The sequence below is a fragment of the Mastigoproctus giganteus genome, chromosome 3, assembly GCF_048544385.1.
Source record: "Mastigoproctus giganteus isolate SK-2022 chromosome 3, ASM4854438v1, whole genome shotgun sequence".
In the NCBI taxonomy this organism is placed as follows: Eukaryota; Metazoa; Arthropoda; class Arachnida; order Uropygi; family Thelyphonidae; genus Mastigoproctus; species Mastigoproctus giganteus.
In genome coordinates, this window is record NC_143577.1 from 108,447,538 (window position 1) to 109,381,801 (window position 934,264).

The window sequence follows — 934,264 nt, forward strand, 5'->3', positions numbered from 1 at the left end:
GCTACCCCACGCAAATCTTCATTAGAACAGCACAAAAATCAACAAAATCAATAAAAAAGATTATATAATAAACACATTGAATAAAATCAATAAAGTACATCCATCATGGGCTCGTCACCACGTGATAACCTGCCATGCACTTTGTTGACATTCTCATTAAACTCATAAATGCCATCAACTCCCTCCCAGTGACTGCAACGACTGGAGAAGATAAGGTATCCCAGTTCCTTCTTAAAAGTCTGAGCCCTTTTATCATACATGTCCTTCATTAAATATATAATGAAGGACATGTAAGAAAAAATAATGGCTTTCTAAAGAAACTACTTTCCCGATCAGTGGAGTGTATATCGAGTCGCACCAGCTATAATAGTCAATGTACCAAATTACATTAACCATTTTAGTCCAATTACCAAAGCCTACTACTCAAACTCACTGAGAAAGTTTTACTCCCAATCTTAACCACCGAAATGCTACCACCAAAAGAAACCGTCTTTCTTTTAACAAATTTTAGTGTTCCAAGAAAATTCTCAGCTCGCAGTTTTCTATCTGGATGTTCGAGCAGCTATTGACACAGTCAATATCTCTAGCCTCCTCCACCTCTATGAGAAATACTATCTAATCAAAGGCAACGTACTTCTTTCCTTAAGATATCTTCTGTCCAATAGAATCCTTCACCTTAAAGTCGGTAAGTCCACGTTCATTTACAAAGTAACCGCTGGAGTCCCACACGGTAGTATACTTTCCATCTTGTTCTTCACAGCCACCTCATCCCATTCATCGCCAATAGATTAGGCAAACTGTGCTATGGAGATGATATAAAAATTTTAACAGAAGTCCACCTAACTAACAAATCGATTTAAAACACCTTCATCTCGTTCAATATTTGGAAACTAGTGTTCTTCAGAATTCTGGACTGAATACTTCAGACACCGTTAGGTCCCCAACCAAAAACTGGTTACAACGTTGAACTTAAGTGCTTAAAAAGGTACGCTGACGCAAGATCTTTTTAGTTGAAATTTAGTGGATTTGAAGATATCGCAAAGTCAGTTTTATAGTAGCTGTGATGTCCGATTTTCACGGAAAAATTAGGATACGGGTAGAAATTGGATAATCGAGATTCAATTTTAGGTTCATTCATATCTCGAGAAATCTAATAGGATTTTTATTGGTTGAGAAGTTATTGATTTAAACCATTTTACTTAGTCACCAATAAGTAAACACGGAACGCTATTTCAGTAAAGATACTATTTGTGCATCCAAAGTCATGTGAGGCTACAAGTGTCAATTGTTTGGTGAACAAGTTTAATTCTTCGCATGTAAGAGATAATATTTGTCGGCTCTACTTCAAAAACGCTCACATGATAAAAGAACGAATTCTGGTTTAATATTCACTTTTGTGAATATTAAAAACCAGAATGAATCGGTAGGAGTTAGTTTGAGTTAAAATATTTACAAAGAATATTTATTTTCTTACCAGTTACGCTTGTTATTGTCTTAAATGAAATCATGGACAATCTGATGTTTAATGTATTGCGAAGGGAAAAACACTACATGTACTAAATGAATTGAGTGGAAGTGTAAATCATTGCATTCAGCAAGTTCTTAAAATTGTTGAAAAAGCAAGGAAATGAATTGAAAATTAGGAATTTCAATTCATAATTTTAGGATTTTGTTTGATGCAGACTTAAATTAGTGACATTGACAGTTTTTGTTGGTTATGTGGTGGTGGTTGTTCGAAATGGTAGTAGTCTGAGTTGAACCTTTATGTTTATAGAAATGCACCACTTATGTATAATAAACCTTGAACTCCAGAAATTTTGTTCTGGGGCTGACTCCCTGTAACCAGCTACACTATCTACTTTTATTTTCTCTTCTCTTCCTATTTTTGAAAACATACCCTAGGGCCAAGGGCAGCCTGTTCATTGACATAACAAGCACGATTACTGATGTTACATTTCGTAGACATATCCTTTTCACTTTCTGTTTCACCTTGTTTACATCTTGGTCCAACCCAGGTTGGGCTGCCAGAAACGAGATTCCTTACCTTAGTACACGGTGAGTTTGCCCGGCTTCCAGGGACAGAAACTCTCGTTTCCGTCCCCGTCTGGCCCTGGGCTAAGAGGCCAACACGAAACTTATACCACGATACATTTCCACTACTACACAGACTGGCTTCTACTATGTGCGGTTTGTCCATTGGGACCGAACAATCTTGAAAATAAAGATATTGTAAATAAATATCCCCAAAGTAACTAAATTTACACATGGTTCAAACAGATGTTGTTGTTTATATTCCGGCACGACCACCAGGTCAGTGGAATTAACAATAAATCATCGATACAAATGTTAATCGTATTTAGCAGTCACGGGCTTGAACCCCGGTCCCCTCAAAGAGCGCGTGCTACTGAGGCTCAAGCTCCTGACCACTCGGCTACGTCAGATGTTCTTTCCTCGGATCATTGATGGGATTAACCCAGACCTTTCCACACGGTGTAGAAAGATAGCAATTATACCCACAGTGCTACACGCGAAGGTGTTAAAAGAAAAAGAAATGAATGGAATGGAACTTTTTGATAATTGCACTAATCTTTTTTTTTTTTTTTTCTTACAATTTCAACAAATGGAAAAACAGACTACTTAGGCAGCTGATGAACTCTCTAAGATTTTACCGAAATGAAATATCAAATTTAAAATTAGAAAAATTAAAATACTGCGATCATGAATGTATCAGCACTTGGACTTTTCATAATTATTTTGATGAATTTGTGCGTCTACAGAAAAGGCGGTGATTTACGAGTACGGTATAACTCCAGTATGCGGTAAAATGATCGGCTGCTATACACGTAGGATGGGGCGTCCGCCCGCAACGCAGCTGTCTCCGAAATGTTCTCTCAGTTAATTAATTTATTAACTTTAGAGTAACTGCAATGGCAATCTATATGTGACCTAAATTACAGCAACCTAATAAAAATCATCAAAGGTATATGACATATATATCCAGCAGAAGTACAGTTCTGAACCAAGTGACTTTCTACCCCACTTTTCGGTCCGCAGCCCACCCACGTGACTTCTGCTCAGTTTCCTCAACTGATATATTACATACTCACTTTAAGGATACGTTTCGGTTTATTACAATGGCCTCAGAGCGTTTTTTTCTATTTATCCTCTCCGACCTGCTCCTCACCAGAACCTTATTACTCTAACCCAAATATACAGAAGATAAATTTTTTGAATACCAACACGCAATGTGACATTAACTAGGCTATTAACAGGATTGATCAAAAAGTTTGTATATTGGAAGTGAAAGACTATTTGCGACCTACTTGAAATTAATGATAAAAAAATAAAATAAATAAAGGCTTGTTTTCGTCCTATGTACAATCATTCACAAAGTGAATGATTTCACATTTCAAATTAGTATTAGTAGTAGTCATGTGGTGCAATGCCTTAGGCTTTTGCTTTTACCAGCCAAAAAATCGAGTGAGTATTCAAATGACACATTTATGATGACGGCCATCATAACAGAAGAACCGTTCTAGTTGAACACAGTCTTGATGGAAGAGGGCATTGCATCAAGATTGTGATGATAAGTTGAGTCAGGTGCAGTTTTGAATACCCGCAACTCTTTCAGAATTCAGAAAAAGGACAATATGATGTTGCCCACGAAAAATAAAAAATCTTCTCAGTTTAATATTACAAAGATCTTCTATTCTGTTCTTAGCCCAACATGACCTCGATTATCCCAAGTGAACGATAGCGAGAACTGTCTCGGATCACATAAACCTCGAATAACAGAAGTATAATTTTTCCACCATTTAAATATGGCTTGGGATTCATCCATTACTGAACAGTATTTATTATTATCACTAGAAGACGAAATGCACAAGAAAAGTTTTTAAACAAAATTAAACAGTAGGCACTATATTAATAAAATAATAATATTACTCTTTATGGCATTTAATAAAAGTGTTAAAAGCAAACTTCTAAATACACGCTGGTTGATAAGTACACTTTTTAAAAGCTGAGCTTAGATTGTCATTCCATGTTACGACGTTTGTAATTGGTGGTATCCAAATATCAGACCAGGCTCGGTTAACACAAAAACCCTTGGTTAATAAAAGCCGAGATAATCATCGAGATTTTATTCTATTATCCTTACTTAGCTTGGACATGTCCTCCCTATTTCGTATTGAGAAAGAGAAAAGATATCACCAGCGTTTTTTAAATCCTTTTAAATTCGTATAAAACCTCAGTGAACGTCTTGTTTTTAAAAGGTTTCAAAACGAATGTGACATTGAGTCTGATGGTACAATACAGTATTTCATACACAATACTATACTATACTGAACATTCGACCTCACCAGAACAAAATTTAGACCGTTATTTGGCAATATTGTTTTATAAACTTTAATTCATAATAGGATAGTTAAATTTACACAATTGTCACAGGCCAATCACTCTAATTGCGCGAAAATGGCTTCCTACAGTAATGTGGGTATAAAAATTCAGCGGAGGATGCAAGGTTTCCGACTCCCCCCCCCCCTCCTTAAGTCAGGTAGGGAAGATTAACTTTATAGTATTATTTTAAGGCCTGACGAAGCGGAATGGTCATGCGCGACAGTACAGAAGCACATGCGCTTGAACCCGCATGGCTGCGTTGTATTCATTGTCAAAATGGAAAATTGTAAACTCCTGTAAAGAGTGGCCGTGTAGGAGTATAAAGAGAACATTTACTGTTTAAGTATTTAATATAATTTAAAATTAAATATAATATTAAAATTTAATTTAAACAAATATTTTAATAATTACTATGTAATAAAATATGCAAGAGATTTATAAATTAACATTTATTAGAGCAACTGCTATTTGTTCAACGATTTAATGAATATTAATTTACACTATCCTACTAAAAGTCATTGGACACCATTCTAATTGCACGAAACTCTTTGTAATATGCAAGTATTTTGCCTATGAAGAACTGCAAATATTTGGACGAAAACGTTATCTGTGTTTAGTCCACTATTCACTACAAACATGACTCTAAAAGATGAGCACACAAAACGAGCTAGCAGAGCTGAAGAGGGGAATGATAATTGAATGTATAGCGCGTGGAGAAAATTAAGAAATGGGCCGAAGACAGACGGTAGGTAGGCATACCGTCGGTCTTCGGCCCATTTCTTCATTTTACGAAGGTAGACATAAATACTGAGTGACAGGAGCCGATGAGCCTTGCGCTGCTTACCTCATTTGCCGATTGTTAGCACCCAGAATAGGAGATTTAATTGAAGGTCAAAACTTAATGACTCCATCCCAATTTGGCTTCAAGAAGGGAAAATCCTGTGAAGACGCCTTGGTCTCTTAGTGAACCATATATCAACTTCCAGGGCTAAATATGAATTGGCCATATTCATTGACTTCGAGGGAGCTTTCGATTCCCTCTGGTGGGAGAGCGCTCTCAATTGTCTTATCAAAGCCAAGTGCCCTCAGCAACTGTTCCAAGTTATTAGAAGCTACTTCCAAAATAGACTCATCCAAGTAAACTCGAAACAGCAGTCTCTCTCAAGGACCATCTCAAGTGGATGCCCCCATAGATCAGTTCTGGGACCCTGTGGGGGGGGGGGTGGATAAATGTTATTTTTGTGGGGGATAGAATTCTTTATTATTATATGTTATTATTTCTGTTATCAAGAAATCTCGTTAATCTCTCAGACCCACCTCTTAACTTTGTATTTCCCCGTTTATTTTCCCCCTCCCACATTAACACCTGACTTGTATACTGCACAGAAGATCACGGATTCTGGGGGAATAGTAGTTCGTGTATGTCTCCTCTGGACTGGCTGAGTATTCAGAATGACTCATACTACACTTGATAAACATATACAATATTGTTTATTCACAGTATATACATTAAAAGAATATATCTTACATCATCAATTGGGGATTATGTTAATAGCATTATATGTGTGCTAAGATGTAATGATAATCACAATTCATATATCTTCATGTCTTTCTGCCTTTTCTTCTTCTGGTTAAGTTTACATCTTATAACATCCTCTTGTCTTCTAACAATTTAAACTTCCCAACTGGGATTACAGCAGTGAGCAAAACTCATATAGGTATATGTGTATTTTCCCAGATTTATAAATCCCTGCTATAATCTTTATTTAATTATCCCTTCCAAAATAATTACATGTGCATAGAACATAATCTCAACTTAAACACACTAGTCTCGAGTACATACCTCTAAACCTTCCTTGCTGAATAAACTTATCTTTGTGATGAAGTACATATATCTATATCTTATGAACTTTTTCCTTCCTTTTTTTTTGCTAAACAATACCAAATCTACTATCAACTAAATAAAGACATTTCCTAAAGTCCTTTCCCTCAATTCAAGCTGAAAACTATTATCTGGTACTTACATAACACTTAGGGTATCACGCTTTACACAACCTTTTTCTCACTCAGGGGCGGCCATCATCGTCAATATAGGGCATCATCAGACTCCTACTGGAATTAGTCATTGGCAAAGGAACTGCTGCTCATCTACAGGAACTCACTCTTTCTCCATAAATGGGTTGCTCTGGCCCGCTTTGGGCGTCTGATCAGCTCGACGATACTGGGGTGCATAATAAAATTATCAAGACTCTCCTTACTGCTCTATCGAGAAGCCAGACTGTATAACTCTTCCTTATCTTTCTATACTGAGACTTTTCGATCCTTATCACTCAGCTCCAGCATATGTGTTTCCATCTTTCATTGGGCATCTCCTTCCTATTTCTACGTTGCGGCCGACCTCTCCCAGAACTTGCCTAACGAATTGTCTTTGCGACAAACTGCTTCAATTTCCACTACCACATTCCAGCGATTCTCCCGGCACTTCTCGGGATTTCTTTCCGGCCGCACATCACTCAGGCACACCCACAGGAACTCGTTATCTTCCAACTTTGACAGTTAGTTAACGTTAACTCGTTAACTAACTGTCAAAAAACTGGCACTCTTCTGTTGCATTTCCTTTTGTTTCAGCCACCCCTTCTATTCTGATCCAATCGCAGTTAGTTCTTCATCATCTCTATATTCTCATTTGCTCTCTCCCACTTCCTCCGTTTTCTTGGCCCTTCCCTTTCCTGGGGAAACATCCGAGTTCTGGAAATTTCTAGAAGCCTTCGATAAACTTTCGGAAGTCTAGAAATTTCTAGATATTTCTTTGTGATCATTCCGAATCACTTACCGCTATTAATCCACTCTGTTTTTTTCTCTACCGCTCCTTGAAATCAGTAAGTGCTCAAGGAGTCGGTTAGTTTTATCTAGCGGCTAGCCATTACCTTACGGTGTATGCCGCATCCAGGGTTCCCTCCACCCTCTTAATCTTTAAAATTCTTCCTCTCCACAAGGGGGAGTCGGTTCCCTTGTTCTTTTCTTCCAAAGAGCTGCTCACTTTCTGTTTATAGCGACTTGAACTGGCCTTACGGTGCTCCCATTGTACTTTTGTGCACTGTCCAGCTACCCCCTGTTGTTACGCTAATCCTCCCCTACTTAACTGTATGGTACAGAGCGATCGCAATCTAAGCTGAAAATCATCCTATGTAAATAATATTATTTAATATATACATATATTTTCTTGTTATGTTATAATATTTATTTCCCTAGGATAAGTGTAAGAATTGGGCTCTTACAACCCCTCGTCTAGAACATAGTTTTGGACAGCTGGCTCATTCAAAAACCTGACAATATCTCTGCCTTCGCCTACGCCGATGATTTCGTTCTAATTCCAGGTCGATCGCGTCGTCAACTAGAACAATCAGCCAATATATTAGCCAATCAGTCTTTCTGAGCTAATCAAGCGGTCTAGTATAAATAAATTACGAATATCTGCCATAAAAACAAAACTGATGGTTTTTAAGGGCAAGTTAGATTATAGAAGGCCTCCTAATATAAAGATAGACGGTAAGCAAATCCCTTTTGATCTGAATTAAAACACCTTGGGGTAATTTTAGATGACAGGTTAACCTTCTCCTCTCAGATTAATCACATCGCCTCAAAGATTAAGAAGTTCACTGCAGCAATTATCCACATTTCCAAATCGGACTGGGGACTAAATCGGAAGACTCTCTTACTATATTATACAGCAGTATTCGTACCAATAACATGCTTCGGGAGTCTGGTTCCATAGAGCCGTTAATGTAAAACTCCATTCCAAGCTCATCTCCATTCAACGGATTATGCTGCTTGCCATGCTTCGGGCATCTCATGCAACCTAACTGGGAATATCAAAGACGAGAAACGGAGAAGTTGGAATAAACTTATCAATGTGTGGCAATCACGATGGGATTCCAGTACTACTGGTCAAGTCACCCGCTCTTTTGTTCCTGCAGTTACCATCCCTCTCAACAAGAACGTCCGCAAATGGTTTTCTCCCATCCTAACAACATCATATTTACTTACTAGGCACGGCTCCATCAACTCCAAATTATTTCAATTTAGCTTGTTTGACACCAATCTCTGCGTGTGTGGTGCTGAGGAAACCTGGACGCACATTCTGTATCGCTGCAGCCTGTACCACGATGACCGATCTACACTACAAGCTGCTGTCAGCAACTTTTCTGAGGGAAATGAAGTGGCACTGACTGAATATTCTCAATCGTTCTCAGCTCTACAACAATTCTCTTCTGCTGCTTTCACCAAAAGAAAGCAACTCTTCTCGAGTCTATCATCATCTTAACAACAAGGAATCAAACTAACACCTGCAATGTCTATCGATATCTCTAAAAACTGATATCAACTGCCATTTTTTTTTAGCTGGTACCCCAGTTTGGGTAGCTGTGGTTACGGGAATAGCTAGCACCCACTGGTATAGCACTACCGCCAATGGGTGTGGTTTCGTCCTTCCTAGGACAGAAAAGACTGTTGTATTGTGGTTCCTGTGCCACAATTTATACTTCTGATTAGTTGCGAGATGTGATTTGCTGTGTGGACATGTTATATGTTCATTTCACTTGTGACATTGTAATGAACATCACTCTGGCTATGTATATCATTGTATATAATATAATATTATAAATCAACAGGGATTACCTTTGTTTTAGATATAGGAAGCTTCTTTTCCAACTCACTAATAATTCTTGTGGATGGCGATATCTATTTTGTAAAGCAGGTGGGACATCTTCCCCACTGTCAGAACCATAGTTTTTTAATCCATTGCAGACCGTACAGTCTCAACAATGAGCGCTCATGGCTGCTGTCTACAAACACCATACTTCTGGCAGCATGGAAACCATTACTTGGATTGGCATAAAATTAGATTTTGAGGTCTAAACTGTTTAATAAATATAGACCGATTATTTCTTTCGGTCATATAACTGGACTTTAGGGTTTGATTTAGGGTTCTAATAAAATTGGATATGTGGGGGGGGGGGATTATTCTCTACATTCCTTAAGTCGGACTAGAACTTTTCGGGCGTCGTGTTCACAGGAACGGAGATATTCACAATTAATTCGAAACTTTTGTCTTATGTTGTAGTGTTTGTTCTTCACGCATGCGTATAAGTGACCAATCGTCGGACAATAGGAATGGCCTACGGGTATTGATTGAAGTTTCATGTAGTGTAAATATTCAGCTTTAATGAAACAAAAATTATAAATATTCAACTACATGAAACTTCAATCAATATCAGTAGGCCATTCCTATTGTCCGACGATTGGTCACTTATACGCATGCGTGAAGAACAAACACTACAACATAAGACAAAAGTTTCGAATTAATTGTGAATATCTCCGTTCCTGTGAACACGACGCCCGAAAAGTTCTAGTCCGACTTAAGGAATGTAGAGAATAATCCCCCCCCCCCCCCACATATCCAATTTTATTAGAACCCTAAATCAAACCCTAAAGTCCAGTTATATGACCGAAAGAAATAATCGGTCTATATTTATTAAACAGTTTAGACCTCAAAATCTAATTTTATGCCAATCCAAGTAATGGTTTCCATGCTGCCAGAAGTATGGTGTTTGTAGACAGCAGCCATGAGCGCTCATTGTTGAGACTGTACGGTCTGCAATGGATTAAAAAACTATGGTTCTGACAGTGGGGAAGATGTCCCACCTGCTTTACAAAATAGATATCGCCATCCACAAGAATTATTAGTGAGTTGGACTAGGAGAGTTGGAAAAGAAGCTTCCTATATCTAAAATAAAGGTAAATCCCTGTTGATTTATAATGTAATAGAATATAGGAATTATTGAGCATTTAATAGCTCTCAATTATCAAATTTATAATATAATATGTATGTATGTATATAGCGGATTTGTCAGTTTCTGGCTAGGGGCCACTTGTTATTTTTGTTAATAAAGTAAGGTAAAAGATATTAAAGTAAAAGTACCTCATCTTGCCATCAAACCCTATACAGAGAATCTGAGTCTGGAACAGCCACCAGAAAACCTGTGTTTCCACGATACGTAGAGAGCAGTGTACCATGGATTTTCACAAATAACTGCAGCCAACATGCAATGGATTGAAAAAATTGCACTCCATCCGCTGGCAGAACGGTGCCAGTGGACGGTCTGCATTTTTATTTTAAAATACACACCGTTGGACACAGAATGTCTGGAGAAAGCTGACTATCTAAGGTGTGTTGGCCTCCGTGATTTCCACTTGTCACTCGTTTGGAGAGGTCTGGGTTAGATTCCCGTATTCATGATACACTTATGTCTGTAGAAGTGTGTGTATATACGTATATGAGTATACACTTATACGTACAGTATATAAAACTTATATACGTATGTTTGGGAGCCGTTAATATAATAATAATAAATATTATCTGAGTGCATTATCCCAGCTTCACAGTTTAGTGGAGGAGGAGGAGAAAGCGCTATGATCTAAGGGGATGATATTCGTGCTATGGACTAAACCCATTGATTGTAAAGTGTAGAACCACAAATGCTAGTTCCTACGTTGTGTATCCTACGATGTGAAAATTTTATGGAAGTTGCTATTACACGCTCCAAGTCACGAAGCAAGGATTGTGGCTGTGTTTGCTTGAAAGAAGTAAAATTACAGTGGCAAGCAGAGAGCTCAGATCTCGTTGAACATATTTCAAATAAACTGAAACGCAGAATTACGGAATAGCTAAGACAGCCCTTTTCATCATGAAGGTGATGAATGCTTTAAAAGGATGAGTGAAACACAATACCACTAGCTTTCTACCAGAAATTAGTAGAAATTCTTCCACGGCGCACCGACGCAGTCATAACGGTTAAAGATGAGCTAATATATTATTAATTTTTATGAATGAACATATGATTTGTTCATAAGTACTTTATATAAAAGTTATCAATGAGGAATTTTGGTAGAACAGTATACATGTCTTTAGCAGATTTATTAAGTGATGAAAATTGTACCGTACTCTACTTTTTGTAAATCTCTGGTCTACACCTGGTCTGGAAAATCTCAGAGATTTTCCAGAGATAGACCAGAGGTTTAGAGATGTACAAAAAACCATTCCATTATCCTTGCCTCTTGAAGGTGCTGAGATATGTTATACCAAAGCCTCCAATGAATCCATATGGTAACGCAGTGCATGCACAAATACAAAAGCGAATGCTGAAGATATAAGGCATGACCATGGCTAAATAGTCATGATTTTAGTAGAGTTATGCACACTGTGTAACCATCCTCTGCTTTCTTGCGACTACCGCGGTGACTAATGGCTATTCTTCTATACCATGTAGAAAAGGTTCCGATTGCTTCCAGTCTCGAAGGTAGGATTTTTCTTATCATGTGAGCTAGGGTTAACTTAAGTATAGCTATTTTTACACTTGGGTTACCTTTATGCACTTATAAACCCTTTCATGTATTATTCGCACCTTCTTTATATCCTTATTTCTATCTTTATTACTTCGATGCGATGTTATCAGCCGGCTGGGGCTTAGCCATCCTGGCATTTTATTGACTTTATTCAGTGTCCAAATTAGTATGTGTCTTGGAGAGGTTGTTACATGTTCTGTGCTCGGAAAACTAGGTGTGTCATCCCATAAAACAGGCAAACAGACCAGATCAGAGGATATAAATAATTTACTGTCAAATACACTTACGCCTCATTGTCTTGGTGCAAATATTAAACACCAACAAACAAAACTCTCCTGGAAACTCCTCTGAATCCATGTAACCACCTCAGAGTATAAACAAAAAATTATTTCACTTTTATTTCGAGAAAGTTTACAATATGTTTATTAAAAACACAGTTGATGCCACACAGGTCATTCTGTCATTTGACTGGTTAAAAAAGACATTTTGAAGGGATAATGGAGCAATCCTTTTTGAGTGCAAATTACTTAATAATTGCTTATTAGTAGTAGTATCAATAACAAAATAATGCAAAAAACCCTTCCCACATCAGCACTGGCATCACCTCACAGGTGACTAGTCTCCAGACGCTGTAATTTTCAGAACTGAAGCCTTTCTTGCTGACAGGACCCCTTTGTTCCTCTTCTCTGTACTTGCTCCAGCAGCTCTACATCCCTCCTAAAATGAGGCCTCCAGACCTGCATGCAGTACTGAAGATGCGGCTTATCTATTATCTTATAGAATGGGATAATCATCTCCTTATCCCTGCTAGCAAAATTCCTGTATATCATTGACAAAACCCCATGAGCTGCACTGCTCAGAGAACGTCATATCTGATTGCACAATTACCCCCAGGTCTTTTTTATTTTCTACTACCGTCAGTGTAGTACCACACAGTTGATAAGTTACCTCGGAATTACTGCTAAACCATGTGCAGTACCTTGCATTTGTTCATTACTGATATTTTAAAATTACAGTGTTATTCAGGTGCCCTTGAAGCTAGTTTTATATTATGGATAAATTATTACTGTTTATAAAACTATTTCTCGTTTAAAATACTTCTTAACAAAAAACAGATTTTTATTTTATTCTAACAGTTCGCTCCCTTCCACCCAAGGAGAACAAGCTTCACAGTTAGGGAAATGACATTTTGGGTGGCAATGCAAACTAATTAGTCTTTGTGTACCAAGAACTAATTAGTCTTTGGTACACAATAGTAAAATGAAGCTGAAGGAATTCACGAAGCGTATGAACTGAACAGCTGCTAGTATGTAACATATTAGTTTTAAATTGTCCATCCAGAAACGCATTTCAACTGAATACAAATCGTTAGAGGAAAGGTAAAATTGAAGTTACATAACTCAAAAAAAAAAGTATCTTATTTTGTTTCCTGATGTTTAAAATAAACTTGACCAAAGTACAGTGAACTCTGTGCTGTGCTTTGCTATTCTCCCACAATTTAAACAGATTATTTATTTAATGAATTTCTGTTATTGTTTTATAATGCGCATTCAGCATTTTGTTCAGATAAAAATTTAAAATCCCGTTTCAGAATTGTGCATTCCTTTAAGAAGTAAACTGACTTAAGTGAAAACTGAGCTGTTCTGTGTTCGAGATGTTGGAACTCATTCAGGTCTGTTTGCATCACCTACATATTATGATTCGCTGAATTTATTTAGCTTAGCGTAGCGAAACTGTGCTTAGGCGTGACGCTTGATTTATTCCAACTCGTGTCAAAATGAACAACGTGTTTGTGACCATTCTAACGGAGCTCGCAATGAAAAACAGTTACAGAAATTCACTGCAGCGCGTTTATTCCCACAGAATGACATGACATTAACCTCCAACCCTTGTATATTAAAGCACAACAGGAATGAAAATTATCAACGGAAAAGACATTTTTCGTTTATTCCAAATGTGCCATCCTTTCCTGACATTCTTCAATTGGCTTCGCTTCGTGTTGTGCTTAACTTTGAATCTTTGGCCTCTTATTACTCTTCCTGATGTAGTGAAAGATAATTGCACTATGCCTATAACAATTGGTCACAATTGCATATCAGAAGGAAATATAATATTTTATATAACGTATATTGGCGTAAAATGAAAAAACCAAGGAATATGAGAAAAATTGTTCTTTGATCTACCAAAGTGTTCATAACTTGCGCGGGACAGTGACCTCTAAAAACTTTCCACATTGGTTTCTTCTGAAGAAATATCCTATGGATTTTATTTTGAGCTCTTTTCATCGCTCACTGCTATTTCTTAGACTATCATCGCCGTGCTTTCACCAGCAGTTAATACTACCTTACGGATGTACAAGTGTGGAAGTCTGTGAATTGTCGGTAAAGAATGAAATCAATCTCCGAAGAGGTAAACAACCTCCGAGAGTGTGTTCCATGATAATAGCGGCTGACGTCGAAAGAATTTTCACCAAGTTAATGATTTTCCTTGTCTCCTGCTGGGTATAGGCAGGGTTTTACAGGAACGCAAAGCTTTGTAGTTGGCGGTACGCGAAATAAGTGTTCCCCGGGTGGAATATCGCATTCTCACTTTCACGCGTCGTGTAGCATTTCATACTAACAGCCGTGCTTCTGCCATCATCCCTCTAGGATGCGCCACATTGAAAATATGTACACAACGGTTAGATGGCATCAAACTGAATAAAAATTTATTCAAATAATAATAATAATATTGACCGGGATAATCAAATTAAATGAGATGTATGCAATATATTGATTGCAAAAGAAAAACGCGTGACAGTTACAAAAAGAGAATTGCACATCACAGGCTGATTTGCATCATCTTTTCCAGCCGGTTCATATATTTTAAACCTCAATGCCTCCGATAGTTTCATTATCATATATCTGCCATGAACTGTGGCCCAAGGTTCTTGTGGTAATAAACTGATTTTAATAATAATAATTAATAACTGTAGGACAGGAACTACAACAGTAGCGTTGGACAAAATTTATTCAAAATAAAACTTATTCTGCTAAGAAAAGTAAATTATTCACTTCTCTTATTGAAATAAATTTCTAATTCGTGACTTACGAATACGGTTTTATTTGCGGTGTTATTCAAAGTAATCGTTTACTGAGCATGACGATTTCAAATTAAAAAGAAAAAAAAACATTTGCGAATTAAAATTACCACATGGTTCTAAACTATCAGTCTATCACCTGATTCATCGGCATCTACCTTGAAATTCACAATGCTAGAAAGGTAAAAGTTGAGTTAAGATATTGAACCAATAGGGAGGGATATATTTTCTAATTATCGCCATAAATGCCTAGGTGATTAAATAGTTTAATGGTTGAAGTCGAAACATACGTACTCGGTCATCTATATGCGATTTCCACCAGACAGTTAATGCTAGCCACAATCCTAAGAAGGCCATTGTATCAGCGCTACTCTAACTGCCTAGGCTGTCTACTTTCTTGAAAGATAAGATGCAGCGATGAAAGAGTGGAACTGGGCAGGAATAAGGACCACTAGAAATATTCTCACCACGTTTGAGAAGAAAGAAAGGAAAGCCTTGTCCTCCAGTATATTGATTTTTCCGCATGTCTCTCGTTTTGAAAGGCCAGGATTTGATTCCCAGCGATGACTGGATTTCTAAAGTCCTGTTCAATCGGAGCTGAAGTTTGCCTACCTCAGGGGAAGGAAATAGTTTCCCTCAATGAATTTTAGCCCGGATGGCATGGAAATCAGCCCGTGAACACAACTGTACAGAAAATACATAATGGCACAATCTGGCCTAAAACCCAAGAAAAAATGCCTTACAAGACATAAGGTCTGGTAAGGCTTTTCATCGGTAACTATTAAAAATCCTTGAAAGCCAACTACCGAGCTAGAAAATACCACCCACCGAACAGAACAACCGAACAAAAATTTAAATTCACCTGTTTCATCTGCATAATTGGGGCTGTAGTTTGTCTATCTCAGGAGGAGGAGGACGAAATAGAGTTCCTTCCCCCCACCCCACCCCCACCCCAATGAATTTTGGCCCGGGCAGCATGGAAATCAGCCCATGAACACACAATTTTACAGAAAAATACAGAATGGCACAATCTGGCCTAATGCCGTGAAAATCACAATGGTTGAAAACACAAGCTTCACTGCTGTCTACAAAACACTAGGACAGCTTTTTCTCGATGCGCGTCATGCATCGAGAAAGCTTTTTCTCGATGCAGCCACAATCTCTTATTCTTCCAACCACAGTCCCCATATCTTTTTCCATACACTAATGGGCAACTATCCAAATTTCATTGCAGCTTTCGTTCAAGCCTTCCCTAGAGAACTAAATGTGTGAAATATAATGCAAACATTCAGTGGAAACTGGATGTTTTGTTATATTCGCACAAAACAAAACATCCAGTTTTGTTTTTTGTCATATTCCCACATTTAGTTTTAGGTACTGTGAAAGGAATAGGCACAATATTGCGCTAATTCCTGTCACCGTACCTGAGTTCAGATTGTACAATAAAAACATCTATTTTTTGCAACCCTCGAAACTTCGGAATATATGTACCTGCTTGCAAGATGATCAGATGTACTCTGAACACAGCGTGGAGCATTTACAACCATATAGTTAGCTAGAAGTTGGTACCTTCTTCACACAGAACAGGAAGACACCACATGTAATTTCCTTTTCACTGATACTAAGGCCATCATCTACAGTTTTGTTTATTTTACTTGACAAGCACAGAACAAACATGGACGATTACATATATCACTTGACGACTCACGACAAATGACATGTAATCTGTTCAAGAAACTGTATAGCATTAGTAGAGACATATGATGCAAGAAAGCAAACTTATGCAGCTTCAGCCAAATAAAAAAAAAAAAAAAAACACGTCTACTTCACCCTTCCGTTGGTTCGAAATACCTGTCCAGCTGAGCCTTAAATTTATTTAGGCTATCAACTTCCACGACAAGGGATGGAAGTCTGTTCCACCAACCAACCACCCGCTGGCTAAAGGCAAATTTCCACACATCTATCCTACATCTGTCTTTCCTCAATTTGAATTTATGCCCTCTCAGGTGATTATTCTGAGCAAGAGGAAGAATCCCATCAGCATTGAGCATGCTCAAACCATTCAAGGCTTTGTACACCTCTATCAGATCACCTCGCTGGTGCCTAGTCTCCAGACACTGTAATTTGCAAAACGTAAGCCTTTCTTCGTAAGAGTACCCCTTTGTTCCATTCACTAATCTTGTTGCCCTTCTCTGTACTCGTTCCAGCAGCTCTACATCCTTCTTGAAATGAGGCCTCCAGACCTGTATACAGTACTCAAGGTGTGGACTGATCATTGCCTTATACAAGGGAATAATCACCTTGTCCCTGCTAGCAAAATTCCTGTATATCATTGACAAGACACCATGAGCTACTCTTGCAGCCCGTCTGCACTGCTCAGAGAACTTCATATCTGCCTGCACAATTACCCCCAGGTTCTTTTCATTCTCTACCACTGTCAGTGTAGTACCACACAGTTGATATGTTGCTCTGAGGTTGCTGTTTCCCATATGTAGTACTTTACATTTGTCAATGTTAAACTTCATTTGCCACCTCTCAGCTCATCCTTTCCAGATCCTGATGCAGCAGCATAGTGTCAGTAGTGTCCTAGACAACCCTGCCAACCTTTGTATCGTCTGCAAACTTGGACATTAAGCTTGATATACCATCATCAATATCATTTATAAATACAGAAAACAATAATGGACCCAACACTGAACCCTGAGGGACGTCACTAATAACATTAGTCCACGATTAGCAGTGTCCATTGATTACCACTCTCTGTCCTCTCTCCCTCAACCACCCCTTTATCCATAGCAGCAATTTCCCTCCAATGCCACACTGCTCCAATTTGTGCAGCAGTCTTCCATGTGCAACAGTATCAAAAGCCTTTCTAAGATCCAAATATATAATATCAAAGTTATTCCCTGCATCCAGTTCTTTTGTGACTGCATCACAGTATCCAATCAAATTGGTCAGGCAAGACTTCCCCTTAACAAAACCATGCTGTGTCCGAGCTATTACTGAAGTTTTGTCTAAATGATCCTGCAGTGCTTCTTTAACCAGTGCCTCCATTAATTTTCCTGGAACAGAAGTTAAACTCACAGGTCTATAATTGCTTGTGTCGGCCTTTGATCCTCCTTTGTGAATTGGGGTCACATTTGCACATCTCCAGTCTGTGGGTACCTCCCCTGAGTCCAAGGAAGCTCTCATAATTATGGCTAAAGGGTTGCTTACTTCCTTTGCTGCCTCCTTTAATATAACTGGATAGATCCCATCCACCCCAGGTGCCTTTCTTGTGTTTATCTTCAACAATTTCTCCTCCACTTTACTCTCAGTTATTACAAGATTCTCTAGCTCACTGCCAGAGATGAATACACCTCTGGCATTCCCCTCGCTGAATAACTCCTCATGTGTGAATGTCGATGCAAAATATTCATTTAGTTTGTTAGCTACCTGAGCAGGATCATCAACAGTTGAACCATCGATATCAAGTGGACCAATCTGATTCATCCCCTTCCTTCTAGAATTTATATAAGTAAAGAACCCTTTGCTGTTTTTCTTTGCATCCTTTGCCAAAGATTTCTCATAATCTGCCTTTGCCTGCCTAACCTCCTTTGTGACTTGGTTACAGACCAGCTTGTATTTATCATAGGCTTCCATGTCATCCATTAATTTAAATGTATCCCATGCATTTTTCTTCTCTGCCACATATCTCATTAGTTCATCTGACATCCTTGAACAGTATTTCTTATTTGGTATGTAAAGCCTAGTAGCTTCCAAGATAAGTTCTTTGAATGCTTCCCATTTTGAATTTGCTGTTGGTAACATCATCAGTTGGCCCCACTGTATAGAATTTAAATACTGTCTCAGACCATCGTAGTCGCCTTTACGAAAGCAATAACCCTTCCCTCTACCCCTGATTGTAGTTACCTCTTTGAGTAAATCTCACTTCAGCTCACTGCCACCTAGTGGTTCCTCTATCTGCAGATTCTTAATGCATGAAGAATCACTACTGATAATCAGATCAAGAGTATTCCTCCCTCTAGTTGCCTCCCGAACATGCTGATGTAGAAAACAATCATCCAATAAATCCACAAAAGCCTTGCTAGTGTGTGAGTGACCAGCCCCCAAATTCCAGTTAATATCTGTGAAATTAAAATCCCCCATTATAAGACTCTCTGATGTACTGGCCACGTTGTACTCCCCAAATTCCAGTTCTGCATTCCTTATATCTGTGTGCATTCCTTATATCTGCATTCCTTATTCCTTATATCTACCACACTCCTAGCATTGGTGTACACGCAAATATACATGCTCCTGTTTCTATTCTTAGCTACTCTAACACAACCCATGTGTTTACTTGTACCGCAATGACTCCCAGCAGTCTCTGAAATATCCTACATCTTGTTTTTCAGGCTTCTGCTCATTCCAATAGAAGCAGTGCAAGAATCTCTTTCACCTCTGCAAGCGGCTACTGTTAATCTATTAGTCTTTGTATCCCCCCCAAGCTATCAGTTTTCCGACCCACCTAACACTGCCTCGATAGCATCAGCAAACATTCTTGCACTCTTTCTATTTAAGTGTATCCCACCCCTGTAGAAGCAGTCTCTCCTGTTAACAAGTACAGACCAGGCCGAAAAAAATTCTACCCCTTGAGCATTGCACAATCTTTCCAGGGCCGAATTGATCGACAAGGCTCTCATCATATACTCCCTCCTATCGTGTCTTGGCAGAATTGCAGACACTTTCAAATTCAACCCTAATTCACAGCTTTTTTTTAAACAGTGACCTGTACTTGTTAAGTAATTCTGCCGGTCTCCTACTCTTTATATCATCAGTGCCAACGAGTACAACTATATCACCTTTTGTGCCCTTAAAAGATGATATCCGCTCTACAACGTCATCAACCTTTGCCCCTGGTCCTGTTCCACCTATCCTTTTTAAAAAAATGTTCCCCATTTCCCTGACAAAAGAGTCACCAACAACTACTAGTTCCTGTGGGACCAGCGCATTCCGCCTTGGGGGTTGCCGCTGTGTTGCGTGATGAACAAGTGCAAGCTCTGGCGTTGATGTGGGTAGCTGAGAGCTTTAGGGCCCCTCAATTTAGTTCCTTCCAGGGCATCCATCCTATCCTTCTGCTCTCATATAGGCCCATAACAACGCTGAGTTGTTGCCCGATTTCATTACACTCCTTGCATCGCGCACACACAAAGACATCCCCCATGGCAATATCATGTCCCGTCCTGATTGTCCACAAACATCATGCAAGCAGCGCATTTTAAAAGGCTGTGATTCAGAGGGCAACTGTTCCCCTCAGTTCTCCTCTGAGCCACAGCACTCCCATTAGCTTGAGCCTTCCGCTTTGCTGCTCTGAGTCATGATTTCGATTTACTTTCAATAAAATTTTAATTTCAGATCAAAGTTATAAGCCTAAACTTGTATCCCAACACAGTTGTAACGGTATATATATTTCTCAGTATTAATTATCTACGAGTTCCCTTTATATAACTTCCGTATCAAGTTATGTATTAATTAATTGTTACGTTTGTAATCTAAGTCGTTATATATGTTTAGTTAAAAGTACAATTTAATTGACAACGAAGTTTAACAGATTTTACTGATTAATTGAAAATATTATACTATACTATACTAACGCAATCTAGTTCGGAATATTACGTATCGTATAACAAAGGCGCAAGTTACGAACGGTAAATCTACGGACACTTAAGTATTAATTAACTTGAAAATCTCGCTGTCTCAATTCAGAATAAATGAACGATCCTGGCTAGGTCTATAAGCTACTTATAGAAAATTATTTGATGTAAAAAACAAATATTCAATAAAGCGGCTAAATATGGCTAAAAAACGTCTCGTTCAGCGGAGCTGCAATTTGTAACACGTGGATTTGATACCCTTACCGATATTTTTATGCAATTCCAAGGCCGAGTAAAGAATAAATACGCCAGATTAATCAGAAAATCACAAAATAATGCTATACTACTAAATTTAAATCAAAAGTTTTAGAAAAACAATAATTTCAAATCAATAAATAAGAAAAATCCACTTAGCGGCTTTGAACACGTTTGGCACCCACTGGCCTCGTCAGCGGCTATATTCAAATTAAAATTATTATTTCAACGGCACTGGAGCTTCCATTGCTTTGAATTGATTTACTGTAAAAGCTTGTATATTCTTACCTTGAATTGCTTTTGTAATGGTATACACACTACCAAAAGCACGCAACGCTACTATGATTGCGGGGAATTTTTGATTCTGTGCTTTAAGAAAAAAAAAAAAAAACACTAAAAATATTAGATACCAATATAATTGTTTCTGTAAACGCCTGTTCTTAAGTCTGTTTCGCCAGTTTGTTACACGAAAAACTCAGATTTTCGGGAGTTAAAACCATGCAACTTTTGCTGCAAACCGAACTAAGCCACTTTTTTGAAAAAAGCCATAAGAGTTCCTTTCATCTACACGATATTCGTACCCAGGCATTTTCTACGGTGCTGAAAATCGGAAAACCTAACCACTGTGCTAAATGCGATGTCGCAGAAAATTGCATTTTACTACGAAATACGCAAATACACTAGTGGGCAAAACTTAATCACTAACGCTATTTCTAAAGGTTGCAACCACAAAATCTTTACTTAAGGTATTCTTTACTGATGAGAATAGATTCAGTCTCAGCAGCGATTCTAGACGTCAGCTAATCTGGCGAGAGGTTGGCACACGGTATCACTCCACAAACATCACTGAAAGGGCGGTCGAGGTGTTCTCGTCTAGGGAGGCGTTATCTTAGTTGGACGTACACAACTCCAGATATTGGAAGGCGGTACTGTAACCGGTGCACGCTACTGTACTGAGCTAATCCTTCCCCATGTGCGTCTTTTCCGAGGTGCCATTGGCCCCGAGATCGTGTTTATGGACGATAACGCCACACCCCATCACACTGCAGCTATTGATATGCTTTTGGAAAGTGAGGATATTGTTTGTATGGATTTACCTGCCCGTTCCATCGGTCTAAATCCCATCGAACACATATGGGACGCTCTGGGGACACGCCAGCGGCACGTCCACACCCACCAGAAAATGTTCGCCAGCTGAAGATGGCGCCGACAGAGGAATGGACGATGTTACCGCAAGGACTTATCAACAACATTGTCCTAAGTATGGACAGGCGGTGCAAAGCCTGCATCGACATTAGAGGTGGCCATATCTCCTACTGAGGACCACCTCTTCCCTTTGTTCCATCTTTGGCAGTGATGCATCTGTATCATGGCAGCCAGTGCTATGTTGCCATTTTTGAATAAAGTCCCTCTGTACCGTTTTGTTTCCCTTGTTGTGTTGGTGTTGTTTCCTTCATAAATTCTGTACCTCACGAGGTTCCTTTGGTATGCTTTTCCCAATCCAGGCCACTCCTATGAGAAGCTACAGGTGAAAACCTCACTGGTCCTTAAATATTGCACAACAGTGTATTTCTGCTCATAAAAGTAATCAAGTGCTAGCCGGGAGTTCATATCAGATGTATACACCGAATGATCAGCACACGAAAAGTGCTAACAGAGTTTCAGAAGAAGAATGACAGTTGGATGTCATGTGGAAAAAATGCCTGTGCCTACTGTCCGACCAGAGGCAGCACGCCTTGTGAAGGCTGATTACCTTCTAAGATCCCTACCTTACAAGTCTAAAAAAATAATAAATTTTTGTATTTTGAAATTTATTATATTTTTAACAGACAGGGTTAGGCAAATTGCCAATGTTTCCAAAGTTGTTTGTTTGAAATAGAGCGCGAATTACCTGTCAATGGGGGGGAAAGGAGTTCGGACTAAAACAGAACAATAGAAGTGTCACTTGGAGACTGTTCTGTTCTGTTTACTTGAAAATATAACGGACGCAGCACACAGGTTTGGCCGTCAAGATAAGTTGGGAAGGAAAAAAGGCACCATCCCCAAATTGCTCCTTAAAATTGTAAGTGCATGAAACAAGAAAATGCGTAGTACGGTAAAGATGAAGGGAAAATAAGAGTTAAGATTCGATCGTGGAGGGAAAACGCCCTACCAGACGCGGTCTGTACTTCAGGGGAGAAAATCAGCCGTGACTCTAGAGTAATGGAAGATACCTGAAGTTTCGGTAGATACAATGTGATGCGGTTGTAAACTGACGTTGCCACGCCGTTGAAAACTGAAGGGCGGCTAGAGCGTAGAAAAAAGGATTAAAAGAGTGTGGCCATTAAGTAAACTAACTTATGGAGGCAGCTCCTTAAACAATATGGGGATTTCTGCGGAAGGATGGCTTGTCCATACAGAAAGTTTCGTAGACAAAGAGGAGAGACCTTAGCGAATAAGAATAAAGATGAAGAAAGAGAAATTAATGGTGATTGGTCAAGGAAAGGAGGAAGAGGAATGAACAAAAAGGAAAAACACGGAGGGGGAGAGAAAGAGAGAGAGATTTCTGGAAGGTGAGAGAGATTTTGGGAAGTGTGAGACAAATTTTTGGAGGACGGAATTTTTGGAAATGGGAGTGAGAACAGGGCCGACACAGTTCAGTGGGTATTAGTAAAAGTAAAGTGAGAGGAAAGGTTAAGAAAGAAAATGTTATGAAAAGTGAAGATAGTTGCTAGAAAGTCTAAATGAATGGCCAGAGCAGTGTCCCAGAAGCAAAACCCTTGTATTGTGGAGAAAACCAGCAAAGAACGCAATCCAGAGATGTACGCCTAGTGGACCAGTAAGCCGGACCAAGGAAGACGACCGCTTGAAAGAAATCACCAGGAGCCAGGAATCCTATCAAGGCAGTGGAAAGAAGAGTAAAAAGAAAGGCAGAGAAAGTAAGTCCTGGAATTTTGATTATGTTTACTGATAGGCAATGAATAGGACTGATAAAGATAGAGCTGAATACTTTATTTTAAAAAAAGGGGAACAGTGGGGGGGGGAGAGAGAGAGAGAGAGAGAGAGAGAGAGAGAGAGAGAGAGAGAGAGAGAATTATAATTTCGTCCAGCAAGACGACCACAGAACACACGCAATTTACAGACAAAGATACGGCGCAATTATAGCCTAAGTGGCTGATGCGCCTAAAACCTACTATACAACCGAAGATACAAGTGCAGTAAAACCTGTCAAATAATTTTATATAATTGAACTTTCTTATAAGCTATTACAGTACCTAAACATTTATTCAAATAATAATTAATTTAAGGAATTTAACCTTCTACCTTTCTACAGGAGACCTCGAATTTTATAGTGCATAAAGAATTGACAATAGCCACGTTAACAGTAGTTTGATATCAGTTTTTTATTTATTATTTATTTACAGAACGGTCAAACCCTACCAGTGAGTACCAGAACTGTTTGGATACGTGCAGAAATATCTGAAATTCAAAGCAAAGAACATCATGGTAAACATATCGTGTATATTTGGTCAATATAAACATGTTACCTTACAAACGAAGTATTGGATACTATCACGTTTTGAAAAATACGGTTTTAATGAGCAAATTAATAAATTATAGGGTGACCTTTGGCCTCGATAACAGCATCATTCCATCATGTAATTCTTTTGATCGGTTCCCTTCAATAGGCAGCAGGATTCTGTATATATTCCTCTTCAGTGAAGCCACCGTTTCTGCTAGAAAAGAAAGCATTTTGTACTCGCCCTGATTCATTCCATTTCATCCTAAATGCTTTCGATTGGATTCCAGTCTAGACTCTGAGCCGGTCAGGCGAGTTGTCGACTTCGTTCACTCAAAACAAGTTTTTACACGGTTCGCTGTAAGGGATGGAACATGGAACATTTCCACTGAACTGCCAGAGTGTTGATACCATGGAATCGACCAACATATCGGCATACTACCAGGTCGAGATTGGTAAGAGAAAGAGCCCCTCCTCCGTACTTCATTATGAGCACAGGACACTGCGGTGTAAATAGTGTTTCCAGGGCATCCTCCACACAAACACTACTATATAACGGGACTCGTCGCTCCACAGGACAAGTTTCCAATGTTTCCTGGTCCAAGAACAATGGGCACCGCTGCAAACGATGTCTAGTGATCATTGGTGTGATGTGGGGCATATGAGCAGCAGCTCGGCCATAAAACACCCATATTGTGCAAGGGGACTCATGGGTATTCGTGAACGTATTTACGAACACTCCTATAAACACCTGTGGCTTTAGTATAATATTTATTTTTAAAGCACTATCACACTTCGTTTTCGCACTTTCTTCAGTCGATTGCTTTCCCTAATTTCTTTTTGGCCAACTTTAATTTGAGCACATTTATATCGTCCTCATTCTCCCGCTTTATTTAGGGGCCAGAATTTATTTGCAGAGTAGATTATTAGTGTAAATTAGTGTAAATCATATTGATATGCACGTAATGTAGTTGTGACAAGCCACAATAGCGAGGAACGTATTTTGACAATAGTGCACAAATTATGAGCAATTTTGAACTAAGCAAACAAAAAATATATTCAATTTAAAATCTAGTAATTATAATGTAAAACAGTGATATCGACAATATAAAAGTTTGAAAAGGTATTTTGACAGTCCGCCACTTGTCTAAGAGTTCTCCTGAAGGGGTCGTTATCCACCAAGAAATCAAGCTGTATAGAATTCACTTCCCACATTGTGTAATTCTATTTACATCCAATATACAATTGTAGTAGAGGAAGTGGTTATAAAGTCCTTTCTCACTTTTAAAAATTAAACTCGAGAAGCTGCAGTAGTTTATTTGCATTGAAGTCAATATATGTGAAAGTTTTTTAAACAATATTTGGTTTAGACAGAAGAAAAGAAGAAGATAGACTTGGAGAAGACCAGGGAATGTTGACAGATACCAAATCGACTATATTTTAGTCAACAAAAGGTACAGGAATGCTGTGAAGAATTCACATAGTTATCCGGGTGCAGATGCCGACTCTGACTACAATTTGGTATCGATGAAAATTAAGATTACACTCAAGAGAATAAGGGGCTCAAGAAAAAGAAGGAACTGGAATTTGAATGTACTGAAGACTGCACTATCTGGAGATGTCAGAGAGGCAATTGACAAGGAGATTGTGGAGGGGAGGAAATAGAAGAAGTAGAGAAGAGATGGAAAGGTTTAAAAAGGTTGTAGTAGGAGTAGCAGAAAGCAAATTGGGTACAATAGATTAGAAAAGGATAAGAAAACCATGGATCACAGAAGAAATGATATATAAAAATGGAGAAGAGGAGAAAATGGAAGATTATGGTACTGCTCAGAAGAGGCAAGGATGAAGTTTAAATAATGAACTTACAAGTGCAACACATAAAGCAAGAGAAAAATAGTGGGAAGAATAGTGCAGAGAACTAGAGGAAATGGCAAGAAGAGGAAGAAGTGATCTAATGTATAAAAAAGTCAAGAGCTTAACGAACAAGAAGAATAAGACTAGTGGAAATAAGACAAGAACGGAAAAATTCTATATGACAAAGAACATATAAGGAGAAGATAGAAGGAATATATAGAAGAGCTATATGATAAAACAAATAAACCAAAAGTCTGGCCTATGACAGCAGAAGATGAAGAAGACACCTTCGGACCGAAATTATTAAGAAATTATTTGAAAAGGCAGTGTCTTCGTTAAAAAGGGGAAAGGCAGCTGGACTGGATGATATATCAGCAGACATTATAAAAGGACTTGGAGAATAGGCAAAGAAAGAATTGTTCAGGATTTCGGGGGAATCTATGAATGTGGAAGCGTGCCCGAAGACTTTCTAAAATCCATAATTATCCCATTAGAATATTCTCTCAAAACGCATTAAAGCAAAAACGAAGGAGTGCGAATTCATAGATCAATTCGAGTTGAGAGAAGGATGTGGGACCAAAGAGGTAGTAGAAATATTAAGAACACTAGCAGAAAGAAGCATGGAAATAGGAAAAGATCTGGCAATCTGTTTTGTTGATCTCGAAAAGGCCTTTGACAGAGTGAATTGGGTTAAGCTGATGGAAGTACTAGGAAAGGTTGGCCTAAATAAAAGAGATATAAAACTAATTTGGGAATTTTACGTGGAACAGACAGCTGTGGTTCGGATTTATGGAGAGGATTCAGAAGAAGTAGACATTGGTAGGGGTGTAAGGAAAGGATGTTCCATTTCCCCCCTTACTATTTAATATACAAGGTGATTCACTACCAGTGCGACAAACTTGCAGGAGGTGTAGGGGGCACAAAGAAGAATCGGAATCTCGTAGCATTGCAGGGTCCGAAATGCCTTCGTCATGCGGTAGAGGATGTTGAACGGTAGGTCGCGTGAACAGCGATCCCGCTGGAAGTCAGCATTTGCGAACCGTTTCTGTTGAAGAAACCAAGTAGCAAAAGTCCTCCGGAGTGGATAATCCGCAGGCTCCAATGATTGGACGCGTTGCAGATGGAATGAATTCATTTGGTTTGTTGACAGTATCCTCCATACAGTGGATTGGGAAATACCCAATCGTTGGCCCATCGCTCGAGTACTCGTACTCGGATTGCCTTCTGCGAGACGTAGGACATTCTTCTCATTGTCTGCCGTCCTCGTCGTTCGCTCTCGATTCATGGTACCTCTCGTGAAACAACCAGTCTCACGTAACCTTCTGTGCACACGTGCGAAAATCGTATGATGAGGAGCACGCCTGTGCGGGAAACGTTCCTGGTACAAGCGCAGAGCGGCGCGCCCGTTACAGTCCGCAACTCCATACGCGAGGTGCATGTTGACCAGTTCAACGTTTGAATACTCGTCCATCCTACTACCTCGGGAACCGGTTCGCAAATGCTGACTTCCAGCGGGATCGCTGTTCACGCGACCTCCCGTTCAACGTCCTCTACCGCATGACGAAGGCATTTCGGACCCTGCAATGCTATGTGATTCCGATTGGTCTTTGTGCCCCCTACACCTCCTGCAAGTTTGTCGCACTGGTAGTGAATCACCCTGTATATGTAAAAGCATTGATGAAAGAGTACAAAGAAGAGCAGAAAGGAGGTCTAAAAGTAGGAGGGGAGAAGATAAAGACAATAAGATTTGCTGACGATAAGGTTTTGATTGCTAATAATGAGGAAGAATTACAGAGTTCCTTGGATATCTTGAACAGCAAAGTAAAGACGTACTATATGAAGACTAACAGCAAGAGAACAAAGATAATGTTAATTTCAAAGTGACTAGGAAGAAGAATTAATGTAATATTAGATGGAATAAGAATAAAACAGTTGGACAAATACAGATACTTGGGAAGCATAATGACGGAAAATGGGAAAAGCCTGGAGGAAATAAAAACAAGAATTGCAATGGGCAAAGAGGCATTTAGTAATAGAAAAGAACTATTGAGAAGAAGTTTCAAGAAGGAATTAAGAAAGCTGATGGTGAAAACATTAATATGGACTATTGCATTTCATGGCCCAGAGACATGGACACCGGGAAGAGAAGAGATCAGATGGCTAGAAGTTTTCAATATGTGGGTGTGGAGATGAATGGAAAGGGTGAAATGGGTGGACAGAACAAATAATGAGGAAGTAGGAGAGGAGAGAATGTTAGTAAACGAACTAAGAAGAAATTTATAGGGCATGTTTTGAGAAGAGAAACTATGCTGGGGAAAGCGATAGAGGGGAAGATGTGTGGGAAGAGAGCTGTTGGGAGAAGAAAAATTGGAATGATGGATTGGATGGGATTGTTGTTTGTTTGTTATTTGGGTTTTAGGAGCATTAGCAACTAAGGCCATATTGCTCCGTGAATATGCGGTGGTCATTCCCAGACCTTTCCGCATCCTCCGTATTTGGTGGTGACGGGCTCGAACCCCGGTCTAATCAAGAAGCGTGTGCTACGCACTGCTGCTCCTTCCCACCTGGCTACGGAGGCGCCTGGATTGGATGGGAAGAGGAAATTATGAAGGAATTAAAAGGAAAACACAAGATAGAGAAAAATGGCGTCAATGGAACCCTGAACCTGCCTGTGGCCAAATTAATCACGCACAGTGTGATTAATTTAATAAAATAACACAGAGGTGAAATTTTCGCCAGTTTTTACTGACGATTCCATGTGCCCACCATCATTTTATAATAATCAATCAAAACGGAGCCTTATATTGTTCACAGCTGCCCTCAAAATTTCTCATGGAATATTATTACCTCCCGACGGATTGCATCCTTCAAATCATAAAGAGGAATTGTCGTTGTACTTCATCAGTTCTTTTGAATCACTTCTTGTAATGCTGACGAACAACCGCTTCTACGCGTATAAGTTAGGTAGCCTTCTTCGAAACGCCTTACAATATTCATTATGGTACTGCTCAAATAAGGAAGCCTTGAGACTTTATGTCTTTGATACGTGCTGAGGGCTACAATTATTTTTAGTGAACCTTTTAAAACGAATTTGACTTTGTTACTTAAGTTGGGGCTACAGCGTCAAGCATTTTTTTTTTTATCTTGACGACAAAGACCAGACGAGCTAACACTCGAAGTCGTCGATACCAGAGCTGTTCCTTTTTTTATAATAAAGGTAAAACCTAATTTGTTTACTGTAACAAATAAATGGCTTATCCCCTGGTGGTAAAATTTCGAATTAACTTTCATTATTCAAAAAAAAAAAAAAAAAAAAAAAAAAAAAAAACTTCCACGTATATTGATAAAAATGCAAAAATTGTTTTTCTAGTTATCAATTTTTGAAAGTGGAAAAGGACTTTATAACTACCTACGTATTATTATATAAGTATAGCATAGTATAGCTTAAGTCCCTGACTTCCTGCCGTGACAGTTATCTCATTTACAACTCATGGCTCATTTAATGAAGATTACTTAGTAGTACTTTGAAGGATTAAAAAGTAGTTCAAAGACAGATAAAAACATACTGAACAGAAAGGCAATATCGTACATGCGCTACGTTTACACAGTTTCTTTCTATCATCCATGATTACTTGAAGATTTCCGGACGAAACCATGATCAGATGGCCAGAAGTCTCCGATGCCAAAGTGAAATGCATTAAAGCTGACAAATGCTGGGAAATCCCCCTAGGTGTTAATAAGCTTGCAGAGAAACTATAATTCGATATATTTCCTTCTGTTATAACAATAGTTAAACTTGTAGAACTATAGCACATGAATTCATAATCTTTTGTACGGTACGTGATAATGTTCCTGCAATAACAATATTCGATCATCTTTGAAACATTTCGATGTCTTCTGCTAGTATGGAGAAATGAAAATTGTGGATAGTTGATACACAATCTAGAATGGCTATTACCGGTGAGGAGTCCCTATGAGTAGCACAGTGGAGGTAATTATGCTCTCATACTGGGTGGAAAAAGCGTGAGCTTGAATCCTGTTAATATGGGCATTTTTCATAACGTGGCTGAGTTAGTCGGTTTTGGGCGAGGGTTTCATAGTTTTTCATCCAGTAAACAAGCAAATCAACCACAGAACACACGCCATTCACAGATAATATACATAGACGCCTCATAATCTTAGTTGTTTTAGTGCTTAACACACAAACACAGCAGTGATGAGTAGGGTATAACTTTCCGTCCTAATGTGAATTGCCTTCTAGTAAAATCTGTCCTTACATGTTCTTAGTTGACGATATTGTAAACATGTCATGTTTATGGTCTTTGACATTATCGGTTCTGGGAATAGAAATTCTTTCAAGATTGTATTTACTCACATACCGGTAAATGCCTTTTAAGCGTATCAGCCATAGATAACGAACGAACAATACTTTTTTAAACTGAATCAGACGGTGTTTGATGCTTGAATTTATCCAATATGTTGTTATGATTATTCAGACTATTTTAAGTCTAATTACGATAAATAAAATGAAATATCCGTCTACTGATTTTGATTGTGGCCTCGCCTCTGTACAGCCTCCTGGCTAGAGGGCGAAGGAGAACATGCTATAATGAAAAGTATAAAAACAAGGACAAAAAAAATACGAAGACTTCCACAATACCGCATCATAAAAGATTTGTATATATACGCCAATTTTCTTTACTCGTTCACAATGACGTAGTTAGTTTTGTGTGCCTTGTGGTGTCAAGTTTTTATACGAGTGTTATCTGGCAGCTATTATGGCAGCTTATTGAGTAGAGCCAGGTGATGAATACGTACAAGCACGTATTCGGCACCTGGAATTCTATTTAAATAAGGTGCATGTCAATGTACTAAAACTGTAATAATGACGAACGAGATAACACGCTACGCTTTTCTACTCACAAATCTGCATTGTTTTCGAACAACGGATTCTGTCTAATATATCCTTACGGCAGCTTTAATGTGACAGACTATTTTTTTTATATGTATAGATAGCTCAAAATGAATAAAAATAAAGCAGGATGACATGTTTCACTAATCACTAGCTGACGAACTGCTTCTATGTTGCATGTGTGAAATGTTTTCCTGGTACTCCCTTGGGTTGGACGGTTAGCTAATTATTATAAGCGCACAATGAACTCCAGCCCTGAGCATTTCTGTTTGAGAAGGAAAATGCCAAATGTTTGGATTCCTTGATTTCCAAAGAATGTAACGTTAATAGATATATTGTCAGAATAGAGTATATCTGTATTCTTATAGTTTTATATACAGGACTTATGATTTTACCAGTAAAATTCTAAAAATAATTCCATCCTCTCTCTCTCTCCTCCTGTCTCCTTTTTCGTGGCAGACTAAACAAAAAAGTTGCGCTACACCTTCGTTCTTTTAACGATAATTAGTTTCACGAAGCAAATGCTATCTGGATAATGATTATTTTTTTAAATTTTATACTATAATATCCTTTAACGTGCTAAGGCAGTAAGAAACGAAGTCAAGAAAGTCATTGGAAAGAATGTATAAATTCATTTCGATTTGGGATCTTTAAGAATAACAGCAATCTATCCTCATGAATAGTGTCTACCTCCAACTCACCATAATATTACATTTTTGAGAAAAAGAACGAAATAGCTATGAATATGACCCTAGAACAATAAAACATATTCGGTGGCTTCGTCGACTCTAAAATAACAGATCAAAAGTAACAACAGCAATTTTTTCTAGAGTAGAGAATTATCTGACCAGCTGACAGGAGCTCGAAATGATCGAATCCTTCCCTACGTCCCAAAGAAAGAAATAAGCAAATTAGGGACACTAATCTCCTAAAAACAACGGGACACTTGTCTCATTACTCCTTCGAATTCATAACCCACTTTTGGGAATAAAAAAAACTATCTTTCTTCTAGCTTATCAAACTTGTATTTGCTATGCCTATATATATATATATATATATATATATATATATATATATATATATATATATTCACTAACCAAAAGTATTAGACATCTTTTGCAATTGGCGTCAACAGATAATTAAGCATACGGTATGCAAATGTAAGTTGTCACATGGTATGAGCACAAGTTTCTTAGTTTCAGCTAAATATTGTACGCTTTCTGGGGCTTCCTAATCCATCTATTCATGGCGAAGGTCGGTAACCATCTCGATTTTCAAAACGGTGTTATTGTTGGAGCACATTTAGCAGGAGGCAAAAATGAGAAAAACAAAGGAAGTCACCCATGTGTTGAAAAGCAAACATCTCAAAAGAGCACAATGACCGAAAGACGAAAGCAGAATTAGCTCTAAAAGGAAGAGACATATAGAAAGTCGGTACTCAAAGAAACCTAAAGAAAATTGTGCGGCAGAATACGAGGCTCAGTATACAGAAAATGACTGAAAAATTCAATTTTGGCAAAGAAACACAATTTCCAACCTAACTCTGCAGCTTTTCGTAGTCGTGTGTCAACAAGAAAGTCACTTCTTTCTATAAAAAATCGAAAGTGTCAACGGCGAAGGTGCCGCTAATGCCAAGACCGGACTGTGGAACGGTAGAAAAAGACCATGTCGTCTGACGAATCTCAATTTACACTTTTTGCATCAATAGCAGGGTGAAAAATGTGGTGTGGACCTCATAAAGCCATGTATGCAGACTGTTTCGTGTCCACCATTCAAGTGGCTGGAGTGGAGGTATGTTGTGTTGGCAGGGATTGGGTCCGGTCATATCGTTAGAAGGTCGTGTTATCTACAATGAATACCTTTCTGTTGTATCAATCAACTTCAAATTGCAACGCTTCATTTTTACGTGGATTGTGATGGATTGTTTCAAGGCGACAATGCAGCTATCCGCAGTGCAAAAATTATATCTGAACGGTTCGAGGAACACTCCCAAGATTTCCAACATTTACCCTGGCCACCTAACTCTCCAGACCTGAATCCAATTGAGAATTCCTGGAATATATTGCAGAGGGCAGTTCAGCTACGCAGTTCTCTACCGATCACAATACAGCAGCTGACAAATATACTGATGGACAAATGGTCAAATCTGGAGCTATACTCCCGCAGACCCCTGTTGGAATTCATGCCACAACGTGTAGAGTGGTAATTCAGGAAAAAGGTGGTCCTATTAGATAGTGAATAAAGATTTTTAACTTTTTTTGGCCAGTGAATGCGTATATACAAGACAGTGTCATCACAGTTTGATAGACACTGGTTTTGCAGGTTTACGTTTCGAAGAGGACATCAAGTTGCAATGCTTTCTTCGATGTTCACAATTTCAAACATCACAGTTTCAGTAAAAGTTGTCACAACGACTCGAAAAATTTTCTGAATTAAAAAGCTCGATAATGTTGTTCAGAATGCATAATCTTTGCCAACTTACAGCTATTTCATAAGCTGAAAAGACAAATTTAGAAAAAGAATAAAATTAGGTATACACAAAGAAGCAGTATGACAAAAGTGCGTCATATATGAAAAAGAAGAAAGCAAAATACCTGAGAAAAGCAAAAAGGAGAATTCGACTGTCAATACTTCCTCTTCTGAGGAAAGTTACACCGGACGAAGGAAGATCGTAGCATTTGATAACCCCCTTAAAACAACAAGCGTCTGACGCCCGTTTTTGGTTTTCTGTCTCTGATGTGGTGACGATTCCTTGGATGAGGAGGGGAGGAAGGGGAGCTAATAAACAGGTCACTCTGTGTGCATTCATCTGTGCAGTTGGAGGCACACAAAATTCCTTGCTCATTCCTCCCCGTTCTATGTTAGATAATCTGCCTCAGGCTGCCCAGATGATAATCGCATAACTATTATGAAAACTTGCACATGTATCGTATCTGCTTTCATGGATGGGTTTCTTCTCTCGAACTCCTCTAGTGTATCCAGACCCCCCGAAGGCGTAAACATTTTCACTTTTGAGGGTCATCACATTGTTGATGAAGATGTTACGAAAGCAAAACCGCAAGCCTGTTTTAACAGATCAATATTCATTACTATTGGCATTCTAATTTCCCACTGAAAGCGCCCTTGCGGTTAGTACGTTGTTTATGATAGTTATCCTTCGATCCTGGATGGAAAAGGCCTGGGTTCTAATTGGGATGACACGGAAAGACTTTTTATGGCCTTTTAAATATTGTGGCCGAGTTAGTTGAGCCCTGCGTAAAGTTTACGTGGTTCATTCAGCAAAACGGGCAAATCGACCAGACGGCTCAACGCAATTTATGCTCATTATTTAAATAGGGTGTAACGGCCTTATTCTGAACAACCATCCAATCCAGAGAAATCTTCACGAAAGGAACGATTTCTTTAAGAAACACCAAATGTGTTTTTCTAATTTTCGCCGCTCATTGCAAGCACTGGATTGAAAACACTTCTGCCATAATATTGCAACATTTGAGCATGCCCGGCGTGTGTTCCACTTCAACCGGAGTCTCTGCCTTATATCTCTAAAACTCCTCAGAAAGAGTATTTATCTACACAATTCGTTTCGCTTGCTATTCATAATTGCTGAGTGCATTTCAATGGAGTTCTCCATATCTCACTGGCGCCGTTCTATTGTCTGGTTTTACTCATCACGGTACGAAAGTTACGGTTAATTTGGTTTAGATCGTCGCGTGGATTTCATTATCTCCGACACTTCCGGGAGCACCTGTTTGAAAAGGGTATTGTACAAGACTGTGCGAGGCAGAACTTGGAACTTGTCTTCATAACACTGACAGCTACCAATGGTAACGTTATACTGTAATTGCATGAGCGAGCATTAAAAAATGACGCTTTAGAGTTATTCTCAGCCGGTATACGATCCGGATCCGATGAATTGAAAAACTCAAAATACTTGCAGAGCCCGAGAAATTGCATACGCAATAAATATAAAAGAACAGTTAACTATTCAATTAACCACTCATTGTATTCTAATTCATTGAATTCGAAACACAATATGCGTCTCCCCCACTCGACTCCTGATCAGCCACTCCTGCAATCGCATAAAGTTCAGTCTTGTAAATGTAAATCCATCCCTCTGGTCAAGCGTACCTCGTAATTCGAATACAGTTTCTGGATCGATGTGATGCTCATGAGTGAGGTGGCTAAACTACGATTGCTGGTCCAGACTGACCAATAGAAACCTGAAAAACAACAATCATCAGACGTGTTCGATCTTCAATTAACTAAAATCAATTTTTTTTTATTTAGTTATGTTATACTGTAATCTACTACTTAGATTTTCACGAAATTTATCTCTCTAAATAACCACGCTTAAACCACGTGGGTTTTTTAAAAGTTAGTTAGTTTATTTATCCTTATTTGCTAAATGTACTATACAGTTAGGTACCGTTTTGGGAACCCTGCCGGAACCCATCATCAGACCGTACTTCTCCGTACTAGAGGACAGAGAAACAAATTATAACAATTGATTATTAATGTGTTAATACTAACATCCAGTTATCTATTACTAGTAAGTTTTATACAAACTATGTACAAGATTCAAACAAAAAAGCAAAACTGACCACAGAACACACGCCATTTACAGACATAAGATATACAGAGCAATATGGCTGATGCTTCAAAATCCCAACAACAACAAAAGCTGAAGCAGACGATACAAAACAAAAATGAAGAATGTCTGTAGTAACTATCAAACAGTCTCAAGAAAATTACAGCCTTCAGTATTAAAACAGAATTATACAACTATACAGATTAAAACTACAGCGAAGTCAGTGGCTGCCAAAGCAATGTAAATATATCCGATATAATATTGAATACTGGAGACCATTAGGCAGAGGGTTTTCACTCAAAGCATAATTCCATGATTTTTATTAGCATTAAACATGACTCACATTGTCCTCGTGGATAGCAGAGGGATTATAATCACCATCCTCCCACACCGGATCGAAAAGACCGGAGTTCGAATCTTGTCGATGACGTGAGGAATTTTTATGGGCTTTTTTCATAAACATGGCTGAGTAAGTCGGTCTCAGGCGAGGGGATAGAATACACTCTATTACCCACACAATACACTGACGCTTCATAATCTTAGTTGCGTTGGTGCTTAATATGTACACACTTAACGATAGTATCATAATTATACAGGGTGGTCATAAAGTCCTGCACCATTTTTAAATTTTAATAACTAAAGTTATACAAATGATAGAACCATTTAGAAAAAATATATGAAAGTTCGAGTCTTAAAGTTATTTATGTAATGATTACATCCATGTAAATCTGATTTTTCTTTTGTTCTATTTATATTTTATCAATCTCTTTTATTTGCAGATTAACTACTCCTTGTATTCTAATTCATTGAATTCTAAACACAATATGCGTCTCCCCCACTCGACACCTGGTCAGCCACTCCTGCAATTGAATGACCCCAAATGCCGACAATTGAAGAAAAAGTTAACTGCGCGCTTTGGCTTGCAGAGTTTAAATCAATAACAGCTCTGAGAAGAAAGTTCACTACTCATTATAAAAAAGATGCACCCCCATAAAGAGTCGATAAGTAGGTAAATATGAAAACGCGATCTGGGAGACCCTGAATCAGTCAACAATGACAGCGGCCATGTTGAAATGTGATAATTACAAACTGCATTAAGAATTAAACTTTTAAGTCTCGAACTTTCATATAATTTTTACTAAATAGTTCCATTATTTGTATATCTTTAGTCATTAAAATTTAATGACCACTCTGTATATTGAACTTGTTTTAAAAGACGATTGTCGCCATAACCTTGCACTGGATTTTATGGCAGAACACTATCGGAGCCATTTTCAAAAATTTAGATCGGCGTCCCTGACGTGCTGCTGATTTTGTCGGTTGATTAACTGCAGAGGAAACCATGGCCATGAGAAGTTGTATATTGTGCCTGGTAATCGCATGTATTCTATAGCCGGTTTTTTTGTGTACGGGGAACAAAAACCTGCGTTTTCTAGGAAGAAAAATTAAAACTTTCGCTCAAGGCTGAGTAATTCCGCCACGATACGAAAGTTGCTCTCGTCGAGAGGGGAATTCGAGCTCAAGCATTAGGTCAAAGCAATGACAGGGAAACGATTATTCGAATGTTTTCTTTTTTTTTTTTTTTTTTTTTTTTGATATTTTCGATTTTGAATCAAAAATGTATATGAACATGGTTCTGAATTCCAAACTTAAACTCAAGAGAAAATACCATGATTTTTCGTAAATGAACGATTTGTAACAAACCGATACAAATGAAATAATCAAAAAAAAAAAAATTAGTGTGGGTGTGTGTCAGGAAAATATCAAGTATATTACAGACTCCCTACGCGCACTGAGTAATGAGAACAATCAAAATTATCGAATTATATTTGGCTGTTTTTGAAACAGCCCAATGAATAGGTGATTAAAAGTACGGTACGCATGTTATTAAACACCCTGTAATCCTCTCTCAGCTATGGACTGAGGTCTTAGCTGGTATACTCTGCGTTGTGCCCTTGGCAACCCTTTTAGATATTCCATGGGTGGGGCCAGTCTTTTTTTTTTTTTATTTGATTTATTCGTTTAATTTTATTTTTATTTTGTTTTTATTTTGGAGAGGGGTGGGCAGTATAGCAAATAAAACAACCGATAATATCTTTACAAATATAGTGCCGAATTTGCCATTATTAACTATCCCGTCCTTCCAAGCTCTATATATTGATTGCGCATTTTATTTCCATATTTTCTTTTACATTCGAATCCAGAAACATCGCTTTGTCAGCTTGCGAATTTCATTGTAAATTTGCTTTATTAGGTTTTTATTTTTACACAGTACAGAAAGAAAGAAAGAAAGAAAGAAAAAAAAAAAAAAAAGAACCCAGTACTTCGATTTTAGGCGCTTTCACCATGTCCGTCCGTGCGCAAGTAATAATCCCACTCCCAGAGGACAGATTTTCATAATTTTTTTTTTATTTTATTTCAACATTTTAAAAATAATTGTCGAAATTTAATTTCAGTAATTATTATTTCTTTTTTCCATACAATGTGAATGCAAAAAAAAAAAAAAAAAAAAAAAAATGCATAGGCCAAATGTAGTTTTAATTGCAGCATTATTTAGCTTTAGAAAGTACGTAGCATCCGTGTATTGCAAGACTCGTGAACGTAGTATGTGGAGAGACAGAGAGACTTAAAACAAAAGTTAAAAAATTTAAACAAGTTAGTTAATATATGCAGTGCGTTACATTTCAGGCACGTTAGCAAATAATAATAATTAATGATTTATCGAGGAAAACATTATCAAAAAGTAAAGACTTTTGTGCGTGAACCAAGTGCATTTCCTTTTGCGGGTCTATCATATTACTCGTTCATTCCTTCAATCAACGCGTGGCAACAAACACAATATCCAGCACATGGACAGCATATGTCATATGTATAAAAAAAAAAAAAAAAAAAAGAAAGAATAATTTCCGGAGATTTCTATTAATCCGATTTTAATTACATTTGGGAAGCCTCGAAAAATCTTTCTGGAAGAACCAAATATAAAATTTCATGAAAATTCATTCGTTTGGAGTGGAGTTATTACATGCGGACGGACCGACGACACGAATAGTTGAAAAAGAGCCAAACATACAATTTTATTAAAATCCATTCAATAGGGGTACACTTATTTCATGCAGACGGACGGATAGATAGATAAACGAAAGGACATGATAAAGACAAATATCCACTTTACGCATATATGCTAACGTGCCTAATAAAGATTTATTATTATTTTTATATTCGAATTGAAAAAATAAATTTTACTAAGATTCTCGGTGATCGTCTTTCGAGAAAGGTCTCAAAATATGCTCGGAATTCGACAAGCTTGGAAAAAAGACTATTCTTCCCCCACCAGTTTAACGAATTTGTGTCTCGACAAAAGGAACAGATATTTAAATAAGGTTCTACTTCAACAAGGCAGATGCGCAACAGTTGGTAGACTTTAAACTTCGGATGATGTACATAGGTGGATATTTATTTATTTACTATATTTGAAGTAACAACTTCACCCTGCACCGCAGTATATGCTAGTGGGGTAGATAAAATAAGTACAGACCTGAATAGTAAGTATACATCAGGTTGAAATGTATACAAGCATTAAGTACAATATATATAAAAAAATTAAATGTAATACAATACATTATACAATAAATAGAAAAATGACAACTGCTAGGGCTTTGGCACACGAAGCTGCTGGAGCCCATCAACTGGTAAGTTTACTGAAAAATGGCAGATCTGTAGGACTTATTGGCGCACAGCTGCTCTATATCTATGCCAGGCGGTGCACAAGATTCACCACATTGGATGGGGACATCCGTTATAGGCTTCCGAGCTGGTCACAGTTGGAGCGCAATAGCATCACCTCAGTTTCGTGTGCTATCCTTTGCCTACGAGGCAGAGAAATAATTTCCAACAGGTTTGATGCATCTATTCTGGATGTAAGCAGTTACCAGGGTGATGATATTGGTCCTTATTATGATTAATTTCCAGGGGATCCAGTCAAAGGTGGTGTATAAGATGCTTCTTGAGAAAGGTTTTCCGAGTGTCCTGTTTAGCCATCTTAGGATCCAGTATTCTATGCTAAGCAAGCTCTTGAGTCTGGTAGACGATGCAGAGGACCAAACGACAGATGCACAGAGTGCAACAGAGGAGACACATCTCAGGACACATTGAGTTATGAGGCTGGGATGGTAAATACAAGTAAGTTCTTGCTTTCCTCTTTAAATGGCTGCAAGGATCTTTCTCTTGGTGTTTGCAAAATTCCACGAGGTGAGTTGTTGATCCCAAGTGAATCATAAATCTGTGTGACGCTTGACTGTTCACAGGGAGATCATCTAGAAGAACCATGATATTATTTTTTTTTTTCTCTTTGTTTGAAAACGTGATCCGGGCGGACTTGCTGAGATTAAATTCTAAGCTACAAGGTCCGAAATCTGGCGTGTTGCAGCCTGGGAAATATGTACAGTGTCTTGGCTCTCTTGTGAGGAGGTGAACATCTTGAGATCGTCTGCATACGAAATGAAGTTCTTGTGCAGCGACATGAAGCGATCGAGCTGCTGCGAAAAGGAATACAGACAGAACACCACCCCGCCTTTGTTTATGGTTTATTTGAAGCTATTGTTATTATTTGGCTATTTTGTTGTAACTGGATCACTGATATGTACGCTTTCGATAACGGCTCAATAACAGCTAAGTAGCTATGGCTCTGCCCCAGTGACTCCTGTCATTGGATTTTTCATGACTCGAATCAGTTATTCAGCTAGATGACTCGAGTCACTCACTCAAGAGCTATCACTAATAGCTCTTATGTACAGCTCTAAGCTGTACATGGACTTTCTAGTAACTAACCGACAGGAGGATGTATTGCAAATTATGGAGTGGCTACCCCCAGTCGTCTGACTTAAGTCATAGTTTTTATGGAACCATCAAGATACGTGAAATCTATCCATCTCCATAAAATTTATGGAAAACCATAATTTTAAAATTTTTCGCCCAGTCTCGGGTTCTAACAAACAGAACCCGAGACTGGGGGAAAAAAATCAGACATTTCAAGAAAAAAAAATCATGCAACCCTCGCCTAAGTCCAACTAACTCAGCCACGTTGTCAAAAAGGCCCATAAAAAATTCCTCGCGTGATTGATGGGACTCGAAACGAGGTTTTTTCCACTTGGTGTGAGAGGAGGTGATGTCATCCACTGTAATACCCACGAGGGTCCTGTCTGGGAGATTCACTTTATACATTCGTCTGATACACAGAAAGCAGGAAGCAGTAGAATAGTTCTATTTATACCTGAGCACGACCATAAGATCAGAGGAGATTACAATTAATCATTTCGACAATGAATACAATCAGTGATTATCTGTATGGAGTACAGCAGCTATTGTTCAACGTCGCCACTTTCATATCAATTATAAGACGACTCGATTAAAAAATTAATTATTCATGGAGTTGTCAAACTGCTGTAGATCAATATTGAAAACCTCTGTTTGTAATTCCATGTTAAGAACGCCTTCGCGAAGACCATTAAATATCAAAACTTCGACCGAAGTTTATTGCCGAATTCTTCAGAAGACTAGTTACACTTCAATGGAAATGAGGCAGCGTTCTGTTCTGCTGGAACAGGGTTCTGTCAATAACGCCTTATTCATCCAATTCACGCATAGCATCCGGAATATCTTGCTCCAATTACTATAACACGTAGTGTCAAGTAATTCAACTTCTTATTAAAAAAAATATATAAAAATAAAATATATATACAGATCGATCAAATATCGTGGTATAAAGCCTCTCAATCAATTATTTTATCATCATGAAGAGAAATTTCAAAGTAAACATTGGTTCATATTCCCAAATAAAAGCTGTGACCGTTAAAATTGGCACGACGTAGCAATATGGCCTCAGTCACTGATGCTCCTTAAACCCTACAATAACTGTGCAACGAAGGTAGAAATCAGCTTCATCTATCCACGGCTTATTAATTAAAAAATAAATAAACAAAATTAATTTTCTGTTTATATTCCGGGGACGAATACAATGTTAGAGGAGGTCACAAGATAGAGAAATACAAGAACATTGTCGTATTTAGTAATCATGTGAGCTTGATCACGGTACTTCTGTACACTCGCGCTAACCACTGGACTACGTTGGTCAAGTCAGTCTGTATTTTCATCTAATCTTGGTGAAAGTGTGAGCAAAATCATCTTACTCATACGATCATTTGGAGTAATTAACTGAACAGATTTGACCGTGTACGGATGTATCCCTAACGTTTGACTCATTACCTTTAGAATCATCCTTTGTGACATATTCACGCTTCCAGCGACACCCTATCACTATAAATAGCAAACTTAATGTCGAAGCCAGACTCGAAAGGCACTAGAACGCTGTTCTGGTTCGCCACAAGCATTGGTAGTTCGTGTAAACATACTTGATGATTAAAAAGGGGGTTTACTAACGACAGTTCAGTTTCGTAAAATATTCCACTTCGACCGGTTGAAGCAATTCCTTAAATATTTTTGCATATTTTCTTAAGTGTCTCATCAGAAGTTGTTGATTTACCGATTCCAGAAGAATCAAGCACAGCCTTTATTTATTTATTTTTTCATGAAGACAACAAGTGTTTCATTTACCATGGAACAGAACTCCTCCCTCCCTCCCTCTCTCTCATTTTATATATATATATATATATAAAAAGGTTAAAGACAGCACGTTCTTCAATTGCTCGAGTTATTTCGGACGAACTAAAGGACACAATTTTCGTCCAAACTATCACCTAAATTTCTTTTTTTATAAGTGCCTAAGTAAATTTTCATTTCACAGATTGTTGCAAGACGATTAGCTGATATTAAACTAAAAAAATTCGTTTCATCGTGAGAAATTTTCGGCAATATCATGAAAAACTCGGCAGCATCATCAACTCCCACTTCATGCCATCCATTGCGAGACAAACTCATCGCAGCAGCTCCCATCTTGAAATCAATTCTGAAACCACCTAACTAGAGTTCTGTTTAACATCTCGTGTGAAAATAACTAATTATAGCGCAGACCAGGGCCGGAGAACCTATGGTGTACGTTCAACAGGTGGCAAGCAAGAAAATTTTCTTGGCACGCGGCGTACACTGCTGTTCCAATTTTTTTACGTAGCGGTTAATATAAAGAAACTTGGGTCAGCAGTGCACGGACACGCAACAAATTTTCTTCATAAATCTGTCAGCAATGTTGGCACGCGTCCTCAAAAAAGGTTCCTGGCTCTGGCATAGACGAAATTCTACTTCAAAATAATGATTATTTTTAAGGTTCAATTTAAGTTTCTCCCCACGTAGGACAGACGATTTAACTAGTTTCTTATAGTCTATTTTTTCCCTCTTTCTCTCAAAGGAAACTACGCAAAAGTCTGTCTGATGAGGTTTTCTTTCACTTCTTTTTTCTTTTTTTTTCTCCTTCATTAATTTTGCAGCCTCGGTTTGTTTGGCTTTTCAGATGGAGCGCTGAGAAAATCAAATAATCCCTACTCGCGATTTGCCTGGAGCAGTATGCAGTATGGGCTACGTGATTTCAGCGGGTGGGTAGGTCTCAACTTATAGTCGCCAGACGAGTATCTAGCGGCACACCCGCCCAACTACGTGAGCAGTATCGTACATTACTTCCTGAATTATAAATTCTTAGCGAAAAATTTAGTTAAGCTTATTTGATGATGTTTCCGTTATCGAATTCCATTAACTGCGCGATAAAAAAGTCAACACATCTCAATTTATTTTCACTGAAAAGCATTTTGCAATTAAATTTCACTCCGATTAGTTAAATTTAACGACACGAACTGTGTTCTAAATATAAGAGTGAGGTCATTGAACACATGCATTTAAAAAAAGTGGCTCCGCATATAACGCTGATATTTGCTCTTTCTTTCTTTCTCCTTCGATGGGAGTTTTCAATATATTAGACGCATAAAAAAGGAAGAAAAAAAAGTTTGAACTCAAATTTTTCATGTTTTGACGTTTAATATATAGCTTTCGCTTTGATGCAATGTGTTATTTTCGTCCTGTTTCTCTTTTTTTTTTTTTTATCTGTCTATCGCAAACAAGACTGCGTGGAAATATTATTTTTTCATGGGTAGTTTCTATAGCATATTAACCTTGGCAGTTGCGCTCACACAGCTGCCTACACAGACAAATGGAGAAAGTTTTTCGAAGCATCTTATAAAACGTGACGTAGCTATCAGCCTAAGGAAAGGATCAGATATTTCAAAACTAGACAGTTCAGCTACCGTACGTTAAAAAACCAGAGTCCTCGAATTTCCTCGAAAATATGTTATGTACTTTAAAGCTAGCGTTCCAAGTTATTAGCATACATCCTCCTTTTTAAAGAGAGCATAACCAACACACATTTCTGTACCTTAGCACGAACATCGCTTATTTCACTCCAAACAAACAAAAAAATAATAAAAAAAAAAAAAAAACTTTGGAGAAAGAGTTGATCATGAAAGTAAAAACTTTTGCTGTAAATTAGTACTAACCAGTTCTTACGATTCATTTTGCAAATCAGCTGCAGCCGTTAGACTTTCGTGTACTACGTGGAAAAACATGAATGTCTTTATGAACAGGTTTATTTAGGAGGTAAAAGTTAAAGGCACATTTACTTTCCAAGCTTATCCCTTATATTCTTCTCGAAGAAATTTACGTCGGTTATATATTTTTTATAAGAAATTATCGTTACATTTTCGAGATAATACCTGATAATTGACTACAAATTTACCAGAATACACAATTAATAAAAATAAATATACAATATATAAACACACAAATGAATTAAACTTAAGAATGCGGTACTCTATAAAATTATTTAACTTAGCTTATTGATATGAGGCGTTAATGCTATTGCTGTGTTACGTCATTGTACACACATGAAATGCTATACTGTATTATATATAATTTAGACCAATCCATATTATGGAGTGCAATCGGATATTATGCAAGTTCAGACGAATTTGCATAATATCAGTTGTTATTATTATTATTAGCCGTATGGCAATGAAGCCTGAGGCTTATTCTGCACCACCCAAAAAAAGTTCCCGACTTACCCTGAGAGACATGTAGACATGTATAGTATCTTACTTATGTAGGACGGCACCTGAACGAAAGTTCAACTCCGTCTTTGTACACTGTGATGGTTACAGAAAGCACTGTAACAGGCCAGAAATGTGTGTAACGTTATGTTCGTGCAGTGTATGTGTTGTTTAGTTGTTTCTGGCCGTTTTGTCACCAGGCAGGCGATCACCTGGAAAGCTTGCCCAGTGTCCGTCTACACCACGGGAAGGTAGGCCACAACTGCGCAAGAACCATGGCCAACCTCAACAGTCACGTACTGAATGTCCAAAGAGGGTTTGGAGCCATTCAAAAGAACCCCGCGCCAGCAAGCCGGCAACAGCGCACGCACACACACACACACACACACACACACACACTCCCAGGAGACAGGACAGCAGAAGACGAAGAAATAAGGATGAGAATAGCATAAAGTAAAAAAAAAAAAAAAAAGAAGAAAAAAAAAATAATAATAAAATTAAAATAAATAATAATAATAAAAAAAAAAAAAAAATCTTTATCCATTTCTTGCCCACATCTGTATGCAGTGCTGCCAAAGTGGCCCTGAGAGACAGAGAGAGAGAAAAAAAAAATCAGAAGTAGGAAGGAATCACCAAGAAAGAGAAGAATGATAATATCCAGCTCAGGACCCTGGGTGCGCCAAGACAATATTCACCAGATGTGAGCCCCTGGGGTTAATAAATGATTTGAACTGAGGAAGGGAGAAAACCACTATCTGCAGCGTTCCCACACGGCTATCATAACCGTTAACTGAATGCAGCCTCTTTGGTCCCAACTAACAATACGTATGCCGTTTAGTAGCATACATGCACTGTAGGGATTTGCCTTAGGCAAATGTATGGACCGAATTTTCCTGAGGCAGTTCGAACTGATACCAGTTCGAACGCTCACGAAATTGCTATCAGTTTCATCAGACTCCCAAGTACTAGTTTGTCATACCTAAGAGAATGTCGATGACAAGTCTCAAAGACCAAATATATTTTTATATATTATATAGAAATTTATATAATATATATTCAGGGAAATATATAATATATAAGTCAGGGAAACGGGGAATATTTTTTGTAATAAAGATAGGTGGAGGAGAACCAGGGTATGTCTGCCGGGAGCAACTATTGATGATGTCACCAACAGACTGTCAGATTTTAAAGGGGGTAAAGAAAATATTATTATTCATGTGGGGACAAACGATATTAAACGTACACGATCTGACGATTTGTTGGAAAAATACAGGACCATGCTGAGGAAATGTCGCGAGCTAGGCCATAATGTCTATGTGTCTGCAATTCTGCCCAGACACGATAGGAGGGATTATATGTTAAGAGCCTTGTGGATTAACTCAAGACTTGAAGGAATCTGCAAGGCTTTAGGGGGTAAATTTCTATCAGCATGGCCCACACTTGTAGGTAGAAGGAATTTGTTTTGTAGAGACGGGATACACTTAAACAAAGGTGGTGCAAAAGTTTTTGCCAGTATTATTGAGGATACCTTAAAGGTTCGGGGAAACTGCTAGTTAGGGGGGATGTGGGTAATACTGACACGCGTTTATCTGATAATATTGGTCAAAGTAACTCTTGCACATACCTCAAGAGTTCTTATCTGTTACCCCAACTGGACGTATTATCTAGATGTTCTGGGGGCACAAACGTTTCACGTGGGCGGGTAGCTAATGCCAGGGAAGAGAGCCTAAAAAACTTCAAGGGTTGTGTTAGGGTTGTTAAATATACAAGAACAGTAAATCTTAATTGTTTATACAGTAACGTTAGAAGTGTCGTCAATAAAATGAGCGAATTCGAACTGCTGGTTAAAACAAGTAACGCGGACATAATAGGGCTTACAGAGACGTGGTGCCACCCGGAAATTGGGGATGATGAGTTTCAGTACGGCTTGTATAATGTATTTAGGAAGGATAGGTTAGATAGAAGGGGTGGTGGGGTAATGCTTCTTATCAGAAGCAGCCTGAGTGCGACGATAGCTTTCCCGGATTCAGACGTCTCACATGCTAGTATAGAGTCTGTATGGTGTGAGATAGTTGGAAACAAAGGTATAATGCGAGTAGGAGTAATCTACAGACCAGGTGATTGTGAAGATTATGACAAAAGCCTCTACATGCAAATGGAATGGGCAAGTAAGCGTCAATGCCTTATTATGGGTGATTTCAATCTGCCTCTAATTGATTGGAGTAAATGGGAAGGAAACTCGACATGGGGAACAAAATTTTTAAATCAACTAGATGACTGTTATTTGTATCAACATGTCAGGGAAAATACTAGAGAAAAGAATATCCTAGACCTCATCATCACACATGAATCAGATGACATAACAGGGCTGACAGTAGAGGAACCAGTAGCAGGAAGTGATCACGGAGTTCTACGGTGGATGATGACGAGAGAGGTAGCAGAAGTAAAAGGCAAAGGAATGGGTTTTAATTTCAGAAAAGGAAATTACGATGCCTTAAGGTACTACATGGCCTCTATTAACTGGGTAGATATCGCGCAGAGAATGAATACAATTGAACTGTGGTACGCTTTTAAAACATTAATCACAGATGCCTTGAATGCGTATATACCATTAAAAAAATACTCCACGAGGAGGGTTCCAAGTTGGATGACTAGTGAAGTTGCCGCATTACTTGAGCAGAAAAAGGTGGCATGGAAAGGTTACAGAACAATAAAAAGTACTGAAGCCTATAACAGCTACAAGGTGATGTGTAATAGAGCCACAGAAAAGGTTCGACAGGCAAAGGCAGTTTATGAGAAATCACTAGCAAACAGAGCAAAGAGGGGGGATAAAGAATTCTTCACATATATAAATGCCAAGAAGAGCAGGACAAACCAGATCGGACCTTTATGTAAGGGAAAGGGGATAGTAATAAATACACCAGCTGCCGTTGCAGATGAACTCAACAGTTATTTTGCATCGATATTTACAAATGAAAAGCCTTTTGTGGCAAAGGGAAATTGTGGGAGCGAAGTTAAAAAATATGTAATTAATGATATTGAAATTTCGCAAGATTATTTAATGAAAAAACTTTCGAGCCTACAGACCAGTAAGGCTCCTGGAGTTGATGGAATATACCCTATAATCTTAAGAGAGGCAGCAAGCGAATGCATTGAACCATTGAGGCTAATTATGCGAGCATCATTAGACTCTGGGGAGATTCCCTTGGATTGGAAAAGTGCAAATGTATCTCCCATACATAAGGGTGGCTCTAAAAGTGAAGTTGGAAATTATCGACCTGTCAGTCTGACTTCAGTAGTAGGGAAAATCATGGAGGCAATGATCAAGGGTGGAATTCAGGATCATTTGGATCGAATTGAAATTCTCAAGGATACTCAGCATGGTTTCGTAAAGGGAAAATCATGTTTAACAAATCTGGTTCGCTATTTCGAAAGGGTCACTCACGAGCTGGATTTAGGGAATAATTTCGACATTGTTTATTTAGATTTCAGCAAAGCTTTTGACTCAGTCCCACATGAGCGGTTGCTTTATAAGCTGGAACAGGTTGGAATCACTGGGAAAATCCTTAGATGGATAGAAGGATGGCTTCAGGGCAGGAGGCAGAGGGTTGTGATAAATGGCTATTCCTCAGATTGGGTTGATGTAAGAAGTGGGGTTCCCCAAGGATCAGTATTAGGACCACTGTTGTTTTTAATTTTCATAAACGACATTGATGAAGGGATAGAGGGCGTGATGTCTAAATTTGCAGATGATGTTAAAATTGGGAGAGTAGTTAATGATCACTGTCAAGCTGAGCTTCTTCAGAGAGACCTAGATAGACTTCAGGAATGGTCAGAAAAATGGCAGCTGTGCTTTAATCCAACAAAGTGTAAGGTATTACACCTGGGAAACAGTAATCCCAAAAAAACTTATTCACTTGGTGGAGTTCAACTAAAGCCAGTACTGGAGGAAAGGGACTTGGGTGTTACGATACGGTCAGACATGAAATTCTCTGAGCATTGTAAACAGGTTGCAAGGAAGGCCCATGGTGTCCTATCGATGATCTATCGAACTTTTGCAAGTAGAGATAGGGACGTGATAATCCCATTATATAAGGCTTATGTTAGACCACACTTGGAATACTGTGTTCAAGTATGGAGACCGCACCTGAAGAAAGACATCGAGCTTCTTGAAAGGGTGCAAAGAAGGGTAACTCGCCTGGTGAGATCGGCAAAAGGGCGTCCTTATGAAGAAAGACTTCGAATATGTGGGTTGCAGAATTTGGAAACTAGACACCTTAGAGGAGATTTGATTGAGGTGTTTAAGGCTCTGAGAGGCATCAGTAAAATGAATGAGGACAAAATTTTCAAGATTATAAATGATGCTAGAACTAGGGGACATAAATTCAAGTTACGGGGGGAAATGTTTAGATTGGATTGCAGGAAGTTCTATTTTAGCCAGCGAGTTATAAATTACTGGAATAAGTTGCCTTCATGGGTGGTAGAGGCCGACAGTTTGGGGAAATTCAAAGGTCATCTGGATAGTACTTTTGGGTAAGGGAAGCACATAGGATGATAGGTTTAATTTCGTTTTTATTTTATTTTTTTTTATTTATTAATTATTATTATTTAGTTATTTATTTATTATTATTTTTTTTTTTTTTTGTTTTTATCATTGTTTTGTTCGGATTTTTTTTTTTTTTTTTTTTTTTTTTTTTTGGCTGGTGCAGCATAAGCCATAGGCTTTCTTGCACCATGCGGCCGTTACTAATACTAATACTAATACTAATATAAATGTTTCATTAAGGTCGATTTCATAAGCCCCGGTGCTCTTCTCCGCCACGGGTACATTGGCATAAGAAATCAACTTCATTGAAAAATTTGGACTCTTCTGTTTTTCCAAGAAGTCCATGCGATCACTAGCTAACCTCGTTCCACCTTTAAGGAAGTTTTACAGCATCAGCAAAAACTTCCTCCTCTGTTGCACGCAAAAATTCTATATTATAGCATAGCTATGGCAAGATTTCTATCTTTGTTATATAGCATAGGTAATAACAATAGCTTCATGAAAAGACATTGATCTCTCAAAGTGTAAGGCTACCATGACGAGCTGCCACATGTTGCAGTACTAATAAGTAATACTATTTTTTATGAAACCCCAAACATCTGAGGTATTAGAACATATACCTCTTAGTACGGTGCATGAGCTAAAGGTCGAGAAGAAAAAAGATATTTGCTGACAAGATTTGAATTTCTGTAGACTGTTCTTCTGGCGCTATAACCCAAGGTGGGTCTTAGCCTTCTCAACGATGTTCTTGGTGCATCATGTTGATGGAAGGCTCAGAATTTTGCGAAAACAACATGAATCCCTGGACCCGTCACGTCTGACGACTACTGTGCAAGGTGGTAAGGGCAGTGTTATGGTGTGGGGAATGTTTTCTTGGCACACGTTGGGTCCATTGATACCCATAGATTCACGCCTGAATGCCACATCGCACCTAAACATCGTTGCTGACCAAGTGCATCCGTTCATGTTGACAGTTTATCCTTAGTCAGATTGTTACTTCCAGCAGGATAACGCGCCGGTGCACAAAGCCCGAATCACTATGGAATGGTTCCAGGAACATGACTGACTTTTCTTTGCTGCAGTGACCGGCTCAGTCTCGGATCTCAATCCTATTGAACATCTTTGGGATGAGCTGGAAAGGGCTGTTCGCTGCAGGCCTACACCTCCATCGAATCTCAAGGAACTGCTTGACACACTTTTGTCTGCATGGTACTCCATTCCTGCACAACGTTTTCAGCATCTTGTTCAATCCATGCGTAGACGAATTCATGCTGTTTTGAAGGCTTAACACGCTACTAGGTAGTTGTACCTAGTAAAGTGGCCGCATAGTGTATATTTCGCTTTCACATCTGCTGTCTGCTATAACTGATCAGCTTCAGGACCGGATAGCCTCCTTGCAGCAGCAGCAGCATGACTCACCTTGCAACACCAGGACTCAGCTAGCTTTCTTGCCAAGACCCGGTTTGAAACGCAATAGCGACAGGAAATGATGCCTGTAAACAGGCAAGACTGGCTTTCTGAGATGCCACACATCCAATTGAGAACTGATTTCGGTGACAGCTCACAACCTGAAATTTTCAATCTCGAGACTAAAACTTTCAAATCTTCACGCATAAGCCCAGTTGAACACTCAAACCACTAAAGCACAATTAGATGAACTCGCAAACTCAGGTTGCATCCTGATTCTGTAAAGAGAATACAAAAAAATCAAAATGGTACTACTCGACATAGTTGCTCTCCCTCAGCCTCAGACGAGGGAACATACTTTTTTCCTACTCGAATCTCAGATTTTTCGTTCAACAAACAGGCAGATCAAAGAGAGAATACACGCCATATAGAAAAAAAAAAAAAAAAATATATATATATATATATATATATATATATATATATATATATATATATATATATACACACACACACACACACTGGAATGTCGTAACCATAGTTGCAATGCCGTTTAACACACATACACAACTCCGCATATTCAATAAAATCGAGCTTGGGAAGACGAGAGACTCAATTATTACTAATATTCTCCATTTCCAAAATCTAACTGCTTAACTAAATTTTCACTCAGCCTCTACTGTCGCCCCTGCTCCTCCCTGAAAGAATGCTTCCACTTCGTTCTAACATCAAGCATCCGATACACTAACCTCCAGTCAGTCTGGTCCTCTTAAGGAGACCAATGAGTTTCTCTGCTCCATGTCATGACTGCGGACGAGGCCAGGCGTTAATCCCACCAGTTGCTTAGCAATGAAATTGCTGCTACCAACCAACAAAATAAAAAGACGGGTAAAAGAAAATCCTGTTGGAAAAAAGAATTAAAAGTGCCCCTAGTGGAGATAAAGGGTTAAATTGCCCCTGTTGGAGATCTAATATCACCACAATCGGCACCATTGCAGGCGAGTTTAATGCAAGATTCCCTCAATCATCTGAAAATTTTAAAGTTGTTTTTCATCGTACAGGCGCTATCAGGCAGAGCTTCAACCATACAGAAGGTGTGGAGGTCCCCTTTCTCTACCGGATCTGATATGTTCATCTTCAGCACATATTCTCGGCTGAAAACAGCCGCGCTTTTAGAAAAACGTTTTAGTATTAGTAGTGTCAAATGAGGCACGAAAGCAAGCTTATACAGCATTAGCCGAAAAAACTTCCCATATCACCTATCAACTACTCCGCTGGCTAAGACTTGCCGAATTGGATGTAATAGGACTAGTTTTAACATGGTTTCTGGATTATTTTAAAAATAGAAAAAGTGTAATTTGTTATCATGATGTTTAATCTTAAAACATTAAAATACAGAGGGATGTTCCACAGGGTTCTTCTCTTGGCCCTTTACTATTTAGTATATTTCTTAATGATATATATATATATATATATATGTTTACAGAAAGTCAAGTTTAGTATTCTTGCTTACGCTGATGACATGAAATTGTACAAAGAAATTAACCAGTCTATGGACTGCAAGGAGCTACAAAAAGATATTCAATAGACTTACTACTGGATAAAAGGACATGGATAACTGTGAATAATGATAAATGTCATACCATTACTGATTAGTATTAGTGCAAGAAACCCTATGGCTTATGCTGCACCAGCCAAAAAAAAAAAAACCGAATAAAACATTGATAAAAAAAATAAATAAAATAATAATAATTAATAAAATAAAAGAAAATCAAACCTATCATCCTATGCGCTTCCTTGACCCGAAGGTACTATCCAGATGACCTTTGAAATTCCCCAAACTGTCAGCCTCTACCACCTATGTAGGCAACTTATTCCAGTAATATATAACTCGCTGGCTGAAATAAAACTTCCTGCAGTCCAATCTAAACATTTCCCCCCGTAACTTCAATTTATGTCCCCTAGTTCTAGCATCATTTATAATCTTGAAAATTTCGTCCTCATTCATTTTACTGATGCCTCTCAGGGCCTTAAACACCTCAATCAAATCTCCTCTAAGGTGTCGAGTTTCCAAACTCTGCAACCCACATATTCAAAGTCTTTCTTCATAAGGAGGCCCTTTTGTCGATCTCACCAGGCGAGTTACCCATCTTTGCACCCTTTCAAGAAGCTTGATGTCTTTCTTTAGGTGCGGTCTCCATACTTGAACACAGTATTCCAAGTGTGGTCTAATAAAAGCCTTATATAATGGGATTATCACGACCCTATCTCTACTTGCAAAAGTTCGGTAGATCATCGATAGGACACCATGGGCCTTCCTTGCAACCTGTTTACAATGCTCAGAGAATTTCATGTCTGACCGTATCGTAACACCCAAGTCCCTTTCCTCCAGTACTGGGTTTAGTTGAACTCCACCAAGTGAATAAGTTATTTTGGGATTACTGTTTCCCAGGTGATAAATAAAATAATAATTAATAAAAGAAAAGGAAATTAAATCGATGTCGTTTATGAAAATTAAAAACAACAATGGTCCTAATACTGATTCTTGGGGAACCCCACTTCTTGCATCAACCCAATCTGAGGAATAGCCATTTATCACAATCCTCTGCCTCCTGCCCTGAAGCCATCCATCTAAGGATTTTCCCAGTGATTCCAATCTGTTCCAGCTTATAAAGCAACCGCTCATGTGGGACTGAGTCAAAAGCTTTGCTAAAATCTAAATAAACAATGTCGAAATTATTCCCTAAATCCAGCTCGTGAGTGACCCTTTCGAAATAGCATTAGCATTAGTAGAGGCATATGATGCAAGAAAGCAAGCTTATTCAGCATCAGCCAAAAAAAAAAAAAAAAAACCCTCTCCCATTTCACCCCTCCGTTCGTTCGAAATACCTGTCCAGTTGAGCTTTAAATTTGTTTAGGCTATCAACTTCAACAACAAGTGATGGAAGTCGGTTCCACCAACCAACCACCCGCTGGCCAAAGGCAAATTTCCGCACATCTATCCGACATCCGTCCTTCCTCAATTTAAATTTATGCCCTCTGAGGTGATTATTCTGAGAAAGATGAAGAATCCCATTGGCATTGAGCATGCTCAGTAGCGAACCAGATTTGTTAAACATGATTTTCCCTTTACAAAACCATGCTGAGTATCCTTGAGAATTTCAATTCGATCCAAATGATCCTGAATTCCACCCTTGATCATTGCCTCCATGATTTTCCCTACTACTGAAGTCAGACTGACAGGTCGATAATTGCCAACTTCACTTTTAGAGCTACCCTTATGTATGGGAAATACATTGACACTTTTCCAATCCAAGGGAATCTCCCCAGAGTCTAGTGATGCTCGCATAATTAGCCTCAATAGTTCAATGCACTCGCTTGCCGCCTCTCTTAAGATTATAGGGTATATTCCATCAACTGCAGGAGCCTTACTGGCCTGTAGGCTCGAAAGGTTTTTCATTAAATAATCTTGCGAAATTTCAATATCATTAATTACATATTTTTTAACTTCGTTCCCACAATTTCCCATTGCCACAAAAGGCTTTTCATTTGTAAATATCGATGCAAAATAACTGTTGAGTTCATCTGCAACGGAAAGGTCCGATCTGGTTTGTCCTGCTCTTCTTGGCATTTATATATGTGAAGAATTCTTTATCCCCCCTCTTTGCTCTGTTTGCTAGTGATTTCTCATAAACTGCCTTTGCCTGTCGAACCTTTTCTGTGGCTCTATTACAGATCATCTTGTAGCTGTTATATGCTTCCCATAAACAATTAGTCATCTGTTACAAATACACTTTAGAATCCGTGCGTATTAAAATAATACATGAAATTATGAAATTTTTGAATTTAGGGATATTAAGAACAAGTAATGGCTCTTATACATACTTCTCATATTATAAAAATAACTGTCATAGCATATAAAATACTTTATTTAATCAAAAGTGCTTCTTTTGATTTTGTTGTCTTGATTTCCTAAATTTGGCTTATACTTCCTTGGTTCGACCAATTCTGGAGCATACAACGCAAGTGTGGACCCCTTTTGGAAAAAACAATATTAATATGTTGGAAGGATGCAAAAATCTCTCATCAAGTTTTTAGTTTATAAGTCAGATTTAGACTTTTATTTGCATAAGTATAAAGATTGGTGTAAAATTTTCAACCTTTCCACCTTAAAAGATAGCAGGAATATGTTTGATATATCCTACTACACTCGATACGTCAAGGCAAAATTGGTGGATAACTTTAATTGTCCACCTAGGCCTTTGAGGGAACATAACTAATATCATATTACTAAATTTAGAACAAAACGTTTGAAATTTTAATTTTTCAACAGAACAATAGCATTTTTAAATGAAAATAAAATTGATATCTTTATTAGCAAAAACAGTATTAAAAATGAATATTATAATCTGTTTTTATAGTTCATAATTAACGTATTTTCATCGATTAGGTTTTAGGAATTATTTAATGACTAAAAAAATACATTTATCATATTGATAATGAAGTAAACTTATCTTTGTTTTTTAATGTTTTTCCAATGTATTATATCATTCTTTTTAATTTATTATACTACCTTATTATTTATGGTATCTGTGTGTAATATTTTTTCTACTAAATAGTAGACGTTTTTGCATTTATTCTATAAATATTAAATTTACTGAAGATTATGTTTTCCATCTATATGTAATAATTGTATAGCAAACTGTAAATCACAAATATAAAGCTTTAGGCTGTTATTGTGATTAAAAAAAAAAGACAAAGTTCCCTCATCTATCTTGCAACCATCCTTCCTCAATTTGAATTTATCCCTCCCCCTCACCATATGTATAGTCTTTGCCAACAGACAGGATGTCATCAGCATATAAATTCCTCAACCCATTTCTGGCTTTAAACGTCTCAATTAGCTCTCGGAGAACTGCAGCCTTTCTTGGTAAGAGCATCATTTTTCTCCATCACGAATGCACCGATTCTAACAGATTCAGATATTTTTGAAAAAAGTGGATGTATGTATGCAGCACTCCAAATGTGGCCTAACCATTGCCGTATACAAAGAGATAATCACCTCCTTATCGCTGCTAGCAAAAATTCCTGTATCTCATTGAAAAAAACCCTACAGCTGTCCCTCTGCACTGCTTAGAGAACTTCATGACTGCACAATTACCCCCAAGTCTTTTTTAATGCCCCACCAGGCTGAGTTCAGTACCACGCAGTTGGTACATTAATCTGCCCCCGGTATTACTGCTTATCATATGCAATACCTTCCTTGCCTTGCATTTGTTAGTGTTAAACTTCAATCGCCACTTCTCAGCCCAGTTGCCTAACTTTTCTAGATTATGTGGTGGTAGCATAACCTGATTACTCTAATTAACCACCCTTCCACCTTTGTGTTATCTACAAACTTAGACATTAAAACCGATATGCTTTCCTCAATATCGTTAATAAATACAGAAAACAATGGGCCCAGCACTGAAACCTGGGGAACTCCACTAAAAAGACAGCGCCGCTAACCTGTGCCCCATAATATAAAGGGAATATGACGATAAAGATCACTCTCAATGATCGCACCGACTTGTTAGTATGAGCGATTATTTAACGAATTGTAGTTCTCTAAAAAAAATCCTTGAAACATCTTTGTCCTCGTTGTAAGTTTCTCAATAAAAATGAAGTCCGCACTTCATTTTTATTGAGCGATAATGCCGCAGGACCTCACGAAAGATGAAATGCATTCCTTACAACACCATCCCTCTCAACAACTACATGAGTTCCGGGATGCTCTTATTCAGCAGTGACGGTACTCTTTTATAAACATTACTTGATATTCTTACCCTGAAAATGAAGTCAAAAGGATAGAACATTATGATGCTTACTGTTTAACAGCTTGTATAAGTTAATATGTATATATGATAATACGTTAGCAATGGATAATACTGTAACTTTGCTGAATTGATATGTGTTGAAAGAATATGCGAACTTCCTCCTAAAAAACAATTTCTGTCCAGGGACGAAAACCATATATTAAACTGATAAATAAATGATCAAAAGCCTGAAAAAACATTATTTGGTTGCGCATTTACACATAGATCTAGGAAAAGTTATGGACATTGAGAGAAAGAGAGAGAGGACAGGACACGCATAATAGGTATTATTAAAACTAATGATACCTAACGAGGGTGTAACCAGTTTCTTAAAGGAACGAAAGAGATATACTATTGTCTGCCCACTCAACCCCCCCCCCCCCCACAACTCTAGAGATCAGATTGATCTCGCTAGTAGAGAAACAACTGAGGCTGTTAGAAAATTTTGTAGATAAGCTCGAACTCTTTCTTCCCTTCTGTTCGTCAGCCCGAGTCATATAAATTCTTTTTACCTGGAAATACGCTTGCTAATTTAAAACTGAGACTTACAGACGGTCAAGAAGTAACTCGTTTTGTAACTTTCTTTTATAAATATTTTCATTTTATTACTGATGATTTTTATCCAACATTTCATAAAGTGGGGTAATGATAAAACGTGAATATATTAAGGCAACATTAAGTGCGTACAAGGCAGGGATAAGTCAGGGTCGGTGTGACGAGAATAAATAAAGAATGACAGTATCGTTAGTGACAAAAAACACTTCAAGCCCTTACTAGTTCATGTTGCTTTTTTCCAAAAAGTCTATCTCTTGCTCTATACAGAGTGTATCATAACATATGGGATTCCTTTCAGGAATGGATTTAGGACCTAAAAACAATTTTAAAAAGTTCATAAAAACATAGGTCTGATTTCATTTTTGTGTTCCAGCAACTATCTGCTTACGTTTACAGGAAATGCTCAAAATGACCACAGTGAGCATGAATAAGTCTGCAAATGCCTGATCGTAGAAGTCCTCCTACGCTCAAAAGTAACAGGTGTCTGTCCGATTTGGTGGCAGATTTGTTCCACAAGTTGGCGAAGCATTTCAAGGTTATCAATTGGTGCGGAATAAACAATGACTTTCAAGTGGACCCACAAGTAAATATCGAATGGATTCAAGTCCGCGGAGCGTGCCTAATGGAAACTTTTCCCGCAATACAAATTTAAGTCCTTCATTAAGTGCGGGCGAGCAGCGGCTCCGTAAGCCACAGGAAGCAGAGGTTAGTCAAAATCAACAGATTAATGAAGAGATTATCTGCTGTAAATATCTGCTCATTGAATCTTATGAACTCCACGAAAATCGGAAGTCTGTAGTGGTCACATCAGTTACAAAATGGAAGAATTCGCCAAAAAATTGCCCAATTGTGTGAACTTTCTAACACTAGTGTGGCTCTTATTAAGTTATATTTAAAACAGTTTATTAAACTAAAACTGTTAACCGATAACGAGGCTTTAAAACATAATCTGTAAATACTGACTTCATCTTAAACACCAAATTCTATAAATATCAATCAGTGTATACCCTTCTACCACCTGGCTGTCCAAGGGGCATCGGTTCATCACTGATAAATAATAAATATAAGTAACTGATTATGTAGCAATAATAATAAATAATAATAATTATTATTATTAAAATTATAACATAATGTCCGAAAATTATCTTATATTTGTAAAGTCCTCTTGGCCTCTAATGGCTGTAGGGCATAAATTATAAGCAATAAAGTGAATTATTATTATTACTATTAAATGGCTGTTATGTCCGATTAATATTATTGGTAGAGGAACTGTCTCACTATCCTAAAGGTGTTCGCGATTGCCGTTTCTGGAGTTCCATGTAAGTGTTTTCTGCGAGGCTTATTGCTTCTAGGTTCTTGGGTACGTTCTTGGCACCATGCCGGTGGTTGACACGTTGATTGGGATGGACACTACTTGTTCCATATGCCACATTTATTTCATTTCCTGTCTAAAATCTGTGTACTTTCTGATCTTTTCCTCGTAGGTTTTCTGGAGGTTGCTGGTTTTGAGCACAACTGTGTCGATCATGTAGGTAGCCATTTCCTTCTTGTCGATGAGGGATCTCATCTCTATTGTGTGGGATCGTTTAGTTCGGTTTAATGGCGAGATGCCAATATAGTTTCTGAGTAGGGATCTCTAGTTAGGGCTGGGATTCGTACTTGTAATACAGTTACAGGTAATAAACTGACTTTAATAATAATAAATACCATAGCGTAACTTACAGATACGACCAGGTAGCCAGGATAATACATCAGAAGTTAGCCCAAAAATACCAGTTCATCAAAGAAAGTGTACCTTATTACAAGTAACAGGCAGCACTAGAGAACCTGAACTACAACTAGAAAACCTTGACTACATAATAACGGACAAGACTATCCCAGACATAATCAACAACAAGAAAAAGGCTACTTACCTGGTCGACATAGTGGTGTCTAACAACAGCAACATCCAGAAAACTTATGTGGAAAAGATCAGGAGGTACACAGGCATAAGAGAGGAAGTCAAAGAAATATAGCATATGCGGCAAGTAATTACCATCTCGATCACCATGTCAACCACCAGTGGTACCAAAGAGCCTCCGTAAGAACCTGGCAGCAATAGACCTCCCAGAGAACACTTACATGGAACTCCAGGAAGCCGCGATCCTGAACATCTGTACGATAGTCAGTTCCCCGACCAACAGTAATAATAACCATAATAACAGTAACAGGACAAGCAATCATTCCACTCAATGGTACAAGCACCCGATTTAACCCTTTCTTCTTTATGGGATTTTTTTCTGCTCTGTTTTTTTTTTTTTTTTTTTTTTTTTTTTTTTTCCAGCGCTTCTGCTGCTCGGCCATGATGCTCTGCCTCTCCAAGTGGTCTGATATCTTCTTGGTTATTCAGCTGTGGTCAAGATCTTGTATATTGTTAGGTTGTTGTTGTTATTATTTGGCTTTTAGGAGCATTAGCAACTAAGGCCATATTGCTCCGGGGATATCCGGTGGTCATTCCCTGACCTTTCCGCGATATCGTCAGGAGACAAGTGATCGGCATGTACTGACAGGGTCGCCTTCGCTGACGACCTTGTCCTGATTGTAAAGGCCAACACCCAGGTTGTTTTAGAACAGCATGCCAATATAGCATGAAATATCTATGTACTCTTATAATATTCGACAAGCTAACTTTCTATCCAAATCTGGTGAACTTGGCTAGGTTAGGAACTATACTGGCATGATTGCTATAATCAACGACTGAGGTTTAAAAAGGAAGACATTCGCACTATAGAGTCATATTAGACGGCACATAATGGCCTTTAGCTGCCGTTGCGCCGTAAAACCAACAACAATAACCACATTAGACAAGAATAAAAGAAAGAACGTTAGAATCCATACAGAAAATTACACTCCTAACCATCACGATGGCATGCTGCACTGTCAGTACACCTGTTCTGCAGGTCCTGGCAGAGTCTCTCCCATTGGACATAGAAATAATGAAAACGAGGTCTCAACTACAGACTTAATAAATGAATCCCAGCTAACATCTTAGAGATTAAAATGGATATTGAGGCTAACATTAAACAACAAAGGAAAATAATATCAACCGCACTACCAGAAATGGCAGAGTAGATGGTCAGAGACATCTGAATAAGAAGTCACTAAGAGGTTCCTGCTTCAGGTAACCCTAGTTTTCCCCAACCTCTGTCCCGCTGTTTTCTCCAGATTCTACACTACACTCTTGCTAAGAGGCCATTGTCCCCAGGGGCTCACATCTGGTGAGTATGGGCTTGGCATACCCAGGGTCCTGAGCTGGATATCATCATTCTTCTCTTTCTTGGAGGCGCCTCCGTAGCCAGGTGGGCAGGAGCAGTAGTGCGTAGCACACGCTTCTGGATTAGACAGGGGTTCGAGCCTGTCATCACTAAATACGGAGGATGCAGAAAGGTCAGGGAATGACCACCGCATATCCCGGAGCAATATGGCCTTAGTTGCTAATGCTCTTAAAAACCAAATAACAATCTCTTTCTTGGTGATTTCCTTCTATTAATAATAATAATAATAATAATAATAACTAGGGGGCTTCGCCCCCTGTTCGCTGTGCTCGCTTCTTTTGATAAAATAAAATAAAATACTTACAGAAGCTTTCGACTCCGTGTGTGTCTCTTCCTCAACTCTGAATACATAACTACGTTACTATATCTATATAATATCGATGTACAAACACCATAGACAACTCTTAAAGAAAAATTACGATTGTAGTGTGAAATGCATCATTTCATCTGTATCTCATATTGTGTTCATCCTTCACACAATGAGTTACTAAGTATTGCACTACCTCGAATAAGTGACGCTTCACCAATATAGAAGACTCGATGGGCACCACCACAACCCAGACGACACCGTTTCAAATCTAGTTGGCTTTTCATCGTTGGGCGCTTTTCACACTACGATCGTAGTTTTTTTTAAAGAGTTGTCTATAGTGTATCTACACCGATATTATATAGATATAGAATCTGAAAGCCTTAAAATATTATGCCTTCTTGTATTTAGTTTATTTAAATAAATACGTTACATAAGGAAATCAAGAAGAAAACCTCTTGGTCATGTTAGATAAACATAGCGAGTGACCACGCTTAAAATGAACTTTGTTTTAGCACAATAGAACACAAGCTTCTGTTACGTATTATCACGTAACCAGCAACTCTCTTCTCCCATTTGCTGAATAAATTAGGAGGAAAATTATTTTAATGTACAGAAAGAGATGCAAAGTTTGTGCCAGATGGGGTCCTCACTAAGGATCCTAAATGTACCTGTGTAGATGACGAGGATTGGGCTCATGTCTTATATCAGCCCCAAATACCATCACCATAGATGTAGACGTCTGTCAAAAATCGGACCTTTAAACTGCAGAGATGAGCAATTACTTATCTCTGATGAAACTCCTTAAATGGCCTTCTCTGAGTTTGCTCAATTTTTTTTTAGACCAGGAGAAGCAATCATGCTATGACTACCCAAAATGTGACACCCCCGCCTACTTAGACAAGTGGTACCCGACCGTGATTCTAATTTTAACAGACATACCCAAATAAGACTGGCCTGTTAGGATGTGTTTCCTACCTAGTGAGAAAGGATATGTAAAAATTCATGTAGACAACAGATTTTGTGTACTTTTGATCAAAAATATATCTTTTTATATGTCCTTATAATTATTTCATGTAAATTAATAATGATTGATGCGTGTATTAATAATTAACACATGTGCAAATGTATGTACGTGTATTGATTATTAGTGTATGAGTATAGTATTAATTAGTGTATGAGAAAACTAGGTATAACTGTGATAAAGTGTATGCTCTTGGGATCGTGTGTGTGTGTGTGGCAATGGTTGAGCAAATGTGTTTGCATGTGTACGCAGGTATACACTAGCGTATGTGTCTGAGTGAGAAATGAATCCACTAATCCTGAAAAAAAAATGTGCTGTCCCGTTCAGGGTACTGTACAGAGTATGATAATGTACAAATTTTGTGCGTGTTAAATTTTGTAATCTGAATATATTTTTTTAAAAAGAAATAAATAAAATATTAGCCATTTTTGTAGGTTAAGTGAGCGAAAGCTGTTACTTCGGCAAACTTTGCAGACTGAGTGAATTTGTGGTTAGTATAAAAAGTGACTATCTTAGTAGTTGTCTTTTTTAGGTGGCACCTGCGTCCGGTCCCTACATGACGATGAATACAAGAAGTGAGAGTTGTGCTTTTTGTTGTCTCCCCAAATACAAAATAAATATTTAGACGCCCCTAAATACAAAAAAAAAAAAAAAAATTCACTTCTTTATATGTAAGTATGGCAGATGTACAGATGGGCTGAGCACATGTAGAGTGTATAATGTGCTAGCAGGCACCCCAAATAAATCGGATTGCACTTGGGAAACCATTCAGGAAACCACCTGTTATGCTGACACTGCCTCTTTTCTCCTTTCAGGCATAACGCGGGATCTGCTGATGCTGACACCAGCTTCAGTTAGTCTGGTCGATGTGGGATTTCATACAGAGAAGCACTGAGCATTCTCCTCCACATAGGGCGCTCTCGTCCTATGGCTTTACTTCCCCCACAATCCCTATTTCCCTTCCCAAACTTTTTTCCTGGTGGATACTACCATTACAGACCTTTTTCTGCTTCTGACATCCCCCCCGTGGAGGGTACCCACTCTCCATAGAGGGTATTCCTCTATCTATTCACTTCCCATTTCAAAAAAAAAACCAAACTATTTTTAGGCCACCCGAATAATTAAATTTATCTGCTGTGCTGTGTGTCTTATGCTACGGTCGATTTGTCAGTTTTGCTGGACGAAAATCCCCAGTTTCTGGGGGGGGGGGACCTTGCTATCTACGCCTGAGACCAATTAACTCAGTCATGGAGTGAAAAAAGCCAATAAAGTTCCTCGCGTCATCGTGGGATTCGAACGCGGGCCTTTTCCACCCTGTGTGGGGAAGACTGTTACAATACCACTGCTACCCGCGCAGACATTACCCTCGTTCTATATTTCAAATAAAATGTTCCTGTTTTCTGGACACCTCCCTGCAAGTTCAGACACAGTCCCAGGTTAGCCCCGCCAGAGACTTTATATATTCCCTACTACGCCTGGTCTGCCTCCACGGAGCGAAGGATAGCAACGTGAGGTTCCATTAGGGGCCCTGTGGCTAAATTGCCCTAGGAAGAACAGACCAACACAACCCAATACTATCTCTGGTCTTCACAGAGATTGTACTGCAACACAGAGTATATAAACAGGAGTCTGGTGAGCTCCGGCGCCGCTTGACAAGCAAAGCTAAACACTATCGGCCTGTACTTTGCCAAGGTTGCGGTGTCTTTGTCTTTATACTTATCCTTCAGATAAATAATTCCTTGAGTCAGAGATGCTAAGATTGAGTCAGGGTGCCTTATCATCTGTCTTGATGAACTTCTCCACTATTTACCAATGCTTCTTTTGAAGAAATATTAAGCACTTTTCCTGGTGCAAATACAGTATATTGGTTTCAACTGACTCCAACGCAAAATCTCAACTTTTGTTTAGCGAACGTAACGACGCTAGAGGTTCTCTGTTTGCAGAATTTATATTGACTAACCATTGGAATGTGCATAATCTTCCCAACATGCCAACAACCTTTTGGAACGTTCGCGGACGGTCTAAAATAGACCTCACCCTTTTCTCTCCATGCTTATCGCAGAATGTAAAAAACTGAACTGTCTGCCCGGATGTATGCAATAGCGATCACCGTGCTATCACGTTTGATTTAGTATTAAATGTTAGGGATGGAGGTTCATCAGGTCACCTTCAGGATTTAAACCGCTGCTCTATCAGAACCACGAACTAGACCAAATTTAAGCAAGTCTTGCAACAAGAATTTTCAGATGATAAAATTGCACAATTTAACAGCTTATCTGCAGTAGAATATGCTTACTTTGTGCAAAACTCTTTACAGAGCTTTGACTGAATCCACTAAAAGAAAAGTTAGGAGACCTGGCTCCACCCCATGGTGGAATCCCCAGTTATCTGTTTTGAGAAGACGAGTTATAGATGCAAGGAAGAATTTCCTGAGGCACAGATACTTAACAGAAACAGACGTTAGGCGACTAAAAGAAGTTTATTGGCAATTAATTAAGGAATATTTCAAAGCTATTGCGGAAGCCAAAAGATCCTCATGGCAGAAACTAGTGTCCCATACAGGTAATTCTGATCCATGGAGATTAATATACAAAATTTGTCGTGACAAACTTGTAATTCCTGAGATATGTAGTTCTGTTTACTCTAACCGCTACTGATTGGCTCTCAACGGTTGAAGCTATTATAGAGAGACATTTCCCTGATGATCACCCAGAGCAAGACACAACCAAACAAGCTCAGATAAGGTTCGTTAACGGATCTTACAAGGGATCAAATGACACGGAACTATTTAGTCTAGATGAACTGGCACTTGCAATTTCTAAAATCAATCTGTCAAAATGTCCTGGAATGGACTTAGCTGAAAATGCGGCAATCAAAAGATTTCACCAACATTTTCCACATATATTGTTGAATGTATTCAACAAATGTCTATTAGAGGGGACTTTTCCAAATTTTTGGACGATTGCGATAGTAAAGATGCTCAGAAAGCCCGGAAAATTGACAACGGATCCCAAGGCATATCCCTTCGCCCTATATCCCTTCTAGGAAATCTTGGAAAACTTTGAGAGATTATTAGCGCCTAGGATGCAAAAGGTTTTGGCTACAAGTAATATGATTTCTAATTCATAATTCGCCTTTAAGAATGGCTCCTCCACTGAAGATGCCATCAGATGTTGTTTGTTTGTTGTTTGGCTTTTAGGAGCATTAGCAACTAAGGCCATATTGCTCCGGGAATATGCGGTGGTCATTCCCTGACCTTTCCGCATCCTCCGTATTTGGTGGTGACGGGCTTGAACCCCGGTCTAATAAAGAAGCGTGTGCTACGCACTGCTGCTCCTTCCCACCTGGCTACGGAGGCGCCGGTTGTTTGTCCTTATATTGACAACTCGTCTTTAGGGGCCCTGTGGAAATAGCTGAAAGAACATAAATAAGTAATTACAATAAACATATGAAACTATTAACTGCAGAAAATTTTACTTTTATGCCTTATGGGTAAACATACAATGAAATAAGTACTTTTCTCCAAAATAACAGCATGTTATTTATGGTTCACATAATAACAAAAATTCTCTGAAAGAAGTGATTTTTTTTTTCATTACCTTGGCAGCTGTATAACCAGAAAACACAACAAAGAGCACACTGATATTTCGTTGGCTCGACTCTTCCTCTGATGATTGCTACATATCGTCGTGGCATTTCCTGGATAAGGTTCTGAATACATCCCTGAGAAATCCCATGGTACCAAACACAGATTAATATCTCCTGCATCTCTATAAATGTTTTGTTTTCTTGTGCATTACTGAAACACTCATTTTGTTCCAACAGTTTTCAATTGGATTGAGGACTATTGTGCGAATTGATTTATCTTTCAACCATTTTTGCACTTGTGGATAGTAAAGACAGCGAAATAAATTACATTTATTAAGTAGTATCTACGATTTTGCACTACAACATGGAGCAGAGTCTTGAAAAATGCAGTTGGAAACATCCCCATAGTAATCTCTAATTGTGGAAGTTTTGTCTCAAGAATGTCCTTGCACACCTCAGCATTCACTGTACCCTTCACAAATTCAAGATTACCAGCTCCTCAATGTGAAACACAGCCTCATTCATTCCAGATACAGAAGGTTTCACTGTGGCGATTATACAGTCAGGATGAAATTCTCTTCGTCTAACAGTCTGCTGGCTGTCCGAACCAAGCGTTGAATTTTGATTCGTCAGAGAAAAATCACACATTTCCACTGATCGTCAGACCAACTAGTATGATCTTTTGTCCACTTTAGACGCTGGGCTTTCATAGTTTGCGTCAAAAGGAGCTTTTTTCTTGAGCCACCTGCTACTAATCTCGACGAGAAAAGGAGTCTACGTCTGCAGTAGTATTTGCCTTTACCCTGCATCCTTTTCCCATGCTGTTTTGTGATCTGTCGGTGAGAATCTTGTTTCGGACAAACAGAAGGACCAAAAATCTGTCCTGTGTTGCAAAAGATATTCATGGACGGCTGCTTCCTTCCTTCCTTTCTGTTTAGACTGCCAGTTTCCGAGAATTTTCGTAATAAATGTGCCACTGTTAGCCGATTATAATGAATCATTTTAGCTATTTCACGAGTAGAATGTCTCTCTGCATTCAATGCAGCAGCACTTTTTCTACGTGACATTAAGTATGAAACTTAGTCATTGCATTAGCGCAGAAAACTGAGCTCATAGCATATCCACTATATTTATACTGAATGGTTACATATGGCACGTGACATCATCTAAGAGAGCTTTTTAGAGATGAATGATGCAATAGGGAATGCTATTACAAAACACATATGATATATGCCAAAATTCGGTGAATTCTGCAAGTGGTGCAATTTTTTTGAGCACCACTGTATATTAATATAAAATCCATAACGTACACCACAGGTCCCAACGCATAGCTCACGAAATACAGATGGCTCACGGCTCTATAGTGAGTGGTTCTGAGAAACATCGAGCATTTCTTGACTGCTTAAGTTTTCTATAAAGTTATTATATTATTAAATTTCTTTTAAACAGGGAGGAGAAAAGAGTGGAGGGTGAAAGTCAGGAAAGTGCACAGTATTGTGTAATACCCAAGGCTGCGCACCTTTCTCAGTAGCAGTTTCTCGTAATTTGTCAATTGAGTAGCAGTTTTGAGAAATAACAGACATTTAACCTTTTAAAGTTCAAATATAATATATTTTTAAATAGTGTTTTCAAATTTACCTCTGCAGTCCTGCAGCAAAGTTAAAATATGTTATGATAACATGAATCAATATTAAAAAAAGATTCTTCACAGTGAATATTCTCTGGTAATGTTTTTTTTCATAATCCACCTATGTAGCTTGCTAAATAATTTGAATTTTAAACGATGTGGCTCACAGTCAACAAAAAAGGCTGCGGATTCCTGACATATACGGACCTTCAAAAATATATTGATGGTCACGAGATCGACTGTGGGAACGACACAAGGAAAAATACGTGAAGATATTTAATATATTTCTCTTAGTAATACCATTGTTCTGCTGTTTGCACTCTAGTGCAGCCCGCGAGCCCCCGCAGAATCGATTTTTCGGCATTCTAGCCCCCGCAGAACATTTCGTGTGGCTTACGAGCACGTCTGAGTTTAATACCCCTGATGTAGGGTATTATAGTTTCGTTGTAATAGCATGAACAGATTAATTGCTAATATGGCATCGTACGCTGACTCCCCGCTAGAAGCCCTTAAACGCAATGCCTGGACCCTTCAATTATACTGAAGGGTAGAGGCGTTGCGAAATGCCCGAAAGTCGAACAATATACGTACATATTTTAATGGGCTTTTCTGGAAGGATTCTGTCATACAATTTCAGACGAATATTGATAATTCGTAGAAAAGGAGTGAACTGGAGGACTGGTGGGAGATAGTGCTACTGAAATACTTCCCAAACATAGGGAGATATTATCACACCAGCTTGCATGCATCTAGAGGTGGTAAAAAGGCACATCAATTCAGGTAACCACCGGATTTGACGTTGGTTAGCAAACTCCTACATTTGGCCTTCACCTTCAAAGCGCTAGGATTTTCAGAATGACACACTAGAATGGCTTTCACCTAAGAAGATCTGCTTCACAAATACTATTTCGCGGCTACCACACAAACACCATACAGCGAAGTTTTTATAAACCGAGGGGATAATGAAAAAAAGCAATAGCAACATGTTTGAGTTGCTATTGCTTCAAGGCCACATGACTGCTAAATACAGTTAATGATTGTATTCTTGTCAAAATTGCAAAGTCCTCTGATCTGTGGTCGTGCTAAAGTATGAACCAAACATTATTTATTTAAATAGGTCTTAAGTGCAGTATAGGCATTTTTAATCCCTGTTAGCGAAGTCCTGAAATAACTCCTATTTATTTCTCCTACGATTTACTGAAGCAGCTTGCTTTTCTACAGTTTCTTTCTCCTCACACAATTGTCACCTCCGTACTCAGCCGCTTTTTCCACTGCATCGATACTAAGTTCTACGCAGAGCATCTTTCAATCTGTTGCAATTTGCTGGAGTTAAATCAAGTAAAAATTCCATCCTAAAGCGCTCTTGTCAAGTAGAAATTATATTCAAAACGCCAAAAAATTTCTATCCGAAAGTCAAAAACCAACCGGACTTCAACAATATCAAAAAATTTGGTTATGAGCCGGCAAGGTTCATGTCCCGAATCAAGGGATTTGATCCTTGTCCCGCCTCCCCTTTTTGGAGGTTCGATAGTACTTACAGAGAGAAAGAATGAATTCTAAAAGCGATAACACGTATTATAAGGCGCAGTATAAAAAAAAAACAAATACTAACGTTATTCAAAGAGCAGCTAATTTATCAAACTGTTTTATAAATTTTTCGCTTCTGGTATTGAAAAATTTTAAATCGGAACGCTTAAGAGCCCATCTACAGTGTCTTCTGTATAACGTTGAATGATTGCAAATTTCGGGGGAAGTTTATGCACAGAAACAGTATCAAGTGCTTCATTGCTTACTATTCATGAATTACATTTAAAGCTACAAACTTTTACGGTGCTTCGTTCGGTAATTAAAATGAAATACGAAGTTTCAAATGCATTGAAGAAAGCACCGCAGCTATCCAAATTGTAAAATCAGCCAACCTTACCGAAAACTAAAAACCCACGTACGTAGAAAACTTTCACAGAGCTTGGAGAGACATCCCGGCCTCACTTTCTATGTCCTACCACCCTCGTTCTAGTTATGACAACAATTTGAGAAAGAGAATAAACAAACACTAGGTTACCGACTATTTCATTCTGGACGAGACAATCAGACTAGTCATTCGTCTATCAAATAATAATCGCTAGAAGGTACTTAAAAATGATTTAGTCACCTTATTTCTTAGCAAGACTGCACGCCAAATTCCAGCGTTTTAGTTAGCTTCCAGAGGGATGTTAAAGGAGTCTCTTCATGTGTGAAATCACAAATATACAGGGAATTGTGAAAGCGAATATAATATAATCACTTATACTTTTGCCGGTAGTCCGTGCAGTAGAGCGATCCTCCAGACATACGCCAAACGCCTGGCTGCCTTCAGATTCTAGCTTGTCAAATGGACAGTTTAATTGCTCTAGGGAGTACTTTTATATTGGTTAATTGTCTGCCTAGTCTTTCTCGGAGCTTCACAGGAAGCCTAGTGAGCAAGTGAACGCACTCTTCTCGCCACAAATTGCATATTTGCATCCCACCACTTGTCACAGCAGACCCGGTGTTTTTACTTCAACGTCGAAGGAAATTGCAAATATTTTCAGTTCAGGCGGAAAGAAATAATAATGCTCCCACGTGTTGAATGCAACACTAAAGTGTAATCATCCGAAGTGGATGTCCTGGACACTAACAGATATCAACAGTGGTTAATTTCCAGAGAAATGCATTCATTTTGTGCAATACGTAATTTATACAATTGCATAGCACATTCGACCAATGAAACAACTTCGCAAGCGCAATATTAACGAACAGAGGAAAAGCAACCCCAATATGAAAAAAATTAGCAAATCATTATCGATTACGTATAATCTAAGCTTTGCTTCTCATCGAATTTCACTGTGTGTGTTCGCGCGTATTTAGAATTCATTAATTCAATATTTGGTTAATATTTCATCAAAGAAAAATCATAACAGGGTGCGATCATCACATTAAATAATGAAGTAATACAACAAACTCAGCGTTAGATTTTGAACCAAACTGGTCATTCGCCACGCAAGCAAATCAAATGACAAGAAATCCGACTAAAACAGTATTTAGAAAACGATTCGCAGCCCCACTCGATAATTCTAAACTGACCGAAGCATTCCTTATTAACAACACTAGCAGTGCCTCAATTAAAAGTTGCCTAGTTTTGATTTCAATTTTTTAACCTACAGCAAATAAAGTAGAAAGGATACGGATCCGCATGATAAAATACTTTCTGGGACAGAATGGAATACAGCAATCAGAATACAGACATCGGATAATATGCACTAAAAACAGGCAAAATATCCTGATCTAAAATAATCCATGATTCCATTTTTATAGCAAAACTGAACTGTTACGTTACAAAGAATATATTCTTATCCTGCATCACTGATAGCCCGGAAACACCGTTGACACGTTTCCACTCTGATTAATTGTAATAACGTGATGTTTTCAATGACTGTAGCTACATTTGAGTTCAATGTCGGAAAGGTTTATAGAATTAACATTAATAAAATATACAATTCTGCTAGTAATAATCGTGTTATATACATTTATATGCACTAATTATTAAAATGGCCAAAATATGCATTTGAATATGTACATGCTTATAATCAGATCTCCGATTTCCATGTAGTGATGTGGATTGGTTCACTCATTCTTTTCTTCATGTTGCTACACGTAATCTACAAGATCTACTCGTGATGCAATGGGTCAAACAGGACTGTTCTTTCCTCTTTATGTATGATACCAACTATTGATCTCTAAGCATCCCCTTGCGATGCAATAATTTACATGCAATTAACGGACTTATGAACTATGTTCTGTACATATCAGAACATGAACACTCGTCTTATCTATTTCTTTTTGGGTATTATCAGTATAGAAATAGCGGACCCCTGGTCTGGCTCCACGTGTGGAAATTTAACCAACTAGTGGCAGTAAATTACGTAAATCACGTATTGCGTAAATTATTTGTACAGTATTTTATAAAGGTGGTGGGATTTCCAGGAAAGCTGGCTGGGACCGGAAAGTTTATTAAATAAAAAAATAAAAAAACCGTAACTCCAATGATCAGTATCACTGCCACCAGCACAGACCTAAGACCATTACGTTTAAATCCTGTTGGCTGTAAAAACGGATGGAAGGACAAGACAGTTGTTATAAATGTTTATAGATGTAAATAAATTTAGTTATTTGTGCTTATTATTTATCGAATTATCCTGCTCTACTTCTCTAAAATCAGGAAATTAAAATCCAGCACCTCCTAATTCCCGAGGGCACCGGATTTTAAAGAGTTTACGGTATTAGTTTTAATATTTGAATTTGCCTTCTGACCACTTGCTATTTAATGCGAGGCCAGTTAGTCCTGAAACAGGCTGTCAATAGTTGTCTCTTGTTTTGTACAAATGACCAATTAAGCTTTTGACAAGGCATCTGTATGAATATCAGGGCAACTCGTTGCAAAGACAAGTTTGTGCTGCTATGATAGTTACGACCACTGCGCTATCTATTCGATTTAAATCCTGTTGATTACAGAAACAGTTTAAATTACAAGACAGTCCTGCAAGAATCTTATAAAGACAAAAAGATCACCCTTTTTTTTTGCATGGATTCTTAAAGACAATTGTGATCGTTGATACAAGTGCCGGATTGCTTTCTTAATACTTCCAGTTTGCAAAATGTTGATTTTTTTTCTTTTGTTTTTTGTAAAATGTGCCAGATTTTCAACAGTGTATTGTATTCAATTAATCTGCAGTCATTCTTTGAAGGACTCGGTTTTAGCACGTGTTAAATTAAGAGTCCCTGTTAGAGAAACTTGAAACGTAACCACATTTGAAATGAACTACAGAATTCATTAGAGAAAGAATAGCCCACTGTATTTAATGCTTCATTAGCAATTCATCATAAATTAGATCTTTTCGTAGCCTTTCTTAGTTATTTAAATTATATATAAATATTTAATTTAGTTCGGAATTAAGTTACTTTTAATTATTTTTATTTACTGTCACTTTATCGTTGGATTTTACACATATCTATATTAGATTTTTCGAATTGAAGATATTTTAATATGTAAAATATTGCCATACATTTAAATGATATAACTAATCACCGAATTGTTATGCAGAGTAGAATTTTGAAAAGTCTACTCTTTGACTGTTCATTAAATGAAGGCATTTAATATTAACTGATTTATTAAAAAATTGTTATATATATATATATATATATAGTATATTATTTATTTTTAATTATGTGAATGATGCATCCTGTAAATGTGTATATACCTGTAAAATGTTAAAGAAAGAATAAACACAATTTATCTGTTTATTACTGAATAAAGTACTGAATTTATCTACGGCTGGATTTGTTCATGCAGATCAAGTTACAATACTTGCATGTTTATTAACTACATATATAGAAGCCATTTTGACAAGCACAACCATTAAATTTTCATTTGAATATTTCAGATAACATAAACGCCTTACAACCAGTGGAACTTATGTGATAAGTTAAATAACTCTGGAGCTCATAATTTAGAGGGCCCGTTACAACTCCCGATTCGAGTTCTATTGTTCTACTGAAAGATAAAAACCATATCTTTTGGTTGCTGTTATTTGGTTTTTAGGAGCATTAGCAACTAAGGCCATATTGCTCCGGGGATATGCGGTGGTCATTCCCTGGCCTTTCCGCATCCTCCGTATTTGGTGGTGACGGGCTCGAACCCCGGTCTAATCAAGAAGCGTGTGCTATGCACTGCTGCTCCTGTCCACCTGGCTACGGAGGCGCCTTATCTTTTGGTGTAAGATATGAATGGTGCAAGCGGTTGCTAACGCAGATTCATAAAATATCAAATTATGAGTTATATAAAGAGTGAGAGAAGAAAAGTATCAAATTATTGTTTCTAGTGCCATTATTTGAAAAAAAAATTCTGAGTTTCTTCTTTAGTGGCCCATTCAAAGGATATTTTATTTTGGGCTTGAAGTCCACCGTGACAGCATGGTGGTTTTGGGTTCGAGTGCCATCACAGACTGAAAAAATTTCTAAAGGCCTCTTTAATCGGGGCTGTAGTTGGCCGATCTCAGGCAGATGGAATAGAGTTCCCCAGTGAGCTATTCCGGGTTATTCAGCCTGCATAATGTGCAAATAGACTTGTGAACACAGCAATTGATTATGATCTGGATGCTGCTGCTGCTCTCAAAAACCTGGATAGCACTGCTCTACTGGCCCGGACAGTATACCATACCAGTAATCTTTTTGAAGAAGACACTTACCACATGTAATGAAGTAAAATTGCCATTAGACAATTTTACTACATTCTCCTCTCCTTTCTCCGCACTCTCCTTTTATATTCATCGTTTTCACATTTTGGTGATCCATATGAACTACTCACTGTCCCTCTTTTCAAAAATTACTCTGCATGTATTAGGCGTGACCAGAATTTTTTTGTGGAAAAAAAGGAGAAAGGAGAGCATAAATTTGAGATTTGAATTATTATCTTTAAGTTCGTAGGGGAAGTGATACTTACATTATCAGTTAATGTCTGTCAGAAAGTCTAATAAAGGGGATATTTTTGCAAGGACCTCCAATTCTCTTCCGATACCTATGCATGCAGTTAAGGATCGTCCTATATAGTTGACAACCACTCGACTTTGTCGCGTATCAACTGCAGACATATTTATTCTGAACTGATGCTACTGGCAATCCTGAGTTGCTATTAGGAATATTTGCGTTTTGTTTGTTGTTTGGTTTTTAGGAGCATTAGCAACTAAGGCCATATTGCTCCGGGATATGCGGTGGTCATTCCCTGACCTTTCCGCATCCTCCGTATTTGGTGGTGACGGGCTCAAACCCCGGTCTAATCAAGAAGCGTGTGCTACGCACTACTGCTCCTTCCCACCTAGCTACGGAGTCACCATTTGCGTTTTATGTGAATGTCTCACTAGTACTTGCATGATCTCGAGAATCACTGCAGCTTAAAAAAAAGGTACCATATACCTCCTACACCCGAAAGTTTCACACTCCAGTAAGCATTAAATGTACTTCTGTTTGCTCATGCGACAAACACCTTCACAAACCACACTCTTTTCAGGTTACAATGCCGGTCTCCTTTAACGCAAGGCACAAGACTCGAGAAACCACCTTGAGTAAATATTAGTGGACGATTTAAGTCTGTGAGAGACGCATTCAGACTTATATTCAAGTAGACAGAAACAAAAGGTCATTTAGGGTTCAAATACTTCCTTTGTGGACATGAATTTCAAATGTAGAAATAACTTGTTAACTAAGTTTAAAGTTGTCTTGTAATATTACATATCATACGCCTGACTGTATATTTGCTTTTAGGCGCGTTAGCATATACATGTATGCTATTTCTTCACCATGTCTATCTGTCAGTTCATCCGACCGCATGTAATAATCGACTCCCACTGCAGGAATAAAGAAAAAATTCAATTCATTTAAGAAAAAAATGTAACGCACTGCGTACATCATCAACTTGTTTTCGTGTTATTAGTATACATGCGAGGAAATTAATTTCGCTGTTAAAAATGAACGTATCCGATTTTTCATTGCAGATGTAAGTAAATATTTAAGAAACCATTCTGCTACTTGCTCTAGTGAGGTAGATTACATTGAATTATTCACTTTGATTTCGCTGAAAACATGGAGTTTAAAATTATTTAAAATGTGACACATCTCTGCTTGGCTTTAAATTAACTCTATGGCGATAGCATTCTGCACACGCTACTGAATAACTACTCGCATTCGCAGAATTGTTTCGTCGAAACTTCATGTGGAGCAACAAATAGTATAAAATATCCCCGTTTTGCAGTAACGGTATCGGGGATCTCTCAATTTGTTGGGAAAATCGCATGTTACTTTTTCCTTTTGTGTAGGAACTAGAGGATGCCACCACTCGGTATGTACTGATGCCATCCCCAATAGTTATTTTATTTATTCTTAAAATATAACTATTGAAAATGGCATCAGTATATTTAAGAATTAATTATACTGAAATATAAGAATCAATTCAGCTTGAAACTTAATCGTTTCTTTTTCAATGGAAAATTATATTTAGCAGACTTGTTGTTTTAGCAACAGTAATGTTTCATTGAAACAGATTTTACACGTTATAGATGCCGAGACAGCGATCTTTCTTACTTCAAAAACACAGTTATGCCAAAAAATCTTTAGTAATCCTCACATATGGCAATCAGGTCGCTCGACAGCACTTTATTTATATGTTTCAGAAAGGGGTGATGCATGTTCAATTCTAGGAACACAAAAAAGGGAATTGCTGCGAAACCATTTAGCTAAAATCTATGCTGTTTGCATATAATTTATAAAACTCAGCGATATAATCCGATTCTATATTATGTGGCCGGTAATTGTAATCATGCCCATTAATTTTACGTTAAATTACACCTTTTATGTCTATATATTTGTGCGTGCCCGACTTCCCTCCAGCTGTTTCTGAGGATTGCGTCATCTAAATGACACGGCTGGCGTCCATTTTCAATCAAAATCATAGGATTATCATCTTCGGTGACTTCAACCGTCCATTTCTGATCACAAATAAACTCCCAGACAATGTCCTTGAACATGTCTGAGATGGGCGTTAACCGTACTGATACTTCTCCCTCCCATAACGATGCAATATATGTTCTCCAATTGTCAAGTGGAAGAAACAATAATCATATCTAACGACTTCCTCCGGTCGGCTTACGATCCTATCATTGCAAAATACCACTGCTAGCACTTAAGGGTGGACATTCGCCAGCTCAAGATGCAAACATTTTAAGTGACAAACTATAAACACATCAACAAAGTCATTACCCTATTTCAACCAGATCCATTGAACATCCTGACTGAGCTGGACATCAGTGATTATCCATCTATCTTGATAGCCTCCTTACTATCAAGATAGATAGCTCGATGTACACGAATGATGCGAGTATGTTACATTTCAAGTGAAAATTTCGTTTCCAATAGACATCCTTGAAACGAAGAGCTTAAGATTTCTACATCAACGCCAGTAATATATTTTAATTTCTGAAGAATAGCTAATTAAAATAATAAATCGCTACCTGACAAATCTACCTTGGGAACTGACGCCATACTCTGTCCATGCCTCAAAACCACCTATCTTACCCATTTCTATAACAAAGTAATCTAACAGATGTCATCAAGCTGGTTGACTTCAGAACTTTGCCAATAGGGAAAAAAAAAACCAATGTCTGCGGACTTCGAGCCAATATCACTTGTTTCTCTCTTCTCAACTGCTTCGAAAACGGCATCTGCAATGATATCACGCTCTCAATCTTACTCATAGGCCTTAGCACACCCACTACGTCATGTCCAACAGATCTACAGTTACCAGCATTCAGTCCCAGAAATAATTCATGCCTGGAATGCAACTGGCTCCCAAGTAGCCAAGTCGCGTGAGTGTAGTAAGGCACATGAATTAGCATTAGCATTAGTAGTGGAAAATGATGCAATAAACATGCTTATATAGAATCAGCCAAAAAAAAAAAAAAAAAAAACGATATTTTACTTATTCATTCCCTCCAATGATATGTCTAGTTCTTCCTTGAATTTATTTATTCTATCAACTTCCTTTTTCTTTCTATCAACAGATGGAAGTTTGTTCCAGCAATCGACCTCCAGCTGGCTGATGGCAAACTTCCGCACATCTATTCTGCAACCATCCTTCCTCAATTTGAATTTGTGCCCTCTCAGTATGCAGTCCGAGCAAGAGGAAACATCCCATCAGCATTAAGTTTACTCAATTCATTGAAGGCCGTGGTGCAAAATCGCATGACTCCAAAAACAAGGTTACGATTGCATTTATAGTCAAAAGTAATTCCTGAAAATTTCGTTTCCAATAGACATCCTTGAAACGAAGAGCTTAAGATTCCTAAATTAAAAAAATTTTTTTTTAAATGAAGTTCTTCACACTATATTTTTAGACTTTAAATCTGCATTTAACTCCATACAAATTGCACTGCGTCTTGCCTTACTCGAAAGGTTCTGTGGGTTATCGGGCAATTTACATTTGCTCCTCAAAAATCTATTATCTAGGACATCACTTCACGACTAATAATTACAATCTGTAAAATGATCAAAGTAGGACTCTCTCTCTCTCTCTCAGCACTACTCTTTGTAATAATATTCTTTCTACTAATGGGTCAAGTTCCTATTATATGCTGATGATATCAGTTTATACTCCGGGACAACCACACGGTAAGAGGAGTTCACAAGAAGAGAGAATACAAGAAACGCCACCGTATTTAGCAATCACAGACTTGAACTCCGGTCGCTCAAAGCACGTGTACTTATGCACCCTTGTGTCTGACCACTCGGCTACCTGTAAGGTTTATGTGAGTGATCCGCAGAGCAGACAAATTATATCAGATATTTTGAATAGTTCTCCACAAATATGGTAAATTGTTTGTCCTCTCAATAAATCCTGTTAAATTAAGATATCTTATCTGTATCCGAAGTTGGGCGGTTTCTGCCAATGAAATATCATTCCTTAGCAGGAAAAGTATTGACTCCCACAAATAGTATTAAATTCCTAGGAGTAACCTCTGGATGCGGATCAGATCTGACCTGCAAATGAAACGTCTAATCTCAATACTCAAAGTCTTAAGAGCGCTCTAGGATATAAAGATAGATTCCTGCAAAGATCATAAAGAGTCCCTTCCCTCCAGCATTCTCAGGAAATTATGGACGAATTCTGGATACTAAAGTGGACTAATGGTTGGGTTTCACGAGCCCAACAACACTTCCAAGACTGTAAACTCTACAGAGCCTACATGCTGAAAATAAAGGCATTCCTACAACTACTCTACTTGTCCAAACATGAACACGTTTCGAACACGGTGGGGTGGAGGCTGCTAGGAAGACACCTGCACCCTTTCCCTGTCCTGAAAGCTCTAAAGTTACACAGCTCCAATAGACCTTTCCCAAAATGTGATTCCTGACACTTTCAACTCGCTGAACTTCGACCCGGGTCTACGGTCGATTGATAATTCCATTGTGATGACATTTTGGACTCTCTTTCTAAGGAAAAAAGATGGCTGCCAATCCTGATGATTTTTTTTCATTTGTTATTTTTATTTTACTTATTTATTTTATTATCATTACTTTGTTAATGTAATTGGTCGCCTTCCCACTATAATATTGGATAGTGTCATAAGTAGTTTATCTTTGTATTTCCATTTTGTTGATTTATATACGCTATTCATATACAGTATGCATATATTATAAAATTCCCCTGGACACGTGTGTTCGGAATCATTAATGTATCCGATTTAGGTTAATAAATAATCGTATTATTATTATAAGACAAGTTTACTTTCTTTGTACACAGCTCTGTTGTTTTGACTTTTCCAATATACTGTATATTTAATATGCTTGGACAGTTTGAAATGAGCCTCGTGTTCGCAAATTTCATTCAAACGGTATTAAAACCATTTGTATTTGAGGTTTTTTTTTATTTCATTTTGAGAAAATGAAAACTGTAGTGATAACTAACAGCTTATCATAGAAATTATACAAATTATGGAAAAAATTGTTGATGGTAGGAAACTGGTTCGACGGAGCAGAATACAAGGAGAATATGTTAAACCATGAGAAATTAGAGGTCAGCAACTATTACTTTTTCCATGGAAAAAACTGTTCAGGCGATCCCAATCAATCTACGGCAAGTCCGCCGTGTATTTTTTGAGGATATCGTACAGATAAAGGCCAGTCTGAAGTGGCGTATATCTTCTCACCTAAACGAATCGTAGCAAATAACCAGTCGTCCATATATACCCTTGCCTCGAGGGGTATCAGCTGCACCCATCTAATAGAGTTAATTTCTGATAGTATTTCCCAACTCAAACCTATAGTTTAAGGAATATATTCATTAACATCATTTCAAGATACTAAGAGTCTTCTGAGGAATCAAACTGGACTCTGCAAAGTCTATAACAAACAAATCATCAGAAAGTACAGTGTCATACTTCAGTTCTGTAAGACGATTTGCATCAGAAATCAGTCTACTGCACTGCAGAGCACTCTTAAGAAATTGAGTTTTGAGGCCAGTTAATAACTGGTCTCAGAACTAGCTAAGAGTTAGCCTGGCATACATTACTTCCAACACTGATCAGTGTGTAGAACTACACACCTGAACTACACTACTCGCAATTCTCCAGATTCGTTTCACATAACTTCCTCACTTGTTGATATTCTCAATGAAATCCTAACTAACATAGAAATCAGGGTTCACAGAATAAGACCTCTTACAGCACTGTCCTAAAAAGAAGATCTTCCCCCAGTAAGGAGTATTCTTCTTTTCTCTTCACTGCCGCTCTCGATCCATCCTCCTTAGTTTCTATCACAATTAGTGCTGGAGTCATTTCTTTATTCTCCACATTCTGCTTCTTCCTTCACTCGTCATATCCAAATATCTTCTTTAGTCTACCTCTCTTTCTCTTCTCCATGATTTAATATCTTCAATCTGGTTTCCGATGTTTCCATCTCTATTCATTATATGACCATTCTATCTTAATCTATTTTTCCTTAATTTATCTTGAATGGGTGTTTTCCCCCTCTCATATTCATTCCTGATCTGATCTTTTGTTCTACACATCAATCCCAACATTTTCATTTCTGTAGAATGAGAATGCTGAGATGGATGCAGTATCATACAGCTCCTCACTCTCATACACCATCACCGGTAACATTATTGTTTTGTACTGTCCCTTTCTGTCCCACCGGCGTTTTCTTGTCACACTACACTCCAACCACTTCCCTCCACTTCGCCCAAACGAGCTGCTATTCTGGCCTGGATGTGTCCCCCCCCCTTTGACCCACTTGGTCTTCCTGCTCATCCAGTTTTTCTTCGTCTTACTCCACTACACCCCTCTTAAACATTCCGCGTACTCTGTTTTGGCCGCATTTAGCTTAAGGGACTCCTTTCCAAGCTCGTCTTCCATTCATGCATTCTTCGTCTTAATTCCTCTTTACTCCTGTCCGCCATGACTATACCATCTATAAATACCATTGATCATAGTGTTCCATGGTACATAGCATCATTTCTCTTTCCTCACCTAATACAGTAAACTGCCAATTATCCGGCGGTGTGGATGGGAAATAAATTTCCAAGGTAATAAAAAAATGAAAGAAAAACTCATAAATATGAGTAAAGCTTAATTTATATACAAGAATATTGTATTCATATTTATAAAAGAATACTGCAACGTGAGAAGAGTTGACATCAAATTTAATACGAACGTATAATTTTTCAGAAAAGGAAAAGTTTGCTTTTTCTCTTGATTTATCTTCCTGAGGATGGTATCATAAATTTCAAAGCATCATCTTGCGAGCAAGAGCGGCGTCTCTTTTGTTCCATGTGGTCAACTTTAATGAGTAAATACTCATTAAAGCTGGCGTTTTAGCACATTTCTAATGCTTATTGGTGAGCTGAAATTTTGTTTAATAGAAAGAATAACATAACCCATTTCCTTTTTAACATGATGGACACACAAACGAATACAAATTTAAAAACACTCCGAGAAAACTATTAAAATTAACCGTACATTAACCGTAAAGGAACATTACAAAATGTAAACAAACACCTGTAAAGGATTCCATGAATTTTTTTATTATCCGATGTAGTCTGATTTAGGCTTCCATGGGTTACAGAAACCCCGGTTAATCCGCAATCCGGATAATCGAGAGACTACTCTTCCAAAATTTCGATGGTAAAGATTTGGTTCCGACCCTAGGTGTTGTCCTGAGATATCGAAGTACCAGGATTCTTCTACGGGTATTCTGAACAATTGTTTTGGTGCCATCATATATCCATTACCACGAGAAACTCAACATTGTGGGGGGAGGGGAACTCTTTTTGGCTTAATTAATACCAAGACGGACACAGGAACCGGCTGAAAACTCTTGGACCTGGAGTTAGGTAATTTTTAAGTATATTTATTTTAATGGAATCATTAAAATAAATATACTCAGCTCTCCTCTCTTCTGCTTCCAAATCCATTTTGTTTCATGACAGCTTGCCACTAGGTAGTTTGTCCCAAGAGGCGCTCAAAAACAGCAAGAAAATTGCAAAAAAGATATACTAGCTTAGATTTATGTTGTACTCCTGGAAACTCTCCCCCACTACCGGCGGTGCCTCCGGTTTCAAATTGACCTTCTGTCATATCGGATGTCTACCCGTGCCCGGTCCTGGGATAGGAGGGTGGAACAACTCTCGAAACCCTTCACGGAAAAACCTGAGTTTGTCAAACCCTAAATTCTAAATCAAGTCAACCCTCCCTCTTCTGGTAGTATTTCCCTGGAATGAGTCTCCTGGTTCCCATAATAATTTATGGCAACCCTGGCAAGCGGGAGTGAGAAATCGTTAGGCAAATACGCACGTTCAAATGTTTGTGTTGTTTGTGTGCGCGGGGCCTTGCTTGGGCAAGTCCCCGCAAATGGCTGCTTGTCCAACCTTAGCCTGAAACAAAGTGTGTGCCGTCTATATTCAGAGTGCTATGAAAAATAGAAAAAAAAATGTTGAATGAATGAAAATGTCTAATCGATGGTTTCATATTTTAATTAATTGTGCGCTCCGAATATATGTCCATAAAAAAAATATTTCCTTGCAGGTTAAGATGTGTAATTGTAGAATGAATGAATTGGCCATGTGTATAAACTTTGCGATAACTAAGTAAATGGATCCAATTTTGAAATCAGTTGCCTAGCACCCGAAGATTTAAGAGGAATGCAGGTCTTATTGAAATTTTAACAAAGTATCACAAAAAATGGCGGAAATCCATATTCTATTTTTTGCGTTTTCTTTTTCTTTTGTAATGGTCAAGAGCCTTGTTCTGTCTTCCCTGACAGCAATACCTTGATGAAAACGTTTACCGTGTTCATCACCAATAAAACATTGGTGATGAACGCGGTTATTCGGGAGAAAAGTCTAAATATAAATGGAAGAAATATATTTCAGAAACATACCGCAACTGATATATTGGTAGACTTGTAACAAATTCTCATTCGAGATTGTTATAGTTGGTTGCTCTGTTGTTACCAAAAATTGCGCACACACATTCTTGAAGATTTAGAACTATTTCAAAGTGGTCACCTTTCAATAACTTTGATCTGCACAATGAAGAAATACACTTGTATCAATTTTGGCATCAGTAATAAGTGGAAACTTTAGTTTTAAATATTGAAAGCCATCTCCATTTCAGTTTCTACCAAATCCTTCATTAGTTTTAAATGTTGCTTTATTAATTATATTTATATTAAGAGAGTTATAATACTGAAAGCCGTCTTAATTCCCTAGTTTCTTCAAAATCCTTTATGTGAAGCGACAGTATATGCTTGTTTGATTAACAAGTAGCTTATACGAAGTGGGGGTAAAAAAAGATTTGTATTCACTCAGAAGTAGTTTTGACAGAAAGATGATTTTTTTTGTTTGATACCTTGAAATCTCTATAGCAACCACACACATTTTGGTTTCGATCTGACAACTAATTTTTTTCTTTGTAGCGCTGAATGAGGTGAAGTGTCAAAATGGATAAAGTGGAATACAGATCAGTGATTAGGTTTCTCTTTCTACAAGGAAAAATGCTCAAAAGAATACAGTAAGAAATCGTCGCTGTTTATGGAGAAGACTGCCCATATGAAAACATTGTTGCACATTGGTATAAACAGTTCAAATGTAGATCCTCAGCGAATGATGAAGAAATCCCAGGACCCCCGGCAACTGCTGTAACAGAAGACACCGTTACAAACATTGAGGCATTATCGTCAAAGTAGCTGCAGAGTTCCAAATTAGTGTATGGTCTGTGGAGAACATCATCCATCAACAGTTGCATATGAGTAAAGTGTCTGCTAGATGGGTTCACAGACTTGTGAACCCTTACCAGAAGGAAAGGGCACAATTTGCACGTGAAACGTTGTCGATGTGCCAGGAAAAGTAAAAGGAGGTTTTTCACATCTAGTTACCATGGATGAAACTTGGATCTTTCACTACGATCTCCAAACTAAACAATTTGTCAAACCAATGGAAGCATGCAAAATCACCCCCCGCAAAAAGGCAAAGGTGCAACCAATGGTGGCAAGGTGATGCTGTCAGTTTTTTGGGATCAGCATGGTACAATACTAAGTTACCTTCAGAAGGGGTGTACTGTGACGGCAAAGTATTATTCCAAACTCCTCATAAAGCTACATAAAAAAAAAGACGGAGAAAACTGTCAAAAGGTGTGCGCCTGCTCCACGATAATGCCCGATTTCTTGTCCTGCACATTCCTCGCATGCTGCAATGAAGTATACCCACGAATGCAGGTTTAATATATTGCCGCATCCTGCTTATTTCCCCGACCTTGCATCCTCGGATTTCTTCCTCTTTCCTGCACGGAAGTCCTTTCTTCGTGGAAAACGCTTTTCTGCTGATGGTAAGGTGATTTCTGATGCCGAGTCGTAGTTTGAAAAGCAGTCAAAGGACGTCTACAAAACTGGCCGCCTGCGAAAGTATATTGAAAGCTGGCAAAAATCTGTAATTTTATCTGATGACTGTTTAAAATATAATACATGGTGTTTGTTTCAACCTTCTATCACAACTGCTTCTGGATGAATACAAATTTCTCTTTTTGTGTGTGTCATCTCTTCTAATGACCAGGTCTTTAGGGAAACAGGAACAGGCAGTTCGTCACTGTGATAGTTTTGTGATCAGTGTGATAACTGACAGGAGGTGGGCTCCCTCCATGTGAGAACAGTCAATGGCAGTGATACTTTATTTTTTTAACCAGCCTCGAACACGCGAAATACAATTAGTGCTGTATATATGACGAGCCGATTTCTTGTCCTGATCACTTAATGTACAGTCAAAATAAAGTTTATATGCTTCTTTAACAGGGGCGTTACGGACTGTCTATGAGAGTTAATTGTGCAATCACTGCAAACGTAACAAAAGCCATCTGATGAATTAACCCATTGACATGATATTTTAAAAGTAAATTCAACTGTAACTGACACTAAAAATTACAAAAAGAGCACATTATAACTCCGATTGAATGATATATATATATGACCCGATTGATGTGCAATGAGCAATTCGGAGCAGAATAGCCTAGAAACTTGCAGGAAACTGATCACGTCAAGCAAAATCTTTTTGATCAGCAATCCAACTGATATGAACAAATAGGTCAAAATCTAAGTGTGATAAAAGTTAAAATGCGTTAAGTTCTTCCGTGGGATGCACATTCGAAATGAGCATTAAAAATACAACAAGTCTACCAACTGTCTATTGAAAAAATTTTCACTGCTTTTCAATGTGATTTATCGAACATTTTCTGATAGAAATCAAGAGACCATAATCCCACTGTATAAGGCAATAATAAGTCTAACCTTGGAAAACCGCATCCAAGTATGGAGAGACCAAACCTTAAAAAAAGACATTGAGATTCTTGAAAGGGTCCAAAGATGGATAACCCCGCTTAACAAGATCAGCAAAAGGGCACCCATATGAAGAAAAACTTAGAATATGTGGACTACAGATCTTGGTAGCCAGGCATCTTAGAATGGACCTGACTGAGACGCATAAGGCTGAGAGGGGACAGTAAAATGAATGTAGGTGAAATACGGCTATAAATTATACGAACTATATAAGTTCTAGTATAATTTATAACCGATATTAATAGAACATAACTAGGCTATAGGAAGTTTTCTTTTAGCCAGCAAGCTGTTAATTACCGGAATAAGTCACTTCCGTCGGTAGCTTAAGTTGATGGTTGACGGTGAGGAAATTCAAAGGTCAGCTGGATAAGAAGGAAAACACGTGCGCAGTTTATTTTTATTTTATTTCTGGTTGGTGCACAAAAACCTGCCTTCCTTGCACCATATGACTAATACTAACACAAATACTAATCCGTAAAGAATATAGATTGCTTAAAAGTGCCTGATCAGACTTAATTTGTGAATAATGATTATCTTTTACGTTCTCTCATATTTTATTCTTCAGTTATCTATTCGAAAGGAGGAAAGCAAAGAGAGAAACAAAGTCGAAAATGAACCAGCTTAAAAAGACAAACAATAATGGTAGGTCATGGTCAAAGAGAAAATCGGGTCAACGGAAAAACTGCTAGAATGACAAGGGACTTTTCCACTACATGAAATGTATCGGAATAAATAAAGGCACATCGGTTTTAAAATCGTTGAGCGCTTATAAAATTTGCAGACTTTTGGCTCTATAATTATTTTCTGAAATTCAGCTCTCCCACTAACAGCTTGGCACTACCTGTTTTCTTTTGTTTAAACGTATACAGTGAGGAATTTAAATTATAGCTTTGTCTTAGAGTCCTTGGTCTTTTTTATTAAATAAACGTGTTGCGGGTTAATGAAAAATAGTCTGCGTACAAAAGTCATGAAATAAGAGATATATAAGGATAAAAAGTGGCCTACTCCAGAGAATATACAGAACAATGTAATTGTCATAATTGTAAGCATTATACTGAAAACTTGAATATTACTTATTCTCTCCGTAGATTGGCATGAAGAGAATTAACCAAGGAAATAATTTATCGCCCCATCACCCTATCAAAAGGACTGTAAAATTTTATCTAAAGTTCATTATGTTATTGAAGTTTCCTTGTTAAAGCCGAGTTGCTGAAGAAAAGGTGTAGGTAGGTTGATTAAAATGCCCACTTAATTATGAGAGCGATCATTATTAAAGGTGAAAGTGTCCGGGCACTCTCCTTCAGTCAGCTTCGGTCTTTCTACCACAGTTCATCCTATCAGATTTTGATTTCCATACTTGGTGAATGGATATATTAAATAAATCAGCCGTTTAATTCGTCAGCCACCAACTCTTACTGTCTTGAAACCTTACATCCGATTAATTATTGCCAGGAAATATTTTATCAAAGTCACAACAAAGGCGATATTAGGAAGTATGTTACTCATGAAAAGTCTGAATACACTCATGTTGTTGCTGATGATATTTATGAAGTTTTCGACTGTGTTTGATATAAAGATCTTTCAAACAAGCTGCCATCTTATGATCTACCTGTTTACAGTCCCTTAGAGGGAGCTCATTGAATGATGATGCATACACGGGAGGTATCAGAAGAAGACAGGCTGTAACGGATACATGTAAGTCTACCTTATTAAGGTTCCACAGCACTTCACCATAAAAAAACAGAACAGTGCAAGCAATCGCAAAGTTTCTGATATGGGCACTATAACTTTGATTATGGGGATTCTATCCAAAGAGGTCGGTCAAGTTAATTAAACGATTTCTAACTTAACAGCTTAACTCTGACAGATGTTCTGGTTAAAAAACACGCATGCAGAAACAAATCTGCATGCTTTTTCTACAAACATTTCCATGGGCACTGTTCTTCTGAATTGGCATCTGTAATTCCATCTCTTTCTTCCAAATAAGTAGACAAATGCCTCAACCAGTCCACATAAAAAGTCACAGAACTAAGTATTCGTCTCTCTCCCATCAACCCTACTTCTGTTCTTCACAACAACCTTCTTTTTTCCTAAAAACTGTAATCTATGAAGCCCAACAAGTATTTTCTTTCTTCTCAGCCTTCACTAAAATACATTTTATTATCTTGATGTTAATAATCACCATAAAAATGTGAAACGATGTACATGATGGTGAACTCATTATTCATTGTTCTTGGGTGTGATGTCACCTTCCTGAAAGGGTTTTTCTGCTAATCGCTACTAGCCTTAACGTCTTTTATAAGATATTATTTTATCTTATCTTTTCGTAGCTAAGTTGTGTGTTAAGTGCCAAAGAAACTAAGGCTATGAGGCGACAGTAGCCGTATCTGTAAATTGCGCGTGCGTGTGTGTGTGGTTGATTTGTCTGTTTGCTGGACGGAAAACACAACTAACCATCTGGAATGTAAAACCGTGCAACCGTCGGCAGGGCTGCGAAAAAAAAAAGAAAAGAAAAGCCCATAAAACTTCCTGCCATTGATGGCATTCAAACTCACACCTTTTCCACTCGTTGTGGGAGGACGAATCGCACAGTCCCATGTGCATTATTTGTAAGTTTCCTTTCCGAAATGCAACTTCGGAAGGTAGTAATTACGGCGAGAACTGTAACCGGACAGTGGTCATAGTTCAGGGCTACAGTTCGTTTACAAACAATCGCTCCTTAACCAACAGTCATGAATAAAAACATTTTTGCACTGAGAGTTATAAACAACAGGTATTGTAATCGTATTTAAATAGTTTTACTGCATTTCATGAGACTCTGGTTAAAGTGCACAATTTTTGTCGTCATACTAGCTTTCGCGTGTGTCCCCCCCCCTCCCACGCCGCTTCCCTGACATAGCGCAGTGTATCTCCAAAATTATTTCGCAAATTTAATATGGTACGACTTTAAGAGACGAGCAGCGAGTTCAAAATGACTACAGAACAGCGATGCATCGCGCTGCTTAATTTATAACCACTGAGCAGAAGGAAGGCAGCTGGTCAACAAAGGGGCCCGTCAACTGAGCTTCTCGAGATTAATAAACTACAAAGCGTTATAACTTTCCTGTTTTAGTAAAAAAAAAAAAAAATGCAAATGGTTTTTGTTAACCTTTCTAGGATCAACCATCTTTCGTCTCTTAATGACTTTCTTTTTAATTAATTAGCCAACAGATGTTGAAGACTGTCTATTATTAGGGTGAAACAACGCAAGGATCTGTGGCTCTCTCTCTCTCTCACCACTAGTTTCATCCCCCGCACTCCTTTCGTCCTCATTATAATACACAGTTCGTGCCAAAATACGGAACAGGAGCTAATTAGTCACATCATTTACTGCAGTTAATGCTTGCTAAAATAAACAGAGAACGACACGTAGAGCACTGCAAACACTGCTCAAAGCTCATCATTATTTCTTTATTTGTACATTTTGTCAGAGCTGTCGTCGTCCGTGATCTAGGTGCACGAATGGCAGGCTGCTGTGTTTTCCATGCCATGTCAGCTGTACTGGCCTACTTTTTAAGTTTAAGTTTCTTGTCCTTGTCCTTTCAGTCGCTGACAAATTTTACTTGGGCTTTCTTTCCCCTCTCCTGCTTTTCTTTCTTTTCCTCCCGTTTATATACTGCAATCTTCAAAGAGTGCTTTTTTAATACTGTATTTTATTATTAATTGTGTATTTAAATACATATTTACTTATTTCTTTATTATAATATAAAAAACATTATAATTATACTTTATCATTTTTATGACACTTTTATCCTGTATTAAGTATTTTTGTTCGCCTATGGAATAAAATCCATTCAATATTACCGAATTTAGAACAAATCATCTGAATATTTTTAACAGGACTGCTGCTTTTTCTTAATGAAAACAAGCTTCACTTTAAACCAATATTAAAAGTGAATTTGATAACTTGTTTTAAGATTTATAATGACTAATATCTTTTTATGTGCTATTTAAACGAATGAGAATATTATATATCTTAATGATAAAAGAAAGTCTTATGCTTTTTTTTAATATTTTTTTTCTGTCATCTTTTATTATATTATTTTTTAATTATACAGCTATATTCTTTCATTCGTTGCATTTTTACTTTACTGTATAATCTTTTAAAAATTTTATTTGATGTTTCTTTATTGGGAATATTCATTGTTTAAATAATATGCGTATATATATATATATATATATATATATATATATATATATATATATATATATATATATATATTTAAGTATTATAACCTAAATACAGTAATGTCGTGTCTACAGTAATGTCGACAAAATGCGTGAATTCGAACTCGTGGTTAGTAACAACTAACCTAAATGCCTTAGTGTTCTGTAGAAGCATTAGTAGATCTGGTACATATTTCTTACTTTTCCATTACTATTTCATAATAAATCAAATATACAGGGTGTTTCAAGAGTGATGATCAGTAATTTAAAGGTGAACTGTACAGACTACAATATGCAAAAAAAGCCTAGTAAACATGGGTCCTTAAGTGAATTGTTTTCGAGATATTGCACATTTTTAGTTGAGATCCACCACTGACTTGTTTGTTTAGGTTAGGTTATGCTCATTCTCTCCCTTCCCCTCTCCCAATGCTCTGAGACGTAGCAGGCATACTAGTACTTGTCAAAGACCAGTCAACATGGAAAGAGGTTACAGCAAGAAGGCGTATGTGGACATGCATTTCACGTATGGTAAAGCCAACGGCAGTGCACTCGAGGCTGCACGTTTGTACCAAGAAGCATTTCCCCGCCGAAAACAACCCAACAGGCGCACATTCATCAGGGTGCATCAACGCCTTAGAGAACATGGGCGCTTCGCACAGGGAGTACGAGCAGGTAGGCCCAGAAGCATAACAAAATCAGGAATTTCGACAAGGAGGGTTGCTCTGCAAGAGCGTGTACTGAGTCATAGCAATGTGTGTGTGTGTGTGTGTGTGTGTGGCGAATTTTACATTGCCAATTACTGTACCCCTACCATATCCAGCGTGTACAAGGTCTCAGCAATATAGACTAACCTCACAGAGTGAACTTCTTCCAGTGGATGCAACAAACCTCAATTTTTAAACAACATTTTGTTCACTGGCGAAGCTGGGTTTACTCGTGATGGTATTTTTAATTTTCATAACTGTCACGCTTGGTCTGATGCAAATCCTAATGCAATTCACGAGTCACGACATCAGCAACGTTAGCTGAATGTCTGGGCAGGACTACTAGGAGACCGTCTAATTGGACCACACTTTCTGCAAAACAGGCTAACAGGAGAGCTGTACCTTCAATTCCTGCAGAATGTTCTTTCAGATCTCCTTGATGATGATGTTCCACTTCAGCAACGCCAGAACATGTAGTTTATGCATGATGGTGCACCGGCACGTTTTCTCAAGTTGTGACTCGATATCTAACTAGAAAGTATGGTCAACGGTGGATAGGTAGAGGTGGTCCTGTAATGTGGCCTCCCAGATCACCAGACTTAAAGCTTATGGATTTTTGTATCTTGGGTCAAGTAAAAAGCTTGGTGTATACTTTTGGCATTAACACAGTTAAAGAATTGCAGCGTCGGGTTGAAGGAGCCTTTCAGCAAATCAGAAATGACCCAGGAATGTCTGAGAGGGTTTGCAACTCAATGCAGAGAAGACTACAAAGCTACGTATGGATGCAAGGACAGCATTTTGAACACCTTTTGTAATATGTAACATTTGTAAAATCCTATGGTGTTGAAACCAAAAATTAAAAATGTATTATCTTATGTTTAATAAAACCACCCTTAGCAAAGGATTCACAGCTTTTTTGCTAAACTAGTGCTCCCATAGTCAGTGGTGGATCTTAAGAAAAAATGTGCATTATCTCGAAAACGGTTCATTTTCGGCCCGATATTCACTGGGACTTTTTTGCTTATTTTAGTTTGTATTTTTCACCTTTAAATTATTGACCATCATTTTTGAAACACCCTATGTGTGTGTGTATATATATATATATATATATATAAATAATTTATTTATAACAATTTTACGAATAATGCAACAGTATATATTATTAATAATTAATGGTTTATACCATGGACACTGCCAAAATTTAAGCAGAAAGAAACCAAAGACCATAATGGATACATAAGTTTGTAGGGGGGGAGAGGGAGGGAGGGGGGGAGAGAGAGAGAGAGAGAGAGGAAATGGAATAGGTAAAGGGTCTATTAGACTTGTACAGTTTCTCTAATTTTAATCTTGTTAATATTTATTGAACTTGCTGTTTGATAAAAACAATAAGCTGTAACCCCTTCTGGCCTCCCCTGCCATCCACGGCATGCATGTTCAAATATTCTGACTACGTCTGATATTCAATGTCTTAATTATGCCAACGCAACCAATGCTGGAATCCCAAGCCCATCATGACAGCGGACGTACTCCGAGCCTTTCTCATTAACAAATGTTCAACTGAATCATCTAACAGTTTATTCGTAGGAGGACGGGCAAGTTCATTGCACTAACTTGTAGTTAAGCTCCGAATATGTGTCAGTTTGTCACCGAAGCGTGTTCAAAATTCACTCTGTATTTTTTTTTTCTTTCGCTTGACACCATTATACTCACTTGCTTTTACAAGAATTTTTTATTGAAATTTTATGATATTCTTCGTGACATCTGCTTCAAATAAAAGTAAAAGTGATACTTAATATGTACATGGCCATGCCTGGGCGGTTGTTCACGTTGTTTGAAAGAACATCGGTGGTCATAAAACATCATTTTAAAAATTATTTAGGCTGCGTCCAATTATTCTACGTCCCAAAATAATAATGAATATAACTCGAATAAACTCGTTCTTCCTTAAGGAATATATATATATATATATATATATATATATATATATATATATATATATATATATATATATATATATATTATACTGTTTTTAAGCTATTCGAGTTATATTAGCCAAAAAACGTAAAAAACCCAAGTTTTCTCAAACTCACATTCGACCATGATGTGTGTGGACCATGTAGAGAGACCCATCGTTGCACAGGACCTGTTTTCACTGTGTCATGATCCAAAAACATGGGACTTGTGAGCAGGATCAGCACAGTCATAAACAACCAATCAGGGAAATGGGAGAGTACTATACAATCCTCACCCTTGACCAGTTAACTCAGCGTGTCGAGATAAAAAAAAAAAAAAAAAAAAAAAAACATAAAAGTTCCTCCAGTCTAGAGAGGAATCAAAAACAAGACTTTTCTAAGCGATATGAAATATCAGTGACGTACCCATTGTGTCATACCAATGTCACTTTAAGCGACAGTTAGGTACAGGAGAGCGTCACTTCATGTGGTTACCTCATAAAGTGACACGACTACAAAGACTGCTTTCTCATGAGCCTTTTCACATACTCATAAGAAAGCAGATGCCATAGTAGCCCTCAGATTTCATTTCATATTCATTTCGACTAGATGTCACTACGGATCATGAAGGATAAATCATAACGTTAGCAGGCACTTATTATCGGAATAGCTAATTATGTCATTTGCGCTTTTAGGTGACATACGATGTGCAAGAATGACTTGTGAGCACTATAAACATTAGGTACTAGTAAAACCGCTTGCGATTAACCTGATTTTCATCGCTTTTTTTATTGTACAAGTCATATTCAGTAGTCTTAGTCTCTCTCTCTCTATATATATATATATATATATATATATATATAGAGAGAGAGAGAGAGAGACCTCCCGTTCAACGTCCTCTACCGCATGACGAAGTCATTTCGGACCCTACAATGCTATGTGATTCCGATTCGTCTTTGTGCCCCCTACACCTCCTGCAAGTTTGTCGCACTGGTAGTGAATCACCCTGTATATATTTGTATATCAGAAACTACAAGTAACAAAATCATTTCATTCTTTAATTATTCATTACTGCTGTTGTTTTCTAAATTTACACAGAGCTAAATAAGACTAAGGGTCTGTATATCGTATCGACAGGTAAATGCCGTAGTAGTCGGCATTACAGGTATAAAAGATGCCTATCGCGTGTACGAATCCTTGTAGAACCAAAAAAAAAAAAAAAATCCCGATATTCTTGCAATTTTTTATCGTGTAAACTTCTTTGTCTTTGGCTGTTTCGGAGTACAAACAGGAAGTAACCCTATTCCACACAAGGCTCAGCTTGTAGACAAATTCCTTCCAAATGAGAATATTTTTCGGATGGACTAGTCAACCGGATCTCCGGACACGAATACAACTGAGCATGTTTAAAATGCTTCAAAGAGACAAGCTGGTGCACGTCGACTTTCTCCCAGCACTAAGATCAGCTCTTGCAGAGGAGTGAGATTTATTACTTTAACGGTAAATCCTGATTGACGAGAACTCATCATGCGATGTTTTAGAAAATCATAATTATCATTCATGAAAATAGAAGAATGTTTTTTACAAGTTTAATCTCATTATTAACTACTGATTTCCAAAAAAATAACAGGAAGAAACAGGAAAAGGTCGAATATGGACAAAATATTAGTTCTAAATTTCGATTTTTTAGATGTACTTTAAGGAATATACAAGAATGTTTTGTTTCTTAATATAAATTTGTTTCTCAATGACATCCATTATAATGGATTATAATATATATATTGTAATGGATTATAACTCATTATTACTGTACTCCTATAAGAAAACTGTCGAATTATATAATTGAAAAATATATACTTTCTTTAGAACACTCAATGTACATTAAAACATGAATATGTAAAATATGTAGTAATAATATGGTTGGGAAATGATCCATATCCCCAACTGGTCTTAACATAGGATTCGGTAAAAATCCGCTCCTGAAACGTCACTCGCTAATAGTATTTGTCAATATAGTGCAAGAAAGACCTAGGTTTTTGCTAAACTGGAAAAAAAAAAAAAACACATGAAGTAGATAAGAAAGGAAAATAGAAATTATATGTTTCCCTCCTCACACAGATAATTATCTAGCTGACCTTTGAATTTATTCTAACTGTCAGCCCCAACTTCCTGCAAGGGCAGCTTATTTCAGCAAACAACTCGCTGGCTAAAATAAAACTTCTTACAATCTAATCTAATCCTCAAGCCCTGTAATTTCAATTCATGATCCCTAGTTCTAGAATTCTTTATAAAAGTGAGAATCCCACCTTCATTCATTTTGCCAATCCCGCTCAGAGCCTTGTAAACCTCAATCAGACCACCTCTGAGGTGACCTGACTGAAGCTCTGTAGCCCACATACTCGGAGTCTTTCCTCGTACGGTCATCCTTTTTCCGATCTCACCATTCGAGTTGCCATCTTTGGACCCTTTCAAGAAGCTCAATGTCTTTTATCAGATGAAGTCTCCATACTTGAACACAGTATTCTAAATGGTCTTACAATTGTCTTATACAGTGGGATTATGACCTCCCTATCTCTACAGGATAACGTTCGATGAATAATCGATAAGACACCATGGACTTTTCTCGCTGTCTGTTTACACTGTTCAAAAAAACTTCATATCTGCCTGTATAGTAACTCCCAGATCCCTTTCTTCCTCCACTGTTTTTAATTCAATCCCACCAAGTGTATAATTTATTTGGGGGGTTGCTATTTCTCACATTGATTGAGCTTGTATTTGGGATATAAGTTCCAATGAAACCTATTTTGCTTCCCATTCCACGTGGTAAAAAACGTCCTGAATTATATATATATATTACTTATATAAAATGTATATAATTTATCTCAATCTAGTAAGAAATAGGGCTTCTTCCGTACACTAATTCAAAATAATACTGCTTGTTGCCCTGCATACTATTTGGTGCCATATCCGGGTTTTAATTGCATCTCCAATTTTCCACAGCATGCAACATCACCATGAACCTAATAAACCGGCACGCTGCTGCTAACTAGCAGTCATGGGGTGTCCTAGTTCAGTGATCTTGTAAGACATAACACCAAGTGGGACTCTAACCCTATCTATATTTCTACTTTTTTTTTCTTTTACCTTTGACCTCTAGTAAAATACATTCCCCCCCCCCGTACATAGAGTATCTAACATGAATAACCTCAGCGTACTTGAATTCTTACAAGTTGACAACACAAGTTGTAAAATTTCATACTGCAAAGCAGGCCTAATAAATCAATAGCTTCTCATGGTGAATGAGAGTGCTAAGGTACGGTTTTGATTATTACAAACATCCATGATTTCTCTTTTCTGAAAAAAAAAAATAAATAAAAAAATAATAATCCCAGATTCTGAGTATAACATGAAGGTCCTTACTGATTAAAAGTTATGTCCATTAGCATATGGAGGAAGTATCCGAACTTTTTTTTTCTGTAGCACATTACACTATAATCATTGCCCTTGCTGATGAACGACATTTTCTTAGTCTATTAACCAGCAGTAATTATTAAAACCCTGAACAGGATTTGAGAACTGAAGCACAAGTTGTGCGATGATACATTGAAGCTCTTGACACATTTAAGTAGTTTAGTATTTAAAAAAATAAAATAAAACTCAAGTGGTGGAGCTTTCGAATAGATCAGAATGATTACACTCTCTTTTGGTTTAAATGCTGCAAATTGTACACATAGAAAATGTAATAATTACTCAGTCAGTACTTTTATCTGAACAATTTAAACAAAATTGATTTAATCATTTTCGTTTTGAATTTTCTCTCCAATCCCGTTAGTTCCTGTGGCGTATTTTATGTAGAGCGTGATGTTGCAATTTGTTTTCGCCTGCTGGTTACACGCACTGTCGAATTTTTAAAACTTCTTTTATATTATATTATGTTCTACATTCCAACTTCGAATAATTGATTAACCATTAAATGTCTTGACTTATGATTATCTTGCCTAGCAAGTTATCTATCAATGGGAGCTACAAAACTGCCTCAGAAAAAATAACATCGAAAGATTCTATGTGTGGTATATTGCATTTAAGTAAGGCATCTAATACAGGTAAATTGTTTGCAATAATCCTACTGTAAGATAAGATATTAATTATGGGTTTGAGTAACTGTTCCAGGGCCTTACCTGGTTTATGTGCATAGCTGTTTTTACAAGAAGTAATAAATCTGAAGCCCATCGGTTTCTTATGAAACTTGAGTATGAAATATACGTAAGCAAATTTGTAATTATTAATATTAAACTTTAATTTCTTATTGAAGGCCATTAACTTTTTTTATTATAGTACTGCTATTATTGGTTATGGAGCTGTAATTTCACTTGAATTAAGTTCAAGTGAAACTTACAGATCTCATTTTCTAAGACAGAATCAAAATCTGGCACTTATCTACCTAAATACAGGCCCTCGTGTGTAGCACAGTTGCTATAAACACCGTCCTCCCAACACTGGGCGGAAAAGAGCCGAGTTCGAATCCTATCAATGACGCGAGGAATTTTTATGGACCTTTTTTCACAACATAGCCGAGTTAGTCGGTCTCAAGCGAGGGTAACATGGTTTTTCTGCCAGAAACGCGGGTTTTTCGTCTAGCAAACAGAAATTCGATCACAGAACACACGCAATTTACAGAGAAAAACGGCCTGAGTTATTGATGCGCCTAAAATCCTACTACAATTATCCAATCTGAATATAGACAACGCTGCCCTACTAAAGAATATATGTAGTTTTGCCTCTGATTACTGCCTTCTAACCACCAAATTTTGCTCTTCAATTAAGAGGAGTAAGAAGCATAAAAACAAAACTATCAACCACAAAACCAGTCTTCTCCACAAACTTTGTCCAGAAAGAGGAAATCCTTAAGACGCTTTAATCAATATAGAAAGGCATCGATAAACTGCCTTCATCTCAGGTAATTGACTGCCTCACTGATCACTTCTAAAACACTACCCGAGTAGAGGTGGCAAGAAAGATAAAAATATGTGAATAGACCAGGCCCTGTCTCTCCCCAACCAAATGAAAACCATACTTCAGAGACAGGCAAAATGGCGAAGGACACGAACCCAAAATCCTATGCCTCATTCAAAAAGCGCAGAACATTTGAACAGGATTAAAAGACAAGCCCAATCTATAAGAAATTTGCAAGATCAAAGAGAATTTCTACCAACTCGGGAAAACATTTCCACATGACTTGTAAGACCACATGACTTGAAAATTGGAACCCGTTCCTGAAGAAGTCATCCACCTCTAGCCAAGAATTATCTGCAATCATCGGAGGCTTACGAAACAAGCGCACAACTGGTCTAGACAAATTCTTCCCTTTTCATTATTAAGATATATAATCCTTACCTGCTGAACTTGTATCGCATATACACATATATTCAACAAAATCACGGACTACCACTCTCACTGAGGTCTGGAAAACGAACCACAGTAAACCAATTTGTTGAGAATTCAGTCATCAAGAAATGAAATAATCAATGCTTTAGACATCGTCTATCCTATCTTCACTTAGTTATAGAAAACAGTTCAACTACAAAAAATCTTTTAGAGACAAATCTGCAGAATCCAAACTGCCATAAATAGGAAAAGCCAAATGGAAGTCCTATTTCCGGGTATCAACCTCTCTGCCATTACTCGGAGTCTCACAGTCGCATTACAAGAAATTTACACCACTGTACAGAAACTTTTAACAGAGAATCATGCAAATGTAAAGAATGAAAATGTTAAAGTTAGTTAAACATTAAATCGAGGAGTTCTGCAACGAGTAGTAATCTCTGCTATTCGATCAGCCCTTGATCCTTTCTTCTCAAACTGCCATAACATTCATACCTGCACAGATAACCTAAAAATGCTTTTTCCATCAAGTCCTAGTGCTGAGATGCATAAAGTTGACCTACAAATCACACAGCAGGTAACTGATCTTTTTCAACTTCCTTCGATTGGGCTTAAATTAAACACCCTGAAAACAGCCCAGATCTCCTTCCCCAGAAATATATTATCACCCTAATCCACATGGCCAGCCCATCCAGAAAATGAAACATCACAACGACCTGGAAGTTATCTGGAACGACAAGCTGTAGTTCGCAATGCATTTCACCACATAAGGAAGAAACTTTACCCGCCATCTTGCACTCCAGACAACAATTGATTGAACCACACGATGTTAAACTAGTGAATCAATTACGTTCTTTGGTGTGTTTTCCCGGTCGCCTTATACGCTTCTGGTTACTTAGATGGTTAAATAAGATCAACCTTCGATTTCCTCTTCATTGCATCACGACGAATTCTATACACGAATATGGACTAGTTCTATTGCCATTAGAATAAATATGCATATCCTGGCCAAGTTACTGACATCTAGCCAGTACTATCTGGAATCATCTCGAGTTTACGAAGTCAGCAACTTCCCGTGGATTAGCAAACAGGGCCACTACGACCCAATCTCTTTGAAAAGTCTAAACAGAAATTTCTCTCAAATACAACTGAGATCCTAAACCGATTTCAAAATTGACTATGACAAATCAAATGAAGTCTGTAGAACTGTTTGTTTGTTATTTGGTTTTTAGGAGCATTAGCAACTAAGGCCATATTGCTCCGGGATATGCGGTGGTCATTTCCTGACCTTTCCGCATCTTCCGTATTTGGTGGTGACGGGCTCGAACCCCGGTCTAATCAAGAAGCGTGTGCTATGCACTGCTGCTCCTTCCCACCTGGCTACGGAGGCGCCCACTCTGTAGAACTGCTATCTTGAAACATACACCTCAGTTATAACAGTACTAATTCCAACATACCCTCATGGGTAGCACAGTTGATAGAATCGCCGTTCTCCCCACTCCGGGTGGAAGAAGACCAAGTTCGAGTCCCGTCGATGACGTGAGGAATTTTAATGGGCCTTTTTCGCAACGTGGCTCAGTTAGTCAGTCTCAGGCCAGGTCAGCATGGTTTTCGCTTGCGGAAACTCGGGTTTTTCGTCCAGCAAAACAGAAAATCGAGCGCAGAACATACGCAATTTACAGACAGACGTTATACACTGAGTGGACAAATTATGGGATACCAAACAAGTAAGGGGTAGATCCAACTTTCGCCCAGATAGGGCAGTCACGCGGCGAGGCATTGAGTCCACTAGTTCACAATTCCACAGGTATTTCCATCCATGCTTGCTGCGCCGCTATCCATAATTCTGTCGCATTCCTGGTTGGAGGATCCAAAGCTCGAACGGACCTTTTCACAGCATCCCAAAGATGCTCCACAGAGTTCATGTCCAGTGAACGGGGAGGCCGTTCCATGGTGTTAAAATATGCAGAATGTTCTTCGAACCATGTTCTAGTCACCACGGCTCTGTGGGGTTGCACATTGTTCTGCTGGAAAAGCCCATTGCCCTGTGGGTGCACGATGACCATGAAGGGATGCAGCTGGGCTGCAAGGATGGACATGTAACCTGGACCGTTCACAGATGTGTCTAGACGTACCAGAGGTCCCAACGTGTGCCAATTGAACACGCCCAAGACCATTACCAACAATCCACCTGCCTGAACAGTTCCTTGTTGACATGACGGGTGTACAGCTTCGTGCGATTTCCGCCAGATACGCACCCTCCCGCCCGCTCGAAATAACTTTTTTTTTTTTTTATTTGGTAGTTGTTGGCGCATCGGCTTCTGTGGCCATAATGCACCTCCCAAGGTTTTTGCAGTACTGTGATCCAAGCCCGAGGCTGGATTCGAACCCGCGACCTTTGGGTTGCTAGGTAGGCACTTTACCCACCCAGCTAGCCCGGACGGCTCAAAATAACTGGAAGCGTAACTAATCGGACTAGTAGACCCGTCTCTAATCATTCAAGGTCCAGTGTCAATGTTCTTTCGCCCAGTTGAGGGGTAGAGTCCTGTGTCTTGGTGTTAGCAATGGGACTCGGGTGGGTCGGCGGCTCCAATAACCTATTTTGGCTAATGATCGCCTGATAGTCTCGGTGGAGACATTTTTGGGACCTTGCTCGTTGAAGTTGGCGGTGATTTGTGCCACTGTGTCTCTTTGGTAGCCTGAAACAATGCGAGACAAAGGTCGACGACCATGGACAGCGATGTCCACGATGAGATGTTATTCCGGAAATGGCGTATTCCCGACCCACTCTTGACTGTCGAACAGGGACAGTGCAATTTCTGTACCACTTCCGCGATAGAGTAACCCATGCGTCGGGCACCAACTATCATCCCTCTTTCAAAGTCGGTTAACTCTCAATACCTTTGGAAGCAAAAGGTATAATGAGAGTGGGAGTTATCTACAGGCCAAGTGATTGTGAAGATTATGATTAGAGCCTCTACGTGAAAATAAAATGGCAAGTAGGCGTGAATGTCTTATTATAGGTAATTTTAATTTGCCTCTAATTGACTGGAGGCAAATGTGAAGGAAACTCCAATTGGGGGAAAATTTTTAAATCAAATAGATGATTGTTACTTGTATGAACATGTCAGGGAAAGTACTAGGGAAAAGAACATTACAGACCTCGTCATCACCCATGAACCAGATGACATAATAGGTCTGCCAGTACAGCAACCAGAAGCAGGAAGTGATCACGGAGTTCTACGGTGGACGATGAAGAGAGAGGTAGCAGAAGTTAAAGGAATGGGTTATAACTTCAGGAAAGGAAATTATGCTGGCTTAAGGTATAGATATCTCAGAGAGAGCGAATGCAATTAAATTATAGTATACCTTTAAAATATTAATCACAAAAGCCTTAAATGCATATATACCATTAAAAAAAAAATACTCCACAAGGAGGATTCCAAGTTGGATGAATAATGAAGTTGCCAGATTACTTGAACAGAAAAAGACGGCATCGAAAAGATACAGAGCAATAAAAAGTATTGAAGCCTATAACAACTACAAATTGATTTGTAATAGTACCACAGAAAAGGTAAGGCTGGTAAAAGCAGATTATGAGAAATCGCTGGCAAAGAGAGCAAACCGTGGGGATAACGACTTCTTCACATATATAATTGCAAAGAAGAGAACGACAAACCAGATAGTACCCTTATGTAATGGGCGTGGAAAAGTATTAGATACCCCAGCTGAAGTTTCAGATGAACTCAACAGTTACTTTGCATCGATATTTATAGAAGAAAAACCCTTTGCGTCAATGAGAAAGTTGAAAAAAGTATAATTACTTGTGTTGAAATTTCACATGTTTATTTAATGACAAAACTTTCGAGCCTACAGGCGAATAAGGCTCTTGGGGGTTGATGGCATATAATCCAATAACCTGAAGAGAGGCGGCAAGTGAGTGCATTGAGCCACTGAGTCTGATTATGAGAGTATCACTGGAGTCGGAAGTGATTCCGTTGGATTGGAAAAGTGCCAATGTATCTCCAATACATAACGGCAGTTCTAAGAGTGAAGTGGGATATTCCCGGCCGGTTAGTCTAATTTCAGTAGTAGGGAAAATCATGGAGACAATGATCAAGGCTGGAATTCAGGATAACTTAAATAGAAATGAAATTCTGAAGAAGTCTGAGCATGGTCTTGTAAAAGGAAAATCATGTTTAACAAATATGGTTAGCTATTTTGACAAGGTCACTGAAGAGCTGGATTTAGGGAATAATTTCGACATTGTTTATTTGGATTTCAGCAAAGCATTTGACTCAGTCACACATGAGCGGTTACTTTTTAAGGTTGGAATCACAGGGAAAATCCTTAGTGGATAGCTGGATGGCTTCAAGGTAAGAAGCAGAGGGTTATGATAAGAGTTTATTCCTCAGATTGGGTTGATGTAAGAAGTGAGGTTCCCAAGGATCACTATTAGGACAACTCTTGTTTTTGATTTTCATAAACGACATCAATGAAGGGATAGAGGAAGTAATGTTTAAATTTGCAGATGATGTAAAGATCACTAGAGTAGTTAATGATCACTGCCAAGCAGAGCCTCTTCAGAGTGACCTAGATAGACTTCAGGGATGGTCAGAAAAATGGCAGCTATGCTTTAATCCAGCAAAGTGTAAAGTATTACACCTGGGGAACAGTAACCCCAAAATAACTTATGCACTTGGTGGAGTTGAACTAAAGCCGGTAGTGGAGGAAAGGAACTTGGGTGTTACGATACGGTCAGACATGAAGTTCTCCGAACATTACAGACAGGTTGCAAGGAAGGCCCATGGTGTCCTATCGATGATCTATCGAACAATTTCTAGTATAATCCCATTATATAAAACTATTGTTTGGCCACACTTGGAATATTGTGTTCAGGTATGACCGCACCTAAAGAAAGACACTGTACTTCTTGAAAGGGTCCAAAGACGGGTAACTCGCCTGGTGAGATCGGCAAAAGGGCGTCCATATGAGGAAAGACTTCAAATGTGTGGGTTTCAGAGCTTGGAAAGTAGACACCTTAGAGGAGACTCGATTGAGGTGTTTAAGGCTCTGATAGGTATAAGCAAAATGAATAAGGACGAAATTTTGACGGTTATAAATGATTCTAGGGTAGGGAGCATAATTTCAAGTTACGGGGAAGATGTTTAGACTGGATTGCAGGAAGTTCTATTTTAGCCAGCGAGTTATAAATTACTGGAATACGTTACTACATGACAGTCTGGTCAAGTTCAAAGGTCAGCTGGATAATTACTTACGGGAGGAGGGAAACGTATAGATTGTCAATTTCCTTTTCTCTTATTATTATTTTTTTAATTTTCTTATTATTATTATTTTAATTTTTTTTTCTTGGCACTAGCCAAAAAAAAAAAAGAAAAATTTTAAAAGAAAATAAATTAAAAGAAAAAACTATAAGAAACGACGTTTATCCATACTGACATCGAATTACCGTCTACGTGAATGCAGTGTACCTATATGCCTGCCAAGTAGTAGGGTCGTCCACTAGCGAGAGGGGTCACAGCGTCGCATTGCCCAGCAACCAGGTATCCCGTAAATTCTGTCCTTTCAGTGTACACGGAGCAATACGGCCTTAGTCGCTGATGCTCCTAAAAACTCCACTACAACTCCAACCAATATAAGATGACGTAGAGTTTTCATTCACCTGCTAATTTAATTTACAAACGAACTCTTGTATCTATGTTGATTATAGCAGACTTGCCACATCACATTCAGGCGCCTCCGTAGCCAGGTGGGAAGGAGCAGCAGTGCGTAGCACACGCTTCTTGATTAGACCGGGGTTCGAGCCCGTCGCCACCAAATACGGAGGATGCGGAAAGGTCAGGGAATGACCACCGCATATCGCCGAGCAATATGGCCTTAGTTGCTAATGCTCCTAAAAACAAAATAATAAACATCACATTCATTTTCATGCAGAATCATAGTTATTCTCTTAAAAGCTACGTCAGCATGCTGTGTTACAGTTCACCATTTCCCTCTCCAATGTACTGTGCTGTCAAAGGAGAGAATCTTGTATTTTTGGGCTGTTTGCAAATGAACATGAAGCTTGCAGTATTCAAACATGAATAATAATAAAATAACATTCAATGTCTCGTAAAATGAATGATTTTTATACGTTGAAAATACTGTGAATAATAACAGTGACACTGTCTAGGAAATATATAAAACAGAAAGAAATTGGGGACTGAAAATTAACGGAACATAATGCATAAATTTTCCATCCGCTTTGTTTTATAGTCGAGTTAGCCTGTTTCCCTTCTGCCCTTATACGATACCCTCGGTGAAATATTTAGAAACTTCCGTATTTTTGAGGTTGTACTGTATTCTCTTAAAAGCTACGTTAGCTCCGCCATGGACGGTCCCAAGCCCGGCTGCGAAAGGAGGAGGGTGGTCATCCTGCCGAAATGACCAGAACCGGGAAACCGGGGAAACTAGGCAAGAAACAGCATGAAATTCGGAGGATCGTAAAGTGTGCGAGAACATCACAGAGCAAGTCCGAAACCCTGCGGCACCTACAGCAGCATACTGGTTGCGTGGCCAACCGCCTCCCCCAGCTGCCAGCTAAGGACCAAGAAGAAGAAGAGCTACGTCAGCATGTTATGTTATAATTCACCATTTCTCTCATTTACCATCAACCACGAAAATTCCGTACTGTCTGATGGATTTTTAAGTCTTTACAGGTATGAGCATTTCACTCTATTGCAAGCTTCGTTTAGTATCAGCTCAATAATGGTAATAAAGGACTGACAAACTGCTAGTCTGAAGTGACTTTCGATAGTTTGAAACAGATGCATTGCTTCAGTACAAGTTACTGCCAGTAAAATCACGTCTCCATTTCACGCTTTTCTGATTGTTAAATGTATCTAATGTCTTCCCCGAAACAAGCTAATTGCCCTACAGGGTAAATTATCAGAAACGCCAGTTGCACTCTGCTCGTACTTTAGACCACTATAACTAAATCAGCTTCAGATATAATCAAAGTAGTTTGGGCGCTCAAAAAGACACACGCAGACTGAGAAACAGAACTCAGAGCTAAATCAGTACTGGCAAATGATGCAAGAAAGCAAGCTCATACATCATCAGCCAAAAAAAAGAAAAAAAAAACTTCGTATTTCACCTATCTATTACCTCCAATGGTTTGTTTAGTTTTTCCTTCAATTTATTTAAACTATCCACTTCCACAACAAAAGATGGAAGTTTGTTCAGGCAACCACTCGCTGGCCAAAAGGCAAACCTTCCCTTATGTGTCTCCCCATTCATTATGTGAGTGAATGTCCAAATGTGTGAAATGGCTGGGGCTGAGCCCTTGTGGTCTTGGCAATGGACACACGCTGGAGTGAGTAGTATGAATGAAACGTGTGCATAGCAGTCTATGCTTTGCTTGGATTCTCCATCGCATTCACGTTAAGGACGCGACTGAGGGCTCATATCTATGTGCATGTGAGAAACAACGAGTAAAAATATTTGACTGTAAATGGGTATATATGTGTCTGAGTGTATGTAGTAACGTGAGTGAATGTATGCAAGATGATCCCAATACGTGAATGTCTGAAGTACTGGGTGAATCCAATTGTGGGAAGTGCCCAATTAACCCCTCCCCCCAAAAAAGTGCATGTGTCGTCCTATTCAGAATACCGTACTGAGTGAAATTAGTGTGTGAGAATGATCAGTACAAGAGATTGTCTAATAGGTGTTACTGTCTAAATTGTAACTTGAATTTGTATATTTAAAAAATATGTTTCTCATTCTACAGATTAAGTCGTATAAATTAGTATAAATGTTAGGTCACCTATGTAACCTATGCAGTGACTGAGTGAATATTTGTGATCTATTATTATATTTGTGATAATAGAAAAAAAAAGTGACTGTCCAAGTAGTTGTTCATACATAGATGTCACCTGCGTCCTGTTTCTATGTGACGCTGAATGTAAGAAGCAAATGTGTAAGTGCAAGTTGCGTTATGTGCTGTTCTCCAGTCTGCCCCTAAATACATAAAAAACGTGTACTTGTGTAAGTATGACAGTTGTGCAGTTGGGCTGAGTACATCATGTAGAGTGTGTAGTTCTACCGGCTCCTCTCCGAATTAGACTGCAGTGATGGCAACCTACTAGGAAACCCCTCCTGCTATGCTGAGGTCGTGCCTCCCCTCCTCTGGGGCATGGGGTAAGATCTGCTGCAGCTGGCCTTGCAGGTGTGGGATTTCAAACGGAGAAGTGCTGTCCGTTTACAGTGCGATCTCCTCTCCCACATAGGATACTCCGGCCCTATGGCTTCACCCTCCCTTCATTACCTATTTCTCTTCCCTACCTCTTACCCAAACACCTCATCTGGTGTTTGGGTAAGAGGTAGGGTAGAAGCAATTCAAAAATCACTTTCACCTCTGGGGCGAAATCACTGGTGTGAATCATTTCACCTTTTTAACAAATGTCTAGCCCTAAGGAGTAGACATGTGTTACTTCAAAGCGACTAAGACCATGAGGTGTCAGTATATTGTGTACAAGTATCTGCAAGCCCTGAGTTTGCGCCAGAGCTGTTGTTATTGTTGTTATTTGGTTTTTAGGAGCATTAGCAACTAAGGCCATATTGCTCCGGAATATGCGGTGGTCATTCCTTGACCTTTCCACATCCTCCGTATTTGGTGGTGACGGGCTCGAACCACGGTCTAATCAAGAAGCGTGTGCTACGCACTGCTGCTCCTTCCCACCTGGCTACGGAGGCGCCTTGCGCCAGAGCATTGCGATTAACATGATTCAATCGTGAACGAAAGAGGAACGTTCAAATGTTGCAAATAGAGGACTTCTGAAATAACATCTAAATAAGCATTTCAGCTTGTCCTTATCTGTTAATTTTTTCAGCTTCCTTATAATTATCCCTCTACAAAATAATTGTATTATTCCCCATATGCTATCCTATTATCCCCCATATGCTATCCTATTAACTTGATACTTCTCCTCCAAGAAACATTGGTACACTTAACCCGATGAGGGGTACCCGTATGCCTAACTCTTGCATGTAAGACATTCACATCTGTATCTTTGACATCAAGATACATTCATGTAGACAATATCAAATTAAGATATACGTAAAAATATTTTTTCTTTTTATTTACAAGAACATCGCCGTATTTAGAAGACGTGAGCTTGAACCACAACCAATTCAAATGCTTGTACTCCTATACCTCAGGTTTGACCACTAAAGCATCAGCGATCAGCAACAAGATATTTCTCCGGTAAGCAGGATTCAGGTCCCAAAAATCAGAATCAGTTGTGAAAAAGTTAATTAGATCGAAAATAGCATTGTTGAAGTATTGTTTGCACTTTTTCAGTTTGTGAAACGGCGACGAACGTAAAGGACTAGCACTTAGCCGATTTTGTGGAATTCTTCATGCTAAAAGATTGAAGGAACAGAGTATCTTCTCTACCAGAAATGATGCTCGATCTCCTCCACAACAGAAATCACCCATACGTTGATGAGATCAATCAAGTCTAGATTTCGTAACATAACTATTCTTGAAGAACCGTCATTAAAACTGATCTTAAGATTGAGGGCTTTGGAGTCTAGTATTCAGCACAGGTCTGTTAGACCTGTGCTGGGAGCTAAATATTGATTAGCATTCCATGGCTTACACTGAATAAAATAAATGAAAGCACTCAATCTTGTGGTTATAATTTTGTGGTTATAAACGACAGACTCACGTCGAAATCAACAGGACAATAAAATAAACTTACTTTATAGTTATTATAATGGAAAATATTATTAAAAAGTCCAGAGTAAATACACTGTGCTTCCACTTTATTAGGCATACCTACCTAGTAGCGTGTTAAGCCTTCTTTAGCCTTCAAAACAGTTTCAATTCGTCTAGGCATGGATTGAACAAGATGCTGAAAACGTGCAGCAATGGAGTACCATGCAGACATGAGTGTCACGCAGTTCTTTGAGATTCAACGGTGTAGGCTTGCAGCGAACAACCCTTTCCAGCTAATCCCAAAGATGTTCATAGGATTGAGATCCGCGGACTGAGCGGGCCACCGCAGCAAAGAAAAGTCATTATCATGTTCCTGGAACCATTCCATAGTGATTCGGGCTTTGTGCACCGGCGCATTACCCTGCTGGAAGTAACCATCTGACTGAGGATAAACTGTCAACATGAACGGATGCACTTGGTCAGCAACGATGTGGCATTCAGACGTGAATTTATGGGTATCAATGGACCCAACTTGTGCCAAGAAAACATTCTCCACACCATAACACTGCCTCCACCACCTTGCACAGTAGTTGTCAGACATGACTGGTCCATGGATTCATGTTGTTTTCGCCAAATTCTGAGCCTTCTGTCAACGTAATGCACCAGGAACTTCGACTCGTCAGACCAAGCAACTGTTTTCCAATCCTCGATAGTCCAGTGCTGGTGTTCATGTGCCCACAGAAGGCGTGCTCTCTTGTTCTTCATTAATAACAAAGGTACGCGATGTGGCCATCGGCTGTTGTAGCCCATTTGCGACAAAGTGCGACTAGTGATCCGTTCCGATATTTTGTTCTGTGCACCAAAGTTGCATTCTGGCGTGATGTGCGACACTGCGGCCCGTCAGTTTGCTTGCACAATTCTAGCCATCCTCCTCTGACCTCTCTCATCAACAAGCGATTTTCTTCCACAGGAGTGCCGTTGAGAGGATGTTTTCTGTTTGTTGCACCATTCTCGATACACCCTTGAAACTGTGGTGCGTAAAATGTTCAGGACAACTGCCGTTTCAGAGATGATTTGTCCAGCACGTCTAGCACCTACTACCATTCCACGTTCGAAGTCCGTTAGATCACTCCTTTTCTCCATTCTTCCTACGGTTTGTACGCTTAACTGATACTAGAAAGGTTGTTCTGCTGCATTTATATCCACAACTGTGATCATGTGACTTGCACAATTCTAGTTGTGGGACAAACCATTGTGCACAGCAGGGGTGAACTTAATAAAGTGACAGCACAGTGTATAATATACTACAAAGAACATTAGCTGTAATATCAAATATCATTATAAAATACTTTAATTTGTACACCTTTACAAATAGTTATCAAACCTTTTGTCACTTAAGGATTCTCTTTTTATCTCGAAAACATTTCTGCGGACTTCCAAGCTTAACAAAATTGTTGCTATACTTAATTTTTTTTCAATTTTTAAATAATTATAAGAAATTTCGGACATTATTAGCCGACCCCTTCAAATATCACCACGCACACACCGCACCACAGTTTGAGAAATGTTGATCTGTACCATTAAGTCTCCACATGTTGGTTACTAGCAACCAGATGGCACTTTCATGTTGCTCAAGGGACTGAATGGTTAGACATAGACGTTTACGTTTTGCGGTCTTTAATGTGAAATAATCAACCAGCCTTTATTAACATCTTCAAATCAGAATACATTCAATAAATACCAGATATTAATTTTACCGTCAGTCCACCGAAAAGGATACTCTTTGCATTCCGAACAGTAACATAACCGATCCACAAGCTCAAGGCAAAGTCCACGTATCTGTGACACAAAGAAAACTCGAATTCTCACAATATGGAAACACTTAACTTACCATAAGGTAACGGTTGGCCCTATTTATCTTCAAAAGTTCGAAGATAAATAGGGCCAATAGCACCTGGAACACTGAAAGTGACTGACTCCAAACTATCACCATCCAGACAGCCAACGATATCCAAGGTTTTTCGCCCTCTCCTAATCGAACGGAAGGTATCTACCAGTATTGCACTTCAGAACTCAATAATGAACTTAATCCCCTCTAGATGGACACTCTTGCAATTAGAAGTTCGGTGTATCAGTTAGATGACTATGTTCATTAAGAAATTCTATATGATTGGGTTTATAACTAAATAACTTTAATGTAAGAAATTACGGGAGGTCATTTTCAATTTCTTTTTGAAAATCATTATCAAAATGATTCTGACCGTCACAGTATGTACTTCTAATGTAAGGCTGCACCTGGCTGCACCTTTCAACTCCGCCATGTGATCTCTGTGATGCTTCAAAACTATTAAAAACAGACCACCGTGTGAATTTGTGCAGCATAATCTTGGTGATACTGTAGTGTTGTTTGACTTCGCCGCCGGGAAGCAGCGATCACCACTGCTTCTCAGCGCCCACCTCTAACCACGCGGAGGTAGGCCAACTTCAACTATCTCTGACAGTCCAATAAGAGAACAAAATCCCGCACTCTCTGGAGGCAGTGCTGTACCAGTGGATGCCATCAAATCCCACGGTCAAGACTGCCCAGGCCTTGACCACCAGCGGGGAAAAAAGTGCCAGAGTGGAACAGCACTTTCGTTCCAAAAGAATTAAATACAAACCTTACTGTAAAGGGCAAAATAGATAAAAAGCAGTAAGTATTTAATGGCATAGCGCAAATTGCAAGAACAATAATATACAAATAAATAAATCACATTTTCATAAACATTATATACAATAGAATTCGATTTAAAAGCATTACTTAAATGGAGAGATCTTCCAAGGCGAAGGCAACAAGTGATCAGTTCTAACAATAAACTGGTCCATATAGATAGGCACAAATAAACATGATATTCACAGAAATGAAAATGGACCTGTAGTACTGGAGTCCATGGTTTAAGATAATAATAACACAGCACATCCAGTAGAGACAATAACTAGATTTTTAATAACTAAGTAAGTTAAGACTAATTCGTAGCTTTCAGGATAAACGAACCCCTTCTTCAGCAAGTGAATAAACGCATACAGAATACTAACAAAATACAGACGTTAGAGACAGAATAAAATAAATACTAAATGAATTGGGCATACTCAGATGCGCACATGGTCACGAGATTGTGAAAACATTCATTCACTAGATCGGTGTTCACTGTTGGTGCACAGACGTGTATGGGACAGTTGCCAGCGTTTGTCAGTTTCAAAACTGTTGATTCAAAGATGGGGTAAAAGCCTTGTACCCTTGCAGCGATTTAAGGCTTTTGGACAGCTCGATATATTTAATGATTCTAGCCAAAGGCGGTGACGGTAGTGCCGGGATTGTTCGATCACCTCACAATCGCGTCTGGGGTTAAGGTCATGATGGGTTGACCAAAAATGTTCCGCGATTGCGGAGTGATCAGTTTCATCTTTCTTCATTCATTCCAGGCTCGAGAGAATAGAGCGTGCGCAGTGCTGTATAGATGGCAAAGGACATGGGCAACTCCTTATCACTGTTTATCCAATTCACTTTGGAGTTAGAAGTGAATAGGTCCCTTCCATTCCTGGATGTTCTAGTGAAGCGAGTGGGACCACGCCTGGAAACCTCGGTGTATCGTAAGCCAATATGTTGCGGGCAGTTTACTAACTACAAATTAGCCCATGTCCCGTCTAAACAGCACTGCGCGCGCTCTATTCTCTCGAGCCTGGAGCCATTCCAGATCAAAGGAAGCTAGGCGCACCGAGATTTCCAGATAAAAGCTGACCTAGTCAATTGTGGGTTCCCAATCCATGTATTAGACAGATGCTGCTACAAGCACAAGAACTTGCGACTCATCCGAGGCTGTCGTCCCCACGTGACAGTATGCCTGCTGCCTACATTCCTTACTATCCGGGCACGTTGAACCAGATTTCTGAGATCCTACGCGAATATCGCGTGAAATGCGTACAACTAGCTCCCTGGTAGAAGTTAGTTGTACGTATTTCATGTTATCTGGTCTCGACCGTAAAAACTCTCTTCGCCCTCTCTTACATATTAGGTATGTTCGGGGTCTGACGGCACCTGGGATTTCTCCCATCTCCGCGTATGTTCTCTGTATCGGACAAGCCAGAGATTTAAAAGTGTGTGGGATATGTACTGTGTAATTTGTTGTGCCCATTGTTCATCCGGCCTGTTAGCCGCCGGGCCCCTAGTGAGACCCGACGTTACCAATACCCGCCACAGGGAGGCCGGCCAGGTGTTACCAATATTTGTACTCTGGCTGGTCTTGGGATTTCAGTGGCTAGGACCAAAAAAATAAAATAAAATAAAATAAAAAATAATTATAATAAATAAATAAATCGAGGTTGATATTAGTGATACTTAGCAAGTTAGTATTAATAGTATGCGACGTGGGGCTGTGCGGTGAAAGTGAGTTTTAAAAACCAAATAGGTTCGGGCAAGAATTTTGATGTTCTCTTTTGATTTTGAAATGTAGGGCTAAACGCTGTGCAAGACAAAAGTTTGGGGGAAGGATGAAGACTGGGGGGAAGAAGTTGGAAATAAGGGGCCGACAGAGTAGATAGCCACTGCAGGTAGTGAGGCATGCCCGTACCCCACCAGAGTGAGAAAATTGGGGAGGCAAGGAGAGGCAAGCCTCTCCTCCCCAGGAGCTTGGAAAGAAAGATCCGCTCAAGAGAGTGCGGATTTGGGTCGCCAATAGGCTGTTCCGGCGGAAGAGTGCCACCATATGTCGTCTCCATCAGTTTGCAGGCCCTAAAAAGCTGGCCGTTGAGTCTCATCTAGGTGGGACACTAATAGGGGGTTAAATCTGGATGTCATCCTTCCAGACTGCATGTGGTCTGGGTTCTATTTTCTGGTCATTATCTTGGGGTCATAATCAAGTCTACTGGCTGTCATTATGGGGTTTTATCCCTTCCGTGATGTTTGATAGTCCTCACACTACCTTTTGTCATTATGTAGTGGGTCTATGCTGCAAGGTCTGGAGGCCGTGTCCCTTTGTTCTGATGTCACAACTATTTAAAAAAAGTGGTTTTTTTTTTTTTTTCGCTTCCATTGGCGGTAATAATGACTCTTGTGGTTAGACAATATATTGTCACTTGTCTTTTCCCAGTTCATTTTGTACTCAGTCCAAGGTCTGTATAGTCGGCTCCTCTGTGTCATCTCGCTGCTATTTGCAGGTTTGTTTTGTCTCATTCCTTTAAGGTCTTCTGTATATGGCGGTTAGTGTTTGGCGCCTGGTAAATAATCCCTGGGCAAAATCAGTTAAGGCTAAATATTCCTCTTGTGTATCTAGTAGATGTGACTCAAGATCCCTCGGTAGATAGTGAACTCTAGTTATTAGTCTGCATCTAAGGTCTTCGTATTGGGCACACTCAAATATAATGTGCACCCAGCTTTCTTGTTCTCCGCAAGTACAACGCGGATCCTCCACTATTCCCAATGCTGTAAGCTTTGCATTGAAAGCCCCGTGACCCGTAAGGAGGTAGGTCGTGTAAAGTCCGGGTTGCAGCCAGGTTGGAAGAATGGGGTAAACTCTGTCTACGTCCGGGATGAACTTTTTGGTGATATTCCCTTTTGTTGTGTTTGTCCAGCGGTATTGCCAGGTTTCTTTTAGGTATTTCTGCAGCCTGTTCTTTTCAACCTTGTGGGTTGCACTGTTATCCACTGTGTAGTCTAGGTGGGTGCAAGGCATTCCTTTGTTTATATAATAGGCTATTCCAGTACGTATGATGTCCAGGTCAAGGGCTCCGGCCAAGACCTGTAGGGCAACAGTGCTAGTGGTGCTGCAGGCTCTGGTAATGGTTAACAGGATAGTTCTATGGTTTGAGTCGATTATGCGTCTATTTACGGCGGTTGATGCCTTGTGATACCAAACTGCAGAGGCGTATGTTATAACTGGTAGGAATGTCGTTTTATAATAAGGTATAAGGTATGTTAGTGTCTAACGGCTCCTGGGATTTCTCCCATCTCCGCGGGTGTACATTGTATCGGGGCCAGAGATTTGAAGTGTGTGGGGGTCATGTGCTGTGTATTGTGTTGTGCCCTTTGTTCCTCCGGTCTATTAGCCGCCGAGCCCCTAGTGGGACCCGACGTTACCACACCATGCCACGGGGAGGCTGACCGGGTGTACCACTGTAGCTAGAGTACTCTGGCGGGTCCTGCCACCTACTTTCCTGGGATTTCAGTGGCTAGGACCAGATTTAAGAATGAGATGATCGCTGTTTCTTGAGCAACGGTTGTAATTTTAACAGAGCGTAGGGTTGTTCGCTGATAACTTGTTCTAGGGCCAAATAGGTCGGGCAGTAATTTTGATGTTTTTAGATTTAGACCTGTGGGGGCATGAGTGTGTGTGTATATAAAAATATATATACACACACACCCACACACAAATATATATATATATATATATATATAAACTAAAAAAAAAAAAAAAAAAAAAAAACGTTGTGCAAGAGAAAAGTAAGGGAGGAAGGCAAAAAGACTGGAGGGTAGGAAACAGAAGAAAGGGGCCAATAGAGAAGATGGCCCCTGATGACAGTGTGGCATGCCCAACGCCTCACCAGAGAGAAGAGTGGGGTGGCGGGTGGACGAAAACCACCTCCCCACAAAAAAAAAAAATAAATAAAAATAAAAAATAATAATAATAAATAAAAAAAAAAAAATCATTCTGTAAGAGAAAAATAGGGGGGGGGGGGGGGAGTAAAGAACGGATGGCAGGAAACAGAAGAAAGCCGGAAAAAAAAAAAAAAAAAAAAAAATGAGAGAGAGATATACCCCGCAAGTTCAGGGTAGGTACAGCTAGCACGGCCAGTCAGTTGCAGCCGACAACTTGCTGGAAATCCAGCAGTGTGAGTGCTGCTATGGTGGATGGGTCATGTTCAGTAAGGTCTAGTTCAGGTGCCGTCATTGGGACTCCATTTGGTGAGTCTTTGTCGCATCCAGACTGAAGGCTGGTCCAGTAGTCCATCAGAACGAACAGTGGGGGTGGTCAAAACCGGGAGTCCAAGATTAATGGTCAAGTCCAGGGATCGATGCTAGGCCTCTTCTTGATGAGATGTGTCACGTCTGGTCGAGAAAAGTTTGTCCAGGAATCAATGATGAGGAATTTGTCAAAGTATGTGTGGACCCTGTCTTTGATTGCACTGCTGGTCAAGTCTTGTGCAAGTTGGTCCAAGGCATTAGCATTCATGGCTCAATGATGAATAGCAACAATTGGCAGTCATGGTTGTTATGACCTATTGATTCGGATACTAAGGTGGTGGTAGTGCTTTCTGCCTGGTAAATAAGTCCATTGCAAATTGAGTCAGAGCTCGGTAAGTTTCTTCATTCTGTAGGGTGAGGTGTTCTTGATTTTGGTAGTTGAAGCGTAGTTTTGTTATTAGGATCCTCCTGAAGTCCTCGTAGATTTCACAGCTGTGGGCAAGGTGCTCCCACGTCTGATCCTCTCCACAGTGGCAGCGGGGTGAGTCTGAAATTCTGAAGTCATGTAGTTTTTTCTGGAAGGAGCCATGTCCAGTGAGGAGGTAGGTAGCATAGAGTCCTGGTGAAAACCAGACAGGTGTGAGGGGGTAGAAGGCCCTGACATCAGGGAGGAATCTTTTGGTGACAGCGCCTTTAGTTGATGTCTGCCATCTTTCTTGCCAGGTGTCTGTTAGATGTTCATTAAGTCTCATCTTTTCAGCGTTTCTATTATTTGCTGGGTCAGTGGTGAAACCTGCACAAGTAACTGCTCTTCCTTTGGCTATTTGGTAGAGCAACCCATGACGAACAATCTCCAGGTCCAGTGGAAGAGATCCAGTGAGGACCTGTAGCGCATGGGTGCTGACAGTGCGACAAGCACGCGAGGACAGAAGGAGAAGAGAGCGCTGGATAGTTCCTAGGCGCGATCTGTTTACTACGGTATTGGCCTTCTTGTACCAGACTCCAGAAGCATAGGTGATAACCGGGATGAAAACTGCCTTATAGAAGAGTGACAGCGTTCTCTTCTTTAAGCCCCAGTCCTTCCGGGCAACTCTTGAGACTTGGGCAGCATACTTCCTGATCTTAATCCTGAGTTGGTCTAGATGAGGAGTGAAGGAAAGGTTTTTGTCTAAGATCAAACCTAGATATTTAAGCTCTGTTTTTAGTTTTACTGTAACACCATTGACCTTGATTTGGGGTGGTCTTCTCAAATCAAGGGTGCCTTTTAGTAGGATCGAATTGGTTTTCTCTGGGGAGATCTTTAGGTTGTTATGCTCTGCCCAAGCTTGAAGGGTGGAGATGGCCTGGTTGGCAGTTGCTTCTAGTTGGGTTCTGTTATTGGCAGAAAAGAGCATGACCAGGTCATCTGCATAGGCCTGGGTTTGTACATTGTTGAGTTTGGTGTTCAGGAAATCATCCAGCACCAGATTCCAGAGGAGAGGCCCCAGGACAGATTCCTGAGGGCATCCCCTGAAGACTGGTCTGGAGACACTGCAGTGGGGAGCAGACACGACAACTCGCCGGTCCTGGAGATAGGTCTTGATGCATCTATATAAGTTTTCTGGGACATGCGCTCTTCGGAGTCTGCCCAGGACGCTGGGCCACCAGAGGGAATCGAAGGCACCAGCAAAGTCAAAGGAGATTAGTAGAAAGTATTTGGAGTTGCAGTTGGTAGCAGCTTCAATGATTTTTTCCAGTGCATCAATCATGGAGCGTCCTTTCCGGAAACCGTACTGCTTAGGTGAGGAGAGACCAGCGTCATTGTAGTGGGCTTCTATTCTATGGGAGATCATCCTTTCGAGAAGTTTGCTGAAGACTGGCAGCAGTGCAATGGGCCGGTAAGATTGTGGCAGATCATGTGGTTTGGTTGCATTCTTCAATATAAGTCTAAGGATTGCAGTCCTCCATTGTGTGGGGAAGAATCCTTGGTGGAGACAGTGGTTTAACAGGTTGAGTATTGTAGTGGGAATAAGTTCAATGGCCTTCTGGACGATTTCTGGAGTCGTTTTATAATAGTGGAATAGTATACCACGTAATTTGCCGTGATTGCTGCAGTTTCCATATAGAGGGGAGAGCTCAAGACACCTTCAGGATCGCCTTGCAGAGCATGACAGATCGATTCGCCTAGCGCCCTATACGATTCAATTGCATTCTTAGATATATTCACAGTGTCTCCCGGAAATATTAAAATCCACCTGTCTAGCACCTCAAGTTTCCAATGTAGATCTTCCTGAGGTAGGGGCATAATGGTTAATGACAGCAATGACGCTACTGGCAACAAGAGCTAGAGATTTTTAAATCTGTCTTGTGGTATCTGGTAACACATGATCAGTGTAATCACATTTTCTTGATTTTCTTGACGCCCCAGCACCTGCAAGGTCCTGTAAGATCTCGTGACAGATGCCGCAGATCGGAGTTGCTGTTGCAACGCAAACCACAGATGCTCGATGGGATCGATGTCTGGGGAATTTGGAGCCAGGGTACGTATATTTGATGACGATGCACTGTTTGTATTAGATGACGAGGTACTGTGCATATTAGATGACGCTTAACGTGCACGTCATCTATGAGGTGAGTCTGATGACTCACCCGATAGATGACGATGTACTGTATAGATTACAACAACCACCATAGTAGTTTCTTAAGAGTTATCTATATATTAGCATCATTGTATTAACATCATTGTAGATAACATCATATCTACATATAATGCTTACAATGATGCTAATATAATAACCTCACGGTTATTATGTTGCACCGATATTATATAGACAGTAAAGATACAATAATGTGTCCGCCACAGTGTGCTTTATATTGCCCTTGCACAGCCAGGGGCAATAAGTGGCATGGACATGCATAAGTTGTTTGAGACAGAAAGTCAACTGTTTCGACTTCTCAGTATTGATGTGAAGGCCGAAACCGGAGAGGAAGGCCTCGCGGTTCTGAATTTTCTGTAGGATTATGGCGTATATTAGATGACGATGCACTGTTTACACTAGATATATTTGTCACATATTAGTCACATCAGCATTCTGCATCAGACCTAAATGTACTTACGAAAGTAATGGACCGATTGTTAAGTTCTATAATACAAGGCCTAGAAGAAGTAAAATGACCCTTGACCATCACGGTATGGATTCAAGAATGGTTGAAATTCTGAAGACGTGTTAGGTAAAGCAATAGATAAGATTAATTCCTCAGGAAGTAAATAGGCGATCAGCCTGTTTATTGGTTTCCAGGATTTCTTTGACAATCCATTACATAGCTCCACATACGAGATTCAAGATGAAGCCTTAAGGGCACCTCTTGTAACTTCTGTCTTTATCTTTTTTATATGCTGCTGTTTGAGACTGATCCATCTAATCTGCTGTATGACTGTTTTTATCCCTGTTAAGTATGCATTAACAGGGATAAAAATCCACAGTAGCCCATTATACGAGAATCATCATGTAAAGAACTCCCAACAGATTTATTAATATTCGAGAATTGTTTTGTAGATGGATCAGTCTCAAACAGCAGCATATAAAAAAGATAAACACAGAAGTTACAAGAGGTACCCTTAAGGCTTCATCTTGAATCTCGTATGTGGAGCTATGTAATAAACGATCTTTTAGATATACATATTAATATACGTGTAAAGTATATTAAAAAAAGCAAAGAAAACATAAAGTTAAAAAGAATAATCCGAATAACTGGAGAATAAAAATTCATAAATCTAATCTGCTGTATGATATGTTTTTATCCCTGTTAAGTATGCATTAACAGGGATAAAAATCGCGAAATAAAATAAAAAGGTAGAAAATGTAGTGATTGCACACTACTCTTGATATCAACTTCAAAGATTTTCTTTGTTAGTCGTAACATGAGCATGTAGACCTGTGTTTATACTCGGAAAATTACATAAGGTTAGAGGAATTCGCAACACAGAGAGAATAAAAGAAGATTGCCATATTTTAGCAGTGAATGCGGCTTGAACCACGGTAACTCAAGATGTGTGCACTTCTACATCCTCATGGTTTATCATTCGGCTACGGATGAGGGAGAGAGAGAAAGATAGAGAGAATGCCTGCAACAAGGCTACCAATCCCTCGATCCACTATGTCCTCTTGAACACCTTTTGTGCATCTCTCTGGTAGACATGCTTGCTACCGGATGAAAATCCCTAGTTTGAAGAATAAAAATTCCTTTAGCTCGAAATCGACTAATTTAGTATTATCTGTAAAGCCTTCTATCAGTTCCTGCAATCGCTGATGGGAATAGAGTGCTCCACTGCAACCTGGAAACGGACGAATCTAGACGCAGGCTACAGTGATGAATTTAATACTATGAAGGAAACTCTGCTAATCAAATATTTAAATCGATTTAATAATGTGCTTTCAGAACTTTTGATAACGAAACCAAAGCTAGGAGTTACAATAATGAAATGACTAAACGTCAATCTCAATAAATGATTCTTCTATTTGGAGAGAGAATTTCTCTAATTTATTATCACATTTCTGTTACCATCTGTATTGTACGAAGTAAACTGAATCTGAAAAATTAACTGAATCGCTTTGGATTTCAAAATTGTGGCGTACCTCGGTCGAAAACCGATTAGTTACCTGTTCACCAGAGTAGAATTAGATTAGAATTATATAGGCTACAGATTAGTTCGTATTTTCATATTCATTTTTTTCCTTTTATTTGCAGTTAAATGCCATTAATGTTATTACAGTGGCACTCGTGAAAATGTTTTCTTTCTGACGTTAGCAGAACACCATTCCTCTCTGCTCAAGTAAGAGAACAGATTCACTAAAGCATGCAAATAACGTTTCAATTTTCACAGTTTTCTAACTAAAGCATTCATTTGAATAATTTCCAGCGGTTAACCTTTTCATCTGTGCACTGACCTCCAAGACAGGTCAACGATGCTAAGAAATCCCCGTCCAGCAGGCGAAATGATATATCGCAAATGGTACTAAGACCAAGACTGACTAATGAGTGTTTCTCGGCACAGAGTGTACTAATAAATATTTACGCCACGAGGTGGGGGAGAACCACGCCGTGAACTGGAATGTTCCGCAACGAATACCATTCCTACAGGGTTACTGACTCGAAATATTAGGCGAATCACTCATCCGTGAGCGCTGCTGGAAGCTTTTAAGGATACAGCACCCAACGCATTTAACGCTGGCGCGAGTCAGATCGGAACTGTCATGGTACCTGAACTTCAAATATGAGCAATTTCCACAAGCATGTCTGTTTTTACTTCTAAATTTTATTAGTTATCAATCTCTGGAAGATTAAGACCAATTTTTTCATCTCTCGCTGTATAGTTACTCACTTTCTAAATCACCATGCATTTCTCCGAGAAAATTGCAGTTAAATTACTGCTAAATAGTACGGAAAACGAGATTATACCGGTATCTCAAAAAGCATTCATATTACCAGCCTTAAAATGGATTAACACGTTAAATATTTTAATTTTCTGAGTAACTGTTCCATTCTTGGCATGTAACATTATGCTTACTTCACCTCTCAGTAGATTACCCGTGTCAGGTCCGCACAAGGAATTTAACAAACGCCTTGTAGAAAAGCAATTTGTTTTTTAACAATGCGTTTAATACTAAAAGGTGAGAGATATATATATATGTTATAAATAAATATATATATATATTAAAATAAATAAGAAAAAATAGTAGAAAAGCTAACATCAGTGGCAGCAGAAAAGCACAATCCACTACATGTTGCTTATAATAAGCTAAAATAAAATATTTGCCAGCAACATGGCAAATCTGTAGAGTAAATAAGAACTCAACCGAATAAAATAACAAAAGTAACAATAACAGAAAAATATAGGGAGGAAGATAAAGAAGAAGAGAGTAGTGTTAAAGCAACGTTCCTAAAATAATTTAGAAAATTAAGCCAATTAAAAGAAATTTAGCGGCACTGCCTAGTAAGCACCCGTTTCCGAATTATGTGAAATCTCACTAAGGTTCTTATTTATTTTAATATTTTTTTCTTATTTATAATGTATATATTTTGATTACTTTTTATCTCTCTATTTAATTTTGGATTTTATATATATAAAAAAAAAACAATCGGTTCCCGTTCATTGAAACCAAGATATTAATTTCTGGCAATAAAAGTAATTCATTTTTAGCTTCATTTCTGATTTTATCAATCGGTTGTATAATTGTTACGTTATTTTATTTTATTTTTTTATATCAAGAGGGCTTGCCGCGTGTTGGTCATCTCTGGGCTACAATATTACGAAAAATTAAGTAAGGTTAGAAAATATAACTCGTTTAATTATAAGATACTTCATTCAAATTCAATAGTAATTTTCGCAATATTAAAAGCCAGATTTATTTGATTTCCACACCTTGAAACAACATAGACATCGGTGCACTCGTTTACAGAGCATGTATGAAAATGAGGTGGTCAAATCGCTGACCTCCTCACTGGTGGTCTCTAGCTGATACTAGTGCATAACTGACTATGTTATTATTGTATGAAATCAATGGTACTATAACTGCGGTGAAACGTACAACTGACAAGACTCCTCCCTGAGGAATACCTGCTGTGATTTTTCGAGAGAGGGTGATGTTATTGACTCGTATAACGTGTGTTCTTTCCTGGAGCAAGGCACCTAGGAACCAAAGCATGTCTCCACGTATATTGTAGGAATGCTGTAATAGATGAAGTAAAGCTTGAATGGAAATTGCATCAAAAGCAAAATGGATATCGAGGTAAGTAATGACCAATTCTTCATGGGCTCGAAAGATGGACGACTGGTTGCTGCTAAGTTTGTGATGTTTGATATGGCAGGAATTGCATAATGAATATTGGCTGGCTTCTGTGGGAGAATCAAATTTGTTAAAGTTGGCAAATTTTAAGGCCTTTTCCGTCAGAAGGATGACCGTAGACGATTTGTGATGGCATTACGAAGGCAGTGGTTTGGTTAGAAAACCAGGTAATATGTTCGAGCTATAGCCCAAACTATATGGCCATAGCTTCAGGCGAGTTACCAAATAATAATAATTCAGGGGCGTTACGAAACACAGTATTAAAACGAGCAAATTGCAATTAATTTTATGAGCGAAACCAAAAGCATTTCGTTTCTGCACATCCGCCATATTGCCTATTCATTCCTCCCATCAGCACACAGAAATACAAGCATAATATCCAGTGCTTTAGCAACAATATACGGTATATGAATAGCTATGTTATATGTATGAAAAAAAGAAATAAAAAAAATTTCGGATATCTTTTATCCGATTTTCATGAAATTTGAATTTGGGAAAACTCGACAAATCGTTCTAAAAGAACGAAATGCAAAATTTCATAAAAAGTCATGTTATTACATGCACATGGACAGACAACAAACAATAATTCGGAAACAGATTTCTGTTTTTCCGAATTCAATTAAGCCTAAGCTACAATTTTATAAAAATGTATTCACTGAGAGTCGAGTTATTAAACACAGGCGAACGGACAGAAGCACAAAGAAATAATAATTGCCGCATTTCTATTTATCCACTTTTAATAGAATTCAGAATGTATGGTTAAATCTTTCTAAAAGAACCAAATATAAATTTTTATGGAAATCCATCCATTCGGTGAAGAGTTAATACATGCAGAAGGCCATGGTGGAGATAATAATCGCTTCACCTAAAAATTGCTGGGTAAACCATTACGTTTAAAATTCAAGTAGAGTTTTGTCTCTATTACATTTAAAATTTCGGAAACCCGGTATTCCGGGTTTCCGAAATTTTAAATGTAATAGAGATAGAGATAATAGATTTAAAATTTCGGAAACCCGGTATTCCGGGTTTCCGAAATTTTAAATGGAACATGGTAACAAAATATGTTAAACCGGGACGTCCGATCACCTTACCTTTGATACTAATGCGTTATATACCAGGAATGGAAATCTAATTTCAGGAAAGATGTCGTCGACCTGCTGGAAAGGTACGAAGGTGGGAAACAAGACTAGTTATGGACTACAAGACTACTTATGGACCCGTACAGGAAACGACTCCAGTTCTATATACTGCAAAGTTTGAAACAATGTGCCTGAGGATCTGATGATTTTGGCCATAAAATGGTTTAATAAACTTAACACATAATTTCTCTATCTAGAACATAGGTTCGAATTAAGGAAAGATAATTGTGGACTGGATGCAAAGAAATCTGCATAGCCAAACAGTAACCAATTATTGGTTATTCTTGACTTTTAAAAAGATATTGGCAACTCAGGCAGAAACCTGGTATTCCATTTCTTAGTTCAACTAAGTACTAAACAATATGAGTACTAAAACGGTAAATTTAGCCTAAGACTAAATTTATCCTTTTAGTACTTGGTCTTCAGTGGGAACAAACCTCCCATGATAGAAAATCGAACGTAACGCAATAAAATATGCTAATTTTATTTAATGCGATGTTGGTTGTGAAAAGATATATTTAACACAGCGTACGAACTGGTTGTACAATTATTAAACTTGACTAGACGTTTCGATATAATATAGTTTTGTAATTTATGCTGTATCTTTAAAACTGAATTATTAATTAATAAAAACTGTTTCGTAGTAACTGGCACTGATGTATAGTATAATTATTAAATCTTGACTAGGTGTATATTTTGATATAATTTGATTCTGCAAGTTATGCATCTCTGAAATTGCATTATTAATTGGTTAAAAGGGATATTTTGAGTTCGGCAAAGTTAATAGTTAAATATTATGGTTCTACTTTTATAGCTTTGATAGAGTTTTGTCTCTATTAACTAAACTAATAATAAAGCACCTCATCTGCCCATTCGCTCTAATAATTCTTCCTTAAATTTATTCAAACTCCCCATTTCCACAACACCAGTCAATAGTTGGTCTCAATAATCAATTACTCTCCGGCTGAGGGCAAATTTTTGCATATATCGTGCGACCACCAGTTTTCATTTTATGCCATTTGAGGGTGTTGTCCGAAAAAGAGTAGGAATATCACGCATAGTCAACCCATGCATACGGGATGAGTTTAGGGACGTACAACTTTTGCTCGCTCCGACTATAACTGGTCACTAAAGCTAATTACATTTCGTATTCAATGAATCAGAAAATAAAACCAAAATTTGTTCAAAACTTACGGAGCTGAAGAGATGAGGCAAAGAAGAGATAATAAAAGAGTAACCACTATTCATTGTGCAAACTAGAAACACAAGCATAATAAAAAATTTAAAACACACACTACGGAAACCACGATTAAATGCATGCAGTATAATGCAAAAAAAATACCGTAGCGCCATCATCACCTCTAACGTGATTCAATTTTAGAGTTACAACAAACCAAATGTCAAAAAAACATTCAAATTTTATCTGCATTAACAATTTTTGTACATACTGGTAATGGATTAAAAAAAAAAAGCTATTTTTACAATAACATAAGGTTTCTGGGGTAGGGGTAGTTCAACACACTAACTGAATTAAAATCAAAATTCGTAGGTGTTTTCTGCAATCTCGACTTTCATTTTTCCTAAGCCGAGTATTGATGTCTTAACACCGAGTACTCGGCACGGAAATTTAGGTTTATGTTCAATTTACAGACAAATACCATTACCCACGGTTTTGCCTAAATTGTTAAGTTATAGTATTTTAAAATGCACAGCATGCATCACGTAAATCATTATTATTATTTCTCCCTGATCGGGGTTCCACCTCGTGACGGGTATTGCTACCAAGTACACAGGGTGGTTGTTGCTATGTCTGGTGTTACTGTTGGTCGAGGAACTAACTATCCTACAGGTGTTCAGGATTGCGACTTTCTTGAGTTCATTGTAGGTGTTCTCTGGAAGACCTATTGCTGCTAGGCTGCTATGTAGGGTCTTTGGCACCATGCTGGTGGTTGACACGATGATCGGGATGGTCGTTACTTGTTGCATATGCCACATCTCTTTCATCTCCTTCTTCCTAAGCCGAGTATTCAAGTCTAAGTACCGAGTATGAAGTTCGTGTACTTCCTGATTTTTTCCTTATGGGTTTTCTGCAGGTTGCCAATGTTGGGTACCGCTATCTCCGTAGCCGCGTGGTCAGGAGCGGGAGTGCAGTAGCACACGCTCTTTGAGCAGACCGGGGTACAAGCCCCTGACTGCTGAATACGGTCGATCTGCCAACCCGCACTGGACCAGCGTGGCAGATTATGGTCCATTTCCCTCAGCATGAATTGTTGAGGAGGCTTCCATCCTGCAGTGGGTTGATAATGGCTGCACTTTACTTTTTTTTTTTTTTTTTTTTATGTCAATCAGATAGATAGCCTTTTCCTTCTTGTCCACAAGGGTTATGTCCGGTCTGTTCTGCGGGATTGTCCTATCCGTTATTATAGCGCAGTCCCAATATAGCTTGTGGGTTGGGGTCTCTAGTACTGCCTGGGGTTCGTACTTCTAGTACGGTTCACTTTCTTCGATCAACTGGTATTTCCTTGCTAGCTTTTGATGTATTATCCTGGCTACCTGGTCGTGTATATCAGTGTACTCAGTCTGGGTGATCACCTTGCATTCCGCGGTGATGTGTTGGATCGTTTCTGAGGCCAGGTGGCATCGTCCGCATGTGTCATCGAACACTTCGGGCTCCTTGGCGATGTATTTTCTATAGTTCCTGGTGTTGATTACCTGGTCTTGGATGGCGAGCATGAACCCTTCAGTCTCGGGGAAGAGCGACCCGCTCCTGAGCCATGCATTGGAAGCAATTTTATCTATGTGATCTTGATGGAGATCATTGCAGTGTCTGCCATTGAATGTCTTCTCTGCCCATCTTTCTAGCTTCGTTGATACCTCCTGGTTGTGGGGGACTCCTCCTTAGGTTGAGTGGGCTATGCCGCTTGTCTATCTTCCTTATGGCCTGCTGGAGTGCTGTTGTGTGTTTCTGGAAGTAATCCTTCAGATTAACTATCGCTGTCTTGTGTTGCTAAATGCAGTCTATCAGGCCCCTTCCTTCTTCTTCCCGGGAAATTGTCAGTCTGTCCACGGCAGATTTCGGGTGGTGTTGGCGGCTCTTAGTCATCATTGTCCTTGTCTTTCTCGTGATACCTCCAGCTCGGTGTAAGTCCAATCTATGACCTCGAAGGAGTATGTTAGCACTGGAACTGCATAGGTGTTTATGGCTTTAACTGTGTTACCTCCGTTCAGCTTTGCTTTCACCAGGCTTCTGAGTCTGTGGTGGTATTTTTCGGTCAGGCAATCCTTAATTTCCTTCTGCTGAGCCTGCATCATCCCTACGTATTTGTAGGCCTCTCCCTCTGCCATGGCTTCGATCTCTTTACCAGTCTGCAGCTAGTAGTTTCAGTTGACTAATTTTCCCTGGTGCAATCCGTGGGTCTTGCATTCGTCTAGACCAAATTCCATCCTGATATCATTGCTGAATTCTTCGGTGATCTGGAGTAGTTGCTGGAGGTGCTTCTCGGGTCCCGCGTAGAGCTTGATGTCATCCATGTACATCAGGTGGGTGAGGGTGTACAGGTTCTTCCTTCCTTCCTTCTTTGCGGTTATATCCGTACTTGCTACTGTTGAACATGGTGGACAGTGGGTTAAGTGCTACACGGCGCCTCCATAGCCAGATGGGCAGGAGCAGCAGTGCGTGCACACGCTTCTTGATTAGACCGGGGTTCGAGCCCGTAACCACCAAATACGGAGGATGCGGAAAGATCAGGGAATCACCACCGTATATCCCTGGAGCGATATAGACTTAGTTGCTAATGCTCCTAAAAACCAAATAATAAAAAAACAAAAAGTGCTAAACAGAACCACAATGGGCTCAGGGCATCTCCTTGAAAGATTCCTCTCCCGATGAGGATTGGCCTGGTTATGATGTTTTCGACCTTAACTCGTAGGCGTAGATAGCAAGGTTTTTTTTCTTGAGAAAACTGGAGGTTTTCGTCCAGCAAACAGACAAATCGACCATAGAACACAAGCAATTAACAGACATTAGTCACAACATGGCATATGAATTTAATTATTCGGGTGGCCTAAATATAATAGGGTTTTTATTTTTGTTTTCGACCTTAATGGTGGTGTTCCACTTCGCCATCGTTTCTCATAGGAAGTTTGTCACTATCGAATTGACTTTGTATTTGATTGAGATGTTCAGCGCCTCTATTAGCCAGCTATGAGGCATGGCGCTTCTTGTAGGCTTTCTCCATCCTTTGCTCAGCCGCTTGCATCCTTTCTCCTGTTCGGCCATTATGTTCTGGCTCTTCAAGTGGTCTGATATCTTCCTGGTTATGCAGCTGGTCAGAATCTTGTACATTGTATATTTTGCCGGGTTTCTTTTATCTGTCTTTAGGCTTCACATATGCGATTCCCTGAGTGAGAAACTTTGAGATTTTTACTCCTATTTCCCCCTTTGGTACTAGGTCAATTGGCCTAACTTTACTCTTAATTCTTCTATCTTCTGCTGAAGTCTTCTTTCCCAAGCTGGTGGTGCCTTCTGTTTTCGGTTCTTCTGCTGCTTCTCTTCCATTAATCCTCGTGGCTACTACCGCAGCACAATACACGGCTGTGTGGATGGCCTCTAGTGTTGCATCATTGCTGTCGAGGTAATTCGGTATTATATGACGATTGAGGTGGTCTCTGACTCTCCACAAGGTTTTATTCGGCCTCTGCTCCGGTATCACGTGAGTCTTTGTGGGGTTCATGCCTTCGAATTCACTCGTCCTGGATATCATGACCTCGTCTTTTTCCACTTCAGTTGCTGTTTGTTGTATTTCTTCTTGCTCTTCCTCCTCTGGTTCGTTGGTGGTATGTTCTTCTTCCTCTGGTTCCATATTCTTTATAATTTTAGTTAATCGTTCACATCCTGCTTGATTTTTTTCCAAGATTGCAGCAGCTATCAGGTTCTTCATGACGATGGTCCTACTCTGGTCCGCTATTTGCTGTTCTTTGACCTGAATATCTGGGAATCGTTCCAGCCACTTGGTATGTAATCTCGCCCTGTAAGTTGTCATATCGGTCTCCAGCTTCGTTATTTCGTAGTATGCTTGCATGATGTATGTATTTGTTTCGATGCTCCACTTCATGCGTTGGCGTTTTCTTCCTTCCTGAGTAGTCACAGCATTAGCACATTAATTGAAGAAATCAATTTTTGATAAAGGACAAGATTTTAAGGTGGAATCTGAAATAAAGGATTTCGTTCCTAAAAAAAATAATTTCACTTACAGACACAATCTGAGCAAACATTAGGACCAGAAGATTTAAATCACGAAATATCCCCCTATTTCGTGTTCTTGCAAGTCAACTACACGATTTTGCGAATGGCCATGTGTGTGTGTGTGTGTGTGTGTGAGAGAGAGAGAGAGAGAGAGAGAGAGAGAGAGGCTCTGTTGGAGAAACCATTCACGAAGTTAAAATCAAAGATGTCTGGAGGACTGCTAATTTTTACCGTTTACTTTGAAAGGTTATTTGTGTGAAAATGATCAATAGTGCTGGGTGTGTAGTTAGGATTGTCTAGTATTCTTGTTCATAAACGAAAAATCTGAGTGAAGTCATTAGTAATTGCAAAAACCTCAACATCTGACCAGCTGGGTTCGTGTAACAAGAAAACAGGAGACTGAAGCTAGCCGCATTAAAATTTCCAAGGAAAATTACCTCACTGTTAAGGAAGTAAGAATGGCGAGTCTAATTTTTCAAAGAAACAAAGTCAATGAGTTCCGAGAGATTAGTGGAGCTAGGAAAAACAGAAGCAATACATGAATTTTACAGAATGAGAGAATTTAAGCCAGAGGTGGGTAAACGGAAGTGGTCAATTGCTTTTTAGTAAATTCCATCATAGTAATCTATGATGGCATTTACTAAAAATTATGTATGCTGAGTGAAATCTCTTCTGTTTGGTATCATGTCAGAATACTTTATTTACTCCTCTATTAATTAATGTAAAAGGGTTTCGCCTCTTGTATATTGTATTCCTTCCATTGATGTCGTTCCTGAGTATAAATATTGTTTTTTTATCAGATTTAATTTGGAATAAATTAGTGTGTATGTATGTGCCCTTTGAAACATTATAACTCACTGTATCTTTGCCTTTTTCTGTTCCATCTTGGTAGAAATGTATTTTTATTTTGTAAGTTTTTTCACATACTATTAGTAAAATTTTGCTTGCTTCCCATTATCTTTTGATGCTGAATTTCTGTTCCAAGTACACCTCTTTACACCTTGATTACTCACTGCTGTAAGAAAACCTTCGTTTATTTTTTAATCCTTTCAGTGGCCTTATTAACCTTTGCTGTTCCTGATATTACTGTAATTTTTGAGTTCAGTATTTTTTTCTTTGTTTCCATTCCTTTATTGCATTTTTCCGTCGTATTTTTGAACTTGTATAAATCGTGTTTGGTTGCGATTCCATTTTCTTCTTTTCCATCAATGCTGTACATTTACTAAATGAGATAAGCAAATGAGTTTCTCCACTCTAGTAAAATGAGCACGAAAACGCTGCAAAAATTCTGGGTCTACGTATTTATCGGTTCTCCCATAAATTTGTTCATTTTATTTAATTTGTTTGGAAATTTGTTTTTGCAGATTTTTTCGCAACAAATCATACGGTAGTTCGGCGCAGTATCTATAATGACTTTGGTACTTCTGGCCATCGATCAGTGTTTGTTTGTGTGTGTGTGTGTGTGTGTGTGCGCGCTCGCCCGCGTGTGTGAAGACATCACTTGCGGTATTTAGGGCATTAACAGATTGAACGCGTGTATCTTCTGCACTTATTTGCTTACAGTACCTAAATTAGAGTATATAGTTAACCCGTTATCTCTATTTACAGGAATACCATCTGTGACCGGACAAGCAAGGATTTTCACCACAAATAATGAGGAGCAGAAAAGATTTTAGTGAGCGGGAAAAAGGAGTGATAGCGTTTTGCAGGTCTAAGGGACATCCTGTGAAATAAGTAGCTTAATTTGATGGCATTTCAGTAAGAACAATAATAAAATTTTTTAAAGAATGACGTGATTCGAAATCTACTAGAAATCAGAGACAGAAATGTAGTCCAAAGTTCACAATGAGCGGCTAAGTGAATGCTAACGAATATTGCATCTAGTAAAGGAAAAAGCATTTCAAACAACACAATAAATAAAGTAACAGTTAATCAAGGGCTCAGCCGATTTTGAGAGAATACTGCCAAGAGAATTACGTAACATGACTATCTGGAGAAGGATCCCCTGAAGAAGACCAATGTTATCAGTTGCACATAAAAAAAAGCCGCACTAATATGGTCTAAAAGAATTAAAATTGGCCTGTTGATGATTGGAAAGTTGTGACGAGGGTCTGACGAATCGAAATTTTGTCTCTACTCTAATGAATTCACAGGAGAAGCAATGAGGCATTTCATCATCCAGACTATTTACAAGGTATCGTACAAGCTGGTGACGGGTTAGTGATGTTTTATGGGTGTTTCAACTAGTATGAACTGGGTCCACTACTTGAACCAACCAAGAGGAATCAGGCTTGCCATACAAATATTCCCGATGGCCAGTTTGTGTCTTCCTGAATATTTGAGGAAAACATATCATTTTGATAATACTATACTCCAGGATAATAAATGTCCACTTTACTGGACTTCTATGGTCTTAAACTGGCAGGAGGATAATGAGGGCATTAAAGAGCATTTAAATTGACCAACTATTTCACCAGATCTAAATGTGATCAAAATTCTGCAGCTACAATTATAAGGCGTCAATATATTGTTTGTATATTGGGCATATTCGGGTTTTCTCCCGAAAATTCGGTATTTCCGGGAGAAAACCTGTGCAATTCTCGTGAGAGACCGACTAACTTCGTCACTTAAGGGAAAAAAAGCCTGTAAATGCTCTTTCTGTCCCAACAAGAATCACACCTAAGCTTTTTCCACACATTGTGGAAGTAAAGCAATCATACTGACTTTGCTGCGAGGCCAACACTATCATCCCATAATTTAACTTCAATAGGAACAAAGTATCTTCATGGACATTAAAAGATGAACGCAGCATCTTACCCGAAGTAGGAAGTTCCGTAGCAGGACAGCGAGTATACCATTCGTCTTCTTTTTGACTCAGCGACAACATGCATGGCGACTTGCATTACTACCACAAGGAATCATACTTACTATTTCTTTTATTTATTGTATTAAGTGATTCTTGCCAAAATTTGCCAAAATCGGTCTTCAAGCTACAGATAATTTGTATAATTACAGTGTGCTCCCTTCCCTGTTTTTTCCTAATTGCAGGGTGGGAAGACTCTCTAAAACGACACATTAAAGCAACCAAAATACAAAAAAAAAAAATAATAATAAATAATAATAATAATGAAATATCAGTTGTTTTGGCAATAGCCATCGCCTTCAATATTATTTCCAACATTTTGGAAAAATTACATGCTTCGGAACCTGGCGCTGGAGATTCTCTATTTACTTTAACGTTATGCAAGTTATTATTGCAATGATTATGCAATGATTCCATCACTGTCGAAAGTGATGGAATCAGATAGCACATGGGCTAAACGTTAAATGTCTGATTCGCTTTACGCACTTCTTCATGTGAAGTCAATTTTTGACTTCTTTTTCTTGTACAGCAGAATTAGAAGGCATTGTTTGGATGCTCAAACCACAGTGACAATTATCTATACATCCTCCCTAGACACGATGATGGCCTTGTATGATATACTCTTGTAGCACTTACAGATGTTACACTTTTTAAACTGTTCTTGATTTTTTCCGTATTATAAATGGTACCCGCAGTCGCTTTTTAATTATTCGTTTCACTCACAAAGTCAACAGCATGCTCTCTCTCTTTTCTGAACCTCCAAACACCTTAATTTAAACTTCTAAATAAATTGATTTTCTTTTTATTTTGACTTGGCAATCGCATTTAAATTTTGACATTTTGACATTTGACTTTTTCGCATTTAAATTTTTCCAACATTTGTCTCAAAATCTGTTTCATACGCCTTCAAAAAAACAGGTGTTCGTTTATAAAATTTTTTTAAGATCGAAAGTGATAATGGAGAAAAATGTTAAGAACCGGATGTTTTTGCAATACATGTAGGAAAACACATTTGCCGATTACTAATACTGAGAACGACAACTCTCGTGGGCGTCTGTTACATGGCTAGAATTCTTACGCACACATGACATAGTAATGCAATTTTCCTTGGCGGAGTTGAAGCTGACCTCTCTTCTGACAGAGCACCTGAGTGACCTAAATTTCAAAAACTAAGTAGAAGTATAACTTTGCCATTAGCAGTTTGCTTTACTCTCGCTGTGTAGTGAACTACTACCAATCTCATTGCAAGGAATCTATTCAAAAGTGAATAAGACAAATGAGAAAGTAAGGAATATGTCTGATCTTATATGATGAAATCACCCAAATCTGTGTTTATTTCAAACTTGATTCAGCCAAGGTGAGCTCTCAGATATGGGAGAATTTCAGAATTAACTAAAGCATAGAAAAATAAAGAATGATTACCATAAATCGCTGTAACCAGACATGAGACAAAGAAAATTTCTGTTGGACTGAAAATAACTTATTTCTGTAGATTGTGTAATTAAAAACAAAACAAAAACTTGGCATATATGTACGGTGACCTCTTTCGGAACCTAAATTCGAAACGTGAAGCACAACAAAGGATTTTTTTTTCCCTTTGATTTGTGAATTGTTTAGTATGAAAACTCCTAAAAATATATAAAAATTAAATCAAAAATTTAGAATTGTATAAAGAATCGCTTTTATTGAAAAGAATAAAACAACGTTAAAAATACAATTTTTTTACGAAAAATAATACTACAGTCAATACATCTACGTTTTAAGTCCATGCGCCATTAAACCTCAATACAAACAAACAAACAATCTACGTTTTAATATTCGTCATTTATCTACTGACAAAGCTGATGGTGAGTTTTTCCATTCATCTTCGTTTAATGAATTGAGCTTGAGTAAAACAAAGCGAGTCTCAGTAACTGGTTTGAATTATCGAGAGAAATTTTACAGTTTTAATGGTCATGGCTAATTTTGCCGATCCCCAAAAATTTTAACAAACTGAAAATGTCTTTTTCATTGCAATGTTCGAACTCCGCTAAAAAGAGGACGAATTCGCATATTTTCTTTAGTTTGGAATATTAATGTTTTCACGACGGAAATCTTTTAAGTACATTCAACCATTTCTGACCTGTAGATACACTGTCCTTTTCCCATTCAGCTAGCAAGCTCTCGTTTTTGCATGAATAAAAGGCAGAGATCTGGCTCAAAAGATCATCGCACGACCAAGTGCGAAGAGCACTTTGGAAAGATTAAGTGACTTAAAACGCGAAAAAATAGATGCAGACCAATAAAAGAAAGGGGGCATTAAAGAATTCAAAATATATCTCGAGCCAAAGAATAATAATAATAAACCACTTGAGTATGGTAAAAGAAAGAGAATAAGCGGTATATTTTACTATGGCAGTGAAGAAAGAAAATAAGAGATTTTATGTTTACACTGAACAAGCTTTTTCTGTTCAACTTGGAGGATACTGCACTACATGTTACCGTACGAAAACAGGGAAAGAGCTATGTAACAGCAAAAAGTTTTGTCAGTGCTGCCATCTATGTATAAAACATAGAACCAATATCATATTACTTTTTTTTTATCTAAATATTATCATAAAAAATATGGAAAATATTTGGAAGGGGAAATATGTAGTCTCAACAACATTGAACAGTCTTCTTCCCCCCCCCCACCCGGAAATTCGGGTTTTTCATATAAAAAATATAAAATACAACTTACACGCAGGTAAGGTTATAGGAAGAATAATTGTTGCCTTGTAACCAGATTTTTTCATGATAGACTAGTGCAAGGCTTTCCAAAATGTGGGGCACGCCCGCCCCAGGTGCACTTGGTTGCTTTTGGGGGCACGCGTTGTTTTTATAAAGCAGGTTTTTTGTTTTTTTTTAAATATGGACAAACCATGTCTCTTACAGGGAATATCGGAACGGACATATGCACAAGTACCACCTTTGAGGCGAAAGGAAGTGGTGGAACCCATGTTTAGTCTCCAGAGCTAAGTTCGGGTCACCCCTTCCGCATCTCTTCCATCATGCAGAATGACTGATGACTTTTGAGATTATGATGGACATCATGGCGATATCCAATCTTCCTTACCTTCCAAACCATCCCAATAATCCAGGTAAGAAACGTATTTAATTTCATTATTTAATATTAACTGCATTAATTTATAAAAGTGTATATACTTTTTTTGGGACGGTACGGCGTATACCGGCACCTTTATTAACAGTGACGTGTGACATTTGGATGCAGTGCACTCCGAAATTTGTAATATTCTGTAAATTTTTTTCACATGTTTACCTACTATTCAAATAAGCTTAAAATTATTTAACTAAATTTGCATTTTTCACTGTCTAGTGTTAAGATATTTTCTATATAAAATTGTATAACCATTTTCCTAAATCTAAATTACTCAGTCGGACCACTGCTTAACGAAGTCCTTTTATAGCGAATCGTTTTGAATTCCCCTTGAAAGTTACATTTAAAATACTTTCCATTGAGCGAAGAAAATTTTCATATAGCGAACGGATTAGGAGAGAATTAACAGGCAATTTAGGCAATTAGTGCCGCTGCGCAAACTAAGGGAGCTAAGTTGCAAAATTACCATTCTGCAACTTAGTGGTACCTGGCAAAACCTATCAGACCACCTGTCCCACATACGGAGGAGTCGCGCTAGTCAAGAGTGAGCAGATCAAGGTGTATTCCCAATGGGCTCTGGCCCACCTTCTACAGCAGTGGTGTCCAACCTTTTCCCGTACAGGGGCCATATTCAAAAAAATTCAAAGTTAGATTTCTTTAGTGTGTTACATTTTCATTATCTTGTTGCATGTAAAAGTAAAATTGAAAATATTCGAAAATTTTATTAAGTACAATACACAATGACATTTACTGAACAAAACATTTAATGAGATTTTTTTTTGATAATTAACAAAATTTAAAATGCTGTTTTAGTTCGCCTTCCTCGTGGGTTGGACACCTTTGTGAATCAACTGTTCGAGAATTAGAAAAAAGATTTTCTTTTATCCCGACAAATAATCATCTGTTGTTTCATGGAAATGCGTTATCCACAGTTTTCTGTAAATTTTCCCTATCTCTGTTTACATGGTCACAGTACCTGAATATCCGAATGACACTGACATTTCGGACAGTTTCAAAAAAAGAAAAGAAAAAATTCAAATTTAAGAACTAATGACAATACCGATGACGAGAGAAGGAAAACGAGGACAACGAACGCATTAAACCCTCTAAACATGAATTGTTGGCAATTGGTGAAAATGAAGTTAGAAATTGTCAATTAGGTTACAGTTAAATGAAAGAGATACAATTCATGGGTTTCGGTAATACCTAATTGAAAAGATGGTTTCGGAAGAATTGAAGCATTTGATGGACGCTATGAGTACGATACCAGTTTCATCGAGTGAATGTGAACGAGGATTTTCACAAATGAATCTGATCACCCGCTTCGATCCAGCAAAATATGTCGATTCGTGGCTGCTTCGGAAACGTCATTCAGCAAGAGACCCACAAAGAGGAAGAAAAGAAGTCGGCACAAGGTGTCCGTCTGTCAGCATTGTTTCTCTGGAATCACTCAACCTATTGAGTGAAATTTTGCATAGGTTTGTACATGATGTGAGCCAACATAACGCCATATTGATCGTTGTTGATAAAAATTTGTTTGATAAATGGGGAGGTAAATGTGTGTGGGGGGAAATGTTTTCGACAACCTATAGCTTATTATACACCGTTGGAAAGAGTTCAATGAGTAGGTTTAAAATATAATCTTAAAATATTTTTTAAATTAAAAATGGCGGCGCCAGACAGGAAAATGTGAGTAATTTTCGTGTCTTCCCCTCTGTTTCCGTCGCTAATGGAGCTAAAAATTTAAAAATCACATTAGCTATGCGTTATTCGATGCTTATCAAGGGAAAACTATTCCGATTGAAATCTATCGTTTACTTTTTGTGTTAAAATTTAAAATACAATATTTTATTGCACTTCGATAGCGCGCTTCTTTGTACTAAGTAACTCTCCTTTTTGTGACAAAAAGGTTGCTAAATAGTTAGTTAATAATTCTATAAAGGTCATTTATAAATTTTGCGACGAGAAGTATTTTTAACAATTTTCAAAGCTGGAGTTGTCCCGACAAGGAGGTTCTCAGAGAGCCAGTTTTGAGGCGGCGGTCGTGAGAAGGCGCCTGCGCGGAGTCTTGCACGAACCTCGCCTGCTAGTCGCCCCCCCCCCCCCCCCGAAGACTCTAATCGCTTCACCAGGAAGAAGTCGGAGTCGCTTCTCCCACCCTTATCATTCGCAACAACTGGAAAGACTCAAATAGACAACGTTTTCGTTAGTTCCCCATTTTTAGGCCAAGCCGGGGCACTAGAAACTTTTTTCAGTTACCATAAAGCTCTCTAATTGAGATACTACACTAATGACCATTCGTGACTACGGAGCCTTCATCCTGAGTGCCCGGCACTCAGTAGTTGACCGATTTATTTATTTATTTTACTCACATTTTCCTTATTGTTTTATATACTTGAATAATAAATTTATGCTTAATAAACTGCGTTAATATACTAAATTTGTTGTTCTTATTCCAAAAACATTACTACTAAAGTAACAATATCAAGAAAAAAAAATTTTAGAGTACTTTTCATATCCTTTTAATTTTCAATTTTTTCTGTTAGAAAGAATGAATACCGGCACCTATTTTTTTGCAAAAAAAGCACTGCTTAAAGGTAAAGTTCATGTTAAACCTGTTTATTTGCACTTGTTCTAAAAAATTAAGGGGACGCAGGAAATGTAGGAAATATTTCTACATTTCCTATATTTCCTCGACATTAAATCGGCTTATGACAGAATACACCTCCCAGCTCTGTTTACCATTCTGAAATATTACTTCGACCTGTCAGAAACCTTACTTCATTTGAAGTCTATTTTACTTCCTAGACACCTGTATGTGACCCACAATAACTTTCAGGTAACTGAAATTGACGTCTCAAGAGGCATTCCGCAAGGAAGCGTACTGTCAGCTATCCTGTTTGCAGCATTTTTGGAGCCTTTCCTAGCTCAGAATCCTAACTTTGTCTCTTACGTCGACGATCTGAAGTTCTACGTGAGTTTAGATCATAATCATCAGATTCATGATATCAACCAACAAGCTTCTAGTCAGATATTGAGCTTGGAAAGTTATCTTGCCACAACTGGGCTGCATCTGAGCTCTTCCAAATCAGCGCAACTGACAACAACCAAGAAGAAAGTCAAAAATGATATCCAAATCTTTGTTAGTGGGGAGCCAGTGCAAAAAGTACATTAACACAGGGATAGCAACCAACATTAGCCTCATGCCAACCTGTCTCAATAACTCCCCTTAAATGCATCTACCAAAATGTACGCAGTATCAGCAATAAACTACACCCCCTACAAACCATCATGTTACTAGCTGAATATCAGTTCATCTGCTTGACTGAAACCTGGTTATCTCACGGAAGGCAACTGGATGTCATAGGTCAGCCTCTTGATTACCTCAGCCTCCATAATTCCAGGGATAGCAGACGCGGTGGAGGTGTTGCATTACTGTACTCATCCAGTTTCAAGCAATCCAGATTTCAGGTGACCAAATCAGATAAATTCGAAGCCCTATGTGCCACATTAAGAAAGAATGCCATACAACTCCAAATTTGTCTTGTATAATTATCCCCTGACCACACAGAAGATTCACGAAGTGAACTGATAGCATGGATAGCAGCCAACCTAGCCCCCAATATCCCCACCTTCATTATAGGCGATTTCAACATGCCTACGCCTAGACATGATGAGGCCACTGAGGATCTCATATCAGCCATTGGCACATTTGGCTTATTTCACCACACCACACCTCCTACCAGGGGAAACCCAGATGCTGGATCTATTATTCCACAATCTCCCACACCTTGGTCTGACCACTGAACACCACAGCTTCCCCTCTGATCGCTCTGCCATCACGTTTGAGTTCAGCGTCGCTGTAAACTCAAACGCTGGTGAAACTCTCAGAAACGAGAAGATTACCAAAACAGTATTCTCCATCAAATACTTAAACCCAGAGATCATCCTTGCACGTCTCGCAGAAATAAACTGGAAGGATCGACAGCAAGAATCAACAGACATTGCTATATCTAACCTGGCTAACCAGCTACTTGAAATTGCCTCCCAAGGAACTTCCAAACAGTTAAAACTCTCTGATAGATCCAATACATGGTTTAATACCGAAGTCAGAGTAGAATTCAAGAGGAAACAAAAAGCATTCAGAATATGGAAAAAGTACCATAACTCAGCTGACTACCAGATGTACAAGAAAGAGCGGGCAACTTTCCTCAAATGTAAACGAAATGCAATCCGGCAGCTGGTACTCAATAGAATAAACCGCTCCAAACGTATTACATCCAAATGCAACAAAGATTTCCATATCGATGAGAAGGTATTTCAGGAATGGGTATCTTTGACTTTCAACGAGATGCCATTAGACCCAAAAACCCCAAACCTAAGTGATTTCGTCATGCACTCCAGACAGCCCCTTTCAACTATAACGCTAACAAAACAACACCTTATAAATACCGTCAATAGACTTCCTAATAAATCTACAATTGGTCCTGACGGCTTCCCTCTATTCATGGTTAAAGTGTGTAGTGCCTTCATTGTGGAGCCCCTTCTTGTAATCTTTAATCGCATATTGAAGTCCGGATCAATCCCGACAATGTGGAATCACTACAGGGTACAACCCACACCCAAAAGAAGAAACCCAAAGGAACCTAAGGACTTGAGACTGATCTCAGTGGGTTGCTCTCTATTAAAAGTGTTTAAGAAAGCTATCTTATCAGCACTGATCGACCAATGCTTCTCTCATAGACCCAAACATCTGCATACTGTGATCCCCAAAAGATCTACATATACAAACCTACTGGATACCCTATTTAAAATTCAAACTGCTCTCAACAGTAAATCTCAGCTGGACGTCATATTCCTTAACATTTCATCTGCTTATGATAAGATCTCAATTCCCGCTCTCACCTACATTCTAGAAAAGTACTTTGGCATTACCAAAAAAACCTGCTAAAAACCATCACCCTCATCCTTACACCAAGACAACTCATCATCCGCTATAAATCCTTCCAACAGGAGTGTATTATAACGAGAGGAGTACCACAGGGAGGTGTCCTATCTTGTGTACTGTTCGCCGCTGCCCTTGAACCCTTCCTCGCAAGGTACACTGATTTCTCATCATATGCAGATGACCTCAAATTATATATAAAATCAAAAGACCCTGAACAAACCCACCTGATAAATCAGTGAGTCACCGTCCTGATCAACAACCTTGTAACCTATCTACTGCAGATAGGTCTGGAGCTAAACATATCTAAATCAGCCCAAATCACATTTACAAAAAAGAGAATAAAAAATTACATCACAACAGAGTGCAGATAAGGAAAGTGAAGTCTCACACCGACCTCGGCTTAATTTGGGACGAGGGCTTCACTTTTCAGAACCATTTCTCGACTATGAGAACTAAGACTTTCTCGGCGATGTGGGCAATTCGACAAGAGCTGATGGGGTTACTCCACGTCGATGTAGTCGGAGGATACGTCCATCGGTGCCTATAACCTATCGCACTTTATGCATCACCAATCTGGTCTTCTGCCCCGACGTCGTATATAAATAGATTTCTCGCAGTCGAGTACAGTACTGGGAAATGCGGTGGATGAACAGGGTCACGGGCAATGCATTCACCATCTCCAGGGCTGTTTTATATACCAACTTAAATATCACTCCCTGGAGAGTTCACATTGCATCCAGGAATATTCTTCTTCTGTCTCAGATGCTTACCGGTGTGATTGACGCCCCCAATCTTCGAGGACTTATCTCTACTCCAGGTGCTGGACGCAGTAATGACAATCCCTACTTACCATTGCATTCTGCACTATCCAACCTGTGCTGTCTGAAGATCTTCTTTCCGAACAACGCAGTCCCCCTTTTCAATTCATTGGCAATAGATCCTGTGAAATACTGTGAAGGCAAGCAGTACAGTGTGAAGAGCCTCTCAGAAGCGCACAGCTTACTTCAACTATAATATTGTCAATGAGTGAATTTTGTAAACAATATTGTAAATATTATAAATAATTGTAATCGTGCATTTTTGTATCCTTGTATTGTAAATACTGTAAATAATTGTAATTTTTGCTTTTTGTACACCCTTCTTATATTGTATATAATTGCAATTCTTGCATTTTGTACACCCTTCTAGCCGGTTTGCTGTGTACAAGAAAGCAAACACTTGATATTTTTAATAAACGGATTTAATAATAATAATAATAATAATAAGTACCCTCTTATACTGACCTTGGCCTCACCTGGGATGTTGGGCTCACCTTTCAGACTCACTTTGTCGGGATGAGGCAGAAGACGTACGCGGCTCTTTGGGCCGTGCTTCAGGACCTCGTTGGTGTTCATTAGCCAGCGTTTCTTATTCGGCACATCCTGAGGTGTATTATGCAAATCTCTCTCTATGCATCAGAAATTTGGTCATCCGCCCCTGCGTCATACCTTCACATGTAATATATATGAAGACCTCCGTGGCCTGCTGTTTACCAAACTACGCTCCATCCTTAGAAATCAGGAGGACATAGTGCTGCAGGAAGAAGAAAACTATAAGGCTTTCACGCTTTTCGCTCAAAATCTCTTCGCGAGGCAAAGAGTACTTCCACCACCCTGAAACAAACTTCTGACTTTGGACCACCGATGGATAGAAAGAACATAACTGGCCATTGACGACCAGCTGAGTGACTACAGGACTTGAACACAAGTGGTGGGGACAACCTACAGCAACTGAAAGACAACTGAGTCCTAACTGGATGCGACCAAACATTGGGACCTAGATGTAGTTGGGCCTGTCACGTGCAGGTACCACATCCTGGCCTCTGCCGAGACTTAAGTCCACCACCAGGAGAGTCAAAGTGAACGACTTAGATTGCAGCCTTGCTGCCAACTAGCCAAATGACGACCCAGATCCGACACCTTTCTGGGCCTGCTTTATTTATCCCTTTTTTTTTTTCCGGCGGGGGGGGACACTCCTGTCTCCTCCTCTCCCTGCAAAACCCACTTTCCCTCTGGTGTGGCATGGGCATGCCCACTGAACATTTGGGGGCCACCTTCTCTATCGATCCCTTTCTTCTTTTTCTACCCTCCAGCCTTCCTTCTCCCCACCAAAATCTGTCTACCTTCACAGCGCACAGCCCCACATGTCAAAATTGTAACTACACCAAAATTGCTTGCCCGACTCTTTTCGGCCAAAAATAAAACTCATCCAGCGTATAATCCATTCTCGCTCTTAAGGCAAATCTCTATGACCAAACAAAGCACCAACAGCGATTAAAGCATTTTTTTTTTTTTTTTTTTATAGGTCCTAGCCATTGAAATCTGAGGAAAGTAGGTGGCAGGATCTGCCAGAGTACTGATTCCCTACTGGTAACACCTGGCTAGCCTCCACGTGGCGCGGTATGGGCAACGTCGGGTCCCATCAGGGGCCCGATGGCCAATAAGCCAAATGAACAAGGGGCACAAAAGACTACACTATACACGATCCACACACTTTAAATCTCTGGCTTGACAGGGTACTGGCACTCGATACAGAGAACACCGCGGAGATGGGAGAAATCCCAGGAGCCACAAGACCCTCAACATACCAAATACCTTCACAAGTATCTCAGTTAAGAGTACTGGTTGCTTAGATGGATGAACAGGGTGGTAGGCCACCCCCTAACTATCTCCAGATCGATCCTACAACCAAATCTGGGCATCGCTTCCTCGAGACATATCATCATGACAAAAAATGTCCTCATGCTTGCACCGCTTCTAACCGGGCGAATTGCTGCTCCATCTGTATCCACATTAATCTCTGGCCCGAGGAGGGCAAGAGGGGAGCACCCCGATTCCTGCCTCCCACTGCGTCTTACGTTGTCAAGCATTGATTCCCTGAGGCACATGTTTCCAGCCAATTGTTCTTCGGATCTTCAATAAATTTAGGATCCACCCTGATAGGTTCTGTGAAGACAAGCCCTACAGGAAGGAAATCCTCAAGCATTGCTACCAGATAATGAATCTATGATATTCACCTGCTCCTGGACACGACGGACTTTTTTTTTTTTTTTTTTAAACTTGCCCATTTTTATTTGACAAAGACTTTTTGTCTTTATGCAATTATATATTTTGTATATTACTGAATTTTTTGTATATTATTGTGTATATTATTGTATATTTAATCCTGTAAATGTCTTGGATAGAGCCCGCATGTACTCTTTATTATACATGCGTTCCTCGCACCTTAGTCTGCAAATATTCACACCCTTCTGGCACAGAGCCGTGCCGGGTTGACCCAAGGTTTCTTGGGAAATAAACTTATTTTAATAATAATAATTTTAAGAGGGGGTACAAGACATAAAAGGTTGAAAACCTCTATTTGGTCTAGTGGTTTTGTTACTCCTTTTTGGAGGTTCAATTCGAATCCGCTGGTGATCGGAAGAATTTATAAAAGCTTTTCCTCAATCCGGGTTCAGTTAAGCAATCTCAAGCTGTAAAAGTAGAATTTCCCTATTCCTAATTTTTCAACTAGCACAACGTGCATATCAGGACGTAAACAGTTTTCTACAGACTTAATACACGACTGCGCAACTATTTTTATTTATTTATTAAAAACAACTGTCATATTAAGGCCACCCGAAAAATACCTAATCTAATAGTGGGCATTATGTCTATGAATTGTGTGTGTGTTTTTTGGTCGGTTTTTCTGTTTTTCTGGATTAAATCAAGCCTTTTTATGCGGAGAATGATGATTATACTACTGTACTACCGCGAAGACATAAACAGCGCAATATAGCCTAATTTGCTGACACGCCTAAAACCAACTCATAACCTTAGTTACTTTTGGGCTAGTGGCGAAATTACCCATCCCCCCTTAAATATGTAGTAGAGGAGTCCTGTTCTTGCAATTTCGAGATCAAGTGGAAGTACTGCTAATCTTGAAATTGCAAGATTGCTGTACATGTGGAGAGATCTAAACCTGGGAACACCTCATGTACGACTGTCCGCAATACGAGGATCTCAGGGGCATCCTAATCACGAGTATAAGATACTTCCCCAAAGGGCAAGAGTTTCACCTACCGGATTCAGAGGAGGAATACAGATCCCTAACCAACTTCGCTCAAGAAGGAGAACAGGAGAACGCTAAATGCAATACACCAGGAGTGAAAGACGACCAGCCAGATAACAAATCAAAACATTCTTTCGGACACACCCCGGAATGATAATTATGTGGAAGATACTAGCTGTCTTGCCTAGGAATAGTGACGGTGCACTTTCTACAGTGATACGAAACCAACACTAGAACCAAGAAACCCTGCCTATGTACCAACAAATATGACACCTAAGTCAAACCGACAAATGTACTAACCGAAGATAGGGAACCAAAGACAAAGACATTCAACCTGGACGGGACACTGTCGCACGAAAGACTGTACTACCGCACATGATCTTATATGACTACACTACGACTGCTGCAGCCTCACTGCCATGTAACCAATGGCGATCTGTACCTGCTCCCTTGCCTGGTACCTTTTTTTCCTCTGCCCGGCAGGGGGGAGGGGGAGGAGGAGATGGTCTACCTGTCTCCTCCCTCACTTTCCAGCATTCTGCTGACCGTGCTGATACGTTATGTCACGGGTTATATCATAAACATAGAGATTAGGCTTAGCGTGTTGGCTACTTGCTACTGCTTAAACTCTGATAGCAAATGCTCATTAACACCTGTTATTGAGGCTGTTGATATTAGCGATCACTACCAAAAGGCTACAGCCCAATTCTCGGTTCCTGTTTATCATAGAGACTTGTTTCAACCATCATTTTGCTACTATTTAGGAGAATTCTAACGGCGACCCGATTATCTGGAAAAAAACGGTTTTCCGTTTTTCGAAAATCATGTCCACTGCAGACTAATGCCAGGAATAATTTCCTGACGAATGCCAGGAAATTACTCCTGAAACTATCCAAATTGTAGGCCTATGGGGTGATACTCAGGCCTCCAGGCCTACTCCAGCCTCCAAGAAGCGTAATAAGAAATCATTTATCATAGGACCACCCAGATGTTGAACCAAATGACCTCGTTTTCCCGAAATTCCAAAAAAATGTCAGAGTGGAAAATTCTACCAAATGGGTAGTGGAGCTTTCTCCCGCAGCCTGGAGAACAATAAGTCAACAAAATAGAGTGTTCATAAATTGTGGCAGTCACCGCTTCAAGGAGCATGTGGCTGTCCCCAAATGCTACAAGTGTTGTCGTTTTGGACACGCGACACACACGTGTACCCAAGCTCAATCCACATGTGGACACTGTACTGAGAGAGGCCACTCATACACTAAAAAAGAAGACCCACCCACTTGCGCAAACTGCAAATCAATGAAAATGCAGGCAGATCATTCCATCCGAGACAATAAATGCCCTGTCTACACAAAAGCTAAGAGCTTTTGTGTAATAACCCCAGGGGCTCACATCTGGTGAGTATGGGCTTGGCACACCCAGTGTCCTGAGCTGGATATCATCATTCTTCATTTTCATGGTGATTCCCTTCTACTTTTGACTCTCCCTCAGGGTAACTTGGGAATTTTTTTTTCCAGGTGCAGCATAAGCCTCAGGCTTCCTTGCACCATATGGCTATTAATAATAATAATTTCCGAAATCAGAAATGGAAACCAGATCCCAAAGTGAACGAAAGGAACTACAAGACCGACCTTCCCAGTAAGGAGAAAATGATGATGAAGAGACACCATTGGATCCCACTCTGCCTGAGGGTCCCGTTTTAGAGCAGGTTCTCTACCTGAGAACTGCACTAGAAACTTTAATGAAGACAATCAACAGCAGAGTCAGTACAGCTCTGCGCGCAGACATAGTTTCCCTATGGACGAAGTTGGAAACCATTTTACTTGCAACGCACCTCGAACGCGAGAAGGTAGTGGCTAAACTCGAGGCATATCTTGACGGTAGGGATAATCAAATGCAACAGCGCGCCCCTACTTTTGCAGACGCGCTGAGGATTCCCCTAAATGCTGAACAAACAACTGAATCAGGAAACTCAACCAAAAGGAAAACTCTTTTACAAAAACCACATCTGGTAATTGTTAGACCTACTTCCACAGAAGATGTTAACACAAGTGAGGAAGTAAAAAATATAGTGGTCGCAAATTTAGCAGAAGACCTGAAAATGGCAAAAATTAAATCTGTGCGTAAGACACGTAATATTGGTGTCATCATCGAAACTGAGACGAAAGAAGAAACTAACAAAATCATTAGTAACCCCAAAATACAAACACTTGGCCTACAGGCTGCACCCCCGAAAAGAAAGGGGCCCAGCATAATAATTTATGACACCGAAAAGGACATAACCCCAGCAACACTCCAGGATGAACTATACAGAAGAAACCTCCAGCAGAACCACCCCTACGTTGAACCAAATGACCTCGTTTACCCGAAATTCCAAAAAAAATGCCAGAGTGGGAAATTCTACCAACTGGGTAGTGGAGCTTTCTCCCGCAGCCTGGAGAACAATAAGTCAACAAAATAGTGTTCATAAATTGGGGCAGTCACCGCTTCAAGGAGAATGTGGCTGTCCCAAAATGCTACAAGTGTTGTCGTTTTGGACACACGACACACACACACACGTGTACCTAAGCTCAACCCACATGTGGACACTGTGCTGAGAGAGGCCACGACTTTAACTCGTCACTAAAAAAGAAGACCCACCCACTTGCGGAAACTGCAAATCAATGAAAATGCAGGCAGATCATTCCATCCGAGACAATAAATGCCCTGTCTACACAAAAGCTAAGAGCACATGCCAACTAAGGCTCGATTATGGGAACTTACATTAAACCGTTTAATACTACCTTAAACCTTATAAAATTTGCACAAATTAATGCCCAACGAGGTAAAGCAGTTGCAGCGCAGTTGAGGAAAAAGGCAGATCAGGAGAACCTCGATATCCTCTTTCTTCAAGAGCCATACTCGCATAGTAAGGCAGTCAGAGGGTATCCGTTGACTTATAAGATCGTTCAAGTGGACGGGGAGACCCCATTCTGGTCAGAAACTCTGATCTCACTGTTACCAAAATACCACATCACTGCCTTCCTTGGGCAGCCTGTGCCCATGTCATTACCATTTTTGGGTAATTCTACGCAGTTTCTCTCTACTCTCGGCTGGGGGTGGATATCCTCCTGATTATTAGATACTTACAAAGCATCTCTCTGGAATTCCCAAATGCGAAAATCATTGTGGCCGCCGACGTAAACTGCACATCGCCAGCGTGGTTCAGTGAAACTCAAGATAGACGAGGCACAAACAACGGACAAAGACTGGAAGAATATCTCTCGAACAGTTCTTTCTCAATTCTCAACCAACCAAATAACCTACCGACCTTCTCTAGTACAATGCGGGAAGCCACAATTGATATCACCATGGCCACAAGATCCACTGCACGACACCTTTCATCCTGGACAGTTAGAGAAAGCTGGACCACTTCGGACCACCGTGTAATAACTTTCCAACTGCACCGATCAGTAAGCCAACAACCAATTATAAGGCAAACTCTACATAGATTTGCAATTGACAAGGCAAACTGGCAGCAATTTAAGGATTCACTGATCATGGCCACCCACTCTCTCAGCACATTTGGACTGGACGCGGACCAGGACCAAAAGGAAATTGTAAGCCTAGTCACTGAAAGCTCAATTAACTCTATTAAAAAGAAGAAACCTTCTCTTGGAGCCGTACCTTGGTGGTGCCCAGAGCTCCAAGAACTGCGACGGGAGGTTTACACCCGATGGAAAAATTTTCAACGCGCAAGACGGAAATGGCCGGAAGCGGAAGTAGAGTATCTCAAGCAGCACTACCGAACGGTAAGAAACGAATACACAGCCCTGATTAAACAAAGGAAGAAACGCTCCTGGGAGCACCTAGTCTCCACAGTTGGAAATTCTGCTCCATGGGGATTGGTCTACAGAGTAATCACAAACAAACTCCCAAGGGGAGAAGTCATCCCAGCCACCAAGACGCCACAAGGCACGTATACAAAGACATGGTCCGAATCTATAAATAACATCCTTAATGCCATGTTCCATCAACACACACCACCAAGCACCCCCAGAGCAAATACTACTATGTGAGGAAAACAGCACATACACCACAGCCCAAGTGGAAGACAGATTCACCAAGGAAGAACTGGACACCGCTGCAGCAAAAATAAAAAACAAGAAATCTCCAGGAGAAGATATGCTGGAGCCCGAGATCGGAAAGAAGGCTGTTGAAACCATCCCAAATGAGATCTTAAACCTCTTCAACCATTGCCTTGAAGCAGGCTATTTCCCAGCAGTATGGAGATCTGCAAAATTAAGGCTTATTCTCAAGAATTCGACAAAACCACAAGACCTTCCGGAGTCATACCGACCGATCGCTCTTCTGTCCATACTAAGCAAATTCCTAGAACATCTTCTAAGCAATAGAATAGAAATTCATTACTCCAAGGCTGGCCTACACTCTGAAAACCAATACGGCTTTAGAAGGGGATGCTCCACGGTGGACGCCTTAGAGAATATCGTCAAAGCGGCTACCACTACCAGCCATAAATACTTCCTTGTCATTTCAGTGGATTTTGCCGGGGTTTGACTCCCTCTGGTGGCCAAGCGTCCTCGGCAGACTCCGGAGAGCAAAACTACCAGCTAATTTGTACAATTGTATAAAAACCTATCTCTCAAACAGAACAGTACTGTTCGGTCACACGACCAGTCTATAGAGGATGCCCACAAGGCTCAGTGCTTGGCCCACTTCCCTGGAATGTTGTGCTCGACAGTTTTCTAAACCTCAACCTTAGTGATGTGAGGTCACTGGCCTACGCAGATGACCTGATCCTGATGCTGGCGGCAGATTCAAGAACTCAACTAGAAATCTCTGCAAACCGTGCTATAAATATCCTACAAGACTGGGCCACCCAAAACCACTTAAAGATATCTCCAACAAAAACCTGTTCCATCCTACTTAAAGGTTCTCTCAATATCAGAAGGCCTCCCCAGATAAAGATTCAGGAAACAATAATTAAGCTTTCCACCGAACTTAAATATCTTGGTATTCTGCTGGATAAAAATCTGTCATTCACACCCCATCTTACTTACCTCCGAAGCAAAATCAAAAAATACTCCGCACTAATAGCTACAGTCACTCATCGCGACTGGGGGCTTAAGAAGAGAACCATAGTCCTTTTCTATAAGGCAGTCTTCTTACCAGCAATAACATAAGCATCAGGAGTCTGGTTCCACAAGGCGGTAACAGCAGTAAACAAAAGGAAGCTAGAGACCATTCAACGTTCAGTCCTACTGACAATCTCGAGAGCCTGCTGTACTGTAAGCACACACGCCCTCCACGTCCTCTTGGGCGCTCTCCCCCTGGACCTGGAGATCATCCGCTGTGGGTTGCTTTATCAACTATCCAAAGGCAGAGCAATCACCTGCCTAGACTGCACAACGGATCCGGCGAACGATCGTAAACTCGGGAAAAAACGCCTTCTCACCCACCTACAGCAGGCCTGGCAAACCCGCTGAACGACTTCGACAAAAGGGGAAGTCACTCGAAGATTCATATCGGGTAATCAACTAGTGTTTCCCAAAAGCCCAAACTGGTTTTCATAGGGACTGCTGACATCTTACCTACTCATGGGACACGGCGCAATAAGAGCAAAACTCTCCAGTTTCGGTTTGAGTGACACCCGTCTCTGCCACTGTGGACAGCCAGAGATGTGAGAGCACCTCATGCACCACTGCCAACTATACGAAGACCTCCGCTGCCTCTTAACAACCAGAATACGTTTCTCGCCAATAAACCAAGAACAATATCTCCTGGAGAGCGAGGACAATTATAAAATCTGTCAACCAAACAAAAACCTAACAGCTACAATCTGAAGAACAACTAATTATTAACTTAACCTGGATCTGACCACTGGCTTAAACTGGAGTCATTATCTGAACTTGACCATTGACATGGACGGGACAACATGTCTTGGAAATGGCGTACGAAGACCTGACAAAGACATAGTGCAGTTTGTTGCCGAAACATCATTAGGCGATCTGAACAGGGTACCCTCATCTGGTTCACTTTCCTTCCCTTCCCTTGGCAGGGGGGTGGTTACTCTGTACCCTCCCCCCTGCCATCCCCTATCTTCATCTTATGAGACATAGGCCTGCCCCACCGACTTTTGGGGTTATCTTCACTATTGACCCCATATTTCTGTCTTTCACCCCACAGTCTTCAGTCTCCCTTCCCTCTCTAGCTATCTTGCGACTAGCGTTTGACCCCTGTCAAAACTACACAACACCACATTAAAAAAAAAAAAGAAAAAAAAAGGGAAAATTAACTCTACCCCGCATAACTTATATCTCTTTCGGCCTGACCCAATTTCTAGCTTTTCTCCCCCCCCCCCTTTTTTTTTAGGTCATAGCCATTGAAATCTCAGGAAATTAGGTGGCAGGACCTGCCAGAGTAAATAGTAAATCTCTAAAATACTGGTGTACCTGGTCTGCCTCCACGCGGTATAGTGTGGGCAACGGTGGGTCTCATTTGAGACCCAATGGCTAAAAGACCAGATGAACAACGGTACAAAACATTACACACCACAGTATCCATACACTTTTAAACCTCTGGCCTCTACAGTGTTCTGTATCACACCACAATGTATACGACACTGAGATGGGGGAACCCCTGGTGCCGTTAGACCCTAAACACACTATACACTTTCCACCCCATATACTTCGCCTGGTGAGGCATGGGCATGCCTTACTGACCACTTGGGGTTGCCTTCCCTATCGACCCCATACTTCAGTCTCTCCCCCATACTCTGACTAATACGACAGCGTACACCCCACGCAAATAAACAAAATTAAAGATTTCTAAATTGAAATCTGAACCACATTAACCTCTCCTGGCTTTTTCTAAACTTAAGTGTACCACGTTTTTTTTTTTAGGTCCTAGCCACCGAAATCTCAGGAAATTAGGTGGCAGGACCTGCCAGAGTATATATAAGCTAGTGAGCTCCTGATGTGCCTCCACTGAGCGTAAGTGGGGCAACGTTGTGCCCCCAATAGGAGTCCAGCGGCTAAAAGACCAGAACAACAGTACACGACACTAAACGATCCAAGACCCACACACTTTTAAATGTCTGGTATTTACAGCGTACTGTAACACACCACAACGTAAATTATGCGGAGATGGGGAAAACCCCTGGTGCCGCTTGACCCTAAACGCACTTACACGTACCACTAGATTTAGAAGATGTGAAAGCAGGACTGCTCTACCTGCACTCAGAGTGTGGCCGAAAATCATCAGGACTTCAGAATCAACCCAGCAAGCAGTTAAAAAACGGAAAAAGCCCGCCTACAGACCTACCTTTTTCGGGAGTGACAGCAAAGATGGACAGAGACCACACAAGGCGAAATCATCTCGTAAATTCTTTTTCAGAACTGAACAAACTGTACCCAAAGCAACCGAGCTAGTACTTCCCGGGCTTGCACCTGACAGCGTTACTCACAGGACATGGACCCTTCAACAAGAAACTGTTCGGCTTTGGCTTCACCGATGACCCAAATTACACGTGCTGGGAGGTCAAACACTGGAACCACCTGCTTTACGACTCCCCACAATACGAAGATCTCAGATGCACCCTCATGATGAAAATCCATTACCTCCCCAAAGGACTTGAACATCACGTCATTTTCACGGAAGAGGAGTACCGACCGCTTTCCCAGTACGCACAGGACCTCTTCACATGAAGAAAGGTGTTAATTGCCATACATCGAAACTGATAGTACAGTATCATAAACAAATCGCATAAGAACCACAGGGACAACTTTCAGAAAAGAAACGGGAACAACAAGAAAGGAAAGAGATGAAAGGAGAATGAAGCGAAAAGAAGAAAAAAAAAGGGGGGAAAGGATAAAGAAAAGGAGAAGGAAGGGAAAAAAAAAAGGACGGGGCTGCCCCATGAAATACCAACCTGAATTAAATGGACTGGAATAGAGAGAACCAACCGCAGCCTAGCTACCAAAAGCCTTACGGCGGCCTGAAGAGGGCACCCTAGCTACCTTCACCTTTAAACCCTACTTCCCAAGGGTATCGATTCTCTCGTCCCCCATCATCATATTTCTACTCTGGTGATGCATGGGCATGCCCCACTGAAACTTGGGGCTGTCTTCTCCCCCAAGTCTTCAGCCTCCCCTTCTCTATCTGCATGCTAGCAAAGTCCCACACACCTACAAAATTTTTAAACACATCCAAAATATCTTTGCCCATGTTCCAGTCAATCGACATCAACCCCCCCACGATTGATGCTGGTATGTGCATGTATATATGTATATGTATGTATATATATGTGTTTATATACATTCTGCTGCCTCTTTATTAGGTACACCCCTGCTGTGCACACAAATGGTTTGTCCCACAACTTTCAAGTCGCATGACCACAGTTGTGGATATAAATGCAGCAGAACAACATTTCTAGTATCAGTTAAGCATACCATAGCAAGAATGGGGGAAAAGAGTGATCTAACGGACTTCGAATGTGGCATGGTAATAGGTGCATGATGTGCTGGACAAAGCATCTCTGAAACGGCAGTTCTCCTGAACTTTTCACGCACCACAGTTTCAAGAGTGTATTGAGAATGATGCAACGAACAGAAAACATCCTCTCAACGGCACTGCTGTGAAAGAAAATCGCTTGTTGATGAGTAAGGTCAGAGGAGGATGGCTATAATTGTGCAAGCAAACAGAGGGGCCACAATGTCACATCACGTCAGAATATAACCTTGGTGTGGCTGAACAAAATATCGCAATGGACCACTAGTCACACTTTGTCGCGAATGGGCTACATCAGCCGACGGCCACATCGCGTACTGTTGTTATCACTGAAGAACATGAGGGCACGCCTCCGGTGGGCTCAGCAACACCAGCACTGGACTATCGAGGATTGAAAAACAGTTGCTTGGTCTGACGAGTCGAAGTTCCTGGTGCATCACGTTGATGGAAGGCTCAGAATTTGGCGAAAACAACATGAATCCATGGACCCGTCATGTCTGATGACTACTGTGCAAGGTGGTGAGGGCAGTGTTATGGTGTGGGGAATGTTTTCTTGGCACACGTTGGGTCCATTGATAGCCACAGATTCACGTCTGAATGCCACATTGTTGCTGACCAAGTGCATCCGTTCAGGATAATGTGCAGGTGCAAAATGCCCGAATCACTATGGAATGGTTCCAGGAACAAGACAATGATTTTTCTTTGCTGCAGTGACCCGCTCAGTCCGCGGATCTCAATCCTATTGAATATTGTGATGAGCTGGAAAGGGCTGTTCGCAGCAGGTCTACATCTCCATCAAATCTCAAGGAACTGCATGACACACTCATGTTTGCATGGTACCCCATTCCTGCACATTTTCAGCATCTTGTTCAATCCATGCCTAGACGAATTCATGCAGTTTTGAAGGCTAAAGGAAGCTCAACAAGCTACTAGGTAGGTGTGCCTAATAAAGTGGCAGCACAGTGTATATATAATACAATATAATTTTTTTTAGGTCCTAGCCACTAAAATCTCAGGAAATTAGATCGCAGGACCTGTCAGGGTGAAACTAAAACTACTGCGTCTGCCTCCACAGGGCAAAGGTGGGGCAACATTTGGCCTTAGCTGAGGTCCAAGGGCTAAACGACCAGATGAACAAAGGTACATTCCCAGCGAATTGGTACACCCACAATGAAAGCTACACAGAGATAGGTGAAACCCCTGGTGCCGTCTGACACTAAATATACCTTACACCTTACCACTAGGCCCACTATCGCAAATTAGATGACCAATGAGTCAAGAAACCTTACCACTGCTTTTGCAGGGGGTTTTCTGTTTTCAGATAAGGGCTGTTCGCTGCAGGTCTACACCTCCATCAAATCTCAAGGCACTGCATGACACACTCATGTTTGCATGGTACCCCATTATATCATATATAATTTATATTGTATTTCAAATTTATATTGCAACCCCAGGGGCTCACATCTGGTGAGTATGGGCTTTGCACACCCAGGGTCCTGAGCTGGATATTATCATTCTTCGCTTTCTCGGTGAGTCTCTTCTGACTCTCTCGTAAGTCGGGAATTTTTTTTTCACTGGTGCAGCATAAGCCTCAGGCTTCTTTGCACCAACTGGCTAATAATAATAATAATAATTGCACAAAGAATTGAAAAATTGGAATTTAATTGGAAAAGTGAAGCGCATCCGCAAGAGAGACACCATCCACAGCAAACAGGCAAAAAAATCGGAGAATAGGAGAGCACTTGGACACATTGAAGCAGAACCTCCTTGCACTCAGCAAGAGACTACACTGATACAAAGAGAGCTCCCAGAGGAAAATAAACAATCGAAACTTCAATGAGGACCAAAGAGACTTAACTACAGGAATCTCGGAGAAGATGGGAAAGAAGAAAACGGACCACCCGAGAAGACAACGATTCAGGAGTTCTGGGGAAACATATGGAGCAGGGAACTAAGACATAACAGCCAAGCCGCCTGGTTAGAACTAGAACGCCAGAAAACCAAGGATGTATAAGAAATGAGAGAGTGAGAGATTCGGGAAGAAGAAGTAAAACAGGCGAACAAGAACTCCCACAGCTGGCGAACTGTAGGAATAGATAATTTCCACAACTACTGGTACAAGAAGCTCACTTGCATGCACACAAGCACCTGGTACAGAAGTTCACCCTAATGATAAGGCATGCAGAGACAACCCCCGAAGTTTCTCAGTCAAGGAATCACATATCTGAAGCCTAAAGACGAAGATACAAGAAACCCGGCGAAATATAGGCCAATCACCTGCCTCCCAAAAATGTACAAGATCCTGACCAGCTGCATTACCAGAAAGATATCAGACCACTTAGAGAGCCAGAACGTAATGGCCGAACAGCAGAAAGGATGCAAGCAGCTGAGCAAAGGATGCAAGGAGCATTAACCATAGATGCTGCAGTAATGGAGAAAGCCTACAAGCTCCGCAACATGTACACAGCCTACATCGATTACTGCAAGGCCTTCGACTCCGGGCCTCATAGCTGGCTAATAGAGGCACTCAATATCTACAAAGTCAATCCGATAGTGACACACTTCTTAGGAGAAATGATGGCAGACTGGTAAAGAGATCGAAGCCATGGCAGTGGGAGAGGTCTACAAATACTTGGGGATGATACAAGCTCAGCAGTTACAGTACAAGGAAATTAAGGCTTGCCTGACTGACAAATACCAACAGAGACTCAGAAGCCTGCCGAAAGCAAATCTGAATGGAGGGATCAGTTAAAGCCATAAACACCTATGCAGTACCAGTGCGAACATACTCCTTCGGGGTTATAAATTTGACTAACAGCGAGCTGGAGGTTATCATGAGAAACACAAGGACAATAATAACCAAGAGCCGCCAATGCCACCCGAAATCTGCAGTGACTGAAAATTCCCAGAAAGAAAGAGGAAGGGGCATGAGAGATCTCATCGAGCAACAGAATACAGCGATAGTTAACCAGAAGGATTACTTCCAGAAACACACCACAGCACTCCAGCAGGCCATAAAGAAGATAGACAAGCAGTATACCCGACTCAACCTAAGCGAGGATTCCCCCCCCCAACCAGGAGGTACAAACAAAGCTAGAAAGATGGGCAGAGAAGACACGCCATGGCAGACACGGCAATGATCTCCATCAAGATCACATAGATAAAATTTCTTCCAATGCATGGCTCACGAGGGTGACGCTCTTTCCCGAGACTGAAGGATTCATCCTCGCCATCCAAGACTAGGTAATCAACACCAGGATCTATAGAAGATACATCGCCAAGGAGCCAGGAGTGTTCGATGACACATGCCGACGATGCTACCTGGCCTCAGAAACGATCCGACACATCACCGTAGGGTGCAAGGTGATCACCCAGACTGAGTACACTCATAGACATGACCAGGTAGCCAGGATAATATATCAGAAGCTAGCAAGGAAATACCAGTTGATCGAAGAAAGTGTACTACAAGTACAAACCCCAGGCAGTACTAGAGCCCCCAACCTACAAGCTGTACTGGGACCGCGCCATAATAACAGATAGGACAATCCTGCACAACAGACCACCAGACATAACTCTTGTGGACAAGAAGGAAAAGGCTACCTATCTGATTGACAGAGTGGTACCCAACACTGGCAAACTGCAGAAAACCCATGGGGAAAAAAATCAGGAAGTACACGAACCTAAGAAAGGAGATCAAAGATATATGTCTGTATGTATGCCTTATGTCTGTGAGTCTGGTGTATGCAATGCCTCTTAAAGTGTGTTTGTGCATGTGTGGGAGAAGTATGGAAGAGTAACAGCTTTTAATTGTCCTAGGATAGGAAACTGTGTAAACTTAACCAGAAAGAAAGAAAGAAAAAAAAAAAAAAAAAAAAAAAGGTGTGTGATGTCTATATTCAGAGTGCTGTGATGAATGGCTGTGAGTGTTGTGTGACTGGATGAGTGAATGATAATGTCCACATTGTTTGAATGTGCACTCTGAATATGTGTTTATAAAAAAAAATCTAACTCCAGGTTAAGGCATAATTGTGGTATCTTGTGTGTAAACTTTGCAATGACCAAATTAGTGTCTGTGAAAGAATGTGTGTTATATTGTTTTGCATATTCAGGGTGGTGGAATCCAATCTGTGCCAGCTTGTTTGTTTGTTATTTGGTTTTTAGGAGCATTAGCAACTAAGGCCAAATTGCTCCGGGAATATGCGGTGGTCATTCCCTGACCCGTTTCCGCATCCACCAAATACGGAGGATGCAGAAACAGGCTCGAACCCCAGTCTAATCAAGAAGTGTGTGCTACGCACTGCTGCTCCTTCCCACCTAGCTACGGAGGTGCCCATGCCAGCTGATAAGTGAAAGTGACCAAGTGAGTGAGTGAAAGCTGCAACCTGAATACACTTGAATTTAAAAATAATAAAAACTGTGTTGTGTGTGTGTGACAGAGTGGAGTGTATGTGCTGTGTTCTTTGACAGGTGCTTCCTCTGCAACTTGACTGCAATGGGGTAACCTACCCAAAAAACTTGCCCTGCCCTTGCTGATGACATACTGTTTCCTTTCTCTTAGGCAGCATAATGTGGCAGCCTTCTGACCAAAAATATTTACTCGGGGCATCCTGGCCCTGTGACTTTTAACTCTCCCATCATGAAACTGTGGGCATTGCTCATTCCCCCCTTCCACTTCCCATTCCTAACTTTGCCTGGTGTGCTCTACCACCCTAAATACTTTCCACCACTCTTAGCAGTCCCCCTTCCATAAAGGTATAGTGGGGTTGCCTCTATAGAGGTGCTCCTCTGTCTCCATTTTTCTTATTTCCCAGAGGGCATTTTTTATCATCCACCTTCTTGCCTTCACCTGTCCTCCAACCTGAAACTCCTATGCTTCCTTCGAACAAATCGAAACAACGCCTAGACAAATCCCAGGATTTGCCCAGCTAGAGACCTTATAACCCCACTTCCTGTCCCACCTCCACATGGTTGTAGATGTTAATTAAGGAACTACAGTGTTCCATCGGACCCTAGGCTAAGTGGCCATATGAACAACTGACCAACATACCTAACACTACACAATGCAGGCCACACAATTACATACACTATCTGGCCTTTACAGAGTTTGTATTGCATCTCGATGTAAACAATAAGCAGTTGGGAGAGACCACCAATGCAACTTGACCTTGCAACAATATAAAGACCATGTGGATATTGATCTTGCTATTTCTATGTTGTATGGGGTAGCCAGCTGGTCCACTATGCTGCATCGCTTCTGCATTATGAGATGAAGCATATGACATTCACCATAGGCATTTGACATGTGACTTTGGCTGGTTGTTCAACTGCTGTTGACCTAGTCATGGTAGACTAGTTGCACCACAGAATGGCAGAACTTAACCATGTTGGCTGCTCTCAAGATACTGGCACCTGCATATCTTGCCCCAGCAATCATTCCACATTCGAAGTTCGGAAGATCTCAATGCCGACCGATTCTTCCTTGCAAACACTCAAAAACTGATCACTTCGTGTGCAAACTACAATAGTATATTAGCCGCTCCTACTTAACTTTGAGGGTGTTGTATATGCAAAGCCAGCTCAGTATATGTGGTATTATTACTGATTGGTGTTCTTATTTCTAACACATTCTCAGACCAGTTGAGTCACCTTGGATGTGGAATGTCTTGTTCCTGCCAAAACAGACCCACTTTAATACAGACACAGACATTTTAATGTGTCCTTTTCATATTTTCCTGCAATTTTGTAAATGTCTGGCCATTTCCTTGGTCCAGACACTTTTAAGGGCAATTGACACGTGTTTTTGTAAGTCTATGGGATTTGCAGGGTAGGCAAGTGAAGGTCAAGTTCATTTCAGTAATATGATGGCCATGGATTACTCACTGAGATGGCACAACCCTAGGAGCTGACATCTGGTTAGTATGGGCTTGACACACCCAGGGTCCTAAGCTGAATATCATCATTCTTCTCTTTTTTGGTGATTCCCTTCTACTTTTGACACTCTCTCTCTCTCTCTCTCTCTCTCTCTCTCTCTCTCTCTCTCAGGGTAACTCAGAAATAGCTGGTGCAGCATAAGCCTCAGGCTTCCTTGCATGATATGGCTAATAATAATGATAATAATAAAAATAACACACAACTCCACCAGACCATAAGGAAGATAGACAAGCGGTATACACCACTCAAATTAAGCGAGGAGTCCCCTTCCAACCAGGAGGCACAAACAAAGCTAAAAAGATGGGCAGAGAAGACACTCCATGGCAGACGCTACAATGATCTCCATCAAGATCACATAGATAAAAACTGTTTCCAATGCATGGCTCACGAGTGGGACACTCTTCCTCGTAAGGTCAGGAGAGTATGGCAGCCAAGAAATGAGACTTCCATGATCAATCCAGTGATTCTAGTAATGATCATTTAAGAATGTTCTTACTTGTTACCCAAAATGTGGAGGTGCTCCTATGTGCTGAAACTACACATTGGCATGTACACTTAAAGGAATATCTTCCATAAGTGTTGACAACATCCTCTGCAAAAACTGTATATAATGATTAGAATTTAGGGGGGGGGGGGACAAGGAACTGTTAGTTTGTTTGTTATTTGGTTTTTAGGAGCATTAGCAACTAAGGCCATATTGCTCTGGGGATATATAGTGGTCATTCCCTGACCTTTCCACATCCTCCGTATTTGGTGGTCATGGGCTCGAACCCCGGTCTAATCAAGAAGCGTGTGCTACGCACTGCTGCTCCTGCCCACCTGGCTATGGAGGCACCGGGGACAAGGAATTCGTGATGAATAAAGTTACCTCCTACAATGCCAGCCACATATTGACACATTTCCAGCCTCACTTGGAAACAGGACTGCTGAATGGTATGAGGATTTTCCACTAACCAACATATGAAGATTGTGCATGTCGAATATCCCATCTTGTGTAAACGTTGCCTCGTCAATCCAGAGGATATTGAAAAGAAAGTCAGGGCCATTGTTGATACGATTAAGTATTCACAAAATTGCTTAGATGCAAGTGAATCTACTGTTTGCATTGCCTGAATTCTCTGTGTATGATATGCATACAGCCTGTGTTCACACATCATCATCATCAGCCATTTTCAATCCACTGCAGGATGAAGGTCTCTCCAGCAACTTTCCAGTTCCTTCTGTTTTGTGCAATTGCCATCCATTTTCTACCCACAAACTCATGAATTTCATCTGTCCATCTCCGTTGTTGTCTTCCAGGTTTTCTTCTAATTCTTCTTGGGTACCAGTCTGTTATTTTCTTAGTCCATCTGTCATCATGTCTTTGAGCTATGTGTCCTGCCCAGACCATTTTAGTTCTTTAGTTTTGATAAGAATGTCCTTTTCTTGAGTTTTCTGCCTAATCCATGTGTTTCTCTTGTTATCTAACAGTCTGATTCCCAAAATTTAATTTGTTCCATTGTTCGCTGTGTAGTTCTCAGCTTCTCTTCCATTCTTTTCGTGAGTGCCCAAGTTTCACTTCAATAAGTCATGGTGGGAAGTATATATTGGTTCATTATTTTATGTTTCAGACAAATTGGGATATTGCTCCTTAGTATGTGACTATATTTCCTGAATGCTATCCATCCAAAATTTATTCTTCTCTTGACTTCCAGCCATTTATCATTATTACAGCTAATGACTTGTCCCAGATAAGTATATGACTCCACCTTTTCAATTATTGCTCCTTCAATCATTATATCCCTTTCTGTGGCATACTTGTTCATCATTACTTTTGTTTTAGCCATATTCAACTTTAGTCCAAAATCCTTTCTAACCCTGCATAACTGATTAAGGTTTTCCTCTAATTCTTTGGGATCGTGGTTTATGACCACAATGTCATCTGCAAATTGTAAATGGTTTAGGTACTCTAATCATTTGGCATATACTGTGTGAACACAGTATGTGCCAAACGAAGGTTTTGGGATGACCCGTTCTTGCAGCAACTCTTTGTGTGCTGGTAGAGGGATCTAATGTCACAATATCTGGCACCTCTTCTTCTGTTTGTGTAGAATATGATTGAGGTTAGCCCCATTCCCTCAAATTACGGTAGACATTAACAAATAAACCAATTAGGGTGTCTGTTGGAAAACAATGCTGGTATTTGTTGGCTGCAGCTCTAACATTTCCTTCACATACACCATATACAAAGTGAATTGTCTGCATATTCTGCTAATTAATGCTCTTCTATTCACCACACATAAAGTTACAGTACCACAGCAACAATCCATTTGTTGCAACCTTACATTTTCATCATGCAATTTATAAAAAAATACAGTACAATGATTTATATAACAATTTGCACAAAAATCTAATTTTCATACATTACTTCATAATGTTTGCAAAATGCTTGAAGCAGAATTGATATTACTAATTTCTTTACTACTCTAACTCAAAACCTGCTACTCTTACTTCAAACTGAGTGTAGATTTTCCTTGTATTTTAATGTACCATTCCCTCAATAAATATCAATGTTGATTTCAAGGACACCCCCGTATAAACATTAATTCTTGTAGTACTGTACATATAAATATGAAGTTAGCAGGCATGTTAGGATCTTCACAACCTCACTCCATCCCTGATTACTTCTAAAATGATATCTTAAAAGAATTCTCACGTATCACGTAACTTGTGTTGCCCCAAGGAGGATCAAAGGGCGACACAAGTAATTATAGACCTACTAGTTTAACTTCTGTTCCAGGAAAATTAATGGAAGCACTGGTTAAAGAAGCACTGCAGGATCATATAAACAAGACTTCAGTTATAGCTCAGACACATGGTTTTGTTAAGGGAAAGTCTTGCCTGACCAATTTTATTGGATACTATGGTGTGGTCACAAAGGAACTGGATGCAGGGAATAACTTTGATATCATATAATTGGATCTTAGAAAGACTTTTGATACTGTTGCACATGGAAGACTATTGAACAAATTGGAGCAGTGTGTGGCATTGGAGTCAAATGGCTGCTATGGATAAAGCGATGGTTGAGTGGGAGAAGACAGAGAGTGGTCAATGGACAATGCTCATCGTGGACTAATGTTATTAGTGGAGTCCCTCAGGGTTCAGTGTTAGGGCTATTGTTGTTTTCTGTATTTATAAATGATATTGATGATGGTATATCAAGCTTAATGTCCAAGTTGGCAGATGATACGAAGTTGGCAAGGTTGTTAAGGACACTAATGACAGTACGCTGCTGCAGCAGGATCTAGAAAAGTTAAGCAGATGGGCTGAGAGGTGACAAATGAAGTTTAATATTGACAAATGTAAAGTACTACGTATGGGAAGCAGTAACCCCCAGAGTGACCTATCAACTCTGTGGTACTACACTGACAGTGGTAGAGAACGAAAAGGACTTGGGAGTAATTGTGTAGGCAGATATGAAGTTTTCTGAGCAGTGCAGATGGTCTGCAAGAGTAGATCATAGTGTCTTTTCAATGATATACAGGAATTTTCTAGCTAATTATCCCCTTGTATAAGGCAATTGTCAGGCCACACCTTGAGTACTGTATACAGGTCTGGAGGCATCACTTTAAGAAGGATGTAGAGCTGCTGGAACAAGTACAGAGAAGGGTAACAAGATTACTGAATGGGACAGAGTTGCTCTTACGAAGAAAGGCTTAAGTTTTGCAAATTACAGTGTCTGGAGACTAGGCACCTGCGAGGTGATCTGATTAAGGTGTATAAAGCCTTGAATGGTTTAAAAATGCTCAATGCTGATGGAATTCTTCCTCTTACTCAGAATAATCACCTGAGAGGGCATAAATTCAAATTGAGGAAAGACAGAGGTAGAATAGATGTGTGGAAGTTTGCCTTTAGCCAGCGGGTAGTTGGTTGGTGGAACAGACTTCCATCCTTTGTTGTGGAAGTTGATAGCCTAAATAAATTTAAGGCTGAGCTGGACAGGTATTTGGAACGAGTGGAGGGGTGAAATGGGAGCAGTTTTTTTTTGGCTGATGCATAAGCTTGCTTTCTTGCAGCATATGCCTCTACTTTTTGTTTTGTTATTTGGTTTTTAGGAACATTAGAAACTAAGGTCATATTGCTCCAGGGATATGCGGTGGTCATTCCCTGACCTTTCCGCATCCTCCGTATTTGGTGGGCACAGGCTCGAACCACGGTCTAATCAAGAAGCATGTGCTATGCACTACTGTTTCTGCCTATGCCTCTTACTAATGCTAATACTAATGTATCTGTTATGTTCTGTTAGTTTATAATATTTGTATCAAAATTATATCCCTGAAAATTGCATTATAACTGTTTACTTAAATTGTTTTAGGGACTTAAAATAATGAAGTATGCTAACAAGTTTGAGTTCTAATATCACATTAATGCTGATATTTATAATATCAGCATTAATGTGATATTAATGTGAAGCATTAATATTAATAAGAAATATTAATATATCAGCATTAATGTGAAGATTAACACAGTTATTTATAAACGTAAAAAAAAAATAATGACAAAAAATAATGTTTTGAAAACAAGAGACTAGTGCTAAATTTAATGGGTACTTAGATTTTACTTTTTAATAAGGTATGTGAAGTTTATTTGATATTTTTCGTAAATGTTAATCATCTGTAAAACAAGCATGTTATTGCATTTTTTATTAAAAGGTCCAACTTAATAGATAAAAGATTTTTCTTTAAATTTTTTAATTTATAATTACACACTTTAATAAATATATATATGCTACTGCACTATTTGCATTACACTATACATAGTGTAATTTATCTTACACGTGGTTCTTTCTACAGTACAATATACAACAATTAGATTACTGCAAACTATCGAAGTGTTGGATAACTTCGGAATGAAGCAGCATCAGCAAGGGGGGCATTCATTTCTTGCCACTCATATATCCTCTGTTGCCTAAAAGAAAAAAACTGGCAGTAAATCTACATATCTGAATATAATTTTTCTTTACAAATATTAGTACAGAAACAAAGTCCATGAATTATACAAAGAAAAATTTATGTAAATAATTTAGTTACAATAATTAAAGAGGGGAGTGATTTCGTATGTTAGTGTTTTCATTTTTAAATCAATATCAACTTATAAAAATAATTTACTATTCTATTAAAGTTTAAAAGCAATAATCTGTGTTATTAATACGAAGTGTGATTGAAGAACTTGTGATTAATGCTGTCACACACACCAGATTGGAAATAAATAATACATTATGTCCGGAATGCATAAAACCGATTTAATTCTGCATGACATGCCTTTTACCCCATCCTCATATGTGCACAGACATGGTTTTCTGTTTTAGTTGATTTTACAGTGTGATAAACAAATGAAAAATTGAGCAATGTGTCTACATTAAATTTTACTGTAAAGTTGGGAAATCAGCCATAGAAATTATTTGTTTCTATAACTGATTTCATTTTCCAAAGTTCTCATATTTGTTCAATCCCTCTATAAATTTAGATAAGCTTCCTGCCTCTGCAAAAGTGGATGGAAGATGGTGAAAGTACATTCCAAAAGTCAATTACTCTTTGGGTAAAGGGTAATTTTGAGAATTCTGATATAATCCCTCAGGGTCTCTCTTCTTAGTCCTATATATATATATTTTTTTTTTTTTTTTTTTTTTTTTTAATCATTATTATTACTCAATTGTAAATTCCTCTGTGTTGGATGCTGTTGAGGTTATTTTGCATTGTCTATACCAGAGCTCTTTTTTTTTGGTCACAGATCTCTTTCTTTCAGTTAGAAATTATGGACTCTGCACTACTGTAAAGCTGGTGCTTTGTCCACCAACTTGTTATCATAGTCTAAGGTGATTTGTATGTGGTTATTGTTAACAGAGTAGCTGCAACTTTCAATATGGGTATATTTGTTTATAAAAAAAAATGGCTCAGATGTCAGGTTTTCATTTTTTCTGGTAAATTGGTCCTGGTATGTTTTTACAGCTGAAAATATAAAAAATTCTGCAGTGGCATCTTCACAAGAAAAAGAGGTGCTGGTAAAAGTAATTTTTTTTTGGTGTACAGAGGTGGTAGAATTATTGTTCCCCCTCACTTCTGTGTTGTACGGAAGTCAGCATGTTAATTCTGTGTCAGAATTTTCATAGTTTGAATAACAAGACTAATAATTAGATTTAATTAGATCCTCAAAGGGTCTAATGTTGGAAATTTGAATGTGGAGCTTTGTTTGGAATCTTAGTTAAAGGCCAGCATGATACTGCTACTGGCAGCATCACTTAGTATAGCTCCCTGCTCAGACTCAGTGTGGTGCTCACATTCTGATATAATTTCTCCTTCACCATATCACTGTTGCTAACATCCGTGATGTCAGCATCATCCCCAACCAGACTTATGTAACTGAAAATATTGTGTCACTCATATTCTCAAGTTGCCTTGAAAAACTGGGGGTTTTTTGGGTTTTTTTTTCAGAATATCAGAATATGTTCTTATACAAATAGTAATGCAGTTTAAATCAGTAATCCTTGCATAATCTTACAAGGGGCTCTTCATAAACACATAATGCAAGGAAGGAAGGAAAATCAGATAAAAAGTTATGAAACCATATGCATGATGGGGCACATGAAAGTTATGAACCTTTTCATTTCATAAAAATACGTAAATAATGCAATAAGTTGAGGTATTTCATTACACAATAATGGGAAGAAGAGATGAAGCTGTTAATAAGGGTGTTCAAAAAAAAATTACAGAACATGGATGCACAACAAGTAATCAACACAATAATTACAATCGTTGTTATTCCATACAATGATGAATGGACTAGTTCCTCCTGTTCACATCCACAGAAAATATCCACTGGCAGCCATGTTACAGACTGACAAAACTGATGTTACAAAGCAAAAGTGCACACTGCATTGTGCACAAAAGAAAAATTGTGTGCTATTAGCATTAGCATTAGTAGATACATATGATGCAAGAAAGCAAGCTTAAGCAGCATCAGCCAAAAAAAACGCTCCCATTTCACCCCTCCATTTGTTCCAAATACCTGTCCAGCTCAGCCTTAAATTTATTTAGGCTATCAACTTCCACAACAAAGGATGGAAGTCTGTTCCACCAACCAACTACCTGCTGGCTAAAGGAAAACTTCCACACATCTATCCTACATCTGTCTTTCCTCAATTTGAATTTATGCCCTCTCATGTGATTATTCTGAGCAAGAGAAAGAATCCCATCAGCTTTGAGCATGCACAAACCATTCACAGTTTTATACACCTCAATCAGATCACCTCACAGGTGCCTAGTCTCCAGACACTGTAATTTGCAAAACTTAAGCTTTTCTTCGTAAGAGCCACCCTTTGTTCCATTCACTAATCTTGTTGCCCTTCTCTGTACTCGCTCCAACATCTCTACATCTTTCTTAAAATGAGGCTTCCAGACCTGTATACAGTACTCAAGGTGTGGTCTGACCATTGCCTTATACACGGTGATAATCACCTCCTTATCTCTGCTAGAAAAATTCCTGTATATCATTGACAAGACACCATGAGCTACTCTTGCAGATCATCTGCACTGCTCAGAAAACTTCATATCTACCTGCACAATTACCCCCAGGTCCTTTTCGTTCTCTAATACTGTCAGTGTAGGGTCACAGAGTTGATACGTTACTCTGGAGTTACTGCTTCCCATAGGTAATACTTTACATTTGTCAATGTTAAACTTCATTTGCCACCTCTCAGCCCATCTGCTCAACTTTTCTATATCCTGTTGCAGCAGCGTACTGTCATTAGTGTCCTTAACAACCCTGCCAACCTTTGTATCGTCTGCAAACTTGGACATTAAGCTTGATATACCATCATCAATATCATTTATAAATACAGAAAACAACAATGGACCCAACACTGAACCCTGAGGGACTCCACTAATAACATAAGTCCACAATGAGCAGTGTCCATTGATTACCACTCTCTGTCTTTTCCCAACCCAACCATCCCTTTATCCATAGCAGCAATTTGCCTCCAGTGGAACACTGCTCCGATTTGTTCAGTAGTCTTCCATGTGCAACAGTATCAAAAGTATTTCTAAGATCCAAATATATGATATCAAAGTTATTAATAACACTAGTTTACAAATTTAAGTTTGTTCACTGGGGTTTGAATTTCAATAGGTCCTACTGCTGAAATATGTTGCTGTGATTTCAAATATGACAGATTTTTTTTCTATCACATCCAGATACATCACAATTTAAGAAATAAAAAAGTATTGTTTTTTATGAACGTATATAACTTTATTGTATTTAGTAATGACAAATTGATAGGATTACATTTTCATATATCAAAAAATACGTAAATACTAACAAGTATTGATCAAAATTCTGAAACTTTCATTAATCAGACCTTCGTCTCTTTGTTTGAAAAGAACATTTAATCATTTTTCTTTTACGTACAATGCCAGGTTTCTCTCTTTTTTAAACACCAGCAGTAGTTGACCATCATGCTTGTATTTCCCCTGGTACCTCTGCTCCATTTCCTTTATGTCCTGATGGAATCTCTCCCCTTGTTCTTCCCTCATCTGTGCAACATTTTCAGGGAAAAAATCAAGATGGGCATGAAAAAAGTGAATTTTGATGCTCATACTGCAACCTAAATTGCAAAGCTTTTCAAGCATATTTTGAACAATTTTCTCATAATCCTGTGATTTATGATTTCCTAGAAAGTTTTCCATTACACATTTAAAAGCAATCCAGGCTTCCCTTTCAACGTCAGTCACAGTAGTTTCAAACTGACCATCTAAAACCAATTTTCTAATTTGGGGTCCAGTGAAGATACCCTCCTTAAGCCTTGCGTCAGATAAACCGGAAAATGTACTGCAAAGGTACATAAAGCAGTTGCCATCCTTATTCAATGCTTTAACAAATTGCTTCATTATATCTAACTTGATATGCAGTGGAGGTAAAAGTATTTTATCTGGCTTCACCAAACTTTCGTGCACAATATTTTCTGACCCCGGTGTAAGATTGTGCCTCCAAGGCCATTGCTTCTTTGTCCAATGCAGCGCTTTAGCTCTGCTATCCCATTCACAAATAAAGCATGGCATTATTTGTGAATTTCATATTTGTGGAGGAGTCTATAATTATTTGTGGAAGAGTCTATAAATAGTTTCCATTCACTAGGAACATATGATGTTCCTAAGGCACTTATTAAACCAGTGATATCACTGCAATATACGAGAGGACCTTCTTGTGAAAAATACTGTATAAACTCCCTTTCACAGTTTCTGTACCAGGAAAATGATTTACCTGGAGCAAGTAAGTTCTTCGCTTGAAGCCTGGATCCCAGAATTTCAGCAGCATACTTTGGAAGACCTAAGTCCCTTACTAAATTGTTCAGTTTGACTTGCATGAATTGCTATGGCATTAAAATATTTTCTGGTTGATGACATTCCTCTTCACTAACCTCTTTAGCTTCTGCTTCAGTGGAAGAAGATGTGGACTCCAAAGTTTCTGGTGAAGGTTTTACAGGCAGATCAAGTTCATACAGAACCAGTCTTATGGCTAATGGTAGATCTGGATATTTGATGTCCTTTTTATTTTTTGAATTGTAACCTTTAACGTCACATACACAAAAGTAACATTCGGCATGGCTTACTGGCTCATGTCACACCATAGGAATAGCAAATGGCAAGCACACCTTTTTTCCTTGACTCCATTTTCTAAGATGTTCGACACATGTATGGCATACTTTATGCAGCGCCCACGATTTATCCTGATCGCCTAGTTTTATGTCAAAGTATGCATAATATGATTTTTTTTTACAAAATCAGTAATATTTTGCCTCTGCTTTACAGGAACAGAACAACCACATATGTAACAAAATATGTCGGGGCTGTTTATACACTTTCTGGTTGTCATACTAAAAGAAAACTAACACACACACACAATGAGAGCTCACAGCGGTTTTTACAGGAGTACTGTGACCGCATAAGGGATGTGCCACTTATATAGGTTCTGTGGTTGAGTGGACTGTACAAACAAGTGAATGCATGCTCAGACAAGTTTAACCCATAACTACCCGTACTCAGAAAATAAAATTCTGGGAACCACAGATGGGCCAGAAGAGTGGGGTGGGGGGCTGTCTACCTTCCTAGGTCAAGGTCGGCTACCTTGCAGTGTGTGTAGTTACGGATTAAACATGCACAATCTGTTGTATTTGAGGCAAATATTTGATACTGATTACAAATATAGGGTATAAAACTTGTAAACCATTGCAGAAACTATAGTTATGTACACATTTGCATATAATACCTAGGTAATATTTTGTTAATGAATTGTGAAAAATCTTTACCTGATAGAAACAAACGGACTTCGGTTTAGTAATCAGTAAACATGCATAAATAACTGCCACATACTTTTACTCAAATCCCAGATACCCTGTAAACCAGTGTAATTAAATCTTTTTTTACAAAAGATAACCTTACAGAAACACTGTGAGATATGTATTTGGATTTTGTAACAAAATTACAAGTCTAGGCAGCCTCAATATAAACTGTCAAAAGCATATCAGAGAAATATGTATATATTCTATACTGAGCTAAAAAGTAAAAAAAAAAAAGTTCACATAACAAAATGAAAACCCAGTTTTTGGAATCCACATTATTAAAATGTCTTCTCCAATATGTAAATGATCTGGCAACATATTTTCAAGGAAAAGTATATACTAACACCCAAGTAATGAAATTAGAAAAAATGCAATGAAACTGAAAACAAAATTGAATAGTAAAAGAAAAAAAAACTGCGTGTGTACTCTGTACGCATGAAAGATATGTAATGTGAAAACATCTTTGATGAAAATGAGAACAGTTTTAAAATCGAACAGCTAGAACTGAAGTTATGAATGATGTAACATTTTATGCACACGCCTGCTACTTACTCTACTGAATCAATGTTTGGAAGTGGTTAGCAAAATCTAAGACATGCATATAAACAATATGGAATTCTGGGCCAAGTGATCAATGTGCCTGTTTCAGTCAACACAATGGTCCATCACTTGCCAAGAGAGATTGACTGAAACAGGCACATTGATCACTTGGCCAAGAATGCTGCATTGTCCGTATGTGTGTCTCAGGCACAATGGAAATTATTTGTGCATATAAAACGCAAGAAAATACACAAGTCCAGCTATTTGGTTGGGTTAGTAAGAAAGCATGTGGTTAAAGCACAGCTTCAATATTTGGTTGACATACACCTCTCTACCAATTGTATCAAATCACAATAGATCAGTCATTCTTTGATGAAAATCACATGGAAATTAATTTGCCTAAAGTTAACATAAGTGAAGTGGCTCCAATTGAGGAAAGTCTCATCACCCAACAGCAAACATTATTATGGAGCGACGATAAATATCTTAAAATCACCCCAAGAGAAACTAATATACCACAGAGCTTACCGTTTGACAACCACACAGAGAAAGTGTCCTTTCCAGCATTCATCTTGGACAATTCAGAATGTTCAGAGAGAATTTATGTGTGACTCCATTCATGATGGCAACAAGTGAGCTCAGACGATCTGACCGATGTGGTATTATTCCATATTATCTCCTTTACATAGCAATGAAGATAATGAAATTAAGAACAATAGACTCTTTGAAAGTGGCTTTCAAATTTATAGGTAAAGACACAAAACTGACCTGTGCATGAGTTCAATCCAAAGAATACATTAACAGCTGTATAGAAAAAATTTGGCCTTCCTAATATTCCAAAAGGAGAACCAAAAGAACAATTACAACCTTGACCTACTATTGGGCTCAACGTAAGTACAATATAATCACTGTAATTAGACAACTCAGTAAACCTACAATGTTCTTGACTCTAAGTGCCAATGAAATCGGTTGGCCGCACTTGCTTCAGCTATTGTACAAGCTACAGAATAAGGGGTGCAATATTAGTGTGGATGTTGCAAGTGACATTGACTGCATGCAGAAGGTGATGCTAGTGAAAGAAGATGCTGTAACTTGTGTGATATACTTCAAGAAGATTGTGGATGTAATTATGAACATATTGCATTCTAAACATTATAGTCCATTTGGTCAGTTTTACACTGTCAACTTTTTCAAGTGCATAGAATTTCAACATCATGGTAGTCCACATGCACACATTTTGCTATTGCCCAATAGCACTTTCAAAGATCCTATGGGCGAGAACAAAGAAGAAGCCATCACAATGATCAACAAGTTAGTGTCTTTCTCCACTAGCAAAGCTTCAGGGAGCTTCAAACTCACGAACATACATTCACGTGTTACAAGAAAATAATGCCAGTTAAATGACAGATGTGTCAATTTGAAGCACCATTCATGCCTTGTTGCAAGAATGGTGCTTCAAATCGACAAAATCATGTCGATGTGGTTTTGTGACATGGAAATGACATGTCACAAAATTGTCATTTCCGGTTTCTCAATCAAATCAACAAACCAGAAGTGACGTCAAAGGGATGTCATTCCATGCAAAATCGTGATTTTCGGTTTGTGGATCAAATCACCAAACCAGAAAATTAAATTACGTCATTTCCCTCATTGACACCTTTCATCCCCCTGGAATTCACTATTCTGTAATGATTTTGCAACAATTAATTTTCATGTTGTAAAATAGTAATTTCTGATGAGTCTATCAAATTGAAAAACTGGAAGTGACGTCAAATGACATCATTTCTGTGTTGCAAAATCGTGACAAATTGGTTTTAATTCAATCCGAAATTTAGTAGGCACTAAAGTTGTTTTCACATCAAAAAAAAAAAAAAAGTTTAACAATTATGAATAACTTCTATTAGTATTACAAACTAGACATTTAATGGTTGCAGCAGTGATCATAAAATTATTATTATTATTATTATTAGCAATATGGTGAAAGGAAGCCTGCAGCTTATGTCGCACCAGCCAAAAAAAAAATTTCTGAATTACCCTGAGAGAGAGAGAGAGAGAGAGAGAGAGAGAGAGAGAGAGAGAGAGAGAGAGAGAGAGAGAGAGAGAGAGAAAGAACAAGAGTCACAAGAAGAAGGGAATCATCAAGAAAGAGAAGAATGATGATATCCAGCTCAGGACCCTGGGTGTGCCAAGCCCCCATACTCACCAGATGTGAGCCACTGGGATTGATGTATGCATATATATTTATTTGTGTATGTATGAAATTCGCAAATGTTCCACCAGGTAAACTTATAAAAGCTGGAATAAGAACTACTACTACAAGAAAATCAGTTATATCATATCTTTGTAGGAGTTCAATGAAGAACCCAATAATGGCCAACTTTAATGTAATCACACTATAATTATTACAGAATATCTAAGAACATACTTTTTCTATGCCAAAAAAAAAAAAAAAGTGAATGATATACTGATGGAAAGATCAAACAGTGAAAGTTCATTACCCCCACTTGTATATGTGAACTTATTTTAAATAAAATGAACAGCATAAAGACACTATTCTTTGCCAATTCTGAACTTATCATCCTTTTTCCAAAAGAACAAGAGTTGTTTCAGAAATCTGATATCTGAAATGGTTCCATGTGGAATTAGCATTAGCATTAGTAGAGGCATATGATGCAAGAAAGCAAGCTTATGCAGCATCAGCCAAAAAAAAAACCGCTCCCATTTCACCCCTCCATTCGTTCCAAGTACCTGTCCAGCTCAGCCTTTGACTTTACTGTTGCTATGATAAGTGGGCAATATGCATTGCTACAGAGTGATTAGTATTGCTAGGTGAAGCAATGGGTGATCCTATGGAAATGCAGAGATGCAGCTATTTTCAGCAACACCTTTGTAAGCTGTTTACAAGGAAAGCAGTGTTAGAGGAGGAGGCATGCCCTTGTATGAAGTATACCAAAATGAAAGTGAAAGTCGGCTTATTATTATTTTTTTTTTATGATAAAATTACTTCAATTCCAAGAGCATTAATGATGCAGACTGAAAGGTTAAAAAAAAAAAAAAAAAAAAAAAGAACAGAATAGAATATTTAATTGCAATATAAGATATATGCAATTAATCCATCATGACACTGTGGTGCCAGGGATTTACAAATACAGTTAATAAAAGAACTATTTTGAATAATAAAACTAACACTGATATATGGGTATTGATATCACTCGTCCATGGGTTAATATAACTGGATAGATTTCATCAGCTCCTACTGGGCATTCACTTTTAACTATGATGATTTCTCTTCCAGTTCATTTTAGATTTCAAAAATCATTAAATTCTCAATTAGTATTAGTTAGGTATTGATATCATCAGTTTAAATTTTCTTCACAGATATGTAAAGATTGAAACTATTTACATTTTAATTTAATTCTGTACTAGAAAAAAATAGTAGAATACATTAAGTAACCAAGTTATATGTATTCTGTAATGGTTCCATGTGAAATTTTAATGAAACCAAAAATCTGAAATATAAATCAAAGTCTCATATTAAAAAATATCAATGAATACTGAAAAATTAAAAACTACTCACTCTGCAGGACTCAAAATTGATGCCTGGCCACTAAAGAAAAAAAAAAACTTTTGTTATATAATTTAAGATAATACTGAAAACAAAAATCATTTACACACACACACACACACACACACACACACACACACACACACACACACACACACACACACACACACACACACACACACACACAGACAGACAGACAAACAGACAGACAGACACACCACTTTGAAGTTTATGAAAAAGGAACAAAATAAATATATGAATAGTCTACCTTCAATTATCAACAAGCTGTCATATATTCAGTCACTTTCAAATAAACAAAAAGAATGTGCTTCTAATTATTTAAAACTGCAGAGTTGTTGTTGATTTAGCTTGTGTAAAACAGTTAATAAAGAAACTAGTTGTAATACTTAGACTGATGCAATGTTAAAGAAAAAAATCAGCCTCTGGAGACACCTTGTTTTTGTTATTAGGTATGTGTCTGTTATAACAGACAAATACCTTTGTACGATAAGTGTCTGTCATCCTCCCACCAATGTAAGTTACAATTAAGTCTAACATAAAGGTGACGGTAATCACAGTGAACTGATGTGGGATTTACTTAAAGATATAACTATCATCAAAGGTAAAGGGAATGGTTTTTTGCTTTCATAAAGGTGACTACAGTGGACTCAGACAGTTTTTAAATTCTGTACAGTGGGATCAACTGACAATGTTAAAAACAGCGAATTCTAAATGGGAAGTCTTCAAGGAATTAATTTTGGAAGCTACAAGACTTTTCATACCAACTAAGATATGCTGTTCAAAATTTAGACCTAAATGGATGTCAGATGAACTAATGAGGGTTGTGGCAGAGAAGAAAAATGCATATAAATTATCAGGTAACCCAGAAGCCTATGGTAGATATACACTAGTCTGTAATCAAGTCACAAAGGAGGTTAGGCAAGCGAAGGCTGATTACGAGAAATCCTTGGCAAAGGATACAAAGAAAAACAACAGTTTACATAAGTAAAGACTTCTTTACTTATGTAAACTAAAAGGAAGGGGATGAATCTGATTGATGATCTTGATGTTGGTGGTTCGACTGTTGATGATCCTGCTCAGATAGCTGACAAACTGAATGAATATTTTGCATCTACATTCACACATGAGAAATTCAGTAAGGAAGGGGAGGACAGACATTTACTAAATTCTAACAGGCAGCTAAATGATTTTGTAATAATGGAGAGTAAGCTGGAGGAGAAAGTGTTGAAGTTAAACATAAAAAAGCACCTGGGACAGATGGAATCTATCCAGTTATATAGAAGGAGGTCTATAATTATTTGAGTCACCCTTAGTCATAATTATGAGCGCATCTTTATATTCAGAGGAGGTCCCTATGGACTGGAGATGTGCAAATGTATCTCCAATTCACAAAGGGGATGCAAGGATGACTCAAATAATTATAGACCTGTTAGTTTAACTTCTGTACCTGGGAAAAAATGGAGTCACTGGTTAAAGAGGTGATGCAGGATTACTTAGACAAGACTGCAGTAACAATTCAGACACAGCATGGGTCTGTTAAGGGAAAGTATTGTCTGACCAATTTGATTGGATACTATGATGTGGTCACACAGGAAATGGATGCAAAAAATAATTTTGATATCATATACAGTACTTGGATTTCAGGAGAGCTTTTGATACTGTTGCACATGGCCAACTGCTGTACAAACTGGAGCGGTATGGCATTAAGGGCAAGTTGCTGCAATGGATAAAGGGATGGTTGAGTGGGAGACGGCAGAGAGTGGAAATAAATGGACACTGCTCTACATGGCCTAATGTTATTAGTGGAGTCCCCCAGGGTTCAATGCTGGGCCCATTGCTATTTTCTGTATTTATCAATGGTATCGATGAAGGTGTATCAGGCTTAATGTCCAAGTTTGCAGAGGATACAAAGGTTGGTAGGGTTGGTAATGACAATATGCTACTGCAACAGGATCTAGAAAGTTAAGTAGATGGGCGGAGAAGTGGCAACTGAAGTTTAAAATTGACAAATGCAAAGTACTGCATATGGGTAACCGTAACCCAAGAGAAAAGTACCAACTGTGTGATACTAAACTTAGGAAGGTGGAAAATGAAAAAGACCTGGGGGGTAATTGTGCAATCAGATATGAAGTTCTCTGAGCAGTGCAGATGGACTGCTAAAGCAGGTCATGGAGTTTTGTCAATGATATATAAGAATTTTTCTAGCAGAGACAAGGAGGTGATTATCCCTTTGTACAAGGCAATGGTCAGGCCACACCTTGAGTACTGCTTACAGGTCTGAAGGCCTCATTGGTGAGAGGAACAAGGAGTGCTCATACCAAGAGAGGCTTAAGTTCTGCAAGTTGCAGCAGCTGATTGAGGTGTGTAAGACCTTGAATAGTTTGAGCAAGTTGAGTGCCAATGGGATACTTCCACTTGCTCAGATTAAGAACCTGAATGGGCATAGATTCAAATTGAGGAAAGAGAGTTGTTAAACAGATGTGCGGAAGTTTGCCTTTAGCCAGCAGTTAGTTTATTGCTGGAACAAACTTCCATCTATTGTTGTGGAAGTTGAAAGCTTAAATAAATCTATGGCTGAACTGGACAAACATTTGGAGTGACCAGATGGGTGAAATGGGCAGGGTTTTTTTATTATTTCTTTTATTTTTTTGGCTGATGCTGTGTAAGCTTTCTTTCTTACATTATATGCCTTAACTAATTCTAATGCTAATAACATAACCTAACCTGTTTATATTTATGTTCATATTTATATTCACTTATATTTATGCATATGTATATTTATATATATTTACCTTTTGTAGTTCATAAGTTTAGTGATGAAGGATGCACCACTAAATTAACTACCGGCAGGAGGATAATAGACAAGTACCCTTTTTACTAAACAACTAATATGACAAAAATGAAAAAAAAAAAAAAAAACACCTTTTTTGTGAGTAATGAGGCCCAAATATAAGCATGTCCGTTCTGGCTATGACACGTGTACCAAGTATCTAATGCCACAACTAGTTTGAACATTTATGTTTACATTTCTGATATTCATTTCTTCTGCTTATCTGAGTGTGTAAAGTTACATGGTGCAACATAATCATAGCAATTCATGAAAAAGAACAGAAAAAACTTTTAAACGAACATCTACTGGATGAAAACTGTTTCAGTGATGACATTTTTTTAGTAGTTGTTCATCAGAAAAATATTCTGTTAATACTAATTTAGAGTCATGAAGTGTCTCCTAAAAATTGAAAGAAAACAAATCTGTTATTAGTTCAACTGATATTTGTGCCATTACTTACAGTTCACTTCTGATGATGTTTCATTTCAAACTACAACATTTTCATCTTTACTGTGCTTGCAATTATATCAAAGTTTTATAGCTGCTTGTGTTTGTCCTGAGAATAGGACAACTCAGACAATGAATCAACTAGCATTACTTGGGTGCCAATTAGTGGTGCTCATGTAAAATCATTTCACAGTAACAGACTACAATGCAAGACAGTCCTTATATGAAGGGTATATAAATAAAACCCCATACAGCTTTTTTAAGCTATTTGTAACTGATGAGATAACAAATATTTAATTGTTGTTAAAACAATCTGATATGTATCTCAGTCATTGAGTTCCCATAATTTTTCTCAATGTTCCAAACGCCTGGAATGGTTCCATGAAGGGTTTTGTAAAGTCGTAGTACCTGCATGTACCTGTGAACCTTACAATAAAGATCTTGCTTTGTATAAATCATGTCTGCACAAGTGTGTTAGTTGTCTGATGGCACCAGGGGTTTTCCCCATCTCCACATCACATGTCAAATGATACAGAACCACTTGAAATTGAATGTTTACATAGGTGAAATGATCTACCTACTTAAACCAGCAACCCAAATGAAAAAACCGAGGGAAAGATTTTTATACGTATATATCTCAGGGGAAAAACAAATATACTAACAATAAAAATTCCATTCAAAAGAAGATTATTCTTCAAGCAATATATAAAAGTCAAATTTGGTATGAAGTTATTTAATTTGTGCAGCAATAGTTTCTATTGGAATGAGGAGCAGCCTGGAAAGCAAGTTGCTGGGGATTTCCAGGACTGCTGGCAGTCATAGTGGAACATATGGGCTGTGTTAGGGTAACTAAGAGTAGAAACAGGTGCATGCATACTTGCATGTACATCAATGCTAGAAGTATAGTTAATAAATCTGATGAGTTTGAGGTGCTAGTCAAGGCATCAAACGGTGCAAGTCAAGGGGGATATTGTTGAGATATCAGAGATGTGGTGTCACACATAGATATAAGCAGTGCAGAATTGGAGTTTGGGGGGTACAATGTGTACAGAAAGAATAGATAGGACAGGAAGGAAGGAGGGGTTATGCTGTTACTTAAGAAACACATAAAATCTAAGGAAGTGCATCCAATTGACATTGGTGGACAATGCAGTGCTGAATCAGTTTGGTGTGACATAAGCACTGGGAAAGGGAAAATCAGAGTAGGTGTGTGTTATAGGCCTAATGAATTTGATGAGGATAATGAGCAATTGTGCAAAGAAATAGAGTTGACCAGTAAATCTGAATGTATTATAACAGGGGATTTTAACTTTCCAGATACTGACTGGAACTTGATTATGAATTTTTTCGATGACTGTTTTCTACAACAGCATGTTCGAGAGAAAACCAGAGGGAGTAATACTCTTAATCTGATTATCGGCAGTGATTCATGCATTATGAATTTGCAGATAATGGAACCATTGGGAGACAGTGATCACAGTGTACTGATGTGGAATTTACTTAAAGATGTAACTACCATCAAGGGTAAAGTGAAGGGCTTTTTTAAAGGTGACTACAGTGGTCTCAGACAGTTTTTAAATTCTGTACAGTGGGATCAACTGATGTTGTTACCAATGGTGAAATCTAAATGGGAAGTCTTCAGAGACTTAATCTTTGAGGCTACTAGGCTTTTCATACCAACTAAGAAATACTGTTCATGGTAGCCAGGTGAGGAGCCGCAGTGCGCAGCATACGCTTCTTGATTAGACCGGGGTTCAAGCCCGTCACCACCAAAAACGGAGGATGCGGAAAGGTCAGGGAATAAACACCGCATATTCCCGGAGCAATATGGCCTTAGTTGCTAATGCTCCTAAAAACCAAATAACAACAACTGTTCATGGTTTAGGCCTAATTGGATGTCAGATGAATTAATGAGAGTCATGGCAGAGAAGAAAAATGCATGGGGTGCATACAAATTATCAAGTGACACAGAAGCTTATGGCAGATATAAGCTAGCCTGTAATCAAGTCACAAAAGAGGTTAGGCAGGTGAAGGAAGATTACGATAAATCCTTGGCAAAGGATGCAAAGAGTTCTTTACTTATGTAAACTCTAGAAGGAAAGGGATGAATCAGATTGGTCCACTTAACATGGATGGTTTGACTATTCATAATCATTTTTTTTTTTTTTTTATGAAAACCCCAAACACAAAAGGTATCAAAACCTATAGTACTTAGTACCGTGCATGGGTTGAAGGAGAAGTATGGGGGGAGGAGGATGCCGGAAACTTTGCTCTAGAGACTAAACATGGGTTTCACCACTTCAAGCCTCCAATAAGCAAAGTGGTGGTATTTCACCAGTTGATGAAAGTCATCTACCACCTGCAATCATGATCAGGTAGCTGATAAACTGAAGGGGTATTTTGCATCTCCATTCACACTCATATGAGGGGATTTACAAGAAGTGGAATGCTAGAAGCTTATCATACTCTATCAGGGAGCTAAGTGATTTTGTAATAACTGAGAGCAAAGTGGAGGAGAAATTGTTGAAGTTAAATATAAGGAAGGCACCTGGGGTGGATGGGATCTATCCAGTTATATTAAAGGAGGCAGCAAAGGAAGTAAGCAAACCCTTAGCCATAATTATGAGAGTTTCTTTACACTCATGGAAGGTCCCCATGAACTGGAGGTGTGCAAATGTATCCCAATTCACAAAGGGGGTTCAAAAGGTGACACAAGTAACTATAGACCTTTTAGTTTAATTTGTGTTCTGGGGAAAATAATGGAATCACTGGTTAAAGAGGTGACACAGGATCATCTAGAAGACTGCAGTAGTAGTTAAGACACAGCATGGGTTTGTTAAAGGGAGGTCTTATCTGACCAATTTGATTGGATACTATGATGAAGTCACAAAGGAACTGGATACAAAAAATTATTTTAATATCATATACTTGGATTTCAGGAAAGCTTTTGATACTGTTGTACATGGAAGATTGCTGTACAAATTGGACTGATATGGCATTAAGGGAAAATTGCTACAATGGATAAAGGGATGGTTGAGTGAGAGATGACAGAGAGTGGTAATCAATGGACACTGCTCTTCGTGAACTAATTTTATTAGTGGAGTCCCCAGGGTTTGGTGCTGGGCCCATTGTTGTTTTGTGTATTCATCAACGATATTGATGACAGTAAATCAAGCGTAATGTCCAAGTTTGCAGATGATACAAAAGTTGGCAGAGTTGTTAATGACAGTAAAGACAGTATGTTACTGCAAATGGATCTAGGTAAGTTGGGAAAATGAACTGAGAAGTGGCAACTGAAATTTAACATTGACAAATGCAAAGTACTATATATGGGTAGCAGTAACCCAAGTGAAACATACCAACTGTGTAGTTCTACACTCTCAGGGAAGTGGACAGTGAGAAACACCTAGGGGTAACTGTGCAGTCAGATGTGAAGTTCGCTGAGCAATGCAGACTGGCTTGCCAGAGCAGGTCATGGAGTCTTGTCAATGATATATAGGAATTTTGCTAGCAGGGACAAGGAGTTGTTTATCCCATTGTACAAGGCAATAAGTCAGGCCACACCTTGAATATTGTATACAGGACTGGAGGCCTCATTTTAGGAAGGACATAGAGTTGCTAGAGCAAGTACAAAGAAGGTCAACAAGATTGATGAGGGGGAACAAAGGCGTGCTCTTACCAAGCTAGGCTTAAGTTCTGCAAACTGCAGTGCCTGAAGACTAGGCACATGTGAGGTGATCTGATTGAGTGTATAAGGCCTTGAATGGATTGAACAGAAGCTCAATACTGATGAGGATTTTTCTTCTTGCTCAGATTAAGAACCTGAGGAGGCATAGATTCAAACTGAGGAAAGACAGTTGTAGAATAGATGTGCAGAAATTTGACTTTAGCCCAAGGGTAGTTGATTGCTGGAACAGACTTCCGTCTCTTGTTGTGGAAGTTGATAGCTTAAATAAATTTAAGGTTGAGCTGGATAAGCATTTGGAGTGAAATGGGAAGGGTTTTTTTTTTTTTTGGCTGATGCTGCATAAGCTTGCTTTCTTGAATCATTAGCATTAGCATTAGTAGACGCATATGATGCAAACAAGCAAGCTTATGCAGGATCAGTCAAAAAAAAAAAAAAAAAAAAATCACTCCCATTTCACCCCTCCATTCGTTCGAAATACCTGTCCAGCTGAGCCTTAAATTTATTTAGGCTATCAACTTCCACAACAAGAGATGGAAATCTGCTCCACCAATCAACCACCCGCTGGCTAAAGGCAAATTTCCGTACATCTATTCTACATCTGTCTTTCCTCAATTTGAATTTATGCCCTCTCAGGTGATTATTCTGAGCAAGAGGAAGAATCCCATCGACATAGAGCATACTCAAACCATTCAAGGCTTTATACACCTCTATCAGATCACCTTGCCGGTGCCCAGTCTCCAGACACCAAAATTTGCAAAACTTAAGCCTTTTTTCGTAAGAGCAACCCTTTGTTCCATTCACTAATCTTGTTGCCCTTCTCTGTACTCATTCCAACAGCTCTACATCCTTCTTGAAATGAGGCATCCAGACCTGTATACAGTACTCAAGGTGTGACCTGACCATTGCCTTATACAAGGGAATAATCACCTCCGTATCCCTGCTAGAAACATTCCTGTATACCATTGACAAGACACCATGAGCTACTCATGCAGCATATCTGCACTGATCAGAAAACTTCATATCTGCCTGCACAATTATTCCCAGGTTCTTTTCATTCTCTACCACTGTCAGTGTAGAACCACAGAGTGAATATGTTGCTCTGGGATTGCTGTTTCCCATATATAGTACTTTTCATTTGTCAATGTTAAACTTCATTTGCCACCTCTCAGCCCATCTGCTCAACCTTTCCCGATCCTGTTGCAGCAGCACAGCACCAGTAGTGCCCTTAACAACCCTGCCAACCTTTGTATCATCTGCAAACTTGGACATTAAGCTTGATATACCATCATCAATATCATTTATAAATACAGAAAACAACAATGGACCCAATGCTGAACCCTGAGGGACTCCACTAATAACATTAGTCCACCACGAGCAATGTCCATTGAGTACCACTCTTTGTCTTCTCCCCCTGAACCATCCCTTTATCCATAGCAGCAATTTGCCTCCAATGCCATACTGCTCCAATTTGTGCAGCAGTCTTCCATGTGCAACAATATCAAAAGCCTTTCTAAGATCCAAATATATAATATCAAAGTTATTCCCTGCATCCAGTTCTTTTTGACTGCATCATAGTATCCAATCAAATTGGTCAGGCAAGACTTTCCCTTAACAAAACCATGCTGTTTCCGAGCTATAACTGAAGTCTTGTGTAGATGATCTTGCAGTGCTTCTTTAACCAGTGCCTCCAATAATTTTCCTGGAACAGAAGTTAAATTCACAGGTCTATAATTACTTGTGTCAGCCTTTGATCCTCCTTTGTGAATTGGGGTCACATTTGCACATCTCCAGTCTATGGGTACCTCCCCTGAGTCTAAAGAAGCTCTCATAATTATGTCTAAGGGTTTGCTTACTTCCTTTGCTGCCTCCTTTAATATAACTGGATAGACCCCATCCACCCCGGCTGCCATTTTTTATGTTTATCTTCAACAATTTCTCCTCCACTTTTCTCTCAGTTATTACAAAATTATCTAGCTCACTGCCAGAGTTTACTTCACCTCTAGCATTCCCTTTCCTGAATAACTCCTCATGTGTGAATGTAGATGCAAAATACTCATTTAGTTTGTTACCCACCTGAGCAGGATCCTCAACTGTTGAATCATCAATATCCAGTGGATTGGTTGGTTATTTGATGTTTAATGGAGCATCAGCATCAAGGCTATCATGCGCCAATATCCAGTGGACCAATCTAGTAGTTCCCAAGATAAGTTCTTTGAATGGGTCCCATTTTGAATTTGCTGTTGGTAACATCGTCAGTTGGTCCCACTGTATAGAATTTAAATACTGTCTCAGACCATCGTAGTCACCACTACGAACGCAAAAACCCTTCCCTTTACTCCTGATGGTAGTTACCTCTTTGAGTAAATCCCACTTCAGCACATTGTGATTATTGCCACCTAGTGGTTCCTTTATCTGCAGATTCTTAATGCATGAAGAATCATTACTGATAATCAGATCAAGAGTATTACTTCCTTTAGTTGCCTCCCGAACATGCTGATGTAGAAAACAATCATCCAATAAATCCACAAAAGCCTTGCTAGTATGTGAGTGACCAACCCACAAATTCCAGTCAATATCTGAGAAATTGAAATCCCCCATTATAAGATTCTCTAATTTACTGGCCCACTCTATTTCCCTGCACAGTTTCTTATTATACTCATCAGAGTCATTAGGCCTATAGCACATTTCTACTCTCAATTTTAATCTCCCAATGCTTATGTCACACCAAACTGACTTGACACTGCACTGCCCAGCGATGTCGACTGGCTTCACTTCCTTGGATTTTATGTGTTTCTTAACTAATAGCATAACCCCTCCTCCCTTCCTATCCTGTCTATCCTTTCTGTACACATTGTACTCCCCAAATTCCAGTTCTGCATTCCTTATAGCTGTGTGACACCACGTCTCTGATATCCCAACAATATCTGCCTTTGATGTTTTGAGCAATACCTCAAATTCATCAAATTTATTTACCAAACTCCTAGCATTGGCGTACACACAAGTATACATGCACCTGTTCCTATTCTTAGCTACCCCCAACACAACCCATGTGTTTACTTGTACCGTAATGACTCCCAGCAGTCTCTGAAATACCCTGCATCTTGTTTTCCAGGCTGCTGCTCATTTCAATAGAAACAGTGCAAGAATAACTTTCACCTCTGCCAGTGGCTACTGTTAATCTATTAGTCCTTGTGTCCCCCCCCCCAAGCTAGCAGTTTTCCGATCCACCTAACACTGCCTCCATAGCATCAGCAAATATTCTTGTACCCTTTCTATTTAAGTGTATCCCATCCCTGTAGAAGCAATCTCTGCTGTTAACAAGTACAGACCAGGATGAAAAAAATTCTACCCCTTGAGCCTTGGCACAATCTTTCCATGGCCGAATTGATCGACAAGGCTGTGATCATATACTCCCTCCTATCGTGTCTGGGCAGAATTGCAGACACTTTCAAATTCATCCACAATTCACGGCTTTATTCAACAGTGACCTGTACTTGTTAAGTAATTCTGCTGGTCAACCTTTGCCCCTGGCAGACATACCCTGGTCCTGTTCCACCTATCCTTTTTACATACCATGTTCCCTGTTTCCCTGACAATAGAGTCACCAACAACTACTAGTTACTGTGGGACCAGCGCATTCTGCCTTGGGAATCGTATGCTTCTGCTTTTGCTAATGCTAATATAAGTATGAATTTAGTAGCTATTGTGGAAATGATAGTGATCCTAAAAAAGTGTGCCTTCAAAGGACGTATTATCCTTAATGCATTCATTAATGGAAGATGGGAGGGGTGAACCTTATTTACAGATAATTATTATACCAGTAGATTATACTAGCTTTTAGAAATTAGCAATTTGGGTTGCTATTGGGATCAGCAGTTGTAAACGCTTAGATCACTTATAAGACTTTGACCATGAGTAACTGGTCAATAATGGAATTTCAGGAAAAGCTATTCTCAGAATTATTAGCTTTTGGATGAAAAAAAATCAGGAACACGTGACAAACCTGAGATATGAAAAAATACATCAACTAAAGAAAGTATTGTCTAGAAATAAAAGATGCCATGCTTGTGTATTATGAGTAATATTAAAAGGTATTTGGTTAAGCAAATACACAAAGCAAAGTCATAAGTTGAAAAAAAACTTGATTTTTTAAAATGAAATCAGACATTTTTCAAATGCATTAAGAAGTGATAAAACAGTATGCTTAGTCTGCCTGAGAAACATCATCTAAACCTTACAATCTTTCAACTTCTACAGTGTCTTACATATGTGATCTTTAGTAAAACACAAATAATTGAAGAGGAAGTTTATTCTGTGGAGGAGAGGTCTGCTGTAAACTGCTAAAAAATGTATAATAAATTTGAATTACCACCTTAGTATATGATGCAATATGCATCACATTTCTGAACCGGTGACATAATGAGTATGCAACCAGTAAGTCCAATTTACTTTTGCATGTATTGAGGAAGTGTTACAGCAAAAGTTGTTTTCATTTGAATCATGCTCATATTGCATTCTAACACAAAATTAATAAATTAAAATAAATTTGGTACTACTGTTTTTTACCTGCTAATCCCCAACCTGATACACCCCCTGTGATCCATCTATTCTTTCTTGAAAGTCACTTTTGTATACTGTGCTATATTTTAATATTATATTGACTATATGATGCAAGGAAGTGGACTTTTTCTGCATTGACAAAAAAATAAAGGAAAGAGGAAATATTCTATCACTATATCTTCCCATTGTCAGAGTAGCTATCCAAGTCAACTTTGAACTTCACCAAACTCTCCCCTTGATTACTGTGGCAGGCAATTCATTCTAGGGATCTACAACATGATGCCCAAAAGTAAACTTTATGAGATCATTTAAAATAATTCAGTTTACACACACAGTGTACACTGAGTGCACAGAAATCATGGGATACCTACCTAGTAATAGACAGGCCCACCTTTTGCCCAGATAAGGGCAGTCACATGGCGAGGCATTAAGACCACTAGTTCACAAAAGTGTTTCACAAGTATTTCCATCCATGCTTGCTGTACTGATGGCCATAATTACATTGAATTCCTGGGTGGAGGATCCAAAGCTCAAACGGACCTTTCCACAGCATCCCAAAGATGCTCCACAGGGTTCATGTCCAGTGAATGGGGAAGCCATTCCATGGTGGTAAAATCTGTTGAATGCTCTTCAAACCAGGTTCTAGTCACCATGGCTCTGTGGAGAGGTGTGTTGTCCTGCTGGAAGAGTCCATTGTCCTGTGGGTATACAATGATCATGAAGGGATGCAGATGGTCTGCAAGGATGGACACGTAGCCTGGACCATTCAGAGATGCGTCTAGACGTATCTTTAGACGTATAACCAGAGGTCCCAATGTGTGCTAGTTGAATACACCCTACACCATTACCGACCATCCACTTGCCTGAAAAGGTCCTTGTTGACATGACGGGTGTATAGCTTTGTGCAAATTCCACCAGATATGCACCCTCCCGTCTGCTTGAAATAACTGAAAATGGGACTCATCGGACCAGAAGACCTGTCTCCAATCATCCAAGGTCCAGTGCCAATGTTCTTTTGCCCATTTGAGGCATAGAGCCCTGTGTTGTGGTGTTAGCAATGGGACTCTGGTGGGTCAGCAGCTCCCATAACCTATTGTGGCTAATGATGTCTAATGGTCTTGGTGCAGATGTTCCTGGCACTTCCCTCGTTGAAGTCAGCAGTTATTTGTGCTGCCACTGTCACTCTCCGGTAGGCTGAAACAATGCGACACAGTTGTTAATGACCACATTCATCCACCACCTTTCTCCGCCCACAGCACTGTCCATGATGAGATGATATTCCAGAAATGGCATATTCCCGATACACTCTTGATACTGTTGAACAGGGATAGTGCAATTTCTGTACACCTCCACTATAGAGTGACCCGTGTCGATGATAGTGGGTGTTGGGCACCCTCTATCATTCCTCTTTCATAGTCGGTTAACTCACGATGTTTATCCACACTGACATCAAGTTACCGTCTATGTGAATGCAGTGTCCCTATACACCTGCCAAGCAATGGGTTCGTCCCCTAGTGAGAGGGGTGACAGCGTCATGTTGTCCAGGAACCAGGTATCCCATGAATTCTGTCCTTTCAGTGTAAAGTGGATGGTTTTAAAAGAGCGAATGAGTTTAGAATGTGTTATTATTAATTGTATTGGAAAATGATGCAAGAAGCAAGTTTATACGGGATCAGTTAAAAAACAAAAAAAAAAACATCTCCTACATCACCTCCATTCCCTCTAATAATTTTTCTAGTTCTTCCTTAAATTTTTCAAACTACAACTTCCACAAGACCAGATGAAAGTTTATTCCAAAAATCAACTATCATCTGGCTGAAAGCAAATTTCTGCACATATATTCTGCAACCAACCTTCCTCAAAATAAAGTTATGCCCCTTATGTGTGTTGTCTGAGCAAGAGCATGGATGCCATGAAAATTTAGATTACTCAATCCATTCAAAGTCTTAAGTATTTCATTCAGCTTTCCTCCCAGGTGCTTAGTTTCCGGATGCTGCAATGCTGCAATTTCCAGAATTGAAGACTTTCTTGGTAAGAGAGTACCCTTTTCTTCCCCTCACTAATCTTGTTGCTTGTTTCTGTACCTGTCCCAATTTGGTATTGGTTTTTCAAATGAGAGAGCCTTTTAGTAGAAATAAGGTTGAATTGGAAGTAAAACAAATAAAGAGTGAGTTTTATAGAGATCTGAAGAAATTCTAATAAATCAACTTTAATTTTTTATGAAATTTTTAATTTTGAACGTGCTTTATCAACAGGATCAGATCTGGCCCTAATCTCATTCAAATTGATAAACTAATTTTATTAAATAAATACTGTACACATATCTAACAATGAAACTGATACACAGAAAACTTTTAAAAGTAACTGTCTAAATTTTTAAAATAAGCAAAACTCCGACTAGGATAATTCTAAGCCTGTTGGTATACAGAGGGCATATATAATATCTAGAATAAAATTTCAGTTAATAATTTATTCACTTCACATGCAATAATCTTAAGTAATATTTAATACAAAGAGTGATGCAGCTTACCCATTGTCAGTCACACAAATATTATGAACTGTAAAAAAATAAATAAAAATAAATTATCCTGTTATATCTTAGTTCATATATGCTCATATGAACAATGTTCATATATGAATTTATAATGAATAATCATAGCAGAACATTAACTTCAAGCCTACTTTAGAATGGATTATCAGCTCTATGATATGAAGGATTCTTACATTTTACAAAATACAGTAACTCTTGATTTCACAGACTTCAATTTAACATGAAAAAAAATTTGACTAGTGCTAGAGTACATTCTGAGTGTGCTTATAGCATGGAAAAAACTAGGAACTCATGAGTCATAGCAGCCACAAGCAAGCAACTCAATCTGTTTATGGATATGTTCTCTATTATGCCTCACTTACAGTGTATCATCATGGCCCCTAAGAAAACTGGTAAAAAGAGAAAGTATGTGCATCTAAAGCATTGCACAGAAATTATAGCTGTTGAAGAAGTTACATTCATGTGTGTGTGTGTGTGTGTGGGCGGGCGTGTGTGTGTGTGTGTGTGCGTGCGGGCGGGCGTGTGTGTTTTCCACATCTGTGAGGAATATGGCATGAGAAAAAAACAACAAACTGTGTCAGATGTAAAAAAAAGAAGGCAAAGATTGAGGAGTTTAAGCAGTCTGACTCTGAAGATTCACCACTATCTCAACTTTAGCTTTTTTAGCTATGACTCTGGATAAAGTTTTGCCAGGCACTGCTATACAGTAATGGTAAATTATCTTCTTCTGTGAACTATGCATCAACCAATAGAGTCATGTGCAAAGAATCGGGAATCATGGAGTCAAGAAGAAAATTTTAGATAAAAGTTTGTTTTTTATTGTTTAATTTTATTTCAGTGTTTCTAATGCATACATATACAAATAACTAATTAAACTGCCAATCATGTGGAATACATATCATGTGCGGTAACAGATACCCCTTCCTATTACTTCATAAAATTGAAGGTCCGTATTGTATTTACCCAAAACTAATGAAGAAATAACAACATTTTATTTAGAAATAAAATGAAAGACATAAGAAATAACAGCACACATCTCTTTGTTCATAGTTTTGATAAAAAATATACTTAATAATGTACAATGCAGATTGCCATATGTGATAATATGGTGATTTTGTCACCTGTCACTCATTTAGCATTTGCATTGGCAGAGGCATTTGATGCAAGAAAGCAAGCTTATGCAGCATCAGCCAAAAAAAAAAAAAAAAAAACCACTTCCACTTCACCTCTCTGTTCGTTCAAAATACCTGTCCAGCTGAGCCTTAAACTTATTTAGGCTATCAACTTCCACGACAAGGGTTGTTATTGTTATTTGGAGCATTAGCAACTAAGGCCATATTGCTCCGGGATATGCGGTGGTCATTCCCTGACCTTTCCGCATCCTCCGTATTTGGTGGTGACGGGCTCGAACCCCGGTCTAATCAAGTAGCATGTGCTACGCACTGCTGCTCCTTCCCACCTGGCTACGGAGGTGCCCACGACAAGGGATGGAAGTCTGTTCCACCAACCAACCACCCGCTGGCTAAAGGCAAATTTCTGCACGTCTATGCTACATCTGTCTTTCCTCAATTTGAATTTATGCCCTCTCAGGTGATTATTCTGAGCAAGAGGAAGAATCCCATCAGCATTGAGCATGCTCAAACCATTCAAGGCTTTATACACCTTTATCAGATCACCTCACTGGTGCCTAGTCTTCAGACACTGTAATTTGCAAAACTTAAGCCTTTCTTCGTAAGAGAACCCCTTTGTTCCATTCACTAATCTTGTTGCCCTTCTCTGTACTCGTTCCAGCAGCTCTACATCCTTCTTGAAATGAGGCCTCCAGACCTGTATACAGTACTCTTGGTGTGGCCTGACCATTGCCTTATACAAGGGAATAATTACCTCCTTATCCCTGCTAGAAAAATTCCTATATATCATTGACAATACGCCATGAGCTACTCTTGCAGCCCGTCTGCACTGCTCAGAGAACTTCATATCTGCCTGCACAACCACCCCCAGGTCCCTTTCATTCTCTACCACTGTCAGTGTAGTACCACAGAGTTGATACGTTGCTCTGGGGTTGCTGTTTCCTATGTGTAGTACTTTACATTTGTCAATGTTAAACTTAATTTGCCACCTCTCAGCCCATCTGCTCAACCTTTCCAAATCCTGTTGCAGCAGCATAGTGTCAGTAGTGTCCTTGACAACCCTGCCTACCTTTGTATCGTCTGCAAACTTCGACATTAAGCTTGATATACCATCATCAATATCATTTATGAAAACAGAAAACAATAATGGACCCAACACTGAGCCCTGAGGGACTCTACTAATAACATTAGTCCACGATGAGCAGTGTCCATTGATTACCACTCTCTGTCTTCTCCCACTCAACCACCCCTTTATCCACAGCAGCAATTTGCCTCCAATGTCACACTGCTCCAATTTTTGCAGCAGTCTTCCATGTGCAACAGTATCAAAAGCCTTTCTAAGATCCAAGTATATAATATAAAAGTTATTCCCTGCATCCAGTTCCTTTGTGACTGCATCATAATATCCAGTCAAATTGGTCAGGCAAGACTTCCCCTTAACAAAACCATGCTGTGTCTGAGCTATAACTGAAGTCTTGTCTAAATGATCCTGCAGTGCTTCTTTAACTAGTGCGTGCCTCCATTAATTTTCCTGGAACAGAAGTTAAACTCACAGGTCTATAATTACTTGTGTCAGCCTTTGATCCTCCTTTGTGAATTGGAGTCACATTTGCACATCTCCAGTCTGTGGGTACCTCCCCTGAGTCCAGGGAAGCTCTCATAATTATGGCTAAGGGATTGCTTACTTCCTTTGCCACCTCCTTTAATATAACTGAATAGATTCTTTCCATCCCAGGTGCCTTTCTTGTGTTTATCTTCAACAATTTCTCCTCCACTTTACTCTCAGTTATTACAAGATTCTCTAGCTTACTGCTAGAGTTGAATACACCTCTGGCTTTCCCCTCGCTAAATAACTCCTCATGTGTGAATGTCAATGCAAAATATTCATTTAGTTTGTTAGCTACCTGAGCAGGATCATCAACAGTTGACCCATCGATATCAAGTGGACCAATCTGATTCATCCCCTTCTTTCTAGAGTTTACATAAGTAAAGAACTCTTTGCTGTTTTTCTTTGCATCCCTTGCCAAAGATTTCTCGTAATCTGCCTTCGCCTGCCTAACCTCCTTTGTAACTTGGTTACAGATCAACTTGTATCTATCATAGGCTTCTGTGTCATGTGTTAATTTGTATGTATCCCATGCATGTTTATTCTCTGCCATATGCCTCATCAGTTCATCTGACATCCATTTAGGCCTAAACCTTGAACAATATTTCTTAGTTGGTATGTAAAGCCTAGTAGCTTCCAAGATAAGTTCTTTGAATGCTTCCCATTTTGAGTTTGCTGTTGGTAACATCATAAGTTGGTCCCACTGTATAGAATTTAAATACTGTCTCAGTCCATCGTAGTCGCCTTTACAAAAGCAATAACCCTTCCCTTTACCCCTAATGGTAGTTACCTCTTTGAGTAAATCCCACTTCCGCACACTGTGATCACTGCCACCTAGTGGTTCATTTATCTGCAGATTCTTAATGCATGAAGAATCACTGCTGATAATCAAATCAAGAGTATTCCTCCCTCTAGTTGCTTCCCGAACATGCTGCTGTAGAAAACAGTCATCCAATATATCCACAAAAGCCTTGCTAGTGTGTGAGTGACCAGCCCCCAAATTCCAGTCAATATCTGGGAAATTAAAATCTCCCATTACAAGACTCTCTGATTTACTGGCCCACTCTATTTCCCTGTACAGTTTCTTATTATACTCATCAGAGTCATTAGGCCTATAGCACACTCCTACTCTCAATTTTGATCTCCTAATGCTTATGTCACACCAAACTGACTCGACACTGCACTATCCAGCGATGTCCACTGGCTTCACTTCCTTGGATTTTATGTATTTCTTAACTAATAGCATAACCCCTCCTCCCTTCCTATCCAGTCTATCCTTTCTGTAGACGTTGTACTCCCCAAATTCCAGTTCTGCATTCCTTATATCTGTGTGACACCACGTCTCTGATATCCCAACAATATCTGCCTTTAATGTTTTTAATAAAAAATATACTTAATAATGTACAATGCAGATTGCCATATGTGACAATATGGTGATTTTGTCACCAGTCACTCATTTAGAGAGGTATATTGGTTTAAATCTCATCAGTGAATGAAGAATTCTTTAGGTCTCCTCAATCAGTGCTGAAAATTGGCTAATTTCAAGAAGAGAAGCAAATTGAAGGCTTGTGATAACATTTCAGCCATAATTGTCATGTTTACCAAAACTGTTGTATAAAGGTTGCAAATGCTTATTTTGGAGGGCACCTGTCAAATGTTCATTTTGGAAAGCACCTGTCAAATATTACTTAGCTTTGCCTTAACTATTAATAAATATCTTTTGTTTATATTTCTATTTGTGATGTTAGTCATTAATGTAACTGTGGAAAAAAAGGTTAGAAATGTGAAATTCTTAGGTGATGCACTTTCTTTGAACACCAGTGTAATTTGTCTGCTGAGGTTATTATCAGACTCACAGTTGTGGCACAAATCCAACTTCAAAATAACTATATCAGTTGTATCAACATACAATTTTTTTGTACACTTTCTAATGATACACTGCCATTTATATCCTGTGTTTTACAATTTTATAAAATTTGAATACATAATCAATTTTTTTTCTATCTTTGACTAATAACATATTGGTAGTAGAAATGCTATATCAAGAATGAGATATTATTCAGCTGATTCACCTTTAAAGAGGCTATAAACATTGCCAAATTTGGCAACATTCTCTCTCTCTCTCTCTCTCTCTCTCTCTCTCTCTCTCTCTCTGTCGGAGTGGGTGAATTCTGAACCTGAATTTGAACAATAGTATCTCTACCCCATCTATTTACAATAAAATAGATGCTTTTAAGTTTCAAATGGCCCGATCTAATCATTAACCTTTCAAAAACAGTTCAAGCCAATGTAATTCTTTCAAATATCTCAGGTTTGTTTCTCTTTGTAATAAAAGTGCAGTTTATATCTCCAACATAAAATCTTTCCACAATAAACTAGAATCCAACTAATTCAAATTCAATATATGAATTATTATTTGAACAAACTGATAAATATTATTAGTCATAAAAAGCTTTTCCTCATACCTATAAGCTTTAATCAGTTACTGAATTAGATTGGGCTAGGTATATATAGAGACACCAGACCAAAAAATTAGTCACTTATAGTATTTCGAGCATATACCAGATTGAACACTAGTATCTTTATGCTTTTTTTTTTTCTCTAAGAGCACTGACATAACATTATTTATGGGTACACCAGCTATGTCTAAAAAAGAAGCAAGGATTTCCACCATGAAAGATGGGGATGAAGAAAGGATACCAATGAGTAGCAAAAAAGGAGTTATAGCACTTTACAGGACTAAAGGACATCCTGCTAAACAAGTAGCTGGATTTGCTTATGTTTCAGAAAGGACAGTAATAAGAGTTTTTAAGGAATGGAATGAGTCAAAATTAACCAGGAATCAGTGGCACAATTCTGGTCAGATGTCTGTGCTACGTCTTCATGATCAGCAACAAATATTGTGTCTAGTAAACAAAAAATGATTTCAAACAAGACAAGAACTGCTATAAACAGTTAACTAAGAACTTCATCAGCTGGTTTCTGAAAGGATACTGTGTAGAGAATTGCATTACATGGTTATGTGGAGTAGGATCTCCTGAAAAAGACCAATGATGTTAATAGCTGCACATAAAAAAATCCATATGCTAATATTGGCTTAAAATGCAAAAAAATGGACTGTTGGTGATTGGAAAGCTGTTAAGTGATCTGACAAATACAAATTTTGATGCTATTCTAATGATGTAAGATAATGAGTTAACAGGAGAAACAATGAGGCATTTAGTATTAGTACAGTCATATAGTACTAGGTAGCCACAGGCTTTTGCTATACTGGCCAAAAAAAAAAGTAGATAAGAAAATATAAATCATGAACTTCCCCATCCTCATGTAGGTAACTATTGACCTTTGAATTTTTTCAAACTGTCAGCTTCAACTACCTGTGTAGACAATCTGTTCCAGTAATCAACAACTCATTAGCTAAAAGAAAATTTCATCCAGACTGTGTGAGGTGTCAGTGATGCTTTGGGCGATGTTTTAACTATTATGAACTGGGTCCCCTACTAGAAATACCAACCAGAATAAACAAAGCTATACAAATAGTCTGAATGATCAGTTTGTGCCTTTTAATGAACGTCTGAGGGGGCATTCATGATCTCAATATCCAGTTCATGGGTCTCTATTGTTCAAAACTGGCATAAGGAACATGGGGGGGGGGATTATAGGGCATTTACATATGAAATCCTACAGAGAACATATGGGTATCTTGAATGGAAGTGAACAAACAACAACGGCATTCATGGATTCTGAATGGATCACAAATTTAACTGCTCTCAGAATTGCCTATTATTGGCATAAAATATTTAAGGGATCTACCTGAATCCCTGTGAGAATTCATGTAGTGATTCATGCTAAAGAAGAGGCTGCATATTATTAACTGAAAAATTACACGACTGATTTTTAGTACATCCAATCTCTTGGTAGTGACATTTACCATTCAGGAATATGATTTAAATAGTCTGTTTACTCAATATCTCACATGATAATTAAAAATTGGTATTATAAAAATGCTATCATTTTTATCCCTTTCACCTGCTTTTAAGAAGCATTTATTCCTCAAAGAACCCTATACTTTTTCCGCGGCCTGTATAACTAAAGTAGCGTCACTCCATCGGAATTAGTTGTGTTTCATTTTCGTTTTCGCATGTACAACAAGGACCGTCCCAGGGGATGCTGTCGTTGAAACATTATACCTCCGTTAAGTGTCCAGTCAATTAGTGACATCAGGTCCTTCTCCCAATAGCAGTAGGCAGGCAGCTAACACATAATAGCCCCAAGAATGACAAGGGGGAGAGCGCGACTTTTGTCAGAGAAAGGTGAGTAAGCAGAACAAGAGACTTGATTTCTTACGCAATCAAATCTGATAAACACAACGTCATTTCAAAATTCCATACGTAAAATTTTGATTGTCATTTCAAGATTCCATACGTAAAAGTGTATCAATTTATGTTTGATGACGGCGATTCTAAAAGAAAAACTGCCCTACACAAATATTAAATTTCCCTTCTACATATAACATATCATTTTTGGTGTCAAATCCCAAAAGTTGACAGTTCCCAAGTATAATTTTTGCCCCACATGATTAACCCGTGAAATCAGAACAGGTCATGGGAAACTTAGGAAGGGGGATGCAGAGGTATATATTCGAAAAGGGGATAGGAAATGAGGCTTCTTTGGGTAGATTTTGGAGCATTCATTAGCATTAGTAGAGGCATATGATGCAAGAAAGCAAGCTTATGCAGCATTAGCCAGAAAAAAAAAAAAAAATTCCACTTCACCCCTCCGTTCGTTCGAAATACCTGTCCAGCTGAGCCTTAAATTTATTTAGGCTATCAACTTCCACAACAAAGGATGGAAGTCTGTTCCACCAACAAACTACACGCTGGCTAAAGACAAATTTCCAGACATCTATCCTACATCTGTCTTTCCTCAATTTGAATTTATGCCCTCTCAGGTGATTATTCTGAGCAAGAGGCAGAATCCCATCAGCATTGAGCATGCTCAAACCATTCAAGGCTTTATACACCTCTATCAGATCACCTTGCCGGTGCGTAGTCTCCAGACACTGTAATTTGCAAAACTTAAGCCTTTCTTCATAAGAGCAACCCTTTGTTCCATTCTGTTGCCCTTCTCTGTACTCGTTCCAGCAGCTCTACATCCTTCTTAAAATGAGGACTCCAGACCTGTATACAGTACTCAAGGTGTGACCTGACCATTGCCTTATAAAAGGGAATAATCACCTCCTTATCGCTGTTAGAAAAACTCCTTTATATCATTGATAAGACACCATGAGCTACTCTTGCAGCCCATCTGCACTGCTCAGAGAACTTCATATCTGCCTGCACAATTACCCCAAGGTCCTTTTCATTCTCTACCACTGTCAGTGTAGTAGCACACAGTTGATACGTTGCTCTGGGGTTGCTGTTTCCCATATGTAGTACTTTACATTTGTCAATGTTAAACTTCATTTGCCACCTCTCAGCCCATCTGCTCAACCTTTCCAGATCCTGTTTCAGCAGCATAGCATCAGTAGTGTCCTTAACAACCCTGCCAACTTTTGTATCGTCTGCAAACTTGGACATTAAGCTTGATATACCATCATCAATATTATTTATAAATACAGAAAACAATAATGGACCCAACACTAAACCCTGAGGGACTCCACTAATAACATTAGTCCACGATGAGCAGTGTCCATTGATTACCACTCTCTGTCTTCTCCCCCTCAACCACCCCTTTATCCACAGCAGCAATTTGCCTCCAATGCCACACTGCTCCAATTTGTGCAGCAGTCTTCCATGTGCAACAGTATCAAAAGCCTTTCTAATATCCAAGTATATAATATCAAAGTTATTCCCTGCATCCAGTTCTTTTGTGACTGCATCATAGTATCCAATCAAATTGGTCAGGCAATTGTTTATCTACTGACACATTCTGTCAATTGTTTATCTACTTTTAGTAATTAGAATTTAACAGGTAATGAGATTTAATGACCTAGTTGTCAAAAATACTAATTATAACTGTTAAGTTGACATATAACCTTATTCTAGCAGTAGAACAGTTGTATGATACGATGATATTCACAATGACTCCAGCCATTGTGAATACTAGAACAGTTGTATGGTATGACTGACTCCAGCCATTGTGAATACTCGAGAGACTAATGGTGGAAGTGCCAACACGAAGAACACTGTAAAATTTTAATACTAGTAGCAGCAAGATTATACCTGCTATTCAGTTAGTTTCCAAGCAATCAATTGCCAATTATGCCAATTATTGCCAATGCTCTCAGTTATTACAAAATCAGTTAGCTCCCTGTTAGAGTTTGATAAACATCAGGCATTCCCCTCATTGAATAACTCCTCATGTGTGAATGTAGATGCAAAATAATTATTCAGTTTATCAGCTACTATATAATTACAGATCATTGACATAACTGCTGAATGTACTAATACTAACAGCCAGCAGGAGAATTCTTATACATATATATTATTATATCGTTTTATCATATGTAAAAATTTAAAAGCATTTAACTTTATTATTATTTAGCACTCAAATATTATTATTATTATTTGAGAGCCATGCATTGAAAGCAATGTTATCAATGTGATCTTGATGGAGGTCATTATAGTGTTTGCCATGAAGTTCTGCTTCAATGTGTCTAAGTATTCTCCTATTCTCTGATTTCTGGTCTCGTTTGCTATGGATGCTGTCTCTCTTGATAATGCTCTTCACCTTTCCAATCGATTTCTTACTTCTATTACTCTGTTTGTACTGGGTCAACTGACCTATCTTGACTCTTAATTATTCTGTCTTCTGCTGCTGGTCTGTCATTCCTTTTCCATTAATCCTAGTGGCTGCTATGGCTGTGTGGATAGCCTCCAGTGTTGCACCATTGTTGTCAAGGTAAGGTGGTATTATTTGCCAATGGAGGTGGTCTGTTATTCTCCACAGGATTTTATTTGGCCTCTGCTTAGGTATCATGTGGGTTCTTGTGGGGTCCATTCCTTCGAATTCTGTTAGGGCCTTTTTCCACTTGTCTTCTATTCTGGATATCATGACTTCGTCTCTTTCCACTTCAGCCACTCTGGGTTGTATTTCTTGCTCTTCCTCCTCTGGTTCCATATTGACCATATTCTTTGTTCTTTGTAGTTGATCGCTCACATACAGCTTGATTTTTCCACGATAGCAGGAGCTATTAGGTTCTTGGTGACGATGGTCCTTCTTTGGTCCGCTAATCGCTGTTCGGTGACCTGAATATCCGGGAATCATTCTAATCACTTGGTATGTAGTCGCGATCTGTACGTTGTCATATTGGTCTCTAGCCTGATTATTTTATAATATGCTCACCTGATGTACATATTCATTCCGATGCTCCACTTGATGTGTTGGCATCTTCTTCCTTCCTGGATGGTCACTAGCGCAGTTGCGCAAGAAGCACTTCCAGTTGGTGGGTCTGGATGGTCTTGCCCTTCTCTTGTGGTAGCCATACGGGGGACAGCACCACTTCCTCCACTGTCTTGCTCGGGAGACAGTCTCCAACTTTTCGAACTGACTCCTCTGCCTAAGGCCTGAATGCGAGTGACTTTATCCTGCGCCACATTCTATGCAGTATGATCAATATTTCTCTGCGACATACATCATCCATCTATGGAGGTGGACTTGTTTAGCTTCAGCTTATGTCCAGTGTTTTTTTAGTTCTCACGAGTGACACCCGATGGCACCACTATCTGCCTCAGCCATAACTCTGACCTTGAGGAAGGTAAGTCCAATGGAGCAACTTTTGCAAGGCGCCTCCATAGCCAGGTGGGAAGGAGCAGCAGTGCGTAGCACACGCTTCTCGATTAGACCGGGGTTCGAGCCTGTCACCACCAAATACGGAGGATGCGGAAAGGTCAGGGAATGACCACCGCATATCCCAGAGCAATATGGCCTTAGTTGCTAATGCTCCTAAAACCAAATAACAACAACAACAGCAACTTTTATGATGGATTTTTTTTTATTATTATTATATTGGTCTCCCAGTGTAATAAGGCTGTGTTCGCTTCCACCAAGGCGGGATTCGGGACCATCAGGCTGGTAGTCCAGTGTCTTAACCACTGGGCCATCATGCCCCCCCTTTATTATTATTATTGCTCTGATATTATTTCTCCCTGATTGGGGGTTCCACCTCATGAAGCGTATTGCTACCAAGTACACAGGGTGGTTGTTGTTATGTCTGGTGTTAATGTTGGTCGAGGAACTCTGACTATCCTGCAGGTGTTCAGGATTGCGACTTTCTGGAGTTATTATTATTATTAGTGGTAGCAGTAGGCAAACGATGAAAGGGTGAAGCATATACAGCATCAGCCAAAAAAAAAAAAAAAACCCTACCCCACCTCATTTGTCCATCTCCTCTAATAACATGTCTTCTAATTCTTCCTTAGATTTATTAGAACTATCCACTTCACAATACTAGATAGTAGTCAATTCCAGCAATCAGTTACTTTCTGGATGAAAGCATTTTGCACATCAATCCTGCAGCCATCCTCTTTCAATTTATGTCACCTTGTGTATGTGTGTTGTCTGAGAAAGGGTAAGAATGCCATCTTCCTTTATTGGAGGGAATGGATAGGTGAAATGGGAAGGGGTTTTTTTTTTTTTTTGGCTGATGTATAAAATAAGCATGCTTTCTTGCATCAGATCCACCTAATAATCCTAATGATAATGCTAATTAAGTATAGACAATTCATTTAAAGCCTTAACCACTTCAGATCTCCTCACAAATGCCCAGTAGTTTCCAAGCAGTGTAATTTTCAAAACCAAAGTCTTTTGTTCAGAAAGTACCCCTGAGAGTTCTTGACGAATCTGGTTGCTCTTCTCTGCACCAATTCCAAGAGATCCGTATCATTTTTAAAATCAAGCTCCAAGACCTGTATGCAGTACCCAAGATGTGACATAACTATTGCCTTATACATTTGGATAATCACTCCTTGTTTGTCCCTACTGACAAAGTTTTTGTGTATTATTGAAAGAAACCCATGAGCTGTTCCAGCAATCTGTATGTACTTCTCAGACTTCAATTCAGACTGTACAATTATCCCTAGGTTTATTTCATTCTTCACAACCTTGATTGTGGTACCACCCAATCGATATGTTATTCTGAGAATACTGTGGACTATATGCAGCAATTGAAGTTTAACAATGTTAAACTCAGCTGCAACTTCTCAGCACAACTGACTAATTTATCTAGGCTTTGCAGGAATCGTTGATTTCTGTCATCAAAGACAGATATTGTTGAGATCTCAGAGATCACACAGATATAATGAATACATAATTGGAATTTCGGGAGTACAATATGTACAGAAAGGATAGACAGGATAGAAAGGGAAAAAGGGTTATGCTGTTAGTTAAGAAACACATAAAATCTAAGGCAGTTCATCCAGTTGACATTGGTGAGTAGTGCAATGTTGAGTCAGTTTAATGGAATAAGCACTGGGAAAGCAAAAATACAGGTAGGAGTATGTTATAGGACAAATGACTCTGATGAGTACAATAAAAAACTATACAGAAAAATAGAGTGGGCCAGTAAATCCGAATGTCTTGTAATGCAGGAATTTAACTTCCCAGATATTGATTGGAACATGTGGGTTAGTCACTCGCATACTAGCAAGACTTTTGTGGATTTAATGGATGATTGTTTTCTACAGCAGCAGCATGTTCAAAAGGCAACCACAGGGTGTAATACTCTTGATATGATTGCTCTTAGAACTATCCACTAAACATTAAGAAGTTACAGATAAAGGAACCACTAGGTGGCAGTAATCACAGCATACTGATGTGAGATTTACTTAAAGATGAAACTACCATCAGGGGTAAAGGGAAAGGTTTTTGTATTCATAAAGATGACTACAGTGGTCTCAGAGATTTTTTAAATTCTATACAGTGGGACCAACTGATGATGCTGCGAACAGCAAATAAAAATGGGAAGCCTTCAAGGAATTAATCTTGGAAGCTACTAGGATTTTCAAACCAGCTAAGAAATACTGTTTAAGGTTTAGATCCAAATGGATGTCAAATGAACTAATGAGGCTCATGGCAGAGAATAAAAATGCATGGGATGCATATAAATTATCAGGAAATACAGAAGCCTATGGTAGATATAATCTGGTCTGTAATCAAGTCACAAAGGAGGGTAGACAAATGAATGAAGATTACGAAAAATCTTGGGCAAAGGATGCAAAGAAAAACAACAAAGACTTCTTCACTTATATAAATTCTAGGAGATAAGGGATGAATCAGACTGGTCCAACCTGATGTCAGTGGTTTGACTGTTGATGACCCTGCTCAGATAGCTGACAAACTGAATGAGTATATTGCATCTACATTCACACATGAGGAATTTTGTAGTGAAGTGGAGAACAGAATGATTTTGTAATAACTGAAAGCAAAGTGGAACAGAAATTGTTGAAGTTAAACATAAGAAAGGCACCTGGAGAGGATGGGATCTATCCAGTTATATTAAAGGCAGCAGCAAAGGAAGTAAGCAAACTCTAAGATATAATTATGAGAGCATTTTTGGACTCATGGGAGGTCCCCACAGACTGGAGATATGCAAATGTATCTCCAACTCACAAAGGGGGGGGGATCAAATGTTATTTGTTGTTATTTGGTTTTTTAGGAGCATTAGCAACTAAGGCCATATTGCTCCGGGGATATGCAGTGGTCATTCCCTAACCTTTCTGCATCCTCCGTATTTGGTGGTCACGCCCTCAAACCCCGGTCTTATCAAGAAGCATGTGCTACGCGCTGCTGCTCCTGCCCACCTGGCTACGGAGGTGCCAATAGCTTAATTTAATCACACCTATTAAACAAGTTTTATCAGCAGACATGTCTATCAGACAGGGGGAACAAAGCATAACAAGAGTAAATACAGACTTGTTAATTTAACTTCAGTTCCAGGGAAAATAATGGAGTCAATAGTTAAAGAAGCACTGCAGGATCATCTAGATGAGACTGTAGTAATAATTCAGACATAGCATGGGTTTTGTTAAGGGGAAGTCTTCTCTGACCAATCTGATTTGATACTATGACCTAGTCGCAAAGGAACTGGATACAAAAAATTATTTTGATACCATATACCTGGATTTCAGGAAAGCTTTTGATACTGTTACACATGGAATACTACTGTACAAGTTGTAGCAGTATGGCATTAAGGGTAAGCTGCTACAATGGATAACATGATGGTTGAGTGGGAGAAGACAGAGGGTGGTAATCAATGGTCGCTGCTCTTCGTGGACTAATGTTATTAGTGGTGTCCCCCAGGTTTCTGTGTTGGGCCCATTGTTGCTTTGTACATTTATCAATGAAACTGATGAAGGCATAACAGGCTAAATCAAAGTTTCCAGATGGCACAAAGGTTGGTTTTGAAGGGTTGGCAGGGTTGTTAATAATTAGCATTAGTAAAGGGACATGATGTAAGAAAGCAAGCTTATATAGCATCAGCCAAAAATGTAGTAGTAATAGTAATATTAGTAATGACAGTAAGCTATTGCCACAGGATCTACAAAAGTTGGGCAGATGGGCTGACAAGTGGCAAATGAAGTTTAATAGTGACAAATGCAAAGTATTGCATATGGATAGCATTAACCGCCAGATAACTGTACTATGTGGCACTACACTCAGGGTAGTGGAGAATGAATAAGACCTGGGGCTAATTGTACAGTCAGATATGAAGTTTTCTGAACAGTGCAGATAGGCTGCCAGATCAGGTCATGGGGTCTTGTCAATGATATACAGGAATTTTGCTAGCAGGGATAAAGAGGTGATTATCTCCTTTTTTAATTCAAAGGTCAAGCCACACCTTGAGTACTGCATACATGTCTGAAAGCCTAATTTTAGGAAGGATGTAGAGTTGCTAGAACAAGTAGAGAGAGAGAGAAGGGCAACAAGACTGGTAAGGGGGAACAAAGGGATGCTCTTATGAAGAAAGGCTTAGGTTCTGCAAATTGCAGCATCTGAAGACTAGACACCTGCTAAGTCATCAGATTGAGGTGTATATACGGCCTTGAATGGTTTGAGCAAGCTCAATGCTGATGGGATTCTTCCTCTTGCTCAGATTACAAACCTGAGGGGACATAAACTCAAAATGAGGAGAGACAATTGTAGAATAGATGTGCAGAAATTTGCCTTTAGCCAGTTGATTGCTGCAACAAACTTCCATTTGTCTTTGTGGAAGTTGATAACTTAAACATTTCCGAAACGGGAAAGGTTTTTTTAATTTTGCCTGATGCTGTCTGTATAAGCTTGCTTTTTTTGCATCATATGCCTCTGCTAATTAACAATCGCCCTATGAATCTTTGTATTATCTGCAAAATTAGACAAGAAGCTTGATATGTCGTTATTAATATCATTGATAAATACTGTAAACAGTAAGGGCAAAGCACCGAACTCTAAGAGACTCCATTAATGGCATTAGTCCAAGAAGAGCAGTGCCCATTTATAACTACCCTCTGTCTTCTACCACTCAACCAACTCTTTATCCATAGCAGTAACTTGCCCATAATGCCACACTGCTCTGATTTGTACTGCAGTCTTTCATGTGGAAAAGTGTTAAAAACTTTATTGAAATCTATGATGTCAACATTATTGTGTGCATCCCTTACCATTCCCTTACTCTGTAGCCAAGTGGTCAAGAGCAGGAGTGCAGTAGCACATGCTCTTTAAGTAGCCCCTGACAGGCAAATATGGTCAATCTGCCAACCCACACTGGAGCAGCGTGGTAGATTATGGTCCATTTCCTTCAACATGAAATGTTGAAGAAGCTTCCATCCTGTGTTGGATTGATAATGGCTGCAGTTTACTTTTTTTTTAACCTTTGCTATTGCATTATAGCAGCTCATTAGATTGATCAGACAGGATCCTTGTCTCTGCTTCTACAGACCCATACCTGTGATTTTCATATAATTCCAGGACTATTAAGATGCTCCTGCAATACTTAGCATTAGCATTAGTAGGGGCATATGATGCAAGAAAGCAAGCTTATATAGCATCAGACAAAAAAAAAAAAAAAAAAGACACCGTTCCCATTTCACTCATTCTACCCATCCGTTCACTCCAAATGTTCCTAGTTCTGCCTTGAACTTATTCAAGTTGCTGACCTCCACTACAACAGATAGAAGTTTGTTCCAACCATCAACCACCTGTTGGCTAAAGGCAAATTTCCGCACACCTATTCTACAATTATCTTTGCTCAATTTGAATTTATGCTCCCTCAGGTGAATAATCTAAGCAAGAGGAATAATCCCATTAGCATTGAGCTTTCTCAATCCAATCAAAGCCTTACACACCTCAATTAGATCACCTCGCAGGTGCCTAGCCTTCAGAAGCTGTAATATGCAGAACTTAAGCCTTTTTTGGTAACACAAACCCTTTCTTCCACTAACCAATCTCATTGCCTTTCTCTGTACTTGTTCCAGCAGCTCTACATATTTCCTAAAACAAAGCCTCCAGACCTGTATACTGTACTCAAGATATATACTGATACAAGGGGACAATCACCCCTTATGCCTGCTAGCAAAATTCCTGTATATCATTGACAAGAGACCATGAGCTACTCTTGCAGCCTTTTTTGCACTGCCCACAAAAACTTCATATCTGACTAGATAATTACCCCCAGGTTATTTTTATTCTCCACTACCCTGACTATAGTACCACCCAATTGATACGTTACTCTGGGGTTACTGCTCTCATATGCAGTACTTTACATTTGTCAGTGTTAAACTTCAGTTGTCACCTCTCAGCCTATCTTCTCAACTTTTCCAGATCCTGTTGCTATACTATCATTACTGTCATTAACAACCCTGTCAACCTTTGTGTCATCTGCATACTTAAACATTAAGCCTGATATACCTTCATCGATAAACACCAAAAACAACAATGGGTCCAACACTGAACCCTGCTCGGGCACCTCCGTAGCCAGGTGGGAAGGAGCAGCAGTGCGTAGCACACACTTCTTGATTAGACTGGGGTTCGAGCCCGTCACCACCAAATACAGAGGATGCGGAAAGGTCAGGGAATGACCACCGCATATCATGGAGCAATATGGCCTTAGTTGCTAATGCTCCTGAACCAAATAACAACAACAACAACTGAACCCTGGGGCACTCCACTAATAACATTAGCCCATGAAAAGCAGTGTCCATTGATAACCACTCTCTGTCTTCTCCCATTCAACCATCCTTTTATCCATTGTAGCAACTTGCCCTTAATGCCATACTGCACCAATTTCTACAGTAGTCTTCCATATGCCACAGTATCAAAAGCTTTCCTAAAATTCAAGTATATGATACCAACATTATTCTTTGCATCCAATTCCTTTGTGACCACATCATAGTATCCAATCAAATTTGTCAGACAAGACTTCCCCTTAACAAACCCATGCTGTGTCTGAACTATAACTGCAGTCTTGTCTAGATGATCCTGCATAGCTTCCTCAACCAGTGACTCCATTATTTTCCCTGGAACAGAAGTTAAACTAACAGGTCTGTAATTGCCTGTGTCACCCTTTGATCCTCCTTTTTGTAAACTGGGGACACATTTCACATCTTCAGACCATGGGGATCTCCCCTGAGCCCAAGGAAGCATTCTTAATTACGATTCAGGATTTGCTTACTTCCTTTAATATAACTGGATAGATCCCATCCACCCCAGGTGCCTTCCTTATATACTTCAACAATTTCTCCTCCACTTTGCTCTCAGTTATTACAAAATCACTTAAATTCATTTTCGAGTTTGATAGACTTTTGGCATTCCTTTCCTTATTAAATCCTCATCTGTGAAAGTAGATGCAAATTACTCATTTGGTTTATCAGCTACATGAGCATGATCATCAATAGTCAAACCATCTATGTTAAGTGGACCAATCTGATTCATCCCTTTCCTTTTAGAGTTTACATAAGAAAAGAACTCTTTGCTGTTTTTCTTTGCATCCTTTGCCAAAGATTTCTCATAATCTGCCTTTGCCTGCCTAACCTCCTTTGTGACTTGATTACAGACTAATTTAACCACTTTTACTTCTTTAACCAGTGACTCCATTATTTTTCCTGGAACATAAGTCAGGCTTTAAATTTACAAGTCTAAAATTGTGCACAATGCCCTTTAATCCCCATTCTGAATAGGACATATTCACACACACATACACACCTCCAATCTGTAGGAAACTTCCCTGAATCCAAGGATACTCAGTGTGGCATTGGAGGCAAATTGTTGCTATGGATAAATGGATGACTGAGTGGGAGATGACAGAGTGGCAATCAATGGACACTGCTCATCATGGACTAATGTTATTAGTGGAGTCCTTCAGGGTTCAGTGTTGGGTCCATTGTTGTTTTCTGTATTTATAAATGATATTGATGATGGTATATCAAGCTTAATGTCCAAGTTTGCAGATGATACGAAGGTTGGCAGGGTTGTTAAGGACACTAATGACAATACGCTGCTGCAACAGGATCTAGAAAAGTTGAGAAGATGGGATGAGAGGTGGCAAATGAAGTTTAACAATGGCAAATGTAAAGAACTATATATGGGAAACAGCAATCCCAGAGCAACATATCCACTCTGTGGTACTACACTGACAGTGGTAGAGAATGAAAAGGACTTGGGAATAATTGTGCAGGCAGATATGAAGTTTTCTGATCAGTGCAGATGGGCTGCACGAGTAGCTCATGGTGTCTTGTCAATGATATACAGGAATTTTTCTAGCAGGGATAAGGAGGTGATATCCCCTTGTATAAGGCAATGGTCAGGCCACACCTTGAGTACTGTATACAGGTCTGGAGGCCTCATTTTAAGTAGAGCTGCTGGAATGAGTACAGAAAAGGGTAACAAGATTAGTGAATGGAACAAAGGGTTGCTCTTATGAAGAAAGGCTTAAGTTTTTGCAAATTACAGTGTCTGGAGACTAGGCACCTGTGAGGTGATCTGATTGAGGTGTATAAAGCCTTGAATGGTTTGAGCATGCTCAATGCTGATGGCATTCTTCCTCTTGCTCAGAATAATCACCTGAGTATGCATAAATTCAAACTGAGATAAGACAGTTGTAGGATAGATGTGCAGACGTTTGCCTTTAGTCAGCGGGTAGTTGGTTGGTGGAACAGACTTCCATCTTTTGTTGTGGAAGTTGATAACCTAAATAAATTTAAGGCTGAGCTGGACAGGTATTTGGAACGAATGGAGGGGTGAAATGGGAGGGGTTTTTGTTCTGTTTTTTTTTTTTTTTTTTGGCTGATGCTGCATAACCTTGCTTTCTTGCATCGTATGCCTCTACTAATGCTAATGCTAACTGGATAAATTATATCAGCACCAGGCACTAAATAAATATTTTGAATCTACATTAATGCACAAGGAAGTTTTTAGTCATGGGAACAGAAGTACTCTATCAACTGTGGGTTATAACTGAAAACAAAAAAAAATTGTTTTCTGAGAAAAAAACAAAATCAGGTATTTATCTTATTTACTTTTAGCTTCAGCAATTTCTCTACCACTTTCTCCTTAGAAAACAAAATTCTTTTTTTCTTCAATTATAACTGCAACTGCCAGTTATAAATTGGTGATTTTCTGGTTTTTCCCATTCCTAAAAGCTTCACCTGTGAATGCAGATGGAAAATATTTCTTTAGTTTGTCAACAACCTAAAGGATCAATAGTAATGCCACTGATATCTAGTGGACCAACGTTGTCCATCCCTTTCCTTCTAGTGTCTTTGCTACTTTTCTTTGTATTCTTATCCAAAGATGTCTCATAATCTGCCTTAGCTTGCCTAACCCCTAAGTGATCTGACTGCAGACTATTTTGTACTTGCTGTAGAATTCCATGTCCCCTGCTAATTTATAACCATTCCATACAGTTTTGTTTATTTTTGTCTAGTCTCATCAGTTCATCTGACATCCATTTATGTCTAAACCATGAACATTATCTCTTTGTTGGTATATAAAGTTTCTATGTTACTTCCCCAAATGCTTCCCATTTAGAATTGATGGTTGGTTGTTTGGTTTTTAGGAGCATTAGCAACTAAGGCCATATTGCTCTGGGAATATGCAGCGGTCATTCCCTGACCTTTCTGCATCCTCTGTATTTGGTGGTGACGGGCTCGAACCCCGGTCTAATCAAGAAGTGTGTGCTACGCACAGCTGCTCCTTCCCACCTGGCTACAGAGGCGCCCCTTTACAATTAGCAGTTGATAACATCATCAGTTGTTCCCACTGAGAGGAACTTAAAACTGTCTAAGACCAATGTAGTCACCTTTACAAAAGTAAAATCACTTCCCTTCACTATTGAAAGTAGCTACATCTTTAAGTATATTGTATATTATGATCACTGCCATTCCTCTATATGGATATTCTTAATGTAAGATGAGTCACTGCTGATAATCAGATCAAGAGTACTTCTTTCTCCTGTTGCCTCTCTAACATTGCAGCAGAAAACAGTCATCTAATAAATCCATAAAATTTCTGCTACTGAGTGACCAATCCACAAGTTCCAGTCAATATCTGGAAAGTAAAATTATAATTGTTTGTTATTTTTAGGAGCATTAGCAACTAAGGCCATATTGCTCCGGGGATATGCGATGGTCATTCCCTGACCTTTCTGCATCCTCTGTATTTGGTGGTCACGGGCTCGAACCCCGGTCTAATTAAGAAGTGTGTGCTACGCACTGCTGCTCCTGCCCACCCACCTGGTAAAATTATAATTAATCAAAATTATATCCCCCATCATAAGATATTCTGACCTGCTGAGCAACTGTACCTTTCTATATAGTTAATAATTGTAGTAATCACAATCATTTTCCTATAGCAGACTACTTTCTATTCATACAATTATTTTCTGTTTTAACAGTGCTTATGTCATGCCAGACTAGCTTGTGTTTAACTTTATGTTTCCAATATCCCTACTATATCTGCATTTGTTGACTTAACCAATACTTCAAATTCATCAATTTTTTTACAATACTCCTAACATTAGTGTACAAACAAGTATTCATGTACCTGTTTTTGCTTTTAGTAACTCTAACAAAACCATGTATTTGCTCATTACATGATGCTCCCAGCAGGACTTGTAATCTCTAACACCTGGCTTTTCATGTTGCTGTATGTCACAACAGAAGCATTTCCAGAATCATTTTCACCTCTGCCTGTGGCTGCTGTTAACATATTAATCTGTGTATCGCCCATCCAAGCTAACAGTTTTCTTACACAATTAACACTACCTTTACAGCATCAGAAAATATTCTTACACTCCTTCTATTTAAGTTCTCATTCCTTTAAAAACAGTCTTTCCTGTTATCAAGCACAGACCACACTGAGAAAAATTTTATCCAGTGAACCTTGCACAATCTCTCCAGGATCAAATTGAATGATAAGGCTCTTATCATGTATTCCCTCCTATTATGTCTTGGCAGAAATACAGACACTTTCAAATTTGTTCCTAACAACCATCAACTTTAGCCGCTGGTAGACATACCCTGGTTCTATTCCACCTACCCTTTTTACACAATATATTTCCTGTTTCCCTGAGAACAGAATCATCAACAACTGCTACCTCCTATGGGAACAGAGATATCTGCTGCTGTGGATGTCACTGTATTGTCAGTTGCTGGAACATGGGCTTTAGCTCTGTGCTGGGCCTGCTTCTGAAAAGAGTTATGGGGCAGCATTATTAAAACACAGTGTTTGAGAGTTGCTAAAAATTTTAATAACATTAATTATACTGTAGGTGAAATTAAAAAAAAAAAACCATCAAAAACTAACACATAATAATGTACCTATATGGTTTGTAAAATTCCACGGTACCACTGTGTCATCAGTGTCATCACTGTCTGATGACACTGTTTCACTTAACTCCTTCAGCACCTTACACATCTCAATCAGATCCTCTCATAGATGTCTAGTTGTCAAACTTTGCAATCCACATATTCTAAGCTGTTCTTCATATATGATTTATTTTCTCTCATCATTAATTTGGTTGCTTTTCTTTTACCCCTCTCCAAAACTTATGTTTTTTTAAGTGAGATCTCCAGACCTGAATACAGTGCTCCAAATGTGGTCTAATCATCATCTCTCATAGAGAGATAATAAACAACATCCTTCTCTCCACCAGTAAAGGTCCTGTAAATCAAGACCCCATGTGCCTTCCTAGCTGCCTGTTTATACTTTGTATCATTTTGATTGAATTGCAATACCTAAGTCTTTTTTTACTTAATTCTGTTAATATTGATCTGACCTAAATTTAAATTTACTTATCATTAATACTAATTTCAAGGCGAGGGAAAATTACTACAATAATCTAACACTGCATGTGTTTGGCAGTCTCTAATTGGTAATCACATACATTATGATCCTCTTTGTTTAAATTATGTTGGGCCAACAGTCCATTTATACCAGGCTGCATCAAAATTAATTCCTACCTTATGTTAAAAAATTATACTTCGAATATTTCTGCAACAAATAAAAGTATTTCTTAATTCAACATCAAGTCTATCTAATCTGCATGTTTTCTGACAATGTGCTATTGTTAATAATCTGAATTTAAAAACTGTTATTGTATCACAGACATAATAAAGTAATATTATATTTAATTTGTCACAGAACTGTTTCAGAATAAATATACTTACAATATGAAGTTGTTCTAAGTTTCTTCTTATACCTGGAAAAATCAAACAAGTATGTCTTACCCAAAGTCAAAGCTAATTTTAGTTTAATTTTTTTTATTAAATTTTGAAATTAGTTGCATGACCAGAACTTGAGGCTGAATTTTATTATGTGAATCATATAGCTGTTATGCTAACAAATTAAGTACAGGCACTCCCCGACTTACATAATACTCGACTTATGGAAATTTGACTCTATGTAAGTTTTTGCCGGCCGGTGCAAACTTAAAAAAAAAAAAAACGGTGTATTTTGCATCCAGTAGGAATAAATGGAGGTATCGTGAAAATAACATAATGTGAACCCAATAACACATTGTTTTTTTTGGTAACTTGTTCCAAGACCTCGGAAGGTCTCTCTGGAGAGTTAATTCATTTTTATAACAGAAATTGCACTACACTTTAATCGTTATCATATGGTCTGTTATAAGAATCAATTTTGAATGCCTTTGTGATATTTTTCTAAAACACATTTCTGGAGGTCACTACCATAAAACAATAAAAATAATTTGCACTTTCCGGTTTAGTGGGCTTTTCTGTTAGCGCAATCTATTATAAATAGGTAATAAATTTGATCTTATTGCATTTGCAATAATACCAATAACTGGAATTCTGTGGGGTTTTACATTACAGTATTATGATGAAATGAGTTCCCCTTCACTGAAATCTTATAAAAAACATAAATACATTTTCAAAATCTCCTCTTCATTCCTATTTACTTATTACAATGGTGAAGGAAATGGGACCAACAGAAAGCACAAGTGCTGGCAGTGCTAAAATGAAACAAAATTGTTTTATGAAGATGATTAATTAAGAAGTATGAAGCAGGACAAAGTTTTCCATCTACTGCATGGAATTAGGTCTCGCTGCTTCAACAGTGAATGCTATTTTAAGGGACAGTGCACGTATAAAAGAACATGTTAAAGGATCAGTGCATTTAAGATCAACAGTGATCACAAAACAGCATTCAGGTGCTATATCGAAGGCGGATGGAAAATCAGATTCATGGCCATTCAAGCAAAAGCAAGAAGTATTTATGAAGATATTAAGGATAAGTATGGCGAATCCCAAGCCAAGTTCGTGGCAAGCAACAGGTGGTTTAATAGGTTCAAGCATCGCACTGGTTTCCAAAACATTAAAGTATGTGGTGAAGTAGCCAGTGTTGATCTGCAGATGCAGAGAAATTTTGTGATGTGTTGGAAAAACTCCTTCTAAATCTCCACCTCCTACAACTTCCACAGCAGCATGCTTATCAGCTGGAGAGTTAATTCTGGCAGCGATGCTCAAAAGGTAAAACTTGCTGACATTATGCCTGTCTCCTCTCTCTTTTTGTAATTTTTCCTGCACAAGATAAAAAAACATTGAATAAATAATTCTATTTCCATGTTCATCGAACATTTCTTTTCTGCTTCAATCAAATTCAGGGCACGCATAGTTGCGAGTGCTGTATAAACATTTAGGGAAATTCTGACTTACGTAAAATTCAACCGCAGAACGTAACCCTTGTGTAAGTCAGGGAGTGGCTGTAATGATAAACTGTTTAAATAAATTAGTAATTCATAACGTAGGAATTTAATAACCTAGCAACCACAGGACCATAGTACTGGATTTCCAAATATTCTAGATTACTGAGCATATATCTAAAATTACTTACTTTTTCGAGTATGATATTTATTTTATAGTTAAAAAATATATAAAACTGTAAAGTACAGAAAAAAATTAATACAATTTAAAAAACAAGTTTTGCTAATATGTCAAAAAAAATAAAAGATTACAAATTACAGGATCACTCCCTGAATTATGAATATAAAAAAATTCCATAAGGTGCACAGTATAATGCTTTCATAAGCAAACAATCTTTGAAAATTTTTTTTCCTTGTAAAATATAAATGTATAACAGTTACATACTTTACAAATACAACAATAAAATTGTGTTATGTAAGCCTAATGCCCCATGTAAGAACATCAGATTAAGATGCTCTTTGAATTCCCATTACTAACTATCAGTAAATAATTTAGTTCACAAATAGCAAAGGAAGGTTATAATCCTACATTCTCGCAAACTTCTCTATGTCATAATTAGAAAATACAAACAAATTTTAATTCTAAATCTACTGTATGTATTGTAATTCACTGTGTTCATTTTAAGTTTCAAGTATGATAAGAATTTTCATTATTCTGAAGTGAAACCTTCATCTGCATGTCAGAATTTAAGGTAAAAAAAAAAAACACACACACACACACACACACACACACACACACACACACACACACACACACACACACACACACACACACACACACACACACACACACAATGCACACACATGAGATGCAATAAAAAAGTTCAAGGTTTAACCTCATATCTCAAAATTGCAGTGCCATTGCAAGTTGTAAAAACATATTCAGCGACTCATCTAGACATAATAACATTAGTGTATGTTAAATGTGTTTTGTAGAATTTTAAAATAAGTCATTTTACTGAGCAGCGAATCTGATCAAATTTTGTTTCAAATTAGGAAACAATGCAACAGATTCCCATGAAAGCTTAAAAACTGCTTTCAGGAAGGGTGCTACAAGTTGTTCAAAGATTCCTTGGGTGGTTTACAAAATTTAAAAAGGGTTTCTTGTCTGTTGAAGACAGTTCTTGCTGTGGTCACCCTTCAACTTCAAACACCAATGATTCAATTGCTTGTTCGCAATCTGATCAGGAGTGATCGACACTTAAAATCAGCAAAGATGATACTGATAATGATATTTTTTATGGGACATGTCAGTCAATTTTAACACAAGATTTGAGAATACAATAAAATACATTTCATTTCAGCAAAGTTTGTGCCTCATTTATGATCACAGAGATTAGTGAGTTCTCACAAGTCAGGATCATCAACATGCTGGTGCTGATCCACACTTAATTCTTCCATGATTACTGATGATAAATTGTGGTTGTATGGTTATGATTCAGAAACAAAGGCCCAGTCATCTCAATGAAGATGCTGTTTTCTCTTCAAATAAAAGCAAGACAATCTTGATCAAATGTGAAGTTCATGCTTACTGTATTTTTTAACTCACAGGGCACTGTTCATTTGCCCACATAGACAAATAGTGAACCACAAATACTATAAAAAAGTTCTATGGATTTGGAGAAAAGGCCTTATGCATTGGGGATCATAACAGTAAAAATTACTATTTGCAATGACTAACTCAATTTTATTAAAATAAATATATAGAAATAGGTTACAATAGAAATAGAAATAAATATATAGAAATAGGTTACAATAGAAATAGAAATAAATATATAGAAATAGGTTACAATAGAAATAGAAATAAATATATAGAAATAGGTTACAAAAAAAATCAGGTGTAGTATAATCCTATGAGTTCCTCAGGGTTCAGTGTTGGGTCCGTTGTTGTTTTCGGTGTTTATGAATGATATTGATGATGGGATATCAAGTTTAATGTCCAAGTTTGCAGATGATACAAAGGTTGGCAGGGTTGTTAAGGACACCACTGACGCTATGCTGCTGCAATAGGATCTGGAAAGGTTGAACAGATGGGCTGAGAGGTGGCAAATGAAGTTTAACATTGACAAATGTAAAGTACTACACATAGGAAACAGCAACCCCAGAGCAACGTATCAACTCTGCAGTACTACACTGACAGTGGTGGAGAATGAAAAGGACCTGGGGGTAATTGTGCAGGCAGATATGAAGTTCTCTGAGCAGTGCAGACGAGCTGCAAGAGTAGCTCATGGTGTCTTGTCAATGATATACAGGAATTTTTCTAGTAGGGATAAGGAGGTGATTATTCTCTTGTATAAGGCAATGGTTAGGCCATATCTTGAGTACTGTATACAAGTCTGGAGGCCTCATTTCAAGAAGGATGTAGAGCTGCTGGAACGGGTACAGAGAAGGGCAACAAGATTAGTGAATGGAACAAAGGGTTGCTCTTACGAAGAAAGGCTTAAGTTTTGCAAATTACAGAGTCTGGAGACTAGGCACCGGCGAGGTGATCTGATAGAGGTGTATAAGGCTTTGAATGGTTTGAGCATGCTCAATGCCAATGGTATTCTTCATCTTGCTCAGAATAATCAGCTCAGAGGGCATAAATTCAAATTGAGGAAGGACGGATGTCAGACAGATGTGCGGAAATTTGCCTTTGGCCAGCGGGTGGTTGGTTGGTGGAACCGACTTCCATCACTTGTTGTTGAAGTTGATAGCCTAAACAAATTTAAGGTTGAACTGGACAGGTATTTCGAGTGAATGGAGGGGTGAAACGGGAGGGGTGTGTTTTTTTTTTTTTTTTTTTGGCTGATGCTGAATAAGCTTGCTTTCTTGCATCATATGCCTCTACTAATGCTAATGCTATAATAGAGGGGCTTTAGCTTAAAATTACCCTGAGTTACTGCCAAGCAGAAGAATCAGCCTGTCTTTTGCAAGCTTGAATCCTGAGACAATCTTTTCTTCCTTTGTAAGGTAAGTTCTGATTGGTAATTTCTTCCAGAACAACTCAGTTTCATCCATAGTAAAAACATGACAACAATAGCCCCCCCCCATAGCTCCCATCTCCAATCAATTTAGTTAATTCAATAGGATAGACACTTTGAGAATGTATTGGTGTTTGCTCTTATAGCCTCACCAGTTAATTTAAGATTGTCCAAACCTGTTCCTTTTTTTAAATCTATAAAACCAGCCATGATTTGTCCTAAATGGATGCTCATTACTGGAACTTTCACCTATGTTGTTGTTGTTGTTGTTGTTAGGTTTGTTGGTGCATCAGCAACTGTGGCTATAATGCACTGATTTCTGACTAGTATATCTTTGTTGTTGATGCTGATTCTGATAAAAATTTAAACAAGGTGATATTTATCAATCAATTTTAGGAATATAAAAACGGCATCCATATCTTGACGATCTTGTAGAACATTACGTAGTGTTAATTGATTAAAATTTTTGAAAAGTAAGGAGAAGGAACTTTCACCTATAATTTCTTTCAAAATCATCATACAGCCCTTTAGCTGTGCTTTAATTAAGGCCTCACTAATACTAATAAGAACAATAGCATTAACATTAGTAGAGGCATATGATGCAAGAAAGAAAGCTTATGCAGCATTAGCCAAAAAAAAAAAAAAAAAACCCTCCCATTTCACCCCCTCCATTCATTCCAAATGCCTGTCCAGCTCAGCCTTAAATTTATTTAGGCTATCAACTTCCACAACAAAAGATGGAAGTCTGTTCCACTAAACAACTATCCACTGGCTAAAGGCAAATTTCTGCACATCTATTCTATAACTATCTTTTTTCAATTTGAATTTATGTCCTCTCAGGCAATTAATCTGGGCAAGAGGAAGAATCCCATCTGTATTGAGCTGGCTCAAACCATTCAAAGCCTTATACACCTCAATCAGATCACCTCACTCAATCAGATCAGGCCTAGTCTTCAGACACTGTAATTTGCAGAACTTAAGCCTTTCTTTATAAGATCAATCCTCTGTTCCATTCACTAATCTAGCAACCCTCTGTTCCATTCACTAATCTTGTTGCCCTTCTCTGTACTTGTTCCAGCAGCTCTATATACTTCCTAAAATGAGGCCTCCATACCTGTATACAGTACTCAAGATGTGGCCTGACCATTGCCTTATACAAGGAGATAATCACCTCCATATCCCTGCTAGAAAAATTCCTGTACATCATTGACAAGACACCATGAGCTACTCTTGCAAACTGTTTGCGCTGATCAGAAAACTTCATATCTGACTGCACAATTAACCCCAGATCCTTTTCATTCTCTACCACCTGAGTGTAGTACCACACAGTTGATACATTTCTCTGGGGTTACTGCTATCCATATGCAGTACAGGTGTACTTCACTTTAAGGTGCTTTGCTTTGGAGTGCTTTACTAATATGGAGCTTTTCAATTATATTCTTGTTTATTATTTTAGGCACTCGCCTTGCTCTTAAGGGGGTTTTCGGCAGTGATGCACACACCAGCTGACTCTGAGCTTAATTGGGCAAGTCAACTGGCACCATTTTGTTACCAGCGTTCAGTCTGTTTACAGTATCTGTGCACTTCGTGTCTCAGTGTCGTATTCTGGCAATTTTCAAAATTTTTCAAAATTTTACTTGCGTTATTGTTATTATTGTAATTATTAATTACAGTACAATGGCCCCTAAGTGTAGTGCTAGTGAAACAAAAAGTTGCAAGCCTCTTTAAAGCAAAAGCTAGAAATGATTAAGCATAGTGGGAAAGGCATGTCAAATGCTGAGATAAGCTGTAAGCTAGGTTTGGCACTCCAAACAGTTAGCACAGTAGTGAACTCAGAGAAGAAATTCTTGAAAAGAAATTAAAAGTGCTACTCCAGTGAATATGAAAGTGATAAGAATATGCAACATCCTTATTGCCAATACAGAGAAAGTTTTAGTGGTCTGGATAGAAGATCAAACCAGCCACAACGTTCCTTTAAGCCAAGGCCTAATCCAGAACCAGGCCCTAACTCTCTTCACTTTTATGAAGGCTGAGAGAGAGGCAAGGCAGCTGCAGAAGACAGGTTTGAAGGTAGTAGAGGTTGGTTCATGAGGTTTAAGGAAAGAAGCCATCTCCACAATATAAAAGTGCAAGGTGAAGCAGCCAGTGCTAATGTACAAGATGCAAAAAGCTATCCAGATGAGCTAGTTAAGGTAATTGATGAAGGTAGCTACACTAAGCAGCAGATTTTCAACGTCAACGAAACAGCCCTATATTGGAAGAAGATGGCATCTAGGACTTTCATAGCTAGAGAGGATAAGTCAATGCCTGGCTTCAAAACTGCAAAGGATAGGCTGACTCTCTTGTTAGGGTCTAATGCAGCTGGTGACTGCAAGTTGAAGCCAATGCTCATCTACTAGGGCCCTAGGGCCCTCAAGACTTATGCTAAAGCTAGTCTGCCTGTGTATTTTAAATCAAACAACAAAGCCTGGATGACAGCAGATCTGTTTAATATGTGGTTTACTGAATATTTTAAGCTCACTGTCGAGGCCTACTGCTAGTAAAAAAAATTCCTTTCAAGATATTACTGATTAGTGACAATGCACCTGGTCACTCAAGAGCTCTGAGGGAGATGTTTGAGAAGATTAATGATGTTTTCCTGCCTGCTAACACAACATCTATTCTGTAGCCCATGGATCAAGGAGTAATTGCTGCTTTCAAGTCCTATTATTTAAGAAGGACGTTTGTTAAGGCTATATAGCTGCCTTAGATAGTGATACCTTTGATGGAAAATAAATTGAAAGCCTTCTGGAAAGAACTTACCATTCTAAATGCCATTAAGAACATTTGTGATTCATGGGAAGAGGTCAAAATATCAACATTAAAAGGAGTTTGGAAGGAGTTGATAACCACCCACATGGATGACTTTGGAGGGTTCAAGACTTCAGTGGAGGAAGTGACTGCTAATGTGGTGGAAATGGCAAGAGAACTGGAAGTGGAGCCTGAATATGTGGCTGAATTGCTGGAATCTCATGATCAGCCTTTAACGGATAAGGACTTGCTTTTGGCAGATGAGCAAAGTAGGTTACTTCTTAAGATGGAATCTACTCCTGATGAAGATCCAGTGAGCATTGCTGAAATGACAACAAAGAATTTAGAACACTACGTTGGCTTACTTGATACAGCAGTGGCAGGCTTTGAGAGGACTGACACCAAAATTTGCCCCAGGAGCTCACATTTGGTGAGTATGGGCCTGGCACACCCAGGATCCTGAGCTGGATATCACCCTTCTTATCTTTCTTGGTGATTCCTTTCTCTCTCTCTCTCTCTCTCTCTCTCTCTCTCTCTCTCTCAGGTTAACTCAGAAATTTTTTTTTTGGCCAGTGCAGCATAAGCTTCAGGCTTCCTTGTGCCATGAATTCTCTGTTTATACTCTAAGACGACCACATGGTCAGGAGTTCACAAGACTGAAAGAATACAAGAAAAATCCTTTGAGAGCATCCTCCCTGCTCTTCAAGCTCTCATAAAGGCTCATAACAATGCTCAGTTGGCACCTAATACCCCTCATTCTTTACACGGAGCACACACAAAGTCATCCCCTTTGGCAATGTCATATCCCATTCGTGATGTCCACAAACATCATACAAGCAGTACATTTTATACATATTTCGTTAAGGATACTGAATCCATACGTTATGTACTAAGTGATAAAACTAAGTTAATAAAACATGTATGCATTGCTGTAAATTACACTTTATAAGCCTCTTCTAATATTGATTAAAAAACTACATAGAAACCTCCAATTATCTCCTATTCCAATTCTAAAACAATGGCGGCAAAATTCAAACATTCTTACCGAATGCAACACAATAACTGCAGACTGCAGAAGCCGACTGTGGTTTTTAAGAAATTACAATTAAAAGTGGAGAACAAATGCACCAAATTAATCAAATAATTAAAAATAAATACCATATGGCTAATAATAATAATAATAATAATAATAATTATTATTATTATTATTTTAAGTAAGTGTCACAGCCACCTCAAACTTCAACAGCAAGTAGCCCTACCATTCAACAACCATCAACATCAAGGCAAGACTCTCCACTAGCAAAGAGAATAAGATTCGTTGCTAGCTCAGATGATGAAGCTCCACTATCTCCTTCAGCCTTCCTTCCATAATTACTTCTAAAATGTTCATTTGTCAGTCACCATAAGCAAAGGACAAAAATATTTTAAAATAGCAATACAGTACTGTAGCATTTTTTTTTTATTTATTATTTTTACTTTTGCATCATTTTTTTAGGCCTAGCACTGTTGCACACTTAATAAATGATAGTGTAAATATGTTTTTAGGCTTTTATATGCACTGGAAAGTGAAAAAAAGGCTGTAATTCACTTTAAGCCAATATTCGCTTTACAGTGGTGGTCTGGAACCTAACCCGCCATATTAGCGCAGTATTCCTGTAGTTTACATTTGTCAATGTTAAACTTCAGTTGCCACCTCTCAGCCCATCTTGTCAACTTTTCTAGATCCTGTGGCAGTAGCGTACATGTTTCTAACACTGATCAACTATCCACACCTTTCCTCTTCAGCAATCACTATGCTTAGGAATATTTATGGCTGTTTCAAATTACCAACATTTTTCACTAACTCTAGAATTTTCTCCTTGTTTCACAAGTGTACTAATACAGGTGACCCCCGCCAAGCATGAGGGGTTACATTCCGACCAACGGCCATGCACGGCAATTCCACATTCAGCGGGATAGTGTTGTTGTGGAAAAACAGGAGTTAGGTCCTGAAACTTTTTATATAGGAAATTAAAACCATAATCTGTGCTACAAATGATACAATTTATTTTTAAAAGAAATTAACAATTTCACTTTATAATTTAAAATGTATTCCAACTAAAGACATCATAAAATATAAGTATGCAATATTTTTCTATGCTCATTTTTGCTGGAATGACGGTTTCAAAAATGAACGGCAAGATTGACTTCCTCCATAATTTCTCATCTCTCGTTCCATTGATCCAATTGAGTGGCAGTGAGTTCATGCACCTAACTTAAATGTAAAGGGCCCCTATGTTAAAAGAGAACACAATGAAAGAAAACTAAACCCCCCAAAAATCAAAACTAAAGTATGGAAACAACAAAAATGTAATCGGGTATACACTTCCATTATGGAATTGAAATGAATTCCTACCCAAATTTAAAATAAAACTGCATGTTGATAAAAGTAAAACAATGAAATAAAACTTTTAATTGTTGACCATGACTTACAAACACGTGTGAAGAAATGTTCAATGGATGAAACTGCTAACAGAAGGTGAAGACGCTTTTGAAGTTGAAGTTGGCTTACTTACAAAATCTGTAATTTTTGTCTGTAGCTATTTTGTCATGATCTTTCTCATGTCAACATAAGAAACCATAATATCGTCAATGCCTCTCTTAATTTTTGTACTTCTATGAAAGTCGGGATCTTCCTGCATAATCTTTTCCTTCAGGAACTCAGCTGCTTTTAGAAGCTCTGATTATACCATTTGTTAGTTCAGGTTTCTTCTGCTCTTTATTTCCTTCTTCTTCTTTATGCTCCCTCAGGTGAATAATCTAAGCAAGAGGAATAATCCCATTAGCATTGAGCTTTTAGAACATTTCATTTCCTGATGGAAATGAATATGTTCTAAAATTTCTTCCAGCCCTATATCACTAAATTCCACACCTACAATAACGTTTGAAAGTTTAATAATTTACTCAACTTCTGTCTGAATAATATTGAGGTCTTGTGAGTTGCTTCCTGTTTCGGGGAATAGCTTCTTCCAATAGTTCTTCAAAGTTGACTTCTTAATTTTAGTCCATGACTGTTCGATTATTTCAATACCTGTTAGTATTGTGAATTCAGCCTAAAATTGTCACATGTTTTTATGTGGAAATTTTTCAATTTTATCAATGATTTGCCAATCTTCTCTTTGGATAATAAGATTTAAAAGTCGAAATGATCTCTTGGTCCAGGGGCTGTAAAATTGATGTTATGCTCAGAGTTAAAAACACAAGTTTTACATTTGGATTGCAATTGAGAAGTGACACTGGGTGACTTGGAGCATTGTCTAAGATAAGGAGCATCTTGAATGATAAATTCTTATTTTTCAGATATCCTTCAACTTCAAGAATGAAACGATGCTTGGTGAGTTACTAAACAGTGAGCCAGTCAACTATGCTTTTCTATTTGATTGCCAGTAAATGGGAAGAAAAGATTTATTTTTGGCTTTCAAAGCCCTTGGGTTTTCTGAATGATACACTAATAAAGGCTTGCATTTATAATCACCAGAAGTGTTACTACAAAATAGGAGCATGATTCTGTCCTTTGACACTTTGAATGCAACTTGTACGTCCTGTCAGGCATTTTTTTCCAATAGAGTCCAGTTTCATCACAATTAAAAATCTGATCTGCCATGTAATCTCCCTCTTCTATTACATTTTTCAATTCCATTAAAAAATTTTCCACTGCCTGTACATCAGCAGAAGCGATCTTACCAACAACTTTAATATTGTGCAGATATGATCATTTTTTAAATCTATCAAACCATCCCTTGGATTCACTGAAACTTGATTCACCATTTGCACTAGCAGCATGAGACTCTATGTGATGATAAATACGTTGGGCTTTGCAACTGATCATATTAGAACTGGGAGGCACATTTTCTTTCCTTTGGTCTTCAATCCAAACATTCAATAACTGTTCCATATTTTCAATAAGCATATCACATCGACTAACAAAAGTGGATTTTGCACTTGAGAGTTTGTTGCCAACCCAAAGCTTGCTTCAATTTTGTCCTCACACTTCTTAATTATTCATATCGATGATTCATTGCACTCATTCTTTAGCTAAAGACGCATACATTCTTCCTTGCTCTATTTCCCCCAAAATAATAATTTTTTCATGCAATGACAGGATTTTTCTGGATTTTTCATCCTGGAATCATTTTCGGATGTACAGGCACACTTTGAAGCCATTAACTATTGAAATAAAATATAAATTCTATAAATTCACTTGAAGTCACTTTTCACTCAACTCGGAAACTCACACCGACATTGTCACTAGCAAAGACTCAAGCCAACTAAGGGGGTCATTGAAGTATTACATCACACTGTTTCTGAGGACGGCTGAGTTTAAAGATACATAATGAAAAATATATTGTAATAAAAAAGTAGGTACACTGTAGAGAGGCTAAATTTTGACAGATCATAAAACTGAAAAGTGCTACAAAATTGCAGTTTCTGATAACAAAGTCGCTTAGAATGAAATTGATGACACTATTAATTCAATCATGCTAAAAGCGTGATTGAATTAATCATGCTAAAAGCAACTACATACTTTGTAATAAGGTAGCACAGTTGAGTCAGATACACCATGCTACTGCAAACCTTGGGCCACATATGGCATGATCCATGTCACATGGACTTTACCGCATAAGTGCGAATCCACGCACGGTAAAGCTGCGCTCAGCTGGGGTCACCTGTAGTTGAACAAGACATCCCGAAAAGTCATGCATTTTTAGCATGGCCTTCACTTTTCATAACACATTTTAAAATTTCTAATTAAGTTTGTAACTGTGAGTCATGTGTTTTTTATTTGATCCACTTGCAATTATCACAATCACTTTTCCTTTTGGATGCCACAGAAAAGGTTATACAATCTTTATTACTAGAATAGTGGGTTTTTATTCCAGCAAAATTACCATAAATTACTAATAATTTACCAATGCAATATAATAATACTTCATCATGGCCTTAGGTTTGCTTTGGTATAAATAATAAACAACAACAGGCACTTCACTATAGCCAAAGAATATAAATTTATACTGTAGTTCATCATATACATATTGGTTATGTACAAATGATGAATTACAACATAATAATAATTATGTATATCCATTGTTTTAAACATTGATTTTGATTTTCAAGCAACAAATTGTTTCCAATCCTTTAATGAATAGCATATGTGCAGCTTCTTATCCACGAAAACATTGTTAATGAAGTAAGTAGAGGATTTTAATGTACTAAGCTCCCATGTAGTGTCACTTCCCATGCAGTGAATTATATATATTTTATCAGTAATGTTGATCTGATGATTCTGTTTTGTAGACCAGTATACAGGCATACCTCGGTTAACGTTACCTCTGATAACGAAGCCTCGATATAACGAAGTCCGCAATTTCAAGCCCCATTTAACATAAAAAAATATTCCAATTTAACGCCAACGCCTGACAATCATCTGATTGGTGACTGACGGTGATTCGTTACGTATTCCCGAGTGCTCCCGAGCTGCGGGCGTGTCTGTTATAACAGTTTTGCACGTCAATAGCTTAATTTAGTTGTTGTTTACATGATTGACGTTGTTTCAGTGTGGCGCATTGCAATAATTGACGTAGGTTCTTTGTAGCATTACATAACGTAGATTTTGTAAATTTTATTGGAAATATTTTTGTTTTAGTTAATTAAAATGTCAGAATCAAAGAAAAGAAAAGCAATTTCTTTGGAAACTAAACTAAATATCGTACGACGTGTTGAAAGCGGCGAAAGAAAATCCGATGTGGCACATTCTTTAGGATTAGCGCAATCAACTTTAACAACCATACTAAGTCAATCAGAAAAAATAAAACAGTCTGCTCAGAATTGTACAGATGTTACAGTGGCAAAATTAACTCGCTTAAGGAATCCAATTTTAGAAAAAATGGAGAAAATGTTAAGTTTGTGGATAGATGATATGTCACAACGTCATATGCCTTTAAGTCAAATGGTGATTCAAGAAAAAGCATTATTTTTGTTTAATCACCTGAAATCTAAACAAACTGAAGAAATTACGGAAACCTTTGGGGCTTCTCGTGGTTGGTTCGAGAAATTTAAAAAACGGGCCAGGATTCATAGTGTAAAATTAACAGGAGAAGCTGCAAGTGCAGATGTTGAAGCTGCAAATAAGTTTCCAGAAAAACTAAAGGAAATAATTGAACGTGAAAATTTTCCACCAAATTTGATGTTCAATGTTGACGAAAGCGGTTTGTTCTGGAAACGGCTACCAACAAAAAGCTTCATTTCTATTGAAGAAAAATCAGCTGCTGGGTTCAAAGCAGCAAAAGACTGTTTAACGTTACTCTTTGGATCAAATGCCTCTGGCGATTATAAATTAAAATTGTTATTAGTTTACCATTCAGAAAATCTGAGGGCGTTAAAAGGTAACATAAAAATGAATTTACCTGTAATATGGAAAGCAAATAGAAAAGCGTGGGTTACCAAGGAGTTATTTACTGATTGGTTTGTTAACCACTTTTGTCCTGGAGTAAAACGGTATTGTCAAAAAAACAACTTTGAAGAAAAAGCTCTTTTGTTGTTAGACAATGCTCCGGGACATCCTACTGATCTTAACACGTTGGACACATGCATTCCTGTCAAAGTTGTGTTTCTTCCAGCAAACACAACTTCCCTGATTCAACCATTGGATCAGGGAGTAATAGCATCATTTAAAGCTTATTATCTGCGTCGAACTTTAAGCAATTTAACTGAACTAGAGGATAAAGAGGAAATGTACGACTCAAAGTATGACTCAAACCAGAGCAGCAAAGCAAAGGGCTCAAGCCAATGGGAATGCTGTGGCCCAGGGGAGAACTGAGGGGGGCAGTTGTCCTCTGAATCACAGCCTTGTAAGATGCACTATTTGCTTGATGTTTGCGGAGCAGTCAAGTATGGGACATGATACTGCCATGGGGGATGTCTTTGTGTGTGTGCGATGCAAGGAGTGTAAGGAGATAAGGCGACAACTCAGCGTTGTTATGGGCCTATATGAGAGCTTGAAGGATAGGGTGGATGCCCTCGAAGGATTACAAGTGAGGGGCCCATCAAGCTCTCAGCTGCCCACACCAATGCCAGAGCTTGCACTTGGTCATCGCGGAACACAGCGGCAACCCCTAAGGCAGAATGCGCTGGTCCCAAAGGAACTAGTAGTTGTTGGTGACTCTATTGTCAGGGAAACGGGAAACATGCTTTGTAAAAAGGATAGGTGGAATAGGACCAGGGTATGTCTGCCAGGGGCAAAAGTTGATGACGTTGTAGAGCGGATATCATCTTTTAAGGGCACAAAAGGTGATATAGTTGTACACGTTGGCACTAATGACATTAAGAGTAGAAGACCGGCGGAATTACTTGACAAGTACAGGTCACTGATGAAAAAAAGCCGTGAATTAGGGTTGAAATTGAAAGTGTCTGTAATTCTGCCCAGACACGATAGGAGGGAGTATATGATGAGAGCCCTGTCAATCAATTCGGCCCTGGAAAGATTGTGCAGGGCTCAAGGGGTAGAATTTTTTTCAGCCTGGTCTGTACTTGTTAACAGGAGAGACTGCTTCTACAGGGATGGGATACACTTAAATAGAAAGGGTGCAAGAATGTTTGCTGATGCTATCGAGGCAATGTTAGGTGGGTCGGAAAACTGCTAGATTGGGGGGATACAAGGACTAATAGATTAACAGTAGCCACTGGCAGAGGTGAAAGTGATTCTTGCACTGCTTCTATTGGAATGAGCCGCAGCCTGGAAAATAAGATGCAGGATATTTCAGAGACTGCTGGGAATCATTGGGGTACAAGTAAACACATGGGTTGTGTTAGGGTAGCTAAGAAAAAGAACAGGTGCATGTATACTTGTGTGTACACCAATGCTAGGAGTTTAGTAAATAAATTTGATGAATTTGAGGTATTGCTCAAAACATCAAAGGCAGATATTGTGGGGATTTCAGAGACGTGGTGTCACACAGATATAAGAAATGCAGAACTGGAATTTGGGGAGTACAATGTCTACAGAAAGGATAGACAGGATAGGAAGGGAGGAGGGGTTATGCTATTAGTTAAAAAACACATAAAATCCAAGGAAGTGAAGCCAGTCGACATCGCTGGACAGTGCAGTGTCGAGTCAGTTTGGTGTGACATAAGCATTGGGAGATCAAAATTGAGAGTAGGAGTGTGCTATAGGCCTAATGACTCTGATGAGTATAATAAGAAACTGTTCGGAGAAATAGAGTGGGCCAGTAAATCAGAGAGTCTTATAATGGGGGATTTTAATTTCCCAGATATTGACTGGAATTTGGGGGCTGGTCACTCACACAGTAGCAAGGCTTTTGTGGATTTATTGGATGATTGTTTTCTACATCAGCATGTTCGGGAGGCAACTAGAGGGAGTAATACTCTTGATTTGATTATCAGTAGTGATTCTTCATGCATTAAGAATCTGCAGATAAATGAACCACTTGGTGGCAGTGATCACAGTGTGCTGAAGTGGGAGTTACTCAAAGAGGTAACTACCATTAGGGGTAAAGGGAAGGGGTATTGCTTTCGTAAAGGCGACTACAATGGACTGAGACAGTATTTAAATTCTATACAGTGGGATCAACTGATGATATTGCCAACAGCAAATTCAAAATGGGAAGCATTCAAAGAACTTATCGTGGAAGCTACTAGGCTTTACATACCAACTAAGAAATATTGTTCAAGGTTTAGGCCTAAATGGTTGTCAGATGAACTAATGAGGCATATGGCAGAGAAGAAAAATGCATGGGATACATACAAATTAACACGTGACACGGACGCCTATGATAGATACAAGTTGATCTGTAACCAAGTTACAAAGGAGGTTAGGCAGGCGAAGGCAGATTACGAGAGATCCTTGGCAAGGGATGCGAAGAAAAACAGCAAAGAGTTCTTTACTTATGTAAACTCTAGAAGGAAGGGGATGAATCAGATTGGTCCACTTGAGATCGATGGGTCAACTGTTGATGACCCTGCTCGGGTAGCTAACAAACTAAATGAATATTTTGCATCGACATTCACACATGAGGAGTTATTCAGCGAGGGGAATGCCAGAGGTGTATTCAACTCTAGCAGTAAGCTAGAGAATCTTGTAATAACTGAGAGCAAAGTGGAGGAGAAATTGTTGAAGATAAACACAAGAAAGGCACCTGGGGTGGATGGGATCTATCCAGTTATATTAAAGGAGGCAGCAAAGGAGGTAAGCAAACCCTTAGCCATAATTATGAGAGCTTCCTTGGACTCAGGGGAGGTACCCATTGACTGGAGATGTGCAAATGTGACCCCAATTCACAAAGGGGGATCAAAGGCTGACACAAGTAATTATAGACCTGTGAGTTTAACTTCTGTTCCCGGAAAATTAATGGAGGCACTGGTGAAAGAAGCACTGCAGGATCATCTAGACAAGACTTCAGTTATAGCTAGGACACAGCATGGTTTTGTTAAGGGGAAGTCTTGCCTGACCAATTTGATTGGATACTATGATGCAGTCACAAAAGAACTGGATGCAGGGAATAACTTTGATATTATATACTTGGATCTTAGAAAGGCTTTTGATACTGTTGCACATGGAAGACTGCTGCACAAATTGGAGCAGTGTGGCATTGGAGGCAAGTTGCTGCTATGGATAAAGGGGTGGTTGAGGGGGAGAAGACAGAGAGTGGTAATCAATGGACACTGCTCATCGTGGACTAATGTTATTAGTGGAGTCCCTCAGGGTTCAGTATTGGGGCCTTTATTGTTTTCTGTATTTATAAATGATATTGATGATGGTATATCAGGCTTAATGTCCAAGTTTGCAGACGATACGAAGGTTGGCAGGGTTGTCAAGGACACTACTGACACTATGCTGCTGCAACAGGATTTGGAAAGGTTGAGCAGATGGGCTTCGAGGTGGCAAATGAAGTTTAACATTGACAAATGTAAAGTACTACATATGGGAAACAGCAACCCCAGAGCAACGTATCAACTCTGTGGTACTACACTGACAGTGGTAGAGAATGAAAGGGACCTGGGGGTGGTGGTGCAGGCAGATATGAAGTTCTCTGAGCAGTGCAGACGAGCTGCAAAAGTAGCTCATGGTGTATTGTCAATGATATATAGGAATTTTTCTAGCAGGGATAAGGAGGTGATTATTCCCTTGTATAAGGCAATGGTCAGGCCACACCTAGAGTACTGTATACAGGCCTGGAGGCCTCATTTCAGGAAGGATGTAGAGCTGCTGGAACGAGTACAGAGAAGGGCAACTAGATTGGTGAATGGGACAAAGGGGTTCTCTTACGAAGAAAGGCTTAAGTTTTGCAAATTACAGTGTCTGGAAACTAGGCACCAGCGGGGTGATCTGATAGAGGTGTACAAAGCCTTGAATGGTTTGAGCATGCTCAATGCTGATGGGATTCTTCCTCTAGCTCAGAAAAATCACCTGAGAGGGCATAAATTCAAATTGAGGAAAGACAGATGTAGGATAGATGTGCGGAAATTTGCCTTTAGCCAGCGGGTGGTTGGTGGGTGGAACAGACTTCCATCCCTTGTCGTGGAAGTTGATAGCCTAAATAAGTTTAAGGCTCAGCTGGACAGGTATTTCGAACGAACAGAGGGGTGAAGTGGAAGTGGTTATTTTTATTTATTTATGTTACTTTTTTTTTTTTTTTTTTGGCTGATGCTGCATAAGCTTGCTTTCTTGCATCAAATGCCTCTACTAATGCTAATGCTAAATGCTAATGACAGTTAAAACTTTTTGGAAAAACTACACCATTAAAAACGCAATTGAAAACATTGATAGTTCTTGGAAAGAAGTCACTAAGAAATGCTTAAATGGAGTTTGGCGCAAAATATGGCCAGAAGTTGTACTAGAAGAAGAAAATAACATCCAAGAAATTAGAAATGAAGTTATCCAGATGGCTCAATCAATAGGTTTCGAAAATGTTGATGAAGAGGATGTTAGAAATTTATTGAATGCAGAAGATGATTGTTTTTCAGTGGAAGATTTAGAAAACCTTGTTAGCAACGAAGACAAAGATAATGAAGGCGAAGTTAAAGAAGTTCCTGCCAAAAAAGTGTTAACAACCAAAGATTTAAAAAGGTGCTTAAATGACATTGAAAACGTTTTAAATTTTTTTAATGAAAATGATCCTGATTTAGGAAGAAGTGTTATAGTTAAGCGATCAGTGTTAAATGCAATAACTCCGTATAGGCAATTGTTAAATGAAAGAGAAAAAAAAGCATAAACAATCAACTTTAACCTCATATTTTAAAATGAGATTTCACTTTGTATGTAAGTTGACTGTTTATTTAATAAAACTTTTCTTTGTTGGAAAAAAAGCTTTTCATTTTCTTTACGTAGGAACGTATCCCTATTCTGGCCATAGTATTTTTACCTCTGAAAACGAAGTTTCGCTTAACGAAGTAATTTCGTGGAACGCATCCTATTCGTTAATCGAGGTATGCCTGTAATCTATAGTGGGGGTGGTTAGTTAGGTTAAAATATTTAGCCGATTTTGGCATGCACCCTTTTAAGGGTGCATGCCAAAATCGGCTAAATCTTTTAAAACACTACCCTCATGAGCCTAGAACACAAAATTGGCTAAATATTTTAAGAAATTACCCATAATAATTTGCATTTCAGAACACAAAATGTATAATGCTTTATTATCCTATTTAATCAAAGCAAATCTTTCACTCCAAGAGGGGGCATAAATTCAAATTAAGAAAAGACAGATGTAGAATAGATGTGCGGAAATTTGCCTTTAGCCAGCGGGTGGTTAATTGCTGGAACAAACTTCCATCTGTCGTTGTGGAAGTTGATAGCTTGAATAAATTTAAGGAGGAACTGGACAGGCATTTGGAGGGAATGGTGTGATTTTTTTTTTTTTTTTGGCTGATGCTGCATAAGCTCATACATTTGCTTTCTTGCATCACATGCCACTACTATTACTACTACTATTTGTGGGAATTAATGAAGAATAATCTCCAATCTCCATGCCACATACAAACCGTAATTGACAATGAAGGAGGTTAGGCTAAATACTTAATGTGGATAATATATCTCACATAACTTTACCAATAACTTATGTTCTGAATAAATGTGTGAAATATATGAATTTTTTTCTTAATTTCATTTCACAATTTTGTCAGTACATCTCACCACTCTGACTTCAAACAAATACTGCATGAAGTTTGAAATTTTTTTTGGGACGTTCTGAATTCTGCATGCTCAAAAAATTTGTATTCGTGCCATGGGTTTGCCACCCCTGACCTATAGTCTTTTGTTTTGTAAGGACATTCTCTGTGGCTTATTTTTAGATATTGCATAAAAACTCATTTTTCCACCACTCCAATAGAGCAGCACAGCAGTTAGAGTAAAGACTTTTACTGATACATTGAATATATTTATAGCCTCTAATGCCTATATAATACATTTCTATATAGGTGGAGGGTGACAAATAATGCCCACAGAGTTTTTTAATGTTTGTCATGACCTTCATATTGCTTGTAAGGTATCTTGTGGCTGATGACAGTGCTGGTTCTTTTTGGCTTGGTCACAGAAACTTGTGGGAATACAGTAAATGCTTGAGTGTCCAATTATCCTGATGTTTCTTAACACTAGCGGCCACATGACAGGAAACACTGTTATACAATCATGAAATGTAATTCCGGGGGCATACCTAGGGTATGTGCTGCCCCCTTTAAAATTTTCTTCATATATGTATGTAAGTTTCAGGTTTTCAGGTGCCCCTTGATTGGTGCCCAGGTGCAGTGCACCCCTTGCATCCTCAGGACAGCCTGCCCCTGCATATACTTCTTTTCATGAAAATTATGCCTGTTTTCCTGTTATACCATTTTTGCTCTTGTTGATACTCTGGAATGACCACCAGATCAGAGTAGTTTACAATAAATCACAAATATAATAGTTAATTGTATTTGGAAGTCATATGGAATGGACCACAGTCCATAAAAAAACCCGTGCTATTGCACTCTTGTTCTTGAACAATTGGCTACATCATTTGCATCTACATTCAGGGAAGAAGGAAGAAATTTTACTTATTCATCAATGGTGATTTAATCAGAATGTATCTTGCCATGGCAGTCAGCATTAGCAGTCTGATATGGCACTGCATCATACATTTTCTGCAAATGCACACACACACACACAAATTAAGTGCTGCCATTTTTTTACAGATCTTGTATACAGTTTTTGATATAAATTCTAAATTGAAATTTTGAAGAAAAATCAATTTCACTGAAAAAAGAGTAAGTACCTTGAGTATAGACAGCATACAGCTACTGCTACAGCAAAGGCCAGAATGGCAATGAAAGCTGCCACTACTAATACAAAAATCTCACTCCACGTCATTCTATAAGGATCTTTGCCAGGAACACAATTCTGAAAGAAAATATATATTAAAAAAACAAATGTATTAAAACAGTGGTTCTCTGGGTGCAGGGGGGGTCTGCAAAAGACACTCTGCGGATTCCTAGACCACAAATTATTTATAAAAAATGAGTTTTGGCAAAATTAAATATATATGAAATTAATTATTAAAATCTTTAATCTTCCAAGTGCTTAAACAAAAATAAAATCAATCCAGAGAAAATTATATTTACATAAGCATGTCATTTTACGACACCTATAATTTTATGACATATCATAAAATGATAGAAAAAATTGTTTAATTTCTGAGATATTTAGAACAGATTCTAGCTTGTATTATATACATATTTGTTACTCCGAGTTGATTTGAAATAGTGAAACACCAAGGTAAGTTATGATGATGATGATGATGATGATGATGGAGTGTACTCCTTGCCTTACCAGAAAAAAATATATTTGCTGTTTTCTTTTCTATTACTGTAGTAATACTACTCCATGCAATTATGGAAAAAAAAGTTTTATGCTTTTTGAAATGCCAACCCCAGGGGCTCACATCTGGTGAGTATGGGCTTGGCACACCCAGGGTCCTGAGTTGGGCGGGATATCATCATTCTTCTCTTTTTTTGGTTTTTTGGTGATTCTCTCTCTCTCTCTCTCTCTCTCTCTCTCTCTCTCTCTCTCGGTACTCAATTTATTTATTTTTTGGCTGGTGCAGAATAAGCCTCAGGTTTCCTTGCACTATATGTTGCCTTGTTGTTGATCACAACACTTCAGAAAAAAGTTTCTTGATCATTTTCTTCTCTAATACTATATTAATATTATTCTATACCATTACAGAAAAAAAGGCTTTTTTTTTTTTTCCAAACTGTACAAATATTGGTTTGTTTATTTAGAGTAGTACAGTAAACCCCAGCTATTCACAGTATCTGTATTTGCGGTTTCGCATATTTATGGTCGCTGATTTAAACCTAAAAAAAAATGTGAATTTTAAAGCACCATGAATATTTTCTGCCATAAAAAAAAAACATGGGCATGGCTAAAATCATCTTGCCCAGTCCACAGAGTACTACTCTGTGGACTGGTCTAAACAGTGCTCAGTGGATGGGGGGGGGGGGGGTGAAATATCGTGAATCTTTCCCGCTAATCCTCATTCAGTATGTGTAATGCAGTTGTAATGGAAGGTTTCGTAGCTTGCTTTTAATTGATAAGTTTACAAAAGTGAAAAATCTACCGTTTTGCAGTGTGTTGATGTAAACAGACTTTTCGAGCATGCTAACGGTTAAACAAAAGTGATTTTATTGTGGACAAGTTCTTTTCTAACCCTACAAAAATATAGCTATGAATAACAAGAGAAGTGTGAAAAGATCAAAGAAGGTGATGACATTAGCGAGTAAAATCGAGTTATTAGACAAAATTTCTAATGATGAAAGTGTCTCATCAGTGGCAAAACATTATAAAATCAATGAGTCAACAGTACGATCAATCAAGAAATCGGAAGAAAAAATCCACTGTAGTGTCCGCGAAAATGCACTAATTGCTTCAAAAATTTGCTCTGTAACTTGTTATGTTAAATTTAAAAAAATGCAAAAGGCTTTAAATCTGTGGATAGCAGACCAAACTCAAAATAAAATCCCGTTAAGTTCACTCATCATTCGTGAAAAGGCAAAACACCTTTATCAACACTTTAGCAAAACTGGTGATAGCACTGGCAGGATAAGCAAAGGTAAAGATAACTTAACTAGCAAAGGGTGGTTTGAAAGATATAAAAATCGATATGGCCTTCATAACATGAAACTTGTAGGCCAGTCTGCATCAGCGGATTTCGTGGCTGCAGAAAGCTTCCCGACTGAACTAAAAAAATTAATTATGGGCAAAGGATATGTTCCCGAACAGGTGTTCAATGCAGACGAAACTGGGTTGCTTTGGAAGAGAAGGCCAGCCAGAACATACTTAACACAAAATGAAAAATCTGCTCCTGGATTCAAAGCTTCCAAAGATAGGTTTACTCTTTTGTTTTGTGAAAATGCTAGTGGACACATGATCAAACCGATGCTTGTGTATAAATCGCAGAATCCACGTGCTTTGAACGAAAAGAATAAAGGTCATCTCTAGTTTATTGGAAATCAAATAAAAAAGCCTGGATAACAACTACAGTTTTTAAAGAGTGGTTTAATGATAGCTTTGTGCGAGAGGTGGAAAGTTACTTAGCTTCAAAATCTTTGCCTTTCAAAGTTTTGCTTCTTATTGATAACGCGCCAGGATGTCCAAGCAGTCTGGAATTTGACCACTCAAACGTTGAAATTGTGTTTTTGCCACTCAATACTACATCACTTTTACAACCACTAGACGAAGGTGTGATTTCTGCGTTTAAGTCCTACTATGTTAGAACTTTTACTGGCTTAATTGAAAAAAAATGGAAAGGGAGTCAGACTTAACTGTAAGTCAAAGTTGGAAAAATTATAACATTACAGATTTCCTGATCAACATCAAGGCATCAGTTGATGAGATAAGTGCATCTACAATTAACGCGTGTTGCCGAAAATTGTGGCCAGAAGTGGTTGTTGCTAAAACAATCCCTAATATCAATGAATTTTGAAGATTTTGATTTTGAAGCTAAGTAACTTTCCACCTCTCGCACAAAGCTATCATTAACCCCAGGGGCTCACATCTGGTGAGTATGGGTTTGGCACACCCAGGGTCCTGAGCTGGATATTATCGTTCTTCTCTTTCTTGGTGATTCCCTTCTACTTCTCTCTCTCTCTCTCTCTCTCTCTCTCTCTCTCTCTCTCTCTCTCTCTCTCTCTCTCTCTCTCTCTCTCTCTGTCTTTGTCTTAAAGTAACTCGGGAATTTTTTTTTGGCTGGTGCAGCATAAGCCTCAGGCTTCCTTGCACCATATAACTAATAATAATAATAACTGGTTGCCAATATTGTAGAAATCGCACAGGGAATAGAAGGCGGGGGCTTTGAAAACATCGATGCAACAGGCATTCAGGAACTTATTGAGAGTCATGCAGATGAACTTACAATAGAAGAGTTGGATGAATTAGTAACAAGGTCAAATGAAAACCAAAATGATCCTGAGGAGGAAGATCTCAACGTTGTTAGACCAGAATTAAATAGCAAATCATTAAAGGAAAGGAACCCTTGTTCTAGGTTTTACTGAACGAGACCTAGAACAATTACTCTTGCCTTATGGGGAAATTAAAAAGAAGCTCAATAAAAAAATGAAGAAACAAACTTTGATTACGAGTTATTTTTCATCTAGCAACCCATGTTCTTGATATGTTTTTGAAAGGTTTGTTTAAAATTTCTAATAAAATTTTTAAATTTAAAGAGTTTAAAATTTTTAATATTAAATATTTCATTTAATATTAAATTGTTTCTTATTTTCATTTCGATGTCTTATGCTTGTATTTCACTATGTACTGTCTATGTTTGTCTACGCACATAGTCATATTATGTAGGTAAATACATATAATACATACAGACAAAATTTTAGACTAGTTTTTGTTATATATTTCATACTTTGGAATGGAACCCTTTTATTACTATGGGTGCCATAACTCAGTATTCGTGGCATTTCTCAGGAACATAACACCCCCCCCCCTGCACGCGAATAACGGCGATTTACTATACAATACTGAGGTAACTAATTGCTTCACAATCATTTTACTTCAGTGCTGATCATAGCACTCTTACAGCATGACGGATTCACAAAGTGAATTATATTCTTGATATAGATTAAATAAGAACCACATAATGTATATTATGCTTGCACCTTTACTTATCATGTTATTTCCCCCAAAGACTTGCATGAGCACCAGCTTCCTTATGGTTTGTAGTGCAAGTGTAGATTTTTGCTGAATTGTTCTTATAGTTAATTCTAATTGTTTTTGTAATTTTTTTTGGTTATAGGATTATTGTTCAGTTAATAATTCTACTAATTATTTACTAATTATTATGAGAATTAGAACAAGAGAGAAATACTAGTGAAATGTTTGATGTTTACCAATGCTTATATGTTAATTAAAAATATATATATTTCCAGAGAAATTCTCATGAGGTACATGTGTTGACTGAAATAAAAACATTTTCTAACACACTGTCAAGGGTGCCATAGTTTCTTTTTTAAAAATATTCATTCACAAGTGAAGAAAAAAAAAATGTTTCTTATCTTTTATGAAAAAGCTGCTTTTACTGAAAAAAACATGGTGTGCACAAATATTTTTTTCCCATAATAGCACAAATTATTTAGGCTCTTATCACATTATACAATTAAATTTACAAGAATAAAGTTAATAGTATGAACATTAAAATACACTAAAAATTTACTGGGGTGACCAAAATTCGTGGAATGCAGTCCACTGATCATATCATAGAGAATCTTATTTATCTATGGAAATAACTTGCAAGTTACCTTTGTTGTCTTATTTTTATTAGTATTAAAAGTATTATTAATTTCAGTGATAATATACAAATACTTGAAAGTTTACACAATTTGCTTATCAAATAATAAAGCTTAAACATTAGCATTTGTAAATGATGCAAGAAAGCAAACATATATAGCACCAGCCAAAAAAAAAAAAAGACACCTCCCATTTCATCTATTCATTCACTCCAATAGTTTGTCTAGTTCTTCCTTGAATTTATTTAAGCTATCAACTTCCACAACAGTGGAAGTTTGTTCCAACAATCAATGGCATTTCAGATGGCTAAAGACAAACATCTGCACATATATTCTGCAACTGTCCTTCCTCAATTTGAATTTGTGCCCCCTCAGGTGTGTGGTCTGAGCAAGGAGAAAAATCCAATCAGCATTGAGCTTTCTCAGTCAATTCAAAGCTTTAAACACCCGATCAGATCACCTCGTAGGTGACTAGTCTCAAGATGCTACAATTTTCAGAACTGAAGTCTTTCTTTGTAATCTCAATGCCCTTCTCTGTATTCATTCCAGCAGCTGCACATCCTTCCTAAAATGAGTCCTCCAGACCTGTATGCAATACTCAAGATGTGGTCTGACCATTGTCTTATACAAAGGAAAAATCACCTCCTTATCGCTGCTAGCAAAATTCCTGTATATCATTGACAAAATCCCATGAGCTATCCTGGCAGCATGTCTGCATTGTTCAGATGATTTCATGTCTGACTACACAATAACCCAGGTCTTTTTCATATTGCTCCGGGATATGCGGTGGTCATTCCCTGACCTTTCCGCATCCGTATTTGGTGGTGACAGGCGCGAACCCCGGTCTAATCAAGAAGCGTGTGTTATGCACTGCTGCTCCTTCCCACCTGGCTACAGAGGCGCCATTAATGCTCTCTAGAGTTTGTTATTGTCAGAATAAATTACCATATATATATATATGATACATAGTGTAATTATTTATCAACCAATTTGACTTTTTCATGGCACATTAATGCAATAGCCACAATTATTTTGGCTGATGCTGTATAAGCCTGCTTTCTTGCATGATTTTCCACTACTAATACTAAGTTTATATATATGATACATGCTGTTTAAAATATAATAAATTATATTTTACATCATTTAAAGTGTTAATAAAATAGATACCTCTATTCCTATGATACTGTAATTCTGAAACAAATTCTGCATATTGGGATATCTTTTTTGATCTAGTATTTGTAAAACTCTCTTGGGCTCAATAATGACATCATTCTCCAATAGTTGGAAACAAGAACTGGTGCTGGTAAAGTATAATATATAAAATTAACAAAGAGATGATTGGATATTATTATTGAAATTCAGTTGTGAAAAATTATAATTTTTTCATATTATTCATTATTTGTTTAATGGATATTGATCAATATATTAACTTTAAAATAATGCCATTTAGTCATAGTCTACAATGAATACACTGCTTTTGTATACTGAACAGAATACATTTCTTCTCTTTAGGGAATTAAAAACAATTCAAACATATTCTGCTGCACGACCACATGCATACGTACAGTACATACAGCCCCTGGCCTTTTGGCTGTGAAGGGAAAGTTGCAATACTTAACCTTATAACTAGTTACAATAAAATGTTGCAATAAAGATTCTCTCTACACATGCACATAGAGATTGTTTTTGACTGTGACCTGAGCCTTTTCTTGCAAATTACTTTATGCATATCATTAAGAAGCAAGTTGTTGTAATATCGGGAGTACAGCATATAAACCTGATGAATGTGAATTATGGGTGAAGTCATTATATGCAGATGTTATTAGATGAAACAGATATAATGTCTCTCTGATACTGAAACTGCAGAATTTGAATATGATGATTATAATTGAGTACAGAAGGAATGGTGGGGGGGGGGAGTTATGCTTTTGGTTAGGAAGCACACAGAATCTAAGGCAGCTCACCGTGTTGATGTCAGTGGCCAGTGTAATGTTGAGTCAGTTTAGTGTGACACAAACACTAGGAAAACAAAAATGAGAGTAGAGGTATGTTGCAGACCAAATGACTGCAATGAGTATAATAAACAACTAAACAGACAAATAGAGTCAGTCAGCAAATCAAAATTCCATATCATGGAAGATTGGTGCTCATGGGAAAGCTCACTCAGTTGTAAAACATTTCTTCATTTGCTAGATGACTGCTTTTACACCAAGATGTTACAGTAAGAGAAAGCAATATTCTTGATCTGGTTATCAGCTGTGATTCACCATGTGTTAAGAATCTTAAACTAAAAGAACCATTAGGTGGCAGTGATCACTGTGTATTGATGTGGATTCATTCAAAGAGATAAATACTGTCAAGGGTAACAGGAGGGATATTGTTTTTGCAGAAGCAATTATAAGACATCTTTTAAAGTATTTTCAATTGGATCAACTGATGTAGTTATAAAAAGCCACGTGTGTACCCTGTATGCACGAAATATATTTTATTTTATGTGAAAACATCTTTGACAAAAATCAAAACCGTTTAAATTTTTAAATCGAACAGCTAGAACCAAAGATATGAACGATGTAACGTTTTATGCTCACGCCCGCTACTTACTCTACCGAATCAACATTAGTGACTGAATTAGCATCATTAGTGTCATTTAAGAAGTGATGTCATTTGTGTCATTTCCATCTCACATGTTTGTTACCAATCGGTTTTAGTTCAGTCCAAAAAATTTAGTTAGTAGGTGCCTTCAATGTAAATGCCAAATGGAAAGTGTTTAGCAGGGTAATCATAGAAGCTGTCAAGAATTTTATAACACTTAAGAGATATTGTTCAAGGCCAATGTGAGTCAGAATCTGATGAGCTTAGTAGCAGAGAAGAGAAATGCATGGGATGATCATAAATTATCCAGAGATACAGAATCCTACAGTAAGTACAAAATAGTCTGTAATAAATTTTAGAGATGGGGTTAGCAGATGATTATCTAATAATGATTTTGGAGTTAAATGATCTTGTAACAGTTTAACAAAAGGTGGAGAAGAAATTGCTGCAGCTAAAAGTAAACAAAGCACTGGGGATGATGGATCCTATCCACTTTTATTAAAAGAAGCAGCAAAAGCAGTTAGGAAAAGCTTTAGCCATACTGAGGAAAGTATCTTTAAATTCAGTGGATGCAGTGGATTACTATAGACCTGTAAGTGTGAACTCTGTGCCAATGAAAATAATAGAGTCAATAATTAAAAACATAAAGCAAGATAATCCAGATAAGATTGGAGCCAAAAGACCATCACAGCCATGATTTGCTAAAGGGAGATCATGCCTTAGCATTAGCATTAGTATAGGCATTTGATGCAAGAAAGCAAGCTTATGCAGCATCAGCCAAAAAAAAAAAAAAAAACCCACTTCCACTTCACCCCTCTGTTCGTTCAAAATACCTGTCCAGCTGAGCCTTAAACTTATTTAGGCTATCAACCTCCACCACAAGGGATGGAAGTCTGTTCCACCAACCAACCACCCGCTGGCTAAAGGCAAATTTCCGCACGTCTATCCTACATCTGTCTTTCCTCAATTTGAATTTATGCCCTCTCAGGTGATTTTTCTGAGCTAGAGGAAGAATCCCATCAGCATTGAGCATGCTTAAACCATTCAAGGCTTTATACACCTCTATCAGATCACCTCACAGGTGCCTAGTCTCCAGACACTGTAATTTGCAAAACTTAAGCCTTTCTTCGTAAGAGCACCCCTTTGTTCCATTCACTAATCTTGTTGCCCTTCTCTGTACTCGTTCCAGCAGCTCTACATCCTTCTTGCAATGAGGCCTCCAGACCTGTATACAGTACTCTAGGCGTGGCCTGACAATCGCCTTATACAATGGAATAATCACCTCCTTATCCCTGCTGGAAAAATTCCTGTATATCATTGACAATACTCCATGAGCTACTCTTGCAGCCCGTCTGCACTGCTCAGAGAACTTCATATTTGCCTGCACAACCACCCCCAAGTCCCTTTCATTCTCTACCACTGTCAGTGTAGTACCACAGAGTTGATACGTTGCTCTGGGGTTGCTGTTTCCCATGTGTAGTACTTTACATTTGTCAATGTTAAACTTCATCTGCTCAACCTTTCCAGATCCTGTTGCAGCAGCATAGTGTCAGTAGTGTCCTTGACAACCCTGCCAACCTTTGTATCGTCTGCAAACTTGGACATTAAGCCCGATATACCATCATCAATATCATTTATAAATACAGAAAACAATAATGGACCCAACACTGAGCCCTGAGGGACTCCACTGATAACATCAGTCCACGATGAGCAGTGTCCATTGATTACCACTCTCTGTCTTCTCCCCCTCAACCACCCCTTTATCCATAGCAGCAATTTGCCTCCAATGTCACACTGCTCCAATTTGTGTAGCAGTCTTCCATGTGCAACAGTATCAAAAGCCTTTCTAAGATCCAAGTATATAATATCAAAGTTATTCCCTGCATCCAGTTCTTTTGTGACTGCATCATAGTATCCAATCAAGTTGGTCAGGCAAGACTTCCCCTTAACAAAACCATGCTGTGTCTGAGCTATAACTGAAGTCTTGTCTAAATGATCCTGCAGTGCTTATCAATCTAATTAGCTGCTATGAGGTTATCACAAAGTAACTGGATACAAAGGAATAACTCTTACATAAAATACTTAAGTTTCAGTAAAGCCTTTGATACTGTATCACAAATGACTGTTGACTATTGTACAAACTGGAGTAATGTGCCATTATGGGACAAGTTACTGTAATGGATAAAAGCATGGTTAAGTAGTAAGAGACAAATTGTGGTTATAAATGGTCACTGTTCTTCACGGATTAATGTAATCAGTAGAGTACCACAGGGCTTAGTGTCAGGGCTCCTTAGTGTTTTTAATCTTGATTAATAATATTCATGTAGGAATTTCAAGTTTAATGTTTAAGTTTGCTGATGATTGCTGGTTGGCAGGGCAGTTTATAACAACAATCAGGATATGCTACATTAAAAATATCTAGATAAACTAGATATGATAACTAAGGATTAAGATCGATAAATGCAAAATACTGCATTTGGATTTGTTTGTTTGTTATTTGGTTTTTAGGAGCATTAGCAACTAAGGCCATATTGCTCCGGGAATATACGGTGGTCATTCCCTGACCTTTCCGCATCACCACCAAAATGTATTTGGTGGTTTGAGCCCGTCACCACCAAAATGTATTTGGTGGTGACGGGCTCAAACCCCGGTCTAATTAAGAAGCGTGTGCTACGCACTGCTGCTCCTTCCCACCTGGCTATGGAGGTGCCCCTGCATTTGGACAGTAATTATGAAATAATATATCATTTAGGTAGCACCAAACTTAAGGTAGGTGATAAACAAAAAGACTCATGGGTAACTGTATAGTTTAACACGAAGATCTTTGAGCAGTACCAAGAAGCCATACCTTCCAATTGTGGTCTATACAAAAATGAAATGTGCCAGACCACAAATTTGATACCTGCACTTTCAATCCATCAACTGAGAGCTCAAGTGGAACAGCCCTGGAATGAAATATTGCATAATGATGCTCAATACCTCTTATGACTTAATGCACATTAAGTCAGACCTTGCATTCAAACATATGGGGATCACAGCCAATATTAATTTTCGACAATGTAAACATTTTTCACTGATATCTCACACAAAACTTGTTGTAAAATAATTTTAAGATTTAATCATTTATTCCTATAATCATTCTTAACATTATCATCAACTTTTGTCATCATAAATTTAACATCATTTATCACCATCAACTTAATGTCTAAGTTTGCAGATGATACAAAGGTCGGCAGGGTTGTTAATGAAACTAAAGACAATATGCTACTGCAACAGGATCTAGAAAAGTTGAGCAGATGGGCTGAGAGGTGGCAACTGAAGTTTAACATTGGCAAATATAAAGTACTGCATATGGGAAGCAGTAACTCCAGAGTAACGTATCAACTGTGTGGTACTACACTGACAGTGGTAGGGACCTGGAGGTAATTGTGCAGTCAGATATGAAGTTTTCTGAGCAGTTAGACAGTCTGCAAGAGTAGCTCATGGTGTCTTGTCAATGATATACAGGAATTTTTCTAGCAGGGATAAGGAGGTGATTATCCCCTTGTATAAGACAATAGTCAGGCCACACCTTGAGTGCTATATACAGGTCTGGAGGCTTCATTTTAAGAAGGATGTATAGCTGCTGGAATGAGTACAGAGAAGAGTAACAAGATTAGTGAATGGAACAGAGGATTGATCTTATGAAGAAAGGCTTAAGTTTTTCAAATTACAGTGTCTAGAGACTAGGCACCTGTGAGGTGATCTGATTGAGGTGTATAAGGCTTTGAATGGTTTGAACATGCTCAATGCTGATGGGCTTCTTCCTTTTGCTCAGAATAATCACCTGAGAGGGCATAAATTCAAATTGAGGAAAGACAGTTGTAGGATGTGCAGAAGTTTGCCATTAGCCAGCGAGTGGATGGGTGAAATGAGAAGGGTTTATTTTATGGCTGATGCTGCATAAGCTTGCTTTCTTGCATTGTATGCCTTTACTAATGCTAACTCAATATTATCATTGACATTGCATTGCTCTTTCATAGTGTTCTAGTTTCTGTTTCTTTTGGAAACAGAAACCAAAACATACATTAGAGAATTTGCTTTAAAATTTAATAATATATAGTATTCTGCTCATTGAAGAAATTGCCTTTAATCACAGAGGAACTGCCTGATCATTAAAAAACACTTGGCACTTGGAGATGAGGTCAGGATAAATAGCATCAAGCATAAGTATTTATTCATATCCATTCAAAGTTATTATTTTTCTAATAATAACATAGGGCTGTAATGGTTTTAATTGTCTTAAATATTTTATGGGTTTTACAGCAATTCCTGCATGGAAATTTTGAAAATGGTATTAACTTTTCATCAATCATCTACATGTTTTCACAAAATGTCACGAGTCACTGTCATTGAAGTTGTATCACATTTCATTGCACTTTGAAAACACCACCTTGGCTTTCTCGCTGCAAATTATAAGTGGTGGTGGCAGTGGAGGGAGAGTATGGAGGTGCAGCATGAACTCGGGAATGTCATTGGCTGAGACTCTCAGACAGTGAAGCAATGCTTTGAATCATTATAGAATTCATGAGAAATATACTGCTATGTATATAAGTGGCTGACAGACTGCATGGATTGTTCAATTTCGGTATGGTATTTGTTCTTGCATATATATTGACATATATTTTCAGTATTTTTTATTCATGACTATAGCAAAAAGTTGCAGAAACAGTACTGATATTTTCAAATGTTTTCTGTTATATCTGTAGTAAATTTTCTTGAAAGAAACAATGGCAAAATTACAGAATTCACAGTATAAAAAGCTGAACAGCTTTGTACACTAGAGCAGTGGTAATTTGCAACTGGTCTTGCAAGTGGAAGTGATAATATAGCAGTTATGGCATGTAGTAAAGATATCATGGGGTTTTAAAAGGGCACGATTGTGGAAGCTCATGGCGTTGGGTGCTTCCACATTCAAAATGGTACCTCTTGTCAGTTGCTCATGGCCCACTATAATTAAGGAATACAAAAAATGGGTCAAACTACCTCCCACTGACAGAACTGTAAAGGATTATGCAAGGTGGATGTTCGTGGTGAGCTGTCAGATGAGTCCAAATACCTGGTGCAACACTCTGACAGATGCCTTAGCGTGTGGGTGCAAGCAACTAATGAGTCCATGAACCCATTGTGCATTCCCACTATCCAGGCAGATGGCAGTGGTTGATTAATACGGGGTATGCTTTGCTGGAAAGAAATTGGACCCATTGTGCATATGGACCAACATTTCACAGGTCAATCAGCAGCTCTTACAAGCAATCTGCACCCTGCCATGTTGCATATTTGCCTGGACAGAAATGAGATCTTCCAAGATAATAAACATGCCATGTTGTTGGACACTGCTCTTCATGGACTAATGTTATTAGTGAAGTCTCACAGGGTTTGGTGTTGAGCCCACTGTTGTTTTGTATATTTATCAATAATATATGTTGTTGTTGTTATTTTGGTTTTTAGGAGCATTAGCAACTAAGGCCATATTGTTCTGGGGATATGCGATGGTTACTGCCTGACCTTTCCGCATCCTCCGTATTTGGTGGGCATGGGCTTCAATAATATATAGATGAAGGTATATCAGGCTTAGTGTCGAAGTGTGCAGATGATACAAAGGTTGGTAGGGTTATTAATGACAGTAATGTCAGTGTGCTACTGCAACAGGATCTAGAAAATTTGGGTAGATGGACTGAGAAGTGGCAACTGAAGTTTAACATTGAAAAATGCAAAATACTGCATATGGGTAGAAGTAACCCCAGAGAAACATACCAACTGTGTGGTATTACACTTAGGGTGATAGAAAATGAAACAGACCTGGGAGCGATTGTGCAGTCAGATAAGAAGTTTTCTGAGCAATGCAGACAGGATGCCAGACAGGTCATGGTGTATTATCAATGATATACAGGAATTTTGGTAGCAGGAAAAAGGAGGTGATTATCCCTTTTGTATAAGGCAATGGTCAGGCCTCGCCTTGAGTACTGCATTCAGATCTAGAGGCCTCATTTTAGGAAGGATGTAGAGTTGCTCGAGTGTGTACAGAGAAGGGCAACAAGATTGGTGAGGGGAACGATGGGGTCCTCTTACCAAGAAAGACTTAAGTTCTGCAAATTGCAGTGGCTAGAGACTAGGCACCTGTGAGGTGATCTGAGGGTGTATAAGGCCTTGAATGGGTTTAGCATGCTGAATTCTGATTTCTGATGGGATTCTTCCTCTTGCTCAGATTACAAACCTAGGGGGGCATAAATTCAAATTGAGGAAAAACAATTGTAGAATAGATGTGTGGAAATTTGCTTTTAGCCAGCAGGTGCTTAATTGCTGGAACAAATTTCTATCTGTCGTTGTGGAAGTTGATAGCTTAAATAAATTCAAGGAGGAACTGGACAAACTTTCAGAGGGAATGGTTGTGTGAAATTGTTTTTTTTTTTTTTTTTTGGCTGATGCTACATAAGTTCATATGCTTGCTTTCTTGAATCACATGCCTCTATTACTACTACTGCTGTAGAAAGCCTTGCAAGAAGAATGTGTGTAGATATCTTCAGACATCTAATGGAGTCAATGCCTAAGCAAATAGTTATTGTTATCTGTGCAAATGGTGGCCCAACATGGTATTAGGTAGGTGATCAATTAGTGTATATACACAATAAAATAACACAATGTTTAGAGAATAAAATTGATATTTTATTTACATAAAATGAATATCCAAATAGATGTGAAAACCATGATAAGGAATTTCTTTTCAAATAATTAAAATGAAATTTATTTTCTCATATAGATGTTAAAAGTTAGAAAAAAAAATTAATTCTTACCTTTCAAAATCTAAACTGCCATCTTGTCTAGCATAAAACTGTGTGTCATAAATATTTAATGATACAGGCTGTGCAAGGGTTATCTGTAAATCTCTACAAATAAAATTAAAAATTATGCTAATGAAAGAGCTTGTACTTTTGCTAGGCATATTATTTTACATATTTAAAACTGATACTGTTAATAAGGCTGAGTTATTACCCTTTCATGTGATAACTTCTTCAAGGTACAGCTTCAAGAAATGATTGAATATTACTTGCTTATTATAATTATATCCATGAACATTTCAATAATGATATCACTGCATTATCAATGCAAACTAGTAATCAGATGCTGACAAAAAGTTTACATGCAAAATGACTTTATATTTATCAGACATCATACATCTTACAAAATATTTCAAGCATAAAGGTTTAAACTGAATTTTTTAAGCTTAACCAACTTGCTTCTCCTTTTATGTAGACTTATTCAAGTTATTTTTAATTTTTGTACCGAGAAATTAAATGCGTAATAAAAAAAACAAAAAACAAAACAAAAAAAAAAAAACGGAAACCAATATAGCAATATATTAATCAGTATATATTAAAGGGAAGCACAATAACCTAATAGAATAAAATGAAAATCCCAGGAGTAACATGACAGTTTGTACTGGTGCTAAGTGTGTAGGGTGGTTGTTATTATTACTATTGGTAAAGGAACTCTGCAACTATGATACATGTTCAGGATTGCAACTTTCTGTTGTTCCTTGTAGGTGTTCCTCTGGCAGTATTGCTGCTAGGCTCTTAGGTAGGGGCTTTGAGTTTATGCCGGTGGATGACATGGTGATCAGAATGGTCACTGATTGTACCATAGGCCACATCTCTCTGACCTCCTGTTTTATGAACTTCCTGATCTTTTCCTCATAGGCTTTCTGAACATTACCCGTACTGGGCACTGCAATATCAATAAGATAGGTAGCCTTTTCCTTCTTTTTCCTTCTCGTAGACAAGGGTTATGCCCGGTCTGTTGTGCAGATCATCTTGTTTGTTATTATGACTCGGTTCCAGTACAACTTGTGGATCGGAGTGGCTCAAGTACAACCTCAGGTTTGCACTTGTAATACGATACATTTTATTTGATCAACTGGTATTTCCTTGATGTATTATCCTGGCGACCTGGTCATGTTGATGAGTGTGCTCCATCTGGGTGACCACCCTGCATCCTGCAGTGATGTGCTGGATCGTTTCCGGGGTCAGGTGGATCATTAACATGTGTCATCTATCATTTTGGGTTGTTCCTCAGTGGTGTAGTTTCTATAGTTCCTGGTGTTGATTACTTGGTCTTGGATGGCTAGCATGACTCCTTCAGTTTCAGAGAACAGTGTCCTGCCCATGCATTTGAAGCCATTTTATATATGCATTTTTTGTGGAAGTCAGTGTAGTGTCTGTCATGGAGTGCCTTCTTTGCTGATCTTTCCATCTTCATTTCCTCTGTCTGTGTGGGAGAGGGTCTTGGGGTATGCTACTTGTCTATCTTTCTTATGGTCTGGAATAGGAGCATTGTATCTTTCTGGAAGTGATCCTTCAGTTTCTCAATTGCTTTCTTCTGTTTCTTGATGAAGCCTATCAAGCCCCTTCCTCCTTTCTGAGCTATGGTCAGTCTCCATGGAAGACCAGCTGTTGGTGTTCACTTTCTTGTCTTTTTCATGATCTCCTCCAGCTTGGTATTAATTAGTCCATTCTGTGATCCCAAAAAAGTACATTAGCACTAGGACTGTATAGGTGTTTATGGCTTTAACTGTGTTCCCTCCATTCAGCCTTTCTTTAAGTAGGCTTCTGAGTATCTGATGGTATTTTTCATTCAGACAGGCCTTAATCTCCTTGTGCTCTAAGTGCTGTATCATTCCCATGTATTTGTAGATCTCTCCCCACCGTACCATGCTTCAATCTCATTCCTTTACCTGTCTGCAGCTGGCAGCTTCAGTAGACTTATTTTCCCTGATGCAATCCAAGGGTCTAGCCCAAATTCCATCATGATGTCATTATTGAATTGTTTAGTGAACCAGAGTAGCTGTTGGCGTTGCTTCTCAGTTGTCGCATAGAGCATGATGTCATTCATGTATATCAAGTGGAAGAGAGTGTACAGGTTTCTCATACCTTCTTTGAAATTATATCCATACTTGCTGTTGTTGAGCATGGTGGATAGTGGGTTGAGTGCTAACAAAACCACAGTGGGCTCAGAGCATCCCCCAGAAAGATTCCTCTCCCGATGGGGATTCGTTTGGTTGTAATGTTCTCAACCTTGATGGTGGTACACCATTTCATCATGGATGCTTCTAGGAAGTGAATCACTATCAGGCTAATTTTGTAAATCTTTGGTGTCTCTGCTAGCCAATTGCGAGGCAAAGAGTCAAAGGCCATTTCGTAGTTGATGTAGGCTGTGTGCAGGTTGCATCACTTCTTGGAGGCTTGATCTATAACTATGGAATCAGTGGTTAATTGCTCTTTGCATCCCTTATACTACTCGGCCATGAGGTTCTAGCTTTTCAAGTGGTGACTTATCATCTGCATGAACTGCTAGGTGCTTGTATGTGCAAGTGTTCCTCTTGTTCCAGTAGTTGTGGATGTTATCTATTCTGGGGTTTTCCAGTTGTGGGACTTTCTGATCACCTGTTGTATTTCTTCCTCATGAATGCATTCTGCCATCTCTTGAATAGCCTTTGTTTTCTTCCATTCCAGTTCTATCCAGGGGGACTCAGCTCTTATATCTTACTTCACTGCTCCATATTTTGTCCAGAACTCCTCAATCATCTTCTGATCGGGTGGTCTGCTACCTTCTTTCCCCTCTTGTCCAATACTCCTGCAGAAGTCTCTTTTCTTTTCATTGAAGATTCAGTTGTTTGTTTTCCTCTGCATGCTCTCGTTGTATCAGCATAGTCTCTTGCTGAGTGGGAGGAGGTTCTGATTAAGTGTGTTTAAGTATTCTCCTATTCTCTGAATTTTGGTCTCATGTTTGCTGTCGATGTTGTCTTTCTTGAGGATGCTCTTCACTTTCCAACCAACTTCTTACTCCTATTATCCCATTGGTACTGGGTCAATTGGTACATTTTAACTTTCAGTTCTACTTTCTACTGAAGCCTTCTTTCCCAAGCTGGCAATTCCTTGTTTTTCCTTTCTTCTGCTGCTGGTCTTTCATATCTCTTCTTCTGATCCAGGTGACTGCTACAGCAGCAAAGTGGATGGCCTGCAGCATTGCTCCATTCTTTTCAAGGTTTTACTTACCAATTTAGGTAGTCTGCAACTTGTCACAGGATCCTATTGGGTCACTGCTTCAGTATGGCATGGGGTTTTGTGCAATTCATTCTCTCGAATTCTGTTAAAGCGTTCTTCCACTCAGCTTTTATTCTGGATATCATGACCTTGTCTGTTTCCACTTCAGCTGTTCTGGGTTGTATTTCTTCTTGCTCTTCCTCCTCTGCTTCAATGTTGTCCGTATTCATTGTAGTTGGTTGCTCACAGTGGTGAGCTGTGAATATTTTAACAATAGGCTCGCAGTTTTTCCGACTTTCTACCTAGTAATTTTGATTGGTCACGGAAGTGACGTCATCAGCAGCTTCCACTAGATGCGCTTCCCACGCTCGCACTACTAGTAATGTGATTTGAGCGCGTGACGCATTTTTCGTAACCGGTATGATATCTCGAGTCAGGGGTTGATTTAGTGGGGTGGACAGATGCGGCTTATTACCCACCTTAACCATGCGTATAAGTGAATGTGTAAAACGTTTCTAGGTCTATCAAAAAAAAAAAAAGATAAAGAAAACTTAAAAACCTGGTTGTCATGCCTCGCCTTACAATGATAACTGAATACGATAGTGTCTGGAGTTCTAACTTTTTAGAATTGTTGAATAGTATGACATCACAATCATGCTTCCTGAAGTTATTACTGCAGTAAGTATGATTACAACAATACAAATATTTGTAATCACTTTCTTTTTTTTTTTTCGTCTTGCATTTTCGTTACATTCCATTGTTAGGTTCCCCTAACAGCTGCGTATATCGCTTCAAATACACGATCAGGTACATCAATCGGTGCTGTTTTATAGAGATATTTAGATACATTGCACTTGCAAGTATACATCTCTTACTATAGTTATCATAAATCCATTGTATCTTGTCTTCCAGAAATTATGAAAATCTGTGAATGATCAATAAAATAATTACAATAAAAAAAGCTCTTTTTTATTTTGTAATCAATATATACAAATCAAAATTCCTAAAAGAAATGCGAAGGATATTTCGCATAAACCATCTACCGTGCGTGCTCGGCACACGTGCAACTTTTTTACTGGTCTTTTTTTTTTTTTTTAACTAGGGAAATATAATGGATACATTTTTTTCGTGTTAAAATTTTAATAATGCGAATAAAAATTAACATGAAATATTTCCTGCATCACAAATAACATAAAAACTGTCACAAAACATTGCACAATATAAAAACAAATATTACATAAAAAACAAACTTTCTAGAAAAAATACACACAAAAATCACATATTTCATGAAAAAAAATTATTTCACAAATATTCAAGAAAAATTTATTCTAAAAATTGCCAATTTACTTCTTTATTAATAGTTGTTGTCGATCTTCTGCTTTGTTCAATAGCTGAGGGATGATTAGACGTAATGATCCGGATCAAATTGAAGCAATGGTTTTCCATTTAGATTTATGGTCATCATAATCTGCAATGCGTTAATTTGTCACAATATTATTCATTACACTGAAAGCTCAGTCAGCTTCAGCACTGCTAATCGCAATGGTTTCAAAGGGATTTCTGGCTTTCTTAATTGAAAATGGAACTTCACTCGATTTTAAAGATAAACTACCTTCGACAAAATCTCTAAAATCATTAATTTTTATTTCATATTTTATCAGAAAACTTAAATTTCTTATTCGGTTTTCACAGTCTTGTAACCGAGACGAAAGTTTTTTTCACACATATACTACCACGATTTCGGATAGTATATGTATAAAATTTCTTTCAACGTTATCGTAATTTTCTTTATTTTTTAATTTAAAATCACCCTGTTGCATTAATAACTTATCCTTTAAGGATAAAATAATGCATTCAATAACTTGGAACGAGGTAATTTTTTTTTTTTTTTAACTTTCGATTTTGATTCCTTCAAATTCTTTCAACTTCAACATGCTCTCAACTTTAGCTTCATAATTTCCTTCAGAAATTTTCAAATTAGCAATTGCATTGACAGTTCGAATGATTAATTTATCTGCTTTTACCATAGTGATTCTATAAAGCTTCTGAAAGGTAAGAGAGCTCCTGCAGGATACCGATCATTAGTGCTAAATGGTTAAGAAATTCCAGATTAAAAGTCGGATTAATAATCCAGAATACTTAACTTCTGATTCAAAATGTTTGCACAAAGCGGATAATTCCTCCAACCTGCAATCGCCGTCCACGAGCTACATTGCAGCCTGAACATAGGACCGATCTTTACAGTTTCCACATCAAGTTCTTTAGCAATCATCCATAACTCGCGCTAGTTTTTTGGAGATTGGTAATACAGTTTTTTGTTTTTTTAATTATTGCCTGTATGCCATTATATTTTAGAACATTTTCTACACAGTGAAAGGCTTGACAAAGTCTCAATATCTGCCAACATTTCATCTTCGTAAAGTTTATATAATATCTTAGTTGCCTCAACCACCCCCCCTCTAGTTGCTACTGTCACTTCTTTGAATACTATGCAAAAAGTAGGAATCACACGGATATTCATCTACTGTGACCATGTAAACATAGACGGAGAAATTTAGTGGAAGGCATGGATCATTCACTTCTCTGAAAAACATATGCCCGTTTGTCGGAGTAAAGGGGAACCACAACAGAGGTTGACCAGAGGCTATTATCAATGTCGGGAATGTTTTTAATCCTCTGACTGGCTATGGAAAGCAGAGGCTATTATCAATGTCGGGAATGTTTTTAATCCTCTGACTGGCTATGGAAAGCATATTGAATAGTGCGACTTCTCGGAATGTGACTGCATAAGTTTTATGGACACCACTAACATTGCGAAATGGTAATCCTTTTCACCCTTAATTCGCACTTTCTAATTACCTAAATTGCCTAAAGGCCAGAGGTGAGAACAATGCATACAAAGTTCTCTCTCCTAATCCGTTCATTACATGGAAATTTTCTTCGTTCAACGGAAACTATTGTTGTTATTTGGTTTTTAGGAGCATTAGCAACTAAGGCCATATTGCTCCGGGATATGCAGTGGTCATTCCCTGACCTTTCCGCATCCTCTGTATTTGGTGGTGATGGGCTCGAATCCCGGTCTAATCAAGAAGCATGTGCTACGCACTGCTGCTCCTTCTCACCTGGCTACGGAGGCATCAGAAACTATTTTAAATGTAATTACCAAGGGGGAACAAAAAAAAATTCGCTCTAAAGAAGTTCGTTAAACAGAGATCCGACTGTAATTAAATAAAAAATGAAGCAATTTTAAAATACATAGCCAATTGATTGTGACAGTAAAATGCTGGGAATGGGGCCCCGCTCGCCCCACCATAGTTTCGGCTCTGGATACTCAATAATTGCATTCAGGATTTCATTTGTAAAATAAATGATCGTTTCAACAATGGGCTTGTAAATTTTCAAAAAAAAATAACAATGGGCTCTCGCGAGTCCACTACAGCTCACCACTGGTTGCTCACATCCTGCTTGATTTTTTCCAAGGCTGAGAATCCAAGGGTTATCAGAATCTTTGTGACAATGATCCTTCTCTGGTCTACTTATTAATAATTATTATTAGTAGTATTAGTATAGCCATATAGTGCAAGGTAGCAACCATAGGCTGACCTGATCAAAAAAAGAAAAAGGTAGATAAGAAAATACAAATCATGCACTTACATCCTCCACAGGCAGTAAAACTGTCAGTTTGACTGCCTGTAAGGGTAACTTATTCCAATAGTCAACACCTCATCAGTTAAAAGAAAACTTCCTACAATCTAGTCTAAACCTCTTCCTCTATTAATTTGAATTTATGGCACAGTGTTCTGGAATTCATTATAACATTTAAAATTCTACCTTCATTCATTTAACTAAACCTTCTCAGAGCCTTATAAATGTCAATCAGGTCCTCCTCTAAGGTGTCTCACACTGCAAATCTCTGTAGCCCACATAATCGGAGTCGTTCCTCATATGGTCGCCCTACTTCCGATCTCACCATGTGAGTTGCCCACCTTTGGACCCTTTCAAGAAGCTCGGTCTTTTTTTCAGATGAGGTCTCTATACACGGACACAGTATTCCAAATTCAGTCTTACAATTGCCTTATACAGTGGGATTATGAACTTCCTAACTCTATGAATGTGTTTTCAAGGTTTAGGCCCAAATGGATGTCAGATGAACTAATGAGACATATGGCAGAGAAGAAAAATGCACGGGATACACATAAATTAATGGATGACAAATGAAGCTTATGACAAATATAAGCTGGTCTGTAACCAAGTCACAAAAGAGATTAAGCAGGCAAAAGCAGATTTTGAGAAATCTTTGGCAAAGGATGCAAAGAAAAACAACAAAGAGTTCTTTACCTATGTAAACTCTAGAAGGAAAGGGATGAATCAGATTGGTCCACTGGATATTGATGGTTAAACTGTTGATGATCCTGCTCAGGTAGCTAACAAACTAAATGAGTACTTTGCATCTACATTCACACATAAGGAGTTATTCAGGGAGGGGAATGCCAGAGGCGAGTTAAACTCAAGCATTGAGCTAGATGATTTTGTAATAACTGAGAGGAAAGTGGAGGAGATATTGTTGAAGATAAACATAAAAAAAGGCATCCAGGATGGATGGGATCTATCCAGTTATATTAAAGGAAGCAGTAAAGGAAGTAAGCAAACCCTTGGCCATAATTACGAGAGCTTCTTTGGACTCAGGGGTAGGTACCCATGAACTGGAGATGTGCAAATGTGACCCCAATTCACAAAGGAGGATCAAAGGGGGACACAAGTAATTATAGACCTATGAGTTTAACTTCTGTTCCAGGAAAATTAATGGAGGCACTGGTTAAAGAAGCACTGCAGGATAATCTACACAAGACTTCAATTATAGCTCGGACACAGCATGGTTTTGTTAAGGGAAAGTCTTGCCTGACTAATTTGATTGGATACTATGATCTGGTCACAAAGGAACTGGATGCAGGGAATAACTTTGATATCATATATTTGGATCTTAGAAAGGCTTTTGATACTGTTGCACATGGAAGACTGCTGAACAAATTGGAGCAGTGTGGCATTGGAGGCAAATTGCTGCTATGGTTAAAGGGATGGTTGAGTGGCAGAAGACAGAGAGTGGTAATCAATGGACACTTCTCATCAAGGACTAATGTTATTAGTAAGTCCCCCAGGGTTCAGTATTGGGTCCATTGCTGTTTTTTGTATTTATAAATGATATTGATGATGATATATAAGCTTAATGTCCAAGTATGCAGATGATACGAAAGTTGGCAAGGTTGTTAAGGACACTACTGACAGTACGCTGCTCCAACAGGATCTAGAAAAGTTGAACAGACAGGCTGAGAGGTAGCAAATGAAGTTTAACATTGAAAAATGTAAAGTTCTACATATGGGAAGCAGTAACCCCAGAGTAATGTATCAACTCTGTGGTACTACACTGACAGTGGTAGAGAACAAAAAGGACCTGGGGGTAATTGTGCAGGCAGATATGAAGTTTTCTGAGCAGTGTAGATGGTCTGCAAGAGTAGCTCATGAAATCTTGTCAATGATATACAGGAATTTTTCTAGCAGGGATAAGGAGGTGATTATCCCCTTGTATAAGCCAATGGTCAGATCACACCTTGAGTACTGTATACACGTCATTTTAAGAAGGATGTAGAAATGTTGGAATGAGTACAGAGAAGGGCAACAAGATTAGTGAACGGAACAAAGGGTTGCGAAGAAAGGCTTAAGTTTTGCAAATTACTGTGTCTGGAGACTAGGCACCTGTGAGGTGACTTGATTGAGGTGTATAAAGCCTGGAATGGTTTGAGCATGCTCAATGCTGATGGGCTTCTTCCTTTTGCTCAGAATAATCACCTGAGAGGGCATAAATTCAAATTGAGGAAAGATAGATATAGGATAGATGTGTGGAAGTTTGCCTTTAGCCAGCGGGTAGTTGGTTGTGGAACAGACTTTCATCCTTTGTTGTGGAAGTTGATAGCCTAAATAAATTTAAGGCTCAGCTGGACAGGTATTTTGAACAAATGGGAGTGTTTTTTTTTTTTTTTTTTTGGCTGATGCTGCATAAGCTTTCTTTCTTGCATCATATGCCTGTACTAATGCTAATCCGTTAATTGGGCAGATTGCAGAGGGAGGACAGATACTTTTGAATTATTGAATAACTTTAAAGCAAAAATCACAGACACCATGAATGCACTACCATTAAGAAAACATTGCAGGAAGAAGTTGCTGAGATGGATGAATACAGAGCTTGCCAGTCTAATAGAGCAGAAAAATATAGCATTGGAAAGTTATAGAGCGATAAAAAGTATTGAAGTCTACGACAGTTACAAGTTGATCTGTAACAGTATCACCGTCTCATCCGATTAGGATTAATTCTGTTATGCACCACTGCTATGTTTCTAATTGATTTGACTTTCTATACCAGTACTGACTCAACCACCAGACAAGACCATTTACCTAACAGTGACTCTCACTGGATGTGACTGCTAAGGTGTGGGATTATGGATCCAATGTTCTGCTGGATGAGAACCACATGTTTTCTCCGCCTTGCAGAGTGGGATTGATCCCCTCTTAGGAATGGATTTAATGCCACTGTCCAATCTCCTTCTAACATTTCCTTCAGACTTCCTGGTGGATGCTTCTTTCTCACATCCCCTGCTGTTTTGTCCTTATTGCCCTCCATTACCCTCGTCCACACTATTACCTTACTATTTTTCTTGGGGTCTTTCTGGAAAGGCCCAGTAGAAGCCTAGACAGCACTCTTTCATGCCTCCATGTGGCTAAGGTTGGGAATCAGGTGCCAACTGACCGACCTGGTATTTGTGGCCCTCCTTGCCATGAAATTCCAAGCCAGCCTACAACACTACAGTGATACAATACATTACATGCTTCACCCCTACACTACTTCTACATGGCTGGTGCATGACTTATGCCAGAACAGAGATTTCACTGGCAAATGGGGGGAACCCTAGATCCTGCAATTAAAACACTAAGACACATTTGACATTTGTAACACACATTTGACATTTGTAACAGTACCAGAAATAAGGTTAGGGAGGTGAAGACTGGGTATGAAAAAGCACTGGCTAAGAAAGCAAAGAATGGGGACAAGGAATATTTGAAATATATGAATACAAAGAAGAAAAAACGAATCAGATAGGACTCTTGTGTTCTGGATATGGGAAAGTCTTAGATAACTTAGCTAATGTTGCTGATGAATTAAATAGGTACTTTGCATCAGTCTTTACACATTAAAGACCCTCATGCTGAAGAGAGACTGTGAAAGTGAGTTTGAGTCATATGAAATTAGTGATTTTGAAATTACCGATCACTGTTTATTAGAACTACTTTTGAACATAAAAGCAAGTCAGGCTCCTAGAGTTGATGGTATATACCAGTAATTTTAAGGAGGATGGCCAGAGAGTGTATTGAGCCAATGAGATCAATTATGAGGACCTCATTGGAGTCAGGAGAGATTCCTTTGAATTGGAGAAGTGCCAATATATCAACAATACATAAAGGTGTGTTTCTAACAATGAAGTTGGTAACTACAGACGGGTTAATCTGACTTCAGTGGTAGGGAAAAGTCTTAGAAGTTGCGATTAAGAGTGAAATACTCTTAAGGCTCCTAGTTTCTTAAAAAAGAAATGGCTAAGGAAAAATTATGTTTAACTACCCTAGTAAGCTATTTTCTCACAGTTACTCATGAAGTGGATGTTGGGAACAATTTAGACATAGTTCATTTTGATTTTAGCAAAGCATTTGACATAGTCCCTCATGAGAAGTTACTGTATAATCTGGAACATGTTGGCAGTGGCACGTTATCCTATAGGCAGAAAAGACTAGGGCCCTAATCAATGGGAGCCCCAAAATCCCTGTTTCAAAAATCCATTGCTGTTTTTTACTAATATTTTTTAAGTGGTTTTTATTGGAAACTGAACTTTCTACCTGCCAAGGTCAGTGAACTTTACTTGAAGATTAATTTGAAATTACGTTTTTTTCAAAAATGATTTTACTGATTTTGATGAAATGTTATATTTAGTTCTTCCTTAAATAGCTGAGTTAGTTGAAAAAATAAAATCTGCCTTGTATGTAATTTGTATTGAGAATGATATTACAAACATAATTAAGTATAATGAACTGACAATACAATTTCTCAGCACAAAAAGCATGAAAAGTCCAAATAAAGTAGAGTAAAAATACTTATTAGATTAAGTGTATGTATTATTTCTGAATTATTCTTCTGAATTAGATATTGTTCTTATGTTATATAATTTGTTTGTTTTGTTGTCACAATAAAATGAAATTGAAAATGTTCTTCATTAGTTTTTTCTTTAGATGGGGCCCCCAAATTCCATTTTGCCTTGTTCCCCCATTAAGGTATAATGTGCCACTGCATGTTGGGATTTCTGGAAAGATTCTATGATGGATTGCAGGGTGGGTGCAGGGCAGAATGCAGAGGGTTGTGATTAATGGATATTCTTCAAATTAGTGTAACATCAGAAGTGGAGTTCCCCAAATAGTCTGTTTTGGACCACTGTCATTTCTGATTATTATTATTATTATTATTATTAGCTACGTGGTGAAAGGAAACCTGAGGCTTATGCTGCACCAGTCAAAAAAAAAAAAAAAAAAAAAAATCCCGAGTTATCCTGAGAGAGAGAGAGAGAAGTAGAAGGGAATCACCAAGAAAGAGAAGAATGGTGATATCCAGCTCAGGACCCTGGGTGTGCAAGCCCATGGGACTATAAAGAACATTGATGTAGGGATAAAGGATGTGATATCAATATTTACAGATGACATAAAGATTGGGAGCATCATTAATGAACAGGTCCCAAGAAGTGTCCCTTCAGGATAATTTGAACAAGCTTCAAGAATGGCAAGAAAAGTGGCATCTATGTTTTAATGTAGTAAAATGCAAGGTCTTATACTTGAAGAATGTCAACCCCAAAATACATTATACACATAGTATGATATATAGGGTTCAATTAAAAACTGTAGGGAAGAGAGGTATCTGGGAGTTATGATACGGAGAGACATGAAGTTTTCAGAGCAGTGTAAATAGGTGACCAATAAAGTAAAGCCCATGGCATGCTAGCATTAGTAGTGGCAAATTAGTAGTGCAAATCAGTAGTGCAAGAGAGCAAGCTTATACAGCATCAGCTAAAAAAAAAAAAAAATCACACAACTATTCCCTCTAAAAGTTTGTCCAGTTCCTCCTTGAATTTATTTAAGCCACCAACTTCCACTATAAAAGCCACCAACTTCCCATAATATAGCATCTCTTGTTAATGTTATATTTAGGAAGTTTTGTTTTCTTCATTTTCACAAATGAAAATGAAGAAACCTCATTTTCAATGAGTTTTCAATGAAGAAAACTCTTGTTTTCTTCATTTTCAGTTGTGAATTATTGCCATTCATCTACATTATTCAACTCATGAAAGATTGTATTTATAGTGTCTGGTTTGCCTATAAGTAAACAATCATCTATGTACCTTCCATAAAATTTAAGAAATGGGGAAGATTACTTGGAAATGATGAGGTTTTCTATTTCCAGGAGTTAAAATTTGGAGAGATGTCTGTTTATGGAACTGCCCATTGGTACCCCAAATACCTGTTAGTAAAAATAATTCCTTCATGGGTGAAATAATTGGCAGATAACAGTACATTTAGTAAGTTTGTTATATCAGAAATTTCTAATTTTGTTCTGTTTTTTAGTGTGGGGTCATTGCGTAACATGTCCTGAGAAGCCTTCACTGCTTTTTGAGGGTGTACGTAATAGTAATAGAGGCATGTGATGCAAGAAAGCAAGCATATGAGCTTATGTAGCATCAGCCAAAAAAAAAAAAAAATTCACACAACCATTCCCTCTAAAAGTTTGTCCAGTTCCTCCTTGAATTTATTTAAGCAATCAACTTCCACAATGACAGAGGGAAGTTTGTTCCAGCAATTAACCACCCGCTGGCTAAAGGCAAATTTCCGCACATCTATTCTATAGCTGTCTTTCCTCAATTTGAATTTATGCCCCCTTAGGTTTGTAATCTGAGCAAACGGAAGAATCCCATCAGAATTCTGCATGCTCAACCCATTCAAGGCCTTATACACCTCAATCTGATCACCTTGCAGGTGCCTAGTCTCCAGCTGCTGCAATTTGCAGACCTTAAGCCTCTCTTGGTAAAAGGACCCCTTCGTTCCCCTCACCAATCTTGTTATCCTTCTCTGTACATGCTCAAGCAAATCTAAATCCTTCCTAAAATGAGGACTCCAGACCTGTACGCAGTACTCAAGCCGTGGCCTGACCATTGCATTGCTGTATACAAAGGGGTCATCAACTCCTTTTTCCCTACTATCAAAATTCCTGTATATCATTGACAAAACCCCATGACCTTCTCTGGCAGCCTGTCTGAATTGCTCAGAAAACTTCATATCTGACTGTGCAATTACTCCCAGATCTTTTTTGTTTTCTACCACCCTAATTGTAGTACCACACAGTTGGTACGTTACTCTGGGGTTACTTCTACCCATATACAGTACTTTGCATTTGTCAATGTTAAACTTCAGTTGCCACTTCTCAGACCATCTGCCCAAATTTTCCAGATCCTGTTGCAGTAGCACACTGCCATTACTGTCATTAACAACCCTGCCAACCTTTGTATCAGCTGCAAACTTCGACACTAAGCCTGATATACCTTCATCAATATGTCTGTATATAGTGATTTTATATCAAGGGAATATAACATGAAATCAGGTTCTAATTTTATATTTTTGACTGACGAAAATAGGTGTTCCGTGTTTTTTACGCGACATTTGGAATAATTCATTACAGGATTTAGTAATTCAACCACAAATTTTGACAAGATTCCTTTGATGTATTTTTGAAACTTACTATAGGCCTTAGTGGTTTGTGTAACTTAATTACACCAAATATGTAGGGCGAGCGTGTTGTATGGGCTAAGAAGTCCGGTGCATTGCTTGCAATCATTTCTTTGGAATGTAAACTTTTTATTTTGATCTGATGGTAGTAAACTTTGGAGTGTAAACATTTTTGATTTTTGATCTGATGGTGGGGATAGGATTTTTTCCTAGTTTCTGCTATATATTTGTATCTGCTCTTTATAGTTTCTGATATATATATATATATATATATATTTGTAGGAGGTTTGCCAGTTTGTTGTCATAATCGGATTTGTTTATTAATACTATTGAGTTGCCTTTATCAGCCTTTTGAATAATGATGTTTTTATTTGTGGCTAATTTTTTGTTGCACTGAAATTCCTCTTTTGAAAGGTTAGGAGTAAGATTTCCTTTTTTATTTGCTTAATTATTTTTTTCTTTTGCTGTGACTATGTAAACCTGTTTGGACTTTTATTACATATTCATTGTATAGGGTATTTTTTGGGGTCACACTGAAATTGACGGCTTTATGGAGGAGATTGTGTTCGTCTTTTGTTAAGTTATAGTTGGAAAGATTGGTTAAGAATTCACTGTTTGCGAAATCTGTTTGGTGCATACCCACGGATTGTGGTTTCTGTAATTTTAAAAGGAAGATCCATTTTTTTCTCGTGTCAGGCTGTAATTATTATTGCAATATGAAATTTGATTCTATCCTGTAAGCGGAGGAAGAAGGCAATTCCATAGCTCATTGTTCACAAGTGATTTTAGTCAATTTTGACTTTGTGAAAAAACCTTCTGGTGCAGAAGGTTTTTCTTTGCTAGGGTCCTTTGTTTTAGTGCACGTTTTACTATGGATATGGCTCTTTTGACCTCTTCTAAAATTTCTACAGTTTGCATGTATTTTTATTTACATGAATTTTGGAATAATTTGTAAACGTATGCATTTTTCTAAGAAATCTATGTGCATTTTTTTTTTGGAAATACCTTATTGAGGTTACTTCATATAGGTTGAAATGTTCACATAATGGGGGTTGTACACCTTTGAAACAGAACAGTGGATTATTCACTGGTGCATTTGTCCGGCACATTTTAGCTGCTATGAAACATCAAATAGCTAGATTTAGAGACATGACATAGTGTAAAAAATTATGGAAATCCTAAAGTCTTGAAACTTTATTAGACATCTTGGACAGGCAACTTGTGTAGTCGAGACCCGCTAATTTTTGTAAAGTCGAACAAATGCTAACTTATTGTGATTTTATCTTGTAGAGGATCTGTATTTGCATTTTGAATTTAGAATAAAACTAAATAGGATATTGTAGGCTATTAAGAAGTATTTTTGGAATATTCAATATTTAGAAATTTTATATTTTAAGTCAGAAATTCTCTCACCTGAGATTCATTGAGGAATGGCTGCATCCAGGTAAGATGTAATTAGAATAGTATTGAAATAAACCTAGTAAGAGGACAAATAAATAAAAGCAAGCTTTGATCCTAAATCCATGCATGGGGAAATAATTAGAAGTATAAAGGGAGATGAATTCCTTTAGCTTGATGGGGGCTTTTCGTTTATACCATCTTCAAAGGGGAACGAACACTTGTATTTATAGCCTGGCACATTGCATTGCTGTATTTCAAAAGTGTGTTGGGGTGGGGGGATTTGAGTAGGCGAAAGGAAGATAAGTAGGATAGAAGGAAAATTCCTGCCCCCTCGTATTACACTAATAGTTTAGGAATTTGATGTTCTCAACCTTGATGGTGGTCCTCCATTTTGCCATGGTTGCTTCTAGGAAGTGTGTCAGTGTTGGGGTGACTTTATAGATCTTTAGTGTCTGTATCAGTCAGCTTTTTGGGGAATGTTGTCGAAAGCCTTGCAGTAGTCGATGTAGACTATGTACAGGTTGCAGTGCTTCTTGTAGGCATGCTCCATAATTGCAACATCAGTGGTCAGTTGCTCCTTGCACCTTCTGCTCATCTGCTTACATGCCTTCTCCTGCTCGGCCATGATGTTTCTCTCCTAGTGGTCTGATATCTTTTTATTTATGCAGCTGGTCAAATCTTGTGCATTGTTGGGATACAGATGATTGGTCTGTACTTTGCCTGGTTTGTGGTGTCTTTAGTCTTCAGGTAGCTGATTCCTCGAGTCAGAGGCTCTGGGATTGTGTCAGGCTGCATTATTATCTGGGTAAACAGCTTCGCTAGTGCCTGTGTGTGTGTGCAGTTGAACTTCTTGTATCTGTAGTTGTGGATGATATCTTTGATCTCATCTACAGCTACAGTGGTAAGTAACAGTGGCTGTGTGGATGGTATCTATTGTTACTTTGTTGTCGTTTAGATAATCTGGTATTATTTGCTTATTGAGGTGATCGCCGCATGGTCTGTTGTGGTAGCCGCATGGTCTGTGACTTACCACGGGATTCTGTTGTGTCTCTGCTTTGGTATGGTGTGAGTCTTTGCGGGGTTCATTCCCTCAAATTCTTCTTCCATTGTGGATATTACGATCTCATCTGTTTCCACTTCAGATGTTCCAAGTAGTAGTTCTTGTACTTGCTGTTACTTCTCCAGTTCTGGTTCCATTGTGTTCGTATTCATGTTCTTTGTAGTTGGTCACTCACATCCTGCCTGATTTTTTCTAAGATTACACGAGTGTCAGATTCTTTTTGGCGATGGTCCGTTTCTGGTCCACTATTCACTGTTCAGTCGGGAATTATTCCAACTGCTTGGTGTGTAGTTTCATCCCAAAATCATCATGTCCGTTTCTAGCTTCGTTACTTTGAAGTAATGAAGCTAGAAACAGACATGACAAGTGTTGGCTTTTTCTTCTCTCCTGGGTGGTCACTATCACAGTTGCACAGGAAGCACTTCCAGTTGGTTGGGTTGGAGGGTCTTGCTCTTGGGTTGTGGTAGCCGCATGGAAGACAGCACTACTCGCTCCATTGTCATCTGCAGGGCGATTCTCTCCAACTTTTCAAAATAAATCCTCTGCCTAAGGCCTGAATGTGAGCGACTTTTTATCCTGAGCCACATTTGAACAATATGTTCAGTATTTCTACCTCTCATTTTTATCCAGCTATGGAGGGGAACCGGTTTAGCTTTGACATCCAATGGTGGGCAGTAGTTATGGGAGCGACACCACACTTTTGGCACCACCCCTTTCCTCAGCTGCCACTTTTACCTTGGGGAGGTGGGTCTGATGAAGCAACTTTCCCCTTCGGTGGGATTCGAACCTGGGTTCAGAATATTGGTGGTCCAGCGTCATAACCAATGGGCTAATTGTAAAAAAAAAAACCTATTATTATTATAATGGTTCTGAGTGCTATACGATGTTGTTAATTGGTTTAATCTATTTGGCCATCTGGTTTTTAAGCATCATTTATGTAGGCTCTTCTGCTTAGACAACCATTGTATTTGTGTTTACTTGACCCTAATGTAGAAACCTATGAGCCTATACAGAAATCTACTGTAGGTAGTCAAAGAGAGCAGACCATTTTTAGTGGCTCAGGAAAGGGGAAAAACATAAGTAGACATAATTTTTGTTTAAAATTTGTTTTAATTTTTTCAATAGAAGTGTGTTTGGTGTACAGTTTAATTTCTGTAATACAGTAGAACTTTGATTGTCTGTCACCCTATTTACCATCAGTCTCTGTTAATCCTCACTTAACACACTATTCTGTAATGCATTGTGATATTGGGAGCATGTGTCACTCAGTCTTTGTTTACAACTCTAATTTGCAAAACTCTTAGGAAGAAAGGCTTAAGTTTTGCAAATTACAGTGTCTGGAGACTAGGCAACGGCAAGGAGATCTGATAGAGGTGTATAAAGCCTTGAATGGTTTGAGCATGCTCAATGCAGATGGGATTCTTCCTCTTGTTCAGAATAATCACATGAGAGGGCATAAATTCAAATTGAGGAAAGACAGATGTGCGGAAATTTGCCTTTAGCCAACGGGTAGTTGGTTGGTGGAACTGACTTCCATCCCTCGTTGTGGAAGTTGATAGCCTAAATAAATTTAAGGCTCAGCTGGACAGGTATTTCGAACAAACGGAGGGGTGAAATGGGAGTGGTTTTTTTTTTTTTTTTGCTGATGCTGCATAAACTTGCTTTCTCGAATCATATGCCTCTACTAATGCTAATGCCAAACTCACTGTATACAGTTGTACTTTAACCTCTTGTTTCATATTTTAATAATTTTTATTTAGTAAACCCATTGAAATGACAGAGAAACGTAAAAGAATAGTGTTGGGATTATCACAAAAAATTTAAATAATCATCTAAGAAAAGGTGAAAGTGCTACAAGTATAGCATCAGTTTATGGAATAGGAAGAACAACAGTAGTAAATGATATAAAGTATGATGCAGACAAAATTGAAAGCCACATGTTAAAAATGAAAACCACTGACAGTAATGTTAAAAGTCGTAAAACAGTGAAGCTTGCTAAAAATGAATAACTGGATACTGCAATGTTTCAATGATTTGTTCACAAATGTAGCCAAGGAATTCCATTGTCGGGACCTATAATAATCAAAAGAACCATTGGAATCAATAAAAACTAGGCGGAGATCCTTCATCGAAATCAAGTTAGTGCAGCTTCTTGCAAACAGGCAAAAATTAATTTTCTGTTGGATACCTGGGCATTCTGGAATCAAGGAAAATGAACAAGCGGATTTTACTGCCAAGAATGCCAGTCATATAACATCAGACATGCAGATACCTTACACAGATTTAAAACACATTATACATAGCACTGTTAGAAAAAAATGGCTATCAATTTGGCAGGGACAAAAAAGCAATAAGCTCTTTCAGATTAAAAACAATCGCAAGCAGTGACTATCAAGCCTAAGAGGCAATAGAAAGGAAGAAGTAGTACTTGCCAGATTACAAATAAGACATACTCACCTAACTCATTGTTATTTACTCACTCACGATGACCCTCCACTATGCAACAACTGTCAAACTCAACTCACAGTAAACCACTTTATCATTGAATGCATCTTATATTTGAGAGAATGACAAACAGCTTTCTCTTCACATCTATATTCCTTTAATAAACTTACCTTACAGCAGATTCTCAGTGACTGACAAGATATTAATGATGTTTTTACCTTCCTCAGAATGATAAACAAATATCATCTGATCTGAATCCTTTTATTTAATATAACAATCATGTACCAAATAAGATTGTAATAGGTGCATTATGGCCTTAGTAGCCCTTGCACCAATAAATCCAACAAACAACAACAACCTTCATTCAAGGCTAGCATTGGATGGTTGAACAAATTTCAGTTTCACCATAGTATTCGACAGATGTTGATCCAGGGTGAGAAGCTAAGTGCAGATAGCGCAACAATTTCTGTTTATCGTGAAAAAACTACAGAACAAAATAGCTGATCAAAGTTTGATTAAAGACTACATATACAACTGCAATGAGAATAGCCTACATATACAACTGCAATGAGACTAGCCAAAAGACACTGGGCCCAGTGACTGAACTGGGATATAAGATGCACCAGACTTCTTAGCCCATACAACACACTCCCCTACATATTCGGTGTCATTAAGTTACACAAACCCGACAAATCATTAAGGCCTATAGTAAGTTTCAAAAATACATCAACAGCAAACTTGACAAAATTGGTGGTTGACTTACTAAATCCTGTAATGAATTATTCCAAATGTCGCATAAAAAACACAGAACACCTATTTTCGTCAGTCAAAAATATAAAATTAGAACCCGATTTCAAATTATATTTCCTCGATATAAAATCACTATATACAAACGTATTGATGAAGGTATATCAGACTTAGTGTCGAAGTTTGCAGATGATACAAAGGTTGGCAGGGTTGCAGTAGCAGACTTCCCTATGGCAGTCTGCTACTGCAACACGACCTAGAAAATTTGGGCAGATGGGCTGAGAAGTGGCAACTGAAGTTTAACATTGACAAATGCAAAGTACTGCATATGAGTAACATACCAACTGTGTGGTACTACACTTAGGGTGGTAGAAAATGAAAAAGACCTGGGAGTAATTGTGCAGTCAGATATGAAGTTTTCTGAGCAATGCAGACAGGCTGCCAGAGCAGGTCATAGGGGTTTGTCAATGATATACAGGAATTTTGCTAGCAGGGAAAAGGAGGTGATTCTCCCTCTGTATCAGGCAATGGTCAGGCCACGCCTTGAGTACTGTGTATAGGTCTAGAGGCCTCATTTTAGGAAGGATTTAGATTTGCTTGAGTGTGTACAGAGAAGGGTAACAAGATTGGTGAGGGGAACGAAGGGGTCCTCTTACCAAGAGAGGCTTAAGGTCCACAAATTGCAGCAGCTGGAGACTAGGCACCTGTAAGGTGATCTGATTGAGGTGTATAAGGCCTTGAATAGGTTGAGCATGCTGAATTCTGATGGGATTCTTCTGCTTGCTCGGATTACGAACCTAAGGGGGCATAAATTCAAATTGAGGAAAGACAGCTATAGAATAGATGTGTGGAAATCTGCCTTTAGTCAGTAAAGCCAGTAAATTTGACAATAAATTCAAGGAGGAACTGGGCAAACTTTTAGAGGGAATGGTTGTGTGAATTTTTTTTTTTTTTTTTGGCTGATGCTACAAAAGCTCATATGCTTGCTTTCTTGCATCACATGCCTCTATTACTATTACGTACACCCTCAAAAAGCAGTGAAGGCTTCTCAGGATATGTTACGCAATGACCCCACACTGAAAAACAGAACAAAATTAGAAATTTCTGATGTAACAAACTTACTAAATGTACTGTTGTCTGCCAATCATTTCACCCATAAAGGAATTTTTTTACTAACAAGTATTTGGGGTACCAACAGGCAGTTCCATAAATAGACATCTCTCCAAATTTTAACTCCTGGAAATAGAAAACCTCATCATTTCCAAGTACTCTTCCCCATCCCTTAAATTTTATGGAGGGTACATAGATGATTGTCTACTTATAGGTAAACCAGACACTATAAATATAATCTTTCATGAGTTGAATAATGTAGATGAATGGCAACAATTCACAACTGAAAATGAAGAAAACAAGAGCATAAACTTCCTAAATATAACATTAACAAGGGATGCTACCAAAATCAACACTAAAATACATCACCCTACAAATAAGGGAAATTATTTGCATTTTGACAGCTACAGCCCCCTTTCTCACAAAAATCAATTCTAATAATCCCAGTTCAACAATGCTTTCAGGTATTCATCTATAGAAGATGATCACAAACAGGAAATCGAATCACTTAAGGACAGATTCTCCAACCATGGTTACCCGAAATGGCTCATAAACAGTGCCTTAAATACTGCCGAAAGAAACAGTAAAGAAAATCCAAAATGAGAAGTGATAAAAGAACAACAATGGGTAGGCCTCCCGTATATTGAAACTTTCCAACAGCCTTTGAAAGAAAATTTCAAAGACTCTGGCATAAACCTAACCTTCAGCAGCTCCAAGAAACCATGGGCATACCTTAAAAATTCAACTATTAATAAAAAACAATAGATTTTAAACAACAAAGAAATGTAGTTTATGTAATTCCTTTCACACCAAACTATGATTGCATATATATAGGCAGCACAAGAACATTGTTACATACGAGAATCTAAAGCATAAAAGCAGCCTCAAATAAAAAAGAAAAAAAAAAAGCCATACAGAAAAAACTAGTTCTGTACTGATAGCTCACTACTTAGACACAGGACATCACACATCTTTTGAAATCACCATAATAATAAACAAACAAGACATAAAATTTAAGTTAGAAACCAGTGAGACTCTGGCAATAAGATCAACAAACAAATCAATAAACATACATAGATGAATATTAATTTCTGAGGAATGGGACCTAAAACAAATATCCTATAAGTTCAAATTTAATAACAAAACATAACACCCCCCCCCCATACAGGAACTCTACTAACAGGGATGAGTAGCTTCAAACAGGCCTATGGGGCTGGGAAATTCCATACTGCAATAATTAAAGACAAACACCAGCCAAGGAATTAAAAATTTTTACTAAAAAAAAAATAAAATATACAGAAATAAAATATAATGAAATACTGTGATACACTGTCAGAAGACTAAAATATTATGATAAATTACGGTAAAATAAACTACTATAAAACATTAAAAATATAGTTAAAAATATCAAAGCAATAAAATTATCTAAAATAAACTGGATTAAAGGCGATAAAACCTGAAGTTTTTGGAGAGTGCTGTCTCCTTCTTCAACAGTATACTGTTTCACTACTATTCTTTCACTACTATTCTAATTACATCTTATCCGGAAGCAGCCATTCCTGAATAAATCTCGGATAAGAAAATTTCTGACTTAAAATATAATATTTCTAAAATTTAATATTCCAAAAATACTTCTTAATAGCCTACATTATTCTGTTTGATTTTATTCTAAATTCAAAATGAGAACACAGATCCTCTACAAGAGAAAATCACAATAAGTTAGCATTTGTCCGACTTTAAGAAAATTAGCGGGTCCTCTAGACTACACAAGTTGTCTGTCCAACATGGTTGAGAACATTATGACCAAACTGATTCCCATCAGAAGCAGAATCTTCCAGGGAGATGCCCTGAACCCACTATGGTTGTGTCTACCACTGACCAACAGCACTGACAACATGATGCAATTTGGCCCAGACAAATGCAAGACCCATGGATTGCATCAAGGATATACAGTCAGACAAAACTACCAACTGAAGACCAGTGAAGAGATTGAAGCCATGACAAAGGGAGAGACATACAGCAGAACCCCGTTAATCCAGACTTTAAAGGACCACACTCAGTCTGGATTAGAGAAAATCCGGATTAACCAGAAGCTATCTTTAACGTACCAGTTTTTATTTAAAGTTACTAAATGACAAAATTTTAACTAAATTGGTTTTTATATTAAATTAATAAATCAATATTTTAAAGTAAAAATTATAAAAAGTAAAAGAACATGGTAAGTAAACAAAATACTGTTTTAAAGTTTTAAGGAAGAACATTATATTACACAAAATTAAACGCAAAAAAAAAAATATTACAACACAAAACAAACTATTTTATCTATCTTTATTGCATTCAGTGACTAGTTACATGGATGCCTGATGCAATGCACATAACAGCGACAATGCTAGGGGTTTAACATAACAACATTTTCAAGAAGTTTACTTGAAATAGTCCTTAATGTTTTTTTTGCTTTAATTTTGAAACTCACTTTCAAAATTAAAGCATGTACGTGTGGGCAATGCTAGATGCAGCTGTCAACTGAATAGGCCAGCACTCGAGATAACCCTACGATTGTCTCCAACCATACCACATGGTCCGGTCAGATTTCTGGAGGTCACAACCAAAAAGCAATTAGCAGTCCCCTGTTTATTAGGCTTTTCTGTTGGTGCAATCTATTATAAACAGATAGCAAACACGATCTTATTGAATTTGCAATAATACCGACAGCTGGAATTCTGTGGGTTTTTACATTATTATGGTGAAATGTGTTTCCCCTTCCATGAAATCATCAATCATATCAAAAACATAAATAAATTTTCAGAATGTTCTCGTCATTCGAATTTTTTAAGTTTCGTAGTTAGTTAGTTAGTTATTTGGTTTTTAGGAGCATTAGCAACTAAGGCCATATTGCTCCGATAAGTTTCGTAACTTGTTACTCTGTTCTCACCTACATGTATTGTGTTAGTTGCAATTTTTGCATGCGGTGTTCTTTGTTATTGTTTTAAATTTTAAACCCCCTCCCAAATGTCAGTGAACAGAAATATATATTTTTTCGATAGAATTTTTTCCCGACTGAAAATCCACCTCAGATTCACAGTGTCCTACTGTACAAATATCTCGGGATGATGCAAGTCAACAAGTTAGAACATGAGATCAAGGTCTGCCTGACTGAGAAATACCATCATATACTGAGAATCCCGCTAAAATCAAAGCTGAATGGTGGAACATGGTCACAGCCATAAATACTTATGCAGTCCCAGTACTAATGTACTCCTACAGGATCATAGATTGGACCAGCACCAAGCCAGAGGAGATTTTGAGACTGACCAGGATAATGATGACCAAGAGCCACCACCACCACCATCTGAAGTCAGCCATCGAGAGACTGACCATAGTGCAGAAAGAAAGAGGAAAGGGATTGACTGACCTCATTATGCAAGAGAAGAAGGCAATTAAGAACCTGCCCAATTACTTCCAGGAAGACACAGCACCGATCTACCAAGCTATACGAAAGACAGACAAACGGCACACAACACTCAACCTCAACAAGGTTACCCCAGTCATAGATAGACAGAAGAAATGAAGAGAGAAAGATGGGCAGAGAAGACACTGCATGACAGACACTACAATGACTTCAATTGGGACTACATAGATAAGGTGGTTTCAATGCTTAGCACAAAAATGGAGGATCTTTCCCGAGACCAAAGCATTCATGATCACCATCCAAGATGAGGTAATGAACATCAGGAACTACAGGAATCGCCAAGGACCCTAGAGTAAACACGTGAAACAAACCAGCATATTACCACAGGATGTACGGTCATACCCTATATGGAATACAGTCACAATCAGGTCACCAGGATAATACATCAGAAGCTATCACAAAAATATCAGCTGATCAAAGAAAGCTTACCATATTACAAGTGTGAACCTCAGGCCATACTAGAGACCTCTACTTGCAGACTATATGGGAACTGTGTCATCATAACAGACAAGACAATCCTACACAACAGACCAGACATAACACTTGTCAACCAGAAAGATATGGCTACCTACCTGATCGACATAGTTTGTTATTGGATTTCTTCTCTTGAAACAGTTGTGCACGGGTGCAGGGATGCGGTTCTTGATGCGTGATCGGGTGTGGTCCCCTGAAGAAGTACCAGATCATGTGTCAATATTTGTTTTTGCTAACATCGGACTTGGTTGCATGTTTGCTCTGCCCTCATTTGAATTGTAGCCAAATTTGTCAACCCTTGTCTGATGCTGGCCACCATTGCTTTTGTTTTTTGTCAATTTTATTTGTTTGTTTATCATTTTTACTTTGCAGGTCATTCCTCTCTAATTGGCTTTGCAATTCAGCCTATAATTTTACTAATTCATCATAACTTGTAGAATGTTCACATTCTTTTTCCCTTTTGGCACCTGCATTTTCTCATGTTTCTGCTGTCCTTTTTCTTATAGCTTTTGCCATCTTGTGTAACTTTCATATCTATTAAAACATATATATATATATATATATATATATATATTTATGCATCCTTTGCTGCTGCTGCTTTGCATGCTTTGGTGCATCTGTCATATCTAATTTATTTTATTTTTATCTTTACACTACTACTCCAGGTTTTAACCAATCATGGATGTGAAAGTGAAAGTGAAAGTTACCTCTTCATCATATTAAGAGGTTACATTTAATATTCACTCACACTCACACACACACACGCACGCACGCACGCACGCACGCACGCACGCACGCACGCACGCACGCACAGGGTGTCCGTAAATTATGTTTCCGATTTTGATAATTTTTTTGTTCAGAATTGCTTCAATCTATGAAACACATGCCAGCTGAAAGATTAATAAGTTTTATTAAAATTGGCACTCGACTGCCAGTTTTGCATTCTACCTTCTACGTAGTGCTATATTTGCCAGAATGGCAACTGGGCAGGAGAGAGTGTTCTGTGTGTTAACCTTTCATGAATCCTGATCTGATGCCGATGGATTTCTTTTTATAGGGTTATGTGTGAAGGACAATGTGTACATCCCTCCACTACCGACAACTGCAGGACCTGAAGGCACGGATCATAGAGGCCTTTAGTAAAATTGATCACAAAATGATGCACAGCATGTGGCAGGAGATTGAATATTGCTAAGATATTGTTCGAGTTACTCATGGTGCCCACATTGAACTTTACCAATGAATTTATGTACCTTCATAAAATTTGTTGAATTGATCTTTCATCTGATATGTGTTTTTTGAGTGTAGCTTGAAGTAGTTCTGAATAGGAAAATGTCAAAGTCGGAGACATCATTTACGGACACCCTGTATGTATATGTAAATATATACACCTGTGTGTGTGTGTGTGTGTGTGTGTGTGTGTGTGTGTGTGTGTGTGTGTGTGTGTGTGTGCGGTTATAAAATAATTTTTCCTATTCAGGAGACCCTAGTGTCAAAACGGTTAGAGGTAGTGCTGTGAAAATTGGTGGGTATGTTATTTAGGGTATAGGGAAGCAATTTGTAGACGAAAAAAAATTAGTTCGAATTTCCGCCACCAGGGGGAAATGGCGCAGCACATATATAAAAGTTGTCATTTACTTAAAGATATGCTGCTTACGCAAATGATATCCTGTTAGATAAAAGCGGAAAGTCCAACACCACCATCAATAACCATTATGGCTCTTACAAAAAAGGAATGTGCTTTCAGTAAAAATATTCTACCAGAATAAAAGTAACGCTAATGCAGCACTACGTGAATATCTGAAACTTAAAGATTTGCATAAAGGATCTTTGACATCAGTGGGGCTTTGAAAACTAATAAAGAAATTTGAATTGACCGGGGAGTTAGGTGTAATTCTGGGCAGGGGACAACCATGCATCGGAATGGAGGTAGTGGATGAAGTGGCGGTTGCAATGGCCTCGAGGTCAGAATGCGAAACACTACCAGTCAGTAGTGCCAGAGGTGTGTCGAGAGACTTGAACCTTCCTTGGTCTACTGTACGTAAAGTGCTTTAGCACCTCCGTATCCAGGTGGGCAGGAGCAGCAGTGCATAGCACACGCTTCTTGATTCGAGCCCGTGACCACCAAATACGGAGGATGTAGAAAGGTCAGGGAATGACTACCGCATAGACCCGGAGCAATATGGCCTTAGTTGCTAATGCTCCTAAAAACCAAATAACAAACAAACATAAAGTGCTTTAAATTATTTTATGCTGGTTCCCCTAAAAAATTCACATAATGCAAGAACATTCATGCATTAAGAATTTGCAGATAAAGGAACCGTTGGGTGACAGTGATCACAATGTACTGATATGGGAATTACTTAAAGATGTAACTACCATCAAGGCTAAAGGGAAGAGATTTTGCTTTCGTAAAGGTGACTACACGGGTCTCAGTCAGATTTTAAATTCTGTACAGTAGGATCAACTGATGTTACCAACATTGAATTCTAAATGGGAAGCCTTCAGGGACTTTAACCCCAGGGGCTCACATCTGGTGGGTATGGGCTTGGCACACCCAGGATCCTGTGCTGGATATCATCATTCTTCTCTTTCTTGGTGATTCCTTTTTAATTTTCTCTCTCTCTCTCTCTCTCTCTCACAGGGTAGCTTAGATTTTTTTTTTTTTTTTTTTTTTTGCCTGGTGCAGCATAAGCCTCAGGCTTCCTTGCACCATTAGGCTAATAATAATAATAATAATAATAATAATAATAATAGTGATGTCCAACACCAGCAACTTCCAGAAATGATGAAGCAGTACTCAGATATAAGACAGAAAGTCAAAGATATGTGGTATCTGGAACAAGGCTCTTCCCTGAGACCAACCCGATCATCATGTCAACCAGCAGCATGGTGCCAAAGAGCCTCCATAAAAATCTAGCAAAAATAAGCTTCCAGAGAACACTTATGTGAAACCTCAGAAATTTACTATTCTGAACAACTGTAGGAAAGTTCCTCGACCAACAGTAAGAAATAATAATAGTAACTAGACACAAACAACCACCCCCATGCGCTTGGTACCATTACCCATCATGGGGCAGAAAAAATCCCACAAAAGGAGAAAACGTTTTTTTATAATAATAACCAAGTGAGCGATGCACAGGACGAGCAACCTTCAGAAAACATACAAAGAAAATATCAAGAAGTACTCAATCCTAAGACAGGAAGTCAAAGATATGTCGTATATGGAAAAAGTAATGGCCATCCTGATCATCATGTCAACCAATGGCATTGTAAAAAAAGAGCTTCCATAAGAACCTAGCAACAAATTGGGTACGAGATTACTACCACGTTGGTCAAGATTTTTGCAGCTCTGGTGAACACTAAGTTTTCATTTATATTTAGTCATTTTATTGATTTAATTGTTATACTAAATTATTTTATATAAGCAGCTTTATAGTTCTAGTCAAGCTCCGTGGTTTATTTCGAATTTAGATAGCGATTTTGAAAGTAAATACTTAGTATACATAGATCTTACGTTCATAACTTGCTGCCATTGTATACAATACAGAATACCGTAAGGTTTAATGTAAAACTAGATAGCGAAATATGTAGCACTGTATTAGAAATCTGTTAAATTAGTATAATATTATCAATAAAATTTATTAATCTTATTAAATTTCATTGTTAATTAAATTATACTTAAACGGAATCATGACCCAGACTATTTCTCTATTTCAAAAGCAGCATTCACAGAATACCCAGACTGCTGTGGCTTGCCGAAGAACCGAAGGGGACGATTCTCCCACGCATCACAATCTAAAAAAATGCATGGAATGTGAAATGTTTGCAGACCTGTCTAGAACAGGACATGATCTACACAAGATGGATGTCTTTGAGTGTGCTAGGTGCAGAGACTGAAGAAATTAGGCCCCAACTCAGTTTTTCTGATGGGCGTCTATGAGATTTTGAGGTGTAGGGTAAATGCCCTCGAAGAAATTAATGAGGGGCTCATCAAGCTCTCAGCTGCCCACCTGAATGCCAGAGCTCACTCCTGTGCATCAAGCAACACAGCAGCAATCTCCAAGGCAGAATGTACTGGTACCACAGACAATAGTTAATTTCGGTGACTCTATTGTCAGGGAGACGGGGAATATATTATGCAAAAAAGGATAGGTGGAATAGGACCAGGGTATGTCTGCCAGAGACAAAAGTTAATGATATTGTAAAGCAGATATCATCTTTTAAGGGCACAAAAGGTGATATTGTTGTACATGTTGGCACAAATTACCTTAAGAGTAACAGATCTGCATTTTTACTTAAGAAATGAGACGGGCTGCAAGAGTAGCTCATGGAGTATTGTCAATGATATACAGGAATTTTTCCAGCAGGGATAAGGAGGTGATTATTCCATTGTATAAGGCGATGGTCAGGCCACACCTAGAGTACTGTATACAGGTCTGGAGGCCTCATTTCAAGAAGGATGTAGAGCTGCTGGAACGAGTACAGAGAAGGGCAACAAGATTAGTGAATGGAACAAAGGGGTGCTCTTACGAAGAAAGGCTTAAGTTTTGCAAATTACAGTGTCTGGAGACTAGGCACCAGCGAGGTGATCTGATAGAGGTGTATAAAGCCTTGAATGGTTTAAGCATGCTCAATGCTCATGGGATTCTTCCTCTAGCTCAGAATAATCACCTGAGAGGGCATAAATTCAAATTGAGGAAAGACAGATGTAGGATAGACGTGCGGAAATTTGCCTTTAGCCAGCGGGTGGTTGGTTGGTGGAACAGACTTCCATCCCTTGTGGTGGAGGTTGATAGCCTAAATAAGTTTAAGGCTCAGCTGGACAGGTATTTTGAACGAACAGAGGGGTGAAGTGGAAGTGGTTTTTTTTTTTTTTTTTTGGCTGATGCTGCATAAGCTTGCTTTCTTGCATCAAATGCCTCTACTAATGCTAATGCTAAATACAGGTCAATGCTGAAAAAAAGTCACGAGTTAGGGTTAAAGTTGAAAGTGTCTGCAATTTTGCCCAGACACAACAGGAGGGAATATATGATGAAAGCCTTGTCGATCAATTCGCCCCTGGAGAGACTGTGCAAGGCTCACGAGGTAGAATTTTTTTCAGCCTGGTCAGTGCTTGCTAACAGAAGAGACTGCTTCTACAGGGATGGGATACACTTAAATAGAAAGTGTGCAAGAACATTTGCTGAGGCTATCGAAGCAAGATTATGCGGGTCAGAAAACCGCTAGTTTGGGTGGATTCATAGACTAAAAGATTAACGGTAGCTGCAGGCAGAAGCGAAAGTCATTCTTGCACTGCTTCTATTGTAATGAGCAGCAGCATAGAGAGCAAGTTGCTGAGAATTTCAAGAGCTGCTGGGAGTCATCATGGAAGAAGTAAATACATGGGCTGTGTTAGGATAACTAAGAGTAAGAACAAGTGCATGTATACTTGATGTATACATGCTTGATTGCTTGATGTTTGTAGAGCAATCGGGTACGGGACATGATACTGCCAAGGGGGATGTCTTTGTGTGTGCGCGATGCAAGGAGTGTATCGATATCAGGCAACAACTCGGCGTTCTTGTGGGCCTATATGAGAGCTTGAAGGACAGGGTGGATGCCCTCGAAGAAACTAAATTGAGGGGCCCATCAAGCTCTCAGCTGCCCACATCAACGCCAGAGCTTGCACTTGGGCATCGCGTGACACAGAGACAACCCCTAAGGCAGAATGCGCTGGTCCCGAAGGAACTAGTAGTTGTTGGTGACTCTATTGTCAGGGAAACGGGGAACATGCTTTGTAAAAAAGATAGGTGGAACAGGACCAGGGTATGTCTGCCAGGGGCAAAGGTTGATGACGTTGTAGAGCGAATATCATCTTTTAAGGGCACAAAAGGTGATATAGTTGTACACGTTGGCACTAATAATATTAAGAGTAGGAGACCGGCAAAATTACTTAACAAGTACAGGTCACTGTTGAACAAAAGCCGAGAATTAGGGTTGAATTTGAAAGTGTCTGCAATTCTGCCCAGACACGATAGGAGGGAGTATATGATGAGAGCCTTGTCGATCAATTCGGCCCTGGAAAGATTGTGCAAGGCTCAAGGGGTAGAATTTTTTTCAGCCTGGACTGTACTTGTTAACAGGAGAGATTGGTTCTACAGGGATGGGATACACTTAAATAGAAAGGGTGCAAGAATATTTGCTGATGCTATCGAGGCAGTGTTAGGTGGGTCGGAAAACTGCTAGCTTGGGGGGAGACAAAGACCAATAGATTGACAGTAGCCACTGGCAGAGGTGAAAGAGATTCTTGCACTGCTTCTATTAGAATGAGCAGAAGCCTGAAAAACAAGATGCATGGTATTTCAGAGACTGCTGGGAGCCATTGCGGTACAAGTAAACACATGGGTTGTGTTAGGGTAGCTAAGAATAGAAACAGGTGCAGGTATACTTGCGTGTACACCAATGCTAGGAGTTTAGTAAATAAATTTGATGAATTTGAGGTATTGCTCAAAACATCGAAGGCAGATATTGTTGGGATATCAGAGACGTGGTGTCACACAGATATAAGGGATGCAGAACTGCAATTTGGGGAGTACAACGTCTACAGAAAGGATAGACAGGATAGGAAGGGAGGAGGGGTTATGCTATTAGTTAAGAAACACATAAAAACCAAGGAAGTGAAGCCAGTCGACATCGCTGGACAGTGCAGTGTGGAGTCAGTTTGGTGTGACATAAACATTGGGAGATCAAAATTGAGAGGTGGAGTGTGCTATAGGCCAAATGACTCTGATGAGTATAATAAGGAACTGTACAGGGAAATAGAGTGGGCCAGTAAATCAGAGTGTCTTATAATGGGAGATTTTAATTTCCCAGATATTGACTGGAATTTGGGGGCTGGTTACTCACACACTAGCAGGACTTTTGTGGATTTATTGGATGATAGTTTTCTACATCAGCATGTTCGGGAGGCAACTAGAGGGAGTAATACTTTTGATTTGATTATCAGCAGTGATTCTTCATGCATTAAGAATCTGCAGATAAATGAACCACTAGGTGGCAGTGATCACAGTGTGCTGAAGTGGGATTTACTCAAAGAGGTAACTACCATTAGGGGTAAAGGGAAGGGTTATTGCTTCCGTAAAGGCGACTACGATGGACTGAGACAGTATTTAAATTCTATACAGTGGGACCAACTGATGATGTTACCAACAGCAAATTCAAAATGGGAAGCATTCAAAGAACTTATCTTGGAAGCTACTAGGCTTTACATACCAACTAAGAAATATTGTTCAAGGTTTAGGCCAAAATGGATGTCAGATGAACTAATGAGGCATATGGCAGAGAAGAAAAATGCATGGGATACATACAAATTAACACATGACACAGAAGCCTATGATAGATACAAGTTGATATGCAACCAAGTTAGAAAGGAGGTTAGGCAGGCGAAGGCAGATTACGAGAAATCCTTGGCAAGGGATGCAAAGAAAAACAGCAAAGAGTTCTTTACTTATGTAAACTCTAGAAGGAAGGGGATGAATCAGATTGGTCCACTTGATATTGATGGGTCAAGTGTTGATGATCCTGCTCAGGTAGCTAACAAACTAAATGAATATTTTGCATCGACATTCACACATGAGGAGTTATTCAGCGAGGGGAATGCCAGAGGTGTATTCAACTCTAGCAGTAAGCTACAGAATCTTGAAATAACTGGGAGTAAAGTGGAGGAGAAACTGTTGAAGATAAACACAAGAAAGGCACCCGGAGTGGATGGGATCTATCCAGTTATATTAAAGGAGGCAGCAAAGGAAGTAAGCAAACCCTTAGCCATAATTATGAGAGCTTCCTTGGATTCAGGGGAGGTACCCATAGACTGGAAATGTGCAAATGTGACCCCAATTCACAAAGGAGGATCAAAGGCTGACACAAGTAATTATAGACCTGTGAGCTTAACTTCTGTTCCAGGAAAATTAATGGAGGCACTGGTTAAAGAAGCACTGCAGGATCATTTAGACAAGACTTCAGTTATAGCTCAGACACAGCATGGTTTTGTTAAGGGGAAGTCTTGCCTGACCAACTTGATTGGGTACTATGATGCAGTCACAAAAGAACTGGATGCAGGGAATTACTTTGATATTATATACTTGGATCTTAGAAAGGCTTTTGATACTGTTGCACATGGAAGAGTGCTACACAAATTGGAGCAGTGTGACATTGGAGGCAAATTGCTGCTATGGATAAAGGGGTGGTTGAGGGGGAGAAGACAGAGAGTGGTAATCAATGGACACTGCTCATCGTGGACTGATGTTATTAGTGGAGTCCCTCAGGGCTCAGTGTTGGGTCCATTATTGTTTTCTGTATTTATAAATGATATTGATGATGGTATATCGGGCTTAATGTCCAAGTTTGCAGACGATACAAAGGTTGGCAGGGTTGTCAAGGACACTACTGACACTATGCTGCTGCAACAGGATCTGGAAAGGTTGAGCAGATGGGCTGAGAGGTGGCAAATGAAGTTTAACATTGACAAATGTAAAGTACTACACATGGGAAACAGCAACCCCAGAGCAACGTATCAACTCTGTGGTACTACACTGACAGTGGTAGAGAATGAAAGGGACTTGGGGGTGGTTGTGCAGGCAGATATGAAGTTCTCTGAGCAGTGCAGACGGGCTGCAAGAGTAGCTCATGGAGTATTGTCAATGATATACAGGAATTTTTCCAGCAGGGATAAGGAGGTGATTATTCCATTGTATAAGGCGATTGTCAGGCCACACCTAGAGTACTGTATACAGGTCTGGAGGCCTCATTGCAAGAAGGATGTAGAGCTGCTGGAACGAGTACAGAGAAGGGCAACAAGATTAGTGAATGGAACAAAGGGGTGCTCTTACGAAGAAAGGCTTAAGTTTTGCAAATTACAGTGTCTGGAGACTAGGCACCAGCGAGGTGATCTGATAGAGGTGTATAAAGCCTTGAATGGTTTAAGCATGCTCAATGCTGATGGGATTCTTCCTCTAGCTCAGAAAAATCACCTGAGAGGGCATAAATTCAAATTGAGGAAAGACAGATGTAGGATAGACGTGCGGAAATTTGCCTTTAGCCAGCGGGTGGTTGGTTGGTGGAACAGACTTCCATCCCTTGTGGTGGAGGTTGATAGCCTAAATAAGTTTAAGGCTCAGCTGGACAGGTATTTTGAACGAACAGAGGGGTGAAGTGGAAGTGGTTTTTTTTTTTTTTTTTTTTTGGCTGATGCTGCATAAGCTTGCTTTCTTGCATCAAATGCCTCTACTAATGCTAATGCTAATGCTAATGCTAGAAGTATAGTAAATAAAATTGATGAATTTGACGTGCTGATCAAGACCTCAAAGGCAAATATTGTTGGGAGATCAGAGACATGGTGTCACAGATATAAGCAGTGCAGAATTGGAATTTTGGGAGTACAATGTGTACAGAAAGGACAGACAGGGTAAGAAGGAAGGAGGGGTTATGCTGTTGGTTAAGAAACAAAATCTAAGGAAGTTCATCCAGTTGACACGGGTGGACAGTGCAATGTTGAGTCTGTTTGGTGTGACATAAACACTGGGAAATGGAAAATGAGAGTAGGACTATGTTATAGGTCTAATGAAACTGATGAGTACAATGAACAGTTGTTACGGGTGTTAATAGATCCCACCTTTCACTTTTGAATAAATTAAACCTCTATTAATGGATAAAACCAATGTTAGCCTGGTTTCCTTTATTGCTGATGTCTATATTATTAGGCAAGCACTTGTATTTTAATTCATAAACTGTTAATTTCATCGACAAGGACGAAACCAGTAGAATCAAGCAAATATTATTCAAAATTAGAGTTAAAATATTAAAAACCTTAAGAAAAGCCCACCCACTCGTAACTAGCATAGAAGAGGCCATGTAAATGTACATGCCACATAAGCCTAGGCTAGCATGCACAGTACAACGGTAGACTTCCGTTGTGAGGTCAGAAAAGGGTCAAGAAAGACTATCTTCGCTCATAAACATGCAAGGGCTCCACGAGTATGGGATGACACCAGAACGGGGGTAGAGCGGGGAAAAATCATTTCCCATGTGTGCAGCAAATTCTTTGCGCTCTCTCTAAGTGTTTTTGGTATTGAGTAACATTCTCGCTTGACCAAAAATGGTCAAAAGCAGTACATGTGACCGCGGAGCCACCTTGGTAGCCATACAAAAGTCGTGACATACCCAGGGTTCGATGGTCGTGAAAATTTCTAAAAGATGAGGCAATGGATTCCTTATCCATCATGTGATGTTCAGACCATCTGGGATCAGACCCTGGACTTAGAGCATCCAATAAGAGGGAGTAGTCAAATTAAAAAAAGAGCTGCTTCTGATTTAAAAGAGAGGAGGAAAGGAGAGAGAGAGAGAGCAGAGTGGTAGAATTTGTTGCAATAGTCGTGATTATTGGTTGTTGTGCAAGTAGGTAACAAGTGCTAGTCAGTAAGGTGCCAGTGTCATCGGCTTTCCAGAGAAGCAAGAGAGAAAGATGAGGAAAATGCCCAAGCGGAGGAGTCAGCTCAGAGAACCAAGGGAGAAGACAGAAAAGGGTAAGCTGAAATGTTTTATCATATGTGTATGAGGATAGATCTTTAAGTGGAATAGCAGAATGACCTAGTTTTAAAAGATGATTCCTTTCCATGTCTTTCTATGATATGCATGAGATGTATTATATATCTCGCGATACAGTAGTTTAGTGTCATGAATATTAACTGGTTAACACAAAAGTTTGATAATCCAATGTACTTAAATATTATTTTTTATTTTATTTTATTTATTTTTTTGGTAGTTATTGACGCATCGGCTTCTGTGGCCATAGTGCACCTCCCAAGGTTTTTTGCAGTACTTTGATCCAAGCCCAAGGCGGGATTCGAACCCGCAACCTTTGGGTTGCCAGGCAGGCGCTTTACCCACCCAGCTAGCCCGGTCTACCCTAAATATTAAACAAAGGAACAAATGGAGAGAAAGATGTTGATATCTAGTTGATATTTAGCAAGGGCGATGGCCACATATATATACATGTATAAGAATTTTATATATTACTATGTTAACGGCATGACCCTTTGTAAAAGGGGTATAACCCTCATAAAGGAATCATTGTAACTCTATACTGATATAATTGATGTCTTAATCTAAGAAGAAAGATAATAAGGGAATAAGAGTGATGTATACATGTATATTTTTTTTATATATCCAATAAATGCTTGTTATGTTAAAATTTTGCCTCATTGCTAAGCTCCAAGTCACACCAGTAATCGCCTGAGTTGATTAAGTTCATAATGATAATGGTTATTGCCTATTGACGAACTTAATTTCATTAAGTTCCTCCTTAGTTACACAACACATAAAGGTCAAAACTGCGGCATAAGGGGGAAGTAAGTTACTCTTCTCTCTCTCTTATGTTGAGGGTATACGAGACCTTGTCCTAATCAAAACTACGGGATGGACACATTATGCCGAATCTGCACTGAGGGTATAAAATGACTGGGAGTTTCCCATTTTCCTAAAGTGCGGAGGTGTAATGCAAGTGCCACACCTAAAAAAAAAGGGGGGGAAACAGACCAGTTACCTAAAATGTATTCAAAAAAAGGTGTAGCAAATAGCCATAAATATAACTAAGCTCCATCTATTAGGTTTTCCCCCTACATCTGATGCAGAGACAAAAACAACCTTATTACCTCTTCTCCTCCTCACTACACCACCCCCTACATATGATGGCATGACAAAATTTCTTCCCACCCCCCACAGTTGTGCAGAGAAATAGAATGGGCCAGTAAAACAGAATGTATTGTAATGGGGATTTTAACTTTCCAGATATTGACTGGAACTTGTCAGTTGGTCACTTGCACGCTAGCAAGACTTTTGTGGATTTATTGGAGGATTGTTTTCTATAGCAACATGTTCAAAGGGCAACCAGAAGGAGTAATACCCTTGATCTGATTATCAGCAGTGATTATTCATGCATTAAGAATTTGCAGATAAAGGATCCACTAGGTGACAGTGATCACAGTGTACTGATGTGGGATTTACTTAAAGATGTATCTACCATCAAGGGTAAAGGGAAGGGTTTTTGTTTTCATAAAGGTTTGAGACAGTTTTTAAATTCTATAGAGTGGGATCAACTGATGATGTTGCCAATTGTGACTTCTAAATGCCTCCAAGATTAAGTCCTTCAGGGACTTAATCTTGGAGGCTACTAGGCTTTTAATACCAACTAAGAAATACTGTTCAATGTTCAGGCCTAAATGGATGTTGGATGAATTAATGAGACTTGTGGCAGAGAAAGAAAATGCATGGGATGTATATAAATTATCACGCGATACAGAAGCTAATACAGATATAAGCTAGTCTGTAATCAAGTCACAAAGGAGGTTAGGCAGGTGAATCAGATTATGAGAAATTTTTGGCAAAGGATCCAAAGAGTTCTTTACTTATGTAAACTCTAGAATGAAGGGGATGAATCAGATTGGTCCACTTAACATAGATGGTTGAACAATTGATGATCCTGCTCAAGTAGCTGATAAACTGAATGAGTATTTTGCATCTACATTCACACATAGAGGAGTTATTCAAGGAGGGGAATGCCAGAATTTTATCTCTCTAATAGGGAGCTAAGTGATTTTGTGATAACTGAGAGCAAAGTGGAGGAGAAATTGTTGAAGTTAAACATAAAAAAAGGCACCTGGGCAGATGGAATCTATCCAGTTATAATGAAGGAGGCAGCAAGGGAAGTAAGCAAATCCTTAGCCATAATAATTAGATGAGCATCCTTAGAGTCAGGGGAGGTCCCCATGGACTGGAGATTTGCAAATATATCCCCAATTCACAAAGGGGGTTCAAATAATTATAGACATTTCAGTTTGACTTCTGATCTGGGGAAAATAATGGAGTCACTGGTTAAAGAGGTGATACAGGATCACATAGACAAGAAAGCAGCAATAGTTCAGACACAGCATGGGTTTGTTAAGGAGAAGTCTTGTCTGACCAATTTGATTGGATACTACAATGTGGTCACAAAGGCACTGGATGCAAAAAATAATTCTGATATCATACACTTGGATTTCAGAAAAGTTTTTGATACTGTTGCACATGGAAGACTGTTCTACAAATTGGAGTGGTATGGCATTAAGGGCAAGTTACTGCAATGGATAAAGGGATGGCTGAGTGGGAGATGGCAGAGAGTAGTAATAAATTGACACTGCTCTACGTGGACTAATGTTATTAGCAGAGTCCCCCAGGTTTCAGTGCTGGGCTCATTGAGTGACACTAAAAACAGCATGCTACTGCAACAGGATCTAGAAAAGTTAGGCAAAGAATGGCAAGTGAAATTTAACATTGACAAATGCAAAGTACAGCATATAGGTAGCAGTAACCCAAGAGAAACATACCGACTGTGTGGTATTACACTCAGGGAAGTGGAGAATGGAAAAGACCTGGGGTGAATTGTGCAGTCAGATATGAAGTTCTCTGAGCAGTTCAGATGGGCTGCCAGAGCAGGTCATGGAGTTTATCAATGATATACAGGAATTTTGCTAGCAGAGACAAGGAAGTGATTATCCCTTTGTATAAGGCAATGGTAGGCTACACCTTGAGTACTGTATACAGGTCTGGACACCTCAATTTAGGAAGGATGTAGAGTTGCTAGAATGAGTACAAAGAAGGGCAACAAGATTGGTGAGAAGAACAATGGGGTGTGCTTATGAAGAAAGGCGTAAGTTCTGCAAGTTGCAGCATCTGGAGATTAGGCACCTGCGAGGAGGTCTGATTGAGGTGTATAAGGCCTTGAATGGTTGCCGGGATACTTCCACTTGCTCAGACTAAGAACCTGAGGGGGCATAGATTCAAATTGACGACAGACAGCTGTAGAATAGATGTGCAGAAGTTTTCCTTTTAGCCAACGGGTAGTTGATTGCTGGAACAGACTTCCATCTGTTTTTGTAAAAAATTGATAGCTTAAATAAATTTAAGGCTGAACTTGACAAACATTTGGATTACCTTAACCAGACATGACAATGCAGTCACAAGGGAGGCCCAGTGCATATTTCCTGTGAAGAGTATGAGGAGGTTAAGTGCAATTTCAGCTTTCTGATGGGCTTATATGAGGGCTTGAAGAACAGGGTTGATACCCTTGATATTATAAAACAGAGGGACCATTCAAGCACTCAGCTCAATGCTAGAACCCACACCTGAGTAACATACAAAATGATATCCTCAACAGCAGAGATGTCTGGTTCCACAGGAGGTAACAATTGTTGGTGACTCTATTGTCAGAAAAATTTTATTTTTTTATAGAAACCCCAAACATGAACAGTATATTGGTTCCAACCTATAGTACTTGGTACTGTGTGTGGGTTGAAGGTTCAGAAGATGAAAAAAAAAAATACTTGTTGACATCTATCTATGTTCAACTTAATATGGCAGATCGCTGCCTTGTTGTTCCCATTTTCCAAAGTCGCTAGATGTGGCCATCTTCAGCTTTCAAATTTCTCTTTCTCACAGCTGGTAGTGCATCTTCCTTCCATGTTTTTCTAGGGTGTCCTCGCCTTCTCTTCCCTTGTGGTATCCACTCATATGTAATTTTAGGCCATCTCACTTCATTCATGCACAGCAGATGTCCAAACCATCTCAACTTCCTATTTTCTATCCGTTCTATAATATCTTCACCTGCGTGCATACGTCTTCTTATTTCCTCATTCGTTATCCTTGCTAGCCTAGAAACCCTAGCACTCCGATGTAGGTAGTCCATCTCTAGGGTGCTAAGCTTCTTTTTTGTCACCCTCCTTCAGTGTCTACACTTCACATCCATAGCAAAGTACTGATTCCACTAACAACTGTCCAATATGTTTTTTAGTTCTACGGGAGATACTTCTGTCCCACCATATACAGTTTAGGGCACTAAGAACCTTCCTACTTTGATGAATTCTTGTGTAAACTTCCTCTTTCCCCAATCCTTCCATAGTTAATGTACATCCAAGATATTTGAAAAAGTCAACAGGTTTTAGATGTATAGACTGTGCAACTTTCAATTCATTAGGATGTTCTGATGTACTTATGTATTCTGTCTTTGTAAAATTGATATTGGGGCCCCATTGGTCATATGTAAGATGCAATTTTCTCAACAAATATTCTAATCATAAGCTTCTTGTGCAATGATAACCTGATCATCAGCAAAATTTAGACTCCAAAGATATCTGTCCCTGATTGGTACTTCCATTTCATAATAGCTTCTTTTCCATTCTTGTAAAGCACATTCCAAGAAAACATTAAACAATAAAGGTGATAGGCTCCATCCCTGTCTCAGCCCCTTTGTTGGATAGATTGGGTTAGATAAAGTATTCCCAACTTTAATATATGCCACGTTGTTATCATACAATTCTCTAATCATTTCCACAAGCTCTGGATCAACTGACATATTTTTAAGGGCTTTCCATAATTCCTTTCTTGGAACGGAATCATAAGCCTTTTCTAAATCAATGAAGGCAAAGAAGATATCTTTATTCTTTGCTTTTCTTTTCTCCACCAGCTGTTGTAGAACAAACAGATTGTCCACACAAGAGCGACCTGACCTAAATTCACTTTGTTCTTCACTTATCTTATCCCTTACCTCCTCTTGTAATTTTAACTGAAGCGCTTTAAATTATAGTTTCAGCATAGTGCAATTAACACTTAAGCCTCTATAGTTCCCCGGTTCCAGCTTATTTCCTTTTTTTATATATGGATGAAATATAATTTACTTTCCATTCATTTGGAGTCTTCCTTAGCTGTATACATCTGTTAATCAGCTGTGCTATCAGATCAAAAAGACTTGGTGATCCATATTTAATTAGTTCCATTGCTATGTTCCCAGAGCCTGGAGATTTTTTGTTCTTCATTAATTTTGCACAGTCAAGAACATGATGTTTTGTAATTACTATCTCCCTATTATCTACAGGTGGAGGGGTAATTATACTCTGATACTGTGCAATAACTTGTGCAATAACATGTTATTGTGCAATAACATGCTGATGGGACCTTCGTGCGATCACCATCCGAACGCCTGCAACGGTGGAGTGAATTCTTCAAAGCTTTGTATAATCACGACCCACCTCAGGGACCGCCAGCAACAGCACTCTCGATCGACCCCCCCTGAGGTCTCCATGGTCGATGTTGAGCCTACAGTAGAAGAAGTGAAAGCAGCCATACAATCCCTGAAGAATGGCAGGGCACCAGGAGTGGACCAAGTCACCACAGAAGCGATCAAAGCCGGGGGAGATGTACTGCTTCGCCGACTACACTCACTCCTCAAAACCATCTGGTGCACTGAACAAATTCCGTTAACATGGAGGAAAGCTATTATCGTACCGATCCACAAGAAAGGTGATAACCGGGACTGCAAGAACTACCGTGGCATCAGCCTCCTTTCCATCATCGGAAAGGTCTTTATGAAGATCATCCAGTCAAGACTGCAAAAACATCGCGAGCAAACCAGTCGAGAAGAACAGTCAGGATTTAGACCCGGGCGAGGATGCTGTGATCAAATCTTTGCCATTCGTCAGCTGATGGAGGAGAGGATCCGGTGTGGACAGCGAACTGTGATTGTTTTCATTGACTTTAAGTCTGCTTTCGACTGTGTCCACCGGCCTGCCTTATGGAAACTACTAGAGGTTGAACATGTACCTCGAAAAGTCATCACACTCCTCCAAACTGCATACAACGGTTTAACCAGCCAGGTGCGCATCCAGAATGATTTATCTGAGGAATTTACCATACAAACTGGAGTCCGCCAAGGGGATGTAGCCTCCCCGTTGCTTTTCAACATCGTGGTCGACGCCATTATGAGGCAAGCATTCAGAAACAGACAGGGCATACAATATGACAAGGATCACTATGTGACTGACCTGATGTTTGCTGATGATAGTGCTATCCTTGCCGGTAACGACGCTGAAGCCACGGACATCCTCTACGACATTGCCCGCATTGCCCGGCCATACGGTTTGAAGATCAATGCTGGTAAGACAAAGGCCCTGACAACAGATGGGTCGCAAGCCACCATCTATCTCGAAGGCGTCCAGATCGAGCAAGTGCAGGACTTTAAATACCTTGGGTCGCTGGTCCAGGAGAAGAAAGTTGCATCCACCATGGAAATCCACAGCAGAATTGGACAGGCGGCCACTGCGTTCGCCTCGCTCAAATGGTGTCTGTGGAAGAGGACCAACATTTCCACAAAGACTAAAATCCGACTCTTCCGGACTTTGATCCTGCCCATTCTTCTTTACGGATCGGAAACATGGATTTGTCTCAAGTTAGATTTGAACAAACTTGAGGTATTCCAAATGCGATGCCTGCGGCAGATCTTGGGCATCTCTCTTCGCGACCGCATCACTAATGATACCATCCGCGCCAGATGCCAACAGCAACCAACCATTGCCGACCAAATCCAGAAGCGAAGGCTCAGATGGTTTGGCCACGTATGTAGAATGGGCACGAACAGAATACCATCCACACTCCTTTGGAGACAACGACCCACCCAATGGAGCATCCAACGGACCGCGCCTAGGAAAACGTGGGCCAAGCAAGTGGAAGATGACTTGAAGAGCCGACGTCTCGACCTTAACCAGGCCAGGACTGAAGCCATGGATCGTAAGGTATGGAAGAACATCACAGAGCAAGTCCGAAACCCTGCGGCACCTACAGCAGCATACTGGTTGCGTGGCCAACCGCCTCCCCCAGCTGCCAGCTAAGGACCAAAGAAGAAGAAGAAGAAGAATAACTTGTTTAGGAGGTTATTATAATGATTGTCCCATGTTGGCATATCTATAAAGTTCTTATTCGATCAAGATTCATTTGTTTTCAGTGCTCTCAAGCTTCGCCAGGCTTCGGATGACTGTGTTCCTCCTAATGAGCTATCAATTTCTTGGCATCTTTTCACCCATGCTGCATTCTTGGATTCGGCAATTTTTCCTTTTAACTGCTCTATTGCACCTTTTGTATTCTTCTCTATTTTCCTGATTTTTATTCATTAACCATTTGTTATAGGCTCTTTTCTTTTCTTTCACCAAACTTGCTACCTCCTCATTCCACCAATACTGTTGCTTATATTTGTGATCATTAGGCCTAGTGCTTCATTAGCTGTTTGTTTGTTTGTTATTTGGTTTTTAGGAGCATTAGCAACTAAGGCCATATTGCTCCGGGATATGCGGTGGTCATTCACTGACCTTTCCGCATCCTCCGTATTTGGTGGTGACGGGCTCGAACACCGGTCTAATCAAGAAGCGTGTACTACGCACTGCTGCTCCTTCCCACCTGGCTATGGAGACGCCGCTTCGTTAGCAGTCTCATTGACATTACGCTTGAAGTTTTGAATGTTCTAACCTATGGTACTCAATGCTGTGTGAGGGATTGAAGGTTCAGAAGATGACAGAAAATACTTGACATTAGATTTGAATTTTTGTAGATTGTAATTTTCAGGAAATACATGTGAAGGGAGATTGTTCTAGAAAACAAAGTTCAAGTAATAAATGAAGAAGAAGAAAAGTTGGGTCTGTGAGTTTAAAGTTGGAAAGTTGGAGGGGGGGGGGTGGTATTACAGAAGCCAATTCAGAAGAACGTTGGCACTGTTCAGAAGAACAGTGCCAATAGAAGAATCTACAAAAAAGGCATGCAGCAGAAACACAGTCATTTTTTTGTATGTTATGGATGATCTGATTCACTTTGTTCCATTCATGAAAATAATCACTCTTACTTTAGTGACTCATCACCTTTTTTTTTCCTTTTGTATTTGAATTAATAAAAAGTAACTGTCATCTCACTTTTTCATAACCACAAAAAACCAAGTACTAATAACGAATGATTTAACAGACAATATGTATGGCACTGGTGACACAGAGCACTTTAAATGAAAAATAAATAATAACACTTTCTATATGTATACAATAGCAGATTTTTTATTTTCGAATAGGTGCCTGACAAACAGAGCAGAGCCTTTACATTTTGCTGCCTAAGGTGAAATACAAATGTAGTAAACCCTACATTGTATTATTTATAAGTAAACATGAAATACTCAACAGCATTCACACCTGAAGTGCCGAGGAAGTCAGCTCATTGTCTCAACTCAACGGTTTGAAAACCCTGCTGATACCAAAAAATATTCACAAATAAAAAAACATAGAAAATAAGTCAATCCTCAGGTAAACTGCATGTTTCCAACATCTTTTAAAAACAATAATTATGAGAATTAATCTAAAAAAATTTAGAAAAACTACAAGCCGGGCACTAAAAAAAGGGCACAAATCACAGAAAACATGGAAGACTCTAATACTAAAACAAAACCATATAGCATATCACATCTCTTTGATAAAGATGGGCTCAATTAGAGCCATCCAATATCAGCTTGAAAGTTCACATTAATAAATTTTGGTAGGTCTGAATTTGTAAAACATACACAATCTTGAATGAAATCTGGAGTCAATTTTTTTATAAGAGTATAAAAAACACTTTTTTTCTGGAAACCTTGAAATATTTGTTATTATTACAGTGAGTATTATTAATAGTAATAAGGAGCATTTTTATATTATTATATTACATATTATTATAATTATATTATATATTGTCACTTATTATATTTCTTATATAATACCATTAGTGATGCAAAGTTCAAGAAATTTTGACATTGGTAATTACAAAACTGCAGCAATTTATTATTGATAATTACTTTCCTTTTACTTGCACCTTTCAAAATGAAATATAAAACAGTGATATAGTTACTTTTTAAATTGTGGTATTAGATCCCTGACTTCAGTAGGTCTTTTATAAAAAATAAATTTCAACAGATCTCTATCGTGAAGAATATAGACCTATAAAAAAAAAAAAATATATATATATACACACACACACACACACACACACACACACACACACACACACACACACACACACACACACACACACACACACACACACACACACACACACACTAAGAGAAGTAAATAAGCCAAACTAAATTGATGATAATAACTGTTATCAGACATCCTATGTATACAAGGGGTGATCAAGTTGCTCTACCCCTCAGGTAGAAATAATAGGATGACAACAATGAAATTAATTTTGGACACAGCCTCCTGAAACACTAATACACTTTTCCCAATGTTGTTCCAAAGTTTAAATTTTTGCCAAAATAATACTTATGGGTGGCTATCCACGGTATAACAACAGAATGATCTACAAATTTCCTACCCCAAAGGTATTTCTTCTAATTTTGCAGGAGACAAAAGTCCCTGACAGTCAAATATATTGAACAGATTTGACTGTCAGGCCATATCTATTCACTAGGTCAAAGTGCTGTTGACTGCTGTCAAGTGGCAGTTAATTTTTTCTCTAGAGTGCATTTGCTCTATACTTTTTACAGCCTCAATAAGCCAGTGAAAAATTCTTAAAGCTTGTCTTGGAAATGAATGTGTGTTAAAATCCCTCTCTAAAACCAGATGGGAGGCATATGCAATGGCAACAGCAGAAATTTTTAAGTGTTTCTTTAAGATAGTGGAAATTTGAGTGTTTAGCTGAAGACCAGTCGCAATAGGGAGACACTAGATGAGAAGCAGACGATATTGCAAATAAGATGCAAGAGGTAGAATCTGTTTTCACGTTGAATGTGGTATGAGATTTTGCAAAAGTTTCATAGAGCAAGTAAAGTTCTGCCAAGGTTGGTTGGTTTATTTAGAGATTTCTTAGGTTCATTGGCAACTATGGCCATAGTGCGCCTTCTGCAAAGTGAAGATGTGAACTTAAAGATGTGCTGATCTGATGATGTGCTGATCTGTATGGGTCATTAGCTGACCAACTAGGCTGTTTAAGAGATGACTTTGAAAGATTTGAAGCACTTGTAAAGGAAATACTACCAGATGTTGATTACAAGGCCATTCAAACTCTCAAACATATCAGAAATAAGGTACCCAATGACGGAGATGCTCCAGAAGTGAATCTGAATGCCAGAGATGAATTTCATATCACCACCTTTTACCCAATTATTGACAAACTAGAAACTGAGATGAGAAGAAGAGGAGAGGTATATAAATAAATAGCAGACAGATTTTCCTTTCTAAGTGATGTGCCAAATAATGTCACTTCATTTGATGAAACTGAAAGGTACTCCCACTGCTCTCAAAAACTAATTGATGTTTACCCAGAAGACTTGGACAATAATCTTTCTGCTGAGCTTTAGCAGTTTCATGCATATGTGCACCATGATTTCAGTGCAACAAAAAGTGTAAAAACCAGATTCAGTCATGCTAAACTTTATAAAATAATTGTAGAAGACAAAATTGATTGTGCATTTCCGAATGTAGATATTGTCTTGCGTATTTTTGTAATATTAATGGTTACAAATTGCATGGCTGAGCATTCATTTTCTCAACTCAAGCACATTAACAATCCCAAGAGAACAGCTATGTGACAAGACAGATTGGATGCCTTGCTCTGCTAGGTATAGAAGCAGATTTGTTATGCCAAATTGGTTTTGAGAACTTGATCAAAGACTTTGCAATTTAAAAAATCTAGAAGAAAATATTTTAAAAAGTAAATAAATATAAACATATAGGTAAATCTTTGCTTATATTTTTCACTGCTATTTAGTGCTTTTGTTAAATAAATAAAAATTTAAAAAACCACAAGTTTTTATTTAATATAGTTGTGGGATCTTGCCTGGAAGAAAACTGAAAAAGGGTTATAAATTTTCAAACACTTATTTCACGTTCAGCACTTATCGAGTCTTAATGCCTTGTAAGTTAAGCAATGGAAAAGCTAAGGGCGAGGGAGCACCACTGTTGGGCTGTGCTTATGGCATCACTTGACCTTAACCCAGTACTGATATCAGGGATAGAGCAGCTTGATCATCCCTCATATATAAACAGTATATTGTTTAAATTCAAATTGTTCCAATTCACTGAAGCTATTTTTTTTTTTTTTTTTTTTTTTTTTTTTTATGAGAACCCCAAACACGAGAGGTATTATAACCTATAGTACTTAGTACCGTGCTTGGGTTGGAGACTGAGAAGACGAAAGAAGATATTTGTTGACATTGGACTTGAACTTCTGTAGATTGTAATTTTCAGGAAATACGTATGAAGGAAGGTTGTTCCAGAAAACGGCAGTTGAATGAATAAATGAGGAAGATGAAAAGTTGGTTCTGTGGGTTTGAAGTTGGACAGTAAATGGATGTTGGCTGGTGGCGGCACGTGTTCGGACTGTTTTGAAAGAGAGAGCGGGAATTATAGAAGCCAATTCAGAAGAACAGTGCCCATGGAAGTATCTGTAGAAGAGGCATGCAGCAGAAACAGTGCATCTATGAGACAGCGAGTGGAGAGACTCTGTTAGAGATGAATCATTAATTAACCTAACTGCCCTCTTCTGAATGGAATCAAGAAGCCTGAGAGAGGTTTTGGGGGCACCACCCCAGATGTGGGAACAATATTCCATGGCAGGGCGGATTTGCGATTTATACAGAGTGAGCAGCTGATTGGGAGAAAAGTAACGCCGAGAGCGAAAGAGAAAACCAAGTTTTTTAGATGCAGAGGAAGCAATATTTGTAATGTGCTTGTGCCAAGAGAGATTAGAAGTCAGGGTAATCCCCAAAAGAGATATATCATTTTGCCTAGAAATCGGAGTGTCACTAAAGATAAGCACAGGAGCAGAAGAATCCTTTTTGCGAGATATAAGACAAGATTGAGTTTTAGAAGGGTTGAAATCAACTAAGTTGTCTTTGCCCCACTGGAGAATTACCTGAAGATCGGCATTTAAGGAATTGGCAGCAGATTTTCGAGAACTTGAAGTTGATTGAGCTGGACAAGGTTTCTCAAAATGGAAAGTTGAATGCAATGTGCTATCATCGGCAAAACTATGGATAGGATTTCCAGTCAATGAAAGAAGGTCATTGATATACAAGAGGAAAAGAGTGGGGGAAAGAACTGAACCTTGGGGGACACCGGCATTAGTGGAGAAGTTAGAAGACAGAGAGCCATCTACCATCACCCTCAGTGAGCGATCAGAGAGAAAACTGGATAACCAATTACTAAAAACAGTTGGCAAACCATAAGATAGAAGCTTGTTTAGAAGACCTTTATGCCAAACACGATCAAAAGCCTTTGAGATGTCAAGAGCAACTACTTGTGTTTCACCGAACCTTTCCATTGAATTAGTCCATAAATGGGTAACATAAGCCAGAATATCACCAGTGGATCGACACTGACGGAATCCATACTGGCGATCGTTGATCAGATGGAAGGTTTCTAGGTAGTTTAAGAGTTGGCGGTTAATTGGTTTCTCCATTACTTTAGAAAGAGTAGAAGTAATTGCAATGGGACGATAATTGGATGGGAGGGATTTGTCACCCTTTTTAGGAACTGGCTGGATATGAGCAAATTTCCAGGCAGAAGGAAAAACACCTTTGGAATAAGAAAGTGAAAAAAGGCGGCAAAGAATAGGAGTAAGTTCAGGAGCACAGGTTTTGAGAACAAGTGGAGAAATACCATCAGGACCTGGAGCTTTCTTAGCATCAAGATTCATCAAAATCCTTCTGACGGAAGACCACAGGAGGCATTGAATGGAGGGTGTTAGGAATGGTGGGAGGTGTTTTACCAAGATCATTAGTACATGAGCTCAAGGAAAAATGGGATGCTAGCAGGTCAGCTTTATCCTTGGCTGAAGTGACAACAGAACCATCTGGTTTGGACAGAGGTGGGAGCAGAGATGGGCAAAAGTTGCGGCCAATAGCTTTGGCAAGAGACCAGAATGCTCGGCTACCATTAGGGCAAGAAGCAAGTTTTCTACTCTTAGCCTGTTCAAACTCTAGTTTGGACTGATTAATAACTGCTTTACAATTGTTGCGAGCTTTGGTGTAGGCAGAAAATGAAACTGAAGAATTAGAAACAAGCCAATTACGATATGCAATGTTCTTCTCTTGGACAGCCTTAGCACATTTATTGGAAAACCAAGGTTTAGATAAAGGACGAGATTTTAAAGTGGAGTATGGGATAAAGGATTCCATTCCTGCAAGAATAATTTCACTGACATGATCTGAGCAAATGTTGACATCAGAAGTTTTGAAACAGTAATCAGACCAAGGAAAAGAAGAAAAGAAGTCTCGCAGGTCATCCTATTTTGCATTCTTGTAATGCCAAACAATACGAGGTTGGGAATAGCCATGAGATAAAGGTTCCATTGGAGAAGAGGCAATCACCAAGTTGTGATCTGAAGTGCCTAAAGGACCTCTCACTTCAACCTTGTACTTAGAAGGGTTGTTTGTGAGAAAAAGATCAAGCGTATTGGCTGTATGATTAGGATTGTCCGGTATTCTTGTAGGTAAATGAACAATCTGTGCTAGGTCATTAGTAATTGCAAAAGCCTCAGCATCTCGACCTGCTGGGTCGGTGTGACTAGAAAACGGAAGCCAGCTGGAGTTGTGAACGTTAAAATCACCAAGGAAAATTACCTCACTGTTAGGAAAGTTGGACTGGAGAAAGTCAAGTTGCAAAGAGAGGAAGTCAAAGAGCTCCAAGTGATTAGTGGAGTTGGGAGAACGGTAGAGACAACAGATGAATTTTACACAATGAGGTAGAGAGATTTTAAGCCAGAGAAGATCAAAGAGAGGCGATTCCAAATTGCCAAGTCTTTGACAGGGAATATCAGAACGGACATATGCACAAGTACCACCTTTGAGGCGAAAGGAATCATACAGCAAATAATTTGGACATCTGAGATGAGCAGTAGTTGAATCAACTGATAACTGAGATTCAGTCAGAAAAAGTACATGGGGTTTGGAAGACTGCAAGTGGAAATGGACATCGTTGAGATTAGAATTGAGACCACGTATATTTGTGAAATGAATTAGGAAGTCCTTGGGAGGTTTAGATCTTTTCGCAGATAAGCTTGCTCTATTATTTTGACAATTCATGGTGTATTCAATAGTAAGAAAAAGTGGGTGGGACATGCTGTATGAAGTAATGAAATTTTTGGATATGGTGTACATGTGGTAAGAATATACCCAGATCCTTGACATAACGTGGCCTCGACAATGCTCCCCGCATACACACTACTCGGACTCCCTCCAGTCACTATCTGGCAGAGTAGAGGTAGCAAGATTATACACTAGCTGATCCGGAAGCTTCCTAGAGAGTTGCCAATAGGTTCAGTCCGGTGTACTAACTAGCGGCCGGCCTGCGAACACCGTTTTAGAGCTGTACCCTCAAAATGTAAGGAATATTGGATCTCGCCACGACATTCATCATAACCTCAAAAATCATCAATCATACTGCATGATGGAAGAGATAGGGAAGGGTTGGCCGGAACTTAGCTCTAGAGACTAAACATGGGTTCCACCACTTCAAGCCTCCAATAAGCAAAGTGGTGGTATTTCACCGGTTGATGAGAGTCATCTACCACCTAGTACTGCCTGGTAACATAGAGGGGCGGCGTTCCTCCATGTGGTGTGGGCGCCACACCTCGACCCCTGCTTACGTTGGTTCACACCTGGGTGGTCACCCACCATGTACTTATGCATGAAGGTTATACCCAGGATTACTAACAGTCCCACCATCGTGAAGGTGCAAGCAGAGGATTTGGCTGTCATAGACCGTCCGGACTTCGCCGAAATTGGGTCCACTTTGACTTGAGTGTCACCCGAATATCAGTTCCATCAGCGTTTTAGACTCCCAGGTAGCAAGAACAGCTTGTCTGGCATATCTGAGAGAATGTCTGTGACAACCTCAAGGACCCTGACAACCTCAAGGACCATGTGATTCGTTATGGGATTGAATTTGTTCCAACTGACATCAGTCATGTTTCTGCATGATTGGTATTATAGAGAAGTGATAGAACACTCAATATGCCAGATTCCCCCTCCCCCCACCACTTTCACCTCTCTCAAATCACTGCAACTACTACAATCCCATTTAATACTGGCTATTATCTGCTTGACTTAAATGAATTAAAATTTTGCAATATGGCTTTATGGTAATAGTAGACAAGAAATTTTTTCTCTCTAAATAACTACTATTATACAGGTGCGTTTTTGTTTATTATTTTTATTTTTAAATTTAGTTTATTTAGCCTTATAGACTAAAGGTACTATAAAATTAGGTAACATGTCAGGAACCCCTTGCCAGAATACATCATCAGACCATACTTGGCTTTACTAAAGGTAAGAAAAACAAATTGTTACTATTAATTATGCATTACTACAAACATCCAACTATCTATAATTTATAAATTTTATACACATATAGGCAAAAGTAAATAAGAATCCAGCTTACCTATTAACAGCTTATTTTATACCTATGTTAGGCCTGGGTCTGAAATTTTACATCTTATTGATTGGCCAATGGTAGGTTGCCAGGTTTGAAGTACAAGAAGCATTGGGCTCCGGTTATCCTGGAGCCAAATGCTTCTTGTACTTCAAATGTACCTCACGGTTGATTTTTCAAAATGGTTAGCTAAGCCTTGCTCCCAAAAACTTCCTAGGTTGTAGTTATACCAGTGGCAGTGGGGAGGTGAAGGGTTGGCTGTGTTCTTGTCTAGATCTTTCTTTTCTTTTTTTGAGGTCTTCTTCTTCTTCCTCTACTGTCTCTTTATGGATGTTGAAATATTGTTGATCAAATTCTATACTTAGTTTTCTGTTTATAGAGTTGTGCCAAATATTTTTATAAATAATAATTCTTTAAATTTTCATAAATGTACTATATTTTTAAATTACTTTAAATGTACTATTGATTGTCAAATGTCTCTGCAGCAAATGTTTGGAAGACAGTGTCTGTTGTTGTTATCTGGTTTTAAGGAGCATTAGCAACTAAGGCCATATTGCTCAGGAGATATGTGGTGGTCATTCCCTGACCTTTCTGCATCCTCTGTATTTGGTGGTCATGGGCTCGAACCCCGGTTTAATCAAGAAGCGTGTGCTACACACTGCTGCTCCTGCCCACCTGGCTACGGAGGTGCCAGCAGTGTCTGATTTGCTTGGTATTAGTATTAGTATGAATAGAGGCAAATGATGCAAATAAACAAACATATATAGCATCAGCTAAAAAAAAAAAAAATCCCATTTCACCTATCCATCCCCTCCATTAGTTTGTCTAGTTCTTCCTTCAATTTATTCAAACTACCCACTCCAACAATGGATGGAAGCTTGTTCCAGCAATCAACTGGATGGAAGCTTGTTCCAGCAATCAACCCATTAGCTGAAGGCAAACTTCCATGCATCTATCCTGCAAATATCCTTTCTCAATTTTAATTTATGCCCCCTCATGTGCATAGTCTGAGCAAGAAGAGGGATTCCACGAGTATCAAGCTTATTTCATCCATTCAAAGCCTTAAGCATCTCAATCATATATAGTTGCAGGTGCCTAGATTCAAGATGATTCAATTTGAAGAACCGAAGCCCTTCTGGTAAGTGCACAGTTTTATTCCTCTCATTAATCTTGCTGCTCTTCTCTGTACCTATTCCAACAGAGCCACATCCTTCCTAAAATGAAGCTTGTAGACCTGTACGCAGTACTCAAGATAAGGCCGAATGCTTTATACATTAGAATAATTATCTCCTTATTCCTTCAGGAAGAATTTCTGCATATCATTGACGAAACCCAATAAGCTGTTCCTGGCATAAATCTGCAGTGCTCGGGGAACTTCATATCAGACTGCACAATTACTCTCATGTTCTTTTCATTTTTCACTACCCTGAGTGTAGTACCACATAGCTGATACATTATTCTGGGATTACTGCTACCCACCCACATAGTGGTGAGTAGCAGTAGAAGCAGTTTCATTGACACATGAAAGGTGTCAATTTTAAACTTCAATTGCCATTTCTCAGTCCATCGGCCTAATTTTCTTGATCTTGTTGCAGCAATATATCCTGATTACTGTCATTAAACACCTATGACCATCGTCAATTTCATTAATAAATACAGAAATCAATGGCCAGAAATCAACATTGTTGTGAGTGGAGTCCCACAGGGACTCCACTAACAACATTGGTCCACGAAGAGCAGTGCCCATTGATAATAACCAGTCCTTTTTTTGTAAAAAAATAGGTCCCAGTACTGATTCTTTGCTATCAGGAAAAATTGAAAGGATATAAAAAGCATTCAAAACATTTTTTTTTCCTGATATTGTTACTTTAGTAGTAATGTTTTTAGAATAAGAACAACAAATTAAGTATATTAACACAGTTTATTAAGAATAAATTTATTATTCAAGTCTATAAAAAAAATAAGTAAAATGTGAGTAAAATAAGTAAAAAATAATTTCATAATAAAGTTTTTGTAGAATATTCCAAATTTTTATTAAGTTCTCATCTGAAACCCTATGCCAGGGGTCGGCAACCTTTTTGAGTGAAGAGCCATTTTTGATCTAATTAAAAAAAAGAGAGAGAGAATCTGAAGAGCCACACCTCAGTTCAAGCTGGGAGGAGGGGGGGTTGGGGCGAGAGTTTTTTGAGAAATGGAATAGAATGGGAAGGTGTTTATTAAAAAAATATATATTTTGAAATATTATTTATTAATACTGAAAAAATGTAACAAACATTCAATTAGGTACAAATTAATATGACTTTTGCTGATGAACTTCCTGAGCGAGTCTCTCAACATCATTCGTGCATGTCGTAATTAAACATGCTGAGCTTCAAATATACTCGCATTGTTCAGACAACGGTTTCTTGATTTATTTTTAATATAGTTCATATTCAAAAATATTTGCTCGCAGAAATATGTCGAACCAAAAACTGAGAGAAGTCCAAACGCAAATATTTTCAAATTTATATATGGATTCGGCAAGCTACTCCATGCATCGAACACAATTTGGTCTGCATTTTAAACTCATCTATCACCGTCCATTTGTGTAGAATTGCAAGGGCAGCCTTTTGCCTCTCCAAATCCTCAATTTCAGTTTTAAAGCATTTAGTCTTGCACTCCACATGTCCTTGATTTTTAAGTCCTCTTAACTCCATTTCAAATTGTGCTTCATGTGAGCTGTAAAGTTAAAGAGCCGCAGTTACATGTTAAAAGAGCTGCTGCATGCAACTCGAGCCGCAGGCTGTCAACCCCTGTCCTATGCTGACTTCTTTTCTTCCTCTTTGTGTGTCATTGCTGAATGATGTTTCCGAAGCAGCCACAAATCAACATATTTTGCTGGATAGAAGCGGGTCAGTGGTGGGCCTACAATTTTAAGAAACAGTAGTGAAGAAACTATTTTTGTCATCAACGAAGCACTGGTTGGGCTGGCGATCAGATTCATTTGTGAAAATCCTCGTTCACATTCACTCGATGAAATTGGTATCATACTCAAAGCGTCATCAAATACTTCAATTCTTCCGAAACCTTCTTATCAATTAGGTATCCACGAATTGCATCTCTTTCATTTAACTGTAACCTAATTGACAATTTTTTAACTTCATTTTCACCAAATGCCAACAATTCATGTTTAGAAGGATTACCTTTGTTGTCCTCATTTTCCTTCTCTCGTCATCATTATTGTCATAGTTCTTAAATTTGAATTTTTTTCTTTTCTTTTTTTTGAAACTGTCCAAAATGACGGTGTCATTCGGATATTCAGGTACTGTGACCATATAAACAGAGATAGGGAAAATTTATGGAAAATGTGGATAATGCACTTCCATGAAACAACAGATGATTATTTGTCGGGGTAAAAGAAAATCTCTTTTCTAATTCTCAAACAGTTGATTCACAGTTGATTCACAAAGATGTCCAACCTACGGCCCACGAGGAAGGTGAACTAAAACAGCATTTCAAATTTTGTTAATTATCAAAAAAAATTTCTCATTAAATGTTTTGTTCAGTAAATGTAATTGTGTATTGTACTTAATAAAATTTTTGAATATTTTCAATTTTACTTTTACATGCAACAAGATATAGAAAATGTAACACACTAAAGAAATCTAACTTTGAATTTTTTTTGAATATGGCCCCTGTACGGGAAAAGGTTGGACACTACTGCGGTAGAAGGTGGGCCAGAGCCCATTGGGAATACACCTTGATCTGCTCACTCTTGACTAGTGCTAGCGTGACTCCTCTGTATGTGGTGCAGGTGGTCTGATAGGTTTTACCAGGTACCATTAAGTTGTAGAATGCTTTAGCTCTCTTAATTTGTGCAGCAGCACTAACTGCCTAAATTGCCTGAAGGCCAGAAACGCGAACAGTGCATACCAAGTTAATTCTCTCCTAATCCATTCACTATATGAAAATTTTCTTCGCTCAACGGAAACTGTTTGTTATTTGGTTTTTAGGAGCATTAGCAACTAAGGCCATATTGCTCTGGGGATATGCGGTGGTCATTCCCTAACCTTTCCACATCCTCCGTATTTGGTGGTCACAGGCGCGAACCCCGATCTAATCAAGAAGCGTGTGCTACGCACTGCTGCTCCTGCCCACCTGGCTACGGAGGCGGCCTTAACGGAAACTATTTTAAATGTAACTTCCAAGGGGAATTCAAAATAATTCACTATAAAAGGACTTCGTTAAACAGAGGTCCAACTGAGTAATTTAGAATTATAAAAATGGTTATACAGTTTTATATAGAAAATAACTTAACAATAGACAGTAAAAAACTCAAATTTAGTTAAATAATTTTAAGCTTATTTGAATAGTAGGTAAACATGTGAAAAAAAATTGACGGCATATTACAAATTTCGAAGGGCATTGCATCCAAATGTCACACATCTCTAGTAAAGGTGCCGGTACACCATACTGTTGAGTACCATCCCAAAAAAAGCACTGATAATAATACTCCAATTTTTTTTGTCACTGCGTTATAGTATGCAATCAAATTGGTCAGAAAAGATCTCCCCTTAACAAACTTATGCTGTGACTGAAGTATAACTGCCATCTGTCTAGATGGTCCTGCATTACTTCTTTAACCAGTGACACCATTATTTTCCCTGGAACAGAAGTTAGGCTAACAGGTCTGTAATTATTCATGTCACCCTTTGATACCATTTGTGAATAGGGGATTACAAATTTAAGAAAAGGAGAGAAACTTATTCTTAAAACAATAGGGAAATTAACAAAATTGAAACAGCTTACCTTAATATGTGCCAATGCTGAAGTTTTGCTAGTTAGAGAACTCTTTGCTTCAATGACAATGTGAAAATATCCATTAACATAACTTCCAAAAGCATGATTACTGGTAAGGACTCCAGATTTAGAATCAATTACAAATGCATCAGTTGAATACAGTACTTCATTAGTGGATGGCTGTAATATATATTAACACTTGAATATTTCAAATTTGGTCTAATGAACAGAAGACATTCAATCAGTAATGCTAATGGCCCATGTACAAGGGTTGTTGAATAAAGATCATAAGGGTTGTTGATCATAATTTCTTTTCCACACCTTAATAAGCATACCTTAATTAATAATCCACATGTTGATGGTCCTTTTCAAAATAGTCCCCATTTGATGAAATGCACTTACTCCAATGTTTCTGCCATTCTTCAAATATATGGGGGAAGCCATTTTTCGACATGTTTGAGAATCGCCTCCGATGTCTTTACAACGTCTTCTGACAAGTGAAAATGTTTTCCTCGCAGCTCCTTCTTTAACTTTGTAAATAAAAAAAAATTGCAGGGTGTGCAAGGTCAACTGTGTACAGATGTGGTCATTTATGATGAATGTGATGCTGAAAAGTGTGCAGTACCATTCAGTAGTAAGATCCTGTAACACTCGTATAATGTGCCACAATGTGCTGGTAAACCATTCTTTGAACATCAAAAAAAGAGATGACCATAACATTTCCTGCAGTAGCCACAATGTCTGCTTTTTTTTGTGTGTGTTGGCAATGACATAGCCTTCTAAGCACAGCTTTGTTGCTTCTCTCTGGGTTGAAATGATGAAGCCATATCTCATCCGCTGTTATTACTTTGTGCAGAACCTCATCATCTTCAGTAACCATCTGTTGCTTAGGTGCGAGTAGTCTTTGTTTGGTTTTTTGTTTTTAGGAGCATTAGCAACTAAGGCCATATTGCTCCGGGGATATGCAGTGCTCATTCCCTGACCTTTCCGCATCCTCCGTATTTGGTGGTCATGGGCTTGAACCCCAGTCTAATCAAGAAGCATGTGCTTCTTGATTAGACTGCTGCTCCTGCCCACCTGGCTATGGAGACGCCAGTAGTCTTGGAACCCAACATGCACAAACACATGTCATGTGCAAATGGTCATGGAGAATAGCATGCATATCACCTACTTATATTCTCAACATCTTTGCCAGTTGCCTTACTATTGTACAATGATCTTCTCTCACAATTACAGAAGCAGTGTTTATGGTTTCTATGGTGACAGCAGTGGTTGGAGCTCCAGGACCACAGATTTTGTTTGATTTAATCATGTCCATGTCCATCTTTAAACATTTTAAACCACCTGAAAGCTGGGCTATATGGAAGCATAGATGCACTATAAGCCTCTTTTAATATATCATATGTTTCAGCTGATGTTCCTTTGAGTGAAAACAAAATTGGAGAGCAGCACACTGTCTCTTGCTTGTCACACCCATTGTTATGTAGGTGAAACTGAACAGGCATAACTGACTGACCACCAAGGTCACACCATGCACATAAGTCAGCTGTGCAGTTGCTATGTGATGCAGCTTGGTTTGGTCTAAATTTCATAGCTCAGCTAGAAATAGCTAACAGTATGGTTGTTCATGAAAAATTATGATCATTCTTTATTGAATAGCCCTTGTATATAAATTATTTTTATTATTATTGTTCAAATTCTGGTTATGATAACTCCAGTATAAAGAAATTTTATCCTAAAATAGTGCTAGATTTGTAATATAAATACAAAACTTGCAAACCATATACACTGACTTTTTATACATTTTGTAAAACATTATGAAAACATTACAGAAGTGGCCAAACATTATGACTACTTCTGTCTCCACAAATGGATGCATTCCACAGAACCTAAGAGAAACATCACAAGTAGTGCCTGTCAATTCATCAGTATGAAGCTAGTGCAGGAAGGAAAGAGAAGGACCTGATGGAGTTTGAATGGGGAATGATTTGTGATGCTAGAAAGGTGAGGGGCCAACATCTCAGCAAATGCAGGTATTGGCTGTTCAAGGGTCACTGTAGCGGAGGTGTAGCAAGAATGGGCCAAAGAGGGACACATAACCACCCAATGTGTCACTAGTTTACAGTCAAAGTGTACTGCAATTGGCACATACTGTCCAGGACAACAGATGGCTCATGATCCCCCAATTAATAGCAAACTATAACCAGAGCACACAGAGAAATGTTTCTGAACACACCATTCAATGGACACTCTTGCGGATAGGCCTACAAAGTAGGTGATTGCCTATACTGATTGACTGCCATCGACACCTCCAACTGCACAGGACATAGCAGCACTGTTCCTGGACATTGGATGACTGGAAAAATCATCTGGTCTGATAAATCAAGATTCTACCTCCAACATGCCAATGGATAGGTACATATTCGATGGCAAGCAGGTGAACAGCTGCAACCAGACTGCATGGTTGGATGAAAACAGGCTGGCAGTAATGGTAGCATGGTTTTTTTTTTGGGGGGGGGGGGCTCATGGTTACTGGGTCCCCCTCATCCCCATTGAACACACACACACACACACACACACTGCCAGATCCTACCTTGGCATTGTTTCAGACCAAGTTTTGCCCTATGTGATGATTACATTTGCAGATGGCACTGAACTCTTTTAACAAGACAATATCTGGTGTTGCAAGGCCTGCATTGTGCAGAAATGGTTCAAAGATCAAGTACAAGCATTTCATATCCTCCCCTGGCTGCCAAACTCCCTTTCCACTGCATCATCCCATCAAAGATTTGTAGGATGCAGTGGAAAGCAGAAAATATTAGTATTTAGTATTACATGTAGTATAATTAATTTTAAAAAAAAATGATCATAAATAAAATAAAATAAAATAAAATACCTGTATTACATTATATTACATACCTGTATTACATTACATTATAAAATACCTGTATTACATTACATTACTTTAAGGTACCTTTCCGGTTGAGCTTTGAATTTTCCCCAAGCTCAGTCTCAACCATACATGGAGACAACTTATTCCAGTAATTAACAACTTGCTGGCTACAAGAAAACTTTCTATAATCCAGTCTAAACCTCCTCCCTTGTAATTTGAATTTATGGCTCTAGTTTTGGAATCATTTATAACAGTAAAAATTTTATCCCCATTCATTTTACTTTCTTCTTTCTAAGTCTTATATACTTCAATCACATCTTCTCTAAGGTGCCTACTTATCAAGCTCTGTAGCCCACATATTTAAAGTCATTCCTCATATGGACACCTTTTTTGCTGATCTCACCAGGTACATTGTTCATCTTTGGACCCACTCAAATAGCTCAATGTCTTTTCTTCGATGCAATCTCCCTACTTGACTACATTATTCCAAATGCAATCTTACAATTGCCTTATACAGTTGGATTATGAGCTCTCTACCTCTACAAGATATGTTCATTAAATCACTGATAGGACACCATGAACCTTACTTGCCACCTATCTACACTGATCAGATAACTTCATGTCTCACCATATCATAAATTCTAGGGTTGCTGTTCCCCAAGTGCAAGACCTTGCATTCTATTTCATTAAAACATAGCTACTATATTTACATCTTAGTTGAAAAGTAAATGTTACCTTTTAGCTATGAATTCCAGACTTTTACTTTTCAGTCATTATTAACAGCTACTACTACTTTTCTGACCATCCTGAAGAAGCACTGCTTGATATTCATCATAACTACTCTGCCAATCTTGACGTCATCTGTAATTTTAACAGAAGAGATAGAGATACATTCTGTATCTCTTTGTCAATATCATTTAAGACAATCAAGAACCATAGTGCTCCCAGTACTAGTCCTTGAGTACTCTGCTTCTAAGATTAGATTAGGCCATTCTGAAGAGTAACCATTAATCACAACCCTCTGCCTCCTACCCAGCAGCCACCCTGCAATCCATATAAGGATTTTCCCTGTGAATCTAACATGCTCCCGCTTATACAGTAACCTCTCAAGTAAGACTGAGTCAAATACTTTGCTGAAATCAAAGTAAATAATGTCAAAATAATTTCCTATATTGAGCTCATGCCTGACTCTGTCAAAATAGCTAACCGGGAACATTGGTTAAACATGATTTTCTCTGTACAAAATCATGCTGCATTTCTTTAAGCATTCCATTTCTGCTTAAACAATCCTACACTAGACCTTGATCACTGCTTCATAATCTTCACTATCACTAAAGTCAGATTGACCAATCAGAAGTTACCCACTTCACTCTTAGAACTGCCTTTATGTACTTGCAATAGTTATATATTGGCACTTCTCCAATCCAAGGAATTTCTCCTGAATCCAGTAATATCCTTATAATTAGCCTTAATGGTTAAATGCACTCTCTTGCTCCCTACCTCAAAATTACTGGGTATATGCCATCTCACTGTTAGGTTCTAAAGCTTTTCTAATAAGTAATCTTCTAAAATTTCAGTATTGATAATCTCATGTTTCCCAGCTTCACTCACACAGTTTCTCCTTGCCATGAAGGGTCTTTTGTTTGTAAAATCAATGCAAAATACCTGTTCAATCCATCCACAACATCAGCTGGGTTAGATAAGACTTTCCTACATCCACAAGGGTTCACTATAATTTGTTCTTTTCTTTTTTGGATTCATAAATGGGGAAAACTCTTTGTCACCATTCTTTGTCCTCTTAGCCAGTGATTTCTCATAATCTGCCTTTGCTAGCCTAACCTTTTTTCTGTAGTACTGTTATGATCAACTTGTAGTTGTTGTAAGTTTCAGTACTTTTCATCACTCTGTAACTTTCCCATGCTATACTTTTCTGCTCTATTAAACTGGCTAGATCATTATTCAACCATCTTCGCATCCTCTTCATGGTATTTTTTTCTTAATAGTATATATGCATTCATGGCATCTGTGTATAACATAATTTAAATGTATTTGGTCCTGTGTGCTACCTCCCCATTTGATAGAGGACATACAGCACCATAATACTGCTGCTACCTGTACTTAAGGGGACATATTCAGCATGCCATAATTTTCAGAATGTTGATAAATAACAATATTCCAAAATTCTGAACATTCTAAAAATTCATAAATAATGGCTGAAAAGTAAAAAGTCTGGAATTCATAGCTAAAAGGTAACATTTACTTTTCAACTAAGATGTAAATCAGAACAAAACTCTAATTTTATCAAAAATTTATTTTACATACATAAAATAACCTCAACACAAAAGAGAAAAGAAAGAAAAATGTGTACAAAGCTATAAAAAAAAAAAAAAAAAAAAAAATTAATTTCTGATGCTAATAGCCCAGAGTTCGATCAGTATGCTGGCAGAATCAAGCATTTCATTTCATGAATCTTCACTTTTACAACACTTGTATATAAAATCCTCAATAATGACTACCTATATACAATAATACATTTGATGCTGTGCCATAATGCTCATATGTATTACAGCATAGCACTTGAAGTACTGTTCAATGTTTACATGTGTCAAATGCAGAAAACATGTTAATCTGTTGTACTCACCTTTCCTGAAATTAAAATGCCTTTTGTTTGGCTTGAACGACTGATTGATACCTCACTCCACATCATCTGACTTATAATTCCATGATTACCCCTTAGACAATGACAGGGCCTAGAATGTTCTCACTCCTAGTATTTTCCCTAACATACTGTTACAAATAACAATCATGTATTTGATTTAAAAAAATTTGTTTCCTGTGGTGAGTTTCCCCCACACTTGCTCCAATCAATTAAATGAAAATTGAAATTACCCATAAGATATTCAGAGATATTCATCAAATCTTCAAATCTCTTGGCCTGTGGATTACCACCACTCCAATTATACCTTTGCACACAACTAACTCACACCACATTGATTCCATACTAGCGTGTGTAACTTCTGTATCTATGAAAGTGTTTACTGTACTCGGGCATTGATTTTGATATGAATTATGAATCCATCATCCCCCACTTAGTCCTATACTTCCTGTACTAGACTATGGAATATAACAGACTCAGAGGTTAACAGCAGAGGCAAGAGTGATTCTTGAACTGTTTCTACCGGGAAAAACAGCAACATGAAAAGAGAGCTATCAGAGATTAGAAGGACAGCTGGGGTTCCTCAAGGGACAAGCAAACATATGCTTTCTTGTACACTAATGCTAGGAGCATAGTAAACAACTGATGAATTGGAAGCACTGATTAAGGTATCAAATGCGGACAAAATAAGGATATCAGAAGCATAATGCCACTTAGACATAAGCAATTTGCGGGATTTCAATATGGTAAGTACAATGTGTACAGGAGAGACAGGCAGGACAGAAGGAGGGAAACAGTAAAACCATTGGTTAAGACTGTGCACTTGAATGATGTGGGTGGCAAGTGCAATGTTGAGTCAGCCTGGAGTTAGCACTGGGAAAACTAAAATGAGAGCAGGAGTATGCTATAGACCATAAGACTGTGAAGAGTATAATGAACACACACACACCTACACAGAATGGAATAGTAAATCAGAAAATAACCTCAGAGGCTCACATCTGATGATTATGGGCCTGGCACACCCAGGGTCCTGAGCTGGATATTATCATTCTTCTCTTTTTTGGTGATTCCCTCCTACTTCTCTCTCTCTCTCTCTCTCTCTCTCTCTCTCTCTCTCTCTCTCTCTCTCTCTCTCTCTCTCTCAGGGTACTCAAATTTTTTGGCTGGTGCAGCATAAGCCTCAGGCTTCCTTGCACCATAATAATAATAATAAGGGCCTCACATCTGGTGAGTATGGGCTTGGCACACCCAGGGTCCTCAGCTGGATATCATCATTCTTCCCTTTCTTGGTGATTCCTGTCTACTTTCTCTCTCTCTCTCTCTCTCTCTCTCTCTCTCTCTCTCTCTCTCTCTCTCTCTCTCTCTCTCTCTCAGGGTAATATGGAAATTTTTTTGGCTCGTGCAGCATAAGCCCCAGGCTTCCTTGCACTATATGGCTAATAATAATAGTATACAAAAATTCTGAAAACAACAATCGGCCCAGCACTGAACCCTGGGTGTACTCCACTAATAACATTAGTCCTTGAACAGCAGGATCCATCGATAACCACTCTCTGTCTTCTTACGCTTAACCATCCCTTTCTTCACAGAGCAGTAACTTGCCCTTAAGGCCACATTGCTCCAGTTTGTACAGCAGTCTTTTATGTGCAAGACTATCAAAAGCCTTCCTGAAATCCAAGTATATGATATCAAAATTATTTTTTGCAAACAGTTCCCTGGTCACTGTATCATAGTAACCTACCAGATTGGTTAACCAAGGCCACCGTTAACAATCCATGCTGTGACAGCAGTATAATTGCATTCTATTCAGATGGTTCTGCATTACTTCATTAGTATCCAATCAAATTGGTCAGACAAGACTTCCCCTTAACAAACCCATGCTGTGTCTGAACTATAACTGCAGTCTTGTCTAGATGATCCTGCAGTACTTCTTTAACCAGTGACTTCATTATTTTCCCTGGAACAGATGTTAAACTAACAGGTCTGTAATTACTCATGTCTCCATCTGATTCCCCTTTATGAATTGGGGATGTTAGCATTAGCATTACTTAGTTCGGGCATATGATGCAAGAAAGCAAGCTTAAAGAGAATCAGCCAAAAAAAAAAAAAAAAAAAAACCTTCCCATTTTACCCATCTGGTCACTCCAACTGTTTGTCTAGTTCAGCCTTAAATTTAATTAAGCTATCAACTTCCACAACAACAGATGATAGTCTGTTCCAGCAATCAACTACCCAACGCTAAAGGCAAATTTGGACACATCTATTCTACAACTGTCTTTGCTCAAGTTGAATCTGTGCCCCCTCAGGTTCTTAATCTCAGCAAGTGGAAGTATCCCATCAGCATTGAGCCTGATCAAACTATTCAAGACCTTGTAAACCTCAATCAGATCACCTCACAGGTATCTAGTCTCCAGATGCTGCAACTTACAGAATTTAAGCCTCTGTTGGTAAGAGAACCCCTTTGTTCCTCTCACCAATCTTGCTGCCTTTCTTGGTACTCATTCAAGCAACTCAATGTCCTTCCTAAAATGAGGCCTCCAGACCAATACGCAGTACTCAAGGTGTGGTCTACCATTGCCTTATACAAAGGGATAATCACCTCCTTGTCTCTGCTAGCAAAATTCCTATATATCATTGACAAAACTCCATGACCTGCAGCCTGTCTACACTACTCAGAGAACTTCATATCTGACTGCACAATTACCTCCAGTTATTTTTCATTCTCCACCTCATTGAGTGTAGCAGCACACAGTCGGTACGTTTCTCTGGGGTTACTGCTACCCATATGCAGTACTTTGCATTTGTCAATGTTAAACTTCAGTTGCCACTTTTCAGCCCTTCTACCTAACTTTCTAGATTTTATTGCAGTAGCATACTGCTTTACTGTCATTAACAACGCCGCCAACCTTTGTATCATTTGCAAACTTGGACATTAAGCCTGATATATCTTCATCGATATCATTGATAAATACACAAAACAACAATGGGCCCGCACTGAACCCTGGGAGAACTCCACTAATAAAATCAGTCCACGTAGAGCAGCGTCCATGATTATCACTGTCTTCTCCCACTCAACCACCCTTTTATCCACTGTAGCAACTTATCCTTAATATCATACTTCTCCAATTTGTACAGCAGTGTTCCGTGTGCAACAGAATCAAAATCTTTCCTGAAATCCAAGTATATGATATCAAAATTCCTCAAAATTATTTTTTGCATCCAGTTCCTTTGTGGCCACATCGTTGTATCCAATAAAACTGGTCAGACAAGACTTGCCCTTAATAAACCCATGATGTTTCTGAACTATTACTGCAGTCTTGTCCTGCATCACTTCTTTAACCAGTAACTCCATTATTTTTCCAGGAACAGAAGTTAAACTAACAGGTCAATAATTATTAGTGTCACCCTTTGAACACCCTTTGTAAATTGGGGATACATTTACACATCACCAGTCCATGGGGACCTCCCCTGAATCTAAGGAGTTTCTTACTTCCCTCACTGCCTGCTTCAATATAACTGGATAGATTCTATCTGCTCCAGATGCCTTTTTTTATGTCTAAATTAAACAATTTCTCCTCCACTTTGGTCTCCATTATTACAAAATCATTTAGCTCCCTGTTAGAGTTTAGTAAACTTCTGTCCTTCGTTTCCTTACAGAATACCTCATGTGTGAATTTAATGCAAAATACTCATTCAGTTTGTCAGCGATCTGAGTGGGATCATCGACAGTTGAACCACCAACATAAGTGGACCTATCTGGTTCATCCCCTTCCTTCTACAGTTTATATAAGTAAGGAAGTGTTTGTTGTTTTTCTTTGCATCCTTTGCCAAGGATTTCTCTTCATCAGCCTTCACTTGCCTAACCCCCTTTGTGACTTGATCACAGACTAATTTATATTTGCCTATGGCAGATATAATGCCTATATGCATCCCACACATTTTTCTTCTCTGCCATGAGCCTCATTAGTTCATCCATTTAGGCCTAAATCTTGAACAGTATTTCTTAGTTGGCTTGAAAAGCCTAGTAGCTTCCCAGATTAATTCGCTGAATTAATTCAGAATTCACTGTTTTTAACATTATCACTCGATCCCACTGTATTAAATTCAAAAACTGCCTGGGCCCACTGTATGTCACCTTCACAAAAACAAAAACCCTTCCCTTTACATTGATTACTTGATGGTAGTTATATCTTTAAGTAAAATCCTACACAGCAGACTGATCACTGTCACCTAGTGGTTCCTTTATCTGCAAAATCCTAATGCACGAGTCATTACTGCTAATAATCAGTCAGATCAAGAGTATTACCCCGTCTGATTGCCCCTTGAAAATGTTGCTGTAGTAAACAATTCTCCAATAAATCCACAAAAGTCTTGCTAGTCTTGCGAGATTCAGTCAATATCTGGAAAGCTAAAATCCCCCCCCCCCATTACAAGCCATTCCGATTTACGGGCCCACTCTATTTCTCTGCGCAATTGTTTGTTGTACTCTTCAGAGTCATTAGGCCTATAACACACTCCTACTCTCATTTACCCTTTACCAGCGTTTATGTCACACTAAACTGACTCAACATTACATTGTCCTCTCATGTCAACTGGATGCACTTCCTTAGATTTTACATGTTTCTTAACTAACACCATAACCTCTCCTCCTTTCCTACCCTGTCTATCCTTTTTGTACACATTGTACTCCTCAAATTCCAATTTTGCACTGCTTATATCTGTGTGACACCATGTCTCTGATATCCCAACAATATCTGCCTTAGATGCCTTGATCAGAACTTCAAATTCATCAATTTTATTTACTATACCTTTAGCATTAGTGTACATGCAAATATACATCACTTGTTCTTACTCTTAGTTACCCTAACACGGCCCATGTATTTACTTGCATGATGTCTCCCAGCAGCTCTTGAAATCCCCAGCAACTTGCTCTCTGGGCTGCTGCTCATTACAATAGAAGCAGGCAAGAATCACTTTCACCTCTGCTTGCGGCTACTGTTAATCTTTTAGTCTGTCAATCCCCTCAAGTTACTGTTAAACTATTAGTCTTTGTATCCCCCCAAACTAGCAGTTTTCCGACCCACCTAACACTGCCTCGATAGCATCAGCAAATATTCTTGCATCCTTTCAATTTAAGTGTATTCCATCCCTGTAGAAGCAGTCTCTCCTGTCAGCAAACACAGACCATGCTGAAAAAAATTCTACCCCATGAGCCTTGCACAATCTCTCCAGGGCCGAATGATTGACAAGGCCCTCATCATATACTCCCTCCTATTGTGTCTGGGCAGAATTGCAGACACTTTCAAATTCAACTCTAGCTTGCGACTGTTTTTCAACATTGACCTGTGCTTGTTAATTAAATATGGAAAATATGGATTCATGGACTGGAGATGTTTACACATCTCCAGTCCATGAATCCAAGGATGCTCTCATAATTATTGCTAATGGTTTGTTTATCTCCTTTGCTGCCTCCCTTAATATAATTGGACAGATCTCATCCACTCTAGGTTCTTTTCTTATGTTTGACTTCAACAATTTCTCTTCCACTTTCCTTTCAGTTATCACAAAGTCATATAGCTCCCCGTTGGAGTTTGATAAACCTCTGACATATCCTCCCCTAAAGAATTCCTCATTTGTGAATGTAGATGCAAAAACCTATTCAATTTGTCAGCAACCTGAGAAGGGTCATCATCTGTTAACCATTAATATCAAGTGGCCCTACATTCATCTTAGACAGTTTTTAAATGCCATTTATTGGGACCAACTGATGATATTGCCAACTGCAAATTCTAAATGCAAAGTATTCAGAGAATTAACAGAAGCTATTAAGCTTTTTATATCAACAGAGAAATATTTTAAATGTCTAGACTTAAATATATGTGAGATGAACTGATGAGACTAGTGGCAGAGAATAAAAATGCATGGGATGCTTATAAATTAGCAGGGGATATGGTATCCTAGAGTAAGCAGAAACTAGTCTGCAGTCCGTTCACTTGGTGATGGGGATCAGATGAGCTAATGGAGGTTATGAAAATTCCTTGGCTAGGGATGCATTGAAAGGTAGCAAAGAATCCTTTCCATATGTTAACACTAGAAGGAAAGGGACAAACAACATTGGCTGACTAGATCTGAAAAGCATAACTATTGATCCTATTCAGGCTGTTGACAAACTAAATAAATATTTTGCACCTACATTCACACATGAAGTTTTTAGGAATGGGAACAGCTTGTTGTTATTTGGTTTTTAGGAGCATTAGCAACTAAGGCTATAATTGCTCCGGGATATGCGGTGGTCATTTCCTGACCTTTCCGCATCCTCCGTATTTGGTGGTGACGGGCTCGAACCCCAGTCTAATCAAGAAGCGTGTGCTACGCACTGCTGCTCCTTCCCACCTGGCTACGGAGGCGGCAATGGGAACAGCAGAAGCACACGAAGTTATAACTGGGAGCTAAATAATATTGTTATTGAGAAGTGGAAGAAAAATTGATGAAGCTAAAAGTCTCCAGAATGGAGTCTTTTTTGATTAACTTGACTCTGAGTTAATTATTAGTTGGTTGATAAGTCTCTGTAGAAACAACCTGGAAGCTCAAGTGATGGATAACTCTCTTGGTAATCCACATTAGCTCCTTTTTTGGTTGTGAAAGATTAACTTTTCCATCCAGATTACTGGCCCAGCCACAGGAAGGAAGGCAGGAACAGCACCCCTTGGTGGCCAAGCGTAAAAGTTAATATGGTTAATTGAACTAATTTAAATAAAAGATGGTATTTTCCTTTTTTGTGGGCTCTCCTTTTAGTACTTTTAAGAAAGCAGAGCTACTTAAAAGAAAGATTTATAACTGGCAGAGAAACAAGGAAACTACGAGTTGCACTAGAAAACAAATCAAGTGATTAATGTATCAATAAATTCACAGTGATTACTTGGTACCTAAGCCAAAAAAAAAAAAAAAAAAAGGGAATGATGCCAATACACAATACAGTAATAAAATTAATGCTGATGGAACTGATATTTGGCTGACATTCAAGTCAAGGGGACCCAATTTTGGCAAAGTCCGGACGTTCTGTAACAGCCAAATTCTCTGCTTGCACCTTCACGATGGTGGGACTTTAGTAACCCTGGGTATAACCTCCATGCATATGCACACTATGGGTGACCACCCAGATGTGAACCAACATAAGCAGGGATTGGGGTTTGGTGCCCACACCACATGGAGGAATGCCACCCCTCTGTGTTACCAGGCAATACTAGGTGGTAGATGACTCTCATCAACCGGTGAAATACCACCACTTTGCTTATTGGAGGTTTGAAGTGGTGGAACCCATGTTTAGGCTCCACAGCTAGGTTCCAGTCAACCCTTCCCCATCTCTTCCATCATGCAGTATGACTGTTGACTTTTGAGGCTATGGTGAACATCATGGTGAAATTCAATCTTCCTTACATTTCAAAGGTACAGTTCTAAAACAGTATTCGCAGGCCAGCCACTAGTTAGTACACCGGACTGAACCTATTGGTAACTCTTTAGGAGGCTTCCGGATCAGCTAGTGTATAATCTTGCTACCTCTACACTGCCAGATAGTGACTGGAGGGGCATTGTCGAGGCCACGTTATGTCAAGGATCTGGGTATATTCTTACCATGTGTATGCCATATCCAAAAATTTCATTACTTCATACAGCATGTCCCCCCCTACTTTTTCTTACAATTGAATACACCATGAATTGGCAAACTAATACAGTAAACTTATATGCAAAAAGATCTAAACCTCCAAAAAAATTCCTAGTTCATTTCACAAATATACATGGTCTCAATTCTAATCTCAATGATGTCCATTTTCACTTGCAGTCTGCCAAACCCCATGTACTTTTTTTTTGACAGAATCTCAGTTATCGGTTGATTCGACCACTGCTCATCTCAGTTGCCCAAATTATTCGCTGTATGATTCCTTTCACCTTAAAGGTGGTACTTGTGCATATGTCCGATCCGATATTCCCTGTCAGAGATTTGGTAATTTGGAATCTCCTCGTTTCGAACTTCTCTGGCTTAAAATCTCTCTACCTCATTGTGTCAAATTCATCTGTTGTCTCTACCGTTCTCCCAACTCCACTAATCACTTGAATCTCTTTGACTTCCTCTCTTTGTAACTTGACTTTCTCCAGTCCAACTTTCCTAACAGTGAGGTAATTTTTCTTGGTGATTTTAATGTTCACAACTCCAGCTGGCTTCCATTTTCTAGTCACACCGAACCAGCTAGTTGAGATTCTGAGGCTTCTGCAATTACTAATGACCTTGCACAGATTGTTCATTTACCTACAAGAATCCCAGACAATCTTAACTATGCAGTCAATACGCTTGATCTTTGTCTCACAAACAACCCTTCTAAGTACACGGTCGAAGTGAGTGGTCCTTTAGGCACCTCAGATCACAACTTGGTGATTGTCTCTTCTCCAATAGAACCTTTATCTCATGGCTATTCCCAACCTCGTGTTGTTTGGCATTACAAGAATGCAAAATGGGATCATCTGCGAGATTTCTTTTCTTATTTACCTTGGTCAGATTACTGTTTCAAAACTTCTGATGTCAAATGCTTAGATCATGTCAGTGAAATTATTCTTATAGGAATGCAATCCTTTATTCCACACTCCACTTTAAAATCTCGTCCTTTATCTAAACCTTGGTTTTCCAATAGTGCTAAGGCTATTCAAGAGAAGAACATTGCATATCGTAATTGGCTTGTTTACAAATCTTCAGATTCATTTTCTGTTTACACCAAAGCTTGCAACAATTGTAAAGCGGTTATTAATCAGTCCAAACTAGATTTTGAAGAGGCTAAGAGTAGAAAACTTGCTTCTTGCCCTAATGGTAGCCGAGCATTCTGGTCTCTTACCAAAGCTATTGGCCACAACTTTTGCCCATCTCTGTTCCCACCTCTGTCAAAACCAGATGGTTCTGTTGTCACTTCAGTCGAGGATAAAGCTAACCTGTTAGCATCCCATGTTTCTTCCAACTACTGTATCAATTATTGGTAAAACACCTCCCACCATACCCAACATCTTCAATTCAATGCCTCCTTTGGTCTTCCATCAAAAGGATGTCAGAAGGATTTTGACAAATCTTGATGCAAAGAAAGTTCCAGGTCCTGATGGTATTTCTCCACTTGTTCTCAAAACCTGTGCTCCTGAACTTACTTGTGTTCTTTGCCGCCTTTTTTCACTTTCTTATTCCAAAGGTGTTTTTCCTTCTGCTTGGAAATTTGCTCATATCCAGCCAGTTCCTAAAAAGGGTGACAAATCTCTCCCATCCAATTATCATCCTATTGCAATTACTTCTACTCTTTGTAAAGTAATGGAGAAATCAATTAACTGCCAACTCTTAATTATAATCAATGATCACCAGTATGGATTCCATCAGTGTCGATCCACTGGTTAAATTCTGGCTTATGTTATCCATTTATGGAAAGAAAAGTTTGGAGAAACACAAGCAGTTGCTCTTGACATCTCAAAAGCTTTCCATCGTGTTTGGCATAAAGTTCTCCTAAACAAGCTTCCATCTAATGGTTTGCCAACTGTTTTTTGTAATTAGTTATCCAGTTTTCTCTCTGATCGCTCACTGAGGGTGATGGTAGATGGCACTCTGTCTTCTAACTTTTCCATTAATGCCCTTCTTCCATTGACAGGAAATCCTATCCATAGTTTTGCTGATGATAGCACATTGCATTCCACTTTCCATTTTGAGAAAACTTGCCCTGCTTAATCCACTTCTACTTCTCGAATATCCCCTACCAATTCCTTAAATGCCGATCTCCAGGTAATTCTCCAGTGGGGCAAAGACAACTTAGTTGATTTCAATCCTTCTAAAACTCAGTCTTGTCTTATATCTTGTAAAAGAATTCTTCTGCTCCTATGCTTATCTTTGGTGACACATTGCAAATCTGCCCTACCATGGAATATTGTTCCCACATATGGGGCGGTGCCCCCCAAAACCTTTCTCAGTCTTCTAGATTCCATTCAGGAGAGGGCAGTTAAGTTAATTAATGACTCCTCCCTAACAGAGTCTCTCTTGCTGTCTCATAGATGTACTGTTTCTGCTGCAAGCCTTTTCTACAGATACTTCCATGGAGACTGTTCTTCTGAATTGGCTTGTATAATTCCCGCTCCCTCTTTCAAAACAGTCCGACCACGTGCCACCACCAGCCAGCATCCATTTACTGTCCAACTTCAAACTCACAGAGCCAACTTTTCATCTTCCTCGTTTATTCATTCAACTGAAGTTTTCTGGAACAACCTTCCTTCGTATGTATTTCCTGAAAATTACAGTCTACAGAAGTTCAAGTCTAATGTCAACAAATATCTTCTTTCTCTTCTCTACCTCCAACCCAAGCATGGTACTAAGTACGATAGGTTCTAATACCTCTCATGTTTGGGGTTTTCATAAAAAAAAAAAAAAAAAAACATCTTAGAAATGCTATATAATATGCTTGTTAGTAAAAGTGTTAATAACATACATATCATTAAAAATTAATGCTATAAATATAGTACAAGTTTTTTTCTTAAATATAAAATAAAGGTAAACAGAGAAAATATGTTATTAAAATCTTTATTTAACTTTAGTAAAGGTCTGTTTGCCTCTCACAGTACAAGGTACCACCCATGGTTTTAAAAATAACATGATCTGACATTGAACATACCCCAAGGTTGACTGACTATAGTTCAAGTGTATTAAGCTAAGGACTCTTTTATTTGACACTCCCAATTTTTTAAACAAATATTTATTTATTTATTTATTTATATTATTTAATATTTAATTAAAATAATTACAATATTTAGATGTTATTTTCTAAAAATAAAATTAAAATAATATTCCATACCCTGAAAAATGTAATATTTTTGACATTATATATTATTGGACCAGATGAAGAATCAGGATCAGATGCTTGAAGAGTTAGCAATTCGGCATTTAATTCTGTGTTGGTCCTTACACCTAGACAAAAAAAATTATAAACAGTTAATTCAATTTCTCTACATGAAGTGAATAATGCAGACATTTAAAATTGACCATAAATATAATACACTTTGGCTGTGAAACCTGAAATTAATCATTCTTGAAACTCATCTCATAAATTAATTTTATATGAGTTTTTGTTGCAGAGTAACAATCCTTAAAAATTAATCTAAATTAAATTAAAAATTCTTATTCCTAAAATGAAAATATTTCAATAATAACATTCAACTGCAAAGATAAATTACATTATTATGTTAGAGTCAGTTTATTATGTGGTAGTTCTCGTGCTGACTAAATTGAATTATCAGCATTGTCACTGCCAGTGTCGTAACTAGAAAAAGTGGGTCCCAATGCAAAGTTTAGTGTGCACATCCCCCAAAAATATCTGCTTTGATAAAAATAAAAAATCCTTAAAAATTGCCCTGGAAGCAGCAGCTATGCTAATTCCATTTCACCTGTATTCAATGCAGTTTCGCTTGTGATGTGCAGCTAGCTAACAACAACAAACATGTTTCATGTGAAAGAAATTATTGTTCGTATACATAGTAAATGTTATCATAAATATAACTAAAAAACTTTTATTCAATTAAATTTTTTTTCTGTTTCAGGTAGGAGGGCAGTAGACCCCGTTTTTGGTCGTGGGCCCCAATGCACCGCATTGGAATAGTTACACCACTGGTCACTCCCCACTATTCTTGAATGGGATCTAACAAATGGATATTTCTGAGCAATTTTTGGACATGGGTTAATTAGAATGCAAATTCCCTGTATGTTACAGCATGGCTCTATATCTTTCATAAAGAGAGCACTGACTTATTAGAAATTGCAATTGCTAGAATTGGTTCAAAGAGAGTTTTGTTGAAATCTATTTTTGTTCTATTGTTGAAAGGAGCTGCAATAGTGCAGATCTTTTAAACATTTTTTGTCATTAACTTTTTTGTCATTAATTTGGAGTTAGCATTAGAATTAGACACAAAGTGCAAGGAAGCCATCTACCTTATATAGGCAGATAGCTTCCTTGGAATGGATGGATTCACTCTACCTTCCAAAATTAAAAAATAAAATAATAATAAAAACTAAAAAATAAATTAAAATAATAATAATTAATACATTTAAATATAACAATAAATAAATTTAAATAAAATAATAAATAAAAACAAACAACAAAATAATAATAAAAATAAAGACATATATATATAAATAATAAAAATAAAAAAATTAAAAACAAACTCTTTTCTCAATGGTAGTGCTCTTGATCTCACCAAGTGGGTTGCCTATCTTTGGACCCTTTCAAGAAGCTCAGTGTCTTTTCTTTTTTAGGTGAAGCAAGGAAGCAACTTGGACACAATATTCCAAATGCAGTCTAACAAATGCCTTATACAGTAGGATTATAACCTTGCTATCATTACAAGCAATTCTTTGATAAATCAGTTATATAGGGTGCCATGGGTTTTCTTTGCTACATTAACTGCTCAGAGAACTTCACATCTAACCATATCATAACTCCCAAACCTCTTTCTTCCTCTACTGTTTTTAATTCAACACCACCAAATGTATAAGTATTTTATGGCTGCTATTCCTCAAGTATAAGACCATACATTAAAACACAGCTGCCACCTTCTGACCATCCTAGAAGTCTATCCAAGTTGCCCTGAAGGAACATTGCATGGTTCTAATCATTAACCACTCTCCCAATCTTTACATCATCTGCAAATTTTCACATCATCCCCACCATCCCTTTGACAATGTCATTTATGAAAATGATAAACAGTGGTCCCAGGCAGATCACACTGATAATTGGTGGACTCCACTTCCAATCCAACACTTAATCACATCTCCTGCCTCCTGCTATATCTTTTTTGTTATTAATTACAAGATAGTATTAAATAGTACAAGTGTAGTATTAGATAGTACATATAGTACATGCATAACTGCCAAAAATTGAATTTCAAAGAGTTGGAGAAGAGATAAGCAGGAAAATAAGGTTATTTGGGCCAAAACAGGAAAAAAAAGAACGTTTTCATAAAAAATTCAGGAGTGCTTCCCAAAAAACTGGAGGAAAACAGGTCTTTGAGAACAAGCAGGAGTTTTTTTTAAGTCAATACGGAACTATAAATTAAATTTCATGGCAAAATACACATTTCATATTAAAATACAGCAAGTGACTTGTTTACCAGTATAGTATGCTGCTTTTAATTAGCTTACTTAACATTTTTCTGCCTGTGAATTTCTGTTTGGATACCAGTTGATATCCAATACTGATTTAGAGCTGATTTGGAGATGTGAAAATTTGCAGATAATAGGAGTTAGCATTAGCATTAGTAGAGGCATACGATGCAATAAAGCAAGCTTATGCAGCATCAGCCAAAAAGAACCCCCTTCCCATCTCACCTCTCCATTCATTCCAAATGCCTGTCCAGCTCAGCCTTAAATTTATTTAGGCTATCAACTTCCACAACAAAAGATGGAAGTCTGTTCCACCAATAAATCACCCGCTGCCTAAAGGCAAACTTCTGTTTTAATGATTAATGAGTGAATGATCAAACTTCTGAGTTAATGATTAATGAATGAATAATAAGAGTGAGAGAGAGATTGGGAGAGTGGTAAATGATTAGCACCATGATTAACTTCAGGACAACTTGGATAGACTTCTAAGATGGTCAGAAATGCATACGCACATACATAAATACACATGTGCATAGGTAAATGTGTATGCGATGCATACATAAATTCATGTATGCATGTGCATACTGAAATTAATATGCGCATGCACACGTAAATACATATGTGCTAGTGCATAAATATGTGTATATGTGCACATGCATACATAAATTCACATGCACAAGTAACTGCATTTACATATCTGGTATATTCATGTGCATATGCTTAAATATATATGCCAGACAAGGCCTTGTGGCACACCTGCTTGTATTTGCGTATGAGCACATTTCTATTTGCTTGTATTTGGTTATGCATATGTAAAAGAATATATCTGTATGAGTACATTTGTATATGCTTGTATTTGCATATGTGCACACACATACTTAAATGTATATGTGTATGTGAATATGTAAATGTATATGTGAATGCACATTCCTAAAACACATGTGCACGTGCATACATAAATAGATATGCATACATGCATACATAAATGCATTGAACGTGCATACGTAAATGCATATGTGAGAGTGCATACTAAATGCACATGCATACTCAAATACATATGCCAGACAAGACCTTGTGGCACTCCTGCTTGAATTTGTGTATGCACAGATGCATACTTAATGCATATACACACGCGCGTTCATAAATGTATTACGTAAATCCACACGCCTTCGTAAATGTATTATGTAAATGCATGCACATTTGTAAATGTATTAAGTAAATGCATGCACATTTGTAAATGTATTAAGTAAATGCACATGCATTTGTAAATGTATTACATAAATGAATGCACATTTGTAAATGTATTAAGTAAATGTACACGCATTCATAAATGTATTATGTAAATGCATGCACATTTGTAAATGTATTATGTAAGTGCACACGCATTTGTAAATGTTTTACGTATGCACACACGTATATATAAATTCATATATGTAAATGCATACTAAATGCACAGGCATTAGCATTAGTAGGGCATATGATGCAAGAAAGCAAGCTTATATAGCATCAGCCAAAAAAAAAATCACCCTTCCCATTTCACACATTCATTCACTCCAAATGTTTGTCTAGTCCTGCCTTGAACTTATTTAAGTTGCTGACCTCTACGACAGATGGAAGTTTGTTCCAACTATCAACCACCCACTAGCTGAAGGCAAATTTCTGCACATCTATTCTACAATTGTCTTTCCTCAATTTGAATTTATGCCCCCTCAGGTGAGTAATCAGAGCATGAGGAAGAATCCAATTAGCATCCCATCCTTTACCGCCTCCTTTAATATAACTGAATAGATCCCATCCACCCCAAGTGCCTTTCTTATGTTTAACTTCAACAATTTCTCCTCCACTTTGCTCTCAGTTATTTCAAAATCATTAAGTACCCTGTTACAGTTTGATAAACTTCTGGCATTATCCTCCCTTAATAACTCCTCATGTGTGAATTTAGATGCAAAATACTTATTTGCTGGTCAGCTATCAGAGCGGGATTATCAACAGTCGAACCAACAACATCAAGTGGACCAATCTGATTCATCCACTTCCTTCTAGAGTTTACATAAGTAAAGTACTTGCTGTTTTTCTTTACATCCTTTGCCACTGATTTCTGGTAATCTGCCTTTGCTTGCCTAACCTTCTTTGTGACTTCTTTGATTACAGACTAGGTTATATCTACCATAGGCTTCTGTGTCGCCTGATAATTTATATGCATCCCATGTATTTTTCTTTTCTGCCACAAGCCGCATTAATTCATCTGATATCCATTTAGGCCTAAACCTTGAACAGTATTTCTTAGTTGGTATGAAAAGATTAGTACCCTTCAAGATTAATTTCCTGAAGGCCTCCTATTTAGAATTCACCGTTGGTAACATTAGTTGATCCCACTGTATAGAATTTAAAAACTCTCTGAGACCACTGTAGTCACCTTTACGAAAACAAAAACTCTTCCCCCTACTCCTGATGGTAGTTACATTTTTAAATCAATCCCACATCAGTACACTGTGACAACTGCCACCTAGTGGTTCCTTTATCTGCAGATTCTTAATGCATGAAGAATCACTGCTGATAATCAGATCAAGAGTATTACTCTCTCTGGTTGCCTCTCGGACATGTTGAAGAAAACAGTCATCCAATAAATCCACAAAATCTTGCTAGTGTGAGAGTGACTGACCCACAAGTTCCAGTTAATATCTGGGAAGTAAAAATCCACCATTATAACACAATCTGATTTACTGGCCCACTCTACTTCGCTGCACAATTGTTCATTATACTTATCAGATTCATTAGGCCTATAACACACACCTACTCTCATTTTTCCTTTCCCAGTGCTTTTGTCACACCACACTGACTCAACATTACATTGTCCACCAATGTCAATTGGATGCATTTCCTAAGATTTTATGCTGTGTTTCTTAACTAACAGTATAACCCCTCCTCCCTTCCTGTCCTGACTATCCTTTCTGTACACATTGTATTCCCCAAATTCCAATTCTGAAATTCTTATATCCATGTGCATATTATTCTGCACTGCTTATATCTGTATGGGTATGCGAACACGCATACGTAAATGTATTTAAGTATGCATATGTGCGCATACTTAAATACATATGCCAGAGAATATTGCGCACAAGCATATGTAAATGTATATGTGCAAACACATTTTTTAAAATTTATTAATAAGAAGATACACAACAGGTAACCATTAATAGTGTATCTGTGAACAGAACAATGAACAGAGTTGATAAAAATAATAAGGAATCCAACAATAAGATAAGGGGGCCAGGGTCCAGTCAACCCCACTAGCTGACTCAGTGCAGAAATCATGAATGGAAGCCAATTCACAACAATTCATGTTAGGATATCTCAAAGAGACATCTCCAGAACAGACAGAAAAAGACCACAGAGGCAGAGGGTACCAAGGAAGATCCCCAGGCAAAATAGCCTCTGTATATATTCTATCAGAGTGTATACACCATAGCACCCATAACAAGCTTGAAACTGTAAAAGAACTATTACTGTCACATAATTTTGATGTGCTCTGCATAACAGAAACCTGGTTTGACTGAAATAAAGAGGATTTTCAATATGCAGCGTCGGCTGACTATAACATGATTCTCTGCTCCCGACAGGACAAAAGGGGAGGTGGAGTAGGACTCTTCTATAAAACACCACACATACTTTTTACTAAGAATTACAAAAGCCATTCCACTAAGTTCGAAGGGCTAATTGCATCATGCCAATTTAAATCTGCTCGCATTGATAATGCAGTTATATACAACCCCCCAGGACCCGATGTTAAAACCATCAATAAGATAACTAATTGGCTCATTCATGGGTTTCATCACTTGGCAAGGCATGTTTTCTGTGGAGACTTCAACTTTTCCCTTCAACTTGTTCATCTTCAGTCCAGAACACTAAATAACCTTCACCCATTATGAATCTATCTAATTAATAATCTCCCAACCAGGGGTGACCACCACCTTGATCTTGTGCTGCCATCAACTTGATTCTACAGCAGAAATAGCCTTTCAATCTGATCACATGCCAATTTTAATTAACTTATATTTTCCAACTGCAAACTGCAATGTCTCGACTCAGGTCCACACCATGGTAATAATGAGCCGAAAATTACTTAACATTAGTAAATGTCTAGAAGCAGCCACTGCAATTCCTTGAAATGCACTTTAGCAATGTGATAATCAACTTGCCTTAGATCTTTTAACTTGCTGGCTTGTCACAATTTCTAATTATGCAGCTTCAAAGAAAATAAGGATCTCTGAACATACGAGGGGATGGTGGACTCCTGAGCTGAGCAACAGCTGGGGCGGAGTGAGAGTGTACACATTGGGACCCGAAAAATGGTGAACTATGCCTGGGCAGGGCGAAGCCAGAGAAAACTCTGGCAGAGGTCCACAGCAGTTCTCATGCGCAAATCATTCGTCAGATCCAGGTATAGGGACAAAAGACTAATCAAACCATCTAGTAGCTGGTTCCTACCAAAGTTTCCCTTAGGAAAGCTAGTGCTCAAGGGAAACAGTCTCATCCAGTAAAGCGAATGATTAGAGGCCTTGGAGCCAAAACAACCTCAACCAATTCTCAAACTTAAAATGGGTGAGAAGTCCAGTTTGCTTAACTCGAAGCCCATATGAAAGGATGTGAGTGCTCAGAGAGCCACTTTTGGTAAGCAGAACTGGCACTGTGGGATGAACCAAAAGACAGGTAATGGCACCCGATGAGAAAACCAGAAACTCTACAAACAATGGAAAATGACAGAACTAATTCCGGACTGAATTGTGTATTCCAAAGGACGAGCAAGCTTCAACAGCCTCAGGTCTCAAGCCATAAAACATCACATTGAAATCACACTTCGTAAGGGCAGTCCATCATACCAACAGAAATACTGTGAACTCCCTCCACAGTTTGAATCTGAAGTCTAGATTTGTTATTTGGTTTTTTTTAGGAGCATTAGCAACTAAGGCCATATTGCTCCGGTGCGGTGGTCATTCCCTGACCTTTCCGCATGCTCCGTATTTGGTGGTGACGGGCTCGAACCCCGGTCTAATCAAGAAGCGTGTGCTACGCACTGCCGCTCCTTCCCACCTGGCTACGGAGGCGCCCTGAAGTCTAGATGGACTTTATTGCACAAGTTCAGTGAAGTCACCATGAGCCCAGTGATATTCCCATGTCTGATAATGATGATGTAACCAGAGATGCACTTGAAACTATTGTATTAACAAAACAAAACCTTTAATCTATGATTAATAAGTTGGCTACAACTAGTACAGCAGGAATAGACAAAGTACCACAATTTCGGTTTATCATTAAATGTTTGAGCCCGTATCTAAGTGATCCCCACCTAGTAATTTTTAATACCACATTAAAAGGAGAATTTTTCTCTCCAATATGGAATATGGATTCTGTTTGGCCACTCTAAAAACCTTCCCAGCTAACTGAAGCCAAGCATTTTAGACCCATCTCTCGTTCCAGTTCTTGACTAATAAATTAATAGTAGCCACTGGAAGAGGTGAAAGTGATTCTTGCACAACTTCTATTGAAATGCAATTGAGCAGCAGCCTGGAAAGCAAGGCAATGGGAATTTCCAGGACTGCTGAGAGTCATAGTGGAACAAGTAAATACATGGGCTGTGTTAGGGTAACTAAGAGTAGAAACAGGTGCATGTATACCTGTTTACTTAGCATTTACACCAATGCTAAGAGTATAGTTAATAAATCCGATGAGCTTGACGTGCTAATCAAGACATCAAAGGCAGATATTGTTGGGATATCAGAGACATGGTGTCACACAGATATAAGCAGTGCAGAATTGGAATTTGGGGAGAACAATGTGTACAGAAAGGATAGACAGGACAGACAGGAAGGGAGGAGGGGTTATGATGTTGGTTAAGAAACATAAAATCTAAGGAAGTGCATCCAATTGATGTTGGTGGACAGTGCAATGTTGAGTCTGTTTGGTGTGACATAAGCACTGGGAAAGGTAAAATGAGAGTAGGTGTGTGTTATAGGCCTAATGAATCTGATAAGTATAATGAGAAATAGAGTGGGCCAGTAAATCAGTGTCTTATAATGGGGGATTTTAATTCCTAGACAATGATTGGAATTTGTGGGTTGGTCACACACACACTAGCAAGGCTTTTATGGATTTATTGGAAGATTTTTCTTTTTTACGGCAACAGCATGTTCGGGAGGCAACTAGAGGGAGTAATATTCTTGATCTGATTATTAGTAGTGATTCTTCATACATTAAGAATCTGCAGATAAAGGAACCATTAGGTGGCTGTGATCACAGTGTACTGAAGGGGAATTGACTCAAAGAGGCAACTACCATCAGGAGTAAAGGGATAGGTTTTTTCCTTTTGTAAAGGTAACTATGGTGGTCTCAGACAGTATTTAAATTCTATACGGTGGGACCAACTGATAATGTTACCAACTGAATTCAAAATAGGAAGCATTCAAAGAAATTATCTTGGAAACTACTAGGCTTTTCATACCAACTAAGAAATATTGTTGAAGATTTAGGCCTAAATGGATGTCAGATAAACTAATTAGACATGTAGCAGAGAAGAAAAATGCATGGGATACATATAAATTAACAGGTGACACGAAAGCCTATGATAGATATAAGCTGGTCTGTAACCAAATCACAAAGGAGGTTAGGCAGACAAATGCAGATTACGAGAAATTTTTTGGCAAAGGATGCAAAGAAAAACATCAAAGGGTTCTTTACCTATGTAAACTCTAGAAGGAAAGGGATGAATCAGATTGGTCCACTGGATATTGTTAGTTCAACTGTTGATGATCCTGCTCAGGTGGCTAACAAACTAAATAAGTATTTTGCATCTACATTCACACATGAGGAGTTATGCAGGGAGGGGAATGCCAGAGGTGAATTTAACTCTGGCAGAAAGCTAGATAATCTTGTAATAACTGAGAGTAAAGGGCAGGAGAAATTGTTGAAGAAAAACATAAGAAAGGCAACTGGGGTGGATGGAATCTAACCAGTTATATTAAAGGCAGCAGCAAAGGAAGTAAGCAAATCCACAGCCACAATTATAAGAGCTTCCTTGGACTTAAGAGAGGTACCCTGGACTGGAAATGTGCAAATGTGACCCCAATTCACAAAGGAGGATCAAAGGGAGACACATAATTACAGATCTGTTAGTTAACTTCTGTTCCAGGGAAACTAATGGAGGCACTGGTCAAAGAAGCACTGCAGGATCATCTAGACAAGACTTCAGTTATAGCTCGGACACAGCATGGTTTTGTTAAGGGGAAGTCTTGTCTGAACAATTTGATTGGATACTATGATGCAGTCACAAAAGAACTGGATGCAGGGAATAACTTTGATATTATATACTTGGATCTCAGAAAGGCTTTTGATACTGTTGCACATGGAAGACTGCTGCACAAATTGGAGCAGCATGGCATTGGAGGCAAATTGCTGCTATGGATAAAGGGGTGGTTGAGGAGGAGAAGACAGAGAGTGGTAATCAATAGACACTGCTCATCTTGGACTAATGTTATTAGTGGAGTCCCTCAGGGTTCAGTGTTGGGTCCATTATTGTTTTCTGTATTTATAAATGATATTGATGATGGTATATCAAGCTTAATGTCCAAGTTTGCAGACGATACAAAGGTTGGCAGGGTTGACTACTGACACTATGCTGCTGCAACAGGATCTGGAAAGGTTGAGCAAATGGGCTGAGAGGTGGCAAATGAACTTTAACATTGACAAATGTAAAGTACTACATATGGGAAACAGCAACCCCAGAGCAACGTATAAACTCGGTGGTACTACACTGACAGTGGTAGAGAATGAAAAGCACCTGGGGGTAATTGTGCAGGCAGATATGAAGTTCTCTGAGCAGTGCAGATGGGCTGCAAGGGTAGCTCATGGTGTCTTATCAATGATATACAGGAATTTTTCTAGCAGGGATAAGGAGGTGATTACTCCCTTGTATAAGGCAATGGTCAGACCACACCTTGAGTGAGTACTGTATACAGGTCTGTAGGCCTCATTTCAAGAAGGATGTAGAGCCGCTGGAACGAGTACAGAGAAGGGCAACAAGATTAGTGAATGGAACAAAGGCGTACTCTTACAAAGAAAGGCTTAAGTTTTGGAAATTACAGTGTCTGGAGACTAGGCACCAGCGAGGTGATCTGATAGAGGTGTATAAAGCCTTGAATGGTTTGAGCATGCTCAATGCTGATCGGATTCTTCCTCTTGCTCAGAATAATCACCTGAGAGGGCATAAATTCAAATTGAGGAAAGACAGATGTAGAATAGATGTGCAGAAATTTGCCTTTAGCCAGTGGGTAGTTGGTTGGTGGAACAGACTTCGATCCCTTGTCGTGGAAGTTGATAGCCTAAATAAATTTAAGGCTGAGCTGGACAGGTATTTGAAATGAATGGAGGGGTGAAGTGGAATGTATTAAATGGATATTTATATATACGCAAGCACATGAGCTTTTAGACCATAGGTAAGATTGTATGCGCATATGAATTAAGTATATGAATAAGTATGAATTTACATATGTATATAAATTCATACGTAAACTCATATGCAGACACAGACGCACATGCACATCTGTGAATACACATATCAGTAATAGTAATAGAGGCATGTGATGCAAGAAAGCAAGTGTATGAGCTTATGTACCATCAGCCAAAAAAAAATAAAAATAATATTTCACACAACCATTCTCTCTAAATGTTTGTTTAGTTCCTCCTTCAATTTATTTAAGCTATCAACTTCCACAATATTGTTGTTGTTGTTGAGTTTAACTACACATAGGCTGCTAGGGCCATATTGTGTCTTTCTAATGGTGAATATGAAATATTAGCTTAATTGTGATAACTATATTTTATGATATATTCCTATACGATTTAGGAAAGGAAATAGTTCTTTTTCATTAGAATCATCTCCCAGAATCTGTAATAAATTTATTGATGACTGTGTATTAGCTATTGTGGTTAAACGGATATTTTGAAAGTGGGGACAGTCCACTAACAAATGGCGAATGGTCAGTTGTACCTGACATGATGTACATTGGGGAGCGCTGTCATTAGTTAATAGATACAGGTGAATGAGGTGAGTATGTCCAATTCTTAGCCTTCTGAAAATTATTTCATCTCGCCTGTTTTTTCGGAAGCTGGAGAGCCACAGCTTTGGTTCCGGTTTTATTTGGTAGAGTTTATTTCCTGGATAACCTTTCCAAATTAATGACCAGCTGTTATAACATGCTTTACAGATAATGTGTTTGTAATCTGTATGTGGAACTTGAAAAGTCTGCGAAATAGTGGTTTCTGGTTGTTTGGCTGCATGATCTGCTCTTTCATTGCCAGCTATTCCAGAATGTCCTGGGATCCAGCAGAATGCCACAGTTTGGTTCAATTCCTTACAGGCAAGTAACTTAGAATGAATCTGTTTTATTACAGGGTGTGAGGAGTTGGTATTAGTATTTATGGCAGAGACAGCACTGAGTGGGTTAGTGTATATTAAAGCAGATGGAATTAGATGTTCAATAATGTGATCCAGAGCTAAGTTTATATCATAGAGCTCAGCAGTGAAGATACTGCATTCTATTGGCAATGAGACAGAAGTGCTAAATGATGGGAAGATTGCAGCAGCACCTACTTGGGTCTCGGTTTTTGATCCATCTGTATAGATTTCACATGCGTTTGAATTAGAAAGAGTGTAAGTTGCATGTAACTGTGCCATATTGGAAGGAGACAGCGTGTCCCTACTGTTGAAAGTAGTCATCATATATTGCACAGATATTTTTCCAGGGTGGATCTGGTGGTGTTTTGTCCTGAAATATATTGCTGATTTCTATATTCCATGATTGAGCCAGTTCCTTAAATCTAAGTGGAGCAGGTCAGTTTTCATTAGGTTTACTGATGTAAAATGACTACCATTCAGTATTGTAGAGACATCTCCAACAAGGATGAGAGGGCAGACTACGGATTTTTGCAGCATACATCAGAAGTAATGTTTTTCTGCAAAGATGTAAAGGAGGTTCATGAGCTTCGATGTAAAGGCTCTGAACCGGGGAGATTCTGAATGTGTCTAGAGCGACTCTCAAAGCACAGTGCTGGATGGTGTTTAGTCGTTCTAAAGTACTTTTCCTAGTGAATCATATACTGGAGAGCCATAGTCCAAGCGAGACCTGATGAGAGCTCTATAAAGATGGATGAGGGTATGATGATCAGCGCCCCATGACATGAATGACACACACCGGGGGATGTTTAATTTCTTCAAGCAGATGATTCGAAGATAGGCCACGTGCTTGAAAGTTCAGTTTCCTGTCTAGTTTCAGGCCAAGGAAATGGACAGTATGAGCAAGAGGAACTGGCACGTTATTTATCTTTAGCTCTGGATCAGGATGAGGTGACCGAAGTTTGCAGAAATGAGTAGCAGTGGTGGTTTTCTGTTTAGCGAGATGATATCCATTTCGTAAGGTCCAAGATTGAATTCTCATTAAAGCAATTTGTAGCTGTCTTTCAATAGTATTCATGCTTTGCAATTGGCAGGATATGGTGAGATCATCAGCATACACTTATACTTCAATCATTTATGGAAGTTCTTCCAAATTATTGTTGATCCTAATCGCAAATAGGGTTGGACTCAATATGGAACCCTGTGGGACACCCTCTTCTTGAATGTGAGATGTTGACAGCATGTTTTTATATCGGACCTGAAATGTATGCAATTTTAAAAGGTTCGGAATTATTAAAGGGAGATGTCCTCTCAGTTCCAACTGATGCATATCTTTAATAATACCATGACGCCATGTGGTGTCAAATGCTTTATGAATATCCAGGTTGACCATCACTAGATGTTGCCTTCTTACAAAGGCATTTTTACAAGTACATCTAGGGTGGACCTGTTTTTACGGAAGCCATATTGGTGATCAGAAAGGAGATTTTCGGAGTCTAGAATCCAGGTGAGCCTCTTATGTATCATCCTTTCAAAGATTTTGCCCAAACAATGATATTGGTCTGTAATTCTCAACTAGAGAAGGATCTTTGCCTGGTTTTGGAATAACACAAATATAGGAATGACGCCATGACAGAGGATACGTATTTTCTGAGAAGATCCAGTTATAAAACAGTAATAGTATGCTGAGATCGGCTTCATAGAGATGCTTCAGCATACTGCAGTGAATGCCATCTGGTCCTGCTGCACTGTTCAGAGATTTTCTCAAAGATTCCCTCAGTTCAGATAGAGTAAACAGCTGGTTATACGGAAGTGAAAGTCTATTTGTGAAATTAAACTTATGACGTTCTGAATCAGTTTTACTGCATTGAAAGGAGATCACATAAGAGGAACAGGCAGAAATGTTATAAAAAGATTCGGCTAAAGCATTTGCAATGTCAGTAGGAGAGGATAAATCCTGCCCATTGCCATGTATTATCGAGATTGCAGCAGTAGAAATTTCCCATTGAGAGCTTGAATTTTTTTTCCAAATGATTTGAGTGTCAGTATTTTTGTTAATAGCTGAGGCGAATTTAATCCAGGAAACACATTTTGCTGTCCTCCTAATTTGTCTTGCTTTGGCTCTGAGTTTTTTGTACATAATTAGGTTGGTGGTAGTTGGAAATTTGTGAAACTGGTTCCAGGCACAGTTTTTTTCTCGTTTCACTTTGGGGCATTCTTCATTCCACTACTGATTTTGGTGTACATGCTTGAGCTGATCAGATTTTGAAATGTAAATTTCTGCTGCAGATAATATATGACTTGTAATGTGATCAGTTACGTCATCAATATGTTTTTGTTGTACATATAGTTTGTCAAGTAGGACACAAGTTGAATAGTTTTTCCAGTCTGCTTTATGAAAGTTCCAAGAAGTACGGCCTTTAGGACATGACACTGTCTGTGTTTGAATTGAACTGATGATAGGAAAATGGTCACTGTGGAATGGATCATTTAGCACTAACCATTCCATGCTTGGAAAAAGAGATGCTGAACATATGGATAAGTCTATGGCTGATGTAGCACCTGTAGGTAGTTGGATATGAGTTGGAGAGCCAGAATTTAACAGAGTCAGGTTATGGGTATCCAGGAATATTTCTATTAATTGGCCTCTCCTATCCATGGTGGAAGATCCCCACAATGGATGGTAACCGTTGAAATCGCCGAGTAAACAGACTGCAGGTGGCAGTTGTGTGATAAGGTTGTCAATAATTCGACCCCAGGTGGCAAAGGAAATATTTGGTTCAATGGAGACATCTGTTTGGGTTGCAGCGGAGCGGCTATTTTTGGTGACCGATGCATATTATCGGCTAGGCATAGTTAGCATTATTTGCTTTCTTGCTTCAGGGTATGTGACTTTATGCTCCACTTTATACTTCTGGATTTTTTTTCCTGTTTTCCAAAGGTCACACGCTTTAGAAAATGCAGGATGGCTTCCTTTACAGTTTGGGCAAGCATGAATGGAAGCTGTATAGTCTCCTTGGAGCCGCAAATAGGGCACACAGGATCGTCTCGGCATGCTGTCTGAAATTGGCCATACTTCTGGCACTTAAAGCAGCGAATGGGATTCAGGATGTAAGGTCGAATCTTGGAGTTTAAGTAACCTGCTTTTACAGAAGATGGGAGATTTGGAGTACTGAATGTCAAAATAATGGACCAGGTTGGTAATAGGTTGCCATCTTTTTTTTGTCATAATTCTCCGTGCATGAGTCACTTTTTGTTCGCTAAGCTCTTGAATGATCTCTTCCTCAGACACATTTAGTAAGTCCCATTTGCTGATAACGCCTTTAGATTCGCTAAGCTCTTGAATGATCTCTTCCTCAGACACATTTAGTAAGTCCCATTTGCTGATAACGCCTTTAGAGGTGTTCGGAGTGTTATGGGCTGTTACTGACACAGGAATATTGTTAAAAGTTGTTAATTTTAACAATTTTTCAGAGTGACTTGGCTTAGAAGGTCTCCAGATTGGAGACGGTTAACCATTTTGGGAGATCCAACAACCGATTCTAAACATTCCTGTATTAGAAAAGGTGATAGCTTGCCAACAGGTTGTGTGGATAGGGAATGCATTATGAGAAATGCTGGTATGTCTGTAGTTTGTTTTTCTGTCCATAGTCTCTTCAGACAATTCAAGTCATGCTCTGAATCAGAGTTCACAGGTCTGGAGCCCGTGGGCTCTAGTAATGGATATGCATCACAATCCATCACTGCTAATTTTAGCCCTGGAAGAGGGAATTCTTTCTCCCAAGTTACCGACCCCGCCACGTAGAGGCAGGAGCGGTGCAAACCAGTGACCAAGCGATCAGCAGAAGAGGAGAGCAGTACATTGCTAGCGATAGCAGTAACATTGCAAGTGGGGTTAGCAGTAACACTGCTAGCAGTGAAGCAGTGACGTTGCGAGCAATGGAGGGATTATTAAAGCACTAGTACTCGCCCTAGGAAAATTGCTAGAAAATCGCACTAGAAAGATTGCTTGGGAACTATTGCTTGGCACTCGGAGCCAACTTCCACAATGACAGATGGAAGTTTGTTCCAGCAATTAACCACCAGCTAGCTAAAGGCAAATTTTGGCCTATCTATTCTACAACTGTCTTTCCTCAATTTGAATATATGCCCCCTTAGGTGTGCAATCTGAGTAAGTGGAAGAATCCCATCAGAATTCAGTGTGCTCAACTCATTCAAGGATTTATACAACTCAATCAGATCACCTCACAGGCGCCTAGTCTCCAGCCACTGCAATTTGCAGAACTTAAGCTGCTCTTGGTAAGAGAATTTTTTCATTTCCCTCACCAATCTTGTTGCCCTTCTCTGTACACACTCGAGAAATTCTACATCCCCCCTAAAATGAGGCCTCCAGACCTGTATGCAGTACTCAAGGTGTGGCCTGACCATTGCCTTATACAAAGGGATAATCACCTCCTTTTACCTGCTAGCAAAATTCCTGTATATCATTGACAAAACCCCATGACCCGCTCTTGCAGCCTGTCTGCATTGCTCAGAAAACTTCATATCTGACTGCACAATTACTCCCAGGTCTTTTTCATTTTCTACCACTCTAAGTGTAGTACCACACAGTTGGCACATTCCTCTGGGGTTACTTCTACCCATATGTAGTACTTTGCATTTGTCAGTGTTAAACTTCAGTTGCCACTTCTCAGCCCAAATTTTCTAGATCCTGTTGCAGTAGCACACTGCCATTACTGTCATTAACAACCGTGCCAACCTTTGTATCATCTGCAAACTTTGATACTAAACCTGATATACCTTCATCAATATCATTGATAAATATACAAAACAAGAGTGGGCCCAACACAAAACCCTGAGCAACTCCACTAATAACATTAGTCCACAAAGAACAGCGTCCATTGATTACCACACTCTGTCTTCTCCCACTCAACCACCCTTTTATGCCTTGTAGCAACATACCCTTAATACCATTCTGCTCCAATTTGTACAGTAGTCTTCCATGCCCAACAGTGTCAAAAGCTTTCCTGAAATCCAAGTATATGATATCAAAATTATTTTTTGAATCCAGTTCCTTTGTAACCACATCATAGTATCCAATCAAATTTGTCAGACAAGACTTTCCATTAACAAACCCATGCTGTGTCTGAATTATTGCTGCAGTCTTGTCTAGATGATCCTGGAATGCATCTTTAACCAGTAACTCCATTATTTTACTCAGAACAGAAGTTAAACTAACTGGTCTCTAATTACTCACACCACCCTTTGTGAGTGGGGGTACATTTACACATTTTCATTCCGGAAGCACCTCCCCTGGGTCCAAGGATGCTCTCATAATTATAGCTAAGGGTTTGCTTAGTTCCTTTGCCACCTCCTTTAATATAACTGGATAGATCCCATCCACCCCAGGTGCCTTTCTTATGTTTAACTTCAACAATTTCTTCTCCACTTTGCTCTCAGTTATTACAAAATCATTAAGCACCCTGTTACAATTTGATAAATTTTGGAATTTTCCTTCCTTAACTCCTCATGTGTGAATGTAGATGCAAAATACTCATTCAGTTTGTTTGCTATCTGTGCAGCATTATCAACAGTTGAATTATTGATATCAAGTGGACCAATCTGATTTGTCCCCTTCCTTTTAGAGTTTATATAAGTAAAGAAATCCTTGCTGTTTTTCTTAGCATCCTTTGCCAAATATTTCTCGTAATCTGCCTTCACTTGCCTACTCCTTTGTGACTTGATTACAGACTAGCTTATATGCGCAAACGTATTGGTAAATTTGCATGTGCACATGCATAATTAAATGCATATGCTCACCTGCACATATTTAAATACATATGCCAGATAGGACACTTGCTTTCATTTGCATATGTGCACGTGCATATGTGAATGAAATGCACACATGCATATTTAAATGCATATGAGCATGCATATACGAAAATGCACAATCTACAAGTAATAGGGATAAATTGGAAGGTTAGTGCACACCAGATATACAGTGAAAATATGAAATAAATATGTAATCTTACTAAATAACAACCCTCCATGTTACACATAGCCATGAAGACCCATAAATGGTTTAATTGGTATAATTAATATGGGGGTTGCACCAAATATGCATCCTATAGAACAGGAGTGGCCAACTTCATTTGTGATGCGATCTACTTTTTTCCTTCAAAATGTGCCATGATCTAGCATCTCAAAAATTTCATTGCACAAGGTGCACAAATCGAGGGATGACTGTATATTTAAAATTCGTCATGATCGACCAAAATTAAATCCGCGATCAACTCGTTGGCCAACCCTGCTATAGAAGATGCAATTTGGTGCATCCTATAGAGGTTGTTATCCTAGAGGGGTAACAATCTCTATCCTAGAGGGATAACAACCTCTATAGGAAACTAAAATGACATCTGTTCGGAAAGAAATTTGTGAGTGATAAACATGCCATCACGACAGTGGTGGAGCTGCAAATATTTTCCAACAGATATACATGCACTTACATAGAAAATGAATAATATATATATGCTTATATTCCATACTCTATTGATAAAGTATAGTAGATTTTGTATACCTTACATTAAAGTCACTGCTTGTATATCACAATAATTGACTTTTAAATATCTATTCTAGGAGTTTTTAATTAATTGAAACATTACCAATGACATAATTAGAGTTGACAAATATAGGTGGATTATCATCTATATCTTCCAATATCACATTTACTTGGAGTTCAGACAAGTCATTGGGATCATAAGATTTTACAAGCCCTATTAATGGCACAGAAGGTTTACTAACTTTCAGAGTAAGTGTATACTTCTCTTTTTCTTCCCGATCTACTCGCTTCAGAATAATCAGTTCACCTTCATTTTTTTCTGTCCGCCTGATGCCAAATAATCCCTCTTCATTTCCAGCTGAAAGAAAAGATCTTTCAAATAACATAAATACTGGAGGATGGATGTTTAATATAGACAAAAAATTTATGCACACAGTTAAATTAATTAAAATGAATGTGTAGGGGATTGATGAAAACTTCATTACATATATCGAGTAATTTTATCATTAATTAATCTGACTGCCCCCCAGAAGTGAGAACAGTATTCTAATGTGTAACTAAAAGTAAGAGTAGTCTTCAAGAATAGTCTTTTCTGACTATTCTTGAAGCTTGTTCAAGTGATCCTGAAGGAGCGCTGCTTGGTACTGATCATTAACTACTCTACCAATCTTTACATTGTCTGTCTGCAAATTTTTACAGAAAGCCTACTATCTCTTCATTGATATTGTTTATGAAAATCAGAACAGTGGACCAATCCTCGGGACCCAAATCTGAAAAATATCCATTAATCACAACCCTCTGCCTTCTGTACTGCAGCCAGCTGGCAATCCATTTCAGAATCTTTCCAGTAATTCCAACATGTTCCAGCTTATACAGTAACCTTTTCTGAAAGACTGATTCAAATGCCTTGCTAAAATCCAAATAAACTAAGCCAAAATTGTTCTCACATTCAGCTCATGAGTAACTGTGCCAAAATACCTTACTAAGTTACAAAATACCTTTTTTCTTTTCTTTTTTTTTATTTTTTAGGAGCATTAGCAACTAAGGCCATATTGATAAGGGATATGCGGTGGTCATTCCCTGACCTTTCTGCATCCTTCATATTTGGGGGTCACAGGCTCGAACTCCAGTCTAATCAAGAAGCATGTGCTACACACTGCTGCTCCTGCCCACCTGGCTACAAAAGTGCCATAAAATACCTTACTAAGTTAACTAACTTCCTAGTTAAACATGATTTACCCTTAATAAAACCATGTTGTGTGCTATTCAAAATGACATATCTATCTAAATGTCCCTGGAATGCACACTTAATCCTTGCTTCCAAGGTTCTCCCTACAACTGAAGTCAGACTAACCAGTTTGTAATTACCAACTTCACTCTTAGAAGTGCCTTTATGTACTGGCAATATGGTGACACTTCTCCCATCCAAAGAACCTCTCTCAAGTCCAAATATGCCTCATAAGTAACTTCAATGGTTAAATACACTCCCTGGTGGCCTCCCTCAAAATTACTGGGTATATGCCATCAACTTCAGGAGCATTACTTGCCTTTATGCTTGAAAGTTTTTCTAATAAACAGCTATCTGTAATTTTAAAATTACTAAGCCTCATTCACAAAACCTCTTCAGTAAAGACTCATGCAAAGTACCTGTTCAATTCATCTGCCACATGAGTTAGGTTGTCTGAGACTTTTCCACACCCAATGCACAATGGTCCGATCTAATTCACTTTTCTCTTCCTTGTATTCACATACAAGAATTATACCTTGCTCCCATTCTTTGTTCTCTTAGCCAATGCTTTCTCATAGATAGCCTTGGCCTCTCTAGCCTTATCTGTGGCACTATTACAAATTAACTTGTAGCTGTTGTACACTTCAGTACTTTTTGTCACTCTCTAACTATCCCATGCTATATTTTTCTGCTAGATTAGACCGACCAGCTTTACAATCATCCTCCTTGTGCAATATTTTCTTAATGGTATGTATTCATGGCTTCAGTGATTCCTCTTCTGAAATTAAAATCCATGCCTTTACCTTTAACTACTGCAACATCTTTCAACCGATGACAGCATGATCACTACCTGCAAATGGTTCCTGTATTTTAAACCCTGCCCCATAATTTCATCTGATTTGTGAGTAATGAAGAGATCAAGAATATTCTCACCCCTAGTATTATCTCTGACATGTTGGTAATAATAATAATCATCTAGTTTATTAAGAAAATTTTTTCTCGAAGGTGAGTTCCCTCTTCCCCCAAACTTATTCCAATCAATCTGCGGTATATTGAAGTCATCCATAATAAGGCATTCACACTTGCTTGCCCATTCCATCTTCTGCTCGTCATACCCTTCACAATCTTCTGGTGTGTATATTATCATTTGTTTCGAAGTAATTCACACCACACAGATTCAATGTCAGTAGACCTAACTTCAGGCAGCAAAAGCTCTTTTCACACTCAGGCTGCTTTTGATAAGAAGCATGACACCATCACCCCTTCTATCTTCCCTACCTTTCCTAAATACATTACACATACCATAATGGAACTCATCAACCCCAATTTGTACACACAGTTGAGACTAAGTATTCTTCTATAGTTAACTATCCTAACACACCCCTTGAAGTTATTTAGGCTTGTTTCTCTATCTTTCTCATCCCTTTCTGAAACATTGCTACTCTCAGAACATCTTAAATAGAAGGGGAGCAAGACTGCTGATGCTATCAAAGCAGTGTTAGATGGGTCAGAAAACTGCTAGCTTGGGGGATTCACAGACTAAAAGATTAAGAGTATCCACAGGCAGAGGTAAACGTGATTCTTGCACTGCTTCTATTAGAATGGAGGGCAGGGTGCTGCAGTTTTCAGGAACTGCTGGGAGTCATCATGAAACATAAATACATGGGCTGTGTTAGGGTAGCTAAGAACAAGAGCAGGTACATGTATACTTGCATGTACACCAATGCCAGGAGTATAGTAAATAAATTTGATGAATTTGAGGTACTAGTCAAGACATCAAAGGCAAATATTGTTGGGATATCAGAGACATGGTGTCACACAGATATAAGCAGTGAAGAATTGGAATTTGAGGAGTACAATGTGTACAGAAAGGATAGCCAGGATAGTAAAAGAGAGGAGAAGTTATGCTGTTAGTTAAGAAACACATAAAATCTAAGGACATGCATCCAGTTGACATAGATGGTCAGTGCAATGTTGAGTCAGTTTGGTGTTACATAATCAGTGGAAAAGCAAAAATGAGAGTAGGAGTGTGTTATAGGCCTAATGACTCTGATGAGTACAATGAGCAGTTGTGCAGAGTGGGCCAGTAAATCAGATTATCTTATAATGGGGGATTTTAACTTCCCAGTTATTGACAGGACCATATGGATTGGTCACTCGCACATTAGCAAGACTTTTGTGGATTTATTGGATGACTGTTTTCTCATTAGAGAGGCAACAAGAGAGAGCAATGCTCTTGATCTGGTTATCAGCAGTGATGATGCATGCATTAGAAATTTGCAGATAAAGGAACCACTAGGTGACAGTGATCACGGTGTACTGATGTGGGATTTACTTAAAGATGCAACTACCAACCATCAATGGTAAAGGGAAGGGTTTTTGCTTTCTAATTGGTGACTACAGTGGTCTCAGACAGTTTTTAAATTCTATACAGTGGGACCAACTGATGATGTTACCAACAGCAAATTCTAAATGGGAAGCAGCATTCAAGGAATTGATCATGGAAGCTACTAGGCATTTCATACTGGTTAAGAAGTACTATTCAAGGTTTAGGCCTAAATGGATACCAGATGAACTAATGAGACTTGTTGCAGAGATGAAAAATGCATGGGATTCATATAAATTATCAGGTGACACAGAAGCCTAAGGTAGATATAAGCTAGTCTGGAATCAATTCACAAAGAAGGTTGTTGTTGTTGTTGTTGTGATGGGGGTTTAATGGCGCACAAGCTGCTGGGTCACAAAGAAGGTTAGGCAAGTGAAGGCAGATTATGAGAAATCTGTGGCAAAGGATACAAAGAAAAAAGGAAGTACTTCTTTACTTATATAACTCTAGAAGGAACGGGTGAATCAGAATGGTCCACTTTATGTTGGTGATTCAACTGTTGATGATCCCATTCAGACAGCTTACCAACTAAATGAGTATTTGTTAATTCACACATATGAGGAGTTATTAAGGGAGGAGAATGCCAGACATTTATCAAACTGTAACAGGGTGCTTAATGATTTTGTAATGATTGAAAGCAAAGTGGAGGAGAAATTGTTGATGTCAAACATAAGAAAGGCACCTGTGCAGATGAGATCTATCCAGTTATATTAAAGGAGGTAGCAAAGGAAGTAAGCAAACCCTTAGCCATAATTATGCGAGCATCCTTGAACTCAGGGAAAGTCCCCATAGACCGGAGATGTGCAAATGTATCCCAATTCACAAAGGAGTATCTAAAGGTGACCTCATAATTTCAGACCAGTTAGTTCAACTTCTATTCTGAGGAAAATAATAGAGTAGTAATAGTAATAGTAATCATGGAATGTGATGCAAGAAAGCAAGCGTATGAGCTTATGTAGAATCAGCCAAAAAAAAAAAAAATTAACACAACCATTCCCTCTAAAAATTAACCACCCGCTGGATAAAGGCAAATTTCCGCACATCTATTCTACAGCTGTCTTTCCTTAATTTGAATTTATGCCCCCTTAGGTTCGTAATCTGAACAAGTGGAAGAATTCCATCAGAATTCAGCGTGCTCAACTCATTCAAGGCCTTATACATCTCGCAGGTACCTAGTCTCCAGCCGTTACAATTTGCAGAACTTAAGCCTCTCTTGGTAAGAGGATCCCTTCATTCTCCTCACCAATCTTGTTGCCCTTCTCTGTACATGCTCAAGCAAACCTACATCCTTCCTAAAATGAGGCCTCCAGACCTGTATGCAGTACTCAAGGCATGGCCTGACCATTGTCTTATACAAAGGAACAATAACCTCCTTTTCCCTGCTAGCAAAATTCCTGTATATCATTGACAAAACCCCATGACCTGCTCTGGCAGCCTGTCTGCATTGCTCAGAAAACTTCATAACTGACTGCACAATTACTCCCAGGTCTTTTTCATTTTCTACCACCCTAAGTGTAGTGCCACAGGATGTGGTACTACACTTAGGCCACTGGTTAAAGAAGCATCATAGGATTATCTACACAAGACTGCAGTAATAATTCAGATACAGAATGGGTTTGTTAAGGGAAATCCTTGTCTGACAAATTTTATTGTATACATTGATGTCATTACAAAGGAACTGGATGCAATAAATAATTTTGATATCATATACTTGGATTTCAGGAAAGCTTTTGACACTGTTGTGCATGGAAGACTACTGTACAAATTGGAGCAGAATGGTATTAAGAGCAAGTTGCTACAATGAATAAAATGACGGTTGAGTGGGTGTTATAATTCAACTAATAACATTGTGGAGTTATCCACTAATAACTCCCCAATGTTATTAGTGGAGTCCATCAAGGTTTGGTGTTGGGCCCACTGTTGTTTTGTATATTTATCAGTGATATTGATGAAGATATATCAGGCTTAATGTCTAAGTTTGCAAATGATGCAAAGGATAGCAGGTTTGTTAATGACAGTAATGGGAGTGTGGTACTGCAAGAGGATCTAGAAAAGTTGGGCAGAGGGCTGAGAAGTGGCAACTGAAGTTTATCATTGACAAATGCAAAGTACTGCATATGGGTAGAAGTAACCCCAGAGAAATGTACCAACTGTGTGGTACTAAACTTAGGATGGTAGAAAATGAATGAGCTTGGAGTAATTGTGCACTCAGATATTAAATTTTCTGAGCAGTGCAGACAGGCTGCCAGAGCAGGTCATGGAGTTTTTTGAATGATATATAGGAATTTTGCTAACAGAGACAAGGTGATTATCCCTTTGTATAAGGCAATGGTCAGGCCACACCTTCAGTACTGCATTTTAGGTCTGGAGGCCTCATTTTAGGAAGGATGCCGAGTTGCTTGGGCAAGTACAGTACGAATGGTGAGGGGAACGAATGAGTCCTCTTACCGAGAAAGGCTTAAGTTCTGCAAATTGCAGCATCTGGAGACTAGCTACCTGCATTTGATTGAGGCGTATAAGGCCTTGAATGGGTTGAGCAGCCTCAATTCTGATGGGATTCTTCCTCTTTCTCTGATTACGAACCCGAGGGGGCATAAATTCAAATTGAAGAAAGAAAGTTGTAGAATAGATGTGTGGAAATTAATTTTAGCCAGCGAGTAATTGATTGCTGGAACAAACTTCCATCTGTCAAGGAAGTTGATAGTTTAAATAAATTAAAGTAGGAACTAGACAAATGTTTAGAGGAAATGGATGTGTGAAATAGTGGGGATTTTTTTTTTTTTTTTTTTTTGGCTGATGCTACTTAAGCTTGCTTTCTTGCATTAACATGCTTTTGCTACTACTTCTACTACTACTACCTTGCCAACATTGGGTGTTGTGGCAACAAGCAGGAATGCTTGAGGTGAGTGCAAGCATTACATTGACTCATATCATCAGATAAATGCAGCTCTATGTAATATAGAGCTGCATTTATCCCTAGCTAATTTCACTGACCTCTTAAAGTATCCTCAATGATATGGGCAAAGATCTTTACATTACCTTTGTTGAAATGAATACCACCTCTACAAAATAGATTCTTCTACCAACAAGTGGGAACCCTACTGATAAAAATTTCTCCCTAGAGTCCTGCAGATTCCCTCAAATCTTCAGTCAATCTCAAGACTTTCAACATAGAATCCTGCCTATTATCTGTACAGAATCGCAGACATGTACGCATTAATGAACTAACTCATGGCATTTTTTCAGCATGGTCCTATATTTATCCAACAAATACTGAGATCATGTCCTATATTTATCCAACAAATACTGAGATCATGTCCTATATTTATCCAACAAATAGTCAGGTCATGTTTGTTTAATATTGTTAGTCCCCTACACAAATAATAATGCTCTCTTTGCCTCCATTAAAATCTGATAATCTGTTGGTAACATTATCAATTGTTGCTCCTGGAAAACATGCCCTGGTTCTGGTTCACCTAACTTTATTACAAAAAATATTACCAATTTTCCTGACAACAGAGTCTCCCAGTAAAATTATATCACCTTCAACCGTGACTATTCTTATCTGGGATCCAAATTGGGGGTGCATCACTTGACAGGTCACAAGGTAGTTGAGTCCCTGATGAGCTCCCAGTTACATTTTTTTCTAGGGCAAGCACTCATTTCTTCAGTAACTGAATTTTTTCTCATAATGTACCAAGTTCTAATTTGAGATTTGTACACTCCTTACATCAGGTGCAAAAAAAAGAATCATCAGTTCAGCAAGGTTTGTCCAGAAGACCAATTAGGGTTTGTCTGGTGTAAAAGATGCCATAGCTGTAATAAGTTATCATAACTTATAGATCATCACAAAATAAAGAATAGTTGCTTATTTACTCCCATTAGTTGTCATCAGGATTTTTCAAATTTTTTGGACACTAATAAAAAAAAAAAACTAAATTAAGTTATACATATAGGCATTATGGCATTTGCCACTTTGCTTACTTGCTCTATTTTTTTATGATTTCTACTTATTCCTTCATTTATTTTTGAAAATTTGTTTGCATTTTCTCATAATGTACTTGTACCTTGCCATAATAATCAATACACTAACTTTAGAGTCACCCAGTCTTTGCACCACCACAATATGTTATGCTAAACTCTTATATATATATGTGTATGTATAAATTAAACATACAGAAGCAAGCACATAAATTGTATCACTATAAATGTTTGCAAAGCAAGTATTAGACTTGAATAATTGCCCCCCAAAGCCAAAGTTGAATACAGTATTAACTGACACCAAAAATGATTAAATATGTTATTACACTGATAACAGAAATTATAAGGCCAACTATTTAGATATATTTATTTAAAAACGTCAGAGACATACACTGCAGACCACATGATCACTTCTTCGTTATGACTGATTAAATAAAAAGGGAGGGGGGAATATTGGTAACCATAATGTTGTAACATAAGCCAGCAGGTCTTTAATAAAATGTTAGTATTTTTGTTGGTTTGGTCCACTCCTGAGCTGTAATTACCAACTTGCACCTTTCTAGTATGGAGAGTAACAGATCTTTGACGTAATTGTTGCCTAGTTTCTTGTGGTGTCATCTTACTTAATAGCTTCTTTATATAAATTTTCACTCCCATAATGGATCTCCCCATAATGGACTATTTACTTGCTACAGTAAGCATCAGATATGGGAGTCTCACATAAAGGTCTGTGCCTAAGAAAAAACAGTTAGAGCATTTGGAACAAATTAATCATCAGCATACTGGAAACTCCATGAAATGATTGAGTAACATACATTGTCTGTGATGTGACAAATTTTCCATGATAGTATAGTGGTTTTGCCTCTTGTTACTCATTTAGAATGAATAACAAGAGGCAAATGGGTTCAAATCCCATTCAAATGCCCACAGGAATTCTAAGAGACCTCTTTAGTCAAGGCTGTAATTAGCCAATACCAGATGGAGGTAATAGGGTTCTCCCTGTGACTTATTCCAACTTTTTCAGCTCACACAACACAACAATGAGTTGTTATTTATATCTCTACATAGTACAGATATCAATAAAAACAAAAATGTAGCAAGAGTCAGAGTAATGTAATGCTGGAAAATACAGTTCTGTTTCCTGAAAACAATCTCTGACACAAGCAGAAGAGTCCCCTGTACAGTACTGTTTACAAAGTGTATTCTGACAACTCCTTCACTTGCTATATATCCCCAAGCCACCCAGCTCAATAGAAACTTAAAGGAATTGTTTTTTGGAGTTTCCATTGAGTAAGACAGATTTTTCAAGAAAGGAGTCAATGTGGTCAGGGTGATAAGCTATACTTAGTCAATGTACTCATCAGAGAAGAATACAGATTCCCACTCAAATATTCAATTAGCATGTTCTTTATCCCAAGTTAGTTTGCATTTCCCCATGGAGTTGGTCAATAAGGGTTTCTGATGATCAGTATGCTTTTATGAAAAGACTCTTTTTTTGTACACTTCTTTCAGGCCATTATACCAGTATGTTCTTCCTACATGGCTTTTAGGTATGTAGAGCTTACATATTTTAAAACTTTGTCCTATGATGGAATAGTAATCCACTTAAAGATTTTCTGGTTACAGATTTTCTTTTGACATCCCAGTCCCATGTTTCTTTTCATAAATTCTTGACACAGAAGAATGATTACTGCAGGGATAAAAATTTAAATGAAGGCAAGGAAGTGGGGGGGGGCTGCAGGGACTAAAAAAAATTAAAATGAGGTCATAACTGCCATAATCTAGAAATGGAGAGGGTTATGACTACACATTGGTCTCTGCAGCTCAAGAGACCAATAGCTCAGAGGTGATTTATGAAGTCATTCTGAGTGAAAAATGCTTTATTGGCATGGGGCCTGATTCTTAATGATTAGTGAGCTATAGAAAATATAGCTCACTAACCATTAAGAAATATAGCTGGACCTCAAGAGGTTTGGTAACAGAATAAAATATTTTACTGGGAAAAAAAATTACATTATATTGTATAGTACATAAATTACACTACATTGTACAGTGTAGTGTAGCACAAAGATTATCTTACATTATATAGTTCATAAATTGCAGTATATTGTACAGTGCAGCACAAAATAATATATTACATTAAAAGTATTCCAAACATTTTTTAGTTATTCAAACAATTTTTAGTCATTGGAAAGCTAAAGTAAAAAACTATCAGCAACAGGCCACACAAAAAGAACTGCTCCATTAAAAATCAATGCCAACAGACTAAAATGCAATGAAAATAAGCTTAATAAACTTTAAAACAAATCTAGAAAATAAAATTACTGGTCAAGCAGAGGAACATGAATTCAACAATGTTAACAACACTTGGAAATACATAAAAGTGCTATCCTGGAATTGGCAAAGAGTCTCAGGAATTATAAACTAAGGATAAACAGATAAGGAATGGTATGATGGGGAATGTGCACAAAAGGTGGAGGAAAGAAGATCCAACCGATTAGAATAGCAATGGTATCGCAATCATGTGAGGTGTGAAAAATACAAACAATGTTGCAAAGAAACTAAGGTACTCCTTAGAAAGAAAAAAAAAAAATTATGGGAAAACCAAATTGTAAACATGGAAAACAACCACAAATACAAAAATAGAAGGCACTTGTATAAGGGAATAAACCAGGGCAAGAATGGTAACCAACCAACATACATTCTTGTTGAAGACAAGAACCAAAACCTTCTAACATCCATAGAACAAAAATTCTTAAGAGATGGAAGGAATATTTAAGCAAACTTTTAACAGGAGAGACTGCTTCTACAGGGATGGGATACATTTAAATAGAAAGGGTGCAAGAATGTTTGCCGATGCTATTGAGGCAGTGTTAGGTGGGTCGGAAAACTGCTAGATTGGGGGGATACAAGGACTAATAGATTAACAGTAGCCACTGGCAGAGGTGAAAGTGATTCTTGCACTGCTTCTATTGGAATGAGCAGCAGCCTGGAAAATAAGATGCAGGATATTTCAGAGACTGCTGGGAATCATTGGGGCACAAGTAAACACATGGATTGTGTTAGAGTAACTAAGAAAAAGAACAGGCGCATGTATACTTGCGTGTACACCAATGATAGGAGTTTAGTAAATAAATTTGATGAATTTGAGGTATTGCTCAAAACATCAAATGTAGATATTGTTGGGATTTCAGAGACGTGGTGTCACACAGATATAAGGAATGCAGAACTGGAATTTGGGGAGTACAATGTCTACAGAAAGGATAGACAGGATAGGAAGGGTGGAGGGGGTTATGCTATTAGTTAAGAAATACATAAAATCCAAGGAAGTGAAGCCACTCGACATCGCTGGACAGTGCAGTGTCGAGTCAGTTTGGTGTGACATAAACATTGGGAGATCAAAATTGAGAGCAGGAGTGTGCTATAGGCCTAATGACTCTGATGAGTATAATAAGAAACTGTACAGGGAAATAGAGTGGGCCAGTAAATCAGAGAGTCTTATAATGGGGGATTTTAATTTCCCAGATATTGACTGGAATTTGGGGGCTGGTCACTCACACACTAGCAAGGCTTTTGTAGATTTATTGGATGATTGTTTTCTACATCAGCATGTTCGGGAGGCAACTAGAGGGAGTAATACTCTTGATTTGATTATCAGCAGTGATTCTTCATGCATTAGGAATCTGCAGATAAAGGAACCACTAGGTGGCAGTGATCACAGTGTGCTGAAGTGGGATTTACTCAAAGAGGTAACTACCATTAGGGGTAAAGGGAAGGGTTATTGCTTTCGTAAAGGCGACTACGACGGACTGAGACAGTATTTAAATTCTATACAGTGGGACCAACTGATGATGTTACCAACAACAAATTCAAAATTGGAAGCATTCAAAGAACTTATCTTGGAAGCTACTAGGCTTTACATACCAACCAAGACATATTGTTCAAGGTTTAGGCCTAAATGGATGTCAGATGAACTAATGAGACATATGGCAGAGAAGAAAAAATGCATAGGATACATACAAATTAACATGTGACATAGAAGCCTATGATAGATACAAGTTGATCTGTAACCAAGTTACAAAGGAGATTAGGCAGGCAAAGGCAGATTACGAGAAGTCTTTGGCAAGGGATGCAAAGAAAAACAGCAAAGAGTTCTTTACTTATGTAAAGTCTAGAAAAGGGGATGAATCAGATTGGTCCACTTGATATCGATGGTTCAACTGTTGATGATACTGCTCATGTAGTTAACAAACTAAATGAATATTTTGCATCGATATTCACATGAGGAGTTATTCAGGGAGGGGAATGCCAGAGGTGTATTTAACTCTGGCAGTAAGCTAGATAATCTTGTAATAACTGAGAGTAAAGTGGAGGAGAAATTGTTGAAGATAAACACAAGAAAGGCACCTGGGATGAAAAGAATCTATTCAGTTATATTAAAGGAGGTGGCAAAGGAAGTAAGCAATCCCTTAGCCATAATTATTGCACATCTCCAGTCCATGGGTACCTCCCATGAGTCCCTGGACTCATGGGAGGTACCCATGGACTGGAGATGTGCAAATGTGATCCCAATCCACAAAAGAGGATCAAAGGGAGACACAGATAATTACAGATCTGTTAGTTTAACTTCTGTTCCAGGGAAATGAATGAAGGCACTGGTTAAAGAAGCATTGCAGGATCATCTAGACAAGACTTCAGTTATAGCTCGGACACAGCATGGTTTTGTTAAGGGGAAGTCTTGCCTGACCAATTTGATTGGATACTATGATGCAGCCAAAAAGAACTGGATGCAGGGAATAACTTTGATATTATATACTTGGATCTTAGAAAGGCTTTTGATACTGTTGCACATGGAAGACTGCTGCACAAATTGGAGCAGTGTGGCATTGGAGGCAAATTGCTGCTATGGATAAAGGGGTGGTTGAGGGGGAGAAGACAGAGAGTGGTAATCAATGGACACTGCTCATCATGGACGAATGTTATTAGTGGAGTCCCTCAGGGTTCAGTATTTGGTCCATTATTGTTTTCTGTATTTATAAATGATATTGATGATGGTATATCGGGCTTAATGTCCAAGTTTGCTGACGATACGAAGGTTGGCAAAGTTGTCAAGGACACTACTGACACTCTGCTGCTGAAACAGGATTTGGAAAGGTTGAGCATATGGGCTGAGAGGTGGCAAATGAAGTTTAACATTGACAAATGTAAAGTACTACATATGGGAAACAGCAACCCCAGAGCAACGTATCAACTCTGTGGTACTGCACTGACAGTGGTAGAGAATGAAAGGGACCTGGGGGTGGTTGTGCAGGCAGATATGAAGTTCTCTGAGCAGTGCAGATGGGCTGCAAGAGTAGCTCATGTTGTATTGTCAATGATATATAGGAATTTTTCTAGCAGGGATAAGGAGGTGATTATTCCCGTGTATAAGGCAATGGTCAGGCCACACCTAGAATACTGTATACAGGTCTGGAGGCCTCATTTCAAGAAGGATGTAGAGCTGCTTGAACGAGTACAGAGAAGGGCAGCAAGAATAGTGAATGGAACAAAGGGGTGCTCTTACGAAGAAAGGCTTAAGTTTTGCAAATTACAGTGTCTGGAGACTAGGCACCGGCGTGGTGATCTGATAGAGATGTATAAAGCCTTGAATGGTTTGAGCATGCTCAATGCTGATGGGATTCTTCCTCTTGCTCAGAATAATCACCTGAGAGGGCATAAATTCAAATTGAGAAAAGACAGATGTAGGATAGACGTGCGGAAATTTGCCTTTAGCCCGTGTGTGGTTGGTTGGTGGAACAGACTTCCATCCCTTGTCATGGAAGTTGATAGCCTAAATAAGTTTAAGGCTCAGCTGGACAGGTATTTTGAACGAACAGAGGGGTGAAGTGGAAGTGGTTATTTTTTATTTATTTATTTTATTTTTTGGCTGATGCTGCATAAGCTTGCTTTCTTGCATCAAATGCCTCTACTAATGCTAAACATCTGAATGTAAAAATGGAAGAAGAAGACAATTAAAGAGAGGAAATCTAACAGCAGGGCCAGAAATAGAGGAACCCACACTAGAAGTAGTAAAATCCAGTATCCTCAAACTGAAAAATCACAAAGCACTGGGAAATGATAATATAGCTACTGAACTTATCAAGGTAGGAGGTGAAAACCTGCATAAAGCTATTCACAACCTAGTACAAATCTGGAGAAAGAACAATTAACTGATCATTGGAAATAAAGCATAACATGTCCCATTCACAAGGAAAGATCTAGAGCTGATTGTAATAACTATACAGGGATTTCTCTTTTAAATACTACATACAAAATTCTATCAAACATCATACTACAGAGGCTAACTTACTATGCAAAGAATGCAACCAGGGACTACAACTACCAACAGGATTAAAACAGGGTAATAACTTTCACCCCCAATCTTTAATTTGGCTTTGGAAAAAATGATAAGAAAAGTGGAGGAGATACAGAAAGGAGTACACTTGAATGGACTACACCAGGCCTTTGCATATGTAGATGACATATGCCTGGTCAGCGGTGATATACAGGGCCTCATCTCTAATTTAATAGTGCTAGAAAAATAAGCTAATCTCATCACCCTAAAAATAAACAAAACGAGTAGAAATTCAAAATCAACTTTAAAAGAATAATAATAATACGAAACAGAAGAAATAATAATAATAATAATGACCCTAACCTCAACAATGGAAATCAAACAGTAGAAAAACTGTCACACTTTAAGTACATGGGAAGCATTCTGAATGATTGTAATAATATTACAGAAGAAATTAATTCTAGGATTCAGAGTGGAAATATGTGCTTATATGCAGTTTAAAAAATCCTAACTTCAAACAAGTATCTAGGAATCTGAAAATAAAGATATACAAAACAATAATACTACTACTGTAACCAATGGAAGTGAAACCTGGCCATTTCATACAATCAGAGAACAGATTACAATCATTCGAAAACAAAATTCTAAGAAATATTTCAGACCAAAATGAGATAAAATCACCAGATAATGGAGAAAGCTACATAACACTGAGCTAAAGGAGAAATACAGAAGTGAAATTATAATTCAAATCATAAAGGAAAGAATATTAAGATGGGCTGGACATGCTATCCATATTGATGATAGAAGATACATCCATCAAATCCTCACAGAAATCCCAACTGGGAAAGGGAAAGTTGAGAGACCACCTCTGGAGATGGGAGGATGGTATAAAGAAAGATATTAGTAGTTTTGGAAGGAGAGGTGAACTGGAAAGAACTTGCACATAATAGAGAATTCTGGAATTTCGTTGTAAAGGTAGTCAAAGGACCCTTTTGGCTCAAGCACCATGGAGTAAATAAGTAAGTAAAAATATTCCATTTTAATGCATTTTACAGTATACTGAAAAAATTAGCAAATGATTGAATTATACAGTTTATGTAGTTTAACCTAAAGAAATTTTTCAAGATGTTTGCTATCGGCTTGAATACACAGCCCAGCCTGTTTGACAAGGGAATCTGTAACCTTATGAAGAACTACAACATTATTAATGTGTCTTGTAGTACCAAAAATTCACTAAAATAGTTCATGCTTTATGTCTGCCTTGCATTCATACACAGGATTTTCATATGATACTATATAACTATAACCATAATTTTATGATAATCTAGGGGATTAGATGTCACTAATACTGTATGACCAATTCAATGTATGACCACAGCCATGGAAGCATTCATTCAATCAGATATTGTGATATTTCTACTGATATGCATTGATATTTGATATTTATTACTTAAAGTGGTCCCAGCCAACTAATGGCAACCCCACTGTCAGTTACACATAATATGCAGGTGTACCCTGTCTTTCTGCCAAGATATCTGCAATCATGTTTGCAGAAGAACATTTCAGAGGAATGTTCATTTTGCAAAAATCTGCCACAAATGTTCCATGCCAGATTGCAAGAAGCTCAGTACAAGTAGGTGATTGAGAGCAGAACACCGCACCACATATTTACAGAAAATACAAATTTGGTTGTCATTTATAGGCTCACAAGAATCTACAAAACAAATGTTTTTTACAGAGTCTTATGATCTGGTAAATGACAGTTTCTAGTATTGTTGACTGTTGCACATAAAATGTAGATGTAGGTAGAGCTGGTGTACTCTTCTAGTGTCCCTCAGACAGAGGAAGCAAGGACACTTAGTATTAGCACCTTGCAACTCAAAATCAAGGAATGCCTCATATTTTCAGTTTTCCTTCATATGCATTAAATGAGCTAAATATTAACAAGGAATGCCTCATATTTTCAGTCTTCTTTCATATGCATTAAATGAGCTAGCCAACTTGACATAAATTTATTCCTGTTGTAAAGCAAAATAGCCTTCACTCTTCTCAATTAGCTGGTGATGAAATGACACTAACTCTTCAAGATTGTGTTCAATGTGAACTTTTTTAAAGTGACCATTCAGTGAATCTGAGTAACATTGCAAAGAATCAGCAACTACATATTAAACATGCACAAGTGAGATTTCTTTTTCTGTAGGCAGGCATCTTTTGTTTAAGATTCAGTAAATTCCATTCGTTTAGATGAGATGTCAAGAGGTTTGCAGTGGATTTGGTGAGACCTAAGTCTCTAACTAAGTCATCTAATTCTCTCTAATTAGGGAAAATGAAATCTGATTAAGTATACCTCAGCAAAATTACAATTACAATCACTGTCCTGTCCACCTCTAAAGTCTCTTCTAAAGAAGTGGACTAGGAATTGGTAAATCTTCAGTGTCTATATGTGGACAATTGACGATGTTCCCTAACATTTCTTTGATCTTTTGCCTTCTTATGCAGTACACTAAAATGCCCACTATACAAAAGTAGCTATAGTTAGTAAGCTCTCTCCAAATTTTAGTAACCTCAAATTGCATTGACTTGAGTAACCGCTACACAGCCATCCTTCTAATGTTAATTGGTAGCTACTACAACAGAAGTGACGTGCCTGTGACTTGTTTAGATTACCTACACACATTTTGAAATATGCTTCACATGACCATCAAAACTTAGTGGCATCTAAAACCTTGTGCTTCATCTGCTTTGAAATGTAATAAAAATCTGAAACTAAACAAAAGTGATATAATTAATATGCATCTAAAAGTATTCATGCAATGTATGTAGAAATTATGAAATGTCAAAATGTGTGATTTCCTGCAAATGTTATGACTGTAAAGGAAACTAAATACCCCAACTGTACTCAGTACACCTACATTATCAAAGAAACATCTGACTGCTGAAGTTATATTTTGAGTGAAATGAAAACTACTGAAAATGAGGTAAAATATTATTTTCTTATCAATAAAGAAAAAAATAAAAAAGTCATTAAAAGACACTTACAAATAATATAATAATCAATAATTCCATTGCTTCCAGTGTCATTATCTACAGCTTTTACTTTTCCAAACACCATACCAATAGAGGACTCTTCCTTTAAATGTACATCAACCGGATGGGAATTCTAAAAAGAATTATATATAATATAATAAATCAAGACATAAAGTGAAGGAAAGTAAAGTTTTGCAAAGTAAAGTAAAGTAGAATACTAGAAGAGATTAATACTCAAACTAATAATTAACCATTACATCAACCTGTAATATAGGAATCATGGATATATGTATGAAGAATTAGATGATTAAAGTATGCAAATCACCATGAGAGGCATAAAAAGAGAAATAAAGAATTAAATTATGTAAAGTGTCATGTGAGGCAAAAAGAGTGAAATAAACTCAATGTGAGTTGAGAGTACAAATAGCACCTGATTGAGCCAAGCAAACAACAGATGCTTATAGAAGTAAAAAACTAGGCTAGTCAGTTAAATAAAGGAGAAAATGCAAGTGCACCATGAGCTGAAATTATGTTTTTAGCCCTACAAAAAAAAAAAAAAAAAATGCAATTATATACACATAAATTTAATATACAATTATTAAAAACTGAATACACTGAATCTTATGTTATCAAGGGATAACACCATTAAATATATCTAAATAATAATTAGCTGAATTATCTGTTGTTGATTGTTACCTACCAGTTATAGCTAGCCCTAAAGAAAAGTCACATGGCCAAAGTGTAAATAGTGAATAGGTAATAGATTACAACAATGGTCAGGTCACACCTTGAATACTTCATACAGGTCTGCAGGCCTCATTTTAGGAAGGATGTACAGCTGCTGGAACGAGTACAGGGAAGGGCACCCAGACTGGTGAATGGAACAGACGGTTACTGTTACCAAGAAGGGCTTAAGTTCTGCAAATTGCAGCATCTGGAGACAGCAGCAGTGCGTAGCACACGCTTCTTGATTAAGTCGGGGTTCGAGCCCGTCACCACCAAATACGGAAGATGCGGAAAGGTCAGGGAATGACCTCCGCATATCCCGGAGCAATATGGCCTTAGTCACTAATGCTCCTAAAAACCAAATAACAACAACAGCATCTGGAGACTAGGCACCTGCAAGGTGATCTGATTGTGTAATAAGGCCTTGAATGGTTTGGGCAAGCTCAATGCTGATGGGATCCTTCCTCTTGCACAGATTACTCACCTGAGGGGATATAAATTCAAATTGAGGAAAGACAATTGTAGAATAGATGTGCAGAAATTTGCCTTTAACCAGCAGGTGGTTAATAGTATAGTTAGAACAAACTTTCATCTGCTGTAGTGGAGAAGGTCGACAACTTAAATAAGGTCAAGGCAGAACTAGACAAGCATTTGGAGTGAAAGGATGGGTGAAATAGGAAGGGTTTTTTTTTTTTTTTTTTTTTTTGGCTGATGCTGTATAAGCTTGCATCATATGCCTCTACTAATGCTAATTTCAAATACTTTTTTGTGCAAATCTTGTGAAAGCTTTATAATTATTTTCTTCTATTATAAATAAATGTTCTTGTCCCCTGGGTAGGAGGCCAATTTCTGCTATTAACTGGGCTCCTGGTACATTATAAATTATACATTCATAGAGAATGTGTGCCCAGTCTTCACTTTCACCACAGGTACAATTTGGGTCATCGGTCAGCCCTAAGGAAGTTCATTTAGCCTTTAGGGAGCCATGACCTGTCAATATAAATGTTGTAAAGTCCAGGGGCATATCACTTTGGTGGCTGTGGACTAACCATTTCCACATGTGAGAGAAAGCTTTTGGTAACCAGACCTCTGGTTTCCTACTCCCTATTTGTTTGCCATAGCTCACACAGCTTTGTGGCTATTCTGTTTCTTTCAGCCTTGATGGTGTTGGCTGTGTCAAGGGCTATCCCCAGAAATTTATTGGTATGCCCTTTTTAAGTCTGTAATATAAGCCTCTTTTGGCTACTTCCAAATAAAGTGAGAGAGCACCAGCAACACCTGCAGTGCTAGTGTGCTCACAGTGCAACATGCTCTGGTGATAGTGAGAAGTATTATTCTCTGAATTGTGTCTAATTTGTTCCTGTTCCTGACAATGGCCGTGCAGGTAAACCATGCACTGGCTCCATAGGTGATTACAGGCAAGAACACTGCTTGGTATATGATTTCCAGGGTTCTTCTTTTGAGCCCCAATCAGACTGACTGATCCTGGAAATTGTGCCTGCTTAGTTTCTCACTTTTTTTTTGCCAAGTATGCGAAATGGGGATAGAAAGTTAATTTTGAGCCAAAAACAACCCAGAGGTATTTTAGCTCTAATACCATTTTTACGGTTTTTCCATTAATGTTGAGGGATCTCCTTAGGTTTTCTTTCAAAAGTATGGATTTAGTTTTTTCAAGTGATATCCTGAGCATGTGCATTTGTGCCCATTCCTGCAGTTGCATGAGGGCAGCATTTTATCTTTGCTCTACAACCACTCTTGCATTTCCTTTTATAAGGAGAATCAAATCGTCCATAAAGGCTAGGCTTTCCACCAGGCTCAAATCCAAGGCCAGAAATTCATCTAGCACAATTGTCCAGAAAAAATGATCTCTATGATATCAAATAGCAAAATGTTTGGGTTTTTCCCTTTTGGTTTCATGGTGTTAATCCAAGTTTTAAAACTTCAGGATTAGTTTCCACCTTTTTAAGGTCTTCCTTGTTTGCTATTTCCATCAGCACACCATTATCCCTTACTTTTCTCATGCTGTTAATTTTTATATCCTTTAGGTGTGGCTTTAATTGTGTTATTACAGTTTCTTTAACTACTTTACTTTAACTATAATCTGAGGCAAGCCAGACTTTTAAAATAACTATGTTTGTGTCCTTATTCCAGTTGTGTATCCAGAGTAGGGTCAGCAGGTACATTGTATCCCCTGAAGCCGAAATCTGGTATTGTGGTGCTTTTTAGCATTAGGCAATTGGCACCTTTTTTTGTTAATGTACCTGCTGACAAAAAATCCTGGCTATGCTACTGGTATTCCTTGGTATTTTCTTTGATTTATAAACCTGTTTTGGTTGGTTAGTCTCTATTTTGTTTGCCCTTGCTACTTGGGCATAACTTAATGTCTTCATCTCCTTATAATTATTTTTTTCCTTTGTCACTGTCCCCACTTTGGATTTTAATACCCTATTTTCTGTATTCAACTCTATGACTCTCTGCTCCAAGACTGTCCAGCAATCAACAATCTGAAGTCTTATTACAGATGTTATTCTGTTAGTCTGCTTGTGGAATTCTTCTAGATAGAGTTTTATTGGATCTTCAATTCATTTATCACTTCAAACCTTTTTTTCTCCTATTTATTTTATTCTCAGTCTGTTCAGTCAATTTTTTCCTTTACTTTCTCTATTTTCGATTCGGTTTCTACCTTTTTTTGGCCCTTTTCATACTAAGGGAGCCTGGGGGACATGTTTCAAGGTTTCCATTATTTGGTTTGTCATTATAATTGGGGTTCCTTTCCCTTAAAATTTTTATTTCTGATTCAGGGATATCCTCTGTGTCTGGGTTGTGATTTCCGGGTTTTTCCACTTTTTCATCAAGATTTTGGTCTTTTCCTGTCATTTTATCAATTTTATATTGTTCCTTATGTTGTGGGGAGTAAAATAACATGTCTATTTCTAATCTACACCTATTAAAATCTAGAAATGAGACTTTACAGTTTTTGCAGGGCTTAGAACAAAGAAAACCATCTTCGATTCAAAAAATAAGTTAAAACTATTGTTAGAATTGAGTTCCCATCCAAAATTAGCTCAGCTTGAATAGTTTTACCTCTAATATACGAGGGGGTATCAAAAAGTTCATACCCTTACCTAGAAATAATAGCCCTAGAAAGGTGAAACTTCACAGGAATTTTAATCCTTTTTCTATGTACTCTTCATGTATAGTAACATATTTCCCCCATCTATGGATCAGTTGTTTAATGCCTTGATCATAGAAGTCTACACTTTTTGCCTGAAACCACGTATCCACTTCATTGATGACTTCCTGAGAAGAATCAAAGAGACATCCACGTTTCTTAATTTCTTGAAACAAGAAGTCTGACGGTGCTAGGTCAGGAGAATAGGGTGCTGCAGTAATTCAAAGCTGGTGATGGCAATGGCCGTGTGAGCCGGTGCATTATCTGACAGAAGGCAGACACCTTTGGTTAACATTCCACACCTTTTCACCTCCAAAGCATTGTGTAACTTTTTCAAAAGTTTCCAGAGTATTCTCTGGTAAGTGTGGAGCCATGAGGTAGGTAATCAAGATAACCCCTTTTCTGTCCCAAAGCATGGACAACATCACCTTCTTTGCAGATGGAGTGGTCTTTGCCCTTTTTGGGAAATGGGGAGGAGGTGTGCTTCCACTGCGTTGACATGTCTTTAGTCTCTGGATTCGTCATTTGTCACCAACCAATCAAAAAAACAGCATGTGTACCCTGTACACACAAAAGATATTTTATGTGTAAACATCTTTTACGAAAATCAGAAACATTTTAAAATTGAATAGATAGAACCGAAATCATGAATGACAATGTTTTATGCTCACACTCACTACTTACTCTACCGAATTAGTATACGTATGATATAATGTTTTATGCACACACCTGCTGCTTACTCTACCAAATCAATGTTTGAAAGAGGTTAGGCCAATAGTCTAATTACCCATTTGATTGTAGCCATTTGTTGAATAGTATGACTGCAACAATACAAGTATTTGTATTGTTACAATCCACATTTTCATTATGTTCCAATATTAGGTGCCTAGACATTTTCACATCAATAATTTTCTGAGCAGTGAAAGGGACAATTCCAAACTCAACTTACTACTGGGCTCAACATAAGCGCGATCTATTCGCTATGATTAGACAGCTCGGTAAACCTACAATGTTCTCGACTCTGAGTGCCAATGAAATCGGTTGGCCTCACTTGCTTCAGCTATTGTACAAGTTACAGAATAAGGGGTGTGATATTAGTGAGGATGATGCGAGTGACTGGACTTCATGCAGAAAGCGACGCTAGTGAACGAAGATGCTGTAACTTGTGCGATATACTTCAAAGAGATTGTGGATGTAATTATAAACATATTGCAGTCAAAATGTTAGAGCCTGTTAGGTCAATTTTATGTGTTCAACTTTTTCAAGTGCATAGAATATCAACATCGTGGTAGTCCACACATGCATATTTTGCTGTAGCTGAATAATGCTCCCAAAGATCCTCTGGGTGAGAACAAAGAAGACTCGACAAGTTAGTATCTGTCTCCACTAGTGAGGCTTCGGGGAGCATCAAGCTTCAAATTCACAAATATACATTCACATATTACAAGAAAATAACACCAGATAAATGTCAGACATGTCGATTTAAAAGACCATTCATGACTTGTTGCTCAACTACTATATTAGTACCCATGCTTAAGACAGATGGACACAAAGTAAAATACACCACTCACAAGAAGATGTGGCAAAATCTAGAGGATAATGATTATGCCAACACTGATGCCTTCTTCAGAGTGATGTAAACTCCTGTGACTATTACTCTGATGTGCTCAGAGCTGGCATAAATTGGGCAAAGGTATTTCACAAACATCAACCGAGTGAGAAGTGGCACAATCCGTTCAACCCATTCGTCTGTAACATTTTGAAATCAAACACTGACATCCAATTCATTACAGAGGAATACTCTTGCGCTGCATACATCATTGAGTACATGAATAAGACAAACTGAGGGATCAGAATTTGCAGCAACAGATCATTACGATCATGAATGAGCACTCAGAGTTCGACATTGTTGAAATCATGAGAAAACTATCCATTGACATGCTCAACAGCATTGAGATCACAAGTCAAGAAGCCAACAGGTACTTGCTAAGTCAGCCCATGTCGGAGAGCTTCATGGTGGTAGTTCACAATCCCACTGTTTGGCTGATCGAGGGACAGAGAGTGAGGAAGTCTAATGAAGAGATGAAAAAAGAGAACCTTCCAGAGGATTTGTGTGACATATGGAAAGAGAATTGGTTTGACAAATAAGGGTAGAGACCACACCATTTGGACCACATTACTCTGTCATACTTTGTTGCAAATTACACATGCAGTGCTAATGAGATCTGCAAGAAACAAGATTATCCATGCATAATATGCTATCAAAACTATGGCTTGACTCAGGATCTCAATGAGTACAAGCATGAGATAGTAACGATGCACATTCCATTTTGCAATGAGGAAACAGAGATACCGTCAGAGATAACATACGTCAAGGTCTATGATGACAATGAAGAGCTCATATTAGAACAGCGTAAATTGCATGAATCAGACTTGGACATTCGCAAAATGATTGAAATATGTAAGATGATATATCAAAGATAACGATGATGGTGACCCTGGCGAAGCATGTGATAAATGACCTGCATAGCCTTGTAATGCAACTGTGAGAGGACCCCTTTCATAACTTTTACAATCATCCAAACAGCGAGATGAATGAGGATCAAAAGCTCACCACATTCAACCGACTCAGCACAATTGCAAAGAAACACAAAAACCTGATGACCAACAAGGACTTCTGCAACTTAATGAGAATAGCCAATGACAAGCAAAAGATTCTAATTATTGGTTCCTGAACAAATTAACTCAACAACCCTGCACATTTATGAAAACATTTCAAAATCTGCTTTAGAATTTGTTTTCGAGTCTAGAATGCAGGAACACCTTATACTCCACAGCTACACACCTAGCAAATCCCAATGTGGTTGTGAAATGTGCTCATAACTGTGCAGGATTGTGAATTAACTTATGTAGGATTGTTTAGTGATAAATTAAACAAACTTCCAAATGGTTTTACTACACTGCTATATGAAGAGATAGTTTAGTTAAAAAGGTTATCTATTGGATTTAATTTTTTTAAAATATAATTCTCACAAAAAACTTATTTAATAATGACTTACTTTTGGTCTGTTAAACTGAGGTTCACTATCATCAACATCCAAGACTAAAATCCTCAGCACACGATGTGCTTCTTGTGGTGGAAGGCCAAAATCATGAGCAACAATTATCAACTGAAACAAAAAAAGAAATTTAAGATCTGAAGAGGCAAAATAAAAATGTCACTACACTATTATGTAACAGGAACTGATCATTCTATGATTATCTAAAATATCTGAAACAATTTATTCATCATCATCATCAGCCATTTTCAATCCACTGCAGGATGAAGGCCTCTCCAGCAACTTTTCAGTTTCTTCTGTTTTGTGCAATGGCCATCCATTTACTACCCACAAACTCGTGGATTTCAACTGTCCATCTCCGTTGTTGCCTTCCAACATGCATTGAACAAAATGAAGCATTGTATCATTTTTAGCTCCTCTTGGGTACCAGGTATTTTTTAGTTCCTTTTGGGTACCATTCTGTTATTTTCTTAGTCCATCTGTCATCATGTCTTCAAGCTATATGTCCTGTCCAAGTCCATTTCAGTTCTTTAGTTTTGATAAAAAAGTCTTTTATTTGTGTTTGCTGCCTAATCCATGTGTTTCTCTTCTTATCTAACAATCTGATTCCTAATATAATTCATTCCATTCTTCGTTGTGTAGTTTTCACCTTCTCTTCCATTCTTTTGATGAGTGCCCAAGTTTCACTTCCATAAGTCATGGTGGGGAGTATACATTGGTTCATTATTTTACAGATTGGGATATTGCTCATCAGTATGTGACTATATTTCCTGAATGCTATCCATCCGAATGTTCTTCTCTTGATTTCCAGCCATTTATCATTATTACAGCTAATGACTAGTCTCAGATAAGTATGAATGTTTTCAATTACTGCTCCTTCAATCATTATATCCCTTTCTTTGGCATACTTGTTCATCATTACTTTTATTTTAGCCATATTCATCTTTAGTCCAAAATTAGCATTGGCATTAGCAAGGGCACATGATGCAAGAAAGCATCAGCCAAAAAAACACATCCCCCCTTCCTTCTCATTTCACCCATCCACTTGCTCCAAAATGTTTGTCTAGTTCTGCCTTCAATCTGTTTAAGCTATCAACTTCTAAAATGACAGATGGAAGTTTGTTCCAGCAATAAACCACCCACTGGTTAAAGGCAAACTTCAGCACATCTATCCTACAACTGTCTTTCCTCAATTTGAAATTATGCCCTCTCAGGCAATCATTCTGAGCAAGAGGAAGAATCCCATCAGCACTGAGCATGCTCAAACCATTCAAGGCTTTATACACCTCAATCAAGTCACCTCGCAGGTGCCTAGTCTCCAGACACAGTAATTTGCAAAACTTAAGCCTTTCTTCGTAAGAGCAACCCTTTGTTCCATTCACTAATCTTGTTGCCCTTCTCTGTACTCATTCCAACATTTCTACATCCTTCTTAAAATGAGGCCTCCAGACCTGTATACAGTATTCAAGGTGTGGCCTGACCATTGCCTTATACAAGGGGATAATCACCTCCTTATCCCTGCTAGAAAAATTCCTGTATATCATTGACAAGATACCATGAGCTACTCTTGCGGACCGTCTGCACTGCTCAGAAAACTTCATATGTGCCTGCACAATTATTCCCAGGTCCTTTTCAGTCTCTACCACTGACACTGTAGTACCGCACAGTTGATAAGTTACTCTGGGGTTACTGCTTCCTACATGCAGTACTTTACATTTGTCAATGTTAAACTTCAGTTGCCACCTCTCAGCCCATCTACTCAACTTTTCTAGATCCTGTTGCAGCAGCGTACTGTCATTAGTGTCATTAACAATCCTGTCGATGTTGAATCACACTGTAATAACATTTGTGAGAAAACAGAGCAGAGTAGACAAGAACACAGCTATGACTGATGAAAAAAAAATTTCTGTTTATACTCTGGCATGACAACCAAGTCAGTAGCATTTACAATAAATTGTCAATACAAATATTTATGGTATTTAGTAGTCAGGGACTTGAACCCCGGTCCACTCAAGGAATGCCTGCTATGGACTCTTGCTCCTGATCACTCGGCTACATCAGGCCTAAAACATGGGGGTGAAAATAAATGGATTTAAACTGAGAAAGGAGAAACCGCTGTATGAAGCGTTCCCACATGGCTATCATAACCATAATTATACTCATGGTATTAAAAACTATAGTAAATTACTTATTAAATAAAATAAGAGAAAGTTATGAAAAGAGCAAAAGAAAGGAGCAAAAGACATTTTATTAACATCAATATTATCAGATGAACTATTATTTCATCAGTGAAATTATATTATTATTATTATTATTATTATTACCAGCCATATGGTGCAAGGAAGCCAGAGGCTTATGCTGCACCAGCCAAAAAAAAAAAAAAATTCCCCGAGTTACCCTGAGAGAGAGAGAGAGAGAGAGAGAGAGAGAGAGAGAGAGAGAGAGAGAGAGAGAGAGAGAGAGAGAGAAGAGAGAGAGAGAGAGAGAGAGAGAGAGTCAACAGTAGAAGGGAATCACCAAGAAAGAGAAGAATGATGATATCCAGCTCAGGACCCTAGGTGTGCCAAGCTTATAACTCATCAGATGTGAGCCCCTGGAGTTAATATCTTTGTTGTCACCTCTGGTGTTAATAATTTTAAATTGCTGGGTGAATGGTTTTTTTAAAGATGACCTGATTTTGGTATGAACTGCATGAAAAAAATTTTATTTTAGTTAAGATATACTGTGCATCTGCACTTGCTCTAAGGATGTATGATGTGCATCATTGTATGATCATGTGGCAGTGTAATTTTTTATATTTTGGCCAATCAAAAATAATTAGCATTATTTAAAAATAGGGTTATTATTACACTAACTATTTTTATGCTTAAATGCAATTGCATGTTAATCTTATTGACTTCAAAGATGGTCAGAGAAGTGTGGCAGTTATGTTTTAATGCTGCCAAAAATGTAAAGTTTATACTGTGGCAATAGCAACCCACAAATAAATTATACAATTGGTGGGGTTGAATTAAAAACAGTGAAGGAGGAAAGGGATCTGGGAGTTAAAATATTGGCAGATCTGAAGTGTTCTGAACAGTGCAAAGCAAACAGGTAACCAGGACAGCCCATGCTGTCCTACTGATGATTTATCAAACGTTATCCCATAGAGATAGGGAGGTTGTAATCTCACTGTATAAGGCAATTGTAAGACCACATTTGGAATACAACATTCGAGTATGGAGACCTCATCTGAAAAAAGACTGAGCTTCTTGAAAGGATCCAATGATGGGCAACTCGAATGGTGGGATTGGCAGAAGGATGACCATATGAGGAAAGACTCCAATTATATAGGCTACAGAACTCAGAAACCAGGCACCTGAGAGGTTCCTGATTGAGGTTTATAAGGCTCTGAGAGGAATTGGTAAAATGAATAAAGGTGGAATTCCAGGACTAGAGGTCATAAATTCAAATTATGGGGGTTGAGGGTTAGATTAGATTGTAGGAAGTTTTCTTTTAGCCAGCAAGTTGTTGATTGTTGGAACAAAGTTGCTTTCACAGGTAGTTAAGGCTGACAGTTTGGATAAATTCAAAGATCAACTTGTGTGAGTAGGAGAGCATATAATTTGTATTTTCTTATCTACTTTTTTTGCCTGTGGCTTCCTTGCACTATACGGCAAATACTATTACTATATACATAAGGAATTTTGCTAATAGGGATAAGGCAATAGTCAGTCTGCACCTTGAGTAGTGCATACAGGTCTGGAGGCCTCATTTTAGGAAGGATGTACAGCTGCTGGAACGAATACAGAGAACGGCAATGAGACTGGTTAGGGGAAACAAAGGGAATGCTCTTACAAATAAAGGCTTAAGTTCTGCTAATTCCAGAGTCTAGAGATTAGGCACCTGTGAGGTGATCTGATTGAGGTGTATAAGGCTTTGAATAGTTTGGGCAAGCTCAATGCTGATGGGATTCTTCCTCTTGCCCAGATTACGCACTTAAAGGGACATAAATTCAAAGCGAGCAAAGGCTGTTGCAGAACAGATGTGTGGAAATTGGCTTTAGCCAGAAAGTGGTTGATTGCTGGAGCAAACTTCCAACTGTTATTGTGGAAGTTGATAGCTTAAATAAACTTAAGGAAGAACTAGACAAACTTTTGGAAGGAATGGATAGGTGATATAGGAAGACTCTGTTTTTTTTTTTTTTTTTTGACTGATGCTTGCTTTATTGCATCATATGCCACTACTTTTTATAACTCCTTCGAATTTTAATTGTGATCATCATGTAATCCATCAATCTAATGCAATTTAATCTAATCGAATCACTGAAATTCTAACAAACACTTTAACGAAGTACATAATTCTTCACTGTGCTACAAATTACAGTAATTATCTAATGAATTTATGTATTTTTTCCACTTTTAAAGTTATTAACTATTCTGAATAACACTGATTAATACAATAAATTGATTAGAATTTACTTCTTACAGTATAGTTTTCCTTCTTCTCTCGGTCAAGCAATTTTTTTGTAGTAATTACTCCTGTTGCAGCATCTATGGAAAATTCAAATTCTACATCTTCTAAATTCTGATCATCTAAGAATTTATAAGCAACTTTCCCATTTGCTGTATTAGGATTATCAGGATCAAATGCTACAACCTGAAACACTGGGGTACCAACTGTTGCATTCTAGAAAGGAAAAATAAATAGTGAAAACAGAGTTATAATTAAGATTTTTAGAAATAAAGAATCTTTATCTATTTTGAAATATGTTGTACAATGGAGGTTGATTATGCAGTAGAAAACCCATCAAATTAAATAAATTTTATTTATTTAATTTGATCGGTTTCTACTACGTAATCAGACTCCAAAACTAGCTGAAGGGATAATGCAGTGTTTCTGCCACCTCTCTATCCCCACAGCTTAACCGTTCAATATTAGCATTAGCATTAGTAGAGGCATTTGATGCAAGAAAGCAAGCTTATGCAGCATCAGCCAAAAAAAAAAAAAAAACCACTTCCACTTCACCCCTCTGTTCATTCAAAATACCTGCCCAGCTGAGCCTTAAACTTATTTAGGCTATCAACTTCCACGACAAGGGATGGAAGTCTGTTCCACCAACCAACCACCCGCTGGCTAAAGGCAAATTTCCGCACATCTATCCTACATCTGTCTTTCCTCAATTTGAATTTATGCCCTCTCAGGTGATTATTCTGAGCAAGAGGAAGAATCCCATCAGCATTGAACATGCTCAAACCATTCAAGGCTTTATACACCTCTATCAGATCACCTCGCTGGTGTTTAGTCTCCAGACACTGTAATTTGCAAAACTTAAGCCTTTCTTCGTAAGAGCACCCCTTTGTTCCATTCACTAATCTTGTTGCCCTTCTCTGTACTCGTTCCAGCAGCTCTACACCCTTCTTGAAATGAGGCCTCCAGACCTGTATACAGTACTCTAGGTGTGGCCTGACCATTGCCTTATACAAGGGAATAATCACCTCCTTTAGCATTAGCATTAGCATTAGTAGAGGCATACGATGCAAGAAAGCAAGCTTATTCAGCATCAGCCAAAAAAAAAAAAAAAAAAAAAAAAAAACCCACTCCCATTTCACCCCTCCGTTCGTTCGAAATACCTGTCCAGTTGAGCTTTAAATTTGTTTAGGCTATCAACTTCAACAACAAGTGATGGAAGTCGGTTCCACCAACCAACCACCCGCTGGCCAAAGGCAAATTTCCGCACATCTATCCGACATCCGTCCTTCCTCAATTTGAATTTATGCCCTCTGAGGTGATTATTCTGAGAAAGATGAAGAATCCCATTGGCATTGAGCATGCTCAAACCATTCAAGGCCTTATACACCTCTATCAGATCACCTCGCCGGTGCCTAGTCTCCAGACTCTGTAATTTGCAAAACTTAAGCCTTTCTTCGTAAGAGCAACCCTTTGTTCCATTTACTAATCTTGTTGCCCTTCTCTGTACCCGTTCCAGCAGCTCTACATCCTTCTTGAAATGAGGCCTCCAGACCTGTATACAGTACTCAAGATGTGGCCTAACCATTGCCTTATACAAGGGAATAATCACCTCCTTATCCCTGCTAGAAAAATTCCTGTATATCATTGACAAGACACCATGAGCTACTCTTGCAGCTCGTCTGCACTGCTCAGAGAACTTCATATCTCCCTGCACAATTACCCCCAGGTCCTTTTCATTCTCCACCACTGTCAGTGCAGTACCGCAGAGTTGATACGTTGCTCTGGGGTTACTGTTTCCCATATGTAGTACTTTACATTTGTCAATGTTAAACTTCATTTGCCACCTCTCAGCCCATCTGTTCAACCTTTCCAGATCCTGTTGCAGCAGCATAGCGTCAGTAGTGTCCTTGACAACCCTGCCTACCTTGGTATCGTCTGCAAAAATTCGACATTAAGCTTGATATACCATCATCAATATCATTTATGAATACAGAAAACAATAATGGACCCAACACTGAGCCCTGAGGGACTCCACTAATGACATTAGTCCATGACGAGCAGTGTCCATTGATTACCACTCTCTGTCTTCTCCCCCTCAGCCACCCCTTTATCCACAGCAGCAATTTGCCTCCAATACCACACTGCTCCAATTTGTGCAGCAGTCTTCCATGTGCAACAGTATCAAAAGCCTTTCTAAGATCCAAGTATATAATATCAAAGTTATTCCCTGCATCCAGTTCCTTTGTGACTGCATCATAGTATCCAATCAAATTGGTCAGGCTTGACTTCCCCTTAACAAAACCATGCTGTGTCCGAGCTATAGCTGAAGTCTTGTCTAAATGATCCTGCAGTGCTTCTTTAACTAGTGCCTCCATTAATTTTCCTGGAACAGAAGTTAAACTCACAGGTCTATAATTACTTGTGTCAGCCTTTGATCCTCCTTTGTGAATTGGGGTGACATTTGCACATCTCCAGTCTGTGGGTACCTCCCCTGAGTCCAAGGAAGCTCTCATAATTATGGCTAAGGGTTTGCTTACTTCCTTTGCTGCCTCCTTTAATATAACTGGATAGATCCCATCCACCCCGGGTGCCTTTCTTGTGTTTATCTTCAACAATTTCTCCTCCACTGTACTCTCAGTTATTACAAGATTCTCTAGCTTACTGCTAGAGTTGAATACACCTCTAGCTTTCCCCTGGATAAATAACTCCTCATGTGTGAATGTCGATGCAAAATATTCATTTAGTTTGTTAGCTACATGAGCAGGATCATCAACAGTTGACCCATCGATATCAAGTGGACCAATCTGATTCAACCCCTTCCTTCTAGAGTTTACATAAGTAAAGAACTCTTTGCTGTTTTTCTTTGCATCCCTTGCCAAAGATTTCTCGTAATCTGCCTTCGCCTGCCTAACCTCCTTTGTAACTTGGTTACAGATCAACTTGTATCTATCATAGGCTTCTGTGTCATGTGTTAATTTGTATGTATCCCATGCATGTTTCTTCTCTGCAATATGCCTCATCAGTTCATCTGACATCCATTTAGGCCTAAACCTTGAACAATATTTCTTAGTTGGTATGTAAAGCCTAGTAGCTTCCAAGATAAGTTCTTTGAATGCTTCCCATTTTGCATTTGCTGTTGGTAACATCATGAGTTGGTCTCACTGTATAGAATTTAAATACTGTCTCAGACCATCGTAGTCGCCTTTATGAAAGCAATAACCCTTCCCTTTACCCCTAATGGTAGTTACCTCTTTGAGTAAATCCCACTTCAGCACACTGTGATCACTGCCACCTAGTGGTTCATTTATCTGCAGATCCTTAATGCATGAAGAATCACTGCTGATAATCAAATCAAGAGTATTCCTCCCTCTAGTTGCCTCCCGAACATGCTGATGTAGAAAACAATCATCCAATAAATCCACAAAAGCCTTCCTAGTGTGTGAGTGACCAGCCCCCAAATTCCAGTCAATATCTGGGAAATTAAAATCTCCCATTATACGACTCTCTGATTTACTGGTCCACTCTATTTCCCTGTACAGTTTCTTATTATACTCATCAGAGTCATTAGGCCTATAGCACACTCCTACTCTCAATTTTGATCTCCCAATGCTTATGTTACACCAAACTGACTCGACACTGCACTGTCCAGCGAAGTCCACTGGCTTCACTTCCTTGGATTTTATGTATTTCTTAACTAATAGCATAACCCCTCCTCCCTTCCTATCCAGTCTATCCTTTCTGTAGACGTTGTACTCCCCAAATTCCAGTTCTGCATTCCTTATATCTGTGCGACACCACGTCTCTGATATCCCAACAATATCTGCCTTTGATGTTTTGAGCAATACTTCAAAATATAACTAGGGCAACCTAAAAGTAAATAAATTTATTCATAATCAAATAAAACTCTTCATATTTTAAACAAAAGATTTTTTCGGTTTGCTAATTTAAACATGTAAGCATAGGATTAACTTAAGTTATATATAACAATGTTCAAAGCAAGTAGTTTATGGGTCCTTGATGACTCAACTATAAATTCCTTTACTTTAGAAAATTTTTTAGGTTTTTTTGTATTAACCATGTTCTTAATTGATCTCCAAAAAAATAAAAAAAATAAAATAAAATAAAAACATTTAGATTGAACATGGCAACTGTTCAAAACTGGGGAGCACTTTTTTCAAAATCTTTCTCATTAGCATAATGAGACAAATGAAACACTTGCATTAAGATATTTTTGTTCTCATTTTGTGACATCAAAGCAGTGTAACCAAACAAGATTATCCTGATGATGTGAAATCACATTCTGATCCAGACATACATTAAAAATTTTAGGACTTAAAGACTCCTCATGCAACGTTTAACTCTTTCTCCTACCATGCCAATAAATTCCACTCAATTCCTACTGTGGTCTTTTTTTTTTTTATTATTTTATTATTATTAGCCATATGGTGCAAGGAAGCATGAGGCTTATGCTGCACCAGCCAAAAAAAATTCCCAAGTTACCCTGAGAGAGAGAGAGAGAGAGAGAGAGAGAGAGAGAGAGAGAGAAGCAGAAAGGAATCACCAAGAAAGAGAAGAATGATGATATCCAGCTCAGGACCCTGGGTGTGCCAAGCCCATACTCACCAGATGTGAGCCCCTGGGGGTATCTGAAAGAAGTATGTTAAAGAAGTATGTTAAAATAATTCTGAACAATCTTGATAACAAGATTTCCTTGCCCCTTCAACTTAAAAGTTGCTTCATTAACCAAACAACAAACAAGAGCATTAATGATAAACAAATTCCAATCTATGATTGGAATCACCTCTTTAACTCTCTAGATATGCTCTGAGAAATATGGACCAAAAAAAGAAAACTTTAGAAGTTTAAACATTTGTTAGAATTAATGCCAGTATTAATTTTAGTATCCCTCAAAGTGATATTTATTTAAACATTGGATTTCTAGACAAGAACACATATATCTATTAAAGATTACCCTGATTTCTAATCTCTCTTCAACATAAACACATTACAAATATTGCTTTCTCTGTATCAAAAAAAAGTGGAATTTCTTTTCCACTCTTGATGTTACTTTCCTTCTTCATAACTATTCACTGTGTACAAAGGCGCCTCCGTAGCCAGGTGGGAAGGAGCAGTAGCAGTAGTGCGTTGTAAACGCTTCTTGATTAGACCGGGGTTCGAGCCCGTCACCACCAAATAGGGAAGATGCGGAAAGGTCAGGGAATGACCACCGCATATCCCGGAGCAATATGGCCTTAGTTGCTAATGCTCCTAAAAAACCAAATAACAATAACAACTGTGTACAAACCTCAAATCTGCCCTAGCATGTACCATTATTCCTACATTTGGATAGAGCCCTTAAAACCACTCTCAGTATTCTGAACTTTATTCAAAAGAGGGTATTCAGGATATAAAATAAGATTAATTAATGATCCATATTTAAGATTCTCTTCAGTCACTGTATCATAGACATTCAGTTTCTGCTGCATGCCTTTGCCTTTTCTATTAGCTAATTCCATGTGCACTATTCTTCTGAATTGGCATTGTAATCCTGCCACTCTCTTCCAAACCAACACAAACATGTGTCTGCAACTAGTCAGACTACATTCATTGTCCAACTCCAAACTCGCAGAACCAACCCACTTTTCCTCTTTCTCATTTATCCCTTTGACTTCTGTTCTCTGGAACAACCTTTTATTCACATGTATTTTATTTTATTCCTCAAAATAAAAATATTCTGGTTTAATATCAACAAGTATTATAGTATGTTATAGTAGTATAGAACCAAAAGACTAAGTATTATAGGTTCTAATGCATTTTGTATTTGGGGTTTTAATAAAAAAATTGATGTAGCTGGTTAAACTTGGATTTATAAAGATGCTTGATTCTTAAGTGATAATTGGCTGGTGTTCCACTGATAACTGCAACAAGTGCAGGAGACTCAATTAGTTTGGTATTGAGTTTGACAGAGTGTAATATTTCCCTCCTTTATCTCAAAAGTGTAAGGATTTAATTTTTAGGTTATCATACATCTGAGTAAAGATATCCCATCTTACAAATAAACCACAAGGGTCCAATCCTCAAGGGCTAAAATTGTTTTTAATGATGCATGTATTGCTCCAAATTTAAATTTAAAAATTATCATTTTAAAGTAACAGGAACTTACTGCTTATACCAATTTATGTTTATTTTGCCTATAGAAGTAGATATTCATGGGTTGCAAAATCCAGAATAACTCATAGGAGTAAATTCTTTACCCTCTGCCTGAGATTGGTAAACTATAACCCCAATCCTGATTGAAGAGAACTTTAAAAATTTCTCCAATCACTGACAGGAATCCAGACTTCTCCAAATGATTAGTAGGTATGTGTTATTCTGACTAGACTGCCATAGAGGAGGCACTGCTCCAGACCTAATTTGGACTCTATAAGTAATGGGATATATGCATTTCTGAACATGTTTTCTGATAATTGATTTGTTCTGGATAGAGAAAATTTCCTGCTTGATGACCGATCTAGCATTTTTAGATTTTCTGGGAAAGAAGCATGTAGTGATTGTTAAAGAAGACTGTCAAAGACTGTTAAAAGAGATTGTAATATACTTCCAATATTTTTGTGAGGTTGCATATTTGAGATTGGGATGCCCTAGATACTTATGACAATCTGAATAGGGTTATTTTGTTAGGAATAAGTGATTTCAGCTGATTTATTGACAGTTGGATTAAGTGAATGCAGACAGGTGACTATCTCAAGATTTTTAAGTTCATATGACTTAAAAATCTTGCTTTAAAATGCTGTTGGATTAATCTTGAAATAATCACTCAGTACTTCAGCATTTATTTTAGGTTTAAAGTGTCAAATACTAACTTCACTATGTCAATATAAAACATCATATTGAGCCTTTTCTTGGAATGCCAATTGGATTTTCATTAGCATGTGAAATTAGTAATAAAAGACCTTCCTTTTGGGCAAAAAAATGTTGTTAGAAGGACTACTGTTATTACTACTGAAGATGGACCTTCTCAATTATCTTAAGAATTACTGACATGCAACATAACAACCTGTACTTGAGGTTCAAGATAACTGAAAATACAGGTTGAATGACTGTTGAATAACTATTGAATAATACTTTAACAAAGCAATCTCAACAACTTTTATGGACTTGAAACAAGAGTGAGCCCATGCCCAATTAAACAGGGTGTAAGCAGTACCACATAAGCATCTAGGTGCACATGCTAAGCCATTGTTCATGAATTGGCTTATACACATGGGCACAGGCCACGTATATAAGGCATCTTTGTTCAGAAACAAACTTGGAAGGCTAATACATTAATATGAGGACCACACAATTCTAGATGTCATGGGTTTGGCAGAATGGCTGACATCTGTAAACTTCAGTTTATAGGAAGCCCATGTACCTGGGCACCCCCATAAACTATGACCTGGTACATACCAAGTTGTTGCCTAATTATCATAATCAGCAAAGTCCAACTCCTCAAAGTCCCATATTAAAACCCCAGTTTTGCTCATTATACAAAGTGGGTTGCTTTAGGTACCTAGATTATGGAATGGAGAAGTCATGTAGAAGGCATGGCAATCATGTATTCAAATACAGATGAGCTATTCACATTATGATTTTTGCTTCCTTCACCCTCACCGGACATTACTGGTGTAAGCAGCACAATCACTTTAATCCTCACTATATTGAGATGGTTGATTGTGCTCATGATTTTCTGTATCATCCTGTTTTGAATTCTTACACATTCTTACTTCTGGTCCTAATATAAGTCAAAATTGAGGAACACTCACACATTCTATCATGGAGGCCACAGTGTTATAGTATGATGACTTCTGGCACTCTATTCATTCTGTGCACAGTGATTGTGGATTATCATTTCCAGTCTGACTGATCTTTCTTTTTTTCCTTCCTCTCCCCATACCCACTTCCCTCTTCCTTTTTAACTGAACAAAAAGTAACTATTGTGGCCTGTATGTGTTTCTGCAGACTTTGTAAAATGCCAAATGGAATTACGAAAAATAAGTTGATAAAGAAGCATTTAGCTTTGAAAGCTATTCTATATTTTATTTTAGTGGTTTTATAGCAATTAATATTGTTTTAATATTCATAAAAATGGGCCTTTAAATATGTGCAGATGATAGATACAAATGCTGATATCCTGTGGCTTGCATTCAGATAAAGTTAAATGCAGACCACAGGATATCAGCATTTGTATCTATCATCTGCACATATTTGAAGGCCCATTTTTCCACTTTGCAAGGCAAAAAAAACTTAGGGAAATTCTTTCTCTAAACAGATTTCTAGTCACATATCTTTACTAGGTATGATCCTGACTTCTAACCTTAGTTGATCCCCCAACTTCTAACCTTAGTTGATCCCAACTTCTAACCTTAATTGATCCCAACTTCTAACTTTACCTGGCATAAGCATATAATTTTGTACAAATCACAAATCCATACTCCATCCTATCATTGGATATTGTTCCCACATCTGACTTTTCTCTTTTTCTGTCCTCATTGCAAGAATCATCAAAAAAAAAAAAAAAATTCTCTTCCAGTTGTTTCCTTCAATACAAACTTTTACAGTTGAGTATAACTCCCTGATCTACATATTGTATGAGAGTGTACTAATGGAAGTTAAGAAAGGGCACTTGACATTGCCATTATCACTTGATAAAATTTCAACAGAAGGATTCACAAGTACATTATCTAACAACAGCAATGCCCTAATGTTTTAATTTGAATTTAATTTTTCTTTTGAAATTGTTTTGCTTCTTTTACAAAGTGCTTATAAAAACCACTGCAAAAAAAAAAAAAAGTTCAGAGCTGGGTTTTTTTTTTTATTTATTTATTTTTTTAATTCTAATTTATAAAAAAATGCTCTACTTAAATAAAATATATAACAAAAAAAGGAGGCAATCAACATTATAGAGGAGATGGATTAATGAAGTTTTACTGCATTATTAAGTCACAATGATGAAATATATACAAATACTCTCTACCTCATGAATATAGGCAACTTCTCCAGCAGAAGGACGGATAAACTGTGGAACACCATCATTAGTTGAAACATCCCCAACCACAACTAGTAATTCACCATCAGTATAAAGGGGAGGATTACCTTGGTCTGTTGCTCTAATAATGACACTGTAAGGTTCTGTTCGGCCTTTTCCTGATAAGGCTCTAATTACTGTTATAACACCTGTCTGAGTGTCAACAGCAAAGAATCCTGCAAATTAAAACAAAAGTCATATACATGTATATGTTTAGAAATTTTTTTGACAAAGGTAAAAAAAGAAAAAAACAGAAACTTTATCTGCAACTTTCCATAAGTTTCATACTGGAAAGTTATTTAACCCTCCAATTAATCTATGTGATGTAATTGCAAATAAGTATGAATGTTTTTTTCTTCAGCTAAAATTTCTCCAATCAGCTATGAACTTTGAACTCATTGCTTCTTGATGAAGTAAACTTGAAAGGAAAGTAGCAATTTTAATTTTGCTTATTTTTGTAAAGCATTTTTTTCATATTCTCTCTATGTTTGCATGATAGGCAACATATGGCAACCATCAGCATCATGTCAGCTCTTTCACAATTCCAGAACTAGGGCTATAAATTCAAATTACTGGGAAAGACATTTAGACTGGATTGCAGGAAGTTTTTCTTTTAAATGGCAAGTTGGTAATTACTAGAAGTTACTATCATGGATGGTTAAGGATGAAAGCTTAGGGAAATTCAAAGGTCAGCTGGACCTATATTCTAACTGTAGATACATATATGAGGAGAAAGTGAAATAGGTAGTTTATTTTATTTTATTATTTTTCTTTTAATTTAAGTTTTTTTTTTTTTTTTTGGCTGCAGCAAAGGCTTTCCTGGCACCACATTGTTAATATTAATACTTTCATCTAAAATTTGCTTTTCAGCCATAAATTACAAGACACAGAATGATAAATATTCTGATAAAACAACTTTTTTTTGCGTAAAGTATAAGAACACACTTGAAAGTCTTCTAAATAAGCTTCCATTCTTATGGTTTGCCAATTGTATTTTTTTTTTTTTTTTTTTTTTTGTAATTGGGTATCTAGTTTCTCTCTGACTGCTCACTGAGGATGATGGGATGGCTCTCTGTCTTCTAACTTCTCCACTAATACATGCTTGTGTTCCCAAAGATTCAGTTCTTTCTCTGGCTCTCTTCTCTTGTATATTAATGACCTTCTTCTATTGACTCGAAATCTTAAACACAATTTTGCTGATGGTAGTAAATCGCATTCCACCTTCCAACTTCTCCTTCTTAAAACTCAGTCCTGTCTATTTCTCACAAAAAGGATTCTTCTGCTCCTATACTTATCTTCAATGACACTCAGATTTCTATACAAGATCACATATCTCTATTAGGGATTACCCTAACTTCTAATTTCTCTCTCTCTCTCTCTCTCTCTCTCTCTCTCACTGCTTGATATGTTCTAAAAAAACTGGATTTTCTCTTTCATTCTCAGCATTACTTTTCTTCTAAACAGCTACTTGCTCTGTACAAATCTCAAATCCTTCCTGCCATGGAATACTGTTCCCACATCTGGGGTACTGCCCCCGATAACTTCTCTCAGATTTCTAGATTCCATTCAAAAGAGAGCAAATAAATTATATAATGGACTGGGTGTGAGAGTACATGTGAACAGGCGAAGTTTATACAGCTCCAGCAAATAGGGAAGTTTTTGCTTTTTTATTGACTTAAATTGGCATATTAATTTATTTTTTAGAGTTGCTTTATATTCCTAGTAACAATACTTTAGTTTAAATTGAATTTAGATAGAGATTTTGTAGGTTATTACTTAGTATCAGTAAGGGTATCAAATCCACATGTGGACAGGTTTTGCAGCTCCTGTGAACGAAAAGTTTTTAATTAAACTTAGCTGCTTTATTGACTTAATTGTTGGATTAAATTATTTTCTACAAGTAGCTTATAGACCTAGTCAAGCTCCATGGTTTATTTTGAATTTAGATAGTGCGATTTGGAAAGTAAATAATACCTCGTGTCCGTAGATTAACCATTCGTAACTTGCCACCATTGTTATACGATATGTGTGCACCGAACTAGATAGAATAAGGTCTAATGGAAAATTAGATAGCGAAAGGTTTAACGGAAAACTAGATAGCGAGTATAGTTGTATCAATTAATCAGTAAAATTTATTAATCTTATTAAATTTCATTGTCAATTGAATTGTACTTTTTTAACTAAATAAATATAGCAACCTAGTTATTACAAACATAACATCATAAATTAATACATATAAGTTGACAGGGGATAATAAAGTCATATAACATAACTTGGAGATAATATTTGATACCGAAATACATATATATATATATATATATATATATATATAGTGTTATAACTGCATTGGAATATAGGTTTAGGGTTATATTTTGTATTGGAATTTTATTGAACTTGAATAGAAATCATGACTCAGACCAGAGCAGCAAAGCAAAAGGCTCAAATTAGTAGAAGTGCTGTGGCTCACAGTAGAACTGAGGTGGACGGTTGTCCTCTGAATCACAGTCTATTGAAATGCACTGCTTGTTTGATGTTTGGGGAGCAATCAGTTACGGGACATGATATTGCCAAGGGGAATGTCTTTGTGTGTGCGCGATGTAAGGAGTGCGAGGAAATCAGACGACAACTCAGCATTGTTATGGGCTTATATGAGAGCTTGAAGGACAGGGTGGATGCCCTTGAAGAATTTAAATTGAGGGGCCCATCAAGCTCTCAGCTGCCCACATCAATGCCAGAGCTTGCACTGGAACATCACGCAACACAGCGGCAACCCCCAAGGCAGAATGCGCTGGTCCCAAAGGAACTAGTTGTTGTAGATGACTCTATTGTCAGGGAAACAGGGGAACATATTGTGCAAAAAGGATAGATGGAACAGGACCAGGGTATGTCTGCCAGGGGCAAAGGTTGATGACGTTGTAGGGCAGATATCATCCTTTAAGGGCACAAAGGGTGATATTGTTGTACACGTTGGCACTAATGATATTAAGAGTAGGAGACCAGCAGAATTACTTAACATACAAGACGATACTGAAAAAAAGCCATTAGTTCGGATTGAATTTCAAAGTATCTGCATTTTTGGCAAGACACGATAGGAGGGAGTATATGATGAAAGCCTTGTCAATCAATTCGGCACTGGAGAGATTGTGCAAGGCTCAAGGGGTAGAATTTTATTTAGCCTGGTCTGTGCGTGTTAACAGGAGACACTGCTTCTACAGGGATGGAATATACTTAAATAGAAAGGGTGCAAGAATATTTGCTGATGCTATCGAGGCAGAGTTAGGTGTACTCATATATATCATATATACGCTAGCTTGGGGGGATACATGGACTAATAGATTAACAGTAGCCGCTGGCAGAAATAAAAGTGATTCTTGCACAACTTCTATTGAAATGCAATTAAGCAGCAGCCTGGAAAGCAAGGCAATGGGAATTTCCAGGACTGCTGAGAGTCACAGTGGAACAAGTAAATACATGGGATGTGTTAGGGTAACTAAGAGTAGAAACAGGTGCATGTATACTTGCATGTAAACCAATGCTAGGAGTATAGTTAATAAATTCGATGAGCTTGAAGTGCTAGTCAAGACATCAAAGGCAGATATTGTTGGAATATCGGAGGCATGGTGTCGCACAGACATAAGCAGTGCAGAACTGGAATTTGGGGAGTACAATGTGTACAGAAAGATTAACAGGGCAGGAAGAGAGGAGACGTTATGCTGTTAGTTAAGAAACATAAAATATAAGGAAGTGCATCCAATTGATGTTGGTGGACAATGCAATGTTGAGTCTGTTTGGTGTGACATAAGCACAGGGAAATGAAAAAAGGCGTCTGTAGCCGAGTGGGCAGGAGCAGGAGTGCAGTAGCACACGCTCTGAGTAGACCGGGGGTTCAAGCCCCTGACTGCTGAATACGGTCGATCTGCCAACCCACACTGGACCAGCGTGGCAGATTATGGTCCATTTCCCTCAGCATGAATTGATGAGGAGGCTTCCATCCTGCAGTGGGTTGATAATGGCTGCACTTTACTTTACTTTAACTTTATAGGCCTAATGAATCTGATGAGTATAATGAGCAATTGTGCAGAGAAATACAGTGGGCCAGTAAATTAGAGTGTCTTATAATGGGGGATTTTGATTTCCCGAATACTGACTGGAATTTGTGGGTTGGTCACTCACACACTAGCAAGGCATTTGTGGATTTACTGGATGATTGTTTTCTACAGCAGCATGTTCAGGAGGCAACTAGTGGGAGTAATAGTATTGATCTGATTATCAGTAGTGATTCTTCATGCATCAAGAATCTGCAGATAAAGGAACCACTAGGTGGCGGTGATCACAGTGGCCTGAAGTGGGATTTACTCAAGGAGGTAACTACTTCGAAAAGGTGACTATGGTGGTCTGAGACAGTATTTAAATTCTATACGGTGGAATCAACTGATGATGTTACCAACAGAAAATTCAAAATGGGAAGCATTCAAAGAATTAATCTTGGAAGCTACTAGGCTTTTCATACCAACTAAGAAATATTGTTCAAGATTTAAGCCTAAATGGATGTCAGATGAACTAATTAGACATGTGACAGAGAAGAAAAATGCATGGGATACATATAAATTAACATGTGACATAGAAGCCTATGATAGATATAAGCTGGTCTGTAACCAAGTTACAAAGGAGGTTAGGCAGGTGAAGGTAGATTACAAGAAATCTTTGACAAAGGATGCAAAGAAAAACAGCAAAGAGTTCTTTACTTATGTAAAGAACTCTTTGCTGTAAAGAATCTTTGACAAAGGATGCAAAGAAAAACAGCAAAGAGTTCTTTACTTATGTAAACTCTAGAAGGAGGGGATGAATCAGATTGGTCCACTTGATATCGATGGTTCAACTGTTGATGATCCTGCTCATGTAGCTAACAAACTAAATTAATATTTTGCATCGATATTCACATGAGGAGTTATTCAGGGAGGGGAATGCCAGAGGTGTATTTAACTCTGGCAGTAAGCTAGATAATCTTGTAATAACTGAGAGTAAAGTGGAGGAGAAATTGTTGAAGATAAACACAAGAAAGGCACCTGGGATGGAAACAATCTATCCAGTTATATTAAAGGAGGTTGCAAAGGAAGTAAGCAATCCCTTAGCCATAATTATGAGAGCTTCCCTGGACTCAGGGGAGGTACCCATGGACTGGAGATGTGCAAATGTGACCCCCAATCCACAAAGGAAGATAAAAGGGAGACACAGATAATTACAGACCTGTTAGTTTAACTTCTGTTAAAGGGAAATTAATGGAGGCACCGGTTAAAGAAGCATTGCAGGATCATCTAGACAAGACTTCAGTTATAGCTCGGACACAGCATGGGTTTGTTAAGGGGAAGTCTTCTCTGACTAATTTGACTGGATACTATGATGCAGTCACAAAGGAACTGGATGCAATGAATAACTTTTATATCGTATATTTGGATCTTAATAAAGACTTTGATACTGTTACACGTGGAAGACTGCTGCACAAACCGGAGCAGTGTGGCATTGGAGGCAAATTGCTGCTATGGATAAAGGGATGGTTGATTGGGAGAAGACAGAGAGTGGTAATCAATGGACACTGCTCTTCGTGGACTAATGTTATTAGTGGAGTCCTTCAGGGTTCAGTGTTGGGTCCATTGTCGTTTTCTGTATTTATAATGATATTGATGATGGTATATCAGGCTTAATGTCCAAGTTTGCAGATGATACGAAGGTTGGCAGGGTTGTTAATGGCAGTAATGACAGTACACTGCTGCAACAGGATCTAGAAAAGTTGAGCAGATGGGCTGAGAATGATGGGCTGAGAATGAAGGGCCAAATGAAGTTTAACCTTGACAAATGTAAAGTACTGTATATGAGAAACAGTAATCCCAGAGTAAAGTATCAACTCTGTGGTACCACACTGACAGTGGTAGAGAATGAAAAGGAGCTGGGGGTAATTGTGCAGGCAGATATGAAGTTTTCTGAGCATTGCAGATGGTCTGCAAGTGTAGCTCTTGGTGTCTTGTCAATGATATACAGAATTTTTTCTAGCAGGGATAAGGAGGTGATTATCCCCTTGTATAAGGCAATGGTCAGGCCCCACCTTGAGTACTGTATACAGGTCTGGAGGCCTCATTTTAAGAAGGATGTAGAGCTTTTGGAATGAGTACAGAGAAGGACAAGATTAGTGAATGGAACAAAGGGTTGCTCTTACGAAGAATGGCTTAAATTTTGCAAAAAAAAGTCTGGAGACTAGGCACCTGCGAGGTGATCTGATCGAGGTGTATAAAGCCTTGAATGGTTTGAGCACGCTCAATCCTGATGGGATTTTTCCTCTTGTTCAGAATAATCACCTGAGAGGGCATAAATTGAAATTGAGGAAACACAGATGTAGGATAGATATGTGGAAGTTTGACTTTAGCCAGTGGGTTCTTGGTTGGTGGAACAGACTTCTATCCTTTGTTGTTGAAGTTGATAGCCTAAATAAATTGAAGGCTGAGCTGGACAGGTACTTGGAAGAACGGAGGGGTGAAATGGGAGCATTTTTGTTTTGGCTGATGCTGCATAAGCTTGCTTTCTTGCATCATATGCCTCTACTAATGCTAATGCATGCCATGCTATGATGGATGGGATCAAGCGAATGAAGTGCACTGGTTTTTGGAGAGCTATATAATGATTCTCCATAATTATAGCAAGGTAAGATGGTCTGTTCCACACTTATGATTCCTAAGAGCCATATGAATTTATATAGTGGATATACACTATGAATCTATACTAATATATATGGATAACTGTTAAGTCCTAAACCTTAATGAAGGTGTTAATGACCACAAAAATGGATACACATTGTTTTTTGATAGCAAACTTGAATTCCATTAGCTTTCACCTACAAACTGATCTTAGTTAATGTCCAGCTTGTAATTCTCTCTCTCTCTCTCTCTCTCTCTCTCTCTCTCTCTTTCTCTCTCTCTCTCTCCGAAGTATGTTTTTTAAGTAACATGAAATGCTAAGGCCATCTGCAAACAGCACATGTCAAATGATTTCATAGAACCATTGCAAAAAAATTATTTTTTATTTCCCTGGATAACTTTGAAAATCCAGACTTATTGACTAGAATTAAGTCCACAGTCAGAATTTATGAGAACTTTTTAATTTAACTGCTGAGTTTATTAATACATCAGGTTAAAAAGGTAAAAATTGCTATTAGTGATAAATCTAGAATGTTACATTTGACACTAATAATGAAATTTTAAACTAGAGAAATATTGTGAAATTAGATTTGCCTGATAAGCTTTTTTTTTTTTTTTCTTTTGAATTAGCTGTCAATAATAATAAAAATTAATATTATATATTTCTTAATACAAAAAGGCTGGGAAAGAGGATAACGTTTCATTTATTCTCAACAGACTTCTTTTTTGGTTCCAGCTAAAAACACTATAAATTTATAAAATTAACCAAAAACTAATAATAACCTATTAAAAGAGAGTACTTACTGACTGGCTGAAATTCAACATCTTCAACAATCATATAATGAACTTCTCCATTTCTTCCTTCATCTCTATCTGTAGCTTTTACAGTAATTACACTGAAATCTGTTGGAACATTCTCAGGAATAACAGCAGTATATAAAGACTGAATGAATTCGGGTGCATTATCATTTTCATCGAGAATTTTTATTGCAACCTGTAATAGAAATTTAATGCTCACGAATTATGACAAAAATAAATAATAATAATATAACTTCAGTTTATTCAAAAATTTTGTGTGATTCAGAGTTGATCATTTAATTATTTTATATTTATATATATAGTTTGTGCAGAGAAAAAGTATACACCACATGTATAACTCTTTGATCCCACAATTTTTCAGGAGTAACTAAGCTGAACTATCTTTATTGTTTAAAATTATAGTTACAAAAATGTAACTTTTGATTTAAAATTTAATAGTGTAGTTAAAATTTGTAATTCTCTCATTAAGTTAGTAAATTTGTTTGTTACTTGGCCTTTGTAATTGCTTAAGAAACCACAGTTAACTTCTGTCACTATTGTATTATATCAATAAGAACATTCAAATTCTGCTGCCATTTTTATAGTATTAATATAGGCATTACTTAGAGGTTTTCTATGAAGTTCTGAAGCAGTTTGATCAGTTTCAAAAGAGGCCAATAAACTATAATGTGAAGCAATATAATCATGTAATAAATAATGTACTCTAAAAGAGCATAATTTGCACTGCCATTAAAAAGCAAGATTAGCATAGCATTATTCTTTTTGATCTCTTAGTTTTGGGTGTTGTTTTTAAATTTCAAGCACCCAGCTGCCTGACCCAATTCTTAGGCCAATGCTCCAGCATCAGACAACACAGAGACATCCTTCTCAGCAAAGACCCTTGGTCCCACAGATAGTAGCTACAGTTGGTGACTCGATTGTTAGGGAAGATGGAAATATATTGTGAAAAAGGCAGGTGGAATAGGACCAGGGTGTGTCTGCCAGGTGCTGAAGTACACATTAAAGACCAGCTATCACCTTTTAAGGACACAAACAGTGATGTTGTTGTTGTATATGTTGGCACTAATGATTTTAAGAGTAAGAGATCTGAGAATTTAATTAACAAGTACAGGGCAATGTTGAGAAAGAGTCATAGTTAGGACTGAAATGGAAAGTGTTTGCAATCCTGTCCAGACATGATGACAGCCTTGTTAATCAATTCAGCACTGGAAAGAATGTGCAAGGATCACAGGGTAGAATTTTAACTCATCATGGTCTGTGATTATTATCACGAGAGACTATTTCTACAGTGATGGGATACACTTAAACAGGAGTGCAAAAATATTTGCTGATGCCACAGAGGCAGCATTAGGTGTACTTTAAAAATGCTAGATTGGGCAAATATTGACTAATAGATTCACAGCCATATGCATAAGTGAAAGTGATCCTTGCACTGCTTCTATCAGAACATGCAGCAGCCTAGACAGCAAGGTGTTGGAGATTTCAAGATCTGTTGGATATCCTCAAAGAACAAAAAAATATATGAGCTGTGTTAGGATTATAAGAGTAAAAACCGTTGCATGTATACATGTATGTACATTAATACTAGGAGCATAGTAGATGAATTTGAAGTAGTGATAAAAATATCAAATGTGGACATTGGGAGATATCAATGCCATGTTATCACTCATATATTATATAAGGGGTTCAGAATTTGAATATGGGGAATAAAATGTGTAAAGAAAGAATATGCATGACATAAGGGATAAGGCATTATGCTCTTAGTTATTAAGCACATAAAATCTAAGACATCCACATCCAGTGAATGTGGGTGGCCAGTGCAATATTAAGTCAGTTTGGTGTTACATAAACACTGGGAAAATAAAAATAAGAGTAGGAGTGTGTTATAAGCCAAATGATTATGATGAATATAGAAAACAATGGTAAGACATATTGGGCCAGTAAATCATAATTTCTTATAATGGGGGACTTTAACTTTCCACTTTAACTTTGAGGGTTGTCCGCTCACATGGCAACACGATTTTTGGATTTATTAGACTGTTTCCTACACCAGGCATGTCAGAGAGGCAAGAGAAAGCAATACAATACTCTTGATCTGATTAGCAACAGTGACCCTTCATGCATTAAGAATCTGAAGATAAAAACCCACTAGGTGGTAGTGATCACAATGATTTTGTGTGGAATTTACTTAAAGATGTAACTACTGTCAAAGACAAAGGAAACATCTTTTGCTTTGATAAAGATTATTACAGGGATCTCACACAACTTTTAAATTATATCAGTGGGACCAACTGATGAAATTACCAACCAACAACAAATTCTAAATGGGAAACATTTCAGGATGTTATTGTAGAAGCTACAAGACTTTTTATACCAACTAAGAAATACGGTTTAATGCACAGACCAAAACTGGTGTGAGATGAACTGATGAGACTCACGACAGTGAAAAAATATATGGAATGCATATAAATTACCAGGTGATACAGATGGCTATAGTAGATATAAACTAGCCTGCAATCAAGTACAAATAAGATTAGGCAAGCTAAGGCAGTTCATGAAAAGTCTTTAGCAAAGAAGGCAAAGAAAAACAGCAGAGACTTCTTCTTAATAAACACTAGAAGGAAGGTGTTGAATTACACTGGTCCACTTAATCTCAATGATTTAACTGTTGATGAACCTGCTCCTAGATTGCAGACAAACTGAATGGGTATATTCCATCTATGCTCACAAATGAGGATTTTTTTAGGGATGAGAATGCCAGAGGTGAGTCAAATTCTGGTGGGAAGCTCAATGATTTTGTGATAATTGAAAGGAAAGTGGAGGAGAAACTGTTAAAGCCAAACATAAAAAAGGCACCTGGTGGATGAGATCAACCCATTTATATTAAATTAGACAGCAAAAGAGGTAAGCAAGCCTTTAGCCATGATTATTAGTGCATCCTTGGATTCAGGAAAGTCCCTATGGACTCGAGTTGAGTAAATGTATCCGCAATTCACAAAGGGAGATCAAAAGATGATGTGAGTAATTACACACCTATTAAATTGACTTCTGCTCCAAGGAAAATAATAGATTCATTGGTTAAAGAAGTAATACAGGATCGCCCAGACAGGAATGCACTTATACTTTAGTCATGTCATGGATTTGTTAAGGGATGATCTTGTCTGACCAATCTGATTGGATACTGTGACACAGTAACAAAGGAACTGGAGGCAAAAAATAATTATGGCATCATATACTTAGATTTCAGGAAACCTTTGATACTGTTCCACATAAAAGCTGCTATACAAATTGGATCAGTATGGCATTAAGGGAAAGTTGTTGCTATAGATACAGGGATGGTTGAGTGGGAGTAGACAGAGGGTAGTTATCATTGGGCACTGCTCTTCTTGAACTTATGATCTTCTTGGACCTTGGGGAGACCCCCAGGGTTTAGTGCTGGGCCCATTGTTGTTTTCTATATTTATTAATGATATTGATGAAGGCATATAATGTCTAAGTTTGTAGATGATACCAAGGTTGGCAGGGTAGTTAATCACAGTAATCAGGGTTTGCTACTGCAACAAGAGCTAGACAAATTTGGCAGATGGGTTCAAGAGTGGTAACAGAAGTTTAATATTAATAAATGCAAGGTACTTCATATCGGGAACAGTAATCTCAGATTAACCATACAAGAGTGTGGTATCACACTCAGAACAATAGAAAATGTAAAAGACATGCGGATAATTGTGCTGTCAGATATGACTTTCTCTGAGCAATGCAAACAAGCTGCCAGGGCAGCTCATATGGTTTTTTGTCAATGATATACATGAACTTTGCTATAGGTATAAAGAGACAATTATCCCATTGATTGAGGCAATGGTTGGTCCACATCGAGTACCCCATATAGCTTTGGAAGCCTCATTGTATGATGAGCATGAATCTGATAAAATGGGTGCAGAGAAGAGCAACAAGATTGATGTGTAGGGAACAAAAGGGTACTCTTACCAGAAAAGGCTTCAGTTTTGCAAATTGCTGACTGGTCCTTGAGGGTGTTGCAGCCATTCTTGCAGATATGCCTGCTACGTGGAAGTCTAAAATGCTGACGGAACTGATATTCAGGTGACACTCAAGTCAAGTGGACCTAATTTCGGTGAAGTCTGGTTGGTTTGTGCCAGCCAAATCCTCTGCTTGCTTCCCCATAATGGTGGGACTGTTAGTACCCCTGGGTATAACCCCCCCCCCATGTACAAGACCTGAAATACGGCACCTAGCACCTGTAGGTGACCACCCAGGTGAGAACCAATGTAAGCAGGGGTCAAGGTGTGGCACCCACACCACACAGAAGAATGCTGCCCCCCTCCCTCTGTATTACCAGGCAATGCTACAGGGAAGATGACTCTCATCAACTGATGCAATACCACTACTTTGCTTATTGGAGGCTTGAAGTGGTGGAATCCATGTTTAGTCTCCAGGGCAAAGCTCTGGTAAACCCTCCCCCATCTCTTCTGTCATGCAGTATGATTGATGTCTGTTGAGGTTATAATGGACATCATGGCAAGATCCAATCTTCCTTACATTTCGAGAGTACATCTCTAAAAAGGTGTTTGCAGGCTGAGCACTAGTCAGTACACCGGACCAAACCTATTGGGACACCTCTGTAGCCAAGTGGGCAGGAGCAGCAGTGCGTAGCACATGCTTCTCCCAAATTCGAGCCCATGACCATCAAATACAGAGGATGCGGAAAGGTCGGGGAATGACCACCGCATATCCCCAGAACAATATGGCCTTAGTTGCTAATGCTCCTAAAAACCAGATAACAAAAAACAACAACAAACTTACTGGTAACTCTCTAGGAGGCTTCCAGATCAGCTAGTGCAGTGCTTCTCAACCTTTTATCATTCTTGAACCACTTCAGGAATTCTTTACTTACCGTGAACCACTCGGTAGAGTTTCTTTACATCTATGAAAAAACTAATAAAACCAATGTAAGCAGGGGTCAGGGTGTGGCACCCACACCACACAGAGAAATGCCGCCCCTCTGTATTACCAGGCAATACTACGTGGTAGATGACTCTCATCAACTGGTGCAGTACCACCACTTTTCTTATTGGAGGCTTGAAGTGGTGGAATCCATGTTTAGTCTCTAGAGCAAAGCTCCGGTAAACCCTCCCCCATCTCTTCCACCATCATGCAGTATGATTGATGTCTGTTGAGATTATAATGGACATCATGGCAAGATCCAATCTTCCTTACATTTCGAGAGTACAGCTCTAAAAAGTTGTTCGCAGGCTGAGCTACTTTGGTCTAGTGTACTAGTTAGTACACTAGACCAAACATATTGGTAACTCTCCAGGAGGCTTCCAGATCAGCTAGTGCAGTGCTTCTCAGCCTTTTATCATTCTTAAACCATGTCAGGAATTCTTTACTTACCGTGAACCACTGGGTAGGGTTTCTTTCCGTCTATGAAAAAACTAGTAATCGGTTGATATTTCAAAAATCCTGTTTTTAGCCACTTATCCGCATTGTTCAATATACTATACTATATTTAATATCAGCTCTATACTCTATACTGAGATTAGAGCTGATATTAAATTCATAAAATAAATAATTCCAATCTCAAACAAAATATCACTTATTAATTAAATATAATTAAAAATATATTAAAAAACCCACCCGACATATACAATCAAATAATCACTACAAATTGTAAACAGTTATTCTAGCACACTAGTTTTGTGAAAACATAAAAAATACTTTAAGAATACACAAAAACAAATCCAATACATATTACATGCTCAGAAGCTGATGATCGACTGTGACAGATGAAAGCTTGTGGCCTCACCAACAGTGCACTGGTGACACACAATGGAAGATGACATTGACATTTTCAGCTATATTGTAAGCCTTACATTCCAATTAGGAGGTATCCCATACATTGTAAGGGATACCTCTTGATTTGTGACAACAAATCAAGAGGTATCCCTTAAAGAAAACAGTTGATTGCCAATTTAAAATTTATTTGTGATTGTATTTTATACTTACAATAATATTTACCTTCCGACAGACCACCAACAACCAACTCATGGACCACAGGTTGAGAAACACTGAGCTAGTGTATAATCGCTGCCATTATTCTGCCCAATAGCAACTGGAGGGAGTCCAAATGTATGTGAGGGGCATTGTCAAGACCACATTATGTCATGGATCTGGGTATATTCTTACCACATGTATGCCATATCCAAAAATTTCATTACTTCATACAGCATGCCCCCCCACCCTTTCTTACTACTGAATACATGAATTGTCAAACTAATAGAGCAAACTAATCAGCAAAAATAAGACCTAAACCTCCCAAAAACTTCCCCATTCATTACAAATATACCTGATCTCAGTTCAAATCTCAATGATGTCAATTTCCAATTACATTCTGCCAAATCGCATATACTTTTTCTGATAGAATCTCAGTTATTGGTTGATTCAACCACTGCTCATCTCAGTTGTCCAAATTATTTGTTGTATGATTCCTATAGCTTGTGCATATGTCTGTTCTGATATTCCCTGTCAGAGACTTAGTAACTTTGAATCTCCCCTTTTCGATCTTCTCTGGCTTAAAATCTCTCTACCCTCTGTCAAATTCACCTGTTGCCTCTATCATTCTCCCAACTCCACTAATCACTAGGAACTCTTTGACTTCCCCTCTTTGAAACTTGACTTTCTGCAGTCCAACTTTCCTAACAGTGAGGTAATTTTATTTGAGGTTTTTTAATGTTCACAACTCCAGCTGGCTTCCATTTTCTAGTCTTACAGACCCAGCTAGTCAAGATGCTGAGGCTTTTGCAATTACTAATGACCTCGTACAGATTGCTCATTTACCTACCAGAATACCAGACAACAATTCTAACTAGACAGCCAATAAGCTTTATCTTTTTCTCACAAACAACCCTATTAAGCACACACACACACACACACACACACACACACACACACACACACACACACACACACACACACACACACACACACACACACACACACACACACACACACACACACACACACACAGGTGAGTGGTCCTGTAGGCACCTCAGATCACAACATGGTGATTTTCTCCAATGGAGCCTTTCTCTCAAGGTCATTTCCAACCTCGTGTTGTTTGGCATTACAAAAATGCAAAATGGAATGATCTGCGTGATTTCTTTTCTTCTTTTCCTTGTTCAGATTACTATTTCAAAACTTATGATGTCATTTGCTCTGATTGTGTCAGTGAAATTATTCTTATAGGGATGGAATGCTTTATTCCACACTCCACCTTAAAATTTCATCCTTTAAATGTGCTAAGGCTGTCAAGAGAAGAATGTCACATATTGTAGTTGGCTCATATCCAATTTCTGACTACACCAAAGTTTACAACAATTGTAAAGCAGTTATTAATCAGTCCAAACTAGATATCGAACAAGCTAACAGTAGAAAACTTGCTTCATGTCTAAATGGTAGCCAAGCATTCTGGTCTCTTACCAAAGCTGTTGGCCTCAACTTTTTCCCATCTCTGTTCCCACTGCTGTCTAAACCAGATGGTTCTATTGCCGCTTCAGTCAAGGATAAAGCTGACCTGCAAGCATCTTATTTTTCTTCTGACTCGTGTATTAATGATCTTAGTAAACCACCTCCCACCATTCCATTCAGTGCCTCCTGTGGTCTTTAGTCAAAAGGATGGGAGAAGGATTTTGAACAATCTAGATGCTAAGAAAGCTCCTGATTCTGTTGGTATTTAGCATTAGTTGAGGCATATGATGCAAGAAAGCATCATATGCCTTCAGCTAAAAAAAAACCAAACATATATAGCATCAGATAAAAAAAACCAAACAAACTAAAACCTTCCCATTTCACCCATCTGGGCACTCCAAATGTTTGTCTACTTCAGCCTTAAATTTATTTAAGCTATCAACTTCCACAAAAACAGATAGAAATCCATTCCAGCAATCAATTACTAGAGGCAACCTTCTGCACATCTATTCTACAACTGTCTTTCTTCAATTTGAATCTATGCTGCCTCAGGTTCTTAATCTAAGCAAGTGGAAGTATCCCATCACCATTAAGCTTGCTCAAACTATTTAAAGCCTTATACACCTCAATCAGATCACCTCGCAGGTGCCTAGTCTCCAGATGCTGCAACTTGCAGAACTTAAGCCTCTCTTGGTAAGAGCACCCCTTTGTTCTTCTCACCAATCTTGTTGTCCTTCTCTGTACTTGTTCTAGCAACTCTACGTCCTTCCTAAAATGAGGCCTCCAGACCTTACGCAGTACTCAAGGTGTGGCCGGACCATTGCCTTGCACAAAGAGATAATCACCTTCTTGTCTCTGGTCACAAAATTCCTATATATCATTGACAAAACTCCATGACCTGCTCTGGCAGCCCATCTGCACTGCTCAGAGAACTTCATATCTGACAGCACAATTACCCCACAGATCATTCTTATTCTGCACCTCCCTGAGTGTAGTACCACAGAGTTGGTACATTTCTTTTGGGTTACCGCTACCCATATGCAGTACTTTGCATTTCTCAATGTTAAACTTCACTTGCCACTTCTCAGCCCATCTGCCTAACTTTTCTAGATCCTGTTGCAGTAGCATAATGTCTTTACTGTCACTAATAACCCTGCCAACCTTTGTAACATCTGCAAACTTGGACATTAAGCCTGATATACCTTCATCGATATCATTGATAAATACACAAAACAACAATAAGCCCAGTACTGAACCCTGGGGGACATCACTAATAACATTAATCCACGTAGAGCAGTGTCCATTTTTTACCACTCTCTGCCTTCTCCCACTCAACCACCCTTTTATCCATTGTAGCAACTTGCCCTTCATGCCACACTGCTCCAATTTGTACAGCAGTTTTCCATGGTCAACAGTATCAAAAGCTTTCCTGAAATCCAAATATATGAAATCAAAATAATTTTTTTCATCCAGTTCCCTTGTGACCTCATCGTAGTATCAAATCAAATTGGTCAGACAAGACTTCCACTTAACAAACCCATGCTATGTCTGAACTATTATAGCAGTCTTGTCTTGGTCATCCTGCATCAATTCTTTAACCAGTGACTCCATTATTTTCCCTGCAACAGAAGGGAAACTAACAGGTCTGTAATTTAAGACTCCTCCTTTGAATCCACTTTGTGAATTAGGGATACATTTGCATGTCTCCAGTCCATGGGGACCTCCCCAGAATCTAAGGATGCTCTCATAATAATGATTAGGGTTTGCAAACTTCCCTCGCTGCCTCCGTCAATATAACTGGAAAGATTCCATCTGACCCAGGTTCCGTTTTTATGTTTAACTTCAACAATTTCTCCTCCCCTTTGCTCTCCGTTACCACAAAATCGTTTAGCTCTTTGTCAGCGTTCAATAAACTTCTGTCCTCCCCTTCCTTACAGAATTCTCATTTGGGCATGTAGATGCAAAATACTCATTCAGTTTGTCAGCTATCTGAGCAGGATCATCAATAGTCGAACCACAACATCCAATTAACAAATTTAATTCGTCCCCTTCCTTCTAGAGGTTACTTAACCGAAGAAGACTGTTGTTTTTCTTTGCATCTTTTCCCAAAAATTTCTCGTAATCAGCCTTTGTTTGCCTAACTTCCTTTATGACTTTATTACAGACTACCTTATATCTACCATAGGCTTCTGTGTCACCTGATAATTTATATGCATCCCATGTGTTTTAATTCTCTGCCACAATCCTCATTAGTTCATCTGACATCCATTTAGGTCTAAATCTTGAAGAGAATTTCTCAGTTTGTATGAAAAGCCTAGTAGCTTCCACGATTAACTTAAATTCTTCCAATTTAGAATTTGCTGTGGGTAACATCATCAGTTGGTCCCACTGTATGGAATTAGCATTAGCATTAGTAGAGGCATTTGATGCAAGAAAGCAAGCTTATGCAGCATCAGCCAAAAAAATTAAAGTAAAATAAATAAATAAAAAATAACCACTTCCACTTCACCCCTCTGTTCGTTCGAAATACCTGTCCAGCCGAGCCTTAAACTTATTTAGGCTATCAACTTCCACGACAAGGGATGGAAGTCTGTTCCACCTACCAACCACCTACTGGCTAAAGGCAAATTTCCGCACATCTATCCTACATCTGTCTTTCCTCAATTTGAATTTATGCCCTCTCAGGTGATTATTCTGAGCAAGAGGAAGAATCCCATCAGCATTGAGCATGCTCAAACCATTCAAGGCTTTGTACACCTCTATCAGATCACCTTGCTGCTGCCTAGTCTCCAGACACTGTAATTCGCAAAACTTAAGCCTTTCTTTGTAAGAGCACCCCTTTGTTCCATTCACTATTCTTGTTGCCCTTCTCTGTACTCATTCCAGCAGCTCTACATCCTTCTTGAAATGAAGTCTCCAGGCCTGTATACAGTACTCTAGGTGTGGCCTGACCATTGCCTTATACAAGGGAATAATCACCTCCTTATCCCTGCTAGAAAAAATTCCTATATACAAATTGTATCATTGAGAATACACCATGAGCTACTCTTGCAGCCCATCTGCACTGCTCAGAGAACTTCATATCTGCCTGCACAACCACCCCCAGGTCCCTTTCATTCTCTACCACTGTCAGTGTAGTACCACAGAGTTGATACATTGCTCTGGGGTTGCTGTTTCCCATATGTAGTACTTTACATTTGTCAATGTTAAACTTCATTTGCCACCTCTCAGCCCATCTGCTCAACCTTTCCAGATCCTGTTGCAGCAGCATAGTGTCAGTAGTGTCCTTGACAACCCTGCCAACCTTCGTATCGTCTGCAAAACTTGGACATTAAGCTTGATATACCATCATCAATATCATTTATAAATACAGAAAACAATAAAGGACCCAATACTGAACCCTGAGGGACTCCACTAATAACATTAGTCCACGATGAGCAGTGTCCATTGATTACCACTCTCTGTCTTCTCCCCCTCAACCACCCCTTTATCCATAGCAGCAATTTGCCTCCAATGCCACACTGCTCCAATTTGTGCAGCAGTCTTTCATGTGCAACAGTATCAAAAGCCTTTCTAAGATCCAAGTATATAATATTCCCTGCATCCAGTTCTTTTGTGACTGCATCATAGTATCCAATCAAATTGGTCAGGCAAGACTTTCCCTTAACAAAACCATGCTGTGTCTGAGCTATAACTGAAGTCTTGTCTAGATGATCCTGCAGTGCTTCTTTAACCAGTGCCTCCATTAATTTTCTGGGAACAGAAGTTAAACTCACAGGTCTATAATTACTTGTGTCAGCCTTTGATCCTCCTTTGTGAATTGGGGTCACATTTGCACATCTCCAGTCCATGGGTTTGCACATCTCCAGCACATCTCCCCTGAGTCCAAGGAAGCTCTCATAATTATGGCTAAGGGTTTGCTTACTTCCATTGCTGCCTCCTTTAATATAACTGGATAGATTCCATCCACCCCAGGTGCCTTTCTTGTGTTTGTCTTCAACAATTTCTCCTCCACTTTACTCTCAGTTATTACAAGATTATCTAGCTTACTGCCAGAGTTGAATACACGTCTGGCATTCCCCTCGCTGAATAACTCCTCATGTGTGAATGTCGATGCAAAATATTCATTTAGTTTGTTAGCTACCTGAGCAGGATCATCAACAGTTGACCCATCGATATCAAGTGGACCAATCTGATCCATCCCCTTCCTTCTAGAGTTTACATAAGTAAAGAACTCTTTGCTGTTTTTCTTCACATCCTTTGTCACGGATTTCTCGTAATCTGCCTTCGCCTGCCTAACCTCCTTTGTAACTTGGTTACAGATCAACTTATATCTATCATAGGCTTCTGTGTCACGTGTTAATTTGTATGTAACCCATGCATTTTTCTTCTCTTCCATATGCCTCATTAGTTCATCTGACATCCATTTAGGCCTAAACCTTGAACAATATTTAAAAAATTTAAAAACTGTAGTCACCTTTATGAAAGCAAAAACCCTTCCCTTTACATCTGATGGTAGTTACATCTTTAAGTAAATCCCACATCAGGAGACTGTGATCACTGTCACCTAGTGGTTCCTTTATCTGCAAATTTCTAATGCATGAGTCCATCACTGCTAGTAATCAGATGAAGAGTATTATCCCCTCTGATTGCCCCTTGAAAATGTTGCTGTAGAAAACAATCCTCGAATAAATCCATAAAATTCTTGCTAGTGTGCGAGTGACCAACCAAAACGTTCTAGTCAATATCTGAAAAGTTAAAATCTTACAAGACATTCTGATTTACTTGCCCACTCTATTTCTCTGCATAATTTTTTGTTGTATTCATCAGAGTCATTAAGGCAATAACACACTCCTCCTCTCATTTTCCCTTTCTAAGTGCTTGTGTCATGCCAAACTGACTCAACATTGCACTGTACACCCATGTCAACTGGATGCACTTCCTTAGATTTTAGGTGTTTCTTAACTAACAGCATAACCCCTCCTCCTTTCCTACCCTGCTGTCCTTTTTGTACACATTGTACTCCCAAAATTCCAATTCTGCACTGCTTATATCTGTGTGACACCACGTCTCTGATATCTCATTAATATCTGCCTTAGATGTCTTCATCATCATTTCAAATTCATCAAATTTATTTACTATACTTCTAGTGGTGTATATGCAAGTATACATGCACCTGTTCTTACTCTTAGTTACTCTGACACAGCCCAATGTATTTACTTGTTCCATGATGACTCCTAGCAGCTCTTGAAATCCCCAGCAACCTGCTCTCTAGGTTGCTGCTCATTACAATAGAAGCAATGCAAGAATCACTTTCACCTCTGCCTGTGGCTGGTATTAATCCTTTAGTCTGTGAATTCCCCAAGCTAGCAGTTTTCCGACCCACCTAACACTGCCTCGATAGCATCAGCAACTATTCTTGCACCCTGTCTATTTACATGTATCCCGTCCCTGTAGAAGCAGTCTCTCCTGTTGGCAAGTACAGACCACACTGAAAAATATTCTACCCCACGAGCCTTGCACAATCTCTCCAGGGCTGAATTGATTGACAAGGTTCTCATCATATACTCCCTCCTATCGTGTCTGGGCAGAATTGTAGACACTTTCAAATTTAACCCTAACTTGTGACTTTTTTTCCCACATTGAGACCTGTACTTTCTAAGTAAATCTGCAGATCTCTTTCTCTCACTTGTTTTCAAAACCTGTGTTCCTGAACTTACTCCTGTTCTGTGTCGCCTTTTTTCACTTTCTTATTCCAAAGGCATTTTTCCTTCTGCTTGGAAATTTGCTCATATCCAGCCAGTTCCTAAAAGTGGTGACAAATCCCTCCCATCCAATTATCGTTCCATCCCAATCACCTCTACTGTTTCCAAAGTAATGGAGAATTCAATTAACCCCCAAATCTTAAACTATCTAGAAACTTTCCATCTGATCAATGATTTCCAGTACGGATTCCATCAATGTTGATCCACTGGTGATATTCTGGCTTATGTTACCCATTTTATGGACAAATTTAATGGAAAAGTTCAGTGAAACACAATCAGTTGCTCTTGATATCTCAAAGGCTTTTGATCGTGTTTGGCATAAAGGTCTTCTAAATAAGCTTCCATCTTATGGTTTGCCAACTGTTTTTTTGCTAACTGCGTATTCAGTTTCTTCTCTGACCACTCACTGCCGGAAATGGTTGATGACGCCATGTCTTTGAACTTTTACACTAATGCTGGTGTTCCCCATGGTTTAGTTCTTTCACCCACTCTTTTCCTCTATATTAATGATCTTCTTCCATTGACCGTAAATCCTACCTATAGTTTTGCTGATGATAACACATTGCAATCCACCTTCCAGTTCTAGAAACCTTGCCCTGCTCAAACAGCTTCAACTTCTTTAATATCCACTACCAAATCATTAAATGCTGTATATTAATGAGATCTATTATATTAATGACCTTCTTCCATTGATATACATTTCTTCCATGATAGTACATTGCATTCCACCTTCCAGTTTAAGAAACCTTGCCCTGCACAAACAGCTTCAACTTCTTGAATATCCATTAAGAAATCCTTATATGCTGATCTCCAGGTAATTCTGCAGTGGGGCAATGATAACTTAGTTGATTTCAATCCTTCTAAAACTCAGTCCTGTCTTATATCTTGCAAAAAGTATTCTCTTCTCCTATGCTTACCTTTGATGATAATCTGATTTCTAGACACAATCGTATATCTCTATTTGGAATTACCCTGACTTCTAATCTCTGTTTCCATAAGCACATTACAAATATTGCTTCCTCTGCATCTAAAAAACTGGGTTTTCTCTTTCGCTCTCATTGTTACTTTTCTTCCAAACAGCTATTTACTCTGTACAAACCTCAAATCTGGCCTACCACGGAATATTGTTCCCACATCTGGGGTGGTGCCCCCCAAAACCTCTCTCAGGCTTCTAGATTCCATTCAAAAGAGGGCAGTTAGATTAATTAATGTCATCGCTAATAGAGTCTCTCCTCTCTGTCTCATAGATGTTCTGTTTCTGCTGAATGCCTTTTCTATAGATACTTCGTTCCTTATAGATACACTGTTCTTCTGAATTGGCTTTTATAATCCCCGCTCTCTCTTCCAAAGTGGCCCGAACTCATGCCGCAACCAGTTGACACCCTTTTACTGTCCATCTTGAAACTCACAAAACCAACTTTTCTTCTTCTTCCTCATTTATTCCTCCAACTTCCATTTTCTGGAACAACCTTCCATCTTACAAATATCCTGAAAATAATGATTCACAGAAGTTCAAGTCTAATGTCAACAAGTATCTTCTTTCATCTTCTCACTCTCCAACCCATGCAGAGTACTAAGTACTATAGGTTTTATTATCTCTCGAGTTTGCAGCTTTCATTAAAAAAAAAAAAAAGGAAAAAAAAGGCACCTGCAAGGATATCCGATTGAAGTGATTAAGGCCTTAAATGGATTGAGTATGGTGAATGCTTCTGGAATTCTTCTTGCTCAGACTACACACATGAGAGGGCATAAATTCTAATTGAGCAAGGATGATTGCAGGTCAGATGTGCACAAATCTGCCTACAGCCAGACAGTGGTTGATTGTTGAAACAACTTACCACCTAGTGTTGTAGATCTCGGTAGTTGAGAAGCATTAGCATTAGTAGTGGCATATGATGCAAAAAAGCAAGCTTATACAGGATCAGACAAAAAAAGGGGGTGAAGGGGGAACCCACTTTCCATTTGCTCCAACCGTCTGTAAAGTTCTTCCTTGAATTTATTTAAGCTATCAACTTCCACAGTCACAGATGGAAGTTTGTTTCAACAATCAACCACTCGATGGCTAAATGCAAATTTCCACACATCTATTAGCATTAGTAGAAGCATATGATGCAAGAAAGAACACTTATACAGCATCATCAAAAAAAAAAAAAAAAAAAAAAACCCCACCCTTCCCATTTCACCCATCCATTTGCTCCAAAAGTTTGTCTAGTTCTTCCTTGAATTTATTTAAGCTATCAACTTCCACAATGACAGATGGAAGTTGTTCCAGCAATCAACCACCCCTATTCTGAAACTCTCTTCTCTCAATTAGAATTTATGCCCTCTCAAGTGTATAATCTGAGCAAGAGGAAGAATCCCATCAGCACTGAGCATGCTCAAACCATTTAAAACCTTAAATACCTCAATCAGATCATCTTGCAAGTGCCTCATCTCCAGATGTTGCAATTTGCAGAACTTAAGCCTTTCTTGGTGACAGCACCCCTCTGTTCCCCCTCTCAATTTAGTTGCCCTTCTCTGCCCATTCCAGCAGCTCTACATACTTCCTAAAATGAGGCTTCCAGACTTGTATGCAGTACCCTATGTGTTGCCTAACCATTGCCTTATACAAAAGGAAAATCACCTCCATATTCCTGCTAGCAAATTTCCTGTATATCATTCACAAGACCCTATGAGCTACTCTGGCAGCCTGTTTGCACTGCTCTGAAAATTTCATATCTGATGGCACAATTACCCCCAGATCTTTTTCATTCTCCACTACCCTGAGTGTAGTACCACACAGCCGATACGTTACATTGGGGTTACCGTTATCCATATTCAATACTTTGCATTTGTCAATGTTAAACTTCAGTGGCCACCTCACAGCCCATCTGCCTAACTTTACTAGATCCTATCCCAGCCACATAGCATCATCACTGTCATTAAAAACTCTGCAAACCTTTTTATCATCTGCAAACTTGGACATTAAACCTGTTATACCTTCATCAATATCACTGATAATTACAGAAAAGAACAATGGTTCCAACATCAAAACCTGGAGGACTCCACTATATTAGTCCACTTTGAGCAGTGTCCATTGATCACCACTCTCTGTCTTCTCTCACTCAATCATACCTTTATCCATAACAACAACCTGCTCTTAATGCCATACTGTTCCAATTTGTACAGAAGTCTTTTATGTGAAACAGTATCAAAACCTTGGATTTCAGGAAAACTTGTCTAGATGATCCTGCAATGCTTCTTTAACCAGTAACTCCATTAGTTTCCCTGGAACCGAAGCTAAACTAACAGGCCTGTAATTACTCGTGTTAGCCTTTGATTGCTCTTTGTGTGGCCGACCGGGCTAGCCGAGTGGGTAAAGTACCTGCCCGGCAACCCAAAGGTCGCGGGTTCGATTCCCGCCTCGGGCTTGGATCAAAGTACAGTAATACCCCGACTTACGCGAACTCGGAGTTACGCGGTTCTTGATTTTTTCGTTTGGCAACGCTGCCGCCCACTATCTTCAAGGTCGTTTTTCATATGTTATTGATATACGGTGCGACGGCGGAGAATGAGAGCGAAAGATGAACAAAATTCAACTTTGCTGCTTTTATGTTTTTTATATCAGTGAAGGGGAAACACATTTCACCATAATAATGTAAAAACTAACACAATTCCAGCTATCGGTATAATCGCAAATGCAATTAGATCGAGTTTACTACCAGTTTATAACAGATTTCACTAGCAGAAACGCAACTGGATTTTTATTGTTTTATGGTAGTAACCCCTAGAAATGTGAGGTGTTAATAGTGTATCTCTGCCTTTATGGTGTTGTTTATTCAGTTGCTACATGCGCGCAGCTTTGTTTATGCGTATCAAGCGTGCCTCCTCGTTTTGTAATTGTGCTTTATTCCCTAAAAATGAGTAAAATACTTAATTAAAAGGTGTGAAAAGGAAGCGTCCTGGTGAAGACACTGCAGATTCAGAGAGAAAAAGAAAAGCAATTATCGATAAACAGAGGCGGACTGGGTCAAAAATTCTTACCCGGGAAAATTTATAGTGGCCTCATACTATGGTTTATGGCCAAAATCACACCGGCCCACCAGGGTTTCCCCGGTAAGGCTTATGGCCAGTCCGCCTCTGTCGATAGAGAAAAAATATGAAATTGTGAAACGCTTTGAGCGAAATGAAAGACCATGTGATATTGCACGTGCTACAGGCCTAAATGAAGCAACGGCGAAAAGCACATGACAATTGCAAACTTGACAGGTTGAAAATTGAAAAGGGCTCACTTGTAAAGGGCTTAAAAATTTTAGAAAACAGACTCCAACGAAGAACGCGTTATAACTACAAAGCAAGGAATAAAAAAATTATTAGCTTGCTACGACGAAATTCTGCATGAAAAAAAGAAGGCGCTATGTCATCAGACGAATTTGTTAGATTTTATGAAGCCATCGACATCGAAATAACTTTTTTACGTAAGTCATTTGTTTTTTTAATACATATTTTGTATTAATATGTATAAAGAACTGCAATTTTATTAATATTTTTTTTCTAAACTAGTGTTTTTGTTAGTCCTTGGTCCCAATTAAGCAAAATTTATATGTATTTATATGCAAAGTTGTAACCCGACTTACGCGAATTCGACTTACGCGATTTTCGTCGGACCCACCTATCGCGTAACTTCGGGGTATTACTGTACTGCAAAAACCTTGGGAGGTGCAATATGGCCACAGAAGCCGATGCGCCAACAACTACCAAATCAAAAATCAAATTGCTCTTTGTGAATTGGGGATACATTTAATTTGCCTAGTTCTTCCTTGAAATTATTCAAACTATCCACTTCCGCAATAAGATGAATATTTGTTCCAATGATTAACCACAAGGTAGTTGAAGGAAAATTTTCTACAAATCTATCCTGTTCAACCAACCTTCCTCAATTTGAATTTATGCCCCCACATGAGGAGACATAAATTCAAATTGAGGAAGGATGCATAGTCTGAGCAAAAGGAAGAATGGCATCAGCAATGAGCTTGCTAATCCTTTCAAAGCATTAAATATGGACTTTTTTTTTATAGACTTAATTAATAAGTATAGGTCAATGATGGTAATAAGTCCAAAAGAGTTGGGATTAAATTTAAAAGTGTCTGCAAATCTGCCTAGACACAATAGGACACAGTATATCTGCACCTTGTCAATCAATTTGGCCCTGAAGAGACTGTGCAAGGCTTGCAGAATTTTTCTATGCATTGTCTCTACTTGATAACAGGAGAGACTGTTTTTACAGAGATGAGATACACTTAAGTAGAATGGGTGCAAGGATATTTGCTGAAGCTCTTGGAGCAGTATTAGGTGGATTGGAAAACTTCTAACTTGGTAGGATACATAGACTAACAAATTAAATAGAGCTGCAGGCAGCGGTGAAAGTGATTATTATCACACTGCTTCTATTTGAACATGCAGCAACCAAGAAAGCAGGGTGTTAGGGATTTCAAGTGCTGCTGTAGGTCATTATGGAACAAGAAAATATGTGGGCTGTGTTAGGGTTTGTTTGTTTGTTATTTGGTTTTTAGGAACATTAGCAACTAAGGCCATATTGCTCCGTGAATATGCGGTGGTCATTCCTGACCTTTCCGCATCCTCCATATTTGGTGGTGATGGGCTCGAACCTCGGTCTAATCAAGAAGCGTGTGCTACGCTCTGCTGCTCCTTCCCACCTGGCTGCGGAGGCGCCTGTGTTAGGGTAAGCAAGAGTGAGAACAGGTGCATGTATACTTGCATGTACACTAATTCTAGGAGCACAGTAAATAAATTTTATGAATTTGAAGTACTGATTAAGTCATCAAATGCACATTAATTTTGTAGGGATATCAGAGACAGTATCATTCAGATATAAGGGATGCAGAATTTGAATGTGGACAGTACAATGTGTACAGAGACAGGATGGGAGGCGGGGGGGGGGAGGATCATGCTATTAATTAAGACGCATTTTAAATTTGAAGCAGTCATCAAGTCTTCTTGGGTGGCTAGAGCAGTGTTGAGTCAGTTTGGTGTGACATAAACACTGGGAAAACAAAAATGAAAGTAGGAGTGTGTTACAGGGCTAATGATGGTGATGAGTATAACAGACAAATAAATAATTATACAAAGAAATAGAGTGGGCTAATATAGAAACTACAGAAATGACAATAAATACAAAAATATATACAGGAACAATACATATAAGATATACAGAAACTTTGCTAGCTGGGATAAGGAGGTGATTATCCCTTTGTATAAAGCCATGGTTAGGTCACATCTTGAGTACTGTACACAAGCCTGGAGTACTCACCTTTGGAAGGATGGAAATCTGCTGGAACAGGTGTAGAGAAGGGAAACCAGACTGGTGAAGCAAACAAAAGGGTGCACTTAGAAAGGCTTCAGTTCTGCAAATAGCAGTAACTTGAGACAAGGCACCGCTCAGGAGATTTGATTGAGTTGTTTAAAGCCTTGAATGGATTGAGTAAGCTGAATATTAATGGCATTTTTCCACTTGCTGAGACTACATACATGAGGGAGCATAAATTCAAGTTGAGGAAGGTTGGTTGCAGACTAGATGTGCAAATGGGGGATTTTGCTTCAGCCAGCAGGTGGTTGATTGTTGGAACAGGCTTCCATCCATTATTATGGAAGTGGATGGGTTGGATAAATTCAAGGAAGAACTATACAAATTCTTGGAGGGTACAGATGAGTGAACTGTGTAGGTTTTTTTTTTTTTTTTTTTTTGCTGATGCTATATAAGCTTGCTTTCTTGGATCATTTGCCATTACTACTACTAAATCAGAATGTCTTATAATGGGGGATTTTAACTTTCAGATATTGAACTGGAATTTGGGGGTGTTGGTCACTCGCACGTTAGCAAGACTTTTGTGGATTTATTGAATCACTATTTTCTACAACAGCATGTAAGAGAGGCAGTAAGAGGAAGCAATGCTATTGATCTGATTATCAGCAGTGATTTTTCCTGCATTAAGAATCTGCAGGTAAAAGACCCACTGGATGTCGGTGATCACAGTATACTGATGTGGGATTTAATTAAAGACATAGCTACTGTGCAAGGGGCGCCTCCGTAGCCAGGTGGGAAGGAGCAGCAGTGCATAGCACACGCTTCTTGATTAGACTGGGGTTCGAGCCCTTCACCACCAAATACGGAGGATGCAGAAAGGTCAAGGAATGACCACCGCATATTCCTGGAGCAATATGGCCTTAGTTGCTAATGCTCCTAAAAACCAAATAACAAACAAACAAACAAACTGTGCAAGGTAAAGGCTTTTTCTTTCATAAGGGATCTAAGACAGTTTTTAAATTCTGTGATCTAAGATAGTGATCTAAGACAGTTTGTAAATTCTGTGCAGTGGGACCAACTGTTGATATTACCAACAGCAAATTCTAAATGGGAAGCATTCAGGAAAGTAATTCTAGATGTTCAGGGTTTTCATACCAACTAAGAGATGCTGTTCAAGGCTTACATCATCGGTTCATCTGACATCCATTTATGGAAGTCAGATGAACTGAGAATTGCAGCAGAGGGGAAAAAAATGCATGGAATAAAATTTTTCAAGTGATATAGAAGCCCTATGGTAGATATAAACTAGTCCCAGGAGCTCACATCTGGTAAGTATGGGCTTGACACACCCAGGGTGTGCCACAGATATCATCTTTCTTGGTGATTCTCCCCCCTCTCTCTCTCTCTCAGGGAAACTCAGAATTTTTTTTTTTTTACTGGTGCAGCAAAAGCCGCAGGCTTCCTTGCACCATATGGCTAATAATGATAATAATGATGATAGTCTGTAATCAAGTCACAAAGGAGGTGGTTAGGCAAGCTAGGGCAGATTACAAGAAATCTGAAAAAGAATGGAAAGAAAAGCAACAAAAAATTCTTCACCTATATTAATAGTAGGAGAACAAGATTGAATCACATTGGTCCTTGACACTGATGATTTTACTGCTGATGATCATGCTCAAGTTGCAAGTAACTTGAATAGACAATTTGCATCTACATTCACACATGAAGGAAAGGGATGCCAGAAGTTTACCAAACTCTAACAGGGAGCCAAGTTATTTTGTTATGATTGAGAGGAAAGAGGAATAGAAATTGTTGAAGCTAAACATGAAAAAAGTTTCTAGTTTGAAGATTTTAAATTGCATATAGAATTAAAAAAGCAAACCCACGATATATTGTCATTAAAAAAATAACAGAACAGCTTCAAGGAATATGATAATGCATACAGTAGACTAGTGCTGACTTCCTCTTAATATACCACCTAACGGTGGTCTCCTTATAATAATGCAGAAAACCCAGATACACCATTATGACCTAGAGAGAATGAACAAAGCAACAGATGTGGAGGCCTCCAAAACTTCTCCATTACGAAAAAAAGCAAAGCGATGCCATTTGATGTTATGGTCACAACTTTCTATACCATTACTAGAAGGGTAACCAGTAATGTCATAACAAATATTACATATTACGTTTATGCTTAAAGCCCCTCCAGAAACATAGCTGCTGGAAGCATCCTGATTTCAAAAGGTTGAATAGTCCACCTCAATTTAAAACAAAGAATCGATTTACTCTGTTTGTTATTTGGTTTTCAGGAGCATTAGCAACTAAGGCCATATTGCTCCGAGATATGTGGTGGTCATTCCCTGACCTTTCCGCATCCTCTGTATTTGGTGGTGACGGGCTCAAACCCCAGTCTAATCAAGAAGCATGTGCTACACACTGCTGCTCCTTCCCACCTGGCTATGGAGGCGCCTTCAATTTACTCTGGTTTTTAGAGAGCAGCAACAATATTTGAATAGGTGCATCACTCAAACAGTGGACTACTCTCAAAAAGAATAAACATTAAGGAAAATAATTAAAAAGTCATGATTATAATTTTTTGAGCAGCCATTGTAAATTTAAGTACTAATAATATTCCTAGTGTTAGTAATTCATCAAAAATTCAAGAAAATTTTAAATTATAAATATTTTTACTTACATATATATGTTAGCATTAGCATTAGTAGAGGCATATGATGCAAGGAAGCAAGTTTGTATAGATCAGCCAAAAAAAATATATATATATAAAATAAAACCCTTCCCATTTCACCCATCCATTCACTCCAAAAGTTTGTCTAGTTCAGCATTGAATTTATTTAAGCTGTCAACTTCCACAACAGATGGAAGTTTGTTCCAGCAAACAACCACCCACTGACTAAAAGCAAATTTCTGCACATCTATTCTACAACTACCTTTCCTCAATTTGAATTTATGACCCCTCAGGTGTGGAGTCTAAGGTCTCTTGCATTCTTCACTACCCTGAGTGTAGTACCACACAGTTGGTATGTTACTCTGGGGTTACTGCTACCCATATGCAGTACTTTGCATTTGTGAATGTTAAACTTCAGTTGCCACCTTAGCCCATCTGCTCAACTTTTCTAGATCCTGTTGCAGTAGTATACTGTCCTTACTGTTGCAGTAGTATACTGTCCTTACTATCAACCTTCGTATTGTCTGCAAACTTGGACATTAAGCCAGATATACCTTTATCAATATCATTGATAAATACATAAAATAGCAATGTGCCCAACACAGACCCCTGAGAGACACCACTAATAACATTAGTCCATGCAGAGCAGTGTCCATTTGTTACCATTCTCTGTCTTCTCCCACTCAACCAGCCTTCTATCCATTGTAGCAACTTGCTCTTAATGCCATACTGCTCCTTGTACTCCCTGTCTTCCATGTGCAACAATATCAAAAGCTTTTCTACAATCCAAGTATATTTTTATATCCAGTTCCTTTGTGACCACATTGTAGTATCCAATCAAATTGATCAGACAAACTTCCCCCTTAACAAACCCATGCTGTGTCTGAACTATAACTGCAGTCTTGTCTAGATGATCCTGCAGTGCTTTTTTAACCAATGACTCCATTATTTTCCCTGGAACAAAAGTTACACTAACAGGCCTGTAATTAATTGTGTCACCTTTTGATCCCCCTTTGTGAATTGGGGATACATTTGCACATCTCCAGTCTGTGGGACCTCTCCTGAGTGCAAGGATGCCCTCATAATCATGATTAAAGGCCTGCTTAATTCCTGTGCTGCCTCCTTTAATATAACTGGATAAATCCCATCCACCCAGGTGCCTTTCTTATGTTTAACTTTAACAATTTGCCACCTCCGTAGCCAGGTGGGAAGGAGCAGCAGTGCGTAGCACACGCTTCTTGATTAGACCGGGGTTCGAGCCTGTCACCACCAAATACAGAGGATGCAGAAAGGTCAAGGGAATGACCACCGCATATTCCCGGAGCAATATGGCCTTAGTTGCTAATGCTCCTAAAAACCAAATAACAAACAAACAAACTTTAACAATTTCTCCTCCACTTTGCTCTCAGTTATAACAAAATCCTTTAGCTCCCTGTTACAGTTTGATAAACTTCTGGCATTCTCCTTCCTTAATCACTCCTCATGTGTGAATGTAGATGCAATATACTAATTCTGTTTGTTAACTACCTCAGCAGGATCATCAACAATCAAACCATCAATATCAAGTGGATCAATCTGATTCATCCCCTTCCTTCTAGGTTCACATGAGTAAATAAGTCTTTACTGCTTTTCTTTGTATCCTTTGCCAAAGATTTCCCATAATCTGCCTTTGCTTGTCTAACCACCTTTGTGAAGTGATGACAGACTCTCTTATATCTACCATAAGCATCTGTGTCTGAGAATATGTTATATTCATATTAAACTCTTCAATCAGTTCTTAACTTTAATCACTGAAGGTAAAATAAGTAAGTATATAAAATATACCAACTCACCAAAACAGAAGTTTTACGCTGGCTTACTGATCCTTCAGGGCTATCAGTGGCAGAAACTTGTAAATGATATATTGCTTGCCTTTCTCTATTTAATACTGCTCCTTCTCGTACCTGAATTGTTCCCTTTAGAAATAAATTTTAGTAAGAATAATTAAAGAAATTTAAAAATATAAATAACAGAACTAAAATTACTGAGAAAATAAAAATGAGTTTATTTAATCACAAAATAAATAAAAACAAAAGAGAAATGACAAACAAAAATAAATTACATATATATATATATATATATGACTGGAGGGAAGAAAGAGAGAGAGAGACAGAGGTTTACATATTACAGAAAAATAAAGTTATCTGCTGACAAACACCCCATGCAGCATATATGGAGGTGGTTCAAATATGAATGAGAATTTTTATTAATGGCTTATTAAGAAACAGAGATGCAAACAGTTTTTATGATACTGTTGGGTGAGCAGCAGCCATTAACTTATCATGGTAGGCATGGCAGTATTTTTTTACTCAGTACTTGGCATCATGTCTGAAAGGGGAGTGTCAAGTTCTGTTGCAAAGCACACTATTTTAAAGTTTTTTTAATGAAACAGTAAGTTCACAGCAAATTTGTATCATAATTAACAAGAGTATAGAGATGAATGTTAAGTCTTATCTTTACCATCGCACAGCTTTTTTTGTTTTTTTTCTAATCACAAGTAGTGAAAAGTCTTCAGTTTGTTTGTTTGTTATTTGGTTTTTAGGAGCATTAGCAACTAAGGCCATATTGCTCCGGGGATATGCGGTGATCATTCCCTGACCTTTTCGCATCCTCTGTATTTGGTGAGCACGGGCTTGAACCTCGGTCTAATCAAGAAGCGTGTGCTACGCACTGCTGCTCCTACCCACCTGGCTATGGAGGCACCCAAAATTCTTCAGTGAAATTATATGAAATTTACACCATATTAAACTGCCTTGAATTTGAAAGAAATGTTTTGAAAAGTACACACAAAAGAAGATATTCATGTCTCTTCTATGGCTGAAACTTCTACAATTTCTGAAATAATATATAATAATCTAAAATAAAATAAAAATTTTATATGGACTGCAGATTCTCTATGGAAGACCAATGGAATGTTATTACATTCTCAATAGACCCTCCATATGGAATAACATTCCCTTATCCCTTATATGGTATAACATTTCCTCCCCCTAATTAATGGCAAAATAAATAGTAATTGAAACTTGCTCTTAAAATTATGCATATAAATGCCAAGACTACAGTATATACACTAGAGAAGGGGAATCCCAGTCTTTTTTCACTCAAGTCACACTTGAAGTTAAAAAAACACATATTCGTGGCACATCTATATAGTGACTGCCATTAAACTCATTTGAGTTTTTCCTAATCTCATGGCACACTTAAAAAGAGCTTTTTCTCTAGAGCATATTCCAAAGATCATAAATGTCCATGAAACAATTTTGTCTCCTGAGCAGCCATAACCAGATGAAGTGTTACTATTAGTGGTAGTGGCAATGACGCAAGAAAACAAGCTTATGCAGCATCTGCTAAAAAAAAACTGCATACAGGTTTGGATAACTCATTTTAGGATGGAGATAGATCTGTTGGAAAGGATGTAGAGAAGAGCAATGAGAATAGTTTGGGGGGGAACAATATTTTTACCAGGGAAGATTGGAGTTACACTATTATAAAGTTCTCTTAATGAAACAATAAATTCACCGCAAACTTTTATCATAATTAACAAGAGTTTCTATAAAAAATTAAGTTGTTTCCAGAAACCTTGTTTCTGGAAACAAGGCAACTACACGGCAACCTAATTAAAGTGTATAAGGCTTTAAAAGGGTTACGTAAACTAAATGCTTATGGTATCTTTACTCATTATCAGATGAAACATAAAAGGGGACATAAATTTAAATTAGAAAAGAATAGTTGCAGCTTTTTGCATTCAGCCAGGAGTGGGGCGTCCCGAGGGTGCAAGGGGTGCACTGCACCCGGGCGCCAAAGTTCAAGGGGCACCCGAAAACCTAAAACTTACATACATACATGAAAAAACATTTAAAGGGGAGGCACCAGATTTCAATTGGCACCCGGGTGCCACATATTCTAGGAATGCCCCTGCATTCATTCAGCCAAAGGGTAGTCGTCGAATAATCTTACACCTGGTGTTGTACAGGTTAAGTAAATTTAAGGAATTTTTAGATAAATTATTGGAAGAGATGGAGAAATAATTATTTTTTTTTCCCCTTGACTAGCGCTGCATAAACTTTGCTTTCTTGCATCATATTATTAATACTAATACCAAAATTAACTTAAACATAAATATACACACTTATTTAGCCTCATAAGATGTTTGGCATGAGGTGAAGGTAAGCTTTTAGTTTATATCTTTATTTCAGAATTCATGGAAAAAGAAATTTTTATTTATTAAAAGGAATATACAGGATAAGAATTGTTGTTAAAAAGGAGGAAGTAACACGATCTCAGCACAGTTTATTTTATGGATAAAGACATTGGAAAATTTTTTAGTACTTAATGAACTGTTTATTAGGTGACAGAAAAATTCTTCCACATTCTAATAGTAAAATTAGCTAATAATATTTAGACTGAGGATAGTTTTTTTTTTTTTTTGTTGTTGTACCTGTCAACAATAGGAAAATTATGGGGAGGGGGGGTGTTCTGCATCAAAGTAGAGTTCAAATGTTAGGCGCCTCTGCAGCCAGGTCGGAAGAAGCAACAGTGCGTAGCACACACTTCTTGATTAGACCGGGGTTCGAGCCCGTCACCACCAAATACAGAGGATGCGGAAAGGTCAAGGAAATGACCACCGCATATTCCCGGAGCAATATGGCCTTAGTTGCTAATGCTCCTAAAAACCAAACAACAACAACAGTTCAAATGTTGTTGTATAAAGATTGTTTGGTACTTTTACCTTCTTTAATCTGAGAAAAAAATTATTTAAAGCTGTAATAAACTAAATAACATAGTAAACTCTAGAAGAGGGTTTACTCTGTTATTTAGTTTACAGGAGATACATTCATCAACAAGTGCCATGAATATTAAGCAGAAAGCCAAGCAAAACGTTCATGATTAATAAGCTTTAAGATGTAATATGAGAAATCTTATAGAAAGCACAAGTGATCAATAAGATTTAACATATATTATAGGTAAATAACCAAACTTATTAAAACAAATGTAAGTTTAAGCACTATGAATATGGTTTATATGAAGAATAAATAAATAGTAAAATCCAAAAAAAAAACATAAGACATACAACTCACTGATCAATATCATCATCAGTTAAATTTTCTTATTTTTTTTTTATTGGTAATAAAGATAATAGGAATGGCAGTGATACAAGAGGATGGATGGATGGATGGGACAGAGGGAGAGATCCCAGATCTTTTGGAGAATGTGACACACAAGAGTCTGCAAAGCAAGGATGTACAGTTGCGATGTTCTTAGAAAAACTCATTATGAATGTTTGCTTCATCATCCATTGAAAATCCCTGTAGGTCTCCTTGTATAGGGCCATAAGAGTCTCTAACACTCTTTTAAATTTTGTACTACACTCTATCACAGAATCCAATTCAAACACTTTGACAGAAAGAGCTTTAGGCATGTCCAGCAGAGTCTTAAGCGACCATGAGACAAATGAAAAGTATTGCATATAGATAGCAGTAACCCCAGAGTAACATACCAACTGTATGATACTACTCAGGGTAGTGGAGAATGAAAAAGATCTGGGGATAACTGTGCAGTCATATATAAAGTTCTCTGAGCAGTGCAGACAGGCTGCCAGGACAGTTCATGAGGTTTTGTCAATGATACACAGGAATTTTGCTAGCAGGGATAAGGAGGTGATTATCCCTTTATATAAGGCAATGGTCAGGCCACACCTTGAGTACTGTATACAGGTCTGGAGGTCTCATTTTGGAAGGATGTAGAGCTGCTGGAATGGGCACAGAGAAGGGCAATGAGATTGGCAAGGGAGAACAAAGGGGTGCTCTTACCAAGAAAGGCTTAAGTTCTGCAAACTGTAACATCTGGAGAAAAGGCACTTGCAAGGTAATCTGATTGAGGTGTTTAAGGCTTTAAATGGTTTGGGCAAGCTCAATGCTAATTGGATTCTTCCTCTTGCTCAGATTATGCACTTGAGAGGGCATAAATTCAAATTGAGGGAACACAGTTTCAGAATAGGGGGTGGTTGATTGCTGGAACAAACTTCCATCTTTCATTGTGGGAGTTGATAGCTTAAATAAATTCAATGAAGAGCTAGACAAACTTTTGGAGCAAATGGATGGGTAAAATGGGATTTTTTTTTTTTTTGCTGATGCTCTTTAAGCTTGCTTTTTTGCATCATATGGCACTGCTAATGCTAAATGACAATATCACTGTCTTCTTCCTCACTGCTTTCATCTCACTTCCTTCTACTGACAAAATGCCTTTCAGCTTTTTCACTACATTGTACAACAGCGTCCTCCAGCATCCATTCCAAGTCAATGGTATCATTTATGTAGAGATCTTTTATATTTGTTACACACTCTGTGTTAACAAAGTTAAATCTGGTTGAGAATTTTCACAAATAGGCAGCAGGTGAAATGTAACTTAAATGATGTGAGACAGTGAATGTTAAATTCGAGAATAGTAATAGTAATAATAGTAACAGTAATCGTGGCATGTGATGCAAGAAAGCAAGCATAGGAGCTTATGTAGCATCAGCCAAAAAAAAAAAAAAAAAACAATTTCACACAACCATTCCCTCTAAACGTTTGTCCAGTTCTTCCTTGAATACATTTAAGCTATCAACTTCCACAATAACAGATGGAAGTTTGTTCCAGCAATTAACTACCCGCTGGCAAAAGGCAAATTTCCATACATCTATTCTACAACTGTCTTTCCTCGATTTGAATTTATGTCCTCTCAGGTTCGTAATCTGAGAAAGCAGAAGAAGAAGAAGAAGAATCCCATCAGAATTCAGCATGCTTGCCCCATTCAAGGCCTTATGCACCTCAATCACATCACCTCACAGGTGCCTGGTCTCCAGGCACTGCAATTTCAGAACTTATGCCTTTCTCAGTAAGAGGACCCCCCCCCCTTTGTTCCCATTACCAATTTTGTTGCCCTGCTCTGCACACACTCAAGCAACTCTACATCCTTCCTAAAATGAGGCCTCCAGACCTGTATACAGTACTCAAGGCATGGCCTGACCATTGCCTTATACAGAGAGACAATCACCTCCTTTTCCCTGCTAGCAAAATTCCTGTATATCATTGACAAAACCCCATGACCTGCTCTGGCAGCCTGTCTGCATTGCTCAGAAAACTTCATATCTGACTGCCCAATTACTCCCAGGTCTTTTTCATTTTCTACCACCCTAAGTGTAGTACCACACAGTTGGTATGTTTCTCCAGGGTTACTTCTACCCATATGCAGTACTTTGCATTTTTCAATGTTAAACTTCAGTTGCCACTTCTCAGCCCATGTTCCCAAATTTTCTAGATCTTGTTGCAGTAGCACACTGCCATTACTGTCATTAACAACCCTGCCAACCTTTGTATCATCTGCAAACTTTGACACTAAGCCTGATATACCTTCATCTATATCATTAATAAATATACAAAACAACAGTGGACCCAACACCAAACCCTGTGGGACTCCACTAATAACATTATAGCAGGCCCCTGTTATAACGCAGTTCGCTTTACGCTGATTCGTTATAACGCTGTTCTTATATTATAACCCATATCTGACTATAATGGTGTCACAGATCACTGTAACGCTCTTTTACAGATTGTATCTTTTGATATTTAATGAAATCGTTTCATTTGATGAAGTCGATAGCTTGAAAATGAATATCAAAACAGCATTAAAACATTTCCCACACTGACTTGAGAAATTTTCCCATGTTCAGTGATATTTTCATGCTAATTTAATTGCAGTACAGTGATTTGTTACGTAGTTCTGAGATCAACATTTTAAAAAATGATCAAGTATGTTGCTTGTAATATTTGCATTATATGCATTTATCCGAAGTCTAGTCATCAGTCAGTACAGTATTAGACATAGTGCGTAACGGACAGTTCACTTGAATATTGCATCATAATTAATGCAACCAATGCAGTTACATTTTCGAAGAGTTAATAATGGTGGAAAAGAATTAAAAAGCAACACCGTCTGGGTGCAGTACGAAGACTATAAATGTAAGAAAAAGTCTTAATTTGTAAATTAAATTAGACGTTTTGAAGCAAATCGATTCTGGTCATAGAAAAGCCGATGCGTGCCATAATTTAGGACATGCAAGTTTAACTGTAAGAACAATTATAAAAAAAAATAAAGAATTAATTTTAGCAGTGGGAAAGACAGCTGTTCCACTGCAAGCAACTAGGGCTAGGTCGGCTATTAGGATTGAAATGGAAAGACTAACTAATTTTATTGAAGATAATATCCAATGCAGAATTCAGTTAAGTTAAATATTATTAAAAAAAAAAAAAAGAGAGAGAGAGAGAGATTAGCTAATACGATGATCTGAAGAAAACTCACCTAAAAAAAAAAAAAAAAAAAAAAAAAGTGGAACCATTTAAAACTAGTAAGGGCTGGTTGAATAGATTTAAAATCCAGGGAGAAGCTGCAAGTGCAGATTAAGGAGCCGAAACTTTCAAAAAAGAACTTGTTAAAATTATTGAAGAGCGATATTATGTGTCATACTTCTCAACAAGTTTTTAACATAGATGAAGCAGGACTTTTGTGGAAATGAATACCTAAGAGAAGTTTCATATTGAAAGAAGGAAAAAAACATGCCAGGTTTCAGTGGCGAAGGAGTGGTTGACTTTATTGTTGGGTGGTAACGCTGCAGGGGATTTAAAATTAATACCCCTTTTAGTTTATTTGGAAGAGCGCCAAAGTTCAACCCAAAATCGACACATTTTTCTTGATTAAATTCATCAATTAAATGAAATCAATTTAGATAAATTAAATTCATAATTTTAATTGGAATTTTAAGTTTAATTTTGATACGTAAGTAGCTACCACATAATTATATACGTATGTAATGCAGAATATTTTATATGTACAAATATTTGAATATTAAATATTTTGACCGACATTTGTGCATCTTTTCACTACCGTTTATTATTGATTAGGAAATATCCTATGGTGCCGACCGCAACTCACAAATACATATGTTACCTTATGGGAATGTGGCGCTCGCTTAGCACGGGTTCACTTAGCACTCTGTTTTTCTGGAACGAATTATCAGCGTTAAGTGGGGGTCACCTGTAGTCCACAAAGAGCAGCACCCATTAATTACCACCCTCTGTCTTCTCCCACTCAACCATCCTTTTATCCATTGTAGCAACTTAACTTTAATACCCTTAGCCTTAATATCAAGAGTTTACAGTAATTTCCTTTCTCTTGCAGATAACATGTTGTATCTTTTAATTAAATCTCTTATTCTGTTATTTTTTTTTTTATATGCTGTTGTAAATCAATTATTTGTGAGATCTTTATGTGTGAAGAGAAGAGCCAGCTTGTGGGGTGAGAAATGACCTTGACCAGAAAATTGAGGAGAGGGCATGTAAAAATAAATAAAAATATATAAAAATTATTAAATCTGCACATCATTTTACATTTTCTCCATATATTAAATGGATTTCTATAAGATATGGATACCAGATGAACCGAGGGGGAAACTATATAAATCATATTAAATTCGATCATATTTTCCAAGAATACTCCCCTTGATCATTTTCTCTACTTAGTTCATACTCAGTACACAGATTCACCAGCAATACAGAAAAAACTACAGGGAGGAATTCTTCCAAATGTGTCTTAAAGGCATGGCAAAAATTCAAATATGCCCCAGGCCAAAAAATATCTGTAGCTATTGCTGGTGAAGAGAAAACCAACAAGATAATCTTTTTTTTACATCTGGAATACATAGAGATATATATTATCATGTACTACACTCATCAATATGGCAAGGGAGCAAAGGTTCTTTGATATATTTGATTATACTCATCCATGTGTAGATACCGTAGAGATGTATAAAATCTAATTCATTAATCAGAAATTGTAATGGATTATTAATAGGTTGATTTTTGAAAATATATCATTATAATGTATATTATGTATATATGTATATTAACAGGAGAGATTGCTTCTACAGGGATGGGACACACTTAAATAGAAAGGGTGCAAGAATGTTTGCCGATGCTATTGAGGCAGTGTTAGGTGGGTCAGAAAACTGCTAGATTGGGGGGATACAAGGACTAATAGATTAACAGTAGCCACTGGCAGAGGTGGAAGTGATTCTTGCACTGCTTCTATTGAAATGAGCAGAAGCCTGAAAAACAGGATGCAGGATATTTCAGAGACTGCTGGGAGTCATTGCGGTACAAGTAAACACATGGGTTGTGTTAGAGTAGCCAAGAATAGAAACAGGTGCATGTATACCTGTGTGTACACCAATGCTAGGAGTTTGGTAAATAAATTTGATGAATTTGAGGTATTGCTCAAAACATCAAAGGCAGATATTGTTGGGATATCAGAGATGTGGTGTCACACAGATATAAGGAATGCTGAACTGGAATTTGGGGAATACAATGTGTATAGAAAGGATAGACGGGGGAGGAGGGGTTATGCTATTAGTTAAGAAACACATAAAATCCAAGGAAGTGAAGCCAGTCGACATCGATGGACAGGGCAGTGTCGAGTCAGTTTGGTGTGACATAAGCATAGGGAAATCAAAATTGAGAGTAGGAGTGTGCTATAGGCCTAATGACTCTGATGAGTATAATAAGATATTGTACAGGGAAATAGAGTGAGCCAGTAAATCAGAGAGTCTTATAATGGGGGATTTTAATTTCCCAGATATTGACTAGAATTTGCGGTTTGGTCACTCGCACACTAGCAAGGCTTTTGTGGTTTTATTGGATGATTGTTTTCTACATCAGCATGTTCGTGAGGCAACAAGAGGGAGCAATACTCTTGATCTGATTATCAGTAGTGATTCTTCATGCATTAAGAATCTGCAGATAAATGAACCACTAGGTGGCAGTGATCACAGTGTGTTGAAGTGGGATTTACTCAAGGAGATAACTACCATCAGAGGTAAAGGGAAGGGTTTATGTTTTCGTAAAGGCGACTATGATGGTCTGAGACAGTATTTAAATTCTATACAGTGGGACCAACTGATGACGTTACCAACAGCAAACTCAAAATGGGAAGCATTCAATGAACTTATCTCGGAGGCTACCAGGCTTTACATACCAACTAAGACATATTGTTCAAGGTTTAGGCCTAAATGGTTGTCAGATGAACTAATGAGACATGTGACAGAGAAGAAAAATGCATGGGATACATACAAATTAATGGGTGACATGGAAGCCTATGATAGATATAAGTTGGTCTGTAACCAAGTCACAAAGGAGATTAGGCGGCAAAGGCAGACTATGAAAAATCCTTGGCAAAGGATGCAAAGAAAAACAGAAAAGTGTTCTTTACCTATTTAAACTCAAGAAGGAAAGGGATGAATCAGATTGGTCCATTGGATATTGATAGTTCAACAGTTGAGGATCCTGCTCAGGTGGCTAACAACCTAAACGAGTATTTTGCATCTACATTCACGCATGAGGAGTTATTCAGGAAGGAGAATGATGTAGGTAAAGTAAACATTGGCAGTGAGCTGGATGATTTTGTAATAACTGAGAGGAAAGTGGAGGAGAGATTGTTGAGGATAAACATAAAAAAGGCACCTGGGGTGGATGGGATCTATCCAGTTATATTAAAGGAGGCAGCAAAGGAAGTAAGCAAACCCCTAGCCATAATTATGAGAGCTTCTTTGGACTCAGGGGAGGTACCCATAGACTGGAGATGTGCAAATGTAACCCCAATTCACAAAGGAGGATTAAAGGCTGACACAAGTAATTATAGACCTGTTAGTTTAACTTCTGTTCCAGGTAAATTAATGGAGGCACTGGTTAAAGAAGCACTGCAGGATCATCTAGACAAGAATTCAGTTATAGCTCAGACGCAGCATGGTTTTGTTAAGGGTAGGTCTTGCCTGACCAATTTGATTGGATACTATGATGTAGTCACAAAAGAACTGGATGCAGGGAATAACTTTGATATTATATATTTGGATCTTAGAAAGGCTATTGATACTGTTGCACATGGAAGACTGCTGCACAAATTGGAGCAGTGTGGCATTGGAGGCAAATTGCTGCTATGGATAAGGGGATGGTTGAGTGGCAGAAGACAGAGTGGTAATCAATGGACACTGCTCAACGTGGACTAATGTTATTAGTGGAGTTCCTCAGGGTTCAGTGTTGGGTCCGTTGTTTTTTTCGGTGTTTATGAATGATATTGATGATGGGATATCAAGTTTAATGTCCAAGTTTGCAGATGATACAAAGGTTGGCAGGGTTGTTAAGGACACCACTGATGCTATGCTGCTGCAACAGGATCTGGAAAGGTTGAACAGATGGGCTGAGAGGTGGCAAATGAAGTTTAACATTGACAAATGTAAAGTACTACATATGGGAAACAGTAACCCCAGAGCAACGTATCAACTCTGCGGTACTACACTGACAGTGGTGGAGAATGAAAAGGACCTGGGGGTAATTGTGCAGGCAGATATGAAGTTCTCTGAGCAGTGCAAGAGTAGCTCATGGTGTCTTGTCAATGATATACAGGAATTTTTCTAGCAGGTATAAGGAGGTGATTATTCCCTTGTATAAGGCAATGGTTAGGCCACATCTTGAGTACTGTATACAGGTCTGGAGGCCTCATTTCAAGAAGGATGTAGAGCTGCTTGAACGGGTACAGAGAAGGGCAACAAGATTAGTGAATGAACAAAGGGTTGCTCATACGAAGAAAGGCTTAAATTTTGCAAATCTGGAGACTAGGCACCGGCGAGGTGATCTGATAGAGGTGTATAAGGCTTTGAATGGTTTGAGCATGCTCAATGCCAATGGGATTCTTCATCTTGCTCAGAATAATCAGCTCAGAGGGCATAAATTCAAATTGGGGAAGGACGGATGTCGGATAGATGTGCGGAAATTTGTGGTTAGTTGGTGGAACCGATTTCCATCACTTGTTGAAGTTGATAGCCTAAACAAATTTAAGGCTCAACTGGACAGGTATTTTGAGCGAACGGAGGGGTGAAATGGGAGTGGTGTGTTTTTTTGGCTGATGCTGAATAAGCTTGCTTTCTTGCATCATATGCCTCTACTAATGCTAATGCCATAAAGTGACTTCAGTGTGTATTCAACCAAATAAAATAATTTTAAGCATAAATATCCATTGGTTGCACTTTTAAGAGTCCAAATTTAGTGCATAAAAATTCAAAGTTACAATTAAAAAAAAAATAAAAAAAAGAAAGCATTATCATTATGAACATGATCATGATATTTTAGCATTAAAGTATCAGTATAATAAATGCCCAGGGAATGGAGACAGGGCAGAATCAAAATAAAACACATACAAAGCATGCACTAAAAGCTACCAATTTTGCCTACCTGATAAGGTTCCCACAGGTCAACTGACATGAAAAAATTTGATATGACTTCAAACACGCTATGAAATCTGGAATTCTGAAATTGTACTAAAAAAATCACTACTATGTTTTAAATTTCTCAGTAATCTACTTACAGATTTTTCATCTATAGAAAAGACATCACTTCCATCCCCAGACACAGAATATGTTATAATGCCATAACCATCATAAGTGTCTCTATCAGAGGCAAGAACAGTAAGTAATGTTTGAGGAAATACAGCTGACTCCGAAATGCTAGTGACATAAGACTACATGAGGAAAAAATATAAAAGAGATTAATATATTTTACTTAATCATCTATTGAAAAATGAAAGTCATAAATAAAAGTAAAAGAGATAAAAATATATTATAAACTTGAAGGATGAAGAATGATAAAAAGTCATTTTCACTATGTTAATTTAATGGAAGCTTATTATCAGAAAATTATGCAATAATTTAAGCATGTCCGATGGAGACAATGTGGAAATATAAGAAACTTGCCAATGAATAACTGAACTAAGTTATACTAATAATAAAGCAGATAATTTCTGTTTTACTTTGGCAGTAATGATTAAATAAAATGAACACTTGTTAAGTTGAGGCCAGTTCTCCAGTTTGTGCGTTTAATATATAATTCTTAAAAATGTATTCGAAATAATTCTTAAAAGTGTATTAACATATTGTGCACATCATATAAGTAGTCATTTCTTAATATGTATGTATTAATAAATTAATTGTTTTAAAATGTTAGAAAATTTAAGCAGAAATATCCATTGGTTGCACTTTTAAGAGGTCCAAATTTAGTGCATAAAAATTCAAAGTTACAATTCAAAAAAAAAAAAAGAAATCATATTTATTTCCCATCTTTTACTATATTTCTGAATGTTGAACTACAGTATTTTTCATTGTTGAAAAGGTCTATTTCTTTATAACAAAATTTCTGTTTAACAAATTTTTTAAAGCAAACAATCCAATTTTTTATATAGAGGTCCAACTGTATATATCCATTAAAGTCTGTGTTAGTATGGATTCTGCCACTCATCCCCATTTGGAACAGTCTGGTCTCAATTTCCAATACTGACCACCCACTTCAAATGGGCTTTTAACTTGTAGGGTTGGGTAAACTGGTCTCAGAGTAGTGCAGGTATTTCTTAATTTTTGCTCATGAAAATAGGTAAACATTTTCAATGCATACACACATAAAATAAATATTATATTTAATCAAATTGTTCTGAGGGAGCCTGTAGTTAAGAGCTCCCCTTGGAAATTTATAAGTTAGGCAACATGATTTACCTTTCTAACTGCAAATGATACTTGCTGATAAGATGAGATACATTTCTTTTTAGTATTAGCAATGGCCATATGGTGCAAAGAAGCCTAAGGCTTTTGCTGCACCAGCCAAAAATAAATAAATAAAAAAATAAAAATAATAATAAAATAAAATAAAATAAATAATAATAAGAGAAAAGGAAACAGACAAAACTTTGCATTTCCCTCTTCCCATAGGTAACTATCCAGCTGACCTTTGAATTTTCCCAAACTGTCAGCCTCTACCAACCATGTAGGTAACTTATTCTAGTAATTTATAACTCGCTAGCTGACATAAAACTTCCTGCAATCCAGTCTAAACATCTCTTCTAGTAACTTGAATTTATGGCCCACAGTTCTAGAATCACTTATAATCATGAAAATGTTATCCTCATTCATTTTACTATTGCCTCTCAGAGCCTTAAACACCTCAATCAAGTTGCCTCTAAGGTGCCTAGTTTCTAAGCTATGCAACCCACATATTCGAAGTCTTTCCTCATAAGGATGTCCTTTTGCTGATCTCACCAGGCAAGTTACCCATCTTTGGACCCTTTCAAGAAGCTCCATGTCTTTTTTTAAGTGCAGACTCCACACTTGAACACAGTATTCAAAGTGTGATCTACCAATAGCCTTATATAATGGGATTATGATGTAATTATCTCTACTAGCAAATATTCGACAAATCATCGATAGAACACCATGGGCCTTCCTTGCAACCTGTCTACAATGCTTGGAGAACTTCATATCTGATTGTATCATCACTCCCAAGTCCCTTTCTTCCACTACAGACTTTAGTTCAACTCCACCAAGTGTATAAGTTATTTTAGAGTTACTATTCCCCAGGTGTAAGACCTTGCACTTTGCTGGATTAAAGCATAGCTGCCACTTTTCTGACCATCCCTGAAGTCTATCTAGGTCACTCTGAAGAAACTCTGCTTGGCAGTAATCAATAACTACTCTACCAATCTTTACATCATCTGCAAATTTAAACATCATGCCCTGTATCTCTACATCAATGTCATTTAAGAAAATCAAAAACAACAGTGGTCTCAATACTGATCCTTGGGGAATCCCACTTCTTACATTAACCCAATCTGAAGAATATCCATTTATCACAACCCTCTGCCTCCTGCCCCAGGAGGCAGAGGGTTGTTATCCTGCTATCCATCTAAGGATAGGATTTTCTATCCTTAGATGGATAGCAAATCCTGCTATCCATCTAAGGATAGGATTTCCTCTATGATTTCAACCTGTTCCAGCTTATAAAGTAACCGCTCATGTGGGACTGAGTCAAATGCATTGCTGAAATCGAAATAAACATTGTTGAAATTATTCCTTCCTAAGTCCAGCTCATGAGTGACCCTGTCAAAATAACCAGATTTGATAAACATGATTTTCCCTTTACAAAACCATGCTGTGTATCCTTCAGAATTCCATTTCTATCCAATTGATCCTGAATTCCAACCTTGATCATGGGCTCCATGATTTTCCTTACTACTGAAGTTAGACTGACTGGTCAGTAATTTCCCACTATGCTCTTATAACTGCCCTTATGTACTGGAGATATATTAGCACTTTTCCAATCCAACGGAATCTCTCCTGGGTCTAGTGATGCTCTCATAATTAGCCTCAATAGTTCAATGCACTCACTTGCCACCTCCCTTAAAATTATAGGGTAAAAGGTAAAAAAAAGGTAAACTGCAGTCATTATCAATCCACTACAGGATGGGAGCCTCCTCAACAATCCATGTTGAGGGAATATGCCATAAACGCCAGGAGACTTACTCGCCTGTAGGCTTGAAAGTTTTTTCATTAAATAATCACGTGAAATTTCAGTATCATTAATTACATATTTTTCAACTTCACTCCCATAATTTCTCATTGACATAAAATGTTTTTCTTCTGTAAATATCAATGCAAAGTTACTGCTGAGTTCGTCTACAACATCAGCTGGGGCATCTAATACTATCCCATCTCCATTACATAAGGGTCCAATCTGATTCATCCTTCTCTTCTTTGCATTTATATATGTGAGGAATTCCTTATCCCCACTCTTCACTCTCTTTGCCAGCGATTTCTCATAAGCTCCTTTGCCAGCCTAACCTTTTCTGTGGCATTATTACAGATCAATTTGTAGCTATTATAGGCTTCAGTACTTTTTATTGCTCTGTAACTTTGCATGCAGTGTTTTTCTGCTTAAGTAATCTGGAAACTTCATTATTTATGCAACTTGGAATCCTTCTCATGGAGTATTTTCATAATGGTGTATATGCATTAAAGGCTTCTATAATTAATGTTTTAAATTGTATTCACTCTCTGTGAGATATCTATCCAATTAATAGAGGCCAAGGTACCTCCGTAGCCAGGTGGGCAGGAGCAGTGCATAGCACACGCTTCTTGATTAGACCGGGGTTTGAGCCATTGACAACCAAATACGGAGGATGCGGAAAGGTCAAGGAATGACCACCACATATTCCCGGAGCAATATGGCCTTAGTTGCTAATGCTCCTAAAAACCAAATAACAACAACAATAGAAGCCATGCAGCACCATAATCTGTTGTAATTTCCTTTCCTAAAATTATAACCCATTCCTTTAACTACTGCTACCTCTCTCTCTCTCTCTCTCTCTCTCTCTCTCTCTCTCTCTCTCTCTCTCTCTCTCTCTCTCTCTCTCTCTCTCTCTCTCTTCATCGTCCACTGTAGAACTCTGTGATCACTTTCTGCTACTGGTTCCTGTACTGTTAGCTGTATTATGTCAACTGGTTCATGCATGATCAGGTCTAAAATATTCTTTTCCCTAGTATTTTCCCTGGCGTGTTGATACAAATAACAATCATCTAGTTGATTTAAAAATTTTGTCCTCCATTTGCTCCAATCAATTAAAGGCAAATTAAAATCACCCATAATAAGACATTCATGCTTACTTGCCCATTCCATTTGCACGTAGAGGCTCTCATCATAATCTTCACAATCACCTGGCTTGTAGATTACACCCACTGTCATTATACCATTGCTTCCAACTATGTCACACCATACAGATTCTATACTATCATACAGATTGTATACTAGAAACCAAGAGAAATTACAAGTCAAGATAATCCCCAACAGAGATATATGATTTTGTCTAGAAATCATTTAAGATAACAGCAGTAGAAGAAACCTTTTAGAGATGTATAAGACAGGACTGAGTTTTAGAAGAACTGAAATCAACTAAGTTATCTTTGCCCCTCTGGAGAATTAACTTTGTAAGATGATAGATGTTACATACACATTTGTTTGTTTCATTATTTTCCATATATACTACAAAAAAATAACAAGGAGAAAATATCTTACATCTTGAGTAAATACTGGACTGTTATCATTTATGTCCTGAACACTGATGGCTACAGTTGCTTCACTAGTACGTGAAGTATCTCCAAGTATTATGGCACGTACTTTAAAAATAACCTGCTTTAATGGTAATTCTTCAAAATCGAGGCGCCGATTAAGGGTGATCACACCTAAAAGACAATGACAGAGCTGAATCAAAGAGAAACAACAGTACTGGATCATTAATACAAAATATTTATTGCACAAGCTTATTTTCATCCTCACACAAACACACAAAAACAAAAAAAAAAAAAAAACTCATTGATCTGACTTGAAAGAATGCTAAAATAGGCTACACTTTTCTGAAAACTTCATAATATGTAGCAGAAACAAAACTATTATTTTCTCCTTGGTCACCCTAGGAGAGATTATCTTCCCTGCTATTCTTCTACCTGCATTGCCACATTAGCTTTAATTCAATTGCTGCTGATTCCCTTATATGTCTAAACAACTCAATGTGCACTCTTGCAACTTCTGTACAATCGAGGCCATCTTCAAACTTCAACTAACATAATCATTATGTATTCAACCTTTTCTTTATTGCAAAACAATTTTCCTTCCTTCCAAGTAAGGAAAATCATTTTGCAATTTTTTTTTTTCGTTAAATTAATTTTTTACCTAATTTTTAATTGTGTTCTTCTGATATTTAATTATTGTTAATTATTTCTTACTGTAATACAAGATTTTCGATTTTTTAATTGTTTTAGTTTTAATTTCTGGAGAGTATCAGAGTAAGCACTTCCTAATTCATTTTACAAATATACGTGGTCTCAATTCTAATCTCAACGATGTCCATTTCCACTTGCAGTCTGCCAAACCCCCATATAATTTTTCTGACAGAATCTCAGTTATCGGTTGATTCAACTACTGCTCATCTCAGATGCCCAAATTATTCGCTGTATGATTCCTTTCGCCTCAAAGGTGGTACTTGTGCATATGTCCGTTCTGATATTCCCTGTCAGAGACTTGGCAATTTGGAATCTCCTCTCTTTGATCTTCTCTGGCTTAAAATCTCTCTAACTCATTGTGTCAAATTCATCTGTTGTCTCTACTGCTCTCCCAACTCCACTAATCACTTGGAGTTCTTTGACTTCCTCTCTTTGCAACTTGACTTTCTCCAGTCCAACTTTCCTAACAGTGAGGTAATTTTCCTTGGTGATTTTAATGTTCACAATTCCAGCTGGCTTCCGTTTTCTAGTCACACCAATCCAGCAGGTCGAGATGCTGAGGCTTTTGCAATTACTAATGACCTAGCACAGATTGTTCATTTACCTACAAGAATACCGCACAATCCTAATCATACAGCCAATACGCTTGATCTTTTTCTCACAAACAACCCTTCTAAGTACACGGTCGAAGTGAGAGGTCCTTTAGGCACTTCAGATCACAACTTGGTGATTGTCTCTTCTCCAATGGAACCTTTATCTCATGGCTATTCCCAACCTCGTGTTGTTTGGCATTACAAGAATGCAAAATGGGATGACCTGCGAGACTTCTTTTCTTCTTTTCCTTGGTCGGATTACTGTTTCAAAACTTCTGATGTCAACGTTTGCTCAGATCATGTCAGTGAAATTATTCTTGCAGGAATGGAATCCTTTATCCCACACTCCACTTTAAAATCTTGTCCTTTATCTAAACCTTGGTTTTCCAATAAATGTGCTAAGGCTGTTCAAGAGAAGAATGTTGCATATCGTAATTGGCTTGTTTCTAATTCTTCAGTTTCATTTTCCGCCTATACCAAAGCTCACAACAATTGCAAAGCAGTTATTAATCAGTCCAAACTGGAGTTTGAACAGGCTAAGAGTAGAAAACTTGCTTCTTGCCCTAATGGTAGCCGAGCATTCTGGTCTCTTGCCAAAGCTATTGGCCACAAATTTTTCCCATCTCTGCTCCCACCTCTGTCCAAACCAGATGGTTCTGTTGTCACTTCAGCCAAGGATAAAGCTGATCTGCTAGCATCCCATTTTTCTTCCAGCTCATGTATTAATGATCTTGGTAAAACACCTCCCACCATTCCCAACACGCTCCATTCAGTGCCTCCTGTGGTCTTCCGTCAAAAGGATATCAGAAGGATTTTGATGAATCTTGATGCTAAGAAAGCTCCAGGTCCCGATGGTATTTCTCCACTCATTCTCAAAACCTGTGCTCCTGAACTTACTCCTATTCTTTGCCGCCTTTTTTCACTTTCTTATTCCAAAGGTGTTTTTCCTTCTGCTTGGAAATTTGCTCATATCCAGCCAGTTCCTAAAAAGGGTAAGAAATCCCTCCCATCCCATTATCATCCCATTGCAATTACTTCTACTCTTTCTAAAGTAATGGAGAAATCAATTAACTGCCAACTCTTAAACTACCTAGAAACCTTCTGTCTGATCAACGATCGCCAGTATGGATTCCATCAGTGTCGATCCACTGGTGATATTCTGGCTTAACGTTACCCATTTATGGACTAATTCAATGGAAAAGTTTGGTGAAACATAAGTAGTTGCTCTTGACATATCAAAGGCTTTTGATCATGTTTGGCATAAAGGTCTTCTAAACAAGCTTCCATCTTATGGTTTGCCAACTGTTTTTAGTAATTGGTTATCCAGTTTTCTCTCTGATCGCTCACTGAGGGTGATGGTAGATGGCTCTCTGTCTTCTAACTTCTCCATTAATGCCGGTGTCCCCCAAGGTTCAGTTCTTTCCCCCACTCTTTTCCTTTTCTATATTAATGACCTTCTTCCATTGATTGGAAATCCTATCCATAGTTTTGCCGATGATAGCACATTGCATTCAACTTTCCATTTTGAGAAACCTTGTCCTGCTCAATCAGCTTCAACCTCTCGAAAATCTGCTACCAATTCCTTAAATGCCAATCTTCAGGTAATTCTCCAGTGGGGCAAAGACAACTTAGTTGATTTCAACCCTTCTAAAACTCAGTCTTGTCTTATATCTCGCAAAAAGGATTCTTCTGCTCCTATGCTTATCTTTAGTGACACTCCGATTTCTAAGCAAAATGATATATCTCTTTTGGGGATTACCCTAACTTCTAATCTCTCTCTTGGCACAAGCACATTACAAATATTGCTTCCTCTGCATCTAAAAAACTTGGTTTTTCTCTTTCGCTCTCGGCGTTACTTTTCTTCCAAACAGCTGCTCACTCTGTATAAATCGCAAATCCGCCCTGCCATGGAATATTATTCCCACATCTGGGGTGGTGCCCCCAAAACCTCTCTCAGGCTTCTTGATTCCATTCAGAAGAGGGCAGTTAGGTTAATTAATGATTCATCTCTAACAGAGTCTCTCCACTTGCTTTCTCATAGATGTACTGTTTCTGCTGCATGCCTCTTCTACAGATACTTCCATGGGCACTGTTCTTCTGAGTTGGCTTCTATAATTCCCGCTCTCTCTTTCAAAACAGTCCGAACACGTGCCACCACCAGCCAATATCCATTTACTGTCCAACTTCAAACCCACAGAACCAACTTTTCATCTTCCTCATTTATTCATTCAACTGCCGTTTTCTGGAACAACCTTCCTTCATATGTATTTCCTGAAAATTACAATCTACAGAAGTTCAAGTCCAATGTCAACAAATATCTTCTTTCATCTTCTCAACCTCCAACCCAAGCATGGTACTAAGTACTATAGGTTCTAATACCTCTCGTGTTTGGGGTTCACATAAAAAAAAAAAAAAAAAAAATCATACGGAAGTGTTCTACGTATCATACTGAGGTAAACTTCTCTTATTCTTTTACAAATTACTTTAGAAATTTGAATGCAACGGGACAATAATTGAATGGTGACAGTGTTGAATCCAGAGTGTTTGCATTGGGGGGGTGTAAACTTCAGGGGTACTGCACTTGGGGGGGTACATGTAGTATATGTGTATATTTTTATTATTATTTAATATTTACAACATATGTATATGTTACAAACAAATCTGTATATTTATGAATGTCATAATAAAAGAATATGAGAAAACAAAAATAGGAAAAAAAAGGAAATATTTATTATTTAACATCTAAATACTAATAGTCAGTTCACAAAAACCACATTACTGACAATAATCACAGTTTAATAATATGAAAATCACTGATTAAAATTCCAAAAAAAAAATCATACAAATTATAATCAAACATGCAAGTATTATAATAATGTTATTCTTCTTTACTTATTCTTTTGTAACAACCACTCCATTTATTAATTTTTCCCAAATGAGTTTTTTGATAATTCATTCGGGCCTAATCTTATCTTCATGATATCTTGCAATAATAAAGCACAGATACATACACTGTGCTGCCACTTTATTAGGTATACCTACATAGAAGCATGTTAAGCCTTCTTTAGCCTAGGCATGGACTGAACAAGATGCTGAAAACGTTGTGCAGGAATGGAGTATCATGTAGACATGAGTGTGTCACACAGTTCCTTGAGATTTGATGGAGGTGTAGGCCTGCAGCAAACAGCCGTTTCCAGCTCATCCCAAAGATGTTCAATAGGATTGAGATCCATGGACTGAGCGGGCCACTGCAGCAAAGAAAAGTCATTGTCATGTTCCTTGAACCATTCCATAGTGATTCAGGCTTTTGTGCACTGGCGCATTATCCTGCTGGAAGTAACCATCTGATTGAGGATAAACTGTCAACATGAACGGATGCACTTGGTCAGCAATCCCTTAGTCGTAATTATGAGTGGGATTCAGGGAAGGTGCCTATGGACTAAAGAAGTGCAAATGTATATCCTCAAATCACAAAATGGATGAAAGGGTTACACGGTAGTTATAGATTTCTTAGCTGGAATTCAGTTGCATTGAAGAAGGAATGCAAAACCATCTAGATAGGTAGCCGTTATACTGCAGGTGCAATGTGGATTTGTTAAGGAGCAATCTTTTCTGACCAATCTGATTTGATACTGATGCATTTGCAAAGGAATTAGATGCAAAAAAAATAACTGACATCATATACTTGAATTTCAGAAAAGCTTTTGATACATTTGCACATAAAGGACTGCTATACAGATCGACAGTGTAACATTAATGGCAAGTTGCTGCTATAGATAAAGGGATGGCTGAGTGGGAGAAGACAGAATGTAGTTATCGATGGGTGGTGCTCTTCTCAGACAAATGTTATTAAGGGAGTCCCCCCCCCAGATTCAGTGATAGGCCCATTGTTGTTTTCTGTATTTATTAATGCTATTGCTGAAGAATATTTGGCTCCATGTCTAAGTTTGCACATTATACAATGGCTGGCAGGGTGTTTTATGACAATAATCAAGATAAGCTACAACAAGATCTAGAAAAATTAAGCAGATGGGCTGAGAACTAGCAATTGAAGAAGTATCTGATTAGTAGCAACTGAAGAAGTATCTGAGAAGTAGTAATATAAGTATTATCTGAGCAGTAGCGATTTAAGAAGTGTCTGAGGAGTACAACAACATTAATGGGGAACAATACGGTACTCTTTACAGAACTAAGAAATCCTTTAGTTCTGTAAACTGCAGCATCAGAAGACCCTACACTTGTGAGGATTTCTCAATGTGAATGGATTGAATAAGCTCAATGCAGATGGCTACCTCCCTTTTTCTCAAACTGCACATCTCAGGGGACATAAATTCAATTTGAGGAAGGATGGCTGAAGACAGATGTGCAGAAACTTGCTCAGTCAGCAAGTAGTAGTTCATTATTGAAACAAACTTTCTTCTATTGTTGTAGAAGTGGGGTAGTTTGAATAATTTCAAGGAAGAACTTCACAAACAATCAGAGGGTATGGACAGATTATATAGGAAGTGTTCTTTTTTTAATAGTTTCTTTCTTTTTGGCTGATGCTGAACTTGCTTTCTTGCATCATTTGTCACTTCTAATACTAATATATATATAGAAACAGAAGGGGAAACAGTTCCATCTGTTCAGTATTGTTGATGATTTCACAATCAACAAATTTGAATCAATTATTGTAGATTACATCAGATTAACCTGCACATAATCAATTATTGAATTAACTGATTATTAATCATTCAATTGTGAAAATCCTGCTGTGAAAATCATTTGATTATGCCCATCACTAGTTATGAATCAATCTGACGAAATTTTCTATGCAGTGTAATTAGGCAGCTAGGATAATATATGGTGTTCTGTCTATGATTTATAGGAACTTTTGGTGACAAATAGAAGGACATCATTACCCCTCTTTATAAGGTCATGGATACACTGCAAATGGAATATTATATTCAAGTTTGGGGAATACCTTAAAAAAAGACATAAAACTTCTTTGTGTAAATTTAAATTTTGACAAAATTTGGAGAAGAGTAATTTGGTTATAAGCACAGCCCACAATTTTCTTCAGCATGCAGAATTTTTATTTCACTGTGGAAAATATCCAACTTTATCGCTTTTATAAGAAAATTCACAATTGTTAAAAGTAATCTTTGGCCAAAATAATGGTTTCATATTAATATTTTTCTTATAATTTAAAGTCAGGTTGGAATTTATTTCACTCAAATGATGACTAAACACCAAGTTCACTTTAAGTCTGATTGATGAGATGACTCACAAAAGTGTTAGATGTTGTTAGCCTCACATACATTTTGAATTAACTTAACTGCAGACGAGAAAATGACATAGTTTTTGTTGTAGACTAGCACAACTTATATCAATTGTATAATTTTTAAGCTTTAAGTTTAACAAACTGTATATAAATTAAATAATCCATTCAACTAAATAAATCATCCATTAAAAGAAAAATTAACAAATGCAATAAGACATCTATAAACATTTATCCAGTTTAACACGTGGCAGAATTTGGAGTGGATAAGTTTTACGTTGATGATGGAATGTTCTAGTGCAAAATCTGCATGGTGTAGTAGACCATTTGAACAGTAAAAACATCCAGAATGTTTATCAAGGCAGAAAGCAAAGGGTGTGGGTAAAGAAGATCTGAGCACCAGACTAAGACAGCAAGTTCCCAATGACAGCAAATGGCTACCGCTAATGAAAAGAATAAACTTGTCATAGATTTTGTTCAGGCATTTATGGCAGCTAACATACTATTGGAAAAGGCTGATAATCCAAAATTACAATAATTTTTAGAAAACACATGTAAAGGAGAAGGAAATATACCTAAAGCAAATACATTACAAAAATGTTATGTACTGCAAGTGTTTGAAATTCAGCAGTCAAATATTGTAGCTAGTTTTCAGAGTAAAAAAATCATAGTAGATGAAATATCGGATGTGCCTGGTCGATATGTGGTCAATACAACCCCAGGGGTTCGCATCTGGTGAGTATGGGCTTGGCATACCCAGTGTCCTGAGCTGGATATCATCATTCTTCTCTTTCTTGGTGACTCCTTTCTACTTCTCTCTCTCTCTCTCTCTCTCTCTCTCTGGGTAACTCAGAAAATTTTTTTGGCTGGCACAGCATAAGCCTCAGGCTTCCTTGTACCATATGGCTAATAATAATAATAATAGAAATATCCTTATGCAATGTCTTAATGGGCATGATATGATTCCAGAGCACTTTTAGTTACCACTGAATTTCTTAAATAAGTTAATAATGCTACAATTTCGCAGCTTGGAATTGTTAATATGCAACTTAGAAAACTCTCTCAGCTGTTATCTTCTGACAGCATGATATATATTGATTGTGGAGCTTGAATTTTTGGCTGTTCACGGTGAACATTTAAAGAGTACACTTACTGCTTTTGAGGCACACAACCTCTTAGCATCTGATACATACAAAGTTGCGGATTATTTGTCATGGCTCAGGGCTTGAGGTTTTCCTTTTGCAATAGAAAACTGTGAAAAAGCTATGAACTCAGCAGCCACCAAATTAGCTGAAGGTGCAAAACAACCAGCCATGGGAGTTTGTTTTCAAAACTGTGCGCATATTTGATCCTCACCAATTACATTTACTTTCAAAATCATTCAATGAGCCTGCAACTTTGCAGCCACCATTAGCATCTAGATCTGACGAGTGGCAGATATATTTAGATATCGTTGACTGAGAAGAAATGCGCGAAAATTTAACTAATTGATCTATAAGCACATAATTGGTATATTTTCTTATCTACTTTATACTTTTTTTTTTTTTTTTTTTTTTTTTTTTTTTTGGGCCAGAGGCTGCCTTGCACTATATGGCTAATACTAATCTCACTAAAGTTTAAGGAAAAACTGAACAAGTACCTTGTGGGAATGGAAACAGTATGAACATTCTGTTTTGCTTGTTTGTTTGTTTTTTTTTAAAGGTCTAAAGGTTTGCTTCCTTGAATCATTCAGCCTTACTAATACTAATATGTTGGTTACAGAGCTTGCCAACCTGGCATCTTTGAGGGGGACTTCACTGAGCTCTATAAGGTTCTGAGAGAGGATGGTAAAATTAATAAAAATGGAATTTTTACTGTTATAAATGATCCAGAACTAAAGGCTAGTAATTCAAATTATGAGGAAAGAGATACAGACTGGATTGTAAGATGTTTTCTTTTAGATAGTATACAATAAAACCTTGTTAATTCAAAGTTTAAAATAATCCAAAATGTGGCAGTTTTGATTTAAACATGTTTGAAGTATCTGTTCAAGTACAGAATACGTTGACATTAATCAATAGAAATGTTTTGTCAGATATCCTGTTAACACTGCAGAATTTTCGTAATTCTCATTTAACATATTAATAATCATCTTTTAGTTTTGCTGTGGTAGTGGGACATGTTAATTTAATCAATATGAGAAAGATAACAATTGTGCTGTAGAGAAATTCAATAAATTTCTTGCATGTGATAACAAGATTGCTAAGTTTAATTTTTTCTGTCATTACTATTACACATTTCAATGTATAGAATCTAAAATAAGCATTATGTTGTTTAGCAGAGAATGCTAAACAAGAAATGCCCACTTCTGAATACAACTTAAAAATATGCTTAATTAAAATTACAAAATTTTACCTTCACTATGTAGAATTAATTTTTTTTTTCTTTTTTTTTGTGCATAAATAAGTCACTATTTACAGAAAAGATTAACCATGGAAGTGCTGGAAAAGAATATAATACATGCTATTGTATACTAATAATACTAAAATAAGTAATGAATAACCAAAAAAAATTAAGCAAGCATTAAATAGTTGTAATGTCCTAAACAGACATTACAACTGTTCAATTTGAATGTAGTGGTATGTGATAAAATATTTGCTAAAATTTGAATATGTGATGCCACTGAACACTATGGCGAGTTTGATTACTGCTAAGAACAATAATGGATCCAGTACTTTCATTGTTATGCCAAAATGTCCATCAGGTTTGTAGCTTACAGTTTTGATTTTGCTATTTCTGACACTTTAACAGAAAATAAAATATTGTTTTCAGCATACTGAGTGAGTTCAGCAATTTTCAGTCAAAAAAAAAAATCTTGTATGAAGAAAAATTAATTAATTTAAAATTCAACAAGTGTGTTCAAAAAAGATGGAGGGGAAAAAAAAAAAAAGATTTTATCATACAGTGTCTGTTATTTTTTGTTTCTTTCCCTTTCAGTGATGATTTAAAAACATTATTCTGAAAATAGAAGTGATTCTAATCACTTATTTTTGCAAAATGACTAATTTGAAATAAAAAAAAAAATAAATAAATATGATTACCCAATAAATTCTTCTTTTTTTTTATTGTTGAAGTGGTTTTCACTTTCCCTTTAATTTTGGTTATTTTATTTATTTGTTATTAGTTTTTTTTTAATTCTGGGTTTAAGCTCTTGGACTGCTTATCAAGTTTCATGGCCATGATAACAATGCAATTATATCGACAACTGAAAAGCTCAACTGATTTTTTGGATGAAAATCACCTCTGGTCAGGTTCATGCACAGCTTAAAAATTTTACCGAAGGCCTAAGGGGGATATTCTACATAAAGTAACAAAAGTTAAAAACTGTGTCCTATTTTACTGTTAAAATTTTTAGACTCTTAATTGTAATCATTTTGCTGTTGTTGACAAGCACAGTGCTGTAAAAATTCACCATCAAAATGGCTATAATACATGCAGAAGAACTGGAGCTTTTATTGGAGAACAAAAGCTCCAACAGCAAGAATGAAGCACACCCAACTTTTGCATGGGAATGCAAAAGCTGGGTGTGCTTGGAAATATTTTAATAACAGCCCTGCACAGAGGAAAAAAAGTAGATATGCTCTCCTGTCACTTGTTAAAAAAACTTAACACATCACTTTTCTCTGAGATGCAACCTTTTTTTGGAGCCTATGTTGGCAGAAAAAAAAAGTCTGTAACAGTGCAGAAAGGAACTAGTTCTGATGCAGAAATTTTTACAATACACCTTAGCAGTACACTACCAAGGATTAGTGAGGGAAACACATCCACAGCATATACAGCGGGAGAAATAATTTTATTTGATTTTGATGGTACAAAAACATCAAGGGTTTAAACTAATATGCTAGGAAGAATTTGAATTTAGAGGAAAATTAATATTTTGGTAACCTTTAAAAAGGTTACCTCATCAAAAAATTGTGTGTGTGTGTGTGTGTGTGTGTGTGTGTGTGTGTGTGTGTGTGTGTGTGTGTGTGTGTGTGTGTGTGTGTGTGTGTGTATATCCAATATGTTAAATTAAATAAAATAAAACATAAGCCAGTGGTATGGCAAAAACTGTAGAGCGAAAATTAGCATAAAAATAACCCAAATAAACAATTGAACGAAAAAAAGAATAGATATAAATAGTAGCCCGTAAACCCTTATATAATTTTGAACTTTTAATCCAATTAAAACTATACAAAATTTAGACTAATGCCAATTATTTATTAATTTAGCGGTACCCCCCAGAGGTACCAGTTCCGAAAGACGTGAAATATCACCAAAAGAGGGTTAAAGGAACTACCAGACGATAACAAAATCAAAATAAATTAAAATAAAATAGATAAATAAATTAAAATAAATAAATAAAACTTATTTCATTATAATTTAATTTTATTTAATATAATTCAATGATAGTATATATTTCGGCTTCATATGGAGGAATTGCAAGATGCTGCCTCTAATGAATGCTTAATTATTTATTTTATTATAATTTAACTTTTGTCAACATTTAATATAATTCAACAGTAATGGGTCGATATGCTAATTTAGCAACACCTGCGCCGCCATCTATTTTCTTTTTTTTCTATATAAGCTGATTCAGCTTACAGTATGTCAGTGGTGTGGCTCTGCTCTAGAGTGCTGTCTGTTCTATATTTTATTTCTCGCTGCATAAGGACCACCGCCGTGCAAATCCTCTGCATTGGTGGATCGATCGGAGGAGGGAGGGTGAATTGGTACTTCAATCTTTTCACCATGGCGACGATTTGTATAGCGATTGAAATGCAGCGATTCCATGACCATTATTGGCCTCGTGGTCCTCTGTCGATATGGGGCATGATGGTCATTCTATTTTATTTTAATTTATTTTGATTTTGTTATCGTCTGGTAGTTCCTTTAACCCTCTTTTGGCGATATTTCACGTCTTTCGGAACTGGTACCTCTGGGGGGTACCGCTAAATTAATAAATAATTGGCATTAGTCTAAATTTTGTATAGGTTTTAATTGGATTAAAAGTTCAAAATTATATAAGGGTTTACGGGCTACTATTTATATCTATTCTTTTTTTCGTTCGATTGTTTATTTGGGTTATTTTTATGCTAATTTTCGCTCTACAGTTTTTGCCATACTACTGGCTTATGTTTTATTTTATTTAATTTAACATATTGGATGTATTTCAGCTTCATATGGAGGAATTGCATGTCGCTGCCTCTAATGAATGCTTAACTATTTATTTACTTATTTCATTATAATTTAATTTTATTTAATATAATTCAATGATAGTGTATATATATATATATATATATATATATATAAAATATTGAAGATAATAATAGAAAATAATAGAAAAGTTAAATCAATCAAATAATACCATTCAAGGATTTAAGAAAACGCAAAGTATTTAAAAAAAAAAAAAAATATGCTATAAAGGTTGATTTAACCTATTGGGATACTCTAATACATTTATGCATCTTTAATAATTATGTATATGACGAAACATCGTTATACTTGCAAGTGAATGGCATCCCTATGGGAAGTCCAGCATCAAGCATAATCGCAAACCTTTATCTATATTATACAGAAAGAGCATTCCAAGATAACCTACTTATATTCAGATACATAGATGATCTATGTGTGTTTAATTGTCCACATTTTATCCAGGATTACAGTAAATTATATCCAGAAGAACTTGTATTAGGAAAAACTAATAGTTCTGATACTATAGCAAATTATCTGGATCTTCATATAGAAATATTCCATAATAATATAGACGTAAATGTATATAATAAAAGAGAGACATTTAATTTCAATGTAGTCGGCCTTACAAACTGGAGATCTAATATATCAAAATCAGTGCATGCTAATATCATTTTATCCCAATGTCTGAGGATTGCTTATATTTGGAATAATAAATAAAAAACTGTTCAGCAAACATAATAGCATTGTACAAGTTGATTAATAATAATTTCCTCATCACTTACCTGAAATACCACTTCAGGAAAGCGATAAGCATAATTAATTTCAAAAATTTGTTTTCTGAACCCACTTGTTCAATATAATTGTCATATTTAGTGCCATGTATATATGTACATAGGATACACTTTGCTTTCTTGGTGTCTTACGGAGTAGAAAACTTGTACCCACTGCTTGCAAATTACAGTGTATCATTTTTTTTTTTTTTACATAATTAAATTCATTTAAGTTTACTTAAGTTCACGCTGAGGTAACATGCAAATTCAGCTCAGGGTCCTACTATAGGAACGGGTTTGCGATCCCAGGCATACCTGAGCCACAACTTATAACTTGTATTGTCTTTAAGCTATCCTACACTCTTTATTTTTATTTCTCCGAAATTATTAGGGCAATCCGAGGATGTAGGAAAAACTATTTCTTATCTATACCACTATTTTTCGCCTTTATGGAGTTCAGGTTCTATTATTCCTACTCCTTTGGTTTTTCTTCTTACTATCTGCATGTTTCTCTTTGCGTTAACTTAAATTTGATTGGTTAATTAATTAATTATTTATTTTTATTTATTTTTACCATATCCATCACATAAGGGGCATCACATATTATTTTGACAACTATTATCGTTACTACATTATGTCCTGGATAAGGTAGATATGCAGTATGTATCATATATTTAATCTTATTTCAATCATTAAATTACATTCTCTATCAGGTCAATGATGATTACTATATGCTTACATTTATAATTTATTTATAATTTACTTATATTTTCTTACTTTTGATTCTAAAATTTCTTAACCATTTTTAATTACTATATTTGGTTTAGATTTAAATTACTTAGCATATATTGATCATTACAGAAACAGAGAACTTCTTGTCGTTTTTTGACTTCAAGTCTGGGTGGTTGGCCCCAGTTGAAGTCATCTGGATTGTGGGTAAAAAGCGATTTTTTTTTTTTTTTTTTCAATCCTTTGCATTTTCTTAAATCCCTGAATGGTATTATTTGATTGATTTACCTTTTCTATTATTTTCTATTATTATCTTCAATATTTTATACACATTATGGTAGTAATGCATGATTGCTCTGCAACTGCATTGACCCATAAATATTAGTTACAGTCTTTATAATTATTAACTTTCTTTTTTATTACTGATATATATATAGTATGTAGAAAGTGTGAAGAAGATTTTTGTTTAATCCTATTGAATCGATGGTATACACCAGAAGTGGATTTGATGAAATGGATAAGAAATGTAGCGATGAATGGTAGGATGAGGTGATCAGGTAAGATGCAGCAATAAGCCTCAGGCTTCCTTGCACCATATGGCTAATGATAATAATAATATGAAAAAGAGTAAGTTCTGTAAGTAAGTAAGTAATGGTAAGTTCCTTTCTTCGTGCCTATTCCTACATTCCGATATCATTACTTCAGTTTTTCAATTCTTTTTACTTGCTTCTGTAAGGTCATCCATGATCTGTATGCCCTACATAATATAATTACATTAATTGGCACAATTTATTATACCTTATTCTTGCTGCAAAATTTCAAAATTTCAAAATTTGTTCTTCACATGTGACTAAAAGCACACAGAACACATCAGAAACAAAAGCCTGATGTGTTCTGCACCATACAGAACACATCAGAAACAAAAGCAAGAACATTGCAGTCTTTCTCATAATTTCGGTTTTTTTTTTTTTTTTTTTTTTTGATTTGGTAGTTGTTGGCGCATCGGCTTCTGTGGCCATATTGCACCTCCCAAGGTTTTTGCAGTACTTTGATCCAAGCCCGAGGCGGGAATCGAACCCGCGACCTTTGGGTTACCGGGCAGGTACTTTACCCACTCGGCTAGCCCGGTCGGCCATAATTTCGGTGGATGGCCTCTGATGAAGACACTGAAATTGTGAAAAACACAGCAATGTAGTCTTATTTTGGTCGCCTTTTCATTTCTTATTTTAATTTCTTGCTATCTGTCTGTCGCTCTCTTTTTCATATCTTACCTGGTCACCTCATCCTACCATATATTGCTACATTCCTTATCCATTTCATTGAATTCACTTCTGGTGTATACCGTAGATTGAATAGGATTAAACAAAAATCTTCTTCACACTTTCTACATACTATATATATATATATATATATATATATATATACATATACACACATACATACACACATTATGGCTGTAGGGAACTTTTTGCTAATGCAGTGTCCCTGATCCATAATCAACTTTATCTTCCTTTTTGTACTGTTACTCTTCACCCTCTACGATTACTTCTTAATACTATTATTACATATATATATATATATATATAGATGAAATTAGAAAGAATTAATAGAAAATACAAAAAAAGATGGAGAAGTGTTTAACACAAGGTGCTGAGCCTCATAGAAGAAAAGTAAGAAAAAGAAAATAATGAGAAATATAAAGAAAAAGAATATTAAGAACCTACAAAAAAAAAATTATAAAATTAAAGGCTGAATCAACGAGCCAATTAAACATAGATAAGCTGAAAGGGAAAGAAGAAATATATGATTAATTAATACAAAAAAATAGTGAGCATCAAACTGAGGGTGGGAGGATGGTAAATAAGGAGAAACAAAAAAAAAAAAGTTGATGCAAACTAAACAAAGTTGGTACATTTCATCAGGGGACTACACCTGATCATGTACCAAACCACTGTGTTTCTATGCAAACTTATGTTAATGGAGGAAAGATTAAAAATAATAGAGAAAAAAAAATATTGAAATAAAATAAAAAATAAAAAAATAATAAAAAAAAAGGAGGAGGGAGAAAAAGATAGAACCTCCAAAAACATAAGTAAGGTAGTCCCAATGCAGTATATGTATTTAAATTAAACAAATTAAATTAAACAAATTAAAGTATAAATTAATTTTAAAAAAATAATAATAAAAATAATAATAATAATAAATTACTTGATTTCACGTACATAACTTGAGAATATATAATGTAATGTAAAGGAGGAGGGAAACGAAAAAGTATTGAAAATAAGAGAGGTGAAAATTCTGAATCACCCAAAAGACGAAAAATAGAGCTCAGTGTATAAAAATGTTTTGAAAAAAGAGATGAAAAACTGAATTTGGAGATCATAAAGTATTAAGTGTGACAAGCAGTGGTATAGAAATGGGAAATAATACAGGGCAAGGGAAGGAAAAAGGTAATAAAGATAAATGAGGTGAAAATAGCAAGAATGTCCGAATCACTCTCATTTTACACTAATAGTTCAATGGACGGAAGAAAGAACAATAGAAAGTAGCAAGATAAAAAGAAAAGAGAAAAGCGTTTAAAGGATACTAGGCAAGCTAGGTGCATAAATACCCAACCTCTTAGAGAGGGCCTTGGCTGAGAGAGTGTTAGTTGAAGTAGAAACTAATACCACTAGCCTGTGCTATATTTTAAAATGCCAGAAAATACAGAATGCTGAAAAAATATATATATAAGGTAAAAATGACGAATAATAGAGAACGATTAAATACCTGTTATTTGTTAAGTTATGCTACATCAAGGTAGGCAAAAATGTATTACTAAGAAAGAAAATATTTCATAAAGATAGGTAAGTTGTTGTTGTTGTGTTATTTTGGTTTTTAGGAGCATTAGCAACTAAGGTCAATATTGCTCCGGGGATATGTGGTGGTCATTCCCCGACCTTTCTGCATCCTCCGTATTTGGTGATCATGAGCTTAAACCCTGGTCTAATCAAGAAGCGTGTGCTAGGCACTGCTGCTCCTGCCCACCTGGCTACGGAGGTGCCAGATAGGTAGGTATAAATGGAATATAAACAGAAGAAGAGCTATGACAACTGTGGAGTTGCACACTAGAAAGCTGAGTAAAAAAACACTAGTGCCCTCTATAGCTATTAAAATAGAACTGAGTGAGTTGTACTATCGAAAATAAATAAAAATGAATGTGAAACTAATAATGTGTATATTAAGACTGACTGGAGAAAAAATTCTGAAGAAATGTGAACGAGCAACATGCCATAGACAATAACAAGAAAATAAAATACCATTACGATTGTAAATGATTATTAATAGTAATAAGGAAAATAAACTTAGAGAGTGAAAAGCATAAATATCATTCAGAGAGAAGTCATTTAATGCATTCACTTTCAAAGTAGTGGAAATACCACCATTAAAAGACACATCTGTACAACTATACAAGTATCAGGTTAGCACTAACCAAAATGATACATAATAAATCCAAATTTCTGTTTGATGAATGACAACATATTTTTTATAATATAATTGATAAAGTTAACTGGAATATCATCATTGAATAATTTAGTACAAAGGTCATTTAAGGCTTTAGCAAAAAGTGTTTTATTGCTGCTTAAATTTGCAAGACAATAATCTGATATTTTTATGAACTTTAATAGAAATATTAGAATTCTAATTAGTTAGATAAATAATGTTAAAATTAAATTTACTTCTTTTGTCAAATAATTCCAGATTATGATGAAGAGGGGGACTGAAGACTATAAAAATGATATTTAGTAAAGTTTACCGTAATAAGCCTCCGTAGCTGAGTGGTCAGGAGCGGGAGTGCAGTAACACAAGCTCTTTGAGTAGACCGGGATTCAAGCCCCTGACTGCTAAATACGGTCGATCTGCCAACCCGCACTGGACCAGCGTGGCAGATTATGGTCCATTTCCCTCAGCATGAATTGTTGAGGAGGCTTCCATCCTGCAGTGGGTTGATAATGGCTCTAGTTTACCTTTTTTTTTTTTGACCGTAATAAGTCAAAGAGTGCAACATTAATGTTATTGTACAATGGACAATTGGGCATTATACATGCATGAAATTATATAAGTTAATTTGATTATTAATTTGATTATATGGTATCTATCTGTAGGGAATTAGGTATATAATGACCAAACTAACAAGTCAGTAAAAGAAACTAGCTTTAGGCTGGATGGCCTATATTCTAAAGGTGAAAGCTAATAATAGAATGTAAAGAAAAATAGAATTTAGAATAGTGAATATAACATTCTTCCACTTGGTCATCAGTCTACTACTTCATCAGGGACTTTGAGCAGACCAATAGCCAGACTAAAAGAATGTCTCATACATACCCATTTCTGTTGCCACCATACCAGTTTTGCCTGAGTTTAACTCTTAGGTAATTGTAGAGAAAATAAATGCAAACTGGTAATATGTATTAAGTTTAAATTTTGTAAAATTATTGTCAGAATCAGCAAACTGAATAGGTGACACAAAGCCCAATGGGTATGTATCAGCTTAAATGTGAATAGGTCCCTACCTCCTGCTTGTTCTGTGGGGGTCAGACTGAAAAAGAGATTGTATTCCCGCCTTCAGGTTGTTTTATGTGAGCTAACTAAATTGTAGTGCACAGCCATGCCCTTCATGAACTGTGGCGCGATGGTGAAATTGCTATAGGCAATATGCCCTATGTCAATGCAAATGTTCTGATGATGTGTTAATGCAAATAAAAGAAGTTTGTTAATGAAAAAGTATGTTAATGAAAAAAATAATAAATAAATAAAAAAAAGAAAAATGCTATCCTCTGGACAAAGGCTGGTTTTTTATTTATTTATTATTTTTTTTCATTAACATACATTTTCATTAACAAACTTCTTTTTCTGCTGACCAGGGTTTGGCCATTGTCCAGGAGTTGTTTAGCGCATGTGATGGCCAATTGTACAGGAATTGAAATAAAGAGTGATACGATGTCAAACAATGCCATAACCTGATCCTCCGAAATGGTTAGACTGGAAATTAGGTTAATGTTATTTGGTTTTTAGGAGCATTAGCAACTAAGGCCATATTGCTCCAGGATATGTGGTGGTCATTCCCTGACCTTTCCGTGTCCTCCGTATTTGGTGGTCATGGGCTCCAACCCCGGTCTAATCAAGAAGCATGTGCTACGCACTGCTGCTCCTTCACACCTGACTACGGAGGCGCCTGGAAATTAGGTTAAGGAACTCCCTGCTTGGAGATCATGTGAACAGTCTTGCCTATGAGGGATGAAAGTAGATTTTCAACGAATTTTGATAACTCATATGTCGGGGAACCACAACAGGAGACGATGGGTCGTAAAGGGACCCCCTTGTTGCAGACCTTCGATAAGCTGTAGAATTGTGGAATCTGGCATCCAGAGGTATGTAGACATCAGTGCATGGATTCAGGGATTTGGCTAATTTAGACAAACCATAGACTACGCTGTTAACCTTGGCCTCCCAAGGCTCTCAGTCCTAGTTGCCTCTCAAACATGCTGCTGTAGAAAACAATCATCCAATAAATCCACAAAAGTCTTGCTAGGCTAGTGTGTGTGTAACCAACCCACAAGTTCCAGTTTATATCTGGGAAGTTAAAATCCCCCTTATAGGACAACCTGATTTAATGGCCCACTATTTCTCTGTAGAGTTGTTTGTTGTATTCATCAGAGTTATTAGGCCTATAACACACTCCTACTCTCAACTTTGCTTTCCCAGAGCTTACATCACACCAAATTGACTCAACAATGCACTGTCCACCCATGTCAACTGGATGTACTTCCTTACATTTTATGTGTTGCTTAACTAATAGAATCACCCCCTCCTTTTCGATCCTGTCTATATGTTTTGTACCCAACTACCAATTCTGCATTTCTTATCTCACTGTGACACCACATCTCTGATATCGCAATGATATCCGCCTTTGGATGTCTTCACCAGAACCTCGAATTCATCAAATTTATTTACTATACTCCTAGCATTGGTGTACATGCAAGTATACATAAACCTATTCTTAACTCTTAGTTACCGTAACACAACCCATGTATTTACTTATTGCTTGATGACTCCCAGCAGTCCTTGAAATCCTCAGCACTTCACTTTCCAGGCTACTGCTCATTCCAATAGAAGCAGTGCAAGAATCACTTTCACCTCTGCCTATGGCTACTGTTAATCTATTATTCCCTGGCTCTCCTCAATCTAGCAGTTTTTCAACCCACCTAACATTGCTTCGATAGCATCAGCAAATATTCTGGCACTCTTTCTATTTAAGTGTATCCCATCCCTGTAGAAGCAATCTCTCCTGCTAACAATCACAGACCATGCTGAAAAAAATTCTACCAAATGAGCCTTGCACAATCTCTCTATGGAAGAATTGATTGACAAGGTTCTTATCATAGACTCTCTCCTATTATATCCAGGCAGAATTGCAGACACTTTCAAATTTAACCCTAACTCGTGACGTTTTTCCAACATTGACCTGTACTTGTTAAGTAAGTCTGTAGATCTCCTATTCTTAATGTTATTAGTGTCAATGTGAATGTGTATAACAATATCACCCTTTGTGCCCTTAAAAGTTGATATATGCTCAACAGTGTCATCAACTTTTGCCCTTGGCAGACATACCCTGGTCCTATTCCACCTATCCTTTTTGCACAATATATCTCCCAACTCCCTGACAACAGCGTCACCAACAATAACTAGCTCCTGTGGGACCAGTGCATTCTGCCCTGAAGACTGCCACTGTTGCCTGATGCATAAGAATGAGCTCTGGCACTGAGTTGGGCAGCTGAGAGCTTGATGGGTCTCCCATTTTAATTCCTTCGAGGGCACTTAGCCTACTCTTCAAGCTCTCACAGACACCCATCAGAACGCTAAGTTGCCGCCTAATTTCTTCACACTCTCTGCACCTAGCACACACAAAGACATTATCCTTGGCTAGATCATGTCCTTTTTTCAAAAAGGTATGCAAACATTTCACAAGTTGCACATTTTTTTAGGCTGTGATGCATTGGAGAACTGCCCCTTTGGTTCTCCCCCAAGCCACAGCACTGCTGCTACTTTGTGCACGTTGCTTTGCCACTCTAGTCTGGGGCATGATTTTCATTTAATTACGATGTAATTAATTAACAATGAAAATTAATAAGGTTAATAAATTGACACTTAGATGATTTATAGAGCTTCTTAATGTACCATTATGTAATCGACTTAATAAATTTAATTGATTAATTGACTATACTATACTTGACTGACTATACAATACTACACTCAGCTAATTCAGTGATATGCATTCTGCTATATAATTTTACATTATACCTAAGCTATCAAGTTTGAGATATATGCTATCAAGATACGCTATACTGTAACAATAACAATGTTAAATTAGTTATATCCTTAGCTAAATACAAAAGATGTATGCCTAAAAAGTGCCATTTGCAAGCAATGGCCTAAGTGTTAAACAAACAGAAGATAGCATATCTAAGTTTATAGTTGAGCTTTATTCATTAAGAATAGCAGACTAAAAACTTTGGCAACAGCAAAGCATAAAAAACTCTGAAGAAATTAAAGTATAGTGCAATTATTAATAATGTTCTTGGACCATATTCCATATTGGAAAAAAATGACTTAAAAAATAGCAAGTTTAAGGTATTTCTTGAGCAACATGATGTGCAGGCACACTGTGTTGTCTGAAGATAATGAAGCACTCAAAAACTATGTTGGTATTATTATTATTATAATAAAATTCGGAAATAAATATAATTATATTTATTTCCAATTTGCTATCCAAATGTTCCCAAATTTTGAATGTTGTGCAGGAACTACATCTAGTATGAACTTGTTGCTACATGCATCCTTTGTGAATCAGCATGCCATGTGATGTTGTGCTGGACAGAGTCTCATTGAATATTTATGTGCAGTTCTTTGGCAGTGTGTTTTGCATAGTTTGTGACTGTTGTGATGGCTGATGTGAGAAAATAACATGCTTGCATCAAGTTTTGTTTCCTTCTTAACGATACAGCAGCAGCAGAAACCCATAAGAAGCTGAAACAAGCTTTTGATGACAATGCTTTAGGCCAGACGCAGACCTACTACTGGTTTAACCATTTTAAAAATGGTCGAATGTCAGCTGATGACAACAATCGCTCTGGGTGTCCATCGTCGAGAACTTTTGCAATATTTTTGGAAAATATCGCAAAAGTTCGGGCGGCAATCCATGAAGACCATCCACGACATTTGTGGCATTATATAGGACTATTGTACAGCGAGATGAACACGAGAAGGATTGTGGCCAAGTTCGGCCACAGTTACTGAGTGAAGACCAAAAGCAGCATTGCATGGAAATTAGCAGAGATCCTCAATAACAGGCCAGGAGTGATCAAAACTTCCTTTCTATGGTTGTCACTGGCGACGAGAGTTGGGTATATCAGTATGACCCAGAAACCAAGCAACAATCATCCCAGCGGAAGATCCCATCTTCACCCTAACCGAAGAAAGCCCAATGTGAAGTCCATGCTGATCTTTTTTTTGGACTTTGACGGGATTATCCATAAGGAATTCATCCCTCCTGGTCAGACCATCAACTTTGTGTTCTACTGTGAAGTCCTGAGGTGGTTAAGGGAAGCTGTGAGGAGGAAATATCCAGAGAAGTGGCACACAAAGAACTGGGTCCTTCATGACGACAATGCACCGGCACACACATCTCTCACTGTGGCACAGTTTTTGGCATCCAACAACATGACAATCGTCCCCCATCCCTTTATTCGCCAGACTTGGCCCCCTGCCACTCATTGCTCTTCCCAAAAATGAAAATCAAGCTGAAGGGTTGAATATTTGACAATGTAGAGGATATCCAAACTGAATCACAAGCAGTGCTGAACATTATGATGAAGGACTTTCGGGACACATTCAAATCATGGGAGAAGCAATGGGATCAGTGTTTATGCACTCAGGGAGACTTCTTGAAAGGTTACGGTGGTGAATAAGACCCATGGTGAGTCTACTTTATAAATACATTTCAGGAACTTTTAGGTAGCATCTCATATATATACATAAGAGGGTAAAACATTTCTTGGTATTTCCTTACCACTTCTTCAGTGACAACTGTCTTTGCAATATCACCATCTCAAAGATCCCTTTGATCACAAGAACTTGTTTGTTTGAAGATAATAACACATTCTAAACCTATGTTGGTAATATGTTTATTTATGGATTAGAAATATGTACATGGGGGGGGGGGGGGTCAAAAATTTTGTTGTAATTTCTTACCACTTCTTCAGTGACAGCAGTCTTTGCAACATCACCATCACAAAACATCACTTTGGTTACAAGGTCTTGTGATGGTAATACTGAAAAGACAGCTGTCACTGGAAAAGTGGTAAGAAAATACCACAAAAAACTTGATTTACTTTAAAATCAAAGTAAAGTAAGTTTACTTTAATTATTGACAAAAGTAGGGATATTATTGTTAGTAAATTATTAGGAATTGTTATAAGATATTATTCTGAGATAAAGAGGAAGATTATTGTAACTTATTTAGACTTAATAGAACTGTATGAATGCAATGGTGAAGCAATATGCAGTGCAATAAAAGAATGTTTAAAGAAACATTGCATCAATGTGCAAAATCTAATTGCACTAAGAACAGACAATGCCTCAATTATGATAGGTATAAACAATGGGATATACACACGTTAAAAAAGAATTCCACATCTAATACTTATTACATGTGTTTTCATTCTCTTCAACTTGTGTCACATGCTGCAGCAGATACAGAACTAGGGTGGGGAAAGGGGGGCGCCAACCACAGGTGCAGCATTTTAAGGGTGCATTCGACCAGTTATATTTTAAAATTGCTTCATTTTTGATTTAATTACAGTTGGACCTGTGTTTAATGAACTTCCTTATAGTGAATTTTTTTGACTTTCTTTTATTACATTTAAAATAGTTTTTGTAGAACGAAGAAAATTTCCATATAATAAACGGATCACGAGAGACTTAACTTTGTATGCTTTGTTTCCACCTCTGACCTTTAGGCAATTTAAGCAATTAGAAAGTGAAAATTAAGAATTAAAGGGTTTACTGCTCCACAATGTAAGAGGAACATAAAACGTATGCAGCCACCTATCCCACATAACTAGTCAATTGCTTTCTATAGCCAGTCAAAAGATTAAGATGTATTCCCGACAAGGATAACTTCTGGTCAACTTGTGTTCTTTGTTAAAAATAAAAATAAAACTTTTATTAAAATAAATAGTGAATTATCTTTATATGCTACTTATGATTCCAGAATTTTTGTAATTTTGTGAGAGTGAAAAAAATTATAAATTTGGGATTTATCACTAATGGAAAAAAATATCAGGGAGGAACAGTGTTTTACAAATTTTAAAAATTAACAGATAAAATCCAATTACAAATTTCAAAAATAACAGAGAAACTCCAATTACAAATTTCTATAAAGTATGGCTTGTTTTGTGATGTCACACCTCTGAGCTTTTTGGTTTGTCCTCCAGTGCTAATCAGTTGGCTTGTTCTCCAGTGCTAGCCAGTTGGTGAGTTGGCAGTTGTATTTTGCTTGAATTGCACAAAACTCAAGTGTGAGTAGTTGCAGATTAAAAGAAACAAAAGTGTAATTCAAATTTTGTTATTCAGTTGTTTCATCTCCACATTAAAAAAAGTAAGTTTTAATAAATTGTTATTATCAACCTTTCTTTTATGTATTTTAATTTCCTTTAGTTGAACTGTAACCAAATGTTTTATTTTTATAGGATCTCCTTGTTAAATTTTTTGAGTAAAGAGTTCCCTTTGTTAATTTTTTGAGTAAAGAGTTCCCTTTGTTAATTTTTTGAGCAAACATTCTCCTTGTTAAAATACTTTTTTATACTACAAAAATGCAGATTGTGAGCAAACTCCTATTTAAAATAATGTATTATCAAGTTTGTCTTTTTTTTTTTTTTTAATTTCAATTTGTGCATATGCTGAATGAAACATTTTTTTTAAATGCTGTTCTTTAAAAATTGTTAAAATTGTTTCATTCTAGTCTACATGTGTACAATAAATGATGTTATTTATTTGGCTGTGCTCCAAATTTAATTAAAATAAAAAAATCTTTAAAAATTTTAAATTTATAAATTATAAGTAAGAATAAGATGTCTAAACAACCAAGTGAAGCAAAATTTTGAAAGAAGTTGAGGGAGGAGGAAGAAGCAAAGAAATTGTCAAATAATTTTCAAAATTGGTTTGCGCCATTGGAGATCACTGACCACAACAAAGAAAACCCTGTTAGCTGCTATTCAGTCATTCAGTCAAAAAAGCTGAAGAAAATTGTAGCAAAACAGTGGTTATAACAATAATAATTCTGAAAATGACCAGAAAACTGAGTCAAAGTATGAGTCCCCTCAGATTTTAAAAAATTAAAATAATAATAATAATCACATCATGCTGAACTTATATAATCCTGCATCTTGGCCATCAAATATTTTTGATAAAATAAGATGCTTTTTAATAGAAAATGGAACGGACAAGGCAAAGATAAGGATTTTCATTATTCTTTATCCAAGGACGAAAGTCGATTTTCTATTGAGTGGTTTGAAAAAGAAAAAAAACTTGATAATGATGAATTTTAGACAGAAATTGGCAGATTTACTCTAAAGAAACTAAATCTTTGTATTGATTTCCATGCATTTTATTTGGAACTAATAAAAATACTGGCAATGTGTTTAGTCAATTCACAAAAAGCCTTTTCCTCTTGGAAACATTTATATCGATGTACTCCAAATCACAAAAATTTGTTAAAAAACCATGAACAACTGAATCTGCACTAAAATGGAAATCAATAGAAAAGAGTCTAAAAAATTCTGGACTTATTGATGATGTTCTACAAATAGCAATTTTAACATCATCATCATCAGTAATTCAGTCTTGTAACTGGTCAGCTCCTCTGATGAGCTGTCACCATCTTTTTCTCTCCTGTGCCATTTGTTTTAGTTCCTCAAAGTTTTGAAGTCCTGCTTCATCCAGCAATGTCCCAACAAACGTTCTTTTTTTGGTCTATCCCAGGGCATTTTCCTTCCACAGTCCCCTCCACTGCATCCAGAAGTGTCGAATCACGTGGCCCACCCATTTTAGCCTAGTTGATCTTATTCTACCTAAAATTTTCCTTTTAACATAGAAAGAAATATGGAGAAGAATTTTAAAAATTATTCTGGATGCAATATTATTTTATGAAAAAAAATATAGTTTTGTATTAAAAATAAGTTTCTTTTTCTTTTATATTTTTGTTTTGTTATATTCATTGTATTATTTAAATTATTTTATTAATAAATATATGCAAATTGTAGACCATTGCAATACTAATTTTTATAAATTCATAAATATTGCAGAGGCATAGCTAGCAGGGTGCAGAGGAAGGCAATTTCTCCTGGGTGCCGAGTTCAGGGGTGCAAACTGAAGGAATTATCTATCACATTCACATTATACCGTCACACTCAGGAGAACCAGAAAGACATGTTGTTGTTCCCGGGTGTCGAAAACCCTAGCTACGTTACTGAAAGATTGACTACCTGCATATAATGGGGACATACTCATAACACTTTTGCCCCAGGCATAGGATTGCCTAGTTCCAGCTCTGTGCTGCAGCTGAGTGTTTGCCAAAGAATTTGGATTTTAAGATAAAAAAAAAAACATATAGTTGGTCCTCCATTCGTCAGTTTGTCAGGCTAAATATAGTGAACGTTTTGCTGCAATAAATGAAGGAAATCAGCTTTTGAAGTTTGTACAAGTGAAAACAGCAAGCCGGATGTCAACTGAATCTGCAGTAAAAAGATTACAGCAGTGGATTGAGTTAATATAGCAAGGCAGAAGGAAGGTGTTATACAACCAAAATTCTTTATTCAATGTTTTCGCACCAGAAAAACTATTCTTTTAATATTTTTAAAGCACAGCCTTGGTGAAGTGCAAAGAGTAAACAAGAAATTTGAGGCAGAAATGCAAGACCCTACTGAGTTATTGAATAATCTACTGCATCTTGTTAATTCACTCAGTTGAATCATTCTTATACCAGGAAAAAAGCTTAATGAAAGTGATTCACAGCTCAAGATTATATATATCCTAAGCCCTTGAGGTTATCACAGACATTCTCTCAGATATGGCAGACAAGCTGTACTTGCTACCTGGGAGTCTAAAATGCTGATGGAACTGATATTTGGGTGACATTCAAGTCAAGTGGACCCAATTTCGGCGAAGTCTGGACGGGCTGTCACAGACCGTCCAGACTTCGGCGTAGTCTGGACGGTCTGTGACAGCCAAATCCTCTGCTTGCACCTTCACGATGGTGGGTCTGTTAGTAATCCTGGGTATAACCTCCATGCACAAGCACTGTGGGTGACCACCCAGGTGTGACCCAACAAAAGCAGGGGTCGAGGTGTGGCATCCACACCACATGGAGGAATGCCACCCCTCTGTGTTACCAGGCAATACTAGGTGGTAGATGACTCTCATCAACCGGTGCAATACCACCACTTTGCTTACTGAAGGCTTGAAGTGGTGGAAGCATTGTTTAGTCTCCAGAGCTAAGTTCTGGTCAACCCTTCCCCATCTCTTCCATCATGCAGTATGACTGATGAATTTTGAGGTTATGATGAACATCAAGGCGAGATCCAATCTTCCTTACATTTCAGGGGTACAGCTCTAAAACGGTGTTTGCAGGTCGGCTGCTAGTTAGTACACTGGACCAAACCTATTGGTAACTGTTTAGGAGGCTTCCAGATCAACTAGTGTATAATCTTGCTACTTCTACTCTGCCAGATAGCGACTGGAAGGAGTCTGAGTAGTGTGTATGCGGGAGGCATTGTCGAGGCCACGTTATGTCAAGGATCTGGGTATATTCTTATCATATGTACGGCATATCCCACCCCCACTTTTTCTTACTCTTGAATACACCATGAAGTGTCAAACTAACAGGATAAGTTTATTTGTGAAAAGATCTAAACATCCCAAACACTTCCTGGTTCTTTTCAGAAGGATTTTGACAAATGTCAATGTCAGAAGGATTTTGACAAATCTTGATGATAAGAAAGCTCCAGGTCCTGATGGTATTTCTCCACTTGTTCTCAAAAACCTATGCTCCTGAACTTACTAATGTTCCTTGCCGCCTTTTTTCACTTTCTTATTCCAAAGGCGTTTTTCCTTCTGCTTGGAAATTTGCTTATATCCAGCCAGTTCCTAAAAAGGATGACAAATCCCTCCCATCCAATTAACATCCCATCCCAATCACTTCTACTGTTTCCAAAGTAATGGAGAATTCAATTAACCCCCAAATTTTAAACTATCTAGAAACCTTCCATCTGATCAATGATTTCCAGAATGGATTCCATCAATGTTAATCCACTGGTGATATTCTGGCTTATGTTACCCATTTTGTGGACAAATTCAATGGAAAAGTTCGGTGAAACACAAGCAGTTGCTCTTGACATCTCATAGGCTTTCGATCGTGTTTGCCATAAAGCACTTCTAAACAAGCTTCCATCTTTTGGTTTTCCAACTGTTTTTTTGTAATTGGTTATCCAGTTTTCTCTCTGATCGCTCACTGAGGGTGATGGTAGATGGCTTTCTGTCTTCTAACTTCTCCACTAATGCCGGTGTCCCCCAAAGTTCAGTTCTTTCCCCCAACTCTTTTCCTCTTGTATATTAATGACCTTCTTCCATTGACTGGAAATCCTATCCACAGTTTTGCTGATGATAGTACATTGCATTCTACTTTCCATTTTGAGAAACCTTGCCCTGCTCAATCAGCTTCAACTTCTCGAATAACTGCTACCAATTCCTTAAATGCCGATCTCCAGGTAATTCTCCAGTGGGGAAAAGACAAAGACCGCCGTAGCCTAGTGGTCAGGTGCGTGGGTGCATAAGTACACATACCTTGAATGACCAGGGTTCAAGCCCGTGACTACTGAATACGGTGCTGTTTCTTGTATTCTGTGTATCTTGTAAACTCCTCTGACCATTCGGTCGTCCCGGAGTATAAACAGAAAATTTATTTCTTTATTTAACTTAGTAGATTTCAATCCTTCTAAAACTTAGTCTTGTCTTATATCTCGCAAAAAGGATTCTTCTGCTCCTATGCTTAACTTTGATGACAATCCGATTTCTAGGCAAGTTGATATATCTCTTTTGGGAATTACCCTAACTTCTAATCCCTTTTGGCACAAGCATATCACAAATATTGCTTTCTCTGCATCTAAAAAACTTGGTTTTCGCTTTTGCTCACGGCGTTACTTTTCTTCCAAACAGCTGTTCACTCTGTACAAATTGCAAATCCACCCTAGCATGGAATATTGTTCCCACATCTGGGGTGGTGCCCCCAAAACCTCTTTCGGGCTTCTAGATTCCATTCAGAAGAGGCAGTTAGGTTAATTAATGACTCCTCTCTAACTGAGTCTCTCTACTCGCTGTCTCATAGATGTACTGTTTCTGCTGCATGCCTTTTCTACCGATACTTCCATGGGCACTGTTCTTCTGAATTGGCTTCTATTATTCCCTCTCTCTCTTTCAAAAACAGTCCAAACACGTGCCACCACCAGCCAACATCCATTTACTGTCCAACTTCAAACTCACAGAATCAACTTTTCATCTTCCTCCTTTATTCATTAAACTGCTGTTTTCTGGAACAACCTTCCTTCATACGTATTTCCTGAAAATTACAGTCTACAGAAGTTCAAGTCTAATGTCAACAAATATCTTCTTTCATCTTCTCAACCTCCAACCCAAGCACAGTACCAAGTACTATGAGAGATATTAGAACTTGGTACGAGTTCTAATATCTCTCATGTTTGGGGTTTCCATAAAAAAAAAAAAATCAGCCATATATTGGTTATGAATTTGAAAAACATTTATCAGAAAGCAAATTTTCTGCACTTGAAGAGTATACTTTATCAGAGTATACTGCATAAATTTTGTTGTTGAGCTTAAAAAGCAAATAAGGAAGCATCTTCCAAATAATTTCTGTGTGCTCCAATCAATAAAATATTTTAGTGGAGATGAATGCCCAAAATAAATAAAACCAGACATTTTAGAACTTGCACAAATGTTTATAAAGGATAATGAAAGCCTGACTTGCACTGACTTCTAAGAAAAATCTTCATAATGTATAGTGGACTCGAGTTTCAGACACAATTTCCCTTTGAACTGAAATTGCATCTTATAGAGATGCCACTGGAGAAAATCCTTTTCAAGATCTATCACAATTAGCAATAACAGCTTTAATTTTACCTCATTAAAATGCTGACATACAGAGTGAGTTTTTTGCCATAAAAGTCTAAACTGTGTAACTGCTTAAACACCAAATAATTGCCCTCTTCTGAATTGAAATTTGTTCACTGAACATGTAGAGAGAATCTGCAGATGAAATGTCATGAAAAAATGATAGGTTAGGAACTTTTTGCCTTGAAATAATGCTCCAAGAAAATGCTTTTTTAATAAAATAATTTCTGTAATGAGATAAAAACTTTATTATATTATAATAACATTTATGTAATAAATTTCAGAAATTTATTACATAAATGTTCACTATTTAAAATATAATCACTATTTAAGTTGCAGGTTTATCCTGATTCGGTAATTTTCATTCCTGTGATCACGACAGTCGGTCGAAAAGCATTGTCAGCTTCAGGAAGGAAAATCGTTTTGAATATTTTCGTTAGATTCTTTTAATTGCGTTAATTTGAATTTTAATTGTTTTGAATTGATTTTGAATTGTGTTAAATTGATTATTTAATTATTTATATTTTACTTTAATTATTTAATTATTTATATTTTACTTTAATGTACCGGTAAGTTGTCGATTTTTTCGTTTTTTCCGTTCTAATTTCTGGAGGGTATCATACGGAAGTGTTCCACGTACTATATTGAGGTAAACTCCTCTTATTAATTTACTAATATTATTATCAACGTAGAACATATTGAGTATTACAGCTCTGATTCATACTATGTAATAAATTTCTTATATGTAGCTATTTTACTTTTTAATTATTTCAAATATATTTCACTGATCTTTTTGCAGATATCTAAATAGTTTTGGTGCTTTTTAGTGCTTTTTTGATGTGAATCTAGTGCCACATGAAAAGTTTTAGTTGGAAACTCTGATTGTGAATGCCCTCAAGGAGAGGTTAATTTTGTTTTGATTGTTTTCTCTTTAGCACATTCATTGTCATTTTCCCTCAAATTGAGCATATATATATTAACAATGCAGGAAATCATACATTGTATTATTAGTGATTGGTGCTTTCCTTCCTTCCTTCAGTGGTATAAACAAAATGGATTACATGTGTAACCATAATGTGAATTACAGTTACATGAATTCTCCACAGTTCTGCACATGCATTATAGCTCCATTCACTTTCATTATAACGATGTTTGCCAGTAGCTGGTTTTGGCAGTCTTTTCAAATTAGACAAGCTATTCACAAGTTATGGGACCAATTCATATTTTGGATTTTATTGTAGATGTATTTCAAATAATTGATAGTAAGATGCATTTAAAAACCTATATCATTAGTCTGGGAATGGTAGTGGCTTTGAAATCTAAGTAGTCATAGCCCTCGTTTTGCGCTGGTCCGATTTGCGCCGATTTGCAATAGCACTGATCACTGACCACAATGGCATTTTTATTTTTATTTATTTATTTTGGAATTTTTTTTTTTTTTTTTTTGCAATTTTTTTATAAATTGAAAGTTTAAAATTGTCAGACAAAATTTATCGGCATCATACTGTGCTATGTATCATGCACTCTTCATGTGATTTAAGACAATCTGAGCCAATCAGCAATTAGCGCATCCGTATAAGAGAAGAAAGATTCCCGCCCTCAAAGTAGCCACTTGTGGATGCGGGTGGTAAAGGTCAATGCAGTGAAGCATTCAGTTGGTTTTTCTTTACGCTATTTACACGTGTTGGAAATTTATTACACTAACATTTTTTTATAATTGTGCTATTAATAAATTAAATATAATAATAGTGATAGTCATGTGCAGTTTTTGCCATCATGTTATAAAGTTTTTAATTTAACAGAATAAAGAGGTGCCATGTCTGATAAAAATAGTTCATTGAATCCTAGTGCAATATTTGGAGGATGGAATCTGGTGAAAATCGCCGTAATGTGTGTGGGGCTATGAATATGCCTCCATCGACTATTACTACAACTATGAAGAATGCTAATAAAATAAAACAATCGATGAAAGTGGTAGGTAAAATTTTTTGTGCCGGAACCTAACCCTGTGATTTCCGATTGACTCCATTACACAAAGGGTTCCATTTGCGCTGATTCCATTTGTGCCAGTTCCCCCAGGAACCTAACGCCGACATAAATCGAGGGCTACCTGTACATCATATTTTGAATAATATAATATTGAATTAACTAAGATGTGCTGTAATTAGCAGAATAAATTATTCTGGGTAGTTGAGCCTGACAGCTTGGAGAAATTCAGAGGTTAGCTGAATAAGTCTGGTTTTCTCTTCACATGGGTAAGGAGGGAAACACATATTGTTTATTCTATTAATTTTTTATTTTAATTATTAAATTTATTTTTTTTAATTATTATTTTTATTTTCAGTATTTCATTATTATTTTTATTTTATTTCTTGGTCAGTGCAGCAAAAGCCCACAGCCTCCTTGCACTATATGAGTGCAAAGAACCTCCTAGCACTATTACTAATAGCAATACAAAAATTTGGAATTATTTTTGCTTTATTAAATTTCAATAATATGCCTAATATGGCTCATAGAAACTCTAACTGTAATTACTCACCAGAAATTTATCTATCAGATGCCCTTATTTTGGATTTCACTTTATTCAGGAGAATTCATTATGTGCTCTGATATATATTATGTGCTCTATGACTTCAACTAAAAATTAACATAAAGGATATAAAATACATTATTATTATATAAAAAAAGTTGACCTAAGTCAGCACACTGCCAAGAATTAGCTTTACCCATACAATGAAACATGGCACAAACCAAAATTAAATTACCGCACACACTTTTCTCATCCTGGCCTAGTGGGTCAATACATATACCTAACATTGTGATGTTCATTACTATTCTAGATGACTGAGGTAGATTGGATCTGTCTATTCCAGATATATGCTATAGACATGAGGTCTTCATCTTGCAGCTCACAAAGCTGCAAGATGGAGACTTCTGATCTATAAGATCTGTCTTAATACAAGTATAACATTAGCAATAATAGAAGAAATTAAGGGAAAAAAACACATTTTTTTATTAATTCTCTGCATAAATGACATACCTGAGACTGGACTGACAGAGACATAATTGTCTGGATCTGATCCAAATATTTTTTCAAACTGCGTAACAGCTTTATGAGTAAGGGGATCTCTTGCTGATAAAGTAAGCAATGTAGAACCAATTAATGCTTCTTCAGGAATTGTTATCTCAATTTTTGGATTTGAAGGTGTCCAAGGAGGAGCAAAAACTGGATTTATTTCATTATGTGCTCTGATATAGACTGTGACTTCAACTAAAAATTAACATAAAGGATATAAAATAACATTATTATTATATAAAAAAGTCAGCATAATGCCAAGTAAGATTTATAAATTTATTTCAATAAAGCCAAATTTTCAAAATAGTTGATTACCAAATTAGTTTATTTCATATTTAAAAATTAACTCAGTTCCTGACTGAGACTTTTCAAATGATATATGATTTATCTTTGTAAGTGCAAAATTCGGGGCCAGTATCATGAACAAACATTTTCAAGAGCAGTAACATTTAATAGATTATGAAAATTGTAATGGGGGGAATCAATCTACTAAATTAACAGGGCAATGAACTGGTTCCACTTTGTAACTAAAATGGCATGTTCTAAATTTAGAAGTTTACAACAATTCAAGCATTTATTTGATTTTTTTTCCTGATCAGTCTTCTAAATGTAAAGAATGCGCCATATAAATAGTTTTTCTTTTTTTAAATTTTGTAGAGTGTCACAAGAAATTTTCAGAGTACTCTTTAACTGTATGTTTTTCCAGTTATTCCATTATCATTTTATCATTATTATCATCAAATATTTCAACATTTTTTTTGAATATTCAAAAACCAATACAAAAATAACAGAACATTACATACAAAAAGAAACCTGATACAGAAGAGATAATACAGCCTTTATAAAATCAAAATATTCACAAGAACTGCCTTATTTTATTTCAGTAGACTCTATATCAAAATATAAACCAAAACATAACAGTTAAAAATGCAGGGAAAAGAAGAGGAGATCACACTTTAGCATTACCATTAGCAGAGACATATGATGCAAGAAAGTAAGCTTATACAGCATCAGTCAAAAAAAACCCCTTCCCATTTCACCCATCCATTTGCTCCAAATGTTTGTCTAGTTCTGCCTTGAATATATTTAAGCTGTCAAATTCTACAATGACAGATGGAAGTTAGTTCGAGTAATCAACCACCCACTGGCTAAAGGCAAATTTTGGCACATCTATTCTACAACTGTCTTTCCTCAATTTGAACTTATGTCCCCCTCAGGTGATTAATCTGGGCAAAAGGAAAAAGCTTATACATATAGCTTATACATACAGAGCAAAATTAGCTTATACATATAGAGCAAAAGGAAAAAGAGACAGGAAGACCAAAGAAAAGATGGGCAGACCTCTTTGAGATCGGAACAGGTGGATCGCCTAATCTATGAAGGAAGATAAGTATTAGTAAAATAATAAGAGGAGTTTACCTCAATATAGTGCATAGAACACTTCCATATGATACCCTCCAGAAATTAAAACGGAAAAAACAAAAAAACGACAACTTACCGGTACATTAGAGTAAAATATAAATAATTAAATAATCAATTTAACACAATTCAAATCAATTTAAAACAATTAAAAATCAAATTAACGCAATTAAAAGAATGTAACGAAAATATTCAAAACGATTTTCCTTCCTGAAGCTGACAACGCTTTTCCACCGTATGTCGTGATCACAGGAATGAAAATTACCGAATTAGGTTAAACTTGATACTTAAATAGAGAATATTTGTCTTCGCGAATGCGCGTAAAGGTCTAATTATTTATATTTTACTCTAATGTACCGGTAAGTTGTCGATTTTTTCGTTTTTTCCGTTTTAATTTCTGGAGGGTATCATACGGAAGTGTTCTACGCACTATATTGAGGTAAACTCCTCTTATTATTTTACTAATATTATTATCAACGTAGAACATATTGAGTAGTACAGCTCTGATTCATACTATCGAAGGAAGATAAGATAAGAGGAACAACCCCAGGGGCTCACAACTGGTGAGTATGGGCTTGGCACACCCAAGGTTCTGAGCTGGATATCATCATTCTTCTCTTTCTTGGTGATTCATTTCTACTTCTCTCTCTCTCTCTTTCTCTCTCTCTCTCTCTCTCTCTCTCGGGGTAACTCGGAACTTTTTTTTTTTGGCTGGTGCAGCATAGGCCTCAAGCTTCCTTGCACTATATGGCTAATAATAATAATAATACAGATTGGTCATAGATTGGATTAACACCGAGCTAGAAGATATCATGTGAAAGACAAGGACAATGATGACCAAGAGTCGCCAACACCACCCGAAGTCAGCAGTGGAGAGAATAACAATACCTCGGGAAGAGGGAGGAAGGGGCCTGATAGACCTGATAGGACAACAGAAAACAGCCATAGTTAACCTGAAGGATTACTTAGAGAGCAACACAGCACCACTCCACCAGGCCATAAAGAAGACAGATAAGTGGTATACCCCACTCAACCTAAGTGAGGAAACCTCTCCCGCCCAAACAGTACAAGAAACGAAGTTAGAAAGATGGACAAAGAAGACACTCCATGGCAGACATTACATTGACCTCCATCAAGATCACATCGACACCACTGCTTCCAGTGCATGGCTCACAAGTGGGACACTCTTCCCCGAGACTGAAGGATTCATGCTGGCCATCCAAGACCAGGTAATCAACACCAGAAACTATAGAAAATACATTGCAAAGGAGCCTGGAATGTCAGATGACACATGTCGACGATGCCACATGTCGACGATGCCACCTGGCCTCGGAAAGGATCCAACAAATCACCACAGGGTGCAAGGTGATCGCCCAGACTGAGTACTCTCATAAACACGACCAGGTAGCTAGGATAATACATCAGAAGCTAGCGAGGAAATACCAGTTGACCAAAGAAAGTGTACCATACTACAAGTATGAACCCCAGGCAGTACTAGAGACCGGAACCCACAAGCTGTACTGGGATCGTGCCATAATAATAGATAAGACCATCCCACACAACAGACTGGACATAACCCTTGTGGACAAGATGAAAGGCTACCTACCTAATTGACATAACGTTGCCGAACACTAGCAATGTCCAGAAAATCCGTGAGGAAAAAATTAGGAAGTACACAAACCTGAGACATGAGATTAAGGAGATGTGGCATATGCAAGAAGTATCAATCATCCCAATCATCGTGTCAACCACTGGTATGGTACCAAAGACTCTACATAGCAGCAATAGGCCTCCCAGAGAACTACAAGGAACTCCAGAAAGTCACAATCCTGAACACCTGTCGGACAGTCAGAAATTTCCTCGACCGATAATACCAAATAACACCAGACATTACAACCACCCTGTGTACTTCGTAGAAGTACCCATCACGGAGTGGAACCCCCAATCAGGGAGAAATAATATAAGAGCAACAACAATGATAATAATAATCCTATCAGCATTGAGCTTGCTCAAACCATTCAAGGCCTTATATACCTCAATTAGATCACCTCGCAGGTACCTAGTCTCCAAATTCTGTAATTTGCAGAACTTAAACCTATCTCGGTAACAGCAGCCCTTTATTTTGCTCGTTGCCCTTCTCGGTACTCATTCTAGTAGCTCAACATCTTTCCTAAAATAAAGCCTCCAGACCTGTATGCAGAACTTAAGGTGTGGCCTTATACAAGGGGATAATCACCTCCTTATCCCTGCTAGCAAAATTCCTATATATATTATTGACAAGACCCCATGAGCTACTATTGCAGCCTGTCTGCACTGCTCAGAAAACTTCATAAATGACAGCACAATTATCCCCAGATCTTTTACATTCTCCACTACCCTGAGTGTAGTACCAAACAGTTGATATGTTACTCTGGGGTTAGTGCTACCTATATGCAGTACTTTGCATTGCATTTGTCAATGTTATTCAGTTGCCACCTCTCAGCCCATCTGCTCAAGTTTTCTAGATCCTGTTACAGTAGTGTACTGTACTTACTGTCATTAACAACCCTACCAACCTTTATGTCGTCTGCAAACTTGGACATTAAGCCTGATATAGTTTCATCAATATCATTGATAAATACAGAAAACAACAATGGGCCCAACACAGACCCCTGGGGAACTCCACTAATATTAGTCCATGAAGAGCAGTATCCTGATTACCACACTCTGTCTTCTCCCACTTAACCATCCTTTTATCCATTGTACAAACTTGCCTCTAATGCCATTTGCTCCAACTTGTACAGAGCGTTCCATGTGCAACAGTATCAAAAGCTTTCCTAAAATTCAAAAATAGCCACTCCCTGACTTATATAAGGTTTGCGTTCTGTAGAACTCTACGTAAGTCAGAATTTCCCTAAATGCTTATGCAGCACTCGCAAATTTGATTGAAGCAAAAAAGAAATGTTCGATGAACATATAAATAGAATTATTTATTCAATATTATTATCTCATGTGCAGGAAAAATTACAAAAGTGTACAAAATTATAAAATTACAAGAGAGAGGAGACAGGCATAACATCAGCAAGTTTTAACTTTCGAGCATCATTGCCAGAATTAACTCTCCAGCTGATAAGAACGCCGCTGCAGAAGTTGAGGGCTGTGGAGATTTAGAAGCAGTTTTTTTCCAACACATCACAAAATTTCTCTGCACCTGCAGACTCAGAATTGGCGACTTCACAGCATACTTTAATGTTTTGGAAACCAGTGCGATGCTTGAACCTATAATACCAACAGTTGCTAGCCATGAACTTGGCTTGGGGTTCACTGTACTTATTCTTAATATCTTCATAAATACTTGATGTTTTTGCTTGAATTGCCATTGGCCTCAGGGGCACTTGCTTCTGAATCAGATTTTCCATCCGTATTAATAATAGCTTTCCATCTTTGTTATAGCACCTGAACACTGTTTTGTGATCACTGTTGATCTTAAATGTATTGATCCTTTATAACATTTTCTTTTTATACGTGCACTGTCCCTTAAAATAGTATTCACTGTTGAAGCGATGAGACCTAATTCTGTGCAATAGATGACAGATTTTGTACTTCTTAATTAATCATCTTCATTTCTAAATCCATTTTGTGTCATTTCCTAGCACTGCCAGCACTTGCAATTTTCGTTGGTCCCTTTCCCTTCACCATTGTAATAAGTAAATAGGAATGAAGAGAAGATTCTGAAAATTTATGCATGTTTTTTATATGATTGCAGATTTCAGTGAAGGGGACTCATTTCACCATAATAGCGTAACATAAAAACCTACAGAATTCCAGTTATTGGTATTATCACAAATACAATAAGATCGAATTTACTAAACATTTATGCGCTAACAGAAAAGCCCAATAAACCGGAAAGTGCAAATTGCTTTTATTGTTTTACAGTAGTGACCTCCAGAAATGTGTTTTAGAAAAATATCACAAAGGCTTTTAAAATTGATTCTTATAACAGAACATATGACCGCGATGAAAGTGTAGTGCAATTTTAATTATAAAAATGACCTTTTAGAGAGATAAATAGCTTAGTTATATAGCGAAAATTTCAATTTCCAAGGTCTTGGAACGAATTACCAAAAAAAACAGTTATTAGGTTCACATTATGATATTTTCACGATACCTCCATTTATTCCTAATTGATGCAAAATATGTTTCCATGATTTTTTTAAGTTTGCACTGGCCAGCAAAAACTTACATAAAGTCAAATTTCCATAAGTCGAGTATTACGTAAGCCAGGGAGTGGCTGTATATGATATTAAAATTATTTTTTTGCATCCAGTTTTTTGTGACCACACCATAGTATCCAATAAAATTGGTCACACAAGACTTCCCCTTAACAAACCCATGCTGTCCCTGAGTCCATGGATGCCCTCATAATCATGGCTAAGGGCCTGCCAAACTAGAATAAATGCATAGAATGAAACAATTACAATGAAAAAAAAATATATATCCCACTCATTCCCACAAAACTAACTTTTCTAGATCCCTATATTTCAGGAAATTACACTAGACTTTGCTGCCTCCTTTCTCCATGATCAATACTTTTTAATACTGTAAGGTCACTGACCAATTCTACAAGCTCAATTAGAAAATGTACTCACATTATAACGATAACCAACGTTTCAAGTTTCTGTCCACTTAGTGGTATAATGAAGAAACTGCAAGATCCTGCTATCTGATCCAAAAACTATACAGGGTAAACTGTCTAAAGCATCAGTAATTTGAAAACAAACCAAACCAAAAGGTCACTTTCAGCATATAACTCTTTGGGTGCAGATGTAACAAAACTATTGGGATGAGTAGTACAGATGGATATCAGCTCTGACCAATTCTCTTGCCAATAATAACTTGGCAAGAGAACTGAAGGCTCAATTACCATTTAAATCAGAGGAAAGTTTCCTACTCTTGGACTTTTCAAAATAGAGCTTTCATTTATTAATAACTTGTTTATAGCTTTTGGAAGCTTTAATGTGCCAGAAAATTAAGTCAGTGATTTGAATGGGGTCAAACACTTCACCTGTAGTGTCGAATGGCACTATAAGTGTTGTGCTGTAATAACATATAAGCATTCAAAAACACATGAGCAGTGTGCCATTATGCACGTAGATGATCATTCTTAAATGGTAAATAAACAAGTGCTGAAAGTAAAAGCATGCAAAATTAACAACTCTTCGATTCTATCAGCACATTGACTGAAGCCTGGGCTATTAGCAGCATCAATTTAATTTTGTTTATAGTGCTGTATACAGTTTTCTTTATTTTTTTGCTTGTGTTGAGTATATGATAGTTTATGTATATGAAATAAAATTTTGAGGTTTGTTCTGATCTGCAGCTCAACCCAAAGTGTTCACTTTTAACTATGAATTCTAAATTTTTAGTTTTCAACCATATTTACAAATTTTTTAATGTTGAGGATTTTAGAATGCTGTTGTTCCTCAACATTCTGAAAATTACAGCACACTGAATGCACTTTTTCAAATTTAGGCAGCAGTGAGTGTTTAAGGTGTTATGAGAAATATGTGTATGGATGACAGCAAAAGAGATATTTTCAACACCTATTGTGACTTTATATCTTTTCTGTGGAAGGTTTTTAAAGTATGTTTCTCATTTTTCCAAAATGAGAAACGTACAAAAAACCAGTCTGGATTTCCTGACTTTTGAATTACACTATATTTAATGTTTTCTGAATGTATGTCAGTTAAAATTCATGAATTATTCTTAAATTTAAAAAAAAAAAAAAAAATTTACCAACAGACTTCTGTTGTCCTCCAGCAGCAGCATCTACAGCATTCAAATCTATAGCTTGAACAGTGAAAATAATAACCGAAGCAGCATTATAATCCAACAAATTGTTGACAGTCACATTGCCAGTAGTTCCATCAATCCTAAATGCCACCTTAATTAGAGCATCAATAATAAAACAGATTATATACAAAAACTTATAAAACATTACTAAACTACTACTGCTAACAACAACAACACAATAAAATACAATACAAATACAGTATAATTTTATTCAACTCCTTATCAACAAACTTTAATTTACATAACCAAAAATATGTCTAATAAAGAAGTGGGATACTATTTCAATGCTGGTATTGAAAGTTTGAGAAAATAATGCTACACTACATAATGTTTTTCATTAGCATTAGCAGAGGCATTTGATGCAAGAAAGCAACCTTATGCAGCATCAGCCAAAAAAAAAAAATAAAGTAAAATAAATAAATAAAAAATAACCACTTTCACTTTACCCCTCTGTTCGTTCGAAATACCTGTCCAGCTGAGCCTTAAACTTATTTAGGCTATCAACTTCCATGACAAGGGATGGAAGTCTGTTCCACCTACCAACCACCCGCTGGCTAAAGGCAAATTTCCGCACATCTATCCTACATCTGTCTTTCCTCAATTTGAACTTATGCCCTCTCAGGTGATTATTCTGAGCAAGAGGAAGAATCCCATCAGCATTGAGCATGCTCAAACCATTCAAGGCTTTGTACACCTCTATCGGATCACCTCACTGGTGCCTAGTCTCCAGACACTGTAATTCGCAAAACTTAAGCCTTTCTTCGTAAGAGCACCCCTTTGTTCCATTCACTAATCTTGTTGCTCTTCTCTGTACTCATTCCAGCAGCTCTACATCCTTCTTGAAATGAGGCCTCCAGGCTTGTATACAGTACTCTAGGTGTGGCCTTACCATTGCCTTATACAAGGGAATAATCACCTCCTTATCCCTGCTAGAAAAATTCCTATATATCATTGACAATACACCATGAGGTACTCTTGCAGCCCGTCTGCACTGCTCAGAGAACTTCATATCTGCCTGCACAACCACCCCCAGGTCCCTTTCATTCTCTACAACTGTCAGTGTAGTACCACAGAGTTGATACGTTGCTCTGGAGTTGCTGTTTCCCATATGTAGTACTTTACATTTGTCAATGTTAAACTTCATTTGCCACCTCTCAGCCCATCTGCTTAACCTTTCCAGATCCTGTTGCAGCAGCATAGTGTCAGTAGTGTCCTTGACAACCCTGCCAACCTTCGTATCGTCTGCAAACTTGGACATTAAGCTTGATATACCATCATCAATATCATTTATAAATACAGAGAACAATAAAGGACCCAATACTGAACCCTGAGGGACTCCACTAATAACATTAGTCCACGATGAGCAGTGTCCATTGATTACCACTCTCTGTCTTCTCCCCCTCAACCACCCCTTTATCCATAGCAGCAATTTGCCTCCAATGCCACACTACTCCAATTTGTGCAGCAGTCTTCCATGTGCAACAGTATCAAAAGCCTTTCTAAGATCCAAGTATATAATATCAAGTTATTCCCTGCATCCAGTTCTTTTGTGACTGCATCATAGTATCCAATCAAATTGGTCAGGCAAGACTTCCCCTTAACAAAACCATGCTGTGTCCGAGCTAGAGCTGAAGTCTTGTCTAGATGATCCTGCAGTGCTTCTTTAACCAGTGCCTCCATTAATTTTCCGGGAACAGAAGTTAAACTCACAGGTCTATAATTACTTGTGTCAGCCTTTGATCCTCCCTTGTGAATTGGAGTCACATTTGCACATCTCCAGTCAATGGGTACCTCTCCTAAGTCCAAGGAAGCTCTCATAATTATGGCTAAGGGTTTGCTTACTTCCTTTGCTGTTTCCTTTAATATAACTGAATAGATCCCATCCACCCCAGGTGCCTTTCTTGTGTTTATCTTCAACAATTTCTCCTCCACTTTACTCTCAGTTATTACAAGATTCTCTAGCTTACTGCTAGAGTTGAATACACCTCTGGCATCCCCCTCGCTGAATAACTCCTCATGTGTGAATGTCGATGCAAAATATTCATTTAGTTTGTTAGCTACCTGAGCAGGGTCATCAACAGTTGACCCATCGATATCAAGTGGACCAATCTGATTCATCCCCTTCCTTCTAGAGTTTACATAAGTAAAGAACTCTTTGCTCCTTTTCTTCGCATCCCTTGCCAAGGATCTCTCGTAATCTGCCTTCGCCTGCCTAACCTCCTTTGTAACTTGGTTACAGATCAACTTGTATCTATCATAGGCTTCTGTGTCATGTGTTAATTTGTATGTATCCCATGCATTTTTCTTCTCTGCCATATGCCTCATTAGTTCATCTGACATCCATTTAGGCCTAAACCTTGAACAATATTTCTTAGTTGGTATGTAGAGCCTAGTAGCTTCCAAGATAAGTTCTTTGAATGCTTCCCATTTTGAATTTGCTGTTGGTAACATCATCAGTTGATCCCACTGTATAGAATTTAAATATTGTCTCAGTCCATCGTAGTCGCCTTTACGAAAGCAATACCCCTTCCCTTTACCCCTAATGGTAGTTACCTCTTTTAGTAAATCCCACTTCCGCACACTGTGATCACTGCCACCTAGTGGTTCATTTATCTGCAGATTCTTAATGCATGAAGAATCACTACTGATAATCAAATCAAGAGTATTACTCCCTCTAGTTGCCTTCCGAACATGCTGATGTAGAAAACAATCATCCAATAAATCCACAAAAGCCTTGCTAGTGTGTGAGTGACCAGCCCCCAAATTCCAGTCAATATCTGGGAAATTAAAATCCCCCATTATAAGACTCTCTGATTTACTGGCCCACTCTATTTCTCTGTACAGTTTCTTATTATACTCATCAGAGTCATTAGGCCTATAGCACACTCCTACTCTCAATTTTGATCTCCCAATGCTTATGTCACACCAAACTGACTCGACACTGCACTGTCCAGTGATGTCGACTGGCTTCACTTCCTTGGATTTTATGTGTTTCTTAACTAATAGCATAACTCCTCCTCCCTTCCTATCCTGTCTATCCTTTCTTTAGACATTGTACTCCCCAAATTCCAGTTCTGCATTCCTTATATCTAGGTGACACCACGTCTCTGAAATCCCAACAATATCTGCCTTTGATGTTTTGAGCAATAACTCAAATTCATCAAATTTATTTACTAAACTCCTAGCATTGGTTTACATGCAAGTATACATGCATCCGCTCTTCCTCTTAGCCACCCTAACACAACCCATGTGTTTACTTGTGGCCCCATGATTCCCAGCAGTCTCTGTAATATCCTGCATCTTATTTTCCAGGCTGCTGCTCATTCCAATAGAAGCAGTGCAAGAATCACTTTCTCCTCTGCCAGTGGCTACTGTTAATCTATTAATCCTTGTATCCACCCCAATCTAGCAGTTTTCCGACCCACCTAACACTGCCTCAATAGCATCAGCAAACATTCTTGCACCCTTTTTATTTAAGTGTATCCCATCCCTGTAGAAGCAGTCTCTCCTGTTAACAAGTACAGACCAGGCGGAAAAAAATTCTACCCCTTGAGCCCTGCACAATCTTTCCAGGGCCGAATTGATCGATAGGGCTCTCATCATATACTTCCTCCTATAGTGTCTGGACAGAATTGCAGACACTTTCAAATTCAACCCTAATTCACAGCTTTTTTTCATCAGTGACCTGTACTTGTTAAGTAATTCCGCCGGTCTCCTACTCTTAATATCATTAATGCCAACGTGTACAACTATATCACCTTTTGTGCCCTTAAAAGATGATATCCGCTCTACAACGTCATCAACCTTTGCCCCTGGCAGCCATACCCTGGTCCTGTTCCACATATCCCTTTTACAAAGCATGTTTCCCATTTCCCTGATAATAGAGTCACCAACAACTACTAGTTCCTTTGGGACCAGCGCATTCTGCAGGTCATCGCGCAACACAGTGGCAACCCCTTGGGGGTTGCCGCTGTGTTGCGCGATGACCAAGTGCAAGCTGGCATTGGTGTGGGCAGCTGAGAGCTTGATGGGCCCCTCTCTTGTAATCCTTCGAGTGCATCCACCCTGTCCTTCAAGCTCTCATATAGGCCCATAACAACGCTGAGTTGTCGCCTGATTTCCTTACACTCCTTGCATCGTGCACATACAAAGACATCCCCCATGGCAGTATCATGTCCCATACCTGACTGCTCCGCAAACATCAAGCAAATAGTGCATCTTAAAAGGCTGTGATGCAGAGGGCAACTGCCCCCCTCAGTTCTCCCCTGAGCCACAGCATTCCCATTAGCTTGAGCCTTTTGCTTTGCTGCTCTGGTTTGAGTCATGATTTCGATTTACTTTCAATAAAATTTCAATTTCAGTATAAAATTAAATCCTAAACTTGTATCCCAACACAGTTATAACGCTATATTTATGTTTCAGTAACGAGTATTATCTACGAAATATTGATGTTTCAGTAACGAGTGTTATCTACGAAATATTTATGTTTCAGTAACGAGTGTTATCTACGAAATATTTATGTTTCAGTAACGAGTGTTATCTACGAAATATTTGTTTCAGTAAGAAGTGTTATCTACGAAATCCCTTTATATAACTTCCGTATCGTTATGTATTAATTATTTATTTTTACTAATTATTTATGTTACGTAACCTAAGTTAAAAGTATAACTTAGTATAGTTAACTATACATAACCTATGTATAGTTAACTATACTTTTAACTATACATAACCTATGTATAGTTAAAAGTACAATTTAATTGCCAATGAAGTTCGACAAGATTAATAGATTTTACTGATTAATTTTCCCGTAACAATGGCGGCTCTTTACGAACGGTAAACACGTGGATTTGATACCCTTTCCGATACTAAGTAATACCTAAAATATCTCTATCTAAGTTACTTTAAACTTAAGTACCATAAATAGGAATATAAAGCTACTCTAGAAAATAAGTTAATTTGTCAATTTAAACTAATAAAGCAGAAAATAAATCAGAAAAAACTTCTCTGTTCCAAGAGCGGCAGAAAGGCACGTCCGCACCGGCAACCCTACTGCCTGGGACCATACTGTCCCTTCTGTAACTGTCATTAGAGCTTAGGTACGGGCTCTTTATCTCTTGGTGCCTCCATAGCCAGGTGGGCAGGAGCAGCAGTGCGTAGCACACACTTCTTGATTAGACTGGGGTTCGAGCCCATGACCACCAAATACGGAGGATGTGGAAAGGTCAGGGAATGACCACCGCATATCCCCAGAGCAATATGGCCTTAGTTGCTAATGCTCCTAAAAACCAAATAACATAACAGCTCTTTATCTCATGGATAATTTAATGTAGTTGTTTCTAAAGAGCCTAATCCCAAGTGACTGTCACTGGAAGGACAACATGGTCTCTAGGCAGTTCTAACAAAAACACAATGCAGTACAGCATTATTTTTTTCAAAAATCCATCTGCTGTTTAGAATGACAACCCCCCCCCCCACCACTCACATTCAAACTTAAAAAAAATATATTTGGAGATATTACAGAGGATGATTCCCTCTCACATAATATCAAAAGACCATCATATAAAAACAGCATTCATTATTTTGATTCATTATTCATTTTGCCTCATGATAAAAAAAATAAAATAAAAGCCCCAACAGCAATGTTTAAATACTATTTCTACATAAGAACATTCCAATTTTTGGTTATTAAGTCTATATTTTTAATTTTCCTTGTCATCTTAATTTTAGGATTGGCCAGGCTTTTTTCTCACTTTAAATTTAATATTAGCATATTATTAATAACACTGAAAGTACATTGTATTTATTTAATGGCTTGGGAAAAATCAAATTAAGCAGTTTTTACTACTCTCAGTTCACAAAATTTTTCTGCATCTTTTAAAGTTAAAATATTTTAATAGTTTTTAACAATTAGCTGATATTGAACTGTCAATATGGGAATGATTTGAATAAAAATAATAATTTCCAGACAGGTTATGTACAGTCCAAATATTACATACTGCTTTTCTAAATGCAAATTTTAAGATCCTCACCAATAAGTTATTTATTGGTGAGGATCTTAAAAGCATATTCAAATAAGATATATTTTCTTTGAATCACACATTACTCTTTTCTTCAGTGTGCAAATGTTTTTCATGGTCCCTGAGCAGTACATATGTTTCAAGGTCAGTATGTTTCATATTAACCACTGATTAATGTACAAATTGTTTTGAAATTTTCCAGTACATGCTACCATCTCTTGTTTGTGTTTCCAACTAATAGTAGATACAGTTTTAATATATGACTGCATGAAAACAGATTTTAAAAGTGGAGAAGGTCATGCCTGACAGCTTCTGTTGCCTGATTTTTTATTTAAAAAATCTGAAATTTTTGAGTTCTGATCCACAAGATGATGAAAAGTAATACATAAATAGACATAGAAGATAGCATTACATCGGAAGAGAAGTGAGTAGTTTTTTTCCAAATTTCATCTAATCGTTTTTGAATTTTTTGCAAAGTTTTTACAATTTTTTAAAATTCTGATTTGATTTTTGACAATGTTTGTTTGTTATCTGGTTTTAAGGAGCATTAGCAACTATGGCCCTATTGCTCCGGGGATATGCAGTGGCCATTCCCTGACCTTTCTGCATCCTCTGTATTTGGTGGTCATGGGCTCGAACCCCGGTCTAATCAAGAAGCATGTGCTACACGCTGCTGCTCCTGCCCACCTAGCTACGGAGGTGCTATTTTGACAATGATTTCATGCTGAAAACCAAGTCAAAATAAGGAAAAATCAAACTTTACAATCATTCATATAAGCTTTCATTTTTAATAAATTTTAAAGTTTCATGAAGAAACTCACTCAACAGAGCCCACTTGCTAACAGAAAACACATTGCTTGAGGTCCAGACATTTTCATGATCTCACTCTACAAAGGGTTATGGGCATAATCAAAAACAAAGTCAGCCAATGCCTGATATATTACAATTTCTTATGGTTTAATGTATTGGTTGTAATGCAAAACAAACATAATAAAATCTTACTTTCTTTATCAAAGAAAAATGTCAGCTCCACAACTAAAAGCATGGTCTATCCAAAGGCACAAACATAAATGTTTAAGTACTAATACTAAATAAGTACATTCCAATTTTATTTAGTTTATATTTTATTCAGTTTAATAAAGGCTATTTACTCTATATTTACAATTTTTCATATCTTCACCAAGTTTCATAACTTTAGTTTTTGTTAATATTCATGACAAACTGTCTACAACCTTTATCTCAATTTTTTCATATTCTCAAAGATCTTGTGTTATGTTTAATTACAGATTTAGCTAATTAGTTGGTCAATTTATGATTTTATAGAACATCAGCAGCTTATACCATAATGTGCCACTGGTTAATTATAATTAAGCCTGGAAGTAGTATCCTTCCAGTAGTTAAATAAAACATATGGTAAAGCTGAACAGCTTGTAAAAACACCCAACATTTTGCCTTCATCTGCTAAATCATGTCTGAGTACAGACGTATTTGCTCAGACAGTATGAATAGACACACTGTCTGTACATGTTCAGATAGTATGTACTCAGACATAAGTGTGCTGGTTTTAAATACTGTTATATGATGGTTTCAAATACTGTTATCATTTTGTATTAAAACCTGGGTCAATAAGGTCATCTCCTTTTAATAGGTAAGAATGCATAATAAAACTATTCCAAAAAAACTATTCAAAGTACGTATCAAAGTTTTAAGTATGGATGATAACAGTGTTATTTTTTAAAGTTTTAAATGTACTCAATGAGTCTATCTACACTGCTCAACAAATTTATCAGAACAAAATGTTTTTCATGAATATTTTATAGTCAACAGTGCAAGCCAATATTTGATATTATAGGCATCCTGGCATGCAAATTCTGAGTATCCAATAGAAATTGATCTACTCACCTTACAGAGCTGCACATTATGCAATTTATTCATCCCTATAAAAACACGAGTTGTGACTACATCACTTCATTCCTGTTTTTTGGTTTTCTCAATGGGATAGCCATGTCTCCAGTACTCAGGATGGCAAGTCATCATCATTTAGATGATTCTTTAAGATGGCGGGCCATTTGATGACTTGAAGCTAGGCAGTCACTGGCAGAGGTGGCACATTGGCTTAATACATCAAGGAGTGTTGTCTCAGCACTATGGAAGCAGTTTCAGGAAGCAGGAACCATTACAAGAAGTGCTGACCAAGGTTGCCCAACAGCTATGTCAACCAGAAAAGACCATTATCTGTCTCTAACAGCAAGATGGAACCCTACAATATCCTGCCACCAACTGTCCCTTGAGGTTACTACAGCCACAGGTGAAAACATTTCCAACTAGATGTTAAGAAGGCTCAATTCAAGTGGACTCTGCATAAGGAAGTCAGTCATTTGTATCTCATTAACCCCAAACCACCACAGAGCTCACTGAAACTGGTACCACGAACATGTTACTTGGAGCTCTGACAAATGGGGTACAGTTGTGTTCTCTGATGAGTCTGTTTTACACTACAAACAGATTCTAGATGTTATTTCATCTGGATACAATGAGGAATGAGGTACCATCCCTCCAATGTCAGGGAAAGGGACCCTTACTGTGGAGGTGGTATTCTCATGTGGGGCAAAATATTGATTAACGGCTGCACCACTCTTCATGTTTTTGCTAGGGGGTACCAAGCTGTGCAGAGGTACCAATAACAGATCCTCCAACACTGTATGACGTTTTAGGGGTGCAGTTGGCCCAGATTTTCTTTTCATGAATGACAACGCCACTGCACACAGAGCTCAAGTAGTGGAAAAATATCTTGAAACTGAAGATATCCAATGACTGTTGTGCCCAGCACAATCACAAGACTTAAATCTGATTAAACATGTGTGAAATGCCCTTGAGTGTCACAATGCATGCCATCAGCCAGCTCTTGGGTCACTTGGTGAGCTAAAGTCTGCGCTGGTGGAAGAATGGGATTTGTTGCCACATAATCTTATAGACCCCCTTATATCGAGCATGGTTCGCCGCTTTGCTGTGCAAAGCGGTGAACCATCAATCATTTTTTTTCAGTGAAACTATATGCTGTGCACATATGATATATGGTTGCATGGGGATCATGCGACCATATTTTTGAGCATCTTGTTGTTGTTGTTATGGAGGTTTAATGGCACATAAGCTGCTACGGCTATAATGTGCCTAAGAGCATCTTGTATTGACCTCTGTAATGTGACATTTTTTGGTAATTCTTATATAACCCCTATAAATGTCCCTTATACCTGTCCAAAGTTTCTCACTGTCTCCTCATTTCATCATCATTCTATGGTACACCACGATACCAAATTTTGTTCCACTTCAATGCAACTACACGAGTCACACCACATTTTCTGTGTGTTCAGTTAATTTTGTTGAGCAGTGTAGATGATTCACTTTTTATACTGAATAGTCTCAATTTGCTTTAATGCAATCTTCTGGTGTTAATATATAGCATTCTGTTGGAATCCAAAGTGCCACTAATGTACTGAGGAAAACTGCCACTGAGCCTACTATGAAGTCCATCTTTGATCCATCTGTATATATTAAAAATAATCTGAGTAATGATGTTGATGAAATTTGTGCAGTTATTGATATATAATGGGGGCTGCCTTTTTTTCAGTGTACAAATGAAAAATCATAAAAAGCTATACTCAGTAAGTGATTTTTTTTTGGTTGAACTGCTAATCTATTTTTTATTAAGTTTACCTCTATCATAAAGTCTGTAGGACAAATAACACTATCTGTTCACTCCTTTTCATATGTTGTATACGTGTTCCTATCTAGGTGTAAATACAACTGGTCAGGTTGGGTGGTTTGGTGTGGGGTGGAGTTTAGCTGCAGAGTACAGTGCTAACTGCTTACAGCAAATGTTTTAAGATGACTCATTTGCTTCAATAAATAGACTATGCAGGGATATACATCTATATGTATATCCCTATATAGTGTACTGTGTCAACTACCTTAGTATGCTTTTTCTTGCTGAGTCTTACACAGAAACACCATAGTGTAACACTGTTCATATAAGAGCTCTGTCTCTTTGTTCATATAAGAGCTCTGTCTCTTTGTTCATATAAGAGCACTGTCTGTTTATTATCAAGAGTGACACTTAGGAACTTTTAAGCTTGAGTTAACTAAAATTAAATGACCAGTTTATTTAATTTTAATTCAGGATCTGGGTGAGGGGTTCCTTTTATAGCAGAAATGGATACACACAGCTTTTTTCTGTAGAGAAGTTGTATCCATTATTCAAATTCCATCATTCGGTCAACAGCATTCTGCAATTGTCATTCCATTGCGTGCATATTACAAGAATGATATAAGATACAAAAATCGTCTATGTATTAAACTATGTATTAAAGCATTTGTTATAAATCTGTTAGTTGCACTTGTTTGTTTATCTATTATTTCTCCAAATTGCAAAAAAGAACAGAATTCAACACCAACCCTTTAGAAAAAGGTTTTAGAGAATGAAGATCAGACACAAACCTGAAAATTTTGGGCAAACAAGAAGTTTTTTTATGACATTTGGGAAATTCTCTGAAACCTATAATCAGCACAGATCTTCTTAAGATCATTTCCTATCGGTATCATATACCTTTTCTATATTGAAAAATAATAATACCATATATTCAGATTGTATAAAAGAGCCTCAGACTTCTGTTTCTATTCAAATTAAATGGTCTAATGTAAACCTGTTTTCCCTGAAATTGCACTGTGTATTTGCTAAAGGGCTGTATTTTTCTAAACAGCGCAATTAGCCTTCTTTAAGTATTTAGTTAACACAGTTAGTTAGCTGGTCTGTACTTGTTAACAGGAGAGATTGCTTCTACAGGGATGGGATACGCTTAAATAGAAAGGATGCAAGAATATTTGCTGATGCTATCTAGGCAGTGTTAGGTGGGTCGGAAAACTGCTAGCTTGGAGGGATACAAGGACTAATAGATTAACAGTAGCCACTGGCAGAGGTGAAAGTGATTCTTGCACTGCTTCTATTGGAATGAGCAGCAGACTGGAAAACAAGATGTAGGATATTTCAGAGACTGCTGGGAGTCGTTGCGGTAGAAGTAAACACGTGGGTTGTGTTAAGTTAGCTAAGAATAGGAACAGGTGCATGTATACTTGCGTGTACACCAATGCTAGGAGATTGGTAAATAAATTTGATGAATTTGAGGTATTGCTCAAAACATCAAAAGGCAGATATTGTTGGGATATCAGAGACATGGTGTCACACAGATATAAGGAAGGCAGAACTAGAATTTGGGGAGTACAATTTACAGTATACAGATAGGATAGGAAGGGAGGAGGGGTTATGCTATTAGTTAAGAAACACACAAAATCCAAGTAAGTGAAGCCAGTCAACATCGCTGGACAGCGCAGTGTCGAGTCAGTTTGGTGTGACATAAGCATTGGGAGATCAAAATTGAGAGTAGGAGTGTGCTATAGGCATAATGACTCTGATGAGTATAATAAGAAACTGTACAGGGAAATAGAGTGGGCCAGTAAATTAGAGAGTCTTATAATGGGGGATTTTAATTTGACTGGAATTTGTGGGTTGGTCACTCACACACTAGCAAGGCTTTTGTGGATTTATTGGATGATTATTTTCTACATCAGCATGTTTGGGAGGCAACTAGAGGGAATAATACTCTTGATCTGATTATCAGTAGTGATTCTTCATGCATTAAGAACCTGCAGATAAAGGAACCACTAGGTGGCAGTGATCACAGTGTGCTGAAGTGAGATTTACTCAAAGAGGTAACTACCATCAGGGGTAAAGGGAAGGGTTTTTGCTTTCGCAAAGGCAACTACGATGGTCTGAGACAGTATTTAAATTCTATACAGTGGGACCAACTGATGGTGTTACCAACAGCAAATTCAAAATGGGAAGTATTCAAAGAATTTATCTTGGAAGCTACTAGGCTCTACATACCAACTAAGAAATAGTGTTCAAGGTTTAGGCCTAAATGGATGTCAGATGAACTAATGAGACATATTGCAGAGAAAAAAAATGCATGGGATACATATAAATTAATGAGTGACATGAAAGCCTATGATTGATATAAGCTGGTCTGTAACCAAGTCACAAAGGAGATTAGGCAGGCAAAGGCAGATTATGAGAAATCTTTGGCAAAGGATGCAAAGAAAAACAGAAAAGAGTTAGAGTTCTTTACCTAAGGAAACTCTAGAAGGAAAGGGATGAATCAGATTGGTCCACTGGATATTGATGGTTCAACAGTTGAGGATTCTGCTCAGGTGGCTAACAAATTAAATGATTATTTTGCATCTACATTCACACATGAGGAGTTATTCAGGAAGGGGAATGCCAGAGGTGAAGTAAACTCTGGCAGTGAGCTAGATGATTTTGTTTATAACTGAGAAGAAAGTGGAGGAGAAATTGATGAGGATAAACATAAAAAAAGGAAATGGGGTGAATGGGATCTATCCAGTTATATTAAAGGAGGCAGCAAACCCTTAGCCATAATTATGAGAGCTTCTTTGGACTTAGGGGAGGTACCCATAGACTGGAGATGTGCAAATATGACCCCAATTCACAAAGGAGAATCAAAGGCTGACATAAGTAATTATAAACCTGTGAGTTTAACTTCTGTTCCAGGAAAATTAATGAAGGCACTGGACTATGTATATATTTAAAGTGCTTTTACATCATAATACACAGGCATTTCTGAATAAACAGAAAATTTTTAAGGCGGCATCGTTTTAGGTTATATCTCATATTGTGAATACCTTCACAACGAGTTGCCATGATATTGCACTACTTCGAATAAGTAACGCTTCACCTAAGGAGAAGACTAATGTTACTTATTCTCAGATAGGTACCACCACCCAGCCGGCACCATTTCAGGGCTATTTGGCCCTTCTTTGGTGAGTGGGTAGGTACCCAAGTGATGCAATGATGGCAAAAACAGTTATGAAGTATAACTCCACAATATGAGAGATGCCTGATGGTGTATGATGTATTTAGACTAAGGCGCATTTAGGGCTGGAGCCTCAAGCTGCGAACAAATTTGGACTATGTATATATAAAGTGCTTTAGCATCATAATACACAGCCATTTCTGAATAAACAGAAAATGTTTAGCACTAGAAAAGCCCTAAATGCACCTTAGTCTAAATACACCATCAGGCATCTCTCATATTGTGGAGTTATACTTCATAACTGTTTTTGCCATCCTTGCATCATTTGGGTACCTACCCACTCACCGAAGAAGGGCCAAATAGCCCTGAAACTGTGCCATCTGGGTGGTGGTGGTACCTATCTGAGAATAAGTAAAATTAGTCTTCTCCTTAGGTGAAGCGTTACTTATTCGAAGTAGTGCAATATCATGGAAACTCGTTGTGAAGGTATTCACAATATGAGAAATAACCTAAAACGATGCCACCTTAAAAATTTTCAGTTTATTCAGAAATGGCTGTGTATTATGATGCTAAAGCACTTTATATATACATAGTCCAAATCTGTTCGCAGCTTGAGGCTCTAGCCCTAAATGCACCTTAGTCTGAAGGCACTGGTTAAAGTAGCACTGCAGGATCATCTAGACAAGACTTCAGTTATAGCTTGGACACAGCATGGTTTTGTTAAGGGAAAGTCTTGCCTGACCAATTTGATTGGATACTATGATGCAGTCACAAAAGAACTGGATGCAGGGAATAACTTTGATATTATATATTTGGATCTTAGAAAGGCTTTTGATACTGTTGCACATGGAAGACTGCTGCACAAATTGGAGCAGTGTGGCATTGGAGGTAAACTGCTGCTATGGATAAAGGGATGGTTGAGGGGGAGAAGACAGAGAGTGGTATTCAATGGACACTGCTCATCCTGGACTAATATTATTGGTGGAGTCCCTCAGGGTTCAGTGTTGGGTCCATTATTGTTTTCTGTATTTATAAATGATATTGATGATGGTATATCAAGCTTAATGTCCAAGTTTGCAGACAATACAAAGGTTGGCAGGGTTGTTAAAGACACTAATAACAGTATGCTGCTGCTGCTGCAACAGGATCTGGAAAGGTTGCGCAGATGGGCTGAGAGGTGACAAATGAACATTGACAAATGTAAAGTACTACATATGGGAAACAGCAACCGCAGAGCAATGTATCAACTCTGTGGTACTACACTGACAGCGGTAGAGAATGAAAAGGACCTGGAGGTAATTGTGCAGGCAGATATGAAGTTCTCTGAGCAGTGCAGACGGGCTGCAAGAGTAGCTCATGGTGTCTTATCAATGATATACAGGAATTTTTCTAGCAGGGATGAGGAGGTGATTATTCCCTTATATAAGGCAATGATCAGGCCACACCTTGAGTACTGTATACAGATCTGGAGGCCTTTATTTCAAGAAGGATGTTGGGCTGCTGGAACGAGTACAGAGAAGAGCAACAAGATTAGTGAATGGAACAAAGGGTTGCTCTTACGAAGAAAGGCTTAAGTTTTGCAAATTACAGTGTCTGGAGACTAGGTACCGGGGAGGTGATCTGATAGAGGTGTATAAAGCCTTGAATGGTTTGAGCATGCTCAATGCCAATGGGATTCTTCCTCTTGCTCAGAATAATCATTTGAGAGGGCATAAATTCAAATTGAGGAAAGACACATGTAGGATAGATGTGTGGAAATTTGCATTTAGTCAGCAGGTAGTTGGTTGGTGGAACAGACTTCCATCCCTTGTTGTGGAAGTTGATAGCCTAAATAAATTTAAGGCTCAGCTAGATAGGTATTTCGAACGAACGGAGGGGTGAAATGGGAGTGTTTTTTTTTTTTGGTTTTTTTTGGCTGATGCTGCATAAGCTTGCTTTCTTGCATCATATGCTAATGCTAACTAATTAGGGCAACTAGTCTAGATTTACTTGGGATTATAGAATCTTTTACTTTTAGAAATGCTAAGATTATTGCTTAATGCAACAAATCTGGAAATATTTCTATGTATATTCAATTATATTTTTATTGTATAAATTATATTCAATTAATTATATTCAATTAAAGGTTCAGGGAAACTGCTAGTTAGGGGAGATGTGGGTAATATTGACACGCGTTTATCTGATAATATTGGTCAATGTAACTCTTGCACATACCTTAAGAGTTCTTATCTGTTACCCCAACTGGACGTATTATCTAGATGTTCTGGGGGCAAAGACGTTTCACGTGAGCGGGTAGCTAATATCAGGGAAGAGAGCCTAAAAAACTTCAAGGGTTGTGTTAGGGTTGTTAATTATACAAGAACAGTAAATCTTAATTGTTTATACAGTAACGTTAGAAGTGTCGTCAATAAAATGAGCGAATTCGAACTGCTTGTTAAAACAAGTAACGCGGACATAATAGGGCTTACAGAGACGTGGTGCCACCCGGAAATTGGGGATGATGAGTTTCAGTACGGCTTGTATAATGTATTTAGGAAGGATAGGTTAGATAGAAGGGGTGGTGGGGTAATGCTTCTTATCAGAAGCAGCCTGAGTGCGACGATAGCTTTCCCTGATTCAGACATTTCACATGCTAGTATAGAGTCTGTATGGTATGAGATAGTTGGAAACAAAGGTATAATGCGAGTAGGAGTAATCTACAGACCAGGTGATTGTGACGATTATGACAAAAGCCTCTACATGCAAATGGAATGGGCAAGTAAGCGTCAATGTCTTATTATGGGTGATTTCAATTTTCCTCTAATTGATTGGAGTAAATGGGAAGGAAACTCGACATGGGGAACAAAATTTTTAAATCAACTAGATGATTGTTATTTGTATCAACATGTCAGGGAAAGTACTAGAGAAAAGAATATCCTAGACCTCATCATCACACATGAATCAGATGACATAACAGGGCTGACAGTAGAGGAACCAGTAGCAGGAAGTGATCACGGAGTTCTACGGTGGATGATGACGAGAGAGGTAGCAGAAGTAAAAGGCAAAGGAATGGGTTTTAATTTCAGAAAAGGAAATTACGATGCCTTAAGGTACTACATGGCCTCTATTAACTGGGTAGATATCGCGCAGAGAATGAATACAATTGAACTGTGGTACGCTTTTAAAACATTAATCACAGATGCCTTGAATGCGTATATACCATTAAAAAAATACTCCACGAGGAGGGTTCCAAGTTGGATGAATAGTGAAGTTGCCGCATTACTTGAGCATAAAAAGGTGGCATGGAAAGGTTACAGAGCAATAAAAAGTACTGAAGCCTATAACAGCTACAAGGTGATGTGTAATAGAGCCACAGAAAAGGTTCGACAGGCAAAGGCAGTTTATGAGAAATCACTAGCAAACAGAGCAAAGAGGGGGGGACAAAGAATTCTTCACATATATAAATGCCAAGAAGAGCAGGACAAACCAGATCGGACCTTTACGTAAGGGAAAGGGGATAGTAATAAATACACCAGCTGCCGTTGCAGATGAACTCAACAGTTATTTTGCATCGATATTTACAAATGAAAAGCCTTTTGTGGCAAAGGGAAATTGTGGGAGCGAAGTTAAAAAATATGTAATTAATGATATTGAAATTTCGCAAGATTATTTAATGAAAAAACTTTCGAGCCTACAGACCAGTAAAGCTCCTGGAGTTGATGGGATATACCCTATAATCTTAAGAGAGGCGGCAAGCGAGTGCATTGAACCACTGAGGCTAATTATGCGAGCATCATTAGACTCTGGGGAGATTCCCTTGGATTGGAAAAGTGCAAATGTATCTCCCATACATAAGGGTGGCTCTAAAAGTGAAGTTGGAAATTATCGACCTGTCAGTCTGACTTCAGTAGTAGGGAAAATCATGGAGGCAATGATCAAGGGTGGAATTCTGGATCATTTGGATCGAATTGAAATTCTCAAGGATACTCAGCATGGTTTCGTAAAGGGAAAATCATGTTTAACAAATCTGGTTCGCTATTTCGAAAGGGTCACTCACGAGCTGGATTTAGGGAATAATTTCGACATTGTTTATTTAGATTTCAGCAAAGCTTTTGACTCAGTCCCACATGAGCGGTTGCTTTATAAGCTGGAACAGGTTGGAATCACTGGGAAAATCCTTAGATGGATAGAAGGATGGCTTCAGGGCAAGAGGCAGAGGGTTGTGATAAATGGCTATTCCTCAGATTGGGTTGATGTAAGAAGTGGGGTTCCCCAAGGATCAGTATTAGGACCACTGTTGTTTTTAATTTTCATAAACGACATTGATGAAGGGATAGAAGGCGTGATGTCTAAATTTGCAGATGATGTTAAAATTGGTAGAGTAGTTAATGATCACTGTCAAGCTGAGCTTCTTCAGAGAGACCTAGATAGACTTCAGGAATGGTCAGAAAAATGGCAGTTGTGCTTTAATCCAACAAAGTGTAAGGTATTACACCTGGGAAACAGTAATCCCAAAAAAATGTATTCACTTGGTGGAGTTCAACTAAACCCAGTACTGGAGGAAAGGGACTTGGGTGTTACGATACGGTCAGACATGAAGTTCTCTGAGCATTGTAAACAGGTTGCAAGGAAGGCCCATGGTGTCCTATCGATGATCTATCGAACTTTTGCAAGTAGAGATAGGGACGTGATAATCCCATTATATAAGGCTTATGTTAGACCACACTTGGAATACTGTGTTCAAGTATGGAGACCGCACCTGAAGAAAGACATCGAGCTTCTTGAAAGGGTGCAAAGAAGGGTAACTCGCCTGGTGAGATCGGCAAAAGGGCGTCCTTATGAAGAAAGACTTCGAATGTGGGTTGCAGAGTTTGGAAACTAGACACCTTAGAGGAGATTTGATTAGCATTAGTAGAGGCATTTGATGCAAGAAAGCAAGCTTATGCAGCATCAGCCAAAAAAAAAAAAAAAAAAAAAAAACCACTTCCACTTCACCCCTCTGTTCGTTCAAAATACCTGTCCAGCTGAGCCTTAAACTTATTTAGGCTATCAACCTCCACCACAAGGGATGGAAGTCTGTTCCACCAACCAACCACCCGCTGGCTAAAGGCAAATTTCCGCACGTCTATCCTACATCTGTCTTTCCTCAATTTGAATTTATGCCCTCTCAGGTGATTATTCTGAGCAAGAGGAAGAATCCCATCAGCATTGAGCATGCTTAAACCATTCAAGGCTTTATACACCTCTATCAGATCACCTCGCTGGTGCCTAGTCTCCAGACACTGTAATTTGCAAAACTTAAGCCTTTCTTCGTAAGAGCACCCCTTTGTTCCATTCACTAATCTTGTTGCCCTTCTCTGTACTCGTTCCAGCAGCTCTACATCCTTCTTGAAATGAGGCCTCCAGACCTGTATACAGTACTCTAGGTGTGGCCTGACCATCGCCTTATACAATGGAATAATCACCTCCTTATCCCTGCTGGAAAAATTCCTGTATATCATTAACAATACTCCATGAGCTACTCTTGCAGCCCGTCTGCACTGCTCAGAGAACTTCATATCTGCCTGCACAACCACCCCCAAGTCCCTTTCATTCTCTACCACTGTCAGCGTTGTACCATAGAGTTGATACGTTGCTCTGGGGTTGCTGTTTCCCATGTGTAGTACTTCACATTTGTCAATGTTAAACTTCATTTGCCACCTCTCAGCCCATCTGCTCAACCTTTCCAGATCCTGTTGCAGAAGCATAGTGTCAGTAGTGTCCTTGACAACCCTGCCAACCTTTGTATCGTCTGCAAACTTGGACATTAATCCCGATATACCATCATCAATATCATTTATAAATACAGAAAACAATAATGGACCCAACACTGAGCCCTGAGGGACTCCACTAATAACATCAGTCCACGATGAGCAGTGTCCATTGATTACCACTCTCTGTCTTCTCCCCCTCAACCACCCCTTTATCCATAGCAGCAATTTGCCTCCAATGTCACACTGCTCCAATTTGTGTAGCAGCCTTCCATGTGCAACAGTATCAAAAGCCTTTCTAAGATCCAAGTATATAATATCAAAGTTATTCCCTGCATCCAGTTCTTTTGTGACTGCATCATAGTATCCAATCAAGTTGGTCAGGCAAGACTTCCCCCTTAACAAAACCATGCTGTGTCTGAGCTATAACTGAAGTCTTGTCTAAATGATCCTGCAGTGCGTCTTTAACCAGTGCCTCCATTAATTTTCCTGGAACAGACGTCAAGCTCACAGGTCTATAATTACTTGTGTCAGCCTTTGATCCTCCTTTGTGAATTGGGGTCACATTTGCACATTTCCAGTCTATGGGTACCTCCCCTGAGTCCAAGGAAGCTCTCATAATTATGGCTAAGGGTTTGCTTACTTCCTTTGCTGCCTCCTTTAATATAACTGGATAGATCCCATCCACCCCGGGTGCCTTTCTTGTGTTTATCTTCAACAGTTTCTCCTCCACTTTACTCCCAGTTATTTCAAGATTCTGTAACTTACTGCTAGAGTTGAATACACCTCTGGCATTCCCCTCGCTGAATAACTCCTCATGTGTGAATGTCGATGCAAAATATTCATTTAGTTTGTTAGCCACCTGAGCAGGATCATCAACACTTGACCCATCAATATCAAGTGGACCAATCTGATTCATCCCTTTCCTTCTAGAGTTTACATAAGTAAAGAACTCTTTGCTGTTTTTCTTTGCATCCCTTGCCAAGGATTTCTCGTAATCTGCCTTCGCCTGCCTAACCTCCTTTGTAACTTGGTTGCATATCAACTTGTATCTATCATAGGCTTCTGTGTCATGTGTTAATTTGTAAGTATCCCATGCATTTTTCTTCTCTGCCATATGCCTCATTAGTTCATCTGACATCCATTTTGGCCTAAACCTTGAACAATATTTCTTAGTTGGTATGTAAAGCCTAGTAGCTTCCAAGATAAGTTCTTTGAATGCTTCCCATTTTGAATTTGCTGTTGGTAACATCATCAGTTGGTCCCACTGTATAGAATTTAAATACAGTCTCAGTCCATCGTAGTCGCCTTTACGGAAGCAATAACCCTTCCCTTTACCCCTAATGGTAGTTACCTCTTTGAGTAAATCCCACTTCAGCACACTGTGATCACTGCCACCTAGTGGTTCATTTATCTGCAGATTCTTAATGCATGAAGAATCACTGCTGATAATCAAATCAAGAGTATTACTCCCTCTAGTTGCCTCCCGAACATGCTGATGTAGAAAACAATCATCCAATAAATCCACAAAAGCCCTGCTAGTGTGTGAGTATCCAGCCCCCAAATTCCAGTCAATATCTGGGAAATTAAAATCTCCCATTATAAGACACTCTGATTTACTGGCCCACTCTATTTCCCTGTACAGTTCCTTATTATACTCATCAGAGTCATTAGGCCTATAGCACACTCCTACTCTCAATTTTGATCTCCCAATGTTTATGTCACACCAAACTGACTCCACACTGCACTGTCCAGCGATGTCGACTGGCTTCACTTCCTTGGTTTTTATGTGTTTCTTATCTAATAGCATAACCCCTCCCCCCTTCCTATCCTGTCTATCCTTTCTGTAGACGTTGTACTCCCCAAATTGCAGTTCCGCATCCCTTATATCAGTGTGACACCACGTCTCTGATATCCCAACAATATCTGCCTTCGATGTTTTGAGCAATACCTCAAATTCATCAAATTTATTTACTAAACTCCTAGCATTGGTGTACACGCAAGTATACCTGCACCTGTTTCTATTCTTAGCTACCCTAACACAACCCATGTGTTTACTTGTACCACAATGGCTCCCAGCAGTCTCTGAAATACCATGCATCTTGTTTTTCAGGCTTCTGCTCATTCTAATAGAAGCAGTGCAAGAATCTCTTTCACCTCTGCCAGTGGCTACTGTCAATCTATTGGTCTTTGTCTCCCCCCAAGCTAGCAGTTTTCCGACCCACCTAACACTGCCTCGATAGCATCAGCAAATATTCTTGCACCCTTTCTATTTAAGTGTATCCCATCCTTGTAGAAGCAATTTCTCCTGTTAACAAGTAAAAAATTATTGATTTTCGCAAGAATTGAACTCTCATTCTTAACCTTCACGTGAAAAATACTGAAATTCTTGCATTTTACCGATTGAGCTACTTACTGCCTAAAGTTCTTAGTTGGTATGTAAATTGATTGAGGTGTTTAAGGCTCTGAGAGGCATCAGTAAAATGAATGAGGACAAAATTTTCAAGATTATAAATGATGCTAGAACTAGGGGACATAAATTCAAGTTACGGGGGGAAATGTTTAGATTGGACTGCAGGAAGTTTTATTTTAGCCAGCGAGTTATAAATTACTGGAATAAGTTGCCTTCATGGGTGGTAGAGGCCGACAGTTTGGGGAAATTCAAAGGTCATCTGGATAGTACTTTCGGGTAAGGGAAGCGCATAGGATGATAGGTTTAATTTCCTTTTTATTTATTTTTTATTTTATTATTATTTTTTTATTTATTAATTATTATTATTTAGTTATTTATTTTTTTGTTTTTATCATTGTTTTGTTCGGATTTTTTTTTTTTTTTTTTTTTGGCTGGTGCAGCATAAGCCATAGGCTTTCTTGCACCATGCGGCCGTTACTAATACTAATACTAAATATAGTAGCAAGAGATGATCCACTGTACTTAAGAGTTGTTTTATCATGCATAGTGGACGTTACCAGGTCCAACTGCACTCTCCATAACTGCCACAGCTTGATAAAATTAAATTTTAGTTATCACGTCGTTATATGATTCTGTTCCAGGTGATATAAAATTAATCTGTGATCTACCATGTTGTTCTTCAAATCTCAAAAAGGTCAGATTATATTCTATGTTGGCTAAGATACTGGCAATGGTTTGCCTAATGTATTTGGTTCTGCTATTAGATTGACTTTAAAATTTGAAAGTGGAGATGAGTAATTTAAATATCTGCCAGGATTTTATTCCATAATATTTTCAAAGTGGTTGAATTGATAATGGTAGTGGTAAAAGTTGCCCAAGATCTTTTTGCCATATATATCTGGCTTTTGCCCAAGCTTTCTTGAATAAGATTATATTTTCTTTAGTTGGATACCTACAAAATCTTTTCCCAAGCTTTATTCGGTGCTTTCCTTGCTTCCATGCAGTTCAGTAGCCTATCACTTTTGGATGAGGCAGGAAACATACAGAAGTCTGTAGGATTGTATTCTTTGCTACTTATAATCATTCTGTAATGTGTATTAAGGTTTCCTGTATTGGTTTTTGAGAGATCATACTGCAATTGAAAAAGGGCTAATTCCTTATAGTGCTCCCAGTTTTCACAAGCTGTTTTCCGCCATGGAATACTGCTTGAGTCACATGTTGTACCAGTAGATAAAGCAGTAATGACTGAGCACTGATTACAGTCAGTTCTGCTATAACGCGATATATGTGTTCCTAAAAATCTTCGCGTTATGGCATTTCACGCATTAGAAACAACAGGTCTTATGGGAAAAATAGGGATAGGGGTAGAGCACTTACAGAAAAACATGTTCAGTGTGGTTAAGTAAAACACTAAAAAAAAAAAGTTAGAAACCCAATAAAATTGCTAACACAGGTTTAAACATCTTAAATTTATAATAAATAAATAAATATTACAGTAATACAGCACTGTAATATATAAATACTAATTGATATTTCTGTTCACTGACTTTTTTTTTTGGATTGTAAAATTTAAAACAGTAAAAAAGATAAGCAGTTAACAACGAACACGGCACACACAAATTGCATATGTGAGATATGCCGTAACAATATCGCGCATTAAAAATAGGAATGAAGAGAAACTTCTGAAAATTTATTTATGTTTTTTATATGATTGAAGATTTCATGGAAGAGGAAACACATTTCACCATAATACAGTAAAATCCCACAGAATTCCAGCTATCGGTATTATTGCAAATGCAATAAAATCAAGTTTACTACCCATTTATAATTACATTGCACTAACAGAAAAGCCCAATAAACTGGGACTATAAATTGTTTTTATTGTTTTATGGTAGTAACCTCCAGAAATATACTCCTCTGCTCAAGCTATCATGCCTCCCAAAATTTCTGTTCGAACTGAAAAATGTGAGCTCCTGAAAACATAAGTCGGCCTACAATATCTTGTGAATATAGCAAATTACAACAGTGTGTCTCCGACCAATACAACTACAGTAAATTGGATATATAGCTCTTATACATTTGACATTTTTTAAGCTTCGTAAACTTGTATGTATTGCTACACAGGATGCTATGTTGAGCTTGGTGCCAGGTTTTCACCTGATGATTGTTACTCGCAAATGAAATCGCGCATGAGCCAATGCAAAACTCGTGTTATACCAGAATTGATCCCTAATATATCAGTTGTGTTGGAGCAAATTCGCATTGCCAAAATGCACGTTATAGCAGAACTGACTGAACTGCCATAAGGGGTTTCCTGAACTTCCCAGGCAGATGTTACATAAAGAGAAAGTGAGCATAAGGAAAAATTGAATGCTGAAACAGTTCAATAATAAATTCTCCTTATTAGCTCTCGGTCGTGAGTTACTACAATGCTGAGAGGCAACAGCTCCAGACAAGCCAGTGGTTACCGGTTTGTCCAGAGGCATTCTGGACAATGTGACAGAACAGCGTGGACAAAGTGACAGACCAGCATGGCCGTGTAGAGATGTACCATCCATACTGTACAGAAAATATGCTGACAATGCTGAGCTGCCCAGTGACAACTAATGCAACAGCTATAGGGGCTTACAGTAAAGCATAAAGACACATATGTTTAGAATAGAATACAGTTAATAGGAAAGACAAAATTATTGACACATGTAGCTACAATTAAATACATATAACTGGCGTGACTTGGCTATAACTAAATTCTCAAGATTAACTAGTGCATGAGAACTGCAGTTCAAGAATACGTAAAGACCAGAGTTACCTGATGAGTGGAAAGTATGTGCTCCCCTAGACATCTAGACTGTAAAGTCAAGATGAAAGGAGAGGAATGATGTAACACTGTGGTTATATTTAGTTCGGTGGAGATTCATTAGTATGAATTTAGCCGGTTGTGATAGGAGAGCTTTTTTTAATGGCTATTAAGACTGGGTCTATATTCAAATCATTCAGAAAGAACAGAGTGTTGAATGGGAAGTGCCTTTCAATTAAACAGAGTCAGATTAGTAAAGGGGCTAGTGTTGGTTTTGTTTGGATCTTGCTGCTTTCCTGGAGATTCTCCAAGCTATGACTTCCCAAATTTCTGGGCAGTCAATGTCCACGTTATACATTTTTGTAAAGAAAGAAAGGTCGTTGTACCAGATTGAAAGTGAAAAGTCAGAGTAGTTTAGTCAGTCAATATATTGTCAATAAGAAAGTCTTTCTAAGAAACCAGCATTCAAGGGAAGAGATCTTTTTGAAATTTACGTTGGCCACGTGGCCCAGACAGGGGAAGCATATAGTCCATAGTGTGCATAGTGTTAGGGTCAGGCGTCACCTGTGGTTTCCCACATCTGCGCCATATGTACACTGTGAAGAAATACAGTACTACCGTAGATGCCAGAAAAGTGTTGTGTGTTGAATACATAGTTTTGTGTTGGGTTCTGTTGTGTGTCCTGGCATTTGGCCGCAGGGCCCCTGGTGGAACCCTACATTGCCCGCACACACCACTAGGAGGTAGCCAGGCTGCCCATAATTCTCTGGCTAGTCTCCGTCAGGGTCGCCTCAGCTTCCTGAGCGGAGACCAAGTTAAAAAAGAAATAAATAAAAAAAAAAAAAAATACCAATACAAATAATAAAAAAAATAATAATAATAAAAATAAATAAAAAAATAATAATAAAAATAAAAAAAATAAAATAATAAAATATAATAAATAAATAAATTAATTAAAAAAAAGTGATTAGATAGAGCGAGGTAGTACAGGGTGTACAGAAGAAGAGGGGGGAATGAAAGTAAGAGTAAGGGGATATAGGCAAAGGCATCCCCAACCAATCAATGGACACTCAGTCAATCAGGCAAAGGCGAAGAAAGGGGAAGGAATGGGGTCGAAAGTGACTGTACAAGGGAGCACAGATAGGATCGCCATTTGGCACCTCTGTCATTGACATCGGGTGGTGTCCAATCCAGGGGTTTAATTCAATCCAATGGTAGCTTTCAAACTCCAATCATCGGATAGTTGTCTGTTTGATGGTGTGACGGTCAAGTTCATGACTGTCTAGTCTGGATGAAAGTCCATCATGGTCTCAAACCGTCTGTTGTCTTCCTTGGGACCGTTGTGGTGCTGGTACAGGAAAGTAGATAAGGATTTCCTTCGGCTGAAGAGCTCTTGTGCGAAACACGTAAAAACTGTATATTGCACCCCACCAACAAGCAGGTGTGTTTCTTGGTCTTTGGGTATGTAGGTCAAGGAAGTGATGAAGGTGCAGCGGAGATCCTCATACAGGGGGCAGTCGTACATAAGGTGCAACCAGCTCTCAGATCAACTCCCATCGGTGATTCCCAGGGCTGTCAGTTTGCCTTTTAATGATCCATGGCCAGTTAACAGGTATGCAGCATAAAGGTCAGGTGAACACCAGGGTGGGAAGCCTGGGGAACACCCTGTTAATGTAAGGGAAGAACTTTCTAGTGATTTCACCTTTGTTGGAAGTAGTCCATCTCGCTTGCCACGCTTGCTGCAGATGCATGAGGAGACGCTTCTTTTCTGCTGTTCTATCATTTATGGGATCCGTTGCGAAGTCAAGGATGGTCTTGGAATTTGCTTTGGAGAGGTGGAAGAGTAGTCCACAGCGGACCACTTCCAGGTGCAGTGGCATGGTGCCTGCCAGGATTTGCAGAGCATGGGTACTGACAGTGCAGCAGGCACGGGTAGTAGCGAGCAGGATGTTTCTTTGCAGAGAGTCGAGGATTCTTCTACCACTAACAGTGATTGCTTTCAGGTACCAGATGCCTGCTGCGTACATTATAATCGGGGTAAATATCACTTTATAGAATAAGGACAGAGTGTGCCTAATGAGTCCCCAGTCCTGTCTGGAGACCCTGGTGACAAGGGCAGTGTAATTGCATATCTTTCTTCTTGGGTATTTAAGATGTGGCTGGAAATTTAGTTTGCTGTCAAGGATAACTCCTAGATACTTAAGTTGAGTGGAGAATTTTATGGTCCTGTTGTCTATTTTTATCTGTGGCGGTCTGACTTCATTGAGACTTCCTTTGAGAAGAATAGAATCTGTTTTGGTGGCAGAGATGGTGAGGTTATGGTGTTTAGCCCAGTCCTGTAGCTTTTGTAGTGCATTATTCGACAAAGTCTCCAGTCATGCCCTAGAATCGCCAGTAGCGGTGAAAATAAGATCATTTGGGGAAGCACAGAGAATTTTTGGCTTGATGATTTTGGAGAAGAATTGCATTATAATAGGGGGAGAGCGTAAATGTTGAAGGTTTTGTTTTGCCAGCCAAATGGCCCTTGTGAGTTTTTTGACAGGTAGTTTAGACGAGTATCGAAGTTGAATTTTGGGTCAGAGACAATTCCCAGATCCTTATGGTGGGTTATGATAGGAATTGTTTGCACATTCGGCAAGGCAATTTTTGGAAAGATGCTCTTTTTAAGTGAGATTTGGAGGTGACTGGATTTTGAAGGGTTGAGTGCAAGGTCAAAAGATTTGAGGTACAAATCTTTCGATCTCGGAGAGTGTTACAGATAAGCTCTTCAGTGCAGTTAGCCGATTGACTTGTGTCTGAGGTGGCAATGATTTTAACATCATCCGCATAAGACATTACATGCTTATGTCTAAGTAGGAACAGTTGGAGGATTGCAGAAAACATTATTGATGATAGTGTCCCATCCTGGGGATTCCAGATGAGCATATGGCACAATAGGATTTGTTTTTGAAGTTTGCTGTTAGGACCCTTTCTTTGAGGAGGTTGGCAAAGAGATTTAATAGATTACCACTGAAGAGGTAAAACTGTTTGTTGAAATTCAGGAGAGAATGTGTGCTGATGTCTGTGTAAATTATGTCAATTTGATTTTTAGAATCAAAAGCCTTCAGAATTATTCGATTTGTTGTGAGAATGTTGGTCGATGCGGACCTTCCAATAATTCCGCAGCAAATCTGGCTATGATGTATTGGGAAGAGTTGCTTCCTCACTGTTAGCAGCATATATCTTTCTAGTAGTTGATAGTATCACACATCTCTGTGATAGGAAGTACTCACTGTACTTCCTATCACAGAGATGTTCTATTTCTGCTGCATGGTTTCCTGCAGTTATTTCCATATATACTGGTCTCCTCAACTGGCATCAGGAATTCTTTCTCCTCCCCCTCCACAACTAGTCTGAACATGTGACTTCAATTTCCCTTCAATATTCAAAACTTAGAGAACTTTTCCTCTGCCTCATTTATCCCTTCTGTTTCTGTCCTTTGGAACAACCTTCATTCATGCTGATTTACTGAAAAATATAATCTACAGTCAAGTCCACTGTCAACAAGTATATTTTGCCTTCTCAAATTTCAAGCCACAAACAAAATACTAGTGCACTACCATAGCTTGAAGTTTATTAACTCCAAATTTATATGAAGTTTAATCAATTACTCCTTTTGGCATCTATCATGCTGTGAAAATTTATCATCACTGGGTTGTTAGGCCAATAATAGATCATTAACAATAGCCAGTTACCCACCAATGTGGGGACAATCCCTGAAAAAATTATGACTAATGGCACCTATACAAAAAACAGCATTATAATTCCATTTATGAGAAAGGCTATTTATTTTTAGTGTAAGATAACAAGAACTTCTGGTAACTTTTTTTTCACAATATAAGATGTTTGATGCTTTTGTAGTCAGCCTAGTTAGCTTTATTGGCTAAGTACAGAAACAATGCTCCAGCAACATTTGTACTCATGTAGAATGGTGAGAATATAGCTTAATACAGGTTATTCAGTACAGCTTATAAACAGAAAAAGTAGCTAAATATACCAACCATAGTACTATTTCTAGATAACCATGAAGAAAAAACAATGATTTTTCAGGACATTCTATAAAAAGGGAAAATATCTAAACATATCACCTTATAGTTGTATGGTGTGATTGAAGTCACGATGGCACCTGTTTTATCTCTAGCAGTAATGGGCTCTACAATAGAATAACGAATTTTGGCATCAACATCTGGATCAGTAGCTTCAATGTGGATCACATCTTCTCCGATTTTCATTTCTAAAATTATAAAGGACAAATATTGGAGCTGATTTCATTCTCTATTATTATTTGTTATTTTGACAGGATTTTTCACAAACAAACAAATGTTGTCCAGTAAGAGAGGAAGGTATGAGTTTGACTAAATATACTGGTAATTTTTCTACTCAATGAGAAAAGAAACAAACTGGCACTAAAATGTCGCCAAACTACAAGTGACATTAGTTCAACTGAATAATACAAACCCACACTGTTTTAGCTTCTGGTCAATTATATCTTCTGGTCAGTTAACAGGAGAGATTGCTTCTACAGGGATGGGATACACTTAAATAGAAAGGGTGCAAGAATATTTGCTGATGCTATCGAGGCAGTGTTAGGTGGGTCGGAAAACTGCTAGCTTGGGGGGGAGACAAAGACCAATAGATTGACAGTAGCCACTGGCAGAGGTGAAAGAGATTCTTGCACTGCTTCTATTAGAATGAGCAGAAGCCTGAAAAACAAGATGCATGGTATGTCAGAGACTGCTGGGAGCCATTGCGGTACAAGTAAACACATGGGTTGTGTTAGGGTAGCTAAGAATAGAAACAGGTGCAGGTATACTTGCGTGTAAACCAATGCTAGGAGTTTAGTGAATAAATTTGATGAATTTGAGGTATTGCTCAAAACATCGAAGGCAGATATTGTTGGGATATCAGAGACGTGGTGTCACACTGATATAAGGGATGCAGAACTGCAATTTGGGGAGTACAACGTCTACAGAAAGGATAGACAGGATAGGAAGGGGGGAGGGGTTATGCTATTAGTTAAAAAACACATAAAAACCAAGGAAGTGAAGCCAGTCGACATCGCTGGACAGTGCAGTGTGGAGTCAGTTTGGTGTGACATAAACATTGGGAGATCAAAATTGAGAGTAGGAGTGTGCTATAGGCCTAATGACTCTGATGAGTATAATAAGGAACTGTACAGGGAAATAGAGTGGGCCAGTAAATCAGAGTGTCTTATAATGGGAGATTTTAATTTCCCAGATATTGACTGGAATTTGGGGGCTGGTTACTCACACACTAGCAGGGCTTTTGTGGATTTATTGGATGATTGCTTTCTACATCAGCATGTTCGGGAGGCAACTAGAGGGAGTAATACTCTTGATTTGATTATCAGCAGTGATTCTTCATGCATTAAGAATCTGCAGATAAATGAACCACTAGGTGGCAGTGATCACAGTGTGCTGAAGTGGGATTTACTCGAAGAGGTAACTACCATTAGGGGTAAAGGGAAGGGTTATTGTTTCCGAAAAGGCGACTACGATGGACTGAGACAGTATTTAAATTCTATACAGTGGGACCAACTGATGATGTTACCAACAGCAAATTCAAAATGGGAAGCATTCAAAGAACTTATCTTGGAAGCTACTAGGCTTTTCATACCAACTAAGAAATATTGTTCAAGGTTTAGGCCAAAATGGATGTGAGATGAACTAATGAGGCAGAGAAGAAAAATGCATGGGATACATACAAATTAACACATGACACAGAAGCCTATGATAGATACAAGTTGATATGCAACCAAGTTACAAAGGAGGTTAGGCAGGCGAAGGCAGATTACGAGAAATCCTTGGCAAGGGATGCAAAGAAAAACAGCAAAGAGTACTTTACTTATGTAAACTCTAGAAGGAAGGGGATGAATCAGATTGGTCCACTTGATATTGATGGGTCAAGTGTTGATGATCCTGCTCAGGTAGCTAACAAACTAAATGAATATTTTGCATCGACATTCACACATGAGGAGTTATTCAGCGAGGGGAATGCCAGAGGTGTATTCAACTCTAGCAGTAAGCTACAGAATCTTGAAATAACTGGGAGTAAAGTGGAGGAGAAACTGTTGAAGATAAACACAAGAAAGGCACCCGGGGTGGATGTGATCTATCCAGTTATATTAAAGGAGGCAGCAAAGGAAGTAAGCAAACCCTTAGCCATAATTATGAGAGCTTCCTTGGACTCAGGGGAGGTACCCATAGACTGGAAATGTGCAGATGTGACCCCAATTCACAAAGGAAGATCAAAGGCTGACACAAGTAATTATAGACCTGTGAGCTTAACTTCTGTTCCAGGAAAATTAATGGAGGCACTGGTTAAAGAAGCACTGCAGGATCATTTAGACAAGACTTCAGTTATAGCTCAGACACAGCATGGTTTTGTTAAGGGGAAGTCTTGCCTGACCAACTTGATTGGATACTATGATGCAGTCACAAAAGAACTGGATGCAGGGAATAACTTTGATATTATATACTTGGATCTTAGAAAGGCTTTTGATACTGTTGCACATGGAAGGCTGCTACACAAATTGGAGCAGTGTGACATTGGAGGCAAATTGCTGCTATGGATAAAGGGGTAGTTGAGGGGGAGAAGACAGAGAGTGGTAATCAATGGACACTGCTCATCGTGGACTGATGTTATTAGTGGAATCCCTCAGGGCTCAGTGTTGGGTCCATTATTGTTTTCTGTATTTATAAATGATATTGATGATGGTATATCGGGCTTAAAGTCCAAGTTTGCAGACGATACAAAGGTTGGCAGGGTTGTCAAGGACACTACTGACACTATGCTGCTGCAACAGGATCTGGAAAGGTTGAGCAGATGGGCTGAGAGGTGGCAAATGAAGTTTAACATTGACAAATGTAAAGTACTACACATGGGAAACAGCAACCCCAGAGCAACGTATCAACTCTGTGGTACTACACTGACAGTGGTAGAGAATGAAAGGGACTTGGGGGTGGTTGTGCAGGCAGACATGAAGTTCTCTGAGCAGTGCAGACGGGCTGCAAGAGTAGCTCATGGAGTATTGTCAATGATATACAGGAATTTTTCCAGCAGGGATAAGGAGGTGATTATTCCATTGTATAAGGCGATGGTCAGGCCACACCTAGAGTACTGTATACAGGTCTGGAGGCCTCATTTCAAGAAGGATGTAGAGCTGCTGGAACGAGTACAGAGAAGGGCAACAAGATTAGTGAATGGAACAAAGGGGTGCTCTTACGAAGAAAGGCTTAAGTTTTGCAAATTACAGTGTCTGGAGACTAGGCACCAGCAAGGTGATCTGATAGAGGTGTATAAAGCCTTGAATGGTTTAAGCATGCTCAATGCTGATGGATTTCTTCCTCTAGCTCAGAAAAATCACCTGAGAGGGCATAAATTCAAATTGAGGAAAGACAGATGTAGGATAGACGTGCGGAAATTTGCCTTTGGCCAGCGGGTGGTTGGTTGGTGGCACAGACTTCCATCCCTTGTGGTGGAGGTTGATAGCCTAAATAAGTTTAAGGCTCAGCTGGACAGGTATTTTCAACGAACAGAGGGGTGAAGTGGAAGTGGGGTTTTTTTTTTTTTTTTTTGGCTGATGCTGCATAAGCTTGCTTTCTTGCATCAAATGCCTCTACTAATGCTAATGCGGCCTTTAGTAATTTGTGTGCTGAGTCAAAAATGACATTCATTTTTTCCCATACAATGCATATTTTTTGAAAAAAAAAAATTTTTTTAAACTGTTCTTGAATAAAATAAGAAAAATAATCTTGCATTTTTATTACTACAAAGTTGGCAACCACTATTTACCAACTGTGTGACTGCAAACAGCAACATTTACAGAAGTGTTCTAAGAACGTGTCTGGAACTCTGCAGTTGAGAGTGTCTGCAATTCTGCCCAGACACGATAGGAGGGAGTATATGATGAGAGCCTTGTCGATCAATTCGGCCCTGGAAAGAGTGCGCAAGGCTCAAGGGCTAGAATTTTTTTTTAACCTGGTCTGTACTTGTTAACAGGAGAGACTGCTTCTACAGGGATGGGATACACTTAAATAGAAATGGTGCAAGAATATTTGCTGATGCTATCGAGGCAGTGTTAAGTGGGTCAGAAAACTGCTAGCTTGGGGAGAATGAGCAGCAGCCTGGAAAACAAGATACAGGGTATTTCAGAGACTGCTAAAAGTCATTGCAGTACAAGTAAACACATGTGTTGTGTTAGGGTAGCTAAGAATAGGAACAGGTGCAGGTATACTTGCATGTTCACCAAAGCTAGGAGTTTGGTAAATAAATTTGATGAATTTGAGGTATTGCTCAGAACATCAAAGTGTCAGAGTGGGCCAGTAAATCAGAGCATCTTATAATGGGAGATTTTAATATCCCAGATATTGACAGGAATTTGTGGGTTGGTCACTCACACACTAGCAAGGCTTTTGTGGATTTATTGAATGATTATTTTCTACATCAGCATGTTCGGGAGGCAACTAGATGGAGTAATACTCTTGATCTGATTATCAGTAGTGATTCTTCATGCATTAAGAACCTGCAGATAAAGGAACCACTAGGTGGCAGTGATCACAGTGTACTGAAGTGGGATTTACTCAAAGAGGTAACTACCATCAGGGGTAGAGGGAAGGGTTTTTGCTCCGTAAAGGTGACTACGGTGGTCTCAGACATTATTTAAATTCTGTACAGTGGGACCAACTGATGATGTTACCAACAGCAAATTCAAAATGGGATGCATTCAAAGAATTTATCTTGGAAGCTACTAGGCTCTACATACCAACAAAGAAATATTGTTCAAGGTTTAGGCCTAAATGGATGTCAGATGAACTAATGAGACATATGGCAGAGAAGAAAAATACATGGGATACATATAAATTAATGGGTGAAATGGAAGCCTATGATAGATATAAGCTGGTCTGTAACCAAGTCACAAAGGAGATTAGGCAGGCAAAGGCAGATTATGAGAAATCCTTGGCAAAGGATGCAAAGAAAAACAACAAAGAGTTCTTTACCTATGTAAACTCTAGAAGGAAAGGGATGAATCAGATTGGTCAACTGGATATTGATGGTTCAACAGTTGAGGATCCTGCTCAGGTGGCTAACAAACTAAATGAGTATTTTGCATCGACATTCCCTCATGAGAAGTTATTCAGGGAGGGGAATGTCAGAGGTGAGTTAAACTCTGGCAGTGAGCTGGATGATTTTGTAATAACTGAGAGGAAAGTGGAGGAGAAATTGTTGAAGATAAACATAAAAAAGGCGCCCGGGATCTATACAGTTATATTAAAGGAATCAGTAAAGGAAGTTTTGTTTGTTATTTGGTTTTTAGGAGCATTAGCAACTAAGGCCATATTGCTCCGGGATATGCGGTGGTCATTCCCTGACCTTTCCGCATCCTCCGTATTTGGTGGTGATGGGCTCGAACCCCGGTCTAATCAAGAAGCGTGTGCTACGCACTGCTGCTCCTTCTCACCTGGCTACGGAGGCGCCTAGTAGTAAAGGAAGTAAGCAAACCCTTTATGAGAGCTTCTTTGGACTCACGGGAGATACCCATGGACTGGAGATGTGAAAATGTGACCCAAATTCACAAAGGGGGATCAAAGGGCAACACAAGTAATTATAGACCTGTTAGTTTAGATTCTGTTCCAGGAAAATTAATGGAGGCACTGGTTAAAGAAGCACTGCAGGATCATCTAGACAAGACTTCAGTTATAGCTCGGACACAGCATGGTTTTGTTATGGGAAAGTCTTGCCTGACCAATTTGATTTGATACTATGATGTGGTCACAAAGGAACTGAATTGCAGGGAATAACCTTGATATCATATATTTGAATCTTAGAAAGGCTTTTGATACTGTTGCACATGGAAGACTGCTGCACAAATTGGAGCAGTGTGGCATTGGAGGCAAATTGCTGCTATGGATAAAGTTGGATGGTTGAGTGGGAGAAGACAGAGAGTGGTAATCAATGGACACTGCTCATCGTGGACTAATGTTATTAGTGGAGTCCTTCAACGTTCAGTATTGGGTCCATTGTTGTTTTCTGTATTTATAAATGATATTGATGATGGTATGTCAAGCTTAATGTCCAAGTCTGCAGACGATATGAAGGTTGGCAGGGTTGTTAAGGACACTAATGACAGTATGCTGCTGCAGCAGGATCTAGAAAAGTTGAGCAGATGGGCTGAGAGGTGGCAAATGAAGTTTAACATTGACAAATGCAAAGTACTACATACGAGAATCAGTAATCCCAGAGTAACGTATCAACTCTGTGGTACCACACTGACAGTGGTAAAGAATGAAAAGGACCTGTGGATAATTGTGCAGGCAGATATGAAGTTTTCTGAGCAGTACAGATGGTTTGCAAGTGTAGCTCTTGGTGTCTTGTCAATGATATACAGAAATTTTTCTAGCAGGGATAAGGAGGTGATTATTCCCTTGTATAAGGCAATGGTCAGGCCACACCTTGAGTACTGTATACAGGTCATTTTAAGAAGGATGTGGAGCTGTTGGAACGAGTACAGAGAAGGGCAACAAGATTAGTGAATGGAACAAAGGGTTGCTCTTACGAAGAAAGGCTTAAATTTTGCAAATTACAGTGTCTGGAGACTAGGAACCTGCGAGGTGATCTGATTAATCTGTATAAAGCCTTGAATGGCTTGAGTATGCTCAGTGCTGATGGAATTCTTCCTCTTGCTCAGAATAATCATTTGAGAGGGCATAAATTCAAATTGAGGAAAGACAGATGTGGGATAGATGTGCAGATGTTTGCCTTTAGCCAGTGGGTGGTTGTTTTGGTGGAACAAACTTCCATCCTTTGTTGTGGAAGTTGATAGCCTAAATAAATTTAAGGCTGAGCTGGAGGTACTTGGAATGAATGGCGCCTCTGTAGCCAGGTGTGAAGGAGCAGCAGTGCATAGCACATGCTTCTTGATTAGACCGGGGTTCGAGCCCATCACCACCAAATACGAAGGATGTGAAAAGGTCATGGAATGACCACCGCATATCCTGGAGCAATATGGCCTTAGTTGCTAATGCTCCTAAAAACCAAATAACAAACAAACAACTTGGAACAAATGGAGGGGTGAAATGGGGGCGTGTTTTTTTTTTTTTTTTTTTTTTTTTTTGGCTGATGCTGCATAAGCTTGCTTTCTTGAATCATATGCCTCTACTAATGCTAATGCATGACAAGAGATCACGTTAGTATATAAATGAAAGAGGTTGCTTATGCATGGATATGGCACTTCCATCATTTCTACTACCCAGGTAGTATGAAATAAATGATTTTAAAAGTATTACAGAATAATGATAGTAGAAAGAGCATATAATATTGTGAGAGGTAAGAAACTGAAAAACAATAATGTAAGAGGATTCAGCAAATCCCCAGACCTTGGGAGGGTGAAATAAGGAACATAAAAGAAGGAGTGCTCTTATACATGACACTTTAAATAACCTTAGACAAATGATTTTGCACTCTCCAAACTAATCTCTACAGAAACATGAATTCAAAAGGGGATATCACTTAGTTCATCCTATATCACTGTATGAAATTAACTAAAACTTTTTCCATACCAAATGCACAGCATGCATTGGCTTCAATTTCAGGTTAACATTAAAAGATTACAGTACTATCACTGATTTAAAAGTTTACTTCACTGTGAATGTATTGAAAATTTTAATAAAATTTATTTCACTAGTGAAGTGTGCTTTCACCTTAGCAGCTATATCAACAGTCAAAATTGGAAAATATGGAATACAAAATCTCCAAATTTTTTGCAAAACCCCTGTAAGTGTCCAAAATATTGGCATTTGGCATGGCATATCTCGAAGAAGGATTGGGCCCATATTTTTTGCATTGCTAGAGGAAAATGAACAAGATATCTGGTTCCAGCAGGCTGGACGAAAACTGCCATACCACACTCACCCACTGAAATATTGCAAGACTTTTTTGAGAATTAAATCATATCATAATGACTTTGGCCACCAAGGTCTCCTGATTTAACATCCCAAGCTTCTTTTTATGGAGTTATTAAAGTAGAAAGCTTACATGAGCAATATAAAAGCAATTAGCTGCTCAAAGCAAGCATTGAAAATACAGTCAGGAATGTACTGACTGCTCAGTACATTCCTGACTGTTCATTCCTCAGTACATTCACACTGCTTGCAACGTGATCAAAAGAGTGAATTTATGTATTACTAACAATTGTGGAAAATTGCCAGTATTATTTATAAACTATTATTTGCTAATTATTCTGATAATGAGTCATTTCCTTTGATTGTTTTAGGGCTTACTTTGAAAATAAACACCCTGACCTGTCTCAGCACAGGTCAGGGACAATTTTATCATGAATGTTGGTGTTTAGGTTTTAGTGGATCCATTCATGAACCTGGTCAATCCATGTTCAATGTTATGAAAATGTTAAGTCTCTCACATGCTCAGCTAGAATGGAGTGTAATGGTTGTCTCACAAAAGGAATTTAATTTGGATACATAAAGATCATAGTAGTAGCACCTGTAAACATACAACTTTTGCAGGCAAATGTTGCATGCTGTAGAACCTAATATCTTGGATGATGTATTCATGATTCTTCAAGTAGATGTTGTTGTTGATACAAGTTAAGTAACTTTGTCATGGATATTTGGTACGGGGAGGGATATATTCTATCATCCATGCTGTCTAGGTATAGATCAGGTGTTTTGCCATGGATGTTGATAACAATGTTTTTGTAGGTACTCTCATGAACATGTTAGATTTAAATGTTATAATTAATATATATATATATAGCATGTTAAATAGCCCATCACTTTGGCCAGGGGTTAACAATAAAATATGGGTAAGTCCTATATTTAAGAATAAAAGGAGACATATGCAATGAAATCTGCATAAATTAAATTAGGAGTTAAAATACAGTACAAATTAATATATAAAAGATAGAGGTTACAGTACAATTATCAAAGTAGACAGATGTGGATGCTTATAGGAGAACACTAAGATGTGCCTGAATTAATCAGGCTTAGATGACCTCTCCAGTCAAGCAAAGACTGCTGCACAAATTGGAGCAGTGTGGCATTGGAGGCAAATTGCTGCTATGGATAAGGGGATGGTTGAGTGGCAGAAGACAGAGAGTGGTAATCAATGGACACTGCTCAACGTGGACTAATGTTATTAGTGGAGTTCCTCAGGGTTCAGTGTTGGGTCCGTTGTTGTTTTCGGTGTTTATGAATGATATTGATGATGGGATATCAAGTTTAATGTCTAAGTTTGCAGATGATACAAAGGTTGGCAGGGTCGTTAAGGACACTACTGACGCTATGCTGCTGCAACAGGATCTGGAAAGGTTGAACAGATGGGCTGAGAGGTGGCAAATGAAGTTTAACATTGACAAATGTAAAGTACTACATATGGGTAACAGTAACCCCAGAGCAATGTATCAACTCTGCGGTACTACACTGACAGTGGTGGAGAATGAAAAGGACCTGGGGGTAATTGTGCAGGCAGATATGAAGTTCTCTGAGCAGTGCAGACGAGCTGCAAGAGTAGCTCATGGTGTCTTGTCAATGATATACAGGAATTTTTCTAGCAGGGATAAGGAGGTGATTATTCCCTTGTATAAGGCAATGGTTAGGCCACATCTTGAGTACTGTATACAGGTCTGGAGGCCTCATTTCAAGAAGGATGTAGAGCTGCTGGAACGGGTACAGAGAAGGGCAACAAGATTAGTAAATGGAACAAAGGGTTGCTCTTACGAAGAAAGGCTTAAGTTTTGCAAATTACAGAGTCTGGAGACTAGGCACCGGCGAGGTGATCTGATAGAGGTGTATAAGGCTTTGAATGGTTTGAGCATGCTCAATGCCAATGGGATTCTTCATCTTTCTCAGAATAATCACCTCAGAGGGCATAAATTCAAATTGAGGAAGGATGGATGTCGGATAGATGTGCGGAAATTTGCCTTTGGCCAGCGGGTGGTTGGTTGGTGGAACCGACTTCCATCACTTGTTGTTGAAGTTGATAGCCTAAACAAATTTAAAGCTCAACTGGACAGGTATTTCGAACGAACGGAGGGGTGAAATGGGAGAGGGTTTTTTTTTTTTTTGGCTGATGCTGAATAAGCTTGCTTTCTTGCATCATATGCCTCTACTAATGCTAATGCTAATGCTAAAAAAGTCAGTCATCCAAGGACCACTATTATGCAGTTCTTGGACCAGACTGCTTGAAGAAATGGTACTTCCTAAGAGATTGACAGAGTATATAACTTATTAAGTGGCAGCAGAAGGCATGCTTTCACTGCCACCTAATAAGTTATACACTGGCCTCGTTTTGGCTGACAGTCACAAAGTATTTTTCACCTGTATAAATAATCCTAGGCAAACTTCTTCAGATTGACATCTAGATCCTGGACACAAAAAAAGCATCTGCTGTGAGAGGAATTGGTCAGATAGGTGAAGACATGCAGGAAGAGGGTACAGCTATGGAGTTGACCAAAGATGAGACAATTCTCCAAGTAGAGCTATCCCAGAAGGATGAAGAGGAGATGAGGTCAGCCAGAAGTTTAATTATTATAAGGTTTTGTCTCTGTTCAATAAGCCATGGGTGACTTGGAATATTGATAATGTAGCCATGGCTGAACTGGGGCATTACTTGAACCTTGTAGAAAGCCCATTTGAGGAGCTAATACTCAGGGCATATATTGGTTTGATGATGGAGGAGGCTGCCAACACTCGTATTTCTGCTACAGACAATAGCAGGGGGGTACACAATGGTCTGAATGTACCTGGCCATAATGGATCTATTAATTACATGCTACAAGTGCTGTTTACACAGAAAACTAAATTGGGCAGCTCCTGTGAGCAGTACATCTACATCAGTGGTTCCCAACCGGTAGTTTGCAAACCCCCAGGGGTTTGCAAAAGTGTTCCAGGGAATTCACACTAAAAATTCTGTAATGGACTCTGCTTAGATTTACAGAGGTATATTTTTGTAAACTACAAAATAGTTTAATATTAATTTATGAAGTTCAGTTCAAAATTTATATTTAGTTGTAGTTTGGATCACCCACCCTTATATAGCAAGCATGTGCAACAGGACATTAGTGGGGGAATTGGGTGCAAACGTGCAGATATGTATTGCATCGTTCAGCCGTGGTAAAAGGGCTATAAAAATTATAACTAATAATAAAATAAAATTAAATATAGAGTAAAGAATTGTCAACGAAAGAACCCACATCTCCCACAATTCCTCATAATTAGTTTACTATCATACAGTATATTGTGTTAAATAAATATGTTTTCTGTACTAAATTTTTTTTTCATTCTCAAACACCATTGTTATGTATAGTTATACTTCATAATAATTTTATATTATTACACAATATCGCTTATAAAAACGTAGTACTGGAAATATTTTATAATAAAAATTCAGAACAATTATACAATTTCAGAGAATATAGTCTTAGTGGTTCACAATAAAAATATTATGTTGAAAGGGGTTCATGAGTGAAAAAAGGTTGGGAACTGCTGGACTACATGATCACTAAAAAAGGTTTTGGATCAAATGCAACCCCTAGATCAATGTGAATTTGAACAAGTGGGATGGAGGCTCCTTCCAAGACAGGCTGGATGATTGTTGGGTGCTGTTTTAGGGAGACCATCATGATTTCTGACTTCTGTGCATTGATGCAGAGGTGCCAAAGTTCTTGAAGTAGGCAGATATTAATAACAGGGAAGCATTGAGCATGTGCATAACTTGCTGGGGGTCTTGATTACTGTCTTTCAATGAATTTTTAAGTCATCAGCATATATAAGGTATCTAAGATGTCATGCATAAATAGTGGTGCAATGAGGGTCATGAAAAGGAGACCAGATAACACAACACCTTGTGGAACTCCAACCAAAATCACTTTAAAATACTGGCATCTGTGCATATGCCACAAAGTAAGAACAATACCAAAGCCAAGTGTCATCGCAATCTGGTATTAATTCTAAAGCAACTTGAGTAGAGAAGGAATGTTCACAACATTGAATGTAGAATCAATGTTGAGGTAAGTGGCTGCCAGTTCTTCTCTGTTTTCAAATGCTGTGAGTATTTTGTTAAAGGTGGCCAGAATGATGGTTACTGTTGATCTACCTGGGAGTGCATAATGAATTTGGGGAGGATTATCTGGTAGTATTTGTCTGGTGAGGATAGGCAGCAGTATTTTTTCGAGCAACTTCAGCAGGATTAATGAGTTAGAGATTGGCCTGCATTATGGTGGTAGCCCCTGCATGCTGCAAAACCTTACAACAATTTCTTGAACAGTGTAGTCATGCTGCTGACAGAATACTTCTACATGCCAAACAGAATATCAGGTCAATCAAAGTATACAGTTTACAGCAGAGAAGGAAATCAATGAGAACTCCTCTTCCTTAATATTCTGGTAGAAAGGAATAATATCCATTTCAACATGACAGTACAGAAAGAGAGCATGTATAGACCAGTATGCTGATAACAGCTTAGCATGCCCAGTATAGCAGAAGGCAACTATAACCAGAACCAAAATAAATCAGGCACATTCTCACTGCAATGATGTACAGAGACATGAAGAATTCAACAGCATCATATAATACCACCAGATATAATATCCAAAAGGGAATCACAGAACAAACATTTTGCCTCACAACCAAGGCCAACACAGCCTGCCCACATGATCCCATCACCACAGTAGTCATTTAACTCTACCCAAGCATATATGAGCATACTGCAAGGATCTGTTACAGTAATAATACATGTAATGTACATAACATTAAATTTTTTTCTGGTCTCCACTGGTCCCAGCAACATTGGTGATACATGCACCAAACTATAACACTGTCTTAAAGAGTGATATCACAGTCCGAGAAGCAAACTTTCATAAATCTGGTAAAATTGCACATATATGATTAGCCAGGTACATCATCCATATTAAAGGGGAGATTATTAGAAGAAATGATCATTTCTATCAACTTTTGTTCATTTCCCAAACTGGTATAAACTTTGTCATACATAGCCATTACACAAAAAATGATCATGTATCCAATTTTCAAAAATATTATCACCAAATATGAAATATGCTAGTGGAAATTTAACTAACCCATACAGAATCGTCAGTCTACGGTGAATCAGAATATTCAGACACCACATTTTGCATCAAACTACAAATTCACTAGCACTTCAAGATAACAACAACAACAACAATAGCTTTTGTTTATGTTTAAAGCAGAAATTCCACAATACAGCACAGAAAGGGGAACTATAATAGACAAAACAGCACAGAAAGGGAACTATAGGAAATTTTGGAATTGGTGAAAGAAATGAAAGAGGCGAAAGACTTGTGTAATTTGCAGAATCTCGAGGATTGTCAGTAAGGAACAATTTTTTTTCAAGAAAAGGGTGAACAGAAATTGGACATGGAAGAGTCCAAATGGATTAACTACTAATTAAATCGACTTCATCCTCACTAACAGAAGATCAGAATTAGCATTAGTAGAGGAATATGATGCAAGAAAGCAAGCTTATGCAGCATCAGCCAAAAAAAAAAAAAAAAAAAAAATCCCCCCCCTCCCATTTCATCCCTCCATTCGTTCCAAATGCCTGTCCAGCTCAGCCTTAAATTTATTTAGGCTATTAGCTTCCACAACAAAAGATGGAAGCCTGTTCCACCAATCAACTACCCACTGGCTAAAGGCAAATTTCTGCACATCTATTCTACAACTATCTTTCCTCAATTTGAAACTGTGCCCCCTCAGGTTCTTAGTCTGAGCAAGACAAAGAATTGGATCAGCTGATTCAGCTTGCTCAACCCATTCAAGGCCTTATACACCTCAATCAGATCACCTCGCAAGTGCCTACTTTCCAGGCACTGCAATTTGCAGAACTTAAGCCTTTCTTGGTAAGAGCACCCCCCCCTCTGTTCCCCTCGTCAATCTTGTTGCCCTTCTTTGTACTCGTTCTGCAACTCTACATCCTTCCTAAAATGAAGCCTCCAGACCTGTACACAGTACTCTAGGTGTGGCCTGACCACTAAAGCATTACTGCCTTGTATAACAGGATAATCACCTCCCTGTCCCTACTAACAAATTCTTATATATCATTGACAAGACTCCATGACCTGCCCTGGAAGCCCATCTGCACTGCTCAGCGAACTTCATATTTGACTGCACAATTACTCCCTAGGTCTTTTTCACTCATTTAAGGAACTGATAGTGGATATTTGAGAAGTTGAAGCTGTTTGTGCAGGGGCAAAAATCCACAATTTTTTCTCCTGCAAAATCTGAAATTTTTCAAATGCCTCAATCAGGTCATCACCCTACAGATAGGTGCCTCCATAGCCAGGTGGGAAGGAGCAGCAGTGCGTAGCACACGCTTTTTGATTAGACCGGGGTTTGAGCCCGTCACCACCAAAAACGAAGGATGCGGAAAGGTCAAGGGAATGACCACCACATATTCCCGGAGCAATATGGCCTTAGTTGCTAATGCTCCTAAAAACCAAACAACAAACAAAACCCTACAGATACTTGGTTTTAAAAATTGTAGCATATAAAACTCATGTCTCTCTCTTGATAAGAAGACTCATTTGTGCCCCTAGCAAATCACATCACTTTTCTCTGTACCCTTTTCAACAAAATCACATCTCTAAGCCTGTAAGCAATGTTCAAGATGTAGTCTAATCACTGCTTTACAAATGCCACATTTCTCCAATTTAAACAACAATTCATGTGGGACTGTATCAAAAGTTTTGCTAAAATTCAAGTACATAATGAAACAATAACAGTTCCATTATGTACTTAAATTTCAGAAGAACAATTCCAGAGTAATGTTTCCCATTGATTTTACTCTGGAAAATGCAAGATTTTGCATTTTAATTTATTAAATGGTATTAAACCTAAGCCACAGCATACTTGAATGTAAAATTTGAAATACTTATGTCAATATCATTAACAAACAGTAAAAGGAAACATCTGTTCATGAAGAGAAATGGCCAATCATAATTACTCCCATCTCAATCCACTTAACCAATCCTTTATTCATAATATCCTGTAGGCGCATTATAGCCATAGTAGCTTATGCGCCATTAAACGCCCATAACAACAACAACATAATATCCTGCCTTTAATACCACATTGATCCAATTTATACAGCAATCATTCCTGTGCAGCTTTATCAAATGTTTTGCTAAAATCAAAGTAAATGATGCCAACGTTATTCCTTCTATTCAATTCTTTACTGACAGCATCACAGTGGCTAAGTAGATTAGTCAGACATGATCTACTCTTACCAGAGAGCATACTCTGATCCCCCTTATAATTCCATATCTAAAATTATTCCTTCATAATTCCTTGTACTGCATCCTTAACTAAGGACTCTATAATCTTCCCTGACAGAAATACAACTCTCAGGGACTCTTACTTCCAAAGTTTTTAAAAAACCACAAACACAAATATTGCTTTTAATTCCTATTATTCCCAGAATGTTAAAAGCTGGCATTATAAAAAATATAATCCTCAACTGCAGGCAGTCCACAGCTGCTGAAGGATGAACTTTTCATGATAAAACAAATCACCACTTTATACCCCAAATTTCATTAACAAGATAATCAAGAAAACAGTTGAATATGCTATCTCTTATACCAGAGTGATGTGAAAAGTTATTAAGGGTATTCTGAAAACAAGTAATAACCACTAACTAATGCCAGAGAAAACAAGTAATAACATGTCTGGATTCTAAAAAACACATACTAAGTCACCAACCAGTGTGGAGAAATGAATGAAAGAACATAGCAAGGCACCCAGCTAGAAAACACAGGGTGGAAGGGCTAGTAAACACTTCATTGAACAGCATCAGTGAAAATCATTAGTTTATAATTCAAAACCTCACCATCTAGACAGGGCATACCAGCAGATGGGTAGTGGCTATAAAGAGGCAATTATCATTCAGAAAACAAGATAAATATACAAAATGAATTATTTAAGGGAGAACTAAAAATAATGCATGTTTCTTGAAAGTTAGGACAATGGATAGACTTGTGAAGTTTAAATACTAGTAATCACAATTTCTTAAACAGCTTTACTATACATTATAACATTTTAAGCAGCTAATATGATGAACAACCATTTAATATATAAAAATTACACTTTGCATTTATAATACACTTTTTGTATTTATAATACAAAAGTTTATTGAAAACAGTTAAAAATATGGATGGAGTTTGGATTCAATATCAATATTAAAACAAAATATAATTACTTCACATCATTTTTCTTTTATTTTGAAAGAAAAATGATAACAGGATAAAGCTGTTAAAATTTAACTTATTTTGGAACACATACTTTCCAAAATATATTTCACATATGATTCTTGCAGGAAGACAGGTGGCTTATTATTCACATCTTCTACACTAACTGTGACTGTAGTTGTGGCAGTTTTCTGAATAGGATTTCCAGTATCTACAGCATGAACCTTAAAATTTAAAACATTGACAAATTAGATTTTTTATGTGCATCCGTATATAAATGTGGAATATGAAATTACAAAGATAAGCATTATTACTTCTGCTGAAATGCTAAATCATTATAAATTTCTACAGAAATGTTAAATCATTATAAATTTCTACAGAAATGTTAAATCATTATAAATCTATATATTTGCTTAAAAGAAATCTATATACTGACTCAAAATTTTAATTTTTCATTTTATGAACTGTGGACCAAATATTATCATTCTACTAACAATGGATACAGAGTTCTGAGTGATGGATACAGAGTTCATTCCTCTTTGTTTAATTTCAAAGAATATAATAAAGACCAAGTGAAGAAATCTCAACTGTGTGATGTCTCTGAATACCTGTTTGAAAAGCAAACCTACAGAAAGTGCATGTCAACATCAACAAACAGGATTTTGTTCTAGTGCATTCAACTCTTGTTAGATGATGTGCTGAATTTATATGTGGCATAAAAAGGTGCTTGCTGGTCCAATAGTATAACTATATTTGTTTGGGAGAAAACCACCAAAATAACCAACAGTCAGCTGAATGAGCAAATAACTGTTTGACAGATTTCTGAAAATTTTGGCATTTTGTACATAGTAATATTAATTGACCTTCAAAGATGAAAAAGGCAATGATCAAATGAAATGAAAAAAGATTCCAGCTGATAAGTTTACTTCTTAAAATTAACTCAGTGTTCCAGTTAACTTCCCAAAAAGGTTTTCCAAAATGTAAAGATTATTCATTGCTGATTTTAAGGTCAAGCATATTTGTAATTAATTATACTGCATTTTTTTTCCCTCGCCTTTTTCCCATTATATATATATGGGGTCAGCGTTTTTTTTTATTGTTTTGGCATGAAATTTTTATGGCCGGATGCCCTTCCTGACGCCAACCCTCACACTTTATATGGGCTGGGGATATGCAGTGGTCATTCCCTGACTTTCAGCATCCTCCGTATTTGGTGGTCATGGGCTCGAACCCCAGTCTAATCAAGAAGCGTGTGCTATGCACTACTGCTCCTGCCCACCTGGCTATGGAGGCACCAATTAATTATACTGCATACAAATTGGTTGGTTTTTTTTTTTTAGGAGCATTAGCAACTAAGGCCATATTGCTCCGGGAATATGCAGTGGTCTTTCCCTGACCTTTCCGCATTCTCTGTATTTGGTGGTGATGGGCTCAAACTCTGGTCTAATCAAGAAGCGTGTGCTACGCACTGCTGCTCCTTCCACCTGGCTATGGAGGCACCCACTGCAATAAAATGACAAAATAATGAGCAATACAGTGTAACAATATTAGTACGATGATCTGATAAAATCATTTAGCTTTTTAAGTAGAATAAGGAAGAATTTTATTTATTGAGATCCCATTTCATCAAGAACTGTAAGGCACTCGCATAACAGTCAAGGAGCATGGCATTTCACTAAATTCTAAACAGGAAAAATGGCTGAGTTAATTATCTGTGTTGTGCAAACCACTATCAATATTTTTTTTTATGAAACCCCCAAACACAAGAAGTATTAGAACTCAAAATACTTAGTACCGTGCATGGGCTAAAGGTTGAGAAGATGAAAGAAGATACTTGTTAATATTAGACTTGAATTTCTGTAGATTGCAATCTTCAGGAAATATGTATGAAGGAACATTGTTCCAGAAAATCAAAGTTGAATGAATAAATGAAGAAGAAGAAAAGTTGGCTCTGTGAGTTTGAAGTTCGACAGTAAAAAGAATTTTGACTGGTTAATTAGCCTAACTGCTCTCTTTTGAATGGAATCCAGAAGCATAAGGGAGATTTGGGGGGACCGTCCCAGATGTGGGAACAATGTAGGATGGATTTGCAATTTGTACAGAATGAACAGCTATTTGGAAGAACAGTAATGCTGAGGGTGAAAGAGAAACCCAGTTTTTTTGATGCAGAGGAAGCAATATTTGTAATATGCTTATGCCAAGAGATATTAGAAGTCAGGGTAATCCTCCAATAGGGAAAAAACAACGACAAATGAAACAAAAGAATAAATAAATAAACCACACCCACCACGCCGCTGCCAAGGTCACAGCTGTCAGAAAGGTGCAAATGCCAAGGATTGCAGAGACATTACCTCTGAAAGCACTTAGGCATTTAATGCCTATGAAAAGCAAAGGTGGTTAAATTAAATCATGCCAACTACCATCCTTTTAACAAAATTTCTCCACTCACTCCAAAAAAATATACCTATATGTTAAAAATCAGTTTTCTCAGGGGAAAAGAAAATCCAGTGAGAGAAATTAAATATTAAGAAATAAAATATTAAGAAATAAAATGTCCTCGAGTAGGGTTGTACTTTCAAGGGCCACAAACCATTGTAATACCCATGATTCCCCTCCCAAAAAAACAACTTTTGCCCCATTGAGAACTCCTGTAATAGGGAAATAAACAATATAATGCACAAAAATAAGGTACTTAACCAATAAAGGCAGAAACCAAAAAAAATCAGGATAGAAGTTGTGTCAATAGTAAACAATTGTCATTGATCTGTACTGTCAACCTAGACAAAAAATATTTCATTAAAGTACATTTTATATTGATAAACAATCATTTTAAGTAAAAAAAAAAAAAAAAAAGCTTTGTTTTTCAACTGTATACAAACATTTTGAACATCCTGTAAAAGATAATAAAGAAGTCTGAGTATCTGAGCAATTATATCATAAATGCCTGGGGGGGGGGGGGGAAAGCAACATTAGGGAATGGAGTCAAGAGTTTATTCTCCATCAGTATAATATCTTGCAAAGAGACCACTGCTACATAGCACGTTGGGAACCCAAATATTTGAAAAGTTAAATAAATTGAATAAATTTATCAATTTATAAATTGATATGCTTACAAAAGTGAAAAAATCTACCGTTTTGCAGTGTGTTAGTGAAATCAGACTTTTTTGAGTGTGTTAACGGAAGAAAGTGACTTTATTACGGACAAGTTCTTTCTAACCCATACAAAAATATGGCTACGAATAACACGGGAAATGTGAAAAGATCAAAGAAGGTGATGACATAAGCAAATAAAATTGAGTTATTAGATAAGATTTCTAATGGTGAAAGTGTCTCCTCAGTGGCAAAACATTATAAAATCAATGAGTCAACGGTACGATCAATTAAGAAATCGAAAGAAAAAATCCGCCGTAGTGTCCGTCAAAACGCACTAATTGCTTCAAAAATTTGCTCTGTAACTCGTGATGTTAAATTAGAAAAAATGGAAAAAGCTTTAAATATGTGGATAGAAGACCGAACTCAAAATAAAATTCCGTTAAGTTCACTCATCATTCGTGAAAAGGCAAAACTCCTTAAAACTACTTTAGCGAAACTGGCGATAGCACTGGCGGGATAAGTTTTTTAGCTAGCAAAGGCGCTGGTTTGAAAGATTTGTTTGAAATTTCTAATAAATATTACATTTAATATTAAATTGTTTCTTATTTTCATTTCGATGCCTTATGCTTGCATTTCACTATGTACATAGTCATTTATGAAGGTACACATAATACATACATAGACAAAATTTTAGACTAGTTTTTCTTATATATTTCATACTTTGGAACGGAACCCCTTTATTACTTTAATACAGTAAACCCCCCGCTATTCGCGGGGGTTTACTGTCTGTTCATTCTATTATCATGATAAATTTAATAAAAATCTATAACTACCAGCTTGTCTTTTGTTTGGTGCTGATTTTTTCAAAACATTTTCATAAAGAAAAATATATCTTAAGAATTCACAGCTCTTAAATATTCCAATAATATCTATGTATTACCCAGTATAATCATTTACTTAATGAGCATATAATAATTTTAATAAACACGTAATACTTACAATAATGTTATATTCAGTTCCATAAACATCTCTGTCTAAATTTGCACCTGTTGCAATACTTATCACACCTGACTTCTCATCTAAAGCAAAATTATCTTTTGCCCCACCTTCAATAAAATAACGAATACTGGAGTCTGGACCATCAGGATCAGATGCTGTCAGTTTTAAAACACTGGAGCCTGATAAATAATAATTTGATAACGATTAATGACTCTGAATCTAAACACAAATTCTCATATATCAAATACAAATTTGGTGTCAGAAAGAAAGCTTGTTTTTTAACCCTAGGGGCTCACATTTTAACCCACTGGGTTTGGCACACCCAGGGTCCTGAGCTGGATATCATCATTCTTCTCTTTCTTGGTGATGCCCTTCTACCTCTCTCTCTCTCTCTCTCTCTCTCTCTCTCTCTCTCTCTCTCTCTCTCTCTCTCACAGGGTAACTCAGAAAAATTTTTTTTGGCTGGTGCAGCATAAGCCTCCGGCTTCCTTGCACCATATGGCTAATATTAATAAAATTAATTTAAAAATGATTCTTAATGATCTACAAATAGCATGGAAAAATACTCTGCATATAAATATACATGTGGGTAAATGAATTAACTTTCCGGGTGACCATACTGTAGTAGTTTGGATTATATCAAGTTTGTCACTAAGCTTTAATGTTGTTCTTCTTTTCTTCTCTGTATGAGGTTTATTAACTTTAAGAGCCATAGTGGGGGGTTTTTAATTTAAAATAAATGTAAAACAGCAGTATAATCCATGATATCAGTACAGAATTCACTTTCAAATTGGTGAACTTAAATGAATACAGAAATCACGTGACTTGCTGTTTTCTTTTTTTCAGTACTGTAAGACATCTGTGCTATATGTAAACATCCGATATGAATGTGCCATTAGCTCAAATGTTCCGTTATTTGGGGTGCAATTATTTCAGCAGTCTACTGTATATTACGAATGCTAAAATGCTTGAATAACTATTCCTTCCTTCTCAAGGATTACATTTGCTAATTAATACATTGATCTCATATTGTGGAGGTTTGTTTGTTTGTTTGTTTGGGTTTTTTGGCGCATCAGCAACAACGGCTATAATGCGCCAAGACTAGGTAATATTTAAAAAAATTTTAAACTCTCGGTGACCTAATTAGTAAGGCCACCGTGTCCAGATATATAATAACAAAGATATAAGAAATAAATCAATAGAGACGTAACAATAACATGAATTAAATACAATTAAAAACTTTTATTGATTTAAAATAGCTAAAAACAGCAGACACGTTGTCATTGTCGGATAAAATCTGACTGAGTGTATAAGGCTCAGTCAGATGATTAAAAGCGGTAAAACGGGTGCTGCTAAAATCTGGACAGTCAATTAAAAGGTGTCTGATCGTTAAAATTGTGCCACAGGACACACACATAGGAGGGTCATCAGCCCTCAATATTGTGGAGGCATTTCATCTCAAGTTGCCTCAGTATTGCACTATTGTAAATAAAAAGCACTACTCAAAGGCACTCCACACACTTCCACTCAGAAAGTATGTGGTGAATCAACAGTCGATCTTAGTATGATTTCACACTGGTCTCAAAGGAGCAGTGCAATAAAAAAAACACTGCTCCAATGGAGAAGTTATTGTTATTTATTTTTGAGTGTATGCCATTACCATACCTGGATTCCAATGTGGTGTGCACTAAATAGCACACCTAGTTTGCTCATTGCTTGTACAGAATGAGGCTATAAACTACTTGCACAGTAATGTTTTATAGCTCGTACAGTATGAGGCTTCTGCCCTAAATTTACTTAGGTTCAAGGATTAGGCTAAATCTTCTGTTTGGCCAGGAATCTTCTTTCCATCTGCTCAGAGGTTGACTGCTAGTTCACCACTGGTTGGATTTTATTAATTATTGGAGCAATCTTCGCACTTTCTTTTTTGACGTTAAAAACGTTTTTACTGGCATTATTTGGAAAAAAGCATTACGTTACCAAAGGCGGATTTAACGGCGGGCACACCGGGCGCGCACCCTGGGCCCCGACTTCTGAAGGGCCCACGCAAAACCCCAACAAATTAGTTGAACATATTAGTTCAAAACTTTGTGATTATTATTATGCCATTAATTATATTATACATATATTATATTCAAATTTTATTGGAAATAAAACGTTAATAGTACATAACATTTTTTATTTATTTAAAAAATGGTTAACATGTATTTTTATTTTCCCTGTCTCTCTCTCTCTCTTTTTTTAAGGGGCCCAATATTTTCTTCTGCGCCCGGGGCCTCAACCGACCTTAATCTGCTCCTGTACGTTACCTAGAACTCGTTACAAAACCCGATGCTCATGAGTTGTACTTGTTGCTGCACTGACGCAACAAGTACAACGCATGCGCCCAAGAAAACTCAATTGTACGCAACAAGTGCAATGACACAAATACAATTGAGCAGTGATGTGCTATGTTATATCAGCATAATCAGTGGTGGATTTCCGCGCAGGCGCATGAGGCGCGCACCTGAGGCCTTTTAAATCGAGGGGCCTCTAATCTCGGGTCTCAAAAAAAAAAATAATAAAATTGTTTCATTTTAAATTTTTACACTCATCTTTATTACCGTTACTGAATAAAACTATAATTTAATATGAGAAGTTAGTAAACTCTTATGCGAATATCCCCACATATATGAAATATCTATGCGAACTAAGTGAATCTAAAGTAGAATACATATTATCATTAATGCTAGATTTTATGTATTAATGTTAGATTTGGGAGGGATGGTAGTTGTGTCATTTTTCATTTAAACATTAGTTAAAATATGTATGAAAGAGTTGCGCAACCAAAAATGATTAAAATCGCAACACCAAATCTAGAGTGCGTGCTATAATAAAAACATGTGCATAGAAAGCACACTGTAGTGGTACCGAAAATATTTAGAGGGGAGGCCTCAAAATTGAATTTCATCTGGGGCCTCTCAAGTGCTAAATCCGCCACTGAGCATAATGATTAATATGTGAGTGACTGTGCCAAAATCTACAGCCCAGCGTTCAAAGGAATATCATGAAATAAAGAAAGGGAAGTTGGACAGAAATGTGAATCCAAATGTTAATGTAAATACGATAGTTCATCAGTGGACTGGGAGTTCTCAAACTGCACCAAAAAAAAACTCTAGCTGAAATAATGAAGGAATATCACGAACGGAAGAAGAGGAAATTAGATATTCAAACTATTCCAAATAATAATGAAATTCAACCACAGAGTTCTACAATGCCTGATACTTATCAGGAATCTAAAACTCCAGCAGAATGAATGAAGGAATATCGTGCACAAAAAAAAAGCGAAATAGAAATGGCTAATAATGAGATTCCTGATTACATCCCTATAGTGTCTACATGAGCTGACAGTAAGTTTGAAAAAAGAATGTACAAAAACTCATTTGGATTTAGTTGTAATGTTTGTGATCGTTTACGGTTTCAATTAGATTTGAAACCATTTCCAACAACTTCATATGAATTACTTCAAAATGAATTTCATTTACAAGAAATGAGTACTTTCATGACTTGTAATACATGTCATACTTCGAAAAAAGAGGGACGGATACCAACTATGGCCACGTCAAATGGATTTATATATCCAACATATCCTACTCATTTGCCTCCACTGGATGTTGTAATTGAGTGTTTGATATTATTATTATTATTATTATTATTAGCCATAAGGTGCAAGAAAGCCTGAGGCTTATGCTGCACCAACCAAAAAAAAAAAAAAAAAAAAAATTTTGAATTACCCAGAGAGAGAGAGAGAGAGAGAGAGAGAGAGAGAGAGAGAGAAAACACAAGAGTCAGAAGTAGAAGGGAATCACCAAGAAAGAGAAGAATGATGATATCCAGCTCAGGACCCTGGGTGTGCCAAGCCCATACTCACCAGATGTGAGCCCCTGGGCATAAAAGTGAGTGACGAGTTCTTGGAGACAAATGATGATAGTGAACAGGAACATTCAGATGAAATTGTGGAACCTGTCAACAATGATGATGAACTATTGTTAATTCAACAACAAACGTTATTATGGTCCGAAGATAAATTTTATGAATGGCACAGGGTCAAAAATCATCTCCAACAAGTTTCATATACATGCAGAAGAACTTTCTTTTCCAGCTATATATTTGGAACATGCATGAAAATTTAAAAATGGATTGAAAATTACTCCCTTTATGATGGCATCGAGTGAAATTCGTAGATCTGATCGTCGTGGAGTAACTTCCCAACATTTGATATATATGGCAATGAAAATTATGCGAATGCATACCACAGAAAATTTGCAAATTGCATTTAAATCAGTAGAAATAACAGCTGACATTATTCGTTCTATATTGAAATTGAAAGAATTTATAAACAAATCATTAGAGATTGCTCCAGAATTATGAAATTCACTACAATTTCATGAATTAATGAACAATAATTAATGAATTATTGCAAGTGAAGCTATATAATTAAAATTGTTTCATACGCAGAATGTCATGATTGTAAATAGAAAGTGTTTGTATATATGTAATAAAAATGTATGTAAATAAAAAAAATAGTTCCGTTGTCCAGAACAAAAACAGTTGGTTATTGACAATTCTCGCTGGACCAAGCATTGAGCAATCCTTCCTTTCCAGTGTTGGACGATAGTGAGTGCTCCCACCTCGTGGTATCTAGGTTCAAGATACCACGAGAGGTTCAAGATACAAGGGTTTCAAGAGGTTCAAGATACAAGGTATCTAGCTGTTCAAGACTGCGCCTGAAATAAACTCACTAGTTTATTTCAAAAGTTTTTGAAATAAACTAGTGAGGCTAGTTTATTTCAGGCCTCCTTTATAGCAACTGTCTGAAAGTGTTCTGCTTCGCCTTCGGTAGGGTATTTTATTTTATTTTATTAATTACAAGATACACAACAGGTAACCATTAACATTGTATCTGAGATCAGAACAATAAACATAATAACCATAATATGAAATCCAACAGGAAGATAAACATTAATTGTTTGCGTGTGTGCATGTCCATTTTCGTCTGTGCATGCGCATGTCTATTTTGGTATGCGCGTGAGCATGTCTATTTTGGTATGCGCGTGCGCATGTCTATTTTCGTATGCGCGTGCGCATGTTTATTTTCGTATGCGCGTGCGCATGTTTATTTTCGTATGCGCGTGCGCATGTTTATTTTCGTATGCGCGTGCGCATGTTTATTTTCTTATGCGCGTGCGCATACGAAAATGCATGTCTATCTTCGTATGTGCATGCGCATATTTATCTTCGTATGCGCATGCACATATTTATCTTCGTATGCGCATGCGCATATTTATCTTCGTATGCGCGTGCGCCTATTTCTTTCCATATGTGCCTGCGCATGTCTATTTTCGTATGCGCGTGCGCATGTTATTTTTGTGTGCACGTGCGCGTGCGGATGTTATTTTCGTGTGCGCATGTTATTTTTGTGTGCACGTGCGCGTGCGCATGTTATTTTTGTGTGCGCGTGCGCATACGAAAATAACATGCGCACGCGCACATTTTTTATGCTATTCTTCATCCCAATTCTGTTAGTAGACACTGTCAGGAAACTCCTACAGAAACTCACCTTGGCCCCCACTCGTGGGGTGAGGTTGTCGCCGGGCCGTCCCCTCATGTATCCAAAGGAAACACAACGAAGGAAAAGCGCCAAACGGCAAGGATGGTACCTGAGACATGAAGAAACAAGAGATCGAGAAGATCATATATAACTGGGACAGCCCCAACTACTTGGCTCAAGACTAGTGGCAACGTAGCACACATCGACCAACAACCCACTCGCAAAAGCCTATTCATCTCACGATTGGCTCCACACACAACCTCTGAGCAAGTTAAAAATGGCATAAGTGATAATTTGAATATATCCGTTGATGTATACCAACTACCCACAAAATGGCCTTCTTATTCATCTTTCAGATTAGATTGCAACAGTACCCAATATAAAATCCTGTGTCAGCCATCCACTTGGCCTCAAGGGCTCCTCATCAGGCCCTACTTTCAACCTTCGCCCCCCACCAGACTTCAGAGGCACAGCCAATCAAGCCACGATCACATTCAGGGTCCGGTAAACCCCACTAGCTGACTCACTACCGAAATCATGAATGGAAGCCAATTCACAATAATTCCTGTTAAGATATCTGAAAGAAACACCTTAAAAAAAGAGAGAAAAAGACCGCAGAGGGTACTAAGGCATATCCCCAGACATAATAGCATCTCTATATTCTATCAGAATGCCCGTAGCATCCGTAACAAGCTTGAAACTCTAGAAGAACTTCTACTTTTGCACAAGTTTGATGTGCTCTGCTTAACAGAAACCTGGCTTGGCCGAAATGAGGAGCATTTTCCATATGCAGTGTCGGCTGGATATAATGTGATTCTCTGCTCCCGACAAGACAAAAGGGGAGGTGGAGTGGGACTCTTCTACAAAACACCGCACATACTTGTTACTAAGAATTATAAAAGTCAGTCCACTAAGTTCGAAGGGCTAATTGTGTCATGCGAATTTAAATCTGCTTGCATTGATTTTGCAGTTACATACACCCCTCCAGGACCCGATGCTGAAACCGTCGACGAGATAACTAATTGGCTCATTCATGGGCTCCATCACTCAGCAAGGCATGTTATCTGTGGAGACTTTAACTTTTCCCCTCAACTTGTTCATCTTCAGTCCAGATTGCTAAATAACCTTCACCCATTAGGAATCCATCTGATTAATAATCTCCAGACCAGAGGTGATCACCATCTTGATCTTGTGCTATCATCGGGCAATTGTGAACTTGATTCTACAACAGAAATAGCTTTTCAATCTGATCACATGCCAATTTTAATTAACTTATATTTTCCGACTCCAAATTACAACGTCTCGACTCAGGTCCACACCAAGATAATAACGAGCCCAAAATTACTCAACATTACTAAATGTCTAGAAGCAGCCACTGCAATTCCTTGGAATGCACTTGAGCAATGTGATAATCAACTTGCCTTAGACCTTTTAACTCGCTGGCTCATCACAATTTCTAATTATGCAGCCTCAAAGAAAATAAGGATCTCTGAACGTACGAGAGGATGGTGGACTCCTGAGCTGAGCAACAGTTTTAAGCTTAAACAGGAACTGTACAAACAGTGGAAAATGACAGGACTAGCTCTGGACCGAATTGTGTACTCCAAAGGACAAGCAAGCTTCAACCGCCTCAAGTCTCAAGCCATAAAACATCACATTGAAACCACACTTCATAAGGGCTGTCCATCATACCGACAGAAATACTGTGAACTCCCTCCACAGTTTGATCCTGAAAGGTGGATGGACTTTATTGCACGAGTTCAGCAAAACCAACATGAGCCCAGTGATATTCCCATGTCTGATGATGATGTGCCCAGAGATGCACTTGAAACCATTCAATTAACAAGACAAGACCTTTTATCTGCGATTAATAAGTTGCCTGCAACTGGTACAGCGGGAATCGACAAAGTACCACAATTTATCATTAAATGTTTGAGCCCATTTCTAAGTGATCCCCTCCTAATAATTTTCAATAGCATATTAAAAGGAGAATTTTTCCCTCCAATATGGAATTTATATTCTGTTAGGCCACTCCCAAAAGTTTCCCAGCCAACTGAAGCCAGGCACTTTAGACCCATCTCTCGTTCCTCGTGTCTATTGAAATTACTTGAAAAAACAGTACTGAAAACACTTACCACGCACATTCTCCCGCACAGGCCCCAGCAAATTCATTATTCGTTGCAAAACAGATCAACAGTTAGTAACCTGATTATGACTACTAATGCAATCCTTGGATCATTTGAGGAGAAAGAAGAAATGGCAATCACATATCTTTATTTACAAGCTGCGTTCGATAGTGTTCACATCCCAGCCTTGCTCAAACTCCTTCGAAATTACTATCACATCACAGGCCCAGTATTGAAGTTTCTGACATCCCTTCTTCAGAATAGAATCATCCAAATGTACATAGGAAAACAAAGGTATACTAGACAAATACATGCAGGCGTTCCACAAGGAGGAGTCCTGTCCGGAATTCTTTTCACTGCTATCATCTACCCACTAATACACTATAGAACAGATATGATATCATATGCAGATGATTTAAAGATCTTCACAAAAATAAATTTGACCGATGAAGCCAAAAACACCACAGTAACCATCAACAAGACCTTATCAGAAGTACAGCAGTACCTCAAGAATTTTGACCTGCAAGTGAACCCTGAGAAATCTGCCATCATGGTATTCTCTCTTAAACCCATACCAACCATAATTCAGCCTGCGATTGACGGAGTCCCGATCCCCTGCGTGGAAAAGCAAAGAGATCTGGGTGTAATCTTCGACAGAAAATTACGATTCCATCACCATATAGAAGAACTCTGTGCTAAATTCAACAAGAAACGGTGGGTTGCCAAGTAGCACTTGCTACACATTCACAACAGAAACCTGATAAAAATGTATATCAGGATGATGATTTTTGGAAGTGTACTGTATGGAGTAGAGTTGTGGGGCTCAACTGCAGACACCACAATTAAACCATTAAAAGCTGCTGAATACTGGCTCCTGAAGTGGGCAACCTGGAAGTGTCATCTCCCACCACAGCAGCGCACAACACCGATGGCCAATGCGCTGAATTTAACCAGGTTTTCAGCATTAATGCACGAGAGAAGACTCATCTTCACCGTAAAAATGATTGCCGGGAGAGTCTCAGCACCCAACGTTTGGGACACCGTGTGCTGGCGGATTCCCCAACCAGGTCTCCGCTCCACTCCCAAGCTTCTTGCTCTTCCTTCGAGACTACATTTGAAAGATCGGTTCCTCCCTTATCAGAAGCTCCACCTGGTTCAATCCCTGGATGCTGACTTATTTAAAATCATAGATGATAAAAAGTATAGACGGATTATCCTAGATCTGCACGTGGTCTCCAGAACTACCAACTGATCTCAGATCGTTATGGCGGGGCAAGAGACTCTCAGAAAACTGGACTTGAGGAAAAGCTTTTGTTATCACAATTTGTTATTTTTGTTATTTTGTATTAGTTTTCCTTTCAAGTCAATGTTATCTGCTATGAGTACTTTTTTTTTTTTTTTATTATATAATTTGCTTATAATTAATCTTTACAATTCCTTTATTATCTCTGCCGTTTGTTAACCCCTGGCATGGTGCCGTGAAGGGTATTGTATGGTCGTGGTACCTATGTGTACCGGTGAACTGTACAATAAAGATCTTATTTATTTATTTATATATATCATACTAATAGCATAAAAAACATGAAAATAAACATGTGCATACAAAAATACATATGCATTTTTCTATGAATAGACATGTGTGCGCATGCGCATATGCATTTCTGCCATATTTATTTTCGTATGCGCGTGCCTATTTTCGAATTCACGTGTGCATACAAAAATAAATATGCGCACGCGCATACGAAAAGACATGCGCACGCGCATACGGAAATAAACATGCGCAAGCGCATGCGAAAATAGACATGCGCGTGCGCGTGTCTATTTCCATATGCGTGTGCGCACGTCTATTTTTGTATGCGCGTGCGCATGTTATTTTCGTGTGCGCATGTCTATTTTCGAATGCGCGTGCGCACGTGCATATTTTTATGCTATTCATACTAATAGCATAAAAAACATGAAAATAAACATGTGCAGACAAAAATACATATGCATTTTTGTATGGATAGACATGCGTGCGCACGTGCATTTTCGGAAATGCATATGCACATGCGCATATGTATTTCCGTATGCATGTGCGCATGTATATTTTCGTATGCGCGTGCACATGTTATTTTCGTGTGCGCGTGCCCATGTTATTTTCGAATGCGCGTGCGCATACGAAAATAACATGGACAGTGTACTGTCCTCGATATAGTGAAACACACGCGGAGATGGGAGAAATCCCAGGTGCCGTCTGGCACACCTTACCTTACCCTTCTCTGACCTTGTCCAGCTCTACATCCTTCCTAAAATGAAGTCTCCAGACCTGTATGCAGTACTCAAGGTATGGCCTGACCATTGCCTTATACAAAGGGATAATCACCTCCTTATCCCTGGTAGCAAAGTATTGACAAGATCCCATAAGCTGCTCTGGCAGCCTGTCTGTTTTCAGCAAGTCTTTTTCATTCTCCATCACCCTGAGTATAGTACTGCACAATTGTTATGCTACTCTCAGGTTACTGCTACCCATATACAGTACTTTGCATTTGTTGATGTTAAACTTTAGTTGCCACTTCTCAGCCCATCTGCCCAACTTTATTAGATCTCGTTGCATCATCATTACTGTCATTTGCAACCCTGCAAACCTTTGTATCATCTGCAAACTTGTATATTAGGCCTGTTATTAGCATTAGCATTATGTTAATAACAGGGCATAAGATAACAGGGCAGCTGAGGCATATGATGCAAGAAAGAAAGCTGATACAGCATCAGCCAAAAAAAAAAAAAAAAACCTCCCCATTTCACCCATCCAGTCAGTCCAAATGTTTGTCTAGTTTAGCTTTAAATTTATTTAAGCTATTAACTTCCAAAACAACAGATGTTTTCTGTAAGTCTGTTCCAGCAATCAACTACCCACTTGCTAAGGGCAAACTTCCACACATCTATTCTACAACTGTTTTTCCTCAATTTGAATTGATGCCCCCTCAGATTCTTAATCTGAGCAAGCAGAAGTATACTATTAGCATTGAGCCCGTTCAAAACCATTCAAGGCCTTATACACCTCAATCAGATCACCTTGCAGGTGCTGAGTCTCCAAGATGCTGTAACTTGCAGAATTTAACCCTTTCTTCATAAGCACACCAATTTGTTCCTCTCACCAATCTTGTTGCCCTTCTCTGTATTTGTTCAAGCAACTCAACATCTTTCCTCAAGGGATAATCACCTCCTTGTCTCTGCTAGCAAAATTCTTATATATCATTGACAAACTCCATGACCTGCTCTGGTAGCTCATCTGCACTGCTCAGAGAACTTCATATCTGACTGCACAATTACCCCCAGGTCTTTCTCATTCTCCACCTCCCTGAGTTTAGTACCACACAGTTGGTATGTTTCTCTTGGGTTACTGCTACCCATATGAAGTACTTTGCATTTGTCATTGTTAAACTTCAATTGCCACTTCTCAGCCCATCTGCCTAACTTCTCTAGATCCTGATTTTACTGTCATTAACAACTTTGTCAACCTTTGACAAACTTGGACATAAAACCTGATATACTTTCATTGATATCATTGATAAATACACAAAACGACAATGGGCCCAGCACCGAACCCTGGGGGACTCCACTAATAACATTAGTTCATGTAGAGCAGAGTCCATTTATTACCACTCTCTGCCATCTCCCACTCAACCTTCCTTTATCCATTTCAGCAACTTTCCCTTAATGCTATACCAATCTGTACTATACCAATCCAATCTGTACAGCATGTACAAATTGGAGTGATATAGCACTCCAAATTGCACTTCCATGTGCAACAGTATCAAAAGCTTTCCTGAAATCCAAGTATATTATATCAAAATTATTTTTTGCATCCAGTTCCTTTGTGACCACATCCAATCAAAATACAACCAGTATCCAATAAAATTGGTCAGACAAGACTTCCCCTTAAACTCTTGTGGAAATTGATGTAGGCCATGTACAGGTTGCGGTGTTTCTTTTAGGCTTGATCTATAACTGTGACATTGATGGTTAATGAGAAAAGATACAAGCAGATGAGAAAAGGATGTGCCTTGTAACCTTTGCTCATCCACTTGAATCCTTTCTGCTGTTACAGGCCATGGGTTGTACATGATCCACGCTGCCACTGTGGCACTGCTGGATCTTGGTACCATATAATGTATGACTGTCCTGACTATGAGGACTTGAGATCTATTTTGATTACAAAGATTACTAATTTGCCAAAGAACTAAGAAAATATAATAATTCATACCCATGACAACTATAAATACTTCACCACTTTTGTACAGGACATCTTCAACAGATAAAGATCATTAAGGAGCCTATTAGATCACCAAGACCAATAACTTGAGACAGATTCTGGGCACTCCTCCCCAGTAGCATCAACTGCCAACCTTATCGAATTTCAACTGAACTGAGATTTACTTCTTGCATCCAAGTTCCATTGGGCTGATATCTGCAGGCTGATTGATTGATCTGCAGGCAGATCACTGCCCGATTGATTGATATCCAGGCAGATCAATCAATCGGGCAGTGATACTACCTGATTTTAACTTTGAAACCACGGGACCTGACTATCCCTTCACAAGAAAGAAGAAATGGATTGACACACCTAAAACCAGTATCTAGGTTGAGATTCAACAATTCTGATTATGACCAATTGATTTGGACTTCGGAAACATCAACACCTGGGCAACTCCCTTCAAGGGAAATTCTCAACTCAATCATGACAGACCATTGGCTTCTATGATCTATACTGGGTTCTCTTACCCAGTGTAATTTTACCCCTAATCCCTGGACCACACTCACCTGATGGATTCATTTCCATTGTTGCTTTGAGGATGCCTCTATCTACATCTCCAAAACCTCTGTTAGTATAACTAATAAAAGCCATAATGAAAATCCATACCAACTGAGTTAACAATCGACAACATCTCTTACTTGTCACACAACTTCTAAATCATCAGAAAACTAGATTGCCACAATGATTACGGCCAACAATGTCCCAGAAAAGCCAATGCACTAAACCAGCTCTACTACATAATGAGAAAACAAGTGACGACAAACCCTGGATGGGACTCTGTCCCAAGTATATCACAACACATCTGGATCTTGAATATGAGACAACAAAAAAGAACAACAACCATGGATGGTTCTGCCTCCCATGAAACACAATCCACCGAATTGTCACCATAACTAGAAGAAACAAGGAAGTGACCAGAAATCCCGGATGGGACCTGATCCCACACAAGACTCTACACCCAGATATTGGAGGCACCAGCAGCTTAGCTGCCACATTGGCAAGCAAACTGGGCACTCTTGCCTTGTTTTTTTTACTCCCCTCCTCGGCTGGGGGGGAGGAGATGGATCCTATCTCCTCCCTCCTGCCACCCCCACCTGATGAGGCATGGGCCTGCCTCACTGATTTTCTGGGGTTGTCTTCCTTATCGTCCCCATACCTCTGTCTTCCCCCCCCCAGAAATATGTAATGACAGGGATATTACAAATTGTAATGACAGGCAATTTGTAATATCAGGGATATCACTAGCACAAAGCGGATTTGGTGGAAATGGCATCAGAGGTAAAACCAAATCAATTCAGAGGATAATAGCACAGATGAAAATTCTAAACTTCCAAATTTTACACTAAAAAGCTTACGGGAAGGCATAAAGTTACCCAAGCAGTTAGAATCTTATTTTTTGAATGCAGATTCTTGAATGAAAGGAGCACAAAATTCAAAAGGGAGCTTCAAAATGGTTAGTTCCATACAATGAAATTCACAAAGATTTATCAAGCAAAAGCAAACAAAACCAGATTATTGATTTTTTAAAGAGAGCAGAAGATACACAAAATCTACAATGGTGTATTTTTGTTTGTTTTGTTAACATTTTGTTAATGAAATAGTGTATTTTTGTTAGCTTTTGGAATGTAATCCCCCTTTTTGTACTTTTTCTGAGTCCCGTATAACACGGTTTCGCACAACACAACATTTTATAGGAACCTAACTACCGTGTTATACAAGGGTTACCTGTATTTCATTCATTCACTTTCAGTACAAAAATCCTGTCTTTATAACTAGAAAAAAATATGTAATTCAGATTAATTACATCATAAGAATTTGTTTTTGTATAAATATATGTTCTTCTTATTTTAATAAAGTGCATCAAAATGTAGAAATGTACTAGTTCTTTGTTGAACACTTTGGCAACATTCACAGAACATTATGAATAGGTGGTCACAATGGCTCTGAAACTAGGGGATGGTGTCTACCCACAACAACAACATGTTGTTGTTATTTGGTTTTTAGGAGCATTAGCAACTAAGGCCATATTGCTTCGGGGATATGCGGTGGTCATTTCCTGACTTTTCTGCATCCTCCATATTTGGTGGTTACGGGCTCGAACCCCGGTCTAATCAAGAAGCATGTACTGCGCACTGCTGCTCCTGCCCACCTGGCTATGGAGGCACCTCCAGCCCTGTATGTTGCTATATAAACGACACATATATAATGCATAATTACCAGTAAAAAAAATAACAGTTTATGCAAACAGTTTAATCTTTTTTGCATATTTTATTTAAAAAATGCATAATTATAAATAAAAAAACTACATAGTTATGGTAACAATTTAATTTTTTTTGTGCATTATTTTATTTCTAGAATAGTACAAACATTTCACATTCTTAATTAATCCAGAATTTTACTATTATAATGCAGATTTCTTGTAATTAATGACAACCTGATAACTATGAATATTATATTCATAATATAACTCACCTTCTTTGGCATTTTCTTTTACAATGGCATGAAAAGGTTCATTAACAAATATTGGTGCACCATCATTTTCTTTCTGAAAGAAAGATAAAATATTAAACTCTCAGTAGTCCAACAAAGGGTATAAGAGAGGGGAAAAAAAAACCCTCTGTACCATCCAATTACTATTGTCTTTTATGACTCATTACCAAGAATAGATATTTATCTATCATTACTAGTAGTATTTTCTATTATGAAATTTATTTTGAAATTAATAGAATTAATGCTATACTTGACACTTGTGCTGCTATAAAAGAGATATTTAATCCAAAAATAATTATATACTACTAATTATAAAAATTAAATTTTTTCATTTTTCAAGCCTGAGTGATATAGTTACAGCAGAATACTTGACCTCAGTCTTCAATGAAAAGAAAACAATCCCCAGGATCAAAAATCCAGGGCAGTACAGTATGAATTTTATTTTATTTTGGCTACTGTTTTTGAAATATCCTCCCCTGCAATCTTATAGTACTAAAAAATAGAGGCTTGCAAAATTAAAAAAAAATAAATGTTCTGTTTATACTCTGGTATGACCACATAAGGTCAGAGCAATTCACAAGATAGAAAGAGTACAAAGTAGAGCCATGCACACATGCTTGAAAAATGGTCACTCAAATGCACACTTCTGTACTCTCATGCTTAACCACTTGGATACAGCAGCCTATTACAGCTTCCTTGAGATCATCATCATCATCACTTAAAAATATAATAAATATCATATTTAATATTAACATTAAATTATAAATATAATTCAATATTAACATTGGAGGAAAGTAACAATTTATAGGTAATGTTATTAGTGGTATCTCTTGGAGTTCAGTGCTGATCCCTTTGTTGATATATCAGGTTTTATATCAAAGTTTGCAGATGATTCAAAGATTGGCAGGAAGGTAAATGCCAGAATCTGGGTATGAGGCTGCAACAAGACCTAGAAAAATTAGCCAGATGGCAGAATTGGCAATTGAGGTTTAACTCTTAAAAATGCAAGGTACTGGGAAGTAATATTCTCAGAATAATATACTATTTTGGTGGTACTGCACTTGAATTAGAAGAGAAATAAAAAGAACTGGGAGCATTGTACAGTTCAACATAAAACCCTCTGAGTGCAGTAAAGAGACTACTATGACAGCTTATGGTGTTCTGCTAACATCACCCTCTATGTGTATATTGAATTACCCTCATAAGTAAAAGTTCTTAAGATTGTATTTCCAACAGCAACCATGACACTTGAATGAATTACATACTTAATTAGTTTCAGAATGGCCCAATACTGATAAAAACTAGGGGTTTAGCTGAATCCCTACTAATAAGAATTCATGAAGTGATTTGTGCTAAAGCAGGGGTTGCACATTATTAACTGAAACCTTACACAAGTAACTTATATTTTTGTCTGGGGTGCTCATTACAGCAAAACTCTCAAAAGTAAACACCACTAGGTAAGAAAAAAGTATCTACTATGTGGGGATGTCCACTTAGCAGGGGTCAATGTGGCCAGTTTCAATAATTCAGAAAAATGAAAATCACTGTAACTGTTTGCTTACACACAGTTTTTTTTTTTTAATTGGTCATCATCTTTGTGTTTCAGTTAATTAAATTTTAGTATATACTAAATTAACTTTAAGTAAACACAACTTTTTAGTAAAAATGAATATAAATTGCTTTCTTTACGGTATTTCATTTTGGCAATTTTATTTTCATTATGGATAACTGAATTAGTTACTAGTTTTAATCCATATTTAGTTTTTTTTTGCTTACATAGAATAGAATTCTTTTAATGTAATAGGATACAAACCCCCTATCCTCTTTAAAAGTGATATGCTGAATCAGGGATATCGCACTAGGATATTGGGCTAGTTGTTACATTTTGGGGATTTTTTTTTTTTTTTTTTTATGAAAACCTCAAACAGAAGAGGTATTAGAACCTATAGTACTTAGTACAGTGCATAGGTTGGAGTTTGAGAAGGTGAAAGAAGATATTTGTTGACATTAGACTTGAACTTCTTTAGATTGTAATTTTCAGGAAATATGTACGAAGGATGGTTGTTCCAGAAAAAGGAAGTTGAATGAATAAATGAGGAAGAAGAAAAGTTGGTTCTGTGAGTTTGAAGTTGGACAGTAAAAGGATATTGACAGGTTGCCATGGCACATGTTTGGACTGCTTTGGAAGAGAGAGCGGGAATTATAGAAGCCAATTTAGAAGAACAGTGCCCATAGAAGTATCTATAGAAAAGGTATGCAGCAGAAACAGAATATCTATCAGACAGAAAGTGGAGAAACTCTGTTAGAGATGAATCATTAATTAACCTAACTGCCCTCTTTTGAATGGAATCTAGAAGCCTGAGAGAGGTTTTGGGGGCACCACCCCAGACGTCGAAACAATATTCCATAGTTCAGAGGATTTGCGATTTGTACAGAGTGAACAGCTGTTTGGAAAAAAAGTAAAGCTGAGAGCAAAAGAGAAAACTCAGTTTTTTAGATAAAGAGGAAGCAATATTTGTAATGTGCTTATGCCAATAGAGATTAGAAGTCAGGGTAATCCCCAATAGGCGCCTCTGTAGCCAGGTGAGAAGGAGCAGCAGTGCGTAGCACACGCTTCTTGATTAGACCGGGGTTTGAGCCTGTCACCACCAAATACGGAGGATACGGAAAGGTCAGGGAATGACCACCACATATCCCGGAGCAATATGGCCTTAGTTGCTAATGCTCCTAAAAAAAAAACCAAATAACAAACAATAACAATCCCCAATAGAGAAATATCATCTTGCCTAGAATCAGAGTGTCATCGAAGATAAACATAGGAGCAGAAGAATCCTTTTTGCAAAATTTAAGACAGGACTGAGTTTTAGAAGAATTGAAATCAACTAAGTTATCTTAGCCTCTCTGGAGAACAGCATTTAAGGAACTGGTAATGGATAATCGAGAAATTGAAGCTGTCCAAGCAAGACAAGTTTTCTCAAACTAGAAGGTGGAATACAATGGGTTATCATCATCAAAACTATGGATATGGTTTTCCGTCAATGGATGAAGATCATTAATATACAAGAGAATAAGAGTGGGAGAAAGAACTGAACCGTGGGGAACACCAGCATTAGTGGAATAGTTCGAAGACAGAGGGTCATCAACCATTACCTGCAGCTAGCGGTCAGAGAGAAAACTGCATTACTCAATTTCAAAAAACAGTTGGCAAATCATAAGATGGAATGTTATTTAGAAGACCTTTATGCCAACATGATCAAGAGGCTTTGAAATGTCAAGAGCATCTGCTTGAGTTTCACCAAACTTTTCCATTGAATTTTACCACAGGTGGGTAACATAAGCCAGAATATCACCAGTGCATCGACACTGACAGAATCCATACTGGCAATCGTTGATCAGATGGAAGGTTTATATAGATAGTTTAAGAATTGGCAGTTAATTGATTTTACCATTACTTTAGAAAGAGTAGAAGTAATTGCAAAGGGAAAATAATCAGACCGAAGGTATTTGTCACCCTTCTTATATAAGCTGGATATAAACAAATTTCTAAGCAGAAGGAAAAACACTTCTGGAATAAGAAAGTGAAAATGCAGAACAGGAGTAAGTTCAGGAGTACAGTCTTTGAGAACAAGTGGAGAAATACCATTAGGACAAGGAGCATTCTTAGCCTCAAGATTTTTCAAAATCCTTCTGATATCCTTTTCACGGAAGACCACAGGACGCATTGAATGGAGCATGCTGGGAATGATGGGAGGTGGTTTACCAAGATCATTAATACATGAGTTGGGAAAAAAATATGATGCTTGCAGGTCAGCTGAAGCTTTGGCTGAAGTGGAAATAGAACCATCTGGTTTGGACAGAGGTGGGAACAGAGATGGGCAAAACTTCACCAAATAGCTTTAGCAACAGACCAGAATCCCCGGCTACTGCTTGGACAAGAAGCAAGTTTTCCACTCTTAGCCTGTTTGAAAGTTAGTTCGGACTGATTAATAACTGCTTTACAACTGTTGCAAGCTTTTGTGTAGGCAGAAAATGAAACTGACTATTTGGAAACAAGCCAATTATGATATGCAACATTCTTCTCTTTAACAGCCTTAGCACATTTATTGGAAAACCAATCTTGTCCATTATCTAAACCTTGGTTTAGATAATGGATGAGATTTTAAGGTGGAGTGTGGAATAAAGGATTCCATCCCTACAAGAAACATTTAACTGACACAATCTGAGCAAACATTGGCATCAGAAATTTTGAAACAGTAAACTGACCAAGCAAAAGAAGAAAAGAAGGTCACACAGATCATCACATTTTCATTCTTGTGATGCCAAACAACATGATGACACTGTTGCTGTTGTTGTTCGGTTTAACGACACAAGGGCTACCAAGGCCAAATTGTGTCTGTTCATTGTTAATTCACACAAAGCATATCGTTAGAGAGATTAAATTATATGCTTCTGTACAAGCCAATATGTTTTAGATATAATAAAAGTTCTTCAATATTTGCTTCATTTCCTAAGAAATGAGATAAATCAGGTGATATATTCAATGTGGCGAGTGACTGAAAAGTGTTTGACCAGATGGTTGAATGTAAGGTACAATCAACCAGAAAATGACAGGCAGTAAGTTGCGTCTGACAGGATGAGCACTGTGGTTGATTTTCTCCCAATAACAGAATGAGATGAGTATTATGAGTGTGTCCAATTCTGAGTCTTGCCAGTACTACTTCCTCTCGTCTGTTTCGTCGGAAGCCAGACAGCCACAGCTTTGGATCTTCTTTTATCTGGTAAAGTTTATTGTTGGTGTCACTTTCCCAATCTGTGACGATTTATCGTAGCATGCTTTGCATATGACAGACTTATAGTCAGAGTAAGGAACCTGAGGATGTTGCGGGAGAACGGCTCGAGGATGTTTAGTGGCAAAGCCAGCACTTTCATTTCCTGAAATGCCTGAATGGCCAGGGATCTAGCAAAAACTGATTGACTGATTGGACATACTGAAAGAAAATAGCTGGGAATGAATCTGTTTCAATGTAGGATGAGAAGAGGAGAAATTCTTCCTTATGGCAGAGAGAGCACTCAGGGAGTCTGTGTAAATTATAACAATAATCTTACTAAGCACTAACTTAATGGCATACAATTCAGCTGTGAAGATGCTGCAAGTTAGCGGTAGTGTGGATGAAATTGTACATAAAGGAAAAACTGCCGCAGCACCTACCACACTGTCATTGGAACCATCTGTATAAATTTTACAGGCATGGCTGTTCATAGTAGCATGAGCTGAATGTAACTGTCTGATATTGCAGGGAGGTATAATATTTTTCCCCAACTGGAGTAAGTGTATATCTTGAGAGACAGACACATATGTCCAAAGTGGAACAGGTGCGGTTGTGTTGGAAAATTTCATTTAATTTTACATTCCAACTGTGAACAAGCTCTTTGATCCTGAACAAGGCAGGTCTATTTTCATTTGGCTTGCTCTCATAGAAGGCTTCCCAACGAGTATTATAAAGATATTCGCAACTTTGGTGCGATGGTAGACTCCAGATCGTAGCAGCATAGTGAAGCAGTAGTGTTTTTCTATGCAGGTGTAATGGGGGATCATGCACTTCAATATAAAGACTTTGGATCGGAGAAGTCCTGAAAGCTCCTAGCGCAGTCCTCAGAGCACTGTGATGGATCACATTTAGCCATTTTAAAGTAGTGTTCCGGGCAGAGTCATACACTGGACAACATAATCTAGCCATGAAGGAATTAAACTTCTATAAAGATGCAGTAAATTATATCGATCAGCTTCCCATGACATCGACGAGACCGATCGAAGTATATTCAAATGCTTCATACAAGAAGTTCTCAAATAAGTGATATGGGCTTGGAAATTTAGTTTGCTGTCTAATATTAGTCCAAGAAATTTAACAGTATTAACAAGAGGGATAGGAGTATTGTTTATTTGTAGTTCAGGTTCGGGATGGAGAGCTTGCTTCTTGCAAATATGAGTGACAGTGCATTTCTTTTCTGAGAGTCTATAACCATTCCATGAAGTCCAGGATTCTATTTTGGTTATGGCAAGTTGTAGCTGCCGTTCAATGGTATTCATACTTTGAGATTGACATGAAATGGTAAGATAGTCTGCATACATATAAGTTTGAACAGTTTTTGGGATATCTCGTGTCATGCTGCTAACTTGGATTGAAAATAGTGTTGGACTAAGTATTGATCCCTGCGGGACTCCCTCTTCCTGAATGTGAGATATAGAGAGTACATTTTTTATATCGGACCTGAAAAGAATGCAATTGCAAGAAATTTTGAATTATTTCCGGCAAATGGCCCCGAAGCCCCATATGGTAAAGTTCCCTAATAATACCATGATGCCATGTAGTATCAAATGCCTTTTCAAGATCTAAATTGATCATGTCTAGATGTTGTTTCATGACAAAGGCATTGCAGGTATGAGATTTGGCTTTGATAAGCACGTCCAGTGTTGAGCTATTCTTCCGAAAGCCATACTGTTGTTCTGGAAGGAGATCCTCTGACTCTACGATGTAAGTGAGTCTAGCATGAACCATCCTTTTGATAATTTTTCCCATGCAGCTCGTAAGAGATATTGGCCTGTAATTATCAACACAGAAAGGATCTTTTCCTGGTTTTGGTAAGGTAATAACGAATGAATGGCGCCAGAAAGAAGGAAAGGCATTTTCAGAGAAGGTCCGATTTTAAAAAATTAATAGGGATCTCAAGTCTTCTTCAAGTAAATTCTTTAGCATAACATAATGAACACCATCTGGACCTGTTGCACTACTGGAAGATCTGTTTAATGATTCTTGAAGTTCTATTAATGTAAAGGGTTGGTTGTATGGGAATGAGCGGTGCGTGAAGAAGTTGATTTTGGGAGGGCGCTGACTCGCTTTAAAGAAGATTACAGCTGTGAGCTGCAGGCTCCAAAAAAACGATAAGTGTTTGCCTTTTTATTTAAATAATTGTTATTTTATATTGTACTTAATACGTAGTCTTATAGTTATAGTTACGGTGGTTATTTTTATTTTAATTTAGATAAACAGTTTTTGTAGATATACGTAATACTTAATATACGTAAAACCATTACTTCGTTCGAATCTTGCAGCCATTGTTTTTGTATATAGTGGTAGGGAATTCAAATTTTTAATTGAGGTAGTTAGGTAGCTCTAACGTATGATTTATACAGTAATATGCTTCACTGTTTCTATTAGATAGCATAGTATTGATATTTAATTTATTGATTTTATTAATTTAAAGTATCATGCCCCAAACTAGACCAGCAAAGCAACGGGCACAAAGTGGCAGGAGTGCTGTGACTAGGAGGGGAGAATTGAGGGGGGCGATTCTCCAACGCATCAGAGCCTAAAAAAATGTGCGACTTGCGAAATGTTTGCCGAACTCTCTGGAACGGAACATGATATTGCCATGGGGGATGTCTTTGTGTGTGCGCGATGTAAGGAGTGTAAGGAAATCAGGCAACAACTCAGCGTTGTTATGGGGCTATATGAGAGTTTGAAGGACAGGGTGGATGCCCTCGAAAGATCTAAATTGAGGGGCCCATCAAGCTCTCAGCTGCCCACATCAACACCAGAGCTTGCACTTGGTCATCACGCATCACAGCGGCAACCCCCAAAGCAGAATGCGCTGGTCCCACAGGAACTAGTAGTTGTTGGTGACTCTATTGTCAGGGAAACAGGAAACATGCTTTGTAAAAAGGATAGGTGGAACAGGACCAGGGTATGTCTGCCAGGGGCAAAGGTTGATGACGTTGTAGAGCGGATATCATCTTTTAAGGGCGCAAAAGGTGATAGAAACTTTAGAATCTTTAATTGCAGCAATGATAGACATACAATTAGTCCCGTCACGGCATGGTGGTGCCAGGGGTTACTTTAGAACAACATCTGCCAAATCAACCACAAAGAAAGGTTCTTCCTGTTCTTCCTGATATAGTTGTACACATTGGCACTAATGATATTAGGAGTAGGAGACCGGCAGAATTACTTAACAAGTACAGGTCACTGTTGAACAAAAGACGAGAATTAGGGCTGAATTTGAAAGTGTCTGCAATTCTGCCCAGACACGATAGAAGGGAGTATATGATGAGAGCCTTGTCAATCAATTCGGCCCTGGAAAGAATGTGCAAGGCTCAAAGGGTAGAATTTTTTTCAGCCTGGACTGTACTTGTTAACAGGAGAGACTGCTTCTATAGGGATGGGATACACTTAAATAGAAAGTGTGCAAGATTATTTGCTGATGCTATCGAGGCAGTGTTAGGTGGGTCGGAAAACTGATAGCTTGGGGGGATACAAGGACTAATAGTTTAACAGTAGCCATAGGCAGAGGTGAAGGTGATTCTTGCACAACTTCTATTAGAATAAGTAGCGACCTGGAGCATGGGGGTGTTGGGGGTTTCAGGGACAGATGGCAGTCATCCTGAAATAGGTGGGTATATGGGATGTGTTAGGGTAACTAGGAGTAGGAGCATGTATGCTAGCATGTATACCAATGCTAGAAGTATAGTAAATGAATTTGATGAATTTGAAGTGTTGGTCAAGACATCAAAGGCAGATATTGTTGAACTGGATGTTGATGAATGGTTGATAAATGCTGAACTGGAATTTGGGGAGTACAATATGTACAGAAAGGATAGACAGGATAGAAAGGGAGGAGGTGTTATGCTGTTAATTAAGAAAAACATAAAATCAAAAGAAGTGCATCCTGTTGATATAGATGAACGGTGCACTGTTGAGTCAGTTTGGTGTGACATAAGCACTGCGAAAGCAAAAATAAGAGTAGGAGTGTGTTATAGGCCTAATGAGTCGAATGAGTACAGTGAACAATTGTACAGAGAAATACAATGGGCTAGTAAATCGGAATGTCTTATAATGGGGGATTTTAACTTCTCGGTTATAGACTGGAACTTGTGGGTTGGTCACTCACACACTAGTCAGACTTTTGTGGATTTATTGGATGATTATTTTCTGCAGCAGCATGTTCAAGAGGCAACCAGAGAAAGTAATACTCTTGATCTGGTTATCAGCAGTGATCATTCGTGTATTAAGAATTTGCAGATAAAGGAACCACTAGGTGGCAGTAATCACAGTGTACTGATGTGGGATTTACTTAAAGATTTAATTACCATCAGGGGTAAAGGAAAGGGTTTTTGTTTCCATAAAGGTGAGTACAGTGGTCTCCAACAGTTTTTAAATTCTGTACAGTGGGATCAACTGATGATGTTACCAACAGTAAATTCTAAGTGGGAAGCATTCGAGGAATTAATCATGGATGCTACTAAAAGTTTCATATCTATTAAGAAATATTGTTCAAGGTTTAGGCCTAAATGGTTATCTAATGAACTAATGAGACTTGTAACAGAGAAGAAAAATGCATGGGATGCATATAAATTATCAAGCGACTCAGAAGCCTATGGCAAATATAAGCTAGTCTGTAATCAGGTCACAAAGGAGGTTAGGCAGGAGAAGGCATATTATGAGAAATCCTTGGCAAAAGATGCTAAGAAAAACAGCAAGGATTTCTTTACTTATATAAACTCTAAAAGGAAGGGAATGAATCTGATTGGTCCATTTGACATTGATGGTTCGACTGTTGATGATCCTGCTCAGATAGCAAACAAACTGAATGAGTATTTTGCATCTTCATTCACACATGAGGAATTATTAAGGTTTGAAAATGGCAGAAGGTTATCAAATTGTAGCAGGATACTTAATGATTTTGTAATAACTGAAAGCAAAGTGGAGGAGAAATTCTTGAAGTTAAACATAAGAAAAGCACCTGGGGTGGATGGGATTTATCCAGTTATATTAAAGGAGGCGGCAAAGCAACTAAGCAAACCCTTAGCCATAATTATGAGAGCAACCTTGGATTCAGGGGAGGTTTCCATGGACTGGAGATGTGAAAATGTATTCCCAATTCACAAAGGGGGATCGAAGGGTGACACGAGTAATTACAGACCAGTTAGTTTAACTTCTGTTCCGGCTAAAATAATGGAGTCACTGGTTAAAGATGCATTGCAGGATCATCTAGACAAGACTGCAGCAATAATTCAGACAAATGTTAAGGGTAAATCTTGTCTGACAAATTTGATAGGATATTATGATGTGGTTACAAAGGAACTGGATGCAAAAAATAATTTTGATATCATATACTTGGATTTCAGGAAAGCTTTTGACACTGTTGCGCATGGAAGACTATTGTACAAATTGTAGCAGAATGGTATTAAGGGTAAGTAGCTACAATGGATAAAAGGATGGTTAAGTGGGAGAAGACAGAGGGTGGTAATCAATGGGTGCTGCTCTTCGTGGACTAATGTTATTAGTGGAGTCCTACAGAGTTCAGTGTTAGGTCCACTGTTGTTTTGTTTATTTATCAATGATATTGATGAAGGTATATCAGGCTTAATATCGAAGTTTGCAGATGATACAAAGGTTGGCTTGTTAATGACAGTAATGGCAGTGTGCTACTGCAACAGGATGTAGATAATTTGGGCAGATGGGCTAAGAAGTGGCAACTGAAGTTTAACCTTGACAAATGCAAAGTACTGCATATGGGTAGAAGTAACCCCAGAGAAACGTACCAACTGTGTGGTACTACACTTAAGGTTGTTGTTGTTGTTGTTTTGCTTTTTAGGAGCATTAGCAACTAAGGCCGTATTGCTCCGGGAATACGCGGTGGTCATTCCCTGACCTTTCTGCATCCTCCATATTTGGTGGTGATGGGCTCGAACCCCGGTCTAATCAAGAAGCGTGTGCTACGCACTGTTGCTCCTTCCCACCTGGCTACGGAGGCGCCTGCCCACACACACTTAAGGTGGTAGAGAATGAAAAAGACCTGGGAGTAATTATGCAGTCAGATATGAAGTTTTCTGAGCAATGCAGACAGGCTTCCAGGGCAGGTCATGGGGTTTTGTCAATGATATATAGGAATTTTGCTAGCAGGGAGAAGGAGGTGATTGTCCCTCTGTATAAGGCAATGGTCAGGTCACGCCTTGAGTACTGCGTACAGGTCTGGAGGCCTCATTTTAGGAAGGATGTAGATTTACTTGAGCGTGTACAGAGAAGGGCAACAAGATTGGTGAGGGGAATGAAGGGATCCTCTTACCAAGAGAGGCTTAAGTTCTGCAAATTGCAGTGGCTGGAGACTAGGCACCTGCACGGCAATCTGATTGAGGTGTATAAGGCCTTGAATGGGTTGAACATGCTGAATTCTGATGGGATCCTTCCATTTTCTGATTACGAACCTAAGGGGGCATAAAATCAAATTAAGAAAAGACAGATGTAGAATAGCTGTGCGGAAATTTGCATTTAGCCAGCGGGTGGTTAATTGCTGGAACAAACTTCCATTTGTCGTTGTGGAAGTTGATAGGTTGAATAAATTTAAGGAGGAACTAGATAGGCATTTGGAGGGAATGGTGTGATTTTTTTTTTTTTTTTGGCTGATGCTGCATAAGCTCAAAAATTTGCTTTCTTGCATCACATGCCACTACTACTACTACTACCGTTCTGCACTTGCTTTGATGTTCTCGAAGGTGGACGCATAGGAGACAGAAGCAGAGATTTCAGCAAATGATTCTGCTAGTGCATTGGCAACTTCTTCATCTGTAGATAGCTCTTTCCTTTTCCAATGAAGGAAGTCAAATTTTTTCTTTCCCTTTCCCATGAAGGAGAGGGTAGTCAAACAAATTTTCCGTTTAGTACCTGTATTCTTTTCCATATGACCCATGTATCCGTGCCTTTCATGATGGTTGAGGCAAAAGCAATTCATGAATCCTGTTTCGCTTTCCGCCTAACTTGTCTAGCTTTTGCTTTGAGTCTTTTATAAGCAATTAGGTTACTACTGGTGGGATAATTGCGGAAATTATTCCAAGCATGGTTTTTCCCCTGTTTGGCAATTAAACAATCTGTATTCCACCAGTGATTTCTGTGTTTGTGAAAAGGCATGGATTTTGGAATGGAAGCATTAACTGCAGTCAGAATCTGATTGGTTATGTAAGTATTTACTTCATCAATATATTGTCTTTGAACATAAAAAATCTGTCTAAGAGTATTTGGGCAGAATAGCCACCCCAGTTTGCCTTTTTAAACTGCCAATCGGATCGTTGTACAGGATTTGGAGTTACCCCTGTTTGTAGTGAGCAAATAATTGGAAAATGATCACTGATAAAGGGATCGGTTAATACCGACCATGTCATGATTGGAAAGATGGAGGGCAAACAAATTGAAAAGTCTATTGCAGAAGGAAATCCTGTTGGTAGGTGTATGTAGATAGGAGATTCAGAATTTAATAAATTAAGATCATTATTGTTCATGAATTCCTCCATCAATTTGCCTCTTCTATCCATTGTAGAAGACCCCCACAACGGATGGTGTCCATTAAAGTCACTTAAGAGACAAATTGGAGTTGGGAGTTGTGAAATCAGGTTGTCAAGTAGAGATGGTGAAATATAGATGGAAACAATGGTTACTGAAATACCAACTGCAATACGAGCTGCCACAGCTTCTAGAGTGGTTCTCAATCAGATCAGCCTGGATGGAATGTCACAGTTAACAAAAATTGCTACTCTGCCATGAGCAGGAGTGTTTGAAGCCCTATCTCGTCTGTCATCATCAGCCATTTTCAACCCACTGCAGGATGAAGGCCTCTCCAGCAACTTTCCAGTTCCTTCTGTTTTGTGCAATGGCCATCCATTTACTACCCACAAACTCACGAATTTTATCTGTCCATCTCCATTGTTGTCTTCCAGGTTTTCTCTTGGGTACCATTCTGTTATTTTCTTAGTCCATCTGTCATCATGTCTTCGAGCTATGTGTCCTGCCCAAGACCATTTTATTTCTTTAGTTTTGATAAGAATGTCCTTTACTTGAGTTTGCTGCCTAATCCATGTGTTTCTCTTCTTATCTAACAGTCTGATTCCCAATTATTCCATTCCATTCTTCGCTGTGTAGTTCTCAGCTTCTCTTCCATTCCTTTGGTGAGTGTCCAAGTTTCACTTTCATAAGTCATCTTGTCTGTATATCACATAATTTGAGAATTTTGGTGAAACTTGGGGTGACAAGAATGTTTCCTGTAGGCATATACCTATGGGATTGAATTGAGCTAGTAAATCCCTTAAGTCATCAGAATGACTGCTTAGTCTGCAGTTCCATTGTATGATGTTATACATTATTTAGATTTAGCTGAGGATGATTTTTCTGACTGTTTTTTGTTCGTGGGACATTTTTTCCAGTCTTTCTTTGGGAATGTGGGGCATCCAATATTCATGTCATCTGAATGGAATTCTAGAATGGGCTCCTTGTTACCTAGCCACTCATCTATGTCCACACTATTGGTGGGTGATTCCATTTTTTTAGAGACTGAATGAGATTTTAATTGTTCTTTTTCAACTGGGACCGATGAGGTATGAGTAGGATGCTGATTGGAGTATTAGTGGCTTCGCTAGTTTTTTTTTTTTTTGGAGGATTATCTTTTTTAGAGGTTGAAAGTGTAAATTTAAGCCAATTCGCTAAAGAGATGTTAGGAGGAACCAATACATCTGTTTGAGCTGCAGTAGGAAACAAAGTTTCGAGTGCAAGCTGCATAAGAACAACTACTAGGCATGGTCGACATAACTTGTCTACATGCCTCAGGAAATGTCACTTTATTTTCTATTTTGTACTTTTGTATTTTCTTTCCTGTTATCCATAGCTCACAAGTTTTTGAAAAGGCTGGATGCAGTTTAGACAAACAGGGGTTTTGACTGAGCAATCCGCTTGTGTGTGATCTTTAGAGCCGCAGATGGGATATATGGCTTCACCTCTACATGCCTGTGGCGCATCCGTAGCCAGGTGGGAAGGAGAAGCAGTGCGCAGCACACGCTTCTTGATTAGACCGGGGTTCGAGCCCATCACCACCAAATACGGAGGATGCGGAAAGGTCAGGAAATGACCACCGCATATCCCGGAGAAATATGGCCTTAGTTGTTAATGCTCCTAAAAACCAAAATAATAATAATAATAATCTACATGCCTGCTGCGAATGACCATATTTCTGACATTTAAAGCAGCAAACAGGATTAGGAATGTAAGGTCAAATCCAACAGTTTAGATAGCTGGCTTTAATTGAGGATGGTAAATCTGGAGTGCTGAATGTCAGTATGATGGATCTAGTTGGGTTGAGATTTCCATCTTTTTTTGTCATAATCCTTTTCACATCTATTACCTTTTGACTGCTGAGTTCCTGTAATAGTTCTTCTTCGGACACTGTAATTAGGTCCCGCACGCTGTGACACCTTTTGATGAATTTAAGATTTTGTGGGGAGTAATTGTTACTGTCAACCCAGCAAATGTTTTGGTCTTTAACAGCTGCTCAGAGTGTTTTTCAGTAGCTGTTTCAATCAGGTGGTTTCCAGATTGCAGTCTTTTCACCATTTTTGGTGATCCAGCAATAGTCTCCAGATTTTTTTAATTAAGAATGATAACTTGCCGACAGGTTGAGTGGATAGTGAATGTATGACCAAGAAATTTGATATATCTTCACTGAGCTTCCCTTCGAAACCTTTTTGGTTGGTTAGAGTCATGGTCTATGTCAAGATGTTCCGATCTGGAGCTCGAAGGCTCTAAAGATGGATGACAGCTTGTATCCATGTCAGCTCCTTTTGGCCCTGGGGGTTTATCTTTACCACCCAGATTAGCAACCCCGCCATGCAGGAGCAGCGCCACTTGGTGGCTAAGCGTAAAGGTTAGTCAGTTAATAAAAGTATTAAATTAAAGAAAAAAGGTACTTTCTGGGCTCACTTCTTAGTCCTTTTAAGAAAGTAGAGCTACTTAACAGAAAAGTTGATTAAGTAAAAGAGAAAACAATGAAAAACTCAGTCGCAATAGAGAAAAATGCTCTTTAAACATACAAGAATCGTTTGGCCATGGAAACACTTGGCACCCAGGGCCGGACACTGTTGCAAGCTTTCATGTAGGCAGAAAATGAAGCTGACTATTTGGAAACAAGCCAATTATGATATGCAACATTCTTCCCTTTAACAGCCTTAGCACATTTATTGGAAAACCAAGGTTTAGATAATGGATGAGATTTTAACTGACACAATCTGAGTAAACATTGGCATCAGAAGTTTTGAAACAGTAATCTGACCAAGCAAAATAAGAAAAGAAGTCTTGCAGATCATCACATTTTGCATTCTTGTAATGCCAAACAACACGAGGTTGGGAATGGCCATGAGAGAAAGGCTCCATTGGAGAAGAGACCATCACCGATTTGTGATCTGAGGTGCCAAGAGGACCACTCACCTCTACAGTGTACTTAGAAGGGTTGTTTGTGAAAAACAGATCAAGCATGTTGGCTGTGTGGTTAGGATTGCCTAGTTTTCTGGTAAGTAAATGAATAATCTGTGTGAGGTCATTAGTAATTGCAGAAGTCTCAACATCTCGACCAGCTGTGTTCATGTAACTAGAAAACGGAAGCCAGCTGGATTTGTGAATGTTAAAATCATCAAGGAAAATTACTTCACTGTTAGGAAAGTTGGACTGGAGAAAGTCAAGTTTCGAAGAGAGGAAGTCAAAGAGTTTCAAGTGATTAGTGGAGTTGGGAGAACGATAGAGGCAACAGATAAATTTAACAGAATGTGGTAGAGAGAGAGATTTTAAGCCAGAGAAGATCAAAAAGAGGAGATTTCATATTACTAAGTCTTTGACAGTGAATATCAGAACAGATATAAGCACAAGTATCACATTTGAAGCAAAGGAAAAAAATCATAGTGAATAATTCGGTCAATTGAGATGAGCAGTGGTTGAATCAACCAATAACTAAGATTCTTTCAGAAAAAGTACATGTGTTTGACAGACTAAGTGGAAATGGACATTGACAGAGATTGAGACCACATATATTTGTGAAATGAATGAGAAAATGTTTGGAAGGTTTAGATCTTTTCACAGATAAGTTTGCCCCATTAGTTTGACAATTCACGGATGTATTCAGTAGTAAGAAAAGATGTGTGGGGGCGGGGACATGTATGAAGTAATGAAATTTTTGGGTATGACATACACATGGTAAGAATATATCCAGCTTCTTGACATAATGTGGCCTTGACAATGTCCCCTCACATACACAATACTTGTACTCCCTCCAGTCACTATCGGGCAGAATACTGGCAGGAGATTATACACTAGCTGGTCCGAACGCCTCCTAGAGAGTTAATACATTATGTCCAGTGTATTAACTAGTGGCTGACCTGTGAACACTGTTTTAGAGCTGTACTCTCAAAATGTAAGGAAGACTGGATCTCACCATGATGTCCATGATCACCATAACCTCAAAAGACATCAATCTTACTGTCTTTGCTCTGGAGACTAAACATCGTTTCAACCACTTCTAGCTTCCAATAAGCAAAGTGGTGGTATTGTACTGGTTGATGAGAGCATCTATCACCTAGTATTACCTGGTAACACAGAGGGGGGCATTCCTCCATGTGATGTGGACACCATACCTCAAACCCCCCTGCTTACGTTGGTTTGCACCTGGATGGTCACCCATAGTGTGCTAGGTGCCACATTTCAGGACTTGCACATGGAGTTACTAACAATATAAAGATGCAAGCCTGGGGTTACTAACAGTATAAAGATGCAAGGATGGGGTTCTAACAGCACAAATGTGCAAGAAGAGGACTTAGTTGTCACAGACGGACAGACCGGACTTTGTCGAAATAAGACTTGCCTTGAGTGTCACCAGAATATCAGTTCCATCGGTGTTTTAGACTCTCAGATTGCAAGCACAGCCTGGCATATCAGAGAGATATATCATGTCTGTAACACCCTCAAGGACGAAATCTTCAAGGATGTCACAGGGATTATCTGAGCCCCTTGTTAAAAAAAAATAATTTGATAAAATTAAAAGACTATTTTAACTCGGGATGACCCTTAGCTGATATTCTTCTGGAGCAAGGACTTTATTAACAAAGTAGCAGCTCCCCCAAGTCAAGACCCCTCCCTTTTTAAATTTTTGCATAAGGCTCTGTCACAAACAGCAAGAAATTCTTTTTTAAAAAAACTGATACACAATCAATGTAATGCATTGGAAAATTTCTACCAATATTCCAGTGTCAAACCTACATACATAAATAAACTTCAATAAAACCTTAGTATTAGCTATTTAATTCAATTGAAAATGTTGGCATGGGAAAATTGTCACTGCACCTCAATCAAAAAAGCAGGACACTTCTTCTGTCTCTAAAGCAGTTGTGAAAGTAATATGTCAAGCACTGCATATTGTTTTTCTCAAAGTATATTTGTGGACACAGAAAATCCCCATGGACCAATGGTCAAAATTATCTATACTGTCCATTGATAGAGTGTTAATTTTTTTTTTCTGAAATAAATATATCAAAGCTGCATTCTAGCACTATTTTTATGTGCAGTACACAAAGTGAATCCTGTGCACAGATTTACTACAGTACTGTATTTTTTTAATTTTAATTCTGGCAAAAAAAATTCTCAGTTTGGCAATTTTACTGCATTCAGTGATGTACGCCAATGGAATGGTGAGCATATCAGCAACATAATTCACAGCCACAGCAAGTCTAATAAGTGTCATTATTACTGTAATGACCTTGACCTCCACTTTCCTTCATTGCAAATCCCATTAACCTACAAAAAATACATGTCAATTACCCTTGAAAGTGTCCAATCCAGAAAGGGTGAAAATATAAAAACAATACCTATTAAAGTGCCCATGTCTGCATTAAAAATTGTTTTGGAGAGGTGGTTTACAATGTAATTTCTAATACTTCTGGCCAGGACTCAAGCCTGAGTGCCACAACAAAAAGTATCCCTTTTAGAGAGCTGTCTGTTAAGGGAGGTTTCACTGTATATATATATAGGTATTAATGGCTCCCAAGCATATACACTCGTAACCATATATATATATATATATATATATATATATATACACGTTTACAGGTGTGTAAGTAGAACATGTGTTTGCAAGCCGATTTGCTTGTTGCGCAGACTGAAAAAATTGGAACATAGTGGGGCACTAATCCTTCTACCTGAGATTGACTAACTAAGCTTTGAATGAAGAGGACTTTTATTTTTATTTATTTATTTTTTTCTATTTATTATACCAGGTGTTCCCTGCCAAATTCTGGCATCCCACCATAAATTACAATATCGTACATACAATATTTATTACAATTTACACTATTATACAAAAAATGTGCTACAGCCATTCAAAAGTATGGAACAATGTCTGAAATCCATCCGACTCACTCTCACAAAGATAAGAACTGCAGTCCACTTGCACATTTAGGCAGTGAAGAACTGCCCAGTACTGGCAAGAACTGTACCCATCACTGCAAGGAGATGCTGAGACAAGCAGCAGAAGGAACTGCCCAGTTCAGATGATAACAACCCAGCACCACAAGGAGATGCTTACAGAATATTAGTTAATATAACATCATTATCAGGAACAATGTTATTTAAGAGTAAGCAACCCACCATTAATTGGAACAGTACCGCACGTCCTATGCCTACCCTAATCAATTAAGACTTCTATTCCAATAGCTAAAGGCAAACTTACACATATTGTGACATTGGCCTCCAATGTAGTTGCAGAAAAATGACTGACCAATGTCAGTCATTTTTCTCTAGCCTAATCATCTTGGGTCTGCTCCAACTGCAGGAGTACACATCTTGTTCAAAAAACCTTAAAAGTAAAGGACTGGAATGCTAAAAGAGTTTCCTTTGTTGCATGCCTCACATCCTGATGTTTTGTTGCAATGGATGAATGAAGAGGACTTCATTTTGACCTCCATTATGAAATCCACCACCTGGGCCTCAGCCCATCTGTAGCTAGCTCATCAATGGGAATTTTATCTAAACTGGAATCACAATATTAATCAAATTAATTTAAACGACGAACGAATTAACAATTTCAAACACAAAACATTTGGCAACTTAGCCTCATGCCAGAAAAACAATCTTTAGAATTTTTTATTTATTTCTCAATTGTCTTAATGGCCCGAGTTTCCATCCCCGCCGCTAGGAGGTGTGCCACCGCTATCTAGCAGCAATCTTCTTCTTTTAAATACGCTATTAATATAAACATTAAAATAACAAAATAAGCGTCTATCATTGAACAAAACATAGAGGATCTCTTTCTCCAGAATTTCAACTGATAGTTCCAAAGTATTTCTCAAATCAACATATTGTCCACAGTTCAACATAACATGTTCAGACGTTTCACTTTCACCACATGAGCACAAGCCAGTATTATGCAATCCTAATTGATGAAGTCGCAAAGCCAGTCCATGTCCAGTAATTACAAACGTGGCTTGCAGACCAAATTGCATCCAGCTCTTCTTCTTAAAATCAACAATATCAACCTTTGGCAAGAACATATAAGTCTGCCGACCTTTATCTGAGTTATCCCAATGTTCTTGCCATCTAATTTTTATTTCATCCATGAACCTTTTCTTTTCTGTCTTTAGGTCTCCACTGGAATATACTTTGTTAACATCTGGACAAGTGCTCACGCCACATATAGTTTTTCTTATATTTCGTTTTGTTAAGTATGAAAGTCCTGCTAACAAAACTTCATAGTATGCAGGCATTTTGCCAGCAATTACTTGCAAAGCGTCAGAGGAGACCGTCCGACATGCCCTCGTGATTCCTAACAGAGCAAATCTCTGAGCTTGTATTAAATACTTCTGGATTATCACATTACTAATTTTGTGTACCCAAGCTCCGGCACCGTAATTTATAATAGGTACGAATAAACAATCGTACATCAAATTCAAGGCTCTACCCTTGATTCCCCAGTCTTTTCTAATCACTCTTCAGAGCTTGGCATACAACACACTAATTTTTTCTTTAAGATATTTCACATGTTCAGTGAAAAGTAATCGCTCTTCTAATTTTAATCCCAGATATTTTACCACTCAGGCATATCTTACAGGTCTCCCCATCAACCTCACACTTGGCACTCTATTCATACTTAACTTTCCTTTCATTAACATCTGAACTGTCTTGTCTTTAGATATCTGTAGACTATGTTTTATCGTCCAATCTTCTAATTGCTTTAATGCCTCATTGGCTTTACCTTCGATCACAGAACGGGCATTTCCCTCCACAACAATTACCAAATCATCGGCATACGCTATTTTCCCGATATCAGAATCCATATTCAAATATTCATCAAACACCATGTTCCAAGCATAGGGACCAATAACCGAGCCTTGAGGACATCCTCTTGTAATCGTTTTAACAACCTGACCATATCTATTCTTTACAATCACTTCCCTATTGGAGAAGTAATCTTTAAACACAACATTTAAGCTAGTATTATTTATTTCACCAATTCTAGAGAGGACGCTATCCCAGCGAAGATAGTCAAAAGCGCCTTTAAAATCTATAAATACTGCTAAAACATATCTTTCTTCACTTCTTTCAACCATCCGCATCATATGACATATCGCGTCTTCAGTAGATAAGCCTTTCTTATACCCATATTGGCAACCAGACAATAATTCATTATATTTTGGCTTCATCATTAGACGATTCATACATATTCTTTCATAAGTTTTTCCAATCACTGAAAGAAGTGCTATCGGCCGATATGACCCTGATTCATTCAGCATCCGATTGACCCCTTTTATTAATAAAACTAACCGCGCCTTCTTCCACTCAGCTGGGAAAACACCCTCTTCCAAACACCTATTATACAAATTAAGATACAGCTCAGGTACCATTCCATATGTCCTTTTCATCACAGACACCTCAACTTTATCAAGGCCCGGTGATCGGCCATCTCTTGCCTGGTTCATGGCTTGATCAACTTCCCATTTTTCAATATTCTCTTCTTTAACCAAACTTCTTTGGTCCTGATATCGCCCTATAACTTCTTCACCATCATCTGGAAAGAGATCCTCTAAGACCTTTCCAACTGAGTCTTCCCAGGTTAAGGTTTGTTCCTGATTACTCCCAATAGTGCACGTTATATCCGACATATTTTTCTTATTAGTTACAATTCTAAAAATCGATTTCCAGGGATCTCTGGTGCCTTGCTCGCTCACGTATTTCTTCCACATTTCTTGCTTAGTTCTGCTGAAGGTTCTCACATAGTCTTTTCTCATAACTTGATATCTTTCTTTATAAATCTCACTTAATTCTCTATTTCCATTCCTTCTTGACTGTTGAAATTTCTTTCTACACAACAATGTTTGTTTCCTTTTAATAGTCAATTCATCAGTCCACCAAGAGACAGGTCTATTTACACAAAGACTATTTTTCATACTTTTCCAACAAGCTTCATTCAAGATCAAAGTAAGCTGTCTTACATAATCATTGGATGGTAGGCCTTCCCAATCTATCTCTCGAACCCTATTTAAAAATACTTCGTCAAACCTTGGCCACCTCGCACTTTTATCTAAATATCTATCAACATCATAACGTTCTCTAATACAATCAACTATTTCATATACAAAAGTGATACCATTGTGGTCACTAGTTGTAATATGTTCTTGAACTCTCCAATTCTTTATTTTTGCAACAATAGTATTTGTTGCTAGTGTGAGATCTATATGAGACTGCCCATGCACAGTAGAATACGTTGGAGGATGCCCAGCTGTATTCATCACCTCCCACCCAGAGGCAGCAAGGCATTCCTCAAGCAAATCTCTATCATCGGTTACCTCGCCACCCCAAAGAGGAGAGGTGGCATTCGAATCCATAGCTATCACCACCCCACAGGAACCAACCATGTTATACATTTTCTCTAAATAATCAACATAATGTATTATACTACTAGAAGGCTGACAATATACTGTTACCACATACAATCTTCCAAATTTACCTTGAATTTCACAACACAAATAATTTTCACTACTCAACAATAAAACCTTTGTAACAATAATATCAGTATCTTTAATTATTATAGCCGTCTTAGGACTATTCCCACATGAAACAACTCTATAACTCTGGGGATATCCAGTTACACAACCATTTGACACGTATAGTTCCTGTAGAAGTGCCACAGAAATATTCTCTTCCTCCATAATTTTATTCACTTGCAAGGATATTGCTCTTGCCCTTTGAGCATTCAACTGTAAAATCTTAAGTTTACTATCCATAAACTATTTTCCTTTTAAAAATCTCCATCGCTTTAACATACTCTGGGCATCTCTTATCCACAGCACTATGAGCAGCCTCACTTTTTGTTCCCTTACAATTACAACATTGCAGACTTTTCCCTCGCTCAGAACAATCTTTATATAAATGTCCTCCTGCACAATGACCACACCTTGCATCCCTCTTGCAATATTTCGCGACGTGGCCAAAGGCCAGACACCTATAACACTGGGTTACAGAAAAGATCTCTTTAAATTTATAGGCCATTAATCCAACAAACAGCCTGCTTTTTCTTTCACAACCTGCCATACATCTGGTGCCAACTGAATTATCCAATTGTTTAACTTAGTTCTCTTGTTTTCATTAACAGTCAAGACTTCCACTCCTTCTTTAAAGTTTTTATCACTTATATTATAATCTTGAAAATTTTTAATCCAAAGTTGCTGCAAAAATTAATCTTTTCCTAAATCCTTTTGAACATCAAACACAACAATCTTTGGAAACACTGGTCTTGGTATAACATACTTCAACCCTAAATCTTGTATTTTAGAGCACGCTTTTAATCTTGCAAGGTCATCACTCGTTTCCGCCTCAACCAACACTCCTCTATCTCTTATGGACTTGACATTTCGTACCTTTAGATTTGATAACATTGGTCTCACCTGCTCCAAAATCTCCATTTTCACATCATCACTAGTTTTATACTTGTCCGTCACAGCCTTGATTATCATAACCTTAGGAACAGTATCTGGGATCTTGCTCTTAACAACTGTAGAATATGTTTGCTTCACTTGTTTCTCTTCTTTTCTTTTAAGCCGATCTTTCAATACAATATTTTCTAATTGAACTTCTTGAGCCTTTTTCTCTAGTTTATCCCACTTCTCCATTATCATTCCAACAGCAGAAGTGGGAACCCTTGTCTGTCTATTCCAAAGGAACGCATGCAATTCAGTTCTTATCTCTCTAATATAAGCAAATCCATCAATATCTATTTTATCACCTACACTATCATCTCGTCGTCTTTTCTTTTTCCTTTTCTCGCCATCACTAACATCAGTTCCTCCACTCATCTTCTTCACTTTCTTTTTTGTCCCTTTTTGAGTATCAAGTTGAGGATCCGGCAACGATGATGACCTTTTCTTAGGATGATGACCTTTTCTTGCCAAAGTTTTTCCAGTGAACAATTCAACTTGAGTTAATTCCTTAGCATCTGTCAACACACTTATCTCAGTTAATTGTTTTGCTTCTGTCAACACATTAACTGCTATCTCTTCCACTTCATCTTCCGTTAACTCACATGAAGCCGCCAGCAGATCCTTATCTTCCATAGAAATCAAATTTTCTTCACTTGAGGAAGACATCTTGTATAATATAAAACAATTTTATTTACAACTAAAAACTGATAGTCAAAATTGACAATCAGTAAACTTTTTACAATATTTACAACGAAACACTGTTAGCAAGCAAGGCCCCGTTGATCCAAAGCCAAAATGAAATTTTAAAACTACTCAGAAAACTATTCAATGAGTATCTAAAACCAACTCCACCCAAGTTTAACAGGCGGAGATCCCAGAGGCCTATATTGTAAACCTGGATTTTCAGATTCAAGGCTATTTTAATGTTCTAGGACATGGAATACTCAATTAAGGGCACAGAAATGCTCCACTATTACAAGTGAGCAAAATTTCTTACCACAAAACAATCCAACATTAAAAGGGCACGGAAATGCCCTAAAACACCTCAAGAGGAGAAAAATTAAAAACTCCCCTTTTGAGTAAAATATAACGAGAACCGTGTCCCCTTTGTCTGGCTCACTTAGCCAAGCAGGGGATTCAACCCTGCCTGCCCACCCCGGACCACGAGGAGGTGTGAGCCTGGACGCTAGTTTTTCAGCTCTGAACCAAAAACAAACACTGTGTCTCGCACTAGTGCTGGCACTTCTTACAATCAGCAAGAAAATATATCAATTGCCCCAGCGTCGCCTCCGGGGCTGAATGAAGAGGACTGTAGAAATTACTCCAGGCATCGATGGGAATCGAATTCAGACTTCGAAAAATGAAGTCAAAGACAGCGCTGTATCATTCAAACTAAGCTGCCATGAGGAGATGAAATAGTGACAGGGTTAAATAATGCTAGAACAAGGATTCAAACTAAGGGAGTTACAGATTGGAGTATGACAAGTTCTCCTTTAATAAGCGAGCTTTTAATCACTGAAATAAATTGTCTCCATGGGTGGCTGAAGACAATGACTTTGAGACATTTAAATGACTACCGGAATTGGTGCTTACTACAGGGGAAAAAAAAGGGAACCACATAGGTAGTATCTTTTTTATTTATTTATTATTGTTTTTTTTGGATGGCACAGGCAGCAAAAACATCTGCTTTTCCTTGCACCATATGACTAATACTAATATAATATTATTATGATTATAATCTATCATTTTATTATTTTCAGAAAAAATAGCAAAAAAATGGGATTTGATTTGCTAAAGACCCATAATTTTTCTTCACATATGGCAGCTCATTCAACTAATTAAGTACATGTCATGACAGAATGCTTCTGACAGCTTTAGCAACTGTAAGAGTACACGATGCCATTGTCCAGCATTCTCATCTTTATAAGCAGCAAGTATTTGATGTATAAGATTTATACACTAAAAATCTACATCAAATGTACTGTAGTTGCTCTGATGTATCAAAGGGACTGTTATATCATTATTGAAAAAAAAAAATTAGATAAACTGAGGATCTAACTACCTCTTTCAGGGTTGAACCATTAGCATAACCATTCATGTCTAATGGCATACATGTGGAAAAAGTTTGGAAAACTATGATCATGTTGTTATTATTATTATTATTATTATTATTTGGTTTTTAGGAGCATTAGCAACTAAGGCCATATTGCTCCGGGAATATGCGGTGGTCATTCCCTGACCTTTCCGCATCCTCCGTATTTGGTGGTGACGGGCTCGAACCCCAGTCTAATCAAGAAGCATGTGCTACACACTGCTGCTCCTTCCCACCTGGCTGCGGAGGCGCCTATGATCATGTTGTCTGCAGTTCTGGAGTGATGCATATGGCAACTGTTAAACATATCCACTGATCATTTCCATACACTGGCACAAGTACCGGCCATTAGCTAACTAAGAGTTGTTCAATTTAGCAGCCACAACATGAAATCATAACTTTTCTGGCCTGGGACTACTGAAGAATATAAAAAAAAAGAAATAAAGCTCATATTTTCAGCAGACTAAATTATTCTCACTTACCTTAACTCGGATTATTAACTTTTTTTCTGATGATAATGGAGGCTCTCCTGCATCTGTAGCTTCTATGACAAGAGTGAATGTGCCCAACTGATTTGGCGTTTCAACAAACTTCAGAGGTTGTTGAAGAGATACTTCTCCGGTATCAGAGTTGATTGTAACACTGTTGGGTTCAGGCAAGTCACTAGACTTTATCTTATACTGCACTTTTCCACCTCCTTGAGTTAATCCATCTTCATCAGTAGCCTACAGAAACAAAGAAAATTCAAAAAAGTTGAATTTTCATAAATAAATAGTTCAAAATTAAAAGTAGCTAAATTAAAATAAGATTACTTATGACTAATATATAACATATAATATTATTTATGGATTATGGCATGTCATAGTAAACTTTCTTGGATTAATGTTACTAGTGGAGTCTCCCAGGGTTCAGTGCTGGGCCTATTATTGCTTCCTGAAATAGGCCTCTGAGGTTGGCAAAACTCATATCACAATAATAAACTTTTACACCTTCCTTTCAACTGTTGAGAAAGGAAGCGGATGCTTCCGAAAGCTACAGTCTAGTTTTAGCGCTTTTATTCTGTCATATTTTAAATGTTTTATATTTATTTTAATCCATTTTAAGTTTTATATTTATTGTAAATAGATTGTTCGTACTATATTTTATTTTACAGTATTAAAATTAATTTTCTTAATTCAATTTAAACGGTTGGTGTACGAGTTTATTATTGTGATACCCATTATTGTTGTTTTCTATATTTATTAGTGATACTGAATGAGCGATATCACGCTTAATACTAAGTTTGCAGTTGATACAATTTTTTTTTTTTTTTTTTACAAAGGTTGGCAGAGTGTTTAATCAGAGTAATCAGGACAAACATTGGTTACTACTGCATACACAAGTTGCTAGACATAGGTTGAAATTTGAATGTATAATAATGCCAATTGTACCTTAATATCAAAAAATGCAAGGTGTTTCTCATATGGGGAGTAGTAATCCCAGATTAACATACCAACTGTGCAGTACCACACTCAGGATAGTGGAGAATGAAAAAGACATGGGGTAATTGTGCAGTCAGATATGAAGCTCTCTGAGCAGCACAGACACTGCCACTTTATGGGGTGTTGTTAATGATATATACAGGAATTTTTCCAGGAGGGGATAAGGAAATGATTAGGCTACATCTTGAGTACTGCATATAGGTCTAGAGCAGGGCTGGGCAAATTTTTTTAAGTGGGCCGCATTGAGACATAGAGCTTGCAGGCCGCAATTGTTGTGGATGTCGGATCTATCTGACAGTGATGAGAAAAATCACCTTGTAGTTGGCCTCAACAAGATTTATCAAGATTTTTATAAGCAATACAATCAATCGGTACACAATCAATAAATACAAGAAACATAAAAAAATTAACAACTTTATTTTAATGGGATTTATGAAGCTTTTTACAATCATTAATCATCTTATTCTAGTTGGGTATTAATTTTGAAGTGGCAACTCTCAAAACACAACAAAGATTGTGTCCATCGGGGATGCTCAGTGTTTGTTTTTATTAATGTTCATTACAGAGAATGTTTGTTCACACTTATAGGTGGAACTGAAAATTGACATTTTTCTGGCCGAATTTTTCAGGTTACAAAACGTTTATGGGTCAAGACATTGTTTTTTATTTTATTTTGTAAATGGTTAAACCATGATTAACATCATCATCATATTGAACATGCAGACTTCAACGTGCCGCCAGGGCAATAAGCCCATATGCATTAAAAGTATCTCTAACAATTAAATTGGAATTTTGTATTGATATATATATATATATATATATATATATATTCAACACAATAATATATCAATATATAGACCTCATTAAAAAAAAAAAAAAAAAAAATTGTCATCTTATCTTGAACATAACTTCATAAAACCTTATAAAATCAATAATCATAAAATATAAAATTTTAAAACTTTTGACATGCATTTAGCCCTTCAACACAGGAAACAAGTTTCCTGTGCCTCTGGTTGGGAATCGAAGGGTGACACGAGTAATTACAGACCAGTTAGTTTAACTTCTGTTCAGGGTAAAATAATGGAGTCACTGGTTAAAGATGCACTGCAGGATCATCTAGACAAGACTGCAGCAATAATTCAGACAAATGTTAAGGGTAAATCTTGTCTGACAAATTTGATTGGGTACTATGATGTGGTCACAAAGGAACTGGATGCAAAAAATAATTTTGATATCATATACTTAGATTTCAGGAAAGCTTTTGACACTGTTGCACATGGAAGATTACTGTACAAATTGGAGCAGAATAGTATTAAGGGTAAGTAGCTACAATGGACAAAAGGGTGGTTGAGTGGGAGAAGACAGAGGGTGGTAATCAATGGGTGCTGCTCTTCGTGGACTAATGTTATTAGTAAAGTCCCACAGGGTTCGGTGTTGGGTCCACTGTTGTTTTGTATATTTATCAATGATATTGATGAAGATATATAAGGCTTAGTGTCAAAATTTGCAGATGATACAAAGGTTGGAAGGGTTGTTAATGACAGTAACGGCAGTGTGCTACTGCAACAGGATCTAGAAAATTTGGGCAGATGGGCTGAAGTGGCAACTGAAGTTTAACATTGACAAATGCAAAGTACTGCATATGGGTAGATATAACCCCAGAGAAACGTACCAACTGTGTGGAACTACACTTAAGGTGGTAGAAAATGAAAAAGATCTGGGAGTAATTATGCAGTCAGATATGAAGTTTTCTGAGAAATGCAGACAGGCTGCGAGGGCAGGTCATGGGGTTTTGTCAATGATATACAGGAATTTTGCTAGCAGGGAAAAGGAGGTGATTCTCCCTCTGTATAAGGCAATGGTCAGGCCATGCCTTGAGTACTGCGTACAGGTCTGGAGGCCTCATTTTAGGAAGGATGTAGATTTGCTTGAGCGTGTACAGAGAAGGGCAACAAGATTGGTGAGAGGAATGAAGGGATCCTTTTACCAAGAGAGGCTTAAGTTCAGCAAATTGCAATGGCTGAAGACTAGGCGCCTGTGAGGTGATCTGATTGAGGTGTATAAGGCCTTGAATGGTTGAGCAAGCTGAATTCTGATGGGATTCTTCCACTTGTTCAGATTACGAACCTAAGTGGGCATAAATTCAAATTGAGGAAAGACAGATGTAGAATAGATGTGCTGAAATTTGCCTTTAGCCAGTGGGTGGTTAATTGCTGGAACAAGCTTCCATCTGTTGTTGTGGAGGTTAATAGGTTGAATAAATTTAAGGAGGGGCTGGATGGACATTTGGAGGGAATTGTTTTGTAATTTTTTTTTTTTTTTTTTTTTGGCTAATGCTGCATAAGCTCATACACCTGCTTTCTTGCATTACATGCCACTACTACTACATCTCTAGCCACTAGGAGGCATGACTTTCACAAATTATGTTTCTCCTACATTTAAAAACTTTATTTACTTATTTGCAGAATAAAATAAAATTTTCTCTTGAATGAAACAAGAAAGGTAAATTATCTTCATTAAGCAAAGGCGTCCCTCTCTCCAGCTCTGCTCTCAAATCAACGTAATTAATACAGTTAAGCATGACATGGGCACCCATTTCTATTTCCCTGCAAGAGCAAAGACCAGATGGAACCAAACAAAACTAACTGAGCCTGGACATTAAGCCATGGCTCATGAGCAAGAAACAGGCATTAAGAGTAAACTGCAGTCACGGCTTTGCCTTAAAGTTTACAGCAGAGACAGAGGGCAGGAATATATATATCTCTCTGTCTTTCTCGGAGCTATGCCATCTCGTTGGCCATAGATTTATCAGCTCATCATTGATTCTTCTCCTCTCCACTGCCAACTGCTGCCTCGAAACACCCTCCCCACCCACTGGGCACGACTGAATGCCCAAAACATCAGTGGTGATGCCTCTCCTCAGAAAATACATTAGCCCAGCAAAGGCAACCATTAAATCAGCAGACATTTTCCTTTCTAAAACGTGAAGTGTGTCAGTAGAAGTAGTGCGGCAAGCCCTGGTTATGCCCAGAAGAATGAATCACTGGGCTGACAAAAGATGTTTTCTAAATACCACATTCAAGAGCCTCTTACACCAAGCCCCAGCGGCAAAAGTAATTATTGGGGAAAAAAATGCATTCATACAACATGTTCAGGAAATGACCCTTTATCCCCTAAATTCTCTAACCTATCATTCTAGTTACAAAGTTCCCAGTGCTAAAGTCACATTTTAAATCAATGAGCTCAAGCTGAACTTCAGCTGGTGCATTATCAATGCTTGAAGAGAATGGATCCCACACAATCGATAAATATGATTCAATTTTTCGGAAGTAGAGGAATCTGGTCCTGAATTCTTCAATGAAGTTTTTCATTGATGTTGTATAACCAACAAATTTATTTCTGAAATATTTCTTAGAGATGCCATTGTAGGAAAATGGACCAGGTTTTTTAGAACTCAATTGGCAAGAAAACAAGCACAGTTTAAGAAGGAAAGAATTCAAACTGATTATCATATCGTGTGCAAATTTATTTTCCCCTGGTAGCTCTTTGTTCGATATATTGAGGTGTGTAACAACATCCACTGTGAAAGCAAAATCGCAGATCCAACCTTCATCTTTAAGCTCAGTGAAACTGCAGTTATTTTTCTTTCTAAAAATAATATAATTACTTCTTTCAGCTCCTATACTCTACGAAGTACGTTTCCTAAACTTAACCACCTTACGTGACTATGATAAGGTATACTCACACTGAAGGTATTCTAGAAAGTTTATGAACTGTCGGTGATTTAATCCCTTGGATTGAATGAAATTTACAATCTTTATAATAGGTGTGTTTATATGATCCACATTGAGTACAGTTTTGCATAAGACTTGCTGATAAATAATACAATGAATTGGTATTATTTTGTGTTTTGGATCAGTCTCATTAATTTTGTCTTGAATAAATTTCTATAATCCGTTATTTTTAACAGTCAAATACGGTGCACTGTCCATTGTCACACTAATAATTTTATTCCAGGGTAAATTAAACCTCTTCAGACAATTTTCTACTTTTTCAAAAATATATGATCCAGTTGTGCAGGCTTGCATTGATTTCATGGATAACAACTCCTTGACGATTCCAAAATCGCTTTTACAAGTGCGAATGCAAATTAGTAACTGTGTAGCACCTTTTATGTCAGTACTTTCGTCGAGAGCCAGGGAATACCACTCGGCAGATTTCAGTTCTGCTGATAGTTGCTCTACCAAATTATCGGCAATATTTTTGACATGTTGAGCTATAGTATGCCAAGACAACCCTATGTTTTGGAATTCAGACTTCATAGATGGACATAACATTGTACTAGCTTCTAATGTGCATTCCTTAATGAACTCTCCATCTGAAAATGGTTTACATGCTACTGCGATTTTGCTGGCAATGATATCACTTACTTTTGTAGCAGCTCCCTGTTCATCATTTTGTCTTTAATAAAAACACTGTGCTGTAGAGATAATTTCCTAATGAGTTGATCACACATTGCTTTTCTTGCATCATCACTTAAGTTTTCTCCATGCATAGGATGTTTAGTCATGTCATGTCTCTTAATGTTATATTCTTTAAAAACAGAAACACTTTCATTGCAAATGAGACACATAGCCTTATTTTTAATGCTAGTGAAAAAATATTTAGTTTTCCATTCTTCATTAAAAGTACAACACTCAACCTCAATTTTTCGTGTTTTACTAATTTTATGAAATATACAGGAATAACAAAATTAAAACAAAAGTCACAAGTATGCTCAAATTATAAGCTAATAAGATAAGTTTGTCACAAGTTCAAAAGATAAATCCAAATCAAACCATTACAAAATAACTTAAAACATCAATTCAACCCAGAAAACTTCGCATGTCAGCGATCACAGACTAATCCAACTAGGTGGTAATCCACTCACCTAACCAATTTCAACTTCACCATACTGATTTTTATATAAACTTTGTAAATCCACACACAAGAACACTGTTACTGTGAGCGACAAACTCCATACTACATGACTGTCTGATTCGAACTGGAGGTAGAAAGTAAGGATTCACGTCCCTATTGTTCCATATGCATGCAATTACTCAGTAATTTTGTCAAAACAGTATTTCTCAGAAGTTCCATCATAGCATTGTGAAGATAGTATACAACTGTCACTGCTGATTCCATTGTATTTATTATAGTATGAGAGTATTATAAGATACATGATAGTATTCATTATTTTGATAAAGTAACTAGTGAAATGACAGCATGAGGAAGAATTTTAGGAAGAATGTGCATCAGTTGGAACAACTAAGAGAAGAACTAAGAGATTATTGAGAGGTATAAAAGGGTGCTCTTAAAGGAAAGACATCAATTCTGCAAACTGCAGCACCTGAACACTAGGCACCTGGGAAAAATCTGTTTGAGGTGTTTAAGGTTCTGAATGGACTGAGTAAGCTCAATGTTGATGGAATTTGTCCTCTTACTCAGACTACACAAATATTAGACAAATTAAAATTAAGGAAGGATAGTTGCATAGTAGAAAAATGAGATTGGTTGGAACAAACTCCCATCTGTTGTTGTAGACGTGGGTAGTGTGAATAAATTGAAGGAAGAACTAGACAAACTGTTACAAGGGTTGAACAGGTGATATGGGAAGTGTTGGTTTTCTTTTAGATGATGTTGTATAAGCTTGCTTTCTTGCATCATTTGCTATTACTTCTACTACTAATAGAATAATAATAATATGAGATTATATATAGAAAAGATGGCAGACATATCCCATAAATGAGTTTATCATTATTCACAAAGAATTCAGCACAAAAAAAATTTATGAGAAATGGGCAAAAGATTTGATTGTATATAAAAGAGGGAGAAGATCAACTGTACAAACAAAATTCTTGTGATATTTTTCTTAATACAAATATGTTTTTCAGCCACATATGAAACTTGGATACATTACTACTACTACTACTATGCAGAAAACACAAATTCAGAGAATAATCCAAGAAGCAGCATTATGAAGTAGCATAATTCTTTCCATAATAAATTTCAAAGTGTAACGGAACCAGTTTTTTTTGAGGCAAAGAAGTTAAATGGATAACTCCATTATATGTAAAGATTATGTTTCTGTGTTGTCAGACTACAGAGAGAACAACATTCAAGCTATTTTATTATTATTATTATTATTATTATTAGAAGTAGCAAGAATGGCAAATGATGCAAGGAAGCAAGATCATACAACATCAGCAAAAAAAGAAAAAAAATCCAACACTTCCCATTTTACCTATTCATTTCCTTTAACAGTTTATCTAGTGCTTCCTTGAATTTAGTCAAACTGCTCACTTGACTTCTACAACACAACATGGGAGTTTGTTCCAATGATCAGCACCCTATGGTTGACTGTCAGAACAATATGAAGGCAAATTTCTGTACATCCAACCTGCAACCATCTTTCCTCAGTTTGAATTTATGCCCACTGAAGTGTGTAGTCTGAGGAAGGATTCCATAGAATTGAGCTTAATCCATTCAAAGCCTCATACACATCAATCAGGCCACCTTGCAGATGTGTAGTCTTCAGATGCTGCAATTTGCAGAACTGAAGCCTTTCTTGTAAAAGCATCCCTTTGTTCCCCAGTCTCATTGTGCATCTCTATACTCTCTATACCCAGCAGCTCTATATAACCTTCCTAAATGAGGCCCACAGACCTCTATGCAGTAAGATGTGGCCTATGCAGTAAGATTGGTCAGAAGACTGCCCCTTAATAAATTCATGGAGCAGGATCGTCAACAGTTAATTCATTTGTATCTAGTTGACCAATGTGATTTAACCCCTTCCTTCTATTGTTTACTGAAATCTTTCTTCGTAAAAGCACCCCTTTGTTATATATTATTATAAAACAAAGGGGTGCTTTGTTATATATATTTTTTTGCATTCTTTGTCAGAGATTTATCATAAACTAGTCATCAATAACTTGATTGATGACTAGTTTATGTCTGCTGCAGGCATCTGTAGCATCTGATAATTTATATACAGTACATCCCATGCATTTTTCTTCACTGTCACGAGTCTCATCAGTTTGCTTGACATCCATTTAGGTCTATCCCTTAAACTGTATCTCTTAGTTGGTATAAAAGCCTAGTAGCTTACACATTAACACCCCTTAATGCTTTCCATTTAGCATTTGCTATTGGTAAATTCACCAGCTGGTCCTACTGAATAGAATTGAAAAACTATCTAAAAATTCTGTAGTCACTTTTATGAAAGCAAAAAAAAGCAAATCATCCCTTGCCATTGATAGTAGTTACATCTTTAACTAAATCCTAAATCAATGCATTGATTTAGGATTGTAATAATTATTATTATTATTATTATTATCCATATGCTGCACCAGCCAAAATAAAAAAATAAAAAAATTCTGAGTTACCCTGAGAGAGAGAGAGTGAGTCAGAAGTAGAAGGGAATTACCAAGAAAGCAAGAAAGAGAAGAATGATGATATCCAGCTCAGGATCCTGGATTTGCCAAGCCCATGCTCACCAGATGTGAGCCCCTGGGGTAAAATGTTCCACCAAGACTCCCAGCATGTCTTGAAATCCCCAACATTTTGCTTCCAGGCTCTTGCATGTTCAAACAGAAGCAATGCAAGAATCCCTTTCACCTATATCCTTGCAAATATCCTTGCTCCTATATCATCTGCAAATATACTTACTCCCCTTCTACTTATGTGTATTCCATTCCTGTAGAAACATTTTCCTGCTAATGAGCACAGGCCATGCTGAACAAAATTCCACCCTATGAGACTTGCACAGTCTCTTAAGGCCTGAACTGATTGACAAGGCCCTCATTATATACTCCCTCCTATTGTGTCTGGGCAGGATTGCACACTCTCAATTTCAATCCTAACTCACAACTTTTTGTCAATATTGCTCTGCACTTATTAACTAAAATCTCAGATCTCCTGCTCTTAATATCATTAGTGCCAACATGTACAACAATATTACCTTTGTGTCTTAATAAGATAATAGCTGTTGTACATCATCATCTACTTTAGTACCTGGCAGACATATTCTGCTCCTATTCCACCTGTCCTTTTTGCACAATATATTTCCCACTTTCCTGACAATCAAGTCACTAGCAATAGCTCCTTCTATGGGACCAAGGATCTCTCCTATGGAGAATGTCTTTGTGTTATTTAAATTGCTTGGCAATACTCAACCTATTTGCCCTCTGGACCATATATATTGAAACTATTCTATATGTATACATTAAATCAATTCATGACCAGGCAAATTTAAAAATTGCTGCAACAACAATTAATGTTGGAATAATCATGCTTTGTGTAACATTTCTGATCATTAATTTAGCTATAATGGCAATCCAATATAACAAGTGGTTTTACATTTTCTCAGGCTGTCATTATAGTGAATTTTATTCTAAATATACATATAATATACAGAACGAAAGTTTATCCTAAAAGTTTAATGACTAATCTTATAAATAATAACAGACAGTACTCACAAACTATGACACATTTCTGTTTTGAAGCAGTTTCTATTCTGTATTGGTACAATATTTCCATCTTGGCACCTCCGTAGCCAGGTGGAAAGGAGCAGCAGTGCGTAGCACACGCTTCTTGATTAGACCGGGGCTCAAGCCCGTCACCACCAAATACAGAGGATGCGGAAAGGTCAAGGAATGACCACCGCATATTCTCGGAGCAATATGGCCTTAGTTGCTAATGCTCCTAAAAACCAAATAACAACAACAATATTTCCAACATTTGTATAATAAGGTTGTTGAAGCAACTTTGGAAGTCATTTTTAGCGATATTGTTCATAAACTCTGTCAACTGCTTGAGTGTGTGGAATGTCCTTGTAAAATTGGTGTTTCATGGCCTTCTGATGTAAGACTATGTAGAACCAACTTTGCACACAACAGTGTAAAAAAAAAGACAAAGAAAGAGAGCATTCACTGTCATGTGTGAATTTATTGGAGAATTAATGAATTTGCAAAATATCAGATATCAAAAAATCTGACATTTCAGGAGTTGCCTTGCTCCCTACTTCTGAGGCTATAAAAAGTAAAAACATGTGGGGGGGAGGGATCATACATGATATTGCTATTAAAACCATGGATCCTCACATTCTAGCTCACTTAAATATGGGGTGTCGGTATGATAGGTATCCAAAATTATAAATTAAAAATTTATATCTCAACTGATTTATCATATGCTTACAATCAATCTTTTTCAGACTGACACAAAAAATAACTGAATAATAAACTGTCCCTATTTGAGTATATAATCAATCATACCTTATAGGCAAATAGTGTGAAGAATGGTTTTGTTTTTTCCTCTCACAAAGCCCTTTAAATTTGGGAGTGATTGTAGACAACTGAATTCTCATGTTGGGTGTGACATCCAGTCTGTAACGATATTTAGATTTTGTTTAAAAAAAAGAAGTAAAATTCAAAGTAGCCGTTACAGAAATTATCCATGGATCCCCTGAGTACTGTTCATAGAGCTCAGTTTGGGAACACTAATCTTGATGGTAGAGGAGTTTGAAAATACACAAATGATTGTAAATTGTAAGCATTTCTGCATTTCTTAGCAGCAACCGTAAACAACCTGATAAATGGCTGTTTACAAAGTTCTGCCAAGATGTCACCTGAAATATATTCTGTATGCTAAAGAAAAATCATTGTGAAATTGCATACTGAAACTGTTACTCTAGCTGCAGATTTAACAACTTTTCCAGCTTCCAATCTCACCACCAATGCCTGACTGATCTGGCCAACATGATTTTATCCCTACTAATATATCAATTGTTTTCAGTCAGTTTTTATGCATAGGTTTCAAAAATAATTCTTAAAATTTAACATCACATCTACATACAGAGGTTTTTATGCTTATCTATAATACATGTGTCTTACTACAATTTAGGGAAGTAGACATGACACTAATCTGTTGTGTCACCTGTAAATAATAATGTTTAATAATAATAATAATGTTGTGTCACCTGTAAATAATAATGTTTGTATGTGCTCAAAAATAGCAGTAATGTTGGGGAGAGTTAACATATTCAACCTTGTCTGTCTGCCTTCCACCTCTCTCTTTCAGTAACAAAAGGATAGTTGTAGTAGGAGTATGTACAGTTTATCTGCATATCTATTACATATTGTTTGTTTCTTCTGTGTTTTTTTTAGCATTTTACTGTTAAAGTCTTTAAGAAGAAGCAAAGGAAATGTCTGAATAACCCTGACAATTTCTGTTATGTGTATGGATGGTTTACTTTAAAAATTCAGAGGAAAAAATCTATGATATTACTAAACATGCATATTCTTTGTACTTTTGTTGTGAGATTGGTGAACAGGACAAAACTTGGGTTCCACACATGCTCTGTATTATTTGCACAAATCTGAGGATGTAGCTAACTGGAAAAATTAAAATATCCCTTTTGCTTTTCCTATGCTGTGGTGAAAACTCCACAGCCACACTGATAATTGCTATTTCTGCATGACAAGAATATCACCGATGACCAGAAAAAGCAAGCATGGCATCAAATATCCAACATATCATCTGCAAATGATATGTTAAATGGTGGAAATCCATTAATACGAGACAATTCTTTAATTACTCCAAATAAGATTGCTGAGCACATAGTTACACTGTCCAGAGTACCTAGAGACAAAAAGCATACTATTTATATAAAGAAAAACTTAAAAACTCTGAAGACTACATGTCTTGCTGAATCAGAATATTCTGAACCATTTACAAATGAAGAAATCATGACAGCCATAGGCAGTGTTAAATCAGGCAAAGCACCAGGATTTGATGGAATCCATCCTGAATTCCTGATAAATTGTAGAATGAATGTCTTAGCAAACATGCTAAGACGTAGATTTCAAGATTTTTCTCAGATATTCTTAGGACTGGTAAGCTGCCTCGATCCTTTAAGCAGACAAAAATCATTGCTATTTTAAAGTCAGGTAAATTGAGAAATAAACCAGAAAGCTACCACCCAATTACCTTACTGAGCATCTGCTATAAGCTTTTGGAATGACTACTAATGAATAGAATTGGTCAGAAAATTATAGAACACGTCCCTGTTGAGCAAGCAGGATTTAGACCAGGGCACAGCTGCATTGATCAGGTCCTCTCGCTGACAACCTATATAGAGGCTGGATATCACCAATGTTTAAAAACCTCTTCTGCCTTTATAGATTTAACATCTACATATAGTCTGGAGAGAGAGGTGTTAATTTTTAAACTCCTTCAGGTGATACCATGTAGGGCTACATACAGCACATCTAATTAATAATATGATGTGTGATAATTATTTAAGGTTGTCAGGGGTAACACAATCAGTGTATAGAAAAAGCTGAATAATGGCCTACCACAAGGCTCTGTTCTGGCCCCTCTTCTGTTCAGTTTGTATATAGCAGATATGCCTAAAACAAGATCAAGGAAATTTAGCATTAGCATTAGTAGAGGCATTTGATGCAAGAAAGCAAGCTTATGCAGCATCAGCCAAAAAAAAAAAAAAAAAAACCCCACTTCCACTTCACCCCTCTGTTCGTTCAAAATACCTGTCCAGCTGAGCCTTAAACTTATTTAGGCTATCAACCTCCACCACAAGGGATGGAAGTCTGTTCCATCAACCAACCACCCGCTGGCTAAAGGCAAATTTCCGCACGTCTATCCTACATCTGTCTTTCCTCAATTTGAATTTATGCCCTCTCAGGTGATTTTTCTGAGCTAGAGGAAGAATCCCATCAGCATTGAGCATGCTTAAACCATTCAAGGCTTTATACACCTCTATCAGATCACCTCGCTGGTGCCTAGTCTCCAGACACTAATTTGCAAAACTTAAGCCTTTCTTCGTAAGAGCACCCCTTTGTTCCATTCACTAATCTTGTTGCCCTTCTCTGTACTCGTTCCAGCAGCTCTACATCCTTCTTGAAATGAGGCCTCCAGACCTGTATACAGTACTCTAGGTGTGGCCTGACCATTGCCTTATACAAGGGAATAATCACCTCCTTATCCCTCCTGGAAAAATTCCTGTATATCATTGACAATACTCCATGAGCTACTCTTGCAGCCCGTCTGCACTGCTCAGAGAACTTCATATCTGCCTACAACAACCCCCAAGTCCCTTTCATTCTCTACCACTGTCAGTGTAGTACCACAGAGTTGATACGTTGCTCTGGGGTTGCTGTTTCCCATATGTAGTACTTTACATTTGTCAATGTTAAACTTCATTTGCCACCTCTCAGCCCATCTGCTCAACCTTTCCAGATCCTGTTGCAGCAGCATAGTGTCAGTAGTGTCCTTGACAACCCTGCCAACCTTTGTATCGTCTGCAAACTTAGACATTAAGCTTGATATACCATCATCAATATCATTTATAAATACAGAAAACAATAATGGACCCAACACTGAGCCCTGAGGGACTCCACTAATAACATTAGTCCACGATGAGCAGTGTCCATTGATTACCACTCTCTGTCTTCTCCCCCTCAACCACCCCTTTATCCATAGCAGCAATTTGCCTGTAATGTCACACTGCTCCAATTTGTGTAGCAGTCTTCCATGTGCAACAGTATCAAAAGCCTTTCTAAGATCCAAGTATATAATATCAAAGTTATTCCCTGCATCCAGTTCTTTTGTGACTGCATCATAGTATCCAATCAAGTTGGTCAGGCAAGACTTCCCCTTAACAAAACCATGCTGTGTCTGAGCTATAACTGAAGTCTTGTCTAAATGATCCTGCAGTGCTTCTTTAACCAGTGCCTCCATTAATTTTCCGGGAACAGAAGTTAAGCTCACAGGTCTATAATTACTTGTGTCAGCCTTTGATCCTCCTTTGTGAATTGGGGTCACATTTGCACATTTCCAGTCTATGGGTACCTCCCCTGAGTCCAAGGAAGCTCTCATAATTATGGCTAAGGGTTTGCTTACTTCCTTTGCTGCCTCCTTTAATATAACTGGATAGATCCCATCCACCCCGGGTGCCTTTCTTGTGTTTATTTTCAACAGTTTCTCCTCCACTTTACTCCCAGTTATTTCAAGATTCTGTAGCTTACTGCTAGAGTTGAATACACCTCTGGCATTCCCCTTGCTGAATAACTCCTCATGTGTGAATGTCGATGCAAAATATTCATTTTGCATCGACATTCGGTTATGCTGATGACTGGGTTCTGGCTACAAGACATGAAATTTTAAGAAAGCCTGAACAGACACTTACAAGTGGTCTCTCAATCTTAGGAGAATATTTCCGTATATGGAGACTTCAACTAAATAAGAATAAAACAGAAATAACATGTTTCCACCTTAATAACAAAATAGCAAATCATGATATTGAAGTGTACTTTGATAGTATATTATTACATCATAATAGATGCCCAAAATATCTGGGCATCACTCTTGACAGAACTCTATCATATAAATACCACTTAACTAAGACTGTAGCAAAGTTAAAATCCCAGAACAATATTTTTGCAGAAACTCTGTGGAACAACCTGGGACTCTAAGGCAGAAACTCTTCGATGCTCAGCTATGGGTCTTGTGTATTCCGTGGCTGAGTACTGTGCTCCTGTCTGGATTAATAGTCCTTATACCAAATTAATCGATACACAACTTAATAGTATGATGCATCTGATTTCAGGCACAATTAGATCAACTCCAACTCAATGGCTGCCAATCTTGAGTCATATCCCTCCACCACACCTTCGAAATAGTAAAGCACTGCTAAAGGAATACCAGAAAATTATGGCAAATCTGCATTTACCCATTCATAATGACCTACCAGATATAGGTATAAATAGATTAAGATCTAGGCATCCTCCTATTAGGACAGCGGAGAGATTGAAAATTATTAATTTTAATCTCTTAAAGGAATGGAAACATGAATGGAGCCAACTTTCTCCTCCAGGACTTGAAAATACTAAATGGATTTTGGAAAGACCAAATGGCTTTAACCTACCTCGGAAGTTCTAGACCAAAATAAATTGAATAAGAACTAGACATGGCAGGTGTGCGGATTTCCTTTCTAAGTGGAATAAGAGTTATACTTCACGATGTGACCGTGGTACTGATAGACATACTGTGCAACATATTACTCAAGACTATATCCTGAGAGGGTTTTGCCACAAACCAGAAGACTTCCTGATATTGACTCCAGCATCAGTTGAATGTTATTAATTTGAATATACAATTGTAAATATATGACTTTTTCTTTTTAATGCTGTCATCCTTTTTTAGTTATATGTATTCATTTATGTGTATTTTTTTTCCCATACGACAAATAAATAAATAATCATCTTCAAAAAAAGCTTGTTCCATATAACAAAGGCATGATTTTTGGATTTTTGGGTTCTGATACCAGAACCCAAAAATCATGGGATAAAGGAATCAGTGATAAATACATGAGAATTCTTGTGTTGCAGACTTTGCTGAACCATCTGCTTCAGTTTGTCTACCAACTAGAAATTATTATTATTATTATTAACCGTATGGTGCAAAGAAGTCTGAGGCTTAAATTGCACCAGCCAAAAAAAATTCCAGAATTACCCTGAGAGAGAGAGAGAGAGAGAGAGAGAGAGAGAGAGAGAGAGAGAGAGTCAGAATTAGAAAGGAATCACCAAGAAAGAGAAGAATGATAGTATATAAAGTGTCACATTTAATTATTGAAGAATTGAATGACTTAGTTCATGATTTGAATTTATCTGAAGAGCAAGCAGAATTCCTTGAATCTAGGTCATAACAGCGAAAGTTACTTGAAGCAGGAACTAAAATTACAGTATATTGAAAATGCCACAAAGAGTTTTCAAAATATTTTGTTATGGATGATGCCATGTGTTTCTGTAAAGATATTAGTGGGCTATTGAATGAGCTGGGCACTGAACACACTCCTAAAGAATGGTGCTTATTTATTGATGGCTATAAATTAAGATTAAAAGCAGTTTTGCTGCACGAAGGAAATGCATTCCCATCAATTCTACTTCATGCCATTGTCTTGAAAAAACATATGAAAGTATGTCCAAAATACTGATCAATAAAGTACCATGACTTTGGAATCTCATTTTAAAATAATTGGATTACTCACTAGTCTACAGGGAGACTTCAAAGATACCATTGCTTTCTAAGTTTGTGGGGCAGACATGCAACAGAAAGACATTATATTGTGCAGCAGTGAGAAAAGAAGGAGAAATTTTTACCAGGCAGAAGAAATATAAAATATGTTCCACTGGTTGAATGAAAAAAAGGTTCTTCTGTAACATTTGCATATGAAGCTTGGATTAATGAAACTTTTATTAAGGCCTTGTATAAAAAAGGAAGTGGATTCTACTGCCTAAGGGAAGTGTTTCCCAATTTAACAAATGCAAAATTGAAAGAAGGAATTTTCATTGAACCTCAAATAAAGGAATTCCTCAAAGGTCACTTTTTTGAAACAAAGCTACAGGATACTGAACTAGCAGTTTAGTGATCATTTAAAGCAGTTGTGCATGGGTTTTTTAGAAAAAAGAAAGACGATCATTATGAATCTCTAGTATCAATATTATCCTGATGTTATAAAGATATGGGCTGCTGAATGTTCTTGAAAATTTCATTACCATCTCAAGTTTTTCTTCAAAATTTTGGGAGATGTAAGTGATGAGCAAGGGAAATGCTGACATCAGAACATATCCATGATAGAAAAGCAATATTAAAGTTGCTAGATACTGCCATGATGGGAGATATTAGTGCTGGTTTCTTAAAAGGAAAAGCTGAATGGACTATAAGAAAAATTCTTAGAGTGGAAAAAATTTCTAAGCAAATCAGAATGTATGTAGTACATTATATGTTCGATTGAAGTATTTTAAAACGAATAAGACTTAATTTTAAGATAGCATATGCATTGTTATATGATATTTGAAATTGATTGTTCCTTAAATTACTAAAATTTCAGTACATCTTTCAACTGAGATGTGATAGAGATATAATTTTGGTGTTTTTGGAATCAGTAGATTAATTTACTTTAGAATCTGCAACTTTTGTTCTGGAAGTATGAAAAAGAAAAATTTTTTTTTTCTTTTTGGCCTACACTCAAAGGAATGGGATTCTTATAAAACTCTATAATGCATGAATAAAAGAACTATTAAATGCAATCACAACCAATATTTAGCATACTTCACTAAATGCTAAAAGAATTAAATGAAATAAAATAATTTATTAATGTTGAAAGTGTATTTTAAATCAATATGAAACTAAGTTTTATAAGAACTATATCATTTGCAGAGGTATGTTCTTTTTCCATGTAGAAATTTTACTGTCAGGCTAAGTTCTTGTAAGTATAACATCTGTTCTTCACATAATAAAAGCAGAAAAGCTCAAAAAAAAAAAAGTTACATCATGTCTGAATTGGTACAATATAATAATATATATACAATCTGTACTGCTATTTTAATCAAGTTTGTATATTTAATACCTCTTATTAACCCTCTCAATTTTAGTTATTAATTAAGTAAGTAAGTGAGTAATCAATGGAAATCATTATTGACACCCATTACTTTACTAACAATTTTAGAAATTAATAAAATTAATTTTTAAAAAATTAAATAAAGTTAATTAAAATTAAAAGTAGTCTAAAGTAAACAAATATCATTATTATCATTAGGAGACTCTATGGAATAACCCTATTAATGCATTAATAGGGTTATCTGGGGTATGTCTCTTAACTGCTTCATGAAATTTGTCTTTGTTGAGAAAAAAATTAAACAAACAACAGCATAGTAGGTAATGAATATAGTACACATTTTTAGAACCACAAATGTAAGAAGTACACTATAAATAAAATGCAATACAATACAATAAATCACAATCCACTAATTATTTATTTACTACATCTTTTTCAAATTACCTTTTCATTATTACATTGACAATTACTAGTCAAACAGGTTATATATGAAGAGTTGAATCTATGGCCAACTGTACATAAACTACAAACTAGGAGTCAACAATATGCTGCATTCAAAATTGACTGTAGCCGACAGCAAGTAGACCTGATAGGGAGCATCGCCATTTGGCCTGTCGGAACGAGGATCAGGCCATTTGTTCACTATCAATCAACCTCGAAACCTAAAGCGACTACTCAGATCCGACAAAAGTACTCCCACCGCAGTCCCAGCTGACTTGCCGAGTATAATTGCCTGCCAGAAAGGATGCCAGCACCAGAATCTTCCCACACCAAAATACTGGAACAAACTCTGCCCAAGGTTGGTAATACCATCCTCCAACGCGAGAGAACCCGAGGTCGCCTCATCCCTGTCCTGATCTCTCATTATCGAGAGCCTCTACTTGTTCACAGCCGGGAAGCAAGGCTCCCTCCCGTGAGGATAAGCATTACAACCTCTCCTATCATCCGCATAATGTTCCAGAATATCAGGTCCTTAAGAAATAAACTTAATACACTGGAAGAGATTCTACTCTCAAACTCACTAGACATATTGTGCCTCGCTGAAACGTGGTTAGAGGCGAACCAGACAGATATCAGCTGCTCCATTCCTGCAGGCTTTCATGTACTGGCTGCCTCTCGCGATAACCGCAGAGGGGGTGGAGTTGCTATAATACGACAAAGTTCTCCATCGTACACTCTGTCTCAAGATGTGGAAGCCTTAATGATAACTCTGGAACATCAAGGTACCACTATAGACATCGCATCCCTGTACCTTCCTCCAACACCAACTATGATGGCCATTGACGCAGCCACTCACATCGTATGTGGGGACTTCAATCTTCTGACATCTACCCAACACCTCAAAAGTCGTCTCACAGAATCTCTCCAATCAATCCAAATATTCCAAGTTAACTAACAGCCAACGAGAGACCAAAACCTACTGGACATAGTCTATTCCTCGGCAACATGCCAACTCGAAGAAACTACAGCCAACATGTTTCAATCAGACCACCAACCAATCATATTTACAGCTCTCCTACCCAAAAAATATTTCAATACCCCCAAAACCAAATCTGTGAAAAAGGTCACCGCTCCAAAATTCCTGAATCCAGCACTCTGCATTGAAGCCGCATCCACAGTCCCATGGAACATCTTAGATGGATGTGAACTGAGCTTCGCAATCGATTTAATGACCAAATGGATCAATACCATAGCCCTTCACACCGCTACCAAGACAGTCACCATTACTCCGCGCTCCAGAGCATGGTGGACTCCCCAGCTCAACCAAAGTTTCCACTACAAACAATTACTACACGCCAAGTGGAAAGCTTCCGGCAATGTCCAAGACCGCATTTCATTCTCCAAAGCCAGGGCCGAATTCAACAGAAACGAATCAGCTGCAATTAAAAAGCACCTCGAAAGAACCCTAAAAAGGGGAAAACCATTCTACAGAACAAAGGCTAGTTCTTCCAGCAACATCGACCCAATTGACTGGCTCAACTACGTTGCCAGATTTTCTAATCAACCTCCAGCTCTACCTAATCAGCCACTCCTCAACCGCTCTCATCTCACTGATAGTCTCGCTACGATCCGAATTTTTAAGCAACAACTGATGCAGGCCATTAATACTCTCCCTCTCACAACAACCACCGGTGACGATGGCATCCCCCAGTTCATAATCAAATGTTTAAGTGTCTTCATTATCGACTCATTCCTCAACCTATACAACAGATGCCTCGAAGTTCACTTCTTTCCACCCCAGTGGAACAGGTACTCTGTCTGGCCCCTTCCTAAGCACCAACAATCGACGCTCCCAAGCCAACATAGGCCCATCACTTGCGCCTCTGTATTGCTAAAAATTCTGGAGAAAGCATTGCTACCGTCTGTCACCCATCAAATTCTCCGTGACAGTCCTCAGCAAATACACTATGGGATATCAGGAAGGTCAACTATAACTAACCTTGCAACAACCACTCTGCACATCTTAGATGCCTTTGAACAAAGACAGGAATTGTCAGTTATATATCTTGACATCCATTCCGCATTTGATGCCATCTATATACCTCATTTCCTACGTCTCTTAGAAAACTACTTCAATTTTCGCGGCGATCTTCTCTGGTTCCTAGAATCTCTCCTATCGAAGAGGACCCTTGTTCTAAAGATCGCGTGAAGATCCTTGTTCTAAGGATCTTCACGCGTCACATAACTGCCGGTGTACCTCAAGGAGGGGTCCTGTCTGGCATTTTCTTCTCAGCAACCATAGTGCCATTTGTGACCAATAAGTGCAATTGGATCACATATGCTGACGATGTCAAGCTCATTACTAGAATATCGCCATCCAACTCGGCAGCCGAAATCACTCAGCAAATCACTAGCAAACTGCAGGACATGGCTGACTACCTCAATACCTTCAACCTCCAAATCAACCCCCCTAAAATCGGCACAAATAACTTATTCTCTAAAGGACAGCCCAACAACGTTGGAGCCTGTGCTTAACGGCTCCTCAGTTCCAAGTGTTCAAACACACAAAGATCTGAGGGTCGTCTTCGACTCTAAACTATCTTTCAACGATCACATAAACCTCATACAGTCGAGGCTGAATTCACTACGCTGGGTCGCCAAACAACAGCTGCTCCACACCACCGACCCACAACTGGTAAAAAGATACATCATATCAATCCTTTACCCGACAATACTGTATGCTTCAGAGATATGGGCATCAGCCGCCGAATCCAACATTAAAAGAATATTCTCTGCCGAATTCTGGCTTCTAAAATGGGCCAACAGCAAACTCCACCTTCCCCCAGCTTTCAGATCAATGCAGTTAGCAGAAGCTCTTCACCTAAGCAGGCTCCGGTCCTACATTAGCATTAGCATTAGTAGAGCCATTTGATGCAAGAAAGCAAGCTTATGCAGCATCAGCCAAAAAAAAAAAAAAAAAACCCACTTCCTCTTCACCCCTCTGTTCGTTCAAAATACCTGTCCAGTTGAGCCTTAAACTTATTTAGGCTATCAACCTCCACTACAAGGGATGGAAGTCTGTTCCACCAACCAACCACCCGCTGGCTAAAGGCAAATTTCCGCACGTCTATCCTACATCTGTCTTTCCTCAATTTGAATTTATGCCCTCTCAGGTGATTTTTCTGAGATAGAGGAAGAATCCCATCAGCACTGAGCATGCTCAAACCATTCAAGGCTTTATACACCTCTATCAGATCACCTCGCTGGTGCCTAGTCTCCAGACACTGTAATTTGCAAAACTTAAGCCTTTCTTCGTAAGAGCACCCCTTTGATCCATTCAATAATCTTGTTGCCCTTCTCTGTACTCGTTCCAGCAGCTCTACATCCTTCTTGAAATGAGGCCTCCAGACTTGTATACAGTACTCTAGGTGTGGCCTGACCATTGCCTTATACAAGGGAATAATCACTTCCTTATCCCTGCTGGAAAAATTCCTGTATATCATTGAGAATACTCCATGAGCTACTCTTGCAGCCTGTCTGCACTGCTCAGAGAACTTCATATCTGCCTGCACAACCACCCCCAAGTCCCTTTCATTCTCTACCACTGTCAGTGTAGTACCATAGAGTTGATATGGTGCTCTGGGGTTGCTGTTTCCCATGTGTAGCACTTTACATTTATCAATGTTAAACTTCATTTGCCACCTCTCAGCCCATCTGCTCAACCTTTCCAGATCCTGTTGCAGTAGCATAGTGTCAGTAGTGTCCTTGACAACCCTGCCAACCTTTGTATCGTCTGCAAACTTGGACATTAAGCTTGATATACCATCATCAATATCATTTATAAATACAGAAAACAATAATGGACCCAACACTGAGCCCTGAGGGACTCCACTAATAACATTAGTCCACGATGAGCAGTGTCCATTGATTACCACTCTCTGTCTTCTCCCCATCAACCACCCCTTTATCCATAGCAGCAATTTGCCTCCAATGTCACACTGTTCCAATTTGTGTAGCAGTCTTCTATGTGCAACAGTATCAAAAGCCCTTCTAAGATCCAAGTATATAATATCAAAGCTATTCCCTGCATCCAGTTCTTTTGTGACTGCATCATAGTATCCAATCAAATTGGTCAGGCAAGACTTCCCCTTAACAAAACCATGCTGTGTCCTAGCTATAACTAAAGTCTTGTCTAAATGATCCTGCAGTGCTTCTTTAACCAGTGCCTCCATTAATTTTCCTGGAACAGAAGTTAAGCTCACAGGTCTATAATTACTTGTGTCAGCCTTTGATCCTCCTTTGTGAATTGGGGTCACATTTGCACATTTCCAGTCTATGGGTACCTCCCCTGAGTCCAAGGAAGCTCTCATAATTATGGCTAAGGGTTTGCTTACTTCCTTTGCTGCCTCCTTTAATATAACTGGATAGATCCCATCCACCCCGGGTGCCTTTCTTGTGTTTATCTTCAACAGTTTCTCCTCCACTTTACTCCCAGTTATTTCAAGAATCTGTAGCTTACTGCTAGAGTTGAATACACCTCTGGCATTCCCCTCGCTGAATAACTCCTCATGTGTGAATGTCGATGCAAAATATTCATTCAGTTTGTTAGCTACCTGAGCAGGATCATCAACAGTTGACCCATCAATATCAAGTGGACCAATCTGATTCATCCCCTTCCTTCTAGAGTTTATATAAGTAAAGAACTCTTTGCTGTTTTTCTTTGCATCCCTTGCCAAGGATTTCTCGTAATCTGCCTTCGCCTGCCTAACCTCCTTTGTAACTTGGTTGCATATCAACTTGTATCTATCAGGCTTCTGTGTCATGTGTTAATTTGTAAGTATCCCATGCATTTTTCTTCCCTGCCATATGCCTCATTAGTTCATCTGACATCCATTTTGGCCTAAACCTTGAACAATATTTCTTAGTTGGTATGTAAAGCCTAGTAGCTTCCAAGATAAGGTCTTTGAATGCTTCCCATTTTAAATTTGCTGTTGGTAACATCATCAGTTGGTCCCACTGTATAGAATTTAAATACTGTCTCAGTCCATCGTAGTTGCCTTTACGGAAGCAATAACCCTTCCCTTTACCCCTAATGGTAGTTACCTCTTTGAGTAAATCCCACTTCAGCACACTGTGATCACTGCCACCTAGTGGTTCATTTATCTGCAGATTCTTAATGCATGAAGAATCACTGCTGATAATCAAATCAAGAGTATTACTCCCTCTAGTTGCCTCCCGAACATGCTGATGTAGAAAACAATCATCCAATAAATCCACAAAAGCCTTGCTAGTGTGTGAGTGACCAACCCAGAAATTCCAGTCAATATCTGGGAAATTAAAATCACTCATTATAAAACTCTCTGATTTACTGGCCCACTCTATTTCCCTATACAGTTTCTTATTATACTCATCAGAGTCATTAGGCCTATAGCACACTCCTACTCTCAATTTTGATCTCCCAATGCTTATGTCACACCAAACTGACTCAACACTGCACTGTCCAGCGATGTCGACTGGTTTCACTTCCTTGGTTTTTATGTGTTTCTTAACTAATAGCATAACCCCTCCCCCCTTCCTATCCTGTCTATCCTTTCTGTAGACGTTGTACTCCCCAAATTCCAGTTCTGCATCCCTTATATCTGTGTGACACCACGTCTCTGATATCCCAACAATATCTGCCTTTGATGTTTTGAGCAATACGTCAAATTCATCAAATGTATTTACTAAACTCCTATTCTAATAGAAGCAGTGCAAGAATCTCTTTCACCTCTGCCAGTTGCTACTGTCAATCTATTGGTCTTTGTCTCCCCCCAAGCTAGCAGCTTTCCGACCCACCTAACACTGGCTCGATAGCATCAGCAAATATTCTTGCACCCTTTCTATTTAAGTGTATCCCATCCCTGTAGAAGCAATCTCTCCTGTTAACAAGTACAGTGCAGGCTGAAAAAAATTCTACCCCTTGAGCCTTGCACAATCTTTCCAGGGCCGAATTGATCAACAAGGCTCTCATCATATACTCCCTCCTATCGTGTCTGGGCAGAATTGCAGACACTTTCAAATTCAACCCTAATTCTCAGCTTTTGTTCAACAGTGACCTGTATTTGTTAAGTAATTCTGCCGGTCTCCTACTCTTAATATTATTAGTGCCAACGTGTACAACTATATCACCTTTTGTGCCCTTAAAAGATGATATTCGCTCTACAACGTCATCAACTTTGCCCCTGGCAGACATACCCTGGTCCTGTTCCACCTATCCTTTTTACAAAGCATGTTCCCCGTTTCCCTGTTGTTGTTGTTATTTGGTTTTTAGGAGCATTAGCAACTAAGGCCATATTGCTCCGGTGCGGTGGTCATTCCCTGACCTTTCCGCATGTTCCGTATTTGGTGGTGACGGGCTCGAACCCCGGTCTAATCAAGAAGCGTGTGCTACGCACTGCTGCTCCTTCCCACCTGGCTACGGAGGCGCCCGTTTCCCTGACAATAGAGTCACCAACAACTACTAGTTCCTTTGGGACCAGCGCATTCTGCCTTGGGGGTTGTCTCTGTGTCACGTGATGCCCAAGTGCACGCTCTGGCGTTGATGTGGGCAGCTGAGAGCTTGATGGGCCCCTCAATTTAGTTTCTTCGAGGGCATCCACCCTGTCCTTCAAGCTCTCATATAGGCCCACAAGAACGCTGAGTTGTTGCCTGATATCGATACACTCCTTGCATCGTGCGCACACAAAGATATCCCCCATGGCAGTATCATGTCCCGTACCCGATTGCTCTGCAAACATCAAGGCAAACAGTGCATTTTATAGGCTGTGAGTCAGAGGACAACGCCACAGTACTTCCATTAGCTTGAGCCTTTTGCTTTGCTGCTCTGGTCTGAGTCATGATTCTATTAATTTATTAATTAATTATAATTAATTATGTTATGTTATTAATTATGTTAAATATAATTAATTATATTACGTTTGTAATCTAAGTTGTTATATGCATTTATTCAAAAGTACAATTTAACTGCTAACGAAGTTCAACTAACGCTATCTAGTACGGTATATAACTATCGTATCACAAAGGAGAAAGAAGGCTGCTGTTCACCATCAAGATGGCCACTGGTAAAATTACAGAGCCGAACTTCTGGGATCACTGCGCTTGGCGCATTCCTCCCCCTTATCTCCGGTCTTCAGCACAGCTGCTAGCAAACCGTAACCGGCTAGTACTAACCGACAGATTCCTGCCAAAGCAAATGCTGCCCTCACTGCAAACCATCGACGGGGACCTCCAAGAAGTGGTCAATAATAAAAAATACAGGAAGGGTATCCTCGTCGAACTGAAAATGTAAAACTGTGCTTTTTTAATAATCTGATTTATCTTTTTTTCTCATGTGTATCTCTTTTGTAAATATGTTTTGTTAACCCCTGGCACCACCATGCCGTGACGGGACTAATTGTATGTCTATCATTGCTGCAATTCTATTCTATTCTATAAAGATTCTATTCTATTCTATTAATTCTAATGCTAATTCAACTTTCCCATGACTGTAATTATTGTAAATAGTATATATATTTCTGTATGTCTTAAAACATTTTATATTTGAAAGTTTTACACTCGAAATTAATAAAATAAGTATACAAACTAAAATTAATTTATTAAGATTATTAATCATTATTTTCCATAATATTTATAATACACTCAGTGGTGTCAACCAATTGTCTGGGTCTGATGGTTCTCTGTTATGCAATGTCAACCATGTCATTTTTGGCCAAGTCCTCCACCCTAATAACACAAGAATGTGCAATCCTGAATTCAAGTCATTAATAGGACTGCCCAATGCAGTGTCCGTCCAGTAATTTAAACCCTAGGCCAGTTGTGGGGGGGGGGAACCAAAGAACCTGTATCAACCTCCTGGATCGGGTAAAAAAGGAAGCTTGCTGCCACATTTCTTTACTACCTAAATTAGCTTTTCTTTAATCCCAGAATGGTTTTGCAAGCCCCAGCTATCCTGCTGGAGTTTGTAAAACCTGAAAAGGGAAATGACCCTCATACAAAATTTTTATGGGTATTTAAACTAGCTGAGAATGGTCTCAATTGTGTATTATTTAGGCTTGAATGGGCTACAGTGTGAATTAAAGTGAACGATTGTCCTGATTTCAGTGGATTTTCTGTAGACTGAGTAATGAGAAATTGGCTCTGTAATGAGATGAGCATTTCCAGAAGCAGAAAGGAATCACTGGCCTCTAATTCCAGAGAGAAAGATATGTCTGCATCTATGCTGTTGAGGTGGGGGTGGGTTCATAGCTTAGGAGAGCCATGGGGGTTGCTTTCCAGGCACAGATGCCTTCAGTTGGAGAGGGCTGAGCATGCAAGAGCTTCCCTTGGACACCACGACCTGCCTCAATTGGTATTTTCAACCCACAATTGGGTTTATTACTGGGGGTCTCTCTTTGTGAGCTTTCAAATTTACAAAAATAAAAGGGGGTTCCAAATTATTGGAGTTCAAAGTTCTGAAGGGTTTGCTCATTTATCTTATTTTCTGTCCAGAGTTGTTGGAGTTTAGCTTTGACTTTCCTTCCCATGGCTTTAGTAGAATCTTTCTTTTGGGATTTGTAGGTCTGAGTGTTCTCTAGAATGACCTTGATTTTTTAAATGCAACTGTCCCAGAAGGATGAACCCCACCCGCCTCTCCTTTATAAACCTTACTAATATGTAGGTGGGGAACTTCCTGCAGTTGTGGAGGGTACCCTCTCATCCATGGAAGGGTTGTCTGTGGTGAGGGAACTTGAGATAATATTTCATTTCCTTTGTGAGTAAGTGAACTAGAGCCATGTTCTTCAGTCAAGGCTATTCCACTCCTCGTATCAGGGGATTGGAAATAGCTTTAACTAAGGTACCAATAAAGCATGCTCATGGTAGGGATTCTGGTTGGAACAAATTGGAGTCCCTTTGACAGCTCTCATTTCATTTCTTGTTAGTCTTCTTCTTCTGTGGATGATCTGTTGGCTGGTGTTAGTTGGGAAGGGGGTAAGGCTGTTTTTGTGGTCGGGTTGTTCTATGGCATTTTTAGTCTTGTATATTCCTCAAAAACATAAAATTTTGGGGAGGAGATTTGCAAAGCCCCCCCCCCCTCAGATATTTCATCCTAGTTTGGGAGATGCCCTTTGGGAGGTGCAGTAAGGGCCTCAGGTTGTGAGTCCAACCTAAGGCCCTTAGAAACTATATTGAAGTCTTTGCATATATGTTTTGGACTGCATCCTATCCAGGGTGGTTCAATCATATAGCAAGAATATTATTTGTTACACCACAACTGAAATAGCATAAAAAAACAATACTTCACAAACTATTGTATGGATTTATTGGAGCAGTAATGAAATAAAAAAAAGGTGCTGTGAGGATAGAAGGAGGAAGTTAGGTAAAATTGGGAAATCACTGCTGTAAGGGTGTGATCAAAAAGTTTGGGGACTGACTCTGTACCTAATTAAAAAAAAAAAGAAAAAGAAGAAAAATACAAATTTCTTGCTGAGTAAAATCACTCATTTTAAAATATGAGAAAACAAATAAAACCACCTTCTGTTCAACCCATGCTAATTCAGACTGACTGCAGATAAATGAGTGATTCATGCATTACTATATCTAGGTAAAAGGAATGCAAGGAAGAAGGAAACCTTGTTTCCTTCTTCCCTGGCTGTCTTCTTCTTCATCTTCGCCTTCTTCCCACATTTATATGGGGTCAGCATTCCCATCCTTAATTCTTTTCCTCCATTCCTCCCTATCCTGGGCTTCTCTCCTCCATCCTCTCTCTCTCTTTTAAATCCTCTGCCAACTTGTCCTTCCATCTCAGCTTAGGTCTCCCCCCCCCTCTTCCTCTTCCCTATCACCTCCAACTTTTCACACCTCTTCCCCACATACTCCTCACTTCTTTGTTCCACATGTCCAAGCCACCTCAACCTAGATTCCTGCATTTTTTTTACTCAGAGGCCCCACCTTACCTCTGATGTAGTAATTTCTTATCCTGTCCTTTCTCGTCACACCACACATCCACCTTAACATCCTCATCTCCGCCACTTCCATCTTCTTCTTCTCCTGGGCCCTTGTAATCGCCCATGTCTCAGCACCGTACATCAATGCGGGTCTAACCACAGTTTTATACACTCTTCCCTTCATTCTACAATTTACTTTCTTATCACACAGCACCCCACTTATCTTTCTCCAGTTCAACCATCCACATTGCACTCTATGCAATGTGGATGGCAGTAAAAAGGCAAAAGAGGAAGGGGGGCCCCTTTGACAGTTTGTATCATGTACAAATCTATGAAATTAGTACATGATACTAATTTAATAAATTTGTGCATATAATAATAATAATAAATATACAATAACATTTTAAATTAATATTGCATGAGTATTGTTTATTATATAAACAGAGGGGAGGATCACATACTGATGTCTTTCCTCTCAATTTTTAATGTTAACCCTTGGAAAAATCATTAAAATTAAGTGATATACAACAATATGCTTTTTTTTGTGTGCATACTCTGTAGATTTGCTAGGATACTCTCACTAAGATATAATTTTTCATATAGTCTTCTAACCTATATACTTTCCCAACTATATAGTCATTACGGTCATGGGATTTAATTGCTCTGGCAGTGGCCTTAGTCCATTAAACACATTTAATTACATATGAACCATCCTTATCAAACTATTATAATGCTTAAATAACACACACACACATATATGAGAACTAAAACTAATTTTCTGGAAAGGCAAAAAAATCTTTGAATTAGCTTATATAAAATACAGGTATATTATACACTACAGTGCACTGAAATCAGAAGGAATATTTTTGCAAGCACTTAGAAAATGGCCCCAACTTACTGGGATCATCTTGTCTCCATTGCAACTCCACTTGGTTGCAAAGTTCATAAAAGAAACTCCAATAAAATCAAGGATTTTCTGCAAATGATGTTTTGTAAGTAGATTTTTATGAAAAGAGAATTATTCTTTATATACTTCTACTTACATATACTTTTAGATTATACTTTTGATTAAAAGTTTTTGTTCACTGTACTTTTTTTTATTGATCTTAAAAAGTTTTTGTAATGATATTATACAACTTCAACATATTCAGCATTAACAGCATTTACAAAAGCACATATCATACTGATGTTCATTCTTGGCCAAGAATCTAAGGCATAATGTTTTTAACTTTTCTAATTGTTGTTGTTATTTGGTTTTTAGGAGCATTAGCAACTAAGGCTATATTGCTCCGGGATATGCGGTGGTCGTTCCCTGACCTTTCCGCATCCTCTGTATTTGGTGATGACGGGCTCGAACCCCGGTCTAATCAAGAAGCGTGTGCTATGCACTGCTGCTCCTTCCCACCTGGCTATGGAGGCGCCACTTTTCTAGTGATTGCTGCTTTTAAGTGAGATACATCACCAATTTTTTTCACTGTAGAACTGATGATTTCAAAAGTTAGAGTGCAATTAGCTGGTTCAGAGGATGCTAAATTTCTTGAAAAGTTATGCAGTAAAATTGAATTGATTACAGTATGATACTCTCAATTCCAGCAATCAACTGTTTAAAAGTTAATTTACACTAAAGATAACCAGCATACCATCACAGATTCAATAAATTTTATTGTACCTGCTTTTATTGTCTTTCTCACAATAACAGTGGCAATGGCTTTATGACCTGCTGAAACAATATTTTTAAAGCAAATGTAATGCACTTATATCATGGAGTTGGTCTGAGTGGGAAACAATAGCTATGAGAGATTTGATCTACATTATATGTAGAGATATGATTAAAAATGTTTCACTCAGTGCAAATGGAAGGTCTTAGAGAGTTTGACTGCCATTACATATCCTTACCAAACATTTGCTTGATAGTTGGAATTAGTAATAATATTAGCATGTATTGGTGATATAGTAATGCATCACAATTAGTCATTACTGTAAATCAACCTTAATTTTGTGCATGACATTTACAAACACAACTTTTGTGGCTACAAGCATGCTCCATTCAAAATGTTCTTCAGTACTGCATGTTTTGTGCTTTGCACAGTTTGATATCCCATGTCATAAAGAGCTACAGTTTATCCTTGCCATTTTGCAACATTGTCACTGGCAGTTCTAGGTGTCTTTATTTGTCTATCATGCTTTGACAGAACCATCTTAAATAATCTGTTAAATGTGAGATGATTTCCTTACCACTGACTGCCCCTTGTAGTGAAGTATAAATTGGTTACAAGAAGAAAGGTGGTGATTCAAAGATTGTTTGAATAAAGAGAATGAGGCCGGTTTAAGAAAATAAATAATTAAAAAAACCTAAATGCAGAAATATGATGCAAAATATCTGCCTTTTTGATTGGCACATACTGCCACATTGTTTTCCATCAACATATTGATGTTGATGGAAAACAGCTCTGGCTGCCCTTCAACTTCAAAAACCATTGATTCAAACATTTGCGTTCAATCAGGAGAGATTGACATTTAACTGTCCACAAAGTTTCTAGTGAAAATAGTATTTCTTATGAGATATGGCAATCAATTTTAACACAATATTTAAAAAAGCAACACATTTCAGCCAAGTTTGTGTCTCACATCCTGACTGATGATCATGTAGAGTGAGAGTTCTTGCATATCAGGATCTTTGTCAATGTGCTACTGCTGACCCATACTTTCTTTTTATGTCAATACTGGTGATGAAACATCGGCTATGACGCAGAAATAAAGGCAGTCCTTTCAGTGGAAGGATTTGTATTCTCCAAAGCCCCCCCCAAAAAAAAAAAAAAAAAACAGGGCAATCTTGATCAGATTTGAAATTTGCAATCTGCAATTCCAAAAGAAACCTATCAAGAATGTTTCCAGAAGTGTCCGAATTGGTGGTATATACACTGTCAAGAGATATTTTGAAGGAGATTTATCCAAATAGCTGATAAGCTTTATTTTTTTCTCAAATATTACTTCAGTTCCTGAACTTTTTGATCAAACCGTGTAGACAATGTTTTTCTCATGGCCCCACAAGATAAACTTGAATAGTCACAGACTTCTTGGGAGCATTGGAATAGGCCTGTTTCTTCTGATTTATTAGCCAAGAAATCTAGCATGCAAAGCCTTGTGCTGAAGTAAAATAACGTTTTATCCTGTTAAAAGAGGTTGCAGACTTCATCATCATTCTCCATGTCATCAAACAGTAGGAACACAAAATTCTCTGGCATGTCCAGATAAACAGTGCTGTTGACTGTTTTCCTAGTGAAGAGAAATAGCTTTATGATGCACTTCTGCATCATCAAGTACCAGATTGTCACCAGATATTAAGCTTCAGCATATCTTGAAGATCATCTTGAATAATGTATGGATTTTCTAATCTCCATATTAGGCAGTGGTGTCTTAAAAGGCTCATCAGTATGGATGGTCCATCTCAAAACAAAATGCTGTTCAGGAAATCCACTTTGTTATCTAATTTTTGGCATGTGTATCTGGCAAATGTAACTCTCCCTGGTTGGTCATTTGGCATAATTTCACATACTGAATTTTGTACAGATGGAATTTTAGCCATTTCAAATGACTTTGTGAATAGTTCATAGTGGAAAATTTAATTCTCAACTACATCAAGGAACTGATTTTTGAGAACTAATGCAGTACTGTCTGATAATCTCCACATCTTCTTTGGATACTCTAGAATAGGCATCAACAACCCTATGCATGCATGCCATCAGGTGGCATATGGTAAGATTTTCTGTTCCACACCAATAGTATGATACCTTCTAAATTTTTTGTACAAAGATTTTTATAGTAGTAATATGCAGAATTGGCACTCATAAGGAAAAATTGAAAGCCAATCCCTCCTTCAGACTCTTCTGCTTTGGGTAGTACCATTTTCTTTGAATTGATTGATCTACCTTCATATTTTGTTTCCACATAACAGATCTTTATGGTATTCTTTTCTAAACTTTCACTGGATCAAAATTACCAACTTAAGTTCAGCTAGCCATAGGATGCACACAGCCTTTTCTGCTGCAACTGGTACTCATTGCAACACAACTCTTAAAAAGTACTGTTAACAAAACTACATGAAAAACTAAAACAAAAATAAAATGGACAAAAACTCTGAGCTGGCAAATCAAATAAACAAAAGTATAAGGTACAGAACAAAGTTTTTTCTCTTTCTTTCTTTTTTTTTTTTTTTTTTTTTTTAAACCCACTTATAAAACCTCACCAATAATTAGTGGAAACACATTAGAATAAAAATATAAAATATATAAAGAAAGAATTTATCTGCTGGAGTCTTTTATCTTGTGAGGAGAACTACAAGGTACTAGTAAATGAAAAAAAAAAACAAATGACACAGCATTTCAATAACCCTAAACTCTGCCACCCACCTGGATTGAGAAGCCGTGGCATTACGCTATAAAAACCTTGACTGAATGCTCCCAAGTCAAAAATTGAAGAAATAAAGAATAAAAGTTTGGTTTTCATTCACTGAGGCTATGTGGCTCCTGATGAGAAGATCCCAGTGCACAAATTCTTGCATTATACATTTTATATGTTTATTCTATTTCATTGGATTTTATTTCACAAATTTTGCATGTTCTGAAAGTAGTAAAAAAAGGATAGGTGGAACAGGACCAGGGTATGTCTGCCAGGGGCAAAGGTTGATGACGTAGAGCGAATATCATCTTTTAAGGGCACAAAAGGTGATATAGTTGTACACGTTGACACTAATGATATTAAGAGTAGGAGACCGGCAGAATTACTTAACAAGTACAGTTCACTGTTGAACAAAAGCCGAGAATTAGGGTTGAATTTGAAAGTGTCTGCAATTCTGCCCAGACACGATAGGAGGGAGTATATGATGAGAGCCTTGTCGATCAATTCGGCCTTGGAAAGATTCTGCAAGGCTCAAGGTGTAGAATTTTTTTCAGCCTGGACTGTACTTGTTAACAGGAGAGATTGCTTCTACAGGGATGGGATACACTTAAATAGAAAGGGTGCAAGAATATTTGCTGATGCTATCGAGGCAGTGTTAGGTGGGTCGGAAAACTACTAGCTTGGGGGGAGACAAAGCCCAATAGATTGACAGTAGCCACTGGCAGAGGTGAAAGAGATTCTTGCACTGCTTCTATTAGAATGAGCAGAAGCCTGAAAAACAAGATGCATGATATTTCAGAGACTGCTGGGAGCCATTGAGGTACAAGTAAACACATGGGTTGTGTTAGGGTAGCTAAGAATAGAAACAGGTGCAGGTATACTTGCATGTACACCAAGTATACCTGCTAGGAGTTTAGTAAACAAATTTGATGAATTTGAGGTATTGCTCAAAACATCAAAGGCAGATATTGTTGGGATATCAGAGACGTGGTGTCACACTGATATAAGGGATGCAGAACTGCAATTTGGGGAGTACAACGTCTACAGAAAGGATAGACAGGATAGGAAGAGAGGAGGGGTTATGCTATTAGTTAAGAAACACATAAAAACCAAGGAAGTGAAGCCAGTCGACATCGCTGGACAGTGCAGTGTTGAGTCAGTTTGGTGTGACATAAGCATTGGGAGATCAAAATTGAGAGTAGGAGTGTGATATAGGCCTAATGACACTGATGAGTATAATAAGAAACTGTACAGGGAAATAGAGTGGGCCAGTAAATCAGAGAGTCTTATAATGGGAGATTTTAATTTCCCAGATACTGACTGGAATTTGGGGGCTGGTCACTCACACACTAGCAGGGCTTTTGTGGATTTATTGGATGATTGTTTTCTACATCAGCATGTTCGGGAGGCAACTAGAGGGAGTAATACTCTTGATTTGATTATCAGCAGTGATTCTTCATGCATTAAGAATCTGCAGATAAATGAACCACTAGGTGGCAGTGATCACAGTGTGCTGAAGTGGAATTTACTCAAAGAGGTAACTACCATTAGGGGTAAAGGGAAGGGTTATTGCTTCCGTAAAGGTGACTACGATGGACTGAGACAGTATTTAAATTCTATACAGTGGGACCAACTGATGATGTTACCAACACAAAATTCAAAATGGGAAGCATTCAAAGAACTTATCTTGGAAGCTACTAGGCTTTACATACCAACTAAGAAATATTGTTCAAGGTTTAGACCAAAATGGATGTCAGATGAACTGAGGCATATGGCAAAGAAGAAAAATGCATGGGATACTTACAAATTAACACATGACACAGAAGCCTATGATAGATACAAGTTGATATGCAACCAAGTTACAAAGGAGGTTAGGCAGGCAAAGGCAGATTACGAGAAATCCTTGGCAAGGGATGCAAAGAAAAACAGCAAAGAGTTCTTTACTTATGTAAACTCTAGAAGGAAGGGGATGAATCAGATTGGTCCACTTGATATTGATGGGTCAACTGTTGATGATCCTGCTCAGGTAGCTAACAAACTAAATGAATATTTTGCATCGACATTCACACATGAGGAGTTATTCAGCGAGGGGAATGCCAGAGGTGTATTCAACTCTAGCAGTAAGCTACAGAATCTTGAAATAACTGGGAGTAAAGGGGAGGAGAAATTGTTGAAGATAAACACAAGAAAGGCACCTGGGGTGGATGGGATCTATCCAGTTATATTAAAGGAGGCAGCAAAGGAAGTAAGCAAACCCTTAGCCATAATTATGAGAGCTTCTTTGGACTCAGGGGAGGTACCCATAGACTGGAAATGTGCAAATGTGACCCCAATTCACAAAGGAGGATCAAAGGCTGACACAAGTAATTATAGACCTGTGAGCTTAATTTCTGTTCCAGGAAAATTAATGGAGGCATTGCTTAAAGAAGCACTGCAGGATCATTTAGACAAGACTTCATTTATAGCTCGGACACAGCATGGTTTTGTTAAGGGGAAGTCTTGCCTGACCAATTTGATTGGATACTATGATGCAGTTACAAAAGAACTGGATGCAGGGAATAGCTTTGATATTATAAATTCTAATATAATATAATATTTTATAATATAATTATAATATAATATAATATAATATTTCTAAGATCCAAATATAATATACTTGGATCTTAGAAAGGCTTTTGATACTGTTGCACATGGAAGACTGCTACACAAATTGGAGCAGTGTGACATTGGAGGCAAATTGCTGCTATGGATAAAGAGGTGCTTGAGAAGACAGAGAGTGGTAATCAATGGACACTGCTCGTCGTGGACTAATGTTATTAGCGGAGTCCCTCAGGGCTCAGTGTTGGGTCCATTATTGTTTTCTGTATTTAAATGATATTGATGATGGTATATCAAACTTAATGTCCAAGTTTGCAGACGATACAAAGGTTGGCAGGGTTGTTAAGGACACTACTGACACTATGCTGCTGCAACAGGATCTGTAAAGGTTGAGCAGATGGGCTGAGAGGTGGCAAATGAAGTTTAACATTGACAAATGTAAAGTACTACACATGGGAAACAGCAACCCCAGAGCAACGTATCAACTCTGTGGTACTACACTGACAGTGGTAGAGAATGAAAGGGACTTGGGGGTGGTTGTGCAGGCAGATATGAAGTTCTCTGGGCAGTGCAGACGGGCTGCAAGGGTAGCTCATGGAGTATTGTCAATGATATACAGGAATTTTTCCAGCAGGGATAAGGTGGTGATTATTCCCTTGTATAAGGCAATGGTCAGGCCACACCTAGAGTACTGTATACAGGTCTGGAGACCTCATTTCAAGAAGGATGTAGAGCTGCTGGAACGAGTACAGAGAAGGGCAACAAGATTAGTGAATGGAACAAAGGGGTGCTCCTCCGAAGAAAGGCTTAAGTTTTGCAAATTACAGTGTCTGGAGACTAGACACCAGCGAGGTGATCTGATAGAGGTGTATAAAGCCTTGAATGGTTTGAGCATGCTCAATGCTGATGGGATTCTTCCTCTAGCTCAGAATAATCACCTGAGACGGCATAAATTCAAATTGAGGAAAGACAGATGTAGGATAGACGTGCAGAAATTTGCCTTTAGCCAGCGGGTGGTTGGTTGGTGGAACAGACTTCCATCCCTTGTCGTGGAGGTTGATAGCCTAAATTAAGTTTAAGGCTCAGCTGGACAGGTATTTTGAACGAACAGAGGGGTGAAGTGGAAGTGGGGATTTTTTTTTTTTGTTTTTTTTTTTTTTTGACTGATGGTGCATAAGCTTGCTTTCTTGCATCAAATGCCTCTACTAATGCTAATGCTAATAGTATTGGCAGCATGATGCAAAGAAGCTTTGCTTCTTTTCATCATGTTGCATTTTTTGGCATGCAGCACAAGCCAAAAAATAAGAATAGAACCACTTAATTTGTCCATTTCTCCTAATAATTTGCTCACACCTTTAAATTTATGCAAGCTACCCACTTCTGCAACACTAAGTAAAAGTTTAATTCAAGCCAACTGGTGGAAACACATAGAAATAAATTCAAATTACTACACATCTATTCTGTGAAAATCCTTATTAAATTTAAATTTCAGATGACATTTATGTATCCACATAAATGTCATCTGAAAGAGAGGTTATTTAACCCCTTTTAAAGTCTTATATACTTCTGTTAGATTACAACACAAATGCCTATTTTCCATAGATTGAAATTTACAAAAACCTAATCTTCCTTGGTAAGAATATCACACCCCAAACTAATCTTGTTGCTCTTCTCTGTATCATTTCCAAATAGATCTATGTCCTTCCGAAAATGAGGTTTATAAACTAGTATAGAACTTTCCAGATGTGGCCTCACTATTGCCTTATACAATGGGATAATCACCTCTTTATCCCTGATAGTAAAGTTCCTGCATATCATTGACAGAAATCCCACAAGCTGTTTGCAAACAGCATCTTTTACAATGCTCAGAGAGCTTCGCACAGGAATTACTCCAGGCCTTTTTCCTTATCTACCTTACCAACCAAGTATTATGCTATTCCAGGATTACTGCTACCCAAATGTGTTAACTTGCATTTACCAATGTTAAATTTGCAATCCATTTCTCAGCCCATCTTCCTAGATTATATAGATTTGCTTGAAGTATTAAACCCTGTTTATTGTCATTAAACACCCTTCCCCCCTTTATATCATTAGCAAACTAAGACATCAAACCTGAAATCTGTATGTCAATATCATTTGTATCATCAATATCATCATTCAAAGCATGAGAAGCAGAAGAGACAAGATAATGTAAGCAAGTTTTGTGTAGATTCATAAGTGCTTTTTAAAACAGTCCTCCTAATTTCAATGAAAAATACTATACAATATGTACAAGTGAATCAGATTATTTTCCATTATGAAAGTTTACTAAATCCATTACTAATATTGAACAAATAAAGCATACTTTTATAATAAGCGGAGGAACAAATTTTGAAACATTTTCCTGTATTTCTTGGCCATACTCCTCTTTTGTAAACTGGGGATAATTATCATTGACATCAACAACTTCAATAAAAAGATTTACAGTTGATACTTTTCCTCCTCCATCCTTTGCCTCATAGGTAAGAGAATAACTTGGCTGTGTTTCATAATCAAGACAAGTCTTTGTACCACACTCAGCTATTTTTATTTGTCCTGTTTCTGGATCAACTAGCAGTCTTAAAAATAATACAAAGAGAAAAAAAAAGTATTATTATGAATATATGATTTCAATTATGTTTTATAAATAATAGGTAGACCAATAATAATTAACTGTTATGTTAACTGATAAAAAAAACATTTTATTTTAATTAATAGTACTCTAAACAGTTGCACAGACTGCTCCTTTTAACAACCAGCAAATAAATCAAAACAATATGTACAAGTCAATATGGATAAAGTGAAGTAAAGTATGGTTATGGTAAAGGAAATAGCATAACAGTACTTTATACGAAATAACTGAAATAAGTAGATACAAACAGGGCAGGCAAGTGAGAACTTAAGTACAACCATTAAATATTCTAGTTATTCATAAAATGTGGTTCTGCAGTGAGATGATTTCTATTGTTTATATCTTCGTATGCCAGGCCCTAAAAAAAAAGTGAGCTGTTGTCAAGTATTGCTATTAAAACAATTATTCACAATCAAATTTTAGCGATTTTTTATAAAAGCTTGCTTAAAATGAGTCAGGTTAATATCTACAATATTCAAAATTTTCATTTCCCTGATTTTCCCACACCATTTTTTCAATATTCCTAACCATTATTAAAAATTACACCATAAATCTGACTGCCAGAAAACTGGACTCATCCAATTTTTTTTAAAATTTGATTTGTTTTAATTTGGCAGAAAAAACTTGTTCTCTGAGTGGATACTGGATAACTAACTGATTCTCCAAATACAATTATATTTAAGTTAAAGTCCAATAACATATAACTTAACACTTGCAATTTGCTATCTACAAATCCTTTGAAGCCAGCAGGTATACAATTGCTGTTAGTAAACACACTCTGATCTTATGAACTCACAATACATTCTTCTGAAAACTGAACTAAGTTCACAATTAACCAGATTTATTTATAGTCATACAGCATCTGCTATGAGTATATTAAATATGTGAAGTTGTAATATTTCATTATAGTCTATTTCTTTTTAGTTTATTTCTAATATAATTAGACAGAGCAGCAAAGGATCAATACGTTCTACATTATAAATAAATTAGTTTAGAAATGGAGGAATTACTTCTGTGATGTCTTTTAGAATACTTCAGTGATGATACTCTCTGTTGTTGAATAACTATACAAATAGACTACATGTATTCCACACCTTCTCAGACAAAATCAATGATCCAAAGCATGACAAAATAGGACTGCAGACCCCAAGCCTGACCCAAAAATACATCGAATCGCCAATCCTAATCTTTGGATCAACACTAAAGTTAAATATAATTATTTAAAATTTTAAATCCTATGAAACCAAAACTATAATAACATAAAAACATTTAATACTTTAAAAATTAATATTAAAACATAAAAAACATTAAGACTCCTCTGAAATTAAAGAATTTTGTTACTTCCCTGAAGTGGACGGGGCTTTTCGACCAGGGTCGTGATCACAGGAAAGTGAAACTGTGGGAATTTTATAGCATGAAGATTAGTTGCAATCTAGGCGCATGCACACGAAGGACCATGAATCTGCGATGAGGTAGGGGCAACTTACATTGACTGAATTTTGATATAATTTAATTTCAAGTGTCTCCAAAATTAATACTTTGGTGTAATCATGTTAGATGCTGAGAATTTTTGCTTCATTGAATAGAAAGGTGTGGCCTTCACTGATCACATGGAATGCGAGTTCCAAAGCCGAGGAGTGGGATGAAAGGACAGATGTCGAATGTTGTCTCATTTTCGTATTGCATGCACAATGAATGGATCCCTGGTATGAGGAGTTGCAATCCTTGCAAGATACATTATAGAGTAAATAATTTAATTGGAATAGGGAAGAGGATTGGACTTCGTGGTTTTTAAGAGCATAGGTTGTTTCATTGTAGGTTTGGCTATGATTTTGAATTGTGTGGCTTTAAAAATACTATTTAGTTGTTTGAACCATTGTATTCAACCTTCTATTTCGAACGAACAGAGAGATGAAGTGGAAGTGGTTATTTTTTATTTATTTATTATTTATTATTTATTTATTTTATTTTATTTTTTTTTTTTTGGCTGATGCTACATAAGCTTGCTTTCTTGCATCAAAAGCCTCTACTAATGCTAATTGTTCAATATACGGTAAAGCAATAAAATATTTTTTTATGTTATTATTGTTTATAACAGGAGAGGTATTATGTAATCTGCATTTTTGCTTGTAACCTTATTTCGTTTGTAGTGGGTAGCCTCTATTTTGATATCTGTTTCTTAGTGTTTGTATTTCTGTGTTTAGGGCTGATTCAGATGTTGAATATTTGTAGGCATTGAGAAATTTATTTAGGATAATGGATCTTTTATAGGTGAAAGTGTGGTAGCTATTGTAATGAAGAAGCATTCCAGTGTTGGTGGCCTTTCTGTATATGCTGAATTGAATTTTGTTCATAACCTGTGTGAGGGTGAAATTTAAAAAATGTAATGATTTTGTTTCAGTATTTTCGGATTCTAGTGTGAAGCTTAACCTTGCATGGACCACAAACTACAAGTTTTGTAGGATGTCCTGTATGGTCCCCACATCTGTGATGCAGAGTATATTATCCAGATATCTACCATAGTAGGTCACCCATGGAACAAAGGATATTAAATGTATTATTTCAATAGTGGTAAGGTATATTTCTGCTAGTAAACCACTTAGATTTAACCCCATGGGTAGGCCATAAAACTGTTTGAAAACTTTACCTTGGAAGGTGATATAATTGGCTTCAATTAAAAGTTTTATCAGATCAAAAATAGCTGTAATCGGGAGTTTAGTGTGATTAATTGGTAGGGAGTCTTTGTTTAGTATGTCCCAGATGTCCAGGGTGTATAAGACATTCACATTGGTATATAAAGAGGTGACATCTAGGCAAAATAGGCTGTCATTATCCTTAAGTGATTTATCTTTTAGGATGTTAAATAGCGAAGTTGTTTTTTATTCAAAACTTATTGGTTTGTCTGAACGGTTTGACTATATTATATATGTGGGAAGCTAATGCTGAGAATGCAGAATGTTTGTATTAAACGATGGGACAAATGGGGAAACCCTGTCTTATGTAGTTTGACCTGGCCAAAAAGTGAGGGTATATTGCATATCCTAGCTTTTAATTGTTTTAACTGGGCTATCATAATGTAATTGTTTTTCCGGTATGTCGTTAAAGTCATTATATTGGTTGACTAAATTGGAAAAAGGTACGGATTGACTTCTTCGTAAGTGGAAGTATCTCATACCATGGAATTTAATTTGTTGATATAATCTTGCTTGTCTAAAACTACAGCCATATCACTTTTTTCTGGATTTTGTATCATGATATCTTTGTTTTTTTGAAGGTCACTTAGTGCTGAGGTTTCTTTACTATTTAATTTGAGAAGGTGCAGGCTTTTAGGGTTATTCACTACCTGCTTTATCTGTTGAATGATTATGTCTTTCTGTGGGATGTTCCAAAGTCCAAATTCGACGTCAATAACAAGTTGTTTCTTAGGCAAATTGCAGGGAGGTAAATTGTAGTTTAAGCCTTTGGACAGAAGCGAAATTTGGTCACGGGTTAGGGAGCTTTTAGAGAGATTCGTGACATGGGGCAGGGAAGCTGTGCAAATCATTACATTTTTAAAATTTCACCCTCACATGGGTTATGAACAAAATTCAATTCAGCATATACAGAAAGGCCACCAACACTGGAATGCTTCTTCGTTACAATAGCTACCACACCTTCAACTATAAAAGATCCATTATCCTAAATCAATTTCTCAATGCCTATAAATACTCAACATCTAAATCAGCCCTAAACACAGAAATACAAACACTAAGAAACAGATTTCAAAATGCAGGTTACCTCCTACCTATTATAAACGAAATAAGGTTACAAGCAAAAAACAGATTACATAATACCTCTCCTGTTATCAACAATAATAACATAAAAAAAATAGTTTATTGCTTTACTGTATATTGAACAATGGTTCAAAAAACTAAATAGTATTTTTAAAGCCACACAATTCAAAATCATAGCCAAACCTACAATGAAACAACCTGCTGTGCTGCCCTTAAAAACCATGAAGTCCACTCCTCTTCCATGTTCCAGTTAAATGATTTAATCTGCAATGTATCTTGCAAGGATTGCAACTCCTCATACCAGGGATCCACTTGTTGTACACTCGGTACAAGAATTAGACAACATTCAACATCTGTCCCTTCATCCTGCTCCTTGGCTTCGGAACTCACATTCCATGCGATCAGTGAAAGCCACACTTTTCTATTCAATGAAGAAAAATTCTCAGCATCCAACATGATTACAACAAACTAAATTCAATAGCAAAGCTTAATTAGATGGTACTCACCTTATATGATCTGCAGTTGTTACTTGGAGTAGGATGGATAAATAATTTTGGGGTTTGAAAAGTTTAAATAATTTAGAGTTTAAATGAGTTAATTAGTAAGGATAAGGGATTAAAATTAAAATGGAATTAAAATATGCTCAAGGAAGTAGAAGTGCACAACTCCATCCTTGGTTGTCATTGAAGAATTAGTTAATTAAAAACTCTAAAAAATATACGAAACTTGGTATTTTTTAGAGTTTTTTTAGAGTTTTTAATTAGCTAATTCTTCAATGACAACCAAGGACAGAGTTGTGCACTTCTACTTCCTTGAGCATATTTTAATTCCATTTTAATTTTAATTCCGTATCCTTACTAATTAACTCATTTAAACTCTAAATTATTTAAACTTTTCAAACCCCAAAATTATCTGTCCATCCTACTCCAAGTAATAACTGCAGATCATATAAGGTGAGTACCGTCTAATTAAGCTTTGCTATTGAATTTAGTCCAATCATAACGGTATTTTAAGATATTCTATAACATATCTAATTGCACCAAACTATTAATTTTGGAGACGCTTGAAATTAAAATATATCAAAATTCAGTCAATGTACACTGCCCCTATCTCATCGCAGATTCATGGTCCTTCATGCGCATGTGCCAAGATCACAACTAATCTACATCAACTAATCTACAATCGCGGGCAGTTGGTTTGTGGAATAGACTTCCATCGCTTGTTGTTGAAGTTGATAGCCTAAACAAATTTAAGGCTCAGCTGGACAGGTATTTCGAACAAATTGAGGGGTGAAATGGGAGTAGTGGTTGTTTTTTTTTTTTTTTTTGGCTGATGCTGAATAAGCTTGCTTTCTTGCATCATATGCCTCTACTAATGCTAATGCTAATACATGCTATAAAATTTCACCACAATACCCGCAATTTCACTTTCCTGTGATCACGACCCTGGTTGAAAATCCCAGTTCAGGGAAGTAACAAATTCTTTAGTTTCTTAATGTTTCAGAGGAGTCTTAATATTTTTCTATGTTTTAATATTAGTTTTTAAACTATTAGAAGTATGGATTCATTATTTATTTGGTTTCATAGCATTTAAATTGTTTTTAAAATATGGACGTATCGTATTCTCTTGCTCAAAGATTAGGGTTGGTGATTCGATGTAATTTGGGTTTTGGCTTGGGGTCCGCATGCCTCCGTTTCCATGGTGCATTAGATCATTGATTTTGTCTGTGAGGGTGTGGAATACATGTAATCTATTTGTATAGTTATTCAACAATGGAGAGTATCAGCAATGAAGTGTTCTACAAGACATCATAGAGGTAATTCCTCCATTTCTAAACTAATTCTTAATGTAAACAAGTGGGAGTCTCTCTTTCTTGTGGAAGCAGCCACCTCATATTGCTTTAGCAAATCAGCTAAGGCAACTATGTCTTTGGCAATTATTCCAGCATACAAAGTGACTACTTTCTTGAGTGAAAGAAATTCGAGAAATAATACTGAAAACTGCATTGCTTAGTATTAAATTCCCTATTTTAATCTATCTACACATAAAGTACAATACAGTAAAACCAGTACAAGACCATAATATTTGGCTGTTATGTCCCAGCCTTTAACAAATGGGAACAATGTCTGAAGTCATATGAAGGGAATATTATTATCTTGGAAAACCCAGAATAAGCCTTTGTTGTTAGGAATTGGATTATTTGGCAACTTCTGCATCCTTGCATTAACAGATCTAAAATGCTGCGGGAACAAAGTAATTTTTTTTCTTAACTTTTGATAGCCACTGTTATCTACTCAAAGAGATGATGATGTCATTTTTGGTGTTGTGACTTACAGGCTAGGATATCAGGTGGATGGAGGTTTATTCTGTCCTATTTGTAGTAACATGACACTCTCTTCGTTACTTGTTCCTTGAAGGTCAGCAGAAATCAAAAACACATCAACGAAATCTGAATGGATTAAACCCTTCAATGAAAAGACAACTAAAAGAACATCATACAACCACAGAACAGGAACAGAAATCTACATTCTACAGCGAAATGATCCGCTACAGAAATTTCCACCTAATCCCAGTCTGTAAGCAACAACACTGGAAATGACATTGCCTCTGTGTGTATTTAACAAAGACATTCTGTTCATTAAACTCATTACCAATTTGGAAGAATGAGCTCCTTTGGAGTTGCAGCATACAGTGGCGGACAAAAAACTGCATCACCTTAAAAAAAAGTACATTTGTAATGAAACATATAAAATATTGTTTGATTACAGTTTTTTGTTTGTCGCAAAGCAAAGGTATTGCATCAGATAATGCTTCTATTGCATCAGACAGTAATTGAAAGGGATTGCATCAGCCATTTCTATAAATACGGTGTTGGAAGGGTATACATGCTCATTAGTATCCTGTTTTGCGGAGGTCTAAGCGTGGCTCCATACCTTCACAGTTGACACCAAGAAAATAAAAGTGTAGCTCTTGTCCAGCCCCAGGAAGTGCTATCACTGATAAAATAGGCTGCCACCAGTCAACATTATCCCAGGTGCTGAAATTAAAGCTTGTTTGTTTGTTTATTATTTGGGTTTTAGGGGCATTAGCAACTAAGGCCATATTGCTCCGTGAATATGCAATGGTCATTCCCTGACCTTTCTGCATCCTCCATATTTGGTGAAATTAAAGCGTGAAACCAGTGATGTGAAGAGAAGACCTGGATCAGGCCGTAAGAGAGTGACTACGCCTTCACAAGATCGATATTTGAAATGGCTATGCCTTCGTAATTGCCATGCTAGTGCTTCTGATCTAAAACTTCATGTTGGGATGGCCTCTGGTGTTGAAATAAGTGCACAAACTATCCAAAATCGGCCCAAGAAGAAGTCTTTGTTGAGAGAACAAATGAGAAAGAAGCGACTTTCTTGGAATAAAATGCATGTTTCATGGACAAAAGAGCAAAGAGACACCGGAGGCATATCATCCTGACTGCATAACATCAACTGTAAATTTCCCCGCCAGTCAGATGGTCTGGGGATGCATAACAAACAAAGAGGTGGGGCAAATTAAGTTTATTAATGGAACGGTGAATCCAGAAACCTGCACTTCCTTATCCCAGAAACCTCCATATCCCTGCTAGAAAAATTCCTGTATATCATTGACAAGACACCATGAGCTACTCTTGCAGACCGTCTGCACTGCTCAAAAAACTTCATATCTGCCTGCACAATTACCCCCAGATCCTTTTCATTCTCTACCACTGTCAGTGTAGTACCACAGATTTGATGCGTTTCTGGGGTTACCTGCTTCCCATATGTAGTACTTTACATTTGTCAATGTTAAACTTCATTTGCCACCTCTCAGCCCAACTTTTCTAGATCCTGTTCCAGCAGTGTATTGTCATTAGTGTCATTAATAACCCTGCCAACCTTTGCATTGTCTGCAAACTTGGGCATTAAGCCTGATATACCATCATAAATATCATTTATAAATACAGAAAACAACAATTGACCCAACAATGCACCTTGAGGGTCTCCACTAATAACATTAGTCCATGAAGAGCAGTGTCCATTGATTACCAGGTCTGTAATCAGGTCACAAAGGAGGTTCGGCAGGCAAAGGCGGATTACGAGAAATCTTTGGCAAAAGATGCTAAGAAAAACAGCAAGGATTTCTTTACTTATATAAACTCTAAAAGGAAGGGGCTGAATATGATTGGTCCACTTGACATCGATGGTTCGACTGTTGATGATCCTGCTCAGATAGCAAACAAACTGAATGAGTATTTTGCATCTACATTCACACGTGAGGAATCATTACAGTTTGAAAATGGAAGAAGGTTATCAAATTGTAGCAGTGTGCTTAATGATTTTGTAATAACTGAGAGCAAAGTGGAGGAGAAATTGTTGAAGTTAAACATAAGAAAGGCACCTGGGGCGGATGGGATCTATCCAGTTATATTAAAGGAGGCGGCAAAGCAACTAAGCAAACCCTTAGCCATAATTATGAGAGCATCCTTGGATTCAGGGGAGGTTCCCACGGACTGGAGATGTGCAAATGTATCCCCAATTCACAAAGGAGGTTCGAAGGGTGACACGAATAATTACAGACCAGTTAGTTTAACTTCTGTTCCGGGTAAAATAATGGAGTCACTGGTTAAAGATGCATTGCAGGATCATCTAGACAAGACTGCAGCAATAATTCAGACACAGCATGGGTTTGTTAAGGGAAAGTCTTGTCTGACAAATTTGATTGGTTATTATGATGTGGTCACAAAGGAACTGGATGCAAAAAATAATTTTGATATCATATACTTGGATTTCAGGAAAGCTTTTGACACTGTTGCGCATGGAAGACTACTGTACAAATTGGAGCAGAATGGTATTAAGGGTAAGTTGCTACAATGGATAAAAGGATGGTTAAGTGGGAGAAGACAGAGGGTGGTAATCAATGGGTGCTGCTCTTCGTGGACTAATGTTATTAGTGGAGTCCCACAGGGTTCGGTGTTGGGTCCACTGTTGTTTTGTATATTTATCAATGATATTGATGAAGGTATATCAGGCTTAATGTCGAAGTTTGCAGATGACACGAAGGTTGGCAGGGTTGTTAATGACAGTAATGGCAGTGTGCTACTGCAACAGGATCTAGATAATTTGGGCAGATGGGCTAAGAAGTGGCAACTGAAGTTTAACCTTGACAAATGCAAAGTACTGCATATGGGTAGAAGTAACCCCAGAGAAACGTACCAACTGTGTGGTACTACACTTAAGGTGGTAGAAAATGAAAAAGACCTGGGAGTAATTGTGCAGTCAGATATGAAGTTTTCTGAGCAATGTAGACAGGCTGCTAGGGCAGGTCATGGGGTTTTGTCAATGATATATAGGAATTTTGCTAGCAGAGAAAAGGAGGTGATTGTCCCTCTGTATAAGGCAATGGTCAGGCCACGCCTTGAGTACTGCGTACAGGTCTGGAGGCCTCATTTTAGGAAGTATGTAGATTTGCTTGAGCGTGTACAGAGAAGAGCAACACGATTGGTGAGGGGAATGAAGGGATCCTCTTACCAAGAGAGGCTTAAGTTCTGCAAATTGCAGTGGCTGGAGACTAGGCACCTGCGCGGTGATCTGATTGAGGTCTATAAGGCCTTGAATGGGTTGAGCACGCTGAATTCTGATGGGATCCTCCCACTTGTTCAGAATATGAACCTACGGGGACATAAGTTCAAATTAAGAAAGGATAGATGTAGAATAGATGTGTGGAAATTTGTCTTTAGCCAGCGGGTGGTTAATTGCTGGAACAAACTTCCATCTGTCGTTGTGGAAGTTGATAGGTTAAATAAATTTAAGGAGGAACTGGACAAGCAATTGGAGGGTATGGTGTGATTTTTTTTTTTTTTTTTTTTGGCTGATGCTGCATAAGCTCCTACACTTGCTTTCTTGCATCAAGTGCCACTACTACTACTACTACTACTACCACTCTCTCTCTTCTGCCACTCGCCCATCCCTTTATCCAGAGCAGCAATTTGCCTCTAATGCCACACTGTTTGAATTTGTTCAGCAGTCTTCCATATGCAACATTATCAAAAGCTTTTCTATGATCCAAATATATGATATAAAATTCATTCTCTGCATCCAGTTCCTTTGTGACCACATCATAGTATCCAATCAAATTGGTCAGGCAAGACTTCCCCTTAACAAAGCCATGCTGTGTCCGAGCTATAACTGAAGTCTTGTCTAGATGATCCTGCAGTGCTTCTTTAACCAGTGCCTCCATTAATTTTCCTGGAACAGAAGTTAAACTCACAGGTCTATAATTACTTGTGTCAGCCTTTGATCCTCCTTTGTGAATTGGGGTCACATTTGCACATCTCCAGTCTGTGGGTACCTCCCCTGAGTCCAAGGAAGCTCTCATAATTATGGCTAAGGGTTTGCTTACTTCCTTTGCTGCCTCCTTTAATATAACTGGATAGATACCATCCACCCTGTGTGCCTTTTTTATGTTTATCTTCAACAATTTCTCCTACACTTTACTCTCAGTTATTACAAAATCATCTCGCTCACTGCCGGAGTTTAATTCACCTCTGGCATTCACCTCCCTGCATAACTCCTCATGTGTGAATGTAGATGCAAAATACTCATTTAGTTTGTTAGCCACCTGAGCAGGATGATCAACAGTTGAACTATCAATATCCATTGGACCAATCTGATTCATCCTTTTCCTTTTAGAGTTTACATATAGGTAAAGAACTATTTGCTGCTTTTCTTTGCATCCTTTTTTTTCCAAAGATTTCTCATTATTATTATTATTAATAGCTATGTGGTGCAAGGAAGCCTGAGGCTTATACTAAACCAGGAAAAGGAAAAAAAAAAAAGTTCCCAAGTTACCCTGAGAGAGAGAGAGAGAGAGAGAGTAGAAGAGAGAGACAGAGTCAAAAGTAGAAGGGAATCACCAAGAAAGAGAAGAATGATGATATCAAGCTCAGGACCCTGGGCGTGCCAAGCCCATACTCATCAGATGTGAGCCCCCGAAGTATGTATCCCTCTCCTCACAATAACACTTGTGAATGTTGAAAATTTTTCCATGCCAGAACTTATTTTTCCAAGAGCTGTTTGTAGTAAATAAAACAAAATCTTAAACTGCTTTACAAACATTCTTTATTTCATGTAGAGAGGTTACATTACAAATATAGTGATAAAAGTATACAGAAAATAATCTGCCTTTCCCTGCCTAATCTCCTTTGTGACTTGGTTACAGACCAGCTTATATCTATCATAAGCTTCCATGTCACCCATTAATTTATATGTATCCCATGCATTTTTCTTCTCTGCCACATGCCCCATTAGCTCATCTGACATCCATTTAGGCCTAAACCTTGAACAATATTTCTTAGTCGGTATGTAAATCCTAGTAGCTTCCGAGATTAATTCTTTGAACGCTTCCCATTTTGAATTTGCTGTTGGTAACATCACCAGTTGGGTACCACCATACAGAATTTAAATACTGTCTCAGACCTCTTTAGTTGAAAGCAAAAACCCTTCCCTTTATCCCTGATGGTAGTTACCTCTTTGAGGAAATCCCACTTGAGCACACTGTGATCACTGCCACCTAGTGGTTCCTTTATCTGCAAATTCATAATGCATGAAGACTCACTAATGATAATCAGATCAAGGGTATTACTCCCTCTAGTTGCATCCCAAACATGCTGATGTAGAAAACAATCATCCAATAAATCCAGAAAAGCCTTGCTAGTGTGTGAGCGATCAACCCACAAATTCCAGTTGATGATCCTGCTCAGGTAGCTAACAAACTAAATGAATATTTTGTATCTACACTCACACATGAGGAGTTATTCAGGGAGGGAAATGCCAGAGGTATATTAAACTCTAGAAGTAAGCTAAATAATCTTGTAATAACTTAGAGTAAAGTGCAGGAGAAATTGTTTTTCTTCAACAATTTCTCCTGCACGTTAGATGGAATCTATCCAGTTATATTAAAGGAGGCAGCAAAGGAAGTAAGCAAACCCTTAGCCATAATTATGAGAGCTTCCTTGGACTCAGGGGAGGTGCCCATGGACTGGAGGTGTGCAAATGTATCATTATCATTCATTATCATTATCATTAGTAGAGGCACATGATGCAAGAAAGCAAGCTTATGCAGCATCAGCCAAAAAAAAAAAAAAAAACCCTCCCATTTCACCCCTCCATTCATTCCAAATGCCTGTCCAGCTCAGCTTTAATTTTATTTAGGTTATTAGCTTCCACAACAAAAGATGGAAGTCTGTTCCACCAATCAACCACCTGTTGGGTAGTTGATTGGTGGAACAGAGAACACATTCATCTGAGATACATTTCCTAAAATGAGAGCACCTGGTGTCAGTTTTCTTTGATATGGAAAAAAGCATGTGACACAACTTGGAGGTTGTGTGTTTTAAAATGATTCTTATAGCCTCAGTCTTAGAGATAACATCCCCATTTTTATTAAAAACTTTTTATCGCATCAGTCTTTCCAAGTTCATGTAGGATCCACCCACTCTTTGTCCTTTTGCAAAGTGAAGGAAGCACCTCAAGGATGTTTTAAGTGTTACCCTTTTATCCATCAAAGTGAATTCCATAACCAAACAGCTTCTTTCAACTGCAAACAGTGCCATCTATGTTTATGACCACTAACCTGGGAAGTGACTAATAGATTCAGATTTTCAGTGTAAAAGACCATTTGCATACATTTTTGTTGTAAGCATAATCTTGATTATGAACCCGAATCCTAAAATTCGTAACGGATCAAAAAGTTCTGGCAAAGAAAAATCCAAAAAGTTCAAAGGCATGTATCATACCTTATGTAGGGCAGCATTTGAACATCAGTTTAATTCCATGGTACACTGTGATGAATACAGAACTCTGTAAAAGGTCATAAATGTGTGTAATATAATCTTTGTGCAGTTGTGTGGCCAGAAACAGTGGCCAGAAACAGCTAAACAACACTTTGTGTGTTGTTTAGCTGTTTTTGGCCACTTTTCCACCAGTTAGGCAGTCACCTGGAAAACCTCTCCAGTGCCCACCTACACCATGACGAGGTGGGCCACAACTAAGCATGAAATGTGGTGGACCTCAAGCAATAAAATCATTGTTTGCCGTAAAGGGCAAAAATCCTGCACCCACTGGAGGTAGTGCTATACTAGTGGGTACCAGCAATAAATCCTATACCTTGAGTGGCCCAAGGCACTGAAAAAAAAAAAAAAAAAAAAAAACCAATTCACAAAGGGGGGGTTCACAAAAAGGTGACACAAGTAACTACAGACGTTTTAGTTTAACTTGTGTTCCGGAGAAAATAATGGAATCACTGGTTAAAATTAGCATTGCAGACTGCAGTAATAGTTAAGACACAGCATGGGTTTGTTAAAGGGAAGTCTTGTCTGACCAATTTGATTGGATACTATGATGTAGTCACAAAAGAACTGGACACAAAGAATAATTTTGATATCATATATTTGGAACTTAGAAAGGCTTTTGATACTGTTGCACATGGATTACTGCTGCACAAACTGGAGCAGTGTAGCAATGGAGGCAAATTGCTCCTATGGATAAAGGTATGTTTGAGTGGGAGAAGACACAGAGAGTGGTAATCAATGGACACTGCTCTTCCTGGACTAATATTATTAGTGGAGTCTCCAAGGGTTCAGTGTTGGGTCCATTGTTGTCTTCTGTATTCATTAATGATATTGATGATGGTATATCAGGCGTAATTTCCAAGTTTGCAGAAGATACGAAGGTCGGCAGGGTTGTTAATGACACTAATGACAGTACGCTGCTGCAACAGGATCTAGAAAAGTTGAGCAGATGGGCTGAGAGGTGGCAACAGAAGTTTATCATTGACAAATGTAAAGTACTGCATTATTACATTTACTGCAAATGTAAAGTAACCCCAGAGTAATGTATCAACTGTGTGGTACTACACTAACAGTGGTAGAGAGTGGAAAGGACCTGGGGATAATTGTGCAGGCAGATATGAAGTTTTCTGAGCAGTGCAGACAGTCTGCAAGAGTAGCTCATAGTGTTTTTCAATGATATACATGAATTTTTCTAGCAGGGATATGGAGGTGATTATCCCCTTGTATAAGGCAATGGTAAGGCCACACCTTGAGTACTGTATACAGGTCTGGAGGCCTCATTTTAAGAAGGATGTAGAGCTGTTGGAACAAGTACAGATAAAGATTAGTGTATGGAAACAAGGGTTGCTCTCACGAAGAAAGGCTTAAATTTTGCAAATTAGTATCTGGAGACTAGACACCTGCAGGGTGATCTGATTGAGATGTATAAAACCTTGAATGGTTTGAGCATGCCCAATGGTGATGGGATTCTTCCTCTTGCTCAGAATAATCGTCTGAGATGGCATAAATTCAAATTGAGGAAAGACAGTTGTAAGATAGATGTGCGGAAGTTTGCCTTTAGCCAGCAGGTGGTTGATTGCTGGAACAAACTTCCATCTGTCGTAGAAGTTGATAGCTTAAACAGATTCAAGGCAGAACTGGAAAAAATTTGTAGCAAATGAATGGGTGAAATGAAAAAGAGGGTGTGGGGTTTTTTTTTTTTTTTTTTTTGGCTGATGCTATATAAGCTTGCTTTCTTGCATCATGTGCCCTTGCTAATGCTAATATGAATTTGCGGTTACCACTGGCATTAGAACACACCATTATGGTTATGTGATCTTTTTTGCATCTTATAACCCTGAAATTTATTTTTTGTCTTTGAGGCCAAAGTGTTTCCAGGGAGTGCATTCCAATTAAGACCAATCTCATTGCAGTTGTACACTTGATCTGTAATCAGAAATTGATTAACTATTTTCTTCTGTTATTCGTCATGGAAAGCAGAAATTACAGCCCTATCTGCAGTTTTCTTTTCTCCCTGGATCAACAACTGCCAAATACTGTGACAGGAACTTAAATTTGTTCAGCTGTCCAGTGCTCACCTTGAATGAAGACTCTCCACCAAGCTTTTTGTTCATCTTGATGGCTTTCTCGATTATCACAGATCCAGACAGCAAAATTCTAAGATGGCTGCTTTTTGGACAAACCACTGAAACACTGCCTCATATCCAATTGGGCATTTTTAGCAGGCATCATGCTTTTACATTCTTTCACATTACTACCATTAGTGGTTTCCATTTTCAATACATGAGCTTCAATTTTCTTGGAATCACACTTTATATTATTCAATGTTGTTCTTCCCATGCCATTAACAGATGGTATGCTTGTAGCACTTTCACTTTTCCATAAATGATTGATTATTTGAATTTTTGGGGGCAATCCCAACACATAAACACTTATGTTTCTCTGCCATTTTGTGATGTTTTTCTAACTTTCAAGAAAAGCAAGAGGAAAAACCTCACTGGAAATGTACAAGTACAGTACTTAAGAACTTGTAAGCACATACTGACTAATGCCAGGCAATAATGGAAACACCATATGCAGTACTGTATGAGGATTCCCATCACCCCCTGTCACAGTTAATAGAAACTGAAGGTTAATCAGGTGAGTGTTAAAAGAAGTTGTACTGTATTGTTAAAATGCTCTAATAGAAAAATGTTAAAGTATTCATCAAGTTCAGATACTCTGATCCTTCCATTTTCCATCCATTTGATGGAAATTCCATCAAATGGAAATTTGATGGAATTAAACTCTAACAGTGAGCTAAATGATTTTGTAATAACTGAGAGAAAAGTGGAGGAGAAATTGTTGAAGTTAAATATAAGAAAGGCACCTGGGGTGTATTAATCCAGTTATATTAAAGGCGGCAGCAGAGGAAGTAAGAAAACCCTTAGCCATAATTATGAGAGCATCCTTGGACTCAGGTGAGACACCTACAGATTGGAGATGTGCAAATGTATCCCCAGTTCACAAAGGGGGATCAAAGGGTGACAAGAGTAATTACAGACCTGTTAGTTTAACTTCTTTAAATGGAAATTATGGAATGACTGGTTAAGGAAGCATTGCACGATCATCTAGACAAGACTTCAGTAATAATTCAGACGCAGTGTGGGTTTGTTAAGTGGAAGTCTTGTCTGACCAATTTGATTGGATACTATGATGTAGTCACAAAGGAACTGGATGCAAAAATTAATTTTCATATCATATACTTGGATTTCAGGAAAGCTTTTGATACTGTTGCACATGAAAGACTTGGAAGACATGGAAGTTGCTACAATGGATAAAAGGATGTTGAATGGGAGAAGACAGAGAGTGGTAAGCAATGGACACTGCTGTTCAGAAACTAATGTTATTAGTGGAATGCCCCAGGGTTTGGCATTGGGCACATTCTTGTTATATATATATTTATCAATAATATTGGTGAAAGCATATCAGGGTTAATGTCCAAGTGTGGCAGGGCTGTTAATGACAGTATGCTACTGCAACAAGATCTAGAAAAGTTTGGCTAAGAAGTGGCAACTGAAGTTTAACGTTGAAAAATGCAAAGTACTGCATATGGGTAGCAGGCAACCCCATAAAAATGTACCATGTGGTACTACACTCAGGATAGTAGAGAATAAAAAACGACCCAGGGGTAATTGTGCAGTCAGATATGAAGTTTTCTGAGCAGTGTAAACAGACTGCCAGAGCAGGTCATGGGGTCTTGTCAATGATATACAAGAATTTTGCTAGCAAGGATAAGAAGGTGATTATCCCTTTGCATAAGGCAATGACCAGGCCACACCTTGAGTACTGCGTACAGTCTAGAGACCTCATTTTAGGAATGATGTAGAGTTGCTAGAGAGTACAGAGAAGGGCAACAAGATTGGTGAGAGGAACAAGAGGGTACTCTTATGAAGAAAGGCTTAAGTTCTGCAAATTGCAGCATTTGGAGACTAGGCACCTGAGAAGTGATCTGATTGAGGTGTATAAAGCCTTCAATGGTTTGAGCAGGCTCAATGCTGATGAGATTCTTCCTCTTGCACAGATTACAAACCTGAGGGGGTATAAACTCAAATTGAAGAAAGACAGTTGTAGAATAGATGTGTGCAAATTTGCCTTTAGTCAGCGGTAGATGATTGCTGGAACAAACTTCCATCTGTCATTGTGAAAGCTGATAGCTTAAACAAATTCAAGGAAGCATGGACAAACGTTTGGAGTGTATGGATGGGTGAAATGGGAAGGTTTTTTTTTTTTTTTTTTTTTTTTTTTGGATGATGCTATATAAGCTTGCTTTCTTGCATCATAAGCCTCTGCTAATGATAATGCTATTCCAAGATAGTTCCTTTCCAAATATTATTTTGTGCGTGTATTAAAAAAAATAAATGCATAAGGCATAATAGACTACAAATTGGAAATTCACTATAGAATTATCAGTGAGATTTCACTATATTCCATTCATAGTAGTGCACTACAACAATAGTATGAGTGGCATTGATTTAATTGTATCTCATATTGTGGCTACCTTTACAACAAGGTACCATGATATTGCTCTACCTCGAATTAGTAACGTTTTACCAATGGAGAAGACTATTGTTACTTATTCTGAGTGGATACCACCATCCAGATGCCACCGTTTCAAGGCTTATTTGTATATGTGTGAGGTAATAGCTCTATTATCCAATTGTCAATATTAAACTTAAATATGCAAAAAGTAGAGGGAAAGTAGTAGCAGGAGGGGAAGAAAAGAAACAGTGTAGAAGAATGAAAGGGACAGTAACTCCTTCAACTCACACCACTCATAAAAACTCGTGAATTCCTCAAACAGGCAACACCCCAGTAGAGAAGGCCGTTGTTGCCTATTCTCGTAAACTCCAGGCAGCATTGGGCTCCCTCTGGTTGGTAAGTAACCTGGTGTTGCAATCATGCTGACCCAGTTATGAAGAATAACTCCACAATATGAGAGCTGCCAGATGGTGTACACAGTAATAATACTATGGGCTCACATCTGGTGAGTATGGGCTTGGCAAACCCAGGGTCCTGAGCTGAATATCATCATCATCCTTCTCTCTCTCTCTCTCTCTCTCTCTCTCTCTCTCTTAGGGTAACCCAGGAATTTCTTTTGGCTGGTGCAGCATAAGCCTCAGGCTTCCTTGCATCGTATGGCTAATAATAATAATACTAAGAAAAATAAATGCACAAGGCATAATACACTCCAAATTGGAAATTCACTGTAGAACTATCAGTGATATTTCACCATATTTCATTCGTAATAACGAATTACAACAGTAGTATGAGTGGCATCGATTTAATTGTATCTCATATTGTTACTACCTTCACAATGAGTTACCATTGTGAAGTATGTGTAGTATTGCACTACATTGAATAAGTAACACTTCACCAATGGACTTTTACTATTACACAATTAGTCTAATTACCAGTGCTTTTTTTCAAATGGTATTTACCATTGGTACAGCATACCGGCACCTTTATTAACAGTGACATGTGTCTTTTGGTGCAGTACATTTCAAAATTTGTAATATTCAGTAATTTTCCACATTTTTACCTGTTATTCAAATAAGCTTTAAAGTTATTTAACTTTAAAGCTTATCTAGAGGCTATAAGGTGGTAGCCACACCACTAAACTTACCCAGCAAAAGGCTGGTAACCTATCCGGGGGACATTCTAAATACTTGAAATAAGCTCAAGGGAAAAAACTGGGCAGATCTGAAGGGTAACGACCTAGGCAATGGATATAGGACTACGATTAAGGAACTTAAAGTAGCAACTTGGAATTAGGGGAATAAATCACAAATTAGATGAATTGACCATGGAACTAGAAAATAGAAATACTGACATAGCAGTCATTACCAAAACAAAAAAGAAGAATAAAGGATCCAAAGAAATAGGTAACTTCATAATGATATACTCTGGGGTAACAAGTGAATTGTGGACATCATTGGGAGTTGCTGTTATAATAAAGAAAAAATGGGAAAACAAAATATTAAGACTACTCTTGGATATCACCCAGAATATTGAAATTAAGACTAAAAATTCTATCTCATAAAATAACAATCATTGGCATCTACGCACCAGTAGAAGGAAACATTGATGAAACCGTAGAATTTTATGATGAATTACAACAGATCATAGACCAAACTAACAAAAACGAGTATCTCGTACTAGCAGGAGATTTTAATGCAAGGGTTGGTGCTCAATCAGTAGACAAATGTATAGGATCAGAAGGTGAACCCATGGTCAACAATAATGGAAGATGCCTGATAGACTTCTGCATTTTTAATACACTTAAAATTACAAATACTTTTTTTCAGACACAAGAATATCCATAAATTCACATGGGAAGCATGAAACAAAGTATATAATAGATTATATTATCATTAATGAAAATTTAAATGACAAAATTAGAGACACTAGAGTATACAGAGGCAGTGAAATTGACAGTGATCACTACCTAGTAGAAAGCACTTTCAAAATAAAAAGAAATTATCTTAATAAAAAGAAGAAAATACCAACAAAAACTACTAAGAAATTAAAAATACATTTGTTGGAAGATGAAAGCACTAAATTCCTGTATGAAAGTCGATTGAAAGATAAACTCAAATCAGATGAAAGTGATAATGTTGAGGAAATCTGGTCAAACATGAAAAAAACAATTCTGGGAGCTGCTGAAGAAAGTCTTGGATATAAACCTATAAAAAATAAAAACTGGCTAAGAACTTGAAATGAAGAATTGAAACAAACATCAATGAGAAAAAAATGACCTATAAACTGTTCCTACAAACTAAAGACCTATAAACTATTCCTACAAACTAAAGACCTATAAACTGTTCCTACAAACTAAAGACCTATAAACTGTTCCTACAAACTAAAGATCTACATTTACACATAAAATATAAAAAGCTTAGAGCAGAAGTCAGAAAACTAACCAGAAGAATCCGACGAGATGACTGGGATAAATTTGTTAAATCTTTAGAATGTGATATTATGGGCCCACAGAGAAGAGGTTTTAAAATTTTTAAGAAATTACAACTAGACACAAATGATCAAATAAAAACCAACTCCATCTCCCAAGCAGAATGGAAGCAACACTATTCCAAACTGTGGTATAACCTAAGCACTAGGGAATTGGAAGTTGAATCTGTGGTAACCAAAAATGAAGAAAATATATAACAATGGAAGAACTAGAGTTAATATTACAAAAAATCAAAAAACTGAAAAAGCCCAGGCATAGACAATTTGAATGCATAGACATATGGCATAAGCAACAGATACCCAAAGATTGGGAAACAGGAATAGTAATCAATTTACACAAAAAAGGCTCCATAAATAAGACTTAAAAATACTACAGAGGGATAACACTGCTGTCAACTGCTGCAAAGCTATACTCTAATATACTAAAGAATAAACTTAATAAATACAGTGAACAATTCTTAGAAGAAGAACAATGTGGGTTCAAAAAAGGGAGAAGCACAACAGATGCCATTTTCTCACTACAACAAATTTTGGAGAAAAGAAGAGAATTCAATCTACCAACATTTCTGCTGTTTATTGATTACGGAAAAGCATATGACAATGTAAACTGGGAAAAACTTTGGCAGATTCTACTTGAAGAAAATATCCCAACCCAACTCCAGAAAGCAATCTAAAGCTTATATAAAAACTCAAAAGTCTGTATAAAATATTCTAATGGACAGCTATCAGACCCAAGGGAGTCAAACAAGGATGTGGACTATTACCAAATTTATTCAATATCTACATCAATAAAATTCTTAATGAATGGAAACAAACAATTAAGAACAGAATACAGTTGAACAACAGGAATAAAATCCAAACTATATTATATGCTGATGATCAAGTTATAATTGCAAAATCCGAAGATGAACTACAGATAGCAGCAAATGAACTTAATAAAATAGGTAAAAGGTACGAGATGAAAATCTCCACCTCAAAAACAAAATCAATGGGATTATGCGGAAAAAACATACAAAGAGTCAAAATTGTTATTGATGATAAAATAATGGAACAAATATCTGACTTCACCTATTTTGGAAATTTAATATCAAATGAAGGGAAAGACATCCACACTAAACTACAAAAATATAATAAAATGAATGGAACGATTAAACGCCACTTCGGAAAACAAATGACAACTGAAACAAAATTACGGCTGCACAACATCACTTCAAAACCAGCCCTCTTGTACAGCTGTGAGACTTGGGTCATAAATAAGAAAGATGCACACAAACTAGAAGCAGCACAAATGAGATTTTTAAGACCATTATTAGGCTTTACAAGACTAGACCACCAAATAAATTTAGATATCCAAGAGAAATTAAAAGTAGATAACATAGTAAATGACATAAAACGGTATCAGGAAAAATGGATCAGCCGCATAGAAAGAATGAACCCAGACTGAATCGAAAAATTAGCCTTTAACTACAAACCAAGAGAGATATTGGCAAGAGAGATGTTGGTCGAGCAAGACAATGATGGCGAGATCAAGACCACCTCCAAGAGCTACAACAGAACAGGTCTTAAAAGACCAAAGCCGGACCAAGTTCATGATGATGATAACCATTTTTAGAATTTTAAATTACTTAGCATTAACATTAGTAGAGGCATATGATGCAAGAAAACAAGCTTATGCAGCATCAGCCAAAAAAAAAAAAAACCTTCCACTTCACCCCTCTGATCATTCGAAATACCTGTCCAGCTGAGCATTAAATTTATTTAGGCTATCAACTTCCACGACAAGGGATGGAAGTCTGTTCCACCAACCAACCACCCGCTGGCTAAAGGCAAATTTCTGCACATCTATCCTACATCTGTCTTTCCTCGATTTGAATTTATGCCCTCTCAGGTGATTACTCTGAGCAAGAGGCAGAATCTCATTAGCATTGAGCATGCTCAAACCAATCAAGGCTTTATACACCTCTATCAGATCGCCGGTGCCTAGTCTCCAGACACTGTAATTTGCAAAACTTAAGCCTTTCTTCGTAAGAGCAACCCTTTGTTCCATTCATTAACCTTGTTGCCCTTCTCTGTACTCGATCCAGCAGCTCTACATCCTTATTGAAATGAGGCCTCCAGACCTGTATACAATACTCAAGGTGTGGCCTGACCACTGCCTTATACAAGGGAATAATCACCTCCTTATCCCTGCTAGAAAAAGTCCTGTATATCACTGATAAGACACCATGAGCTATTCTTGCATCCCGTCTGCACTGCTCAGAGAAATTCATATCTGCCTGCACAATTACCCCCAGGTCCTTTTCATTCTCTACCACTGTCAGTGTAGTACCACAGAGTTCATACGTTGCTCTGGGGTTGCTGTTTCCCATATGTAATACTTTATATTTGTCAATGTTAAACTTCATTTGCCACCTATCAGCCCATCTGCTCAACCTTCCAGGATCCTGTTGCAGCAGCAGCATAGCATCAGTAGTGTCCTTAACAACCCTGCCAACTTTTGTATCGTCTGCAAACCTGGACATTAAGCTTGATATACCATCATCAATATTATTTATAAATACAGAAAACAATAATGGACCCAACATTGAACCCTGAGGAACTCCATTAATAACATTAGTCCACGATGAGCAGTGTCCACTGATTACCACTCTCTGTCTTGTCCCAGTCAACCACCCCTTTATCCATAGCAGCAATTTTCCTCCAATGCCACACTGCTCCAATTTGTGCAGCAGTCTTCCATGTGCAACAATATCAAAAGCCTTTTTAGATCCAAGTATATAATATCAAAGTTATTCCCTGAACCAGTGCTTTTTTGACTGCATCATAGTATCCAATCAAATTGGTCAAGCAAGACTTCCCCTTAACAAAACCATGCTGTGTTCGAGCTATAACAGAGGTCTTGTCTAGATGATCCTGCAGTGCCTCCATTAATTTTCCAGGAACAGAAGTTATACTCACAGGTCTATAATTACTTGTGTCAGCCTTTGATCCTGCTTTGTGAATGGGGTCACATTTGCATATCTCCAGTCTGTGGGTACCTCCCCTGAGTCCAAGGAAGCTCTCATAATTATGGCTAAGGGTTTGCTTACTTCCTTTGCTGCCTCCTTTAGTATAACTAGATAGATCCCATCCGCCCCATGTGCCTTTCTTGTGTTTATCTTCAACAATTTCTCCTCCACTTTAATCTCAGTTATTATAAGATTATCTAGCTTACTGCCAGAGTTGAATACACCTCTGGCATTCCCCTTGCTGAATAACTCCTCATGTGTGAATGTCGATGCAAAATATTCATTTAGTTTGTTAGCTACCTGAGCATGATCATTAACAGTTGAACCATCGATATAAGGTGGACCAATCTGATTCAACCCCTTCCTTCTAGAGTTTACATAAGTAAAGAACTCTTTGCTGTTTTTCTTTGCATCCCTTGCCAAAGATTTCTCGTACTCTGCCTTCGCCTGTCTAACCTCCATTGTATCTTGGTTACAGAGGAGGTTATATCTATCATAGGCTTCTGTGTCACGTGTTAATTTGTATGTATCCCATGCATTTTTCTTCTCTGCCATATGTCTCATTAGTTCATCTGACCTCTATTTAGGCCTAAACTTTGAACAATATTTCTAAGTTGGTATGTAAAGCCTAGTAGCTTCCAAGATAAGTTCTTTGAATGCTTCCCATTTTGAATTTGCTGTTGGTAACATCATCAGTTGGTCCCACTGTATAGAATTTAAATACTGTCTCAGACCATTTTAGTCGCCTTTACGAAAGCAATAACCCTTCCCTTTACCTCTGATTGTAGTTACCTCTTTGAGTAAATCTCATTTCAGCTCACTGTGATCACTGCCACCTAGTGGTTCCTCTATCTGCAGATTCTTAATGCATGAAGAATCACTACTGATAATCAAATCAAGAGTATTACTCCCTCTAGTTGCCTCCCTAACATACTGATGTAGAAAGCAATCATCCAATAAATCCACAAAAGCCTTGCTAGTGTGTGAGTGACCAACCCACAAATTCCAGTCAATATCTGGGAAATTAAAATCCCTCATTATAAGACTCTCTGATTTACTGGCCCACTCTATTTCCCCTGTACAGTTTCTTATTATACTCATCAGAGTCATTAGGCCTATAGCACACTCCTACTCTCAATTTTGATCTCCCAACTTATGTCACACCAAACTGACTCAACACTGCACTGTCCAGCAATATTGACTGGCTTCACCTCCTTAACTAATAGCATAACCCCTCCTCCCTTCTTATCCTTTCTGTAGACGTTGTACTCCCCAAATTCCAGTTCTGCATTCCCTATATCTGTGTGACACCACGTCTCTGATATCCCAACAATATCTGTCTTTGATGTTTGAGCAATACCTCAAATTCATCAAATTTATTTACCAAACTCCTAGCATTGGTGTCAGACCTCTGTTTAACGGTACTTAGTCAGACCTCTGTTTAACAAACTCTTTATAACGAATTTTTCGGTTTCAAGAATTTTTTTTGAATTCCCCTTGGTAATTACATTTAAATTGGTTTCCATTGAGTGAAGAAAATTTTCATATAATGAACAGATTATGAAATACTTAACTGGGTATACAATGTTCGCACTTCTGGCCTTCAGACAATTTAGGAAATAAGTGCTGTTGCTAAGTGCAAATTAAGAGAGCTAAAAGGATTACCATTCTACAACTTAGTGGCACTCGTAAAACCTATAGAACTGCCTGCCCCACATACGAGAAGTCATGCTGGTCAACAGTGAGCAAATGAAGGGGTATTCCTGATGCCGACAATGGGATCTTGTCAACCTTCTACTGTAAGCACCCTGTTCGAGAGTTAGGAAAGGGTGATTTTCTTTTACCCCGACAAATAATCCTCTGTTGTTTCGTGGAAGTGCATCATCCACACTTTCCATAAATTTTCCCTATTTCTGTTTACATGGTCACAGTATACCTGAATATCCGAATGACTCTGATATTTCAAAAAAAAAAAAATCAAATTTAAGAACTTGTTCAAATAACTAGTTTAGAGAAAAAAAAATTAGTACAATGAAGATATTAAACATTCTAAACATGAAATGTTGCAGCTTTTGAAACTTCGTCAAAGCCTGCAGTAAGAAGAAAATGTTCCTGAAAATACAAGGTATGTTACAACAAATGCAGACTTTTTTTAATGATCCATGTACACTAAAATCCAGTGTACAACAAAAGATAACCAAATATTTTGCAAATAAAAAAATATTTCTTAAGTGTACTACGTGTGCATCATATGTATGTATGAAAAAAAAATCTTATCTTAATATGCTATGTATTAATAAGTTGTTTTGAAATGTTAGAAAATGTATTTATTCCCACTTATTATTGATTTATTTACCATCTTTTACTGTATATTTCTTTATATCAAAAGTTTTTTTTAACAAAGTTTGCAAGCAAACAACCAATTTCTTTATATAGAGGTCTGACTGCAGATTTATTTTATTAGGGTTTATCCCACTTTCGTAGGTATCCTCTGTTCATCTACACTCATTTCGGCAAATAATGTACCTTTTTCTTGACTCCTCCCCCTTTGGAAATACCATTTTCTAAGGGCTCGTATTGGTTCCCCACTAGTTTTTCTGCGACTTTTGTTATAATGTAAAAGTTTGTTCAACACTAATAACCTTGTATATGTGCATTTTCAATTTAAACGCAAGGGTTTTATTTAACTACCCATGTGGTAAAGTCGTAACAGGATTGTGAGTGAATTAGTATTCAAAAAAATTTGAACCGTAAAGTAAAAATTGAAAATAATTACTAGTTTCTTTTCACCTTCCACAGTTAAGAAATTAAAAATAAGTGAGAATGTGATTGAAGACTTAACTACAGAGACTGTGTCAAGACTATTTTTGTTCCTGATGGTATCCGCGTCCAACAGCAAGGGGTGACTGACATAAATGAATGACCAAATTGCTGGACTGTTGATCAAAAAAATTACTTCTGTGTGAAGTATAACTGGCTAAATTATCAAAATAAGAGACTTGGTTGTGCATTATTTAAACAAATTGGAACTCTTGGAGTGGAAAAGAAGATGAACATTTCAATGAAGTTATCTATTTTGGCAAAAGCAGACAGCAACTGTCTTTAACAAAAAAAAATTTCGATCACAAGGAAGAAGCAAGATATAAAATTGCTTGCAGAAGTTGAGAAAGGACCCCCCCTGAACTTTTTGTTTAAAGAATTTATCTCATGAAAAAATAATAACAGCAAAAAATTTTTGCACTGCACATAATGTGGTCAAAGAAAATCAGTCTTTTCATAATTTTGAATCAGAGTTTGACCTACAAGATTAAATGCGACTGACATGGGTTGTATTCAACTAATGCTTGCATTACCATCTTGAATCACATTAGTGATGAAATGAAAAAAAATTTGGCTAATAAAATCATTATGTTGAAGAGTAAAATTTCATTGATAATCGACCACGGTGAGAAAGAAATCCACTTTAATTGTTTACGTTCAAACTTGTACAACTTGACAATGGAATGAGATCTTCCGTAAATTTGTTTTTGGACTTGACTGAACTCAAAAGTGTTACTGCAAAAGGGATATTTGATTCTCTGCTAGTGTTTTCAGTCATACAGTATAATGGAAAACTATTTAAAATAGTCACTTAATTTGTGTCACATGTAATGGTGCACCTGTTATGATGGGTAGTAAAAGTGGCATTACAAAAGTAATGAAAGATAAATTCCCATCTATGTGGCATTGCACTAATCACCAATTAGAACTATCAGTTAGCGATACTGTGAAATCTTGCAGGCCTCGATAGATTTAAAGCATTTATCGATAAACTTTATGTTATGTTTAACACATCGCCCAAATATGGCAGAGAATTGAAGCTGTGCGTAACTCACTGGATATTGAACTATTAAAAACTGGCAGAATTTTAAGCACACAATGTTTCGAAGCACTGAGTTTCTGAGTCTGTTTCAGCTGTTTGGAATATCTTATCAGGCGTTAGTTAATCATATCCAAGAAGCAAAGAATGACTCAACATGGAACCAAAAGAACAATGCACATATGAAGGATTATAGAAGAAAATTATGGCTACAAACTTTATATTAGACAGGTTTAATACCAGGTTATGTGATGCTCTTCAAGAATTATCAGATATTAGCATTAGTAGAGGCATACGATGCAAGAAAGAAAACTTTTAGCATTAGCATTAGTAGAGGCATTTGATGCAAGAAAGCAAGCTTATGCAGCATCAGCCAAAAAAAAAAAAAAAAAAAAAACCACTTCCACTTCACCCCTCTGTTCGTTCAAAATACCTGTCCAGCTGAGCCTTAAACTTATTTAGGCTATCAACCTCCACCACAAGGGATGGAAGTCTGTTCCACCAACCAACCACCCGCTGGCTAAAGGCAAATTTCCGCACATCTATCCTACATCTGTCTTTCCTCAATTTGAATTTATGCCCTCTCAGGTGATTATTCTGAGCTAGAGGAAGAATCCCATCAGCATTGAGCATGCTTAAACCATTCAAGGCTTTATACACCTCTATCAGATCACCTCGCTGGTGCCTAGTCTCCAGACACTGTAATTTGCAAAACTTAAGCCTTTCTTCGTAAGAGCACCCCTTTGTTCCATTCACTAATCTTGTTGCCCTTCTCTGTACTCGTTCCAGCAGCTCTACATCCTTCGTGAAATCAGGCCTCCAGACCTGTATACAGTACTCTAGGTGTGGCCTGACCATCGCCTTATACAATGGAATAATCACCTCCTTATCCCTGCTGGAAAAATTCCTGTATATCATTGACAATACTCCATGAGCTACTCTTGAAGCCCGTCTGCACTGCTCAGAGAACTTCATATCTGCCTGCACAATCACCCCCAAGTCCCTTTCATTCTCTACCACTGTCAGTGTTGTACCATAGAGTTGATACGTTGCTCTGGGGTTGCTGTTTCCCATGTGTAGTACTTTACATTTGTCAATGTTAAACTTCATTTGCCACCTCTCAGCCCATCTGCTCAACCTTTCCAGATCCTGTTGCAGAAGCATAGTGTCAGTAGTGTCCTTGACAACCCTGCCAACCTTTGTATCGTCTGCAAACTTGGACATTAATCCCGATATACCATCATCAATATCATTTATAAATACAGAAAACAATAATGGACCCACACTGAGCCCTGAGGGACTCCACTAATAACATCAGTCCACGATGAGCAGTGTCCATTGATTACCACTCTCTGTCTTCTCCCCCTCAACCACCCCTTTATCCATAGCAGCAATTTGCCTCCAATGTCACACTGCTCCAATTTGTGTAGCAGTCTTCCATGTGCAACAGTATCAAAAGCCTTTCTAAGATCCAAGTATATAATATCAAAGTTATTCCCTGCATCCAGTTCTTTTGTGACTGCATCATAGTATCCAATCAAGTTGGTCAGGCAAGACTTCCCCTTAACAAAACCATGCTGTGTCTGAGCTATAACTGAAGTCTTGTCTAAATGATCCTGCAGTGCGTCTTTAACCAGTGCCTCCATTAATTTTCCTGGAACAGAAGTCAAGCTCACAGGTCTATAATTACTTGTGTCAGCCTTTGATCCTCCTTTATGAATTGGGGTCACATTTGCACATTTCCAGTCTATGGGTACCTCCCCTGAGTCCAAGGAAGCTCTCATAATTATGGCTAAGGGTTTGCTTACTTCCTTTGCTGCCTCCTTTAATATAACTGGATAGATCCCATCCACCCCAGGTGCCTTTCTTGTGTTTATCTTCAACAGTTTCTCCTCCACTTTACTCCCAGTTATTTCAAGATTCTGTAACTTACTGCTAGAGTTGAATACACCTCTGGCATTCCCCTCGCTGAATAACTCCTCATGTGTGAATGTTGATGCAAAATATTCATTTAGTTTGTTAGCCACCTGAGCAGGATCATCAACACTTGACCCATCAATATCAAGTGGACCAATCTGATTCATCCCTTTCCTTCTAGAGTTTACATAAGTAAAGAACCCTTTGCTGTTTTTCTTTGCATCCCTTGCCAAGGATTTCTCGTAATCTGCCTTCGCCTGCCTAACCTCCTTTGTAACTTGGTTGCATATCAACTTGTATCTATCATAGGCTTCTGTGTCATGTGTTAATTTGTAAGTATCCCATGCATTTTTCTTCTCTGCCATATGCCTCATTAGTTCATCTGACATCCATTTTGGCCTAAACCTTGAACAATATTTCTTAGTTGGTATGTAAAGCCTAGTAGCTTCCAAGATAAGTTCTTTGAATGCTTCCCATTTTGAATTTGCTGTTGGTAACATCATCAGTTGGTCCCACTGTATAGAATTTAAATACTGTCTCAGTCCATCGTAGTCGCCTTTACGGAAGCAATAACCCTTCCCTTTACCCCTAATGGTAGTTACCTCTTTGAGTAAATCCTACTTCAGCACACTGTGATCACTGCCACCTAGTGGTTCATTTATCTGCAGATTCTTGATGCATGAAGAATCACTGCTGATAATCAAATCAAGAGTATTGCTCCCTCTAGTTGCCTCCCGAACATGCTGATGTAGAAAACAATCATCCAATAAATCCACAAAAGCCCTGCTAGTGTGTGAGTATCCAGCCCCCAAATTCCAGTCAATATCTGGGAAATTAAAATCTCCCATTATAAGACACTCTGATTTACTGGCCCACTCTATTTCCCTGTACAGTTCCTTATTATACTCATCAGAGTCATTAGGCCTATAGCACACTCCTACTCTCAATTTTGATCTCCCAATGCTTATGTCACACCAAACTGACTCCACACTGCACTGTCCAGCGATGTCGACTGGCTTCACTTCCTTGGTTTTTATGTGTTTCTTAACTAATAGCATAACACCTCCCCCCTTCCTATCCTGTCTATCCTTTCTGTAGACGTTGTACTCCCCAAATTGCAGTTCCGCATCCCTTATATCTGTGTGACACCACAGATATAAGGGATGCGGAACTTATGCAGCATCAGGCAAAAAAAAAAGCCCACTCCCATTTCACCCCTCCGTTCGTTATAATTCCTGTCCAGCTCAGCCTTAAATTTATTTAGGCTATCAATTTCCACAACAAAAGATGGAAGTCTGTTCCACCAATCAACTACCCGCTGGCCAAAGGCAAACTTATGCACATCTATCCTACATATCCAACTTCAGCTTGCACTAGCCAGAGCGCGATATAGCATTAGCATTAGTAGAGGCATACGATGCAAGAAAGCAAGCTTATGCAGCATCAGCCAAAAAAACGCTCCGATTTTACCCCTCCATTTGTTCCAAATACCTGTCCAGCTCAGCCTTAAATTTATTTAGGCTATCAACTTCCACAACAAAAGATGGAAGTCTTTTCCACCAATCAACTACCCACTGGCTAAAGGCAAACTTGCACCATCTATCTTACAACTGTCTTTCTTCAATCTGAATTTATGCCCTCTCTGGTGATTAAACTGAGCAAGAGGAAGAACCTGATCAGCATTAAGCAGCCTCTAACCATTCAAGAATTTATACACCTCAATCAAATCACCTTGCAGGGGCCTAGTCTCCAAGCAGTCTCTCCTGACAAGCACTGACCAGGCTGAGAAAAATTCTACCCCTTAAGCCTTGCACAATTTCTCCAGGGCCGAACTGATTGACAAAGCTCTCATAATATACTCCCTCCTATCGTGTCTGACCAGAATTGCCGACACTTTCAAACTCAACCCTAATTCACGGCTTTTTTTTCAATAGTGACCTGTACTTGAAGTAATTCTGATGGTCTCCTACTCTTAATATCATTAGTGCCAACATGTACAACAATATCCCCTTTTGCGCCCTTAAAAGATGATATCCGCTCTACAACATCATCAACCTTTGCCCCTGGCAGACATACCCTGGTCCTATTCCATATATCCTTTTTACACAATATGTTCCCCGTTTCCCTGACAATAGAGTCACAGACAACTACTACTTCCTGTGAGACCAGGGAATTCTGCCTTGGGGGTTGCCACTGTATTGCGTGATGTTCAAGTGCAAGCTCTGCCGTTGATGTGCGCAGCTGAGAGCTTGATGGGCCCCTCAATTTAGATCCTTCAAGGGCATCCACCATGTCCTTCAAGCTCTCATATAGGCCCATAACAATGTTGATTTGTTGCCGATTTCCTCACACTCCTTACATTGTGCATACACAAAGACATTCCCCTTGGATATCCTGTCCCATTCCTGATTGCTCCACAAACATCAAGCAAGCAGTGCATTTTAAAAGACTGTGATTCAGAAGGCAACTGTCCCCCTCACTTCTCCCCTGAGCTTATTTGTTATGTTATTTGGTTTTTAGGAGCATTAGCAACTAAGGCCATATTGCTCCATGGATATGCGGTGGTGGTCACGGGCTCGAACCGCGGTCTAATCAAGAAGCATGTGCTACGCACTGCTGCTCCTGCTCATCTGGCTATGGAGGCACCTCTCCCCTGAGCCACAGCACTCCCATTAGCTTGGGCTTTTTGCTTTGTTGCTCTGGTCCGAGTCATGATTTTGATTCAATTTCAATAAAATTCAATTTCGGTACAAAATTATAACCCTAAACATATATCCCAATGCAGTTATAACACTATATATATGTATAGATCTGTACAGGGCGAATAATAAAAATAGAAGTCATTATACAACTTTTACATTGGGGACAAAGTTTTTTAATTATTATGATTAGCCATATTAGCATTAGCAAAGGCACATGATGCAAGAAAGCAAGCTTATATAGCATCAGCCAAAAAAAAAAAAAAAAAACCTTCTAATTTCACCATTCCACTCACTCCAAATGATTGTCTAGTTCCGCCTTGAATCTATTTAAGCTATCACCTTCTACAACGACAGATGGAAGTTTCTTCCAGCAAGCAACACGCTGGCTAAAGGCAAAATTCTGCACATCTATCCTACAACTGTCTTTCCTCAATTTGAATTTATGCCCTCTCAGGTGATTGTTCTGAGCAAAAGGAAGAATCTGATCAGCATTGAGCATGCTCAAACCATTCAAAGCTTTATACACTTCAATCAGATCACCTCACAGGTGCCTAGTCTCCAGACACTGTAATTTGCAAAACGTAAGCCTTTCTTCATAAGAGCAACCCTCTGTTCCATTCACCGATCTTGTTGCCCTTCCCGGCACTCACTCCAGCAGCTCTACATCCTTCCTAAAATTAGGTGTCCAGACACGTATATAGTACCCAAGGTGTAGCCTGACCATTGCCTTATACAAGGGGATAATCACCGCCTTATCCCTACTAGAAAAATTCCTGTATACCCTTGACAACACACTATGAGCTACTCTTGCAGACCGTTTGCACTGCTCAGAAAACTTCATATTAGCCGGCACAATTACCCCCAGGTTCTTTACACTCTTTTCTGTATCAAAAGGGCTACTGCTTCCCATATGTAGTACTTTACATTTGTCAATGTTAAACTTCAGTTGACACCTCTCAGCCCATTTGCTCAACTTTTCTAGATCCTGTTGCAACAGCATACTCTCATTAGTGTCATTAACAAACCTGCTAACCTTCGTATTGTCTGCCAACTTCAACATTAAGCCAGATATACCATCCTCAATATCATTAATAAATACAGAAAACAACAATGGACCCAACATTGAACTCTGAGGGACTCCACTAATAACATAAGTCCACAAAGAGCAGTGTCCATTGATTACCACTCTCTATCTTTCCTCACCGAACCATGACTATCCATAACAGCAACTTGACCTTAATGCCACACTGCTCCAATTTGTGCAGCAGTCTTCCATGTGCAACAGTATCAAAAGCTTTTCTAAGATCCAAATATATGATATCAAAGTTATTCCCTGCATACAGTTCCTTTGTGACCAGTCCTAGTATCCAATCAAATTGGTCAGACAAGACTTCCTCTTAACAAACCATGCTGTGTCCGATCTATAACTGAAGTCTTGTCTAGATGATCCTGCAGTTCTTCTTTAACCAGTGCCTCCATTAATTTCCCTCAAACAGAAGTTAAACTAACAGGTCTGTAATTACTTGTGTTCCCCCTTTGATTCTCCTTTGTGAATTGGGGTCACATTTGCACATCTCCAGTCCTTTGTACCTCCCCTGATTCCAAGGAAGCTGTCATAATTATGGCAAAGGGTTTGCTTACTTCCTTTGCTGCCTCCTTTAATATAACTGGATAGATCCCATCATCCACCCCAGGTGCCTTTCTTGTGTTTATCTTCAACAATTTCTCCTACACTTTACTCTCAGTTATTACAAGATTATCTAGCTTACTGCCTGAGTTGAATACACCTCTGGCATTCCCCTCGCTGAATAACTCCTCGTGTGTGAATGTCGATGCAAAATATTCATTTAGTTTGTTAGCTACCTGAGCAGGATCATTAACAGTTAAACCATCGATATCAAGTGGACCAATCTGATTCATCCCCTTCCTTCTAGAGTTTACATAAGTAAAGAACTCTTTGCTGTTTTTCTTTGCATCCTTTGCCAAAGATTTCTCGTAATCTGCCTTCGTCTGCCTAACCTCCTTTGTAACTTGATTACAGATCAACTTATATCTATCATGGGCTTCTGTGTCACATGTTAATTTTTATGTATACCATTAATTTTTATTCTCTGCCATATGTCTTATTAGTTCATCTGAGGTCCATTTAGGCCTAAACCTTGAACAATATTTCTTAGTTGGTATGTAAAGCCTAGCTTCGAAGAATTAATTCTATGAATGCTTCCCATTTTGAATTTGCTGTTGGTAACATCATCAGTTGGTCCCACCGTATAGAATTTAAATACTGTCTCAGACCTCCATAGTCACCTTTGCGAAAGCAAAAACCCTTCTCTTTACTCCTGGTTGTTGTGGCTAAACTTCCTTGGATTTCATGTGTTGTGAGCAAAATTTTAATTTCAGAGCAAAATGGAAAAATTATGATAAAAAAGAGCTAAAATATATTTTTTATAAAAGTAGCTTTCATTTTCTGTATTTTTTAAATTTATAAATTTGAAAAGATAACAAAAACATGCTTTTTTTAGAGGACATAACAGTATAAAAAGCTGCTGCTGCTAGTAAGATAATGTGTCTAACTAATGAACTTTTTTTAGTAGCCCATAAACATTATGCAATCTTTTACATACACAAAAAAACTATACCAACTGAAACAAATTCCCTTACTTGTCTGAGCCAAAGCCCTTCAGTGAATAAGTTAACTGTCCAAAGATCCCACTATCAGCATCATAAGCCTAAATAAGAAATATTTAACATTTAATATTTAGAGACATAAGTTATTGCAAATGCATCATGTCTATATGCAGTAAATTAACCAAAGTTATTAGAGTGGCAATGTTTCATTATATCTCATATCGTGAATACCTTCACAATTAGTTGCCTATTCAGTTATACTCTGAATAAGCAATGGTTCTCAAATAGAGGAGACTATTGTTACTTATTCTCAGTGGATATCACCACCCAGATGGCCATTTCAGAACAATTTGGCCCTTCATCAGTAGGTGGGTAAGTACCCTGATAGTATAATAGCTGTGAAAATAATTCTACAATACAAGAGATACCAAACAGTGTTTAGTAGTTTAATACTTAAGAAAAATTCAGGGATAAAGCCACAGTCTAAGGCTTTGTATAACTTTCTATAACTTTGAGTAACTTATATGTCTGAAATATTAACATTTAATATATCAAGAATAATTGAAATATTATATGCATATCAAATAAAAAAATAATTTTTAAATCCTTAGTGCAATTCTGTAAGAAAAAATACCATACATACCGGAAGATAAGATGCCTCTGAATATATATATATATATATAGCTACAAACATAACTTATCTAAAAGATTCAAGCAGAGAAAATTCTTCTATTGGTAAATAGAGAGCTCCCAGACAACAGCCACTATGCATACAAAGTAGAATATATAAATTCCAGGACTAAATTTGTTAAAGAAAAATTTAATATCAAATAAGAAAAATTTTACTTTATTTTTTAATCTAGAATGTCTAGCATTTTAACAGTAGGGGTGCATCAGTTACAAATGCACAAAGGTTTATTTTTATCTGTGGATTAATAAGTAATTCTGCATCATATATATATATATATGATGCAGAATTACAATATATAGCAGACTCTCAATTAACCGGGACACTTCAAGACTCCAAATTAATTTTAAAAAAAAATAAAATAAAATCAACAAGAAATCAAAAATTACAAATAATAACTAGAATAGGTATAAACAGATATTTTGCAAGTCGTAAATAAGTGACAAGCAGCATTATAAGCCGTCACTGGGAGATTAGTGTACCTATTATCTTGCAATCCCCACTCAAAAAAAAAAATATTTAGTTTGTTTTACTGTGTCACGGTGATTGTTGCAGCGCAAAAGGCCAAATTTTGTTTTGTTATTTACATCAGGTATGTCAGAATTTTTTTTATAGTATTTTTTTTTTTTTTTTTGTTTAGAAGTTGCGAAAATGATGGGTGAAAAAACTTAAAATTATTCAAAAGTTTGAAAACGGTGCATCTGTTAAATCTCTAATGAAACATTAATTTTTTACATAGGTTGCTGAACATTTTTCAATACAGTAAGTCCCCGACTTATGCAACTACGTAATTTAATTTTTTTTTTTTTTTTTAGGATTGTAAAATTTAAAACAAGCAAAAATAATAAATAAATAAAATAAGCAATCAATAACGACGATCACATCGTTATTGATTGCGCACAAATTGCACAAGTGAGATACGGAATAACAAGCAAAAAAATAGGAAAGAAGAGAAGCTTCTTACAATTTATTTATGGGTTTTTTTTTTTTTTTATATCACTGAAGATTTTAGTGAAGGGGACACATTTCACCATAATAACGTAAAAACTCGCACAATTCCAGCTATCGGTATTATTGCAAATGCAATAAGATCAGGTTTACTACCCATTTATAATTAGATGCACGAACAGAAAAGCCCAGTAACCCGAAAGGTGCAAATTGTTTAATGGCAGCGACCTCCAAAAATGTGCTTTAGTAAAATGTGAGTTCGTGTGAGTTGATAATAGTGTGTTTCCCCCTTGACCCTTTGAAGTTCTTTTCAGAAAATTTCATTTTGACCGTTATCATGGTGCCGACTAAGAAAATAAGTGACAGCGCTGCTAGTAAATCTATCAACATAAAAGAAAGCGATCGATTAGGATCAGAAAATTAAACTAATAAGGATGTACGAAAATGGCCAAACATTAACAAGTGTCGCATGAAATTCAGATTTGTCAATAATAATATAGTAACAATATGTTATTAGTCATTCCAGAGTTACGTAAAACTCGACAAAGTAAGTTGTTGTTATTTTAGTTTTTAGGAGCATTAGCAACTAAGGCCATATTGCTCCGAGATATGCAGTGGCCATTTCCTGACCTTTCCGCATCCTCCGTATTTGGTGGTGACAGACTCAAACCCCGGTCTAATCAAGAAGCGTGTGCTACGCACTGCTGCTCCTTCCCACCTGGCTACAGAGGTGCCTCGACAAAGTAAGAAGTCCTGGAACTTATACTCTTACCATGTCGGAGACTTTTGTATTTTTGGATTAACCTGAGAATCGATTATCCGGGATTTGTTTTTTTACCATCTATCCCGGAAAATCGAGAGTCTCCTGTATATAGATCGATAGATAGAAAGATAGATAGATATTTTTTGATTTTTTTTGATTTTATTAAAACGTGAACAGTAGATACATTTTCAACAACAACTATTTACATTCTATGTACAAAGCAAAAAGAGGAAAGATAAAGAAAACTTTTTAGAATGAAATACAAACGTTTCAACATTTCAATTTCAGGAATTAAGAAAACAGTTTCTTGGCATTGGATCATTCTCATATTAAGTGTCACACGTTGAAGGTGATGGACTGTTCAGTGATGGTGAAGAGGTGACCACCACTGTTCCATTCGCTGTTAAGATGATCCACAGTTTCTGGTTTTTTGCTGTGGAATTCGAGTAGAAGTCTGCTCTGCAACTTCCTCCATAGGCTCCACTTCAGATGTTGTGCTGATGTGTCGACAGGAGGCACGTCATCACTGCTTCTTGCGTGCTTCAAGTAGAAGTTGTAAATGATGACCTTGGCCACAATGAATAGGAAGTTGCAGGTGGTGTGTCCTGTCTGCACAGTGTGAAGTAGGTACCAGTAGTCCTCCGGAGTGTGGGCATGGTTGCAAGCAAGCTTTGCTGCATCCAAAGCGTATTTACGAGTTCCTTGTTCACGGGGCATGCCAGGTATATGTGTTCCAGGGTCTGGAGTGGTGCAAAAGAGGCAATAGTTTGAGGAGCGTAACCCAAAGATTTGTAGCTTGACTGCGGTGGGAAGGATGTTGTGCCACAGTCTCCACTGAATGTCTGCGTCTGATTTGGAACATTTCGTCCTGTACGGAAGGTTCCACTGAAAGTTTGATGGTGGCTTGTGGTGAGTGGAGAAGAGTGTAGGGACAGCTTGGCAGGTGGATAACGGGAAAATCATGGTTGTATGGCGAGACATAATTAGCTGATAGACTTTTTTGGAGGGTGCAGGAGACAGAGGTACCGTGTCTTCTGGTGATGTGATGACAAAGGTTGGTGTATGCGAGGATCCAGTGACATTTCCAATCCCTTTAGTTGTAGTAATGTCTGGAAGAGCTTGTGTGATCGCTGATTTTAGATGTCTGTGTTGCTGCTTTGCATTTATGGTTTTAATGGGCAAATCTTCTGATCCTTTCCATTCAAGGCTTGGTGTCAGGAGGTCGCCTATGGTTCTTATTCCTGCCCAGTTCAACGTAGGGAAGAAAAGAATATCATCATTTGCAGGGTCTATTATTCTTTTATTGTAGAAGAGCGGTTCTGAAAGTATTCCAGGAAGGGATGTTCTCTCAAGATTATGGTGAAGGTTTAGCTTTTTCCAGCGGTATAGTGCGTCTTTATAAAACGGCGGTAGTTTGAGTGGTGCTGGTGCCATATCCATTCTCAATATTGTTGAAAGAGATAGTCCTCTAGTGGCTGTTGCTAGTAGTTTATCCATAGTGTCGGAATGTGGGTATTTTGTTTGCAGCGTCTTAAGAAGAAAGGTGATCTGGAATGCTGTGATTTTGTTGTCAAAAGAGACCAACCCTTGACCCCATGAGTAAGTGGCTGGCTAAGTTTGGAGCAGGACATCCAGTTGGTTTTGTTCCAAAGGAAGCTTCAGACAGATGCCTGGATTTGGTGGAGGAAGTCAAACAGGTGGAGTGAGAATTTTGAAGGTGTGCCAGAGAACCCTTGCCACCATATGATTGACCACAAGCACTCTCCCTCTCAGCGAAGATGTGGTGCACACGCTTCTCTATTTCCCGAGTACTTTGTTGAAACGACTCAGCAATTCGGGCCAGTTCTTCTGGGAGAAAAGGAGGGTATTGCCGAGGTACACACCTAGGTATTTTTGTCCCTCGCTGGACCATGTGCATTGGATGGGGGGAGTCGGTTCTAGTTTTCCAGTTGCCAGCCCACAGGCCACTGGTCTTATAGTGGTTGAGTTTTGCACCTGATGCTTGAGTATAGAGGTCATGAGCCTTTTGAATGACTTCAAATTCGCTCTCGTGGAGTATTGCAATTGTGACGTTATCTGCGTATGCTGAGTAGGTTATATTTAGGTGGGTTCTGGTAGCAGCATTCATCGGGATTGTATACTGGTGACAATTTTATTAAGGAATGGTTCTATGGCAATTGCGTAGAGTTGTCCAGAGAGTGGGCAGCCTTGTTTTATCCCTCTGGAATACGGAAAGTGGCAGGTGAGCTGGTTGTTGAGTTTCAGGCAGAATTTGGCTTCCTTGTATAGCAGATGGATTGTTCCGATGATGTAAGGTCCATATCCAAAGGCTTTCAAGGTTTGAAATAGGTAGCTGTGTTCAACGCTGTCGAATGACTTTTTCTGGTCAAGGCTAATTAGTGCTAGAAATTCTCTTTGGCTGTTTGCAGTGGAGAGGAGGTCTCGGATCAGATGTAGATTGTCGTGAATCGATCTTCCAGGTACAGAGTATGTTTGTTGATGATCAATAATATCAAGGAGAGTGGCTTTTAATCTATTGGCAATGGCTTTGGAAATGATTTTACAGTCCGTATTCGTTAAGGAAATTGGGCGCCAGTTTTGTAAATTGGTGCGATCCCCTTTCTTGGGAATCTGTCGAGCGACAGAAGTGGTGACCGAAGCTGGTAGTCCATGGGACTGAGCTTCTTCTAGCATTCGAAAGAGTAGCACTCCGAGTTGATCCCAAAATGTTTGGAAGAATTCAGAAGTCAGTCCGTCCAGACCTGGTGATTTATTTTTGGAAAGGGCTTCCATGCTGCCGTTAGTTCTTGTAGAGTGATTTGTTTCTCCATACTGCACTGGGCCATATGGGAGATTTTTTTAAGTCCTGAAAGGATTTCCTTCGTTGCCTTTGTAGAGGTTTCTTGAGAACTGTAAATTTCTCTATAAAATCTTGTTACTTCAGAGAAGATTTCCTCTGGGTTTTCAGTGATGTTTCCATTTTGCAGCTGAATGGCAGTGATGGTGGTTAATTTCTGATATCTGCTTTCTAATGAGAAAAAGTATTTGGTCAGGGCATCAGATAGATTTATGTGGGTGTATCTCGATCTGAGCAGGGCGCCTTTTGCAGACTGTTCTAAGTGGGTTTCTATGGCTTGTAGTGTTGACTGATAGGTCTGACTATCAGATGGGAGATTTTTCAACCTTTGCTCAAGTTGATAGAGGTTATTAAGCTTTTGTTGACTTTTCTGATGGCTGTAGGTTTGCGAGAATGATTTCAGTTTACTTTTAAATCTAGGCCACCATGTGTTCATGGGCTTCAATCTGTCTTTGGATTGGGCAAGGTTGGATATCAGGTCTTGCAGCTTAGAGATGTATTCCTTGTCTTGAAGAAGGCTATTGTTGAACATCCAATAAGCACCTCCACTTTTGTAGTGATTAGGTGAGAAGGAGAGCTGTAATTTGATAAAGGAGCGATCTGAGATATAAGATGGCAAATGTGTGATGCTTCTGACCAGGGGGATGGTGTGTTTTGGGATGTAGTATCTGTCCAGTCAGGCTTGGTAAGGTAGTCTTTCAGATGCTGTATTTGCTGATCTCCAGGCGTAGGACTTTTTTTTCTGGGTGCTGGTGTCTAAATATGTTGACCAGTTCATTGTTGTTTATCAAGGCCTGCAGGTTGTTGATTAATGTTGTGCGGTGCTCAGTGCATCGTGCTCTGTCCATTTCTGGGTCAAGAGTGCAGTTGAAGTCGCCAGCAAGAATGATGTGTTCTTGATCTATAGTAGAGAGGTGGCTTTGTATGAAGTTGGTTATTTGAATAGCAAGTCTGTCCTGCTGTGGCATGTAGATGTTAAAAAGGTGCAGGGTTTCCTTCTGGGGTGGATCCAGGTGGGTGTAAATTGCGTAGCCAGCGATCTCTGCTATCACATTGAGCTTGCAGGCAGACTTTTGATGAAGGCCGACACTCACTCCTGCTCCATGATGTTGTTGTGTTGGAGAATGATGGAATACATATGGTCAATCTGTCCATTTCAAGGATGGCCTTGTGTCTGTTTTAATATTTGTTTTAGGAAGAGTAGGTCGGCATGATGTCGTTGGACCTGGTGAAGGATCAGCTTATTGCTCAATGCAGAGGCGCATCTCTTGCATTAAGTGATAGCATGCTAAGAGTCACCATTATCTGCAGGAATAAAGGTAAGGGTTTTGCAAGTTTTGGGGCGGTTAACATCCTGATTGATGATACTGCTGTTCGAGCCCATTAATCAAGTAGTACAGGTGCTTGGATCTATTCACATCTGCCCTGTCCTTCTTTCCTTTTAGTTTGGAATGCAGATCCGTAACTTGTGAGATCAGCTCGTTAGAGGTGAACTTCTGAGCTGTCACCAGCTTCTGTGGGGAGCTGGTGACAGCTCCTTCCCGTAGAAAGGAGCGTAGTTTTTCCACAGTTAAAGGACCTTTAGTGTAGGGAAAATCGCTTTTCTCATCCTCTGAAGCGCTTGAATCATGAGAATCACAGTTGGTCTCTTCTTCAGTGCCCAGAAATTCGGGTTCTTCTTCATTTGGATCGTGAGTGGTTTGTAGCTGTTTATTTATTTCCATACTTGGTGGTGTGATGGACTTATTTGAGATCTGACCGTTTGTCTTCTGTGGTGTTCTGTATTTATTTTCATCGCCCCTGTTGTTTTTGTTAGCGGTTTGCTCTTTTCCTGCCGCCTGCATTGTCTTCTTCTGTTTTGTGGCTTTGGACGTGGTCTGCCTTGGGGGTTGATTCCGAGATAAAAATTCTTGTTTCGGTTGGTCGGTCTCCTGAAGAGATTACATCCTGGTCTTTTGTGGTCTTTGAATTTTCTTTTTCTGAAGAGTTTGTTGTGGGAAGCATCTCAGACTGTTTGGCAGTCTCTTCAGCATCCCCATTATCTCCAACAGTCAGCTCACTTTGTGCATCTGGCCTGACCCAGGTTGGTGCCGCCTGAATTTCGGTATTACTTTCAGAAGAGTTAGAGATATGCAGGCAGTTTTTCCTGATGTGACCCTCTTCGTGGCAGAAGAAACCTTGTGAGGAAATGGAGGTATAGAAGGTGTAAATTATTCCGTTTAGATCGGAGTTGATGAGTTTTGGGATGTTTGCTGCGTCATTTTTGGCAAAGTGCATAAGCGCTTGCCTGCAAAAGCTTTTTATATGCGAAAATTCTGGTTTCGTGGTTGCTACAGAGAGTGTGCGTATTTTCCCAGTAACTGATCCGTATTTGGATAAAATTCCTCTCAGAAATTGATGAGGGATTTCAGGTGGGACGTTTGAAATTGTAACTTTCGTTGGTGCTAAGGCAATTGGCGCCACTTCTAGGTGATGAAGACCGATGTCTATTCCATTTTGCAGGATAGTTTGCGCCCATGAGGGGTGGCTGAAATACACCTGAACAGTTCCCGCCACACAGGATGTGTGGGTAATATTTTTCGGTGGTACTTTCTCCACGATCGCTGTAAGGTACTGCTCTAAGGGGGCGTTTTCCTTGGTAGCGAAAATTACTATTCCATTTTCCCGGGAAGTAATAGCGGTTGCTTCATTTGTAAGAGCCTTGTTCGATCGCATGTGTACTACTGTTGGTCGCGAGAGAGGGGTTTTGCTGGTGTCAAGCATAATCCATTAGATACGGCATTAGCATAAGTATTAACAGTTACTGACCTTTTGGACCTTGAGGTATTCACCTGTTGTCGCAGGTATGGCTTCCAGTGTCTTGGTCACTGCTGGCAGTAGCTGTATGTTCCATTGCTGTGGTTGTTTCACCTTTGCTGGCCATAGCTGGAGGCAATAGATGGGATGGGTGGTGGGGGAATAAGCCGTTACTGGAATGTCTAGCTTTCCATGGCTAAAGTTAAAAATTTAAATTCTAACCTAACTCAAACTCCGCTAAATCTACACACAAAATTATTATTACTCGAAAGCTCTTCCGAAGAGGAATCGAAACATATAAGTCTTGACTGAGGGTTCTTGCAGACAAACATAAAAAAGGACAAAAGGGCAGGAGCTCAAAAGCACATGTCCGATCCGCGTATAGAGCACATACTGTACTATTTTTTTTTTTTTTTAATTAAAACGTAAACAGTAGATACATTTTCAACAACAACTAATTACATTCTATGTACAAAGCAAAAAAAGGAAAGATAAAGAAAACCTTTTAGAATGAAGTACAAAAGTTTCAATATTTTAATTTCAGGAAATAAAAAAACAGTTTCTTGGGGTTGGATCATTCTCATATTAAGTGTCACACGTTGAAGGTGATAGACTGTTCAGTGATGGTGAAGAGGTGACCATCACTGTTCCATTCGCTGTTAAGATGATCCACAGTTTCTGGTTTTTTGCTGTGGAATACGAGTAGAAGTCTGCTCTGCAACTTCCTCCGTAGGCTCCACTTCAGATGCTGCACTGATGCGTCGACAGGAGGCACGTCATCACCGCTTCTTGTGTGCTTCAAGTAGGTGTATAGATAGATGGATAGATATATATACTGTATATATATTTTTTAATGTTGCTTTTTAAAAAAAAGCAAAATTATCAAGCAATACTTAACTCTCTTATTGGAGGCTTGAAGTGGAGGAACCCATGTTTAGTGTTCAGAACAACGCTCCAGTAAACCCTTTGCCATCTCCTCCATCACGCAGTGTGATTGATGCCTTTTGAAGTTATGATAGACATCATGGCGAGATCCGATCTTCCATACATTTTGAGCATACAGCTCTAAAATGGTATTTGCAGGCTGGCTGCTAGTTATCACACCAAACTGAACCTATTGGTAACTTTCTAGGAGGCTTCCAGATATGCTAGTGTATAATCTCGCTGCCTCTACTCTGCCAGGTAATGAATGGAGGGAGTCCGGGTAGCAAGTATTCAGGGTCATTGTCGAGGCCATGTTATGTCAAGGAGCTGGGTATATTCTTACCTTGTGCATGCTATATACAAACATTTAATTGTATCATATAGCATATCCTCACCCACCTTTTCTTACTACTGAATACACAACGAATTGTCAAACTAATAGAGCAAACTTATCTGTGAAAAAATCTAAACCTCTCAAACACTTCCTCATTTGTTCCACAAATATCCGTAGTCTCAGTTCTAATCTCAATGATGTCCATTTCCACTTAAGTCTGCCAAATCCCATGTACTTTTCCTGAAAGATTCTCAGTCATCGATTGATTCAACCACTGCTCATCTCAGTTGTCCAAATTATTCGCTGTATGTTTTCTTTTGCTTCAAAGGTGGTACTTGTATGGATGGGTGAAATGGAAGAGTTATTTATTTATTTTTTTTTTTCTGGCTGATGCTGTATAAGCTTGCTTTCTTGTATCATAAGCCTCTACTAATGCTAATGCTTGTGCATATGCCATTTCTGTTATTCTCTGTCAGAGACTTAGTAATTTGAAATCTCCTTTTTTCAATCTTCTCTGGCTTAAAATCTCTACCACATTTGGTCAAATTCATCTGCCTCTACTAATCACTTGGAACTCTTTGATACTTGATTTTCTCCAGTCCAACTTTCCTAACAGTGAGGTAAATTTCCTTGGTGATTTTAATGTCCACAATTCCAGCTGGCTTCCATTTCCTAGTCACAAGGACCCAGCTGGTCAAAATGCTTAGGCTTTTGCAATTACTAATGACCTTGCACAGATTGTTCATTTACCTACCAGAAAACTAGGCAATCCTATCCACACAGCCAATATGCTTGATGTTTCTCACAAACAACTCTTCTAAGTACACGGTAGAGGCGAGTCATCCTCTAGGCACCGCAAATCAAAACTTGGTGATGGTTTCTTCTCCAATGGAGCCTTTCTTTCATGGCCATTCCCAACCTCATGTTGTTTGGAAATACAAGAGTACAAAATGGGATGATCTGTAAGATTTCTTTTCTCCTTTTCCTTAGTCATATTACTGTTTCAAAACTTCTGATGTCAATGTTTGCTAAGATCATGTCAGTGAAATTATTCTTGTGGGGATGGAATCCTTTATTCCCCACACCTCCTTAAAATCTTGTCCTTTATCTCAACCTTGCTTTTCCAATAAATGTGCTAAGGCCATTCAAGAGAAAAATGTTGCATATCGTAATTGGCTTGTTTCCAAATCTTCGGTTTCATTTTCTACCTACACGAAAGCTCACAACAATTGTAAAGCAGTTATTAATGTCCGAACTAGATTTCGAACAGGCTAAGAGTAGAAAACTTGCTTCTTGTCAAAATGGTAGCCAGGCATTCTGGTCTCTTGCCAAAGCTATGCCAAGGTCACAACTTTTGCCATCTCTGTTCCCACCTTATTAAAACCAGATGGTTCTATTGCCACTTCATCCAAGGATAAAGTTGATGTATAACCATCCTATTTTTCTTCCAACTTGGTAAACCACCTCCCACCATTCTCAGCACACTCCATTCAATGCCTCCTGTGGTCTTCCATCAAAAGGATGTCAGAAGCATTTTAACGAGTCTGGATGCTAAGATATTATTTCTCCACCTGTTTTCAAAACCTGTGCTTCTGAACTTACTCCTGTTCTGTGTTGCCTTTTTTCACTTTCTTATTCCAAAGGTGTTTTTCCTTCTTGGAAATTTGCTCATATCCAGCCAGTTCCTACAAATGATGACAAATCCCCTCTCCCATCCAATTATCGTCGGTTGCACGCACTTCTACTCTTTCTAAAGTAATGCAGAAATCAATTAACCACGAACTCTTAAACTAACTCAGGGAGAGGTCCCCACAGACTGGAAATGTGCAAATGTATCTCCAATTCACAAAAGGCAATTGAAAGGTGACATGAGTATTACAGACCTGTTAGTTTAACTTCTGTTCTTGGGAAAATAATGGAGTCACTCATTAAAGAAGCACTGCAGAATCATCTAGACAAGACTGCAGTTATAGCTCAGACACAGCATGGGTTTGCTAGAGAAGTCTTGTGTGACCAATTTGATTGAATACTATGATGCAGAGGCGGACTGGCCATAAGACTTCCCAGGGGAAACCTGATGGGCCGGAGGCCAGTCTGATTTCACCATAAACAAGTTTTCTCCGATAAGAATTTTTGACCCAGTCTGCCTTTGCTATGATGTGGCAACAAAGAAATTGGATGTAAAAAATAATTTTGATATCATATACTTTGATATCAGGAAAGCTTTTAACACTGTTTCACATGGAAGACTACTGTACAAACTGGAGCAGTGTGGCATTAAGGGAAAGTTGCTGTTATGGATAAAGGGATGGTTGAGTGGGAGAAGATAGAGAGTGGTAATCAATGGACACTGTTCTTTGTGGACCAATGTCATTAGTGGAGTCCCCCAGGGTTCAGTGTTGGGCCTATTGTTGTTTTCTGTGTTTATCAATGATACTGATAAAGGTATATCAGGCTTAATGTCCAAGTTTGCAGATGATACGAAGGTTGGCAGGGTTGTTAACAACAGTAATGACAGTATGCTACTGCAACAGGATCTAGAAAAGTTGGGCAGATGGGCTGAGAAGTGGTAACTGAAGTTTAACATTAACAAATGCAAAGTACTCCAATAATAAATGAAAAGTACTGCACCAACTGTGCAGTACTACACTCAGGATAGTGGAGAATGAAAAAGACCTAGGTGTAATTGAGCAGTCAGATGTGACATTTTCTGAGCAGTGCAGAAGGCTGCAAGAGTAACTCCAGGGGTCTTGTCAGTGATATATAGAAATTTTGCTAGCAGGGATTAAGAGATGATTATCCCCTTGTATAAGGCAATGGTCAGGCCATACCTTGGGTGCTGCATACAGGTCTGGAGGCCTCATTTTAAGAAGGATGTAGAGCTGCTGGAACGAATACAGAGAGCAACAAGATTGATGAGTAGAACAAAGGATTGCTCTTACCAAGAAAGGAGACTACAGCAATTGGAGACTAGGCATCTGTGAGGTGATCTGATTGGGATGTATAAGGCCTAGATTGTTTTGAGCAAGCTCAATGCGGTTGAGATTATTCTTCTTGCTTATGCACTTGAGGAGGCATAAATCCAAACTGAGGAAAGATAGATGTGCAGAAATTTGCCTTTAGCCAGTGGGTGGTTGAGAGTTGGAACAAACTTCCATCTGACATTGTGGAAGTCGAATGCTTAAATAAATTCAAGGCAAACATTTGGAGTGAATGGATGAGTGAAATGGGAAGTTTTTTTTTTTTGACTGATGCTGTATAAGCTTGCTTTCTTGCATCATATGTCTCTACTAACAATAATGCTAATCTAGAAATCTTCCATCTGATCAACGATCACCAGTAAGAATTCCGCTGTTTTTTTTTTTTTTTTTTTTGGTTTTTAGGAGCATTAGCAACTCAGGTCATATTGCTCCGGGATATGCGGTGATCATTCCCTGTCCTTTCCGCATCCTCCGTATTTGGTGGTGACGGGCTCGAACCCCGGTCCAATCAAGAAGCGTGTGCTACACACTGCTGCTCCTTCCCACCTGGCTACGGAGGCGCCTGAAGAATTCCGCCATTGCCAATTGTGATATTCTGGCTTACATTACTTATCTGTGGACACATTCACTGGAAAAATTTGGTGAAACTGAAGCAGTTACTCCTGATATTTTAAAGACTTTTGATCATATTTGGCATAAAGGTCTTCTAAATAACATTCCATCTTATGGTTTGCCAACTGTTTTTGTAAAAGGGTATTCAGTTTTCTCTCTGACTGCTCACTGTTGGTGATGGAAGATGGCCCTCTGTCTTCCAACTTCTCCACTAATGCTGGTGTTCCTCAAGGTTCATTACTTTCTCCCAGTCTTTTCTTTTTGTATATTAATGACCTTCTTTCATTGACCAAAAGTTCTATCCAAGTTTTGCTGATGACAGCACATTGCATTTCTTTAACTGGACTTCCAGTTAAAGAAATCTTACCCTACAAAAACAGCTTAAACTTCTCAAATATCTACTACCAATTCCTTAAATGCTGATCTCCAGGTTGTTCTCCAGTGGGGCAATGATAACTTAGTTGATTTCAATCCTTCTAAAATTCAGTCCTGTCTGATATCTTGCAAAAAGGATTCTTCTGCTCCTATGCTTATCTTCGATGACACTTCGATTTCTAGACAAGATCATATATCTGTATTGTGAATTACCTGACTTCTAAACTCCCTCTTGGCATAAGCACATTACAAATATTGCTTCCTCTGCATTTAAAAAACTTGGTTTTCTCTTTGTGCTCGGCATTAATTTTCTTCCAAACAGCTTTTCACTCTGTGCAAATCGCAAATTTGCCCTATCATGGAATATTGTTTCCACATCTGGGGTGGTGCCTCCAAATCTAGAACCCTGAGAGAACCTCCAAAAGGTTCTCTCAGGGTTCTAGATTCCGTTCAGAAAAGGGCAGTTAACTTAATTAATGACTCATCTATAACAGTCTCTCCGTTCCCCGTCTCACAGACATTCCATTTCTGCTGCATGCCTTCTCTATAGATACTTCCATGAGTACTGTTCTTCTGAATTGGGTTGTATAATTCTCTCTCTCTCTCTCTCTCTCTCTCTCTCTCTCTCTCTCTCTCTCTCTCAAAGCAGTCCAAACATGTTTTGCAACCAGGCAACATTTTACTGTTCTACTTCAAACTCACAAAAATCAACTTTTTTTCTTAAATGCTGTAAATTCTATTCATGCAATCTACAGCATTTAAGACCTGTTTTCTGGAACAGCATTCCTCATACATGTTTCCTGAAGATCTACAATCTACAGAAGTTCAAGCCTAAAGTCAACAAATATCTTCTTTCATCTTCTCAACCTCCAACCCATGCACACTACTAAGTGCTATAGCATGGGTCATGAACCTTTTTTAAGCATGCATGCCAAAATTGGCTAAATCTTTTAAGAAGTTAACCTTGCATGCACCTCGGAATTTTTCGCATGCCTCTCAGAAGGCGATAAGACATTTAATCACACAATTTTGTCAGTACATCTCACCACTCCGATTGGATTCCTGGAGTGATATTGTTTCAAAGTTTGTAATTTTTTGAGACACTCTAAATTCTGCACACCAAAAAAATTTGTACACATGCCACTTTGGGCACACATTCCATGGGTTCATAACCCCTGTACTATTTGTTCTAATAACTCTAGTGTTTAAGGTTTTCATAAAAAAAAAAAAAAAAAAAATATCTCTCAGGCCTGAGCAATACAATCATAAGGCCTGGTCTGCAGGCAAGAAAAATTAATAAATTATTCTATAACAATGTTCAGTTCATCATGGAACAACTTACGAAAACCTTTTCCAAACACTGTGTAACTTTATAACATCCTCCTTAATCACATTATTTTGTGCCATGTGTTCCCCCCCCTAAAAAAAAAAACTAAAGCAATCAAGGAACTTAAAAAAATGGACTTCAAAGATATGCAAAATATCTTATGAATCTTCAGGCTCTTTATAACCAAAGTCAAGTTACTAAAAATTCCTTTCCTTTTAAAAAAGCAGTTCAGAAACAATTGGGCACCTATTCACTCTGGATGTAAAAAGAGCAAACAAATAAATACATGGTGAACTGACAAAAGAAAAGTGAAGTATCATAAAATTAATGTCAAGCTTAAAGTTGCACAAAACCTTTTCAAAATATTTGAAGTAAAACACTTCACCTGTGTAAAGTTTAGAATCTACTTATTACTAATAGAGTTTAAAAATCACACACTTTGCAGATGTTTTCTCCTTTGCTTTTCAATGATTATAATTTTGCTGTTACACTATCATAAAAATGCCAAACTGACAACTCATTAGTTAAAAGCAGTTTTCTTGGAATTAATACTACACTGTGGCTGGTATGTGTGCAGAACTAAGCTGTACATAGTTTATCGCAGCAGCATAGCTGTCTGCAGACAGCACTTAGTCAACTGCCATCCGCCAGCAATTTGGAGAATTCTGGATTCAATTCCTGTCAACAACTGGAGAAATTTCTAGAGCCATTTTTTACTGAGAGTGTGCTTTTAGCTGATCTCAAATAAAGGAAACAGGATTTTTCCACGAAAGTTATTCTGGGCTTTTCAGCACAGCATACAAATTAACCTATGAGCTCATACCACTTCTGCAGACAAAATACATATATAAAGTGTGATCATAAAAGTTCAGTGACTGAACTACGTTTTGGAAAATGATGAAGCTTGTTAGCTATTCGATGGATCTGTTTCAAAGTGCTTTCTCCAGCCAGTTTGAAACAGTTTCAAACTAAGTGCTTTCTCCAGCTGATCAGGAGTGTTTCCAAGCACTCCAGATTGGCTGCTTTCTGAACTGTTAATAGTTCCTACATAAGTGTGATGAATAATTTCCAAAATCCAGTGAGTGTGGCAGATGGGAAACCACAGCAATGGAGTGTTTTTCAAGAAATTCTCAAATGGAAAGCACTGAGCATGCAATGACATTGCCATAATGTAAATACCCAATTCCCCAAAGCTCACTTTTCCAGCTGGTTTCTCAGAATAGCATCACACATTTACCATCGAATCGTTCTGTAATATTCCTGGTTCACTGTTTGAGCATGCAGGAGGCAAATTTGTAATGAACAATGCTCTATGGGGAAAAAAAATATAATGAGCATGATCTTCACATTTGACCACCATACTGAGATTACATTGCTTTTTTTGGGAACTGAAGAATACAGTCTTCTAATGAGAGGACTGGATCTTTTTTTAACTAATCATAGCTATATACCAATGACTCATAACGAGTAATGATGAGAAAAACAAAGTGTGAGTAAGCAGCAGGATGCTGATGAAATTGATGATATGCAAGATTGATTATATGCTCTGTGATCATTAGTGAAGATAATCACAGATGAGAGAGAGCTAGGCACAAACCTAGTTGAAATGCATAATGTACAGTCTGTTCATATTAAGATGAATTGCCACTTATCTACTACATTACACGAAATTCCATAGTCACTTGTCTGGCTATTCATAATCAAGATTCTTGATAGTGACAGCTTTGATGATCACTGGTGTTCTAGATTTCCATCCAGAACATCAGTGATCATCTTTACTGACAACATTTGGATCACCGCATCCAGGTATTGTCAACAAAGTGCCTCTTCATTGTCCACATATTACTGTTTGGATTTACAGTGAATTCTGTAAATGGGCCATTTTTCTCTGAGGAGTTTTGAGCTCACTGTTCAGAAACATGAACCACAAGCTCAAAACTTACTGAGCATTACTGCATTCTTCTCTGTCAGCATGCTACAGAGAATACTTTAGTAATCCAAACATTGGTTAGCCAGCAAACCTGCTGTTTCATAACACATTCGATGATAATCGCATAATTTCCTGTCACTTCAGGAACATTTTGCCACCTTGATCTCTGGGCCTCAGTCCTTGGCATAGAGGTATCTCAAGAACAAGGTATATCAAGAACATATCCAATCTCTGGCTGATTTGAAGTAAAACATCAAAAAGCATATTACTATAACTCCTATGACATGGCAGATGGGAAACCACAGCAATGGAGTGCTTTGGACAATAGCTGACTGCCATACTGCTCTTCTAGCATATACTAACACAAATCATGACCATAATGAACATCTCAATCTTCATACCTAGAAATTCAACAAAACAGTACTATTTCTGTTTCACACAGCACCAATTTCCCTTAGTTCACAATCTTTGGTAGTAATTATTTTTTCTGCACTTCTGATTTCCTTATGCATTAAATAGTTGTCAATTTCAAATTTAAAACTTCTACCACTAATGGTTTCATATCTACAGCCAGCTGAATCAATGCACTTTAATTATAATCACCCTGTACAAAAATATAAAAAAAACTTATTAATTATAGTTCAATAAAATATATAGTTCAAAAATTTATTATATTTACATGAAGAGTAAATATGCTTGTTCCTGATGGGACATTTTCTGGAACTTGTAAAGTATACTGTTCATTCTGAAATACTGGTCTGTTATCATTAGCATCAGACAAAGTAACAGAAACAGTAGCTGTACTAGCTCTGATGTCATTTTGAGCTGCAATTACCTATAAAATTGATAAGAAGTCATTAGAATAGAAATTTAAAAATTTAAATCAAAGAATTAAATGTTTCGAAAATATAATTTCTGCATCAGGAGTAAATTAGAGTGAGAGTTTTAATTTTAAAATCAATTATGACAATTAAAAAAAAAAACTAATTAGATATAAGAAACTAAGCTATGGCTTGCTCAGCTAAAACATGACCAGAGGTCCAAAAAGCTCCTTTCAGAAGAATATCTTCCTAGACACTCATAAATAGTTCCAGACTCCTCATAAATTCAGCCCTGGAAAGATTGCGCATGGCTCAAGGGGTAAACTTTTTTTCAGCCTGGTCTGTACTTGTTCACAAGAGAGACTGCTTCTACAGGGATGGGATACCCTTAAATAGAAAGGGGGCAAGAATATTTGCTGATGCTATCGAGGCAGTGTTAGGTGGGTCCGAAAACTGTTAGCTTGGGGAATAAAAGGACTAATAGATTAACAGCAGCCACTGGCAGAGGTGAAAGTGATTCTTCCACTAATTCTATTGGAATAAGCAGCAGCCTGGAAAACAAGATGCAGGATATTTCAGCAACTGCTGGGCATCATTGTGGTACAAGTAAACACATGGGTTGTGTTAGGATAGCTAAGAATAGGAACAGGTGCATGCATACTTGCGTGCACACCATTGCTAGGAGTTTGGGAAATAATTTTGATGAATTTGAGGTATTGCTCAAAACATCAAAGGCAAATATTGTTGGGATATCAGAGACGTGGTGTCACACAGATATAAGGAATGCAGAACTGGAATTTGGGGAGTACAATGTGTAGAGAAAGGATAGACAGGATAGGAAGAAAGGAGGGGGTTATGCTATTAGTTAAGAAACATAAAATCCAAGGAAGTGAAGCCAGTTGACTTCGCTGGTTACAGTGCAGTGTCGAGTCAGTTTGGTGTGACATAAGCATTGGGAGATCAAAATTGAGAGTAGGAGTGTGCGATACGCCTAATGACTCTGATGAGTATAATAAGAAAATGTACAGGGAAATAGAGTGGGCCAGTAAATCAAAGAGTCTTATGAGGGATTTTAATTTCCCAGATATTGACTGGAATTTGTGGGTTTGTCAGTCACACACTAGCAAGGCTTTTGTGGATTTATTGGATGATTGTTTTCTACACCAGCATGTTCGGGAGGCAACTAGAGGAAGTAATACTCTTGATTTGATTATCAGTAGTGATTCTTCATGCATTAAGAATCTGTAGATAAAGGAACCACTAGGTGGCAGTGATCAAAGTGTGCTGAAGTGGGATTTACTCAAAGAGGTAACTACCATCAGGGATAGAGGGAAGGGTTTTTGCTTACGTAAAGGCGACTATGATGGTCTGAGACAGTACATAAATTCTATACAGTGGGACCAACTGATGATGTTACCAACAGCAAATTCAAAATGGGAAGCATTCAAAGGACTTATCTTGGAAGCTACTAGGCTTTACATACCAACTAAGAAATACTGTTCAAGGTTTAGGAATAAATGGATATCAGATTAACTAATGAGACATATGGCAGAAAAGAAAAATACATGGGATACATATAAATTAACATGACACAGAAGCCTATGATAGATATAAGCTGGTCTGTAACAAAGTTACAAAGGAGGTTAGGCATGCAAAGGCAGATTACAAGAAATCTTTGGCAAAGGATGCAAAGAAAAACAGCAAAGAGTTCTTTACTTATGTAAACTCCAGAAGGAAAGAGATGAATCAGATTGGTCCACTTGATATCGATGGTTCAACTGTTGATGATCCTGCTCAGGTAGCTAACAAACTAAATGAATATTAGCATTGACATTCACACATGAGGAGTTATTCAGGAAGGGGAAAGTCAGCGGTGTATTCAACTCTGGCAGTAAGCTAGATAATCTTGTAATAACTGAGAGTAAAGTGGAGGAGAAATTGTTGAAGATAAACACAAGAAAGGCACCTGGGGTGGATGATGGGATCTATCCAGTTATATTAAAGGAGGCAGCAAAGGAAGTAAGCAAACCCTTAGCCATAATTATGAGAGCTTCCTTGGACTAAGGGGACGTACCCATAGACTGGGGATGTGCATATGTGACCCCAATTCACAAAGGAGGATCAAAGGCTGACACAAGTAATTATAAACCTGTGAATTTAACTTCTGTTCCAGGGAAATTAATGGAGGCACTGATTAAAGAACCACTGCAGGATCATCTAGACAAGACTTCAGTTATAGCTCGGACACAGCATGGTTTTGTTAAGGGAAAGTTTTGCCTGACAAATTTGATTGGATACTATGATGCAGTCACAAAAGAACTAGATGCAAGGAATAACTTTGATATTATATATTTGGATCATAGAAAGGTTTTTTTGATACTGTTGCACATGGAAGACCACTACACAAATTGGAGCAGTGTGGCACTGGAGGCAAATTGCTGCTATAGATAAAGGGATGGTTGAGGGGGAGAAGATAGAGAGTGGTAATCAATGGACACTGCTCATCATGGACTAATGTTATTAGTGGAGTCCGTCAGGGTTCAGTGTTGGGTCCATTATTGTTTTCTGTATTTATAAATAATATTGATGATGGTATATCAAGCTTAATGTCCAAGTTTGCAGATGATACAAAGGTTGGCAGGATTGTTAAGGACACTACTGACGCTATGCTGCTGTAACAGGATCAGGAAAGGTTTAGCAGATGGGATGAGAGGTGGCAAATGAAGTTTAACATTGACAAATGTAAAGTACCACATATGGGAAACAGCAACCCCAGAGCAACTTATCAACTCTGTGGCACTACACTGACAGTGGTAGAGAATGAATAGGACCTGGGGTAATTGTGCAAGCAGATATGAAGTTCTCTGAGCTGTGCAGACGGGCTGCAAGAGTAGCCTGTCTGCACTGCTCATGGTGTCTTGTCAATGATGTACAGGAACTGTTCTAGCAGGGATAAGGAGGTAATTATTCCCTTGTATAAGGCAATGGTCAGGCCACACCTTGAGTACTTATACAGGTCTGGATGCCTCATTTCAAGAAGGATGTAGAGCTGCTGGAACGAGTTGGGCAACAAGATTAGTGAATGGAACAAAGGGTTTCTCTTACAAAGAAAGGCTTAAGTTTTGAAAATTACAGTGTCTGGAGACTAGGCACCGGCAAGGTGACCTGACAGAGGTGTATAAAGCCTTGAATGGTTTGAGCATGCTCAATGCCGATGGTATTCTCCCTCTTGCTCAGAATAATCACCTGAGAGGAACATAAATTCAGATTGAGGAAAGACAGATGTAGGATAGATGTGCGGGAATTTGCCTTTAGCCAGCAGGTAGTTGGTTGGTGGAACAGTCATCCATCCCTTGTTGTGGAAGTTGATAGCCTAAATAAATTTAAGGCTCAGCTGGACAGGTATTTCGAACGAACAAAGGGGTGAAATGGAAGTGGTTTTTTGTTTTTTTTTTGGCTGATGCTGCATAAGCTTGCTTTCTTGCATCAAATGCCTCTACTAATGCTAATGATATCTCTTTATGAAGCTTGCATAGTATGTTGTCCAAGTATAAATTATGATTAGGTTTCATTTTAACATTTTTTTTTCTTTTAAATAAAGTTGTTTTTTTAAGATTAAAAATTATTTCTCAATCTGCTACATTAGACAAAATATGAAAAGTCACTTGTCTGACTGTTCATATATTTTATTTAAACAAATCATATACATATTAATTTTACTTTCTTTTAAATAAAGATGTTGTTTTCTTTTTTTTTTTTTTTTTTTGTTTAAGATTAAGAACTATTTCTCAATCTACTGCATTACATGAAATATGAAAAGTCGCTTGTCCGGCTGTTCGTAATCAAGCTTCTCGGCATCAGCAACTTTAATGATCACTGGTGTTCTGCCTACTGCTGTAGCTGGAAAAACTGCAAATACATTTTCTGAGTTTAGAACACTTTCCAAATGAAGAGAAAATTTGGCATTTTCACCCTAAAAGTAAATAAAAAGGTAAACAAATTATAATCTCAAATTCACTATTTTTTTACCATTGTGTATTTATTATAAACAAAAAATAAATAAATAAGCATTAGCATTATTACAGAACAGAAGTCTGCTAATCTAGCATGCATGGGACAAAGGAATATCAGACTGATCAAGCAATACAAGAAATATATATAATACAATATATATAAAGATAACACATGAGAGCTTAAGGAGAGATGCAATTTACTAAGAAATAAATTACCAAAAACAGTTTGAACAATTTGTTTAAATGTCATAAATATCACAATGTAAACATAATATTAATAAAATCATATGGGCATGAAATTGACTCAAGATTTAAATTGTACAAATTATTTCTCAATGAAATGATACATGACCTACATGTAAACACACATAATTTAAAAATTAAATTAAATTAAATAAATGAATTCCATATATGAAGTAGTTATAATTTGTAAGATATATATATATATAGTCATTAAACATGCATGAATGATACACAACAGCAGAAAAAATTCATTAAAAAACACAACAGCAGAAAAAATTCATTAAAAAACACAACAGCAGAAAAAAAATATTAAAAAGATAATAACACAAAGTAAATAATTCTAATACCCCTTAGGATTACTGTATGGTACATAATCGTTGCTAATGCACTACTAAAGAAAACTTTAAGGAAATATTCAGTTTGAAAACCAACTTTTTTCTCTACAGAATTTCACATTTATCTTTCTTTGATTTAATATTATAACTTATATTACATCTGCTTGCACATGCCTAGTTAACACAATAAGTGTTAACTGGGCATTTGCAAGTACTGCAAATACTGTATCAACTGATTTATTAATTTTAATAAATCAGAAAACTGAAAAGAATGATACAGTAATTAAACTAATACACAACTGCAGCAGATACAGGATCCACCATCAGCATATGAACACTTCAGATAAGTGTTTCCACTAGGTACAAGCTGATAAGAGTCAGACAGGAAAGTTTAATTTACATATCAAATGCCTCATTTCCCACAGATACAATTGCTTAAGATACCTCCATAACTGATAGCATCAATTTATTATATTTTTCATGGATAGACAATAAAAGCAATCACAGTGAAGTCACCAGAACATATTTTGTAAAATTCTGTACTCTAGTGACAAATCACTCACTCTAGGCTCAGCAAAGAATGAGTGTGTGTGTGTGTGTGTGTGTGTGTGATTAGCAGTTGAGTTGGATTCAGTGCTATCACTTCAGTTTTTTCATAAGTTACAGTATATGCAATATTTTAAAGAAAAATGATTCAGGAAAAGCTGGAACCAAATTGATGGCTGAATAAAATATTAGAAATCTATTATTTAGTGACATAAAAAAAGAACAAGGATAATTTTTTTTCCTTTAATTTCATTTGCAGACCACAGACTGATTCTGATAAATGAAAAACACTTAAACTGTGTGAACAGCTTTTAGGATATTGACTCTTATACACTGGTCTCTTCAAGAGAGATCACTTACCACTCCACTATTTAAGGAAATTTTACATGAGAAAGCAAAATTTTTTATTCAAGAATTAAAAGAAAACATCAAAAAGGTAGTGATGGGTGGACTGACAAATTAAAAAAAAAGTGCTATGAAATTTGGTATTTGTCTATTAGCATTAGTAGAAGCATTTGATGCAAGAAAGCAAGCTTATGCAGCATCAGCCAAAAAAAAAAATAAATAAATAAAAAATAACCACTTCCACTTCACCCCACTGTTTGTTTGAAATACCTGTCCAGCTGAGCCTTAAACTTATTTAGGCTATCAACTTCCATGACAAGGGATGGAAGTCTGTTCCACCAACCAACCACCCGCTGGCTAAAGGCTGGCTATAAGTGGTAACAGTCTTTTTATTGAAACTGCTGCCACAGAACCTTTTTAGTATAAATTTATTAAAAAAACTGAATTGGGTTTAAGTCATAAACAAGTTTACAATGCTGATGAAAGTGGCTTACACTGGATAGTTTTATCAAAGAAAACTTTGGCTCATAAAAACTAAAATTCTGCTCCAAGTCAAAAAGCTGACAAGTGCAGGTGATGATCATGACTCATTCAAATTCCACCAGAAGCCAAATTACATTTATTGGTAACAAGAAAATTACAAAAACATGGATTTTCAAAAACTGCTCACTGCCTGTTCTCTACAAAGGCCACAAGAAAGGTTAGTGAATAGAGAACTGTTTACCAAATGGTTTCACTCTGAATTTTTTTTCTATCTGTAAAAAGTTATCTAAATGAAATTAAAAATACTAGAAAAAGTTGTGCTAATTCTTAGAAATACACCAGGTAATCCAGATGTAGATGAATTTCAAAATGATAATGGCAACACTATAACAATATTTTTTCCTCCTAACTCCACACCTCTAATACAGCCAATGGACCAAAATGTAATCCAGGTGATCAAATTAAGGGGCGTACACCTGATTAAGGTATATACTTTTATTCACACAGTAACACAACTACATTAACAAAAGTAGCTTTAAAAGATGTGTTTTCTCTTTCCAACACCTGAAATTCCCTATTATAAGTACTTATTATGGGAAAAGTTATGGCTGAAATTAATTGACATTCTAAAAAATTTACAAATTGAGGGAAATTAAGTTGAAAAACGGTTGATTTGATAATCAGAATGGAGCATGAAAGTGAAATAGTCACCAACAGGTTACAGATTGGATTAATGGCAAAAATAGATGTGATTTTGAATTTCACATCATTAGCAGAAGTATAAATAGTGCCTTACAATATAAAGAAAAGGTAAATGAAGAGAATCAAGATGGAACCATTGAAATAAATCTGGTGAAACAGAAGCATGTGCTCTTTGTTTCATTATCTCAATACAAATATGCCCTATAAAAAAAAAAAAGACTACAGCAAAATAAAGCAGATTCCTTATTAAAAGTGAATACTATATTGTGTTATGCATTCTGAATTAATAACACATATACACAATACATTCCCACTGAGAAATTTTTGTTTTCCTTTCAGCATAAACTGACCACAGAATATACATAATTTATAGACACATTATACTGATACCTTGTGGCCTTGTTCTGGTGTAAAGGCAAAAAATAATGGCCCCCAGTTCAGCCCCTAGTTTATAGCTGCACATAACAAGCACATATCCTATTCATTTGTAATGTTTAATTTTTTCTGGTTTATTAAGGATAACCAGTAATGAATAGCTGGAGGAATTGCTTGGAATGTTTGGTTATATATAATTTAAATGTAACTTTAATGTACATTCCTGTAGTAAATTTCTTCCAAGCTTAGAAATACAGTGAAGTACATTCCATTCAGGTTACACGTAATACTTTTGAAGTACATTTAAACCAGCAGTAGTATCCCCACCGATGGGCTCCATATTTTAAAAAAAAACATTTGGATTTTTTTGAATTGTGCTTTAGTGTACTAATTTGTTGTTGTTATTTGGATTTTAGGAGCATTAGCAACTAAGGCCATATTGCTCCGGGATATGCGGTGGTCATTCCCTGACCTTCCCGCATCCCCCGTATTTGGTGGTGACGGGCTCGAACCCCGGTCTAATCAAGAAGCGTGTGCTGCGCACTGCTGCTCCTTCCCACCTGGCTATGGAGGCGCCTTAGTGTACTAATGCTTTATGTTTTCCAATATACTGCAGTACTTATTCATTTCAATTCTTCTTCATTTTTTTAAATAATAATCTAAAGTTTTGAAGTGTTGTGTTTTTTGACACTAAAAATACCCATTAGATTTATTAATGAAATAAAAAGTTTATTAATTATACTTAAATTTTCAGAAAAATGTTGGTAACATAAAATAGAAATATTTAATTTCTGCCAACTTTAAGTTTGTGGAGGCATTAATTGTATGAAACTCTAAAATTACTCTACCATAACAAAATAAGCCAATATTAACAAAAAAAAATGCTTTGAAATTAACGTATTTTAATTAAAAAAAATAACTAAATTTCTATTCTTTGTGTATCTGACAAATATAAGTGTGAAGTAGTAGTATGAAATCATATCCTTTTTTTTCAAAGGTTAGCATTAGCAGTGGCATATGATACTAGAAAGCAAGCTTATACAGCATCAGCCAAAAAACAACTTCCTATTTCACCTATTCATTATTTTGACATTCACTACATGACAATTCTATATGGCTGAAATACAAAACCAACTGCAAATCTCACATTGTGTGTCCATTTCTAATCCCAATTATTTTATTATTTTTTTTTTCTTATGAACAGTCTTATTCACACATTACCATTAGTAGAGGAATATGATGCAAGAAAGCAAGCTTATACAGCATCAGCGAGAAAAAAAGTTCCCATTTCACTCATCCATTCACTACAACAGTTTGTCCAGTACTTCCTTGAATTTATATAAGCTATCAACTTCCGCAACAGATGGAACTTTGTTCCAGTAATCAACCACATTCAGGCTAAAGGCAAATTTCAACACATCTATACTACAACTGTCTTTCCTCAATTTGAACTGATGCCCCATCAAGTGTGTAAATTTTCAAGAGAAAGAATATCTCTTGGTATGAGGGAGTATATGATGACAGCCTTGTCGATCAATTCGGCACTGGAAAGATTGTGCAAGGCTCAAGGGGTAGAATTTTTTTCAGCTTGGTCTGTACTTGTTAACAGGAGAGACTGCTTCTACAGGGATGGGATACACTTAAATAGAAAGGGTGCAAGAATATTTGCTGATGCTATCGAGGCAGTGTTAAGTGGGTCGGAAAACTGCTAGCTTGGTGGGGGGGATACAAGGACTAATAGATTAACAGTAACCACTGGAAGAGGTGAAAGTGATTCTTGCACTGCTTCTATTGGAATGAGCAGAAGCCTGGAAAACAAGATGCAGGCTTTTTCAGAGACTGCTGGGAGTCATTGCCGTACAAGTAAACACATGGGTTGTGTTAGGGTAGCTAAGAATAGGAAGAGGTGCACGAATACTTGTGTGCACACCAATGCTAGGAGTTTGGTAAATAAATTTGAAGAATTTGAGGTATTGCTCAAAACATCAAAGGCAGATATTGTTGGGATATCAGACACGTGGTCTCACACAGAGGAATACAGAACTGGAATTTGGGGAGGCAATGTGTAGAGAAAGGATAGACAGGATAGGAAGGGAGGTGGGGTTATGCTATTAGTTAAGAAACACAAAATCTAAGGAAGTGAAGCCTTGACACAGCTGGTTACAGTGCAGTGTCGAGTCAGTTTGGTGTGACATAAGCATTGGGAGATCAAAATGGAGAGTAGGAGTGTGCTATAGGCCTAATGACTCTGATGAGTATAATAAGAAACTGTACAGGGAAATAGAGTGGGCCAGTAAATCATAGAGTCTTATAATGGTGGATTTTAATTTCCCAGATATTGACTGGAATTTTCTGGGTTGGTCACTCACACACTAGCAAGGCTTTTGTGGATTTATTGGATGATTGTTTTCTACATCAGCATGTTCAGGAGACAACTAGAGAGAGAGTAATACTCTTGATTTGATTATCAGTAGTGATTCTTCATGCATTAAGAATCTGCAGATAAAGGAACCACTAGGTGGCAGTGATCACAGTGTGTTGAAGTGAGATTTACTCAAAGAGCTAACTACCATCAGGGGTAAAGGGAAGGATTATTGCTTTTGTGAAGGTGGCTACGATGGTCTGAGACAGTATTTAAATACTATACAGTGGGACGAAATGATGATGTTACCAACAGCAAATTCAAAATGCATACCAACTAAGAAATATTGTTCAAGGTATAGGCATAAATGGATGTCAGATGAACTAAAGAGACATATGGCAGACAAGAAAAATGCATGGGATACATATAAATTAACACGTGTCACAGAAGCCCTTGATAGATATAACTTGATCTGTAACCAAGTTACAAAGGAGGTTAGGCAGGCGAAGGCATTTTACGAGAAATCTTTGGCAAAGGATGCAAAGAAAAACAGCAAAGATTTCTTTACCTATGTAAACTCTAGAAGGAAGGGGATGAATCAGATTGGTCCACTTGATATCGATGGTTCAACTGTTGATGATCCTGCTCAGGTAACTAACAAACTAAATGAATATTTTGCATCGACATTCACACATGAGGAGTTATTCAGCAAGGGGAATGCCAGAGGTGTATTCAACTCTGGCAGTAAGCTAGATAATCTTGTAATAACTGAGAGTAAAGTGGAGGAGAAATTGTTGAAGATAAACACAAGAAAGGCACCTGTGTGGATGGGATCTATCCAGTTGTACTAAAGGATGCAGCAAAGGAAGTATGCAAACCCTTAGCCATAATTATGACAGCTTCCTTGGACTCAGGAAATGTACCCATAGACTGGAGTTGTGCAAATGTGATCCCAATTCATAAAGGAGGATCAAAGGCTGACACAAATAATTATAGACCTGTGAGTTTAACTTCTGTTCCAGGAAAATTAATGGAGGCACTGATTAAAGAAGCACTGCAGGATCATCTAGACAAGACTTCAGCTATAGCTCGGACACAGCATGGTTTTGTTAAGGGGAAGTCTTGCCTGACCAATTTGATTGGATACTATGATGCAGTCACAAAAGAACTGGATGCAGGGAATAACTTTGATATTATATACTTGGATCTCAGAAAGGCTTTTGATACTGTTGCACATGGAAGACTGCTGCACAAATTGGAACAGTGTGGCATTGGAGGCAAATTGCTGCTATGGATAAAGGGGTGCTTGAGGGGGAGAAGACAGAGAGTTGTAATCAATGGACACTGCTCATCGTAGACTAATGTTATTAGTGGAGTCCCTCAGGGTTCAGTGTTGGGTCCATTATTGTTTTCTGTATTTATAAATAATATTGATGATGGTATATCAAGCTTAATGTCCAAGTTTGCAGACGATACAAAGGTTGGCAGGATTGTTAAGGATACTACTGACGCTATGCTGCTGTAACAGGATCAGGAAAGGTTTAGCAGATGGGATGAGAGGTGGCAAATGAAGTTTAACATTGACAAATGTAAAGTACTACATATGGGAAACAGCAACCACAGAGCAATGTATCAACTCTGTGGTACTACACTGACAGCGGTAGAGAATGAAAAGGACCTGGGGGTAATTGTGCAGGCAGATATGAAGTTCTCTGAGCAGTGCAGATGGGCTGCAAGAGTAGCTCATGGTGTCTTATCAATGATATACAGGAATTTTTCTAGCAGGGATGAGGAGGTGATTATTCCCTTGTATAAGGCAATCAGGCCACGCCTTGAGTACTGTATACAGGTCTGGAGGCCTCATTTCAAGAAGGATGTAGAGCTGCTGGAACGAGTACAGAGAAGGGCAACAAGATTAGGAATGGAACAAAGGGTTGTTATTATGAAGAAAGGCTGAAGTTTTGCAAATTACAGTGTCTGTTGACTAGACACCGGCGAGGTGATCTGATAGCGGTGTATAAAGCCTTGAATGGTTTGAGCACAGTCAATGCTGATGGGATTCTTCCTTTTGCTCAAAATAATCACCTGAGAGGGCATAAATTCAAATTGAGGAAAGACAGATGTAGGATAGATGTGCAGAAATTTGCCTTTAGCCAGCGGGTAGTTGGTTGGTTGAACAGACTTCCATCCCTTGTTGTGGAAGTTGATAGCCTAAATAAATTTAAGGCTGAGCTGGACAGGTATTTCGAATGAATGGAGGGGTGAAGTGGATTTTTTTTTTTTTTTTTGGCTGATGGTGCATAAGCTTTCTTTCTTGCGTCATATGCCTCTACTAATGCTAATGCTAATATCATCAGCACTGAGCTTGCTCCAACCCTTCAAGGCCTTATACACCTCAATCACATCACCTTGCAGGTGCATAGTCTCCAAACGCTGCACTTTGCAAAACTTAAGCCTTTCTTGGTAAGAGAAACCCTTTGTTCACTGCACCAATCTTGTTGCCTGTCTCTGTACTCGTTCAAGCAGCTCTATATCTTTCCAAAAAAGGCTTGCAGACCTATATGCAGTACTCAAGGTGTGGCCTGACCACTGCCAGGCCACAGTATTATACTAAGGGATAATCAACTTCTTACCCTGCTAGCAATATTCTTGTATATCATTGACAAGACCCCATGAGTTGCTCTGGAAACCTGTCTGCACTGCTCAGAAAACTTCATATCCAACAGCACAATTATCCCAAGTCCTTTTCATATTCAACTACCCTGAATCCAAGGATGCTCTCATAATCGTGGCTAAGGGTTTGCTTACTTACTTTGCTGCCTTCTTTAATATAAGTGGATAGCTCCCATCCACACCAGGTGCCTTTCAAAGCATATCACTTGCAAATTGATACCTTCTGAATTCGTTAGAGAATCAAAAATCAACGTGGACTAACATATAGTATTCTGGCTGATATCATATATTAGCACACAACTGCTACATGACAAACTATACTTGGCCAGACATAATAGGTAATATAAATGACATCACCTACTCTCTTTCAGGGCCACTCAGCCTTCACAAAGTTAAAAAATTGTATAAACAGATAAAAGAGTAGCACTTATAAGACTTAAGACACTATAAGGGAGGTACACAAAGAATTAACTACTAATCCTCAACCAATGATTCACCAGTATTAAATATATCCCTGTTAGTCCTGTCAGAGGACACAATGCTACTGCCGGGTTAAATGAAAACACCATTTCCACTAAGATTTCTGCCATGCCATATCTTACAGATTGGTCTATACAAACTCAGGCAAAATCCGTTTCTTTTTTGTAAACTTGAGTTATGTGCAAGGATTTTAGCAAATCAAATCAAAGTAGTTCCTTTATCTTGTGGGCAGATTGCATTGTTGTATCAGGCAAAGCTTTAGGCATATAAATTTTGATCACAGAGTTTTAAGAGTATATTTTAAATAAAATAATGGTACATATATTTTTATAAGTAGTCAAAGTAGCTTTTCCCTAAAGAATGTTCATTTGTCTCAATGTTTCTGCCACTTCCGGAAGCATCACTGGAGTCTACATCTGTGAGCTGAGCTGATTCAGTTCTGCTGTTGCATTAATTGGATATCTGGGATGTCGTCAAATATTTGTCCTTTCAGCTTCATTTTGAGTTTGGGGAGGATAAAAAAAAATCACATAGGAGAAAGTCAGGTAAACATGAAAGGTGAGATACTACATTAAAGTTTTTTGGACCAAAATTTTTTGAATGAATCAAAACCTCTATAATGCCTGGTATACAGACTGATCATTCTGAACAAATTCATGATGATCAATAATGTGAATGTCAAAAAAAACAAACAACAGTGTTTTCACATTTGAAACCTGTTGATCATTTTTTAGATGGGCATGTTTGACAACTTCTGCTGTTATGACTGGCATTTTGCTCTGGGGCCATAACCAAACAATCACATTACATCACAATTAAAAATATAGTTGATGAAATCAGGGTCATTTCCACCATAGTTTTCAGCTCCTTACAATGTTCTCAACAGTGAACCCTTTCCAAATCATTCAACAATAGAACAAATTTTGCTGACACTTAATGCACACCAAGATTTCTAAATCTCCTGGTATGATACAATGGAATTTCAACTAATCAGCAATTTCTATGGTAATATCACCAATCAGAGCAAATTTTTTTATGTACTTTGGTAACCATTTCATCAGTGCTTGAAGTGGAATGTGAACACCAGTAATCTTTAACAAATTCTCAACCACTCTGGAAATATTTCATCCACTGATCAATAGTAGCACTACTTAAACAAGCATCACCAAATGCAGTTCTCAAAATCTAAAGGATTTCTGCTCTGTTTTTAACATTTTATTCACAAAACATGTGGCATGTAAGAAACAGCTTCCAGTAATGTCACGATTACTTTCCTACATTTATTCATTACCTTAGAACTCTTAGTCTCTACATTCACCACTTTTTTTTTTTTTTTTGTAATAAATAAAATCTTAGAACTTCTTGATCTGATCTCATGTATGTTCAAAAAATATGGGTAGATTTCAGCTGGGAGTAATATTCAGATTTTTATAGTGCTTGATAAAATGTATCATCCTTCCCACACATTCACCAAAGAGTTAACAAAAAAAACATAACTTAAGTTATTTCTTACATGTTAATCCTTAAAAAATTATAGTAAGTAGAAGTACTTCTGACTAAGCATTTTTTCTTCAGTAATAAACTGAAGAAATTTTAATGAGGAATAAATACTAATAAATAAATATATTTTTAATTTCTGCAAAGAACTAGTGCATAAGACACAAAGCAATTCCATCTGAGTAGATATATTCATTTCAGTTGTTGTTTATTTAGTTCTTAGGAGCATTAGCAACTAAGGCCATATTGCTCTGGGGATATGCGGTGGTTATTCCCTAACCTTTCCACATCCTCCGTATTTGATGGTCACAGGCTCGAACCCCGGTCTAATCAAAAAGCGTGTACTACACACTGCTGCTCCTGCCCACCTGGCTACGGAGGCACCATTCATTTCAGAGGCAGCCCTGATAAACAACAACACAATTCTAATGATTGTGTTGATAAAAATAGAAAAAAAGACTGAGAATTAATCTTATTACAACTAATGAAATAAAAATAAATCAACTTTTATTGATATAAAAAGTGGATTTTTAAAATGTCAGTTTTTGAAAAATAATCATGTATAATTGAATAAAAATTTAATTCATGATCACAGTTGACATTAAGATAAAACTTAATAATGAAAATGCATTTTTCACATTCAAAAATGTGTAGTGATGAAAGAAATTCAAAACATCTTACCACATCAGCATCAGTCACGACAATATTTAAACCAGGAAGGGGATTATTACTGTTGATATCTTCTTGAACTGTGACATTGAATTCATTTTGATTGAAAGCTGGAATTTGGTCATTCTCATCGGTAATTACTACCGTTACATTTGTAAAAACTGACTCTCCTGTTGGATTTCCTTCTATTAATTCTGTAGCCTAGAAAATTCAAAAAATTTATTGGTGCTGGATTTTTTTGTCACTTAGAAAGAAAAAAAAGAAAAAGTTTATTACTGTTATACCACACATGCATGTTTTTAATTTTTTATCACCTCTGATGTAAATCTCACCACGAGCTAGCTATCATTCTTTAAAAATAAAAAAATAACTGAAAGCCATTCTTAAAAAATAGTTTCTTACTTTGCCTTGGAAACTATTCAAAAACAAGAGTCAAAGTGGGAGAGAATTCTGCTGCCACTGTTCATTCCATTGATATAAATACTAATATTCTTTTATGTAATTTCGTAGGAGTACAATTAACATTAGAACTATTTTTATTAAGTCAATAAAATATAAATTTATAACAATATCAAAATTATTTCATAAAATAACTACATAATACCTAACATAATTTCCTAGCATAATACACACTACCATCAATCTGGGATTAGTGTAGCATTATTATTGTACTTAAAGTATATCTTAGTTTAATGTAGTAATTATAATTTAAGTTTAAGATAAAATCAAGCCACAGACCAGAGCAGCAAAGAAAAGAGCTCAAAGTAGCAGAAATGTTTTGGCTCTGAGGAGAACTGATGAGGGTTGTTTAATAATATGAACTACTTGCTACATATTTGCAAAACAATCTATACAGGGTGTCTCAAAAATATTGGTACAAACATTTAGGGGAGGTAGGTAACATCTAAAGGAATGTGAATCGCATAGGAACCCATAACCGGAAACGTCACAGGAGGCACAAGAAGCAGAAATGACACAAGACAGTCATTAGTGGCAAACATTTATTTGACATAATATTAACAATGGAATACGAGATGGATGCATTTCATGATGTTACAACAGATGCTCGAAGGTTCCACCATGAGACACAATGCATGCGTGACACCGACGCAGCATGGATTGACGGACACAGTCAAACACACCTGGAGTTTCTTTGACAGCAGCAGCAGCGCAGATGAGTCTCGCCATGAGATCCATTTCCTCTCCACAGATCCATTTTCATCTCCTCAAGGCTCGATAAATCAGGTGAGCGTGGGGGCCAGGCAATGGGTACACCACGGCCAATCCATCGACGCCCAAAACGCCTGTTCAAATGGTCACGAACACGCCTTCCATAATGGGTAGGCTCCCCGTCATGTTGAAACCAAATGTTGCATCTCACATTTGCTGGAACATCGTCAAGTAACCCTGGTAGAACTTGTTCAAGAAAGATCCGATATTTAGCGGAGTTCATGCGGGATGGTAACAGGTATGGGCCAACTAAGCAGTCACCGACCATACCTGCCCACACATTTATTGTGAAGCGATGCTGTGCTTCATAGGGGTGCACACTGTGTGGGTTGTCGTGAGCCCACACATGAGCATTGTGCTGATTGAATAAGCCTCAACCATGAAAAAAACATAGGCTGGAAAATTCAAGTCTAGTTGAACACTTTCTTGGAGAAACCACTGCGCAAAAGTCACATGTGCAGGATGATCTTGGGAGAGCAGTAACTGAACCCTTTGTAGATGAAAGGGGTGTAAGGAATTGCTGGGCCAGACACGCTGTACACTGCAACGAGACACTCCTAAGTCAGAGGCAATGGCACGTGTGCTAGTAGTAGGATTATTCTGGACGGTATTCAACACACTTTCTTCCATGACCAGAGTTTGCGTCGAACGTGGTCTGCCCACACTACTCCTGTTACCTCTAAATGACCCATAATCGCACAAATTTTGATGCATACGTGCAAACAAACGGTGGTCCGGTACATGTCTGGCTAGGAAGCATTCTCCATAAAATCATTGAGCAGCTCATCCATTGCCCTCTGCTAATCCATACACTAGGTGCATGTCTGCCAGCTCATAGTTCGTATATCGATGCATGCTCTTCGTGCGGCGACTACTGCTTGAATGAGTAAACCAGAAATTTTCCCTCTTGTGAACTCATGAACAGCGCTGTGTACCGACTTACGGTGATGTAGTAGTAGTGGCATGTGATGCAAGAAAGCAAGTGTATGAGCTTATGCAGCATCAGCAAAAAAAAAAAAAAAAAAAAATCACACCATTCCCTCCAAATGCCTATCCAGTTCCTCTTTAAATTTATTCAACCTATCAACTTCCCCAACGACAAATGGAAGTTTGTTCCAGCAATTAACCACCCGCTGGCTAAAGGCAAATTTCCGCACATCTATTCTACATCTGTCCTTTATTAATTTGAATTGATGCCCCCTTAGGTTCGTAATCTGAACAAGTGGAAGAATCCCATCAAAATTCAGCGTGCTCAACCCATTCAAGGCCTTATACACCTCAATCAGATCACCGTGCAGGCGCTTAGTCTCCAACCACTGCAATTTGCAGAACTTAAGCCTCTCTTGGTAAGAGGATCCCTTCATTCCCCTCACCAATCTTGTTGCCCTTCTCTGTACACGCTCAAGTAAATCTACATCCTTCCTAAAATGAGGCCTCCAGACATGTACTCAGTACTCAAGGCATGGCCTGACCATTGCCTTATACAGAGGGACAATCACCTTCTTCTCCCTGCTAGCAAAATTCCTATATATCATTGACAAAACCCCATGACCTGCCCTGGCACCTTGTCTGCATTGCTCAGAAAACTTCATATCTGCCTGCACAATTACTCCCAGGTCTTTTTCATTTTCTACCACCTTAAGTGTAGTACCACACAGTTGGTACGTTTCTCTGGGGTTACTTCAACTCATATGCAGTACTTTACATTTGTCACGGTTAAACTTCAGTTGCCACTTCCTAGCCCATCTGCCAAAATTATCTAGATCCTGTTGCAGTAGCACACTGTCATTAACAACCCTGCCAACCTTTGTATCATCTGCAAACTTCGACATTAAGCCTGATATACCTCCATCAATATCATTGATAAATATACAAAACAACGGTAGACCTAACACCCTCTGTCTTCTCCCACTTAACCATCCTTTTATCCATTGTAGCAACTTACCCTTAATACCATTCTGCTCCAATTTGTATAATAGTCTTTCATGTGCAACAGTGTCAAAAGCTTTCCTGAAATCCACATATATGATATCAAAATTATTTTTTGCATCCAGTTCCTTTGTAACCACATCATAATATCCTATCAAATTTGTCAGACAAGACTTTCCCTTAACAAACCTAAACATTTCTGGTTATGGGTTCCTATGCGATTCACATTCCTTTAGATGTTTACCTACCTCCCCTAAATGTTTGTACCAATATTTTTGAGACACCCTGTAGTTGAGCATGATACAACCAAAAAGGATGTGTTTATGTATTTTTGATGCAAAGAGTGTAAAATGGTTTTTCAGCATTCTGATAGACAAATATGAAAGCTTGAAGGACAGAATTTTTTGATGCCTTTGTTGCCTTCAAAAGAATTCTTTTGAAGGCATCAAAATTCTTTTAAGTCTTTTGATGCCTTCAAAAGAATTAAAACATCAACCACTGAGCTGCCCAGCTTAATGCTTGAGGCCACACTCATACCAAACAACACAACCGAAAGTGCTGATCCCAAAGGAAATAGCCATCTTCAGGTAAATATGAAATATATTGTGCAAAAAAGTATAGGTGGATTAGGAGCAGTATACATGCCAGTGGCAAGGATAGTGACTTTGCAGAACAGTCATCTTTTAAGGCACAACAGGTCATTCTTCCACAATGGCATGAATGACATTAAGAATTAAAAAAACTGAGGATTTATTTACCAGTTACAGGACAAAATTTTTCTCAGACATGAAAAGAGGGAGTACATGAATACAATGATGAATATACAATCGATCAATCGTACCTCACTATTTGAGTATATACAATCAATCAATTATACTTCACTATTTGAGTATACAATCAATCAATTATACTTCACTATTTGAGTATACAATCGATCAATTGTACCTCACAGGCTACTAGTGTGAAGAATGCTGTTGTTTTTACATCTCACAAATTTCTTTAAAGTTGGGATTGATTGTAGATAACTGAATTCTCACGTCATGTGTAACATCCAGTCTGTAATGATATTTAGATTTTGTTTAAAAAAAAAATAAATAAAATTCCAAGTAGCAATTACAGAAATTATACACAGATCCCCTAGGAAATTTTTGTGGATCTCAACAGATCAGCAGTGCACCGTTTGGGAGCCACTGTCATAGACAGTTTTTTATTCTTTTCACTTGGGCCAAATGACAGTACAATTTTGTTGGCAATCAAGTCAGTAAAGGTGGGGGGGGGTTAGCAAAGCAAAGGCAAATGCGGTCTTTGGCTAAGAATGCAAAGAAAAGTAGTAAAGAGTTCATTAGCATTAGTAGAGGCATTTGATGCAAGAATGCAAGCTTATGCAGCATCAGCAAAAAAAAAAAATAAATAAATAAAAAATAATAAAATAAATAAATAAGTAAAAAATAACCACTTCCACTTCACCCCTCTGTTCGTTCGAAATACCTATCCAGCTGAGCCTTAAACTTATTTAGGCTATCAACTTCCACAACAAGGGATGGAAGTTTATTCCACCAACCAACCACCCGCTGGCTAAAGGCAAATTTCCTCACGTCTATCCTACATCTGTCTTTTCTCAATTTGAATTTATGCCCTCTCAGGTGATTATTCTGAGCAAGAGGAAGAATCCCATCAGCATTGAGCATGCTCAAACCATTCAAGGCTTTATTATGTTAACACCCAAACAATAGGGATGAACTATACTGGCCTACTATACAAATGGCATGTGGACATGTGTTTTTGTAAAGGGCGGCTCCTAGAACGTGAGTTCAACTCCGCCTCGTATCTCTGTGAAGAACAGTATCACTACAAATGGGCCAGATGTGTGTGACGTCGGTTTGTGTGTATTATGTGCGTGTTCTGTTGTTATGTTCTGACCGCTTGGCTACCCAGAAGCATCAGTCACCTGGACAGATGATTCTGGGTACTCGTCCACACCACAGGTAGGTGGGCCAGTCCCCCAATGGAGCACGTACTGTCTCGATACGAGACTCTGAACCACCTGATGTTGCCAAAAGGTGGGTCAGATTTCTCTGGGGGCCTACTCCAGAGAGGGAAAAAAAAAATAATAATAAATAAATAAATAAATAAAATAAAAATTAAACTAAAAACAGAAACAAAATGTATTTCCCGTGGTGCAAAAAAAAAAAAAAAAAATAAAATAATAAAATAAAATAAAAATAAAAAAAAATAGAAAAATAAAAAATAAATAAATAAAATAAAAAAATAATAATAAATAAAAAATTTAAAAAAAAATAAAAAATAAATAAATAAAATAAAAAAATAATAATAAATAAAAAATTTAAAAAAAAATAAAATAATAAAATAAAATAAAAATAAAAAAAAATAGAAAAATAAAAAATAAATAAATAAAATAAAAAAATAATAATAAATAAAAAATTTAAAAAAAAATAAAAAATAAATAAATAAAATAAAAAAATAATAATAAATAAAAAATTTAAAAAAAAATAAAATAATAAAATAAAATAAAAATAAAAAAAATAGAAAAACAAAAAATAAATAAATAAAATAAAAAAATAATAATAAATAAAAAATTTAAAAAAAAATAATAATAATAATAAATAAATAAAAAAAATAAAAAATATAATAATAAAATAAATAATTAAATAAAATAAATAATTAAATAAAATAAGAAAAATAAAATAAATTCCCTGTGATGAAAAAAAAAAAAAAAAAAGGAGAGCTGTCTGGCACCAATGATAGACCACATCCCAGTTGTCAGAACAGAGCACGAGTAAAAAAAAAAAAAAAAAAAAATGAAGCTAAGTAAATGAAAAAAAAAATAATAATAATAATTAAAGAATAATTAAATAATTTTAATCCTACAGTGAAGAGGAAGATGTAAGTCGGGGTGCCAGCAGAGAGAGAGAGAGTAAGACAAAAAAAAAAAAAAAAAAAATGTGAGAGTGGTTATCTATCCTGCACAGAGGGAAAAAGAAGAAAAGGTGAGCCAAGGCTGCTCCTAATTCCAGGGCAGGACCCGGAAACAGTGCAGAATGCAGGTTTGAGGAAAAATAAAAAAGAATAAATAAAAATAATAATAAAATAAAAATAATTAAAGAATAAATAAATAATTTTAATCCCACACCCTGGCTACAGTGAAGAGAAAGATGTAAATCGGGTGCCAGCAGAGAGAGAATGAAAAAAAAAAAAAAAAAAAAAATGGGAGAGTGGTTATCTATCCTGCACAGAGTGGGAAAGAAGAAAAGGTGAGCTAAAGCTGCTCCTAGTTTCAGGGCAGGACCCGGAAACAATGCAGAACGGAGGTTAGAAAAAAAAAAAAAAAAAATAGTCAGTAGAAGGGGTGACTTTCAGTTGGCAGTGGAATTGTTAATGATCGGCATTTCCACGTCGGTAATTGACGATCAGTGTCCTCCTCCAGGCAAATACCTCAGCTGCAAAGGTCTGGAAGGCTTCGAGGTTGTTTTGGGTACATATCAGTTGATGCAGATCTGCTGGTGGGAAGTCCTGGATCTTATTCTGGAGACGGTTTCTGATGTCGTTGTAATGTGCACACTCCAGAAGCAAGTGTTTCCAACTTTCACTTTGTCCGCAAAAGCAGTAGGGAGTGTCGATGAGTCCCAGTGTATGCAGTTTCTCATTTAGAGAACCGTGTCCAGTAATGAGAAAGGATGATTCGAGGCTGAGGGAGAACCATCGGGCGTTATTTTTAGTGGTTGCGAAGGTTACCTCCGGAAGAAAACTCCGAGTTACAACCCCTACAGTAGAAGAATCCCATCTGGTCTGCCATACGAAGAGTTTATTGAGACATCGAGATTTCTCCTGCTTTATATCTGTAGTTAGTGAGAGTTCTATATCCAGGATCGTTGCCGGAATACCTTTTTTAATTCGATAGCAGAGCCCCTTGTAGATTGTGTAAAGGTCGAGAGGGAGGGTGCCTGCTATAACTTGGAGAGCTGCTGTAGAGACTGTACGGCAGATTCGATGGGTCGCCAGTAACATAGCTCTTTGTATAGAGTTTAGCTTTTCTTTCATCTTAATGATGGGAACTCTGTGAAACCAGACCCCGGCAGCATAGGTTACTATTGGGAGAAAGACAGCTTTATAATAAAGAAGAAGGGTTCGTTTTGATAGTCCCCACTCACTTCTTGAGATCCGTATAATTGCGGCGGAGAACTTTTTGGTCTTGGAACTCAGATGCTGTAGATGGGGGAAGAAAGACAGACGGTTGTCTATTACTACTCCCAGGACTTTTGTCTGTTCTACGAAGGTTAGCTGGGTTCCGTTGATTTTGACCTGGGGAGGCCTTCGTAAGTCGAGTCGGTTTTTAAACACCATCATCTTAGTTTTGGCAGGGTTCATAGCTACTGATTATTTTGTTCAGGCTCACAAAATCAATGAATAAATAAATGGCGCCTCCGTAGCCAGGTGGGAAGGAGCAGCAGTGCGCAACACACGCTTCTTGATTAGACCGGGGTTCGAGCCCGTCACCACCAAATACGGAGGATGCGGAAAGGTCAGGGAATGACCACTGCATATTCACGCAGCAATATGACCTTAGTTGCTAATGCCCCTAAAAACCAAATAACAAACAAACAATAAATATCTTGTATTACATTCATGTGGAAAGAAGCTTGAGGGGTGTGGATATCAGAAGCATATCAAATTCTAAATGGGAACTAAATGACTAAATTCTAAGCAAGAGAAAAGTGGTAGACAAACTGTTGAAGCCAAAAGTGAATAAAGCTTACAAAATTTGGTTGGTCCTTGAGACTGTTACAGACATATTCTCAGGCATGTCAAGCTGGGCTTGCTATATGTAAGTCTAAAACATTAACTGATATTCAGGTGATAATCAAGTCACGTGGACCAAAAATTTGGCAAAGTCTGGTCATTCTGTGACAGCCAAATCCTCCGCTTACACCTTCATGATGGTGGGGCCATTAGTAATCTTGGATATAACTCCAACATTAAGTCTTTAAGTACGGTATCTATTATACTGAAGGTGACCACATAGGTATGAACCAATGTGAGCAGGGGTCGAGGTGTGACATCCACGCCACTTGGAAGAATGCCACATTCTGCATCACCAGGCAATATTAGCTGGTAGATGACACTAATCAAAAAGTTCAATACCACCACTTTGCTTAATGGAGGCTTTAAGTGGGGGAACCCATGTTTAGTCTCCAGAGCAAAGCTCCAGCAACCTCCCCACCATCTCTTCCATCATGCAATATGACTGATGTCTTTTGAGGTTATGATGGACACCATGGCAAGATCCAATCTTCCTTACATTTAAAAGGCAAAATGGTGTCCCCAGGTCATCTGCTAGATGGTCCACTGGACCGAACCCATCAGTAACCCTCTAGGAGGCTTTCGGATCAGCTAGTGTATAATCTCTCGGCTTCTATTCTGCCAGATAGTGAGTGGAGCAAGTCCACTGAAAACATTGTTGAGGCCACATTATGTCAAGGAGCTGGGTGTAGTCTTGCCACATCCAAAAATTTAATTACTTCATCACCATGTACTCCCCACCTTTTCTTAATACTGAATATATCATGAAAATAAAACTAATAGAACAAACTTACTGTGAAAAGATTTTGACCTCCCAAACACTTCCTTGTTCATTTTACAAATACATGTGGTCTCAGCTCCAATCTTAGTGATGCACATTTCCACTTAACAGTCTGCCAAACTCCATCCACAACATACTTTTACTGACAGAATTCCAAATATCAGTTCCAAAGAAGCAGTTACAAAAACTGCTTCTACAGGGATGGGATACACCTAAATAGAAAGGGTGTTGAAGAATATTTGCTGATGCTATTGGGGCAGTGTTAGGTGGGTCAGAAAACTGCTAGCGTGGGGGGGGGATACATGGACTAATAGATTAACAGTAGCCAGTGGCAGAGGTAATAGTGATTCTTGAACTACTTCTATTGGAATAAGCAGTAGCCTGGAAAACAAGGTGCAGGAGATTTCAGCAACTGCTGGGAGTCATCGCAGAACAAGTAAATACATGGGATGTGCGAGTGTTAATAAGAACAGGTGCGTGTATACCTGAATGTACACCAATGCAATGCTAGCAGTTTAGTAAATAAATTTGATGAATTTGAGGTGTTAGCCAAAACCTCAAAGACAGATACTGTTGTGATATCAAAGACATGGTGTCACACATATAAATAATGCAGAATATTGGAATTTGGGGAGTACAATGTGTACAGAAAGAATAGACAGGATAGCAAAGGGGAGGAGGGGTTATGCTATTAGTGAAGAGACACATAAAATCTAAGGAAGCGCAGAGAGTTGACATGAGTGGACAGTGCAGTGTTTGGTGTAACATAAGCACTGGGAAAGCAAAATTGGGAGTAGGAAAGTGTTACAGGCCTAATGACTCTGATGAGTATAAAGAACAGAGAAAGAAGTACAGAGAAATAAAGTGGGCCAATAAATCAAATTGTCTTATAATGGGGGATTTTAATTTCCCAGATATTGACTAGAACTTGCGTGTTTGTCACTCAATCACTAGCAAGGCTGTTGTGGATTTATTGGATGATTGTTTTCTACAGCAGCATGTTTGGGAGGCAACCATAGGGAGTAATGCTCTTGATCTGATTATCAGTAGTGATTCTTCATGCATTAAGAATCTACAGATAAAGAAATCACCAGGTGGCAATGATCACAGTGTGCTGATGTTGTATTTAGTCAAAGAGGTAACTACCATCAAAGGTAAAGGGAAGGGTTTTTGCTTTCATACAGATGACTACAGTGATCTGAGACAGCTTTTAAATTTTATACAGTGGAAATAACTGGTGAATTTAACAAACAGCAAATTCTAAATGGGAAGCATTCAAAGAATTAATCTTCGAAGCTACTAGGGCTTTTCATACCAACTAAGAAATATTGTTCAAGGTTTTGGCCTAAATGGATGTCAAATGAACTAATGAGATATGTGGCAGAAAAAAAAAAAAATTCATGGGATATATATAAATTAAAAGGTGACACAGAAGCCTTTAGTAGATATAAGGTGATCTATAATCAAGTCACAAATGAGGTTAGGCAAGCAAAGGCAGATTATGAGAAATCTTTGGCAAAGGATGCAAAGAAAAATAGCAAACAGTTCTTTACTTATGTAAATTTTACAAGGAAGGAGATGCATCAGATTAGACCACTTCATATTGATGGTTCAACTGTGATGATCCTGCTCTGGCAGCTAACAAATTGAATGAGTATTTTGCATCAACATTTACACATGAGCAGTTATTCAGGAAGGGGAATGCCAGAGGTGCATTCAAATCTGGCAGTGAAGTAAATGAAAATTAACATAAGAAAGGCACCTGGGGTGGATGGGATCTATCCAGTTATATTAAAGGAGGTAGTAAAGGAAGTAAGCAAACCCTTAGCCATAATTATGAGAGCTTCCTTGGAATCAGGGGAGGTACCCATGAACTGGAGATGTGCATATGTGATCCCAATTCACAAAGGAGGATCAAAGGGGGACAGTAATTACAGACCTGTTAGTTTAACTTCAGTTCGAGGGAAATTAATGGAGGTACTGGTTAAAGAAGCACTGCAGGATCATCTATACAAGACTTCCGTTATAGCTCGGACACAGCATGGTTTTGTTAAGGGAAAGTCTTGCCTCACCAATTTGATTGGATACTATGATGTGGTCACAAAGGAACTGGATGCAGGGAATAACTTTAATATCATATATTTGGATCTTAGAAAGGCTTTTGATAGTGTTGCACATGGAAGACTGCTGAACAAATTGGAGCAGTGTGGCATTGGAGGCAAATTGCTGCTATGGATAAAGGGATGGTTGAGGGGAGAAGACAGAGAGTGGTAATCAATGGACACTGCTCATTGTGGACTAATGTTATTAATGGAGTTCCTCAGGGTTCAATGTTGGGTCCATTCTTGTTTTCTATATTTATAAATGATATTGATGATGGTATATCAAGCTTAATGTTGAAGTTGGCAGACGATATGAAGGTTGGCGGGGTTGTTAAGGACACTAATGACTGTATGCTGCTGCAACAGGATCTAGAAAAGTTGCGCACATGGGCTGAGAGGTAGTAAATGAAGTTTAACATTGACAAATGTGAAGTACTACATATGGGAAGCAGTAAACCCAGAATAATGTATCAACACTGGTACTACAATGACAGTGGTAGAGAATAAAAATGACCTGGGGGTTATTGCGCAGGCAAATATGAAGTTTTCTGAGCAGTGCAGATGGTCTGCAAGAGTAGCTCATGGTGTCTTGTCAATGATATACAGGACTTTTTCTAGCAGGGATAAGGAGGTGGTTATCACCTTGTATAAGGCAATGGTCAGGCCACACCTTGAGTCTGGAAGCCTCATTTTAAGAAGGATGTAGAGCTCTTGGGATGAGTACAGAGAAGGGCAACAAGATTAGAGAATGGAACAAAAGGTTGCTCTTACGAAGAAAGGCTTAAGTTTTGCAAATTGCAGTGTCTGAAGACTAGGCACCTGCGAGGTGATCTGATTGAGGTGTATAAAGGCCTGAATGGTTTGAGCATGCTCAATGCTAATGAGATTCTTCCTCTTTCAGAATAATCACCTGAGAGATCATAAATTCAAATTGAGGAATGACAGATGTAGGATAGATGTGCGGAAGTTTACCTTTAGCCAGTGGGTAGTTGGTTGGTGGAACAGACTTTCATCCTTTGTTGTGGAAGTTGATAGCCTAAATAAATTTAAGGCTGAGGTGGACAGGTATTTGGAACAAATGGAGGGGTGAAATGGGAGCGTTTTTTTGGCTGATGCTGCATAAGCTTGTTTTCTTGCATCATATGCCTCTACTAATGCAAATGCTAATAATTATGGCTAAAGGTTTTCTTACTTCCTTTGCTTCCTCTTTTAATATAACTGGATAGATCCCATCATCCCAGGTGCTTTCCTAATGTTTAACTTCCAAAATTTCTCCTCCACTTTGCTCTCAATTATTACAAAATCACTTAGCTTCCTGTTAGAGTTTGATAAACTTCTGGAATTCCCCTCATTGAATAACTCTTTATGTGTGAATGTAGACGCAAAATACTCATTTTGTATATAAGCTATCTGAGCATGATCATCAATAGCCGACCCATCTATGTTATGTGGCCAATCTGATTCATTCCTTTTCTTCTAGAGTTTACATAAGTAAAGAACTCACTGCTGTTTTTCTTTGCATCATTTGCCAAAGATTTCTTGTAATCTGCTTTTGCCTTTGTGACTTGATTACAGACTTCCTTTGTGACTTGATTACAGACTAGTTTATATCTGCCATAGGTTTCTGTCTCTCCTGATACTTTATATGCATCCCATACATTTTTCTTCTCTGCCATGAGCCTCATTAATTCATCTCACATCCATTTAGGCCTAAATCTCGAACAGTGTTTCTTAGTTGGATTGAAAAGCCTAGTGGCCTCCAAAATTAAGTCCCTGAAAGCTCCCCATTTAGAATTCAATGTTGGTAACATCATCAGTTGATCCCACTGTACAGAATTTAAACACTGTCTTAGACCCCTGTAGTCACCTCTTATGAAAGCAAAAGCCTTGATGCTTGTTGGTAGTTACATCTAGCCTTGATGGTAGTTACATCTTTAAGTAATTCCCACATCAGTACAGTATGATCAGTGTCACCCAGTGGTTCTTTTATCTGAAAATTCTTAATGCATGAATAATCACTGCTGATAATCAGATCAAGAGTATTACTCCCTCTGGTTGCCTCTCAAACATGCTGCTGTAGAAAACAGTCATCCAATAAATCTACAAAAGATTTGCTAGTGTGCAAGTGACGAACCCACAAGTTCCAGTCAGTATCTAGAAAGTTAAAATCCCACATTATATGATATTCTGATTTACTGGCCCACTATTTCTCTGCACAATTGCTAGTTATACTCATCAGATTCATTAGGCCTATAACACCTACTCTCATTTTACTTTTCCCAGTGCTTATGTTACATCAAACAGACTCAACATTGCATTGCTACCAACATCAATTGGATGCACTTCCTTAGATTTTATGCCTTTCTTAACTAACAGCATAGCCCCTCCTCCCTTCCTGTCCTGTCTATCCTTTCTGTACACATTGTACTCTTTTTTTTTTTTTTTTTGATTTGGTAGTTGTTGGCGCATCGGCTTCTGTGGCCATATTGCACCTCCCAAGGTTTTTTTCTTTTTGCAGTACTTTGATCCAAGCCCAAGGCGGGAATCGAACCCACGACCTTTGGGTTGCCGGGCAGGTACTTTACCCACTCGGCTAGCCCGGTCGGCCTCATTGTACTCCCCAAATTCCAATCCTGCACTGCTTATATCTTTGTGACACCATGTCTCTGATATTCCAACAATATCTCCCTTTGATGTCTTGACTAGCACTTCAAGCTCATCAAATTTTATTCACTATACTCCTAGCATTGGTGTACATGCAAGTATACATGCACCTGTTCCTACTCTTAGTTATCGTAACACAGCCCATGTATTTACTTGTTCCACTATGACTCCCAGCAGTCCTGGAAATCTCCATTACCTTGCTTTCCAGGCTGCTGCTCATTCTAATAGAAACAGTGCAAGAATCACTTTTGCTTCTGCCTGTGACCACTGTTAACCTTTTAGTCTATGTATCCCCCCTAAGCTAGCAGTTTTCCAACCCACCTAACACCGCCTCGATAGCATCAGGAAATATCCTTGCACCCTTCCTATTTACGTGTACCCCATCCCTATAGAAGCAGTCTTTCCTGTAAACAAGCACAAACCAGGCTGAAAAAAATTCTATCCCTTGAGCCTTGCACAATCTCTCCACGGCCGAATTGATCGAAAAGGCTCTCATCATATACTCCCTCCTATCATGTCTGGTCAGAATTGCAGACATTTTCACATTAAAACCTAACTTGAGACTTTTTTTCAACATTGACCTGTATTTGTTGAGTTAATCTGCAGATCTTTTACTCTTAATGTCATTAGTTCTAACGTGTACAACAATATCACCTTTTGTGCCTTAACAAAGTGTTAAGTGTTAAACACTTAACAAAGCTGATATTTATCTAAATCATAAATGTTTGATAATTAATATTAATAATATAAACAGCTAACAGCAGAGCCATAATTCATTATTACTGAATTAAAAATGTATATTTTATGAACAATGGATCATTATTTTTTTTAGGAATCATTAATTTCATTATATAATTAGATAATTATTTTGCATAACTATATACAATAACTAAACATGCATTAAGTGATGTAAAAAATAACCATTTTAATTTTTTGATATATTTGTCTCACCTTAATCTGGAATACATATAAACCTCCATTGTTAAGAATATCAGGATCTTCTCTGTCAACAGAAGTGGATGATGTTTCCAAAACAGCAGAATATACACCATTATCATTATTATAACTTTGCCCTAGCTGGAAGTAGTGTTTGTCATCTAAAAACAACAAATTTCAGTAAAGACAGAGTATTTCATAATTCTCAAATAAAGTATCAACTTTTTATATATTTTATATTTTAAAACTTTTACTGACAAGGAATGAAACATGAAATAACACAATATTATTATTATTAATTATTATTATTTTTTATTATTATTTTTATCAGTGGCTTGTGATTCAAGGAAGCAAGCTTATAAAACAGTCAAAAACAATTAAAAAAAAAAAACTGCCATATCACTTGCTGACCCCTTCCAATAATTTGTCTAGTTCAACGTACAAGTTAGTGCAAATGCATCATATTAGTAGGTAGCAAACTCTGAATTAGCAAAAACAGCATCGTTTTAGTTAAATCTCATATTGTTGTTGTTATTTGGTTTTTAGGAGCATTAGCAACTAAGGCCATATTGCTCTTGAGATATGCAGTGGTCATTCCCTGACCTTTCCCCATCCTCTGTATTTGGTGGTCACGGGCTTGAACCCTGGTCTAATCAAGAAGCATGTGCTACACACTGCTGCTCCTGCCCACCTGGCTACGGAGGCACCTATCTCATATTGTGAATACCTTCACGAGTTGCCATGATATTGTACTACTTCCAATAAGTTACGCTTCACCAAAGAAGAAGATTATTGTAACTTATTCTCAGCAGATACCACCACTCTGATGGTACCATTTCGGGGTTATTTGGCCCTTTGCTGATGCAATGATGACAAAACAGTTCTGAAGGATATTGTTGTTGTTGTTGTTGTTGTTATTTTGGTTTTTAGGAGCATTAGCAACTAAGGCCATATTGCTCCAGAGATATGCGGTGGTCATTCCCTGACCTTTCCGCATCCTCCATATTTGGTGGTCACGGGCTCGAACCCCGGTCTAATCAAGAAGCGTGTGCTACGCACTGCCGTTCCTGCCCACCTGGCTATGGAGGCGCCTCTGAAGTATAACTCCACAATATGAAAAATGCCTGATGGTGTATAAAGTGAATTTAGACTGAAACACTTTAAGGGCTTAAGCCTCAGGCTGCAAGAGAATTAGACAACATACAAGTTAGTGGTGTTCGAATTTGGTGAAACATTACTTCGGTGAAACATTACTTCGAATAAGTAATGTTTCACCATAGGCGAAGACTACTGTAACTTATTCTCGGCGAATACCACCACCCTGATGGTACCGTTTCGAAGCTATTTTACCCTTCTTCGGTGGGTGGTTAGGCACCCTGGTGATGCAATGATGACAAAACATTTGTGAAGTATTTCCCAACTGTTTTGTTGCGAAATACTTCAATTGTAAAGTATTTCACAATGATGACAAAACTGTTTTGTCATCACTACATTGCCAGGGTAGCTACCCACACACCAAAGAAGGGCCAAATAGCCCCAAAATGGTGCTGTCTGAGTGTAAGTGACAATAGTCTTCTACTTTGGTGAAGCGTTACTTATTCGAAGTAATGCAATATCATGGCAACTCATTGTGAAGGTATTCACAATATGAGAATTAACTAAAACGATGCCGTTTTTGCTACTTCAGAGTTTGCTGTGTACTGATATGATGCGTTTGCACTAACTTGTTCATTGTCTAATTCTCTTGCAGCCTGAGGCTTAAGCCCTTAAAGTGTTTCAGTCTAAATTCACTTCACACACCATCAGGCATCTCTCATATTGTGGAGGTATACTTCACAACTGTTTTGTCATCATTGCATCACCAGGGTACCTATCCACGCACTGAAGAAGGGCCAAATAGCCACAAAACGGTGCCGTCTGGGTGGTAGTATCCACTGAGAATAAGTAACAATAGTCTTCTCCTTTGGCGAAGCATTACTTATTTGAAGCAGTGCAATATCATGGCAACTCATTGTGAAGGCATTCACAATATGAGATTTGACTAAAACGATGCTGTTTTTGTTAATTCAGAGTTTGCTGAATACTATTATGATACGTTTTCACTAACTTGTTCATTGTCTAATTCTCTTGCAACCTGAGGCTTAAGTTAAAGTGGTTTTTTTTTTTTTTGTGTAATTCTTAAATTTATTCAAATTTCCCAGCTCCACAACATCAGATGGAAGTTTGTTCCATCAGTCAACGACTGCTGGCTGAAATCAAATCTCCTCACATCTATCCAACAACTATCTTTCCTCAATTTGAAATTATAATCCTCATGTATGTAGTTTGAGCAAGAGGGCAAATGCATTCGGCATTGAGCTTACTCAATACATTCAAAGCCTTAACTGAAGACACTGAAATTTGCAGAACTGAAGACTGCCTTGGTAAGACCACCCTTTCATTCCTTTCACTAATCTCATTGCCATTCTCTGCACCCATTCCAGCAGATCTATATCATTCCTAAAATGATGCCTCCACACCTATATGCAATATCAAGATGTGTTCGAACCACTGCCTTATACAATGGAATAATCACTCCTTGCCTTGCTAGCAAAGTTCCTTATATTATAGACAAAACTCCATGAGCTATCCTGGCAGCCTATCTACCCTGCTCAGAGAAATTTATCTGACTGCATAAATATCCCCAGGCCCTTTTTCAATTTCCACTGCCCTGAGTGTTGTACCACACACTTGGTATATTAATCTGGAATTACTGTGACCCATATGCAGTACCTTTCATTTATCAATGTTAAACATCAACTGCCATTTCTCAGCCTATCATCCTAATTTGTTTAGACCTTGCTGCAGAAGTTTACACTGATTATTGTCATTAACCAACCTGCAAACTTTTGTACCATCTGCACACTTAGACTTTAAACCTGATATATCTTCATCAATATCATTAATAAATACAGAAAACAACAACGGGCCTAGCACTGAGCCCTGGAGGAATGCCACTAATAACATTAGTCCATGAAGAGCAATGTCCATTAATTAACCCTCTCTGACTCAAACATCTTCCATTGAGAGCAGTAACTTGCCCTTAATGCCACAATGCTCCAATTTTTACAGCAGCCTTGCCACAGGATTGAAAGCTTTCCTGAAATATATGATATCAAAACTATTTTCTGCATTGAATCCTTTGTTACTGAATTATCAGCATTAGCATTAGTAGAGGCATATAATGCAAGAAAGCAAGCTTATGAAGAATCAGCCAATAAAAAAAAAAAAAACAAAAACACTCCCATTCCACCCATCTGTTCATTCCAAATGCCTGTCCAGCTCAACCTTAAATTTATTTAGGCTATCAACTTCCACAACAAAGGATGGAAGTCTGTTCCACCAACCAATTACCAGCTGGTTAAAGGCAAACTTCCGCACATCTATCCTACATTTCTCTTTCCTCAATTTGAATTTATGGCCTCTCAGGTGATTATTCTAAGCAAGAGGAAGAACCCGTCAGCATTGAGCTTGCTCAAACCATTCAAGGCTTTATACACCTCAATCAGATCACCTCGCAGGTGTCTAGTCTCCAGACACTGCAATTTGCAAAACTTAAGCCTTTCTTCATAAGAGCAACCCTTTGTTCCATTTACTAATCTTGTTGCCCTTCTCTGCTCATTCCAAAAGCTCTACATCCTTCTTAAAATGGCCATCCTTCCTTTACATCCTTCCTCTACATCATTCTTCAATGGCCAGGCCACATCTACTTAAGGTGTGGCCTAGCCATTGCCTTATACAAGAGGATTATCACCTCCTTATCCCTGCTAGAAAAATTCATGTATATCATTGAAAAGACACCATGAGCTACACTTGCAGACCGTCTGCACTGCTTAGAGAACTTCATATCTGCCTGAACAAGTACCCCCAGGTCCTTTTCATTCTCTAGCACTGTCAGTGTAGTCCCAAAGAGTTGATATGTTACATTGGGGTTACTGTTTCCCATATGTAGTACTTTACATTTGTCAATATTAAACTTCATTTGTCAATGTTAAACTTGATTTGCCACCTCTCAGCACATCTGCTCAACTTTTCTAGATCCTGTTGCAGCAGCGTACTGTCAGTAGTGTCCTTAACAACCCTGCCAACCTTTGTATTGTCTGCAAACTTGGACATTAAGCTTGATAAACCATCATCAATATCATTTATAAATACAGAAAGCAACAATGGACCCAACACTGAACCCTGAGGGACTCCACTAATAACATTAGTCCACGATGAGCAGTGTCCGTTGATTACCACTCTCCGTCTTCTGCCCCTCAACCATCCCTTTATCCATAGCAGCAATTTGCCTCCAATGCCACACTGCTCCAATTTGTTCAGCAGTCTTCGATGTGCAACAGTACCAAAAGCCTTTCTAAGATCCAAATATATAATATCAAAGTTATTCCCTGCATCTAGTTCTTTTGTGACTGCATCATAGCATCCAATCAAATTTGTCAGGTAAGACTTTCCCTTAACAAAGCAATGCTGTGTCCGAGCTATAACTGAAGTCTTGTCTAGATGATCCTGCAGTGCTTCTTTAATCGGTGCCTCCATTAATTTTCCTGGAACAGAAGTTAAACTAACAGGTCTATAATTACTTGTGTCACCCTTTGATCCTCCTTTGTGAACTGGTGTCACATTTGCACATCTCCAGTCCATGGGTACCTCCCCTGAGTCCAAAGAAGCTCTCATAATTATGGCTAAGGGTTTGCTTACTTCCTTTGCTGCCACCTTTAATATAACTGGATAGATCCCATCCACCCTGGGAGCCTTTTTTATGTTTATCTTGAACAATTTCTCCTCCTTTTTCCTCTCAGTTATTATAAAATCATCCAGCTCACTGCCAGAGTTTAACTCACCTCTGGCATTCTCCTCCCTGAATAACTTCTTGTGTGTGAAAGGTAGAAGCAAAATACTCATTTAGTTTGTTAGCCACCTGAGCAGGATCATCAACAGTTGAACCATCAATATGCAGTGGACCAATCTGATTCATCCCTTTCCTTCTAGTGTTTACACGGGTAAAGAACTCTTTTCTGTTTTTCTTTGCATCCTTTGTCAAGAATTTCTCATAATCTGCCTTTGCCTGCCTAATCTCCTAGTTACAGACAAGCTTATATCTATCATAGGCTTCCATGTCACCCATTCATTTATATGTATTCCATGCATTTTTCTTCTCTGCCATATGTCTCATTAGTTCATCTGACATCCATTTAGGCCTAAACCTTGAACAATATTTCTTAGTTGGTATGTAAAGCCTAGTTGCTTCCAAGATAAATTCTTTGAATGCCTCCCATTTTGAATTTGCTATTGGTAACATCATCAGTTCGTCCCACCATATAGAATTTAAATACTACCTCAGACCAACATAGTCGACTTTGCAAAAGCAAAAACCCTTCTCTTTACCCCTGATGGTAGTTACCTCTTTGAGTAAATCCTACTTCAACACACTATGATCACTGCCACCTAGTGGTTCCTTTATTTATTTATTATTTTTTTTTTTTTTGTTAGTTGTTGGCGCATCAGCTTCTGTGGCCATATTGCACCTCCCAAGGTTTTTTTTTCATTTTCTACTCTGATCCAAGCCAGAGGCAGGATTCGAACCTGCGACCTTTGGGTTGACAAGCAAGCACTTTACCCACTCTGTTAGCCCGTTCGGTGGTTCCTTCATCTGCAGATTCTTAAAGGCATGAAGAATCACTACTGATAATCAGATCAAGAGTATTACTCCCTCTAGTTGCCTCCCGAACCCACAAATTCCAGTCAATATCTGGGAAATTAAAATCCCCCATTATAAGACTCTCTGATTTACTGGCCCACTCTGTTTCTATGTACAGTTTCTTATTATACTCATCAGAGTCATTAGGCCTATAGTACACTCCTACTCTCAATTTTGATCTCCTAATGCTTATGTCACACCAAACTGACTCTATATTGCACTATCCAGCGATGTCGACTGGCTTCACTTCCTTGGATTTTTTGTGTTTCTTAACTAATAGCATAACCCCTCCTCCCTTCCCATCCTGTCTATCCTTCCTGTACACATTGTACTCCCCAAATTCCAGTTCTGCATTCCTTATATCTGTGTGACACCACGTCTCTGATATCCCAACAATATCCGCCTTTGATGCTTTGAGCAATACCTCAAATTCATCAACTTTATTTACCAAACTCCTAACATTGGTGTACACGCAAGTATACATGCACCTGTTCCTATTCTTAGCTACCCTAAAACAACCCATGTGTTTATTTGTACCACAATGACTCCCAGCAGTCTCTGAAATACCCTGCATCTTGTTTTCCAGGCTGAAGCTCATTCCAATAGAAGCAGTGGAAGAATCACTTTCACCTCTGCCAGTGGCTGCTGTTAATCTATTAGTCCTTGTATCCCCCCCAAGCTAGCAGTTTTCGGACCCACTTAACACTGCCTCAATAGCATGCAAATATTGTTGCGCCCTTTCTATTTAAGTGTATCCCATCCCTGTAGAAGCAGTCTCTCCTGTTAAGAAGTACAGACCAGGCTGAAAATAATTCTACCGCTTGAGCCTTGCACAATCTTTCCAGGGCTCTCATCATATACTCCCTTCTATCGTGCCTGGGCAGAATTGCAGACACTTTCAAAAAAAAAAAAAAAAAAAAAAAGGTAAAGTGCAGTCATTATCAACCCACTGCAGGATGGAAGCCTCCTCATCAATTTATGCTGAGGGAAATGGACCATAATCTGCCACGCTGGTCCAGTGTGGGTTGGCAGATCGACCGTATTCAGCATTCAGGGGCTTGAACCCCGGTCTACTCAAAGAGCATGTGCTACTGCACTCCCGATGCTGACCACTCGACTACGGAGGCCGGTGACTTTCAAATTCAACCCTAATTCTCGGTTTTTTTTTTTTGTTGTTTTATATATATCCAATCAGTTAGTCAGACAGGATTTTCCCTTAACAAACCCATGCTCTGACTGCAATATAATTGCATTCCTGACTAGATGATCCTGCATTACTTTTTTAATCAGAGATATCAGTAATTTCCTTGGAATAGCAGTTAAACTAACTGATCTGTAATTACTTATGTCACCCTCTGATACCCCTTTGCAAATTTGGGATACATTTAAACATCTACAGTCCCATAGGGACCTCTCTTGAATCCAAAGATGGTCTCATAATTATGCCTAACAGTTTGCTTACCTTTGCTGCCTCCCTTAAAATAAGTGGACAGATACCACAACCCCCAGTGCCTTTTTATGTTGAACTTCAAAAATTCCTCTTCCACTTTCTTCTCGGTTACCACAAAATCATTTAGCTCTCTGCCAGATTCTGATAAACTTCTGGAATACCCTGTACAGTGGGATCAACTGACGATGTTACAAACAGTAAATTCTAAGTGGGAAGCATTCAAAGAATTAATCGTGGAAGCGACTAAACTTTATATACCGATTAAGAAATATCGTTCAAGGTTTAGGCCTAAATGGTTATCAAATGAACTAATGAGACTCGTGACAGAGAAGAAAAATGCTTGGGATGCATATAAATTATCAGGTGACGCAGAAGCCTGTGGCAGATATAAGCTAGTCTGTAATCAGGTCACAAAGGAGGTTCGGCAGGCGAAGGCGGATTACGAGAAATCTTTGGCAAAAGATGCTAAGAATAACAGCAAGGATTTCTTTACTTATATAAACTCTAAAAGGAAGGGGCTGAATATGATTGGTCCACTTGACATCGATGGTTCGACTGTTGATGATCCTGCTCAGATAGCAAACAAACTGAATGAGTATTTTGCATCTACATTCACACGTGAGGAATTATTACAATTTGAAAATGGAAGAAGGTTATCAAATTGTAGCAGTGTGCTTAATGATTTTGTAATAACTGAGAGCAAAGTGGAGGAGAAATTGTTGAAGTTAAACATAAGAAAGGCACCTGGGGTGGATGGGATCTATCCAGTTATTTTAAAGGAGGCGGCAAAGCAACTAAGCAAACCCTTAGCCATAATTATGAGAGCATCCTTGGACTCAGGGGAGGTTCCCACGGACTGGAGATGTGCAAATGTGTCCCCAATTCACAAAGGTGGATCGAAGGGTGACACGAGTAATTACAGACCAGTTAGTTTAACTTCTGTTCCGGGTAAAATAATGGAGTCGCTGGTTAAAGATGCATTGCAGGATCATCTAGACAAGACTGCAGCAATAATTCAAACACAGCATGGGTTTGTTAAGGGAAAGTCTTGTCTAACAAATTTGATTGGTTATTATGATGTGGTCACAAAGGAACTGGATGCAAAAAATAATTTTGATATCATATACTTGGATTTCAGGAAAGCTTTTGACACTGTTGCGCATGGAAGACTACTGTACAAATTGGAGCAGAATGGTATTAAGGGTAAGTTGCTACAATGGATAAAAGGATGGTTAAGTGGGAGAAGACAGAGGGTGGTAATCAATGGGTGCTGCTCTTCGTGGACTAATGTTATTAGTGGAGTCCCACAGGGTTCGGTGTTGGGTCCACTGTTGTTTTGTGTATTTATCAATGATATTGATGAAAGTATATCAGGCTTAATGTTGAAGTTTGCAGATGACACAAAGGTTGGCAGGGTTGTTAATGACAGTAATGGCAGTGTGCTACTGCAACAGGATCTAGATAATTTGGGCAGATGGGCTAAGAAGTGGCAACTGAAGTTCAACCTTGACAAATGCAAAGTACTGCATATGGGTAGAAGTAACCCCAGAGAAACGTACCAACTGTGTGGTACTACACTTAAGGTGGTAGAAAATGAAAAAGACCTGGGAGTAATTGTGCAGGCAGATATGAAGTTTTCTGAGCAGTGTAGACAGGCTGCTAGGGCGGGTCATGGGGTTTTGTCAATGATATATAGGAATTTTGCTAGCAGGGAAAAGGAGGTGATTGTCCCTCTGTATAAGGCAATGGTCAGGCCACGCCTTGAGTACTGCGTACAGGTCTGGAGGCCTCATTTTAGGAAGGATGTAGATTTGCTTGAGCGTGTACAGAGAAGAGCAACACGATTGGTGAGGGGAATGAAGGGATTCTCTTACCAAGAGAGGCTTAAGTTCTGCAAATTGCAGTGGCTGGAGACTAGGCACCTGCGCGGTGATCTGATTGAGGTCTATAAGGCCTTGAATGGGTTGAGCACGCTGAATTCTGATGGGATCCTTCCACTTGTTCAGATTACCAACCTACGGGGACATAAGTTCAAATTAAGAAAGGACAGATGTAGAATAGATGTGCGGAAATTTGCCTTTAGCCAGCGGGTGGTTAATTGCTGGAACAAACTTCCATCTGTCGTTGTAGAAGTTGATAGGTTAAATAAATTTAAGGAGGAACTGGACAGGCATTTGGAGGGAATGGTGTGATTTTTTTTTTTTTTTTGGCTGATGCTGCATAAGCTCCTACACTTGCTTTCTTGCATCATGTGCCACTACTACTACTACTACTACTACCCCTCAATAAAGAACTACTCGTGCATTAATGCATGCAAAATTCCTATTCAGATGCAAAATACCTATTCAGTTTGTTAGCATCTAAGCTGTGCAGGTTCATCAACAATTAAACTATTATCGTCAAATGGACCAATGTGATCCAACTCCTTCCTTCTACCGTTAACATAAATAAAAGTCTTTGCTGCATTTCTTTGCATTTTTTGACGGAGACTTCTCATAATCTGCCTTTGTTTGCCTAAACTCCCTTGTGTATTTCTGAGTTACCTCATAATTTATATGCATCCATGCATTTTTCTTCTCAGCCACAAGTCTTATCACTTCATCTCACAACTATTTTTGTCTAAGTCTGAAGTGGTATTTCTTCGTTGGTATGAAACTTCTATGATTACTTGCCTGAATGCTTCCCCTCTAGCATTTTCTGCTGGCAACATCATTAGACAGTCCCACTGTATGCAATTTAAAAACTGTCTGAGACCACTACAGTCACCCTTGCAGAAGCAAAAACCCTTCCTTTTAGTTTTGACAGTAGTTATTCTTCAATAATTAATAATCTGTATTTATTAATGATATTGATGATGGTATATCAGGCTTAATGTTCAAGTTTGCAGACGATGCGAAGGCCGGCAGGGTTGTTAATGACACAAATGACAGTACAGTGCTGCAACAGTATCTAGAAAAGTTGAGCATATGGGCCGAGAGGTGGCAACAGAAGTTTAACATAACATTGACAAATGTAAAGTACTGCATATGGGAGCAGTAACCCCACAGTAATGTATCAACTGTGTGTTATTACACTGACAGTGGTAGAGAGTGAAAAGGACCTGGGGGTAATTTTGCAGGCTGATATGAAATTTTCCGAGCAGTGCAGACGGTCTGCAAGAGTAACTCATGGTGTCTTGCCAATGATATACAGGAATTTTTCTAGCAGGGGTAAGGAGGTGATTATCATTAGCATTAGTAGAGGAATATGATGCAAGAAAGCAAGCTTATGCAGAATCAGCCAAAAAAAAAAAAAAAAAAAAAACGCTCCCATTTCACCCCTCCTTTCAATCCAAATACCTGTCCAGCTCAGCCTTAAATTTATTTAGGCTATCAACTTCAACAACAAAGGATGGACGTCTCTTCCACCAACCAACTACCCGCTGGCTAAAGGCAAACTTCCACACATCTATCCTACATCTGTCTTTCCTCAATTTGAATTTATGTCCTCTCAGGTGATTATTCTGAGCAAGATAAAAAATCCCATCAGCATTGAGCATGCTCAAACCATTCAACGCTTTATACCCCTCAATCAGATCACCTCGCAGGTGCCTAGTCCCCAGACACTGTAATTTGCAAAACTTAAGCCTTTCTTCGTAAGAGCAACCCTTTCTTCCATTCACTAATCTTGTTGCCCTTCTCTGTACTCGTTCCAGCAGCTCTATATCCTTCTTGAAATGAGGCCTCCAGACCTGTATACAGCACTCAAGGTGTGGCCTGACCATTGCCTTATAAAAATGGATAATCACCTCCTTATTCCTGCTAGAAAAATTCCTGTACATCATTGACAAGACACCATGAGCTACTCTTGCAGACCGTCTGCACTGCTCAGAAAACTTCATATCTGCCTGCACAATTACCCCCAAGTTTTTTTTTTGTTCTCTACCACTGTCAGTGTAGTACCACAGAGTTCATATATTACTCTTGCTTTACTGCTTCCCATATGTAGTACTTTACATTTGTCATTGTTGAACTTCATTTGCCACCTCTCAGCCCATCTGCTAAACTTTTCTAGATCCTGTTGCATTTATCCTCTTGTATAAGGCAATGGTCAGGCCAAACCTTGAGTATTGTATACATATCTGGATGCATCACTTTAAGAAGGATGTAGCGCTGTTGGAATGAGTATTGAGAGGGGTAACAAGATTAGTGAATGGAACAAAAGGTTGCTCTTACGAAGAAAGGCTTAAGTTTTGCAAATTACAGTGTCTGGAGACTAGGCACCTGCGAGGTGATCTGATTGAGGTGTGTAAAGCTTTGAATGGTTTGAGCATGCTCAATGCTAATGGGATTGTTCTTCTTGCTCAGAATAATCGCCTGAGAGGGCATAAATTCAGACTGAGGAAAGACAGTTGTAGGACAGATGAGCGCAAGTTTGCCTTTAGCCAGTGGGGTTGTTGTTTGCTGGAACAAACTTCCATCTGTTGGGATTTTTTTTTTTTTTTTTTTGGCTGATGCTATATAAGCTTGCTTTCTTGCATCATGTGCCTTTGCTAATGCTAATGGCTAATAAGTCTCACTTCAGCACACTGTGTTCACGGCCATTCAGATGGCCTTTTACCAACAGGTTCTTAATGCATGAAAAATTGCTGCTGCTAATCAGATCAAGAATATTGCTTCCTCTTTTTCTTCTCTAACAAGGCGCCTCCGTAGCCAGGTGGGAAGGAGCAGCAGTGCGTAGCACATGCTTCTTGATTAGACCGGGGTTCGAGCCCATCACCACCAAATATGGTGGATGCGGAAAGGTCAAGGAATGACCACCGCATATCCTGGAGCAATATGGCCTTAGTTGCTAATGCTCCTAAAAACCAAAAATAACAATAACCTTCTCTAACATACTACTGTACAACACAGTCATCCAATTAATCCACAAAAGTCTTGCTAGTGTGTGAGTGACCAATCTACAAGTTCCAGTCTACAAATTTTAACTTTTCAATCTACAAATTTGAAAAGTTAAAATCCCCCATTATAAGACATTTTGATTTACTGGCCCACCCTATTTCTTTGTATAGTTGTTTGTTATACTCTTCACTGTCATTAGGCCTATAACAAACTACTATTGTCATTTTTGTTTTCCCTGTACTTATGTCACACCAAACTGACTGAACATTGCAATGTCCACCCATATCGACTGGATGCACTGCTTTACATTTAATATATTTCTTAACAAAGAGCATGATCTCCTTCCCCCTTCCTGTCTATTCTTTCTCTAAACATTGTACTCCCCATATTCAAATTCTGCATCACATGTCTGAGTGACACCATGTTTCCGATATCCTCCACATGTTACAAGTTGTAGCTCCGCTGAACGAGAAGTTTTTTTAGCCATATTTAGACGCTTTATTGACCATTTTTTACATCAAATTATTTTCTATAAGTAGCTTATGGACCTAGTCAGGATCGTTTGCTTATTCTGAATTGAGACAGGGAGATTTGGAAGTTAATTAATACTTAAGTGTCCGTAGGTTTACTGTTCGTAACTTGCCGCCATTGTTATACACAACGTTATATCCCGAACTAGATAGCTTAAGCTTAGTATAGTATAGTATATAATATAATATTGTCGATCAATCAGTAAAATCTATTAATCTTGTTAAACTTCATTGTCAATTAAATTGTACTTTTTAACTAAGTACATATAACAACTTAGATTACAAACGTAACATAATTAATTAATACATAACTTGATAGGGAAATTATATAAATGGAACTCTTAGATAATACTCGATACTGAAAAATTTATATATAGCGTTATAACTGTGTTGGGATACAAGTTTAGGGTTATAATTTTGTACTGAAATTTAAATTTTATTGAAATTAAATCGAAATCGTGACTCAGACCAGAGCAGCAAAGCAAAAGGCTCAAGCTAATGGAAGTGCTGTGGCTCAGGGGAGAACTGAGGGGGGACAGTTGCCCTCTGAATCACAGCCTTTTAAAATGCACTGCTTGCGTAATGTTTGTGGACAATCAGGTACGGGACATGATATTGCCATGAGAGATGTCTTTGTGTGTGTGCGATGCAAGGAGTGTAACGAAATCAGGCAACAACTCAGCGTTGTTATGGGCCTATATGAGAGCTTGATGGACAGGGTGGATGCCCTCGAAGAAACTAAATTGAGGGGCCCATCAAGCTCTCAGCTGCCCACATCAACGCCAGAGCGTGCACTTGGGCATCACGTGACACAGAGACAACCCCCAAGGCAGAATGCGCTGGTCCCGAAGGAACTAGTAGTTGTTGGTGACTCTATTGTCAAGGAAACGGGAAACATGCTTTGTAAAAAGGATAGATGGAACAGGACCAGGGTATGTCTGCCAGGGGCAAATGTTGATGACGTTGTAGAGCGGATATCATCTTTTAAGGGCACAAAAGGTGATATAGTTGCACACGTTGGCACTAATGATATTAAGAGTAGGAGACTGGCAGAATTACTTAACAAGTACAGGTCACTGTTGAAAAAAAGCTGTGAATTAGGGTTGAATTTGAAAGTGTCTGCAATTCTGCCCAGACACGATAGGAGGGTGTATATGATGAGAATCTTGTCGATAAATTCGGCCCTGGAAAGATTGTGCAGAATTTTTTTCAGCCTGGTCTGTACTTGTTAACAGGAGAGACTGCTTCTACAGGGATGGGATACACTTAAATAGAAAGGGTACAAGAATATTTGATGATGCTATCGAGGCAGTGTTAGGTGGGTTGGAAAACTGCTAGCTTGGGGGCATACAAGGACTAATATATTTTAACAGTAGCCACTGGCAGAGGTGAAAGTGATTCTTCCACTGCTTCTATTGGAATGAGCTTCAGCCTGGAAAACAAGATGCAGGGTATTTCAGAGGTATTTCTGGGAATCGTTGCGGTACAAGTAAACACATGGGTTGTGTTAGGGTAGCTAAGAATAGGAACAGGTGCATGTATACTTGGTGTACACTTAATGGTAGGAGTTTGGTAAATAAATTTGATAAATTTCAGGTATTGCTCAAAACATCAAAGGCAGATATTATTGGGATAACAGAGACGTGGGGTCACACAGATATAAGGAATGCAGAACTGGAATTTGGGGAGTACAATGTGTACAGAAAGGATAGACAGGATAGGAAGGGAGGAGGGGTTATGCTGTTAGTTAAGAAACACATAAAATCCTAGGAAGTGAAGCCAGTCGACATCACTGGACAGTGCAGTGTTGAGTCAGTTTGGTGCGACATAAGCATTGGGAGATCAAAGTTCGGAGTACGAGTGTGCTATAGGCCTAATGACTCTGATGAGTATAATAAGAAACTGTACAGGGAAATAGAGTGGGCCAGTAAATCACAGATTCTTATAATGGTGGATTTTAATTTCCCAGATATTGACTAGAATTTTCTGGGTTGGTCACTCACACACTAGCAAGGCTTTTGTGGATTTACTGGATGATTGTTTTCTACATCAGCGACTACGATGGTCTGAGACAGTATTTAAATTCTGTACAGTGGGACCAACTGATGATGTTACCGACAGCAAATTCAACATGGGAAGCATTCAAAGAAGTTATCTTGGAAGCTAGAGGAAGAAACAAATCCACCTCAAATTTTTAACAAAACTAAAGAAAACACCAACTGAAAGTTATGGGTCTATGGGGAAGGTACTATGTCAAGAGCTCACGTGTTTGAATGGTATAAAAAATTTTTAGAAGGAAGAGAGAATGTGGAAAATGATGAGTGATGATGATTAATAAATGATGATGATGATGAAAAATATCCATGAAAACTGATGAAAATGTGAACCAGGTAGGGTGTGTGTGTGTGTGTGTGTGTTTGCGCCAAGATGGTGCCATAAATGAAGATGAAAGAATGAGAAGACTCCAAGTTTGTGAAGATGTTTTGAAAAAAATGAAAAATGTCCAGATATTCTCAGTACTGTAATTACTTGCAACAAAAGTTGGCCCCGTATGACCCAGAAACTAAAGACAGTTAGACAATTAATGCAATGAAAACAATTTCTCAGACCCCCCCCCCCCCAAAAAAAGCAAGAATGCCAAAATCAGAAGTGAAAACCATGCTTCTTGTTTTTCTGATATTAAAGGAATTCTTATGGCTGAATATGTCCCACCAAATCAGACTGTTGATCAAACATACTATACTGAAGTTCTGATAAGACTGCATAAAAAAATTAGAGAACTGAATTGTGGAAGGACAGTTAGATGCTCCATCCAGACAATACTGCAGCACACGATGCTCTCTGTCTGTTCAGTTTCTGGCCAAAAAACAAATCCCCGTGTGTGAACATGCACCCTACTCACCATACATTAATGTGGTTTTTTTTTGTGACTTTTTTTTATTTTTTCTCAACTGAAAAGTGTAATTAAGGAACCCATTTCAGTCCATTGAAGACATTCAAAAAAAAAAAAAAAAAAGGACCAGTGTTAAAATGACTTACAGAAGATGACTTCCCGAAATGTTTCTGTGCTTGAAGAAATGTAATGAACAGTGTGTTCAAACAAAATATTTCATTATATTTATTTTATTGCAACAGCCTTGTTATACCTTGTATAACAATGTATAACATGTAATACCTTGTATAGTACTTTTCTCTGTGACAGTATAGTGGTTTTGCCACTTATTACTCATTTGGAGAGTAAGTTACACTTTGGAACTGTTTACATAATAACAGCTGTTGTTGTTGTTGTTTGTTGTTTTGGTTTTTAGGAGCATTAGCAACTAAGGCCATATTGCTCCGGGATATGTGGTGGTCATTCCATGACCTTTCCGCATCCTCCATATTTGGTGGCGACGGGCTCGAACCCCGGTCTAATCAAGAAGCGTGTGCTATGCACTGCTGCTCCTTCCCACCTGGCTACGGAGGCGCCGTACATAATAACAGCATATACAGTACTGTATATACTGTAAACAGTGTAAAAAACGTACTGACCTATTGTATAAAAAATTCTCTGCAATCCTTGTTGCCTAAAATCCTTAGCAGTTAAATTTTCCATACATTCTTATAAACTGTACAATAATTTGTAGTCCTCAATTTTCCCTCTCTTAAATAACTGCAGACAGTCTGTTCTGTCATTTTTTAAATTGATAACAGAATACACTTTATCTTCTCAAGGAGTTTCACTAGTACTGCACTACGTTCAGCTGAATGGCCTTGCTAAAATGTTAATCTCAGATTTGTTAAATAACTACAGGCAATCTAAAAGCTAGAAAAGTTGAATTATAAACAAACATGATTCCAATGTTTGCAGAGTTAATGCAAAGGACTTTGTGCTCACAGCTGAACAAACTTTGCAGTCCCAATGGATTGCATTGGTATTGCAGTACTTTCATGTGTCATTAGATAGGTAATAAAATGCAGTAACTCTAGGAAAACCTTAAAAATTATGTCAAAAATTGTGCCAAGGAAAATTTTATCTATGTTTAGGAAGGTGTAGAAAATTACAGATTTTTTATCTTCACCTGAAAGTTAATGTGGACTTGTTATATTTTAGACTTCAAAATTTTACAACAGTGGATATAAAACCATGATTATGACATTATAGTAGGTTATCTTGCCAGGTTGGATTGCTTCTTTCACCAACAATATAGCAGAAGTGCAGTTTCCTTGATTGTTCACCTGATTTTGTTTACATGCACTACTTTTTGTGAAGACGACAGATGTGAGGCAGGGATTTGGAGTTAAAAGACACTGCTTTCACCTTGATAGAAACAAGGTTATAAATATTATTTGGCATGGTCAGAGTTGTCAATAATCAGGACATGTTTGACTTATTACACAATTTTATGTTTCCTGGAAAGTGTATTTCTCCTAATTGAAAAAGAAATATAACAATAAATGGCAGCATTATTACATAAAGCAGCAGAATTTCTGTACATTGAATTTTAGAAGTGGCTGATTATTCAAACTGACATTCACTATTTACATAGAGAGAAAATATGAGGATGTTATTCTTGATAAAACTCTATAATAGGATGAAGTACTTCTATGGTCAGTAGCTAGAATTTCTTAATAGAAATTCTAGCTACTGACCATCATAACTTCAAACTCCTGATTTACAATTTAAAGCATTAATAAGCTACAATTAGTAATTATTATTTGTATTCAGTTATATATACTATTTATCATTACACAAAGAAATGTTTATCTATGCCACTTGGTTTGGTGCCAGAAATTATCAGTGAACAGCTGTTTATTCAACCTTGCTTAACTTAAATACTTAACTGAACTATTTGATCAGCATGAAAATTATAAGAAAATTACACTTTAAGCAAAAATAAATGTAACCAACATACTGTAAAATTATTGGTATCATAAAGGTTAGTATTATTACATTTCTGTATTTCGTTTAGCTTTGATGAGACATCTACTGTATAATGGAGGGTTAAATAGCTGTTAAATTCATGTATCCTATTTTGTCAAGTTTAATTCTTAAGTAAACGTATACCAATTTACACCATATTCTTGTGCTGCTTCTGATGGAACATGCAGCAAACACTGGAAAGCAAGGTGTCAGAAATTTCAAGCCCTGCTGTGGAAACATCAAACAAGCAAATACATGGGCCGTGTTTAGATAACTAAGAGTAAGAAAAGATGTACATATACTTGCATGTACACTAATGCTAGGAGCATAGTAAATAAATTTCATGAATTTGATATACTAAGACATTGTGAGGATTAGCATTAGCAGAGGCATATGATGCAAGAAAGTAAGCTTATGCTGCATCAGCCAAAAAAAAAAAAAAAAAAAAACCACTTCCATTTCAACCCTCCGTTCATTCGAAATACCTATCCAGCTGAGCCTTAAATTTATTTAGGCTATCATCTTCCACAACAAGGGACGGAAGTCTGTTCCACCAACCAACTACCCTCTGGCTAAAGGCAAATTTCCGCACATCTATCCTACATCTGTCTTTCCTCAATTTGAATTTATGCCCTCTCAGGTGATTATTCTGAGCAAGAGGAAGAATCCCATCGGCATTGAGCATGCTCAAACCATTCAAAGCTTTATACCCCTCTATCAGATCACCTTGCCAGTGACTAGTCTCCAGACACTGTAATTTGCAAAACTTAAGCCTTTCTTCGTAAGAGCAACCCTTTGTTCCATTCACTAATCTTGTTGCCCTTCTCTGTACTCGTTTCCAGCAGCTCAACATCTTTCTTGAAATGAGGCCTCCAGACCTGGATACAGTACTCAAGGTGTGACCTGACCATTGCCTTATACAAGGGAATAATCACCTCCTTATCCCTGCTAGAAACATTCCTGTATATCATTGAAAAGACACCATGAGCTACTCTTGCAGCCCATCTGCACTGCTTAGAGAACTTCATATCTGCCTGCACAATTATCCCCAGGTCCTTTTCATTCTCTAGCACTGTCAGTGTAGTACCACAGAGTTGATACATTGCTCTGGGGTTGCTGTTTCCCATATGTAGTACTTTACATTTGTCAATGTTAAACTTCATTTGCCACCTCTCAGCCCATCTGCTCAACCTTTCCAGATCCTGTTGCAGCAGCATAGTGTCAGTGCTTAACAACCCTGCCAACCTTTGTATCGTCTGCAAACTTGGACATTAAGCTTGATATACCATCATCAATATCATTTATAAATACAGAAAACAATAATGGACCCAACACTGAACCCTGGGAGACTCCACTAATAACATTAGTCCACAATGAGCAGTGTCCATTGATTACCACTCTCTGTCTTCTCCCCCTCAACCATCCCTTTATCAGTAGCAGGACTTTGCCTCCAATGCCACACTGCTCCAATTTTTGCAGCAGTCTTCCATGTGCAACAGTATCAAAAGCCTTTCTAAGATCCAAATATATAATATCAAAGTTATTCCCTGCATCCAGTTCTTTTGTGACTGCATCATAGTATCCAATCAAATTAGTCAGGCAAGACTTTCCCTTAACAAAACCAAGCTGTGTTTGAGCTATAACCGAAGTCTTGTCTAGATGATCCTGCAGTGCTTCTTTAACCAGTGCCTCCATTAATTTTCCTGGAACCAAAGTTAAACTCACAGGTCTATAATTGCTTGTGTTAGCCTTTGATCATCTTTTGTGAATTGGAGTCACATTTGCACATCTCCAGTCTATGGGTACTTCCCCTGAGTCCAAAGAAGCTCTCATGATTATGGCTAAGGGTTTGCTTACTTCCTTTGCTGCCTCCTTTAATATAACTGGATAGATCCCATCCACCCCAGGTGCCTTTTTATGTTTATCCTCAACAATTTCTACTCCACTTTCCTCTCAGTTATTACAAAATCATCTAGCTCACTGCCAGAGTTTACTTCACCTCTGGCATTTCCCTCCCTGAATAACTCCTCGTGTGTGAATGTAGAGCAAAATAATCTTTTAGTTTGTTAGCCACCTGAGCAGGATCCTCAACTGTTGTGGACCAATCTGATTCATCCCCTTCCTTCTAGAGTTTACATAGGTAAAGGACTCTTCTGTTTTTCTTTGCATCCTTTGCCAAGGATTTCTCATAATCTGCCTTTGCCTGCCTAATCTCCTTTGTGACTTGGTTACAGACCAGTTTCCATGTCACACATTAATTTATATGTATCCCATGCATTTTTCTTCTCTGCCATATGTCTCATTAGTTCATCTGACCTCCATTTAGGCCGATACCTTGAACGATATTTCTTAGTTGGTATGTAAAGCCTATTCTGAACAAATGAGCATATTGGAACGTGACGTTCCAACATGCTCATTTGTTCGTTCGTTCGTCCGTCACGTTCAAAGAAAGGTTCAAAGAACTACTGTGCCTTTGTTTCACAGTGGAGTTCGGTGTTTAGTGGTTATGTGCACAGTCTTTTTATTTAATAGCTACACCTTGTATACATGTAAGAAGGATAAGTGGAATAGGTTCAGGATATATCTGCCAGGGGTTAAAGTTGATGATGTAGAGCAACTTATCAGCATCTACGGTTACAAAAGGTGATATTGTTCTACACATTGGTACTAATGACATTAAGATTAGGGGATCCTAGGATTTACTTAACAAGTGTAGGGCAATGCTAAGAAAACTACAATTAAGCATTAATGTCAGTAAATGCAAGAATCTGCATCATAGTATTCCTAAGTTAAATTATCAACTTTAAGATGAAAAGAAATGAACATGAAGATGCAAGGTGAAATCATGGAAATCATAATTTCTGTAATGTAGCCTGATATGAAGTTCTTTCAACACTGTAGTAAGGCTGCAAGAACAGTGCATCAAGATAAAAATAACCAAATTTTGTTAATATGTGATTCTAAGAATTCAGAAAGTCTAAAACATTAGCAAACACATGCATAAGAGTAAAAACCAAACTAACAAAATCATAATTTTAAGCAAAACTTTTGTAATTATACAAGGCGAGTCAGAATTATGTACAATCACTTTAAATAACCATGTTTTATAAATAGATGACCAATTTGAATAAAAATGTACTGTTTTTGAAATGTACTGCTTGTTTCATGTTTGTGGAGCAATCAGAAACAGAACATGATATTGCCAAGGGGAATATCTTTGTATGTGCACGATGTAAGGAGTGTCAGAAAATCAGGCGCAACTCAGCATTGATTTAGGCCTATATGACAGTTTGAAGGACAGAGAAGAGGCATTCGAAGGATTTAAATTGAGGGGCCCATCAAGCTCTCAGCCGCACACATCAACACCAGAGCTTACAATCGAACATCATGCAACACAGCAGCAACACCCAAGGCAGAATGCGCTGGTCCCAAAAGAACTAGTTGTTGTCGGTGACTCTATTGTCAGGGAAATGGAGAACATATTGTGCAAAAAGGATAGGTGGAACAGGAATAGGATACTTCTGCCAGGGGACAAAGGTTGATGACGTTGTAGAGCAGATGTCATCTTTTAAGGGTACAAAAGGTGATATTGTTGTACACGTTGGCACTAATGATATTAAAAGAAGGAGACATGGAATTACTTAACAAGTACAGGTCAATGTTGAAAAAAAACATATGAGTTAGGGTTGAATTTGAAAGTATTTGCAATTCTGCCCAGACACGATAGAAGGGAGTATATGATGAGAACCTTGTTGATCAATTCGGCACTGGAGAGATTGTGCAAGGCTCAAGGGGTAGAATTTTTCTCAGCCTGGTCTGTGCTTGTTAACGGGAGAGCTTCTACAGGGATGGGATACAATTAAATAGAAAGGGTGCAAGAATATTTGCTGATGCTATTGAGGCAGTGTTAGGTGGACCGGAAATCTGCTAGCACGGGGGTGGGGGATATACAGATTAATAGAGTAACAGCAGCACTGGCAGAGGTGAAAATGGTTCTTGCACTGCACTCCAACAGAAGCAGTGCAAGTGGTTCTTGCACTGCTTCTATTGAAATGAGCAGCAGCCTGTAAAACAAGGTGCAGGGGATTCCAGAGATTGCTGGGAGTCATTGTGGAACAAGTAAATACATGGGTTTTTTATTAGGGTAGCTAAGAATAGAAACATGTGCATGTATACTAGCGTGTACACCAATGTTAGGAGTTCGGTAAATAAATTTGATGAATTTGAGATATTGCTCAAAGCATCAAAGGCAGATATTTTTGGGATATCAGAGATGTCGTATCACAGAGATATAAGGAAGGCAGAACTCGAATTTGGGGAGTACAATGTGTAGAGGAAGGATAGAGAACAGGAAGAGAGAAGGGATTATGCTATTAGTTAAGAAACACATAAAATCCAAGGAAGTGAAGCCAGTCAACATCGCTAGACAGTGCAGTGTCATAGTCAGTTTAGTATATCATAAGCACTGGGAAAACAAAATTGAGAGTAGCAGTGTGCTATAGGCCTAATGACTCTGATGAGTATAATAAACAACTGTACAGAGAAATAGAATGGGCCAGTAAATCAGAGCATCTTATAATAGGGGTTTTAATTTCCCAGATACTGACTGGAATTTGTGGGTTGGACAAATGTGAATTTGTCATTCACACACTAGCAAGGCTTTTGTGGATTTATTGGATGACTGTTTTCTACAGTACCATGTTCAGGAGGAAATTAGAGGGAGTAATACTCTTGATCTGATTATCAGTAGTGATTCTTCATGCACTAAGAATCTGCAGATAAAGGAACTAGGGATTTACTCAAAGAGGTAACTACCATCATGGGTTAAGGGAAGAGTTTTTACTTTCATAAAGGTGACTACAGTGGTCTGAGACAGTATTTAAATTCTATATGGTGGGACCAACTGATGATGTTACCAACAGCAAATTCAAAATGGGAAGCATTCAAAGAATTAATCTTGGAAGCTACTAGGCTTTTCATACCAACTAAGAAACATTGTTCAAGTTTTAGGCCTAAATGGATGTCAGATGAACTAATGAGACATGTGGTAGAGAAGAAAAATGCATTCAATACATACAAATAAATTAACAGGTGACATGGAAGACAATGACAGATATAAGCTGTTCTGTAACCAACTGACAGAGGAGGTTAGGCAGGCAAAGGCAGGATAAGAGAATCTTTGGCAAAGGATGCAAAGAAAAACAGCAAAGAGTTTTTTACTTATGTAAACTCTAGAAGGAAGAGGATGAATCAGATTGGTCCACTAGATATTGACGGTTCAACTGTTAATGATGCTGCTCAGGTGGCTAACAAACTAAATGAGTATTTTTCATCTACATTCAAACATTAGTTATTCAGGGAGGGGAATGCCAGAGGTGAATTAAACCCTGGCAGTGCAGTGCGCTAGATGATTTATAATAACCGAGAGCAAAGTGGAAGAGAAATTGTTGAAGATAAACATAAGTAAGGCACCTGGGGTGGATGGGATCTATCCAGTTATATTAAAGGAGGCTGCAAAGGAAGTAAGCAAACCCTTAGCCATATTTATGAGAGCCTCCTTTAATTCAGTGGAGATACCCAATGACTGGAGATGTGCAAATGTGACACCAATTCACAAAGGAGGATCAAAGGGCAACACAAGTAATTACAGACCTATTAGTTTAACTTCTGTTCTAGGGAAATTAATGAAGGCACGGTTAAAGAAGCACTGCAGGATCATCTAGACAAGACTTCAGTTATAGCTTGGACACAGCATGGGTTGTTAAGGGGAAGTCTTGTCTGACCAATTTGATTCGATACTATGATGTAGTCACAAAGCAACTGAATGCAAAGAATAATTCTGATATCATATATTTGGATCTTAGAAAGGCTTTTGATGCTGTTGCGCATGGAATACTGCTGCACAAATTGGAGCAGTGTGGCATTGGAGGTTATATCTCTTTGTTAATTTGGTTTTTAGGAGCATTAGCAGCTAAAGCCATATTGCTCCGGGGATATGCGGTGGTCATTCAATGACCTTTCCGCATCCTCCATATTTGGTGGTCACAGGCTCCAACCCCAGTCTAATCAAGAAGCATGTGCCACGCACTGCTGCTCCTGCCCACCTGGCTATGGAGGCACCAGCACAGGTGGCAAATTGCTGCTATGGATAAAGGATGTTTGAGGGGGAGAAGAGAGATTGAGAGAGAGTGGAAATCAATAGACACTGCTCTTCATGGACTAATGTTATTAGTGTAGTCTCCCAGGGTTCAGAGTTGGATCCATTGTTGTTTTCTGTATTTATTAATGATATTGATGATGCTATATCAGGCTTTATGTCTAAGTTTGCAGATGATACGAAGGTCGGCAGGGTTGTTAATGACACTAAAGGCAGTACGCTGCGGCAACAGGATGTAGAAAAGGTGAGCAGATGGGTTGAAAAGTGGCAACTGAAGCTTAACATTGACAAATGTAAAGTATTGCATATGGGAAGCAGTAACCCCTGAGTAACGTATCAACTGTGTGGTACTACACTGACTGTGGTAGAGAATGAAAAGGACCTAGGGGTTATTGTGCAGGCAGATATTAAGTTTTCTGAGCAGTGCAGACGGTCTGCAAGAGTAACTCATGGTGTCTTGTCAATGATATACAGGAATTGTTCTGGGGGATAAAGAGGTGATCACCTTGTATAAGGCAACAATCAGGCCACATCTTGAGTACTGTATACAGATCTGGAGGCCTCATTTTAAGAAGGATGTAGATCTGCTGGAACGAGTACTGAGAAGGGCAACAAGATTAGTAAATGGAACAAATGGTTGCTCTTACAAAGAAAGGCTCAAGTTTAGCAAATTACAGTGTCTGGAGACTAGGCACCTGCGAGGTGATTTGATTGTGGTGTGTAAAGCCTTGAATGGTTTGAGCATGCTCAATGCTGATGGGATTTTTCCACTTGCTCAGAATGATTGCCTGAGACGGCATAAATTTAGATTGAGGAAAGACAGTTGTAGTTTGCCTTTAGCCAGCAGGTGGTTGATTGCTGGAACAAACTTCCTTCTGTCGTTGTAGAAGTTGATAGCTTAAATAGATTCAAGGAAGACGTACTAGACAAACATTTGAAGCGAGTGGATGGGTGAAATGAGAAGGGTTTTTTTTTGGCTAATGCTATATAAGCTTGCTTTCTTGCATCGTGTACCTTTACTAATGATAATGCTAAAAAGTTGTTCAATTTAAAACTAAAATAAATCATCAGCAATTTTCAATCCACTGCAGGATGAAGGCCTCTCAAGTAACTTTCCAGTTCCTTCTGTTTTGTGCAGTGGCCATCCATTTACTACCCACAAACTCATGAATTTCATCTGTCCATCTCTGTAGTTGTCTTCCAGGTTTTCTTCTATCTCCTCTTGGGTACCATTTTGTTATTCTCTTAGTCCATCTGCCATCATGTCTTTGAGCTGTGTGTCCTGCCCAAGACCATTTTAGTTCTTTAATTATGATAAGAATGTCCTTTGAGTTTGCTGCCTAATCCATGTGTTTCTCTTCTTATCTAACAGTCTGATTCCCAATATAATTCATTCCATTCTTCACTGTGTAGTTCTCAGCTTCTCTTCCATTCTTTTATTGAGTGCCCAAGTTTCACTTCCATAAGTCATGGTGGGTAGATACATTGGTTCATTATTTTACATTTCGACAAATTGGGATATTGCTCCTCAGTATGTGACCATATTTCCTGAATCCAAAATTTATTCTTCTCTTGATTTCCAGCCATTTATCATTATTACAGCTAATGACTTGTCCCAGATAAGTATATGACTCCACCTTTTCAATTACTGTTCCTTCAGTCATTATATCTCTTTCTATGTTTGTCTGCATACTTGTTCATCATTACTTTTGTTTTAGCCATATTCATCTGTAGTCCAAAATCCTTACTAACTCTGCATAACTAATTAAGATTTTCCTGTAATTCTTTGGGATCATGGCTTATGACCAGAATGTCATCTGCAAATCGTAAATGGCTTAGGTACTCTCCATTCATATTGACTCCTTTCTGCGACCAGTCTAATCTTCTGAAAGCTTCCTCAAGGGCAGCAGTAAACTACTTCGGAGATTTGTGTCTCCTTGTCGAACTCCTTTCTCGATTTTAAATTTGCTACTGTCTTTGTCTAGTCTAATAAAGGAGGTAGCGTTCTCATATAATTTCTTCAAAATCATAATATATGCCGTATCTATGCCTTGTCTTTCCAGTGCCTGAAACATTGCCTTATGCTGGATGGAGTCAAATGTCTTTTCATAATCCACAAATGCCAGGCATAATGGTGTTTTATATTTATTTGCTTTCTCCATTAGCTGTGATATTACCTGAAGGTGATCCATAGTTGAGAATGCCGTCCTAAAGCCAGCTTGCTCTTTCGGTTGATTCTCATCAAGTATTCTTTCTAATCTGTTAGTAATGACCCTTGTGAACAACTTGTAGATGTGGGATAACAAGCTAATTGGTCTATAATTTCCAATTTCTTATTTATCTTCTTTCTTATGCAGCAAAACTATGATTGCATTATTCCACTCCTTAGGCATCACACCTTTTCTAATGCATTGAAATAAATAATGCAATGAAATAAAATAAATAATAAGTTTTTATTATTGTGCAGGTTAGCTGGTCCACTGAGTATAGAAAGCAATCAAAAAACTTTGGAAGGAAGTGTATTCTGAAATGGTTCTGGAAGCATGACAAGATTAAAGAGGTTCATCATGTATTGGGATGTCAATATGGGACAGAAGCTCCAACATATCTAATGATAACTCACCTCTGTGATATGCAAATCACAGTTATTAGAAGTGTAGATAAACAGTTACAAAATAAGTCAGCAAGATGGCATTCCAGAGAAGTGCATTTCAGACAATCAAGTATTACAAGAATCTTAGAAGACAAAGTTCAAACCTTTATACCTCAGCTATTGTTCACAATTCAGGAAGATGATGCTGATCAATGAGCATCACCTTTCTGAATTGCAAAGAATGGGAAAGTTGTAGGATGTAATCATATAGTGATGAAGTGACACTCAAATTAAATCATCACTTGAATCTCTATAATTGCATTTACTGGGACAGCAATACCCCTCACCTTGCTCTGCAGAAAGATGTTAATATACCAAGTGTGTGTGTGTGTGTGTGTGTGTGTGTGTGTGTGTGTGTGTGTGTGTGTGTGTGTGTGTCCTTGTAGAATAACCAGCCCTTACAGATTCAATGATACTATTACTAAGTGCAGAGTTATGTAGCAATATTAATCAATCATCAATAAAATTTAATGAAATTATTCATTTCAGAATCTATTCTGATTAAATTTTAACTGTATTCTCTTAAACAACTGTATTATATCAAATATGTGTGTATCACTTTGTTAATGAATGGCTTTAAATTGTTAGTGAATGATAAAATTCAAGCAATAAAGGATGTGTTTTCAAAACATTGAAGCACAACCACGTTTTATTCTGATGTTCATGTCTACATGGATAGCAAATTTCCTGAAAAATGAATAGGGTACTTTTGAATGACCCTAAGTTCTCCATGACCTCATTCCCCTTGACTTTTTTTTTTTTTTTTTTGCAAGAGATATACCTGAAAGGGGTCTCCGTAGCCAAGTGGTCAGGAGCGGGAGTGCAGTAGCACATGTTCTTTGAGTGTGCTACTGCACTGCTGACTGCTGTGAATTCAATCTGCCAACTTGCATTGGCCCAGCATGGCAGATTACGGTCCATTCCCTCAACATGAATTGTTGAGGAGGCTTCTATCCTGCAATGGATTGATAATAGCTGCAGTTTACCATTTTATATATATATATATATATATATATATACCTGAAAGATAAAGTGTACAGTCATATACCATAAATACTGCAGGATATCTGGGTGATGATACAACAGGAAGCAAACAGAACTGCAGCTGATGTGTATACCACCATATGTCAGGCTGTTGAGAAATGATGCCATTCATGTATGCATGCTGGTGGCAAACATTTTGAACAACTGATGTGACTTCTGTAATGAATCCCATTTCTATGTATCTAATGCTTAAAATTCTTTTTAAGCATTAGATACATATACATATATATATATATATACATATACATATATATATATATATATGCAAAAACACCTTGTTTCTACTATATCTGGTGCCTGTATGTAGCAGCTTGACTCCCAGTGGATGGATTTTCATTAAATTTAATATTTAGTTCTTTTAGAAAGATTTGTTCTATTACAGAACAAATAATAGAACAAATATCTGACTTCACCTATTTGGGAAATTTATTATCAAATGAAGGGAAAGACATCCACACTAAACTACAAAAATATAATAAAATAAATGGAACAATTAAATGCCACTTCGGAAAACAAATGACAACTGAAACAAAATTACAACTGCACAACATCACTTCAAAACCAGCCCTCTTCTACAGCTGTGAGACTTGGGTCACAAATAAGAAAGATGCACACAAACTAGAAGCAGCACAAATGAGATTTTTAAGACCATTATTAGGCTTTACAAGACTAGACCACCAAAGAAATTTAGATATCTGCGAGAAATTAAAAGTAGATAACATAGAAAATGACATAGAACGGTATCAGGAAAAATGGATCAGCCACATAGAAAGAATGAACCTAGACCGGATCCCAAAATTTAACTACAAACCTACAGGCAAGAGAGAGAGAGACGTTGGTCAACCAAGACAACAATGACGAGATCAAGACCACCTCCAAGAGCTACAATGGAACAGGTCCTAAAAGACCTAAGCCGGACAAAGTTCATGATGATGATGATGATGATGATAAGAAAGATTTGCCAAGCCACCCAAAATTTCATTAATATTGGACAAATAGAAATCTGGTAATCATTATTAATTCTTTTTTTCCACACAATTTGTGCGAAATTCACAGATTAAATGTAGTTTTAATGCATTACTGTTAGCTTTAGATCTGTGCAGGCCTTGTGTGTACTGTTATGCAAGATTTGTGAATATGGTGATGCTTGTGAAGAGATATATATAAATGTAGAGAGAAAAGAGACTTAAAAAATAGTAAACAAGAGAGAAGAGTAAAATATAATATGCAGTTGTAATTAAACTAAACAGTCAGGGTTAAAGGACATATAACTATAGAGTTTTATTAAGTGTTCTATTAAATTATAATCTCAGTAATTAATAGATAATGATAACTATATTTACTTTTCATTCTATTAATCACAAGAAGAAACAGAATTCAATTTAAGAAAAAAAAAAATCGAATGTAACTGAAATGTAATTCACTGTGTATATTACCTAACTTGTTTATTAATGTTTACTCAATAAACTTTTTGAGAGACAGCATATAAAAGTGTTTATACATAAATTTTAACTCTGCATTGAAAAATTGATGAATTTAAATGAAAACTGCAATAATTTATCATAATCTTAACATTAAAGGATCATTAAGTGTGGGTTTAATGTAATCTTAGTGTAGATTTCTACATATACAATATAACTGATTTTATATGTAGAAATATACAATCAGTGATAATAAACCCACTCTTTGTACACTTTCCAAGCACAATAACCGATGAACCTGTTTTTGGTAAACAAGTCATAGCTACCACAGAACATTAATCAACATGCTCATTGTAAATCTTATTATTCTCATGTTCAACTCTAAAGCTTTTAAAAGAAACTAATTACATAAAGGGAAAAAAAAGTATTCTTTCGTACCCTGTATCATAATAATAAGTGGTCTTGGATCACCTGCATCTCCATCTCGAGCAGATAAAGTTAAAACAGACGTCCCCTAGAAGAAATACCACAAAAAAAAGTTCAAGAAAAAGCATGCAAAGATTTTACAAGGCAATATAAAAATATCTTATAAAATACAGATATTAAGTATAGATGAGACAGCAGATATCCTAAGGTGAGGTCTTGTATGGCCCAAGTACCCAATTTTGAAATCAAAGTTCAAAATAATAAATACACTAGCTGCCATATTGTAGTAGATAATAAATAGCATGTTATAGATATCTCGAACTGATAGCGTAAGGTATAACGTAAAACTAGATAGCATAATACGAAGCACTGTATTAGGAATCTGTTAGCTTATCATAGTATTATCAATTAATCAAAAATAGTATTAATCTTTTTAAATTTCATTGTTAATTAAATTGTATTTAAATGGAAATCATGACCCAGACTAGAGCTGCAAAGCAAAGATCACAGACTAGCGAGGGTACTGTGACTCGGGGGAGAAACGAAGGGAGCGATTCTCCAATGCATCACAGGTTCAAAAAATGTGCAAAATGTGAAATGTTTCCCAAACTTTTAAAACAGGACATGATCTAGCCAAGGAAAATGCCTTTGTGTGTGTGTGCTAGGTGTCTAGAGTGTGAAGAAATTAGGTGCCAACTCAGTGTTCTGATGGGCATCTATGAGAGCTTGAAGTGTAGGTAAATGCCTTTGAAGGAATTAATATGAGGGGCCCATCAAGCTCTCAGCTGCCCAGCTCAACAGCAGAGCTCACTCCTGTGCATCAGACAACACAGAGGCAATCTCCAAGGCAGAATGCACGGGTCCCACAAGAACTAGTTATTGTTGGTGACTCTATTGTCAGGGGGATGGGGAATATACTATGCAAGAAGGATATGTGAAACAGGACCGGAGTATATCTGCCAGGGGCAAAGGTTGATGATGTTGTAAAGCGGATATCTTTTAGGTGCACAAAAGGTGATATTGATGTACACGTTGGAACTATTGACATTAAGAGTAAAAGATCTGCAGATTTACTCAACAAGTACAGGTCAATGTTGATAAAAAGTCACTAGTTAGGGTTCAATGTGAAAGTGTCTGCAATTCTGCCCAGACACGATAGGAGGGAGTATATGATGAGAGCCTTGTCAATCAATTCAGCACTGGAGAGATTTTGCAAGGCTTAAGGGGTAGAATTTTTTTCAGCCTGGTCTGTGCTTGTTGATAGGAGAGACTGCTTCTACAGGGATATGATGCACTTAAATAGAAAAGGTGAGAGAATATTTGCTGATGATATCGAGGCAGTGTTAGGTGGGTCGGAAAACTGCTAGGTTAACAGTGGCCACGGGAAGAGGCAAAAGTGATTCTTGCACTGCTTCTATTAGAATGAGCAGCATCCTGGACAGCAAGGCAATGGAGATTTCCAGGAATGCTGGGAGTCACAGTGGAACAAGTAAATACATGAGCTGTGTTAGGGTGACTAAGAGTAGAAACTTTTTTTTTTTTTTTTAGGAGCATTAGCAACTAAGGCCATATTGTTCCGGGGAATGCGGTGGTCATTCCCTGACCTTTCCGCATCCTCCGTATTTGGTGGGCACGGGCTTGAACCCCGGTCTAATCAAGAAGCATATGCTATGCACTGCTGCTCCTGCCGACCTGGCTACAAAGGCACCAGAGAGTAGAAACAGGTGCATGCAAAATTGCATGGCAAAATGGCACCAATGCTAGGAGTATAGTTAATAAATTTGATGAGCTTGAATTGCTAGTCAAGACATCAAAGGCAGATATTGTTGGGATATCAGAGATGCCAACTCAGACTATAACATCATAAGCCATGCAGAATACTGAAATCCTGTCTATCCTTTCAGTACACATACAATGTGAAAGGATAGACAGGACAGGAAGGGAGGATTCAAGCCCGTGACCACGAAAAACGGAGGATGCAGAAAGGTCAGGGAATGACCACCGCAAATCCCTGGAGCGATATGGCCTTAGGTGCTATTGCTCCTTAAAAAAAAAAAAAAACAAACAACAAACAGGAAGGGAGGAGGGGTTATGCTGTTAGTTGAGAAACATATAAAATCTAAGGAAGAGCATCCAATTGATGTTGGTGGACAATGCAATTTTGAGTCTGTTTGGTGTGACATAAGCACTGAGAAAGGAAAAATGAGAGTAGGTGTGTGCATTATAGGTAATGAATCTGATGAGTATAATGAGCAATTGTGTAGAGAAATAGAGTGGGCCAGTAAATCAAAATGTCATAATGGGGATTTTAACTTTCCAGATGTTGGCTAGAACTTGTGGGTTGGTCATTTGCACACTAGCAAGACTTCTATGGATTTATTGGATGACCATTTTCTACAGCAACATGTTCGAGAGACAACCAGAGGGAGCAATACTCTTGATCTGATTATCAGCAGTGATTATTCATGCACTAAGAATTTGCAGATAAAGGAACCACTGGGTGACAGTGATCACAATCAACTGTTTGTTATTTGGTTTTTAGGAGCATTAGCAACTAAGGCCATATTGCTCCGGGATATGTGGTGGTCATTCCCTGACCTTTCCGCATCCTCCGTATTCGGTGGTCACAGGCTCGAACCCCGGTCTAATCAATAAGCGTGTGCTATGCACTGCTGCTCCTGCCCACCTGGCTATGGAGGTGCCTCACACACAATGAACTGATGTGGGAATTACTTCAGGATGTAACTACCATCAAGGCTAAAGGGAACGGCTTTTGCCTTCGTAAAGGTGACAGGGTCTCAGACAGTTTTTAAATTCTGTACAGTGGGATCAACTGATGATGTTACCAACATTGAATTCTAAATGAGAAGGACCTTCAGGGACTTAATTTTGGAGGCTACTAGGCTTTTCATTCCAACTAAGAAATACTGTTCAAGGTTTAGGCCTAAATGGATGTCAAATGAATTAATGAGGCTCATAGCAGAGAAATAAAATGTACGGGATGCATATAAAGTATCAGGTGACACAGAAGCCTATGGCAGATATAAGCTAGTCTGTAATCAAGTCACAAAAGAGGTCAGGCTGGTGAAGGTAGATTATGAGAAATCCTTGGTAAAGGATGCAAAGAAAAACAGCAAAGAGTTCTTTACTTATGTAAACTCTAGAAGGAAAGGGGTGAATCAGATTGGACTGCTTAACATAGATAGGTTGACTACTGATGATCATTTTGCATCTACATTCACAGATGAGGAGTTATTCAATGAGAGAAGTGCCAGAGCAGAGATTTATCAAACTCTAACAGGGAAATAAGTGATTTTGTAATAACTGAGAGCAAAGTGGAGGAGAAATTGTTGAAGTTAAACATAAAAAAGGCATGGATGGGGTGGATGGGATCTATCCAGTTATATTAAAGGAGGCAGCAAAGGAAGTAAGCAAACCCTTAGCCATAATTATAAGAGCTTCCTTGGACTCAGGGGAGTCCCCATAGACTGGAGGTGTGAAAATGTATCACCAGTTCACAACGGGAGGTTCATAAGGTGACACAAATAACTATAGAACTATTAGTTTAACTTGTGTTCTGGGGAAAATAATGGAATGGAATCACTGGTTAAAGAAGCATTGCAGGATCATCTAGACAAGACTGCAGTAATAGTTAAGACACAGCATGGGTTTGTTAATGGGAGGTCTTGTCTAACCAATTTGATTGGATACTATGATGTGGTCACAAAGGAACTGAATGCCAAAATAATTTTGGTATCATATACTTGGATTTCAGGAAAGCTTTTTAATCTTGCACATGGAAGACTGCTGTACAAATTGGAGAGGTATGGTATTAAGGGTAAGCTGCTAGAATGGATAAAGGGATGGTTGAGTGGGAGGCGACAGAGAGTGGCAATCAACGGATACTGCTTTTCGTGGTCAAAAGTTATTATGGAGTTCCCCCAGTGTTAGGTCAATTGTTGTTTTGTATATTTATCAACGATATTGATGAAAGTATATTAGGTTTAATGTCCAAGTTTGCTGATGATACAAAGGTTGGCAGGGTTGTTAATGACAGTAAAGACAGTATGATACTCCAACTGGATCAGATAAGTGGGGAAAATGGGCTGAGAAGTGGCAACTGAAGTTTAACATTGATAAATGCAAAAATACTGCATATAGGTAGCAATAACTCACGAGAAATGTACCAACTGTGTGGTACTACACTCTGCGAAGTGGAAAGTGAAAAAGACCTGGGGGTAATCGTCCAGTCAAATATGAAGTTCGCTGAGCAGTGCAGATGGGCTGCCAGGGCAGGTCAGGGAGTCTTGTCAACAATATATATAGGAATTTTGCTAGTAGGGACATTAAGGTGATTGTCCCGTTTTACAAGGCAATGGTCAGGTCACACCTAGAGTACTGCGTACAGGTCTGGAGACCTCATTTTAGGAAGGATGAGGAGTTGCTAGAATGAGTACAAAGAAGGGTTACAAAATTGATAAGGGGGAACAAAGGAGTACTTATGAAGAAAGGCTTAAGTTCTGCAAATTGCAGTGTCTAGAGACTAAGCACCTGTGAGTGATCTGACTGAGGTGTATAAGGCCTTAAATGGAATGTGCAGGCTCAATGCTGATGAGAGTCTTCCAATTGCTCAGATTAAGAACCTGAAGGGGCATAGATTCAAATTGAGGAAAGACAGTTGTAAAAGAGATATGCAGAAATTTGTCTTTAGCCAGCAGTTAGTTGATTGGTGGAACAGACGTCCATCTTTTGTTGTGGAAGTTGATAGCCTAAATAAATTTAAGGCTGAGCTCGACAGGCATTTGGAAAAAATGGAGGGGTGAAATGGGACATTTTTTTTTTTTTTTGACTGATGGTGCATAAGCTTGCTTTCTTGCATCGTATGCCCCTACTAACGCTAATTCGATACTTTAAAAAAATGCACAACTCTAATTGAACACTAAAATAAATTTCAGGTTGACATGCAAGAAATTATTATACACATGAAATGAGTGCTGCATGTGTTGCTTTAAAAACTCAAAAATGTATATAAAATCCACTATTACGTGTACTATTATATTAAACTTTGCTGATTATGTACCATAAGAATATTTGTTCAGAAAAATAAAATTCAAAAACTGACCACTCCGTCTGTCTCTAAACAAATTTCCTGAATATGCTATGATTATCAGAGTATTTCACAGGAGCAATTATTAATTTGGCATTAGCCAGAAAAACTGTTCATAAACCCAGTCTTAAGATGAAAGAAATTAGTAATTTTAATATATAAGAAAATAAAAGTTAATTTTCAGTATACCATAAAGCAGTCATATACAACTGGTAGCATCTGTACTACTGGAGGAATGCAAAATCCTTCCAAGGAGTACACTAGCATATGAAATTGTGTTTTGCTGAAAAATTTTCTATAAATTTTTCACCTCCACTGAACTTTATTTATATTAATCATATGTGTTAATATGTCAGCCATCATGGTATTATACATGGGTATTAGCTTTTCAAGCTAAGTGTATGTGGTTAGCAGAACTTTATTGAACAATTTTGCAAGAATGTTTGCTGATGCTATCGAGGCAGTGTTAGGTGGGTCCGAAAACTGCTAGATTGGGGGGCTACAAGGACGAATAGATTAACAGTAGCCACTGGCAGAGGTGAAAGTGATTCTTGCACTGCTTCTATTAGAATGAGCCGCAGCCTGGAAAATAAGATGCAGGATAGTTCAGAGACTGCTGGGAATCATTGGAGTACAAATAAACACATAGGTTGTGTTAGGGTAGCTAAGAAAAAGAACAGGTGCATGTATACTTGCGTGTACACCAATTCTAGGAGTTTAGTAAATAAATTTGATGAATTTGAGGTATTGCTCAAAACATCAAAGGCAGATATTGTGGGGATTTCAGAGACGTGGTGTCACACAGATATAAGGAATGCAGAACTGGAATTTGGGGAGTACAATGTCTACAGAAAGGATAGACAGGGTAGGAAGGGAGGAGGGGTTATGCTATTAGTTAAGAAACACATAAAATCCAAGGTAGTAAAGCCAGTCGACATCGCTGGACAGTTCAGTGTCGAGTCACTTTGGTGTGACATAAGCATTGGGAGATCAAAATTGAGATCAGGAGTGTGCTATAGGGCTAATGACTCTGATGAGTATAATAAGAAACTGTACAGGGAAATAGAGTGGGCCAGTAAATCAGAGAGTCTTCTAAAGGGAGATTTTAATTTCCCAGATATTGACTGGAATTTGTGGATTGGTCACTCACACACTAGCAAGGCTTTTGTGGATTTATTGGATGACTGTTTTCTACATCAGCATGTTCGGGAGGCAACTAGGGAGAGTAATACTCTTGATTTGATTATCAGTAGTGATTCTTCATGCATTAAGAATCTGCAGGTAAATGAACCACTAGGTGGCAGTGATCACAGTGTGCTGAAGTGGGATCTACTCAAAGAGGTAACTACCATTAGGGGTAAAGGGAAGGGTTATTGCTTTCGTAAAGGAGACTACGATGGACTGAGACAGTATTTAAATTCTATACAGTGGGACCAACTGATGATGTTACCAACAGCAAATTCAAAATGGGAAGCATTCAAAGAACTTATCTTGGAAGCTACTAGGCTTTACATACCAACTAAGAAATATTGTTCAAAGTTTAGGCCTAAGTGGATGTCAGATGAACTAATGAGACATATGGCAAAGAAGAAAAATGCATGGGATATATACAAATTAACACGTGACACAGAAGCCTATGATAGATACAAGTTGATCTGTAACCAAGTTACAAAGGAGGTCAGGCAGGCGAAGGCAGATTACGAGAAATCTTTGGCAAGGGATGCAAAGAAAATCAGCAAAGAGTTCTTTACTTATGTAAACTCTAGAAGGAAGGGGATGAATCAGATTGGTCCACTTGATATCGATGGGTCAACTGTTGATGATCCTGCTCAGGTAGCTAACAAACTGAATGAATATTTTGCATTGACATTCACACATGAGGAGTTATTCAGCGAGGGGAATGCCAGAGGTGTATTCAACTCTGGCAGTAAGCTAGAGAATCTTGAAATAACTGAGAGTAAAGTGGAGGAGAAATTGTTGAAGATAAATACAAGAAAGGCACCTGGGGTGGATGATGGGATCTATCCAGTTATATTAAAGGAGGCAGCAAAAGAAGTAAGCAAACCCTTAGCCATAATTATGAGAGCTTCCTTGGACTAAGGGGAGGTACCCATAGACAAGGGATGTGCATATGTGACCCCAATTCACAAAGGAGGATCATAAGGTGACACAAATAATTATAGACCTGTTAGTTTAACTTCTGTTCCTGGAAAATTAATGGAGGCACTAGTTAAAGAAGCACTGCAGGATCATCTAGACAAGACTTCAGTCATAGCTTAGACACAGCATGGTTTTGTTAAGGGGAAGTCTTGCCTGACCAATTTGATTGGATACTATGATGCAGTCGCAAAAGAACTGGATGCAGGGAATAACTTTTATATTATATACTTGGATCTTAGAAAGGCGTTTGATACTGTTGCACATGGAAGACTGCTACACAAATTGGAGCAGTGTGGCATTGGAGGCAAATTGCTGCTGTGGATAAAGGAGCGGTTGAGGGGGAGAAGACAGAGTAGTAATCAATGGACACTGCTCATCGTGGACTAATGTTATTAGTGGAGTCCCTCAGGGTTCAGTATTGGGTCCATTATTGTTTTCTGTATTTATAAATGATATCGACGATGGTATATATCAAGCTTAATGTCCAAGTTTGCCAACAATACGAAGGTTGGCAGGGTTGGCAAGGACACTACTGACACTATGCTACTGCAACAGGATCTGGAAAGGTTGAGCAGATGGGCTGAGAGGTGGCAAATGAAGTTTAACATTGACAAATGTAAAGTACTACATATGGGAAACAGCAACCCCAGAGCAACGTATCAACTCTGTGGTACTACACTGACCGTGGTAGAGAATGAAAGGGACCTGGGGGTGGTTGTGCAGGCAGATATGAAGTTTTCTGAGCAGTGTAGACGGGCTGCAAGAGTAGATCATGGTGTATTATCGATGATATATAGGAATTTTTCCAGCAGGGATAAGGAGGTGATTATTCCATTGTATAAGGCAATAGTCAGACCACACCTAGAGTACTGTATATAGGTCTCTAGGCCTCATTTTAAGAAGGATGTAGAGATGCTGGAACGAGTACAGAGAAGGGCAACAAGATTAGTGAATGGAACAAAGGGGTGCTCTTACGAAGAAAGGCTTAAGTTTTGCAAATTACAGTGTCTGGAGACTAGGCACCGGTGAGGTGATCTGATAGAGGTGTATAAATCCTTGAATGGTTTGAGCATGCTCAATGCTGATGGGATTCTTCCTCTTGCTCAGAATAATCCTTTGGGGAACATCCTTTGTAAAAAGGATAGGTGGAACAGGACCAGGGTATGTCTGCCGGGGGCAAAGGTTGATGACATTGTAGAGCAGATATCATCTTTCAAGGGCACAAAAGGTGATATAGTTGTACACGTTGGCACTAATGATATTAAGAGTAGGAGACCGGCGGAATTACTCGACAAGTACAGGTCACTGTTGAAAAAAAGCCGTGAAATAGGGTTGAATTTGAAAGTGTCTCCAATTCTGCCCAGACATGATAGGAGGGAGTACATGGTGAGAGCCTTGTCGATCAATTCGGCCCTGGAAAGATTGTGCAAGGCTCAAGGGGAAAAATTTTTTTCAGCCTGGACTGTACTTGTTAACAGGAGAGATTGCTTCTACAGGGATGGGATACGCTTAAATAGAAAGGGTACAAGAATATTTGCTGATGCTATCGTTAGGTGGGAGTGTTAGGTGGGTCGGAAAACTGCTAGTTTGGGGGGATACAAAGACTAATAGTTTAACAGTAACTGCAGGCAGAGGTGAAGGTGATTCTTGCACAACTTCTATTAGAATAAGAAGTGACCTGGAGCGAGGGGTGTTGGGGGTTTCAGGGACGGATGGCAGTCATCATGGAATAGTTGGGTATATGGGATGTGTTAGGGTAACAAGGAATAGGCATAGGAGCATGTATGCTTGCATGTATACCAATGCTTGAAGTATAGTAAATAAATTTGATGAATTTGAAGTGTTGGTTAAGACATTAAAGGCGGATATTGTTGGGATAGCAGAGACGTGGTGTCACAAAGATATAAGGAATGCAGAACTGGAATTTGGGGAGTACAATGTGTACAGAAAGGATAGACAGGACAGAAAGGGAGGGGGTGTTATGCTGTTAATTAAGAAAAACATAAAATCAAAGGAAGTGCACCCAGTTAATATAGATTAAAACAGTGCTCTGTTGAGTCAGTTTGGTGTGAGATAAGCACTGCGAAAGGAAAAATAAGAGTAGGAGTGTGTTATAGGCCTAATGACTTGAATGAGTACAATGAACAATTGTACAGAGAAATAGAGTGGGCCAGTAAATCAGAATGTCTTATAATGGGGGATTTTAACTTCCCAGATATTGACTGGAACTTGTGGGTTGGTCACTCACACACTAGTCATCCTTTTGTGGATTTATTGGATGATTGTTTTCTGCAGCAGCATGTTCGAGAGGCAACCAGAGAAAGTAACACTCTTGATCTGGTTATCAGCAGTGATCATTCGTGTATTAAGAATTTGAAGATAAAGGAACCACTAGGTGGCAGTGATCACAGTGTGCTGAAGTGGGATTTACTCAAAGAGGTAACTACCGTCAGGGGTAAAGGAAAGAGTTTTTGCTTCCGTAAAGGGGAGTACAGTGGTCTCAGACAGTTTTTAAATTCTGTACAGTGGGATCAACTGACGATGTTACAAACAGTAAATTCTAAGTGGGAAGCATTCAAAGAATTAATCGTGGAAGCTACTAGACTTTATATACCGATTAAGAAATATCGTTCAAGGTTTAGGCCTAAATGGTTATTAAATGAACTAATGAGACTCGTGACAGAGAAGAAAAATGCATGGGATGCATATAAATTATCAGGTGACGCAGAAGCCTGTGGCAGATATAAGCTAGTCTGTAATCAGGTCAGAAAGGAGGTTCGGCAGGCGAAGGCGGATTACGAGAAATCTTTGGCAAAAGATGCTAAGAAAAACAGCAAGGATTTCTTTACTTATATAAACACTAAAAGGAAGGGGCTGAATATGATTGGTCCACTTGACATCGATGGTTCGACTGTTGATGATCCTGCTCAGATAGCAAACAAACTGAATGAGTATTTTGCATCTACATTCACACGTGAGGAATTATTACAATTTGAAAATGGAAGAAGGTTATCAAATTGTAGCAGTGTGCTTAATGATTTTGTAATAACTGAGAGCAAAGTGGAGGAGAAATTGTTGAAGTTAAATATAAGAAAGGCACCTGGGGTGGATGGGATCTATCCAGTTATTTTAAAGGAGGCGGCAAAGCAACTAAGCAAACCCTTAGCCATAATTATGAGAGCATCCTTGGACTCAGGGGAGGTTCCCACGGACTGGAGATGTGCAAATGTGTCCCCAATTCACAAAGGTGGATCGAAGGGTGACACGAGTAATTACAGACCAGTTAGTTTAACTTCTGTTCCGGGTAAAATAATGGAGTCGCTGGTTAAAGATGCATTGCAGGATCATCTGGACAAGACTGCAGCAATAATTCAAACACAGCATGGGTTTGTTAAGGGAAAGTCTTGTCTGACAAATTTGATTGGTTATTATGATGTGGTCACAAAGGAACTGGATGCAAAAAATAATTTTGATATCATATACTTGGATTTCAGGAAAGCTTTTGACACTGTTGCGCATGGAAGACTACTGTACAAATTGGAGCAGAATGGTATTAAGGGTAAGTTGCTACAATGGATAAAAGGATGGTTAAGTGGGAGAAGACAGAGGGTGGTAATCAATGGGTGCTGCTCTTCGTGGACTAATGTTATTAGTGGAGTCCCACAGGGTTCGGTGTTGGGTCCACTGTTGTTTTGTGTATTTATCAATGATATTGATGAAGGTATATCAGGCTTAATGTCGAAGTTTGCAGATGACACAAAGGTTGGCAGGGTTGTTAATGACAGTAATGGCAGTGTGCTCTGCAACAGGATCTAGATAATTTGGGCAGATGGGCTAAGAAGTGGCAACTGAAGTTCAACCTTGACAAATGCAAAGTACTGCATATGGGTAGAAGTAACCCCAGAGAAACGTACCAACTGTGTGGTACTACACTTAAGGTGGTAGAAAATGAAAAAGACCTGGGAGTAATTGTGCAGTCAGATATGAAGTTTTCTGAGCAGTGCAGACAGGCTGCTAGGGCGGGTCATGGGGTTTTGTCAATGATATATAGGAATTTTGCTAGCAGGGAAAAGGAGGTGATTGTCCCTCTGTATAAGGCAATGGTCAGGCCACGCCTTGAGTACTGCGTACAGGTCTGGAGGCCTCATTTTAGGAAGGATGTAGATTTGCTTGAGCGTGTACAGAGAAGAGCAACACGATTGGTGAGGGGAATGAAGGGATTCTCTTACCAAGAGAGGCTTAAGTTCTGCAAATTGCAGTGGCTGGAGACTAGGCACCTGCGCGGTGATCTGATTGAGGTCTATAAGGCCTTGAATGGGTTGAGCACGCTGAATTCTGATGGGATCCTTCCACTTGTTCAGATTACCAACCTACGGGGACATAAGTTCAAATTAAGAAAGGACAGATGTAGAATAGATGTGCGGAAATTTGCCTTTAGCCAGCGGGTGGTTAATTGCTGGAACAAACTTCCATCTGTCGTTGTGGAAGTTGATAGGTTAAATAAATTTAAGGAGGAACTGGACAGGCATTTGGAGGGAATGGTGTGATTTTTTTTTTTTTTTTTTTTTTGGCTGATGCTGCATAAGCTCCTACACTTGCTTTCTTGCATCATGTGCCACTACTACTACTACTAATCACCTGAGAGGGCATAAATTCAAATTGAGAAAAGACAGATGTAGGATAGACGTGAGGAAATTTGCCTTTAGCCAGCAGATGGTTGGTTGGTGGAATAAACTTCCATCCCTTATCATGGAAGTTGATAGCCTAAATAAGTTTAAGGTTGAGCTGCATAGGTATTTCGAAAGAACAGAGGGGTGAAGTGGAAGTGGTTATTTTTATTTATTTATTTATTATTTTTTTATTTATTTATTTATTATTTTTTTATTTATTTATTTTATTATTATTTTTTTTGGCTGATGCTGCATAAGCTTGCTTTCTTGCATCAAATGCCTCTACTAATGCTAATGACTTGGAGTTAAATGATTTTATAACAAAAGAAAGGTTGTAGAGAAATTGCTACGGCTAAAGGTGAAAAAAAAACACTTTCAGCATGACGGAATCTATCAATATTAAGAGATACTGCTGGAGAAGATATAGTTAAATATTTGCCCATAACAATGAGTGCATTCTTTAGATTCAGAGGAAGGACTGGATACTGGAAATGTATCTCCAATTCAGAAGGGTAGTTCAGAGGATAAAGTGGGTAATAGCAGTCTTGTCAGTTTAATTCTGTGCCAGGAAAAATAATGAAATTATTAATTAAAGAAGTAATACAAGATTATCTTGATAGGAGTGCAGTCATAAGGCAATCACTACATGGGTTTGTCAAAGGCACATATCTCAGAAATCTGATTAGCTACTCAGAGGTTAACACAAAGGAACTGGAAGCAAAGAATAATTTTAACAATATCCACTTAGATTTCAGTAAAGCCGTTGATACTGTATATAATTGTTGTATACATTGAGGGTAGTTACTACTACAAAAAAAAGAGATTAAATGGTAGAAGATAAACAGTGGTTAATAATGGTCACTGCTCTTCTGGTCACTGGCCATAAAATAGCAACTGAAATTTAACAGTGATAAATGCAAAGTATTGCATTTGAGCAGCAGTAATCTCAGAATAGCATACCATTTGGATGGTACCAAACTGAAAACAGTGCAGTATGAAAAAGATCTAGGGGTAATTGTATAGCTGACATGAAATTCTCACCATAGTGCAAACAAGCAGTTCAAATAGCTCAAGGGTTTCTGTCAATAATATACAGGAATTTTGCCAGTAGGGACAAAGAGGTGATTATCCCATTGTATAAGGCAATGATTATGCTACATCTGGAAATACTGCTTTCCTCTTGTTCAGGTTTGGAAACTTCATTTTAAGAAGGACAAATATCTGTTAAAAAGGGTGCAGAAAAGAGCAACAATTTAGTTGGGGCACAAACAGATATTCTTATCAAGAAAAACTGGGGTTCTTTAAATTGCAGTCTCTGGAAACTAGGAAACTGTAGGGCAACCTAGTTGAAGTGTATATAAAACTTTAAATAGGTTAAGTAAACTGAATGCCATTGGCATCTTTACTTTTTCTGGGATGAAGCACACAAGGGAGTATAAATTTAAATTGGAAAAGGATTGCTGTACAATAGATGTGTGTAAATTAGTATTCAGCAAAAGCATAATCAATTGCTGGAATAAAGTTCAACTGAGTATTGAAGTGGGGGGGGGGGGAACATTATGAATAAATTTTAAAGGTTTGGACAAATTATTGGTTCATTTTCCCACTGACATTTCCCATGTAAATGGACAAATGAACATTTTTTTAAATCTTACATCATGTTGCCGATACTAATACTAATATAATTTACAAAAATATTGTGTTTTAACTTCCATCCCTTGTTTTCCTTACAATGAGACAGGTTTACTAATGTGTCACTTTACAGTAACCTTCCAGATAAAATGTAAACCCTTAACCACATTTTTAATTGGTATAAATTATTCTCTTCAGCCTTATACCACCCAAAATAACTGATCCATGTTGAACACATCGATCAGTTATTTACAGTGAATTACTGTGAATACATAAAGGCCCTAGCTTATCGGTCTTTTTCTACTTATATCTGTTCCTTAATTATAAAATTTAACATTATTTGAGAAATGCATAACTATGACATAAAAGAAAAAAGAAAATTAAATTTGTAAATTTAATGGAAATTAAATTTAATCCCTAAATGATAAAACTGAAAAAACATCATGAGACACTCACATATCTAAACAACAATATCAAAATTTTCAATTACAGCCACTAATATCTTTTTTCCATGGTGTAGTCAGTCCAAGAATTCATGTTACACAACTCAGTTACAAACCTAAATAACACCTAGAAAATATTCATAAATCAAGAATGTATGTTTGGATATTGGAGGAAATCCTTGAATTATCAACAGAAGAATAGCAAAATTCCTCACTGCATATCAATACCTGAATATAATGATGGGAATGGATATTATGAATGGTTATTCATAACGGCAAGCCTTAAACACCTCAATCAGATCTCCTCACAGGTGCCTAGTCTTCAGACTCTCCGATTTGCAGAATTGAAACCTTTCCTAGTAAGACACCCTTTTTCACCTCATTAATCTTGTTACTCTGTTCTGCATCCATTCCAATAGATATACATCCTTCCTAAAATGAATCTTCAAGACTTGTATGAAGTATCCAAAATGTGACTTAACCATGGCCTTATAATATAGAATAATCACCTCATTATCCCTGCTGTGAAAATTCCTGATGAAAACTCCATCAGCTGTCCTAGCAGTCCACCAGCACTGCACAGAGAACTTCATGTCTGGCTCAATTATCTCTGGGTCTTTTTCATTCTCCACTACCCCAAGTGTGCAAATACACAGTTGGTACATTATTCTAGAATTACTGCTACCCATATTATTATTATTATTATTAGCCATATGGTGCAAGGAATCCTAAAGCTTATGCTGCACCAGCCGGAAAAAAAAAAAAAAAAAAAATTCCCATCAGCATTGAGCAAGCTCAATGCTGATGGGATTCTTCCTTTTGCTCAAGTTCTGCATCTGAGGGGGCATAAATTCAAACTGAAGAAAGACATTTGTTGAATAGATCTGTGAAGATTTACCTTCAGCCAGCAGGTAGCTGGAACAAACTTCCACCTATCATTGTGCAAGTTGGCAGCTTAAATAAATTCAAGGCTGAACTAGACAACTTTTGGATTGAATGGATGGGTGAAACAGATGTTTTTTTTTTTTTGTGTGTGATGCTATATAAGCATGCTTTTTTGCATCATATGACTCTACTAATGCTAAAAGTGATAAGTGACAGATACTGCTTTTAAGCCAATTAGTCAGAAATTTGAAAGAAATGTCATGGTTTGGTTTTCTGCCCTCAGGTGGTGTGTCTGTGTGTTTGTGCAAGCTGTAGCATGATAATGGCTATTCTCACACCACACTGTAGAGGGGTCACTGGTTACAGTGAATTAAATATGGTAGATGAAGTTTTTGGTATTATCCATTCTCCATATTAATTAGACAGCTCTAGTGATATCTCATCACATGAAGAGATCAAAATGCCAGTGTGTGAATGACTTCAACACCAATTGCAAAACTTCACTTGAGGAATCCAGTCATTAGTGTAGACTGGAATCATGTCAAATACAATGGGTACTGCAATGAAGATTAACACACATAGTTCCTTGCAGTTTGTAATATACAACTTTTATTTAAGTTTCATGGTTTTCATTTGGATGACATTTGTAATTTACAGTCACGAGTACGTACAGGCCTGTTAGTTTAACTTCTGTTCCAGGGAAAATAATGGAGTCACTGGTTAAAGAAGCCCTGCAGGATCATCTAGACAAGACTGCAGTTATAGTTCAGACACAGCATGGGTTTGTTAAGGAAAAGTCTTGTCTGACCAATTTGATTGGATACTACGACGTGGTCATGAAGGAACTGGATGCAAAAAATAATTTTGATATCATATACTTGTATTTTAAGAACGCTTTTGATACTGTTGCACATGGAAGACTACTGTACAAGTTGGAGCAGTATGGCATTAAGGGCAAGTTGCTGCTATGGATAAAGGGATGACTGAGTGGGAGAAGACAGAGAGTGGTAATCAATGGACACTGCTTTTCGTGGGCTAATGTTATTAGTGATGTTCCCCAGGAGGTTCGTGTTGGGCCCATTGCTATTTTCTATATTTATCAATGATATTGATAAAGGTATATTAGGCTTAATGTCCAAGTTTGTAGATGATACAAAGGTTGGTAGGGTTGTTAATGACAGTAAGGATAGTATGCTACTGCAACAGGATCTGGAAAAGTTGAGCAGATGGGCTGCGGTGGCAACTGAAGTTTAACAGTGACAAATGCAAAGTGCTGAATATGGGCAGTAGTAACCCCAAAGTAACATACCAACTAAGTGATACTATATTCGGGTATGGAGAATGAAAAAGACCTGAGAGTAATTGTGCAGTCAGATATGAAGTTTTCTGAGCAGTGCAAAAAGGCTGCAAGAGTAGCTCATGGGGGTCTTGTCAATAATATATAAGAATTTTGCTAGCAGGGATAAGGAGTTGATTATCACCTTGTATAAGGCAATGGCCAGGCCACACCTTGAGTACTGCATACAGGTCTAGAAGCCTCATTCAGAGTGATACCATACAGGCTCATCTCAACCGAAGAAAGTCCACATCCAATATCCAGCATCAGCCAAGAAAGTGTTACTCACTGTGTTCTGAGATGGCAAAGGAATGATTCTAGAACTATGATGGCAAAGGAATGATTCTAGAATGATTCTAGAACCTGGAAGGAGGGGGAAAATGCAAAGTGCTGCATATGGATAGCAGTAACCCCAGAGTAACATACTAACTGTGCAGTACTACACTCAGAGTAGCAGAGAATGAAAAAGAACTGAGGGTAATTGTACAGTCAGATATGACGTTTTCTGAGCAGTGCAAACAGGCTGCAAGAGTAGCTCATGGGATCTTGTCAATGATATATAGGAATTTTGCTAGCAGTGATAAGGAGGTGATTATCTCCTTGAATAAGGCAATGGTCAGGCCATACCTTGAGTACAGTATACAGGTCTAGAGGCCTCATTTTAGGAAATATGTAGAGCTGCTGAAATGAATACAGAGAAGGGCAATGAGATTAGTGAGTGGAACAAAGGGTTGCTGTTACCAAGAAAGGCTTAAGTTCTTCAAATTGCAGAGTGTGGAAATGAAGCACCTGCGAGATGAAGTGATTGAGGTGTATAAGTTCTTGAATGGTTTTAGTAAGCTCAACGCTGATGGAATTCTTCCTCTTGCTCAGATTCCGCACCTGAGGGGGCATAAATTCAAATTGAGAAAAAACAGTTGTAGAATAAATGTGTGGAAATTTGTCTTTAGCCAGCAGGTGGTTGATTGCTGGCTAAAACTTCCATATGTTGTTGTGGAAGTTGGCAGCTTAAATAAATTCAAGGCTGAATGAACTAGTCAGAATTTTGTAGTGAATGGATGGGTGGAACAGGAAGGGTTTTTTTTGGCTGATGCTATATAAGTTTGCTTTCTTGCATCATATGCCTCTACTAATGTAATGCTAATTTATTAATTAGTAAACAGAGCACAGGGCAGCTACATACATATATACTAATTTTTTCAAAATTTTAAAAGTATAGTTTTGCCAATGCTGATATACATTACAAAACTCAACTGTAAAGTATATGCAGCATTAACTGAACTAAGATTTAATTATTGTCACAAAGTGAAAAGGCTTTAACTATTAAAATAATCAAAGTACTGCAAAAACCTTGGGAAGTGCATTATGGCCACAGAAGCCTATGCGCCAACAACTACCAAAAAAAAAATAAAATAAATAAATAAAAGTAATTCAAGAACCCAGGGGTGCAAAATAAAATCAAATAAGGTGTAATAAGTTCCTTTGTGCATTTGCTAAGGTCAGCTTAATTAATTTTTGAAGTAGCACTGAAAAAGAATAGAAGGAAGCTGCATATAAAGAATGTAATTTAATATTTTGTTCTGTTCAATTAAGGTTAATGTTTTAAACATTGTTTGAAACTTGTGTTTTTTTTTTTGTTTTTTTTTAACTGCTATGATAAAATTAAGGTTAAATCTAAACTGTATATACATTTAAAAGTACTTAAATGCTGTTAGAACCTTAACCACCTATGTGACAATAACCATTTAATTAGCTATTTGCTTTTTTTTACTTAAAAATTTTGTTTTATTAAGCCCTTGGATGTGAACCATAACACATGCTTTACAAAATGGAAACTAACATAGCTGCAGGCATACATGAAAAGAGTAGGACATATGGCTCTGGACCAGTGTAATGCCTGGGACTACATCATTATTTAAAGAGTTGAAACATATGAGTGGTTTTTTACTTTTGAAAGTTTTAATCATAGTTACGGGAGAATGCTATGGTGGAAGGTAGATGGAAAAGTAGTAAAATGAATGAATTTTGAACTAAGGTATGAAAAGTGTATATACTTTTGTACCTTTATACCTTTTATAAAGTTAAATAAGTATAGTTAAACCAACTATGTATGAGTTGATATGTTTTCTATCTGGAAATTTGGTCTCAGTTGTAACATATTTATGCTTAAATTGACCAACTTCTGTTGTGTAAAGAATTAAGTGGCATGACAATCCTTCAGATTCACTAAACAGAATAAGAGAAACACTTCACTGAGTGTAATTAACTTATATTTATTGAAATTAGGAAATTAAACATTAACAAATAGACTTTAGTCACAGCCATACATTACAATCTCTTCTTTCAGGTCTTCACAGTCAAAGGCAGCTTTCCCAATAGTGCAACTGTTTGTTTACAATGAAACTAGTTGTTTACAATTGACTAATTTAGTTTCATGGAACTGACACATTAGGATTTGTAAAACTTTTCACACTTGCGCTACACAACTGTTTTTTTTTTTTTTTTTGTTGTTGTTGTTGTTGTTTGTTATTTAGGAGCATTAGCAACTAATGCCATATTGCTCCGGGGATATGCAGTGTTCATTCCCTGACCTTTCCGCATCCTCCGTATTCAGCTGTCATGGGTTCGAACCCCGGTCTAATCAAGAAGCGTGGTGCTACGCACTGCTGCTCCTGCCCACCTGGCTACGGAGGCACCTCAACTGTTTTAATGAAATGATTTCAAGTAACCAGTTGCATACAACTCGGCTTCCTAGTCGAGTTGTATGCAATTGTACAATTACATCATATTTGAAAGAGTATTTAATTCGTGAAAATGAGTTCAAGTGAGGAGCACACCAACTTGAAACTAGTTCAAGAGATTGAAAAATACCAGTGTTATATAATTTCAGATTATCAAAAGTATAGCAAAAGAGATGCTGTGGCAAAGAATTTAATAATTCAAATTACTATATAGGCAAAGCAAATACTTTATTCATAACATTTGTTTAACATTTATTAATACAATTATTTATAAAAGTAGCAAATAAGTATTATTTGCTACTTTTATAAATAAATAAAGTCAGTATAATTTTTCAATACAATATTTGCACTGCAAAGACGATGGATTGGTTATAACAAAGTAATCTGTGAGATAATTCCTTAAATTAGTAGCTGTTGGCCTTCTACAGATGGAACACAAAAGTTGATATTTCATTTAACTAAGAGTTGTTCAACTTCCAGATTTTCATCAGATTGTTTGCTCATACACTTTCCCTTTCCTTTTCCATATAATATTATGAAGCACACAAAGAGCACAAACAATGTTGATAATTGTCTTTTTCTTGACAAATAACAGTGTTCATTAAAACTTTAAACTTTTTGCCAACCATACCAATGTGCATTCAGCAGTCTTTTGGGCTTTGCTAATAGGATAGTTATAACTTCTTTTTCTGTCATCAAGTGCTTTCCTTGAGTATCGTCACATTATACGGGTATGTAAAAGAAAAGCTTCATCACTTACAAAGTACTCGTAAAAAGGAAAATCTACTTCATTATAATCAAGGGGAGGTGATGTGTCTCTCAGAAAATTATTATCACTCTTTTTTTATCCAACGACCCATTCTTGAAACTTGAAATATACTGCCATCACTGTTTCTTCTAGCATAACCCCAGAGGCTCACATCACACATCTGGATCATCACAGCTGGATATCATCATTCTTCTCTTTCTTTCGTAATTCCCTTATGCTTCTGACTCTCTCTCTCTCTCTCTCTCTCTCTCTCAGGGTAACTAAGATTTTTTTTTTTTTTTTTTTTTTTGGCTGGTGCAGCAAAAGCCTCAGGCTTCCCTGCACCATATGGCTAATGATGATAATAATGATAATAACTGACTTATATCATCGTAAGCCATTTAATGCAATCAAACAGTTAGGCAGATTACACAGCTGATAAAAACTATCAGAAATACCAATCCATTCGTCCTCAGTGGATAATTTCATATAACTCGAGACACTCCCAAATTGCTTTTGTAGAGAGATTTAATTATGTTACTGATAGTACTAATGCCTCTCATGAAATTCAACAAAATATCCAAGAATGTGTTCCCCATTGCCAAATAACTTAAAAGAAAAGTGCAAATAAATGAAAATATGAAGTTCATTAGAGCAATTTTACATTATTATTATGAACTGTATAAATTCACATTTTTTTTTTTTTTTTCAGCTGCTAACTTTAAGTAGAGCAATATCTCCATAGTATTTGTGAGAAAACTAAATTCTCTTCCCAGTGATACTGGAAGGTCCAATAAAAAACCATATTATTTGTTGGATGCTATGTAGTTTGCAATTTCCTTCAATAAAGGTAATAAACCAGAGGAAGTTGCAGGTAATGTACCATCTCTACCAGGAAGGGAGCTGGAGAGTGACAAGTATTTTGAGCCTAGCATGGACAACTATTTTAAGCCTAGCATGGACAACAATTTTGAGTCTACCATGTACAACCACTTTGAAACAAGTCTGGACAGGCATTCTGAGTCTACTTTGAACAGGTATTCTGGATCAACAGTGTGCAAGGAATCAGAGGTCCAAATGCACAAAATTTCAGAGGAAAGAAAAAAGGTTAAAAGAAAAGTGTTGTCATTAAATACCGTCAATACAGCTCTCAAAGAATATACTGAACACAGGAAAAATAATAAGCCCAAAGAGGATGATCCAAAGAAAATGTTTTTGTTAAGTTTATTACTGGACATACAAAAATTAAGCGATACTCAAATTCAAATTTTTTGTAGAAGGGTTTTGGATACACTGGATTTAGCATTATTGGAATCTGCAACTTATAGTTCCTCTGCTATGTTGTCTGATGAAGGTTACCTAGCATTCTGATGAGAATCTGAAGATTCTCATCAGGAGATTTCTTCACAGTATCTCCATCTACTGATGATATGAACGCTGCTCACTATTATGAAAATTTTTCATCTGAGCAGAGTTGCAATCAATAAACTTCAAATCAATGTACATTTTGTTTTCTACAGCTTAGATTGTTATTATTATTAATATATTAATTAACTTTAAATATCATATGGCTTAGATTATCATTATTATTGCTATGTTAATTTACATTTTTAATGTATTCTATATTTCTGTATTCATTTCAAATAAATTGATAACAAAAGTTTTCCTTACCTGAGAGTTATTAACAGCCTTCCTTCAACACCTACACAATCCCTGAATCTGGTATCCATTTTCTTTATGGAAGGGCCTACTAGTTTAACCAGCTCACTAAAGCTTGCTGGACTCATCCTGTACATATCTTTAAATTTTAAAGGATCATGCAGTTCTTTTGAGGTCCAAACAATCTTCATTCATAACCGTTCACAAAATATGGATGAATCCAAAAGTTTTTTTTTTCTTTTTTTTTCATCCTTAAAAAAGCCCAGAAAAGAAAAATATCATCTTTGGAGGAAGACATTGCACTACTGATGATCAGCAGTTGTGAATGTGCGAAAATCAATATGCAACTGGCTGCATGAGATCAGTCTCATACAACTAATTACATGCAACTTGTCGTGCTACTGAGAAAGCTGCCAAAGACCTTGAAGAAGAGATTGCAATATAGAGTATGTCTAAATTCTCTATTTGTTATTGTTTAGATTTCTAAATTTAATTAATATAAGTTAATTACACGTGGTGAAGTGTTTCTCTTATTCTATTTTAAGCTGTGCAAGCATATTTAATGATGATGTGCAAGGTAATATATGGTTCATTGTTTCTGACCAGTTGTCAATGCCAATGAGAAAAATCTTATCAACTGTAAAAGTGCACTGAATCTCACAGAATAATGGACTACTAAGATCTGTGTAACTCCAGAGAAAAATATAAAATAAGCTATATTTTTATACACACAATGTGTTAATGCTTAATCAGAAGATTTTCATGACTCAGGTAAGTTGTTTTTGGCTTGAAATTTTGTGATGCAAAATCTGTAAGGTCAAGACTAACTTTTTAAAGGAAAAGAACATCAGCTAACTCAGTTAAACTCAAAGAATAATTTGTAACTTGCAGAATCTATAGGAATAAAGGAATAGTAACTTCAGACAGAATTCACGACTCAAGTTTTTTTTTTTTTAGTTTCTATCCTTGGAAGAAACAATGTTGGTCTTCTTCCCAACAGTGCTCAAATATAAACTGAGGAAAAATTGAACAAAATGACATACTGAAAAATAGAAACTGCTTTCCTGCCTGTAAATGAGATAGATTTGCAAGTATCACTTTGCACTTAGTTAAATTTATAGCTCTATCAGATAAACTGTAAACTATATGTCTTTATTTATTCGGCTATCTCTGTTGCTAATAAATATTGCTTATTTATTTCTAAATATGAGAATGCTTTATTTGGAATACAACGGTGGATCATTGACTTACTAAGCTGTCTTCTGAAACTTACCATAAAAATTGGAAACATTAAACAAACATATATGGTGTGATATATTAGACAAAAGAAAAGGAAAGTAATTGTGATGAAAATGCAGCAAACAGTAATTCACACCTTGAAATCATATTATATAAACTACAATACAATGATATGAATATTTGTTAGTTCATTTGATACTACATTATCACATAAAATGTGATATGATTTTAATTATAATTTTTCATTAATTCTAATTGAACTTTTATTTTGAAAAATAATACTTTATGAAATGTATTATCTTGATTTTTGATTATTCTTAAAAACATGTTAAAAAATAAACTTTATTATCAGAATTATATAAAACTTACTGGTGGGCTATTTTCTGACACAGTAGCTGTATAAGGAGCATTTTGGAAAGAAGGGGGCTGATCCTGAACATCTTTAATCTCAATCACAATGTTTACTGAAGAATTTAATCGTTGTGATATTGAAAGATCCTATAAAGAAATAGGTATATATATCTACATCAATCTACAAACACACAGAGTAGGTTGTTTATCTACCAGCTATATGCATAGAAGGTAACTACATTTCTGTATATCTCTACCAATGCATAGATTGTCAAGTTAGTTATCAATTTCATAGTGTTGCAAGTCATCACTGGTGAACTTCATTTGAACACATGCTTATAAAGATAAAAACCAATTGAACTGGTACACCATCTAAACAAACTGGTGCATCATAACAATTAATTTTCTTTCTCTATGTGCATAATATTAAGATGCCTTAAGTAGGTTGGAGCATAACAGTAAGATGGTGCATATTGGTAAAATGCATTAAGTCAGATGGTGCATAATAGTAAGATGCATTAAACTTGATGTGCATTATGGTTATGCAACAACACTCGTGAATCACGTGGTTCTGTGTCCACCTTTAAGTTTGGTGTTTTAATCATATCACCTTGCAAAAATATCATAACGGCAAATAAATGAAAATATACATGTGGTATTAACAATATCCACATACAAGTATTTTGTTTTTATATTTAAAATACTGCGGATCCCGTTTAAAAGATCCGAAATGTCTGGTCCCAAAAAATGTCCTATATGCTTAATAAACTTTTTACTCATTCAAAACATCCTATTAATGGATTTCCTACTTGAGAAGTCAATTTTGATATATATATGGAAAAATTCCTCTGAATTACAAACTTACATCTTACCCTGATAATATATCTTTACCAGCCTGTACTTCAAATGCTAACAAACAAGCATGTGTCCCTACGCAGAGTAGCATTGAGACTTCTATTTTACACAAACAGTCTCCCTACTAACTAAATTAGATGATCCAAGTAATGCTGTAATTATTTTCACTATATGAAAATACCCAAGTAATATTGTAATTATTTTCACTATATGAAAATACCCAAGTAATATTGTAATTATTTTCACTATATGAAAGTTTATAATATTAATTTTTCACCTTTTATAATATTTATTTTTCTGTCTTTGAGAGCTAGCTCCTGAATGCAAATTCTTCCAGTCTTTCATCTTAGCCCTGTTTCTATGAATGGTAATATGTCCTTTTTCTATTTTACAATTTCTATTGTACTCAGGGCTCTAAAAATTTATGGTGGCAGTGAATCATATAGGAAACAAGTTAGTTAATTTTTTCAGTGCAGTCCATATCAGGAACATTAACAAATAGTAATAATTCAAGATTTATAACAAAGTAAGTCAACCAATTGCAGAAAAATTTGTTAAAAAGTTTCCTGAAATATTGAAAGCAAGCACTGAAATTTTGAAATGGATCAGAGCTCCTTTTAGAAATTTATAGTAATATTTTTGTAAGGGACACTAGGGAGGGAATACTATAAAATCAGAATTGAATTAAGAACCATTGCGCATGTGTTGAAAATTTAGTAGCAATCTGCATTTTTTTTTTGTCAATTAATGTGAGAACACACTTTCATTAATGCCAATTTTTGTAGGTGAGGGAGGAAGTGATGTTTGTTTGTTTGTTTGTTATTTGGTTTTTAGGAGCATTAGCAACTAAGGCCATATTGCTCCGGGGATATGCAGTAGTCATTCCCTGACCTTTCCGCATCCTCCATATTTGGTGGTCATGGGCTTGAACCCTGGGCTAATCAAGAAGCGTGTGACACACTGCTGCTCCTGCCCACCTGGCTACGAAGGCGCCGGAGGAAATGAGGACTATGAAATTGTTACTGAGGCTGAAATTTTCCCAAGAACTAACAAAACATAATTTGAAAATTTGGTCTCGATCCAACTTTTATCTCTAGAGTAATTAGATTGCTGTGGTTGTGGGAGAGGGACTATAATTGATCATAAAAGCTTTCCAGAGACCACGAGGAGCTTGAAACAAAACTTTTCGAATGGTACCAACAAATGCATGCATCTAATTTGCTAATATCAGGTCTGATTTTGCAAGAAAGGGCAAATTATCTAGCTCAGCAACATGAGATTAGTGACTTCAAATGCAGCAGTGGCTGGCTCCAAATATTTAAAAACAGGAATAACTTGGTTTTGCGAAAAGTTTGCAGTGAGTCTGGATTAGTCAACAAAGAAAAGGCTACAGAGTTGTTGTGTTCTGTACGGTCCATCCTTGAAAAATAAGATGAGGCAAAGAATATTTTTAATCTCAACAAGACAGGTGTATTTTATAATTTGCTGCCAAACAAAACATTTGCAGTTTGAGGAGAGTCTTGTCATTGTGGAAAATTAAATAAACAAACACTCACTGTTCTGTTATGCTGCAATTCAGATGGCAGTACAAAACTACGCCCACTTGTGATTGGTAAGTTTTCCAAGCCAAAATGTTTTAAAGCAGTTAACCAACCTTCCCTGTGATTATGAGGCCAATAGAAGTGCTTGGCTTATGGTCAAAATTTTTCAGTCTTGGTTATCAAAATTGGACAGAAGAATGGCTTCAGAAAAAAGGAACATTTTGATGATTCTAGACCGTTGTACAGCACATTCTGCCGAGACACTTAAGTTGATAAATATACGGCTGTTGTTTTTACCTCCCAGTAACACCAGTTTAATGCAACCACTGGATCAAGGCATTATTTATAACCTGAAGAGAGCATATAGAGCCCGCCTGATAAGGTACTTGGTCCGCAACACAGAAGGAGGGAACAATTTGCAGCCAAATTAGAATGTCTTGGATGCTATCCGTAATCTTGTTATTGCTTGGGAAAGTATTACATCAAGTGTTATAATCAACTGCTTCAGAAAGAGTGGCGTATCAACTCTGTGGTACTACACTGTGGTAGAGAACGAAAGGACAGTGGTAGAGAACGAAAGGACCTGGGCGTAATTGTGCAGGTAGATATGAAGTTTTCTGAGCAGTGCAGACGGTCTGCAAGAGTAGCTCATAGTGTCTTGTCAATGATATACAGGAATTTTCTAGCAGGGATAAGGAGGTGATGATTCCCCATGTATAAGGCAATGGTCAGGCCACACCTTGAGTACTGTATACATGTCTGGAGGCCTCATTTTAAGAAGGATGTAGAGCTGTTGGAACGAGTACAGAGAAGGGCAACAAGATTAGTGAAGGGAACAAAGGGTTGCTCTTACGAAGAAAGCTTAAATTTTGCAAATTACAGTGTCTGGAGAGGAGACTAGGCACCTGCAAGGTGATCTGATTGAGGTGTATAAAGCTTTGAATGGTTTGAGCATACTCAATGCTGATGGAATTCTTCCTCTTGCTCAGAATAATCATTTTAGAGGGCATAAATTCAAATTGAGGAAAGACAGATGTAGGATAGATGTGCGGAAGTTTGCCTTTAGCCAGCTGGTGGTTGGTTGGTGGAACAGACTTCCATCCTTTGTTGTGGAAGCTGATAGCCTAAATAAATTTAAGGCTGAGCTGGACTGGTACTTGGAACGAAAGGAGGGGTGAAATGGGAGCGTTTTTTTTTTTTTTTTGTTTGTTTTTGTGGCTGATGCTGCATAAGCTTGGTTTTTTGTATCATATGCCTCTGCTAATGCTAATACTGCATGTGGGTAGCAGTAATCCCAGAGTAATGTACCAGTTGTGAGGTACTGCACTTAGAGTAGTGGAGCATGAAAAAGACTTGGGGGTAATTGTGCAGCCAGATATGAAATTTTTTTCAAAAAAGGCTGCAAGAGTAGCTCATGGGGTATTGTCAATGATATACAGGAGTTTTGCTAGCAGGGATAAGGATGTGATTATCCCTTTGTATAAGGCAATGGTTAGGCCATACCTTGAGTACTACATACAGGTCTGGAGACCTCATTTTAGGAAGGATATAGAGCTGCTGGAACAAGTAAAGAAAAGGGAAAAGAGATTGGTGAGTGGAACAAAGGGTTGCTCCTTGAAGGATAGGCTTAATATCTGCAAATTTTAGCATCTGGAGACTAGGCACCTATGAGGTGATCTGATTGAGGTGTATAAGGGCCTTGGATGTTTTAAGGAAGCTCAATGCTGATGGGATTCTTCCTTTCTCAGATTACATGCCTGAGGGGGTATAAATTCAAATTGAGGGAAGACAACAGTTGTAGAATAGATGTGTGGAAATTTGCCTTTAGGCAGCATGTGTTTGATTGCTAGAACAAACTTCCATCTATCATTGTGGAAGTAGACAGCTTAAATAAGTTCAAGGCAGAACTAGACAAACTTTTGGAGTGAATGGATGGGTGAAATGGGGTTTTTTTTTTTTGGCTGATACTGTATAAGCTTGGTTTCTTGCATCATATGCCTCTACTAATGCTAAGACTACTGTTTCTTATTCTAGATGAATGAGAGGCCAACAAGCTTTGAAAAGGTGCCATCTGGGTGGTAGTATCTGCTGAGAATAAGTAACATCAACCTTCTCTACTGGCGAAGTGGTAATACAATAACAGATAATTCACTGTGATGACATTCACAATATGAGATGTAACAAAAATGTTGTCATTTCACCTACTTCCATGATTTACAGCATACTAAAATGACTAACTAAATCAAATTTTTCACCGACTAATTCATCAAATTATTAAAATAAAAAACACTATAATGTTTAATTGGCATTTGGGAAGATTTTCGGAATTACAGGTTAAACAATTTGACTTTCCCTTTGACATATTTTAGATACTCTTTTTAACAAATTACATTTACAGACAGTAGTGATTAAAAGATTCACTAATTAATATGATTTATGGTGATTTTATCAATAATGTACAACTGCAATCTTGAATCTTGAGTAAAATTCAAAAACAGTTTATTAAACCTGTTTATTATAATTAATAAGCAGGTTTAATTTATTATAATTAATAAACAGGTTTAATGTATAGACTTCACTTTGGCATTATGCTTAAATAATAAATACTTTCTATTTATTTAAGCATAATATATTTTATTTATATTTTATATTACACTGTGAACAGTATAAAATTATAGTTTATACTGTACACAGTGTTTCACAATCAATAAAACAGCTGGATAAACCCACTGACAGAAAATTACACTGTCAATACTAAAATCCAAGAAGATATTTTGTTTGCTCTCTCCAAGCAAAAACAAAACTGTGTCCGGCAACTTTAGGGAAGTAAATTTTTCCATCATTGAGATTGTTGCCTGCATGTTAATGATGCATGCTCCCCACTCATTTGGGAAGTATGCATAAAAACACAATCTTGAATGGCCCTGTCTTTACAAATGACATCACTGTATGGTAAGTCTCAGACATATGTAAGAGATACATTCCAGGACTTCTTACATAATTCAAGCTTTACGTAACTCAGGAATGACTAATAAAACTACATAATATCCTAAGAAGAATGAAAAAAAATAGTTATATATTTTTCAATTAGTTCAATTAAAAACTTTATCTGGGGAAAGCAGTGAAGTAGCCAGAGTGGCACATAAGAAAAGAAAACAAAGGGAAGAAAAAAAAAAAAAAAAACCTTATGTTATTGTACTGTAAAAACATATGGATTTCATAGTCTTGGTTATTACAGTTGACTTCATTGGTGCCGATCCTTTCACCGCTTCTCGTATTCTGTCTTTGTCCTTTATTATTGTGCTCACTGTTGACACTGACAAATCTAAATTCCGTGCGATACTTGTTAATGTTTGACCATTTCCATACATCCTTATTATTTTAATTTTCTGATCCAAATTGATCACTTTCCTTTTCTTGGTAGATTTACTAGTACCACTGTCACTTATAGTCAGCACCATGATAATGGTCAAAATGAAATTTTCTGTAAAGAACTTCACAGGGAAACACAATATTATCATCTCACATTTTACTAAATCACATTTCTGGAGGTCACTACCATAAAACAATAAAACTTGATCTAATTACATTTCGATGATACCAATAGCTGGAATTCTGTGAATTTTTACGTTATTATGGTGAAATGTGTGTCCCCTTCACTGAAATCTTCAGTCATAAAAAAAAACAAATTTTCAGAATTCTCTCTTCATTCCTATTTTTTAAGCTTGTTACTCCATATCTCACTTGTGCGTGCCGTGTTCATTTTTATTGATTGCTTTTTTTTTTTTTTTTTGTTTTACTGTTTTAAATTTTACAATCCTAAAAAAAAAAAAATTATGTAAGTCCGAAGTTACATAACTCTGGCTTACGTAAGTCAAGGACTTACTGTACACATTTGTCCAGAACAAAAATTCAGGAGATTTCAGAGAGAGAGATTTTAGGAGAGTATTCTAAGTGTAAATGCGCCTTATTGGAAACAGTGCTCTATTCATTATGATTTGCTAAACACAATTACAAAATATCAAAATAAAAAAACACCAAAGAAACTAATAATATTGATAAAGCGTTTTTATTGTATTTATTTTGATTTTCAAGGTTAATCATCTACCTAATTGAAATTCAGACTCTCACATGGCATCTGGCATTCACCATATGAATGTTTATATTTTTGTCCACTGTTTGCATTTAGTTTTTTCAAAGCTCTATGGCAATTAAACAGCTCTTGCTAGCATCTCAAAGATGCCTACATAAGCATTAGTAGTTGAATTCAAGAAACATGGATGTTGTTGGTCACCAAACAAAAACTGATTTCTTGTAATTCATAATATATTGAAATTAAAACAGAAAATACTGTATAATCATTTATAGAATATTAGTAGGGGAAAGATACATGGGAGAATTTGATTTTATTTTCAAATTTTAAAAAAATATAGAAAAATTTTAAAAAGTGGCATCTGTCACATGCCATGTAAGCAGCAGAATGTGAATGCTGTGAGACGCACAATAATGCAATGACTTATGACAACCATAAAATAGATTAATTCAACAGCGATAGCAGGTTCATTATTGGTTGTAGCAGCAGTGCCCTACCATGAATATTTTTAGCCTACTTCAAAACCAGTAAACTATTTTTGTTCAAGGTAATAATCATGCCCTTGTAAATAGTAATAAGCATGGTAAAGTAACTGCTAAATAATCAGTTAGGAAATTAATAATCAACAATAAAGAATACCAATTAAACTACAAGCATACTACAACTGTAATGAATATTCTTACCTCAGCTTTGACTGCCATTGTGTATGTAGACTGCACTTCATAGTCTACAGGTTCCTTTAATATAATCTCACCTCTGTAACTTCCATCACCAATTCTGAAACTCTGTACATCAAATTTGGCACATGCAGCATGTGTCTGAAAAGCAAAAATTAATTTCATGCTTCTTAAGAGATATCCTTTTCAATATAACTTTTCCAACTGCATAAAAACATGAAATATTTTCAATCTTTCATCAAGTATGTGAACTTGATATATTACAAAGAGCTACAAATCTTATATTTGTCCATCACTCAGACAAATGGTGCCATATCAAAATATACCAACACAAATAGAGGTGTATAAAGCCTTGAATGGTTTTGAGCATGCTCAATGCCGATGGGATTCTTCCTCTTGCTCAGAATAATCATCTGGGAAGACAAATTCGAATTGAAGAAAGACAGATGTAGGATAGATGTGCGGAAATTTGCCTTTAGCCAGCGGGTAGTTGATTGGTGGAACAGATTTTCATCCCTTGTTGTGGAAGTTGATAACCTAAATAAATTTAAGGCTCAGCTGGACAGATATTTCAAATGAATGGAGGAATGAAATGGGAGTGTTTTTTTTTTTTTTTTTTTGGCTGATGCTGCATAAACTTGCTTTCTTGCATCATATGCCTCTACTAATGCTAATGCTAAATTTTCTGCTGACAATTTTGCTATTTCCTTGTACAGTAGTCACTTTAAATATTATCACCAAAATTAATTCAGGTTTTTACTGTTAGAATGTATTTAGCTTAACATTAGTAAAGACATATGATGCAAGAAAGCATGCTTATACGGCATCAGCCAAAAAATAAATAAAAATCTTCCCATTTCACCCATCCATTCACTCCAAAAATTTGTCTAGTTCTTCCTTGAATTTATTTACGCTATTAACTTCCACAGCAACAGATGGAATTTGTTTCAGCAATCAACTACCTGGCAAATAAAGGCAAATTTCTGCACATCTATTCTGCAACTGTCTTTCCTAAATTTGAATTTATGCCCCACCCCCTCAAGTGTGTAATCTGAGCAAAAGGAAGAATCCCATCTGCATTGAGCTTGTTCAAACCATTCAAGGCCTTATACACCTCAATTAGATCTCACAAATTCAGAGTTATTAAACAATTCGTACACAATTTTAAAAATTTACTGTGCAGAATGAAAGATTGTACATGATATGTCACAACAGGAAGCATGTTATTGGTGTGCATGTGTATATTAGGTGCCAAAACAGCCAAACCACAAGACACTAGTATCAGTAGTGGAAAATGGTCCAAGGAAGTAAGCTTATATAGCAACAGCCCAAAAAAAAATAAAAATACCCACCTCATCTGTTCATCCCATCTAATAATTTATATAATTCTTCATTAAATCTATTTATATTAATTCATATTATTCCTCTCCATAACACCAGAAGGAAGTTTGTTCCACCAATTGATCACTACCTAAAAGTAATTTTCTCACATCTTACAAGCATCCTTTCCAATTTAGTATTAGTCACTTACACATCCCCTAAAAGAAAAAAAAAAAAAAAAAAAAGAAAAAAAAAAAAAGTGTCTAGTTTTTACTTGAATTTATTCAAACTATCCACTTTCACAAAACAACAACAACAACAGATGGAAGTTTGTTTCAACAATCAACTACTACTAGCTGAAGGTAAACTTCCACACATCTATCCTGCCACCATCCTTTCTCAATTTGAATTTATGCCCCCTCATGTGTGTGTGTGTGTGTGTGTGTGCAGTCTGAGCAAGAGGAAGGATTCCATCAGCATTGATGGAATCCTTACTCCATCCATTTAAGGCCATAAACACCAAACATATATGACAAGTGCCCAGTCTCCTAATGCTGCAATTTGCAGAAGTGAAGCCTTTCTTGGTAAAAACACCCTTTTGTTCCCCCTTGCCAATCTCACTACCTCCCCGTCAGCACTCATTCCAGCTGACCTACATCCTTCCTAAATTGAGGCTTCCAGACTTGTATGCAGTACTCAAGATGTGGCCTAACAAACTTCCTTCTGGTGTTATGGAGAGGAATAATATGAATTAATATAAAGGGGAGAGGAATAATATGAATTAATATATCTTATATAAAGGGATAGTCACCTCCTTATCCCAGCTAGCAAAATTCCTGTATATTTTTGACAAAACTCCATTAGCTCTCCTGGCAGTCTGTCTCCACTGCTCAGAGAACTTCATATCTGATTGCATAATTACCCCAGGCCTTTTTCATTTTTCATTACCCTAAGTGTGATATCACACAGTTGATACATTAATCTGAGATTGCTGCTGCCCATATGAAGTACCTTGCATTTGTTAATGTTTAAATTTATGTCCCTTTATGTGAATTATCTGAGCAAGAGTTAGGATATTATCTTCAATTAATTTATTCAATCTAGTACAATTAAACACTTTCAATCAGGTATCCATGCTGGTACCTAGTTTTCTGATGATGCAAAACTGAACCCTTTTGTGGTAAGAGAACCTATTTTTGCTCTTGACTGACTAATCTTGTTGCTCTTCTCTGCACCAACAGATCCATCCTTTTTAACGTAAGGCTTCAAGATCAGTATTCAGCACTCAAGATGAGCCTGGACATTGCCTTATACAATCACCTCCCAGTCTCTAGTGTTAAAAATTCTGTACATCATTGACATAACCTTATGAGCTGTCCTAGTAGCTTGTCCACACAGCCCAGTATACTTCATGTCAGACTGTAAAATTACATTCAGGTCTTTTTCTTTCTTCACTACCATGAATGTATTATCACCCAGTTGGTATGTTATTTGCTTCTTATATGCATTAATCCCACAATAACATACTGGCATTTCAACATTAACACTGAATTTGCCAATGTTAATGTTGAACTGTTGCCACTTCTCAGCCCATCTGCAAATTTTTTTAGGTCTTATTGCAGCATCGCACACCAACAGCCTCCGTAGCCAAGTGGTCACGGGCACAAGTGCAATAGCACACGCTCTTTGAGTAGACTGGGGTTCAAGCCTCTGACTGCTAAATACGATCTATCTGCCAACCCAAACTGGACCAGCGTGGCAGATTATGGTCTATTACCCTCAACATGAATTGTTGAGAAGGCTTACTCTTACTTTTTACCCTGCCAACCTCCATATTATTTACAAACTTAAACAGTCAGCCTGATATGCCTTTAATATCATTAATAAATATAGTAAACAGCAATGGGAACTGCTCTTCATGGACTAATAACATTAGTCCAAGAAGAGCAGTGCCCATTGACTATTCTCTGTCTTCTTCAACTCAATCATCCCTTTATCTATAACATTAACTTGTCCCTGCTCTTGCACCACACTGCCCAATTTGTAGAGCAGTCTCATGTGCAACAGTATCAAAAGCTTTTCTGAAATCCAAGTATATGAAAATAACGTAATATATGGCAATATGACATGGAAACTACTTTTGCATCCAATTCCTTTATTACTACATCATAGTAGCCAATCATATATCTGTGCTATGACTGCCATACAACTAAATTTCTGTTAAGATGATTCTGCAATACTCTTTGTTCATTCCATTATTTTCCCTGAAACAGAATACAAGCTTACAGGTCTATCCTTACTCACTTCTCCCTTTGGTCCCTCCTAGGGGACATTTGCACATCTTCACTCCATAAGGACTTCTCCCGAATCCAAAGATGCTCTCATAATTATGGCTTAAGGTTGATTTACCTCTTTTGCTGCTTCTTTTAATATAATTGAATGGATTCTGTCGTTTGCCTGCTGGCGTGATGAAAAACCAGAGTTTCCAGGAGATAAATCCATGCAACCTTGCCCAATGGCTAAAATGGCCATGGCGTGACAAAAAAAAAAAACAAAAATTTTCCTTTCTTGAGGGGATTTGAGCCCAGGCTTTTCTACCTGGTGTGGAAGAACAGCAATCACAACCACTGTTCTAGCTGTCAGGGAACTAAGAAGTAAGCAAGTACAGGGCATTCTTTTACTTTAGGGACTAAGTGGCATGATAGAGGAAGCTTTCAATGATATCAACTTTTAACAAACTGGATAACGTACAAAGAAAAGGAACTTTCATAACATTGCTGAATGAACTAAGCAACCTAAAATTTGATCACAGTACTAATACCAGAAAATGTGCAATTTAACCTGCATTTCCTGAAATATCTAATAAAAATTCAATTCCACAGATCATTTTACTGATCCATTCATCAGGAAACAATTTTAAAAACTCATTAAATCATTTCAGCATAGTGGATTCAAAAAAAAAGATAATAAAATAAAATGATACTGCTTAAGCAGCTTAGGTGAACAAAAGTCTCTTGTACACTTGATGTTTAAGCTATTGGTGGGTATATATGTATATACTGTGTGTGTGTGTGTGTGTGTGTGTGTGTGTGTGTGTGTGTGTGTGTGTGTGTGTGTGTGTGTGTGTGTGTGTGTGTGTGTGTTTCAGTGTAGGCTCTGCAGAATATGATATCATCAGTATAATTTGTTGAACATCATTTCAAAAATGTGTCCATTAACACAGAAACTAAATGAATATATCATTTAGGGTAATTAAGTAACAAACAATTAATAAACTAAGTTTGAATTATTCAGGTCGTATAAGGGTGTTTCATTACATTATTTAATCTATTAAATTTATAGTTATAATGTTTAACATAATTAAAGTTTATTAAGAGTAGGAGATCTGCAGACTTACTTAACAGGTACAGATCAATGTTTAAAATAAGTCAGCAGTTAGGTTTAAATTTGAAAGTGTCTCAATTCTGCCCAAACATGATAGGAGCAAGTATACAGGGTGTCTCAAAAATACACAGCATAACTTCAGGAATGAGTTCCTCGTATGTAGATAATAAAAATATTTTATATCAACATAGTTCCGGAAATGCTTGGTTTCCAAGTTTTGAAGGTCTGTCTATGACACTTAACTGTTCACATCACCTTATGGTAATTGTTCAAAATGTCCACCTTCTGCCTGAATACAGGCCCCACATTGATGTCTCATGGACTCACGAAGACGATGCCAAATTCCTGGCACGTTTCGCATTGTCTCACACACAACCTGCCACAATTCGATTGCAGAGAGTTTCTATATCAGCTACCGGAGTCGAATACACCAATGACTTTAAATGGCCCCACAAGAAGAAATCTAGTGGGTTTAAATCAGCGAGTGCGGAGGCAGTTGGTCCACCCCTCTACTTCAGGAGTCATAGATCTTGGTCGTCCTCTGTCGGCAGCACGAGGTGTAAAGGTCCCACGTTCACAAAAGCGATGATGGATACCTTCAAACGTTTTCCTGTCTAGATATCTTCATTCTGGGAACCTTTCGTGGGAACATCTGCAAAACAACAAGCCTCCGGAGCGTTGCCGTCCACCAAACGGTACATAAAGTACAGTTTGGTGGACGGCAATCAGTCATTTTGCTAGGAATCAGTCATAATGATGAAAGAAATCGCTGGCAGGAGATAAGACATTCCGGTTAATAACTCGGGAACCAAGCATTTCCAGAACTATGTTGATATAAAATATTTTTATTGTCTACATTGGAGGAACCCATTCCTGAAGTTATGCCATGTATTTTTGAGACACCCTGTATAATGAGAGCCCTGTCAATCAAGTCGACCCTGGAGAGATTGTGCAAGGCTCCTGGGGTAGAATTTTTCTCAGCATGGTCTGCGCTTGTTAACAACAGAAATTGTTTCTACACTTAAATAGAAAGGGCGCAAGAATAGCTGCTGGCAGAAGTGAAAGTGATTTTTGCTCTGCTTCTATTGGAATGAGTAGCAGCCTGGAAACTGAGGTGTTGGGGATTTCAAGGACTGCTGGGAGTCATTAGGGAACAAGTAAATAGATGGGCTGTGTTAGGATAACTAAGAATAAGAACAGGTGCATGTATACTTGCGTGTACACCAATGCTAGGAGTTTAGTAAATAAATTTGATGAATTTGAGGTGCTGGTCAAGACATCAAAGGCAGATATTCTTGAGATATCAGAGACGTGGTGTCACACAGATATAAGGAATGCAGAATTGGAATTTGAGGAGTATAATGTGTACAGAAAGGATAGACAGGATGGAAGAGGAGAAGGGGTGAAGCTGTTAGTAAAGAAACACAAAATCTAAGGAAGTGTATCCAGATGACATGGGTGGACAGTGCAGTGTTGAGTCAGTTTGGTGTGACATAAACACTGGGAAAGCAAAGTTGAGAGTAGGTGTGTGTTATAGGCCTAATGACTCTGATGATTACAACAACTGTACAGAGAAATAGAGTGAGCCAGTAAATCAGATTGTCTTATAATGGGGATTTGAACTTCCCAGATATTGACTGGAACTTGTGGATTGGTCACTCACACACTAGCAAGGCTTTTGTGGATTTATTGGATGTCTGTTTTCTACAGCAGCATATTTGAGAGGCAACCAGAGGAAGTAATACACTTGATCTGATTATATTATCAGCAGTGATTATTCGTGCATTAAGAATCTGCAGATAAAGGAACCACTAGGCAGCACCAATCACAGTATGCTGCTGTGGGATTTACTCAAAGAGGTAACTACCATCAGGGGTAAAGGGTAGAATTTTTGCTTTCGTAAAGGTGATTACAGTAGTCTCAGAGGTTTTTAAATTTTTTTAGTGGGACCAACTGATGATGTTACCAAGAGCATATTCTAAATAGGAAGCATTCAAGGAAGTAATCTTGGAAGCTACTAGGCTTTTCATACCAACTAAGAAATACTGTTCAAGGTTTAGGCCTAAATAGATGTCAGAAGAACTAATGAGACTTGTGGCAGAGATGGAAAATGAAAGGAAAATGCATAGGATGCATATAAATTATCAGGCAATATAGATGCCTATGGTAGATATACGACAGTCTGTAATCGAGTTTCAAAGGACGTTAGGAAAGCAAAGACAGATTATGAGAAATCTTTGGCAAAGGATGCAAAGAAAAACAATGGACTTCTATAAGCTCTAGAAGGAAGGGAATGAATCAGATTGGTCCACTCAATATGATTCATTCCCTTCAATATATAAGGAATATAGGGCCACACCAGGCTATATTGCCACCCTGGTGAAAACTTCTTATTTCTGCTCCTACTCCCCATGGTAATTTTTCTTATATCAAGTTTTTTTGGGAATTAAAAAAAAAATTTCCAAAATAATATATAATTTTGTTTTTTAAACACAAAACAACATATATTATGATACATGAAGTAAATATGTTTAAAATGGTTTGAGCATGCTCAATACTGATGGGATACTGCCTCTTGCTCAGAATAATCACCTGATAGGGCATAAATTCAAATTGAGGAAAGACAGATGTAGGATAGATGTGCGGAAATTTGCCTTTAGCCAGCGGGTAGTTGGTTGATGGAATAGACTTCCATCCCATGTTGTGGAATTTGATAGCCTAAATAAATTTAAGGCTCAGCTGGACAGGTATTTCAAACGAACGAGGGGTGAAGTGGAAGGGGTTTTTTTTTTTTTTTTTTTTTTGGCTGATGCTGCATAAGCTTGCTTTCTTGCATCATATGCCTCTACTAATGCTAATGCTAAAATAAAATAACAAAAATACAGTAAGATCCCCATATCTGCGGGTGATATGTTCCAAGACCTACCGTGGATGGCTGAAACTGTGGATACAAGCGAACACCTGCTGACCCCATATATAACGTGATTTTCTTGTACATACATATGTATAATAAAGTTTAATTGATAAATTAAAAGTACAGTAAGACATTAACAACATTAAATACGGTAATAATAAAGTACAGCAGACTCTCGATTTACCGGGACACTTCAAGACTCAAAATAAAAAAAATTTTAAAAAAAAACAGAAATCATAAAATTAAAGTAATAACTAGAACAGGTATAAACAGATATTTTGCAAGTCGTAAATAGGCAACACGAACCGGCATTATAAGTCGTCATTGGGAGATTAGTGTACCTATTATCTTGCAACCCCTGCTGGCTTCATGTCTACCGCTCAAAACAAAAAAAAAAAAAAAGAGACCAAATGTTTAGTTTTAAATAAAACTAAACAAGGACAAATTTTGTTTCGTTATTTGTCAGGAATGTCGGAATTTTTTTTTTTTTTATAGTAACTTTTTTTTATTTTTTTTTGTTTAGAAATCATGAAAATGATGGACAAACGCAAGAGTTGTGCTTTCAATTAAACAAAAACTTGAAATTATTCAAAATTTTGAAAACGGTGCATCCGTTAAATCTCTAAAGAACCATTCCCTTTCAACTCACCCTGAGAATTTTCTACCAAAATGTCCGGAGTCTCCGAAATAAGCTTGAAACCCTCGAACAACTCTTGTTGTCCAACAGCATGGATGTAATCTGTCTATCAGAAACATGGCTTCAACCTGACCAGGAGTCAATAGCCTTTGCTCCGGCCGCTGGATTTTCATCGTTCTTCATGTCAAGATCTCAATCTAGAGGTGGCGGTGTTGCCATCTTCGTCAAAGATTCCAACCTGAAATTTGTGCACGTCACATCTAGCAACTCCTTATTTTATGAAGCAATAATCGTGACTGTGAAGCTTAATGCCTGTTTAATCGATTTAACGGCAATCTACATACCCCCAGCTCCAGATACTGCAACAGTTGACGATGCTACCGGCTGGATAATGAGTAAGTTACACCCTTCAGCTACGCACATACTGTGCGGCGATTTTAATCTTCCACCCCACCTGAGCCCTCTCTTTCAACGACTAATGAACAATCTCTCTCCATTAAAGTTGACGATTATCAATGAGGAGCCAACGAGAGGCACCAATCGCCTTGACTTGATTCTATGTTCTGGAATTTGCAGAGTCGACATTCCACCAGAAACGTCCTTCAATTCAGATCACGACCCAATTGCATTACTTCTTGTTCTGCCTATGCCCAACTTCAATTGCCATAATACTGTTGAAAAGAAAATCATATTCTCTCCAAATTTTCTGGATCCAAAAAAGTGCCTCGAGGCAGCGCAGTCTATTCCATGGCATGTGCTTGATGGATGTGACCCAATGCTCGCAGTTGATCTAATCACTAGATGGATAAATACAGTCACCCTCTACGCGTCAGCTAAAACCGTACACATTTCTCCAAGAACTAGAGCTTGGTGGACCAAAGATCTAGCGTGCAGTTTCCACAACAAACAGTATCTTCACAGGCAGTGGAAAATCTCTGACACAACCCAAGATCGAATCCTATACTCCAGAGCAAGAGCTATGTTCAACAGACTCAAGGCATCAGCATTAAAGAGATACACTGATGCTACCTTGTCTAAAGGAAAAGCACCATATTCATCAAGACACAGTCGCATTAATTCAAATCTTGATCTAGATAACTGGATGGACTACATTTCAAGATTCAATACCAATTCCGCCTCTGCTGAAATTCCTCTCCCAAACTTCCAATTTGCTCCTACTGATGACCTTTCCATAATTTCCATCACAAGACAGCAACTGATATATGCTATTAACTCCCTGCGACCATCTAGTACTGCAGGCCGTGACAAGATACCTCATTTCATAATTAAATGCCTTAGCCCCTATATTCTAGATGCATTACTCTCAATCTACAACTCTATTCTTTCCACACGAGTTTTCCCTGCTCAGTGGAATGAATACTCTGTGAGGCCACTGCCTAAGGTTAAAGCACCAACAAGCCTAAAAGATTTCAGACCAATCTCAACTTCTTCCACCCTCCTCAAACTTCTAGAAAAGGTACTCCTTCCGGCATTAAACAAACAGTTGATGCCACAGAAGCCGAAACAGTTCCATTTCGCAGTTGAAAATAGATCCACCATAACAAACCTCATGGCCGCACAGACATCAATTCTTCAAGCCTTCGAAACTAAATCTGAATTAGCTATAGTGTACGCTGACATTGAAGCTGCTTATGACAGCCTAGACGTCACAGCCCTTCTCAGACTCCTGCAATTCTTCTTCAGGATTAATGGAGACCTACTAGCTTTCCTCACCGCCTTATTAAAAAATAGAAGTGTCCACCTCACTTTGAAGAAAACCCACTTTACAAGAAAAATTAATGCAGGAGTCCCTCAAGGTGGTGTCCTGTCTGGCCTTCTCTTCTCAGCGATTCTGATTCCTTTCATGAGTCATCGTGATGATGATGCTCTAATATATGCCGACGATATAAAGTTTCTTACCTTAATCCCACCGTCTGCAAACCCAATGGAAATTACGTCTTCCATCACAGAGAACTTGACCACTCTTTCAACTTACTTGAAGATGTTTGGATTAAACCTTAACCCGTCAAAATCTGCAATAATGACTTACTCATTGAAACAGCAACGAACAATAATTCAACCTTCAGTTTTAGGTACTCTAATTCCAGTGGTTACCTGCCATAAAGATCTCGGGGTATATTTTGATCCGAAGCTGAAATTTAATGATCACACAGAATACCTCCAGAAGCGTTTTAACACCCTACGCTGGAGCGCGAAACAACACTTACTTCATTCCAACGATGCCGCAACCACTACCAGATATCTTCAAGCCACTGTTTATCCGGCTATTTTATATGCTGCTGAAATTTGGGCATCTGCGTCGCCTTCACTTCAAAAACCGGTGTTCTCATGTGAATACTGGACCCTGAAATGGGCCACAAATAAGCATCGCCGACCCCCTCAATTGAGAACAACTGACATGGCTGAGCAGCTAAATGTACCTAGGATCCCGAGGTTAATTGACAACAGGCGTTTAATGACTTCAGTAAAAATGTACACAGGAGTAATAAACGCCCCAAACATCTGGGATTTTTGTCAGTGGCACAATCCTACGCCATCCTTGAGGTCAGGGCCCACACTAATCCTCAAATACAACCGGTTGAAACTGTGTAGTCGGTTCCTACCTGCCCAGGCACTCCCCAAAATTCAGGCACTACTCCGTCTTGGAGTCGACATTCAGAAATTAGCTACCGACTACAAATACCGTCACATGCTCCTCGAGTGGATTCCATCTGTGGAACTGGGATAATTTCCTCCATATGACGTTTAGTCCTCATTTTTCATTATTACAATTTACATGTTTGTAACTCATAATTTACATGTTTGTAACTCTTAATTTCCATGTAACGGTAATTTTTTTCCTTTTTGCCAATTAATTTCATTTATAATTTCATTTATAATGTAAAACTCCTGGTCATGTCGCCGTGTTGAGTATTATTGTCTCTAGTACATGTCCTGTACTTATTAGCAATAAAGAATTTATTTATTTATTATAATGTTGGTGACCAAACCATACGTGACATTGTAAAAAATAAAGGGAAGCATCATACTGGATATGCGAGTAGTATGTGTTAAGTTTTTCGGCTTTTTTTTCCATTTTTAACTGCAGGTAACTGAATCAGCAGATCGGGGGCACAACTGTACATTTATTTTGCTTTGGATGCAGACAAAAAAAAAACTATATATAAACTTAAAATAAAAATGTAAATAATAAAAATAATAATAATAAAACAATAACATAAACATTATATAAATTTAACTTGTCTTGCTTTGGCTGTAGCAAAATCAGTCATAATATTTTTTTATATCTAAAAAATCACAAATATCACTTTCTATAAATATTATTGCCAAATTATTTAGTCTTTGCTGTTGCATTAATGAACGGAGGAAATTTTTTATTAATTTTAATTTCGAAAAAGAGCGCTCACCACTATCTACTGATATAGGCATTGTTAACATTATTTTTAATTACATAAATATATTATGAAGTAGAGTGCTTAAATTAGTTTTGAATATAAAACAAAATTTCTTGTGGAGTCTGAGTCATGGACATAAAATTTTGAAAAATTTGTATTTCATTTGCAAGATCAACAGCGACAATATCTTTTGGACATTCCTCATTAGTGGCATCTGATAACTGTAATTCTAAATCTGAACAATGTTTTAAAATTTAATCTTTTGACATTTTGCTTAGCTTGCTAAAACATTGTAAAAAATTAAAATTGTTATTTGGTTACTTTTCTTTTTTTTTTTTTTTGTATTCATAACCAGAGAGTTATTATTATTATTAGCCATATGGGCTTGAAGTGGTGAAACCCATGTTTAGTCTCTAGAGCAAAGTTTCCGGCATATCCCCCTCCCCCCATACTTCTCCTTCAACCCATGCACAGTACTATGTACTATAAGTTTTGATACCTTTTGTGTTTGGGGTTTTCATAAAAAAAAAAAAAAAGGAAGCATGAAGCTTATGCTAAACCAGCAAAAAAAAAAATTCCCTGAGAGAGAGAGAGAGAGAGAGTAAAAAGGAATCATCAAGAAAGAGAAGCATGATGATATCCAGCTCAGGATCCCGGGTGTGCCAAGCCCATACTCACCAGATGTGAGTCCCCAGGGTTGTTTCCTTCCATCAGACATCTGAGAAATATTGAAAAAAAAAAGGTTTAATTTCAAAATTCATTATTTGTTAATATAAAATATGGAAAAACACATTCTTCGATACATTTAACTTTTAGTCTCCTTAGGTTTTACTCAGAGGTAACTACTATCAGAGAGGCGCCTCCTTAGCCAGGTGGGAAGGAGCAGCAGTGCGTAGCACATGCTTCTTGATTAGACCGGGGTTCGAGCCTGTCACCACCAAATACGGAGGATGCGGAAAGGTCAGGGAATGACCACCGCATATCCCGGAGCAATATGGCCTTAGTTGCTAATGCTCCTAAAAACCCAAATAACAACAACAACAACAACTACTATCAGAGGTAAAGGGTAGGATTTTTGCTTTCGTAAAGGTGATTACAGTAGTCTCAGAGGTTTTTAAATTCTATATAGTGAGACCAACTGATGATGTTACCAAGAGCATATTCTAAATAGGAAGCATTCAAGGAAGTAATCTTGGAAGCTACTAGGCTTTTCATACCAACTAAGAAATACTGTTCAAGGTTTAGGCCTAAACCTTGAACAGTATTTCTTTTAGAGTTTATAGAACATTGATCTATATTGCCTCTTAGTCTCTGCCACCACTTAGTCATTGCTGCCCTTGTGCAGTACACCACTTGCACCACAGGGTTGGTGTGGCTCTGGGTCCACTTGATATTAATCATTCAATTGTTGAGGAATCTGCTCAGGTAGCTGACAAACTGAATGTGTATTTTGCAATTATTTTGTAATAACTGAGAGCAAAGTGGAGGAGAAATTGTTGAAGTTTAAAATAAGAAAGGCACCTGGGTTGGATGGGATCTATCCAGTTATATTAAAGGAGGCAGCAAAGTAAGTAAGCAAACTCTTAGCCATAATTATGAGAGTTTCCTTTGACTCAGGGGAGGTCCCCATGGACTGGAGATGTGCAAATGAGACCCCAATTTACAAAGAAGAATTAAAGAATGACATAACTAATTACAGACATGTTAGTTTAACTTCTATTCCAGGAAAATTAATGGCTTCACTGGTTAAAGAAGCACTGTAGAATCAGCTAGACAAGACTTCAGTTATAGCTCGGACACAGCATAGTTTTGTTAAGGGAAAGTTTTGTCCGACCAATTTGATTGGATACTATGATGTGGTCACAAAGGAACTGAATGCAAAAAATAATTTTGATATCATATACTTAGATTGTAGGAAAACTTTTGATACTGTTGCACATGGAAGACTACAGTACAAGTTAGAGCAGTATCGCATTAAGGGCAAGCTGAATAAAAGGATTGTTGAGTGGGAGAAGACAGAGTGGTAATCAATGGATACTGCTCTTCATGGACTAATGTTATTAGTGGAGTCCCCCGGGGTTCAGTGTTGGGTGCTTCATTGTTTTCTTTATTTACTAATGATATTGATGAAGGTATGTCAGGTGTAACGTCTAAGTTCACAGATGATAAGAAGGTTGGCAGGGTTGTTAGCTTGCTAAAACTAATACTAATGAAAGTATGCTACTGCAACAAGATCTAGAAAAGTTGAGCAAATGGGCTGAGAGGTGGCAACTGAAGTTTAACATTAACAAATGCAAAGTACTGCATATGGGTAGCAGTAACCCCAGAGTAACATACCAACTGTATGGTACTACATTCAGGGTCGTAAAAAATGAAAAAGACCTAGGGATAATTGTGCAGTGAGACATGAAGTTTTTTGAGCAGTGCAGACAGTCTGCAAGAGCAGCTCATGGTGTCTTGTCAATGATATACAGGAAATTTTTTAGCAGGGATAAGGAGGTGATTATCCCCTTGTATAAGGCAATGGTCAGGCCACACTTTGAGTACTACTTACAGGTCTGGAGGCCTCATTTTAGGAAGGATGTTCTGCTGCTGGAACAAGTAAAGAAAAGGACAAAGAGATTGGTGAGTAGAACAAAGGGTTGCTCTTACCAAGAAAGGCTTAATTTTTCCAAATGGTAGCATCTGGAGACTAGGCACCTGCAAGGTGATCTGATTCTGATGTAAAGGACTTGAATGGTTTGAGCAATCTCAATGCTGATGGGATTCTTCCTCTTTCTCAGATTAAGCACCTAAGAGACCATAAATTCAAATTGAGGAAAGACAGTTGTAGAATAGATGTGTTGAAGTTTGCCTTTATCTAGCATGTGTTTGATTACTAGAGCAAACTTCCATCTGTCATTGTGAAAGTTGATAGCTTAAATAAATTCAGCTGAACTAGACAAACTTTTTGAGTGAATGGATAGTTGAAATGGGAATGTTTTTTTTAACAAGCACAGACCATGCTGAGAAAAAAATACCCCACAAGCCTTGCACCATCTCTCCTAGGCTGAAGGCACCTCTGTAGCCAGGTGGGAAGAAGCAGCAGTGCGTAGCACATGCTTCTTGATTAGACCAGGGTTCGAGCCCGTCACCACCAAATACGGAGGATGCGGAAAGGTCAGGAAATGACCACCGCATATCCCGGAGCAATATGGCCTTAGTTGCTAATGCTCCTAAAAACCAAATAACAATCCAAGGCTGAATTGATTGGAAAGGCTCTCATCGTATACTGACTCCTATCGTGTCTGGGCAGAATTGCAGACACTTTCAAATTTAACCCCAACTCAACTTTTTTTTTTAACATTGCCCTGTACTTGTTAAGTAATTCCACCATTCTCCTACTCTTAATATCATTAGTGCCAATGTGTAAAACAATATCACCTTTTGTGCCCTTAAACGATGATATATCTGCTCTACAAAGTGATCAACTTTTTCCCCTTGCAGACATACCCTGGTCCTGTTCCACCTATCCTTTTTGCACAATATATTCCCCGTTTCCCTGACAGTAGAGTCACCAACAACAACTAGTTCCTATGGGACCAGCGCATTCCGCCTTGGGGATGTTGCCTGATGTTCAAGTGCAAGCTCTTGTGTTGATGTAGGCAGCTGACAGCCTGATGGGCCTCTCAATTTAAATACTTTGAATGCATCTACGTTGTTCTTCAAGCTCTCATAAAGGCCCATAACAACACTGAGTTGGTACCTCATTACCTTACACCCCTTACATCTAGTGCACACAAAGACATTCCCCTTGGCTATATCATGTCCCATTCCTGATAACTCCACAGACATCAAACAAACAAACAGTACATTTTAAAAGGCTGTGATTCAGAGGACAACCCTCCCCAGTTCTCCCCTGAGCCACAACACTCCCACTACACCACTACCTTGAGCCTTTTGCTTTGTTGCTCTGACCTGAGGCATGATTTTGATTCAATTTCAATTAAAAATATAACACTAACTTATATCTCAATGCAGTAATAACACTATATATATATATATATTTCAGTATTGAGTGTTATCTCCTGCTGAGTTATGTTATATGAATTTCGTATATCCTATCGAGTTTATGTTATATGTATTTAGTTATAACGGTATATTTCTAAAATCTAAGTGGTTATATGTATTAAGTTATAACATTACGTTTGTAAAATCTAAGTAGTTACAATAGATAATAAATTTAACTATATATTGCCACCCACGTGGTTCAAACTCTCGCACTAGCTATCTATGCCAAATCAATATATTATTCGTGTCCTGTTTTATTTGAACTCTTTTTATTCCATTTTCTTTTAAACATGAAACTTTCGTCAAATTTTCTTTTTCTTTTCATCATATATGTCTAGATACTATCTAAGTTAGCTGGATTGAGTACATCTGCTTGGTTTTATGAACTTCAAAAAATATTTAAACATAATTATATTCTATAAAATGAAATTTTCACCAATTTGGATTCCTCCACCACAAATTAATCCAAATTTCCAAGTAACTGCAGGCACAATTTATAACAGATGGTCTCATGAAAACAGTGTTAAAAACCAAAACAGGAGATTGAACTTTTCAACCATTGTTGCCCAATTTGGGCTTACAAAATTCTTTGGAATTCAGATCGAAGTTGATGAAATTGAAACAATTTATACAAAAACAAATGTAGGGGACATTACCACATCAAAAAAAAATAAAAAAGAAAAAAAAAAGGAACAAGCTTTTACGATTTTCATTTTTAAAATTTTATTTTTTTACAAATTAATTTTTTTTTCAAAATTTATTTTATTTCCTTACAAATAAATTTTTTTTTTAATTTTATCTTTAAATCTGATTTAATTTTTGACAATAATTTCACTCTAATGTGGGTAACCAAGTCAGAATAAGAACAAATTAATATCTAAAAGAATTTATGTACAAAACTAATTTTTACAAATTTTCAAAATTCCATGAAAAAACTCAAAACTCAATACACAGAGGAGCTGCTACTGAAAAACTCACTACCTAGAGTCCACACATGTTCAGGGAGTTCACTCCAAAAGTTCACACATTTTCTGAGAATTAACTCCAAAAAACCGACAGATATTCCAAGAACCAACTCCAGAAAGTTGCTAAATTGGTAGATGACGCTCATCAACCAGTGCCATACCACCACTTCGCTTATTGGAAGATTGAAGTGGTGGAACCCATGTTTAGTCTCCAGAGCAAGGATCTGGCAGAGGGCCCCCCCCCATTTCTTCTCTCATGAAATATGATTGATGCCTTTTCAGGTTATGATGGACATCGTGGCAAGATCCAATCTTCCTTACATTTCAAGGGTACAGCTTTAAAACGGTGCTAAGAGGCAGACTGCCAAATAGTCCACCAGACCGAACCTACCGGTAACTCTCTAGGAGGCTTCCAGATCAGCTAGTGTATAATGACACTGCCTCTACCCTGCCAGATAGTAACTGGAGGGAGTCTGAGTAATGTGTATGTGGGGGGCATTGTCAAGGCCAAGTTATGTCAGGGAGTCATGTATATTCTCACCATGTGTATGCCATATTGAAAAATTTCATTATTTCATAAAGCATCTCCTTGCCACCTTTTCTTATGAATATACCATGAATTGTCAAAATAATAGAACAAACTTATCTTCAAAAAGATCTTAACCTTCCAAACACGTTCTTATTCATTTCAGAAATATATGTGGTCTAGGTTCAGTGATGTCCATTTCCACTTATAGTCTGCCATACCCCATGTACTTTATCTGACAGAATCACAGTTATCGGTTGATGTAACCACTGCTTATCTCAGTTGCCTGAATTATCGCTGCTAAGGTTTCGCTCTGATGGGGGAATATCAGAATAGACATATGCACATGTTCATTCTGATATTCCCCCATCAGAGATTTGGTAATTTGGCATCTCCTCTTTTCGATCTTCTCTCGCTTAAAATCTCTCTACCACATTCATCTGTGCATCTATCGTTCTCCCAACTACACTAATCACTTGGAATTCTTTCACTTCCTCTTTTGAAACTTGAGTTTCTCCAGTACAACCTTCCTAACAGTAAAGTAATTTTCTTGGTGATTTTAATGTTCACAACTCCAGCTACTACCCATTTTCTAGTCAATGGATCCAGCTGGTCGAGATGCTGAGGCTTTTGCAATTACTAATGACCTCGCACAGATTGTTTATTTACCTACCAGAATATCAGACAATCCTAACCACACAGGCAACACATGATTTTTTTCTTACTAACAACTCTTCTAAGTACACTGTTGAAGTGAGTGGTCCTCTAGGCACCTCGGATCACAACTAGGTGATGGACTCTTCTCCAATGGAGTCTTTCTGTCACAGCTATTCTCATCAAACTTCTGTTGTTTGGCATTACAAGAATGCAAAATGGGATGATTTGCGAGATTTCTTTTCTACTTTTCCTTGGTCAGATTACTGTTTCAAATCTTATTTCAACGTTTGCTGGGGTTTTTTTTGGCTGATGCTATATAAGCTTGCTTTCTTGCATAATATGCCTCTGTTAATGCTGATGTATAATTTCATCAGCATTAGCATTAGATCTGCTGGTGATATTCTGGCTTATGTTACCCATCTATGGACAAATTCAATGGACAAGTTTGGTGAAACTCAAGCAGTTGCTCTTGACATTTCAAAGCCTTTTGATTGTATTTGGCATAAAGGTCTTCTAAATAATCTTCAATCTTATAGTTTGCCAACTGTTTTTTGTAACTGTGTATCCAGATTTCTATCTGACTGCTCACTGCAGTTCTGGTTCATGGCTCTCTGTCTTCTGACTTCTCCACTAATGCTGAACCCCAAGGTTCAGTTCTTTATCCCACTCTTTTCCTCTAGTATATTAATGACCTTCTTCCATTGATATACATTCATTCTTCCATGATAGTACATTGCATTCCACCTTCCAGCTTAAGAAACCTTGCCCTGCACAAACAGCTTCAACTTCTCAAATATCCACTACCAATTCCTTAAATGCTTCTCTCCAGGTAATTCTCCGGTGGGGCAAAGATAACTTAGTTGATTTCAATCCTTCTAAAACTCAGTCCTGTCTTATATCTCACAAAAAGGATTCTTCTGTTCCTATGCTTACCTTCAATGACACTCTGATTTATAGGCAAGATCATATATCTGTATTGGGAATTACCCTGATTTCTAATTTCTCTCTTGGCATAAGCACATTACAAATATTGCTTCCTCTGCATCTAAAAAACTGGGTTTTCTCTTTCACTCTCAGATTTACTTATCTTCCAAACAGCTATTCACTCTGTACAAATCTCAAATCTGCCATACCATGGAATATTGTTGTCCCCAAAACCCCTCTCATGCTGCTAGATTCCAAAAGGGGGCAGTTAGGTTAATTAATGACTCATCAATAACAGAGTCTCTCCACCCTCTGTCTCATAGACATTCTGTTTCTGCTGCATGCCTTTTCTATTGATACTCCCATGTGCACTGTTCTTCTGAATTGGCTTCTATAATTCCCGCTCTCTCTTCTAAAGCAGTCTGAACATGTGCTGCAACCAGGCAACATCCTTTTACTGTCCAACTTCAAACTCACAGAACCAACTTTTCTTCTTACTCATATATTCATTCGACTTCTGTTTTCTGGAACAGGATTCCTCATAAGTATTTCCTAAAAATTATAATCTACAGAAGTTCAAGTCTAATGTCAACAAATATCCTTTCCACCTATAGTATTAAAACCTATAGTACAAAGTACTATAGGTCTAATACCTCTCGTGTTTGGGCTTTTAATAAAAAAAAAAGATGTAGCCTAAAACTTGCAGTAATGGGATAGCATATAGCGTTGATTATCAAGTGGCACCACTTGTCCGAACATGTGCCAGAACCATTCAACATCCTTTCAATATCCAACTTCAAACTTACATAACCAACTTTCTTCTCCTCGTTTGTCTCTTCAATTTTTGATTTCTATAACAGAACTCTGAGTCTAATGTCAACAAGTATCTTTCTCAATCTTCAACCCATGCATGGTGGTAAGGACTATAGGTTCTAATACCTCTCATGTTTGGGGTTTTCTTATAAAAAAAAAATGATGAATGATAAGGTTGTGGTGTCTTTTTTTTTTTTTAATATCTGTGGCCATTACTGCTGTTGACAGTCATGTGATTTTTCTATATGATTCAGTTAGGTACATTAGATGTGGACAGCAGCAGTATTTTAGTGTAACTTACAAAATAGATCAACCATGAACAATTTATATTTATTTAAGTAAAGCTGACCAAACAAATTAAAATATACTATTCCTTTTTGTTTTGTTTTTTGCCTTTTTTTTTTTTTTTTGCCGCAAAAAAAAAAATAATTTTCATTATTTATTTACTTTTTTTTTTTTCAGTTTTAATTACCATGTCCAAGTTCCAAAGTAGCATCTAGATCTGAAACAGATTTGTCTAAGCCTGGCTTATACAAAGCAAGTCGCTGGGGAAGGGGGAAAGCTGTAATTTCACTGAGAGCTTTAAAACTTAAAAGTAGCATTTCTGCATTCTCATTTTCACTATGCTATCCACCTGACAAACTCCTTTGATAGCAGGCTTTATATTAATGAAAAAAATCTGACTATTTGCTATTTTCCTCAACTCAAAGCACCCAACTTCTATGGGATCTACAATTATGTTATATATTGTGTTATATTCATATACCACAATAGGTTATATAACAGACAAATATAACACACAATTAACGTTATATATTAATTATTTATATGATGTTATATAAGCTTGCTTTCTTGCATCATATGCTTCTACTAATGCTACTGATAATGTATTCACAACAGAAAGTCTGGGTGTAGTTGAAATAAACATCAAAAATCACTTAAATTTTATATAGCGTCTGTATTAGTATTAGCTACAAGATTGCAAGCCTTTGCTAATCCAGTCAAAAATAAATAAATAAATGAAAGAAAGAGATACTACCTGTGGGTTTCCCTTTTCCTATAGATACCAATGCAGATTATTTTTGAATTTTTCCAAGCCACTAGCCTCAATCAATTTTCAAATGATTAAAAACTCACTGACTAAAGGAATACTTCCTAGAATCCAATGTATAACTCTTCTCCCTTGGTTTGAAATATCACATATCCAACATATATGTTAACACACACTGCTTATTTCTATATTTTGTCATTTTTTAAACTACCAGACAATTTTATTAGTAAAAATGAAGACCTGGAAATTTGTGAAATAATGAGCATTTAAACCTGCATGGAGTGTAATCTGCCTTTAATTTCTTAAAAGAATTAGTTTATTCTCAGATGTTTCATGGTACTTCCTGTACCACTCCTCCTTCAGTGAACTGCTCTGATGCTGTCCTTACAATACCATCAGCCTCACCCAATGTGAAGCTGATGATATGATAAGGGATTATCCCTCAGATCCTGTATCAATTAGATAAGGTATCGTATCTCAGAACTCCTGTAATGCCGTCCTTACGATACCATCAGCCTCACATCATGTGAGGCTAATGGTATCTTAGGGACAGCATTACAGGAGTTCACTGAAGAAGTAGTAGAGGAAGTACCTTGAATAATCTGTAATTCTTCAAGAAATTAAAGGCAAAATATGCTCCATACAAGTTGAAATGCTCATTATTTCACCAATTTTCATTTCTTGATATACCTGAACACCATGCCACAAAAAGAATATCGAAAAATGAAAATATAAATTTTAATTGCTATATAAAATTTTTGTTAATTATTTCAATAAACAAAGGTAGTAACATACCACATCTGCCATGCATGAAAGTTTTATTTCAGAATTAATGCCAACATCTGCGTCTGTAACCAAAATACCTTTGTAAACAGTAGTTCCAGCTGAAATGGTCTGCAGGATTGGGAAAAAATATATATTAAGTTTGCAATTAATTGAACACTTGTTGAGACTGAAAAAGGAATTATAAAAGATTATGAAAAATCATCATTTATGTTTAAACATTTGAAGGAAAAGAATTCATATGACTTTGAAATCACACCATGAGGTATCTAGGTATAATAGCTGTCCCCAGAAATAAAAATACCTTTCTAACATAAATACTAGAAATGCCTTTGCAAAACATTATAAGAGATAACCTACCAACATATTCTGTATAGTAAGACCTTGATACAACTTGGATATGCTACAATTCAGACTGCCTTTTTTCGCATATTTATTTTATTTATATGCAGAATGGTATTTTTTTTCCTAAACAAGAATTTAATGATGTACTTTTTTTTTCTTTTTTTTTTGTTCAGAATGATTTCATAATCACTTTGTAAAAGAGGTAAAACCATTCAAAATGAAAATTAAGTGTAAATGAAAAACATCAGGGTATTGTTATATAATGCACCTGTACCTTCCTCCATTAAAATCTTAACAAGCAATGATAAGTTACCAAGTTACAAAGGAGGTTAGGCAGGCGAAGGCAGATTACGAGAAATCTTTGGCAAGGGATGCAAAGAAAAACAGCAAAGAGTTCTTTACTTATGTAAACTCTAAAAGGAAGGGGATGAATCAGATTGGTCCACTTGATTTTGATGGGTCAACTGTTGATGATCCTGCTCAGGTAGCTAACAAACTGAATGAATATTTTGCATCGACATTCACACATGAGGAGTTATTCAGCAAGGGGAATGCCAGAGGTGTATTAAACTCTGGCAGTAAGCTAGAGAATCTTGTAATAACTGAGAGTAAAGTGGAGGAGAAATTATTGAAGATAAATACAAGAAAAGCACCTGGGGTGGATGTGATCTATCCAGTTATATTAAAGGAAGCAGCAAAGAAAGTAAGCAAACCCTTAGCCATATTTATGAGAGCTTCCTTGGACTCGGGGGAAGTACCCGAGATGTGCAAATGTGACCCCAATTCACAAAGGAGGATCAAAGGGCGACACAAGTAATTATAGACCTGTTAGGTTAACTTCTGTTCCTGGAAAATTAATGGAGGCACTGGTTAAAGAAGCACTGCAGGATCATCTAGACAAGACTTCAGTTATAGCTCAGACACAGCATGGTTTTGTTAAGGGGAAGTCTTGCCTGACCAATTTGATTGGATACTATTGGATACAATTTGATTGGATACTATAAAATAACTGGATGCAGGGAATAACTTTGATATTATATACTTGGATCTTAGAAAGGCTTTTGATACTGTTTGCACATGGAAGACTGCTGCACAAATTGGAGCAGTGTGGCACTGGAGGCAAATTGCTGCTATGGATAAAGGGGTGGTTGAGTGGGAGAAGACAGAGAGTGGTAATCAATGGACACTGCTCATTATGGACTAATGTTATTAGTGGAGTCCCTGAAGGTTCAATGTTGGGTCCATTGTTGTTTTCTGTATTTATAAATGATATTGATGATAGTATATCAAGCTTAATGTCCAAGTTTGCAGACGATACGAAGGTTGGCAGGGTTGTCAAGGACACTACTGACACTATGCTACTGCAACAGGATCTGGAAAGGTTGAGCAGATGGGCTGAGAGGTGGCAAATGAAGTTTAACATTGACAAATGTAAAGTACTACATATGGGAAACAGCAACCCCAGAGCATCGTATCAACTCTGTGGTACTACACTGACAGTGGTAGAGAATGAAAGGGACCTGGGGGTGGTTGTGCAAGCAGATATGAAGTTTTCTGAGCAGTGCAGACAGGCTGCAAGAGTAGCTCATGGTGTATTGTCGATGATATATAGGAATTTTTCTAGCAGGGATAAGGAGGTGATTATTCCCTTGTATAAGGCAATGGTCAGACCGCACCTAGAGTACTGTATACAGGTCTGGAGGCCTCATTTCCAGAAGTATGTAGAGATGCTGGAATGAGTACAGAGAAGTGCAACAAGATTAGTGAATGGAACAAAGGGGTGCTCTTACGAAGAAAGGCTTATGTTTTGCAAATTACAGTGTCTGGAGACTAGGCACCAGCGAGGTGATCTGATAGAGGTGTATAAAGCCTTGAATGGTTTGAGCATGCTCAATGCTGATGGGATTCTTCCTCTTGCTCAGAATAATCACCTGAGAGGGCATAAATTCAAATTGAGGAAAGACAGATGTAGGATAGATGTGAGGAAATTTGCCTTTAGCCAGCGGGTGGTTGGTTGCTGGAATAGACTTCCATCCCTTGTCGTGGAAGTTGATAGCCTAAATAAGTTTAAGGCGCAGCTGGACAGGTATTTCGAACGAACAGAGGGGTGAAGCGGAACTGGTTATTTATTTATTTTTATTTTTTTTTTTTTTGGCTGATGCTGCATAAGCTTGCTTTCTTGCATCAAATGCCTCTACTAATGCTAATGAGGCAACATCAAGTGCTTTTTCTTTTTCTCTCTATTGTCAGGGAGACAAATAATATATTGCACAAAGGATATACGGAATAAGACCAGGGTATGGCCAAGGACGAAAGTTGAAGTTGTAGAGCAGATATCATCTTTTAAGGTCACAAAAGGTAACACTGTTGTACGTTGGTACTAATGACATTAAGAGTATGAAATATAGGGACTTGCTAAACAAGTATAGGTCAATGATGAAAAAAAGTGGAGATTCTGAGTTAAATTAGAAAGTCTCTGCAATTCTGCCCAGATACAACAGCAGGGCATATAGGAAGAGATCCTTGTCAATCAATTTAGCCCTGGAGAGATTGTGGAAACTAATGGGGTAAATTTTTTTTCAGCACTGTCTGTGCTTGTTAACAGAATAGATTGCTTCAACAGGGATGGGAGACACTTAAATAGAAAGGATGCAAGAAATATTTGCAAGGCAGTGTTAGGCAGGGTGGAAAACTGCTAGCTTGGGGGGGGGGGATTCACAGATTAATGGATTAACATTAGCTGCTGCAGACAGAGATAAAAGTGATTCTTGCACTGCTTCTACTAGAATGAGCAGCAGCCTGGAAAGCAAGCTGCTGGGGATTTCAAGAACTTGTGGGAGTCATCATGGAACAAGTAAATACATAGACTCTGTTAGGGTAAATGAGAATAAGAACAGGTGCTTGTATACCTCAACACAGCATTTTGGGTATTGTTGCATTTCTGTATACAACTTGTATACAGAAGTACAGCATTTCAAATTTGATGAATTTGAAATGCTGGTCAAGACATCAAAGTCAGATATTGTCGGGATATCAGAGACATGGTGTCATAATATATACAGTTCAGAACTGAAATTTGGGGAGTATAATATGAACGGAATAGATAGACAGGATAGGAAGGGAAGATGGATTATGCTGTTAGTTAAGAAACATGTAAAATCTAAGGAAGTGAATCCAATTAAGATAGATTAGCATAGGCATATGATGCAAGAAAGCAAGTTTATGCAGCATCAGCCAAAAATAAAAAAAAAAAAAAAAAAACTTCCACTTCACCCGTCCGTTCATTCGAAATACCTGTCCAGATGCGCCTTAAATTTATTTAGGCTATCAACTTCCACAACAAGTGATGGAAGTCTGTTCCACCAACCAACTACCAGCTGGCTAAAGGCAGATTTCTGCACATCCATCCTACATCTGTCTTTCCTCAATTTGAATTTATGTCCTCTCAGGTGATTATTCTGAGCAAGAGGAAGAATCCCATCAGCATCGAGCATGCTCAAACCATTCAAGGCTTTATACACCTATATCAGATCAACTCGCCGGTGCCTAGTCTCCAGACACGGTAATTTTCAAAACTTAAGCCTTTCTTCGTAAGAGCAACCCTTTGTTCCATTCACTAATCTTCTTGCATTTCACTGTACTCATTCCACTGTACTCTACATCCTTCTTGAAATGAGGCCTCCAGACCTGTATACAGTACTCTAGGTGTGGCCTGACCATTGCCTTATACAAGGGAATAATCACCTCCTTATCCCTGCTAGAAAAATTCCTATATATCATTGACAAGACACAATGAGCTACTCTTGCAGCCTGTCTGCACTGCTCAGAGAACTTCACATCTGCCTGCACAATTACCCCAGGTCCGTTTCATTCTCTACCACTGTCAGTGTAGTACCACAGAGCTGATACGTTGCTCTGGGGTTGCTGTTTCCCATATGTAGTACTATACATTTATCAATGTTAAACTTCATTTGCCACCTTGAAGCCCATCTGCTCAACCTTTCCAGTTCCTGTTCAGCAGCATAGCATCAGTAGTGTCCTCAACAAACCTGCCAACCTTTGTATCATCTGCAAACTTGGACATCAAGCTTGATATACCATCATCAATATTATTTATAAATACAGAAAACAATAATGGACCCAACACTGAACCCTGAGGGACTCCACTAAGACTGAACCCTGAGGGACTCCACTAATAACATTAGTCCACAATGAGGACAACACGGAACCCTGAGGGACTCCACTAATAACATTAGTCCACGATGAGCAGTGTCCATTGATTACCACCCTCTGTCTTCTCCCCCCTCAACCACCACTTTATCCATAGCAGCAATTTTCCTCCAATGCCACACTGCTCCAATTTGTGCAGCAGTCTTCCACGTGCAACAGTATCAAAAGCCTTTCCAAGATCCAAGTATATAATATTAAAGTTATTTCCTGCATCCAGTTCTTTTGTGACTGCATCATAGTATCCAAACAAATAGGTCAGGCAAGACTTCCCCTTAACAAAACCATGCCGTGTCCGAGCTATAACTGAAGTCTTGTCTAGATGATCCTGCCGTGCTTCTTTAACCAGTGCCTCCATTAATTTTCCTGGAACAGAAGTTAAACTCACAGGTTTATAATTACCTGTGTCAGCTTTGATTCTCCTTTGTGAATTGGGGTCACATTTCCACATCTCTAGTCTATGGGTACCTCCCCTGAGTCCAAGGCAGCTCTCATAATTATGGCTAAGGGTTTGCTTACTTCCTTTGCTGCCTCCTTTAATATAACTGGATAGTTTCTATCCACCCCAGATGCCTTTCTTGTGTTTTTCTTCAACAATTTCTCCTCCACTTACTCTCAAGTAATTACAAGATTATCTAGTTTACTGCCAGAGTTGAATACACCTCTGACATTCCCCTCGCTGAATAACTCCTCATGTGTGAATGTTGATGCAAAATATTCATTTAGTTTGTTACCTACCTGAGCAGGATCATCAACAGTTGAACCATCGATATCAAGTGGACCAATCTGATTCATCCCCTTCCTTCTAGAGTTTACATAAGTGAAGAACTCTTTGCTGTTTTTCTTTGCATCCTTTGCCAAAGATTTCTCATAATCTGCCTTTGCCTGCCTAACTTCCTTTGTGACTTGGTTACAGACCAGCTTATATCTATCATAGGTTTCTGTGTCACCCAATAATTTATATATATTCCATGCATTTTTATTCTCTGCCATGTGTCTCATTAGTTCATCTGACATCCATTTAGGCCTAAACCTTGAACAATATTTCTTAGTTGGTATGTAAAGCCTAGTAGCTTCCAAGATAAGTTCTTTGAATGCTTCCCATTTTGAATTTGCTGTTGGTAACATCATCAGTTGGTCCCACTGTATAGAATTTAAATAGTGTCTCAGACCATCGTAGTCGCCTTTACGAAAGCAATAACTCTTCCCTTTACCCCTGATGGTAATTACCTCTTTGAGTAAATCCCACTTCAGCACACTTTGATCACTGCCACCTAGTGGTTCCTTTATCTGCTGATTCTTAAAGCATGAAGAATCACTACTGATAATCAGATCAAGTATATTACAGTTAAGTTCATTCCAGCAGAAGCAGTGCAAGAATCACTTTCACCTCTGCCAGTGGCTACTGTTAATCTGTTAGTCCTTGTATCCCCCCAAGCTAGCAGTTTTGCGACCCACCTAACACTGCCTCAATAGCATCAGCAAATATTCTTGCACCCTTTCTATTTAAGTATATCCCATCCTTGTAGAATCAGTCTCTCCTGTTAACAAGTACAGACCAGTTAGAAAAAAACTCTACCCCTTGAGCCTTGCACAATCTTTCCAGGGCCAAATTGATTGACAAGGCTCTCATCATATACTCCCTCCTATCGTGTCTGGGCAGAATTGCAGACACTTTCAAATTCAACCCAAATTCACGGCTTTTTTTTTCAACAGTGACCTGTACTTGTTAAGTAATTCTGCTGGTCTCCTACTCTTAATATCATTTGTGCCAACATGTACAACTATAATACCTTTTGTGTCCTTAAAAGATGATATCCGCTCTACAACGTCATCAACCTTTGCCACTGGCAGACATACCCTGCTCCTGTTCCACCTATCCTTTTTACAAAGCATGTTATCAGTTTCCCTGACAATAGAGTCACCAACAACTACTAGATGGAGATGGACAGTGCAATGTTCAGTCACTTTGATGTAACATAAGCAGACAGGTTTTAAATTCTATACAGTGGGACCAACTGGTGATGTTACCAACAGCAAATTCTAATTGGGAAACATTCAAGGAATTAATTGTGGAAGCTACACGGCTCTTCATACCAACTAAGAAATACTGTTTAAAGTTTTATTCCTAAATGGTTGTCAGATGAACTATTGAGACTCATGGCATACAAGAAAAATGCATGAGATGCATATAAATAATCAGGTGACACAGAAGCCTATGGTAGATATAAGCTAGTCTGTAATCAAGTCATAAAGGAGATTAGGCAAGCGGAAGCAGATTGTGAGAAATGTTTGGCAAAGGATGAAAAGAAAAACAGCAAAGACTTCTTTACTTATATAAACTCCAGAAGGAAGGGAATGAATAACATTGGTCCACTTGATAACAATGGTTCAACTGTTGATGAACCTGCTCAGATAGCTGACAAACTGAACAAGTATTTTGCAACAACATTCACACATGTGAAATTCTGTAGGATAGAAGCTTATTAAAATCTAACAGGAAGCTAAATGATTTTGTAATAACCAAGAGCAAAGTGGAGGAGAAATTGTTCGAAATAAACATAAGAAAGGCACCTGGGGTAGTTGGATCTATCCATTTGTTTAAAGGAGGTGGCAACAAAGGAAGTAAGCAAATCCTTAGCCATAATTACAAGAGCTTCCTTGGACTTGGGAAGTTCCCTCAGATTGAGGTCTGCAAATGTATCCCTAATTCACAAAGGAGGATCAAAGGTGACACAGGTAATTACATACCTGTTAGTTTAACTTCTGTTCCGGGGAAAATAATGGAGTCACTTGTTAAAGAAGCATTGCTGGATCATCTAGACAAGACCGGAGTAATAATTCAGACACAGCATGCGTTTGTTAAGGGGATGTTTTGTCTGACCAATTTGATTGTATATTCAAATTGGTTCAAATTGGTTTATGACATGGTCACAAAGGAACTGGATGCAAAGAATCATTTTGATATCATATACTTGAATGTTAGGAAAACTTTTGATAATATTGCACATGGAAGAAATCTGTATAAATTGGAGCAGTGTTGCATTAAGGACAATTTGCTGCTATGGATAAAGGGATGATTGAGTGGGAAAAGACAAAGAATGGCAATAAATGGACACTGCTCTTCATCGACTAATTATATTAGTGGAGTCCCCCAGGGTTCAGTGTTGGGCCCAATGTTGTTTTGTTTATTTTTCAATGATACTGATAAAGGTATATCAAGCTTAATGTTCAAGTCTACAAATGATGCAAAGGTTAGCAGGGTTGTTAATGACAGTATGCTACTGCAACTGGATCTATAAAAGTTGGGCAGATGGGCTGAGAAGTGGCAACTGAAGTTTAGCATTGACAAATGCAAAGTACTGCATATGGTTACAGTAACCCCAGAGTGTAGTAACCCCAGAGAAATGTTCCACACAGTTGGAACATTTCTCTGGGGTTACTACACTCAGTGTTGTAAAGAATAAAAAAAGACCTGGGCATAATTGTGCAGTCAGATATGAAATTTTCTGAGGAGTGCAGACATGCTGCCAGAGCAGGTCATTGAGCTTTGTCAGTGATATACAGGAATTTTGCTAGTAGAGAAAAGGATTTGATTATCCTTTTGTATATGGCAATGATCAGGCCACAGCTTGAGTACTGTGTACAGGTCTGGAGGCCTGTATACGGTACAGGTCTCCAGACAAGGACCAACAGACCAGCTCTTAGAACAGGTTCTAAGTTGTGCTCACATCAAATTTACCTTCACCCTTTTGGATCATTTCCTTCCAGCTAAAATGTTTCTATGCTTGTTCGAACACTTGAAGTTCACCTCGTAATGTTTTTGAAGAACAGACTGCTATACGGAAAAAGTATTTTCAGGCAGGTTGCTTTTCAATGAGTCTTCTGTGATTGAAAACTATCATAGGAGTGTACCTGTGTCATCCCTGAAATATATGATTAAACTGTACACAGTATCATCACCACAATATTAATATCCAATAAAGGATATTAATATTGTGTATTATTGAATATTAATCCATGTAATTTCATTGACTGTCAAATGAAATGCTAACAGTCCAGCTTGATAAATATTACTTACATATCATTGAAGTTGTTCTGCAATTATTTTTTCTATTTCCAATTTATATCTTATTTTATGTATTTTATTTCTAATTTACTTTAATCTAATTTTTCTCTTTTCCTCTCACATGTGGACTCCTTTTCCTTTTTATATGTTTGTTTATGTAAAATACTAGAACCTATAGTGTTTGGTACAATGCACTGGTTGAAGGCTGAGAAAATAGAAGATACTTGTTGATATCAGACTTGAAATTTTGTAGATGGTAATTTTCAGAAAATACACATGAAGGAAGGTTGTTCCAGAAAACATCAGTGAAAACATCTTTGGCAGCACCAGGACTGAAGAAAAACCAATTTGTCACAAAAATGTCACACAGAAATGATGCAAATAATGTCACTTCCTAAATGGAAGTGAAGTAATTTGCATAATTTTTGTGACAAATTAGGTAGAGTAAGTAGTGGGCTCACGCCTGCTACTTACTCTACCGAATAAACCTTAGTGCTGCAATAGCATTATTTAGGAAGTGACATAATTTGCGTCATTTCCATTTTACATTTTCATCAAATATGTTTTCACATAAAGTGTCTTTCGTGCATACAGGGTACACATGCACTTTTATTTTGAGCACATACTACCTTCTGGAATACAGCCAAAAATGGTTACACCCAGGTCCCAGCCTGCAAGGCTGGGACCTGGGTGCAGCCATTCTCATGAAGGGTCTGTATATTTCTATTACTGGGAATAAAAATTATACTTTTTATCTATTAGGAACCACATATGCAGGAAAATTCAGAACTACAACAAAAACAAATCAAAGAAATTATTTTTCAGGAAAAATGTACCACCCAACTCTCACCAATAAGAGACTGCATTGTCTAACGGTCCATAAAGGATGTACGGATTTTTTTGATTGATTTGATTTGGTAGTTGCTGGCGCATCGGCTTCTGTGGCCATATTGCACCTCCCAAGGTTTTTGCAGTACTTTGATCCAAGCCCGAGGCGGGAATCGAACCCGCGACCTTTGGGTTGCCAGGCAGGTACTTTACCCACTCGGCTAGCCCGGTCGGCAAGGATGTACGGAAGGCATATTATTATTATTAGCCGTATGGTGCAAGGAAGCCTGAGGCTTATGCTGCTCCGGCCAAAAAAAAAAAAAAAAATTCCCGAGTTACGCTGAGAAAGAGAGAGAGAAGTACAAAGGAATCACCAAGGAAGAGAAGAATGATATCAAGCTCAGGACCCTGGGTTTGCCAAGCCCATATTCACCAGATGTGAGCCCCTGGGGGTATATAAGGATCATTTTCTGAATGTTCACTCTGTAGTTTATAAAATTTGTTAAAACTTTTAAAAGGGACTTTCATAAAGCTAATTCTGTATTTGTAAAAATCTATTTAATCTACCAGTTATAATTATCTGTTATGAAATTGTTTTATTTTTCCAATTCACATGTAAAAATCAAAAGAAATTACTACTGCTTATAATCATTAATTATTTTTGTGTTCTGGCATTAACAGAACACAATTCAGGCAATCCCCCATATAACACAGTACTTCTACAACACAGTTTCATTCATTTCATGATTGATAAATAAGGCAATCCTCGCACAACATGGTTCTTATATAACAGAGTTTTGCTCTAACACAGTTAAAGAACTGCGGCAAACCTAACATAACACTTTTTTTTTTTTGAGCTTCTGTGCGAAGAAAACCCTGCTATTATGTTGGATGTAATTTTTCTACATTTCCATTATTTTTTGTGAATTCCTGCTGTTGACTCGCTAGTCGTTATGCAAAAAAAAATTATTGAGACATCCCTGTATTTTATTTTGTTGGGAAATCCCTGTTACGTTCTGTGCTATTCAACTTGTGGTTATTTGAGACCATAAAAAATTGTGACTTCGAAGCATGCAGTTTGTGACTTTGTAAGGTTATTTTGGTTTTTATTTGATCATTTATAATTTTTCTGGGTACGTATTACTAAACCTTGTTCTTAAGAACCATATTGGAATAATTTCTTTTGTTCTGAATTAAATTCCAGCCTAAATTATGCCTAAAGAACTTAGGCACAGTTTGGGTAACTGCCGATTTATTCTTTTTTTTTAAGAAAATTACAAAAATGAGAGGTATTAGAACCTATAGTACTTAGTGCCGTGCCTGGGTTGGAGGTTGAGAAGATGAAAGAAAATATTTGTTGACATTAGACTTGAACTTCTGTAGACTAATTTTCAGGAAATACGTATGAAGAAAGGTTGTCCCAGAAAACGGCAGTTGAATGAATAAACAAGGAAGGTGAAAAGTTGGTTCTGTGAGTTTGAAGTTGGACTGTAAATGGATGTTGGTTGTTTGGTGGCAGCATGTGTTCAGACTGTTTTGTAAGAGAGAGCAGGAATTATAGAAGCCAATTCAGAAGAACAGTGCCCATGGAAGTATCTGTGAAAAAGGCATGCAGTAGAAACAGTACGTCTATGATACAGTGAGTGGAGAGACTCTGTTAGAGATGAGTCATTAATTAACCTAACTGCCCTCTTCTGAATGGAATCTAGAAGCCTGAAAGAGGTTTTGGGGGCACCACCCCAGATGTGGGAACAATATTCCATGGTAGGGCGGATTTGCAATTTGTACGGAGTGAACAGCTGTTTGGAAGAAAAGTAACAAGAGCGAAAGAGAAAACCAAGTTTTTTAGATGAAGAGGAAGCAATATTTATAATGTGCATGTGCCAAGAGAGATTAGAAGTCAGGGTAATCCCCAAAAGAGTTATATCAACTTGCCTAGAAATCGGATTGTCACCAAAGTTATGCATAGGCGCAGAAGAATCCTTTTTGCGAGATATAAGACAAGACTGAGTTTTAGAAGGACTGAAATCAACTAAGTTGTCTTTGCCCCACTGGAAAATTACCTGGAGATTAGCATTAGGTTACTCCCTCCATTTCGGGAGGGGTTCAAGCTCCCATGGGATTCAAGTCGAGGTAACCTGACCTTTTTTCACCATTAGGGCATATTATTGAACAAGGAAATAAAAATACTGTCATAAAAAAATTTATTTTTTTATGAATGTATTTCTAAATATGACTAATTCTAAAGAAAAAAGGTTAGGTTACCCCCTCCACTTCGGGAGAGGTTCAAGTTCCCGTGGGATTCAAGTCGAGTAACCTGATCTTTTTTCACCATTACAAAATACTGTAATGGTGAAAAAAGGTTAGGGCATGTGCGATTAGGACAAGTTACCATTAGTGCTGCTAAAGTGGTACTAAACCGATGTTATCGTGTGTTGTGTTCGCACACTAACCAGCACATCATTTGCCACGCCTACCTGTCAATCAATATATCATTCTTGGCTTTGCTCCAGACGATAACACCTACTGTCTGTTTACCGAGTGAGAAGCGATAGAGTGCCGTATACTAATTTTCCACATAAGTTATCGACATTTCTTGTCGTTGTCGTGCAGGCTTTCTTTACCTTCGCCAGAAAATGTTCTCGTTTGATTGTGCTTAGCAGCGATGAAGAGGAAGAAAATTAAATGAACATAATTATCTGACCTATATGTATCACAGTTTGTAAGACAGTTATTACTATTTTTTAATAAAAATTAAGTTTCTGATAGTTATAAAAAAAAGCATTCGCATTTTTGTTAGGATTTGGAATGTAACCCCCCTTTTTTGTACTGGTTCCTAGTCTTATATAACACGGTTTTGCACTACACAAGATTTTATAGGAAACTGACTACTGTGTTTTATGAAGGTTACCTGTACATGTGTTTTGTCAATCATATTGGCAGAAAACTAAATATGTATGAACTTTTTTCATTCAATCACTTATAGAATATAAAAAAATATTATCTTCATAACTGGAAACAAAATAATTCAAATTAATTTCACCATGATAATTTGTTTTTAGTATTGATATAGAGAATATTTTATTTTAAAGTACATCAAAACATTGATAAGTGCTATTTTTTTGTGGAATATTTCACAGAATGTTAGTAATCCACAGAACATTGGCTGAAAAACAGTGCCCTTAAGTAAGACAGAAAATTACTCAAAATACTACAAGGCTATATTATTAGTAAATCAATAAAAAAAAAAAAGCATGTATGCTTGGCACTGCGATAGATGGTTTTATGTGAAACATCCTTTGGGCACCTACAATGGATTTATGATATTGAGGTACCCAATCTGGTAGTTGAAATCCAGTGGCACCTAACAATGGAATATTGTTGTTATTTGGTTTTTAGGAGCATTAGCAACTAAGGCCATATTGCTCTGGGGATATGCGGTGGTCATTCTCTGACCTTTCCGTATTTGGTGTCAAAGGCTCAAACCCTGGTCTAATCAAGAAGCGTGTGCTACGCACTGCTGCTCCTGCCCACTTGGCTCTGGAGGCACCCAACAATGGAATGTAATGATAATGCGAGACAAAAAAATTAATTATTGATAAATATTTATATTGTTGCAATAATATGACAAATATTTGTATAGTTGCAATCATACTTCCCGCAGTTGTAACTGCAGGAGTATGATTGTGATGATATAATATTCAACGGCTAACTACAATCAAATTGGTAATTAGGCTATTGGCTTGAATTTCACCAACCTCTTCCAAGCCAAGGACTTTTCACAAATAAAACATCTTTCTTGCGTAGAAGATACACACGTGGGGTTTTTTTTTGTTTTGTCTCATTGTGTTTTTCTAATGCAGTGTGATGAAATTGAAATGAATGCCATTTGAATTTTGTAAATTGTTTCACTAGAACTCAAGATATCATAGCAGTCACGAAAAATGCATCATGTGCTCTAATCACAATACTAGTCAGTGCTTGCCACAAACTAGTGGTGGGAACGCAGGAAATGCCTCTGGCAGAAGCCACAGATGACATAATTACTTCTGTGATGCATTTTTCATGACCAATCAAAAAAATTTACTTTAGTGAAGAAGTTATCAACTTGCAAGTGACCAATAAATTGGATATTCCACATGAAAATTAAACTATAAAATGTAATAAGACATAACAATGAATTAAGTAATAGTAATTTTATCAATTAATGCAATAGTAATAGTATTTTATTTAGTCATATGATTATATATGCTAATCAGGACCTACTTCATCTATAAAAAAGGCATATGGCACATTCTGGAATTTTGGCGGATTGTCATTTTGATCCAAAACTGTGATCTCACGTTTTAGAGAAATCTGAAAAGTGAAGAGAAGGCCATTAACTACTAGAGTTTTCCATTAAAAAAGTTATAAATGAAAACATTACCTTTTTTCTCAATAAATTTTCCTTGATTCTGAAGAAAACAATTTACTGAAAAACTATTTTATGACATATTTTCTGACCTATTTTCTGCAAACATAACAGTGCAGATTGAAATATAGACAAATTGGCAAAACTCTTCTGTTGCTGTGTATACAGCTGGTGTGGCCTGACCATTGCCTCATACAAAGGAATAACCACCTCCTTATCCCTGCTAGAAAAATTCCTATATATCATTGAAAAGACACCATGAGCTACTCTTGCAGCCCATCTGCACTGCTTAGAGAACTTCATATCTGCCTGCACAATTACCCCCAGGTCCTTTTCATTCTCTAGCACTGTCAGTGTAGTACCACACAGTTGATAACATTACTCTGAGGTTACTGCTTCCCATATGCAGTACTTTACATTTGTCAATGTTAAAACTTCAGTTGCCACCTCTCAGCCCATCTGCTCAACTATTCTAGATCCTGTTGCAGCAGCGTACTGTCATTAGTGTCATTAACAACCCTGCCAACCTTCATATCATCTGCAAACTTGGACATTAAGCCTGATATACCATCATCAGTATCATTAATAAATACAGAAAACAACAATGGTTGTTGTTATTTGGTTTTTAGGAGCATTAGCAACTAAGGCCATATTGCTCTGGTGCGGTGGTCATTCCCTGACCTTTCCGCATCCTCCGTATTTGGTGGTGACGGGCTTGAACCCCGGTCTAATCAAGAAGCGTGTGCTACGCACTGCTGCTCCTTCCCACCTGGCTACGGAGGCGCCACAACAACAATGGACCCAACACTGAACCCTGGGAGACTCCACTAATAACATTAGTCCATGAAGAGCTGTCTGTGTCTATTGATTACTACGCTCTGTTCTGAAACACTCAATTTTGCTGCAAATTCTTGCAATGATGTCTTTCTGTCTTCCTTTAAAAGCTGTTCCACTCTTAGAACAGCTGTTAAAGGAAACCGTTTTAATGTTTCCATCTGATATAGCAGTGCTTGGTTAACACTTCTCTGCCAGTACTTCACTCTAACTTCAGTAGTTTTAAAATGTTTCCATAACCATTAACTTCACTACTTTTAAAATGTTTCCAATGCCATCAGTCTTTTGAAAGCATTGGTTCCACAGGCTTTGGGCCCCGGGTGCCAAGCGTTTCCGTGGCCAAGCGATTCTTGCGAGTTTATAAAACGTTTTTCCTCCAAGTGACAGAGTTTTCCTTGTTTTTCTCTTAGAATTAATATTTTCTGTTAAGTAGCTCTACTTACTTAAAAACACTAAGAAGAGAGCCCAGAAGAAGGCAAGTACCTTTTTCTTTAATTCAGCTAGCTGTACTAACTTACTAACTCTACGCTTGGCCACCAAGCGGCACTGCTCCTGCCTCCCCGTGGTGGGGCCGGTAACCTGGGTGGTAAAGGCAAACCCCCAGGGCAAAAAGGAGCGATCATGGATAAAAATCATTATCCAAACTTAGAGCCTTTGAGCTCAAGAGCGGAAGCTTCTAACACTGACCATGACTCAAGTCAACCCAAAAGACTGCGAAGAGAAGCAGAATGTCATGACGATTGCCCAAACTTCCTGGTGATTCATTCCCTATCTGCCCAACCTGTGGGTAAGTTGTCACCATTCTTAATTCAGAAAATCTTGGAGTCAATTGCTGGATCACCAAAAATGGTTAAAAGACTGCAATCCGGAGACCTTCTGATAGAAACAGCCACCTCAAAACATTCTGAGCGGCTGTTAAAAACAACAACATTTGGTGGGTTGACAGTAGAAATTACTCCCCACAAAACACTAAATTCATCAAAAGGTGTCATCAGCGAGTGGGACCTAATTACAGTCTCCGAAGAAGAACTACTCCAAGAACTCAGCAGTCAGAAAGTTGTAAATGTAAAACGGATCATGACGAAAAAAGATGGAAATCTTACTCCAACAAGATCCATCATTCTGACATTTAGCACTCCAGACTTACCATCCTCTATTAAAGCTGGTTATTTAAACTGCCGGATTCGACCATACATCCCGAATCCTGTTCATTGCTTTAAATGTCAGAAATACGGCCATTCCCAGCAAGCTTGTCGAGGAGAAGCCATATGTCCCATCTGTGGCTCTAAAGATCACACCCAAGCAGATTGTTCAGTCAAAACTCCTGTTTGTCCAAACTGCAAAGGAAGCCATCCAGCCTTTTCCAAAACTTGTGAGCTATGGATAACAGGAAAGAAAATTCAAAAATACAAAATTGAAAATAAAGTCACGTTTCCTGAGGCACGTAGACAAGTTATGTCGACCATGCCTAGTGGTCGTTCTTATGCAGCTCGCACTAGAAACTTTGTTTCTACTGCAGCTCAAACGGACGTATCAGTTCCGCCTAACACCTCTCTAGCAAATTGGCTTAAATTTACACTTTCAACCTCTAAAAAAGATAATCCTCCGAAAAAAACTAGCGAAGCCACAAATACTCCAATCAGTATTCCCACTCATACCCCATTAGTCTCAGTTGAAAAAGAACAATCAAAATCTCACTCAGTCTCAAAAAAAATGGAATCGCCTACCAATAATATGGATGTAGATGAGCTGCTAAGTAACGAGGAGCCCATTCTAGAACTCCATGCAGATGACACCATGGATATTGGACGCCCCACATTCCCAAAAAAAGACCGGAAGAAATGTCCCACGAACAAAAAACAGTCAGACGAATCATCCTCAGCTAAATCTAAATAATGTATAACATCATACAATGGAACTGCAGAGGACTAAGTAGTCATTCTGATGACTTAAGGGATTTACTAGCTCAATTCAATCCCATAGGTGTATGCCTACAGGAAACTTTCTTGTCACCCCAAATTTCACCAAAATTTTCAAATTATGTGATATACAGACGAGATAGGAGTTCAAACTCTCCTGCTCGTGGCGGAGTAGCTATTCTTGTTAACTCTGACATTCCATCCAGGCCGATCCAATTGAGAACCACTCTAGAAGTTGTCGCAGCTCGTATTGCAGTTGGTATTTCAGTTACCCTTGTTTCCATCTATATTTCACCATCTCTACCACTTCCGCATTCAGAACTTGACAGCCTGATTTCACAACTCCCAACTCCAATTTGTCTCTTTGGTGACTTTAATGGACATCATCCATTGTGGGGGTCTACTACAATGGATAGAAGAGGCAAATTGATGGAGGAATTCATGAACAATAATGATCTTAATTTATTAAATTCTGGATCTCCTACTTACATACACCTAGCAACAGGATCTGTTTCTGCAATAGACTTGTCAATTTGTTCACCATCTATCTTTCCAATCATGACATGGTCAGTTTTAACCGATCCCTTTAACAGTGATCACTTTCCAATTATTTGCTCACTACAAACAAGAGTAACTCCGAATCCTGTTCAACGATCCAACTGGCAGTTTAAAAAGGCAAACTGGGGAGGCTATTCTGCCCAAATACTCTTAGACAGATGTTATGTTCAAAGACAACATATTGATGAAGTAAATATTTATATAGTCAATCAGATTCTCACTGCAGCTAATGGTTCCATTCCAAAATCCACGCCTTATCACAAACATAGAAATAACTGGTGGAATACAGATTGTTTAATTGCCAAACAGGAAAAAAACCGTGCTTGGAATAATTTCCGTAAGTATCCCACCACTAGTAACCTAATTGCTTATAAAAAACTCAAAGCGAAAGCTAGACAAGTTAGGCGGAAAGCGAAACGGGATTCTTGGATTGCTTTTGCCTCAACCATTACTAAAGATACGGATACACGGGTCATCTGGAAAAGAATACAGGCATTAAATGGCAAATTTACTCGGCTGCCCTCTCCGATACTTCATTGGAGAGGGAAAGACATTTCTACTCCTGAAGAAGTTGCAAATGCATTAGCAGAATCATTTGCAAAAATATCAGCTTCTGCCATGCGTCCTATGCGTCCACCTTTCAGAACATCAAAGCAGGTGCGGAACGGTATAAAATCAACTTCTTCACGCGCCGCTCACTGCCGTACAACCAACCGTTTACATTAATAGAACTTCAAGAATCATTAAACAGATCTTCCAATAGCGCTGCAGGTCCAGATGGAGTTCATTACATTATGCTAAAGCATTTACTTGATGAAGACTTGAGAACTCTATTAATTTTTTATAATCGGATCTTCACCGAAAATGCCTATCCTTCTTCATGGCGCCATTCGTTCGTTATCGCCTTACCAAAACCAGGAAAAGATCCTTCCTGTGTTGAAAATTACAGGCCAATATCTCTTACGAGCTGCATGGGAAAAATTTTCGAAAGGATGGTTCATACTAGGCTCACCTACATCCTGGAGTCAGAGAATCTCCTTCCAGAACAACAATATGGCTTTCGGAAAAATAGATCAACGCTGGACGTGCTTATCAAAGCCGAATCTCATATCCGCAATGCCTTTTTCATGAAACAACATCTAGTCATGGTCAATTTAGATCTTGAAAAGGCATTTGATACAACATGGCATCATGGTATTATTAGGGACCTTTACCATCTGGGGCTTCGGGGCCATTTGCCGGAAACAATTCAAAATTTCCTGCAATTGCGCTCTTTTCAAGTCCGATACAAAAACGTCCTCTCTACATCTCACATACAGGAAGAGGGAGTTCCGCAGGGATCAATACTCAGTCCAACACTGTTTTCAATCCGAGTTAGCACAATGACACGAGATATCCCAAAAACTGTTCAAACTTATATGTATGCAGATGATCTTACCATTTCCTGTCAATCTCAAAGTATGAATACCATTGAACGGCAGCTACAACTAGCCATAACCAAAATAGAGGCCTGGACTTCACGGAACGGTTACAGATTGTCAGAAAAGAAATGCACTGTCACTCACTTTTGCAAGAAGCGAGCTCTCCAACCGGAACCTGAACTACAAATAAACAATACTCCAATCCCGCTTGTTAATACCGTTAAATTTCTTGGACTATTACTAGACCGCAAACTAAATTTCCAAGCTCACATCAGTTATTTGAGAACTTCTTGTTTAAGGCATTTAAATATACTTCGTTCGGTCTCATCTATGTCATGGGGAGCTGATTGGTGTACTTTGTTGCATCTTTATAGAAGTTTAATCCGTTCACGGCTAGATTATGGTTGTCCAGTGTATGACTCTGCCAGGAGCACTACTTTAAAACGGCTAAATATGATCCACCACAGTGCTCTGAGGACTGCGCTGGGAGCTTTCAGGACTTCTCCTATCCAAAGTCTATATATTGAAGCGCATGATCCCCCATTACATCTGCGTAGAAAAACACTATTGCTTCGCTACGCTGCTAAGATCCAGAGTCTACTATCGCACCCAAGTTGGGAGTATCTCTATAATACTCGTTGGGACGCCTTCTATGAGAGCAAACCAAATGAAAATAGACCCGCCTCTATCAGGATAAAAGAGCTTGTTCAGACTTGGAATATCAATTTAAATGAAATTTTCCAAGACACAACTACACCTGTTGCTCCTTGGACATATGTGTCTGTCTCTCAAGATACATACTTCCTCCAGTGGGGGAAAAATATACCTTCCTGCAATATCAGACAGTTACATTCAGCTCATGCTATGAACAACCATGCCTGTAAAATTTATACGGATGGTTCAAAAACTGAGAGTACGGTAGGTGCTGCGGCGGTTTTCCCTTTATGTACAATTTCAGCCACTCTACCGCTTGCCTGCAGCGTCTTCACAGCCGAATTATATGCCATTAAGTTAGCGCTTAGTAAGATAATTGAGCTTTCCATCTCATCTGCCATAATTTACACAGATTCTCTTAGTGCTGTCTCTGCCATAAGGAAGAATTCCTCCATTTCTCACCCTACATTGAAACAGATTCATTCCCAGCTATTCGTTTGCAGTGTGTCCAATCAGTCAATCAGATTTTGCTGGATCCCTGGCCACTCAGGCATTCCGGGAAATGAAACTGCTGACTTTGCCGCTAAACATCCGGAAAGCACTCTCTTACAACATCCTCAGGTTCCTTTCTCTGATTTTAAGTCTGTCATACGCAAAGCCTGCTACAATAAATGGTCACAGACCTGGAAAAGTGACACTAACAATAAACTATACCAAATAAAAGCAGACCCAAAGCTGTGGCTGTCTGGCTTCCGAAGAAACAGACGAGAGGAAGTAGTACTGGCAAGACTGAGAATTGGACACACTCACCATACTCATCTCTTCCTATTATTGGGAGAAAGCCCACCACAGTGCTCATCCTGTCAGACGCAACTTACAGTCCGTCATTTCCTGGTTGATTGCCCCTTGCATTCAACCATCCGGTCAAACACTTTTCAGTCACTGTCTACATTGAATATATCACCTGATTTATCTCGCATCTTAGGAAATGAAGCAAATATTGAAGAACTTTTATTATATCTAAAACATATTGGTTTGTACAGAAGTATATAATGTAATCTCTCTAGCAATACGTTTTTTGTAAATTAACGATTAGGAGACACAATTTGGCCGTAGTAGCCCTTGTGTCGTTAAACCGAACTACAACAACAACCACAGGCTTTGTGAATCATCTCATATGCCTCCCAACCAGTTTTTCCTCAGTACGGCAATTCTCTTTTGAACAATAACAGAAAATTCTGTTTCAGCCACCAAAGCCATTACTACCTCACAAAAAAAAAAAAAAAAAAAAAAAATGCACAACATTGAAACAAGATGTGAAGAAGTTTATTATGAAAAAGTTTTTGTTTATTGAAACAAAAAGTAAGAAAATAATAACAGAAGAAGTGCTTCTTAGCCTTCATTTCTTAATAGTATGAGAAGCTGAAAAAAACTATATAGCTAATAGCTCAACCTTTTCATCAATTAATTCTGGTTTAAATTTAAATTTGTAATTTTATTCACTTATAGAGTATTAGTCAGTAGTTATTAAATTTTGCAGTTTCTTTCTCCATGGCTCTTACTAGTAGGCATGGTAGTATAATTACAATACCTTGAATTCCTGAGTGGTGCACTTTATTCTTTTATGCTTTTAACTTTCTTATTGTCATTTTTGGTGAGTCACAAGTAGGGCTTACAATACCGGTCAAAATCTTAATACCGGTATTTCGGTATTTTTAATTTATGAAACTGGGATACCGTATTCCAAAAACAAACATTTTTCTCAATAAATTTTGGATGACAATTAGGTGCAATAAAGTAAGGAAAAAACAAGTACTGTAATTACTTGAATTCATGTTTTAAATAAACTTTTATTGCAATAATAAATATTCTGAAAAAAAATTATTAAAAATACAGTTATTTTAATAACAAAAAAATATATAATGATTCTGCAAAAATTTAGTTATGTTTATGCATCCATACGACCTGTCCGAATAAAGTGAACTCTTTAGAAACATAAGGATATAGTGTTATCATTTAAACTGGATCTAATTTTGGTACATATTTGATTAGCAGCAGAAAACATTCTTTCAGATTCTATGCTGGATGGTGCTATTGTATTGAAATAGTCACAGACGATCTCAGTCTGTATATTCTATGCTTTGAACTTTTTTAGAAGTAATATTTAAAAAGTATTTCATTAATTTCCCACTCAAGTTTATCTTTTAAAATCTCATTAGAGTCAGACAATTTCTTATTTTGGAAAGAATTTTCGGAACATGTCCCATGTTGGTCTTCCAAGGTTGAATTCTGTTTATTATTTTCTGAAGGAGAAAGATGTTTTATTAAGCAAAGTATAATTTTCACTATATTATCTTTACTGAGTCTGGCAGAGAGCAAAGAGTCAGGATAAGGAATAAAGAAGAGAGCAAAGAGTGCAGTTAAGGAATTCTTCGCATATATAAATGTGAAGAAGAGAAGGACAAATCAGATCAGACCCATATGTAATTGCATGGGATAGTATTAGCCCTAACTGATGTTGCAGATGAGCGCAACAGTTACTTTGCATCGATTTTAACAAAAGAAAAACCCTTTATGTCAATGGGAACATATGGGAATGAAGTGGAAAAATATGTAATTAATGATTTTGAAATTTCACATGATTATTTAATAAAAAAAATTTCACGCCTACAAGCGAGTAAGGCTCCTGGGCTGATGGCATATATCCTATAATTTTAAGGGAGGCGGCAAGGGAGTGCACTACACCACTAAGGCTAATTATGAGAGCATCACTGGACTCAGGAGAGATTGAAAAAGTCCCAATGTATCACCAATACATAAGGGCAGTTCTAAGAGTGTAGTGGGAAATTACCAACCGTCAGTCTAACTTCAATAGTAGGGAAACTAATGGAGGCAATGATCAAGGGTGGAATTCAGGATCATTTAGATAGAAATGGAATTCTGAAGGATATGCAGCATGGTTTTGTAAAGGGACAATCGTGTTTAACTAATCTGCTTAGCTATTTTGACAGGGTCACTCGTGAGCAAGATTTAGAGAATAATTTCAACATTTGTTTTTTTAGATTTCAGCAAAGCATTTGACTCAGTCCGAGATGAGCGGTTACTTTATAAGCTGGAACAGGTTTGAATCACAGGGAAAATCCTTAGATGGATAACAGGATGGCTTTAGGCATCAGGCAGAGGGTTTTGATAAATGGTTATTCTTCAGATTGGGTTAATATAAGAAGTAGTAATGTAATCATTATCTAAATAATGATCCCCAAGGATCATTATTGAGACCACCATTGTTTTTGATTATCTTAAATGACATCCATGAAGGGATGAAGAATGTGATGTCTAAACTTGCAGGTGATGTAAATATTGGTAGAGTAGTTAATGATCACCACCAAGCAGAGCTTCTTCAGAGTGACCTAGATAGGCTTCTGGATGGTCAGAAAAAGTGGCAGCTATGCTTTAATTCAGCAAAATTCAAGGTCTTACACCTCGAGGACAGCAACCCCAAAATAACTTTTACACTTGGCGAAGTTGAACTAAAGTCAGCACTGGAGGAAAGGGACTTGGGAGTTACGATACAGTCAGACATGAAGTTCTCCAAGAATTGTGAACAGGTTGAATGAGGTTGACAAAATTTTCACGGTTATAAATGATTCTAGAACTAGGGGCCATAAACTGAAGTTACGGGGGGGGGATAAGTTTAGACTGGATTGCGGGAAGTTTTATTTTAGCCAGCTAGTTAGAAATTACTGGAATACATTACCTACATGAGTGGTTGAGAAAATTCAAAGGTCAGCTGGATGGGAGGAGGGAAATGCATAGGTTGTCTATTTGCTTTTCATTTATTATTTATTAATTATTTATTTTATTTCAATTTATTATAATTTTATTCTTTTTTTTTTCTGGGGCAACATAAGCCTTAGGCTTCCTTGCACCATATGGCCATTACTAATATTAAATAATTTGCTATTGTGTTGTGTCCTGTTTGCAAATACTGAAGAACCGGTAATAAATTTGTATGCTTCTGTGAAGTACGGGGTTTCAATGCCGTATGCACCATATGGCCATTACTAATACTAAATAATTTGCTATTGTATTATGTCCCGCTTTGCAAATACTGAAGAACCTGTAATAAATTTGTACGATTCTGTGAAGTACAGGGTTTCAATGCCATATGCAATTCTCTAGCTGTTTCAGAATTTTGATTTCCAAGAGTTTTCATCAAAATTTTATGGCAGCATCTGCCGTTAAAAGATTTGCTTCTTTGCTGCATAGTGCATCTACCACTAACTTTCTAGGTATTAATGTAGATATAGCCACAGATAATAAATTAAATTCATCCTCACAGAAATAAATACTTGAATCTAAATAAATTAAAGCTTTCTGCATACAATATCTCAACTCAAAAAAGCTTTCAAGCATGGACAATAAACTGTTCCAATGAGTCTTGGAATCTAATTGCATAACAAATTATTTGCCAAATTCTGCAGCAGTATACTTTTGTACAGCAGGCCCCCATTATAACGCGGTTCGCTTTACGCTGATTCGCTACAACGCTGTTCTTATATTATAACCTGTATCTGACTATAACGCTGTCACAGATCACAATAACGCTCTTTTACAGATTGAATTTTTGACATATTTAACGAAATCGTTTCATTTGATGGAGCCGATAGCTTGAAAATGAATAGCAAAACAGCATTAAAACGTTTCCCACGCCGACTTGAGAAATTTTCCCACGCTCAGTGAAATTTTCTCGCACGCTAATTTAATTGCAGTACAGTGACTTGTTATGTATTCCGAGATCAACATTTTAAAAAATGATCAAGTATATTGCTTGTAATATTTTCGTTATATGCATTTATCCGAAGTCTAGTCATCACTCAGTACAGTATTAGACATAACGTGCATAACGGACAGTTTACTTGAACATTGTATCATAATTAATGCAACTAACGCATTTACATTTTCGAAGAGTTAATAATGGCTGATAAGAATGAAAAAGCAACAACGTCTTGACGCAGTATGAAGATTATAAATGTAAGGAAAAGACTGAATTTGAAAATTAAATTAGACGTTTTGAAGTGAATCGATTCCCGTCAATTACAAGCGGATGTGTGCCATAATTTAGGACTTGCAAGTTTAACTGTAAGAACAATTATAAAAAAAATAAAGAATTAATTTTATCAGCAGGAAAGATAGCTGTTCCACTGCAAGCAACTAGGGCTAGGTCGGTTATTAGGATTGAAATGGAAAGACGTTAGCTAATTTTATTGAAGATAATATCCAATGCAGAATTCAGTTAAATTAAATATAATAAAATAAAAAAAAAAAAAAAAAAGAGAGAGATTAGCCAATATGATGATCTGAAGAAAACTCACCTAAAGGAAAAAAAATTTGGAACCATTTAAAACTGGTAACGGCTGGTTGAATAGATTTAAAATCTAGGGAGAAGCCGTAAGTGCAGACAAAGAGCCGAAACTTTTAAAAAAGAACTTGTTAAAATTATTGAAGAGGGGTATTGTGTGTTATACTTCTCAACAAGTTTATAACATAGATGAAGCGGGACTTTTGTGGAAACGAATGCCTAAAAGAAGTTTCATATTGAAAGAAGCGAAAAGCATGCCAGGTTTCAAAGCGGCGAAGGATCAGGTGACTTTATTGTTGGGTAGTAACGCTGCGGGGGATTTAAAATTAATACCCCTTTTAGTTTATTTTGAAGAGGGCCAACACAAAACGACACATTTTTCATGATTAAATTCATCAATTAAATTAAATCAATTAAAATTAATTTAGATCAATTAAATTCATGATTTTAATTGGAATTTTAAGTTTAATTTTGATACGTAAGTAGTTACCACATAATTATGTAATGCAGAATATTTTATATGTACAAATATTTGAATATTAAATATTTTGACCGACATTTGTGCATCTTTTCACTACTGTTTATTATTGATTAGGAAATATCCTATGGCACCGACTGCAACTTACAAATACATATGTTACTTTATGGGAATGTGGAGCTCGGTTAGCGCGGATTCACTTAGCGCTCTGTTTTTCCGGAACGAATTATCACCATTAAGCGGGGGTCACCAGTATATATTTATCATTTTTGGTTGGTGGTTATAAAATCACATAAAAATCACATAAAGGTGATTTTATAACCTTTATGTGATTAAATCATAAAAAATTATTTTTATATTAGTACCGAAAAACTGGTATTTTTGTATCAATACCGGTATTTGAATACTGGAAAAAAAATTACCAGGATTCCGGGATCTCGGTATTGTATGCCGTAGTCACAAGTGTCACGGAAATTCACAGAAGTGGTAAAGGAAATACCACGAAATGTTTGAGAATAATCTGGAATTCTTTAAGAAATTAAAGGCAGATTACACTCCATGCAGGTTGAAATGTATGTTATTGGGAAACAAAAATTGAGAAACACTCCTATCCCAAATTTTTTCCACTTTTTGTTTTGGCTTGATGAAAATTTAAGATAAGTCTATTTTTCCTACAAACTCTCCCCTCATACACTTTTAATGAAGTTGAGAAGTTCACCCTGAAATCTGAATGGTTTTGCCCAATAAAATACAATACTGAAGCTTTTGGTGTGGTGTCATTTTTATTCAATTTTTTCAACTTATAGTTTCCCAATAATGAGGTACCAATCAGCAAATGGCCATCTGGGAAGAGCAAAGAGATTGGACAAGAGTCGTTGTTTAATATGGTTAAGTTTGGTCTTATGTTATTAGCAGTCTAACAAGTGCAGATCAGTCCAATGATAGCATTAGCATTAGTTGAGACATATGATGCAAGAAAGCAAGCTTCTACAGTATCAGCCAAAAAAAAGAAAAAAGAAAAAAAAAACCCTTCCCATTTCACCCATCTGGTCACTCCAAATGTTTGTCTAGTTCAGCCTTAAATTTATTTAAGCTATCAACTTCTGCAACAACAGATGGAAGTGTGTTCCAGCAATCAGCTACCAGTTGGCTAAAGGCAAACTTCTGCACATCTATTCTACAACTGTCTTTCTTCAATTTGAATCTATACCCATCAGGTTCTTAGTCTGAGAAAGCGGAAGTATCCCATCAGCATTGAGCGTGCTCAAACCATTCAAGGCCTTATAAACCTCAATCAGATCACCTCACAGGTGCCTAGTCTCAAGATGCTGCAACTTGCAGAACTTAAGCCTTTCTTCATAAGCACACCCCTTTGTTCCTCTCACCAATCTTGTTGCCCTTCTCTGTACTCATTCTAGCAACTCTACATCCTTCCTAAAAAAAGGAGGCCTCCATACCTGTATACAGTACTCAAGGTGTGGTCTGACCATTGCCTTATACAAAGGGATAATCACCTCCTTGTCTCTGCTAGAAAAATTCCTATATATTATTGCCAACACTCCATGACCTGCTCTGGCAGCCCATTTGCACTGCTCAGAGAATATATAGAGACACTGATATAGGGACATTTGTTGGTAACCCTCGTTCAACTGAACTGCCTTGTCTTTAACACCATTATAGTGTTTGACAGGTCTACATTTATAGCATTAAAAAAAGAATGGGTAAATGTGAACACCATAAAAAATTCTGTCTAGAATTAAACCATAAAAAATTCTATCAACTTACCAGAATAATGCATAATAATGCAAATATACATTATCAGATATGGCTCAAAATAACACCTGCACACACCTAATGTATGTATGAAGCCTCAGAAGAATACATTGTTGCCATCTGTACATCTTTCCACCATCCTTCTGAAGGTAGAAAGATGTACAGATGGCAACAATGTATTAAAAGAAAAGGAAACTAAAATGGGAAGCAAAATTCCTAGAGAAAGTACTGCTATAAGCAACTACATGGGATGTGTCAGAATCACAACGGTTAACAAATTTGATAAATTTAGATATTGGTTAAGTTAACAAAGGCAGAGATTATAAGAATATCAGAAACAGGGTGTAATTCTGATATGCTGAATGCATAGTTTGAATATAGCAAGTAAATGTATATAAGGACAGACTTGACAGAATGAGAAGGATTTCAACTAACAGCATATAGATTCAAGACAAGTATATCCAATGGATAAATATAATGAATAAATATGGTGTGACATAAGCATTAAGAAAAACAAAGATGAGAGTAGGAGCATGTTATAGACCAGATGATTGTGAAGTCTGTGATGAGTATAACAAATATTTTTACAGACAAACAGAATGAGCATGCAATCAAGACATCTTAATCTAGGAGACTATTTTCCAGTATATGATTTGAACTTCTGGATTGACCATTAGTCATCCTGAGAGGTATGCAATTCTGGAATTGCTAGATGATTGATTCTTGCAGCAGCAGCACCTTAGAGATGCCAGGGAAAGAAAATGTCTTAACCTGGTTATCAGTAAAGATCCATCAGATATTAAGAATATTCAAATAAAGAAACTACAGGTGAACAGTGATCACAGTATATAGAAGAGATATCTATTTAAAGAAGTTATCATTAGCATTAGCAAAGGCAAATGATGCAAGAAAGCAAACTTATATAGCATCAGCCAAAAAAAAAAAAAAAAACCCCTTATTTCACCCAACCACTTGCTCCAAATGTTTGTCAAGTTCTGCATTGAATCTACTTAAGCTATCAACTTCTACAACGACAGCTGGAGTTTGTTGCAGCAATCAACCACCCACTCGCTAAAGGCAAACTTCCGAACATCTATCCAACAACCGTCTTTCCTCAATTTGAATTTATGCCCTCTCAGGCAATTATTCTGAGCAAGAGGAAGAATCCCATCAGCATTGTGCATGCTCAAACCATTCAAAGCTTTATACACCTCTATCAGATCACCTCGCAGGTGCCTAGTCTCCAGACACTGTAATTTGCAAAAACTTAAGCCGTTCTTCGTAAGAGCAACCCTTTGTTCCATTCACTAATCTTGTTGCCCTTCTCTGTACTCGTTCCAACAGCCCTACATCCTTCTTAAAATGAGGCCTCCAGACCTGTATACAGTACTCAAGGTGTGGTCTGACCATTGCCTTATACAAGGGGATAATCACATTGTTATCCCTACTAGAAATATTCCTGTATATCATTGACAAAACACCATGAGCTACTCTTGCAGACTGTCTGCACTGCTCAGAAAACTTCATATCTGCCTGCACAATTACCCCCAGGTCCTTTTCATTCTCTACCACTGTCAGTGTGGTACTATACTGACAGGGGTACAGAGTTGATACATTACTCTGGGATTACTGCTTAACATATGTAGTACTTTACATTTGTCAATGTTAAACTTCATTTGCCCCCTCTCAGCCCATCTGCTCAACTTTTCTAGATCCTGTTGCAGCAGTGTACTGTCATTAGTGCTATTAACAACCCTGCCAACCTTTGTATTGTCTGCAAACTTGGACATTAAGCCTGATATACCATCATTAATATCATTTATAAATACAGAAAACAACAATGGACCCAACACTGAACCCTGAGCGACTCCACTAATAACATTAGTCCATGAAGAGCAGTGTCCATTGATTACCACTCTCTGTCTTCTCCCACTCAACCATCCCTTTATCCATAGCAGCAATTTGCTCCAATGCCACACTGCTCCAATTTGTGCAGTCTTCCATGTGCAACAGTATCAAAGGCTTTTCTAATATCCAAATATATGATATCAAAGTTATTCTTTGCATCCAGTTCCTTTGTGATTACATCATAGTGTTCAATCAAATTAGTCAAACAAGACTTCCCCTTAACAAACCCATGCTGTGTACGAGCTATAACTGAAGTTTTGTCTAGATGATCCTGCAGTGCTTCTTTAACCAGTGCCTCCACTAATTTTCCGGAACAGAAGTTAAACTCACAGGTCTATAATTACTTGTGTCAGCCTTTGATTCTCCTTTGTGAATTGGGGTCACATTTGCACATTTCCAGTCTGTGGGTACCTCCCCTGAGTCCAAGGAAGCTCTCATAATTATGGCTAAGGGTTTGCTTACTTCCATTGCTGCCTCCTTTAATATAACTGGATAGATCCCATCCACCCCAGGTGTCTTTCTTGTGTTTATCTTCAACAATTTCTCCTCCACTTTACTCTCAGTTATTACAAGATTCTCTAGCTTACTGCCAGAGTTGAATACACCTCTGGCATTCCCCTCGCTGAATAACTCCTCATGTGTGAATGTCCATGCAAAATATTAATTTAGTTTGTTAGCTACCTGAGCAGGATCATCAACAGTTGACCCATCGATATCAAGTGGACCAATCTGATTCATCCCCTTTTTTCTAGAGTTTACATAAGTAAAGAACTCTTTCCTGTTTTTCTTTGCATCCTTTGCCAAAGATTTCTCGTAATCTGCCTTCGCCTGCCTAACCTCCTTTGTAACTTGGTTACAGACCAGCTTATATCTATCATAGGCTTCTGTGTCACATGTTAATTTATATGTATCCCATGCATTTTAAGTGATTATTATTGAAGGAAAGGAGAAGGGTTTTGTTTTTGCAAGGGACATTAAAATGGTCTTGAGCACCATATAAGTTTTCTTTAGTGGAAACAAATATAACTTTAACAAATATAAATACTAAATGGGAAGTGTTTAAGAAAGTTATTCTGCAAGCTACTAAGCTTTTTATACCAACAAAATGATATCGTTCATGGTATAAACCAAAATGGATTCTGATATGCTGATTTTTGTTTATACTGATGATTTCAGTGGCAGAGAAGAAAGAGGCATAGAATAATTATACATCATCAAGTGATACTAAATAAAACAGCAAATATAAAATTACTCTTTAATAAAGTTAGTCAAGGCATTACCTATTGATGCAGATCATGAGAAGTCCTTAGCTAAGAGTAAAAAGAAGTAACAGGGATTTCTTTACTTATGTTGGAGGTAAAAGGAAAGGAATCAAACTGATCCACTTGATGTCTTGTGGTAAAGGTAGTGATGATCCTGAAGTGATTGCTGATAAGCTAAAAAAATATTTTGTACTTACACTTTACATGGAGGAAGTTTTTATACTGAGAATACCAGCTGTCTAGCTAATATAAATTGGAAGTTGATGGACTTTTTCATAACTGAGAAGGGATTTGTTATTTGTTTTTTTTTTTTTTTAGGAGCATTAGCAACTAAGGCCATATTGCTCCGGTATATGCGGTGGTCATTCCCTGACCTTTCCGCATCCTCCGTATTTGGTGGTGACGGGCTCGAACCCCGGTCTAATCAAGAAGCGTGTGCTACGCACTGCTGCTCCTTCCCACCTGGCTACGGAGGCGCCAACTGAGAAGGGACTAGAAATGAAGTTATTCAATTAAAAGTGAGCAAGGCACCAGGACCTTACAGAATCCATCTGATTATACTAAAGAAAGCAACAAAACTTGTAAGCAAACCTTTAAACTGTGATAAAGAGAAAATCCCTGTATTCAGATGATATCCCTAATAGATTGAAGATGCACAAACATTTCTCCTATTCACAAAGGTGGCTGAAAGGGTGAACTAAACAACACTACAAATCTGTCAGTTTGACTTCTGTGCCAGGAAAGATTATGGAATCCTTAGAGAATGCAATACAGTATCATCTACACACAGAGGCATAGCCAGATTTTTGGCGCCCTTGGCAAATTCGTGGCTACACACCTTTTTTCGATAATTGGTAAAATTATGTTGGAAAATTCCAGTGGGCAGATCAAGGTGTATTCCACATTTGAACAATAGACTCTGGTTTATTGGTCTTTTCTTGTTTTATTTAAATTATAAGTCACAACATTCCTGATAACCTGTTTTTAAGCACAAAACATTATACACAAATTATTTATAACTTCTAACTTTTTCAGTATCGTAGAACATACATGATGCATGAATTTAAATTCAAATTATTATATTAAAGTCACCGTCATTTCTTACATAAACCTGTATTTGTGTCTGTAAATTGCTTGTGTTCTCTGGTCGATTTGCCTGTTTTTCTAGACGAAAAGATCTTGCTCTCTCTACACCTGAGACCGACTAACTCAGCCACAGAGTGAAAAAAGTCCATTAAAGTTCCTCACGTCATCATTGGGATTCAAATCTGGGGCCTTTTCCACCTGGTATGGGGAGGATGGTAATGATACCACTGTGCTACTGGCCAGACAATGTGTGAATTGAGAACTGCTATTCATTCGAGCATGCGCTGATGAAGCGGTCACCTGAATAGTCCCTTCAAAGCTATGTTTTGGATGACAAATGCTGCTATACAGTATGTACTCAGATTTATGGATGCATGCAGACTTTGTAAACACGCCATTTGGTGAAAATTAATTTTCACCCCACCATCTGTTCCAGTATCAGAAGGGTGCCACTGACAGGATGTCAGTGGCACCCTTCTGATATTGGAGCGCTTGGCACCTGCCCCAATGCCAAGGCATTCCTATGCTGCTGTCTAAACAGGTATGAAATTATAAGCAAAACACAGAATGGCTTTGTTAGGGGCAAATCATGTCTGACTCATTTTATTAGTTACTATGACATTATCAGTAAAGAAATGCAATGTCTGAAAATTAGTCACTTACAAGGCTTTAAATGGACTGAGCAAACTAACACTGATGGCTTTCTTGCATTATTTTCCACCACTAACACTAGTACTAAAAAAACAAAAAACACTAGAGTTATGCTTGCAGTCCTTCACACTGACTTATGTGTGATGCTAAATGATGTAACAAGGACAATTTAATATAACATAAAGTCAAAACTAATGCATATAAATAATTTTGATGTTACGTTAAAAGAAAAGCACAATTTTTAAATAATTATACTTACTGTATTGGGGTCCTGCCCCTGTACTTTATCATCAGTGATGCTAATGATAACATCAATAGTACTCTCTGTTTCTCTATCCAATGGACGGATGAGTCTCACCACTCCTGTATCTTTCTCAACACTGAAAGTATCACCACTAATATAGTAGTACACCCTAGTGTTTTCAGGTTCCCTACCACGAAGTGTATATACTATAGATCCTGTTGTAAAAAGCATTGATAAATACCAAAGTTTTTAAAACAGTTTAAGAAATTCTTTAAAACTGAATAAATGCTTCGAAAATACTTCTGAAACAAGTGAAAAGAGGAACTGAACTTAAGTAGTTACCCATTTCAATTAAATGTTTCTATATGTATTTGTAATGATGCATTTGATTTTGCATTTAAATGGAAATATCTTGTGTATTTAAATGGAGGTGTAAATGTTTCTATTTAAATGGTAGCATATCAAACACTATAAAACATTCTATGGAATGTTTTATAATGAATTTTAATGAAATTTTAGTATACATTACCTGATATATTATATATTTAGGCAACAGATACTCATTTGCATAGAAAACTAATTTATAATTTGTCACTCATTAGTGCAATTAAAGAAAGTGCATGAAAAAGTGCAAGCAATCATAGAAATATCTTTAAAAAAAAAGATGCTTAAATAAACTCCTAGCATTCAGTAAAAATTCAGTGCCCATTATAGCATCCTACCAATAACTGGGATTTTTAATTAGTCTAAATTACAGTTAGCTTTACTGTTGTATGAATGACAGCTGCTATTATTCAAATCTTAGGATAACAATAGCAAGAGTGAAAACACAAAAACACAGAAAAAAAAATAAGGGTTACTACTCAAAGATTTTTTATTTAATTAAAATTAAAAGTTAAATTTTTTTAATTACTACTTAAAAATTAATTTTATTTTTAACGAATTAATACACTTTGATAAAAACAAGCAAGAAACAAGCATCCTACTATCATTAAATTCCACATTATAAATTACAGATGCTGTAAATGATAAAACTTTGAGGTTTAAAAACCAAAGAAGATTACAATGACTTCACACATGGTTATAGTTTAATTCAGTGATGAAATGAAAATAGCTGTCATTTAAAATTATCCCTTTCCATCTAGATAATTGACAAATATGGTTTACCAATAAACAATGATAAAAATAACTAATAAATATATACATATTGTTAATTTTTCTAACAGGCCTTGCAATAACAATTAGTGAATGACAGTTATCTCACAAAATAATTTGTTTCCTGGCATATCCAGATAAACAGAATTGGCCAGTAAATCAAAATGTCTTATAACAGGGGATTTTAAATTTTCCAAATATTAAATGGAAAGTTAAAATTACCCATTCACTCACAGAGTAGCAAGACTTTTCTGAGTTTATTGGATGACTGTTTTCTGTCACAGCATGTCAGAGAGGCAACAAGAGAAAGAAGTATTCTTGATTTGATTAACAGCAATGTCCCTTCATGCATTAAGACTCTGAAGATAAAGAAACTACTAGGTAGCAGTGATCACAGTGTGCCGATATGAGATTTATGTAAAGATATAACTACTATCAAGAATAAAAGGGAAGAGATTTTGATTTCATAAAGACAGCCACAGTAGTCTTTGAAACTTTTTAAATTATTTTCAGTGGTACCAACTGATGATGTTACCAACTACAAATTCTAAAGTGGAAGAATTCAGGGAAGTAATCATAGAAACTTTTTATACCAACAAAGAGATTTCAAGGTTTTGACCTAAATGGATGAGAAGAAATTATGAGACTAGTTATAGAGGAGAAAAAGGAATGGAATGATTATAAATTATCAGGGGGCACAGAAACCTAGATAAGTACAAACTAGTCTGCAATCAGGTCACTAAGGGGATTAGAAAAATTAAGGCACATTATGATAAGACAATGGCTAAGATGGCTTTTAATTTGTTACGTTAACACTAGGAAGAAAGAAATGACAACATTGCCGCACTAGATACAAATGACATACCTCTGATGATTCTGTTCAGATTGTTGACAAACTAAATAAATATTTTTCATCTACTTGCACCTGTGAAGACATTTTTAGGAATGGTAATACCAGAATAAGCCAGTTATAAATGGCAGCTAAAGGATTTTGTGATAACTGAGAAGAAAGTGGAAGAGATATTGTTAGCATTAGTAGAGGCATTTGATGCAAGAAAGCAAGCTTATGAAGCATCAGCCAAAAAAAAATAAAAATAAAATAAAATAAATAAATAAAAAAATAAAATAAAATAACCACGTCCACTTCGCGCCTCTGTTCGTTCGAAATACCTGTCCAGCTGAGCCTTAAACCTATTTAGGCTATCAACTTCCATGACAAGGGATGGAAGTCTGTTCCACCAACCAACCAACCACCCGCTGGCTAAATGCAAATTTCCGCACGTCTATCCTACATCTGTCTTTCCTTAATTTGAATTTATGCCCTCTCAGGTGATTATTCTGAGCAAGAGGGACAATCCCATCAGCATTGAGCATGCTCAAACCATTCAAGGCTTTATACACCTCTATCAGATCACCTCGCTGGTGCCTAGTCTCCAGACACTGTAATTTGCAAAACTTAAGTCTTTCTTCGTAAGAGCACCCCTTTGTTCCATTCACTACTCTTGTTGCCCTTCTCTGTATTCATTCCAGCAGCTCTACATCCTTCTTGAAATGAGGCCTCCAGGCCTGTATACAGTATTCTAGGTGTGGCCTGACCATTGCCTTATACAAGGGAATAATCACCTCCTTATCCCTGCTAGAAAAATTCCTATATATCATTGACAATACACCATGAGCTACTCTTGCAATGGGTTGAATCACATTTGGCGACTTGATGTCAGCAGTTTAACTGTTGATGACCTTGCTCAGGTTGCTGAAAAACCGAATAAATATTTTGCATCTACATTAACAAGAGGAATTAGCATTAGCATTAGTAGAGGCATATGATGCAAAAAAGCAAGCATATGCAGCATCAGCCAAAAAAAAAACGCTCCCATTATCTATTCTACATCTGTCTTTCCTCAATTTGAATTTATGCCATCTCAAGTGATTATTCTGAGCAAGAGGAAGAATCCCATCAGCAATGAGCATGCTCAAACCATTCAAGGCTTTATACACCTCAATCAGATCACCTCTTAGGTTTGAAGTCTCCAGACACTGTAATTTGCAACACTTAAGCCTTTCTTCATAAGAGCAACCCTTTGTTCCATTCACTAATCTTGTTGCCCTTCTCAGTACTTGTTTCAACAGTTCGACATTCTTTTAAAATGAGGCCTCCACACCTGTATATAGTACTCAAGGTGTGGCCTGACCATTGCCTTATAGAAGGGGATAATCACCTCCTTATCCCTGCTAGAAAAATTCCTGTATATCATTGAAAAGACACCATGAGCTACTCTTGCAGACTGTGTGCAATGTTCAAAAAACTTCATATCCACCTGCACAATTACCCCAGGTCCTTTTCATTCTCAACCAGTCAGTTTAGTACAACAAAGTTGATACGTTACTCTGGTGTTACTGCTTCCCATATGTAGTACTTTACATTGGTCAATGTTAAACTTCATTTGCCACCTCTCAGACCATCTGCTCAACTTTTCTAGTTACTGTTGCTGCAGCAGCAGCATACTGTCATTAGTGTCCTTAACAACTCTACAAACCTTCATATCGTCTGCAAACTTGGACATTAAGCTTGATATACCATCATTAATATCATTTATACTGAAAAAAAAGTTAAAAGTTAGGGTTGAATGTGAAAGTGTCCGCAACTCCACCCAGACACGACAGGAGGGAGCACATGATGAGAGCCCTGTCAATCAAATCGGCCCTGGAGAGATTGTGCAAGGCTCAAAGGGCAAAACTTCCCTCAGCCCGGCCTGCGCCCGCTGACAGGAGAAACCGCCTCCACAGAGATGGGACAAGAATATTCGCTGACGCCACCGAGGCAGTGCTAGTTGGGGCGGAAAACCACTAGCGCGGGGGGACAACACAGACCGAAAGGTTAACAGCGGCCGCAGGCAGAGGCAAAAGTGACCCCCGCACCGCTCCCACTACAATGGGCAGCAGACTGGAAAGGAGGTAATGGAGATTTCCAGGACTGCCGGGAGTCACAGTGGAACAGGCAAACACGTGGGCTGTGTTAGGGTGGCTAGGATGTGTAGAGTGTAGAGTGTATTTAATGTCAAGCGGCACCAGGGGTTCCCCCCATCTCCGCGTTGCTTTCATTGTAGGTGTGCCAGTTCACTGGAAAGGCCAGAGATTTAAAAGTGTATACTTAAAAGTGTATACTAGGATGTATACTTGCATGAACACCAGTGCTAGGATTGTTTGTTTGTTTTAGAGTTTTATGGTGCATTAGCATCTAAGGCTATAATGCGCAAAGTCAAACCAATGCTAGGAGTATAGCCAATAAATTTGATGAGCCCGAAGTGCTAGTCAAGACATCAAAGGCAGACACTGTTGGGATATCAGAGACGTGCTGTCACACAGATACAGGCAATGCAGAGCTGGAAATTGGGGAGCACAATATGTACAGAACGGACAGACAGGATAGGAAGGGCCATGCTGTTAATTAAATCTAAGGAAGTGCATCGAACTGATGGTGGACAATACAGTGCTGAGTCTGGGGTGAAATAAGCACTGGGAAAGGAAAAATGAGAGCAGGTGCGCGCTACAGGCCCAATGAATCCGATGAGCACAATGAGCAATTGTGCAGAGAAATAGTGCGGTGGTAATTCAGAATGTCCCACAATGGGAGATTCCAACTTTACAGACACTGACTGGAACCTGTTCTTGACCACTCGCACACCAGCAAGACTTTTGTGGATCTACTGGATGACTGTTTTCTACAGCAACACGTTCGAGAGGCAACCAGAGGGAGCAACACTCTTGATCCGATGCATTAGCATTAGCAAGGGCACATGATGCAAGAAAGCAAGCTTATATAGCATCAGCCAAAAAAAAAAAAAAAAACCCTTATTTCACAATGTTGAAGCTAAAAGTAAACAAGGCCCTTGAGGATGATGGAATCTTGTCAAAAGAGGAATAAAGCACTTCAACCTAAGTCAGGATAACTGTTTATTTCCAGTTGGAAATTACATACAGATAGAAAATGTACATTTCATGGTATATTCTTACCACTTCATCAGTAATTGCTGTCATTATCATACAGATCAGAAAAGCACCAAAGGTTTGACTTATGAACACTTGATGGGATCTTTTCACTGGAGGAGAGGAGAATCAAAGAATAAAGTGAGTAGTTACAGACCTATAAGCTTGACTTCTGTTCCTGGGAAAATACAGAGTCTTTGATTAAAGAAATAATCTAAGACCATCTATATAAGCGTACAATTATGCCAAAGTCACAGCATGGATTTGTATGATACACTATGATACAATAACAAAATACAATACACTATGATACAATAACAAAATACAATACACTATGATACAATAACAAAATACCATACACTATGATAGCATTAGCATTAGTAGAGGCATTTGATGCAAGAAAGCAAGCTTATGCAACATCAGCCAAAAAAAAAAACCACTTCCACTTCACCCCTCTCTTCGTTCAAAATACCTGTCCAGCTGAGCCTTAAACTTATTTAGGCTATCAACTTAAACGACAAGGGATGGAAGTCTGTTCCACCAACCAACCACCAGCTGGCTAAAGGCAAATTTCCGCACGTCTATCCTAAATCTGTCTTTCCTCAATTTGAATTTATGCCCTCTCAGGTGATTATTCTGAGCAAGAGGAAGAATCCCATCAGCATTGAGCATGCTCAAACCATTCAAGGCTTTATACACCTCTATCAGATCACCTCGCTAGTTCTTAGTCTCCAGACACTGTAATTTGCAAAACTTAAGCCTTTCTTCGTAAGAGCACCCCATTGTTCCATTCACTAATCTTGTTGCCCTTCTCTGTACTCGTTCTAGCAGCTCTACATCCTTCTTGAAACGCGGCCTCCAAACCTGTATACAGTACTCTAGGTGTGGCCTGACCATTGGCTCATACAAGGGAATAATCACCTCCTTATCCCTGCTAGAAAAATTCCTATATATCATTGACAATACACCATGAGCTACTCTTGCAGCCTGTCTGCACTGCTCAGGGAAATTCATATCTGCCTGCACAACCACCCCCAGGTCCCTTTCATTCTCTACTACTGTCAGTGTAGTACCACAGAGTTGATACGTTGCTCTGGGGTTGCTGTTTCCCATATGTAGTACTTTACATTTGTCAATGTTAAACTTCATTTGCCACCTCTCAGCCCATCTGCTCAACCTTTCCAGATCCTGTTGCAGCAGCATAGTGTCAGTAGTGTCCTTGACAACCCTGCCAACCTTCATATCGTCTGCAAACTTGGACATTAAGCTTGATATACCATCATCAATATCATTTATAAATACAGAAAACAATAATGGACCCAACACTGAACCCTGAGGGACTCCACTAATAACATTAGTCCATGATGAGCAGTGTCCATTGATTACCACTCTCTGTCTTTTCCCCCTCAACCACCCCTTTATCCATAGCAGCACTTTGCCTCCAATGCCACACTGCTCCAATTTGTGCAGCAGTCTTCCATGTGCAACAGTATCAAAAGTCTTTCTAAGATCCAAGTATATAATACCAAAGTTATTCCCTGCATCCAGTTCTTTTGTGACTGCACCATAGCATCCAATCAACTTGGTCAGGCAAGACTTTCCCTTAACAAAACCATGCTGTGTCTGAGCTATAACTGAAGTTTTGTCTAGATGATCCTGCAGTGCTTCTTTAACCAGTGCCTCCACTAATTTTCCGGAACAGAAGTTAAACTCACAGGTCTATAATTACTTGTGTCAGCCTTTGATTCTCCTTTGTGAATTGGGGTCACATTTGCACATTTCCAGTCTGTGGGTACCTCCCCTGAGTCCAAGGAAGCTCTCATAATTATGGCTAAGGGTTTGCTTACTTCCATTGCTGCCTCCTTTAATATAACTGGATAGATCCCATCCACCCCAGGTGTCTTTCTTGTGTTTATCTTCAACAATTTCTCCTCCACTTTACTCTCAGTTATTACAAGATTCTCTAGCTTACTGCCAGAGTTGAATACACCTCTGGCATTCCCCTCGCTGAATAACTCCTCATGTGTGAATGTCCATGCAAAATATTAATTTAGTTTGTTAGCTACCTGAGCAGGATCATCAACAGTTGACCCATCGATATCAAGTGGACCAATCTGATTCATCCCCTTTTTTCTAGAGTTTACATAAGTAAAGAACTCTTTGCATCCCTTGCCAAAGATTTCTCGTAATCTGCCTTCGCCTGCCTAACCTCCTTTGTAACTTGGTTACAGATCAACTTGTATCTATCATAGGCTTCTGTGTCACCCATTAATTTATATGTATCCCATGCATTTTTCTTCTCTGCCATATGTCTCATTAGTTCATCCGACATCAATTTAGGTCTAAACCTTGAACAACATTTCTTAGTTGGTATGTAAAGCCTAGTAGCTTTCAAGATAAGTTTTTGAATGCTTCCCATTTTGAATTTGCTGTTTATAACATCATCAGTTGGTCCCATTGTACAGAATTTAAATACTGTCTCAGTCCATCGTAGTCACCTTTACGAAAGCAATAACTCTTCCCTTTACCCATGATGGTAATTACCTCTTTGAGTAAATCCCACTTCAGCACACTGTGATCACTGCCACCTAGTGGTTCCTTTATCTGCAGATTCTTAATGCATGAAGAATCACTACTGATAATCAGATCAAGTATATTACTCCCTCTAGTTGCCTCCTGAACATGCTGATGTAGAAAACAATCATCCAATAAATTCACAAAAGCCTTGCTAGTGTGTGAGTGACCAATCCACAAATTCCAGTCAATATCTGGGAAATTAAAATCTCCCTTTAGAAGACTCTCTGATTTACTGGCCCACTCTATTTCCCTGTACAGTTTCTTATTATACTCATCAGAGTCATTAGGCCTATAGCACACTCCTGATCTCAATTTTGATCTCCCAATGCTTATGTCACACCAAAGTGACTCGACACTGAACTGTCCAGCGATGTCGACTGGCTTTACTTCCTTGGATTTTATGTGTTTCTTAACTAAAGGCATAACCCCTCCTTCCTTCTTTTCCTGTCTATCCTTTCTGTAGACATTGTACTCCCCAAATTCCAGTTCTGCATTCCTTATATCTGTGTGACACCACGTCTCTGATATCCCAACAATATCTGCCTTTGATGTTTGAGCAATACCTCAAATTCATCAAATTTATTTACTAAACTCCTAGCATTGGTGTACACGCAAGTATACATGCACCTGTTTCTATTCTTAGCTACTCTAACACAACCCATGTGTTTACTTGTACCGAAATGACTCCCAGCTGTCTCTGAAATATCCTGCATCTTGTTTTTCTGGCTTCTGCTCATTCCAATAGAAGCAGTGCAAGAATCTCTTTCACCTCTGCCAGTGGCTACTGTTAATCTATTAGTCTTTGTCCCCCCCCAAAGCTAGCAGTTTTCCGACCTACCTAACACTGCCTCGATAGCATCAGCAAATATTCTTGCACCCTTTCTATTTAAGTGTATCCCATCCCTGTAGAAGCAGTCTCTCCTGTTAACAAGTACAGTCCAGGCTGAAAAAATTCTATACCTTGAGCCTTGCACAATCTTTCCAGGGCCGAATTGATCGACAAGGCTCTCATCATACTCCCTCCTATCATGTCTGGGCAGAATTGCAGACACTTTCAAATTCCTGTACTTGTATTTCAAGTGACCTGTACTTGTTAAGTAATTCTGCCGGTCTCCTACTCTTGATATCATTAGTGCCAACATGTACAATTGTATCACCTTTTGTGCCCCTAAAAGATGATATCCGCTCTACAACGTCAATAACAAAATACAATACATTATGATACAATAACAAAGGAAATGGATGTAAAAAATAATTTTAATATCATAAACTTAGATTTCCATAAAGCTTTTGACACTGTTGCATATAAAAGAATGCTGTACAATTTAGTGCAGTATAGTATTAGGAGCAAGACACTGCTATGGAAAAAAAGAGGATTGATGACTGGGAGAAGATAGAGATTGGTTATCAATGGACACTGCTCTTCGTGGACTAAGGGTTCGGTACTGGGACCCTTGCTCTTTTCTATACTTATTAATGATATTGATGTAGGCATATCAGGCTTAATGTTAAGTTGGCAGATGATACAAATATTAGCAGGGTGGACAGTAATGACAGTATGTTACTGCAACTAAGATCTAGAAAAATTAGGCAGACAGGCTGAGAAATGACAATTGAAGTGTAACTTTGACATGTGCAATGTACTGAACATGGGTAGCAGTTATCCCAGAGCAACATACCAACTGTGGTATCACACTCAGTGTAATGGAAAATGAAAGACTTGGGGGATAAAAGTGCTGTTAGATATGAAATTTTCTGACAGTGCAAACAGGCTGCCATGACAGTTCATAGGATTTTGTCAATGATATACAGAAATTTTGCCAGTAGGGTTAAGAAGGTAATTATCTAATTTTATAAGGCAATGGTTAAGGCACGTCTTGAGTACTGCATACAGCTCTGGAAGCCTCATTTGTATAAGGACATGAGTCTGTTGGAACAGATTTAGACTACAGCAATGAGATTAGTACAGGGAACAAAAAGGGTTTCAGTTCGGCTAATTGCGGTGCACAGAGCCTAGCCACCTGCAAGAAAATCTGATTGAAGTAAGCCTTTGAATAGATTCAGCTATTCAAAGGCTATTCATTGAGCTCAATGCCAGTGGAATCCGTCCTCTTGCTCGATCTACACATGAAGGGGCATATATTGAAATTGAGGGTGGATGGTAGTAAGAAAGATGTGCAGAAATTTACCTTCAGCCAGCAAGTAGTTGATTGTTGTAACCATCTGGTGTTGTGATGGGTGGTTTGAATAAATTCAAGGAAGGACTAGAAAAACTGTTAGAAGAGATGGACACACTGGAAGTGTTGGTTTTTTTTTTTTTTTTTTTTTTTTTTTGTTGATGCTGTATAAGTTTTCTTTCTTGCATGATTTGCCACTACTAATACTATACACTGAGAAAATTATATACATAAAAGAAAACATTCAAGAATTGCTTATCTCTATTGTTTCTCCTTTCTATTGTTTAGAAATTATCTCACTTCTATAGCCAAATGAAACTCTGAACTTCTTTCTCCCTTAGTTTGAATTTATTCCTCCTAGACTCTAGTGTCACTTAAATCAGTGAAAAGTTTACCTTCATTTATTGTCCTACCTCTCTGAGAGGCTCTTAAAAGGCTCTCAGAGAGGGCTCATCTGAGAGTTCTCCTATATGGTAAATATGTACACAGTTTGGTAGATGGAGCAGAAAAACAGCCCTTGGGAGTTTGTCCCACCTTGATAGCATTCAAAACCTGACAACTTTTTTCACATGATGTGGAAGGACACTAATCAGAAACACTGTGCTGCTACTGAGGGTTTTTGGTCTTGAAAAAGATATATAAATTTTCAGTTATCTAGATCATGGGTATGCAAAATGGATATTGTGATCCTTTTGTGGGTTTTAAAATAATTTCAAAGAATCACAAAAAAACATGCTGACAGAGTTGTAGATATAACGTCAACAAAGTGCTCTGGTGCACCAAATATAATGTAATTCCTTTGTAAAGAGCAAAGAAATTTGATGTTCACGTGGAATAAGAAGTTTTTATATCATCCACATATAATAATAGTTAAATTATCCATATCTCATTTTCCAAATCACAAGTTTGAAAAATTAGAAGGCAAAGATTCCTGTATTATATAATTCAACCACTTGAAATTAAATGACTGTTGCAAATTCATTTCCTAGTTAACTGTTGTAAAATTTTGACCATTGTAAAATTATTAATGTGTGTCTGAGGTGCACGTAATTCTGAAATAATAATCAGCAGAACAACTGAAATCCAATTCCGGCATGTTTTTTTATACCACTAATTAAACACCTGAACAGCAATAAAAAATGAGCAATCATTATATTAACCAATTAAACGAATGCCAGTTAACAAATTCAATTATACCTATATACATTAGGACAGTGATAGAGAACATTTTCCAAATGCAAATCTTCTTAATTGATTGTTCAAAAATAAGCTGAAGCAAAAATATCAATTTTCATATGCTAGAGAAAAATAACACACAAAAAAAAAAAAAGACTGAAATTAGTAAATAGTCTTTACTGATATTAGAAAAAGATAACAATGCTTGAAAGTTTCTAATGAGAGCTTTGTTACTGCATAATTTGTTACTGCATAAAAAAATATACTCAGTTTCCACCATGAATGCAACTGGCAGGTCAAAAAACAAATTTATTGCAAAATACAAAAAAATATTTTTTTTGAGAGAGAAAATCTATTCATGAGTAGAAAATTTATTTACGAGCAAATTAGCATTGGCAAATCAATTTCCAGTGTGCCACAAGTGGCACACTGGAAACTGATTTGCCATTGCTAATTTGCATCACTAGCAGAATTGATCTAAGAACCACATAATTACTAAAGGCAATTTCAATTAAGCTAGTTCACTGTCCCAAGCTTCTTGGAACAGTGAACTAGCTGAACTATCAATGACAACAGATAAAACACTTTGATAACAATATATGCAAAATCCATATTCATTTATAATAATTTTAGAATAACTTTACAAAAAATAAAAAAATTGTTAATGTGAAATATTCCTTTAGAAAGGTTTATACATTAATATTTAAAAATATATTGCTTACCAACTGGCGTATCTTCTCTAATGGAAAATTTATCCATATCTCCACCAGGGAGGAACTCTGGGGCACGATTTGTTTGACACAAACATAAATCTGAAAATTTAAATATTGGATACAGTTTTTAATCAGCATAAAATGCTTAGGTAAATTACTACAGCTCTACACTTATCTTTCTCTCATTTAATACATCAGTACCATACAATAAGTTATTAATAATTTTAAGAGTATTAATAAATATAAATATAGTTAAATATATGCTACTTAATCAGAGTGAAAACAAGAGTCATACAAGGAGTGACAGTTTGAAAAATGAATGCCTAAGAAATGGACAGACAAAATGGAAAAAGCCACTAATAAAGAAATATTAAAAAATATGGAATATACTAATAATAATTAATACAATCAAGACAATTTCAAAATGCCATAAGCTTGTTTATTACTTGTTTGAGAGTCCATTAACAATTCATAATCATGTTTCAAATATTTATAGTGTCTACACAAATTCTAAATATCAATTTCCTGACAGACCAGTTATCTTTTTTAAGGGAACAAAAAAAAAAGTGTCTATTATTTTTCCCAGGGGGTGCATGATGAGATGAGATCCTTGTCAATTAATTCACCATTGGAGAGATTGTGTAAAGCTCATAGGGTAGAATTTTTCTCAGCCTTATCTGTACTTGTTAACAGAAGAGACTGTTTTTAGAGGGATGGAATACACTTAAACAGATGGGATGGGAGGTTCAGGACTATTTGATAATGCTATCAAGACAGTGTCAGGTGGGTCAGAAAATGGTTCATTTGGGAGGTGGGAAATGCACCGACTAATAGTTTAATGGCAGTAATAAGCAGAAGCAAAACTGATTCTTGCAGTATTTCTATTTGGATAGGCAGCAGCCTTGAAAATAGAGTGGGAGAAAGTATTATAAGGTGTGTGGTAGGAGAAAGCATTACAAGGTGTGCAATTAAAGTTACTAAAAGCTATAAAGAATTTAGGGCTGAGCCTCAAGCTATGGAAAAGTCTAGACTATGTATAAGTATAGTACGAAAGCATAAATAATACATAGCCAAATCTGAATTAACAGAATGTTAGCAAAACGGCATCGTTTTAAGTTATATCTCATATTGTGAATACCTTCACGATTTGCCACAATATTGCACTACTTTGAATAAGTAAAGCTTCACCTGAGGAGAAGACTAATGTTACTTATTCTCAGATGGATACCACCACCCAGACAGCACCGTTTCAGGGCTATTTGGCCCTTCTTTTTAGTCTAAACACATCATACACCATAAGGCATCTCTCATATTGTGGAGTTATACTTTGTAACTGTTTTGCCATCATTGCATCACTCGGGTACCTACCCACCCACTGAAGAAGGGCCAAATAGCCCTGAAACGGTGCCGTCTGGGTGGTGGTATCCATCTGAGAATAAGTAACATTAGTCTTCTCCTCAGGTGAAGCTTTACTTATTCAAAGTAGTGCAATATCGTGGCAACTCGTGAAGGTATTCACAATATGAGATATAACTTAAAATGATGCTGTTTCGCTAACATTCTGTTAATTCAGATTTGGCTATGTATTATTTATGCTTTCGCACTATACTTACACATAGTTACTAAAAGCATAATAAGCACACACATACTTGCTTATAATGTATATCAATGCATCGGTATATAGGGAAAACTTTGGTTACTGAAATTTATACAATCATACTTTGTACACCAATGCTAGGCACTTGAAAGAGACCAAAGATGGGCAACGTATCAGGTGAAATCAGAAAAGACATTCTTATAATGCAAGATAGAAAAAATAATTTCTTGGAAGGAGAAAAAAAAAAAAAACTTTTTTTTTTTGTCCCTCATAATTCACACAATTTCTTTAATTTTAAAAATAGTCCAGCATTTTATGTAATCAGTTCTTTCAATTACCTTATTTTTCCTAGATTTGAAAATGATATCCACAAGAATATTATTTTATAAGATTTTGAAATGTCATCAAATTTTCCTCTAAATGGTTGAGTTATTGGAAGGTTTTCTGTAAAGTTTTCTTTCTTGCTTGTTTCAATAAACAATCGTTTTTTGCCTTTAAAATTTATAGTATTGTTTCGTGTCTTATTAGAAAGACAGAATATGTAAGCTACAGAGCTTGGTAACTAAACTAAGAGACCTAACTGAGGTGTATAAGGCTCTTAGACAAGAAAAAAAATGAATAAATGAGGATGAAATTTTGACTGTTATAAATTATTTCAGAACTAGGGGCCATGAATCCAAATTACAGGGAAGAGGTTCAGACTATATTGTGAGAAGTTTTCTTTTAACCAGTGAGTTATTGATTAATAGAATAAGTTACCTGCATGCATGGTTGGGGTTATTGGTTTGGGGAGATTTAAAGGTCAGCTGAATAAGTACCTATGTGAAAAGGAGGGAGTAAAACAGCTCTCAGCTGCTCACATCAATGGCAGAGCTTGCACAGGCAACCCAGCAGCAACCCCCAAGGCAGAATGCATTGGTACCACAGGAGCCAGTTGTTGGTGACTATACTGTCAGGGAAACATATTATGCAAAAAGGATAGAGAGAATAGAATCACAGTATGTCTGCTAGGGGCAAAATTTTGACATTATAGAGCAGATATCATCTTTTAAGGGAACAAAAGGTGACATTGCTGTACACATTGGCACTAATGACATTAAGAGGAGGAGATATGAGTACTTAATTAACAAGTACAGGTCAACGTTGGAAAATAGTCAGAGTTAGGGTTAAATTTAAAAGTGTCTGCGCTTCTGCCCAGTCACAATAGGAGAGAGTATATGATGAGAACCTTGTCAATCAATTTGACCCTGGAGAGATTGTGCAAGGCTCATGGGGTAGAATTTTTCTCAGCATGGTCTGTGCTTGTTAACAGGAGAGATTGCCTCTACAGGGATGAGATACTTAAATAGAAGGGTGTAAGAATATTTCCTGATGCTATTGGGGCAGTGACAGCTGCATCAGAAAACTACTGGCTTGTGTGTGTGTGGGGGGGGGGGGTTATAAACTAATAGATTAACAATAGCCATAGGTAGAGGTAAAAATGATTCTTGCACTGTTTCTATTGGAAAGTGCAGCAGCCTGGAAAGCAAGGTGCCAAGGATTTCGAGGACTGCTGGGAGTCATTATGGAACAAGTAAATACCTGGTCTGTGTTACAGTAACTAAGAGTAAGAACAGGTGCATGTATACTTGCATGTACAATGCTTGGAGCATAAATTTGATCAATTTGAAAATCAATGTAAGTAAATTTGATCAATTTGAAGTGCCAGTTAAGACACCAAAATACCGATACTGCTGGGATATCAGAAACATGGTGTCACACAGATATAAGAAATGCTGAATTTGAATATGGGAAGTACAACATGTACAGAAAGGAAAAAATGAAATGTCAAAATGTGTTTATGTTTCATGGCGGTCTCCAAGGTTTCCCCTATTAAACGGTGTAGCATCTGTATGAAATGTGTACAATGCCGGCAGCTTGGTAAGTGTCAGTGTGTTTGTTTTGGTGAGTGTTTGCCGGCTCCTGGCATCTTTGAAGGCTTGGGGCATAGAATGAGTTTGATCACTGCCCCTTGCCTCCAATCCTTCACCATGTGGAGGTGCACCAGTGTTCACAATGCACTGACAGTACGCCCAGGAAGAGGTTCCTCTGGAGAGCAGCCTCCCCCTGGGTCCCAAAAAAAAAGTGAAAGGATGATTGTATGTCAGTGGGAGAAGCCAGGTTTCAGGGAGGGAAGGAATAAAGTTTTAGGCAGTATGGGATGGAAGAGAGAAGCATCCATTGAGAAAAGTGAGAAAAGTAAGGGCAGTGGAACCCTTTAGTTCCAATCAGGATTCTTGGGCTTGGCATCATTCTGTGGTCTTTGTCATTGTTAGTGAGTGTCCAAATCGGTGTCCACGTGTGTCTGGGTTCTGTTTAGAATAGTAAGGATTCTTCTCCTGCTTTGAAGAGGCCATCTGCAAAATCAGTGAATGATGTGAATCTTTGAGGAGTCAAGATGAAATTATTGATAGTCTGTTGATCATATATTTGTAGTTGAGCCCTTATGTCCTGATAAATGTGGCAATGAACGGTTACATGATTAACTGTCTCTGGTGATCCGCAGGGGCAGAGAGGTGACTCTGTTAGTCCAAGAAGTACAACTTTGAGTTTATACTGCCATGTCCAGTTAGCAAAAACGATAGGTGAAGTCCAGGCCTGAACCAGGTGGCATATTGTTTGTTGAATATTTTAGCTTCTGATAGGAATTAACATGTTGTTCTTCCTAGTGCCGAGCCAATCTACTTCCTTTTTCCACTCATTCATCATTTCTTCGATTATTCTCATGTTGTCTTCTTTAGTTGACATGTTCAGTTTTATTGCATAGTCTCTGATTCTTGCGGGGAGGCTCTTCCTTCTGTAGTATTGAAGATGGCGGAAGGCTGCTTCATGTTGGATCAGTAGCTTGCTGCATATGACCTGGAGTGCAACTGTGGACACTGTTCTGTAGGCTCTCAAGATTGCAAACAGGAAAAAATCTTTGGGCCTGCAGTAGGTATTTCTTCACAACACTGGTGTTGATTTTGTGGTGCCAGGCACCTGCAACATAACAAGCAATGGGTAAGAAGATGCATTCATAATACAGTCTGAGGATAGAAGGCTTGATGCCCCAGACTGCACTAGTTATCCTGATTAGTTAAGGTATGATGCAAGAAAGCAAATTTATACAGCAACAGTCAAAAAAAAAAAAAAAAACCCTTCCCATTTCACACATTTGGTCACTCCAAATATTTGACTAGTTTAGTCTAAAATTTATTTAAGCTATCAACTTCCACAACAACAACACATGGAAGTCTGTTCCAGCAATCAACTACCTGCTGCATAATGGCAAATTTCCACACATCTATTCTACAACTGTCTTTACTCAATTTGAAACTATGCCCCCTCAGGTTCTTAAGCTGAGCAAGTGGAAGTATACAATCAGCATTGAGCCTGCTCAAACCATTCAAGGCTTTATACACCTCAATCAGATCACCTCACAGGTGTGGCGCCTCCGTAGCTGGGTGGGCAGGAGCAGCAGTACCTAGCACACGCTTCTTGATTACACCGGGGTTCGAGCCCGTTACCAACAAATACGGAGGATGCAGAAAGGTCAGGGAATGACCACCACCGCATATCGAGGAGCAATATGGCCTTAGTTACTAATGCTCCTAAAAACTAAATAACAAACAACAAACAAACAAACCTCACAGGTGCCTAATCTCCAGATGCTGCAACTTGCAGAACTTAAGCCTTTCTTCGGTGAGAGGAACAAAGGTGCATCCCTTTGTTCCTCTCACCAGTCTTGTTGCCCTTCTCTGTACTTGTTCTATCAACTCCAAATCCTTCCTAAAATGAGGCCTCCAGACCTGTATGCATTACTCAAGGTGTGGCCTGACCATTGCCTTATACAAAGGGATAATCACCTCCTTGTCTCTGCAAGCCAAATTCCTATATATCATTGACAAAACTCCATGACCTCCTCTGGCAGACCATCTGCACTGCCCAGAGAACTTCATATCTGAGTGCACAATTAATCCCAAGTCTTCTTCATTCTCCACCTTCCTGAATGTAGTACCACACAGTTGGTACATTTCTCTTGGGTTACAGTTATCCAAATGCAGTATTTTGCATTTGTCAAGGTTAAACTTCAGTTGCCACTTGCCAGCCCATCTGACTAATTTCTAGATCCTGTTGCCTTAGAATACTGTCTTTATTGTCATTAACAACCCTGCCAACCTTTGTATCATCTGCAAACTTGGACATTAAGCATAAGATATACCTTCATTAATAAATACACAAAAAAGCCATGAATTAGGGTTCAATTTGAAAGTGTCTGCAATTATGCCCAGACACGATAGCATGGGAATATATGATGAGAGCCTTGTCGATCAATTCGGCCCTGGAAAGATTGTGCAAGGCTCAAGGGGTAGAATTTTTTCAGCCTGGTCTGTACTTGTTAACAGGAGAGACTGCTTCTATAGGAATGGGATACATTTAAAAAGAAAGGGTGAAAGAATATTTGCTGATGCTATCGAGGCAGTTTTAGGTGGGTCCAAAAACTGCTAGCTTGAGCTAGCAGTTTTTGGACCCACTGCTTCTATTGGAATGAGCAGCAGCCTGGAAAACAAGATGCACGGAATTTCAGAGACTGCTGGGAGTCATTGCGGTGCAAGTAAAAACATGGGTTGTGTTAGGGTAGCTAAGAATAGGAACAGGTATATGTATACTTGCGTATACCACAATGCTAGGGGATATCAGAGACGTGGTGTCACACAGATATAAGTAATGCAGAATTAGAATTTGGGGAGTATAATGTGTACAGCAGGGATAGACAGGATAGGAAGGGAGGAGGGGTTATAATATTAGTTAAGAAACACAAAATCCAAGGAAGTGAAGCCAGTCGACGTCGCTGGACAGTGCAGTGTCGAGTCAGTTTTGTATGACATAAGCATTGGGAGATCAAAATTGAGAGTAGGAGTGTGTTATAGATCTAATGACTTGGATGAGTATAATAAGAAACTGCACAGGGAAATAGAGTGGGCCAGTAAATCAGAGAGTCTTATAACGTGGGATGTTAATTTCCCAGATACTGACTGGAATTTGTGGGTTGGTCACTCACACACTAGCAAGGCGTTTGTGGATTTATTGGATGATTGTTTTCTACATCAGCATGTTCGGGAGACAATTAGAGGGAGTAATACTCTTGATTTGATTATCAGTAGTGATTCTTCATGGATTAAGACTCTGCAGATAAAGGCCCCACTAGGTGGTAGTGATCACAGTGTCATTCATTATCACAGTGTCATTCATTACGAATCACAGTGTCATTCATTACGAATTATCATTCGTAAAAGCAACTATGGTGGTCTGAGACAGTATTTAAATTCTATACGGTGGGACCAACTGATGATTTTACCAACAGCAAACTCAAAATGGGAAGCATTCAAAGAATTTATCTTGGAAGCTACTAGGATTTACATACCGACTAAGAATATTTTGTTCAACTACCAATTTTAGACACACACACCAACCGTTTATGACTGGTTGAATAATGAAATAAAATAAAATAAAATGATAGAAAAGGGGAGAGAGGAAGATGTGGTCTCGTTTCTCAATGGTTTCTCCCCCTTCATAAAATTTACCTCGGAGGTAGAAATAGATGGTACCCTCCCATTTCTGGACATAATGGTATATAGGGAAGGCCCCAGACTTAGAACTAAGGTTTATAGGAAACCAATGTGTAGGGGCCAGTACACACATTATAGGACGGCACAGACTGTCCAACATAAGAATAGTGTGGCCAGAGCACTTTTGGGTAGGGTGAGAACGCATTGCAGTACCCCTGAGGAGGGGGAGAAGGAAATTAGGCAAATCACGACGGATCTTATGAGGTGCGGTTACCCCCAGAGGGTCATTGATGAATACAACAGAGAGGAAGAGCCCAATCGGGTAGTTCCGCCTGTACCGCTTACCACAGTGTATGTTCCCTACTATCCGGGCCTGTCAGATCGCATTGCGAGGATGCTTCGCGACTTTCAGACATGCTGTGTGCAGCTTCCGGGCCGGAGGTTGCACACAGTAGTGTCACAGGTCAAAGACCCCATTACTAGGGATTCTAGTAGTGGGGTCGTGTATGAGATCACATGCCCGGATTGTGGGGAATGTTACGTGGGGGAGACAGGACAGCATCTCAAGGACCGTCTGGGAGAACATTCACGAGCGATACGGACCACAGAGCTCAATAAATCCGCCATTGCCGAGCACTATTGGGAAAAACAACACCAGATCTCCCCCGACAACGCTGTCATCCTTGACCGGGCGCACAGATTCTGGGACCGCAAGTGGCTGGAAAGTCTGTGGATTGGATCCTCTGGTAACAATAGTATAAACAGAGACAGGGGAGTTAGGCTTCACCCCTTTTTGAGGCGGTGGTTTTGACAAGAGACAAACGTTTTAATTTTCCACGTGTCCAGCCCACTTCCGGTTCCGGCACAAGTGAAAGGAATGCTGAGTATGCGCCTGGTCATCCACGTGTGCCGTGAACCTGGTATTTAAGGATGTGTCATTTAAGTCTCACTATTACTGAGGAAGGAGGAAGACACCTCCGAAAGCTCTAGTGTTTTTTATCGTCTTTTTATCGCTTTTATATTTATATTTTAATGCATTTTAACTTATTTACTTATTTTACTTTTGTTGTAGTTTAGTTTTTTGTAAATGATTAAAAGTTTTTTGTAAATATTATTTTACAGTCTTTTCTATCATTTTATTTTATTTTATTTCATTATTCAACCAGTCATAAACGGTTGGTGTGTGTGTCTAAAATTGGTAGTATGAATAATCCCAACCTCAGAGGCCTTATTGCAGATATAATTTTGTTCAAGGTTTAGGCCTAAATGGATGTCAGATGAACTAATGAGACATATGGCAGAAAAGAAAAATGTATGGGTGACATGGAAGCCTATGATAGATATAAGCTGGTCTGTAACCAAGTCACAAAGGAGATTAGGCAGGCAAAGGCAGATTATAGGAAATCTTTGGCAAAGGATGCAAAGAAAAACAATAAAGAGTTCTTTACCTATGTAAACTCTAGAAGGAAAGGAATGAATCAGATTGGTCCATTGGATATTGACAGTTCAGCTGTTGATGATCCTGCTCAGGTGGCTAACAAACTTATTTTGCATCTACATTCACACATGAGGAGTTATTCAGGTAGGGGAATGCCAGAGGGGAAGTAAACTCTGGCAACGAGCTAAATGATTTTGTAATAACTGAGAGGAAAGTGGAGGAGAAATTGTTGAAGATAAACATAAAAAAGGCACCCGGGATGGATGAGATCTATCCAGTTATATTAATGGAGGCCGCAAAGGAAGTAAGCAAACCCTTAGGCATAATTATGAGAGCTTCTTTGGACTCAGGGGAGGTACCCATTGACTGGAGATGTGCAAATGTGACCCCAATTCACAAAAGAGGATCAAAGGGTGACACAAGTAATTATACACTTATTAGTTTAACTTCTGTTGCAGGAAAATTAATAGAGGCACTGGTTAAAGAAGCACTGCAGGATCATCTAGACAAGACTTCAGTTATAGCTCGGACACAGCATGGTTTTGTTAAGGGAAAGTCTTGCCTGACCAATTTGATTGGATACTATGATGTGGTCACGAATGAACTGGATGCAGGGAATAACTTTGATATCATATATTGGGATCTTAGAAAGGCTTTTGATACTGTTGCACATGGAAGACTGCTGAACAAATTTGAACAGTGTGGCACTGGAGGCAAATTTCTGCTATGGATAAAGGGATGGTTGAGTGGGAGAAGACAGAGAGTGGTAATCAATGGACACTGCTCATTATGGACTAATGTTATTAGTGGAGTCCCTCAAGGTTCAGTGTTGGGTCCATTGTTGTTTTCTGTATTTATAAATGATATTGATGATGGTATATCAAGCTTAAAGTCCAAGTTTACCAATGATACGAAGGTTAGCAGGGTTGTTAAGGACACTAATGAGAGTATGCTGCTGCAACAGGATCTAGGAAAGTTGAGCAGATGGGCTGAGAGGTGGCAAATGAAGTTTAACATTGAGAAATGTAAAGTACTACATATGGGAAGCAGTAACCCCCCCCAGAGTAACGTATCCACTCTGTGGTACTACGCTGACAGTTTTAGAGAACGAAAAGGACCTCGGGGTAATTGTGCAGGAAGATATGAAGTTTTCTGAGCGGTGCAGAGGTCTGCAAGAGTAGCTTGTGGTGTTTTGGCAATGATATACACGAATTTTTCTAGCAGGGATAAGGAAGTGATTATCCCCTTGTATAAGGCAATGGTCAGGCCACACCTTGAGTACTTTTTTAGGTCTGGAGGCCTCATTTTAAGGAGGATGTAGAGCTGTTGGAATGAGTACAGAGAAGGGCAACAAGATTAGTGAATGGAACAAAGGGTTACTCTTATGAAGAAAGGCTTAAGTTTTCCAAATTACAGTGTCAGGAGACTAGGCACCTGCGAGGTGATATGATTGAGGTGTATAAAGTTTTGAATGGTTTGAGCATGCTCAATACTGATGAGATTCTTCCTTTTGCTCAGAATAATCACCGGAGAGGGCATAAATTCAAATTGAGGAAAGACAGATGTAGGACAGAAGTACGGAAGTTTGCCTTTAGCCAGCGGGTAGTTGGTTGGGGGAACAGACTTCCATCCTTTGTTGTGGAAGTTGATAGTCTAAATAAATTTAAGGCTGAGCTAGACAGGTATTTGGAATGAATGGAAGGGTAAAATGGGAGCATTTTTTTTTTTTTCTTTTTTGGCTCATGCTGCATAAGCTTGCTTTCTTGCATCATATGCCTCTGCTAATGCTAATGCTAATATTTTCTAGTGTGACTCTTTCTTAAAAGTTCACATCAAATCTTTCCCAGTTGGCATTATGCATCTTAAACCTGAGGAAGTCATTTGACAGTCTAGTAGGGGCTGTTGTTTGTGAGAGCTGGTATTCAAAATTGATTGGGTTGTGATCACTCCTGGTCCATGAATTTCTGATCTGCCAGTATTTGATACTGTGTCTTGCTTGTTGGTTGTTAAGGTCAGGTCTATGAATGATTGCCCTGTTGCTGAGACAAAGGTGGGAGGGTGTTCAGGTGTATTACATACCGTTAATCTATTTGCCTGTATAAGTTTTTCTAGAAGTTCATCTTTCGAGTCTGTTTTGGGGCTATTCCAAATGATAGAGGAGGCATTGGCATCTGTCGTGATAATTACCTACTTCCACGCCAGTCTGTGCAGGGCCTCCTCCAGGTAATTCAGGTATGGTTTGATGGGCTGTCTTTGTTGGCTGCATTGCATATAAATAGATATGGCATAGAGTTGGCTGAAGAGACCTTCCAGAGCTGCACAGGCAACGTGCATCATGCATAAACTGTTTATTTTCGTGACTGTTATGTTGGGGTCTGCGATGACCAAGGTCGACCATACCCTGGCTATTGCATTGCCGCCAGTACCAGTGGCTTTGGTGTTGGATTTCACTATTTTTGTTTCAAATGGAAGGCCCTTAACAAGCCCATTGTAGGAATAGGGTTCCTGCAGCCCCAGGACCTGAATTCCATTCTCTGCTATAATTTTGGAAACGTCATTCATCACAGAGATCGAACGTTGACAGTTGAGTTGCATAAATTTTATTTTTCCTCTGTTATTGTTGTCTTATATAGCTGTATTATCCATAATCGGATTTTGCTTTTATTAGCTCTTGTGCTCTGACATACTCAGGGCAGGTTGATTTCTGTGAGAATGGTTGTGGTTTTTTTCTTACTTCTTCAGTTTGGACAACTGAATCAAGATGCCTTTGTTCCTGATCTTCATTGCCTTGATTTTAATACTCTTTAAGTAAGATTTCAGAACTTGTGATATATGCTGTTTTACTTCTACGCTCATCTTTAGGTTAGAGTCTTCTGTTGCTCGTATGATTATAATATAAGGAATAAGGTATGTTCGTGTCATACGGCACCTGGGATTTCTCCCATCTCCGCATGTGTTCGCTGTATCGAGGACAGTACACTGTCAAGCCAGAGACTTGAAAGTGTGTGGGCCATGTCTGTGCAGTGTGATGTGTTGTGCCCATTGTTTGTCCGGCTTATTGGCCGCCAGGCCCCTAGTGGGGCCCGACGCTGCCCATACCTTGCCACGTGGAGTCTAGCCGGGTGTCCAAATTCATGACAAGTTGCTCTGGCAGGTTCTGCCACCTAGTTTCCTGGGATTTCAGTGGCTAGGATCTAAAAGAAAAAAAAATTTAAAAAAATACGCGTTTGACATTAATTCTTAATAAGATTGCTGTTAGCAAATCGCTGGTTGGGGTTGAACGCTAGAGAGATGTGTTAAAAGGCCTAATAGGTTGAGCAGAATTTTGTTGTTATTAAATTTAGACATGTGGGCTATACGTTAGATGAAAGATAAAAGTAGGAGGGAGGGGAGGCTGAAGACTGGGGGGGGTAGAAGTAGAAGTAAGGGGTCGATAGAGGAGATGACCCCTGCTAGGCAGTATGGCATGCCCATGCCACACCAGAGGGAAGTTTTGATGGTGAGTGGGAGAGACGAAGAAGAGTTTTCTCCCCCTGCCATGGATAAGGTATACAGGTAGAGTGGGGGAAGAGGCTGAAGACTGGGGGGGGAGTGAAAGGCAGAAGCATGGGGATGACAGAGAAGGCGACCCCAGGTGGCCAGTGAGGCAGGCCCATGCCTCACCAGGCGAAGAGATGGGTCAGCAGGGGGAGGGAGGAAACAGAGCATATCTCCTCTCCCTCCTGCCAGGGATAGGGAATTTAAGGTGAATAGGGTAAGGGTACCCCATTCAGATTTCCATATAGCATTTGGCAGCAGAGTTGCTGGTGGTCCTAGTCCATTCCCAGCAGCGATTGGACCGAAGCGTGATGGTTCATGGGGTGGTTCCCGTCTGTCCTGTAGTCTTTACTGTCAAAAGGTCCGGGTTTGCTTGTCGGCGTTTGTGGGGGTCTTTCTTGTTTCATTCCCATCCACCTGGTGTTTGCGTTAATGTTGTTTATAGAGTCATTTCTCATTGATTCGACTTTAGGTCCACTTCAGGGTTTAGTGCCCTGATTATCGGAGGCCATTGGGTTTCAGGCGTCTTCCGCAGGACGATTTCCTTCGAGGTTTGTTCATTTCCTTATTGTGTCAGTGGTTGGTTGGTTGCGGTTCGCTGCGATAAGAGCTCTCCGTCTTGTGAACAGGGCCAGTGCATAGATGGAGAAAGCCTGATATTCTTCCCTAGTGTCCAAGATGTGGTGCTCCTGGCCATATGGCAGATACTGTGTTTTGGTGATGAATGCACTGTGGAGGTCGTCATAGAGCTGGCAATCGTGCATGAGGTGCTGCCAGCTCTCCAGCCCCCCGCAAGTGCAGGTGGGATCTTCCTGTATTCCTAGTAGGGATAGCTTTGCATTCAGAGCTCCATGTCCTGTCAGTAGGTATGTTACTTGTAGGCCCGGGGAAAAACCAGGGTGGGAAGCTCAGAAAAACCTGGCCAATGTTGGGCAGAAACTTTCTGGTGATTTCGCCTTTTTGCGAGGTGTCCCATCTATCCTGCTACACCTGCAGCAGGTGAGCATGCAGCTTTTTCTTTTCCATAGTCTTGCTATTGATGTCGGTGTTGAATCCCAAACATGTCTGTGGTGGTGCGTGAGGCCCATCAAATGATCTCTAAGTCCAGTGGAAGGATGCCAAAAAGAACTTGCAGGGCATGCGTGCTCACTGTGCTGCAAGCTCGAGTAATGGTCAGAAGGATTGATCGGTGAATCGAGTCAATGATTCGTTTATTGACAACAGTTGTGGCTTTTTGACATCATGCGCCAGATGCATATGTGACTATTGGGGTGAAGATGGTTTTATAGAAAAGACATAGCACCCGTCTGTCTAGGGCCCCAGTCTCTGCGAGTGACTCTGGCAACCAATGCAGTGTATCGTCTGACTTTTGTGTGCAAGTATTTCAGGTGTTCCTGAAATGATATTGTGATCTAGAATCATGCCTAGGTACTTTAGCTGCTTTGAGAATTTAATTGTTTTCTGGTCAATCTTGATTTGTGGAGGCCGCCTGAGGTTGAGGTACCCCTTGAGCAGAATGGAGTTTGTCTTTGCAGGGTATATTCTAAGTTGATTTTGCTTTGCTCATTCCTGAAGGGTGGACAGAGCCAGGTTTGCCAGTGTCTCCAGTTGTGCCCTTGAGTCCGCTGACACTGTTAGTAAGAGGTCATCAGCAAACGCCTGTGATTTTACCTCGTCAAGGTCTATAACTAGGAAGGAGTCCATTACTATGTTCCACAATAGTGGTCCAAGGACCGAACCCTGTGGGCAGCCGCAAAATGTATTCTTGGAGAGGGTCCCATAGGGAGCAACAATCCTGATGAATCTGTTTGTGAGGTAGCTCTTGATGACACTGTAGAGGTTGCCTGGGATCCCAGCAACCCGAAGCCTTGCCAAGACGCTCGGCCACCGAAGTGTGTCGAACGCCCCAGCAAAGTCCACGGCAATCACGAGGAGATACTTCTTGGTGCACCTTCTTACTTGTTCTTGTAAGTGTGTGTTAAGGCATCCATGGCTGAGCGATCCCGTCTGAAGCGCCAAATTGGTTGGGTGAGGCCAGGCCAGGCCAGGCCAGCCCTGTCATAATATTGCTGTATTCGTCCATAGAGGAGGCGTTCAAGTAGTTTACTTGCAACTGTGAGAAGTGCGATCGGTCTGTACAGCTCTGGGAGGTGTGGTGGTTTGGTTGGATTTTTCAGGATTAGTTTGACGTTTGCTTTCTTCCACGAGGTCAGGAAGGTGCCACAGTGAAGACAGAGGTTGAAGAGGTTGAGCAACAGGTTCGGGGCACACTCTACTGTCTTTTTGATGATTTCGGGCTCCAAAAGGTCCGGTCCAGGGCATTTATTTTCCCTAATGAGGATGGCAGCACTGTTGAGCTCTTCCATGGTGAAGTGAGGTTCTGTCGTTGCTGCTTGATAGCTTTCGTTTTCTAAGCAGAGTTGGATCTGCTCTGTTGTCTCCGGTTGTATAGCCGGGTGGAAGACTGTGTCCAGGATATTGGAAATGGTCTGCTCCCAGATTGTGGACATGCCTCCTTGGGTCAATATGGTGGTGGCAATAACTTCCTCTCGGAGGAGTTTATTCATGGTCAGTTTGTAGATGATTCCCCAGGGGTTCTCATTTCCCATTGTGGAGACAAGGCACTCCCAAGATTGCTGTTTACAGCTTCTGATTTGGGCTGTGTAAGTGTTCCTTGCTTCTTTGTAGCGTTGTCAGAGCACTTCAACCACCGCCATCTGCCAGGAGCACCTGGCCCGCTGAAAGGCCTTTCTTCTGGTTTGTGTTTCTTTCCGGAGTCGTTGCAGTTCTAGGTTCCACCAGGGCACAGCCCCAGAGGTTGGATTTTTCTTTTTAATGGCGATGTCGCTTGTGTGCATTATGATCTCTGTTATCTTGCTTTGGAGGTGATCTGGGTCTTTGAGGCGCTCAAGCTCCCTCTGTCTCTGTTGTATGCTGGTTTTTACGGTACTTTGGAAGAGTTCCCAAATTGCTTTGGATATGGAGTATCTGTGAGTGGTTTGTCTAGCTGCAGGTACCCTAGTCATCTGTTGAGTTGGAACATAATGGCTTGATGATCGGACGTTGTCCAGGCCTCTTGGACGGACCAGTCGGTAGTATTATTAGTGATGTTCCTGGAAGCCAAGGAGACATCTATAGTGGCCTCCCACAGTGTATTACTGAATGTGGGCAGATTGTTTGGTTGGTTTAACACTGTCAACGTTGAATTTGCAAGGAACTCTTGCAATATAGTTCCATTTCTGGTGCCATGTCTGTCTGGCATGTGACTATGCCACATTGGTGACCGGCAGTTCAGGTCTGCACTGACTATAATTTTAGTATTGGGAAGGGTATCAGCAGCCAGTTGGAGGTATCTTGTGGTGAACGTTATGTTTTCGCCTGGGCAACAGTAGAGGGCAATAACATAAAATGCCCCCAGAGCTGTGGTGAGGTGTGCACATGCAGCCCAGGCTGTGCAAAGCTGTGTGATTTTGGTCACTGTAATATCCGGATTTCTGACTGCGACTGCGGCCCAAGGGGTGTTGCCCTCGAATTTTACTATCTTGAAGGTCAGGGGATATCCCCTGACTATCTTCATGTGTGAGTATGGCTCTTGTATTATCATGACGTCTACATTCTCCTCTTCAGCCTTGATACAGATCTGATCCGCTACTGCTCTGGCATTGTGTGTGTGTTGATCTGCAGAAATTTTACCTCTGTAGTATTGTATCCTCTAAGGGACATTCCCATAATCCAGCCTGGATTGGAACAAGCTCTTAATCTTCAGGTAGGTGGGGCACTTGTTATCCCTAATCGAGTGGGTGCAGTCCAGCTTCAGACTCTTACAGTTGCCGCAGATTGGGTCAGTACTCTTGTTTGGGCAATCCCTGTAAGTGTGGCCTTTTGCCGAGCAGTGGCCGCATGTGGGGTCAGTAAGTGCAGGTGTGCGTTGTATGCCTGTATTTACAGCATCTGAAGCATTTGGGTAAAGCCACATGTTCACGGAAACGGTGGCTGCCCCAATTTACATATACTCTGTTCTGGGTGTTTAATACTTTCCATGCTGCAGGCACAAGTTCAATTATCCAGTTTCGTTGAGTGCCATCCTTGAACTTGGTTGAATATTTTGGTGTCAGCAGTTCGTCCCTTCTGTCTTCCGGGAGAGCGGACATCAGGTTCCTTTGATAGATTTCCTCTGTTAGTTGGTCCGGGGTCGGGTCTTTATCCAGGTTATATATGACCTTTATCCAGGTTATGTATAACTATTGGGGGCCCTTTTCTTTTAGGGGTAGTCGCTGTGAGCCCCAGCTCAGTGATTTTGGTATTAGTGATAATTTTTTGCGCTTCCTCCCTTGTTTCTGTCTCTATGAGTACTCCGACATTTCTAGTTTTCCTAACTGACCTTATTCTGGTTGTCTTGAATTCCTCTTTTAGGCTGGTCACGATGTGCATCTTTAGCATTAGCAGAGGCATTTGATGCAAGAAAGCAAGCTTATGCAGCATCAGCCAAAAAAAAAAAAAAAAAAAAACCACTTCCACTTCACCCCTCTGTTCTTTCAAAATACCTGTCCAGCTGAGCCTTAAACTTATTTAGGCTATCAACTTTAACGACAAGGGATGGAAGTCTGTTCCACCAACCAACCACTCGCTGGCTAAAGGCAAATTTCCTCACGTCTATCCTACATCTGTCTTTCCTCAATTTGAATTTATGCCCTCTCAGGTGATTATTCTGAGTGAGAGGAAGAATCCCATCAGCATTGAGCATGCTCAAACCATTCAAGGCTTTATACACCTCTATCAGATCACCTCGCTAGTTCCTAGTCTCCACACACTGTAATTTGCAAAACTTAAGCCTTTCTTCGTAAGAGCACCCCTTTGTTCCATTCACTAATCTTGCTGCCCTTCTCTGTACTCGATCTAGCAACTCTACATCCTTCTTGAAACATGGCCTCCAGACCTGTATACAGTACTCTAGGTGTGGCCTGACCATTGCCTCATACAAGGGAATAATCACCTCCTTATCCCTTCTAGAAAAATTCCTATATATCATTGACAATACACCATGAGCTACTCTTGCAGCCCATCTCCACTGCTCAGAAAACTTCATATCTGCCTGCACAACCACCCCCAGGTCCCTTTCATTCTCTACCACTGTCAGTGTAGTTCCACAGAGTTGATACGTTGCTCTGGGGTTGCTGTTTCCCATGTGTAGTACTTTACATTTGTCAATGTTAAACTTCATTTGCCACCTCTCAGCCCATCTGCTCAACCTTTCCAGATCCTGTTGCAGCAGCATAGTGTCAGTAGTGTCCTTGACAACCCTGCCTACCTTTGTATCGTCTACAAACTTCGACATTAAACTTGATATACCAATCATCACTATCATTTATGAATACAGAAAACAATAATGGACCCAACACTGAGCCCTGAGGGACTCCACTAATAACATTAGTCCACGATGAGCAGTGTCCCTTGATTACCACTCTCTGTCTTCTCCCCCTCAGCCACCCCTTTATCCACAGCAGCAATTTGCCTCCAATGTCACACTGCTCCAATTTGTGCAGCAGTCTTCCATGTGCAACAGTATCAAAAGCCTTTCTAAGATCCAAGTTAATATCAAAGTTATTCCCTGCATCCAGTTCCTTTGTGACTGCATCATAGTATCAAATCAAATTGGTCAGGCAAGACTTCCCCTTAAAAAAACCATGCTGTGTCCGAGCTATAACAGAAGTCTTGTCTAAATGATCCTGCAGTGCTTCTTTAACTAGTGCCTCCATTAATTTTCCTGGAACAGAAGTTAAACTCACAGGTCTATAACTTCTTGTGTCAGCCTTTGATCCTCCTTTGTGAATGGGGGTCACATTTGCACATCTCCAGTCTGCGGTTACCTGACCCTGAGTGCAAGGAAGCTCTCATAATTATGGCTAAGGGTTTGCTTACTTCCTCTGCTGCCTCCTTTAATATAAAACTGGATAGATCCCATCCACCCCAGGTGCCTTTCTTGTGTTTATCTTCAACAATTTCTCCTCCACTTTACTCTCAGTTATTACACGATTCTCTAGCTTACTGCGAGAGTTGAATACGCCCCTGGCTTTCCCCTCACTAAATAATTCCTCATGTGTGAATGTCGATGCAAAATATTCATTTAGTTTGTTAGCTACCTGAGCAGGATCATCAACAGTTGACCCATCGATATCAAGTGGACCAATCTGATTCATCCCCTTCCTTCTAGAGTTTACATAAGTAAAGAACTCTTTGCTGTTTTCCTTTGCATCCCTTGCCAAAGATTTCTCGTACTCTGCCTTCGCCTGCCTAACCTCCTTTGTAACTTGGTTACAGATCAACTTGTATCTATCATAGGCTACTGTGTCATGTGTTAATTTGTATGTATCCCATGCATGTTTCTTCTCTGCCATATGCCTCATCAGTTCATCTGACATCCATTTAGGCCTAAACCTTGAACAATATTTCTTAGTTGGTATGTAAAGCCTAGTAGCTTCCAAGCTAAGTTCTTTGAATGCTTCCCATTTTGCATTTGCTGTTGGTAACATCATCAGTTGGTCCCCCTGTATAGAATTTAAATACTGTCTCAGTCCATTGTAGTCGCCTTTACGAAAGCAAAAACCCTTCCCTTTACCCCTAATGGTAGTTACCTCTTTGAGTAAATCCCACTTCAGCACACTGTGATCACTGCCACCTAGTGGTTCATTTATCTGCAGATTCTTAATGCATGAAGAATCACTGCTGATAATCAAATCAAGAGTATTCCTCCCTCTAGTTGCCTCCCGAACATGCTGATGTAGAAAACAATCATCCAATAAATTCACAAAAGCCTTGCTAGTGTGTGAGTGACCAGCTCTCAAACTCCAGTCAATATCTGGGTAATTAAAATGTCCCATTATAAGACTCTCTGATTTACTGGCCCACTCTATTTCCCTGTACAGTTACTTATTATACTCATCAGAATCATTAGGCCTATAGCACACTCCTACTCTCAATTTTGATCTCCCAATGCTTATGTCACACCAAACTGACTCGACACTGCACTGTCCAGAGATGTCCACTGGCTTCACTTCCTTGGATTTTATGTATTTCTTAACTAATAGCATAACCCTTCCTCCCTTCCTATCCAGTCTATCCTTTCTGTAGACGTTGTACTCCCCAAATTCCAGTTCTGCATTCCTTATATCTGTGTGACACCAAGTCTCTGATATCCCAACAATATCTGCCTTTGATGTTTTGAGCAATACCTCAAATTCCTCAAATTTATTTACTAAACTCCTAGCATTGGTGTACACGCACGTATACATGCACCTATTTCTATTCTTAGCTACCCTAACACAACCCATGTGTTTACTTGTACAGCAATGACTCCCAGCGGTCTCTGAAATATCCTGAATCTTGTTTTTCAGGCTTCTGCTCATTCCAATAGAAGCAGTGCAAGAATCTCTTCCACCTCTGCCAGTGGCTACTGTTTATCTATTCGTCTTTGTATCCCCCCAAGCTAGCAGTTTTCCGACCCACCTAACACTGCCTCGATAGCATCAGCAAATATTCTTGCACCCTTTCTATTTAAGTGTATCCCATCCCTATAGAAGCAATCTCTCCTGTTAACAAGTCCAGTCCAGGCTGAAAAAAATTCTACACCTTGATCCTTGCACAATCTTTCCAGGGCCGAATTGATCGACAAGGCTCTCATCATATATTCCCTCCTATCGTGTCTGGGCAGAATTGCAGACACTTTCAAATTCAACCCTATTTCACGGCTTTTTTTCAACAGTGACCTGTACTTGTTAAGCAATTCTGCCGGTCTCCTACTCTTGATATCATTAGTGCCAACGTGTACAACTATATCACCTTTTGTGCCCTTAAAAGATGATATCTGCTCTACAACGTCATCAACCTTTGCCCCTGGCAGACATACCCTGGGGCGCCTCCATAGCCAGGTGGGAAGGAGCAGCAGTGCGTAGCACATGCTTCTTGATTAGACCGGGGTTCGAGCCCGTCACCACCAAATACGGAGGATGCGGAAAGGTTAAGGAATGACCACCGCATATCCTGGAGCAATATGGCCTTAGTTGCTAATGCTCCAAAAACCAAACAACAACAACAACATATCCTGGTCCTGTTCCACCTATCCTTTTTACAAAGCATGTTCCCCGTTTCCCTGACAATAGAGTCACCAACAACTACTAGTTCCTTTGGGACCAGCGCATTCTGCCTTGGGGGTTGCCGCTGTGTTTCACGATGACCAAGTGCAAGCTCTGGCGTTGATGTGAGCAGCTGAGACTTGATGGGCCCCTCAATTTAGTTCCTTCGAGGGCATCCACCCAGTCCTTCAAGCTCTCATATAGGCCCATAAGAACGCTGAGTTGTTGCCTGATTTCGATACACTCCTTGCATCGCACACACACAAAGACATCCCCCATGGCAATATCATGTCCCGTACCTGAATGCTCCCCAAACATCATGCAAGCTGTGCATTTTAGAAGGCTGTGATTCAGAAGGCAACTGCCCCCCTCAGTTCTCCTCTGAGTCACAGCACTTCCATTAGCTTGAGCCTTTTGTTTTGCTGCTCTGGTCTGAGTCATGATTACTTTTAATTTAAATAAAATTTCAATTTCAATTTATAACCCTAACTTATCTCCCAACACAGTTATAATGATATATATATTTTTTAGTGTCAAGTATTAACTATCTCCGAGTTCCCTTTATATAACTTCCGTATCAGTTATGTATTAATTTATTATGTTACGTTTGTAATCTAAGTCGGTATATGTATTTAGTTAAAGTGCAATTTAAATGCCAACGAAGTTCAACAAGTTTAATTGATTTTACCGATCGCTGAAACTATTATAACCTATACTATACTAACGCTATCTAGGTTCGTTATATAACGATCGTATGACAAAGACAAAGGCGGGAATTTACGAACGGTAATCTACGGGCACTTAAGTATTAATTAACTTTCAAATCTCACTGTCTCGATCCAGAATAAACTAACGATCCTTACTAGGTCTATAAGGTACTTACAAAAAATAATTTGATGTAAAAAATATTCAATAAGCAGCTAAATATGGCTAAAAAACTTCTCGTTCAACGGAGTTGTAACTTGTAACACGTGGATTTGATACCCTTACCGATACTTTTATGCAATTACAAGGCCGAGTAAAGAATAAATACACCAGATTAATCAGAAATATCACAAAATAATGCTATACTACTAAATTTACAAAAGTTTTAGAAAAACAATAATTTCAAATCAATAAATAAGAAAAATCCACTTAGCGGCTTTGAACACGTCTGGCCCCTACTAGCCTCATCAGCAGACTGCCTTGTTCACTTGCTTGATTTTCCTCAATGGTTGTTGGTCGCAGTACCACCAGGTGTGGTTGTTTTGGCAAGGTCTTTTTCGTTGTAGCAGGTACACTGCTTTTTATTGTTGATTCACCGGCTGACATTCTCAGCACTTATGCATAAGATGGGGGCACTGTTGCATTTTGTTTGTCCCACCGTCTAGGTATGCCTCCAGTTTCACAGCAGTTGTTTCATATTTTAGGTTTGTCTGGTAGAGAATTGTCTCCAACTTTGTCCAGAGGGAAACAATCTGTCCCCTAACACCAGTGGTTATCCTGTTGTTAGAGTCTTTCATGAGATCCTCAAGGGCGGTATGCAGGATTTGAGCTTTTTCCAACAATGTGCCTTCTGGCCAGGTGGGGTCCAAGAGGACAGAGGCCTCTGGTTGTTTTTTCTCCACAGTCAATTCAATGTGTGGGATGGAATCCTCCCGGGTGTCCTTTAGCTGAGCACTCTGGCTTCGTGTTTCTCTGTCAGGTTTGGGCGTGTCCAGCTTCTTCCACTTCTTTTTCGAGGCTGGTACAGTCCTCATCTCATTGGTCGCTTCCTGCATGTTGGTGTTCCCAGAATTGGATAATGGTGCCAAGATAATTTTTTGCATCAGGATGAAAATCTGTAGGATGAAAATCTGTAGGATGAAAATCCGCGGGATGAAAGGTTCTGAAGGGCAGTTGCTGAGTTGCTTTGCTGCTGGGGTGCAGTGTTTAGTTCAGAGTCTCAGAGTTTTACGAGTGGGAGGGGGGGGGGGGGGAGTCTTAACCCTTAGATATCAAGTTTACCGGATAATTTTAGTGTTCGTCCTGGGGAGCCACTGGGAGCACGGCACTGTGCATATTATTATATACACACATATATATATATATATATATCCATTATTTTAAATTAAACAAAACATAAGCCAGCAGTATGGCAAAAACTGTAGAGCGAAAATTAACATAAAAATAACCCAAATAAACAATCGAACGAAAAGAAAAAATAGATATAAATAGTAGCCCAAAAACCCTAATATAATTTCGATCTTTAAATCCAATTAACAAATACTATACAAATTTTAGAATAATGCCAATTAGTTATTAATTTAGCGGTACCCCCCCGAGAGGTACCAGTTCCGAAAGACGTGAAATATCACCCAAAAAGGGTTAAAGGAACTACCAAACGATAACCAAATCAAAATAAACTAAAATAAAATAGACTGACCATCATGCCCCATATCGACAGAGGACCACGAGGCCAATAATGGTCATGGAATCGCTGCATTTCAATCGACATACAAAACATCGCAAAGGCGGAAATATCGAAGAACCAAACCACCCTACCATTCTCCGATAGATCAACCAATGCAGAGGATTTGCATGGCGGTGGTCCTTATGCAGCGAAAATAAACTATAGAACAGACAGCACTCTAAAGCAGAGCCACACTACTGACATACTGTAAGCTGAATCAGCTTATATTGAAGAAAAAAGAAAATAGATGGCGGCACTGGCGTTGCTAAATTAGCATATCGACCCATTACTATTGAATTATATTAAATGTTGACGAAAATTAAATTATAATAAAAAATTAAAATAATTAAGCATTCATTAGAGGCAGCAAATTGCAATTCCTCCATATGAAGCCGAAATATATACTATCATTGAATTATATTAAATAAAATTAAATTATAATAAATAAATAAATAAATGATTAAGCATTCATTAGAGGTAGCGACATGCAATTCCTCCATATGAAGCTGAAATACATCCATTATTTTAAATTAAACAAAACATAAGCCAGCAGTATGGCAAAAACTGTAGAGCGAAAATTAACATAAAAATAACCCAAATAAACAATCGAACGAAAAGAAAAAATAGATATAAATAGTAGCCCAAAAACCCTAATATAATTTCGATCTTTAAATCCAATTAACAAATACTATACAAATTTTATAATAATGCCAATTAGTTATTAATTTAGCGGTACCCCCCCGAGAGGTACCAGTTCCGAAAGACGTGAAATATCACCCAAAAAGGGTTAAAGGAACTACCAAACGATAACCAAATCAAAATAAACTAAAATAAAATAGACTGACCATCATGCCCCATATCGACAGAGGACCACGAGGCCAATAATGGTCATGGAATCGCTGCATTTCAATCGACATACAAAACATCGCAAAGGCGGAAATATCGAAGAACCAAACCACCCTACCATTCTCCGATAGATCAACCAATGCAGAGGATTTGCATGGCGGTGGTCCTTATGCAGCGAAAATAAACTATAGAACAGACAGCACTCTAAAGCAGAGCCACACTACTGACATACTGTAAGCTGAATCAGCTTATATTGAAGAAAAAAGAAAATAGATGGCGGCACTGGCGTTGCTAAATTAGCATATCGACCCATTACTATTGAATTATATTAAATGTTGACGAAAATTAAATTATAATAAAAAATTAAAATAATTAAGCATTCATTAGAGGCAGCAAATTGCAATTCCTCCATATGAAGCCGAAATATATACTATCATTGAATTATATTAAATAAAATTAAATTATAATAAATAAATAAATAAATGATTAAGCATTCATTAGAGGTAGCGACATGCAATTCCTCCATATGAAGCTGAAATACATCCATTATTTTAAATTAAACAAAACATAAGCCAGCAGTATGGCAAAAACTGTAGAGCGAAAATTAACATAAAAATAACCCAAATAAACAATCGAACGAAAAGAAAAAATAGATATAAATAGTAGCCCAAAAACCCTAATATAATTTCGATCTTTAAATCCAATTAACAAATACTATACAAATTTTAGAATAATGCCAATTAGTTATTAATTTAGCGGTACCCCCCCGAGGGTGATATTTGTTATCGTTTGGTAGTTCCTTTAACCCTTTTTGGGTGATATTTCACGTCTTTCGGAACTGGTACCTCTCGGGGGGGTACCGCTAAATTAATAACTAATTGGCATTATTCTAAAATTTGTATAGTATTTGTTAATTGGATTTAAAGATCGAAATTATATTAGGGTTTTTGGGCTACTATTTATATCTATTTTTTCTTTTCGTTCGATTGTTTATTTGGGTTATTTTTATGTTAATTTTCGCTCTACAGTTTTTGCCATACTGCTGGCTTATGTTTTGTTTAATTTAAAATAATGGATGTATTTCAGCTTCATATGGAGGAATTGCATGTCGCTACCTCTAATGAATGCTTAATCATTTATTTATTTATTTATTATAATTTAATTTTATTTAATATAATTCAATGATAGTATATATTTCGGCTTCATATGGAGGAATTGCAATTTGCTGCCTCTAATGAATGCTTAATTATTTTAATTTTTTATTATAATTTAATTTTCGTCAACATTTAATATAATTCAATAGTAATGGGTCGATATGCTAATTTAGCAACGCCAGTGCCGCCATCTATTTTCTTTTTTCTTCAATATAAGCTGATTCAGCTTACAGTATGTCAGTAGTGTGGCTCTGCTTTAGAGTGCTGTCTGTTCTATAGTTTATTTTCGCTGCATAAGGACCACCGCCATGCAAATCCTCTGCATTGGTTGATCTATCGGAGAATGGTAGGGTGGTTTGGTTCTTCGATATTTCCGCCTTTGCGATGTTTTGTATGTCGATTGAAATGCAGCGATTCCATGACCATTATTGGCCTCGTGGTCCTCTGTCGATATGGGGCATGATGGTCAGTCTATTTTATTTTAGTTTATTTTGATTTGGTTATCGTTTGGTAGTTCCTTTAACCCTTTTTGGGTGATATTTCACGTCTTTCGGAACTGGTACCTCTCGGGGGGGTACCGCTAAATTAATAACTAATTGGCATTATTATAAAATTTGTATAGTATTTGTTAATTGGATTTAAAGATCGAAATTATATTAGGGTTTTTGGGCTACTATTTATATCTATTTTTTCTTTTCGTTCGATTGTTTATTTGGGTTATTTTTATGTTAATTTTCGCTCTACAGTTTTTGCCATACTGCTGGCTTATGTTTTGTTTAATTTAAAATAATGGATGTATTTCAGCTTCATATGGAGGAATTGCATGTCGCTACCTCTAATGAATGCTTAATCATTTATTTATTTATTTATTATAATTTAATTTTATTTAATATAATTCAATGATAGTATATATATATATATATATATATATATATATATATATATATATGTGTTCTCAATATATTAAATGTAATGAAATTAGTAACTTCTATTTATCATATTTTGAATCAAATAAATTTAGTACCAATAAATATTCTTGATATATCTTGAGGTACGTAGCTACAAACTTACACTAACGGTCACTCAAACAGGGCTTGACCGCGTGGTGTACACTGAGAACAAAGGCCTTTGTTTATTAAGCAGCGTACTAAAGTCAAACAAGAAAAGCTAGCAAAATATCCAAAATTCATCATGAAAGTTATATGTAGCTGTAGAATTGTTCAATTACTGTTCCCGATAATTACTATCATCAATATTTAGGCAATATTTGTGGTACTATTCACTTTAACAAAATTGACAATATAACAATATACACTGCAAAATCACGTTGTGACCCAGCAAGATCAACGCTAATAAAAATGACCATACCTTTCAATTACCTTGGCTGATCTTTTCAAAGTTGATGTCCATGGACACAAAATAAATCAAAATGTGACACTTGAAACCAATAAACGGCACAACAAATAACGGAGCACAAAAACTATGCGTGTGGCCAGTACTTGGTCAGCGCCCTCTCTCCCTGCTCGTATGATTAGGATGTTTGGACTTGTTTGAGTCGGGGGAGGAGATTACTGACTCGGTAGGCTTTTGGTTGCTGTTTGCCATAATCTGGCTAATGCGCCAATAAAATCAAAACCAACCAACCAACCAGCAATGATCTGGGCATAGCTTGTTACAGGTGTGGGAATGTTAAGTTGAATCTGGATCTTAACTTCTCCTTTCCAATGTGGTTTCCATGAGCAACCACATTGGAAATACAAGGATCGTATGTAGTTTCACTTTAGCCCCTTGCTTCAAGCTATCAAGTAGGTTGGCTTTTAGGGCAAATACATAATATAACATGCTTGTTCCCATCATCTGGTTTTGGTTTATCGTTTCATTTGCTTCTTGCAGGCTTCAGGAATCTTCCTCTGCTTCCCTGGGGAATTCCTTGCCAGCAACATTGACTATCTTAATGAATGTCTCCTGAAGGTTAGCTAAGTCTGCTGTGAATTCTTCAGGGGCCATTGTCAGGTCACGAGGCATGGACACTGCCAGTGCCTCTCTGTGTCCATGTGTGGCAAGGACGATGTCACTTCCAGCGGTGGACAGTCGGCATTATCTTGTCTTGCCATTTGGGAAGATTGTCTCTCCCTGTCTAAGGTGTTTTTCTCTTTAGACATGATGTTCTTTAGATGTTCTTGAGGGAGTTCATAAACTTATTGTCCATACACAGTATTGCAATTAACTAGTGTAAGGGAGTGGATATACTATCCACAAAACAATTTATGTAATTTCAGTTTAACAATATATAGTTATGTCAAGCAGATAAGAAAAGGAGTAAGTAATTTTGCTATCCATAACCTTAAAACAAATTAATAAAAAAATTTTTAAATTTTTGGGGAAGAGGAATGTCTCCTCTGTTTCGCAGTGCAGTTATTTTCGTTGCCAAATTAGAAATTTGGTTGTTATGGGGGGTGAAAGCTGTCCTATCTGCTGGACAAAATTGCAGTAGTAGTAGTAGTAGTAGTAGTAGTAGCAGTAGTAGTGGCATGTGATGCAAGAAAGCAAGTGTATGAGCTTATGCAGCATCAGCCAAAAAAAAAAAAAAAATTTACAATGATGTGGTCTAGATGAGAGAGGAACGATCCCTCTGTCTGGAAGAGAGAGAGAGAGAAGGAAGAATCACTCTAAGGCAGTGCATCCAGTTGACATGGGTAGCCAGTGCAATGTTAAGTCAGTTTGCAGAGACATAAGCACTGGAAAAGCAAAAATGAGAGTAGGAGTGTATTGTAGGCCACATAACTGTGACAAATATAACAAACAACTGTACAGAGAAATAGACTGGGCCAGAAAATCAGAATGCCTTATAATGGGGGATTTTAACTTTCCAGATATTGACTGGAACTTTTGGGTTGGTCACTCACATGACTTTCGCGGATTTATTGGATGCCTGTTTTCTACAGTGGCATGTTTGAGATGCAACTAGAAGGAGTAATACTCGTGATCTAATTATCAGCAGTGATTATTCATGCATTAAAAATCTGCAGATAAAGGAACCACTAGGTGGCAGTGATCACAGTACATCAATATGGGATTTACTTAAATATGTAACTACTATCATGAGTAAAGGGAAGGGTCTTTGCCTTCATAAAGGTGACGAAAGTGGTCTCAGACAGTTTTTGAATTATATACAGTTCAATCAACTGATGATATTCGAATAGCAAATTCTAAATGGAAAGCATTCAAGGAATTAATCTGGGAAACTACTAAGCTTTTCATACCAATTAAGAAATATTGTTCAAAGTTTAGGCCTAAATGGAACTGATATTCGGGTGACACTCAAGTCAAGTGGGCCCAATTTTGGCGAAGTCTGAACGGTCTTGACAGCCAAATCCTCTGCTTGCAGCTTCATGATGGTGGGACTGTTAGTAATCTTGGGTATAACCTCCTGGGTATAGCACAAACACACGGAGGGTGACCACCCAGGTGTGAACCAACGTAAGCAAGTGTCGAGATGTGGCACCCACACCACATAGAGGAATGCCGCCCCCTCTGTGTTACCAGGCGGTAGTAGGTAGTAGATGGTACTAGGTGGTAGATGACTCTCATCAACCGGTGCAATACCATCACTTTGCTTATTGGAGGCTTGAAGTGGTGAAACCCATGTTTAGTCTCCAGAGCTAAGTTCCACTCAACACTTCCCCATCAACAAGAACTTTGTAACTTTAGTTGCTTTGGCGTAAAAATCAAACTCGTCATATATATAAAGAATATTTGACACTGTTACCATTGGTTACAACGCCTAACACTGGTGGCCGCATGGTGTGATGTGATCTAATAGGACGGAAATATGCCAGATTTTCATTTGCGCTTATTTACTGTCAATGTTTTCGTAGTGTGTGTAACTCTATAGTTGGAGTGAAAACACGTGCGTGTGCAAAATGGTGGGCAGAAGTTTTAGGTTAGCGCGTGGTTCGACGAAGGGTCGAGGCAAACGTTGGACTAAGGGAAAAAGTAGTAGTTCTAATCCGTTGACTCATAAATTCAGGAACCAAGCAAAAATTGGTAACTTCAATAAAAATCCAGGTAATCCTTTAGCGATATAGTAATGACTGTTAAAATGTAATGTGGTATAATAATACCACATTACATTTTAACAGTCATTACTATATCGCTAAAGGATTACCTGGATTTTTATTATATAATTTTATTATATACACAATATAATTATTATATTGTGTTGTATTATTATATATTCTTATAATAGTAATGATTATTATATATTATTATAGTGATTATTATAATGATAACAAATGTGCCTTCTCAGTCTGTTGAAATGTTTGTTGTGATTTGAAGCAGAATGGTTCCTTTTCCATAATTTATATATATTTATCTTTATTAATTAAATATGTTTCTTAATAGCATTGCCTTTTTTTTTTTTTTTTTTTTTTTTAATCCCGAAGCAGCATGTCGCTCAAGTGTATCGAACTGGGAAGAAGTGAAACTCACTTAATCTTGCATAAGGTAAAATTTGCCCTTAATTACAGGACTACGGATACTTTACAGACATTTCGTGGTATTTTCTATACCACTTCTTTAGTGACTGAATTGCTGGCTTTATTACGTCGTCACTGGCCTAGACTAAGCGCATTCCTTTAAGATATTAGATAGACTTTAATGTACGTAGGTTGAAGTTCTTAACTGCTCATTTTCTTTCATCAAAATTTTCTCATACTATTGTCACTGTACCGTATCCTTTCGTTTAAAATTTAAAAAAAAAAAAAAAAAAAAATGGTTAATTAGCATCAGTGGCTATTATGCGCCAAGAAAACCCTTATCCTTTGGCAACGTCTTATCATCGCCCTCTTCGTAACGTTAACTACAGTATTTTGATAAATTTTATATATGAGATATTTGTTTATATGTAGTGCTTATGCTCGTTTCACCTGCCATGGTATTATATGGCAGTTTAATATTTGCCACAATAACCCCTGGGGCTCACATCTGGTGAGTGTGGGCTTGACACACCCAGAGTCCCGAGCTGGATATCATCATTCTTCTTTCTTGGTGACTCCTTTCTACTTCTCTGTCTCTGAGGGTAACTATGTAATTTTTTTTGGCTGGTGCAGCATAAGCCTCAGGCTTCCTTGCACCATATGGCTGATAATAATAATAATAATCTCTTCCATCATTCAGTAGGATTGATGACTTTTGAGGTTATGATGAACATCATGACGAGATCCAATCTTCCTTACATTTTGAGGATACAGCTCTAAAACGGTGTTCGCAGGCCAGCCACTAGTTACTACACCAGACCGAACCTATTGGTAACTCTCTAGGAGGCTTCCAGATCAGCTAGCGTATAATATTGCAACCTCTACTCTGCCAGATAGTGACCGGAGGAGTCCGAGTAGTGTGTATGCGGGGGGCATTGTCGAGGCCACATTATGTCAAAGATCTGGGTATATTCTTACCATGTGTACACCATATCCAAAAATTTCATTACTTCATACAGCATGTCCTTCCCACTTTTCTTTACTATTGAATACACCATGAATTGTCAAACTAATAGAGTAAGTTTATCTGCAAAAAAGATCTAAACTTCCCAAACACTTCCTAATTCATTTCACAAATATATGTGGTCTCAATTCTAATCTCAATGATGTTCATTTCCACTTGCAGTCTGCCAAACTCCATGTACTTTTTCTGACAGAATCTCAGTTATCGGTTGATTCAACTACTGCTCATCTCAGTTGCCCAAATTATTCACTGTATGATTCCTTTCACCCTAAAGGTGGTACTTTTGCATATGTCTGTTCCGATATTCCCTGTCAGAGACTTGTTAATTTGGAATCTCCTCTTTTCGATCTTCTCTGGCTCAAAATCTCTCTACCTCATTGTGGCAAATTCATCTGTTGTCTCTACCGCTCTCCTAACTCCACTAATCACTTGGAGCTCTGACTTCCTCTCTTTGCAAACTTGAATTTCTCCAGTCCAACTTTCTTAACAATGAGGTAATTTTCCTTGGTGATTTTAATGTTCACAACTCCAGCTAGCTTCCATTTTCTAGTCACATTGACCCAGTGGTCAAGATGCTGTGGTTTTTGCAATTACTAATGACCTTGCACAGATTGTTCCTTTACCTACAAGAATACTGGACAATCCTAACCATACAGCCAACACGCTTGATCTTTTTCTCACAAACAACCCTTCTAAGTACACGGTCGAAGTGAGAGGTCCTTTAAGCACCTCAGGTCACAACTTGGTGATTGTCTCTTCTCCAATGGAGCATTTATCTCATGGCTATTCCCAACCTCGTATTGTTTGGCATTACAAGAATGCAAAATGGGATGACCTGCGAGATTTCTTTTCTTCTTTTCCTTGGCCGGATTACTGTTTCAAAACTTCTGATGTCAACGTTTGTTCAGATCGTGTCAGTGAAATTAATCTTGCAGGAATGGAATCCTTTATCCCACACTCCACTTTAAAATCTCGTCCTTTATCTAAACCTTGGTTTTCCAATAGATGTAAAAAATAATTTTGATCTCATATACTTGGACTTCAGAGCTTTTGATACTGTTGAACATAAAAGAGTACTGTACAGATCGGAGTAGTAGTATGGCATTAGGGACAAGTTGCTGCTATGAATAAAGGGACGATTGAGTAGGAGAAGACAAAGAGTGGAAATCAATGAACACTACTCTTTGTGAACTAATGTTATTAGAGGTGTCCCCCAGAATTCGGTGTTAGGACCATTATTGTTTTGTATATTTCTCAATGATATTGATGAAGGTATATTGGGCTTAAAATCCAAGTTTGTAGATGATACAAACGTTGGAAGGGTTGTTAATAGCAGTAATGAAGGTATGTTGCTGCAATAGGATCTAGAACAGTTGGGCAGATGGGTTGCAAGGTGGCAACTGGAGTTTAACGTTGAAAACTGCAAAGTACAGTATATAGGTTTCAGTATAACCAGAGTAATGCACCAACTGTGTGGTACAACACCCAGGGTAGTGTAATATGAAAAAGACTTGAGGGGTAATCAGATATAAAGTCCCTCTAGCAGACAGGCTGCTAGAGCAGCTCATGGAGTTTTGTCAATGACATACAGGAATTTTGCTAGCAGAGATAAGGAGGTGATTATTCCTTTGTATAAGACAATGGTCAGGCCACACCTTGATTATGAATACAGATTTGAAGGCCTCATTTTAGGAAGCATGTAGAGTTGCTGGAATGAGTACAGAGAAGGGCAACGAGATTGTTGAGGTGAACAAAGGGATGCTCTTACAAAGAAAGGTTTCAGTTCTGCAAACTGCAGAATCTGAAGACTAGGCAATTGTGGGGTGATCTGATTGAGTTGTTTAAGGCTTTGAATGGTTTGAAGCTCAAAGCTGATGGAAGTCTTCCTCTTGCTCAGATTACACGCTTGAGTAGCATAAATTCAAATTGAGGAAAGAGGGTGCAGAAGAGATGAGCAGAAATTTGCCTTTAGGCAGCAAGTGGCTTTTGTTTGTTCCAGCAAGTTGAATGCTGGAACAAACTTCCATCTGTAGTTGTGTAAGTTCAAAGCTTAAATAAATACAAGGAAGAAATGGACAAACTATTGGAGGGAAGGGATGGATGAAATGGGAAGTGTTTTGTTTTTTTTTTTTTTTTGGCTGATACTGCATAAGCTTGCTTTCTTGCATCACATGCCACTCCTAATGCTAAAGTGCAGTGCCCATTGATAACCACTCTTTGTCTTCTTCCACTTAATCATCCTTTCATCCATATCTGTAACATGCCCTTAATGCCACATTGCTTCATTTTGTACAGCAGACTTTTATATGCAACAATATCAAAAGCCTTCCTGATTTGGTAGTAGTAGTAGTGAGGCAAGAAAGCAAGCGTATGAGCTTATATAGCATCAGCCAAAAAAAAAAAAAAAAAACAGTTTCACACAACCATTCCTTTAGACAGCATGTGGTTGAATGTTGCATAAAGGAACTTAACTGATTCCGTTATCTGCAAATTCTTAATGCAAGAATAAGTTTGTCCAGTTCCTCCTTGAATATATTTAAGCTATCAACTTCCACAATGACAGATGGAAGTTTGTTCCAGAAATTAACTACCCGCTGGCTAAAGGCAAATTTCCACACATCTATTCTACAACTGTCTTTCCTCGATTTGAATTTATGCCCTCTCAGGTTCGTAATCTGAGAAAGCAGAAGAATCCCATCAGAATTCAGTATGCTCACCTCATTCAAGGCCTTATACAACTCAATTACATCACCTCACAGGTGCCTAGTCTCCAGGCGCTGCAATTTCAGAACTTAAGCCTTTCTCGGTAAGAGGATCCCCTTCGTTCCCATTACCAATCTTGTTGCCCTGTCTGTACACACTCAAGAAACTCTACATCCTTCCTAAAATGAGGCCTCCAGACCTGTACACAGTTGTTATTGTTATTTGGTTTTCAGGAGCATTAGCAACTAAGGCCATATTGCTCCATGATATGCGGTGGTCATTCCTTGACCTTTCCGCATCCTCCGTATTTGGTGGTGACGGGCTCGAACCCCGGTCTAATCAAGAAGCGTGCTACGCACTGCTGTTCCTTCCCACCTGGCTACGGAGGCACCCCCTGTACCCAGTACTCAAGGCATGGCTTGACCATTGCCTTATACAAAGGAATAATCAACTCCTTTTCCCTGCTAGCAAAATTATTACTGTATATCATTGACAATACCCCATGACATTCTCTGGCAGCCTATCTGCATTGCTCAGAACACTTCATATCTGACTGCACAATCACTCCCAGATCTTTTTTCTACCACCCTAAGTGTAGTACCACACATTTGGTATTTTCCTCTGGGGTTACTTGAAACTATATGCAGTACTTTGCATTTGTCAAGGTTAAACTTCAGTTGCCACTTCTCACCCCATCTGCCCAAATTTTCTAGATCCTGTTGCAGTAGCACACTGCCATTACTATCATTAACAACCCTACCAACCTTTGCATTATCTGCAAACTTGGACATTAAGCCTGATATACCTTCATGAATATCATTGATAAATATTCAAAACAACATTGGGCCCAACACTGAACCCTGGAGCACTCCACTAATAACATTAGTCCACAAAGAGCCCATTGATTATCACTCTCTGTCTTCTCCCACTCAACCACCCTTTTATCCATTGTAGCAACTTACCCTTAATACCATAATGCTCCAATTTGTATAGCAATCTTTCATGCCCAACAGTGTTAAGCTTTCCTGACATCTAGGTATATAATATCAAAATTATTTTTTGCATCTAGTTCCTTTGTAACCGCATCATAATATCCAATCAAATTTCTCAGACAAGACATTCCCTTAACAAACCCATTCTGTGTCTGAATTATTGCTGCAGTCTTGTCTAGATGATCCTGCAATGCATCTTTAACCAGTGACTCCATTATTTTACCCAGAACAAAAATTAAACTAATTGGTCTGTAATTACTCGTGTCACCCTTAGAGCCCCCTTTGTGAACTGGGGATACATTTGCACATCTCCAGTCTGTGGTGACTTCCCCTGAGTACAAGGATGCTCTCATAATAATGGCTAAGGATTTGCTTAGTTCCTTTGCTGGCTCCTTTAATATAACTGGATAGATCCCATCAACTCCAGGTGCCTTTTTTATGTTTAACTTCAACAATTTCTCCTCCACTTTGCTCTCAGTTATTACAAAATCATTAAGCAGCCTGTTACAGTTTGATAAACTTCTGGCATTTTCCTCCCTTAATAACTCTTCATGTGTGAATGTAGATGCAAAATACTCATTCAGATTATCAGCTATCTGAGCAGGATCATCAACTGTCGAACCATCGATATCAAGTGGACCAATCTGATTCATCTCCTTTCTTTTAGAGTTTATATAAGTAAAGAAATCCTTGTTGATTTTCCTAGCATCCTTTGCCAAAGATTTCTCATAATCTGCCTTCACTTGCCTAATCTCCTTTTTGACTTGATTACAGAACAGCTTATATCTGCCATAGGCTTCTGTGTCATCTGATAATTTATATGCATCCCATCCATTTTTCTTCTCTGCTACAAGTCTCATTAATTCATGAATGAGACTTGTAGCAGAAGAATGTAGAAGAATGCCCAAATCCATTTAGGCCTAAACCATGAACAATATTTCTTAATAGGTATGAAAAGCCTAGTAGCTTCCATGATTAGTTCCTTGAATGGTGAGAATTTGCCATTGGTAACATCATCAGTTGGTCCCACTGTATAGAATTTAAAGCCTGTCTGAAACCACTGTAGTCAGCTGTACAAAAGCAATAAACCTTCCTTTTACCCGCGATTGTAGTGATATCTTGAAGTAAATTCCACATCAGTACACTGTGATCACTGCCATGGTTCCTTTATGTGCAAATTCTTAATGCAAGAATAATTACTGCTGATAACCAGATCAAGAGTATTACCTTCTTTGGTTGCCTCTCGAGCACGCTGCTGCAGAAAACAATCATCCAATAAATCCAGAAAAGTCTTGCTAGTGTGAGAGTGACCAACCACAAGTTTCAGTCAATATCTGGGAAGTTAAAATCCCCCATTATAACAGAACCTGATTTACTGGCCCATTCTATTTCTCTGTGCAACTGTTTGTTGTACTCATTAGTGTCATTAGCATTAGTAGTGACATATGATGCAAGAAAGCAAGCTTAAACAGCATCAGCCAAAAAAAAAAAAAAAAAAAAGAAAAAACCCATTTCCCATTCATCTCCCCATCTGCTCCAAATGTTTGTCCAGTTCTCGCTTGAATTTATTTATGCTGTAAACTTAAAATTAAGCTATCAACAACAGATGGAAGTTTGATTCACATTCAACCACTCACTGGCTAAATGCAAATTTCTACAACTGTCTTTCCTCAACTCACAAGTACGTAATCTGAGCAAGAGGAAGAATGCCATCAATATTGAGCCTGCGCAACTCATTCAAAGCCTTATACACCTCAATCAGATCACCTCACAGGAGCCTCGTCATCAGCAGCCAAAATTTTACAGACTAAAAGGTTAGTCTGTAAAATTTATAGACTAAAAGGTTAAAAGTAGCCGTAGGCAGAGGTGAAGGTGATTCTTGCACTACTTCTATTAGAATGAGCAGCCACATGGAGAGTGGGATGCTGGGGGTTTCAGGGAATGATGGCAGTCATCATGAAACAAGTAAATACATTGGCTGTGTTAGGGTAACTAAGAATAAGAATAGGTGCATGTCCTTTTTTTTTTTTTTTCGTTAGTTGTTGGCACATCAGCTTCTGTCGCCATAATGCACCTTCCAAGGTTTTTGCATTTTTAAATTATTAGTGGAGTGCCCCATAGTTCAGTGTTGGGCCCACTGTTGTTTTGTATATTTATCAATGATATTCATGAAGGTATATCAGGCTTAATGTCCATGTTTGCAGCTGATACATAGGTTGGCAGGGTTGTTAACGACAGTAAAGACAGTATTCTACTCGAACTGGATCTAGATAAGTTGGGTAAATGGGCTGAGAAGTAGCAACGGAAGTTTAGAATTGACAAATGCAAAGTACTGCATATGGGTAGCAATAACTCAAGAGAAATGTACCAACTGTGTGGTACTATACTCAGGGAAGTGGAAAGTGAAAAAGACCTGGGGGTAATCATCCAGTCCAATATGAAATTCACTGAGCAGTGCAGACAGGCTGCCAGGGCAGGTCAGGGAGTCTTGTCAATAATATATAGGAATTTTGCTAGTAGGGACATTGAGGTGATTATCCGGTTTTACAAGGCAATGGTCAGGCCACACCTAAAGTACTGCGTACAGGTCTGGGGGCCTCATTTTAGAAAGGATGAGGAGTTGCTAGAATGAGTACAAAGAAGGGTGACAAAATTGGTGAGGGGAACAAAGGGGTACTCTTATGAAGAAAGGCTTAGGTTCTGCAAATTGCAGTGTCTAGAGACTAGGCACCTGCGAGGTTTGTTTGTTTGTTTGTTATTTGGTTTTTAGGAGCATTAGCAACTAAGGCCATATTGCTCCGGGAATATGTGGTGGTCATTCCCTTGACCTTTCAAAAGTAACAACAAACAAACTGCCAAGAGGAGAAGTTATTCGCTCCACAATCACCCCACAAGGCCACATGACCTCCACCTGGCAGCATTCAATTTCAAACATACTTGATTACTCTTTCAAACAGCCACCAGATGACAACTCACCAGAACAACAGCAGCTTTGCCTCGACAATAACAACTATAACTCAACACTCGTGGAAGAGCCTTTCAACGTCGAGGATCTCTCTCTCTCTATGGCTGTTGGGAGACTGAGAAATAACAAGTCACCAGGCCTGGACATGCTTGAGCCCGAAATAATTAAAAAAGTTGCTGAATTCGCTCCAGAAACCCTGCTAAACCTCTTCAACCATTGCCTGCTAAAGGGATGGTTCCCAACTGATTGGAAAACTGCGTCCATTCGGCTCATACTCAAAAATCCAACTAAACCGCATGATCGCCCTGACTCGTACAGGCCTATTGCTCTCCTTTCTGTGCTGAGTAAGGTTTTTGAGCAGCTCCTTAGACGGAGACTGGAAAACCACTACAGTACTGCACAGCTACCAGCACGAAATCAATTTGGATTCAAACCAGGCATGTCTACGGTCGATGCGCTGGAGACCATTACAAATGCTGCCAGGAACTGCACCCAGAAGTACCTCCTTGTCATCTCGATCGACTTTGCTGGGGCATTCGACACCTTATGGTGGCCTAGCGTCCTCGGACGGCTGAGACGCGCTGAGCTCCCAGGAATTCTCTACAACTGCATTACCAGCTATCTCAGTGGCAGGAGCATTGTGGTTCAGGCTCCCTTCTCCAGTGTGAACCGTCGTGTCCACCGAGGTTGCCCTCAGGGCTCTGTCCTGGGCCCCCTTTTCTGGAACTCTGTACTCAACGAGCTTCTCAGTACTGACTTAGGCGATGTCCAGACCTTGGCATATGCTGATGATCTCTCCCTGATCCTGGCAGGGGACTCCAGGGCTCAACTTGAAGTATCTGCCAACAGAGCCCTTACCACCCTGCAAGCGTGGGTCTGGAAAAACCATCTGACCATCTCATCCACAAAAACCCAATCCATTCTCCTGAAGGGCTATCTTGATCCACGGAGGCCGCCTCAAATCAAGACACATGGCACAACCATCAAGCTTGTTACTCAGCTGAAACTCTCCTTGGAATTATCATCGACAGCAAACTAACATTTCTCCCACATCTCAACTATCTACAGAAGAAAATTAGAAATTTCATTGCACTGGTTGCCAGGGTGACCCGCCGAGATTGGGGGCTCAAAAAACGCACTCCAGCCTTACTGTATAAAGCCATATTCATACCAGCTATCACCTATGGTTCTGGCATATGGTTCAACAAAGCCTCCACTGTGGTAGGACGAAGAAAGCTGAACATTATTCAATGGCCAATTCTCCTTACAATAACCAGAGCATGTTGCACCTCCAGCACGCACGCCCTACAGGTCCTCGCCGGTGTACTGCCCCTAGACCTTGAGGTGGCCTATGTGGGGATGCTGTATCAGCTCAGCAGAGGAAAGTCTACCACCTTTTTACCACGGATCCTGCTAACACCTATTCCAGTGAAAAAAGCAGACTCCTAACCTACTTACAACAGACCTGGCAAGCCAGATGGTCTGAATCCACCAAAGGGGCCATCACCCGCAAATTTATACCAGACATATGCAAAGTATATCCCAAATCACCATCCTGGTTCTCCCCAGGCCTTCTAACCACATACCTCCTAACAGGGCATGGTGCCTTTCACAGTAAACTGAACCTTCTTGGACTTTCCGACAGCCCCCTTTGCACCTGTGGTGCCCAGGAAACCTGGGATCACTTGATGCATGACTGCCTACTATATGATGACCTCAGATCTTCTCTCATCACACAAATTCATTTCATCCCTAGAGATCAGGAGCAACATCTCCTGGAAGACCACCATACCTATACAGCCTTTTCGAACTTTGCTCAGAGCCTCTTCACGAGGCGGAAAACCCTACCACAACCACAGAATCAGACCCAACTAGACAATGAAACGACTTAATCAGCTATGTGTAAAGACCACTACTTGCTTCAGCATACTGCAATCCCCGTGAAGCCTTTCAACCTGCACAATAATTGTGCCTTTACAATGCAGTCTCAACATCACCTTCATCTACCATGACTGCCGCTCCGGCTTCGCCTCCCACCAAGTTGACTCACCACTGAAATGACTCCACTATCTGGATGGGACTTCTTTGTCCCAGGATTGACACTACTTGGATTTGATCCTCTCTGATTGACTCTACCAAATATATCTTCATGCAGCTCACTACTGAAATGACTTCACCACCTGGACGGGACCTGTCTGTCCCAGGACTGCACTACTCGAATCTTACCTTCTCGGACTGGACTCTGCCAACTATGACTTCACGCAGCATTGCTGCCAATGGCACGTGGCGATCCTGAACCCGTGCTCCCTTGCACGGCCCTGTTTCTCCCCTGTCCTGGCCGGGAGGAGGTGAAGGTCCCCTTGTCTCCTCCCTGCCACCCCCTCTTTCCTTCTGGTGTGGCATGGGCCTGCCTCACTGATTTTGGGGTCATCTACTCTATCGACCCTATACTTCTGTCTCTCACCCCCCCAGCCTTTAGTCTCCCCTCCCCCTCTAGCTTTCCAACTAGCGTTCATCCCATGTCAAAATTATCCTAGCCCTACACCCAAAATTCTAAATTCCACACTGTATAACTTAAAACTCCTTGGCCTGACCCAACCTCTAGCGCACCCCCCACCTTTTTTTTTTTTTTTTTTTGGTCCTAGCTGAAATCCCAGGAAATTAGGTGGCAGGACCTGCCAGAGTACTTATTTAAAAATACTGGTATACCTGGCTTGCCTCCACGGGGCTAAGTGTGGGCAACGTTGGGCCTCAGTAGGGGTCCAGCGGCTAAATAGCCAGATGAACAACGGTACACGACACTACATCCAACAATATCCATACACTTTTAAATCTCTGGCCTTTACAGTGTTCTGTAACACGTGACAATGTAGACTACACGGAGATGGGGGTAACCCCTGGTGCCGTTAGACCCTAAACACACTTTACACTTTACACTGACCTTTTCGCATCCTCTGTATTTGGTGGTGACGGGCTCGAACCCCGGTCTAATCAAGAAGCATGTGCTATGCACTGCTGCTCCTTCCCACCTGGCTATGGAGGTGCCCACCTGCGAGGTGATCTGAATGAGGTGTATAAGGCAGTAAATGGAATGTGCAGGTTCAATGCTGATGGGAGTCTTCCTCTTGTTCAGATTAAGAACCTGAAGGGGCATAGATTCAAATTGAGGAAAGACAGTTGCAGAATAGATGTACAGAAATTTGCCTTTAGTCAGTGGGTGGTTGATTGGTGGAACAGACTTCCATCTTTTCTTGTGCAAGTTAATAAATTTGTGCCTAAATAAATTTAAGGCTGAGCTGGACAGGCATTTGGAACGAATGAAGGGGTGAAATGGGAGGGTTTTTTTTTTTTTTTTTTTTTGGCTGATGCTGTATAAGCTTGCTTTCTTGCATCATATATCTCTTCTAATGCTAATCTCCCCCCCCCTAAGCTAGCAGTTTTCTGACCCACCTAAAGCTGCCACGATAGCATCAGCAAATATTTCTTGCAACCCTTCTATTTAAGCATATCCCATCCCTGTAGAAGCAGTCTCTCCTGTTAACAAATCCAAGTATATGATATCAAAAATATTTTTGCATCCATTTCCTTGGTCACTGCTGCTTAGTAAACTATGAGATTGGTTAGACAAGACCACCCCTTAACAAATCCACCTATGATTTCAGTATAATTACATGCCTGTCCAGATGATCCTTCATTACTTCTTTAACCAATGGTTCTTTTATTTTCTCTTGAGTAGATATTAAACTATCAGGTCTGTATAGATTCACATCACCTTTTGATCCCCCTTTATGAATTTTGGATAAATTTGCACATCTCCAGTCAATGAGGACCTCGCCCTGAATCCAAGGATAATCTCATAATTATGGCTAAGGTTTGCTTACCTGCTTTGCTGCTTCGCTTATTATAATTATAAAACTTCCATCCACCCTCACAATGCCTTTTTTATGTCCATAGTCAAGAATTTATCCTCCATTTTTCTTTTAGGTATTACAATGTCATTTAGCTCCTCGTTAGAGTTCGATAAACTTTTGGCCTCCCCTCCCATAAAGAATTTCTCATGTGTGAATGTAGATGCAAAATACCTATTCACTGTATCTGCAAACTGAGCAGTGTCATCAATAGTTAACCCATAGTCATCAACATGGCCCAATGTGACTCGATCCCTTCCTTTTCCTGTTAATATAAGCATAGAAGTTGGCTGTTTTTCTTTGCATTTTTTGCCAGAGACCTCTCATAATGTGCCTTAGCTTGGCTAATCTCCTTAGTGACTTGATTACAGACTAATTTATATCTAACATAGGCTTCTATACCAACTAATAATTTATATACATCCCATGCACTTTTCGTCTCTGCCACATGTCTCAATAATTCATCTGGCATCCATTTAGGTCTAAGCCTTGAATGGAATTTCTTCATTCGTATGAAAAGCCTAGTAGCTTCTTTGATTACCTCCAGCAAAAACCTTTCCCTTTTTGCTTGACAGTAGTTATGTGTTTAATTAAATTCCACATTAGCACACTGCGATTGCTGCAACCCAGTGGGTCTTTTACCTGCAAATTCTTAATGCACGATGAATCACTGCTGATAATCAGATCAAGTATTACTTCCTCTTGTTTCCTCCTGGTGTGTGAATATTGAATATCCTGTCCTGGGCATATGAAATAATATTGCTTATTCAGAGGTCAATAAACTAGAATTTTTCTTGTAATGTTAAACCTTCCTAATATTAAACCTACCTTCCTTTGTCGCTATTATTCAAGAAGCTTTTATTTCAGATTTGGCACATGTGAAAAATTCATTATAAGAGAAGTTTCTTTGGTAACTTCATTTCCAGTCAAGGGTTGGAATGGATGGGAATGCAGTGGAACACTATTTCAGTTCAACATAAAGTAATGTCAGCTATATATGTTTACTACCTTCTGTTCAATTATTCTGAGTAGCATTCAGTTCTGTAAAATTTTTCAACCAAACTCTTTTTTCAGCTACACTCTCATTTTCAACATCCTTTTAATATATACTTTACGTGTTATTCAGAAACAATAAATTTTAATATTTTTTGAAAATGGTAGATGCTACATCAAATTTATAGTCATTTTTGAAATAAATGACTATAAATTTGATTAGCAGCTGTTTAGCAAATAATCTGTAAGAACAATTAATTATTACAGAAAAGCAAAAAAAAAAAAAAAATATATATATATATATATATACACACACACACACACATATATATATATATATATATATACACACACATACATAAGCACACACATGAATTTGTTGTTCAAAGTAAGTATTTGGCCACATGGATATACCAAATTTAAAAAGAAGTTTATTATTTAATATTTTTATAATGCTTACCTATAAACGTTACAAGTAGGACTAGAATATGAACAGGAGATATCATGTTATTTTCCTGAGAAATATACTATACTATAGTTTTCTCTTTATAACCAACATTTTTAGAGATCAAGGGTTTTATTTTACCCTTAAATTTTTTCTCACATACATCTGAAATAAAACAAAAAATGCTGTTTTATAAATATATAAAAAATTAATCCTATAATCTAAAATCACGAATATTTAATAATAATTTTGTTTTAATGTAATATGTTGCAAATAATAAAGTAACCTGCAGCTTATTCAATATGCTAGAAGGCAGGATGTTCAAGCATATCAGATTAAATTACTATGAGCTACACAATTCTATGAAAGTTAGTTACAGACACATTAAGACACAATTAAGATGCATTCAAAGGACTCAATTTTAATTCATAGTCAGCAATAAATATAAAAAAGTTTGAAAAAAAATTATTTTTCTTGGAGTGAAAATTTTCCATTATTTATTAGCCTACATAAAGAGATGAAAGAGATATAAACAACAGTAGATACAAAGTAAGGTACTGAAACAATTTTTTTTTTTTCACTATTAGTATTAGCAGTGACAAATGATGAAAGAGAGCAAGCTTATAAATCATCAACCAAAAAAAAAAAAAAAAGTGGTAGTTTGTTCCAACAATCAACCACTCACTGGTTGAAAGAAAGTTTCCACATCTATCAGGCAATCTTCAATTTGAATTTATGCCCCTTCGTGTGTGTAGTCTAAGCAAGAGGAAGAATGCCATCAGCACTGAGCTTGCTCAATTCATTTAAAGCCTTAAACACATCAATCACATAACTGGCAGATGCCTAGTCTCCAAATGCTGCAATTTATAGAACTGAAGCCTTTCTTGGTAAGACCACCCCTTTTGTTCCCGTCACCAATCTCGTCGCCATTCTCTGCACACATTCCAGCAGATCCAAATCCTCCTAAACTGTGGTATCTTCATTTTAGAGCCTGTATACTATTCAACTAACCAGACCTATACACAAGTCTGGTAAGTTGAGTAGTGTACAGGCCCTAAAATGAAGATGAGCAGTGGTTACTTAGATCACTAACCAGACCTGTATGCAATAGTCAAAAGGCAGCCAAACCATTGACTTGTACAATAGAATAATTCTTACCTTCTTACCCTACTGGCAAAATTTCTGTATATCATTGACAAGACCCCATGAGCTTCTCTGGCTCAGAACTGCTCAGAAAACCTAATATATAATTACACAATTACCCCCAGGTCTTTTAATTTTCCACTACCCTGAACATAGTACATACAGTTGGTACTTTAATGTGGCATTACTGCTACCAAATGTACCTTGCATTTGTCAAAGTTAAACTTCAACTACCATTTCTCAGCCCATCTGCCTAAATTTTCTAGATCTTGTTGCTGTAGCTTAACATTATTACTGTCATTAACCACCTTGCTAATGTTTGAACATCCTCTAAAAATTTAGACATTAAGTTGATATAGCTTCAACAATATCAAAAATCAATAAGTTCATCAAAGATATTGATTTTTGATATATAGAAAGCAACAATGGACCCCAACAATGGACCCAACTTTCCAAGTAGGGCAAGTGCCGGTTATAGTGATTACTAGTTATTAGAATCAGCCACTTTGTAAAATCAAATTTCAAAAGCTGAATCAAATCAGTAAACTGCACTACACTTTCATTGTTTATTAGAATCACATCTTTTGTTATAAGAATCAATTTTGAACACCTCTGTGATATTTTTCTAAAGCACATTTCTGGAGGTCACAACCATAAAACAATAAAAAAAAATTGCAGTTTCCGGTTTATTGGGCTTTTCTGTTAGTGCAATCTATTATAAATGGGTAGTAAACTCGATCTTGTTGCATTTGCGATAATACCGATAGATGGAAATCTGTGCATTTTTATCATGAAATGTGTTTTCTCTTTACTGAAATCTTCATACTAAAAACATACAGTACTGTAAATAAATTTTCAGAATCTGCTCTGAACTTCAGAAACTTTTTACTCCATATCTCACTTGCGCATGTCGTGTTAATTCCGATTTGTGTGTGCCATGCATGTGCTTTGTTATTGATTGACGCTTATCTTTTTTATTGTGTTTTAAATTTTACTACCCAAAAAAAATATCCATGAACAGAAAGGGAGTGAATTTGAGTGTAAAAGATAAGTTATGAATTATAGAAACATACAAAAAATTAAACTTAACATGCAACATAATAGAAGCAATCAAGATGAAGCCATTAGTCATAGGCAAGAAGGCGCCTCCGTAGCCAGGTGGGAAGGAGCAGCAGTGCGTAGCACAGGCTTCTTGATTAGACCGGGGTTCGAGCCCGTCACCACCAAATACGGAGAATGCAGAAAGGTCAGGGAATGACCACCGCATATTCCGGAGCAATATGGCCTTGGTTGCTAATGCTCCTAAAAAACCAAACAAACAACAACAACATAGGCAAGAGTAAATTGCCTACATGTTTCAAAGGAGTAAAACAGCTGCCTGTTAAATATGCCAACTATGCCTGGTGCCTCCGTAGCCAGGTGGGCAGGAGCAGCAGTGCATAGCATGCGCTTCTTGATTAGACCGAGGTTAGAGCCCATGGCAACCAAATACGGATGATGCGGAAAGGTCAGGGAATGACCACTGCATATCCCCAGAGCAATATGGCCTTAGTTGCTAATGCCCCTAAAAACCAAATAACAAACAAACAAGCCAATTATGCCAACGACTGGATGAGAGCATCTTTATTTGAAGATTATTTTCATAAATAGGATTTGCAATTGGATAAGAAAAAAAAAAAAAATTTGCATTGGTTTTGGAGAACTGCCCAGCTCATCCAAAGTTGACTTTCAAAAACTTTGAATTAGTTTTTCTAGCTTTGAATATCACATCACTGATTCAACCTCTTGACCAGGGAATAATAAAAACCATTAAGACCTTTATAGATCGGATATGAAGCAAAGAATCATCCAGTATCCAATATTGAAAAGCAGATAACTGTTGTAGATGCACTTATATGACAATGAGTGCCTCAAAATGAAGTTTCCAAAACCTGCATTAGCAACTCTTTCAAAAAATGTGGATTAATTATTCATGATGGTCAAATAAGTCACGATACTGATCATGTTGAAAAGTCTGAAGACATGGGTGAACAGGAGTTTAATAACAGGTGGATATAGATGATGATCTACAAGTTACTACAGCTTTAACAGATGAAGAAATTTCCCAGTCTGTTACTGATAAATTTTCCAAGGAGGAGGAAATGAAGATGAACCCGATGAATACCAGTTACAAAACTGGCAAACTCGTGAAGCTATAGCCATCCTGAGAAGAGCCAGTAGCATAGCCAGGATTTTTTTTCAGTAGGTACATTCACAAAAAAGGCACCAATTGCCTAATGCTAAAAAGCGCCACAATATCAGATTTTGGCATCAGGGAGTACAATGTACCTGCTGACCCTACCCTGGCTACACCACTGAGGAGAGCACTGTAAAGAGACTGGTGCAAGTGATCATAAATATAGACTGTTACAAAATATTGACTTTGTAGTGATAATTTAAAGCAATTTAAAATAAGTGACTATTTTAAATTATAATCATATTACAAAGTGTTATATATATATTAATTAAGTTATGTACATAAGTATAAATTTATTTTTATTTTGTTAACCAGGGAATAATATTCTTTTGATTTTCACACATCATTTAATTGGTAATAAAGTGTAAATTTGCACTTTATATCTTTATTTTTATAGCCTGTGGATAATATTCAACAATTTTTTCTTATTAGAATCAAAATCAATTTACAAACATGATCACTACTGGTGCTTACTGTATATGATATCAAAATATTATTTTTTGCATCCATTTCCTTTGTTACTGCATCATAATAACAAATCATACTGGTAAGACAAGATTGCTCCTTAACTTAATTATACTATAATTATACCGCATTCTTGTCTAGATTGTCCAGCATTAATTCTTTAACCAGTGACTCCGTTATTTTCTCTGGAACAGATGTTAAACAAACAGGTCTGTAATTACTGTATCACCTTTTGATTCACCTCTCTGAACTGGATACACTCACACATATACAGTCCACAGGAACCTCCCAGAATCCAAAGATGCTCTCATAATTATGGATAAGGTTTGCTTAGCTCCTTTGCTGTCATCATGTGACCAAATCTCCTTTGCTTAGGTGGAAGTGATTACAATGTATTGATGTGGGATTTACTTAAAGATATACCTACCATCAGGGCTAAAGTGAAGGGTTGTTGCTTACATGAAGGAGACTACAGTGGTCACACACAGTTTTAAAATTCTATACAGTTAGGCCAACTAATGATTTTACCAACAACAAATTCTAAATGGGAAGCATTCAGGAAAATAATCATAGAAGTTACTAGGCTTTCCATACCAAATAAGAAATATTGTTCAAGGCCTGAAACTAAATGGATGTCAGATGATGACCTAATGAGACATGTAGAAGAGAAGAAAAATTCATGGGATGCATATAAATTATCAGAATCACATTGGTACATTTGATATTGATGGTTTAACTGTTGATGACAAACTGAATAGTATTTTACATTTACATTCACACATGAGGAATTCTTTAGAGAAGTGAATGCCAGAAGTTCATCAAACTCTAACAGGGAGCAAAATGATTTTGTAACAATTGAGAGGAACGTGTAAGAGAAATTGTCAAAATTAAACATAAAAAATGGCACCTGGGATGGATAGGATAGGATTCTATCCAATTATATTAAGGGAGGCAGCAAAGGAGGTAAAGCAAACCCTTAGCCATAATCATGAGAGCAGCTTAGGATTCAGGGGACATTCCTCATGATGGAGATGTGTGAATATACTACCAATCAGTGCTGGCCACAAGCATGTTCAACTAGTTCTGTCAAACAGAGCCCTGCGCCTGGTTCTGTTGAATAGGGCCCCACACGCAAATGGTCTAAATAATAATATCATCTGTGTCTTTTTCGCATTTCTATCAACAAGCCTACTGCCATCTAAATGTCTAGTTGCCCACTTTATCTGCACCCCAAGAGCACTTTCACGAGTCGACTTGAAAATTACTCTGAGCGTATACTTCATTCTCGATGTTTTATTTTATATCGAACATTTAAAATAGTTTAGGTAGAACAAAGAAAATTTCCATGTAATGAACGGATTATGAGAGACTTAACTGGAAATGCACTGTTCGCACCTCTGGCGCCTTCAGGCAATTGTGGCAATTAGTGCTGCTGCTTCTAAGCATGAATTAACAGTCAAAGGGATTACCATTCACAATTTAGTATTACTCTTAAAACCTATCCAACTGCCTGTCCCACATACCCAGAAGTCATGCTGGTCATCTGATTGGTTAACGTTTACCAGTATTCAACACGGCAGGAAAATAATTCATTTGAAATAAATGTAGTACATGAAATTGCAGACTTACGTAATTTTCTTATTATCTGGATCTGTGTATCATATTTATATTTCGCAGTTACAAAATAGTTTGTTTATATCACATATTTCAATTTTTTTCTCAAGGTAAGTAATTTTTATAATGAAAAATATAACTATGAAACTTATTTGTTAGCATATGCTGCTTATAGCTTTGATTCTCTATACGATTTCAATTTTTTAGCATTGTTTATAAACATAACGAAACTTATCTCCTAATCCATATGGTCAAAATTTGATGAAGAAATTAAAATGGGAATTTTTTTCCCGTGGGAAAAAAGTGCATTCTTTTACTGCGATTTAGAATTTGTGGGGGGGGGGGGGTGTTTATTATTTGTATTATATATTATTTATCTATTTTTTATTTATGCTATATCTTTTGTTTAAACAACTCCCCTTTATAATATCTCCCCACTAGCGCATCTGACTTTACTTCTCAGAAAATTCTAAGTTCATAGGGGAGAAACTCTTATATGTTTAATTCCCATTGGTTAGGCTTGTGTCCAGTACAACAAATAATTACACAAATGTTATACAAAAAAACATAAGTTTATTATGCATATTTACAGTTAAATCATAACAAATCTCATTAAGAATAAAATTTCACTGTTTCAACACCAAGGTACTTCCAACATATCCAGTCTCTTCCTATCTAACAGGCTCCTTTACAGACTTGACTTTTTTTTTTTATCTCACCTTTCTCATTATGCATACACAGGTTAAATAGTTACACTCTTTATATGCTCACCTTATTTCTGCTCCTATTACAACACAATCAAATCATACCTCATAGGTGTCATTAACATTTTTTAATCATTAAAGTTAAACATATCATTGATCATATTACTTTTATGTATCATCATAACTACCAATTTATTCTTTAATTCCCTATTCCTCTTTCTTATATATTTCTTTAACCATTATCAGTTACAGAACTTAATTACCAAAATACAATATTACATTCAAACACACCTTTAAGGGTTAGCAATATACATAAATTTTATCTCCACACATTTAGTATTTCTATTTTTACTACAATTCCTTCCGTTAACTTTCTCATCTACATTACTATCCTCCTTATTCCAAATTACTGCCTAAACTAACCATAATTGCCTTAGAGTAGAATTTACTCCTATTTGGTTCACCCATCTAATCTTATCTTTATCATTAATTTCCCCAATTATCGCACTACAGTCCTTTCTCTAGCAGTTAACTTACAGTATTTTCAAAAATAACTTTCTCTTATCATTGAATTCCCCAAATATCGCTCCACAGTCCTTTCTCTAGCTTTTAACTTACAGTATTCTCAAATTAACTTTCACTTACTTAATTTGTGATCAGGTGTCTTCATAAGGACCTTCTATCCTATCCTTATCCGGAGCTGTTATCTTCTGCTATCCAGGGCAACATCTTACAGCTTCCAGGGCATCATCATATGGCATCACAACTGCTACTCCGCTTTCAGGATATTATCGCCTTCCTCGGTGGACTGGGTGTTCTAAGGGAATCTTCTTCTTCTCTCATTCTCACTGTTTGCAGAACTTCCTTTTACTACCCCTTTCCAGTTCATCTCCTCATTTCTCACTCACTACATTACTGATAACCCCACTTCGACTTTTTTCGTCGGCTATTTCTTCATCATCTTTCAAGCAACTCCTCCCGACTCACCCTTTCACTAGCGCCGCTCAAAAAATTCTCTTCTCCCCTTCTCTTCCTTTTTTCACTCTCTCTCCCCTTGTGTCCATATCCATCCACAATTTCCTCCAGGAGTTTTCCACGCCTTCCCACAGTGTTTTCTTCCAATCACTCTTTCTTTTTCATTTTTTCTTTCTTTTCATTTGTTGGAAGGCCTAATTCAGCCTGCCCCGTAGCACTAGCACATGATTCCCAATATCCCTCTCTTTTATTATTTTCAACTTGTTAACATGTGTTCTTTGATGTCGGCCGAATATTCCAAAACAACTCTTCCTGTCTCATAACAGCTTGTCTCTATTGCACTCAAAAAAAACCACAAATTGTGACACTGGCTACTATAGCGTCTATTTTTAGAAACTAGTGTGTGTTGTACAGAATGCATTTACGGTGTGTGACCACTCATAAACCTTAAGTTGTTTTTGTAGCGCCGGACCCCCTGCTGGGTTTGTCATAGTATCCTCCATCTGTTCCCTGGTTTAACGGAAGTAAAGCTAATGGCTCTGTTTTCGTTCCCGCTACTCTTTTAATTTTTATACCTCTTACTAGAATAATTCTTATTTCTGAAACTGCATATATTACCCATTTATCCTATTAACGGCAAGAATCAAAAGAAAACTAACTTTCAAAGTCAAAAAAAATATTTTATTTTTGTAAGATTTTCAAAGCATACAAATTAAAGTTTATTTCCAGAATTTCAGAATGATTTTGTTATTTTTGTTTGTTGTTTCATTACATTATATGTGAGATATGTTGTAATTATTTTCTTTTTCAATAAATTAATAATAATTATTTATGCCTTCTATTTTTTAATCCAAATATTTTGGGCTGCAAATTTGATTTTGCTTCCTGGCAGCACTTAGGGTCACAGTGGCCCTGTGTTTTGTAAAATATTAAAATAGTTATGAAGAATAACAAGTCATTATTATTGTATCGTATCATTTATTAATTTGATATTATAAATACTAAAATGTGTAATATTTTAAAATACTTTTTTTTATTCCTTACCACAATTGACTGTTCTTATGCTACATAGGTACACTAATAATTTTAAAAAAATTAATATTTATAAAGACAAAAACATTTTATGCAAATAATCTACATGATATAAATATCTTTAATAATAACAGAAACACAGACTTAATAATTTATATAATATGAAAATATTTTATTTTCACCTTAATATCTTATAAATTAAATTAATTATTTTTAAATTTAATTATCTCTTAGTTGCTATAAAATTTGAAAAAATAAAAATTAAAAAATCGCTATTAAAAAATACCCCGAATAATTTTTGCACAGGGTCCCACATGTAATTCTTGAACAGGGCCCTGAAAATTTTGGGACCAACCCTGTTGCCAATCCACAAAGGGAGACCAAAGGGTGACATGTGTAATTACAGACCTGTTAGCTTAACTTCTGTTGCAGGAAAATAATGGAGTGATTGGTTAAAAAATATGATGCAGTTTTATCTAGATAGGAGTGAAGTTACACTTCAGTCACAGCATGGGTTCATTAAGGTGAGATCCTGCCTGACCAACTTGATTAGATGCTATGATACAGTAACAAAGAAAATGAATGCAAAAAATAACTTTCATATGATATACTTGGATTTCAGGAAACCTTTTGATACTGTTGCACAAAAAAGACTGCTGACTGCTGTATGAATTGGAACAGTCTGGCAATAAGGGCAGTTACTGCTATGAACAAAGGGATGGTCGGGTGGGAGAAGGCAGAGAGTGGTTAACAATGGACACTGCTTTTCGTGGACTAATGTATTTAATGGAGTTACACAGGGTTTGGTCCTGGGCCCATTGTTGTTTTCAGAATTTATTAATGATATTAATGAAGGTATATCGGGCTTAACATCTAAGTTTGCAGATGATATAAAGTATGCAGGATGATTAATGATAGTTATCAAGGTATTCTGCTGCAACAAGATCTAGAAAAAGGCAGATTAGTTAAGAATTGGAAATTGAAGATTGACAAATGCAACAGTAGTGCACATGGGTAGCAGAAAATGAAACTCATTGTAGTGGAAAATGAAAAGGACTGAGGAGTAATTGTGCAGTCAGATAAGAAGTTTTCTGAGAAGTGCAAATAGGCTGTCAGGATGGCTCATAAGTATTGTTAATGATATACAGGAATTTTGCTAGTAGGGTAGGGATAAGGAGGTGTTTTTGTGCTTTTTTTTTTTTTTTTTTTTTTTTTTTTTTATGAAAACCCCACACACAAGCGGTATTAGAAACTATAGTCCTTAGCACTGTGCATGGGTTGAAGGCCGAGAAAATAAAAGAAGATATTTGTTGACATTAGACTTGCACTTCTGTAGATTGCATTAATTTTCAAGAAATACGTATGAAGGAAGTTTTTCCAGAAAATAGAAGTTGAATGATTAAATGAGGAAGAAGAAAAGTTGGTTCTGTGAGTTTGAAGTTGGACAGTAATATTATGTTGACTGGTTGCAGCACATGTCTGGACTGCTTTGGAAGCAATAGTGGGAATTATAGAAGCCAATTCAGAGGAACAGCACCCATGGAAGTATCTGTGGAAAAGGCATGCAGCAGAAACAGAGCATCCATGAGACAGAGATTAGAGAGACTCTTTTAGAGATGAGTCATTAATTAATCTAAATGCCTTCATTTGAATGGAAGCCTGAGAGAGGTTTTGGGGGCACCTCCCCAGATGTGGCGAACAATATTCCATGGTATGGGGGATTTGTGATTTGTACAGTGTGAACAGTTGGTGATTAACCCACTGTAAAATGGCAGTGGTTCCCAAACTACTGAGATCTATGGACCCCTTCAGAAATAAATAAATAAAAAGTTGCAGGCCCTTTAAAAACCAAAAAAAAGTTTGAGGACCCCTACATTAGCTGACCACTCAGCAATTCATACACACATAAGTGTAAACACACACTAATGGTGGGGATTGAATGCAAATGTTAGAGAAGTGAGTTGTATACATATTAATAGTAACGAAAATAAGTAATCTTCTATACAGAAACTTGTTGTGATTCTATCAGTATATTTTTAGGAAAATAAACACATATTACTTGATATCTTCTAAACGTTTCACGGACCCTCTGGAACTGATCTACGGACCCCCGGGGGTCCATGGGCCCCAGTTTCGGAAATGCTGGTATAAGGCAATGGTGAGGTTTGTTTGTTGTTTGTTATTTGGTTTTTAGGAGCATTAGCAACTAAGGCCATATTGCTCCGGGAATATGCAGTGGTCATTTCCTGACCTTTCTGCATCCTCCGTATTTGGTGGTGACGGGCTCGAACCCCGGTCTAATCAAGAAGCATGTGCTACGCACTGCTGCTCCTTCCCACCTGGCTACGGAGGTGCCAATGGTGAGGCCACATCTTTATTACTGCATACTGGTCTGTGGGACTCATTTGTGGGAGGATATAGAGCTGCTGGAATGGGCACAGAGAAGCACAATGAGATCGGTGAGGAGAATGGCTCTGACAAAGATAGGCTTTATTTCTGCAAATTGCAGCATCTGGAAATTATGCATCTGAGAGGTATTCTGATTGACATGTATCAGGTTTCAAATGGCGTGAGTGAACTCAATGCAGATGAGATTCTTCCTCTTGTTCAGACTATGCACATGAGGGAGCATAAATTCAAATTATTGAAGGATAGTTGTGGAATAGATGTGCGGAAGTTTGCCTTTAGCCAATGGGCAGTTGATTGCTGGAACAAATTTTCATCCATTGTTGTGGAAGTGGATAGCTTGAATAAATTCAAGGAATAACACTCAGGGTAGTGTAAAATGAAAACAAATGAGACGTGGAGACAAAATACTAAAGGGGATGAATAGGTGAAAAGGAAATGTTTTTTTTTTTTTGGCTGATGCTATATAGGTTTGCTTGCTTGCATCATTTTCCACTCCACTTCCAATACTAATATAACTTTTTACAGTCTGTATTTGTAAAAATGCAACTCACTGCAGCCCAGATCCCTTTTTGGCAAAAATTAATGGCAAGTAAATATTACAGTAACATATTTAAATTTCCTTTTACTACAGAACACGAAAAAATATGCATTCAATATAATATGGGGTCGATTTTTTAAATATCACACTTCAATTTAAGGGAACACACAAATGGCCAAGAATATAATTACTTTTTTGTGCAAATAAATAAATGAGATTAAGATCTCTCACCATTCATAAAAATTTGCTGCTGGTCTTGATGCAGTGCAGACTGCAGACCACTAATTAGTGACCCCTGATATATACAGTATTCTGTGTGAATGCGTTAACATGGAAGCCTGGATTTCTTTTCTTTTTCTTATCATGTTATCAATCTTATCATAATTTTTATTTACTGTGTTTTTCCATAAAATTTAAGGGAACAATTATTGCTTTTCTTCTAACCTCCTATTTTTGATAAGATAGACCTTAGTGGTGTCTTATAGAAAATAGAAAAAATTATAGAAAAATGTCCATACTTACCAGAAAAGTATCCCCAGCAGTTCGCAAGGGATTTCTGTATGTACAATTTATTCAAAGCAAGAACTGTTGTCAGGAATAAAGGGGAGGTTTTTTGCAAAGGTGATTATAAAGATGAAATCTACAATGGATAAAAGGATGGTTGAGAGGAGGAAGACAGAGTGATAATCAATGGACACTGCTCTTTGTGAACTAATGTTATCAGTGGAGTCCCCCAGGGTTCAGTGTTGGGCCCATTGTTGTTTTGTATATTTATCAATGATACTGATGAAGGTATATCAGGCTTAATGTCAAAGTTCACTGATGATACAAAGGTTGGCAGGGTTGTTAATGACGGTAATGACAGCATGCTACTGCAACAGGATCTAGAGAATTTTGGCGGATGGGCTGAGAAGTGGAAACTGAAGTTTGTAACATTGACAAATGCAAAGTACTGCATACGGGTAGCAGTAACCCTGGAGAAATGTACCAACTGGGTAGTGTTACAGTCAGTGTAGTGGAGAATGAAACAAACTTGGGGGTAATTATGCAGTCAGATATGAAGTTTTCTGAGCAGTGCAGACATGGTGCAAGAGTAGATCATGGTGTCTTGTCAATGATATACAGGAATTTTGCTAGCAGGATAAGGAGGTAATTGTTCCCTTGTATAAGGCAATGGTTAGGCCACTTCTTGAATACTGCATACAGGTCTGGAAGCCTCATTTTAGGAAGGATGTACAGTTGCTAGAACGAGTACAGAGAAGGTAACAAGACTGATGAGGGGAACAAAGGAGTGCTCTTATGAAGAAAGGCTTAAGTTCTGCAAATTGCAGCATCTAGAGACTAGGCACCTGTGAGGTGATCTGATTGAGCTATATAAGGCCTTAAATGGAACGTGCAGGCTCAGTGCTGATGGGATTCTTCCTCTTGCTCAGATTACAAACCTGAGAGGGCATAAACTGAAATTTAGGAAAGACAGTTGGCGAATAGATGTGAGGAAATTTGCCTTTAGCCAGCAGGTAGTTGATTGCTGAAACAAACTTTCATCTGTCGTTGTGGAAGTTGACAGCTTAAATAAATTCAAGGAAGAAGTAGACAAACTTTTGGAGTGAATGGATTAGTGAAATGGGATTTTTTTTTTTTTTTTTTTTTTTTTGGCTGATGCTGTATAAGCTTCCTTTCTTGCATCATATGCCTCTACTAATGCTATTGCTAATAAATGGCTCAGACATTTTTCATACTCTTTTCAGTGGGGCCAACTAATGTTGAAAATGTAAATGCCAAATGTGAAGTTTTCAGAGAAGTAATCATAGAGACCACTGAGTGGTTTATACCACCAAAAAGATACTGTTTAAGATCTGAAACAAAATGGATGTCCGATGAACTGCTGAGCTTAGTGGCAGAAAATAAAAATGCATGGGATGAACATAAATTGTCAGCAGATACAGAGTTTATAATAAATACAAACTAGTGTGTAATCAAATTTCTTGAAGATTTGGCTAAGGCTATTTATGAGAAATCTTTGACTAAGAATGGAAAGAAAATGGGTAAGGAATTCTTTGCATATATTAACAAGACAAGAAAAGGAATAAATTGTGTCTATCCACTAAATATGAATCTTCATTGTACATGCTCATCAACTGTTGATGTTCTTGTATATATATTGCTGATACTGCATCTATGTTCACATGTGAACAAGCTTTTAGAGATGGAGTTAACAGTTTGAGAGTTAAGAGATTTTACAATAACAGAAATTGCTAGATTTAAATTACTAAAAGTGTACAAAGCACATGAGGCTGATGGAATCTATCCAATTATATTAAAAGTCACAAAAGAGGTAGTTAAACATTTAGCCATCTTAATGATGGTACCCTTGGATTCAGGAGAAGTACCTGCAAATTGCAGATGTGCAAATGTATCTGCTATTTACAAGGGTGATTCAAAAGATGAAATGGGTAACTACAGATCTGTAAGTTTAATCTGCTGTGCCTGGGAAAACAATGGAATCAACAGTTAAAGAAATAGTGCAAGATTATCTTGATAGGAGTTGAGCCAAAAAGCAATCACAGCATGTATTTATTAAAGGGAGATCATGCCTCACTAATCTGATTACAGCAGAGACAAAAAAAAAAGTGCTTCAAAGTCACTCACTGGCCTGTTCTTCCATAGTGTTAGTACAGAACTGGAAGCCAAGTGAGTAGCATAGAAACACCTGTTGTCATTTTTTCCCCTCCCTGCTTCATCTACTCTAGGGCTGTTACAAAGAAACTGGATGCAAAGAATAATTTAGACATCACATACGTAGAATTCAGTAAATGCTTTGATACTGTACCACATGTATGATTGTTGTATAAACTGGATTAATGTAGCAGTGGGGGAAGTTACTAATATGAATAATGTGATAGTTAAGTGGTAAGAGACAAAGAATTATTATAAATGGTCTGGTCTGGTCTTTGTGGAATAATGTGAAGTGGAGCTTCACAGGGGTCATTGTTGGGCCACTTACTGTTTTTGATATTTATTAATGATATAAACCAAAAAGATACTGTTTTTCAAGTTTGATATCTAAATTTGATGATGGCACAAAAGTAAACACAGTGGTAAATGACAGAAATAAGACAGGTTGGAAAACAGCAATTGAAGTTTAATAGTGATAAATGCAAGGTAATAATAATCCCAGAATAATATACCAAACTCAAGATAGTAAAATATGACAAAGATTTGGGAGTAACTGTGCAGTTTAAAGATGCCATCGGCATCTAAACAATTTAGAAATGCCATCGGCATCTTTACTCTTTCTGAGGTGAAACACACAAGGCATAAATTTAAATCGGAAAAGGATAGTGGTAGAACAGATGTGCAGAAATTTACATTCAACCAAAATAATATATTTTTTTGAATAAATACCCACTTAATCGCCTAACATTGTGGTGATGGGCAGTTTGAATAAATTTAAAGAAAATTTGGAGTTTGGACAAATTATTGAAAGAAATGGTGAAATGACTGTTGTTGGTTTTTTTTTTTTTTGGCTGGCACAAGAAATTTCAAATTTAACATTAGAAAAATGTTTGAAAATTTCCACATTAATTTTATTTGATGATCACAACAAATACTTGATTTATCACAACTGTGGAATAATGAGAAAATTCTTTTTAAAATGAGTGGATGGCAGGGCATCCACTCATTATGCTCTCTGGCTTTGGCTCACTGAAAAGTTTGGCTCATATCCAATTGTTAAAGTGCAGGTATTTCAATTAACATTTTGCTTGCTTTAGTCAGATAATAATGGAGATAATATTCAAATAAGAGAGATAAAAAAACACATCTAAAGTGCTGCAGAAGTGTCTATTTTCAAAAAATATTAAAAATATTTGTCTTTATTATAAAAAAAAATGAACTTTTCTGAGTTGTGTTCAGATAAGATTGAAAATAAAGGTGCAATTGAAACATGAAAAAATTTGAATTATTTCTTGTTGATTTTTAAAACTATGTGTGTGGCATAACTTTGTCCCCTGTGCCCTAGAGAAGTAACAATTCTTTTGGTACCAGTTCCAAGTTAACATCAGAGTGCAACATTTGCAATAAAATGTAAGTTGAAAAAACACCATTTTCCATAATTTTAATATCAATAATTTGGAAAATATAGAGAGGTGCATTTTTATTTTTAATTTAAAAAATGCACATTGTTTAATTAAATATTTATGTTTCATTAAAATATATTTATTTATTTTATAAAACGTGTTGTTGTTGGTTGTGATTTTTAGGAGCAACAGTCACTCTGACTGTAATATGTCTGTACAAGTATATATTAGTGGCAATTTAAATGTTGTGCAGACTGAAAAACCAGTCCAAAATGGGACCAAAATCCCATTGATGACTTGAGTAATTTCAAGTCATCAATGGGATTCGACCAAAAATTTCTCCAAATCAGTGACAAGTAGCATAACTGTCGCAGAATACATGCATGTGCAAGAATGTGCATGCATATGTCTTTAGGGTTACCTGAGGTAATGTCAGAGATACTAGACATTTCCCAATACAAACACTTTTGACATTCTTTAACTCATTCATTGCACAATTCAGCAGAACTGGTCGACATTTAGAAAAATGCTACTGCTCTCACAATTATAGCTATTGAGTTTCATTGTCTCAAAAGAATGCTGTAATCATTTTGCTTATTCTTTTTGATTGTAATTCACACATATATGGCAATCAGTTTGAGCATCTGCAAGAAAGAATGGGTTAGCATTGAGATCTTTCCAACTTCAAACATGAAATGATTGTAAAAGCAAGTGTGCAAGTGCCAGTATCTTAACAACAGCCAAAATGGTTAAGTGCTCCTATTTTGCAATGTCATGAGTGCAAACAGCTTAACAGAGGTTGAAAACCAGCCAAAGGTCACACAGTGGAAAGTGATGTGTAATCAATGCCTGTGATAAGCATCATGACTCTCATCTTGTAACACGGCAGTGACACAGCACAGTGGCCTAGCTAACTGCACAGTACAATGTAAGAATAGCAAGCAAGAACAATATCCACATGGACTCTGTATCAGAAATTAGCTCATATAGGCTACAGCAATTAACAGCCATCACAGGTACCCATGCTCACTGTAAGACCCAAGAACCTGTATCTTGCATGGACACATCAAAACCAACATGTGGAAATCTGTTGCCTAGTCTGAGGAATCCTGTTTCCAACTCCATCATACTGACAGGGATACCATCATTTGGAGAAAGTAATGTGAAGACATGGCACACCTGGATGTACTGTTGGTGTTCAGCAAGCTGAAGGCAGCGGTGTTATGGTTTAGGACTGTTTTCATGACATACCCTAAAAACAGTCCCATGATCTGGCTTCCTGTGATCACTCTTAATCAATGTCTCGATGGGAACACTTACCTTTTAATCGTGGTCAACCCAAGTATGCCCATTTGTGATGACAGCGTATCCAGACAACTCTAGCGTCTATCAACAAGGCCCGACAGGTTGCTAACTTGTTTCAGGAACATGGAAATGAACTCTTCGTCCTCCCATGGCCACCCAGCTCATCTAATCTCAACCCAATTGAGCATATTTGGGACCTAATAGAAAAAGGACATTCAATGCTACCACTATCCAGCTGACAATGTGCAGACATTACTGGACACATTGTACAATGCAGACAGGGTTACCCTGAAGATAAAAGGCCCAACAAGTTGATATGGTTAAGATATTAAAAAAACGATTACTTATATATCTTTTATTAAAACTCAAATTAACAGATACAACTGATATAAAAGCAAAAAAAAAAAAAAAAATTTTAGGCATATAAAAAAAAATAATAAATAATCTCTTTTTTTATTAAGTAAACTAAGAACAAAAACAAAATAAGTACTTTTCTGATTAAACAGAATTATGGCATCAATAATTTTTTTATATTCGGCACTCTGAGAATCAAGAATGTCAATAATTTTATTTATTAACCCCTATTGAATATAGTACATCTTGATCTATATTCATTATTATTAGAGCCTGTAAAATTTCTTCCCTCATCATTTTTCATTTTTATCATTAATCATTTTTAATATTGAAAATAATCACATTAACATGCTACTTGTGTGGATAACAGTATCAATATATGTGATCACTGAATTATGAACACCCCATCTGTAATGGGCTATGCTGCACAGTTGGAAGTATGAAAAACCAAATAGCTTCATACACTAGAGCAGTGGTAATCTGAATCTGGTTGTGCAAGTCAAAGTTAAAAAGTACCAGTTATGGGATATAGCAAAGATATTCAAAAGGGCATGATTGTGGGAGCTCGTGCAGCAGGTGGAAACACAGATATGGAAACATATCGGAAATGGCACATTGACAGTTGCTAAAGGCCCACTGTTGTTAAAGTGTATAAAGAATGGTGTCGAACAGGTAAAACCACCTCCTGCCGACAGAACTGTAAAGGAATTACCATGACTGGCTTAAAGCAGTAGAACAATCACCCAAAGGTCACATGTAGTATAGCCACATGTGGCTGTGGTAAGCATCGTTGTCTCATCTTGTAACACAGCAGAAAAGCAGCACAATAGCCCAACTAACCACCCAGTACAATGGAAGAATAGCAAGACCAAAGCCATGAGGACTATACTAACTCATACATACTATCATATCCAAGTATCATCGTAAGGGGAAGCATGACAACCAGGTTTTTGAGAGTTTTTTTTAGACAGACCTAGGAACACTTATATGCACGATTGAGGGTGGTATTCCCCCCTGAATATGCCCCTGCTTGTACAGGCTATGGAAATCAACAGCTGTCATGGGTAACCATGCTCACTGCGAGACACAAGAAACTCTGCCTTGCATGGGCATGTCAGCACCAACGTATGGAAATCTGCCACCTAGTTTGACAAATCCCATTTACAATTCTCTCATGCTGATGGACATATCTGCATTTGAAGAAAACAACATGAGGATATGGCACCTGGAGGCACTGTTGGTGTTTGGCATGCTGGAGTCACTGCTGTTATGATTTGGGACTGTTATTGTGGCATGCTGTGGGTCCTCTGATCACTTAATCAACCTTTCCATCATCACCGACCAATACACCCCTTCATGATGACAGTGTATCCAGACAACTCTGGCATCTATGCATCTATCAACAAGACAACACACACCAAGAACAAGGCTCAGCAAGTTGCTAACTGGCTTCAGGAATACAGAAATGAATTCTCCATCCTCATGTGGTGGCCCAGCTCATCTAACCACAATTCAAATGAGCATCTTTGGGGCCTACTGAAAAAGGACATTTGATGCTATGGGCATCCACCTAACAATAGGCAGGCATTACTGCACACATTGTGCAATGTATGGGTAGCACTACCAGAAGACAACCTGCAACACCTTGTGGGGCACATGCCAAAACATTATGGGAAAAAGGTGGCCCCACGTAGTATTAGGTAGTTGTTGCTAATGTAAAGCCAACACAGTGTATTTTCATGGTGCTGAGAATTCTTATAAAGCTGCCAGTATTGGGGGGGGGGGGGTCACTGCTGAAGAAAGCTATTTCAAATATGACAATCGAAATTAACCTCCACTTCACGATGACGCAAGATTGGTTGGGTCGGGTTGGCAACCTGATCAGTTGAACATGTATCACCAAGCATTTAGACCTTAATGAGATGATCCAAAGATTTGCAGCTGTTAAGGCCTGAAAAATTAATCTTAAAAGCAGAAAATTAATATATAATAATTATTACCACTTGTTTGTTAAATCTAAATTAATAAATTATATTTTTATTTTAAGATTTTAATAAAATAAACTAAATAAATTAACAATAAAATAAAATTAAAAAAATTATATTTTATTTTTGACCTGAAATACCACTTTCATCTTATGTATGGGATGGAGTGTAGTCACCAAAGCCCTTTAAGTCGGTTCTGATTGTACTTTAGAAAAAACTATCTTAACTAAATGTTTCGATAAATAATAAACTATTACTAACAATCTGTACAAAAAATAATAAATAAATAAATATCAATGTTTGAAAAAATAAATATATAAAATAGAAATACACAGAATGAAATGAAATGGATAGGTGGAAAAGCCATGCAAGGTATGTTAAAAAAGAAAAAGTAAAATTATCATTACATTTAAGAAAATTTCATTTTTTCAGATTTTCAAACAAAGTTATACCTGTTTCTTCCCACATCTTAAATAACAAATTGAAAAAATTATCATTTGCAATTAACTTCAGTGGGGAAGCATCTGTTCCGAGGTCCATTGACCCCCAGTTCGTGTTTATGGATGATAACGTCACACCCATCACACTGCAGCTGTTGATATGCTTTTGGAAGGTGACGACATTATTCATATGGATTGGCCTACCCATTACCCCCCAATCTAAATCCCATTGAACACATATGGGATGCTCTGGGGAGATGCCTAGCGGCACGTCCACACCCACCAGAAAATGTTCACCAGCTGAAGATGGCACTAACAGAGGAATGGACGATGTTACCACAAGAACTTATCAACAACATTGTTCTAAGTATAGACAGGTGGTGCAAAGCCTGCATCGACATTAGGGGTAGCCATATCTCCTACTGAGGACCACCTCTTCCCTTTGTTCCATTTCTGGCAGAGATGCATCTGTATCATGGCAGCCAGTGCAATGTTGTCATTTTTGAATAAAGTCCCTCTGTACCGTTTTAGCATTAGCATTAGTAGAGGCATTTGATGCAAGAAAGCAAGCTTATGCAGCATCAGCCAAAAAATAAATAAATAAATAAATAAAATAAAATAAAAATAAATAAATAAAAAATAACCACCTCCACTTCACCCCTCTGTTCATTCAAAATACCTGTCCAGCTGAGCCTTAAACTTATTTAGGCTATCAACTTCCACAACAAGGGATGGAAGTCTGTTCCACCAACCAACCACCCACTGGCTAAAAGCAAATTTCCTCACGTCTATCCTACATCTGTCTTTCCTCAATTTGAATTTATGCCCTCTCAGGTGATTTTTCTGAGCAAGAGGAAGAATCCCATCAGCATTGAGCATGCTCAAACCATTCAAGGCTTTATACACCTCAATCAGATCACCTCGCTGGTGCCTAGTCTCCAGACACTGTAATTTGCAAAACTTAAGCCTTTCTTCAAAAGAGCACCCCTTTGTTCTATTCACCAATCTTATTGCCCTTCTCTGTACTCGTTCCAACATCCCTACATCCTTCTTGAAATGAGGCCTCCAGACCTGTATACAGTACTCTAGGTGTGGCCTGACCATTGCCTTATACAAGGGAATAATCACCTCCTTATCCCTGCTAGAAAAATTCCTATATATCATTGACAATACACCATGAGCTACTCTTGTAGCCCGTCTGCATTGCTCAGAAAACTTCACATCTGCCTGCACAACCACCCCCAGGTCCCTTTCATTCTCTACCACTGTCAGTGTAGTACCACAGAGTTGATACGTTGCTCTGGGTTTGCTGTTTCCCATATGTAGTACTTTACATTTGTCAATGTTAAACTTCATTTGCCACCTCTCAGCCCATCTGCTCAACCTTTCCAGATCCTGTTGCAGTAGCATAGTGTCAGTAGTGTCCTTGACAACCCTGCCAACCTCCGTATTGTCTGCAAACTTGGACATTAAGCTTGATATACCATCGTCAATATCATTTATAAATACAGAAAACAATAATGGACCCAATACTGAACCCTGAGGGACTCCACTAATAACATTAGTCCACAATGAGCAGTGTCCATTGATTACCACTCTCTGTCTTCTCCCCCTCAACCACCACTTTATCCATAGCAGCAATTTGCCTCCAATGCCACACTGCTCCAATTCGTGCAGCAGTCTTCCATGTGCAACAGTATCAAAAGACTTTCTAAGATCCAAGTATATAATATCAAAGTTATTCCCTGCATCCAGTTATTTTGTGACTGCATCATAGTATCCAATAAAATTGGTCAGGCAAGACTTCCCCTTAACAAAACCATGCTGTGTCTGAGCTTTAACTGAAGTCTTGTCTTGTCTTGTTTCTGTTATTGTTTCGGTGTTGTTTCCTTCATAATTTCTGTACCTCACGAGGTTCCTTGGGTATGTTTTTTCCCATACCCAGGCCACTCCTATGAGAAGCTACAGGTGAAAACCTGACTGATCCTTAAATTTTGCACACCAGTGTATTTTATTTTCAGGGAATCACATAGGACCTTTCATACAAAATGAGTGGCACTGGACAGTAATGGTGAGATCCAGTGGTCGGGCAAGAGAGAGAGTGCAGGTCAGAAGTAGAAAGGTATCACCAAGAAAGAAAAGAATGATGATATCCAACTCAGGGCCCTGGGTTTGCCAAGCCCATACTCACCAGACGTGAGCCCCTGAGGTTAGATTGTCACTGTTTTATTTTTATTTTAATATACTTACTGAAATTAAATTACTCTTATTTCTTCTTTTACTGAGACAGCCATCCAAACTTTATTACAACATTAAGTATCCTCTAATTTTTAAATAATTACATTACATAATTTATTTATATAATTTTACATTACATAATTTTATTAATAAGATATCACTCAACAGGTGTTACTGGAGTAATTAAAAGAAAGCTGCCAGGATTTCAAAATCGACAATCAAAAGATAATAATAAAAAAATAAAAGAAAACGAGTTACATAACAATTACGTGTTTTTAAACTTAAATTCGTCAACAACCATGTCATCAAATTAGAATTACTGTACGAAGTTCTTGTCTTGTCCAAATATCGTAATTTTTTTACGAATGCTTTTAACGATTCTTTGCGACAATTGCCAAGTCGACAACTATTCCAGCGGTTCAGTCGAAACCTTAATATTATATTTTATAAGTAATTAAATTAATTTTAATAATCGGAAAAAATTCTAAACATTTAAAATAGAAAAAAAATGTTTTTATTTAATTAATTTTGTATATTACTGATTTATTGCATGTTAGAATTGACATTAGTTTTTAATTAATCCCTCCCATCTACAGTGAACAAACCCAATCACATATACAAACACAAGGGGAAGACGATGAGTTATGACTTTGCTCCAAGGCCTGCGTTGGCTTCGTTGAACGTTTGCAATTACTACTTGAAAACGTTCTGCTTCAAAATTAAAATTAATAAAAAATATGTGATGTCTCAGAATAGGTTATCAATTTTATAAATATTATTATTGCTAAAATTGAACTAAAGAAAAATTAAATATGAGATGACCTTAATTGGTATAGAATTATTGGACAATTTTCATTAGCTAAAGCCAGAAAAACTAGCTTTCTTAGAAGATTAATTAAAATAGAGTTACAATAATAAATCTGATTTACTTTTATTTTTATATCCAATTATACATAAATCCACTTTGAGTTACCACTTTATTAGGTACACCTACTTAATACCAAGTGGACCACTTTAGTTCCCACAGTAGATAGAAGTGATCTTGCTCCGTTGCAAATTGGAGCTCTAATTGAAATAACAAGCTCTTTCGCAACCTCATCCCCGAGTAGAGGGGCTCAACTTTATGAAGAACTGGTTAGTACGGTGTCCACGGTAGTAGACAGAATTCACTCTCAAGTTTCTGGAACCAGTTCTGTATGGTTCTAGCCTTTTGGAATGGCGCATTATCCAGTTGGAAGAACCCATTAGCATATGGATACACAGCAGCCATCAAGGAATGCGCTTGGTCGGAAACAAATTTCCAGATTACCAGCGGCATTCAAAGAGGGCCGTACTTAAGAACAGGCAATGAGGCGCTAGCTCGGGCCTCACCATAGAGGGGGGGGACCTATCGGGGCCTCTGTAATCTCAATTTTTTAACGTGATTTTTTTTAACACCCTACCTAGGGCCCACTTGTACTAGCATAAAGGAAAATCACTCTCCTTAATTATTTAATAGGTTGCTTTCAGTAGAAAATAGGTTGACCACGGCGTACTGTCCACGTCGGGATTATGTTCTAATCTTTTCTACTGGCTATAGGCACAAGATAGCCAGTGGCGCGTTATCCTATAGGCAAAAAAGACATCTGCCTAGCGCCCGGATCAGAGGGGCGCCTCCAAAATCACTGTTTCAAAAACTCATTGCTGTTTTTACTAATCTCCGTGGCTGAGTCAGTCGGTCCAGCACCTCGTGTTTTTCGTCCTGCAAAACATGCAAATCGACCAGAGAATACACAATTTACGGCAGATGAATTTAATTATTTGGGTGGCCTAAATATAATAGTTTGTTTTTTACTATCTTTTAAGTGATATTTATTGGAAACTGAAGTTTTTATCTACCAAGATCAATGAACTTTACTTGAAGATTAATTTGAAAATTACATTTTTCTCAAAAATGGTTTTACCGATTTTGATGGAATTTTATATTCTTATATCATATAATTTGTTTGTTTTGTTTTCACAATAAAATAAAATTGAAAATGTTCTTTATTAGTTTTTTCTTTAGATGGGGCCCCCAAATTCCATTTTGCCTTTGGGCTTCATGAACGCGCCACGCCACTAAAGATAGCAGTTTACCAGCTGACTTCTCGGTACAGTATGTGGGAGAGGTGGTTCTAAATGTGTTAGAGACACCACTAAATTGTGGAATGCTAATCCCTTTAGCTCTTAGTTCGTGCTTTCTATAGCAGCAACTTTATTGCCAAAAGTCCAGGGGAGCAAAGAATGCAAACTCAGATCGCTCGAAATCTGTTCGTTATATGAAAATTTTATGCGTTCTATGGAAACTATTTTAATTGGACCACCATGGATTTGAGAATCTATGTAATCTGAGATCCAAAAACTGTAACATTTAGTTAAATTTAGCAGTTGATGTGTAAAGTTAAAGTGTGATACGTATTTTAAAAAAATCATATAGAAATGTATACAAATTGTGTACCTGGTAAAACAAATTACATTTCACACAAAACTCGTGATGAGTTTATAAATTTAATGGCAAATAAGACAAAAGGGGGCTTACAGGGGAACAGGTATCATGTGTGTTTTCAGACACTCAGCCTAAAACACTGATGGATCCAATATCTCTCTATTACAGAAGATTTAGGAGAAGTCCGGTTGGCCTGCCTCCCTAAAATCCACTCATGCACACCTTCTCGATGGTAAGCCCTGTTACGTCACTTAGGTGGAAACGAACGTTTAGAGTGGTTCTCTTCAAGACGCCTGGTCAGCGTGAAGAGAAAAAGATCAAACCCTCCAGCATATGACACCACAACAAAACAAATGGCCCTCAGTCCCCAGCAGCTTTCACTCTCCCTCTTACGGCAGCGAGAGGATCAGAGTGGAAGCAGAGGGTGCTAAGAGTCTCTGGGTACGACGAGGCTGCCATGCACGGAAACTGAACTTGGCCTGTTATAACGTAAGATCACTCATCGGTGAAGACAGGATATTAGAGCTGGAAAAGGAACTAGAAAATATGAATTGGAATATCATCGGTTTGGCTGAAACAAGAAGAAATGAATCACTTATAAGTTTATCAAGTGGAAATCTGCTGTACACCAATGAAAACAGTGAAAGGAGTGAAGGTGAACTTGGGTTTCTGGTCCATAAAAATTTTAAAAACAACATTTTGGAATTCAAAAGTACATCACCAAGGGTGTCAAGACTAATACTCAAGATTTCTAAGAGGTACAAGCTAAAGATTATAATGATTTATGCACCAACATCGAGCCATGATGATGAAGAGGTTGAAGAAATGTACACCGAAATTGAGAGTCTTCTAGATGAGCAGAAAACCCACTACACTATTATTATGGGAGACTTCGATGCTAAGGTTGGAAAAAGGCAAAACAGCGCAGAAAGGGGAACTATAGGAAATTTTGGAATTGGTGAAAGAAATGAAAGAGGTGAAAGACTTGTGGAATTTGCAGAATCTCAAGGACTGTCAGTAATGAATACTTTTTTTCAAGAAAAGGGTGAACAGAAAGTGGACATGGAAGAGTCCAAATGGATTAACTACTAATGAAATAGACTTCATCCTCACTACCAGAAGATATATTGTGAATGATGTTACTGTCCTGAATAAGGTAAATGTTGGATGATCACAGAATGGTAAGATGTACACTTCATATAGATGTAGGAAAGGAAAGGAAAAAACTGACTCGAGTAAATAATACAAAGATCTTTGAGATAACAGAAGAGGAGAAAAAGCAGTATGTACTGGAACTTAAGAACAAGTTTGAGCTTCTGCAGACTGCTCAGGACCAAGATATCAACAAAGAATATTACAGCTTTCTGAAAGTGATAAAGCCCAAGAAACTTATGGGGAAAAAGAAATCCAAAGAAGAAAAAAATAGTGAAGAAACACTTGTCATGATGAACCGAAGACGACAAATGAAAAGCAAGAAAAACACTGACAGGGAGAAAATTGAGTATACTGAGTTATGCAACGCCATTAGAAAGAGACTCAGAGAGGACATAAGAAGATTTAACACAAGAAAAGTAGAACAAGCATTAAGGAAAAACAAAGGATTTAAATCAGCAGCCATGAGCAGTAATACAGAAAAACAAATGATACTGAAACTGAAGAATAGCGATGGTGTACTTATAAACAACAGAGAAGGCATAATTCGAATAGCAGAAGACTACTATAGAGAATTATACAAGGAGCAGGGGAATGATGCCAGCAGTGGGGAAGATGGATTGCAATGTAGCAACACATACGACATACCCGATATTCTTCCTGATGAGGTAGAACACGCATTGAAGAAAATGAAGAATCAGAAAGCCCCGGGGAAAGATGAAGTTACTGTAGAGTTGTTAAAATTGGGAGGAAGAGACATAACAAAAACTGGCAAAGGCTCTTCACAAAGTGCATTAGAAAAGGTTTGACGCCTAAGCAGTGGAATAATGCAATCATAGTTTTGCTGCATAAGAAAGGAGATAAATCAGAAATTGGAAATTATAGACCAATTAGCTTGTTATCCCACATCTACAAGTTGTTCACAAGGGTCATTACTAACAGATTAGAAAGAATACTTGATGAGAATCAACCAAAAGAGCAAGCTGGCTTTAGGACAGGATTCTCAACTATGGATCACCTTCACGTAATATCACAGGTAATGGAGAAAGCAAATGAATATAAAACACCGTTATGCCTGGCATTTGTGGATTATGAAAGGGCATTTGACTCAATACAGCATAAGGCAATGTTTTGGTCACTGGAAAGACAAGGCATTAATACCCCATATATTATGATTTTGAAGAAAATATATGAGAGTGCTACCTCCTTTATTAGACTAGACAAAGACAGTAGGAAATTTTAAATTGCGAAAGGAGTTCGACAAGAAGACACAATATCAACGAAGCTGTTTACTGCTGCCCTTGAGGAAGCTTTCAGAAGATTAGACTGGTCGCAGAAAGGAGTCAATGTGAACAGAGAGTACCTAAACCATTTACGATTTGCAGATGACATTGTGGTCATAAGCCACGATCCCAAAGAATTAGAGGAAAATCTTAATCAGTAATGCACAGCTAGTAAGGATTTTGGACTAAAGATGAATATGGCTAAAACAAAAGTAATGATGAACAAGTATGCCACAGAAAGGGAAATAATGATTGAAGGAGCAGTAATTGAAAAGGTGGAGTCATATACTTATCTGGGACAAGTTATTAGCTGTAATAATGATAAATGGCTGGAAGTCAAGAGAAGAATAAATTTTGGATGGATAGCATTCAGGAAATATAGTCACATACTGAAGAGCAATATCCCAGTTTGTCTGAAATGTAAAATAATGAACCAATGTATACTCCCCACCATGACTTATGGATGTGAAACTTGGGCACTCACCAAAAGAATGGAAAAGACGCTGAGAACTACACAGTGAAAAATGGAACGAATCATACTGGGAATCAGACTGTTAGATAAGAAGAGAAACACATGGATTAGGCAGCAAACTCAAGTAAAGGACATTCTTATCAAAACTAAAATGGTCTTGGGCAGGACACATAGCTTGAAGACATGATGACAGATGGACTAAGAAAATAACAGAATGGTATCCAAGAGGAGCTAGAAGAAAACCTGGAAGACAAAAGCGCAGATGGATAGATGAAATTCATGAGTTTGTGGGTAGTAAATGGATGGCCAGTGCTCAAAACAGAAGAAACTGGAAAGTTGCTTGAGAGGGCTTCATCCTGCAGTGGATTGAAAATGGCTGATGATGATGAAGACAAAAGAATCTTTAATATCTAAAGTAAAACAAGCTCCGTACTTTTCAATAGTTATCGACTGTACGCATGACATACTGTAAGTCGCATTGATCAGTTAGTGCTAATAATGAGATATCTTCCAAAAGATGGTAAAATTAAAGAAAGATTCTTAGGTTTTTTTTCCTTTCCGTGGAATACCACAATGTAGAATATCTTGAAAAAAATAACAATTTCAGACAAGTTTTCTGAGTTATCCATAGATGTCGAAAGATGCAGAGGGCAAGGTTATGATAATACTGCCAATATGGCGGGGGGGGGGGGGGGGCTCACATCTGGTGAGTGTGGACTTGGCACACCAATGGTCCTGAGCTGGATATCATCATTCTTCTCTTTCTTGGTGATTCCCTTCTACTTCTTTCTCTCTCTCTCTCAGTCAGGTAACTCAGAATTTTTTTTTTTTTTTTTTTACTTGTGCAACAAAAGCCTCGGCTTCCTTGCACCACATGGTTAAATATAATAATAATAAAATATTCGCTCTATACCAACAATTTGGAACAAAATGTTGAAGAGATTAAATGCTACTAGGAAATCCTACCGGACTCGAAATAAATTTACTAAAAAGCGCGAATCTTTTAAAATCATTGAAAGAATTTATTTTAGATGTTATAAATAATTTTGAAACAATTGAAGACGAAGCTGAATTATAAACTGAGGAGACGAATATAAAAGTGAACGAAATCGAATAAAGAAACGTAAAATTATGTACGACAAAATAAGAGACAATGATGCCATTTTAACTGGCAGAAAATTATTCATTGCTAACACCGCTGTTATTTGTGATACGCTTATTGTTGAATTAAATCGCCAATTTGAAGTATACAACGAGAGATTAAATATGTTTTTTTTTTTTTTTTTAATGATACTATGGAGAAAAACGAGTTTCATTCGTGTATAACACATTAGCGGATGTTTATAAATACGACACTGATATCGAACAATTCAAATCAGAAATAGTAAAATATTTAAACTATGCCAAAAAAGAAAATGTTTAAAATACATGGTTATCGAAAAAGGTGTCCGTGATTTCCCTTTTAATTATCTTCGGAAATATCTGATCGATGGCCGTGATCGTAGCAGCAAACAGTGTGGTAACTCACTAAGTTTTATTTGACACCTCAACAATGACCTTGGCTGTGCCGTGAGTGTGCGCAGAATGACTCCTACGCGCACAGCCTCAATCAGTGTCAGTAATATGGCCACCATGCAATAGAAAGCGCAGTGTGTGTTGTAGTATGCTGAATTTAAATCTGTCATAACAGTACAACGTCAACGCCGACGTACGTTGGTATTGACGTTGCACTGTTATGACAGACTCGCTCTATACCAACAATTTGGTACAAAGCTAACATATCCCCAGGGGCTCACATCTGGTGAGCATGGGCTTGATACACCCAGGGTCCTGAGCTGGATATCATAATTCTTCTCTTTCTTGGTGATGCCCTACTACTTTTCTCTCTCTCTCTCTCTCTCTCTCTCTCTCTCTCTCTCTCTCTCTCTCTCTCTCTCTCTCTCTGGGGAGGGGCCCCCTCCCCAGGGTAAAAAAAAAATGTTTGGCTGGTGCAGCAAAAGCCTCAGGTTTCCTTGCACCATACGGCTATCAATAATAATACAGTAGAATGTCGATTATCTGGAAGTCAATTCAAGTCGCACACAATCCAAATTTAACCATGAAAATAAATTTCGCCCAAAACTCTCAGCTTTTCCTTCTAGTGCCTTCACCACGCGAACTAACCTACACCAATTGATGTGTACATGTATATACATGTTTGTATGTATGTACATATGCACTCCTCTCATTATTTATTTATTTAAAAAAAATTTTTTTTTTTAGGTCCTAGCCAATGAAATTCAGGAAATTAGGTGGCAGGAACTGCAAGAGTGAACTATTGACTACTGGGTACTTGGTCTGCCTCCACTGGGCAAAAGGGGCGCAACATTGGGCCTCAGCAGGGATCCAGCAGCTAAAGGACCAGAAGAACAACGGTACATGACGCTACACATATACAATGTCCATACACTTTTAAATCTCCGGCATTTCCAGTCAACTGGTACACCCACTGTGTAAACCAGTGGTTTCCAACCTTTTTTTTTTAATAACGGCACCCCTAATTCATTTATTTTGTTTTGCGGCATCCCTACTCAGTTTTCTGCCTGTTAGATACGATTCTCTCTTGTGTATATATATATATAATATTAAAATATATATATATATATGTTATATGATAGTTATTACAATGATATAATTATAAAAATTACATTTCATAATACAAATTATATATATATATATATATATATATATATACAGTATATAATTTTATTCTTTATGTAGAGGTACTCAGTAAACATCAATTATAGATCACCACAAAATTAAAAAGATACTGTACACCTTTTTATAATGAAATAAACATATATATTTTTTAAAAAATAAGTTTAAGTAACTTAAACCCAAATTACATGGCACCTCTGGAATGTTGTTGCAGCACCCCAGTTGAAAACCTCTGGCGTGAACAACGCGGAGATGGGGAAACCCCTGGTGCCGCTTGACACTAAACACACTTTACCCGGAAAGTCAGTTATACAGAATAATTTGAAAGGCTGATCTTTCTTCTTCTTTTTATTTTCTTTTTTCTTTATTAACGGTAGTACAGTATGCGCCGGGTATTGTGATCAAGTTTACAAATTGAATTTTGATTCTAATAAAGAAAGATCGAGTTTACCACCCGTTTATAACAGACTGCACAATCGAAAAGCCCAATAAACAGAAAACTGCAAATTGTTTTTATTATTTTATGGTTGTGACTTCTAGAATTCTACGTGACTTTCAGAATTGTGCTTTTGAAATATCACAGACTACTGGGTTCTTGGAAACCATGAGTGAATTTCAGATTAGTTTAGATTCGGTAAGAATAACATCTGCCCGACACTGTGCGATTTATTATTTTTCTCAATTTTTTACAGTAAAATGTGAACGAAATGAAAACGCGTAGTTTTAATATTGCAACAAAAAAAAAAAAAAAAAAAAAACCGAAATTATTAATAGAATTATAAAAGGTGAAAATTTAGAAAATCTCTCCAAAGAGTTTAATGTAGGGACTTCAGCAATTTACGACACCAAGAAAAATTCCAATGCTATAATAGAATTTGTGTTGATTATGGATAGTTTGTTTGTTTGTTATTTTGGTTTTTAGGAGCATTAGCAACTAAGGCCATATTGCTCCCGGGATATGCGGTGGTCATTCTCTAACCTTTCCGCATCCTCCGTATTTGGTGGCCACGGGCTCGAACCCCGGTCTAATCAAGAAGCGTGCTACGCACTGCCACTCCTGCCCACCTGGCTACGGAGGCGCCGATTATGGATAGTGAAGGAGGATCTAGCAAGGAAAAAGACGACGTCGAAACCTGAAACTTACACTTTAGAGATTGCACTTTTTTTTTTTGTTTGCTTCAGAAGCGAAGTTTAGGTGAACCAGTGTCTGGCCAATGTTGTGTGAAAAAGCATTGGATTTTAATCGAAAATTTAAGTAGTAATGAAGATTTTAAGGCAAGCACAAATTGGCTGAAAAACTTTAAACTGAGACACTGTATACGTGAACTACACCTTCAAGGCAAGAAAATTTCGGTGGCGGTGTCCTTAGAAAAGTAAGATGTTATTATTATTATTATTAGCTATATGGTGCAAGTAAGCCTGAGGCTTATGCTGCACCAGTCAAAAAAAAAAAAAAAAAAAAAAATTCCGGAGTTACCCTGAGAGAGTGGTGAAGTTTAAAAAAAGTTCTGTCTTCAACTGGGTTGCAGATAGTCTGGGGTTTTTCTGAATATATATTTAATATATTCTGATAGAATATATTAAATATTCTTATGTTCTAAGAACATTTTTTAATAATGTGTTAATATTTGGTACCATACAGGCATTGTTAAAACTATACTACCCAACATGATTTTTACCTCAGCAAATCAATGGTTGTTTCTGGTCAAGTTTTATGTATAGAATTTAAAATCAATCATAAAAATTTCCTATCACGTCTCAATTTTAAGATATAGATAGATAACTGGATTCTGTATAAAGATTGATATCATTATTTTAAATACAATTTTTAAACTTATTAACTTTTGGTTGGTTTTGTTTATTGGGCTAAAAGTTAAGCAAGTACGTCATTACTGTTCTTGCAATATAGTATATTTTGATTTTGATGCACTTTTCCAGACAGGTCAGTATTAATTTTATTACACCATTCAACTGTTCAATATACAGTGTATGATAAATATTCTTATGTTCTAAGAACATTTTTTTAATAATGTGTTAATAAAAAAATGTGCTACAAGAATTCACCTTCTGTTCAAATTCACCGATTACTTTTAGTGTTTTTAGGTTAATGCATTGTTAAAATGGAGAAGTAAAGCACAGAACTTGCATCAATCACCCAGACAACTTTTGGTATGTGGACACTTAACCCCAAAAACTCACAGGAAGAAAATATACAATGTCACAAAAGTTGCATATTCGTTGTACTTCGGCTGCAAGATCGGTGACCAAGAAAAAAATTGGGCTCCACATATCTGTTGTATTACTTGTACAACGAACTTAAGGCTGTGAATATACGGCAAGCCGAGAGCATTACCTTTTGCCGTCCCAATGGTGTGGCGCGAGCCCAAGAATCATTTCAACGACTCCTATTTCTGCATGGCAAAAATAAAAGGTATTTTCAAAAAGAGCAAGCACTGCATCAAATATCCAAATATTCCATCAGCAATTAGGCCAGTGCCACACGGTAAAGAACTGCCAGTACCTGTGCCACCAAAATCTTGGGGTTTTGGAAGTAGCGATGAAGGTACAGAAGAAATCGTTTTACCACATGTCGTGAAACCATGTATTTCACATGATTTGGACTACGAACCAGAAAAAGAAAAGGCCCCTCACTACATTGAACAAGAAGAATTAAGCGACTTGGGCTTACTCAAAGAGAAGGCTGGCTTACTCGGATCCAGACTGCAACAGTGGAACTTACTAACCAAAGGTACAAACATTACAATATACTGTAAGCGAAATTAAGAGTTTTCAAGATATTTTGCAATAGAAAACATGTGTTTCTGCAAATACGTCGTTGGTCTTATGCACGAACTGAACATTGATCACAATACCTCTGAATGACGTTTGTTCATTGATGGTGTTGTTGTTGCTATTTGATTTTTAGGAGCATTAGCAACTAAGGCCATATTGCTCCGGGATATGCGGTGACCTTTCGGATGCGGAAAGGTCATTCCCTGACCTTTCCGCATCCTCCGTATTTGGTGGTGACGGGCTCGAACCTCGGTCTAATCAAGAAGCGCGTGCTACGCACTGCTGCTCCTTCCCACCTGGCTACGGAGGCGCCTGTTCATTGATGCGTCAAAGCTAAGTTTGAAAGAAGTATTGCTTCATAATAGAAATACTTTATCATCAGTTCCTCTTGTTCATGCTGTTGACCTGAAAGAAACTTACGATGGTATGTCCCAGATTCTTGCTGCTATACGTTACAATGACTATGGTTGGAATATTTGTGGAGATCACAAAGTAATTGGACTGCTTGTTGGGTTGCAAGGTGGTTTCACTAAGTACTGTTGTTTCCTGTGTTTGTGGGATAGTCGTGCAACACTGAGAAAAGAGAGATGAATATATTCCCGGCAAAAGCAATGTAAAGTATTGGTTGATCCACAAAAGGTTTTTCTTCCCCCTTTACACATCAAGCTTAGACTGATTAAGAATTTCACTAAGGCACTGGATAAAGAAAGCAGAGGATTCGCATATTTACTGAAAATGTTTCCAAATTTATCTCATGCAAAGCTGAAGGAAGGAATTTTCATAGGTCCTCAAATAAGAAAGCTCCTAAAATATGAAGAATTTTAAAGAAACCTGAATGACGTTGAACTGGCTGCATGGAGATTTTTCAAGGCGGTGGTACACGGATTCCTCGAAAAGAGAAAAGAAGATAACTATGACCAACTGGTGACAAACTTGCTGAAATGTTACAAGAACATGGGGTGCCGAATGTCACTGAAAAATTTCCTTCATTCCCATCAGGATTTCTTTCCTGAAAACTTTGCAGATGTCAGTGATGAACAAGGAGAGCGCTCCTATCAGGACGTATCTGCAATGGAAAAACGATACTGTAAAATGCACACATTTTACTTTCCATTTTGCATATCCCAACCCCCTTCCTTGATGTGCCCCTTGTGCTGAAGAGTTGTTTTTGGTTATTCCAGTGAAAACATATCTAGTAACTCACAGGACAAACCTAACTACCAGTCCGCAATAGCGATAAGAGTCCAAAAATCGGTAGGGTTGAAATTTCGCATGTTTGGATATCACCCTTGTATAGTACCTATTCCCCTGGTCACTATGGCGATGACTCTAGATAAGCAGCCGCTACGGACACGTTGAGCTCACTAGTCCAGAAAAATACGAGCTTCGCTCTCCCTGACAAATACTGGTCAGTGTGTCTGATGTTGACCGCGTGAGAAAAGTGCCCCACCCCAGACCAAGCTCCGGGGAGGTGGCGAAAGTTCACGCGATAAGGAGGATATACTTGAGTACGTGGAGAAGAGGGGGTTGTGGTAGAAAGAGCAGTAGTGTGGTACGGAAGAGTTTGGTTTTCAGAGAGAATAAAGTGTAAAAGAGTATAAGAACGAAGAGAGACGGAGAGTCATGGAAGCGCCAACTGCAAGCCCCGCACTCGGCCGAAGGAGTCAACTATACTTCGGTAAGTTATAACATCCTCTTACAGCTTACTAACCTTACTCCTCAATAATATAATTAATTATGTTAGCATTGATAAATTGCAAAATGTCTTAATACTGCTATCTTAAATAGCGCATCACTTAGATTGTCGGTTTCACAAATTAACGATAGGTAAAATGATGTACCTTAAGAGTGCTATCCTAAATAGTGCGGTATTTTAGTTTGTTTGTTAGTTTGTTATTTGGTTTTTAGGAGCATTAGCAACTAAGGCCATATTGCTCCGGGATATACGGTGGTCATTCCATGACCTTTCCGCATTCTCCATATTTGGTGGTGACGGGCTCGAACCCCGGTCTAATCAAGAAGCGTGTGCTACGCACTGCTGCTCCTTCCCACCTGGCTACGGAGGCGCCTGCGGTATTTTAGTATTGACACCCAACATGTTTGTACAGCCATTAGGTCATATGTCAGTTCTTGCCTGAGATGAAGTATCCACACGAAGAACACCTTTGTGCAGAGCCCATTAATCTCCAAAGTATCAATAATGCTAAGAACTCTTAAATACTTCCATAAAATCAATTTATATTATTGTAACCAAATGATTTAGGATTTGCTTGTCACTGCCACTAGGGCGGTAGTTATTAAATATGTACCATTTCTGTAATAGATTGCATTAAACCATGTTCTGTTTTAACATATGCCTCAAACCTATCCTCCATTCACAATAATAAATAAGTAAAGAATTATATATATAGAAGAACTTTTATTGCGGTGCTCAATTCCTGACTATAACTGGAAAGGGTTTGAGTATTAACACAGCGCCCTGGTCAAAGCTGCAGTTCCTATTCCCTTCTGCTGGGTAGGATTACCGAGGGCCGAGACCATTGTCCTAATATAAAAAAAAACCATTAGACAGTCAAAAGAGTATACTGGGGTTATGACAGAACAAATGCTCAAGGGAGAAAAACGTCCCGCTATACAGATGTGTTGTTCAGAGAAGTCCATACAGATGTGTTGTTCAGAGAAGTCCGAACGATAATAGTAAGTAAACTCCAGTATAACAATACCAAGGTCGCTGGGACTCGGCCATGATGGGAGATTACTGTTGGTTCCTTAAACAGGAAAGCAATCTGGAGTATAAAAGGAAATCACTGAGTGGGAAACATGTCTAAGTAATATATATTGTGTGTAATAATTAACCATGTATGCTGATATTGCATAAAAACAATGAATTTAAAAAATGCGTATATCTTTTGATGTAGACGTCACAGAAATAAAAGATTGATATTTTCATAATCAGGACATTAATTTTGTTCAGAATAACCAACTTTCGTTTCAGAGGTATGACGAAAAAAAATTTTTGTCGAGTAGTGGAACAAGAAGAAGAGGTCGGCAAAGAACACGCTAGCTCGACACCATCAAGAGCGACATTGGCATGTGCATGAAGGACTTGAAAGAAGCTGTTGAGGACCGGACAGCAATGCATGGAGGAATCTTGCCCATAAAGTCTCCGAAAGTCGGCTGCGACTGAATAGATGAAAACAACAACTGTCTACGAACAATCTTTTTTTTTCACACGAAGCATGTTTATTGTTAGCTAGCTGCACAGCACAAGCGAAACTGCAGTGAACAGAGGTGAAATTGTATTAGTATAGCGGTTGCTTCTAGGGAAATTTTTAAGGATTTGTTTTTAAGGATTTTTTTTATTTTTACCAAAACAAATATTTTCAGGAGGCCCACACTAAACTTTGAATTGGGGCCCACTTTCTCTAGTTATGTCACTGGCCCGAGGTAACAAACAGTATAAATTATGACGACATAATTGATAAATTTGCGAAATTATGATCGAGTTAAAAAAACATTTTTTTTAACTCGATTTTTTATACAAATAGTAACCGGTGTTAGATTCCGGTGAAGTTTAAAAAAGTCCTGTCTCCAAATGGGCTGCAGATAGTCTGGGGTTTTTATAAGGCTGGATAGAATACGTTCTTAGTTCTTATTTAATAATGTGTTAATATTTGGTACAACACAGGCATTGTTAAAACTATTATTCTGTTAAACACTTGCATTTTATATTATACTTGTATATAATTATTATGATATATAAATAAATTATTTTGGCGATACAAAATTTTTATTGTCATACTTTATCAATAAAAAAAGTTCAGGGGCCTCAAAATAATTGTGTGCCTCGGGCTTCGAAACACGTAAGTACGGCCCTGCATTCAAATTTCCTGAATGCAGGAAATTCTCCATTGGTATGTTTCTCCATTGGTATGAAGAAGCCACATGTGCACCACAACACTCCCCAATTACACTGCTACCACTAGCCTGCATTGTTGACACCTGACAGGTTGGGTACATGATCTCACGTTGGTTTCGCCATATTGTGGTTCTTCCATCAGCTTGAAACAGCACAGCAGGAACCGTACGTTCTTTTTTTTTATTATTTATTTATTTTTAATAACTCAATATAATAACTCAATTTCAAGAAGAATGATTTCCATGAAATTTTATATTTGGATCTATTAAAAAAAATTGTTGAGCATACACAAATTTCATTAATATCGAACAAACAGACAGGGGCGTTCCTAGGGTATATGCCAATTGAAATTTGGCGCCCCCTTTAAAACTTTCTTCATATGTGTATGCAGGTTTCAGGTACCCCTTGAACTTTGACGCTTGGGTGCAGTGCATCCCTTTCACCCTCGGGACAGTCCACCCCTGCCAATAGATATCTGGCAACTTCTTTATACAGTATGTCCATCCGCATGTATTAACTCTATTCCCAGTCTTTTGCGAAATTTTACATTTCGCTCTGTTAGAGCGCTTTGTCGGGCATTCTCAATTTTCATTAAAATCAGAACAATAGAAATCCGGCATGCATTTCACATATGCTGTACCGTATATTAAATTGAAACATTGAATATTATGTTTGTTGCCTGCGCTGAATGGACGAATGAATGGGCAATAAGGCGGATGCGCAGAAGCGAAAGGTTCTCGGTTGACACAAAGTTGTTGCTTTTGCCATGTTTTTTTTTTTTTTTCAATAAAAATCATGATTACACTAAACAGAAAAATTTGGGTCATATCTTGTAACGGGCATGAAAGTATGGTTACTTCAGAGATATTGGGATGCTAAACACGAAAACAGTGCTTAAAATGGCCCCTACTGTAATTACAATTGGCTCTTATTTTCGAAAAAAGTAGTATTTTCTATTTGTACAAGGTATTTTTTGTTTATATGGCAGTATGATGTATTTACGCACATCTGTATCAAACACGGGACCTTTTCGCCTTTCGCTTATATTCAGCTTCGGGAGCTGAATACAAGCATCCAACAATAATCGGCTAACATGGCAGCACTCCATTTGCTTTTGTATCTTTGTTCCATCGCTGCGATGTCTTGACGGAAGCGCTCACCATGTTCGTCGCTGACAGCACCACAGTCTGGGGCAAGAAATGCATCTTCAATGACATGTTGCACCCCAGTTTTTCGTAAAAAGAATGAGATCTTCCACAAGCGCCTGTAGTTGCCAGCTTTACCATTTTCTAGAAAACCAGTCGAAACATTTCGAAAGGATTACCACCCTGATTTTTCGCAATCACTAAGGACACAAATCAACTGTTCCTTTTTGGAATAATGAAAACTTAATCTTCTCTGTACTAAGTCTTGGAAATTTCTCTTGCAAGAACCGTTTTCTTCTGTGTACTAAGTCAAGGAAATTTCTCTTGCATGCGAATGCAGGACCGTTTCACTTCCAAAGCATTTGCGAAATTTTTCATGAGCCCCAGTTTGACGTGGAGTGGTGAAAGAAAAACTTTATTTGGATCTACCAGAGCTTCAAATGCTACGTCCTCCATTCCAGGTATTAATGGCTTCAACGGCAGGATATGCACTACGAGAAGAGAACTCCTCTTCTCGTAGTGTACATCCTTGGCACGACTATCCCACTCGCAGAGAAAGCAACAATGCTTAGTGTAACCCTTTTGTAATGCTAATAAAATGGCGATTACCTTTAAATCACCACATATATGCCGCTCATACTTCTGATAGTGTACGCCTCAGAGGATGTTCCCCATGTTTGCGTATTTTTCTTTTTTTTTTTTTTTTTGTGAACGGCATACGCAAGAGATATTAAAGGCAGTATATTTCCATTGCACAAAGTATATTTCCATTGCATCACAGCCTTAAAGGTAACCTTAGAAGCGTCTATAAATTATTCTACAGGGATGGGATACACTTAAATTGAAAGGGTGCAAGAATATTTGCTGATGCTATTGAGGCACAGTTAGGTGGGTCGGAAAACTACTAGCTTGGGGGAATTCAGACTAATAGATTAATAGTAACTGCAAGCAGAGGTGAAAGTGATTCTTGCATTGCTTCCATTGGAATGAGAAGCAGCCTGGAAAGCAAGGTGCTGGGGATTTCAAGGACTGCAGGGAGTCATCGTGAAACTACACTGGTGTGCAAAATTTAAGGACCAGTCAGGTTTTTACCTGTAGCTTCTCATAGGAATGGTCTGGATATGGGAAAAGCATACCAAAGGAACCTCATGGGGTACAGAAATGAAGGAAAACAACGCCAACACAACAACGGAAACAAAACGGTACAGAAGGACTTTATTCAAAAATGGCAACATAGCACTGGCTGCCATGATGTAGATGCATCACTGCCAAAGATAGAACAAAGGGAAGAGGTAAGAGATATGGCCACTCCTAATGTCGATGTAGGCTTTGCACCGCCTGTCACTTAGAACAATGTTGATGATAAGTTCTTTCGGTAACATCGTCCATTCCTCTGTCAGCGCCATCTTCAGCTGGTGAACATTTTCTGGTGGGTGTGGATGTGCCGCTAGGCGTCTCCCCAGAGCGTCCCATATGTGTTCGATGGGATTTAGATCGGTGAAACGGGACGGGCAGACCAATCCATACGAACAATGTCGTCACTTTCCAAAAGCATATCAACAGCTGCAGTGCGATGGGGTGTGGCGTTATCATCCATAAACAAGAACTCGAGGACAATGGCACCTCGGAACAGAAGGACATGGGGAAGTATTACCTCAGTACAGTAGCGTGCACCGCCTTCCAGTATCTGGAGTTGTGTACGTCCATCCAAGATAACGCCTCCCCAGACCGCCATATCGATCCCTTTCAGTGATGTTTGCGGGATGAAACCGTGTGCTAACCTTCGCCAAATTAGCTGACGTCCAGAATCGCTGCTGATACTGAATCTGCTCTCATCAGTAAAGAGTATCTTAAGTAAAGATTTTGTGGTTGTAACCTTTAGAAATAGTGTCAGTCCTTAAATTTTGCACACCAGTGTACTAAATACACTAGGTAGAATAACTAAGATAAGAACAGGTGCATATATACTTCAATGTACACCAATGCTAAGAGTTTAGTATATAAATTTGAGTTTCTGGTTAAGACATCAAAGGCAGATATTGTTGGGATATCAGAGACGTCCTGTCACACAGATATAAGGCTTGCAGAATTGGAATTTGGGGAGTACAATGTGTACAGAAAGGGATGATGTTAGTTAAGAAACACATAACATCTAAGAAAGCGCATCCAGTTGACATGGGTAGACGGTGCAATGCTGAGTTAGTTTGGTGTGACATAAGCAGTGCGAAAGCAAAATTGAGAGTAGGCAGTGGCGCATTATACCTTCATGGGGCCCAAAGCAAAATGGAATTTGGGAGCCCCATCAAAAAAAAAAAAAAAAAAAAAAAAAAAACTAATACAGAACATTTTCAATCTCATTTTATTGTCGAAAAACATTTCTTGATTGGATGTCTGAGTATGAAAGAGGTGGTTTATGCATGGATATGACACTTCCATTATTTCTACTACCCAGGTAGTATGAATGCATCGTTTATTCATATATCATATTGTGAACACCTTCACAATGAGTTGCCTAGGTATTGCACTACTTCGAATAAGTAATACTTCTCTGGTTGGTAGAGAAGGCTACTGTTACTTATTCTCAGATGGGCCCCACCATCCAGACGGCACCGTCTCGAAGCTAGTTGTGAATTTAATGTGAAAAAAAAAAAAAATCCATTGCACCAGATCTATTAAACCAAACAAATGAATTTTAAAATTCAAACCTATATCGTGGAAAATCTTAATTCAGACTTTGAACAGAACTGTTTTGATAAGAATATAAGAGCCTATGAAATCTAGATTTTTATCAAGAAAACTGAAATTTGTAATAAACGAAAAAAAAAAAGCCCAAGTGCCTTTTTTTTAAAAAAAAAAAAAAAAACTAAAACCAGTACTTTAGACGAACCTCACTCCAACCAAACTGCACAGAAGAGGTGACTCTCCCCACCTTTTCAGTAACTTGTCAGACCCTAAACGCCATTTTTCCAACTGTAAAAACGTTTGCATGGAAGCAGACAGTTTGTTTCAAGTCCCAAAGACATCCACTAAAGATAAATAAATTTATTTATCTATTTATTTAAGATCCCAAATCTTTTCCGTTTTCGAAGCATCTACACGTGATATTTAGCCTCTGTAATTAAAAATATCGTGAACATTTTTTCTTGCCCAAGGAATGATCGAATTGCAAGTAAATTAACCCCTCCAGCGCGAACTGTCTTATTCTCAAACACCTACAAATTCTCTTCCAAACTTCCTGCGCGAATCGACAGTAATAAAATAAATGGTACTATTTCAATTTCGAATAATTTGCATAATAATTTGCACAAAATTTGCATAATCTGTTGCCCGTCTCACTAAATCTATACGTGATATCGTTCACTGGTATATTCCCGTAACCAACCCTCCATGAAAAGTCAATACGCGGTGGTAATTTCCGCCAATTTTTAGATTTCTAAAAAACAACTGCGCGTTATGGTTTCCTAAATTTGGCTTTTCTAAGTTAAACAGTGTCCAGTAGGGTCATTTTAGACCAACCTTAAAGGGATCTATATCTTTCTCCCTTAACTGCGTGCACATATCCGGGATTTTTTTTGTAGTATATAGGAATTGTCGCTGCTTTTGTCCCTAGATAATTGCCACCTTCAATTAAGGCTGTATTTTAAATCCCATAAAATATTTTATCAGTACCGCTATTAAATGATTAGATTGTACCATATTAGCCACGTCCAGCAGTCTCTTACAGCTACACATCAAAATTAATTTTTGAAATACTTATCCCCCCCCCTCTTCCCAAGGGAAAAATAAAAATTTCTGCGTTATCTCTTGCCGTTTTCCTCCCCATAAAAACTGTAATATTGGAACATAAAATCGTCGCATTGTCCTAGCTGTGATTCCCGTTATAAACACCGTGTATAAGATTATAGGAAGAATTACGGTTCTAATAATGATGGATTTGTTCTCAAAAGAAAATTGTCCCACTTCCCGTATTTTAGTGGTGAGCCCTCCTACAGGTAGCATGGACTCTCTCTAAAATGAACTCCTAATATTTGAATCGATTTATCCGATTACACTTCTCGTTGTGCTAAAGGCCGATGTACCCTTCCCCTAACAATTTGATTATAGTTTTTTCTTCGTTAATGTTTAACCCCGACTTCTTACTAAAAGATCTGACGAGTGACAAATTCTTCCACCGCATAACTCGTGCTGAGAGTGGCGGTAACATCATCCGCATACACTATACATTTACTCTACCCTGCCGGCTTTGGAAACGGTGTCCCCTGAATGGCCTCAGTTTTGTCTATTCTTCCCAGTAATGAGAAGTGCTAACGAAAATAACAAAGGACTTAGCGGACATTCTTGCTTTACTCCCCTATCAATTTTAATGTTTTTCGAAAATTCTCCATTTATCGAAAGACTTGTGCTACTAAGAGTACATAGATTTCTCAGGACTGTAAACAACTAAGATCCTATGTTCGTATCCTTAATTATAGAGAAAAGGTAGTTGTGGTCGATTCTATCAAAAGCCTTTTCTAGGTCAATTGCTCCTAACGCTAAATTTTAACTTTCGTTTCCGATATTCTAATATATCCTTTAACAGCCAAAGGTTATATTCTATCCGCTTTCCCAGTATACCGTAGCACTGTGTACTTCTAACTACCTGGGTTACGTCGCGTTTTAGCTTGGCTATCAAAATCTTTGCAAATATTTTGTAGTCACAATTCACCAACCTTATAGGCCTCCAGTTACCAATTTTCGTTAAATCCCGTCCATGCTTTGGAATGAAAGTAGTATAGACATTTAAAAAGTCGTCGGCTACAACCCCTTCCTGAAAAAATTTTCTAAAGACGGCCAGAAGAATAGGCACTAACAAGTTCCAAAATTTCTTATAAAATTCAACCACCAAACCATCGGTCCCAGCACGCATCGTAATTTACATGATTTTAGAGCCACAGTTAGATCACCCATAATTATTTCCCTGTCCTGTAATGCTTTTTGCCCGGATGTGAATTGTTCAAATGGAGTCGTCTCTCTCTTTGTTTTGCAAAGCAAACTCTTTTTCACAGTAATTTACAAAACGATTCATAATAGTGAGCGTTGTCATCGTCTTTAATTTCCTGAACTGTTTTGGCTAAATTATTTAGCCTTAGTCTTCTTTGGTAAAACGCAGCTGAAGGACTATCAGCCTCCCTAAATTTCAGCTATATTTTTCACTCCTTTTCCTTCTTTTCTTCCAATATTATACCGTCAATAACAGCTTGTACTTCTGCTGTTGCCCTTTCGTCCTCACACCGTTGGTAAATTCTTTTTCTTGTAAGAGATCTTTCACTATTTCTACGTTGTTCGTTTCTTTCCTTAATTTTTGTATAATAAAATAATTTTGAACTTTCTTTAATTTTCGCCCACATTTCCCACTCGTTTCCACCTTGCTCTACTATCTTTTTATTAACTGTTGTAAAGTCCCTCTACAGAACTGCTGGGTTGAGCTTCCAATAGCCTTTTCCCAGACTAACGTTCGCAAATAAATCTCCCTTCTACATTACTGCCATGCGTTCTGAAACTTGTCGACCTCCCGCAAATTTCACATGCTGTATCATTGTTATCTTATCCTCCAACTGACTCGTTGCATAAATGCGATCTATTCTAGTTCCTATATTATTAGCTATTCTGGTGGCCGCTCGTTTCCCCGGATATTTTCCCTTCAGACGTCTACTAAGTCCCATTTAGTACAAACCTTGATTAATTCACTAACCCCGCCCCCCCGCACCATGATGTGGGGTACCCCTCAGAATTTTGTCCATGATGGGGGGTCAGGAATGCTGTTCCAGTCCCCGGCCATTACAAACCCCTTCAAATAGTTGCCCAGTCCCCAAAACAGAGTTTTCCTTTCTAAAGTGGAATTTGGACTATAGACACAGATTAGTCTAATTGTACGCCCCCCTACCCATAACTCCAATCCACTGCCACAACCCAACCTTCAGTATCCTTACCTGCCAGTCGTATAGTCCCTGCCGATCAATTCGTTCCAAAAATCCTAACAACCGGTATCTGTTTTGAAACTGCTGGATGTCTGCTAAACTTGCGAAGTGGGTTTCTTGTTGAAACCAAATTTTCACCCCCATGTTCATTATAATTTTCCATATCATCTTTTGTTTGTTACCGCTCTCAGACCCTGTACATTTAACGACATAAATGTTATTCCGGACATTATGAGCAGAACTTTACTAGAACTTCTGCTAAGATATTCCTATGTTCAGCATTTAATTTTAATTTGTTATTGGTGAGCAACACGGTGAGATCTCCAACCGTCTTATTTCTAATATTGGAAATAACGAAATCTCCCCAAGCGAACTGTATATTTATTAATTCACCCTCCTTGTTTTCATTACAAACAAAGAAAAACCGGTTCTTCTCCAGTTTTAACAATTTCCGCCAAGCTTCGCCTATATTCTCTGTATTCTTTTGTGTTTTCTACCATTTAACCATTCTATTCCTTCGTATTTCCCTTGTTTGTATGCCATCCGAATCTGACCCCGAAAGTGTTTTGCAATCTTTCCTGCCGCCTGACAAAATTGATACCTCTTCCCCCTCTATTTGTTTTGTTTCGGTTTCTTCTTTAAATTCCTCTGTTCACCCCCTTTTGCTCTTTTAGTTTTATCGCTTATTTCTTTCTTCCTCCCCCCCCCCCCGCTGATGTACATTTCCTACTGTATTTTCCACTTCCATGTCCTCCTCGGTCAGTTCCGCGTGCTCCGACTGTGTTGATGACATATCGTACGCTATTGTAAATGTTGGTGTGATTTCTTTAATCTGCGTCTCACCCCTCTACGAATATAGTTTCCGCGCTCTCAGTATTAGGCATAGGTTTATCTTTTGGCGGCTGGGTCGCTTTCTGCTGTCCTCCCCCACCAACAGCTTTTTCGGCAAACGTGCGTTCCGGGCATTGAATGAATTCTTACAATTATTAAGGCAGTTGACCGCAATATGACCAGTGCCATTGCAATTAAAACAACGTGATTTTTGTCATTCTGCTCCCAAATTATCCTTACCTCCGAACCTCAAACAAACTTTCTGAACTCCTAGGTAATTAATTAATAACCTGTTACCCATCAAATCAATTATGTCTGGCACGGGCGTTTTCATGTCAATATGAATTTGCACCGTATTCCTGGCCATTCCTCGCATTCTTTCCTGTGAATCTTAACAACTTACCAAACTTTTTAAAAAAGCGTTCGACAGAACTATTAGATATTTCTACCGGAAACCTGTTCATAGTAACCACTTTGCGTATGTTACCAATTTGCACAGGTTTGATCATGACATTTCTAATAGAAAACCCTTTCAAAACCTGTTCTCTTACCTCTACTGTTTTCAAGACCAACTGATATTTCTGCCTTGATAATGGAGTTAATCCTTTTATCTCGTGAACCAAAACAACCTGAGTCACTGCCTGCATTACCTCTCTAATTGGACAAACCTCTGTAGTCTGAAACTCCACTGTCCTTTCTCGAAAAAATAAATGTGCCATAATTAGTTTCCGTTCCTTAAGGAAAATGAATAAATACAAATCCTGTGTCCTGCCTGACACCAGAAAAACAAAAAAATAAAATACCTAACTTGGCGGAAATAAATTTCAAAGAAATGTAAAACAAAAGAAAAACAATCACTTACTACCCTTCTAAAGGAGGTTCCCCACTAGGGGGTTATCTCAGCTGGAAGGACCGCCGCTAACCACCTTTTTCCTCAACTTTCAGAACGAGTAGAGCACATCTGAAAGAAACAAATGACAAACAAGCTTCTTCTCTCAGACGATCGTTTCGAAGCTATTTGGCTTCATTATCAGTGAGTGGGCAGGTACCCTGTTTGACTTCGTCATCAGTGGGTGGGCAGGTACCCTATTGCAATAGTGACAGCCTAGTTATGAAGTATAACTCCACAATATGAGAGATGCTTGATGGTGTGCGTGGTTTAATCGAAAAATATTTCTTGACTGAATGTCTAAGAGTATGAAAGAGGTGGATTATGCATGGATATGGCACTTCCTATGTTATGAACCCAGTTATGAAGTACGGGGTTGTTAAAATTAAAGTATCCCTGTGAAGAGGGCTCTGGAGCGAGTTCTAAGGCTCGTACTGAAGAGAAATTTGAACAACAGGTACAATAAAGAATGCGCTCGCCATTTATTGGGAAAAAATAATTAGTTAGAAAATTTGTCACTGTATGGCGCATAACTATCTTAGTTACGATTATGCAAATAACTTACGTTATTTGCATAATCGTAAGTCATTGCCACAGAGCCACTACTTAGCTCTACTGTACTGTATAAAGCAAAGCAGTCTCTTCAAAATCATAGTTTGCTTGCACTACGCAGCAATGCAAACAACGTTGCAGGAAAAGGCGTTATTAGTGACGCTGTACTATCAGAACAGCAACAATGCAGCTGCGGCTATTAGAGAATTCCGGCGTCAGAAGCGCACGAGGCGTGGACCAGTGACTGTTTGTGCTGTCCGCAAAATGATTGCGAAATTTGAAGCGACAGGACATTTTGGTATTAACCAGGTAGCGGTCGAAAACGAGTGGACTCTTCTCGTGTTGAAGATGTGGCTATGGCTGTCGTAGATTTATCAAGTCAATCTCCATGTGGTAGCGCAAGTGTGCCAACTGTTTCTCGTGAAGTGAACATGACGTATTCCACTGTAAGGGTAGTAATGCGTCAGGTGTTGCGGTACTGTCCTTACAAGATGCACCAGCTACAGCAGTTAAAGTATGGTGATGCAGATATTCGTTTCATAAGCACTTCAGTTTCCGGCGCCAATGACAGTGGACATCACTTGGTCATGCAACATCCTTTGGAGTGATGAAGCCCAATTCTGCTTAAATGGACAAGTGAATACACACAACTGTTGCATTTGGGCAACAGAAAACCCTCGAGTTATCCAAGAGGTCCCGTTGCATTTTCCAAAAGTGACAACGTGGTGTGGATTTACGGCCATGATTGGGCCATATTTTTTTGAACAGGTAACACCGACTGGACTCCACATCTGTTCCGTCACTGGACAGTGATATTATGAAATGTTGGCAAATTTCGCAATACCAGAGCTGCAACGATGTGGGTGCCTTCAGGATACCATATTCAGGCGCCTCCGTAGCCAGGTGGGAAGGAGCAGCGGTGCGTAGCACATGCTTCTTGATTAAACCGGGGTTCGAGCCTGTCACCACCAAATACGGGGGATGCGGAAGGTCAGGGAATGACCACCACGTATTCCCGGAGCAATATGGCCTTAGTTGCTAATTCTCCTAAAAGCCAAATAACAACAATACCATATTCATGCAAGATGGTGCGCCACCCCACATCCACCGTTGTGTCCAAAGATTGCTAAGGCAACACTTTACAGACGAACAGGTCATCAGCCATTGTTTCCATACATCTTGGCCACCCTGATCACCGGACCTCACCCCATGTGACTTCTGGTTGTAGGATTTTTTGAAGATCCAGGTGTATCGGAAAGGATGTCAAACTCTGGTAGATCTGAAGGACAGCATTAAACGTCATGTGCTGGCTATTCCAGTTGACATGTTACGTTCTGCTGTAGAAAATGCTGTTCTTCGAATGGAAACTGTTGTTGACCAAAATGGAGGACACATTGAACAAATTTAGCACTGTTCAAGTGATTTGTATTGCCACAGCGCCATATAGTGACAAATTTTGTAACTAATTTTTTTTTCAAATAAATGAAGAGCGCATTCTTTATTGTACCCGGTGTCCAAATTTCTCTTCAGTACGAGCCTTAGAACTCGTTCCAGAGCCCTCTACATAGGGATATTTTAATTTTAACAACCCTGTATAACTCCATAACTGGGTTGTTTGTTTGTTATTTGGTTTTTAGGAGCATTAGTAACTAAGGCCATATTGCTCCGGGGATATGCGGTGGTCATTCCCTTGACCTTTCCGCATCCTCCGTATTTGGTGGTCACGGGCTTGAACCCCGGTCTAATCAAGAAGCGTGTGCTACGTACTACTGTTTCTGCCCACCTGGGTTGTCACTCTTGTAACAGGGTACCTGCCCGCCTACCGATGATGAAGCCAACTAGCTTCGAAACGGTGACGTCTGGGTTGTGGTGCCCATCTGAGAATAAGTAACAGTAGTCTTCTCTACCAGAGAAGTGTTACTTATTCGAAGTAGTGCAACACCTAGGCAACTCGTTGTGAAGGTGTTCACAATATGAAATATGAATAAACAATGCATTCATACTACCTGGGTAGTATAAATGATGGAAGTGCCATTATTATTATTATTAGCCATATAGTGCACCAGCCAAAAAAAAATTTCTGAATTACCCTGAGAGAGAGAGAGAGAGGTAGAACGGAATCACCAAGAAAGAGAAGAATGATGATATCCAGCTCCCCTGGGTGTGCCAAGCCCATACTCACCAGATGTAAGCCCCCTGGGGTCATGCATAAATCACCTCTTTAATACGCTTAGACATTCAGTCAAGAAATATTTTTCGATTAAACCACGCACACCATCAAGCATCTCTCATATTGTGGAGTTATACTTCATAACTGGGTTGTCACTATTGCAGCAGGGTACCTGCCTGCCCACCCACCGATGAAAGGCCAACAAGCCGTGAAACGGTCACCAGGGGGAGCCTGATATTCACGGAGTTTCCGAGAATAGGTAACAACAGTCTTCTCTAATGGGGAAGCGTTGCCTATTCGAGGAATTTATGAGTTTTTGAGTGGTGTGAGTTGAAGGAGTCACTGCCCTTTCATCTTTTTCTATACCGTTTCTTTTCTTCTTCCACTCCTACTATAACTTTCCCTCTACTTTTTGCTTTTCTAAGTCTAATAGGCACAAGTGAATAGTACAGCCCACACATATACAAGCAGCTTTGAAACGTTTCCGTATGGGGAGGGGCTGACGGCCACTGAGTACAAATGTATAGGTAACAATCTTCTCTACCGGGAAAGCGTTGCCTATTCGAGGAATTTATGAGTTTTTGAGTGGTGTGAGTTGAAGGAGTAACTGTCCCTTTCTTCCTTCGATGGCATTTCTTCCTCTCCTACTATCGCCTTCCTACATCTTTTTTGCTTTCCTAAGTCTAATATGGATAGTATGAGGATAACAGAGAACTTTTTCCCATACCATATTTCAAACGGTGACGTCTGACAATAAGTAACAGTAGTCTTCTCTACCAGAGAAGTGTTACTTGTTCGAAGTAGTGCAATACCTAGGCAACTCGTTGTAAAGGTGTCCACAATATGACATACGAATAAACGATGCATTCATACTACCTGGGTAGTAGAAATGAGGGAAGTGCCATACCCATGCATAAACCACCTCTTTCATTTTATTGTGACAAAAAAACAAACAAGTTATATGATATAAGATCTAAATGTAAAATTTCATCAAAATCGAGAAAACCATTTTTTTGAAAAAAACATAATTTTTAAATAAATTTTCAAGTAAAGTTCATTGACCTTGGCAGGTAAAAATTTCAGTTTCCGATAATAAAAAAAAAAATTAAAACAAAATACACTTAAAAATATTAGTAAAAACAACAATGAGTTTTTGAAACAGTTATTTTAGGGCCCCCCTCTGATCGGGGACCTAGGCAAATGTCTTTTTTGCCTATAGGATAACGCGCCACTACGAGTACGGGTGTATTATAGGCCTAATGATTCTGATGAGTACAATGAACAATTATACAGAGAAACAGAGTGGGCAAGAATGTCAGATTGTCTTCTAATGTGGGATTTTAACTTCCCAGATATTGACTAGAACTTGTAGATTGGTCACTCGCACACTCGCCCAGATATTGACCAAAATTTGTAGTTTGGTCGCTCGCACACTTGCAAGGCTTTTGTGAATTTATTGGATGATTGTTTTTCAAAGCAGCATGTTCGAGAGGCAACCGGAAGGAGTAATACTGTTAATCTGATTATGAGATGTAATTCTTCATGCATTATGAATCTGCAGATAAAGGAACCACTAGGTGGCAGAGTGATCGCAGTGAGCTGATGTGGGATTTACTCAAAGATGTCACTACCATCAGGGGTAAAAGGAAGTATTTTCGCTTTCGTAAAGGTGACTGCAGTGGTCTCGGTCAGTTTTTAAATTTTATGCAATGGGACCAACTGATAATGTCACCAACGGCAAATTCTGAATGGGAAGCATTCAAAGAAGTAATATTGGAAACTACTAGGCAATTTGTGGCAAGTAAGAAATACTGTAAAATATGAAATACTAATGGGAAAATAAGAAATAGTAATGAGATTCGTGGCTGGAAGAAAAATGCATGGGACACATATCAGGTGACACAAAAAAAACCAATAAATTATGATATTAGGGTCACCCGTAATTGATTACATCTATCCATATATTTATTTTGACTGTAAATTGCGTGTGTTCTCTGGTCGATTTGCCTGTTTTGCTGGACGATAAAACAAAACCTCAGTTTCTGGGGAGGAAACCTTGCTATCTACGACTGAGACCGACTAACTCAGCCACAGAGTGAAAAAAGTCCATTAAAGTTCCTCGCGTCAATGACAGGATTCGAACCCGGGCCTTTTCTACCCGGTATGTGGGGGGCGGTGTCGATACCATTGTGCTACCGCGTAGACTATCAGGTGATACAGAAGACTATGGTAGATAGTCTTCTGTATCACCTGATAGAATTTCTTATAATCTTAATTTCTGTAATCAAGTGACAAAAGAGGTTAGGCAAGCGAAGGCAATTTATGAGAAATCTATCACAAAGGATACAAAGAGGAACAGCAAAGGCTTCTTTATTTATGTAAACTCTAGAACGAAAAGGACAAATCAGATTGGTCCACTTGATATGACCCCAGGGGCTTATTGGGGAGTATGGGCTTGATACACTTAGGGTACTGAGTTGGATATCATCCTTCTCTTTTTTGGTGAGTTCCTTCTCTCTCTCTCTCTCTCTCTCTCTCAGGTTAACTCAGAATTTTTCTGATAATGATGATATCGATGGGTCGATTGTGGCTGATCGTGCGACGGTAGCTAACAAATTGCATTAATATTTTGCATCTACATTCGCACATGTGGAGTTCTTCAGGAAGGCGAATGCCAGAAGGTTATCAAACTCTGGCAGGTAGCTTAATGATTTTGTAATAACTGAGAGCAAGTGGAGGAGAACTTGTTGAAACTGGACATAAGAAAGGCACTTGGGTGGATGGGATCTATCCAATTATATTAGAGGAAGCAGGGAAGTAAGCAAACCGTTAACCATAATTATGAGAGCTTCCTTCGACTTAGGGGAGGTTTCCATGGACTGGAAATGTGCAAATGTGTCCCCAATACACAAAGGGTGACACCAGTTATTACAGACTTGTTAGTTTAACTTCGGTTCTGGGGAAAATAATGGAGCCACTGATTATGGAATCACTGCAGAATTATCTAGACAAAACTGCAGTTATAGTTTAGACACAGCATGGGTTTGTTAAGGGGAAGTCGTGACTGACCAATTTGATTGGATACTATGATATGGTCACAAAGGAACTGGATGCAAAAAATAATTTTGATATGATATACAGTACGTACAATATACAATACGTACTTGGATTTTAGGAAAGCTTTTGATACTGCTTCACATTGAAGAACTACTGTACAAATTGGATCAATATGGCATTAAAGGCAAGTTGCTGCTATGGATAAAGACAGAGAGTGGTAATCAATGCAGAAGGCAGAGAGTGGTAATCAATGGACACTGCTCTTCGTGGACTATTCATATTAGTGGAATTGGAATCTGTCAGGATTCAGTGTTGGGGCCATTGTTGTTTTCTGTATTTATCAATGATATTTACAAAGGTATATCAGGGTTAATGTCCAAATTTGCAGACAATACGAAGGTTGGCAAGATCGTTAATGACAGTACAGTACTGCAACACGATCTAGAAAAGTTGAGCAGATGGGCAAGAGAGGAGCAACTGAAGTTTAACATTGACAAATGTAAAATGCTGCATATGATTAGCAGTAACCCCGGAGTAACGTACCAACTGTGTGGTACTACACTCAGTGCTGTCAGGTATGAAGCTTTCTGACCAGGCAGATAGGCTGCAATAGTAACTCATCGTGTCTTTCAATGATATACAGGAATTTTGCTAACAGCGATAAGCAGGTGATTATCCCTTTGTATAAGGCAAAGGCCAGGTCACATCTTGAGTACTGCATACAGGTCTTGAGGCCTCATTTTAGGAAGGATATAGCGCTGCTGGAACGACTACAGAGAAGGGCAACCATATTGGTGAATTAAACAAAGGGTTGCTGTTACCAGGAATGGCTTAAATTCTGCAAATTTGCAACGTCTGGAAACCGTGCATCTTCTAGGTGATCTGATTGAGGTGTCTAAATCCTTGAATGGTTTCAGCAAGCTCAATGCTGAGGGGACCTGAGGGGACATAAATTCAAATTGAGGAAATGCAATTGTAGAACAAATGTCCGGAAATTCGTCTTTAGCCAGCGGGTGGCAGATAGTTTGAAAAACCTCCATCTGTCGTACAGGACGTCGACAACTTAAAGAAGTTCAAGACAGAACTAGACAAACATTTGGTGTTAATGGATGGGTAAAGTGGGAAGTTTATTTTTTATTTTATTTTTTATTTTTTTGTCTGATGCTATATAATAACTTGCTTTCTTGTATGATCTCTCTACTAATGCCAAATAGTCGCCATTCTTCGGGAACGTGCCTCATGTTCATTAATGCCATTGGACCATCACGATTCTTACAAACAGAGTTCCCTTTCTGTTTGGTAGAATTTCTCATAATTTTAATTTAGAATACGAAATTTTGTCACTTTTACAGAATGATCTAGAAGATTCCACTGTTGTAGCCTCGAGATCAAAAGCTCTGCCTTTGGCAGTTCAAGATCCCTGATGAGTTCATTAATCGCACTTTCTGTGATCTTACGTGGTTCAGAAGGATAAAGATTTGGACAAAATGGTGGATCGCTTGAGGTAGACAACTGCTGTACTTCGTGATATCAAGTTGATGTTCATCAGTGTCTTTATCTGAATCAGAGTGTACAGAAAAACGGTCGGATGGTTCAGAAATAGGTAGAACTTTCCCGTGAGGCACGGTACGAATTACAGATGGTATATTTGGGTAGGTCACTGTCCACGTTTTCTTCATTGTCATCCTTTTTCTAATAGGATACAGCATACAGAAGTAACAGATCTGTGATGTGATTTGTTGGCTCCCTCCATATCATGAGCACTGCGAAAGGCATAAAATGTTCCTTTGGATTCACCACCCGTTGAGTTTTGATGAACAGATAGTGCAGCATATGTGTGGAGCCCAGTTCTTGTCCTGGTAGCCTGAGGCGCCTCCGTAGCCAGGTGGGAAGGAGCAGCAGTGAGTAGCACACGCTTCTTGATTAGACCGGGGTTCGAGCCCGTCACCACCAAATACGGAGGATGCGGAAAGGTCAGGAATGACCACCGCATGTTCACGGAGCAATATGGCCTTAGTTGCTAATGCTCCTAAAAAACAAACAACAAACAACATCGTCCTGGTAGCCTACTTTACTCCCAAAGTAAAAAGGAGTAGGCCTTTTTTATAGCTCGCATTAAGGGACACTTTTCTGAAGCTAACTTGACTTGTCCACATAAGTATGATCATGATAGATGTGCGGTGTATGATATGAGGGTATTTTTCACAATTATTTTTAGGAAAAAGGCGGGCAAATTTGGTGATGATATTGTAGTGGAGATATTTTTGTAAAAAGGCGATGTGTAACTTATTGGAAAAATATTTAATGAGTGTGTTGGTTAGTTGAGTTTTTTTTATTATTATTAGACATGTCTAAAGGCATCAGAGAGAATACGAAATATGAAAAAAATTAAAATTTGGAGGAGCGGTGCAGATAAGGTGTCGATTATTACCGTTAAAAATATCTTGTTAAATTGACAATACGAAATTTTAGGAAATCTTCAAGTACCGTGTTAATAGACTAGTAAAGGATAGCGAAAGCTTAAAAAGTGATACTCACCTTGAATTAATCAGCGATGGCTTACTTAGGCAGCGTGGTTAATATTTAGGTTGAATTGTTAAATTGAAAAAATTAAAAGGGGGAAGTAGGTAAGTGTTGACTGAGTTAAAATAGGCGCAAGGAAACGGAAGTGTAGACATCCATGATAGATGTACACCGCACATCTATCATGATCATCCGAGAAGAACTCAGGAAGAGATTTAACAAAAAATATAGCCTTTTAAATAACATACACCAACTTAGATTTTACCTTAAAAAAGAAATGACCCCTCATGCCTGGATCGAATTCACCAACCAAAACAATACACGTATTAACGCTACCAACCAAGAAATAATACAAAGACATAATAAAAAATGGAATTCCCTCACGTCTCGTTCCCCCCCCCCCCACAAAAAAAATCACCACCGTTAACCTCTCTTCCAAATCTTTTACACCCGCTGAACTTTCTGGCCTGGAATACGGCTTTAATTTTTCCATCAAAAATCAACATTACCCTATAAAAGACTGCATTGTTGGACTCCAGTCCAAACTCGAACAACACACCGATAAATGGCGTCTAATGCACCAAACCAATAGTATTATTAAATACTATTGGTTTGGTGCATTAAACTTGCTTCAAACTTTCTTCCCAACATCAAACTTTCTTCCCGCTCTAATCTAAAAAAACAACAGCTTATGGATTTACACAAACTCAGTAAAACTACTAACGTTATTATTCAAAAAGCTGGTAAAGGTGACACAATTGTTACAATAGATAAAGATACCTACAGCGAAAAATTAGAATCCATCTTAGCAGACCCAAACACATACATAAATGAAAATAACCATAACATCGTAAAACTCAAAAATAAACTAGACATAATTCTCAGGAAACTCAGGCAAAATAAGGAAATCAACCTTTCCACACTACAGCAAATTGGAATCCGCAATAACATCCTCCCCCAGGTGTTTGGGATTATCCAGTTACACAAAACCGACCACCCTTTAAGACCAATTGTATCATACAGCAAATCAGCTTTCGCTAATTTATCCTCCTTTCTGGTCAAAATTATAACCCCCCCCCCTTACTAAGTTTTCCACATTCAAGATCAATAACACCAATCAAGCTTTTCAAAAAATCAATAATATCACAATATCCGATACAAACATCTTAGCTTCCTACGACGTCACTTCTCTTTACACAAATGTCCATATTCCATTTACTTTACAAGCCTTACGTAAGTTCTTAAAACAGACGATACCTTAACAAAACGTACCTCCCTTTCTATAGACCATATTCTTGAGCTCACCACCCTTCTATTAGAAGCAAGATTTTTTAGATTCAACAAAAAAATCTTCCAACAAATATTTGGCTTACCAATGGGACTAGGCATTTCGGCCCCATTGTCCGAAATTTACCTAGCCGCCACTGAAAGCCAAATTCTACACCCATTTCCCCATGAACTAAAACTATACATGCGCTATGCCGACAACATTCTTGTAATAGGCAACAGATCCATCATTGATAACCTCTTCGTAAAACTCAACTCTATACATGACAGACTTAAATTCACCCTTGAAATTGAACAAAACAATCAGATAAATTTCCTTAATCTTACTATCTATATAACAGGCACAAAATTAAATGAAAATTTCAGGAAAAATACAAACACCGGTAAATACTTACATTTTGTTTCTCATCACCCCCTAAACACTAAAAAGGCAGTTTTATATAATCAAATTCACAATGCACTAAAGTACAGTTCCTTACCTACCGACCTTCGCAACGAAATCCAATACCTTACCGACAAATTTATATCCAGAGGTTACCCCCACCAACTTATTTTAAACACAATCTCCATCGCTAAAAATAAAGTTTTTTTTTTTTTTTTTATTTATTTACATACATTTTTATTACATATATACACAGATACAAACACTTTATATTTACAATCGTCGCATTCTGCGTAAAAATAAAAACAATTTTAATTATACAGCTTCACTTGCAAGCAATAAAAGATATACTATGTGTGTATGTATGCGGATGTACTTGTTTTGGGTGGCACCTAGACGTTTAGTCGAACTCCACCTTGGAAATTCTGTGTTGATAGAGAGAGAAACTGTCTACACTCTACAGCGATCAACACCCTGTCAATCACTGCCCATTTCTAGGCTTGAGTAGTTGTGCCTGCTTCTATTATCTAGTGCTGCTGCACTAATTTGTCGTCCAGTGGAAGGAGTGCAATACCAAAGGACAGGAGCTCTCAGGTTGCCCAACCCGAGGGAAAAAAAAAAAAAGAAATAATAATAAATAATAAATAAATAAATAAATAAATAAAAAAATAAATAAATAATAATAATAATAATAAAAAAAAAAAAAAAAAATATATAAAATAAAATAAAAGAAAAGAAATAAATAAATAAAAAAAAAAAAAAAAAAAAGTTAAAATAAAATAAAAATATGTATAGTTAATACCATTATATACATTGAATGTTATTACTAATTTAAGACCACAACAGTTGGTTTCTAAGTTAACAGCTGTTTGACCTAGTAAGGTAGAAATATAAGTTCATGAACACATCACTCTACTGTCCACTTCTAGAATTAGTAAACAAGGTGCGTCTTCTTTTAAACACCTTGTCAGAAAAGGATTGGAATGCTGCAAAGTTCTTGGCATCTTGAATCAAAATATCGAGATTGTCAGTCCTAATAGGTTGAGTGCTGTTAAATAGTTCTTGTCTGAAGTCGTCATAAGCCGGGCAGTAAAGCAGAACATGCCTCCAATCTTCTACAGCCCCACAAAAACACAAAGGGTCAGGTTCGAGTCCAAATTTACACAATTTATCCCGTAGTGAACCATGTCCAGTAATTAAATACGACGTTGTCATTGAAGGATAAAACCATCCCATAACTTTCTTATTTACAGCAAATGTTGCATTTTCAATGAACTCCCTGGTAGTGAGTCCCGTTTCACTGGATTGCCATCTGTATTTCCACTTCTCAGTGAATTTTGTCCAAAGATTAATTTTCTCCTGCCGAATGTCCGTGGCCGGATTACTTGCAATGTCGAGGATTTGAGTTGGCAAACCTTTCTTTAAGTTAGAAATCATGCCTCGGTATGCCACATAAAGGTCAATCGGAATACAACCTGAGATCACTTGTAAAGCATTGGTTGATGTCGTTCTGCAGCATCTGTGTGTTGCCAATATCATCTTTCTCTGCAATGATAAGAGTTTGGCCTTCACTGTGACGTGAGTAACCCTAGGAAACCATATGGCAGCCGCATATACTACAATTGGCAAAAATATAGCCTTATAATATAATGCCAAAGTTTTGTGCTTTATACCCCATTCAGCTCTTGAGAGCCTAATCACATTGGCAGTAAACTTGTTAATCTTTTCAGCTAAGTTCTTTACGTGGGGGATAAAAGAAAATTTATCATCAATTATGAGACCAAGATATTTATTTTGAGAAACATAAGGAATTTGGACATTGTTGATATGGAGTTTAGGAGGTCTGTTATAATCCAATTTATTGTTGAAGATCATCATTTTAGTTTTCGTCTCAGAAATTTTTAATTTGTTTATTTTAGACCATTCCAGCAAATCATCCAGGATTTCTTTCCCATGTGTTTCTAGCATACGTCTTGACCTGCCTGGTATGCACAGCGCTAAATCGTCGGCAAATGCTATTTTATTGCAAATTTGACTTTCTTTTAGTAACCACTGGTCTAAAACAGAATTCCAGAGGAGAGGCCCAAGGACCGAGCCTTGTGGGCATCCTCTGGAAATGAATTTTGAAAATACCAAGTGTTGTGAGATGACTTTTATCTGCCTATTTGAAAAATAAGATCTCATAACCTGATATAGTAAATCATCACATTCTGCCTCTCGAAGTGACCTGAGGGCGCTCTCCCACCAGAGTGTATCGAAAGCGCCCTCAAAGTCGATAAAAACAACCATCATGTATTTTTTGTCTGTAGTTTTGCATAGATTCACCAAATTTCTGATGGCATCTTCGGTGGAGGAGCCTTTTTTAAAGCCGAATTGTGAATTAGAACTCATATTACTTGCAGCCAAAACCTTCTGCATCCTAGGCGCTAATAATCTCTCATAAAGCTTTCCAAGATTTCCTAGAAGGGATATTGGGCGATATGCCTTGGGATCCGTTGCCAGTTTTCCAGGCTTTCTGAGCATCTTTACTAATGCAATCTTCCAAAAATTTGGAAAAGTCCCCTCTAATAGACATTTGTTGAAAACATTCAACAATATATGTGGAAAATATTGGTGAAATCTTTTGATCGCCACATTTTCAACTAAGTCCATTCCAGGACATTTTGACTGATTGATTTTAGAAATTGCAAGTGCAAGTTCATCTAGACTAAATAGTTCCGTATCATTTGATCCCTTGTAAGATCCGTTAACGAACCTTATCTGAGTTTGTTCGGTGGTGTCTTGCTCTGGGTGATCATCAGGGAAAAGTCTCTCTATAATAGCTTCAACCGTGGAGAGCCAATCAGTAGTCTGACTTCCGTTAGAGTAAACAGAACTATATATCTCAGGAGTTGCAAGTTTGTCACGACAAATTTTGTATATTAATCCCCATGGGTCAGAATTTCCTGTCTGGGACACTAGTTTCTGCCATGAGGATCTTTTGGCTTCCGCAATAGCTTCGAAATATTCCTTACGTAATTGACAATAGACTTCTTTTAGTCGCCTAACGTCTGTTTCTGTTAAGTATCTGTGCCTCTGGAAATTCTTCCTTGCATCTATAACCAGTCTTCTCAAAACAGATAACTGGGGATTCCACCATGGGGTGGAGCCAGGTCTCCTAACTTTCCTTTTAGTGGATTCAGTCAAAGCTCTGTAAAGAGTGTTTTGCACAAAGTAAGCATATTCTACTGCAGATAAACTGTTCAATTGTGCAATTTTATCATCTGAAAATTCTTGTTGCAAGACTTGCTTAAATTTGGTCCAGTTCGTGGTTCTCATAGAGAAGCGGTTTAAATCCTGAAGGTGACCTGAAGAGCCTCCATCCGTGCCATTTAATACTAAATCAAAAGTGATAGCACGGTGATCGCTATTGCATACATCCGGGCAGACCATCCAGTTTTTTACATGCTGCGACAAGCATGGAGAGGAAAGGGTGAGGTCTATGTTAGACCGTCCGTGAACGTTCCAAAAGGTTGTTGGCATGTTTGGAAGATTATGCACATTCCAATGGTTAGTCAATATAAATTCTTCAAAGACAGAACCTCTAGCGTCGTTGCGTTCGCTAAACCAAAGTTGAGATTTTGCATTGGAGTCAGTTGAAACCAATATATTTGCACTAGGAAAAGTGCTTAAAATTTCTTCCAAAAGATGCATTGGTACCTCGATATTATCATTTGGAGCGCAGTATAAAGAAACCATGTAGAAGTCTAAAAACTGGGTAGAAATATGGATGCAGGTAGAAAAGGATGTACAAAAACGAGATATGACTGTTACAGTTAGAGCTCCATTAAATACAACAATGGCAGTTTTTGGCTGCTTGGATTCATATGCAACGACTCTAGCTACTAACGGGTATCCAACAACGTGATATAATTTATCCGTTTGTCTATACATCGAGTAGGGCTCCTGAATAGCCAAAATGTCTACTTTATCCTGCAAACATGAAGCTCTTAGTTCATCTGCAACGCAACGTGAACGTTGCGCGTTCACCTGCATTATTTTTAGGAAGTATTTGTTGGTAGATCTATTGTAATTTAGATGGTTTATTTGTGTATTATTCATTAGCAGTTTTCAGTCTTGCAAGTTCAGCTGCCTTCTGAAATTCTGGGCAGAGTGGATCCCTTACAGAATGTGCATTGTCCCTGTTCCTCCTCTTACAGTTTATACATCTCGGGGGTTGTTCTTTATGGGGGCAATCTGCGTATATATGTCCCCCAGCCGCACAATGACCGCAAGATACAGTCTTGTGGGTGCAAAACTGCGTGAGGTGGCCAAATCCCAAGCAACGGAAGCATTTTGTCACTATTGTAAATTTCCTGTATTTATGGGCTGAGAATCCCAAGAAAATTCTATCGTTTTCTAAAATATGTCTAAATAATCTCGGTGAGAGACCTATCACCCAATTTATCACTTTTGTCTTTGTACCGGAGCTAAAACGTAACATCACCTCTTCCTGAATTTCTTCGAAAGTAAAGCCATAATCTTTAAGATTTTTCATAAAGATGTCCTCTACTATTTCTTCCTTAGTCAAATCTCTTGAAACGTCATAAACTAGTAGTGTAGGAAATGTCATTTTTGGTTTGTCCGACTGTAGTCCGACATCTTTAAATGTGGATGATTGTCTAAGCAGCTCTAAATCCTCCTTGTTAGATGTTTCAACGATCACTCCATTATTTCTCACAATTCTGACGTTTTTAATTTTTAAATTTTTATGTTCAGAACGCAGAGATTTGGCTATTACTTCTTTAACCTCCGTCCCCGAGGCTAGCTTGGAGCCGTCCACCGGTCTAAAGATCGCCACATGCTGAGGGGCACTGATTTGTGTTGTGACAGTTTTAGCTTCCATAAGTATCCTATCTCTAGAGTCAGTTATATTGTAATGTTGCCCTCGTTCCACTCTTTCCCCTTCAGAATACATCTGCTTCGTTTGTGTTGAGCTGATCCTGACTTTATCGGCGTGAGATTGCTGTAAAGGTGGCATCAAACCAGCCTTGCCACTCATGATTTGGTCAAACATATTAGCTCTTACTTGTAATTCCTCTGTCTTGACTTTTAACTTCTCATTTTGAATTATCAATGACGTGGTAATCGTTTCCATCTCTGCCCAAAGGCTATGGATTATGTTGGAGGCTGCCTTAGTTACTTTATTGGTTTCAGCAGCCATGAAATCACTCAAGTTTTTCTTTATTTTCGTCAATGCCACCTGCATACTAGCACTATCTGCGAGGCATTCTGCATCAATCGTAAAAACTGGGTATGTCTTCGACTTATCAGTATTCATTTTATCCAGACCTTCTTTGTCTTTTATGCCCTTATCCTCAAGAACACCCTGATTAACCTGAGAAGTAGACGCGTTAAATTCAGAATCGCTTTGTTCAATATTTACACAAGAAGTCGTACTTTCAGCTTCGATGTCTTTGTCTCCTGACTCAAAACGTATAGTTTTATGAGAAGTGGAGGTAGGTTTAACCCGATCCTGAGCCAGAGGAGGTAAATACTGCTGTGTCAGTTGAGTAACGTGATTAGCGAGGGCGTCCGTAAGCGCGTTTATCAACTCTCCGTAGATCACTTGGCCACTCTTATCGCCATTGCCTTTATCAGGATTCAATATAGAGTTTTCTGATGTCGTCAGATTTTCCCTTTGAGAGATGTCTGCGGGTGTAATTCCTACACTTTCCTGATTTTCCTGGGTAACTGGACTTTCTGTCTCTTCTCCAGATGTCAATTCTTTAGTTGTCGGATCTGGTTTTGTGTTAGTTCTCGCGCTGCCACGACAAAAATCACAAGACCATTTTAGTCGCCTTTCTTTCTTTAACTTTTTAAATGAGGGACCTAGGCAGGCTGTACAAAAAGTACGGCTACATGTACAGCATTTAAAGATGGCCTCAGGGTTCTGGTGACAGATAACGCATTCCTGTGTCATTTTAGAGCTGATATCCCTTTCAGATTGCATACTTTAATTTTAATTTTAACTCGCTTCTACATTTGCCTCTATGTTACGGTTAAATTTTGCTGTTTGTGAAATTTACAAAAGATACTACTCGGGATCTGCTCTTAATCCTCTTGTCTTTGTTCTTCAGGAGGGTTATATCCCTCGGGTATTAACCCTACTCTGTGCGGTGAGTACTTGCTAGTTTAGTGCTTTGCTATTGGCCAGTATACATCAGACCATTCTTATGATTTTTAGTCTTGCATACAAGAAATGACAACAAGATATCGTCCATCTTGGAAAAATTCATTGTCGCAGGCCAAAAAGGGAAAATTATAAAATACTTATCTTTGGCTGGAGCAACGCAGCTGAAATTTCATGCACCAGTAGACAGGCACTTACTGATGACCTCTGTATCACTTGAACGGTCGAGCATTCACTGTAATTCACATAAATCACCTTTAATTAGGAGCACGAAATGCACAAGGTATATAACTAGGCGCCACCTTAAAAATAAAGTTAAATCTAACAACCCAACCAAAGACACAAATAAAACAAACATCCGCATAGTCCTCCCTTATCACAATGAACTAGCAGGACAGTTCCGCCGCCTATTTAACGACACTGATATCTCCCTTGTTTTTTCCACCTACAACAAATTAGGATCCTTCTTCAGCACCTATAAAGACACACACAAATATCCTACAAACGACCTCAATAATATAATATACCTCATTAATTGTCAACCAAACTGTAAGACATGTTACATCGGAAGTACCACTACCAAATTTGGCTCATCAAAAACATCCAACACCCGTGCATATCATTTCCATAGTCTCGTGTTTAACCAATATGTTACAGAACTTACAATTCATGCCCAGACTCACAACCACAACCCCCTCATTGACTCTACCATTTCCATCATTAAACTAAAATCCAGCTACAGAATACTTAAATATGAAGCCCTAGCTATTGAATGGTACCGGCACCACTCTAACCTCAAAATTCTAAATTCCAAACTCCCCTTCAATCTTTCCCCAATTTGGAACCTCTCGCGATTAAAGTTCCCACATGTCAAAAAAAAGACGTTTTTAACTAACGAAAATCCTCGTAACGACTATTGGCTTCACCGTATTCACTTATTTAGTTTTTGATTATTCTTTTACTTCAATGACAACCAAGGATTGGATGTGTACATTTCTGTTTCCTTGCGCCTAATTTAACTCAGACAACACTTACCTACTTCCCCCTTTTAATTTTTTCAATTTAACAATTCAACCTAAATATTAACCACACTGCTTAATATTTAGGTTGAATGTGATGGCTTACTTAATATTAAGTAAGCCATCGCAGATTAATTCAAGGTGAGTACCGCTTTTTAAGCTTTCGCTATCCTTTACTAGTTTAACCATAGTTAAAGTAAAATCATCGCGTAGTCATCGTGGAAACTGCGTCCAAGCAAGTTCTCAATACTATCTCCTCCTCTGCGTCACTCTCTGCTGCTGGCATCGCCAATTCTGCTCCAAAATGATCAGATCCTGCAATTATATTCTATGGCGTTCCCAAAGAGGACTTCGCAAATGAAGACTTATTAGAGGACCTTTACTTTAAGAACATCATTGATTTCGGATTCTCATACGAGGAAATAAAGGAGAGCACTACGTTCCGGTTCAACACTAAGTCAAACTCATCCTCGACTAATCTATATGGTTGTCAGCTTTACACCAAAAATCTATATAAAGAAGTACTGTCCCATGAATGGGTGGTTCCTTGGCTGTGGCTCCCACAGTTTAGGGCATTTACAATAGTAACCAAACGTTTTCTTTGCCTAGGCTACGAGCACACCACACAACATTGCGCTCACAGCTCTCCAACCTATAGTCACTGTGCCCGTAATGGGCATGCCATTGCAGAGTGCCCACACACACAGAGGAGCGAGCTGCCTGTTTGCATTAATTGTAAGGGGGCACAAGAGGGTTTCACAGCACTCGGTGAGAGATACAACCTGCCCAGAATACCAACGTGCCCTGGAAATGTTACGGCTCAGAACTGCTGATGGAGAGTAACCCGAACAACTCTACATTTCAGGTGAATCAGAATAAAAGGTATTCTGATTCTTTTCACTCTCATTCTTTCTCCTGCTCTCCACAAAACCTTAAAGTTCTTCAAATCAAGGGACATAGTTCGCGAATGAGATTCGGCTGGCTGCAGAGAAAAACACTGTGGATGTGATTTGAGCATATCTCTAAGATTATGGGCTGTTCTATTTATGCTCGAGTGGTACAACCTTGCCCCAAGACCCTAAAACATGCATCATCATTTTAAACAGAAATTTAGACGTTGTTGTTGTCCATGGTCTCTGCAACAAACTGGTGACTTGTGTGCAAATCACCTTCTCATCTCTCTCCTTCTATCTTCTGTTCCCCCCCTTCTGCAGACTTCAACAACCCATTAAACTTCTTGGAGTTCGCGCTTAACTTCCTCAGCTCAAGGAATATCCTCATTACCTCAGATGTCAATGCAAAGTCCCATTTCTGGTTCAGTGCTGTTTCTGAAACCCAAGGTCTTCTTCTTGAGGACTTTATTTTAAGTCATAATCTTGCAGTCCATAATCGACCAGGCCAATTCTCCACCGATTTCAGCTCAACTGAGTCGAACATTGATGTTACACTCATCACCCGTGACTTAAATTCACGCATCAGCGACTAAGTTACAATCCCAGATTGGATCACAGAGCCATTATGTTCTACCTCTCTCTCGATGCACCTACCAACTGCAACTCACCAAGAACACCAGACTTCGTCCGGTTCTGCGCAAAAACTGTTTACTGGTACCCTTTTGATGCCTCCATCACTAATGACTTTCTATCAAACCCTCCAGACAGCTTCAGCTTAACTTCTGCAGAAAATGTAGCCGAACTTATTCAACAGTCTCTTATAAAAGACTCCTATAAATCAGCAAAGAAGAAGACCATCTGCTCTAAAGTCCGTTCCTGGTGGTCCAATGACCTTATTACTCTTCGCAAATCAGTTCATTGCGCTCGACGGTTTTATCAGCAACGCCGTAACTGGCATGCTGACGACATTATACGATTGTATAATGACCACACTGTCAAAAAGAATGCCTTTAGTAAAGCAATGGCAACGAGAAAAAGAGAAACCTGGACCGTCTTTGTAACAGAATCCAATAGCAAAAACCCATGGGCCCTCATGTACAAGATAGCTCGGGAGAGAACATTTACCTCTGATGTCCTCGGCACTGTTACCATTGAGACTCATTAAACCTCTGGCTGGACAGACTCTATCAACCAAATTCTTGACAACTTATTTCCTATGGATAATCCTTCTGAAGATTCTCCAGAGTATATGGCAATTCTGGAGGGAAATAACAAGTACATCACTGAAGAACGTACCGAGCCATTTGTTATTGTTGTTGTTGTTATTTGGTTTTTTAAGAGCATTAGCAACTAAGGCCATATTGCTCCGTGATATGCGGTGGACATTCCCTGACCTTTCCGCATCCTCCGTATTTGGTGGTGACGGGCTCGAACCCCGGTCTAATCAAGAAGTGTGTGTAATGCACTGCTGGCCCTGCCCACCCGGCTACGGAGGCGCCCCGAGCCATTTACTTTAGAGGAACTTACCTCGGTGGTCAAGAAGATCAATGTGAATAAATGTCCAGGAATGGATATGATTGAATTTGTGTTCGCTCTCTGGCTGTTAAAATTAAAACCTGTCTACTTGCTCTTCAATAAATGCGTCACGGAAGGCATCTTTCCATCTGTTTGGAAGGTTTCTTTTTTCCATCTTATCAAAAAAAGCCAGATAAGCCTGTCTCAAATCCTCGTGCCTACAGACCAATTGCGCTGCTTGCTAACCTTAGGAAGATCTTGAAGCGGCTTATGGCTCTTCGACTAACAGCTCTGTTTCAACAGCACAATCCTTCAACAGCACAAGGCCTTCTTGACCTGGGGTGAAGGGAGGCCCCCTTAAAAGAAGGCCTTGTCTGACTTTGTCTGGCACATTGTAAATTCTAAATCCAAATTTGAACTAGCTATTATGGTCGACTTCGACACTGTCTGGTGGGGCAGTACCCTTGAACGTCTCCTGTCTGCCAGATGCTACTTTCATATGTACAAATTATTTCAAAGCTATTTCTCTGACCGCTCAGTAATTGTCAAGTAAAATTTCTCCAAGTCTCTAGGAAGGTCTTTCGAGGGTGCCCCCAAGGTTCAGTCCTGGGGTCCCTTATCTGGAACATTGTGCTTCAAGACTGACTGGGCCGCTCTCTCCAGAATTGTAAAATTTTTGCTTACGCCGACGACCTGACAATTGTGGTCTCAGGCAGTTCTCGTGTGGTGTTGGAGGTGAATGCAATCCGGATTTTAACTGACCTTGCCACCTGGTCATTGGCTAACAAACTCAAAATTAATCCAGTGAAAACAAAAATGATGCTTTTTAAATCCAAGTTGGATCTCAGGCGGCCTTCCTAAGTAAACATTTTTGGCAAGTCGCTCCGTATAATCAATGAGACAAAACTTCTTGGGGTCATTATTGACCCCAAGAAGTTTCACAGGGTCAATTAATAGAATTTCCAGACGGAAGTGGAATCTCTTTAGGAAATCACTCTTTCACTACTATAACACTGTTTTCCTGCCCATAGTCATCTACGCGGCAGGAGCTTGGTTTCACCGGGCCACCAATTCCAAAATGAGGTTAAAAGTGAATCCCATCCAGCGTAGCATGCTGCTGTCTATTCTCAGAGTCTATAGAACAGTTTCCACTGCTGCAGTGCAAGTTATTGTGGGGCCCCTTCCGTTGGATCTATTTGTCATCTATCGTGGCCTCTGCTTTCGACACAAAAACAAATAACTTCAGACTTACTTGGTATCCAGCTAAATTTAAATGAAGATCCCAAAAAGGAGAAATCCAGATGCTTTAACGAGCTAATTAGTATCTGGCAGACCAGATGGGACACCACCCCACTTGGAACGGCCACAAGAAAATTCCTGCCCAATGTGACCTTCTTACTCTCTAAATCGGTTAAAACCTGATGCTCCTTAGCTATGGAAACTTCCTTTCTGGTAACTGGACATGGGTCACTCAATCAAAAACTCTATCAGTTTCACTTGCATCACACCGATCTCTGCACCTGCGGGAATACAGAAGATTGGAGTCACCTGCTCTTTAACTGTGCAATCTACGACGATCTTAAGGTGACGCTTCGAACTGACGTTCCAGATCTCCCTCTCCAGGGCGAGAGGAATTGCTTCTGCGGAATGAGAACCATCTCTCAGCTCTTCAGAACTTTGCCTTCGAGGTGTTTGCTCGCAGAAAGAGAATCAACGCTGGAGTATAAGGTATAAGGTATGTTAGTGTCTAACGGCTCCTGGGATTTCTCCCATCTCCGCGGGTGTACATTGTATCGGGGCCAGAGATTTGAAGTGTGTGGGGGTCATGTGCTGTATATTGTGTTGTGCCCTTTGTTCCTCCGGTCTATTAGCCGCCGAGCCCCTAGTGGGACCCGACGTTACCACACCATGCCACGGGGAGGCTGACCGGGTGTACCACTGTAGCTAGAGTACTCTGGCGGGTCCTGCCACCTACTTTCCTGGGATTTCAGTGGCTAGGGCCAGATTTAAGAATGAGATGATCGCTGTTTCTTGAGCAACGGTTGTAATTTTAACAGAGCGTAGGGTTGTTCGCTGATAACTTGTTCTAGGGCCAAATAGGTCGGGCAGTAATTTTGATGTTTTTAGATTTAGACCTGTGGGGGCATGAGTGTGTGTGTGTATATAAAAATATATATACACACACACCCACACACAAATATATATATATATATAAACTAAAAAAAAAAAAAAAAAAAAAAAAACGTTGTGCAAGAGAAAAGTAAGGGAGGAAGGCAAAAAGACTGGAGGGTAGGAAACAGAAGAAAGGGGCCAATAGGGAAGATGGCCCCTGATGACAGTGTGGCATGCCCAAAGCCTCACCAGAGAGAAGAGTGGGGTGGCGGGTGGACGAAAACCACCTCCCCACAAAAAAAAATAAATAAATAAAAATAAAAAATAATAATAATAAATAAAAAAAAAAAAAAATCATTCTGTAAGAGAAAAATAGGGGGGGGGAGTAAAGAACGGATGGCAGGAAACAGAAGAAAGCCGGAAAAAAAAATAAATAAATAAAATGAGAGAGAGATATACCCCGCAAGTTCAGGGTAGGTACAGCTAGCACGGCCAGTCAGTTGAAGCCGACAACTTGCTGGAAATCCAGCAGTGTGAGTGCTGCTATGGTGGATGGGTCATGTTCAGTAAGGTCTAGTTCAGGTGCCGTCATTGGGACTCCATTTGGTGAGTCTTTGTCGCATCCAGACTGAAGGCTGGTCCAGTAGTCCATCAGAACGAACAGTGGGGGTGGTCAAAACCGGGAGTCCAAGATTAATGGTCAAGTCCAGGGATCGATGCTAGGCCTCTTCTTGATGAGATGTGTCACGTCTGGTCGAGAAAAGTTTGTCCAGGAATCAATGATGAGGAATTTGTCAAAGTATGTGTGGACCCTGTCTTTGATTGCACTGCTGGTCAAGTCTTGTGCAAGTTGGTCCAAGGCATTAGCATTCATGGCTCAATGATGAATAGCAACAATTGGCAGTCATGGTTGTTATGACCTATTGATTCGGATACTAAGGTGGTGGTAGTGCTTTCTGCCTGGTAAATAAGTCCATTGCAAATTGAGTCAGAGCTCGGTAAGTTTCTTCATTCTGTAGGGTGAGGTGTTCTTGATTTTGGTAGTTGAAGCGTAGTTTTGTTATTAGGATCCTCCTGAAGTCCTCGTAGATTTCACAGCTGTGGGCAAGGTGCTCCCACGTCTGATCCTCTCCACAGTGGCAGCGGGGTGAGTCTGAAATTCTGAAGTCATGTAGTTTTTTCTGGAAGGAGCCATGTCCAGTGAGGAGGTAGGTAGCATAGAGTCCTGGTGAAAACCAGACAGGTGTGAGGGGGTAGAAGGCCCTGATATCAGGGAGGAATCTTTTGGTGACAGCGCCTTTAGTTGATGTCTGCCATCTTTCTTGCCAGGTGTCTGTTAGATGTTCATTAAGTCTCATCTTTTCAGCGTTTCTATTATTTGCTGGGTCAGTGGTGAAACCTGCACAAGTAACTGCTCTTCCTTTGGCTATTTGGTAGAGCAACCCATGACGAACAATCTCCAGGTCCAGTGGAAGAGATCCAGTGAGGACCTGTAGCGCATGGGTGCTGACAGTGCGACAAGCACGCGAGGACAGAAGGAGAAGAGAGCGCTGGATAGTTCCTAGGCGCGATCTGTTTACTACGGTATTGGCCTTCTTGTACCAGACTCCAGAAGCATAGGTGATAACCGGGATGAAAACTGCCTTATAGAAGAGTGACAGCGTTCTCTTCTTTAAGCCCCAGTCCTTCCGGGCAACTCTTGAGACTTGGGCAGCATACTTCCTGATCTTAATCCTGAGTTGGTCTAGATGAGGAGTGAAGGAAAGGTTTTTGTCTAAGATCAAACCTAGATATTTAAGCTCTGTTTTTAGTTTTACTGTAACACCATTGACCTTGATTTGGGGTGGTCTTCTCAAATCAAGGGTGCCTTTTAGTAGGATCGAATTGGTTTTCTCTGGGGAGATCTTTAGGTTGTTATGCTCTGCCCAAGCTTGAAGGGTGGAGATGGCCTGGTTGGCAGTTGCTTCTAGTTGGGTTCTGTTATTGGCAGAAAAGAGCATGACCAGGTCATCTGCATAGGCCTGGGTTTGTACATTGTTGAGTTTGGTGTTCAGGAAATCATCCAGCACCAGATTCCAGAGGAGAAGCCCCAGGACAGATCCCTGAGGGCATCCCCTGAAGACTGGTCTGGAGACACTGCAGTGGGGAGCAGACACGACAACTCGCCGGTCCTGGAGATAGGTCTTGATGCATCTATATAAGTTTTCTGGGACATGCGCTCTTCGGAGTCTGCCCAGGACGCTGGGCCACCAGAGGGAATCGAAGGCACCAGCAAAGTCAAAGGAGATTAGTAGAAAGTATTTGGAGTTGCAGTTGGTAGCAGCTTCAATGATTGTTTCCAGTGCATCAATCGTGGAGCGTCCTTTCCGGAAACCGTACTGCTTAGGTGAGGAGAGACCAGCGTCATTGTAGTGGGCTTCTATTCTATGGGAGATCATCCTTTCGAGAAGTTTGCTGAAGACTGGCAGCAGTGCAATGGGCCTGTAAGATTGTGGCAGATCATGTGGTTTGGTTGCATTCTTCAATATAAGTCTAAGGATTGCAGTCCTCCATTGTGTGGGGAAGAATCCTTGGTGGAGACAGTGGTTTAACAGGTTGAGTATTGTAGTGGGAATAAGTTCAATGGCCTTCTGGACGATTTCTGGATCGAGCATGTCTCTGCCCGGAGCCTTCTTGTTTCTGATTCTAGATGCAGCTAAGTTGAGCTCGGTTGTGGTGAAGGGTTCTTCAATTGCAGTTGTGTGATATGTTTCATTTTCCATGCAGAGCTGTAGCTGTTCCGGTGTGTGTGGGTCAGCAGGCTGCTGAAATGTAGCGTCTAAAATATTATTGATAGTATCTTGCCACGATCTGGTATACAGTCCGTTCAGTAATTTTGTGGTTGTAAGACCTCGCCTCTGGGAAGCTTGTTAGTGGTCACTTTGTACACAATCCCCCAGGGATCGGCGTTCCCTTCAGTGCTTACCAGGGCTTCCCATGAGCGCCTTTTGCGCTGTTTTATTGTTGTGGTATACTGGTTCCTGGTCACTCGATATTGCTGCAGTAAAGCCTCTGTTTCTTCTGGAGGCCATGTTCTTCTTGCACGTTGATAGCGTTTTCGTCGGTAAATGACTTCGCGTCTAAGAGCCTGGAGTTCAGGTGACCACCAGGGGACAGCACCAGGTGTGAATCTCTTCTTTTTGATAGCCTTGTTTGCAGCATTACTGACGAGCTGTGTAATTGCACATTGATGCTGGTCTGGGCTGAGGCCGCTAGGATTGAAGCGGCTGGCTGCACTGGTCAATTCCTCCTTAAAAAGGTTCCAGTCAGCCTTATTCAGGGCATATCTTCTTTGTTGAGTTCGGTTGGTTGGTTGTGTGACTAGTGAACGGTGTAGTTGGAAGGTTAGTACCCTGTGGTCAGAGGTGGTCCAGTCCTCACGGACTGTCCAGGAAGCAAGGTGCTGAGCAATGGAGCTTGAGGCTAAGGTGATATCTATTGTAGCTTCCCACAGGGTACTGGAGAAAGTTGGCAGGCAGTTAGGTTTGTTTAGAATGACCAGGTTGCTGTTAGACAAGTAGTCCTCAAGACGTTGGCCATTTCTATTTCCTCTGTGATTTTGAGTTCGGCTGTGCCAGGCTGGGGACCTGCAGTTAACATCAGCCCCTATAATGAGTTTAGCATTTGGCATTTGTAGCTGGATGGTCTGTAGATATCGGGTGGCAGGAAGAATATCTTCCCCCGGTCGACAGTATATCGAAACTAAGTAGAATTGCCCCAGTGGTGAAATTACATGGGCGCACACAGCCCAGCTAGTACACAGATCAGTGATTTTGGTGACAGTCAGTTCGGGATTGCGAACGACGATCGCGGCCCAGGGTGTGTCACCATCAACCTGGACCACTTTAAATCTTAAGGGGTAGCCTTTTACCTCCTTGTTATGAGTGTATGGCTCCTGAAGCAGCAGCACATCTAAGTTCTCTTCATCTGCCTTTTTGACCAGTTGTGCAGCAACAGCCTTGGCCCTCTGAGCGTTATGTTGTGCTATATTCACAGTGTGGGTATTTAGGTTTGGTCTGTTACTCCCCATATTCTATTCTTGATTGTTGAGCACTTCTGGCTTTGAGATAAACTGGGCAACTGCTGTCACGGAGCGAATGGTTGGCTGGCACTTTTAGGGCCTTGCAATTGGCACATGTGGGAGGTTGAGACTTTTTGGGACATGTAGCGTATTCATGCCCCATTTCGGCACAGTGGCCACAGGTGGGAAGATTTTGCCTGCACGTGTGCGTGGTGTGGCCGAAACGGCAGCACCTGAAACATTTGGGGACGGCTGCATGCTCCCTAAAGCGGTGGCTGCCCCAGTTGATGTAAATTCTTGTTTGTTGGGAGAGGATCTTCCAGGCCTTGGGTGATAGCTCAAAGACCCAGTTAATGGTGTGCCCAGCTCTGGGTTTTGTTTGGAATTTAGGGATTATGTGAGAAGTTGGTTCTTCATCTGGGAGTTCCTGTTTCAAGTTTCTGTGGAAAATTTCGCTTTGCAATTCCTCTGGAAGGAGATCCTTGTCCACATCTAGTACCAGTATGCAAGGGCCCTTTTGTCTAGGGGGCTCGGCCAGGAGTCCCAGAGATGGTAATTTAGGATTCTTAACAATCAGTTCAGCATCCTCTTTTGTGGCTGTTTCTATAATTACTCCTGTATTTCGCGTTTTGCGAATTGACTTGATTTTAGTGTTCTTTAAGTCATCTGTCAAGGAATCCATGATGGTCTTCTTGACCTCCTCACTGGACATACGACCTTCATTGGTAAGGGGTTTAAGTACCACAAAGTTAGGTCTGGGTGATGGCGTTTTCTTCAGTGTAGTCCGTAGGTTGGTACCTGAATTGTTTGTCTCGTAGCTCAGTTCCTGAGATTCGGGAATAAAGTCCGGTGGTGACTTCCTCAGCGTTTGGGCATATGTGGAGTCGCGCTGTCGCATTTGTTTTACTCCACAGTCAGTGTAGGCTTCCAATTTTGCAGTTGCCTTTTCGCTTTCCAGGTGAGTCTGGATAAGCAGCGATTCTAGCTTATTCCATAGGGTGACGATTTCTGCCCTAAGAAGTGTTGTAATTCTGTTAGTTGGCTCTTTGAGCACGTTCTCCAGTGCTACTTTGAGTTGTAGCGATTGTTGGATAACTGTCCCCTCAGGCATGCTGGGGTCAAGGGGGAGGTCAGGTTGTCTCATATCTGTGTACTCGGTTTGGGAGAGGGGGGGTTCCATGGTCCCTCTGTTTTGAGATTTTGACCTGGTTTTTCGATCAAATTTGGTACCGATTGATTTTTTGTTCTTAATGGGGGGTTCAGTTTGAGATCCCTCATGTTCTTCGTGTTGCTCTGCTATTTTAGGGTTGTCGGTCACTGGCAGGGTTGTGTTTTACCGTTGGTTTTACAGGGTTGGTCGATTTACCCTCCATTTTGAGCAGATACGAATTGGCGAGTTCACTCCGGATGAGCGAGTGGCGAGACAGTCTCACAGAAGGAGCTCAGAAAATGAGTGCAGATGATACCCACTGCAAGTTAGTAGGTGGATCAACTTAAGAAGTGCTACACAAGAACAGTTACCACCAATAGGATTTACGTGCTGTTAAGTCACGTGCTATTTGCCCTGGGATGACATCCATATGGTCATTATAATGGTATTAAGTTACACCAGTGCTTGCAATATTATTTATATCAAGCGGCACAATTATAATTTCTGCCGAAATTGCCAAAATCAGCCGTTCACATCCAGTATCAGCGCCCTAATTTAAATAGCCGACTGGGCTAGGTGAGTAAAGTGCCTGCCTGGCAACCCAAAGGTCGCGGCTCAAATCCCTCCTCGGGCCTGGATCAGAGTACTGCAAAAACCCCGGGAGGTGCATCAAAGCCACAGAAGCCGATGCGCCAACAACTAGGGTTAAACGAGGCAGTCAGCGATTCCTGAGTTAGGCCTAACAATATTACAAAGGTAATAAACTAATATTAACAGTTTACAAAATCTATTAAAATTTATATCCAGTTAGGGAAAAACTTACTGACAATTTCTGCACAACAACTGAATTAAATAAAACACAATGAATACATTAGGATATTAAATGAAATGCAGCATACTAAAACGTCAACCGTACTAACAACGACACTAGCGACATCCCAACGCTGGAGTAGTGAACCAAAACAATCCATCAAATACACCTATGTAAGCAGGACAATAGTTTGCTTCTCTTTCAGAGAACGCTCAGAAATTTCTGCGCAGTGCTGGGCTGCTTATGAATTAAGCATAATTGCATCAAAATTCGATCTATTTTCATCTATGGTTCATGTACGCAAGAATTGTCATTCCACTGATCCTAAACATCACCAGTCTGAATTATCCTGGATACTTATTGAAGACTACTTTTCTCTTCTCTTTTTAATTTTTGTCAACCAGCACCGGTTTTTTTTTTCTTACCAGCACCAGCCTCTTTTCTTTTTCTGTTTTCATTATTTGTTTATTATTATTATTTTTTTATCCCAACTATCACCAATGTGTCTTTTTCTTTTATTATATTTTATTTTATTTTATTTCAATCAGCACCACCGGTTGGTTTTTTTTTTTTTTTTTTTTCTCTCTCCCTTCCTCTCTCCTTCCTTTTCCTTTGGAATGGGCCCCAGAGGATCCTGGCCCACCTTTTGGCATCACTAGGTGGGTCAGAGTCTCTTTCGAGACATTACGTGCTCTACTGGAACTTCCCCCCCCCCTTCACGTGGTGGGTATCCAAGTGGACAGAACACACACAGAATGCACACAAACATACACCAACACATTTCTGGCCCATTTACAGTTGATTCTGCTGTTCACAGAAACACGAGGCGGAGTTGAACAGACGTTCTAGGAGCTGCCCTATACATTGTACACATGTCCATGTATAGAGTAACTGGTGTGCGCGGGTAGCACCGTCCTCCCCACACCGGTGGAAAAGGCCCCGGTTCGAATCCAGTCGATGACGCGATGGATTTTAATGGGATTTTTTCACTCCGCGGCTGAGTTAGGCGGTCTCAGGCGTAGATAGCAAGGTTTTTTCCCCAGAAACTGGGTTTTTCCGTCCAGCGAAACAGGAAAATCGACCAGAGAACACACGCAATTTACAGACACAAATACGGGTTTATGTAAATTATTATTATTATTTTAGTGTTTCCCTTCAATTAGGGGAAACACTAAAATAATAATAATAATAATAAAATATAGAGTAACTCGCTAATATGAAACCCCAACTGTAATTCAAAAACAACTCTTCCGTACGAGCCGTGAAAATTCTATAACGTTGCACAAAACAATTTTTACTTGCCTACCAATAAAATCATTAATTTTATTTTTTGTTTGTACAAGCATATGCATAAACATATTACTAAAATAAAAATGTCCTAATTTAAAAAAATATCAACACCTATAAAATCACCTCGTTATTATTATTTCATCCAATTACGCATCACTTAATTTATAAAAATTTCTGTTTGTTTATTAAAAATTACGTCATATTTTGTGAAAATTTATAATTAGTCCATGTTGTTTAAGATGCAGAATATTTAAAACCATTTGTAGTTTCTTTTTCAGGAGTCCTGATCACACATACCCATAGTCAACGTGTTAAAAAAAATTTGCCGGGAAATCTGTTGGTGGTAAGACTGTCAAAAGGAAGCGTGTATCTCTTAGTATTAAAGAGAAAGTGGAGTTACTAAAACGTCTAGACAAAGTTGCATTGGTGAAGTTATTATGTGATGAGCATGGTGCGGGTACATCTATTATCTATGATTTGAAGAAAGAAAAACTCTTAAAATTTATGGTGATAGTGATTTACCCAAGTTAATGGAATCAGATGAATAACATAGAAATAGACAAGGTGTTAATGGAATGGATATGATAGAGCCGAAGCGAAGGATACCCCCCTCTCTCTCTCTCTCTCTCTCTCTCTCTCTCTCTCTCTCTCTCTCTCTCTCTCTCTCTCATCATGGCCCAAGCAAAAATTTTTCACAATCAATTAGGCTCAACAACACCATGTGAGTATACATCAAAATGGCAGCATGGAAATTTAAAAAACGTAATGATCTTAGTACCTTGGCAGCTTCCGGTGAAAAAGTATCAGCTGATTATGAAGCGGCAGAAGCATATTTGGGTGAATTTGCAAAATTAATTGATGACGCAAGGTTGACTGCAGAGCAGGTATAAATGCTGACAAGACTTCTTTATAGTGGAGGCATATTCCTAGAAAAACTGTTGCTGCACCAGAAGAATCAGCACACCCAGTGGGTTCAAGGAATCCAAAAACAGGTTAACAGTGCTAATGTGTGCAAATGTTACAGAATTAGATAAAACCAAATTGCTTGTTATTGGCAAAAACAAAAATCCAAGAGTTTACAAAGGAGTTAAAGTCTCCCACTTCGTTTTTTTAGGGCAAACAAATGAGATGGGTAACCAAAGAAATCTTCCTTGATTGGTTTGAAAACCATTTTGTTCCAAGGTTAAGACATTGTATGTCTGCTGGACTTCCCAGTGACAGCAAGATAAGTTAATGATTGATAATTGTTCAGCACACCCTGCTGATGAGCTCCTTATCAAAGAGAATATATTTGCTGTATATTTGCCACCTAACTGTATAAGTCTAATTCAGCTAATGGATCAAGGAATACTGAGGTCATTCAAGTGCATCTATAAGGGTGAATTCTTGCATAAAATGCTCACAGATTGTAATAAAGGTGTTAGAATAATGAAATTTCAAAGAGATTTTAATATCAAGGATGCAATTTTGAATTTTTGCGAAAGCCTGGGACATAGTTACTAAAGACACTTTGAAACATGGCTGGCCTTATCTGAAGACAGCATCAGTGTTCTTTGAGGAAGAGGATGAATAAGAACCTAATTTTACTGGATTGGATGAAGCTGTTGGATGAAGATGCAGTGGAAGAGTACTTTCATATTGATGATCACGCTCCAATCACCCTTCAGGTAACAGATAGTGAAATCTGTAATATATGGTAATGAGCGAAAATAAAAAATAATGAGAGTGATGATGATAATGAGAAACGCTGCTATTATTGAAGAAAGAAACTATATTGATAGAATGATAAGTCTTACAGAAATACTAACTGGGGAATGAAGTTTTGCTACAGAGCATCACATAATTGCTTATACACGGAGGGACCGAAGATGGGACCCGAACAACCCAAAGGGCACCCGGACGGGAGTCTCCAACCATCCAACCACCGGCAACTTGAAATTATTGACCTTAAAACCAAAAAATGGTTCAAAAATACGTATATATGGACTGCGAAAATAAACTACTTGAATTCTACAAGGCTCTCTCATCTGAAGATTTTCTGCTAATCAAAGAAAATGCCATGAAAATGGCTACTTTGTTCGGATTAACGTATGCTTGCGAGCAAACTATTTCGCGCATGAAATCAAATAAATACAGAAACAATAACAGATGAGAATCTTCATTCCGTGTTGAGAATTGGCCTCCAATTTTCAACAAAATTTTGAAAGATTATGTAAAAACATCCAGCCTCAATCATTATATTATATTTATTTCTTCACCTTAATATTGAAAAGCACCAATCCTTTTCAGGTTGTAAGATTTTCTAAAGTGAGCATTTAAAAGCAAAAGTAAGGTTGTTTTTTAAAAAAACAAAAGTAAGTAATATTTTTATGATTTTAATAAAATCTAAAAAATAAATTACTTACATAGATTTGTTGCACATAAAGGTGTTGGGAATTTCCATTTTTTTATATACAGGGTGATTCACTACCAGTGCGACAAACTTGCAGGAAGTGTAAGGGGCACAAAGACGAATCGGAATCACAGAGCATTGCAGGGTCCGAAATGCCTTCGTCATGCGGCAGAGGATGTTGAACGAGAGGTCGCGTGAACAGCGATCCCGCTGGAAGTCAGCATTTGCGAACCGTTTCTGTTGAAGAAACCAAGTAGCAAAAGTCCTCCGGAGTGGATAATCCGCAGGCTCCAATGATTGGACGCATTGCAGATGGTATGAACTCATTTGGTTTGTTGACAGTATCATCCATACAGTGGATTGGGAAATACCCAATCGTTGGCCTATCGCTCGAGTACTCGTACTCGAATTGCCTTCTGCAAGACGTAGAGCATTCTCCTCATTGTCTGGCGTCCTCGTCGTTCGCTCTCGATTCATGGTACCTCTCGTGAAACAACCAGTCTCACGTAATCTTCTATGCACACGTGCGAAAATCGTATGATGAGGAGCACGCCTGTGCGGGAAACGTTCCTGGTACAAGCGCAGAGCGGCGCGCCCGTTACAGTCCGCAGCTCCATACGCGAGGTGCATGTCGGCCAGTTCAACGTTCGAATACTCGTCCATCCTACTGCCTCGTGAACCGGTTCCCAAATGCTGACTTCCAGCGGGATCGATGTTCACGCGACCTCCCGTTCAACGTCCTCTTCCGCATGACGAGGGCATTTCGGACCCTGCAATGATATGTGATTCCGATTCGTCTTTGTGCCCCCTACACCTCCTGTCGCACTGGTAGTGAATCAGCCTGTATAGCCTGAAAATGAAAAACGGTAACATGAAATAGAAATTTCTTTTTACATGTAACAAGATATGGAAAATGTCACACACTAATTTTTCTGGAATCACTCAATGAGGCCCGCGAAACAAATCTAACTTTGAATATATCTTGGTGATTCCCTTCTACTTCTCTCTTTCTCTCTCTCAGGGTACTTCAGAATTTTTTTTTTTTTTTTTTTTTTGGCTGGTGCAGCATACGCCTCAGGCTTCCTTGCACCATGTGGCTAATAATAATAATAATAATAATAATTTGGCCCCTGTACGGGAAAAGGTTGAACTGGACACCACTGTAGTGTAGCCCATTTAGTACACTTAAGAAAACTACTAAAATGTTAAGCTTCTTTTGGTAAGAACAGCACAAGGATCATGGTTGGCTAGTGTGCGGAGATTTTAAGTTGTTGGTCTCCTACTCGGTTACACAAAATCAAAACTGCCTTTCATTCCGTGCGAGTGGGATAATCAAGCACAAGAAGTGAACATCGGGAAAAGAAAGTGTGCCTAACAAGACATTTTCTGACACCAGAGGTAATTATATGCTTCTGCATATAATTACCTCTGGTGTCAGAAAATGTCTGTATGCTTCTGCAGGTAATTATATGCTTCTGCATATAATTACCTCTTCTGAATATAAAACTAGGTTTAATGAAACAGTTCATCCAATCCCTGAATAAAGAAGGAAATGGTTTCAAAGTCTGCACAAAATTCCCATCGTTTACACACGAAAAATCAAAGCAGGAATTTCTATTGGACCTAAAATAAGCAAGCTGAAGCAAGACTGCATTTGAAGAGATGCTTGGGCTATCTTTAACATTGTAGTATTTTACGAGAAGCAACAGATACCCAGATTATAAACGATCATGTGTGACATGCTGGAGGAGTTCAAAAAACTAGTTATAGTTTTATCCCAATAAAGCTCAACTAAATTGAGCTTTATTGTGATAATAAAGGCGAGAATCTATCTTATGCAGCAACCCTAAATGGCCCCTGCGCACTTTAATACGGGCTCTGCTAACTTCTTACGGTATTAATTTTCATTAACCTCATAATTATTATAAATTAAAATTTTCTCATTCATTGAACAATTCCATTCTAGAAACAAGGAGAAAAAAAAAAAAAACAGTAGGAATGTTCAGATAAATGAGTAAATAAATGCTCAATAAAAGGTGCGTAACCAGGAATTTGGACTAAACGGTATGAAACAGAAAATATTCATCTAAGAATATAATAAAACACATTTAGTTTCATAAAACATATTACAATTTATAAAACTAAATTCACTTAACAGTTTCGTTTAGTGGCACATTTCACCCTTGCAGCCATCCCATCCCCAGTTATACCAACGCTTCTCCTTACTACTCATATAATTGATGAAATAGGTCTATACTGGTGTAGTACACACGAATGAATTAATCTTGATAATTATTTTATATCTAATAAAATGAAGCATTGTTAAAGGTACAGATATACAGTACTTGTATTAAACAAAATAGCAAAACGAATATTTTTGTGATTTTTTTTTCTCAGTGGTTACTTGGTACAAGTGACGTCCTTCATGATTTATGAATGTATGATATACAGCAACAGTATGATATACTGTTGCTGTATTTCTTGACCTGTACAATTGAAGGATGTCTTATTCATCTTTAACAAGTTGGAATTTACTAGTATGGCAGTTAAAATTTTATACGAATTTCGTGTAGAAAATTCCTAAGTTTGTTTTGACCACTTCATCGAAAGAGTAAAACAGTTCTTGATTTAAAAAATGCATCCGGCATATCGCAACAAAAAGTTGTAAATGAAGTCGTTTGTATATCAGTTACTAAATTTTGACTTTGCCTACATCCCATCTGGCTTGTTATGTCTCAGTTGTTTCCTAGTCATGCAAAACGGAATACGTCGGAAACAAGATAGAAAAGTGTTGAGGATAAGAACTTACCGGGTTGATTACTACGCCATTCTTCAGCTGGATATACGCGAAGTTGCTTGGCCCACGCCTTTTGTGCGCTTTAACTGACACGTAACCGTCACCCTTCAAAACTTCAGATATGGAAGGCTTTTAAGAATTCCGCGATGTTGCCATACACTTGCCTGTTAATATGACTGAATCGTTTACATCCAACAGACCTTTTCTTGAGTGAAATAACTTTCACTAAATTATATCAGCAGTCCTGAAGCAGGAAAAATCCTTCTTGCTTTAGACTGGACTAACTTGTCAGGTAGATTTTCTACGTTGGCTGAGTCGTTGCCCCACACGTGAGTAAACCGGTTTCCCTACTATTTGCCTCTGGCTAGTAGGCTTGGCAATCGGAAGAATTAAGATGGTCTCTGTTTCCGTTCTAAGTCTTGGAAGATAGTCTCCTCTCAATTATTTGTGTTCCAGAAATGCCGGAAGTGAATGCAGCTTTCTAGTATGACTATCTGGGATGCTTGTTGCTTGCGGTAAACAACTATCGCTTTGTTCTTCTCTATGCCTATAATGATAATGAAATATTATATCTATTAGCTGCTCGGTCACGTTTTTATTTTTTATTTTTTTATTGTTTGTTTTATGTTATCCATGTGTAAATTGAAACTAAAGGAAAAATCCAAGACAGAAATACCAGTCTGTCAAAAAAATTCTGAGATCGACGTATTCATCGTGAGCAGTGAAGAATTCTGAGATGGACAAAAAAATTCTGTGCTCAGTAGCACGTTATCCTATAGACAAAAAAGACATCTGCCTAGGGGCCCCAATCAGAAGGGGGGGGGGGGCTAAAATTACTAATTCAAAACTCTGCTGTGCTGTTTTTTACTAATATTTTAAGATTTTTTCTCGAAAACGGAACTTTCTACTTGTCAAGATCGATGAACTTTACTTGAAGATTAATTTGAAAATTAAGTTTTTCTCAAAAATGTTTTTACCGATTTTGATGATATTTTATATTAAGTTCTTATATCATATAATTTGTTTGTTTTGTTGTCACAATAAAATGATATTAAAAATGTTCTTTATATTAGTTTTTTCTTTAGATGGGGTCCCCAAATTCCATTTTGCCTTGGGCCCCCATGAAGCTATAACGCCACTGACTACACCACGAGTGAGCTCAGACAGCAACGTTGTTGCATATTGGTAACTTCACAAGTGCAATCTCGTTGTGTCAACTATTACATGCGTTAATACAGGGGAAGGGGCCATCCCAGGTAGGGGCAAAACGGGTTATAGTCTTTTCCTTGTGATAAAAACAATGTGGATTTTTTTTTTTTTTTTTCCTACTGCTACATGATGATTGAAGTTTAAAGATTCCCAAAATGGTTCTTTAGCTACTCCATCCCTTTAGGAAATCCTGAGAATGCCCCTGTACAAGGTCATGCACGGCATACCAGCAACCCACAGACAATGGAGGTCTAACTGAGCGGATCCTGCAATCGGATTTCATAAGACCCATGGACCAAGGCCGGTCCTAGAAAATTCGAAGACCAAGGAGGAAATATCTTTGTTTGGAGTGCACGTTTCAGTCTTGATTCATTGCATCCACTGCTTCTCTCGCCACTTTACACAAGGACTAGCCCGCACTGAGAGCTTTCATTAATTCAATATCAGGGAGAGCCAACATGGCTGCCTTACTAGTCGAACGTGATGATCAACGCTCATGAAAAATGTGCTTAAATATGCGTTTTAATTATAGTTATTGCCCCACTCAGCTAAAGAAGTCAACTAGTGGACTCCCATAGCAAGAAATTTTTAAATTTCAACTGGGAATTTAACAGGCTATTTGCGTTATCATTTAAAGACCGCCGTAGCCTAGTGATCAGGCGCGCAGGTGCATAAGTACACGTGCCTTGAGTGACCGGGGTTCAAACCCGTGACTGCTGAATATGGTGCTGTTTCTTGTATTCCGTCTATCTTGTGAACTCCTCTGACCGTTTGGTCATCCTGGAGTATAAACAGAAAATTTATTTTTTATTATATCCTTTGCGAGACCGCAGTAGTCACCATGTGGCTGGCAGCAAAGAGAAGCGCCAATATAAAGTGGCGGCCACGTAAATACCCTGCATTTGACTGGGGAGGTGCCCCAACTTGTGCCAAACCCGAGCTGCAAGAGCACTCCATCATCTGTGCTGAATTACTGGCACGGATGGAGGCTCTTCAGGTCACCTTCAGGATTTAAACCGCTTCTCTATGAGAACCACGAACTGGACCAAATTTAAGCAAGTCTTGCAACAAGAATTTTCAGATGATAAAATTGCACAATTGAACAGTTTATCTGCAGTAGAATATGCTTACTTTGTGCAAAACACTCTTTACAGAGCTTTGACTGAATCCACTAAAAGGAAAGTTAGGAGACCTGGCTCCACCCCATGGTGGAATCCCCAGTTATCTGTTTTGAGAAGACTGGTTATAGATGCAAGGAAGAATTTCCAGAGGCACAGATACTTAACAGAAACAGACGTTAGGCGACTAAAAGAAGTCTATTGTCATTTACGTAAGGAATATTTCGAAGCTATTGCGGAAGCCAAAAGATCCTCATGGCAGAAACTAGTGTCCCAGACAGGAAATTCTGACCCATGGGGATTAATATACAAAATTTGTCGTGACAAACTTGCAACTCCTGAGATATATAGTTCTGTTTACTCTAACGGAAGTCAGACTACTGATTGGCTCTCCACGGTTGAAGCTATTATAGAGAGACTTTTCCCTGATGATCACCCAGAGCAAGACACCACCGAACAAACTCAGATAAGGTTCGTTAACGGATCTTACAAGGGATCAAATGATACGGAACTATTTAGTCTAGATGAACTTGCACTTGCAATTTCTAAAATCAATCAGTCAAAATGTCCTGGAATGGACTTAGTTGAAAATGTGGCGATCAAAAGATTTCACCAATATTTTCCACATATATTGTTGAATGTTTTCAACAAATGTCTATTAGAGGGGACTTTTCCAAATTTTTGGAAGATTGCATTAGTAAAGATGCTCAGAAAGCCTGGAAAACTGGCAACGGATCCCAAGGCATATCGCCCAATATCCCTTCTAGGAAATCTTGGAAAGCTTTATGAGAGATTATTAGCGCCTAGGATGCAGAAGGTTTTGGCTGCAAGTAATATGAGTTCTAATTCACAATTCGGCTTTAAAAAAGGCTCCTCCACCGAAGATGCCATCAGAAATTTGGTGAATCTATGCAAAACTACAGACAAAAAATACATGATGGTTGTTTTTATCGACTTTGAGGGCGCTTTCGATACACTCTGGTGGGAGAGCGCCCTCAGGTCACTTCGAGAGGCAGAATGTGATGATTTACTATATCAGGTTATGAGATCTTATTTTTCAAATAGGCAGATAAAAGTCATCTCACAACACTTGGTATTTTCAAAATTCATTTCCAGAGGATGCCCACAAGGCTCGGTCCTTGGGCCTCTCCTCTGGAATTCTGTTTTAGACCAGTGGTTACTAAAAGAAAGTCAAATTTGCAATAAAATAGCATTTGCCGACGATTTAGCGCTGTGCATACCAGGCAGGTCAAGACGTATGCTAGAAACACATGGGAAAGAAATCCTGGATGATTTGCTGGAATGGTCTAAAATAAACAAATTAAAAATTTCTGAGACGAAAACTAAAATGATGATCTTCAACAATAAATTGGATTATAACAGACCTCCTAAACTCCATATCAACAATGTCCAAATTCCTTATGTTTCTCAAAATAAATATCTTGGTCTCATAATTGATGATAAATTTTCTTTTATCCCCCACGTAAAGAACTTAGCTGAAAAGATTAACAAGTTTACTGCCAATGTGATTAGGCTCTCAAGAGCTGAATGGGGTATAAAGCACAAAACTTTGGCATTATATTATAAGGCTATATTTTTGCCAATTGTAGTATATGCGGCTGCCATATGGTTTCCTAGGGTTACTCACGTCACAGTGAAGGCCAAACTCTTATCATTGCAGAGAAAGATGATATTGGCAACACACAGATGCTGCAGAACGACATCAACCAATGCTTTACAAGTGATCTCAGGTTGTATTCCGATTGACCTTTATGTGGCATACCGAGGCATGATTTCTAACTTAAAGAAAGGTTTGCCAACTCAAATCCTCGACATTGCAAGTAATCCGGCCACGGACATTCGGCAGGAGAAAATTAATCTTTGGACAAAATTCACTGAGAAGTGGAAATACAGATGGCAATCCAGTGAAACGGGACTCACTACCAGGGAGTTCATTGAAGATGCAACATTTGCTGTAAATAAGAAAGTTATGGGATGGTTTTATCCTTCAATGACAACGTCGTATTTAATTACTGGACATGGTTCACTACGGGATAAATTGTGTAAATTTGGACTCGAACCTGACCCTTTGTGTTTTTGTGGGGCTGTAGAAGATTGGAGGCATGTTCTGCTTTACTGCCCGGCTTATGACGACTTCAGACAAGAACTATTTAACAGCACTCAACCTATTAGGACTGACAACCTCGATATTTTGATTCAAGATGCCAAGAACTTTGCAGCATTCCAATCCTTTTCTGACAAGGTGTTTAAAAGAAGACGCACCTTGTTTACTAATTCTAGAAGTGAACAGTAGAGTGATGTGTTCATGAACTTATATTTCTACCTTCTAGGTCAAACAGCTGTTAACTTAGAAACCAACTGTTGTGGTCTTAAATTAGTAATAACATTCAATGTATATAATGGTATTAACTATACATATTTTTATTTTATCTTAACTTTTTTTTTTTTTATTTATTTATTTCTTTTCTTTTATTTTATTTTATATATTTTTTTTTATTTTATTTTATTATTATTATTATTATTATTATTTTTTTTTATTTTATTTATTTATTTATTATTTATTATTATTTCTTTTTTTTTTTTTTCCCTCGGGTTGGGCAACCTGAGAGCTCCTGTCCTTTGGTATTGCACTCCTTCCACTGGACGACAAATTAGTGCAGCAGCACTAGATAATAGAAGCAGGCACAACTACTCAAGCCTAGAAATGGGCAGTGATTGACAGGGTGTTGATCGCTGTAGAGTGTAGACAGTTTCTCTCTCTATCAACACAGAATTTCCAAGGTGGAGTTCGACTAAACGTCTAGGTGCCACCCAAAACAAGTACATCCGCATACATGAATTACCGTTACTGTGCTAGTGAAACATGTATTTCCCCCCCCCCTCTGCAATAGACATACCATGGACAGAATGGATCTTAGCAAATATACATGTAGTGCAAAAACTGATGTCACCACTGTTATCGGCGCCAACAAAAACCCCCAGAAAAAGTAACCCTGTTTTCCTAGGGCCACTTATATACTAGACTGTTCCCCCCCCCCTACTGCCAGTGGGGGAGAGCCCAAAACTTCGCCTGCAGATCACACGGCAACAAATATACCCGGACTAGTGGTTTATATCCTCCAGCAGCTCTCAGAGCCCTCTAACAAAATAACGCGTCTAGAACTCACTAATCCGGATAACTTCGAAAATCCGAAATGGATACAAACATGATAGGAGAACCACACAAAAAAGACAGTGTGGTCACTGTCTGAGGTGCTAAAACTTGATTCTGACTGCGAACAAGTTAACCCTGAACACCAATTCCATACTCAAGAAGTTAAACCGAGACCTTTGGCTAAAAGAAAAAATAAAAATCAAATAGTCTCTAATTCGGACAGAGCAACTAGAAGCCAGAGCCAACCAAAGGACGCTCATGATGATCCTGGCTCCCTACTACCAGGAAAACCAGTTGAAACCAAGCCAAAGGATTCCCCCCCTTTACCCTGCACTCCCAGAAGGAACCCCCCCCTTGGATCAAGCACACACTCTCAAGACAGCCCTAGAAGACCTATTTAAGGACCAGAGCAACAGAATCTCTGCAGGCCTCAGAGGCCAAATTGTTACTTTATGGAATAAAATGGAGTCCGTTTTATTTGAAACATACTTAGAATCTGAAATAGCCACAGCTAAACTGGAGACTTATAAGGAAGAAGGAGGAGGAGGAGCAAAAAATATGCCACAGTGCGCTCCCTCCTATGCAGATGCGCTGAGGACACCGGCTCAGTGTGACCACACAGCCACCCGACCAATACAAGCCAAGGAGAAATCCACCACTCGGTGACCTAATCTTGTAGTGTTGAGACCCCTTAATAAAGAGGACAAACATTCTAGTGAAGGCATTAAGCAGGCAATAATTGATAAACTCTCCGATGACCTAAGGACCACGAAAATAAAATTGGTGCGAAAGACAAGGAATCCAGGGGTGGTCATCGAAACAGAGACCACAGAGGAAATAAACTAAATAATAGCCAACCCCAAGATCGCAATCCTGGAGCTCAGAGCTGAACCCCACAAGAAGGAAGGGGCCCTCCATCCTTATATACGACCTAAATAAGGATATCAAACCCGAGGAGGTCGCAAGGGAATTGTTTGACAGAAATCTGTCCAAACATTTGCCAGATCAAAATCTAAATGATCATGTGACACCCAAGCACACCATCAAGACCAAGTCCTTGTGCACAGTCAACTGGTCTGTAGAACTGAGCCCGGTAGCTTGGCAAATACTTATAAATCAGACTAGAGTTTATATACATTGGGGTAGCCACCGACTGCGCGAACATGTGGCTATAATCAAATGCTACAACTGCTGCAAGTTCGGACACACGTCGCACACATGCTCCCAGGCTGTGCGAACCTGCGGCCACTGCTCTGGCAAGGGCCACAACTTCACCGACTGCCCAAATAAGAGCACAGACGCCGTTTGTGCTAACTGCAAAAGTCAGAAAATGGATGCCTCCCATTCCATTCCCTCAGAGACAGCATGTGTCCCATATACCAAAAATACAAGAGCTTGACCCAATCCAGAACAGATTATGGCACCACACAATAAACAATTCAAAACAAACCTACGGAATAATGCACAGTTACAGACAAAATACACTGTTGCCTCATAACCTGATCAAGCACATAACATAACCTAGTCAATCACATATATCATCATTGTTATATGTCCATTTCCCAGAAACATAAGATCAACTTTATATCGTCCCCCTTGGGAAAATAGACTGGATCCGCCCGCTGTATCTCTTATTAGGATAAACGGAGGCGGAGGATAAGAATATGAAAACAAATTCAAGATATGCTTGACCTACTTGGAGTAGTTTCCTCAACAAAATGGTAGCTTTATTTTATATATATATATATATATATATATATTTTTTTTTTTTTTTTTTTTTTTGTCTCATTTAGCACCAGTTGCTTTCTGTTCAACTCTTTTGCTGACTAGCCGACCGTCAAAGCGAACCTACTATTTTTAGGTATGCCATAAGCTTTTGTTGAAGTTCACATGTGACACGGTTGTCAGTTTATGCATCAATGAAACAGCCAGATAAAATTTCATCCGTGAAAGACTGAAAAGTCGATGTTAGTTTCCTTAATGTATATTACACTAATATTACATCCCCCTGCCTATTTTCTTAGATGTGTTTGTAAAATAAGTTGCTTTGTTTTTATATACATAAAAGGTGCGGCTAAAAAGAAACGAGAAATATTTGTTAAATCATTTATTATTTTAAATACAGCAATTTCAATGTTTATCCCCTTCAAAATACTCTCCAGCCGGGTCTATGCGGTGATATTCGCGATTTCCAGGATACAAAACAGCAGCGGAAAGCCTAGGAAGATACCGGGTTTAATTGCTGCATTGTGTTCTTGTGAATGTCTCTAAAGTCCTCAAATCGTTTTCCTTCGAAGTAGATTTCAATTTTCTGGAACAGAAAAGTCGCATGCCGCCAGATCTGAGGAATAAGGTGGGTGCTCCGATGTTGTGATCTTGTTTTTCGTTAAAAACTCTTTCATTCGACAGACAAATGACACGACACATTGTCCTGATGCAAAAACTATTTATCTGGCCACAAATTGGGCAGTGTCTTTCGAATTTTTCACGAAGTCTTCCTAAAATCTCAGTGTAGTGTCTGATTGACAGTCTGATTTCACGGGACAAATTCATGATAACAACACCATGGCAATCAAACATAAAAAGAAAAAGAAAGAATTTCTCGATCGAAGATCAAGACATTCTTGCTTTCTTTAAAAGGGGAAAAGGAGTTTGCCACTGCATGCTTTGTCGCTTGGTTTGTGGATCATACTGATCATACATTCCTGTACTATTTTTGCCAAGTTTCACTAAAATAACATTCTTTGCTCTAAATTACGATCACTCATTTTTCCGCGGTAGGGTTAAAAACTCACTTAAAGAGGCACAATTCAATCAAACCTTAACCGATGGCAATGAAACAAAAGGTGATCTGTACAAGAAAACACAAACTAAAGCACGATATAAATGTTGTTAATATGTACAGTGGTAAGGCGTTGGTAACGTCTTACTATAATCGTTGGTAGCAACGATTCCCGTTTCATTTTAGCCGTACCTTGTACGTATCCTATCAATATTTTTGCAAAAACGATGAAGTGGATCTTCCGCTTCTATGAAGATATGAAACACTTAATTTCTCAAATTTCTTCATAATGCTATAAAGAGTTGGTTTTGAGGGAGGAGTCGCTTCTGAAAGTTCAGCCCAGTGGTTTTCAACCGGGGTGCTACAACAACGTTCCAGGGATACCACGTAATTTCGGTTTAAGTTACTTAAACGTATTATTATTTTTTTTAATTTATATGTTTATTTCATTATAAAAAGGTGTACAGTTTCTTTTTAATTTTGTGGTGATCTATAATTGATGTTTACTTAGTATCTCTATATAAAGAATAAAATTATACACTGTATATATATAATTTGTATTATGAAATGTAATTTTTATAATTATATTATTGTAATAAATATCATAAACGGGTGCCGCAAAATAAAATAAATTACTTAGGGGTGCCGTTATTAAAAAAAGGTTGAAAACCACTGGTTTAGCCTATCGAAGTCGAACAAACAAAACAATAATTAGAAAACTATCTTTTAAATCTTTCAACTTATGAATTTTTAAAATAGTAAAGCGACTTATGACTACCCTACACACACACACACACACACATAGTGATCACTGAATTATGACCACCCCATCCATAATGGAATATGCCGCATAGCTCTCAGTAGAAAAAGCCGAACAGCTTCATACACTAGAGTAATAGTAATTTGCATCTGGTCATGCAACTCAAATTGATAAAGTAACAATTATGGGATGTAGTAAAGATGTCAGAGAGTTCCAAAATGGTATGATTATACCCTACCGGTTAAGGTGTATAAAGAATGGTGTCGAAAGAGTCAAACACATCCCGTCGATAGAACGATGTTGCCGCCACCTCCTTCTGGCCAGTGGGAGCTCTCATCAGGCCATTTTATCACAACGGCCATCCGAGATTAAAACCACCTCGCTATGTATTTCCCAGTAAGCCAACCACAAACTCACACGTATGACGCCAAAGGAAGGAAACTAGGCCATCGCAGAATATACGAGCCCCGTCAGTTACACAGGATAATGAACCTCCACCAGATTGCCAGTCAGATGTCAATCGAATTCCTACAATAGTCACTACCCGACACATGATACAAAGCAAGACTATACCCCGTAGAAGACCAACTAGGATACAGACAAAACCATTATCCGTGGGGAAGATTTTTTATCAGACTGTTAGGAGCATACGGAACAAGTTGGACACACTAGAACAAATGCTATTGTCACGGTCTGCTGATGTTATCTGTCTTACCGAGACCTGGCTACCTCGTTGTTGGCACTGCTGGATACAAGGCCCACTTCAAATCCAGATTTATAACAAGGGGTGGAGGAGTAGCCCTGTTTGTGCGTGACATAGCAGTTCAAATCACCTCGGTTGCCTGATCAGATACAGAGCTTTATGACGTATACTTGTCACTTTAAAAGTCCACACAGTACTCTTAGATATAGCAGTCGTTTACATTCCACCTGTCCCTAGTCTAGAAATGATAAATAATGTAATAGACTGTCTTCTCAACAAATTACGTGTCAGCCACCCATATAGTGTGTGGAGATTTCAACCTTCCACCGCAGCTCAATAACCTGATGGACACCGTGTTAAATAGACTACAGCCATGCTCCACCTCTCTTATCAAACGACCAACCTACAAGAGGTGAAAATAGACTTGACCTAATTCTGTCTGCTGATAAATGTATAATTGATGTAACCCCCCCCCCCCCGAAATGTTCCTTCCATCCGATCATAGCCCAATTGCAATGCTCATAATGCTACCGTATATGGACTTCATGCCAAAGAAACAATTAAGAGCCAGCCTTTTTGGACCCAAATAAATGCTTATTTTCCCAGCTGTATTCCGTGGGAATGTCTATTCAAATGTGATGTCTATTTGCCACAACTCTCTTAACCAGTTGGATAAACTCTATTGCAGAATTTGCGGCTTCCAAAGTAGTAAGGATATCATCAATGGAATTCTAGCCTAACTGCATTATTTAAACTAAAGCAAACTCTACACAGAAAATGGAAACTGTCAAATGATACACAAAATAGAATTAACTGCTTGAGGGCGAGAGCAATATTTAATAGGGAAAAATCTAGAGCAATCAACCGCTACATGAAAGACACACTTGACAGGGGAAAGCTACCTCGTTGCGCCCATAAAAGTGACATAAATCAGGGACTTGACAAATAAGGGTGGATGGACCACATCAGTAGATTTTCCAGCATATATCATGAGTCACAAGTCAGCGGGTTTGATTGGGATCAACAGAGTATTAAGTCTCTCAGCAACTAAGACAGCTGGAGTTGATCAAGTCCCCCACTTCAAGGTAAAGTGTCTGAGCTCTTACCTAATTAAACCACTCCAAACAATTTATAGCTCTATCCTTACTTACCGAGTTTTCCCTGAGAACTGGAATAAGTACTTTGTAATTCCAATGCCGAAAATTACAAGGTCAAACCTCGTGGAGCACTATAGGCCTATATATACTGCATCTACCCTGTTAAAAGTACTGGAGAAAGCTCTACTACTAAAGTTGTCAAATCAGATACTGGCTGGGCAGCCTCAACAAATTCATTATTCAATAACTACAAGATCAACAATTACTAACCTCCTCAAAGTTCAAGCCACGATACTAAATGCTTTCCAAGCCGGAAAAGAAATTGCAATAATATATGCTGATATAAAAGCAGCCTTCGATAGTCTGGATGTAGATGCCCTACTTTGTCTGCTCCAATATGCCTTCCAAATGAAGGGAAATTTTCTGAAGTTCCTACAGGTCCTCCTTACTTGTCGGTCTATTTATTAACATACAGACAATCAGATCCTCTAACGCTAACTCCATGTAGGAGTTCCACAAGGTGGAGTCTTATCTGGACTCCTTTTACCGCCATGACGATCCCGTTCTGCAAGAGTAGGGATGATGTATGCACTTACGCAGACGATATTAAGATCCTAACGTCCATCCAATCGTCCATGACCAATAGTGCATTGTGTGATCAGATTAATCATAAGCTTCTGAACCCTAAATCCTCAGAAGACTAATCATGGTGTACTCGCTCAAAAAATCGCCTACGCTCGTAATCCAAAACTAAATAGCAAACCTATCCCAGTTGTTGAGACGCATAGAGATCTGGGAGTAACATTTGATACAAAATTTACGTTCAAGTTGCATATTGACCTGATTGTAAAGAAAATGAACTACGTACTTACGTTGGGTAACAAAACAGCACCTCTTGCACGTGAAACAGACTACAACAAATGCAAGATATTTAAGAACCACAGTGTATTCGGCCATATTGTATGGTACCGAATTGTGGGCGTCAGTCACTCCTACCCACATTAGGAAAATATATGCGAGTGAATTCTGGCTGCTGAAGCGGGCAAACCATAAGCACCATCTCCGTCAACAGTGAAGGACCACGCAGCTTTCTGAACAGCTTAAACTACAGCGTTTAGCATACATCATTGCCTGGAAACGATTAATAACCACAATCAAAATGATTACTGGAATGATATCATCACCATGCTTCTGGCAGTTTTGGAGTGGCACATCCCGCCATCTGCCTTAAGAGGAACCAAATCCTTGAGAATGAAGACCAACAGACGGAAGATGGCCGACAGGTTTATACTAGCCAGTGCGTTGGAATCAATTTAGTGCATAACACATATTGTAATTGATCTACTAAGGCTCATAGAAGATTCGAAATATAGGAAACAAACCGCAGTGTGGTTCGCTGAGGCTACTGTTGCCTAGTAGTTGTGTGCATTTTTGTCAAGAACTGTGTACGCAATTGAACAAGTGTATATCTCGCACAAGTTGTTTCAGTTGTTTCTGTCTAGGACTCTAGACAGAAATGTAATGATGAGTAATGCAGTTTATATTTCAGCTTTTCTTGTATATTTTACCTTTTCTGGTATATTTTACTTTTTCTTGTATATTTTACCATTTCTTGTATATTTTGCCTTCTCTTGTATATTTTAGCCTTTCTTTTATTTTTCATTTTATGGTAATTCCCTGGCATTTTCTGCCGTGAAGGGAATTTGTTTCATACCAATGTACACCTATATTTTATATTTGGTAGGACAAATAAATATTTATATAACTGCAAAGGATTACACAAGGTGGATAGCGGTAAGTGAAGGGTGCAGCGCGTTGTACGGGCTCAATGGCAGGTCACTGTGAGACTGTTGGCATCACAATGCAATATAGGGAATGCAAAAACAATATCTCAAATGAAGATGTGCCGCACAATCAGACGCAGTGGCGAATTACCCATTAAGGCAATGAGGCACGTGCCTAGGGGACCCCAGGCTTTGGGGGGGCCCCCAAGCCAAGACATTTTCCTATAGTGTTCTAAAATAGATTAATTGTTTTCAGTAAACATCATAAAAATCTTGATTAATTTAAGCGAAAATTTAAGCAAAAAATTCAAAAGTACAAAATTTCATTTATTTGCCACCTAACTTTTATTTATTTTTTATTCTTTTTTTTTATTATTATTTTTTGGGGGGGCCCCAAATATAATTTGCCTAGGGGCCCCAACTATCCTTAATACTGATCAGACGTATGGTGTTTCACAGCGGACCAACCAAGAGACACCCTCTCCTCATCGCTGATCATCGTCGATAACGAATGCTGTAGTGTCAATAACATTACAGATTCCCGATCTCAAATTCGCTTGACTTCAATCCAAATTCGCTTGACTTCAATTCAATTCAATCCTTCAATTCACTTCTACTGCTCGTTGCCTCCAAAATTTTAAATTCTTTGTTGATTTCCAATTCACTAGGGTTTTTTGAAGGCTCTTCAGTTAATCTCTTTATTACACTATCATACTCTCGCATGATTGTATCTCCAACATCGGAACTAGACGAGTCTTTGTTTTCTTCTAAAAGAAGAAAACTTGCTTACTTGGAAAATAAAAAGTTCTTGAACCTGAATCTTCTTTCCTAAACTTTTTGGGGTTGTGTAGATAGCTCAGCAAAGCCACATTTTGGCAATTTCGTCTTGCATTGTAACGCTGCAAAAGGCTTTGGTGAAACTTTAAAGCAAATGGGTTTTCTGCTGTATCAAGCTTAGCAAGCAGAAATTCTATTGAAGACTTTGCTTTAAGTAAGTCTGTATCTTCTGAGGTTATAGCCTTCAGAATCATTTTAACTGGTCGCAAAGTTTCACGTAGCAATTCAAGTGTTTTCCAGTCATCGTCAGACACAGCTTCAGTTGACAGTACTGCACATAGAGCATTTGGAATGCAATTTTTCAATTTCAAAAATCTCTCAATCATATAGAATGTGCTATCCCATCTAGTCTTGCAATCTAATATAAGTTTATATTCTTTCCGATTAAATTTTGCTTTAACAAAATTTTGTAATATGTCATTTTTGGTAGGCGATTTTCGAAAAAGCTTGCAAATTTTTCTGACTTTGTTAATAGTTTGTGCAATATTGGCCATTGGATTGAAGAAATAAATGAGCTCAACGGTAAAGTCGGTTTAATTAAGCATGCCTTGCTGTCTTTCTTCAAATTCTTCATCATCACTACTTTCTTCATTATTTTCATTGTCTTTGGGGGACTCAGAGACTGTGGCACCATAATTGATTGCTTTTTCATAAAGTACATCTATAACTGACAGATGTATACAATGGGCTATACATTGTTGATGATTAGGCGTAATTTGCTTGCCAAACTTAATCATCATTGCTGCTCCATCGGTGGTGCAGGCAACAATATCCTCATCCAAGTTCAAACCAAATTCCTTCAAGTGTCCATTCACAATTTGCTCAGTTTCTCAATAAGCCCTAACGACCAATGATTGCCTTTTGAATACACATTTATATTCATATACCTTTTATTTTGTATAGACGTATATTCGTCTAGAGTCAATGAATACCGTGCACCCAAAACCAAATGAATTTTTGAAATGCTGAATGAGTTCTTTCTTAGTTTTATAATAGTTCAGAACCATATTTTTAATTACATTCACTGAGGCTGGTGGTAATTTATCGTATTTATTTCTCTGAAGGTGAAGGCTTGATTGTATAAACTCACTCTTGGCAATTGAATTAAAAGAAAATCCATCTAAAGCAGCTAATTTTAAAATCTCTTCTTCCATAGATTTTTTAACGATAAAGTTTTCTAATGTTCTTACCATTTTTACGAGATGTTCACTGTTATTTTTTTTTTTTATGAAAACCCCAAACACGAAAGGTATCAAAACCTATAGTACTTAGTACCGTGCATGGGTTGAAGGAGAAGTATGGTGGGAGGAGGGGCGGGGTGCCGGAAACTTTGCTCTAGAGACTAAACATGGGTTTCACCACTTCAAGCCTCCAATAAGCAAAGTGGTGGTATTTCACCGGTTGACGAAAGTCATCTACCACCTAATGTCAATCTGATGCATTTTCTTTAAATACAACATCAGAGATGATGTAGATCCTCCAGACGACTTTATTATATTCTGACATTTCGAACATTGTGCTTCATCTTTGCTTTTTCGAGCAAAATAATTCCATACATTTGATTTCATCTTAGACATATTAAGAGTAATAAATATTAATTAGTAGGAATTTATATCACCGACAAGTTTAAATTAAAATATTGAAGATAACAAAGGCACAATACTATGCGTCACTCCCGCAAGCACTGAATGAAAAGTCTGAACGAGGCAAGTTTCAAATTTTTCACAAAAGAAATTTTTTATTTATTTACTTGCAATTTTTTTTCCCCAATTAAATCTATTGTATTTTCAAAATTACATAAAAGCTAAATTTGGTGAAGCTGCTTTTTGGAGAACATTTGATCGCAAATTTAATAGGAATAAAGAAGCAAAAAACTTTCTACGATTGAAATTTGATGCAATATTCAGCGAATCTGTTTCTAGTGGATAACCATCAATAAGGCGCTTTCCATAACTTGCCTGGCGAACAAGATAGATGGAACGGAGAAATGTTGCGCATTTTCTTTTACGCTATCGCTCCGACTCACTCAGTCGTAAATGAGTACACCTGCATCGTGCCATGATACAGGTGGGAAGATAAAAGGTACCCCTCCTAGATTTGGGCCACTTGCCCATGAGATTCGTACCTAAACATAAAATAAAATAAAATGAAATAAAAAACATGTTTAAAACATAAAGCAGTTGAACGATCCAGACAAACGAACAAACAAAAGAAAATGTGCGTAACAAAAAACTATATTCGAGGGCTAACTAAGAAAATATTCGAATCCGGTTTTAGAAGCTCGGTTTCGGTTTTAACAACTCAATATGAAAACCGATTTAACTGGTTTTATGAAACCGGTTTGCAAGCCCTACTACTGACGTCTTCAGATATCTAGTGGAGTCAACGCCTAGGCGAATAGCAGCTAAATACACAACATCCACCTCTAGCAAGCTATCTTAGATGATGTTAAGTGCCATACATGACTGCATCACACCAGCGGCAGTATAAATACAGTGCATATGCCCTGAGCTCAGTATTCTATGCTACTGAAATGGCTAAAGTTTTTACAATGAACACCATGTATGAAAAGTGTTGCTACTGCGTTGAATGCAGAGGGACATTCTACGCATGAAACAGCTAAAACGATTCACTGTAATTAGTGAACGTTGGCACATTACAAAAATTATCAGAAACTGGCAGCTAAATAGAAAGAAAGAAAGAAAGAAAGAAAGTGGGCGTCCACTAATATCTTCTGCAGCGCAGGACAGATTTCTGGTACGTCCGTGTGTCCGAAATAGAAGATGCTCATCGACAGATCCGAAACAGCATAGGAGGAGGATACAGGAGTAAAGGCAAGTATTGCTACAGTACCTAGACGCCTTTTCTTATCGCGATTAGTAGCAAGTTACCAAGAAAAGAGCCACTTTTGATGCAAAAAATGAAAGCCCAGCGTCTAAACTGGATAAAAGTATATGCTAGTTGGTCTGAGGACCAATGGAAATGTGTTATTTTCTCTGATAAATCAAAATTTAACTTGCGTGGTTCGGACGTTTGTTTGTTTATTTGGTTTTTAGGAGCATTAGCAACTAAGGCCATATTGCTCCGGGGATATGCGGTGGTCATTCCCTGACCTTTCCGCATCCTCCGTATTTGGTGATCACGGGCTCGAACCCCAGTCTAATCAAGAAGAGCGTGCTACGCACTGCTGCTCCTGCCCACCTGGCTACGGAGGCACCCATGGTTCGGACGGCGAGCAGACTGTTAGGCGAAGAAGAGGTAAAGAATCTTGATTATATCATCTCCACAGTAACCATTCTGCATTTCAAATGATATGGAGCTGGATTTTACATAGAGGAGTTGGTTGAATTTGTGAAGGGTGCAGTGAATGATGAGGTGTGTAAGGTTTTTGACACAATTAGAGATCACTATGAGGATGTTGCCAATTGCATTTTTCAGGACGACTCTGCTCCTTGTCATAACCAAAACCGTAAGTACTACTTCAAGAAATTAGCAAAAGTTGTAAATTTATGAAACATCTCACGCTTAACTAAATGTAATTTAATTTGCTGTCTTTACTGTCCATGGTTGTAAAAATGGCTGAAGGATAAATCAATTCGCACAGTAATATGGTCAGAGAGCAGTCCAGACCTCAATCCAGTTGAAAATTATTGGAATAAAATTAGTGTTTCAGCAATGAAAAAGAAACCAAAATACTTAGAGAGCTGCAGGAGACATTAATCTGTGTTTGGTACCTTGAGATTTACTAGATATACATTCAGAACCTTATTCAGTCGATGCCACGACGATGTGCAAGGGGTAGTCCAACGAAATATTAGCTGCCTGTCGTCCTGGTATGAGCAAAGTAATGAAAACATCACTGCTTTCATAGAATTTTTATTACTATATGAACAATAAGTAATATGCTGTTATTTTGGAGAAAAGTACTTACTGTATTTGTATATTTATCCATAAAGAATAAAACTTTTTCTACAGTTAATAGTTTCGTATGTGTGTATTGTTATAACTTATTTATGTTCTTTCAGCTATTTCTAAATATTAGCTCTCAGTATAAGGACAAACAACCTAAAAAAATGAAGCGATGCAATTTTTTGAACGTGTGTGTGTGTGTGTGTATTTTTTATTTATATTTGTGTGTAGGTGTATTTTATATTTATATTTTTGTGTATGTATACGCCGGCCCCTTTCAAAATTGGCCATGTGGTAGGCAATGGCGTACCATACAACCAGATTATCTGATGCCACAGAGACAATAACAAAACCAACTTCAAAAACTGCTGTTAAAGGAAGACCTGCAACTAGATGGAAGGATGGGATCAGTGAACCTTTGGGCGTGACGTTTTGCGATGCCGCTCGAATAGCACATGATCGATGCAGTTTGAGAAATTTGTTGGTGGGCACAACAAATTCCTCCAACTGGAGAAGAATATTTATATATACACAAAATATAAATATATTTTACGTCTAGTAACCTATTTTACACAGACCTGCATATACAGGGTGATTCACTACCAGTGCGACAAACTTGCAGGAGGTGTAGGGGGCACAAAGACGAATCGGAATCACATAGCATTGCAGGGTGCGAAATGCCTTCGTCATGCGGTAGGGGACGTTGAACGGGAGGTCTCGTGAACAGCGATCCAGCTGGAAGTCAGCATTTGCGAACCGTTTCTGTTGAAGAAACCAAGTAGCAAAAGTCCTCCGGAGTGGATAATCCGCAGGCTCGAATGATTGGACGCGTTGCAGATGGTATGAACTCATTTGGTTTGTTGACAGTATCTTCCATGCAGTGGATTGGGAAATACCCAATCGTTGGCCTGTCGCTCGAGTACTCGTACTCGAATTGCCTTCTGCAAGACGTAGGACATTCTCCTCATTGTCTGGCGTCCTCGTCGTTCGCTCTCGATTCATGGTACCTCTCGTGAAACAACCAGTCTCACGTAATCTTCTATGCACACGTGCGAAAATCGTATGATGAGGAGCACGCCTGTGCGGGAAACGTTCCTGGTACAAGCGCAGAGCGGCGCGCCCGTTACAGTCCGCAGCTCCATACGCGAGGTGCATGTCGGCCAGTTCAACGTTTGAATACCCGTCTATCCTACTGCCTCGGGAACAGGTTCGCAAATGCTGACTTCCAGCGGGATCGCTGTTCACGAGACCTCCCGTTCAATGTCCTCTACCGTATGACAAAGGCATTTCGGACCCTGCAATGCTATGTGATTCCGATTCGTCTTTGGACCCCCTACACCTCCTTCAAGTTTGTCGCACTGGTAGTGAATCACCCTGTATAGTTTTGAAATATATACGAAACACAATTCTCTGATTTTCAAGTTACACGCATATTTATTTGATGCGTTGTCTGTCATTACGAAACCCATGCGCCTGCCATATTGCACTCATCTAATTAGTATCAATTCAGTTTATCGTTGTTTATGAGCGCGTGTTGTATATTTTGAGCTGTTATCCGTTGGAGTGTTTGTGATAAAGGGCAGATTACACAAATATTTTTTCCCGGATTTAAGAAATGCAGCCTCGATAAAATTCAAATGGTTTGCACCAAACTTGCAAGCTATGTTCTTATTGACCGGTCATGGTTCGATTAATGCAAAGTTGCATGATTTAGGAATCACTGAAAGATCTAGTTGCCATTGTGACGAAAGAGAATTATGGGAACGTATTATGTACAACTGTCTTAATCTTATGGCTGCAAGACAATTCTAGTTGATAAACAGGAGAATTTCTTTGCTTTCCAAGCTTTGCAACTACAATATTTCTTATGTGGAAGACTCTTCTGCATCTTGAAGCTTTGGATTTGTAATGCGGTATGGTGTAGTGCCGAATTACCTAAAGATCTGTGAAATCGTCTTAAAGGCTTTGCTTTGGTGGAGGCATGAGTCTCCAGCTCCTTGTGCTGACATTTCTGTTCTAGGCAGCTCCTTGCGCTGCTGGCTTTCCAACAGACTGTCAACAGATGCAGCTCTTTCCAATGAAGTTTGGACTTTGTCTGAAATTTAATTATATGTATATTTATTTTTTATGTAATTTGATTATTCTCAGTTTGTTCATATCAATTTTTTTGTTCGCAGTTTTTCCTTCCCTGTACTTGGGCAAACAGGAGAGGGAGTATATAAGAGTACTGCTAAATTATGTGTAACTGACAGCGGGGTTGCCTTTGGTTGGCTGGGACCGCTTTAATTAATAAATAATAATAATAAAATAATAATCCGCACTGTAAAACACTGAGTGCGGTTCTGTGGGGTCCACTGGTACCATTCTCACACACACACACACACACACACACACACACTGAGTGCAAAAAAGAGAATAGCGTTTCGAAAACAAAAACAAAAACAAAAAAACCAGAATTCATTAAATATCAAAATGAAACTGGAAGTTTTAGCAAAAATGGTTTCCGATGGGATCCGAACATTGAAAGAAGCTGCGTATGTAAGAGGTAAAATCTTACATATTTAATATTTAAAAAAAAAAAAAAAAAAAAAAAAAAAAAAAAAGTGAGATTTATGTAAAATAAAGATTAGGAAATGGCAATATGGGGAAGCGAACCTTACAACCCAAGGGATTAAATTAGACAACGTTTATGAAGGTCAGCGTTAAGCTTGACAAAGGCTAATGACAAGGAAGGGAGTGTACTTCGGTTCCCAGCGCACAGGAGCATCCAAAACAATGGAAACTGGTTGCAACTGTTATTAGTGAAAGGTGTCAACTCTGGTAAACAATAGCGCGGTGGACCATGTGCTGTCGGGACATCTCTTTAATCGGTTACACCTGGACAGTGAAAACAGAACAAATGCTGGGAATTAGATATAAGACTGGCGGCTGGCTGTCGTGATGGCAAAGTTGTTAGATCGTGGGAAATTAGTCTGCCACAGTATGACTATAAGCGGCTGACTTCAAAAGTACAGACAGCCTGAGAAATTTACAAAGTTCTTAAAATAAGAAGGGATAGGGCACAAAACGGACACCGTGAGAAAGATTAAAATTAGCTCTGAAGATACATACAGCTTGAGAAATTTTAAAGGACGAATAGGAAATAGGGAAAGTTGATAAAATGAATAAGATTGGTTAACTGAAAATTAGAGCGGATTTGACATGTAGGCGGTACAGAAATTGAGATGAACAAAAAGTGAGTGAAGAGGGGGAGAGAGGTGAGACCCCGCAGTTGAGCATTAGGTGGATGGTTATGGAGTAAAAGGGATAAGAAATTAGAATATTTAGAAAAACTGAGATTCTTGTGGGTGTTTGGGGAAACGAGTTAAGAATGACAAAGTCGAGATTCTTGTCAGAGTTGTAAAAATGAGTTAGAACAGACAGTTGGGTTTTTCGTCGATATAGGTAAAAATGTGTTGGTAACATGTACAGTTGGGAGTTCTGTTGTAGTAGCAAATATGTGTCAGTTAACATTTGAGCGTTCGGTCGTGTTGGAAAAAACTCTTTCCAGAAGTTTTCTTCTGGAAAGAGTTTTAATAGGTGGAGCGGAAAAAGCGAGGGTAGCCCCTATGAGCTTTCTCCTTGTGAAAGGTTTTAATAAGGTGGAGAAAAAAAGAGTGAAAACTGCAGAATTAGTAGCTCGATGGAGGAGCGAAACTGCAGAATTAGTAGCTCGATGGAGGAGCTAAACTGCAGAATTAGTAGCTCGTGAAGGAGCGAAAACTCGGAATTAGTAGCTCAATGAGAAGGAAGGAAGCAGTGAATGGAAGGTAGCCGAATAAAGTGGAGGAAGGACGCCAGATCCATGCAGCAAAGAGTTCCTGATAATTATCTATAGCAGTTCCAGGTGAAAGCAGATGAAGGAGAACCTCAGTGAGCCAAAAATGGAAGTTTGAAACCTCCCCAGAAAGGAAAGAAAAAAGATAATAGTAAGTAATGTAAGTTAACAAGGACTGTTAGGAAACAGCATAGTGATTAATTAAAATTAAAAAGAGTGGTAACACTAAAAGTAAATTGATAGGACAATTATCTCTGAAGTAAATTATAGATATACAAACAGAGTTTAATTATTTAAAAAAAAGGCTATTGTAGAATACAAGATAAACAAAAGATAAGTAATAGATTAGATTGTTGTCAAATGATTATATAATGTGTTAGGAGGATAGTAAAGTTAATATGAGAAGGTTTTATAATGTTTTAAGGATAGATAATTGAATATAGGGTTAGTATTAATTAAGAATTGTTGGTTCAAAGATAGATAATTGAATTATAATTGAATTGAATTCAATTAGATAATTGATTGTTTTAAGGATAAATAATTGAATATAGGGTTAGTATTAATGAAGAATTGTTGGTTCAAAGATAGATAATTGAATTATAATTGAATTGAATTCAATTAGATAATTGATTGTTTTAAGGATAAATAATTGAATATATAGTGTTTGTATTGATGAAGAATTGTTGGTCCAACTGAAGACTAATAACAAATAGAGACTTTAGGAAAGTTAAGATTGATCTTCAGTTATTGTAACAGAATGGTGAGAACACAGAGTATAATGATGAAAATAGCATATTGATCGTTAATATAAGAATAATATATGCAAGGTATCCTATATTTAACTTTGTATGCATATTACATGTTTTTTTATTCAATTGCATATTATGTTGTATATATATATATGTAAATAAACTTTGTTGCTTATTAAAAGGTGTTGTTTGTTATTCCTGAACACTCAGGATGTCCGAGGGGATTTATAAATAATTAAGAAGTTCCCTTGAAACTGGAATCCTTCTGTAAAGTAAAGTCAGATGTGTAAGTGGAGAAATTAAACTAAGGTGGACAACCACATAAAAGGGAACAAAACAAATAAATAAAAACAAAATATATATAAAGAATCATCATTTAAATTCCACCTCCCAGAGTATTCAAAAGATAACTGGATGAGCTGAACGAGTGTTACAGATATAGTTTAGAAAAAAAAAAAAAAAAAAAACAGAACAAACTAAGCAACTGATAAAAAAGCACTTAAAGCTTAAAAGCATTCATTCTTTTAAAAACGGTTACAAATTTACTGAAAATGGAACACGACATTAGGAAAGCACTTGACAACAGCAGGCAGCTGGACATTATTTATTTAGATCTTCAAAAAGCTTTTGATTCAGTTTCCCAAAAAATATTATGTAATAAGCTTTCTGAATTGGGCATAATAGGACTAGCTCTAACATGGTTTCAAGACTATTTTAAAAAATCAAAAAAGTATAATTTGTTATAATGGTGTTTATTCACAAAACATTAAAAAACAGAGGGTTGTTCCACAGGGTTCTTCTCTTGGCCCATTACTATTTAGTATATTTCTTAATGATATATATTCATGTCTACAGAAATTTTTTATTCTTACTTACGCTGATGACATGAAATTCAATAAATACAAAACAAATATATATTTTGTATTTATTTTACAAATATTTATTTTTATTGAAGATTATATATGTTTAACATTTATATGTATATGTAATACTTGTATAACAAACTGTAAATCACAAATGTACGACCTACTGCGGTTACTGTGATTAATAAATAAATAATTTAAAAAAATAGTTGGCCAATACAAAGAAGATTCCCTCCCCCCGATGGCTAACTGAAAAAATTTACTAACAATAGAATAACAACGGACAAATAGTGCAAAATCGATATTGCTCGTCTATGTTTACGTTTATTATCGTACATATTACGATATGATTGGTAAATACTACCAATCAAGTATCAATCAAGTACCATCAAGTATTCTTTCTCTTCGTAAGTAATCGAACATCAATTTGGCACTGTGAAATATTCTGACTTGTGTGAATATGCTTAAATATGTGCTTTGTACATATGAACGTGTACATACCTTGGTGTACTGTCTACCTCACAACTATGTACATCATCATCATCATCATCATCAGCAATTTTCAATCCATTGCAGAATAAAGGCCTCTCCAGCAACTTTCCAGTTCCTTTTGTTTTGAGCACTGGCCATCCATTTACTACCCAAAAACTCATGAATTTCATCTATCCATCTGCGCTTTTGTCTTCCAGGTTTTCTTCTAGCTCCTCTTGGGTACAATTCTGTTATTTTCTTAGTCCATCTGTCATCATGTCTTCGAGTTATGTGTCCTGCCCAAGACCATTTTAGTTCTTTAGTTTTGATAAGAATGTCCTTTACTTGAGTTTGCTGCCTAATCCATGTGTTTCTCTTCTTATCTAACAGTCTGATTCCCAATATAATTCGTTCCATTCTTCGCTGTGTAGTTCTCAGCTTCTCTTCCATTCTTTTGGTGAGTGCCCAAGTTTCACTTCTATAAGTCATGGTGAGGAGTATACATTGGTTCATTATTTTACGTTTCAGACAAATTGGAATATTGCTCTTCAGTATGTGACTATATTTCCTGAATGCTATCCATCCAAAAGTTATTCTTCTCTTGACTTCCAACCATTTATCATTATTACAGCTAATAACTTGTCCCAGATAAGTATATGACTCCACCTTTTCAATTACTGCTCCATCAATCATTATTTCCCTTTCTGTGGCATACTTGTTCATCATTACTTTTGTTTTAGCCATATTCATCTTTAGTCCAAAATCCTTACTAACTGTGCATAACTAATTAAGATTTTCCTCTAATTCTTTGGGATCGTGGCTTATGACCACAATGTCATCTGCAAATCGTAAATGGTTTAGGTACTCTCCGTTCACATTGACTCCTTTCTGCGACCAGTCTAATCTTCTGAAAGCTTCCTCAAGGGCAGCAGTAAACAGCTTCGGAGATATTGTGTCTCCTTGTCGAACTCCTTTCTCGATTTTAAATTTCCTACTGTCTTTGTCTAGTCTAATAAAGGAGGTAGCATTATCATATATTTTCTCAAAATCATAATATATGGGGTATCTACGCCTTCTCTTTCCAGTGCCTGAAACATTGCCTTATGCTGTATGGAGTCAAATGCCTTTTCATAATCCATAAATACCAGGCATAATGGTGTTTTATATTCATTTGCTTTCTCCATTAGCTGTGATATTACATGAAGGTGATCCATAGTTGAGAATCTTGTCCTAAAGCCAGCTTGCTCTTTCGGTTGATTCTCATCAAGTATTCTTTCTAATCTGTTAGTAAAGACCCTTGTGAACAACTTGTAGATGTGGGATAACAAGCTAATTAGTCTATAATTTCCAATTTCTGATTTATCTCCTTTGTTATGCAGCAAAACTATGATTGCATTATTCCACTGTTTAGGCGTCACACCTTTTCTAATGCACTTTGTGAAAGGCCTTGCCAGTTATGTCTCTTCCTCCCAATTTTAACAACTCGACAGTAACTTCATCTTTCCCCGGGGCTTTCTGATTCTTCATTTTCTTCAATGCGTGTTCTACCTCATCACGAAGAATATCGGGTATGTCGTATGTGTTGCTACTTTGCAGTCCATCTTCCCCACTGCTGGCATCATTCCCTCGCTCCTTGTATAATTCTCTATAGCAGTCTTCTGCTATTTGAATTATGCCTTCTCTGCTGTTTATAAGTACACCATCGCTATTCTTCAGTTTCAGTATCATTTGTCTTTCTGTATTACTGCTCATGGCTGCTGATTTAAATCCTCTGTTTTCCCTTAATGTTTGTTCTATTTTTCTTGTTTTAAATCTTCTTATGTCCTCTCTGAGTCTCTTTCTAATGGCTTTGCATAA

General features: G+C 38.1%; 1 protein-coding gene across 6 annotated transcripts; it reads right to left on the reverse strand.

The window, feature by feature from the left end:
• Positions 1 to 160,700: 160,700 nt before the first annotated feature.
• Cad74A (cadherin 74A) lies at positions 160,701 to 909,420 on the reverse strand. Of its 6 annotated transcripts, none has more exons than XM_090369388.1 (42): positions 909,146 to 909,420; positions 846,348 to 846,529; positions 829,848 to 829,997; positions 787,614 to 787,703; positions 775,835 to 776,034; positions 757,525 to 757,614; positions 743,802 to 743,900; positions 722,356 to 722,490; positions 715,202 to 715,330; positions 692,225 to 692,300; positions 663,024 to 663,169; positions 648,561 to 648,749; positions 637,631 to 637,798; positions 633,684 to 633,839; positions 616,503 to 616,570; positions 582,409 to 582,661; positions 545,214 to 545,456; positions 519,797 to 519,869; positions 505,312 to 505,490; positions 501,314 to 501,443; positions 485,054 to 485,199; positions 457,030 to 457,177; positions 449,800 to 450,030; positions 417,209 to 417,375; positions 412,683 to 412,835; positions 401,027 to 401,149; positions 376,943 to 377,132; positions 369,402 to 369,628; positions 360,401 to 360,601; positions 355,934 to 356,044; positions 348,989 to 349,109; positions 332,124 to 332,378; positions 313,714 to 313,826; positions 297,312 to 297,482; positions 285,997 to 286,085; positions 241,427 to 241,519; positions 233,169 to 233,301; positions 227,483 to 227,607; positions 206,876 to 206,907; positions 184,476 to 184,503; positions 170,412 to 170,441; positions 160,701 to 160,869 (listed from the first exon to the last, which is right to left on the reverse strand). In XM_090369388.1, the coding sequence occupies exons 3-42, from the start codon at positions 829,891 to 829,893 to the stop codon at positions 160,785 to 160,787; spliced, it is 5,442 nt and encodes a 1,813-aa protein (XP_090225514.1). In that variant the 5' UTR covers positions 829,894 to 829,997; positions 846,348 to 846,529; positions 909,146 to 909,420; the 3' UTR covers positions 160,701 to 160,784. The 6 variants fall into 6 exon arrangements, 5 of the variants coding, with proteins under 5 accessions (XP_090225514.1, XP_090225517.1, XP_090225516.1 ...); XM_090369391.1 differs by lacking the exon at positions 909,146 to 909,420 and adding an exon at positions 852,172 to 852,278; XM_090369390.1 differs by lacking the exon at positions 909,146 to 909,420 and adding an exon at positions 851,670 to 851,756.
• Between the last annotated feature and the right edge of the window lie 24,844 nt (positions 909,421 to 934,264).

Excerpts from the sequence above, each read along its gene's own strand:
- Cad74A (XM_090369392.1), bottom strand. The coding sequence starts at position 829,893 with ATGATATCTCCTGTTCATATTCTAGTCCTACTTGTAACGTTTATAG. Across the intron at positions 757,615-775,834 it reads AGGGGCAGGACCCCAATACA|ATTTCTCTAAAACGTGAGAT; the intron begins GTAAGTATAATT and ends TTCACTTTTCAG. Across the intron at positions 505,491-519,796 it reads AAAAGAAAATGCCAAAGAAG|GCTCCAGTGTTTTAAAACTG; the intron begins GTGAGTTATATT and ends ATTATTTATCAG.